The sequence below is a fragment of the Macaca mulatta genome, chromosome 12, assembly GCF_049350105.2.
Source record: "Macaca mulatta isolate MMU2019108-1 chromosome 12, T2T-MMU8v2.0, whole genome shotgun sequence".
NCBI lineage: Eukaryota > Metazoa > Chordata > Mammalia > Primates > Cercopithecidae > Macaca > Macaca mulatta.
In genome coordinates this window covers 26425562-27513415 of record NC_133417.1, presented here as the reverse complement: position 1 = coordinate 27513415, position 1087854 = coordinate 26425562, and the positions used below count along the sequence as shown (strand labels likewise).

At 40.0% G+C, this 1087854-nt stretch overlaps 13 protein-coding genes, 5 non-coding genes and 3 pseudogenes across 96 annotated transcripts; 11 read left to right on the top strand and 10 right to left on the bottom strand.

Moving 5' to 3' along the window:
• The first annotated feature begins 22394 nt into the window (after positions 1 to 22394).
• On the top strand, positions 22395 to 59813 carry MCM6 (minichromosome maintenance complex component 6). Its single transcript, NM_001260615.1, is given in 17 exon segments — positions 22395 to 22564; positions 25996 to 26142; positions 28421 to 28531; positions 29939 to 30188; positions 32424 to 32589; positions 32878 to 33023; positions 33977 to 34127; positions 36765 to 36906; positions 39979 to 40120; positions 41730 to 41837; positions 42855 to 43010; positions 46838 to 46966; positions 48174 to 48335; positions 51546 to 51681; positions 53335 to 53490; positions 55040 to 55179; positions 59353 to 59813. Coding segments are annotated over 17 exon segments (2466 nt in total). The 5' UTR covers positions 22395 to 22457; the 3' UTR covers positions 59470 to 59813.
• A 6040-nt stretch (positions 59814 to 65853) lies between these two features.
• LCT (lactase) lies at positions 65854 to 121691 on the top strand. The gene is made up of 17 exons (XM_015110009.3): positions 65854 to 66517; positions 72964 to 73043; positions 76769 to 76852; positions 83051 to 83153; positions 85325 to 85403; positions 89461 to 90181; positions 94683 to 95328; positions 97358 to 98908; positions 99949 to 100217; positions 102567 to 102857; positions 103516 to 103714; positions 107838 to 108040; positions 110758 to 110867; positions 114274 to 114408; positions 118663 to 118886; positions 119743 to 119973; positions 120988 to 121691. The coding sequence occupies exons 1-17, from the start codon at positions 65878 to 65880 to the stop codon at positions 121206 to 121208; spliced, it is 5787 nt and encodes a 1928-aa protein (XP_014965495.2). The 5' UTR covers positions 65854 to 65877; the 3' UTR covers positions 121209 to 121691.
• LOC144333375 (uncharacterized) lies at positions 104381 to 105346 on the bottom strand (annotated as a pseudogene).
• Positions 121692 to 123579: 1888 nt separating the features above from the next.
• UBXN4 (UBX domain protein 4) lies at positions 123580 to 167524 on the bottom strand. Its single transcript, XM_015110008.3, has 13 exons — positions 167269 to 167524; positions 159802 to 159904; positions 154386 to 154414; positions 153683 to 153801; positions 151979 to 152153; positions 145558 to 145651; positions 139764 to 139818; positions 138847 to 139011; positions 137097 to 137224; positions 133319 to 133421; positions 130540 to 130671; positions 128826 to 129028; positions 123580 to 125861 (listed from the first exon to the last, which is right to left on the bottom strand). Exons 1-13 carry the CDS (start codon positions 167348 to 167350, stop codon positions 125723 to 125725), a joined length of 1527 nt encoding a protein of 508 aa, XP_014965494.1. The 5' UTR covers positions 167351 to 167524; the 3' UTR covers positions 123580 to 125722.
• Positions 164178 to 167490, top strand: LOC114671317 (uncharacterized). The gene has a single exon (XM_077956935.1). It carries the CDS (start codon positions 166623 to 166625, stop codon positions 167070 to 167072), a length of 450 nt encoding a protein of 149 aa, XP_077813061.1. The 5' UTR covers positions 164178 to 166622; the 3' UTR covers positions 167073 to 167490.
• Positions 167525 to 183542: 16018 nt separating the features above from the next.
• R3HDM1 (R3H domain containing 1) lies at positions 183543 to 309377 on the bottom strand. Of its 37 annotated transcripts, none has more exons than XM_015109985.3 (26): positions 309237 to 309377; positions 306311 to 306521; positions 294643 to 294684; positions 294079 to 294168; positions 288956 to 289070; positions 287854 to 287932; positions 278951 to 279010; positions 278727 to 278867; positions 274553 to 274661; positions 274369 to 274464; positions 271889 to 271926; positions 271755 to 271805; positions 271422 to 271648; positions 268751 to 269005; positions 264656 to 264804; positions 260418 to 260519; positions 258390 to 258692; positions 248684 to 248807; positions 233475 to 233629; positions 228342 to 228493; positions 198921 to 199024; positions 198239 to 198411; positions 193046 to 193190; positions 186751 to 186833; positions 186244 to 186328; positions 183543 to 184879 (listed from the first exon to the last, which is right to left on the bottom strand). In XM_015109985.3, exons 2-26 carry the CDS (start codon positions 306479 to 306481, stop codon positions 184524 to 184526), a joined length of 3405 nt encoding a protein of 1134 aa, XP_014965471.3. In that variant the 5' UTR covers positions 306482 to 306521; positions 309237 to 309377; the 3' UTR covers positions 183543 to 184523. The 37 variants fall into 37 exon arrangements, with proteins under 37 accessions (XP_014965471.3, XP_014965482.3, XP_014965476.3 ...); XM_015109996.3 differs by having other exon boundaries at positions 268937 to 269005; XM_015109990.3 differs by having other exon boundaries at positions 271470 to 271648.
• On the bottom strand, positions 244614 to 244695 carry MIR128A (microRNA mir-128a). The gene has a single exon (NR_031965.1). It is a non-coding gene; the product is annotated as a microRNA mir-128a (primary transcript).
• Positions 253796 to 253902, top strand: LOC114671547 (U6 spliceosomal RNA). The gene has a single exon (XR_003721589.1). It is a non-coding gene; the product is annotated as a U6 spliceosomal RNA (small nuclear RNA).
• A 71755-nt stretch (positions 309378 to 381132) lies between the features above and the next one.
• ZRANB3 (zinc finger RANBP2-type containing 3) lies at positions 381133 to 703121 on the top strand. 22 transcript variants are annotated; one of them, XM_077956894.1, is made up of 22 exons: positions 381615 to 381664; positions 405269 to 405436; positions 507830 to 507848; positions 543644 to 543822; positions 547079 to 547310; positions 551652 to 551737; positions 581786 to 581957; positions 583681 to 583797; positions 616811 to 616930; positions 619859 to 619978; positions 622519 to 622698; positions 625505 to 625657; positions 656829 to 657243; positions 659410 to 659610; positions 663365 to 663456; positions 668703 to 668804; positions 670261 to 670403; positions 678868 to 678978; positions 680007 to 680409; positions 684326 to 684457; positions 686856 to 686888; positions 702821 to 703121. In XM_077956894.1, exons 1-22 carry the CDS (start codon positions 381651 to 381653, stop codon positions 702836 to 702838), a joined length of 3210 nt encoding a protein of 1069 aa, XP_077813020.1. In that variant the 5' UTR covers positions 381615 to 381650; the 3' UTR covers positions 702839 to 703121. The 22 variants fall into 22 exon arrangements, with proteins under 22 accessions (XP_077813021.1, XP_014965462.3, XP_077813026.1 ...); XM_077956895.1 differs by lacking the exons at positions 381615 to 381664; positions 702821 to 703121 and adding an exon at positions 381133 to 381194 and having other exon boundaries at positions 659410 to 659604; positions 686856 to 687633; XM_015109976.3 differs by lacking the exons at positions 381615 to 381664; positions 702821 to 703121 and adding an exon at positions 381133 to 381194 and having other exon boundaries at positions 686856 to 687633.
• LOC696220 (ras GTPase-activating protein-binding protein 1 pseudogene) lies at positions 398963 to 402092 on the top strand (annotated as a pseudogene).
• LOC712378 (large ribosomal subunit protein eL19 pseudogene) lies at positions 417548 to 418271 on the top strand (annotated as a pseudogene). Its single transcript, XR_013401982.1, has one exon. The product of XR_013401982.1 is annotated as a large ribosomal subunit protein eL19 pseudogene (transcript).
• On the bottom strand, positions 568326 to 568699 carry LOC100430397 (large ribosomal subunit protein bL33m). The gene has a single exon (XM_002799391.4). It carries the CDS (start codon positions 568667 to 568669, stop codon positions 568472 to 568474), a length of 198 nt encoding a protein of 65 aa, XP_002799437.2. The 5' UTR covers positions 568670 to 568699; the 3' UTR covers positions 568326 to 568471.
• LOC708492 (small ribosomal subunit protein eS27-like) lies at positions 606177 to 606653 on the top strand. The gene has a single exon (XM_077956912.1). The coding sequence runs from the start codon at positions 606215 to 606217 to the stop codon at positions 606467 to 606469; it is 255 nt and encodes an 84-aa protein (XP_077813038.1). The 5' UTR covers positions 606177 to 606214; the 3' UTR covers positions 606470 to 606653.
• Positions 703122 to 718746: 15625 nt separating the features above from the next.
• RAB3GAP1 (RAB3 GTPase activating protein catalytic subunit 1) lies at positions 718747 to 831410 on the bottom strand. Of its 2 annotated transcripts, XM_015109969.3 has the most exons (24): positions 831377 to 831410; positions 831216 to 831271; positions 825975 to 826050; positions 794748 to 794880; positions 792121 to 792199; positions 773256 to 773375; positions 771138 to 771303; positions 765660 to 765759; positions 762346 to 762427; positions 760254 to 760322; positions 759847 to 759920; positions 756896 to 756988; positions 756261 to 756430; positions 754034 to 754123; positions 752991 to 753163; positions 751713 to 751767; positions 751095 to 751466; positions 739035 to 739172; positions 735396 to 735623; positions 726260 to 726356; positions 726060 to 726163; positions 725810 to 725925; positions 724230 to 724332; positions 718747 to 720472 (listed from the first exon to the last, which is right to left on the bottom strand). In XM_015109969.3, exons 1-24 carry the CDS (start codon positions 831392 to 831394, stop codon positions 720236 to 720238), a joined length of 2949 nt encoding a protein of 982 aa, XP_014965455.3. In that variant the 5' UTR covers positions 831395 to 831410; the 3' UTR covers positions 718747 to 720235. The 2 variants fall into 2 exon arrangements, with proteins under 2 accessions (XP_014965455.3, XP_077813037.1); XM_077956911.1 differs by lacking the exon at positions 825975 to 826050.
• Positions 750262 to 750389, bottom strand: LOC114671620 (small nucleolar RNA SNORA40). Its single transcript, XR_003721655.2, has one exon. It is a non-coding gene; the product is annotated as a small nucleolar RNA SNORA40 (small nucleolar RNA).
• LOC114671656 (small nucleolar RNA U13) lies at positions 817882 to 817982 on the top strand. Its single transcript, XR_003721685.2, has one exon. It is a non-coding gene; the product is annotated as a small nucleolar RNA U13 (small nucleolar RNA).
• Positions 831411 to 833343: 1933 nt separating the features above from the next.
• Positions 833344 to 938115, top strand: MAP3K19 (mitogen-activated protein kinase kinase kinase 19). The gene is made up of 13 exons (XM_077956513.1): positions 833344 to 833429; positions 861234 to 861429; positions 872670 to 872824; positions 875576 to 875691; positions 878774 to 878889; positions 896071 to 896167; positions 901541 to 901619; positions 902560 to 902819; positions 911328 to 911371; positions 915146 to 917599; positions 919577 to 919726; positions 922178 to 922875; positions 937685 to 938115. The coding sequence occupies exons 1-13, from the start codon at positions 833344 to 833346 to the stop codon at positions 937749 to 937751; spliced, it is 4518 nt and encodes a 1505-aa protein (XP_077812639.1). The 3' UTR covers positions 937752 to 938115.
• On the bottom strand, positions 836265 to 836368 carry LOC114671630 (small nucleolar RNA U13). Its single transcript, XR_003721664.1, has one exon. It is a non-coding gene; the product is annotated as a small nucleolar RNA U13 (small nucleolar RNA).
• An 8266-nt stretch (positions 938116 to 946381) lies between the features above and the next one.
• CCNT2 (cyclin T2) lies at positions 946382 to 985052 on the bottom strand. 5 transcript variants are annotated; one of them, XM_015109965.3, is made up of 10 exons: positions 984864 to 985052; positions 983984 to 984065; positions 966866 to 966994; positions 964798 to 964858; positions 961173 to 961235; positions 957873 to 957966; positions 957706 to 957751; positions 955947 to 956110; positions 951093 to 951163; positions 946382 to 950565 (listed from the first exon to the last, which is right to left on the bottom strand). In XM_015109965.3, exons 6-10 carry the CDS (start codon positions 957931 to 957933, stop codon positions 949147 to 949149), a joined length of 1761 nt encoding a protein of 586 aa, XP_014965451.1. In that variant the 5' UTR covers positions 957934 to 957966; positions 961173 to 961235; positions 964798 to 964858; positions 966866 to 966994; positions 983984 to 984065; positions 984864 to 985052; the 3' UTR covers positions 946382 to 949146. The 5 variants fall into 5 exon arrangements, 4 of the variants coding, with proteins under 4 accessions (XP_014965451.1, XP_028686489.1, XP_001097297.1 ...); XM_028830656.2 differs by having other exon boundaries at positions 957880 to 957966; XM_001097297.5 differs by lacking the exon at positions 957873 to 957966 and having other exon boundaries at positions 946382 to 949314; positions 949416 to 950565.
• A 126-nt stretch (positions 985053 to 985178) lies between these two features.
• On the top strand, positions 985179 to 1071319 carry LOC144333374 (uncharacterized). Of its 3 annotated transcripts, XM_077956893.1 has the most exons (7): positions 985179 to 985311; positions 1039642 to 1039802; positions 1044629 to 1044862; positions 1058992 to 1059058; positions 1062371 to 1062510; positions 1067773 to 1067868; positions 1070912 to 1071319. In XM_077956893.1, the coding sequence occupies exons 3-7, from the start codon at positions 1044754 to 1044756 to the stop codon at positions 1070950 to 1070952; spliced, it is 453 nt and encodes a 150-aa protein (XP_077813019.1). In that variant the 5' UTR covers positions 985179 to 985311; positions 1039642 to 1039802; positions 1044629 to 1044753; the 3' UTR covers positions 1070953 to 1071319. The 3 variants fall into 3 exon arrangements, 2 of the variants coding, with proteins under 2 accessions (XP_077813019.1, XP_077813018.1); XR_013401981.1 differs by lacking the exon at positions 1062371 to 1062510; XM_077956892.1 differs by lacking the exons at positions 985179 to 985311; positions 1039642 to 1039802; positions 1044629 to 1044862; positions 1058992 to 1059058 and having other exon boundaries at positions 1062032 to 1062510.
• On the bottom strand, positions 1002638 to 1073512 carry ACMSD (aminocarboxymuconate semialdehyde decarboxylase). 14 transcript variants are annotated; one of them, XM_077956884.1, is made up of 11 exons: positions 1073295 to 1073512; positions 1066752 to 1066796; positions 1053339 to 1053435; positions 1050647 to 1050696; positions 1049013 to 1049249; positions 1044696 to 1044789; positions 1041322 to 1041417; positions 1039728 to 1039900; positions 1033424 to 1033516; positions 1006368 to 1006466; positions 1002638 to 1002875 (listed from the first exon to the last, which is right to left on the bottom strand). In XM_077956884.1, exons 1-11 carry the CDS (start codon positions 1073349 to 1073351, stop codon positions 1002813 to 1002815), a joined length of 1104 nt encoding a protein of 367 aa, XP_077813010.1. In that variant the 5' UTR covers positions 1073352 to 1073512; the 3' UTR covers positions 1002638 to 1002812. The 14 variants fall into 14 exon arrangements, with proteins under 14 accessions (XP_077813010.1, XP_077813008.1, XP_001097996.1 ...); XM_077956882.1 differs by lacking the exon at positions 1073295 to 1073512 and adding an exon at positions 1068679 to 1068869; XM_001097996.5 differs by lacking the exon at positions 1033424 to 1033516.
• Between the last annotated feature and the right edge of the window lie 14342 nt (positions 1073513 to 1087854).

The following is a 1087854-nucleotide window of genomic DNA, read 5'->3' as shown; positions in this document are numbered from 1 at the left end:
AGTGCTGGGATGATAGGCGTGAGCCCCCATAACTGTCCTCTTTAACTAGGTTTTAAACAATTTGGTGTAGCAGCGTGGAATCAGAAAACTTCAGGTTCAGATTTTGACCTGACACTAGGTATAGTTCTGAGCACAGAATTCACATCTGTAGAGTGGAGTAAATGATGCTTTCCTTGAAAGAGTATGAGGATTAAATGAGACCCATAAGCAAAGACTCTTCTATAGCTCCTGACATATAAAATATATTCACTCGGCCGGGCGCGGTGGCTCAAGCCTGTAATCCCAGCACTTTGGGAGGCCGAGACGGGCGGATCACAAGGTCAGGAGATCGAGACCATCCTGGCTAACACGGTGAAACCCCGTCTCTACTAAAAAATACAAAAACTAGCTGGGCGAGGTGGCGGACGCCTGTAGTCCCAGCTACTCGGGAGGCTGAGGCAGGAGAATGGCGTGAACCCGGGAGGCGGAGCTTGCAGTGAGCTGAGATCCGGCCACTGCACTCCAGTCTGGGCGACACAGGGAGACTCTGTCTCAACAACAAAAAAAAAAAAAAAAAAAAAAAAAAAAAAAAAAAATATATATTCACTAAACAAGTATTGTTAATGCTACGGGTAGGGACCACATTTTAAACTTTTTTTTTTTTTCTTTTTCAGACAGGGTCTCGCTCTGTCACCCAGGCTGGAGGGCAGTGGCAATCATAACTCACTGCAGCTCAACCTCCTGGGCTCAAGTGATCTTCCCACCTCAGCTCCCAAGGATCTAGGACTACAGGCACACACCTAGACAATTTTTTATTTTTTGTAGAGATGGGGTCTCACTATGTTGCCCATGCTGGCCTCAAACTCCTGAGCTCAAACTCCTGAGAGGCTGAGGCAATCTACCTGCCTCAGCCTCTCAAAGTGCTGGAATTACAGGTGTGAGCCACCATGCCCTGACCACATTTTAAACTTTTTGTAGTCCCATATTCATAGCATAATGATGAGTATATGGCATGTGCCTGATATTACTTACAAACTGATGACTTAGTTTTGGGAGTTCGGAGATAAAGCTGGTAATAATAAACCAAAGATAAAATGTATTTATTCTAGAAGTTTTATTTTTACATTCACACCTGACAGTGTATTATGTGCCTTTGTGTTTGATAGTGTGTGTGAATATATTTAGTTGAAAGATGAAAATATGACCCATAGGCCTTTCTTCAAAATGAGCTGTCTGCCTAAGGCACTTTGCAAAATCTTACCACTTTTTCTCTACAGTCTTTCTTCAAATCATTATGTATTAGCTTAATTAAAATGAGCTGCCAGACTCATAATTTCTACCCAGAACATTAAACTGGTAGCTGCTACTATTTCTCATGGATAAAGATACCATGTTCCTAGAGCAAGAAAATTCTCTGCTTTCAATGTAAGTAATATTAAAGGAACTTTTTTTTTTTTTTTTTTTTTGATGTGGAGTCTCTCTCTGTTGCCCAGGCTGGAGTGCAGTGACAGGATCTCGGCTCACTGCAACCTCTGCCTCCCATGTTCAAGCAATTCTCCTGCCTCAGCCTCCCGAGTAGCTGGGATTACAGGTGCCCACTACCACACCCGACTAATTTTTGTATTTTTAATAGAGATAGGGTTTCACCATGTTGGCTAGGCTGGTCTCAAACTCCTGATCTTAAATGATCCACTCACCTCAGCTTCCCAAAATGCTGGGATTACAGGCGTGAGCCACTGCGCCCAGCTAGGAACTCTTTTCAGATACTTTTTTAAAACCTTATTCTTTAAAAATATTCAGCTTCCCTGGTGATCATGAATTGAAACAACAGTGAGGTGAAAAACTGGCAATGAAAATAAAATATACTTATTGTTCACCACAGGGTGGAGAATTGGGAACTTTGAGGTGCTGTTGGTGGAGTATAAACATACATCCTTTCAGGCAGGCAGTTTGGCTGTGTGTATCAAAATGTGAATGTACATATCCTTTAACCCAGTAATGCCTCTCTCTCATAATTTAGCCTTAGCTGGGTGAGGTGGCTGGCACCTGTGATCCCAGCTACTATGGAGGACTGAGGCAAGAAGATCCCTTGAGCCCAGGAGTTAAAATTAAAGGCTGCAGTGAGCTGTGAGTGCACCACTGCATTCCAGTCTCAGTGCCTCAGTGACAGAGCGAGACCCCAACTCTTAAAAAATAAAAATAAAAAAAAGAACGTATCCTAAGAATACAGGTGCACAAAATGAGATGCGTTTAAGGATTTGTTTATACAAGAGAAAGAAATGCAAACAACCTGAATGTCCATTAGTAGAGGATTAAATAATGCTATATCCATATTGTAGAATGTTAATCAGCCATTGAAAAGCACAATACAAGAAGTCCTTACTTTGCACAATTATGTGGGACCCTAAAAATGACCATGCAAAGCAATGTTAATACTCAAAGGGTAAAATATGATTGTCCTATGATCTTTAAAAATTTTTGCTGGCCGGGCGCGGTGGCTCAAGCCTGTAATCCCAGCACTTTGGGAGGCAGAGACGGGTGGATCACGAGGTCAGGAGATCGAGACCATCCTGGCTAACAGGGTGAAACCCCGTCTCTACTAAAAAATACAAAAAACTAGCCGGGCGAGGTGGCGGGCGCCTGTAGTCCCACCTACTCAGGAGGCTGAGGCAGGAGAATGGCGTAAACCCGGGAGACGGAGCTTGCAGTGAGCTGAGATCCGGCCACTGCACTCCAGCCTGGGCGGCAGAGCCAGACTCTGTCTCAAAAAAAAAAAAAATTTTGTCAAATGTTAAAAATTCCCTTACTGTTAGTTATAAGAATATAGAGAAATCAAAGAAATAGTGGCTGGGCACGGTGGCTCACGCCTGTAATCCCAGCACTTTGGGAGGCCGAGATGGGCAGATCACGAGGTCAGGAGATCAAGACCATCCTGGCTAACATAGTGAAACCATGTCTCTACTAAAAAAAATACTAAAAAATTAGCCAGGCGTGGTGGCGGGCAACTGTAGTCCCAGCTACTTGGGAGGCTGAGGCAGGAGAATGGCATGAACCTGGGAGGCAGAGCTTGCAGTGAGCCTAGATTGTGCCACTGCGCTACAGCCTAGGTGAGCAACACTCCATCTCAAAAAAAAGAAAAAGTAGTGAAACTAATATTTATTTAGTATATTACAATTTAAAACATTAGAAACATTGAAAATTAAAATGGTTTATGCCTTTGTAAAAAAAAAATATGAAGAGTAGTTTGAACAATGCTTCACTTCTTCTTGTGGTGTAACTTTCACTATAGAATGACTGTTTTTTTAAGAGACAGGGTCTCCCTATGTTGCTCAGGCTAGTCTTGAACTCCAGAGCTCAACCAATCCTTCTCCCTCGCCTCCCGAACAGCTGCAACTACAGGCGTGCACTGCTGCACCCAGCTTGGGGTGGCCATTTCTTCTATGCTTTGGTAAATTGTCAAACTTCATCCTAAATTCAGATCAGCTTCCAACATTTTATCTGTTGTGCTTTCAAAACCATGAAATATCTTCAAAATATTTGAATGTGAAGTTTTTTTGCTATTGCCACTTCCTCTAGGAAATCTTCATCCTTTCCATCACAACCTCTTTCCTCATTTATGCTATATAACTGGAGTTTCTCAAATGGTGGCAGTGTCAACACTCCCATGGTCAGCTATTTCTTACTGCAATGTCATTTATGTTTGATGCAAATTTCACTTCCGGAGTTAACATGTTTTGTTCCTTTGCTGCACTGTCATCTTTGTTGGCTAATGCCCTCTTTTGAATATCTATTTTTAAAAATATCGGCCAGGTGCGGAGGCTCACGCCTGTAATCCCAGCACTTTGGGAGGCCGAGGCGGGTGGATCAGGAGGTCAGGAGATCTAGACCACGATGAAACCCCATCTCTACTAAAAATACAAAAAATTAGCCGGGCGCAGTGGCAGGCACCTGTAGTCCCAGCTACTCGGGAGGCTGAGGCAGGAGAATGACGTGAACCTGGGAGGCGGAGCTTGCAGTGAGCCGAGACCGCACCACTGCACTCCAGCCTGGGTGACAGAGTGAGAATCCGTCTCAAAAAATAAATAAATAAAAATAAATAAAAATAAAAATATCACATGGATTCATCGGTGGGAGACATGGAGGCAACACAACTACACACTTTGCCGTCTGTGCATGAACTGAATAACATGTATAGTGACTGATCACCAATAGATTTTGAAAGAAATGACATAACTGATCACTTATTACGACACACATCTGTTATTTATGGAGTAATTTCTGACCTGAAGAGGTGACAGTGAAGTGTATTTTATGCAATTACTCACAATTAATATACCATGATAACTGAAATTTGAACCACGTTGGGGGACTGATGTAATTTAACTTAACAGTGGTAACTGAAAATAATGTATATCAGAACCACCCAAAGCAAGGACTACCTATATGTGTGTTCATTGTCATTGAAAGCTCTTCCTGTGAGCTAGACATTCTCTGTTTGCCCTTCCCTTGTCCACTTACTGCCCTTTTCCACTCTGCTTTGTGTCCTGGGAGGCCAACCTCTATGGACTGCATCAACCAAGCACCTTCCCCAATGGGTTTGGTCATTGGAAAACAACAGCAGATCAAATGGAGGGAGAAGAAAAAGGTCAGGATATTTATTTTCTTTCTTTGCTGGACCGCATTCTAGCCATAGCTACTTTCCTCTCCTGAAGGTCACAGCCTCCTCTCTACAAGTACAGCTGCTTCTTAGACCCCATTAGCTGCTCCCTCTCTGCTTCTTCAGACCTAAAGGTGGTGGTAGCTTCCTGTGGTTGCTGGCTCTAGGGTACTTCACTAATCCTCTCTGATTTCCTTTAAAGCTTCCCAAATCTTTATGACTTCTTTACATAACTCTTCAAGCATATTTTGTTTGAGTGTGCCATATGTTTCTGACCAGGACTCTGACCTAAATAACATATCGTACTGCTCAGGGAAATTTATATTTACATATCCAAATAGTGTATGCATTCGGAGGTCTGAAAGGATATAAGCAGTAACATTTTTAACCAATTTCCTTTTTCCCATCTGTTTGTAAAAGTAAGTAGATTGTATATATTGATGGATTATTTGGGCTTCAAAATAGTTATTCATTTTTCTAATTTAGTCAAATCTATTACAGAAATTTCCAAATTAACTATTCTACCTTTTGTTTTGTTTTGTTTTTTTGTTTTTTTGAGATGGAGTTTCACTCTTCTTGCCCAGGCTGGAGTGTAATGGTGCAATCTCGGCTCACTGCAACCTCCACCTCCCGCGTTCAAGTGATTCTCCTACCTCAGCCTCCCAAGTAGTTGGGATTACAGGCATATGCCACCATGCCCGGCTAATTTTGTATTTTTAGTAGAAACATAGTTTCTCCATGTTGGTCAGGCTCGTCTTGAACTCCCAACCTCAGGTGATCTGCCCACCTCAGCCTCCAGTCAACTATTCTACTTTTTAACATATTCGGTCAGATATATCTTTGAATGAGTGTTCTTATAAATCTGTTCTAACAAAGAAGAGCAGATCATGCAGCAATTCCTATTTAAAAATTGCTAGCCAGGCGTGGTGGCTCACGCCTATAATCCTAACACTTTGAGAGGCCGAAGTGGGAGGATTGCTTGAGGTCAGGAGCTCAAGACTAACCTGGGCAACATAGCAAGACCCTCTATCTACCAAAAATAAAAAAAAATTAGCTGGGCATGGTGGCATGTGCCTGTAGTCCCAGCTACTCAGGAGACTGAGGCAGGAGGATTGCTTGATCCCAGGAGTTCAAGGCAGCAGTAAGCTGACTCCAGCTGGGGCAACAGAGCAAGACCTTGTCTCTTAAAAAAAGAAAAAGAAAAAGAAATTGCTGATCAGAGACAAGTTTCTGAAATTAAATAAGACTAGCTGTAGTCTTCTTTCTTAGAGCAACTCAGAACCTGCTTTCTTTCGTAACAGACTCCCACATCTGGACTGTCGCTGGGTCCAATTTGGGAGAGCTAACATTTCCACTTTGCAAGAAAACAGCTGACATCCACACTCAGCTTTAGTGCTGCTGACTGGCTATCGGCCACAGCCTCCACATAGCAAACTTAACATTCCCTTCAGAATGAGCCTCAATTGACTTTTTTACTTATGAGAAGCATTAAAATGCTAATTCTGAAATTCCTTTGTGTTCTTAGCATTGTCACCAGAATATTCAATGAGGCGAGCAAACATGGTGGGGCTAAACACATATACAAAATGGCTTTTGAAAATGCCTATGTAGATTTATCATTTGAGATGCTAAATTTCTGGGGTGTTTTTTTTTTATTTTTATTTTAAGGTGATAGGAAAGTAAAACATTTCTTGGATGTTTTTGAAGAAACCTATCATAAAAGAGCATCCTAAAGGAAGATTTGTTTACTGGAATTCCTTGCCTTTGCCTTTAAAAGTCTACAGTTTCTACAGTGATAGCTGTAGAATGCACTCCACTGGTTTGATTTTTGTGAATTGTATCAGGTCATTTTTCTGTTAGTATAAAGGAATACCCGAGACTGGGTGATTTATAAAGAAAAGAGAACTAATTGGTTCATGGTTCTAATGCATGCTGTAAGGAAATATGGTGCCAGCATCTGCTTCTGGTGAGGGCCTCAGGAAACTGACAATCACGGTGGAAGGCAAAGGGGAAGCAGGCACGTCACATGGGAGGAAGAGAGAGGGCAGAGATGCCACACACTTAACCAGATCTTACATGAACTCAGGGCGAGAACTCACTCATCACCAAGGCGATGGTGCTAAGCCATTCATGAGGGATCTGCCTCCATGAGTCAAACACCTTCCACGAGGCCCCACCTCCCACGCTAGGAATTACGTCTCAACATGAGATTTGGAGGGGACAAATACCCAAGCCATATCATGACTGAAGAGAGATTTGTTCAATAAATAACAATTTTACAGTGTCTCACTTTTGGTAAGACATTCAAAAAGTGTTATAATAATAATAACTTCTTGGTTTCTTTGCACTTCCCAAGTCCAGAATACATGGAACTAATAACTAAATAACTATTGAACAGAACCTTCAAACAACACTGCTCTGACCCATCTACACGGAATGCTGTCAGTTTTCCGTGAGCTGTGCCTAGCACAGGAGAGGGCTCTAAAGCAGTTCCAGGCTATGGTTCAAGCAGCAGATCCTATGCTACTAAAGGTATCTGTAGTAGGAAATGATGCCATGTGGAGTTTATAGGAAGCCCCAGTAAGAGAATCACAACATAGACTCCTAGGTTCTGGAGTAAGACTATGCCATCTGCAGCAGAGAACTATACACCATTCAGAAAAAAGACCCCTGTCTGGCTACAGGGACCTGGTGGAGATAGAGCACCTAATTATAGGACATCAAGTGACTGTGCAGCCAGATCTTCCCATTGTGCGCTGGATTCTTTTAGAGTCACCAAGTTACAAGGGCTAAAAGCATCATAAGATAGTAGTTGCCAGCCGGGCACAGTAGCTCACGCCTGTAATCCCAGCAATTTGGGAGGCCAAGGTGGATGGATCACTTAAAGCCAGGAGTTCAAGACCAGCCGGGCCAACATGGCGAAACCCCGTTTCTACTAAAAATACAAAAAAATTGGCTGGGCGTGGTGGCACACGCCTGCAGTCCCAGCTACTCTGGAAGCTGAGGCATGAGAATCACTTGAACCTGGGAAGAGGATGTTACAGTGAGCAGAGATCTCACCACCGTACTCCAGCCTGGGTGACAGAGCAAGACTCACACACACACACACACACACACACATACATATATATCTGACATATATATGTATGTGTGTGTGTGTGTGTGTGTATAGTAGTTGGACACTTGGGATTGGGCACAAGTAGAAGGACCCAAGTAAGCTGGGTAATAATCAGGACTTCCCAAGTTTCATGTCACCACCACTTTGGGTCTGTTCTCTTTCTCAGCTCAAACTTATGGTCATGTTCGGAGTTGGAGGAAGAGGGGACAAAGGAATCTCCCTTGAGACCAGCTGGCAGAGGATGGAAAGGGCAATGTTTGTTTCATGGTTGGGCTGACTTGGTAAGAGGCTGCTACTATTATACTACAACCACTTAAGGGTGTCCTTGAAAGATTTAAAATCTTTCCAGTGGGCGGTGCCTCTGGTTATATATTTTGTATGGAAAGGGAAGTGGCCCAAGGTAAGAAGAACACACATACATTTGTGGACATTAGTGAATGGCTAGGCTGATTAGTCAGGGACCTGGAAAGAGAAAGATTGGAAGTTAGGGGAAAGGAGGCTTGCCCAAAAATCACATGGGTGGAACTACAGAAGCAGGAACAAAATGTAAAGATCTTAGTATTATGTGTTAACACTCACCAGAGAGTATCCCCCATGGAATTCTGGTGGACAGAATGACTTGACCATTCGACGTCAACCTGCTTCTGTCATCAGTCATTGCAAATCAAGTACAACAGTCTCATGAAAGTAGGCAGGTGGCAGGGACGGAGGCTATGGGCCCAACGGGAGTTCCCACTCACTGAGATTGATCTAGTTTCTTTTACTGCCAAATATCCTATTGTGTCTGGAATTTATTCCTTCTGGTGGGTTCTTGGTCTCGCTGACTTCAAGAATGAAACCGTGGACCTTTATGGTGAGTGTTACAGCTCTTAAAGGTGAGGCGGACCCAAAGAGTGAGGAGCAGGAAGATTATTGTGAAGAGAGAAAGAACAAAGCTTCCACAACATGGAAGGGGATCTGAGCGAGTTGCTGCTGGCTCCCGCGGCCAGTTTTATTCCTTTATTTAGCCCTGCCCACGTCCTGCTGATTGGTCCACTTTACAGAGCACTGATTGGTCCATTTTACAGAGTGCTGATTGGTCCATTTTACAGAGTGCTGATTGGTGCATTTACAATCCTTTAACTAGACACAGAGTGCTGATTGGTGCGTTTTTACAGAGTGCTGATTGGTGTGTTTACAATCCTTTAGCTAGACACAGAGCACTGATTGGTGTGTTTACAATCCTCTAGCTAGACAGAAAAGTTCTCCAAGTCCCCACTCGACCCAGGAAGTCCAGCTGGCTTCACCTCTCATTATCTGACAGCAACAGAACTCAATGTCAAGCCCTCAGTATGGCACCATCCCTGGAGGAAACCAACCTCTCACTTCTTAGCAAATTGATAACATTGGACCCTTCCAACCTCTAGCAGCAATTTACCTTTACTGGACTCAGCACATGTTCTAGGTATGTGTTAGGAGAAAAGCCGAGTGTTGGGAGAGAAACTGAGGCAGGGCTTGGAACATGACTGGAGTCCAGGGTCTAAAACCCCTCCTGGCCTCCGGAATGTGTCTAGATTTGCTGGCTCCTTGCTTCTAGCACTCCCATTATCTCAAGTAGCCATATGTTGCAAAGAAAATGCTAAACTGTCACAGCTGTAGCTCATTCACTTGATACACCGCTTCCTTTTAACACCCACATCCTCACCACCTATTTCGTTGTTTGATCACCAATAAATACAGCATGGGCTCCCAGAGCCTGGGGCCTTCACAGCCTCCATACTAGCGTTGGCCCCCTGGTCCCACTTTCTCTATTAACTTGTCTCTTCTCATTCCTGTGACTCCGCCAGACTTCGTAGCCCCCACGGCCTGGTGTTGGATCTGATCAACCCAACTGCATGGGTTTTCATTTTCTGCCTTTGAGGTCTCATCTAGTAGCAGTGTCCTGGTGTTTACAAAGTTTGATGCACCAATGTGGAATCCCCCACAGCTCAGACTCAGAGTCCCACCTTACAGCAAAGCAATAGGCACAATACCATGGGATCTACGGGTTGAGGAGTCTGGCCCTTGGTTAAACACCTATCTGTGATTTTTCAGGCCTGACCATAAACAATTACAAAGACTACCTGGCAGGCCTCACAGGGAAAGCTTCCCTCTCCACGCCATTCATGGTGCATAGCCAGTGCATCCTGGTTTCTAAAGGAAGTTGCAGTCAAGGACTCAGGCTCCCCTGGCCAGCCATTCTCTTCATGCATTCATATTCCTAGCCTGGTGCCTTTGTCTCTGGGTCACCATCTGAGACCTTGGGCAGAGCTCCTCCTTGACCTCCTCTGCTGAGGTCTCCTTATAGGGGGAGGAGGAAGAACCTTGAAGACACTTTTTCCCCAATCTGACTAAGCACCCAGGGCTTTTCTACCCCAAACCCTCTCCACTTCAGGGTCCATAAAACTGCTGGAGCATTTTGCCCAAGAGACTGCCATGTCTGTGCTGATCCCCCGAGCCTCACCCACTGCATCGTTTCATAAGGGAAATGAAGCAGGAGTCGGCGCTTTCTCCAGCTTTAAACTCACTTTTACCATCGCAATGAGTGATTAAAGGCTTTGCTCTTTCATTTTTGGCCTATTGCTTTAATCAGCTACTCTGACAGCTCACTCTCCCAGCTCCAGTGAGTTCGTGACACTGATCCTATTACTAACTGAACTGCCCAGAAGCTTCATGACTTATAGGGTGATAGAAGGGCCTTTTGGAAGCTCAACCAAGGCGCCGGCTTGGAGATGTTATTGTACAAGGCACGGGCACCACCTCCAAATATGGTCTATGCCTTAACTCAGCAACTGTTAAAATGCATAGTCCAGCCAGGCACAGTGGCTGACGCCTGTAATCCCAGCACTTTGGGAGGCCGAGGCGGGCAGATCACCTGAGGTCAGGAGTTTGAGACCAGCCTGGCCAACATGGTGAAACCCCGTCTCTACTAAAATACAAAAAATAAAAATAAAAAATAAGCCAGGTGGTGGGTGTGGAGGTCAAGGCAGGGGAATCACTTGAACCTGGGAGATGGAGGTTGCATTGAGCTGAGATTGCACCACTGCACTCCAGCCTGGCAACAGAGGGAGACTCCGTCTCAAAAAAAAAAAAAAAAAAAAAAAAAAAAAAAAAAGCAGGTGGGTATGGTAGCACACACCTATAATCCCAGCTTCTCAGGAGACTGAGACAGGAGAATCGCTCGAACACAGGAGGCGCAGGTTGCAGTAAGCCAAGATCGCACATTGCACTCCAGCCTGGGTGACGAGAGTGAAGCTCCATCTCGAAAAAAAAGATGCATAGTCTCCATAAGATAGAATACAAGGGTCCAGGATACAAGAGGTGGAAGGAGTGGCTCTGCACACCATCTCTTCTGGTGATCCACTTGGGAAATTGGTGCTTCCTTCCCCACAGCTGGAGACTCTGTGGTTCTAGACATCCTAGTTCCCACAGGTCTAACACTTGCACCAGGAGACACAAGAAGAGCTCCTTGAAACTTTAAACTGTGGCTGCTGCTCTGCCATTTCAGGCTCCACATGCCTGCCGGCAAGCCAAAGAGTCATAATATTAGCGGGTTTAACTGACCTGAGCAGCAAGAAGAGGTCAGGTGTCTGTTATACAGTGGGAGCAGGGTAAAGGTTTGACACCCAGATAATCCAGCACTTCTCATACAACCACTAACCAGTTTTGACAGTAAACGGACAAGTATACCAGCCATGGCCTGAAAAAGTATGGTGACCAAAGGCAGGTCCCTCAGGAATGAAGGTCTGTGTCACTCCACCAGGTAAGCCACCTAGACTAGAAAAGGTGCTAGCTAAGAGGGGAATCTGGGAATGGGTGGTAGAGGAGGGAATCATGATTAGTATCAGTTGTAGGCTCAAGTTCAGCTCCAGCGCATCAGCTGTAGTTCATCCTATTAGCCTGCCTCTTATAAGTTTCCTTAGGAAAAGAGGCCAGCCGGGATCCTGTAAGTGCTGTTCTGAAATGCAGTCGTGTTACTATACAGAGCAGTTACAAGGGTGGGCTCTAGTGGATGCCATGATGTGCAGCCCAGATACCAACTTTAGGACCTCATTGGCTATTGACAGTTCATACCTCTCTCCCTAGGAATTGCCCTTGACTGAAATAAGCTGGTTCACCCACATTTACACTACTTCCCCAATGGCAGCCTGCATCCCATGACTGGTTGATGCTGGATAAAAGGCCCAGCCCCCTTGCCTGATTTGGAGCCACTCTGAAGGATCATCTGAGCTGCGGAGCTCCCTGTGGGATCCACCAAGGTCTTTGTTGCAACCGCACAGCAGTTCAACTTCTCCCTCTGTCCATTTATGCTCTCCCTGTCCCCACTAGCTATTGATCCCCAGAGCACTCCCCAGTAAACCTCCTGCACACCGATCTCCATTTCGGAGGACTAAGACAATGAGGAAGATGTACTCTCAGAGTGAGGGCCCTTTGTGTGAAATGCAAGAGGAGAGAACACCGTTGTACAAGACACAACGGAACAATCCAAGAAATCCTGGTTGAGTGCAATCCACTGAACTGAACCGATTGAAAGCTGGTGAGGTGCCCTGGGAAATTATTAAAATATATGTAAGAAGTAAACACTGTCTCATTTTTTCCCCTTTTAAATTGACAAGGAGAGTAATAATTGTAACAGCACTATCATATGCTGGTGAGCATGTGCAAGTTTTCTGGAGGATGCTTTGGCAGATATATTAAGAGTATTAAAATGTGATTCCCTTTTGACTCATTAATTTCTCATCAAAATTATCTAAAGATTTAAATTTTTTAAAATATACTACATGGATGGTCTTTATAGTAATAGATATAGCCATTAAAATAATACAGAAATGTATTTGTCAACTGAAAAGATGTTCATGATATACTGTTGACTTTCTTTTATTGATTATTTATTTATTTATTTTTATTTTAATTTTTTTTTTTTTTTTGAGACAGAGTCTCACTCTGTCACCTGGGCTGGAGTGCAGTGGTGCAATCTTGGCTCACTGCAAGATACACCTCCCGGGTTCACGCCATTCTCCTGCCTCAGCCTCCCGAGAAGCTGGGATTACAGGTGCCTGCTACCACGTCTGGCTAATTTTTTGTATTTTTAGTAGAGACGCGATTTCACAGTGTTAGCCAGGATGGTCTCGATCTCCTGACCTCGTGATCCACCCACCTCGGCCTCCCAAAAATGGTCTCGATCTCCTGACCTCGTGATCCACCCGCCTCGGCCTCCCAAAGTGCTGGGATTACAGGCGTGAGCCATGACGCCCGGCCTTTTGTATTTATTTATTTATTTAATTATTTATTTATTTATTTGAGACGAGGTCTCACTCTGTCGCCCAGGCTGGAGTGCAGTGGCGCCATCTCAGCTCACTCACCTCCACCTCTCAGTTTCAAGGGATTCTCCTGCCTCAGTCTCCCAAGTAGCTGAGATTACAGGCATGCACCACCACACCCAGCTAATTTTTGTATTTTTAGTAGAGATGGGGTTTCACCACGTTGGCCATGCTAGTCTCGAACTCCTGACCTCAAGTGATCTGCCTGCCTTGGCCTCCCAAAGTGCTGAAATTACAGGCATAAGCCACTGAGCCTAGCCTGAATTTCTTTTTTTTTTTTTTTTTTTTTTTTGAGACAGAGTCTTGCTCTGTCGCCCAGGCTGGGGTGCAGTGGCCAGATCTCAGTTCACTGCAAGCTCTGCCTCCCGGGTTTAGACCATTCTCCTGCCTCAGCCTCCCGAGTAGCTGGGACTACAGGCGCCCGCCACCTCGCCCGGCTAGTTTTTTTTTTGTATTTTTTAGTAGAGATGGGGTTTCACCATGTTAGCCAGGATGGTCTCGATCTCCTGACCTCGTGATCCGCCCGTCTCGGCCTCCCAAAGTGCTGGGATTACAGGCTTGAGCCACTGCGCCCGGCCATGAATTTCTTTTAAAAGGAGCTTATACAATAATGCATTTCATATAGAAGGATGAAACTCATCAAAATGGTAAATAATATTTCTGTGTGGTACAATTTGGGGTGGTTTTTATTCCTTTTGTTTTTCTGTATTTCTGCTTTCCTTCAATGAATGTATATTATTTGCAATTTTTAAAATTATAATTTGCTATAAAATAAGAAATCAGTGATTTTTTTGGCCTCCCAATAGATTCTCTTTTTACAGTAAATATCCTAATTAGAGGCCAGGCGCGGTGGCTCAAGCCTGTAATCCCAGCACTTTGGGAGGCCGAGACGGGTGGATCGCGAGGTCAGGAGATTGAGACCATCCTGGCTAACACGGTGAAACCCCGTCTCTACTAAAAAATACAAAAACTAGCCGGGCGAGGTGGCGGGCGCCTGTAGTCCCAGCTACTCGGGAGGCCGAGGCAGGAGAATGGCGTAAACCCGGGAGGCGGAGCTTGCAGTGAGCTGAGATCCGGCCACTGCACTCCAGCCTGGGCGACAGAGCGAGACTCCGTCTCAAAAACAAACAAACAAACAAACAAAAACCTAATTAGAATCCTTTATTTCTGCTGTAACCTTGCATTTTGATGTCACTTTATACTTTATATATTTTGGTACAGTTGCATATCACTCTGCAAATTATAGTTGTGTTCATATCCTGCCTCCACCATTAGACTGTAAGTTTCCGGAAGCCCTATCCACAAACATGGATGCCCACTGCAGGATACCCCAACAGAAGGATGGACTGCAGGACAGCAGAAGACTGAAGCACAGAATGCACACACTGAGACGTATCATATCACAGAACACGTCAGCCCTTCATTGTTGTTAATTAGGAACATAACAACAAAACCCCCACACGCTGTGCCCTTGGACATTTTAGTTGAAGTCACACTAGGAGTCAAACTAGCCATCCTTGATGCCTGCCACATAATGTGCAACTAAATGCTTCCCACAAAGCTGCCACCATTCATACAATCCTCTCTGCAATTGCTGAGAGCACCATGGGCTCTTTTTGGGTTTTTTGTTTGTTTGTTTGTTTCATGTTTTGTTTGAATTACTTCAGCATAACTTGCACTCAGATCAGAAAAAATGTTTCATTTGCTTCCACCTGAATTGTTTGTAAGTGCATCTTTTTCTGAGCTCCCTGTCAACCCAATGGTCTGCCATTTCTTTTCTTTTTTTTTTTTTTTTTTTTCATGGACTATACATGAGACTTAATGATCTGCTATTTCTAGGATATCTCCCGGGACTAATGAAAGTGACGGTCAACCCATGCTGCCTGTGCAGCCTGCTACAGCTGCACATGAGGAGTACAGATCTCTTTTATGTCTAGAAAAGTGGGATGTACAATTTTCTTTTTAGGTCTCAAGCCATGGAGATGGGTTTTATATCTCTGTGAAATACTGGGTGATTCTTGGGCTCTATATTATAATAACAGAAGCGATTTTCTTGTTGAGGCTCAAAATCAAGAAGGAATGAATTGTATCAAACTCTGCAGTGTGCTCCACTGCACCTCGCCACCTAGAATGTAAGCTTCATGAGAACCAGGGACTTGTGTCTGTTTTGTTCACTACAGTATCACTAGTACCTATCACAGTACCTGATGCAGAATGATCGAATACATGAATGAATGGAACAGTGTGGGGATGGGTGAGATTTTAGAGACAGCAGGAAGCTTCTAATCCCCAAATAATCCTTTCCCACTGACAGACTGAAGCCTGTAATTCTAAGATCAGAACTTAATCCATTTGCCTTAAGGTTCTTATTTTACTTAAAATGAAAATGCCATGTGCATTGATAAGAGGATAAATTGATACGACCTTATTGAAAAGCAATTAGACAGTTTATGAAAACATAAAATGTTCATACCCTTTCACCCAGGACTAGCTCTTCCAGAAATGTAACCTCCAGAAATACACGCATGCAAAGATGCTAATTGTACTGTTATTTCTAATGGAGGAGCAGAGAGCAAATAACCTAACCTAACCTAAATATCCATCCGCAGAGGATCGGTTAAAGAGAAGAAATTTAATCACTGACTCTTGTCTTTGACCAATGTCAAAGATTCTCCAGGGCCGTAACTCCCTCTTTCCTTTAAGGTGCTTCTGAGAGGCATGAGCCAGTTCCTCAGTGGGGACGACAGAGAAGCCTGAGAGCCACAGAGGGCGAGAGTCCTCTCCGAGCGACTCAGAGCCCATGTGAAGCTGGACTGAGACAAGTGAACCTGAGAGGATCTTAAGGGGGACAGAAAAGCATTTTATAGTAGCTTTAAAACAATAGTAAATTTGTATATGCAGCTTCATATTTCTTAATTTATAATATAATGTAAGATATATTTAAAATGATAGGTTATTATGAATTGAGTATATGAAAGTTAAAAGTGAGTGTATTAGCCAGGTTATCCAGAGTGCAGAACTAATAGGAGACACACAGAGAGAGAGAGAGAGAGAGAGAGAGAGAGAGAGAGAGAGAGATTTATTATGAGGAATTGGCTCACGCAATTACGGAGATTGGGAAATCCTATGAGCTGGCATCTGCAAGCTGGAAATCCAGGAAAGCTGGTGGGTGGTTCAGTCCCAATCTGAAGGGCTGAAAACCAGGGGAGCCAATGGTGTAAATCTCATCTGAAGGTAGAAGATGAGACGAGATGTCCCAGTTCAGGCAGTAAGGCAGGGAAAAGAGGGCAAACTCCTCCTTCCTCTGTCTTTTGTTCTATTCAGGCCCTCAACCAACTGGATGGTTCCCACCCACACTGGGCAGGCCAATCTATTACACAGAATCTGTCTATTCAAATGCTAATCTCCTCCAGAAACCCCTCAAAGACACAAGCAGAAATAATATTTAATCTGGGCAGCCCATGACCCACTCAAGTTGGCACATAAAATTAACTCTCACGCTGTGTGTGTGTGTGTGTGAGTGTGTGTGTGTGTGTCTGTGTGTGTATGGAATTCCGGTGTTCAGCTTTTGGAAAAAACTAAGAATTACATAAAAATAACTAAAAATTGCCACTTTTGCACTTATTTTGTTAGACATCATAGTCAAACTTATTTTGTTAGAAATCAAGATCAAACTTTGCCTATTTAAGTAATTAGGAAGAAAGTCATACTGCTAAACACTGGTTAGCAGCTAGCATGTATTTGCTGTTGTTGTTGTTGTTAATAAGTAGAGGCCGGGCGCGGTGGCTCAAGCCTGTAATCCCAGCACTTTGGGAGGCCGAGACGGGCGGATCACGAGGTCAGGAGATCGAGACCATCCTGGCTAACACGGTGAAACCCCGTCTCTACTAAAAAATACAAAAAACTAGCCGGGCGAGGTGGCGGGCGCCTGTAGTCCCAGCTACTTGGGAGGCTGAGGCAGGAGAATGGTCTAAACCCGGGAGGCGGAGCTTGCAGTGAGCTGAGATCCGGCCACTGCACCCCAGCCTGGGCGACAGAGCAAGACTCTGTCTCAAAAAAAAAAAAAAAAAAAAAAAAGAAGTAGAACAGGCTGGGCACAATGGCTCATGCCTATAATCCCAGCACTTTGGGAGGCAAGAGTATTGCTTGAGCCCAGGAGTTCGAGACCAGTCTGGGCAACATGGTGAAACCCCATCTCTACAAAAAATACAAAAATGAGCTGAGTATGGTGGTGCGCACCTGTAGTCCCAGCTACTTGTGAGGCTGAGGTAGGAGGATCACCTGAGCCCAGGAGGTCAAGGCTGCAGCGAGCTGTGATTGTGCCTCTGCACTACAGCCTGCGTGACAGACTGAGATGCTGTCTCATAAATAAGTAAATAAATAAATATAAAAAAGAAGTAACATATACCAAATATTTTATAAGATGAGGGTTGACTGCACTGAAAGAAAAGATTCATAATATGAGAAATATCTTATTGAATATTGCACACCACGCACGATATCATGTAACTTTTTAATCTGCTGGTTTTATTTAGTGTAAGTTGAAGTGTCAATGATTCTGGAAAATATTACAGTTATATTTAAAATAATGAGCGTCACTAACCTGCACTGCTACAGCTGTTTGAAGGATGTTTCCTTCCCAGCTAAAAACATGTCTCAGGAAAAAGAACCCTTATGTTTTAGAAAATCATTCTGAAATATCTACAAATGAAATGATACAATGTCTGGGATTTGCTTCAAAATCATAAAGTAATGGTAAGAAGTGTACTTTACCTCTGCAATCGTCCTTCCCAAACCCATAATCACTGTCTAATCGTGAGAAAAACATTAGACAAATCCCAATTGAGAGACATTGGCATTAAAACTATGGAAAGTCTGAGACACTATTACAAACCAGAAGAGTCTAAGGAGACATGACCACTAAGTGTAATGTGGCATCAGGATGAGATCTGGGAAGAGAAAAAGAACATTAGGGAAAAACTGGTGAAATCTGAATAAAGTGTGCAATATTAGTTAATACTAACATACCAAAGTTGGTTCCTGAGTTGTAATAAATGTATTATAAGAGTGTAAGACATTAAACAGTAAGGGAGAATAGGCAAAGTGTATTTGAAAATTCTATACTAGCTTTTGCAACTTTTGGTAAATCTAAAGCTATTCTAAACTAATTTTTTAGAAAGAATCATGGATGGCCGGGCACGGTGGCTCACACCTGTAATCCCAGTACTTTGGGAGGATTGCCCGAACCCAGGGGTTCAAGACTGACCTGGGTGACATGATGAAATCTTGTCTCTACAAAACATATAAAAATTAGCCAGGCATGGGAGTGCACATCGTGGGAGGCTGAGGTGGGAGGATCACCTGAGCCCAGGAGGTCATGGCTGCAGTGAGCCATGATTGTGTCACTGCACTCCGGCCTGGGTGACACAGCAAGACCCTGTCTCAAAAAAAAAAAAAAAAAAAAGAAAAGAAAAGAAAATCATGGAGGCCCTGGTGTGGCGCCTCACACCTGTGATCCCAGCACTTTGGGAGGCCAAGGCAAGAGGATCGCTTGAGCCCAGGAGTTCGAGGCCAGCCTGGACAACACGGCAAAACCCCATCTCTGCAAAAAATAGAAAAATTAGCCAGGCGTGGTGGCATGCACCTGTAGTCCCAGCTACTCGGAAGGCTGAGGCGAGAGGATCACTTGATCCCAGGAAGTCGAGGTTGCAATGAGCCGTGATTGTGTCACTGCACTCCCACCTGGGTGACACAGCAAGACCTTGTCTTAAAAAAAAAAAAAATTTAGTCTCCCAGGTATGTAGTATCAATCACATTGTACAGTTTAGATACAATGAGCCATCCTTATCAAGGGACAGTGTTATATCGGTGTAGAGAATTATTTACCAGTCAAGTTCCCAATGCCAGCCAAAGGCCAATCTTGTGAACAGGCCTTTCTAAGGATAGCAGTCAGGCCTGGGCACCAGCACACACACAACATACAGCTTTCTGGGGTGTGACAGAGATATTTCATAACTCACACCCTCCTCCTGTTGTGGAAGGTATCCCCACAAACCTCACTTACAGATCTCATCTACTATTCTGGTTTAGAGATACACATCTGAAGGAGGAAGGGAACACCTGTGAGATATGGAGAGCTGAGAAGAGAAAGCCTTGAGTTTCTCCATGAGCATAGCTGAAAATCAGCCCAGAGCTCTGCACTGTCATTTTTCTTTTTTTCCTTCTGTACATGGGACTTTAGTTCTGAGAAATCTATCCTAAGGATCAAAGAGGAAGAGAAGAGAGAAGAAGAAAAATGAGAAAGAAAAGAGTGAGGCCTTTTGAGAGGATGGAGCAGAATCAGGTTAGCTCAAGTGCACTAGGGTTGTGAATATCCAGGAAGCACTGTTGAGTTCAAGGTTCCTAAAATACGCGCAAGTGGTGATGTCCAGTAGGCAGGCAGACTCTGGAGTTTGTAAAGGGCTGTAGGACACAGGGCCTCAAGTGTTCATTTTCTTTTCTTTTCTTTTTTGAGACGGAGTCTTGCTCTGTCACCAAGGTTGGAGTGCAGTGGCGCGATCTCGGCTCACTGCAACCTCTACTTCCTGGGTTCAAGCAGTTCTCTGCCTCAGCCTCCCGAGTAGCTGGGACTACAGGCGCCCCCCGCCACGCCCGGCTAATTTCTGTATTTGTAGTAGAGATGGGGTTTCACCACATTGGCCAGGCTGGTCTGGAACTCCCGACCTCAAGAGATCCACCCACCTTGGCCTCCCAAAGTGCTGGGATTACAGGCATGAGCCACCATGCTCATTTTCTTTTTTTTGAGACGGAGTCTCGTTCTGTCGCCCAGGCTGGAGTGCAGTGGCGCGATCTCGGCTCACTGCAAGTTCCGCCTCCCGGGTTCACGCCATTCTCCTGCCTCAGCCTCCCGAGTAGCTGGGACTACAGGCGCCCGCCACCGCGTCCGGCTAATTTTTTTTGTATTTTTAGTAGAGACGGGGTTTCACCGTGTTAGCCAGGATAGTCTCGATCTCCTGACCTCATGATCCGCCCACCTTGGCCTCTCAAAGTGCTGGGATTACAGAAGTGAGTCACCGCGCCCAGCTGAGTGTTCGTTTTCAAATGAGGTAATACATACGATTACAGATACACTGCAACACACCAGCGTTGAGCATTTTTGTTAAACTTGTAAATATCTTGTGAATAGTGTATTTGTACGTATGTTAAAATAATTACTTGAGTTTCTCTCCACTCTGTTTGGCATTTTTAAATCTTTTCATGCCGGGCGCGGTGGCTCATGCCTGTAATCCTAGCACTTTGGGAGGCCGAGGTGGGCGAATTACCTGAGCTCAGGAGTTTGAGACCAGCCTGGGCAACATGGTGAAATCCCATCTCTACTAAAATACAAAAACAAAAACAAAAAAAAAATTAGCCGGGCGTGGCGGTGTGCGCCTGTAGTCCCAGCTACTCAGGAGGCTGAGGCAGGAGAATTGCTTGAACCCGGGAGGCAGAGGTTGCAGTGATCCGAGATGTGCCACTGCACTCCCGCTTAATGACAGAGAGAGACTCCGTCCCTCTCCAAAAAAAAAAAAAAGAAAAGAAAAGAAAAAAAAGAAAAGAAAAGAAAAAAGAAAGAAAAAAAAAAAGAAAAAGAAACATTTTTTCAATAAGTTGGTGGCAGGAAATCCCAGCTACTCAGGAGGCGAATGCAGGCCGATTGCTGAGACCAGGTGTTCAAGGTCAGCCTGCACAACATAGCAAGACCTCGTTTCAAAAAAAGAAAAGGAAGAAAAAATATTTTTAATATGCAAGAAGCCTCGAAAAATGGAAGTGGTCCCCGTTTCTCTTAATGTCTTGGAGGCCAAAAAAAGTACTGGTTGGTGAAATACACATATAGATATCATCAGTACCCAGACGTTAATTAACGCCAAGGGAGTGTAAAGGGTCGCCCAAGAGAGCGACTTTATGGGAAATGAAAGCTCTGGAACCAGAACATTTAAAAGACTCACTGAAGAAGAGGCGCCTACAAAGGATGCTAACCAGGAATGGCCAAAGAGACGGCGGAAAAACCAAGCGAAACGGTCAGGGAAAGATGGGAGAAAGAACATAAGGAGAACTCAAGCCAATAGTGCATTTTAAGAAGGGTATTAAGGCCGGGCTCTGTGGCTCACGGCCGTAATCCCAGCGCTTTGGGAGGTCGAGGCAGGCGGATCACCTGGGGTCAGGAGTTCAAGAGCAGTTGGTCAACATGGCGAAAACCCTGTCTCTACAAAAACACAAAAATTAGCTGGGCACGGTAGCGGGCGCCTGTAATCCCAGCTATTCGGGAGGCCGAGGCAGGAGAATCCCTTGAACCCGGGCGGGGGAGGTTTCAGTGACCAGAGATCGCGCCACTGCTCTCGAACCTGAGCCACTGGGTGAGACTTCATCGGAAAAAAAGAAAAAAAAAAAAAAAGATTAACCATAGTGTCATATATTTCTTTCTCTTTTTCTTTTTTTCTTTTTTTTTTTTTGAGACGGAGTCACACTCTGTTGCCCAGGCTGGAGTGCAGTGGCACGATCTCGGCTCACTGCAACCTCCTCCTCCCGGGTTCAAGCGATTCTCCTGAGTCGGCCACCTGAGTAGCTGGGATTACAGGCGTGCACCACCACGCCCGGCTACTTTTTGTATTTTCAGGAGAGACGGGGTTTCTCCAAGTTGGCCAGGCTGGTCTCGAACTGCTGACCTCAGGTGATCCACCCGCCTCGGCCTCCCAAAGTGCTGGGATTACAGGCGTGAGCCACCGCACCCGGCCACTGTCAAATATTTCGCTGATTTTCCTCGGTCAGCACCACCACAATAATTGTGCCACCTTACCCAGGCAAGGTTTGGACATCTCTTTGACCCTTTTACAGGGTTTTATACTGTGGTTTCCAGTATTTCCTCCAACTAGACAGTAGAAGCGGGAGATGTGAATCTTCCCCTTTTTCCTCTTCCATAGAGTCTTACTCCGATCGTTCAATTAGTATCAGTGGAATGATTTAAAAAACATTTGAAAAACCACTCGGACAAAACCCTCAGATTCGAACTTGTTCCAGTAGCCAAAAATACCCGCGGCCACGGCTACACTGCGCAGGCGCAAAGGCAGATGGGCTTTCTCCAGCCGGGCTTTGCATTTGGCGCGAAATCCCTTTCCGTGGGCGGGGGCTCTTGGAGAAGCGCCGTTCATTGGTCAGGTTTGGCGCGAAATCTCCGGCTCCTGTGTCACGATTGGTCCCGGCCGTGCCGATCGGAAGAGGGGGCGGGGCGGAAGCGGCGGCGGCGCGCGCAAAGCTGCAGCGTCTGGAAAGAAGCGACTTGTGGCGGTCGAGCGTGGCGTAGGCGAATCCTCGGCGCTGGGCAAATATGGACCTCGCGGCGGCAGCGGAGCCGGGCGCCGGCAGCCAGCACCTGGAGGTCCGCGATGAGGTGGCCGAGAAGTGCCAGAAACTGTTCCTGGACTTCTTGGAGGAGTAAGTCGATGAGCGCCCGGGGCCACGCCCGCCTCCGGAGCCCGCGGTGTCTGGGCCAGGAGGTGCCGTGTGGCCGGCGGGTGTTCCGGAACCTGGGGGTCGCGCGTCCGGGAAGTGTTGCCCCGCCCGCCCCCCAACTTTAGGCTGCGAGCCCAGCGGCCGCGAGGAGCCTAGAACAGGCTGGGTTTTTCTGGACGAAAACCCATATCGAGCCCTAAGACGCTCGTGCCCAGTGCTTTGCTTCTGTCACTTGATGCTCACCACCCCGCGAGCCTGGTATTTGCACAGTTCCCGGTGACCGGCGCGGAAACCTGGGCTCGCTGAGTATAGTAACTGGGCCGCTGGGTGCGGCCGGGTTGAGGGGGAGGCCGAAGTGCCATTGAATCCCGGCGGAGCCCTGCTGGGCCACACAGCCGGTAGCCTGGTGCTGGGGGTGGGCAGGGCCCGGGCCACCCTCGCCGCCTGTGCTGATGAAAGTTTCTGCGTGAACTGTGGTTTGAAAGCTACTGGGGTGCGGAGCCGTGCCCTGTAGAGTAACTACCATTTCCCTTCTTCTGGGTCCCTTGCTCCCCTTTCCCTCTGGCCTTCCTTTCCTTTCTCCACTACCCCTCTTTTTTTCTGTGCCTCTGGGCTCCTGGCCTCATAGCCCCGCCTCCTCCCTGGCTTGCCTTACCTACCCACCGGTTATTTTTCCTAGAGTAGATACACCACGGCCTCCAGGATGAAGGGTCAACAGTTTGGAATGGCTTGTGAAAAAAGCTTATGAAGTTCTTTTTATTGTCGTAAAATATACATCACAAAGTTGACCATTGTAGGCATTTTAAGTGTACAGTCCAGTGACATTAAGTTCGTTCACCTCGTTATGCAGCCGTCACCACCCTCCATCTCCAAACTCTTTTTTTTTTTTTTTTTTTTTTTTGAGACGGAATTATTAGCCCTTGTTCCCAGGCTGGAGTGCAGTGTCACCATCTCAGCTCACCGCAACCTCCGCCTCCCGGATTCAAGCGATTCTCCTGCCTCAGCCTCAAGAGTAGCTGGGATTACAGGCATGCGCCACCACGCCCGGCTCATTTTGTATTTTAGTAGCGATGGGGTTTCCCCATGTTGATCAGGCTGCTCTTGAACTCCCGACCTCAGGGGATCCGCCCGGTTGGGCCTCCCAAAGTGCTGGGATTACAGGCGTGAGCCACCGCACCCGGCTCCAAACTTCTTTCATCTTCCAAACTGACACTCTGTGCCCATTAAATACGAACTCTCTTCCTCTCTTCCGTTACCCTCTCCCTCAACCACCGTCACCCACCACTCTGCTTCCTTTCATTATGAGTTTGACCACTATAGGTACCTCATATAAGTGGAATCATAATAGTATTTGTCGTTTTGTGTTTGGCTTGTGTAGCATAATGTCTACAAGGTTCCCCTGCGAGGTACCATGTGTCAGAATTTCCTTACTTTTTAAGGCTAAATAACATTGCCTCTACAGATTGAGTATCCCTTTTCTGAAATGCTTGGGACCAGAAGAGTTTGGGATCTTGGATTTTTTTTTTCAGATTTGGAGTATTTACATTATACTTAACCAGTTGCATCCCTAATTTGAAATGCTCCAGTGAAAATCATGTCAGCACTCAAAAAGTTTCAGATTTTGGACCATTTCATGTTTTACATTTTCAGATGAGGCTGCTCAACCTGCATATGTACTGCATTTTGCTTGTCCATTCAGTGGACGCAGGTTCATTCCACCTTTTGGCTATTGTGAATAATGTTTCCATCTTATGAAATTTTGGTATACTTAAAACCATAATTTAATTTCCATTTTGCTACCTATGGCAATGTTATTGTCTGCCTGATAGTTCCTCCTTCAAAGCCCAGCTAAAAACTCACCTTTGTGATACCTTGTACACCTTTTTGAGAGGCACTAATCCTTTCTTCCTTAGGCTCCCAGGGTGCCATTTGTTTTTCATTGTCTCTGGCAGTGTAACACCTTTACCTCTCAGCCACTTAGTGTGGAATTCAGATTCCATCCTCAACCCCACCTACCCACCATATCACATTACAAAGGTTCTTCAATAAATGTTTCATTTCAACAAATAATCTAAGTGCCTTGACTTTGCAGCTAGATGATAATGATGAGACAAATAATCTCTATACTTTGTTTAAAGAAGTGCCAACTCCCTGTCACAAAATAAACTTTAATTCACCATTGCTTGTGGAATAAAGTTCAAATTCTTCACCACTCCTTTTTCCTGTTTGTCTTCCAAAACCACCCCAGTCATCATCCACACTTCTCCCCTACCTTCTCTGACTTAATCATATACTTGCAAACATCTGTAGTCAGTCACTCCACCACCTGTTTTTATTCGAAATTTTTAACTCTTTCAGAAGCTGAATTCCAGTACCACCTTTTATATGTATGACTCTTGTACATGTTCTGTTAGGCAGATTTAGTTTCTATTATCCTAGCACATTTCTTGTTCTCATTAACAGGAACATATTTCATGTCTGTCTTCGTTGTTTACATATATCTAACTCCCTAGACACAAAGTGGTAGTTAACCCTAGGGCAGGAACAACACTGCCATTTTCAGCCTCAGATGCCTCTGTCATAGGGCTTTGCACGTAGTTGGTTAACAAATATTTTAAGTCAGAACATGCTGTATTTGAGTTGTCAGAACATGCTGTATTTGGAGGAGAAATTGATTTTTTCTTAAAGCAAATCTGCATATTATGTTTAAAAGAACAGAAAATAAATTTGTATGATATCCTGCTTGGGCTTTAGAAGCAAAAATACCAACTTTTAGTGTGCATGTTTCAATTTTCCTGAAGTCTTGGACAGTGAAACACCTCATTTCCGTGTATTCTTCTATTCTGCTTCTTAAATCCCTGACTAATCTGTCAGCTTGCAAATTACCTACAGAAATGGAATCATTGGGTTCTCGACTGAATTTCTTGATTTAACATTTTCCAATCTTAATTATACATGACAATAATAAGAGTTAGTAGTTGTTTTGTTGTTTTTTTGTTGTTAGCAGTTAAGCCTCACAGTCATGGTGGAAGGCAAGGAGGAGCAAGTCACTGATGTCTTAAGTGGATGGCATCAGGCAAAGAGAGCTTGTGCAGAGGAACTCCTTTTTAAAACCATGAGATCTCGTGATACTTACTATCAGAGAACAGCAGGGGAAAGACTTGTCCCCATGATTCAATTACCTCCCACCAGGTCCCTCCCACAACATGTGGAAATTCAAGATGAGATTTGGGTGGGGACACAGCCAAACCATATCAGAAGGGACAAGTAACTTGCCCCAAGTTACCGAACTGCCAAACATGGGCCCATCTGAGCCTACTTGTTGGACTTTAACCAGTATTCTGAATTATCAATCATTCAGGTTCTTTGTACTGCCTGTGTCCTTAATCTAGTTGACTCGCATGTACCTGCAGGTTTCAGAGCAGCGATGGAGAAGTTAAATACCTGCAATTAGCAGAGGAACTGATTCGTCCTGAGAGAAACACATTGGTTGTGAGTTTTGTGGACCTGGAACAATTTAACCAGCAACTTTCTACCACCATTCAAGAGGAGTTCTATAGGTATGGACATATTAATCTTCTTTACTTTGAATAGGGGTTGAAATCTGGGAAGCCAGCTCTTCCTGGACTGTAAGTGTTCACTTGTGTAGCAGAAGGGCAGCAGTTATTTCCCTCTGAGAAGAGGCGCTTTGATACTGCCAGTGGTCATTTTAGTACTGCTCTGAACTTCATGTAGGCCTTTGTAGAGCCGACCTTTTTTTTTTTTTTTTTTTTTTTTTTTTTTGAAACGGAGTCTTGTTCTCTCATGCCCAGGCTGGAGTGCAGTGGCGCGATCTTGCTCACCGTAACCTCTGCCTCCCTGGTTCTAGCAATTCTTCTGCCTCAGCCTCCCTAATGGCTGGGATTATAGGCGCCCGCCATCACGCCCGGCTAATTTTTTACATTTTTTAGTAGAGATGGGGTGTCACCATGTTGGTCAGGCTGGTCTCGAACTCCTGACCTCAGGTGATCCACCCGCCTTGGCCTCCCAAAGTGCTGGGATTACGGGCGTGAGCCACCGTGCCCAGCCAGAGCTGAAATTTTTTTTCAAATACAAATGTTGAAAATCTTTGCTTTCTGTATAGTTTTCCCAAGAGGAAAACTGTACTTTTGTGTCATTCCACTGATCCTTTTTCCCCACAGGAATAGGTGTTTGTGTGCGTCCTGTTCTTGTACTGGGGATATCTTTACAGCATTGATGTTGTTGTACTTCTTGTTCCCTTAAAGTTTAATTTTGTTTCTGCTTATAAAAGTAGTAGGTATATATTGTAGAAAATAGAGAAAAGTAAGGATAATTAAATTGCTTATACACTTGTAATCTACCACCATCATTAGCAGGTCTGCTACAAGAGTTCCAGGAGCCTTCTAAGTCTACAAGTACAGAGTTTTGTAAGGATCTTCTGTCACATTTTGATGTCTTTCTGTGTGTACTGTGTATGAAACTACTCAAATTCACATAAAATTTCTTAAAATCATACTAATAGCTCCAATTGTGGTTTTTTGGTAGAAATACTATGGTTAGACATTATATTTAATATAAGGCTTTTATTGTATTTTGAATTGTTATACACAGCAAGAAACATCTTTGCACACAAGACTTTGTATTAGGATTACATGAATGTGACAATCAGAAATAGAATCAAGTTAAAATAAATTGTGGACAGTTGTGAAAGATAAATGAAAATTCAGGGATAAGGAGGTACAATCTTGTTCATTTCTTGGTAGATTGGGAGATGGAGGATTTGTCTGTGTTTCTAGTCATAGCTGATGATCAAGATTAATTGGAGGGGTAAGTAAGCAACAGGGTTTATTGTGAAAGCATGCAGCAGAAGTTATTGCACTGACAAATGAGGGAGAGGTAGAAAATCAAGCCTGCTGGTAGAAGCAGCTGTGCCATGCCTCATGCACAAACCAGGCAGCAGTTCTCTTTCCCGAGAGTAGCACCTTTTTTAGAGGACTTTCAGACCCCACTTTTTAAACAAAGTAAGCTGTAGTAGCTATTAGAAACTTATATAAAAAGGACATGCATACTTCACTCTCACCAGTCAAATGGAGCATTTTTGCCAATTTGTTCTCACATTAGTACACAAATACTTCTCCTGTCCTCATCCATTTCTTATCAAACCAGCCAGATATGGTGGCTCACACCTGTAATCCCAGCACTTTGGGAGGCTGAGGTGGACAGATCACTTGAGCCCAGGAGTTTGAGACCAGCCTGGACAACATGGTGAAATCCCATTTCTACGGAAAAAACCCACAAAAATTAGCTAGGCATGGTGGTGCATGCCTGTAGTGCCAGCTACTCAGCAGGCTGAGATGAGAGGATCACCTGAGCCTAGGGAGACTGAGGCTGCAGTGAGCTGTGATCGTGCCACTGCACTTCAGTCTGGGTGACAGAGTGAGACCCTGTCTCAGAATGAAACCAAATAAATAGACTGACTTGACACCTGATTTACTAAGTCATAAACAGCCCACAGAAAATTCACAGTTTTGAGCATATTGACAAGATGATTGTTCAGCTAGTCATGTTGGACAGAGGAATGGCTAACAGTGTGGGTGCTATATGATTATTTAAAGATAATCAGATATGGTGTGACATTTTGTATTTAGTGTTTCAGTGGGATAGGAATTGAAAGAGGGTCCTAAACCCAGACTAGATAATAGAAGTGTCATGCACAGTTAAGTTCTGAGGCTTAGTTGTAACCGATGAAATTCCTTAATCTCGACTGTTGGTAGATATGTAAAGGGAAGGAGGACTTGGTAAACCTCTAAGGTATCAGTTGACTTTTTTGTTTTTCAGAGTTTACCCTTACCTGTGTCGGGCCTTGAAAACATTCGTCAAAGACCGTAAAGAGATCCCTCTTGCCAAGGATTTTTATGTTGCATTCCAAGACCTGCCTACCAGACACAAGTAAGAAACCCTTCTCTGGAAAAAAATGAATTCACCAGATGGTATAGGTACCACTTAGCTGACAGTCAGAAAATTTGAGAGGTTGCCTTGATCTGTTATTAGCTCACTATTTAACATTATACAAATCACTTGTACCTCCCCGAGCCTCAGTTTCCTTATCTGTGAAGTCTTTTGGCTTAGGTTTTCTACCTAAATCATGCAAAAAGTAGGTTTGTTGCTGTAAAAATTACTTTTTCATAATTGGTAATCACAATAATTATAAAACGAGTACTTACAACATTGATGCTTTTATACCAGGAGGAAAAAATAGTGGTTTGTATTCAGATTTTGTAGAAGGTTGACTTTTATAGGAGTTATACCCAGTTATCCAGAAAGTTTAGTGTTAGAGTGATGTATTTTCCTATGGAGATGGGATTAGATGTAAATGAAGTGAAGCAAAGTCTTAGGATTACCACATTTTAGGGTGCCTTTTAGGGAAATCTGGGAGAAAATTGATCAAGGGAGAAAATGTGAAATTCTAGAAATTCCTGAATCTCTGGAAATTTTTGTCAGTTTAAATACATAATTTTCAAACACCCCTTTGGCAGTTATTTTAAGAATAAATTTACTGGATAAAATTGAAGTGATATTTTGGGCAGTTAAACTACTGAAATTACTTTATAAAATTACTGTTATTTCACATAAAATGGGTTTGTAAAGGAAGTGTTTCTGAACTTTCAGTACAAAATTTTTTCTCAGGATTATTGTGTAACATCCTTTTTTTAAGAAATTGCAGGTAAGCAAAAAAGTATTTGCATATAAAACAAAAACAGGATCATTCTGGGTTTTGTTTTTTTTTTTTTCTTTTTCTCCCCCGAGACAGAGCCTTGCTCTATCACCTGGGCCGGAGTGCAGTGGCGCAATCTTGGGCTCACTACAACTTCCACCTCCCGGGTTCAAGCAGTTCTCCTGCCTCAGCGCCTCCAAGTAGCTGGGATTACAGGTGCTCGCCACCGTGCCCAGCTAGTTTTTGTATTTTTAGTAGAGATAGGGTTTCACCATGTTGGCCAGGATGGTCTCGATCTCTTGACCTCATGATCTGCCCGCCTCAATCTACCAAAGTGCTGGGATTACAGGTGTGAGCCACCACGCCCGGCCCGTTCTGTTTTGTAATTTTAATTTTCTTTTTTTTGGCATCCTTTAATTTATATTTATTCATTTATATATATTGTTCTGGATGCATATACATCATATAATTTAGGAATGGGCACATTGACTAAATTATTCTTACAGGAGAGTCCAAAGAATACCTTGTCTCTTAAATTTTTTTTTTAAACATAAATTATCTTTGGATGCCCTCTCACTAAAATGGAAAGATTCTTAGTTAGGAGATGAATGTTTACTAATGGGACATTTGTCTTTAAACAGGATTCGAGAGCTCACCTCATCCAGAATTGGTTTGCTCACTCGCATCAGTGGGCAGGTGGTGCGGACTCACCCAGTTCACCCAGAGCTTGTGAGCGGAACTTTTCTGTGCTTGGACTGTCAGACAGTGATCAGGGATGTAGAACAGCAGTTCAAATACACACAGCCAAACATCTGCCGAAATCCAGTTTGTGCCAACAGGAGGAGATTCTTGCTGGATACAAATAAATCAAGATTTGTTGATTTTCAAAAGGTATTAAACATCTGTGTAGATCAGAGTCCGTCAATGATAATAATTCACTTCTAGACCCTTGCAATAACTTCTATTTAGATCATGTTCAATTCAATTTTTTTTTTTTTTTTTTTTTTTTGAGACGGAGTCTTGCTCTGTCACCCAGGCTGGAGTGCAGTGGCCGGATCTCAGCTCACTGCAAGCTCCGCCTCCCGGGTTCACGCCATTCTCCTGCCTCAGCCTCCCGAGTAGTTGGGACTACAGGCGCCCGCCACCTCGCCCGGCTATTTTTTTGTATTTTTTAGTAGAGACGGGGTTTCACCGTGTTAGCCGGGATCGTCTCTCGATCTCCTGACCTCGTGATCCGCCCGTCTCGGCCTCCCAAAGTGCTGGGATTACAGGCTTGAGCCACCGCGCCCGGCCCAATTCAATTTTTATATAAGTTAAGCATCATCAAAATGACTACAAATTTAAGCCCAAAACTCTTCATGTAAATTGTAATTGTTAGTATATACATCTGTTTTAACTTTTAATAACTTGGAAGTTCCTTAAGACTGACAAAATGTATTTGTCAAAGAATAAATGGTAACTAGGTGGTGGTGGTTATTATAAACTGGAGTTAAGAAAACTTTGAAGAAATAGCAACTTATTAGTGTAAGATTTCCATTTGGTGCATAGAAAGGAAAGCGTGAATAAGACAGGCTAGCTTGGAAGCAATGAGGATTATCATGATTGAAGTAAAGGAGCCAAGTTGGAGATCATCTGAGAGATGATGTGATGTGAGACCTGGAGGTACTTGGATCCCTAAATCTTAGGCTGAGAAGTTTGAGCCTATCTTAATAAGCAGTGGGAATATACTGGGAAGGTAGTTTATGTGTGTGTGTTTTTTTGTTTGTTCGTTTGTTTGTTTTGTTTTTTTTGAGACAAAGTCGCACTCTGTCACCCAGGCTGGAGTGCAGTGGCGTGATCTCCACTCACTGCAAGCTCTGCCTCCCAGGTTCAGGCCATTCTCCTGCCTCAGCCTCTCGAGTAGTTGGGACTACAGATGCCCGCCGCCACACCCGGCTGATTTTTTTATATTTTTAGTAGAGAGGGGGTTTCACCATGTTAACCCAGGATGGTCTCGATCTCCTGACTTCGTGATCTGCCCGCCTTGGCCTTCCAAAGTGCTGGGATTACAGGCGTGAGCCACCGTGCCTGTGTGTGTGGTTTTTTTTGTTTTTTTGTTTTTTTTTTTAAGGAAACTGAGTAAGTCCGTGATGGGTTTAACAGAGGGTAATAGGCAATTTCAGTTACCTGGGCAAGAAGTGATGGATGGCAGTCGCAAGAGGTGATGGATGGCAGAATGAAGGGGACTCAAATTTCAGCAGGTCTTAATTTTTTGGGACATACAAAAAGGAAAGAAAAGTTGAAACTGCTTAAGTATGGAATAATTATCAGATGAATTTAATATTGCTTATATTGCTCTGATAATCATTCTCCTTATTTAGCTTTCTTACATTAACCTGGTAGCTTATAAGATGCACATATTCTGCCAACAGCTTTGGGTAGGAGATACCTTATCTTATAAAGTATGAGTCAGATTGGGTCTTAGTTTCGGGGAAGAAAACAATTGTATAAAGGACACTTGACAATCAAGACATTTGAAGACGGACTAGATAATAGAAGATGTGTAATTTTATGGAATTAAATATTGTTTAATTATCTTGGTTGTGTTAATGGTATTGTAACAGAGGATTGTCTTTATTCTTAGAGATGAATGCTAAAATATTTAGGTGTGAAGTTTCTTGATGTTTACAACTTTGTTCAAATATATAGTAAAAAAGAAAAAACATGTATCTGTAAATAATGTTAGCAGTTGTGTTGAAGTGGAGGGTATTAAAAGGTATATTTGAAATTTTCCATAAAATTATCTTAAAGCTTAGGAGAAGATGGAACATATAACATATTTAGAGTCATTTTGAACAAAGAGAAAAAAAAACTTTTTAAATGAGAGTAAAAGAAGTTTTTTTTTTTTTCTCTGCTGCTTGAATCAGCATGAAGTTTTTAAATAGATGTAATCTTTTGCCAAATTGAACTATTTGACTAAAAGGAGTTTTAGAGTAGATAATTTTTAGGATGAATGTTGATAACATGTGAAAGTCTGCTAATGGGTCAGATAGTTTAGAATATGTCAGTATTTGTGGTATTTAATTTAGATTGTATGGCATCTGAAAGGGATCGCTTCTCATTCTTGGCTGTTTGTCTTTATTACAGGTTCGTATTCAAGAAACCCAAGCTGAGCTTCCTCGAGGGAGTATCCCCCGCAGTTTAGAAGTTATTTTGAGGGCTGAAGCTGTGGAATCAGCTCAAGCTGGTGACAAGTGTGACTTTACAGGGACACTGATTGTTGTGCCTGACGTCTCCAAGCTTAGCACACCAGGTCAGTAATCTGTGGCTCAAATTTAACAAATTCTCAGTTACCTAAACTGCAGAGTATCTAACTTCCCACATCTACATTGTCTTCTTTTTGGCTGCCAATCAGAAGCTGAGCAAGGAACTGTGATGAGAATAAAAAGAAACTGGTTTTGCCACAAATGGTGCTATTCTGAAAGTATTCAAGGCTTAAGTGAAGTCTTTGGATTTATAGCTTTCACTTATTTGAGCAATTTTAAAGCTATTCAGCACCTTTAATATTTAAGTTGTGAAACAGCCTATCATTCTGTTTCAGGAGCACGTGCAGAAACTAATTCCCGTGTCAGTGGTGTTGATGGATATGAGACAGAAGGCATTCGAGGACTCCGGGCCCTTGGTGTTAGGGACCTTTCTTACAGGCTGGTCTTTCTTGCCTGCTGTGTTGCGCCAACCAACCCAAGGGTAAGTCATTTTGGGGTTTTTGTTTGTTTTTGAAACAGTCTCTCTGTCACCCAGGCTAGAGTGCAGTGGCAAAGTCATGGCTCACTGTAGCCTCCACTTCCTGGGCTCAAGTGATCCTACCATCTCAACCCCCTGAGTAGCTGGGATTATAGGTATGAATCACTGCACCCAGCTAATTAAAAAATTTTTTTTAGAGATGAGGTCTTGCTCTGTTGGCCAGGCAGGCCAACAGTGAGTCTTAGTAGAGTGACAGCTTAAGAAACACCTACCCTGAGGCTGCCACAAAGTGATAGGATTCTGAAACATCTGGGTTATCTCATCAATGTTAAGAGCAGGGGATGGGGTTAAGATTTGATGAGTTCTAAAACCAAATCTTTTGACATATGTCTTTCTGATCTTGAAAAAAACAGTCTTATTTGATGTCTTACATAAGAGCTAAATGCTTTTAAGAACAGTGGTACAAATTATCCATGCTGTTTTTTGTTTTAAGTTTCACACCTCTGTTAAGCTTTTGGAGGAAATATAAATAAAAAGATTTAGTAATCTGGGAAGTAAATTTCTGAGAATGATGAACCCCTGGCAGTATTGTTCAGTTAACTCATAAATGGGAGTTTGGAAAATAGTTCAGTATTGGAAAAAGGGAGTGAACATAATCTCTTATTTTATTTGCAGCTTTATATCAGTGATTAACATTCTGCTATGGCTTATCTCTTGAGCATTCAGGTAGCTTTTTTTTCTATTTAATTCACTGGAGAAATGACACACCCTTAAGTGTCTTTGTTAACTGAGGGCTTACTAGTCTGGGGAGTTGTTTTTGGTTTTTTGTTGTTGTTGTTAAACCTTTACAGTCAGCAAATTGTGAGGTTGACTTCCCATGCAATGAAGTTTCTTCTCCTTTATGCTCTTTTGACTGCTTCTATACTAATAATTCTTCCTTTGTTCTCTACCCTTAGTTTGGGGGAAAAGAGCTCAGAGATGAGGAACAGACAGCCGAGAGCATTAAGAACCAAATGACTGTGAAAGAATGGGAGAAAGTGTTTGAGATGAGTCAAGATAAAAATCTATACCACAATCTTTGTACCAGCCTGTTCCCTACTATACATGGTAAGAATTCCATCTATTTATACCATAAACTTGAAATCAAAATAATGATTATAAACAGCCACAAGTGATTTCTTAAAGCACATAAATCAGACCATGAAAGTTTTTAGTGGGTCTAAAAGAGGTCATTTACAAAAGGACAGGTACATGATTTCACTTATATGAGGTACCTGTAATGTGCAAATTCATAGAGATAAGATAGGATAGAGATTATCAGTGACTTGGAGAATGGGAGAAATTAGTTATTTAATGGATAAAGTTGCTATTTGGGATGATGACAAAGTTCTGGAAAGGGATAGTGGTGACAGTTATACAACATAATGTACTTAGTGCCACTGAACTGTAGATTGAAAAATGGTTAAAACGATAGGTTTTATTATGTATTTTTATCTTTTTTTTTTTTTTTTAAGGAAAAAAAGTCATTTCGTCATCTTATTTCCTGGCCTTATGACGAAATGCACTTAAAGTTTCAATATGCTAGACTAGTCTCCTGGCCTTTTTGTGGTTGTAGTCTCCTGGCCTTGTTATTGTTGTTGTGTGTATGTGCACACGTGTGTGTATGTGTGTGTGTTTTAGAGAGACACTTTTGCTATGTTGTCTAGGCTGAAGCACTCCCTCCTGGGCTAAAGCAATCTTCCTACCTCCAGCCTCCCCGGTAGCTGGGATTACAGGTGTAGGTCACCACACTTGGCTCTTGTTTGTCTTTTTATTTACCAAGATGGAATGTTTATGATTGGTTACTTGTTCTGTCTATACCTTTGGCAGTTTCACATTTTCCTGACTCTTGGTTGCTAGCTGTGTTTTGAAGGCTATAACTAACATTTTGTGCCTGATGCTTTATCTTTGAACTCCTCCATCCTTGTCCTCTATACTCAATTGGGATTGTGGTAGGAACTCATTAACTTTTTTTTAATCTTTTTTAAATTTTATTTATTTGTTTTTTTTTTTGTTTTTTTGTTTTTTTTTTTTGAGACAGAGTCTCGCTCTGTCGCCCAGGCTGGAGTGTAGTGGTGTGATCTCGGCTCACTGCAACCTCTGCCTCCCAGGTTCAAGCGATTCTCCTGCCTCAGCCTCACGAGTAGCTGGGATTGCAGGCATGCCCCACAACGCCCGGCTAATTTTTGTATTTTTAGTAGAGGTGGGGTTTCGCCATGTTGGCCAGGCTGGTCTCGAACTCCCTCCTGACCTCAAGTGATCCATCCACCTTGGCCTCCCAAAGTGCTGGGATTATAGGCATGAGCCACTGCATCCGGCCCTTTTTTTCTATCTAAATATAAGTCAAAGAAGTTTTGTTTGTGGAATGGGTTTTTTGTTTTCTACCTCTTTTGTTTTGTTTTGTTTTGTTTTGTAGGGTCTCACTGTCGCCCAGGCTGGAGTGCAGTGACAGCGAACACAGCCTACTACAGCCTCAACCTCCTGGGCTTAAACGGTTCTCCACCATAGCCTCCAAATTAGCTGGGACTACAGGTGCCTGCCACCGTGCCCAGCTAATTTTAAAAAAAAATTTTTTAGAGATGGGATTTCACCATGTTGCCTGGGCTGGTCTCAAACCTCTGGGCTCAAGCAATCCTCCCGCCTTGGCCTTCCAAAGTGCTCGAATTACAGGCATAAGCCACCACACCCAGCCTAATTTTCTACTTCAAGGAATGCCTTGTGTAAATTTGCATAGCACTTTGTCGATGGAGTTCACAGAGTAGATAATTCCACAGAAAAATGTTTAATAGCACAGTGTGCTATTAAGAAAATTGTTTTTTGGCCGGGCGCGGTGGCTCAAGCCTGTAATCCCAGCACTTTGGGAGGCCGAGACGGGCGGATCACGAGGTCAGGAGATCGAGACAATCCTGGCTAACACAGTGAAACCCCATCTCTACTAAAAAATACAAAAAACTAGCCAGGCGAGGTGGTGGGCGCCTGTAGTCCCAGCTACTCGGGAGGCTGAGGCAGGAGAATGGCGTGAACCCGGGAGGCGGAGCTTGCAGTGAGCTGAGATCCGGCCACTGCACTCCAGCCCAGGCGGCAGAGACTCCGTCTCAAAAAAAAAAAAAAAAAAATCGTTTTTAAGAAACAATTTTTTTTTTAAGAAAATTGTTTTTCCTTCTTACTGGATTTATGAACTAAGCAGCTGTAAATTGCATTCAGCATCTTATTTAATCCACATAAATTCAGTTAACATACATTTATTCAGTACTGGTCACTGTAGGTGATAGAAAAGTGTTATGAACCATTTCCTCAAACTCTTGACAGAACTATAAGAACTGGCATTAAAAAGGACTAGCAAATGTGGTAGGCTGTGGTGGACATAGTTCATTTATCAGGAGAGATCGTTGAGGGCTAAGGCATTGGGTAAGGTTTTGTGTGGGAGGTAGGACTCATGGACAAGTAAAGGCTCTGGCTTTTAGGATAGTGAGCACTGGCACAGTGACATCTGTGGTGTAGGAGAAGACATTAGAACAGTGGTTTAGGTGACTAAGTCCACAGAGCAAGAACCAAGATCAGAAGCCAGGTATTATTACTCCAGTTTTATGCTTTGCTTTAGCTGACTCTACCTTTTGGTTGGTAAACATGCCTTTACTGTTTCCTCTGAAAGTGTTTAACTTTATGTTGAAAAATTAGTTTTTCATCTATAGCTTTTCATTTCAGGCAATGATGAAGTAAAACGGGGTGTCCTGCTGATGCTCTTTGGTGGCGTTCCAAAGACAACAGGAGAAGGGACCTCTCTTCGAGGGGACATAAATGTTTGCATTGTTGGTGACCCAAGTACAGCTAAGAGCCAATTTCTCAAGTAAGCATTTGCCTGATATAGTATAGCAGGAAAAAGTGTACATAGTTCCCAGGCTGGCTGTGCTACCAAGAATACAGTCACCATGGCCTTACTAGGAGTGTAAATTATGACTATGTTAAATATATAATTCTCATAAAGATATGGCAACATTTTACAATTTTTTAGAATAGGGAAAAATTGCCTGCAATACCAATCTCACATTGAACTCTTTAGTCTTTGTATAATATCTTTGTACAAAAGTGTTTGAATATGTGAATTATGTATTTTCATTATTGTAAATCATATTATACATACTTGTAATTTTAATTTTCCCTAAACATTTTTTCCATGTATCTTTTTGCATGGAAAAATCTCATGAGTTTCTCATTTTCACAGATGTCTTCTTTTGTTGGTATATTATAACTTACAAAATCATTTCCTTAGCCCTGTTAAATTTAACAGGATAGTTTATTATAATAATTATTGATATAGATGCAGTGAACATCATAATGTTATATACATTTTTTGTTTGTTTCCTCTGGGTATATTGCTAGATACAGGATTGTTGAGACTAAGAATACAAACATTTGTTAGGTTTTAAAATAGGATGTACTTTCTTTTTTTTTTTTTTTGAGACGGAGTCTCGCTCTGCCGCCCAGGCTGGAGTGCAGTGGCCGGATCTCAGCTCACTGCAAGCTCCGCCTCCCGGGTTCATGCCATTCTCCTGCCTCAGCCTTCCGAGTAGCTAGGACTACAGGCGCCCGCCACCTCGCCCGGCTAGTTTTTTGTATTTTTTAGTAGAGACGGGGTTTCACCGTGTCAGCCAGGATTGTCTCGATCTCCTGACCTCGTGATCCGCCCGTCTCGGCCTCCCAAAGTGCTGGGATTACAGGCTTTAGCCACCGCGCCCGGCCTGGATGTACTTTCTAAAGGGAATGCTATGAGATATTTTATGTTAACTTTGTCAGTAGGAACACTATTTTTGACTATTTTTAGAAGCTGTAATAAATACTTGGTTACTTTCAAACTTTTAAGAAACTTAGGGCCCAAAATAAAAGCAACCAGTTTCTGAGCACCTGCCATGTTCTCGGTGCTGTGTATGTGTTATGTCTTACTCTGGCAGCACCCAGACAGGCATGTGTATTATTCCCTTTTTTTCAGGGAGTCACAACCTCTCCAAGCCTACAAGAAATTTGCCCACTCTCTTGTAGGTGAAAGGTGACACTGAGCCATGAATATTAAAATTCAGATACAGTTGCCGTTGCCTGCAAAACGTGTGTACTTCGTGCTACATCAAACTGCCTTTTCTTTATTTGTTTTGGAAATTTGTAACATAGTACCATTTTAGAATATTGAACGTTTTTAGTTGGTTTGGAGTATTATGAGTAAATATTTCTTTTGAACATATCACGAACTGAGTTTTAGATTTTAAGATAGTAGTCCTGTGTTACAAAGGATGTTTTTTTTCTTGTCATTCTCTCTCCCCCCGCCGCCCAAAAAAAAAAGATGTACTACAGTGTTGCCTCTGGTAACAGTATCATGTGGTATGTGACAGTCTTAGTGAATTCTGTAGCATTTTTTATGTATAAAATCTGTGTATAATGATAGTTGGAGTATCCAATCTGGCTGCCTTTTTTTCTTGCCTAATTGCCCTTGATTAGAGCCATCAGTATAACGTTGAATAGAAGTGGCAAGAGCAGACATCCGTGTCTTGTTCCTGATCATAGGGGCAAAACATTCAGCCTTTCACCTTTGAGTTTGATGTTATCTGTGGTTTTCATAGATGCCCTTTGTCAGGTTAAAGAAAAAGCCCTTTATTAGACTTAGGAAAATCTTCTCTATTCCTAGTTTGTTTGGTTTTTATAATGAAAGGTGTTGGATTTTGTCAGATACTTTTTCTACATCTGTTTTGGTGGTCATGTAGTTGTTTTATTAATTTAGCATATTGATTGATTTTCAGATGTTAAACCAATCTTGCATTTCTGGAATAAGCCCCGTATCTAGTTTTGTTTTATTTTTAATTGCAAGACCTTCTGATAGTTGATTGTTGCTATTTATTACTATTAAAGGCTTTTAAAATTGATGTTTTAGCCAGGTGTGGTGGCTCACACCTGTAATCCCAGCACTTTGGGAGGCTGAAATGGGTGGATCACGAGGTCAGGAGATCAAGACCATCCTGGCTAACACAGTGAAACCCCATCTCTACTAAAAATACAAAAAAATTAGCCAGGTGTGGTGGCGGGTGCCTGTAGCCCCAGCTACTTGGGAGGCTGAGGCAGGAGAATGACATGAACCCGCGAGGCAGAGCTTGAAGTAAGCCAAGATTGCGCCACTGCACTCCAGCCTAGGGGACAGAGCAAGACTCCGTCTAAATAAATAAATAAATACAATTTAAAAATAAATAAATAAAATTGATGTTTTAGGCTAGAGTGGTAGCTCACGTCTATAATCCCAGCACTTCGGGAGGCCAAAGTAGGCGGATCACCTGAGGTCGGGAGTTCGAGACCAGCCTGGCCAACATGGTGAAACCCCATCTCTACTAAAAATACAAAAATTAGCCAGGCGTAGTGGCGCACACCTGTAATCCCAGCAACTCGGGAGGCTGAGGCAGGAGAATCGCTTGAACCCAGATAGCAAGGTTGCAGTGAGCTGAGATCGCACCACTGCACTCCAGCCTCGGTGACAGAGCAAGACTCTGTCTCAATTAAAAAAAAAAATTGATATTTTTATCAGGTATTAACTCTGAAAATACAAAAATTAGCCAGGCGTGATGGCGCATGCCTGTAATCCCAGCTACTTGGGAGGCTGAGGCATGAGAATCACTTGAATCTGGGAGGTGGAGGTTGCAGTTAGCTGAGATCGTGACACTGCACTCGTTTGGTGACAGAGCAAGACTCTGTCCCAAAAAAAAAAAAGAAAAGCCGAAGGAGATGAGCCTTCCCATTTAGTCTGTGCATGTGTCTTTATGAATTGCTTAAGCTTAATGCCACTCTCAGATGTTCTTTCAGCGATTTAAACTCTTCCGCTGGTTTTCCTGGGAAGGGTGCTGTATAGTGACGTATTAATGAGTCTTTGTATGATAACCTTGAACAGGCACGTGGAGGAGTTCAGCCCTAGAGCTGTCTACACCAGTGGCAAAGCGTCCAGTGCTGCTGGCTTAACAGCAGCTGTTGTGAGAGATGAAGAATCTCATGAGTTTGTCATTGAGGCTGGAGCTTTGATGTTGGCTGATAATGTAAGAACATTTTACACTCTTCAGTATAAAGTCAGAATACCCCTACCCTATCAGTAAAGGCCTATAAGTTACTGTTAAAAAGATGTCCTTAAAAATAGCATTCTCAGCTGGGTGCGGTGGCTCACGCCTATAGTCCCAGTACTTTGGGAGGCCGAGGTGGATCACCTGAGGTCAGGAGTTTGAGACCAGCCTGGCCAACATGACGAAACCCCATGTTCTCTACTAAAAATACAAAAATTAGCCGGGCATGGTGGCGGGTGCCTGTGGTCCCAGTTACTCAAGAGGCTGAGGTGGGAGGATCACTGAGCCCGGGAGGTGGAGGCTTCAGTGAGCCGAGATTGCGCCACTGTACTCCAGCCTGGGCGACAGAGCGAGACTGTCTCAAAAAACACAAAACAGAAAACCCCAACATTCTTTAGTAAATAATTCATAGTTTTCTTCATCTAGAATTTGAAATTGTGATAATTGATCAGCATGTCCTGAGCATGTGTGTTTGCTGTGACTAGTTTAGATCAGTAGATGTGTACAAGTTGTAGGTATAAAATCAATCCTGGAGTTGACACAAGGTTTTGATGTTGAGTGAAAGTACAATAAGTGTATATTTTTAGTTATGCTCTTCGTTTTAAGTCAATTGTATGATTCTTTGTAGCTTTAGGATCTGTTGAATTATCTTCCTTAGAAAAGGGAGTTAAGAATCTTCACTTACCTATCTTCTACTAGTTTGGAGAATAGAAGAGTCCCTGCGGTAGCAGACTTAGTGAGTTTACTTGTAATTTTCCATCTGAAAGACTGTTGTTGTTTTTTCGAGATGAAGTCTTGCCCTGTCGCCCAGGCTGGAGTGCAGTGGTGCAATCTTGGCTTACTGCAACCTCTGTCTCATGGGTTCAAGCAATTCACCTGCCTCAGCCTCCCGAGTAGCTGGGATTACAGGTGTACGCCACCATACCTGGCTAATTTTTGTATTTTCAGTCAAAACGGGGTTTCCCCATGTTGGCCAGGCTGGTCTCGAACTCCTGACCTCATGATCCGCCCACCTCAGCCTTCCAAAGTGCTGGGATTACAGGCGTGAGCCACCACACCTGGCCATTGTGGTTTTTTTAAGAGACAGGGTCTCACTCTGTCACCCAACTTGGAGTACAGTGGCAATCATAGCTCACTGTAACCTCAAATGCCTGGCCTTAATTAAGCATTCTTCCTGCCTCGGCCTCCCAAAGTGCTGGGATTATAGGTGTGAGCCATGCATCCAGCTTGAAAGACAGCTTCTTAGCCGGGCACGGTGGCTCAAGCCTGTAATCCCAGCACTTTGGGAGGCTGAGACGGGCGGATCACAAGGTCAGGAGATCGAGACCATCCTGGCTAACACGGTGAAACCCCGTCTCTGCTAAAAAATACAAAAAACTAGCCGGGCGAGGTGGCGGGCGCCTGTGGTCCCAGCTACTCCGGAGGCTGAGGCAGGAGAATGGCGTAAACCCGGGAGGCGGAGCTTGCAGTGAGCTGAGATCCGGCCACTGTACTCCAGCCTGGGCGACAGAGCCAGACTCAGTCTCAAAAAAAAAAAAAAAAAAAAAAAAGAAAGACAGCTTCTTAGGCTTGATTTGTTTGGTTACAGGGTGTGTGTTGTATTGATGAATTTGATAAGATGGACGTGCGGGATCAAGTTGCTATTCATGAAGCTATGGAACAGCAGACCATATCCATCACTAAAGCAGGAGTGAAGGTATGTGTATCTACTTCTGTTCTATTGCATTGTCTATAGCCTTGTTGATTAATGTAGTACTAGAGAAGTTCACCTGGATAAAATTCATTACTTCAACTTGTAATGCTGTTCATTAAAATGGAAAATACAGCCCTGAGAATTATTTATTCAAACTATAAATGTTGTTTAGAGTACTGTGTAAATGTATTGCTGTGATAGTAGAGGAAAATGTCCATGAACAAAGCTTCATTTTCTTTGACGAAGCATGCTCCAATTATAACAAAAATAACCAAAGATCAACAGATGGATTATATATATGTATATAATTATTTATATTAACAGATAATTTAAATGAAAATAAGTATGATAGTATAACCAATACTAGGGAGAATCTAAACTTTAAAAGCCGCAGATTCAAGTAGATTGTAAGCAGTACACAACTGTAAATCGAGAAGACAACTCTTTCCCTGCAACTCCCGGCAACAGTAGCTGCTTCGTAGTATCTAATGGATAAAAAGGAATTTCAGGAGGAAGAAAAATAGGGATCTATTGAGTTCGTGCGCCTTTTAGGAATATTTTGTACATAAATAAGCATAATACCAACAGTTTCATTCCTGCTGGTTTAACTTCATAATTTTATTTTGGCAATCTTTTACCAGAACATAATAGATCAACTTTGGTTTTTTTTATTACTTTCCCATATTCAATTGTATATACCACAGCTTGGTTCTTTAGACTCCTGTTGAGTGACATTTAGTTCGTTTTCAGTGTTTTGTATTACAAACAAAGTTGTAGTAAGCATCCTTGAACACAGCATCCTCTTATATTTGGCTATAAGAGAAATTTCTAACAAATTGATGTCTTCAACGGTGTACACATCACACCACCAAAATCACATAGGAGTTCCTGTTTATGTGAAAAAGGGTATCATTATTTTGGTTTACGTTTAGTTAATTATGGGTGAGATTGAACATTTTGTTACATATTTATTGGCTGATGTCTATTTAAACCTGTTAAGATTCTTTCTTTTGTGGTCAGGCTACTCTGAACGCCCGGACGTCCATTTTGGCAGCAGCAAACCCAATCAGTGGACACTATGACAGATCAAAATCATTGAAACAGAATATAAATTTGTCAGCTCCCATCATGTCCCGATTCGATCTCTTCTTTATCCTTGTGGATGAATGTAATGAGGTAACCCCATGAGCTTCCTTTTTTATTTCCAGTTTGAGTAATCGAGTGAGACAAGGCTGGAAGATATACTGCTCCACAGCTGGTGCATGTGTGTGCCCCAGCCTTTGATTTCCCTCAGGGTGGCACAGGATCGGGCAAAGGGTTTAGTAAGCAACTCAAAATAAAGTCATTTGAATTGTCGCTTCCACTTAATTGTGTTAAAGAATATTAAGTTTTCAGGTTTTGTTACTATTTCTCAAAAGGAAACAAGTTACAGTTAACTTCCAACCGCACTTTTTTTTTTTTTTTTTTTTAAACAGCCTCTCACTGGAGACGGCTGGAGTGCAGTGGCACAGTCTTGGCCTACTGCAACCTCCACCTCCCAGGTTCAAGTGATTTTTGAGTCACAGCCTCCCAAGTAGCTGGGATTACAGGCATGTAACACCACGCCTGGCTAATTTTTATATTTTTAGTACAGACAGGGTCTCACCATGTTGGTCAGGCTGGTCTTGAACTCCTGGCCTCCAGTGATCCACACCTACCTCAGCCTCCCAAAGTGTTGGGATTATAGGTGTGAGCCACTGTGCTGGGCCCCAACCAAACTCTTAAGATTTTTATATGATTTTTTGTTTTGTTGATTGAGCTTTTATTTTATTTTTCAGTCACCTTGAAAAAAACTGGGATGCCAAAGAAATTTCTTCTTTTTTGTTAAATCATGAGTCATTTATCTTCGTATTTTTTCCTATCAAGTTGCTGAATGTATTTTACCTTCTTTTCTTACTTTTAAGATTGAGTGAAAAAATGTAGATTTACTTGGATTCTGATACGTTAGTTTAATTATTAGAGTTATTTGTACTTAAATATTTAACAATGCACCTCAGATACCCACAGAACTATAAAATGACAGACTGTAGGAACTAATATTTTAGGCCGTACTTTTTAAATCACTGAGCAAGGAGGTTCTACATTTTATTGGGTACAATGCACAACTCTTTATTACAGTGGAACTTTAAATATTATCTAAATAAACACAACCTTCCATTTTGTGTTTGGAGGGCTTGGATTTTTATTTATTTGTTTTGTAAAGACGAAGTCTTACTCTGTCACCCAGGCAGTGCCACAACCCTAGCTCATTGCAACCTCAATCTCCTGGGTTCCAGTGATCCTCCTGTCTCGGCCTCCCAAGTAGCTGAGACTACAGGTGTGTACTACCACGCCTGGTTAATTTTTTCATCTTTTTGTAGCAACAGCAGCAAGTTCAAGACCCGTGTTGGTCTTGAACTCTTGGCCTCAAACTACCTTACCACCTCAGCCTCCTGAGTAGCCAAGATTATAGGCCTGCAGCATCACACCTGGTTTGGTTTGGTTTGGTTCAGTTTTTTTCCCTTCACAATACAGAGACATATTTAATCACCAGATAATTGAGTTGTCTGATTTTCATACATGATTCATTAAAGTAGCTTTAGTAGCAGATCAAGTTATAAACCTTTAAAACATTCGAGATTTTTTAAAAACTGTTTTGTTTAGTTTTGTTTTGTTTTGGGACAGAGTCTTGCTCTGTTGCCCAGGCTGGAGTGCAGTGGCACGATCTTGGCTCACTGCAACCTCCGTCTCCTGGGTTCGAGTGATTCTTCTGCCTCAGCCTCCCAGGTAGCTGGGATTACAGGCATGTGCCACCACGCCCGGCTAATTTTGTGTATTTTTACTAGAGACGGGTTTTCACCATGTTGGCCAGGCTGGTCTCGAACGCCCACCTCAGTCTCCCAAAGTGTTGGGATTACAGGCGTGAGCCACCACGCCCGGCTTGTTTTGTTTTTGAGACAGTCCTACTCTTTCCTGCAGTGGTGCAATCGCGGCTCACTGCAACCTCAACCTCCTGGGCTAACGCAGCCCTCCCACCTCAGCCTCCCGAGTAGCTGGGACTACACGTGTGCACCATTGTGCCCGGCTAACTTTTGAATTTTTTGTAGAAACAGGATTTTGCCATGTTGCCCAGGCTGGCCTCTAACTCCTGAGCTCAACCAGTCCACCCACCTCAGCTTCTCAAAGTGTTGGGATTATAGGCATGTGCCACTGTACCTGGCCAAAAAGCCTTTTTTCTTTTTCTTTTCTTTCTTCCTTTCTTTTCTTTTCTTTTTTCTTTTCTTTCTTTTCTTTTCTTTTCCTTCCTTCCTTTCTTTCTTTCTCTCTCTCTCTTTCTTTCTTTTCTTTTCTTTTCTTTCTTTCTTTTTTTTGAGATGGAGTCTCACTCTGTTAACCAGTCTGGAGTGCAGTGTTGCAGTCTCAGTCCACTACAACCTCCGCCTCTCAGGTTCAAGTAATTCTCCTGCCTCAGCCTCCTGAGTAGCTGGGATCACAGGTGTGCACCACCATGCCCAGCTAATTTGTGTATTTTTAGTAGAGACGGGGTTTCACTATGTTGGCCAGGCTGGTCTCGAACTCCTGGCCTCAGGTGATCCCCCTGCCTCGGCCTCCCAAAGTACTGAGATTACAGGCGTGAGCCACTGCACCCAGCCTGTTTTATTTTATTTATTTATTTTGAGACAGGGTCTGGCTCTGTTGCCCAGGCCAGAGTGCAGTGGCGTGATCTCAGTTCACTGCAACCTCTGCCTCCTGGGCTCAAGCCACCCTCCCACATAAGCCTCCTGAGCAGCTACAGGTGTAGGCCACCATGCCCAGCTAAGTTTTGTATTTTTTGTAGAGACAGAGTTTTGCCGTGTTGCCCAGTCTGGTCTTGAACTCCTGAGCTCAAGCTGTCCACCAGCCTTGGCCTCTCAAAGTACTAGGATTACAGGCATGAGCCACTGTATTCCGCCCAAACCACTTTGTAGTTAGAAATAATTTCAAACTTACAGAAAAGTTGCAAGAAATGGAATAGTGCATAGAACACCCATATACCCTTTACCTGATTCACATATTAACATTACCCTGTTTGCTTTATTACTTACTGTCTCTATATATCTGCACACTTTTTCCCTGAACCATTTCAGACCAAGTTGCATATTTTGGGGTCTTTTTTTTTTTTTTTCCAATATTCTGGGATGAATATCTTCAAAATTTAGTGGCTAAGAGCAGTCTCTGAAGCTAGACTATTCAAATACTGGCTCTACTACTTAACTGTGACCTTGGATAAATTACTTAACCTTCTAGGCCTCAATTTGCCCATGTATAAAATGGGGATAATATCATTTACCTAATAAGGTTTTTGTGAGGATTGCGTAAGTTAATTCTTCTAAGACCTGCTTAAGACAACAGTGCTCATACACTGAGGGCCCTATAAATGTTAGTTCTGCTATTTTTGTTGTTTTGTTTTTGAGACAATGCTTGCTGTGTTGCCCAGGACGGAGTGCAGTAGTGCAATCATGGCTTCACTGCACCTTCAACCTCCTGGGCTCAAGTGATCCTCCTGCCTCAGCCACCTGAGTAGCTGGGATTACACATGTGCACTACCATGCCCAGCTAATTTTTTTGTTTTTTATTTTTTGTAGAGACAGGGAGGGTCTCACGTTGTTTACCAGACTGGTCTCAAACTTTTGGCCTCAAGCTCTCCTCTCACATCAGTCTCCCAAGGTGTTGGGATTACAAGTGTGAGCCACTGCGCTTTACCCTACTGTTTTTAAAGGCATTCCTTCAGGTATAGTTTTAGAGTGGGGCAATGGTATACATTTAAAAGTTTGATTTTAAATCCAACTGTTCCCAAACTTTCATCAGAAACTTGGTACCCATTAATACTTCTGTAAGTGGCATCTTAGAGCTTGTTTTTGGCTATAAATCATTTCTTATTGCCTGGGATAGTCTGGAGAAGATATTGCTGTGACTATCAAAGTAATTTTCTTGTTTTGAATTAGGTTACAGATTATGCCATTGCCAGGCGCATAGTAGATTTGCATTCAAGAATTGAGGAATCAATTGATCGAGTCTATTCCCTCGATGATATCAGAAGATACCTTCTCTTTGCAAGACAGTTTAAACCCAAGGTAACCTACCCTTTTGTACTGGGATAAGGTATAATGGGTATATTGAAGTGGAATTTAAATAAGTGTATTATATGGAAATTAACTGAACCTGTCATCTACTTTAGTTCCTAAATTTTACAACTTTTTTTTTTTCCTAGAACAGCAATTTGTTTTTTCAGAGAGGGCTGAGAAAGGGAACAGAAAATTCTGAATAATTCCATTATTCGTTTGGTGGTAATAAGATTTTTATGGCGGAAGAGTTTTGGATAGCTGGATAATCTAGAACATTCTTTTATTTCAAACATTACTAAGAACCTTAAAATTGTTTATGTGCCTAAATCAATAGTTGAATTTTTCTTTGAAGGAAACATTGGATTCCTCTAGGCCATTATGATAAATACAAATTACTGACAGTGATTGATGTATTGTATTGGACTGACTCCATCCTGGACCCAGGATTCTTACCTGGACATAAACCCCCAAATGCTTGGCATTTTCCCAAAATAGGGTATGAAAAGGAAAAAAAAATTTCATTCTGGTTGAGATTTTTACACTGTTGGCCAGCTTGACTTCTGGAAGGTGTTACTAGGTATTGATCATTTATCATCTTGACTTGATTATTCATGAGATTGTGGTTGGCTGTCACTGTCCCAGAAGAAATTTAATCATTTAAGGGTTATGGGTGATTCTTGTTTAAAAAAGAGCATCTGTTCTCCATGACTGCATACTGATATACTGATCCCTGTGTAACCTTGGCATGCTTCCTTAATATGCTGAATTCTTTGCTCTGAAAAGCTGAGTATCCTTTAGATATAAAGTTTATTGAAACAGCTTTTTTTTCCTCCAAAGACAGCATGAGTTAATTAATTGAGCCTCAAATACTGAGCATTAATTTGTTTAATGAGCATTGACATCCTGAGGTGTAAAAGACATTACGTCTTGTTCCATTGCTTCAGCTTGTTAAGCAGCTTTTAGAAATGGTCATTTGCTTAAATACTAAGCTTTTTTTTTCATGTTCATAAAATTAGTAACATGGAATTCACAAACCTGCTTATTATTAGTCTCTTTTGAAAGACATTACAATAGTAATTTATTGTCACTGGCTTCTCCAAGTTTCAACCCTCTCAGTTCCCTAAATGTTTCCACCTGAAAGGCTCTTAAACTCACGTTTACCGTAGCTCTCATCAAATAGAAATGTTTCTCTAACTTGAATGATGATCTGAAACAGATTTCCAAAGAGTCAGAGGACTTCATTGTGGAACAATATAAACATCTCCGCCAGAGAGATGGTTCTGGAGTGACCAAGTCTTCGTGGAGGATTACAGTGCGACAGCTTGAGAGCATGATTCGTCTCTCTGAAGCTATGGCTCGGATGCACTGCTGTGATGAGGTATCAGAGTCACTTTGATATGATGAGAGCAGAGATAAACAGATTTGTTGCCTTGTAGGCATGTTTTTAATCTTTGGTATGGGACGTACTAGAATTTGCTGCAAATATATTTTTTTGTAACTGTCGAGTGCTCACAGGACCATGGAATTCTTCCCTTTAAAAAGCTTGTTAAGCATTTGAGTGTAGTTGTTAGACGGAGATGATCACGTCATAGGTTATAGAGTGCATAAAGACATAAGTTACCATTTAATACCTTTCATTCAGGAAAAATGTACTTAGACCCCACAAGGTACTAGTAGGCCTCTGCGCTGGCAATACAGATAAGATAATGTAGCCCCTGGCCTCAGAGGAACTCTCCTCCTTAGGTTACATTTGTATAATGTTTGATTTTTAGATTGTTCTTTGAGCCCTGCGTTCCACGAGGATAGGTCAGTGGGTATTAATGGGGTAAAAGGGGAGTAGTACGAAAGGGCAATCAAGCGTCCCATCTTCGCTTCAACCAAAGCAGCCCTGCTTTTTCTGAGTTTTATTAATAGGTTTGGTGTAAGGTTTTCTTTGAAAAGGGGGTTTGGCTTTTTTTTTTTTTTTACAGTATGATGAGTTTTTTCACATACATCCTTATGAATACGCAGCTCAAGATCCAAAACATTTCCATAATTTCAGAAAGTTCCCCCTGCCTCTTTTCAGTCTTAGCCCTCTTCCCCTGAAGTAACCACTGTTCTGACTTCAATCACTACTTTTATCCCACAGGTTAATTTTTTGACATTTTTCCCCTAAATTTTCAAATTCTTTGATATGGTACTTTACTGTTGACGAAGTACTTTCACACTAAGTGATTTAATATTTTTGATTCACCTAATATTTAGGGAACACCTGTAGGGGACAAAAAATGAATGAGAGCCCCTGCCTTCCATTGCTTCTAATCTGGTGGAAAGGAGACATGTATTTAGTTAAGCATGTAAAAAATAAGAGAGAGTGGGTGATCAAATAATCTATATACCAAATCCCCATGACACACAGTTTACCTATGTAACAAACCTGTGTGTGTACTCCCGAACCTAAAATAAAGGTTGGAAAGAAAAAAAAAAAAACAATGAGAGGGAGAATATAATAGAGCATCACAAGCAGAGTACTGAGATGAATTACTTTAGGAGGAAGAGGACTCAGGGAGGGGCCGACATTTAAACCCAGTTACTGAAGGGTGTGCAGAATTTGGGTAGGCCAGATACCCTGGGACAAGGTCCTTCTAAAACCATGCTAACATTCGTACTTCTTTTTTTCATTGTGATAGATCCTGAAATGAGTTTCATGAAACTGATATGTGTCTTAGGGCAGTCTCTAATTTATTTTTATTTTGTTCTATTTTTAAAAATTAGTCTTTAAATAGATAGCAAATTCACATGATATTAAAATATATGCACATAAATTATACACACAAACATATTTTCTGAATGAAATTTAGTATCTTTGCATATATTTAAGAGCTATTTCTGTCTCTTTATATGTTCATAATCTTTATCCATTAAAAAAACTATTTTGTTAGAAAGGCCTTTCTCTAAGATTATAAAAAAATCTCCCATTATTTTCCTAGCTAGTTTTCTAGTTGTTCCATCACCATTTATTGAAAAATCCATCTTTTTAACACTGGTTCGGCATGCCTTAATTATATATTCTTGTGTGTGTTAGGATTTTCTTTTGGACTTTCTATTCTGTTTCATTGAGTCTTATCAGCTCCTCTTACATTGGTACCATGATGTTTTAATCTATGGGACTTTGTAGTTTAAATGTAGGGCTAGTTCCAGCGCATTGTTCTCTTTCAGCTGTTAGGAACTTAGAAATCAGCTTGCTCTGTTTTAAAGAAAAACCTGGTATTTTTTATCAGTATAACATTCAATTTATATTAACTTGAAGAATTGAAAACATCTTTATGATTTTTCCTATTCAATAGGATAGCACTTAGAATAGGTTAGGTTGTACTACTATAAAATCTGTTCCATAAAACAATTTTTTTGCTTTGCTACGCATCCATTAGGTCATCAGGGGACTCACCTTGTCAAGTTACTCAGAGATTCAGGCTGATATAAAGGCTTGATCTTGACATATGCTTTTATGATGACAGAAAGCAGGGAAGAGAAGGTGGTGAGCCACGTGCTTTCTCCACCTTCTATCCAGAAATGGCACATACTCACATTTCATTCGCCAGAGAAATTAACATGGCCACCCTAAGTTCAAGTGGATAGAGAAATGCCTTCCTACCAGGTGCCCAGAATGAGAAGAGCAAACATTTGTGAACAGTTCTGATTACCACAAATACCACAAATACCTTTCCACTTAAGTCTTTTGTTTCACTCAGTAGTGTTTTAAACTTTTCTTCATATGTTTTTTGACATTTCTTATTGAATTTATTTCTTGATATTTTATCATTTTTGTTGGTACTGGAAGTAGGCTTTTTTTCCATTTCATTTTCTGTCCGGTTTCATTGCTGGTTGTTTTTTTGGTTTTTGTTTTGTTTTTGAGATGGAGTCTCGCTCTGTCGCCCAGGCTGAAGTGCAGTGACGCAATCTCGTCTCAGTGCAACCTCTGCCTCCCAGGTTCAAGTGATTCTTCTGTCTCAACCTCCCAAGTAGCTGGGATTACAGGCATGCGCCACCATGCCCAGCTAATATTTTGTATTTTTAGTAGAGATGGGGTTTCTTCATGTTGGTCAGGCTTGTTCTCTAACTCCCAACCTCAAGTGATCTGCCTGCCTCTGCCTCCCAAAGTGCTGGGATTATAGACGTGAGCCACGATGCCTGGCCTAGTTCTTATGCGATGTATATGTCTTTGGGTTCATATGATATGTATATATGTTTGTATTTCTACAAGTATATACTTAGGAGTGGAATTGTTGGGTCATAGGTTAATGCATGTTTTTCTGCCAAACAGTTGTGTCAATTTCTGTTTTCACCTGCTGTAAATGAGAGTTGTTCTACCTTCTTGTCAACACTTGATATTGTCAGTCATTTTAGCCATTCTGGTGAATTTATAGTGCTGTCTCTGTGTATGTAAGAGAGAGAATGAGAGAGGGTGTTTGTGAGAAAATCAAAGCAACACTGAGAGTGTGTGTGTTTGTGAGAAAACCAAAATACATACTACTGTGATTTCATTGGGAGAAAATCTGTTTGGTATATCAAGAAAAGTAACTGAATTACTTCATCATTATTGGTTTAGGTCCAACCTAAACATGTGAAGGAAGCTTTCCGGTTACTGAATAAATCAATCATCCGTGTGGAAACACCTGATGTCAATCTAGATCAAGAGGAAGAGATCCAGATGGAGGTAGATGAGGGTGCTGGTGGCATCAATGGTGAGATACTTGTTCATATGACTGTTTTGGAGTTAGGGACCAAAACATTTTCTGAGATGTCATGTGGTAGAAGTACACCTGCTGATGGTTAATGAAATCTATGGTAGCAAAAAGGAAAAAGCAGATACTGAATTCTATTAACTGTTTATAAGTTAAAATGAAATTAAATAGTTGATATATATATACTTGGCCAGTGCGGTGGCTCTCACCTATAATCCCAGCACTTTGGGAGGCTAAGGCAGGCGGATCACAGGGTCAGGAGTTTGAGAACACCCTGGCCAATATGGTGAAACCCCGTCTCTACTAAAAATGCAAAAATTAGCTGGGCGTGGTAGAGACTGCCTGTAGTCCCAGCTACTCGGGAAGTTGAGGCAGGAGAATCTCTTGAACCCGGGAGGCGGAGGTTGCAGTGAGCTGAGACCGCACCACTGCACTCCAGTCTGGGTGACCGAGCGAGACTCTGTCTCAAAATATATATATGTATTTGAGAGACTAAAATAAAAGGCACCAAAATGGTGATAATAGACATAAATCCCTTCGGTTTTACCCTAATTTGTATTGTTGTTTAGCTTCTGAATTTAAAACATGGTTTAAATCACATTAGAACAGAAAAATACTAGAAATTTTATTTATTTTGAGATGGAGTCTCATTCTGTCACCCAGGCTGGAATGCCTTGGCACACTCGTGGCACTGCAGCCTTAACTTCCTGGGCTCAAGCAGTCCTTCTCCCTCAGCCCCTCTAATAGCTGGGACTATATGCCCATGCCACCACTCCTGGCTAATTTTTTGAAAATTTTTTGTAGAAACAGGATCTCGCCATATTGCCCAGGCTGGTAGAATTTTTTATTTTGTATACAGTACTGCAAGTGGACTTTCAGATTGTGAAATCTTTATATCTCTGATCCCTCACATTCCTCCCGTTAGTTTTTGTCTTTACTAGTAGAGTTTATACATTTGCTTCTAATTTATTTGAAAATTATTATATTATCTGTATAACTGTATGCTTGGTTTATTTTTGTTTTTTTGGTTTTTTTTTTTTGAGACGGAGTTTTGCTTTTGTTGCCCAGGCTGGAGTACAATGGTGCAGTCTCATCTCACTGCAACTTTTGCCTCCCGTGTTCAATCTATTCTCCTGCCTCAGCCTTCTGAGTAGCTGGGATTACAGGCACCCACCACCACACCCAGCAAATTTTTGTATTTTTAGTATAGACAGGATTTCACCATGTTGGCCAGGCTGGTCTCAAACTCCTGACCTCAGGTGGTCTGCCCGCCTTGGCCTCACAAAGTCCTGGGATTACAGGCGTGAGCCACTGCAACTAGCCAGTTTATTTCATTTTTCATTTTTATTTTTTGACAGAGGAGATCATGTGGGAATGTATGCTTGTTTTAAAATTAGTATTAAGGCTGGGTGTGGTGGCCCACGCCTGTAATCCCGGCACTTTGGGAGACCAAGGCAGGAGGATCACTTGAACCCAGTAGTTTGAGACCAGCCTGGGCAACATAGCAAGACCCTGTCTCTAAAACAAACAAAATAATAATAATTTTTAAAAGTGAAAAAATCAGTATTAAATATAAGTAGTATATTTGTAAATGCTTGACAAGCAGATGTTAGGGGCACAAAAATAGATTCAGGTGGTCAATTTTTCACTTAGGTCATGCTGACAGTCCTGCTCCTGTGAATGGGATCAACGGCTACAGTGAAGACATAAATCAAGAGTCTGCTCCCAAAGCCTCCTTAAGGCTGGGCTTCTCTGAGTACTGCCGAATCTCTAACCTTATTGTGCTTCACCTCAGAAAGGTGGAAGAAGGTGAGGCTTACCTGGTACTGCTTACATGCTCGGTCACTTCTGTAAGCTCTGTTCACATAGGCCACTTGTGATTGCCAAACTTCGTGTTGTTCTGTTGGAAGAAAGGATAAGTTGTTAGATAAACTCACTTTAGCAAAGTAAATTTGTGGAATATCAGCATACCTGCCAGCCTGCACATTTCTTCACAAGCTTATTGTCAGGCAGAGGTTTGTAGGTCCTTCTTTTTTAACATTCTAAGCCTATTTTAATAACTTTGGGACCCGATAACATATGAAGCAGAACATACAAATGTTTTTACAAATGCAAAATTACTATTCCCTTACAATGGTCCTGCTTAAAACAGCTGGACCCTTAGGGTATATTTTAACGGTAATGAATTGAACCCAGAAATCTGTACTATCAAAAGGCCATTGTAGACTAGAAATGGAGTAAAATCCTCATCTAGTTATTAGTAAAGTGTGGCATCTGGACACTAGTACGCTTCCTACCCTTAACTGCTTTACCATGCTATTCAAAGTTTCATCACCCTACAGTTAACTACAAAGCGGAAGGAAAAATTATGAATTCAAGATGTTGAACCTAAACTTCTACTTGATAGTTAAGCATCAGATAATTCTTGATTAAAAGCCCCAAGGATGGCTTGTGCCGGCTTCCTGGAATATTTTGTCATCACAGTATTTGCTCTGCTATGAAAGAAGAGAACAAGAGATTGTCGTTTCTGCTCTTGTTCCCTTGGGAACTTTAGACCAGTAAGAGAGAAGGCAACAAAGTGGCCACTAGGACACCTCAGCTTTTGTCCTCATTCTCATCTTGCACAAAATGATTTGGAAACTCAAGGTGTTCTTGATTCATGTTATATGTCATTATTCTCTTTCTCCCTCATACAGCTAAGTTTTAAACATAGCAGAAGTTGAGTTTTATGATAGTTATGTTAATCCAGGTCCAAACATTTCCTATGTGTTGACAGTTCTACCAGGACTTTCTAAAAGTCTGGTAGACATTGGACTTGTTAAAAGAAGCAGGCAGTTCAGTTAGTAAGATGAACCTTGCTAAAATAAACAGGTAATTTTTTATTTTGAGTGAATACTCATAAATTTTACTTAAACTCCAGTTCCATAAAGCCTTACCCTTTCTACAGAGGAAAAGTTGTTGTATATCAGAATTTTTGCTTGCTATTGCTTCATTCCTAATTTATGGTTTTAGTTTCTGTTGGCAAACATTCTCAGAGGTGGTAAAGCATAAGAAGATGAAGAAAAGACCTTCATACTTTGAAATCTTAATAGCTTTAAGAAACGTATTTCTTATAATCTATTTTATTAGGTTTCTCTCCTTATGGATAAAGGAAGGCATGCTTTAATACAAGTGATAAGACTTGTTATTTCAGGCTTATGCTAGAACATTGCGGACCTTATGTCAGCAGATGTACTTTCGGACAGCTTGATGTTTATCTAATCTGTACATTACCTTGTTGTGTATGTGGCAGAAATTTAACCAAGCACTGACAGTACAATTTGCTAGGTTAATTTAAATGTGTTTTTTTTTGTTGCAGAAGAGGACGAGTCAGCATTAAAGAGGAGCGAGCTTGTTAACTGGTACTTGAAGGAAATCGAATCAGAGATAGACTCTGAAGAAGAACTTATAAATAAAAAAAGAATCATAGAGAAAGTTATTCATCGACTCACACACTATGTAGGTGCAGAAGTGCGCTTGTTCTGGTATCAGGGAGGGAGGAAGTTCATGCCCTGTATCTGCAGGTTCACTAGTGAAATTTTTTTTGACCTTTGTTTGTTTTGAATCATTGGAGTATAGTCAGAAGTATGAGTTGTAAAATAAGGGAGAATTAACAGCAGGTAAATGACTTATTTCCTCTGCTGAAACAAGCAGAATTTCGGTTAAGTCTCAGAAGGTGGGATTGAGGTCTTACTAGTTAGGTGTTTTAAGCTTCTGTTTCCCACCCTCCTATTTGCCCTTGGTCGTACTGCTGTCACCTACTCCCTATGTTTCATTTTCCTCACATTCTTAGTTCCCACCTTACCCAACCCAATAGTAAATCTTCTGTCTTGCTTGTTTGGTGAAACCTCAAACTTGGTTAAATATAACTTTTTTTTTCTTGTATCCTTTTCTGAGCAGCTGAAATTATCTGGAGAAAAGCATACAATTGTGAGCCCAGTCTTATTTAAATTGATGACCAGAAGTCTCAAGTGGATAGTTCTTATTGTCTCATTAACCTCATGACAGCACTGCCCAGTGCAATTCCTTTTCCCTGGTCAGCTCTTTGCCTCACTCTCTCACAGGACCATTGCATGCCTTCTCTCCACTCCTGTCAGCTGGCCATTCGCAGTACTCAGCCTGTCCACAGCTTTGTCACAGTTGATCCCTCCTAGAAATACTGTCTTCTTAACTTGGTTCTGAGTCACTATATCTTCCTGGGGCTTCTTTCTCACTGGTTATTCTCTCTTAGTCTCTTTCCCTGAATCTATCTTTTTTTTGAGACGGAGTTTCGCTCTTGTTGCCCGGACTGGAGTGCAATGGCACAGCTCACAGCAGCCTCCGCCTCCCGGGTTCAAGTGATTCTCCTGTCTCATCCTCCCAAGTAGCTAGGATTACAGGAGCCTGCCACCATGCCCAGCTAATTTTTGTTTTTGTTTTTTTTTCAGTAGAGACAGGGTTTTGCCATGTTGGCCAGGCTGATATAGAACTCCTAACCTCAGGCGATACACCCACCTTGGCCTCCCAGACTGCTGGGATTAGAGGTGTGAGCTACCGTGCCTGGCCTGAATCTTCTTACTTTACTCGCAGATTGCTTACATTCATTACCTAAGTGATCTCATTTGGTTTTATGAATTTACCCATCTACTGATGACTTCCACATTTATGTCACCAGCTCTCACCACTCCTGTAAACTCCAGATGTGTAGAGCTGGTTGCCTACTGAGAGCGTTGATAACAGGCATCTCGTGCTTAATGTGTTCAAAAACAGAGTTGTTCTTACTCAATTGCTATAGGCCAAATGCTTTGAAATTGTCTTTGACTCCTTGATTCCACTCTCGTCTCACAACTCCTCTTCAGCAGCAAATCCTCTGACCCCTACCTTCCATGTGTGTATATTTTCTGTTCTCTTTTTGCTGCCTTCACCAGCCCACCCAAGCCACCAGGCATGGACTGTTGCAGGAGCCTCATAATTGTCCCTTTTTTTGTATTAGCGTCTTGCTTAGCAGCCAGATAAGTCTTTTTAAAATATAAATCAGATTATTTTACTGCCCTCCCTTCCAGTGCTTCTCTCATATAAGAATGAAATTCAGCCTCCTTGTCATGGCCTGCAGAACTATATACAATGTAACCCCGTCCCCTCATTCACCTCATTTCACAGCAGTCTTCCCCTTGCCCATTCCACCCCAGTGACAGTGGCCTTGTTCCCTAGACACACCAAATATGAGGGCCTTTGCACTCACCCTTTGTTTTTTTCCCTAGATACCCTCCTCCTCTCCTGTGTCTGCTCAAATGTTACCTCTTCAAAGAAGCCTTTCTTGCTAGCCTGCCAAAATAATAGCCTTCTGCTCTTGCTGTCACCCTGCCTTGTATTTCTTCATAATGTTTAACATGGCCCAGCAGTATATTCTTTATTTAAGTGGTTAGTTTGTCTGTCTTATAGAGTATAAGCTCTGTGAGGGTAGAGACTTTGCCCCAGGAGCTACAGTGGTGCCTGGCACATAGCAGGATCAAATATATGTTGAATGATTAAATTTTCCTATTATGGCCGGGCGCGATGGCTCAAGCCTGTAATCCCAGCACTTTGGGAGGCCGAGACAGGCGGATCACGAGGTCAGGAGATTGAGACTATCCTGGCTAACACGGTGAAACCCCGTCTCTACTAAAAAATACAAAAAACTAGCCGGGCGTGGTGGTGGGCGCCTGTAGTCTCAGCTACTCGGGAGTCTGAGGCAGGAGAATGGCGTAAACCCGGGAGGCGGAGCTTGCAGTGAGCCGAGATCCGGCCACTGCACTCCAGCCTGGGCGACAGAGCAAGACTCCATCTCAAAAAAAAAAAAAATTTCCTATTATGTGGCAGACATTTAACTGTTGTGCCAATTCACAGTGCTCACTATGTAAATATTACAGAGGTCATGTATTGGGGTTGTGTCTTCTGAAAAACCCTCTTACTGTGAAGGTAGATTAGTGTGTGATTATTGGGGAGTAGGGAGATGTAAGAAAAGCTACTCAGATCAGGGCCTAGAGTTGCTTTCTAGTGGCGGGACATGTCTATGTGCTCCTTGGGATCAGCGTAAAGTAAAACGACCCAGGCAAGGAATCTACTTCAGGACTTTGGAACATATTGTGAAGCTAACTGATCTAAACTTGAATTACTTACTTACTTATTTATTTATTTGAGACAAAGTCTTGCTCTGTTGCCCAGACTGGAGTGCAGTAGCAGGATCTCAGCTCACCGCAATCTCCGCCTTCTGGGTTCAAGTGACTCTCTTTTTTTTTTTTTTTTTTTGAGACGGAGTCTCGCTCTGTCGCCCAGGCTGGAGTGCAGTGGCCGGATCTCAGCTCACTGCAAGCTCCACCTTCCTGGTTTACACCATTCTCCTGCCTCAGCCTACCGAGTAGCAGGACTACAGGCGCCTGCCACCTCGTCTGGCTAGTTTTTTTTTTTTTTTTTGTATTTTTTAGTAGAGACGGGGGTTTCATTGTGTTAGCCAGGATGGTCTCTATCTCCTGACCTCATGATCCGCCCGTCTCGGCCTCCCAAAGTGCTGGGATTACAGGCTTGAGCCACCGTGCCTGGTCTCAAGTGACTCTCTTATCTCAGCCTCCAGAGTAGCTGGGGTTACAGGCGCCCGCCACCACACCCAGCTAATTTTTGTATTTTTAGTAGAGATGGTGTTTCACCATGTAGGCCAGGCTGGTCTCAAACTCCTGACCTCAGGTGATCCACCCGCCTCAGCCTCCCAAAGTGCTGGGATTACAGGCGTGAGCTGCTGCGCCTGGCCTGGATTACCTTTTAAAATTTGGCTTACCACCTGAACTAATTTGCTACAGAAAACTAGAGAGCTTATACTGTGCTGATCAGATATGCTTCCTGTGAAGGTATGTTAACACATAGAGTGAGTGCTTGGAAGTGTCCAGTCCAACTTCAGGAGTAGATTTGAAAGGGCAATTTTTAAAAAAGTGTTCAGTCCCCCTTAGTGGCATCAGCCTTTATACTGTGGAGCTTTGCCAAACTTCTTAGGATCAAATCACAATTTGCTGAGTTCCTTTCTATAGGCTTGGCTAGGAGCTCTTCTCATTTGTGGACATTTTTGACTGACCTATAATTATATCATGGGCTTAAAATCTGTCATCAAGATTTTAAGCTAGATGGCATGTTCTACCTTTTTTTTATTAGTTCAGAGTGAAAAATTTTTCAGATGAATTTTCTTCATAGATTGTTCTCCTAACTCTATGAAATGGTGGTATATGAAGAAGTTCAGTGGTCAGTAATTAAAAGTTGCTGAACGATATTAAGTATGAAACAGACTTCCAGTTAATTAGAAGATTTTGCAGAATTGTTTAACCTTAAAATTCAAGCATTGCTTCCTTTTTTGAAGTTATATTTACAAGCATTTGATGTAATATATTTAAGTATTTCTTAATTTTCCACAAGGGGTTTATGGTATGAAAAGGTCAGCATCCTACTAGAAATAGGGTTTAGCAGAGCACTGATAGTGATTTTTGAAGTGTGGTCCTTTTCCTAAGAGTTTCTAGTTGGGAAATGAAAGAAAATGTTGATAGCAAACACTCAGAAGAAGGGTCAAGTCTTATATCTGGACATTGGTATAATACTGCTTGAAACCTGAGGACAAATACTTGTGTTTCACAGGATCATGTTCTCATTGAGCTCACCCAGGCTGGATTGAAAGGCTCCACAGAGGGAAGTGAGAGCTATGAAGAAGACCCCTACTTGGTAGTTAACCCTAACTACTTGCTCGAAGATTGAGATAGTGAAAGTAACTGAACAGAGCTGAGGAACTGTGGCACACCACCTCGTGGCCTGGAGCCTGGCTGGAACTCTGCTAGGGACGGAAATGTTTCTGGAAGTGATGCTTCAAGATTTGTTTTCAGAAACAAGAATTGAGTTGATGGTCCTGTGTGTCACATTCATCACAGGTTTTATACCAACACAGCCTTCAGCACTTGGGTGTGTTTCCTGTCCCAGTGAAGTTGGAACCAAATAATGTGTGGTCTCTATAACCAATACCTTTGTTTTCATGTGTAAGAAAAGTCCCACTACTTTGAAGGTATGTGCTGTCTTATTGAGCAAATAACTTTTTTTCAATTGCCAGCTACTGCTTTTATTCTTCAAAATAAAATAACTTGTTCTAAAGTTGTCCATTGGATTTCCTTCTACTGTACCCTGATTATTGCTTCCATCTACTTGTGAATGTGAGTCTTTCCCTTTTTGCTTAATCTGGAGTGAAGGGGTAGAACTGTGGCATTATGGATTAGGTTTCTATGAGAAGGAGTCATTAGAGAATTCATGAAAGCTAGAGGCCTTGGAGATGACTTTCCAAGGTTAATTCCAATTTTTTTTTTTAAGTTTATAAAAATTAAAAGTTTATTGTACTTTTTAAAATTACTGTTTAATTTATTTTACTTCTGTGTCCTAAGGGTAATTTCTCAGGATTGTTTTCAAATTGATTTTTTAGGGGAAGTAGGTCATTTGCTATATTATAAGCTATCCTCAAATTTTATGGTCTTCCAGGAAACGTTATTACCATTTATGATACTAACAGTTCCTGAGACTTAGCTATGATCAGTATTTTCATGAGATGGAGCAGTTCCTGTGTTGCAGCTTTTAACAACAGATGGCATATCTGGGACCTGCAGGGCCAATTAGGGAAATGTAGTAGTTCCATGTTCTATATGGTGAGCTTATAAATAGTAACTTCACTTTCTGCTGACTTGAAAAGGATGGGGTGAGATGAGGGGGCCTGGAAATGGATAGAGAATTTACATAGCAGATGCAGGGTATAAGCTGTCAAGGGCTGGGCGCGGTGGCTCAAGCCTGTAATCCCAGCACTTTGGGAGGCCGAGACGGGCGGATCACGAGGTCAGGAGATCGAGACCATCCTGGCTAACACGGTGAAACCCCGTCTCTACTAAAAAATACAAAAAACTAGCCGGGCGAGGTGGCGGGCGCCTGTAGTCCCAGCTACTCGGGAGGCTGAGGCAGGAGAATGGCGTGAACCTGGGAGGCGGAGCTTGCAGTGAGCTGAGATCCGGCCACAGCACTCCAGCCTGGGCGACAGAGCGAGACTCTGTCTCAAAAAAAAAAAAAAAAAAAGCTGTCAAGGATGTTTTTAATGAGGGTGGGAGGGCCCTTGACACTGTGATGAGGAAGCTCTGGGGTGCAGGATCTCAGACTTCCTGTTGGGGGAGTGATAATGGTACTAGCATAGCACAAACACCAGGCAGGACATTGTAGTGAAAATTTAGGAGACAGCAAGAAAGAGCCCTCTCCCACTTGTATTAGGAAGAGCATCTCCCTGCACTGACTTCATAAGGAAAATGGGGTGCAGAGATCTTAAAACATTATGATTGGAACTTGAACTTTAATTTGACTATTTACTAAAGGAAATTTTACGTCCAGGAAAGGTACATTCATTTTTGGCAAATGCGTCCACTCCCAGTCCTGCCCTTAATGAGAGTGGGGGCTCCAGAACAAGGTGAGATAATTACTGCATATCCCCTTTTCCCACATCTGAGTATGTGTCCTTATGTTTCCACACATTCAGTTTCTCCATGTGGTACTTGTCAGGGAGGTGAGGTGGTTAATGGATAATGGATCATATATGAGACCTTTGTGAAGAAAATTAGACAAATATTTAAGATAAGTGGATAGACATTATAGAATGGAAAGATTTGAATGCCATAAATTGTCAACTGATATACATTTTTAACCAAATCCCAACAGACACCCATCAATAAGGAAATTATTACATAAGCTGTGGTACAGCTACACTGTGAGATACCCACAGACAAAATTGAGGTAGACCTAGATGTTTTGAAATTGAAGTATCTCTAGGACACATGGGAAAGAAAATGTGCAAATACAGTCAAGACGATTCTGGGGAAAAGGATGATAGAAGAGGCCTTGCCCTATCTGAAAGCAAAAAGTACTGCACAAGTGTGGAAATTAAGATCAGTAACGACTGGCACGTGAACAGATAAATCAGTCGCAACAGTAAAAAGTCCAGAAACATCTATGCACATACAGGTTTTTCGTTTGATAAGGTGACATTTCAAATATTAGAGGAAGGGTAGCCTATTCAGTGTTAGAAATTAGCCTGCCACACAGCATACCCAAGTTAAAATTCAAGATGCGTTAAGAGATTTAAAGAAAAAGGTGAGTACGCACATATAGTTAGATATTTAATAGCAGATATAAGTGCTAATGTTTGATAGCATAATAGGATGACTAGTTAGCAACAACGTGTCGTATATTTCAAAGTAACTGGAAGAGAGAACTTGAAATGTTTCCAGCACACAGAAATGAAAAATATTCAAGGTGATGGGTACCCGAAATATGCTGACTTGATCATTATGCATTCTGTGCACACAAAATAACGCATGTACCCCATAAATACGTAAAATGTGTCAATTTTTAAAAGAATTTGAAAAACAACTGAAGGAAGTCAATCACGTTTTCCATGAACCTCCTCCCTCCCTCTTTTCTGCCACTCCAAAGTTGTGTGGGCCTACTGTGCGAGAGTCTTAATCCTGCCAAATACAAAGAAGCATATTTGTTACTGAAAAAAATGTTCTTCCGTAGGATTACCATTTTGTATCTATATTTTGAAAACAAGTTGTTAGAAATGTTTTATAATGTCATTAGTGTCAGGAACTGGCATTTTAAGAATTGTGCCTGTGATGAAGATCCATTAAATCACAAAGTATGTTTAAGGTCACAAAAGCAAAATACTGTCTAAGGCTAAGGCCCACATGGGACAGTCTAATACCCATGAGTACTCTACTTGTCTTGATGTCTGAGCTTTGCAGTGCAATGTGAATTTGAGCAGCCACAAATCTATTAGTAGAAAGCAAGACAGATTAATATAGGTTAAAACAATGGTGTAAACACATTTCTCCCAATAATTATCTCTTTTCCTGGGATCAACTTGTATGAAACCTTGTCAAAATGTACTCCACAAGTATGTACAATTATTATGTATTTTAAAAATAAAAACAAATGACAAATATTGAAAACAAGAACGAATACTCAAGTAGATTTGTCACAGGATTTTTATAAAAAGATGGTACCAGGTAATACATCTTTAAAGAGTATAGGCTGCTCTGCCAACGTAGTAACCACTTTCTATTCCTTTACTTTCACTTAATAGGCTTGCTTTCACTTAAGAAAAAAAAAGGAAGGCACAGTGGCTCACACCTGTAATCCCAGCACTTTGGGAGGCCGAGGTAGGTAGATCACATGAGGTCAGGAGTTCGAGACAAGCCTGGCCAACATGGACAAAACCCATCTCTACTAAAAATACAAAAATTAGCCAGGCATGGTGGCGGGGTGCCTATAATTCCAGCTACTCGGGAGGTTGGGGCAGGAGAATTGCTTAAACCCAAGAGGTGGAGGTTGCAGTGAGCTGAGATCATGCCACTGTACTCCAGCTTGGGTGGCACCACCACCAACAAAGATTCCCGCCGGGCACGGTGGCTCACGCCTGTAATCCCAGCACTTTGGGAGGCCAAGGCGGGTGGATCACAAGATCAGGAGATCGAGACCATCCTGGCTAACACGGTGAAACCCCGTCTCTACTAAAAACACAAAAAAATTAGCCAGGCGTGGTGGCGGGTTCCTGTAGTCCCAGGTACTCGGGAGGCTGAGGCAGGAGAATGACGTGAACCCGGGAGGCGAAGCTTGCAGTGAGCCGAGATCGCGCCACTGCACTCCAGCCTGGGCGACACAGTGAGACTCTCAAAAAAAAAAAAAAAGAAAAAAAAAGATTCCCAGGCTTCACCCTCTACAGTCTATGGAAAGTCATGGGAATCTATTTAAAAAAAAAAAAAAAAGACACTATAAACCAAATTAAAAGATGGGAAAATTTTTCTATCATGTTTTAATATGTGATATCCAAAGTCCCATTAAGAATTTTTATATCAGTAATAAGATAAAAATGGAGAAAGGTTGTGAATATAAATCTCGGAAGGAAAATGCCCAATTAACATGAAGAGCTTCACCTCTTAAGTAATCAGAAAAAGAAAAACAAGCACATATTTACTTCAAAGCATGAAAAATGTAAAGTTTTATAATAGGCATTAGCAAGGCAGACAGATTCAGGCACACATCTAACTATATGTAGGATTTAAATTTGAAGAAGACTACCTTGGAAGACAATTAGCATTCAATCAATCAAAAACCATTTTTTTGAGACATGATCTTCCTATGTTGCCCAGACTGGCCTCAAGCTCCTGGGCTCAAGCAATCCTCCAGTCTCAGCCTCCGAAAGTACTGGCAAAATAGGCGTGAGTGACCATGCCCAGCCTGTATATAAGGATATTCATTTGCAGCATTGTTTGCAACACAAAAATTTAAAACCAACCGAAGTGTTTAATATGCAAGATGTTAATTTATGGTACATTCTTGCTGTGGAAAGCTGTGCATCTGTTAGAGGTGGGTCTATAAGTTCTGATATAGGCAGCGCTCTTTTTTTTGGGGGGGGGGGACGGAGTCTCGCTCTGTCGCCCAGGCTGGAGTGCAGTGGCCGGATCTCAGCTCACTGCAAGCTCCACCTCCCGGGTTTACGCCATTCTCCTGCCTCAGCCTCCCAAGTAGCTGGGACTACAGGCGCCCGCCACCTCGCCCGGCTAGTTTTTTGTATTTTTTAGTAGAGACGGGGTTTCACCGTATTAGCCAGGATGGTCTCGATCTCCTGACCTCGTGATCCGCCCGTCTCGGCCTCCCAAAGTGCTGGGATTACAGGCTTGAGCCACCGCGCCCGGCCTGGCAGGCAGAGCTCTTAAGAGCTGTCAGGTGAAGAAAAGAAGGCTGAAAAACTACACATGGCATGATTCCATATATGTTAAATTGTTTTATATTTTAAATGTTATACAAATGTTTCCATTTGTACATATGTAATAATAATGATCCCTGAGCAGTACTGTTCCATACATGCTACAAGAAAGACCCATTTAATCCCCACAGCCTATGATGAATTATCCACATTCTATAGGTGACAAAATTGAGGCACAAAGTTAAGTAATTTTCATCAGATGAGATTTAAACCCAGGCATTCTGACTCCTGTATAACCATTAAGATATGCAGAGAAAGAAAACTGGAAAGATGCATATTGTTGAAGATACTTATTCTAGGAAGAGGAGGGGGGAGGGTGAAGGAATTTGCAAGTTTTTCATAGATGTTTCCATATTGTTCGAATCTCTTACAAAATGTGTTCAGCATATTTTTAAAGAGGGAAAATTTGGGGCAAAGGACTTATTTTTGTTGTATTATGTAAACAAATTTTTAAATAATTTGTGGCTGGGTGTGGTGGCTCACACCTGTAATCCCAACACTTTGGGAGGCTGAGGCAAGAGGATCGCTTGAGCCCAGGAGTTCGAGACCAGCATGGGTGACATGGCAAAACTCCATCTCTACTAAAAGTACAAAAAATTAGCCAGTCGTGATGGCACACACCTATGGTCCCACCTACCCAGTATGCTGAGATGGGAGGATCGCTTAAGCCCAGGAAGTCAAGGCTGTAGTGAGCTGTGATCGCACCACTGCACTCCCACCTGGGCAACAGAGTGAGACCCTGTCACCAAAATAAATAAATAAATAAAAACTTGATAATTGTTTTCTTCAGACATTTTCCAGGTTCCTCTGCTTAAATTGTATAGGAAGTTTGAGGTTTTTGTGTTGGTCTTTATTTTTTTATTTTTTATTTTTTTTGAGATGGAGTCTCATTCTGTTGCCCAGGCTGGAGTGCAGTGGCATGATCTCGGCTCACTGCAACCTCCGCCTCCCGGGTTCAGGTGATTCTCCTGCCTCAGCCTCCTGAGTAGCCGGGACTACAGATGCATGTCACTATGCCTGGCTAATTTTTTGTATTTTTAGTAGAGACAGGGTTTCCCCGTGTTAGCCAGGATGGTCTTGATCTCCTGACCTCGTGATCTGCCCGCCTCGGCCTCCCAAAGTGCTGGAATTACAAGTGCAAGCCACCGCACCCGGCCCTGATCTTTACATTTTTAAATATTGCATTAGTGAACCATGTACTGATTTTGTGATCATAGATAACCCAGTTAATTATTAAGTCTTAATTAATCACTTAGTATTTTACAACCTCAGTTGTTGTTATAAAGTAAGGGTTCCACATACCTTCTAACAGTTCCTAGAAAATGGAGCTGTCTTGGCATGTAGCCTTTATTGCCCTGCTAAGTGTTTCATGCTGGGGGTCAGACTGGGAGTCTGAGAGAAATTTCATTTCCACCGCTGGTCCTTTAACCAATGACTTGCTGCACAACCTGAGTGGGCCCCTGGGAGACCAGAGTTCTAACTTTGTAGCAGGGGACAAAGACATGTATGTTTGTCACCAGCCACTGCCCACTTTCCTGCCAGAATACTTCAGCAGTCTTCATGCCAGTCAGATCACCCACTACAAGGTATTTCTGTCATGGGCACAGCTCCTCCCAGCAGGAAGCACCCAGAATCCAGACAAGAAAACAGTGCAGTGCTACCGGCGACTGCTGGAGGCCCTCAAGACTGCACGGCTTCAGCCCATGGTCATCCTGCACCACCAGACCCTCCCGGCCAGCACCCTCCAGAGAACCGAAGTCTTCGCTGACCTCTTTGCCGACTATGCCACATTCGCCTTCCACTCCTTCGGGGACCTAGTTGGGATCTGGTTCACCTTCAGTGACTTGGAGGAAGTGATCAAGGAGCTTCCCCACCAGGAATCAAGAGCGTCACGACTCCAGACCCTCAGTGATGCCCACAGAAAAGCCTATGAGATTTACCATGAAAACTATGCTTCTCAGGGTGAGTACACATTGACCTGGTGGTGACCCCTCGACAGCCTTCATCACACACCTTCCCCGTCCTCCTTAGAGCAGATTTGGCGTTTCTCGCCACCCACCTTCAGCAGTCCTCTCATGTCTCTGCATAGGGAGAAATTAATAATGTATTGATTTCCCACTGGAGATAGGAAGGGGTACCTAATATGGCACAATGCTAAGCATTTCCTTTGAAAAATATCTTTGAGGCCAGTCACAGTGGCTCACGCCTGTAATCCCAGCACTTTGGGAGGCCGAGGTGGTTGGATCACTTGAGGTCAGGAGTTCGAGACTAGCCTGGCCAATATGGCAAAACCCCGTCTCTACCAAAAATACAAAAATTAGCCAGGGATGGTAGCAGGTGCCTGTAATCCCAGCTACTTGGGAGGCTTAGGCAGGAGAATCACTTGAACCTAGGAGGTAGAGGTTGCAGTGAGCCAAAATCATGCCACTGCACTCCAGCCTGGGCAACAGAGCAAGACTCCATCTCAAAAAAAAAAAAAAATATATATATATATATATACACACACACACACACACACACATATACACACACAAACACATATGTACACACATACACACACACATATATATCTTTGAAACCCCCTTGCCCAGTCTTGAGTTGGGCAAGCCCTGATTGTCTTTCTATCTTCCTTTCTATGTCCTGCTGCCCTGACTTGGAGGCAAGGCTTCATGGTTTCCTGTCCTTCCCCCTCAGCTCCCCTTTACTTACATGTCTTAGTTGGAGCTTGCATTCCAGCTTGGGAGACAGACAAATACAAGATGAAACAATTATATACCACAGGATGAGGAGTGCACAACTGTTAACTGTTCACATTCCTGCCTCCTAGGGGACTTGAAGTTCTGATCTGGAGGCCTAGGCTGTACCAGGACTTTTGTGATTTTAATCAATTCCCTAACTGTACATTAGGTACACCAATTTTGAGAACCAATTTTGCATTATGTATGCTTTCTTGTTTTTATTATATACTGTATACATACATATTTGTATATATAGTACCTGATATATATACATACTTCTATGTTCTAGTTTTTCAGTTTAACATATTTTATGACTATATTCTCATTTTATTAAACACTTGAGCCAGGCGTGGTGGTGGCTCATGCCTGTTAGGAGGCCAAGGCAGGAGGATTGCTTGAGGCCAGGAGTTGGAGACCAGCCTGGGCAACATAGCAAACCACCATCTCTAAAATAATAATAATAATTTACTCCAGTGCTGGAATAGTATTGCTTAAAACAAAGCAAAAACTTGAAAGCATAACTTTCAATGGTTTTATAGGTTCCCATTGTATAAATGGAGCATAAAGTTTAAACTATTTTCCTTATTTTTATATGTTTATTCTAATTTTCACTAGTTACAAGTTATGTTGCAATGACATTCCTATCTATAAACTATTTCCCACCTTCTGATAAATTCTTTTTGACAGAGTCTTAGAACTGAAACTACTAGGTAAAAAGATCTGCATTCTTTAAGATTTTAAAACATGGTACTAAGTTATTTTACAGAAAAGTTATATAATCATTTATATGAACAGTTATAAAATTACTCTTCTAACCCCATTCTGTCAGTTTCAAATGCTATATTTTAGTACTAATTTAACAGTGAAAGCACTTATTTTCATCTCTTATTAATTTGCACGTATTTGATTATAGAGAGGTTAAACATTTTTTTCTTTTTTTTTTTTTTTCTGAGATGGAGTCTCATTCTGTTGCCCAGGCTGCAGTGCAGTGGCACAATCTCGGCTCACTGCAAGCTCCACCTCCCGGGTTCAAGTGGTTCTCCTGCCTCTGCCTTCCCAGTGGCTGGGATTACGGCACGCACCACCACATCCGGCTAATTTTTGTATTTTTAGTAGAGATGGGGTTTCTCCTGTTGGCCAGGCTGGACTGGAAATCCTAACCTCAGGTGATCCGCCTGCCTCGGCCTCCGAAAGTGATGGGATTACAGGCTTGAGCCACCGCGCCCAGCCTTAAACATTTTTTTTTTCTATCTTAGAAAATAAGGTAGGACATTATAGCAGCCTTATTCACAATAGCGAAAAGGGGGAAGCAACCCAGATATCCGCTGATGGATGAATGGATAAACAAGATGTGGTGTAGACATAAAGTGGAATATTACTCCACCTTTATTAAAAAGGGAGGAAGTCTTGTCACATGCTACAACATGGATGAACCTTGAGGACATTATGCTACGTGAAGTAAGTCAGACACAAAAAGACAAATGCTGTATGATTCCACGTACAGGAGGAACCTAGAGCGGTCAAATTCATGGAGACAGGAAGGAGAATGACAGAGGCCAGGGGCTGGGGTAAGGGAGAAATGGAGAGCTGTTTAATGGGGATAGAGTTTCTGTTCTGAAAGATGAAAAAGTTCTGGAGATTGGTTGCACAACAATGTGAATATACTTAATACTGAACTGTACACTTACAAATAGTTAAGATGGTACTTTTTCTGTTATGTGTATTTTACCACTTTTTTTTTTTTTTCTTTTCTTTTTTTTAAGGCAAGGTAAGGGAAGAAAGTGTGAGAGTGGCTGGGGATATTTTAGACAGAGTTGCCAGGAAGGCTGTTCCTGGGCCACCATTTGAGCAGTTGGGAATGCAGGGCGAGAGTGGGCTCGAGAAAGAGAAAAGCGGCCCAGTCTGAGGGAGAGCAGAGCTCTGGACACGGAGACAGTTGCCTGAACCTAGGAGCACCATGGAGAACCACTGTGCTCTTTGCAGAGCCTGTCTTGGGGCGGGTCAGCAAATAAACACAGAGATGTGTGTTGGCTCCAATCCTACTGAAGAAGCTCTGAGTAAAATAAACTTTGAAAGAATGAGGCCAGGCGCAGTGGCTCACATCTGTAACCCCAGTGCTTTGGGAGGCCAAGGTGGGCAGCTTGTTTGAGCTCAGAAGTTCGAGACTAGCCTGGCCACCGTGGTAAAACCCCATCTCTCCTAAAAAAAAAAAAAAATCACAAAAGTTCTCTTGTAGCTGGGATTACACACACATACCAGGTGTGGTAGTGTGCGTGTGTAATCCCAGCTACAAGGGAGGATGAGGTGGGAGAATCGCTGGAACCCGGGCAGCAGAGGCTGCAGTGAGCCAGAATCACGCAGTGAGCCAAGATCACACCACTGCACTCCAGCCTAGGTGACAGGGCCAGACCCTGAAAAAAAAAAAAAAAAAAAAGGAAAGAAAGAAAAAGAAGAAAGGAAGGAGAGAGAGAGAGAGAGAGAGAAGAAAGAGAAGAAGAGAAAGAGGAAAGAGAAAGAAAAAGAAAGAGGAGAAAGAAAAAGAAAGAACTAATGAACAAATGAAAGAAAGAAACAGAAAAGAAAATAAAAAAGAATGAAAGACTACAGAAGAAGCAGGATTGAAAAATAATAATAAAAAGAAAGAAGGAAAGATGGTATCATCCCAAATAAATAAAAATCTTATTTTGAGGATGGATGCACAAAATTCTTTAAATTATAAAACTATATGTACATGTTTATTTAAATGTTTTCCATATTTTATTTTTACTTTTCATCAGGTGACTAAAGACTTTCTTTTTAAACTCATATCTTCCTTCTTTTCTTCTGCTTATTTCTCCTACCCTTCATTTTGTGTTTCCCCAAATATCTGTCCCCAATATCATGCAAGACACAGAATAAGTTCTCTTTTTCAGTCTTCTTACTATTTCAAAAAGTGGTTTTTCTTCCCTCTCTCTCCCTCATGCTCACTTTCCTTCGAAGTCCAATCCTATAGACTTATTGTTCTTTTAAAAATGTATTATTTGATATACATCAAAAATGTTATATAACATAGCTTGATTAAAAGCAAAAAAAAAAAAAAAACCCATAAGAAATGCCAATGAACCGACTACTTAATCCAACAATTAAAATAGAACAGAATACCGCTTCACACCTACGAGGAGGGCTGTAATTAAAAAGACAGACTATAACAGTGCTGGTGACACTGTAGAGTGAATGGAACCTGAGTACACTGCTGGGGCCATGAACAACGGTGCAGCCACTTTGGAAAACAGCCCAGCACTTCCTCAAACTTTAGAGTTAACATATGGCTTAACAATTCCTCTTCTAGGGATATATCCAAGTGAAATGAACAAATGTCCAAACAAAAATGTGTACACAAACATTCATAGCAGTGTAATTCATAAAAACCAAAAGTGGAAACAATGACCATCAACTGATGGATAAATAAAATGTAGTATTACTATATCCATACAATAGAATATTATTCAGCCAGAAAAAGAAAGAAGTTATTTTGTTTATTTATTTATTTTTTAGACAGAGTCTCGCTCTGTCACCCAAGCTGGAGTTCAGTGGTGCGATCTTGGCTCACTGCAACCTCCACCTCCCAAGTTCAATCAATTTTTCTGCCTCAGCCTCCCAAGTAGTTGGCACTACAGGCATGCACCACCATGCCCGGCTAATTTTTTTGTATTTTTAGTAGAGACGGGGTTTCACCATGTTGGCCAGGCTGGTCTCGAACTCCTGACCTCAAGTGATCCTCCCACCTCGGCCTCCCAAAGTGCTGGGATTATAGGTGTGAACTACCATGCTTGGCCAGAAAGAAGTTCTGATATATGATACAACATTGATGAACCTTGAAAACATGCTAGTGAAAGCGGCCAGTCACAACCACGTATTTACATTTACAATCTATATTTACATTTACAACAAATGTCCCGAATAGGCAAATGTATAGAGACACTAAAGTAGATTAGCGGTTTATTCCGCGGAAGTGATGATGGTTTGAAGTCTGGAAACCTGTGGAGTGTGAAACAGATCCATGGAGCACAACCATTAAATAACTGGGAAACAACATCATCTTGTCAGAATGAGAACTAAATATCTCCCAGTGATATTCCATGCTCAGAAGTATTTCAAAGATTCGTTGTGCTTATCAAAATAAGCACCATTGTAGTTGGTAATGGTTGTTTGTGGTGGTTTCATTGGCAGGGGATCTATCTTCTGTAGAGAATTTGAATGAATATGGTCCTATTGTTAAAATCTGAAACTGCGGTTTTATTCAATTTTTGTTTCGTGTTTCCAAATCACAGGTCTGAGCCCTTTCTATCCACCCAGTCCTAAGCTTGATACTTGGAGAGATTACATAAATGTTTAAATTTTGCTCCTCAAGGAACATCCAATGTGGGCTGAAAATTTATATCCATCGACAGCAACACAGAGCGGCTGAGCCATCCCAGCACCACGCAGTGTTTCTCAAATTACGGTCTGAGGACCATTGTGTTGGAATCCCCCAAGAAGTGTGTTAAAATGCTTGCGCCTGGGCCCACTCTACTCTGCTCACTCTGGATCTCCGAGGGCAGGGCCTGAAATTGGCTTTTTTTTTTTTTCTTTTTGAGACGGAGTCTCACTCTGTTGCCCAGGCTGGAGTGCAGTGGTGAGATCTAGGCTCACTGCAACCTCTGTCTCCTGAGTTCAAGCAGTGCTCCAGCCTCAGCCTCCCAAATAGTCGGGATTACAGGCGCACTCCACTCCTAATTTTTGTATTTTTAGTAGAGACAGGGTTTCACCATGTCGGCCAGGCTGGTCTCGAACTCCTAACCTCAAGCGATTCACCCACCTCGGCCTCCCAAAGTGCTTGGATTACAGGCGTGAGCCACCGTGCACAGCCTGAAATTGGCATTTTAACAATCTCGGTAGGTGACTGTGATGTACACAACAGTTTGAGAACCACTGTTATGTCATCCAATGTCAAAACAAGTGGGTACAAGCCACACATGCTAATATTTCCTTGTTTCTCCCCTCAATGCCCGGTAGGGGCTGTAGTGATATTTTCCCATGAATAAGGATCAGGGAACAGCAGTTTCCTGAGAGCACCCTGACTTTAAAAAGAAGTTTAGGAATGGGCACAGTGGCTCATGCCTGTAATCCCAGTACTTTGAGAGACCAAGGCGGGAGAAGTGCTTGAGCCCAGGAGTTTGAGATCAGCCTGGAAAATATAATGACACCATATCTCCACAAAAAATTTAAAAACTAGCCAGGCATGGTAGTGCATAACTGTAGTCCCAGCTACTCAAGAGCCTGAGGCAGGAGGATCGCTTGAGTCTGAGAGGCAGAGACTGCAATAAGGTGAGATCACACCACTGCACTCCAGCCTGGGCGACAGCAAGACCCTGTCTCAAAAAAAAAAAAAAAAAAAAAAAAAAAGTTTAGGAAGGAGTCCTCTCCTTGCCAACTTTCCAACTGCTCTGCATTTCATAGTCCTGATTTTCACAAACTCTCTAATGGAACATTATTTTTTTTAAGCCACCTTTTCTTCTACAATCTTTCAGCTAGAGTAAAGTCACGTGGATGACTTCTTCGGGTCCATAGGAAATGAATCCCCCAGTGGTTTCCGCAGTCAGAGCCTCCTGCCCTCGCTCACCTGCTGCTCATGTCTCTGGTTGGTTTCAGGCGGAAAACTCTCTGTTGTCCTGCGAGTTGAAGATATCCCGGAGCTCCTGCTAGAACCACCCATATCTGCGCTTGCCCAGGTGACAGCAGCCCAAAAATATACCTGTAACATCCAAGGAGAGTTTATTTTAATTTTTTAAAAACGAGAAGTTTTGGTCTGTTTGGTTTGACATTTCTGTAAATACCTCAGAATGAGTGGTATATAGTCTCTAGGTTCATAATTACCTTAGAAACAAAACCTTGAAGCTGCAGCTCCTGCTTGGTCAAGTGTCGGCATCCCTGCAGGAAGGAGTCACTTGCCTCTGCTTGCTCTGATTTTTGAGTCCAAGATAGCTTACCGGAGAAGGGATGAAATTATGGCAAAACAGGTACTAGGTTTATAAAGGGGTTTTTAAAAAACGTGCACCTGGCCGAACACGGTGGCTCACGTCTGTAATCCCAGCACTTTGTCGGGGGAGGTGGGAGAGTTGTTTGAGCCCAGGAGTTCGAGACCAGCCTGGGCAACATGGCAAAACTCCCTCTCTACTAAAAATACAAAAATTAGCAAGGCATGGTGATATATGCCTGTAGTCCCAGCTGCTCGGGAGGCTGAGGTGGGAGGATCACTTTAGCCCTGGAAGTCAAGGCTGCAGTGAACTGTGATCATATCTCCAGCCTGGGTGACACAGCAAGACCCTGTCTAGAAAAAAAAAAAAAATTTTAAATGTTCATACATCCTCTATCACTTTTTATTTTTTATTTTTAGTTATTTATTTTTTTAGAGACAGGGTTTTGTGGCCTTCTCTGTCACCCAGGCCAGAGTGCAGTGGCATGATCACAGCTCACTGAAGCCTCAACTTCCAACTCCTGGCCTTGAGCAATCCTCCCACCTCAGCCTCCCAAAGTGTTGAGATTATAGGCATGAGCCGCCACGTCCAGCCAACTATCACTTTTTAACTATAATTTATATTTTTAATTTTTTTTTTTTTTTTTTGAGATGGAGTTTCATTCTTGTTGCTCAGGCTGGAGTGCAGTGGCACGGTCTCAGCTCACTGCAATCTCTGTCCCCTGGATTCAAGCGATTCTCCTGCCTCAGCCTCCCAAGTAGCTGGGATTACAGGCATGGGCCACCACGCCCAGCTAATTTTGTATTTTTAGTAGAGATGGGGTTTCACCATGTTGGTCAGGCTTGTCTCAAACTCCTGACCTCGGGCGATCCACCTGCCTCGGCCTCCCAAAGTGCTGGAATTACAGGCTTGAGCCACCACGCCCAGCCTTTAACTATAATTTTTAAAAGAAAAATCAAAATAATCTGAGAAGTGAACAGCTTTGGGCCCCCTTGGGCTGCTGGGCAGTCTGGAAGCCATGGGAACCACTGCTGGCCTCCAGTTCTGCAGCATCGCCCTGGCGCTGTAGAGATGTGGTGCTGCTCATTGGCGTCTGTGCGGTGATGGGGGCCCCAGGAGTCAGGGTCCAGTCTTCAGATTTTCCAGTTCAAACACGATGGAACCAAGACCTGATAAGGTTCTGGAGGGACAACTCCAAGGCTGATTGCATGGACAGAATGGCATCTAAATTAGTTTACAGAGGGAGATAACTGCTATCAGTTATGAACACAGGAGGCCAAAGTGCTGATCAGAAAAATGCTTGTCAAGAAATAGCCTTTGGGCCGGGCGCGGTGGCTCACGCCTGTAATCCCAGCACTTTGGGAGGCCGAGACGGGCGGATCACAAGGTCAGGAGATCGAGACCACGGTGAAACCCCGTCTCTACTAAAAATACAAAAAAAAATTAGCCGGGCGCGGTTGTGGGCGCCTGTAGTCCCAGCTACTCGGGAGGCTGAGGCAGGAGAATGGCGTGAACCCGGGAGGCGGAGCTTGCAGTGAGCCAAGATCGCGCCACTGCACTCCAGCCTGGGCGACAGAGCGAGTCTCAAAAAAAAAAAAAAAAAAAAAAGAAATAGCCTTTGTACTGGTCTCTGCCCCAGTCCATGCTGTGCAATGCTTCTGGTAATCTTCTGAAAGCACAGTTCTGACCCGTTCCCTGCTGGGAAGCCACACTCCCGAGTGGGACGAATCCTGCAGGATCCTCCAGTGCATGAACGTGTGGGTGTCTCTCTCTCTGGCCTCACCTCCTATTTTGCCCGTGTGAGTGCTATGCTTGCTTCCTACTCTCCTGCATCCCCTACTGGACGTCCTTCCTGTCTTCCTGTCTTCCTGCCTTCCTCAAATCTCCTTCCAGCAAAATTTTCTCCATTGTTAACGTACACGTAACTGTGCTCTCCAGCGGAGGCCTCGCTCAGTAACACTCCCTCACTCGCCCTGTTGCGCTCTCTCCCCACCCGGACCCTTAGCCATTGCTTTAGACCAGTGGTTCCCAAGCTCGAGTGGGCATCAGAACCACCTAGAGAGCTAGGAGAGAGCACAGAGACCAAGGCTTAATGTGGTGGGACCCACCTGGGCCTGCACAGGCATCCCAAGTCCCCAGGTGAGTCTAATCCCCAGCAAGGCATGAGAACCACTGGTACGGGCTTCTCATGGCATGTCTGACTTTCTGCCTTCTCCTCGTGTGATTGGTGCATTTGCTAACCCTCCCTATTAAAGGTGTAAACCTCTGTGGATATTATTTATCTCTAAATGTGAATCCCTACCCACCATCCCAGCACAGTGTGACTTTCGGAGGTAGGCACTCAGTGACAATGTGTTGTGCAGAATTGACAGACACAAGCAAGAGCTGCGAGGGTGGGCAGGGGACACTGGACCAATATCTGCCAGAGTGGCCTTTAGTGAACACTGATGACAACTGAGAAAGCAACAGGGAGCCAGTGGTGAACCACTTATTAACCCATTTATGCCTGAGGTTGCAATTTTTTGAACTTTTGCAATCAGACCTTAGCGATGACCTTGAGCAGTAGGATATAAGTAACACCCACAGGCCTAGCATTCCAATAACGGAACACTAGGCATTAAGGTGCACAGAGCACTTGGTTCTGACCAGGTGCTGTTAACCATAGTCCTTGTCTCGAAGAAGCAGATGATCTGTGGGAGGGATAAGACAGGTAATGATCTAATCATGCCAAGGGTAGAAAGGTACAGTCTACCAGGCTCATGGAGGGGAGCGGAGCATTGGGGGTGGTGAGGGTAGTGGCAGCATGGTGGTGTCTTCCTGTGTAGACTCTGTGAATCTGAAGTTCTTTGAGCCCACGCGGGCCAGAGACAGGGCAGAGGGGACATCCTTATCGGATGCGTGGATGGGGGAGTTGATGACCAGGACCATGAGGGTTGTGCTCTGCTAAAGAGGATGTCCCCAGGGCATCCTCCACAGGCCCTAGCTCTTGGCCTGGCTAGGGATAACTGGGGGTGAACTTCAAACCGTGGCCTGAAATTAAAACCAAAACCAAAAACCCAGCAGGATTCACAGGGATGACTGTGGAGCCATGCTTGGCTGAAGGCTCTACCGCCCCCATCCTGGCCAAGTGCTAGAGTCTGTGGAGGAAGTGCCGGGGGCAGCCCTGGCCTCCAGCTCCCTCCCATTTCTGGCATTCACACATTCATTGAGCCATCAACACTGCGTGCTTTCTGTGTGCTGAGCACAGAGGCAAATGGATGAGCACGTAGGTAATGCATTTCCCAACAACACACAGGCACAGGCATCCCCCCGCCACTCTACACACGCACACACACACTTTCTCATTCCATCTCCATCTTTTCCTTTGGAAAATCCCACTTTGGAATATTCAGTTTAGTGATAAGGGGAGAAACAAAAAAGCATATTTCTGAGAGTCTTGACACTGCTTAGGCTCTAATGACCCTATTTACTATTTCCAGGACACGGTTGATTTCCTCTCTCTTGATTTGTCTTATGAATGCCAAAATGAGGCAAGTCTGCGGCAGAAGCTGAGTAAATTGCAGGTAATTTGAGCCCTTTTCCACACTGATGATGAATGCTGCGAAGGTTTCAGAGAGCAGATTAGACATTTAATGCTTTGACTACTGCATAAACTGAACTTCCATCAACACTCAGAGATCTGCTGAGTTGAGTCTGGGGAGATTTTTGTTGCAAGCATCCTTAGAGAACATCGGATGTTAGGTAGTCTTTCCTAGAAAGGATATGAGGGTTAGCTTGTTAAGATAAATATTTACATAAATCCTCTGCTTTCTTGTGTAGAAATCTGCCGAGAATCGAGATTCTACGGTTCATTCTGAGTTTTAAAAAGGCAATTCATCAGTGGTGGTGATGGTTGCATAACGATGTGAATCTACTTAACGCCACTGAACTACACATTGAATGGTTATGACGATAATTTTTTTTTTTAAGATGGAGTCTTCCTCAGTTGCCCAGGCTGGAGTGCAGTGGTGCAATCTTGGCTCACTGCAGCCTCTGCCTCCTGAGTTCAAGCGATTCTCCTGCTTCAGCCTCTCCAGTAGCTGGGACTACAGGAACACACTAACATGCCTGGCTAATTTTTGTATTTTTGGTAGAGGCAAGGTTTCACCATGTTGGTCCTGCTGGTCTCAAACTCCTGACCTAAAGTGATCCGCGCCCGTCGGCCTCCCCAAGTGCTGGGATTACAGGTGTGAGCCACTACACCTGGCCCGTAAATTTTTTCTTTAAGTCTATTTTACCACATTTTTAAAAAAACAAACATTTCATACCAAGGTCTACTAAATCAGATCCCAGCTGTCTGGACCTTCCAGTAAGCTCAGGACTCCCTCCTGTACCCAGTACTGCTTTTCTCAAGTCTAATGATGTGGGCTCATTAGAGAAAGTATATTAGGAGCCTCCTATCCAACTACCAGGTTTCTCTCTTAGGCTTGGTCACTGCTGTGTGACTTACTTGCTTCATTCCCTACAGTCACAACTATTCCCCCAACGCAAGGTGTATCTGATGGTGCCCATGTTTTCTCCTGCACCTTCTGAGTGCTGGCAGTGTTCCTATAACCCTGGAGAGCTGCCTTCCTGTGGGCCTTTCCAAGGATGTCTGGCCACTGGAATGCACCCACATTGGACCTCCTGCCTCTGCAGGTTTGGGCATAAAGCCACTCCCCGCTGCTTTCAGCCTGTGCCTCCCACGAAGCAGGTAGAGCAGCCCCCATCACTCACCTCTGGTTTTGAATCCCACCATCTCCGTCACCAAGGAGGATGGTTTACCTGAGGAATTATCCCTTAAAAGGCCAAGTTTGGCCGGGCACAGTGGCTCACGCCTGTAATCCCAGCACTTTGGGAGGCCGAGGCGGGTGGATCACAAGATTAAGAGATTAAGACCATCCTGGCCAACATGGTGAAAACCTGTCTCTACTAAAAATACAAAAATTAGATGGGCGTGGTGGCACACACCTGCAGTCCCAGCTACTTGGGAGGCGGAGGCAGAAGAATCACTTGAACCTGGGAGGCGAAGGTTGCAGAAAGCCGAGATTTCGCCACTGCACTCCAGCCTGGTGACAGAGACAGACTCCAACTCAAAAAAAAAAAAAAAAAAAAAAAGGCCATGGACCCTCCATTTTACCTGAGGCAGAGTGATTGAAATGGACAAATTAGCACCAGTCCAATCCCAATGTCTGTGTGTCTCCAGCTGCCTGTGTAGGCACTGCTGCTTTTGTTATCTACAAATAATGAGATGATCTAATTCAGGGGTCCCCAGCCCCCAGGCCAAGCACCAGTACTGGTTCATGGCCTGTTAGGAACCCGGCTGCACGGCAGGAGGTGAGTGGCAGGCCAGCAAGCATTACCACCTGAGCTCCACATCCTGCCAGATCAGCGGCCGTATTAGATAGGAGCACAAACCCTATTGGGAACTGCGCATGCGAGGGATCCAGGTTGCGTGCTCCTTATGAGAATCTAATGCCTGATAACCTGAGGTAGAACAGTTTCATCCCCAAATCAGCCCTCCCACCTCCCCCAAGTCTGTGGAAAAATTGTCTTCCACGAAACCAGTCCCTGGTGCCAAGAATGTTGGGGACCACTGATCTAATCAAAGGCGACAGATGTAGCCACAAAGACATCTGAGTAACAGCTATATAATTTTAGTGCTTGCTTATCCCAGACACCTGGGAGGCCCTTCATCCTCACATCATCTCAACCCCTCAAAACCCACTCTAAGGTTTAAACAATCTCACCAAGGTGGTGAGCTCCAGGGTTGGATTTGAACCAGGGCTTTCTCATTCGAAGACACCACACTGTCTCTTCAAAAGAAAAATAAGTCTCACACCTGCAATCCCAGCACTTTGGGAGGTTGAGGCAGGCGGATCACTTGAGGCCGGGAGTTCAAGACCCGCCTGCCCGACATGGGGAAACCCTGTCTCTACTAAATACAAAAATTAACCAAGTATAGTGGCGCGCACCTGTAATCCCAGCTCCTTGGGAGACTGAGGCACAATAACCGCTTGAACCCGGGAGGTGGAGGTTGCAGTGAGCCGAGATGGCGCCCCTGCACTCCAGCCCAGGGAACAGAGAGAGACTCATTTCGAAAAAAAAAAAAAAAAAAGATGGCCGGGCGCGGTGGCTCAAGCCTGTAATCTCAGCACTTTGGGAGGCCGAGACGGGCGGATCATGAGGTCAGGAGATCGAGACCATCCTGGCTAACACGGTGAAACCCCGTCTCTACTAAAAAATATAAAAAACTAGCGGGGCGAAGTGGCGGGCGCCTGTAGTCCCAGCTACTTGGGAGGCTGAGGCAGAAGAATGGCGTGAACCCGGGAGGCGGAGCTTGCAGTGAGCTGAGATCCGGCCACTGCACTCCAGCCTGGGCGACAGAGCATGACTCCGTCTCAAAAAAAAAAAAAAAGAAAAGAAAAAAGAAAAATAAGTCCAAGGGTTGGGAACATGATGATGAGGGTGGTATTTTTAAATAACATATGATCAATTTCAGTTGTTTTTGTGAATGCCTCACCTGAGCCTAAACTTGCTTGCGACCCAGGGCCTGTGCTCGTGGGCTGGCTGACAAGGTTTCTGGGCCTTGTTTAGCACTCTAGTGTCCTCGAGGTCTGCTTGTGCCTGTGATGACTAAAGCTGCCTTTTGTCCTCCTCATGGAATTAAACCAGAGCTTGTTGCTAGGCTAGCAGGTTTGGACACAGCTGCCATTTTAAAACCATCTCTGTTGTGCGGAGGTTGCGTGCCTCTGACAGGCAGTCAGCAGGGGCACTGCATGGCGGGTACTTGAGGATATGATTTTCAGTCTCTTCCCTTTTTCCATCACAACATTTTTTTTTTTGAGATGGAGTCTCGCTCTGTCACCCAGGCTGGAGTGCCCCTGTGGCATGATCTCAGCTCACTGCAACCTGCACCTCCTGGGTTCAAGCGATTCTCCTGCCTCAGCCTCCCGAGTAGCTAGGATTACAGGAGACTGCCACCATGCCTGACTTTTTTTTTTTTTTTTTTTTTGTATTTTTAGTAAAGACGGGGTTTCGCCATGTTAGCTAGGCTGGTCTCCAACTCCTGGACTCAAGTGATCCACCCCTCTCGACCTCCTAAAGTGCTGGGATTACAGGCATGAGCCACCGCACCCGGCCCTGGCTACCATGTTTTCAAGACACTTCTACCAGTGTCTGGGAAAAGCACTGAAACTTCAGTCTGTAGCTGGCCAGTCAAATAATAAAACTCTCCCTGGACAAACTTAGCAGCCATTTATAAATGCTCTGCAATGGTTATGTAGTCCTTTTACTTCCTTGGGTGGGGTTGGACCCTCAGAGGCAACCTCAAAGATTTGGAAATGACAGCTGAGCTTGAGAGGACACTGCTCCTTCCTGGGATTGTGGTCTCATGCCCGGTAGCATTTCCCATGCACAGTTACCACGCCCAGGACAGGAAGAACAGCTGAACCTGCCCTGAGAACAGGAGCTGAGTTGTGTCCACAGGAGCCTGAATCGCACTGCCCACCTTCCCAATGTCCCCTCCCTCCCCATCCCAGAACCCCACCCTCCCCTTGAAGGGGCCTCTTCCTGTGGGCTGCGAGGGAAGAGGGCGAAAGCAGGGCAGGGAGGAGCAGGCACCTGCTCCCATTCCCACCCTCTCCCCAGAGCACCTGCACAGCCCTCTCTGAGCCCCAGGGGCCCTCAGCAGCCACTCCCCAACGGCACACAGCTGTCTGAGGGCCTGAGAACAGCCTCCAGCCCAGCAATGAAGAGCTGTGGCACACCCCTGGGTTCTCAGTTCTACAGGAGGCACACGAGGAGGTCCCACATCCACTTATCAGAAAAAGCTGTGCTCCCAGGGAGTTCTCCACTTGGCAGAAGGCAGGCCGGGGGCCTCCGAGGCTCCTCTACCTCTCCAGCCCTGGGACATCACCGGCTGCCTCATGGCATATCCGTCTTTCAGGAAGGAGAAAACCCTTGCTTCCCTAAGCGCGCCACCCTGGGCCATTTGTCCCCACTGCGTTGACCCAGCACAGGGAGGGATGGGACCTGTGTGGAGTCACAGCTCCACTCACTACGAGGTCATGGGCAACCCGCTCGGCTTCTCGAACTTCTGACTCCCCATCTGTAAAGACAGGACATTGTCACAGGTGGCTATGAGAAAGTAAAGACTACGCCTGGCTCCTTTTAAAGGAGTTACTATTGGTAACTTTTGGTAGCTTTTAGTTGTTCAGAGGAGGAAAAAATTACTGTGAGTAAAATGACCAAACTCTAACCCCTGCAAAAAAAGATAATTTAAAGTGAAGTCAAACAGCATGTCAGTCTGAGACGTTTTCCTTGATACTGAAATGGCTAGAAATAAGGAGAGGAAATTACATTTGCTTCCATTTTAATGATGACAGCTAATATAACTTTTTTTTTTTTTTTCTTTTTGTTGGGATGGAACCTGGCTCTTGTTGCCCAGGCTGAAGTGCAGTGGTTCACTGCAACCTCTGCCTCCTGAGTTCAAGCAATTCTCCTGTCTCAGCCTCCCAAGTAGCCGATATTACAGGCGTGAACCACCAAGCCCAGCTAATTTTTGTATTTTTGATAGAGATAGTGTTTCGCCATGTTGCTCAGGCTGGTCTTGAACTCCTGACCTCAGGTGATCCGCCCACCTCGGCTTCCCAAAGTGCTGGGATTACAGGTGTGAGCCACCACACCCTCGGGGCTGCTATAACTTTTTGTTTTGAAAAATTTCTGACATCCAAAAGTAGAAAGAAAGTATGATGAACTCCTATGAAGTCATCTCCAACTGCAAGAGCTATTGGCTCATAGCTAATCTTCTTTCACCTAACTCGTAACTTCTATCTCCCAAACTAGATTTTTTTTTTTTTTTTTTTTTTTTTTTGAGACAGAGTCTCGCTCTGTCGCCCAGGCTGGAGTGCAGTGGCCGGATCTCAGCTCACTGCAAGCTCCGCCTCCCGGGTTCATGCCATTCTCCTGCCTCAGCCTCCCGAGTAGCTGGGACTACAGGCGCCTGCCACCTCGCCCGGCTAGTTTTTTTGTATTTTTTAGGAGAGACGGGGTTTCACCGTGTTAGCCAGGATGGTCTCGATCTCCTGACCTCGTGATCCACCCGTCTCGGCCTCCCAAAGTGCTGGGATTACAGGCTTGAGCCACCGCGCCCGGCCTAGATTTTTAATTTAAAAAAAACAAACAAACATTTTTTTAGAGACAGGATCTTGCTCTGTCACCCAGGCTGGAGTGCAGTGGTGCGATCATAGCTCACTGCAGCCTTGAACTCCTGGGCTCAAGCAATCCTCCTCGCTCAGCCTCCCAAGTAGCTGGAACTACAGGCATGCACCACCATACCCAGCTAACCAAACTGGATTATTGTGAAGCAAATCCCAGACATCCATAGATATGGCAATGGTGGCCTCTTAACTAAGCTTCTAAAGTAGCACAGGCTCTGGATGTGAGCAGTGGCCTTGTTCCTGATCCTAACACCGTGCCTGGCTCTAAGAGGTGCTCTGTAAGCCTGAGATGAAGGAAGAGGTGAAGGTGGGGGTTGGTGGGGAGGGGAGACTATGTTATTGAAACTTGTAGATCTTTCTCCTTCAGAGTCTAGAGTCAGCTCCTTTAATTAACTGAGATAGTTAGAGGTCATTTCCAAAGCCAGAGTAAGTGCTACAACTTCTCATCTTGAAACTCTGTCCCTGTTATCAAGATGCTTTCCAGGAGGCTTCAGTTCACTTGCTAGTCCTTCTCTTTTTCAGACCATTGAGCCAAAAGTGAAAGTTTTCGTCTTCAACCTAAAACTCCTGGACTGCCCCTCCACCGTGAAGAGCCCAGCCAGGCTGCTCTTCAGCCTTTTGGAAGGTGAGTGGGCCATTGCTGAAGAGGTTTCAAGCGCCATTTGGTGCACTGGTGCGCTGGGTAGCAGTCTTGAAAGTCCGGGGTTCCAATGGGAGGAGGAGCATGGGAGGAAGGCTAGTCTAAGAGCCCACCCCAGATTGGGTTAGTGTACTATGCTTTCCTACTAATGGTCCCTTGTGACCATCCCCCATTGACCCAAGAAAGAGGAGAGGTTCTGCACAAGGATGCCTCTTATGGACATAAAGATAGTCAGGCCTCAGCTGTGAGTTGTAAGCATGGAAACTCATCTTTGCCTCCTTTCATTACCTCTCCCTCCAAGGTCTCTCATCTCTGCTCCTCTTGGCAGGGCTTTCTTGTGCCCCTCTCTCTCCAGCCAGCTCTCTCTACTTACCCTTGTTCTGTGTCCCCATTATCAGTTTGCGCATGGCCCTGGTGGGGTACCTGACAAAGATGCTAAGAACTTTCAAGTGTGGGACTCACGGGTCAAGGGCCATCTTCCTAGTGTCTCTTAGTTCAAATTCTTGAGAGTGAATCTGAGTGCTGGCCATGGATCAGGAGGCTGCTCCTGGTCCAATCAAGTCAGGGGAAAGGTGGGGTCTATGACAGCATTGAGGTTGGCAGTCACTGGACACTCTGCAAGAAGGGAGGAAGGGGCAGAGGGGAATGTGCCTGAGGGCCCTGATATTCAGGTCTGTCACTCCTGTCCACAGGCCAGAGTATGGGAGAAGTCAGTAGTGTTCTTTCTACCACTATATATTAGTCTGTCTTATGTTGCTATAATAGAATACTCTAGATTGTGTAATTTATAAAGAAAAAAGGTTTATTTAGCTCATGGTTCTGGGGACTGGGAAGTTCAAGATCAGGCAGCCACATCTGGTCAGCTTCTGGTGAGGGCCTCATGCTGCATCCTAACATGGCAGAGAAGTGGAAGGGGAAGCAAGTGTCTGCAAATAGATTAAACACCAGAGGCAGCCTCACTTTATAACAGCCACTGTCATGGTAACTAATCCGGTCCCATGTGAGTGAGTGGGAACCACTGTCATGGTAACTAATCCAGTCCCATGTGAGTGAGTGGGAACCACTGTCATGGTAACTAATCCAGTCCCATGTGAGTGAGTGGGAACCACTGTCATGGTAACTAATCCAGTCCCATGTGAGTGAGTGGGAACCACTGTCATGGTAACTAATCCAGTTCCATGTGAGTGAGTGGGAACCACTGTCATGGTAACTAATCCAGTCCCATGTGAGTGAGTGGGAACCACTGTCATGGTAACTAATCCAGTCCCATGTGAGTGAGTGGGAACCACTGTCATGGTAACTAATCCAGTTCCATGTGAGTGAGTGGGAACCACTGTCATGGTAACTAATCCAGTCCCATGTGAGTGAGTGGGAACCACTGTCATGGTAACTAATCCAGTTCCATGTGAGTGAGTGGGAACTCACTCACTCCCTGGAGCCTGCACTAATCCCTTCATGAGGGCAGATCCCTCATGACCCAAATGCCTCTCAGAGGTCCCGTAACCTCTCAGCAATGTTACATTGGCAATTAAATTTCAACATGAGTTTTGGTGGGGACAAACCACATCCAAACCATAGCACACCTGGACCCCCTCCCAGCATTGGGTTGGCTCCACAGGGCCCCTGAAGTTCATCCATAGATACCATTTATTGATGCTTATCTGAACTCACCTTTGATGGCATAACAATTTCTGTTCTTAGATCCCACCTCTCTCTAAGTGGTTAAAATTATACCTTTTCTGTTTATGTGTATTTTACCACAATTTTAAAAATATTCCACCCCTTTCTGGTCTTTGAGTTCTTCTAAATCAATTGTTCCCAAAGTTGTGGTTCCCAGACCAGCAGCATCAACATTAGCATCACCTGGGAGCTCATTAGAAATACATATTCTTGAGACCTACTGCATCAGACACTCTGGGGGTGGGACCGGCAACCTTTGTTTTAACAAGCTATACAGATGATTTTGATTCACATTGAAGTTTGAGAACCACTTTTTAAGCAATAAGTAAGTAGAATTCACTGCTGAGCTTCTAAAGTCCTTAGCCCATGGTATTTTCCAAAGGGGCTTGGAACCACTGCTTGGAGTTTGGGTGTGTCAGACTTGCATGTTCTTAGTTGGCATTTACATAGAGTTAATTTAATTTCTTCTCTTACAGCCATAAATAAAGACCAAGTGCTCACCATTGGGTTTGATATTAATGAGTTTCTGAGTTGTTCATCAAGTTCCAAGAAAAGGTAATGTCAGGTTTCCTATTGAACTATCAATAACTGATATTTGTAGAATACTGTTTCTTTTACATGTATAACCTTATAGGACTATTGTCATCAACTCTTGGGCCACCAAGTTTATTATTGCCATTCAATTGATGAGAAACAAAGACTCAGAAAGAAAGCAGGGAGTCTCTTACTGAGTGGGACTCACGAGGTTCTGCTTTCTCATCTGTCAGTTCGCCCAACTGTGCACAACTAGCATGATGGCTCACACCTGTAATTCCAGCACTCTGGTAGGCAAAGGTGGGAAGATTGCTTGAGTCCAGGAGTTCAAGACTGGGCTGGGCAACATGGTGAAACTCTGTCTCTACAAAAAATTACAAAAATACAAAAATTACCCAGGCACAGTGGTGCATACCTATGGTCCCAGCTACTTGGGAGACTGAGGTGGGAGGATCGCTTGAGCCCAGGAGGCAGAAGTTGCTGTGGGCCGAGATTGTGCCACTGCACCAGCTAGGATTTGAACCCCTGACTTCTAGTTTAAGATCTTATTGGAGACAGTGTGAGCTTGTGGGAGAGTGGCCAGGTTAAAGACAGATCTGACCCTCCTGCTGAAGTTACATGATGAGTAAGAGAAATGGGTTCTCTGTGCCCATTTCCTCAATATGAAGGGTGAAACATCCTCCCTGGGAGGAGACAGCATAGACAGGAAAGCCATCTGTTGCTACAGGCCAGACGCCTAACTCGACAACATTCTAGGGACAGAGGTTTGAATCTGTAGCTGGGTTGTAAATAATACCTTTCTGAATGACTGAAGTGCCAAAGAGGCAAATGATATGTAAAAATTAGAGCAGATTTTGAGGTTGTGCCCATAATTACATTGCTTTCATGCACGCATATCCCAATACGCTTCTTGAGTGAGTGAGAAAAGAATAGCACGGTAGCCAGCACTGGGAATTGCCCAGAACCTCAGCACTCCATGGAGGGGTATTACATGCATGAACTTCATGCACCATCGGTGGGACAAAGGCTGGAGACAATAATTGACTTCCAGACCTTCAGCCAGAGTTCTCTTTGTCATTCACCTCTGATATTTCCAGTGCAGCCCTGTTCAGGGTCCTTCAGTGACAACACCTCTTTCTACCTTTCCTCTTCCAGTGCTCGACTTTCCTGAGCCATATCCCCCTGCTATTGTTCCATCCTCTCAATCCACTTCAAATCAGCAGTTCAGATCAACAGACCCACAGCAGCAGCTGTACCTCAGGCTTTGTGTGGTAGTGCAGACTTGCAATGGACAGATTCGAGTTACCACTGCTCCCTGACCAAACTTGGAGTCAGCCAAGGACTGGCTGTGGCTTCAGGAAAGAAAACTCAAGAGGCCATAATAAAATGGGTTCCCCGAGAAGCCAGTGATTACAAGTGCTGCCAGCTCTGAGGTTCTCTCAGCACTTGGTGGTGCTTTGCCTGAAGGGGAGGGCCAACACGGGCTTACATTAAGTGGACAGCCAGGGGCTCCTACTCAGGGGGATGTGGTTGGAGAACCTGCTGAATGCAGGGGCGGTGGGTGGGGAGTGAGGACTAACATAGCTGTCTCCTTCAGAATTCTTGACCTTATAGGGGGGACAGACCCCAGAACAACTCTCACATGAGAATGCGGCAGGAGACACACACAACTGCACCCTAAAAAAGGGAGAACTTGGCCGGGCGCGGTGGCTCAAGCCTGTAATCCCAGCACTTTGGGAGGCCGAGACGGGCGGATCACTAGGTCAGGAGATCGAGACCATCCTGGCTAACACGGTGAAACCCCGTCTCTACCAAAAATACAAAAAATTAGCCGGGTGAGGTGGCGGCGCCTGTAGTCCCAGCTACTCGGGAGGCTGAGGCAGGAGAATGGCGTAAACCTGGGAGGCGGAGCTTGCAGTGAGCTGAGATCCGGCCACTGCACTCCAGCCTGGGCGACAGAGCCAGACTCTGTCTCAAAAAAAAAAAAAAAAAAAAAAAAAAAAAAAAAAAAAAAAAAAAAAAAGGAGAACTTAGGAGCCCTGGGTGTGAAGCCTGAGGAGCCATCATGTGCTAAATCCCTTCTGGTGGCCGGCAAACCCAGGGTTCCCAGCCCCAAGCCTGTATAGCAAGTTCTATTTCATCCCAGGGCGGTTTATTTGTTTCCTCAAAACTCTTTTCATGCAATCCAGGAGGACAGAGTCAGGGCCAGGAGGGCTGGGTGAGAGCGAGATTCGGAGCAGAAGAGGCTGTGTTTATGGGAATCGTGAATGCGCAGAGGCTGAGCACCGAGGGGCGGCGCCGCATCCCTGGGTGCGCTCCACAGTCGCACATGTGTTGAGATAATCAACAAAGGAGAGGATCATTTCCCTTTCCCCTTGCTCTAGCAAATGTCAGGGAGTTGATGCTGAGTGAAACAGAAGGCGCTTAGTTTCAGAAGACGCCTCCTGCAGGGTGACCCGGTCCCAGGCTTCGCTCTTTGAGAGGAAAATACCTGTGCAGTGTCCCTGTCACTTCTCCCAGTTCTGCGCCGTGGGCCAGCCTGGTATAGGCGCCATCGGCTCTCCACGCGATGGCTGTGTGACAGGGAGATGCTCTAGTACTCCACCTCCTTTTCCCCAGACATGTGCCGCACTCCTCAAGGCCGCCCTCTGCTGGCTGTAATTTGCAGCATGCATGCTTTCCCGCCTGCAGGACATGACTCTTGACTGTGAAATCAATTTAGAAGCTGGCAATTGGAAAAAAAAGAAAGAAAAAAGAGAAAAGGAGAGTGGGAGGGAGGAAGATGGACTAGAATAAAATAGAAAATATCAGACCACATTTCGTATAAATGCAGCATGCACTTTTATGTGATGTTTTATTTCATATGCATATACATATGTACACACACATATATGCACATAAACATGTATGTATATGAGGTTAAAAGCACAGAAGCTGCTCCACCACCTGCAAGCTGTGTGCAAGGAGAAGTTACTCATAACCAGGAATCCAGGCTCCTTTGTTGTTGCTTTGTCACCTTTAACAAGGTTTCTGCCTCATGGTCCAGGATGGATGCTTGAGCTCCTGCCATTATGTCTGAAATCCAAGCAGCATGAAGAAGAAAGGAGGCAGTAGCCAGGACTAATGTTTAGTCAGTCCACATCAGTGTACTTCTGTACCAGCTGATAATAGCTGCTGGCTCCCTGAAGTCAGGAAGTTTCTCCTTCCTTCCTTCCTTCCTTTCTTCCTTCCTTCCTTCCTTCCTTCCTTCCTTCCTTCCTTCCTTCCTTCCTTCCTCTCTTTTGTCTGTCTTTCTTTTCTTTCTTTCTTCTTCTTTTTTTGACGGAGTTTCGCTCTTGTTGCCCAGGCTGGAATGCAATGGCACAATCTCAGCTCACCACAACCTCTGCCTCCTAGGTTCAAGTGATTCTCCTGCCTCAGCCTTCTGAGTAGTTGGGATTACAGGCCCCCACCACCATGCCTGGCTAATTTTGTATTTTTAGTAGAGACGGGGTTTCTCCATGTTGGTCAGGCTGGTCTCGAACTTCTGACCTAGTGATCCACTTGCCTCAGCCTCCCAAAGTGCTGGGATTACAGGCGCGCACCACCGCACCCAGCCCGCATTTCTTTAAGTCTCAGTTTCCTCCTGTGCAGGGTGAGGATAAATCATTGTAGTACCCATATCATAAATTCGTTGGGAAAATTAAATGAGATAATACACATCCATTCTTATCACCGTGGCCAGTGCAGAATTAAGGCTCAATAAACTGGAGTCATGGTTATTATTAGCTATGTTTTACAAATAATGAATTATAAGAAGAATAAAGTATGGCACCAGCACTGAAGACAATATTCGAGGGCAATCTAATACAGAGAACAGTAGCATTGTTCCTATTTTAACCATGAAAGAGCAAGAATCATTCACCTCAGAAGGGGTAATAATAATAATTTTCCCATCTACCAGTTACTTCCTGCCCATGCCTTTGCAGATATGACTTTTGACTCAGTATTTCTGGAATCGTTTCTGATTAAACACAGTAGTCATCCATAGGGGGCATTTGTAACTGACATGCCCCTTTATGTCCCTTCAATACCGCAGCATGTCTTGTTCTCTGACTGGCAGCCTGGCCCTTCAGCCTGAAGAGCAGCAGGACCACGAGATCTCGGGCTCCTCTCCTGCCTCGGCCTATCAGAGAGTCTGGGAAGCATTTGCCAATCAGTCCAGGGCGGAAAGGGACGCCTTCCTGCAGGACACTTTTCCCGAAGGCTTTCTCTGGGGTGCCTCCACGGGAGCCTTTAACGTGGAAGGAGGCTGGGCCGAGGGCGGGAGAGGGGCGAGCATCTGGGATCCACGCAGGCCCCTGAACACCACGGAGGGTCAAGCGACGCCGGAGGTGGCCAGCGACAGCTACCACAAGGTGGCCTCTGACGTCGCCCTGCTTCGCGGCCTCCGGGCTCAGGTGTACAAGTTCTCCATTTCCTGGTCCCGGATCTTCCCCACGGGGCACGGGAGCAGCCCCAGCCTCCCAGGCGTCGCCTACTACAACAAGCTGATTGACAGGCTGCGGGACGCGGGCATCCAGCCCATGGCCACGCTGTTCCACTGGGACCTGCCTCAGGCCCTGCAGGATCATGGCGGATGGCAGAATGAGAGCGTGGTGGATGCCTTCCTGGACTACGCGGCCTTCTGCTTCTCCACATTTGGGGACCGTGTGAAGCTGTGGGTGACCTTCCATGAGCCGTGGGTGATAAGCTACGCAGGCTATGGCACCGGCCAACACCCTCCCGGCATCTCTGACCCAGGAGTGGCCTCTTTTAAGGTACTTCCCATCCCTGTAGCTCCTACTAATTGGAGGAGAAAGGACATTGGCTGGAAGAAAGTCATTATCTCTGTTTTATTCCATCAGCAAACCTTTACTTTTTGTTCTTTCTTTAAAGGAAATCAGGGGGAGGGAAGGAACCACAAATTATTAATTACATTGTTAATCACCTGGCCACGTGTAGTGGCTCATGCCAGTAATCTCATTACTGTGGGGGCCGAGGCAGGCAGATTGCTTGAGTCCAGGAATTCAAGACCAGACTGGGCAACATAGCGAAATCCCGTCTCTACAAAAAAATACAAAAATTAGCCAGGCATAGTGGCGCATGCCTGTGATCCCACCTATCCAGGAGACTGAGGTGGGAGGATCGCTTGAGCCCGGTATGCAGAGGCTGCAGTGAGCCAAGATTTTGCCACTGCACTCCAGTCTGGTCAACAGAGCAAGACCCTGTCTCAAAAAAAAAAAAAAAAAAAAAAAAAATTGTTAATCATGTTATTTTGTCCAGACATTGTACTGGTACTTTTAAAACATAATAGTTACTACATCCTCAGAATAGCACTGATGGATGAGTGAGGCTCAGACAGGATAAACAATGTGGTCATGATGACATTGCTAGTGAGTCGCCAGGTGGAAGTCAGGATTTGAGCCCGTGTCTTCTTGACTCCAAATCAAGTTCCTCATGTCACTTAGTGACAAGTGACAGAAAGCTCAACTCAAAGTGACAAACAAGGAGATAATTTACGCATTCAGGAGGTTTAAAATTCTTCATTTAGCCTGATCAGGGTGGAATTTTATCAGAGCACAAGCGAAGCCACCTCCCCAGTTCTCCCTCTCTTGTTCCCCTCGTCAGCTTTATTCTTGGGCTACTTTGCAGCCAGGTGGCAGCATCCTTGTTTCTGTTATTTCAAGAACAGTAGCGAAAAAAGCTCAGCTCTTTTCTATCCTTCCCAACAGAAGTGTCCCTGTGTCCTATGGTCTCTCAGTGGGCCGCATACCCACCCTGAACCCATTGTTGGGTCCTGGCCATGACAACTGACTAGGGTGGGCCAAGGACCTATGCTTTACTCCTCAATATGCTCGCTGAGAGCTGAGGAGGCAGAGAAGGAAGAGGCAAGGAGGCATTGGCTTTCCAGTTGCCAGTCAGGGCATCGTTTCAACAAGAAAGGGGTGTATACACTTGGCACAAAATTTTAAATGGTTATAGGTCTTTTCCATTATTTCCCTTTTTCTTCAGAATCTCCCAGAAAACCCACCAGCTTTCTCTGGCAGCGTTCTTCAGGATGGACGTGTTAGTCTGCCTTTTCCCTGTCACCGTTTGGGTTCTGTTCTTTTTTTTTTTTTTTGAAATGCAGTCTCGCTCTGTCACCCAGCCTAGAGTGCAGTGGCACGATCTCAGCTCACTGCAACCTCCACCTCCCAGGTTCAAGGGATTCTCCTGCCTCAGCCTCCCGAGTACCTGGGACTACAGGCACGTGCCACCACACCTGGCTAATTTTTTTTTTATTTTTAGTAGAGACGGGGTTTCACCATCTTGGCCAGGCTGGTCTTGAACTCCTGACCTTGTGATCCACCCACCTCGGCCTCCCAAAATGCTGGGATTACAGGCGTGAGCCACTGCGCCTGGCCTTGGGTTCTGTTCTTAAAGATGAGTATTTCCAGCCAGGTGTGGTGGCTCACGCCTGTAATCCCAACTCTTTGGGAGGCCAAGGCAGGCAGATCACCTGAGGTGTATATATATATACACACATTTATATGTATATATATATATATATACACACACACACTATTTCCTGTGCCCTGTGCTAGGTGTTAAAGAGGGGTCACAGCCATGCCCTGGACATGTTATAGCCTTTTGGGGAAGATGACACTAACACACATAGCAAAATTATAGAACTCTTCAAAAAGACCATAACAAGGGTGAGCTGGAACACCATGAATAAATGACTCCATGGAATGTCAAACATCGTAGCGCATAAGTCAGAGCTTCCCTTCAGCTCTTGAACAGCAAGTGACTGCACATATGGAGTCATTCCACCACCCACCTTCTGAAATTGGAAGATTTGAAATCTTCTGTTTCACTCCTTGTTATAAAATTTATCTAAACCTTTTCTTCTTAGGCTTTTCTTCCCCTTTGAACTGTGGCTCCTGAGATATCTTTACAGAGACTTTGATGAGAAAGTCCCCTTCACTCTTCTTCAATTCTTCCCTTTATTTATTAGTTGAATGTTAGAATACCATTGTCTTAGTGAGCTTGAGCTGCGATAACAAAACACCATAGACTGGTGGTTTAAACAACAGATATTTGCTTTCCACCATTCTGGAGCTGGGGAAGTCCAAGATCAAGGGACCAGCATGGCTGGGTTCTGGTGAGGGCTCTCTTCCTGGCCTGCAGGCAGCTACCTTCTTGCTGTCCTCATATGGAGGTGGCTGGAAGAACTCACTGGTATCTCTTCTTATAAGGACACTAATACCACCACCATGAGAGTCCCACCCTCACAACCTCCTCTAAACCTAATCACCCCTCAAAGGCCCCATCTCCAAATACTATCACACTAGGGATTAGGGCTTTGACATATGAATTTTGATGGGGGACCTCATTCAGTTCATAGCAACCATTGAGGAAAAAGTTTAAAGAAAAAAATGTCTTGGGACAGGCATAGTGGCTCACACCTATAAACCCAGCACTTTGGGAGGCCGAGGCGGGTGGATCACAAGATCAGCCTGGCCAACATAGTGAAACCCTGTCTCTACTAAAAATACAAAAATTAGCCAGGCATGGTGGCAGGCACCTGTAGTCCCAGCTACTCGGGAGGCTGAGGCAGGAGAATTGCTTGAACCCAGGAGGTGGAGGTTGCAGTGAACCGAGATTGCGCCATTGCATTCCAGCTTGGTGACAGAGTGAGACTCTGTCTCAAAACAAAACAAAACAAAAAAGTATTTTATTATTTTACAATATTTCCTTCCAATCTTGGCTTCTTTGCATTTATGATGTTGTCACAGGGCACCTCAGATTGTTGTTCACTGTTTACTTGATATCATGTCATTAGCACTTTTACCTATTATTAAGCGGTCGCTATGACTATTTTTGATGGTTGTCTAATATTCCACTGAGCTCCCTTCCTGACACTGGCTAATTTAGAAGAAAGACATCCTTGCTTTTGGGAAAGGAGCACAGTTTGCCATTCGAGTTTAGAACTCAATTAAGGACTAATATTTGGGATGTGAGAAGCAACCAGGCGTTTTAGTGATTATGGCATATTTTGACATGAAATTCTTCAGAGGTAAGTGTCATCCTCTTCAGATGATAAAAAGGAAAAAGGAAAGCAAGCTAAGATTTAGCAAGCTCACTCCTGCTCTCTGAGTTTCTGCTCAATGCTTTATATACATGTATTTAATCATCTCAGATGGATCCATAATTACCCACTTCTTGCCAACAAGTCAGCTGAAGTTGAGAGAGCAAATTGTCCAGGTTAACAAGTTAGTGACAGAATCAAGACTTAAATCTAGGCTTGTTATATTTCAGACACCCTCCTTTTGTCCCTGCTTCCCACAAAAAGCTGTTGCTGTTTGTAAGAGCATGAGTTAAGTCTACAAAGAAACTCCTAGTTTGGTTTTTCTTCTGAGAGTCCATTAAATAGAAAGAAGAACAAATAGGCAGGAAAGAGCCCTCCTCTCCCTTGTGTGCTAATTAAAATAATCCTCCCCATGGACTAATTTCTCAACAAGCACTTATTAAGGACAGAGGCAGAATAGCAGTGTGGGTAACAGTAACAGGCTTGGAGTCAGACTGCCAGGGGCTTGTTCTCACTTTACTCCTGACTCTGGGCCTTGTGGAGTTACTGCACAGCTCTGGATCTTGTTTTCCCCATCTCTATAGTGGTGGTAATAATTGTACCTGCCATATGAGGTTGTGGTGAGGATTACATGAGAGAATTCATTAAGTAGTAGGTGCCCAATACATGTTAGTTGTTATTGTTAATGTGGTTGTTGATGCTGTTGTTATTTTGTTGACAATGTTGAAGAATTGCTGTTGACTTGTTGACTTTGCTGATGATATTGGTGTTGACTTGTTGACATTGTTGACTTGATATTGTTGACCTTTTCACATTGGTGTTGACTTGCTGATGCCGTTCATGTTGGTATTGATGTTATTGATGTGAACATCGTTGGTATTATTGACTTGTTGACATTGGTGTGGATTTCTTGACATTGTTGACTTGTTGACATTGTTAGTATCAGTCCTAACTTGTTGTTTATGTTGTTAACTTGTTAACTTTATTATTGACTAGTTAACATCATTGACGTTAATGTCAATGTTGTTATTTGTTGATGACTTAATGTTAACATTAGTGCTGATGTTGTCAATATTGACACTGTCAATGTTGTTGTTGTCTTTATTGACTTGTTGACATTGTTGTTGACTTGTTACTGGTTCATTCGTCCTGTTGTTGTCATTGTTGTTATTACTAATCACTATATTTCCTTCTCACTTTTTCACAAGGTGGCTCACTTGGTCCTCAAGGCTCATGCCAGAACCTGGCACTACTACAACAGCCACCATCGCCCACAGCAGCAGGGGCATGTGGGCATTGTGCTGAACTCAGACTGGGCAGAACCCCTGTCTCCAGAGAGGCCTGAGGACTTGAGAGCCTCTGAGCGCTTCTTGCACTTCATGCTGGGCTGGTTTGCACACCCCATCTTTGTGGATGGAGACTATCCAGCCACCCTGAGGACCCAGATCCAACAGATGAACAGACAGTGCCTCCATCCTGTGGCTCAACTCCCCGAGTTCACAGAGGCAGAGAAGCAGCTCCTGAAAGGCTCCGCTGATTTTCTGGGTCTGTCACATTACACCTCCCGCCTCATCAGCAACGCCCCACAAAACACCTGCATCCCTAGCTATGATACCATTGGAGGCTTCTCCCAACATGTGAACCATGCGTGGCCCCAGACCTCATCCTCTTGGATTCGTGTGGTGCCCTGGGGGATAAGAAGGCTGTTGCAGTTTGTATCCCTGGAATACACACGAGGAAAAGTTCCAATATACCTGGCCGGGAATGGCATGCCCATAGGGGAAAGTGAAGATCTCTTTGATGATTCCTTGAGAGTAGACTACTTCAATCAATATATCAATGAGGTGCTCAAGGGTAAGAACAATGGATGTGCCAGTGATTGGAAGGTGGGTGGTACTTCTCCAGGTCTTCACAATTTTGTTTAATGGGACAAAGAAAGTCTCCTAGGGAAATGGAGCCAAAGAAAGCATTATTGGTAGTAATAATGGGGAGTCCTTCACATCAGCTTCCTAACTCTCTTTCCCAAAGGTTCATTCATGTCATTAATGTCTTTGCTCCTGTGATTTTTGTTTTGTTTTGTTTTGTTTTTGAGACCCAGGGTCTTGCTGTGTTGCCTGCTGAAGAGCTGGAGTGCAGTGGCATAAACATGGCTCACTGCAGCCTTAAAGTCCTAAGCTCAAGCCAACCTCCCACCTCAGCCTCTTTAGCTGGGACCACAGTGCACACCACTATGCCTGGCTTTTTTTTTTTTTTTTTTTTTGACACAGAGTCTCTTCACATTGCCCAGGCTGGTCTCAAACTCCTGGGCTCAAACAGTCTGCTCACTTCATCCTCCCAAAGTGTTGGGATTACAGGCATGAGCTACCATGCCTGGCCCAGTGTCCTTACTGCCTAGAATACCTCCGTCTACATTCTGCCCATCTGAGTCCTATGCAATTATCAAGTCTCATCATCTTTTTTTTTTTTTTTTAAGAGTCAGGGTCTTGCTTTATCACATAGGCTGGAAGAGAGTGGCATGTTCATAGCTCACTGCAGCCTCACACTCCTAGGCTCCAGTGATCCTCCGGACTCCAACCCATTAACTCTTCCCTCATTGCTCCAGCCACACTGGTCTTCATTTCCTCTAATTGACTATAAAATCTACATTCTATGCCATTGATTTTGATCCAATGGATCCACAACTACGGTCTCATTCTTGCCTAACGTACTATTTCATATGTCTTTGTATTCCAGTTGGAAAGGTATGGCAAATAGGTTTCATCTCACAGGTCAGTCCTCAGTTAACCCAGGATGTTCTTATCTTGAACTCATTAACTTAATTACATCTGCAAAGATCCTTTTTCCAAATAAGGTTGTATTCACTGGTACCAAGGGTTAGAATTTAGATATATCTTTTGGGGGCCACCATTCAATGCACTGTACCAGGGAATATATGTTTTAGGCTTTATTTATTTCTTTATTTTAATTTTTATTGTTTTAGACAGGGTCTTGCTCTGATGCCCATGCTGGAGCACACTGGCATGATCTTGGCTCACTGCAGCCTTGACCTCCTGGGCTCAAGTGATCCTCCCACCTCAGCCTCCCAAGTGGCTGGGACTACAGGCGCACACCACCAGGCCAGGCTAATTTTCTTTCTTTCTGTCTTTTTTATAGAGAAAAAAGACAGAGTCTGGTCATGTTGCCCAGGCTGGTTTATTTCTTTTTTAAAATATGAAATATGTTGTCACTTAATGTCAATATTACTAAACATAAATAAGGAAAAGCAAAAGCATATTGTTAAAAGATTGATTTATGTGTTCCATATAAAACCAAGACATCCTGGTGGTAACACATGGGACACATCCCTCCACTATTTATTTGAAGATGAGGATGCTCCTTTGCTTTGAGATTTATGGCCACAAAAGTGGCCTGATGTTTTGTGAGGATCTTGTGGATTTTCCTTTTATCCATTCTGAGGAGGAAAAAGGGTGAACATTTACGGGGTAACCCAACTCACCCCCAAAACTTTCATGTCAAAAGGAACACTTTTTAAAATCAACATTAGTAACAGAGACTATACTTCTAATTTTTCAGTAAAAACTATTTTATTGAAAAACAGTCCTCGCTGGTCCGAGGTAATAACTTAGTTGACTGTTCACAACGAGTTACAGATCAAACAGCTTCTAATACCCTGCTCCCCCTTCTCACTACTGCACTGACTGGTCTTCAAAAGATAAATAAATAAAATAGAGGTGTGCTAGCTCACTCCTGTAGTCAGTCCCAGCTACTTGGGAGGATCACTTGAGTCCAGGAGTTTGAGACCAGCCTGGGCAACACAGTGAGACCCCATCTCAATTAAATAAATTCATAAATAAATAAATCTAATTTTTATTTTTCTTCACAGCTATCAGGGAAGACTCCGTGGATGTTCGTTCCTACATTGCTCGCTCCCTCATTGATGGCTTCGAAGGCCCCTCTGGTTACAGCCAGAGGTTTGGCCTGCACCATGTCAACTTCAACGACAGCAGCAAGTCAAGGACTCCCAGGAAATCTGCCTACTTTTTCACTAGCGTCATAGAAAAGAACGGTTTCCTCACCAAGGGGGCAAAAAGACTGCCACCACCTAATACAGCAAACCTCCCCTCCAAAGCCAGAGCCTTCGCTTTTCCATCTGAGGTGCCCTCCAAGGCTAAAGTCGTTTGGGAAAAGTTCTCCAGCCAACCCAAGTTTGAAAGAGATTTGTTCTACCACGGGACCTTCCGGGATGACTTTCTGTGGGGCGTGTCCTCTTCCGCTTATCAGATCGAAGGCGGGTGGGATGCCGACGGCAAAGGCCCCAGCATCTGGGATAACTTTACCCACACACCAGGGAGCAATGTGAAAGACAATGCCACTGGAGACATCGCCTGTGACAGCTATCACCAGCTGGATGCCGATCTGAATATGCTCCGAGCTTTGAAGGTGAAGGCCTATCGCTTCTCTATCTCCTGGTCTCGGATTTTCCCAACTGGGAGAAACAGCTCTATCAACAGTCACGGGGTTGATTATTACAATAGGCTGATTGATGGCTTGATGGCAAGCAACATCTTTCCTATGGTGACATTGTTCCATTGGGACCTGCCCCAGGCCCTCCAGGATATCGGAGGCTGGGAGAATCCTGCCTTGATTGAGTTGTTTGACAGCTACGCAGACTTTTGTTTCCAGACCTTTGGTGACAGAGTCAAGTTCTGGATGACTTTTAATGAGCCCATGTACCTGGCATGGCTGGGTTACGGCTCAGGGGAATTTCCCCCAGGGGTGAAGGACCCAGGCTGGGCACCATATAGGATAGCCCACGCCGTCATCAAAGCCCATGCCAGAGTCTATCACACGTACGATGAGAAATACAGGCAGCAGCAGAAGGGGGTCATCTCGCTGAGCCTCAGTACACACTGGGCAGAGCCCAAGTCACCAGGGGTCCCCAGAGATGTGGAAGCCGCTGACCGAATGCTGCAGTTCTCCCTGGGCTGGTTTGCCCACCCCATTTTTAGAAACGGAGACTATCCTGACGCCATGAAGTGGAAAGTGGGGAACAGGAGTGAACTGCAGCACTTAGCCACCTCCCGCCTGCCAAGCTTCACTGAGGAAGAGAAGAGGTTCATCAGGGCGACGGCCGACGTCTTCTGCCTCAACACATACTCCTCCAGAATCGTGCAGTACAAAACACCCAGTCTAAACCCACCCTCCTATGAAGATGACCGGGAGATGGCTGAGGAGGAGGACACTTCGTGGCCTTCCACAGCACTGAACAGAGCTGCGCCCTGGGGGATGCGAAGGCTGCTGAACTGGATCAAGGAAGAGTATGGTGACATTCCCATTTACATCACCGAAAATGGAGTGGGACTGACCAATCCGAACGCAGAGGATACCAGTAGGATATTTTACCACAAAACCTATATCAATGAGGCTTTGAAAGGTATGTGAGGGTTCATTTCCCTTTAAAGAAACCTTCCCACATTCCCTGGGTCATGTGCCTGAAATGTTTTGCCAGGATGATTTATGAGCCCCCAACAGGTCTCTCTCTTAGGTCCCAACTCCATAATTCTTTATCTGTTTGGGGGTTATATGCTCCTTGAGAAGCTGGGGAAAAAGGCTATGGTTGTCTCTGCAAAGGAAAAGCACAAACACCACACACACAGGGTCCCCAGCAGAATATTCATATTGTCATGGGTCCATTCGTTCATTATTTTAGGTGCTGGGATACAGTAATGAACAAAACACAAATTTCTGCCTCCATAGAGCGTATCTTATGCACGTAAAACAAGAAAGTTGTGTAAATTCAAACTTCCTTTTTTTTTTTTTTTTCTGAGATGGAGTCTTGCTCTGTTACCCAGACTGGAGTGCAGTGGCCATCACGCCCGGCTAATTGTTTTGTATTTTTAGTAGAGACAGGGTTTCACCATGTTGGCCAGGCTGGTTTCAAACTCCTGACTTCAAGTGATCCACCTGCCTCTGCCTCCCAAAGTGTTAAGATTACAGGTGTGAGCCACTGTGCCTGGCCTAAAAATCAACTTTTTGTCTCATTGATCTTTTTTTTTTTTCTTTGAGACGGAATCTCACTCTGTTGCCCAGGCTGGAGTGCAGTGGTGTGATCTTGGCTCACTGCAACCTCCGCCTCCCAAGTTCAAGCAATTCTCCTGCCTCAGCCTCCCCAGTAGCTGGGACTAAGATGCATTGGGCTTAACTTCCTAAGTGGGCTGAGGCTCTTGAATTTGGGGCATGTTTCTTTACCCCAACAGAAGAATTTGATTTGGAGATGATCAGTCATTAATGCTTGCTGTGGAGTCATAGGTACTGGCAAAAAAGTAAGATCGACAGATGACCTGTTGGTCTTTCAGGGCGTATGTCACTTTTAGGACAACAACCTTGAATTGAGGAGCTGACACTGGGTTGGCTGTGTGGAGGCCCTGACTCCTGGTGTCAAGCTCTCCTCTGCTCCCTTTGGGATGTTCCCAGCCTACAGGGTCGATGGTGTAGACCTTCGAGGGTATGTCGCCTGGTCTCTGATGGACAACTTTGAGTGGCTGAATGGCTACACGGTCAAGTTTGGACTGTACCATGTTGATTTCAACAACACGAACAGGCCTCGCACAGCAAGAACCTCCGCCAGGTACTACACAGAGGTCATTACCAACAACGGCATGCCACTGGCCAGGGAGGATGAGTTTCTGTACGGACGGTTTCCTGAAGGCTTCATCTGGAGTGCGGCTTCTGCTGCATATCAGGTGAGCAGTTCAGGGTGGTGGGACACCGTTGACCACACACCTGCCCTGCACCAGGCTCTCAGTTCAGTGCTGGGAAGGGCAGATGCATGAACAGGAGATTCCAGCAGACCCATGGAGGGGCAGCATGGGGTCTGGGCAGTCCTCTTCCAGACAGCCTGGCTTCTTCACAGCCTCAAATTTACCCAGACCAGCATGGTGAGCCTGGCTGTCTTGAGATGAGTGCTTGCAGGGCCAGGTAGAGCAGGGAGAGCCTGGGCAGAAGCACTTGGGCAAAGACACACAAATACAGTCACGCATCGCTCACGACAGGGATTTGCTCTGAGAGGTGTGATGTTAGGGGAGTTCATAGTTGTGTGAACATCACACAGAGTACACTTACACACACCTAGATGGTATAGCCTACTATACACCTGGGCTACATGGTTTAGCCTAGTGCTTCTAGGCTACAAACCTGTACAGCCTGTTACGGTACTGAATGCTGGAGGCAGCTGTAACACAGTGGTATTCGTGTATCTAAAAGGCACAGTGAAAATATGGCATAAAAGCTGGACAGGGCACTTACCGTGAATGGAGCCTGCGGGACTGGAAGTTGCTCTGGGTGAGTCGGTGAGTGAGGGGTGAGTGAATGGGAAGGCCTGGGCATTACTGTACACTCCTGTGGACTTAAACATTGCACACTTATGCTACGCTACATTTGTTTTTTAGATGTTTTTCTTTCTTCAATAACACATTAACCTTAGCTTACTATAACATTTTTACTTTATTAACTTTTTAATTTTTTAAACTTTTTTACTCTTTTGTGATAATGCTTAGCTTAAAACAAGCACATTGGTCCAGGTGTGGTGGCTCACGCCTGCAAACCCCAGTGCTGTGGGAGGGTTGCTCGAGCCCAGGAGTTCAAAACCAGCCTGGGCAACGTGGCAAAGCCCTATCTCTATAAAAAAATCAAGGCCGGGCGCGGTGGCTCATGCCTGTAATCCCAGCACTTTGGGAGGCTGAGGCGGGCAGATCACAAGATCAGGAGATCGAGACCACAGTGAAACCCAGTCTCTACTAAAAATACAAAAAAAAAAAAAAAATTAGCCGGGCACGGTGGCGGGCACCTGTAGTCACAGCTACTCAGGAGGCTGAGGCAGGAGAATGGCGTGAACCCGGGAGGCCGAGCTTGCAGTGAACCGAGATCACGCCACTACACTCCAGCCTGGGGGACAGAGCGAGACTCCGTCTCAAAAAAAAAAAAAAATCAAAAAGATTAGCCGAGTATGGTGGTATGCTCCCATAGTCCCAGCTACTCGGGAGGCTGAGGCAGGAGGATCACTCAGCCTTCCAAGTAACTGGGATTACATGCACATGTCACCAACCCAATGATTTTTTTATTTTTAATTTTTTTGTAGAAATGAGGGTCTCACTATGTTGCTAGGGCTGGTCTTGAACTCCTGGCCTCATGTGATCCTCCTCCCTTAGCCTCCCAAAGTGCTGGAATTACAGGTCTGAGCCACAGCACCTGGCCTGCATGTGCTATACTTTTATACTGCTGGCTACACGGTCAGTTTATTGACATGAGCACCACCAGAAACATGAATAATGCAGTGCTCTACAGCGTTACAATGGCTACAAAGCACTAGGCAATAGGAATGTTTCAGCTCCATTATAATCTTACGGGACCACCATCATATATCAGGTCCGTCATTGACCAAAACACTGTTCTACAGCCCGTGACTATGACGAGTCCCTGCTGGACCCTTTTATTCCTCAGCTAGATCCTTCCAAGCAGGCTGTTTGCTCACGTTGGCTCTCAGCATGGACCTGAGCTTATTCTGATGTCCTAACAACATCACATTGCTCCTGTATTCATCCAAAATGAGGCTCACTCCTACAGAAAATAGGATGGTTTTATTTTTTCCAAGAAAAATGGAATACGAAAAGGCGAGTGACTTGCCTGGCAGTTAATGATGGTTCCTGCTTTCCATCTTCTGCCTGCGTCTGTCTCTGTGCGAGAGTGGGCCTGCTGCATGTGTAGAGAAAGCCGGGGGAGTTCCGAGACTGAGTGGGGGCCAGAGCAGGCTCCCAGAGAAGGTAACCACACTTGGCTAATGTTTTTGATTTTTTTACAGAGATGGGGTTTTGCCATGCTGCCCAGGTTGGTTTTGAATTCCTGGGCTTGAGCGATCCTCCCATAGCACTGGGGTTGCTGGTGTGAGTCACCATACCTGGACCAATGTGCTTGTTTTAAACTAAGCATTATCACAAAAGAGTAAACGTCCTGACTTGAGACTCACCCGGTGGCAGAAAGGAAGCTGCGAGTGCTTGACAGAATGACCTAATTAGACCGTGTCTTGTCATCTTGAGATCGAAGGTGCGTGGAGAGCAGATGGCAAAGGACTCAGCATTTGGGACACATTTTCTCACACACCGCTGAAGGTTGAAAATGACGCCGTCGGAGACGTGGCCTGTGACAGTTATCACAAGATTGCTGAGGATCTGGTCACCCTGCAGAACCTGGGCGTGTCCCACTACCGTTTTTCCATCTCCTGGTCTCGCATCCTCCCTGATGGAACCACCAGGTACATCAATGAAGCGGGCCTGAACTACTACGTGAGGTTCATTGACGCACTGCTGGCCGCCAGCATCCAGCCTCAGGTATGGTGGGGCCTGGTCAGGCCTCGGGAAAGTCCACATGCGGGAACCAGCGGGGCTGGGGGAGCACCTTTATCGTGTAAACGAAATGCTGGTTTCAAATTTAGCTTTTGTTGTTGTTGTTGTCATTGTTGTTGTTGTTTTTGAGATGTAGGTAGTCTCGCTCTGTCCTCCAGGCTGGAGTGCAGTGGTGGATCTCGTTTCTCAGCCTCCTGAGTAGGTGGGCTTATAGGCACGCACCACCATGCCTGGCTAATTTTTGTATTTCTAGTAGAGACAGGGTTTCACTGTATTGGCCAGGCTGGTCTCAAACTCCTGGCCTCAAGTGATCCACCCACCTCAGCCTCCCAAAGTGCTGAGATTATAGGTATGAGCCACCATGCCCGACCTCAAATTTAACTTTTTAATTGTTGGTAAAGTCATATGGTGCAGAATTCAAAAAGCATAAAAGAGCTTCCTTCCCAACTTTGACCTCAGCCATCTAGTTCTCCATGAAAGCAATTTATCCCTTTCCTAAAAAAAAAAAGAAAAAAATCTTTGAGCCTTTTTGTCTTATAAGTCACCCTCAGGATTAGCAGCAGACATTGATGCTGGCACATCTAACCTAGGGCTTCGCATGGAAAGCACGATTGATGCAACAGCTGGTCTGGCTTCTTCCCAGGTGACCATTTACCACTGGGACCTACCGCAGGCGCTTCAGGATGTGGGAGGCTGGGAGAATGAGACCATCGTGCAGCGGTTTAAGGAGTATGCAGATGTGCTCTTCCAGAGGCTGGGAGACAAGGTGAAGTTTTGGATCACGCTGAATGAGCCCTTTGTCATTGCTTACCAGGGATATGGCTATGGAACAGCGGCTCCAGGTAAGTCCCAGCCCTGGCTCGTCGGCTCTTTGGATCATGGCATTCTTAGCACATCAAGAGTTGAAATCCAAATGGCACAGGAGGAGGCAGCAAAGAAAGCCCCATAGCAGAAACCCTGCTTCTTGCTCAGGGCTGTAGAGGTTTCCCTCCTGACATGGCATTGCTAACCATGAATTTCGCATCTCAGTACCTCAAGGTGGGTTCATTTCTTTGCTCTGTGACTCTGATCGGCCTCAGGTGGGCAGCTCTCTGAGATCAGAGATGTGGGCAAATTGATGTGGGGAAGGACAGTTTGTCAGGCTGTACAGATCTACAGTCTGTTTCCACAATTCCCAAACCCCAAAGGTTCTGACAATTGGTTTGGCTGACCTGAGCTCATTTAATAGTAGTGAAAGCTGACTCGAACCAACAGGAGGCTGCTCATGGTCTTTATCGCACTGAGCGAACATTCCTATGTTCCGCTGCACAGATATCAGTGTGCTTGACTATGGAGAGCTGTCCCGGGCCCATGGGGCTGGTAGGTACTTTTTTCAAAGGAAACATTTAATTCCAAAACACATCTGAACCTAAAAGATTTTTTTTCTTTTATCTTTGGTTGATATGCAATAATTGTACATATATGAAGGGGTGGCCTTCCCCTCCACACCTGTGGGCATATCTCATCAGGTGGGACGAGAGACTGAGAAAAGAAATAAGACACAGAGACAAAGTATAGAGAAACAACAGTGGGCCCGGGAGACCGGCACTCAGCATACCAAGGACCTGCACCGGCAGCGGTCTCTGAGTTCCCTCAGTTTTTATCGATTATTATTTTCATTATCTCAGCAAGAGGAATGCGGTAGGAGAGCAGGGTGATAACAGGGAGAAGGCCAGCAAGAAAACATGTGAGCAAAAGAATCTATGTCATAATTAAGTTCAAGGGGAGGTACTATGCCTGGATGTGCACGTAGGCCAGATTTATGTTTCTCTCCGCCCAAACATCTCAGTGGAGTAAAGAATAACAAAGCAGCATTGCTGCCAACATGTCTTGCCTCCCGACATAGGGCAGTTTTTCTCCTATCTCAGAATTGAACAAATGTACGATCGGGTTTTAAACCGAGACATTCAGTTCCCAGGGGCCGGCAGGAGACAGTGGCCTTCCTCTATCTCAACTGCAAGAGGCTTTCTTCTTTTACTAATCCACCTCAGCACAGACACTTCACGGGTGTCGGGCTGGGGGATGGTCAGGTCTTTCTCATCCCACGAGGCCATAGTTCAGACTATCACATGGGCGGAAACCTTGGACAATACCCGGGTTTCCAAGGCAGAGTTCTCTGCGGCTTTTCACAGTGCATTGTGCCCCTGGTTTATTGAGACTGGAGAATGGCAATGACTTTTACCAAGCATACTGCTTGTAAACATTTTGTTAACAAGGCACGTCCTGCACAGCCCTAGATCCCTTAAACCTTGATTCCATACAACACATGTTTCTGTGAGCACAAGGTTGCGCAAAGTAGTTGTTAATTTGTAACAAATTAACAGCATCTCAGCAAAGCAATTTTTCAAGTTACAGGTCAAAATGGAATTTCTTATGTGTTCCCTTTCTACATAGACATGGTAACAGTCTGATCTTTCTTTTCCCTACACATATATATGGAGTACAAAATATATTTTGATACATGTATACAATGTCCTATGATGAAATCAGAGTAATTAGTATATTCATAACCTTAAACATTCATCATTTCTTTGTGTTGGAAACATTCTGAGTCCTCTTTTCTAGCTTTTTGAAAATACACACTCAATTCTTTTTTTAAAATTATTATTTATTTATTTATTTATTTATTTATTTATTTTGAGACAGAGTCTCACTCTGTCGGCCAGGCTGGAGTGAAGCTCACTGCAACCTCCATCCCCCGGGCTCAAGCAATTCTCCTGCCTCAGCCTCCTGCGTAGCTGGGATTACAGGCATGGGCCACCATGCTTGGCTAATTGTTGTATTTTTAGTAGAAACGAGGTTTCATTATGCTGGCCAGGCTGGTCTTAAACTCCTGGCCTCAGGTAATCCGCCCGCCTCGGCCTCCCAAAGTGCTGGGATTACAGGCGTGAGCCACTGCACCCAGCCTAAATTCTTGTTAAATATATTCACCCTACAGTGCCACACATCACTAGAACTTCATCTTCTTATCTAGCTTAACTTTGTATCCATTAACCAACCTCTCCCTATCCTCCCTCCCCACTACCCTTCCCATCCTCTAGTAATCACAATTCTACTCTCTACTGCTAGGAGCTCATCTTTTTAGCTCCCACATATAAGTAAGAACATGCAGTATTTGCCTTTCTGTGCCTGACTTATTTCACTTTACATAATGACCTCCAGTTCCATCAATATTGTCACAAATGACAAGATTCATCCTTTTTTATGGCTGTATAGTATTCCATTATATATAAATGCCACATTTTCTTTATCCATTCATCTGTTGATGGACACTTAGGTTGATTCCATATCTTGGCCATTGTAATAGTGATGCAATAAACAGGGAGATGCAGGTATCTATTTGGTATACTGACTTACTTTCCTTTGGATAAATGCCCAAAAGTAGGATTGCGGGATCCTTAAGGGTTTTGAATAAGAAATTGTGGACCTATTTTTGTGCCTTGAGAACCATCCAGTTTCCCTTTCCTTTAGTTCTGAGCTAATGAGAATAAATTTGTGTTCATCCATGTGATTCCCCAGAACACTGTGGAACAGCTGGAAAGAGCCACCAGAAGATGTGCCTCAAATCGTTATCAGAGGCATCTCCATTGGTCCTAGGTTGCCTCTTTGGTTTATACTCCTTCAACACATGAGAGGCGCCTCTCTTGGAGCATTCACTGTCGGGGATCTCTGTGTCAGCTGCTTGCATTAGCTATATTCTCCAACCCTAACGATCACAGTGGATCCCCAAGGAGCTCCAGATTATCAACTCCTGTCAATTCATTTGAGCCCGGGAGTTCAAGGCTTCAGTGAGCCATGATCATGGCACAATTGCACTCCAGCCTGGATGACAGTGCATGACCCTGTCTCAAAAATAATAATAGGGCAGTTATGGTGGCTCATGCCTGTAATCCCAGCACTTTGGGAGGCCGAGGCGGGTGGATCGCCTGAGGTCAGGAGTTCAAGACCAGCCTGACCAATATGGGGAAACCCCGTCTCTACTAAAAATACAAAAATTAACGAGGCATGGTGGCGTGCGCCTGTAGTCCCAGCTACTCAGGAGGCTGAGACACGAGAATTGCTTGAACCTCTCAGCTCACTGCAATCTCCGCCTCCCAGGTTCGAGCGATTCTCCTGCCCCAGCCTCCTGAGTAGCTAGGATTACAGGTTCCTGCCACCACAGCTGGCTAATTTTTTTGTATTTTTAGTAGAGACGGGTTTTGCCATATTGGGCAGGCTGGTCTTGAACTCCTGGCCTCAGGTGATCCACCTGCCTCAGGCTCCCAACGTGCTGGGATTACAGGTGTGAGCCACCCTGCCCGGCCTGGGTTGTCTTTTAAGTTTAAAAAAATCATTTGTACATGTAGTCCTTTCTGAATATAACATTGGTTTGAAGCTAACTCAATAGAAAGAAACTCCATCTCTTTAGTCTTTCTAGTTTGACTATAGTAGCTAACAGAGTTGGGCTGCAATGTCACACTTCAGCTTCGGGTGTCACCATCTGATTTGATTTGCTCCAGCCTAAGCATTTCTTAAATTGGGGGCTTTAGATTCTGTGACAGGTATCTCTATTATGGGTATTTTGCCTGAGACATACGAACCACTCTTCTGGAGGAGGGGGACAGAAACCAACATTTATCAAGTGTCCTTCCCTTTTCCAGACACAGTGCTGCTGTGGGTGGGTTTCATACACGTTTCGTTTCCCTCTAACAAGCACTCTCTGCTGCCCATTTCACCAGGGAGAAAACTGAAAGGCTGAATTACTCACCCAAAATTACACAGCCAGGTAATAAGAGGGAGAGCCAGGGTTTGAATTCCAGTTTTCCTAATGCCAGAATCTACACCTCTTCTCCCAAACAGAGAGGGGACATCTGCAGGCAGGGACTAACAATCTCGGTCACATCCATTCTATCCATTCTCTGTTGACGTTCATGTGTATGTTTCCAGGAATCTTTGTTAGGCCTGGCACTGCCCCCTACATTGTTGGCCACAACCTAATAAAGGCTCATGCTGAGGCCTGGCATCTGTACAACGATGTATACCGCGCCAGTCAAGGTGGTGTGATTTCCATCACCATCAGCAGTGACTGGGCTGAACCCAGAGATCCCTCTAACCAGGAGGATGTGGAGGCGGCCAGGAGATATGTTCAGGTCTGTTTTTCCTCTGGACACTTGTTCTTACTTTTGTCCATCTTTCCTTCCAGCCTAATGGAAACAGATTGTGAATCAAAGATTTAGGGTGTGGTGGCTCATGTCTGTAATCCCAGCACTTTGGAAGGCTGAGGCAGGAGGATTGCTTGAGGCTAGGAGTTTGAGACCAGCCTGGGCAACATAGCAAGACCTTGTCTGTTAAGAAACAAAAATTATTAGGGCATGGTGGCACACACCTATAGTCCCAGCTGCTCAGGAGGCTAAGGTGGGAGCTTGAGCCCAGGAGTTCAAGGTTGCAGTGAGCCATGATTTCAGCACCATTAAACTCCACGTGACAGAGGGAGACCACCCCCAACCCAAAAAAAGAAGAATGGTTAGGATCTAAGCCTAGTTTTGCTATTGCCTGATTTTGTGAACTTGGGAAAATCATCTAACTTTTTCATGCCTTAGTTTTCTCATCTTTGAACTGGAGATGCTCTACCCACCTCATAAGTTTGCTGTGATGAAAGTGATAAGGTCTATGGGGTTAGGTTGTCTTTAAGTTTTTAAAAATCATTTGTACAGGTAATTATTTCTGTAACATTGGTTTGAAGTTAACTCATAGAGAGAAATTTCCAAATCTCTTCAGTCTCTCTGGTTTGACTATAGTCACTAACAGAGCTGGGCTGCAATGTCACACGTCACCTTTAGGTGTCGCCATCTAATTTGATTTGCTCCAGCCTAGGCATTTCTTTTTTTTTTTTTTTTTTTTTTTTAGACGGAGTCTTGCTCTGTCACCCGGGCTGGAGTGCAGTGGCCGGATCTCAGCTCACTGCAAGCTCCGCCTTCCGGGTTTATGCCACTCTCCTGCCTCAGCTTCCCAAGTAGCTGGGACTACAGGCGCCCGCCACCTCGCCCAGCTAGTTTTTTGTATTTTTTTAGCAGAGATGGGGTTTCACCATGTTAGCCAGGATGGTCTCGATCTCCTGACTTTAGATTCTGTGAAACTCATTAGTGCCCCTAATTTGCCAACTCAGTGAGTTTAAGAACAGCATCTTTTGGTCATGGAATTTCACCCCTAGGAAGTAGAGACATTAGTAGGAAGCTGGCTGGGCATGGCGGCTCACACCTGTAATCCCAGCAGTTTGGGAGGCTAAGGCAGACTGATAATCTGAGGTCAGGAGTTCTAGACCAGCCTGGCCAACATGGTGAGACCCCATCTCTACTAAAAATATAAAAATTACCCAGGCATGGTGGCACATGCCTGTAGTCCCAGCTACTCTGGAGGCTGAGGCAGGAGAACCCAGGAGTTGAGATGGCCATTGCATTCCAGCCTGAGTGACAGAGCGAGGCTCCATCTCCAAAAAAAAAAAAAAAAAAAAAAGGGAAGCAGGTGCCAGCATGGCCTACCTTTATTTCCACCTGAACCCCTGACTGACAAGAGAAGAGAAGGAGAATGATCCTCATTCATGGCACAGCTCCTCTGGCTCTTCCTAGAGTCTCTGAAAGGGCTAGAAGGTGCTGTCCCCTACATTTTGCATCAGGAAGGAAAGAGAGGGGTTTCTCTCTGGACTGGTTCCCACTTTGGGCTCTGTGGAAGAGTCTGCCAACTGTGACACTATAACTCTCTTGGGGGGAACACCAAGGGCCTTGGTTTGCCAAACTCTTCACAGGAGAACTTGACAAAGATAGTCAAATTAATAAACGCAACGAAGAGCTTAATTTTCTGGTCTGCCAGTCAGCTGGGGAAACAGTTTTGAAACAAAATTAATGTATCCCTCATTTCAGACTCACAGAACTGGTGATTTAGAGCAACATTTCCTTTTTTCCTGAAATCAAAACTTCGAATGTCAGGAAATGTTAGGCTGTCATATCTTTAGATTGAGCCACTTACTGGTGAACTGTGATACTGCAGCCATGGACTATGACAGATGCATCTCCTATTAGAATCAGCTTCCACAAAAACATCCAGTGTGTTACCTTGGAGTGGCTGCACTTAAGCCTCCTTACCAGGGCATGTGTGTTCCATGCCTCGTCTCTAACCATGAGTGGAAGCTGCCCTCACCCCAATTCCCAGCAGCAGCTAGCAGGTGAGGAGAGGATTTGGAGAGACTAAAGAAGGCTCTCAACCCCCCAGCATCACAGTGTGTGGGTGCCACGTATCCCTACCCGTGATAAGGATGGCCTAGGCCTCATTAGAGAAAATGGGTCAAACAGTTCCCCATGTTGGGGCTGTGAAGGCCCATGAAGAGTTATGCTTTGCCCGGAAAGTCAGGAAAGCAAAACCTTGCATCTCAGCCCTCCCCAGAAAGTCCTGGTTGCTCCTTGGGCACTTTGATGCAGAAGTTCAGCTGCTCAGTGGTGAGAAAGGGAACCGGGAGCCTGGAGGCTTGTGGTTCTCCCTTCTCCTCTGCAGGATCCGTCCAAGGGCAGCCAGGAAGCATTTGTTGAGTTCCAGGGTCAGTGCACAGGTCAGTTCCTGTCACCTCAAGCTGTAACTATGAAGAGGTGGCCCTGCCCTCAGTGCGACAGCAGCTGAGCAAGCACAGACCCAGCTGGGAGACCTGTGGGCACTGAAGCTGCAACAGGCAGGAGCCACAGAGAAGAAAATCTAGCCTGGGGGTCCAGAAAAAGGAGGGAGGTTGTGAGGCCCGGCACTTCTGAGCAGGGACGGTGCTGTCTCTTGCTGTACCCACTTGTAATGCCTGGGCTGACTGTCTCCCCAACCCCACCCGCAGTTCATGGGAGGCTGGTTTGCACATCCTATTTTCAAGAATGGAGATTACAACGAGGTGATGAAGACGCGGATCCGTGACAGGAGCTTGGCTGCAGGCCTCAACAAGTCTCGGTAAGGGCCTGGTGCCCGCAGTGCTGAGGGCATGGCGTCGGGGTCGCAGAGGCATGTCTCGGGCAAGTTACCATGACTGAACTTCTTTGCTTGCTGGGAAGTTACCTGTGATCATATATGTAAAGCTTAGCCCAGCACCTGGCACCTGTGCTTGACAGAGGGGGGTTGCTATTATGGTTATTATATTGCAGAACAGCCAGGAAATCTGTCCCAAGGATATCCACCTCTGAGCAACCCCACTCCACCACTCCACAGATAAATCCCGGCTCATCCTATCCCATTTCATCACCGCACGTGCGCATGTGGGTGGCAGTGGGTGAGTCAGGTTTGTGCTTTGCATCATTTGGCCAGCAGGTGGCGATGATCTGCACCAAAGCGTCCCTCGTTACCCACCCGCCCCTTCTTGTCAAGGAAGGAGTAGCAACGTCAGCAGCCAACGTTTACGCATCTTCTGTTGGCATCTTTATTTCTACTTAAATATGAGTAAAGTGAGGCGCAAAGATTAGGGCAAGGTCACCCAGCTATTAAGAGATGGAGCTGAGATTTGCAGCCAAGCTGTCTGCCCCCAGGGCGCATGCTGGGGGCTTGAGTCATGCCGGTGGGGCGAGAGGTGTGGTGTGTGGAAGCGCGGGAAGCGGGGGTCACTGCCCGTGGGAACATGCCCACCGCTCCAAGGCCGGCGGGAATCAGGTGTGAATTCCCAACACAGTCTTTGAGTCCTGTCCCCAGACGCCCCCATAGAGCCCAGCTGAGGATTAAAAATCCAGCTCCCAGGCTGGGCGCGGTGGCTCACGCCTGTAATCCCAGCACTTTGGGAGAACGAGGCGGGCGGATTACTTGAGGTCAGGAGGTCAAGACCAGCCTGGCCAACATGGCGAAACCCTGTCTCTACTAAAAATACAAAATTACCAGGCGCGGTGGCGGGGGCCTGTAATCCCAGCTACTTGGGAGGCTGAGGCCAGAGAATCGCTTGAGCTCAGGAGGCAGAGGTTGCAGAGAGCCGAGATGGCGCCACTGCCCTCCAGCCTGGACGACAGAGGGAGACTCTGTCTCCAAAAAAAAAAAGAAAAAAGAAAAAGAAAAGCCAGCTCCCACCTCACAATGCACACCCCGGCCTAGTTAGGGTAAGTGCCGCAGAGCAGGCTGTGCCTAAAGGTCTGATCTGCGAACTGTGATCTCCAGCGAAACCGGTGAGCGTGCGGCCCATCCGCACAAGTTTGCCGAACACCTACCATTAGACCGAGCCAGGGTCAGAGGGAGGGGTCCACGGAAGGAGAGGATTCCAAGTGGCTTCCTCAAGCTGCTGACAGATCAGCTGGAAAGACAGTGCTCCATGGAATCCCATTCCCCAGGCTCTTCAGTACAAAGAAAACTCAGCAGATGAGATCAGGGTGGACTGGGTAGACCCAGGAGATTTCATGGACAAGGCAGGACATCAGCTGAGCTGGGCCTTGACAGGGGATAGAGTGCAGGAGATTACAGGTCATTCCTTCTAAGGGGCAGGGTTGTGAAGACAGGCCTAGAGGTAATAATGAGTGGGGTGCCAGAAGCTGAGAGTGGGGGAGACCAGCCCAGCGGCAGTGAAGGGGCTGAGGCCACATGGTGAAGGGCCTGGAAGCCACGCGCAGGGCACTGGCTTTGGGGCCACAGGCCATTGCTGGCTTCTGAGCAGAGGCATCAGGTACATGAGGAGGCTGTGCTTTGGTTTTCTCCCATCATCTCAGAAACCCCAGGGAAGGAAAGTTCTTGATCGCTCAGGTTAACGGTAACAGGAAGGTCAAGATGAAAGTATCGGAGGCATCTCTGGGCCACACCTAAACCAGAAGCACCAGGTCTCCCTGTCAGCATGCGCATGTAGTCAAGACCATCTGTACACACCGCACACAAGTGTTCATTAGTCAGGTTCCGCAGGAGAGAGGCTTTTCACTCAGAGTGCCTGGAAAATGCTCCATCTACACGTTAAGAAGACAAAGTTCCCAGGCTCACATGTAATCCCAGCACTTTGGAGGGATTGCTTGAGACCAGAAGTTCAAGACCAGCCTGGGCAACATAGTGAGACTTTGTCTTTACAAAAAAATTAAAAATTATCTAGGCGTGGTGGCACACACCTATATTCCCAACTACTTGGGAGGCTGAGGTGGGAGGATTGCTTGAGCCCAGGAGACTGAGGTTGCAGTGAGCTATGATCTCACCACTTCACTCCAGCTTCAGGGGGCGTTCAGTGTCCCCAGGAGGGCAGAGCGAGATGCTGTCTGAAAAAAAAAAGAAAAAGAAAAAGAAAGAAAGAAAACAAAGTTCAGTGAAATCGTGAGAACTGAGAAATTCAAACTCAAATACTCAATTTGCAAATTATTTCCCCTGCTACTTTGAAGATCTTGAAGCTATTATTATTATTATTGCTAAAGTTGGAGAAAAAGAGGCATGCCTAACCAAACCCAACAGGAAGGAGCAGAGAAACTTGGAAAGGGCAGAAAACGGAGATACAAATTATACAAGATACAGGGCCGGGCGCGGTGGCTCATGCCTGTAATCCCAACACTTTGGGAGGCTGAGGTGGGTGGATCATTTGAGGTCAGGAGTTCAAGACCAGCCTGGCCAACATGGTGAAACCCCATCTCTACCAAAAATACAAAAAATTAGCGGAATCGTGGCGGGCGCTTGTAGTCCCAGCTACTCAGGAGCCTGAGGCAGGAGACTTAGGAAGTTGAACCCAGGAGGCGGAGGTTGCAGTGAGCTGAGATCGCGCCACTGCACTCCAGCCTAGGTGACAGAGTGAGACTCAGACACAAGAAAAAAAAAATTATACAAGGTCTAACTTTACAAACATAGGGGAAGAGTCTTGGGTGTGTACCTCAGGTATGCTCTTGATTTTGAAATCTGTCATAGATGCTAAATATCAGAATTTGCATATGTTAATGTTTGAAGGAAATGAAGAACTGTGCATGCATGTGTGTGCGTGCATGTGTATGTGCATGTGTGTGCGTGCATGTGTATGTGCGTGTGTGTGCATGCATGTGTATGTGCGTGTGTGGGCGTGCATGTGTGTGTATGTGCATGTGTGTGCATGCATGTGTATGTGCGTGTGCATGTGTGCGTGCATGTGTGTATGTGCGTGTGTGTGCGTGCATGTGTGTGTATGTGCGTGTGCGTGTGCGTGTGTGTGTGTGGTCCCTTCAGGTTTCAGAGGCTCTTGCAGAGACCTAGGGAAGCCAGTTTTTTGGTCTGGGCAGTAGGAGCCGCAGGTACTTCCTGCACCGTCTGAAGGACCTGTTCGTCCCCTCCGGTTCCCCCAGTCACTGCCAAGTCCCTGGGGTTCAGAGCGCTCCCCCGCCCCAGCCCCATGACATTCTCTTCTCAAAGCGTGGCTCTCCCTGACGCCCTGCCCTTAATGGCTTCTTCCATCCAGGCTGCCAGAATTTACAGAGAGTGAGAAGAGGAGGATCAACGGTACCTATGACTTTTTTGGGTTCAATCACTACACCACTGTCCTGGCCTACAACCTCAACTATGCCACTGCCATCTCTTCTTTTGATGCAGACAGGTAAGTCCACCAACAGGGCGCCCGTAGCCATCTCTGGAAAAGGCAGAAAGGTGCGCCTTGGCTGTGCTCTCTGAGGCCTGCCCAGCCTCAGAATAGGGCCTCCAACGCCAAATGTGGCAGGGTTTGCAAGACGCTCACCACCCCACAGATCCCAAGGAAATCTCCAGCAAGCAGGAGGGAGAGGAGGCCGGGTCTCCAGGGCATCTCCCATCAGGGCACACGTGCTTGGCTTTTTGTTTTATTTCATTTTTAAAATTTATTTATTTATTTTGTGTTCTTTTTCACAGGCTGCTCAACTTTCAAAATGCTTGGTTTTTTAAAAAGGATTTTCAAGAAAAAAATTTATTTAGGTTTTATCAAAATTCACTTTAATGTTAATAAATATTACAATAATACAAGAGTAAAATTTTATTTTCTCTTTTAAACAATGCTTTTATGAAGTAGAGATAGTAAAAGATTTTGGTTCACCTTTTTAAGTAACGGTTTTTATTTTTATTTTATTCGTTTTTTTTTGAGACGGAGTCTCGCTTTGTCACCAGGCTGGAGTGCAGCGGCACAATCTTGGCTCACTGCAACCTCCGCCTCCCGGGTTCAAGCGATTCCCCAGCCTCAGCCTCCAAGTAGCTGGGATTACAGGCACGCACCACCACGCCTGGCTAATTTTTTTTGTTTACTTGTTTGTTTGTTTGTTTGCTTTGTATTTTAGTAGAGACAGGGTTTCACCATGTTGGTCAGGCTGGTCTCTATCTCCTGACCTCAGGTGATCCACTCGCCTCAGCCTCCCAAAGTGCTGGGATTACAGGTGTGAGCCACCGCGCCTGGCCAATTGTCTTTTTCTTTATATCTATTTATCTAGAGACTTTTCCATCCATATCCTATATGGTTTTTTAAATGTCTCCAAGTTAATTTTCACCTTTCTCTAGTACCTCCTTGAGTATCTTAATAATCAACCTTCTGAATTCTTCATCTGGCAACTCAGGGATTTCTTCTTGGTTTGCATCCATTGCTGGAGAGCTAGTGTGACCTTTTGGGGATCTTATAGAACCTTGCTTTGTCATATGACCTTTTCTGGTTCCTTCTTATCTGGGGAGACTGTTTCACTGGAAAGATCTGGAATCAAGGGCTGCTGTTCAGATTATTTTATCCCACTGGGTGATCCCTTGATGTGGCGCTCGCCCGCTTCCCCCGGGATGGGGCTTCCTGAGAGCCAGACTGCAGTGATGGCCATTGCCCCCTGGGTCTCTCCACCCAGCGGGACTGCTGGGGTCTGAACTGGTGCTGAGGAATGTCTGCAGAGTCCTGTGATGGGATCTGTCCTCAGGCCTCCCAGCCATGGATACCAGCACCTGCTCCAGTGGAGGCGCAGGGGAGTGAAGTGGATTCTGTGCGGGTCGTTTGTTGTGGTTTTCTCAAACGCTGGTCATGCTAGCAGTGAAGTTGTCATGTGGACAGACTCAGGACCTCTGGTCAGCCAGGATGTTGCAGGCGGTGGAATTTGTTGTTGTTTTCTCCTTCTTTGGAGCAGGATTGTTCTGAGTTGCTGTAATGGGGTGAGTTGGTTGGTCTCCAGCCAGGAGGTGGCACTTTGGTTTTTTTTTGTTTTTTTTGAGGCAGAGTCTCACTCTGCCGCCCAGGCTGGAGTGCAGTGGCGTGATCTCGGCTCACTGCAAGCTCCGCCTCCCGGGTTCACGCCATTCTCCTACCTCAGCCTCCCGAGTAGCTGGGACTACAGGCGCTCACCACCACGCCCGGCTAATTTTTTGTACTTTTAGTAGAGACAGGATTTCACCATATTAGCCAGGATGATCTCGATCTCTTGACCTCGTGATCCACCTGCCTCCGTGAGCCACCGCGTCTGGCCTGGAGGTGGCACTTTCAAGACAGGAGGTGATGCTTTCAAGAGAGGAGGTGGCACTTTCACGGTGGCACTTTCAAGGTGCTTTCCCCTTCTGGTGCCACCAGCTGCAGTAGTAGAAGGGGGATTATAAGCTTGCCCTACGTTGGCCAGGGTACGTATTCGGGTTTCTCAGGTGATGGGCGGGGCCATAGAACTCCCAGGAGTTCGTGTCTTTTGTCTTCAGCTCCCAGCGAAGGTAGAGAAAGACCATCAGATGGGGGCAGCATTAGGCATGTCTGAGCTCAGACTCTCCTTGGGTGAGGCTTGCTGCGGCCACTGTGGGGAATAGAGGGCTGGTTCTCAGGCCAGTGGAGTTCTGTTCCCAGGGGGATTATGGCTTCCTCTGCTGTGTCATACAGGTTGCTAGGGAAGTTGGGAAAACTGGCAGTCACAAGCCTTACCCAGCTACCATGCAGCCAGCCAGGCCAGTCTCACTCCTGCCGTGCCCTGCCAACAGTGCGCAGGGCAGAGCTCTCACCCCGGGCTACAAGCCTCCTCTCTGAGAAAGCAAGCAGGGCTTTCAGGCCTTGCCCCTCCCCACCTGCCCACACTGTTGACTGTGGCTTCGGTGCTTTTATCTGCACTTCTTGTTTGCCCCCAAGATTCTGCTCAGGAAAATTCATGCTTCTAGTCAAAATTAAGTTCAGCTAGAAGCTTCCTTCATCCTTCCCCTCCCTAATTCCACTGGCTTCCTTCCCCAAGGACCCCTGTAGGATAAAGTCAGGAATGGCTTCCCTGGGCTCAAACTGGGGACAGGGAGTGGCTACAGGGCTCTTCCTACTGCTTCTTCTACCTTTACATTTCACTTGGCTCCCTAAATCCACTTGCGCTCTAGGTAAGGTTAAATCCTTCTCCTATGATCTGGATGTTCAGGTCCCCAGAGAGGATGTGTGTTCAGAGGCAGACTTTTCCCTTCTCACACTTTGGGAACTCACAGTTTTGTAGCTGTCTTGTGGAGTTTGCAGCAGCGTTCTGCTTCTTTCAAAGGGTCTATGAATTCTTTCGGTTTTTCTGGTATGTTCCTCCGGATCTCAGCTCACTGCAAGCTCCGCCTCCCGGGTTTGCGCCATTCTCCTGCCTCAGCCTCCTGAGTAGCTGGGACTACAGGCGCCCGCCACCTCGCCCGGCTAGTTTTTTGTATTTTTTAGTAGAGACGGGGTTTCACTGTGTTAGCCAGGATGGTTTCGATCTCCTGACCTCATGATCCGCCCGTCTCGGCCTCCCAAAGTGCTGGGATTACAGGCTTGAGCCACTGCGCCCGGCCCCTGCAGTAGTTCTTGGAGCAATAGTTCACAACGTGAGTCTCCACACACTGTTCTGTCCATCCAAGTGGGAGCTGTACCTAAGTCCTGTCTCCTATCTGCCATTTTCAGAAAATCTCATTTTGTTCCTTTTCTGTGAAGCATCTTTCCACACCAGTAGCTCTGACTGTGTTCAGGTTCTTTCTTTGGAAAGCAGCCCCTCCACTCCCACTGCATCCTGAAACCCCCGCCGAGTCGGGCTCACCAAGGGGGCTGAGGAGACTCCAGGACACCCCTCTACTCCTTCTGATTCTCCCTCCCTCTCATCAGCGCTGGGGCTGTCTCCTGGGAGACCTCCACTTGTGCTTATGAAATGGCCCACATTCAATTCAGCTGAGTCAGATAAATCCAGGTGCTGATAAAACTAACTTTTTTTTTCCTGAAGGCTCTGAGTGTAAGAAGTGTCTAAATGCTTGGTCCTTATTTGACATGTGCGACTACAGGTGATCAGGCTTCTGTGGCCTCCCCCAGCAGGCACCCCTGTGGCAGGAGCTGTCCCCTCTCCTTGTCCATCACTGAGGACAGAGGCCAGCCTCTTGGACACTTGAAGGAGGTGCCAGCCTGTCCGCTGCCTGTCAGCACACAAAGCAGGGCCCCAAGTATTGATGCCTGTGGCCACACCCGTGGTCTGCATGTGGCATTGACTAGACACGGGTGGCTTGGGGGAGCCCATTCTCTGCAGAACAGCACTGGTGTCCATTGGAAGTCTGGAGCTGGGGACACCCAGAGCCTTGCATAGCTGCTGTAAGGAGCCACCTATTCAGAGTAGTGGAGGGCTGGGCTCCATGAGCAAGAACATGCTCTGCACAGGCAGAGAAACTGAAGGGCGGAGAGCTGAGCGGCTTGTCCAGTGCTATACCAGCACAGAGTGCAGGCAGCTAGAACCAGCAAAAGGAGGAGAATTTGAGGCAGTTTGATTCTTCTGGGGTTAGTATGATTCTTAAGGCCAGACAAAACCTAAGGCTTTTCCTGGTCTAGGTCCTGTTTTGTGCTTCATGTAAAGGGTCTCTTGAGATTTACGTAACAATACCTCATCTTTAGTTTTTGAACTTGTAGAGGAGTTGCCTCCATCGCAGATCGCTCATGGCCAGACTCTGGCTCCTTCTGGCTGAAGATGACGCCTTTTGGCTTCAGGAGGATCCTGAACTGGTTAAAGGAGGAATACAATGACCCTCCGATTTATGTCACGGAGAATGGAGTGTCCCAGCGGGAAGAAACAGACCTCAATGACACTGCAAGGATCTACTACCTTCGGACTTACATCAACGAGGCCCTCAAAGGTACGACGGGCCCACCCCTCCCCAGCGTGCCGCTTTCCCTGTTGGAAACATCTGCCATCTGCACTGCGGGAGGGTGATACAGTGTCCTTGGGCCACGGTAAGAAAAGAACGCTAAGGTTTCTTGCTCCTGTTGGGCGTAAGCCTTGCTTTAGGGCTGTGCTCTGAGTTTTTTCCTTCCTATGTCTAAGCTCGGCAAGCAAGCCCAGTGGCCTGATGCCACCAAACCCTAGTTCCTGGCCTGAGTCACTTGCTCCCCCGATCCTCCCTGATGTCAGAACATCAGTGCCCTCCTGAGAATGGTCTGGGTAGGGCCCAGCAGGAGTAGGCTGTGTGGTTACCTGTGGGGTCTCTTGGTCTCCAAACCAAAGTTTGAGGCTCTTGGCTCAGCCCTAGCAACTTGAGATGGGACCATGAGGATAAGAGAATGGAACAAATGCTGAGTAAAAGAGCAAGCAATGCACCGGCAAAGGAAATGATTAGAATAATCCTACCCAGCTGAAATCTATTCCATCTAAGGGCTATTTTCTATAGGGAGGAGCATGAACATTCTAAGGCACTGACCAAAATCATGGATAGAAGTGTAGCCCGGGGGAATTAGTCCACCCATGTTCCCGACTCCCATTCAGGGCTGAGCCCTTCTGGAAAGATGCTGGTGGCTCTGCATCTCCATCCACAGAGGACCCACGAACACTGCATGCAAAGGAAGGGGCAGCTTTCTTACAAAGCTGAAGCCAAAGCTTACCACCATCTGTGAGAACGGCGGGGAGTGCAGTAGGCAGACCTGGCTTCCGAAGGCCTGGCAGGAAGGTGCCTTCTGAGATAGGAAACTTATGCCCAGCCCTCTGTGTTTGAGCAGCTGTGCAGGACAAGGTGGACCTTCGAGGATACACAGTTTGGAGTGCGATGGACAATTTTGAGTGGGCCACAGGCTTTTCAGAGAGATTTGGTCTGCATTTTGTGAACTACAGTGACCCTTCGCTGCCAAGGATCCCCAAGGCATCAGCCAAGTTCTATGCCTCTGTGGTCCGATGCAATGGCTTCCCTGACCCCGCTACAGGGCCTCACGCTTGTCTCAACCAGCCAGAAGGTGAGATGTGGCTCTGGGAGGAAATAAAGCCTAAGGGTGAGGGGCAGGTGGAAGGGCCTCTCTCAGTCTGTTTTCTTCTAGTTTATTTCCCTCTTCTATGCTGCTCCATCTCCTTCATTCATTCAACAAATGCTTATTTTCTTTGAATGCTCCAGACATTTCCTGGGGTGGAACAAAGGACACTTAGGGTCAATGTTACACCTAGAAACCAGAGCCCTGGTCTGGGAATAAGCAGGTCTAGACTTTTCTTCCAGCCCTACCACTGACTTGCTGTGCACCCATAGATAAGAAACCAGGCATGCGCTTCTGGGCAGTGACAAGGATCAAATAAGAGGACCATGAAAGTACAATGCCTGCACTATGTGGGTGCCCCATATTTGTTAAATGAAAGAGTATAAATCACTACACAAATATAAATGACAATTATCCAGTTTCAATTATACAGCCTGATGAGAATCCTTCATCTGAAAATTCAAAATCCAAAATACTCCAGAATCTGAAACTTTTTGAGCACTGGCATGACAACACAAATGGAAAATTCAACACCTGACCCCATGCGACAGGTCACAGTCAAAACACAGTTAAAGCTTTGTTTCATGCACACAATTATTTAACATGTTATATAGAATTACCTTCACACCATGTGGATAAGTTGCATATAAAACATATATGAATTTCATATTTATACCTGGGTCCCATCCCCAAAATATCTCATTATGTATATGCAACTATTCCAAAATCTTAAAATATCCCAAATCTGAAACACTTCTGATCCCAAGCAAGCATGTCAGATAAGGGATATTCAACCTGTATTCTAATTGCTGATAGAGATGTTTAAAAAATACAACTGCTTAACTTCACTCAGTGGCTCCTGACACATAGTGAAAGACCTCCACCTCAGCAACCCATCAATGGCTGTGCAGATTTGGGGTACTGTGCAGCCTCTGCTGGGGTCTCAGAGATCTGAGAACTCAATCAGTGCCAGAGCACCAACCACCCTGTGTCCTCTCCTAGATGCTGGACCCACCGTCAGCCCTGTGAGAGAGGAGAAGGTGCCGTTCCTGGGGCTAACGCTCGGCACTGCAGAAGCACAGACAGCTTTGTACGTTCTCTTTTCTCTGGTGCTTCTTGGAGTCTGTGGCTTGGCATTTCTCTCATACAAGTACTGCAAGCGTTCTAAGCAAGGGAAAACACAACCAAGCCAACAGGAATTGAGCCCAGTGTCTTCGTTCTGATGAGTTACCACTTCAAGTTCTGTGAAGCAGGCCTAGTTTCTTCATCTACCTTTGCTGGCTACCAAACTCCTTGGGGTCTTGGACTTTGCTCATGCTGGACTTCTCCATAAAGTCCTGCTGCAACGTTAAAGACGACTTTAATCTTGAAGGATTTCCAGTTACTGATTAAAATGGAAATATCTGCATCTTGCTCCAGTATCAGAGTTCATTTGGGCATTTGAGGAGCAAGTAGCTCTTGCAGAAACGTGCAGATACTGGTCTGGTGGGGTCTGTGAACCACTTACTTCAACTTAAGGGGCTGTTTTAACTTTCAGAGTTAAGGGTTAAGTTGTTAAGGGAGTAAAAACCATAAAAAACCTTTCTGTAAGAAGAAATCAACTCGATTGCATAGACTGCAATATCATCTCTGCCCTTCTGCAAGCTCTCCCTAGCTTCACATCTTGTTTTCCAGAAAATAAAAACAGCAGACTGTTCTTTCTCCTATGGTTGCCCCTCCTTGAGAAAGTAGGTTCAAGAGAAGTTGTGAAGTCACACAAGCCATCTGGAGTTCCCATTAAGCTTTCTCACCAGACCAAGTCTTTCTGTTGACATTACATTCCTTGGGGCAAATACCACAACATGCAGAAAGCGGCCTTTTCCCACCCCACAAACACCCCCACTGCCACTTTTTATGCCATCCCCAGCTCTCTCTCCCGTCTGACCTTGGTTCATTTAGCCTGTTTCCTTCCTCCTTTCCCAATTTGTGGTAGTTCTAAAATGCACGTAGGTCAACTATCCGTATTCGTTTGTGTCTTCCCAAATGCTATTCCTTCCACCTAGGATGTCTTTTCTTCTAAAAATGCCTTCAAGTCTCAGCTGAAATAATGTACTTCCTCCTCTGAATGGCTTCCCTGAAATCCCCAGGCAGATTCTCCTTCGTCTGCTTTGCTTGTAAATATCCCCTAGTACAACTTGACCATCCAGTTTCTATACTGGAATTGTGTATTTCTCTATCAGCTTCTTAAGGCCAAGGACCATGTCTCATTGTCTCTGGCAAGCACAACTTGGAGACAGCAATGAAAAGCACAAATGCTCCTTTCGTGTGTTCACCCATTCACACAGCATTTCCAGGGCAGTGGTGGGAGCAGAGAGAGAGATGTTCTTCATAATCCCCTCAACTGTGCTGAGAGACAATCTCAGTGTGAAACACCTAAACACTTGATTGGCCCATATATTACATCTGGATAGCTGGGAAAATGTTTTGTAAAAACAGAGTAATTTCGGGCAGGTCTTAAAAGAATGATCATACTTGAAATTTGCTTCTTGTAAGCATTCCTTTCCCTCTCAAAACATTCCAACGCCGTGAGTCCCAAACTGGCAGTCAGGAGCTTGTGGCGCACAAGCATTTTTCTCCATCAATCGACTGGAAAAGTTTGTCAGATGGGGGTGGGGGTGGTTCTAAAATTGACATTAAAGACATTCCTTGGCCGGGCGCGGTGGCTCACACCTGTAATCCCAGCACTTTGGGAGGCCGAGGCGGGCGGATCACAAGGTCAGGAGATCGAGACCATCCTGGCTAACACGGTGAAACCCCGTTCTCTACTAAAAATACAAAAAATTAGCTGGGCGTGGTGGCGGGCGCCTGTAGTCCCAGCTACTCGGGAGGCTGAGGCAGGAGAAGGCAGAGCTTGCAGTGAGCCCAGATAGCGCCACTGCACTCCAGCCTGGGTGACAGAGCGAGACTCCGTCTCAAAAAAAAAAAAAGGGGGAGAAAATGTTTACCGCATATGCTAGCAAATGGCTTTAATGTACACAGGAGTCTTATAAATCAGTAAGAAAAATATGAAAACAAAAAAATTGGCAAGCAATACACAGAATTCTCAAAGTAAGTCAGACCGATCAATAACATCAAGATGCTAACTTCATTCATGATAAATACAATGCATACGAGATACGTATCATTTCTCATCTACCATTTTGACAAAGCTAACAGTGTGATAACGCAGTGTTGGCGAAGGTGTGGGAAATGGACATTCTCGACTGCTGGCAGGGGTTCAAATTCACAGTTTGTAGAGGAGGCAATGCAACAACATCTTTAATAATCCAAACTGCAAACACTCTTCTTTCACTTAGCAAGTTATACAAACACAGTTGAAAGGTATATTTTCACAATAAGACTATACCTCCCACCCAAGGTTGCTTATGGTAGCAATTTTTGTAATAGAAGAACAAACATGTTTAATAACCACTGAATGTCACCAGAACATGGACAGTAAGCTGAGTGCAGTAACATTCATCAAGCAGAATGCTATGCAACCATTAAGAATGAGGTAGCTCGGTGTCGACAGGAAAAGATCTCAAGACTATGTAAGCAAAAAAGCAAGATGCAGGGTAGAATATATAATATGATCCCATTTATTTAAAAAATAAAGATTACATATTTGCTTATATTCGCATACAAATTTTCTGAAAATTACATAAGAAACTGTTAATAGATTACCTCTGGAGAATAGTACTGGGGTAAGAGGTGAGGAGGAATTCTCATTTTACAGCCTTATATACCGTTGTGATTTTTTTTTTTTACCATGTACTTTTTTAAAATACAAAATTGAGGAGGGATTCTCCTACTCCAAAATTACGAAGCATTCTTTTATGTACATTTCTCTAAGAGTTATATTTGATATTTTTCAAGGCAAACTAACTTGAGGTACTCCATGTTTTTCCAAATGTATTTCTAATAATTATTAGTAGAGTCACACCTATTTGACAGCTTTTTTAAAAAGTCACATATTGCTGTATTTTTAAAGATGACAAACCTTTATTTAAATGGGATGCTTGCTGGAGATTTTCTTTTTCAAACTCACTTTTTAAGTTACGGAAATAATATCACTGCTGAAAATTTGGAAAACATGTAAGGGTGCCAAAAATACCACTAAGATCACATAAACCAATCTTACCATTATTAATGTTTTGGTGTGTTTTCTTTCTTTACATATATATTAATACCTACTACTATCTATGTAGAAAATGTGTTTGCAAAGCTGAGATAACACTGTACCTATAGCTCTGGATCCTGCTTCTTTTGCCCAACACTTAACAGATGCTCAGTAAACATATTAAACCAAGTTGTTAATTAGTATTGTACCATTTCTCCTCATCAAAAATTACTTCTATAGAAGGCATTTAGTTGGTTTCCAGTTCTTGAGTAAAATAAATAACACTTAATGAATATGTCTATACCTAAACGTTGCCTGCATTTATGATTTAGAAAAAGCTACTGGATCAAACAGTATGAAATATTTTAAGTTTCTGATAAATGTTTTTCAGAATTATACTGGTTTTCACTCCACCAACAGCGCAGCCTGTGTTGCTGTTTCCTTGCCAACACTGTCACCATTTTTAAAAGTCGCTGTTATTTCACAGGTAAAAATAGAAAGTTTGCTCTGAGAAAATTTCTTTCTCCCATTACAAAATAAAGTCACAGTCTTTCCATATGTCCACTCAAGAGTGCTATCTTCCAATCTAAAACAGAGGAACCGTTTTCAAACATCATTAGTTCAGTGGTCTCCACTAATAAAGACATATGGATAAAGTAACATGTAAGTCAGTAAGAATCTCAACTTAAGAAAAACCAAATGACTAAAAGCATATCTTTAGTCTATACTTCTTGTCCTATAGGTACTCTAGGTCCTTGTGTAATTATTGAGGACAAAACTTCAATTAAAGGTGAGAGGGAAAGCTAGGTTGCAGACTAGCAGCTGTTTTGCATCAACTTTATGCAAACAAAGCGATGCCTCACTGACTTAGGAGACAAGTAACATGGCAGCAGTTTGTGTCAGAAAATTTCTTTCTTCAGTGATATTTAAGGTAACATAGCCAGCTACTTTCCCGAGACAGCTCCAGGGCAATACTGGGGAAAAAACAAAACAGAGATGCAGGACCTCAACAGAGCCCTGTGCAACAAAAAGATGCTAGATAACAAACTCAAAGCAAAAATAAGATCATTCCGATTTTTGGGAAAGTTTTTTTATTCAGTGTTTAAGTAAGATTAAAAACTACAAGATTTTGCTTGCAGCTGATGAGCAAAAAGATAAGTTAAACATAAATTCTCATCTGATTAGCTAGTTAAAATGCTCTGACACAGAGTCAAATTACTCAGTGACATACCAGTTACTTTGGGCTTAAGAGTCTTGGCGCAAAGTAGCTCTAAACAAAACGTGTCATCTGACAGCACAGGGCTAATGAGCATGTGAAATAGTGAGTAAGAAGCTGATGGAGGCAGGCTGCGGCAGACTTTTTGGTTCTTTTAGGCTTCTAGCAGTGGCTGCCGTATAAGCAAGGACCTAGCAGACAGTTATTTCCTGTCTTTACTTTTCTGAGTTAAACACCTTCAACCCACACCCACTAAGCAGGAATAGAGAGACATTTTATAGACCAGTTGGAAACGATAAAGCAGTCCCACTTCTCCAGTAGAATTTTAGTTGAATTAAATCATAAGAGAAACAATGATTATTGCACATATTATACTTGTCACACTACATCTGTTGAGTGGAATTTCCATTCCAAGTGTTGTTTTCATCTTCACCATCATCTTGAGTCCTTAATCTGTATATTTTCCCCTCCTTTTTAAAGTCGTCTCCACGTTTTTCCAGCACTCTTTTTCTCACTGGTTCCCTGATATGACAAAAGAGGGAGCAAAGGGAAGATGTCATAAAATAAAAACAACAGTAATACAAGCTGTTTCCTTCCAACTTCCATCACTACAGGCAACTAAGTTTTACTTTTAATGCCATCTAAACTAAGGAAAGTCCATGGGAGACCATTATATCTACTAACACAGTACTAGACTTTAGTAGTCTTTGGTAGTGTAGCTTCATCTGATCTCTAAGTGAAGCCAGCCAGCCAAATCATATATTCCATTTCCATTGTGTTTCTTAGAGACTTACTAAGCTTTAGAGGAGTGTGACCATTTGCCAACTAATCTTTCCTTTGTTATTTATGCAAGCTGACATACCTACTAAAACATTTGTAACTTAGCACTCTAGAGACTATCCAAAGCTCCAGTCAGCTTGACAGAAAGGGTCAATTTTTAATCCTTCACAAAATCTTTAAGAATGACTTATTTATAAACAATTAAGAACAAAGAGGACTTCCTCATCTGAAAATACAAAGGTATAAGGATAAAATTTAAGCCAACAGACTTTTGTTAACTCTAGAGGGGACAGAGAAAAAAGGAAAAATAACAGTGGAACACAAAGCTTCACCCTGTCTTTGACACAACTTTTATTCCATCCTTTGTTCCAATCTAAGACCTTTCTCTTATTTGAAAAAAGTGTTTTTTGTTTTTTTTGAGACAGGGTCTCCCCTCTGTTGCCCAGGCTAGAGTGCGGTGGCATGATCATGGTTCACTGCAGCCTCAAAACTCTGGGTTCACACAATCCTCCTGCCCCAGCTTCCCAAGCAGCTGAAACTAAAGGCACACGCCATCATCACACAGAGCTCATTAAAATTTTTTTTTGTAGAGATGGAGTCTCACTATGTTGCCCAGGCTCGTCTCAAACTCTTGGCCTCAAGTGATCCTTGTGCCTCAGCTTCCCAAAGAGCTGGGATTACAAGTATGAGGTACCACACCCAGCCTGAAAAAAGTTTTAAAATTCCACACAACAGGCCAGGCACAGTGGCTCACACCTGTAATCCCAGCACTTCTGGGAGGCCGAGGCAGGCGGATCACGAAGTCAGGAGATCGAGACCATCCTGGCTAACACGGTGAAACCTCGTCTCTACTAAAAATACAAAAAAATTACCAGGCGTGGTGGTGGGTACCTGTAGTCCCACCTACTCGGGAGGCTGAGGCAGGAGAATGATGTGAACCCGGAAGGCGGAGCTTGCAGTGAGCCGAGATCACGCCACCGCACTCCAGCCCGGGTGACAGAGCAAGACTCCTTCTCAAAAAAAAAAAAAAAAAAAAAAAAAAAAAAAATACACACAACAAGCTATCCTGTTTTACAGTAATCCAGTATTAAATGCTCCCACCCATTGCTCAGTTAAGAGTTGTAAGACTCAGCCTTGTTTGAGTTTCCCTGTGTCCTCACTAGAGTAATATACTTAGTAGATAACTGGTCTTTCTGCCTAAAGTTATTAAATAAAATAAAGGACAAAGCAGCCCAATACTTTTATAAGTCATTACCTATGGAATCCATAAACACATGACTAGGGGTTCTCCACACTGAAGGCAGAGAGAAAAGAATTTCTATTACTTATCACATAGGACTGGTGTGAAGATTTGTTATAATGCCTATAAAAGGCCTCACAGAGTGCTTAACAGAGGTGTCCATTACAGTAAGTTACATTATTATGTAATTATTAGAAAGGGGCATAATCTTACTTTCTAGGAAAATACTTCCCGTTAACCTGTTTCAATAAAAGCTTAACAAAGATACGAGTTAAATTGTCAGTGTTGTATTACTATGCTAACCATTGCATGCTATCTACTATAAATGTTGTTTTGTTTTTGTTTTGAGACAGGATCTCACTCTCACCCTGTCACCAAGGCTGGAGTGCAATGGCACAATCTTGGCTCACTGCACCCTCAATCTCCAGGGCTCAAGTGATCTTCCCATCTCAGCCTCCCAAATAGCTGGGACCACAGACATGTGCCCAGCAAATTTAAAAAAATTTTTTTGGCCGGGCGCGGTGGCTCAAGCCTGTAATCCCAGCACTTTGGGAGGCCGAGACGGGCGGATCACGAGGTCAGGAGATCGAGACCACCCTGGCTAACATGGTGAAACCCCGCCTCTACTAAAAAATACAAAAAACTAGCCGGGCGAGGTGGTGGGTGCCTGTAGTCCCAGCTACTCGGGAGGCTGAGGCAAGAGAATGGCGTAAACCTGGGAGGCAGAGCTTGCAGTGAGCTGAGATCCGGCCACTGCACTCTAGCCTGGGCGACAGAGCCAGACTCCGTCTCAGGAAAAAAAAAAAAAAAAAAAAAATTTTTTTATACAGACAAGGTCTCACTATATTACCCAGGCTAGTCTTGAATGCCTGAGCTCAAGTAATTCTCTCCCCTCAGCCTCCCAAAGTGCTGGGATTACAGGCGTGAGCCACTGTATCAGGCCCTGGCCTCCTGGTTAAGGGATTAGTCCAAAATAATTCTCTGAAGGAGAATTTTCAAAGGAATAACCTGTTTCTGCAATTTGGTCCTTCTTTGAATGATCCAGACAAGGCTATCAGCCAGTATATAAAATAACCAACAGGGTTAAAATTATCAAAGCAGAGTAATTCATCTACAGTAATTATGCAAGATGACCCTGAACAATTAATGGAATGAAATATCTTGTCAAGCAAAACATGGTTAGGAAGAAAGAAGTTACTAGAAAAAAAATCTGCCTTGATAGTTATGGGATAAAGAAGCTTCAATGAAAATAAACCAGCAGAGGTGAAGCTGCTTTCCATAAAATTGGTTTTACAAAGCTGAGGAGAGATGATATAATAAAGTTTCAGAGCATCTGAGTTTTTCTCCTCCACTGTGGGAACTGGAAAGGACATATACAGAAAGGCAAAGTACTCAATTTTTTACTTTAAAAAAGATATTGGGCATGACTTACATATTTTATAAATGGGGAAAACACACACAGATACCTTTTTTCTGATTTGCTAGATGATGCAGGGTTTGGGGGTTCTGACGATGTTACTCTCACTGAAGTCTGTGTGGGAGGTGGATTGCTAAACAAGAAATTGCTAATTAATCTCCAGATGGCAAGGAATGGATAAAGTACTGTTCCCAACAAGGTCCAAATGTCTCCGCTGGAAGAGTGTACAATGGATGCAGTTGGTCTTCCTGCCTAGAAATTAAGAAATAAACAAACCTAGATAAAGACTACATTAGTACAATCACATCATACCCAAGGTTCCAGACAAAACTTTTATCTGGAAAAGGAGGTCCTACTGATTTTAGTTTACTTCAAGAGGGTGAAATGATATCTTTTGCTGTTTTTCAGGTATATATAAACTTCTGAAGACTCCCAGAAGTTTTTAAAGATAAATTATAATATACAATATCATAATTGCATAATACTATATATTATATATGCAATAATTGCATAATACTGTACATTATATATACAATATTATAATTGCATAATACTGTATATTATATATACAATATTATAATTGCATAATACTGTACATTATATATACAATATTATAATTGCATAATACTGTACATTATATATACAATATAAATGCACAATACTGTGTATTATATATACAATATTATAATTGCATAATACTGTGTATTATATATGCAATATTATAATTGCATACTGTGTATTATATATACAATATTATAATTGCATAATACTGTGTATTATATATACAATATTATAATTGCATAAAACTGTGTATTATATATACATTATAATTGCATAATACTGTATGTTATATATACAATAATTGCATAATACTGTATATTATATATACAATATTATAATTGCATAATACTGTATATTATATATACAATGTTATAATTGTATAATACTGTACATTATATATACCATATTGTAATTGTATAATACTGTATATTATATATACAATTGTATGTAATTGTATAATTATTTGGAGCTCTGTTTAAGAGAAATTGTAATATACAAACTAGAAAGTAGTTCTCAGTGAAATGAGCCACCTATTTTTTAAGAATATTAAACTTTTATAAGAAAAGTCTTTCTTGCTGATTAAAAAAAATGTTTAAACAATGAAATCCTGATTACTGGAGAGCTGTTTTGGGGTGGGGGACATGTCTAGTATAGAGCAAGGAAAATTATGTTAACCAGGACACAGAAGACCCAGGCTCTCATCCCAGTTATGGCACTTAAGGTAGGACCTTGGCAGCAGTCATTTAAGCTGTCTTAACTTCTTTTCTTCACCAGAGATTAAAATATTGTTGTGCAGATAAAATGGGATAATCTGTTTAAATATTCATGTTATTTTTGTTAAAATAATGTTTTTTTAAAAAACTTGGCAAACAGTAGAGCGTATATAAATAAAAGACACTAAGTGTGTGGATTAGGCTGATAATCTGCATTTCTTATTGTCTTCTAGTGGTCATTTTTTCGTACACAAAAATATGTGAAGAAAAAAGTTGAAAATTAAACTATTTCATGTCTCACAAGTAATATCAGCAATACAAATAAAGCATAGGATAATGGAATCATAAATTCATCTAATTATTGGATAACTTGAATTTTAATTACCCACAGTATACCTCTGCACTTCCTTTCCCCTAACTGTAAGAAATGAAGAGTATGATAAACAGATAATGATAAGAAGAGAAAAAAATGCATCTGTATATACATACTGGCAACAGTACCACCGAAGCGCTTGGGGCAAGTTCCAAATCCAGTAACTTCTTTTTATAATCTTCTTTGGTAAATTCCCTCCTGGGAAACATGGTTGCTAACGAAAAATTACCGTAAGTGTTGCCAACAGTCTGTAACATAAGTTTTAAAAACTTACAAGGGTGCCTTTAAAAGTAAGATATTACATTACTCAGATGAATCCAAAATGACTGCTTTAATTAAAATTGCCTTAATTTTAAAAGTTCATTACATGTAAACTCAAAAAAAGGTATAAAATTGTGCTTCCAGCCCCTAAGCAGCTGAAAAGCTATCAAATCCAAACAGTTTTTAAAAGCTTCTATAACTCAAAGATGACCACAAAATAGCAAAATGTAGTTCCTAAAAACACAAATAAATTGAGTAAAAATGGACAACTGTGTATCTCCTTTAAGTACTGCTGCAGTTCATCATTAGGTTTTCACTATCCTTTGGCAAACTTACATTAACGTCTCATGAACACACATTTGGATTACAGGTAATCCCTATTAAGAATCTGGACTAGACCAGTATTTCCCTCATATATACCTTCAGGAAAGGTAGCCTCCTCCTTGTCTCAAGGCACAAATGGTCCATAATTAACCTACACGATACACACAATCCCAGATCCAGGAACGTACAATGGACAGCACCATAATTACCCTCACAATGTTAAGTCTCTATATACAAAAATCACTGTAAAATCTTAGACATCTGTGTATCTTTCCCTAGAAGATTCCAAAGAAGGAGATTAACTTTTTTGTAGTTTATTTATTTTTATTTTTATTTTTTACCGTAGATCACACATACCCCTCACTGTTCTCAGTAACTGTACTGAGGTGGAGTTTTTTGTTTGGTTTTTTTTTTTTTTTTTTTTTGAGACGGACTCTCGCTCTGTCACCCTGGCTGGAGTGCAGTGGCGTGATCTAGGCTCACTGCAAGCTCCACCTCCTGGGTTCACGCCATTCTCCTGCCTCAGCCTCCCGAGTCGCTGGGACTACAGGTGCCCATCACCACGCCTGGCTAATTTTTTGTATTTTTAGTAGAGACGGGGTTTCAGCATGTTAGCCAGGATGGTCTCGATCTCCTGACCTCGTGAGCCGCCTGCCTCAGCCTCCCAAAGTGCTGGGATTACAGGTGTCAGCCACCGCGCCCAGCCTGCTTTTTGTTTTTTTTTTGAGATGGAATCTTGCTCTGTCCCACAGACTTCAGTGCAGTGGTGCAATCTCAGCTCACTGCAACCTCCGCCTCCTGGGTTCAAGCGATTCTCCTGCCTTAGCCTCCCGAGTAGCTGGGATTACAGGCGCACACTACCACATCCGGCTAATTTTTGTATTTTTAGAATAGACAGGGGTTCACCATGTTGGTCAGGCTAGTCTTGAACTCCTGACCTCGTGATCCACCCACCTCGGTCTCCCAAAGCGCAGGGATTACAGGCATGAGCTACCATGCCTGGCCTGAGGTGGAGTTTTAATAGGACAAATGTGATCAAAGATCTCTTTTCCCCATGTAGTCCCTTCTTCATTTACCTGTGGCAACAGCAGTGAAACTCAGGATAGGGGACACATTGTGGGAGGCTCCAAGACAAAAGAAGAATGAAAGCGTCTATTTGGGACTGTTTCTACTATAAAGCTTAGGGGGAAACAGTTTTTAAAATCAATGTTTACATTGTCTAGCCTAATTCACCAGTGCAAGAAGGTGAACAGCTTTTGAGGTGTCCTTCTCTTGAAACCTGTAAGAAAGAAGCCCAAAATGGGGAGAAAAGGTCTGGTGGAAAGATCTGAATCCAACTCCCTAATTTTAACCTTGAAGTTATATATATGAAAAAAATACTGATACATATAATGAGCCTAGAACTCAAAGGACATCTGATACTCAGAATCCATTTTGAATAAGGAATCAATCAGGAAATAAAAACAAATTGAAAACTACTTATATCTTAAGATACTCCATTCAGATTTTGAGTAAAGCCACCTTTTGGAAGTAAATTCCTGAAGAAGATACTATTGTCAATAAAGTTTACTGCCTCTTTTTGCTTAGCCAACAGGTAGATCGTAGGAAAATGACCAGCCCCTAAGCAATCTGTAGGAAATGGAGAGAGGACTGAGAAAAACTGCTTACATTTCAGGGTAGTGGGACAACTCCCTCACATTAGACCTTCGGGAAATCTACTTGCTTGTCACTCCTCCAATAAGTCTACTAATCAGTGAAAAAAGTTCCCAGTGGCTGGGCTAGGTGGCTCATGCCTGTAAATCTCAACACATTGCAAGGTTGAGGTGGGAGGAATGCTTGAGCCCAGGAGTTCAAGACCAGCCTGGCTACATGGTGAAACCCTGTCTCTACAAAAAGTACAAAAATTAGCAAGGCATGGCAGTATCTGTAAGTTCCAGCTACTTGGGAGGCTGAGGTGGGAGGGTCGCTTGAGCCCAGGAAGTCGAGGCTGCAGGGAGCTGTGATCGCACCACTGCACTCTGGCCTAGGCAACACAGTGAGATCCTGTCTCAAAAAATTTTAAAAAAGAAAAGTTCCCAGGACCTATTGTACAGTATCAGCAAATTCCTACTTCTGCACACAAAGCAGATATGTTACTCCCATATGCACTAACACACAACAGAATTTCCACAATATCTCAGAGGTGTCTTGTGCCTCCCTCCTGGAGAGGTCACAATTTATTCACATTCAACTTCTGCTTTGAAATTTTCCCTTCCTATAATTTAGTAACCTATACATCTATTTTTACTACAACTCAAGACATCAATTTACCTGTGCAGCAAACTGCCTTGCCTCTTCCAGAGGAGCATCAGAAGGGAACTGATTTGTAAAGGAAGAACCATCAGGAAGACGGAATTGAATTCTTGCAACAGTGCTATCAAAAAAGAAAACTAAAGTCACAATCTTCACCTCTGTATATTAACAATATCACTAAGTTACAGAAAATGGAAATGGAAATATGCAATGACAATAGTTTTTTCCACCATATCAGATCTTTTTATTTGTTAATAACTGCTTTACTGAGATTCATCTTAAAAAATTAACCCTTTTAGGCTGGGTGCTGTAGCTCACGCCTATAATCCCAGCACTTTGGGAGTCCAAGGTGGGCAGATCACCTGAGGTCAGGAGTTCAAGACCAGCTGGGCCAACATGGCAAAACCCTCTCTCTACTAAAAAATACAAAAATTAGCTGGGCATGGTGGTGTATGCCTGTAATCCCAGCTACTCAGGAAGCTGAGGCAGGGAGAATTGCTTGTACCCGGGAGACATGGGTTGCAGTAAGCCGAGATCACGCCGCTGCACTCCAGCCTGGGCAACAGAGCGAGACTGTCTCAAATAAACAAAAATTAAGCCTTTTAAAGTGTACAATTCAGTGGTTTTTAAATATATTCAGAATTGTGCAACTATCATCATTATCAAATTCCAGAACATCTGCATCATGCCAAAAAGGAACTCCAACCCCGTTAGCAGTCACTCCCCATATCTCCCTCCTCCAGACCCTGGCAACCACTAATCTACTATGAATTTGTCTATTTTGGGCATGTCATATAATAGAATCATACAGTATGTGACCTTTGTAACTTGTTTTTTTCATGGAAATTGTATTTTCAAGGTTCACCCATGTTGTTACATGTATCAGTTCTTATTCTTATTGCTGAAAAACTTTGTTGTATGAGATACAGTTTACACATTCTTCAGTTGCTGGACATTTGGGTTATTAACACATTTTAGCTATTTTGACTAATGCTGCTAGGAATACTCATGTACAGGTTTTTGTGTGGGTGTTTTCAATTCTCTTGGATATAAACTGCTGTATAAACTGCTGCTGTAGAACTGCTGGGTCCTATGATAACACTATGCTTAACATTTTGCGTTACTAGCAAACTGTTTTCCAAGGTGGCTATATCATTTTACAATCCCACCAGTAACACAGAAAGGTTCCCAATTATCCACATCCTCACAAACACTTATTACTTTCTCTTTACATGTAGGCATACTTAGTGGGTGTGAAATAGTATCTCATTGTGGGTTTGACTTGATTTCCCTAATGACTAATGATGTTGAACATTTTTTCATGTGCTTACTGGCCATTTGTGTATCTTCCTTGGAGAAATGTCTATTCAAATCCTTTCCACATATTTGAACTGGGTGTCTTTATAATTGAGTCATAGGTTCTTTTTATAATCTAAACACAAGTCTCTTATCAAATATATGATTTGCAAATATTTTCTCCAATTCTATGGGTTGTTCTTTGCACTCTTTTTTTTTTTTTGAGACAGAGTCCCACTCTGTCACCCAGGCTGGAGTGCAGTGGCACGATCTCGGTTCACTACAACCTCTGCCTCCCTGGTTCAAGCGATTCTCATGCTTCAGCCTCTCGAGTAGCTGGGATTACAGGTGTGCACCACTATGCCTAGTTAATTTTTGTATTTTCAGTAGGGACGGGGTTTTGCCATGTTGGCGAGGCTGGTTTTGAACTCCTGGCCTTAAGTGATCCGCCTGCCTCAGTCTTCCAAAGTGCTGGGATAACAGGCGTGAGCCACCACGCCCAGCTTCTTTGCAGTTTTTTTTTTGTTTTTGTTTTTTTGAGACGGAGTCTCATTCTGTTGCCAAGCTAGAGTGTAGTGGCAATCCTGGCTCACTGCAACCTCCAACTCCCGGGTTCAAGTGCTTCTCCTGCCTCAGCCTCCCAAGTAGCTGGGATTACAGGTATGTGCCACCACGCCTGGCTAATTTTTGTATTTTTAGTAGAGACAGGGTTTCACCGTGTAGGCCAGGATGGTCTTGATCTCCTGACCTCGTGATCCGCCCGCCTTGGCCTCCCAAAGTGCTGGGATTACAGGCGTGAGCCACCGCACCCAGTCAGTTGTTTCTTGATGATATCCTTCAAAGCACAAAAGTTTTAAATTTTGATGAAGTCTGATTTATCTATTTTTAAATTTTGTTCCTGTGCTTTTAGTGCCATGTCTAACAATCTATTGGCTACTCCTAGATCACAAAAATATACTCCTCTTTTTTCCTCCAAGAATATATATTTTATACAGTTTTACTTTTTAGTAGATGATCCATTGAGTTAATTTTGTACGTGGTGTGAGGTAAAGGTCCAAATTCATTATTTTGCATGTAGCTATTCAGTTGTCCAAGCACCTTTTGTTGAAAAGATTCTTCTTTCCCACTCAATAGTCTTGGTACCCTTTTCAAAAATAAACAGTTCATAAATGCAAGGGTTTATTTCTAGAGACTCCATTCTATTACACTGGTCCATACGTTCACCTTATATCATTACATCACTGTATGCTTTGTAGTAAGTTTGAAAATCGGGAAGTATGAGTCATCCATCTTCATTTTCCAGATTAACTATTGTGTTTTTTGCATTTCCATATGAATTTTAGCTTTATAATTTATGGAAAAAAGCCAGCTGGAATTTTGGTAGGAATGTTGACTCTATAGATCAGTTTGGGGAGGATTATCATCTTAACAATATTAAGTATTCTTATCTATGAACATAGGATACTTTCCATGTATTTAGGTCTTAAATCTTTCAACAATGTTTTGTCATTTTTAGCACACAAATCTTACACTTTTGTTAAATTTATTACTTCATTATTTTTGGAAAATTATTTTTAAAAAATAATTTTTCTGATTACAAAATACTACTTGTTAACTGTCCAATATGGAAATATGAAAAGGCAGAGAAGACAATAAGTATTAACCATAATCCAACTAGCAAGGTGTACTGGAAATCTAAACTTTTTTTGTCTTTTCAACATATTTTTGTTTTGGCAACTGCCTTCTTACCCTGCTACGTGTCATTCATTCTGGTATAATTATCAGTAACATTTCCCCCACCTCCTTCGCCACAGGGTTGGACATGTCACCTCCTCCAACCAGAGGGCCCACAAATGTGGACACTGACTAGTCTGAAGGTGGCCACATGATCCAAACAGGGGCAATCAGAATTCTCATTCTCAATACAAGCATGAGAGAGAAAAGGTTAATCTCTTCTGTCTGGGATCGTGAATTCAAGGTCCTGAAAGTGCCAGGAGGTGCTGGGCTCTCCTGACACCATGGAGAGTTTCTCTGAGAATGAAGCTAAAACAGAAGAAACCAAGAATTAAAAAGAGAGAGAGAAATTTTAATGATATCCTTTAGATCACTGGAAACAGCCATGCCTAACCAAATTCACCCTTGGATTTCTGAACTGCAGAGCCAACGTGTTTCCTCTTTTGCTTAAAACTATCTGATGGGGGATTCTGACAACTGAAGAATCCTAATACGTATGAGATAAACATTATATTCATTTGGTTACAAATCATTTCTGTCTTTGGAAAACAGACATTTATTGGGCCCTTTTAAAGTTATTTATGTAGTACTTTTTTAGTGTACACTAACACGAAATGATAGATATCATTGGGAGCTGTCAAATTAATCAATATGTCCCTCTGGAATTGACTGCTTATAACCACAGTACACATCAGTGTTAAAAACCGCCTGTAATCATTCTCCTCAGCCCCTATGTGGAGAGATATTTCAGCATGAAATAAAGTACCTTCTTTCTCTTGCGTAAGATTCCCTCTTGACTTCCATTTCTGCCTGTTTGGCTAGCAAGGCAGCAGCTTTGGCAGCCTCTACTTCTTCCTTTGTCTTTGCAAAACGAGCAGCTCTCTCTGCACGGTCCTTTAAAACATCGTTAAAAACCAATTAGCTTTACTGCCAGAATGGTCAATTCACACAATTCCAAACACAAATATGCATGGAATTCTTTTTTTTATTAAGAGACAGGGTCTTGCTCTGTCATCAAGGCTGGAGTGCAGTGGCATAATCATAGCTCACTGCAGCCTCTGAACACCTGGGCTCAAGTAATTCTCCCACCTCAGCTTCCAGAGTAGCTGGGACTACAGGTGCATGCCACCATGCCCAGCTAATTTTTTTCTTTTCTTGTAGAGGTGGGGTCTCTACACCACCTCTGGGCAGCTTTGTTGCCCAGGCTGGTCTCGTACTCCTGGTTTCAAGCAATCCTTCCACCTCGGTCTCCCAAAATTCTGGGATGACAGTTGTGAGCCACTGTGCCTTGCTGCCTGAAATCTCTAACACCATATGCAAACTTTAACATTCTGGAACTGTTACTTTTTAGTTTTATCAACTGTCGGAGACCAGAATTATTATTAAGGAAACAAGGACAGGAATTTGCTCACTATTGTATCTCCAAGACTGGAACGAGGTCTGGCACATAATAAATGCTGGGCCTGTAATTCTAGCACTTTGGGAGGCCAAGGTGGGTGGATCGCCTTAAGTCAGGAGTTCGAGACCAGCCTGACCAATGTGATGAAACCCCGTCTCTACTAAAAATACAAAATTTAGCCAGGCATGTTGGCATGCGCCTGTAATTCCAGCTACTTGGGAGGCTAAGACAGGAGAACTGCTTGAACTCGGGAGGCGGAGGTTGCAGTGAGCCGACATTGTGCCGTTGCACTCCAGCCTGGGCAACAAGACTAAAACTCCATCTCAAAAATAAATAAATAATGAATGCTCAACAAAAACTTGTTGACTGACCAAATGAACAAAAAATATTAAGGTACGAATGGTTTCCTTTCTCTCTTTCTTTTTTTTGAGATGGAGTTTCGCTTTTTGTTGCCCAGGCTGGAGTACAATAGCACGATGTCAGCCTACTGCAATTTCCACCTCCCGGGTTCAAGTGATTCTCCTGCCTCAGCCTCCCAAGTAGCTGGGATTACAGGCGCCCACCACCACACCCGACTAATTTTTGTATTTTTAGTAGAGACGGGTTTCATCATATGGGCCAGGCAAGTCTTGAACTCCCAACCTCAGGTGATCAGCCTGCCTCGGCCTCCCAAAGTGCTGGGATTACAGGCATGAGCCACACCTGGTGGGATGGTTTTAATATGTATTGCAGCTGATGAATTCTAAAAGCAATTGTTGCAAAGTAAGCTTTATGATGTGCCTAAATCCTCTGAATGTTGCAAAAAAGTGTGCCTGTGATTAGAGAAGACTACTAGGTACTTAGCTTATTTTCCAGGGAATCTTTAAAAGCTGCTTTCTGAATACTGATAAAAGTCATAAATTAAAAAAATATGAATAAAAATCACTTTGAAAAAAATCAACTCAATTTTAATCTTAACTATTTTAATTCATTTACAATTTCTAACAAAAGGAAGCTCATCATTGGTAGTCTATGAGTCACTAAAAACTACTATTTCTGTGTGCACAGTCTAGTAGTAATCTAAAGCTACTGTGCACAGAAAAACAATTTCATGAATGTCTAGAAACTTAAGACTTACCAATGCAATCTGCTGTTTTATACGTTCTCGAGCTGCCCTATCTTCTGCCTTTTCTCTGTTTCTTTCCTCCAACATTCTTTTTGTTAATTCTTCTTCTTGTTTTCTTTTATAATCCAACATTTCTTTTCCAGTTTTTCTCCTCTCAATTTCCTTCTTAATCTCTCTCTGAATTAAAGAAAAAGTTTTATGATCCAAAAACAACTTGAAAATCTGCCCCAGATATTTTGAATGTAAGGAAAACTGCAGTTAAAAAAATAAAACTTCATAAAATGTAAGTCTAGACGAGTTTTTATTAATGGCATGGTTAATGCTCAAATGTCTATCAATCTACAAATCACTGCCAGTGGTCTGTTAAGATAATAATGTAGTCAGCGTAAGTTGAAGGTAAGCATAATTACAGGCCTTTAGTCATGAGGTTAAATATATTACCCTTCAGGGACAAGATGGTGGTCATGTATTTGGCTTGAATGAAATGGTAACCTTCCTATATTAGAACTCCAAAGAAATGCTACACAGTTAGGTACATGTGGTGAGAAAAATGAACCATGTACTAGAATGCTTAACAGGAGAGGAAAAATTCAGCAAAATGTCTACACATTTTTTCACAAAAATGAACTAAAACTTTGTTCTGCCTCAAGCCAAACAATTTTTGCTCCAGTTCCTTTATTCTTAGTATAAAAAAATCATTTCAGAGGGAAAAAGCATGGTCTAATTTATTCGTAGCAATTTACGAAAAGAACACAAAAAATGTATATCCTATGACTCTACTAGAGAAAACAGATAGGAATTATCTTCATAGTGCTGCAACACTGAACTAAAACTAGGAAGTCACCCTAGGCCTGCCACACTGAATAGAATAATCAATCATAACCTCAGTTAATGACAAGATAAAACAATGCTAACTGCATGAACTTTACCTGTTCCTCCTCTTTTCTTTTCTCTTCTCTCCTTTCTTCAAGTTTTTTTGTTAGTCTGTATTTAAAACAAAACAAAACAAAAAAACACCACATTAATTGAGACACATCATATTAATATAAAACATATTTAGGAGATGGATTTAGCTAAAACAATTGGAGAAATAAACAAACAAAAAGCAAGCAACAATTTATCTGCCTGGCTTCAGGCTCCTAAAGAAATCCTGGAGTCAACGAGAGCCCATCAGAAGCCTAGCTTCAGTCTAAATGCCTCACTTCCCACTTATGATTAGTTTGCCTTTTTCCTTCTGATTTACCTGATACTGACTTTAAAATCTACAAATACATTTTCAAGCAAATATATAAATCAGTGACTGATAAATGCTCTACTCCTTATATAAAAGTAAATAGCACTATAGTAAAAACAAAACAAAAAAACTGTAAAAATAAAAACAAAAACTTAAGGCCAGCAAATTATTAATACTAAATTACTGACACCAACTTGATTCTCAACTGTAAGAAGTTCATCAATTAAAAATGAATGGAGGCCAGGCACAGTGGCTTATGCCTGTAATCCCAACACTTTGGGAGGCCGAGGTGGTTGGATCTCTTGAGCTAAAGACCAGCCTGAGCAACATGGCAAAACCCTGTCTATCGGGGCTGAGGTGAGAGAATTGCTTGAGCTGGGAGGTCGAGGCTGCAGTGAGCCACTTTCTCGCTACCGCATTCCAGCCTGGGTGACAAAGGGAGATCCCTGTCTGAAACAGACAAACAAACAAATGGAGGCTGGGTGTGGTGGCTCACATCTGTAATCACAGCACTGCAGGAGGCTGAGGCAGGAGGACGGCCTAAGCCCTGGAGTTTGAAACCAGTCTGGGCAACAACTTGAGACCCCATCTTTACAAAAAATAAAAAATTAGGCCGGGCACGGTGGCTCAAACCTGGCTCAAACCGCCAGGAGGCGGAGGTTGCAGTGAGCCGAGATGATGCCACTGTACTCCAGCCTGGGCGAGAGAGTGAGACTCCGCCTCAGGAAAAAAAAAAATAAATAAATAATACAAAATTACCTGAGTATGGTAGCATGCAACGTAATGAAATCCCATCTCAAAAACTAATAAAATAGGCCACGCACAGTGGCTCATGCCTGTAATCCCAGCACTTTGGGAGGCCGAGTTGGGCAGATTACGAGGTCAGGAGTTTGAGACTAGCCTGATCAACATGGTGAAACCCTGTCTCTACTAAAAATACAAAAAATAGCCGGGCGTGGTGGTGTACGCCTGTAATCCCAGCTTCTCAGGAGGCTGAGCCAGGAGAATCACTTGAACCCAGTAGGCGGAGGTTGCAGTGAGCTGAGATGGCGCCACTGCACTCCAGCCTGGGCAACAGAGCAAGACTCTATCTCAAAAAAATAAAAAAATGAAAAAATAAAATAATGATTCTGAAATTAGACAGTGGTAATGGATGCACAACCTTGTGAATATACTAAAACTCACTGAATTGTACACTTTCAATTTCATGGTAGTGAATTATATTTCATTTTTTTAAATGAAAAATGGTATTTTCTCTAAAAGTGTTTGGTATATACATTTATTAGAACTCAGCTGAACAATGTGTGCCAGCAATCAAAGGAGTGAGTACTCAAGGAATGTTGGAGACATGTCAAAAAGCCAGAAGACCCAATATGAAGGGGATTCCAACAAGTCAAATTTGGGGCAATTTGTGCACCAAAAAGAATAGAGAAATGGATAGTAACACATGAGAGAAAAAAAAAGCATCTGTGACATGTCTTAACTGCTAAGGGAAACTGTAAATTGGCTTAACCACTTTGGAAAGCTGTTTGATCAGTATCTGTAACCCAGAAATTCCTGCTTTTCATATATATATATGCCCCGAATAAATGTGTACACACGTTCACCAAGACATATACAAGAATGTTCCTCATAGCAGTTCCATTCAAATAGCCCCAAACAGAAAACAATCCTAATACCCACCAACAGTAGAATGGATTAATAAATCATAGTAGAGTCAAATAGAATACTATAAAGTAGTGAGAGTGCACCAATTACCGCAACATGCAACATGGATAAGCCTCAAAATACAAAGCTAAACAAAGGAGATCAACAAAAATACATGTTGGATGATTCCATCACAAAGTTCACAAACAGACTAACCTACAGTGTTACATTCAGGATAGTGATCATCTTACAGAGGGAATCCATAATTGGAAAGGGGCATAAGGAAAGCTGGTTAGGTACTGTTAATTTTCTTTTTTTTTTTTTTTTTTTGAGACAAGGTCTCACTTTGTTGCCCAGAAGTGAAGTGGCATGATCTCGGCTCACTGCAACTTCTGCCTCCCGGGTTCAAGTGATTCTCCTACCTCAGACTTCTCAGTAGCTTGGGACTACAGATGCACACCACCACGCCCGGCTAATTTTTGTATTTTTAGCGGAGACAGGGTTGTACCATGTTGGCAAGGCTGGTCTCGAACTCCTGATCTCAAGTGACCTGCCCACCTCAGCCTCCCAAAGTGCTGGGATTACAGGCGTGAGCCGCTGCACCAGACGAGCACTGGTAATTTTCTATTCCTTCATCTGGGTGCTGGTGTCCAATAAGTAGTTTACTGGAAAAAGGCAGCGGGGGTGAGCAGATGGAAAGTAGAGGGGACAGATGAAAGCATTTCTCTACAGAAGAATGCTAGCTGATAATGTAGAAAAAATAGAATGAGAAAAATACCACAATTTTTAAACATCAATGAAATAGGTGATTACAGCAAAAATCAATGAATGCCGAAACTAGTGGGTGAAAGTTTTTAAGCAGTAGGATAGTTACCGTTTCAAAGAATCACCCCATAGACAACTTATATATTAGAAAATGAAAAGGGTACCCAACAGATACTATCCTAACCACATAAACTTTACATTTCCAATAACGCATACATCTGGTATTACTTGTCTCCTGATATGAGTAATGGAAAGGACAAAACATTATCTTGGTAATGTTCTTATCAGAGTTTAATCTGAATCTAATGATAGAACAGGGACCAGATCAAAGGACATTGTAGAAACAACTAACCTAGACTCTTCAAAATGTCTAAATCATCAAAAATGCAAACAAGAATAGAAATGCCTTGGATTTAGAGCCTAAACTAAAAGCAATGAACAATCCTTGACTGGATCTTGAATCAAGGAAAAAAAAGTTAAAAAGGCCATTATTGGAGCAACTGGGAAATCTGAATTTGAACAACAAATTAGATAATCTTACTGTATCAATTTAGAATTTCTCGAGTATGATAATGGTATTGTGTTTATATCTGAAAATATACACCATCTGAAAATGGTGTATAAATGTATTTACAGACCATTTGTAGAATTTTCTTCTGAGAAATACAAATGGAAGTTTGTTTTAATCTGGGTGAAAAGCTACACTGCATCTAATTTAGTAACAAACTGTTCCATCACTTCTACATTTGGGCATTGACTTTTTTTTTTTTGGAGATGGATTTTCTCTCTTGTTGCCCAGGCTGGGGTGCAATGACATAATCTTAGCTCACTGCAATCTCTACCTCCTGGATTCAAGCAATTTTCCTGCCTCAGCCTCCTGAGTAGCTGAGATTACAGGCACCCACCACTATGTCAGGTAATTTTTGTATTTTTAGTAGAGACAGGGTTTCACCATGTTGCTCGGGCTGGTCTCAAACTCCTGACCTCAGTTGATCCACCCACCTCGGTCTCCCAAAGTGCTGGGATTACAGGCGTGAGCCACTGTGCCTGGCTGGCATCTACTTATTAATGGTCACTATGCCTGCCTGGGTGCCAGAAGGGGGCAGGACATGGGTCTGTGAGCACAGATCTCCAGATCCTGGCCTAGGCTGGAGTCCTTGCTCAAAGCCCACAGACCCTCAGCCAATGTCTTCCTAGGAGATGCATGCTGAGGTATCTAGGCATGAAGTGAAATTACGTCTGCAACTTTCAAATGAATCAGAAGAAAAAAAAAAAGAAAAAAATTGAAAGGTGGTCATTACACTATTTCTTCAACATTGAGGTTTGAAACTTATCCAAATAAAAAGACTGGAATTCATGGTACTACGTATTATCTTTGCCAGATAATTCTGCCCATTTTAAATATAATGACATGGCTGGGCATGGTGGCTCATGCCCGTAATTCCAGCACTTTGGGAGGCCGAGGCGGGAGGATCACCTGAGGTCAGGAGTTCGAGACCAGCTTGGTCAACATGGTGAAACCCCGTCTCTACTAAAAATACAAAAATTAGCCAGGCGTGGTGGTGGGCAACTGTAATCTCAGCTACTTGGGAGGCTGAGGCAGGCGAATCGCTCGAATCCAGGAGGTGGAGGTTGTAGTGAGCCGAGATTGTGCCACTGCACTCCAGCTTGGGGGAAAGAGCAAAACTCCGTCTCGGGCAGGGGGGGAAACTATAATGAAATAAACAAAATAATGCATTTTAACTAAAGATTCGTTAAAAGATTCCTATTTCACATCTGTTAGCTTTAATAAAACATTGCATATCCTGGCCAGACATGGTGGCTCAAGCCTGTAATTTCAGCACTTTGAGAGGCCAAGGCCAGAGGATCACCCGAGGCCAGGAGTTCGAGACCAGCCTGGCCAACACGGCAAAACCGTCTCTACTAAAAATACAAAAATTAGCCAGTCACGGTGGCGCACACCTGTAATCCCAGATACTCAGGAAGCTGAGGTATGAGGATTACTTGAACTGGGAGGAGGAGGTTGCAGTGAGCCGAGATCACACCACTGCACTCCAGCCTGGAAACAGAGCCAGACTTCATCTCAAAAACAAACAAACAAAAAACCATAACAGGCCAGGTGCGGTGGCTCATGCCTGTAATCCCAGCACTTTGGGAGGCCAAGGCAAGCAGATCATCTGAAGTCAGGAGTTCAAGATCAGCCTGGCCAACATGGTGAAACCCTGTCACTACTAAATATACAAAAAAAATTAGCCGGGTGTGGTGGTGCACGTCTGTAATAAAAGAATATGATTTGACAATTATTGTATCATTAAAAATACTAGAAACTACAAAGAGCCAGAAATTTGTATCTGATTATTAGACCAACTAATGAAAAATGCCATTTAGTAGACATCCACTTATGCAGAACTCAAGCTCAGTACATAGTCATAAAATGAGCTGAAGTTCTTGCCCATCGGGAGCTTTTTATCCTTATGGCATAAAGAGATAAAAGCAGAAGTGACAGATGGAAACACCCATGTACCAAAATACCATTAAAAGGGGGATTCTTAGAATCATCAGACCAAAAGCTGACTGGTGACTTCAGACATATAGAAAAGTTTTAGAGTGTAATGTTTTTTTTTTTTTTTTTTTTTTTTGAGACGGAGTCTCGCTCTGTCGCCCAGGCTGGAGTGCAGTGGCCAGATCTCAGCTCACTGCAAGCTCCGCCTCCCGGGTTCCCGCCATTCTCCTGCCTCAGCCTCCTGAGTAGCTGGGACTACAGGCGCCCGCCACCTCGCCCGGCTAGTTTTTTGTACTTTTTAGTAGAGACGGGGTTTCACCGTGTTAGCCAGCATGGTCTCGATCTCCTGACCTCGTGATCCGCCCGTCTCGGCCTCCCAAAGTGCTGGGATTACAGGCTTGAGCCACCGCGCCCGGCCGAGTGTAATGTTTAAAGATACAAATTAGTTAGGTGATCAAAAATTTCAGCTCAGAATTCTAAAACTTCATAACTTTAGTTTTAATTCAAATTAATGAAACAACTGAAAACCACTGTCTTCTTAAACAAAATGCTATTTGCAAAAAGAAGAGCAAACCTTTCCACTCTGATGTTGAGGTCCTCTGCAGGTCTCTGATCTGAGCATCCACTAGGCTCCTGAGAGGAAGTGGCATGGCCTGCACTTTCTCCTCCTTAATTATTAAATAAAAAGAAATAAGAATACTGCATTTAATGCAACTTTTTAAAGGAATAAATCTAGGTTATAGCATCTGTTAATAATTTTGTATCTTAAACATTATATATTTTCCCTAAAAATGGAGGAGTTAAATATGCTATTACTAATTCTAAAGTTTAGACGTGGATAAAATTGTTCACAAATAGAAATAAGGCAGTTACCGAGTTAAGATCACCAAGGTAAAGGTCAGATGTAAAACATGAAGAAATACCAATCCGGCAGGAGGCATGCCTGGCTATGGGTAGGCTTCACTCTAGAGCAATGCTGTCCAGTATCTATACTGTCTAATACAGCAGCCACTAGACACGCGGCTGTTGAACATCTAAAATGAGGTTACTGAAAGTGAGGGACAAATTTTAATTGTAACTAATTTTAATTAAAATGTGGCTGTGGCTATTGAGCAGTGAGCAATAGAGGCCAGGTTTGATCCTGGGTATGGCTCTGGACTTACACTGGTCCAAGGAATCTGCTTCTGCTGACCAGAGTGGTTCCTTAGAGAGCCTCTTTATGCTAGTTTTCTTTGAAGGATTTCCTGAAAGATAGACTTTTGTCCTGGCCTGCTCTAGAAGACCTCTATCATTCCCTTCCTTACAACTTGCCACCAACCTGATTCCTCTTTACAGTCTTTGGCGAACAAGGACTCTGGAGCCACAAAGTCATTTCAGTAAGTTTCTTAATCCCTCTGTACCTCATCAGTAAAATGGGGATAGTAATCTCACATGGTTGCTATAAGAAATATGTGTTAATACAAGTAAAATGCTTAGAACTTAACTGAGACTGGCACATGGTAAGCATTTTCGTTACTACAGTAGTAGTAAAAATAATTAGTAGGACTAAGTAGAGACGAGGGTGCATATCTCTTCCCCCTCCCCATTCAGGGGCATAACCTAGGTAGCTTGAAATCAACAAAGTGAGAGTATTTACACCTTGGAAATTAGCAAATACTACAAATATGGACCTTTGCTTCCACAGAGACTTCTGACAAACGTTTACCAGTGTATCACTGAATGCAACTCTTGGATAAGAAGTGGTAACCACTAGCAGCCAGTAGAGGCTCAGCAGGAAATTAACCACCTTTCTTTAGCAAATAAAATGAATGCTGAGGACATGTCTTATTATCAGTAAAAATTTAACATCTTATGAAGATAACTTGTGGACAAGATGGGGGAAAAGTGTTGAACAAGAGTACAGTTAGGTGAATCTACGACTCATACTCAATGAGAAATGGATAGATGTCATATAGAGGAAGATTTCCAATTGTATGTCACAGAGTTCCCTGCCTTTGGTATTTTTATAAGTGACTTGAAGATGTAAAATATAAATTTGTAACTTTTTTTTTCTGTGACAGGGTCTAGCTCTGTTGCCTAGGCTGGGGAGCAGTGGCATGATCTTGGCTCACTGCAACCTCCGCCTCCTGGGATCAAGTCATCCTCCTACTTCAGCCTCCCTAGTAGCTGGGGCTACAAGTGCATGCTAACATGCCTGGCTAATTTTTGTATTTTGTGCAGAGACTGGGTTTTGTCACCCTGCCCAGGCTGGTCTTGAACTCCTGAGCTCAAGTCATCTTGGCCTCCCAAAGTACTGGGATCACAGGCATGAGTCACTGTACCTGGCCCATGTGTAACTTCATGGGTGACCCAAAATTGTGTGAAATAGCTTATTAACACTCATATTTAACTGCTAATTCCTAAATGAAAAATTCTAGGTCGGGTATGGTGGCTCACGCCTGTAGTCTCAGCACTTCGGGAGGCCGAGGTGGGTGGATCATTTGAGGTCAGGAGTTTGAGACCAGCCTGGCCCAACATGATGAAACTTCGTCACCACTAAAAATACAAAAATTAGCTGGGCATGGTTGTGGATGCTTGTAATCCTAGCTACTTAGGGGGCTGAGACAGAAGAATCACTTGAATTTGGGAGGCAGAGGCTGCAGTGAGCCAAGATCGCACCACTGCACTGTAGCCTGGGTGACAGAGCGAGACTCTGTCTCAAAAGAAAAAAAAAAAAATTCTGGATTGAAAAAAACCCTCAATAAGCTAAAACAACTGAAAAAAATAATAAAAATGTATTAAGAGAAGTTCTGCCTTTAGGCTTAAAAAGCCAACTGGAATAACAGGCATAATGTATCTCCTGAGAGAAATATATATCATCATCTATAAAGTGGTCTTGTCAAAAACAATAATGAAGCTGACCTGATCAAATCTGTAGCTTTACAAATTTAGAGGAATAAAGGGGACAGAGGAACATCTTACACAATTCCATGGGGATACAGTAAAATCCAGAATGTGGAAAGCTATAGGAAAAACTACCAGGGAGAGCAGAAATCTACATATTAAATTTAAAAACACATCAACCAATAGCAATATATCGAACTAAAAAAAAAGTGTAATATAAATATTGCCTAGATAATTGATGACAAAAAGGATTACTATTAAACTTTCTGGCTTTGATAATAGTATTGTGGTTATTTTTTAAAATTTCTTATCTTTTAGATACTGATATTTTAAAAGATGAAAGCATATAAATGCCTGAGATTTGCTTCAAAATAACCTGGGAGAGATGGTCATACGGGGAGACAGATAACAAAAAACGACCAAGTAACAGGAATCACTCACGCAGGATGAGTACCTCGAGTTCATTATTCTGTTCTCTCTCTAGAAATGCTTGCAAATTTACATAATTAAAATTTATTTTGGCCAGGCGCGGTGGCTCACGCCTGCAACCCCAGCACTTTGGGAGCTGAAGCGAGCGAGCGTATCACCTGAGGTCAGGAGTTCGAGACCAGCCTGGCCAACACGGTGAAAACCCGTGTCTATTAAAAATACAAAAATTAGCCGGGCATGGTGGTGCATGCCTGTAATCCCAGCTACTCAGGAGGCTGAGACAGGAGAATCACTTGAACCTGGGAGGTGGAGGTTGCAGAGAGCCGAGATCACACCACTGCACTGCAGCCTGGGCAACACAGTGAGACTCTGTCTCAAAAAAAAAAAAAAAAAAATTATTTTAAAAGGCAACTATATATAATCTTAAAAGATTTATATTCCTTCCTTATATTTTAGAGATACATACTGAAATATTTTACTTGAGATTTGTTCTAAATAAGTGGAAAAAGAAGAGGAATGGAGGGCACAGATGAGAATATTGGCCATGAAGCTAGGCAATGGATTAATGAGGTTTTCTTATACTATTTTTTTTTCTATTTCTGTATATGTTTGAAATTTTCCATAATAAAAAGTTTTTTTTTTTTTTTTAAAGTTACAGGCCTGGATGCAATGGCTCATGCCTATAATCCCAGCACTTTCAGAGGGCAAGGCAGGAGGATTACTGGAGGACAGGAGTTTGAGACAGCCTAAGTAACACAGTAAGACCCCATCTCTGCAAAGAATATAATTTAAAAATTAGGCTGGCCATGGTGGCTCATACCTATAATCCCAGCACTTTGGGAAGCCAAGGCAAGCAGATGACCTGAGGTCGGGAGTTTGAGACCACCAGCCTGATCAACATGGAGAAACCCGTCCCTACTAAAAATACAAAATTAGCCGGGTGTGGTGGCGCATGCCTGTAATCCCAGCTACTCAGTAGGCTGAGGCAGGAGAATTGCTTGAACCCGGGAAGTGGAGGTTGTGGTGAGCCAAGATCGCGCCATTGCATCCCAGCCTGTGCAACAAGAGCAAAATTCCGTCTCAAAAAAAAAGAAAAAAATTGAGCCAGGTGTGGTGGTGCACACCTGGAGTCCTAGCTACTCAGGCAGCTGAAGCAGGAGGATCACGTGAGCCCAGGAGTTGGAGATTATAGTGAGCTGTGTTTGTGCCACCACACTCCAGCCTGGGAGACAGAGCCAGACACCGTCTCAAAAAAAAAAAAAAAAATTTTTTTTTTTAGACACAGGGTCTGGCTCTGTCACCCAGGATGGACTGCAGTGACATGATCACAGCTCACTGCAGTACCAACCTCCCCAGCTTAAGCAACCCTCCCATCTCTCAGCCTCCTAAATAGCTGAAATTACAGGCATGTACCACCACACCTGGCTAATTTTGTATTTTTGTAGAGACAAGAGTTTTGCCATGTTGTCCACGCTGGTCTCGAACTCCTGGGCTCAAGCAATCTGCCCACCTTGGCCTGTCAAAGCACTGGGATTATAGGTGTGAACAACCACAACTGACCAAAAAAAAAAAAAAAATTTTTTTTAAGCTACAAAAAACTGAGATTAGAGCTGCTACCCACCTCAGATAAGCCAGAGCTTGCAGTTTTAGTCTAGCCAAGTTAACTGTCTACTAAAACAAAAACAACACTCTTTGCAGGAATACAATGAAATCCAGAGTGTCTACGACAATGTACAAGATAGAATCCAGCATTTTTTGACATATAAACAAAAAGGAAAATGTGACCCATTCTAAAGCGTAAAGGTGATCAACACAAACCAATCCTCAGATGAGCTAGCTATTGAAACTGTCAGACAAGGACTTTAAAGCAGCCATTATAACTCCAATGAGGAAAAGGGAAATACACTTGAAATGAATTAAAAGAATAAAACATAGATTAAGACTACTCATTCTGCACAACTGTTGTAACTTATGAGTCAAACTATTTCAAAATAAAAAGTTATAATAAGATAGAAATAGAAATCCTAGAACTAAAAAAATGTATAACAGAATTTTATCTAAAATAAAAAATTCACTGGATGGGCTTAACATCAGAATGGAGATGATAAAGAGTCAGTGAACTTGTAGATCAACAGAATTATCCAATCCAAAGAAGAAGAAAAAATAAGAGTGAAAAAAATAAACCTGTGGGGCAATATCATGAAGCCTAATATACATGTAATTCATTCCAGCAAGATATATGGACCAAACTTCCCAAACCTGGTGAAAGTCACACATTTACAGATGCAAGAAACTAGGCAAACCAAAACCAGGATAAATACAAAGAAAAATACACTTAGGCATATCACAGTCAAATTGCTAAAAACCAAAGAAAGAAAGAAATCCTGAAAGCAGCCAGAGAAAACCAACATACTCCTTACAGGGAGGAACAATCAGAATTTGTGGAGACTTCTCATAGAACACTATGAAGACCAGAACACGGTGGACAATACCTGTAACTGTAAACACAAAATTTTTATATCCAGCAAAAATATCCTTCCAGAATGAAGATGAAACACAGTCATTTCACATAAAGAAAACTCCAGAGCTGTACAATAAGTAATGCTAAAGGAAAATTTTCAGGCTGAAGGAATATTATACCAGAGGGAAACATGAATCTATCTTGAAAACGGAATGAAGAATTTTGGAAATGATATATATCCAGGTAAATATAATTAAAGTAATTATTCTGTTGTAGACCTAAATGAACATCCATAATAGAGTCCCTCAGGTCTGTACACATCCAGAAGCTGAATGATCCATGGATGTAAAACTTCAAAATGAGACAAACAGCTGTACTTCAAATACTCAAAACCTGTCATGTGTAACTCCACAAGGCAGCATTAATGTTAACAGGAAGTTATGGGGCATCAAATTTCAGCTCAATATAAGGAAGACTCTTTCTAAAAACTAGAGCTGTTCAACAACAGAACAGGCATCCTGCAAAGTAATGAGCTTCCCATCATTGAACGCATTCAAATAAAAGCCTGATGATTATTTGTGTGGGATGCTGGAGTAGAATCATCTTTTAGGACACTAATATTCTAACATCTTGATTTATCTACCCCTGGGTAGCCTAATACAAAGCTACATTACACCAAACAACTCCAACCACAATCCCAAAAATTCAGTATAAAATTTCTCTTTTGCCTTTTCTATCAATGAGTTTACAGTCACACCTCTTACTTCTACAAGCTCTATTTCATAATTATCTTTTACCTCTAATTTAAAAATATACATATAATACTATTTTCTTAAATTTATATAGCTTTTTACATGCTATAAAGACAATTCCAAATATAATACATTAGTTCATTTGAACCTTTCAGAATTCTCTAGGCTAGTGAGAGATTTATAAAACTGCTCAGTGTCATGACATTCCTTGAAGCATATAGCGCAATAGCAGAAATTATAAATCAATTCCTCTGGATTGTTGACTATTTGGGAGTCAAGTTGACATTCACTGACTTTATCGTCTTCTGCCACTAAATGACACGCATATTTAATACAATCCTTAAATTTTAAGCTAAATAAATGTGAAGAAAAATACATACAATATATTTATTTTTAAAATATTAATATTTAAATATTAAAATGCAGTGAAGGAGCTTCTATTGTACTCAAAAAGGTACATTAAAAGTTACCTGTTGCAGTATCTGACTTTGTATCAGAAGTGGGTGGTATCTCACAAAGCTCTGCATTTCTGGACTCAGAGTTTTCACAAGTGTTGTCAGGTTCAAATGAGGCAGATGGAGTAGACACTGAACTTTCTGACTGACTGCCATTTGCTACTAATGCTTCACTTTTTAGCGAATGCATCTAGGGAGAAAATAAATAAATTGGATTTTAATTAATAGATAAGAATCTAAACTTACCATGGCAGTAGAGACCAAAATACAGGTTAATTTATACTCTATAAAAAGAGAAACATGAAATGCTCATAAACAGATGAGTCCAAAATGTATAATCCTAAGCATGATATAATCACATTATGGAATTTACCTGCAAGCTGGCAAGACCATAAAAAGATTTGTTAAACACACCATTGATTTTCCCTCAAATCAGAATTCAAAGAAAAAAGTTACAAACCTATTAGCCATTTGTCCAAAGTAGATAGAAATGATTAATTACTGAGTATAAAGTTCTTAAAATATATTAAGCAATATACAGTTAGAGCCTTAATATGACAGCAACTTTCTCTTTCAACAAAGTTATGGTGATGTTCATTATGTGTTGAGATTGGGGTAAAAGATGGCTGGGCATGGTGGCTCATGCCTGTAATTCCAGCACTTTGGGAGGTCAAGGTGGGCAGATCACTTGAGGTCAGGAGTTCGAGACCAGCCTGGACAAGATGGCAAAACCCCGTCTCTACTAAAAATACAAAAATTGAGCTGGGCATGGTGGCACGTGCCTGTAATCACAGCCACTGGGGAGGCTGAGGCAGAAAAATCGCTCGAACCTGGGGGGTAGAGGTTGCAGTGAGCTGAGATCAGTCCATTGCACTCCAGCCTGGGCAAGAGAGTGAGACTCCATCTCAAAAAAAAAAAAAAAAAAAAAAAGGTAGCCTGTAATCCCAGCACTTTGGGAGGCCGAGGCGGGCGGATCACAAGGTCAGGAGATCGAGACCATCCTGGCTAACATGGTGAAACCCTGTCTCAACTAAAAATGCAAAAAATTAGCCGGGCGTGGTGGTGGGCGCCTGTAGTCCCAGCTACTTGGGAGGCTGAGGCAGGAGAATGGCGTTAACCCGGGAGGCAGAGCTTGCAGTGAGCCGAGATCACGCCACTGCACTCCAGCCTGGGTGACCAAGCGAGACTCCGTCTCAAAAAAAAAAAAAAAAAAAAAAAAAGGTAAAGAAGTCAGTCAAGTATTAAGTACTGGCTACTGGCACCTATAATTTTATGCTATTTACAAAACAGGTGACGAAGACAGTACTTACTACCTTTTAAAATTTTTGGCACGGCAGTTTCCTGAATATACAGAGGGGCTCCAAAAATATTCCAATGTCAGGAAGGGTGCGATGGCTCACACCTGTAGTCTCAGCACTTTGGAAGGTCAAGGTGGGCAGATCACCTGAAGTCAGGAGTTTGAGACCAGCCTGGCCAACAAGGTGAAACCCCGTCTCTACTAATACAAACATTAGCCCAGCATGGTGCCTGTAATCTCAGCTACTTGGGAGGCTGGGGCAGGAGAATCACTTGAACCTGGGAGGTGGAGGCTGCAGTTGAGCCGAGATCACACCACTGCACTCCAGCCTGGGTGACAGAATAAGACTTCATTTCAAAAAAAAAAAAAAATCCAATTCCTGACCTACCATTTACAGAAATAACAGTTCTGTTCCTTCTTACCTGTCGGACTTTGTGAATTCTTGTAACAAGTTCATCTGCAGAAACACTTCCTGCTATTACTTCCAAGGGAATTCCACTGTCTCCAATAAAGAAACTGGATGGAACACACACTACGGGATCTGTACAGTTTAATTAAGTCTAACAATTCATGTGAAACAAAAGGATAGTTTTATGAAATATTATTGGTAACAAAGGAAAACAAATCTTTGTGATTTTCACAACATAATCTAACATATTTATTAAATAATTTCAAGTACTGCATCATTATAACTGTAGTATTAATACATGTGACACATTAATTTATGAGGTATATTCAAGTGAAGAATCTACTACATTCTCCTCTATCACAACTTCCTTGCCCATCCATCTTGCTGCCAGCTGACTCTTGCAAACTACTTGTAACATTCCAACCCAACTGCTCTATATATTTTTTTCAGATATTCACATTTTTAAAACTCCCTAGCCTATCTTTAGCTACAATGTATTATCTCAATGTATGGGGTGCACTACACTGTTGAGTTACTTTTATATATCTTTGAAATTTTCTATAATATTTTTCTACAATGAGGACACTTAGTAATAAAGTTTCCATAAAGAAGAATGTATGATTTCCTAAATAAAATGAATAATTTCTAAATTTCATAAATACCAAAAGGAAGATAAATAAATGTATATATATAAGCAATTCTTTACGAAAGGATACAGATTTGTGAAAACTGTAGGCAGGCTTCACTGTAAAACAAAATCAAACAGAAAATTACTAGATGAATGCAAGTATTTTCTAAATACTGAGTTGTTTTAATAAAATTTACTGTACCAATCACAAGTATTTTCCTGAAACTACCAGTGTCTTTCACAGCAATCAGGTAGAAGGAGAAAAATATAATTCTTATTTCATTAAGACTTTCTGGTTTGTTTTATAATTTTCAGATGAAAGAATTATTTGTGGCTGGGCATGGTGGCTCACGCTTATAATAACAGCACTTTGGGAGGCCGAGGCAGGCGGATCACTTGAGATCAAGAGTTCGAGACCAGCCTGGCCAACATGGTGAAACACCATCTCTACTAAAAATACAACAATTAGCTGGGCGCAGTGGCAAGTGCCTATAATCCCAACTACTTGGGAGGCTGAGGCGGGAGAATCGCTTGAACCCAGGAGGTGGAAGTTTCAGTGAGCCAAGATCGCATCATTTCACTCCAGCCTGGGCAACAAGAGCAAAAGTCTGTCTCAAAGCTCACAGCTGTAATCCAAGCACTCTGGGAAGCCGAGGTGGGTGGATCACGAGGTCAGGAGTTGAGACCAACCTGGCCAACATGTTGAAATCCAGTCTCTACTAAAACTGCAAAAATTAGCCGGGCGTGGTGGCGCACACCTGTAATCCCAGCTACTGAGGAGTCTGAGGCAGGAGAATCTCTTGAACCTACCTGGTAGCCGGAGGGTGCAGTGAGCTGAGATCACACCACTGCACTCTGGCCGGGACGACAGAGTGAGACTTCGTCTCAAAAAAGAAGGAACTATTTGCTCTTACAACCCACAAGCTAGTGGCTGCATCTGGTGGCTAAAAAATTAATTTGGTATCTGCCATGCTGCTTCCTCAGTGGCAAGTATACCTGAATACAATATCTTAACCTGGAACATGAAGATATAAGGCCTACGACTTACTTATGTGTGTGATAATGTAATAGTCTATAATAACAAAGGATTAAAAACAATCTACCTACCTATAAAAACTGAATAATTATGCAATCATAAAAAAAGGCAGGCCAGCACTGTGGCTCATATCTGTAATCCCAGCACTTTAGGAGGTCAAGGCAGGTGGATCACGAGGTGAGGAAACCGTGACCAGCTTGGCAAACATGGCAAAACTCTGTCTCTACTAAAAATACAAAAACTGGCCTGGCGTGGTGGCTCACACCTGTAATCCTAGCACTTTGGGAGGCCGAGGCAAGTGGATCACGAGGTCAGGAGTTCGAGACCAGTCTGGTCAACATAGTGAAACTCCCTCTCGACTGAAAATACAAAAAATTAACTGGGTTTGGTGGTGTGCACCTGTAATCCCAGCTACTTGGGAGGCTAAGGCAGGAGAATTGCGTGAACCTGGGAGGCAGAGGTTGCAGTGAGCCGAGATCGTGCCATTGCACTCCAGCCCAGGGGACAATGTGAGACTCCGTCTCAAAAAAAAAAAAAAAAAAAGAAAAAGGTATAGAAAAGTATGTCAAAATGCTATTAATACTATTTTTGTAAAACATGGAAGAAAAACAAACATAAATACATTTTCCCTCCAGAGAAGGGAGCTGAGTGGTCAGGGATGGGAGACAGAATTTATAAGACCAGTAAGAGATAATGTAGATGCTTCCAATAATAAAACAAATGCTTCTAAGAACTAGACTTTGCTTTTTTCCCCCTGAATATAAAGCATTATCTTGAAAACAGAGTAAAATATCAAGAAAAAAAATTACCAAAAATCCTATTATCTCAGAAATAATAGTAAACTTTTAATGCATTTCCTACTAATCTATTTTCAATGCACGCTATCTCCAAAAATATATATACATTAAAATGTTCCCAAAACATTGGGTGACTTAGCGATTATGAAATAAAGGAAATTGCCGGGCGCAGTGGCTCAAGCCTGTAATCTCAGCACTTTGGGAGGCCGAGACGGGCGGATCACGAGGTCAGGAGATCAAGACCATCCTGGCTAACATGGTGAAACCCCGTCTCTACTAAAAAATACGAAAAACTAGCCAGGCGAGGCGGTGGGCGCCTGTAGTCCCAGCTACTCCGGAGGCTGAGGCAGGAGAATGGCGTAAACCCAGGAGGCCGAGCTTGCAGTGAGCTGAGATCCGGCCACTGCACTCCAGCCCGGGCGACAGAGCAAGACTCCGTCTCAAAAAAAAAATAAAATAAAATAAAAATAAATAAAAAAAAAAAAGGAAATTTATTTTCCATAATTTAAAGGCACACTAGATTCTATCAGCATGCAGTCTACAGTGAAACAAACATGAACTATCACTATACACAGGTATCCCTGCATCTGCTAATAAAAATTTGTTTTTAAGGCCAGACGCGGTGACTCACGCCTGTAATCCCAGCACTTTGGGAGGCCGAGGCGGGTGGATCACAAGGTCAAGAGATCGAGACCATCCTGGCTAACAGGGTGAAACCCCATCTCTACTAAAAATATTTTTAAAATTAGCTGGGCGTGGTGGCGGGCACCTGTAGTCCTAGCTACTCGGGAGGCTGAGGCAGGAGAATGGCATGAACTCGGGAGGTGGAGGTTGCAGGGAGCCGAGATCATGCCACTGTGCTCCAGCCTGGGCGACACAGTGAGACTCATCTCAAAAATAAATAAATAAGAAATTTGTTTTTAAAAATGCCAGACACATCAGTCTGTACAATCTCAAGAATTCTAAAATTCTCATGTATTCCACATTCCCTATAAATCCCTATATTCTTCTTGCCATTGCCAACTCTAGAAGGTGCTTCAGTAAGGTGATGGACAATAAAAAAAAAATGATATACTTAAGTTGACAGATTCTGTTTTTTAAAAACTACTCAGTAAATACATATTTCAGTAACTCTTGTGAGACAGGCTATACTACGATTTGATGTTTTTGTAAATATAGAACATTTTTACATAAAGTTTACAAACTTATAGGCAAATTTCTGAATTTTTTTCTTTTTTTGAGACAGAGTCTTGCTCTGTTGCCCAGGCTGGAGTGCGGCACAATCTCGGCTCACTGCAAGCTCTGCCTCCCGGGTTCACAGCACTCTCCTGCCTCAGCCTCCCGAGTACAAATTTCTGAATGTTTTAATCTTGACAGTGATTTTCAAACACATTATTCATTCTGCTATTATCAAAATCAAAAGGACAGGAATACCACTTTGAAAGTGCTAATGAATTAATGTTTTCAGCACCAGGCACAGTGAAGCATGCCTGTAACTAGAGCTATTTGGGAGGCTGAGATGGGAGGATCTCTTCAGTGCAATATTTTAAGACCAGCCTGGGCAACATAGTGAAATCTTGCTTCAAAGAAAAAAATAAATAATAATGTTTTTAGGTAATGATCACTGATAGCTGCTAACGTCATAAAGAGAGAAAAGAGGATATCTGTCTTCTGATAGAAGACACGTTACTATCTATGAAGTAGTCCTAGGACAGGATGGGGGAGGGGAAACAAACCTGAATCTACCTATCAATTTACAGAACACAGCAAAGAACCAACTTGACACTAACACGATGCAGTCAACAAAATCCAGATGGGAGGAAACCACAGAACAAATGTATAGAAAAAATGATCTGGTGTCTTTAAAATACAAATTCCAAAGAGCAGGGGAGTTGGAGGAGAGGCCTACATACTGAGAGAAATCAATGCATCCCAATGTGTGGCCCTTGAATAATTTTGAACTAAAAAACTGCAATAAAGAAATAAAACTATGACTTTGAAGAGACAACTGAAAAGTAGAACACTGGCTGGTTATCTGATATTAAAGAATTATTAGTTTGTGAAGTATTAATATTATAGTTATGTTTAAAAAATTCACAATCCTTGTATTTCGGAGACATACTAAAATATTTATAGATGAAGTGATACAGTGACTGTGATTTGTTTCAAAATTATTTGGATTGAGTGGAAATGGGTGGGGGTATAGATGAAACAAGACTGACCATGAATTAATTACCAAAGCTAGTAGACAAGTACATGGGGTACATTACACTGTTACATTACTTTCATATATGTTTGAAACTTCCTATAATAAAAATTTTTTTAAAAGATGGAGAGGAGGAATGGAGAAACAAAACAGACTTGTGGACATCAGGTACTGTGAGGAACATAGAAATGTCCTTATTTCTATTGATTAAATGACTCCATTCCCAAAAATAGGATTCAAAACAGTGAGTGATCAACCTCTCAGAGATATTCAATGTATGATTTACCATTACTTCCAAGTTTTTAGAAGCTGGAGATCACTCTTCTTTCTGCATTCCTGGTATGTTAGATGGCTGCTTGGTAGAGTAGGGAAGCTTGAAGTTTTTTCAGCAGGATTCATGATGCATTTAGCAAATGGCAGTTAGAATTTAAGTTCCTAATATGCCTTAGATATCCAAAAACATAACTTTTTTTTTTTTTGAGACAGACTTGCTCTCTCGCCCGGGCTATAGTGCAGTGGTGCAGTCACAGCTCACTGCAGCCTCAATTTCTTTTTTTTTTTTTTTTTTTGAGACAGAGTCTTGCTCTGTCGCCCAGGCCGGAGTGCAGTGGCCAGATCTCAGCTCACTGCAAGCTCCACCTCCCGGGTTCAAGCGATTCTCCTGCCTCAGCCTCCCGAGTAGCCGGGACTACAGGCGCCTGCCACCGCGCCCGGCTAGTTTTTTGTATTTTTTAGTAGAGACGGGGTTTCACCATGTTAGCCAGGATGGTCTCGATCTCCTGACCTCGTGATCCGCCCGTCTCAGCCTCCCAAAGTGCAGGGATTACAGGCTTGAGCCACCGCGCCTGGCCTGCAGCCTCAATTTCAACCTCCTGGGCTCAGGTGATCCTCTTACCTCAGCCTCCCAAGTAGTTGGGATTACAGGCATGTGCCACCACACCTGGCTAATTTTTGTATTTTTTTTTTTTTTTTTTTTTAGTAGAGACAGGGTCTCACTGTGTTGCCCAGACTGGTTTCAAACTCCTGACCTCAAGTGATCCGCCTGTCTTGGCCTCTCAAAGTTCTGGGATTACCAGCGTGAGCCACTGTGCCTGGCCTACACTCTTTTTTTTTTTAAGACAGAGTTTGACTGTCACCCAGGCTGGAGTGCAGTGGCATGATCACAGCTCACTGTAGTCCCAATCTTCAGGGACCAAGTGATCCTCCCGTCAGCCTCCCAAGTAGCTAGGACCACAGGCACACATCACACTCCTAATTGTATTATTTTTTGTAGAGACAGGGTCTCACTACATTGCCCAGGCTAGTCTCTAACTCCTGGGCTCAAGCGATCCTCCCACCTCAGTCTCCCAAAGTGCTAGACATGCCCAGCCCAACATCAACATTCTTACAGTCCAAGAGTATCACTATAAATCAAAGATAATACTATAAATTTTAAAACTAATAAAATATTAAAACATAAACAAACCTTTTGGTATCGATTTTAATAGCAACAAAACTGTTTGAAGATGCTTCTGTAACTTTATCATCTTCCCAACTTGCAGCCATCCGTGTAGACTGTTCATCATCACCTGTAGAACATTTAAAAAATTCTTATACCAGGCCAGGATCTGCTGATTGCAAATTCTTTTTCCCTGGAAAACGAAAACTTCAAATAAAATATAATCCCACCTATACTACTTTCTGCCAAATTTGAAAACTGAATTTTCCACTAAATGTAAAGTGTGACTGCATACATAGTTCACATCATGAAGAGCAATGAAAACAAACTACATTGGACTATTTAAATGACACAAAGTATTTCATAAAAGAAGTCATCTAAATTATGATGTGAAAAGTACCACAACAATAAGTAGTCATAGGCAGAAATGTGCAGTGCCTATTTGGGCTTCTGTACATGAGATTTTAGAAAATTAAAAGTTGCGGGCTGGGTGCAGTGGTTTGCGCCTATAATCCCAGCACTTTGGGAGGCCAAGGGGGGTAGACCACCTGAGGTCAGGAGTTCGAGACCAGACTGGCCAATATGGTGAAACCCCGTTTCTACTTAGCCGGGTGTGGTGGCACATGTCTGTAATACCAGCTACATGGGAGGCTGAGGCAGGAGAATCACTTGAACTCGGAAGGTAGAGGCTGCAGTGAGCTGAGATCGCGCCACTGCACTCCAGCCTGGGCAAGAGAGTGAGACTGTCTATACAGAGAGGGAAAAAAAAGTTTGTTATCTGTCCTTTATGTGGCACCTTTCTGTTGAGTTCAACATCTCCACTCCACAGCATTTATACTCCAAAATTCCTCCAATGTAGACAGAGGCAGGTACAATTCTGTTTGCAATTTTAGACTTGCCTTTTATTGTAGGTATGCTAATTATAAAAGGTAGGCTAAACTATAACTAATCTATGGTGATGGAATTCAGTATAGTGGCTACCTTGATAGAGGGGAAGGGTACCACCAACTGAGAAAGAGCATGAAGGAGCCTTCTGGAATGCTGAAAATGTTCTGTATCTTTTTTTTTTTTTTTTTTGAGATGGAGTTTTACTCTTGTTGCCCAGGCTGCAGTGCAACAGCGTGATCTTGGCTCACTGCAATCTCTGCCTCCCGGGTTCAAGAGATTCTCCTGCCTCAGCCTGAGTAGCTGGAATTACAGGTGCCCGCCACCACGACCGGCTTTTGTATTTTTAGTAGAAACGGGGTTTCACTATGTTGGCCAGGCCAATTTAATGCACCTTAGCCTTCTTCACTGCAGTTATTCGTTTATGGTAACTCCATCCTTTCAGTTCTCAGGCCAAAAACTTTAGTTTTCCTTGATTGTAACTGACCTATCTCCAAAATACATCAATAATGTAACTATTTCTTACCACCTCCACTACTGCTACCCTGATCCAAGCTATCACATCTCGCCTAGAAGCCTAGTAAAAGCCTCCAAACTGGTCTTCCTGCTAAGTCTATTCTTAACACAGCAACCTTCTCTTAAAAAAAAAAGATCAGGCCGGGCGCGGTGGCTCAAGCCTGTAATCCCAGCACTTTGGGAGGCCGAGACGGGCGGATCATGAGGTCAGGAGATCGAGACCATCCTGGCTAACACGGTGAAACCCCGTCTCTACTAAAAATACAAGAAAATTAGCCGGGCGAGGTGGCGGGCGCCTGTAGTCCCAGCTACTCGGGAGGCTGAGGCAGGAGAATGGCGTGAACCCGGGGGAGCGGAGCTTGCAGTGAGCCGAGATCGCGCCACTGCACTCCAGCCTGGGGCACAGAGCAAGACTCCGTGTCAAAAAAAAAAAAAAAGATCCTATCATCTCTCTGCTTAGATCACACAATGGCTCCCCATTTTCCTCAGAGTAAAAGCCAAAGTCCTTACAGGGGGCTACAAGCCCCACACATCAGGCCTCCAACTACTTCTGTGACCTCATCCCTTTTTCCTTTCTTGTTATTTTTTCCTTCTATTCCTCAAATATGAGACACTCCAGCTATAAGGTCTTTGTACTAGTTGTTTCCTCTGCCTGGAATGTTATCCTCCCAGATACTACATGGTTAACTTCCAACTCCCTTAAAACTTTGCTCAAATATCAGCTCAATAAAGCTGATACTTAATCACTCACTTTAGTATTACAACTTCCCTAATCACTCACTTTAAAATTACACTCAAGACATTCCCAAAGCTCTCTTATCTCCTGTTCTGTTTTTCTGTATTACTTATCACCTTCCAATATATTATGCATTTTTAATTATGTTTACTAGTATCTGTCTCCCCTAACTAGAATGAAGGTTCCATGAAGGCAAGGATTGGTTCCATTTTATTTACTGATAAGACTAAAATCCCTACAAAACAATACAGTAGACACTCAGTAAGTACTCTGTGGAGTCGCTAAATGCCTAATATAGTTAAGTATGATGGCATGCCTATAATAATTGCCTCTAATGCTGTTTATTTGAATATATTTTGCGAGATGAGATTAGGAATACCAGAAATAGGAGTTTGAGAAATTTGGCCACGTAAAAGTAAATGGGGCCAGGCGCAGTGGCTCATGCCTGCAATCCCAGCACTTTGGGAGGCCGAGGTGGGTAGATCACAAGGTCAAGAGATCTAGACCAGCCCGGCACAGTGGCTCACGCCTGTAATCCCAGCACTTCGGGAGGCCAAGGCGAGCGGATCACGAGGTCAGGAGACTGAGACTATCCTGGCTGACACGGTGAAACCCCGTCTCTACTAAAAATACAAAAAATTAGCCGGGCGTGGTGGCACATGCCTGTAGTACCAGTTACTCGGGAGGCTGAGGCAGGAGAATCGCTTGAACTAGGGAGGTGGAGATTGTAGTGAGCCGAGATTGCACCACTGCACTCCAGCCTAGCGGCAGAGCGACACTCCATCTAAAAAAAAAAAAAAGCAAACAGGACTAGAATGCATCCACAGATCAAATGCTCCATTAAGAATGCTCCATTAGCAGACTCCCAGATGCTGAAGATGCAAAATAATGAGAAGTTACTATTTGCAAATGAGATTACTCTGAATGCATCTTCAGAAACCATTGGATGAGGAGAGTTGTAAGATTCCAAATAAATGACTCACCTACCAAAGAAAAATAACTGTATGGGAACATTCTTACTACAAACACTTCTCAGAGAAGGCTGTGAAGAGTGAGAAATTCTTTCCATTCATTCTTTTATATGTTCACTATTTTATTGCACATTTATTTTGTTCTAGACATTGAACTGTATACTAAATATAAACCAAATGACACACTGTCTGCCTTCAACAGAGCTTAAAATCTAATGATATACAAAATTTTTAAACAAATAGACACTATACATAATTACAGTAATAAGTGCTATGAAAAAGAAAACTATGAGAGAAAGTAACCAGAGAACTCTTTATAATGGTCAGAGAAGCCCTCTCTGAGGTGACAGTTAAGCTAAAATCTAAAGGACGAAAGAGTTCAGCCATGCCAAGAGCCAGAAGAGTTCACCATGCAGAAGGAACACGTGTGTAGGGAAAGGCCTATGTGATTGGCAACGTTGTGAACAACCGAGCTCAAGACAAGACTGAAGAGTTAAGATTCAAAGATGACTGTCTCACATTTATGGTTTATCCAACAAGATGTATGGTAGTGCCACTCAGATGCAGAACACTGGGAGAGAAACACAGGTTTAGGCAGTACATACATGTTTAGGCTTGAGAATCCTGGGAGAATCTAAACAGGGATATCATGTAAGTAGCTGAAAGTATAAATCTTGCTCCTTGTGAGGCTGGTGTGTCACTCCTTCACCTATACTGTCCCAAAAGTCTCAACCCCACTGGCAGTGTCTGTCCTAGACTCAGCCTAGTGGTGGCCACTGCTGCTTGATCAGCAGTGCTGGAAAGCCGAATGGAATTACTCAATGCTCAATGACAACTTTCCTAATACTACTGAGTGGGATGATTGTCAGCTAACTCTGGTATCTTTCTTTTCCTATTTTTAATCAAATTATCAACCATGAAGTTAGGTGGGCCTAAGATTTTAGAAGAAAACATCGTATCCTTTGTATCAGCAGTATCTTAAGTGAAGGCACTTAAAGAGAGCAACAGGAATTCAGAAGCAAAGAGTTGCAGACCCTCATACAGTCTTTCCGACGTAAAAAAAATCTCAACTGTGCCAGGCGCGGTGGCTCATGCCTGTAATCCCAGCATTCTGGGAGACCGAGGCGGGTAGATCACGAGGTCAGGAGTTCAAGATGGCCTGGCCAAGATGGTGAAACCAAGTCTCTACTAAAAATACACAAATTAGCTGGGCGTGGTGGTGGGTGCTTGTAATCCCAGCTACTTGGGAGGCTGAGGCAGAGAACTGCTTGAACCCAGGAGGCGGAGGTTGCAGTGAGCTCGGATCGTGTCACTGCACTCCAGCCTGGGCGACAGAGCGAGACTCTATCTCAAAACAAAAACAAGAACAAAAACAAAAACAAAATCTCAACTGCTCAAAACCTAAAGGCTTCTGTGGTCTACATTCACCAGAAAAGGCAGTCAATGGCATCTGTCATTAACAAAGTTTAGCCTACCTACCTAGCAACACTAGCCAGCGAACAGATACCTTTATTTCAGTCTTCTTGTCAGATTATTCCACCTTCCCAGGTATTAAATGAAAATCGTTCTGTTTCACTTACTTTACACAGCCACAATACTTTGAAAAATCACATTAAGGCCGGGCGCGGTGGCTCAAGCCTGTAATCCCAGCACTTTGGGAGGCCGAGACGGGTGGATCACGACGTCAGGAGATCGAGACCATCCTAACACGGTGAAACCCCGTCTCTACTAAAAAATACAAAAAACTAGCCGGGCGAGGTGGCGGTGGGCGCCTGTATTCCCAGCTACTCGGGAGGCTGAGGCAGGAGAATGGCGTGAACCCGGGAGGCGGAGCTTGCAGTGAGCTGAGATCCGGCCACTGCACTGCAGCCTGGGTGACAGAGCGAGACTCCGTCTCAAAAAAAAAAAAAAAGAAAAATCATATTAATCTGTTGGCTGAAGTAGTAGTAATCTCTCCAGTCTCCAAACATCAACTCCACAATATTCTTTAATTCATCCATCAAAATGTCACTAACTAAAGACAACTTGCCTGAAACATTTCCCACTTGAATAGTTCTATGAACCGAAGTGTACTCTTGAGATCACTTCTTCCAGCTATAAAGATATCTTTCAATTTTTCCATTAAGTTGATATATTATTACTGAGGTCTCAGACCTAAGAAAATCACGAGTTCTGGCTTCAAAGTCATGAAGAAAGCTCTAAGCAATCTGTAAGTGTTTTGGTTTCATGAGTCCATTATCTACATATTCCTAGAGTGACACTAATCCTACTTAGTCTTGGGGACTAAGTAGGCTAAAACTCTAAAAAAATCTAGCTGTATTTTGGAACAGGTCAAGGGACAGACTTTTTTGTGAGACTGCTAACAGTCTTCCTGCAAACATTCAAGATTACATGTATTTAGAATATAATGTAATCATCATTACAATGATGAATTACAATATAATGTAATCATTACAATAATGAATACCATGTAATCATCACTAAAAAGTTAATTGAAGAAAGTATATATACACACAAAGCCCCGAAAGGCAAGACCTATAACTTTATTTAACTATTCCAATAATTTGTACTAGAGCTTCCAAATATTAATATTTGTTAATAAAAATCTCTCATTTCTTTTTTTAAATTAACTAATTCACCTCAAGAGTGCCTTCTAGGAATGTCTGGACATTTGTTCAAAAACATGACTACCATAATCCTAGATTTCTGATTTCTATACCAATTTAAATCACCAATTTAAAATTGTTCAGTTTTTTCCTTAAGAAACAAAAAAGCGGACAGTTTTTTTGAAGCTACCAAAAATTGGACTGTTAAGACAACATGTAAACCCTTTTTGTGACCCTAGTGGAAGTCACTTTATGGCTGCTGACCTAAGTGTCTAATCTATAAAATGGGGATAATTAAACCTGTTCTATTTACTGCAAGGATCAACTGAGATATTAGGAGAAAAACAATTTAAAACCTACTACTGTAGGTTTTAAACCTACTGTAGTCAAAAACCTACTACTGCACACAATAAGCATAGTGTCATTTACTTTTCCTTCCATTTTCAATCCATTTTTTTCTTACAGGATTACAGAATTTATGTAAAGTATAATATAAACCCCAGACAGCATAACAGAATCTAAACTACTCAAGTTCTTCTAATAAACAGCATTGAGCTAAAAATTTAGCGTAACAAAACAATTATAAATTCCAAATTTAATGCTGAATGACATTCACGTTTCAGTAATTCGTTCTTCACTGCAGTGCGTAAAGTTATAGAGCTATTAAAAGACGTGAATTATGAATAAATCGTTATTAAATAAAAATAGTTGAAGAAATACACCTCAAATTAACAATAGCCACAAACATTGATTTGATCCACGTAACGAGAATGAGCAGAACCGTAGAGGCAGGGAGTTTATTGTAAATCTACAAGATTTCAGTAATAAAACAGGAGAATATGGAGAAAAACAGCCCAGATCAACATAGAGTAAATGAGTTAATAGAGGATCTCAAAGTCGTGTAGCTTTTAGCCTAGGAAGACAATAAACGGAAGAAACCAAGGACTGAACATCTATTTCTTTGAAACTAATGGATTTTTTTTTTAAACTTGCAACATTATTACACACTAGATCCCTTACCAAGACTGCCACTAAAAAAAATTAAACCTCTATTCGGCTCAAAAGTTCCCGTTTCAGGAACATACTAACACCAGTAACCGTGAACATCAGGTGGTTTCTCTTTGTTGCTTATCGATGACACAGCTTTCTTCCCGACCGTCCACAACTAATTACAACCCAACTGTTTGCCTAATGGCCCGTTCCTACCTCCACCTAAACAGTAGTAAAGAAACGGGGGTACAAGCAGCCCAAAGAGGGTCCTTGCAGACAGAGAGGGGCGTCAGGCAGAGGGCCGCGAGGGTCTGGCTGCGCAGGGGAGAGGTTCGGGGCGACGAGCGGGGCTGGGCGGCTGGGGCCTGCTGGCCGCGTCCCTCGCCCCGAGCGGAGAGATTTCGGCGGGGCTCGGGGCGCTTTGAAGACCAGGGCCAGACAGTGCCTCTGGCCCGAGTGCCGGGAGAGGCAGCGGTGGGGCAAGGCCCGCTGTATCTCAAACGGACCGGGGACAGCCACGGGCCGGCAGCTCGGGCCTCTCAGGCACGGAGGAAAGGCTGGGGGCGCCCGGGGCCTGAAGGAACAGGGCGTTGAGGGTCTGCATGGCCCCTGTGGGGGATCTGGCGGCGGAGTCGCAGCCGTCCCTGGGGCGCGGGGCAGTAGTGGCAGTTGTGCGAGCCGACAGGCGCCCGCGTCTCGGGGAGGGCGGGCCGGCGGCTGAGGTATACAAGAGGATGAAGGTAGGCCGGAGGGGTGTCCCGGCCGCCTCTCGAGCCCCTGCCTCCTTCACCTGCCACGAACACCACGAAGACCGCGCCGCTCCTTTTGGCCGTCGCGATGGCGGCCGGAATGGCGCCCTGGAACCACAGCATCGCTCCCTTCGGGCCCAGGCGCTCGCTCGGTGTGTAGTCTCCGCAGTCCCGGAACCGGCTCCGCCCTCCGTCTTCGTCCGGCTCTGCGGCCCCCGCAACCTCGGCTGGTGCGGCCCCCACCTCCGGCTCAGCACAAGCGCGCAGGCCCGTCAGCGGCACCCGGAGACGCGCGCTGGCGCTCGCGAGAACACCCCACGTCACATGACGCAACCCGTCGCTGTTCGTGCCCCAGGGCCTTCTCTCGTTGGCGAGTCGGTGGTGCGTGCGCGCGCCCGCTAGGCCTCCGGCCGCGCAGTCCAGGAAGTGGAGGAAGGCAGTGGGAAGGATGAGTAACCGCTACGACACGTCGGCGGCGCCTGCAGTGAGGCATGATGGGAATTGTAGTCCACTTAGGCTTATTCTCCTCCATATTGTGGAGCATGTAACTGTGGGTTCTGAGGCACGGCTAAAGGGGGCAGTAGTGAGGGCCACTACACAGTTTATAAAGGGGAGAGGGAGAAAGAGAAGTGTCACTCCGACTGGCATATGCTATTCTCGGCCTCGTTGAGACTCCCACTGTGGAGGAAATCGTCCTCGCATGGAACTAAATGGGCTTTGTAGGGATTAACTCCGAGGCTTTGATTTTTTCTGAACGTAGCCCAACTTTGTACAAACACAGGATAAAAACCGCAAGTCACCTTCTGTAATAACCTGTAGTCCATGTGCCTAAGCGGAGGAATTGGTGGCACGCAGGCTTTCAGCAATTTCCTAGACACTGGATAGAGATCATTCCAAAACTTCAAAACCCTTTAGGCTATTGCCACAGCTACTTTTTAAAGTAACACAAAAGCAGAAAATAGATTATTTTCCAGCTACTTTCCATGGTAATACAAAAGAGACTAGATAGTGATTTATTTTCCAATTTTCTGGGAGCATGTCCTATAATCAAGATGTGGCGCTTTGTGGTTGGCTGCCATTAAATGAAAACTGATCCATATTTAATTCTTTTATGAAATTACATGGTCCGTAATAACTATTAGCTAAAGGCTTGCATGGTTTATTTACAGTTGCATATACTATTATGTTAAATTCTACATCAATTAAATTTATCTTCCAGCAGTAGAACTATCTGACAATCTTTGCAAGATAAAGGAAGTGATACATCTGAATATACCACCTTTCCTACAGATATTTTCCCTAAAAATAGCTAATTATTTGAGCTTCGATTTTTGTACTTTTTCTCCCAATCAGGCCTTTCATATATAGTGTTATTATAAACTGAGACATAATGCTGATTAGGGACAGTTGCTTCTATAGGACACCAGTCCTATAGAAAAATTAGAGTTGACCTTTAACATCAACTTTAACGGACTTCTTGAAATTCGATCAATCTAGAAATTATTCCAATAGAGTTATGTCTTTAATTATCTCTAATTTTAGAATTAAATAAGAATCCTTCATAGTTTTATATTCATTTGTCAAGTGTTTATCGCTCATCTATTATGAGCGAGGCATTGTGCCTGGCGCTGATAAGGAGGTGAGGGAGTCAGAAAAAGGCCCTGTCTTTGTGGCTGTACAGTCTAGTAAGGAAGACAGACATTGAATAAGTGATTATTAGTGATGATGAATGTCACAGAAGGGTAACTCAGAGTGCTACAGAAGTGTATGAAGATGGGACCGAATACGGACTAATGGAATCAGAAAGGGCCTTCGTGAGGAAATGACATGTCGGGGAACTCTAGGTAGGTGAAGGAGAAAGCCATTCCACATGGAGCAAGCAGCAGTGTGAGGTTCTGAAGCAAGCAAACACAGTGCACTTGCAGAACTAAAAAATGCCCAGTGTGGCTATAACATAGAAAGAGGAGTGTGGTACAAGTGAGACTGGAAAGCTAGGCAAGGATCAGATGATACAGAGTCTTGAAAATCATGTTAAAAATTTTAAGACATTTTTCTAAGGATTACAGGAAGCCATTGAAAAAAATTTAAACAGAAGAGCTGGCCAGGCACAATGGCTCACAGCTGTAATCCCAGCACTTTGGGAGGCCGAGGCGGGCAGATCACGAGGTCAGGAGTTCGAGACCAGCCTGACCAACATGGTGAAACCTTGTCTCTACTAAAAATACAAAAATTAGCCGGGCATGGTGGCGCACGCCTGTAATCCCAGCACTCAGGAGGCTGAGGCAGGAGAATGGGAGGCGGAGATTGCAGTGAGCCAAGATCGCGCCACTGCCCTCCAGCCTGGGTGAAAGAGCAAGACTACCTCTCAAAAAAACAAAAACAAAAACAAAATTAAAAAGATACATATAAGACTTCCATTTTTAAATTGTAGCATAGCAATTGAATAGATTGGATTTGAAGTGGAAAGGCTGAATGTGAAGAGACCAGATAAGAGGCACTTATTCATGTATTAACATGAGGGAGATAGTGAAGTGGATACTTTTGATATTCTGGAGACAGACCCAATATATTTTGTTGATTCCATGTGGAGGTTGAGGAAGAAGTACTCAAGAAGGGATTTTGCAGCCAGGTGTGGTAGCTCATGCCTGTAATCCAAGCACTTTGGGAGGCCAAGGCAGGAGGATTGCTTGAACCCAGGAGTTTAAGGCTGCAGTGAGCCCTGACTGCACCACTGCACTCCAGCTTGGGCGACAGAGTAAGACCCTGTCTCTAAAGAAAAGAGAGAGAGAGAGAGAGAAATTTGGGGTATCTGCCTTGAGAAATTGTAAAGAAGATGGTACTGAGATAGGCAACACTGAAAGAAGCGCAGGATAGTGGGGAGGTTGTTCGTGAAGGTGTGAGTTCAATATTAAACGTGTGTTTGGAGTACTACTAGAGAGATACTCACATGGAAGTGTTAAGTAGGCAGATAGCTATTAGTCTTGGAGCTCAGATAACAGTTCTTAACTAGAGATAGGAAACTGAGACTTCTCTATATACAGGGGATCAGTGAGGCACTGGAGGATAACGATACCATTACGTAGGGAGATGGTGCAAAGGGAGGTAAGAGCATGATTGAGGTCTTAGGGCCTCCAACGTTTATAGGATTGTATTAAAAAGTATAAACCAGTAAAAGAGACTTAGCAGGAAAGGCAGAGTGTGGGGTGGTGGAGGAAAATGGGAGAGTGTGTGATATCAAGGAAGCCAAGGGTAGAAAGAGTCTTAAGAAAGGAGAAGCAGTGGTATGGAATGCTGCTGTTGGGTCAATTAAGATGAGAGACTAAAAAATGTCCATTGTTTTTAGTAACACAGAGGTCATTTTAAGCTTAGCAAGAGCAATTCTCATGGTTCTTGTGTACAGAAGCCAGATGGCAGAAGGTTGAAAAGTAGGGGGAGGTAAAGAGTCAGTGAGTGTGAAGGCGAGGAGGAAGAAAGGAACATTAGCTGGACAGGAATTTGGATTGGGAAAGACAACCTTTTTAAAGATGGGTGAGATTTGCACAAAATTAAATGCTGCTGGAAAGGAGCTGGTCTTAGATTAAACAAATGAGAAGACAGAAGGCCCCTCTGGAGATGGGAGGGAAAATGGAGTACATAGCACATTCTGTTGATGGCCGATCCAGCAGTCATTCTTCTACCATGCCTTTATTATTCCCTCCTGACAGAGTTCACTTTCTTTTTTTTTTTTTTTGAAACAGAGTCTTGCTCTGTCACCCAGGCTGGAGTGCAGTGGCGCCATCTCGGCTCACTGCAAGCTCCGCCTCCCGGGTTCACGCCATTCTCCTGCCTCAGCCTCCCGAGTAGCTGGGACTACAGGTGCCCGCCACCACGCCTGGCTAATATTTTGTATTTTTAGTAGAGACGGGTTTTCACTGTGTTAGCCAGGATGGTCTCAAACTCCTGACCTCGTGATCCGCCCACCTTGGCCTCCCAAAGTGCCGGGATTACAGGCGTGAGCCACTGTGCCCGACAACAGAGTTCACTTTCTACTGAGAGGCAAAACTGCCAGGCTGAGGTGGGCGGATCACTTGAGGTCAGGAGTTCGAGACCAGACTGGCCAACATGGTGAAACCCCATCTCTACTAAAAATACAAAAATTAGCCAGGCGTGGTGGCGCACACCTGTAATCCAACCTACTTGGGAGGCTGAGGCATGAGAATTGCTTGAACCTGGGAGGTGGAGGTTGCAGTGAGCTGAGATTGCGCCACTGCACTCCAGCCTGGGCAACAGAGTGAGACCCTGTCTCAAACAACAAGAAGAAGAAGAACAAAGCAACCTGCTAGATACTGGGCTTTTCAACCTCCCCTTGAAGCCAGTAAAACCTCGTAGGAAGGGGAGGCGGTGGGAGGGGCTACTTCTAGGAAACGCTTTCCTGATAAAAGACATATAGAAGAAAGCACAGATTGGGCACAGTGGCTCATGCCTATAATCCCAACATGTTGGGAGGCTGAGATGGAAGGATTGCTTGAGGCCAGGAATTTGAGACTAGCCTGGACAACGTAGTGAGACTGTCTCTACAAAAAAAAATAAAACAAAAAGTTAGCCAGGTGTGGTGGTGTGTGTCTGTAGTCCTAGCTACTCAGGAGGCTGAGGTGGAAGGATTGCTTGAGCCCAGGAGGTTAAAGTTGCAATGAGCCATGCTCACACCATGGCACTCCAGCCTGAGTGACAGAGCGAGAGCCTGTCTCAAAGAAAAAGGGAAAAAAGAGGGCACAATCTTTCTTTGCTGGATGTGGTTATATGCAAATAATGCCTGGTACTGCTGCAGCCATCTTGTGGCCATGAGGAAGGACATTGCTTATGCTTTTTTTTGAGACGGAGTCTTGCGCTGTTGCCCAGGCTGGAGTGCAGTGGTGAGATCTCGGCTCACTGCAAGCTCCACCTCCCGGGTTCACGCCATTCTCCTGCCTCAGCCTCCCGAGTAGCTAGGACTACAGGCACCCACCACCACGCCTGGCTAATTTTATGTATTTTTAGTAGAGACAGGGTTTCACTGTGTTAGCCAGGATGGTCTCGATCTCCTGACCTTGTGATCCGCCCGCCTCAGCCTCCCAAAGTGCTGGGATTACAGGCATGAGCCACTGCGCCCGGCTGCTTATGCTTTAAGAATGGCAGAATGGAACTAGAAAGCACTTGTGTCTATGATGACCTCACAGAGCTCCTGAACCAACCCTGGTTGGTTCCATACATCTTGTTTTGTGAGATAATAACTGTCCTCACTAGTTAGGCTACTGGAAGTTGGATCTGGCTTCTTGTGATTGCCACCATTCTAAACAATCTGGGGTGGGATCCAGAACACAGGCGGATAGAAGAGATACCCTTCCCATTTTAACAGACAGAGGAAAGAAAAAATACTTATTTATGTATTTTTGGGTTTTTTTGTTGTTGTTGTTTTGTTTTGTTTTGTATTTTTAGTAGAGACAGGGTCTCACCATGTTGCCCAGGCTGGTCTCAAACTCCTGAGCTTAAGCAATCCACCTACTTCGGCCTCCCAGAGTGCTGGGATTACTGGCGTGAGTCACCACTCCCGGCCAAAAAAAGTAACTTCAGATATAAATAAGTTTATTTTAAAAAAACAGATATAAATATGCTTATACATTTCAAAACAATAATTTGAGGAAGATTTTTTTTTTTTTTTTTTTTTTTTTTGAGACGGAGTCTCGCTCTGTCGCCCAGGCTGGAGTGCAGTGGCCGGATCTCAGCTCACTGCAAGCTCCGCCTCCCGGGTTCACACCATTCTCCTGTCTCAGCCTCCCGAGTAGCTGGGACTACAGGCGCCCGCCACCTCGCCCGGCTAGTTTTTTGTATTTTTTAGTAGAGACGGGGTTTCACCGTGTTAGCCAGGATGGTCTCGATCTCCTGACCTAGTGATCCGCCCGTCTCGGCCTCCCAAAGTGCTGGGATTACAGGCTTGAGCCACCGCGCCCGGCCAATTTGAGGAAGATTTTATGTGAAAGCTTTAACTTTTTTTTTTCCTTTGAAGGAGAGGTTATTTGCTGAGAGTAAGGGGGGAAGTAAGGAAATTGGTGCCTTGAGTACAAGGAAACAAGGTTTGAAGTAATGTTGAGTGTTGGAGGGCAAGTGGACTAGGGAAACAGTGTGCCAGAAAGTGCAGAAGGGGCTGTAAAATTGGTGGTCCTGAATTTGCCCAATTGTGTAATTTTCTTCAGTGGTCACTTAATCCCTGAGGGCAGGCGTGGAGAAAGTGGAGACTTGCATTTATCCAGGGTTTGAGGTGCTAGGCAGTGGGAGAAAGAACAAATGAAAAAGGAATTTAGGAGATTAGCAATGGAACAAACAATGTGATGGAACATAGAATCTAAATTGGTTGGGGGATGGGCGCGGTGGCTCACTTTGGGAGGCTGAGACAGGTGGATCACCTGAGGTCAGGAGTTCAAGGCCAGCCTGGCAAATATGGTGAAAGCGCATTTCTACTGAAAATATAAAAATTAGCCAGGTATGGTGGCTCATGCCTGTAGTCCCAGCTACTTGGGAGGCTGAAGCATGAGAATCACTTGAATCCGGGAGGTGGAGGTTACAGTGAGCTGAGATCACACCACTGTACTCCAGCCTAGGGAGCAGAGTGAGACTTGGTCTCAAAAATAAATAAATAAATAAATACATACATACATACATACATACATACATAAAATAAATTGAGGAGGGAAAGAAATGCAGAAAGGAGAAAAAAACAAACAAAATGGTTCAGGGGAGGCAGTGGCCTGGAGGGCTCAGAGTGGGCAGGAAACAGGTCAGTAATATGGAGTTTTAAAATGTTGGCCGGGTGTGGTGGCTCAACGCCTGTAATCCCAGCACTTTGGGAGGCTGAGGCAGACGGATCACCCGAAGTAGGATTTCAAGACCAGCCTGGCTAACACGGCAAAACCCTGTCTCTACTAAAAATGCAAAAATTAACTGGGCATGTTGGTGGGCGCCTATAGTCCCAGCTACTTGGGAGGCTGAGGCAGGAGAATCACTTGAACCCGGGAGGAAGAGGTGGCAGTGAGCTGAGATCCCATCATTGTACTCCAGCCTGGGTGACAAGAGTGAAACTCCGTCTCGAAATAATAAACAAATAAATAAATAAAAATAAAACGTGGCCAGACACGGTGGCTCACAACTATAATCCCAGCACTTTGGGAGGTCGAGGCTGGCAGATCACTTGAGGTCAGGAGTTTGAGACCAGCCTGGCCAACATTGTGAAACACCATCTCTACTAAAAGTACAAAAATTAGCTGGGCGTGATGGCACATGTCTGTAATCCCAGCTACTTGGGAGACTGAGGGAAGAGAATCGCTTGAACTCAGGAGGTGGAGGCTGTAGTGAGCTGAAATCCTGCCACTGCACTCCAGCCTGGGCGACAGACTGAGACTCTATCTCAAATAATAAAATAAAATAAAATAACAAAATGTTATGCTTTCTGGGGGGGAAAGCAGTCAGAAATTATGGAGAAGATTCTTGAGTCCTGAAGTCTGATACTATGAAATTCAATTAGAACATACCCCCTCTCGACCGAGCATGGTGGCTCACGCCTGTAATCTCAGCACTTTGGGAGGCCAAGGGGAGTGGATCACCTGAGTTCAGGAATTCGGGACCACCCTGGGCAACATGGTAAAACCTTGTGTCTACTAAAATACAAAAAATTAGCCAGGCATGATGGCGGGCGCCTGTAGTCCCAGCTACTTGGAAGGCTGAGGCACAAGAATCTCTTAAGCCGGGGAGGTAGAGGTTGCAGTGAGCCAAGATTGTACTACTGCACTTTAGCTTGGGCTACAGAGACTCTGTCTCAAAAAAAAAAAAAAAAAAAAAAGAACATATCCCTTCTCGAATCAACACACCCTTCTGTCTTCTGTCACATAGAGTGAAGCCAGAGTCTTCCCTTTACCTGTATGAGACCAGTCACAGCAACTTTCCAGTTGTTTTGTGTTAGTCTTAAATCCTTTTAATTTCCACTGTAACGGATACCATGGTGTCCCATCTTCAGGACTCTTGAACTCTCTCTCCCCAGCAGTTGAGACTATCCAAAGCTGTGTCCTTTTCAGGAGTGGTGCTCCACTGAGGACACGAAGGCCTGGGCCCCTTGCCTCATTTTGGCCTACTAAAAATACAAAAATTAGCTGGACGTGGTGGTGTGCACCTGTAATTCCAGCTACTCAGGAGCCTGAGGTAGGAGAACTGCTTGAACCCAGGACGTGGAGGTTGCAGTGAGCCGAGATTCTGCCACTGCACTCCAGCCTAGGCGACAGAGTGACACTCTGTCTCAAAAAAAAAAAAAAAAGGCCGGGCGCGGTGGCTCACGCCTGTAATCCCAGCACTTTGGGAGGCCGAGATGGGCGGATCACGAGATCAGGAGATCGAGACCATCCTGGCTAACACGGTGAAACCCCGTCTCTAAGACATCATCTCAAAAAAAAAAAAAAAAAAAAAGCCAAAAACCTTCAGTGTCTCTGTAGTGCCTCCAAAAACAAAGAACACAATTGTAGCCATTCAAAATCCTCAACAGTCTGGCTCCAACTTCCTTTTCCAACATTCATTTCTTCTCTTTCCCACTTGGGTCCTCTAAACCGACAGTACTATTATTCACCTACCAGGGCATACTCTTTGCCAACTCTGTTTTTGTTCACACCATGCTGCTTCTTGCATGGTTCACTCTTGCATGGAATTCTCTCCCTTCACTTATTATTATTTTGTTTTTCAGACGGATGCTCGCTCTGTTGCCCAGGCTGGAGTACTGTGGTGTGATCTCAGCTCACTGCAAGCTCCGCCCCCCAGGTTCAAGTGATTCTCCTGCCTCAGCCTCCTGAGTAGCTGGGATTACAGGTGTGTGCTACCACACCTGTCTAATTTTTGTATTTTTAGTAGAGACGAGGTTTCACTATGTTGGCCAGGCTGGTCTCGAACTCCTGAACTCAAGTGATCCTCCTGCCTTGGCCTCCCAAAGTGCTGGGATTACAGGTGTGAGCCACCGCGACCAGCCTTTCTCTTCACTTATTAAAAAAATATTTGAATGCCTTTTTGGGACAGGCAATAGATTAGGTTCTGGGATTGAACTATTGGTCAATTGATTGACAGATACTATTTTTGTCCTCAAAAAACCTGCAGTCTAGTCAGTGAGAGAGATTGATACATGAATAGGTGACCATAATTCTTTGGCTTGGATAAAATGAAAGAGCCATGTACTGGTTATTGTAGAGGGAAAGGAGGGGTGAGGGGTGGCCTGTTGAGGGAAGTGGCATCAATGCTATTTTTCAAATAGACCTGAATCACAAACTACAGCAACTTTTTACACTCAGGCCCTTACCACAGAAGTTTGTTCACTGCTGTGCAGCAGGAAAAATATGGCAGGGTTTGTATTGTTATTTTCCTTCCCAGTGCAACCCCTTAAATCTAGAGATAAAAGACTCCCCATGAGCTGAGTCCCAAGGTTTTGTGGGCTTCTTTGATACACAATGAGTGGTTTCATTGCAATGAGCTCTTCTCTGAGGGGTCTGGGATCTTAGGCTGGTTACCAGGTCTAGAGCTGCTGAAGAGGAAGGTCAGGTTTCAGTTGGTGGCTCTGTGACCGTTGGAAGAACCCTCACCACATCAGCTTGACCCCAATGTGCATTCTCAAAGTCCTGCTTTTTGTTTTCCAAGCCAGAGAGGTTGTTCATGGTGGTCCCAGGACAAGATGGGGAACCACGCCATGTGGCTTGCCATAAAGCCCCTGGCCTTCCACCTTTGAAATCTCCGTTTTCCTCTGTGACCAATCACTGTGTGCTGTTTCTGGTTTGCTCCGTGGAGGCCCTGCAGCTGTTTACCTCACACAGGGCCTCTAACTCTCTTCATGTCTTGGCAGTGTGGGATGTTTAGATGTTTTGACCCCACTTGCGCTAGAGCCCATGAACTGTCTGGTCTCCTGATGTTCTTACTGGGCCTGCAAAAGGTTGTAAAACGGTCATGTGCATTCTCCTTTGCCACAGCCCCTCCCACTACTAAGCTTCACTCATTTACTTACACTCAGGCTATAGTGAGTATTTGAGTTTGCGGTCCCTTCTGTACATGTGAAGCTGGCATTGGCCAGGCAGGCATCAGTGTACTCACAGCATTGGCCAGTGTGTCACATACCTGCTCAGTACTGGCTTCCATCGCATTTCGGGGAAGAGCGCAGTTTCTCATGGTCATTTATATCCTGTGAACATTTTATTTTATATAGTTACTTAAAGTTCTGGGTTTATAGCTTCTCCCTTCCCCAAGAAGAGAGTTTGGAAACGATAGCTTTGGCTAGGCGCGGTGGCTCATGCCTGCAATTCCAGCACTTCGGGAGGCCAAGGCATGTGGATCACCTGAGGTCAGGAGTTCAAAACCAGCCTGGCCAACATGGTAAAACCCCGTCTCTACTAAAAATACAAAAAAGTTGCCAGGTCTGGTGGCAGGTTCCTGTAATCCTAGCTACTCTGGAGGCTGAGGCAGGAGAACCACTTGAACCCAGGAGGCAGAGGCTGCAGTGAGCCCAGATCGCACCATTGCACTCCAGCCTAGGTGACAAGAGCTAGACTCTGTCTCAAAAAAAAAAAAAAAAAAAAAGGAACAATAGCTTTACTCAATCTTCTTTTATTTATTTATTTATTTATTTATTTGAAATGGAGTAGCTGAGATTACAGGCGTGCACCACCATGACCAGGAATTTTTTTTTTTTTTTTTTTTTTTTTTAGTAGAGACAAGGTTTCACCATGATGGCCAGGCTGGTCTCAAACTCCTGACCTCAGTTGATCCACCTGCCTTGGTCTCCCAAGGTGTTGCCATTACAGGTGTGACCCACCACGCCCAGCCTCAGTCTTCTTTCTATTTTCAGTGTCTTGTATTTTTTGCCAAATGAATGAGTTACTAGTGTCATTGAGGCCGAAAGTTTTCCCACTACTAAGGTTCTATTTCAATTTGCACAGAGAAAAATCTACCACAAACTGAATTCTTAACTGTAGTCATTCAAAAGAAATCAAAGGGCATTTCTTACTGAAACTGGATTGGTAACATCACCTTGAAATATAAAGTATCACATCATGCTTTAAAAAAAAATAAAACATTTTCTGTCTCACAGAAGCCTGTACCTGCTTACCACCAGAGAAGGCTTTATAACTTACATGTTGCAAAGCTGGTTGTATAAAAACCATGTAAAGGAAAAATATTATTGTCTGTTCTTGCTTTTTCTTGAGTAAAAGTGAGAAGTGTAAAAAATGCTAAATATGGCCAGGTGCGATGGCTCACGCCTGTAATCCCAGCACTTTGGGAGGCCAAGGTGGGTGGATCACCTGAGGTCAGGAGTTTTGAGACCAACCTGGCCAACATGGTGAAACTCCATCTCTGCTAAAAATTCAAAAAATTAGGCCGGGCGCGGTGGCTCAAGCCTGTAATTCCAGCACTTTGGGAGGCCGAGACGGGCGGATCACGAGGTCAGGAGATCGAGACCATCCTGGCTAATACGGTGAAACCCCGTCTCTACTAAAAATAAAAAAAACTAGCCGGGCGAGGTGGCGGGCGCCTGTGGTCCCAGCTACTCGGGAGGCTGAGGCAGGAGAATGGCGGGAACCCGGGAGGCGGAGCTTGCAGTGAGCTGAGGTCCGGCCACTGCACTCCAGCCCGGCGACAGAGCAAGACTCCGTCTCAAAAAAAAAAAAAAATAAAAAAAAAATAAAAAATAAAAATAAATAAATTCAAAAAATTAGCTAGTCGTGGTGGCAGGCGCCTGTAATCCCAGCTACTTAGGAGGCTGTAGCAGGAGAATCACTTGAAACCAGGAGGTGGAGGTTGCAGTGAGCCGAAATCGTGCCATTGCACTCCAGCCTGGGCAACACAGCAAAACTCTGTCTCAAAAAAAAAAAAAAAAAAAAAAGCTAAATACGATAGAGTATACAGAGCAACATCACTCACCTGTAGACCAGTAGGAGAATAGGTTAATTACCACATAAGGTTCATGGGTGCGCATAAAATAAAAAGGAAGAGAAGCAGCATTTAAATAGGTTCCAGGGTCGGGTGTGGTGGCTCACGCCTGTAATCCCAGTACTTTGGGAGGCCGAGGCGGGTGGATCACAAGGTCAGGAATTTAAGACCAGCCTGGCCAACATGGAGAAACCCCGTCTCTACTAAAAATACAAAAATTAGCCGGGCAGGCAGAGGTTGCAGTGATCCGAGATCGTGCCATTGCACTCCAGTCTGGGTGACAAGAGCAAGACTCCATCTCTAAATAAATAAATAATTTCCAAGCTTCACTCACAACAAGCAAATTTTCACATGTAAGATAGGATGGCACTCCTCTCTGGCTTCTCATAGAGATCCAGATGAATAAACCAAATCAAAAGTGGCAATTATCACATTAGACATTTTCCCTGTCCTAAAGATTACATTCTGATAGGTAGAAAAACAGTAAGCAACTAATTGGCCAATTACTTATGTAATTACCATTGTGATAAATGCTTTGAAGAGGAAGTACAGGATATTATTAGTTTATTACTTGCAGAAATGAGCTAGTCTGGCTAGATCACCTGAAGTCAGGAGTTTGAGACCAGCCTGGACAACATGGTAAAACCCCGTCTCTACTAAAAATACAAAAAATTAGCCAGGTGTGGTGGCATGCACCTGTAGTCTCAGCTACTCGGGAGACGATCGCTTGAACCTGGGAGGCAGAAGTTGCAGTGAGCTGAGATTGAGCCATTGTATTCTAGCCTGGGCAACAGGGCAAGACTCTGTCTCAAAAAATAATTAATTAATTAAAAATTATTTAATGTATCTATTTCAATGCTTCCGCTTCCCCAACCCCCAAAGAACAAACATTTATCATTTTTCTTTCTGATTCAGAAGTTCCCACTGCCTTTTCTTTACAGCCCTCCAGTATTCTTATGTGGGTGAAATCAAACCAAAATGAATACAAGTAGAGACATTGAGGGGAAAAATAATGAACAAATATGCACTGTGTAGCCTGAGCATATGTGGACATGGGGGTGGATTCAAGGGCAGCCGTATCTGTTTCTCAAGCTGGTGAAGGTCATGGGCTGAATGTGTGTGCAAGAGCCTCAGGTTCTTTTAGCACCAGCTATTAAAGGCTTGTAGAATCCCAAGCAACCAGGGGCCAGCTGTGAATCCCACCTGGTATATAATGCCTTTGTGCTAGCACTTCACTGGGCCCTAGAAGACGGAACTCATGCCCTTAGCCTTTGAAGACTATAGATAACATATTATCTGTTGGGCAGGCAGTGGGCTGGGATTAGGGGTCTTGCCTCTGCTGAAGTCTTAAGTTTGCATGTTTTCTGTTGTTGATAACAGGTAGAGAATCCAACTCAGTTGTTTCCTGAGGTAGCTGCAGATATGCTTTCTTTACTCTTCCCAAGCTAATCCGGAACTGTGGGTTCTACTCAGAGGCCTGTGTTTCCACACTATTTATAGGCCATAAGATCCTCCCTAGTGGGATCAGGATAACATTTTCCTAGCTTGGGAAAGGCTCACATCCCTATTTTGTTGCCAGCTCTGATGCCAATCTAATAATTTTTAATTACCTGCGGCACCATGGCAAACACACCTTGTACTCTGTATCACAAACACATATCCAATATATCCATGTTCTTTGCAAACCAAGAGCTTCAAACCATAAGCCATATTCTGTTTTCTAATATTCAGTAGCATAAACAGACAGAATGTTATGAACCGACCTCTATCATTCCCAAAGAAAGGACTGCTGGAGCTGCTAACATCGGCACAAGAAAGAATAACACTTTGTTGGTAAAAGTAGTATCCGCCCCTAAAAATGGTTAGTGGTCTGGAAAAACCCATGATATGGATTATTGCCAGGGCTGTGGGACATCTGAAGCTGTCTTTGAGATTACCAGTCTAGACCAAATCACATCTTAAATGCTTCCTGTGTGTGCTTCTACCTGCCACCATTTTTATACAGGTGAAATCAGATTTTAAAAGATCAAAAAAAAAAAAAAAAAAAAAGGGGGGGGGATGTACAGATTAGGGAACGTGTGCATATTTTTGCAATGGTGGTGGGATTGGCAATTTCATTGTTATTTCCATGTGATTGTCAGGGAATGTGGTGGTGGTGGCTAGGCGTTAACTCTACAATAGCCTCTGATCTTTTTTAGCTGTAGTGTCTTACCTATTTACTTTGCACGGTATTCAACTCCTACAAAGTAAACTAAGAGTTTAAAGCAAAAACTGGTTTACCAGAATTCCTACTGCAGGAGTTAAAGATAATTTTTTTTTTTTTTTTTTCTTCTGAGATGGAGTTTCGCTCTTCTGGCCAGGCTAGAATGAAGTGGTGCAACCTCAGCTCACTGCAACTTCTGCTCCCCAGGTTCAATGATTCTCCTCCCTCAGCCTCCCGAGCAGCTGGGATTGTGTAGGAGCCCACCACCACACCTGGCTAATTTTTGTGTTTTTAGTAGAAACGGGGTTTCGCCATGTTGGCAAGGCTGGTTTCAAACTCCTGACCTCAAGTGATCCGCCCACCTTGGCCTCCCAAAGTGCTGGGATTATAGGCATGAGCCACCGTGCCTGGTCTAAAGGGAATATTCAAGAGAAATTAATTGCAGGCCAGGTCGGGTGGCTCACGTCTGCAATCCCAGCACTTTGGGAGGCCAAGGCGGGTGGATCACCTGAGATCAGGAGTTCGAGATCAGCATGGCCAATATGGTGAAACCCTGTTTCTGCTAAAAATACAAAAATTAGTGGGGCATGGTGGCAGGTGCCTGTAATCCCGGCTACTTGAGAGGCTGAGGAAGAACTGCTTGAACCCAGGAGTCTGAGGTTGCAATGAGCCGGGATTGTGCCACTGTACTCCAGCCTGGGTGACAGAGTGGCTCTGGTCTTAAAAAAAAATAATAATAATAATTGCAAGAAACCATGAGGTTGTGACTTCTTCTTTTTTTTTTGAGGAGTCTTGCTCTGTCACCAGGCTGGAGTGCAGTGACACGATCTCGGCTCACTGCAACCTCCACCTCCCGGGTTCAAGCAATTCCCCTGCCTCAGCCTTCCCAGTAGCTGGGATTACAGGTGCGCACCACCATGCCCAGCTAATTTTTTGTATTTTAGTAGAGACAGCGTTTCACATGTTGGCCAGGATGGGAGGTTGTGACTTTTTTGGTCTCCATCCCCATGTATGATTGAAGAATTGTTGCTGAAATGCTAGCCTTACTTATGTGTCCTCTCCATCTTTGATTCTCTGCAGGTCAAAAATAATTAAAATTGGGCCGGGTGCGGTGGCTCAAGCCTGTAATCCCAGCACTTTGGGAGGCCGAGACGGGCGGATCACGAGGTCAGGAGATCGAGACCATCCTGGCTAACACAGTGAAACCCCGTCTCTACTAAAAATACAAAAACTTAGCCGGGCGAGGTGGCAGGCGCCTGTAGTCCCAGCTACTCGGGAGGCTGAGGCAGGAGAATGGCGTGAACCCGGGAGGCGGAGCTTGCAGTGAGCTGAGATCCGGCCACTGCACTCCAGCCTGGGTGACCAAGCGAGACTCCGTCTCAAAAAAAAAAAAAAAAAAAAAAAAAAAAAAAATTAAAATTGAACAAGACTTGGAAGCAAGAGATTTTCACAGACCTCACGCTCTTACTCTTTCCCCCGACTGTGGCTCCTTAATCTAAAATGGTTCTAAGCTCCAATTTTTGATCCCAGGAGTACAATATTCACAATTGGGATATGCTAGTTGGCGGGGAAGCCTGGCATTCTCTGGGACCAGTGGGACCTTGCAAATGTGCTAAAGTGAGTGCATATCTGCACCAGAGTCTGGTGACACCTAGTGCTCTTCAATTTCATAGTAAAAGCCCTAGTCTGGGCTGGAAGATAACCAGGTTTCAGGCAAGCGGCAGCTGGCAGACCCCTAACTTTTTGATTTCCCAACAGGGTGACTTTGCTTGGCTTACCAAAGGGAAAAGATGTCTAAAAAGCATTTGAGTCTAAGTGGACAATTGGGTGTGCAATATATAAGCTAAAAACAAATTTATCTCACCAAACATAATCTTCTATTTTTAGTTGCCTGACAATAAAGTATGTTCATACTCTAAATTTCTATAGTTTGTAATAACTTTATGATAGAGAATACAGTAACAAGAATCATATCCACCAGGAATCACTGCCACAGAGAAAGGGATGTTTGGGACATTTGTAAAATGAGGTGGTTTACTGTTTTTCATCTTCTGTAAGCTTGAAATTGACTTAAATCTTCCAAAAAGGTTACTGTCTTCAAAGCTGACACTCATTTAGAAGGTGCTTTTAATTAAAAAAAGACAAAGTGAGCCTATATTTGTAAACATTTATTCTCTTGAACTGAAAAAGGCTTGCATCAGCACACATTGTACAGCCTTGCAAATTACACAGAAATTGAAAAGAAGGTTCCTTGTTCATAAGTGCAATGAATCTTTGATGTCCAGTGATCCGCTGCAAACAATGAAAACAAACTGTAAAGCACTTAAGAAGTTTCCAGCACTCATCAAATGCATTTCCTTAGGTGACAAAAAATCCACAAGGAGGGGAATGCAAATAAGTGGCATTTAGTTATTAGAGAGATACTTGAAAAAAAAAAAAAATGGAAGTATTTTCCTGCTTAGAATGATTTCTGTTCCCCTCTGAATGTAAGTGGTTTAAGAGGCATTAAGAACATAATTTATTTTATACTTAATGTTCACACTACCTAAGTGAATAAGGAAAGGGTCCTACAGGGAAGAGTTATGTATTTTTTGGCAATTGTTTCTGAGTTTAGAGATTCGGGGGAAGAGTAATCCTCTATTTGTGGGCTCTTCTTAGCATCCCTAACCCCCAAGGAGATAGTACATGGTTTTGACTTGGTTATTTCACTCCTGCATTCTTTTTCCCCCAAATTTTAAGTTGGGTCACATTGTGCTGGCTGCAAAAAGAAATACAGGTTGCAACTGGTTATAATCATTTTGAAGAATAATTTGCTGTACAATAGAGCTTTGGATCTGATACAAGAATTTAGAAATATAAAACAAAATAACTATAAAAGTTAGGAGGCATTTGAACGGCATTTCCTTAGAAAAACCTGCTAACTCTGTATCATTCTGACGTGGATTCCTACAGTCATGTGGGGTGAAATGCATATATTTTCCCCCTTTGCTGGATCACTGGCCTTTCTTCAAAAGCTATAACGCCATGAACACACATCCTAGGAGTCTCTATAATGTTAACAGAAGCTCCAAACACCAAGCCAATCAAAGATGGGAGAGGGCAGGGGAACCATAAAGGCGAAGGGTCCAAAGGTGGCTGTTACTGAGAACTTGCCCTTTCCAAAATGTGAAAGTCATAGTGCTTCTTGCTTGTTCTCAGCTTAAACTTGTTAACTGAGTTAATTTGTTTCTTCAATGCATTCTGTGCAGCTGAAATGGAGGGGAATGTGGCTAAGACGGTGTAGGTGGAGGCCAAGTCACTGGGTTTAGAGCGTTCAGGGTTGACAGTGTTGTCCCCGCTGCCACAGCAGAGGGGGTGACGACGTGGTTGTGACTGGGGGTCCCGGAGCCACCGGATCTTGGCGCCAATTTTAAAGAGTTCCCCAAAAAGCTTTTCAGCTTCCATGCGAGTTATTCCATCTGGTAGTTCAGTAATTTCCAAGACCTTCCCAACAACTAGAATAGAAAAGGTACAGAAGTAACACATCCCTGTTACCAAAAAAGTTGGATAAAAAAGCACTGCAGACTCAAATATGACATGGGAAATGACCATGCGAATACACAAAATTAAAACTTTTAGGGCTATCTGGTTTTTTTTTTTGGGAGATGGAGTCTTACTCTGTTGCCCAGGCTGGAGTGCAGTGGTGTGATCTCGGCTCACTGCAACCACCACCTCGCAGGTTCAAACGATTCTCCTGCCTCAGCCTCCCAAGTAGCTGGGATTACAGGCGCCCGCCACCATGCTCAGCTAATTTTTTGTTTTCCGTAGAGACGGATGGGGTTTCACCATGTTGGCCAGGCTGGTCTCGGACTCCTGAGCTCAGGCAATCCACCTACCTCAGCCTCCCAAAGTGCTGGGATTACAGGCATGAGGCAGTGCACCCGGCCAGGGACATCCATCTTTTAAATCATTCCTACTTACCCCGTAGGCAAGGGGTAGAGAGCTAATAGTGTTAAAGCTACTGAGCTGGGTGTGCCTGTAATCCTAGCACTTTGGGAGGCTGATGTGGGCGGATCACCTGAGGTCTGGAGTTTGAGACCAGCCTGACCAACATGGTGAAACCCCGTCTGTAATAAAAACACAAAAAATTAGCCGGGCGTGGTTGTGGGCGACTGTAATCCCAGCTATTCAGAGGCTGAGGCAGGAGAATGCTTGAACCTGGGAGGTAGAGGTTGCAGTGAGCTGAGACCATACCACTGTGCTCCAGCATGGGCAACAAGAATGAAACTCCATCTCAAAAATAATAAATAAATAAAGTAAAATTAAGCTACTGATGTCAGTCTTTACTGGTAGTTGCACAAATAAAAAGAAGCATTGTATGGTGGCTTCTCTAAATTAGGTGATCTCAAACATTTTTCTGAACTTCACATTTCCATTGTAAAATAAAATAAAAGCACTTGCCCTAACCACACCACAAGGCTGCTGAGTAGAAAGTTAAAGTACAAACTTGAAGGCACTTTACCACAGAGAGGCAATATATTTGTTCACTCAGACTCTCTCCCACATGGATATAAGGACAAACCCTTTCTCAAAGAACTAAGAGGCTAAGAGTTTCACTCTACTTGTTCCTCTCACACATTTCTCTTTGGCCCCTCTGTCCCTCCTAAACCTACCTGCATCTTACCATATATACTCTCATATCTCAAATGACACAGGGTCATAGGAATAGATCCAAGAATCCTAAATCAGAGACGGCAACAATTATTATGACTTTTTGCAGGATTCTAGGAAGAGGAAAACCCATTTCTGTGCTGTGGTGTATTCTTAAAGACTGTCACCGGTTTGTAGACCCATATCCAGTTGCCCCTCAGAGACATACCTGTTTCTCCTGCTCCAAGGTCGGTGGATGCAGCTTTTTTAGCTTGTCTCCTTCCTCGGTTTCCATGCCTGCTGCCAGGCTGACCCTGAAAACCCAAAAATAGTTGAGAAACAAGGTTAATAATGCTGAAAAACACACTTTGGATGTTTAAAAACTTAACACCCAAACACCTTTAGTTTGGATTTTGCACTCTGGCAGAAGAAAATCAGTCCCAGGCCTTCTGAATTCTGCCTCTGTGGCAGTGACATTCCTGTCCATTATGACCAATTCCTAGCCACTGCCTTGTCTTTGGGTGGCACTAGGGAATTACTGTTCTGCCAAGCAGGATGCCATCTTCTCCCTTGCTCTGCTCCTGATGGAGCCAGTGATAATCTGTGTAAATCAACTGGCCGAGGCACAGAGCTCTCCTTGGGCAGTGCCAACAGGTGGGCTCAGGGTTGCCCCTTACACTCTGAGGGAGCTATGATGTTCTGCAACAAAGTCTAGGAGGTTAGTTGTCTTTTATACCTGTTGGTTTGGAATGTGTCCGTGCAGAACAGCAGGAGGGTTGTACTGCAGCGGCTGGCCAAGTAATGGATACCTGGAATCTCCTGAAAGTCAATAAAATATATTTACATTTTTTCTTTCCTCAGTTAAAAAATGCTTGCCAGACGCTGGCACGGTGGTTCATGCCTGTAATCCTAGCACTTTGGGAGGCTGAGGCAGGTGGATTACTTAAGGCCAGGAAGAGTTCGAAACCAGCCTGGCCAACATGGTGAAACCCCATCTCTAATAAAAATACAAAAATTAGCCTGGGGCGTGCTGGTAGACGCCTATAATTCCAGCTACTCAGGAGGCTGAGGCATGAGAACTGCTTGAACTTGGGAGGTAGAGGTTGCAGTGAGCCGAGATGGTGCCACTATATTCCAGCCTGGGTGACGGAGTGACTGTCTCAAAAATAAATAAATAAATAAATAAAATAAAAATAAAAATAAAAAAGTACTTGCCAGAGTTTTCTAATTGTTCAAAATAAGATGAACAGGGGAAAGAAACAAGTATGGTAGCATAAAAAAAGTATAGATAACTGACATTTTTCTTTTGGAGACAGGGTACTGCTCTGTCGACAACCCAGGCTGGAGTACAGTGGTACAATCATAGCTCACTGCAGCCTTGAACTCCTGGGTTCAAGTGATCCTCCTGCCTCAGCTTCACAAGTAGCTGGGACTATAAGCACAAACTACCACACCTGGCTAATTTTATTTTAGGAGAAAGAGATTCTCACTATGTTGACCAGGCTGGTCTCAAACTCCTGGCCTCCAGCAATCCTTCCACCTCATGAGTTGCTGGGATTACAGGTACAATCCACCATGCTTGGCTAAATGACATTTTAAACAAGAATTAAAAATTTCCACATATCCTTTTAAGAGCCCAGGCAAAATTCTGAAAAGATTAAGGACTAATAACAGTGGTTAGGAAGCAGGGTGCATGGTAGGAACTACATGAATAGAGATAGGATGGAGAGAAACTTCTCTGTACACTTTGAAGATATGGAAGAGGAAGAATCTAAGAAAACTATGACACTAAATCCTAACATCCCATATGAAATACACCAAAATAACTACAACACACATGCCAATCACTTGAGGTGCTGAAATCTACATCATTCTATTATGATTAAAATCTTACCTTTCAGAGGAAGGAACTCTGGATAAACATTAAGTCTTTATCTCCCCCAATTCACTATTAATTGCTATAAATTTATGCATATAATATATGCATGTACACATTTACATATACTCAAACACACTTTAATAGTTTTAACCAACGGGTAATTGTACATCCTAGGTCTTAAGTCTGCTCTTCTTAATCTTTAAGTGAAATTTGCATTTATAATTTGAACCTGTTTAGAAAAAGTTGTGTAGTTCTTAAGTGTCATTATTCATAAGTATCCCCTTCCTAAATCAGTAAGTGTGGGTTAGTGAGGATGGAGATCTTCCAATTGCTTTCTTTCACTCAGGAAAGCCAAAAGTCATCACACAGCAAAGGCTTAATAACTGCTGACTGCAAAAACTTTGCCTTGGAGAGTAAGATTTTTGTGTTAAATTTTCATTTATTTTATAATCATAAGTTCTCAAATTTAGTACATTTTGTGTTTGGAGGAGGGTTATCAGTAGGTGCTAGGAAAGCATCCTCAGGAAATTGTGCACCCTTTCTCCTGAGAGCTTCATAACAGAAAGAAGCAAGGTGTGGACTTCTTGCCATTCCACAGGGCTCCTTCCGGGTGAACACAGTGAAGATGCCTGGGCAGCTCCCTGGCAGGACACATGCATGACACACTTGCTCTTTCCCAACCTATAGATGGAAGGGCAGATATGACATGGGGTTTTGATACTGAGATCAGAGATGCCAAGTGACATGTGAAGGTGTATAAAAAATAGTTGTGAAGGCCAGGCGCAGTGACTCATGCCTGTAATCCTAGCACTTTGGGAGGCCGAGATGGGTGGATCATGAGGTCAGAGTTCGAGATCAGCCTGGCCAACATGGTGAAACCCCGTCTCTACCAAAAACACAAAAAATTAGCTGGGCATGGTGGTGCGTGCCTGTAATCCCATCTACTTGGGAGGCTGAGGCAGGAGAATAGCTTGAACCTGGGAGGTGGAGGTTGCAGTGAGCCAAGATTGCATCATTGCACTCCAGCCTGGGCAACAGGGTGAGACTCCGTCTCAAAAAAAAAAAAAAAAGAAAAAAGAAAATAGTTGTGAAGAAGTCAGAGTTAAGTGCTACAATAATGAAATTAAAAAAATTTAATGAGGCTCAAAAACTTAGCATTAACAGAATAGCTATTTAATGCTGATAGCATTAACAGAGAAAGCTGTGTAAAAATTCTGGAATCCCCTAGATAAAGACACCTAAAATTTTTCAACAAAAGATAAAAACCTTTTAATTCTATAGAATTTCAAGTATATAAAAGTATAGATAGAAAAGCATAATGTACCCGCCATCATCCAGGTTCAACTGTGATCGCCCCTGCTTTGTTTTTCCTGAAGTATTTAAAGCAAATCTCAGCATTTTACTTGTAAATATTTCAGTATACAAATATTTATATCTAATGGATAACTCCTTTTTTTTTTTTTTTGAGACAGAGTCTTTCTGTGTCACCCAGGCTGGAGTGCAGTGGCACCAACTCGGCTCACTGCAACCTCTGCCTCCCAGGTTCAAGTGATTCTCCTGCCTCAGCCTCCCGAGTAGCTGGGATTACAGGTGCCCACCACCACGCCCAGCTAATTTTTTTCATATATGGAGATAAGATTACAGTCAGCAGTACAAAGACCCCTCCTAATAGGTTGGGCTAGGTGTTCCTCTTGCAGCATTCATACCAGACTGTATGATGCATACTGTTTCAATTTATCTTTTTAAAATATGCAATTTCTAAATTAATTAATTGATTAATTAATTTATTTAGAGATGGAGTCTTGCTCTGCCACCCAGGCTGGAGTGCAATGGCACAATCTTGGCTCACTGCAACCTCCACTTCCAGGGTTTAAGCGTAGCTGGGATTACAGGAACGCGCTACCATGCCCGACTAATTTTTTTTGTATTTTTAATAGAGATGGGGTTTCACCATGTTTCAGGCTGGTCTCAAACTCCTGACCTCATGGCTCCACCCATCTCAGCCTCCCAAAGTGCTGGGTTTACAGGGGTGAGCCACCGCGCCTAGCCTTTTTTCTAAATTTAATAAGGAATTTGTTTTGTAGAAAATTTGGAGATAGAGAATTACAAAGGAGAAAATAAAAACGATCCCAGGGCTGGGTGTGGTGGCTGACATTTGTAATCTCAGCACTTTGGGAGGCCAAGGTGGGGAGACTGCTTGAGCCAAGGAGTTCAAGACTAGCCTGGGCAACATGGTGAAACCCTGTCTCTACCGAAAATACAAAAATTAGCCAGGTGTGGTGGCGTGCCTGTAAGCCCAGTTACTCAGGAGGTTGAGGTGGGAGGATCATCTGAGCCCGGGGAGGTCAAGGCTGCAGTGAGCCACAAGTGCACCACTGCACTGCAGCCGGGGCGATGGAGCAAGACAGTGTCTCAAACAAGCAACAACAAACAAACTAACAACAACAAAACCCACCCTGGTAATTCCACCACTTTTAACATTTTGGTGTATATCTTTTCAGTCTTCTACATGTGTGGGCTGACTCATGCATATGTGTGTGTGTAAGGTTTTAAGGAAATTGAGATATAATTAACATACAATAAAACAAACATTCCAAGTGTTGAATTCTAACAATTGTAAAAGTCCGTGTAACCATACCATCCCCCTTAAAGAACATTTTCATCCCTCGAAGAGTTCCCTCCAGCCCGCTTCCCAGTCAGTTCCACACTCCATCTCTACTACTATCTGATTTTTAACGTCACAGATTAGTTTGTCTGCAGCTGAATTTCATATAGAATATGTTCTCTTTTTGTCTTATTTTTTCGTTAACATCGTGACCCGGAGAGTCATCGTGTTGTTGTGTGTCAGTAGCTTGCTTTGTTCACTGTTATTGTTGAGTAGTACCCTTTTAAGGATGTAGCACAATTTGTTTATCCAGTCTCCTGTTGATGGACATGTTGGTCATGTCCAGTTTGAGCTATTATAAAATAAGGTTGCTATAGATGTTCGTATACAAGACTGTGTGACCATGTTTTCAATTCTCTTTCCCCTAGGAGTGGCATTGCTGGGTTGTATGGTAAGTGATTAAAGTCTTAGGAAACTACCATACCTTTTCCCAAAGCGGTTTCATTATTGTACACTCTTACCGCCAATGTGTGAGAATTTTAGTAGCTCTGTGTCTTTACCAACATGTGTGTTAAATATTCACATGTGGATTTTGCATGCTGTGGGGGTTTGGTGTACTTATTATTTTGTCACCCAGGTAATAAGCACAGTACACAATAGGTACTTTTCAATCCTCACCCTTTCCCCTCAAGTAGGCCCAAGTGTCTATTGTTCCCTTCTTAGTGTCCATCAATGTTTAGCTCCCACTTACAAGTGAAAACATTCTTCTTTTTTTTTTTTTTTGAGATGGAGCGTCTATCTTGTCACCCAGGCTGCACTGCAGTGGTGCGATCTTGGCTGACTGCAACCTCCGCCTCCTGGGTTCAAGCAATTCTCCTGCCTTAGCCTCTCAAGTAGCTGGGATTACAGGCATGTGCCACCATGCCCGGCTAATTTTTGTATTTTTAGTAGAGATGGGATTTCACTATGTTGGCCAGGTTGGTCTTGAACTCCTGACCTCAAGTGATCTACATACCTCAGCCTCCCAAAGTGCTGAGGCGTGAGCCACCATGCCTGGCAAGTGAGAACATTCTTTACCAACATTTGGTTTTGTCCGTCTTTTTGATTATAGCCATTCTAATGGGTGTGAAGTGATATTCTGGCTTGAATATTCATTTCTATAATGACTGATGTTAAATATCTTTTCAATGGCTTATTAGACATCTGCATATTACTTCAAAATGTCTGTGTAACTTGTTTTTCAAAATCACTCACCATATTGTGAATATTGCTCCCCCCGCCTTTTTTTTTTTTGAGACAGAGCCTCTCTCTGTTGCCCAGGCTAGAGTGCAATGGCACGATCTCGGCTCACTGCAGCCTCTGCCGCCCAGGTTCAAGCGATTCTCCTGCTTCAGCCTCCCAAGTAGCTGGGATTATAGGTGCCTGCTACCGCGTCCAGCTCATTTTTGTAGTTTTAGTAGAGACGGGGTTTCACTATCTTGGCCAGGCTGGTCTTGAACTCCTAACCTTGTGATCCACCTGCCTTGGCCTCCCAAAGTGCTGGGATTATGGGTGTGAGCCACCGTGCCTAGCCTGAAAATTGCCCCTTCTTAATGGTTCTTTAGATAGCTACATAATATTCCTTGTATGAATATACCATAATTTAAGTATTCCTCATTGATCAACAGAGTTAGGTTGTTTGTAAATTTTTTTCCTATAGGATAAACTCTTCTGTATATAAATCTCTGTGTGCATTATCCTTAGGATAAATTCTAGGAAATAAAATGATTTCCATATTAGTTTATAATCATCTGCTTGCATATCTGCTCCCGCAATTGGAGTAAGGGTTAGTGAGGGTAAGGCCTTCTCCTTATTCATCTTTATACGCCAAGGGCATAGCCATTTCCTTAATAAATGATTGCTGAATAAATTTTTGTATAATCTTTTTTCTGTTTTATTTTTGAGACAGAGTCTTGCTCTGCTGTCCATGCTGGAATGCAGTGGCATAATCAGAGCTCACAAAGTCTTGAATTCCTGGGCTCAAGTGATCCTCCCGCTTCAGCCTCCTGAGTAGCTGTGACTACAGTTATGTGCCACCACTTCTGGCTGATTTTCGTAGTTTCTCTAGAGACAGGGTCTTGAGTGGCCTCAAGTGATCCTTCTGCACTGGCCTCCCAAAGTGCTGGGGTTACAGGTGTACGCCATTGCGCCCGGCCTGGATAAACTTTTGATATATATTACTCTAACACAGAAATTAAAATACCGAAAAAAATGTAGAAAACTGTGTATTATTACTATAGAGGAATGGATTCTAAGGATAAGTTAAAGCAATTTTAATGTGATCATGTAATTACTAAATATAAGTAATTACGGAATTAATAATTATTAAACAGCAATGATACATTAAGGTTAGGAGAGTATATGGTCACAAATAGACATGCCTGAGTGTAGGTGGAGATGCAGCTCTGTGGAAAATAGAAAGGCAGTATTACCAAGATAAATTACCAAGTGACTGGGAATGGATGTCTTAAATTCTCTGAAGCTGTGACTAGTTTCATGTACACTTACCTTGCCCGGGGACAAAAGGTCTAGAAAATTGGGGCATGATGGAAAGTGGTGGTCCAGAAGGACGTACAGTTTTCAGAGTGGATAGCTGAGCTGGTGCTGGCGACTGAGCTGGTGAAATAATGGGGCTACTGAGTTGAGGGCTGTGCTGCAATTACAATATGTCAAGAAAATGGGTCAGCATTTTGGGCAGGCTTATTTTTTATTCTTCCTGATTACAAACATGTCCTTGTTAGAAAATAATTCAAACATTATAGAAATATGTAATCTGCAACTCCCAAAAATAAACACTGGTAACAGATTCTTTTTTTTTTTCTTCCTTTTTTTTGTTTTGAGACGGAGTCTCACTCTGTTGCCCAGGCTGGAGTGCAGTGGTGCGATCTCGGCTCACTGCAAGCTCTGCCTCCCAGGTTTACACCATTTTCCTGCCTCAGCCTCCTGAGCCTCTTACCTCAGGTGCCCGCCACCACACCTGGCTAATGTTTTTTTTTTTGTATTTTTAATAGAGATGGGGTTTCACCGTGTTAGCCATGATGGTCTTTATCTCCTGACCTCGTGATCTGCCTGACTCGGCCTCCCAAAGTGCTGGGATTACAGGCGTGAGCCACTGCGCCTGGCCAACAGATTGTTTCTATGCATATGCATTCATACATTCATTTTTCACAAAAATGGGAACAGACTATACATCCTACTTTCGAAACTTACTTTTTAACCTGGGCAATAATATTGCCGATATTTTTGCATGAGAGAATACATACAGCTAACTCACTCTTTTTTCATATTAAATATTGTAACATTTCATATTTAAATAATTTCATCATTAGAGAACAGTTCCTAAGATTGTAAAAGAATTCCCAGATTTCCCAAATGATGTTAACTTTTATTACACTGCTTTCTCTGTGTGTGTGTGTGTGTGTATACACACCCACATACACACATATATATCACTGTGTCTTTTTGGAACTGTTTGAAAGTGAATTTCACATGATATTCCTTTAACCCAAAATAATTAGTGTCTATTTCCCAAGAACAAGGACTTTTAAAATATAATCAAAATAGAATAATAAAAGCCAGAACATTAACAATAGTATTATCTAATCTACAGTTAATTTAAATTTTGCCAAGTGTCCCACTAATGTCCCTTATAGCAAAAGATAAGAAAAATGTTTCCCTTTAAGTCCAGAATCCAGACTAGAATCAAGGGCTGCGTTGTCATGGCTCTTTAATCTTCTTGAATCTGAAGCAGAATACCACAGTCTCTTCTTTCTTTCATGACTTTGACATTTCTGAAGATTTGTTTCGGAAGATCAGTTATTTTGTAGACTGTCTGTCCCTCAATTTGGGTTTGTCTGCTGTCTCCTCATTAAAAAGTTCATGTTATATATTTGCGGAAGGAACACCAGAGAAGTAATGTGTCCTTCTCAATGGATCATTTCAGAAGGAACCCACTGTCTATCTGTCATCACAGTACAGGTGATATTTACTTCGGCTGCTTTGTGAATGTGGTGCCTATCAGGTTTCTCCACTGTAAGTGACAATTCTTTTAATTTGTAGTTCTAAGTATTTTGTAGGGAGATACTTTAAAAAAAATTCTGCTTTTCATCAGAATTTCACCCACTAGTTGTGTAACCTCTAGTGGTGACTCTTGCCTGATGGTTTCTTGGTGGTGATCTTCTAATTTCACGATTCCTTCTATATTTATCACTTTACATTACACTAAGGTAAGACAGAGTTTTATTTTCCATTTATTGATTTTATCAGTATGGACTCATGAATTCTTATTTTATTCTATGGATGATCATTCATTTCTATCACTGTTTTATGCCCCAAACCTCCACTCCTGATCCTGTATTCTTCAACATGTCCCTATTTTTCTTCTATCCCTTCCTTACTTTCTGGCACAGCCAAGATGGCCTATGCCCATCTGGTGCTTTCCCTGCACCAACTCTGGCAGCAGTTATTTTTCTAAGGGGCCCAAGTTCCTTTTAATGGAGACTGGTTATTTAGAAACTACCATCTCAATAGTAGGTGTAACTTGTTCTTTTCAGTACCACACACTCAAGGGCATTTTCCTAAACTGCACAGGAATAATCAGTTACACACTGATGAATGTCAAGACTGTTTACAGTTTTTCAATATTACAACAAGGAAAAAAGAAATATTGGACACATATTTTTGCACTTATTATATAATTTTTACTGGATAAAGTTCCAGAAGTGTATCTGTGGATCAAATTCTACATTTTGAAAAATGTCTCCTAAGTGCATTTCAAAGAGCTGTGCCAATTTACACTACCACAGAGAAAGTCCAAGAGAGCTTATAACTTGATCTTTGCCAAACTATTACTATGGCAGATTACTGGTCTTCCTGAATTTTCCCACTTATATAGATGAAAAGTAGTTTTATATTTTCATCTGTTTAATGGCCATTGATAGTTTGTGAGCTGATCTATAATAACCTTTGTCCCCCAGTTTTTTTTTTTTTTTTTTTTTTTTGAGACAGGGTCTCACTCTGTCACCTAGGCTGGAGTACGGTAGTGTGATCACAGTTCACTGCAGCCTCTACCACTCAGGGTCAAGTAATCCTCTTGCTTCAGCCTCCCGAGTAGCTAGAATTACAGGTGTACACCACCACACCTGGCTAATTTTTAATTTTTTTACAGAGATGGGATCTCACTATGTTGTTTGTCCAGGCTGCTCTTGAACCCCTGGACTCAAGTGATCCTTTCTCCTTGGCCTCCCAAAGTGCTGGGATTACAGGTGTGAGCCACTATGCCCAACCTCTATCTTTTAAAAAAAGTTAAAACCTGGCTGGGTAAAGCGGCTCAAGGCTATGATCCCAACACTTTGGGAGGCTGAGCCAGGTGGACTGCTTGAGTTCAGGAGTTCAAGACCAGCCTGGGCAACATGGCAATAACCTGTCCCTACAAAAAATACAAAAAAAAAAAAAAAAAATTAGTTGGGCATGATGGTGTGCATCAGTGGTCTCAGCTACTCAAGTGGCTGAGGTGGGAGGACGGCTTGAGCCCAGGAGATGGAAGTTGCAGTAGGCCCAGAACATGTCACTGTACTCCAGCCTAGGTAACAGAGCCAGACCCTGTCTCTAAATGAAAAATTAGCTGGGTGTGGTGTGTACCTGTAGTCCCAGCTACTTGGGAAGCTAAGGTGAAAACACTGCTTGAGCCCAGGTGGTTGAGGCTGCAGTAAGTCATGATTGTGCAAACGCAATCCAGCCTGGGTGTCAGAATGTAACCTTGTCTCGACAAAAGATAAAACCTTTTAATTCTATAAAATTTCAAGTATATAAAAGTATAGATAGAAAAGCATAATGAAATTCCATGTACCCATCATTCAGGTTCAACTGTCATCACCCCTGCTTTGTTTTTCCTGAAGTATTTAAAGCAAATCTCAGCATTTTACTTGTAAATACTTCAGTATACAAACATTTGTATCTAATGGACAACTTTTTTTTTTTTTTTTTTTTAATTTTAGACAGAGTCTCGCTCTGTTACCCAGGCTGGAGTGCGATGGCATGATCTCGGAACACCGCAACCTCCGCCTCCCGGGTTCAAGCGATTCTCCTGCCTCAGCTTCCTGAGTAGCTGGGATTACAGGCCCACCACCATGTCCAGCTAAGCTTTGTATTTTTAGTAGAGATGGGGTTTCTCCATGTTGGCCAGGCTGGTCTCAAACTCCTGACGTCAGGTGATCTGCCCGCCTTGGCCTCCCAAAGTGCTGGGATTACAGGCGTGAGCCACTGTGGCTGGGTCTTTTTTTTTTTTTTTTTTTTTTTTAAGAGTTAGGGTCTCCCTCTGTTGCTGGGGGGAGTGCAGTGGCATGATCATAGCTCACTGCAGCCTTGAACTCTTGAGCTAAAGCAATCTTGCCTCAGCCTCCTGAGTGGCTGGAACTACAGGTGCACACTGCCATGGCTGAATACTTTTTGTATTTTTCATAGAGATGGGGTTTCACCATGTCACCCACCCTGGTCTCGAACTCCTGTGTTCCAGGCCTGCTTTAGCTTCCCAAAGTGCCAGGATTACAGGCATAAGCCACCGGGCCCGGCCTTAAAAAATATCTTTGGATCATTCCATATCCAAATAAGATCCATATATTACATCTGATATTATACCTCTTGAGTCTCTTTTAATGTATAATAGACCAAACTCCTATTTCAAAATGCCATCTATTAAAGTAACAGGGCCAATTTGTCAAGTAAAATACCCCACTGGGATCAGGTAATTTGTTTTTGTTTCTTATATTTCCCATAAACTAGTAGCTAGGGTTAGAGGCTTCAATAGATTCAGGTTCAAATTTTGGTAAGAGTATATCATAAATAATGCTGTGTACTTCCTTCTGTGCCACATTACGAGGTAAATAATGTTTGGCTGGCCCACTTTTAGTGATGTTACAACTGATCAGTGGATTCAGGGCTGTCTGTCTAATTCATCCATTCAAAATACCCCTCAAAACTTTTTTTTAAGTGAGCAGTTTCTCAACCAAAACTTTTTAATCCAATATTTTTAGGGTCTGCTGATGATTTTCTGGCAATTTTCTAATTCTACCATTGCTTCTGCATTTATTAACTGGATTATTCTCCAGAGAAAATTCCCTTATCAACTATTTGGTTACATTAATATATAGTCATATGGGAAAGGTAGGCTAAATGCTTGTTTTCCTTTACCAAATTTTAGATCTAGTTTATCTTCTGAAGTTAAAAAAAATTTTTTTGAACACGCAGAAGTTAGCAAATAATACTTAAATAAATACTGATTCTTTTTCTTCTTCTTCTTCCTTTTTTTTTGAGACATAGTTACACTCTTAGTTGCCCAGGATGGAGAGCAATGGCATGATCTTTGCTCACTATAACCTCTGCCCCGCTGGGTTCAAGTGATTCTCCTCCCTCAGTCCCCCAAGTAGCTGGGATGCATGCTACCACCACACACAGCTGATTTTGTATTTTTAGTAGAGATGGGATTTCACCATGTTGGCCAGGCTGGTCTCAAACTCCTGACCTCAGGTGATCCCCATGCCTTAGCCTCCCAAAAAGTGCTGGGATTACAGAAGAGAGCCACAGCACCCAGCCCAAATTCTTTTATTAATCTGGCTGACAGGATTTCAAATTCAAGCCTTGCAAGTCAATCTTATGTAACAAAAATGTAACGTTTCAAAATGATAATGAGCAAAACCATCTTACCTGGATGATATTGTCTACACTGCTAAACTCTACACACTTCTGTCCTCTCTGGTGATCACAGTAGTATTTGTTTTGTTTCCACTGTGGGGGTGAGTGGGCACAAGATTGTGGATTGTTTGGTACACTGAGCTGCATCATCACCATCCCACCACCAGGTGGCGGTGGTGGCCCAGCTGAAAATCAGAATTAGGATGCTAGTCAGTATATTTTAGCCACTAGTTGGTGTTTCTGAACACTAGGATAACAGTAGTAATTTTACATTTCTGAATAAAATTTTACTATTAACTAAGAAAACCAGGTTGAAGCCCTAGTGCATCATACTACAAGTATTGTGTGTTTAAACAGTTACGATGGACTCTGTAGGCCTAAACATCTCACTTATCCTAAAGATAAGTTGGAGTAAACAGCTGGAAGAGTAATGAGAGAAGGCATAGGAAATAACCCTAGAGAATATCAATACTTCTGAGAAAGGAGAATCAGGATGGTAGTGATAGCAGCAGCAGAAGGAAAGAAAGAAGTGGACTGCACATTAACCCTGATTCAGTACAGCACCCTCAATATTGTGGGTGTATCTCACCACATCACAAATTGAGAACCTTTTTGTAGAAATGCCTAAGGAAATTAATCAAACTATTTCTTGTATGAACCAACCATTATCTTATTTTCACTGATTTCTTCATACCTGTACATTGGTGGCCTTGAAGCTGCTGGGAATTGCATGGTGAAGTGGTTCGAGGAAACTGTACTTGTTCTGATCCTGGATGTTGCAGGTAACCTACTGAAGAGCTATGGAAAAAACAAATACAAAAACACAGCATAATGAGAGGAGGATGACTATAAAGATTCTTGAATGGGCCGGACGTGGTGGCTCACGCCTGTAATCCCAGCACTTTGGAAGCCCGAGGTGGGTGGATCATGAGGTCAAGAGATTGAGATCACCCTGGCTAACACAGTGAAACCCCATCTCTACTAAAAATACAAAAAATTAGCCGGGCGTGGTGGCAGGCACCTGTAGTCCCAGCTACTCAAGAGGCTGAGGCAGGAGAATGGTGTAAACCCAGGAGGCAGAGCTTGCTGTGAGCCGAGATCGCACCCCTGCACTTCAGCCTGGGCAACAGAGCGAGACTCCATCTTAAAAAAAAAAAAAAGATGATGTGAATGAACGGTCCGTTGAACGAACAGTTTATTTGTTAAAATAAACAAATTTATTTATTTATTTTTGAGATGGAGTCTCGATCTGTCGCCCAGGCTGGAGTGCAGTGGCGTGATCTTGGCTCACTGCAAGCTCCACCTCCCAGGTTCATGCCATTCTCTTGCCTCAGCCTCCCGAGTAGCTGGGAGTACAGGCGCCCACCACCATGCCCGGCTAATTTTTTTGTATTTTTAGTAGAGACGGGGTTTCACTGTGTTAGCCAGGATGGTCTTGATCTGCTGACCTCGTGATCTGCCTGTTTCAGCCTCCCAAAGTGCTGGGATTACAGGCATGAGCCACCATGCCCGGCCACAAATTTATTGAAATAAAATTATTTTTCAAATTGGTTAACAGTAAAAGTAAAATCTAATGCAACTATTTTCTCTGTAAATTTTAAGTAAATACTTTATTGCATAAAAATAACTTTGTTTATGTCAATAACACCGATTTTTAAAAACAAAAATTATTTTTCAAATTGGTTAGCAGTAAAAGTAAAATCTATTTTCTCTGTGAATTATAAGTAATTATTATGCAAAAATCACTGTTTATATCAATGATACTGATTTTTAAAAATGAAGAAAATTATTTTAAATTGGTTAGCAGTAAAAGTCAAATGTAACAACTGTTTTCACTGATAATTATAATTACTTTATTACATAAAAATGATTTTATGTTTATGACAATAATACCGATTTTTAAAAGCCAGGAAAGGCCAGGCGAGGTAGCTCACACCTGTAATCCCAGCACTCTGGGAGGCCGAGGTGGGTAGATCACAAGGTCAGGAGATTGAGACCATTCTGGCTAACATGGTGAAAACCCGTCTCTACTAAAAAATATAAAAAATTAGCTGGGTGTGGTGGTGGGCACCTGTAGTCCCAGCCACTCAGGAGGCTGAGACAGGAGAATCACTTGAACCCGGGAGGCAGAGGCTGCAGTGAACTGAGATTGCACCAGTGCACTCCAGCCTGGGCGACAGAGCGAGACTCCGTCTCAAAAACAAAAAAATAAAAAGAACCCAATTCCATCATTCTGTCACTTTTACAGCATATTCTAACTCAAATAATTATTTTGAAACAAAGAAAAATAACTAATTCTACAAAACAAAAAGGTAATATATTTGGTTTTCACAGGGCTACATTTTAGAAAAGAGAATACGCACTTTGACGAGGAGACCCAGAAAAATTTTATTTCTTAGAAAACGGCAAGGCACGGTGGCTCTCCCCTGTAATCCCAGCACTTTAGGAGGCCGATGCGGGCAGATCACCTGAGGCCAGGAGTTCGAGACCAGCCTGGCCAACATGGTGAAACCCCTTCTCTACTAAAAATACAAAAAGTAGCTGGGTGTGGTGGTGGGCACCTGTAATCTCAGCTACTTGGGAGGCTGAGGCGGAGAACTGCTTCAACCTAGGAGGTGGAGGTTGCAGTGAGCTGAGATCACACCACTGCACTCCAGCCTGGGCTACAAGAGCAAAACTCTGTCTCAAAAAAGAAAAGAAGAAAAAAAAAGTACTAAGAATAGAGGAAACAACAGAACACGTTCCGACATAGTTTAACAAAATATTGACAAAAATTAAAGGCTATTAGTGTGAAACCATTAAGTTACTGCTGTATTTTTGAAGTCCTTTTTTTTGAAATATGAAATACTATGATATGAAGTATGAAAATACTATAATATGAAGTATGAAATACTATGATACCTGGGATTTATTTCAAACTAATATTGGAGGGCGAAAAGGCAGAGATTTATATGAAAACAGATTTGTAATTACAAAATTGGTGATGGGAATATATGGGTTCAGTATACCTCTGTTTATATTTATATATGTTTACAGATTTCCATAATAAAAAGTTAAACAATTCTATCTTTCAGGCTGACAGTTAATAAGAATTAGTAAAGCTCTATGCGTTTTTTTTTTTTTTTTTGAGACGGAGTCTGGCTCTGTTGCCCAGGCTGGAGTGCAGTGGCCGGATCTCAGCTCACTGCAAGCTCCGCCTCCCGGGTTTTCGCCATTCTCCTGCCTCAGCCTCCCGAGTAGCTGGGACTACAGGCGCCCGCCACCTCGCCCAGCTAGTTTTTTTTTTTTGTATTTTTTAGTAGAGACAGGGTTTCACTGTGTTAGCCAGGATGGTCTCGATCTCCTGACCTCATGATCCACCCGTCTCGGCCTCCCAAAGTGCTGGGATTACAGGCCTGAGCCACCGCGCCCGGCCTTTTTTTTTTTTTTTTTTTGAGATGGAGTCTGGCTCTGTCGCCCAGGCTGGAGTGCAGTGGCGCGATCTCGGTTTACTGCAAGCTGCGCCTCCTGGGTTCATGCCATTCTCCTGCCTCAGCCTCCCAAGTAGCTGGGACTACAGGCACCCACCACCAGGTCTGGCTAACTTTTTGTATTTTTTTTTTTTTTTTTTAGTAGAGACGGGGTTTCACTATGTCAGCCAGGATGTTCTCGATATCCTGACCTCATGATCTGCCCACTTCGGCCTCCCAAAGTGCTGGGATTACAGGCGTGAGCCACCGCGCCTAGCCAGCTCTATGTGTTTTTAGGGGCAGTAACTCAGAGTGGTTCAATAAAAGGGAAAAAGAAAGAGATATAAACGGAGGATTTAATAGGAAGTGATTTTGGATGGTAAGTGAAAACAGTACTTTCTGAAATTTATGTTAATTATGATTGGAATGTGTAATATAAGTATTAGCTACCTGTGGAAATAATACAGCTTAAGAGATGGTCTGTAAATGTGCCAAAATTGAGGAAAACAGAAAGGTCCCCATAGGTGGAAGGTTTTTTAGGCTCTGTTCTAACCCATGTGAACAGCTCTCCTGGGCCATGCCCCTCACTCTGATCTTGTTCGCTAAGGTCTGAGACATGTGGGTAAAAGCAAGCCATCATGCAAAGGGAAGGGAACACTCAGGTCACTGAGGTGAGCAATATAGCCCATACTCTACTAAACTACAAACTGCAATTCCACTTTACCACTCTAGTGGGTTTTAGTACAGTTAGAATAAAACAGGTTTCTAGCACTAGATTACCCGTTAGGTAAATGAGTAAGAATCAAGTTTTAGAATTATGTAAATGAGTTCCAGGCCTCTACTAATCTTCTGAGAGATATGTAGATAATTTAAGGGACACACAGACTAGGCAATGAGACACCCTCTTAAATCACTTAAACACGTTAGAAAAAAGAAAGCATATAAGTCAGTATTTACACTCTCTCTTTAAAAATACAAATTATATGAGAGATGAATCAGCTCTGTAGTAATTTCAAAACTTTCTCCTCCTTTGGAAGACAGGAGGGAAAGACGGGGACTTTTAAAGTAAAGCACCAGGCCTAGTCATTCAAAGTTGATATTCTACCCTTTAACAGAAAAATGAAACATCAATCTCAAATAATCCCATTTATTCCCAAACTTCCTGAAAAGTCCTGACATAAAACTATGAATATGTAAACTAAAAAAATAAAAATATCCACTTTCAAATGTATTAAAGCTGCTGCAATAAAAATTACTACCAGTATTTTTTCCTAGCTGTTTAGGAGCTGCCTCGTCTCTGCGTAAGGTGGAGCCAGGCAAACTGCTGTGAAATGCTTCTACAAGATCACTGGAGACTGATGAATGACATTATAGGATAGCCCACAGGTTTCTTCTGAGTTTTTTTTTTTCTTTCTTGAGATGGAGTTTTGCTCTGTCACCCACGCTGGAGTGCAGGGGTGCGATCTCGGCTCACCGCAAGCTCCGCCTCCCGGGTTCACACCATTCTCCTGCCTCAGCCACTCGAGTAGCTGGGACTACAGGTGCCCGCCACTACGCCCGGCTAATTTTTTTGTATTTTTAGTAGAGACGGAGTTTCACCGTATTAGCCAGGATGGTCTTGATCTCCTGACCTCATGATCCGCTTGCCTTGGGCTGCCAAAGTGCTGGGATTACAGGCGTGAGCCACCGCGCCCAGCCCTTCTTCTGAGTTTTTTTTTTACAGTGCTCATATTATTCCTTTAACATTATAGGGTAATTCAGAGAGATTCCCCTTCTCTCCAGTTAATTATTTCTTCATTCTTACCATGTTTTGGAATTGAAGCCATGATTAAAAAAAAATGACAAATATAATGTATTTTGAAAGTTAGAAACTTACTTCATCAAAGTGTGATTTAATTTATTTTATTATTGTTTTTAAATAGACAAAGCCTCACTCTATTCCTCAGGCTGGAATGCAGTGGTGTTATCATAGGTTACTGAAGCACTGAACACTTGGGCTCAAGTGATTCTCCTGCCTCAGCTTCCCGAGTAGCTAACTACAAGCGCCCACCATTGCTTAGTATCAAACAATATCAACGCTTGATATTAAGATATATTCACTAGATCTTGCAAATTCAAGTGACAATACATTGCTATTTTAATGCCTTTGACATTTAATACTTGACCTAGGGCAAAGCATCATGTATTTGGGTGTCAGAAGGGAGCACGGGGCTGAATTCCAACTCTCCTTGTTATTTGTTATGTGTGTCTGAACATGTTATTTGAACTTCAGCTCTTTCATCAATAAACATGCAATTAGCACTTGTCTTACCAAACTATGATGAAAGATTTGGGCAAATAATTCAAAGTGTAAACAGCCAAACATAAAAATGTACAACTTCATTAATAATCACAGAACCAAATTAATATATGCTGCCGTTTATGAAATGTGAAAACAATAAAGCAGAGTCAGTACATATTGGGACTGTGAATCAAAGATTTTGGCAAAATGTACCATGGACCTTATTAACAGTCACATCCTTTAACCTACTAATTCCCTTCTAAGGACTCATGCCAAGGCAGGAATTAAAATTGCTTACAAGATGGCTCAATAAAGTAAAAAGATATGACCTAAATGTTCTGCAGTAGGGTAAATATATGATTATATATTCATAAAATATGAGTATGATCACTGAATTATATTAATGAAATTTTTAATGGGATGAAAAAATTTTTACTATGACCAATAAGTGAAATATATACAGTAAGATTTCACCTACATTAAAACTCTGTAAGAGGTTGAGTGTGGTGGCTCATGCCTATAATCCTAGCACTTGAGGGGGCCAGGGCGGATGGATCACTTGAGGTCAGGAGTTTGAGACTAGCCTGAAACCCTGTCTCTGCTAAAAATACAAAAATTAGCTGGGTGTGGTGGTGCATGACTGTAGTCCCAGCTACTTCGGAGGCTGAGGCAGAAAAATCACTTGAACCCGGGAGGCGGAGGTTGCAGTGAGCCAAGATGGCACCACTGCACTCCACCCTGGGTGACAGAGCGAGACTAAGTCTCAAAAAAAACCCAAAAAACAAAAAACAAAAAATAAACAAACAAAATATATAAGAAAAGCAGAAAGACTGAGAAAAGTATTAACATGCCAACAGTAGTCAATTTAGAGTTATGGGACTATGAATGATTCTTGATCATTTACACTTTTTTGCTATTTTCTAAAAAAGCATGCATGCATTTTGTAACTGTAAAGAATACTTTAAAAATGTTTTTAGAAAACTAAAAAGTTTAGCTTTTAAATGTTATAGTAGAAAGTTAATTTCAATGAAACAATCAGAATCTGCTTCAGAAATCTTCAGCAGGCCGGGCACGGTGGCTCAAGCCTGTAATCCCAGCACTTTGGGAGGCCGAGACGGGCGGATCACGAGGTCAGGAGATCGAGACCATCGTGGCTAACACAGTGAAACCCCGTCTCTACTAAAAAATACAAAAAAATAGCCGGGCGAGGTGGCGGGCGCCTGTAGTCCCAGCTACTCGGGAGGCTGAGGCAGGAGAATGGCGAAAACCCGGGAGGCGGAGCTTGCAGTGAGCTGAGATCCGGCCACTGCACTCCAGCCTGGGCGACAGAGCGAGACTCCGTCTCAAAAAAAAAAAAAAAAAAAAAAATCTTCAGCAGATGTCAGAGTATGGCCATTTGAAGATGTTTATGCTGATATTCTGCAATATAAACCTTCAATTTGGCCGGGTGTGGTGGCTCACGCCTGTAATCCCAGCACTTTGGGAGGCTGAGGCAGGCAGATCATGAGGTCAGGAGATCGAGAACATCCTGGCTGACATGGTGAAACCCCGTCTCTACTAAATAAATAAATAAATAAATAAATAAATACATACATACATACATACATACAAAAAATTAGCTGGGCGTGGTGGCAGGTGCCTGTAATCCCAATTACTCAGGAGGCTGAGGCAGGAGAACTGCTTGAGTCTAGGAGGCAGAGGCTGCAGTGACCTGAGATTGCACCACTGCACTCCAGCCTGGGCAATAGAGCAAGACTCTGTCTCTAAATAAATAAATGAATAAATAACCAATTCATTGGTGGGTCAGATGCTCAACTAGGCTTGTAGTCTAGTCTCTGGAAGAAAACACCAGCTTTCTGCCTCATAAGCTTTCTCAAAGTCATAGTGATTTCCATTTTATATATATTTGTTGTGATGCGGGTATATATATCTAGTACGATATAAACTTGCAACTAATGAGAATTTGACTATATGCTCAATTAATGAAAATAAATGTCAAAATCTTTAATCTATAATTTTTTGGGTTTTCCTTTAAATGCTAATAGCTGATTTATCTGTGCTTTCTGGTTAAATGCTCATATTTACAGAAGTATTAATTTATAGCTTGCTCATTTATTCTTTAATGCGAGCCATTTAAAAAAAAATTGAATTTGACTAAAAAATGAAGTACTAAAAAAAGGGAGTGGGGACACCTGCCCTAAGATTGTTGCTTTCACAGAGCACTGAATGTAGCTTTGTGTTTCTTGGCAGCTAAGACAAAATGGTGAGCCCAGGGATTATATAGCTGCCAGGATGATAAGGAAAGCAAGCAGTTAAGCCACTGGCAGGTGCTGGATTGCAGAATATCATAACTGTATTCTACAATAAATTTACAGCACGCAGTTAATTATAGAGGAATCCAGTCTTCCAGTACCACATATAAAACATACTTCATGTTTTACTAGGAAACTTAGAAGCTGGGCTGGAAATCTTGCCCAAAGAGGATTATTTCCCATTTAATAAATAGGTAGGATGCAGAAGTACCTGCAAGAAGGGCTAATATATACCTTAAAAAGGAGCTCTGAACTTTTTAAGTACTTAAGTACTTGTATTAAACCTAAAAAAGAGTCTACATTATACATTGAACGGAAAAGACGCCTTTGGCTTGAGAAATTGGAGGGCAGGTATCATAAACACAATTCACCACAAAGATGTCTCTGATGCTCCTGGAGAATAACTGATCTTGAGATGGGGCATATTCTGACCAGTCCATCAGGATGAACCAGTCACCATCAAGCAACGTATTAGCAGATCTGTTAGATACAGCACTTTAGTGGGTCAATGAAGTGATAGAAAATACCTGCTAAACAATAATTTCAGTTTTAGTATAGTTGATTCTATGCTGCTCTCTTTTGCGACTTCTTAAGTCTGTTCCCAGACTGAGATCTCTTTACTCTTTATACCGTTTTTTTGGTTTTTTTTTTGGTTTTTGAGTCGGAAGTCCTGCTCTGTTGCCTAGGCTGGAGTGCAGTGGTGCGATCTTGGCTGGCTGCAACCTCTGCCTCTCAAGTTCAAGTGATTCTCTTGACTCAGCCTCCCGAGTAGCTGGGATTACAGGCACACACCACCATGTCTGACCGTTTTTTTTTTTTTTTTTTTTTGAGACGGAGTCTTGCTCTGTCGCCCAGGCTGGAGTGCAGTGCAGCGTCACGACCTCGACTCACTGCAAGCTCCACGCTCCTGGGTTCACACCATTCTCCTGCCTCAGCCTCCTGAATAGCTGGGACTACAGGCACCCGCCACCATGCCTGGCTAATTTTGTTTGTATTTTTAGTAGAGACAGGGTTTCACCGTGTTAGCCGGGATGGTCTCGATCTCCTGACCTCATGATCCACCTGACTTGGCCTCCCAAAGTGCTGGGATTACAGATGTGAACCACAGCGCCCAGCCATTTTTTTGTATTTTTTAGTACAGACGGGGTTTTGCGATATTGGCCAGGCTGGTCTCAAACTCCTGACCTCAGGTCATCTGCCCACCTTGGCCTCCCAAAGTGCTGGGATTACCAGCGTGAGCCACTGCGCCCAGCCTTTTTTTATTTCCCTTTTCCTGAGACAAGGTCTTGCTCTGTCACCCAGGGTGGAGTGCAGTGGTGCAATCATAGCTCACTGCAATCTCAAACTCCTGGCTCTAGCCACTGTATATATATACCACATTTTCTTTATCCACCTGTTGATAAACACTTGAGTTGCTTCCACCTCAGGGTTTCTTTCTGAGGTGACGAAAATGTTTTAAAATTGACCATGGTGGGGTTGCACATATTTGTAAATACACTAAAAACTACTGAAATATACATGTTAAGTGAATTGTATAGTATATAAATTATATCTCAATAGAGCTGTTTAAAAACAAGATAAATAAGAATATGGCAGAATGAATAAAAATGGTACATACACTAGTCACCCCTTATCTGTGGTTTTGCTTTCCTTGGTTTCAGTTACCCTCAGTCAACCATGGTCCAGAAGTATTAAAAATGTCAGAAATAAATACTTCATACATTTTAAATTACATGTCATTATAAGTAGCATGAAGAAATCTCATGGTGTTCGGCCCAAGATGTGAATCATCCCTTTGCCCAGCATATCCATGCTGCCTGTTAGTCATGGACACTGTTTGCTCCTGACATTTAGCTATCAACACTGTCACGACTTGATGATCTAGATCACCTGAAGCAAATGATCCTCCTCTTGACATCCTGTTGCAAAGTCAACAGTAGCCAAACACTATGTCACAACGCCTACGTCATTCACCTCACTTCATCTCATCACATACGCATTTCATCATCTCACATCACCACAAGGATGAGTACATTTATATGTATGTATGTGTATATATTTACTTTATTATTATTTTTTGGAGATAGGGTCTTGCTCTGTAACTCAGGAGTGCAGTGTTAAGATTGTAGCTCACTGTAACCTTGAACTCTGGGGTGCAAGTGATCCTCCCACATCTCCCAAGTAGCTAGGACTACAGGTGTGCACCACTACACCTGGCTAATTTTTATAGTTTTTTTTTTTTTTTTTGGTAGAGATGAGGTCTTGTTATGTTGCCCACGGCTGGTCTCAAACTACTGGCCTCAAGCGATTCTCCCGCCTCAGTGTCCCAAAGTGTGCTGGGATTACAGGCGTGAGCCACTGTGCCTGGCCAATGTACAATATTTTGAGAGACCACATTCCTATAACTTTTCTTACAGTACATTGTTATCACTGTTCTATTATTAGTTGTTATTTTAAATCTATCACTGTGCCTAATTTATAAATTAAACTTTATCAGAGGCATGTATGTACAGAAAAAAACATAGTACATACAGGGTTCAATTCCATGGTTTCAGGCATTCACTGGGAGATCCTGGAACATATATCCTCTGGATAAGGCGGATTACTGTATATGAAAGGTATTTACAAAATTCTACTGTATGAAATTACCCACAAAAAGGTCGAGACTTAGGAAAATAGCATGGGAAATTCCACATGAAAATATGTTGCCATCATGTGTCTTTTCTCTTTATGTTTTTGTAAATATTTCATGGCTGCTATTTCAAATTATTTTTTAGTTGGGAGAATAGGGACAAGTGTATTCTTCTCAAGCAATAATTGATTCATTTGAAAAGCAAGCCATACATCTACTACAGCTTTTAGTGACTACTAGAAACGATGTCTTTGAAAATTTATGAACAGTTGTCAAGGTGTGTTAAGTCATTTGGCTTTCTGCCTTTTTAAACCATCTGACGTCTTATTGTCAATGGTAGTTAAGCAAGCTTCCTGAACTTAAGTCATATTACTTAATAGACATGTGCTCTATTCACTTAAAAAGCTGTAGGCAATCAATATAATCCATTTGTGAACTATAGTAGCCTGAGTATCAAACATTTATTCTTCTGAATTAAAGATACTGGAGCAATTAACACAGAACAAACACCTTTAAAAGTCACTGGTCCCACTATCTGAGAAACTGTGACAACTAAGTAAATCTCACTATGACTTAAACTAAACTTAATCAGCCTAGCAGAAAAATAAATGGAGAGGAAAATTTAAACTATTCAAAGGTTACTAGGTTATTCCATGTTTCTTTTGCATCTTTTTATTTGGATTCTTATGTTAATAATAGCTCTGTTATAATTCGTTTAGCCACAATTTAAATTCTGGGGTGGATTATCTTTGTGATAAACTTTTACAGGTAGAATTTAAAAGTACAGCAATTTTGCATTTTGTTAAATATCCCGACTAATTTATAGAAAAATGGGCTTGATATGCCTAGCAACCAGCAATGTTTAAATGTCTCAATGCACAGTATTGCTAACTATATGTTTTAGCCTACTTTTTGTGTTAAAGTTGCCTTAATTCTCATTTTTTGGATTGCTGGTAAGACAACATTTTCCCATGTGAAAACTTACTATCAGTTTTCTTTGAGTAGCAATTTATCTTTATGGATTATTTACTTGTAGTCTCACTGTTACCATCCTAGAACATAGAGAAGTGATAAAAAACGTTCTATAAATTAAGCTTTTATTAGGCATGTTTGTCACATTTCCCCCATATCTTGCTTCTTTCCTTTGAATATTACTCTTAATATAGCTGTAATGGATTTCTATATTTATGAAACTTAAAAACGTTCATCCACTCTGATAATGTACTTGGTATCTTGACTAATTCACTGAGAAAAGCAAAGCAATCAGAAGAGAATTTCTCTCACTGCCATTTCTATCCACCTATCCATATCGGTATCCTTATACTCTCCTTGTCCTCGTTTACTGTCCATGATATCCTCTGCACTGTTCTCTAAGGCTAACCTGCTTCCATTTTTGTGGTGGCTCACCCTCCCTGGGGACCTTACAACTCTCTCTCCTGTCCCTTGTAGTGGCAAATCTTCTGTATCTACTAAGCCTTTCCCTTCAGCATACAAACACATACATCTTTCTTTCAATTAAAAAAGGATCCTCTGTCTTGACTTCATCCTCTCCATATACGATGCTCATCCTTATAAAAGCAATTCTCTTCAAAGGTTGTCTCTATTTATTGTTTCCAATTCCTCTCCTGCCATCCTCTTAAGCTTTTTTATCTCCTAAAGTCTTCATATTTAAGTCTCTCTTTGAATGATTTTATTATTTTTCGGGATTTGGAATTATCTGAGTGTAATATTGTTTGGATGTGTGTCCCCACCCAAATCTCTATCTATCTATCTATCTATCTATCTATCTATCTATCTATCTATCTATCTATCTATCTATCTATCTATCTATCTGAGTGTAATATTGTTTGGATGTGTGTCCCCACCCAAATCTCTAATCTATCTATCTCTATCTATCTATCTATCTATCTATCTATCTATCTATCTATCTATCTATCTATCTATCTATCCATCCATCCATCTGAGTGTAATATTGTTTGGATGTGTGTCCCCACCCAAATCTCTAATATCTATCTATCTATCTATCTATCTATCTATCTATCTATCTATCTATCTATCTGAGTGTTAATATTGTTTGGATGTGTTCCCCCACCCAAATCTCATTCAAAATGTAATCCCCAATGCTGGAGGTGGGGCCTGCTGGGAGGTGACTGGATCACGGAGGTGGTTTCTAATGGTTTAGCACCATCCCCCTTGGTACTGTACAGTGAGTGAGTTCTCATGAGATCTGGTTTAAAAAGTGTGTGATGCTCCCCCCACTCTTCTCTTCCTCGTGCTCCGGCCATGTAAGACATGCCTGCTTCCCTCTTGCCTTCCACCATGACTGAAGTTTCCCGAGGCCTCCCTAGAAGCCACTATGCTTCCTGTGCAGCCTGCAGAGCTGTGAGCCAATTAAACCTCTTTTCTTTATACATGACCCAGTCTCAGGCATTTCTTTATAGCAATGTGAGAAGAGACTAATACAGAGTGCTTAGAAATATATTACAGTTTAAATAAGTGTAATAATAAAATAATTATCTATGTAACTTCATTCAGATTGGGAAACAGAACATTGTTAATATCTCAGAAGTATCCCTGCCTTCCTGCCTCATGCGCCTCTAACTGATCAGAACCCCCTCCAACCAGTTTTGTGATAAGCACTTACTTGCCTTTTTTTTTTTTGAGACAGAGTTCTGCTCTGTCACACAGGCTGGAGTGCAGTAGCACCATCTCCGCTCACTACAACCTTCGCCTCCCAGGTTCAAGTGATTCTTATGCATCAGCCTCCTGAGTAGCTGAGATTATAAGCATGCACCACCATGCTTGGCTAATTTTTTGTTTTTAGTAGAGATGGGGTTTCACTCTGTTGGTCAGGCTGGTCTCAAACTCCTGGCTTCAACTGATCTGCCCGCCTTGGCCTCCTAAAGTACTGGGATTACAAGTGTGACCCACTGTGTCCGACAAGCACTTACTTGCTTTTTATTTCTTGTATAATTGTACCACATATATATGTATCCCAAAAGAACATAGTTAGGTTTTGTCTGTTTTTGATCCTAAATAAATGGAGTAATACTGTATAGATCATTTTATGACTGTTTCTTTTACTCAGTGTCGTATCTGTGAGACTCAACCAACTGGATATAAGTAGTTATAGTTTATTAACTTTCTTTGTGGTATAGTAGTGTCTGAAATGAATACATCAAAATATACTTACACATTCTATTCTATTTTATTTGGATTACTTTCAGTATTAGGCTAAACATTGTTGCTACAAACATTCATAAACATCTCTCTGATACATATCTGTCAAGGTTTTTTTAAATGCAAATGTTGGTAAACTTTTTCTGTAAGAGCCACCTAGTATATATTTTAGCTCTGAGGAACACATGGTCACTTAGGAGTTAAAAAATAATAAACCTTTAAAAATTTAAAAACCATTCTTAGATTGTGGGCTGTAGTTTTCTGACATCTGTTCTAAGATATAAACCATAAGGAGTACAATCTTCCACATCACAAGATGGTTTGGGGCATAAAGGTTTTACATGTATTTTGTTGGGATTACAGGAGTATGCCACCACGTCCAGGTAATTTTTTGTCTTTTTAGTAAAGATGGGGCTTCATTATGTTGATCAGGTTGGTGCAACATAGTTATCTGGACTTTCCTTTTATTTTTATTTTTTTATTTTTGTTTCCCCCCTAATCTCTCACCTCTGGTTGAAAGGAGTTGTTTTTAGTCATTTGCTTTTTAAAATTTTTTTTTTGATTAAATTTTAACATTTCATTTCAATATGACTCTGTAACAGGTTTTACAATCAGTTAGAGTCTACCTTTATCCCTCCATTAAATGCCCTGTGGCCTATCTTTCCTTACAAATTCTTACTCTTGTTTTTAATAATTTGTTAGTTTTACAGTATTTCTTTTCACTTTATCTAAAACTAGTCTTTGTTTAAACTATTAGAAAAGAAGGCTCGGCAAGGTGGCTCACATCTGTGAACCTAGCAGTTTGGAAGGCTGAGGCAGGAGGATCACTTGAGCCCAAAAGTTCGACACCAGCAGGGTAATACAGCAAGATCCTATCTTTAAAAAAATTAAAAAATCAGCCAGGTGTGGTGGCATGCACCTGTAGTCCCAGCTACGTGGGAGGCTGAGGCAGGAGGATTGCATGAGCCCAGGAGGTTGAAGCCCCAGTAAGCCAGGATCACACCATTGTATTCCAGCCTGAATGACAGCAAGACCCAGTCTCTAAGAAAAAATTTAGGACTCAGATTATTTTATAGTTTTACTGAGGTATAATTTATAGAAACTACACTGCACATAAAGTATAGAATTTAATGAGTTTTATGTATACGCACATCATGAAGCCTCACCAACCCCCAAAGTTGCCTTGTGCCCCTCTTTGTAGTCCCACCTTCCCTTCTTCCCCATAAACTCTTTCCAGCCTCCTGGCTCCAGGCAACCACTGATCTGTCTGCTGTCAACAGAGATTAGGTTGTATTTTCTATAATCTAATATCAATGGAATAATATGGTTTATATACTTTTTTTGGCGTGGCTTTTCTTTTTTTGCTCAGGATAATTATGAGATTCATCCATGTTGCTGTATCAACAGATCATTTTTTTAATTGCTAAGTAATAGTCCACTGATGAATATACCATGGATTATTTATCCATTCACCTGTGGGTGGACATTTGGGTTGCTTCTAGTATTCATTTCTCTTAAATACTTTGAAGTGGAATAATTGGGTTAGATGGTAGGAGTATGTTTAACATTTAAAACAAACTGTTTCCCCAGGTGGTTGGTTTGAGAATTCTTGATTTATTATACACACAAGTCCTTGTTAGAAGGACAAAAATATACTTGGTTTTTAAGCCTGTATATTGCTTACCTTTTATTTGTATTCTTTTGTGTACCACCAATATCCATTTGGTATTGTTTTCCTTCTGTCTGAAAAACTTGCTTTAACAGTTTTCACAGTGCGGGTTGGCTGGCAATTAATTCAGCTTTTGTGTGTTTGAAATCTGTTTCTGAAAAATATTTTTATGGGTATAGAATACAAGTTTTCTTTCTTTCACTTCTTCAAATAAAGATGTTGCTCCACTGTCTTCTGGCTTGTATTGCTTCTAAGTCTGCTGACATTCTTAACTGTGTTCCTCTGTATGCAATGACTCTTTTCCCCCTCTGACTGCTTTTAAGATTTTCTCTATAACTTTTTAAGATGCTTTCTTCACCTTTCTTTTGCTTGAATTTGCTGAGCTTGTTGGATCTGTGGGTTTATAATTTTCATCAAATTTTGAAAAACTTCAACCATCACTTATTCAAATATTTTTTGTTCCCTTTTCTCTCTTTTGAGGATGCCAGTTACACATGAATTAGCCCCTTAGGAGCAATGATGCTTTATTAATCATTTTCCCTCTCTGATTTTTATATTGGCATTGTTTCACAGTTTCAACTCACTGATTTTTCTCCTCATTATTTACCTTAGTTTCCTGATTCTCTGTATTCTCAGTAATTTTTGATTGGAGACAGGTAATTTCTGATTGGAGTCAAGACTAAACTGTGAATTTAACCTTGTTGGGTGCTGGATACTCTTGTAATCTGTAATAGTATTTTTGAGCTTTGTTCTGGATCACAGTTAAGTTGTCTGGAAATAATTTAATTCTTTTGGGTTTTGCTTTTATGATTTTTCATGCAGGACCACAGCAGCCTTTTGTTTTTAAGTTTTTTTGGGGGTGTGGGGGCAGGCAACAGGAAGCTTAGAGCCAAACAGAACAACCTTAATCTAGGACCAATTTTCTTCCACATTGAGATAGTGTCCTTTTAAGTCCTCTACTTGTTGCTTCCTGTATTATGAAGTTTGGCCAGTGGCTGGTAGGACTCCTGGGGTGAGTTCCAGAAATTGATTGTGTCTGCTCCTTTTGAGTGGTTCTTTTCCTGGCCTCAGGTAGTTTTTGCATACATATGCACCAATCTATTCAACTAAGACTCAAGGAGGTCCCTCCAGAGATCTCTAAAGCTCTTTTCTCTTCAGTACTTTGCCCTGTAAACTCCAGCTACCCTGGCTTAAGTCCCAACTCCATCTCCTAACTCAGAGACTCTGGTTGGGTTTCCCTCCCTGAGCTGTCACTGGGAAATGTTCTTGTAGCACTAAGCTGGGGCAATCCTAAGACTCACTTTTTTTGTTTCTCCCTCTCAGGGTTTACTGTTCTTCACTGTTCCACGTCCAATATCTAGAAACTATTGTTTCACATAATTTTCTGGCTTTTTGGTTAAGGTAGGAGGTATTACTCCATTTTGGCTAAAAACAGAAGTCAGGAGGATGCAAGTTTTAAAGATCCTGTCTTCAATATCCCTCATATTGGCCCTGATACCATGTAAGATGCCAAAGTCAGCACACTCCCAAGACCTGGAAATTATTCAAAAAATAAAATACACAGGGTATGCTAAAGGGAGACTTCTAACACATACCTCTTCTACCTTGTAAATTGGGTTGGCCTATCTCAGGGGACTGCTTGTTACACAGATTGCTTATGGCCTCAAGAAGTATCTAAAACAACAAGTTTGGCAATAGCCATTCAAAACCTTAGGCAGTAAAAATAGTCACTGTGCATTTTAAAAAACAAATTGGAAAAGCTTCAATTTACTTGAGGAATAAAAGCTGTAAAAATCTAAACTGAAGAATAATTCAAAAGTAGGCAGGGAAGATTTAGAGAATCATCCCTTTTTGTCTCACAATAATTTTTTTTTTTTTTTTTTTTTGAGGCAGTTTCAGTCTTGTCCCCCAGGCTGGAGTGCAATGATCTCGGCTCACTGCAACCTCTGCCTCCCAGGTTCAAGCGATTCTCCTGCCTCAGCCTCCCAAGTAGCTGGGATTACAGGCGGGTGCCACCAAGCCCCACTAATTCTGTATTTTTAGAAGAGATGGGGTTTTGCCATGTTGGCCAGGCTGGTCTTGAACTCCTGACCTCAGATGATCCACATGCCTCAGCCTCCCAGAGTGCTGGGATTACAGGCATGAGCCATTCCACCTGGCCTAAAAATTCTTTTCTCCTTTATACAAGTTCTTTCTCTTCTAGTTTTCAAAGCAGTTATATCCTTCCTCTTTTTGAATAAATACTATGACTTTTTATATATAATACTTCATGAACCATCTAAACTTGTTTTTTCTTCTTAGAAGTCCTTTTCACTTTACCACATACTATCTCAAAGTTACAAATGATTCTTCTGCTCACATCCAATGATTTTTATTCCCTTTATGGTCTTTATCTCTCTTCCTCACCCCCCCACAACATCTGACTATTAATCTTTGAAATCTCGTTGTATGCTCGCTTCCACACTCCTTTTTCCTATGTTGTTGGTCTTCATTTGTGACCACTGCCTCTTGGTCTTTTTTTTTTTTTTTGCTGGCTATCAACCATCTAGTACAGGAGTTGGCAAACTACGGCGTATAGGCAAAACCCAGACCACTGCTTGCTTCTGTATTGCCTGTAAGCTAAGAATGGTTTTTACAGATGAACATTTGAAATCAACTTGATGACAGAGAACACTAACTCTGAATCCCAATTAAGTAAAATATTATCTGTCACCCAAAGTAAATCCATTGTGCTCATTATTATATTTTGAATTTTATCAATAAAAATTTATGGAAACTTATTTTTCCCCTTGTTATATAAATACCTAAATACAATCCACGATTCTGTATCTTGGCTTACAAAGCCTCAAATATTTCCTATTTGGCCTGTTTCAGAAGAAGTTTGCCGACCTTAGATCTAGTAGGTAAAGTAAATGATATCCACATAACAGTTACACTGATTTTCAATCCCAACACTTATTGCTGCTAGTGGGGCATTACCCATTAACATATCTCAAATTTTTCCTTAATCCTCACTTATTTGTTTCATCTTTCAAAGTGCACCCCAGATTAATCCCCTTCCTACTGCCACCACCACAGCTGAGGATGCCACCAATGGATGCATGTAATATGATATCCTTCTGCCTGGGGGTTCTTCCCACTTCAAGTTCACTTCAAAGACTGATACTGGACTAATGTTTTGGTCTTTTTTTTGAAGGGTCTCAAGCTAATTTCTTTCTATGCTAACCTAAAATTCAGATGCTCTATGGAAAAAAGTTTAAGCATAATGTTTATTTTTTTTGAGGCGGAGTCTTGCTCTGTGGCCCAGGCTGGAGTGCAATGGCGTGATCTCGGCTCACTGCAACCTCTGCCTCCTGGGTTCAAGCGATTCTCTTGCTTCAGCCTCCTGAGTAGCTGAGAATACAGGCACGTGCCACCACACCCAGTTAATGTCTGTATTTTTTAGTAGAGACGGGGTTTTGCCATGTTGGCCTGTGTGGTCTAGAACTCCTGACCTCAGGTGATCCACCTGCCTCGGCCTCCCAAAGTGCTGGGATTACAGACGTGAGCCACTGTGCCCGGCCAAGCATAATGTTTAATAAGACAAGCAAGTTACAGAATAAAAGATTCATAAAGACTCCACGTGACACCAACAAAAACAACACTGATCTCCACCTTAGGGAAAAAAAAAAAAGGCTGGGCGTGGTGGCTCTTGCTGTCCCAGCACTTTGGCAGGCCAAGGCAGGCAGAACACTTGAGGTCAGGAGTTTGAGACCTGCCTGGTCAACATGGTGAACCCCGCCTCCACTAAAAACACAAAAATTAGCCAGGTGTGGTGGCAGCCACCTGTAATTTCAGCTACTTGGGAGTCTGAGGCAGGAGAATCGCTTGAACCTGAAGGGCAGAGGTTGCTCAGTGAGCTGAGATCACACCACTGAACTCCAGCCTGGGCTACACAGACTCCATCTCAAAACAAACAAACAAACAAACAAAAACTTTAAATAGTGATTAAATTGGTGTACAGTGACTGCTTTCCAGAAAGGGCAATGGATTAGTGAGGCAGAATTTCACTATTTTACTCCAGATATTTATATATGGTTTATTTATTTATTTTTGAGACAGAGTCTTGCTTTGCTGCCCAGGCTGGAGTGCGGTGGCATGACCTCGACTCACTGCAGCCTCTGCTTCCCAGGTTCAAGCTATTCTCCTGCTTTAGCCTCCCAAGTAGCTAGAAATACAGGAGCCCACCACCACATCCAGCTTATATATTTAATTTAAAAAGAAAATTTCTTTCTTTCCTTCTGTGTTTTTTTTTTTTTTTTGGAGACAGGGGTTCTCTCTGTTGGAGTGAAGTGGTGTGATCTCAGCTCACTGCAGCCTCAACTTCCTGGGCTTATCCCACCTCAGCCTCCTGAGTAGCTGTGACCACAGGCATGTGCCATCATGCCCAGCTGATTTTTGTATTTTTTGCAGAGATGAGATTTTGCTATGCTGCCCAGGCTGGTCTTGAACTCCTGAGCTCAAGCGATTCACTCACCTTGGCCTCCCCAAGTGCTGGGATTACAGGCATGAGCCATCATGCCCAGCCTAAAAGAAAAATTAATAACGTAGGTTTTACAAAGCATAAAATAAAATGTTAAAAAATGTGATTGCTAACATAGTTCATATATATGTATGCACACTGAAAAATGACTTTGGTGAGGTACACCAAAATTTATCAGTGATTATTTTTGGGTGCTGAGACTGTAGTTGATTTGTCATCAAACACTTGAAATTTCAAATATTTTCAAATTTTCTACAATGACTGTGTATGTTTAACCAGAAAGACCTAAACAAAGTACACAGAGGAAAGACTGTTTTAATAGACAAAATACAGATATAAGACAAGTATTTTTCAACATCAGAAACTCATTGAGAGGCTGAGGAAGCACCACAAATACTCGGTATGATCAATTATGAAGAGTTTTTTTCATGAAATGTTGTCTCTCCTATTCCTTAAAAGTACCTACTTAAATAATTTAAATCCAAAGTATTACTATTTTCACTCATTTTGGTGAGTTCACGAAAACGAAATAGCTACAGCACCCTCTTCCCTTCTCCTTTAACATTTTTTTGTGAATAAAACTATTTACTAATAAACCTTGCTAACAAACACATGCCTACAAAAATGGTAAAAAAAAAAAAAAAAAAAGGCTGGGCGCGGTGGCTCAAGCCTGTAATCCCAGCACTTTGGGAGGCCGAGACGGGCGGATCACGAGGTCAGGAGATCCAGACTATCCTGGCTAACCCGGTGAAACCCCGTCTCTACTAAAAAATACAAAAAACTGGTCGGGCGAGGTGGCGGGCGCCTATAGTCCCAGCTACTCGGGAGGCTAAGGCAGGAGAATGGTGTAAACCTGGGAGGCGGAGCTTGCAGTGAGCTGAGATCCTGCCACTGCACTCCAGCCTGGGCGACAGAGCAAGGCTCCGTCTCAAAAAAAAAAAAGTGGTAAAAAACAAAACAAAACAAAACAAAAACCAAAAAAACTAAATACTCTTTTATATCTACTAAAGAAGAAATGAATTTCTGAAAAGATAATGTTTTAGCAGTGAAAGTAACCTTTTTTCATTTTATTCCTTCAACAATATCTTTCTTCATCTATTCTGTTAGTGCTACAAAATCATACATAGGTTATCAGTGCAGATATGCTGTAGAGTATATTGGCTTGCTCAGTTTAAGAAATATTTTTATTGGTGTAAAAACACTTAACACAAGATCTATCCTCACAGAGTTTTAAGTGTATAATACAATATTTATCTGTAGACACAGTCTTGTGCAGCACATCTCTTGAACTTACCTTGCCAAATCAAAATTTTATTTATTACATTTTATTTCTCTAAGTGTTAGTAACTTCATTTTTAATAACGAGAGAAGCAAAACTTTATCAAAAGACATAATTTAGATCGACAGACTTATTATCAACAATTATTTCAAAGGATAGCTGAGGCAAACAAAAAAACTGACAACGTAAAACCAGAAGCTTAGGAGAAATAAAATGAATACAAGAGAGGTATCACAAGTAGGACAAAAGGGACACTAGAGGAATACTAGGACACAAAAATGAGGAAAAACAGACTGTGGAGAGAAAATAAAGGGAAAAAGACTTGAAGGTAGGTTTTCTTTTTCATAATTTCATACAGATTCTGTGAAACATTTTTTAAAGGTTCTAAAAAAAAGGCTACAGTCTTTTCAAGTTCCTCTCTGTATGCTACCCCTTTGAGAATATAGATCAAAGACAAAGGTATTATAGTTTTGAATTTCAAGATAAAACTAGCAAAAATGAAAGGCAAAATTGGAGAAGAACCAGTAAAAATGAGAGCATTTTGAAGATATCCTACTCACTTGCCCACTTTTGAAGTCTATGCTGGTATCAAACTAATTTTCCCTCCACCCTAAGGACTGAGAAAAATCTCATGAGTTGTTGTAGAATTAGTGTCCCTGACTAGTACTTTGCTTAAAGTGACAGTATATGTGACTTGTATCTGGCTGTGCTCAATCTTCATAATGATAAGTAACAACACAATCCAATCCAAACACAAAGTTGCCTCAGTGAACTGAAAGACTGAGCTGAAAGTAGACATAATAATTCAAATTCTACCTTTCTACACAAGGCACCTCTGTAAGAAAACAATTTTGCTAAGCAATCGAAGCTAAGTAAGACATTTTTCAAAACAAAGACTCACTTTATGTTCTTATAGGAATCTTATTCCTTATAATCCTGTAACAAAATGAGGGCTACTACAGTCCATTTAGCATCTAAAACACAGTAAGACTGTATGGATCAAGACCCTGTAACCTAGAGTTTAAGATACACTTTCCAACTAAGATCTAAAAATTTATAAACTTGATATGTAGTAATTTATAGTTTTATGTCAGGACACTGGATTTCAGATGAAAATCTACTAATAAACAGTGACAGACATCATGACTTTTCTGCTAATGTGTAAAATTTTACTGGGCTATAGCTACTTGTGGACAGCTGTAGGCGTGAATAAAAACAAGACTAGAGGGCTAGTTAGTGTAGGCCAGAGGGTTTCAAGTTTTGGTGCACACTAGAATCACCTGGCAGGCATTAAAAAGTAATGTTGCTCAGGCTTAAGATTAGGGCCAGACCAATTAAATGAAGATATATAGGGTTGAAATTTCATAATGTCTACATGTAAAATAAAAACAAATACATATTCTTATCCTTTTTAGAAGGACACTGTGAAGACAAATGAGATTCTAGAAACGTAAAAACTTTGAGAAACTTCAGTATTTCTTTTTGAGAGGGAGTCTCACTCTGTCATCCAGGATGGAGCGCAGTGGTGCCATCTCAGCTCACAGCAACCTCTGTGTCCTGGGTTCAAGTGACTGTCCTACCTCAGACTCTTGAGTAGCTGGGATTATAGGTGTCCGCCACCACACCTGGCTAATTTTTGTATTTATTTACTAGAGATGGTGTTTCACCATATTGGCCAGGCTGGTCTCCAACTCTTGGTCTCAAGCGATCCATCCGCCTCGGCCTCCCCAAGTGCTGGGATTACAGCCATGAGCCACTGTCCTTGGCCTTTCGCTGTATTTCTTGATAACAGAACACTATTTGAGAAGTGTTTACTATTTTCCTGACCCTGGGTAACATGATCATAAATTTCTTCGACTTTCAGTTTCATAACAATGCTGTCCACTATGCTTTTTTAAAAACTTGGTTATCGGCCGGGCGCGGTGGCTCACGCCTGTAATCCCAGCACTTTGGGAGGCCGAGACGGGCGGATCACGAGGTCAGGAGATCGAGACCATCCTGGCTAACACAGTGAAACCCCGTCTCTACTAAAAAACACAAAAAACTAGCCGGGCGAGGTGGCGGGCGCCTGTAGTCCCAGCTACTCGGGAGGCTGAGGCAGGAGAATGGCGTGAACCTGGGAGGCGGAGCTTGCAGTGAGCGGAGATCAGGCCACTGCACTCCAGCCTGGGTGACAGAGCAAGACTCTGTCTCAAAAAAAAAAAAAAACAAAAACAAACAAACAAACAAAAAAAAACTTGGTTATATTGTGAAGCCAAGAGAAACGAAAAGAGTCCCCCAAAACAGGAAGATAAACTCGGATTCATGAATCCACCAATCTAGCTGCCTTTCCATCTTTTTCATAACTTTGTCATGTACTTTGGCTGTTACTTTAGGACTTTCTAGTGGCCTCACGTACACATCGGTGAATTTCCTTTTTCTGGATGTACTGTATTGTTGATTCATTAACACTGAACTGATGGCCAGTACCAACTCATGCTTGAACACACAGCAGAGCTTTCTTCTGCTTAGTAACACAAGACAGAAAATCAGCATTGTTTGGGAGACATTTCAAACAAAACCAAAAAAGTGTGAACAACGTGGCACTAAATAGACTGCAAAGGACAATTGTTTACAATAGAAGAACTGAAATAGGGAGGCAGCATGTGCCTTGTTTGACCTCAGCTGGGAATGTGCTTGCCTGATGACTCAAACTTTTTTGCCACACTGAACGTGTCCATGAATGAAAAAGAAAGTACAATGAATATCTATTTAGGGGTTACAAATAATTTTGGCAAATAGGCAAATTTGCAAATACAAAGTCTACAAATATTGAGAATCTGCTACACATAATTTTCTTTATGTAACTCTGAAAATTAATGTGATTTATTTTTCATTTCTCAGCTAAGTGTTCTTATAAAAATGTAGACTTCAAATTCAGTGAGGTAAACAAAAAGATAACTTTTCTTAAACCAAAAAAGGTAGTGTCTTTGAAAAAGTATTGGCTTGACAAGCCAGAAAAGAACAATGACGTAGATTCACGTTACACAGAAAACATATTAATCAGGAAAAAAGTCACACTAAAAAAATACACATCTTACTACATTTAGTCTAACTGGGAGTAACAGCCAAAATAAAAATATTTGTTGCTTTAAGGATAAACTAATGATTCTGTATGGTTTCTTCCAGCTTTCATACTTGCTTTTTGGAGAAGTATCCACTCATTACAATGATCTGGAACAGAGCTCAGAACCAGGTAAGTGCTAAAGGCATTTCGTGAACTATTAAAACGGATGTCACAAATCCCTCAAAGACACCGTAACAATTTATCTTTTTTTGTTTGTTTTAAACATGAGAGCTACCCTTTTAATAAATTTCAAGAGTACAACACAGTATGAGTATAGGCAAAATGTAGTATAGCAGATCTCCAGAGTTCATTCATCTTGCACAAAAGAAATGTTATATCCACTGAAGAGTAACTCTCCACTTCCCCCTCCCTGCAGACCCTGGCAACGATCACTCTACTCTCTGCTTCTACAAGTTCGACTATTTTATTTTATGTATTTTTTGAGACAGTCTCACCCTGTCGCCTAGGCACCTGTGAATGCTGGTTACCTGGTGATGGGGGGTGGAGTAGGGTATGATGATTACCTTTCCCTTTACACATCTCTGTATTGCTTCACTTATATTAACAGCATTATTTGTTTTGTAATTAAAAAAAATTGATGAAAAATTTAAAAAGCATAGAGAGGTTACAGAAACAAAATAAAATTGAGGCCAACAGTTAATGATGTCTATGTACATATACACATGTGCAAGCTGGCCTTTGACATTTAAGAAATATGTTCATTCTGTATAGATTTACCAAGCTCTGACTTTAATGCCAGGCCCTGTTTCAGGTGCTTGAGTGAGTATGTATGTGTGTATGTATGTATTTATTTATTTATGAGACAGAGTATCACTCTGTTGCCCGGCCACCACACCCAGCTGGTGCTTCAGTAATTAGATCAACCCCTGCTTTTCATGTAAATATACTGAAATATGTAGGATAAAATGTAATTTATATAAGCCACTAAGTCTAGATTTCTGAATTGCCTCCATTCATTAGCCCTTAGATGGTAATTCAACTATCTGATTAATAAAAATTACCAATAATTGACATTTTAAGTGATAGTTCCAAGTAAACTTGAAATATTATGGTGATTTGTCTATTAAATATTGCCCAGAAGCAGAAATGACATTTTCTGTGAAGAATGCTGCTATTCTTTAAAAAAATTAATCAATTAATTATGATTTTTTTTTCACCCAAAGAGATCTTTAATGAATTCTGTGTTGTTGGGTTTTTTTTTCTTTTTTTTGAGATGGGGTCTCACTCTGCTGCCCAGGCTGAAGTGCAGTGGTATGATCTTGGCTCACTACAACCTCCACCTCCCAGGTTCAAGTGATTCTCCTGCCTCAGCCTCCCGAGTAGCTGGGATTACAGGCAACCACCACTGCGCCTGGCTAATTTTTGTATTTTTAGTGGAGACAGGGTCTCACCATGTTGACTAGGCTGGTCTCAAACTCCTGACTTCAAGTGATCTGCCTGCCTTGGCCTCCCAAAGTGCAGGGATTACAGGTGTGAGCCACTGCAGCCAGTCAGAGATCTTTAATTATTTCTGTACATGACTTGACTTCCTACCAAGTAACTAGTCCAAAATGTACCAAGATAGAGTCTGACAGAATACACATTCCCTGCGTCATGTACAACCCATTCAATTTCTCACATTGGCACTCTACACCTGGAACAGATCAATGCTAGTTTGTCACATGGTAACCAATCACTACTGTCAGCTTACACCTATCTTATTTCAAGTTTATCTGCCTCATATGAGTCACAGCTCTAAGCTGTGGGTAATTCCAAAGACTTTATTTTATTTTATTTTTTTGAGGCTGAGTCTCCTTCTGTTGCCCAGGCTGAAGTGCTGTGGTGCAATCTGAGCTCACTGCAACCTCTGTCTCCCAGGTTCAAGCAATTCTCCTGCCTCAGCCTCCCGAGTAGCTGGGATTACATGTGCTTGCCACTATGCCTGGCTAATTTTTGTATTTTTAGTAAAGTTGAGGTTTCACCATGTTGGCCAGACTGGTCTTGAATTCCTGATCTCAAGTGATCCACCCGCCTCAGCCTCCCAAAGTGCTGGAATTACAGGTGTGAGCCACTGTGCCCAGCACCAAAGACTTTTAATCAAGATTCACGTTGGAGGTTGTTGGAGAATCTCATCTATCTTTTAATTTCTGTGCTCTAGGCTATCCCTCAGGCCAAGGCTAGCTCTTCAAATTTTTTATTTCCTTTGCGAAGCAGGCCCAGGGACTAAAACCAAGGATCTTTCCAAAGTGTACTCATCAGCACCCATTTGACAGCTTTTGGATTCTGCCCTTATCTTTAAAATAAGGCTCACTATAGAGACAGGAACATAATTATGCTCTCTCACCTGTATCCACACTCTTATGGCCAGCTCTCTCACAAGTCAAGCACACAAAATCTTTTCTGTTTCAAGGGACCGACAAGTCTAACAAACGTGAAAAAGTGTGAAAGCATAAGCCGTCTTAAATAGGTTCTTAAAGGCTTGATATCCTTCCCTCATGAAAGCCCCTCCTCCCAGTATGCAGGCCTACAAAGGATGACTTAGTACCCATCTCTCAGCCTCTGCCTCACACAGAAATGATAACTTTGGTAGTATTCTCTGATAAATAAAAAATTAAACTTTGGTTCAAAAAGTAGATAATTCATGAATTTCCTCACTCCTCATTTCAACCTACTTTAGCACAGATTTCTGCCTCTGACAGTTTGGAAACTGAATTGGCCTTCTAGATCCCAAACTTAGATTTATCAGGGTAAAAAACTCAGATTCGGAGTATTTTTTTCCTTATTTATAAAATTTAAACTCATACAACAAATGGGAAATTTAATGAAATACATATTTCTATTTTCATTGTGCAGTGGTTGTGCCTCAAAGGAGCTGGGACTCAATATGATATAAAATTGCAAGGTTGCCTGAGAGATTCACAATCAATGTGCCATTTAAAAAGCCTGGGCCAGGCCGGGCATGGTGGTTCACACCTGTAATCCCAGCACTTTGGGAGGTCTACACGGGCAGATAACTTGAGGTCAGGAGTTCGAGACCAGTCTGGCCTACATGGTAAACCCCATCTCTATTAAAAAAACAAACAAAAAAAATTAGTGGGGCATGGTAGTGCATACCTGTAATCCCAGATACTTGGGAGGCTGAGGCAGGAGAATCGCCTGAACCCGGGATGCAGAGCGTGCAGTGAGCAGAGCTTACACCACTGCACTCCAGCCTGGGCAACAGAGTTAGACTCCGTCTCAAAAGAAAAAAAAAAAAAAAAAAAAGCCCTCCTCTATCATGCACTGAAACACTGGCAGCCATAACGATGGAAGGAGAGGAAAAATATGTGAGTTCCTCTTGGGGGAGGGTGAGTTCTGATAAACTCAGAACCAAGCCCCCCTTTTCTAGTGCAACAAAGTATGTCAATCCCTTCTCCACCCCCAAATACCATCTGTAACCACAACTGAATGACAACAATTTATTTATTTATTTTTTGCGACGGAGTTTCGCTCTTGTTGCCCAGGCTGGAGTGCAATGGCACCATCTTGGCTCACTGTGACCTCTGCCTCAGCCTCCTGAGTACCTGGGATTACAGGTGCCCACCAACATGCCTGGCTAATTTTTTTTTTTTGAGACGGAGTCTCGCTCTGTCGCCCAAGCTAGAGTGCAGTGGCGCGATCTCTGCTCACTGCAAGCTCCACCCCCCGGGTTCACGCCATTTTCCTGCCTCAGCCTCCCGTGTAGCTGGGACTACAGGCGCCCGCCACCACGCCTGGCTAGTTTTTTTTTTTTTGTAGTTTTAGTAGAGACGGAGTTTCACTGTGTTAGCCAGGATGGTCTGGATCTCCTGACCTTGTGATCCGCCCGTCTCGGCCTCCCAAAGTGCTGGGATTACAGGCTTGAGCCACCGCGCCCGGCCTAATTTTTTGTATTTTTAGTAGAGAGGGGGTTTCACCATGTTGGCTAGGCTGGTCCTGAACTCCTGACCGCCAGTGATCCAATCGCCTCTGCCTCCCAAAGTGCTGGGATTACAGGTGTGAGTCACCATCCCTGGCCTAAAAACCTCTTATAAGTGATGGTAACTTAGGCCCCCATTCTTTAAAGGAGAACAGCTGCCCCTCTGGCAACCTCCCAGGTGAAACAGGCCTAACCTAATCAGCCTGCCAAACTTAACTGGCTTTGTTTGCTTTTAATCGATACTTTTAGCTAATCTTAAAACTCCCACTAGCAAGTCACATGGCCAAGCAATATATAACTAAACTCCCACCATTTTCCTTACAGATAACATTTCTGACTGTGGTTAACTATATAACAGGTATTTAAAGCTGTTTTTCAGGATCCAGGGGGCAACTCATGTCCAATCCAAGCTGGCTGAGATCACGAACCCTTCAACTAGGCCTGCACAGGTGCCCAGAGAGTGACCTTTTAGCATCAGAGGGCCTAAAATTCCACCTTCAGATCATGCTAACCCGATTTTCTCCACACACGTCCTATGAAGAACCATGTAGCTTGATTATGCTTGTGCAGAAACCCCAACTACCTCATCTTTCCAATCTGCCAATCACCTTTCCTACCCATCAATCACATTTTCTCACACTTTAGACCACCCTACTCTCTGTTCTGTAAGTACCCACAAGCCCTATTTTCAGAGGCAGATTTGAGATTTGTTCTCCCATCTCCTTTCACAAGCAGCCTTGTGAATAAAATCTTTTCTCTTTTGCAAACCCACTGTCACAGTGATTGGCTTGCTATATGCAGGCAGAATGGACTTGGTTGGTAACACAGGGATGCCATGAGAATAAATGAACAATGGTTTGGTAATACACTCTGAACAATGAACTAAAGGGACCGAATTCAATGAAAGATTAGTATTTTCAAAACATGGCTTGTCAGAGACATTTCTGCTTATGGAATACTTCATGACTTGCTTTAATATAGAACTACTATCATTTACTTCTCTTATATGCCTTCCCTCCCCTTACTGATGAAAAATAAGCTTCCCAAAGCCTGAAATATTTCAGCAAGATATTTCACTGCTAAAGTTATACACAGGAAATACAATTTTTCCAGACCCCTATAAAAACCTTAAATATTACACTCCCATCTCTGAAGTCTATGGCCAACTGTTACTCCATTTGTGTGAATAACAGAAGATTGGCCTAATTTTTAGGCACAAGAGAGATTTGACTTGCCTTTAGGTTTTATATGGACTGCTTTCCTTGTAATGATTTTACTGAAAGAAATATATATATATTTTTTGGAGACAGAAGTTCACTCTTGTTGCCCAGGCTAGAGTGCAACGCCGCAATCTTGGCTCACTACAACGTCTGCCTCTCAGGTTCAAACGATTCTCCTGCCTTACCCTCCTGAGCAGTTGTCATTACAGGCGTACGCCGCCTCGCCCAGCTAACTTTTGTTTTACTAGTAGAGATGGGGTTTCACCATGTTGGCCAGGCTGGTCTTGAACACCTGACCTCAGGTGATCCACCAGCCTTGGCCTCCCAAAGTGCTGGGATTACAGGCATGAGCCACCGTGTCTGGCCGAAAGAAATATTTTAAAAAGCATATTGTATTATAGTTTTTTCTATTCTACATTAGACAATGGTCTCAAGCAATGTCCCTTAGTCAACTTTAAAACTAGCAACAGACCATAATCCTGGTAAACAATAAGAAGCTGGAAGATTAGGTTACTTAGTCATACTCACCTTAAATTATTTTGTTGACCAGGTGGAATGACACTATAGTAAACAGGCATTCCCGTTGTGGGCATAGATCCTTGATTAGACTGATTAGGGAACATAACAGGCTGTTGATAAGTCTGATGGGGAATTCCTTGAGAACCTTGAGGCAGTGAAACCTAAAATTTGAAAGACAATTTCAAGAGAAAAAGGTTTTTTTTCAAAGGCTTGCAAATGTTTATGTTTTCCACCTCCATAAACTTTATTTTTTTTGAGATGAAGTCTTGCTCTGTTGCCCAGGCTGGAGTGTAGTGGTGCAATCTTGGCTCACTATAAACTCTGCCTCCTAGGTTGAAGCAATTCTCCTCCCTCAGCCTCCTGAGTAGCTGGGACTACGGGCATGTGCCACCATGCCCAGCTAATTTTTGTATTTAAACACCTGTTACATAGTAGAGATGGGGTTTCACCACGTTGGTCAGGCTGGTCTCGAACTTCTGACCTCAAGTGATCTGCCCACTTTGGCTTCCCAAAGTGCTGGGATAACAGGCGTGAGCCACTGTGCCCAGCAGCCTCCATAAACTTTGAAAGCATGAGCAGTCAGAAATAAGCTAACACTGCCAACAGGCTTTCCTGTCAGCCACAGCATTACCACTTTATTTTTTTTTATTTTTATTTTTTTTTTTTTGAGACGGAGTCTTGCTCTGTCGCCCAGGCTGGAGTGCAGTGGCGCAATCTCGGCTCACTGCAAGCTCCGCCTCCCGGGTTCACGCCATTCTCCGGCCTCAGCCTTCCGAGTAGCTGGGACTACAGGCGCCCGCCACTGCGCCCGGCTAATTTTTTCTATTTTTAGTAGAGACGGGGTTTCACCATGGTCTCGATCTCCTGACCTTGTGATCCGCCCGCCTCGGCCTTCCAAAGTGCTGGGATTACAGGCGTGAGCCACCGCGCCCGGCCTACCACTTTATTATGTTAGCTATTGCTTCTGGCTAGCATTTGTAAATGTACGTACTGTAGGCTGGATGCATTGAATTATGAAAAGGTTAAATTATGAAAAAGAAACTTTCCACATAAGGATGGGCATTTGATATAGAAAGAGTAACACAGTTTACCTCAGGTAGAAATAAGTAAAAATCAGGCAGGATGGCAGTGAGATGCAATGGATTAGAAAAAGTGAGAGCTTTGGAGCTTAAGGTACCTACATGTGATATCAGTCATCTAAGTGATATTGGACAAGTGACTATTCTGAGGCTCCTTAGCTTCTTACCAGAAAAAATGGAAACACCACCTCCATTAGAAAGGAGGTATTATTTCCATTATGAGATAGCACAATTAAAGGATCTAGTATAGTAGGCATTCAATAGACAGTGTATCTTTCAATTCTGTTTTCTATATCATCTAAATGAAATCACACGAACACAATTCTGTATTGCCACTCTCCAGTTTCTACAGTTTCTAAGATAGAAACAACACAGGCATAAAAGGTTCTTAATTTACAAATGTACCACAATATTAGAGTTTGATTACAGTGATTTTGTTAAATAAAGCCAATATATATTCAATGGCTTGAAGGATCTTTATTAAAAAAAAAAAAAAAGAAAGCCAGGCTGGGCGCTGTGGCTCACACCTATAATCCCAGCACTTCAGAAGGCTGAGGTGGGCAGATTGCCTGAGCTCAGGAGTTTGAGACCATCCTGAACAACACGGTGAAACCCCGTCTCTGCTAAAATACAAAAATTAGCCGGGAGTGGTGGCGCGTGCCTGTAATCCCAGTTACTCAGGAGGCTGAGGTACAAGAATTGCTTGAACCAGGAGGCAGAGGTTGCAGTGAGTTGAGACTGGGCCACTGCACTCTAGCCTAGGCGACAGAGTGAGACTCTGTCTCAAAAAAAAAAAGCCAATATAACCACTATAACCACTGATGATGATGATGTTAGTAATAGTAATGATAGGAGGGTTAACATTATTGGGTATTTACTGCCATGTTTTAAGTTCTAAGTGCTTTATGTGTATTATCTCATTAAGGCTTCTGAACAATCTAAGAAGGTATTTTTTAGTAGAGATGGCGTTTCACCATGTTGGCCAGGCTGGTCTCAAACTCCTGACGTCAGGTGATCCGCCCACCTCGGCCTCCCACAGTGCTGGGATTACAGGCGTGAACCACTGCACCCAGCCTGAAGGTACTTTTATCATCTATTTTGTAGATGGCTAAATAGATGGCATGAGTTTGAATCCTGACTTTCCCACTTACTAGCTGTAAGACCTTAGATTAGTAAGTAGAAAAGTCAGAATTCAAACCTTGTGGCTCCAGAAACTCAGTTCTAGAATCACTTCACTGTTCTCTATACCTGGCTCTATGATTTAAAAGGTAATGATTGGCCGGGTGCAGTGGCTCATGCCTGTAATCCCAGCACTTTGGGAGGTGGAGGAGGGTAGATCACTTGAGGTCAGGAGTTCCAGACCAGCCTGGCCAACATGGTAAAACACCATCTCTACTAAAAATACAAAAATTAGCCAGGTGTGCTGGCACACGCCTGTAATCCCAGCTACTTGGGAGGCTGAAGCAAGAGAATCACTTGAGCCTGGGAGGCAGAGGTTGTGTGAGCCAAGATCGCGCCACTGCACTCCAGCTTGTGTGACAGAACAAGACTCTATCTCAAAAACAAAGAGAAGGAGGGAGGGAGGAAGCGGGAGAGAGAAGGAGAGAGAGCGAGCGAGATAGAGTGAGCAAGCGACCACTATTAGAGAAATGTACAGGCATAGAATGCACTGGAGGGAAAGTCAGAGTTCAAATCCATATCCTCTGGCTCAGGAGGTGTAGGACAGATGACTTTTCTGGCTTATTTTTTAGATGACAGTTTATCACTACCCAGCTTGATTACCAAATGTAGTAGGAGTCATACTTTAAAGCAGATGACTATTATTGATAGCTGGCTAGAGCAATACTTCCTACAATCATTGAGCCAATGTGAGAATTACATTAAATACAATGAGAAAATAATGTTAAAATGTAAAAATGTATGCTGTAGAAATTATGACCACTACCTTAGCTCTGGAATGGTTTCAATACCCAGTCAATTAAAAAAAAAACTACACTAATTAGGCTGTGATTTGTTTAAAAATGACATTTCTCTTACTAGATGTAAGCCCCCAAAGATTAAGGGCAGATCTTACATGCTCAACTCTGTATTGGATTAGATACTATAACCAGAGTCTTTCAGGAGGGAAGGCTTCTGGCTTGGTGCCAATCCTGTTTAATGCTTAACTATGGGGAAACAGACAAAGGGCAGGCTCATGTGCCTAGGCTCAAGGATGGAGGATAAGGGGTCAGAAGCATGGGGGATGTGAGAGAAAATGAAGATGGAAAACCCAGTTTTCATGATGTATCTTTTCTTTCTTTTGTAGATGTGTTCTATGGTCAAGGGTCCTCAAAACTGGACATACACTTGGGGCTCAACAACATTTGACAATCTCACATTTCACACTTTAATTTCAACTTTCTGAAATTATATGGAATATGCTTGCACCTTTGCTTATACTCTTCTTCATTCTCAGAATGTCATCTTACCCAATTTATGCCCATCATTTTTTTTGAAGAGCTAAAGGTTTCTAACTTCCCAGAAGGCTTCAAATCAAGTCCTTAACCTGTTCATTGCTGTATTTCATGCTGATCCTCAGTTACTAATCTGTACACTATCACCAATCTGTTTTTACATGTGTTTAGATAAAACACATAAAATATGTGTATTTTATCTTCCCAACTAGGCTATTCCCCATCTTCCCAACTAGGCTATTCTCTCCTTGTTGAGACAAATGAAAGTGGTCTTTGGAGTTCTCTCTCTCTCTCTTTTTGTGACTGAGTCTCTCTCTGTCACCCAGACCGGAATGCAGTGGTGCAATCGGAATGCAGTGGCGCAATCTCAGCTCACTGCAACCTTTGCTTCCCGGGTTCAAGTGATTCTCCTGCCTCAGCCTTCTGAGTAGCTGACATTACAGGCGCCTGCCACCACGGCTGGCTAATTTTTGTATTTTTCATAGAAATGGGGTTTCACTATGTTGGCCAGGATGGTCTCACCCTCCTGACCTCAAATGATCCAGCTACCTTGGCCTCCCAAAGTGCTAGGATTAACAGACATGAGCCAGCGCACCTGGTCCTGGCCTGGAGTTCTTAAAATCAGACTCAGCTATGAAAAACAATGAGGCTAATAAAATAAACCCTCTTGTAAGTCACTCCATAAAGATAAAGGAAGGTAAAACAAATTTTTGAAAAATGTGTCATATTATATTGAAGACACGTGCTTATTTATGAAATAATAGGTATTTCTGCTTTAGAACTATAAATTAAAATCTGTAACATTTTGTTTTTATTTCTGAGATGGAGTCTCCCTGTTGCCCAGGCTGGAGTGCAGTGGTAGCTCACTGCAACCTCCACTTCCTGGGTTTAAGCAATTCTCCTGCCTCAGCCTCCCGAGTAGCTGGAATTATAGGCCCTGCCACCTTGCCCAGCTATTTTTTGTATTTTTAGTAGAAACAGGGTTTCACCATGTTGGCCAAGCTGACCTCGAACTCTTGACCTCAAGTAATCTGCCTGCCTATACCTCTCAAAATGCTGGGATTACAGGTGTGAGTCACTGTGCCCGGCCTAAAATCTGTAACATTTTAAAATATGAGACATATCATTGCTTTTTGGGATGGAGAGGAAGGAAAAAAATCAGTCACAGCACAGGAAACTGCACATATTTTCCTATTCTATAACTACAGATTCAAGGTATATGCTGTATCTCTATTTCAAATACTGACCGCCAACCTCTATTTTCCCTCCTATTTCTCTCTCCCAGCAACGAGGACTTTCTAAAGAGCTGAGGAATAGAATAAGACATTTGCTCATCTACCTGTATTGCTGGAAACATAAGACAATGCCAGACAATATTTACTTGCCAATACCCATGTGTTGCAGATCCTAAACATTAATAAATGAATACTGCAATAAAATGAGGATAAAACAAAGCTGCTATAACTAATAAAACTCTTAAGACTATAAAGTTGTATATTACAGAATTGTTTTTCCTCTATTAAAAGGAGAGCATAGAAGATGTATTGTAGTTGTGCACTTAATTTATTCAAAATCATCTCTACCTAAAGTACATAAAAGAGACACTGTACCTGATATGTTGGCACTGAAGTATAGGGGATGACTACTCCTTGAATCTGATTTCCAATGCTGTTGGGTTGGCCACTGACTAGGCTCTGACTCTGGGGTTGCTGAACTCCAACTATTCCTTGGTAGTTTTGCTGCTGGTTGGGTATAACTTGAAAACCTGTAATGGCACAAGGAGTTAAATCCTGCTCTGAATTCATTTCATCTAATAAGATTTAAAAAAAAATTTAAGCAAGTACTTTTATGCTCTAAAACGCTAAAATTTTGATTACATGGTAAATCCCTAAAACCATCTATTATGAAATAACATTTTAGCCCAAGTTACCTACATTCCCTCACTAAAATATATTGAAATAAAATCTGCCTACAAAGATTTCTTCTACAATTGCAAAGATTATAGAGTCACACACTTAGATAACATAGAACAATTACTATTCAGTTACATATTGCAATCTATTATGACAACTAGTTTCTCAGGACCAGGAGCTGCTACATAACATGAGCCCAGAGTAAATGGAAAATATGTAGGGCCCCTTGTTAAAAACAAAAACAAAAACAAACAAACAAACAACAAAAAAAACTATTAAGAATTTCAAGTTGGTAATAACAGAATATTAACACAAGCATGGGGCTCTATGCATCTGCAGAGGTTCCATTCCCATGAAACTGTTCCTGCTGGGGATTTAAAAAAAAGGCAGGGGAGAGAACCACTTTTGAATGTGTCAAAGACACAGACAAATGGAGTTATACAGTAATTTTTTAGATTATTTCTTCACTGTTTGATTAAGGTCACTTGACAGATCATTAAACAAACCAAGTAATCTGCTCAAGGTCACAAAGCAAACACCTAAACTGACTGTTGGTAATTTAAGTGGTAAGTTAAGTGCACAAATTTACTTTTATCAAGTAAACTTTTTTACTTAACAAGAATCTACAATGATAAGCTCTAAGTAGTGAATATGAATTGTATTTTGTCTCCTGATCCTAAAAGGATTCTTTTAGGTATACTAATTAGCTAAAGACTCATGTAATTTACTAGATGCTAACCCCCAAAGTTTTTATTTTTTATTTTTTAAAGAACTAGATAAAAACAATCATCTAGCTTCAGAGTATTGAAAAGTTTTTACAAAGATGAACTGAACTAGAACACCACCTATACAGACTTCAACAGCTAAAGTGCAATGAAATTGTTTCCCTGATAACACCATAAATACATTTTGTTATCAGTTTTCATTTACATCCTCACTAATTTCTAAAGTAACAGAAATGGCAATTTCAAGTATTGATTATAGACAGCAGCATCACTGTAGTTGTCTGGTAGCCTTAATAATTCTGCTCAAGGACCCAACAATTGAATAAAATCTAGCATCCATCTTCTCTAAAAATTTAACTACAAAGTATATCCTGTAACAAAGCAACACATTAAAATTAAGAAACTAAAAATCTTGGCCAGGTGTGGTGGTTCATACCTATAATCCCAGCACTTTGGGAGATGGATGGATTGGGGGGATGGAGGTGGGTAAGCTCAGGAGTTCGAGACCAGCCTGGGCAACACGGCCAAATCTTGTCTCCACAAAAAAAATACAAGATAGCGCCACTGCACTCCAGCCTAAGCGACAGCATAAGACCCTGTCTCAAAAAACAAACAAACAAAACCAACCAACCAAACAAAAAACCCCCAAAACACAGAAAAAAAAAACAAAACCAAAGTAAAAATTCAGTTATAGTGAATCCCTTAACAGTGAAGGGTTTTTGTAAAATGATGTTATTTCTATGGCAACAGTACTTTATGGCCATGTTTCCAATGACTTCCTTCTCACCAATTTAACTTTGTACAAAAAAAATGTGTATTTTAGTTCTTATCTGTAATAAAGTGATTGATAATATGCTGTTTGCTAAACCTTTATTCCTTGTGAATTTCCTATACTACTTAAACTTATAGGCAGGTAAAGGCAGAGAACAGAATAAACTTCTTCCTTTTTAATCTAACAATTAACATTTCACACTATTTTCAGTTCATCAAATGACAAGTATTTCAAATTTACACCCCAAATTCCAAACACCACTAAAACATACAATGACAAATTTCCACCCTTAGAAAAATAACACAGGAATGAAAATGAAATGTGAACATGAGACCTTTTTTTGTGTTGGAAATGCACCTCAACATATACACACATCTATAGAAGCATCAGAATTTGGGTTCTGTATAGACTGGGATAATAACTTCTTAAAACAGACTTGGCAGAATTATAGTCTACTGAAATGAAAACAAACTATATATCTGGCAGAATTCACTGTAATATAATCTGACTTAAAATAATTTGACTTAAAACAGTCATATCCCCCTAAGAAACTAAAAATGTTATGCATATTACTTCTGTAGTCTATTCAAGAAATATTCAAGGTTGTAGGTTGCCTCGAAAGAAAGCTTTAAAAAACAAGGCCAATTTATGTGCAAATGTGCTTCTGATTTTTTTTTTTTTTTTTCCTGAGATGGAGTCTCACTCTGTTGCCCAGGCTGGAGTGCAGTGCCACGATCTGGGCTCACTGCAGCCTCCACCTCCCGGGTTCAAGTGATTCTCCCACCTCAGCCTCCCAAGTAGCTGCGATTACAAGCACATGCCATCATGCCCGGCTAATTTTTCTATTTTTACTGGAGATGGGGTTTCACCACATTGGCCAGACTGGTCTCCAACTCCTGACCACAGGTGATCCGCCTGCCTTGGCGTCCCCAAGTGTTAGGATTACAGGCGTTAGCCACAGTACCAGGTCTGATTCTTTTTACTTATCTAAATTTAACAATTTTTTGAGACTCGTCTTGGAGGTCTCCTGCTTAAAATTCTCTATTATGATAAAAGGTCTGAGACAAAAAATGCTTTCAATAAATACCTATAGAAGCCATGTCGTAGTGATTTAATGTGGGGTCAGTTGGACTCTAAGTCATGGAATTTGTTTTTTTGCTTTGTTTCATTAGAGACAGTCTCACTCTGTTGTCAAGGCTGGAGTGCAGTGGCATGTTCACAGCTCACTGTACACTCGAGCTCCTGGGCTCAAAGGATCCTCCCCACCTAGGCCTCCTGAGGAGCTAGGACTATGGGTGTGCACCATTATGCCTGGCTACATCACGAAAGCTCCATCAGCACATTTCCAATGGTATCTTATTCTCTTTTTTTTTCAGATGCAGTCTCTATTGCTTAGGCTGGAGTACAGTGGTGCAATCTTGGCTCACTGCAACCACCATCTACTGGGTTCAGGCAATTCTCTTGCCTCAGCCTCCCCAGTAGCTAGGACTACAGGCACGCACTGCCATGCCCGGCTAATTTTTGTATTTTTAGTAGGGGTTTCACCATGTTGGCCAGGCTGGTCCTGAACTCCTGACTTCAGGTGATCCACCCACCTCAGCCTCCCAAAGTGCTGGGATTACAGGCGTAAGCCACCATGACTGGCCTGGTATCTTATTCTTTAATGCAGCCTAATTTCCTTTAATATCCATGCCTACTAATTGCCACACACACACATACACACACACACACACACACACACACTCTTTACGAACACCACGCACATTTTGAAAATTTGACATGAAATATAAAACAGTTGATCTCAGCATCTGGTCATTTGTTACAAAGGGTAGTAAAAAGGACACCATCTGGGTTAGATAAAGATAGATATGACATGGTCCCTATCTTTGAAATTAGGCATTTTTAGTCACCATACCATATGAGGATAGCAGTATAAATAGAGTCTTATGAAAACAAGAGGAAGAAATTAGTCCTGACTGATATTTATAGAGGTAGTGACATTTGGGCTTGGACTTAAAGGAAAAGCTCATTCCAGCAAAAGTAAAAGGTTTGGAAAAAGTAAGACAGTTAATATGTTTGAGGAATGGGGAACAGTCAAGAATGAATGAATATGGTATGTGAAATGATAAGTGGAAGATGAAGGTACAACAGAATACTGGTGAAGAAGCAAAGGTTTTACACATAGAAGAGTGATGAGAACTACCAGGAAGTTCTAGATTTTAAAGATTGTGAAAGTAGAAAAAACACTAACATCTCAGTACTTCATTCAGAAGTAGCATAAATAAGCCAGGGTTGAGTTTTTGAACACAGTGGAGCTATTAAAAATAATAATGCCAAGCACTTAAAAAAATACCTTCACTAAGAATCTTATTAATCCCTTCACGATTTTGTCCATTCTCTTTTGCCACATTTCATAAAACTCTGCAGGTAACATAAACGTTTTCTGATTAGTTGTTCTCTCATGGTTTGTGTAGGCTTTTTTTTTTTTTTTTTTTTTGAGAGAGAGTCTTACTCTGTCCGCCAGGTTGGAGTGCAGTGGTGCCATCTTGGCTCAGCGCAACCTCCGCCTCCCGGGTTTAAGTGATTTTCATACCTCAGCCTGCCGAGTAGCTGGAATTACAGGCGCGTGCCACCATGCCTAGCTAATTTTTGTATTTTTAGTACAGACAGGGTTTCGCCATGTTGGCCAGGCTGGTCTCGAACTCGTGACTTCAGGTTATCTGCCCGCCTCGGTCTCCCAAAGTGTTGGGATTATAGGCATGAGCCATGGCGCCCGGCCTGAATTTAAATTTTAAGGTAACACTGGGCCAGCGCGGTGGTTCACACCTATAATCCCAGCACTTTGGGAGGCTGAGGTCGGTAGATCACCTGACATCAGGAGTTAAACCAGCCTGACCAACATAGTGAAACCCCATGTCTACTACAAATACAAAATTAGCTAGGCATGGTGGCGCATGCCTGTAATCCCAGCTACTTGGGAGGCTGAGGCAGGAGAATCACTAGAACCTAGGAGGCAGAGGTTGCAGTGAGCTGAGATCGCGCCATTGAACTCCAGACTGGGCGACAAGAGCGAAACTCCATCTTAAAAAAATAAAAATAAAAATTAAAAAAATTTTAAGGTAACATTGGTTTATAAGATTAAACACATTTAATCACCTTTTCATTAAAATGACACTCTCACGAATACAAATCACATCAGACTGGAATTTGTGGATCACTCATTAAGTCTCTCCTAGAAAACTGTACAGCAGCTAAATCACAGATTCCATATGATTAGCCTCAAGGTGCTTAGGAAGAACTCAAATAAAGAATACAAACTGTTTAACTTTATATCTAGTATATAAAGCTTGTAATGAAGGTATTATTTGAATATTTTTATTTTTAATTAATTTACTTACTCTTATTTTTTGAGACAGTCTTACTCTATCACCCAGGACAGAGTACAGTGGCGCGATCTCACCTCACTGCAACCTCCACCTCCTCGGTCAAGCGATTCTCCTGTCTCAGCCTCCTGAATAGCTGGAATTACAGGTGTGTGCCACCTCACCTAGTTAATTTTTGTATTTTTAGTAGAGACAGGGTTTTGCCATGTTGCCCAGGCTGGTCTTGAACTCCTGAGCTCAAAGTGATCCGCCCTCGTTGGCCTCCCCAAGTGCTGGGATTATAGTGGTGTGCAATGGCACCTGGCCTGAATATTTTTAAAAATGTAGACTTCACATATTTTATAAAAACCTTATAGAGCATAAAAAAGATTTTTATAGAAAATTTGGAAAAAAATACAAAAATAGAAAAAGTCTGTATGGGAAAATAATCACTTACAGATACTCCCCATTTACATTTTTATATGCAGCTAGCCTAATTTTCTATGCAGAGGGCAACATATATATTCATTTTCATTATTTATAGAAATGGGGTTATATGACACATACCAGTTCAAAATCTTTTTTCATATAATGCTTCCACATCTGATCAAAAGAAATTTTACAATGTATGGGAAGAAAGTATTTAAGTAATTTTCTTCAAAACATATTTAGACCTCAAGTTTAACATCAAACAACTCAACTGATCTTTACTGTACTTTCAGTATGAAGGCATGGGTTGAGAAGCTCAAAGGACAAAAAACAAACATTTTAGAACAAACTATGTCAGCTTCCTGTGTCGGCTTTGCAATTTGGCCCCCAAATTCCTGTCTTTTCATTTAAAGTATAATTTAAAATTATACTTTCATTTTAAATTTAAATTTTCACTTAAAATATAATTATCTTTAAAATTATATTTTCATTTTAAATTTAAATTTTCATTTAATATATAATTATCTTTGCTACAATGATACCACAGCTAATCTTTTGTTTTTTTTTTTGGAAACTGAGTCTTGCTTTGTTGCCCAGGCTGGAGTGCAGTGGTACCATCTCGGCTTATGGCAACCTCAATCCCCTGGGTTCAAGTGCTTCTCTTGCCCAAGGAGCTGGGATTACAGGTGCGTGCCAGCACACCCAGCTAATATTTGTATATTTAATAGAGATGGGGTTTCACCGTGTTGGCCAGGCTGATCTTGAACTCCTGACACCAGGTGATTGGACTGCCTTGGCCTTCTGAAGTGCTGGGATTACAGGGGTAAGCCACTGTGCCCAGCCACACAAGCTAATCTTTTTTTTTTTTTTTTTTTTTTTTTTTGAGAAGGAGGCTCACTTTGTCGCCCAGGCTGGAGTGCGGTGGCGCGATCTCGGCTCACTGCAAGCTCCACCTCCCGGGTTCACGCCATTCTCCTGCCTCAGCCTCCCAGTAGCTGGGACTACAGGCGCCCGCCGCCACGCCCAGCTAATTTTTTCTATTTTTAGTAGAGACGGGGTTTCACCCTGTTAGCCAGGATGGTCTCGATCTCCTGACCTCATGATCCGCCCGCCTTGGCCTCCCAAAGTGCTGGGATTATAGGCGTGAGCCACTGCGCCTGGCCCACACAAGCTAATCTTAATACCGAAGCCTCAAATGACATTTATTAAGTTTCAGGCACTATTATGAGTACTTAGGATATGTTAACTCATTTAGTGTTCACAATCTTATGAAACAGACACAATTATTATCCCTATTTTTCAGATGAGGAAACAAAAGGCACAGAGAGGTTCATACCTTGTTTATGGTCAACAGCTATCAAGTGTGTAGCTGGGAGTTGCACACAGCTGTCTGATTCTAAAATTTACTTTTTTGAGGAACACATGTTGAAGAAGAAAAAAGTATTATAGTAATGTTGTTCAAATAAGCAGAACCCGGCCTTGTTTCATTTTCTGATAATTTTGGTTAATGAAGATTTTACTGTAGCTTAACATACCTAAGTCTCAAGATAAACTTAATTACAGGAAAACAGATAATTGCTGGAAATAATGTCAATCAACAAGGAAACTTTTTGTTCATTTGAACTAAAGATTTATTGGTGAGTATAAGCATTGTTATTCAAAATAGGAATCGGAGTGAAAATTTTTGAGTAGTTAGTCCAGATGGCAGCCATATGAACTTGGGGGCTTTAAAAAAGAGCACGTGTAAATGAGTATATGACTAGCCCATAATGTTCTCTCTGTGGGAGGTACAGTCCTTCCCTTGGTTTGCCCACTACCCCCAAGATGCGTGGTTTACTATTTATGTATTTCAAAGTTACACTTCCTTGCCTTGCTCTAATTAGATTATATGCATAAATTGTATTAAACAATTAGGAAGGGCCACTGCACTCCAGTCTAGGCAAAACAGTGAGACTCTGTCTCTAAAATATTAAAACATAACAAAAGACAACTGGGAAGAAGAAGAACTGGCTCAAATGGTGACACTATTTCAGGTTCCACATCCCACAGTTCTGTCTCTCAGCCTGAGTATTTCCATGTGAATCGCCAATGTTCCCTTTGGACTTTAGTTTTGCTGTTTTGCCTCGAAGGCTGCTTTTGCTCAAAATGTCTGTTGCCACATTCCAGATGAGTCTATAGAAGATTTGTCTAGCAGAGTTTTCATAGATACTGGCTGTCTTCTCCACAAAGTCAGGCTACTTTGCCAAGAAGTCAGACTTTACTCAGCAGGGCAATGCCAGCTTTAACCTGGACACATTTTGTGCAAGGAGAGCTGCTACGTTTTATGGGTGAAGTCTTGAAGTTCTGTGAAGCAATGGCTTTTTTCCATCCACTGAGTAGCATTTCATTTTTACATAAAAAGCAGGAAAACCCACCAGGTTTAAACTACACTGGGTAGAAAGCCATCAGGGTCTGAGGAACCGTTCTAAACTATCACAACTAAAATTGTCATTTAACATCTGATGCTCAGTATGATCGGTACCCCAGGAGGGAAATTCTACTGGCACTAGGACAGGTATCTGAACGGTTTTTCCAGAAGTCATGATGAAATGTTTTATCACTCATTCTAATAATTATAACAAACATACAACATAGTAACTGGCTAAAAAGTATATAATTTTGAATTATATTCTCTAAAGAGCAGAACATTAAAGATTACTAAAAGATTATTGGTCTTTTTCTAATGCAGTGCTCAGCAGAAAAGTACTCAACAGGCATAACAGACTAGCATTTGTTCTAATTAAAAAGAAAATAAAACTGGGATCTATATTGGTTAAAATTACTATAATCACAAGCAAAACTAGAAATACTCAGCTGGAAAGCACTAAAAACAAAAAACCCCACATCATTCACCTAATCCTATCAAAGATAAGAATCTTACTTTTGCCTATGTAAGACAAAACCATTAATAAAATAATTGTTAACATTAAAATAAAGGATCATTTAATTACAGGTATGCCTCACATTATGTACATTTGCTTAATAAAATTTACATCTTGAACTGTTCAAGTTGCTCATGAATTCCTCTGAACTTTTGTTTAAACAAAGAAATTTCAGACTGCTGGGCATGAACCGTTACAGAGTGACACCTAGAGAAGTGGCATTGTAGTTTAGGTTCCTTGTCTAATTATTCAGACAAAAGCAAGAGTGGTACAGAGTTCTGATAGTGTCAAAAGTATAGTTTGAAGACTGCCAAGTATGAGAAAGAAAAATCCAATGATCTGGAAAAGAGGGAGAAGGTTGAGGATTAGGAAGGAGAAGTAGATTACTAGAGAATGAAAAGTATCAACAGGTTTCAAAAATGCTACAAGAAGAGTATTTCCAGTATCCCGACACCAAGCTGGCTACCACATAAATTATTCTTCCTCCATTAAAAAGTATATTTCAGTATATTAGAATTAAGAAAAATTCTTCCTGTGATACATCTGAATTTAACCTGGAAAGTAGAGGAAAACAGTATATCTTTTATAGGAATTTATGTCAATATTGTGGGAAAGCCTCTATTTTGTAAAGTAAGAAATGCCAATAGTAAGTGATACCAAACAACAAAATAAATACCCAGATCGCAACATATATATATATATTTTTTAAACACTACCATTCTGCTGTGTTAAAGGACTGCACTGTTGCAATATTATGCCATTTCTTCCAGCACTTTCAGAGGAACGCACAATCAATTCCGCAAGCTGAGAGAACTAGGACAATATAAATTGATGGTGCAGGCACTTCCCTGGAGGGCTCCAAAGAATATTCTATTTTTAACTCTCTTTCACTTTAACTGAGAAGAGAGCAGGAAGGAAATGTAGTGCTCAGCAGAAAAGTATTGAACAGGCATTAACAGGCTAATTTTATTTTATATAGGTGATCTGAACTACCATTTGTTCTAAAGGAAAGCACTCTTAATAACACAGAAATAATCAGAAAAATTACAAAAAGAATTAAAGAACTGCTTAGAATACCCATGAATCTAAGGTTATTTCACTTAATAGTACCTATTAATTTTTTTTTCAGACTGTGCTTGTACAGCAGAAGCACTGTGAAGGTAATTTGTTTTGTTTTGTTTTTTAAAAGATGAGCCGTTTTACTAAAGCCAAATTTATTTGTAACTAGGCATCTACAAGACCAAATTGTTAAAACCTCAAGCTTATAATCTTGGGCTTCTGTCTGTGGCACTATTTCGGTAGGCGGGCAATTTCAACTAAAGCTAGCCCCATGGGTGTATTTGGAAGGAGATGCAGTTGCTATCACACTTGATTACCCCTTCTTATCTATCAACCCCTCTTCTCTCACTCCTGTGCCTGAAATAAACATATACATATACAAAAACCAATTCTAACAAAAACAGCCACACAGAGTTTACAGCTCACAGCTATTTAAAGAACTATTCCATGGAAGAGTCTATACAACTCAAGGAAATCTGTGGGTACTTACCAGATATATTTGGCTCCAGATTTCAGTGGCGGCAGGTTAATGGAGAAGGGAAAAGGGAAATAGGTGGATTTGTAGGTATTATACAATGTCTGAATCTATGCTGAATCACACAATACATACTAAGAAATGCTCACAGATTCAATGAAAAAACAAGAATAGCCAGAGCCACTACCTAGTAATTTACAAATACAAAATTCCTAGTACTTGGATTGAAAGCTGTCAATAAAGAAATTGACTTTGCGCCTAGAGTCCCTATTTGACATAGCTGACTCTCCTATCAATAAGCCCCCTCATCTGCTTACCCAGTAGTGCTGATTTTCCTGCTTGCCTTTTACACACTCGTTACTCTTAAATTTGTGCCTTGAAATTCTGTCAACAATCTGCACACACTGAAGACTGTTTATCCTAACAAGTTTCTTCCATAGTGTCGTTCATCAGGATCCTACCATAGTCTGCTGGTAACAAAGCTTAATCAACTTGGAACCATATGATTCTGGGTTATCTGGAAAGCTAAGACTAAGGATATAATGCAATGATAATCTTTGAAGTTATCAAATGGTTGCAAAACTAAAAGTATAGTTTCACAGAATCATTTTGCTTCCCAAAGATATGCAACAACATCATTGTTTGGGAAAAAAAATTAAATTATATCGTTGGTAAGAGCTGAGCCCAAGTAGCTTCAAATGCATTTAGGTGTATTAGGTCCGTCTGATGTCATGCTTTCATATATAACAATATCCCTAAAAAGTTGTGTAGCAATAGGGAGAGATATACTTGACTTCTGCTAATGAGTTTGGTATGCTTAAAACATTAAGCTTTTTAGATAGGCTCAAAACCAAACTGAATTTGCCATCCAAATCTTACTTTGGAAAAGAAATAAGCAATAGCTCTCACAAATTTTTAATAGGTAAATTACATTAGGCCAAAGCTGTCACTTAAATTCAAATCCCTATTTCTGAGTATGATGCATGATTTAAAGGTATTACAATTAATGAAAAATATAAACAAATGTTAACACCTTCATACAGCATTAAAAAAAAGCAAAAAAGCAGTGGAAACCTGAGTAAAAAGAAGCCAGGAAGCAGCTGAAAAAGAGACCGGTTCACTGTGAGAAATGTAAACCTCTCAGACAGTGCTACGGCCCCGAATCCAACAGCTCAGGAACAAGGCCAATTATTGCAAAATATTAAATGTATATGGTGAAGCTACAAACTTTTCAAGAGTCATAAGAATAACAACAGCTACACAGAAAACAGCTAGGGCTTTGTAAACCTAAAATCTTTACTATAATTACTACCTGCAGAAAAAGTTTCTTTATAGTATACCAAACTCCTTATATGCAGTGTACTTTACAGTATTCAAAGCATACATTTTATGATAAAGGTTTAAAGTAATAAATCTTTATTAGTGCAACTGGTAATCTGATCTTTTGAAATAGTTGCTTTTATTGATTCCAGTTATTGACAGTTGGTTGCCAAGCTGTTACAAACCAATTCTCTATTATTCTACCTTTCTGAACTAGAAATGACTCATATGAGACACAAAGAATCATGGAGTTTTAGAGTACACAGAGGCTTCAACAGACAATACAGTAAAACTTCCATACTTTGCAAATGAGTCCAACTGAAACTCAGTGGCTTTAAGTGATATGCCTAACACCAGTTAAAAATGACTAAGGGCCATCAGGATTCTGACTTTTATTTTGTTGTTCTTTCCATTATACAGTGCATTGTCCAGAAAGTCTTATGTGTGTAGCCAGGGTTTCTTCTGTTTCTGTTGATAGGGGTTTATGCAACCTTGTTTTGAATGAACAGTCCAGTAGTTTCACATTCGTAACAAAAGACTAGTACATTCATTTCCCCAGCAGTAATGTTAGTCCTGATTTCAGCTGGGGTCCACTGGCACACATGGGTAAAAGACCTAGAGCATTTTATCCTTGAGATATTTCCCCAACCTCCTCCCTACCCGCCAAAGGAAAAATAATAAAAGATTCCGTATTTCTACTGCCTATACCCTATCTGGTCTAAAAATACTTTGCTCAGTTGGGTTTGTTAATTGAGGGCAAAATTTCTTTGAGTTCAAATATAAACATTTAAACATTACTTGTGCCATAGTGAAAAAAAAAAAAAAAAACCACGCCAAATCTACTAGTGTTTTCATTATTTGGTTGAATAGCTTCACCCTTTTATGTAATTAAAAAAAAAACATGCTTCTTGACACTTTGTGGGGTAAGCAAGTGTTGTTTGACAAGACATAAAAATATAAGATATGAAAAATTATTTCTCATTTTTAAGCAGATTGGGATAGTAGAATGTAGAGAGGTAAGAAAATAAGAGCCAAAAGGAATCCCAGAAGTATGTTTCCATATAAAAATGTAAATTATGAGACAGTAATTGCTATATATCTGTAAAAAAACCTCAAAAACAATAAACTGTCTTGTTAATTTCCCAGTACATTTTACTTTTCTACACTAGGGCACATACAAACATTAACACATACTTTTCTGTTAATTTTTTTTTTTTATTTTGAGACTGAGTCTCACTCTGTTGCCCAGGCTGGAGTGCAGTGGCGCCATCTCGGCTCACTGGAACCTCCGCCTTCCAGGTTCAAATGATTCTCCTGCCTCAGCCTCCCAAGTAGCTGGGATTACAGGTGTGCGCCACCACGCCTGGCTAATTTTTTTTTTTTTGTATTTTTAAAGTAGACACGGGGTGGCATAATGTTGGCCAGGCTGGTCTCAAACTCCTGACCTCAGATGATCCACCCGCCTCAGCCTCCCAGAGTGGTGGGATTACAGGTGTTAGCCACCACGCCTGGCCTTCTGCAAGTTTTGACATAAAAATTAACGATGAGCTAACTATAGAAAAGTCTTTAGATTACAACTTTTAAAAAAGAGTTAAAATCCCCACTAATTCTATGAAAAGATTCAATACAATTACCAACACAATAGTTGGCACTGGCACTGCTGAACTTTTCTTTAAAGGAAAATTATCTATGATACTTATTAGCATAACAAAATTCCTTTCTCTTTTAGATAAGAATGTTTTGAGGATTTATTCCTTTTATTCTTCAAACTGAATGAGTCAACTAACTTAAGCTGTAAGTTAAGAGGATACTATATAAAATAGCTGAAAGGACAAGTCTAGTTTTTACTATATTATGACTGACTCAAAAGAGTCAAATACAATGTCAAACATTTTCCAAGACACGATTCTCTTTTTTGCGCCTGTAGCACTATTCAGATGCAATCTGATTGTTTCTTCCTTCTCATCATAACTAGCGTCAGAGAAAACCCCACAATTAAATATCACCAATAATAAACACATGCTATCTGTCACATAGATGTTTTTACCCCTGATCAGGCATATTTAGTTGTATTCCATTAAGTGTCTTTTTTTTTTTTTTGCAGAGAGGCAATTGTACTTGCACACTAGTCCCAATTTGAGATTGAAAGTGATTTTATAGGCAGTTTGACCATGGAGAGGGATAAAAATTTTGCCATGTTGAAGAACAAAATTAGTAAGCTAACACAAATACAGAACAAAGGATTTTTGCCTGCCTAGGATGTACTAATGAATTAAGTTAATTAGTCACACACAAGGATATTTAAATGAGTAGCATAAAGGTACATTTCTTTATTATGGCATCAGGTACAGTCTGTGTTATAATTTTGGAAGACAAAAATCAGAAAAAAAAATGAAAATTATATTACTTGAGGTCCAGAAAAATTCAGAAAATTGTTTCTGAATAAAACACCAATGTATATAAAGCTAATGAGCAATACCAGCTAATGAGCAGTATCACAACCAATGTTCCCACGAACAGAGAATAATTTTTGATACCTTTTGAAATTATATCATATACTAGTTACATTATTTGATGTGGACTGTATTATTAAATTTTAGGTAGCTTGGAACTACAGTTGTAACTTGGCTAAAATGACGAATGTTTGTATTCAACATTCTTTGGAAGAACATTTGTCACAGGTACATACAAGGCTAGTAACATATTAAAAAGGGGAGAACCTGTAAACTAACCACGAGACAACTCCTAAGGGTACCAGATTAAGGACCTGGAAGTTATCCTGCATGGCTACGCTAAGCATGAACTATATCTAGCAAAGAAAGTTAGTGAGTCACACTGATCACTGAAGACTGCAACAGTAAAGAGAAGTATGACTACTATTCACCAGATGGGCCAGTGCAGAGATGCTTCTCCTAAACTGGTGGTAACCCTGAAGAGTTTCACACAATATCAAGAGTAGTAAACAGCCTCAGTGGAGGTGGAGGTTATGGGTTCCTCAGTGAGTCACACTCACATAGTCTGGGAGCCTCCAATAGTGAAAAGCAGTTAAGAAAGCTCTAAAGAAACCAATGATAAAATTCTTCTTCAACTCCTAGAGTTATAAAAGGCTGAATAAATACCTTATTAAACATCTGGGAAGTACACATCTAGGTGAGAAGCATATAGAGAAATGAGTTCATTAAAAAATTAGTAAGATAGTTTTATACACTGAGATCAAAATTGTTTTCACTGAATGCTTGAAGAAAATCTGCAGAGTGCTAAAACAAAAACAATGCTGAGTTTTAATAAATTTCATTTAAGTGGCCTTAGATTGTATTTTGTTTAAAAATACTTTTCACTATCAATCAACAAACTCAAAAGCAAAACACAGAAAATATGCTAAGTACATCATTTCTTTCAAAGGCATACTTACTAAAAGATCAAAATATCATCCCTAGACTAGGGTTCTCAATCCAAGTTAGGTGGTTTTGATCTTTGCTTCTGGTTAGCTATTGATAAGTCATCTTGCCTTGCCTTGCCTCTCTTGCCGTTACCATAGGTGATTTATCAGGCTGCAAAGACAGCTTCAATTTCAATGGCAGTGAGAGATGGCAGCCACTTAAAAAACTGCTTAAGATATTCCCAGATACTCCCAACCCTTTAGCATGTAGACCTGACACTGTAGTACTTTCCAGAGGATGCTGAGATTTGCTCACTCTTTTAATCTCACTGGTTTGCAAACTCATATGTATGAACATATTCGAGATCCTGAGAGACTGAGTAGGTACTACTTAAGAGCAATACTGAAATAGAAGATGGGAAAAAGCATGGCTCAGAAGTTATGACATAAGAAACACAACTCACCTGTCTGCTGTGCAGGTTGTGGCAGTGGTTGGTTTAGATGTGAATTGTAATGAACAGAAGGGACTGGGCGATACTGAGGTTGGCTGGAGTGATAGTGGCCTGGAGTGCAATAACAGGCTGGCATCTAGGATCATAAATATTGTGGGAAAAAAAATCAATTTTACTTGCATTACATGTTTTCCTGTGAGGAAGATCAGAGTTTAATGAATAATAATTCTTTTTAGCACTAATCATCCGAAAACTGCTTTTTCTTAAATTTAACTGAAATTTTAAAAAAAATTCAAACATACAGTATGCATAAAAAGGTAACTAATGTGTCACCAATCACATTTAGATTTTAATTTTTTTGCCATATTTCCTTCAGATCTCTTACAAAACCAAACATTACTTAATTAGCTAAAGACTCACCCTATTTCCTTTACTCTTAACTTCCGTAGAAGCCATTATTCTGTAGTTGGTGATTTTACTATATATATCTGTTTACTATGTATCTATTATCCTTACATGTATTAGTATTTTATTTATTTTTAGTTTTTTTTTTTTTTTTTTGGGAGGTGGAGTCTTGTTCTGTTGCCCAGGCTGGAGTGTAGTGCTGCGATCACGGCTCACCACAACCTCCGCCTCCCAGGTTCAAACAATTCTCCTGCCTCAGCCTCCCGAGTAGCTGGGATTATAGGTATGCACCACCATGCCTGGCTAATTTTTCTATTTTCAGTAGAGATGGGGTTTCACCATGTTGGCCAGGCTGGTCTCAAACTCCTGACCTCAAGTGATCTGCCCACCTCAGCTTCCCAAAGTGCTGGGATTACAGGCATAAGCCACTGCACCCGGCCGAGCACTTTAAAAATCCAAATGTCCAAAATCTGAAATACTCCAAAATCTTTAACTTTCTGAGTACCAACATGATGCCAAAAGCATCATATCATGTCAGTACACAAAAAGAAACTCCACACGTGACCTCATGTGACAGGTTACAGTCAAAACTTTACGTCATGCATGAAGTTACTTAAAATATTGCTTATATTACCTTAAGGCTGTGTGTATAAGATGTATATGAAACAAATGAACTTGGTTTTAGATTTTGGGCCCTATCCCAAGATATCTCATTGCATATATGCAAATATTCCAAAATCCAAAGAAAAAAAAAAAAAAAACGGAAACTTCTGGTCCCAGGCTTTTCAAATAAGGGAAACTCAACTACATATAACTTCATGAAACTTATTTTGCAATTCATATTGTTTTTGAGACATCTTTCTTTATTGAAACATATACAGCTAGCTCATTCAATTTAACTGCTGAAGAACATTCATTGTATAAACTATTTTATCCATTCCCACATTAATGCACAGTTATACTGGTTCCATTCTTTAATTTTTCTCATACAGTCATGTATCACAAAGTGACATTTTGGTTAATGACAGATTGCATATATGATGGCGGCCCCCTAAGATTATAAAGAAGCTGAAAAATTCCTATTACCCAGTGATGTCATAGCATAATACATCACTCACATGTCTGTAGTCCTACTGTGCTAGCAGTTGTTTAAAAGTATAGCAGACAGTATGTAAGACTTGGTAATGATAATAAATGGCTATTATTGGTTTATGTATTTACTACATTTTTAACTATTATTTTAGAATGTAGTCCTTCTGGGCCGGGTTTGGCGGCTCACGCCTGTAATGCCAGCCCTTTGGGAGGCTGAGGCGGGAGGATTGCTTGAGCCCAGGAGTTCGAAATCTGGCTGGGCCACACAGTGAGACCCTATCACTACTGAAAATTAAAAAAATAGCTAGGTGTGGTGGCGCACACGCCTGTAGTCCTGGATACTCAGAGGCTGAGGTGGGGATTACTTGAGCCCAGGAGGTCACAGCTGCAAGTGAGCAGTGCTTGCACCACTGCACTCCAGCCTGAGTGACAGTGGCAAGAGCCTGTCTTAAAAAGAATGTCCTGCTACTTATTAAAAACTACAAAACAGATTCAGGGCCGGGGGGCAGGGGCTCACACCTGTAATCCTAGCACTTTGGGTGGACCACTTGAGCTCAGGAGTTCGAGACCAGCCTGGGCAACATGGTGAAACCCTGTCTCTAAAAAAAATACAAAAATTAGCCAGGTGTGATGCGCATGTCTGTAGTCCCAGCTACTTGGGGGGCTGAGGTGGGAGAACTGCTTGAATTTGGGAGGTTGAGGCTTCAGTGAGCCAAGATCGTGCCATTGCATTCCAGCCTGGGTGACAAAGTGAGACCCTGTCTCAAAAAACAAAAAACAAAAAACCAAAACAAAACCCAAACCAAACACACACACACACACACACACACACACACACACACACACAGACTCAGGTAGGTCTTTCAGGAGGTATTTCAGAAGACGGCATTGTTATCATAGGAGATGACAGCTCCACATGTGTTACCACCTCTGAAGACCTTCTAGAGGGACAAGATGTGGAGGTGGAAGACAATGATGCTGATGATCCTGAACTGAGTAGGCCTAGGCTAATATGCACGTCTGTATCTTAGTTTTTAATTAAAAAAAATTAAAGAGAAAGAAAATTTAAAAATTCATAAAAGAAAACCTTTAGAATAAGGATATAAAGAAAATATTTCTGTATAGCTGTACAATGTATTTGTGTTTTAAGCTAAGTTTTATTACATAAGAATAAAAAAGTGAAAAGAATTAAAATGTTTATAAAGTTACTGTAAGTTAAGGTTAGTTTATTATTGAAGAAAGAAAAATGTATTAGATAAATTAAGTGTAGCCTAAGTGAAGAGTGTTTATGAAGTCTACAGTAGTAAAATGCCCCAGGCCATCACATTCACTCACCACTCACTGACTCACCTAGAACAACTTACAGTCCTGCAAGCTGCATACATGGTTAATTGCACTATATCAGTGTACCATTTAAAAAAATCTTTTGGCTGGGTGCAGTTGCTCACGCCTGTTAATCCCAGCACTTTTGGAGGCCGAGGCAGGCAGATCACGAGTTTATCAGCCTGGCCAACAACGTCAAACCCCGTCTCTCCTAAACATACAAAAAGTCAGCCGGGCGTTGTGGCACGCGCCTTGTAGTCTCAGCTACTCAGGGGCTGAGGCAGTAGAATCACTTGAACCAGGGAGGCGGATGTTGTGGTGAGCTAAGTTCTTACCACTGAACTCCAGCCTGGCGGCAGAGCAAGACTCCATCTCAAAAAAAAAAAAAAAAACCAAAAAACTTTTATATCATATTTTTACGTACCTTTTCGGTTTACATATGTTTAGATACACAAATACTTATCATTGTTATATAACTGCCTACAGTATTTAGTACAGTAACATGTTGTATAGGTTTGTAGCTCGTAGGCTATACCATATAACCTAGGTTGTGTAGAGGGCTACACCATCTAGGTGTGTGCAAATACACTTTGTGACATTCACACAATGACAAAACCCACTAGAGATGCATTTCTCAGAAAGTATCTCTATCATTAAATGATGCATGACCATATTTCTAATGCAAATTAAAATGCCATCAAGACTATCTTGATTTATTTTTCCTTCCAGAGCTATTACTATTAGTTATGAAGTTCTCTTAATCTGACCTTGTTTGGGGTGAAGAATAAACACCTAATCCGGTATTACAGAAGCACGTGGGTAAGTTAACTTCAACAGTGTCATGGGCTTGCTCACACTCTGCTCTTCTGATTGGGTTATGTGTAAAAAGAACACAGATCTGTGGCGATCTTAAAGAGTGCTCATCTCATCTGAAAACCAGCCAGGTGTAACATTCCTAGGTTAGTTTTTAGCCAAGAACCTCTCAAATTTACTGTAGATCTCCTGTCTTTGAAGCATTAAAATAGACACAATACATACGGGATCCCTTAACTGTTCCTGGAGGTATCAGAAAGTAATCTAAATCCTGAGTTTATTTTCCTTTAATTAAAGAAGATATCTTTTTTATTTGGCTGGATTTGGATTTGGCTGAAGTAAAGTGGTGCAATCTCAGTTTACTGCAACCTCCAATTTCCAGGCTTAAGCAATTCTCCTGCCTCAGTCTCCTGAGTAGCTGGGATTACAGGTGCCTGCCACCACACCTGGCTATGTTTTTTTTTTTTTGGTATTTTTAGTAGAGATGGGGTTTCACCATGTTGGCCAGGCTGGTTTCCAACTCCTGACCTCAAGTGATCCGCACATCTTGGCCTCCCAAAGTGCTAGGATTACAGGCTTGAGCCACTGTGCCTGGCCAGTATCTCTCTCTTTTTAAAATTGAGATGGAGTCTCGCTCTGTGGCCCAGAAGTGCAGTGGCATGATCTCAACCTCTCATCGCAACCTCTGCCACCCAGGTTCAAGCAATTCTCGTGCCTCAGCCTCCCAAGGTAGCTGGGATTATAGGTGCCTGCCACCATGCCTGGTTAATTTTTTTTTTTTTTGAGACGGAGTCTGGCTCTGTTGCCCAGGCTGGAGTGCAGTGGCCGGATCTCAGCTCACTGCAAGCTCCGCCTCCCGGGTTTACGCCATTCTCCTGCCTCAGCCTCCTGAGTAGCTGGGACTACAGGCGCCCACCACCTTGCCCGGCTAGTTTTTTGTATCTTTTAGTAGAGACGGGGTTTCACTGTGTTAGCCAGGATGGTCTCGATCTCCTGACCTCGTGATCTGCCCGTCTCGGCCTCCCAAAGTGCTGGGATTACAGGCTTGAGCCACCGCGCCCGGCCTAATTTTTTTTTTGTATTTTTAGTAGAGATGGGGTTTCACCATGTTGGTCAGGCTGGTCTCGAACTCCTGACCTCAAGTGATCTGCCTGCCTCAGCCTCCCAAAGTGTTGGAATTACAGGCGTGAGCCACTGTGCCCGGCTGCCAATATCTCTTTTAAGGCAAAAATGATTAACACTATTTTTGGTATATACTATATAGAGATGCAATGTATATGGCAACAACAGCAATAGGATGGAGAATGTGAATGGAATTATACTGTTGTAAGGCTGCTACATTTTACTTGAAATTTCAATATTAACTTGAAGTAGATTTTGATAAGGTAAAGGTAGATAAAGGTAGATAACACAGTCCCTAGAAAAACAAACACATTCAGAAAATTCAAGGGGATGTACCTAAAAAGACAATACTAAAGAAAGTGAACTGAAATGCTCACTTCGGCAGCACATATAATAAAATTGGAACAATGCAGAGAAGATTAGCATGGACACTGCACAAGGATGACACAGAAATTCGTAAAGTATTCAATATTATTTTTAAAAAGTTCAAATAATATAAAATGCAGGAAAGTAGAATAAAATACAGATAGGGCAAATAAAAAAAATAGCAATGTGGCATACCTGAATCTAACTATGTCAAAAATACATTAAATTTAAAGGGTCTAATGACACTGAAATCATTGTATAAAGAGGCAGAACCCAACTAATAACCATAAATGAAAGACACTTTAAATATAGGGGTTGCAAGTAAGGTAGAAAAAGACATACCATTTAACTGTTACTCAAAAGAATGACACTCTATAATGTCAGATAAAATAGGTTTCAAGAAATACTATTAGAGACAGAGAAAAACATTATGTATGAGTCAATATATCAGGAAGACATGATAAATATAAATTGCTTAATATAGCTTCAAATACTATAAAAAACTGATAGAACAGGGAAATAGACAAGTCCCAAAGCAATAGAATATGAAATCAATGATGACCAGAGTAAATGAAAAAACACCCCATGCTCATTTAAGACTGGAAAATTTAATAGACAGTATGGCAATAATATCAAAGGGATCTACATATTCCATGCAATACCTATCAACACGCCAATGGTCTTTTTTTGCAGAAACAGAAAAGCCCATTCTCAAATTCATATGGAACCGCAAGAAGCCTGAATACTAAAAACAATTTTGAAGAAGAACAGAGTAGGAGTACTCACTCTTTCCATTTTTAAAAGTTACTACAAAGCCACAGCAATGAAAACAATGTAGTACTGGCAAAAGGGTAGAAATACATAATGTGGTAAAAGTGAAAGCCCAGGAAAAAACCCTTACATTTATGGTCAATGGATATTTGACAGGGATTCCAAAGTTATTTAATGGGTAAAGAAAAGTATCTTCAACAAATAATGCTAGAATAACCAGATATATACTTGAAAAAGAATGAAGATGAACTCTTGCCTCACACCATATTCAAAAATTAACTCAAAATGGATAAATAAATGACCTAGGAGCTAAAAACAAAGCACTTAAAAGACAGGACTACATTTTCGTGACCTTTGTTTTGGCAACAAATTCTTAGATATGACACCACAAGCACGAGAAATAAAAGAAAAAAATGGATAAAGTGAACTTTACCAAAATTAAAAAACTTTTATCCATCAAAGAACATTATTAAGAAACTAAAAAGACAATTTTACAGAATGAGTCAAAATAATTGCATATCACTTATCTGACAAGGGTCTAGTATCCAGAATACATAAAGAGCTCTTAGCTCAATAATAAAAAGACAAATATATATATATATACACACACACACACACAGACATACATTTAATACATATACACACATACTCCAAAAAACTGAAAACAGGTATTAAAAAAATACATGTAATCCCAGCACTTTGGGAGGCCGAGACAGGTGGATCACGAGGTCAGGAGATTGAGACCATCCTGGCTAATATGGTGAAACCCCGTCTCTACTAAAAATACAAAAAACTAGCCGGGCGAGGTGGTGGGCGCCTGTAGTCCCAGCTACTCGGGAGGCTGAGGCAGGAGAATGGCGTAAACCCGGGAGGCGGAGCTTGCAGTGAGCTGAGATCCGGCCACTGCACTCCAGCCTGGGCAACAAAGCGAGACTCCGTCTAAAAAAAAAAAAAAAAAAAAAACCATGTACCTACATATTGAAAACAGCACTATTTACAGAAACAAAAGATGAAAACATTCCAAATTTTGGCCACGTGTGGTGGCTCATGCCTGTAATCCCAGTACTTTGGGAGGCCGAGGTGGGCGGATCACTCGAGGTCAGGAGTTCCAGACCAGCCTGGTCAAAATGGTGAAACACTGTCTCTACTAAAAATACAAAAATTAGCTGGGTGTGGTGGCTCATGCCTGTAATCCCAGCTACTCGGGAGGCTGAGGCAGGAGAATTGCTTGAACCTGGCAGGTGGAGGTTGCAGTGAGCCGAGATCACACTACTGCATTCCAGCCTGGGCAACAAAGAGAGACTCTATCTCAAAATAAATAAATAAATAAACAAACAAAAAAGAAAGAAAGAAAGAAAAGAAAAGATTCCAAATTTCAATTAATGGATAAAAAAGTAAATTATGAATAGTGTGAACAGATTTTTAAGTATGAATACATTTTAAGTATGAATAGTGTGCCACTGTGTGTTTGTGCGCGCGCGCGCGTGCGAGCGCACAGGCCTAAGCTACAATGTGGCACAGGCCTAAGCTACAATGTGGCGAAGGCCTAAGCTACAACTTTGCAAATATTATGTTAAGTGAATTAAGTCAGACACAAAAGGTAACAGGTCGCCTGATTCCATTAATATCAACTATTCAGAATAGGTAAATCCACAGGAGACAGAAGCAGATTGGTGGTTGCCAGAGGCTGGGAAATGGGGCAATAAGTAGCAACTGCTAACAGGTATGGGGTTTCCTTTTGGAGTGATGAAAATGTTTTGGAACCAAACAGAAGTGGTGGTTGTACAACACTGTGAATATGTACTAAATGCAACTAAAATGTTCACATAAAAATGGTTAAATGGTTAATTTTATATTATGTGAATTTCAATAAAAAAATCAAAATGCCCTGCCTCACAAAAAAATCCTGAACAAAAAAACACATAACACTAAAATATTAGAACACGAATTCTCAGCTCACTGCAACCTCTGCCTACCGGGTTCAAATAATTCTCCTGCCTCATGCTCACGAGAAGCTAGGATTACAGGTGCACACCAGCATGCCCAGCTAATTTTTGTATTTTTATTAGAGATGGGGTTTCACCATGTTGGCAAAGTTGGTCTCAAACTCCTGACCTCAAGTGATCTGCCCATCTTGGCCTCCCAAAGTGCTGGGATTACAGACATAAGCTACTGTGTCTGGCTCAAAACACTGAAATCTTAAAAGAGTGAGCTCTCTGACCACATATAATTAAAATAGCAATCAATAACGAAAGGTATTTAGAAAGCCCCTAAATATTTGGAAATTAAATAACATACTTCTAAGTAAGTCATGGGTCATAAAAAGTCCTCCTAAAAAACAAAACATTTTAAACTAAATAATAACTAACATGCTACATATCCAAATTTGTGGATAGCACCAAAATGTTGCTTAGAAATTTGCAGCATTAAAAAAAAAAAAAAAGAAATGTATAGCATTAAAAACTTCTATAAGAAGAAAAATCTAAAATCGCTGAAAATAAAATCATAAAAATTCATGAAACTTTTTTTTTTTGAGATGGAGTCTCGCTCTGTTGCCCAGGCTGGAGGGCAGTGGCTCAATCTCGGCTCGCTGCAACCTTCATGTCCTGGGTTCAAGTGATTCTCCTGCCTCAGCCTCCCCAGTAACTGGGATTACAGGCGTGCACCACCATGCCTGGCTAATTTTTGTATTTTCAGTAGAAAAAGTGTTTCACCGTGTTGGCCAGGCTGGTCATGAACTCCTGACCTCAAGTGATCCACCTGCCTCAGCCTCCCAGAGGGCTGGGATCGCAAGCGTGAGCCACCACCTCCGACCGGTTTTTTTTTTTTTTTTTAAGAACATCAAAAGAATTGATAAGCCATCTGGTTAAATTAATAAACAAAAACGAGAGTGTAAAATTCCCATATCAAGAAATAAAGAGGGAACACCACTAAGATCCTAAAGATATTAAAAGCATAAGGGGATATTAAGAACAATTTTATGACAAGCTTGAAACATGAAATGGACACAAATTATGACAATTAGTCCAAAGAGAAACAGAGAACTGGAATCCTTTTATATCTACTAAGAAATTAAATTTGTAATTTAAAACCCTTCCCTGCAAAAAATCTCCAGTTATAGATGAATTCATTGATGAATTCTGGCAAACATGTGAGAAGTAACATCAATCCTACACAAACACCTTTAGAAAATAAAGGAGGAGGGAACAATGCCCAACTCATTTTAAGGCTAGTACCACCCAGAGAGTACAACCAAAAATACTACAAGCGAACTGCAGACCAATATCCTTCATGAACATAGATGCAAAAATCTTTAACAAATATTAGCAAACTGAATCCCACGACATATAAGGATAGTCTGTTTCAGAAATTAAAAGTCAGTTAAACATTCAAAAGTTTCGCCATGTTGCCCAGGCTGGTCTCCAACTCCTAGGCTCAAGTCCAGCCTTGTGAGTCTGCCTCAGCCTCACAAAGTGCTGGGATTACGGGTGTGAGCCACTGTGCCCTGCCTTACCATTTTATTTTTACAGTGGATTTACACTTTATTGTGTTTCCCTTAGGTTAGTTTTTTAGAAACCCATACCTCTCAGTCAGAAAAAAAACCCTTAAAGCTCACATACTTTACCAACCAACTGGAGCATTTACCTGTCATATGGTTGCTTAGCACGTGCATGAAAATCTCCAGAGGAGGAAAGATGACTATATGCTTTGTTTATAGACTCTGACAAATTCTCTTCATGAGAATTTAAAAACAAGTTCTTTGAAGTTAAAACTGATCTTAAGTGAGAGGTTTCCACAAGAAAGAAAAGGTTAAAAAGCAATATACCTGTGGTGATGGCTGCTGAATATATCCCTGCTGCTGGAGCACAGGCTGGCTGACAGGATGACCAGAGGCAGAATATCCAGCAGTAGGGACTGGCTGCCCAGGTGGTAGGGGAGGAGGAGGAGGTGGTGGTGGTGGCGGTGGAGGAGGATGTGGTGGAGGGGCTGCTGTCATGATATAACCAGACTGCTGTGGAGACTGAAGAACCACAGTGGACTGGAACATGGTGGTATGAGGGTCAGAACCATCAGTAGATGGCTGGCGAGCAAGACTCATGTGACTAAACTGAGACCCAAGGTTATCCTGCTAAAAAAGGAACAAGTCAAAAATTAGTAAGCCTTCTACACATAGGCCAAACTTATCAAAGAAAAATACTTCCTATTTTAAAATAAGGTACAGTGGTACATATTATGGAAATTATATATCTCTACAACAGCAATAATGTAACAGAGTGAAGCTTCAAAAAAATGACAACTCTATTGTTGAATATTACAATGCTGTCATTATAAATTATTTAAAAAATATATCTAATGGGGATGTACAGCATGCAGAAAAGAGTAGGGTACAACATTTCACATTAAAACATGAAGACATTTATTTAAATGAAGATGAAAGTTAACATTAGAATGTAGAAGTGAAATTGGCCATGTTCATATTATACAATTAGTATTTTCTGAAAGGACTTCAAAAACCAAGCAATGAGCAAGGTACTAATTAGTTTTGCTTTAAATTATCTCCCCTCTTCCTAGAAGGCAAAATTCAAATTCTATGCATTTTTGTATCCCTAACCATGAAAATTACTTGTAGAAATTAAATACATAAAATCCAACTACACAGTCCTTTCTCTAATCTTTCAGAAATAATTTGGCCATACATTCCATTCTTCCCTTGTGTTTTTCAGTCTGTTCTGGAAGTCAGATAATTTGACAAATGTAAGTCAAATGACAGTTTCCTATGCTTTTGCTAAATGGTGCCCTACCAAGACAAGGGTTATGATTTATGTGCTATCTGACAAACATTTCTCTAATTCAACAGGATAAGGACCAGCTCTTATTGTTCCAGAAAAATATAACTGAAATGATGATATAGGGTTAAAATGCTCCCTATTCCCAAGAATCTACAGACTGGCAACAAAATATACCACATTTTGTTAAAAGGTTAACACAAAATTGTGGCAATTGAGTCATCAGATCAAAGCTGCCATGTCTGCAGTTTCTAGATCTACTGGATTTTCCGAAGAAAATTAAGGCTATGGAGAAGATAAAGGACCGAAAGGAGACGCCTGATTTAATGATTGAAAATATATGGTTTTTCTCTTCCCAAATAGTCACTCTGACATACTCTAGCACTATTAGCCTAACTTAGTGAATGCTTTCAAAAAGAAAAAAATGTACCTATGAACTGTAATTTCAATGTTATATGATCAAATATTGTTAATAGAAGTACCATAACTGTATACCACTCTCAAAGTCACCTTGGAAAAAAGTCATTTTCTTATTCCAATAAAAATTGGGGGCATACTTTGGATTGAAGAAAGTATCATTACTTTACAGTCACAGATTAAATATCCAGAAATCTTCTTAGAAAATACACTTAGAAGTCCTCTGTAGATGTAAGCTACAACTCGCCCTAAGAACTGGTACTGAGTCTACTGGACCTTCACTATTGGTGAGAAAATACAATGCCTAAACTCAGATGAAAGCTACCATCCCAGGACAGCAAAGATCCTGCACTGGTCTCAATGAGAAAGTTGCTGAAACATATTAGGACTAGAATAATCAACCTGAAAATTCTTTCATTATGAAAAAGCAGGAAAAGATTAAACAATCACCATAATAAGCCACTATAACCAATATTTTATGGAACAGAATAAATTATTTCTACTATGAATTAGAAATACTTTTTTTAGATACATATGTAAACCTGACTCAAAAAAATCACAAAAGATCGTATTACATTAATGACACTCTTGAGCACTCATCACACATCCACCCACAGAAACAACGCAGGAGGTGAATAGAGATATAGTACCACGGAGTATTGCTGGGTGGGTGAGACTGGCAGGAGCGGGGATGGGTAAGGGGCTGTAGAGTACTGAACAGGCTGTGAAGAGGACTGCAGAGGACGAACAGGCTAAAGAATAACAGGTTGGCAAACAATGTTAATGTCAGAATAAAACGTTAGAAGAATTGCATAAAATGGAAATTTACACTTTTTTGGCAATAGCTTTAACCACATTTATAAAGTCATTTAAAATATAACAACATAGGAAACAACAAAAACAATACAAAGTGAAGAAATTCTAATACAGTAAAAGTTTCAAAAACATGTATGCCTGAATTTATTACATAATTAGGAGGATAATTTTTTGCAATAAAATATTTCTTTATTATAGATTAATGGGAACAGGTGATTTAGGCATTTTGAATCCTATTATTTAACCAAGACCCCTGGGTTAAGTCAGTCAAAGCAAAACTACTTCTCATTATTTCCTGGTTTTATGAAAGGGCTGCCCTATTTTGCAGTATAATACTAAATTATAAATGAAAAAATTCATTCTTACTATCAGACAGCAATAACTTACACAATAACTGTTACAATTACCCTACTGATAAGGCAAAATTAAGCAGTCTTTTGGGACCAAAGCCCCTAACTTTTAGCAATTTTATTTTATTTTATTTTATTTTATTTTTTTGAGACTGAGTCTCGCTCTGTTGCCCAGGCTGGAGTGCAGTGGCGCAATCTCGGCTCACTGCAAGCTCCGCCTCCTGGGTTCCCCATTCTCCTGCCTCAGCCTCCCGAGGAGCTGGGACTACAGGCGCCCGCCACCGCGCCCAGCTAGTTTTTTTGCATTTTTTTAGTAGAGACAGGGTTTCACCGGGTTAGCCAGGATGGTGTCGATCTTCTGACCTCGTGATCCACCCGTCTCGGCCTCCCAAAGTGCTGGGATTACAGGCTTGAGCCACCGTGCCTGGCCAGCAATTTTATAAGAAAAATGCACTGGGTAAAAAAATACAGTGGGAACTATTAAGAATGATAGCCTAAGGAACAACACACATATACATACAGACACATGCACACACAGACACAAACACATCTCTTTTATATAAGGAAGATAAACACTTCCTTTGTAATTAAACACATTTCTATTAACATGTTAGGAGCTGAGAAACTAGTTACTTAAAATCTCTGGCCGTTAATCAAATATTCCTGAGTTTCTGGAAAAAAAAGGTTTTATGTTTCCCAGGGGCACTCAAAAACAGGTGTTATTTTTTAAAAGAAGTTGTAATCACTTTTCAATCTTGGGAATACAGCTGGCCATCTACTAACTAAAATTGGCATCTGTTTAATTTTCTCATATTTATACTGTTTATTACAAAAAAGGTAATATACATATTGGGTAAAGACTATAGCAACCCACTTTACAGAAGGCAATCAGACTAAGGTCAATTAAGTGACTTGTAGACAGTCACATAAGCAAGTAGATGAGGAACCCAGGGAATCTTACTTGATGAAAACTCTTAGTTAAAATGTATATTCATGCATCTCCTTCTGAACAATATCTCTGAAGACAGTACTTTAAAAATGTTAGATAAACTAATGGAATTAAGATTGTTCAGGCAATAGTTTAAATAGAGAACTTCTATGTCAACTAAGATAGACATTGTTTGTCTATAACATGAGAGATATTAGATAATGATTTGAGTTGCACTTTTACCACAAAATCAACACAATGGTTTCTAAAAAACAAAGGCTTAGATAAACTTAAAATAAAGCAAAAAAACTATAATTAAAGCATTAAAAAAATCTTTCAGTAAAAGCTGAAAGATCCATAAAGTAGCATCTGGTTCCTCACAAAACTCATGGCTAGAAATAAGTGAGCTTCCTAATGGATGACAGTACATATTATACTACATGAGGTGCAATAGATTTAGAATTTTCAAGAACAGGCTACTTGATGTGTTATTAAGTCAGATAACCATTAAGACATAACTTTCAGATGACTTGACCTCCTATGTAATTGTCAGATGAAACAAAAGTTTTAGTCAGCTGCGGGATTAAGGAAAGTACTAAGAGCACCAAGGGTATGAATTAATGTCTTCCTGAGTTTCAGAGAGTAATGAAAAAAACTGTGAAAGTGAAATTCTGACACCATTTAGAGAAGAAAAAGTCTTAGCACAATCCTTTTCCTACTTGAATTGCAATTCGCTGCAAAACAACATTCACCTAAAGTAACTGGTTTTATGTTACGTCCAAAAAAAGTAGCTCTTCTGCAGGCTTTGGAAATCATAGCATTATTTTGTTTGGTTATTTGAAATCTCACTGATGAATTATTTCAGATTGTGCAAAATATATTTATTTAGAATCACTTGTTCTTTGAGTCTCTGTTTCTGGATCTGATGATGCGTTACCTGAAACACTTGGAGCAATGCTAGAAAAATAAGTTACGAAATTTGGTGAATATCCCAAGAATTCAAATTATAGTTCATTAAAGCATCTGTTTCTAAATTAGGTGGCCTACACCTTCATTTAGAACTGTCTCTTATAACTAAATCAGACAAAGTTCTAAGAGATAATAATCTGAAAAGATAAATCCCAGAGTTTTTAAAAGTTGCCAGATTGACATTATTTCCACTGAAATTTAAATAAAAATGAAACCAAATGAAAATTAGTGCTTTAAAGCTCCTGGTGAAATACATGGCACTGCAAAGACAACTACATGACTGCATAATAAAGAGGAAACTCTTTGGGACCAAGCTGACTGAAGCCAAGACAGAGAAAGCCAGGGAAGAAGTTTTATGCAAGCTCAGTGTATGTAACCAAATGGGATTGGGAGGGGAATATGGGAGTCTGTGGAAATAGTTTCAGGTAATCTCTTCTACATACATTAACTGATTTGTATGGTCTTAGAAGTGTATCCAAAGCCTGTAAGTTCTTCTTCTTTTAAAAAAAACTGCCTTGCCCAGTATTAGGAGTCTTAATTGCCAGAAGTACAATTATTTTTTATGACTTTCACACCATTAAATATAATTAAACTTGTACGTTCTTCAACCCAGGAATACAAATGATATCATTTGTGAGCAAAATTAATGAAATTTCTCCAGTTCAAGTTTGTCATCATACTTCTTCTTCTTCTTTTTTTAAGGGATACTCACTTATTTATTTAATTATTTTTTTGAGACAGAGTCTTGCTCTGTTACCCAGGCTGGTGTGCAATGGCCTGATCTCGGCTTACTGCAACCTCCCAGGTTCAAGTGATTCTTCTGCCTCAGCCTCCCAAGTAGCTGGGACTATAGGGGCACACCACCACACCTGACTAATTTTTGTATTTTTAGGAGAGATGGGGGTTTCACCGTTTGGGCCAGGCTGGGCTCGAACTCCTGACCTCAGGTGATCCGCCTGCCTCGGCCTCCCAAAGTGCTGGGATTACAGGCGTGAGCCACTGCGCCTGGCCCATCATACTTCTTTCATACAAAATCACTCTGCATGTTTTCACCAATGAAATATTTAGAGTCTTGCAGGGAAAAAGAGATATAACTACATAAACTTTGATACATTAAACAACCTGTAAAAGTTAGAATAAACCGGGCGCAGTAGCTCACGCCTGTAATCCCACTACATCCAGCCTGGGCCAAAAAAAAAAAAAAAAAAAAGTTAGAATAAAAATAAGAGTTCATACTGGTATAATCAAGTTCGCCAAAGGTGGATATTACATCTTTAGGGGAAAAAGACCAAATGTGAAATGAATGTATACATTCTAAACATTTTTACAAACTCAAAATATTATTGAGAGTACTTTTGGGAATTCTAACTCAGAATCGCTTTGTCTTTCATAGGGTAGGTAGAATGGATGAAGAGTATCTTGTAGAACCTGAGCAGCCTATCTCAGTTTCTTTTAACTGCTTAATCTGTAGAATCTTAAAACAACTCACTTTGCTCACTGGGCCAATGAACAATCTCAGTTTTGTTTTTATTCCTCCTGTTGTCCATTTCTTGCTGTTGTCAAATAGGGATAAAATACTCACCAGACAGGCTCGTAAGATTAAAACAATTCTCTTCTTTCCAATATATTTTCGGTATTTATCAGGGGAAAAGTCTTTGAAGTTCTCTCTCTTTTCCTATGAGTATTGAGTGGAACATCACTGGTGGCAGAATATTAAAGTTCTAAGAGATACTTACTTGGGCTATCTCAATTTTAATTAGCAAATTTAGTCCCAAATATGTAAAGGCTAGTCAACTTAGCATTATGTAATCGTGGATATGTGCACCTGTGAGAAAATGTGATTAGCTGCTGGTTGTTGAGGTGGGGCTGGCAGAGGTGGCTGTGGAGGTCCAGGCACTTGGGGTCTAACTGGTTGTTGAGTCATAGGAGGATTATACACAATTGGACTCCCATCTGGGTTTATGAAGGGCTGACCTGAAAAATTTAAAAAGAAGGAAAAAAAAACAACTTAGAATACAGATGGAAAATAGGTCCTTTTACTAACAATTTACAAAGCATATCCAAAATCCCTTAAACACAATTGAAAAAAAAAAACCTAATATTTTGAAAACAGATTTCCTTAGTTTGGGAAATGCTTGATCTGACATGAGGCTATCAATAGTCTTTATTTCCCTCACTTAAATATTCAAATGTTTTACTGCATTTCTTATTAAGGGGTACTGGCCCAGACCGCTAGTGAGCTTAATTAAATTAATTTATTATTATTTTCTTAGACGGAGTCTCCCTCTGTTGCCCAGACTGGAGTACAGTGGCACAATCTCACCTCAGGGCAACCTCTGCCTCTTGGGTTCAAATGATTCTCCTGCCTCAGCCTCCCAAGTAGCTGGGATTACAGGCATGTGACATCACACATGGCTAATTTTTGTATTTTTAGTAGAGATGGGGTTTCACCATGCTGGCCAGGCTGGTCTCAAACTCCTGATCTCAGGTGATCCATCTGCCTTGGCCTCCCAAAGTAATCCCAGCCTTATTTCATAATATGTGGTATTTTCTGAAAAACTCTGAATTATGCAACACATTTAGCCTAAGAAATTCAGTCACAGGATTGGGGTCCTATAAGGCTATATTTCAGTTCAAAGAGAAAACGCTTGACTTCAGGATATTGGAAAGTTATTCATTAGTTTTTATTAGGAGGTAGGAAATACCTAATTTTGAGGCCACCTTACATATATTTCACAAATAAGATTAGAACTGGATGAAAAACTAAAATGATTAATAGCTTCATGCTTCAAATTGTAATCTTGATGGTACTGTCCTTATTTTACAACTTTTTTTTTTTTTTTGAGACAGTCTCACTCTGTTGCCCAGCCCAGGCTGGAGTGTGGTGGCATGATCTCAGTTCACTGCAACTTCAGCCTCCCCTGGGTTCAAGCAATTCTCCTGCCTCAGCCTCCAGACTGGCTGGGATTATAGGCACCTGCCACCACGCTGGGCTAATTTTTATATTTTTAGGAGAGATGGGGTTTCACCATGTTGGCCAGGCTGGTCTCGAACTGCTGACCTCACGTGATCCACCCTCCTTGGTCTCCTAAAATGCTGGGATTACAGGTGTGAGCCACTGCACCCAGTTTCTCTACACATATATTCTAAACAACTTTTCCTTATTACAAAAAGTAACATTTCTAAAAATAACAAAGAGACAAAAAAGAAAATAAATTCCCCATAATCTGTGTGTGTGTGTGTGTGTGTGTGTGTGTGTGTGTGTATGTGTGTGTGATTTCACTTTTAGGTTCAGGGGCATATGTGCAGGTTTGTTATACAGGTAAACTTGTGTTGTAGTGGCTTATTATATGAATTATTTTGTCACCCATTAGTTATTTTTCCTGATCCTCTCCTTCCTCCCACCCTCCACCCTCTGATAAGCCCCAGTGTGTACTGTTTCACTCATGTGTTCACATGTTCTCCGCATTTAGCTCCCACTATTAAGTGAGAACGTGTGATATTTGGTTTTCTGTTCCTGCATTAGTTTGCTAAGGATAATGGCCTCCACCTCCATCTGTGTTCCTGAGAAGGGCATGATCTTGTTCTTTTTTATGGCTTCATAGTATTTAATAGAGTATATGCACCACATTTTCTTTATCCAGTCTATCCCTGATGGGCATTTAGTTGATTCCGTGTCTTTGCTGTTGTGGAATTCCCCATAATAATATCATTAGCATTTCAGATACTGTCTTCCAGACATTTTTTCAATAAATAGATTGAAAGATTAGTATTTTTCTTTACTAAAATTGGATTGTTAAAAAAAGAAACAAGAAAGGAGTGCATAAAAATTAACGGTTCAATGACTATGAGTGAGAAAAATACAGAGAAACACAGAAAAATTTGACTGAAAAACAGTTTCTTAAATTGTCTTAACATCTATTCTTCCATAGGAAATCCCTCTCCATTTTTTTTTTTTGAGGAAACTTATGATATAAAATAATAATATTTGGGAGAGAAGACTATACTAGTCTACAGCTATCAAGCAGAAAAAGTCCTCCAAAGTAAAATTATTTTAATCAATTAGTATACTGATAATTTGTGTGATAGTTATAGATAACTAAAAACAAGTTGTCCTGGGTATTTGTTGACTACTAAATAATTTGGGAGGCCGGGCGCAGTGGCTCACGCCTGTAATCTCAGCACTCGGGGAGGCCGAGGCGGGCGGATCACGAGGTCAGGAGATCAAGACCATCCTGGCTAATATGGTGAAACCCTGTCTCTATTAAAAAATACAAAAAATTAGCCAGGTGTGGTGGTGGGCGCTTGTAGTCCCAGCTACTCGGGAGGCTGAGGCAGGAGAATGGCGTGAACCCGGGAGGCGGAGCTTGCAGTGAGTGGAGATGACACCACTGCACTCCAGCCTGGGCGACAGAGCAAGACTCCTTCTCAAAAAAAAAAATAAAAATAAAAAAATAAAAAAATAATAATAATTTGGTTTAAAAAAATGGGTGGAGCAGATTTGGGTGAAGGCGGTCAAATCCAAATTAAGGGTCACTTGAAGAAAGTTAATGTACTGTAACACTGTTCTCAAAAACCAAAGAGATCACTTTTGGATTCATTTAAGTTAATAGTACAATTCAGTTTCAGACCAATTAGCTTCTCACTCTATCCCTTCCTAAGCAAATGAATCTTTCATGTTACCAAAACCATATTAATATATTTTGAATGAAAAATAATAGGAAAAGGTAAAATATTAAATCATCTTACATCTTGCTGGACAAAAACAGGAAGGTTAGTAATATAATAACCTGAAGAATAAGAAGGTAATTACTAAGCAAAAACTGAATTTCTGAAAAATCAGTTATTTATGCTAATTTAATTCTTATAAGAGAACAAATGTTTGCCTACTTTATCTTAAAAAGAGATGTGAATAAACCTGAAAGTAATGAGTCCCAAGCCATGATTTTTCTACTATAAACGAAAGGAAAGGTTCAGGAACACTTAGAGACCTTATACTCCCACCTGTATCTGCCTGTAAACTACTGCCATTATGATGATACCACATCAGCTAAATATATGAGATTTAAAGTTATCAAAAGATCAAGGAGAGTTTTCATTACCTTGCCAAATGACTGGGCTATGCTATCTTGAAGAGACCAAGACTTCTTGTGACCTTTTTAATGATCATATTTTTTCTATACAAATCATTTTTACCTATTTACATAGTGAACTGTACTATAACTGCAGTTTCTTCACCTCTCTGAGGTCCAGTTTCTTTATCTATAAATGATTTCACTTACCTAACAAGGTTATAACATATTTAAAGCACCTAACAGAGCATTTGGTAAAAGCAAATGCTAAAAAATGTAAATTACTATTAGCTAACTGCAAAGAATATGTACTGTCAATATTAATACATGAATCCCCCCAATTTTTTTTTAATACCAATAAGATGTTCTTTAGCTTTTCCTCAGTAGGAAATCACCACATTCTGAAGGTAATTATTTTTTCCCCCTCCATTATATAATGAAAAAAAAAAAACTGCTTATTCAGTCCTTCTTCATAAAATGCACTTGATTTTCCCAAGTATAAAATTGTTGTATCATCCCAAAAAGTCAATATTGGTTAAAAAAAAATTGTTGTATCAAACAAAGCTCTTTTGTAGGTAGTTGTCTTATTCCTAGGAAATAAATTTTTTAAAATTATAGTTGGGCTATTATTTGGCCTAGACGATGTCACAGACGTCAAAAGGGGAAAAAATGCTTCCCGATATAAATGTCTTTTAAACTTTCCTAGCATAAGTGTTTTTGTTATAAAGTTCTTGGAAAATGCTAATCATGAATAATAAAAAGCTGACTACATATATTCAGAAAATACATTTAATAAGTATCCTTAAATTTTCAGATAATTCCTGAAACACCTTTTTCTGGATACCAACCTGTTTGTGGGTTGATCAGAATACTGCCAGGTGGTATGCCTGCCGCTTCCAAGGGAAGCAAAAAGAAGCTAGTGCTAGGAGATGCGACTTGCCCATTTAGGCCACCATCAAAGGAAAGAGAACTATGAGTGCTGACAGTTGGATAGACGACAGGTGCGCCATGAGAAGACTGGCTGAGAGCTGTACCTGGAAGAGGCTGCTGGATGTGAGAAAGAGAGCCTGTAGATGACCCTACACTACCAGAAGACTCAGAACCTAGAAAAGGAGTAATGAAAAATAGGGATTTTTTAAACCTCATATAAAAACACAGGTTTTCAAAACGTAACAATAAAATTTACATTGCATAACATGCAGTTACTACATAAAAGCATTGGCTCTTTTTAATTTACTGTCCACGTTTGCTTACCCTCCCCATAACAAACAAGTTTAATACAGCAAACTGATTACGTAAGTTGTCAGAGAAATCACTGCCAAAGCATGCAACTTAAGCACATTTATAACAACACCAGCCACAGACAGCCACAAAAAGCAAATTACCCACATTCCCAAAAGGACAAAGTTATGTACATTTTACCTTTTAGATTAACACCTAGGAATATATAGATAATTTTCCCCCAGGAAAAAGAATTTAGTACAGCAAAATGCCCAAAACTTTTAATACCAGAAACCCCTTATCTATAAGAACACAGAAAGATTTAGTGTAAGAAATAAATGATAAATTCTGTATTAAGACAATTGTCAAGTTTAACTGCAGAATCTAATTTCTCATTTTACTAGCATAGCATTTTTCCAAAATGTAAAATCAACTTTGAGTATTTTATCTAATCAAGGGACAGAGATATCAGGAAAAATATTCCAAGTACTTATACGGGTGTTAACTTAAAATTTATTTCTTACTGAACTAATTTGATAACTGATTTTTAAATGCTTTCATCCCTGAATTTATTCCATTTTCTATTACACAGGAACTGAAAATGTCACTGATTTTTAGCATAATGGCTAAAAAAGGTGGCCAACAAGACAAAGAAAGACAATGATTTGCATCTTATGTATACAGTTAATTAGGTTTTGAATAAGAGAATTGACTCTGGGATGGAATTAATCTTTAATGAATGAAACAACTATGATACACTATATAGACTGCCTTCTGAAGGACAGATTCTATTTTAAGTTGTGCCAAAATAACTCTTCATAAAAACTTTATCAATTTAACCTAAGAATTAAAAACAAAAAACTTTTTTTTGCCTATTAAAAGGGCCAATTAATATTTCTTTTCATCTCTGAAGAGAATACAGAATACATATAGTACATATTCTTAAAATGTTTTAATTTGGCAGAGTGTCTACCTAATTTTCTCATGATACATAAATAGCTTCTTTTGTTATGATGACCTAGTGGCCATTTTCCAAATAATGCATATTTGGTACACAAGCAGATTTCTTATACTGATAAAATTTACCTATCTTTCACAAAATCCTAACATAGATACTAAGATATTTTCAATACGACCACATTATACATTAAAAAGATGGCAACTGCAATTCATAAGCCTTAATAATTTAAAGCATTGATTACAGCCCTTCAGTTCAAATATGTCTTTCAATTCTTATGCGTACAATACCTTATGTTTAGGCTCACCCAAATAGATTAGGAAGAAATAGCCATTCCTCCTTTTATCCTTTTTTTTTTTTTTTTGAGATGGAGTCTCGCTCTGTTGCCCAGGCTGGAGTGCAGTGGTATGATCTCAGCTCACTGCAGCCTCTGCCTCCCGGGTTCAAGTGATTCTCCTGCCTCAGCCTCCCAAGCAGCTGGGACCACAGGCATGCGCCACCACACCCAGCTGATTTTTAAATATTTTTAGTAGAGATGGGGTTTTGCCATGTTGGCCAGGGTGGTCTTGAACTCCTGACCTCAGGTGATCTGCCTGCCTTGGCATCCCACAGTGTTGGGATTACAGGTGTGAGCCACTGCGCCCGGCCAGGGAAACACTCATTTCTGACTTTCATGCTTATTTTGGGATAAAAATAAAGATCTTCAAGGATCCTAAAAACACATGAGCTTCTTTAGTATTGAAGCCAGTTAGTGGAAATGAAAAGAAGAAATGTTATGAGACAATGAACTCCAAGGAAGGAGGTAGTAGAATGAGGAGATTATTGAAATTTTCAGTCATTTTTAACAGTTATTTATTTTTGGTTTTTAAATTCCTCAAAATATCCTCAGCAATTTAATTTTTTTTTTAATGGAAAATGAAGAACTTTATCATAAAAAATGCAATCAATAATTGATAGTATTAGCTGAAAATGCAATCAGTGTTAAATAATCCTAGGTGAGAAACCATGCCTTCTACCAACTATGAATAAGTAATAAAGAATTTCCAATCACCTATGGGCATTCGAACAAGAGATAACGTTTCAGTGAACTTACCTGATTAAGTTTATGTCACAATAGAGAAGAATTTTTATGGTAATTTATGGTTATAAATCTGTCTCAAGGACAGAGAGTGAATCCTCATGTCAAGAAACATATTACCCCTTAAGTATTTTGGAGGTAGTCAAGGTACTGTTGATAGTAATTTTATATTTTAGGAGAATTAGAAGCCATCTGATAAATAAGGACCTAAGATAACATTAGGAAAACTAATGACTGCACAGTTCTGTGTAGATATTTATACCTGTTTTTGAAAGCCTGCCTATGCTTTTGCTGCTTCCAGAACTATCACCTCTTGTCAGGACTGAGATTCCACTGAAGCTGCTCGCTTTGGTTACAGTAGGTTTCAGGTTTCGAAGAGAGCTGTCTGAATCTGTGCTGCTCCAGGGTCGTGGTTCCGAGTACTTCAACTCATTCTCAGTGCTGCTTTGATGGCTATTTGTGGATCTCCCTGAAGCATCTTTATTAACTCTGTAATTTAGAAATAAAACTTTGAAAAGCTAATGCGGGGGAACAAAAAGTAAAGAAAAAAATGCTTTACTTTTTAAATACTGTATTGAAAACATGCTTCCAATACCTAAATATCTGGCGTCTCTGCTGGGTACTACTGGCATCTTCGTCTTGCAGTCTGTTGGCATTTTAATAGGACATTTTAATTTTTATTAGCATCAGTCAGACAGTTACCAAAACAGATGTTAAAAATTCCCTCACCTTTTGTCAATAATGTAATTCTCTTGGGAACACAGGGACTAGAAAGAAAGAATAGAAACAAAAAGTTGAGCTTTTGTCAAATATAATATAATGCCATCTGTAAACCAATGACTACAACAAAAATCATGTTTAATAATATAAGTAAAAAATGGTGAGAAGGGTACACAAATAAATAATAATGGAATTTTTTTTCTGGTTTGGAGATTCTATGCTTACTTTTAACAAATATATATGTATCTTGAAGCCATTCATTTTGTGGCTCAAATTAATTTGAAATTCAAATATTATCTTCCAAATAAGTGAACCCATTTTCATTATATATTTAAGGTATATATAGAATATATATTCCACTTCATTCACTTAACAAATATTTGATCACCTGTGCTTTTATCTGTGACTAGAGCAGTGAACAAGCAGCTATGCCTTAATGGTGCTTAAAGTCCTTCAGCACTGTTAACCTGGGTCAGGAATGACCATTTTTGTTTGTATGATTACAACAGTTTTCTAACCAGTTTTCCAGTTACCATTTTTTGCCCATTTTATGTAACAGAAGCAATCTCTCTAAAATGTCAATCTGATCATAATTCTTCCCACCTGAATGGCTCCCTGATGTTTTAGCACAAGTGTCAGCAAACTATAGCCAGATACCCGTTTCTGCAAATAAAGTTTTACTGGAACAGGAACACGGCCATGACCATTCATTTATGTATTGTCTGTGGCTGCTTTCACATTTGAGTAGGAAAAAAAAAGTCAGATTTGAGTGGCTGCAATGAAGACTATGTGGCTCACAATCCCTAAAACAGCTATTATCTGACCTTTACAGAAAAAGTCTGCTGACCAAAAAAGAAAAAAGCCAAAAGTAAATAAATAATAAATAAATAAAACCCAAAACAAAAAACCACCACCAAAACCGCCAAAAGTCCAAACATCTTAAACCTTCAGGGCCGTGTCATCTCATTTCTGATTATTTTTCCAGTCTAAAGTTTCCTCACTCCTTACATCACTCAGGCTAGATTCTGGCTACTCGGAATCTTTTTTTTGAGACAGGGTCACTCTGTCACTCAGGCTGGAGTGTAGTAGTCTTATCTTGGGTCACTGCAACCTCTACTTCCTGGGTTCAGGAGATCCTCCTGTCTCAGCCTCCTGAGTAGCTGGGACTACAGATGTGCACCACCATGCCTGGCTAATTTTTTGTAGAGATGGGGTTTTGCCATGTTGCTCAGGCTGTTATTGAACTCCTGAGCTCAAGTGAGCCACCCACCTCAGCGCTCCCATAGTGGTGGGATTACAGGTGTGAGCCACTGTGCCTGGCCTACTTTTAAATCTTTTCATTCCTAATGTGTGTCAAGTTCTCCCTCACCTCTGGGTTTCTGTACATACTGACCCTCTACTTGGAACTCTTCACTTCTGTAAGTTTACTTCTTGGAAGCGAACTGTCCCATCCCTTCCCCAGTTCTGGTTTGTGGTGCTCATCTGCTGTGTCACCTGTTATACCTTCATGTCTCTACATAAACCACACACCCTGTTGTCATTACTTGGCTATTCATCAAGGGCAGATACCTCATCTATCTTAAAAACTAGAGAGAAGGACATTTAGTATAGGCTTGGAGTTCAGCAGACTTGGGTTGAAATCCCAACTCTGCCATTTTCTAGCTGTGTGATCTCTAATTTAGCCTCCTGGAATCTCAGGTTCCTTATCTGTAAAATAAAAACAAAGATAGTATCTACCATATAGGGTTGTTTTGGGGATAAACTATTATAACTGTCCAGTGCCTAGGATTGCACTTACTACAGGTGCTCAATAAAATTTGTTGAATGAGTAAGTTCTTCACTTACAATCCGGATTTTAATATTATTTAATCTTTTTTTTTTTTAAACAGAGGAAATTTCTGTCTTTAGCAGATTAACACATATTACGGGACAGATGCTTAACAGATGTCGACAAAAAACAAACTGATTCTCTTCTGGCATAAATGCATAAAATAGCCATTTAGAAAGCCTATATTACATAATCACTTATAAAGCAGAAAACAAATATTAACCTACAACATCAATTAGCTTTATTTCAAAAGATGAAATAAATTATCGTCAAAGAAAGTCAACAAGTAGCATCTACAGTATATGATTTTGTAGACAGTGGACCAATGTTCTATTAATAAAAATCTCAAGTCTGTCAGAGGTCTGGGGAAAAAAAAAAAATCACACAAACTATATACACTGGCCAACATTCTTTTAATGACTCCTATAGTCCACCTGCTTCCAACTTTGTAAAATTTTACATAACTACTGCAATGTAGTATTTTATAAACTATTAAATTAATAACACAAGCAAAAGTGATTTCAATATTTCTAAAAGATGACCTTATATGCAACAAATGTGATTACAAATAAATGTGATCAATAGATAAAAGGGAGACTGAGACCCTACAATGCAATTAAAATATATTCTAACATGAAGACCTAAATATGTTAGTACATACATCTTGGGAAAATATTCGATCTCTAGCTCTCTGGTACTCTTCTTCTCTTTCTTCTATAGATTTGCTTCTTCTGTCATCTTTCAAACGTATTCTCATCTACAGAAAAGAGGATAATTTTTTGGCAAATGAACTACTGGTATAATATATCTTGCACCTATAAAAATGCTGTAATTGTTCAGATTACCTGGTTATCATCTTTGTCAAAGCTAGAGTTATCTCTCTTGAGGATATAACGTTTCTGAAAGTCTTCACCTTTATCATCCTTAATATGTTCATTAAATTTCTGATCAGGTCTTAAAAAACAAAAACAAAAACAAAGGAACAGGAAAAGATAATGCACAATATTAGCAAAGAAGTTAAACATAACATTTTATGAAAAGCAATAAAATAAAAGTTACCACTTTTTAGTGCCATACTGGAGAACGTATTCATGGACAGTTAAAATAATTTATCCCCAAAAAAACCCTATATGGTAGATACTATCTTTGTTTTTATTTTACAGATAAGGAACCTGAGATTCCAGGAGGCTAAAATAGAGATCACACAGCTAGAAAATGGCAGAGTTGGGATTTCAACCCAGGTCTGCTGAACTCCAAGCCTATACTAAATGTCCTTCTCTCTAGTTTATAAGATAGATGATGTATTTAGTCCTCACAATAATCTCATGAGAAAATACTAACTATTCCATGTTATGGTTGAGCGGCCACATCAAATACAATGTGGGCTCTGGAGTCAGACTGCTTGGATTCAAAGGTTGAGCTTTAGCACTTTAGCTGCTTGATGACTTGCAAAAGTTACTTAACTTTTCTCTTTCCCAGTTTCTTTATTTGTAAAATTGGAATTATATAGTGTACCTACTTCTTAGGGTTATTCTGAAGATGAAATGAATATGTCAATAACACACAAAACAGTAAACACTCAGAAGTTAGTTATTTATATAAATCTTATTGAGCAAACAGAGGTTCAAATGGCTTAAGCAAATGTGCAAGGTCAAAGGTAGGCATATGATTAAGCCATAGTTGGAGGCCAGGTCAGTTAGACCCAAAGCCTGTACTGCCTCATCTAAACTTATGAAAACATGCTGGGACAAGGAAAGTACAGTACTGTATCTTATGCTACTCCTGTGGTACCTAGTTTGGTGTTATACAACTGAAAGTAATAAAATATTTTGTCATTCAATTAGCTACAAACTTACAGACGACTTCAAACTGCATCCATGAATTTTAAATTACAGTAGGGCACAGATTTGTTTAACATTAACTGAACAGGTTAGAAAACAGAAGCTCTTTTATAGAGGTTAAAGTTGTGACCTAAAGTAATGCTTATGAAATCTTAGCAATATATTTTATAGTGAACTCGTCTTTCTTCTACAGAAATGTTGCAAGTTCCACTGGGTTCTAGAGGACAAACACAAGGTTGTGGGCCTTGGAAAATCACAGTTACATAAAATTTCACCTCCCAAAATACATTCTCAGCTTCCACAAATTAATTCAATCAATATTCTTGTGACTAAGCATCATTCTAGTACAAAACTGGAATTATTCTTTTGAAATATGAAATATAACAATACATTAAATGGCTTTAGAGAAAATCTCATTGAACTCCTAGGTAGTTTTTATATCTATTATATAGTCAAATGATATATGTGAATAACCTAAGTAAATTTCTAATCCAAATAAACCTGAGTAATGACATTTTCAGCAAACTTCCTTATATCTAGAACCTAAGTAACGCTTCTTTTTTAAAAATTTTTTTAGAGACAGAGTCTCACTCTGTCATCCAGGCTGGAGTGCCATGGTGCGATCTCAGCTCACTGCAACTTCTGCCGCCTGGGTTCAAGCGATTCTCCTGTCTCAGCCTTCTGAGTAGGTGAGATTACAGGCGGGTGCCACCATGCCCAGCTAAATTTTTTTTGTATTTTTAGTAGAGATGGGGTTTCATTGTGTTGGCCAGGCTGGTTGTGCACTCCTGACCTCAAGTGATCTACCTGCCTCAGTCTCCCAAAGTGCTGGGATTACAGGTGCCTGGCCTTAGAACCGAAGTAATACTTCTGAACATTTATTTTAACCTATGAATTTCTAATAAAGTACATAAAAGCCTCCTGTCAAATTATGCAAAAGGAGAATTATCTAAGCAAGTTAATGAAATCTCTATTGTAAAATACTTAGATGGGTGAAATAGAGAACAGATTTGTACATAAATATATATATAAGAAGAAGAAAAATAAGACTAAAAACAGCTTTGTGACCAAAATAATAAGAAGACTATTTTCTTCAAGGATTTGAAATATTTTTATTTAGTTCTGACAATGGCAGTATGTTATTTTTGTCATGATTGCCCCATTTACTTATGTTATCTATTTTTGTAACTGTTCAAAGTCACATTTTCTTATTTATGGAGTTTATAATTGAATGAGGGACTGCTATTCCAAAGTGAACTATAAGGTTTAACCAAGGGCCTGGCAACTTTTCTAAGAGCAGCTGGATTCCCACACCAATAGCACTGGCAGGCATTTCAGCTAACCTTAAGACTGTCTTACCTCATTCTTTTATAGATGCCTGAATTTACTGCCCTGTAATCGCCAACTTCCCGCTCCATTGAGACACCCCAGTGGACACTGGGTTGTTGACATCCACACCACCACTGATTCAAGGCTGGAGCGGGTAATCTCCCTATGAGGAAAAGGTAAGTTTGTTTTTATTCAGTGTGGAGCAGATCTCTAAGGTTTTCTGATTTACTACCTTCTTCATATCCCAGAAGATATTAAAAAGAAAAAATACAGTGTAACTTCAATGATCTGAAATGTCAGGTTATAATTATATTCTTGACCCATACTTCTTTTTAAGTGTATTATAAGCATCTCTGCTGAGCCTAGCTTTTGATTATCTTGATAAAGAGAACTCTAAAGTTTTTTGACATCATTCATAGAATTCAAATAACTGAGGTTACACTGTATTGAAAACCTTAGAGAGTCACCAGTCAAAATGCCTGCAAATGTATATGTGCTTGGGTATCCAGCAGCTCTGAGTAATGTTGAGAGGTACTGGTTAAATGAATTAACGGTTCTAATTACTTCTAACTCAGCTCATAGCATAATGGTTACTATCCTACTTTAGTCATGATATAACTGACTGGAAAAGGACTAATTGAAAAGAATATTAAAGATTAAGGGATATGAAAATTTTAATGAAAATTAAATCAGACTCACATTTTGGTAACATTTAATCCCTATAGAAAGAAAAGATCCGTTTCTAAACACATCTATTTTCACTAATTTACTTTTAATTATAGCAAAAATCATTTAGAAATACTAAAGTATCTACTTAGTTGACAAAAAGACTATTTAAAATGGGAGAAAACCAATAGCTCCAGCAAGTGATATGGTAGCTATAAGGACAAAAGACCATAGATCAGAAAAGGTATAGATGAAGTAAATATAACCATGCAAATTAAATCATTCACAGCTAAGAACCTGGGAGAAATTTGGTTTCAGGAAAGAAAAATAATCGACCAAAAAGGACTATTTATGCCATCTGAAGTTGACTGCTATCCATTACCACAGACTTGTTGCTGCCTCATATCAAACTGAAATTCCTTTTGATAGGCCAATCAAAATAGAAATTTTAGCTGAACTCAGCTAGTTGTTTTAGGATTAGCCTTATAAATAGGCAGAAGATGTAACGGATGTGCTGTGTATGTTTTATAACTTGGGTGTCTCTGCATTGGGTCTTTTGTTCCCAAGTAACAGCAATGATGATCTACTTCCTTAATAGTATAAAGCAATCAATTCTTAAAACAAAAAGCTCCTCCTAACTCTTTAAAAATTTTCCTTGGTGAGTCATACATAGCCTAGGAAGAAGACAGCACTATGGATGATACTGCATTAACCAATAGTCCCACTTTCTTAAGAATTGTGAGAGAAAAGGAGTAAATCTGGAGGCTTTTTGGAAAGAATGGTAAACTGACAGAAGATTAACTAAATATGAAGGTGTCACAGACAAAGTCTATTCTCTCTCTTTTTTTTTTTTTATTAATTTGACTAAGGCTGGCTATAGCTATCTAAATTAATTTTAAAAATCCCTAAGAGTTGTTGTCAAACATCACTGATATTATGTCCTCTGGGTTTTTATTTTTTTAACATATGCCCCAGTCCTCATTCATATGCTATACTTGAGTTCAGGCTGTTGCGTTTTGTTCCCAGTAAACTAAATGTGTTTTCAGTCCTATCACATAAGGTTATCAACAAACTTAATTAGACTGCTCAAACATGTGGAAAACCTCAGATGAAAGGTACTATAGAAAGATAAAAGTATTATTATTTAGATATATAATATGCAGTTACATCTCTTGACACTTACATTCTTGTATTGCTAGTTTTGTTTACTATGACAGACTTCCCACTCTGATCAACATTGTGGTCTAATCCAAAGTAAGCGGCTACTCTGTGTAATAGCATCCTATGGTAAGATGTCATTGGGGGGAATTTTTTACGTGGAGACCTAGAAGCACAAGAAAAACCAATTTAGTAAGTCAAGGAGAATGGTGATGACAATTTCTTTTCTTGTTAAATGTCAGGACTTACTCATTATTACCAATGAAATCTAAAATTTCTTGTTCCAATTTCAGCAGCATCATTCTGTCCCTGAAACAAAGTATGAAGACTCTTATATGTAAAACTTAGTAATGAAGTAATCACAAATGTCAACAGACTATGATTTATACAGTTAAATTTCACCCCCTAAAATCTATACATTCAGGACTACCCCAATCTTGATGCTAGAATATTTATTAATGTTTTAAAACAATAAAAGATGATTTTTTTAGTTTAACTTTTTATTACGGAAGTTTTCACACATACGCTAATGTACAGAATAGTGTAATGAATTTTGATGTACCCATCACCCAACTTTAACAATAATCAACATGTGGCTATTCTTAAATGCATTTTTTTTTTTTTTGCTTACACATAACGAAGGAACTTAAATGTATTTTGATCTGCTAAGTATTACTATATTAGAGTTTGCTCTGTGAATGTGTGGATAGAAAAAGCACTTTAGTTTTTATTTCCTCATTCAATGAAGTAGAGAGGAAGCAGAAAAACAGATATCTTTAGTTAGGCTCATGACTTTGTTATCATGCTGAACTCCATAGAAACAGTATTCTAAAGAACATGCAACGACAGTAATGACAGGAATACTCCTATGGGACTCTAATACTAGTATGTAGATGGGACTATGGCAGAGAAGTATTAATTATATCGCTAACTCAGAAGAAGAGGATATTTCAACCCATTCTATAAACTGCCATTATATATTTTTAAATTTTCCCATAAAAATCTAAGTGAATCAAAAACCTCCAACATATAAAATAAATAAGGACTCTAGGGAGTACCTGTATATGCTCCCTTAGATCACTAAGGTCTTATTTAGTTCACTTAGCCGCAAGAAATTAATGGTATCGCTCCCCAAAGGACTTCCCTGCTCACACACCCATAACATGGCTCCAGAATTTTCCTGTGCTAATTGGAAATTTCACGCACGTGTGAAAAAAAAACATGTCTAAGTTACAGAACCTTAAAGCTAAAAGCAGCTTTACAAATCATTCAGTTTTATCTTCCAAAGTTTATAGATCAAGAAAACGAGGCCAAGAGGTTAATGATTCTCTAAAATAGAAACTATGCAGATTATTCTCAATTTCAATAGAAGAACTGGTAGCCCCCGCCTTTGGTCACCTGAAAGTCTACACATCAGACCTGCATTTGATTCTCCTCCTATACTGCAAAAGTTTCATAAAACTAAGTAATAACATTTCCCCCATCAGTCATTAGATATTTAACTATACATTTTTATATTAGTTTAAAAAAAATCAAGAGAAAAACATGTCTACCTGGTGATTTCAAATCCAAAGCTGAAGACAGAATTACATTTTAACAAAAATTATATCAATATTCAGTTTTGTCTCCAAACCTGCTTCTCCTTTAGTATATCCCATCTCAGTAAGTGGCACCACCTTCTGCTCAGTATATGATACTAGAAGCATGAGAATTCTAGTTTTTATTTATTTGAGACAGAGTTTCGCTCTCGTTGCCCAGGCTGGAGTGCAAGGGCACAATCTCGGCTCACTTCAACCTCCGTCTCTCATGTTCAAGCGATTCTACTGCCTCAGCCTCCTGAGTAGCTGGGATGACAGGCATGTGCCACCAGGCCAGACTAATTTTCTGTTTTTAGTAAAGTTGGGGTTTCTCCATATTGGCCAGGCTGGTCTTGAAGGTTGTTGTTGTTTTTTTAATCATCCTTTTTCAAACGCTTCTGTATAGTTAATTACTACTGCAAATTTTATCTACTTTTGATCTATTTTTCTACTGCCACAACCCTGGATCCAGGCAATCAGGATTTCCGGCTTGACTACTATAGCAGGAGTATATTGTCTCCCTGTATCTTCCCTGATCTTCCCTAATCTATTCTACATGAAACATGTATAACAATCTTTTAAGAACACATATGTGATCACACATCACTCACTTTGTTAAATCTGTCATGGGTTTCTTACTGCTCTTAGAACTAAACATATGTACAAGGCAGGCATGAGCTGGTCTTCATCCAGCTCCAGCCTAATCTCCTGACCTGAACTCACAAAACTGTTATCATCCTGGTTTATTTTTGTATTTGCTAAGCTCCTATCTTTCTCAGGTACCTTGAACATGCTGTTCCCCTTTGCTGAAACACATTCTTATATTCTTTCTTAGAATTGTTGCTTTTACATATTTTTCTTTAATAGCATTTATCACAATTATTGTCATATAGTTATTTGAACTATTTGTATATAGAAGGGTTCAACAAATATATTTTGCATGGAATAAAGTAATAAAATTACTTCATCCAGAAGGTCTTTTAGTATTCTTTTTGTGTTTCTTAAATTTGGGGGGAGAGTGAAGAATTTTTACTTCCTAAAGTTTTCCCAAGAAAGGATTTATTTACTAAACTGTAAGACCCTCTTTCATCCAAGTTTTTTTTTTTTTTTTTTTTAAGACAGTCTTGCTCTGTCCCCCAGGCTGCAGTGTTGTGGCACAATCTCGGCTCCCTGCAACCTCTGCCTCCTGGGTTCAAGTGATTCTCCTGCTTCAGCCTCCCGGCAGCTGAGTACAGGTGCCCGCCACCACACCCGGCTAGCTTTTGTATTTTTAGTAGTCACAGGGTTTCACCATGTTGCCCAGGCTGGTCTTGAACTCCCAACCTCAGGTGATCCCCCCGCCTCGGCCTCCTAAAGTGCTGGGATTACAGGCGTGAGTCACTGCACCCAGCCTCATCCAAGCTTTTGGGGTTAATTTATCGTGAGACAGTATTTTCAGTAACTTTTATAATTTACATAGTGCCTTATTGTAAAAAAATGAAGACAAGAATCAAAAGCAGGCAATTAGCTGAGCGCAGTGGCTCAATCCCAGCACTTTGGGAGGTTGAGGCGGGCAGGTTACCTGAGATAGGGAGTTCAAGAGCAGTCTGACCAACATGAAGAAACTCTATCTCTACTAAAAACATACATAATTAGCGGGGCATGGTGGCACATGCCTGTAGTAATCCCAGCTACAGGCTGAGGTAGGAGGCTGAGGTAGGAGAATTGCTTGAACCCGGGAGGCGGAGGTTGCAGTGAGCTGAGATTGCGCCATTGCACTCCAGCCTGGGCAACTATCTCAAAAAAAAAAAAAAAAAAAAAAAAAAAGCAGGCAACTTATTTGGAGTTCAGTACATTTAAATTGATTTTCTGTGTTTGAGCTAAAGAGTAGGTATAAGAATATTTCAATCGTTCTTCAGTGAATGTACTGCCACTGAAATTTCTACTATCTGTGTGAAATAACAAAATCTAACAATTTTACTGGCCATTGATACAAATTTAGGCTGTCTCTCCCCTTAATATGTAGATCTAAAGATTGCAGAGGATTTTTAGATTATCTGGGTTTTTTATTTTTAAAAAGATACCCTGCTTTTAGTAGCACTTGTTAAAAAAATAAGAATGACAACTTTCCTAAGGTCTTAAGATTTATACCTTCTGCCTTTTATTCCACATTGTAGCTTATCCAAGCTTTCAAATTTTCATATCTGTAATTGAGCTTAGATATTTTTATAATGGTCATAAGTTAAAGGTTAATAATCCTTTACAGGAGACTCTAACAGGTAAATTACTTTTCTTAAGGTATACTGATGTTTTAGCAGGTGAGCCAAAACCATCTAAAAGTAGGCACAAACTAAAACTTCTATCGTGTAACCTTTAAAATGAACTGATACATGCTGTTATTTATTACAGAAGTAATAAAAACAAGCTAATAAACTACTACTAAAAGTTAAAATGAAGGGCTAACAGTCCTTTAGTTATTAGTGTTCTAGTCATTATTCCAGAAGTAATTTTAAAGAAAGAGGGAACAGTTGTTATACCAGTGGCAAATAAAAAAAAAGCAGAAAAGAGTAATGCTTCTGTTTGACCACCCTCCATCCAATGTTTCACATACTCTTGGTCAAATGTCTGCAACAGATAAGAAATAAAATGACTTAAATATTACCTCCAATAAAAATGACTTTTAGAAGATATTTCAGAGAGCAAATACATGATGTTCCCTAGAGCAAAACAAATTACTTAAAAAATATCCATTTTCAGGATTAATCCACGGAATCGTTTTCCTGTTAGTTACATAATATAGTTATCTGTACCATCCATATTTCTCCATATAAAATTTATACAATATGGCTAAAAGCAACACAAAAATATGTACAAAATTATGTCAGTGAGTGTAATCTTTATCAATAACACCTTCAGGTTCCTAGGTTCTAATTCATTAATGACTGTATTTAATAGGGTAGCCTCTGAAAATATTGCAGACACCCAGAAATTCCAGATAACTTATTATTTAACCCCTGAAATTTAGTTTATTGGGCTATGAACAAGATAATGAAGATTTAATGATGTGAAAAAAAAATTTCAAATTAAAGTGATCCAAAAAGGAAAAGTTGACTTAACATCTAGTAGAATTCTCTAGGCAATATTCAACCTTGAAAGCTTCAGTGGGAATCTGCCATACTTCTAACTAATTGTATACCAGGTATAGCTGGCAATTAGCTGTATGCTTCACTGAGAGAGAATATTGAATCATTTATTAAGCAAACCTTATTTCTCCCAAAATTTAATATTAGCTTCAACTTCCTAAAACCACAATGACATTAATAGTAACTTATACATTAGCCATTAAATGAATTATTCACTTGTATATTTGCTCAAATAAAAATGCATACACAGAAGAAAAAAAATACATGCTACAATATGGATGAACCTTAAAAACATTATGCTAAGTGAATAAAAGCCAGTCATGAATGACCATGTATTATATAATTTCATTCATATGAGATGTCCAGAACAGAGAAATATACAGAAACAGAAAACAGATGAGGATTGGGATCATCCAATATCAGTATTACTATTATTATTAGCATAGGAATAGCTACAATGTGTGGGGTTTCTTTTGGGGCAATGAAAAAGTTCTGTAACTGTGGTGATAGTGCTCCTATCTGTGTATTGAATGTACTAAAAACCATTAAACTGTATAGTTAAAAAATGTCTATGTGGATAACTGAAAATCGTTTGCATCTATAGAGGAAAAATAACTACACAATCGAAACATAATTTGGAAGACATAAAAACGGATTTATAATCTTTGTTCCTTGCTGATGTCTTTCCCACTGGTTTAGAGAGAGAAGAAAAATTCTGCCTGTCTAGGATCTTGTTTCACTCATACTAGTTATGAATTCCTACCTTCCCTCTTATTACTCAACCCACTGAGTTCTGGTTCCCACCATCCTATTCCAAATGTTAAAACAGCCAACAATTTCTAACTTCCGAATCTAATGAATTATTTTTGGTACTTGTTTTGGAAAACCTCTTTAATCATGTTTTCCCTCTGTTCTCACACCAACACAACAACAATCAACAGAGAAGACTTCTGTGACCCCAAATACGTGGTGATTTCTCTCCACCAGCAAGCAAGCAAGCAATTCTGTAGTGGACACAGCTGGGTGTCCTCCAATTCAATTCTGACACTCTATACCTGGAGATAGTGTCAGATCCCACAGTTTGGGGCTCAGTCCCCAAGACTGCCCCACTTCAGACACCAGTTCCAAGTCTAGACCTCTGGAACTTCTGACTACCGGCTTCAAGTTGGGGTTCCCATGACCCCTGCTTTGGATTCAACTAGTTTGCTGGAGCGGATCACAGAACTCAGGGAAACACTTATATTTGTTGGTTTATTATAAAGGATACAGATGAAGAGATGCATACAACGAAGTATGGGGGAAAAGGGACGGAGCTTGCATTCTTTTCCTGGAGCCTGCCATCCTCCAGGAACCTCCATGTGTTCAGCTATCTAGAAGCGCTCTGAACCTGTCCTTTTGGGTTTTTATGAAGTCTTCATTATGTAGGCATGATTGTTGAGGAGACTGACCTTCACCAATCTCCTCATCCAGGAGGTTGGGAGCAGGGGCTGAAGTCCCAACCCTCTAATCATGCCTTTGTCCTTCCAGTGCCCAGCCTAATCTGATATCTTGAAGCTATCAGTCAACATTAGCATACAAAGAGATAGCTCTTTGGAGATTACAGGCATTTTAGTTGTAAGCTAGGAAACAGGGAGGAAGACGAAATATATACATTTCCCAACCGTACAGTACTTCTATTTTCATATCCCTCTGTTATTTTATTTTAATTAAATAATTCATTTATTTTGAGATGGAGTTTTGCTCTTATTGCCCAGGCTGGAGTGCAATGGCGTGATCTCAGCTCACTGCAACATCCACCTTCCAGATTCAAGCAGTTCTGCTTCAGCCTCCCAAGTAGCTAGGATTACAGGCATGTATCGCCCAGCTAATTTTTGAATTTTTAGTAGAGACGGGGTTTCACCATGTTAGTCAGGCTGGTCTTGAACTCCTGACCTCAGGTGATCCATTGTCCTTGGCCTCCCAAAGTACTGGGATTACCCGCATGAATCACTGCGCAAGTCCCCTCTGTTATTTTATTTTCTGTGTAACTGTTCCCTTTTGGTTGAGTTTCAGGACAAATGTTCTCAGGATTCCTCTGCTCTCTCTCTCTCTCTTTAGAGATGGGGTCCAGCCTGGAGGGCAGTGGTGAGATCATAGCTCAGTGCAGCCTTAACCTCCAGGACTCCAGTAATCCTCCCACCTCAGCCTCCTGAGTAGCTGGGACTACAAGCACATGCCACCGTGCCCCGGTTTTGCTATCTTTAGTACTTGGCCGTTCTGTTCTACTCTACTGTCCCCACTGCCTTTCCATATACAAATGATCATCAAGTCCTGCCATGATACTTCCTAAATATCTTTCAAATGTGTCTTTTCCTCTCCATTCTTTTCTATGGTCTCCTAGCCACTGTCTTTGTTTACAGTTATCTCTGCCAAAATAATCTTTCTAAAACACCAAAGTAATCTTTCCAAAACACAAATCTCATTATGGCATGGCCCTATTTAAAATCCTGTAACTACTCCTTAACTTGGCATGTCATACTCAGTATTTCTCGACTGATGCACTAATGGCATTTCAAGATAATTTTTCATTGTTTATCACTGTTTCATAGGTATTTTTAGCATCCCTGGCTTCCCAGCAGCACTCTGCACTCACTGGGACAATCAAAAGATCCCCTCACATTTCCTCACTGCCAGGGTGTTATTATCCCATGTTGACGATAGTTGGATATGACCTATGCTTCATACCTCACCAGTACCTTTACTGTCACTTTCTTTTTGTTTGAGACAGAGTCTCGCCCTGTCGCCCAGGCTGGAGTGCAGTGGCGCATCTCTGCTCACTGCAAGCTCCGCCTCCCGGGTTCACACCATTCTGCCTCAGCCTCCTGCATAGCTGGGACTACAGGTGCCCACCACCACGCCCGGGTAATTTTTTGTATTATTTTTTAGTAGAGACGGGGTTTCACCATGTTAGCCAGGATGGTATTGATCTTCTGACCTCATGATCCGCCTGCCTCAGCCTCCCAAGGTGCTAGGATTACAAGTGTGAGCCACCATGCCTGACCTTTACCGTCACTTTCTGGAATAACTTGCCACATGCTTGTGAGAGTCAGAGGGTACAATCTTATCTTTCCTTGAATACAACACTTCCTCTCACATAACTATGCCTCGGCAATCCTCTAGTCTCTCTATCTGGAATGCCCTTCCCATGCTTCTCTGTATGGACAGCTCCAATTTAAAACACTCTTAATTCAAGATTCAGGTTAGGCACCACCTTTTCAGTGACACATTCCCAAATCCTTTCAGAGGTTGGGGCCCTTTTCTGGCTATTACAGCATCTGTAAACCTCTTTTATATTTGTTTTATTTTAATTATCATGTGTCTTTTTCTAGTACAGAGACAGTGAATACTATAGGGTCAGAGCTGTTATGTAAAACCTTTTCATATCTATGATGTTTACTTAGTACAATGCTTGGCACATGGTTAGAGATGTTCAACAGACTCATAAATTTATCTTTCTGTTGGGACTACTGAGGAATAAACTTGAACTGGAGGAAAAAAAGTCAAGCAGAGTTGCCTATATTATCTCTAAATTCTTACCCATAATCCTTCAGCTACTATTAGAGACAGACCACTTTTCATTTTGGTAATCCTCTTTGGGGTTGATATTAAACACAAAACAGAAAATCAAGGTAGTACTGAAAACAATACCTCCTGAATGAAAACAAGTTATCTTGAAGCAAGACTGTATGAGATAAACAATTCTCTTATCTTCCATGTGCCCATATCTAGTGACATCATTTTTATTTCAGTGTATGTCAAATAGCTACTACTCTGGAAAGCTAACATCTAGAGGAAGATTTCTTCACCTTGGTATCTTTCACTCTATGAAAGTGTTGGTCAGATAATTTGTGGGTAGCCATTTTTGTAGGGAGAATGTCTCAAAGTGGTTATGAGTTGCCAAAAAATTTAAAAATTATTCATTTAGTAATCTGACAAAATGAAAGATTTCACAATTAAAGTACTGACTCAAATAAACAACTCAAAAATCTTTGGGTTGATGGTTTATAAACTCAGCAAGAAGGAACAAAAACTTTGCATTTAAAAAGTTCAAAAACTCATTATAAGTGAATACACTAAGTTCTTATTTGGTTGAGTGCACTATGGTGAGATACCTATTTTTCTTTTTTCTCATGACTTAATGGTATATGTCTAACTCAATTAAGAGCCTAAATATCTTAGTGATTCTGTATTTCCCAAAATTCATACATCATGGTGACATGCATAATGCAAAAAGATATTTATATATTTTCATATACTAGACCAACACCACCTTCGCCCTAAAAAACTAAAATGTTTCTGGTGTACTTCAAATATCTGCAATCTTATTCTATTACTCTAACTCAGTAATGAAAACATATATAGCAAAATTATGGTACTCTAGAAGCAATGGAAACCTTATAAATTTAATTTTTACCTGGGATTGTTTTTTAATGTATTTACTAAAAATTCATGTAGATCTATGCCAGTTGAATCAGTGTATTCTTGACTGGAATCTAAAAAACAACAACACAAAAACCCAGTATAAAGTTGTTTGAAAACAAGTCCCATTCCCTTTTACACATGATGTATATCTTAAATAAAACAAGATGCCCCACATTGAAAAAAATTTGACAAAGTAGGAAAAGTTACAATGAACTCCGGTGACCACAATTTTTCTATTCCCATATAATGTGCATGACATGAGTTTATATAACTGCATATCCATGCACATTTTTTAAAAAAATTAACCTCTCACATGTGTCTGTTTAATTTCCTCTAAATTCTTTAAAGATCCTTTTTTACTCACCACCATCTCATGTTCAAAATGCCTCCGTGGGTAAAAAATTTAAATGATTTACATAATTAACTACATTTGTAGCAAATTAAGACAGCTTAGTTCAGATATGAATATAATGGAGGCAATAATATGGAGGTAGATATAAATTTTAGTTGTGAAAGAATTTGATTCTTATGACGTCTGTTACTACCGGCTTGCTTTCAAAATACTTTTCAAATATTCGTGCTATCTTCTCCTTAAATGTAATATCCTTATACTATTTATAATACTGGTCAACATAACTGGGGTTTTAAATTTAAAAAGCATTTCTATTGATCTGCAATGCAAGGTAATAGTGAAGACCTTCCAAACTTATAAAAGAATATTACTGGATACTCAATACTATGACATCAGCTCTTTGTATCATAAGGAATTCAAGAGTGATAGTATTCTTAGTGGAATCAATATAAAAATTATAATGACTGTAGTATTTTACTATGAGTGAGGGACCAGTAAGAGATTAAGATATTTACCTTCCTCAATGTCTGTTATGTGTTACAGTTTTTGGCTGAAACGTCTTACTGATATATGGAACTGTGTTAAACCATTTTGCCCAGGTGAGTAAGTACTGTATCATCCTTCCAGTCTGTTCTGTGTCATTTTACATAAAGATATACTATATATAATCATTCGAGGGGTAAAGGATGGAATTACTGATAGCAAAATTATTTTTTTGTAAAAAAACAAAAGAACTGCAAACCTCTTGATAACATTTTTCTGGGCAACTTATCACTGGCCTTTTCTTTTTCTGCTTCATCTTTTGAAGGCTTCTCTTCTTTCTCAAATGATTGTGTTAACTGGATCTGAATTTTCTCCTGTTAGAAGGCAAAGTCAATTATTCAATGAAAATACAACATAATTCATTTAATACCACACATTTATATTTTTTGAGTGACATAAAATTGCACAGGGAAAAAAAGATTATTTTATCCAACTGGACTCTTTAAACTAAAAAACAACTTAATAATACTGAACCACTTTTATCAAAAACTTTATATAAAATGTTAAAATTCATGTTCTGAGTTGAATATATCAATTAAAACAAACCCTCAAGATTATTATGGAGAAAATAAATGTTTCCTATTATAGTTTAAGTGCATCAACTTGTAAAATCCCTGGAGGATGAGAATTCAGGTCTTCTTAACCTATTTTTGCAAGGAAGATGCCAACCAAGAGCATAATTATCATCAATCATGACAATACGAATGTATAAGTGTCAAGCCAATGATTAATAAAAATTAGGTTTCTGAGTATCCATTATCATCACACATCCCTTCATTCTCCTACCATATAAAAATATAAGTACAAAAATTTCCGAAATCAACCGCACACAACTTTATTTCCTTTTTGAGATTTATATATCACTGTCAATCCTTCGATCACCACAGTTTTTTAGAAAGATTTCAAACAAAATTGTATCCTTATAGATATGTAATGTTTAATTGTAAAGTAACCACATTCTATAAGACTGAAAGGAGAATTCACATTTTACTTTAAAAGCAATGCCATTACATGTAATTCCAGAACCCAAAGGGATTACCAGAAATTAATCCACACAGAGAGAAAAGGCAAAAATCATGTAGCTCTGTTTACTTAGGTAAAGTTGTAAAGAAAGCTATAATAAATTCTACACCAGTTTTACTAAAGATAAAGGGGTAGCCTATTTTTAGACTAAATTATAGTGTTGTTCTACAGTCATGAAAACCATTAATCAGACACGTAGATTTTTTACCACAATAGGACTGCTATCTGCTATTTTCATCTCTTTTCTTCTTCTCAATTCATCATACCAGTTCAAATTTGTGTTCATAATATAGGGTAAATGATGCACATTGGCAGTTTTCACTAGGATGACAAACACGTGCTTTATGCACTCTCTGTCTTGTTTACCAAAGACACTGGCAACTTCCTTACACTCATCAACCAGGAAGTAATTCTTCTTACTGTGATTCATTTTCCAACCCACTTTCTTTACTCTTTTCATAACTGCAAAACAGGTATCTAGAAATGAATCTCAGAACTATTTTTCAGAAGTATAATATTTAGAAGTTTTCCTGACTTGTAATTTCTATTCTGGTTACTCAAGAGGAACCCAATGAAAGCCAGGCCGGGAGAAAAGATTTCACACTACCCCCTCTTAGATCTTCACTAAAAGGTACTTCCAGTAACTAGCAGATTTCATTTCTAAGCTCTCCTCAAAAAGCCATACATTTTAATTACAGATATTAAACTATTTTATCAAAATGAACTATATTTTTAAAATCTTGTAAGTTTAATGCACTGAGGCCTGTCTTCAGTTGGCCTAGTTTTCAGTAGCGATACAAGTAAGATATATTTTAAACACTGAAGTCCTTATATACAAAATCTTCAGACTATAAATAACTGGAATAATAGCTACCTCTCCATAGGAAGCTGCAATTCCTTTACTCTTCACTCTGTCAATGACATCTGTTATTGAGGTCACTTCCCTCTCACAAGCTCTCATCAGATACCAAGTGACATCTCTCTCTTAATTGCCTCTCAACTTTTTGAATGATGAGTTTTATTCCAGATTAATTCCTCAAAAATCACATTCTGAATCAAGCAAATTAGTTGGAAAGTGTGTCTACCATCAAGGATTAGATACTAGTACCTTTCATGAGAAATAATTTATTTTCCAATTTCCACCCAGGTGCAATTTATTTATCTCAAGGCTTGGAAAAATACTTCTTACTAGAAGAAGTATCTTTTATTCAGAAGATTTTATTCATAGGCAATTATCCAAAAAGAAAAAGCTTATTGGATTTAAGAGAAACTGAGAAAGAATATATTAAGGGAAATAACTGAGTTTTGATATAGCTTCTTTAGTCATTACCCAGATGCCGTAACTCATCTTTTTGAACTGCCAACACAAAAAATCATCTATGATCAATAATGTATCTATCAATACACAACATATATTCCTGTTATTTTTTCCTCATATAAATTTTCACTAGCCAAATTTAGGACCATAACAGGTACTGAAGATTTTTCAAATAGGTAAAATGCACTACAAAAAACAAAGGTCATGATACAGCTTTTGATTTTTCAAAAATTACACACTTTTTCTGTATTAACAGATTTATGAATGCCTGACCCTTCTTTCCTCAATCTCTTTTGACTGTCATGAGGCTAAGATGGTGTAACATCTGTTTTTTGGTCAACAGAACGAATAAATGAATTTTCAAAAACATTACAGTACCTACTACTCCATCCCAAGCAGGTGTATTCTTTACTCTGACTTGTACAAAAGATCTTTTTTTTTTCCTTTTTTGAGATAGAGTTTCGCTCTTGTCACCCAGGCTGGAGGGCAATAGTGCAATCTCGGCTCCCTGGAACTTCTGCCTCCTGGATTCAAGCTATTCTCCTGCCCCAGCCTCCTGAGTAGCTGGGATTACAGGCTTGTGCCACCACGCCCGGCTAATTTTTGTATTTTTAGTAGAGACGGGGTTTCACCATGTTGGCCAGGCTGGTCTCAAACTCCTGGCCTTAAATGATCCACCCACCTCAGCTTCCCAAAGTGCTGGGATTACAGGCGTGAGCCACTGTGCCTGGCCAAAAGAACTTTTTTTTTTTTTTTTTTTTTTTTTTGAGACGGAGTCTCGCGCTGTCGCCCAGGCTGGAGTGCAGTGGCGCAATCTCGGCTCACTGCAAGCTCCGCCTCCCGGGTTCACGCCATTCTCCTGCCTCAGCCTCCCGAGTAGCTGGGACTACAGGCGCCCACAACCGCGCCCGGCTAATTTTTTGTATTTTTAGTAGAGACGGGGTTTCACCGTGGTCTCGATCTCCTGACCTTGTGATCCGCCCGCCTCGGCCTCCCAAAGTGCTGGGATTACAGGCGTGAGCCACCGCGCCCGGCCAAAAAGAACTTTTAAAAAGTGGTGTTTCAAAAAATAATTTTAGCGATTTTTTTTTTTTTTTTTTGAGACGGAGTCTCTATCTGTCACCCAGGCTGGAGTGCAATGGCACGATCTCAGCTCACTGCAAACTCTGCCTCCCAGGTTCACATCATTTTCCTGCCTCGGCCTCCCAAGTTGCTGGGACTACAGGCGCCCGCCACCACGCCCAGCTAGTTTTTTGTATTTTTAGTAGAGACAGGGTTTCACCGTGTTAGCCAGGATGGACTCGATCTCTTGACCTCGTGATCCACCCGCCTCGGCCTCCCAAAGTGCTGGGATTACAGGCGTGAGCCACTGCGCCTGGCCTTGATTTTTTTTTTCAGACTATAGTATAGCTGTCCAGTTTTCTTACAGTCATGCAAAAGCCAAAGGTTAATATTTGAAAATGTTCTCCAGGCAAGGATTTAGTAAATATTTAGACTGTATTTCTACTTTTTGCTAGAAAGTCTATTTCACTGCTAAAATGTATCTATTTTATCAAATAAATGCATACAGTGACCTCCTATGTAGATACATTAAAAAAAAAAAAAATCGGCTGGGCACGGTGGCTCACCTCAGCTCAGGAGTTTGCAGCCAGCCTGGCCAACATGGTGAAACCCCGTCCCTACTAAAAATACGTGGTGGTAGGTGCCTATAATCCCAGCTATTCGGCAGGCTGAGGCAGGAGAATCACTTGAACCTGGGAGGCGGAGGTTGCAGTGAGCTGAGATCGCACCATTGCACTCCAGCCCGGTCAACAAGAGTGAAACTCCATCTCAAAAAAAAAATAAAAAAATAAAAAAAATAAAAAATAAAAAAATTCATAAATTAATTTTCAACCTTGTGTTTCTGATGCAAAGAAATGTCAAAGCAAACAGATTTTAAAGTACATTTCATTGACAACAATCTATTTCAAAACATTTTCCTTGCATTTTCAAGCAATAAAATGCAGTGCTTTTCAAAAACAGTACATATTCTAAATATGTGACAACTATCCTCAATATCTGTAAAAGGCTTTTGAGGGTATCATGTAAATCAAGGGAAAGTACAACAATTTTAGTTTGAATCACCAAATGCATAATGATAATTACTTTACAAAAAAGATGTACATGTCATGGATCAGTCATGGCTTCTTAAATAACCACAAAATTGCCCAAATTCCTTGCAAACTGTCTGTTGGGGTAAAGGAGTATTTTCAGTTGCTCAAACTCTTATTAAGTAGAACAAGCCAGTAGGCAAAGTTATTACAAGATAAACATTGGTAAAGGGTCCAAAAATATCTATGCATAAATATACAGATGTAACATGAGACAGAGATCAACCCATGGCTGAGATTAACAGAAAAGTAGTTATAGCATTAAAAATAATGTAAGGGACAAACTAAATGGTTTGCCTAAACCTCAGTGTTCTAAATTTTACAAGAATAGACATGTGAGAAATCAGAAGTACTAGATTATTATTAAAGAGCCAAGCTAATATGAAAATTGGTTTCACCATGTATTCAGGTTACATTAAATAACCTGTCAAGAACAAGTCTTGGCTAGTCTCTTTATATACAAGCATTAAGTATCTGACAAATTTCTAAAAGATAAAATTAAAAGGGCAAATTTCACCACAATTATATTCACTGGAAGTGCTACCTTAACATTTTTTTAACTTTATAAAAATTAATTTATAACTTTCTTAAAGCCACATTCCTAATTAGTTACATGATTCCTAAGTTTTTCCCGAAGAGAAATCATTGCTCTAAGCCTTAGACTGAAGCAAAGAGGTTTTCTAACGTTTCATGTATATCTTGGGTGCCAAGTATTATTGAATTAGTTTCATTTAGTCAAAATAAAACAAATATAACAACACAACTTAAATCATATATAAAAATTCTCCAGTTCCACCATGTCTTGAAATAACATTTGTTTTGCTTTTTTACCTGGTTCTCCTGTGATATCTCTGGTGCAGGTGGTGGTGGAGATTCTTCACACACTGCAAGGCTCCGAACTAGCTTTAACTTTGAGCTTGACTAAAGAGAAGTATTTATAATTAACACTACATTTCAGAAATCGAGGGCATATCCAAAAGCCCCCTAGAAAGAGTTTCTAAGTTTCGTCATAGTTTCTGCCATGTATAACAGTAGATGAAATGTGCAAGTTAAATATATCATTAAACACTACTAAAAGCCTTTGTTAAGAAGGAAAACAAACAATTGCAGTTTTCAAAATTATAGCAATAGAAAGAATGGGAATAATTCCAACTTCATATCCCAAAGAATGGTGAGAAAGCGATTTTCTCTACAGATAAAGAACCATCAAGATAAAAAAAGCAATGCACAAAAGCGACTAGGCAAGACAAAAATCCCAAATAAAACAAAATAAGCTTTCTGCCCCCCATAAAATATGAAAGAACTAAACTGAATGTAGTGCTATATGAAAACAAGGATTTATCAAGCATGACGGAAGGCCCTTGGCATGCCAGCACACCAAAATATTTACTATACCTTAGACCTTTTTCCTGTCTGTCCAAATGACTGCAATGGCCGCTGAATATACAAGAAAGATTTGTATTAAATTTCATACTGAAACAGAAAATTTGCTTCTTAATTCATACTCCTAAACCACAGAAAAACTAACTGTGCATAAAGTATGAAAAGTGAGGAAATCAAAGTTGGTTTCAGTAAAAGAGTACTGATTCCTCCCAGAAGCACACTTGCAGAAGATTCTTTAAAATCCTGGTAGGTTGGCATTTTTATTATTATTTTTCTTTCTTAGGCACTTTTCTTTAAATCAGCAAATGGCCACAATTTCTGTGTTGAGTACAATGGAACTTATATGGTGACTTCTTAGTAGTGAAATAAAAAAAATATACTTCATTATTTTACCATATATTATAGTTTAGCCAAGGTTAAGGAAAAACAACACACACAAAAACCAGCAGTTTAAGGTAGATACACTCTGAAAAGTTCTAAACTTAATAAGAATGTTTCAAATGCACAGTGAGTCAGAGTCCAATCACAAATCTACTGAGGTGTTTCAACACTGTATGAAGTACACCACCAGTTTATTAGTGATGGAAACCTATTCATCAGGTCTGAGGTGAGGCAATGAAGCAGAAAGGAAGAAAAAAGGGCAGACTTCCAATACGGATATCCAGCATGACTGATAGGCCGACCATCAGTCACATGATTGGAGAATGCTGTAAGGCAAACTAATTCATGTTTGTGATACAAGCTTTGGTTTGGGAAACCAGCTGAAGCACCTGTCAGCCAGAGCCACATAGGTTTTAAACAAACCACAGCCAGGTAAGTTTTAAACATTCCTTCCTACATTCCTTCCTTCTGTCTGTCTGTCCTTCCTTCCTTGTGTCCTTCCTTCCTTCCATCCTTCCTTCCTTCCTTCAACCTTGTGTTTCTGATGCAAAGAAATGTCAAAGCAAACAGATTTTAAAGTACATTTCATTGACAACAATCTATTTCAAAACATTTTCCTTGCATTTTCAAGCAATAAAATGCAGTGCTTTTCAAAAACAGTACATATTCTAAATATGTGACAACTATCCTCAATATCTTGAGGTCCTTTCGTCCTTCCTTCCTTTCATTCTTTCTTCCAATTTTCCTCCCCAAACCCAACACCAAATAGTACATGGCCCAAATATCTATCATTTTTACTTCTTAACATGAGGGAGCCAGTCTGGTACCAAACATAAAACAGATACAAAATCCTTAATATCCAGACTAGTATGCTTTACATTAAAAACAACAACAACAACAAAAACCCATCATTTTATTTTAAAAAGGCCTTCCTTGTAGAGTCAACAGAAACAAGAGTCTACATATCAGTATGTCCTGTTCCCATTTTGAGCCAAAAGTCCTTCAAAATTAAAAAGCACTGTACTCTTGGGATTTTAACCCTAGATTACACAAACTACAGAATAACAACAAAAGGAAAATAGAAAAAATAAAGGAAAAATAATTTTGTTCCTTATATAGAAGAAAATAGTATGCGTGTGCACACATGCATATGGCAGTGCTGCCTAAGAGGGCTTCTGCATGTTGGTATTGCCTTGTTTTTACCTACTCTCTAATTTGTTCAAGAGGATTTCTAATTACCCGTAACTCACATCTAACAATGTAAGTAAAATAAGTTATGCTTACCATCTAGATTAGGTGGTAGATGCCACCATCTCTAGGGCTTACAGGAAAAAAAATAAGTGGGAGAAAAGCAACAGGTGAATAACTATGAAAATGCACATAACTAAATAAGTTCTGAGGAAGCAGAAGGGAAAATAATTTGTGACTTACTCCCAGTCCTCTGCTTTAATTTCTTGTAATTTTAAGTATCACTAGTATAAAATCTTCTATTAAAAATTCTAAAATGAAAGGGGTCATTAACTGGCAATGTAAATCCTGTACTCATATGCAAAAGAGCTGGACTTAAATTTTTGAATTTGCTTCTTATTAGTGGGTAACTATGGTCAAATTACTTCAGTTTACTTTTACCTGTCTGAAAGTTCATACTATTTGCACTAATTCACAGGATTCTTGAAAGGATTCAATGAAAGCATAGCTAATAAAGGGGCTTCGAAAACTCTAAAGTGTTATAAATGTAATTGATTATTAAAGGTTAGGAACTGACCATATCAGAAAACTAATGTGCTGCCTCTGCTTATTAGCAATGAGATTAAGATAAATTACTTAATCTAACAAATGCTAATTTTAAAAACATCTATAAAATGGGGATGCTGTAATGCTTGAGAATATTCATAGACTCACACATGTATTAACTATCTCACTTTTAATCTACAAGGAGGCTTTGATGAAAATGAGGAAAAGATAAAGGAAGATACAGAGAAGTAAAATTATCTTAATTTGACTTCATTTAATAAACATGTTTTAGGTTCCTGCTGTACCCCAGACATTGTGCTAGGCACTAGGGCTATGAAGATGAGTAAGACATAGTTCCTGGTCTTAAAGACCTCACAGTCCAGAATCAGTTACTAAAGTCAAACGGAACCCCAGATCTTCAGAATCTTAGTCCAGTGCAATTAATACCTTTAAAAAAACTTTATTGTGGATTAAATTCTACCTGAGGTAGACAGAATTCTAAAGATGGCCCAAAAGATTCCCACCCACTGGTACAAATCAAGGTACTGCTGAGAAAGGATTTTGCTCTTTTTTTTGTTTCGTTTTGTTTTGAGACTAAGTCTCACTCTGTTGCCCAGGCTGCAGTGCAGTGGCATGATATTGGCTCACTGCAACCTTCGCCTCCCAGTTTCAAGCGATTCTCCCGCCTCAGCCTCCCAAGTAGCTCAGATTACAGGCGCCCGCCACCATGCCCCACTAATTTTTGTATTTTTAGTAGAGACAAGGGTTTCACTGTGTTGGTGAGGCTAGTATCAAATTCCTGACCTTAAGTGAGCGGCCTGCCTTGGCCTCCCAAAGTGCTGGAATTTCAGGTGTGAACTACCATGCCCTGCTGGATTTTGCATTTGTTAACTAAGCTCCAAGCCAGATGATCTTAAGATACAATCTAAGATTCAGGTGAGTCTGATTCAATCAAGTGAGCCCTATAAAAGCTGAGACTTTTTCTCTGGTGGGAGCATGGTGCCAAGTCAGAGAGATTTAAAGCGTGAGAAGGACTTGACATACTATTGATGGCTTTGAAGATAGAGGGGCCATGTAAGGAGGATTATGAGTAGCCTCTTGGAACACAGTGGCCTTTACTGACAACCAGCCAAAAAACAGGACCTCAGACCTACAGCTTCAACAAACTAAGGTGTGTCAACAACTGGAATGAGCTTTGAAGTAAATTATTTCCCAAAGTCTTGAGAAAACGGCCCAGTCTGGCTGACACCTTTGACTTTGGCCTCACAGAACCCTAAATGGCAACCCAGATGGGCCCACTGTGAGCTGATAACGGGTGTTGTGTTTTAAGCCTCTATGTGGTAATTTTTATGCAGCAATAGAAAACTAATACACTACTATATAAGTAAACTATAAATTGCCAAAGTGGATTATTCAATAACATAATTTATTTAGAAATTATATGTACTAGAAAATATGCCATACACACACAACAAAGCAGGGAATACAAGTTGTTTATTAAAGTAAACATACTTTATTTCATATTTTTTAATCTACTTGGCAGCCAGATTTGGCTTTAAATAGGAATTCCCTCTATTTGATATGTAATTATTTTAAAAAAGGATTTTATTATTTAGAGCACACTTCTCACCCTTAGCAGAATTTCACGGTCACAGTAAAAATTTAGCAGCTTGTTTAATAGACCTGTATTAGTCCAGAGAAATGCTATCTAAATTAGAATTTAGAAGGCTTAGGGACAAAGTCCCCAATTTATAATTTACGTTGTTTTATACTGAAGTATAAAACAGGAACTAGGCCAAAAAATGGGTGCAGAATATGAAACATCCTTAATACAATTTCAGTTTGAAATTGATACTAATATGTTGTCAGAGCTACCAGCTACTAGAATTTGGAGAACAACTGAAGAAAACAGAGCAATCCTTATGAGTTATATATGCATTAGCACAAAAATAACCAATTAAATATCACTCAACTAACAAAATCTGACATTTAAAAAATAGGAATAATTTTCTCTTTGTAATTAATAATTGTTATGAAGAAAAATTATAATGGTTACACCCTTTCAACCAGACTCAAAACACCTTGAAGTGCTTACAAATTCTCAGTACTTTTCTAGGTAATAGTAAAGACTAGTGGCAATTATAAGGAAGATAATGAATTAAAATGTTCCATGTCTAGTTAAGGTCAGGGCAGTAAAAATAATAGATGCCAGGATGCTAATTTCTACTGGAATAAAAGAAAAATACAAAGTTCCCTGAGGTAGGAGAGCTATTTTAAAAATCAATAAGCCAAACACAATCACTAATTTGTTTTTAACATTTAACCCTTTGAGCCAGAAAGCACAGAGTTAAGTATTCGAAGGCCTGACTCTTAGATTCTAATACAAGTATGTGGAGAAAGTCACAAACTATCTGGTTTATAGTTATTCCTTATAATAAATGAAGATACAGGATCATCCCATCCTGCTGGTGGTGTACATAAAAATTATCCAAAGAAGTACAAACTGTGTAGGTATGCAAAAGCATTTCTACAACTACAACATGTAGCCAACATCTTTACACATCACAAGAAAGCACCGTGAAAAGTAAATGTGCTTAAAAGAGCTACCATATGTGCACATGACCCAAGTTCAGTAGAAAGAGCACCAGATCCTAGAAATAATTATAAAAATATACTATGGAAAATGTATCGTAAGTTTTAAAAAGTTGAACTCATTCAATATTAATAAAAACAATAAAAATACAGCATACAGATATAGAACTTAATAGAAATAAAACTACCGTACTGAAAATGTGGGGAGGTTATATTAAAAGTAAGTTTTACTCTTTATTTTATTACTAAAGAAAAAATCTATCTTGCATGACAATAAAGGGACAAATCTTTGAGAAGCCACATAATCGTGCTATTGCTAATAAATAGTAACAATTACGATAATTATTAAAACATTGTTAACAGCACCTACCATTTGCCAGGCTCTATGTACTAGGCACATTACATATATCTTTTTTTTTTTCTGAGACAGGCTCTGACTCTCACCCAGGCTGGAGTCCAGTGTCGCAATCACAGCTCACTGCAGCCTTGATCTCCTGGGCTCAGGTGATCCTCCCACCTCAGCCTCCTGAGTAGCCGCCAAGCCTAACTAATTGTGTTTTCTGTAGAGAAGGGGATTTGCTATGTTGCCTCAACTGGTCTCACACTCCTGGACTCAAGCATTCTGCTTGCCTCGGCCTCCCAACGTCCTGGAATTACAGGCGTGAACCACTGCGCCTGGCCATCTTTTTTTTTTTTTTTTTTTTTTAATTTAGTTTTTTTAAGGGAGAGGTCTTACTGTTGCCCAGGCTGGAGTGCACTGGTGCAATCCTAACTCACTGCAGCCTCGAACTCCTGGACTCAACTCATCCACCCGCCTCAGCCTCCCAAGCAACTGTGACTACAAGTGTGTACCATGACACATGGCTAATTTTTTTATTTTTATTTTTTGTAGAGACAAAGTCTTCCTGTGTTGTCCAGGCTGGTCTCAAAGTCCTGGACTCAAGCAAACCTCCTGCCTTGGCCTCCCAAAGCGCTGGCATGAGCCACCATGCTTGGCCACATACATCCTTTTAATCTTTGTTTGACAAACAGGAAATAGCTAAGATTATTATTTGAATGATTTTATATAAAGAGACTTTTATTCAGTCCTTAAAAAAAAATACTTCATTTCTTAACAGATTAATGAAATAAGATAATTGCTTCATCAATACTTTCCAAGCAAATGAGGGACTTCGTTATGTATCGCCCTCATTGTCAAAGAAGTGTGGCATTGTGTTCTGAACTTTTCTGACAGCCTTATTAGATTCATTGCTTTCTCGCCCAAACCCCTTTTAAAGAAACGCATTGGAATTAACTTGAGGGACACAAGACGTAAGAGTCTCATCTTGATTATCGAAGGGCTTACTACTGAAACAGAATATACACAATATGTACTTTAGCCAACTCTGTGTGTGGAAAATTGACTCATGTATGTCAGAGCTATTCACTGACTCTGGCACACAAGGCCTAGTTTTTAACAAAAATCAGCTCTCTTATTTTCTCCATGACAAGGGTTACCAACACAATGTGGACTCGCTATTCTATTGTTAATAATAATGTGGAGGAGAGGCATTGTTTGAACTATTCCCAAATATGTTTTGAATTGTGTGTACATACACATGTATACAGATGAACACCCCTGGACAAACTATTTGTTAAGTACAAAGATACAATTGTAAGAGAATGGGAAAGTTGAGTTTGAACCTTTAATAAGCAGAGCACAGGGTTCTGAATTTTATATTTAAAATAAATGACTGTAAATATCAACACAAATAATTTACCCTAAGTTTATTATTATTATTATTTTTTAAGACAGGGTCTTACTCTGTCACCCAGGCTGGAGTAGAGTGGCACGGTTTCAGCTCACTGCAACCTCAATCTCCCTTGCTCAAGCAATTCTCCCACCTCAGCCTCTCGAGTAGCTGGGACTACAGGTGCATTTAACCACACCCAGCTAATTTTTGTATCTTTTTTTTGGTAGAGACAGGGTTTTGCCATGTTGCCCAGGCTGGTCTTGAATTTGAACTCAAGTGATCTGCTTGCCTCGGCCTTCCCCAAAGTGCTGGGATTACAGTTATGTGCCACCACACCAGGCTAATTTAGTCTAAATGTAATCTGAAAAACCTATCCGTGAAGAAAATCAAACAATGGAGACCCATCAGGGAGTTATACACAGGAAATCAAAGCAAATACTCCCCACCATCCAATTAACCCATGTTAAAGATTAGGGATACTCACAGTCTAACAAAACACATTTTTCTGGATTTAGAAACCTGGAATCCACCACCCCAACCTTCCAAATGTTTCATAAAAATACAAAGCCTGAAATGTACCTCTACATTCTCAATAGGAACAGCGTGTGGCAGTAGAAAAATTCCTAACCAAAAACCTGTTAGATAATTATCTGAGACCATAATCAACAATTCAGAACAACTCCAAGGCAATTATGTGGGAAAGTTAACTTCCTGACATTAATGCACACAGATTTCTTGAATTAGCTCTAAAGTATTAAATTCTTACGAAAGTAATCCCAAAACTTCTATAAAAGATTACAGTCCAAAACAAAACCCTGAATAAGAAACACAACATTTTTTAAAAGTAGAAAGAGAAAACTAGTAAAAGTAGAAAACACAAGTAGAATTATTTATAAATTAAATGGTCAAAGAGCTCTTTGAGATAATAATCTCTGCTTGGAACCACCCGAGATGACATGTAATGTCTGTTGGCCTCTCTCTAGTTTGATGGAATTATTTTTTATGTAAACACTATATCCTTAACAGAAAGAAAATCATAAGGTCTCTTCATAGTACAAAAGAGGCTGTAACATCCCTTAATTAAAAATGACTTCACTCAAAATGTATATAATAAAAGTGCAGTTTTTTAAATATAAATGAATGAAATGAATGCTTCTTTTGGAAGGTAAACATTTCTGTTTCCTTTAATCACTTTAAATATTACTATGCTGAAGCAAGGTAACAGACGTAAGTTATAATATTCATGGTAGCTGATTTTCAGAATGAGAGCCAAGTAGAGAATAATCTTGTCACTCTATTAGAATAAAGTAACAGTTTATTCAAAAATCTCAATAGAAAACCTACATTATTTGCTACATACATCCAAACTTATGAGTGAAAAATAGCAGTTGCTATTTAAGATGACAACCTTTAGGCAGTACCTTAGACGTGCCAAAGGAAGATGAAATATCTGGTAGTATGTTAGAATAGTTAACTCCACATTAAGTTAAAGGTAACTCCGTATTAACCAGACTTTTTAAAACAAAACACTTATTCCCTGCTGATGCTTAAAAAGTTAACTTTGTTTTACAATATTTTAAATGAAAACACAGAAGAAACCAATTTTCCAGTTTTACTGACTTCCAATTCTGAATTTCCATTAAATCTGTTCTATACAAGGTATTTCAACTGTACACCCCTTGCCAGGCACCTTGGATGAAGGCATCTTGGGCCTCAAAAGCTCAAAGTAGAGTCAGTATTCTTACATATAATACATTATTATTATTATTATTATTATTTTGAGACAGAGTCTCGCTCTGTCACCTAGGCTGGAGTGCAGTGGCATGATCTCAGTTCACTGCAACCTCCACCTCCCAGGTTCAAGTGATTCTCCTGCCTCAGCCTCCCAAGTAGCTGGGATTACAGGCGTGCACCACCATGCCCAGCTAATTTTTTTGTGTTTTTAGTAGTGACGGTGTTTCACCATGTTGGTCAGGCTGGTCTCGAACTCCTGACCTCGTGACCTGCCCACCTTGGCCTCCCAAAGTGCTGGGATTACAGGCGTGAGCCACCGCGCCCACCCCATGTAGTAAATTATTAATAAATACTTGAATAAAAAATGAATATGGCATTCACCAGATTAACATAAAATAAATTCTCACATTTGCTTTTTCCTTCCTCCCAAATCGTTACAGTCACTATGCTATAGGAAACACGAGGTTAAAGACCATACCCATGTTTGTTTACTATGGTATTTCATTGGTAAAGAAGAGATTTTCAATAAAAGGTTTGGGTCATGTGGGAAATTTTCTTATACTACAAACAACTGGGCCATGATGCAAAAGTGGTCATCAGAATGTTCTTGTGGCATACTGCCAAGGGCAACACAACAGATATGGTAGGAAATGCAATAACCCAAGTTAATGACTTGTTGATAAGCATGATCTAGGAGAAGAAACATTAGGTGTAGAAAAGAGGCTAAAATGAAGTATTTTATTATTTCAATCACAAATGCAATAGAATTTTAGCAGATTTTCTCTGATGCAATCAGGACACTGGCATGCTGCCATCACTGAGTGTACTGATTACAGGCATGGCAATTTTTTGTTGTTTTAAAAAGTGCTATCAGTAAAAATGACTGGGAAAAAATATGTTATTCCTCTCAATTTCTTAGATGATTACCACTTGACTATAAGTGGGGCCTAAATGCTTTTTTATAGCTGGAGGAATTGCTATCATTGTCTAATCTGGTGTCTGGTACATAATAGGGAAAAAAGACAGTTTTTGACTGAATGAAAGAATGAGAAAACCTTTAAAAACAGGTTTCTTGGCCAGGAATGGTGGCTCACGCCTATAATCCCAGCAGTTTGGGAGCCCAAGGCGGGCGGATCATGAGGTCAAGAGATCGACACCATCCTGGCCAACACGGTGAAACCCTGTCTGTACAAAAAATACGAAAATTAGCTGGGCATGGTGGCGCATGCCTGTAGTCCCAGCTACTTGGGAGGCTGAGGCAGGAGAATCGCTTGAACCCAGAGGCGGAGGCTGCAGTAAGCCGAGGTCACGTCACTGCACTCCGGTCTGGTGACAGAGTGAGACACCGTCTTAAAAGGAAAAAAAAAAGCACACCCCCCCCACCTCAAAACCAGGTTTCTTTACTTTAAAAAAGTGAAGCTAAAAAAGAAAACACAAAAGAAAAAAAGATAAAGCTATAATTTTTGGCTTATAGCCTTCAAAGTCTTTAGCATACAGAATGATAGAATATTATCTCCAAAAATAGAATTCTTTAATTGCAAAACAAAATTAAAACATTGTTAAACAATTTTTAAAAATTTTTTTTCTTTTTTTTTTTTGAGACGGAGTCTCGCTCTGTCACCCCCAGTGGCGCGATCTCGGCTCACTGCAAGCTCCGCTCCCAGGTTCACGCCATTCTCCTGCCTCAGCCTCTGGAGTAGCTGGGACTACAGGCGCCCGCCACCACGCCCGGCTAATTTAATTTTATTTTTTTGAGACGGAGTCTTGCTCTGTTGCCAGGCTGGAGTGCAGTGGCGCGATCTCGGCTCACTGTGACCTCTGCCTCCTGGGTTCAAGCAATTCCCTTCAGGATCCCTGGTAGCTGGGACTACAGGTGCGTACCACCACACCCGGCTAATTTTTTGTATTTTCACTAGAGTTGGGGTTTCACCATGTTGGTCAGGTTGGTCTCAATCTCCTGACCTCGTGATCCACTCACCTCGGCCTCCCAAAGTGTTGGGATTACAGCCACCACTCCCGGCCTAAACAATTTTTTTTTGAATAACTTTTTGTGGTAGTTTAAAGTTGGCTACAAATTCTTTCCTACTGAGAGGTAGGGTCTAATTCCCCATCTTCTGGCCTGGCTTTAATGACTTATGTCGTCAAAAGAAGATAGCTGAAGTAACGTTCTGGAACTTCTGGGCCTACGTCAAAAGAAACCTTGCAGCTTTGCTTGGCTTTCTTGGAACATTCTCTCTGGGACCCCTGAGCTGCCACATAAGAAGTCTGACTACTTTGGACCGATCTTGTTGGAGGAGCCAAATAGGTGCTTCTAATTCCACCTGAGCCCAGCACTCCAGTCATTCCTACCTAGGTGCCAGACAGGTGCAAGAGGCAGTCCGGGATGCTCCAGAGCAGTCCACTAGCCTGTTAAATGTCAACAAAGGACCTCTTTGGATACCTTGTAGAATAGAAAATTCACTCAGCCCAAGCCTTGCTTCATTTCCTGACTCATAAATGATGAGATATTTAAAAAAAAAAAACTGTGGGCCAGGCGCGGTAGCTTGTGCCTGTAATCCCAGCACTATGGGAAGCTGAGGTGGGCGGATCGCCGGAGCTCAGCAGTTCCAGAACAGCCTAGGCAACATGGTGGAACTCCATCTCTACTAAAATAGAAAAAAATTAGCCAGGTGTGGGGGTGCATGCATGTAGTCCTTGCTACTTGGGAGGCTGAGGCAGGAGAATTGCTTGAACCTGGGAGAGGGAGGCTGCAGTGAGCCAAGATCACGCCACTGCACTCCAGCCTGGGCGACAGAGCAAGACTCCATCTCAAAATAAATAAATAAATAAATAAATAAAATAAAATAAAATAAATTGTTTAAAAGTGTTAGCCCTTCATTTTGAGAAAATAGATAACTGGAAAACCTTACCAAAGAAATGAATGCTACTAGAAATGCTATTACTTGGGACCATTTTTACCTATCTTCAATTTGTTAATCAACTCAGTTTCCATTTATGCCTGGAATTAGAAGCCTTCTCAGTGGCTAGTTTTAAGTCATTATACATGCACAGTATTAAAAGCATTAACTTCCCCCAGCCCACAAATCTGTTTTGTCAGTCAGGTTGAGTGACTGAGGAACCTCCTGAGGGCTGTTTTTGCCAATAGATCATCTGCAGTTTTATTCTATTTCTCTTTCCTCTAAGAGCTCTTAGGTTAAATTCAAAATTTAACTGTGAGACTTCCAAACTCTCATAGCACTGGTAATTAGGAAAAGGGTGGAACGAGAAAGTAGAAAGCCAATAAAAATGTACTAGCCACATACAAATAAAAATAATTATATTATATGATACAAGCAAGTTAAGACTCACAGCAAGCTAATCCAACTGGCTCCCAAACCAGCTAGTAAGCATGTCACAAAGGGTCAACTTACCCTTTTAGAATTCTGAGAAGTGAGTTTTGTATGAAAATAAACATAAATATATACTGAATATTTAGTATTTGTAGTCAGAGAAAAATTCCTGTTTACCTGCAGATCTATATTGTTCTCAATACAATGTTCATTCTTCTCTACCAAAATCTTCCCATAGTTTTCTGATTTGATAAGATTTTCAACTCTGGTTGTATCTTTCACTTCTGCCTCCAAATCCTTCATTGTTGCAGTTTCATCTTTTACAGTAACAGTATCAGACATCCTCATTAGCAAAGGTTATTTTCGAATTCTACAGGGAGCTTGAAACCTTAAGAAAAAAAGATTAATACAGTTTTAAACTTTTTTACATTCAGTTACTGCATGATACTAACCTACTGTCTGTCATGTTCCAGAAATAATGTTGAATATAGACAGGAACAAAATTCTTGCTTTCAAGGAGTATATAATTTTGTGCTAGATACATCCAAATTAAAAAAAAATCACAATACAGTGGGAAAAGAGCTATATGAAGTATGTGAGCCAGGCACAGTGGTACCCAGCTGTAGTCCCAGCTACTTGGGAGTCAGGCAGGATGACTGCTTGAGTCCAGGAGGCTGAGGTCACCTGGGCAACATAGCAAGACCCTGTTGCTAATACATAAATAACATTTAAAAAAAGAATATGGGGTGATTTTGATGCACATTTACTTGTGGCAATTCTTAAGAAACATTAAGGAATGAGCCAGATCAAGGTAGAAGGTAATGGCTGGAGAATTATATATGTGTATTTAGAAGACATTAGAAATCTTCTTCTCCAAAGGGATATCTATAATAGCTTTTTCATCTGGATTCCTAAAATTCCAAATTTCTTAAATTACCCTGAAATATTTCCAAAAGTAAACAATTTAAAAATAAATAGTCACGGCTGGGCGTGGTGGCTCACGCCTGTAATCCCAGCACTTTGGGAGTCCGAGGCGGGTGGATCACGAGGTCAGAAGATCGAGACCATCCTGGCTAATACGGTGAAACCCCGTCTCTACTAAAAATACAAAAAATTAGCTGGGCGTGCTGGCGGGCGCCTGTAGTCCCAGTTACTCGGGAAGCTGAGGCAGGAGAATGGCGTGAACCCGGGAGGCAGAGCTTGCAGCGAGCTGAGATCACGCCACTGCACTCCAGCCTGGGCGACAGAGCAAGACTCCGTCTCAAAAAAAATAAATAAATAAAATAAACAGTAACATTCTATTACAAAATACACTTGTAAATCTGGATTAACAAATATGTTCAGCAATATGAAGAAAGCATTGAAGACTCTCCTGAATTAAGTGATTCAATGCCAAACAACACATATTATCCAGGCACTCTAGAATATGGAATCCACAGGAAATCAAATACATAAGATTACAGTATATTTTCATGTCATTAGTGAGTTTAAGAAAATCAATGTTTTCACACTGGATTAATGTATTAGAGATTCAGCTAAAGATGGCAGTCATTTTAAGCTGCAAAAAATGTAATAAAAACAGCAGAACTTGGCCGGTGGGGTGGCTCATGACTGTAATCACAGCACTTTGTGAGGCCAAGGTGGGCGGATTGCTTGAGCTCAGGAGTTCAAAACCAGCCTGGGCAAAGTGGCAAAACAAAGACTCTACTAAAAATACAAAAATTAGCCAGGTATGGTGGTACACGCCTGTAATTGCAGCTACTCGGGAGGCTGAGGCACAAGAATCACTTGAAGCCGAAGCGCGTGTGTTCCAGTGAGCTGTGATCACGCCAACTGGACTCCGGCTGGGTGACAGAGTGAGGCTCTGTCACAAAACAAAACAAAAAAAACCAATAATGGCAGAACTTGATATAAACAACTTATTCTGAAATGCATCTTAAAAAAAAAGAACAGCTTGATATATAGAGAGAGAGACAGACATAGCAACTATGCTAAAATGTTACTGGTAAAATCAAGGGGTGGTTCCAGGGATGTTCACTGTAAAATTCTTTCAACTTTTCTATATTTCTGAAAATTTTCATAATAAAATCTTGTGGGGAGAAAAAACCAGTGGAATTTATTTTCTCTATATCAATTTGAAAAATTCAAAAGTTCATTTCCTGAAAGAATGTTTTGCAATTAAATATCTAAATGGATTTTAGGGCCAGGTGCGGTGGTTCACACCTGTAATCCCAGTGCTTTAGGAGGCTGAGGCAGGCGGATGACTTGAGGCCAGGAGTTTGAGACCAGCTTGGCCAACATGGCTAAACCCTATCTTTATTAAAAATACAAAAATTAGCCAGGCATGGTGGCACGTGCCTGCATGCCTGTAGTCCCAGCTACTCGGGGGGCTGAGGCAGAATTGCTTGAACCTGGGAGGCGGAGGTTGCAGTGAGCCAAGATTGTGCCACTGCACTCCAGCCTGGGTGACAGAGTGAGACTCCGTCTCAATAAACAAACAAACAAACAAATAAATAAATGGATTTTAGGAATTGATAAATACAGCTGAAAAGTTAAAAAAGCCAAAGAGAAGTAGATCCTAAAGTCACAGACAGACTGAACTGAATTTAAAAAAAAACCTATGTCTTCCTGAACTATAACCCATACCAAAGTTAATTGTTTCATTCTGAAAACAAACAACTGCAAAGTGGGGACAGGGTGGGGAAGTTACTGAAAACACTGGCTTCTTGCTTTTTTTTTTTTTTTGAGACGGAGTCTCGCTCTGTCGCCCAGGCTGGAGTGCAGGGGCGCCATCTCGGCTCACTGCAAGCTCTGCCTTCCGGGTTCACGCTATTCTACTGCCTCAGCCTCCCGAGTAGTTGGGACTACAGGTGCCTGCCACCACGCCCGGCTAATTTTTTTTTTGTATTTTTAGTAGAGACGGGGTTTCACCGTGTTAGCCAGGATGGTCTCAATCTCCTGACCTTCTGGTCCGCCCACCTTGGACTCCCAAAGTGCTGGGATTACAGGTGTGAGCCACCACGCCCGGCCGCTTCTTGCTTTTTATAGGTAAGATTTTGCAAGAAAAAGAAATATGTTTTTCTGAATGACAGGCAAGTATTACCTGATGCGTCCTTTGGATTTGGGATTGTGGTGTCCCAGAAAAAAAAAAAAAAATAATCCAAGGTTCTTTTTCACAGTTGTCAGCCAGGATGTCAACTGTAGTGAACCATCTGTAATCTGGCAGGAGGAGTCCCATGTCCTTGTCACCACTGTAGATTCCCGGACTGGAATGGACTGTCTTGGATCAAATATATCATACCTTTCCGTGGCCTAAAATGAAAACAAAAGAAACTATTTTAACAAAATGGCCAAGGGAAATGGAATACTCCACATGAAACTGAGAAATTAAAAATATTACTGTCAGTTGTTTTTATTATATATTTTCTGAAACAAAAGTCAGAACACTGAGTAACAATGAATTCTAGCATGTATTAGCTATGTGAACCTGAATAAATCACTGAGGCCAAGAGGATTGATTAGTTAAAAGCAGAAGAGAGAAGAGGAAGGAAAGTGATATGTACTGAGAAGCTACAATGCAGTCAGAGTTATAATTGAGATAGTATCTATAGATAAGGAGACAGAAAAAAGATCACAATCAGAAACACTTTAACTCCAAGAACCATCATTTTTAGAGTTCTCTTCTAGAGCTGTTACTCTACAGACTTAAGACTCTAATTCTGAACAGTAATAACATTCTAGATTTTTAAAAATACAACAGAAAAAATAAAACAAAAATAATAAGCCATTGAACATTTTTAATGAATCCCACATTGTTCTTAAAAAAAAAAAAAAAAAAAAAAGTTGGCTGGGTGCAGTGGCTCATGCCTATAATCCCAGCACTTTGGGAAGCCAAGGCAGGAGGATCACTTGAGCCCAGGGGCTCAAGACTAGCATGGGCAACACAATGCGACCCCATCTCCACAAAAATTAAAAAATTAGCTGGGTGTACGGGTGTGCACCTGTAGTCCTAGTTACTTACGAGGTTGAGGTGGGAGAACAGCTTTAGTTGGGGGTTACAGTTAGCTATGATCATGCTACTCATGCACTCCAGTCTGGATGGCAGGCAAAAACAAAACAAACCCCAAATGCAAAATGTTCTCCATGTCATATTTTTGAGGTCAGTTTCATTTCATATTTATTCGGTATGAATGAATATAGCCTAGCAAGTAAACAACTCTAAAAAGATTATATACCTCTTCCATTGTCCTTTGACATTTTTGCTGTCAATAAACAGGATAGTACAATTTTAAGGTGAAATAAGCATACATATATGCATATAATGAAGTCTAAGCACCAAGAGACCTAATACCAAGACAGCCAAGCATGTACTATAGAGTAACTCACATTTTATACTAACTTTTCAAAAACCATTTTGAAACACAATCACTTGGAACCAGATATAACCTTATATTAGTTTTCACAATGTTTGACACAAGGATAATAGAAAAGGGGGTATCAAAAACAAATGTCAAAAAACTTTAAATTGATACTGTGTCATCTCAATCTGACCAAGATTCTCCAGCCACTACATCAAATGATTGTTTTAAGTTACACCAAAAACAAAACAAAAAAAATCCTTCAAGTATTTTTTCTCAATTTTAGCTTTTTAGCTCATAAAATGGTAGACACAAGATGGCAGCATTCACTAAGCAACCAAATTATTTGTGTTCTTTGTAAAGTGACTTTACAATTTAATCGTGAATCTCTTAATTTTGTAATTCCATAAAAGTAAGGCTTTTAATCCACTGAAGAAATAAATAAGGCAATAGCTGCAGGGGAGAGTGAGGAAGGGGCAAAATCGAAGAGGTGAACACCTTAGAAGATCCTCTTAGAATCCCAAGGTCCCATGAAACCCCAAAGAACCTGAGAGATCACCTAGTCCAATTCAGCATTCAAGTTATTATTGCCTAGAAGTCAAATGACGTCTTCAAAGTCATACAACCAGTATGTGTGACCAAAACTTGCTAATATGCCACACCACTTATTGCCTGGGAAGGAGTCAATGGCATATCGAAATGGCAAAAGAAAGAGAAGTGCACTAACATTAGATATTGGTTTAAATTCCAGCTCTGCTAGTTATATGTGCAGTAAATAATCTCTCTGAGCTGCAGTTTTCTGATCTGCAAAGTGGAAAAAAGAATATCTAGATTCTAGGTTTGTTGTGAGAACTGACTGATTTAAATGTAGAACCGACCACAGCCTCTCTCACAGGGCAGGCCCTCCAAAAATGTTAGCTCTCTTCCCTGGTCAGAATCCATTTAGATGAGCAGTTGGCTAAGCCTGATTTTGCTGTGTCCTGATCCCTACCCCTACACAACAGTAGACTGATAGGAGGCCTACCACTGTGCACAAGTGGCTTTGCATTTTTGTGTATGGCTCTCATTTGAAGGCTTCTAATTGAATATTAAAAATTCATAGAAACTGTTAGGTGTAGTGGCTCAGGCCTGTAATCTCAGGACTTTGGAAGGTGGAGGTGGAAGGATCACTTGAGACCAGGAGTTCAAGACAAGCCTGAGCAACATAGCAAACCCTATCTTTACAAAAAAGAAAAAAAAATATATATATGAACTTTGCATTCTTCTCCAAAATACTAATGCACTTGTTTAATTTTTAATTTTAATTTTTTAGAGACAAGGTCTCACTCTGTCACCCAGGTTGGAGTTCAGTGGCACAATCCTGACTCATTGCAGCCTTGACCTTTGAGGCTCAAGCTATCTTTCCACTCTGGCTTTCTAAGTAACTGTGACTACAGGCGCACGCCACTATGCCCAGCTAATTTTTAAATTGTTTTTGTAGAGATGGGGTCTTGCTATTTTGCACAGGCTGGTCTCAAATTCCTGCACTCAAGTAATAATCCCCCTGTCCCAACCTCCCAAAGTGCTGGGATTACAGGTGTGCGCCATTCTGCCCATCTAATGAACTTGTTTGAAATAAAAATGTTTTCCCTCTTCAAATCTTCAAGTAAAAGGGATGTGTTTCAGCTTTTGGTACTCACTGGAAAAACAAAAACAAACCCTTTTTGGTAAACCCATGAAGCCTACACTTCTCAGTTTGCCAAAGGTTGTGTGGGCACGTGGGTGCCAAGTATAGAAAGCTACAAGATAGACATGGCACATCATGTCTCTAATACAACATTTAGAAGTCCATTAAATGTACTGTCTTAATATAATAAATAGTTGTACAGTAAGTGAAAGATACCGAGGGACTTACAAAATTTAGGAAGACAACTTAGAGAAAAAAAATGAACAAAATGTAGGCATTCATTAAGTATATAATCTCAGTTCCCACTATTACTGAAATTAAAAAACTGAATTTTTCAGAATCTTTGTCAACCTTAGATGGATATACGAGCTCAAAATTCATATTCAACTTCAAAAAAATTATTCTAACTGTCAACATGCTATTTATTAGGGACAAGTCAGAGATGTGCTTACATATAATTCCTGTGCTACCAGGTAGATAACCAGAGAAAGGCCACATGTATGTTTACATATGCACAAAAAGGATGGCATGTACCCGAAACCATAAATGAAAGGAAATTACAGGTAAAATTAAAGATCATAACCTTAAAAAAGTAAATCTATGAATCTACAAGGATATAAAGGAAATCTTTTTATGATTTTTGGGTGGGAAATCCTTCCCAGGTGTGACACTAAAATCTACAAGCCATCAAAGGTAAATAGTTATAAAACTTAGAACAAAGTTTTAAAATTTCTTATATAATAAAATAGAACACAAACAAAAGGCAGATGATGCATATGAACTATTTCCAACACAAAAGGGTCAAAATGTTGAAAGTAAAAAAGATCTTGTAAATCAAGGGAAAGAAAAGGATCGGGAAATGACAGGAATAGGTAAGCTACAAAAGAATACAAACAGCTCCACCAAAACCAAATACTAATATATATATTTACCATGTGCCTGGCCCTGTGGTAGTATTTTTCATAATGAATTCATTTAAAACTCACACTACAGTTCTAAGAAGTATGTCCCATTATCACTCTGTACTGCAACAGATTAGGAAACTAAGGCACATAAAAAAATAATTTGTCCAACCTCACACAGCCAGTAAGTATGGAAACCAGGATTTGAATTGGACAGACTAGTACTCCATTTCAGGCTCTTACTTGCAATACTGTATCATCATCTGTAGGTACCAAGAAGAGGGACAATTTGTGTTTACGGAGCACTTTTATTTTAAGAGTAATTATGACATGGTAACTCCTTTGTACTAGACTTAAAGTAAATTTATTCTTTTCACATGAAGAGGAGTTATGTACTTTTTTTTGTATACAAGCAGATAGTACTATTAACTTTGTATTAATGGTCACCAGGAGTAATTACTACTAAACTATCAGAACTGCCAGGAATTATACAACCATTCTGTTTCTCTTAATCCTCCCATCACTTGTGATGATGAGTACCAACTATGCAAACTTGGGTGGCAATAAGGATTCAGAGTTTGTGGCTAAGGAACAATGCGAAGGCAGTAGCTTACAAATGATAAATATGCATGATTAAATACCTTCCTCTATGTAACAAAGCAAGGCAGAATTAGGATCAACACTTTCAAGGGCAAACTAGTATATATGAAGTTTAAAGACAAGTAGTTTCTCCAGTGAAAATTTTAGTTAGAAGTATTAACAACAAAAATGCAATATTGATACTGACAATTCAAAATATCACTTTATTATACTTGGTTTCATAACACAAAAGAACTGAAAAGTTAGGTAGCCCCAACAATAAATATTCAAATTTCACACAAGGAAAGTCAATTTACTCTAGGATAACACAATATTTAAAAATCATTTGTTAATTTATATGTGGGAAATAAATCTCGCTCCTATAGGTAAAAATATTTTTCACAAAAATATTTAGGGGAAAAAGAGTTACATTATTGATGTTATCTGAACAGAATTTGGCAAAGTCTTAAAAAATGGGTTGTTGCTTCCTTATCACTATCTAGCTCTCCAATCCCGTTTCATTACATAATATGTTATGCTTTTTCTCTTAGAGACAGAAATATAACCAGGCAGGCACATCTATAAAGAAAATCAAATGCACAAAAGCAACCCATATCCCCATATCAAGTTCTACCTGAGGTTATAAATGGGCACAACCAAACTGGTCAAATGCCTCTAGAAAGAAAGGCAAAGAGCACTGTTTATGCTGTATTTAGAAATAGTGGAAATTCACATTTGCAGTCACTTTGTCAGTCACTTGAACAAGAATATAAGCACTGACATTTCAAAATGTTAAATGTGTATGTGATTTGTAAACAGTTACTGTCAACTAACAAAAATTTGCCAAATAACCACAGAAGGCACTATAGCTTTAATGAATATCAGCTAAATTTAAAAAGAGTAAAGAGAATGAACTCCCTTGACCTAAAAGAGTTTGTTAAATCCTGAAGAGGTTAATGATGACACTTACCAACTAATATAAATAATAACTTTAGGAGGACATTATAAGCAAGACGGAAAGAGTTTTGGTAGTTGAATAATTTATTATTGGAGTCTTGTAAGACTATATGAAACAAATTACTTTTAGGGAAAAAGTTATATGGAGAGGTAAGGTGTTACATGAATGTGCTGCATTCTGAGTGGAGAAATGGGGAAGACACTGGGCCTCTCATACACTGTGATCCACTTTAGAAAACAATTTGTGCTATCAAATGAATTTTAAATCCCACATATCCTATGGCTCCACATTTCCACTCATGGTGTAGATGCACCCTAAGGAAACACCTTATACAAAGGGACATGTACAAAAATATTCACTGCATTGTTTTATTTAAAAGCAAAGAATGGGAAAGACCAAATGTATTAATAGGAAAATTGGTTTTTTCTTTTTAAAGTAAAATCAACTGTGGCATATTCACGTTGCATGATACCATGAAACGATTAAAATGAAATGAACTAAAACTATAGGTACAAACATAAGTTCAAAGAATGTCAGAATGTTTAGTCAAAAAGCAGAATGAACTCTGTGTAACTCTATGAACTCAATGTAACGAATATAAAAATTTAAAAACCACACAAGCATGGATGGGAAGGGTATATACCTATTTCAGGTTAGTAACTACCTCTGGAGAGGGAAATGAAAGGGATTGGTTAAGACAGAGAAGGGACTTCAAATCACATCTGTATTATTTTATTTTATTTATTTTATTTTTTTTTGAGACAGAGTCTCGCTCTGTCATCCAGGTCCAGATTAGAGGTCAGTGGCGCGATCTCAGCTCACTGCAAGCTCCACCTCCCGGGTTCGCGCCATTCTCCTGCCTCAGCCTCCGGAGTAGCTGGGACTACAGGTGCCCACCACCGCTCCCAGCTAATTTTTTGTATTTTTAGTAGAGACGGGGTTTCACCGTGTTAGCCAGGATGGTCTCGATCTCCTGACCTCGTGATCCGCCCGCCTCAGCCTCCCAAAGTGCTGGGTTTACAGGCGTGAGCCACCGCGCCCGGCCTATTTTATTTTTAAAAAAGATCTCCAGCCAATATAACAAAGGTTAGCAATTATTAAGTCTGAGTGGTAAGTAGTGAGTGTTATAATGCTCCTTTTTTGCTTATGACATTTTTCATTTAAAATGTCCTAAAAATAAATGAGAATAACATTAAAAAATGTGGATATATTTGAAATTAAGATTAGAAACTTATTATTAGGCTGGGCGCGGTGGCTCATGCCTGTAATCCCAGCACTTTGGGAAGCTGAGGCAGGTGGATCACTTAAGGTCAGGAGTTCGAGACCAGCCTGGCCAACATGGTGAAACCCCATCTCTACCAAAATACAAAAATTAGCCTGGCGTGGTGGTGCGCACCTGTAATCCCAGTTACTCGGGAGGCTAAGGTAGGAGAATCCCTGGAACCCGGGAGGCAGAGGTTGCAGTGAGCTGAGATTGCACCGCTGTACTCCAGCCTGGGCGACAGAACTAGACTCCCTCTCAAAAAGAAAAAGAGAAAAGAAGAAACTTAGTACTGATCCCAGGAGGAACAGGAAGCTTGAGTAATAGAGGAACACATTTTAAGAGAAGCCAGGGAGAATGATTTTAGCTACAATATAGATTAACCCTGTTCTAGCAAACAAAATGTTGAAAGTTTGGATGGACAGTGACTAGAGTTTACACAAAGAATTAAAAGGTGAACGCTGAAAAGGAGAAAAGATATTCCATTCATTCAATCTCCAGACTGGATACTATGTACAGAGAGCACTGTTCTAGGTAATAGGTATACATGAGTGAACTAAGCAGATGGGATCCTAGAACCTAAAATGCTTACATTCTAGTGCAGAGACAAAATATACAAGGTAATTACTGATAGCAGTATGTGCTGTGAAACCGGTAATATTAACAGCAAACCCTTAAAAAGTTACTTATTATTTACTAAGCACTATTCCCAATGCTTTAAGTATATTAATTCATTTAATCCCCATAAAAGCAGTATTATATAGTTTGTAGATGAGGAAACTGAGGCAGAGGAAGATTAAGCAGTAGCAAGACTAGTAAGGGGTAGAGTTAAGATCTGAACTCAGGTAGTGTTGGTTCCAGAGCCCTTGGTATCAGCCACTACTTGTACTTCACGTAGAAATGAATAGATTAATATAACAGAAAGTAACTAACTGGGGGAAGCCAATTCAATACAGGAGTGGTCGGGGAAAAGGTAAGGGCCGTGAGAGTTGGTAGAGTTATGAGAGGACACACTGAAGGTGCAGGTAGTGCTTGCTACCACTAACTATAGGAAATACAACTGGGAAGAAAATGGATTTGATGGCAGAAAGATGACTTTGGTTTTGCATAGTTAATTTTAAGGTGTCTTCAGGACATTTAGGTGGAGAAATCTAACAGAAAATTGGATATATAGACTTGGAGCTCAGGAAAGAAGTCAGTTAATGTTATTTTTTGGTGGAGAATCACTATATAGATCGAAGTTTTGAGTTATCAGTGTCAATGAAGTTGCCCACAAGCCTTCATTGAAAAGAGTGGGTGTGGGATAGAATCCCTAGGGAACACTGACCCCTGAAGAACTGAGGAAAGTGGAAGATCACAAAGAGTCTACATGATTTGGTAACAAAGTTAGCAGGAGATGCAAAGTTAGAGGAAGGTTGTCATAATGAAAAAGTGTGTAGGCCACAGAAGCCAGTAAGGAAAGACAGGGAGAGGCTAGAGGTTTAGGAGGAAAGAAAGGTAGTAAGAAGGAAAATCTGAAGAAGTGGGATGAAATGAGAAAATGTTATCAGAAGCACAAACTGGTGAATAAGCCTGAAGTGTATTCATTATCCTCAGAAACTGAAGGGAATGTGGCAGGAAAAGGAGGGAATTCATACCTAATAAATTTCTTATATTTTACCCAGAACCTATTCGCTAGAAGTGAGGGAGCTGGGATGGCTGCACAGCTTGTGGAGAATGGTGAGTGAGTCACTAAGGGGTGGATCATTAAGGCCAACACCAACATTCAGGACTGTTTTGGCACAGTCCTTCCAAGAAGTCTGTAGACTAACAAGACTGGGGGTTTCTCTAATTCTTTGACTGAGGGGATTGTAATGAGCGAGAGTGACGCAAATGAGAAAGCTCAGATGCTACTTGTCTATGGAATAGGCTAAATGTTTTTTTCACAGTCATTTCCAGATCTGACTTTTTATCACTGTATGGTATAGTAGCTTAAGAAACGTAATTAAAAATGCCAAATCAAAACATAAAAACTTGGAAATTAGGAATGCTAGAGTACTAAAAGAACTATATATATACCTTAATGTAATAGCGATCCTAGTTTAAGTCAAAGCAAAAGCTAAAGGAAGTGTTTTCACAGAACCAAAGCAGGGGAGATGTGGGAGACAAGCAGCTCCTGTGCCCACCACAGAAGCGGGGGAATGGCTTGCCCAGCTTCTCTGAGGATGGCATGGTGCTGGTACATAGAAAATTCTAGAGAAGGTCAGACGCAGTGGCTCATGCCTGTAATCCCAGGACTTTCAGAGGCTGAGGCAGGTGGATCACTTGAGGTCAGAAGAGTGAGACGAGCCTGGCCAACATGGCAAAACCTCATCTCTACTAAAAATACAAAAATTAGCTGGGTGTGGTGGCACGTGCCTGTAATCCCACCTACGTGGGAGGCTGATGCATGAGAATCGCTTGAACCCGGGAGGTGCAGACGGCAGTGAGCTGAGACTGTGCCACTGCACTCCAGCCTGGGTGACAGAGCGAGACTCTGTCTCAAAAAAAAAAAAAAAAAAAAGAAATTCTAGAGAATATGATATCCTGAAGACTAAAGATGTTGGGTACACTGAGAGATACAACTTTTGGCAAGGACATGAGCTAATTCATGGCAAGCACTAGCAAAATGGTAGTGGGCAGTGGGTTAGAGAAAGACAAAACTGGAAGATCATGAAAGGGCTATTCTTGAACTCATGAGGAGATCCTGGATAATCCTGGGGATAACCTGGTAAGATTCTAAAGGGGTTGAGATATTGGCAGATGTAGGTAAGAGACAATGCAAGAAAGTCAGGGCCATTAATGTAACTCTAAACCTAAAGTTAATGATCTCCCAATATAGCCCTAGTGAGGGTAAAATGTATTTTGCCTTAATTCTGAACCTACCATAGTCCAGGGTTATATTGAGAGCTCCCTATGTATGTGCTAAATGCAGGATTGAAATAAATAACTCATGGTGTAATATGATCCGATTGGAACGAGGTAAAATCTCTTTTAAAGACTACACAGAGGCTGGGCGCGGTGGCTCAAGCCTGTAATCCCAGCACTTTGGGAGGCCGAGGCGGGCGGATCACAAGGTCAGGAGATCGAGACCACAGTGAAACCCCGTCTCTACTAAAAATACAAAAAATTAGCCGGGCGCGGTGGCGGGCGCCTGTAGTCCCAGCTACTCAGGAGGCTGAGGCAGGAGAATGGCGTGAACCCGGGAGGCGGAGCTTGCAGTGAGCCGAGATCGCGCCACTGCACTCCAGCCTGGGCAACAGCGTGAGACTCCGTCTCAAAAAAAAAAAAAAAAAAAAAAAAAAAAAAAAAAAAAAAAGACTACACAGAGGGCCAGGAGTGGTGGCTCGCGCCTGTAATACCAGCACTTTGGGAGGCTGAGGTGGGTGGATCACTTGAGGTCAGGAGTTCGAGACCAGGCTGGCCAACATGGTGAAACCCCATCTCTACTAAAAATACAAAAATTAGCCAGGCATGGTAGCAGGCACCTGTAATCCCAGCTACTTGGAAGGCTGAAGCAGGAGAATTGCTTGAATCCAGGAGGTAGAGGTTGCAGTGAGCCAAGATGGTGCCACTGCACGCCAGCCAGGGCGACAGAGTGAGAGTCCATCTCAAAAAGAAAAAAAAAAAAAAAGACTACACGGAGGTAGAGTACGGTGGCACACGCCTGTAGTCCCGGCTACCACAAGAAAGGATCCCTTGGGCTCAGGAGTTTGAGGGTGCAGTAAACTACAATAGTGCCACTGCATTCCAGTCTGGATGACAGAGCAAGACCCTGCCTCTTAAAAAATAAAAAATAATAGTAATAATAAAAAAAAAAAACTACATGGAGGAAAGAAAACCCCAAACTCGTATTAACATCTAGTCATGTTCTAAGAAATAAACAGCAAAGAACATTCAAAAGGTTTGGATTCCTGGAAATTGAGCCATAGATAATAAGGACATGAGAGGACAGCTTAACAGGCAGTAACAGAAAATATAGATTTTTTTTGTTTGTTTCCATCCTGAATTGGTTACAATTCATTTTTTAAAAAATAATTCATTCTTTTATTTATTTATTTATTTTGAGACGGAGTCATGCACTGTCGCCCAGGCTGGAGTGCAGTAGTGCAATCTCGGCTCACTGCAAGCTCTGCTCCTCTCACACGCCATTCTCCTGCTCAGCCTCCCAAGTATCTGGGACTACAGGCACGAACCACCACGCATGGCTAATTTTTTGTACTTTTAGTAGAAACGGGGTTTCACCGTGTTAGCCAGGATGGTCTCTATCTCTTGACCTTGTGATCCGCCCGCCTCGGCCTCCCAAAGTGCTGGGATTACAGGCGTGAGCCACTGCGCCCAGCTGATTCATTCTTTTAAAAGTGATCTGCTTAGAGATGCTTTTAAGGTACAAAATCAGCTAAAGGGAACGGGTCAGAAGGAGAAAGATCACTTATTCAGTCTTGACCTCAGAGTTATCTCATATATAATTACCATAAAAGTAAATTACTTCTCTCATAGGGTATACCAAAGACATTATCAATAATTGGAAAGTAAGATATTGTGTAATAGAAAATTTGGCTGACCTTTGTCCCTGGGTAGGCAGCTTCTAAATTTTTGGGATTTCTGGACTGATGGAAATGTCTTTGTCATTCATGGTGGGTCCTGATAGTGTACGCTAATGCAGTTACTCATGGTGGATACTTTATGTTAAGATGGTGATTCCGGATGGGGATTGGCTGGGAAGACTAAACATGTTAATTAGAAAGTTGGGACTTTGAGGAATGTGATAATCAGTCTGACTTCCAAGGAAGGTAGTGAGGCTAGATATTGAATTCAATTGCATGGCCAATGATTCAATTAATCATGCCAATGTAATGGGATCCCAATAAAAACTCTTAACACTGAAGCTTGGGTGAGCCTCCCTGATTGTCTGCAAATTGCTCTGCAAATTAACAAATGCCAATGTGCAGGAAAGACAATACATCTTGACCTCACGGGGAGAGAACAAAAGCTTTGCATCTGGGACATGCCCAGACCTTACCCTGTGTGTCTCTCCTTTTGGCTAGTTCTGATTTGTATTCTTTTGGCACAATAAAGCTCTAATGGTGAGTCTAATTGTGAGTTATTCTAGTCAATTAAACCCGAGGGAACCTCCAAATTTGTAGCCAGCTGATCAGAAGGGTGGTCTGGTGGCTGAAGTGAGGGCAGTCTTGTGTAGGACTTATCTGGCCTAACTGCACATTAGTGTCAAAAGTCATTGTGGGTGCATAATCTAGTTTCATTAGGTTATATTCTTTCATGTATTTTGTGCTACATTCACAGCATGATAATGTTGGTAGTTCATAAGTAAAGGTGAACATCATTATGAGCATAATTTTGATTTCTAAAATTTAGCCATTCAGAATGCCATCAATGAGTAGGCATTTGCTTTACAGACTTTGGCAAGTGTTGGACTGTTTATAAGAAATCCTCAGTCTTATGGTATTTTAGCTAGACTCTGATGCGGTGTTTCCTCCATGCTTTCAAAATTTGATTTTACTTGATATATTTTTCTCTACACTACTAATATATGACTAAATGAACATCTATCTCTGTACTTTTTACCCATGACCAACATTTCATTTTTATCATAGGGTCACAAGGAAAATCCTTTACAGGTCTTAAAGGTACAAAGCTCTATCATCAAAGCAAAATTCATGCTGGGCTCCTGGCACATTAATCCACCTAATGGTTCTTTGATGGCTTAAAATGTGAAACTTCACACTCTCTAGCATTTGAATCAGTAGATCTAACATGACCTATTTCCTTCCTACACCAAAAAATCTGTTTCCTTTATGGGATTTTAATTTAGGTTACAATTGGTAGATATTCGGTTTCATAACTACTAATGTGCCACCCTTTATTTTTTGAATTGCCAACTACATTTTTTTCTAACAAAGGATCACAGCCCTCTCTCAAGAAAGCACCTAAGGATTATGTTAGAAGGAAAAGGCTAGAAAATGTTTGATTTCTTCTTTCAGTCTAAGAGCATTTTATGGCCAGTAAAAATAGCTTAAAAACAGCTTGAGGTAGAACAGGTGCTGTCTTTCAGTTGCCATCATCTACCTTCATACTCTATAAAAGGATGTAAACAACAAAGTGAAAACAATTTTACAGCCTGAAGGTGCTGCTGCTGGGCATGGGTGAACACTGCTACAAAGCTCACAATTTCTCATAGTTCACACTATATACTATATGTATAGAGCTAGCAGATACAATTTCTCTTTAAAGTACCTGTCCAATTTAATTGGCTCAGCTTCCTATGGCTTTGCACAAAATGCAAAAATTCAATGGGTTTAATGCACTTCAGACTTGATTTTTTTTGTGGCTTTATTTCCCAGCTATGTCTACCAGATCAAATTGTTTTAGTAGTTATTCCTATTTAACACATGGGTTTCTTTACAATTGTCTCACTGGAGCTCAAGGGAGCATACAGTTTTCTATTTTTGTTGTCATTCATTTTCTACCTGTTAAGGAAAGCTGTGGTTTAGCCAGCACTCTGAAAGTACTGGAATAAAAAAACGTTCTATTATCTCTCTCGGTGACCCCAAGCTGAAGTCTGACATCTGATGTGCCAAGTAATCAATCAGTCACTGTATATTTTTAAACTACTTCAAAAAAACTGTATGTGATCTCTGTTGATGTGTCTGCTATTGCAGAGGTAGCTACATAACTTTCTAAGCATTTGAAAATAAATGAAAAGAGAGAAAATTTAAAATTAACAAAGCATGTTGAACAATGATTTATAAACACTATAAAGCAGTGACTCTTAATTATTTTTGGGCCATGAAAGGATTCCTCTTGAAAAATCTTATTAAACCCAAGGATCCTCTCCTCAGAAATGCAGCAGTCACATGTGCTTACTCACACGTGTATGTTCACAGTTTACACATGCTTTTAGGGGTTGCTTGGTTCTCCAGAAACCTATACATGAATCTTAGTAATAACTCCCTTTATCTATGTATATAATAATAAAATGATATGCATATTTATAAGATGACAGATTTGCATCATATATATTAGATAATGTAACAGATTTGCATCATATATATTATATAATGTGACAGTTATATTATCCAAGTCACTTTATAACATACATATATAAAATATAAAACAAGGGTTAAGTAGGATTCATATATAGGCTTCTGGAGAACTAAGACCATGGAAACATATATTTATTATATAAACTTGCTCTGTTCAAGTGAGAAGGTGGGGATGAGTAGAGCAGTGTTAACTGGGCTTCAGGCTTTCTTATGTTTCCTGAAGTACTTTGTGGTACTCTGGGGCTTAGAGGAACTCAGTTTGGAAAAAATAAATTATATTAACTGTATTAAAGATCTCAGTTATTAATCAGAAGGAGGGTTGGTCAGCTGTGAAAGTTATGGCAAGATTTAGAGATGATGATTTTGTTGGTTCTGTTTCATTCCCACCTTTTGTCCCCTACAACCAGAGGGGGGTCACAGAGCAGAAATGAAAACTATACAAAGCAGTAGAGACATCAAAAGAATGCAGAAACAAGCAATGCTACATAATTTCAGAGGAGGAAGAGCTGTATGTGAAAATGACATTTAACTCAGCTCTGAGAAGATTTTCATCTTATACATCTTTCTTTGCTTCTTGAATACTTTATATATATATATATAACTTGTTACTTGTAAATCTAACTTTCTTTCCTGATGCGAGTTATGACAAAGCCATACTGCTATTAACACACACTATGCTTTCATCAAATGGTATTTTAATCTGCTTTACAAAATGAAATGAAAACAATATAATGGCAGTTGCTAGGTTCGTGATTATGTAAACAGGTAAATGCTAAATGAGTGTCTGTTCTTCTATTTTAAATACTCATATACAAAATAAAAAATCTTGAGGAAAACATTTAAAAAATACTCTCTGTTCTATTTTTGCAACTTTCTATAAATCTATAATTATTTCAAAACAAGAGATTAAAAACAAAATAAAAAAATACTAGCATATATCTGCTATTAACACATTTGAAAAATACAGATGGTATAAAAAAGTCAATACAAGTTTTAAATACAAGCTTACCCATAATCTGAAATATAATTATGAAGTGGGATATTATCTTATGTATCCTTAAAAGGAAAATATTTTAAATTGCTTTGTATAAATCTTAAAAATTAATGGAAAAATCCTTTAAGAGAAAAATAATTCCCTTTAATAATGGCCTAACATGTATATCTTTAGAAGATAGAAAATTTTTAATGATTTCAATCTACTTATAAGACCTCAAGTATAAGTTTCTCAAAATTAAAAAACTGAGCAAACAGTAAATCATGTTTATTTAAAATATAGTATTTAATTTCTTTATCTAATGGTTTATTAACCAAAAAATTTAAGTGCACATCTAGGCTGCAATAAAAACTGAAAACCTGTATGAGAATGAAAATTTGCAGAGTGAATGTGTGTGACTGAAGCTTAGACAGAAAAGAGAAAGATCTGGCAGTAGGGTGGGAAAGGGAGCAGAGTGCCAAGAGAGGGAAGGACGGAGGCAGAGAGACTGAAAGAGGTGAAGCCAGGGAGACACACAGAGAGACAGAAAGGTAGGGAGAAAGAGAGGCACGGAGTAGCAAAAGGATGAGAGGGAGAAGAAAGAAGGGCACACAGAGAAACAGACAAAGGAAGAGGGAATGATGGACAGAGACTAACAGATAGGGACAGGAAGAGACCAAGACACAGTGGGAAAGCAAGATACAGAGAATGGGAGATACTGAAACAGACAGGGAGTGAGAGAGGGTCAGAGGGGCAGAAAAGGAAAGGCTGAAAGAAAGAGAAAGAAAAGAGAAAGGGAGGGAGAAAGATAAAAGAGAGAGAGAGAGAGATTAAGATAGATTTAGTCAGAAAGGGAGAGACACCCTGAAACACCAGGTAGATGAACAGAAAGGGGGACAGATTGAGACAAAGTGGGAAAGACAAATGTAGAGGGAGAGGGGGAGAAAAATGGGTGGGGATAGGGAGAACGGAAGATGGAGGGAGAGACAAGATAAATCAAGAGGGAGAGACAAATATTTAGAAAGTCAAACAGAAAAAGAGAGGGAGGGCAGGATAGAAGCACACCGACAAACAGAAACCTAAAGGAAAAAGAAGAAATGAAAATGAGGAAAAGTATGAAAAAGAAAAGCAGAATGTGACAAAGGATGGATAAAAGCAGTTGTAAGTAAGAACTGAGAGTATGTGCTGCTTATTTTAATTTTTTTCATTTATAGTTCTCAATATAAAACTTAAAATCTGAGGCTTAAAAATAATGAAATTCTCTTGGCATTAGGGTGAAGCAATGCATCTGATAAAAGACCCTAATTTTAATAATAGCTATTAATATTTTGATGACCCTAATTACTTACACAGTTGGGAATCAGAAATAGACAAAAGAAAGAGCAATGACATTCAGCGTTGATAAAAGGCCATTTAGTGATTTTCTTCCTATTTCCTCTAAAAAAGAGATGAATTATTTCGTAAGAATAAAATAATTGTTTCATAAACGGAGGGGGAAGGAATTCATATCATAACAATTCCAAATGCTGTTAAAATTTCAGCTAATTCCAGATAAAAAGCAAGCAAAACTCTCAAAAACCTTCTAAACAATTCAATTATACGAAAATGACATGTGCTATTCAGTATCACCTACATGATGAGATTTCAGTTTTGAGGAATCAAAATATCGAGGTAAATGTCAAAGTTTTCAGACTGTATAATTAGGAATCAGATACTCCTCAAAAATTACATAGTTTGATTAGCATTTGCTCTCTTTTGCAATGTGATATCTGATTACGCTAATCATAGCAATGACAGATCTAGGTTTTGCTGTTACAAGCACTTTAAAAATTATTCCACCTCTTCCCCCAAAAGGGTAGCACACCATTACCATGAGTTTTGAAAGTTAAGATTCTTAGCTTCTTAATTTCCAAAAGTCTCATTCATATTGTATTTGTTCCACAATAAAATTTTTAAAATTGAACAAGTCATATAGTATGTCTATTTTAAGATGAACTTCAAAGAGAAGTCATTTTTCCAACTGACAATTTGCTGTGCTATACACAAACATCGATTAGCACACAGGTAAACCATTCTATCAGTAAGTTACAAGAAGTATCAAACATGTGAGGGACTGGGAGAAGAAACTAGTGCTACAGCTGAGAAGTAAATGACGCTACTTTTCACTCCATCAACCTAAACAAATATATCTTTGCAAAAATAAACAAAAACAATTTTAAAAGGCTCTCACTTTCAACATGGTAGAATTTTATCACACATCCTCTAACAAAAATTATGGTACTAAGTGGACATGAATACTTCTTCATGTATCAGATTACCTTCTATACAAATTTAGCAAATGAATTAAGAGTCACATACCTTCATTGTATTGGTATTTGCTTCATTATACAGAGTTAAGAAGATGTTCTTTCCATAGTACCTGTAAACTGCTGCTCTGCATTGCTCCTCTACAGAGCTCACTGCACACATCCAGCTGATTAGTCAGGCATTGGGAGTGCCTGCTAGAGCAGTCTAAAGCACTTGCTGAGGACTCAGACAATAGAAAGTCAACAGCTGTATGTTGTGATGTCAGTAACACTCTAGCCAGTCACCACCCAGAATATCTGAAATGCATCAGAAGCTATATTGAGCTCTTCATTAGCAATTCAGAAGCAATGATGCAAAAGCCCATGAAACTGTGAATATGCAAAGACTGTCAGGATTTTTGAGATTTCTCGCTATTAAAATATTGTTGCACAATGATGCCTGATCCCAGGTTGAAGAAAAAAAGTTGAGACAACCATATTTTTCTGTAATTCCTTAAAGAACAAGCCATAAATAATTTAGGTATGGTTAATATGTCATTTTTAAATTATTCTCTTTGACACTTCTAATATCACTAACAAAAAGCCTTAAAAAAGGCAATTTGTCTATGATAACCAACTTCCTGTGACAGTTTTGCATCTTCCAACTGACTTTACCTGTCACAAAGAAAGAAAATGAATTAACAGCACAATTCCTTATTTCTTAATCTGTTTTTGCTAAAATTAAAATAAGCTTGCTTATTTCTGGCAAGAGCATTACTTCTTCATACCAACAGATGGAGATAGCAGTAGAGCTGCAATCTGAGGACAATTCTGCCTCATGTCAGATGCTTGTTGGCTATATTAGCTCAAGTGGTGGACTTACAAGAAAAGGAATCAACCAAAATCGAATTTAAAAAACCAGGTTTAATAATTATAAGGCAAACAAATAAGATAAAGAAAACAGAATACTAATTGTATCTATTGGGCAACACACTGAACCAGATGAGTATGTTTTCCGGATTCTAGCTATTGTTTTCAGTGATAGCTGGTACAGCATGCGCCTCTGTTTCCCATTTTGTTAAACAAAGATCATACTTTCCAAAAGCATATAGGGATGTTGTAAGGATCCATCAGACAATGCTCATATATTACCTGCACTACGTGAAGAAAGATCTATACACCACTAACCAGAAATCCCACTTTTCCATGTCACTAAAATGTTAAGTCATGTAGAGTTTATATAACCTTACGGATTAATAAACCAGCAGTGCTCTTTATACCAATTTGACAAACACTGAAAGATACCAGCTTTATAGTATAATGTGAAAAAATATTAACACCTTTTCAAAAATGCTCAGCCCTAGAAGTAGACTGTTGAAAATACATGAAAATCCACAAAATCTTCCCAAATCTTCAAACAACAAAGGTGATGAGGCAGCTAACAACGCTGAGACTTATCTGAGAGGCTTCCCACTGATTTACGTAAAATTTCTCCAGTGTACAATCTTTTACTGCACCCTGCACTTTCTGGTAAAAATCAAGTGCCAGCCTAGGTACCCAAAAAACAAATATCCAAGCCCCTGACCTTTCCATGACGAGTTTCCGCTTTTGCCAAAGGGTATAAATAATTCTTTTCTCAGATAAAATCTTTGTTACTTATGAGAAACATATTTCAAGGCAGCTTTTCTTAAAAACTGTAATAGAAACTCTTGTTATGAAACAGATGGACAAGCTAAAACGCAGAATAATGAAACAACCCACTTACATTGTAGCAAAAACAAATGAACATTTTCTACTACATTTCAAAAGATTCTCTTTCCAAGCTTTGGAAATTGTTAGGCAGGCCTTATAAACTCAAGTAATTGTGAATTAGTAAAAAGTCATAATTAAAAATATCTTAAAATACAGTTTATTGCTGTCAAGTAGAGGTTTTCCTCTAATTATGAACGGAAGCAACTTAGCTGTTAATAGTGAGATTTTAGTGACAAAAAACTGTTAATTTAGGAATAATCTACAACTTGTTAATAAGACAGAATCTTATCTTTAATATTCTTTTTGGATGCTACACCAGTAATTGTATGAGTTGGCTTTGTCTCTACCTTACAAATGTTAAAACACAAATAGTGAAACAGGTTTAGGTTTGTAATGATGTTGTGGAACTGTGCTTAAACATGCTACCATGGTCAGGTAATGATAACTTTCAAATAAACCCTCAATAACAGAAATTTGAGTTAATATTCATTTATTTTTTTAGACAGAATCTCGTTCTGTCACCCAGGCTGGAGAGCAGGGGCGCAATCTCAGCTCACTGCAACCTCTGCCTCCCAGGTTCAAGTGATCCTCCTGCTTCAGCCTCCCAAGTAGCTGGGATTACAGGCACCCGCCACCACAACTGGCTAATATTTGTATTTTTACTAGAGATGGTGTTTCACCATGTTGGCCAGGCTGGTCTTGAACTCCTGACCTCAAGTGATCCACCTGCTTTGGCCTCCCAAAGTGCTGGGATTACAGGTGTGAGCCACCACGCCCAGCTGAAATCTGAGTTAATAAAATTTAACTTTTTGCTTGCACCTTAAATTTTGTGCTATCCATTTTGGAAAGTCCAGCAACAACTTCTGCAAAAACAGAAGTACACTGACTCTACAGGGTTTACCTGTAGTTATAAGGCAAAAAGATAATTCCCATCTGAATGATAGGAACTGGGGCAACTATGGGACTAATATCAGAAATTTTATTATCTAAATCTAATTACTGACATGGCTGATAAACTTTCTTCTTAATTTTTCTGGTGCCTTAGCTCTTGTGGAACTTTAAGATCTCAACCTTTACAGGTAAAGACAACATTTGAACCTAATTCTCTCACATACTTCCTAATACATTCTAAACAAAAACAGCAAATGATTACTATAGCCAAGGGCCATCTTACGGTAACAATTTTTTAAAGAAATTTTAACACATCTTTTGAAGGAGAAACTCAATTATTTTGCAACTACTAATGTAATCACTAATTCTGGCAAGGATCATAAATATATGACAAAATCTGTTAGATGAGAGATGGTCACTGAACAAGATATTCTTTGGTTACTGATAACTTTTAATTTCAAAGGTATGTTCATTACCAGCAGACTCTACCTTAATCAAGTGATCAAATTTAACATCACCAATAATCAGGCAGGCTAACCTTTTACGCCTCCTGATATAATGCAACAGGGAAAAAAATCACCTATGCTGTATCTCCAAAAATATTTAATCTGAATCTAATCATGAAACAATCAGATAAATTCAAACTGTGAACCTACAAGACAGCTAGCTTTAATGCTGAAAAAAATCAGTATTATGGGAAAAAAACCGGGAAAATTACAGAAGACTAGAGAGACCTGTAAACAAAATGTAAAGTGTTATATTTGATTAGATTCGGGAATCTGAGGAGCAACTGAAGTAGTATATACACGGTTGGTATATTAAATGATTACATTTTATAAATGTTAAATTTCTTGGGTGTGATAAAAATACATTAGCCAGAGAAACAGACACACATAGAGAGAGAAAGCAAATGTGCCAAAATGTTAAGAAGTGGTGAAGACAGAAGGCTATATCTGTGTGTCTATTTTATAACTTTAAACTTTTCTGTGAAACCCTTTCCAGTAGGCCTTTCATTTTCTTTTTGAAGTAAAGATCTATATTTACTGCAGCATTTTTTATTAAGAATTTAAAACATTTTAAAAACTGGTTAGGATTTTTTTTTTTTACAATGCTATGGGGGCAGAAGGAGACCATTATATAGCAATAAACCTCTATTAGCAAATATACAACATTCTCCTATTAACTATATACAGTACTGTAATTTGAAGTAAAAATACCTCACTTTGAAATATAAAAATAGAATGCAGAGGATGTTATCCTCCTAAAGGAGGGCTCTTTTCCACTACTCCATACCACGCTGTGTGGGTTTCTGGCCCTCCCAGCTTCCCGCGTTCCCTGCACCCTGTACTGAGTAAGTTGATCTCCCCAAGTGGTATGCTGTAGCAGAGTCACTGCCAACAGCCCAGGGACACAAAAAGACCAAGGCATTTCAACTCTGGAAGCTTCCTCATTCCCTTAAGATTCTGCTTTTACTGAACATAAAATTGTAATAACCTAAAAGGAGGTAAGAAATTCACTTCCTATGATTTTTAATTTTCATTAAAATTAAAACCATTAACTAATTTGTATTTATTTATTTATTTGAGACAGTCTTGCTCTGTTGCCCAGGCTGGAGTGCAATGGCACAATATCAGCTCACTGCAACCTCCGCCTCCCAGGTTCAGGCAATTCTCCTGGCTCAGCCTCCCTAGTAGCTGGGATTACAGGTGTGCGCCACCACGCCCGGCTAATTTTTTGTATTTTTAGTAGAAACAGGGCTTCACCATGTTAGCCAGGCTGGTCTCGAATTCGTGATCTCAGGTGATCCGCCCACCTGGGCCTCCCAAACTGCTGGGATTACAGGTGTGAGCCACCGCGCCTAGCAAGATGGAAGGATTTTTAAAAGGAGGGAATAAATCAAGAGGTACGGATATACAGTTACAAAGCACTCATCCATTATCTCATTTAGTCCTTAAAATTCTGAGGAAAAAATCAATTCACCAAGATAATTTGATGTCAAGGCTTAGAGTCAACATAATTCTTAAGAATCTAAGTTGAGGATAATGATGCAAAGTAATTAAGAATATAAACTGAGAGATTTTACAATAATTTAGATGTAAGGTACCATGAGTTAAGGTCAGAGTGTTAACTGGGAAAGAACAATGAAGACAGTGGAGAGACACTTCAAAGCAAAATTTAGAAGGCTAATAAAAATTCAAAAACTTGAAAACCTAGATAAATTAAAGAATGTTGATGCCACTAGAAGTAGGAAATTTGGCATGGTCAACTGGAATAGGGGCAAAAATACTAACTTCTACTCTTGTTCACCACTGACCAAAAGCAAATAAACAAACATTAAGCAGATAAACAACCCTAAATCATCCTCTTCAACTTAACATGTCATAGAGAGGAGATACTACTTACTACTAAGTGGTGAGGAAAGATTGTGGTATTACTCAGATAGTCAGGTGAAGTCAATCAACAGTCCACAACCAATGGTGCAATGAGGTATCCAAAGTTCCAGCGTCAAAGACTACACAGATAATTATAGAAGTAAGGCACCAAGACCGTTGAGGGTAAAGTGAAATGTTCCACAGGTGGGAAATGGAATTGAATTATGAGTATAAGGAAGGACTCATGAGAGTTCCCCTACTGTGGATCTACAGGCAAACAGGACAGACAATGCTCTCAAGGATCTTATACCCCACTTTCTACACACAGTATCTCTGGGCTCCACCCTCACTAATACTGTAATATAGGTAACCATTATTAGTTCCTGCTTAGATTTACCCAAGAGACTTCTTACTGGTCTGCAGCCTTTAAAATGGTTCTGCTTCCCTCTAATTTATTCTTTATACCATAGATGGTCTAATATAAGATATAAACATTATAAAAGAGTAGTAAGTGCCAGGACAGGGGAACTAAAGGATGCCATGGAAATATCTGAGGGGGACACTGAAAACCAGTCTTTGAAGGTCAAATAATGTTTTGTGGATGAACTAACATTTAAGCTATCATTTGAAAGAATTAGCCAGGGAAAGAAGACAAAGAATTAGAGGAAGAAAGAACAATACGAACAAGACCCAAAAAGCATTAGGAAGAGTGGATTTGAAAGTAGCTCAGCAAGGCAACAGCTTCAAGTTCAAGGAATGAGTGAATTTCAGAGTAGCTCAGCAAGGCAAGAGCTTCAAGTTCAAGGAAAGCTAAGAGTTTATTGTTGTTTTAAAACAATAAAGCTGAAGATGTAAGTAGGAGCAGACAGGCAAGGCCTTGTGAGTGAAGTTTAAGAGCTAGGACTTTTCCTGAGACTCATTAGGGAGATAATGAAGACAATTAGGGGAGTGACATGTACAGATTTTTCACTTAAAGGGTGACAGCTGATGCCAATCAAATGGATGAGTCCTCTAAGGGAGAGTATATTAAGAGAACAAGCAAAGAAATCAATGGTTGACTCCAGGGGAATAAGAAAAATTCTATTTAGAGCAAGCCCCAATAATACTGCAACAAAAATATCAATAATAAATACAAGTATCTCTTGTGACTCTATTCAATCTTAGTTCAAATAGGGAGAGCTCTGATAGCAAAGCTTACTGTGTCATGAAAATTTTTCTGGCTTCTGAGCTCAGATAACAAGAGTTTAGGTAACAACATACCTGGTACCTCAAGCCTTTATCACTCATTCATTCATTTATTTAGAGACAGGGTCTCCCTCTTGCTCAAGCTGGAGTGCCGTGGTGTGATCTCAGCTCACTGCAACCTCCACCTCCTGGGCTCAAGCCATCCTCCCACGTAAACCTCCCGAGTAGCTAGGACTAAAGGGTGCATGCCACCATGCCCGACTAATTTTTGTAGAGATGGGTTTTTGCTATATTGCCCAGGCTGGTCTGGGCTCAAGTGATCCGCCTGTCTCGGCCTCTCAAAGTGCTGGGATTACAACAGTGCTGCGCGAGCCACTATGCCTGGCCCCTATTTTTAAAGATGTTTTATTGGAAATAATTTTAGAATTGGAGAAAAGTTGCAAAAATAGCACAGACATCCTGTATATACCTCATCCAACTTCCCCTTCTAACATGTTACATAATTATAGTACAATTACTGATATCAGAAAATTATAACACTATTAACTAATACTACAGACCTTATTTAGATTCCTTAAGCAAATGTCACCAGTTTCATGATTAGATTAGGCATTTTTGGCAGGGACACCACGGAAGTGAAATTGTGCCCTTTCAGTACATTAGGGAACACATGACATTGGCGTGTCTCAGATTACTAGTGATTTCTACTTTACCTGGTTAAGGGGGTATCTGCCATTTCCCCCCACCTGCTGCCCCATAGTTACCATTTTTCTCTTTGTAATTCACATCTTGTGGGGAGATATTTTGTGACCTTGAAAATATCCTGCTTTTCATCACAAATTCTCCCATTGAGTATCCACCGATAGTTCTTGCATGCAATATTTATTACAGTGTTGTCTGCCTAATGATGGTTTTTATTTCTCTCTTTTCAGCTATGCTAACTGGAATTCCATGTAAGAAAGAGCTGTCCTTCCTATCCCTCCCATCTATCTTATCTACCTAAATGCCTGTACATGTGTTTTATTTTGTGGGTTATAATCTAATATTATCATTATTTTGTTTCTCAAATTATCCCAGTTTGGGCCATTGGGAGTTCCACCAGATTGGCTCCTGTTGTCCTTTCAACATGCTTTCATCGTTTTTTGAATTACTTTCTGGCACCACATGATGTTTCAGGCACATCTTGTATTATTCTTGCCCCCAGACTCAACCATTTTTCCAAGGACCCATGGTTCCCTTTACTGGAGAATGGCATTTAAAGAAGATCTGAACACTAATGTGCTTACTAGGGTATCATTCCTCTGGCTCTCTCAGGACAGAGCTCGGGAATATGTGTATGTACAGTATACACATATTCACACATCTGTATTATGTATTTTTGTATTCATACATCATACGTATATTAAAAACCATGACTTCATATGGATACCTCAAACTCCAGTCAATGAACATAGCGTTAATTCTAGCCTACTCCTATCTTAATCTGTAACTTCTTTAGACAACAATGAGAAGTCTGACTTTCATTATCTACAATATATTCACTTATTTTTAAAACTTTACACAAAAGGCAGTTTCATAATTCCTAAGTGATACCTCTGTGAGAAACACATTTACTACTTAACAATATTTGTTTTTTGTCTTGTGTTTAGCTTTAGAATACCTATCAAAATACAGTTTTCCAAAGTTACTTAGTTCTTTTCTTCCCCACTCAAGTCAGTGTTATTCATTGACTTCATAATCAAGTTAATATTGTTCATCTGTTAGTGCTTGCATTACATTTTGGGCTCCTTTCTCCATACCTGCCAATATCCAAGTTGATTTCTGTTATTTCTGAAGACTATGTAAAAAATTACCAGGGTTCTGAGAGTCAAAGTCATATAAAAAATTACAGTCAGAGAAGTGCTGCTCCCTATCCCTACTATCTTATTCCCATTACTCCCAATCTTTCTATACCATTCTCATGCATTCCCTGTAAGAAACTAGTTTCACTAGTTTCTAGTTTATCATTTTGGTATTTCTTTTGCACAATAAGTTGACATCTGTGCCTGTATTTCCCTGCTTCATAAAGAGTAGCATATTATAGATACTCTTCATACTTTATTCCCTTAATTGCACTGCAAGTTCAGAGATTTTCCTCATTCTTTCTTACAGTGACACAGTACTACTCCATTGTGCGGCTGTACCATCATTTATTCAATCATTCTCCTGAATGGGTATTTAGGCTACTTGCAATATTTCGTAATTACAAACACTCCTAAAATGGATACACTTCTTTAGAGAAGATACCTAGAATTGGGATTGTTGGGTCAAAAGATAACTGCATATGTCAATTTATTAGGCACTGCTCTCCAGAAAAAGGGCTATGCCAGTGTGCACTTTTACCAGCAGTATAGGAAAGTGCCTCGCAACAAAATTAGCTGACATTCTTTTTAGTTTTCACTAATCTGACAGACGAGGAATGGTGTCTCAGTGCTGTTTTACTTTTTTTTTTTTTTTTTGAGATGAAGTTTCGCTCTTGTTGCCCAGGCTGGAGTACAATGGCGCAATCTCAGCTCGCCATAACTTCTGCCTCCCGAGTTCAAGCGATTCTCCTGCCTCAGCCTCCTAAGTAGATGGGATTACAGGCACCTGCCACAACGACTAGCTAATTTTTGTATTTTTAGTAGAGATGACGTTTCTCCATGTTGGTCAGGCTGGTCTCGAACTCTCGACCTCGGGTGATCCACCCACCTTGGCCTCTCCAAGTGTTGGGATTACAGGTGTGAGCTTATTTCTCCGTATGAACTTAAAACTTTTTATGTGCTTAAGGCCCAGTTTTCATTGTTTGTGAGTTGTCCATCTATGTATTTTCCCCATTTTTTCTATCAGGTCTTTGGTCCTTTGTTGCTCAGGGTTTTTTTTTTTTTTTTTTTTTTTTGGTTATTTAATTATTAAGAGTTCTTTATATATCAGGGATATGGCTTTTCAGCCTTTTGGCTAAAATCAAGTGTGGTATATTACTGCTATAAGCCTTTTGGCTAAGGTATATGTAGAAAAAATTTTCTTCGAGTGTGTCAGTTTGGTTTTTTGACTTTTTTTTCATGTTGGTTTTTGCCATGTAAAATTTTCTTATTTTTATGTAGATGTGTTTGTCAATCTTTGGTTGTCTCTGCATTTTGAATCATAGCCCAAAAGCCTTTTTCATTCACAAAGGTTAAGGAAGAAAACATGGGTTTTCTTATATGGTCTTTTTTTCTCTCTCTTTAAACATTTAGATCCTTAACCTGTTTGGAGGGTTTTTTTTTTTTTGGTAACAGCTAATTATTGGATATAATTTATATAGCATACATTCATCCATTTAATTTCATTCGGTGTCTTGTTCAGTGGCTTTTAGCATATTCATACAGTTGTGTAGCCATCACTATAAATTTAAGAACATTTTCATTATTCCAATGAGAAACTACTATACCTTTTATCAGTCACCCCTCTTTAAACCAAACTCCCTTAGCCCCCAGCAACCACTAATCTACTTTCTCACTTTACAGATTTGCCCTTCATTGACATTTCATATAAATGAAATGGTACCCAGATATCTGAATGTCCCAGATAATAAATGATACCACTGAATAAATAGTACTGAGATATTTAGAAAGAAATAACATTAGATACATCTTGTGTATTATACATCTTGTGCCATGTATAAGAATAAACACAACATATACACAAGTGTTCATAGCATTATTCATAACAGCCAAAAAATTCAAACTCATATGTGTATTAACTGATAATTGGATAAGCAGAGTGTGCTGTGGTATGTCCATACAATGAAACATAATTCAGCAATAAAAAGAAAAGCTGTGATACATGCTACAATGTGGGTGAAACTTGAAAACATTATACTAAGTGAAATAAAGCAGTCACAAAAGACCACAGATTGCAGGAGAACTGGTTGAACCTGGGAGGTCAAGGTTGCAGTGAGCCAAGATCACGCCATTGCACTCCAGTCAAAACCAAAAAAGTTTGGGTCGAGATATTTCGAATTTTTTTGCATTTAGGAATTTCTTCATTATTTTCATTGCGGCCTTAATCCAAAATCTGAAATGCTTCAATAAGCATTTACTTTGTGCATCATATGACTGCTTAAAAAGTTTTGAATTTTGGAGCCTTTCAGATTAGGAATACTCAACCCGTATTATATAATCTGCAGAGATGGTCTTTCTTCTTTACCCATTCTTATGCCTCTAATCAATGTATCTAACTATATTGGTTAATACCTCCATTATAATGTTGAACAGCATTAAGATAGTGCACATTTGCCTTGTATAATGCACATTTGCCTTGTTTCTGTATATTGTGGAAATACTTCCAGTATTTCCCATTATATATAAGACTGCTGGCTTTAGGACTAAGATATATAAATTTCATCATTTCAAAAATGTACCCCACAATCCCTATTTGAGAGAGAGAGAGAGAGAGAGAGAGAGAACGAGCACAAAATGGGTGGATCTTGTTGAAGGCTCCTTCAGCACCTATGGAAATAATGAGTTTTCCTCACAAATCTATCAATAGGGAGTATGCTAATGAGTATCCTAGTATTAAGCCAGTCCTGCATCCCTGAAATAAATCTCACATGGTCATGGTATATCACTTCATAATGATAATATTTAATTCAGTATTTCTACATCAATATTCTTATGCGATGCTGATTTATAGCTTTCTTCAATGCTGTTCTTACCAGGTTTAAGTATCAATAGTATATTTGTTTCACAGAAATTCAGAAGCTTTCCAGCATTTCCAGTGCTCAGGAACAATTTATGCAACAGTGGGACTATCTGGTCTCTGAAGGTCTGATAGAATTGCTTGGTGAAACCATTCAGGTCTAATGCTTTTTGGTGGAATAGTTTAGTAGTATTCTTTCTTTTATGGAAATTAGTCTGTCCAACTTCTTTAACTCCATGTTGGTAATCTGCATTTCCCTAGAAAATTACTCATTTCATCTAGGTTTCCAAATAACTGCAGTGAGGTCTGCTAAGTAGTCTCTTGTGATTTTAAAATTTTTAAAAAATTTTTAGTGGTTATTTACCACTTTCTTATCTTATTTTGCATATCTATGTTTTACTCCTTTCCTTTACATGATTAAGTTAACTAACCGTTTGTCTATTTTCATAATTTAAAACTTTCAGAATACAGATTTATTAGGTCTTGTTTTTCTATTCCCTACCTCATTAATTTCTGCTTTTATCTTTATTATTTCCTTCTAGGCATGCTGTTTAGGTTTACTTTGTTTTCCTAAATTTTGTTTTGAGCTCAAAATTTAATTCATTTATGTTCATTTTTTCAGATAAATGTGTTTACTGCTATAAATTTCTTTATTAAAGCACCATATTACTGGGATGTTTTACAAGATTCCTATTTTAATAGTGCCCTCTTCTGTCAGCATAGCAAAGTCCTGCCAATTATTTGTTTTGTTGTGAGGGGAACAGTTGGCTATGAATTCTGTAACTTAACTTTGTGGTTCTCTTTGTTTTGCTGCATTCTGAATCTCCTCCTTTGCTTTATTACCTTTTCACCACTCAACTGCCAAAGGGTGCTTCTCCTCTACTTATGTACCTTCTTTTTCTCCCCTAGAAGCTATGCACTTTGAAGACTGCCTCTTCAGATTGTATGTATTTTTCTTTTGATTTTTTAGGCAGAGTCTTGCTCTGTCACCCAGGCTAGAGTGCAGTGGCGTGATCTCGGCTCACTGCAAACTCTGCCTCCCAGGTTCAAGCAATTCTCCTGCCTCAGCCTCCCGAGTAGCTAGGATTACAGGCGCCCGACACTGCGCCCAGTTAAGTTTTGTATTTTTCAGTAGAGACGGGGTTTCACCATCTTGGCCAGGCTGGTCTTGAACTCCTGACCTCACGATTCACCTGCCTCGGCTTCCCAAGATTATGTATTTTTAAGTCCCTCCGCTGTAATCCCTACTCTTACTCTATTTGGATACCTTAAAAAAAAAAGAAGAATTTTTCAGACTTAGGGTAGACTTTTTCTGGCTGAACATTTAGATAACGTTAAGATTCCCTCTCCATTTTGTCTCCATTTTTCTTTGCCTATGCTTGCCACAAAGTCTTGTGGCAGGCAGGAGATGAACGGGAGTATGAGAGATCACATGCCAGGATCTGCTGAGTGCTCTCTTTTTAGTTACAGTAATACTGAATTCTTAGACTCTCTTCAAGTTATGCTGTCTTCAAATTCTGTATAGATTTTTTTCCTTCCTATTCTATATTTATTTGAAGGAATATTGGGAGGCAGTAGATCCATGACCACTACTGTCTTTAGTTATTTGGAAGTCCTCCTTGAAAATTTTCTTTTGGTAACAGCTTATCGACATACAAACGACATGTCATATAACTGCCCATTTAAAGTGTATAATTCCATACTTTTTAGTATACTCATAGTTATGTAACAATCACAATCAATTTTAGAATATTTTCATCATCCCATAGAGCAACTGCCCTCTTTAGCTATTGCCTCCTGATTCCTCCATTCCCCATCCAGACCGAGACAACCACTGATCTACTATCTCTATAGATTTACCTATTCTAGCCATTTTATATAAATGGTATCATACAATATATGGTCTTTTGTGGCTGACTTCCTTCACTTAGCACAGTGATATTGAGAGTCATCCATGCTGTAGGATTTATCAGCAATTCATTCTTTATCGTGAAAATAATATTCCATTTTATGGATACGCCACATTTTGTTTATCCATTTGTCAGCTGATAACATTTGGCTTGTTTCCATCTATTGATTATTATAAATATGCTGCTATGAACATTCATGTACTATCCAAATTTTTGTGAGAACACGTTTTCATTTCTCTTGGCTATATATCTGGGTTGACTTGTTGGGTAAAATGACAACCCTGTTTCCCCAGCAATTTTGTACAATTTAACATTCCCAACAACAACGTAGGACGGTCCAATTTCTGCACATCCTTACCAATTCTTATGTGTTTTATTTTATTATAGTCATCCTAGTGCGTATGAAGTCATATCTCATTGTGGTTTTGATTTCAATTTTGGTTTTGATTTACATTTTCTTGATGGCTAAAATGTTGAGTATCTTTCCATGTGCTTATTGGCCTTATGTGTATCTTCTCTGGGAAAATATCTATTCATATCACTTGCCCCTTTTAAATTGGGTTATGTGTCTTTACTACTGAGTCATAAGAGCTTCTCATGTATTCTGTATACAAGTCCTTTTTCATTTTTTAAAATTTTGCAGGCTGGGGCCAGGTGCAGTGGCTCATGCCTGTAATCCCAGCACTTTGGGAGGCCAAGGCGGTGGGTCACTTGAGGTCAGGAGTTTAAGACCAGCCTGGCTAACATGGTGAAACTCTGTCTCTACAAAAAAAAAAAAAAAAAAAATTAGCCGGGTGTGGTGGTGTGCCTGTAATCCCAGCTACCTGGGAGGCCAAGGCAGGAGAACTGTTTGAACCTGGGAGGTGGAGGTTGCAGTGAGCTAAGACGGCACCACTGCATGCCAGCCTGGATGATGAAGTGAGACTGTGTCTCAAAATAAATACAATAAATTAAAATAAAATTGTGCAGGCCAAGTGTAGTGGCTCACGCCTATAATTCTAGCACTCTGGGAAGCCAAGGTGGGTAGATCGCTTGAGTCCAGGAGTTCGAGACTAGCCTAGGCAGCATGGTAAAACCCCATTTCTACAAAACATACAAAATTAGCTGATATGGTGGAGTGTGCCTGTAGTCCTAGCTCCATTGGGGGCTGAGGTGAAAGGATTGCTTGAGCCCCAGAGGTAGAAGCTGCAGTGAGCTGTGATTGTGCCACTGCACTCTGGCCTGGGCCACAGAGTGAGACCCTGTCTTAAAAAAAATAAATAAAATTAGGCCGGGTTCAGTGGCTCACGTCTGTAATCCTAGCACTCTGGGAGGCTGAGGCAGGTGAACTGCCTGAGCTCAGGAGTTCAAGACCAGCCTGGGCAACATGGCGAAACCCGGTCTCTACTAAAATACAAAAAATTAGCTGGGTGTGGCAGTGTGTGCCTGTAGTCCCAGCTACTCAGGAGGCTGAGGGAGGAGAATTGGTTGAACCAGGGAGGTGGAGGTTGCAGTGAGCTGAGATTGCGCCACTGCACTCCAGCCTGGATGACAGAGCAAGACTCCGTCTCTAATAAATAAATAAATAAATAATAAAAAAATAATAAAATAAAATTTTGCTAGTAAATATCCTGTAAATCTTTTATCAGATACATAGTTTGCGAATATTTTCTTCCATCTGTGAAAATATTTCACTTTCTTGATGGCATCCTATAAAATATAAAACTTTTTAATTTGGTGAAATCCAGTTTATCTGAAATTGACATACTTGAAAAACATTTTTCAACAAACATTTTATATTCCTCATTAACTTAAAAAATATGTTGCAACTCCAGGAATTTCTGGCAGTATAGGCATGTTTTAAAAAGCACTGTATAGTTATTTTTGGCCTCAAGAATAGTAAATCAAAAATACTAATAAGTATATTGACTTTTCTGACGGGTCGAAATGCAATTTTTGATCAAGTCATTGCCTAAATGAGTCTTCCTACCATTAGGCTACAACACACATGTTGAAAATACCTTTGTGACACTTTAGGCTAGATGGTATTTTTAAAAAGAAAATAGTTTTAAAATTAAGACAATAAAGCTAAATAAAAGAGCAAAGGACCTGAAACAATAAAACTGTACATTTGATGGCATGTAAGAGCAACAAGGACTTCGTCAATACTGGCAAGAAGCTTTATTACACATAATCTCTACAACGAAGTCTGTGAATTACTTAATTTCTATCTTCTTGTGCTCATTTCTACAATTCTGGGAGAACTAATTTTTATCCTAGGCCCTCAGTTGTAAAGGGGAACTGATTATAGCATTAGGTTTAGGATGCATAATGCAATCAATAATTTTTTTTTTCCAAAAAGGTTTTCCTTTCCCTCTGAATATATAAACCAGTTTTCCCTCCTCTTTTTAGCTGCTAAGTTATACAAAATAGTTTCTTGAGAGGCTGATGGTAATTGTGACACAGTCATCTAATCACTAACAGAAATCAAATGAAAGATTTTTTTTTTTTGCAAGTACATGGGCCACAAAGTAGAAGGCAGTATTTGCTTATGTATTCCTACAGTATACAGACACATCATTACACATGGAAGATAACACTTTAGACAATACTTTACTACCCTATATGACAATTAACACTGAGATCATTTAACTTGTATAGCAAATAATGAAAGGTCAGAAAATTATTCTAGATGCAGTTGGTGGAACACAAGCTTAAGTGGCAGAAAATAAGAATAATTTAGCTGTTTAAAATTCCTCATCTCAAATACCCTAGTAAATAAAAGATATGTTTATAATCAATAATTAATTCAAAATCATCAGCTGAGGAAATAGATTTTTCTATTTATTGAATGAAAACAACAAATGGATCAAGAGTTAACACTTAAAAAGAGCTTACTGGCCAGGCGTGGTGGCTCACACCTGTAACCCCAGCACTGTGGGAGGCCAAGGCAGGCAGATCACGAGGTCAAGAGATCGAGACCATCCTGGCTAACACGGCGAAACCCAGTCTCTACTAAAAATACAAAAAATTGGTGAGGCATGGTGGCGGATGCCTGTAGTCCCAGCTACTCGGGAGGCTGAGGCAGGAGAATGGCGTGAACCCGGGAGGCGGAGCTTGCAGTGAGCTGAGATTGCGCCACTGCACTCCAGCCTGGGCGACAGAACGAGACTCCCTCTCGATAAATAAATAAATAAATAAGAGCTTACGATATGAAAGGTATGTTCTAAGCATTCCCTGTGAGGCAAGCTGTACTAACATCCTTATCTCTGAGTTGGGAAAACTAAGACACAGACAGGTTAAGTAAATTGTTTAAGGTCACACAACTAGTGAGTGGTAGAGTCTAGTATCTGAAGTGAGCGGTCTGGCTCTATAATCCGTGTGCTTACCTACTTTGATATGCCACCTATTTCTCTGTGATTATGAATTTTTTTTTTTTTTGAGATGGACTCTTATTCTGTTGCCCAGAGTAGAGTGCAGTGGCATAATCTTGGCTCACTGCAACCTCTGCCTCCCAGGTTCAAGCGATTCTCCTGCCTCAGCCTCCCAAGTACCTGGGAAGACAGGCATGCGCCACCATGCCTGGCTAATTTTTGTATTTTTAGCAGAGATGGGGTTTCACTATGTTGTCCAGGCTGGTCTTGAACTCCTGACCTTGTGATTCACCCGCCTCGGCCTCCCAAAGTGCTGGGATTACAAGCATGAGCTGCCGTGCCCAGCAGTAATTGTGGAATTTAAAAAAATCTTCTATATTCTTAATAGTTTTAACTGACAAACATCACCATCTACTCTGATTTATTCCTACAGAGTCGGGCAAATCTAGCCCATGTACTCCAGAGTATTAAACCAGTGAAACTTAAATAGGCTACAGTAAAAACTGCAGGACTTTGTAAGTGATTGGACTGGAGGAGATAAAGGAGATATGATGCCCAAGTTTCTGGTTTGAGGGACTGGGTATACAGAGTGAGAATTAAGATCAGGATTTCCTGAGATGGGGGTGGGGGAGGAGGAAGTCTTCCCTTCACTGTCCTTTTACACATTCTTTGACTTTTAGGGCAGTGAAATCTCAAGACTGAGTGGTTGGACCTCATCCACTTGAGTCTGTTTTCCTTACTGGCCAAGTGACAACTCCTTATCCCTTTCTTCCGAGAGGTCACCAATACGCCCTATGAATAGAATTGTTTTTTAAATGAAAAACTGTTTTTTAAAAAAAATACTGTTAAACTTGTATGAATACTGAACTCCATCTCAAAGGTTAAAAAAACTGTCACTAGGCCAGGCACAGGGGCTCACACCTGTAATTCCAGCACTTTGAGAGGCCAAGGCGGGTAGATCCCCTGAGGTCAGGAGTTCAAGACCAGCCTGGCGAACATGGTGAAACCCTGTCTCTACTAAAAATACAAAAAATTAGCTGGCTGTAGTGACAGACGTCTGTAATACCAGCTACTTGGGAGGCCGACGCAGAAGAACCACTTGAACCCGGGCGGCGGAGCTTGCAGTGAGCCAAGATCGCGCCACTGAATTCCAGTCTGGGCGGCAGAGCGAGACTCCATCTCAAAAAAACAAAAACAAAAACAAAAAGACAAGCAAACAAACAAAAAAAACCTGTGGCCAGGTGCACTGGCTCACTCCTGTAATCCCAGCACTTTGGGAGGCCAAGGTGGGCGGATCACTTAAGCCCAGGAGTTTGAGACCAGCCTGGGCAACACGGTGAAACCCCATATCTACAAAAAATTAGTGGACATGATGGCATGTGCTTATAGTCCCAGCTACCCGGGAGGCTGAGGTGGGAGAATCACCTGAGTCTGGGGAAGTTGAGGCTGCAGCGAGGCGTGACTGAGCCACTGCACTTCAGCCTGGGTTATAGAGTAAGGCCCTGTCACAAACAAACAAAAACAAAAAAACACAAAAATGTGGCCAGGCATGGTGGTTCAGGCCTGTAATCTCAGCACTCTGGGAGGCCAAGGCAGGAGGATCCCTTGAGACCAGGAGTTCAAGACCAGCCTGGTCAAAAGAGTAAGATCCTGTCTCTCCCCCCAACAACAAAAAAAAAACAACAAAAAACAAAAAGCCAGGTGTGATACACGCCTGTAGTCCCAGTTACCTGGGAGTCTGAGGTGCGAGAATCACCTGAGCCCAGGAATTTGAGGTTGTAGTGAGCTATGACTGTGCCTCTGCAATCCAGCCTGGGCAACAGAGTGAGACCTTGTCGCTAAAAAAATAAAAAACAAAAAAACAAAGGTAAAAAATAGAAAAACTAGCTCCAGGAAAATCCTGAAATGAGAACAGTAGATGACTCTTAGGCATGGTTTACCCTTTCGATGAAAAAAACCTGTTAGTTTAAATATTTAATTAAAGATTTTAAAATTTTACTTTACTTTTATAAAGGGAAGATAAAAGAGATGCATCTTGATATACTCTAGGATACTAAGCTCTAGAGGTGAACAGGTGAAATACTCAGATATACCATTCTCACCAGAATACTGGTCACGCAGTAAACCCCTCGTCCCCTTCCCCACATTGGTAAAAGGTCACAGTTTGGGAGTGAAAAGTAAAGCTTATGAGTGTACGTGTATGCATATACATAATGTACTCATTCATCTTTGGGAAAAATCAAGTTACTATCTATATATATGACTCAAGAAATTAACAGTACCCAAAGTACCTGGGTGTGTAATTCCAAGGAATAAGTACTAATTAATTATATTGGGCTCTAACTGGATGAAGTGTATAAAGAGAAGCAGGACTGTTAGGAGACAGCAGAGACTACCTGTCTATGGGCTGCAGATTGGTAGGATACTGCTCAGTTACTGCAAAAAATTCATACATTCATCTGTATCCCAAGCACTATTACAGATACTTTTGAAATTAAAAAGAAATTCTTTCACACTTGAAAAAGCTGAGAACTTGACCACAAAGACAAGTAGTAGAGCCAGTAGTGCCAATACCAGCAAGGTAGAAAGCATCTTGCTGGGGTTTACATTTTTTTTTCTGAGACGGAGTCCCGCTCTGTTGCCCAGGCTGAAGTGCAATGGCACTATCTCGGCTCAGTGCAACCTCTGCCTCCCGTGTTCAAGTAATTCTTCCGCCCCAGCCTGCTGAGTAGCTGGGATTACAGGTACCCGCCATCATGTTGGCTAATCTTCCTATTTTTGTAGAGACGGGGTTTCACCAAGCTGGCCAGGCTGGTCTTGAACTCCCGAACTCAGGTGATCTGCCCGCCTTGGCCTCCCAAAGTGCTGGGATTACAGGCATGAGCCACCATGCTGGGCTTACAGTTTTGATCATTTCCTTCCCTAGGACCATCCAAACAACTAACAAACCTTAATCTGAACCTCTTGCTCACCAAACAGCCTTCTAATTAATAGTCTGGATTTCCATGCAGATTAACCTGAAGAAGAAAATATACTGGTAATGCTGACAGAAGCACTACTCAACTTTCACAGTAAATTAATAATCTGGCATTCGGATTTATTCAGTCTCTGCAAACATCATTAGCATATATAACCTGAGCTTATTTTATGTGAATCTACAAAAACAAAATTTCTGAGTTCTCAAAGTTGAGGCCACAAGCACTGTATTTCAGTAATGTAAACGATGCCTTGTAAGATCTCTGGGTAGTACCACTCTTACTCCCTAACTTACCCCCTTTCACATAAAGACGCTATGTAAGATAGTACAAAGAGTTTTACAAATATTCTGGATTAGCATTACAAAACAATTGCCAAGTTTTTTTTAAAGAAAAAAATCCCCCTGCTTCCCCCCCAAAACCAAGGGTGTGTCTAGCTCAGGGAAGGTAGAAGTTGTTCAGGGTAGACAATCAGATAAAATAAGATGCAAATACAATATATAAATCATAAGTTACTTATTTTTTAAAAAGTTTTCAATTTTACTATACATATATCTGAAGTTAAGTTTCAAATGTATCTGTTGGGAGAAAAGCTGAGTGTTGGGAGAGAAGCTGAGGCAGGGCTTGCCTGTTGGCTAGATTTGCTGGCTCCTTGCTTCTAGCACTCCCATTATCTCAAGTAGCCATATGTTTCCCATTCACTTGATACACCGTTTCCTTTCAACCCCCACATCTCACCACCTGTTTCTTTCTTTGATCACCAATAAACAGCATAGGCTCCCAGAGCTCAGGGCCTTCACAGCCTCCACACTAGCCATGGGCCCCTGGTCCCACTTTCTCTCTCAAACTGTCTTTTTCTCATTCCTTTGACTCCACCAACTCATCGCCCCCAAGACCTGGTGTTGGGTCTGATCACCCCAACATGTATCTTTTTATTGTACAAGGCAGTGATTTAGTTTCTTATTGTTGAAACTGCAAAAAAAAAAAAAAAAAAAAAAAAAAAAAAAAAAAAATCAAGTCTGGCTGTGAGCAGTAATTTCTACTAATTAAAATTTAATAATTACTATTAAGTTATATTTTTAATTTTGCAAGTAAAGAAGAAAAAGATGGACATACCTGAGAGAAACAGCCAAAGAAATGAACAGGTAGTCCAAGGCAAAGCAATGAAAGATTTTTGATTGAAGAAAAGCAATTTTTAAAAAAGCAGCATTTTTGAACTAGATCCAATGGCACGTGCCTATAGTCCCAGTTACTTAGGAGGCTAAGGCAGAAGGATTCCTTGAGCCCAGGATAAGTCCAGCCTGGGCAACATAATGAGATCTTGTCTCTTAAATAAATAAATAAAACATTTTTTTTCATTGGCAAGGACAGAAGATAACTTTGCCAAGTGCAAGGAGGGCTCAGCAAATGTACACTCTCATAAACTGTTGTGAAAAATGGTCCAAACTCTTTGGAGGTCAGTTTACCAGTATGTATCAAAAGCCTTACACTGAATATATCTTTGATCCAGGAAGACCACTTAGAGAAAGTTTATCCTAAAGAAAAAACTACAACATACATCAAAGTGTTGTTTTAACAGACTGAAAAACTGTACACAGTAGAACTGGCTGTGTTAAATGGAAATACAGTACATTCAATAAAATCAGAAATGTCCTTACTGGCAGCAAAGAGGATAATGATATTTTAAGTGAAACAAAAAAGTAGACCATAAAATGGTATGCACAGTATGATCTGATTTTTAGTTAAAATAAGAAAAAGGAATACCTTATCCATTTTGCGGTAACTACTTGCCAGGCAATGTGGAAAATACACTTTTAAAAGTTTGGAAGGTTATACACCAAATGTTAACAGTAAATAGTAATTTATTGGTGGCTAGTTTTCATATTTTTGCTTATCTGTATTTTGTCCTCTATGAATATGTATTAATATTTATTTTTAAAATATAAACAAAATCTATGTGCTAGGACCTATATATGTGGGAAATGTGACTCTTTGAGACCAATCTTACTCTACTCTGCACTGTAGAAATTTTTCTGCAACATTTAGAGGACTCAGCACTTTGGGAGGCAGAAGCCAGGTGGATCACCTGAGGTCAGGAGTTCGAGACCAGCCTGGCCAAATGGTGAAACCCCATCTCTACCAAAAATACAAAAATTAGCCGGGCATAGTGGTGCACACCTATAATCCCAGATACTTGGGAGGCTGAGGCAGGAGAATCGCTTGAACCTGGGAGACAGAGGTTGCACTGAGCCAAGATTGCGCCACTGCATTCCAGCTTGGGCGACAGAGTGAGACTCTGTCTCAAAAACAAAGCAAAACAAAAAAAGGAAATTTTTCTGCAACATTTAAATTCACCATTTGCAGAATGCACATTTCATTTATCTCCTTTCTAAGTACAATATTACACATGGTAAGAAAGCAGCTGCATATAACTTACTGCCTAGGTAGAGGTACAAAATATACAGTAATATAGTTTGGATATTTATCCCGTTCAAATTTCATGTTGAAATGTAATCCCCAATGTTGGAGGTGGGACCTGTTGGGAGGTGTTTGGGTCACAGGGGGAGATTCTTCATGAATGTCTTGGTGCTGTCCTTGTGATGATGAGTGAGTTTTTGCTCTGAGATCACGGAGGATGTGATTCATGTGGCACCTCCCCACTCTCTCTTGTGCCTGCTCTCGCCGTGTGATGTGCCTGCTTTCCTACCCTCCCTATGATTGTAAGCTCCTTGAAGCCCTCAGCAGGAGCAGATGCTGGCACCATGTTTCCTGTACAGCCTGCAGAACACTGAGCCTAAACAAACCACTTTTCTTTATAAATTACCCATGCTCAGGTATTCTTTAATAGCAATGCAAGAATGGACTAACACATATAGAATAATACATGAGCTAAACTGTAACCATAAAAAAATTAAGGCTGGTATTGTACAGCTAGCTTATTTTTAGTGGTTGGTCTTTTCCTCCCATCACAGGATTATAAAAGTATTCCACTGGGCTCTGGGTACTTACCCCACCCTAGTCCTAACTTATTTAAAAAATAGTAATGGCTATTATTATGGAGTCCTAAAAAGATATTTGTTATGATTTTATACCAAATACCTTGCCAAAAATTTTAAATGGCTACTAAAGAGCTAAAAAGTATACAATCAAATCAAATAAATAAATAACCCTTACCAAAAGGAAGACATATGCTAACCAAGACCGCTGATACAGAATTGACAGACCAAATCTGGGCCTAGGAGTCATGGCAGCAAGAGCAAAATGGAACAAGATATGTACACAGTTCTCATTCGCAGAAAATCAGGAAATGTATCAAAGTTTTTAGAACAAAGACTTTTCTTGCTTTAAATTAAAAGGCAATTCTTAAGTTTGCTTTGGCAGTGCATAAGCAAAAATTATATTATACAGCCCCAGCACAAGAGTGACACACATGCACACATTTATTCCCCATGCTAAGGATTTCAGAGTGCCTCAGTGTGATCTCATCGACTAATTGTTAGTTGTAAGGGGTAAATGAAAAAATTAGGTTATCAGCCAAATGAAATAAAAACACTCACATAAGACATTTCTGCCAATCATTGCCAAAAATGGTACACAATAGTGAGGATGACCAAATAACTTATCCAAACTGGAATACTTTTCATAATGAAAGGGGATACTATTATTTTTGCTGGGCAGCAGGTAATGTGGTTGCCCTAGTTATCAACCTGACAGCAAATGGTAAAGGCAGAAAGTAAAAGGATAAAATGGTCCATTTATTTCCATAAGAAATTAAATAAAAGGAACAGTTAACATTTACTGAGGTTGAAACAGGAAGTTTTCCTTTGGTAAAGATTAATTTATCCCAACCAGATAAGGTTAGTTGACTTAGCACAGTTGGCTTTAAAAAGATACCTGATAAAGTATGGGACTAAAGTAGGAATGTAAAGGTGAAAGCACCTGGCCACTTAAAATCAGTTCAACTGTGCAAGTCTTCATGAACCTGAAGGTGTAAATAAATTTGAGATGGAAAGTGTTATACAATTAAGGAGATAAGATTTTTTAAGTCTAGATATTGGTAAGTGAGCTCCCAATTTGCAACAAATGGTGTAAGTCTAAGACTTATGGCTTAGTGTATCTGATGCCAAGTCCTACCAAAATTATAGTCTGGATTACTAGAAGAAATGCAACTAGAAAAAAAAAATAATAAGCAACCAAATAATTAAGAACTAGCATTGACAGAATAAGTCATATCATCTAATACTCAATTTCATCTTTTTTTTTGATAGGACTAGTATGTTGTTAATATACTACAGACTATATGTTGTATGATTTCCAAAAAGTTCTTGACCAAATATCCTATAGAAGCGTTGGGGATCATGGTCAAACACATAATTGAAAGATGTTGGCTATAAAGATAAAATGTAAAGCCTGGATGCCCATCTGCCTCATTCCTACAAAAAGCTATTAGTCACCTGCTGTGAAGATAGAGAAAGAAAATTAATAAAAGACAGATTTCATTGTAACTATCTGAGATCATGAGATTGTTGTCCAATGGGCTGTTTCTCTTTAAGTATCTCTAATTCCTTTAGCCATTCACTGTGTTTAGGGTGTCTAGACTTTTGTTGAGACATTCTGGTGACCATTCCTCTAGACTAACTTTGTCAATTTTTCCTTTAAAACTTGGTTGCCTTTAATGTAATAGATGTGGCTGGACTCGTTCACAGTACAGGAGAGAAATATTTGCCATAAACAAAACACCAAGCATATAATTCAGTTAATTTTTTAACGGTCATTTTATTGTTTTATACTAAGTTGACAGTTGTTTTCTCAGAACTGGGTCAAATCTTCTTACCGCTTGTGTAGTTGATTTTTCTAAAGTTAAATGTAGTTTATTATATTCTAGTTAATACAACTTTTATTTTAAGCTTGGTTTTTTGTTTTTGAGACAGGGCCTCGCTTTCATCACCTAGGCTGGAGTGCAGTGGTTCTGATGGCTTGCTACAGCCTTGACATCTTGGGCTCAGGTGATGCTTCCAACTCGGCTTCCTGAGAAGCTGGGACCACAGGCACTTGCCACCACAACCAGCTAATTTTTTATATTTTTAGTGGAGACGGGTTTTTGCCATGTTGCCCAGCCTGGTCATGAACTCCTGGGCTCAAATGATCCGTCTGTCCTGGCCTACCAAAGTGCTGGGATTTCAAGTGTGAGCCACCATGTCCCACCAAGCTTAATGTTTTTTAAAATGTCATTTGCTATTTTATTCTGTTTTCTCCTAGGTTAACAGACCAGGGAGACCTGAAAACTATCTTTGGATAATGAAAAGCTCCCACAAAATATAAAACTCATCTGGAGGCAGAACTGGAACCAACAGATAAAATGGAATCAGGACTTTGGCTCACTAAAGAGAGAAAAATTAGTTATAGATAAAGTTGTCCATCAATGGAATAGGTTATCTCACAGAATGTACAGTGCAGAGATTCCTGATATCAGAAGCATTCTTTAGAAATATGGTGGAGTCAGACAGTTAGATGAGATCACCTGTGATCTAGTAAGTCAAGTAATGCTATGATAATGAACCCTTAAAACTTATTGGATTAACAGAAAGACTTTTGTCTTGGTTGCACCACACATTTGTTACCACTCAGGAGACAAGCACAGAAGTTAGTAAACTAGGGCCTGTGGCCTGTTTCTGTATGTCCCTTGTACTAAGAACGATTTTCATATTTATATTTATTATCTGCCTTCCATGTCATGACCCAGAGACTCAGGAAGCTTTAAGTTTGGGGTTCCTGGCTTCTTTCTGTAAGTGGCTCTGCCTTCTTAACATACAGCCTCCACAACAGTCTCTCCTCACACTCCAGAATGAGTCACCTGGTACCACCTAAGTACAACGGGACTGGGAAGTATACTGTTCCAGATGCCCAGAAAGCAGAACTGAGTACAGATAAGCACCTTAAGTCTCTACCACAACTTGTATATTTTTTATTCTTATCCAAAGATTCTACGATTCTAAATATTTCAACTCTAATTTTCATTTTTAGTGCAAATTTTAGTGAAATGGTTTACATGAAAGATTCAGAAAGAGCCTATAATCCTAGCACTTTGGAAAGCTGAGGCGGGCTGATCACGAGGTCAGGAGATTGAGACCATCCTGGCCAACATTGTGAAACCCCGTGTCTACTAAAAACACAAAATTTAGCCAGGTGTGGTGGCGCGCACCTATAGTCACAGCTACCCGGGAGGTTGAGGTGGGAGAATCACTTGAATTAGAGAGGCAGAGGCTGCTGTGAGCAGTGATAGCACCATTGCACTCCAGCCTGAAAAAAGATGCAGAAAGAAATGTGTCAAAATATCATGGATGGTGGTAAAGTAAAAATGCTTTATGGTTGAGTTAGACCTGAGACAAAGGGAATCTAAGTATCACCTGCAGCATGTTTAAATTCTTTGGTTTACATAGTCTTCAATTTTTAGTATGCTCACAATGTTACTAATAAACCCTAAAAACTTGAAATTTTAAACATTTTCCACTTAGAGTGGAAAAATCCTGCAGAAAAATATATACAGGTGCCGACCCTGTAAACAAAGACCAAGTGATTTCCATGCCATCACTGCAGGGAAAATTTGTCATTTGGTCATTTCAAAATCTCAACCCTCTCACTGAATTGATTTAGTAAGTTATGGAACAGATGCAAACTGAATTATACATAATGATAGTGAAATATTTAAAAGTTTTGGTCAACTCTTATCTACTGGGCAGAGCATAAATTAAGAGTAATTCTTTTTCCTTTATTTTAGTTAACCGAATGTTTCATTACTTAGACGAATTTATTACTAAGAGAAAGCTATAGTCAGCTCCACATTCCAAAAACATAAAGAGCTCTGCCAGGGCACACTTCAAACATTCATGGAGACAGACAGGTCCTTAAATCAACTAGTGATAAGAGACAACCAACCACTAAACAATTGCCTAAAATACTGAATTGCAGACAGTAATAAATAGTTGGATCCTACTGCAGGAAGGAGGGAAATGAGATGGTCCGAGGGGCTCGGCACAAGTATCTAATAATTGATAATACAGAGATTAAGGCATATAAATATACTTCTAGTCAAGAGTTGATATTTCAAAAGCAACAAAAATAATATAAATGAGAAGAAATGCAGGATGGACCTGGTGATTTTCTACTATCCCAAATATCTCAGGGGACAAAAGAACAATTTAGTAAGGAATGCAAGATGGTAATACATTTTGTAGGCCAAGCATAGTGACTCATGCCTGTAATCCCAGCACTTTGGGAAGGTGAGGTGGGAGGATTGCTTGAGCCCCGGAATTTGAGACCAGTCTCAACATGGTGAGACCCTACTTCTACAAAAAAAATTTTTTTTTTAAATTAGCTGGATGTGGTGGCATGCACCTATAGCCTCAGCTGTGTGGGAGGCTGACATGGGAGGATCACTTGAGCCGGTGAGGTCGAGACTGCAGTGAGTTGTGATCATGCCACTGCACTCCAGCCTGGGTGACCAAGCGAGGCGCTGTCGCCAACAACCACACACACACACACACACACACACACACTTTGTGGAATCATAAATACCAGTGATAAGGTATTTTACTTTTAAGATTTCGTAAAACAATTTTAAAGTTAAGATAGGCTAAAAAGTAGTAACCTTTTACACTTTTTAAATTACATTTTGACTTTCAGAGAAGAAAATCCTTAAGGAATCCTAAAAGGAAGCCGATTATCATTTTAAATGTTTAAAAATACGTTTAACCACCTTAGAAACAAAATACTGACCAAATCACCACGAAATATGTACAGAAACCTTTGTTTGATAAAAATTTTAAGTTGCCAAGACAGTACTGAAATATTCATCCCTAAATCTCCCCAAACTACATTTTCCGTACTCAGTCTATAATAACATACACATTAATAAATGGCTCAACTGCCACAGCTCCAAAGATGTTCAATAAAATTTTTAACTGTTGGATTACTGGCTACTCATTTCTTTAGCTCCCATTCCAAGGTAGTGATAAAACAATGACAATAAAGACTAACACTTAAATGCCATATGTTCGGTGAGTGCCAAGTACATTTACATGGATTAAGCCATTTAATCCTCAAAATAACCCACTAAGACAGGTTATTTATTATAAGACATTTACTCTCATTTTACAAATGGGAAAACAACAGCAAGCAAGGTTTGTAAAACTCCCCAATATCTTAAAGATATTAAATACAGGAGGCAGGATACTGATCAAGTTATTCCAAATTTAGATAGCTGTGCTATCTATTAAGTTAGCTACCAGCCATAAACAGCTATTTAGTATTAAATAAAATTAAAAATTCAGTTCTTTAGTTACACTAGACACATTTCAACTGCTCAGCAGGCATATATGGCTAGTGGCCACCATGTTGAGCAGCACAGATATGAAACAATTCCATCACTGTATAAATCTCTATTGGAGGGTACCAATGTGTGAAAACTGATGTTTTCATATCAGCTGCTTATGATGTGTACTTAAAGAACTGGCATTACACTTGAACCAATTAATCTCTAACTCAATATTTCTAATGTTTTATTGTTATTTTTCTCCTAACTCATTATCATTTATCATTATCCACCATATCTCTTAAAATACGTACTTCTCTAGCCCTTTGGGCTCCATGCAACTCAAAGAATTACATAGTTTTAATGTATTCTAAGATCTGATGTCATTCCTTTGTACATGGGCCCATGTTTTTTGTTCAACATATATTAACTACACTTACTACCCTCTATTATTTTTGTCTCTTGAATGCCTTGTTCCTCCACCTCTCCTGGTAATAATACCACTCAACGTAAGCAGCCTTGCCTGGCACTTAAGTTCCACTTCCAGCCCCAGGGGTGAGAACATGACCTAGACATGAACTATACTCCAGTCTCTGGCCACAATTCAGTGTTGAACATGTAACTTAAGCTGGGTCATTCAGAATATGCTATATGATCTTCCTTGCCACTGGCTCATTACTATCGGGATCAAGAGCCATAAGGACCAAGTAAGTCAGGATTTACAGCAACCAATTTTTCCTGGCAACATGAATGCAGTTGACTACAGAATACCTGTGGAGAAGAAATAAGACTCAGATTATACCACCTAAGACCTGAACCTGGCTGCTGCTTAACTTCTGGACCTGGCATTCAGATGAGTTTAGTAAATTCCCCCACTCGCTGAGTTTGTATGCTTTGGATTTGTATCACTTACAATTTAAAGTGCAGGAGCAGAATAATCAGAGATAAAGAGTTTTAAGCCCCTTGGTATAGTATGTGAAGAAAAAGATACAAAGGATATACTTATGTTAAATATGGACAGTAAAAAGAAAAAAAAGTAAAATTAGTAGAGGAAAAAAACAGCAATAAACTAACAACAAAATATTTCCTTAAGGTTACTAAATTGCTAATTACCACTGTAGAATAAGTAGAACCATAAGGGCACTTATCCTAGAATTCTAGATCTGGATCTTCGTAGAGGTTCAAAAGTCACTGATCAAGAAAGAAAAAAGGCTGCAAGATCCTACGTTTCAGTCTTCATCAGAGAATCTAAGCAGAGGAATTTTAATTTTTTTTTTTTTTTCTATATGAATTCTAGTAAGTGTTGCTTCAAAATGACAGTTTTGGGCCGGGTGCAGTGGCTCACGCCTGTAATCACAACACTTTGGGAGGCCAAGGCGGGCAGATCACGAGGTCAGGAGATTGAGACCATCCTGGCTAACATGGTGAAACCCCATCTCTACTAAAAATACAAAAAATTAGCCGGGTGTGGTGGTGGGCGCCTGTAGTCCCAGCTCAGGAGGCTGAGGCAGGAGAATGGCGAGAAACCGGGAGGCGGGGCTTGTAGTAAGCCGAGATTGCATCACTGCACTCCAGCCTAGGGGACAGAGCGAGACTCCATCTCAAAAATAAATAAATAAATAAATAAAATAAAAAATCGGACATAGCACATGCTTAATAAATGATCAATCAATTGCTACTCTTAAACATAGATTACTAGGTCTAGTTGACTTTTTCATTTTTTGGTCATATATGTTCTGTTTTCAAAAAACAGCTCTGATGAGATATTATTCACATACCATGCAATAGCATATTACTACCGAATGGTATAAAACCCATTAAATGGCTTTTGTATATTCAGAGTAGTGTGACCCTCACTACGATCAATTTTAGAACATTTTTATTACCACAAAAAACAACCCCACTGCTCTTAGTCATCACCCGCTAATTCCCTCCATTCTCTCGACACTAATTTACTTTGTGTCTCTACAGATTTGCCTATTCTGGACATTTTGTATGCCTGGAATCATATAGTACATGGTCCTCTGTAACTGTCTTCTTTTACTTAGCATGTTTTCAAGGTTCATTCACATTGGAACATGTAACAACACCTCATTCCTTCCCTCCCCTCCACCCCCGCCCCCTGCTTGGGACAGGGTCTTGTTCCGTTGCACAGGTTGGAGTACAGTGGCAAGATCATGGCTCACTGCAGCCTCAACCTTCTGGGCTAACGTGATCTTCTTGCCTCAGCTTCCCATGTAGCTGGGACCAGAAGTGTATGCCACCATGCCCAGCTAATTTTTTTTTTATTTTTATTTTTGTAGAAATTATGTTGTCCAGGCTGGTCTCAAACTCCTGGACTGAAGCACTCCTCCTGCCTTGGCCTCCCAAAGTGCTAGGATTACGCCTAGCTTTTCACTGTTTTTTATTGTCATACAATATTCTACTGCATGGATATACCACATTTTGCTTATCCATTCATCAGCTGACGGATATTTGGGTTGTTTCTACTTTTTCACTATGATAAATAATGCTGCTATAAATATCCGTGTACAAGTTTTGCTTGGTCATATTTTCATTTCCGTTAGTTATATACCTAGGAGTGGAATTCCTGGGTCATATGGTAACTCATGTTTACTTATTTAAGTGTATAACAAATTGAGGAACTTCCGGACTCTCCAAAACGACCACACCCTTTCAATTCCTACTGGCAGTATATGAGGATTCCAATTTGTCTACATCCTTTTCAACTGTTGTTATTATCTGATTTTATAATTATAGACATTATAGACACAGTGGTATCTCACTATGGCTTTGATTTGCATTTCCGTCATGACAGATGATATCTATTTTACCTTTTTTTTTTTTTTTTTTGAGATGGAGTCTTGCTCTGTCGCCCAGGCTGGAGAGCAGTGGCGCCATCTCTGCTCACTGCAAGCTCCGCCTCCTGGGTTCACGCCATTCTCCTGCCTCAGCCTCCCGAGTAGCTGGGACTACAGACACCCGCCACCACGCCCGGCTAATTTTTTGTATTTTTAGTGGAGATGCGGTTTCACTGTGTTAGCCAGGATGGTCTATTTTACTTTTAAGTTTACTACTGTATGTCACAGCAGGAGTGTGTGTCATCGAAACAAAAGAAGTTTGCCTATTTGCTAGGACAGAACGGACATGGACCACTTAGCAGTAGTTTGCGAGGGTTTCTGTGACAAAGTATGACAAACTGGGTAGCTTAAACAACAAAAATTTATCTTTGCACAGTTCTGACGGTAAAATCAAGGTGTTGGCAGGGGTGGTTCCTTATGATGGTCAAGTAGGATCTGTTCCAGGCCTCTATACTTGGCTTGTCAATGGCCATTTTCATGTTCATGTGGCATTTTTCCTGTATGAATAACTGTCTCCAAATTTCTCCTTTTTATAGACATCAGTTATTAATACATTGAAACAAGGGCCCACCCCTAATCCACAGCTTGATGAGAATGCAAAATGGTATAGCCACCTTAGAAAACTGGCAGTTTCTCAAAAGGTTAAACATAGTTATCATATGCCCCAGCAAGTCTACTCCTAGACATACAACCAAGAGATATGAAAACATACATCCACATAAAAACTTGTCCAAGAATGTTTACAGCAGTGATGCTCACAATAACCAAAAAACAGAAACAACCCAAATATCCATCAACTGAATGCATAAGTTATATATCCATTCAAACGCATATTATTCAGAAATAAAAAGGAAGGAAGTACCGATTCAGGCTACAACATGGATGAATCCCAAAAACATTAAGCTAAAAAAAGCATCCAGTTGCAAAATACCACATACTATATGATTACATGTATATGAAATGTCCAGAATAGGCAAATCTATAGAGACAGAAAAGTATATTAGTGGTTGCCGAGGACTGGGGAAGAGGGAGAATGTGGAAGGGACTGCTAATGGGTATGGGGTTCCTTTTTGGAGAGATGAAAATGTTCCATAATTAGATTATTGTGACAGTTGCATAACTGTGAATATATAAAAACTGAATGAACCGTCCACTTTAATAGGGTTAATTTTATGGTACGAGAATTATATCTCAATACAGTTGTTTAAAAAACCAGCAGAGGCTGGGCCCTGTGGCTCATGCCTGTAATCCCAGCACTTTGGGTAGCCGAGGTGGGCGGATCACCTGAAGTCAGAAGTTCGAGACCAACCTGGCCAACATGGCGAAACCCTGTCTCTACCAAAAATACAAAAATTAGCCGGGCGTGGTGGCTCACACCTATAATCCCAGCTACTTGGGAGGCTGAGGCAAGAGAATAGCTTGACCTGGGAGGCGGAGGTTGCAGTGAGCTGCGATTGTTCCACTGCACTCCAGCCTGGGTGACAGAGCGAGACTCCGTATCAAAAACAAACAAACAAAAAACACATACAAAAACCCCAGCAGAACAGCAGAATATTAACATTGGCCACTTTCAGCATGATTCATATAAGTCAGGTTATATACAAACTTGTAAAAAAAATCACATTTTGAAACCTCCTTATAGAAATTTATAACAGTGCTTGATCGAGAGCATCAGCTTGACTGACATTCAAATATTTTGATGCTCCTGAATCCCTGATTTCTGCAACTGCTACACATCTCAATTCCTGCCTACTCCTCTTTCCATGGTGATGACTTGGAAACATTATTATCTGGATCTGTTGAAATTTTGTACAAATCACTGCTGTTTGGCTTTTGCCAGAATATATTTACTGTGATCCTAAAAAGCACAAATGTCACTTTATAAAAAAGGAACCGAGGGTTGTACTTCATTTGAGTATGAAATATACTGAGTTTCCTCCCATTTGGCTGAACTTTAGTTCAGAAAGACTCTTTCAAATATTTAAGCAAACATAATCTAGATAACCAAGAAATCTATTCATAGAATGGATGCCAAGCAATATTAGAGCCAGGCACGGTGCCTCATGCCTGTAATCCCAGCACTTTGGGAGGCCAAGGCAGGTAGACCAGTTGAGTTAAGGAGCTCAAGACCACCCTGGGCAACACAGAGACCCTGTCTCTACAAAAATTAACCGGATGTGGTAGCACATGTCTGTGGTCCCAGCTATTAAGTAGGCTGAAGTAGGTGGATCTCTTGAGCCCAAGAGGGTGAGGCTGCAGTGAGCTATGATCATGCCACAGCACTCCAGCCTGGGCAACAGAGTGAGGGACTGTCTCTGAGGAAAAAGAAAAAGCAATGTTAACAACAAACTACCTATCAAACTGTTCTGCTTCACAAAATTTACTTCATTTAAAAATATATCCGGGTTGCGGCCGGGCGCGGTGGCTCAAGCCTGTAATCCCAGCACTTTGGGAGGCCGAGACGGGCGGATCATGAGGTCAGGAGATCGAGACCATCCTGGCTAATACGGTGAAACCCCATCTCTACTAAAAAATACAAAAAACTAGCCGGGCGAAGTGGCGGGTGCCTGTAGTCCCAGCTACTCGGGAGGCTGAGGCAGGAGAATGGCGTGAACCCGAGAGGAGGAGCTTGCAGTGAGCTGAGATCCGGCCACTGCACTCCAGCCTGGGTGACAGAGCAAGACTCCGTCTCAAAAAAAAAAAAAAAAAAAAAAAAAAATATCCGGGTTGCAAAATGAGTAAGAAATTACAACTTTCTAAAAACTCTACTTTTTCAAGTCATTACAGTGTAGAAAGTCAACTCACACTGCAGTGCCAATGATGACCTGGGATTTTAAGAACCAATATCTCTATCAACTTCCTCCAAAGCCACCCTTAATTAATACGCAATCTAAATAAATATAGTATTTTTGCTATCAAAAAAGTACCTAGGGTCAACTATCAGATTGTCACTCTCAAGTTACTCATTAGAAATTCTGAAGCTATGACTGGTTGACTTAGTGTATAGTGTGAAGAATTTAAATTCTGGATTAGGCCGGTGTGGTGGCTCATGCCTGTAATCTCAGCACTTTGGGAGGATGAGGCGGATGGATCACTTGAGGTCAGGAGTTCGAGACCAGCCTTTCCAACATGGTAAAACCCCGTCTCTACTAAAAAGACAAAAATGAGCCAGGCGTGGTGGTGTGTGCCTATAATTCCAGCTATTTGGGAGAGTGAGCTGGGAGAATTGCTTGAACCCGGGAGGCAGAGGTTGCAATGAGCCGAGATCACGCTAATGCACTCCAGCCTGGGCGAGAGAATAAGACCCTGTCCCTCCTTGCCCCATCAAAAAAGAAAAAAGAATTCTGGATTAGGTCAAGCCATAAGTTAAAAGAGATGTAGGTATGCTTTCATAATTATTATAGCATATATTTTATTATTAAATCTTACAATGCTGAAAGCAAAATCCCTTGCACAATAGACACAAAAACTTTACTAAATAAACTGAAATTATTTTTCTTTTATATGATGGACAATTTATGCTAACTTTTCAATTTTGCAATTAGACTCTAAGCAGCTCATGTTAATTTATGATACAGTCAAATACTAGCATCAACAAACGAGCTATCATTTTCATATTAAAATAAACATTTGCCTTCAAGGTAATACTGAGTTAAACAAAATCTGAAGTTTAATGAATCAGATAATGAAAACTCTCAAATCAGTTTACAATAATTTTTGACATTTCACTCAAAAAATTTAGAAAGCTCTAGAACCACAAAGAAACCAGAAAGATACACCCCCGATCTCAAACAGCAATCACTCTAGGAATTCCATTTGAAAAGATTCTCCAAATGCCTCACAATGTAAAAGGAGAAAACTATAAATTATATATGACTTTGCTAATGTGAGTTTGAAATAACTATCAGTGCTCACATGCAATTCAACGTGATTTAACTTTTAATGCACACTCAATTATTTGGTAATATCTTAATTACTTGGCATAATCAAAGAATGAGTATATTTTCTAGATGACTGTTGCACTGTTTTTTGTTTTTTGTTTTTTTAAAATTCTTTTACAAACAAAATACCAGGGTGCAATACAACAACCTTGGCAGTTTTTTCTTTTAGTAGGTACAAGGACAATTCATCCTATGTTAAATGGTCCTGAATAGTTTTAAACTACTTAATACCTTTTATAGTTCTCTTTCCTTCTTTGATTTTAGTTATCAGTTTCTGCTGCTAGAGCAGCTACAGCGGGCAGCCTCTCCCACTTCTAATTTTGTTTCTAATTTTCTATGAGAAAAAACAAACCTGTCAGTCTACCTGCATCTCCTACTAACCTACTGTCATCGCATTGGCTAGATAAAAGTGTTAATGATAGAACGGCAGGGAATCACTACTATGTGCCTATGATCTTAAAACTATGATCAATGATGAAATTATAGATTCCCTCAGCCACCTGTCCATAAATGAACTTACAAATTTGGATTACATGGTATAGGTCCCTTGTCCACTGGTGGATGGATTTTTTTCTTAACCTTCATGACTTCAGTAAATACAGAAGGTCTTCTAAGTACATAGTTGCTGTAAGCAACTAACAATTCTAAGAACATTACAAAGTCTGAACAAAATATAGAGTAGAATTGTAGTATGCCTGACAAGCTATCCATTTTGAAAATTTCCCCAATAAACCCATTTAATGTTGGGGATAAAGGCATATTAATTGACTTGATTCCTAAAATGATTTATACTTGATACAAGCATAAAGTTGAACTTTTATAAATGACATAAGATGATAAGCCCTTTCTAAAATTACAGTATAGGTGTTAATTGCTAATGAAGTGTTAATTGCTAATGAAGTACAAGTGATACAAACTTCATTTAAGTCAATTCTCTTAAACTGCCACCTATTTTACCACTGGGTTCTCCATTTCAGTAGCAAGATAAAAGCAACAAAAACATGGTAGAGCAGCTGTATGAAAGCTGCTTGCCTAAGAAAAGACATAAAGAAATTTCCATATACTACAAATAAAACTTAAATGCTAGACTAAAAACATGCTTTATCCTTTCTTTGCTTTAATTATCAGAATCAGCATTCATTAAAAAGAAAATAAACACAAAAAGCTGTGGAGTATGTAAAAAAAAAATTTCGTGTAACACAGAATGACAACCAAAAAATTTCATTTGTAATTTATCATATGGACTTAACAAAACTTCTTTTCCAGATCATGAAAAGAAGATTTTAAACTTGGGTCTTATTGAACATAAACTGTCATTCTAAACGCTATGAGAAGTAGAACTGACAATAATCTTTACCAAAGAACAAACAAAAATTTATAACTACAAAAGTTACACATCTTTGTGTTAAGGGTAATTCATATGTAATGTATTCTTATTTAAATGAGGTGAAAATCAAACATACAATTGACCATTATAAAGGTACAATTTAGTAGTATTTAGTCTATTCACAATGTTTGTCTCTACCAGCTATCTAGTTTCAAAACTTTTTCATTACCCTGTAAAACACCCATTCCCATTTAAGGAATAACTATTTTTCCCTTCCCCCAACTCCTGGTAAACTCTAACCTGTTTTCTGTCTCTCGATTTGCCCATTGTAAATATATCATATAAAATGAACTATATAAGCTGGGCATCCCTTGAGCCCAGGAGTTCCAGTTCAGCCTCAGCAATAGAGCAAGACCCTCCGTTTTTTCTTTTTGAGGCGGAGTTTCGCTTTAGTCGCCCAGGCTGGAGTGCAATGGCGCAATCTCAGCTCACTGCAACATCGACCTCCCGAGTTCAAGGGATTCTCCTGCCTCAGCCTCAGCCTCCCAAGTAGGTGGGATTACAGGCACCCGCCATCACACCCAGCTAATTTTTGTATTTTTAGTAGAGACAGGGTTTCATCAGTTGACCAGGATGGTCTAGAACTCCTGACTTCAGGTGATCCACCTGCTTCAGCCTCCCAAAGTGCTGGGATTATAGGCGTGAGCCAAGACTCCATTTTTTTTAAAAAAACAAACCAAACCAAAACAAAACCATACAATATGTGTTCTTTAAAATTAAATGACTTCATATGCTGCATATGCATATAAATGCATTCTAGGAAAGATACATACTTAATTACACCTAATTAATATAAACACCTACTTACCTAAAGTCAATTAAGAGTTAAAAAGGTTAATCCTAGTTTCAATACAAATGTTGAAAACTTTTTTAAAAAGGAGATGACTTTAAATAATCTTCTTCCTGCTCTTATTACTGAGAACAAGAAATCATAAAAAGTTTGACAGTATTAAATTGACTGAATTTTGTATTAACAAAATTTCAAAAACTAGGAATAAAGAAATGTAGGACTAAGAAGTAGATTATTGTGCACTGCATGTTAGCAGGTATTACTTATTTGAAGATTTAAAACATTCTTAAATTACTAAATAGAGACAATACCAGAAGCCATAAACAGAAAGGAAAAATTAACTGTGTATTTATATAATAAAATACTATTCTGTAATAAAAATATTCATATGTGCAATAAAATGGATAAATCTGAAAAACATGTTGAGTGGAAGAAGCCCTACACAGAGTATATACTGTATAATTTCATTTATGTAAATCCTAGAACAGGAAAAGAATCGGAAATTTTGGTTGCTGCCTCTTGAGGTATGGTGCAGGGGGAGCGATGACTGGGAAGGAAAATGAGGGAACTTTCTTGGGTGACAGCAATGTTCTATATCTCGATGGATGTACGGGTTGCAGAGATGTATAGAATTTGTCAAAAACTGAATGACATATTTATGATTTGTGCATTTTTCTGAATGCATGTGTACCTTTAAAAAGCAATCAAACATTGAAATCTAGTTAAGGATATGCGTACCCAAGTGTTTAGGGGGTGATGTATACTATTATAATACCTGCAACTTAATTTACAATGCATAAAACATGGATTAATATGGGAGAAAGCAAAAAGAACAAAAGGTTAACAACTGTAAAATTGAGTAATTCATCAAATTTTGTGTACATTTGGAAAATTTCAAAATAAAATGAAATATCAGATTGGCAACAGATCTCTCAACAGCAATCTAGATGTTAGAAGATACTAGAGATATGTCTAAGTACAAAAGGAACATGATTCTGTACTTAGCATTCTATGCATCAATCAAGTCTGATGTCAGAAAAAAGACTTCAGGCCGGGGAGGTGGCTCACGCCTGTAATCCCAAAACTTTGGGAGGCCAAGGCAGGTGGATCATGAGGTCAGGATATCAAGACCATCCTGGCCAACATGGTGAAAGCCCGTCTCTACTAAAAATACAAAAATAGGCTGGGTGTGGTGGCACGTGCCTGTAGTCCCAGGTACTCGGGAGACTGAGGCAGGAGAATAGCTTGAACCCAGGAAGCAGAGAATGCACTGAGCTGAGATCGTGCCACTGCACTCCAGCTTGGCGACAGAGTGAGACTCCGTCTCAAGAAAAAAGAAAAGAAAAGAAAAAAGACTTCAGACATGCAAGTTCTCAGAAGGTTTATTTCCTAAGCAACCTTCCTCGGGAAAATATCTCAGACTATGACCTAGACAAATGAATGTAAAAAACAAGAGAAGGATCCAGAAGATCCAGCAAACAGTTGATTCAACCTAGTAGGGCAGTGAAGGAATGAGACCTGTGAGCAGGACATAAGATTCCAGGAGAAAATCTCATGGAAACACAGACTGGATAATCTTGAGGATTGCTGATGGTGCACTAATGTTTGTCAACCAGAAAAAAAAAAAAGAAAAAAAAAAAGGCAATTAGAAACTCCAGAAAAAAAAAAAAATTCGAGGACAGTCATGCTTCTAATGTGTAACAAGTAACAATGTGGCATAATTCTGATAAACTGATGGAAGCATCAAAAAAATCCATTTGATTTTTGGTGCTAGAAACATTCTCTTCAAGTAACTCATGAATCCTGATAATAAAACAGAGGATGAGAATGATAGTCAAATGCAGACCCACCATACTGATTTCTATGTGTATGTACTGTTTTGATTTTTTTAAATACTACTTGAGAAAAAGTTCTAAAAAATTAATTTTAGAAATGTAGTTCTACACAGGCTCAGTTTCTTATCCCATGCCTGCCACCAAAATGTTTATAATTTGTCAAGCATACTGAACAATATGATGTGTTTCAGTTCAAAAGATAGAGAAGTTATCAAAATTACTCGAGATAAAACCAATCCGACCATCCTCTTTCTCAACTTATCAAAATGATCTTAAAGAAAGGTTTTTAAAATGTCCTTCAAAACATTTCTTGGCAGGGCGTGGTGATTCATGGCTGTAATCCCAACATTTTGGGAGGCCAGGAGTTTGAGACCAGCCTCGACAACATGGCGAAACTCCATCTCTACTAAATACAAAAATTAGCCAGGCGTGGTAGCACACACCTGTAATCCTGGCTACTCAGGAGGCTGAGGCAGGAGAATGTCCTGAATCTGGGAGGTGGAGGTTGCAGAGAGCCAAGATAGTGACACTGCACTCTAGCCTAACCATTTCTTTTCTGTGGTCAAACCATCCTGAGTAAGACAAAAACTAAAATCACAAAGATAACATCATGGTCTGGTTGCCTGGCTCTGTGATAACATCTCATGTGCTTTGGGTACTGAATCTAGCGTCTTAGCAACAATATGTAATACAACCTGGTAAGCCTAAGAAGGGTGCCAAACAGCCAAGGGGAATATAAAGGGGAGATAATTACTTACTGAGGACATTTATAGAATTACTCCTTCATCATTTCCCCCTTTTTAGCACAAGTGAGCCAGGCAGGAGGGTCTTGAGTGCAAAGTCTCCCATCCCTATTCCCATCCCATCTATTCTATTCTCTTAAGGGTGGAGAGGGAAGGGAAGGGAAGAGGGGACAGGTGACATTGATACTGATGCACTTTTAGGAAAACATCTCATTTGTGTCTCGGACCAGGTGGATTTCTTCTCCCCTGCCTATCCCCTTCCTCCCTATATCCAAAAAAAGAACAGAAAAGAGAACAGAACAAAAATTTATCAGGTAATCTTCAGACCCTGAAACAAAGAAATACAACGTAGAGACAAACATTCTCTTTAGGAATGCGCTCTTGTCACTAGAATAGTTCAAGCAAAGAATAAAAATATTATCTGCCTGACTTCAGATACCCATAGGCTCTTGCTCAAAAGGCATAAGCCAGGCATCTCCTCTTCCCCTATTCTGATACCCCCTGGAAGAAGGCAAGGAAAAGCAGACAATTTTAGGCAAAGCTGCCCAGGTGATTGCCCCTGGATGTGTCCCACACCACTGAGGTTGGATCGGATGACTTCTCACATTCTAATAGCTGAGATTTATCAGTCTGTCTAAATGCAGGTAATTTTGTTTAAGAAAAACTATGGCATCTTTCATTTAAACACTAAGAAGACAGGAAATCCTTGATATATGGAGATTAAAGATTGGGGTTTAGATGTCACAAGTGTACCCCCAAATCCACTACATTTGGGATGAAGCGATAACTGTGGGAATGATTCACTTAACTAATGAATACACCTAGCTGACAGCCCAGAACCACAACTCCAGTCTTCTTTATGTATTCGTTATTTTAATTCACAACTGTCTACAGGAAAACACTGCTGAACTTCAGTAAACAAGTGTACTTGCAACTTCATCCAAGTATATACTTCTTTCATGGCCTTTGCACTTTCTGTTCCTTCCATCCAAAACATTCTTCCCTGATATACCTCACGGCTTGTTCCTTCATTTCATTCAGGTGTTTACTTGAATGTCAAGAGCTGTTGCTCTGACCACCCTGTGTAAAATAGGCCCTACACTCCATTTCATCATGTTCTAACCTTTCAACCTCCTTTTTAAAAATCATTGCAATAGTTTCTATCTGACACTCTATTATACATAAATATTTCATTCTTTGTCTCACTCACTAGAAAATAAGATCCATGAGGACAAGTACTCTCTGCTTTATATATGCAGTACAAGGCACATAGTAAATTATCAACAAATATTTCATGAATGAATGCTGAGTGGATCCATAATGTCCTGGGTGGGCAACAATCCTATCACTTTAGTTTTGCAGATATATTCAAAATTAAAATTACCATTGGAATAATAGAGTTTTAATGACAGGAATTTATTTTATAGAACTTTATATATGATTTGGGCCAGTATTTATGGAATCATTAAGGAGGTGGGGTTATTTACATTTTATTTGATTAACAGAGAAAATACATGCTAAAGCATCATGCTCTATCACCCAGGATGGAGTGCGGTGGTGTGATCTCAGCTCACTGCAATCTCTGCCTCCAGGGTTGAAGCGTATCTCATGCCTCAGAGCCTCCCAAGCAGCTGGGATTAACAGGAGTGCACCACCATGCCCAGCTAATTTTTTGTATTTTTAGTAGAGACAAGGGTTTTGCCAAGTTGCCCCAGCTGGTCTCGAGTTCCTGGCCTTAAGTATTCTGCCCGCCTCAGCCTCCCAAACTGCTGGGATTACAGGCGTGAGTGAGCCACCGTGCCTGGCCCTGTGCTCTACTTTAATGCAGAATTTTTGCAGTTTCCTTCATTCTTCAACAGTTGATAGTGGAGTTAGGGTGAGTGGCAAATGGTTTTAAAGGTGCTGCTAATTTTATTCCTCCATTTCTGGAAATTTTTACCTTTTTTTTTGTTAGCCCTTTCCTTTCCTTTATTTGTTTGACATCATTTGTAGTTAAAAGGCCTGATAATAGGAAACTATATGAATACAGTCAGCTCACTGTAGATACCACTACAATAAACTAAAGTTTCATGCTGAGACTACTAAGAGTTTGTCAAGTTGCGTTTGCCCCTACTGCAGTAACTCTAATAAACACAACTTTGATCAACACATTTTTTTCTGGTGTCCTTTTTGGGGAGTCAGTTGACAGTTAAATGTCTATATGATGTGTTTTTACTATATAAGTATATTTAAAATTCCAACCTCTCTCATTTCCCAACTATTTGTACCTTTCACTGGAAAAAAATTAGCTAATCCTATAGAGAGAGGTCAACAAGTATAAATGAACGAAAACAGCATAATTTCTTTAGTGGTTTCCACATACCAAAACGTTTACAGGCATTATCTTGTTTCCTCCTTACAAAATCCCTAAAAGGAGATGTCATTATCTTCATTTGAGGCTAAGTAACTTAACTTGTTCAGCTGTTAAGTGGCAGAGCTGTGAATTTCAATTAGGTCTCTGAGTTTCCAAACACATACTTGTTTCCATTCAACATGTGGTTCTCAAAGTGTGGTCTAAGGACCACTGCAGGGTCACCACGATCCTTTCAAAGGGTTCATGAGGTCTTCCCCTTTTTATCTTTGTATCTACGCTTGGCCAAAATTGTCTTCTTATATTTCAATCCAAACCACGTATATCAGAATGAATGCAAAAGCAAGTATGTGAACCCAGCCATCTTCTTAAGTCAGACATTAAGGAAATTTGCAAAAATGTTAAACAATGGGATTCTTCTTTTTTAAAGTTATTTTGCATAAAACATGGTATTTATGTAAACTTGCAATAAGTGTATCATTATTAATCATTAAATATTTAAAAAAATTTCTCATTTAATATTTTTAAAATGGCAATACTATCCACATTGACTTATATATTTGACATAAACCCAATTAAAATCCAAGGTGGCTTCTTTGCAGAAATTGGCAACCTGACCCTAAATTACATAGAATAATAAATGGGATCTGGAATAGCCAAAGAAAGACAAAAAGAAAAAAAAAACTCGAAAAAGAACAGAATTGGAGCTCTCATATATCCCAATTTCAAAACTTGCTACAAAGGTACATAATCAAACAGTGTGGCACTGGAATTATGACAGACATAGAAATCAATGAAATAGAATTGAAAGTCCAGAAATAAAACACATTTTTTGATCAATCAATTTTCAACCACAGTGCCAAGACAATTCAATGGGGAAAGAACAATCTTTTCAACAAATGGTGCAGAAAACTAGATATTCACATATAGAAATAAATCTGAACCCCTACCTCACACCATACACAAAAATTAATCATCCATTTGACATATTACAGAGAGTGTATCCTCCCCAAGTTGGTGGTCTTTTACTGTTGAAATCTCCTCACATTCCATTTCCATTGCTTTAAAACATTTAGACCAGGCACAGTGGCTCACACCTGCAATCCCAGCACTTTGGGAGGCTGAGGCAGGGGATCACTTGAAGTCAGGAGTTTGAGACTAGTCTAGCCAACATGGTGAAATCCCATCTCTACTAAAAACATAAATATTAGCAGGGCATGGTGGCACATGCTTGTAATCTCAGCTACTCAGAAGGCTGAAGCAGGAGATTTGCTTGAACCTGGGAGGTGGAGGTTGTGGTGAGCCAAGATTGCGGCACCACACTCTAGCCTGGGCTACAGAGTGAGACTCCGTCTCAAAAAAACAAACATTTAATACTTTTGGTCATATGGTAACCATAGTGTAACTTAAGCATTTACATGACCCTCTTCCCTCAAATTAGTTATCATCTCCCAGTTTGATGCTTGTTATGTCATCATAGGGGAAGAAATCTTTTATTTCATCTTAAAGATAATATGCTTACAATATAAACATCTGGTTGAAAAATGCCTCTTGACAAAACCATATTACAGCAACCGGACAATGAAAAATGCAGACAACAGATTCTTTCTAGTTTAAATGACGAGGAGTTAAAAAATGAAAGAACAGCAAGACCTAACAAAAGGACAATGAGAAAAGAACTGGCATTTAGAAAAAAACAAGGCACACAAAGTGAAAACAAAAACTGTAACTTGGATTTGTTCAGTGTTAGAGGTATTTCTATTGTGCTCTATACATGCGAACATGGCTTAGTAATAATAACACAATTGAACTATGTTAAATATATGAATGGTATTTTGCAGAGGATATTCGTTTAAAAACAGGTATTTTTCCCCCTTAGTACTATACAGGAACACACACAGGTTGTGCATTCCTAATCTGAAAATGTGAAATCCAATATGCTCCAAAATCCAACAGTTTTGAACACCAACATGACAATACTAGTAGAAAATTCCACACCTGACCTTACATGATGAGTTGCAGTCAAAACTTTGTTTTATGCAAACAATTATTTAAAATAGTGTATAAAATTATCTTTAGGCTATGAGTATAAGGTACATATGAAACAAATAAATTTCCTGTTTAAATTTGGGTCTCATCCCAAAGATATCTCAATATTCCAAAATCTGAAAAAATCCAATACACTTCTGGTCTCACAAATTTCAGGTAAAAAATACTCAACCTATATGCACTTCAGAAACATTGCTTTTCTTTTTTTCTTTTACTATTTTTTTTAAACAAATTGAAGGTTTGTGGCAACTCTTGAGTCGAGCATATCGATCACTACCATTTCCCCAACATGTGCTCACTTCATGTCTCTGTGTAATAGTTTGGTAATTCTTGCAATATTTAAAACTCTTTCATTATTATGTCTGGTGATGGTGAGCTGCAATCAGTGATCTTTGACCTTACCACTGTAATTGTTTTAGGGGACCACAAGCCACACCCATATAAGACAGTGAACTTAGTTGATAAATGCTGTAGGTGTTCTGATTGTGCCACCAACTGGCTGATGCCCCATCTCTTCTCCCTCTCTTTGGTCATACCTATTCACAATATTGAAATGAGGTCAATTGGCCAGGTGTGGTGGCTTACACCTGTAATCCCAGCACTTTGGGAGGCCAAGGCAGGCGGATCACAAGGTCAGGAGATCAAGACCATCCTGGCTAACACAGTGAAACCCTGTCTCTATTAAAAATACAAAAAATTAGCCGGGTGTGGTGGTGGGTGCCTGTAGCCCCAGTGACTTCAGAGGCGGAGGCTGAGGCAGCAGAATGGCGTGAACACAGGAGGTGGAGCTTGCAGTGAGCCGAGATTGCACCACTGCACTCCAGCCTGGGTGACAGAGCAAGACTCCCTCTCAAAAAAAAGAAATTAGGTCAGTTAATAACCCTGCGATGGCCTCCACATGTTTAAGTGAAAGTAAGAGTCACAGATCTCTCACTTTAAATCAAAAGTTAGAAATGATTAAGCTTAGCAAGAAAGGCCTGTTGAAAGGTGAGACAGGCTGAAAGCCTAGGCCTCAAGCTAGGCCTCTTTGCATCAAATAGTTACCCAAGCTGTGAATGCAAAGGAAAAGTTCTTGAAAGAAGTAAAAATTGCTACTCCAGTGAACACACAGATGGTAAGAAAGCAAAATAGCCTTATTGCTGATATGGAGGTTTCAGGGGTCCAGACAGATGATCAAACCAGCCACCATATTCCCTTAGGCAAAAGTCTAACCCAGTAGAAGGCACTCTCTTCAATTCTATAAAGGTTGAGAGAGATAAGGAAGCTGCAGAAGTTGAAAGCTAACAAAGACTGATTTATGAGGTTTAGAGAAAATGACACCATCTCCATAACGTAAACATGCAACGTGAAGCAGCAAGTGTTGAAGAAGCTGCAGCAAATTACCCAGAAGATCTAAGATCATTGATGAAGGTGGTCACTAAACAACAGATTTTCAATGTAGACAAAACAGCTTTCTATTGGAAGATGCTATTCTAGGACTTTCATAGAGAGAAGTCAATGCCCTGCTTCAAAGCTTCAAAAGACAGGTTGACTCTCGTTAGAAGCTGATGGAGACGCTTAACTTTAAGTTGAAGCCAGTGCTCATTTAACATTCTGAAAATTCTAGGGCCATTAAGAACTATGCTAAAAGTACTCTGCCTGTGTACTTTTATAGAGCCTGTGCTCCATAAATGAAACAAAGCCTGGATGACAGCACATCTGTTTGCAACAGGTATGCTATTTACGAATACTTAAAATCCTCTGTTGACACCTACTGCTCAGTAGACTCCTTTTAAAAGACTCCTTTTAAAAGAAGACTCCTTTTAAAGCACTTACTGTTCATTGATAAAGTACCTTGTCACCCAAGAGCTCTGATGGAGATGTAAAAAGAAATGAATGTTTTTTTGCCTGCTAACACAACAGTATTTTTCAGCCCATGTGTCAATGATTAATTTCTATTTTTAAGTCTCATATTTATGAAATACACTATGTAAGTCTACATGGCTGCCAAAGATAGTAATTCCTCTGATGCACTGGGTAAAGTAAGCTAAAAACCTTCTGGAAAGGATTCATCATGCTAGATGCCATTAACAACATTTGTGGGCATGGTGGCTCATGCCTGTAATCCCAACACTGGGAGGCTGAGGCAGGATTGCTTGAGGCCAGGAGTTTGAGACCAGCCTGGGCTACAGAGCAAGACCCTGTCCCTACAAAAATAAATAAATAAATAAAAATAAAAACAGACAGATGTGGTGGCATGCACCAGCAAAGAAGTGGGAGAACTGCTAGAGCCCCAAAGTTCAAGGTTACAATGAGCTATGACAGCAGCACTACACTCCAACCTGGGCAACAGAGCAAGACCTCCATGTCTTAAAAGAACATTTATGATTCATGGGAGGAGGTCAAAATATCAACGTTTAAAAATTTTTATTTTTTGACCACCTAGGCATCTGTGAAGTTACAAAATATCAACAAGAGTCTGGAAGAAATCGATTTCAACCTTCATGGATGACTTGGAGGGGTTCAAGACTACCCCGGGTAAAGTAACTACAGATGTGGTGGAAATTGTAAGAGAACTAGAATCAGAAGTGGGGCTTAAAGATGTGTTTGAATTGTTGCTCATTATATCATTTGTTCACGATTATGGATGAGCAAAGAATGTGATTTCTTGAGATGGACTCTACTCCTAGTTAAGTCTATTTCTGTAAGCATTGTTGAAATAGCAACAAAGGATTTAGAATATTACACAAACTTAGTTGTAAAGTAGTAGGAAAATTGGAGAGGACTGACTACAATTTTGAAAGAAGTTCTACTGTGGGTAAAATGCTTTCCAACAGCAGCACATGCTATCGAGAAATCTTTCACGAAAGGAAGTGCCCATCAACGTGGACACTGCTGTCATTGTTGTCTTATTTTCAGATATTGCCACAGTCACTCCAACCTTCAGCAACAACCAGCTTGATCGGTCAGCAGCCACCAACACTGAAGCAAGACTCTCCACCAGCAAAAAGATTACAACCTGCTGAAGGCTCAGATGATTATTAGAATTTTTTAGCAATATTTAAAAATTAAGATATGTGCATTTTTTAGACACAATGCTCTTCACACTTTAAATAGACTACAGAATTATATAAAACTCTTTTTTTTTTTTAAAGTGATAACGTCAGTAGTAAACCTAACTTTCAAATGCACTGGGATACCAAAAAAGGTATATAACTCACTTTTTCATGGTTGTCTGGAACTGAACTCGCAGTATCTCCTAGGTGTGCCTGCAATTCTTTTGGGATCCATTCTAGTTGCTGTATCAATACAATCACGCACTGCATAATGACATTTCAGTCAACAATGGACTGCATAAATGACAGTGGTCCCATAAGACTATGTTGGTGAAAAATTCCTAGCACCTAAGGATTATCACAGCCTTCGTAACACATTACTCACATGTTTATGGTGATGCTGGTGTAAACCTACCGCATTGCTATATGCATATGACTATATGAAAGTATAGCACATACATATGTACAGCACATAATACTCGATAATGGTAATAAATGACTATGATACTGATTTATGCATTTACTACACTTATTATTTTAGAGTGTACTCCTTCTATTTAAAACATTAGATTAAAAATTAGATTAAAAATTATATTTTAAAAATTGTATTAAAAATTATATAAAATAATTAGAAGTTAATTGTCAAACAGCTCAAGGAGGTCCTTCAAGAAGTATTCCAGAAAAAGACATTAACACCAAGATGATAGATTCATGTGTGTAATTGTCTTTGAAGACCTTCCGGTGGGACAAGATACAAAGATGGAAGACAATGATACTGATGATCCTGACCACATGCACAGGCCTAGGCTAATGCATGTGTTTACATTTTAGTTTTTAACAAAAAATTTTAAAGGAAAAACAACAACAACAACAAAAACTTTTAGGCCAGGTGCAGTGGCTCACGTTTGTAATCCAAGCACGTTGGGAGGCTGAGGTGGGTGGGTCACCTGAGGTCAGGAGTTCAAGACCAGCCTGGCCAACATGGTGAAACCCTGTCTCTACCAAAAATACAAAAATTAGCCGGGCATGGTGGTGGGCACCTGTAGTCCCAGCTACTCGGGAGGATGAGGCAGGAGAATCGCTTGAATCCAGGAGGTGGAGGTTGCACTGAGCCAAGATCGTGCCACTGCACTCCAGCCTGGGTGACGGTGATGACAGCAAAACTCCTTCACAAAAACAAACAAACGAATCCCCAAAAATTGTAAAACAGAAAATGCTTATAGGGCAAGGATATTTTTTAGAGAAAAAATATTTTTGTACAGCTGTACTATGTCTATTTTAAGCTAAGTGTTACTACAAAAGGGTCAAAACTTAAAATTTTAAAAAATTTATAAAGTAAAAAGTTATAGCAAACTTAATTTTTTAGATAGAAAAATATTTTATAAATTTAGTGAAACCCAAGTATACAGCATTTATAAAGTCTACAATGGTGTACGATTATGTCAGAGGCCTCTGCATCCACTCACTGGCTCACCTAAAATAATTTCCAGGGCTGCAAGCCACATTCATTGTAAGTGCCTTAGGCATACTATTTAAAAATATTTTATACCTTATTTTTACTGTACCTTGTCTTTATTTAGATATACAGATACTTAACCATGATGTTAGAATTGCCTACAGTATTTAGTGTAGTAGCATACTGTATAGGTTTGTAGCCCAGGAGCAACAGGCCATACATGCCATATAATTTAAGTATCTATAAGGCTATATACCATGTAGGTTTGTGTAAGCACACTCCATGATGTTGGCACAACAAAACTGTCTAATGACACATTTCTCAGAACTTATCCCTAATGTTAAACAACGTGTGACTGCAGTTTGTTCCTTTTTTTATAGCAGCGTAGTATACCATGGTATGGATGTATCACAGTTCAACAATTCATGCAGCAAAGGACATCTGGGTTGTTCCCAGTAAAAAACAAATAGATATGCAGTAATTGTGTATGAAGGAAGCTTCTTTCCCAAGAGCATGTTACAAATGAGAGCCCACTGGGCACAGTGGCTCATGCCTGTAATCCCAGCTACTAGGGAGGCTAAGGCAGGAGAATCGCTTGAGCCCAGGAGGAAGAGGTTGCAGTGAGCCAAGACCACACCACTACACTCCAGCCTGGGCAACAGAGCGAGACTCTGTCTCAAAAAAATAAAAAAAAATAAAAAAAAAAATATTAAATAAAATAGAGGCTTACTAAAATGAAGGCCTAGGCTGTGGGCATGATGGCTCATGCCTGTAATCCCAGCACTTTGGGAGGCCAAGGTGGGCAGATCACTTGAGGTCAGGAGTTCGAGACCACCCTGGCCAATATGGCGAAACCTCGTCTCTACTAAAAATACAAAAATTAGCCAGCATGGTGGCTTGTGCCTGTAGTCCCAGCTACCTGGGGGACTGAGGAAGGAGAATTGCTTGAATCTGGGAGGCAGAGGTTGCAGCGGGCCAAGATTGTGCCACTGCACTCCAGCCTGGGCGACAGAGTGAGACTTCGTCTCAAAAATAAATAAATAAATAAAAAGAAAGACTAATGCTCACTTTAGCTATTGTTTTGTACACATGTTGTATACATGTACAAAGAAGTTTGATTTCACAACAGTAAGACTTTTTTTTTTTTTTTTAAATTCCAGAGCTTCTCTCCCCACTGAGGGGCAAGGTAACAAAGTAAATCCACAGTTAAGCTACCTCAGACTGTAAGGTGGTAGTTTACTCTAGTTATGGAACTTGTTTCTGTCCTAAGAGCACCAGGGACCTGTTTTGTGGAAAATAATTTTTCCCCAGATGGTACAGGGGGTGAGGAGGATGGTTATGGGATGAAACTGTTCTATCTCAGATCTTTAGGCATTAGATTCTCATAAGAAGCATGCCACCTAGATCCCTTGCATGTGCAGTTCACAATAGGGTTTGCAATCATATGAGAATCTAATGCCTCCGCTGATCTGACAGGAGGCAGAGCTCAGGTGGTGATGTTCACGGTTCACTCACACACCTCCTGCTGTGTGGCCCAGTTCCTAAGGGCTGGGGACCCCTGCCTTAAAGGACAGGTTAGCGAAGTTAATTGTACAACTAACCCACAAAAGTAATTTATATTTGTCATTCATGAAACTAATGTTGTGAGAAGTCAAATTCGCTATTTTAAAACCTTAGATCAGACAATATCAAGTTATTCCCTCTTGAGAATGGTCAAGAATAAAAACAAAGGTAGTTTATTTTCTCTACTTAATTTCTTTGTCAGACGAAGTCATTATAGGGAGTTGTAGATAAAAACTTTAGTAAAGCAAACATCATTTAAACATGCTGTGCAATCTACTATTCATGAAACAGGCTGGGTGCAGTGGCTTATGCCCGTAATTCCAGCACTTTGGCAGGCCAAGGCAGGAGCATCGCTTGAGCCCAGGAGGTGGGAGACCAGCCTGGGTAACACAGTAAGAACCTGTCTCTACTAAATTAAAAAATTAGCCATGTGCCTGTAGTCCTAGTGACAAGCTTGTAGTCCTAGTTACTTGGGAGCATAAGATGGGAGGCTCACTTGAGCCTCAGAGTTTAAGGCTGTGGTAAGCTATGATCCTGTCGCTGCACTCCAGTCTGGGTGACAGGGTGAAACCTGTCTCTTAAAAAAATAAAAAATGAAATGAGGTGGCTCAAAAACCTTACAACTTTCCTAAAGAAGTGAGCTGACAGGTAGAAATTTGGAAAAAACTCACAAATATAAAATTCACAAGTCAAAGAGGGAACAAAGATCATAAACTATAGGTTTTCAAAATTCTCAGAAAAAGAAATTTAAGTTAATATGTGTGTATGGAGACTAAGAATGGGTAAGATGAGGCAAAATATTAAAGATAAAACCTAGATATAAAAAAACAAATTGCTGGAAAATAAGGTATAAAACTAGCTTTGGGCCAGGATTTAGTTTCATCTCTATTTCAACCCTCAGCCAATAACTAATTGAATTAAATTCTGGAAATGACATACCTTCATGAGGACACTAATGTCTTATTAGGTACAAGCAAATGTGTTTAATTATATAACTTCCTTATTTGAGAAGAAAAGTTAACGTGACAAAATTTTGTTTAATTATATGATTTAATTCTTTGCACATGTCCATATTATTAAACAGTACAGGAAGTCTTAAGGATTAAGCCTTAAGATGATTTTTTTTTAAAGTTTACAATTATACAGAGAAAAAACTGACTTCCTTCTCTTCACAATAGCTATCTCATTCCATTTTATTTATTTATTTATTTATTTATTTATTTATTTATTTATTTTTGAGACAAAGTCTTGCTCTGTCGCCAGGCTGGAGTGCAGTGGCGCAATCTCGGCTCACCGCAACCTCCGCCTCCCAGGTTCAAGCGATTCTCCTGACTCAGCTTCCCAAGTAGCTGGGACTACAGGCGCCCACCGACACGCCCTACTAATTTTTGTATTTTTAGTAGAGATCGGGTTTCACCATACTGGCCAGGCTGGTCTCAAACTGCTGACCTTCTGATCTGCCTGTCTCGGCCTCCCAAAGTGCTGGGATTACAGGCGTGAACCACCCCGCCCGGCCCTTCATTTTAGTTATCTTAAGTTATAAGAAATAAATTATCCCTATATGCAAATGTGGTTATAAAGACAGAGTATTGATTCTGCGGTTTGGTGCTGCAATAGCTATTTGAAAATTACATTACCATTTGTTACCACGCCTCCTTGACACACTAATTCCCCAACTTATTTACAACAGAATATGGAAAGTCAATAGTGACATTTTCTAATTCAAATAGCAATAGTATTTTACAAACCTATCAAGCCTTGTTCATCACTGTAACATTTTCCAAGAATGGGAAAAACAAAACTGCTACCAATTTTCACTACTTTATTGTTGAGAAATTAAAACTTAATACTAACTCAAATGGATGAAATTAGGTATACTAAAGTACCAGTTCAAAAAAAGAAAAAAAAAAACCTATTACTTGCAATGCATGGCAATGCACATCTTCTGCATAATATTTGACAAAGCTCATTTCAAGTTTATATAATTTTCTATTGCTACTATCATGTAACACCTCCTTGGAGGAGCACCCATTTGTACGAGGTCCAATGACTTGGGAGGCCCACCGTATATACCGCAGCTCATTATTTTGCTTAAGGTGCAGCTTGTTTTGAACTCTGACTGTGCATTCCTGTCAGAAAAGACTTCGTAACATAACCATCTTCATGCTAACCTTAAATTTGTTTAACTATAGAAATTCTAAGAACACTATTATGTGTGAAGAGTCAGTAAATTTTCAGAAATGCCTAGGAAGAGAAAGGAATAGCATCTCTCACGAGTTGTTTCACAGAAAAGGAACACTCAAGTGTTGATAAATAAGGAGAATTAAAAAACAGCAACAAAACTGTAGTCACATATGGTCATAACAATTTCAAATGATTTGCTTAATCTTAACTGTGTATTAAATAGTTCAAATGTCGCCTGGTAGCACAATGAATATGGATAGCATGTATATAAACTAGAGCTTGAAACATGTATCAGCTAAATAAAATTTAAAAGATATTACAATAGCTAACCACTACATGGAGTACACTAATTATTATTCCCAATAATCCATTTGAAATATATTCCACAGATACTTGTATTTTAATTCAAAGTCAAAAAAACTTCCATAAGGGAATCAAAAATAGCCGCAAACTGTGCTTAAGTCACTATACAAATTAATACGCCTATGGTACTCTTCAGTAACAGAATGTGTTCGAAGGCTGCACCACCCCCCTCAGTATAGGAACAACAATCCCATTCTCTAAATATGCATGAAAATAATAACAGTTAATATTTAATTGCACAAACTGTGTCAGGCTCAATGCTAGGGGATTTACATACTTTATCTCTAACTTTCTGTTTTCTTTGTTTTTAAGATGGAGTTTCACTCTTGTTGCCCAGGCTGGAGTTCAATGGCCTGATCTCCACTCACCACTGCCTCCCTGGTTAAGCAATTCTCCTGCCTCAGCCTCCTGAGTAGCTGAGATTACAGGTGCCCACCACCAAACGCAACTAATTTTTTGTATTTTTAGTAGAGACAGGGTTTCTCCATGTTGGTCAGGCTGGTCTCCAACTCCCGACCTCAGGTGATCCGCCTGCCTCAGCCTCCCAAAGTGCTAGGATTACAGGTGTGAGCCACTGTGCCCAGCCGTTACTATATATTTATCTCTGATTTTCATAACTTCTTAAGTTAAGCATCATCATCCTCATTTTACAGATGAGGAAACCGAACTGAGGTTCATGGAGGGATCCAACAGCCAGGAAGAAAATGTAGACGACTCCTAAATTTTCAACAGTCTTTTCTCTATATAAATCACTCAAGATCTGAAAGTATCAATTGTATAATTTATCAATTAACTCTTAAGTTTTGGAAAATACTATGCTGGCAGCTGGCAATATATGTTACAGGAACTTTGTGGGGGATCTCAGGGGACTTACCTTTTAAGGCTATCTATTTATTTTTTTGAGATGATGTTCTGCTATACTGCCTAGGCTGGCCTTGAACTCCTGGGCTCAAGTGATCCTCTCACCTCATACTCCTAGTAGCAGGGACTACAGGTGACTACTATATGGCTGGCAATTTTCATTTCTTAATAGATACCCAAATTTCCTCCAGGACCCGAACATATCTATGTCAATCCTGTATCCAGGTGTACTAATTATGGAATATAGAAGACCATTAAGCCACCATAGTCTTCTCAGACCCTGAAGAAATGATCAAAACTCAGATATTTCTTCAGAACCCAGGTTTATTCTGCCAACAAGTAAACCTCAGAAATGAGCCTAGAATTTTAACTCTGATCACAGGTATGTCTACTACAGACTATAGAATCCATGATTTAAAGACATATTCTTCCAGGCATAAAAGCAGAGTGGTATTTGAAAAGACAAGCACTTGATCAAAACGTGATGAGGAAATCATAACAGAATGCCCTAAAAATAGCCAAATATGCCAAATTTTTAGAAATTGAGACGTGTCCAATTATTCCTGTCAGACTGGTATCCTACTAAATACTTAGAAGATCTTGTTTCAAAAATTATAAATGGGTAGACTTCCAGTTTGACTTTAACCATCTTTTCATTTAAAAGTTTTTGTCATCAATGACATTTAAGCTAAAAAGGGTTTCTTAAAGTTACAATTAGGTAAACTATAACCATGAAGATACATATATTTAGAAAATTTTATTAGAAAAACCATTTGCTGTTCACGAATCCTAATTTGGAAAGCACCTCTTCACCTTTTACTTAGTTAACTTACTATCCCAGGACAATTACACACGGAGCATGATAGTCCCAATAATTTAAGTTTCTTTATAAAAACAAGCTCAACAGAGGCATCCTTTGGACCTAGTCACAACAACAAAACAAAACACCAAAAAACTTCAAAGCACACAAAGATTTGTTGGCAGCCTAAGGCTCAGTCATCAAAACGTGTGTAAATCAGATCCCGGGGGACCGTGACACTGACAGTCATTCAACTTTCTTTTTAATATTCCCATTGTGCTTTTGCTGATACCACAGGGAAAATGTACCTACATTTCACCAACCGGTCGAAGCTGAAAATTCTCTTGGTGCAAGGCCAGGGGATGCGGCCGTGGGAGCCCGGGGCACCGGCGCCAGCCACCCGAGAGAGCAGCACCACGCTCCTGGCAGGCCTGCTGTGGCTGGCTCCCGAGTCCCTGGGGCTGCAAGAGCAGCCGCGGAGGCAGCAGCAGCCATGGCAGGGACTCGGGAACCTTTCCCCTGCCTCCTCCGCTAGGCCTCGAGGGGTTTGTTTTTCACATGGCCCCCGAGTGGGGGCGGTGGGCACAAGGTAGTGGCTGCAGCTGCAGCCGCAGCCGCAGCCGCGGGCCAGGCGAGACTGGCTCACTCGGAACCCGACCTAACGGCGGGCTGGCAGCAGCGGGACGTCGGAAGGCCCTGGCTGGAGCGCCGACGACGCGGCGGGGAAGGCCACCTTCTCACACACCGCATCTCTCCCCTGCCTGCCTCCTCCGTTAGCGCTACCGGTTGGCGGGCGGGGGAGGGGAGCGAGGCGCGTTATTCCCGGGGAGCTGGACGGGGGAGGGGAGGGCATCTCTTACCCGCGTTACTGAGGAGGAGGAGGCGGTTGGAGCGCGGCGCGGCGGGGCGACGGCGGGGCTGGGTGGGTGCAAGTAAGAGTCTTACGAAAGGGAATTAACCCCATCACCAGCCCGGACACCGGCTCCAGCGGCAGCCGCGGCTGGCAGAATCCCGCCCCTTCCCACCACGCACTAGCCCCGCCTCTTCGTTCTCTTTGAGCGGCAGCCGACTACTCATAGGTTGTACGTCCCCGGAGTGACATGGGTGTTGCCCAATCACGCTTGAAAAAACTGCCTTCTCTCCACCCCTTTACCTCCTCCCAGGCCTCGGAGAGCCGTGCCAAATCTTCCTCCAACCTCAAGAGAAAAAGAACCAATCCGTGATAAGTAACCGCCCTTGAAGGGCGCAAAAGCCAACCAATGGTAAAACTAGGAGGACAGCCATTTTGCCCACTTGTAAAAGAGCTACCTTTTCCCACGAGTTGGATCCTGAGGTGAGGGAGTTTCGTGAGTTTTTACTGACTCGAGGTATTTAAAAGACAACCATATTTCCTCAGGGGGTATTCATAGTGCTTTTTAGGGGTAAAGGAAAATTATCCTCCATGTGGGGCGAAGTGAGGCATGCTGCTTAAGGGCTTGGCTCCTCCCCTTAGCGCTAACGGGTTCTGAAACGAACACCTGGTTTCTCCAGCGTCAGTGGCGGAGGGCGGGTCAGTGCTCTTTTCGACTTGGAGTGGACTACAATTCCCAATACGCTTTTCCCCTGCTCATACCCTCTCCTCCGTTCACCTGTCGCGGTGGTTGGCTGGAATTGTAGTTCCTGAGAGGTACCCATGCCGCCGCCTCAGCCAATGAAAAGGGACAGAGTTTTGAATGACTTGGAATTAGGGAGGAGAACGAGTTGTCGCGAGGCTATACTGAGCCCTTTTCGCAACCCTAGCAGGAGAGAAATGATGGAAGAAGGGTAAGCAGAAGAGTTTCCTCAAAACACCATACGGGTTTTAAATTATTAGTACGTATTTGAACTCGTCTACTTTCACGTAGTCCCGTTGAACGTCACTTCCGCTTAGGGGCGGACACGTCCCAAACCTGTGGCGGGAGTTGGAGATGCTGCGGCGAATACGGCAGGTGTGACTGGTTGGAAGTGGCGTGGCGGGCAAGTCGCTAGTTTCTTGCATGGGAGATAAAAAGTTGAACGGAATTTAATGGCATTTTAAGAAAGAGTGGGTGACATGGGATGGGGGTAATTCCCAGGGCCCTCATACTGTCTCCACCCCGGCCTTCAATCCCGGGCGTCTCGGCCTGCTGGCTCTTAGATTGCACGGCTAAATTTGTAGAAAGTACCTCTAATGCCTTTAGTCTTCGCGTGGTCAGTTCGAACTGTAAAGACAGGGCTCCGAAGTTCTGAACTAACTACTCCCACATTTACAGACACACTTTTTTTTTTTTTCTTTTGAGACGAAGTCTTGCTCTGTCGCCAGGATGGAGTGCAGTGGCGAGATCTCGGCTCACTGCAACCCTCGCCTCCCGGGTTCACGCCATTCTCCTGTCTCAGCCTCCCGAGTACTGGGATTACAGGCGTGCGCCACCACGCCTGGCTAATTTTTTTGTATTTTTAGTAGAGACGGGGTTTCACCGCGTTAGCCAGGATGATCTCGATCTCCTGACCTCGTGATCTGCCCACCTTGGCCTCCCAAAGTGCTGGGTTACAGGCGTGAGCCACCGCGCCCGGCCCCAAACACACTTCTAAAGTCAGCTTTGAAGGAAAAAAGTCACATAAAAGGGCTTTTCTGTTTTTAGGATTGATAATCAAGAGTGGCCCCATCACCGTTCTTTGAATAACGACCATTTATTAAACGAGTGGCGGACAGGCGCGGTGGCTCAGGCCTGTAATCCTAGTACTTTGGGAGGCCGAGGCGGGCGGATTACTTGAGGTCAGGAGTTCGAGATCAGCCTGGGCAACATGGTGAAACCCTGTGTCTACCAAAAAAACACACACACACATTAGCGGACGTGGTGGCAGGGATCTGTAGTCACAGCTACATGGGAGGCTGAGGAAGGAGAATCGCTTGAACTTGAGAATCGCGCCACTGCACTCCTGCCTGGGTGACAGAGCGAGACTCCATCTCAAAACAAAATCAAAAACAAAAAACGTGACCACAGGGTGCCAACTATAATACACCGATGAATAAAGGCATCACTAAAAGGGTTAAGGAACCCACAGCCTAATAATCTTAGCACGGTCAGGCCCTGGATTATGCCTCCTTCAGAGTTCAAGGGTGACTGTATAAGGTCCCCAGGAAAACTTATTGAATAAAGGAGATGCAAGTTACAGAAAAGACTTTTTCCCTCCCTATGCGTGTGCCCTTTATTCTTAAACTCTTACCTTTATTATTTTGACTGAGACTTTCTCAGATAAATTCTAATTCAGTTTACTCCATGATTTTACTGAGATTTTCTCTTATAAATCCTCTTGTATTTATGGTATGAGCGCTTACACTGTATAGACTTTGTGGGTAGAGCAGTGCCTAAAAAGACAGGCGCCTTGTCCAAAAGTTGTGAGGAAGAGAGAGGCTAAACAAAATTGTAATGTCACTTACTCTTTTTATCTCTCTCTAAGTGAAGTCTTTAGTCACATTTTGTATGTTTACATTCTCTTTACGTTCTACCTTTGGATTAAAACAAGCACGTTTTCCTCTTTGCATTATTTTTACTAAAGCACTAATAAATCTGTGTCCAATACTCATGAGTGATGTTTATATACAAAGTAGATGGTAAATTTTATAGTGTAATCCTGCTAGATATAGGAATGTAACCATACCTTGCAGCAAGACATTTTTGTAGATCTACCAGGCAAAGTGTTGTCTCTTGCTTTTTAATGCAATTAGGATATTCAGTGATAATTTAGCAATGCAGTCTTCTGTAGATGCTTAGTTTTTTTTTATTTGTTTGTGTCGGGAGTTCTTCAGTGTAAATCGAGTCACTAAACAGTAATGATGGCCATCATTTTACTGAGTTTCATTTGAGCCAGAAATGATGTTTTGTGTGATAAGTACATTTTCCTTGCAACAATCTGTTAAGTCTTCTTGACATTTTTATAGTTGAAAAAAGTGAGGCTCAATGAAGTTAAATAAGAATTGTAGAGGTCTGACCTGGTGGCTCACACCTGTAATCCCAGCACTTTGAGATGTCAAGGCAAGAGAATCACTTGAGTCTAGCAGTTCTAGACCAGCCTGGGCAACATAGGAAATCTCGGTCTCTACAAAAAATAAAATTAGCTGGGCTTGGTGGTGCATAGCTGTGGTCCAGCTACACAGGAGGCTCAGGTGAGGGAATCGCTGGGACCTAGGAGGTCAAAGCTGCAATGAGCTGTGATTGAGCCACTGCACTCCAGCCTGGGGCAACACAGGAGTGTTTTTGCTCAAACAAGCAAACAAACCAACCAACCAACCAAAAAAAAGAGCTTTAAAGTCTGAGGCCCCTTTTCAATAAATATGAATTGAGATTCATATCCAGGCCTGTCTTGATTCCTGAACTCTTAATGACTGTTCATTTTGCCTCTCAAATTTTTATTAATCCTTCAACATGTGCCAGACACATAGTGATGAGGGAAACAAAATTCCATCCCAGGATTCTGGAGCCAATGGTGGCAGTCACTTCCTCTTTTAAGCCATCTTTTGCCATGTACTTAATACTTAGTCCACACAAGAAAATATAAAAAAGAAAGTAAAGGTCATCTGCAATCCTATTACCTAGAGATGCCACTGTTTACACATACCTCTGTCTTTAGTTACAGATATGGACACATGTTTTATGATATAATGCTTTGCTTTTTTTATATTGAAAAAACTTGCAAGAATGGGCTATGGGTATAACTGAATAGGTATCAGTATTATCATTTTTGATGGCTACTTTATTGTATAGCTGTAGCATGACCAATTCCCTGCTGGTGGGTATTTACATTGTTTTCAATTAATAATTTATTTTTTATTGTGTTAAAAACGCATAACACAATTTATCAACTTAATTATTTTTTTTCTTCTTTTATTTTGAGACAGAGCCTTACTCCCAGACTGGAGTACAGTGGCTTACTGCAACCTCTGCCTCCTGGGTTCAAACGATTCTCATGTCTCAGCCTCCTGAGTAGCTGGGATTACAGGCCTGCACCACCATGCCTGGCTATTGTATTTTTAGTAGAGAGGGGGTTTCACGATGTTAGCCCACGCTGGTCTTGAACTCCTGACCTCAAGTGCTCCACCCACCTCAGCCTCCCAAAGTGCTGGAATTACAGGTGTGAGCCACCGTGCCTGGCCATCTTAACCATTTTTAAGTGTATAGTATGACCCTGAGTCTTCTCTGAGGCCCCACGAATGGGTGCCAGATGATTGTTGACAAAAAGAGTCAAACTCTGTAAAATATGAGGCGATTTATACTGACCCAAATATGAGTGACCATGGCCCCATGACACAGCCCTCGGGAGGTCCTGAGAACATGTGCCCAAGGTGGTTGGGTTACAGCTTGGTTTTATGTATTTTAGGAAGGCATGAGACATCAATCAAATACATTTAAGAAATACATTTGTTTGGTTTAGAAAAGCAGGACAACTCAAAGTGGGGACTTCCAGGCTATAGGTAAATTTAAACATTTTCTGGTTGACAATTGGTTGAGGTTGTCTGAAGACCTGGGATTGACAGAAAGGAATGCTCAGGTTAAAGATAAAAGATTGTAGAGACCAAGTTTTACTGTGCAGAGGAAGCTCTTAGATAGCAGACTTCAGAGAGAGCAGGTTGTAAATTGTTTTTTATTGGACTTAAAAGGGTGTCTGGCTCATAGTTGATTATCTCTTGGATTTGGGAAGGAAGGAAAACAAAGTGGGAAGGGGATTCGCTATAGAATATGGATTATTCCTACAACAGGCTTTGCAGGACAATTTTAAGGTATGGCAAAGAAATATATTTTGGTGTTAAACATTTCTTCCTTGTCTCATAATGTTAGGCCAGAGTCAGATTGAAAAGTAAATCACAATATATAGGGTCAAATAAAACCCACCTAATAAGAATTTATGGTTTGTAGGGCATGACTCCCTAGACCCCTTAGGTAGGAATTTGGGTAAGATTAAAAAAATCAGGTTGGGTGCGTTTGCTCACACCTGTAATCCCAGCACTTTGGGAGGCCGAGGCAGGTGGATTACTTGAGGTCAGGAGTTCAAGACTAGCCTGGCCAACAAGGTGAAACCCCGTCCCTACTAAAAATACAAAAATTAGCCTAGTGTGGTGGTGTGCACTTGTAATCCCAGCTACTCAGGAGGCTGAGGCAGGAGAATGGCTTGACGGAGGCTGAGGTTGCAATGAGCCGAGATAGTGCCACTGTACTCCAGCTTGGGCGACACAGCGAGACTCCATCTCAAAAAAAAAAAAAAAAAAAAAAAAATCAGAGCTTAGTCCACAAGTACAATTAAATGTACCTTGTGCAATAGATCTCTAGAACTTTTTCATCTTGCAGATGTGAAATTCTATACTTACCAAACAACAACTGCATTTCCCCTGTATCCTTTGCCCCACAGCCACCATTCTATTTTGTTTCTGAATTTGACTACATACTTTAAATACCTCATATAAAAGTGGAATCATGTAGTACACTATTTGACTTTTTGTGGCTAATTTATTTCAGTTTCCATAATGTCTTCAAGGTTCATCGGTGCAGAGCCTTTTTTTGAGACAGAGTTTTGCTCTTGTTGCCTAGGCTGGAGTGCAGTGGTATGATCCTGGCCCACTGCAACCTCCTCTTCCTGGGTTCAAGCGATTCTCCTATCTCACCGTCTTGAGTAGCTGGGATTACAGGCACACACCACCACGACCGGCTAATTTTTAAATTTTTGGTGGAGACGGGGTTTTGCTATATTGGCCAGGTAGGTCTCGAACTCCTGACCTCAGGTGATCTGCCCGCCTCGGCCTCCCAAAGTGCTGGGATTACAGGCGTTAGTCATTGTGCCCAGCCCAATCCTGTTTTCATTTCTTTCGGATATGTACCCAGAAGTGCGATTGCTGAACAGATTAGGTTTTATAGGTAACGCTGTCATGTGTGCTCTCTTTGTATGCTTCCCTGATTATCCTTGAATCTAACCTTTTAGAAGTAGGTTTATTTAGCCACAAATACTCTGTGATCTCTAAGTTGCTCTTCAGAAAGGATGTTCCCATTTTCTTTCCTACTAATGGTGTTTGAGATCACCCATTCCCCGTGTTTTACTCTATTCAATCTGATCGTAAACAGCGACGGCTCACTATATTTCATTTGTATCTAGTTGAATTCTATTGATTGTGGAGCATCTTTCTTATGTTTATTATCCTTTGGTGTTGTCTCTTTTAAGTAGCCTGTTGCTGTCATTGTCTCTTAATATTTTTTAAAAATTACTGCATAGGCTGTTAATTCTTTGTCACATATTTCTCACGTCTTTACTCCCATTTTGAAATATCTTTTAACTTTTTAATTTTTTTCTTAGAAGTTTAAATTATTTTAATGTCCAAATCTATCCATCATTTTTTTTTCTAGCTTCTAATTTATTTGTGATGCTTAGAAATGCTTGCCCCACCCCAGATTAGTAAAAAATACTATGTATCTGATTAAAACTTTTTTTGTATTTTATAATTTAGCTGTAATTTTTTTGGTATAAGGAACAAAATAAAAATCTTTTTTAGGCTAAACCCGATACCATTTAGTAAATCATCTCTCCACACCCATTAATTTAAAATATCATTTTATCATATTCACAATTCTCATTTATACGTGGTTCTTTTTGGACACTGTTCTTTTTCATTGTTCTCTCTTTTCTTTGACTTGTACCATACCCATTATCTTAATTTCTGTAACTTTGTAATAATATGTTTAGGTGTCTAGAGGTAAGGTGTGCTCCCGCTCTTCTTTTTCCGTCATTTTCTTGTTATTTTCAGCTGTTCTTGTAATCTATTAGATTTTTGTCAAGTTAAAAATCTCTGCACTTTTATATTTTAACAAAATGCAAGTTTGACATTTATATAGATACCAAATGTGACTTCTTAAAGAAAGCCACATATTTCATTTCATAGTAACAATACAGAATTTTTCATGGGTGTCATCGAGGCTCAACGGGTCATTCTATCTTTGTTAAAACATATTTCTATTATAGAATTCTACAGGCCGGTCGCGGTGGTTCACTCCTGTAATCCCAGCACTTTGAGAGGCCGAGGCGGGTGGATCACCAGAGGTCAGGAGTTCGAGACCAGCCTGACCAACATGGTGAAACCACATCTCTACTAAAATACATAAAATTAGCCAGCTATGGTGGTGCATGCCTGTAGTTCCAGCTACTCAGGAGGCGAGGCAGGAGCTAGAACCCAGGAGGCTGGGGTTGCAGTGACCTGAGATTGTGCCATTGCACTCCAGCCTGGGCAACAAGAGCGAAACTCTTTGTCAAAACAAAAAAAAGAATTCGACCAAAATGGTTACAGTTTAAAAGCCCATCTTATTTTTTAAATTGTATAATCACTTTTTAAATACAGACAGTTGTATTTTGTAGCTGGCTTCCAGGAGAACCTGATAACTTCTAAATGCTCATCTCTAACTTATAACTATTTATCCCACTGTACTTCACAGCCTTCTCCAAGTACTTCAAATTCAGCATGTCCCAAATCATAGCCCATAATCTTTACCACTAAATCTGTTCCTCCTCTCTGTATTCTCTCGTTTGTTTATTTGTTCAAGGAATATTTATTGAGCATCTACTCAAAGAGGTACTGAATAATCAAGACTGTAGGCTGGAGTCTGCCTAGGCTTGATTCTTTGTTGTGTCATTTATTTGTGTTACCTTGGGCAGATTAATTGACCATCTGTGTCTCAGCTTCCTTATCTGTAAAATTGAGATAATAAGAATACGTACCTTAGAGGCTCTTGTGAGGATCAAATGATTTCGTATATGTAAAACCCTTAAAATAGTACCTGACACATAATAAGTGTGTGTTGCTTTTTTATTAATATTGTTTCTGTTAATCAGGCTGATGCTAGGTGCTAGAGCCCTGAAATAAAACCATAAGGAAGTCTGTGGTCCCTGATTTATGAAGGCATTCTAACAGAAGTGAGAGACAAAATTGCCAATTACAGTAAATATTTTAAGGAAACCAAGTGGTATTAAGGGAAATTTAGAGGAGTCCAGTTGGGAGCTATTGTGCTAATCCTGTTGAGCGGTGATGATGGCTTGGGTTTGGTGATAGCAGTGGAACTGGGGGAAAAAAAAGGATAGACTTGAGATACATTAATATTTTGGGAATAATGGATAATAAGTGGATTCAACTTGGTGGTTTAGGGAAAGGGAGAAATCAGGAATGAAAACGGTTTGAGTAACTTGCATGGTTGTACTATTTACTGAGACTATAGGGGCACACAGGTTTGGTGAGAAATCAAGACTGGTTTGGGACATTTAAGCTAAAAATGTCTGTGAGATATCCAAAGTGTCAGGTAGGTAATTAGATATAGGAGTCTAAAGCCAAGAGATTATGAATTGTATTACCTGGACTATTTGTGGTAGCCTTCTAAAAAGTTATTCCTGCCCCCACATTCATTTTTCTGAAGTTGACAAAGTAATCTTTGTAAAATAGCAACCTGATTACACTTTAAAAATTGCTTCCAATTCCTTACAGAGAAAAGTCCAAACTCTTAGCATGGCACCTCCTTGACTTGGCCTGTTTTTACTTCTTTACTGCATGTCACGAGGATCTTATTCTTTAGCTATACTAAACTGCTTAGGATTTTCTAAAACTTCTTTTTTCTTTTTCTTTTGAGATGGAGTCTCACTCTGTCGCCCAGGCTGGAGTGCAGTGGCGCGATCTCAGCCTGGCTAATTTTTGTATTTTTAGTAGAGACAGGTATTCACTATGTTGGCCAGGCTGGTCTTGAACTCCTGACCTCAGGTGATCTGCCTGCCTCGGCCTCCCACCGTGCTGGGATTACCCGCATGAGCCACTGTGCCTGGCTAGATTTTCTAAAATCTTTATGCCTTTGCAACTGTGGCTTCTTTCTCCCTGTTGGGGAAACCAGCCCCACACCACCCAGCAGGTACTCCAAGTCCAGCAGAGACAAAGGAATTAAAAAGAGAGAGTTTAAAAGGCAAGTCCAGGGGACTGCAGCGTAGGAGGCTTTCTCAAAGCCCTGAGCTCTCGGCCTCCATCGAATTTACTGGTTTACAAACTCTTTGTTCTTAGGGCAAATGGGAGGGGTAGGAAAGGAAGAGGAAAAGGATTAATCGTTCAATAAGATGTATAGCAGTGGCGGTTTCTGTGAATTTCCTCGAGCCAAGGCGTGAGAAATATGTGAATTGCGAGAGATCTTCTAAAATTTCCTAGCGTAGTGGTTTACAGAAAGAAGTCACCCAATAAGTGGGAATTATTTTATCATTAGACTGAAAACAGTTGCCTGTAGAAAGAAAGTTTGCAATATTCTTCATTTTAAAGTAATTGGAGGCTGAGGTGAAAGGATTGCTTAAGGCCAGGAGTTCCAGACCAGCCTTTGCAATGTAATGAGACCCTATCGCAACAAAAAAAAACAAAAACAAAAACAAAAACAAAAAAAAAACGTCCTGACCAAGATGGTGTAACCCCGTCTCTACTAAAAATACAAAAATTAGCCAGGCACAGTGGCAGACGCCTATAAGCCCAGCCCCTTGGGAGGCTGAGACAGGAGAATCGCTTGAACCCAGGAGCTGGAGGTTGCAGACAGACCAGATTGCACCACTGCACTCTAGCCTGGGTGACAGAGCGAGACTCCATCTAAAAAAAAAAAAAAAACAAAAACCAATTAGCCGGGTGTGGTGGCAGATGCCTGTAGTCCAAGCTGCTTGAGGGGCTAAGGCAGGAGGTTGTGTGAGCCTAGGAGTTTGAGGTTACAGAGAGCTAATATTGCACCTCTGTACTCCAGGCAGAGTGACAGAGCAAGACTTTGTCTCAAAAAAAAAAAAAAATTCATTTTTCTCTTTGAGGTGGAGTCTTACTCTGTCGCCCAGGCTGGATTACAATGGCATGAACTTGGCTCACTGCAACCTCCGTCTCCTGGGTTCAACCGATCTCCTGCCTCAGCCTCCCCAGTAGCTGTGATTACAGGCAAAGACCTGCCACCACGCCCGGCTAATTTTTTTATGTTTTATTTTTAGTAGAGATGGGGTTTTGCCATGTTGGCCAGGCTGGTCTTGAACACCTTACCTCAAATGATCCACCCTCCTCGGCCTCGCAAAGTGCTGGGATTACAGGTGTGAGCCACCATGCCCGACCAAAAAAGAAAAAAGAATTTAAGTGGGAAAAAAAAGATTTAATGAAGAGGGAGTGATTACTGATAGGTCCAGTAAGATGAAGACTGAGAATTCCTTACTTGCTTCCTTACTTTTACCTCCAATTCACAGCCTTTATACATACCATATACTCTTCCAAAAACACTCTTTGATCGCTTCCTCTCTGGTTAATGTTGTTCAAGTATCAACTTTGATGTGTGTATATTTAGAAGACTTCCAAACACTTAATCCGAAAAATTAGTTCTGTTCGTATGCTCCCTTAACACCCAGTACTTCCCCTATAGTCTTTCTTCAGAACTGCATGTAATAATATATTTACTATTATATATCCGGAGCCTAGTGCAATGTCTGCTACATGTGAACAACTGAATACTTATTTGTTGAATGCATGAAAAAATGAAATTCAGGGAGTTGGATGATTACTTTTTATGGGATATAACTGTTTATAGGGCCAGTATATTAATATTTAAAATAGATATTTTCACTGGGATTTAGCCCTGAAGTAGAGATGGAGCATTCATGTGATAAAAAGGGATGAAAGAGCCAAATATAGGTCTTACCTCTGCTGTTAGCTACATGATCTTGGAGTTTTATCTTTCTGGGTCTTGCTCTGTTTAGCTCACTGCAGCCTGGACCTCCCTGGCTCAAGTGATCTTTCTGCTGCTGCCTCCCAAAGTTCTGGGAGTACGAGTGTAATCATCATGCCCAAGCCAGGGTGTTTTTTTTTTTTTTTTGATCTAAAAAAGATCATACTGTTTGAGTTCATTGTAAATTCACAGGAGGTTGTAAGAAATAATGCAGAGAGATACTGTGGACCTTTCCCTAGTTTCCTCCAGTGGTAACATCTTAGAAAACTACAGTACAACCAAGATATTGACACAGTCAAAATAGAGAACATTTCCATCCCAGGAAGATCCCTCATTTTGCCTTCTTATAGCCACAATCACTTCTATCTCACCCCAACCTAATCACTAAAATATTATACATTTCTAAAATTTTGTCCTTTCAAGTAGGTTGTATAAAATGAAATAAAATAATAAATGGAATTAAAAATAATAAATGGACTCTCCCTGATGAACCACCTAATCTGAGGGACAGAAACAGTCTTCCCTGTCCAACAGTCAGCTCCAAATTCTCCCTCCTGAACCCTGTTATTTTGCAATTTTTGATAGCGACAAACAGAAGTAGGAAGCAAGATTAAGCAAACAAGGAGATAACATGCTGCAGTGCCTCCCAGCAGATAGATCTTCTCAGTAGGGGAAGCATCTAGAATAGCAGCTAAAAGTGTGGCATCTGACATCTATAGCCACGTGACCTGAGTTTGTGACCCAGCTCCATAACAACAAGTTACAGGACTATGGTGGCTGGCAAGATGGCTGAATAGGAACACCTCCAGTCTGCAGCTCCCAGCAAGATAACTCAGAAGGCCGGTGATTTCTGCATTTCCAACTGAGATTCTCAGCTCATCTCATTGGGACTGGTTAGATAGTGGGTGCAGCCCATGGAGGGCAAGCCCAAGCAGGGTGGGGCGTTTCCTCACCCAGGAAGTGCAAGGGATCAGGGAACTCCTTCCCTTAGCCAAGGGACTGTGCCATGAGGAACGGTGCATTCCAGCCCAGATACTACGCTTTTCCCGTGGTCTTTGTATCCCACAGACTAGGAGATTCCCTAGGGTACGTAAACCACCAGGGCCCTGGGTTTCAAGCACAAAACCAGGCGGCCCTTTGGGCAGACACCGAGCTAGCTGCAGGAGTTTTTCATACCGCAGTGGCTCCTGGAACACCAGTGAGACAGAACCATTCACTACCCTGCAAAGGGGGCTGAAACTAGGGAGCCAAGTGGTCTACCTCAGGAGATCCCACCCCCAGGAGGCTAGCAAGCTAAGATCCACTGGCTTGAAATTCTCACTGCCAGCACACATTCTGAAGTCTATCTGGGATGGGTGAGCGTGGTGCGGGGAGGGGCATTTGCCATTACTGAGGCTTGAGTAGGTGGTTTTCCCCTCACAGTGTAAACAAAGCTACTGGGAAGTTTGAACTGGGTGCAGAACCCACCGCAGCACACAAAGCCACTGTAGCCAGACTGCCTCTCTAGATTCCTCCTCTTTGGGCAGGGCATCTCTGAAAGAAAGGCAGCAGCCCCAGTCAGGGGCTTATAGATAAAATTCCCATCTTCCTGGGACAGAGCACCTTAGGGAAGGGGTGGCTGTGGTCACAGCTTTAGCAGACTTAAACCTTCCTGCCTGTCAGCTCCGAAGACAGCTGCATGTCTCCCAGCACAGTGCTCAAGCTCTGCTAAAGGGTAGACTGTCTCCTCAAGTGAGTCCTTGACCCCTATGCCTCCTGACTGGGAGACACCTCATACAGGAGAGTTCCGGCTGGCATCTGGCAGTGCCCCTCTGGGATGAAGCTTCCAGAGGAAGGAACAGGCAGCAACCTTTGCTGTTCTGCGGCTTCTGCTGGTGATACCCAGGCAAACAGAGTCTTGAATGGACCTCTAGCAAACTCCAACAGACCTGCAGCAGAGGGTCCTGACTGTTAGAAGGAAAACTAACATACAGAAAGGAGTAGCATCAATATCAACAAAAAGGACGCCCATACAAAAACCCATCTGAAGGTCACCAACATCAAAGACCAAAGGTAGATAAATCCACGAAGATGAGGAAAAAACAGTGCAAAAAGGCTGAAAATTCCCAAAACCAGAATGCCTCTTCTCCAAAGAATCACCACTCCTCGCCGGCAAGGGAACAAAACTGGATGGAGAATGAGTTTGATGAACTGACAGAAGTAGGCTTCAGAAGGTGGGTAATAACAAGCTCCTCCAAGCTTAAAGAGCATGTTCTAACCCAAGGCAGGGAAGCTAAGAACTTCAAAAAAAGGTTAGAGGAAAGAGAAAAAAGAATGAAAAGAACGAACAAAGCCTCCAAGAAATATGGGACTATGTGAAAAGACCAAACCTATTTTTGATTGGTGTACCTGAAAGTGACAGGGAGAATGGAACCAAGTTGGAAAACACACTTAAGGATGTTATCCAGGAAAACTTCCCCAACCTAGCACGACGGGCCAACATTCAAATTCAGGAAATACAGAGAACACCATAGAGATGCTTCTTGAGAAGAGCAACCACAAGACACATAATTGTCAGATTCACCAAGGTTGAAATGAAGGAAAAAATGTTAAGGGCAGCCAGAGAGAAAGATTGGGTTACCCGGGTGACAAAGGGAAGTTCATCAGACTAACAGCGGATCTCTCAGAAACCCTACAAGCCAGAAGAGAGCGGGGTCCAATATTCAACATTCTTAAGGAAAAGAATTTTCAACCCAGAATTTCATATCCAGCCAAACTAAGCTTCATAAGCAAAGGTGAAATAAAATCCTTTGCAGACAAACAATTGCTGAGAGATTTTGTCACCACCGGGCCTGCCTTACAAGAGCTCCTGAAGGAAGCAGTAAACTTGGAAAGAAACAACTGGTACCAGCCACTGCAAAAACATACCAAATTGTAAAGACCATCAACACTATGAAGAAATTGCATCAACTAATGGGCAAAATAACCAGCTAGCATCATAATGACAGGATCAGATTCACCTATAACAATATTAACCTTAAATATAAAAGGGCTAAATGACCCAACTGAAAGACACAGACTGGCAAACTGGATAGAGTGAAGACCCGTCGGTGTGCTGTATTCGGAAGACCCATCTCACATGCAAAGACACACATAGACTCAAATAAAGGGATGGAGGAATATTTACCAAGCAAATGGAAAGCAAAAGAAAAAAGAAAAAAAAACACAAAAAACAGGAGTTGCAATCCTAGTCTCTGGTAAAATAGACTTTAAACCAGCAAAGATCAAAAGAGATAAGGGCATTATATAATAGTAAAGGGATCAATGCAACAAGAAGACATAACTATCCTAAATATATATGCACCCAATACAGGAGCACCTAGATTCATAAAGCAAGTTCTTAGAGACCTACAAAGAGACTTAGACTCCCATACAGTAGTAGTAGGACATTTGGAGATTTTAACACATCACTGCCAATATTAGACAGATTAATGAGACAGAAAATTAACAAGGATATTCAGGACTTGAACTCAGCTCAGGGCCAAGCAGACCTAATAGATGTTTATAGAATTCTCCACCCCAAATCAACAGAATATACGTTCTTCTCAGCATCACATCACACTTATGCTAAAATTGACCACATAATTGGAAGTAATGCACTCCTCAGCAAATGCAAAAGAACGGAAATCATAACAAACAGTCTCTCAGACCACAGTGCAATCAAATTAGAATTCAGGATTAAGAAACTCACTCAAAACCGCACAACTACATGGAAACTGAACAACCTGCTCCTGAATGACTGCTAGGTAAATCACGAAATGAAGGCAGAAATAAGTTCTTTGAAACCAATGGGAACAAAGACACAATGTGCCAGAATCTCTGGGACATAGCTAAAGCAGCGTTTAAAGGGAAATTTATAGCACTAAATTCACACAGGAGAAAGCGGGAAAGATCTAAAATTGACACCCTGACATCACAAACAAATTCAAAAGCTAGCAGAAGATAAGAAATAACTAAGATCAGAGCAGAATTGAAGGAATTAGAGAACTATTAGTAGCCTACCAACCAGAACAGCCCAGGACCAGACAGATTCACAGCTGAATTTGTACCAGAGGTGCTAAGAGGAGCTGGTACCATTCCTTCTGAAATTATTCCAAACAGTAGAAAAAGAGGGACTCCTACTTAATTCGTTTTATGAGGCCAGCATCATCTTGATACCAAAACCTGGCAGAGACATAACAAAACAAGATGATTTCTGGCCAGTATCCCTGATGAACATCGATGCGAAAATATTCAATAAAATACTGGCAAACCAAATCCAGCAGCACATCACAAAGCTTATCCACCAAGATCAAGTTGGCTTCATCCCTGGGATTCAAGGCTGGTTCAACATACGCAAGTCAATAAATGTAATCCATCACATAAACATAACCAATGACAACACATGATTATCTCAATAGATGCAGAAAGGGCCTTCCATAAAATTCAACATCCCTTCATGCTGAAAAAAACTCTCAATAAACTAGGTATTAATGGAATGTATCTCAAAATAATAAGAACTATTTATGACAAACTCACGGCCAATATCATACTGAATGGGTGAAAGCTGAAAACATTCTCTTTGAAAACCGGCACAAAGGATGCCTTCTTTCACCACTCCTGTTCAACATAGTATGGTAGTTCTGGCCAGGGCAATCAGGCAAGAGAAAGAAATAAAAGGTATTCAGATAGGAAGAGAGGAAGTCAAATTGTCTCTGTTTGCAGATGACATGATTGTATATTTAGAAAACCCCATCATCTCAGCCCCAAATCTTCCTAAGCTGATAAGCAACTTCAGCAGAGTCTCAGGATACAAAATCAGTATGCAAAAATCACAAGCATTTTTATACACTAGAATAGAGAGCCAAAACATGTTTGAACTCTCATTCACAATTGCTACAAAGAGAATCAAATACCTAGGAATACAACTTACAATGGAGGTGAAGGATCTCTTCAAGGAGAACTACAAACCACTGCTCAAGGAAATAAGAGAGGGCACAACAAATGGAAAAACATTTCATGCTCATGGATAGGAAGAATCAATATCGTGAAAGTGGCCATACTGCCCAAAATAACTTACAAATTCAATGCTGTCTCCATCCAGCTACCTTTGACTTTCTTCACAGACTTAGAAAAAACTACTTTAAATTTCATATGAAACCAAAAAAGAGCCCACATAGCCAAGACAATCCTAGGCAAAAAGAACAAAGCTGGAGGCATCGTACTACTGACTTGAAACTATTCTACAAAGCTACAGTAACCAAAGCAGCATGGTACTGGTACCAAAACAGATATATAGATCAGAACACAGGCCTCAGAAATAATACTACACATCTATAACCATCTGATCTTTGACAAACCTGACAAAAACAAGAAATGGGGAAAGGATTCCCTGTTTAATAAATGGTGTTGGGAAAACTGGCTAGCAGAAAACTGAAACAGGACCCCTTCCTTACACCTTATCCAAAAATTAACTCAAGATGGATTAAAGACTTAAACATAAGACCTAAAACCATAAAAACCTTAGAGGAAAACCTAGGCAATACCATTCAGGACATAGGCATGTGCAAAGACTTCATGTTTTCGCTTTTAGTGTTATCTAAAGCCATACCATAACCCAAAATTACAAAGATTTGCTCTTGTGTTTTCCCCTTGAAGTTTTATAGTTTTAGCTGTTATTTTTTTTATTTTTATTTTTTAGCTGTTATGTTTTAATCTTTGTTCCATTTCAAGTTAATTTTCATATGCAGCTGAGGTGGGGGTTTAATTTCATTCTTTTATATGGACATCTAGTTGTCTCAGCACTATTTGTTGAAAAAGTTACTCTTTGCCTATTGAATCCTCTTAGCACCCTTGTCAAAACTCAATTGACTGTAAATGTAAGGGCTTGTTTCTGGACTTTCAGTTCTGTTCCATTGACCTAGCTGGTTGTCATTATGCTAGTAGTGCTACACTGTCTTGATTGTTATCACTTTGTAGTAAATTTTACAACCAGGAAGTAGAAGTCCTCTAGCTTTGTTCATTTTCAAGATTGTTTTGGCTATTCTGGGTTCCTTGCATTTCCATATGAATTTTAGGATCAGCTTGTCAGTGATTGAATCTTGAAAGTGTAATCAGCTGTGCATTCCTGAAATAAGCCCACTTCAGTCTTGGTGTCTTAGTCTTTTAGTTACTGCTATATTCGGTTTGCTAATATTTTGTTTACCTATGAATATGAGAGATTGTATTATGTATGTTTTTTCTTGTAATGTGCTTGTGAGATTGTTTAGGCTGGCTTCACACAATGAGCTTGAAAATAATACTCCTGTCTTTGCACCAAATGGGTCAGATTTGTTTATTGTGTTCTTGAAATCATCTTTATCCTGTTACAATTTTAATCAGCTTGCATAATCAATTACTGAGAGACATGTGTTAAACTTTTCCACTGTGGTTATAGATAGATATGGTTGTGTCAAATTTTCCTTTTACTTTTATCAGTTTTTGCCTTGTATATTTATTAAGATATATTTCGTGGCTAAATTTTTCTAATAAATATTTTATCATTATAAAATGCTCTTGTTTATTTTAATATATATTTTTTTTTTTGCCTGAAACCTATGTTATAATGTAAAGCAATACCAGCTATACTTTGGCATGTATGTCTTTTTTAATTCTTTTACTTTCAATGTTTATGAATCCTTCTATTTAAGGATATGTGTTTTAAAAGCAGCATGTAAATTTATATATTTTTTAATTTAATATAGGAGTCTTTTCATTTGTTTTTAGTCCATTTACATTTAATATCTTTTCTAATTTACTAATTTTTATCTATTCTGCAGTAAATTTCATCCAATACATTCTTAATTAAAAAAAAAAAATTATCTCCCCAAAGTGTATATAGTTGTCTTCACCAGCCATTTACTTGTTATTTCCAAAATAAGTCTCTAGGTAGTGTGTTTTAACAATATCTGATTCTCCTCAATACAATTCTACTATTTACTTAAATGAGTCAGTGAATTAATTCCAGTTGAATTTGCCTTGTTCTCAATTGAGTACAAAAACACTGTCTTGATCTAAAAGATGGAAAATAAATACTTCCTTCATTCTTTTTTTCAAGTGTTGCTTACCAAGCGAATTGCTTAGAAAATAAGTTCTACTAGATTTTGCTTTCACTAAATTTCCCTAGCCAATATTGTCATTTTGATTTTAATAACATGGTATTAAAAATTATGTAATGCTGGTGCAGACACAGTTGCGTGAGGGGTTTCTGCCATCATCAGTGCTGTGTAGCAGAGCTAGTTCCTCTCCCTCTCAGCCGCGCAGGTTTGGACATATTTGACTTTCCCCCCAGGTTGAATTGACCAAAGCAATGGTGATGGAGAAGCCTACTCCCCTGCTGGTTGGGTGGAAATTTGTGAGACAGCATTACGCACTGGTGAACCAGGCCCTAGATATGCTGCATAGATTTTATGGAAAGAACTCTTCTCATGTCCATGGGGGATTGGATTCAAATGGAAAGCCAGCAGATGCAGTCTTTGACAGAAAGAAATCCACAGGAAAGTGATGTCACAAAACTTCACCAACTGCCACACCAAGATTCTCCATGTTGATGCTTATGCTATGCTAAATAATGGTGTGGTAGTCCAGGTGATGGTGCTTCTCTCTAACAACAACCAGGCTTTGAGGAGATTCATGCAGATGTTTGTACTTGCTCCTGAGGGGTCTATTGCATATCAGTTCTATGTTCATAATGATATCCTCAGACACCAAGATGGGTTTGTCACTGAGCCTCAGGAGGAGTCTGAAGAAGAAGTAGAGGAACCTGAAGAAAGACAGCAATCACCTCTGATTCTGGAACTTTCTATGATCAGGCAATTGTCAGTAATGACATGGAAGAACATTTAGAGGAGCCAGTTGCTGAACTGGAGCCTGATCCTGAACCAGAACCAGAACAAGAACATGTATCTGAAATCCAAGAGGAAAAGTTTGAGCTTGTATTAGAAGAAACTGCTCCTGAGGATGCTCAGAAGAGTTCTCTAGCACCTGCAGACATATCTCAGACAGTATAGGAAGACTTGAGGACATTTTCTTGGGCATCTGTGACCAGTAACAACCTTCCACCCAGTGGAGCTGTTCCAGTTACTGGGATACCTCCTCATGTTTGCAAAGTACTAGCTTCACAGCCCTGTACAGAGTCTAAGCCTGAATCTCAGGTTCCACCACAGAGACCTCAAAGGGATCAAAGAATACGAGAACAACAAATAAATATTCCTCCCCAAAAGGGACCCAGAGCAATCTGTGAGGCTGGTGAGCAAGGTGACATTGAACCCCGAAGAATGGTGAGACACCCTGACAGTCACCAACTCTTCATTGGCAACCTGCTTCATAAAGTAGACAAATCAGAGCTTAAAGATTTCTTTCAAAATTATGGGAACATGGTGGAGTTGCACCTAACAGTGGTGGGAAATTACCCAATTTTGATTTTGTTGTGTTTGATGATTCTGAGCCTGTTCAGAAGGTCCTTAGCAACAGGTCCATCATGTTCAGAGGTGAGGTCCGTCTGATTGTGGAAGAGAAGAAGACTCATCTGCCAGGGAAGGGGACCCACGAGATGATCGCCTTTGTGGACCTGGAGGCCCTTTAGGTGGGCTGGGTGGTGGAATGAGAGGCCCTCCTTGTGGAGGCATGGTACAGAAAGCAGGATTTGGAGTGGGAAGGTGGCTTGCTCCACGGCAGTGAATCTTCATGGATCTTCAGGCGGCCATATGAACCCTAGTTCCTACAGAATGGTGAATTTCTTCGACCAGCCTTTGGTATCTTGGAGTATGACCCCAGTTTGTTATAAACTGCTTTAGTTAGTATAATTTTACTTCTTTTGTGTGTTAATGGTGTGTGCTCCTTCTCCCTCTCTTCCCTTTCCTGGCCTTTAGTCTTTCACTTCCAATTTTGTGGAATGATATTTTAGGAGTAATGGATTTTTAAAGAAGAAGAAGAAGAAGAAAAAAAAAAGACCAAATTTCCTTGCTTATTTTGCACGTACAGACTGGATTTTTTTTCTAACAGCCATTTCCCCAAAGGAATGTGTCTTGCGTTATTGCTGACATTTGGTACATTTCATTCATTGGAATATTTCTTACTTTCTGTGTTTTCAAAAACCTGTGAGAAATACAGGATTTGATAACATTTTGAAGGCAGGAAAACCCCAAACTGTTTCTTCTTTGAGAGTCATGACCACTTTCTGGTGTGGAGAAATTGCCATTGGAAAATTTGACAATTTTGATTCTCACTGGTAATGTTTAAAAACTGAATAAAAGGAATATAATTTTTATTTTGATATAGGATCATGAAACATTTCTAAAACCTGTTTTTACAGTGGGTTTGGAAAATTTGCCAATTTTGATTCTGACTGGTATGTTTAAAATTTGGAAAATTTGACAATTTTGATTCTCGCTGGTATGTTTAAAAACTGAATAAAAGGAATAGAATTTTTCTTCAGATGTAGGATCACAAAACAGTTCTAAAACCTACTGTTTTTACCATTGAAATTTCAATTGTGATATAGGTTTTAAATGTCTAGAATGCAACTAGATAGGCTTTTCTTGAACTGTTAGTTTTTTTGAAGTAGAGTTTTTTCATGTTTAATTTGTATTTGTAAAAAAACAAAAGACAAAATATTCCCAAAACCCAGATAACAACCGTAACAAAACTGTTGTGCCTTCTGTTTATCTTTTAGATTTGGCAATTGTTTAAAGAAAAATAATTTTTTAATATCTGGATTTGTTGTATTAGGTTCAGAGTATGTGGGGAATTGTAGAAACCCTCTTTTATCATCTTGTATGTCTTCTGTTAACATGTCTGTTATATCTTATTCTAAAATTGAGTCTCAAGCTAGAATCCCTTTGAAGACAGATGCTTCTATAGAGGTTCTTTGACCTAAATGGTTCAGCATTTGTAGTAAGTTTTATTCTGGTGTCTAATCAGACTCCTATTCATAGCCCGTAAGAAGGAATGTGACTTTAAATGGACTTTGCTGATGTGCTCCTGTCCACATTATTTTTTCTTTAAGTCATAGCCATATGGTAAATTTTCTGTTTTGTTATGGTTCTCTTTAATTGATGGGCATGCAGTGGGTGTTTCTTGGAAATGGTTAATGATTATGAAAATCTTTCCAGAAGAAAAAATTTTTAAAAAGTATGTATTGCTGGTTTCATTTTGATAGGCTTCCCCCGCCTTACTGCAAGTAAATTAATATACATATATTGACTAAAACCTTTTAAGCTAAACCTGTGAACTGAATACAGTATTCATGATTAAAGAGATATGCACATTATTATAACTGTTAATTTCTTGGTAATCTAGAATGAAGATAAAATCTGCATCTTCTTTTATTAATGTAACGTTGGTTACAACTGACTTTTTGTAGCGATTAAATCTATGTGGCCGAACCTACATGAGATATTCGTTGTTATACCTTTTTTACTTTAGATCCTATAAATAGAAAATAATATTTTAAAAATTATTTTTAGGATTAACAAAAACATTCATGTTCTATTCATTAGATTGTACCACTACATGTTTTTAAGTTCTTTATGTATCCAAATATCTACTTAAATCAGCAATGAGCCACACTATAATCTTAAGTTCAACTGAAATTTTTTTCTGTACATTTTCATAATGTTTTAGATTTCTTTAATCTTCACATTTAAATAACTATTTTTTCTCTTATTTGTGACTATTAAAACAAATTTTTGATTAATATAACTTTAGTTTCATTGTTTATTTTTAAAAATATTGTGCCTGAGTCAGTCCTCATAAAAATAAATCATGTAAGTGGCAGAGTGACCCCAAGTTACCACATTTTTTTGGAGTGTCTATTAAAATTTTTAGTAAAATCGTAAAGTGCAAAGGAGTCGTTTTGCTTTGTTTTGTTATTCTCCCTCTCCCCCTCTCTTTCTTCTTTTCTTTTCCTTTCCTTTCCTTTCCCCTTCCCTTCCCTTCCCTTCCCTTCCCTTCCCTTCCCTTCCCTTCCCTTCCCTTCCCCCTCCCCTCCCCTCCTCTTCCCTCCCCTCCCATCCCGAGTGCAGTGACAAGATCATAGTTCCAATTCCTGGGCTTAAGCAGTCCTCTCAAGCCTCCCAAGTAGTTGGGACTACAGGCATGCACCCCCACAACCGGCTAATTTTATGATCTTTTGTAAGCAACAGGATCTCGATATTTGCCCTGGCTGATCTTCAGCTCCTGTCCTCAAACTATTCTCCTGCCTCAACCTCCCAAAGTGTTGGGATTACAGTGATGAGCCACTGCACCCAGCAAAGAAAAAAAAAAAAAGGAGTCTTAAATAAAGATGATAAACAGCAAAATTATTTTAAGTTTTTACTTCTTGCCAGTGTTCCACCCTGAAACATTGCATCCTTCATCCCATTGACCCTAAAAAGTGCTTCTGAAACTCCTGTTACTTCTGGAAAGTGGACATGGTTTTCTGCTGCTGTTAGCCTTGCCAGAATGAATTTTACTTAATCTCTGCTCCTTTGAGTTTTGACTTTCTAAAGTCCACAATAGGTATATCTGATTAGTAGCTCCAAGGCAGGCTGGGAAAGTGATATTTCTCATGTGTATCCAGCCTCTATCTCTCCCTATAGGAACTTAGGCTCATATATTTTCAAGCATACCTGACATTTCCACTTCGTATCTTATAACCATCTCAAAGGATATCTATTGATCATTTTTCTCCCCTATTTATTTATTCTGTAGTCCTCACTATCCCAGCCAATTGCATCACTAACTCACTCCATCACTCTAGGTCCACATTTTGATTCTACGTTTCTCTTATTCTCTACGTGTACTGCATCAGCAGGTGCTGTTTGCTTTACCTCTGATACACTTCCTGAATCTTTTCAGTTTCACTGTTAAAGGTTTTTTGCCTTGTCTGTTGCAACCTGAAAACAGTTTTTCTGCTTTCATGCTTTCCCTTTTTGCTCCATTCTCTATTCCTTGCTAAGTTTTGTTATGGGGGTGGTGGTGTTGAGAGGGTCCTATGGAGGCCCACTCATAAGTGTTTATGAGGACCTTATTCAGACAGAACTGACTCATAAATCATTTCTAAATTCGGTTGCCTACTGAAGCAGTGGAGGCTTTGTTGACTGGCCAAATCCTGTAAGAATATTTATCTCCTGGCTCCTTATTAATATCTTTGTCTCCTTCAGGTGTTTTTTGAAATGTAAGTCAGATTGTGTCATTCCCCTGTTTAAACCTTCCATGGAGTACTGTCCAATAGAACTTTGAGTGAAGAGAGAAATGTTCTGTATCTTTACTATTAAATATCATAGCTTGGACCAGACATATGTTACTGTTGAGCCCTTGAAACATGGCTGGTGAAACTGGAGAACCGAATTTTCAAATTTAAATAGTCCCATTTGCTTAATGGTGTATAGGACAGCAAACTCCATTAGCATTCCTTCCTTCTTAAAAAGGAATCCAAAGTTATTATCAAGGCTGTATATGATTTGGCTCTTGTTTATCTCGGTAGCTTCATCTTATACCATTCCCTCCTTTGGGTCATCAGCCACATTGGCTTTTTTTTTTTCTTTATTTTTGAGATGGAGTCTCGCTCTGTTACCCAAGCTGGAGTGCAGTGGTGTGATCTCAGCTCACTGCAACTTCCTCCTCCTGAGTTCAAGTGATTGTCATGCCAGGATTACAGGCATGTGCCACCACACCCAGCTAATTTTTGTATTTTTAGTAAAGACAATGTTTCGCCACATTGACCAGGCTGGTCTCGAACTCCTGACCTTGTGATCCACCCACCTCGGCTTCCCAGACTGCTGGGATTACAGGCGTGAGCCACTGCGCCTGGCCCGCAAACTTTTTTTAAAAGATGAAATGAGATAATATATAAACAGAAGGCAGGGTACCATCTAAATACAAAATATTATTATATTATAAATACAAAATAATATTATATTATTTGATAGGCATTGTAGTGTAGTGGTATAATAGGACATTTTCTTCCAGTGAGAATATGATTTATAAGAATTTACAGATATATGAAATTTTTATGTCATAGAAAATTAAAATAACATCTGTGGAAAACCAGGGGGTGAGGAAGGTGTTAATCAGGCAGAGTTATACTGTGGATTCAGCTCATTTAAAAAATTAATTTTAATATTTAAACAATTTAATAATACATTAATTACGATAAATTTGATTTTGTAGTTAATGTCTTTGTATTTTATAATTTTTTAAAATGCAGCTTTACCTCACTCTTAGAAAATCTGGTGTGATATGAAAATGTGGATCCATAAAAGGATAAATTATTAAAGGACTCATCTTTCTCTAGCAGATTCATCCCTTATTTTAAAAATTATCCAATTTGTGGAAAATGTAGTTGTATTTGTAATTTATTAGTAATACATTTGTGGCGTTAAGCTGGTGTATGGTATTAGGGCTTGAAATAGTGCATGCTGAGTTCCTAGAGAGTGCATTAAGTGATTGTTTTCAAACTCAGTGCTGTGAATTTTCTTAGTAGCTTACTGTGAGAATATGATTTAGTTTATATAAATGGTATGTCAAAGCTATTAATAAGTGCTTTAATATTATTTATATGTGATTCTGTAACATACTTAGTAATATCTATTTCTTACACCCCTTCCTTTTTTGTTGTTTCTTTGTTTTTTAGGATCATCATGCCTAGGGTTCATAACATAAAAACGTCTCTCACACCTCACATTTCTTGTGTGACAAGTGAATCTGAGAAACTGCTGGACTTTTTGCCTGACAGACTAAGAGCAAAGCTGCTTCCATTCCAGAAAGATGGCATCATTTTTGCCCTCAAAAGAAATGGCAGGTAAAATTCTTCTTTTAAGACATGCTAAAAATGTTAAATTCCTGGCAAGTGTATTAAAAACAAAGTTCTGTTCAAACTATTCTTTTCAAACAATCTTTTTTTGGTAGAATTGATTGTGACTAAGTTAGCTTTATCCATTTACTATGGTTGACTTATACTTCATGTTGAAATATGCCGAACCAATTGTGATTTCTTAAGAGAAAGTATGTTCAGTTATCTTAATAATTTCAGTTACCAGATATTCTCAGCAACTCATATATTGACAGTTTTCTAGAATGTTGCTTTCACATGAAACTAATTCAACTTACTTCCATCGTTTTTTGTTTTTCTTTGTCTCTTACCAGAAGGATTTTTTTTTTTTTTTTTTTTTTTTTTTTAAACAGACTCTGCCCTTTTACCCAGGCTGGAGTGTAGTGGCATGATCTTGGCTCACTGCAACCTCTGTCTCTTGGGTTTAAGTGATTCTGCCACATCAGCCTCCTGAATAGCTGGAACTATGGGGTGCACACCACCACACCCGGGTAATTTTTGTTTTTGTTTTGTTTTTTTTAGGGATGGGTTTTCACCATGTTGCCTAGGCTGGTCAAACTCCTGGGCTCAAGTGATCCTTCTGCCTTGCCTCCCAAAGTGCTGAGATTACAGGCATGAGCCACTGCACCCATCCATTGTATTTTTATTCATTTTATTTTTCACCTTAGATTTAGCAACTTCTGGGTGTGTCTTATGAGTACCTTATAGTACTGTCTGTATTTCTTTACTTCTTTCAAACTTCATGATAGTTATATGATCTCTTCCATCAAATTGGGCCATTATATGGTTTTCTATATTTTTAAGGATAGCATTGTCTTAGTTCCACAGTCACATATATCATGTACTTTCTCTTCAACATTTTATTATGAACAATTTAAAAAACATACAACGAAATTGAAAGAATGTTAGAGTAAATGCTTGGTAGAGTCAACACACGCAGTTTATTATTAACATTTTGCCATGCTTGGTCTATCACGTATTTATCTATTAATCCATCCCTCTATCCTTCTACCCCATCAGTCCGTTTTATTATTTTCATTTATTTCAAAGTAAATTACAAACATTATTATACTTTCTCATATATACTTAAGTATATGTATGATTAACCAGAATTCATATTTGTTTACAGATTTTTTTCTGTTGTGATTTAATTAATGAAATGTACAAACCTTGACAAATGCATATACTTTTATAACCCAAACCCATCATCCTAGAAAGTTACTTCATTCCCTTTCTGAGTCAGTCCCCACTCTCACATTGATCTGATGTTTTTTATTTTGCCTGTTTTTAGTGGTTTATATAAATGGAATCCAGTTGTATGTGCTGTTTATGAAAAACTTTTTTAAATTGTTGTAGTCTTATTGAGATTCATGTATTAGTAGTTTGTTTATATTGTACACATTTGTATTTATAACTGTTAGTTGACACTTAAGGTTATATACCTGGTGTTTTTCACCTTACACCTGCATCTTCTCAGTTTCTCCACCCTAGACATCACTTCTGTAGATTTCCATTGCTTTTATGGAGTTAGAAAAGTTGTACTCTTTCATATTCACATTGTTAACCGTCCTCAAATTCCTGAAGATTCAGTCACAAATGACATTTTAAACTGCCATTTGACAGCCTTTAGCTCCTTTAGGTATTTCATATTTTGTGTGGTTGGGCTTCTCACTATGGCAGAGTAGAAAGAACATACGCTTTAGGTTTAGACTTGGTTTAAATCTGAGCCACTTACTATTTCTGTGATGCTGTGCATGCTTCTTTAACAATTCATACTTCAGATTCATTAACTATAAAATGGATTTTATAATCCTAATTACTGTGGTTAGAAAAGAAGACCAAGTTCTTCATAATGGTGAAATAAAATGCCTTTTCCCTTTTTTGTATCTAGACTTAGTAATTTCCAAACACTTGTCCCTGGACTGTTAACCAGTCCTAACAAAATATGGATACATGTAGCAAAATGAGAAAATAAAAACTGTGCTGTTCATAAAGCAAAATTCATTCATTTTAGAGAACCTTCATTTATTTTGAGCTTAAGTCTTCTTTTTTGGAGGCTTAGAATTGTCCTTTCTTTTCTGAAAACATGATGTTAGTTGCAGAAAGTTTTTATTATATTATTTGGCAAATGAAAACTGGGGAAATGTTTCCCATCAAGTTTTTTGTTTACTTGACCATGAAATAGTAATTTCAGGATTTAAAAATAATTTCAGGATATATTTTATCTTGAGTTCATTCTTCAGTAATATTTTCGTTGGCAATATAGGTCTGCTTTAATAGTTATTTTTTTCTTAGCACTTAGAAGGTTGTATCCTCCTGTCTTCTGGCTTCCATAATTGTCATTGATAATATACCCCTGAGTCTCAAAATAGCACCTTACAGATGACTTATTTATTACAAAGGGAAAAGTTACAAAATGGCCAAGCTTGGTATTGCTAATAGTGGGATAGCCACATGCTTAATGTGGTGCACAGAAGAGACATAACATTACCTTATGTGGTGTTCTTACTGGAAACATTTGATCTGGGAATCATGGTGAAACTGTCCAACTAATCCAGAATGTAGAACATTTTTTCATGCCAACTGACTTGGACTCTTCAAAGGATTCAGTGTCATCAAAATCAAAGGAAGTAGTGTATCAAGGAAGGTCTCTAAATTGAGAGAGACCTCTAATAACCATACCATCTAAAAGTAATGCACAAGCCTTGGTTAGATCCTGGATCAGTAAAAAGAAAAACTTTAGGGAATGCTTTTAAGATCACTGGGAAAATTTCATCTGGACTCTATTTAGATGATGTTATTGGATTAATGTTGATTATCTTAGATGAGGTAATGGTGTTGTCATTGAATAGAAGAATGTTCTTGTTTCTAATAAATGCATGATAAAGAATTTTCAGACAATAACAATAGTGCTATTGTTAGTGCTATACTTTCTACATTTTCCCAAAAGGGAAGGACTTATGTTCAGAAACATTTTGAGTGGATGAGCCAAAATGTTAACAGTGTGAATTTAGTGAGTAGTATATTCTGGTGGGTGTCTTCATTGGTGAGTGGTATAATCTGCGGGGTATGCTCATTGAATTATTCTTTTTTGCTTTTCTGTGAGTTTGAAATTTTTTTAAATAAAAAAAAAATCCGTCCAATTTTTGTTCCTTTGTGCATCATCTGACTTGAAGATTTTCTCGTCTTTGGAGTTCTGCAGTTTCACTATACTTTATTCAGTATGGTTTTCTTTTTATTTATCCTGTTTAGGATTATTGTGCCTTTTAAATCTGGGATTTGTGTTTGTTGATTCTAGGAGATTCTCAGCTATTCCCTCTTCAAATATTGCTTCTCCCCCGTTTGTTTTGTCTGCTGCAATTCCAGTTAGATTTATACTTGACCTTTTTCTTTCATCCTATGCCTCTATTAATGTCTCTTATATATTTTCTGTTTATTACATTATGACTGTTTTCAAGTTCTCTTATACAATTCATAACCAGCTGGTCTAATCTGCTGTTTAACCAACCTATTCAGTTTTTTTAAAGTACTTTTTATTTTATTTTATTTTTTACTGATATGTAATTTACATGGACAAAGGTATACAGATTGTGAATGTACAGCTTGAGGAATTTTCACAGTGTAGCATCACCAAGATCGAGAAATAGAACATTGCCAGCATCACAGAAACCTCCCTCTTATCCCTTCCAATCGTTACTACTTCCTTTCTCTCGAAAAGTAACCACTATCCTGACTTCTAACATTATAGATTGCTTTGCCTGTTCAACTATATTATTGTAATTGTATATTCTTTTGTATCTTGTTTTTCTCAACATTATTGTGAGATCAATCTATGTTTTTGTATGTGGTTGTAGTTCGTTCATTCTCATTGCCATGTAAAATTCCATCTTGTGAATATACCATAATTTATTCATGCCACTGTGGAGCATTTGGGTTATTTCTAGTTTGGGGCTCATAAAATAGTAATGATATGAATGTTCTTATACAAATCTTTTGGTGAACGTATATACACACTTTGATGTGTATCTATGAAGAAGAATTGTTGGATCATAGGGTGTGCGTGTATTCCATTTTAGTAGATAATGCCTATATTAGTTTGCTAGGACTATCATAAAAGCATACTGCAACTAGGTGGCTTAAACAACAGAAATTTATTTTCCCACAGTTTTGGAGGCTAGCAGTCCAAAATTAAGGTGTTGGCAGGGTTGATTCCTCTTGAGAGCTGTGAAGGAATTGTCTTTTCCAGGGCTCTCTTCTTGACTTATAGGCTACTGTTTTCTTCCTATTTCTATTCAAATTATCTTTCCTCTGTTTATGTCTCTAGTTCCAAATTTGCCTTTTTTGTATGGACACTAGTCATATTCGGTACATTGGTGATACCCTAATGACTTCATCTTAAGTAATTATGTCTGCAGTGACCATATTTCCAAATAAGGTCACATTTTGAGGTACTGGGGGTTTGAACTTCAGCATATGAATTTTGGCGATATGTAATTCAACCCATACCTCTGCTAAACATTTTCCAATGTAATTTCACCAATTTTTTCTTGTATCAACAGTGTTTAAGAGTTCCATTTATATCTCATCCTCACCAACACTTCATTTTGCCTATCTTTATTTTCATTTTAGATATTCTGGTAGGTATATAGTGATGTATATTGAGGTTTTTATTTACATTTCTCTGATGATAAGTAAAATGTAATACCTTATCATATGCTTATTAGTCATTTGGACATCTTTTGTTAAGTGCCTGTTCATGTCTAATCTGTTTTTCTTCTGGATTGTCTATTTGCCTTTTTCTTATTGTTTTGTAGGAGTCCTTTTGTCAGATTTATATTCTGGATATGAGTCTTTTATCAGGTATATTTATTGCAAGTAAATTTTCTCAGGTTGTGTTTTGCCTTTTCCTTGTCTTAATGATGTCTTCTGATAAGCAGAGATTCTCAATTTTAATGTCATCTTACATCATCTTTATCCGTATTTGTTCTATACCTGGCACTTTTTTTTTTTTTTTTTTGAGACAGAGTCTTGCTCTGTCTCCCAGGCTGGAGTGCAGTGGCCCTATCTCTGCTCAGTGCAACCTCCACCTCATGGGTTTAAGCAATTCTCCTGCCTCAGCCTCCCGAGTAGCTGGGACTACAGACGTCTGCCACCACACCCAGCTAAGTTTTGTATTTTTAGTGGAGACGGGGTTTCACCATGTTGGCCAGGCTGCTCTCAAACTCCTGACCTTGTGATCCACCCGCCTCTGCCTTCCAAAGTGTTGGGATTACAAGTGTGAGCCACCGTGCCCGGTCTGGCTGTCACTTCTTTGATCAAATTTTAAAAATCTTTGTCTACTATGAAGTCATGAAGAGATTTCCTGTGTTTTCTTCTAAAAGCTTTATTGTTTTAATTTTTACATTAATTTGATTTACAATCTACTTTGAATTGTTTTGTGTATATGGTATGAAGTAGACATCAGGATTGATTACTTATTTATTTATTTATTTATTTTTTGAGACAGAGTCTCGCTATTTCCCAGGCTGGAGTACAGTGGCGCGATCTCGGCTCACTGCAACCTCTGCCTCCCGAGTTCAGGTGATTCTCCTGCATCGGTCTCCCGAGTAGCTGGGATTACAGGTGCACACCACCATGACCAGCTAATTTTTGTATTTTTAGTAGAGACAAAGTTTTACCATGTTGGCCTGGCTCATCCCGAACTCCTGACGTCCACTGATCTGCCCGCCTTGGCCTCCCAAAGTACTGGGATTACAAGTGTGAGCCACTGTGCTCGGCCTCACTTACTTATTTTTAAGTTTATTTTTACATATGAATGTCTACTTGATCTAGCACAATTTATTGAAAAGACTTTTTCCTACTGCATTGTAATGTTACTTTTGTCATAAATCAAGTAATTTTATGTGTATACCTTTCTAGGTAAGTGCTGTCTAATGGAACTTTCCACTGTGATGGAAATATTCTTTATGTATACTGTTCAATTCAGTAGCTATTCACTGCAGATGGCTATTGAGTACTTGAAGTGTGACTAGTGCAACTAATGATTGCATTTTTAATTTTACTAATTTTAATTAATTCAAATTTAAATAGTCACATGTTTAGTACCTACCATAGGGAATAGTGCAGTTGTAGATTCTTTGTTTTGTTTCTCTGTTTGCAGTCTTTGTGTCAGTACCATACTTCTTCATGCTTCTTACTGTAGCTTTATAATAAATATTCTGGTATCAGATAGTATAAATCTTTCAGCCTTACTCTTTTTCAAAATTGTCTCAGCTATTATTGACTCTTTGAATTACATATAAATTGTAGAAGTCATTTATCAATTTTCACAAAAAAATTTGCTAGGATTGTGAATGAAGTTTTATTGCATCTATAGATCAGTTTGGGGATAATTGATATATTTATAATATGGAGTATTTCATTCCGTGAACACGAATTATTTTTACATTTACTTAATTGCTTTTTTGGTGTCCTGTATACCTCTTATCTTTTTTGTTGTGTGCTGCAGTTTTGATATTTTGCATTTAGCCATATTCAAGCTTACTGATGTTATTTTTACTGTTAATTAATTTATTGAATTCTCTTAAGGATGAGACCATCACTTAATATACTTGAAATCAGAAACCACTCAATTTCTTTCTTGATAAGCAAGGGAGAACTGTGCTTCTTAGCCATGACTTTCTAAACAAAGCAAAGAGTTGGTATTGCACTGGGCTTTAGAAGCCTGGAGACTTTCAAAAACAGGAGTGTTTAAGGACTGTGTGAAATTTCTGTGTATACTTTAGGGATTAGCTGACTACCAGAGAACAGTTAGTCCTTTCTTTTCTTGAAATTGGAGAATACGGACTTTTAACTTTCTGTTCTTAATTTCAGAAAGTGTATTTTTAAGTCCAATTCAGCTCTGCCTGCTTATGTTGGTAGTGTCTTTTTTTGCTATGTTTTGATTCTGTCTTATTCCTGTAAATATTTAGAACATACTTATTTATGTAAGTCATGTTTATTTACATTCTTTGAAGTCCTTTAGAGGTTAATTTTGCCTTTTATTGTTGTATGTGATGGTTTATTTCCCAGTGTATTTGCAGATGTCTTAAATTTTGTTTTAATAAATAATCTTAATCTGTGGGTTTTGTTTTTTTGTTTTTCTAAGACAGAGGTTTGCTCTTGTTGCCCAGGCTGGAGTGCAATGGCACCATCTTGGCTCACTGCAACCTCTGCCTCCTGTGTTCAAGCGATTCTCCTGCCTCAGCCTTCTGAGTAGCTGGGATGACAATCGCATGCCACCACGCCTGGCTAATTTTTAAAATATTTTTAGTAGAGATGGGGTTTCGTCATGTTGGCTAGGCTGGTCTCGAACTCCTGATCTCAGGTGATCCACCCACCTGAGCCTCCCAAAGAGTTGGGATTACAGGTGTGAGCCACCACGCCTGGCCAGTCTGTGGAAATTTTGAGAGATGTAAATGAGTAAGTTCTTCAATGGAGGATTTGCAAAATTAGATTCTTGGCTTGCAGTTTCCCAGGTCACACAGGTAATATAAATTCAAACCTCAAGTTCATTTTTAGGTAGGCTTACTATTATGAATTTCGATCATTAATTTTCATCTCCTGCCAAGCTTTAAGTTTCCTTATTAGCTTAAAAAATTAAGTCTAGTTTAATTTAATAAAATATATGGATTTTAGGTGCACAGTTTTGTAGATTCTGATACACTGAATACCCCTGTGTTTTCAAAAACCTCCGTCAAGATATAAAACATTACCATCATCCAAAGTAGGCCTCTTTCTAAACAATCCCATCCTCCTACATTAAAATCACTGATCTGACTTCTGTCACTAAAGTATATTTTTTATAGTTACTTGCTGCTCTATTTTTTCAACTTTTTGAAGTAATTTCAAATGTACAGAAAAGTCACAAAAATATAGAATAACTTTTATGTATATTTTACTTAGAGTCACAAATTTTTAACATTTTGCCACATTTACTTTATTATTCTCTCAGTCTATACAAACACACACATACATGTATATACACCTATGCTTGCATTCATCATGTTCCTTTAATTTGCAATACTGGCTGCTCTGCCTATGGAGTAGCCATTCTTTTATTCCTTTACTTTCCTAATAAACTTGCTTTAAAAATAATAATAATATGCTATAGTATAGTATGTATTTTTTTAAAATAAAGACATTCTCTTACATAGACACAGCACAGTTACCACATTTAAGAATTTAACTTTTTATTTTTTTTTATTCTTAGTTTTGTTTTTTTAGAAACACGATCTTACGTTGTCACGTAGGCTGGAGTACAATGGCACAATCATTGCTCACTGTAACCTTGTATTCCCGGACCCAAGTGATCCTCTCACCTCAGCCTCCCAAGTTGCTAGTATTACAGGTGCACACCACTGTGCACAATGTCTTTTTTTGTAGACAGAGTTCTGCTATGTTGCGCAGTCTGATATTGAACTCCTGGCCCCATGTGATCTTCCTGCTTTGGCCTCCCAGAGTGCTAGAATTACAGGCATGAGCCATTGCATGTGGCTGGAATTTAACTATTATACAATACTTTAATATACTTATATTTTGTCAGTTGTCCCTATACTGTCCTTTATAGCATGTTTTTTGTTCAGTGTGAAGATCTAATCCAGGATCACTTATTGCATTTAATGATATCTTTTTGTTTCCTTTAATGTGGGACAGTTCCTTACCCTTTCATGACACTGGCCTCAACTTATTTTTATGTTTCATCACAATGAGATTTAGATTATGCAATCTTTCCTGCATCAGTACATAGTGAGATTGAGGTCATATGCTTTTCAGGGTATTATTTTGAGTTCCTTAGCCCCAAGGCCAAGTTCCTGGCCAAAGTTTGGTCCAGTATCACTGCATAGTTAACTGTTTTTTCTTCTCACAGTTGTTTAGTATGTAACAATTAACATGAGATATTGTGACCATGCAAATATGCTGCTCCTTCTCTGATTTTCCCTCTCTTGGATTTAGCATACATAGATGGTTCCTGTTCAAATCAAATTTTGTCATGATGGCTGTAAAATGATTTATTAATTGGCATTTATTATAAAGAAGTGCCCCCCTTCTGCCCCTCTCCTCTCTCCTTTCCTTCCTTTCTTTCCTTTATTTTCCTTTTTTTTTTTTTTTTTTTGAGATGGAGTCTTGCTCTGTCGCCCAGGCTGGAGTGCGGTGGCCTGATCTCGGCAAGTTCCGCCTCCCGGGTTCATGCCGTTCTCCAGATTACAGGCGTGAGCCACCGCGCCCGGCCCTCCCTCCCTCCCTCCCTCCAACTGTCCCTCCCTCCCTCCTTCCTTCATTCCTTCCCTCCTTCCTATTTCTGTCCATCTATTCATCAGAGATCCAGTGGCAAAAGAAAACAAACCGGAACTAGATTTAGATGGACTCATGAATTTGTTACTGTATCGTATCTTAGTTTTCTCTGTTTTGGAACATGCTACAAACAGAATCATGCAGTTTATGTGGATCCTCTCTCACTCAACATAACGTTTTAGCAATTTCATCTATGTTGTTTTACCTCTGAATATGTCACAATTATTTTGTTCATTTACTTGGTGATGGACATTTGGGTTGGCTCTGGTGTAGGGCTCTTACGAATAATGATGGTCTTAACATTCTTAGATGAGTCCATCTGTGGACATGTTTTCAATTCTTTTGCTAGAGGAGTCTGCTTTAAGTTTATTTAAAAACTGCCCAACTTTTTCCCATGAATCAACAATATATAAGAGTTCTAGATGATCCACATCTCTGTCAACATTTGATATTGTTAGCCTTTTTTATTTTAGGCATTCAAAATGAATGGCTATTCGAGAGGTAGCTTATTATGTTTCACTTTGTACTTTCTTAATGATGTTGAACATGTTTCCCTGTACTTACCAATCATCCTTGTATAGTTATATATGTTATATACAGCATATAATAGATATATTATAAAGTGTTGTAATGTTTTGCTCTTGTTTTAATAGGGTTGCGTTTTTATTATTTATTGGAAGTTCTTTTCATATTCTAGATATAAGACTTTTGGCAGATATATATCTTGTGAATATTTTCCCTAGTCTGTAGCCTCCTTTTGATTTTCCTTCTCATATGGTATTCTAATGAACAGAAAATTTTAACTTAAAAAAATTAACTTCATCAAGTTTTCCTTTTATAGTTAGTGCTTTCTATATTCAAACAAGTCATTTCATACCTCAGGATTACAAAATCATCTTGTGTTTTCTTCCGGAAGCTTTATAGTTTTCCTTTTTCTGTTTTGATGTATATATATATATATAGATAGATAGATAGATATATTCGATCTCAATTTTAAAATACGGGGTGAGGTAAGAGTTCTAGGTTCTGTTTTCTTTCATACTAGTATCTAGTTATTTCAGCACCATTTGTAGAAAAGTCTATCATTCCCATAAATTACCTTGGCACTTTAGTGAAAAATTGACCACATATGTCTAAATCTATTTCCTGTTTGTTTCCTTTTGCCACTGAATCTCTTTTTCTGTTGTCACCCTTCTTCCATTTTCATTTAAGCGCCAGCTTTCTTAGGCTCAAGCTTTATTTAGGACTCTTATTTCTGCTATCTATTTCTATTAGGTCTAGGGCGTTATTCTTGTTGCTCTGCACGGTTCTTCAGTCCTAAGGTTCTTTGTTGGTGGCTTCTATAGACACCTTCAATGTGGCATGTGTTTTTATCACTCATCACTGTGTGTTTGACTTTCTCTTTGTAAGTTTTCATTGACTATTGTAAATTACCTTTACTTTTTCTTCAGACTGGTGCTACATTTTAAAAGATAATGTTTTACCTAATTTAGCATTTCTAGGTGTTTGCAAAAGGAGGGATTTTTAGAATATCTAAACCACCATAGTACTGGGAACAGAAACCTTACAGTTAAATCTACATTCATTCTGGATTACACTCTTTATCATAATAAAATATCCTTATTATAAAAATCACTTAATTCTTTCCTTTCGTCCTCTGAATGTGATCTCTAATTAGTATCCCAACAACCGTTTCATTCTGTCCATGCTTTCCTAGCATGCCTTTAACCATCTTATTTTCAACATTTTTGAAACCTTTAGATGAATTTTTATGTTACAAGGTTAGGTTTCACTTTGTTACTTAGTTTGTCTTTGCTCTTAAGTAACAGTGTTAAACTCACTTTCATTCATCGATATTAGAGTTATATGTAGTCTTTATGCAATTATCATAGTATTTGCTATGGTTTCTGTTGCCTAAAAATATGTTTTTATATGACCACTCTATGATCCATTAAATATGTCATTATATAATCCATGTTTTCCTGTTTTCGTTTAGTATACACCATTAGTAATTTAAAGGTTTGGTTTGGAATCCATTGGTTATCTTTATAACTAATGTTTTGTGTGATATACTTGGTTCTCTATTTTATTGCTTATTGTTTTCTTACTCCCAGTTATATGCAATGACATTGGTATATTGCCTTTTTCTCCCTCTCTGTCCTTTCTGAGCACATGATATCGATTGGTTAAATTATTTGTTTGATGTTCACCTTTATATCTTTAATAATACTTGCACTTTTCATTTATAAAAATACATGGCTGGGCGTGGTGGCTCATGCCTGTAATCCTAGCAATTTGGGAGGCCGAGGTGCGCGGATCACGAGGTCAGGAGATCGAGACCACCCTGGCTAACACAGTGACACCCCATCTCTAAAAATACAAAAAAAATTATCCGGGCCTGGTGGCGTGCACCTGTAATCCCAGCTACTCGGGCTGCTGAGGCAGGGGAATTGCTTGAACCAGGGAGGTGGAGGTTGCAGTGAGCGAAGATTGCGCCACTGCATTCCAACCTGGGCGACAGAGCGAGACTATGTCTCAAAAAAAAAAAAAAAAAAAAAAAAAAAAAAAAAAAAGCCGGGCATGGTGGCACATTACTGTAATCCCAGCTACTCGGGAGGCTGAGGCAGGAGAATCCCATGAACCTAGGAGGTGGAAGTTGCAGTGAGCCAAGATCGTGCCACTGCGTTCCAGCCTGGGTAACAGAGCAAGACTCTGTCTCAAAAAAAATAAGTAAAAAAAAAAAATACGCTTTCCTTTCGCTGCTGGGGCTGCAGCCATGAGTATGCTCAGGCTTCAGAAGAGGCTCGCCTCTAGTGTCCTCCGCTGTGGCAAGCAGGTCTGGTTAGACCCCAGTGAGACCATTGAAATCGCCAATGCCAACTCCCGTCAGCAGATTCGAAAGCTGATCAAAGATGGGCTGGTCATCCGCAAGCCTGTGACTGTCCATTCCCGAACGCGATGCGGGAAAAATACCTTGGCCCGCCGGAAGCCAGGCACATGGGCATAGGTAAGCGGAAGGGTACAGCCAATGCCGGAATGCCAGAGAAGGTCACGTGGATGAGGAGAATGAGGATTCTGCGCCGGCTGCTCAGAAGATACCGTGAGTCTGAGAAGATTGATCGCCACATGTATCACAACCTGTACCTGAAGGTGAAGGGGAATGTGTTCAAAAACAAGCGTATTCTCATGGAACACATCCACAAGCTAAAGGCAGACAAGGCCCACAAGAAGCTCCTGGCTGACTAGGCTGAGGCCCGCAGGTCTAAGACCAAGGAAGCACGCAAGCGCCTGAAGAGCGCCTCCAGGCCAAGAAGGAAGAGATCATCAAGACTTAGTCCAAGGAGGAAGAGACCAAGAAATAAAAGCTCCCCGTTTGTCTGTACATACTGGCCTCCGTGATTACATAGATCAGCCATTAAAATAAAACAAGCCTTTTTCTGCAAAAAAAAAAAAAAAAAAAAAAAAAAAGAAATACGTTATTTTCTTTACCAACTTTAAACTTTGCCTTTGTTCCTCTTTACCTTCAATTTCTGTGTTGTGATTATTTATAACTTACGTTGTCCTCTGTAAACCAGATTATTTAAATAGTTAAGTATTTTCATTGCTTCCCTCGGTCCCTTCTGTTTCTGCACAGTGTCCTTTGGTTGAAGTTATCAAAGTTTTTTTAAAAAGACCTAGGTCTGTTAACAGTGACTCATGCCTATAATCCCATCATTTTGGGAGGCTGAGGCGGGAGAGTCACTTGAGCCCAGGAGTTCAAGACTTGCCTGGGCAACATAACGAGACCCTGTCTTGAATGAATGAATGAATGAATGAATGAATGAATGAATAAATACCTAAATAAGTAAATAAGTAAGGTGAGGCCAGGTGTGGTGGCCAACTCCTGTAATCCCAGTACTTTGGGAGGCCAAGGCAGGTGGATCACCTGAGATCAGGAGTTCAAGACCAGCCTGGCTAACATGGTAAGACCTCGTCTCTACTAAATATACAAAAAATTAGTCAGCATGGTGGTGTGTGCCTGTAGTCCCAGCTACGCAGGAGGCTGAGGCAGGAGAGAATTGCTTGAACCTGGGAGGCAGAGGTTGCAGTGAGCCGAGATCGCATCACTGCACTCCAGCCTGGGCAACAGAGTGAGATTCTGTCTCAAACAAAAGAAGTAATGTGAAGTCTGTTCCCTAATTTCTTGTACTTTATTTATGTATTTCCTTCTTTGTTTCCTTCTTTTTTGATAACTTAAGAGATTTATATATTTTTGGAATACATGTGATAATTTGATATATTCATATAATGTGGAAAGTTCAAATTGGGGTAATTGGGATATCCATCACCTTAAATATTTATTTTTTCTTTATGTTAGGAACATTCAAATTTTTCTCTTCTAGCTATTTTGAAATGTACAATAGATTAATGCTAACTATAGTCAGCCTACTGATCTACCAAACGTTAGGTCTTATTTCTTCTGTCTAACTGTATATTTGTACCCATTAATCAATCTCTTCATCCTCCCCTTCCCAACCACTAGTAGCCACTAAGGTACTCTGTACCTTTGTGAGATTCGCTTTTTGAGCTCCCACATATGAGTGCGAACATGTGATATTTGTCTTTCTGTGCTTGGCTTATTTCACTTAGCATCATGACCTCCAGTTCCATCCATGTTGCTGCAGATGAGAGGATTTTATTCTTGTTTGTGGCTGAATAATATACATTGTGTGTGTGTGTGTGTGTGTGTGTGTGTATCACATTTTCTTTTTCCATTCATCTACTCATGGTCATTTTAAGTTGATTACACATTTTGGCTATTGAGAACATTGCTACAGTAACATAAGAGTGCAGATACCTCTTGATTTCTTTTTTTTTTGGATATATACCCAGTAGTGGAATTGCTGGATCATTGATATTTGTATTTTTAGTTTCTTGAGGAACCTCCATATTGGTTTCCATAGCAGCTGTCCTGATTTACATTCCTACCAACAGAGTGCAAGGATTCCCCTTTCTCTGCATCTTTACCAACATCCCTTATTCTCAATTTTTTTGATAAAAGCAATTTTAACTGCGGTGAGATGATATCTCATTGTGGTTTTGATTTGCTTTTCTCTGATGATTAGTGATGTGTAACATTTTTATATACCTGTTGGCAGTTTATATATCTTCCTTGAGAATTGTCTGTTTAGATCTTTTGTCCATTTTTTCATTGGAGTTTTTTTTTTTTTTTTTTGCTATAAGTTTCTTAGATATTCTGCCTATTAATTTCTCATCAGATAGACATTTTGCAAATATTTTCTCTCTTGTATTCTAAAACTATCCTTTCTCTCACTTTATAATTACGCATCTGTTAGGTAAGAAATTCCTCAGACCCACTTTATTTCCTTTTGTAGGCAGCGCTCACTGTTTGCTGTAGACTAGTCTGAGGGCTCGCTGAAATTTTTTCTACTTGGAAGTGATCAGTTTTTTACCTCACTACCCATTTTTTGCAGTCCAGTACTAGAATATGTCTTGGCATTGACCTTTATGTTTCTCTTTTTCTTGGATGTGCCATATTCTTTTATTTTCTAGTTTACATTTTTCTTCTATTTCTGGGAACTATTATATTGAGAACAGTTTTTTACTTTTTTCATTTTGGCTTGCTTCTTTGAAGACTTCAAATATGCTTGTATTTCTTAATTTGTCTTGGCCTATTTATATCACTGGTTTTTTTCTCGTTTCCATTCTTAATTTTTTTTTTTCTCCATAACCCCCCTTTTTTTTTGTTTAAATTCTTTTTGAAAATTTCCTTTTCAATCCTATTCTGTGTGTACTTTCCTGTTTTAGTAGTACCTGTTCTGTCTTCTGCTTCCATTTGACCTTCATTTCAGTTTTGTTTATTTATGTATTTTATTATTTCTCTGACCTGTAAATTCACATTTTATTTCTTCATGTTTTTGACCATAGCGCCCCTGAGCTCCTGCATCTCCTCTTTATGTTTTCTGTGTTATAGAGGTGATTGCTTCTTTAAGTTTATACTTGTGGCAATATAGTTGACTATAATTTTCATCTGCTTCATAACTTTTTCTTGTGTGTTTCCATTTGATTTTTTTCTTTCCTTCATTTTATTTGTAGAATTCCTTTTTTAAGAATGACTGCTCATCATACAATGAGGAACATTTTTTCCTGCGCATACTGTTTGCAAAAGTCATCTTGGAGGGCTAGAGCAATGTTATAGACTAACACCTATTCTCCTTATGACACTGTTTTTGTATGTAATTGATTTCTTTTGCTATGACACTATTTTTGTATGTAATTGATTTCTTTTGATTATATAGCATACTTTGTTTTATTATGCTATATAGAATAATCAAATATATATGCTATATAGTATAATCAAATATAATATGCTATATTTGATTATATAGCGTACTTTGTTTTATTATGATTTGCTTTATTGTGCTTTGTATATATTGTGTTTTTTACAAATTGTGCTTTGCATATATTGTGGTTTTTACAAATTGTGCTATATAGTATAATCAAATATAGTATACTATATAGTATAATCAAATATATATGCTATACAGTATAATCAAATATTGTATGCTATATTTGATTATATAGCATAATTTGTTTCATTATAATTTGCTTTATTGATTCTATAGTATAATCATATAGTATGCTATATTTGATTATATAGCATACTTTGTTTCATTATAATTTGCTTTATTGTGTTTTGCATATATTGTGGTTTTTACAAGTTGAAGGTTTGTGGTATTCCTGCATTGAGCACATCTTTTGGAACCATTTTTCCAACAGCGAGTGTTAGGTTTGTGTCTGTGTGTCATATTTTGGTAATTCTCAATATTTCAAACCATTTCATTATTTATGGTGATCAGTAATTAGTGATCTTTGAGTTTACTATTATAATTGTTTTGGGGTGCCATGAATGATACCAATTCATATAAGATGGTGAACCTAATGGATAAATATTGTGTGTGTTCTAACTGCTCCACTGACTGGCTCTTCCTCTGTCGTTTCCTCTCCACAGACCTCTATATTCCCTAAGACAAAACAATATTGAAATTAGGTCAGTTAATAACCCTGCAGTGGGCTGTAAGTGTTCAAGTAGAAGGAAGGATCATACATCTCTCACTTTAAATCAAAAGCTAGAAATGATCATGCTTAGTGAGGAAGGCAGGTCGAAGTGGATATAGGCTGAAAGCTAGGCCTCCTGTGCCAGTTAGCCCAAGTTGTGGATTACAAAGGAAAAGTTCTTGAGGGAAATGAAATGTGCTCCTCCAATAAATAAATGAGAGATAAGAAAGCGAAACAGCCTTATTGCAGATGTGGAGAAAGTTTCAGTGGTGTGTATAGAATATCAAACCAGTCACAACATTGCCTTATAGCAAAGCCTAATCCAGAGCAAGGCCCTAACTCTTTTCAGTTTTATGAAGGCTGAGAGGTGAGAAAACTGCAGAAGAAAAATTTGGAGCTAAAGAGTTTGGTTCATGAGGATTAAGGAAAAATGCCATCTTCATAACATAAATGTGCAAGGTGAAGCAGCAGGTGCTGATGTAGAAGCTGCAGCAGGTTACTCAGATCTAGCTAAGATCATTGATGAAAGTGACGATACTAAATAACAGATTTTGAATGTAGATGAAACAGACTTCTATTGGATGAAGATACCATCTAAAACTTTCACAGTTAGAGAGAAGTCAATGCCTGGCTTAAAAGCTTTAAAAGATAGGTTTTCTTGTTAGGGGCTAATGCAGCTGGTGACATTAAGGTGAAGCCAGTGCTCATTGACCATCTGAATATCCTAGGACACTTCAGATTTATCCTAAATCTACTCTGCCTGTGTTCTATAAATAGAACAACAAAGCCTGGATGACAGTACATCTCTTTGTAGCGTGGTTTACTGAATATTTTAAGTCTACCATTGAGACGTACTGCTCAGAAAAAATATTCCTTTCAAAATATTATAACTCATTGACAATGGACCTGGTCACCCAAGAGCTCTATTGCAGATGTACAAGATGAATGTTGTTTTCGTGCCTGGTAACACAGCATCCATTCTGTAGCCCATGTATCAGGGAGTAATTTTGACTTTTAGGTCTTAATATTTAAGAAATACATTTTGTAAGGCTGTAGTTGCCAAAGATAATTATTCCTCTGATGGAACTGGACAGAGTAAATTGAAAACATTCCGGAAAGGATTATTCTAGGTGCCATTAAGGACATTCATGATTCATAGGAGGAGGTTAAAATGTCAAATCAATAGGAATTTGGAAGAAGTTGATTCCAATCCTCATGGATTACTTGGAGGGGTTCAAGATTTCAGTAGAGGGGGCTGGGTGCAGTGGCTTGCCTGTAATCCCAGCACTTTGGGAGGCCAAGCGGGTGGATCACCTGAGGTCAGGAGTTTTGGGACCAGCCTGGTCAACATGGCAAAACCCCATCTCTACTAAAAATACAAAAATTAGCCAGGCATGATGGCAACCACCTGTGATCCCAGCTACTCAGAAGGCTGAGGCAGGAGAATTGCTTGAACCCACTGAGATCACACCACTGCACGCTAACCTGCTCAACAGAGCAAGATTCCTCTTATATTGAAAAAAAAAAAAAAAAGACTTCAGTGGAGAAAGTAACTGCAGATGTGGAAATAGCAAGAGAATTAGAATTAGAAGTGGAGCCTGAAGATGTGACTAAATTGTTGCAATCTCACATTAAAACTTGAATGGATGAGGAATTGCTTCCTATGGATGAACAAAGAAAGTGGTTTCTTGAGATGGAATCTACTCCTGGTGAAGATGCTGTGAGCATTGTTGAAATGACAACAAAAGATTTAGAATAAAACGTATACCGAGTAGATAAAGCATCAGCAGGTTGGAGAGTATTATTTCAATTTTGAAAGAACTTCTGTTACTAAAATGCTTTCAAACAGCAGTGCATGCTTTGAGAAATCTTTCATGAAAGAAAGAGTCAATTGATGTGGCATAAGTCATTGTTGCCTTATTTTCAAGAAATTGCCACAGCTGTCACACCCTTCAGCAACCACCACCTCGATTAGTCAGCAGCCATCAACAAACATTGAGGTAAAACCCTTCACTCTCCATATTTATCTCTGGATATGTGTATTTGTGAATATACATGGTTAATAATTGATAAATATATTAATACATGAAATTTTTAGTATACAGTTGAACAAGAATGTTTCTTATTTGTCATTTATTTATTCACGTCTAAGGAGATGTAAGAAGAAAATGTAATCCAAAAAGATTACAACTCTCTAAACAATCACATGCTCATTACCATTTTTTAGCAATGTTTTAAAACTAAGATATGTACATTGTTTTAGACATGCTATTGCATACTTAATAGGCTACATTATGGTGTAAACAGAGCTTTAATATACACTGGGAAACAAGTCTGTGTGACTCACCTTTTTATGACATTAGCTTTATTGAGGTGATCTGGAATGAAACCCACAATATCTCCAAGGTATGCCTGTATCAGTCTGACAGTATTGTGACCAACTATAAAGATTAAATGCCATGTTTATGACAGCACCCTGTACAGTGCCTCTAGGGGAGCAGACACTGTAAATAGTGACTGCTATAATAATTATTATAATAATCTATCTCATTTTCGGCTGAACTCACAATATCTTGGAGGTATGCCTGTATCTTCTGAATCAAAAGAAAGATGGCTAGCAAGGCAAAGTCTCTCATACATTCCCCTGCCTTAATGTGACTACTTCCTACATTCAGCATTTGTTGTTGAGCCTTGCCTGCTTCTCTTCTCCTCTACCCAGACTGGCCCCAGCAATAGACAGTGGACATATCATCCTGCGTTGCTGCTAAGAAGGGATTCTTGACTTTGCAACACAGCTATTCCTCCTACTTTGAAACTCTGTTTGGCTGTTATGTTATGTCATGTCATGTTACGTTTGTTTTGTTTTGTTTCTCTGAGATGTATAGCCTGAAGTGTTCTTTCTAGGTATACTCCTTCAGTTATTGGGGTTTTTAAAGTATATTTATTTTTTAATTTATTTTTATTTTATTGAGACAGTCTTACTCTGTTGTCCAGGCTGGAGTGCGGTGGCGCAGTCTTGGCTCACTGCAACCTCTGCCTCCCAGGTTCAAGTGATCCTCCCACCTCTCCCTCGTGAGTAGCTGGGATTTACAGGTGCCCACCACCTCGCCTGGCTAATTTATATATATATATATTAAAAAATTTTTTTTATTATTATACTTTAAGTTCTAGGGTACATGTGCACAACGTGCAGGTTTGTTACATATGTATACATGTGCCATGTTGGTGTGCTGCACCCATTAACTCGTCATTTACATTAGGTATATCTCCTAATGCTATCCCTCCCCCCTACCCCCTCCCCATAATAGGCTCTGGTGTGTGATGTTCCTCTTCCTGTGTCCAACTGATCTAATTGTTGAATTCCCACCTATGACGGAGAACACGCGGTGTTTGGTTTTCTGTTCTTATGATAGTTTGCTGAGAATGATGGTTTCCAGCTGCATCTATGTCCCTACAAAGGGCACAAACTCATCCTTTTTTATGGCTGCATAGTATTCCATAGTGTATATGTGCCACATTTTCTTAATCCAGTCTGTCACTGATGGACATTTGGGTTGATTCCAAGTCTTTGCTATTGTGAATAGTGCCGCAATAAACATACGTGTGCATGTGTCTTTATAGCAGCATGGTTTATAATCCTTTGGGTATATACCCAGTAATGGGATGGCTGGGTCAAATGGTATTTCTAGTTCTAGATCCTTGAGGAATCGCCACACTGTCTTCCACGATGGTTGAACTAGTTTACAGTCCCACCAACAGTGTAAAAGTTTTCCTGTTTCTCCACATCCTCTCCAATACCTGTTGTTTCCTGATTTTTTAATGATTGCCATTCTAACTGGTGTGAGATGGTGTCTCACAGTGGTTTTGATTTGCATTTCCCTGATGGCTAGTGATGATGAGCATTTTTTCATGTGTCTGTTGGCTGTATGAATGTCGTCTTTTGAGAAGTGTCTGTTCATATCCTTTGCCCACTTTATGATGGGGTTATTTGTTTTTTTCTTGTAAATTTGTTTGAGTTCTTTGTAGGTTCTGGACATTAGCCCTTTGTCAGATGAGTAGATTGCAAGAATTTTCTCCCATTGTGTAGGTTGCCTGTTCACTCTGATGGTAGTGTCTTTTGCTATGCAGAAGCTCTTTAGTTTAATTAGATCCCATTTGTCAGTTTTGGCTTTTGCTGTCATTGCTTTTGGTGTTTTAGACATGAAGTCCTTGCCCATGCCTATGTCCTGAATGGTATTACCTAGGTTTTCCTCTAGGGTTTTTATGGTTTTAGGTCTAACATTTAAGTCTCTAATCCATCTTGAATTAATTTTCATATAAGGAGTAAGGAAAGGATCCAGTTTCAGCTTTCTACTTATGGCTAGCCAATTTTCTCAGTACCATTTATTAAATAGGGAATCCTTTCCCCATTTCTTGTTTTTGTCAGGTTTGTCAAAGATCAGATGGTTGTAGACGTGTGGTATTATTTCTGAGGGCTCTGTTCTGTTCCATTGGTCTAAATCTCTGTTTTGATACCAGTACCATGCTGTTTTGGTTACTGTAGCCTTGTAGTATAGTTTGAAGTCAGGTAGCGTGATGCCTTCAGCTTTGTTCTTTTGGGTTAGGACTGTCTTGGTAATGCAGGCTCTTTTTTGGTTCCATATGAACTTTAAAGCAGTTTTTTCCAATTCTGTGAAGAAAGTCATTGGTAGCTTAATGAGGATGGCATTGAATCTATAAATTACCTTGGGCATTATGGCCATTTTCACAATATTGATTCTTCCTATCCATGAGCATGGTATGTTCTTCCATTTGTTTGTGTCCTCTTTTATTTCACTGAGCAGTGGTTTGTAGTTCTCCTTGAAGAGGTCCTTTACATCCTGCAGGGGCCCTTGAAAACAGAATGCTAAGAATAGATAGGGCTCAAGGACAGTATCTCCAATTGAACTTTTAATGAACTCCCGTAGGCGCCAAGAAGGCGGACAAATAAGGAAGAGCATAGAGACAAGGAACTAAGCAGAAGGTTACATCTGGGTAAAGAAAATTTGTTTTGCATTGTGTTCTTTCTGCTGACGTGGGGTTTATGGAGTATAAATAAAGTGAGGCGGAGGCTCTGAGGGCGGCCGCCATGTTCTCTGTTTGTCTTTTGTGTCTGTTCATTCTCCACCCCCCGCCCCCGGCACGGTCCCCAATAACATCCCTTGTAAGTTGGATTCCTAGGTATTTTATTCTCTTTGAAGCTACTGTGAATGGGAGTTCATTCATGATTTGGCTCTCTGTTTGTCTGTTACTGGTGTATAAGAATGCTTGTGATTTTTGCACATCGATTCTGTATCCTGAGACTTTGCTGAAGTTACTTACCAGCTTAAGGAGATTTTGGACTGAGACGATGGGGTTTTCTAAATATACAATCATGTCATCTGCAAATAGGGACAATTTGACTTCTTCTTTTCCTAACTGAATACTCTTTATTTCTTTCTCTTGCCTGATTGCCCTGGCCAGAACTTCCAAGGCTATGTTGAATAGGAGTTGTGAGAGAGGGCATCCCTGTCTTGTGCCAGTTTTCAAAGGGAATGCTTCCAGTTTTTGCCCATTCAGTATGATATTGGCTGTGGGTTTGTCATAAATAGCTCTTATTATTTGGAGATACGTTCCATCAATACCGAATTTATTGAGAGTTTTTAACATGAAGGGCTGTTGAATTTTTGTCAAAGGCCTTTTCTGCATCTATTGAGATACTCATGTGGTTTTTGTTTTTGGTTCTGGTTCATATGCTGGATTACGTTTATTGATTTGCGTATGTTGAACCAGACTTGCATCTCAGGGATGAAGCCCACTTGATCATGGTGGATAAGTTTTTTGATGTGCTGCTGGATTCGGTTTGCCAGTATTTTATTGAGATTTTTTGCATCGATGTTCATCAGGGATATTGGTCTAAAATTCTCTTTTTTTGTTATGTCTCTGCCAGGCTTTGGTATCAGGATGATGTTGGCCTCATGAAATGAGTTAGGGAGGATTCCCTCTTTCTCTATACATTGGAATAGTTTCAGAAGGAATGGTACCAGCTCCTCCTTGTACCTCTGGTAGAATTTGGCTGTGAAACCGTCTGGTCCTGGACTTTTTTTGGTTGGTAGGCTATTAATTATTACCTCGATTTCAGAGCCTGCTATTGTTCTATTTAAGGATTCAGCTTCTTCCTGATTTAGTCTTGGGAGAGTGTAAGTGTCCAGGAAATTATCCATTTCTTCTAGGTTTTCTAGTTTATTTGCATAGAGGTGTTTATGGTATTCTCTGATGGTAGTTTGTATTTCTGTGGGGTCGGTGGTGATATTCCCTTTATCATTTTTTATTGCGTCTATTTGATCCTTCTGTCTTTTCTTCTTTATTAGTCTTGCTAGCGGTCTATCAATTTTGTTGATCTTTTCAAAAAACCTTCTCTTGGATTCATTGAATTTTGGAGGGTTTTTTGTATCTCTAGTTCTGCTCTGATCTTACTTATTTCTTGCCTTCTGCGAGCTTTTGAATATGTTTGCTCTTGCTTCTCTAGTTCTTTTAATTGTGATGTTAGGGTGTCAGTTTTACATCTTTCCTGCTTTCTCTTATGGGCATTTAGTGCTATAAATTTCCCTCTACACACTGCTTTAAATGTGTCCCAGAGATTCTGGTATGTTGTATCTTAGTTCTCATTGGTTTCAAATAACATCTTTATTTCTGCCTTCATTGTATTATGTACCCAGTAGTCATTCAGGAGCTGGTTGTTCAGTTTACATGTAGTTGAGCGGTTTTGATTGAGTTTCTTAGTCCTGAGTTCTAGTTTGATTGCACTGTGGTCTGAGAGACAGTTTGTTATAATTTCTGTTCTTGTACATTTGCTGAGTAGTGCTTTACTTCGAACTATGTTTTCAAGTTTGGAATAAGTTCGATGTGGTGCTGAGAAGAATGTATATTCTGTTGATTGGGGGTGGAGAGTTCTGTAGATGTCTATTAGGTCTGCATGGTGCAGAGTTGAGTTCAATTCCTGGATATCCTTGTTAACTTTCTGTCTTGTTGATCTGTCTTATGTTGACAGTGGGGTGTTAAAGTCTCCCATTATTATTGTATGGGAGTCTAAGTCTCTTTGTAAGTCTCTAAGGACTTGCTTTATGAATCTGGGTGCTCCTGTATTAGGTGCATATATATTTAGGATAGTTATCTCTTCCTGATGAATTGATCCCTTTACCATTATGTAATGACCTTCTTTGTCTCTTTTGATCTTTGATGGTTTAAAGTCTGTTTTATCAGAGACTAGGATTGCAACCCCTGCTTTTTTTTGCTTTCCATTTGCTTGGTAGATCTTCCTCCATCTCTTTATTTTGAGCCTATGTGTGTCTCTGCATGTGAGATGGGTCTCCTGAATACAGCAAACTGATGGTTTTTGACTCTATCCAATTTGCCAGTCTGTGTCTTTTAATTGGACCATTTAGTCCATTTACATTTAAGGTTAATATTGTTATGTGTGAACTTGATCCTGTCATTATGATATTAGCTGGTTGTTTTGCTCTTTAGTTGATGCAGTTTCTTCCTAGCATCGATGGTCTTTACATTTTGGCACGTTTTTGCGATGGCTGGTACCTGTTGTTCCTTTCCATGTTTAGTGCTTCCTTCAGGATCTCTTGTAGGGTAGGCCTGGTGGTGACAAAATCTCTAAGCATTTGCTTGTCTGTAAAGGATTTTATTTCTCCTTCCCTTATGAAACTTAATGTGGCTGGATATGAAATTTTGGGTTGAAAATTCTTTTCTTTGAGAATGTTGAATATTGGCCCCCACTCTCTTCTGGCTTGTAGAGTTTCTACTGAGAGATCTGCTGTTAGTCTGATCTGCTTCCCTTTGTGGGTAACCCAACCTTTCTCTCTAGCTGCCCTTAACATTTTTTCCTTCATTTCAACTTTGGTGAATCTGACAATTATGTGTCTTGGAGTTGCTCTTCTTGAGGAGTATCTTTGTGGCATTCTCTGTATTTCCTGAATTTGAATGTTGGCCTGCCTTACTAGATTGGGGAAGTTCTCCTGGGTGATATCCTGCAGAGTGTTTTCCAACTTGGTTCCATTTTCCCCGTTAGTTTGAGGCACACCAATCAGACGTAGATTTGGTCTTTTCACATAATCCCATATTTCTTGGAGGCTTTGTTCATTTCTTTTCACTCTTTTTTCTCTACACTTCTCTTTTTGCTTCATTTCATTCATTTGATCTTCAATCACTGATACTCTTTCTTCCAGTTGATCGAGTTGGTTATTGAAGCTTGTGCATTTGTCACGTAGTTCTCGTGTCATGGTTTTCATCTCTATCAGTTCTTTCAAGGTCTTCTCTGCATTGATTATTCTAATTATCCATTCATCCATTATTTTTTCAAGGTTTTTACTTTCTTTGTGCTGGGTACGTAGTTCCTTCTTTAGCCCTGAGAAGTTTGATCGACTGAAGCCTTCTTCTCTCAACTCATCAAAGTCATTCTCCGTCCAGCTTTGTTCCAGTGCTGGCGATGAGCTGCGTTCCTTTGGAGGGTGAGATGCACTCTGATTTTTTGAAGTTCCAGCCTTTCTGCACTGCTTTTCCCCCATCTTTGTGGTTTTATCTGCCTTTGGTCTTTGATGATGGTGACGTACTGATGGGGTTTTGGTGTGGGTGTCCTTTCTGTTTGTTCGTTTTCCTTCTGACAGTCAGGACCCTCAGCTGCGGGTCTGTTGGAGTTTGCTTGAGGTCCACTCCAGACCCTGTTTGCCTGGGTATCAGCAGTGGAGGCTGCAGAAGATAGAATATTGCTGAACAGCGAGTATTGCTGTCTGATTCTTGCTCTGGAAGCTTCGTCTCAGGGGTGTACCCAGCCGTGTGAGGTGTGAGGTGTCGGTCTGCACCTAGTGGGGGATGTCTCCCAGTTAGGCTACTCAGGGGTCAGGGACCCACTTGAGCAGGCAGTCTGTCCGTTCTCAGATCTCAGCCTCTATGCTGGGAGAACCACTGCTCTCTTCAAAGCTGCCCAAATTTTTTATATTTTTGGTAGAGGCGGGGTTTCACTATATTGGCCAGGCTGATCTCCAACTCCTAATCTGAAGTGATCTGCCCACTTTGACCTCCCAAAGTGCTGGGATTACAGGTGTGAGCCACTGTAATACTTAAAATATTAATTAAATATTTAAATTAAATTAATTAATTTATTTTATTAATATTTATTAAATATTTAAAAACCCCGCCAGGTTTTTGAAATATTTAGTATTTTGGTAAACTATATTTTTGTTTTGCCATTTGAGATTTTTAGGTTTCTCCCAGTTTTTTCATAGATATGAAATAACCATGCATTAAATCTTTGAATCTCTGCTCCATCAAGCTTAGTGTTAGATACATTACCTAATTTTTTATTAATGAGTGTGTATGTGGTATATTTATTTCTGAATATGTATGTTTGTGAATATAAATGGTTAAAAATAGTTGACAAATGTATTAATACATGAAATTTTTAGTATACAGTTGAACAAGAACATTTGCTACTTGTCATGTACTTATTCAGGAGATGTAAGAAGCCTGTGATTGAATGAAATTATTTGGCTTAGCATTGTACATTTTCTTTTTTGCCTTTCTCATTAGTTCATACTCTTTGTATGGATATTGTTCTGAAATAAAGTGAATTTTATTTTTTCTGGAAATCCTGGCAGAGCAATTTGTTTTAATTGTCTATCTGGGGCAGAAAAGACTTTGTGGTATTTAAGGCATTTGCAAAAACGATAAGAGAAGATTTCATAGTAATTTTTATTCTTTAAAAGTATCACTTGATGACAACCTAATTTCTTTCATTGTTTTCTTTTCTCTCCTAAAATTGAAAAGTTTTCTGTTACATTACCCATTTAGGTGTGCTCCTTTTGTTGTCTTATAATCCTCAATTATTTGGCTGACTGTAGATTGAATTTTTGCATCAGTAAACAAAAATTTTGAAATACCTGGTGGTTTTCCTATAAGAAGATTCTTTGTTAAATTATTTTAAGGGCATAAATTTCCTTGTGTATCATCTCAACCTAACAAGGTAAGGGTAATTAAGTGAAAGTATGAATGAATCCTAAGTATAAGAAAATAAAAAAGCCAAAAGAGGTAAGTCACAAAAATTTACGAGTTAATTGCATACTGCCTGATTTATCTAATTTATGAGAAACCATATCTTGGCATTCTGTATTAATTTGATCTGTAGATTAACATTATTGTTTTGTGCCCTCTTCAAGCAGAGTGGGTCCTGTAAGAGTGTCTGTAGAGACTTGGCTGTCCATGTCTGAAAGTGTTATGCATGCATGTATCAATAGGTGCCCTTTTTTTTTTTCTTTTTTTGGAGACAGATTCTCACTCTCTCGCCCAGGCTGGAGTGCAGTGGCACAATCTCGGCTCACTGCAACCTCCACCTCCTGGGTTCAAGTGATTCTCCCGCCTCAGCCTTCTGAGTAGCTGGAGTTACAGGCACCCACCATCATGTCCAGCTAATTTTTGTATTTTTGTAGAGATGGGTTTTCACCATGTTGGCCAGGCTGGTCTTGAACTCCGGACATCAAGTAATCTGCCTGCCTCAGCCTCACAAAGTGCTGGGATTACAGGCATGAGCCACTGCGCCTGGCCAATAGGTGTACTTTTTAAACAGATGAACTTAACTGCTGTTTTCATTGTAGATAAACCTTCCACTTTATCAGACTCTTGATCTGAAAGTACCCTTCTACAATTCTCTAGCCAGTGAATTTCGGAATAATGTTAAGTTGCATTGGTGAACATATATAAATTTCTGTTGGAGATATGCATATATAAGAACAAAACTGGAATGCCACTACATACATACCCACCGGAATGACTGCATAAAAAAAAAAAAGACAATACCAGCAAGGATATGAAACAATGTTAACTGTCTTATACTATTGTTAGAAGGGTAAATTGGCACAACTACTTTGGAAAACTGTTTGGCAGTGTCTACACTGAACATACGTGTTTTCTGAGAGCTAGTAATCCTTGCTGTAGGTATATAAGTATATATAACATATATAAGTATATATACACATATATGTTTACATATATACATACGTAACATAAAATATACATATACACGTAACCTGTATACATAAACATGTATTAAGTACATACAAACATATATAACACATATATGTTTATATATATAATAAGGTAATAGCAGCCCTATTCATAATAGTTAAAAATAGCAGCCTTATTCATAATAGTTAACTTCAGCTGTCTATCCACCCTATAATGGGAGATAATCATGGTATATTCACATAATGGAAAACTTAAAACAATGAGAATGAACAAATTTATAGCTACCATAACAACTGTTTGAATTTTTCAAACATAGTGTTGAGTGAAAGAAACCAGCCATGAAAGACATATTAATTGTACATACATACATGAAGTGTATTTGTCCATTTACATAAGAGTTATATAAGATACTAATTTATGCCTAACCACTTATATGAAATATAAATAACATATTAATCTGTGGTGTTCAATATCAGTCAGTGGCCAGCATTCAGTGGAGGTGTGGGTATCGTGAAAGGATAGGCCACAAGAGAGGCTTTGGGGGGTGTTGATAATATTGTTTCTTTAACTTTGTGCTATTTACGTGGGTATGTTCTCTTTATGAAAAATTCTGAATTTTCTTAAGCCATATACTTGAGATTTGCATAATTTCTGTGTTTTTAATACTTCAGTAACATTTAGTAAAAATATTAAATGTGCTTTGCTTTTCATTATATATACATTCAATGTATGTATGTATATTTGTGTGTGTGTATATATGTATATTTTTAAGCATAGACACTATCGAAATAGTTCTGTTTTAGGTAATTTATCAAAAAGAAAACAAATTCTAATAAGCAATAAATAAGTGTGTGTGTTTGTTTTATGTGTGTATATGTGTGTGTGTGTTTCCAGACTGAACTGTTAACACTCTTTTTTCTTTTTTTGTTTTTTGAGACAGGGTCTCATTTGTCACTCAGGTTGGAGTGTGGTGGCATGGTCATGGCTCAATGCAACCTTGACTTTGAGGGCTCAAACAGTCCTCCTCCCACATCAGCCTCCTGAGTTGTAACCACAGGCACATACCATCGTACCTGGCTAATAATTTTTTGGAGACATGGAGTCTCACTGGTGTTGCCCAGGCTGGTCTCCAACTCCTGGACTTAAGCAGTCCTCCAGCCTTGGCCTCCCAAAGGGCTGAAATTACAGACCTGAGCCACCACACCTGGGCTACTCTATTTTCTTATACTACTTCATTTGACAATTTTAGCAGGAAATAGAAATTTACTCAGATGATTCAACTTAAAAGATTTTAGTGGGAAACTGTTTCAGAAGTGTAAGGTTAAGAGAGCCAACACTTAGTTTTACTTACCAAGAAACCGGCAATAGATAGCAACCAGTCCTGACCATTCCTAGTCCTGAGAGAACAAATATAGCCCTGTGGGCCTTGGAGCTAAGGAAGAGGGCCCGCAGGCAGGATCCAGCTACTACCAGACCTTCCTCTACCATTCCTTCTTCCTGTTGTATAATCTCCAGCTGGTACCTCCATTGATCAAACTCCATTTGAAGCTAGTTTTTAAGGGAGAATTCTGTAGGAGAGAGCAAACTGAGAATAATCAGCATAACTACTTAGACTTTGGAAAACTCCAGAGAATTAGTATAGACTATGACTTTGTTTTCCCCCCTAATCACCTTTTGCCTCTGTATTTCCATTTTGGGTAATTTTCTTGTTACATATACATATCCATCCATCTTTCTTCTTCTTTCTGGTTATGTATATGTATATTTACACATAACAGAGAAGAAGACATACTATACTTCACAGCAAGTAAAATGAAAAACACTAAATTTAAAATCACTAATTAAAAAGTGATGATGCATAAGCAAATATGATAAGAGTTTAAAATAGTAAAATATGTTATTAGAAATATAGAGAACGTAGGCATGGTGGCTTATGTCTGTAATCCCAGCACTTTGGGATGCCAAGGTGGAGGATAGCTTGAGCCCAGAAATTTGAGACCAGTCTGGGCAACATAGTGAGGCTGTGTCTATAAAAAATTTCTTTTAAGTAAAAATTAAACATTAGCCAGGCATGGTGGCACATGCCTATAATCCCAAGCTACTTGAGAGGCTGATGCGGAAGGATCTCTTGAGCCTGGGAGGTCAAGGCTGTAGTCAGCCATGATCACACCACTGCACTCCAGCCTGGGAGACAGAGTGAGACCCAGTCTCAAAAAAAAAAAAAAAGAAAAGAAAAGAAAAGAAATATGGAGAGGTAAGTATTTGTTGGATTTTCTGGTTTTCTCCCAACTGAGGTCTGTAACATAATTACCCCGTGTTTAGTACCGTTAAGAAAATGTACAAAGTACAGTACTGCCTTTTGTTTTATCTAAACATTTTTGTTATAGGAATTTTCAAGTGTATGTAGAAGTACAGAGAGGAGTATAAGAACTCCTTGTATGGTTATTACACAACTTTAATAATTGTGAACATTTTGCTAGTTATTGATTGTTGTTTCCTGTTCCTTATCTACAGACATACTTTTCTTTCCCTGGAATGTTTAAAAGTAAATTTAAGAAATATTTTACCCATAAATACTTATGTTATTTTAATCTCTAACAAATAAGAAACTTTTCTCATCCATACAATGTTATTTATGACAGCTATCAAAATTTAATTGCTCAATATATCTAATACTTGGTCCATATTAAAATGTCCCCACTTATTTCAAAAGTGTTTTCATGCTCTTGGTTTATTCATATGATCCATACAAGCTCCACACATTGAGTTTAGTTGTCTCTTTAACTTTTATTAGATCAGCAAACTCATTAAACGTTTTAATTTTTTTTCTTTTTTTTCTTTTGAGATGTAGTCTCGCTCTGTTGTCCAGGCTGCAGTACAATGGTGTGATCTTGGCTCACTGCAACCTCCACCTGCTGGGTTCAAGCGATTCTCCTGCCTTAGCCTCATGAGTAGCTAGGATCACAGGCACCTGTCACCATGTCTGGCTAATTTTGGTGTTTTTAGTAGAGACTGGGTTTTACCACATTGACCAGGATGGTCTTGATCTCGTGAGCTCAGGTGATCCTTTCGCCTCAGCCTCCCAAAGTGCTGGGATTACAGCTGTGAGCCACTGCACCTAGCCAAAATTTTAGTATTTTTATTTGCCTTATTAGCCACTTTAATTTTTTCTTTGGTTAATTTGAATATCCATTAGCACTTTGTATGTTTTCGTGAATCCCCAAAATAACCTAATGAAATAACTTTAAAACTTGGCCTTTCTGGAAAGTATCTGTGTAGTGCTTAGCATTGCTTTAACTACTTCATAACACTGGGATAGCACAAAAGAAGCATGAGCTTTGGCCAAAGCTGGCTTTAGGTTCTGTTCATTCCATCCATGTCAAGAGTATGCCCATGCTACCATTATGATCACGGGTATACTCTTAAAACTCTATGAAATTGAGCATGACAACATGATGCCCAGTTCAAAAGATATAGTCAAGAAGCGTTAGATTTAATTATTGTGAGTTAGTTATTTACATATTTATGAATAGATGAATCGTCTCTGCAAACCGAGGCTTTCGAAATGACTGCAGACAGAGAAGTGGATGGAGGGCAGGAAGAGGATCCTATCTAGCAGTGAAGATGTAAATGAGACCCCAATGTTAAGTGAATGCTTCATGTGTAAGTATAGACTGTAAGAAAGGGTTCTTTTTTCCCATTCAGAAACTAGAAATTAGGGAATAGTTACAAAATGCAGAAGAATGTGTTCATTTCTAACAATTAAAACTGGCTACTAGGTAAGTGAATGGTTGATTCCGTTGTTAGGCATCAACAAATGAGGAAACCAACAAATGAAGTGCAAGGTAGAACAGCCCTTTTGTCTGCAGAACAAACATGCTATGGTTCTTACTAGTTCATGAAGGCAGAGGCACATGGCAAGTATCATCCTGAAAGTCAGTGTGTGAATGGGAGTGCAGGGGTGGTGTGTTTTTGGATTAAGGTAATGCCCTTTTGAGTTTCATCTCAATTCTCGGTTTATGATACCTCACTGGTATGTATAAAACCTTTCTTTCCCCTACCTTAGAAGAAATAACTTTGAACACCTAGATATTGAACTCTCAGCTTATCATAGTAACTGTACTATATTTAATCCAAACTACAGGTATTCTCGAAAATATTTCAGTATCTGTCCTTGTATTAGTCCTTTTAGTATTGCTATAAAGGAATATGTGATGCTGGGTAATTTATAAAGAAAATAAGTTTATTTGACTCACGGTTCTGCAGGCCGTACTAGCATAATACCAGCATCTACTTGGCTACTGGTGAGACCTCAGGAAGCTTTTACTCATAGTGGAAGGTTAGGAGCAGGCATGTCATATGGTGAGAGAGGGAGCAAGAGAGAGAGGAGGTGCCAGCTTCTTTCTAATGATCAGATTTCATGGTAACTAAACGTGTGAGAATTCACTTCTAACCGTGGAGAGAGCACCATGCCCCCATGAGCCAGATTCCTCCCACAAGACCCTACATCCACCTTTGGGGATCACATTTTAATAAGAGATTTGGAGGGGACAAACATCTAAATTATATCAATCCCTTAAGGAGGAAATTTAAGGCTAGAGTCGGGTTGAGTCAAACATGGCAGAATCCAATGAATTTATATTATTTACTAAAACTGAACTGAAACTAATTGTTGGTTTTAGCATTCTAGATTAGTTTTTTGTTTTTTTGTTTGTTTGTTCATTTTTGAAATGGGGTCTTGCTGTGTCTCCCAGGCTGGAGTGCAGGGGTGCTGTCATGGTTCACTGCAATCTCTGCTTTCCAGGCTCGTGTGATCCTCCTGCCTCAGCTTCCCAAGTAGCTGAGACTACAGACACACGCCACCACGCCCTGCTATTTTTTGTATTTCTGTTTTTGGTAGAGACAGGGTTTCACTATGTTGCACAGTCTGGTCTCAGACTCCTGAGATCAATCGATCTGCCTGTCTCAGCCTCCCAAAGTGCGGGAATTACAAGCATGAGCCTCTGCGTGTGACCAAATTAGTTTTTATAAGTGTGTGTATCAGGCAAGGTAAGTTTCTTCTATAAAAAGGAATATTTTTATATTGGGTAGGATGGGAGCTTTGCAACTGAGAAAGTGACTTCTACCCTGGGCCACACTGCCACCTGGGGGTCTAAAAGAAAGATGGCCATTGTGTCATAGCCAGAAATATTTGACAGTGACCTTGGTTCTATTTAAAACAAATACCAAGACACCATTATCTATTCATAGGCACCAGAATAAATTCTGTGGGTTTACCTAATGATGCGGGTACACTATTATGAAAATACATTTTAAAATCGAATGTGTACTTCCATATTCTTTTCCTTTCCATCTTTTTAAAAAAATCTTATTACCAAGTATCTTGAGACAAAGACAGTGTGCATTACCTGAGTCCTTTCATATGTATACTACTACTTAGTACTTATAAAGAGCATTATGTGGGCAATGGTAATAGTTTTCCAGTTATGCCATAAAATTGATTAGTAAATCAATGTCCTTTTCCCAGCTCAAATTCTTTGATCATAAAAATAGATTTTTGTGGTACTGGTATGTATGCATATGTTTATTTTAGGTCTTTTTGGTAGATGAGTTGCTGTTACTAAATATGCCATTGGATTATTTGATCCTTTATGTATAACTGAAGGACAAATATTTTATGATTTCACTTACATGAGGTACCTAGAATATTCAAATTCATAGAAACAGAAAATAGAAGGTGGCTACCAGAGTTTATGGAGATGGGACATCATGAGAATTATCATTTAATGGGTAGAGTTTTAGTTTGGGATGATAAAGTTCAGGAGATGGATAGTTGTGATGGTTGCACAACAAAGTAAATGTACTTAATGTGCCATTCGACTGTATATTTAAAATGCTTAAAATAGTAAATTTTATGTTATTTATTTTACCGTAATAAAAATAGTACAGCTGTACTAGTAATATTAAATGGTCTACTTTCTTAGGGTATAGGAATGAATAAAGTGAATTTGATTTTCAAAAGCACATATTATATGCTAAACGTGTTACATATATAAGACTACAACCTTATGACGTATATACTTATTACTAGCTCTCCTTTACCTGTAAACGAACCATGTTGAGCTTAAAGTGGTTCATTTATACAAATTTATTAACAACCTCCTGTTTGTTCAACTCTCAGTATAATTTGTCTGAGGTATAAATAAGACTTATAAGCCAGTAACAGAGGGGCTGATATTTCAACCTATTTCTGCTTGACTCTCTGTTCCACCACTCTGCCTTCCATGAGAATATTGCAGATTCTTGTTATGATGAAATACAGACATGGCATTCTGTTATACCATCGATTCTGACATGTCATAATGCAAGACTAGGGGAAAAAAGTCATATAGTGACAATGCAAGCATGCTGAGATAATCCCAACCTTGTGAACATCTGTGAGTTTTAAACAGGTCATTTCTAATTTGAATACACTATGAGATAGAAATGTTTCATATACTATGTAGTTATCTATGACAGTATGTTTTGTTTTAAATTAGTTTCCCATCAGATATAAAGTTGGTGCTTTTCTTTATAACGCCACAAGTCTCTGGAGTCTCTCAGGGAAGAATTTTATTCTTGTATTTATTTGCTGTTTCACTTTACATTCCTTCATTTCTGTTTTTTCTTTCTTCCTTTGGGAGCCTTCATCCTTCCAGTGACAGAAGACTGAAGTTGTCTCTTCATGATAAATAATTCAATGAAAATGTCAGAATATAATAATTTCCAAAGTCTAGTCATGGAATGACTGATTTTTGGTAATGCTAAAGGCAAAATAACTTTAGCCTATACCATAAAAAAGATCTGGATATTCCCTTTGTATTTTCAGTAACTTGATTTTACATATACCCTTTCCATTACCCTTCAGAAATGGAATGTTTGATGTACTATGGAGAAAACCATATCAGTTCTACATTTCGTGAACCCTATTACTTAACTATCTTTAGTAGCCATGGAAATAATTCCCCAGTAAATATATGGTTACTAAATCACTGCCTAATTACCTTTCTTTACATTCAAAAATGACTATTTGATAAAATACAAAGTTTTTAAAAAGTTATGATATTTTGTTACAGTGAGGCAATTTATATGTTTTCTTAACATCTCCCCAAAAGTCTGAAACACACTGAATGCTTCTTTGGAAGCCAAGGAGCTTGTTGCTGACATAGTAATAATTTGGTTGTTTGCACATTTTATAAAATACTAAAATGTTCCAAGTTACCATATTCCTTAAATAACTCATGGTAAGATGTTATCGCTGAAGTGTTGGCTTGTGTGTAGGAGGGAAATTATATGTTACAGTGTTATATAAAACTGACTCATATGAGTAGGTGAAAGATCCCAAGAATACCAGGACACCCACACTAGAAAAAGCCAATATGTACGCTTTCTCTTTACACTATGTTCTAGCAGGCTGCTTAATGGAACTGTATATTCATTAAAGAAATTTCTGTAATTTCTTTCATTGCCTTGGTGGGTATCTTTCTGGTTAAAAAAAAAAAGTGAAATTTTGTGATCATTAAAAAAATTATTTTCTGTAGGACAAAAAAGCTTGACTCAGTATTTGAAGTAATTAACTTCTCTATGCTTCAGTTTTTGTTTTGTTTTGTTTTGAGATGGAGTCTCACTCTGTCATCCAGACTGGAGTGCAGTGGTGTGATCTTGGATCACTGAAACCTCCGCCTCCTGAGTTCAAGCAATCCTCCTGCCTCAGCCTCCCGAGTAGCTGGGATTACAGGCGCCCACCATCACTCCCAGCTAATTTTTGTATTTTTTAGTAGAGATGGGGTTTCACCATATCGGTCAGGCTAGTCTCAAACTCCTGACTTCAGGTGATCCACCCACCTGGGCCTCCCAAAGTGCTGGGATTACAGGCGTGAGCCACTGCTTCCAGCCTGCTTCAGTTTTTTAATTAGTTAAAATCAAAAGAATAAAACATACCTACTTTTAGAGTATTTTAGAAGTCTTTTCTTTTCTTTTCTTTTTTGAGACAGTCCAGGTTGGAGTGCAGTGTTGCGATCTCAGCTCACCTCAACTTCCGTCTCCCAGGTTCAACCGATTCTCCTGCCTCAGCCTCCCGAGTAGTTGGGATCACAGGTGCCCACCACCATGCCTGGCTAATTTTTGTATTTTTAGTAGAGATGGGGTTTTGACATGTTTGTGAGGCTGGTCTCAAACTCCTGACCTCAGGTGATCTGCCTGCCTCAGTCTCCCAAAGTGCTGGGATTACAGGCGTGAATCACCATGCCCAACCTAGAATATTTCTTTTCTTTTTTTCTTTTTTTTTTGAGACAAGAGTCTCGCTCTGTCGCCCAGGCTGGAGTGCAGCGCGATATCAGCTCCATCTCCCAGGTTCACGCCATTCTCCTGCCTCGGCCTCCCGAGTAGGTGGGACTACAGGCGCCCACCACCATGCCCACTAATTTTTTGTGTTTTTTAGTAGAGATGGGGTTTCACCGTGTTGGCCAGGTTGGTCTCGATCTCCTGACCTCGTGATCTGCCCTCCTCGGCCTCCCAAACTGCTGGGATTACAGGCGTGAGCCACTGTGCCTGGCCCAAATATCCTTAACTGTATTTGTTATCCAAAATACTGTTTTGGTTGAATATCACAAGTTAGATTTTGCTTGTATGGAGAATTTTTTGTTGGTGTTTGTTTTTTAAAGAATGGTTCTGAGGTTCTTTCACAACGTGCTAACTAAGCCTTATTGTTTTATTGGAATTCTCGTTCTATTTTTAACCAACATTCTTTGTCTAAACTGAGAATCTCAACCAATACTTAAGAAAAAATTCTATTTTGTTGAGAAGAATGTAAACCCCCTTTGAAGACAGCAAAAGGGTAGCTCTTGTGACATAGACCTTCTATAAGACATTTTCATTAATGGTTTTCAGTTACTACAAGATCTCTGTGATGGTGATGGTGTTATTCTGACTCTTTCAGAGAGAAAGCTGTGGCTGTGAGAGATAAAGTAACCTGCCCCTCTAATGCAGAGTTGGGATTCGAACATAAGTCTGTCTGACAAAACCCCTGCCCTTCAATTTCTGAGTGCTATAACCATAATATATCTGCATTTGTGTATAAATATTTTTCCTTCCTTTCTGTATGGGTGTTTACATGTGTAGCATACATGTGCTTCCTGTATTATTGCATGCCTGTCTCCGCCTCCAGTGCAAAAAGAAAAGTTTGTCCCTGCTATCTTCTCAAAATGGGATGCAATTCAAACTGAATTAATTCTGTTATACATTAGTATGGTTAAATTTTCCAGATTTAAAAAATGAATTTAAATTTATTAATTGTGTTCTTAATTGATAATGATTAAAATAACCCTCCTTATGATAGTTATTTATATTAGAATTTCCATACTTGATCATGTAACTAAAGCTGTGATCAAATAATTAACATTATTTTTACAGATTGTTTATTTGTTTTAGTAAAGAGGACTCATGAAATAATTTTAAGTAAATCCAAATTTTTGGGATGTATATGTTTATCACATATGTGTGTGTGTGTGTGTGTGTCTACATTTGTGTTTGTGGGTGTATCAGATTAAATTTTAATTAAGATTCGTTGTACACTTAGAAAAATACTGATTTGTAAATCTTTCTAAGCCGTTTCTTAGTCAGTGGAAACTTAATTTGATCAGGGTCTTCAGAAGTTTAGTTTTGAATTGTAATCAGTCATAACTGTAACTATAGCGATCATTCCTTGGATTTATGTGGCATCTTTATTTTTTATAATTTAATACTTTAATGTGTATGATTTCATTGTAGTTGTCACTCCTACTGTATGGAGATAGTAGACTGAAGGAGATAATTCTTGATAATTTTCTCAGTGTTGCATGATATCAAAGATAGAAATAGAATTCAGGACAGTTATGACCACTGATCCTTAGTTCTCTCCACTGAATCATTGTTTGCAAATATGTCTGTCAGATCTCTGAGAATTTTTTACTTTGCCTTTTTAGCTTAATGATAAAATAAGTTCTATAGGCAAAAACTTATTTCTCATAATACTTTCTCGTTGCATTGACATTTTCATAAGATTGGACTTTGTTCCTTAAACCAGTGTTCTACAACTTAGGGTCCAAATACCGTTTTTGCTTTCTGGTGGCAGTTCAAATAAATGTCCACTGAGCGGCTATATATTGGCCACAGAGGCCCTTAGAATACAGAAATGAATAAGACATTGTCTTGTCTTCAAGAAATGCATTGCCTAGCTGCGGAACATATATAAATTTTGTTACATTGTATAGATATCACAGTGGAAGTGTGTTGAAAATACATAGAGTATACTGGTTGAAGATGGCGTGAAAGGAAAATTCATCTTGGAATGCTTCTCAGGGGACTAATGTCTAAACTGGGTTTCGAAGGACAAATATGCATTTACTAACTAGATAGGGTGAGATATGGGAAGGGAATTTTTATGAGGTCATTTCAGGCAAAAGGAACATAATGATTAGGGAAACATTATACAGAAGAGTAATCCACATATATTCCAGAAGATGTTTTTAAGCATGTTTCTTCTTGCTTTTTAAGTAAAAAATTTGTGGTAATTAGAGCATTTATCAAGTAGTGCTTGTACTGATCTAAGCTTCTATCCATCTGTGATCATGGATAAGCATTAAGGTGGCAGTAATAAATGGTAAAGTAACTGAGTAGCAGGTAATAAAAGGGAACTAGAAGAATAAGATGCCTGGATTATCTACCAACTTTAAAAAGAAAAGGTAACTATATGTTTTCTAAAATATAAATTCTGTAGAAGACTAATTTATTCAACACATATATATTGAGCTTGTATCCCCACTTCACAAACCGTAAAACTAAAGCACAGAGGTAAAGTAATCTGCCTAAGCTTACCAGTATAAATGGACAAGGCAGCTTGCATTTTGATTCTAAGCCAGTGCTTAAAGAACTTGAAAAAAGGCCGGGTACGGTGGCTCATGCCTGTAATCCCAGCACTTTTAGGAGGCCGAGGCGGGTGGATCACGAGGTCAGGAGATTGAGACCATCCTGACTAACACGGTGAAACGCCGTCTCTACTAAAAATACAAAAACTTAGACGGGCGTTGTCTAGGAGAATGGCCTGAGCCCAGGAGGCGGAGTTTGCAGTGAGCCGAGATCCACTGGGCGATAGAGCGAGACTCAGTCTCAAAAAAAAAAAAGAATTTGAGGCCGGGCGCGGTGGCTCAAGCCTGTAATCCCAGCACTTTGGGAGGCCAAGGCGGGCGGATCACGAGGTCAGGAGATGGATACTATCCTGGCTAACATGGTGAAACCCCGTCTCTACTAAAAAAATACAAAAAACTAGCTGGGCGAGGTGGCGGGTGCCTGTAGTCCCAGCTACTCGGGAGGCTGAGGCAGGAGAATGGCGTAAACCTGGGAGGCGGAGCTTGCAGTGAGCTGAGATCGGGCCACTGCACTCCAGCCCGGATGACAGAGCAAAAAAAAAAGAATTTGAAAAATGCTCAGAGGGTCTGGAGTGCTGTTAATGAGCGAGAGACACAAAGTAAGGCTGAAAGCTTGGCTGTGAAGAGGTGGAACAGAATGGCTGGAAGCTAGAGAGGCAAAGTAAGGACCAAGGAGGCATTTTTGTTTGTTTTTAAGATGGTTAATGCTTAACATGTATAAATGCTGATAAAAATTATCCAGCAAAGAGAGATATTTAGAAAGTACAGATGAAAGAAGGGGGGATCCTCAGTAGTAAAGGTTTCTGAGAATGTAAGAGGGGTTAGGACCTAGAACACCAATTTAGAGTTTGCCAGAAGGGACACCCCAAGGGAGGACAGACATGGGCATAGTACAGATGAAGAGTTAAGGTTTGTATTGGGAAATTTAAGGTTGTTCATTTATTTCATGTATTGGCCTATTGGGCTGCTTTGCTTGTGCACATTGTCCTTTAAGTATCTCTGATATACCTGAAACAACAACCTCATATGGATTAGAAGTGCTCTTTGACATTCATCTCAGAGTCTTAACTGTAGATATGGACAAGGAGGGGTTGGTATTTGGGAGTCTTAAGAAAGTTCTGACTGCCTGGTACAAAGGAAAAAGTGAGATAATGCTGTGCTCATTTGTTTAAATGGGAGCAGAGAATGAAAGCCACTCAAGCCTGGGTCTAGGAGATGTGGCGAGAAATACACATTAAGCCATAGGAAGAGGAACTGGACCAAGAGAAACATAGTTCCTACAGCTAATCTACCTTAAAGGTAATGAAAACCTATCATGTAAAATAATAGAATAGCATCACACTTAAAGAATCTAACCTTTTTTCTTAGTGCTTTTATATGCAATAACCTTTCAGATCACAAATCATAAAGCCAGGCACGGTGGCTCATGCCTGTAATCCCAGCACTATGGGAGGCCGTCACAGGTGGATCACTTGCACTTGAGCACAGGAGTTTGAGACCAGCCTGGGCAACATGGTGAAATCCCGTCTCTACAAAAAATACAAAAATTAGCTGAGTGCAGTGATGTGTGCCTGTATTCCCAGCTACTCAGGAGTCTGAGGCAGAAGAACTGGTTGAGCCTGGGAGATGGAGGTTGTAGTGAGCCGAGATTGTGCCATCACACTCTAGCCTGGGCAACTGGAGTGAAACCCTGTCTCAAAAAAAAAAAAAAAAAAAAAATCAAGACAAATCTTAGAATTCTAAAGCTGAAGGATCCTTATATACTATTATGGATCATTTAATAAAAAAGAGAACTGACACATCAAAGTTGAGTGATTAATCCAAGATTCCAAACACAGCTTTTAGTGGCAAGGTCAGAACTCAAACCACAAGTTTTTAACTCACAGTTTACTGCCTTTCCACCACACCATGCTTCCCTTTAAGCATGACCCTCGCCTCTCCATCTTCTTCTTTTTTTTATTTTTTTGAGACGGAGTATCACTCTGTTGCCAAGGCTGGAGTGTAGTGGCATGATCTCAGCTCACTGCAACCTCCACCTCCTGGGTTCAAGCTATTCTCCTGCCTCAGCCTCTCGAGCAGCTGGGACTACAGGTGCCTGCCACCATGCCCAGCTAATTTTTGTATTTTTAGTAGAGATAGTGTTTTGCCATGTTGGCCAGGCTGGTCTCAAACTCCTGACCTCAGGTGATCTGCCTGCCTCAGCCTCCCAAAGTGCTGGGATTACAGGCATGAGCCACCGTGCCTGGCCCATCCATTTTTCATATATTGTGTTTTTCAGATTCTGTGCTATTTTAGTGAGTCCTTAGCACTTATTTGATAGTTCTCTTCAAATACCTAATTTAAATGGTCAGCTACTTGGTCTGCAAAATGTCTGTTAGGTGAAACCATCAAATTTATTTTGTTATTTTGTTTCAATAAATATGATGAGCTTGTTTTCATGTTTGTTGTCTGCATAAACGTCTTCTTTTGAGAAGTGTCTGTTCATATTCTTCGCCCACTTTTTGATGTGGTTGTTTTTTTTTTCTTGTAAATTTGTTTAAGTTCTTAGTAGATTCTGGATATTGGCCCTTTGTCAGATGGATAGATTGCAAAAATTTTCTCCCATTCTGTAGGTTGCCTGTTCACTCTGATGATAGTTTCTTTTGCTGTGCAGAAGCTCTTTAGTTTAATTAGATCCCAGTTGTCAATTTTGGCTTTTGTTGCCATTGCTTTTGGTGTTTTAGTCATGAAGTCTTTGACATTTCCTGTTTTGTTTTTTAAATTCCTGTGTTTTCTTTTGGTGGATTGAATCAGTTTTCAGAACATGAACTGAATATTTATGTGAAGTTGAAAATAAACGTTTAATAACTTAGACTTGTACTTTTGGATATAGATTTCATTTCATTGTCATAGGAACCAAATGGGTAAGATAATGACAAAATTAGGTAACAGTCAGTTAAGGGGGAAATGTTTACATGAGCTTTAAAACAGGACCAGAACTAAAGATTTCTGAATCTTTGATATTTTACCTTGGTGTTCTTTGATAAGTCTGCTTTGGATTCATTATCTTCATTGATGGAATGAAGAGGTTTATCAAACAGGGATCGTTTGCAAAATACCTCCCACACATGAGGAACTGAGTATACCATTTCATTTATCAACTTCTTCGATTCTGTTCTTTTGCTCTCCTATAGACTGAAATGCCTTCTACTGCCCCATTTTTAGTTTCTCTTGGTGATAGCATGCCCTCCAGGCTGAGGCTATTTTTTAGTTCATCCTGCCTGCCCAGACTAACAGAGCTTCTAACTATATGGCATTTGAGTGGTTTGTGTAATTTTCTTTTGAAACAGAGGTGGTGTCCCAGCACATCTAAACAAAGTCCCATTCGGCAACTCTTGTTAGCTATTAAAATATTAAATAAAAGACAGATCCTTATACCCCAGCAGTCAGATGATTGGCATGTCCAAGCTGTGGAATAAGTTCATGGCTTAGTTGCCTTTCCTACTGTAGATCTTAATAACTACCTGTCAGTTTCTCTTGAAATCAACTTGCAGGCACCAGGCAGGTAACATATACCAATGTGGCAGGTTGATTGCAAAGCAGCACTAGCCTCATATCTCAGGGGGACAGCTGCTTCTCAGCTTTAGCCAATTATTGCCATGGTAGAGTACCCATCCAACATTGCCAAATTTCTCACTTTGTAAAGGTTTTTTGTGAATTACTCTGATTTTGAAATGTTAGCAACTAATGTGAATTTCCCAAGCACTCTGAGGCTAAAGCAGATCCTTCTGTAAACCAGACTGTGAGTTTGCAACTTCCACCCTAAGGAGAACAGTGTGACATGGATCCCTGTGCCTCCACATTGCTTCACCTGCCACCACTACCAGTCTTAGCCAGCTCTGAAGACATATAAGGGCACTGGGGCTGTTAGGAAGGAAGAAAAACCAAAGGAGGTAGGAACTTGTTTAGTTCTGTGTGTTACCTCAGGTCCTATACTCTTCCCCTTTGAAGGGGAAAAGTGTTTATATTTAGAAATAAAAACCTATGTTCCTCTGAGAAACACTTTCTTTTCATGTATGATAACTCAATTTTGTTTTAAGATTGACCTTACCTGTCTGTTGAAATTGACCATAGCACATCCCTTGATCCTTGAGATTTTACTATTCAACCTGTTTTTCTGTTTTTGTTGTTGTTCTTTTCACTTCCTGAAATTAGGAGAGTAGTACATATTTGTATCTTCCACAGACGATACAAACTTTAAGATGTAGAAGCTTATGGTTTTATAGATGAGTGGATTTGGAACTCTTCCCTTCAGGGTCAATGTACTTGACTGTCTGAATTAAACTTGGTTCCCAAGTTAATAACTCCCAAGCTAATAAGTCAATTTTTGTGAGTAGTTCTAAGGTACACTTCTGTTGATCAAGAAAAACTTTCTGGTATACTTTTGTGGAAAAATAGAAGAAAAGATAGGGGTAACAGGCAGTTGTTAAGTAAGACCTAAAGGTGACTGGGTGTGGTGGTTCATACCTGTAATCTTAGCACTTTGGGAGGCCGAGGCGGGCGGATCACCTGAGGTCAGGAGTTCGAGATCAGCCTGCTCAACATGGTGAAACCCCATCTCTATGATAAACAAAAAAATTAGCTGGGCGTGGTGATGGGCACCTGGAATCCCAGCTATTCAGGAGGCTGAGGCAGGAGAATCACTTGAACCTGGGGCAGAGGTTGCAGTGAGCCGAAATCGCACCTCTGCGCTCCAGCCTGTGTGTCAAGAGTGAAACTCTGTCTCAAAAAAAAACAAAAACAAAAACAAAAAAAAAGACATATTCCTATCTTTTGGAAAGATAGGAATATTGTAAGTGACCAATGAAAATTTCTAGTTACTGATGCCATACTTCCAATACATTGTTTTAAATGTTTTATATATACAAAACAGAAGAGGATTAATATAATGAATCTTTATGTACCTATCACAAGCTTCAACAGTTACCAGCTCAAGTATACACACCCCAACCCCTGTGCCTCCCACTGGAGATATATTTAATTTTTAGTAACTTAAAACAATTTTTTTTTTAGAGTTAGAGTCTCACTGTGTTCCCCAGGCTAGTCTTGAACTCCTGGCTTCAAGCTGTCCTCCCACTTCAGCCTCCTAAGTAGCTGAGACTTCAGGCTCATGCCGCTGCATCCAGCTTTGATATTTTTTTTAAAAGCAAATCTCAGACTTACATGAGATTAACCTTTAAAACTTTGTTTCACATGACATTTCAATTAATTTCCTCTGAGGAGGGAAGAGTTATTTGTGAATGAGCTAGAGAAAAGACAATAATAGAATAAAGAATAATTAGTGCCAGACGTGGTGGCTCATACCTGTAATCCCAGCACTTTGGGAGGATGAGGTGGGTGGGTTACCTGAGGTCAGGAGTTTAAGACCAGCCTGGCCTACATGGCGAAACCCTGTCTTTACTAAAAATACAAAAACTAGCCAGGTATGGTGGCGGGCACCTGTAATCCCGCTAGTAGGGATGCTGAGGCAGGAGAATCACTTGAACCTGGGAGGCAGAGGTTGCAGTGAGCCGATAGTGCCACTACACTCCAGCCTGGGCAACAGAGGGAGACTGAAAAAGAAAGAAAGAGAGAAAGAAAGAGAGAGAGAGGGAGAGAGGAAAAGAGAAAGAAAGAAAGGAGGGAAGGAGGAAGGGAAGGGAGGAGGGAAGGAAGGAAGGAAAGAAGGGAAGAAAATTAAAGAAAGGACAGAGTTAAGGAAAAATTATTATAATATGAAAGTTACCTGAGAAGAGGCTACAGAAAGTTGCCTGAGAATAGGCTACATTTACCATGACTTTAAATACTGTGTGTACTTATATATGTCTACTCTTTTTAGTTACATGGAATTATAGCCAAAGATTATTTCTGTACTGGATGCAGCCCCTGGGAAGAAGCTTTCAAAGTGACCCGTAGGGTTTCATTTATAGGGAAGGAGGAGCTTGGAGTACTTATAATCAACTGAAGTAGAAAAGGCTTTTAAACTAATAGATTTGTTGTGGGAAGTGTCCATCAGTGCCTTTATGTTTTTACCTGGTCCTTGAAGTTTTTATTTGTGGTACAGCAGTTTATTCATATATTTGTATGAATATCTGAAACTTGAACAAATAAGGTAATTAATGTTTTTAGTCTACTTTAAATTGCATTTGCCTTCTATTTTGAATTCCCATCCAATTTCCTTTGCTATTCTTTAGAACTAATCCAGTTCTATCCCCTACCTCTAAAACTTTTAAATTTACTTATTATTGAAATTTAGTCTTTTCCAGGCTATGAGTATTTACTGAATCTTACTTTGCCTGGAGACTGCTAAATGATGTATATGTTTTAAATTATTTAATCCTGCTAACAGTCTTTTCAGATGTATACTATATTTTCCATTTTGCTAGTGAAGAAACTAGGTTCAATGAATTTAAGGTTTCTCAGACAGAAAGTGGCAGAACCTCTATTTGAACCATTTTTTTGACTTCAGAACTAGTATCATCACCAGTGCCCACGATGCTACTCAGAGCTGTCTAGTCCAGGTACAGTGTTTTCTGCTTATAAGCTCATGATTTTAGACTCATAGTACTAAACTATAGATTACAATTATCTATAGCAAAAGACCTGCTTTATGAACTTCTCAAATTTGTCTGTTTTGTCTTGTTTGGTTTGGTTTGAGATGGAGTTTTGCTCTTGTTGCCTAGGCTGGAGTGCAATAGTGTGACCTCTGCTCACTACAACCTCCACCTCCCGCGTTCAAGCGATTATCCTGCCTCAGCCTCCCGAACAGCTGGGATTACAGGCATGCACCGCCAAACCCGGCTAATTTTTTGTATTTTTACTAGAGACGGAGTTTCTCCATGTTGGTCAGGCTGGTCTTAAACTCCCAACCTCAGGTGATCCGCCCAACTTGGCCTCCCAAAGTGCTGGGATTATAGGCGTGAGCCACCATGCCTGGCCAAATTTATCTTAAAGGCATGTTGTTTATCACTTATTTGGTTGTGAAGGTCAAACAAGTATACCAGCCATTTTTATTTATAGCAGAATATATGAATAATGTACACATGAGCTATACAGGAGTGATGAAAGTGATTATATAAAGTTTTCACACCCACCCTTAAGGGGAATATCAGCTTCAATGATCATTTTCAGGCCTGTTCTCTATTGCTATCCAATAGAGCTTTCTGCAGTGATAGAAATGTTTTGTATCTGCAGATGTCTAATACAGCACCTGTTAGCTAGTATGGTTATTGAGAACTAAAAAGGTTACTAAACCATGACTAAGGGACTGAATGTTTTATTTTATTGCCTTTTAGTTAATTTAAATTAAGTAAAAATTCATCACTAGTGGCTGCCATATTGAACAGCACAGCTCTATAAGATTATAGTTTGTATTATGATTTATATGTATTGTAAAATATATTCATTTTAAGGCAAAAATAGAATACTTGATTTCATTTCTTTTTCTGAGATTCTTGTTGGGGCAAGAGGTGTAATTTGTTAAATTCAGTGCCTACTACCTTTGAAGAAAATAAGAAAATTGCCTTAGGTACTAAAGATTCATGGAACTAAACTTACTTTGGTTTATTTTATGCAGTTTCATCAAGCAGCAAGTTATACATATTACATAATTGATAATGCTTCTGGATGAGTGGAAATTTTCAGGCTCAAAAGTTAGCTGTTTTGTCCAGGCTCGGTGGCTCACACCTATAATCCCAGCACTTTTGGAGGCTGAGTGAGGCAGATCACCTGATGTCAAGAGTTCAATACCAGCCTGGTCAACATGGTAACACCTCATTTCTACTAAAAGTATTTTTAAAAAATTAGCTGGGCATGGTGGCAGGCACCTGTAAGCCCAATTACTCAGGAGACTGAGGCAGGAGAATTGCTTGAACCCAGCAGGCAGAGGTTGCAGTGAGCTGAGACCATGCCACTGCTCTCCTACCTGGATGGCAGAACGAGACTCCATCTCAAAAAAAAAAAAAAAAAAGTTAGCTGTTTGATCAATTTGCTAATATTTAAGCAGTAGACAGAAAAACTAAACTAAAAGTTATCATTGGAGAAGGGACTTCTTGCAGCTACAGGTGTAAAACATTGTCAAATAGCAATTCTGAGCCAAGTCAGGAAGGGACATTTAAAAATTACACACACCCTGACCCTCTTTCCACACCCCCTGACCCTCTTTCCACACCCACAACCCCTGCTGCATTCATCACCTTCATACCCTTGAATATTCTGATATGTTTCCCTTTCTGTTTCAAGGTACTTTGTATAATGGGAAATCTTACTGATAGTAGTGAGGTACCCATGAGAATGAGACTGGCAGGAAAAAATACTTGAGAACCAGAGTTTTAGACTTTAATATTTAGGATGAATCAATGAAAGATTTGTTACTTGAAATTTTTCTATTTTTATTTTTTTAAAAAAATATTTTTGCTGCTGTCAAATTAATATAAATAAATCAACCCAAAGATTCCTTTTTCTTAGTTGTTTTCAGAGTTGGTACCCCAGAAGTTTATGTTGTCATTCTAAAGTTAACTATGTTGTTAGAAGGTTTGCTTCATAAGGAGAATTTCTAGATATGTTAAGCTCTGGAACTGGATGAAAACTTTTTTCTTTGTGCATATCTTACTTTTTTAGATCTTTATGTTTTTCAGATTTTAAAAAGCAGATAGAGAACACAATTGCTTTATAAAAAATCAAAGACAGTGATAAAATTCCTCAATGGAGCAAAGGATCCTAATTTCTTCTGTTAGGGCCTTTCTTTGACAGAATAATAATAGGACATTTATAATAAGAGGAAATTATAGTGATATTCTTTCTTCTCTGGGCATGGTATGCTTCTTCCTTTGTCCTTTGATTTGAGCTTCAAATTTTACTAGGCAAGCTGGGCACTGACATTGTCTCAATAAGCTGAAAGTGTATTAAAACGAGATGAAGAGATGAGTTTTATAAGCCTATTGGTGACATCGTAGCCCCAAATAGCTCATGTATATGGGAGTAGTCTTATGTTCAAGAGAAGAATGAGGCAGAAAGAATTTAAAAAGTAAAATGATTAAACTTTCTGCGTAGCTACCAATTCCATTAATACAGTATTTGGCCTGTCTGAACTGTGACAGTCTGGGAGTCTGTCACATATATAAGAAATAGTCATGATCACTTTCATTTAGTTTTTATCGGTTACCTAAGAGAAGATGATAAGAAGTATCATGACTGGGGAAGAGAGGGTTCAAAACACTTAGATTACAATCTACAAACCACAGTGTCTTTGGGAGTTAGGAGACCTGGGTTCTTGTTTTAGTTTGAATATTAATTAGGTGTCTGACCTTGAGCAGTGATTTAACCTGCCTTGATCAGAGTTTTATTTTTTTCTTTCTGTCCCTTTTTATAATTTGGAAATATTTGATTACAGTAAAAATAATGTGTGTAAGGTATTGTTTCTACTATAGCAAAATAATAAATTTAGCATACATCACCCTACAACTCGATTTGAAAATACAGGAATATTAGTGGTACTATTGAATTTAGTACTGGGTGGATTAGAATAGATCTCTGTGTCTCCTCATAAACTTTTTTGTTGTTTTCTTCCCCCCACTTAGATCTAGGGACTGTTTGGAAGAATTTTCTGATTCTAAATAGTTTTTATTCCTAGAGTCATTTTCTTCTGTCATCAGTAGAGTTCAATATCCCTGAAGTACCAATTTCAAAAGTGGTTAACATGGTATATAATAAATGTGATCATTTTCTCTGAACTCTAAACGTAACATCTTTCTTGCATGTCTAGTAGAAATATATGCAGCATGTCTAAAATCAATTGCTATTACACATTCACTGTAATAGCTATCAAGATTCCAGTTGCCTTTGTTTTGCAGCCTTGGCAAAAAAGGCTTTTTTTATGCATGAGTCTAAAATTCATGTGAAATGCAAAGGATCCAAGATAGCCAAAACAATTTTGAGAAAGTGTCATACTTCTGATTTTGAAACTATAGCTATAGTAATGAATGAAGACTATAAGTACTGGCATAAAGAGAGACCTATAGATGATCAATGGAATAGAATTGAGAGTCTAGAAATAAATGCATACATCTATGGTCAGTTGATTTCAACAAGTATGCTGACTCAATGGGGGAAAGAATAGTATTTTCAACAAATAGTGCTGCAACAACAGTTAACTCACATACAAAAAAACTTTACACTTTTCACAAAAAATAACTCAAATCAAAGATATAAGAGCTAGAACTTGAAAGAAAAGCTAAGTGAGGCCAGGCGTGGTAGCTCATGCCTGTAATCCCAGCACTTTGGGAGGCCAAGGCGTGTGGATCACGAGGTCAGGAGATCGAGACCATCCTGGCTAACACGGTGAAACCCTGTCTCTACTAAAAATACAAAAAATTAGCCGGGCGTGGTGGCGGGCGCCTGTAGGCCCTGCTACTCGGGAGGCTGAGGCAGGAGAATGGCGTGAACCCGGGAGGTGGAGCTTGCAGTGAGCCGAGATCGCGCCACTGCACTCCAGTCTGGGAGACAGAGCAAGACTCTGTCTCAAAAAAAAAAAAAAAAGAAAGAAAGAAAGAAAACCTAAGTGTAAATTTTTGTGACTTGTTAGGAGGCAGTAGCTTCATAGATAAGACACCTAAAAACATACAGCCAAATTAAAAGTACATAAACTGAATTTCATTAAAATAAGAAACTTCTGTGCTTTAAAGGGCATCATCAATGAAGTGTAAAGATAACCCACAGACTAGGAACAAATATTTGCAAATCATGCTTCTGATAAGGGACTTGTATTAAGAATATATAAACAACTTATAACTCAGCAATAAAAAGATAACTCAATTTAAAAATGGGCAAAGGATATGAATAGATGGGCATCATCAATAAAGTGTAAAGATAACCCATAGACTAGGAACAAATATTTGAAAATCATGTTTCTGATAAGGGACTTGTATCAAGGATATATAAGCAACTTATAACTCAGCAATAAAAAGATAACTCAATTAAAAAATGGGCAAAAAATATGAATAGACATTTATCCAAAGAGGATATACAAATTGCCAATAAGTTCATGAAAAGATGCTGAACATCTTTAATCTCACCCATGAGGGTGGCTATAATCAAAAAGAAGGACAATAGTAAATGTGACAATAGTAAGTGTTGACAAGGATGTGGATTAATTGAAATCCTCATGCACTCCTAATTGGAATGTAAAATAGTGCAGCCACTTTGAAAAACAGTTTGGTAGTTCCTCACAAAGGTATGCATAAAGTTACCACATAATCCAGCACTTCCACTTGTACATGTATTGTATCCAAGAAAATTGAGAATATGTGGTGACAAAAACATGTATACAATTGGTCTTTCACTATTTTTTATGTTATCCTAAAAGCAGAATGAAGCCAAATAGTCATGGACAAACAAATGTGCTGAATCCATAAAATGGACTAGTATCCATGAAATGGAATAGTAATATACTGTATCACATGGATGAACCTTGAAAACATCATGCTGAGTTAAGGAAGCCAGACATAAGAGGCCACTTATTGTATGATGGCGTATTTATGAAATGTCCTGGAATTAGATAGATGGTTGCACAACTTTGTGAATACATTAAAATCTGCATTGTATGCTTTATAAGAGTGAATTTCATGGCAAGTGAATTATATTGCCATTAAAAATATTGAATTTACCAATTTTCTCCTCAATCCTGCCCCTCCTACAGTCTTCTCTATTTCAAAATTTAGCGACCATTTGAAAGGTGTTCTACTGTCAGAGGGAATAGATTCTTAAATGAGAATGAGATCCAGAGGCAGTCAATAGAGTGATAATTTGAGGTTCCTTAGGAATAGACTGTACCCCAATCCTGTAGTTTGCATCCGTGTAAAAAATTCTTTGGCCAGGCATCTAGTAATATAACAATCTAATTCCAGATGAATCTGTAAGTATGGCTTTCTGGTTCCTTTGGAAAGATCACTACAGCTTCCCATGGCTGGCATTCTCAGGATGAATGAGAACTACTTCACCCATAAAATTAGCTATTAATACAGTCTGCCCCAAAGCACCTCCCATCTCTCCTCTAAAAATGGATTGTCATAAATAGTGCTTTAACAGAATGGCTATGACAACACTGTTAGCTTTCACCAAAATCTGTTTCTTATTCTTATTGAGTATATAGCTAGCCTACTTTTCTCCACTTTCCTTACAGGTAATGTAAGGCCATGTGACTGAGTTCTAGCCAATGAAATATTAGCAGAAGACACTTCCTACATGTGTTTTTTTGCTTTTCCCCCTTGCCAGCTAGATGGAGAACCTAGGTGTTGGCAAAACCTCAAGATGGAAAGAGCCTAGATTCCTAAGTTACCTCATGGAGGAGAACTGCATGCCAATCATTAACACCTTCTCCTGCTACTATGTGATTGGGAAATAAATTCCTTTTTCAGATGAGTTCTCACATGTTTTGGAGTCTATTTGCTATATAGCCAAGTCTACCCTAATCAACATACCAGCTGAATGTAATTCTCACAAAAAATAATGACAAAAAAAGAAAAATCTTCAAAGACAGTATCACGACAGGTAGTGAACTAAACAAATAAAATAACTAATCCAAGGAAATAAGCAAAGTAGATTTTGGAATTTAATTAATCCTTTGGAGATGTGAAATAGTTTATCCATAAACAATAATCAACTAGAGATATTGGCAGGCTGAAATTTTAAAAAATCAGTAGTTGGCCTCAGTAGCAGTATGGAGTCATTTGAAGGGTGAACTAGAAGGTTGAAAAAGGAAATCTTCTAGTTAGAAAGTATAAGAAGGCAGCCGGGCGTGGTGGCTCACTCCTGCAATCCCAGCACTTTGGGAGGCCAAGGCAGGTGGATCACCTGAAGTCAGGGGTTCAAATCCATCCTGGCCAACTTGGCAAAACCCCGTCTCTACTAAAAGTGCAAAATTAGCCGGGGATGGCAGCGCATTCTTGTAATTCCAGTCACTTGGGCGGGTGAGGCAGGAGAATCACTTGAACCTGGGAGGTGGAGGTTGCAGTGAGCCAAAATTGTGCCATTGCCCTTCAACCTGGGCAACAGGAGCAAAACTCTGTCTCAAAAAAAAAAAAAAAAAAAAAAAAATAGAAGTATAAGAAGGCATTGTGATCCCATTCAGTGGCCAGGCACACTGAAAGAGTTTGAGCAGGTAATTGACATGAAGATAGTTTTCATTTGTCTATTCTTCTTGACCCAGCCTAAGTTATATATACCTCTTGTATATGATTGTTCTGTGGGTTCTGGTGCCTCTTTTGTTGGTTGAAATAAAAAAATAACAAGACTGTTGGATTTGGAGAATGGCAATGGAAAATTTGCTGTCCTAATATTCTCCATTCTAAATTGTAGTAGCGCATTGAGAGAGACCCAAGACCACAGCACAATTCACAATTACAAAGATACAGAATCACCCTAAGTGCCCATCAGCCAATGAGTGGATAAAGAGTGTGGTATGTATATACCATGCAATACTACTTAACCATGAAAGAGAATGAAAAATGTCTTTTGCAGCAACCTGGATGGAACTAGAGGTCATTATCCTAAGTGAAGTAACTCAGGAATGGAAAACTAAATACCATATGTTCTCACTTATAAGTAGAAGTTAAGTCATGGGTATGCAAAGGCATACAGAGTGGTATAATGGACCTTAGAGACTCAGAAGGGGGAGAATGGGAAGGGGGTGAGGGATGAAAAGTCATCTTTGGGGTACAGTGTACACTATTTGGGTGATTAGTAGACTAAAAGCCCAGGCTTTACCACCCTACAATTAATCTACGTAACCAGAAATCACTTGTATTCCTAAAGCTCTTTAGATCGTTAAATTAAAAAAAAAAATAAAGATTTAAAAAGAGAGAGAGACCCAATAAATTAATAATGAGAGCCTGGTCACTATCTGTGAAAGGCTCCAAAACACTGTTTTTATATAATATGAATGTTGATATGGTTTGGCTGTGTCCCCATTCAAATCTCAACTTGAATTGTATCTCCCAGAATTCCCATGTGATGTGGGAGGCTGTACTGCCTAAAAATGGCTGCACCAATATTTCCCATTACACCTGTTCTTCATGGAAGGGACCCAGCAGGAGGTAATTGAATCGTGGGGGCCAGTCTTTCCCTTGCTATTCTCGTGATAGTGAACAAGTCTCATGAGATCTGTTGGGTTTATCAGGGGATCCACTTTTGCTTCTTCCTAATTTTTCTTTTGCTGCCGCCATGTAAGAAGTGACTTTCACCTCCCATCATAATTCTGAGTTCTGGAGATTGTTCCCTCAGATCCTTCAAGTGATTCTTTACCTGTACTTTGGTAGTTTGCTCACTGGGATGCATTGAAGAGTACTAAGCTAAAGACTTGAAGGGATCTTTGTATGTAATAGATATGGATATCTCTCTCATGTGAACTTTAATTGTCTTGGCCTTCCCAGATGCTCAGCTCCACCTCTTCAACTCACAGAGACTGTGGATATTCTGACACTCCATCTGGGTTCCCCCTGGAAGCTCTTCTCTAGGCTTACTCTTTGGCTTTCATAGGGCTAACATCTTTTGATTGCTGTCTTTCATGCATCACTGCCCTTTGTTGTCTCATGTCCAGTATCTTAGAACCCATTGTTTAACTTATTTTGCATGGTTTTTTTGTGTCTTTGTTTTCAGATTTAGATAGCAGGATAAATCCAGTCTGTCACTCTCTTGGCTAGAACTCTTTCTATAGTTTTAAGAGTCTCATAAAAGCAATATGAGAAGGCTCTGAAGCTCAATTGCTTCAGTTTAAATGCTGGGTCTTCTACTATTAGCTGTTTGACCTTGGATATGTTACTTAACCTCTCTGAGCCTCAGTTTTCTAATCTATAATAGGAACATAAAATTTTTTAATATCATAGGGCGTTTTTGAGGATTAAAAGAGGTAATGCATATGAAATACTTCAAATATTGCCTGTTATATAAGCTCTCAATAAATGAGTTAATTTAATTTTTTATTTTATTTTATTTTATTTATTGTTTTTGAGATGGAGTCTCGCTCTGTCGCCCAGGCTGGAGTGCAGTGGCACCATCTTGGCTCACTGCAAGCTCTGCCTCCCAGAATAAACGAGTTATTCTAAAGTAAAATTTCTAATGCAAGAGACTCCACCTTTGGAAGGAGACAGATGTTGGTTTCATTATCAGCTGTACCACTTATTGTGACCTTATTTAGCCTTTGTTAATCTCATTTTACTCGTTACAGAATGTGGACCAGGTGCCATGGCTAATGCCTGCAATCCCAGCACTTTGGGAGGATGAGGTGGGAAGATTACTTGAGCCCAGGAGTTTGAGACCAGCCTGGACAACAGAGTGAGACCCTGTCTCTACAAAATATACAAAAATTAGTCATATATAGTTGTCTTTGCCTATAGTCCCAGGTACTCAGGAGGCTGCGGCTGGAGGATTGCTTCGGTCTGTGAGTTCAAGGCTATGGTGACCCAAGGTTTTGCCACTGCACTGCAGCCTGGATGATAGAGACCGTGCCTCAAAAAAAGAAATAAATGTGGATGATAATAAACCTACTTATTAAATAGTTATATGGATAAAATAAAATGGTGTTTGTAAAGCACTTGGCACAGTGCCTGGCACAGATGAGTTACTCAGTGATTATTGTTCCAGTTATCTATTGATGCATAATAAAGTGCCCCAAAGCTTAGTGTCTTAAAATAATTCTTTTTTTTTCTTTTTTTATTTTTTGAGATGGAATCTCACTGTGTCGCCCAAGCTGAAGTGCAGTGGAGTAATCTCGACTCACTGCAACCTCTGCCTCCCAGGTTCAAGTGATTCTCCTGCCTCAGCCTCTCAAGTAGCTGGGATTACAGGCACCCACCACCACGCTCGGCTAATTTTTGTATTTTTAGTAGAGACGGGGTTTCCGCATATTGACCAGGATGGTCTCGAACTACAGACCTCAGGTGATCTGCCCACCTTGTCCTCCCAAAGTGCTGGAATTACAGGCATGAGCCACCACGCCCAGCCAAAACAATTCTTGAAATACCATTGCTTGTTTTATTATCTGTAATGGTTCAGGGGTTTGGTTGGGCTCTCTCGGGATTTCTCATTGCAATTGTATTGGATGGTGTCATCTTGAGGCTTTCCTAGTCACATGTCTGTCAGTTGATTTAGGTTGTTTGCTGGAACCTCACCTGGTGCTATGGACACCCTCATTTGATCTCTTTAGTTCCTCATAGTATGGTTACTGAATTCCAAGAACAAACTTCCCACGAGGATCAAGCGGGAAGACCACCGTTTATGACAGCCTCAGAAATCACCTAGTATTACAGTGTAATTGTAATCACCTAGTATTACAATGTACTAGGTTATTTTTATTGTAGTCATAGGCCCATATAATCTCCAGAGGCGGGAACATAGACTCCTCTCTTGGTAGGGTGAGGGTAAATGTCACCTTGCAAGAAGAACATGTGTAATGGGAAATATTGGTGCAGCCATTTTTAGACAGTACAGTCTGCCACAGTTAGCTATTATTCATGTGCATGTTTACATGTATGCACACATTTCACATAAAATTTTGGGTCCTCTCCCCTTCTTTACAGAGTTTTCCATGTACTTTTTGTGAGCTCTTTTGTTCATATCTGAAGTACCTATGGCCAACATTCTTCTACTTGCGTTCTTCTGGCTTCCGTTTGAGCCTTACAAATCATTATTAGTCTTTAATCAGAGTGCATGAAGTCTACCTTTTGAGACTAATACATTAATTCCTTCTCATTTTTATCATTAATGAATACTTTGCCCACTCATATGTGTTTGTGGAGGACATCAGCAATTGGCATAAAGTCTTTACTCCTGTTTCTTGTGGTTCACATATGATTGCTTATAATGTGTGTTATAGTGAATGTCTTAGTATTTTCCAACTGTTGTTCAACTGAAGTATCTTTTATTACTTTACAAAGAGACTGAATTCCAGATTGATGTGATTGAAGTTTCATCATAAGATTACTTTGAGATTTTTCAAAGTAAATGTATGGCTGTTCAGATAAATGTCAACTTTTTATTGATGTCAACTCAACAATTAATTGCCAAGAGTGGTTTTCATTAAAATTGGTATGCAGCTGAGAGCGCAGGAAATCTTTGTTAAAAGAGGAAAGATCATGAATCATAATGCCTAGTTCTTATCTAATTAGGCTATTTGTGTACTTTTCTATCTCTTTTAATCTTGCTTAAGCCCGACAGACCTGGAGATCTGGCCAAAAACAACAACTCTAAAATATTAAATATTAAAGGAGCTCAACTATTTCCTTTTCCTTTGTAATTTAGCATACATATTTGGGAAGTTGGGTCTGTTCTCTCCAGATGGCAAAAATATGGCAACTCTTCATCTTTGTACAGTACTCTAGAGTTTCCAAAATTACTTGAACTAAATGGGCTTTCTAGTTTAATACATTTCAGTATAATAAAAAGAATATGGCTTCTGGTACAAAATGGTAGAATAAGTAACCACTGTCATTTCCCTTGTTTCCCTCTCAAAATCTCATTAAAACTCACTATAAGTATAAAAAATAAACCTATGACAGTGAAAAGAGATTGGTCATTTGTAGATAAAAAGGTTCAGCAAAGTTATTGAAGATTGCTGACAGCTGAAATAGAAAAAGAGGAAGTTCCAGCCCAGAGTACAAAATAGAAGGAAACTTATTGGAGCTTGGAGCTGATTTTTCTACATATCCAACAGCAGAAGGGATAAAACACAACATATTACCTAGAATTATAAGTCCACCCCTTCATCCTTATTATAAATGAACCACCAGTGATCCTCCATTATAGGAAGCAAATGAGCATCTTGAAAGAGGGAGACTGTCCTCAGAAGAAGCAGATTATTCAGGGAACATAAGATACTTTAGAAAAAGTACTCTGAGAAACATAGAGAATGCTGAAAAAGCCACAGCATTTATAAAATGAAAAATGGCTATGAAAAATGAATAGGCTGAGAATAGGAAAGAGCTCTTATAAATCAAGAGTATGATTCTTGATATTTTAAAAATTAATAAAGTGTTGGCCAGGCACAGTGGCTCACATCTGTAATCCCAACACCTTGGGAGGCCATGGTGGGCAGATCACCTGAGGTCAGGAGTTCAAGACCAGCTTGCCAAACATGGTGAAACCCTATCTCTACGAAAAATACAAAAATTAGCCAGGTTTGGTGGCATGCGCCTGTAATCCTAGCTGCTCAGGAGGATGAGACAGGAGAATAATTTGAACCTGCGAGGCGGAGGTTGCAGTGAGCCGAGATTGTGCCACTGCACTCCAGCCTGGGTGACAGAGTGAGAGTCTCTCTCAAAAAATAAATAAATAAATAAATAAATAAATAAATAAATAAATAAATAAAATAAAGGGTTGAAACAAACAACCCAAAAAGACAGAAAAATAGAGGAAAAAAAATTAAACAGAGCAATCCAAGATGTTAAACACATAGCTAAGAGATACTTCATAAAGAGAAAACAAAATAACAAAATTGAACATTAAATTGAAGGAATTATCAAATAAGTTTCATAAGGAAAATTTTCACTTCTTATTTTTCCAGCTCATACCTTTTCTACTCCAGCTCCAACAATTAGTCAACACTACCAGGACCTACAATCTATTTATCCTTCCAAACGCTACACCTTTGCACAGTCTCTCACTCTCCTGATAGTCTCTTTTCTTCATACCTAGATTAAATTCCATGGTTAATCATTCTAATAATTTCCTCAAATACACTCTCAAATTTCTTGCTCCCTCTTATTTTCTGTCCTCATGTGGCTAGGACAATTCTGGTTAAATCTGACTTTCCATCAAGCTTGTTCCTGTATGCCCATGCTTCTAATGGTGGTTGCAGAAAAACCTGCCGATTATTCTAGCTTTAAATTCATCCTCTGGCTGGGTGGCAGTCATACTATACTGCACGATTCATTCCTATCATTCTCCATGACAACTATTTCTTTCTTTCTCCCATGTCCTCAAATTTCTAACACCTCCTCCTGCATCTTAACACCCAGTTGATGACACTGCTTCCTCCGTTTCCAAGGAAACGAAGCTATCAGACAAGAAGTGTTACAAGCTCTCTATATCTACTCATGTCTCTGCTTTTTTACCCCTGTATTTTATCATCTCCCCCAATACCCTGGATGAACTATCCGTCTGTTGATTCTGTCATACAGTTTCTTTCTTTTTTTTTTTTTTTTGGAGATTGAGTTTCACTCTTGTTGCCCAGGCTGGAGTGCAATGGTGCAATCAGCTCACTGGAACATCTGCCTCCTGGCTTCAAGCGATTCTCCTGCCTCAGCCTCCCAAATTGTTGGGATTACAGGCACCCACCACTATGCCCAGCTAAGTTTTTGTATTTTTAGTAGAGATGGGGTTTCAGCATGTTCACCAGGCTGGTCTCCTGACCAACTCCTGACCTCATGTGATCCACCCTCCTCAGCCTCCCAAAGTGCTGGGATTATAGGCGTGAGTCACCGCACCTGGCTGTGTCATGCAATGTTTTTATTTTCCTTTCCTCTTCTTTTCTTTTTCTTTGTTCTTTTTTTTTTTTTTTTGAGATGGAGTCTTGCTTTGTCACCCAGGCTATAGTGCAGTGGCACGGTCTCGACTTACTGCAACCTCTGCCTCTTGGGTTCAAGCAATTCTACTGCCTCAGCCTCCCGAGTAGCTGAGATTACAGGCACCCGCCACTGCACTCAGCTAATTTTTGTATTTTTAGTAGAGACAGGGTTTCACCATCTTGGCCATGCTGGTCTCAAACTCCTGACCTCATGATCCACCCACCTCAGCCTCCCATAGTGCTGGGATTACAGGCATGAGCCACTGCGCCTGGCCCTTGTCATGCAATTTCAACCATTGCCTCTTATTATGTACTCAAGAACATTGCCCTGGCAGTTCTATAGATTTTCCCCCACTCAATCTGTTCTCTATTGATCGTTCTTATTACCATAAAAGCATTTTCCCGTTTATTTATTTACTTATTTATTTAGATGGAGTCTCACTGTGTCACCCAGGCTGGAGTGCAGTGAGCCATTTTGGCCCACTGCAACCTCCACCTCCCAGGTTCAAGTGATTCTCCTGCCTAAGCCTCCCCATTAGCTGGAACTACAGGAGTTCGCCAACATGACTGGCTAATTTTTGTATTTTTAGTAGAGATGGGGATTCATCATGTTGGCCAGGCTGATCTCTAACTCCTGACCTCAAGTGATCCACCTGCCTCGGCCTCCCAAAATGCTGGAATTATAGGCATGAGCCACCATGCCCGGCCTGTTTTTCCCTTTAAAAACAAAGCAACCAAACCAACCTACTCTTGACTGCATATTCTCCTCCAGTTACCACTATATTTCTCTACTTCTTTACTGCAAAATTCCATATAATAATTATCTGTATTCGCTGTTTCTGGTTTTCAGCTCCTATTCTTGTTGAGTTTTCATGCTAACCATAACACCAAAACTACCCTTATGGAGGCTACTAATAATCCGCAGTGTGGCTAAATCCAGTGATCATTGCTCATTTCTTATTTTATCAAAACTATTAGCATAATTTGAGACATATGTTTTCTTACCTTTTTGATTGTATCCTCCCCCTCATGCCCACTGCTTTAATAGCTTATTGCAGTATAATCTACATATAAAATTTAACACATACCTGAATAATTTGTGTTATAAACTATATAGTTTGATCAGTTTTAGCAAGCATCACTAGAATTGTTTTAGAATTTCCATTTTACCAAAAAGTTTGTGCCTGTTTGTAATCAGTTAATCCTTGCGCCCCCTCCAGACCCAGTCAACAAATGATCTTGCTTTTTTTCCTTCTTTACAGTTTACCTTTTCTATAAATTTCACATAGTTGAAGTAATATACTGTCTAATCTTTTTTTTTTTTTAAGTTCCTATTGTTTTTCCAGTCACGGGTTCTCTGGCAAACTATATAATCTTTTGTGTCTGGCTTTTGTTTCCAGGTTCGTCCTTGTACAAATCAGTAGTTTGTTCCTTCTTATTGCCGAGTATTTTGTTGTATGGGTAAACTACATTTTGTTTATAAATTTACTAATTGATGGAGATTTGTATTGTTTCCACTTCGGGGCTATTATGCGTATAGATGTTATGAACATTCCCATGCAATTCTGGATATATGTTTTCATTTCTCTGGCATGAAAATCTCAGAGTAGGATTACTGGGTTGTATGTTAACTGTATATATTATATAACCTCCTAAGACAATGCCAAGTCGTTTTCTAAAGTGGCTATACGATTTTACATTCCCTATGGCAATATATGAGGGTTCCAGTTTCTCCTCATTCTTATCAGCTCTTGTTTTTTGTCTTTTTGATTATAGCCATTCTAATAATGTGTATTTCATTGTGGCTTTCATTTGCATTTCCATATAAGTAATGATGTTGAACAACTTTTCATATGCTTGTTTGCCATTACATATTGTCTCTAGTGAATTGTCTATTCACATATTTTACCTAAGTTTTAATTGGGTTGTCTGTCTTCTTCTTAAATAATTCTTTATATATTCTTCTTACATAGCTTTTATCAAATACAAGATTTGAAAATATTTTCTCCCAGTTTGTGACTTGTTTCTTTATTTTGTTCATCCAATACAGGATATTACATTGCATTTAATTATTGTATCTCTTTAGTCTCTTCATTCTGTGGTAGTTTCTTAGTCTTTCCTTATCCTTCATGACCTTGATACTTTTGAAAAGTACTGATCAGTACTTTGTTGGATGTCCCTGATTTCGGATTTGTCTGATGTTCTTTCACTTTAGACTGAGATGATGGACTTTTGGGGAGACTACCACAGAGATGATGCATCTGTTTCTGTTTGACTCCATTCTTTTGTGTTAAACAAATGCCTTTTGCTTACCAATGTACTTTTTTTCTTTTTTTTATGCTTTAAGTTCTAGGGTACATGTGCACAACATGCAGGTTTGTTACATAGGTATGTATGTGCCACATTGGTTTGCTGCACCCATCAACTCATCATTTACATTAGGTATTTCTTCTAATGCTATTCCTCCCCTAACCCCCACACCCTGACAGGCCCCACTATGTGATGTGTCCCCCCCACCCCCGTTGTCCATGTGTTCTCATTGTTCAACTCCCACTTATGTGTGAGAACATGCAGTGTTTGGTTTTCTGTCCTTGTGATAGTTTGCTGAGCATGATGGTTTCCAGCTTCTTCCATGTCCCTGCAAAGAACATGAACTCATCCTTTTTTATGGCTGCATAGTATTCCATGGTGTATATGTGCCACATTTTCTTTTCTTTTTTCTTTTGAGATGGAGTCTCACTCTGTAGCCCAGGCTGGAGTGCAGCGGCGTGATCTCGGCTCATGGCAACTCCGCCTCTCCTGCCTCAGCCTCCGAGTAGCTGGGACTACAGGCACCCGCCATCACGCCGGGCTATTTTTTTGTATTTTTAGTAGAGATGGAGTTTCACAGTGTTAGCTAGGATGGTCTCGATTTCCTGACCTCGTGATCTGCCCCATCAGCCTCCCAAAGTGCTGGGATTACAGGCCTGAGCCACCACGCCCGGCTCACATTTTCTTTATCCAGTCTGTTATTGTGGACATTTGGGTTGGTTCCAAGACTTTGCTATTGTGAATAGTGCCCCAATAAACATACGTTTGCATGTGTCTTTATAAATCATGTTTAGCATGATTTATAATCCTTCGGGTATATACCCAGTTAATAGGATTGCTGGGTCAAATGGTATTTCTAGTTCTAGATCCTTGAGGAATCACCACACTGTCTTCCACAGTGGTTGACCTAATTTACACTCCCACCAACAGTGTAAAAGCTTTCCTGTTTCTCTACATAATTTCCAGCGTGTATTGTTTCCTGACTTTTTAATGATCATCATTCTAACTGGTGTGAGATGGTATCTCATTGTGGTTTTGATTTGCATTTCTCAAACGACCAGTGATGATGAGCATTTTTTCATATGTTTGTTGGCTCCATAAATGTCTTCTTTTGAGAAGTGTTTTTTCATATCCTTTGCACAGTTTTGGATGGGGTTGTTTGTTTTTTTCCCTGTAAATTTGTTTAAGTTCTTTGCAGATTCTGGATATTAGCCCTTTTTCAGATGGGTAGATTGCAAAAATTTTCTCCCATTCTGTAGAGTGCCTGTTCACTCTGCTGATAGTTTCTTTTGCTGTGCAGAAGTTCTTTAGTTTAATTAGATCCCATGTGTCAATTTTGGCTTTTGTTGCCATTGCTTTTGGTGTTTTAGTCCTGAAGTCTCTGCCCATGCCTGTGTCCTGAATGGTATTGCCTAGGTTTTCTTCTAATGTTTTTATGGTTTTAGGTCTTACATTTAAGTCTTTAATCCATCTTGAGTTAATTTTTATACAAGGTGTAAAGAAGGGATCCAGTTTTAGCTTTCTACATAAGGCTGTATGTCCCTCATTGTTCAGTGTCCCTCGTTTCGGATTTGTCTTATGTTCCTTCACTTTAGACTCAGATGATGGACTTTTAGGGAGATCGCCACAGAGATGATGCATCTGTTTCTGTTTGACTCCGTTCTTTTGTGTTAAACAAATGCCTTTTGCTTACCAATGTAAATGTTTAGCCTTTTTAAAAGCTTTTTTTTCTTAGTTGTTTCTCTAGGAATTATAATACATATTTTTAACATATCTCAGTCTACTTCAGTTTAACATTGACTTAATTCTGACTTAATTCTGGTAAAATATAGCAGTTTTGTTCCAGTATCACTCTATTTCTTTCCCTTTGTGGTATTGTCTTGTATTATACATGTATATATTATATATAAGAATATAGTGTTATAATATTTGATTTTAAAATCTTTTTTAAATAAAGAGAAAAAAGAAATATATATGTGTATGCATGTGTGTATTGTCTTTTATATTTATATTAATATATACTCAAATATTTACCTTTGTAAAACATACATAAAACTACTGTAAGATAGGTCTGCCAGCAACAAATTCTCTCAGTTTTTGTTTTTCTGAGAATGTCTTTGTTTCACCTTCAGTTTTGAAGGGCAGTTTTGCTGGATGTGGGAGTCTTGGTTGGCAGTATGTTTTCTTTCTACACTATGAATGTCATTCGATTGCCCTCTTACCTCCATTGGTCTGATGAAAAGTCAGCCTCTAGTAGTATCATTGCTTCTAGTACATGATTAATTGTTTTTCTCTTGCTGCTTTTAAGATTTATTCTTTGTCTCTATCTTTAAACAGTTTGACCCTGATGCATCTATGTGTGCTTCTTTTATGTGTTTATCTTACTTGGGATTCATTGAGCTTCTTGGGTCTGAGAGTAAATGTTTTTCTTCAGATTTGGGAAGTTTTGGACCCTGATTTTTCCATATTTTTTTCTGCCCCTTTCTCTCTTTTTCTGGGCCTTCCATTACATGAATGTTGGGATGCTTTACATTGTCCCAAAGGTCTCTGTCTGAGGCTTCGTTCCTTTTTCTTCAATCTTTTATTCTCTGTTTACCTCATATTGGATAATTTCTATTGCTCTGTCAAATTCACTAATTATTTTTTCTCATAAGTTCGTGATCCCAGTATTAGTTTCCATTTGCTGCATAACAAATTACCACAATCTTAGTAGCGTAAAATGATACCCATTTGTCACTCACAGTTTGTAGGTTAGAAGTCTGGCATGGCATGGCTGGATACCCTGCTCAGAATATCACAAGGCTGAATGAAAGTGTTAGCTGGACTGAGTTCTCATCTGGAGGATCCATGGAAAAAATGTTTCCAAGCTCCTTCTTTTTGTTCACAGAATTTATTTCCTTACTGCTGTAGGAGTGAGGTGCCTGTTTCTTTGCTTGGTGTCAGCCTAGCTTAATCTCAGATCCCAAGGACCATCCACATTTCTTACCATATGGGCTCCCCCATCTTCAAGCCAGCAATAGCATATAGCATCCTTCTTGCACAGTTGACTGTTGAGCAATGTAAGAGTTAGGGGTGCTGGTCCCTCAGACAGTTGAAAATCTGTATATACTTTTTTTTTTTTTTTTTTTTTTTTTTTTTTTTTTTTGAGACAGAGCCTTGCTCTGTCGCCCAGGCTGGTATGCAGTGGTGCAATCTCAGCTCACTGCAACCTCTGCCTCCTGGGTTCAAGTGATTCTCATTTTTGGTAGAGATGGGGTTTCACCATATTGGACTGTGGTAAAATAGACATACTTATTTTTTATCTCAAGAGAGATGGTCAGAAAGTTCAGGAAAACAAAATAACTAGATAAGAAAGTTAGTGTCCAAAAAACGTTTTGTAGATTAAAAGTAATATGATTTTGAGGAATTTATGGAGTATAAGAAAAGAGACTTCTCCTGGCCTTGATGTAGATAGTAGGGAAGAAATATAACCTGAGATCACAGCTTGGTTCTGCTCTGAACAATACATAAATCCTGAGACTACATTGTGTATTAATTTTTTTATTAGCATTCACCTTATATCTGAAGTCTGGAAGTCTTAATTATTTTTCCAGAATATAACATAAATTTCATTGGCCTGAAAAATATTTTTTAAAAGTAGAGGTGATAGAAGTTGGGAGGGACAGGCATGGTCACTGTGACTAAAAATCTTCATCCTATGTAGTGGTTCTGAAATTTTGTTGCACATTAAAATCACTTGAGAAGCTTTCAAAATCTTGATCCCCAAACTTCATCAAACTGCATCATACCAGTTAAATAAAAATACTTGCTGGCAGGGAAAGCTAGGTATCTGTTTGTGGTTTTCAGTTTGCCAGGTGATTCCAGTGTATAGTCAAATTTGAGAACCATAAGGCTAAAGTTCACAGAAATAGTCCTAGAATCTTAAATATATTTTCTAAAATCACGAATGTGATGAGTGCTAGAATCATTCTTACAACTATTACCACTGGGAAAAGGAAGGCGGAGGTGAGGTAGGAGGGTGCTGGAAGTGAACCAAAATTTTTTTTTTAGTGGAAAGCCAAATCTCTTAGTGGGATGTGGTAATAAAACAAGATTCTGCGTTTTGCTTCAAAGTTAATCCGTTAGTTATTTTATCTTACTTGCAAAGAGGAAATGTCCCTTTAGTCATGTTCTTAATTTTATGAGAATCTCTGCCATCTTTTTTTATATAGATTGAGTTAGAGCTAGATCAATGAGGTCGTTATGAATAAATTATTATCTGGATGTTAAAATCAACTTCATTTGGCAAACATAGTTGATATTTATTAGTGCATAGGCAAAGTATTCCATAAAATATACTTTAACAAATGTAGTTTCCTCTGACAGACTTTAGATACAAAGTTACACCCTAGTAGTCCTTGGAACCTGTCATTTGTCTTTCATGGCAAAAAACTTAAGAAGAAGCTCAGCTTTTTAAATTTCTTATAGTATCCATATTTGCTACATATTAGCAAATACAGATAATATAACGTACAAAATAATTACGGATTTACTTTAAATTTTATAGTAATTAGAAGGTAAATATATTTCAGCCTTCTCCTTTTTTATCTGACTCAGCCTGTATCAGCCTTGATTGTGCATTTGAATCACCTGCAGAGTTTTCAAAATCAGTCTCATCTTTTTAGAAGTTCTTCATTAACATTAAAAGAGCCCAGTGCTCTTTCTGGCCTCAGAGATATTCATTAGAGCCCAGTGTTCTGGCCTCAGAGCTATTTTTCTAGTCAGGTTGAAATTTAAGAATATGGATTTATGGTTTTCTCTTTCCACAGAAGTCAATAGTTAATGTCTACAGTTAATGCATAATGGAGTTGTAAAATAAGTATGTTATTTAAGATTATCAAGGTTGTCTTCAGGAGTGGGATTGGGACTTGAGGTGAGAAGGGATCAAGATGGAGGCATTCGCTCTTTACTATAATCTCTTCCATACTATGTCTTTTTAAAAATAAAAACTATGACCATGAAATACAATTACAAAAAAATTGTTTTTTTGAGACAGAGTTTTGTTCTTGTTACCCATGCTAGAGTGCAATGGTGCGAAATCGGCTCACTGCACCCTCCGCCTCCTGAGTTCAAGTGATTCTCCTGCCTCGGTCTTCTGAGTAGCTGGGATTACAGGTGCCCGCCACAATGCCTGGCTATTTTTTGTGTTTTTAGTAGATATGGAGTTTCACCACATTGGCCAGGCTGGTCTTGAACTCCTGACCTCAGGTGATCCACCCGCCTCAGCCTCCCAATAAAAAATTTGTATACATGAAAATATTGCTTTCCATGTTAGGCAGGGTTTCCAGAGAAACAGAACCAATAGTATATATATATATATATAGAGGAAGAAATTTATTGTGAGGGATTGACTCAAGCAATTATGGAGACTGGGAAGTCCTGTGATATGCCATCAGCAAACTGGAGGAAAATTGGTGGTGATATTCAGTTCAAGTCTGAAGGCCCAAGAATCAGGAGCACACATGTCCCAGGGGAAGAGAACATGTATTTCCCAGCTCAAGCAGACATCAAATACACCCTTCCTCTACTTTTTTTTCTATTCACACCCTCCACTGATTAGATGGTACCCACTCACATTGATGAGAGTGGATGTTTACACAGTCTACTGATTGAAGGGATAATCTTTTCTGGAAACATCCTCACAGACATACCCAGAAATAATGTTTTGCCATCCCTTAGCCCAGTCATGTTGATACACCAAATTAACTCTATCACATTCCCTTATATTTTGTAGCAATAGGATGTTTTTTATGAGAATCGAAATTTATGAACTCTGTAAGTTAGAGTGTGGTTATTTTGTATGAAAAAATAATTTTAAACTTAAAATCATTTTAGAAAGTCTCTCCTTGATTTTTTGAAGTAAGCTTTTTTACTAAAGTATATCATATGTGCAGAAAGGGCCCACATCATAAGTGAACAGCTCTGTGAATTGCTCACAAATGGAACATTCCTGTGTAACCAGCATCTAAATAGGAAATAGGTATTGCCCAAATCCAGGACGTTTATGATGTGTTCCTTCCAGTCACTATTCCTCATCTCCAAAATACTGTTCTGCCTTTGTACATCATTGAATAGTTTGTTTCTGAACATTATGCAAATAGAATGATATATTGTGCGCTCATTTGTGTTTTGCTTTCTTCACTGAGCATTATGTTTATTTTTATTTATTTATTTATTTATTTTTTGAGACGGAGTCTTGCCCTGTTGCCCAGGCTGGAGTGCAGTGGCGCGATCTCGGCTCACTGCAAGCTCCGCCTCCCGGGTTCATGCCGTTCTCCTGTCTCAGCCTCCTGAGTATCTGGGACTACAGGCGCGCGCCACCACGCCCGGCTAATTTTTTGTATTTTTAGTGGAGATGGGGTTTCACTGTGTTAGCCAAAGATGGTCTCGATCTCCTGACCTCATGATCCGCCTACCTCGGCCTCCCAAAGTGCTGGGATTACAGGCGTGAGCCACTGCGCCCGGCCCATTATGTTTATTAACTTTATCTTGTCATGTTGTGTAGTTGTAGATAGTTCCTTCTCATTGCTATATGAAATTCTGTATCACGCATGTGCCACCGGTGGCTCACGCCTGTAATCCCAGCACTTTGGGAGGCCGAGGTGGGTGGATCATGAGGTCAGGAGTTCGAGACCAGCCTGACCAACATGGTGAAACCCCATCTCTACTAAAAGTACAAAAATTAGCCGGGCGTGGTGGCGGGCACCTGTAATCCCAGCTACTTAGGAAGCTGAGGCGGGAGAATCTCTTGAACCCAGGAGGTGGAGGTTGCAGTGAGCCCTGATCACACCACTGCACTCCAGCCTGGGCAACAGAGCGAGACTCTATGTCTAAAAAAGAATATGCCACAATTTATCTGTTCTAGTATTGATGAACATTTGTGTTGTTTCCATTTTAATCTATTATGAATAGTACTGCTATGAAAATTCTCTAGCCTTGTAGTATAGTTTGAAGTTGGGTAACATGATGCTTCCAGCCTTATTCTTTTTGCTTAGGATTGCATTGGCTATTGGGGTTTTTTGTTTTGTTTTGTTTCATGTCAATTTTAAAATAGTTTTTTTTGGCTCTATGAAGAATGCCATTGGTAGTTTCATAGGAATAACTTTGAACCTGTACATTGTTTTGGGCACTATGGCCATTTTAATGATATTGATTCTTTGTATGCATGAGCGTGAAATGTTCTTCCATTTGTTTGTATCTTCTCTGATTTCTTTGAGCAGTGTTTCGTAATTCTCATTGTAGAGATCTTTCACCTCCCTCGTTAGATATATTCCTAGGTAATTTATTCTTTTTATGGCAGTTGTGAATGGGATTGCCTTTCTGATTTGGCTCTTGGTTTGGCTGTTGTTGGTGTATGGGGATGCTAGTGATTTTTGTACATTGATTTTGTATCCTGCCAATTTGAAGTTGTTTATCAGATAGAGGAGCTTTGGGTATGCAAGGCTACATGAACCAAAACAGCATGGTGCTGCTACAAAACAGGCACATAGACCAATGGAACAGAATAGTGAGCTCATAAATAAGGCTGCACATCTATGACTATCTGACAAAATCAAGCAATGGGGGAAAAACTCTCTATTCAATAAATGGTGCTGGGATAACTGGCTAGACATATGTAGAAGATTGAAACTGGACCCGTTCCTTACACCACACTCAAAAATCAACTCAAGGCAGGTTAAAGACTCAAATGTAAAACCCAAAACTATAAAAAGCCTGGAAGACAATCTAGGCAGTACCATCCTAGACACAAGAATGGGCAAAGATTCCATGATAAAGATACCAATAGCAATTGCAAGGAAAGCAGAAGTTGACAAGTGAGATCTAATTAAACTTACAGCCTTCTACACAGCAAAGAACTGTCAACAGAGTAAAGAGGCAATCTTCAGAATGGGAGAAAAGTATTTTCAAACTATGCATCTCACAAAGGTCTAATATCCACCATGTATAAGGAAATTAAGCAAATTCACAAGAGAAAAATAACCCTATTAAAAAGTGGGCAAATGACATGAACAGACACTTCTCAAAAGAAGACATACTTATTGCCAACAAGCATATAAAAACTCAATATCACTGATAATTTTGCAGTTTTTTGAATTGCAAAAAAATGCAAATCAAAACCACAGTGAGATATCATCGCACACCAGTCAGAATGGCTATTACTAAAAAGTGAAAAAAGTCACAAATGTGGGCAAAGTTACGGAGAAAAGGAATATGCTGTTGGTGGAAGTGTTAATTAGTTCAACCATTGTGGAAAGCAGTATGGTGATTCCTCAAAGAGCTAAAAGCAGAACTACCATTTGACTTAGCAATCCCATTACTGGGTATATACCCAGAAGAATATAAATCATTCTGCTATAAAGACATATGCATGTGAATGTTCACTGTAACACTATTCACAATAACAAAGACATGGAATCAACCTAAATGCACATCACTGACAGACTGAATAAAGAAAATGTGATACATATATACTATGGAATACTATGTAGCCATAAAAAAGAACAAGATCATGTCTTTTGCAGGAACATGTATGGAGCTAGAGGCCATGGTCCTTAGCAAACTAACGCAGGCACAAAAACCAAATACCACATGTTCTCACTTGTAAGTGGGAGTGAAATGATAAGAACTTATGAACACAAAGAAGGGGAAACAATCGAAACTGGGGTCTACTTGAAGGGGGAGGGTGGGAGGAGAGAGAGGAGCAAAAAAGATAACTATTGGGTACTAGGCTTAATATGTGGGTTATGAAATAATATGTACAACAAACCCCTGTGACAAATGTTTACCTCTGTAACAAACCTTCACATGTACCCCCAAACCTAAAATACAAATTTTAAAAAAAGTTTACTCTTAAAAAATAAAAAAATTAAAAAAGAAAATACTGTGTGTATCTTTTCTATTGCTGCATTGCCTAAAATTTAAGTTTAGGATCTTTTGCCAAGGAAAACACAATCAGATGATGAAAATAAGTAAGAAATTAGCTTTTCATTTACAAAAACTCCATGTGTAGTTTTAAGAATGCATATATAATGTGCACCTTTCTTGTTGAGCTTAGATTAGTTTATATTCTATCTTCTGAACAGTTTGGCCTGTGAAGTACACTCATATTTAATGGAAAAACAGAATTTGTGATAGTAAATCTAGATATTTATAAATTAACCTCTGTTGCCTCAGGTTTTGTGCCAGCCCAGAGGATTAAAATGACAAAGAGTAACAGGTTTTGATTCTGATAACTGAGCTATAAGGGAAACTATGTTCCTTTAAATATTCACTTCTAGTCCTGTGTTTTGAGGGCTGCTGCACATCGATCACCATTTTAACTGATAGATTATCTTCCTTCTCCAATGATTCAGAACATGCAGTCTAAAAGTGGCTTTATTCTTAAACCCTAGTTCTCTCCTAATTTACTTCTTCAGCCTTTGCTCATTCAGTCTTCTCTTTGTTTTCTTATAGCCTTCCATTTTCATTTTGTGGGCAGCCATTTGACTTTGTTCCTCTGCCAAAGTATCACCAACAGCAAGCAAGGGACTCAGATCCGCTTGTTAACATTTGGGACATCTAACATATTTCCTCAGGGACAACCCTGCCTGAGGTTGCCCTGGATAAATTTTCCACCCCCAATTTTTTTCTTTTCTTTTTTATGAGACGGAGTCTTGCTGTGTTGCCCAGGCTGGAGTGCAGTGGCATGATCTTGGCTCACTGCAACCTGTGCCTCCCGGGTTCAAGCAATTCTCCTGCCTCAGCCTCCCGAGCATCTGAGATTACAGGCATCTGCCACCACACCTGGCTAATTTATTTGTTTTTTTGTTTTTTGTTTTTTGTGTTTTTTTGAGACAGAGTCTTGCTGTCACCCAGGCTGGAGTGCAGTGGCGCAAACTGGGCTCGCTGCAAGCTCCGCCTCCCAGGTTCATACCATTTTCCTGCTTCAGCCTCCCGAGTAGCTGGGACTACAGGCGCCAGTTACCATGCCCGGCTAATTTTTTTGTTTTGTTTTGTTTTGTTTTGTTTTTTTAAGTACAGACGACGGGGTTTCACTGTGTTAGCCAGGATGGTCTCAATCTACTGACCTCATGATCTGTCCGCCTTGGCCTCCCAAAGTGCTGGGATTACAGGTGTGAACCACGGCTCCTGGCCGATTTTTTTGTTTTGTTTTGTTTTGAGACAAGTCTTGCTCAGTCCGGGCTGGAGTGCAGTGGTGCTATCTCAGCTCACTGCAACCTCCGCCTCCCAGGTTCAAGCAATTCTCCTGCCTTAGCCTCCCAGGTAGCTGGAATTACAGGTACACATCACCATGCCCAGCTAATTTTTTTTATTTTAGTACAGACAGGGTTTCACCAGGTTGGTTAAGATGGTCTCCATCTCCTGACCTCTTGATCTGCCCGCCTCGGCCTCCCAAAGTGCCGGGATTACAGGCGTGAGCCACCGCGCCTGACCACACCTGGCTAATTTTTGTGATTTTAGTAGAGATGGGGTTTTGCCATGTTGGCCAGACTGGTCTCGAACTCCTGTCCTCAGGTAATCTGCCTGCCTCGGCCTCCCAAAGTGCTGAGATTACAGGCGTGAGCCACTGCGCCCAGCCCAAAATTGTTTTCACTTGTCAAATTCATCTAGGGTTTTTGAATCTGAGAATTTTTACCTTCTACCACAGGGTAGGCCTATCTTGGGTTCTCCCTGCAAGGAGTAAGTCTATATGTCCTATTTTTGATCAACTGCTTTTTTAACTCTGATTTCTTTGCGTTTTTTGTTTTGTTTTTTTTTTTTTTGTTTTGGTTTGGTTTGGTTTTTTTTTGAGAAAGGGTCTCACTTTGTTGCCCGTGCTGGAGTGCATTGGTGCAAACACGGTTCACTGCGGTATCAACCTCCCAGGCTCAAACAATCCACCCACCTCAGCACCCCAAGTAACTGGGATTACAGGCGCATGTCACCACACCTGGCTAATTTTTGTATTTTCTGTAGAGACAAGAGTTTCACTATGTTGCCCAGGCTGGGAACTCTGATTTCTTCTTTATGTCAAGGTCTTCTATCTTGGGGGTTCATTCATCCTTATCCCCCTGTTATCTGCCTCAGTTTACCTAGACCTGCCAGAGTTTCAGCCCAGCATACATAGGTTAGGCCACTCACCTTGGATACCTTTGTTAGTCTCCCCAGCTGTAAACTGATGACTTCGTGGAGCAGGGGAAAAATAAGCACTTCAATCTAGCTTGTCCTTATTTTCCAGAGGCACAGACTCCTAATGCCAAATAACCATGACTATTTGAAGTCGGGGGTGAGGGAGATTTTCCTCTGGTTCACTTGGAACAGTGACATAGAATGTTCCTGCTAGCCTCTGAAGAGTATTGACCTCCTATTTAAGACATAGCCCTTCAACTCTAACTCCTAACTTTTTGTTGTTGTTGACTTTCTGCCCTCATTTGAGACGTTTTAGATAAGACTTCCCTACATTTCAGACATTCCTATTTGGGCCAGCCGAAGCCTAGAGGAGGGGAAGAATGGAAGAATAGTTGATTTAAAAGGGTAAGCTCTACCTAAGTGCCCAGTATTACCATCTATGAATATGAATACCTGGCATTCATAAGTGTTAACAATCCAACTTGTCATCTATGGTTAACTCTTAAAACCATAAAGTTTACCAAACTTTATATTCATCTTGTCATTATTATCAGGAAATCTTTCTTATAAAATTTCTTTTAAAATTTCTTATAAAGTCTTTCTTATAAAATTTCATTTTACTGTAGTTTATCGATTAGGTTTTATGTTTATTGCTGATCTTGACTCAAAATTTTAGAACACAAAAAGCAGCATCACTTCTATAACTTGATGAAAGCATTAAAAATTCCTGTTTTCATGTAATGTTTTATATATTTGAGTGAATGTGTATTTCTTTTTTAAATTCCTCTAGAAATATTTGAATTTATTTATTTTTTTACTATGGTCTATTTGGGATTATTATTATTATTATTATTTTTTTTTGAGGTGGAGTTTTTGCTCTTGTTGCCCAGGCTGGAGTTCAGTGGCGTGATCTCAGCTCACTGCAACCTCCGCCTCCTGGGTTCAAGTGATTCTCCTGCCTCAGCCTCCCGAGTAGCTGGGATTACAGGCATGCACCACCACACCCGGCTAATTTTGTATTTTTAGTAGAGACGGGGTTTCTCTGTGTTGGTCGGGTTGGTCTCAAACTCCCGTCCTCAGGTGATCCACCCATCCCGGCCTCCCAAAGTGCTGGGATTACAGGTGTGAGCCACTGTGCCCGGACTTTTTAAAACCATTTTTAAGCCTTTACCTTGGCTCACGGTATATGGTTCAGTGTTATATACTTTCATAATGTACAACTATTTAAATTTGGTGTATATTTTTCATTTCCACCAGCAAATACATGAGGTTCTAGTCACTTTGCATCCTTGCCAGCATTTGGTATTATAAGTCCTTTTAATTTTAGACATTCTAGTAGGTATATCATTTCACTATGGTTTTAATTGGCAGTTTTCAGATGATTAATGATGACGACAACATTGTCTTGACTTACTGGCTATCTGTACGTTTTTGTTAGTCAAGCATTTGCCCAAATCTTTTGCCTATTTTAAAAATTGGATTGTCTGTCTCCTTATTATTGAATTATAAAAGGTGTTTATATATTCTGGATATAAGTTCTTTATCAGCTATTATATTTTCTCCCAGCCTGTGCCTTGTCTTTGAAGTGCCTTTCAAAGAACAGATATTAATTTTGATGAAGTCCAATTTATTTTTCATACTTTTTGTGTCTTCTCTAAGAGAAAGCCTAACTCAAGATCGCAAATATACATACAAAATTCAAATATATATGTAAATACATAAATTATATATAATAATATATAGTAATATATAATTGATATATATCATCTACATTTTTTTACATATATATACACACATATACACATTGAGACAGAGTTTCACTGTATCATTCAGTCTGGAATGCAGTGGTGTGATCACAGCTCACTGCAGCCTCAACTCTCTGAGCTCAAGCAATCCTCCCACTTCAGCCTCCCAAGTAGCTGGGATTATAGGTATGTGCCACACCACACTCAGCTCATTTTTATTTTATTTAATTAATTAATTAATTAATTTTTTGTGAGGATAGAGTCTCACATCATTGCTGAGGCTGGCCTCAAGCTCCTGGGCTCAAGCAGTCCTCCTGCCTCAGCCTCCCAAAGTGCTGGGATTGTAGGCATGAGCCACTGATTCAAGCTATATTTTCTTTCACAAGTTGTTCCATTTTTTCTATAGTTTTACATATAGATCTGTGTTTCTACTTAAATTTTGTATATGGTATGAGGTATGGGTTGAGAGTTTTCTTTTTGTTTTTACATATGGAAATCCAGTTATTCTATCACCATTTGTTGAAATGACTGTCCTTTCCCCACCAAATTATTTTCTCAAAAATCATTTGTAAAAAATCATTTGACCATATATGGATGGATTTATTTTTCAACTGTATCCTGTTTTATTAATCTATTTATTATTCTTATGCAAATACCACATTGTTTAGATTATTGCAGTTCTGTAGTAAATATTGAAATTTGATTAGTCTTATATTGAGAAAACTCTACTTTCAGCTGAAATTTTTCTGTCTGTAAATTCTACCTATTAATCCAATTTATGTCCTCTAAAACAAGATTACTTCCTGTTTTATCTGACAGTTCATCTATTTGAACAAATGTTTATACATTTTAATCTGGACCAAGCCTCTATATGCTCTAAAACTCTGCACCTTACTATGTGTTTGGGTTTTTTTTTAATATTTTAAACCTCCCAGGTTCAAGTGATTCTCCTGCCGCAGCCTCCGAGTAGTTGTCACTACAGGTATGCATTACCAAGCCCAGCTAATTTTTGTATTTTTTAGTATAGATGAGGTTTCCCGATGTTGGCCAGGCTGGTCTTGAACTCCTGACCTTAGGTGATCCACTTGCCTCGGCCTTGCAAAGTGCCGGGATTACAGGCATGAGCCACTGCACCTGGCTTCATCATTAAATCTTTGCCATGGCCTATGTCCAGAATCGTATTTCCTAGGTTTTCTTCTAGGGTTTTTATAGTTTTAGGTTTTACACGTAAGTCTTTTTTTTTTTTTTTTTTTTTTTTTTTTTTTTGAGAAGGAGTCTCGCTCTGTCATCCAGGCTGGAGTGCAGTGGTGCGATCTTGGCTCACTGCAAGCGCCACCTCCCAGGTCCATGCCATTCTCCTGCCTCAGCCTCCTGAGTTGCTGGGACTACAGGTGCTGCCACCATGCCCGGCTAATTTTTTGTGTTTTTAGTAGAGACAGGATTTTACCGTTTTAGCCAGGATGGTCTCCATCTCCTGACCTCGTGATCCACCCGCCTTGATCTCCCAAAGTGCTAGGATTACAGGCGTGAGCCACCGCACCTGGCACATCTAAGTCTTTAATACATTTTGAGTTGATTTTCTTATATGATCAAAGGAAGATATCCAGTTTCAATCTTCTACATATGGCTAGCCAGTTATCCCAGCACCATTTATTGAATAAGGGTTCTTTACCATGTTGCTTATTTTTTTAACTTTGTTGAAGACCAGATAGTTATAGGTGTGAGGCCTTATTTTTGGACTTTCTATTCTGTTGGTCTATGTGTTTTTGTGCCAGTACCATGCTGTTTTGGTTACTATAGCCTTTTAGTATAGTTTGATGTCAGGTAACATGATGCTTTCAGCTTTGTTCTTTTTACTTTTAATTGCCTTGAGTATTAAAGCTTTTTTTTGGGGGGGGGGTTCCATATGAATTTTAAAATAACTATTTCTAATTCTGTGAAGAATATCATTGGCAGTTTCAGAGGAATAGTATAGAATCTGTAAATTGCTTTGAGCAATGTGGCTGTTTTACAATATTGATTCATACTATGCATGAGCGTGGAATGTTTTTCCATTTGTTTGTTTTCTTTGAGCAGTGTTTTGTCATTCTTGTTGAGATCCTTCACCTCCCTCATTAACTGTATTCCTAGGTATTTTATTCTTTTTGCGCTGCTGTGGATGAATTGGGCTCTTGATTTGGTTCTCAGCTTGGACATTGTTTGTGTATAGAAATGCTGCTGATTTTTGTACGTTGATGTTGTATCTTGTAGCATTGCTTAAGTTGTTCATCAGATCTAGGAGCTTTTGGGAGAGACTGTCGAGTTTTCCAGGTATAGAATTATATCATCTGCAACAGAGATAGTTTGACTTCTTCTCTTCCTCCTTGGATGCTTTTTATTTCTTTCTCTTGCTTGATTGCTCTGGTTAGGACTTCTAGTACTATGTTGAATAGGAGTGGTGAGAGTGGGCATCTTGTCTTGCTCTGGTTCTAAAGGGGAAGGCTTCCAGCTTTTGCCTATTCAGTATGATGTTGGCTGTGGGTTTGTTGTAGATGGCTCTTATTATTTTGAGATACGTTCCTTTGATGCCTAGTTTGTTGAGCTTTTTCATGTGAAGTAATGTTGAATTTTATTGAAAACCTTTTCTGTATCTATTGGGATCATCACGTGGTTTTTGTTTTTAGTTCCATTGATGTGGTTAATCATATTTATTGATTTGCATATATATATTTTTTTTTTCTTTTTTTTTGAGATGGAGTCTCGCTGTGTCGCCCAGGCTAGAGTGTAGTGGCATGATCTCGGCTCACTACAAGCTCCGCCTCCTGGGTTCACGCCATTCTCCTGCCTCAGCCTCCCAAGTAGCTGGAACTACAGGTGCCCACCACCACACCCAGCTAATTTTTTTGTATTTTTTAGTAGAGATTGCGTTTCACCGTGTTAGCCAGGAGGGTCTTGATCTCCTGACCTCATGATCTGCCTGCCTCGGCCTCCCAAAGTGCTGGGATTACAGGTGTGAGCCACCACGCCAAGCCGATTTGCATATGTTGAACCAATCTTGCATCCCAAGGATAAAACCTGCTTGATCATGGTGGATTAGCTTTTGATGTGCTGCTGGATTCTGTTTGCTAGTATTTCCTCAATGATTTTAGCTTCTGTGCACATCAAGGATATTGGCCTGATTTTTTTTGTTATTGTATCTCTGCCAGGTTTTGGTATTAGGATGATGCTGGCCTCATAGAATGAGTTAGGGAGGAGTCCCTCCCCCTCAATTTTTTGGTATAGTTTTAATAGGAATAATGCCAGCTCTTCTTTATACATCTGGTAGAATTTGGCTGTCAATTCTTCTTGTCCAGGGCTTTTTCTGCTTGGTAGGCTTTTTATTACTGAATTGGTTTTGGAACCTGTCTTTGGTCTTTTCAGGGATCCAGTTTCTCCCTGACTTAATCTTGAGAGGGTTGTATGTTTCCAGAAATTTATCTGTTTCTTCTAGGTTTTCTAGTTTGTTTGCAAACAGATGTTCGTTGTAGTCTCTGAGGGTTTTTTGTGTATCTGTGGGGTCAATGGTAATGTCCCCTTTGTCATTTCTGATTGTGTTTATTTGGATCTTCTCTTTTTTTCTTTATCAGCCTACCTAGTGGTCTATTTATTTATTCTTTCAAAAAACCAATCCCTGGATTCATTGATCTTTTGTATGGTTTTTTTGCGTGTCTCAGTTTCCTTCAGTTCAGCTCTGACTTTGATTATTTCTTGTCTTCTATATCTTTGGGGTTGGTTTGCTCTTGTTTCTCTATTTCCTCTAGGTATGATGTTAGGTTACTTCAGATCTTTCTAACTTTTTGATGTGGGTGTTTAGCACTGTAAACTTCCCTCTTAACACTGCTTTAGCTGGGTTCCAGAGATTCTGGTATATTGTGTCTTTGTTCTCATTCATTTCAAAGAATTTCTTTCTTGATTTCTGCTTTGATTTCATTTTTTACCCAAAAGTCATGTGGGAGCAGGTTGTTTAATTTCTGTCGTTTACAGTTTTTTGACTATGGAAAAATCTACTCACAGCAGAGCCATGTAGCCTACTGTCATTTCTTTTTCTTACACAATATTTTCATCTTCTGGAGTAATTGGTTTATTCACTTGCTTAACTTTGTATGTTTTTTATTATTAATTAAACCAAAACTAACTTCTACTTGGGTAAATCTCTTCTCAATACTTTCAGACACGTTAAGTATTCTATCATTTTTATCTTTTACATGTCTCATCCAGAGACTTCTGACCCTTTCAGTACAATTTGTTGCTGGGTATGCTGCATAGCTGTTGTTTTGCTTTTTTCTTCACCTCATCATCCTGGAGATTTTATTCACCACTCTTTTGTTGAATTTCAGGGAGCTAACGTTGCATGAAAAATGCTTTGAGAACCTTGCATGTCTTAAAATGTTTTTGTTTCATGCTAACATTTGATTGATAGCACAACTAGGTATATAATCCTGGCCTGTAAATTTTTTTTCTCAGAATTTGTGGGTATTGCTCCCTCTGTCATCTAGCTTCTGGAATTACTATTCAAATCCATTGACATTATATGCTCCATATTTTTCTAAGCTTTCTTGTTCTGATACCTCATCATTCGGATGCAGTCTTTTGTATCATAGGTACCTTTTGTATGAAATCTTTTTCTGGAAGCTTTTAGGATCTCCTGTTTTCCTCATTGTTCTGAAATTTCATAGGAGTGGCTTTAGGGTTAGAGTTATTTTCAGACTTTGTGCTGGGCACTGGTTTGACCCATTGGATGTAGAAACTGATTTTCTTTCGTTTGGGGATTTTAAGTATTTATTTATTTATTTTGAGATAGAGTCTTGCACTGTCACCCAGGCTGGAGTGCAGTGGCACAATATGCAGTGGCACAATATTGGCTCATTGCAACCTCTGCATCCCAGTTTCAAGTGATACACTCATCTCAGCCTTCCCAGGAGCTGGGATTACAGGTGCCTTCCACCACGCTCAGCTGCTTTTAGTATTTTTAGTAGAGACAGGGTTTCACCATATTAGCCAGTCTGGTCTTGAATGCCTGACCTCAAGTGGTCCGCCCACCTCAGCATCCCAGAATGCTGGGATCACAGATGTGAGCCACCGTGCCCAGGCTATTTGGGGATTTTAAAAGAATTATTACCATTAATATTACTTGTATTCTTTTTTATTTTATTTTCTTTCTTTCTACATTGTTCAGATACTAGATGCCTTGGAATTGATCCTTTAATGTTCTTATCTCTTTATCCTGTTTTTCAACTCATCTTTTTGCTCTGTTTTGTGAAAATTTTCCTCAACTCTATTTTCTAGTACTTCTATCGAGCTTTTATATTAATGCTATTATATTTAATTCAAAGAGCCGTCTTTTTTTTTTCTTTGAGTATTTTCTTTTGCTAGTATTCTCTTCTTGTCTCATGAGTGAGACTTCTTGGAAGGTACTAATGACAACTTTTCTCTGTTTATTTTCTTTTTAAATCATCAGTGTTTTCTCCAACTTGCTTTTTTAAAAAGAGTTTTGCATTCTGTCTCTCATGTTATTAGCTGTTCTTAAATGTCTAGTGATCCATCTCTGTCTGCTTCAGTTTAAGATCAGGACAGCAAAAAGGCAGTCAGAAGCACCCTGACTAAATGAGGTTGTGGGGTTGTTGACTGCAGTGTTGCTGTAGATTATTTGGCTGAGTTGATCTCTTGGAGGAACTCTTGATGGTAGCATATTTAGATCATTTATTGTGGGCTGGTCTGAGAAGATACTTTCAGACTTTTACCTGAAAAATACAAAACTAGCTGTCAGTTTTCTTTAAATTAGGAAAGAAGCCTGGAAGTTATCCTCAAATTTTGTAAAGCCTCACCTATTTCTCCTATTTTCAGTTCATATCCCCTCACCCTCCACTGTGACTAGTGTTCCAACTCTAGAAATCCTCTGGGTAGTAGATGAAATTGTGTCCACTGAAAAAATATGTTGAAATCTTAATCCCTAGTACCTGGGAATGTGACTTTATTTGAAAATAAGGTTTTTGCAGATGCGATCAATTTAAGATGAGACCATACTAGATTAGAGTGAACTCTAAATCCAGTGACTAGTGACTTACAAGGAGAGTTTTTTTGTTTATTTGTTTTTTTGAGACAGGGTCTCACTTTGTCGCTGGCTGGAGTGCAGTGGCGCGATCTTGGCTCACTGCAACCTCTGCCAGGGTTCAAGCACTTCTCCTGTGTCAGCCTCACTAGTAGCAGGGATTACAAGCACCTGCCACCACATCTGGCTAATTTTTGTATTTTTAGTAGAGACAGGATTTCACCATGTTGGCCAGGCTGGTCTCAAACTCCTAACCTCAGGTGATCAGCCCGCCTCAGCCTCCCAAAGTGCTGGGATTACAGGCGTGATCCACTGAGCCTGGCCAGGGGAGATATTTAAACATAGAAAAACACAAGGAATAATGCCATGTAAGCAGAATGGCAGAGATTAGAATGGTGTGCCTACAAACCAAGGAACACCAAGGATTCCAGGCATCCACCAGCAGATAGGAAGGAAGCATGGAACAGATTCTCTTCAAAACCTCCAGAAAGAACCAACCCTGTCGATATCTTGATTTTAGATTTCTGGCCTCCAGAACTGTGAGAAGACAAATTTATTTTGTTTTAAACCACCCATTTTGTGGTACTTTTTTACAGTAGCCCTTGGAAATGGGAATACTCTGTTTCACCCTCTTTAGAGAAGAAAGTCAGACTTCTAATGAAATGTGAGAAAACTTTGTATTAAGTAGGGGATCTGTAAATCTAATTATTTTACAAACTTTTAACCAATCGTTCTATTTTCTTCACATCTTCACCCCCCACCCCTCTCAGTAATACCTTTTTTCTGTCATTTTCTGGGCTCTTTGGGGATCATCAGTGCCAATCAGGTTGCTTTTCTAGCCCGTCCCCTGCTGAAGTAGAATTCCCCATTCTTTTCTGTTAAGGCACTTTTCTATTGTTCATCTCCTTTCTACCTTCTGGAATTTACTTACTATTTTCTCCTTCTGTCCTGTGGGTTTATGCCCCTGCCTCCCACCCCTTTATTTTAAGAAACTTACCAGAAGAATATGGCACTCTAGAAGCCAAGTAAAAATATTTTCAACCAGGAGACAATGAACAACTGTAACAAATGATGCTGAGAAGTCTAATAAAATGAGGACTGAGAAATGACCATTTGATTTGGCAAGATATATCATTCATGGCTTTGACAAGAGTAACTGTGATGGAGCAGTAGGGGATAAAGCCTCACTTGAGTGGGTTCAAGAGAGGTGAGAGGAAAGGAGAAACAGTGAGTATAGATTACTGTCTCAGGAATTTATCTTATAAGGGAAGCAGAGAAACGTAGCTATCAGGAAAACTGGGGTCAAGAGAATTTAAAAAAAAAAAAAGAATAGAATAGAATAGACAACCAAGTAAGTGTCTTACTGACTTTATGAATGTGATACCTTGCAGGCAGATAAAAATGTGATTCAGGAATTTAGAAATCAATTCAAGACAATGAATAAAAATAAGAAAGAAGCCATGCATGAAGATAATGATAAATGTAGAAATGAATAGGGTTCTCATGTGTAAATTGTAGAGAGATGAGGGAAATTTTGCATGGCCAGAACCTTGGGAAACATTCTTTTAGAAAGCAAAAAGGAATAAAATAAAATAAAAAAGAAAGTATTCAAGAAGGAGAACAAGAAGCCGAGGGGAAAGACATTAACCACAGAGTAAATGGGTTGACAATATAAAATACCATAAAGATGTTGCAAAAGAAGAGGGCTAAAAGACCACCATACTAAGTAATTATCAGGTCACTTGTGAATATCATTCAAAAATGGTTAAGAAGATTGTAGATAGTGAAAAGTGGAGGCAACAGTTATAGAGTAGTCAGAGAGGAATTTTAGTAGCAAAGAAAAGTTTAAAAGTAGGGCAGGAGCTATGAAATATGTTGGAAATCTGGAAGAGTGAGGAAGGAGTCAACAGTGAGAAAGAAAATAAGAAAGATGACTAATGGAAGCCTTCAAGTGCTACTATAAAAGGGGGAAAATATGGCTAATAAGACTTTTTACTTTATAGAAATTTCATACCATATTTGACTACAAATGAAGTCTACTTTGTAAAAGGAGGCCTCTCCATAATTACAGTTATCCACAGAAATAAAAATTGCTTTTTTTCCTCATTGGAAAATGTCAAATAGGATCTGAGTTGTAGGGTTTTTAACCTGCAGCTAAAAAGAAAACTTCCTTCGTTAAAGACAATCCATTGTATTTGCCAAATCTGGTTTGGTGTGCCAACAGCTACACAATTCTATCAGAATTTTACAAGCAGTTCAGTTTTCCATAGTTACAAAAAGTAAATGATATTCTTTGTTTCAAATTCATTGTTAATTGCTTTAATTGTAATTTATCCAGCTTGACTGCAGACTTCAAAAAGCAGCTTTCCATTTCAGAGTCGATTCCAGAACCTTGAGGCTCCTTACATTAATCGTCCACTTACAATATCAAGACATACAGACTCCAGTGTTTGCAGCAGCCATATCTTTGGTTGCACACACTCGGTGTTTGCTCTTTTTAATCCAAATTCTGATACAGATAGAAAAATAGAAAACTAAACAGCATTATACTTTCCTGAGAATCATTTTAAACACCAGCTAAATTACTGAAAACGCATAGAATTGAACAATATGTATCTAACTTGAAATTTTCCTTTAATTTCTTTACATTAAAACATCTTTTTCTATAATACTTATATCTCTTTTGAATAAATTATGTTGATATAAAGAAAATAGGAAAACTCTCCAAAAGAATATTTTGATTATGCCGAGAATTTAATGAGGCGCACAGATATAAGAAGAGCACTCTTACTCTCTTTGGAATCATAAGTACAGGATTCAGGACATGAAAATAGATCTACTTTATCAATTGCCATGCACACTTCAGCCTCAGAAGTAGGGTGTTAGCTCAAAGAGAATTGGCCCCATTTGGACATTCATATGTAGTCTGTCCTTAATTAGGAATCAATCACAACCTATTCTTTTATATGGTATATTTGACCAACACTAGCTTAATTAACATTAATTTAATAAACTCCCCCCACTACTTCACCATAGACTAAGTTACAAGGATCCTGCGTTCAGTGGACCAAGTCACAGCATATTTTTCAGCCATGGTGATGTCTAAAAATATTTTTCCCTAAACTGTAAAACAAGTGCAACATGATAAAATGGCCTTTATTTATCTGTTTTAATTTTACTAATTTTTTGAATTGATAATAACTCCACATGTATACCATTAAAGAGGTACAAAAGTGGACAGTCTCTCTCCAATCCCTATTCCTCAAGAGTATCCCAGATACTGGCAACTCTGGAGGCAGAAAGTTACTAATTTGTTGTGTAGCCTTCTAGAAATATCCTCTATAAGTTATATATATATCATATTTATATAAGATATATGATATATATCATATATATTTATATAAGATATATGATATATATCATATATATTTATATAAGATATATGATATATGTAATATATTTATATAAGATATATATGATATATATATCTTACATAAAATCTAAAATGTACACAAAAGGTACATATATATGTATATGGAGAGAGAGCAAGTTAAAGTTTTCAGAATCAAAACAAACTCAATTGTGTTAAAAACCCTATCAAAGGCAAAACCTAACAAACAGAGCCAGGGAAGGCTGTGAAGGGAGGGTTCTTATACACAAATGCCTGATAAAAACTACCACCAAAGACTGCAAAAACCACAATTTACCACAAAGGCCATCCAACCTTATACAAAATAATACTTCTGGGTATTCTGGGTGCACTGCCTATGGGGTAGCCCTATAATTTTTTTCATTAAAAGAAAAAAAAAAAACCTTTGTGAGGACATTTGCCCAACAACTGTCTTCAGACTGGTGCCATCCTTGTTACTGATTCTCATGACCAAGGATAGTTATCTCAAAACAATTTCTTGTTTAGAACTTGTATATGGGTACAATCCTTATTTTACCCTTAAAAACCTTTGTTTTCTGTTATCTCACTGAAGATGCACAGTTTACTATGGCATGCATATTCCCATTTCAGTGCCTATTTCCAAATAAACATCATTTTCTCTCAGAGTCTTCTCTGTTATTTAGATTCTCTCTCTGTACACACACACACACACACACGCACACAATGTGTGTATGTCACATATAATCTACGATTTATACCTTTCCTAATCTTATGTAAAATCCAAAATGTACACAAAATAGTGTTGTAACATCATGAAAACTAAGAAAAGGAAAACTTTGGTTGAAAATAAGAAAAAAAAAAAAAGGCCAGGCACGGTGGCTTACGCCTGTAATCCCAGCATTTTGGGAGGCTGAGGCGGGCAGATCACGAGGTCAGAAGATCGAGAATATCCTGGCTAACACGGTGAAACCCCATCTCTACTAAAAATAGAAAAAAATGCCGGGCGCGGTGGCTCAAGCCTGTAATCCCAGCACTTTGGGAGGCCGAGACGGGCGGATCACGAGGTCAGGAGATCGAGACCATCGTGGCTAACACCGTGAAACCCCGTCTCTACTAAAAATACAAAAAACTAGCCCGGCGAGGTGGCGGGCGCCTGTAGTCCCAGCTACTCCGGAGGCTGAGGCAGGAGAATGGCCTAAACCCGGGAGGCGGAGCTTGCAGTGAGCTGAGATCCGGCCACTGCACTCCAGCCCGGGCTACAGAGCAAGACTCCGTCTCAAAAAAAAAAAAAAAAAAAAAAAAAAAAAAAGAAAAAAATTAGCCGGGCGTGGTGGCAGGTGCCTGTAGTCCCAGCTACTCAGGAGGCTGAGGCAGGAGAATGGCGTGAACCCGGGAGGCAGAGGTTGCAGTGAGTCAAGATCGCACCACTGCACTCCATCCAGCCTGAGCGACAGAGCGAGACTCCATCTCAAACAAGAAGAAGAAAAAAAAAGAATTATTATTTTCTTTGCTTTGGCAAATGACAGGTATATATAGTTAGGAAAACCTTCATTGTCAACTCTCATCTATCTCAGCCTCTTTGTAGTGTCTCAGGTGGAACCACTGTTTCCTAGAAAAGCTCCTCTAGGCCCCTCAGCTTTTCTGATTCTTCTTTAAGCTCTCATCTCTGCCTCTTTTCCTTGTACCTCCTCCTCTGCCCACCCTCTTCAGTGTTCAGTCTTTAGTCATTTTCAATTCTTGTTTCACCTAAATTCCTGAGGCTATCATCCATTCTCATAGTTTTAAGTACCATCCATATATAAGTCCTAAATCTGTACATTTGGATCTTGGCATATGCTCCAGATCCAAACTTAATAGCTCCTTTTGAACTTTTTTCCTGGATATTCTGAGGTTATTATGACATACAATGCATGTTGATATTTGAAACTAAAGCTAATTAAGCCCTAGATTAAAAAACAAACAAACAAAAACCTCTAAATGCATTAAACAATTTGAGTCTGTGTTTTTTATTCTTGGGCCAGAAGTTTCTGTTTAAAATAAAAACTACAAAACAATAGTGTAGCCATCCCTTGGTATATGCAGAAGATTGGTTCTAGTACTCCAAAGGATACGAAAACCCACAGATGCTCAGGTCCTTCATGTAAAATGGCATAGTATTTGCACATAACCTACATATGTCTTCCCATATACTTTAAATTATCTCTAGATTACTTATAATACTTAATACAATGTAAATGCTATGTAAATAATTGTACTGTATTTTTATTTGTCTTGTTTTTGTTACATTGCTATTTTGTTGTTTCTTTAAAAATATTTTTGATCTATGGTTGGTTGAATCCACAGATATAAAACCTGTGGAAATAGAGGGCTGATTTTATCTTGGTTGCATATCAAATTAGTCTGTTGCATTTCTGTAAAAGCTTAAAGCTCTTGTTAACGAGCATTTAATTATAAATACCCTAGATCTCTGTACTCAGTTTCCTAGTCTCATGTGTTTTTGTAAAAATGTACCTTGAAATTATTACAACCTTCCCTGGCTCTGTTAGGTTTTGCCTTTGGTAGGGTTTTTAACACAACTGAATTTGTTTTGATTCTGAAAACTTTAACTTGCTGTCTCTCCATATACATATATATGTACCTTTAACTCTCTCTCCATACATATGTACGTTTTGTGTACATTTTACATTTTACATAAGATGTATATATCATATATATACAAGTGTTTTTGTGAAAAGTAAACCAAGCTGTGATGAGATGAGGAAAGACAGTAGTTTGTAAATGGAAAAGTGTCATAAAATCTTTATTGCTGTTGTCAGTAAATAAATATTGGCAACAGATATAAGGAAGTTGCAGAGGATAGTAGCTTCAAATTTAGCCATTATAAACTGAAGGGAAATGTGATTGACCTTCAAACCTGGTTGTATAAACACTTTGAATTAGGATGTTGTACAATAACAGAAATACAACTCAAAATGGGTTAATCACTACAGAGATCACATAACACATAACAAGAGTGGGATGGATCTAGGATTGGTTAATTCGCCGGCCTATTCATGTCATCTTTCTACTTTGTCATCCTTAGCAGCTTCAGACATCATATCCTTACTCAGCAATGTTCAGAAGCACATGGAAGGATATATCCAAAGAGTTCTAAGGTCTCTTAACAGGGAAGGAAGAGAGAAAGCTTTAGGTGAAGCAGCCCGTATTTGCTGCGTATGTTATAACTTTGAAAAACTAGTTAAAATAACATTCAGTGTTTTGTTTTGTTTTAGTTCTTTTTACCCATTATGAAACATCAGTAATATACAGGAAAGACATAAAAGCTTGTAATAATTTCAGGGTACATAAGAGATCTAGAGTAATACAAATAAATCCTTGTGTATTCTAAAAACCTAATGAATTTTTAAAAAGAACTGCCTTTTCTGTTCATAAGCTTTAAAAAAATTGAAGTAGTCTCTAATGCTTGATAATATCTTGAAAATATTATGCTTCATTAGTCTGACTCCATTAGCAGAAAATTGCTGTATAACTTTCACTAATAAAGAACAAAATAGGAAATAGTCTCTGCATCTTACTAGAAGGTTTGAAAAAAAGGTATACCTCAGCTGTTTTGAGAGAATTTATTATTTTCAAGATGTATAATAATTCCCACTGAGCCATTCTTTCACACATTAGCTTTTACACAATTATTTATTCATAAAACTGCAGATCAAAAAACTTGATTATGTCTGCAGGAACTAGTAGAACATTTTTAGGGCTTAATTAGATAATATTTATTAGAATATTTTGGAGTTAAAAACAAAACTATGTTTTATATAAAAAAGCAACAAAAAGTAAGCCAGGTCTGCTTGATTTATTCTATAATGATTTTATAAAGTAGTAAAAATGACTTACAATATTGAAATTACTTCATTAATAAAGATGTGGATATAATTGATACCTAAGTGTTGATAGATGGAGGAATAAGTGAAATAGTTTTGTTACAAACCGAGTACGTCTCTTAGAATATAACGTGACACCAACGTTTTGTCTACCAATCAGCTGTAGGTGAAGCAGCCCATATCTAGCCCATATTTAGTCTAGTTGTTTTGATTTATTGAATTATATGCCAGGAAAACCTGAGCATTTCTGTTATAGTCTCTATATTGTGGACATGCAGAGGTTAGAGCAAGTATATATCAAAAATTGTTTTTCAATTTCAGTAGCCATCAAATACACATTATTATTTATTTAGTCATTCGCAAAACATACCTTTGAGCATCAAGCACAGTGCTAAGCCCTTAGGTTAAGCGAGAGATAATCATATAAACAAGTGTACCAAATGTTATTGATGTTACGGTATAGGTTTTTTTAGAGGCAGAAGAAGGGCGCAGTCACTTCTTTTTTAAAAAATTACAGATTCAGAGGGGTACATGTATACATTTGGTACACAAGTATATTGCATAATGGGAGGGTTTGGGCTTCTGGTGAACCCATCACCCAAATAGTGAACATGCTCAATAGATAGTTTTTCAACCCTTGCCCCCCTTTGCCTTTACCCCCTTTCGGAATCCCCAGTGTCCTTGTTCGTCTTTATGTTTACGTGTATACCCATTGATCAGCTCCCACTTATAAGTGAGAACGTGAGGTATTTGATTTTCTGCTTCTGAGTTATTTTAATTTCAGTAACCATTAGGATAATGGTCTCTAGTTGCATGCATGTTGTTGCAAAGGACATCATTTTGTTCTCTTTTGTGGTAGTATTCCATGGTGTATATACACTAAATTTTCTTTGTTCAGTCCACTGTTGATGGACACTTAGGTTGATTCCATGACTTTGCTATTGTAAATAGTGCTGTGATAAATATATGAGTGCAGGTGTCTTCTTGATAAAACACTTTCTTTTGCTATGGATAAATACCCAGTAGTAGGATTTCTGAACTGGCAATTCTACTTTTAGTTCTGTGAGAAAACTCCTTACTGCTTTCCATCGGGGTTGAACTAATTTACACCCACCTCCCCGCTCTGCAGTGTATAAGTGTCTCTTTTCTTCATATTCTTGGCAGTATCTGTTACATTTTTTTTCTTTTTTTTTGAGACAAGGTCTCACTCTGTCACCCAGGTTGATGTGCAGTGGCATGATCAGGGCTCATCGGAGCCTCAACCTCTGGGGCTCATGCAATCTTCCCACCTCAGCCCCCCAAGTAGCTGTGACTACAGGTGTGCACCATCATGCCCAGCTAACTTTTTGTAATTTTAATAGAGATGGGGTTTCACCATGTTACCTAGGCTGGTCTTGAACTCTTAGACTCAAGCAGTCTGCCCACACTGGCCTCCCAAAGTGCTGGGATTACAGGTGTGAGCCACCACACCTGGCCTGTTTTTTGGCTTCTTAATGATAGCCATTCTGACTGGTGTGAGATGGTATCTTATTGTGGTTTCAATTTGCATTTGTCCAATGATAGTGATGTTGAGCATTTTTTCATGTTTGTTGGCAACTTGTATGTCTTTTGAGAAGTGTCTGTTCATGTCCTTTGCCCACTTTTCAATGGGGTTGTTTCTCCTTGTTGTTTCGTTCCAGTTCCTTATACAGTCTAGATATTGGTCCTTTTTCAGATGCATAGTTTGCAAATATTTTCTCCCATTCTGTAAGTCATCTATTTACTCTGTTGATTGTTTCTTTTGCTGTGCAAGTCCCATTTGCCTATTTTTTTGTTTTGTTGCATTTACTTTTGAGGTCTTAGTCATAAATTCTTTGCCTAGTCCAGTGTCTAGAAGAGATTTTCCTAGATTTTCTTCTAGGAATTTTATAGTTTGAAGTCTTACATTTAAGTAATTAAACCATTTTGAGTTAATTTTTATATATGGTGATATGTAGGGTTCCAGTTTCATTCTTCTGCATATGGCTGTACAGTTACCCCAGTACCATTTATTGAATATAGAGTCCTTTCCCCATTGCTTGTTTTTGTCAGCTTTGTCAAAGATTAGGTGGTTGTAGTTGTGTGGTCTTATTTCAGGGCTCTCTATCCTGTTCCATTGGTCTGTGTGTCTGTTTTTGTACCAATACCATGCTGTTTTGGTTACTGTAGCCCTGTTGTGTAGTTTGAAGTTCGGTAGTGTGATGCCTCCAGCTTTGTTCTTTTTGCTTAGAATTACCTGGGCTGTTGGGGCTCTTTTTTGTTTCATATGAATTTTAAAATAGTTTTTTCTAGTCCTGTGAAGAATATCATTGGTAGTTTGATAGGAATAGCATTGAATCTGTACTTTTCTTTAGGCAGTATGGCCATTTTAATGATATTGATTGTTTGTATCCATGAGCATGAGATGTTTTTCCATTTGTTTGTGTCATCTATGAGTTCTTTCATTGGTGTTTCATACAGTTCTCCTTATAGAGATCTTTCTTTTCACCTCCTTAGTTAAATGTATTCCTAGGTATTTTATTTTTTATGTGTGCCTATTGTAAATGGGATTGAAGTCTTTATTTGACTCTCAGCTTGAACATCATTGGTGTATAGAAATGCTACTGATTTTTGTATGTTGATTTTGTATCCTGAAACTTAACTGAAGTTGTTTATCAGGTCTAAGAGTGTTTTGGAAGGATCTTTAGAGTTTTCTAGGTATAAAATTATGTCATCAATGAACAAAGATGATTTGAGTTCCTCTTTTTCTATTTGGATGCTTTCTATTTCTTTCTCTTCCTCCGGCTAGGACTTCCAGTTCTGTGTTGAATAGGAGTAGTGAGAGTAGACATATTAGTCTCATTCCAGTTCGTTGGTGGAACACTTTCAGCATTTCCCCATTCAGTATGATGTTGGCTGTGGGTTTGTCATAGATGGCTCTTATTATTTTGAGGTATATCCCTGATGCCTAATTTGTTGAGAGGGTTTTTTTTTTTTTAATCATAAAGGGATATTGGAGTTTATCAAATGCTTTCTCAGCATCTATGAAGATGATCATGTGTTTTTTGTTTTTAATTCTGTCTATGCGGTGATTTAGTTTGGATATCTTCTCCAAATTTCATGTTGAAATGTAATCCCCAATGTTGGAGTTAAGGCCTGGTGGGAGATGTTTGGATCATGAGGGTGGATCACTCATGAATAGCTTGGTGCTTTCCTCGCAATAGTGAGTTCTGTGAGACCTGGTTGTTTGAAAGTGTGTGACACCTCCCCACTCATTCTCTTGCTCCTATGTTTGCCTTGTGATGTGTCTGCTCCCCCTTCACCTCCCACTATGATTGTAAGTTTCCTATGGCCCTCACCAGAAGCAGATGCCAACACCACACTTACTGTACTGCCTGCAGAACCATGAGCCAATTAAACCTCTTTTCTTTATAAATTACTGAGCCTCAGGCATTTCTTTATAGCAATGGAAGAATGACCTACTACATGTGTATTATGCAATAAAGATTACATTGAGAAAGAACGGACTGGCCGGGTGTGGTGGTTCATGCCTGTAATCCCAGCACTTTGGGAGGCTGAGGCGGGTAGATCACCTGAGGTCAGGAGTTCGAGACCAGTCGGACCAACATGGTGAAACTCCCGTCTCTACTAAAAATACAAAAATTAGCTGGGTGTAGTGGCATGCACCTGTAATCCCAGCTACTCAGGAGACTGAGGCAGGAGAATTGCTTGAACACAGGAGGCAGAGGTTGCAGTGAGCCAAGATCGTGCCGTTGCACTCCAGCCTGGGTGACAAGAGCGAAACTGTCTTTTAAAAAAAAAAAAAAAAAAAGAAAGAAAGTCTGGGTGCAGTTGCTCACGTCTGTAATCCCAGCACATTGGGAGGCTGAGGTGGCCAGTCCGGAGATCGAGACCATCCTGGCTAACACAGTGAATCCCTTTCTCTGCTAAAAATACAAAAAATTAGCCGGACATGGTGGTGGGCACCTGTAGTCCCGGCTACTCGGGAGGCTGAGGCAGGAGAATCGCTTGAACCTGGGAGCCAGAGGTTGCAGCAGTGAGTCAAGATAGCGCCACTGCACTCCAGCCTGGGTGACAGAGCGAGACTCCATCTCAAAAAAAAAAAAAAGAAAGAAAGAAAGAATGGACTAACACGTGTGTATGCAATAAAGGTTACATTAAGAAAAACATTGCCTGAAATCAAGATTAATGCATAACTCTGGAGCAGTCCTCATATGTGATTAATCACTGAAGTCATTTCAAAGGAAAAATATTTTCCAAAAGCTTCATTGTTTACTTAAAATTTTTGTATCATGTTAAATATGTACAAACCAAAACTAGATTAAAAAATTTCATATGCTTACAGCTTTTAGGAAATATTTTCAAAATACGAACAAATTTTCAAAAGTAAATATAAATAAGACAAAATAAAAACAGTTAACAATATTAATTTAATATGATAGTATTATTTGGCAGATGCTAAACTGATGCTATTGAGGTTTTATGGCCAAAACTAATAGCCTCATGTCTCTTAAATATTTAAAGTTTATTCATATCCTACACTTCCTTTTTTAATGATGAGGAATTGAGTTCAGCTGCATATAATAATAGCTAAAATATATTGGACTATTTTCTCCTGCAGTTAACAGGATTTTAGAGCTATGCCTTTCCAATCTTCTTGTCCTTTTCTGCCTAGTAGATCACAAGGTAGCTATTACAGTTCGAGATTTGGCATCATTGCTTGATGCAGGAAGAAAGGAAGAGGAAAAAACGGCATGTGCCAACTGAGTCCAACCCTATTTTCACAGGCTTTCCCAAAATCACCACCGAGTGATGTTGACTAAGGCCTCATTGGCCACATTTTGTCATAAAACCACACCTAGTTGAAAAAGAGATTGGAAAAGGAGAGGTTCAGTTCACCACAGGCCCCCCCCCACCCACAGGGTATGTTAGTGAGGGGGAAGGGGAGAAGGGATTTTGGAAAAGCAACATTTAGCTCTACCACAAATTCTAAGACCATTTTTAATCAGGGGTGATTTGGAAGCACTATAGCCATCTTCATCACATAAAGATCACATCAGCTTTGGGGTGTTACTGAAATCTCTATCAAGTAGGTATCTATGTCTGCAATCAGGGAAAGAAAAATGCTTCATATTTGCTCTCATAATTACTGATAATTAAAGTTTAAATTTTAAAAGCTAAAAGAAATCAGTTCCCTCATGAGTATGATGTTCTCCATGCGCGCACCCCTATTGCCAGGTGATGTCTCAATTCCACACTTCCCTAAGTCCGACTATTGTAAAAACCTCTATTTACTCTGCATTCTGCAATAAGAAGTATTTAATATAGGTAAATGGGAAGGGATTTCTCATTTAATCCTAAATGCAAAAGGGACCACTAAATGTACATATGTCTGATTTTAAAGTAGTTGTTCAGATGACCCAGAATATACTTACAGTAATATTTTTTGGAATTTAATCTAAGTGACTTAACAGTTAACAAAGAAAATTTGAGTTCCTGAGGCCGGGCGCGGTGGCTCACGCCTGTAATCCCAGCACTTTGGGAGGCCGAGGCGGGCGGATCACAAGGTCAGGAGATCGAGACCACAGTGAAACCCCGTCTCTACTAAAAATACAAAAAATTAGCCAGGCGCTGTGGTGGGCGACTGTAGTCCCAGCTACTCAGGAGGCTGAGGCAGGAGAATGGCGTGAACCCGGGAGGCGGAGCTTGCAGTGAGCCGAGATCGCGCCACTGCTCTCCAGCCTGGGCGACAGCGCGAGACTCCATCTCAAAAAAAAAAAAAAAAAAATTTGAGTTCCTTACAAGTTCATAAATTATTGTCCACAGGCCAAACCAGGCCCACCAGTTATGTTTATAAATAAAGTTTTGTTGGAACACAACCCTGCTCATTCATTTATGTGTTGTCATTGGCTGCTTTTCTGGTATAAGAACAGAGTTGAGTAGTTGTGACAGACATTACATGCATGACCTGTAAAGCCTGAAATATTTACCATCAGAAAAAACTTGCCAACCCCTGCCTTAGAATATATTGGTGAACAACCTTTTAAGAATTAGTGACCTAAAGAAAGTTTCTGGTACAGTGCCAAAAGTTATGACTTTAGTTTGATACATACAACCTTCTATTAAGACTAGATGAGGCTGAGGTGGGCAGATCATGAGGTCAGGAGTTCGAGACCAGCCTGGCCAACATGGTGAAATGCCGTATCTACTAAAAATACAAAAAATTAGCCGGGCATGGTGATGTGTGCCTGTAATCCCAGCTACTTGGGAGGCTGAGGCAGGAGAATCACTTGAACCCAGGAGGCAGAGGTTGCAATGAGCTGAGATCATGCCATTGCACTCCAGCCTGGGTAACAGAGCAAGACTCCATCTAGAGAAAAAAAAACAAAAAGACTGGACGAAGAAACAAAATATGGATTTAACAGAAGAGTGAACTCATAGAGTCCATGCTAATAGGATGTTATTTATTTATTTATTTTTATTATTACTATTTTTGAGATGAAGTCTTGCTCTGTTGCCCAGGCTGGTGTGCAGTGGTGTGATCTTGGCTCACTGCAACCTCTTCCTCCCAGGTTCAAGCAATTCTTCTGCCTCAGCCTTCCGAGTAGCTGGGATTATAGGTGGCCGCTTCAACGCTTGGCTAATTTTTGTATTCTCAGTAGAGATGGGTTTTCACCATGTTGGCCAGGCTGGTCTCAAACTCTTGACCTCATGATCCGCCTGCCTCGGCCTTCCAAAGTGCTGGGATTACAGGCATGAGCCACCACGCCCAGCCGGGATGTAATTTAATAGGAATAAATTCAAAGTCCTAAGTTCAAAATTGAGAAAAATACGAATACCTTTTTGAAAAACAAATTAGGTCCTGTACACTGAAAGAGCTGCAGTGACATGGAGATCACCAGTTACAGAAATGGTAGTCTCGAATTGATAGAATATTGTATTTTGTCCCTTCCCCGTGATCCACGTACCAAGATCTTTCTCATTCAAAAGCATGTTATTGGCATTCCTTACAAACAGCACTCAAACAACAACACAGTTATAAGTGAACAACATAGAATACTAGGCAATACTACATATTTTTAGTAATAATACTAGACATTTTTCATTTTTGTCATCATATTGTGAGTTAAAGTGCCTAAGAGAGTCTGCTGTCTAACCTTGTATGCCCCTCTCTTAAGAGTATAAGTAGCATGCCTGTAAAAAGACAATATAAAAAAAACCCTCCAGTTTATATGTGTTCACCCTTATTCCTTCCAGGGTGCAGCTTAGTGAGTCTTACTCTAAACCTTGAGCCTGCGATCTTATTTCCTATAACATTGTTCATGTTTTAAAAACCTGTGAATTTTTGTCAGTGACATACTTAATATGTTGCCACCCATTGAATGTACACTTTAATACTATCTGAGGTTGCAGTTTTAAAACACTGTATTTCTGATCTATAATTCAAATATGCTTATAAATAAATAGACTTCTAGAAGGATACATAAGAAAGTAGGTCCAGAGGTTGCTTCTGGGAAGGTGCCTGGGGAGCTGGGAGACCAGGTGACAGGGTGAAGAGAAATGTTTCACTGTATATTCTATTGTGCCTTTTTACTGTTGGTCAGTGTACATGTATGGCCATTCAAGTAAATCAGTGAAATGTCTTTGAAAACCTGTATCTTCTCCAGAATCTTCGTCTAACCTAGGCATAGTCCATTTGCAAATCATACAACTATGACAAGCCAAAGATTTAACAAGTGCACCGAACACGGTGTGATTAGGTGGTTGTCATCACTTAGAGAAAATACTTTAATTAGTTGGATAGGTATATGAAAACCAGTTTACACAGAAATCCAAGGAGAACTGATCAGTAAAAAAAAAAAGTGACAAAAGAAATGGTTTTTGTTTGTTCAAAGGAGGTAGAAAAAAAGAGTAAGGGCAAAAAAATGCAATGAAATGTGCAGCACAAGGCTTGATACCTTTAACAGTGGAAGTCAAGAGTCAGAAGCTAGTAGATGAAATTAAGAACAGGCATGTAGGGCCAGGTGTGGTGGCTCACGCCTGTAATCCCAGCACTTTGGGAGGCTGAGGCCGGTGGATCACGAGGTCAGGAGATTGAGACCATCCTGGCTAACACGGTGAAACCCCGTCTCTACTAAAAATACAAAAAACAAAAATACAAAAAAAAGAAATACAAAAAATTAGCCAGGTGTGGTGGCGGGCACCTGTAGTCCCAGCTACTTGGGAGGCTGAGGCAGGAGAAAGGCGTGAACCAGGGTGGCAGAGCTGGCAGTGAGCCGAGATCGCGCCACTGCACTCCAGCCTGGGCGACAGAGCGAGACTCCATCTCAAAAAAATAAATAAAAAATAAAAATAAAAAAAAAAGAACAGGCATGTAAAATGTGGAGAGCAAATGGACATGATCCTTATTGCTGCAATTTTCCAAATATATGAAATTCATAAATGTGCAAGATATGGAGAAACAGCCACTTCTGCTACATGTGCAGACAATGACCCTCAGTATGTGTCTCCTCCGTGTATATGTTTCAGGGGAGGAGAGGTAAGAGAAAGGGTTATATGGTAACTTCCAGCATTCCTCTTGATCTAGGGCTATAAAAGCAGCAGAATACTGTATCTTATTGAAAGCGCAGCAAACAGGACATTTCCAGAATGGAAAGCAGGCATGGAAGCCCACTGTATCCCTAGCATGTGTTCACAGTTACCAATGGAAACAATGGTTACTTTTAGTAGCCCTCCTGCTAAAATAACTTAAATTAGAAATGGGTTCTTGGCTGAAGAAATTAAGCAAGATTTCTGGTTAAAAAGTTTTAAGAAGAGGAGGAGCTACATGAGCATGTTCAAATGCCATCTTTAACTATAATAGAAATCTTTCATATTTCTTCAACAGGATACACCCATGCTAAAGTGAAAATAAAAGGTTTTTCTTTTCCTTTTCTATCCTTTTTTTTTTTTTTTTTTTTTTTTTTTGAGACAGGGTCTGGCTCTGTTGCCCAACCTGAAGTGCAGTGGTACGATCATGCCTCACTGTAGATTAAACCTCCTGGGCTCAAGGAGTTCTCCTACCTCAGTCTCCCAAGTAGCTGGGGCTAGAGGCACACACCACTACACTTGCCTAGTTTTTTATTTTTATTTTTAGTGGAGAGGAGGTCTTGCTATGTTGCCCAGGCTTATCTCAAATTGGTACACTAAAGTGATCCTCCCACCTCAGCTTACCAAAGTGCTGGGGTTATAGTCATGAGCCACCTTGTGCAGTCTCTCGGTTTTGTTGGTTTGTTTTTGTTTGTTTGTTTGTTTTTTTAGATGCAGTCTCACTCTGTTTCCTATACTGGAACACAGTAGCATGATAATAATAGCTCACTACAGACTCAACCTCCTGGGCTCAAGGGATCCTCCTGCCTCAGCATCCCGAGTAGCTGAGACTACGGGCGTGGATAACACAGCTGGCAAATATTTTTTAATTTTAAATTTTTTCTTTTTTGTTTTTGTGGGTACAGAGTAAGTGTATATATTTATGGGGTACATGAGCTATTTTGATATAGGCATACAATATATAATAAGCAGATGTATCACCTCAGGCATTTATTATGTTACAAACAATCCAATTATAGTCTTTTAATTATTTTTAAATATACAATTAAATTATTATTGACTATAGTCACCCCATTGTGCTATCGAATACTAGATATTATTCATTCTATTTTTATTTACCCATTAACCATCCTGACTTTCCCCCAACCTCACCACTACCCTTCCCAGCCTCTAATAATCATCATTCTATTCTCTATCTCCATGAGTTCAATTGTCTTAATTTTGAGTTCCCACACATAAGTGAGAATGCAAAGTTTGTCTTTCTGTGCCTGGCTTATTGCACGTAATATAATGATCTCTAGTTCCACCCATGTTGTTGCAAATGACAGGATCTCATTCTTTTTTATGGTGAATTGTACTCCATTGTGTATATGTACCACATTTATCTTTTCATCTGTTGATGGACATATAGGTTGTTTCCAAATCTTGGCTATTGTGAATAGTGCTGCAATAAACATGGGAGTACAGATATCTTTTGGTATACTAATTTCCTTCCCTTTGGGTATATACCTAGCAGTAGGATTGCTGGATCAGATAGAAGCTCTATTTTTAGTTTTTGTGTGGAACCTCCAAATTGTTCTCCATAGTGGCTATACTATTTTACATTCCCACCAGCAGTGTACAAGTGTTCCCTTTTCTCCATATCCTTGTCAGCATTTGTTGTTGCCTTTCATTTTAACTGGAGTGAGATGGTATCTCATTATAGTTTTGATTTGCATTTCTCTGATGATCAGTGATGTTGAGCACATTTTCATATAACTGTTTGCCCTTTGTCTTCTTTTGAAAAATACCATCTTTTGTCCTTTTAAAAAATTGGATTATTAGATTTTTTTCCTGAAGAGTTGTTTGAGCTTCTTCTTTATTCTGGTTATTAATCCCTTGTCAGATGGATAGTTTGCAAATATTTTCTCCCATTCTGTGGGTTGTCTCTTTGTGGATTGTTTCCTTTTGTGTGCAGAAGCATTTTAACTTGATATGATCCCATTTGTCCATTTTATTTAGTTGCCTGTGTTTGTGGGATATTACTCAAGAAACCTTTGCCCAGCCAGGCACCGTGGTTCACCCCTGTAATCCCAGCACTTTGGGAGGCCGAGGCAGGTGGATCATTTGAGATCAGGAGTTTGAGATCAGCCTGGCCAAAATGGTGAAACCGTGTCTCTACTAAAAATACAAAAATTATCCGGGTGTGGTGGTGTGCACCTGTAGTCCTAGCTACTCGGGAGGCTGAGACATGAGAATCACTTGAACGTGGGAGGCAGGGGTTGTAGTGAGCCAAGATTGCACCCCTGCACTCCAGCCTGGGTGACAGAGTGAAACTGTGTCTCAAAAAAAAAAAAAAAGAAAAAAGAAAAAAAAGAAACCTTTGCCCATTCTTGTGTCCTGGAGTATCACTTCAGTGTTTCCTGATTTGAGGTCTCAGATTTAAGTCTTTAATCCATTTTGATTTGATTTTTGTTTATGGTGAGAGATAGGGGTCTGATTTAATTCTTCTGTGTGTGAATATCCAGTTTTCCAGCACCATTTATTGAAGAGACTGTCCTTTCTCCCAGTATATGTTTTTGACAGCTTTGTCCAAAATGAGTTCACTGTACATGTATGGATTTGTTTCTGGGTTCTCTATTCTGTTCCTTTGGTCTGTGTGTCTGTATTTATGCTAGTACCTTGCTGGTGACAGTAGCTCTGTAGTACAATTTGAAGTCAGGTAATGTGATTCCTCCAGTTTTGTTCTTTTTGCTCAGGATGGCTTTGGCTATTCTGGGTCTTTTGTGGTTCCATATAAATTTTAGAGTTGTGTTTTCTGTTTCTGTGAAGAGTGTACTTTTTTTTTTTTTTTTTTTGTAGAGACAGGGTCATGCTGTGTTGTCCAGGCTGATCTCAGTCCTCCATTCAAGCAATCCTGCCTCAGCCTCCCAAAGCACTGGGATTTTGGACATAAGCCACTACACGCAGCTTAGTATCTTTTACATAACTGGACATTCCTTCTCATTCTCTTTTGCTGGATTCTTCCCCTCTCTTGACCTCTCGTTGTAGTTCTCCAAGGCTTTTTTTGCCTTGTGGTAAAAAAACACAATGTAAAATTTTCTACCTTAACCATTTTAATTTTACAGTATAGTAGTGTTAACTATACCTTATTATGTTTTTTCCTCTATATAAGCTCCCCTTTTCCTCTTCCCTTCTCTCTATACTCTTCCTTCCTAGGTGATCACAGCTAGTCCCTCGACTAAAATATCATCTATTTTGCTTTAGAGTAATTTCAGCTTCCCATCTCCTTACCTCCCTTCAGTTTTGCATATTCAGATTTTTGGATTATGTCCCTTCTGTTTCTAGAGTCTTTATTTAGAGTATATGTGGTCCACTAAATTATCACATATCAAGCTTCATTGCTTACCAGATTCCCTTTCATTTTCTCCTATCTTGAATCTATATTAAGATGTTTTTATTGTTTGGTTATTTTCTCAAGTATTTTTACTGAGATAGTTTGCTTTAGTGGTGTAATTTTGGTAATCTTGAATAGCCTCAAACATCTTTTTGCCAACCCGTAACCAATCGGGGATATCTCGGCTGAGTATAAGATTCGTAACTTCTAGGCTGGGCACGGTGGCTCACGCCTGTAATCCCAGCACTTTGGGAGGCCAAGGCGGGCAGATCATGAGATCAGGAGTTTGAGACCAGCCTGGCCACTGTAGTGAAACCCCGTCTCTACTAAAAAAAATATATATATATACACAAAAATTAGCTGGGCATGGTGGCGGGCACCTATAATCCCAGCTACTCGGGAGGCTGAGGCAGGAGAATCGCTTGAACCCGGGAGGCAGAGGTTTCATTGAGCCAAGATCATGCCATTGCACTGCAGCCAGGACAACAGAGTGAGACTCCATCTGAAAAAAAAAAGATTCATGACTTCTGCTGCTTTTTGTTTCAGTTAGTTTAGATCCTGTTGCATTGTATTCTAGCTTCTAGAGTTGATGATTAGTCCAGTACCCGTCCTAGTTTTCCCTTTATGGATAATTTTTCTTTCTTTCTGGACACTTGTAAGATTTTTTCTTTATTTGTAAAATTAATGAATTTTACAAGGGTAAAATAGATACTTGTCTTTTCTCTTTAATCCATCCTGAAACTTGGTTTCCCTTTTCACTTATCCACCAAAAGCTAGCCCAGAGAAATTTTCCTTTATTATTTACTTAATCATTACCTCTCCTCCATCTGGTGCTTTTTCTCTTTTTGAACACCTGTATTTTGTAAAATAGGTCTTTTGGGACTATCTTCAAGTCTTTCTATTCCTTCAGTATTTCCATTTATTTAGCTTCCTGTTCTGTGCTTTGAGATAATCCATGTACTGCATCTTCCAGTCTCTTTATTTAGCTGTCAATAATGATCATCTTTAAAAAAAAATTCATGTTCTCGTTTTGCTTTGAAATCTATACATGAATCTTCCCGGAAAAAAAAAAAAAAATCATGTTTTTCCAAGTATTGCTTTTTAGTTTTCTAGTCTCTCAACTTGTTTACAAAGAACGTAATAAATTTTTTACTCTTACATATGTTTTAAATTTCCATTAAAGTATTTGAATTTTATTTTTTATAAAGATATTTACTAGGGCCTGGTGCAGTGGCTCATGCCTATAATCTCAGCAGTTTGGGAGGCCTAGATGGGTGGATCACATGAGTCCAGGAGTTCTAGACCAACCTGAACAACATAGTAAAACCCTGTCTCTACAAATAAAAAAATTAGCTGGGTGTGGTGGCACACACCTGTAGTCCCAGCTACTTTGGAGGCTGAGGTGGAAGGATCATTACAGGTCAAGACTGCAGTGAGCTGTGATCATGCCACTGCCCTCTAGCCTGAGTGACAAAGGGAGACTGTCTCAAAACAAAGAAACCAAAAAACATATTTGTTCGGTAAGCTGACCGAATAATGAAATTTTTTGAATAATGAAATTTCATTTTCATTTAACTGTAATGTATTCCTTGGTTATATATTTACTCCAAATGCTTAATTTGTTGTTGTTGTTGTTGTTGTTTTTGAGACGGAATCTCACTCTGTTGCCCAAGCTGGAGTGCAGTGGCATGATCTTGGCTCATCACTGCAACCTCTGCCTCCCAGGTTCAAGCGTTTCTCCTGCCTCAGCCTCCCAAGTAGCTGGGACTATAGGGGCACGCCATCACACCTGGCTAATTTTTTATTTTTAGTACAGACGGGGTTTCACCATGTTGGCTAGGCTGGTCTTGTACTCCTGACCTCAGGTGATCCACTCTCCTCGCCTTCCCAAAGTGCTGGGATTACAGGCATTAGCCACCGTGCCCAGCCATAATTTGTATTTTATATAGAGAAATCAATCTTATAAGATTATATAATGTCAAGACTACTGGGAATAAAGGAAGAATAAAATAGAAAAAGTAGTTTTTGGCCGGGCGCGGTGGCTCAAGCCTGTAATCCCAGCACTTTGGGAGGCCGAGACGGGCGGATCACGAGGTCAGGAGATCGAGACCATCCTGGCTAATACGGTGAAACCCCGTCTCTACTAAAAATACAAAAAAAAAAAACTAGCCGGGCGAGGTGGTGGGCGCCTGTAGTCCCAGCTACTAGGGAGGCTGAGGCAGGAGAATGGCGTAAACCCAGGAGGCGGAGCTTGCAGTGAGCTGAGATCCGGCCACTGCACTCCATCCTGGGCAACAGAGCAAGACTCCATCTCAAAAAATAAAAAAAAAAAAAAAGAAAAAAAAAAAAAAGAAAAAGTAGTTTTTTTCCTGCCTTTTTTTTTTTTAGTTTTGTTTTGCTTTGTTTCAGAGATAGGATCTCCCCCTGTTGTCCAGGCTGGAGTACAGTGGGACAATCACAGCTCAGTGTAGCTTCCAATTCCTGGTCTCAATCTGTCCTCCCACCTCACCCTCCTGAGCCACTGGGATAACAGGCATGAGCCACTGTACCTGGCCTCTTGCCAATTTTTTAAATATTCCAGCACTTTTTTTAGGTTGTCTGGAAATATCCTCAGTTAAGGGATTGGTTTTCCCCCTTATCATATGTTTGCTGTCTCAAAGGAACACCCGGTAATCCTGACCATGCCTGCTATTCTTTCCCTTTGCCCTTTGTTTTTCTGCTACTTTATACTTGAGTTTATGCCCCATCCTCAATTATCATTGCATAGAATTTGTTTCTATAGGTTAATAAGGAAGAACTGAGAAAATAAAGTTTAGCAAAGTGATAGAAATAAAAACTCAGTGGCTGGGTGCAGTGGCTCACGCCTGGAATCCCAGCACTTTGGGAGGCCGAGGCGGGCAGATCATGAGGTCAGGAGATCAAGACCATCCTGGCTAACACGGTGAAACCCCGTCTCTACTAAAACTACAAAAAACTAGCCGGGCGTGGTGGCGGGTGCTTGTAGTCCCAGCTACTTGGGAGTTTGAGGCAGGAGAACTGTGTGAACCCAGGAGGCAGAGCTTGCAGTGAGCGGAGATCACGCCACTGCACTCCAGCCTGCGTGACAGAGCAAGACTCTGTCTCAAAAAAAAAAGAAATAAAAACTCAGCTTAAAGGTAGGCTTAGCAGATATACTATAGCATATGTAGTTATGTGTTTAACTTATGCTAATATGTAATTCACACTTATTTTCTTACATTTTAATGCAGCATTCTTCTCTTTATAGAGAAGACCAATCTTGAGGTTTAAGGATGAGGAGGGTGGTCATTGGTACAATCACTTACCACTTTACTCACATTTTTGAAGGGTCATTGTAGCTATCTTCATGGGCAGGCTGTGGGAACAGCACATCTGAAGCTCTAACACTCCCACATAGCCATATGCCTTTGGCAGCTGGAGAGTCATATAAAATCAGCCCTGACCCGTGTTCTCATACTTATAAACACCTCTCTCTGGCTTACTACTTTAGTATTTATGAACTACTTTGTGGCAAGCTACTTAATCAGAACTTTAAAAATGGTTCACTTTGGCCAGGCACGGTTGCTCATGCCTGTAATCCCAGCACTTTGGGAGGCTGAGGTGGGCGAAACACGAGGTCAAGAGATCGATACCATCCTGAGCAACATGGTGAAACCCCATCTCTACTAAAAATACAAAAATTAGATGGGTGTGGTGGCACGCACCTGTAGCCCCAGGTACTCAGGAGGCTGAGGCAGGAGAATCACTTGAACCTGAGAGATGGAAATTGCAGTGAGCCGAGATCCCGCCACTGCACTTCAGCCTGGTGACACAGTGAGACTCCGTCTCAAAAAAAAAAAAAAAAAAAGTTCACTTTGATAATTAATTTTTTTTTTTATTTTTTCCAGGTGTATGGTTGCTGATGAAGTAAGTGTTTCAATGGTTTTTATGTCTTTTATAAGATTACACAGCTAGTTTTTGGTGTCTACTATTTTCCATGTACTCTTTCTCCCATACAACTATATGTCTATATATGGGAATGGGGAGAGAGAGAAAGATGGGAGGGTGAGAAGGGAGGGGAGAGGGAATGAGAATGAATGAATGTGTGTGTTTGTGTGTGTGTGTTTGCAAGACATGCATCTGATACATATATTAATATTAACATTAGTGACCCCAAATTGTTATCTAGGATGCAGGAATGAGCTTTGAAATGCAGCCTGCCCAAAAAGCTTTTCTGTTATAATAGTACTTGCTTAAAAGCTAAAGGTTATTGTTACTTGTTTCCTATGAGTTTGAAATGTAGTGCTGAAATGGTATTTTATTATCACTCAACAGTTTGATACATTTAAATGGCATGTGCTTATATGTATCTCTATTCGTATTTTCTCTCTGAAATAGAGGCTCTTGTTACATGAACCATGATATTCTTTGTGTACATTCTCAGAGTAATATAAATCAATAAAGTTCTAATTTTTAACAACACTTTGAGAAATATGTTGCTTTTTTTCATTATATCTTTAAGAATAACAGCAAACTGGCTGGGCTCGGTGGCAATGACTCTTTTTCTAACTATAACATCTAGTCTAAATAAATGCCTATTGAATGAATGAAGAGTTCAAATTTAAAAATTAGGTAATTATAAATCAGCATGAACTATGAACCCCTATATCCACATTTCTATATAGGACTCATGTTATTCCTTAAGGAAATCCTTGAATTCTCTATTCATGTTTTTGCTTAAAAAGAGACTACAGGCCGGGCATGGTGGCTCATGCCTGTAATCCTAGCACTTTGGGAGGCTGAGGTGGGTGGATCACTAGGTCAAGAGATGGAAATCATCTTGGCCAAAATGGTGAAACCCTTTCTCTACTAAAAATACAAAAATTAGCTGGGCGTGCTGGTGGGTGCCTGTAGTCTCAGCTACTCGGGAGGCTGAGGCAGGAGAATTGCTTTAACTCGGGAGGCGGAGGTTGCAGTGAGCCGAGATCGTGCCATTGCACTCCAACCTGGGCGACAGAGCCAGATTCTGTCTTTAAAAAAAAAAAAAAAAGGGACTACTACAGAGATAAGCCATTGGTGGGAGTCTATATGTAAGCACAACTAAATCACAATTAATTGGGAGAATTTTTTGATGATTCCACTTCTATTTTTTAACAATTCAGTTTCCATTTCCTTCATTTCTAATATATTTTGAAAAGTGTATGTTTTGCTGTTATTTTTTTTTTTTTCCTTCTTTTTGAGACAGAGTCTCACTCTGTGCCCAAGCTGGAGGCAGTAGTGTGATCTCGGCTCACTGCAAGCTCTGCCTCCTGGGTTCACACCATTCTCCTGCCTCAGCCTCCCGAGTAGCTGGGACTACCAGCGCCCGCCACCACACCTGGCTAATTTTTTGTATTTTTAGTGTAGATGGGGTTTCACCACGTTAGCCGGGATGGTCTCAAACTCCTGACCTCATGATCCACCCGCCTCTGCCTCCCAAAGTGTTGGGATTACAGGCATGAGCCACCATGCCCGGCCTGTAGTCTCTTTTTAAGGAAAAATATGAATAGAGAATTTAAGGATTTCCTTAAGGAATAACATGAGTCCTATATAGAAATGTGGATATAGGGGTTCATAGTTCATGCTGATTTATAATTACCTAATTTTTTAATTTGAACTCTTCATTCATTCAATAGGCATTTATTTAGACTAGCTGTTATAGTTAGAAAAAGAGTCATTGCCAGTGAAGAACTTAACAATATAATTGGAGAAAGAAGACATAGACATCTGGGAAACAATAAACATAAATTTTTCTTTTGAAACAGGATGAATTCTTTTGTTCTTTGTTTTTTGAGTCAGAGTCTCGCTCTGTCGCCCAGACTGGAGTGCAGTGGTGCAATCTAGGCTCACTGCAAGTTTCGCGTCCCGGGTTCATGCCATTCTCTTGCCTTAGCCTCCCGAGTAGCTGGGACTACAGGTGCCCGCCACTACGCCCAGCTAATTTTTTGTAATTTTAGTAGAGACAAGGTTTCACTGTGTTAGCCAGGATGGTCTCAATCTCCTGACCTCAGGTGATATGCCCGCCTCGGTCTCCCAAAGTGCTGGGATTATAGGCGTGAGCCACCGTGCCTGGCCTGAAACAGGATGAGCTCTAAACGGCTCTTCATAAGTTAATTAATTTGAAAGTCCAAATGACTGAAAGAGACTTAAATGTTTTTAGTCCCTGAGTATGTTTTCAACAAATAGAAATGTGAACTCATTCTCCAAAACCTCACGACTAGCCATAAGTATTTCCTCTTACATAATATACAGGTATAGAAAATATATGTCATATATGTATATGTATGTGTATAAATTTTTTTCCAAACAGACCAGTTTTATGTCCACAGAAAATATATTATAAAAGGTAACAAATAGTATCCTTTATGATTCCCACAAGTAAGTCATGGTGAAAAATCTTAGCAGTTATGGTACACCATTGGTACTTTGGTCCTCGCTTTGATGTTGTAGAAATTTAGATGGGCCTTAAATCTATGGAATTCAGCATGGATTGAGATAAACACTTGATCTGCACCATAACCCTTCTGATACGGTTTGGCTGTGTCTCCATACAAATCTCATCTTGAATTGTAGCTCCCATAATTCCCACGTGTGATGGGAGGGGTGACTCAGTGGAGGATAGTTGAATCATGGGGGTGGGTCTCTCCCCTGCTGTTCTCATGGTAGTAAGTCTCATGAGATCTGATGGTTTTATAAATGGGAGTTCCCCTGCGCACGCTGTCTTGCATGCTGCAGTATCAAAGATGTGACTTTGCTCCTTTTTTGCCTTCCACCATGATGGTGGAGCCTCCCTAGCCATGTGGTGGAACCATGAATTAAACCCCTTTCCTTGATAAATTACCCAGACTCGGGTGTGCCTTTATTGGCAGTGTGAGAACAGACTAATACACCTTCTTAACTCTTACATTCTCTAACAAACCATTATCCTCAGTTAACATCAGTTAACGAGTATGCAGAGTTCATGAACCCTTAGCCAGCAGGAGTCTTCCCATTGTACAAATCACTTTTCCATTTCTTATTATTTACAATTACATAGCACTTTTCACATTTGACTAATTCACATGTTGTCATCTTCTTTCAAAACCTTCTTTTTAATTGAATAAATGTCAAAATCTGTTTAATATTTCCTCAGTACTTAAAAAAAACTCCACTTTTCTGTCCATCATAATTACTTAATTACTTCTCTCTTTTCACCAGCATTTTTGAAGACCCGTTATTTTACACCTATTTGACTTGACAGGGTTTATGATGTTATATTTTATTAATTATGTTTATTAAGAAAAAATTCTCAACTTTATACATGAATATAAGAATCAGGCCATAGAAATAAGCAGAATGGCATATAAGACTTAAGATCACAGCTCATAACCCCTAATAATCTATTTAGTGGTAGGGTTGGAGTGCCATTTTTATGGAATCTTACCATGTCAGTGTTGATGAAAGTTCATAAATTAAATGTGCTGAAGTAAAAAGAACTTGTATATATGTAAATTATATGAACTCTGGTTTAACCTTCATTCTGTTTTCTAATATTGCTTTTCTTCTCTTGCTCTTATCATAAAACAGTGGTGAAGCCAGAAAAGGAAGTACAATTTATAATTTGAAGGTCAACCACTTTTTGATTTGTAAATTAAAAATAGATTTTCATGTGATGACTGTTTGACTCATCAAACAGTGAAAAGCCTTGGGAGAGCAATTTTACATCTGTGTTATTGAACCTACTTTTTTGTAAACACTTGAATACCCACTTGAAGTATTGTGTAATGTAGCTGTCTGCTGTGATCTTTTCTCCCTAGCTTTAGAAACAAATGACGTCCTTCACTGGTATTATTCCACCTTCTCTCAGTATCTTTTCATTGTTACCTTTTTCTTTTCTTTTTTTTTTTTTTAATAAGACCTAGGGTACATGTGCACAACATGCAGGTTTGTTACATAGATATACATGTACCATGTTGGTTTGCTGCATCCATCAACTCGTCATTTACGTTAGGTATTTATCCTAATGCTATCCCTCCCCCAGCCCCGCACCCCCCGACAGGCCCCAGTGTGTGATATTCCCTGCCCTGTGTCCAAGTGTTCTCATCGTTCAGTTCTCACCTAAGAGTGAGAACATGTCGTGTTTGATTTTCTGTCTTTGAGATAGTTTGCTGAGAATGATGGTTTCCAGCTTTATCCATGTCTGTGCAAAGGACATGAATTCATCCTTTTTTATGGCTTCATAGCATTCCATGGTGTATATGTGTCACATTTTCTTAATCCAGTCTATCATTGATGAACATTTGGGTTGGTTATTGTGAATAGTGCCCCAATAAACATATATGTGCATGTGTCTTTATAGTAGCATGATTTATAATCCTTTGGATATATACCCACTAATGGGATCACTGGGTCAAATGGTATTTCTAGTTCTAGATCCTTCAGGAATAGCCACACTGTCTTCCACAATGGTTGAACTAGTTTACAGTCCCACCAACAGTGTAAAAGTGTTCCTATTTCTCTACATCCTCTCCAGCACCTGTTGTTTCCTGACTTTTTAATGATCGCCATTCTAACTGGCGTGAGATAGTATCTCACAGTGGTTTTGATTTGCATTTCTCTGATGAGCAGTGATGATGAGCATTTTTTCATGTGTCTGTTGCCTGCATAAATGTCTTCTTTTGAGAAGTATCTGTTCATATCCTTTGCCCACTTTTTAATGGGGTTGTTTGATTTTTTTCTTGTAAATTAGTTTGAGTTCTTTGTAGATTCTGGATATTAGCCCTTTGTCACATGGGTAGATTGCAAGAATTTTCTCCCATTCTGTAGGTTGCCTGTTCACTCTGATGGTAGTTTCTTTTGCTATGCAGAAGCTCTTTAGTTTAATTAGATCCCATTTGTCAATTTTGACTTTTGTTGCCATTGCTTTTGGTGTGTTAGTCATGAAGTCCTTGCCCATGCCTATGTCCTGAATGGTATTGCCTAGGTTTTCTTCTAGGGTTTTTTTTTTTTTAATGTTGAAAATTATAAAACTTTATTGAAGGGCATAAAAGATATAAACAGACAGATATACCATGTTCATAAATACAAAGCCTTGGTATTATAAATAAGACCATTCTCCTCAAATTGATCTTATAAATTCAATGCAGTTATTTTCTTTTTTTATTATTATTATTTATTTTTATTTTTATTTTTATTTTTTGAGACAGAGTCTCACTCTGTCACCCAGGCTGGAGTGCAGTGGCCGGATCTCAGCTCACTGCAAGCTCCACCTCCCAGGTTTACACCATTCTCCTGCCTCAGCCTCCCGAGTAGCTGGGACTACAGGCGCCTGGCTATTTTTTTGTATTTTTTAGTAGAGACGGGGTTTCACCGTGTTAGCCAGGATGGTTTTGATCTTCTGACCTCGTGATCCGCCCATCTCGGCCTCCGAAAGTGCTGGGATTACAGGCTTGAGCCACCACGCCCGGCCGTTCTTTTTTTATTATTATTATGTTCTAGGGTACATGTGCACAATGTGCAGGTTTGTTACATATGTATACCTGTGCCATGTTGGTGTACTGCACCCATTAACTTGTTATTTACATTAGGTATATCTCCTAATGCTATCCCTCCCCCCCCACACCACACGACAGGCCCCAGTGTGTGGTGTTCCCCTTCCTGTGTCCAAGTGTTCTCATTGTTCATTTCCCACCTGAGTGAGAACTTGCGGTGTTTGGTTTTTGGTCCTTGTGATAGCTTGCTGAGAATGATGGTTTCCAGCTTTATCCATGTCCCTACAAAGGACATGAACTCATCCTTTTTTTATGGCTGCATAGTATTCCATGGTATATATGTGCCACATTTTCTTAATCCAGTCTATCATTGATGGACATTTGGGTTGGTTCCAAGTCTTTGCTATTGTGAATAGTGTCGCAGTAAACATACGCGTGCATGTGTCTTTATAGCAGCATGATTTATAGTCCTTTGGGTATATACCCAGTAATGGAATGGCTGGGTCAGATGGTATTTCTAATTCTAGATCCTTGAGGAATCACCACACTGTCTTCCACAATGGTTGAACTAGTTTACAGTCCCACCGATAGGTAAAAGTGTTCCTATTTCTTCTCCACATCCTCTCCAGCACCTGTTGTTTCCTGACTTTTTAATGATCACCGTTCTAACTGGTATGAGATGGTATCTCATTGTGGTTTTGATTTGCATTTCTCTGATGGCCAGTGATGATGAGCATTTTTTTCATTTGTCTGTTGGCTGCATAAATGTCTTCTTTTGAGAAGTGTCTGTTTATATCCTTCGCCCACTTTTTGATGGGGTTGTTTGTTTTTTTTTTCTTGTAAATTTGTTTGAGTTCTTTGTAGATTCTGGATATTAGCCCTTTGTCACATGGGTAGATTGCCAACATTTTCTCCCATTCTGTAGGTTGCCTGTTCACTCTGATGGTAGTTTCTTTTGCTATGCAGAAGCTCTTTAGTTTAATTAGATCCCATTTGTCAATTTTCACTTTTGTTGCCATTGCTTTTGGTGTTTTAGACATGAAGTCCTTGCCCATGCCTATGTCCTGAATGGTATTGCCTAGGTTTTCTTCTAGGGTTTTTATGGTGTTAGGTCTAACATTTAAGTCTTCAATCCATCTTGAATTAACTTTTGTGTAAGGTGTAAGGAAGGGATCCAGTTTCAGCTTTCTACATCTGGCTAGCCAATTTTCCCAGCACCATTTATTAAATAGGGAATCCTTTCCCCATTTCTTGTTTTTCTCAGGTTTGTCAAAGATCAGATGGTTGTAGATGTGTGGTATTATTTCTGAGGGCTCTGTTCTGTTCCATTAGTCTATATCTGTTTTGGTACCAGTACCATGCTGTTTTGGTTACTGTAGCCTTGTAGTATGGTTTGAAGTCAGGTAGCGTGATGCCTCCAGCTTTGTTCTTTTGGCTTAGGATTGACTTGGCAATGAGGGCTCTTTTTTGGTTCCATATGAACTTTAAGGTAGTTTTTCCAATTCTGTGAAGAAAGTCATTGGTAGCTTGATGGGGATGACATTGAATCTATAAATTACCTTGGGCATTATGGCCATTTTCATGATATTGATTCTTCCTATCCATGAGCATGGAATGTTCTTCCATGTGTTTGTGTCCTCTTTTATTTCATTGAGCAGTGGTTTGTAGTTCTCCTTGAAGAGGTCCTTCACATCCCTTGTAAGTTGGATTCCTAGGTATTTTATTCTCTTTGAAGCAATTGTGAATGGTAGTTCACTCATGATTTGGCTCTCTCTGTCTGTTATTGGTGTATAAGAATGCTTGTGATTTTTGCACATTGATTTTGTATCCTGAGACTTTGCTGAAGTTGCTTATCAGCTGAAGGAGATTTGGGCTGAGACGATCGGGTTTTCTAAATATACAATCATGTCATCTGCAAACAGTGACAATTTGACTTCTTCTTTTCCTAATTGAATACCCTTTATTTCTTTCTCTTGCCTGATTGCCCTGGCCAGAACTTCCAACATTATGTTGAATAGAAGTGGTGAGAGAGGGCATCCCTGTCTTGTGCCAGTTTTCAGAGGGAATGCTTCCACTATTTGCCCATTCAGTATGATATTGGCTGTGGGTTTGTCATAAATAGCTCTTATTATTTTGATATACGTTCCATCAATACCTAGTTTATTTAGAATTTTTAGCATGAAGGGCTGTTGAATTTTGTTGAAGGCCTTTTTTGGCATCTGTTGAGATAATCATGTGACTTTTGTCGCTGGTTCTGTTTATATGCTGGATTACGTTTATTGATTTGCATATGTTGAACCAGTCTTGCATCCCAGGGATGAAGCCGATTTGATCACGGTGGATAAGCTTTTTGATGTGCTGCTGGTTTCTGTTTGCCAGTATTTTATTGAGGATTTTTGCATCGATGTTCATCAAGGATATTGGTCTAAAATTCCCTTTTTTTGTTGTATCTCTACCAGGCTTTGGTATCAGGATGATGCTGGTCTCATAAAAAGAGTTAGGGAGGATTCCCTCTTTTTCTATTGGTTGGAATAGTATTAGAAGGAATGGTCCCAGCTCCTCTTTGTATCTCTGGTAGAATTCAGCTGTGAATCCGTCTGGTCCTGGACTTTTTTGGGTTGGTAGGCTATTATTGCCTCAATTTCAGAGCCTGTTATTGGTCTATTCAGAGATTCAGCTTCTTCCTGGTTTAGTCTTGGGAGGGTATTTGCGTCCAGGAATTTATCCATTTCTTCTAGATTTTCTAGTTTATTTGCATAGAGGTGTTTTTAGTGTTCTCTGATGGTAGTTTGCATTTCTGTGGGATCGGTGGTGATATACCTTTTATCATTTTTTACTGTGTCTATTTCATTCTTCTCTCTTTTCTTCTTTATTAGTCTTGCTAGCAGTCTATCAATTTTGTTGATCTTTTCAAAAAACCAGCTCCTGGATTCATTGATTTTTTTGAAGGGTGTTTTGTGTCTCTATCTCCTTCAGTTCTGCTCTGATCTTAGTTATTTCTTGCCTTCTGCTAGCTTTTGAATTTGTGTGCTGTTGCTTTTCTAGTTCTTTTACTTGTGATGTTAGGGTGTTGATTTTATATCTTTTCTGCTTTCTTTTATGGGCATTTAGTGTTTAAAATTTCCCTCTACACACTCCTTTAAAGGTGTCCCAGAGATTCTGGTATGTTGTGTCTTTGTTCTCATTGGTTTCAAAGAACATCTTTATTTCTGCCTTCATTTTGTTATTTACCCAGTAGTCATTCAGGAGCAGATTGTTCAGTTTCCATGTAGTTGTGCGGTTTTGAGTGAGTGTCTTAATCCTGAGTTCTAATTTGTTTGCACTGAGGTCTGAGAGACAGTTTGTTGTGATTCCTGTTCTTTTACATTTGCTGAGGAGTGCTTTACTTCCAATTATGTGGTCAATTTTAGAATAAGTGTGATGTGCTGAGAAGAATGTATATTCTGTTGATTTGGGGTGGAGAGTTCTGTAGATGTCTATTAGGTCTGCTTGGCGCAGAGATGAGTTCAAGTCTTGGATATCCCTGTTAACCTTCTGTCTTGTTGATCTCTCTAATATTGACAGTGGGGTGTTGAAGTCTCCCGTTATTATTGTGTGGGAGTCTAGGTCTCTTTGTAGTTCTCTAAGGACTTGCTTTATGAATCTGGGTGCTCCTGTATTGGGTGCAGTATATTTAGGATAGTTAGCTCTTCTTGTTGAATGGATCCCTTTACCATTATGTAATGGCCTTCTTTGTCTCTTTTGATCTTTGTTGATTTAAAGTGTTTTTTATCAGAGACTGGGATTGCAACCCCTGCCTTTTTTTTTTTTTTTTTTTTTTTTTTTTTTTTTTTTGCTTTCCATTCGCTTGGCAGATCTTCCTCCATCCCTTTATTTTGAGCCTATGTATGTCTTTGCAGGTGAGATGGATCTCTTGAATACAGCACACTGATGTATCTTGACTTTTTATCCAATTTGCCAGTCTGTGTCTTTTAATTGGGACATTTTGCCCATTTACATTTAAGATTAATATTGTTATATGTGAATTTGATCCTGTCATTATGATGTTAGCGGTTATTTTGCCTGTTAATTGATGCAGTTTCTTCATAGCATTGATGGTCTTTACAATTTGGCATGTTTTTGCGGTGGCTGGTACCGGTTGATTCTTTCCATGTTTAGTGCTTCCTTCAGGAGCTCTTGTAATGCAGGCCTGGTGGTGACAGAATCTCTCAGCATTTTCTTGTCTGTGAAGAATTTTGTTTCTCCTTCACTTATGAAGCTTAGTTTGACTGGATATGAAATTCTGGGTTAAGTAAATTGCCCAAGGACATATAACTAGAAGATGCCAGGACCTGAAATTTGACCTGAAGTCAAATAATTGGAGTGATTCAGCTCCAACTCTCACTATCAATTTCTTTTACAGTCCCCAGGTACCAAACTTTCTATTTTTGAAATAGGACTCTTGAGGACAGAATTTGGAAGACACAGGACTCAAAGGAATAAGACGGTAACGTTAGAATGAAGGTGATCGAGTTAAGATTTTGTGTTGGTGAGACTACACGGTAGTCCTTTAAGTCAGTGTCACCTGTGTGCTTACTTCCTTGCTTCTTAGTCCAACTTTATTATTTTTGAATGTGCTTTTTTTTAAAAAAAAACTTAATTTAAAACAATTTTAGATTTACATAATTGTTAGAAAGATATTACAGAGTTCCTGTATACCCACACCCAGTTTCCCCTATTATTGATATCTTAGATTAGTATGGTACATTTGTCTCAATTAATGACCCAATATTAATATATTATTGTTAACTGCAGACCATACTTTATGCAGGTTTCCTCAGTTTTTCTCTCATGTCCTTTTTTTAAAAAAAAGAAAAAAACAACTACGATTTCATCCAGGAACACATTACTACATATATTAGTAATGTCTCTTTAGGCTTCTCTGGGTTGTAACAATTTCTCACACTCCCTTTGTTTTTGAAGACCTTTACAGTCCTGAAAATTAATGGTTAAGTACTTTGTAGAATGTCCCTTATTTGGGATTCAACTGGTGTTTTCCTCATGGTTATACTAGGGTAATATGTTTTTGGTGGGGAAGACCATAGAGATGAAGTACTGTTGTCATCACATCATACAAAGTATGCGTACTGTCAATATGATTTATCACTGTTAATGTTAATCCTGATCACCTGGCGTAAAGTAGTGTTTGCCAGCTTTTCTTACTGAAAAGTTACTCATTTTTTCCCCCTTTTTTATACTGAATTTTTGGGAAGAAAGTAAGTATGCACAGCCTGTACTTAAGGAATGGAGAGTTGTGTTTTACTTTTTTTTTTTTTTTTTTTTGAGATGGAGTCTCACTCTGTCACCCAGGATGGAGTGCAATGGCACAATCTCGGCTCACTGCAACCTCCACCTCCCGGGTTCAAGTGATTCTCCTGCCTCAGCCTCCTGAGTAGTTGGGATTACAGGCACCCACCACTACGCCTGGCTAATTTCTGTATTTTTAGTAGAGACGGGCTTTCGCCATGTTGGTCAGGCTGGTCTCAAACTCCTGACCTCAAGTGATCCGCCCACCTCAGCCTCCCAAAGTGCTGGGTTTACAGGTGTGAGCCACCGTGCCTGGTTGTGTTTTACTTTCTTAAGCTTGTAGTAGTCAGAGTTCTTTAGAGGGACAGAACTAATAGAATAGATACATATATAAAGGGGAGTTTATTAAATATTAACTCACACAATCACAGGGTCCCACGAGAGGCCATCAGCATTCTGAGGAACGAGGAAGCCAGTTCTAGTTCCAAAACTGAAGAAGTTGGAGTCCAGTGTTCAAGGACAGGAAGCATCTATCTAGCACAGCAGAAAGATGTAGGCTGGAAGGCTAGGCCAGTCTCTCTTCTCACATTTTTCTGCCTGCTTATATTCTAGCCACGATGGCAGCTGATTATATTGTGCCCACCCAGATTAAGGGTAGGTCTGCCTTTGTCAGCCTGCTGACTCAAATGTTAATATTCTTTGGCAATACCCTCACATACACACCCAGGGTCAATACTTTGTATCCTTCAGTCCAATCAAGTTGACACTCAGTATTAACCATCACAAAGCTGGAGTAAATACATAAATTATTTGGAATTCATTCATTCATTTATTTACTTAATCATGTATTTATATCATTGTGGACTCATGGATATTAATTGTATACTTTGAGTTATAATTCATTACTACTTTCTTGTTGCTCAAATCGTTTCAGCTTTGGCCATTGGGAACCCACTCCTGTGTCCCTTTGACATAACCCCTTCATTTTGGAAGTTTTTGTTTTGTTTTTGTTGTTTGAGCATTTTCTTACTTTCTGGTACTACAGGATGCTTCAGGCTCATCTTGTGCATTTCTTGTCCCAGTCTAGAATCAGTCATTTCTCCAAAAAAAACCTAATTTCATTTTACTGAAGATTAATACTAGAATGAGGACCTGGGCATTCCATTTCTCCGGGAGTGTCCTTCCTTCTAGGTTCTATGAGCTTGTAGAGCAAGGAGATTATGTATACTAACTTGTGTGTGTATTTATACATAGATATACACATATATATTTATATATGTGTGTATATATGTGTGTGTGTGTGTGTGTGTATATATATATATGTACATGTATAGCAGGGTGTGAAGGCCAGCAATCCTTGATGTTCCTTGGTTTGCAGATGCTGTGCACATGTATTGCTATGCACACACATTGCTATGCACACACCTTGTTATGCACACACATTGTGTATCTGTCATCTTTAACCCTAACAGTGGGTCCCACCGTCTGCCATCTATTTACTTAATTGCTAATTTCCACTATACATGAATAGCGATTTCACAGTTGTTAACGTGTACCTCTATGGGAAAAAACTTTATTAGCTAGAGCATGATATAATGTACAGTTCCTTTTGACTTTATTATTACAGACTCCATTCATTTCCAGTGTTACTCAGGTCAGCACCTTATTCCCCCACACCCTCCAGTGAGGGTATTTCAGACATTTGTAATACATATACATTCTTTTATCACATTTTGTTTTCCATCCTGGTATCCTTGACCTCCTCAGTTATTTTTAAAATATTTGCGTATATTCAGGTTTACTCTTTATGTGATAAAGTTCTATGGATTTTCACAAATGCGTAATGTCTTGTATTCATCATTATAGTATCATACAGAACAGTTTCACTAACCTACATAATCCCTTGTGCCTCATTTATTCAATTTCCCCTAGGGCTGAACTCCTGGTAACCACTGATATGTTTAACAACTTTATAGTTGTGCCTTTTCCAGAATGTCATATAATTAGAATCCTATATTGTTTAATATTTACAGACTAGCTTTATTAACTTAGCAATATGCATTAAAATTCATCCGTGTCTTTTCGTAGCTTGATGGCCGTTTCTTTTCATCACTGATTTTTATTCCATTGGATGTACCACAGTTTGTTTTTTCATTCACAAAGTTGAAAGGACATCTTCGTTGCTTCCAATTTTTGACAATAAAGCTGCTGTACATACTCACATGTAGGTTTTTGTGTCATCATAGGTTTTCAAATCTAGGAGTGTGAAACTGCTAGATCATAGAGTGTGCCATAAGATAGTACCACAAACTGGGTGGCTTAAAATAACTGAAATTTTTACTCTCATAGCTGGAGGCTAGAAGTCTGAAATAGGTGTCAGCAGGGTAGATTTCTTCCGATGTTTTTGAGGGATAATCTGTTCCATGCCTTTCTCCTACTTTCCAGTGAAGGCCAGCAATCCTCGACATTCCTTGGTTTGCAGATGCATCACTTCATTGTCTGCCTCTGTCTTCACATGCCATTCTCCCAGAGTGTCTATGCCTCTTCCCTTATAAGGACACTAGTCAGATTGAATTAAGGTTACTCTACTATGACCTCATTTTAGCTAATTATGTCTGCAGCAAACCTATTTTTAAATAAATAAGGTCATATTCTGAAATACTAGAGGTTAGAACTTCAATATATCTTTTGGGAGGGAATTACCCAATTCAACCCATAACATACGGTAAGACTATATTTTTTAACAGAAATTGTCCAACTGTGTTTTGTATTGGCTGTACCATTTTCCGTTTCCATTAGCAGTGAATGACAGTTCCGCTTGCTCTGCATCCTCACTAGCAGTTGGTGTTATCATTTTTCTTTTAGCTATTCTAAAGTATGTGTAGTAGTATCTCATTTTCATTTGTAATTCTCTATTCACCTATGTTGTTGAGGATCTTTTCATATGCTTATCTGCCATCTGCATATCTTCTTAGGTGAGGTCTCTTCAGATCTTTTACCCATGTTTAAATTGTATTGTTTCTTTTTTTGTTGTTGAGTTTTAAGAGTTCTTTGTATATTTTAAGTATAAGTCTTTATTAGATATGTTTTAGGCTGGGCACGGTGGCTCACACCTGTAATCCCAGCACTTTGGGAGGCCAAGGCAGCCAGATCACCTGAGGTCAGGAGTTTGAGACCAGCCTGGCCAACATGGTAAAACCCCCTCTCTACCAAAAATACAAAAATTAGCCAGGTGTGGTGGCAGGCGCCTCTAATCCCAGTTACTCAGGAGGCTGAGGCAGGAGATTTGCTTGAACCTGGGAGGCAGAGGCTGCAGTGAGCTGAGATTACGCCATTGCACTCCAGCCTGGACGACAAGAGCGAAACTCTATCTCAAAAAAAAAAAAAAAAAAAAGATATGTTTTAATATTTTCTTCCACTCTGTGGCTTGTCTTTTCATTCTCTTAACAGTGTCTTTCACAGAGCAGAAGTTTAGTTTTGTTTTGTTTTGTTTTTTTATGTAGTCTTACTCTGTTGCCCAGGCTGGAGTGTAGTGGCGTGATCTCAGCTCACTGCAGCCTCCTGATCCTGGGTTCAAGCAGTTCTCCTGTCTCTGCCTCCTGAGTAGCTGGGACGACAGGAACTGGCCACCACTCCCAGCTAATTTTTGTATTTTTAGTCAAAACAGGATTTCGCATGTTGGCTCGTCTGGTCTCAAAATCCTGACCTCAGGTGATCGGCCCACCTTGGCCTTTCAAAGTGCTGAGATTACAGGCCTATAGAGTAAAGCACTACACAGGCTAGCCCCTACCTGTTTCTTCCATTTTCTTCTGCTATTCCCTGGCAGAAATTCTAGAGACAGTTCCATCTATTTATTGTAATCTTTACCAATTACTATTTACATCACACTGGACCAGTTAATTGATCTCTCAGCTTCAACTACCTCTTGTTTAAAGTAGGCAGTAATAATACTTTTGCCATTGGATTGCTTATGTAAAGCATAGGAGGAATACAACAACAAATGTTAGTTTTCTTTTTTTCTTCTGTTATCAAACACTGTGACCTTCTCTCTTTCTCCTCCTCTCCTCTCTCCTCTCCTCTCCTCTCCTCTCTCCTCCTCTCTCCTCTCTCCCCTCTCCCCTCCCCACCCCTGCCCTTGCCCCTCCCCTCCCTTCCCCTCCCCTCTCTCCTCCCCTCCCTTCCCCTCCCCTCTCCTTTTTTTTGACAGAGTCTTACCCAGGCTGGAGTGCGGTAGAGCAGTCTCAGTTCACTGCAACCTCCATCTCCTGTGTTGAAGTGATTCTCATGCCTCAGCCTCCCGAGTAGCTGGGATTACAGGCATGCACCGCTACACCCAGCTAATTTTTGTATTTTTAGTAGAGACGGGATTTTGCCATGTTGGCCAGGCTAGTCTCGAACTCCTGGCCTCAGGTGATCCGCCTGCCTCGGCCTCCCAATGTGCTGCAATTACAGGTGTGAGCCACTGCACCCAGCCCATCATGACTTTTTATGCTTTACTATTTCTATGTAATTCTTTCTCTGATTAACTCCTTTCCTTCTGCATCTCATATTTTTCTCAAGTCCATCTAAAAAGTAATCCTTCAAAACATTCTTCAGATGTCACTACCTCTATTTGCCATCTCTGGTTGCCTTTTGGTTCCTGTCTGCTCTCACTTCTGCTGCAGTTTGAATCATATCCTACGACACTTGTCTGGTTTTCCCCACAGATTGGAACTCCTAGGAGCCATGTGTACTTACCACAGTGCCTGGGAATATATTTCTAGTTAATGCCTCCTGAACAAATTAATGAATTTTTATTAATTTATTCTTTTTGTTGACTTAAGATCACTTGAACTAGTCAGAAAAAAGAAAAGATCTCATCACCTAGACAAACAGAGGTCTTGTCTATCAGTAATGAGTGCTTTTTTTTTTTTTTTTGAGATGGAATCTTGCTTTTATCGCCTAGGCTGGAGTACAGTGGCATGATCATAGCTCACTGCAGCCTTGAACTCCTAGGCTCAAGCAATCCTCCTGCCTTAGCCTCCCAAGTAGCTAGGACTACAGGTGTGTGTCACCACATCTGGCTAATTTTTAAATTTTTTTTTAGGGACAGGGTCTCACTGTGTTGCCCAGGCTGGTCTCAAACTCCTAGCCTTAAGCAATCCTCCTGCCTCAGCCTTCCAAAGTGCTAGGATTACCCATGTGATCCACTGCACCTGGCCTTTTTTTTTTTTTTTTTTTTTTTGAGACAGAGTCTCACTCTGTCGCTCAGGCTGGAGTGCAGTGGCGCGATCTCGGCTCACTGCAAGCTCCATCTCCCAGGTTCACACCATTCTCCTGCCTCAGCCTCCCAAGTAGCTGGGACTACAGGCACCTGCCACCACTCGCAGCAAATTTTTTTGTATTTTTAGTAGAGAGGTTTCACCACGTTAGCCAGGATGGTCTCCATCACCTGACCTCGTGATCCGCCCACCTCGGCCTCCCAAAGTGCTGTGATTATAGGCGTGAGCCACTGCACGCGGCCAGCACCTGACGTTTTAACCAGTGCTTTAAATCAGGTCCATACCTACTACCACCCACCCCCCAGTTATTCTAAGCATGGAGGTAAAGTAGCAGATATTCCTTTAAGTGGGTTTGGGGTTTGTGGATTGTTTTGATCCCGTCTGACTCCTATAACAAAAATACAATAGACAGATGGCTTAACCAACAAACATTTATTTCTCACAGTTCTGGGGCCTGGGAAGTCTAAGATCAAGGCACCAATGGATTCAGTATCTGATGGTTTATAGACAGCCATCTTCTTGATGTGTCACATGGCAGAACGGGTGAGATTGCTCTCTGAAGTCTTAAGTTTCTCTTTTTTTTTTTTTTTTTTTTTTTTGAGACAGAGTCTCACTCTGTCACCCAGGCTGGCACAGTGGCACCATCTCGGCTCACTGCAATCTCTGCTTCCCAGGTTCAGGTGATTCTCGTGCCTCAGCCTCCCAAGTAGCTGGGATTACAGGCACCTGCCACCACACCTGGCTAATTTTTGTATTTTTAGTAGACATGGGGTTTCACCATGGCTGATCTTGAACTCCTGGCCTTAAGTGTTCTGCCTGCCTTGGCCTCCCAAAGTGTTAGAATTACAGGCGTGAGCCACTGCTCCTGGGCTGAAGTCTCTTAAAAGGACACTGATCCCATTCATGAGGGCCCCACCCTTATGACTTAACCTCCAAAAGCCTCCACCTCCACATGCATTGGGAGTTAGAGATTTTAACATGAATTCTTTTGGGGAAAAAACATTCAGCCCTTGACAGGAATCTTTTCAAAAACTTTATTAAAATGTCTAGCGTACAGTATTGTTGGTTTTCTAAATAAGTTTAAGTCATTTCTCTGCCTAAAAATTTATCTTGAACACTAGCAAAGTGCAAATGCAATTGATTGCATCTTCAATTTTAAAGAAGTCTATCCTGGTTTCTTTGGAAGCTGATGCAATTTTGTTTAGAGCTCCTGCTGTTTTGCACAACTGGTTTATTGTGGTGTTATCTCAATAGTCTTAGACAAAATTCAAAATGAAAAGCAGAGGTGGCAGTGATGGTGAATTAAACCGTACCCAGATACATACAGACACAAAGCGTCCTCCTGGAATTTAATGTTTAAGTTCACATGAGCATTTGAAAAGCACAAAGCACTAATAGCATCATCTCACCCTAAGTATTGTTATTACATTAATACATTAACACCTCCAAGTGTGTCATAAAGAGGATGTTGCAAACATTCCTACCATACCAGTTTTTATTAAATGAAATGTTCTTTATGACTAGCAATTGTTTAAAAATGGAAAGAATGGTTAAAATTAAATATCACCCTGTATCCTCCTTTTTCTTTTTGAGTAATGAGCTTAAATTTTGATAAAACTTAAAAGTCCAAAGAAGCCACAACTTTATTGGTGTGTTAGTTCGTTCTCCTGCTATAAAGAAACACCTGAGACTGGGTAATTTATAAAGAAGAGAGGTTTAATTGACTCACAGTTCCATATGGCTGGGAGAGGCCTCAAGAAGCTTAAAGTTATGGCAGAAGGCACCTCTTCATAGGGTGGCAGGAGAGAGAGAATGAGTGCAAGCAGGGGAAATAATGCCAGATGCTTCTAAAACCATCAGATCTCATGAGACTCACTCATTATCATGCAAACAGCATGAGGGAAACCCCCACCATGATCCAGTTACCTCCACCTGGTCCCACCCTTGACACATTCTGATTATTACAATTCAAGGTGAGATTTGGGTGGGGACACAGAGCCAAATCACACCAATTGGCCTCTTCCCACATCTGTATTGGGAACTGGACAACTGTGAATGTACATAAAGGCTCCCAACTTTTCATATAGAGTAGCTAGGGGTGGTTATCAATACATGTCTTAACTCTTTGTACTAAAACATTTTAAAGCCATTTTTTGCTGTATCCATTTTACTCCTGTATTCAACAAATAAATATTATTGAGTCTTCTATTTGATAAGTTCTTAGAAATATGGATTAAGAAACATGCCTTCATTTGCAGCAACCTGGTGATATTGGAGACTATTATTCTAAGTGAAGTAACTCAAGAATGGAAAACCAAACATCATACGTTCTCACTCTTAAGTGAGAGCTAAGCTATCAGGATGCAAAGGGCATACGAATGACACAATGAACTTTGGGGACGTGGGGAAAGGGTGGGAAGCAGATGAGGGATAAAAGAGTAAAATTGAGTGCAGTATATACTGCTTGGGCGATGGGTGCACCAAAATCTCACAAATCACCACTAAAGAACTTACTCTTGTAACCAAACACTACCTGTTCTCCAATAAACTATGGAAATAAAAAAATTTTTTAAAAGATTATAGAACAATAGGTATAAAATGAGCTTGTTTTTGTTTAAGCCACGCCCCTCAAAACACACAAAATTATAGCTATTTATCTGTATGTGTATAAAGACCTTCAAGTATATTTTTTTTAAAAAAAAGAAACATGCCCTCCCTCTAATCAAGTAAGAATGAGTGAGGGGTGTATATCTCTGTGTGGTATCTGTAAAATGTAGGGTACTAGAAATATTGGAAGTGAAGTTTACAATCATAAATTCTATGATACTGTTGTGGGAGGAACCATTAATTTCATATTGATTAAGTTGGAAGGGTTTGTGGAGGAGGTCAATTGGAAGTGGGTCTTGTAGAAGAAGTACGTGGAAAACCAGCATTGAAAAAATGAAAATTGGGTGTGGTGGCTTACTCCTGTAATCCCAGCACTTTGGGAGGCCAAGGCGGGTGGATCACAAGGTCAGGAGATCAAGACCATTCTGGCTAACACAGTGAAACTCTGTCTCTACTAAAAATGCAAAAAATTAGCCAGACGTGGTGGTGGGCGCCTATAGTCCCAGCTACCTGGGAGACTGAGGCAGGAGAATGTCATGAACCTGGGAGGTGGACCTTGCAGTGAGCCGAGATCGCGCCACTGCACTCCAGCCTGGGCGACAGAGCGAAACTCTCAAAAAAGAAAAAAAAAAAAAAAAGAAGAAAAGGAAAAATGAAAATTGAGTAGTTTATTGACTGAGCAACCCTCAATGATTTGCAAGCCCTGTTTCACAGACCTGTCTTTCACAGAACTGAGGTTGAGACAGGGTATGGGGCTATGAGGTCCCCACTTTACTTCAGCTATAGTGGTCTCACTTTTTCTGCTTTACAAATGTTGAGTTTCTTTGTAATATTTTATTTGAAAAAAACTTGCATTGCTTTAAAAAAAAAGTCTAAGATGGACTTTTCTTGATTCTTAGCTTCTTTGTGTATTCTTCTTATATATTATAGTGAGGCAAAGTGTGTCTGTTTCTCTTAACCTTTATCTAATTTTACTCATCAGTGATTGAAAAGTTTTCAGTAGAATGATTTAATCTTTGACATTTTCTGCAGGTTCTAATAGTCTTATAGTGCTTTCAGTTTTTTAAACATTAATTTAGAAAGTCAAACTATTAATAGAATATATTTGTAGTGATGGCAATGTTTTACTGTTCTGAAATTTTATATATTTAAGCCTATAGGAAATGAGATATTTCTAGAGAGTCAGAGTTTTTAGGATAGCCAGGCATTCTGTTTTTTTTTTTTGCCATAACAGTTTGGAAAGAAACATTTTTTTTCAAATACTTTCTATATATTTCTGATTTTTTAAACATTGTACTGTGAACATAATTTAACCTTTTTGTTACTCAAAGTTACCAACTACTGAGACAAGTTAGGCCCTTTACTTAATCTAATAGAGTGTTTTAAGTTATGTGTCTGCATCTTATGTTTTATTTTCACTCCTCCAAAGCCTTTTTCTTCTCTGTCCTAAGTGAGTTTCCAGGCAAAATGAAATGACTCTTTATCTATTTTTTTTAATGTTGGTACTGAGGCTATTACTGATAAATAATATTATAAAAGTAAATATTACAAATAATATTTACAAATGAATAAATGCTGTCTGCTGAAATTTTCTGCTATTTTTCAATACATTTTTATTTGAAATTTATATTTTAGAGTATTTTATAATATATCATTAATTCATGGATTGAGTTAGCTATCTTTTTAATTTTTAATTTTTGTGGGTACATAGTAGATGTATATATTTGTGGGGTATGGTATATAAGATATTTTCATACAGGCATACAGTGTGTAATAATCACATTAAGGTAAATGGGATATCCATCTCCTCAAGCATTTATCCTTTGTGTTGTAACAATCCAAATATACTCTTAGTTATTTTCAAATGTACAATTTAATTAACTAGTCACCCAGCTATCTTACTTTTTTATTTCAATATTGATTCCTACCATTTACTACTTTATTTCAACATTTTCATAGTATTTTGTTATTTTATTTTAACTTATTAGTTTATGACATGATGTTAACCATGAATTTAATTAACTATTTTCACTGCTTTTAATGCCACTAATATTTCAGTAAAATAAAATGAAGCCCAGATTCGGGCTTAACATACTCATTTTCCCATAAAAACTAACTTTCATCATTTATTGTTTATTGTTGTAGTTATTAGTACATAGCAAATAACATTTATTTTGATTCTTAACCCAATTTGAAATTTTTTTCTTAGGAAGATATTTTTAGATAACCTTCTCATTAACTTTTCTGAAGTTCATTATGTATTGCATTTTCTCTAATCAACTGGTTCTACAAAATTAAAGTCATTTTAAAATTTTGACATGAATAATATTTAATAAATGAGGGATGTGACTAGCAGATGATGACATTATCAGTTTGACATATCTCATTTCTTTTTATAGATTAAAAGTGAATTCCTTAAGTAATAATTGACAGACTGTGCTCTTTTGAGTACATTCTACATATAGATTAATTTAAGAAATTTGGAGCTATTATTAATTCTACTAGAAAACAAAAGAACAGAGAAGTTATTCAATAATAACCTATTATTGGTTATTATAACTAATAATTAAACATATTATTGAATAACTTCTCAGTTAATTCATGCTATTGAATAACAGAGAAGTTATTCAATAATATATTTAGTTGTATTGGAAAAATAAGGGACATCTCTATCCAATAAAAATGTCAGAAACTAAATATTTTTCACCTTATCATACTACTACCCTGGAGGTCATGGTGACATTGCATTATAGGAAAAGTTATCTATCACTATGTTTAATGCAGAAACAATTTATGCAGATGCTACCCTAAAGAAGAAAACCATGTGGTTTAGACCCAGGAAACTACCTTGACAATGGGATGGTTGTTTTTTTTCTTTTTTTTTTTTTAGGTTCTAGATCTTCATTAACTTTTCCAGATTTGTGATTTTTTGGTTTTCTCTCTCTTGTTCATGTGCGCACTCTCAAACACAAGCACACACACAGTGATTGTTTATAAAGACTTGACATCAATCCTTAAGGCAGGCGTCCCAAAAGCAGATACAGACAGGTCCTCCAGGGAGTGAAGTCCTCGTGGGGACATGGGCACACCGGGATGAGAGGACCTCAGCTAAGGAGCAGGGCCCGCCTCCAATCCACTGTCTACTCGGGGACATGGCTGCCACCAGTCCTGAGTTGTTGAGAGAAGCCAGGAATCACATTTTTACACAGATCTGATTTTTAAACACTGTAAACTGAGGTTCTTACCATACAGGTCCAAGAGATCATACTATGGGCCACCACTGTGAGCCTCCCATCCTAAAGTATGAGTTCTGAGCTCCAGCTTGGAAATACCAAGGTAATTAGCGCACATTTGCATGGCTATTTTTGTGAAGCAGCGTTGGGGTGGTTTTTAGAGTAAAAATCATCTGTGCAAATGTTCTTTAAATATATAAAAATTAATTTTATTTTTTTTGAGATGGAGTCTCGCTTTGTCACCCAGGCTGGAGTGCAGTGGCATAATCTCTACTAACTGCAAGCTCCGTCTCCTGGGTTAACGCCATTCTCCTGCCTCAGCCTCCTGAGTAGCTGGGACTACAGGCGCCCGCCACCACACCCAGCTAATTTTTTTTGTATTTTTAGTAGAGACGGGGTTTCACCGTGTTAGCCAGGATGGCCCCGATCTCCTGACCTCGTGATCCGCCCACCTTGGCCTCCCAGAGTGCTGGGATTATAGGCGTGAGCCACCACGCCCAGCCTAAAAATTAATTTTTAAATAATAAATACTTTAAAAGAATTGATGGTTTCTCTTTCTTTTCCTTAGTAGTCCTGGTTTTTTTCTTTTATTACCTAACTCAATTTAAACAGCAAATTTTACTTTTGGTAACATTCCATGTCTTTTTCTTAGAATAACAAATTGATTTTGCTGTCTCAGTTGATTCACATTCTTGTTTTCATTTCTGCACATAATACCCAGCCTAATCTCAGAATTCAGTGGAGCTTCCTTTATGTTTTAACTTTTGAAAACTATCTACTCAACTCAAATTAGGGCTCAATTTTTAGTCAATTGTGGCATTTTGGCAAGTGGCAGAGGATGTGATTAACCAGCATTTTGTTTTCCTCTTGCTTATTTCCTTTTACATTTTATGTGACGATTTAGTAACCATTAGGTAAGTTAATTTTTACTTTTCTTAAAAAAAAACTTTCACAAAGACTTCCTTTCTTTCTCCTTCTTTTTAATATATACGAGACCCATCTTAAAAGGGTGTACCTTCTGAATCTGAGTAGAGAATCTCCATCATTGTTTAATTAACATTTCAAAAAATTACCTAGTTGAGATTTGGAATTCTTTCTAATGGTTTATTCTAAAGAAATTGCTATGTGTGAACACATGAATTGACAGATTAATCCAAGTACTTGTTCAACCAAAACTATCCTAATAACCTGCAAACATTTTGTCTCAAGTTGTTGATGGATGTGCTTTTGATTCCTTACTTTGAAAGCAGAAATAATTTTCCCTTTGTTACAAATAAGTGATGGCCTTGTTTATTTACTTTACTCCCACCAGAATTTTATGTGTCATTGTGTAACTGTAGAACATAGTATTTTAATATACTAATCTGAATTTCAATACAAGGTTCTTTATTTTCTAATTATGTTGTCTTCAAGTTAATTATAGTGCTGCCACATTAAAAAGGATATAAAGCATCACGCTGTAATTATTTATGATACTAAGCAAGGGATTTATTCATCTTATCTTTTATAAAATCTCCAACTGAACTTATCTGTGGTCCTTAACGGCAGTAATCAAGTTTGCCAAGTGCAAATGCTTCTTATCTGCTCTTTGTTTCCTAATCCTTATTTTCATATACTTTGAAACACCCTTTTGTTTACATTTGTGATCAACAAATTCGGTGTTAGTAAACAACATAGAAAATTTAGTATTTTTCATATACTCTTTTTTGAAGAATATGTTATGTTTTGTTTCACTGTGTTCATTACATATAGAAATTTTAGTGATGTAAGTTATTGTTCTTCCAATTTGTTAAACAGTTAAGATTGATCATTGAGGCTTATATATAGCACTTTAATTGATCATCTGAGATATATAATCGAAGCAAGTTGCAAATTAGATACCCTTTCAGTGCCTTTATTAAACTTCTGAAATTAGTCTTTTTCTATAAAATTGCTAGCTAATTCAAGTAGATTTTGAAGTGAGAAGCCAAATTTCGTTTTTGTTTTGTCTTTTGAGACAGAGTCTCGGTCTGTCACCCAGGCTGGAGTGTAGTGTTGCAATCCTGGCTTACTGTAACTGCTTCCCCTTGGGTTAAAGCAATTCCCCTGCCTCAGCCTCCTGAGTAGCTGGAATTATAGGTGCCTGCCACCACACCTGGGTAACTTTCGTATTTGTATTTTTATTTTTCATTTATTTATTATTTATTTTTATGTTATATTATGTTATGTTATGTTATTTTTGAGACAGAGTTTCTGTCACCCAGGCTGGAGTGCAGTGGCACAATCTCGGCTCACTGCAACCTCCACCTCCCAGATTCAAACGATTGTTCTGCCTCAGCCTCCCAAGTAGCTGGGACTACAGGTGTGTGCCACTACGCCTGGCTAATTTTTATATTTTTAGTAGTGACGGGATTTCACCATATTGGCCAGGCTAGTCTTAAACTCCTGACCTTGTGATCCGCCCACCTTGGCCTCCCAAAGTGGTGGGATTACAGGCGTGAGCCACCGTGCCTGACCTTACTTGTTTTTTTTGAGACAGGGTCTTGCTCTGTCACAGCCTAGGCTGGAGTGCAGTGGTGCAGTTTCAGCTCACTGCAACCTTCGCCTCCCAGGCTCAAGCGATTTCTCCTGCCTCAGCCTCCCGAGTAGCTAGGATTACAGGCATGAGCCATCACACCTGGCCTAATTTTTGTATTATTAGTAAAGGTGGGGTTTCACCATGTTGTCCAGGCTGGTCTTAAACTCGTGACCTCAAGTTATCCGCCCACCTCGGCCTCCCAAAGTGCTGGGATTACAGGCGTGAGCCACTGTACTCAGCCCCAAATTCTGTTTTAGATAAATTTATTCTACATACTATATAGCAGGGTAGAAAGCACTATGTTTATACTGCCTTGGAATTGTAATTAAAAGTCAGTCAAGAAACCAGATACCCCAGAAATGATTTAAAAGTTCTAGAATAAAATCATGGAAGTGTTTTTCGTGGTTTTATCTTTTTTTTCTCCTGATGAGAAAATGACCAAAAATTAGGCAAAACTCTCTAAGATTTTTTTCCCAAAGTTTCATCGTTATAGTAGTTATTCTCAAAATGCAACTTGAGAGTCATCCACGTAAGAATCCTTTTTGCTTGCCCCTCCCTCCCTCCCTCCCTTCCTTCCTTCCTTCCTTCCTGCCTCCCTCCCTCCCCCCTTCCTCCTTCCTTCCCTCCCTCCCTCTCTCCTTCCTTCCTTCCCTCCCTCCTTCCCTCCTTCCCTCCTTCCCTCCTTCCTTGGTTTCTTGGTTTCTTTGTTTCTTTGTTATTTTTAGAGAGGAGGTCTTGCTCTTTCACTCAGGCTGAAGTGCAGTGTCCTGGCCTCAAGCAGTCCTCCTAGCTCAGCCTACCCAGTAGTTAGGACTACAGGTACACGCCAGCACATCAGCAAATTGTTGTCTTTTTTGTAGAGATGGGGTCTCACTATATTGCCCAGGCTGATCTCAAAACTCCTGGCCTCAGACAATCCTCACATATCAGCCTCCCAAAGGGATTTTTATTTTAAAAGTCCATTTCTATTGAATCAGAATTTGAGGTGTTTCCCTGAAGTCTGAATTTTTAACTGGTATCTAAATGATGCCTGGGTATAATAGATTGTAAGAACTTAGAGCATAACTGGGAGATTGGACTTTTTCCCCCATTTCTTTTTGTCCTTTCCTTTTCTTTCAACCCCCCGCCCAAGTACTTACAGTTATGTTCTTGTGCTGTGTTGGGCTCTCAACTTTAATTGCTGAGGCTCCTGTGCAAGTGGAGAAAATGACTAGAATCTTAATTAAGTTTGTTAAATTGGTTTTAATTTTACAAAACAGATTTAAAAGGTACAAAAATTACGGAAAATTTATTTCTGAACTTCAGATTTTACCTGAGGAATGGTACTGTTGAATGAATAATACATATGCATCTGAGCAGTTCCCATTATAGTTAAGTATCTCATTTTTTACTGTCTTGTGACTAAGATTGAATATGAGCTGGGTGAGGTGATGTATGCCTGTAGTCCCAGCTACTTGGGAGGCCAAAGCAGGAAGATCACTTGAGCCAGGAGTTTGAGATTACAGTGAGCTTTGATCATGCCACTGCATTCCAGCCTGGGCAACAGTGCGAGATCCTGTCTCAAATAAATGAATAAGAATTTCAAAATTTTGCTTCTCTTGGCACTGTCTGGTATAGATTAGTATCACTTCTTTTTGTCTACTACTTTTGAAGTGTAGAACAGCCCTCTTTTCCTTCCACCAAGCACAACTGATACTAGGTTGTAGAGCTGTAACTTTTTTAAAAAATCTTTTTACTGGCCGGGCGCGGTGGCTCAAGCCTGTAATCCCAGCACTTTGGGAGGCCGAGACGGGCGGATCACGAGGTCAGGAGATCGAGACCATCCTGGCTAACACAATGAAACCCCGTCTCCACTAAAAATACAAAAAAATTAGCCGGGCGTGGTGGCGGCGCCTGTAGTCCCAGCTACTCGGGAGGCTGAGGCAGGAGAATGGCGGGAACCCGGGAGGCGGAGCTTGCAGTGAGCCGAGATCGCGCCACTGCACTCCAGCCTGGGCGACAGAGTGAGACTCCGCCTCAAAAAAAAGAAAAAAGAAAAAATCTTTTTACTTGGAAGTTATTTCATACTTGCATAAGGGTTTCAAGAACATAAATAATACAAAGAGTATCCATATGCCCTTTACTCATATTTATCAGTTGATGACATTTTATTCCATTTGTAAAGCTGTGACTTTGAATAAAACTTTACTAGAGACTGGAGGAGGATAAAAATACCACATTAAAAGCATAACATTTAACTGCTACTAGAAATGGCTATTCTTAAAACACATTTGCTTAGGTGGGGCACAGTGGTGTGCACCTGTAATCCTAGGTACTCTGGAGGCTGAGGCCAGAGGATTGCTTGAGCCCAGGAATTTAAGGCCAGCCTGAGAAACATAGAGAGACCCATGTCTAGGAAGAAAAATAAAAAGGGGAATATATTTGCTTATATCCAGCCTCTCAGATCATTCCAGAGCCTTCTCCCTGATTCTCTTTTTCTAGTCCCGGTATGGGCATCTCTAAGCCATGCTTTGGACTACAACTTTACTTAAGTTCTGCCATCATCCCCAACTCAATGCCTTGCCTTTAGATAAATAAGTTTTTTTCTCTTATCCTACTGCTCTCTAAGGCCCATCTCCTTTCTACCTTCCCCTGATCCCAGTGCATTCCTTTCCAGAGAAAGCCTGCTCCTGCACACAAGGACCAGCCAACCATCAGGAAAGTGACAGCACAGTTCCCAAAGCGTGGACTCTTCTGTCTTGAGTAAGGAGAAGATCAGGGCTATGTGCATACCCATATGGTCTGTTCTCTTTTCCTAGTCCTTTTTGAGAAAAGAAGACAGGATTGAAATGTACACCCACTATTCTTTTTTTTTTGAGACGGAGTCTTGCTATGCCGCCTAGGCTGGAGTGCAGTAGCACAATCTCAGCTCACTGCAAGCTCCACCTCCGGGGTTCACTCCATTCTCCTGCCTCAGCCTCCCGAGTAGCTGGGACTACAGGCGCCCGCCACCATGCCCGGCTAATTTTTTGTATTTTTAGTAGAGATGGGGTTTCACTGTGTTGACCAGGATGGTCTAGATCTTCTGACCTCGTGATCCACTTGCCTCGGCCTCCCAAAGTGCTGTGATTACAGGTGTGAGCCACTGCACCTGGCCGTGCACACACTCTTCTAAGAACAAATAATCTTCACATGTACCATCCAAAATTCTCTATTGGAAATAGCACTGCACTAACAATCTACAAGAGCAAGAAAGTGGTTCAGCTACAATATATACCCCCTTAATAATAAATAACAAAACATAGTATTTCAGTCTGCTATTTTTCTATGTGAGTTTTCTTTCTTAATTGAAATCCTCACTAAGATTTTAAAAACATACCTAAAGGTGTCCTCCAAGGCAACTCTTTTAGAACAAACAGGACACCTATTTTAAAGACAAATCTACATCTCTGCCCTCAAAGGAACAAGCCATTTATAACATTAAAACTGGAAAAGTTTTTAGTTTTGAGAAATGTCAATCAATGGGCACTTTTTAATGCATAGGAATAAAAATTGCTTTATAAAAGTAATCACAGTATTAAAAAGTGAAACTGAAATTTTATGTATCAGGATCATTGTTATTTAATTGCTCTCAATAATTTCATAGAATAAAACATTCAGGAAACCTAAAATTATTCTCCTAACGGTGATTTACAATTTTGAACACATTGACAAAATGTGTTCTTGAGGTTAATGTATTCTATGTAATTCTTATGTAGCACCTGGACATTTGTACTATTGTTTAGTCAAGACTTTGATTCTTAATCATTGATTTAGCCTTAATGGTGATGAAACACTGAAGAGTTCCACATTAACAAATTCTATTGTTGTTAGAGCCAGGGCTTTGAACCACATGTTGAGTGTAGTTATTCCTGTGTGTCTAAATTACTTCAAGTGTGTTGTTGCTTTTATAATTGAATGCTATGCTGTTTTCAGTTCTTTTCAAAATACTGAAATCTGGCCAAGTGCTGTGGCTCATGCCTGTAATCTCAGCACTTTGGGAGGCCAAGGCAGGAGGATTGGTTGAGCCAGGAGTTCAAGAGAAGCCTGGACAACAAAGTGAGACTCCCCCTGCCATCTCTACATAAAAGCAAACAAACAAAGAAACAAACAAAAAGAAAAAACCCAGGCATGGTGGTGTGCACCTGTAGTCTCAGCTACTCAGGAGGCTGAGGTGGGAGAACCACTTGAGCCCAGGAGTTTGAGATTACAGTGAGCTGTGATCAGGCCACTGCACTCCAACCTGGGTGACAGTGAGAGCCTATCTCAAAACAAAAACAAAAACCGAAAATCTAAGTACATGTTTTAAAAGTTTATTTATTTTTTATTTTATTTTTGAGACAGAGTCTCGCTGTGTCACCCAGGCAGGAGGGCAGTGGCGTGATCTCAGCTCACTGCAAGCTCTGCCTCCTGGATTCACGCCATTCTCCTGCCTCAACCTCCCAAGTAGCTGGGACTACAGGCGCCCATCACCACACCTGGCTAATTTTTTCTATTTTTTAGTAGAAACGGGGTTTCACCATGTTAGCCATGATGGTCTCAATCTCCTGACCTCGTGATCTGTCCACCTCGGCCTCCCAAAGTGCTGGGATACAGGCGTGAGCTGCACCCGGCCAGTGTTTATTTTATTTTATCTATGTATTCATTTCTTTATTTTTGAAATGGAGTTTTGCTCTTGTCACCCAGGCTGGAGTACAAACGCATGATCTCAGCTCACTGCATCCTCCCCATCCCCTGTTCAAGCAATTCTTCTGCCTCAGCCTCCCGAGTAGCTGGGACTACAGGTGTGTGCCACTATGCCGGGCTAATTTTTTTATATTTTTTGTAGAGACGGGGTTTCATCATTTTGGCCAGGTTAGTCTCGAACTCCTGACCTCAGGTGATCTACCCACCTCAGCTTCCCAAAGTGCTGGGATTACAGGCGTGAGCCACCGCGCCTGGCCTTAAAAGTTTATTTTAAAAGGTGGTCCTTTTACAAATTTTATTTAGAACTGAGTTATTCTATGTATTATTCCTTTCTTTAATGGGAATATGAGATTATGCCAATATACTTTTGTTTTCTAATTTAGAACGATGTCTTTTTCTAGTTTGTTCCATCAAACTTTATTTCCTACTTCACCATGCCCAAAAATGAACAACCAAAAACAAATACCTAAGAAAGATAGTACCCAAATGTTTCACTTTGTGTTGATAAATGTGTTTCTGATTTCTGAGAATCACTTTTAGTCATTTCACTGCATAATCTTTAAACTAAAGAGATGCTGAATAAGAAGTTGGGAGTTGTTACCAGGAAAGATAGCTGGACAAAAACTGAGTGTCAGTGTCAGTCCTAATACCATAGGGTATGATCTTCAAGTAGATTAGGAAATGGGTAGATTAAGAAATTTCCCTTCCCTTTCCCTTTCGTTTTTTCAGGGTCTCATTCTGTCGCCCAGGCTGGAGTGCAGTGACATGGTAGGCACACTGCAACTTCAACCTCCTGGACTCAAGCAGTCCTCTCACCTTAGCTTTCCCATTAATTGGACTGCAGGCACATGCCGCCACACCTGGGAATTATTAATTTTTTTTATAGAGACAGAGTCTCACTCTGTTGCCCAAACTGGTCTTGAACTCCTGGCCTCAAGCAGTCCTCCTGCCTCAGCCTCCCAAAATGTTGGGATTACAGATGTGAGCTACCGTACCCAACCAAGAAATTTATTATTTTCAGTGATGGCAAGTTGATCAAATCCTGAGATTTTTTTACTCTAGCTAACAAAGCCAAAGGAAATTCTTTTATAAAAATCACAATGCCAGTTGATTAACGTATATTGAAAGATGGCTTTCCCTTTATCATGGTCACCCTGAAGAAGTGCAATGAACCTTTCCACTCAAAATTTCGTTTGGATGTCTAGGCTGATGAAGCTACCCAGACATGAAGCGGGTATGAAAGAGTTTATTACTGACATAACAAGTCTTTCTGAGACGAGGCGGGCAGGCTCACAAGTAGATATAAAAATGACTTGAAAAAAAAAACAAGGAGAAGAGACAAGCATAGCCTGTTATTGAGCTTATGGGGTAGGGTTAAGGTGAGGGTTCTTACCATGTGGGCCGGGGCTTGAATAGTTTGTATTTCCCACCAGTGCCAAAGAAAATATCACCCACACTTTCGTATCTGCTTGTACCCAATTGGAGAAGAAGGGTAAGAGGGCTTGCATGTAAACATCAAAAATTGAGTGAGACTATTTTATCCTTTTATCCTGTTTGCTTCCATTGCTTATTCTTACATTCAACACATCATCTTTGTAAGACCAATCCTTCCATGAGTTATACTGAAGACTGCTTGACTTGAGAAATTTTTTTCTTTTTAAAATGACTTCCTATTTCTTAATTCCTATTACTTAATGTTTTATGTTTAATAGTTCTTAAATGGCAGTCTTTTTTTTTTTTCTTTTAGTTTATCAGGAAAGAGGATGATATGATAGCTGGGAACTTGAAGAAAATATTTAGAATTTTGAAAACCTAACAAAAATAATACATTCTTTGCACCCAAAATTTGTTTTTTCCTTTTCAGCTACCTAAATTCGTCACTGAATATTCAGTTATTTATCTTCCTTAAGCCTTAAACAACATAAGTAAAACAGGCTGCTTCTACTTGTTTCTGTCAGAGACTATTCTGTCTACTTCCCAAACTAGGCAGTGTGCCACCTAGATATGAAGATAAAAATCTCAGAGAGGAGGAAACTTGAGATAATTATAAAGAAAATGTGCATACACATTAGCCTTAAGTCTTTGGCTATTTCCTAAACTATATATGCACAGAATGAGATCCCAAGAAACCCAGAAGAAATACAGAGTTGGGAAGGATAAAAACTAAGCCAAGATTTTAGCAGTATTGTGATACTAAGTAGACACAGATGGGGTTGAGCCTTGTTGAGGTGAGAGATTGTTTACAAGTATCTTGCCTTGGCTTCTGTTGACCCCCCGAAGGGCCATCTTTTATAATAAATACCAAGCGCTGGGAATAAGGGCAACACTGAATAAACTTGCCCTTTAAAAGCCTAAAACCAAGTCTTAAAAGGAATGAGGTATTTGCTGTTACTCAATTTGCCTGCCCTAACAAAAACCTAACACCTCTTGGGAGAAGATAATACTACCCAGAGCTTCTGTGAATTTTTTACCCATGATATCTGGTGTTAAATCAGAAAATATGAGGGATCCTGGAAAACTGATACCAAAAAGAAAAGGAAATAGAGCCCACACGAGATCAGATGTTGTTATCAGAGAGAGACTTTAAAATAACTTATTTTTTTGGTTAGGCATGGTGGCACACACCTGCAATCCTAGCACTTTGGGAGGCCGAGGGAAGCAGATCACTTGAAGTCAAGAATTCGAGACCAACCGGATCAACACGGCAAAACCCTGTCCTGGCCAGGCGCAGTGGCTCATGCCTGTAATCCCAACACTTTGGGAGGCCGAGGCGGGTGGATCACCTGAGGTCAGGAGTTCGAGACCAGTCTGGCCAACATGGCGAAACCGCGTCTCTACTAAAAATACGAAAGTTAGCGCGGAGTGGTGTCATGCACCTATAATCCCAGCTACTCAGGAGGAGTCTGAGGCAGGAGAATCGCTTGAACCCAGGAGGCAGAGGTTGCAGTGAGCCGAGATTGTGCCACTGCACTTCAGCCTAGGCGACAGAGCAAGACTCCGTCTCAAGAAAACAAAACAAACAAACAAACAAAAAAACCCTGTCTCTCCTAAAAATAACAAAAACTAGCCAGGTGTGATGGCACTCGCCTGTAGTCCCCAGGTACTCAGGCGACTAAGAATGAGAATCGCTTGAACCCAGGAGGTAGAGGTGGTTGCAGTGAGCCAAGATCATGCCACTGTACTCCACCCTTGGTGACAGGCATGGTGGCTCTTGCCTGTAATCCCAGCACTTTGGAAGGCTAAAGCAGGTGAATTGCTTGAGCTCAGGAGTTCAAGACCAGCCTGGCCAAAAAGTACCAAAAAAAAAAAAAGAAAAAAGCTGGTTATGGTGGCACATGCCTGGAGTCCTGGCTACCCAGGAGGCTGAGCTAGCAGGATTGCTTGAGCCCAGATCGAGGCTGCAGTGAGCCATGATTACGCCACTGCCCTCCAGCCACAGCAAGACCCTATCTCAAAAAACAAACAAACAAAACAAACAAACAAAAATCAAGAATTTTTAACATGTTAGAACAATAACAATACCAAAAACAGATTCTAGTGGACATTTTTGAATTGAAAAATAACATCTGGAGTTAATTCTAGTAGATTTAATAGATTAGATACAAGAATACAAAATTAGAGAACTAGAAGACAAAAATATTCAAACTTCTAATCAAATTAGCTTCCCAACATATCAGGATTATTCTTACCCATACTCAGGCTAGTTTCCCTTTTCTTCGCCTGTCCTCAACCTAAAACTTATTTTTCTTATTTTTTTCTTTAAAAATATTTGACAAATAAAAATTATATATTTATGGTGTATAATATGTTGTTTTGAAATATGTATACATTGTAGAATGGCTACATTGAGTTAATTAACATATGCATTACTTCACATGCTTTTTTGTGATGGGAACGGCTTAAAATCTACTCTCTTTGCAATTTTTAAGAATGTAGTATGTTGTTATTAACTATAGTTACCCTGTTGGACGATGTATCTCTTCACCTTATTCCTTCTATCTAACTGAAATTTCATTGTTTTTTTTAATTCTACCTATTGTTTCAAGTCCCAATTCTACTTATCCTATTGAAGGCTTACACACCTGATCTCAGTAGACAAGATTAGGAAATTTTGAGGAGTGGCGGGCTTTGAGAGAGAGTTGCCTGGCAAGCCAACACAGAACACTGTTAGTCATACATGAAGTGCAAAATGTATAGATAGACAGGTGACTGACACCAAGTAAATTTAGCAGCAAGCAGCTGAGGTTCTAGTGATAGAATCTGGGTTGCAGAGAGAGAATTCTACTTTCCAGATAATCGGGGAAGCAAAACAGATCCTATTTGCAGATAAATTGAAATTAAGAAAATGTGTTATGAAACCATGGCAGGAAATGAAACCAGAGACCCCTAACCATAGCACAAAGTTAGTGGTATTGTCCACACAAAAAAAATAGGGCCAAGCCTCAATTCCTGGAAGTCTGTTTTTGGCAGAGTTGTTGAGGCGGGGAAGTAACACACTGAAGAACTCTAGCCAGGTAAAGAGCTGTAATTGTTGGCTGGGCGTGGTGGCTCACACCTGCAATCCCAGCACTTTGGGAGGCTGAGGTGGGCGGATCACCTGAGGTCAGGAGTTCGAGACCAGCCTGACCAACATGGAGAAACCCCATCTCTACTAAAAATACAAAATTAGCTGAGCATGGTGGCTCATGCCACTTCAGCTACTCCAGAGGCTGAGGTAGGAGAATGGCTTGAACCCAGGAGGTGGAGGTTGCTGTGAGCTGAGATCGCGCTATTGCACTCCAGCCTGGGCAACAAGAGCAAAACTCCGTCCAAAAAAAGAAAAAAAGATCTGTAATTGTTAAAGTTCTGCTGTATTGGAACCAAGTTGGTCCCAGAATCCAGTGATGTTTGAGTGGCTTCAGGTATGAAAATTGGAGGGCTTTGAAGACACGAAACATACTAGTTATTATCCCATGAATGTATAAATATAACTTTGCATGAATTATTCTAAGGTTGCTTTTTTGTTGTTAACGGGAGCAGTTGAAAGAAAAATACATGAACAAAATAAAGTTTTCTCAGTGGAAACTTAAAAGTCTAATATCTGCCCTTTTCTCATTTCTTTAGTTTTGCTCAGCACTTAAAATTCATTTTAAACTCTTTGTTTTCAGTTCCTGTGTTTTTCTTTTTTCTGTTTGTATAGTCTGGTAAACAGGGCTTGTCATTTAGTCTCTCTTTCCCATTGTTTGCCATAGTAACTACTAAAAAGGTAAGGATTATTGAGGTATAATTCGCACTTTTAAGTAAATTTACCCATTTTTAGTGTACAATTCTGTGAGTTCTAAAAAATGCATATGGTTATGTAACAGCCGCTAACATCAAGGTATAGACTGACTCCATCCCCAAAAGTTCCCTCATGCTATTCCCCTCCCCTACCTCCAGCCGCTGGCAACCACTGATCTGCTATGGCTCCCTTTTTTTTACCTTTTCCAGAATGAGACATATAAATGGAATCATTTAGTATGTAGATTTTGAATCTGGCTTCTTTCCCTTACCAAAATGCATTTTAGATCTATTCATGTTGTGTAGAGCGTGAGTTCATTCTTTTTTTATTACTGAATAGTACTCCATTGTATGAATATGACATCATTTGATTATTCATGCACAGGTGAAGTACATTTGAGTTGTATCCAGTTTCTGGCTATTTTGAACAAAAACACTATAAATATTCACTAAGTGACTACTTTTTAAATTGGAACAGCTTAGAAGTCAGGCAGTGTGACAGTGTGGATACAAATCAAGTGGGAAGACACCTGAGACCTGGGATCTTATACTAGTTTTGCATCAGCCAGCTGTGATTTAAATAATTTAACTTCTCTGTGTCTGCTTGTTTTATAAAATGTGCCTCATTCAGGATTTACTCTAGTTTTGAAATAACATGGTTTTGTGCTGTTAAGACATTTACTATTGTCTAAGAGGAGAGACTATAAATGGTTACATACATTTTATAAAACTAATTATATAAAATCAACATAACTAATATTTAACCTTAGGAGTAATTTTGTCTCTTTAAGTTCAATCATGAATAATTTGAACATAATATGATTTGCTTAATGAATTTTACAGGTCCTTATAATATCAAACTTTTTATTAACTGTATAATCCAACTAATTTTACATTGGAAAATTATTTTGATAATACATTTTTTTTAAGACAGTCTTGCTCTGTCACCCAGGCTGGAGTGTAGTGGTTTAGTCTAGGCTCACTGTAGCCTCAACCTCCTGGGTTCAAGCAATCCTTCTGCCTCAGCCTCCAAGTAGCTGGAACTACAGGTGTGTGCTGCCACGCCCAGCTAATTTTTTGTACTTTTTAAAAATAGAGACAGGGTTTCACCATGTTGGCCAGGCTGGTCTTGAACTCCTGGGCTCAAGCGATCCACCTATGTCAGCCTCCCAAAGTGCTGGGATTACAGCCATGAGCCATCACATCCAGCTAATAATACTCTTAAATAAAACGTTTGATAAATATTTTCTTTTAAAATATTTTAGGCTTTATTATTAATTAGCATTTATTTATTTTTTTAATTTAGATGGGTCTAGGAAAGACAATCCAGGCAATTGGAATTGCTTACTTCTATAAAGAGGAATGGCCTCTGTTAATAGTGGTCCCTTCGTCTCTGAGGTACCCTTGGACAGAAGAAATTGAAAAATGGATCCCAGAGCTAAGTCCAGAAGAAATCAATGTTATTCAGAATAAAACTGATGTTAGGTAAGAACCACTTTTTAATCTTTAAGAAAAAAAGTCTTCCTTGTGTGTACCTGGTATGTATTCATGTTTTAGAATGCAATATCACCTATAGATCATAATTTAGAAGTGGAATAAGTAGTATGGATAATTTTATTTTACATTTTAAAATATGAATTATTTTCTAAAACCCAACAGTATATTTTATTTCTAAGTTCCTTTATGGTACATTTTTAAAGTAAAAGTAAAATATGTATACTTTTAAAGATATATATATATATACACTTTATATGTACCTTAAACATATTTGAAACTATCTTAAGGTTCAAAAATAAATCTCACAACTTTTCATTGATTGACTTGAAGCTTTGTGATCTTTTATTGTCAGCAACTTTAGTAGATTTTGCTTTCCAATTTGTTAATTAATATGCAAGTTTTGTGTATGACTCATTAGTAAGTTTGATTTTCCTTATTTATAATTTTAATATTTTATATCTTGAAAATATTTGCTTTGTGTTTATTGGAGGCTCTCACTCTAAAATCTGTTATAGTGTTGTTAGTATTTTTTTCCTCATTTTGCTTTCTAGCCATTAGAATAAGACAACCAGTTTGAATATTGATGAGCTGTTACATGGAATGTGTAGGTGATTCATACAAATTATTTCTCTGGAGGTTCAAAGTTATCTATTTCTGAACCTTAAATAAAAAGCAGTACATCTACTGAAATAAATATCTGTTAATACTTAGATTTTTTAATTTTGGTATTATTGTACTGTATTTTATTCTCTAAGACTATTAACATAAAAGGTATATGTAAAAATAAAGTTGTCTTATGAATGTGGAAGGAGGAAGCACAAAATGTATGGAGGGCCTTTTCACTTTCAACTTTGCAGTGCTAATTCAGTGGAATGTATCTTTATGGGCCCAAGAAAATCTGAACTCTATTTGCATGATTAAAATGAAAAAATTGCTATCTTATTCTAATCATGATAAATAAATCTCTCCAATAAAACCACATGAAATTGAAAAGACTTACAAATTTAGAGAATGTAGAATTTTTGAAGACCTCCAAAACCATCATGTTAGTTATACCTTATTTATTTAATGTAATTAATTACTTTTTTTTTTTTTTTGGAGGTGACATCTCACTCTGTCGCCCAGGCTGGAATACAGTGGCACCATGTTGACTCACTACAACCTCTGCCTCCTGGGTTCAAGGGATTCTCCTACCTCAGCCTCCTAAGTAGCTGGGATTACAGGCACCACCAACCACGCCTGGCTGACTTTTTTAATTTTTAGTAGAGACGGGGTTTTACCATGTTGGTCAGGCTGGTCTCAAACTCCTGACCTCATGTGATCCGCCCACCTTGGCCTCCCAAAGTGCTGGGATTACAGGCGTGAGCCACTGCACCTGGCTGATATACCTTATTTAAATGTTCATATTTAAATTTTCTTAAAATGACTCTTCTGTCATCTTTTATAGCTACTAGGGCTAGTTTTTATATTATTTTGAAAATATACTCTTGCAGTTAAATGGTGGATAATATTTTTATTTGAATTGTATTTGGGATATGTTAGATATATCTACAACTCCAGAGTAGAAGTTTCCTGGAGGATGTTAGTTAAGGACAGAAAACTACCCAGGGTCTTCCAGGTACTTAAAGAAACAGGTTTAGGTGTATACCAATATGTCCACCACAAATACCTATACTTTCCTTCTGGCTTATATCAGTTATGCTTGGACTGTTTACTAGTCAAGACATGGTAGGACAGAAGCTACAGACTGCTGCAGTGGCCTTTGAAGCCATTGTCTCCTATATGTTGCGCTCAATATACCTAAGTTAGATAGTAATAGTAATTAATCCAGTACTTTTCTTCTTCAGGCTCTTCCTGGTGTTTGAATACAGTGAGAAAATTATAGGTCTCGGCCAGGCGCAGTGGCTTACGCCTGTAATCCCAGCATTTTGGGAGGCCAAGGTGGGTGGATCACGAGGTCAGAAATCTAGACCATCCCGGCTAACACAATGAAACCCCGTCTCTACTAAAAATACAAAAAATTAGCCAGGTATGGTGGCGGACGCCTGTAATCCCAGCTACTCGGGAGGCTGAGGCAGGAGAATGGCATGAACCCGGGAGGCGGAGCTTGCGATGAGCCGAGAGAGAGCTTGCGGTGAGCCGAGATAGCACCACTGCACTCCAGCCTGGGCGACAGAGCGAGATTCTGTCTCAAAAAAAAACAAGAAAATTATAGGTCTCTGTATTAAGTAGATTAATCCAGGGCTTAAAATGCAGTTTCCCTAGTGGTTCTGGCTGCTTAGGACCTCTACCTTTTCTGTTAGAGGACAGAGAATTGCAGAAGACTGGCTCTGTCCTGTATTTTTTTCTGGTGATATAGAAAATGCAAAAGTGATATGTCTTAGTATTAATGAATTTATTTGTCTATTTCATTCTACAAACTTTATTTGGGATCATAGCACTGTATATGAATACTACTAAAAGATGAGTAAGACACATTCCCTGCCCTTACCAATCTCATGATATGGTAACAGACATAAATATGTAAATGAATAATTTATTGACAGCAAGATAAAGAATATTACAGATGTGTGAATTATAGAAATTTGAAGATCAGGGATCATTTTAGCTCAATGGCTCTTGATGTGAGGTGGTACCCGCCTCTTCTAACCACACTTCACACTTCATCACCTTAGGTCCAGGAACTTTTTTGTTGTCACAGTGACTTGTCCACTGTCCCTTAATGGATAGGACCAGGAAGTGAAGCTCTGCAATGCACTCAACAGCCCTGTACGTCTGTTCTGCTACTGGTATTTTGAGCAGGAGGGGCTGTTCAGTGCACCGCAGAGCTTCACTTAGTCCTGCTCAAAATACCAGTAGCATCTGGATTGAAAAACTGCTATCTTATTTGTGTGAAGGTTTCATTAAGAGTCAACTAGTATTTAATTATCCATTTTATGCGTGATCCTAGGTACACAGAAGCAAATATTGTCAGAACGTAATGTGACTTGTTGGATGTCAAAATCTTTCAAAGATCATTTGACTAAAACTTTGGTTTTGGTTATGCAAGACTGTAAATTTTGGATCCTGTTTTATTAGATTTGAGGATTGTGAAATCTTAAGAGTTTCAGTAATAGTACCATCTCCTTTTATTTTTCCTCTATTCTGCTTTCTTCTCCTGTGTGTTTTTTCACAATAGAGTTGTATTGTTTATGATAACGTCATTACTGAGATATTTTTTAAGTACATGGATTTTCTTTTCTAGGAGAATATCGACCAGTAAAGTGACAGTTCTGGGTTATGGTCTCTTAACCGCAGATGCAGAGACTTTGATAGATGCACTGAATAACCAGAACTTCAAAGTAGTTATAGTGGATGAATCACACTACATGAAATCCAGAAATGCAACTCGCAGCAGGATTTTATTGCCAGTAGTACAGAAAGCCAGACGAGCCATTCTTCTTACAGGAACACCAGCTTTAGGAAGGCCTGAAGAGGTATTACAATCCTTATACTCTGAACTTAAAAGAAGAGAAGGGAGGTAGGAGGGATATTGAATTAACCACCTGTTTTGCAATTTTTGATTTCAAATTAGATGCCTCAAATGCTAGAGGAGTACATTGGGAATTTCTAGATAGTACGTATGTTTTATCATGGCTATTTTAATCTATTTACATTTAAACTTTAGCCAGGCTTGTAGGTGTGTATAAAAAACAGCTTTTATCTTTATGATAAGGCTTCCATACATAGTACAACTGTATAATATTCTTCACAATGTGTTCCTGAGGTTCTTCTATGGTCTTAATCTTCATTTATCCTATCTATTTTACATTATAAGCTGCTTAGGATTGGGATTGAATCTACCTTATTTCTTTTACATTGCATTGCAGAACTTCTTCTCTGTTCTTTCACTTTAAGATTCACATTTGGGAAAGTAAAGAGAAACTAAAGCTTATGTGCAGACCAGATAAGGTATCTGCCTAGAATGAAAGAATAAGGCATGCATTTGATATCCCATTTAGCTTTTGCTACTCTAAGAGATGGGTAGTACATGGAGTGGTTAAAGAGTTAAGAAGAAGACATGATAGAAGAAATGTCTGTAAGTTTTAGTGTTCCTTAAGGAAATTCTGTTTACTAATGAACACTGAATCATGGAAAAACATGGGTTGTCTTGTAGGGTTGCTGGGAGAATTAAAGGTAATACTGCTTTGAAAGTACCTCACCCTGTGCCTTGTCACATAGTCACTCAACATATGGTAGCCAATATTATGTTAATTTTTGAGCCAAGCCTGGGTGACAGCTATTATCATTGCCTGTCTAACAGTATTACCTAAGCTCTACTTTCAATTCTATCCTGGAAATCTTGTGAGATACATATAAAAGTACATAGATAGTGATGATAAAATGTTTAATTTTACCTTTTACAGTTTTTTCTCTTGGATACCCACTGACAGTGCTGTGGCTCCAAGTAATTGACATATGTCCCCAAATTATGTCATTGAATAATAGGGGTGATTATATCCTTTAAAAAAAAATCATGAAACATATCCTTCAAGATACTCAGTCCTACTGAGTCCAGTGAGTAGGCTGGACTCAGTAACTCATGCCTGTAATCCCAGCACTTTGGGAAGCTGAGGCGAGTGGATCACTTGAGGCCAGAAGTTCAAGACCAGCCTGGCCAGCATTGGTGAAACCCCATCTTTACTAAAAATACAAAATTAGCTGGGCATGGTGGCCTGGCCTGTAGTTCCAGCTACCCGGGAGGCTGAGGCAAGAGAATCACTTGAACCTAGGAGGCCAAGGTTGCGGTGAGCTGAGATCTGACCATTGCACTCCAGCCTGAGCAACAGAGTGAGACTCTGTCTCAAAAAAAAAAAAAAAACCATACATTTTAAATGATGATAACAAAATAAATACTCATCTACTTATTATCGAGCATAAGAAATAGAACATTGACAATACAACAGTGGCTCTTACATCCTACTCTTATCACATGTCATTACTTTTCACTCTTCACCTATGGTAGCCACTATTCAAACCAAGGGTAAATACCAATTTTGTGAGTCCTAATGATTGTACAATTTGTGTTTGGGATTTTTTTTAAGAAAAATAATATAAAATTTGAAATTCTAAGTTAGGAGTTTTGAAATTAGGAAGTGTGAGTTCTCTCATTTTGTTTTTCTTTCTTTCTTTCTTTCTTTCTTTTTTTTTTAAGACAGAGTCTCACTCTGTTGCCCAGGCTGGAGTGCAGTGGCATGATCTCAGCTCACAGCAACCTCCACCTCCCAGGTTCAAGCAGTTCTTCCACCTCAGCCTCCCGAGTAGCTAGGATTACAGGTGCGTGCCACCACGCCTGGCACATTTTTGTATTTTTAGTAGAGACTGGATTTTACCATGTTGGCCAGTCTGCTTTCAAACTCCTGGCCTCAAGTGATCTACCCATCTTAGCCTCCCAAAGGGCTGGGATTACAGGTTTGAGCCACCGCGCCCAGTCTATTTCCACTCTAATCTTTATTGTGACCTTCCTTCCATTTGCTGTGTGTTGTTTGCCCTTACTTTTCCAGTGTGTTAAGGTGAAAAATCAGGTTATTGATTTGAGTTCTTCTTGTTTAACATAGGCATATGCAACTATTAATTTCCCTCTTAGCACTATTTTTGCTGCAACTCATGTTTTGGTATGTTGTGTTCTCAATTTCCCTTATCTCAAAGTGTTTTCTAATTTCCTTTGTGATTTCTTCTTTGGCCCATTGGTTATTTCTGAATATGTTGTCATATTAAACGGACATAAAGCACTGAAGTCACTTTAGAAAAATTTAGGAGTTACTTAAAACGTTACTGTATCACCCAATAATTTTATTCTTAGGTGTATACCCAAGAGAACTGAAAACAAGTTCTCACCAGAAATTATATACTCATGTGTATAGTTACATAGTAGCATTATTCATGATATTCAAAAAGTGGGAACAAGTAAAATACTCATCAATTGATGAATGTATAAACAAATGTGATATAGCCATACAATGGAATTATTTGGACCTAAAGAGGAATGAAATACTATATATGCTATAACATGAATTAACTTTGAAAGCACTATGCTGGGTGAAATAAGCCAGATACAAAAGGCTGCATATTGTATGATTCTATTTATATGAAATGCCCAGAATAGGCCAAGTCATAGAGACCGAAAGTGGATTAGTAGGTGGCAGAATTAGAAGAGAGGAGGAATAGGCAGTGGCTACTAACGGGTATGGAGGTTTTTGGGGGGATGATAAAAATATTATAGAATTAGTCATGATTGGTGCACAACTGTGTACTGTGAAAAGTACTGTGAAAGCCACTGAATTATGTTCTTTAAAAGTTTGAATAGTATATGAATTACATGTCACAATAAAGCTGTTGGTTTTAAAAAATATATTAAAATAATGAGACAGTACTCTGTGCAGCCTATCAGAGTTGTAAAAATGAAAATGTTTCATGATACTATTGATGGGAGTGTAAATTGGGATAATCTTACTGGGCAACATGGTAACATTATCAAACTTTAAAACAGTATATACCTTAGAATCAGCTATTCCATTTCTAAATATAATCCTACATCACCTCTAATAGAAATGCAAATGGATGGATGAATGAATGGATGGATGAATGGATAGATGATTAATAGATATACTACACCTATATATTCATATATATATATATACACACACACACACACACACACACACAAAGTTTATGAAGTTGTTAGTATTAGTAACTTCATAAAAGCTAGAAATAGGCCGGGCGTGGTGGCTTATACCTGTAATCCCAGCACTTTGGGAGGCCGAGGCGGGTGGATCACGAGGTCAGGAGACCGAGATCATCCTGGCCAATAAGGTGAAACCCCGTCTCTACTAAAAATGCAAAAACAAAATTAGCCGGGCGTGGGAGTGGTCACCTGTAGTCCCAGCTACTCGGGAGACTGAGGTGAGAGAATGGCGTGAACCCTGGAGGCGGAGCTTGCAGTGAGCCGAGATTGCGCCGCTGCACTCCAGCCTGAGCGACAGAGCGAGACTCTGTCTCAAAAACAAATAAATAAAATGCTGGAAATAGCCTATATGTCCAATATCAGGAGTCTGTTTAAATATTTTACAGTACATCTACATCATAATGGGTTGCTATTCAGTTTTGTTTTTGTTTTTGTTTTTGTTTTTTTATACTTTTTGTGCTAGGGTACATGTGCACAAGATGCAGGTTTGTTACATATGTATACATGTGCCATGTTGGTGTGCTGCACCCATTAACTCGTCATTTACATTAGGTATATCTCCTAATGCTATCCCTCCCCCCTCCCCCCTCCCCCCACACCACAACAGTCCCCGGTGTGTGATGTTCCCCTTCCTGTGTCCAAATGAACTCATTGTTCAATTGCCACCTATGAGTGGGAAAATGCGGTGTTTGGTTTTCTGTTCTTGCGATAGTTTGCTGAGAATGCCATTCAGTTTTTAAATAGTGCATTATTATTATATTGTTTATATAAGGCTTTAAAACTAAATAAAAATAGACACGTGTACTTTAAAAGTGTCTGAGACATGTTTTATGGGACAAAATTCTAGTTGTGTAACAATATATGTGATATGATCCTCTTTATGTGAATAAATGTATGCTTATATCAACATAGAAAAATGTGTATTTATACAACACATGACGATTACCCCGATGAATAAAAGGGAGAGGACTTGAGAAAGAAAGAGTTGGATTTTCTTTTATACTTCCTACTATTTTGTTAAATGGTTTTATCATTGTAATAATAATTTACTTGAAAATATTACAACATATTATGAACACCTGTATTGTTACAGCTTTTCATGCAGATTGAAGCTCTCTTTCCACAAAAATTTGGAAGATGGACCGACTATGCAAAAAGATACTGTAATGCACGCATCAGGTAAGACAAACTATTTTCCATAAGCTTTTTCCTTACATATTTACTGTGAACATTGCTTTATTAATCATTCTTTATTCCAGTGTTTTACAAATTTGTGGTAGCTATGAAATAATTGGTGGATTTTTTTTTTTTTTTGAGACGGAGTCTCGCTCTGTTGCCCAGGCTGGAGTACAGTGGCCGGATCTCAGCTCACTGCAAGCTCCGGCTCCTGGGTTTACGCCATTCTCCTGCCTCAGCCTCCCGAGTAGCTGGGACTACAGGCGCCCGCCACCTTGCCCGGCTGGTTTTTTGTGTTTTTTTAGTAGAGATGGGGTTTCACCGTGTTAGCCAGGATGGTCTTGATCTCCTGACTTCGTGATCCACCCGTCTCGGCCTCCCAAAGTGCTGGGATTACAGGCTTGAGCCACCGCGCCCGGCAATTGGTGGATTATTATGTATAGGTGGATGAACTATATGTAAAATAAATAAAAGTAATAGATAATGGCAAAGTCTTCCTTTATTTTTATTTTTTGCTTTCTACTTTTTATTTTTGAAATTGTTTATTTTTATTGGCTACATTTACATGTACATTATACAAAAGTAAAAAGTGTTTCTTCCACTCTTGTCTCTCAGCCAACCATTTCCCTTCGCGTGTAACCATTGTTGGCACTTTCTTTTGTATCCTTCTGAAGATACTCTTTGGGTGAGCAAGCATGTATAATACAAAACATGATTATATGTGTATAATATTACTTCATTTTATTTCAACATATATAGCACAATTTGTGTATTATTCTGCAGCTCGCTTTCTTCATCTAGTATGTATTGTAGATCTTTCCATATCAGTTACTCAAAGAGCTTTGATATTCATTTTATTTTATTTTATAGTATTTTTTTCAGACGGAGTCTCTCTCTGTTGCGCAGGCTGAATGGAGTGCAGTGGTATAATCTCGGCTCACTGCAACCTCTGCTTCTGATGTTCAAGCAGTTCTCCTGCCTCAGCCTCCTGAGTAGCTGAGATTACAGGCATGCACCACCATGCCCGGCTAATTTTTGTTATTTTTACTAGAGATGGGGTTTCACCATGTTGGCCAGGCTGGTCTCGAACTCCTGACCTCAGGTGATTCGCCTGCCTTGGCCTCCCGAAGTGCTGGGATTACAGGCATGAGCCACCACGCCCAGCCTGATATTCATTTTAAATGCTGCATCTATTATACCGTTTAGAATTTATTTATGCAGTCTACTCTTAGTGGACATTTATAGTATATAGCTATGCATACAATGCAGCAGTGAATATCTTTGCACATGTTGAGAGGTAGTATTTTATAGTTCTGAAGAACATGGAAATTTAGAGCTAGACCACTTGTGTTTTATTTTCACATCTACTATTGTGGAATGCTTCATTTTAGAAAAGTAACTTTATCTCCTCATACCTCAGTTTCTTCAGCTCAAAAAAAATGGCAAAGTATTATGCCTGCCTTGGAGAGTTATTATGAGACTTATATTACCTAATATTTATAAAGTGCTTGAACAGTGACCATACGTAGGGAGTACTCGATAGTTGTTAGCTATTTTCATATTTCATGCCATATACATAGGGGAAAAAATCTTAAGATAAAGTTATAGAAGTGAAATTGCTAGTTTAAAGGGCATGTGCATTTTTATATTATTAGATTTTTCCAAATCATGCTCCATGGAAGACACAGCTTTTTATATTTCTACCAGCCCTATGCCAGATTGTTTCTTTTTCCATACCTTTCAAACATAGTGAAATATAAATTATTTTATTCTTGGCCAATGTGAACTGATAGTAGCTTTAATACACATTTGTCCATTATGTCATTAAATGCATTTGAGCATTTTTTTTCACACATACGTGTTACTTGTACTTTTTTTCTGTCAGTTGTCTGTGTGTGCTGCTTGCCCTGTCTTCTAAATGTATTGGCTTTTTTCTTGATATGCTGAATATCTTTATATATTACAAAAATAATCTCTTTGTATGTGATATGAGTCTCTCATGGTTTTTTCCCAATGCATTTTTTTTTTATAATTCCTTTAAATAACACCACATGGTCATGGTTTTCTGATGCTTTTTAAAGAGCTCCAAAGTACAAAGATAAAATTCTTCTAAATTGTTTCTATGAAGTCAAACACTTAATACCAAAATCAGACAAGATAGCACAAAAATGAAAACGAGTCTACAAATGCAGAAATCCTCAATATTAATAGATTAATGAAATCCAGAAACTCATTAAAAACCTAATATATTGATTATATGCAAATGACTTTCACATTAGGAATTCAAGGAAAGTTGAATATTAAGAAACATATCAATATAATTCGCCATATTAATAATGACAAAGAGAAACCTCATCATCTCTATACGTGCTGGGAAGTCCTTAGGTAAAATATAGCATTTACCCTCCCCGTATTTTTGGGGTTTTTTTTTGTTTGTTTTGTTTTTTTTGAGACGGAGTCTCACTCTGTCGCCCAGGCTGGAGTGCAGTGGCACGATCATGGCTCACTGCAACCTCCGCCTCCTAGGTTCAAGCAATTCTCCTGCTTCAGCCTCCGAGTAGCTGGGACTACAGCCGTGCGCTAATTTTTGTTTGTTTGTTTTGTTTTGTTTTGTATGTTTAGTAGAGACAGGGTTTCACATATTGGCCAGGCTGGTCTCGAATTCCTGACCTCAGGTGATCCAGCTGCCACAACCTCCCAAAGTGCTGGGATTACAGGCGTGAGCTACCACACCCAGCCAACATTTACCCTTGATTACAGTTTTTAATAAATTTAGGGTATATATGTATAAGTGTGTCTTTACATATATATGTGTGTATATGTTTATGGGTGTCTTTCAATCCCAAAACAACTACCACATGAAACACTAAAATCAGGCGCGTGCCACCACACCTGGCTAATTTTTGTATTTTTAGTAGAGACGGGGGTTTCACCATGTTGGCCAGGCTGGTCTTGAACTCCTGACCTCATGATCTGCCCACTTCGGCCTCCCAAAGTGCTGGGATTATAGGCGTGAGCTACCACACCCAGCCAAGATTTTACTTTTTTCTGAATTTATTTGTAGATATAATATATTCAAATAAGAATATTCTCCTTGTAGATCCAGAAAATTGATTCTGAATATTATTTGAAAAAATAAATAAGCAACAATTGTCAAGAAAGTTATGAAAAACTAGAGTATAAAAAGGGGGCCCAACACAGCGGCTCATGCCTGTTGTAATCCCAGCACTTTGAGAGGCCGAGCCGGGTGGATCACCTGAGGTCAGGAGTTCGAGACCAGTTTGGCCAACATGGTGAAACCCCGTCTCTAAAAAAAATACAAAAATTAACTGGGTGTGGTGGTGGGCACCTGTAATCCCAGCTACTTAGGAGGCTGAGGCAGGAGAATCGCTAGAACCCAGGAGGTGGAGGTTGTAGTGAGCCAAAATTGCACTGTTGCCCTCCAGCCTGGGTGACAAGAGCAAGACTCTGTCTTAAAGAAAAAAAGGGAAAGGGATTCTTTCCCCTCTTCTTTTGAAATTGTTTATTTTTGGCCGGGCGCGGTGGCTCACGCCTGTAATCCCAGCACTTTGGGAGGCCGAGGCGGGCGGATCACAAGGTCAGGAGATCGGGACCACGGTGAAACCCCGTCTCTACTAAAAATATAAAAAATTAGCCGGGCGCGGTTGTGGGCGCCTGTAGTCCCAGCTACTCGGGAGGCTGAGGCAGGAGAATGGCGTGAACCCGGGAGGCGGAGCTTGCAGTGAGCTGAGATCTGGCCACTGCACTCCAGCCTGGGTGACAGAGCATGACTCCGTCTCCAAAAAAAAAAAAAAAAAAAAAAAAAAGAAATTGTTTATTTTTATTGGCTAGATTTACATGTACATTATACAAAAGTAAAAAGTAAGTGTTTCTTCCACTCTTGTCTCTCAGCCAACCATTTCCCTTCACATGTAACCAGTGTTGGCACTTTTTTTTGTATCCTTCTGAAGGATAAATAAATTCCAGATGAGTGAAATATTTAAACATTATTAAATAAAACCCTAAATAAAACAGAGGACTTCTTTTATAACTTTGTTGTAGGGAAGTCATAAAAAGGAATATATTTGATTGTGTAAGAATTTCAAAGGTGTCACCCTTCTGGAAAATATATATAAAGTAAAAAGAAATTTCTAATTAAGGAAAAATTATTTATGTGTTGCAAATTAAAGAGAAGGCTAATTTCAATGACTGAGAAAAATGTGCAAAAAATGTAAACAAATAATTGATAGAAAAGGAAATACAAATAGGTTTTGACTGCATAAATCTAATTGATAAAAGAAATGTAAATTGAAACTATAGTAAGACAAATTTTTAACTATTATAGTTATAAAAATTATAACGTTTAACAAAACAGTATATCAATGAGCATATGAAGAAAAAGGAACTGTCTTACATTGTTGAAAGGAATGTAATGGCTATACCATCTATTTGGGGGTTTTTTTGAGACAGGGTCTTGCTTTGTCACTCAGGTTGGAGTGCAGTGGCACAGTCATGGCTCACTGCAGCCTCAGCTGACTTGGCTCAAGTGATCCTCCCACCTCAGCCTCCCTAGTAGCTGAGGCTACAGGGATCCACCATGTCTGGCTAATTCTTTGTGTGTGTGTTTTTGTTGTTGTTGTTGTTGTTGTTGTTGTTTCTGAGACAGAGTCTTGCTCTGTTACCCAGGCTGGAGTGCAGTGGCATGATCTTGGCTCACTGCAACCTCTGCCTCCCGGGTTCAAGCGATTCTCCTGCCTCAGCCTCCCAAGTAGCTGGGATTACAGGCATGTGCCACCACACCCAGCTAATTTTTGTATTTTTAGTAGAGACGGGTTTCACCACATTGGTGAAGCTGGTCTCAAACTCCTGACCTCAGGTGATCTGCCCGCTTTGGCCTCCCAAAGTGCTGGGATTACAGGCGTGAGCCACCACACCTGGCAGTTTTTAAAAATTTTTTGTAGAGATGGGGTCTCACTGCATTGCCCAGGCTTGTCTGGAACTCTGAGCTCGAGTGATCCTCCCACCTCAGCACACTTAAGTGCTGGAATTACAGTCATGAGCCACCCTGCCTGACCTATACCATCTATTAATAGAAATTTCACTATAGCTACCAAACATTGAAAAGCCCATACACTTAACCTAGCAATTAAAATTTAAGTTTATCCTATACTTGTTCATATATACTATTTTATGTAATTGTTCATGTATGTTCTTATACATGTGTGTTCACATATTAAATACATAACATATAGATATACACATACACACATATGCACATATGCAAAATTTAAATTGCATGTTTAATAAATAATACATGATTGGATAACAACTAGTTGTAGAGAACTTACTGTAAATTATTGTACATCCATACAATGGAATACTGTGTAATCTTGATGCAACTTATTTCTAAGATATAGTGTTGAAAGAAAAGGAAATTACAGAAAATTTTGTTATCTTTTGTATTTTTTAAAACGTGTATGTGTAAAACACACACACTGATTTTCCCTAGATACCTTGAAATTGTCAACATGGTAACCTCTGATGCCCCTGACCCAACTGACAGTCTCTGAGACTTCTCTATAGAAGCCACTGGGCACTGTGGAGTCCACTTTGCATGCTATTAGTTTAACTGTTCAGCATAATGTGATTACCCAGCTGGCTGGAGATTTATAACAAGAGACCACTTTGCAGTGGCATGTGATCAGTTTGATAGGGAATTTGACCTGCATTGTGTTCCTCACTGGAGTGAGTTACTAGCTAGAAGCTCTTTGAGGGCAGAACACTTGTTTTTTCCAGTATTCTATATCCAGTGGCTAACATGGCACCTGGCACATGATATCCAATGTGTATTCAATTATTGAATACTAGATCTGGGGTTTTTTTTTGTATGCTAGATCCATGTAACTTCTTGACATGAATAACATTATTCATCTGCTAAATTCACAGATGTTGTCAAACTAATAGGGTTACTCAGATATAACTTAAAATTGCTCTGAAAATTGACATAGTATTAAAAAACACGCAGCACAATCATCTTGGAGAAGGATTTCTTATACTTTAGATTTGGAGCTTCTGGAATAAAAGGGCTGAACTAAGTGCTTTGGGTAATCTTTCCCAGCTTAAAGTTTGGTTTCTTCATATTGACTTTAAAAATCATGAGCAAAATAGGGATTCTTCTTATAAGTGAAATGCTAAGAGGAGTTTTTACATAACTGACACTGTTACATTTATTTTACTACTTCTGTTTAAAGAAAAAAATAGACAAACCAGTATAATTTGGCTACTTTCTATTAAGAATTTTAAGTTAATATAGTTTTGTGACTTGGACTGAGAGAGTTTTATGACACAAAGTTCTTAGTTGTTTTTCTGGTAACTGGGGGCATAATTAATTTGCTAACATCAGTTCTGATTAAACTATAAATCCATTTAGATGCCAGTTTGACCAAAGTACTAACTCTTTAGTCTTTACCAAGTGTTTTTTTTTTTTTAACAATACATGGAAATGACTATAATGATTTTGCTACAGTGCCACAAATTAATATCCCTTCCCTCCACTTGGAAATCAACAGTAACAAATGTAGTAAACACTGTAAGTTGCCTACCCCGTCTTCCTTCCAAACAGATTCCTGATTTACTTCAGGTATATATACAAATCTATAGGACTCTGGGAAAGTTGACTTTGTATCCTTTTTCGCTGGTGGATTCTGGTCATTCTAAGCCAGTTAGCACATAATATTCTTCAGACAACTGTTAGTGGTCTAGGGTTGGTCATGTGCCAAGCATGCTGAAGAAGGGCTTTGTTTCAAGGATGGAGGAAAAGATAAGCATCTTAAGCTGAATGTGAACAAAGAAGCATGTTGTCCTACCTGCTGCTGGTAGCTGTCTTCTGACCATGTTGGGTATCGGGTTTAGATGAGGCAAGCTTTTTAATGGCACAGTGAAGAGGTGCAAGGAATCCAAGAGTTGACCAATCCAAGAGCCTTTCTGGACTCTGAATTCCTTTTATTCATGTTGTAAAACATTCCTTTTTTTATTAAGCGGTCTTGATTCAGAGTTTCAGTTGCTTATAGCCAAAAACCATGGTTCCTGGCACATTATTTCTAAATATTCATTTTGTTCCTATCATAGGTCTTTTTTTTTTTTTTTTTTCATGGTGCTGGGTATTGTTGGGAAGCTCTTAATCGTAATTCTTGCAGACTATAAATGCCAAAAGTTTGCCGACATAAAACAAACATACTTATCAGTATTTATCTTCTAGAGTCTGGAACAACCTATGTGGTCAATAAGCATTTCTTTTTTCTGTTTCATGACTAGGACTTGTCATATGACAATAGAAAGAGACAGTACACCTGTCTCTTTCTTACTTAATGCCTACCCTGTTTCATTAAGAGATTAAAATTCATCTCTGTGAAATGCTTTATGATTGTGGAGGACATGTTCTGTTTTCTGGAGAAAGCCATTTCAAGATTAATATCATGCTTCTCAAAAGGCATTTTCTTTCAGGTTCCATTTCAGAAGTTTTATGTTATTCCTTTACTTCTTTACCTTGAAAGCACTATGGTTCCATAGACTCTAATTCAGCTCAAGTCACTTCCTGGCATTTTAAGTTAGTCTGTGGAATGCTATATATTTTTCCATAATGTTTTGATTCTGTGAAGGTGTCATTTTCACACTATAATTTTGCAGAATGCAAATTTTGGTTAGTTATTCAGTTCTAGACCCATATTTTATATTTGAAATGTCATGACTGTATTCAAAATAAGTTAAGTGAAGCTTCAGCAAGGGGTTTGCTTTTATAAAGTGTATTAAATACCTAAGTAATGACAAACAGAAATGTACTACTGCAAATGTAGTTCAGGGATGAGAAGTCAGGGTATAGGTAACCAACTACCTGGTTTGACTTGAGACAGACAGCAGAAGTATTACTCAGCCAGAACATCTCTTATCCAAAATGCCTTACATCATTCACTTTACAGGGTTATATTTAGAGGAAGCTATAAATACAAATATGATTTGGAGAAGGCAACATATTCAGTTGTCAACCATTAGCACATTGTATGATCAATTGTTAAAACTAAAAGACTTTGGAGATCACCCAGTTCCCCTCTGTCATTTTGTAAGCACTTGGTAAGTTTAAATGGCTTACTCTATCTCACTTTCTTTTATGTTTTCTTTTTCCCCCTGGAAGTAATGAAGACTTAGGGAATGGCAACTTTAATAAATAGTCTTTTATATAGAAAAAGAGGACATATAGATAACCCAGCCAAGCATCCTGTTATCAGCAGCTGTCTTCAAAAAGTATGCTGTGGGAAGACATATTGGTCTTCCCTAATATTATATTTTTGTTTTTGTTGTTTTCTTTTGTTTGAGACAGAGTCTTGCTCTTTTGCCTGGGCTGGAGTGCAGTGGTGCAATCTCTGCTTGCTGCAACCTCCGCCTCCCGGGTTCAAGCAATTCTTCTGCCTCAGCCTCCCAAATAGCTGGGACTGCAGGCATGCGCCACCACACCAGGCAATTTTTTGTATTTTTAGTGAAGACAGAGTTTCACCATGTTGGCCAAGCTGGTCTTGAACTCCGGACCTCAAGCCATCCGCCCACCTCAGCTTCCCAAAATGCTGGGATTTACAGGCATGAGCCACAGCACCCAGCCTCTTCCAATGGTGTGTGATTCATCAGTTTTTTTGGTCTTCTCTGTCATTGATATTTTGTACCAGTTCCACCACTAAGGAGAATTCGTTGTCTAAATTTTTATGAGAGGAAAAATGCTGCATGATAATACAAATTAAAAGTATTTATAGCCATACCTAAAGATTGTTAATTAATGGCTCATTGTCAGCTTCAAGAAATGTCTCGAGGGAGAGCATCAGGATAAATAGCTAATGCATGCAGGGCTTGATACCTAGGTGATGGGTTGATAGGTACAGCAAACCACATGGCACTCATTTACCTGTGTAACAAACCTGTACATCCTGCACATGTATCCTGGAACTTTAAATTAAATTAAATTAAATTTTATTTATTTATTTATTTATTTATTGTTGAGATGGAATCTTGCTCTGTCGCCCAGGCTGGAGTGCAGTGGTGCGATCTCAGCACACAACCTCCATCTCCCAGGTTCAAGTGATTCTCCTGCCTCAGCCTCCTGAGTAGCTGGGACTACAGGCGTGTGCCACCATGCCTGGCTAAATTTTTGTATTTTTAGTAGAGACGGGGTTTTACATGTTAGCCACGATGGTCTCGATCTCCTGACCTCGTGATCCACCTGCCTCGGCCTCCCGAAGTGTTAGGATTATAGGTGTGAGCCACCGCGCCTGGCCTAAGTTAAATTAAATTTTTAAAAAAATGTCTCTTATGGAATTGTGCTGTCCCTCCCTTGTCCTCAGCATTGTTGCATTTAATGTTCTCACCCATGACTAAATAGAGTTGTGTCTATTCCATTTGCAAATGGTTCAAATCTGAGAGAAATGGTTAATATAGTGGATGGCAGAGATATGTTTGAAAAACAATTAGATAAATATTAATAGAATATGTATTCTGCATTGAGATTTAGAAAGTCAGCTTTGTGTGGAAGGGATTTGAGAAACCCTCACCTATTTATCAATAGTTCAGTTCTAAAAGATTTGTAGTTTTGAATAACCTTAGGCTAAATTGGAGTAAGGGATGGTTCTACTTCATTCATTGATTAGACTGCATCTAGAGTACAGTTTAATTTTGAATTTATCCATTCATTCTGAAAGTATTTTAGGACGCCTCTTATATGCTAAGCCATGTGGTAGCCATCAGATATGCATTAGGGAACAAGACACACATAGTCCAGCCTTCACTTGAGTTTTCAAGTCAAAATACTAATCTAGTTGAATATTCTAGAACTAAAAGAAGAGAGTTTCAAGACAGTGATGGAATTAGGTAGGGATAATATACAGAGTCTTGTTCTTCATAATGGCAATAAGTAGGCATTGCAGGGTATTTTGGTTTTTAATTGTCAGTATTATAGGTTCTTAAATTGCAGTAAAATATGCATAACAAAATTTATCATTTAGTATTTTTAAATGTACAGTTCAGTAGATATAGTTGCCTATATGTATATGTTTTAGGTTTTTTAACTGCAGTAAAATATGTACAACAATATTTACCATTTAAACATTTTTAAATGTACAATTCAGTGACCTTCAGTACATTCTAATGTGTTTCACTACATTCTGTTGTTGTGCAACCATTACCACTCTTCATCATCAGAACTTTTTCATCATTCCAAATTGAAACTCTGTACCCATTAAATAATTGTCCCCATTTCCCCTTCCCCAGGCCCTATAATGTGAAACTTAAAGCATGAAACATACATCATTAGATTTACAAATTTGATTTATTATCTAAGATATTTCACATGGTTCAAAATTCTAAACCTATAAAAGAGTATACACATTGAAAAACCCCTCTTACCTAAATTCTTCTCCCTATAGGCAACTGTATGTGGTTTTAATCTTTTCTCAGAAACTGTGTGCATATTCAAGCAAATTCGTATGTTTTAAAAAGATTGTAATGTAAGCATAAACATTGTTTCGTACTTTCCCCTTTTGTCTTTTTTTCGTATACATAAATAACTTCCTCCTTTTTATGGTTGCATGTCATTATATCATTGGAAATATACTGTACTTTTGGGGATGGCAGGAAGTTGTGAGTTTGCATTGTACGGTTTATATTTTCTCTGTGGAATGGGAAGGACAATCATATGTTCAGTGAAATGGAAAAATAGAGGGTTAAAGGTTTCATGAAAGTTGATGTGGTTTGAAATTTTGCCAAATGAGAATGAGATTAGTGTGGTAGGATTGTTAACAGCTCTAGTAACCATTTGAGATCAGCAACTCCAGATTTGTAATGGAACCAGTTCTCTAAGGTACAATTTCTCCAGCCACACCCAGCAGCCTGGATACAGGCCTGGAAAAGGCTTCAGGCCTTTTTGATCCTGAAGTTGGATCCATTCAAGATTGGATTTTTTCAACAGCTTATGATGCATGGACTGTGAGACAAGGGAACTTAATTTGTATTAATAAGAACAAAGGTAATGTATGAACTCTGAAATCAAAAGGGCTGAGGAAAGATGTGAAGACAAAAAAATATAATGGATTTGGAAATGAGAGGAGTCAGTTGACTGAAAGGTATTGATGCGATAGTAAAGACCATAGTGAGTATAAATGAACAAGCAACTTCGAAGAATGGGGTAAGTAGAGAGTGGAATGTCTGAATTTACCAGGTAGAATGGTTTCTTAGGACCTGGTTATAACCATAGGGATAGTTGGAGTAGATTTAAGAAGGTCCGGCAGGGCACGGTGGCTCACGCCTGTAATCCCAGCACTTTGGGAGGCCGCAACGGGCAGATCACAAGGTCGGGAGATTGAGACCATCCTGGCTAACACAGTGAAACCCCATCTCTACTAAAAATATGAAAAAATTAGCCGGGCATGGTGGCGGTCGCGTGTAGTGCCAGCTACTCTGGAGGCTGAATCAGGAGAGTGGTGTGAACCCGGGAAGCGGAGCTTGCAGTGAGCCGAGACTGCACCACTGCACTCCAGCCTGGGCGACAGAGTGAGACTCCGTCTCAAAAAAAAAAAAGATTTTAGAAGGTCATTGAAGACAATAAGTGTGAGGAACTAAGAGGGAACTAGGAGCCATATTTTAAGCATTTTAACAAATGAAAACATATCTGGGAAAGGGTGACCAGAATAATGAGAGGAATCTCATATTCAGTTCTACAAATGTCTAATGTTATTGATTGCCTACTATATTTAAGATATTATTTCAGAGCTGCCAGCAATACAAAGATGAATAAGACATAGTACTTGATCTTATGAAGCCTATAGGAATTTGAAAACAAGAAGCCCTAAGGGGAATAGGTTTTTAAATATTTAAAGATCTGTCATGTTTTAAAAGAATTAGACTTCTGTCTTTGTGACCTCAGAGAGCAAAACTAGTATCAAGCAGTGGAACTTAATCCTGATGTAGATTTTGGCTTAATATGAGTAAGAACTTTAAAAATATATATACTTACATATGTAGCACTATAACAATAAAAATGGAAAGGAAAAATACCATAATTCTGCTATACTAACAAGTAAACTGTTTTCATTTTTTATTTCTACTCTTGTCTATATATCTAATAATTATTACATAGTTTTATCTATCTTACATGTAATGAATGCTATCATCTGCTAATTTTCTCTTAGCAATGCCTTGTCCCATACGTTAACATTGTCTTTATAAGTTGTTTGATTTTCTTTACTTTTATTAATTTAAAGATGGTTTATTGCATTTGGGAAAGTTATCCATACTTATTTTAACAAACCACACATAGAAAAAACATTTTTTTAGAAAAGTAAAAGTCTCCTAGTCCCTGATAAAACAGACTTTAAACCAACAAAGATCAAAAGAGACAAAGAAGGCCATTACTATAATGGTAAAGGGATCCATTCAACAAGAAGAGCTAACTGTCCTGAATATATATGCACCCCATACAGGAGCACCCAGATTCATAAAGCAAGTCCTTAGAGACCTACAAAGAGACCTAGACTCCCACACAATAGTAATGGGAGACTTTAACACCCCACTGTCAATATTAGACAGATCAACGAGACAGAAGGTTAACAAGGATATCCAGGACTTGAGCACAGCTCTGCACCAAGCAGACCTAATAGACATCTACAGAATTCTCCACCCCAAATCCACAGAATATACATTCTTCTTAGCACCACATCGCATTTACTCTAAAATTGACTACATGATTGGAAGTAAAACACTCCTCAGCAAATGTAAAAGAACAGAAATTACAACAAACTCTCAGACCACAGTGTGATCAAATTAGAACTCAGGATTAAGAAACTCACTTAAAACTGCCCAACTACATGGAAACTGGATAATCTGCTCCTGAATGACTACTGGGTAAATAACGAAATGAAGGCAGAAATAAAGATGTTCTTTGAAACCAATGAGAACAAAGACACAACATATCAGAATCTCTGGGACACATTTAAAGCAGTATGTAGAGGGAAATTCATAGCACTAAATGCCCATAAGAGAAAGCAGGAAAGATCTAAAATCGATACCCTAACATCACAGTGAAAAGAACTAGAGAAGCAAGAGCAAACAAATTCAAAAGCTAGCGGAAGGCAAGAAATAACTAAGATCAGAGCAGAACTGAAGGAGATAGAGACACAAAAAAAAACAAAATCAGTGATTCAAAAAAAATCAGTGAATCCAGGAGCTGGTTTTTTGAAAAGATCAACAAAATTGATAGGCTGCTAGCAAGACTAATAAAGAGGAAAAGAGAGAAGAATCAAATAGATGCAATAAAAAATGATAAAAGGGATATCACCACTGATCCCACAGAAATACAAACTTCCATCAGAGAATACTATAAACACCTCTACGCAAATAAACTAGAAAATCTAGAAGAAATGGATAAATTCCTGGACGCATACACCCTCCCAAGATTAAACCATGAAGAAGTTGAATCTCTGAATAGACCAATAACAGGCTCTGAAATTGAGGCAATAATAGCCTACCAACCCAAAAAAGTCCAGGACCAGACAGATTCACAGCCAAATTCTACCAGTGGTACAAAGAGGAGCTGGTGCCACTCCTTCTGAAACTATTCCAACCAACAGAAAAAGAGGGAATCCTCCCTAACTCATTTTATGAGGCCAGCCTCATCCTGATACCAAAGCCTGGCAGAGACACGACAGAAAAAGAGAATTTTAGACTAATACCCCTGATGAACATCGATGCGAAAATCCTCAGTAAAATAGGGGCAAACCAAATCCAGCAGCACAGGAAAGAGCTTATCCACCATGATCAAGTCACCTTCATCCCTGGGATGCAAGGCTGGTTCAACATACGCAAATGAGTAAACATAATCCATCACATAAACGGAACCAACAACAAAAGCCACATGACTATCTCAATAGATGCAAAAAAGGCCTTCAACAAAATTCAACAGCCCTTCATGCCAAAAACTCTGAGTAAACTAGGTATTTATGGAACGCATCTCAAAATAATAAGAGCTATTTATGATAAACCACAGCCAATATTATACTGAATGGCCTAAACCTGGAAGCATTCCCTTTGAAAACCAGCACAAGACAAGGATGCACTCTCTGACCACTCCTATTCAACATAGTGTTGGAAGTTCTGGCCAGGGCAATCAGGCAAGAGAAAGAAATAAAGGGTATTCAATTAGGAAAAGAGGAAGTCAAATTGTCACTGTTTGCAGATGACATGATTATATATTTAGAAAACCCCATCGTCTCAGCCCAAAATTCCTTCAGCTGATAAGCAACTTCAGCAAAGTCTCAGGATACAAAATCAATGTGCAAAAATGACAAGCATTCCTATAAACCATTAACAGAGAGCCAAATCATGAGTGAACTACCATTCATCATTGTTACAAAGGGAATAAAATACCTAGGAATCCAACTTACAAGGGATGTGAAGGACCTCTTCAAGGAGAACTACAAACCATTGCTCAATGAAATAAAAGAGGACACAAACAAATGGAAGAACATTCTATGGTCATGGATAGGAAGAATCAATATCGTAAAAATGGCCATACTGCCCAAGGTGATTCAGTGCCATCCCCATCAAGCTACCAATTACTTTCTTCACAGAATTGGAAAAAAAAACTACTTTAAAGTTCATATGGAACCAAAAAAGAGCCTGCATTGCCAAGACAATCCTAAGCCAAAAGAACAAAGCTGGAGGCATCATGCTACCTGACTTCAAGCTATACTACAGGGCTACAATAACCAAAACAGCATGGTACTGGTACCAAAACAGAGATATAGACCAATGGAACAGAACAGAGGCCTCAGAAAGACCACCACACATCTACAACCATCTGATCTTTGACAAACCTGAGAAAAACAAGAAATGGGGAAAGGATTAACTGTTTAATAAGTGGTGCTGAGAAAACTCGCTAGCCATATGTAGAAAGCTGAAACTGGATCCCTTCCTTACACCTTATACAAAAAATGATTCAAGATGGATTAAAGACTTAAATGTTAGACCTAAAACCATAAAAACCCTAGAAGAAAACCTAGGCAATACCATTCAGGACATAGGCATGGGCAAGGGCCTCATGACTAAAACACCCAAAGCAATGGCAACAAAAGCCAAAATAGACAAGTGGGATCTAATTAAACTAAAGGGCTTCTGCACAGCAAAAGAAACTGTCATCAAAGTAAATAGGCACCCTACAAAGTGGGAGAAAATTTTTGCAATCTACCCATCTGAAAAAGGGCTAATATTCAGAATCTGCAAAGAACTTAAACAAATTTATAAGAAAAAATCAACCTCATCCAAAAATGGGCAAAGGATATGAACAGACACTTCTCAAAAGAGGACATTTATTCAGCCAACAGACACATGAAAAAATGCTCATCATCACTGCTCATCAGAGAAATGCAAATCAAAACCACTGTGAGATACTATCTCACACCAGTTAGAATGGTGATCATTAAAAGTCAGGAAACAACACATGCTGGATAGGATGTGGAGAAATAGGAACACTTTTACACTGTTGCTGGGAGTATAAACTAGTTCAACCATTGTGGAAGACAGTGTAGGATCTAGAACTAGAAATACCATTTGACCCAGCCATCCCATTACTGGGTATATACCCAAAGGATTATAAACCATGCTGCTATAAAGACACATGCCCATGTATGTTTATTGTTTATTGTGGCACTATTCACAATAGCAAAGACTTGGAACCAACCCAAATGTCCATCAATGATAGACTGGGTTAAGAAAATGTGACACATATATACCGTGGAATGCAGCCATAAAAAAGGATGAGTTCATGTCCTTTGCAGGGACATGGATGAAACTGGAAACCATCATTCTCAGCAAACTATCACAAGGACAGAAAACCAAACACTGCATGTTCTCACTCCTAGGTGGGAATTGAACAGTGAGAATGCTTGGACACAGGGCAGGGAACATCACACATGGGGGCCTGTCGAGGGATGGGGGCCTGGGGGGTGCAGATAGCATTAGGAGAAATACCTAATGTAAATGATGAGTTGATGGGTGCAGCAAACCAACGTGGCACATGTATACCTATGTAACAAACCTGCACGTGTGCACATGTACCCTAGAACTTAAAGTATAATAAAGAAAGATCAGTTTTAGTTAAAAAAAAAAAAAGTAAAAGTCAACTGTTGTGCTTTCATAACTTTCCCTCTAGATAGCTTCTCTACTTAAGTACATAAAGAAGGATGAATTGATAGATAAGCAATTTTATATAAATAGGATCATATTGTACACACTTTTCTGTAAAATGCCTTTTTCACTTAATACTGTTTTAGGACATTTTTTGATACCAGTAACTAAAATACATAATTTTTATTGACTATATGATTATATTTTATATATAAGATACTATACCATGTGCTTTAGATGTATTATCTTTATTTATTTATTTATTTATTTAGGCTATTTTAATATTTTTTATTAAGGGCTATAAAAATACCCAGAAAGATAAATAAATGTGATGCAATGATATCTGTCCTAATATGAAGAACTTTCTTTCACTGCATTGTTTTCCTTCACAATGGCCTTCAAATCACAGGAGGCAGTGATTCCATGCCATTTCCTCTTCTTTTATTACACACTACAGGATTTCTGAATCAGTATCCCCGCCCTCAGTCTTCTCTTTATAAATCAAAGTCACTTTCAATCCACCAGTTAAAGGGAGCGTATTTTTTTATCTTCCACGAAGAGGGCTCTTTGTTTCACAACTGGATCATAATGCAAAAGAGTCAGTTTTTCCTTCAGTCGGTTTCTCTTGGTGTTGAAGCAGAAACCTGTCCCAGCTTGGCTCACCATTCTCACCAAAATGTTTTTTGACTTGCTCTTGGCAAAGAAGACGACGGAGAGGAACATGGTGACCACCCCTGGACAGTCTCCGTCACTCTAGATGTATTATCTTTAATTCCTTCAACAGTTCTACAAGATAGATGATAGTAGGTCCATTTTATAAATGAGGAAGCTGTGTTTGGAAAGGTTAAGTAACTTGTCAAGTCACGTAACTAAAAAGTGAAAGAACAAGAGTGTAAACACCCTTTAACACCCCTTTTCTCCCATTCTCCTTCCAGTATTTGAATTATTTGGTAATTCAGTGGCCGTGTTTGTATTATTGACTAAGTATATTAAATTAATGGACTAAATAAATTAATATTGTTCTCTACTAAATCAAGCAGTTGACTGTTCCTTTCTTGGTCAACTTTTTGTTTACCTTGTAATTTACTTTTTTCCCATCTGTTTGGTTTTCTATACAGCTACTGCTGCTTTTTCACTGAAAGACTCCAACCAATCTGTCAACTTCCAACATGTCTTATAAGCACATAAAATAATCTTTTTTCTTTTTCCTGGAGATTTTCCTCCCACAGCCTTCTGTTATGCTCCAGTCTAAACCAGTTTTTCTTTAGGCATGGCACAAAGCTGTCACCCTGAATTTCCTTGGGCCATTCTGCTCTGTTGGATCCTCACATTCCTGGATTTCATGACTTTTATTTCTTAGTTTACTCCCTGATGTTTTAAATATTTTATTATGGAAAAAATTAACATATAGAAAAGTACATCCTGTAGTATAATGAACCCCCCATGTACTCATCACCCAGCTTCAACAATTATTATCTCACGACCAGTTTTGTTTTTGCTGTGCTCCCATGTACCTCCTCTACCCCATATTATTTTGAAGGAAATCCTAGAGATTGTAGTTTTTCTATAAAATGTTTCACTATATATCTCTAAAGAGTAAGGAAGGACTGTTCTCTTTTTTGAGACGGAGTCTTGCTCTGTCGCCACGTCGGAGTGCAGTGGCACAGTCTCTGCTCACTGCCACTGCTGCCTCCTGGGTTCAAGCGATTCCCCTGCCTCAGCCTCCCAAGTAGCTGGGACTACAGGTGTGCACCACCACGCCTGGCTAATTTTTTGTATTTTAGTAGAGATGGAGTTTGACCGTGTTGGCCAGGATAGTCTCAATCTCCTGACCTCATGATCTGCCCGCCTCAGCCTCCCAAAGTGCTGGGATTACAAGCATGAGCCACCACGCCCGGCCAGGACTGTTCTTAAAAATAATTATGCACGGCTTAATATGTAAGTCATGGGTTAATAGGTGCAGCAAACCACCATGGCACACGTTTACCTGTGTAACAAACCTGCACATTCTGCACATGTATCCTAGAACTTAAAGTAAAATTAAAAAAAAAAAAACTATAAATATTAATCCCCATTTAAAAAGTAATTAATTATAATACCATTATTATACCTTAAAAATTAAAATTAATTGCGTTAAATCCCTTGATTGCATTAAAAATGCAGCAAATGCTTGGGTGTTGGATGCACCAAAATCTCACAAATCACCACTGAAGAACTTATTCATGTAACCAAATACCACCTGTACCCCAGTAACCTATGGAAAAGCACAAGCATGCACACACACATAAAACATATTTATTTATTTATTTATTTATTTATTTTTTGAGACGGAGTCTCGCTGTGTCTCCCAGGCTGGAGTGCAGTGGCGTGATCTCGGCTCACTGCAAGCTCCGCCTCCCGGGTTCACGCCATTCTCCCGCCTCAGCCTCCCAAGTAGCTGAGACTACAGGCGCCCGCCACCACGCCCCGCTAGTTTTTTGTATTTTTAGTAGAGACGGGGTTTCACCATGTTAGCCAGGATAGTCTTGATCTCCTGACCTCGTGATCCACCCGCCTCGGCCTCCCAAAGTGCTGGGATTACAGGCTTGAGCCACCGCGCCCGGCCTTTTTTTTTTTTTTTTTTTTTTTTTAATTTTATTTTTACTTTTTATTTTATTTATTTATTTATTTATTTTTTGAGACGGAGTCTCACTCTGTCGCCCAGGCTGGAGTGCAGTGGCTGGATCTCAGCTCACTGCAAGCTTCGCCTCCCGGGTTCACGCCATTCTCCTGCCTCAGCCTCCCGAGTAGCTGGGACTACAGGCGTCCGCCACATCGCCCAGCTAGTTTTTTGTATTTTTTAGTAGAGACGGGGTTTCACCGTGTTAACCAGGATGGTCTCGATCTCCTGACCTCGTGATCCACCCGTCTCGGCCTCCCAAAGTGCTGGGATTACAGGCTTGAGCCACCGTGCCCGGCCTCGATATTTAATTTTACATAATTAAAATGCACTTTTTTTGGGCCGGGCGCGGTGGCTCAAGCCTGTAATCCCAGCACTTTGGGAGGCCGAGACGGGCGGATCACGAGGTCAGGAGATCGAGACCATCCTGGCTAACACGGTGAAACCCCGTCTCTACTAAAATGAAAAAAAACTAGCTCGGCGAGGTGGCGGGCGCCTGTAGTCCCAGCTACTTGGCAGGCTGAGGCAGGAGAATGGCGTGAACCCGGGAGGCGGAGCTTGCAGTGAGCTGAGATCCGGCCACTACACTCGAGCCTGGGTGACAGAGCAAGACTCCGTCTCAAAATAAATAAATAAGGCCGGGCGCGGTGGCTCAAGCCTGTAATCCCAGCACTTTGGGAGGCCGAGACGGGCGGATCACGAGGTCAGGAGTTCGAGACCATCCTGGCTAACACGGTGAAACCCCGTCTCTACTAAAAAATACAAAAAACTAGCCGGGCGAGGTGGCGGGCGCCTGTAGTCCCAGCTACTCGGGAGGCTGAGGCAGGAGAATGGCGTAAAAACCCGGGAGGCAGAGCTTGCAGTGAGCTGAGATCCGGCCACTGCACTCCAGCCTGGGCAACACAGCGAGACTCCGTCTCAAAAAATAAATAAATAAATAAATAAAATGCACTTTTTATGTTACAAAAAATGCAGTAAAGGTTGAAATTTTCAGTTGTTTTGTGAATATATAATTTTACTATTTTGTGGGGTTCTTTTTAGTTTTTTCCCTGTAGTTTGTATAGATCAGTACCCAAATAAGGCTCACATATAGCAAATGATAGATGTTACTGAAGTCTTGGGTTTCTCTTTTATTTCCTTATTTATTTATTTTTCCATTGTGGAAGAATCTAAATTGTTTTTGTAATCTAGATTCTGCTGCCTGCATCCTCATGGTGTTGTTTAACATGTTGCTTTTTCCTCTGTATTGCCATATTCGTATTTAGATCTAGAAACTTCTAATATTTGGAGACAATTCTCCTTTGTAGTGATGTTTTCTTCTGTTAGGAGATATCTAAAGCCTCTCTTTTTATGTTAGCAACTGTCAATGTTCAGTACATTATTTATTAAGTCATTGGACATTGCAGAATGGTGATATTCTAACACACTTTCTTCATTTGATAGTTGGCATGCCTCATGGCCAGGTGCTGTGGCTCTTGCCTGTAATCCCAGCACTTTTAGAGGCCGAGGTGGGTGAATCACGAGGTCAGGAGATTGAGACCATCCTGGCTAACATGGTGAAACCCCGTCTTTACTAAAAATACAAAAACAAAATTAGCTGGGCATGGTGGCGGGTGCCTATAGTCCCAGCTACTCGGGAGGCTGAGGCAGGAGAATGGCGTGAACCCGGGAGGCGGAGCTTGCAGTGAGCGGAGATCACGCCACTGCACTCCAGCCTGAGGACTCCATCTCAAAAACAAAAAAAACAAATAGTTGGCATGCCTCTGTAAAAGAAAACCTCCTCATCATTTATTATTTGGACATTCGCTGGTTCAGTTTGTTTAAGAAAGGCAGGATAGGGCCGGGCGCGGTGGCTCATGCCTGTAATCCCAGCACTGGGAGGCCGAGGTGGGCGGATCAGGAGGTCAGGAGATCAAGACCGTCCTGGCGAACACGGTGAAACCCCGTCTCTACTAAAAATACAAAAAAATTAGCCGGGCGTGGTGGTGGGCGCCTGTAGTCCCAGCTTCTAGGGAGGCTGAGGCAGGAGAATGGCGTGAACCCGGGAGGCAGAGCTTGCAGTGAGCCCAGATCGCGCCACTGCATTCCAGCCTGGGCGACAGAGCAAGCCTCCGTCTCAAAAAAAAAAAAAAAAAAAAGGCAGGATAAATTTTTTCCTTCTCATTTATTAATTTTCAATGTAATAAGTTCCGTCAGCAACTTACAGTGGCGTCCAGTGCTCTTTATTTTCAAAGTTGGCAAGTTTAAGTCCTTCAACTTTGTTCTTTTTCAAGGTTGTTTTGGCTGTTCTTTCACTTGCATTTTTATATAAATTTCTGTATCAGAAATTGTCAATTTCAGCAAAGAAGTCAGCTGGAATTTTGATAGAAATTGCTTTGAATCTGTAGATTAACTTGGGGAGTTTGGCTTCTTTATAATAGTAAGTTTTCAAATTCATGAACAGTAATTAATTTCTTTCCATTTATTTAATTTAAAAAGAAATCCTACAGTGTTGTGTAGCTTTCAGTGTGTAAGTCTTACATTTTAAAAATCAGGTTGAGGGCCGGACGCAGTGGCTCACGCCTATAATCCCAGCACTTTGGGAGGCCAAGGTGGGCGGATCACCTGAGATCAGGAGTTCAAGACCAGCCTGGCCAACATGGCAAAACCCATGTCTCTACTTAAAATATAAAAATTAGCTGGGTGTGGTGGTGCATGCCTGTAATCTCAGCTGCTCAGGAGGCTGAGACAGGAGAATTGCTTGGACCCCGGAGGCAGAGGTTGCAGTGAACTGAGAACACACCACTGCACTCCAGTCTGGGTGACAAAGCAAGACTCCATCTCAAAAAAAAAAAGAAAAGAAAAGAAAAAATCAAGGTGAGGAAAGACCCTTTCTAATTCTAGTTTACTGAGTATTTGTGGGTTTTTATTTTTAACTCATTTTTTAAAATCAATTTTATTTATAATCTTTATTGATCATCAAATTGTCCCTCCTTTGACAAATGGGACCATCTCCAATTACTTTGTAATTTACATTCTACTCTTTTCATGATGATACCTTTATTCCACTTTCAGAGCACTTTGATAGTTCAGTATTTAGTGAGCAAGTTTGTGTTCTGTTTATCTGGGCTGTTCTTTGTCAATTCTGTTTGTAATTTGTCATCATCATTTCACTCTGAGTAATTTCAGTTTTTCAGTGTGTCCTCCTATAACTTCCACACTCCATTATTTCCCTCTGGTGTGTTAACAATTAGATTGGCTCCCCTTTCTAAATCTTATCTAGTGTATAATACTCTTCTTGGATGATACAACCAGAACTAAACATTCTCTTACGTTTGCAGGGCACTATTATTTGATATAAGAACAGAGTGTCCTAAATTTTCCCCCATTTCTGTCATGTGTCAAACTGTTTCATTGTGAAACTCATGTGGTGGGAAAGCAAAATATTACAACTATTTTGGAAAACAGTTTGATAATTTGTTTATAATTTTTTATAAAGTTAAACTTACAAGACCTGCAAAACACTAACAAAAAATAAAAGAAGACCTGAAATGAATGGAGTGGTATACCATGTTCGTGGACAAGGAGACTAAAACAAAAGAAACTTTTTTTTTTTTTTTTTTTTTTTGAGACAGAGTTTTGCTCTTGTTGCCCAGGCTGGAGTGCAGTGGCACAATCTTGGCTCACTGCAACCTCTGCCTCCCAGGTTCAAGCAATTCTTATGTCTCAGCCTCCCAAGTAGCTGGGATTACAAGTGCCTGCCACCCTCACAGCTAATTTTTGTATTTTTAGTAGAGATAGGGTTTTGCCATGTTAGCCAGGCTGGTCTTACACTCCTGACCTCAGGTGATCCACCTGCCTTAACCTCCCAAAGTGCTGGGATTACAGGTGTGAGCCACTGCGCCTGGCCAAAAAAAAAATTTTTTTAAGAGACAGGATCTTCTGCAACCTGGGTGACAGAACAAGACTCCGTCTGAAAAAAAAAAGAGACAGGATCTTGCTCAGTCACCCAAGCTGAAGTGCAGTAGCACAATCATAGCTTACTGTAGCCTCAACTTCCTGGGCTCAAGCAATCCTCCTGTCTCAACCTCCCAAGTAGTGAGGACTACAGGAGCACGACACCATGCTTGGCTAATTGTTTTTCATTTTTTACAGAGATTGGGCCTATGTTGTTGCCCAGGCTGGTCTCGAGCTCCTGGCCTCCAGCAGTTCTCCCACCTTGACCTCCCAAAGTGTTGGGATTACAGGCATGAGCCACCGTGCCTGACCTCAATATTTTTTAAATGGCAGTTTCCCTCAAATTGTTCTGTAGATTCTGTGCAATAACAATCAAACTCGAGTAAGATTTTTGTAGAAATTGACATTTTAAATCTAAAATTGATATGCAAAGGCAAAGGATAGGCAAAGGAACTTCAAAAAAGAAGAAAAGAATAAGAGTCACACTGTTTTTCCTTACAGTCATCAATCAGGAGACACATGTAAATTACTGGAACATATAGAATCTAGAAATAGACCCATATATGTGATCAATGTATAGAATCTAGAAATAGACCCATATATGTGATCAGTTGATTTTTGACAATATGCAAGACAGTTCACTGGAGAAAAGCTAGTCTTTTCAACACATGCTCTTGGAACAATTGGACATCCATATGTGAAAACAAGAAGAAACCCAAACTATATCTTACACAATATGCAAAATTTAATGATAAATGGATTGTATATTTGGGACTTTGGGTTAGGCAAGGATTTTTTTAGACGGGTACAAACTTCATGAACCATAAAAGACAAAAGTGATGAATTTCACCTCATCAGAACTTAAAATGTCTCTCCCCAACTCTGTTAAGAGGTGAATAGACAAGCCATAAACTTAGAGAGAAATTTGTAAACTACATATTTGATAAAGGAATATATAAATTTATAAGTACACAAAAGGAATTTTTAAAATAATATATTAAAAATTCTCAGCTGGGCAGGGTGGCTCACGCCTGTAATCCCAGCACTTTGGGAAGCAAGGTGGGCGGATCACCTGAGGTCAGGAGTTCGAGACCAGCCTGGCCAACATGGCAAAACCCCATGTCTACTGAAAAAAACTACAAATATTAGCCAGGCATGGTGGCACATGCCTGTAGTCCTAGCCACTCAGGAGGCTGAGGCAGGAGAATCGGTTGAACCTGGCAGGCAGAGGTTGCAGTGAACTGAGATCGTGCCACTGCCCGCCAGTTTGGGTGACAGAGTGAGACTCTGTCTCAAAAAAAATTCCCAAACTCAGTAATAAGAAAACAAAATAATTAATTTTTGAAAGGGTTAAAAGATTTAGAAAGACACTTGACCTAAGGCGATACACAAAAGTCAAATAAGCACATGAAAAGATGCCCAAGACCTTAGTCGTCAGAGAAATGCAAGTTAAAATCACAGTGAGGTACCAGTACACATGCATTAGAATGATGGCAAGGTTACTGAACAACTGGAACTTTCTGCTGGGAATTACATTGCTTACATTGCTGCTGGGAATGCAAAATGTTCAACCACTTTGGAAACATTTTGGCATACACTGACCATACAAATCAGAAATCCTACTGATCCTACTGCTCGGTATTTAGTAAAGATAAATGAAAACATATGTTCACTCAGAAATCTGTATGCAACTGTTTATAGTAGCTTTATTTATAATCACCTAAAACTGGAATAATCCAAATGTCCTTCAACTAAAGGGATTGCAGAAATTGTGATATAGCCATACAATGGACTGTATTACTTAACAATAAAAAGCAACAAACTATTAATATACCCAATAACATATATAACTTTCAAATGCAATATGCTAAGTGAAAGAAATAAGATTTAAAAGGCTACTTACTGTATAATTCTATTTATATTATATAACATTCTGGAATGTGCAGAACTACTAGGGCAAAAAACGAATTAATGGTTGCCAGGAGCCAGGGACGAGAGGAAAGGATTGCTACAAGAGGCACAAGAGAACCTAACTTTAAAAAATTAGAGGGTGATTTCCAAAGTCAAAAGTTAACTCTGCATGTGTATGTGTGTGTGTTCATGAACACAAATAAGCATACATGTTCTGGCCATAAACTTCCTGTTTCATCATTGTAAGCTAATGTTAAATTCTACTGGGAAATGCCTCTTTTTATATTATATATGATCAAAAGTACATTAAAAGGCATATGCTAATTCTTTCAATTTAGAAAAGGATAAATGAATTTTTACTTACTTTGTAAAACTGAATGAGGAAATAATTATTCTAACCTCAAAAGAAGGTTCACGTTTCATAATGTCTTCAGAGACATTTACAATTTTTTGGTGGTTGTTGCTAATTTTAGTTTGTTAGGAATTAAGTATCCTTTTGTTTTAAACCTACACCCAAAGCATACTGCTTATACTTTGTCCTTAAAAATATTTTTCTTACTCATTTACACCTTTTCTCTTTCTTCTATGCACTTTACCTCTTTGATAATGCATTTACAAATTTGTTTTATAATTTTCTTTCCTTGCCATAAAACTATGGACCCTAATCTTCAGAATCTTTCACTTTTAGCTGGGCCTGGTGGCATGTGCCTGTAGTCCCAGCTACTTGGTGGCTGAAACAGGATCATCACTTGGGCCCAGGAGATCAAGCTACAGTGCACTATGGTTGTGCCTGTGAATGGCCACTGTATTCTAGCCTGTGCAACATAGTGAGAGCCCATCTGTTGGGGGGAAAAAAAGAATCACTCACTTTTTAGGCCATTTCAGGACCCTAGGAGGGAGTTTTGGCAGTTTTCACAGGATCATATGTACCTATCAAATTTATACAAGTAGACACTTTTAATATATTAAAAGATCTCTTTTCCGCACAACTTCCTCTTCTCATATTTTTCCTTGTGTTTTGTGATTGTGGAGTTATCACCAAGCGTTGTTCGGATCAGGCTAAGAAGAAATTATATTAGGGGTATGTTTGGTTTTGATTTAGTGGGCTATATTTATGTATTTAGTTAGGTTATTGCTAGCCAACCTAGTATAGGAATGGCTTCCAGAAATAATCCTGGTACTGGCTAAGTGGACATATTGCAGTGCGAACGTGTCTTATGGTGCCAAATGCTGGGAACATGTGAGTACTGGAAGAGAAGCAGGGTTGAAATTTAGAGAGCCAGAGGATAATCTGCAAATAATTCTTTCAATTCTTATAGCCTATATTTGACAGAAATTTGATAGAGGTTTTTTTTTTTCAAATTTGATTATAATTAGAAATATATGTACACACAGAGTATGACAGTGAATTATGAACTTGAAATAAACTTTAAAAAATTATCATTGGTAAACAAAATTCGATCATCCATGATTGAGTAAAGACTGAAGTATCCTATTTCTCAAATATTTCAAAGTTATTGTCACCTGAAGAGGCACTCAAAGCGTAAGCAGTGAACAATGTTGAAAAAACATTATAGATGTGATAAGTGGTTAATTTAGAAAGTGTTATTTTTCTGGATTTAGGAACATCTGTAAGCATTTATAAATTTTTTGTTTTGTGTAATTTGTGGTTTTTTCATTATAGACTCAGATTTGTACTTAATTTTTTATTTGTGATTCTGTATAAGTAACAAAAGTGTCTAACTCTAAAAAGGGCTCATTGTATCTTTACTGGCCAATTCTGTCAGTCAAGTTGTGCCTATGCCTGCTGGGCACTTGCCAGTCTCTTCAACTCTGTATACACCCCATTTTAAAGCATTGTTTTTTAGCGTACTGCCAATGCATGAATTATATGCATGTTACTATTCTAAGCATTATGTATATTTTAAAACTTACATGAAAGAGAAGCTAATTTAGAAATCTGAGATAAGAATACAATATATAGAGAAAGTTCCTTCTGCCCCTCAGTGGGTTGACTCAAACATCTCTGGAGTCTACCCATCCCCACACTTTGGAGACCAATGCTATGAAGTGGGAGCTATTGAAGGTATTTTTTTAAGGTTCTTTTTACTTCATTGAATTTTAATTACAAAAGCATTATTTGCTTATTGTAAACTTTCAGATAGACAAAGTGAAAACAAAATGAGGTTACAAGACCCCAGTTTTCATGTAACCTTTTCAGTCTCTACCACTATGACCCCGAAGGTATGCAGTGTATCATATCTTGATGTGTATTCTTCTGGAACTGCTTCCATTATTATACAGACATACATATATACACACATCTACACACCTACATAATCCTTCATACCAAACATATTACTCTGAGACTTCCATTTTTAATTTAACACATTATCTTCGACATTCATCTTACCCCTTACATAAAGATCTAAATGATTCTTAGGAATAGTTGCTTAATAGTCCATAGTTGGCATGCCCCACATTTTATTCAACCATCTCCCAAACAGTGGATCTTCCCATTTTATACATGTAGGAATTGAGAATTAAGAAAAATAAAGGCCAGAACCTAAAGTTAGGAATGTTACCTAGTCCCAGAATCTCCTGCTTTTTGTGTAGCTGCCCCCAGCACACACACACACACACACACACACACACACACACACACACACAAAAAATAGTGTGTAAATAGCATAGGAAAATAATCCCAAGAAATATATTTAATATAATTTTTATATTATTAGGTAAAAGTTGGCTTTTAGTAAAGCAAGACTTTGGAGTCAGACTGCCCAACTTCAAATCTCAGCACCACTATTACTATCCATGAGATGTTGGGCAAATTCTTCAAATTCAGCAAATTTAAAGAGACTAGGGGTTTACAGGTGGCACCTCTTCTAGTCCTCTCTAATCCCTCTTACTTCCCCTTTGCACCCCAAACATGAGGCTGGGGTTTTGGGAAATATGGTGGTGTTACCAGTCTTTAGAACAAATGCCACCACTCCAAGCTGTAGATGAAAGAGATATGGGTGGGGAGAGTGGGTAACAAGAAATAATTCCTCTAAACCATGGTTCATACTAGGCATATGGCTTAGGATCAACCAGTGGCATAAGACCCAGGAGGCAACTAGCAAAAACTTATCTCAATAGTGTACCCTCTCCTGCAGCAGTAAGGAAACCTCATTGTTACAGACTGGGTCCTGGCATTATGACACCCTGAAAATAGATTGCTCAGACTTCAAAACAGATTTGCATTTTGGGAGTACAACTATTGGTACTCTGCAGGAGGCAAGTGTGGCTATGTGATTAGCCTGTTTGAAGACACTTGTATGTTGTCTTTGCCAGCATGTAGCAGTCATACCAAAAGACCTCCAGCTAGCATACTGTACACCTGTACAATGTCTCATGTAAGTGGAGAGTGTGCTTAAGAATCTGTTTTAATGGCAAACACTGCATTTTCAACAAAACAAAACAAAAAACACCACCTACCAACTTCTTCCCAATATTGATAGTTCTGAATGTTAGATTTTTTTTTGTAACCATGTGATCAAAATATACCTAAGTGTATGAATGGAAAAATAGGTGCAGAATAGGTGTTGGCAAGTATTTTCCCATTTTTATTAGTGTGTGAATTTTTAATATAAATATGGGGACACAATACATTAAAGGAAGTCAAAATATTTTAATGAACAAGTTTCAGCAATTTAATTTATAACAATTATAAGTAAATCCATTAAAATTTTTATATAGTGACAGCACTTAGATTTTTTAAACAAGTAAATTTCTTTTTGATGACAACTAAGTGGTATGTGTATAATTTTATCATACAGTAGTTTCCATTCATTCACTATAGTTATGTAATTGACTCTACATGCAAGTATATCTTTTTTTTTTTCTTTTTTTGAGATGGAGTCTCGCTCTGTTGCCAGGCTAGAGTGCAGTGGCGCGATCTCGGCTCACTGCAACCGCTGCTTCCCGGGTTCAAGCAATTCTTCTGCCTCAGCCTCCTGAGTAGCTGGGACTACAGGCGCACACCACCACGCCTGGCTAAATTTTGTATTTTTAGTAGAGACAGGGTTTCACTGTGTTGGCCAGGATGCTCTCGATCTCTTGACCTTGTGATCTGCCCGCCTCAGCCTCCCAAACTGCTGGGATTATAGGCGTGAGCCACCGCTCCCAGCTACAAGTATATCTTTTTTAATATTGTGTGTATTGTTTATGTTTAATATTTATTTTTTAAAAAGCTAATAAAAATGAGTTTCACATTTCTCAAATTGACACCTATTTATGCTAAAATGCACCCAGTATTTTTTATCCAGTAAAATGGATAGTTACTTAAATTATTAATATTAGCAATCATAATCCAACCTAACAGGAATTTTTTATTTGTTAATTATTCTCTAACAGCTGTTTTCAATAGTGGGTAGTATGGACCCCTAAGAGATGATTGGAAATTTTATGGGGTGGTATTTTGGTTGTCACATTGATAGGGATGTGTTATTGGATCAATTGTCGTAACGTGTAAGTTCAATTGATCCACTAGATTTCAACCCTTCTCTTAACATTTGTTCACAGTACTTGGCACTTCGAGCTTCTGATTTTCTCAAAAGTCTAGAGAGTAACTTGTCTTTTGCAAGCAGTTTAAGTTATCACTTCCTTTCTTTTGCCAAGTCAGTTACCACTTGTCTGTCTGCATTATGCCTTCTAAATATTTCTTCGAATCACTTATTCTCTGATGTCTCCTCTCTCATTCTGTCTTTCATAGTAGTTTTTGTGTTCTTTTATTTTATCCCTTTGCTGTCAAAGCAGCAAAGGGTTGGAAAGGAAGAAGTATTTCAAAGGAAGAAGAGACCACCGTGTAATCCATCTGCTATGCTTTAACAGCTCTATTGGAGATCATATCTCCTCCTAGAGGGCACAGAAAATGTTCTGGGTGGTTTTGGTTATTATAATGACTGGCTGATGCACTGGCAGTTCATGCCTACTTTATGGATAGATCTGCTAAAACACCACCATGTGTGAGCCCACCCAAAATGCCAATGACACCCCCATTTACAAACAGTGACCTAGTGCAATTCAGAGTCATCAGTTCATCACAGCCTTGTATTAACTCAGTGTAAACAGTATGCTTAGACACTAACATCTTCTCTAGTTTAGAGTAGTGTCAAATCTTATTCATTACTGTTTTTCAGGCTGAGCTTTTTGAAACTAATGTTCATTCAGAAATAACAATGAAAACAGTGTCATGGCTCCTTATTAAAAGGAAGAACACATTGGATAAATTGTTTTCTTAACTCCAGCATTCAATTTTGCTACATGTTTTGTCTTCATTTTAACAGATATTTTGGTAAAAGACCTCAGTGGGATTGTAGAGGGGCATCAAATCTTAATGAACTTCACCAGCTATTAAGTGACATAATGATTAGAAGATTAAAGACTGAAGTTTTAACCCAGCTACCCCCTAAAGTCAGACAGCGTATTCCATTTGATCTTCCATCAGCAGCAGCCAAGGTGAGAACCCTTGCTTGACTGAAAGTCTAACTTTAAATAATTTTGAATTATACTATTAAAGATGATACATATTTCATATTTCACAGAAGGAAAGGTTTGCTTTCTTAAAATAGGTTTAATTAATAGAGCCTATAAATTGGTTTTGTATTTCAGCAAGAAAGCAGGAAGAATTCAGTTTTATTCATCAGATACATAAAAAGACAAGGTAACCTAGTGGTTTAAGAAAAAAAGTATTTTTGCTGAAAAAAGAACTTCAATTGCAACAGAGATGTAGTATTAAGAATTCTAAATATCGGCCAGGCACGGTGGCTCATGCCTGTAATCCCAGCACTTTGGGAGGCTGAGGCGGATGGATCACCTGAGGTCAGGAGTTTGAGACCAGCTGGCCAAGATGGTGAAAACTCGTCTCTACTAAAAATACAAAAATGAGCTGGGTGTGGTGGCACGTGCCCATAATCCCAGCTACTCGGGAGGCTGAGGCATGAGAATCAGCTTGAACCCAGGAGGCAGAGGTTGCAGTGAGCCAAGATCACACCATGGCACTTCAGCCTGGGCGACAGAGTGAGACTCCATCTCAAAAGAAAAAAAGAATTCTAAATAGAAGGTGTGAAACCCAATAATTAGCGAGGGAAATTGGGGTCCTTGCTCTAGAATTTCTTTTTAAAGTATGAATAACTGTCTTCTAGAATAACTTCATGCAGCCCTATTCTTGAAATTCTGAAACTCTGTGATCATGTTTAAGACGTGAAATTCAGTATATCAGAAAACCAGTTTACTAATCCTTACCTAATCCTTATCCATGTTTATTTTTAGGGAATGCAGTGTTTGAAATTTCTGCAAATCTGAAAATGACTTTATTAACAGTTTTTCATTGTTATCTTGAAAGCATATGAGCATTTTGTAAACATTGAGCAATGTTACTTCTAAAATAAGAACAATCTGATTTTCTTATCTATTATTTTAGCATTAGAAAGAAAAAATAAAATGGAATCAACATGATTGTATTTTTACTTGATATTAATTTTATTTAATATTCTCCATCTTTATTTAAACCAAACCACATCTTTTTACAAAAGTACTTAGCTGCTGTATACATTTTTACTACTCTGCTTTCTTATGTTTCTTATGTCCACTTTACAGAATGCATCTTCTTAAGAAGTTATAGGCCAGGGCCCGGTGGCTCACGCCTGTAGTCCCAGCACTTTGGGAGGCCGAGGCGGGCAGATCACCTGAGGTTGGGAGTTCAAGACCAGCCTGACCAATATGGAGAAATCCTGTCTCTACTAAAACTACAAAATTAGCTGGATGTGGTGGCGCATGCCTGTAATCCCAGCTACTGGGGAGGCTGAGGCAGGAGAATCACTTGAACCCAGGAGGTGGAGGTTGCAGTGAGCCGAGATTGCACGACTGCACTCCAACCTGGGCAACAAGAGCGAGACTCTGTCTCACATACAAAAAAAAAAAAAGAAGAAAGTATAATTGTTTGATTTATGCTGTTAGCAGAGGGCTTTGTTTTCACCCACAGCTTATCATTGGTTTCTATAATTTTGAAAATGTGACTGACTTACCTCTGCGTTGATGTTTTTAAATGAACATGTTGGAATCTTTGATAATTTTCTTTTTATATCTTTCTATAGAGAAAAGGAAAAATGATTCATGATTGCATTAATTTGTTCTGTTCATTATGCTATATTCCTAAACAATGTTATTTTTTCCCACATAGGAATTGAATACCAGCTTTGAAGAGTGGGAAAAAATAATGAGAACTCCAAATTCAGGTGCCATGGAGACAGTCATGGGGTTGATAACTCGCATGTTTAAACAAACTGCTATTGCCAAGGTACTCTTTGCTGGGCCATCATGTATTTGTCTTCATACAAATTATTCAATGTATTTTACTGTTTTTAATTAAGCAAGTTATTTTTATATTGCAGAATTTCTTTGCTGTTGTTTAACTCTTTTTTTTTTTTTTTTGAGTTGGGAGCCTCACTGTGTCACCCTGGCTGGAGTGCACTGGCATGATCTTGGCTCCCTGCAGTCTCCACCTCCCAGGTTCAAGCCATTCTCCTGCCTCAGTCTCCCAAGTAGTTGGGACTACAGGCACATGCCAACATGCCCAGCCTGTTTAACTCTTTTTTTATGGAAAAATTCAGACATATTCATATTCCAACCATATATTTATCTTTTCCAATATACAGGTATATTTTGATGCGAGAGGATACTATACATTATACTTTCTCATTTAAATTATATATATATATATTTTTTTTTTCCATCTTTTTCTTTCTTTTTTTTTTCTAAAACAGAGCCTCACTCTGTTGCCCAGGCTGGAGTGCAGTGGCTCGATCTCAGCTCACTGCAACCTCCACCTCTGAGGTTCAAGCAATTCTCCTGCCTCAGCCTCCCAAGTAGCTGGGATTCCAGGCATGCTCCTCCATGCCTGGCAAATTTTTTTTTAATACTTTTAGCAGAGATGGGGTCCATCATGTTGGCCAGGCTGGTCTTGAACTCTTGACCTCAAGTGATCCACCCACCTTGGCTTCTCAAACTGCTGGGATTACAGTTATAAGCCACTGTGCCCGACCTATATTCATCTTTATTATTAGTATTCCCATGGTTTTACTACATTATTACTGCAAATAATCTTTTTTTATTTGTCAGTCATCTTTCTTTGATATTCCATGTTCAGTGCCCTACAGAGGTAATTTTGCCACTTTCTGTTTGTCTAAAAGTGAAAAATATAGGATTTTAGAATTTAGTAAAATTAGTATAACTGTCAAGTAAACTTATCATATATTTGTGGTAGTTGTTTTTTTTACCACCATGGTAGAACCTGTAAATACTGACGAGTGTCACCCCTCTTGATTCTGAGATTTTTTTGTAACATAATTTTTTAAGATGAGGATTGTTGAGGTATATTTACATAAAGTGAAATTTATCCTTTTAAAATGTACAGTTGGGCCAGACGTGGTAGTGTGCATGTAGTCCTAGTTACTTGGGAGGCTGAGGAGGGAGGATCGCTTAGCCCAGAAGATCTTAGCTACCATGAGCTATGATTGTGCCACTGCACTCCAGCTTTGGCAACAGAGCAAGACTCTGTCTCTAAAATAAAATAAAATAAAACAAAATGCAATACAATATAATACAATACAATAAAAATGTGTGGTTGGATGAGGCTTGACAAATGTGTATAGTTAAGTAACCACCAGTACCATGAAGATAGAGATATTTCTGTCATGCCAAAAAGTTCCCTCATGTACCTTCGTAGCATTTCCCCTCCACCCATCCCTATACCTTGGCAATCACAGATATGCTTTCTGTCACTATAGTTTTACATTTTCCAGAATGTCACAAAAATGGAACAATAGCATGTAGCCTTGTGTCTGGCTTCTTTCGCTTAGCATAAAGCTTTTGAGATTGATTCAGTTTGTTGTATATGTTATGACTTTTTCCTTTTTATTGCTTTCCTTACATCCTCCAATGTATGGGAACAAAACTTAAAAAAAATGTTTTTTGAGAGATAGAGTCTTGCTCTGTCACCCAGGCTGAAGTGCAGTGGCACAATCATAACTCACTGCAGTTTCAAACACCTGGGCTCTAGGGATCCTTCTGCCTCAGCCTCCTGAAGCACTGGGATTATAGGTGTCAGCTACCTCATCTGGCCCCTAAAATGTTTTTTTTTTTTAATTCCTTCACCAATTAATGGACATTTGGAATATTTTTGTTTTAGACTATTGTAAGTAAAAGTGATATAATCATTCACGTACAGGCCTTTATATAGTCATATATTTTCATTTTCCTTGAGTAAATACCTGGAAATAGAACTGGTAAGTCATAAGAAAAGTATAGATTCCACTTTATTAAAAAAACTGCCAAATTGTTTTTCAAAGTAGCTATATTATTTTGCATTTCTACTGACATTGTATGAGAGTTCCATTCGATATCTTTGTCAGCACTGGGTATTGCCATCTTTTTAATTTTAGCCATTCTTGTGGGCATGTACTGGCATCCCATTGTGCTTTTAATTTTTCTTTTCCTGATGACTAATGGTGTTGACTATGTTTTTCGGTGCCTTTTGTCTATTCATTTTCTTTTGTGAAGTATCTGTTCATATTGAGTCCATATTTATATGGGGTAATAAGAACTCTTTATTTTGGAAACAAGTTCTCTAATATACATATCTTTTACAAATATGTCCTCCAAGTCTATGGATTTGATTTCTGTTTTATTAACATTGTCTTTCAGAGAACACAAGTTTAAAATTTGGAACCAACCTAGTATATCAATTTTTTTCTTTTTTTTTTTCTTTTTTTTTTTTTTGTATTGTGAGTCCTAAGAAATTTTTGCCTAAGTTCACAAAGATATTCTCTTATATTTTCTTCTAAAAACGCCATAGATTTAGGTTATCAGTCATGTGCTACTTAATCAAATTTCAAAACAGCACATATACAACGCTGGTCTCATAAGATTATAATAGAACATATATAGAAACAATAAATGGCACTTAACGTTGCATTGCAGATCAAGTAGAAGAAATAATTGGTATTCAGTAATGGTGCTAGGTCCTTTGGTTTTTCATATGAGAAAAATATATAAATAAAAATACATATACCATATAGGTTTGTGTAAGTACACTCTGTGATGTTCTCACAATGACAACATTACCTAACAATGCATTTCTGAGAACATACCCCATAGCTAAGTGATAGATGACTTAGATGTAGATCTATAAACTATTATTTTGTAGCATATAATTCTTTTATGCTACAAAAATAAAAAAATCAGAACCTCTACCTTTATTTTGTAGCATATTATATGCTACATATAATACTACATATAATATGTATAATATGTATACTACATATTATATGCTACATATAATATGCTACAAAATAAAGGCAGACGTTCCGATTTTTTTGTTTTGATTTGTCGTTTTACATATGGATTTTCAATTTCAAGTGACTGTTACAACATTCATTAGAACACAAAAGACTATTTTGCCCTCCTTAAATTTCCTTGGCACCTTCATCAAAAATAAATTGGCAACATATGTGTAGGTCTGTATGTGAACTCTGTTCTCATTTATTGGTCTATTCATCAGCTTTATATACAATGACTTGATTACTGTAGCTTTATAATAAGTCTTGAAGGCCAGGTGCAGTGGCTCACGCCTATAATCCCAGCACTTTGGGAGGCCGAGGCAGGTGGATCACTTGAGATCAGGAGTTTGAGACCAGTCTGACTAACATGGCAAAACCCCGTCTCTACTAAAAATACAAAAATTAGCTGGGCATGGTGGTGCACACTTGTAATCCCAGCTACTCAGGAGGCTGAGACAGGAGAATTGCTTGAACCCAGGAGGCAGAGGTTGCAGTGAGCCAAGATCATGGCACTGCACTCCAACCTGGTCAACAGAGCAAGACTCCATCTCAAAAAAATAAATAAACCTTGAAATTATACATTGTTTACCTTACTATATTCCTTTTCAATATTGTTTTGCCTTTTGTACGTCCTTTGCTTTCCTATATGAATTTTAGAATCAGCATTTTAAGTGTATACAATTTTGTTGGAATTGTGTTGGATCTGTTGACTAATTTGGAAGAATTTACTTCTGAATAATATTTAGTCTTCTAGTCCCTGAAAAGAGTATCGTTCACCTTTAATTTATCCCCACAACGTTCTCTAGTTTTTTGAATACATTCTGTTAGATTTATCCGTAGGTATTTTGTGTCCTTTTATGCTCCTGTAAATGGCATTTTTTAATGTAAATTTCCAAGTTTCTGTTGCTAAGTATAGAATTATTATTGATTTTCATATAACCTTTTATTCTATGACCTTGCTGAACTCCTTCTATTAGTTCTTGTGGATTTTTGGTTAATTCTAGAAGATAGAAGATCATTTTGCCTGCACATAAAGACTTTTGTTTCTTCCTTGTAATATGTATGCCTTTTATTTATTTGTTTTGCCTATTACGTTGAAGGAAGACTAGTACAATTTTGGATAGAAATGATAGGACTGAACCGCCTTACCTTGTAGCCAGTCTTAGGGGGAAGGCATTTAGTCTTTCACCATTAAATATGATGTTATTGCGGCCGGGCACGGTGGCTCATGCCTGTAATCCCAGCACTTTGGGAGGCTGAGGCGGGCGGATCATAAGGTCAGGAGATCGCGACCATCCTGGCTAACATGGTGAAACTCCGTCTCTACTAAAAAATACAAAAAATTAGCCGGGCATGGTGGCAGGCGCCTGTAAACCCAGCCACACGGGAGGCTGAGGCAGGAGAATGGCATGAACCCGGGAGGCGGAGCTTGCAGTGAGGCGACATCGTGCCACTGCACTCCAGCCTGGGCGACAGAGCAAGACTTGTCTCAAAAAAAATAAGAAATAAAAATAAAAAATGATATTATTACTAAGGTTTTCATAGATGACTTTTCTTATGTAGAGGAAACGTCCTTCTTTTTCTGGTTTGTTTAAAGAAGACATAGAACATGTGAACTTTTTTTCCTTTGGTGGAGAAGGGGAAGAAGAGGTGGTTATTATAAAAGTGGATATGAAGAAAATAGCTAAAGTTCTAACACTGCTGTAAGTGAAAGAACTAGGCTTTTATGAATGTTCACCCAGGCGTGGTGGCTCACATCTCTAATCCCAGCACTTTGGGAAGCCGAGGTGGGAGGGTCCCTTAAGCTTAGGAGTTCAAGATCAGGCTGGGTAACTAACGGAGGAAGACCTTGTCTCTATTCTATAAAAAACAAACAAAAAAAGAACAAAATTTTTTCAGAAACAAAATTTAAAGAAAAAAGAAAGAAAGTTCACAATAAAAGGGGTCCTGACACAGGGGAGTTTATACCCTCTCACTAGCTTTATTTTCACTGGCATCTACCAGGTGCTAGCTGGGAGTCCTGAGAACATATCCGTTAGAGGAGCACAAGTTCAAAACTGCCTGTTTTCAATACCCCTTTCTTACACTAAACAAAAGCCTTAAGCCATTGTGGAAGAGGCAGAGTACCCCCTCCTCCAACTTCAAAGCCTGGTCTGTGATGGACTGCTTCTGGTGGTGGGATAGGGACAAATGCTGCCTACCCCTGGGGAGTGGGCAGGAAACCCTGTTGGACTCAGGACCCTGCACTGATATAAGGCAGAGATCTGTTACTGCCAGGGGAGACGCAGAGACCTCTGTAGCACCACCTGCAGTTACAAGACATAGTTTTGTTAGCGGTGAGGGGCAGGAACACCAAGAAAGTCCCACCCCCAAGGCTCAGCTGCAGCAAAAAATTTGTCTTATGCTGAGTTGGTACAGGAGACTTGAAAGGTCCTCCAACCCCCACTAAGAACTTAACACTGAGAAACCTTCAAGATCAGTCTACCACTGGGAAAGGAGATACCCCTCTATAATACAGGCATGCAGGACTACTGAAAGCTGAGTGTGGCAGGAACACTTAGCAAAACCCTTGACACACAGTATTACAAGGTAGAAGTATCCCATTGCTGGGGGAATTTGAGGTTCATGGTGCTCCAGAGGTAAATGTAACAAGAGAACCTAAACAGAACTCAGTGCTGACTATATTCACTCAGTCCCCTCCCCCACCATATTATCACCACAAAGGAAGAAGCATGCTCAATTCTGGATGTAACTGTCATTTCCTCAGTCTGTACTGTCCTTCTACACATAACTCCTAGCATTCAATAGAAATTGCAAAATAACAAAAAAGACATTTAAAAAAACAACCATTGCCAAGAGATAAAGCAACTGATAAAGCCAGATGCAGAAATGACCCACATTGTAGAACTATTAGACAAGGGCTTTAAAATAGCTCTGAATAATATGTTAAAGAATCAAATTTTAAAGATAAACAATATGCATGAAAAGATGGAGAATTTTAGAATTAGTATGAAAATTATAAGACAGTAAAATGGAAATACTAGAAATAGAAAACACAGTATCAGTTATAAGCCAATAGTAGAGATAAAATATAATCATAAAAAATCGGCCGGGTGTGGTGGCTCACACCTGTAATCCTAGTGCTTCAGGAAGCTGAGGCAGGCAGATGGCTCAAGCCCAGGAATTCGAGACCAGACTGAGCAACAAGGCAAAAACACGTCTCTACTGAAAATACAAAAATTAGCTGAGTGTGGTGGTACATGTCTGTGGTACCACTACTCAGGAGGCTGAGGTGGGAGAATCACTTGAGCCCAGGAGGCAGAAGTTACAATGAGCTGTGATCATGCCACTGCACTCTAGCCTGGACAACAGAGTGAGTGAGACCCTGTCTCAAAAATTAAAAAATAAATAAAATAAAATAAAATTCATTCATTAAAACATTTGGCCGGCACAGTGGCTCACGCCTGTAATGCCAGCAGTTTGAGAGGTTGAGGTGGGAGGATTATTTGAGGCCAGGAGTTAAGAGACCAGCCTGGCCAACATGGTGAGACCCCATCTCTACTAATAAATACAAAATCAGCTGGGCCCAGTGACTGATGCCTGTAATGCCAGCACTTTTGGAGACCAAGATGGGAGGATCATTTGAGGTCAGGAGTTCGAGACCAGCCTGACCAACATGGCGAAACCCATCTCTACCAGAAATACAAACAATTAGCCAGGTGTGGTGGTGCTTGCTTATAATCACAGCTACTCGGGAGGCTGAGGCAGGAGAATTGCTTGAACCCAGGAAGCGGATGTTGCAGTGAGCCAAGATTGTGCCACTGCATTCCAGCCTGGGTGACAGAGTAAGACTCTGTCTTTAAAAAAAAAACATAAAACAAAAAACAAAAAAAAAAAAAACCAGGTGCGGTGGCTCACGCCTGTAATCCCAGCACTTTGGGAGGTCAAGACGCGCAGATCACGAGATCAGGAGATCAAGACCATCCTGGCTAACACGGTGAAACCCTGTCTCCACTAAAAATGCAAAAGAAAAATTAGCCGGGTGTGGTGGTGGATGCCTGTCGTCCCATCTTCTCGGGAGGCTGAGGCAGGAGAATGGCATGAACCCGGGAGGCAGAGCTTGCAGTGAGCTGAGATCGTGCCACTGCACTCCAGCCTGGGCAACAGAGCGAGACTCCATCTCAAAAAAAAAAAAAAATGTCAGATATAAAAAAAAGATAAAAAGGGACAAGGAAAGCCTATGGAATACCATAAAGTGTCCAAATACTTAAATTTGGGATATTCCAGAAGGAGAAGAGATGGACAAAGGCATAGAAAAATTATTTAATTATATAATAGTTTAAAACTTACCAAGTCTAGCAAGAGCTTTAGACATCCAGATACAGGAAGCTCAAAGACTTATCAAATAGATACAACCTGAAAAGGTCTGCAAGGCACATTGTTGTCAAAAGTCAAAGACAAAGGGAGAATTATAAAAGCAGCAAGAGAAAAACATCAAATCACATATAAGAGAATGCTCAACAGAGTAAAAGCAGATTTCTCAAAAGAAACCTTACAGGCAAGGAGACACTGGGATAATATATTCAATTTGCTGAAAGGAAGAGGAAAAAAGCTTTCAGCCAAAAATACTATACCCAACAAAGCTGTCCTTCAAAAGTAGAGGAGAAATAAAATATTTCTCAGACAAGGAAAAACTGAAGGAATTTATCATCACTAGAACAGCCCTATAAGAAAAGCTTAACGAGGCCGGGCACGGTGGCTCAAGCCTGTAATCCCAGCACTTTGGGAGGCCGAGACAGGTGGATCACGAGGTCAGGAGATCAAGACCATCCTGGTGAACACGGTGAAACCCCGTCTCTACTAAAAAATACAAAAAACTAGCCGGGTGATGTGGCGGGCGCCTGTAGTCCCAGCTACTCGGGAGGCTGAGGCAGGAGAATGGCGTGAACCCGGGAGGTGGAGCTTGCAGTGAGCTGAGATCCGGCCACTGTACTCCAGCCTGTGCGACAGAGCAAGACTCCGTCTCCAAAAAAAAAAAAAAAAAGAAAAGCTTAACGGAGCCCTACACCTGGAAAAAAATTAATTACATCCACCATCATGAAAACACATGAAAGTACAAAACTCATTGGTAGGGCAGATACGCAAATGAGGAAAAGAAAGGACTTAAATGTTACTACTGCAGAAAGCCACCAAACCATAAGAGAGAAAGAAAGGAACAAATATAGAAAACAACGATGAAACAATTAACAAAACGGCAGGAATAAGTCCTCACATATAAAACATAACGTTAAATGTTAATGGGTTGAATTCTTCACTTTAAAGATACAGGCTGGCTGAATGGATTTTTTTAAAACAACATCGCCCAATTGTATGCTGCCTATAAGAAATTCACTTCATCTGTAAAGACATATATAGACTGAAAGCAAAGAGATGGAAAAAGATGTTCCACACAAAGAGAAACCTAAAGTGAGCAGGAATAGCTATACTTATCAGAAAAAGCAAGCCTTATGTCAAATAGTAAAAGGGGCCAGGCACAGTGGCTCACACCTGTAATCCCAGCGCTTTGGGAGGCCAAGGCAGGTGGATCATATGAGGTCAGGAGTTTGAGACCAACCTGCAAACATGGTGAAACCCCGTCTCTACTAAAACTATAAACATTAGCTGGGCACGGTGGCACACACCTGTAATCCCAGCTACTTGGGAGGCTGAGGCAGGAGAATTGCTTGAACCCAGGGAGGTGGAGGTTGCAGTGAGCGCCGAGATCGCACCACTGTACTCCAGCCTGGGCGACAGAGGGAGACCCCATCTCACAAAAAAAAAAAAAAAAAAGAAACTTGAAACTGATTGTTTTAAAAGAATAAAACTTGTAAAACTTAAAAATAGAGAAGAAACTAATTTACCCATGTCAGCAGTAAAATAGAATAAAAAGACTGTCACTACAGACCCTATAGGCATTAAAAAGATAAGAGAATATCATTAACAACTTTATGTCAAGAAAGCCAACAAAATTTATATGAATATATAGATTCCATAAATATCACAGCTGACTCAAAAAGAAATTAAAAACCTGAATAACCCTGTATCAACTAGAAAAGTTCAATTCATAGTAAAAATCATCCTATAATGAAAATTTGAGGCCTCAATGGTTTCATTGCTATATTCCATTGAATAATGTAAAAAGTAAAACCAATTCTAAAAATTTCTTAGAAAACCAAAAAGAAAGAAATACCTCCCAACTAATTTTATAAATTCAGGATTACTCTGATACCAAGACCAGACAAACACATAATAAGAAAACTATAGGTCAGTGTTCTTAATGAATTTGAAAGTCCTTAACAAAATATTAGCAAATTAAATCCACCAGTATGTAAAAAAGTATACCAGCAATACAAAGTTTGACAGTGAATTAATCACTGTAAATCATCACATGAACAATATAAAAATTAAAAACCATATGATTATCTCAATATAAACATTTGACAAAATTCAATATCCATTCATGACAAAACCTGTCAACAAATCAGGAATAGAAAGGAACTTCTTTGGCCAGGCGCGGTGGCTCACGCCTATAATCCCAGCACTTTGGGAAGCTGAGGCGGGCGGATCACCTGAGGTCGGGAGTTTGAGACCAGCCTGACCAACATGGAAAAACCCTGTCTTTACTAAAAATACAAAACTGGCCGGGCATGGTGGCACATGCCTAAATCCCAGCTACTAAGGAGACTGAGGCAGGAGAATCGCTTGAACCTGGGAGGCGGAGGTTGCAGTGAGCCGATATTGTGCCATTGCACTCTAGCCTGGGCAACAAGAGAGAAACTGCGTCTCAAAAAAAAAAAAAAGAAAGAAAGAAAGGAACTTCCTTATCCTAATAAAAGGCAATTATGAAAACTTACATTTAACATCATACTTAATGTAGAAAGACTGATGCTCTTCCTCTAAGATCAGGAACAAGACGAGAGAGCCTTTCCTCATCACTTCTCTTTAACATTGTTCTGGTTCTAGTCTTAGCTGTGCATTAAGGCTAGACAAAGAAATACAAGGTATACATATTGAAAAGCGGTAAGTAAAATTGTCCATATTCACAGGCAGCATTATCCACATACAAAATCGAAGAGTGATTTTATCAAAGTCACAGAATTCATGTTCAACATATAAAAATCATTTCTAGTTCCATATATCAGCAATAACAATTGGAAACTGAAATTTTAAAAATATGATTTGAAATAGCATCCAAAATCATGAACTAATTTAGAATAAAGTCAACAAAAATATGTACTGAAAACTACAAAGCATTGTTTAGAGCAAGTAAAGCAAACTTAAATAAACAACAGATAGATTATGTTCATGAATCAGAAGATTCAATATTGTTAAGATGTCGGTTCTCTGTAAATTTTTATATTCAATGCAGTGTTAATCAAAATCCTTGTAGTCTTTCTTGTATAAATTGACACACTAAATATAAATTTTTTGTGGCAATACAAAGGACTTACTATAGCCAAAACAATTTTGAACGAGTCATACTACATTATATAAATACTTAATAAGAAGTTAAATTAATGAATCAGAAAAGAGAGTCCAGAAGTAGAACCTCACATAGATTGTCAGTTGATCTGTTAAGAAAGAAGGCAAGATAACTCAATGGGAAATTATAGTTTTCAATAATGGATAGTAAGACAATAGGATATCCATAAGGAAAAAAAGAAGTCTTGAACATTATTTCACACCAGACATAAAAATTAACTTGAAATGAGTCATAGAATTAAATATGAGAGCTAAAATTATAAAATTCTTAGGAGCATACATATGTAAAAATATTCCCAACTTTTGGGGAGGACAGTGTTTTATTTAGGATACAGAAAGTACAAACTTTAAAGAAAAAATTAAGATTAAAAACTTGAACACATGGTGGTAAAAAAAAATGTATGTCGTATGAAAGACACTGTTCGGAAAATGAAAATGCAAAACATAGATTGGAAGAAAATATTTTCAATATATTCTCCTTGTTTCATTTTCCCATGTCTTAATTTTCAGTTTGATCGTAATTTTTTGTTAGATCAGCGTTCATTGTTTACAGTATAATAACTCTGTTAAACATCTCACTGGTGAGCTATAATTAAATTTTTTTCTTTGACAACTATTGTTTTTCCTAGAGTTAATAACTCTCTTGTTTTTTGCTTGTTTGCTTACTTAATTTTCTTTGTATATGATACTGAATACAGAATGCTTGCTTAAGGAAAAAGAACATATATGAGAACCTTTTAGATCATTTCTTGTCTGTGGTTAAAAAACCCTGGTTGGGGCCGGGTGCGGTGGCTCCTGCCTGTAATCCCAGCACTTTGGGAGGCCAAGGCAGGCAGATCACAAGGTCAGGAGTTCGAGACCAGCCTGGCCAGCATGGTGAAAGCCCCCATCTCTACTAAAAATACAAAAATTAGCTGGGCATGGTGGCGTGTGCCTGTAATCCCAGGTACTCGGGAGGTTGAGGCAGGAGAATCACTTGAACTCAGGAGGTGGAGGTTGCAGTAAGCTAAGATGGTGCCACTGCACTCCAACCTGGTTGACAGAGTGAGACTCCATCTCAAACAAACAAACAAAAAACCCTGGTTTGAAGTCAGAAGTGTTGACAATCAATAGGAATCTGGCATCTAATTCCTAGGATTCTTGAAGGAAAAGAAAAGAGAAGAAAAGTAGTTGTCCATAAATTAGGTCATGTTCCCAAAGATTAATGGCAGCAGCAGGCCAGTCCTTGTCTCACCAGTTCCCTAGAGTTTTTAGTCATTTTTCATTCCTTCTCTAATAGAACTTCTGTCGTCAACCACCTATGGAAATTGGAACTGTGTATTTCTATTCCTGAGCTACAGTCAGAAATAATTAATTCAAGCTATGACCAAATTGGAATTCTTAATACATTTTCCCCAGAAATATTACTGATATTTAGTAGAGTCTATAGTAACTGTGAATAATACAGTTTACCTACATTATAGATTAAATAGGCTTTGCAGGAGGTAGCTAGTTATCAACTACATTTAATATTGATTCTGTGAAAAAAATTAGTTTCAGAGTTCTCCCAAACCAGTTTGTAAATGAACTTGAAATACCACAGATTATGATTTGATTATTATATTGTACGTATACCAGCGTTGATGCTTCCTTTCTTTGATTAAATGTTTTCCTATTAATTCAATACATATTTATTGATTGCCTACTATGTAGCAAGGTGCTAGGGAGGTATGGTGAACACAGTGTCTTCCTCTCAAGGAACTTGCAATCTGTTGGGGAAGACCATGAAATAAATGTTCAACTACAGTAGAGTATATTTAGTGCTTCAAAAACAGGATGCTTATGAAAGTACATGAGAGAAAATACCTGGCCCAGTCTTGAGGGTGCAAGAAAGACATCCCAAGGAATGAACAAATGAGATTTAGCCTGCCAGAGGGAGGGAGTAAAATAGGAAGGAGATGGGCTGGTGGAATGTATTTCAGGCGATTGAAACAGTTTGTGGAAACTCACAGAATAACCAGGAAAGACATATTCAGGGAACCAAAAGTAGGTCAACATGCCTGAAGCATAGTCCTAGAGAGGAGTTCTCCAGCCTGGGCAACATAATGAGACCGCACCTCTACAAAAAATTAAACATGGCCAGGTGCGGTGGCTCAAGCCTATAATCCCAGCACTTTGGGAGGCCTAAGCGGGCAGATCACTTGAGGTCAGGAGTTCGAGATGAACCTGGCCAACATGGTGAAACTCCATCTCTACTAAAAATACAAAAATTAGCTGGGCATGGTGGTCCGTGCCTATAATCCCAGATACTCGGGAAGCTGGGGCAGGAGCATTGCTTGAACCCAGGAGGTGGAGGTTGCAGTGAGCTGAGATGGTATCACTTCACTCCAGCCTGGGCACACTCCAGCCTGGGCAACAAGAGTGAAACTCTGTCTCAAAAAAATATATATTAAACATATTAATTGGGCATGGTGGCATGTGCCTTTACTCCCAGCCACTTGAGAGGCTGAGTTGGAAGGATCACTTAAACCCAGGAGGTCAAGGCTGCAGTGAGCCATGATCATGCCACTGCATTCTAGCCTGGGTGACAGAGCAAGATACTGTCTCAAAAAGAGGAATTCTGACTGAGATTAGGCTGGAGGTCAATGAGAACTGTAACTACATTATGAAAGTCACAGTTCATAATTTGTAATTTATTCTAAAGATTCTCAGCAGTCAGGTACAGACCTGGAGTAAAATAATCAGATTTGGGCTTTAGAGGAATAACTGTAGCTGTGTGGAGAATGTATTGGAAGCAATAACTAATAGGCAGAGAATCCACTTAGGATGCTCACTGATAATCTAGATGAACAATGCTGGTGATCTATACCAAGGTAGTGGCTGTATCATATCTTAACTGGGAAAGGAATAATTCAAGATAGATTAAGGCAGTGCAATCAGTAGACATTGGTGATTGACTGAGTGTGGAGGTGAGGGAAAAGGTCAAATCTAGATTTCTTGCTTGATCAACTGGGTTGATATTTCTGCCATTCATCAAAATTGTGAAAAAATAGGAGATACATTTTGTGCCCAGACCCCCATTAAGCATGATCTGTGCCAAACACAACAAGGTGCAGGCTGTTAGATAGTAAAAATTTTCTTTGTACTCTGTAGCATCATTTTAGAAATACTTTTGTTTTCTATGAATCGTTTGAAAAATTATGTTGAGGAATTTGAAGATAATTTAAAACCACCTGATGATGGATTTTTTTTTAATCTTGATAAGAATAAGAAGGAAAAATTTAAAGAGAATAATGAGTTTTCAAGTAAATAGATTGGTGTAAATATGCAGCTACTTATAGGATATGCTATTTTAAGGGCATATACTTAATTATTGCTTACAGTAAAATGAATTCCTCATTATTCGTGGTGTTTAATTTTTAAAAGGCTATAATTCCATAATAAATACATAAATGTATGAAGTATGAAATCTTGTTCTTGCCAAACTGAAGAAATGAATGCTTTCTCTATTCTTTTTTTTAAACACTGTTCACTAATTGTGGTTAGAGAGCATTGGGCCTAGAGAGTATTGGGTCATCTTTCCTCTTCCTTTGCTCTAGACGGAGATATGCCTAAAGCCTTCCAAACAAATGGGTCTCTATCTATCCTAATTTTATAGATCTTCAAGATAAAAGATTTCTTTCTCTGCTGTAATCTTTTCTTTGCCTCATAACATACACACTGTTCTAGGCAGACAAGAGGAAAGTACAGGGCTTCAAATTAGGTCATATCAGCAAATTAGGTCATATTGTTAATAAATTTTAATATGTACAGTGCTACGCTACAGAATTATGGTATTGGCATGTATTATTTATGTACTGTATAAACATTTATGCTAGTCTACCTTTTGAAGTACTTCTTAGGAGGACAGAGTATATTTTAAGTATGTTTATTATCTCCTTAGTGGTGTTATTAGATTATCAAGGTTTCTTTCTCAGGTAGTTCTTAATGAAAACAAATAATGGTAATGATAAATAGTAAATAATGATGATAGGGAGGGCTTCCAGTGGAAATGGGAAAGGGCCACAAGGAGAAGGAAACTTCCAGCTGAACTTTGTAATAATTTCGACCGAGTACAAATTTTCCTAGGCAGAAACCTGGGGAGGGGGATGGTGTTCGAGGGGGATGGTGCTCAAGCAGAATGGGAAGTGCAGATACAAGCACCCAAGCAGCTGTAGGCAGAGCAGGGGAGGCTTGTAGCCTGGGGCAAGAGCTGCCTGGATGTAAACTCAGTGTTGTTGGTGGAGCACAATGGGAGTGAGACTGGCCTTGCTGGCTGCCTGGGAGCTGAATGAGGCCTGTCACTGCAGGCGTTCCCCCACTTCCCTGGAGACCTGTATGACACAGCAGAGGCAGCCATAATCTCCCTAGGAACATAAGTCCGTTAGCCTGAGAACCACGCTCCCAGCCCCTAGGGTGGATGCAGCAGACCCAGCCCAAGGAGAGTCTGAGCTCAGACACAACTAACCCTGCCACCTGATGGTCTTCTCTACCCGCCCCGGTAACAGAAGACAAAAGACATAATCTCTTAGAATCTATGTAGTCCTGCCCATCTCCGGAGAAAGTGGAATACTTATCCAGGACTTCAGGACAAGCTTGTATGCCCCCTATACTGCTGCAGCTGATGTTCTCTTGAAAGCGCCCCCTACTGGCTGTCGGCCAGCCAATCAAGCCATTACAGCCACTCAGAACAACCCTGCTCCAGAAAAGGAGGAAAGAACAGCTAATTCCACTGCCTGTAACATCCTGGCTAACCAGAGGTCCTGAGTCTGTCCATGTGACAAATTCACTGCTAGCACAATCAGCATTCAGGAAAACCAGTGCACTAAACAAAACTACAACCAAGGACCCTCACAGAGTCCATTTCACTGCCTTACTACCTTCACCAGAGCAGGTGATGGTATGCACAGCTGAGAGACCTGAAGACCGATCACATCACAGGACTCTTTGCAGACACTTCCCAGTACCAGCCCGGAGGCCAGTAGCTCTGCTGGGGTGGCTAGACGCATGAGAGCAATAACAATCACTGCAGTCTGGCTCTCAGAAAGCCCCATCTCTAGGGGAAGGGGACGAGCACCACATCAAGGGATCACCCTGTGGGACAAAAGAATCTGAACAGCAACCCTTGAGCCCCAGATGTTTCCTCTGACATGGTCTATCCAAATGAGAAGGAACCAGAAAAACAATTCTGGTAATATGACAAAGCAAGGTTCTTTAACATCCCTAAAAAATCACACTAACTCACCAGCAATGGATCCAAACTAAGAAGAAATCTGAAGTGCCAGAAAGAGAATTCACAGGTCAATTATTAAGTTCCTCAAGGAGGCATCAGAGAAAGGTAAAAACCGACTTACATAATATTTTGTTGTTGTTGAGACAGAGTTTCACTCTGTCACCCAGGCTGGGTGCAGTGGTACGATCTTGGCTCACTGTACCCTCTGCCTCCTGGGTTTAAGCAATTATCATGCCTCAGCCTCCCCAGTAGCTGGGACAACAGGCACGCACCACCACACGCAGCTAATTTTTGTATTTTTAGTAGAGATAGGGTTTCACCATGTTGGCCAGGCTGATCTCCACTCCTGACCTCAGATTATGCACCCACCTCAGCTCCCCAAAGGGCTAGGATTACAGGCGTGGGCCACCAAGCCCAGCCAATAAATTTTAAAAACAATGCAGGATATGGACAAAAAAGTCTCCAGAGAAATAGATATCATAAAGAAAAGACAATCATAACTTCTGGAAATGAAAGAAACACTTAGAGAAATATAAAATACACTGTAAACTTACAACAATATAATTGAACAAGTAGAATAAAGAACTTCAGAGATTGAAGACAAGGCTTTCAAATTAATGCAATCTGACAAAGACAAAGAAAAAAGAATTTTTTTTTTTTTTTTTTGAGACGGAGTCTCACGCTGTTGCCCAGGCTGGAGTGCAGTGGCGCGATCTCGGCTCACTGCAAGCTCCGCCTCCCGGGTTCCCGCCATTCTCCTGCCTCAGCCTCCTGAGTAGCTGGGACTACAGGCGCCCGCCACCGCGCCCGGCTAATTTTTTGTATTTTTAGTAGAGACGGGGTTTCACTGTGGTCTCGATCTCCTGACCTTGTGATCCGCCCGCCTCGGCCTCCCAAAGTGCTGGGATTACAGGCTTGAGCCAAAAAGAATTTTTAAAAATGAACAAAGCCTCCAAGAAGTTTGGGATTACGTTAAATGACCAAACCTAAGAATAATTAAGAATAGCCAGGTGCTATGACTCATGCCTAAAATCCCAGCACTTTGGGAAGCCGAGGGGAGTGGATCACTTGAGGTCAGGAGTTCAAGACGAGCCTGGCCAACATGGTGAGACCCTGTCTCTACTAAACATACAAAAATTAGCTAGGTGTGGTGGCGCACGCCAGTAATACTAGCTACTTGGGAGACTGAAGCTGGAGAATTGCTTGAATCCAGAAGGCAGAGGTTGCCTTGAGCCGAGATCATGCCACTGCACTCCACCCTGGGTGACAGAGTGAGACTCCATCTTAAAAAAAAAAAAAGAAGAAGAAGAAGAATTAAGAATAATTGATGTTCCTGGGCCAGGTGTGGTGGCTCACGCCTGTATTCCCAGCACTTTGGGAGGCCGAGGCAGGTGGATCACCTGAGGTCATGAGTTCAAGCGCAGCCTGGCCAGCATGGTGAAACCCCATCTCTAAAAATACAAAAAATTATCCGGGTGCAGTGGTATGCACCTGTAATCCCAGCTACTCGGGAGGCTGAGGCATGAGAATGGCTTGAACCTGGGGGGCAGAGGTTGCAGTGAGCCAAGAACACACCACTACACTCCAGCCTGGGTGACAGAATAATTGTTCCCTAGGAAGAAGAAAAGTCTAAAAGTTTGGAAAACTTATTTCAGGGAATAATCAAGGAAACCATCCCTGACCTTGTTAGAGATCTAGACATCCAAATATAAGAAATTCAAAGAACACCCAGGAAATTCATCGCAAAAAGATCGTGAAACTAAATCTTGAATCAAATCCTTGAAATACACCAAAACAGAACCTCCTTAAAGCATAAATCTCACAGGGCCTATAAAACAATGACACAATGGGAGGGGGAAGAAAAAAAAACCAAAAAACCAAACCCAAGGTATTCAGGCAACAACTAGCACTCTTAATAGAATAGTACCTCACATCTCAATACTGACATTGACTGTAAATGGCCTAAATGCTGCACTTAAATGATACAGAATGGCAGAATGAGTAAGAATTCATCAGGCTGGGCACGGTGGCTCACGCCTGTAATCCCAGCACTTTGGGAGGCCAAGGCAGGCAGATCATGAGGTCAGGAGATCAAGACCATCGTGGCTAACACGGTGAAACCCCGTCTCTACTAAAAATAAAAATTAAAAAAAAAATTAACCCGGTGTGGTGGTGGCCACCTGTAGTCCCAGCTACTCTGGAGGCTGAAGCAGAAGAATGGTGTGAACCCGGGAGGTGGAGCTTACAGTGAGCCGAGATTGCACCACTGCACTCCAGCCTGGGCGACACAGCAAGATAGTCTCAAAAAAAAAAAAAAAGAATTCATCAACCAAGTCTCTGCTGTCTTCAGGAGACTCACCTAACACATAAGGATTCACATAAACTTAAGGTAAAGGGGTGTAAAAAGATAGTCCATGTAAATGGACACCAAAAGTGAGCAGGAGTAGCTATCTTTATATCAGAAAAAAACCAGACTTTAAAGCGACAACAGTTAAAAGAGACAAAGAGGGACATTATATAATGATGAAAGGACTAGTCCAACAGGAAGATATCACAATCCTAAATACATATGCACCTAACACTGCAGCTCCCAAACTTTTGAAACAATTACTGCTAGACCTAAGAAATTAGATAGACTGCAACACAATAGAGGGGGACTTCAGTACTCCACTGACAGCACTAGACAGGTCATCAAGACAGAAAGTCAACAAAAACAGTGGATTTAAACTATACCCTAGAATAAATGGACATAACAGATAGGTACATAACATTCTGCAGTTGTACCCTAGAACAAAAGGACTTAACAGATATTTAGAAAACATTCTACCCAACAGCTGCAGAATATACATTATATTCATCAGCATATGAACATTCTCTAAGATAGACCATATGATAGGCCACAAAACAAGCCTTAATAAATTTCAGAAAGTCGAATGTTTTTGTTTTTGAGACGGGGTCTTGCTCTGTTGCCCACGCTGGAGTGCAGTGGCACAGTCTCGACTCACCACAACCTCCGCCTCTTGGGTTCAAGTGATTTTCCTGCCTTAGCCTCCTGTGAAGCTGAGATTACAGGCATGCTCCGCCACTCCCAGCTAATTTTTGTATTTTTAGTAGAGACGGGGTCTCACTATATTGGCTAGACTGATCTTGACCTTCAGGCCTCAAGTGATCCACCTGACTTGGCCTCCCAAAATGCTACGATTACAGGCATAAGCCACCAAACCCAGCCAAAAAATCAAAGTATATCAAGTACTCTCTCAGACCACAGTGGAATAAAATTATAAATCAACTCCAGGGCTGGGCATAGTGACTCATGCCTGTAATCCCAGCACTGTGGGATACTGAGGTGGGTAGATCATAAGTTCGGGAGTTCAAGACCGGCCTGGCCAACATGGCAAAACCCCATCTCTACTAAAACTACAAAAATTAGCCAGGCGCAGTGGCAGGCACCTATAATCCCAGCTGCTCAGGAGGCTGAGGCAGAAGAATCGCTTGAACCTGGGCGGCAGAGGTTGCAGTGAGCTGAGATTGCGCCACTACACTCCAGCCCGGGCAATAGAGTGAGACTCCATCTTAAAAACTAAAAAAGAAATCAACTACAAAGAAACCCTCAAAACCATGCAGATATATGAAAATTAAATAGTCTGTTCCTGAATGATCACTGAGTCAACAATAAAATCAAGATTGAAATTTACAAATTCCTTGAACTGAATGATAATAGTGACACAACCTATCAAAACCTCTAGGATACAGCAAAAACAGTGCTAAGAGGAAAGATCATAGCATTAAATGTCTGCATCAAAAACTCTGAAAAAGCACTAATAAGACAATCTAAGGTCATAGCTAAAGAAACTAGAAAAACAAGAACAAACCAGACCCAAACCCAGCAGAAGAAAAGAAATAAAAGAGCAGAAGTAAATGAAATTGAAACAACACACACACAAACAAGTTCTTTAAAAATATAAATCAAGTTGATAGACCATTAGTGAGGCTAACCAAGAAAAGAGAGAAGATCCAAGTAGGCTCAATTAGAAATGAAACAGAAGATACTACAACTGATACCACAGAAATACAAATGATTATTCATGGCTGCTGTTAACACCTTTATGTGCACAAACTAGAAAACCTAGAAGACATGGATAAATTCCTGGAATTACACAACCCTCCTAGATTAAACCAGGAAGAAATAGAGACTCTGAACAGACCCATAACAAGCAGCAACATTGAAATGATCATTTAAAAATTGCCAACAAAAAAAAGTTCAGGACCAGATGGATTCACAACTGAATTCTATCAGACTTCCAAAGAATTGGTACCAATCCTATTGAAACTATTCCAAAAGACAAAGCGGGAATCCTCCCTAAATCATTCTACGAAAGCAGTATCACCCTAACACCAAAACCAGGAAAGGATATAACAAAAAATGAAAACTACAGACCAGTATTTCTAATGAACACAGATGCAAAAATCCTCAACAAAATACTAGCTAACCCAAATCCAACAGTATATCAAAAAGATAATCTACCATGATCAAGTGGGTTTCATATTGGGGATGCTGGGATGGCTTAACACACACAGGCCAATAAATGTTATACATCACATAAATAGAATTAAAAACAAAAATTACCTGATCATCTCGATAGATGCAGAAAAGACATTTGACAAAATCCAGCATCCTTTCGTGATTAAAACCCTCAGAAAATCGTCATAGAGGGAACATATTTTAAGATAATAAAAGCCATCTATGACAAACCCACAGCCAACATTATACTGAATGGGGAAAAGTTGAAAGCATTCCCCCTGTGAACTGAAACAAGGCAAGGATGCCCACTTTGACCACTTATATTCAACATAGTACTGAAAGTCCTAGCCAGAGCAGTCGGACAAGAGAAAGAAATAAAGGGCATCTATGTCAGTAAAGAGAAAGTCAAACTGTCATGGTTCACCAGTGATATGATCGTATACCCAGAAAACCCTAAAGACTCATCCAGAGAGCTCCTAGATCTGATAAATGAATTCAGTAAAGTTTCAGGATACAAAATCAATGTACACAAATCAGTAGCACTGCTATACACTAACAGTGACCAAGCCAAGAATCAAGTCAAGAACTGAAGCCCTTTTACAGTAGCTGCAAAAAAAAAAAAAAAAAAAAAAAGAGGAAAGAAATATACCTAACCAAGGACCCGAAAGACCTCTACGAGGAAAACTACAAAACACTGCTGAAGGAAATCACAGACAACACAAACAAATGGAAACACGTCAACACATCCCATGCTTGTGGATGGGTAGAATCAATATTGTGAAAATAATCATATGGCCAAAAACAATCAACAAATTCAATGCAATTCCCATTGAAATAACCATCATCATTCCTCACAGAACTAGAAAAAACAATCCTAAAATTCATATGAAACCAAAAACTCGTAGCCAAAGCAGGACTAAGCAAAAAGAACAAATCCAGAGGCATCACATTACATGACTTTGAACTGTACAATAAGGTTGTAGTCACCAAAACAGCATGGTACTTGTGTAAAAATGGGCACATAGACCAATGGTACAGAGTAGAGAACCCAGAAATAACGCCAAATAATTATAGCCAGCTGATCTTCGACAAAGCAAACGGAAAGATAAAGTGGGGAAAGAACATTCTATTCAAATAAATGGTGCTGGGATAATTGGCAAGCCACACGTAGGAGAATGAAACTGTATCCTCATCTCTCACCTGATACATAGATCAACTCAAGATGGATCAAATACTTAAATCTGACCTGAAACAATAAAAATTCTAGAAGATAACAGTGGAAAACCCCTTCTAGACATTGGCCTAGGCAAAGAGCTCATGACCAAGAACCCAAAAGCAAATACAACAAAAACAAAGATAAATAGATGAGACTTAAATAAATTTAAAAGCTTCTGCACAGCAAAAGGAACAGTCAGCAGAGTAAACAGACAACCCACAGAGTGGGAGAAAATCTTCACAAACCATGCCTCCAATAAAGGACTAATAGCCAGAATCTACAAGAAATGCAAACAAGTCAGCAAGAAAAAAAATAACAATAATCCCATCAAAAAGTGGGCTAAGTACATAAATAGACAAATTCTCAAAGAAGATATGCAAATGGCCAAAAAAACATGAAAAAATGCTCATCATCACCTATTATCAGGGAAATGCAAATTAAAACCACAGTATAATACCACCTTGTTCCTGCAAGAATGGCTATCATTTAAAAATCAAAAAATAAGGCCGAGTGCAGTGGCTCACGCCTGTAATCCCAACACTTCAGGAGGCCAAGGCAGGCAGATCACTTGAGGCTAGGAGTTTGAGACCAGTCTGGACAATATGGTGAAACCCCGTCTCTACTAAAAATACAAAAATTAGCCGGGTGTAGTGGCGTGTGCCTGTAGTCCCAGATACTCAGGAGATTGAGGAAGGAGAATTGCGTGAACCCAGGATTTGGAGGTTGCAGTGAGCCGAGATTGCACCACTGCACTCCAGCCTGGGTGACAAAGCAAGACTCCCTCTCAAAAAGAAAAAGAAAACACAAAGGCATAAGAATGATACAATGGGAGAAGTCTGTGAGGGCTGGGCTTGCGAGAGGATCAACATGCCTTTGGCTAGAGATTTACTACATCCATCCTTGGAAGAGGAAAAGAAAAAACATAAAAAGAAACGCCTGGTACAAAGTCCAAATTCTTACTTTATGGATGTAAAATGCCCAGGTTGCTACAAGATCACCACGGTTTTCAGCCATGCTCAGACAGTGGTTCTTTGTGTGGGTTGTTCAACAGTGTTGTGCCAGCCTACAGGAGGAAAGGCCAGACTCACAGAAGGGTGTTCATTTAGAAGAAAGCAACACTAATGATTCAAACAGCTTCCTGAATTTTGTGTTATCTCACAGAAAGCCTTATCATAAATTCCATAGTTCTAATTAATTTACCAAGATAATGTAATTACATTTGGTTTTGTAAGGTATACAACAGTAATCTCCTATTTTGGTGTCCGTTTTTCAATAAAGTTTTGATTATGGACAAAAAAAAAAAAAAGAATGATACAATGGGACTTTGGGGACTTGGGGGAAGGGTGAGAGGTGTGTAAGAGATAAAAGACGTGTAACTGGGTGCAGTGTACACTGCCCAGGTGATAGGTGCACCATAATCTCAGCAATCACACCTAAAGAACTTATCCATGTAACCAAACACCACCTGTTTCCCCAAAAACCTATTAAAATAAAAATAAATAAATAAAAATAAAATAAAACAATGGAACTTTTTTTAAAAATAATGATGATAAATAGTAAACAAAGGAATGAACCAAAAATAATCAGTGTTACCAGTACAAAGTCAATTAGTGGAGAATCTCCAATAATTAGGAGAATTACTTTTCTTCTATGTCATTGTTTTTGTTGCTTTGTAATATATGTTGAGAATACAATGGATGAAAATGAACACATTCTTCAGATTTGTGATCAGCATAATACTTTCCTAGAAAAAAAACCAGATACCTGTGTTACGTATGGTCTGGCCATCTCTCAATTCAAGTACATTACAACAGGTACCACAACAATGCCTCATTTTTAGAAGAAACCATTTTGGGAGAAATGCCAGTTATTTTTCTATGAAAAGGATTAAAGCCAACCCATAATTTAAAATTTCTTGTCACTAGAGGGATGGCAGCATTCCTTCGTGCCTTAACAACTTTCCAGAAGGCAAATTACTTTAAACACGTTTCCATTATGCACAAAGTGTGTTTCCTCTTTAATTGCCTCAGCAGCTTAGCACAGGTGGAATCCTATTTATAATATGCAGTGAGGTATAATGAGGCCACTGCAATATTCCCTGCCGCACAGGGTCTGGGAAGATATGAGACTGAAGAGCGCTTCTTCTTGTGCCGTTTCTGTAGTTTGGGATCTCTGGCTCTGAATTGGGGACACTCTGCCTCCTCTTCATTAGCAGGAAATAGTCAGCAATAATCAATACAGTGCAAACAAAATAATGTTACCATTTTAGAGGATAAAAGAGTATATTAACCATATGGAGATGTGGCATGGAGGAAGGCTTTATTAAAGATAAGGAAATAAATCCACTTGAGAAGGAGTGTTCTAAGGTTTTTGAGGTGGCAAGAATGGATAGGTTGGAATCACAAATAGAGGAGTTTACCATAGAAAAAGAAGAAATAACCTCTCTGCCAGGCACGGTGGCTCACGCCTGTAATCCCAGCACTTTGGGAGGCCAAGGCGGGCAGATCACCTGAGGCCAGGAGTTCAAGCAGACCAGCCTGACCAACATGGAGAAACCCCGTCTCTACTAAAAATACAAAATTAGCCAGGTGTGGTGGTGCATGCCTATAATCCCAGCTGCTCAGGAGGCTGAGGCAGGATAATTGCTTGAACCCGGGAGGCAGAGGCTGCAGTGAGCTGAGATTGCACCATTGCACTCCAGCCTAGGCAACAAGAGCAAAACTCTGTCTCAAGAAAAAAAAAAAAAAAGAAGAAGAAGAAATAACCTCTCTTGTTACAAAAGGAAAGGAAGTGAGGATGAGTAAAGTAAGGAAAGGTAACAGAATTCTCAGATGTGATTCTATTTTCTTTGGGCAAGGGGTGGTTTGAGAGCTGGGAGTCATAGGTTATGATGTTGAAATAGTTTTTGCAGTTTACTGGAGAAATACGCTAATAATAGGAGCTAATACTTTGTAATGTCCACTATGTGCCAAGCACTAATCCAAACATATTTCATGGACTAACTTATTTAATTTTCACCACAACCCTATGCAGTATAGGTACTTTTATCTTCTTTTATAGATGAGAAAATTAAACCACAGAGATTAAGTGACTCTCAATGTCTCTCACATTGTAAATGATGGAGCTAGTATTCAAACCCAGACTGTCTGGCTCCAGAGTCCATGTGCTTAGCCATCATTCTACAAGGATAGCTAAATAGACATAATATTTGTTAATGACCCTGGATTAATGTGTTACCTATTTTTCTATTAGTGATTTTTTTAAGGGTCAGAGTCTTGCTCTGTTGTCCAGGCTGCAGTGCAGTGGTGTGATCGTGGCTCACTGCATCCTCTAACTTCCAGGCTCAAGCTGTCCTCCCACCACAGCCTAATGACTAGCTGGGACTACAGGCATGAGCCATCATGCGTGGCTCCCTATTAGTGATTTTTCAACATCCCTGAATAGGCATGGAAAAGATGCAGACTTTAAAGTCTGTACATTCTGTGTGTTTTGATTTTTAACACCCAAATAAGGTTTATTCATGAACAAATAAATAAATAAACCTCACCAAATAAGGTTTATTCTGTACTTATTGCCATTATTAGTGGATGGAGTTTAGAAATAAATCAAGAATGTTTTTAATAATTGAATTCAGTTTTAAAAGAATTAGATTAGCTGTTTTGTTTGTTTGAGACAGGGCCTCACTCTGTCACCCAGGCTGAAGTGCAGTGGCACAATCACAGCTCACTGCAGCCTCAACCTCCCAGGCTCAAGCAGTCCTTCTGCCCCAGCCTCCCAAGTAGCTGGGAGTACAGACAGGCACATGCCACCACACCCGGCTAATTTTTAAATTTTTTGTAGATACAGGCTCCCACTATGTTGCCCAGGCTGGTCTCAAACTCCTGGGCTTGAGCAGTCCTCCTGCCCCAGCCTCCCAAAGTGCTGGGATTATAGCCATGTGTCGCTGTGTCAGGCCTAGATTAGCTGTTTTGATCAATGACTTTTATGATCAAACTTCCACGAAAATAACTTTCTTAAAGTTCATAATAGTATTGACTTTACTTTGTCAAAATTTGGGTGAATTTTGGGTAAATGGAATTATGTCATTCTTAGGAATGCTGTCTCATGTATCCTTGCCAAGTTGATTGATTGATTGATTGATTGATGGATAATGATTGCTTTATTATAACTTGTTCTGAAAACCTTACGGAAAGATTTAGGATCCCAGGGTTTTTTTGTAAAATTGTGTTGGTTAAGATATTAAATTGGAATTACCTTTTTCACAGGGGATTGTATCCCATCTACCCTTCAGTGTGCTGCTTGTGGAACTCCGTCAGTGTCAAAAGATTCAATGTATTAGAGGCATTAGATTTGTATTTGCAGATATATTTATAAGGAAGTAAAACATTCTTTGAGATAAGAAAATAATACTTTTGATAGTTCACTGGAACCATCTTTTGAAGTGAAATTATTGTTTCTTTGGGAAAATTTGGGCATGAGGCTCTGTAAAAATGTTCAAAGCCCTGACATTATGGTATGGAAACTGCTAGTCTTCTCCTGAAGGCTGTCTCCTACCAGATTTCAAAATGTTTACTAACAGATTTGAAAATGTTTTTTCAGGCTGATGAAAAAGTTTCTAAATTAAAAACTATCGGCAAAGAGGCCGGGCGCGGTGGCTCAAGCCTGTAATCCCAGCACTTTGGGAGGCCGAGGCGGGCGGATCACAAGGTCAGGAGATCGAGACCACAGTGAAACCCCGTCTCTACTAAAAATACAAAAAATTAGCCGGGCGCGGTGGCGGGCGCCTGTAGTCCCAGCTACTCAGGAGGCTGAGGCAGGAGAATGGCGGGAACCCGGGAGGCGGAGCTTGCAGTGAGCCGAGATCGCGCCACTGCACTCCAGCCTGGGCAACGGCGTGAGACTCCGTCTCAAAAAAAAAAAAAAAAAAAAAAAACTATCGGCAAAGGGGGAAGGGATACTGGAAGACAATGTCTAGCCTTTGTTTTGTGGTGAGCTGCAGAAGCTAGGCAAGGAGTAAATAAACAATGCATATTCTCTTTTACTTTGGTACTTGCCTCTGCTTATTTAAGATAATTTTAAAGGATAGAAAGTAAATCAACTATCACAAAAGAAATAAGTTATTAAGGAACAGTATAAGATGAGGTAGATAAATGAATAAAAATAAGAGAGTATATCAACTGATGAATGGATAAATAAAATGCATATATATTCGTACAGTGGAATATTATTTGACATTAAAAAATAAATGAAGTGCTGATGTATGCTACAGCATGGATTGGAAACCATTACACTAAGTTAAAGAAGCTGTCTCAGAAAACACATATATGATTCCATTTATATGGAATGTCCAACAGAGTCAAATCCATAGAGACAGAAAGTTAATTAGTGTTCACCTAGAGTTGAAATGATGGGGAGCTGGGGTATGACAGCTGAGAGGTAAAGGAATTCTTTTTAGGGTAATGAAAAGGTCCTAACATTGTTAGGTTGTGATTGTTGTGATGATACACAATTCTGCAAATGTACTAAAAGCCATTGAATTGTACACTTAAAAGAGTGAATTTTATGGCATGGGAATTATATCACAATGAAGCTATTTTTTAAAAAAGAGAGAGAACCTAGGTTCTTCTGTCTTTTGTTGTCTGACCCAGTTCGCTGCTTGCCCTCAACAGCTCCTATTATAGCCCCAAGATGACTGCTGCGTTCCAGGATATCAGATATGAAGTGCAGCCCATAATGTCTAAAGCAAGGAAAAGTGTTCCTAAGAGTGCCTTTGTCAGGGAGGATGTTTTTTTGAAACCCTCAGCAGACTCCTTAGGTGTCATGTTAGTCAGAATCATTTGTAGGGGAAATGAAAATGCTAGGTTTGCTTAGACCAATCACAATTCACCTGTGACTAAGAAGACATTAAAAGAGCTTTAAAAAAAAAAGAGTTTAAAAGGTCATGCGATATCTGAACAAAACTGTCATTTGACTGGGTTCTGAGGACTTCAGGACTTAAAGGGAAGCTTTCTTTGTGCTCACACTCTCTTAGCTGTAAGTTATAGCTGTTAAAGAAAAGATTATTCTGACTTGTTAAAAACAGTAGGGAAGACTACTCAAGACTATTGCAGTATAGAGGTCAACTGTTTTGCAATAGGCGAGAGAGGTTGAGCTCAATTCCAAATGCAAGGACAAGTAGAGGTTTATAGCCAGCAAGTAGGTTGAGAGAGTTGATGAATGGAAAATTACTAAGAGGAGACCTGAAGGAGATTCTTGCTAAAGACAGGCCAAGGCTTTATACATCCAAAGGTGCGGAATGAGGAACTACATCCAATATCAAGAGTGGGGGGATTTTCACTGAAATGACTTAGTAGGGTTCTTATAAGACTGGGCTATGCAGGCCTGGCAAGGATAGGATGGACACAGAAGACCAAGGTGAAGGCTTAGTTGCACAGAGGGCTCAGGAGAGCCTAACTAAAGTTAGATCAAAGGAGAGTCTTTGTCATAGTTCAGTTTTGATGTTTTTGTCTTTCTTTTTTTTCTTTCTTTTTATTTGATTAAAAGCCAACAATTTGAAATCAAATAACTTTTATCAGTTCTTCAGTGCAATATAGATTTTTCTTTAACTACTTTTACCTCAGAAAGTAAAATGTGTACCTCTTCACTGAAAAAAAAATGAATATTCTCTTTATTGTTGTATTTTATTTTATTTATTTATTTATTTTGAGATGGAGATTTGCTCTTGTTACTCAGGCTGGAGTGCAATGGTGCAGTCTCAGGTCACCGCAACCTCTACCTCCCGGGCTCAAACGGTTCTCCCACCTCAGCCTCCTGAGTAGCTGGACCACAGGCATGCGCCATCACGCCTGGCTAATTTTATATTTTCAGTAGAGACAGGGTTTCTCCATGTTGGTCAGGCTGGTCCCTAACTCCAGACCTCAGGTGATCCTCCCACCTCGGCCTCCCAAAGTGCTGGGATTACAGGCGTGAGCAACCGCACCTGGCCTGCATTTTTTAAAATAAGATATAATGTATAGTTAATTACTTAAATTAGACCTTCGACTAACAGGCTCATTACTAACAGATCAATTCTAGTAAAATAAAATAGAGTTTTGAACACATGCATTTTCTGCAACTTCTGTGAAACCTGAACCGGCATAACCAAGACGTTAATTATTATGAGAACCTGCCATTCCACATACTATGTGCTTAAGATCGTTTGGAAGCAAATCCCTGTTCAGATAATTTCAAATCTGACAATGCAGTGATAGTTTTTATTAGGATAAAATCAAAATAGTTAAAATGCATGCATAGTACATTTTAAAATGAAAATCTGTGTAATCCCCAGCTTAAGAACCTAAGAGAATCCCAAAAGTTCATTTGTAACTTTTGATGTTTTGCTATACTAAACACATTTTCTCCTAAAAAGCAGTATCACAAATGATGGTTAAGTTGCTTTGTTAGTCCTAAGAGCCTATTTAGCCAGTTATGTAATTGAGCTTTATAATAATGTTAGGAACCATAAACCTTTTTGAAGCACTAGTGGAAAGGAGTGGGAAAAGGGGGCTTGAACTTTGGCATCAGCATCTCTGGTCGTGATGGAAGCAGGTGATATCAGTGGAGGAGACTCTAACAAAAATTGCTCACTTGGGAAGAGGAGGGGGAATCCATCTGAGACTAGAGGTTTAGCAATTATATAGTTTGTAAATCTGGACTGGATAGTAATGAATGTACCTTAAAAGTACTCCATCTTGACATGTACATTTTGAAAGGCTTATCACAGTAAATATAGCTCTTTAGGCAAACATGCACTTTATTAAAATGGTTCAGTTGCCATGACAACATATCCGGAATTTATAGCTCCTTGTTTTGACAGTACTTCATTTCCACTTTCCAAGGCACTGAAATCCAAGGCTAAAGTTCTTAACAGCCCCTTCTCTCATTGTATGATGAATTTCTGTGGTTTAGAAAACTTAGACATGCAAAATGTCATTTGCAGAATCTGTCATGTGACTTTATAGTCATATATATGAATTTTAAGTAGGTATTTTTCAGTTTCGAAATGCCTTCTTTATAATTTTTTATTACCAAACCTACATAGTATCATAGTTTAATGACCAGAGATCCAAAAAATTACAGTCCTCTAACCTTATTTCCCAAAGGCAACAACCTTCTTTTCTTTCAGCTGATTTTTTTTTTTTTTTAGTATTTACTTCAAATCCCTCAACACCATACTTATATTGCTGCTTGGTTTGTATTACTATTTGCTTTGTAATTTTAGCTGTCATCAGTTGCCTTCTTAATACGGAAGATAAAATTTTAGCCCTTTCTGTTATTTCCATCCGTCCATGAAAGTGATAGTCATAGTTTTACTGATTTTATAGCAACTTATTACCAATTTTGGCTTGATCAGTATGCACCATGTTTATTATTAGAACCATATTTACAACATTTACAGGTGAAATATATGCTATGGATATGTTTTCTTCCACAATTCATTTTATTTTCTTTGGCATTAATAATTATAAACGTTTTTATTTTCTTCTTTTATTAGTTTTCTGTGTAGTTGTCACTAATTCATCCTCAAAGTTTCCCCTAGTTATTTAACCTCCTCCCATTATCTTTAAACATTAAGCATTGTATTAATCTCATCTTCTTAAAGAAATTTCCCCTGGTTCCTTCTGATTAGCTCCAGTCTGAACTGTTACTCTTTAGGCCTGCTGCAGAGCTCTCATCCTAGAGATTTTCACCTCTTTCCTTTATATTATTTTCTTTCTTTGTTTACTTCCTTGTTTTGTTGGAGGATTTTCTCCAGTAGCCTCCCAAGAAATGGTATATTGGAAGCAAATTATTTGCATTCCTTGCGTATTTGAAAATATTATTATTCTATCTGATTTTTAATTAGCTGGATATAAAATTTAGGGAAATCATTTTCTCTCATTTCTGGTATTGGTATTGAGAAATCCAATACAATTCAGAATTGTTACTCTATTTTGATTCTATGAAATCTTTTCTTCCCTTTCTGGAAGCTTATAGAATCATTTCTGTGTCCCAGTGTTCTAAAATTTCTTGATAATGAGCCTCGTTCTGGGTCTGTTTTCATTCATTGTGAAAGACACGAAGTGGGTCTTTTCCATTTTTCATTTTGGAAACTCATGCCCTTCAGTTATGTAGAACTTTATTTCTTTGATTATTTTTGTTGGGTTTTTTTCTCTGTTTGTTTTCTGAGAATTTTATTATGCCTATATTTTCATACATTGCCCTCATGACCTGATCCCCTAATTATTTTATATTTTATATTTCTTTTTTTTTTTTTTTTTTTTTTTTTTGAGACAGAGTCTCATTCTGTTGCCCAGGCTGGAGAGCAGTGACGTAATCTCAGCTCACTGCAACCTCCACCTCCCAGGTTCAAGCGATTCTCCTGCCTTGGCCTCCCGAGTAGCTGGGATTACAGGCGCGTGCCAACACGCCTGGCTAATTTTTGTATTTTTGGTAGAGATGGGGTTTCACCATGTTGGCCAGGCTGGTCTTGAACTCCTGACCTCGAGTGATCCGCCCGCCTCGGCCTCCCAAAGTGCTGGGATTACAGGCGTGAGCCACCATGCCTGGCCTACATATTTTCTGTCCACTTTCTGGGAGATTTCCTTAGCTTAGTAACCAATGAATTATCCATTTCTGCTATTATATTTTTCATTTCTGAGAGTACTTTTTTCTCCTCTTTATATCTCTCTCTCTTTTTTTTTTTCTGGAAAATGGTCTTGTTTTATAAATGCAATCTCTTCCAGTTTTCTTAGCTCTGTATATTTGATCTGTTCATACATGTTGCTTTCTACAAATATCTATTGATCTTTGGTTGCTTATATTTACAAGAAAGACACTAACCACTGACTAGAAGCTCTGCACATGTATATGATTTATAGACTATGGCCTTCAATAAAGGGTGTTCTGAATGGGATGTCTCCTTGGGAAACCCCTGATAGCAGTATCTTTAGTTTTTTCTCTTGGCTGGTCAGATTCCTTAGAAAAGAATCACTTGATATGATTCTACTCTCTTGCCTGAAGGACATAAGCCTGTTTCTGTTTGGGGAAGTATAGGGGTAAGAAGGCTGGGAGAGAGGGGCAGATCTCAGCATTTATTTTGTAACTTTCATGTAATCCCCATGAATTTTGTAGGATATACTTATCATCAATATAGGATTCCTCCATCCAAATACCCTCTACTTTATCCACTCCAGAGAATAAGTCTGTAGTTTTCTACCAGAATGGTTATAGTAGTTACTTATTGTATGGCATAGGTAGAGAGAAGGTAAATAGCAGTATTGTACATAATCAACTACTTAAACATTATTTCAGCAGGTCCTTCTAGCCACACCTGTCCCCATTCCAGAGGTGTCATTTTCTGAACCTTTTTAGATGACTGCAGCATAATTCAAGTGCTTCTCCAGTTTCCATAGCCAATTTAGGATCTGTGAGATTGGTTAATCAGTTGTCAGTCATTATGTACTTCTTAGCTTCCAAAGTTTTGTTGCTATTGACTTTTCTCCAGTTCTCTTTGTCCCTCTACACTTAGATATCTTTTAAACATAGCATTGAGATGGAGCAGAAGTTAAATGTGGTCAGCCTGGTATCTTTTTCCAAAAGTTGTAAATAACCAGATTTTTTAAAGTTAAAAGATACATATATTCATATTTTAAACTTAATTCATGCGATCCTCTTTAATTCCTATTTATTTCATACCAAATTGATTTTTCACTCTTACTAAGTAACTTGGCCTCAAGTTACCTATTAATCTGAACTTTTTAAATTTTCTTCCTTCTACCTCACAATTGTTCTATATGTCCCCCTGTTCTCTCAGACCTCACTACTGTTGTCTTCATCCCATCACTCCAGCCTCTTCTGGAACCTTCTCCATCCCAGAGATACGCTAAATGACCTCATTTCCATTTATCTTAATCTGTGTGCTCCTTGAACTGCCTATTTGTAAGTCCACCTAAGTTTCTTAAGTAAAAAACAAAAACAAAAACAAAACAACTTTCCTTAAACCTTACTCTTTTCAGTCTTCCCTTTAAAAAAAAAAAAAAAAGTGCTCTTCATCTGATTTTTTTGCTCTCTATTTTCTCCTTAACTCTGTCCTACTTAGTCTTATATGTAAACTTTTTTGAAAATCACCTTCTAAACAAAACTGCCAACTCCTTCTTGATCATAGCCTACTTGACTACCTCCTTTCCGTTGAAACCCATTGTTGTGTTGTTTTTTAATTCTTCTAATTCTTGTCTTCTTCTCGTTTAACTGCTCAGGTTTTTCCTTTCTTGTCCCTCTTCTTCAACATTTTCCTTATATGTGGGCTTCTACTTCCTTAGGCTACCTAGAGAACAGTGCAGCTAAAAGTTCATATTTACTGATTTTCAAGCCGCTTTATTAAAAGTGACAAATTTTAAATAATCACTTTTATGACACTAATAAGGTTTACCTTTTAATATTTAGGCAGGTGCTGTAAAGGATTATATTAAGATGATGCTTCAGAATGATTCACTTAAATTTCTGGTTTTTGCTCACCATTTAAGCATGCTCCAAGCTTGCACAGAAGCAGTCATCGAAAATAAGGTATGTTGCTATTTTTTAATTAAATACTTTTTAGAATGCATATTTTTACTATACTAAACTTCAGTTGTAGTCTCATAATTGAGGAGTTTTTTTTCTTCTTTAGATGATGGTATATAAATTATTACACATTTTTCTTGAAAATTATATTAGTATTATATGTGATATACTATTAAATTTTCTCTTTTCTTAACTGATCTCATAATTTTCCAGTGACCAAATTATCTAGATTGATTAAAAATATGCTGCCATGATAGGCTATAATGTGAATTTCATTTTTGTTCCTGGATATACCATTTTAGAGTGGTGTAGGTGGTTAAACGTTAGACTTTCTATTTGCCTGCATGGTGGCCTTTGAATGTGGGTGACATAGAGAGGAAAGAAAGAATGAATTTGGCCAATGTTAGTACCCAACTGCAGTCATACCATTTAAACTTCCAGGCAGTGTATGGAAAATGATTACTAAAATTTAGTGTAGATGTATTTGAAACATATGGCCTAAGTAATTTATCAGGTTAGCTCCATCAAGCCATGTGGCTTTACTGCATCTTCTTAGGTCTACCTTGATTTCCAGTAGTCCACCAGTGAGTGGCAACATCTTCCTTTGTTTCTATCAAAGATAAAAACTTAGCATACATTGTTTAAACATCAGTTAATATGTTCATTAATATTACCAAAGAAATACTTCTAGTATTTCCTCCATAGGAAGAGTTATAATAAAGTGCTGTACATTAAAAGGTACTTTGTCACTGATTATATAGTTTCTGATAAACACCCTCTAAGAGTTAATTAACCTTAATATTTTTTAAATGATTGGGCAAGAAATTAAATTCCTAATATTTTTCTTATTCTGATTCCATTATACCTTAAAACTACTGGGATCGATTCGAAGTATGGTAGTCTTTTTTTCTTACATCCATTTTACTGATATGTTTAGAATCCCATTTAGCTTTACTAAGAGTTAAAAATGTAGATATAGGCCAGGTGCGGTGGCTCACACCTGTAATCCCAGCACTTTGGGAGGCCGAGGGGAACGGATCACCTGAGGTCGGGAGTTCCAGACCAGCCTGACCAACATGGAGAAACCCCGTCTCTACTAAAAATACAGAATTAGCCGGGCGTGGTGGCACATGCCTGTAATCGCAGCTACTCGGGAGACTGAGGCAGGAGAATCGCTTGAACCTAGGAGGAGGCAGAGGTTGCAGTGAGCTGAAATCCCGCCACTGCACTCCAGCCTTGGCAATAAGAGCAAAACTTCTTCTCAAAAAGAAAAAAAAGATATTTATGGGGTTGGAGGGGAATTTTTCCCCAACTCTCCCTACCCTGACAATGTATTTTCTTTAGAAAGACCCTCAGAGGATTTTATAATCTTCCTTAATGGCTATTAAATGGTTCATTGGTCAACGTATACTTGCTCTTTGAGGACAGAACATTAATACGGGACATTCTTTTTAATAATTAACTTGGATATTCCCTTATAAAAGTGAATATTCATATGTTCCAACTATTCAAGGCTATATTTTCTATAGCAGTACATATATGAATAAGGTTTTTTGAAATTTAGGACTATTTTTAGAAGTTGGATAATGACTTCTTTTTAGCTATTCTAACGCATAGTGATAACCCCCTTTTCTCAACTCAAATCATTCTTAAAGACAGCAATGTTCAGTTTAACACTTAATGTTTCCCTACATTTTTTTTTTTTTTTTTTTTTTTTTTTTTTGAGACGGAGTCTCGCTCTGTCGCCCAGGCTGGAGTGCAGTGGCGCGATCTCGGCTCACTGCAAGCTCCGCCTCCCGGGTTTACGCCATTCTCCTGCCTCAGCCTCATGAGTAGCTGGGACTACAGGCGCCCGCCACCGCGCCGGGCTAATTTTTTTTTTTTCTTGTATTTTTAGTAGAGACGGGGTTTCACCGTGGTCTCGATCTCCTGACCTTGTGATCCGCCCGCCTCGGCCTCCCAAAATGCTGGGATTACAGGCGTGAGCCACCGCGCCCGGCCTGTTTCCCTGCTTTTTAAAAATGTGTGTGATTGCATCAGTGCCCCACCTCACTGGAGATGACCGTATCACATATTTCTCTTAAGTTTAATAATGTGTAAAACCAGAATTCAAACGATAGATTAAAAGCTCTGTTTTCTGGCTGGGCACAACGAGGCGGGCGGATCACGAGGTCAGGAGATGGAGACCATCCTGGCTAACACTGTGAAACCCCGTCTCTACTAAAAATACAAAAAATTAGACACGCATGGTGGCAGGCGCCTGTAATCCCAGCGGCTCGGGAGGCTGAGGCAGGAGAATGGTGTGAACCCGGGAGGTGGAGCTTGCATTGAGCAGAGATCGCGCCACTATACTCCAGCCTGGGCGACAGAGCAAGACTCCGTCTCAAAAAAATAAAAAAATAAATAAAGCTCTATTTTCCCAGTTAATATTTGAGATATTTCAGAAATAAATGTACTACTCTTCATGAATCCATAATTTGTGGGCAGAATCATCTTTCTCTTTTCTCACGTCTGGCTTTATTTTCACTTTAGAATTAGTGATCTTAAAACTTTAGAGTTAGTCTGATCCATGGTTTAAAGTTGCATGTCAATTTACGTAGAATTTTACTGAAGACAGCATTAGCTTAATTCATAAAAGATATGTGGAGCTTCAGCTATATACAAGGCATTGCCCTTGGCATTGATGGGATAAAGATGAATTAGACATAGACTCTACCCTCAAGTAGCTTAAAAGATTAAAAAAATAAGAAATTGTTATAAGAAGCTATTAAAAAACTTGGTAAGATTCTTCTTGTATAACATTTAGCAATCTGTCATCTTAACCAAGTTCCATTTTGTTATGTGACCGTAAAAATAAGCTGTAAAATATATAAAATGAGATGGGTACATAGGGGTTTGTCCTAATTTTGCCGTTTCCCTTGTTGATGCTAGACTCGTTACATTAGGATAGATGGAGGTGTTTCATCTTCAGAAAGAATACATCTGGTTAATCAGTTTCAAAAGGATCCTGACACTCGTGTGGCTATCCTAAGCATTCAAGCTGCTGGCCAGGTAAGAAATTTTCAATGAAATGTCATTGAAATAAGAAAAAAGGCCATTCACTATAACTTTGGTTTATAAACTTATAATTTTCTATCTTGATGCCTTGTATAATAAATATTAATTCTTCTTCAGAGAGTTCCAGAAAGTATAATAGAAAGAGGCCTTGACGTCTTTGACACAGATCTCCTAAATTTTCAGGGAAAGTATGTCTTTGAAAGAATATAGTTTCAAAGAAGAGTAAGAAGTGTATAGTTAATTTGATTGTAATCTTTTTGCGTGACCTTTTTTCCTTCCTTTGAATTTGTATAGGCTTTTCTCATACCTGTCTCATATCCAACCCCTCACTTACTTGATTAGGTTTGAAGGCAAGTAAACAGAAATTCAGATTAAGACTGACTTAAATACACAAAGTTTAATTCTCTTATGTAGACAGTCCAGGCCTAGCATGATGTTTGCACAAAGTCCTTAGGACCTACACCCCTTCTCGCTTTCTGCTTTACCACTCTTAGCAAGTATCTCTTATCTAAAAGGGCTGCTAGAGCTTCATCATATCTGCAGTTCAAGCAGCTGCCTGAAGAAAAGCACACTGCATCTCACTGTCTTGTAGTTAGTCCCACAACCACACCTAATTTCAAGGGAAGCTGGGAAGAGTATCCTTTTTTCCATGTAGCTCCGCTAAAAATTGGGTGTTATGTTACAAAGGAATAAGAGAAGGATAGATATTAGGGAAAGTAATGGCAGTCTCTGCCACAGTAGATAAGAGGGGATCTTCTGGACTGTTTTTCTGCTAACATTCTAAAATATTTTGTTGTAAATGTCTAAGCTAGGATATTTAACATAGGGAAAAGTAATTGAGCATACTGCTGTTCAACCAAGCTGATACATGCCAAAGATCTGCTTTTACCCAGCTAATTAAAATATATAAAATTGTATACAGAGAGAAACTTTTATGAGGATGAAGCAGTTCCACAATTCACTGGGAGTTCTAACCAAAAGGACGGTTGTCTCAATGCTTCCCTCACGTTCAGTTAACCTTCCAATAATCGGAGTTATTTATCTGTTAGACTATTCCAACCATAGAGAATATCATCAAAAAGGGCTTAGAATTAGAAATGAAGTACTTAGAGCTAGGGAGGTGCTAAGTAGGAGAAAGCCAGACAGGAGAGTCTAGGACCTTTTGAAATTAATAATGTATGGGGCACTTACATTTTATTCAAAGCTGTTTCTGAAGACCTTATATAAATCAAGACTCATATACTTTAGGACTGATATCTCCATAGGAATAAAGGAAAGTAGAAAGGTCTTTGTTCTTGGTACTGTGAATCTTACATTATAGTTTAGCAGCTGCTTAGAGTGGTATTGATCTTGCCAGCATATTTTCCCTTTATGCTTGTATAGTCAAACGATGCTTTTTATAAAATTAAAGATGTCTCTCTTTAAAAACTACTTTTTATTGTTTCTGCATTATTTCTAATATTCTGTGGCATTTTCAGTCCTAAATAGCAGCATAGTTTAATATGTGTCTCTGTATTTTTATTACCTCTAACTTCTTTTTCAGAGACTGATTTTCAGTAAGTTTTTCAGCTTGAGAACTAGTACCACCATTTAATTAATGCTAGCATGATTTTGTTATGTGACATGAAAATATTTTAAGTGAAAATAACATATCAAAATAATAGCAGTCACAAAAGTCACTCACAGGAGTTTGGTGCGTGTGAACAACAAACAGCATTGATTAAATAATACTCTGAAAAAATGGCACATATTTCTGTTTACCACCTAATGTCATTTTACTGCTATATGGCTATAGCATAAGCATGGTTCACATTTCATTCAGCCTACCAACATTAAAGTCATGCATTTTTTGACACATTGTTTAGTTTGACACATTTTTTAGTTTGAGGGTTTTGCATTATTTCATATATTGATTATAAAGCAAGACTTAATGTTTTTATGTCACACTATTTGAAATTCATGAAAATGCAGTTGTACAGAAAATGCAATTGCATTGTATATATTGAGACATAGGCAGTAAATTTCAGCTCTTTGGAATATAACATGAGAAATATCACAGGAAGAAAATGGTATAACCAGAGACATTTTTTTCTTGCTTTATAACATGACAGTGTGAATTAAATGAAGAGGATGTAAATGCTGTCTGCCTAGTTGCTATAGATACCATATGTTGGAAATTGTATTCTCATTTATAAAGTATTTTATTAGATTTTCCAGTGGTAATGTGAATCCATTCATCATCAGAGAATAAAGTGATTTAGTTTATATACTTCCATCAAGCTGACTTTTGAAATTTTGAAATACCTTTCAAATGTGTTTTTTGTAGTTCACCTAGCTATGCTATGTTGCATTAAACATTCTTCATTTGCCTTTCATGAATTAAATCTTAATTTGGCCTAAAATAAACAACTAATTTGTTTTCAAGTCCTTCAGTGTTCTCCATTTAACATGTTCAGAAAGACTTTATTATATATGGCTGTATGTTACATTCTCAATTTATTTGCATCTCAATTTATTTGCTTTATTTCACTTAGGGATTAACATTTACTGCGGCAAGTCATGTTGTATTTGCTGAGTTGTATTGGGACCCTGGACATATAAAACAAGCAGAAGACCGAGCTCACAGAATTGGCCAGTGCAGTTCTGTGAATATTCACTACCTTATTGCAAATGGAACTCTAGACACCCTTATGTGGGGAATGTTGAATCGCAAGGTAAAGCTTGAATTTAAATCAAGTTAGCAGCTTACTTATTATTAACCATAGCCAACTGAGTTAAGAGGCTGAGTTTTAGTGTTTTCAGGCAAAGGATACTTAAGTACATCAAGATGATGATAATAATAGAGACCAAGTTAAGAAAAGGCTTCAATAGTAGTACCTTGCCTGCTCTCCTCTGTAATAAGAGAGGCATGAATTTCCACATATTCCTGTTATCTTCTAAGCCCTTCTACTACATTAGAGGGACAATGATGGGGTTGGCTAGCAAGGAAACATAATGTCGCACCATTGCACTCCAGCCTGGGCAAGACTGTGTCTCAAAAAAAAAAAAAAGGATTAGATGATTTCTGGGTTAGTTTGTTTGGGCAGCCATAACAAAGTACCATAGATTGGGTAGTTTATAAATAATAGAAATTTATTTCTCACACTTCTGGAGGCTAGAAGTCTGAGATTAGGATGCCAGTGTGGTTGAGTTCTGGTGAGGGCCCTCTTCCAAATTGCTGACTACTGCTTTCCCATTGTGGAAAGAGGTCAAGAAAGCTCTTTGGGGTCTCTTTTATAGGGGACTAAGCCCATTCATGAGGGCTCCACCTTCATGACCTAATCACCTCCCAAAAGCCCCACATCTGAACACCACCAACATTGGGAGTTAGGATTTTAACATCTGAATTTGGGGGGGATACAAGCATTCAGCCCATAGCACTGTTTTTCAATTAAGTGTTTTTAAAGCACTGAATGTAGATATTCAAAATGGCCAATCTTATGTTGGTTAAGTTTCAAAGCATATAAATATTAGAATAAAAGTTTTTATGAAGAAAGTGAATAGTATAATTTCTCAAGTTAGACTTTTTCTCATTAAGCATGGAACCATTGACTGGGTAATGGGTTATAATTTTGGATAATTATTGCTATGGTTTGAATGTTCATTCCCTCTAAAACTTACTTTGAAACTTAATCCCCACTGTGGCAGTATTGAGAGGTAGGCCATTAAGAGGTGATTGGCCTTCTTTCCCACCCTCTTCTAAAAAAAAGAAAAAAAGGTGATTGGGTCATGAGGGCTCTGCCCTCATGAATGGATTAATCCATTCATGGATTGAGGGATTAATGGGTTATCATAAGAGTGGGCCCGGTGGCTTTATTGGAAGAGGAAGAGAGACCTAAGCTAGCACCACTCAGCCCCGTTCCCCATAAGATGGCCTGTGCTGTCTCAGAATTCTGCAGGTACCCACCAGCAAGAAGCCTTCACCAGATGTGGCCCCTCAACCTTAACTTCTCAGCTTCCATAAGAAATAAGTTCATTTTCTTTATATATTACACAATTTCAGATATTCTGTTATAAGCAAAAGAAAACATACTAGATGTCAATGAAGAGTCAAACTGTAAAATATTTTAAGAGATTTACTCTGAGCCAAATATGAGTGACAGTGGCTCATGACACAGCCCCAGGAGATTCTGAGAACTTGTGCCATAGGTGGTTGGGCTACAGCTTGGTTTTATGCAAGGTGGGGTGGAGGGAGGCATTGGTTCCAGATCACAGGTGGATTCAAAGATTTTCTGGTTGGCAGTTGATTGAAAGAGTTTATCTGAAGACTTGGAATACCTGGGTTAAGATAAGGAGTTGTGGAGACCAAGGTTCTTCTTAGGCAGATGAAGCATGCAGGTAGCAGGCTTCAGACAGAATAGATTGTAAATATTTCTTATTAGACTTTTTTTTTTTTTTTTGAGAGATGGAGTCTTACTCTGTCGCCTAGGCTGGAGCACAGTAGCGTGATCTCAGCTCACTGCAACCTCTGCTTCCCGGGTTCAAACAATTCTCCTGCCTCAGCCTCCTGACCAGCTGGGACTACAGGTGCCCACCACCATGCCCAGCTGAGTTTTGTATTTTTAGTAGAGATGGGGTTTCACCATATTGACCAGGCTGGTCTCAAACTCCTGACCTTGTGATCCACCCACCTCAGCCTCCCAAAGTGCTGGGATTACAGGCATGAGCCACCACTCCTGGCCTCTTATTAGACTTTAAAAGGTGCCAGAATCCTTAGTTAATTCTCTCTGGGATCAGGATAAAGACCTGGAAAGGAACGGGGATTCTCTACAGAATGTAAATTTTCCCCACAAGAGAGAGCTCTGCAGAGCCATTTCATACAAAAGAAATATATTAGGGAGTAAAAGGTTTCCATTTGTTTTAGGGCCTGCTATCTGTCATGTTGGTGTCTTATTGCTACAAAGAATCTGTTTTGTCAGTCTTAAGATCTCTATTTTAATGTTAATGCTGGTCAGCTTTTTTGAGATGGAGTCTCACTCTGTCACACAGGAGTGCAGTAGCAGGATCTCAGCTTACTGCAACCTCCGCCTCCCGAGTTCAAGTGATTCTCCTGCCTTACCCTCCCAAGGAGCTGGCATCACAGGTGTCTGCCACCATGCCCGGCTAATTTTTCTATTTTTAGTAGAGATGGGATTTCTCCATGTTGGGCGGGCTGGTCTCAAATTCCTGACCTCAGGTGATCAGCCCCCCTCGGCCTCCCAAAGTATTGGGATTACAGGCGTGAGCCACTGCGCCTGGCCTGTTTCAGGTTTACTTTAGAATGCTCTTTGCCAAGAGGAGGAATCCGTTTAGTTGGTTGGGAGGCTTATAATTTTATTTTTGGTTTACAAAGATAATTATACTAATAAAGCCCATGCTATTTTGGAACAGTGAGATTTTCTTAGTGGGTAGCTTATGATTTAAATGCAAAATCAAGTTACTTAGTGAATTTCAGCTGTGAGGTGAACTGCTGAAAAATTCATTTACTTTTTCCTTTTGTAGGCTCAAGTTACAGGGAGCACACTGAATGGTAGGAAGGAAAAAATTCAGGCTGAGGAAGGTGATAAGGAAAAATGGGATTTCCTGCAGTTTGCTGAAGCTTGGACTCCAAATGACAGTTCTGAAGAGTTAAGGAAGGAAGCTTTGTTCACTCACGTAAGATTATATGCCTTACTCTTTTTTATTTTTTTTTTTTTAGTATCCTGAAACCATAACTTTGTATGTATGGTTTTAAATAGCAACTCTTAATTATTTATGGTATTGAAAGGAGACTTCACATAAAGCTGGAACCCCCTTAGAACCAAAAATTAACATTGTTTTCCAACAGTTTTCATACTTACTGTTCAGCTCCTCAGATAAACTGAATAAAATTCACAGTTCAGAAGAAAATATAGGAGGCTATCTTTATGACACTGAGAATAAGGAAGCATATATTAAATGTGCCTTAAAACGTGCAAATAATAAAGAAAAAGATTCAGATATTTGAGTATATCGAAATCAAAGGTTTTGTTATACAAAATGACCTGTATATAAGTCACACACTCAGTAAAGATATTTGCATTACAGTGTCCAAAGTATTTGAAGAATTTATACAACTCAATTAGTAAAGCATAAACAAGTCAACAGAAAAATAGGCAAAGAGCTGGGCATGGTGGCTGACACCTGTAATCCCAGCATTTTGGGTGGCTGAGGCAGGCAGATCACCTGAGGTCAGGAGTTTGAGACTAGCCTGGTCAACATGGTGAAACCCTGTCTCTACTAAAAATACAAAAATTAGCTGGGTGTGTTGGTGCACACCTGTAATCCCAGCTACTTGAGAGGCTGAGGCACAGAAATCGCTTGAACCACCTGAACCAGGAAGGCAGAGGTTCCCATGAGCTGAGATTGTATTGCTACACTCCAGGCTGGGCAACAGAGTGAGACTGTGTCTCTGTCTCAAAAATAAAAAAAAGAAAGAAGAAAAAAAAGAAAAATAGGCAAAGAATATGAGCATCAGAGGATACCTGAATAGCCAATAAACATGAAAAGAAGCTCTACCTCACTAAAATAAGGCAAATTGTAAAGATAATTTTCCTCTTTACTATTTATTAGTAAGTAATTAGGGGTCTAACAATTTCAAAGTATGTGACCCCCCCCATTCCCAAAACTTGTTACTGAGTGGTTTTAGCATTCATTAATGATATTTGCATGAATCACCTTTGAAATGGTCTTTCTTTTTTTTTCTTTTTTTTGAGACAGAGTCTCGCACTGTCGTCCTGGCTGAAGTACAATGGCGTGATCTCAGCTCGCTGCAACCTCTGTCTCCCGGGTTCAGGCGATTCTCCTGCCTCAGTCTCCCAAGTAACTGATATACAGATGCCTGCCACCATGCCTGGCTAATTTTTTGTATTTTTAGTAGAGACAGGGTTTCACTATGTTGGCCATGTTGGTCTCGAACTGCTGACCTTGTGATCCGCCCACCTCGGCCTTCCAAAATGCTGGGATTACAGGCTTGAGCCACCACGCCTGGCCTGAAATGTTTTTTCTAATTCCATCATTGCTTCTATATTTATTAGTTGTCATTTTTCTATAAAGAAGACATTTACCTCCCTGCTTTGAAAAAATATGACTATGGACCAGGCGTGGTGGCTCACAGACCTGTAATCCAGCCCTTTGGGAAGCTGAGGTGGGTGGATCAGTTGAGGTCAGGAGTTCGAGATCAGCCTGGCCAACATGGTGAAACTGCATTCCTACTAAAAAAAATACAAAAAAAAAAAAAAAAAAAAATTAGCCAGGCATCATGTCACATGCCTGTACTCCCAGCTACTCGGGAGACTGAGGCAGGAGAATCACTTAAATCCAGGAAGTGGAGGTTTTGGTGAGCCGAGATCACGCACCACACTCCAGCCTGGGTGATGGAGTGAGACTCTGTCTAAAAAAAAAGAAAAAATTACTATGAACTTAGGGGTTTCAATTATTGTTATTATTTAATGTGTTATAATCCTTTACCTTTTTTTCTTTTTAAGCTTAGATCTGGCTAATGGGCCGGGCGCGGTGGCTCAAGCCTGTAATCCCAGCACTTTGGGAGGCCGAGACGGGCGGATCACGAGGCCAGGAGATCGAGAGACGATCCCGGCTAACACAGTGAAACCCCGTCTCTACTAAAATACAAAAAAACTAGCCGGGCGAGGTGGCGGGCGCCTGTAGTCCCAGCTACTCGGGAGGCTGAGGCAGGAGAATGGCGTAAACCCAGGAGGCCGAGCTTGCAGTGAGCTGAGATCCGGCCACTGCACTCCAGCCTGGGTGACAGAGCAACACTACGTCTCAAAAAAAAAAAAAAAAAAAAAAAAAAGATCTGGCTAATGAAAGCTCCTTTAAACTGGCTCCTTTTTTAAAAAAACACATCCTTATAATTCTCTGAGTGCTTCCTTGCTTTCTGGCACACAATATATAACAGGTTCACCTTAATTTTTTTGCCCCAGACCTGGAATTGGCCCGTTTCTTTAAGGAGCACTTATTCCCTTTACTGTGGAGTGATATTTAGAAATTAGGATTTTTTTGTTGTTCCTCTGGGCTGTCATTGCCTCTAGGCTCTTTTCAATGTACAGAATATTTTCTCACGCATATGTAAGGATACATGCACAAAGATCTTTATTGTGTCGTTTTTTAGAATGCAAAAAATGGAAACAACCAAAATGCCCATCAATAGAAGAATGGATATGTAGATTGTCATATCTTGTAAAATGCTATTTAGAAGTTAAAGTGAATGAGTTATATTTATATGTATCAACATGATGAGATCTTGAAAACACAAAGTTGCTTTTTTTTTTTTTTTTTTTTTTTGAGACGGAGTCTCGCTCTGTCGCCCAGGCTGGAGTGCAGTGGCCGGATCTCAGCTCACTGCAAGCTCCGCCTCCCGGGTTCACGCCATTCTCCTGCCTCAGCCTCCCGAGTAGCTGAGACTACAGGCGCCCGCCACCTCGCCCGGCTAGGTTTTTTTTTGTATTTTTTAGTAGAGACGGGGTTTCACCGTGTTAGCCAGGATGGTCTCGATCTCCTGACCTCGTGATCCGCCCGTCTCGGCCTCCCAAAGTGCTGGGATTACAGGCTTGAGCCACCGCGCCCGGCCACAAAGTTGCTTTAAAAACACATGGCACACACACAGTATAGTCCATGTTTATGAGTACACATATGTAGTAAAACATAAACACACATTGGAAGAATATATATCAAATTTATAAAATTTGTTACCTCTGGGAGAGGAGAATGGATGTGGGGAACAATAAAAGTGTGATAGCAACTTCAGCAAAAATGTTTTATTTCATTTTATAAAAAGATCAGAAGTACAATATTAATATTTGTAAATTTTCAATGGTGGATACATAGATTTTTGTTGTATTCATTATACATTTCCCCCAGTCTCACCTCTAACAAATGCTATTTAGAGATTATTTATAAATTTAGTAAGAAATAATATATTAGAGAAATTTGTAATTTATAATGTCTGCTGTTTCCTAGCCTTTTTTTTTTTTTTTAATTCTTATTTTTTTAAAAGACAGGCTCTCTGCCTATCACCCAGGCTGGAGTCCAGTGGCATGATTATAGCTCACTGCAGCTTCAAAGTCCTGGACTCAAGAGATTCTCCCATCTCAGCCTCCCAAGTAGCTAGGACCACAGGCATGTGTTACTATGACTGGCTAATTTTTTATGTTTCGTAGAGACAGAGTCTCACTACATGGCTCAGGCTGGTCTCAAACTTCTGGCCTCAAGCAATCCTCCCACCTCTGCATCCCAAAACACAGAGATTGGAAGCATGAACTGCCACCACTCTTGGCCTTCTAGTCTTTTTGGGGTAATATGGTGTCAGAGTTACAGAGAGTTTAATTTTAATTTTTCAAAGAACTGATCAGAAATTATAGGAATAAAATTAATATTTACATTTTTTCTGATAATACAAAATTAAAAATTTAATGTGAAGTTTAATTTCATAAAAATACATTATGTGGAATCGTATTAATTTTTAATTATCTTATTTGGAGGTCTAGTACAATTTTTTTTCTAGAATATTAGAATATAATTCTGTGAAATATTGCTAAAAAATAGATCATTTATAATCGCGTTTAAAAAATGAGTTTTCTTTTTTCTTTTTTTTTCTTTTTGGAGATGGAGTCTTACTTAGTCGCCAGGCTGGAGTGCAGTGGCACAATCTCGGCTCACTGCAAACTCCGCCTGCCGGGTTCAAGCAATTCTCTTGCCTCAGCCTCCCAAGTAGCTGAGACAACAAGCACATGCCGCCATGCCTGGCTAATTTTTTGTATTTTCGTAAAGACGGGGTTTCACCCTGTTGCCCAGGCTGGTCTCCAACTCCTGAGCTCAGGCAATCTGCCCACCTCGGCCTCCCAAAGTGCTAGGATTACAGGCATGAGCCACCGCGCCCAACCAAGTTTTCTTTCAACAATGCTTATTATATTATATTCTGGTCTACAATAAAGTGAATAGAAATCCTAGCTATTTTTAAAATATATAAATAAACCTATGATTTGTGGCTGTTCTTTCTCTAAAACTTCCTATCAAACTATTTTTACCAGTTCATTTCTAAGATAGGTATTAAGAATTTGAAATAAATCTTCCTACATATGTATATGTTTATTGTTTTTAAAAGTTTATCTGAAGAAAATATGTATTTGTGTACACAATTTTAAAAAATCACCCATACCAAATTTTACTTTCTTGAGTTAGGTATATCTTTCATGGTTCAGTGTTGTCTTATATGTTTTCCAATACTTGTCTTTATACAAATGCAGTTTGATGTGAATTGGAATCCTAGAATGTAGGGATCTTTTGTTTGTTTTGGTTCGTTTTGCTTTGTTGGTATTTATTTGTTATATGGCCAGCATGTGAACTGTGCTTTGATTGACTTTAGGTGGGTGTGCCCTCTCACCACTCTGTCTATACCCTCCCAGCTTCATGCAGTTTAAGAAATGTTCAATTGGCCGGGCGCGGTGGCTCAAGCCTGTAAACCCAGGACTTTGGGAGGCCGAGATGGGCGGATAACGAGGTCAGGAGATCGAGACCATCCTGGCTAACACGGTGAAACCCCGTCTCTGCTAAAAAATACAAAAAACTAGCCCAGCGAGGTGACGGGCGCCTGTAGTCCCAGCTACTCCGGAGGCTGAGGCAGGAGAATGGCGTAATCCCGGGAGGCGGAGCTTGCAGTGAGCCGAGATCGCCCCACTGCACCCAAGTCAATAATATATTCAATATATTCCATATATACTTATTTTATACTTATATTATTATTGAGTAATATATTCAATATATACTTGACTATATAATATTCAATAATATATTCAAGTATATATAGTACACATATAGTATATATATACACTTGAATATATATTATTCAAGCATTTGAATAATACCTTAAATGAAACTAATCCACACAAATGTATGAGTGACAATTCTTTACCCATGCTAGATGTATTTACATTTTTTAAGAAATTACACTATTTATTAACCCAAATGAAACTCAAATTGAAGTCCAACTCAAGTAAAAAGAAAAAATTCCATCACCACAAGGAAAGATACTTTTGCACAGCCCAGTTGGCTGTCCCATAAGTAAGCAGTTCTGCCTTGGAATCCATCACCAGGGTCACTGCCTAAGATGTGGTCAGTCCAATTTCCACTGCTTCTTCCCTTCTTCTACTTCTGAATGTGTCTGACTTCTAAGTACTATTTTGGCTTTGAGGTGTTTTGATTTCCCTACAGTGGCTTCCATTGAGTGATAGTGTAGGTCATCTCCAGGCGGGAGAATGGCATGGATAATATTAGTGTATGTTATTTCTAAGCAACGAAAGGCTGTTTCTGAATAAAGCAAGCTGAGTGGAGTATTCAAATAGGGAGCCTCCTTCTGTCTCTGGTTTTCATTTTGCTACCATCATCTAACAAGTATCTCTTCCTCTAGCTCTAGCTGTGGGAAATTGGGGCCCTTCCCTTAACCTCTTTAGGGTCTTTTCTTATCCCCTTTTGCTCCTTTCTCCAATAATCAGCAACATTATATATCTAGCCATTTGAGTCCCTAGGTTACTAGGTGGCTTCTAAGCCCCCTTTCATCCATTATATATAAACTATAAAGTATCCTAAGAGAAACTTGGTACATAAATGATTCATAGGTGAGCAAAAAAAAAGAAAAAGTACTCTAATATAGTGTGGGTAATGAGTTCTGCTTGTGGTTAGGACATGTCTGCTTTCTGCTCAGCTTCTCTTCTTTTAATCTCAATGAGCCAGAGCTACTTCTATTTCCTTACTTCATACAGTAGTTATCTTTACATTTTGAGATGAATCTCTAGGAAATTCACAAATACAGCCAGAACGACACTTCCAGTCATTTCTTGCTACCTCTTGCATCAGCCCACTCTACAGTCTCTGCTTTCCTTTGCCAGTTGTTTTGTGTGCTCTTAGTTCAATGTGTCCTAGCGTTCCTTGCCTTCATTAGCCTCTCCCCATTTGCCTCCTTTCCTCACCCTGCTTCTGTCCGAGCCTCTTTGGCTTGCCTTTTCTCCATCACAATCATCCTTAAGTTCCCTGGCCTGCTGCCTCAAGGGCTTCTAGATCATCCTTTACCCAAAGCAAATTTACATTTCAAACACTTACATTTGCATTAAAAATGAGTAGAATGGTTGCTTGTCTGCTGCAAAAAATTGTATGTAGTTAGGAGAGCTCTTCAGAATTATTATTAAATTTAAAAATATGCCCTCAGGCCAGAGCTTGGTGGCTCTTGCCCGTAATCCAAGCACTTTGGGAGGCCAAGTCTCCCTTGAGCCCAGGTGTTTGAGACCTGCCTGGGCAACATGGCTACACCTTGTCTCTGTAAAAATAAAAATAAAAAAATAAGAAAATTAGCTGGGCATGGTGGTACACACGTGTAGTCCCAGCCACTTAGGAGTCTGAGGTGGGAGGATCACTCAAACTCAGGAGGATGATTGTACCACTGTACTCCAGACTGGGCAACAGAGTGAGACCCTGTCTCAAAAACAAAGACAAAACAAAGTTCTCAAAATTCAAAAAGAAACCGCATTTTTTATTAAATGCCAACATTGTATGAAATGTTTGCTTTGTTGTGGTAAAAAGTACAAATTAAAAATGTCTCACATATACAAAAAATAACCTTTTTTTCCTGCATATTGTCCAATTGAATAAATGGTAACAGCAAAAAGAAAGTTGACCACAGGAGCTGTGGCATTCGTGAAATCTAAGTCCCTCTTGTCCAAAATCTCTTCTTTCTGAATATGGTAAAGAACTGGTTTCTTAGGGTAACACATCTTAAATATTTATTTAATATATATTTTAGGAATTCGAAGAACTTTGTAGTTATTATGTAGTTAGTCTGCATAACAGCCTAATTAATAAGGACATGAGAGTAGCCTCATGGTTACAGAGAGAGACACACAAATGTCTCTGTCGTAGTTCTTGTCACATAACCAGGATAATTTAGGCATGTGGATACATTGTAGGGTGAGAAGGGCAGCATTTATTGTGTGAAAAGGGAAAAAAGGGAAACAGGGACTCTCAGCAAAGCGAGAGTCCTGCGAGCAGGCTTCGCGTTTCATGGATTGAATCCCCTGTTACCACCCAGGAACAGGAGAGGCCAGGCTCCTCCTTCCTGCAATGGGTGCTAACTCCCCAAGGCTCCACCCCATCCTCCCAGTGCCCAGGCAGGTTGGAGATTCTCCAAGGAGCCTTTTTACCTCACTTGTCTCAATAGCTTACATAACATTATGTTATTATTAGACATTTGTCTTATTTACTTTTATGACTTTAATACACTCAATAATAATGACTAACATCTATTGAGTTGTTATTTCTTGCAGCCATTGTGCTAAGCCCTTAATATTCAGGATCTTTCTTTTAAAAATAAACTTATTTAAATAAAGATGGGAATCTCACCATGTTCTCCAGGCTGGTCTCGAACTCCTAGGCTCAAGCAATCCTCCCACCTCAGCCTCCCAAAATGTTGGGATTACAGACCTGAGGACCACTCCAGGCTCATGATCTTTTTTTTTTTTTTTTTTTTTTTGAGATGGAGTCTCGCTCTGTCACCCAGGCTGGAGTGCAGTGGCTGGATCTTGGCTCACTGCAAGCTCCGCCTCCCGGGTTTACGCCATTCTCCTGCCTCAGCCTCCCGTGTAGCTGGGACTACAGGCGCCCGCTACCTCGCCCGGCTAGTTTTTTGTATTTTTTAGTAGAGACGGGGTTTCACTGTGTTAGCCAGGATGGTCTTGATCTCCTGACCTCGTGATCCGCCCGTCTCGGCCTCCCAAAGTGCTGGGATTACAGGCTTGAGCCACCGCGCCCGGCCCAGGCTCATGATCTTATTTAACCTTCAGAGCAGCATCATGAGGAAGATACTATTAACTTGCCTCACTAAATCTGAGAAAGGTTACATAATCTGCCCAAGGTCATACAGCCAATAAGTGGCACAGCTGGGGCAGAAAGTGCCAGACCTTTCTGCTCCAAAGTCTGTTCTCATAACTTTGCCACTCTATACTAGGTGCATTAGAGTTAACATATCGTGGGACTTCAACAAATGTGTGTGGAATGAATACAACATTGAAAAACTTCAATTTGGTTTAGCCAGGTTTCTAGGATGTAAGCCACATACAGGACATTCAAAAATCATTCATTATATAAACATTTATTAAGATTATATGAAATACAAGTCAAAACCACAATGAGATACCACGTCACACCCACTAGGATGACTAAAATAAAAAAGACAAGTATTGTCTATGATGTAGAGAAATTAGAAGACTCATATATTGTTGGTAGGAATGTAAAATGATGCAACCATTTTGTAAAACCATCTGGGAGTTCCTCAACATGTTAGACATAGAGTTACCATATGACCCAGCAATTGTACTTCCAAGGGAATTGAGAACATCTGTCTACCCAAAAATTTGGACGTGGACATTATGGCAGCATGATTAATAGTAGCCAAAAAAAGTAGGACCAGTCCAAATGTTTATAAATTGATGAATGGGTAAATAAAGTGTGGTTAATCCCTATGTTACCAGAAAGGGGTCTCAATCCAGACCTTAAGAGAGAAGGTTATTGGATCTCATGCAAGAAGGAATTCAGGGTGAGTCTACAAAGTAAAGTGAAATGATGTTTATTAGAGAAGTAAAGAAACTAAAGAATGGCTACTCTATAGGCAGAGCTGTGGCATGGGCTGCTTGACTGAGTGTACTTATGGTATTTCTTGATTATATGCCAAACAAGGGGTGGATTAGTCATGAGTTTTCCAGGGTTGCAAGTTCCTGGAACTGAAGGTTCCTCCCCTTTTTAGACCATATAGAGTAACTTCCAGATGTTTCCGTGGCATTTGTAAACTCTTTTGGTGCTGGTGGGAATATCTTTTAGCATGCGAACGCATTATAATTAGCATATAATGAGCTGTGAGGATGACCAGAGGTCTCTTTCATTACCATCTTGGTTTTGGTGGGTCTTGGCTGGCTTCTTTATTGCATCCTGTTTTATCAGCAGGGTCTTTGGGAAAAGACTTGTGTGTTGTGAAACCAGTCCTGCCAGGCTCCTGTCTCATCCTATGACTAAGAATGCCTAACATCCTTGAAATGCAACCCAGCAGGTCTCAGCCTCATTTTACCCTGCCCCTATTCAAGATGGAGTTGTTCTCGTTCAAATGCCTCTGACACATACAGTGGAATATTATTTGGCTTTAAAAAGTATACATGCGCTGGGCCTGGTGACTCACGCTTGTAATCCCAGCACTTTAGGAGACTGAGGCAGGCGGATCACCTGAGGTCGGGAGTTCAAGGCCAGCCTGACCAACAGGGAGAAACCCCTTCTCTACTAAAATTACAAAATTCGCTGGGCGTGCGCCTGTAATCCCAGCTACTCGGGAGGCTGAGGCAGGAGAACTACTTGAACCCGGGAGGCAAAGGTTGCAGTGAGCTGAGTTTGCACCACTGCACTCCAGCCTGGGCAACAGAGTGAGATGCTGTCTCAAAAACAAACAAACAAAAAGACACATACTACACCATGGATGACATGGATGAACCCTGAAAATTTGTTAAGTGAAAGAAGCAGGACAGGCCACTTCTTGTATAGCTCTTTTTATTCAGATTAGCCGGAATAGGCAAATCTGTAGAGACACAAAGTAGACAAGTACTTGCTAAGAGATTCAAGGAGAGGATGGACAGTGACTGCTGTCAAAGAACAGAATTTAGCCTGAAAAACATGGCAAAACCCTGTCTTTACAAAAAATACAAAAATTAGATGGGCATGGTGGCACATACCTGTAGTCCCAGCTACTCAGGAGGCTGAGGTGAGAGGATCACCAGAGCCCAGGTCGAGTCTGTAGTGAGCCATGATTTCTCCACTGCACTCCAGCCTGGGTGACAGAGTAAGACCCTGTCTCAAAAACAAAAAAAAAAACAAAACAAAAGAACAAAATTTTAACGAATTGACTTTTAAATATCTGATTGGGTTTTTTTGTTTGAGGAGGGTTGTTTTTGTTTTTAAGAGACAGACTCTCACTCTGTTGCCCAGGATTGTTCAGTGGAGAGGTCATAGTTCACTGCATCCTCAAAATCCTGGGCTCCAGTGATCCTCCTGCCTCAGCCTCCCAAGTAGCCAGGACTATCATCATGCCACCATGCCAGGTTAATTTTTTATTTTTTGTAGAGATGGAGGTCTCCTTATGTTGCTCAGGCTGGTATCAAATTCCTCAGCTCAAGCAATCCTCCTGCCTGAACCTTTCAAACTGTTGGGATTATAGGTGTTAGCCACTGCACCTGGCCCTGACTGGCTTTTATTAGCAAGTCATGAATTGGGCAGCATCCCATTTATGAACTAGAATTATGCTTCACTAAGCTGAGCAGAGCAGAGTGGGTGAGTTTTATAGGCAGAAAAGGAGAAACAGGGAACAGAAAAGAAAGCAGAAACAAGGAAGAAAAGCCAGATTAATGGTTTAAAAGTTATTTTCCTTGTAGGGGTAAAGCAGAGAGGACTTCCTCATCATGCTGGTTCAGGTTGACTGGGCCCCTTTTGATTGCTGTGAATCTCCTGGGTGTGTGTGTGTATGTGTGTGTGTGTGTGTGTGTGTGTGTTGTTTTGTTTTTTTTAAACTGCCCTGTTTTTAAGTTCAGTTTGATTAAGTGGCACCTAGCATGTGTTACTCCATCCTGGTTTGCTCTGGTCTTTTGGGTCCTAGTGTAGGAGCTCAGACTAAAACAATGGCTTCACATACATTTTATTTAACATTGCCTAATGAGTATAGGGTTTCTTTCTAAGGGTAATGAAAATATCCTATGGCCGGACGCGGTGGCTCACGCCTGTAATCCCAGCACCTTGGGAGGCCGAGGCAGGGAGATCACCAGGTCAGGATACCAAGACCAGCCTGGCCAACATGGTGAAATTCCATCTCTACTAAAAATACAAAAAAATTAGCTAGGTGTGGCAGCGGGTGCTTGTAGTCCCAGCTGCTCGGGAGGCTGAGGCAGGAGAATGGTGTGAACCCAGGAGGCGGAGGTTGCAGTAAGCCCAGATCACGCCACTGTACTCCAACCTGGGCGACAGAGCAAGACTCTGTCTCAAAGAAAAAAAAAAGAAAAAAGAAAATGTTCTACAATTAATAAAGTCTGAATATACTAAAATCATTGAACTGGACACTTTAAAAGGGTGAATTTTATGGTATATGGATTACATCTCAATAAAGCTGTTTTTTGTTTTATTTTTTTCAACACTGAGTCTCACTCTTGCCCAGGCTGGAGTGCAGTGGCATGATCTTGGCTCACTGCAACTTCCGCCTCCCAGGTTCAAATGATTCTCCTGCCTCAGCCTCCCGAGTAGCTGGGATTACAGGCGTGAGCCACCACGCCCATCCACAGCTGTTATTTTTTTTAAAAGACTATATGCTAAATTTTGAGAATGCAAAGATAAGGAAAATAGTTAACTTTCCTGTGGAGTTTACTTTTTAGTGGAAAACAACAATTGTAAACAAATCATTTTAATGCAATATGATAAATATGAAAATAGAGACATGTAAGTCAGGCCCTAGGAACACAGGACAGAATAAATAACTACTTGGAGCATTTGAGAAAGTTTCCCTTAGGAAATATCTGAGCTGAATTTTGAAGGATGAATTCAAAGGCAGTAGGTCCAATTTCAGGCAGAGGGAACACCAAAAACATGCCAGAAAGCACAGAGATATGAACAAATATTAATTGTTCTGAGAATGTGAAATCTGCACAAATATGTGAGCTTAGGGCTTATGGGAAGTGAGTTGAAGGAGAGGAAGCCTAAAACTTTGGCAGTAACCAGTTGGAGAGGAATTCACACTTGCCATGCCAAAAAGTGAGACCTGATTCTGGCGGTATGTAGTGTCATGAGAGGTTTTTAAGCAGATAAATAACATGATCAGATTTATGTCTTCAAAAGGTAACCCTAATGGTAGTGTGGAAACAAATGGAAGAGTGAAGAGACAGAAGTTCTTGGAGGCAGTGCTACTTGGGGAATGGATTACAGTCATACACCACATAATGATGTTTTGGTCAACTACGATCACATACAATGGAAGTCTCACAAGGTTATAATGGAACTGAAAAGTTCCTATCACCTGGTGAGGTTGTAGCCATAGTAATATGGTAGCACAGTGCATTACCCTTTCTATGTTTAGATACACAAATACTCACCATGTGATACAGTTTCCTGTAGTATTCAGTACTGTAACTGCTGTACAGGTTTGTAGTCTAGGAGTAATAGGCTATGCCAGGTAGTCTAGGTGTGTAGTATGCTATACCATCTAGGTTTGTGAAGTATACTCTGTGATGTTGGCACAACTGCACAATCACCTAAAGACACATTTCTCAGAATGTGTCTGTATCTCCATTGTTAAGCATAGTATAGTCTCTCATCTAGTTTCAGTCTATGGTGAAGGGACCTCTCTCTCTCTCCCCACTGCCTGTCCAGGCTTTCTCCCCCTGATTTTTTAGAGCCTGAGAACTTGATTGGGTCACAGTTCAAAGTAGGTGAGTTGCTGTTCCCCCAGGAGACATGCTTCTCCTTTGCTTTCTGCCTCCACTGTGAGTGAGCACAGCAAACAAGCCTGTGTTGGCAGGCCCTACCACCTCTTCTGCTGCTAGATCTGTGCTGACAAGTTAGGAAGTCTAGTTTTGACTTTGGGTTCTAGCTGGGTTCTTCAGTATTCCTTTTACCAGAATTTTACTTTGGTGCTATCAGGCACTTACAGGTCTATTAATAAAGCCAGTTCCTTTTTATTCATGAGGCTATTAGTATATATAAAACTCCTTTGTCAAGGATTCCTAGAGGGGATTTGAGGCACTATAACCACCCTAAATTCCTAACAGTAGTAGTGACAATAGAGAGGCGAAAAATGCCAGACATTTCAGCAGTAGAATCAATAACATGAGACCTGAGTGGAATCCTATCTAATAGCAGTGTGGAAAGAGTAGAAGGGATTGAAGGAGGCACTTAAGGAAAACACCACAGCCAACAGCATGCAGGTAGATAAGGAGAGGACAAATTGAAACAGTGGAAAGAGATCCAGTTTAGTCTAAAACTGGAGATTCCATGCAGAGGACTTTATAGTTAATTTGGATGAGGAGTGAAGAGCCGAAAGATTGTGGTGGTAGAAGAGGAGCTGGCTTAAGGACAGAGGTGAAGGGTTCACTCAGGACATCTTGAGTTTGAGGTGTCTCTGAACCTCAGCTGTTGTCCAAGAGTCATTTGGAGCTCAGCTTTAGAGCTTAAAGAGAAATGATGGTACATAGGTACACACTAGACATAAGTGGATTAATGTAACTCCCTGAGTTACATTCTAATACTCTATATGTTATATGATATTTTGCTATAAATTCTCATTGTCATTATTGGAAGAGACAGCCATTCCCAAAGACATTAGCTATACTACTTTTGATGTCATGGGATTTTTTTCTATGGGGGCACATAGGAAGGTGTGTTACATAGGTAAACATGTGTCACAGGGGTTTGTTATACATATTATTTCATCACCCAGGTATTAAGCGCAGTACCCAATAGTTATCTTTTCTGCTCCTCTCCTTCACGCAATATCCCCCCTCAAGTAGACCCTAGTATCTGTTGTTTCCTTCTTTGTGTTCGTAAGTTCTCATTATGTAGCTCCCATTTTGTATTAGTCCATTTTCATGCTGCTGATAAAGACATACCCAAGACTGGGAAGAAAAAGGGGTTTTTTTGTTTCTTTTGTTTTTTTGAGACGGAGTCCTGCTCTGTTGCCAGGCTGGAGCGTAGTGGCACGATCTAGGCTCAATGCAACCTCCGCCTCCTGGCTTCAAGCAATTCTCCTTCCCCAGACTCCCAAGAAGCTGGGACTACAGGCGCGCACCGCCACGCCCAGCTAATTTTTGTATTTTTAGTAAAGACGGGGTTTCACCATGTTGGCCAGGCTGGCCTCGAACTCCTGACCTCGTGATCTGCCCACCTCAGCCTCCCAAAGTGCTGGGATTACAGGTGTAAGCCACCATGTCCAGCGGAAAAAGAGGTTTAATTGGAATCACAGTTCCACAAGGCTGAGGAGGCCTCAGAATCATGGCAGGAGGTGAAAGGCACTTCTTACATGGTGGTGGCAAGAGAAAATGAGAAGGAAGCAAGAGTGGAAACCCCTGATAAAACCATCAGATCTCATGAGACTTATTCACTATCACAAGAATAGCACAGGAAAGACCAGCCCCCATGATTCAATTACCTCCTGCTGTGTCCCGCCTACGACACATGGGAATTCTGGGAGATACAATTCAAGTTGAGATTTGGGTGGAGACACAGCCAAACTATATCATTCCGCCCCTGGCCCCCTCCAAATCTTATGTCCTCACATTTCAAAACTAATATGCCTTCCCAAAAGTCCCCCAACATCTTAATTCATTTCAGCATTAACCCAGAAGTCCACAGTCCGAAGTCTCATCTGAGACAAGGGAAGTCCCTTCTGCCAATGAGCCTGTAAAATCAGAAGCAAGTTAGGTACTTCCTAGATACAGTGGGGGTACAGGTTAAATACAGCTGTTCCAAATGGGAGAAGTTGGCCTAAACAAAGGGGATACAGGGCCCATGCAAGTCTGAAATCCAGTGAGGCAGTCAAATTTTAAAGCTCCAAAAAGATCTCTTTCAACTCCAGGTCTCATATCCAGGTCACACTGATACAAAAGGTAAGTTCCAATGGCTTTGGGCAGCTCTGCCCCTGTGGCTTTGTAGGGTACAGCTTCCCTCACGGCTGCTTTCACAAGCTGGCATTGAGTGTCTACGGCTTCTCCAGGAGCATGGTGCAAGCTGTCAGTGGATCTACCATTCTGGGGTCTGGAGGACGGTGGCCCTCTTTTCACAGCTCCACTAGGCAGTGCCCTAGTAGGGACCCTGTGTGAAGGCTCCAACCCCACATTTCCCTTCCACACTACCCTAGCAGAGGCTCTCCAAGAGGGCCTCACCCCTATAGCAAACTTTTGCATAGACATCCAGTTGTTTCCATACATCTTCTGAAATCCAGGTGGAGGTTCCCAAACTTCAATTCTTGACTTCTGTGCACCCACAGGCTCAACACCACATGGAAGCTGCCAAGGCTTGGGGCTTCCATCCTCTGAAGCCACACCCCAAGCTGTACATTGGCCCCTTTCAGCCATGGCCGGAGCAGCTGGGATACAGGGAACCAAGTCCCTAGGATGCACACAGCACAGGGACCCTGGACCTGGCCCATGAAACCACTTTTTCCTCCTGGGCCCCCTGACCTGTGATGGGAGGGGCTACCATGAAGGTCTGTGACATGCCCTAGAGACATTTTCCCCATGGTTTTGGGGATTAACATTAGGCTCCTTGCTACTTATGCAAATTTCTGCAGCTGGCTTGAATTTCTCCCAAAAAGTTTTGTTTTCTGTCACATAGTCAGGCTGCAAATTTTCCAAACTTCTATACTCTGCTTCCCTTATAAAACTGAATGCCTTTAACAGCACCCAAGTCACCTCTTGAATGCTTTGCTCCTTAGAAATTTCTTCTGCCAGATACCCTAAATCATCTCTCTCAAGTTGAAAGTTCCATAAATCTCTAGGGTAGGGGCAAAATGCCACCAGTCTCTGCTAAAACATAACAAGAGTCGCCTTTGCTCCAATTCCCAACAAATTCCTCATCCCCATCTGAGACCACCTCAGCCTGGATTTTATTGTCCATATTGCTATCAGCATTTTGGGCACAGCCATTCAACAAGTCTCTAGGAAGTTCTAAACTTTCCCACATTTTCTTGTCTTTTTCTAAGCCCTTCAAACTGTTCCAGTCTCTACCTGTTACCCAGTTCCAAAGTCACTTCCACATTTTCAGGTATCTTGTCAGCAACACCCCACTCTACTGGTACTGGTTTACTGTATTAGTCCGTTTTCGTGCTGCTGATAAAGGCATACTTGAGACTGGGAAGAAAAAGAGGTTTAATTTGACTTAACGTTCCACATGACTGGGGAGGCCTCAGAATCACGGCAGGCAGCGAAAGGCACTTCTTATATGGCAGCGGCAAGAGAAAATGAGAAGGAAGCAAAAGCGGAAACCCATGATAAACCCATCAGATCTCATGAGACTCACTTGCTATCACTAGACTAGCACAGGAAAGACTGGCCCCCATGATTCAATTACATTCCCCTAGGTCCCTCCCACAATATGTGGGAATTCTGTGAGATGCAATTCAAATTGAGATTTGGGTGGGGACACAGCCAAACCATATCACATTTATAAGTGAGAACATGTGGTATTTGGTTTTCTGTTCTTGCATTAGTTTGCTAAGGATAATAGCCTCCAGCTCCATCCATGTTCCCATAAAAGACATATCATTCTTTTTTATGGCTACATGGTATTCCATGATGTATAAGTACCACATTTTCTTTATTTAGCCTGTCATCAACATGCATGTCTGTTGATTCCATGTCTTTGCTATTGTGAATAGTGCTACAGTGAACATTCCTGTGCATGTGTCTTTATGGTAGAATGATTTCTATTCCTCTGAGTATATAACCAGTAATGGGATTGCTGGGTCGAATGATAGTTCTTCTACTTTTAGCCCTTTGAAGAACTGCCATACTGCTTTCCACAATGGTTGAACTATTTTACACTCCCACCAACAGTGTATGTGTTCCCTTTTCTCTGCAACCTTGCCCACATCTGTTATTCTTTTCGCTTTTTAATAATAGCCATTCTGACTGGTGTGAGATGGTATCTCACTGTGGTTTTGATTTGCATTTCTCTAGTGATCAGTAATATTGAACTTTTCTTCATATACTTGTTGGCTGCATGTATGTCTTCTTTTGAGAAGTGTCTGTTCATTTCCTTTGCCCACTTTTTTGTTGTTGGTGGTGGTGGTGAGACAGAGTCTCGCTCTGTCACCCAGGCTGGAGTGCGGTAGTACAATCTTGGCTTACTGCAGCTTCCGGCTCCCAGGTTCAAGTAATCTCATGCCTCAACCTCCCAAGTAGCTGGTACTACAGGTACATGCCACCATGCTCAGCTAATTTTTGTATTGTTTGTAAAGATAGGGTTTCACAATTTTGGCCAGGCTAGTCTCAAATTACTGACCTCAGGTGATCCACCCATCTCTGCCTCCCATAGTGCTGAGATTATAGCTATGAGCCACCACACTGGGCCCTTCACCCACTTTTTAATGGAAGTTTTTGTTTTTCTCTTGTAAATTTGTTTAAGTTTCGTATAGATGCTGGATATTAGACCTTTGTCAGGTGCATAATTTTCAAATACTTTATTCCTTTCTGTAAGTTGTCTGTTTACTCTGTTGATAGTTTATTTTGCTGTGCAGAAGCTCTTAAGTTTAATTAGATCCCACTTGTCAACTTTTGCTTTTGTTAAGATTGCTTTTGGTGTTGTCATGAGAACTTTGCCCATTCCTTTGTCCAGAATGGTATTGCCTATGTTGTCTCCCAGGGCTTTTATACTTTTGGGCCTGGAGGCTCTGTACAGGGAGTTGCTGAGCAGCTACTGGCTCAGCATCTACTGGCTGCATAGCTCTGGTGGGGGATGGCTAGAGCCCCAGGCTTGGAAGACCTACCCAATGAGCAGATATGGGAATGGGCACCCATGTAACAGTCTGGCCAGTTTTCCGTAGGGCTACTGAAGTATGCTGAGGGCCCCTCCAGTCCCTAGTCACCTCGGATTTTCCAGTACCTAGAGGTATCACCAGCGAAGTCCGCGAAACGCAAAGATGGCAGCCTATCCCGCCCTCTGGAGCTTCCTCCCAGGAAGGTACAGGCCTGTTACTGGTCCAGAGGCTCCTGAATGAGGTAGCTGGTGACCCGGTTGGGAGGTTCTGTCCAGTGAGGAGGAATGGGTTTGGGGAGTCACTTAAAAAAAGCAGTCTGGCCACGTTTTGGTAGAGCAGCTGTGCTGTGCTGGGGGATCCCTTCTACCCTCCACACTCCATTCCGCTTGGACTGTCCAAAAGCGGGAAGACTGGAACGGCTAAGGTGCAAACAGCAAACATGGCGACCAGCCCCTCCCCTCAGGACCTCCTTCTTAGGGAGATGCAGTGCCGCGTCTGGTAGCTGACTGGAATTTTAGAGGTGTCGTGGAAGTGAGTTGCCGTGGAAGTGGGGCCTGCAGGCTGTTGCTGCTCATCCACCTGCATTCAGCCTCTTTCCTAGAGATATGTACAGGAGTCTAACCTCCCACTTCATGGGACACCGCACCTGGCTAAGACCATGTCTCTAAAAAAAAAATAATAAGTAGTAGTAGCATTTTATTTTTTACTACTTTGGGTTTTTTTAAAAAATCAAAATGTGTTTTATTTTGTGTGTTTTGTTTTCTGTCTACCTGCAGGGAAACACTAGTTGTGCCTAAGAGTGGATATTGTCAGTATTTTATTCAGCTGTATGGGAATAAACATTTTGGAAAATCTGAAAAAAAAAAAAAAAAACAGTCATTTCTTTCTTAGAATAATTTAAATCTATTTTTTCAGTTAGATGATTAAAACCCTACTTGTGTCACTCTATCTCCTTTGAAAACAGACTCTTGTTGACTTGTTTACAAATGCTCATGAGGGCTGTTTAGTTCCAGTTCCAATCATCAATCCTCTATGGTTCAGGAGACCAGCATGATGTCCCAATCACCCATTTGTAAAACAGGTTTATTAATTTTTTCAGGAACAGGGGCCAAATGACATGAGGCAGTAATGGTTCCTACCAGAGCTGCCCTTTGATCAAAGTCTATTAAACCTGACATCAGTGCTTTTGTTGGTAGCCTGTGCTTCCCTGGAATAGCACCAAGCTTTGAAGTGCTTTATTTTTTATGAGTTTTACTAGATTTTTTTTCCCCCTCTCCTTCAGTTCTAATAACTGACTTTTAATCCTATCATCATGGCCAGGGGATTTGTCTGTAAAGACCAGTAGTTTGCTATGGTGAAAAACAGGGCAAATAGATTAGGACTCTGAACTTTCCAGATAAAAACGTTCATTTTTGCCATCTTAAGCATTTTGCAGTTTGTATTCCCAGTACTTCTCACCAAAAGCAGTATTTTTTTTTTTGTTTTTCAAAAACAATATTGAACAAAAGACAGGAACACAATAACTGAGTTTCAGCTGTATAACTGAAGAGAGGAATATGTTCTTCTATCTTCCACTTTCCTTATGACATGGGCATGTTATTGTAATTATATTTTCCTCATAAGTTTTGTGATAAAAATTACCATAGGCTTAGATCACTCTTCCTCCTCTAAGGAGCAGGGAGTCATGTTATTGATGAATCTAACATTTTTGGAAAATATGCATTTTTTTGGAAAGCATTCTGTTTGCAGTTATTTCTTACTACCTTTTCCCCAAATTCTTTAGTCAGTGAATCTACTAACAGCTGTAGCAGTGTTGCCAGCTCTACTAAAAGAGAACACTTTATGAAAAATTAACAAAAAAGGACAAAGAAAAGTCATTAGAAGCATCTTACAGATATTTATATTTGATATCTGTATCTACAAATTAGTATCTTATTTAAGGTCACCTTTTTCTTTTATAAACCAGACATGTTCCCAATACCTGCTTGAGTCTCCATGAGTTGATGGTGATATGTCTCTGTCTCAAAACATCAAGGATGGCCAGGCGCGGTGGCTCATGCCTATAGTCCCAGCACTTTGGGAGGCTGAGGTGGGTGGTTCACCTGAGGTCAGGAGTTTGAGACCAACCTGGCCAACATGGTGAAACCTCATGTCTACTAAAAATACAAAAAATTAGCCGGGCGTGGTGGCAGGTGCCTGTAATCCCAGCTACTCGGGAGGCTGAGGCAGGAGAATTGCTTGAACCTGACAGGCGGAGGTTGCAGTGAGCTAAGATCGTTCCATTGCACTCCAGCCTGGGCAACAAGAGCAAAACTCCATCTCAAAAAAAAAAAATCAAGGATAATGTGTTTTGTTTTAAACTGACCTATGTGACCTTTGGGTCCTGCCAGTATAGTAATTTCCTAGCCATTCAAATCCATGTGCTTTTTTCTACTTACCTTATCAACAGTTTCCCTCTTTTTTGATTGTGTGACCCTACTTGTCATTTGCAGTCTTATGAGAAATTATCCAAACTCCAGTTACAGTGACAGACAGATGAGCTCAGCTAGCACATTTTGTGCCTGCACAGCACTCTGTGCTGGCATTCTTCAGTTTATAAAAATTATTATTTCAAAGAGGCCAGAGGGATTCTCATGAATTATGTAAGAGAGTTCATGTATTTGCTTCTCCTTAAAAAGGGTGTCACCATGCATGTGTATATTCACATATAAATTATCAATCCCTCCTTATGTGCAGAAAATTAAGGAAAGAAATGAAGCTATTAGGGCTGGTGCGATGACTCACGCCTGTAAGCCCAGCATTTTGGGAGGCCGAGGCAGGCGGATCACCTGAGGTCAGGAGTTCGAGACCAGCCTGGCCAACATGGTGAAACCCTGTCTCTACTAAAAATGCAAAAAATTAGCGGGGCATGGTGGCGGGCACCTGTAATCCCAGCTACTTGGGAGGCTGAGGCAGAAGAATGGCTTGAACCTGGGAGGCGGAAGTTGCGGTGAGCCGAGATCACACCATTGTACTCCAGCCTGAGCAACAGAGTGAGACTCTGTCTCAAAAAAACAAAAACAAAAAGAAGAAAACAAAAGAAATAGGGCTATTAAAACCACAAGTGCATCTTCAGATTTTTTTTTTTTTTGAGACAGAGTCTGGCTCTGTCGCCCAGGCTGGAGTGCAGTGACGCGATCCTGGCTCACTGCAAGCTCTGCCTCCCGGGTTCACACCATTCTCCTGCCTCAGCCTCCCGAGTAGCTGGGACTACAGGCGCCCGCCACCACGCCCGGCTAATTTTTGGTATTTTTAGTAGAGACAGGGTTTCACCATGTTAGCCAGGATGGTCTCGATCTCCTGACCTCATGATCCTCCCGCCTTGGCCTCCCAAAGTGCTGGGATTACAGGCGCGAGCCACCGTGCCCGGCCCCAGATGTTTTATTCTACTCTCTTAAACCCAGCCTTTGGTGGGTCCTGAATTTTTGAAACTATGGGGACAATAAAGAACTGCTCCCCACAAAACACACACAATGCAGAAAAATGACAATTTCAGGGGCTTCCCAAGCTCACAGAAGACCATCCAGGGTCTTGTGAGAAGCCTATAGACTCCAAATTAAGAACTCATATTCAGGCCTGGCATCTATAATCCAAGCATTTTGGGAGGCCGAGGTAGGTGAATTGCCTGAGCTCAGGAGTTCAAGACCAGCCTGCCCAACATGGTGAAACCCTGTTTCTTTTCGTTTTTTGTTGTTGTTGTTGTTGTTGTTGTTTTTAGACGGAGTTTCAATCTTGTTGCCCAGGCTGGAGTGCAATGATGCGATCTTGGCTCACCGCAACCTCCACCTCCCAGGTTCAAGTGATTCTCCTGCCTCAGCCTCCCGAGTAGCTGGGATTACAGGCATGTGCCACCATGCCCAGCTATATTTGTATTTTTAGTAGAGATGGGTTTTCTCCATGTTGGTCAGGCTGGTCTCAAACTGCCAACCTCAGGTGATCCGCCCACCTCAGCCTCCTGAAGTGCTGGGATTACGGTGTAAGCCACAGCACCCGGCCTCTGTCTCTGCTAAAAATACAAAAAACTAGCCAGGCATGGTGGCACATGCTTGTAGTCCCAGCTGCTCAGGAGACTGAGGCACAAGAATCACTTGAACCAGGGAGGTGGAGGTTGCAGTGAGCCAAGATTGTGCCATTTCACTCCAGCCTGGGCAACAGAGTGAGATTTTGTCTCAAAAAAACAAAGCAAAAAATCATTTTCAGTAAACCAGGAGCCCCTCTTTGTTTTCATCCAGCAGGTATAATTATCTTTAGAATATATCAAAGAGATTTTCTCACTTGTTTTTCTGTTAGTCATAGCTGCTAAATGTCAAAGAGACCTCATCAGTCAACTTCCTGCTGATTGCCCAGAGGCTACGATCAGAAAGCACAACAGATGACATGGATCAGGTTTCTCACTGATTACCTAGTAGGAAATCCTTACTCCTTTTAGGCCTTCCAGCTTATGGCAGCCCTGTGGCCAGGACCCTAACTTGTAAGGTTTACTTCCTGTGACAGCATTCATCATTGTTCAGTTTAGCCATCATAACATTAGCCATAGCTAATCTTGTCCTCTCCTTTTGCTAACATTGTATTCTTAAGAGTATCTTTTGGTTCACAATATTATTAAAATGATTTCCTTTCTACCTTTTCCCTTGTTTTCTGGATTTTATGTACTAAAGCCTTAATTTTATTACTCAAGTGTAATGTTCTATTTTAGAACATCACCTATACTGATTACTCCCATGCACTGTTCATAAACTACCATAATGGCAGAAGTATGCATCAATTTCTCATACTGTCAGTCACTACTAATCTTACCTCTCAACCTGCCTTCAGCACATAATGAGAATTCTCAAATGCTATTTTCCCAAAATAAGTCATTGCTTAAATAGTAAAATAAGTTATTTTTAAAATAGCTTAATTAAATAGCTTAGTTAAGAAGATCAACTGTAAAGCTGGTATATGAAGGCCCTGAGAATTCTTTTTTTGGGGCGGAGGTTTCTTTAGTTGTTTTGTTTGTTTGTTTATTTTTGAGATGGAGTATGCTCTGTCATCTAGGCTGGAGGGCAGTGGCGCAATCTCAGCTCATTGTAACCTCCACTTCCTGGAGTCAAGTGATTCTCGTGCCTCAGCCTCCCAAGTAGCTGGGATTACAAGCACCCACCACCATGCATGACTAATTTTTTTGTATTTTTAGTAGAGACCGGGTTTCACTGTGTTGGCCAGGCTGGTTTCGAACTCCTGACCTCAAGTGATCTGGCCACCTTGGCCTCTCAATGTGCTGAGATTACAGGCGTGAGCCCTCACACCTGGCTAATTTTTGTGTTTTTAGTAGAGATGGGGTTTTGACATGTTGTCCAGGCTGGTTTGATCTGTTTGACCAGATCAAGTGATCTGCCTGCCTTGGCCTCCCAAAGTGCTGGGATTACAGGCATGAGCCACCACACTCAGCCTTCTTTGTTCTGTTTTGTTGTTGGGAAGGTTTCTTTTGTTTTAACAAATGTTGCAATTGTTTTTTTGTTTTTTGGGTTTTTTTGGTGGGAAAATGGAGATATAAGTCATTAAAGAAACAGATTCTTTAAAATATAGAATGGGACAAAAGATTCAAGTATTTTTTAAACATTATTCAGTATAGATGACAGTGGACTATTACACATTTTATATATATAGCTATGCTGACATCAGTTTGTTTTATTTGCTCTTCTTAAGAAAAAAAAATTTAAGGCCAGGCATGGTGGCTCATGCTTTTAATTCCAGCACTTTGGGAGGCTAAGGCAGAAGGATCGCTTGAGCCCAGGAGTTCAAGACCAGCCCAGGCAACATAGGGAGACCCTTGTCTAAACAACAACAACAACAAAAGTTAACCAGGCATGGCAACATGCACCTATAGTCCCAGCTACTCAGGAGACTGAGGCAAGAGGATCTCTTGAGCCCAGAAGGCTAAGGCTGCAGTGAGCTGTGATCGCACTACGGTACTCCAGCCTTGGTGACAAAGTGAGACCCTGCTTCAGAGAGAAAAAAGAAATTTTTTTAAGTATAGAAGGAGAGGTGGTTGAGGTTATGGTTAAGGCATTAAATTGAAAACAAACAGATTAAGAAAGATTCCTTAATTAATGGTAAGTTTTTGTTTGTTTGTTTGTTTGTTTTTTAGATGGAGTCTCACTCTGTCGCCCAGGCTGGAGTGCAGTGGCGCAATCTCGGCTCGCTGCAACCTCTGCCTGCTGGGTTCCCTGCCTCAGCCTCCCAAGTAGCTGGGATTACAGGCACGCGACACCACGCACAGCTAATTTTTGTATTTTTAGTAGAGACGGGGTTTCACCATCTTGCCAAGCTGATCTTTAAATCCTGACCTCGTGATCCACCCACCTTGGCCTCCCAAAGTGCTGGGATTACAGGCGTGAGCCACCGCGCCTGGTCTCTTTAGCACCTTTCTCTGACCAGCTCCGTGGGTGGTAGCTAACATTGTGTCGTCTGTGGAGTCTGTGGAGAAACTGACTAGACCAAGCAAAAACTTGTGGAGACTGAAGGAGATCATAAAGGAGTCGGTGATGATGCTACAGTGAAGTCTCCCATGTGGAACTCCTGATGGCATTTTAGCATCTTATTAAATATCATTTGATAACAAAAGGCCACCAGGCATTGAGGATAACCTCTCATGTGAAAAACAGAAACCAAAACAAACATCCAAGCCAAGAATGAGAAACAAAAGCAACAGAGACAATGTAATGAGCTGAAGAAAATGTAAAAACAAAACAAAAAACTACCATCAGTAGCCACAGAGAAGTAAAAATATTGTGCTCATGAAACAAGAATAAGAAAAAGGAAAAATCAGAGAATACAACAAGCTCTTAGAGCTTAAAACTTTAATACCAGAAATTAATAATTAAATAAGGAAAGAAAGAAGGATAATGAAGAAATTACCCAGAAGTAGAACAAAGATATAGAAAAAGTGAAGAAAATTAAACAATCTGTTCAGAAACTTTTTTCTTAATAGGAGGTCTAGAAAGATAAGATAGAGGAAGAAAAAAATAATTTAAGAAAACTTCCCAGGACGGAAGGACACAAGTTAATCTGATTGAAAGAAAGTACCTGCTGAGCACTTTGGGAGGCCGAGGTGGGCAGATCATGAGGTCAGGAGATGGAGACCATCCTGGCTAACACGGTAAAACCTGTCTCTACTAAAAATACAAAAAATTAGCCAGGCGTAGTGGCGAGCGACTGTAGTCCCAGCTACTCGGGAGGCTGAGGCAGGAGAATGGCGTGAACCCAGGAGACAGAGCTTGTAGTGAGCTCACGCCACTGCACTCCAGCCTGGGCGACAGAGCAAGATTGTCTCAAAAAAAAAAAAAAAGGAAGTACCTACTGAAAGCCAGGTGCAGTGGTACGCCTGTAGGTCCCAGCTACTTAGGATGCTGAGGCAGGAGGATTGCTTGTGCCCTAGGAGTTTGAGCCCCATCTGGGTAACACTGAGACCCCATCTCTTTAAAAAAATAAAAAATTAAAAAAGAAAGTACCTACTGAGCATCTACTATAATGAATGGGAAACCAAAACACACACTAAAGCCATCACTCTTCTGATTTTTTGCTTTGAGTTTTTTTCTGGATATCTTTTACTCAATCGACCATTAATTTTGTTCCCTTGTTTTCTGTCCTTTTTACCTTTTCTTTGTTGAACTACCTCTATGTGGCATGACATCCACTTTTATGATTTTATCCACCTGCATGTCCATGATTGTTCTCCAATACCTACATCCAATTCTCTCTCTCTTTTTTTTTTTTTTTTTTTTGGAGACAGAGTCTCTCTCTGTCACCCAGGCTGGAGTTCAGTGGCACCACTTGGCTCCCTGCAACCTCTGCTTCCCGGGTTCAAGTGATTATCATGCCTCAGCCTCCCAAGAAGCTGGAATTACAGGCGTGCGCACCATGCGCAGCTACTTTTTGTATTTTTTGTAGAGCTGGGGTTTCACCATGTTGGCTAGGCTGGTCTGGAACTCCTGACCTCAAGTGATTCGCCCACCTCACCCTCCCAAAGTGCTGGGATTACAGGCATGAGCCACCATGCCTGGCCTCAGTTGACTCTCTCATGGACTCCAAACCTGCTTCCTGGAATCCTCTACCCCAGTACCACTAGTTCTCATACATTTCTAAAAGTGAACTTGTTTCCTTATCTCTTGTTTTTTGGTCTTCTAATGAACCTATTTATCTTTCTGTATTTTCTATTGCAGTAACTGAAAATATCATCCCTACCATGTTATAAGTCAAAAATCTAGGAGTCTGAGGATTACTCTAGGCCCCTGCATCTTCCTCATCCCTCATGTTCAATCAGCATGTCCCATCAGATCTTGCTGATAGCCCCATATGTCCTGAGTTCTCAGGAACCCTCCTATTCCCCATTCATCCCTCAAGGAAGGGACAATCAAGGGTCATTAGACATTTGAAGAGAAAATCTATAGCATGAAAAAGGCAAGCAAAAGTAAACTAATACACAGATTGATCCTGAAGATAATTAAAAAAAAAACTCTTAAGTAGTAGTTTCAGATTTGAAATTATATTGCCTATAAAAATAAAATGAGAATATGGTTAAAAAAAATAGAGAATAACAAGGAACTTTTAGATGGTAAAAATATAACTGCCAAACTAAAATAATAAGGGTTGAAAGATAAGTAGAGGAAAACTAAGAGTTTACAGGGTAAAAAGACAAAAAGAAGGAAAATATAGTAAAAGATAAGACATAAATGTATAAGTCTAACATTCTACTAATAGGAATGCCAGGAAAAGAGAAAAGAGAAAATTAACAGAAAGGAACTATCAAAGAATAATAAAAATTTTCAAGAGCTAAAGATAGTAGTATTCAAAATAAGGTATCTTCGGTGCTGAGCAGAATTTTTAAAGGCACATGAATATAGATTATATAGAGGTAGATCACTGTGAAATTTTAAAACACCAGAAATAAAAGTTCCTGAAGAGCCCTAAAAGAAAGCAAAAAGGTGCAGCCTACCAAGAAACAACATCTTCAGCATCAACAGATGTTGGAAGAAACAGAACAATGCCTTTAAGGATTTGAGAGGTCAGGCATGGTGGCTCATGCCTGTAATTACACCACTTTGGGAGGCCAAGACAGGTGGATTACTTGAGCTCAGCAGTTCAAGACCAGCCTGGGCAACATGTTGAAACTCAGCCTCTACAAAAAATACAAAAATTAACCAGGCATGGTGGCATGCTCCTGTAGTCCCAGCTAGTTGGGAGGCTGAGGCAGGAGGATCACTTGAATCCAGGAGGTCAAGACTCCAGTGAGCTGTAATTGCACCACTGCCCTCCAACCTGGGTGACACAGCAAGACCCTGTCTCAGAAAGGAAGGATTCGAGGAGAATCATATGCCCAGCAAAACTACTGAATAAGGATGAGGACAAAATCAACTCATTTCTAGATAGGCAAGGACAGAAAGTTTACCTCTCTTGGAAATACAGTATGGTTTAACTAGAAATAGCTGATAGAATTTGTTCATGTTTGCTGAACATTTGCTAGTATTTTCAAAATTCTGCAAGCTCTCTTTGCAGTTTTATTGTATAGAATAGAATATTTTCTTTAAATGTTTAATTCTTTTTGTTTCTTTGTTACCTTTTTTGTTTTTAAGAGATAGGATCTTGCCATATTGCCTAGACTGGGACTCCTGGACTCAAGCAATCCTCCTTCCTCAGCCTCCTAAGTAGCTAGGACTACAGGCGCACGCCACCACACCTGGCTAATTTTTCTGTTGTTTGTAGAGACAGGATCTTGCTATGTTGTCAAGGTTGGTCTTGAACTCCTTGTATCAAACAATCCTCCTGTCTTGGCTTCCCAATGAACTGGACTACAGGCATGAGCCACTGCACTCAGCCTGTTACCTTTTTTTTAAAACACCAACTTCATCAGTCTATTAATCTCTTTGCTTTCCTCCACCCCTTTTTTTTTTTTTTTTTTTTTTGACATGGAGTCTCACTCTGTCACTCAGGCTGGAGTGCAGTGGTGCAGTGTTGGCTTATGCAACCTCCACCTCCCAGGTTCAAGCGATTCTTCTGCCTCAGTCTCCCATGTAGCTGGGACTACCAGTGCATGCCACCACACCCAGCTAATTTTTGTATTATTAGTAGAGACAGGGTTTCATCATGTTGGCCAGGCTGGTCTCGAACTCCTGACCTCGCGATCCGCCCGCCTCAGCTTCCCAAAGTGCTGGGATTACAAGCATGAGCCACTACGTCTGACCGACCCTTTCTTTAATTTCCCTTATGCATTGTTTTAAAAATCATATCTCGTGATTAATGATTTCATTCTTTATATTTATCTGAATTCTGTATATTTCACAACTAATTAGATAACTTTTTATAGTATTTGAGAATGTATAAATTAGCCATGCAAAATAAGAGTTCTACATTATTTGGAGTAGTGGGGTAGGGGAGAGTTTTTTTCCCTATGATAACATGGTTTTTTTTGTTTTTTTTTTTTTGAGATGGAGTCTTGCTCTGTCGCCCGGACTGGAGTGCAGTGGCCGGATCTCAGCTCACTACAAGCTCCACCTACCAGGTTTACGCCATTCTACTGCCTCAGCCTCCCGTGTAGCTGGGACTACAGGCGCCCGCCACCTCGCCCAGCTAGTTTTTTTTGTATTTTTTAGTAGAGACGGGGTTTCACCATGTTAGCCAGGATGGTCTCGATCTCCTGACCTCGTGATCCGCCCGTCTTGGCCTCCCAAAGTGCTGGGATTACAGGCTTGAGCCACCGCGCCCGGCCGATAACATGTTTTAATTTTACAAATAAGGGAACAGCCTAAATTTTCCTTCCTTATTTTTTCGCTTCCTTTTTTTTTTTTTTTTTTTGAATTTTTATACTGTGGTAACATAAAATTTGCCATTTTAACCATTTTTAAGTGTACAGTTAGTGGCATTACATGCACAGTGTTGTGCACCCACCACCAGTATTTCCAAAAATTTTCCATTACCCCAGAGAGTCTATAATTATTTAGCAATCACTCTCCATTTGCCCTTCCCCTCCAGCCTCTGGTAACCACTAATCTTTCTGTTTTTATGAATTGTATAATTCTTTCTCATACAGTACCACTAAGAAGTACAGATAATATTCACTTTGTAAAATATCATTTACAATATATGGTATTTTGCTATCATTATCTACAGGGTCTGTCTTAGTTATCTATTACTGCATAACAAATTGCTCCAAAACTTAGTGTCTTAAGACAATAGCCATGTATTATTTCTTATAGTTTCTATGGGTGCAGGATTCAACCAGGGTACAACAGGGATGACATGTCTCCTCCATGATGACTGTGGCCTTTCCTGGAAGACACCCACGCTAGGGGCTGATAACTTCTCTGAAGGCTTGTTCACTCATGTGTCTGGCAATTGGTGCTGTCACCTGGGAGCTTTTCTGGGGCTGTCAACTGGAACACTGCAGGCTTTCTCCATGTGGCCTGGGTTTCCTCACACCAATGGTGTCTAGGTTCCCAAGGCAAGTGTCCCAAGAGAGAAAGAAAGGGAGTGACAGAGGGCCAGCCAAGTTGAAGCCATATTACTTTCAATGACCTAGCCTCAGAAGTCACATAGCATCGGCTGGGCATGGTGACTCACGCCTATAATCCCAGCACTTTGGGGGCCCAGGGCGGGTGAATCACCTCAGGTCAGGAGTTCAAGACGAGGGCCAACATGATGAAACCCCGTCTCTACTGAAAATACAAAAATTAGCTGGGCGTAGTGGTGAACGCCTGTAATCCCAGCTACTTTTGGGAGGCTGAGGCAGGAGAATTGCTTGAACCTGGGAGGCGGAGGTTGCAGTGAGCCAAGATTGCACCATTGTACTCCAGCCTGGGCGACAAGAGCGAAAAACTCTGCCTCAAAAAAAAAAAAAAAAAGAAGTCACACAGCATTATTTTAACTGCATTCTGTTGGGTGAGACAGTTACAAAGGTCTACTCAGGTTCAAGGAAGAAGAACATAGATCCCACCTCTCAATGGAGGCATGTCAGTGTCACATTGTAAGAAGAGCATATGAAATGACATAAGAATTGGTGTGACCATCATTGAAAATATATTCGGCCACAGCGTGTTTCTAACATAGCTCCCAACTGCACCTCTAAAACTAAATCCTTTAATTTACCCTCACTGTAGCTAATAAACCATGGAGACAGGTATCCTACTTTCTGTAATAGGAAACTGAGATTCACACATTGAAAAGATGAAAAACATGCAATGGTATAGCTGTTCTTAAAAAAAATACATTTCTTGAAAACAAGGTTATTATTAAAATGTGTCTACTAAAGAAGCTGTCCTAATTAACAGGTTTTTTTGTTGTTTTTTTTTCCCCCCCAGGGTCTCACTCTCTTGCCTCAGCTGAAGTGCAGTGGCACAGTCACAGTTCACTGTAGCCTCAACCTCTCAGGCTCCAGCAATCTTCCCACCTCAGCTCCCCAAGTAGCTGGGACTACAGGTGCACGCCACCACTCCTGGCTAATTTTTGTTTTGGGGTTTTTTTTGGTTTTTTGGGTTTTTTTTTGTAGCAACAGGGTTTCACCATGTTGCCCAAGCTGGTCTTGAACTCCTGGGCTCAGGCAATCCTGCCATTGCAGCCTCCCAAAGTGCTAGGATTATGGGCATGAGCCACCACACCCAGCCTAATTAACAGCTTCCTGGTCAAGATGCTTCTTGGTCAAGAAAACATTTTCATATGAATAACATTATGTATGAACATTGTGTTTATAGCTTGGGTGTGAAAGCGTTTTTTTAGGTCCTTGATTGTCCTGAAATATTTGAATACACAATTGCCTTTTTCCCCCTGACATACATTTAGGGTAATGTATTAAGTATATTTTTATTATATAACTGCTCTAACCAAGTTATCTTACCTCTCTAAAGCTGCAGTTTCCTCCTTCAAAATGTGATAATAATAATAGTATTGACCTCACAGAACTGACATGAGGATTAAATGAGTTAATATATGTAAAATGCTTGGCACACAATAAGTGCTAAGAAAAAAGTTAAGACACAGGAAGTACATGGATATGTTTTACATATATATGTATGTATATATGAAGAGTCATACATATATATATGTATGTATATATGAATTCATTTCCAAAAGGTATTTAAAGGATAAGGCAATATGGTTAATTAAAATATTTTGTTAAGCTCTTTTATGTAAGAAGAACATATTAGATTGCTTCTTACTTTGATAACTACTGTTTGCTTTTCCTAGTTCGAAAAAGAAAAACAGCATGATATTCGATCATTTTTTTTACCACAACCTAAAAAAAGACAGTTGATGACCTCCTGTGATGAATCAAAGAGATTCCAGGAGGAAAATACTGTAGTGTCATCAGACCCTACAAAAACAGCTGCAGGAGATACCATCGATTATGAAAGTGATGTTGAACCTGAAACTAAAAGATTGAAATTGGCCACCTCAGATGACCACTGCAGTCCCTCGGAAGAGATACCATCCCAGTCCAGGGAAATCAGAATTCCACTCATGGAAAGTGTCCAGGAGGCCAAGGCCCAGTCAGCCACCCCAGCCTTTCCTGTAGAGGGCTGGCAGTGTCGTTTCTGCACATATATCAATAATTCAGTGTTACCTTATTGCGAAATGTGTGAGAATCCTCAAGGCAGTGCTGGTGAGTATATAGAAGGTGACCATGGAGGTAAGGGCTGTTAGTGGTGTCTTCAGATAACCTGTGCTTATAGAGACTGCTGTTATCCACAGATAGTGTGACTCAGCACAACTTTAGCTTTTAAATTGGAATAAGAGCTTCATATAGTGAAGAATGAATTTATCCCTTGTGGAATGTGAAAAGCTCCTGGTTCTGTCAAGAATGTATATCCCCAAACGTCTGTGATATGGCATTAATTTGGCACAAATGGACATTTCTGATTAATGTCAGCAGGATATGAATTCAGTGGGCAGGAATAGAAGCTCTGTTGCTATGGTAGCAAATATGCCTTATACTCATAGACTTACTATTTTCTCTCCTCTGTAGCTAATACTTGTTTTTAAGAAATTGTGGATTATTTTTATGTTTAAATAGCAAAATAATGTAATGTCGCTTCTTTGCCTAGTCAGTATACATTGTGCCATGATTTTTGCTTTTCAAAGCATCAAAATTGCTCTATGGATCAGTCTTCATTTGTGAACCGATTTGATGTCTGGCTTTTTTGAGTTTATTCTTTTTTAAAACATATTATTTTAAAGTTAGAAATCATAAATATACCTCAAGTATGTTTTTATAGCATGGGATACCATTTTCTGATGTTTAGTTTCTGAAATGATTATTAATACCCATGGTTGTCATACATCCGTATTCTTGTTTCCAATTCTATAGAGCATTTTTATAGTAATAAAAATGCCAAGCTGACAGTTTTGGAAACTGGAAGTACACATTTTATTTTATCATTTGTAATAATTGTACACATCTAATTTTGCATCATACATTAATTCTTCAAAATATTGGCATTGACAAAGACTCAGCTAAGATATAAATTCTGATATTGCAGTTCCTTCCTCCTGCCTTGCTCTTCTCTCTGTCTTAATTTTGATTTGAAGGAAAATGTAGAGAGGAGCTGAGTCTTCCCTCTTTCACTTTGGGTGCTTCTACCAAAATTGACAAGTCTGCCATGTGGGTGGTGGTTATATTTGTATGTGGGCACCTGTTGTCTGTGAACTAAATTGGAATCACATGCTTATTCCATGTAATATCTCTGTCACAATTAGCATGATTCCATGCAATTCCCAACTGCTACAGGCAACAAAAATAAGTTCTATTGTGACTATGAAATAATGTCAGTTCACATAAAATGTATAAGTTGAATGATTTAGCAACAAAAGTCATAATTTAATATGGGTTTTATAGTTCTGATTTTTCCTTTGTGATACCAAGAGCAACAATGAAAATTTCTAGACCTGGGATTTAATAAGGAATCTCTCAAGCAACTTAAAAAAATAAAAACTACCTTTTGTGAATATGAAAGTCTGATTAGAGAGAAATAGATAGTCTATGTAACAGTGATATTACTATATATAAAAATATAATTATTAGATTTATATTTCTACCGCTACCACATCTAATACCCAAATCTTCTCCTCCCTGTTCTTTACTACATCATGCTAAAAACCTGGGCTGTATCTTTGGTCTCTTGCTCACCTCCCACACTCAACCCATCAGGTAACCTCCAAATAAATCTTGATTCCAACCACTTTATCTTTATTGCTACCATCCTACTCTAAAGCCACTATCTTTCTCCCAGACCTCAACAGTCTCCATATTAATCTGATCCTTCAGTGCACAGCAGCCAAAGTGATCCTTTATTCCTTTGCCTAAAACTCTTTAATGGCTTCCAGTTACATTTAGAATATTTAGACCAAGAATATAGGCCCGAGTCGAAGCTTCCTAGATCCATGAACAGCTCTCAGCTCAAACGGGACTCCTTTCAGAGCTTGGTCCTCATGACTTTTGCTGTAGGAGTGCTCTCCAAAACCTTCTTACAAAAAAAAAAACCTTAGTTGTGTCTTTATCTGAAAATATACTATTTACCTATTTGTTTATTTTATTGTCATTCTCTGCCATTTAGAATGGAGTCTAGAATGCAGGGATTTCTCTGTCCTGTTCCTGCTGTCTCTTCAGCATCTAGAATAGTACTGGGCATATAGTAGGCTCCTGATAGATGTTTTGAACATATGAATAAACATTATTCACTTTGTTTCTTTCTGTAAGACCTACCTGTCACATTCTTTTTACTTTTAAATGTAAATTATTACATTTTTGTAATAATTTTTATTTTAATAGTTATGCAAATAGATAGCCTCAACCATATCCAGGATAAAAACGAGGATGATTCTCAGAAAGACACCTCCAAAAAGGTTCAAACTATCTCAGACTGTGAAAAAAAAGCCCTTGCACAGTCAGAACCTGACCAGTTGGCTGACAGCAAGGAAGAGACATCAAAAATTGAGAAAGAAGATGGACTTACATCCCAGCAAGGTAATGGTAAGTCTTGTTTCCATTTCTAGCATCCAAGTAATAACCATATACTTTCACACATAATACTGTTATTAGATTAGTAATTACTACCTTGTTCCAGGTTCCTTTTACTCTCTTTTATATTAAAAAATACCAACCATTTGTAACTACATACTTAAACACCAGATGGCTGAAAGAGCTGAGTATGTCTGTTGGCATTCAGACATTACACATAGAGCAAAACCGATAAATAGCTACATGTGCTGCCACCAGGCCTGTTGCCCAGCCTCAACCAAGCCTAGCTCATTCACACAGTAAGGGTGTTGTTTTGATATTTGGGAGGTGCTTTGGACAAAACAGTAAGACTGACAGATAATTAACTAACACTTAGCATATCATTAATCCTTTACACAAAAATTGTTGTAAATGGTTGCACTTAATTAGCATATTTTTTTAAAAGTATTTTAAAGAAAATGTTTTTAGGGAACATGATGTCAAGACTGTATGAATCATGACTGCATTTGGAGCCAACCATACAGTGTTTCAGATTTATTTACTTTTTGGTTGATTCCTTTCATTATTTATAGCTGTGATGGTTAGCAAATACCAGCCTGTATGTCATACTTCACTATCATTTATGGGCCAGCTGGCAAGAGACTGAGTACTTTTGGGTTATTTTCCTTGTTACTCATTTAGTGACCATAGTAACATACAGGTTGATATTCTTATTAACCCAAACCCAATAGTTGGGATGAGACTGTTGAAGTTTTTCTTCTAAGTTAGTTGCTATTAAACACTAATACAATTTAGAGTCTGACTCATAGCTTTAAAATGAAATGTTCATTTAAGGATTTCTGAGCTCAAGGCATCCTCCTTTCTTCTTCTCTCAGCCTTCCTTCTAACTCCTCAAGGTCTTCCCAAAGAATGTCTTGGAATGGATCTGTTTAGGTCTGTTCATTTTAACAGCTTTTAAGTAGACAGTGTAGACTCAGGTGGGTTATACTCTTTGGTGTCTCTAGTTTTCTTTATCTTACTGTGAGAAACTCTCAAGTGCTGATGAAACTCTGGTTATGGGACAGCATATGGCTCAGTGAACTAAATAGCAGACTAGGAACCAACACCTGGCAATTGTCATCAACGGGGCTATGGATCTCTTCATCTATGGCAGGGAAATATTGGCTTGTTAGTTGTACGTTGGTCTCTTGATGAAAACATGTTAGCTTGTACTTACAAATGCTTTTTAGAAATCACTTTGGGGAGGCTGAGGCAGGAGAATGGCGTGAACCCAGGAGGCGGAGCTTGCAGTGAGCTGAGATCCGGCCACTGCACTCCAGCCTGGGCGACAGAGCGAGACTCCGTCTCAAAAAAAAAAAAAAAAAAAGAAATCACTTTGAAGTTCTGTTCTGCCAATGAAATTTGCTTTGGCCTCATTCACTCCAGACAATGCCAGCATTTACCCCTTACCTATTCCTGTTTCCCTTTTTTGACTTTTCAGATCATTGGGCTGAGAATTCCACATAAGAGGTATGCTTCACATCTTTCCACTAACATGAATTTCAATGAAAAACAAACAGAAAACAAAGGAAGCACACTATGTTAAATGCTTATTCTACCTACATATGCTCTTTTAGAACCAGAGTGATATGTACTACTCTAGAACTGTAGTTTTGTTCTCTCTGGAATTCCAGGAGTTTGGAAGAATAACCATAGGTGCATTATCTGTAGTCTCAAATCATTAATTTATACTTCATGGCAACACTGAAAAGAAAAATATGTTCCCTAATATAGCTGATAGCTATCAAGAATTAATATCAACTGATTTGGAATTGTTACAGTTTTTTTGTTTTTTTTTTTTTTTTTTTTTGAGATGGAGTCTGGCTCTGTCACCCAGGCTGGAGTGCAGTGGCCATATCTCAGCTCACTGCAAGCTCCGCCTCCCGGGTTTACGCCATTCTCCTGCCTCAGCCTCCCGAGTAGCTGGGACTACAGGCGCCCGCCACCTCGCCCGGCTAGTTTTTTTGTATTTTTTAGTAGAGACGGGGTTTCACCGTGTTCGCCAGGATGGTCTCGATCTCCTGACCTCATGATCCGCCTGTCTCGGCCTCCCAAAGTGCTGGGATTACAGGCTTGAGCCACCGCGCCCGGCCTGTTACAGTTATTTTTATCAAAGAATGGCTTCTGATCTTTAAGCATTAATGCATAGTTCTTCAAAGAAAACTGCCAATTAAGCTATAAGCTATGACACAATACCTTAATGTTAGCCCAGACCAGGCCACATCATCCTCTGTTGCTTTGACATTTCTTTCATGTGCTCTGAGGGATTTGGCAATTTCTCCTGCTGTCAGTTGCTTTCTTCGGCATGTAATAGGCAACCCTTTTGAACATCTCAGTAACCAAATGTAAGACATCTTCCTCTATTTGCAGAGCTCTCGTTTCCTTTGGTACCATGAAGCACTCCATTATTCCTTTACAAGAAAATAAGATATTTTGGTTATTCCTCCAGTGATACACATTTGCTCCTTTAATATCAAGTTTATGCTTTCCTGGTCTGTATCCAAGTTTTATGGTATATATGATAACTTTTCATTTCAATACCAAATCATAGTGAAAAAATTTAAAGACATTTTAAAGGTAATAAAGTCAATACATATAGTAACAACAATGCATATACCTCATGTGTAGTGTAGAAGTGACAATAGTATTACAGCTATGACTCAGCTTATGCATACTAAGGCAAAGACAACTGTTTTACAACTGCCACATGGCCAGCAATGATTGTAAAATGCCATCGTTGTTATTGACTGTAAGACATGCCAGTTTCAGAGATGTTAAAGTACATTTTTGAATTTACAAAATAAGGGACTAATTCATAAATCAGGTTTGTAAAGTGGTCAGTGCCTTGATTAGAAAAATAATAGTATGATGACATTGCCAAGTAGAATGGCAAACAAATCATAGACTTCTAGGTCTGGGAAAGTACTTTAAAAGATCACTGAGGAACTGTGAGAGAAGGTAAGAGCACAGACTCTGGAGCCAGCTTGCAGGTTTTATGTCCTCTTACTAGGCATGTGACCATAAGTTAGCGTGCCTCAGTTTCTTCCTATGTAAAATGCACTATTTATTTCTGAAAGGTATTACTGTATGTACCTACAACAGTGCCTCGCACATTGTGTGTGCTCACTAAATGTTAACTCTAATTATTATTTAGACCTGCATTGATAATCCTGTATCTCCTGCAAAATATATTGGACAGTAGGACTAAGAAAGGGCTAAATAAGAAGAGATTATCAGAAAAGAAGCTTGTCTACTTATCTTCTTTTGTGAATGTCAGGCACCAGGCTCCAGGGAATCAGGCATTTAAGTGGCCCTCAACATAGCGATGTTGCTGCTAATAATCAAAATGGTGCTTATTCAGTCTCAAATCTACTCTAGCAAAAGGAATAGATTAGTCTAAACTTCAAGACCAATAACAGCTCTTATTGGTGGAAATTATTCCTTATGCCTACCTAACTTGTATTTTTTCAGCTAATTCTGAATCTGTTTGTTTCTTGTTAGGTCATTAGCAAAAATGTAAAACAATTGGTTACCATATAAGCCGATATGCTCTTCAATGGCCTACTGTGGTAGTTTTATTTCAAGGCTAGACAATTACTTTTTGTTAAATATATTGATATTTTTGATATAGCTATTTGTCATCATTCTAACCTACACATGATTAAAATAAGCTATTTTAGATAGAGAGTAGATAAGCCTTCAGGTTCTCTTTTGTCTTCTTTAATAGAACAGTTGAAGAGTTCAGACACTTTGCCAGTGTATGACACCTTAATGTTTTGTGCAAGTAGGAATACTGACCGGATTCACATCTATACTAAGGTAAGCGTCATGCAGAGTCTGTAACTTGAAACATAAAAAAAGACTTCCTTTTTTCACTTTTCAGTGGAGATACTTAATTTTATTAACAATGAGATAAGCATCTAGTTATTTTCCTCCTTAAAGCTAATTCTCAAATTTCTGTGTTAAATCTAAAGACAATGAGAGGTAAAACCACACAGTCTTTAAGAACATAGACTTCAGGGCCAGACTGCCTCAGTTCAAATCTGTTAGTATGTAATCTTGGACACATTACTCAACTGCTGTGTGCTTCAATTTCCTCAACTGTAAAATGTGGTATACCCCATTTACCCCATTTATGTGATTATTACACATTGTATGCCAGTATCAAATTATCTCATGCATCCCATAAGTATATAAACCTACTCTGTACCCTTAAAAATTAAAAATTGTTAAAATAATAAAAAATAAAATGCAGACAGGATTTGTTGCAAAGATAAAATGAGCTGAGTCCTGTAAAGCACTTAGGACAGTGCCTGGCCTACATGAACTCTCCATAAATGTTAATCCTGCACTGATCACTTGCAGCAGCAGGAGCAGCAGCATCTTTACAGAAGCCTAGACCTGCCCATTCATGTTGAGTAAATGCTAGGAAGCTTGTGTCAGATGATTGCTGATTCCTGCCATAGGCTAGCTTAGTAGTACCCAAACTTTTTAGACTCAGGACCTCTTTGCACTCCTAAAATTTATTGAGAACCCCAAAGACCTTTTGTTTATATAGGTTATATCTATTGATGTCTACTATATTTGAAATTAAAATGGAGCTTCTCAAAAATATTCATTTATGGTCGGGTGTGGTGGCTCACGCCTGTAATCCCAGCACTTGGAGAGGCTGAGGTGGGTGGATTACCTGAGGTCAGGAGTTTGAGATCAGCCTGGCCAACATGGCGAAACCCCCTCTCTACTAAAAATACGAAAATTAGCTGGGTGTGGTAGCGAGTGTCTTTAATCCCAGCTACTCGGGAGGCTGAGGCAGGAGAATCGTGTAAACCTGGAAGGTACAGGTTGCAGTGAGCCAAGATCGTGCCATTGCACTCCAGCCTGGGCGGCAAAATGACACTCTGTCTCAAAAAAAAAAAATTTTTTTTCATTTATTCACTTAAATGTGAATAATTAACAATTACATTTTTCTATTTTTTTTTTTTCTCACCCTGTTGCCCAGGCTGGAGTGCAGTGGCACCATCTCGGCTCACTGCAACCTCCACCTCCTGGGTTCAAATGATTCTCCTGCCTCAGCCTCCAGGTAGGTGAGACTGCAGGCACCTGCCACCACACCTGGCTAATTTTTGTATTTTTAGTAGAGATGAGGTTTCACCATATTGGCTAGGCTGGTCTCGAACTCCTGACCTTGTGATCCGCCCACCTCAGACTCCCAAAGTGCTGGGATTACAGGTGTGAGCCACCACACCTGGCCATTTTTTTGTTTGGTTGTTTTTTTTTTTAGAGAGAGAGGGCCCTTTTTTTTTTTTTTTTTTTTTTTTTTTGAGACAGAATGTCTTGCTGTGTTGCCCAGACTGGTCTCAAACTCCTGGGTTCAAACAGTCTGCCACCTCAGCCTCCTAAAGGTGCTAGGATTACAGGCGTGAGCCACCATGCTTGGCCAACAATTATTTTTAAGTGAGGAAATGCATATTTTAAGATAAATAAACCCATTATATATTTATATAAATAACTTTTTTTATTTAAAATAATTATATTTTCCAAGTCAAAAAAATATTTAGTGAGAAGATTGTCATTGTTTTACATGTTGAGCAATTTTCTCTAAAGTCTTAATGGAAAACAGTGGGATTCTGGTATCTGTCTCTGTGTTAGTTTGTTGAGACAGCATTTCATGTAGCCACTGGAAAAAGTCACCATACGTTTGTGAAAGAATGAGAGTGGAAAAGGCAAACAGTATCTTGCTATTGGTATGAAAACACGACTTTCTGAAAGTGAGAATCTATGGCCTGGATAGATTATTAATACTTTTATTTGGCCTAAAATTTTAAATTTCTTTTTTTTTTTTTTTGAGACGGAGTCTAGCTCTGTCACCCAGGTTGGAGTGCAGTGGCACAATCTCGGTTCACTGTAACCTCCGCCTCCCAGGTTCAAGCGATTCTCCTGCCTCAGCCTCCCGAGTAGCTGGGATTGCAGCGCCCACCACCACACCCAGCTAATTTTTCTATTTTTAGTAGAGACAGGGTTCCACTGTGTTGTCCAGGCTGGTCTTGAACTCCCGACCTCGTGATCTGCCTGCCTCGGCCTCCCAAAGTGCTGGGATTACAAATGTGAGCCACTGCGCCCGGCCTAAAGTTTTAAATTTCTAATCTTTATAAGTATAATAAGATAGTATTTGAAACTTTTAAAACTCATGGTCCATTATATCGATGTTTAAAAGATAATATGTTGGAGATGACCAAACTTTCCGTTACAGGTTTTCTACTAAACCAAATATAGATATAGATAGATAGTGTACCATGTAATAATCTTCTCTTAGGAGGAGATGGCTAGGATCATGAATACCAGCATCCCCAAGCAGCCTCTAGCATAGGACAATAACTGAGAGAGAGACACCAAGAACCAAGCCAGGCAGTAATCAATTCTCCTCTTACAGGTGTGGAGCCTGATCTACCATGTGGAGCCTCTGACATGGTGAACCAGGCTACAGGGAGCACCAGTGACTCCTTTATTCATCTTGAGGCAGGTTTAAGTGCCTGAGCCACCCTCATCCCCCATGTTGGGAGAGCTTTAGGCCATGCTTCTTTCTCAGACCATCACAGGAGAGGGACAGAGAAATGGTCCCAAGAGGGGCTTGAAGGTAGACAAAACCAAAGGACAAACACCAGGCAGAGCATACCACAGAAATCCAGAAGCCCTTAAATTCTTTAATCTTTTTTAACTCTATACAGTGAAAGCTCTGCCTCTTGGATTACCTGATCAGTGTTGTATCCCTGTTGGGGTGCAGACAGAGAACTGCAGGCTCCTGATAGAGGGTATAATGCACCTGCTGCCAAACCAAACCACAGCGACCACCTTGCTGACCCGTATTCAGGCTCTGCCGCCAGCCTAGTAGCCTGCTTCTTCTTGACATTTCTGTTAATGGTATCAAATATAGTTTTATGACTGTTCTAAATACTTACATGTCTCTTTACCATAAAATGTTATCACCCAAATAATTTTCCAAACACAAGACACTGAGCAGATGAATTGTTGACATATCTTTTCACAACCAGAGTAGAGCTGAAATGAAAGCTTTCCTTTTCACCTTAAAAGAGCTGAAGTAAGGCTGGGCACAGTGGCTCATGCGTGTAATCCCAACTCTTTGGGAGGCCGAGGCAGGCGGATCACCTGAGGTGAGGAATTTGCGACCAGCCTGACCAATATGGTGAAACCCCGACTCTACTAAAAATACAAAAATCAGCCGGGCGTGATGGCAGGCACCCGTAATCCCAGCTACTTGGGAGGCTGAGGCAGGAGAATCACTTGAACCCGGGAGGTACAGGTTGCAGTGAGCCAAGATTGTGCCACTGCACTCCAGCCTGGGCAACAGAGTGAGACTCTGTCTAAAAAAATAAAAATAAAATAAAATAATTCCTAGTTCACGGCCTAAAAGGATACCCCTTTAAAGGAAGAGTAGTAACAGACATTTAGCATCCTGTGTCGTATTAGAACTGTTCATTTCAGCCAGAATCCCATGTCTATATCAGGGTTTAGAATTACATACCAATTTTTTTTTTTTTTCTGAGATGGAGTCTCTCTCTGCTGCCCAGGCTGGAGTGCAGTGGCGGGATCTCGACTCACTGCAACCTCTGCCTCTGGGGTTCAAGCAGTTCTCCTGCCTCAGCCTCCAGAGTAGCTGGGATTACAGGCACGTGCCACCACGCCCAGCTAATTTTTGTATTTTTTGTAGAGACAGGGTTTCACCATGTTGGTCAGGCTCATTTCGTGCTCCTGACCTTGTGATCCTCCCGCCTTGGCCTCCCAAAGTGCTGGGATTACAGGCGTGAGCCACTGCACCTGGCCTCAAAATTTTTAATCAGTGCGTACTTTTTGTATGTTTTTCTCTAAAGTAATTGTGGGAGCTGTAACTTTTTTTTTTTTAACTGAGAGAATATGAGTTCAACTATTGATAAAGTAGATTTTCGTATGAGAGATTCTTCCCATTTATAAAGGAAATACCTCTACTGCACCGCTGTATGTGGTTACTTTGTACCCTTAAGATTTCAGAGGCTGGGCATGGTGGCTCATTCCTGTAATCCTAGCACTTTGGAAGGCTGAGGTGGAAGAATCACTTGAGCCCAGGAGTTCAAGGTGTTAGGATCACATGAGCCCAGCAGCCTGGGCAACATGGTGAAACCCTGTCTCTACAAAAAATAGAAAAAAATTAGTCAGGTGTGGTAGAATTTGTGCCTGTAATTCCAGCTACTTGGGAGGCTGAGGTGGGAGGATCACATGGGCCCAGGAGGTTGAGGCTGCAGTGAGCCGAGATCACGCTGTTGCACTCCAGCCTGGGTGACAGAGTGATACCTTGTCTCAAAAAAAAAAAAGGGAAAAAAAAGATTTCAGGATGTTGTGCACCGATGGTTGGGACCTAAATGCAGTTCCACTTACTCTCCAGGTGGTACTATTGGCAGACAGTCCTCATTGACTGATACTGTGACATTGCTTTGGGGGAGCAAATTTTTAAGTAACTTCTCTAGAATTGATCTTTCTGCCTTCTCTTTACTTCCTTGTTCCTGTAACAATGGACAGACTTATCATTTGGTGAAGGTTATTCAGACTATTCCTTGATACCCTTCTTTGACGTGATACTTATGTTGTCAGTGAGTATAAAGAAGTTTATTTGCAAATTTGGGAATGGTTGTGCTACTGTTAACTTCAAGGATATAATATTCTTCTATGTTAATTTGCAGTGTATAATTTTATTGTTTTGATACGTATTTCCAAGATTAGTCAATAGAAAAGAGTATGACACAGCAGTAAACAAAGCATTCCAGGCTGAAGGCAATAACCTTGGGGTAGGCATGGGCAGTGGAAGCACCCAGTGTGGTAGAGAGCCTGCCTCCCCTTCTTGGCTCACAGTTTCTCCAGAGGAGCCATTTTGGTGGACCCTTGTCTAGAATGTGTCACCTCAGTTTTTCTTTTAGGAGACTAGGCATATTGCGTCAAAATATAATTATTTTCATTTAAAATAGTTTCTAGTGCCTATACAAAAATGGATTGTTAGTGTCTTCCTAATCTATCATCAGGGTGGAAAACAGATGAGCTGTAATTTCATTCCTTTGGATATAAAATTAGACCTTTGGGAAGATTTACCAGCAAGCTTTCAGCTGAAACAAAATCGCTCACTGGTAAGAATAGTTTTAAATAAAATGGCTTTATTTACTTTAAATAAACTTGTTTTAATAATTTTAATGATCATTTTGAGTTTAAGTTTAAAAAAGCACTTTGTGTCATGTTATAGAGTCAAATCACTGGTTGCATTTTCTTCAGTCTAGGTGGTGCCTATTAATTACCCGGTGCTAAGAATATATGTGAAATCTGTTTCCTTGGCAAATGATCACACCTACAGTTGCTGTTTCTGTGGATAGAATCATCCTCACATTATTTAATTTCTCATTCACAGGATTAGCAACTGTGATATTTGTATCTGCTAGAATCACATTTTTTCTACTAAGGTTAAGTTCTAACAATGACAAATTCCAAGAGCAGAGATAATACCTTATTGGGTGATTCTTGATTCATTAGCAGAAGCACCAGCATGCAGCTCCAGGCCAAGTTCCTGCCAGGGAGGTCTTAACACTCATCTGTGGTTGATTTTCCTTCACTGCCAAGAAGGGTCATCATGCGCAGGGGCTAACCCAGCATGCTGTGTGCCATTTTTACAAGAAAATGGTGATTATTTTTTTTTACCATTTGAGTGGAAATGAAGCATTGCCCATAGGTCAGCTATACCTGTTTTAAATGAAAAGGGAACAGTAAGCTATTTATTTGGAATAATCTAATCCTGATTCTCAGAGTCCCAAAAAATAGCCAGTTATATATACTTGACTGGTAACCCTACTAAAAATGTCCCAGATTTATTGATTTTCTTTTCCTGTGAAAACTTAGGCATCATTTACAAAGCGATTCTCAGATGTTGCACTATCATTCTGTCACCTAGTTTTGCCTTGACCCCAGCTGGGATATGTACTTCCAGACCTTTTTTGGTCTCAATGAGCATATTATCACTGTTGATCTATGTGTGTTAAGGGCATACACTGCATGTCCTGAAACATGCCTTTAGAGAAGCTTTGGATTGAAAAAGATCTCTTGGCTGGGTGTGATGGCTCACTGCTGTAATGCCAACACTTAAGGAGGGTGAGGTAGGAGGATCACTTGGGCCCAGGAGTTTAAGAGCAGCCTGGGCAACATAGTGAGACCCTGTCTCTACAGAAAATAGAAAAACTAGCCAGGTGTGATGGCATGTGCCTGTAGTCCCAGCTACTTAGGAAACTAAGGCAGCAGGAGGACTGCTGGAGGTCAAGGCTGCAGTGAGCCGTGATCATGCCACTGCACTCCAGCCTGGGCAACAGAGCAAGACCTTATCAAAAAGAAAAAAAAAGTATCTCTTGAGAATGCCGTAGGTAGTTCACAATAAAGATATGAAAATTGCGTCAAATTGAAGAAAGCATTAGGTTGTGGAACTCAAAAGCCTATTTGGGGGACATAACAAAATAGCAGTTTTCTGATGTTATAAATAGGCTCACTTTCAAAGGAAGATGACTGTGAGCTGTTAACTCTTTTTATTATCTCATTTTCTGCCAGATTTTGAGATTTGTTCGAGAATGGAGTAGTCTAACTGCCATGAAGCAAAGAATAATCAGGAAAAGTGGACAGCTATTCTGTAGCCCAATTCTTGCTTTGGAAGAGATCACAAAGCAACAAACCAAACAAAATTGCACCAAAAGGTATGAGTTGTCTTTTTTTTTAAATTTTGTATTATATTACTTTTCATGGTTCTTTCTACAGGAGGGTCTGAGGCATCTTTTGGAACTATTAATGAAATCCTGATGAGTTATGAGAAAATTATGCATAAAATCACAGCCATATTATTTCATAACGACATAATTATATGTTTAGTGAATTTGATAAAATCTGCTAAAAGAGATCAGGTTGTCCAGATCTTACTCTCCATGAGTCCCATTCATCAACAAAAAGACCAGAGTCACAGGATGGTGCAACCTATGACCTGCCAAGCCTGGGACACTTATTAGCAACAGGAATACATTTTACTCTTAGAACATCAGAGCATGCCTCTGGACCCCATCTGCTTGGCCCCGCTGTGGGGGAGTATGATGCTGTGCAGCAAGGGAGCTGGTTCTGTTTGAATGCATCACCACCCAAGTAATGGAAGATAACTATAATCAGGTCCATGATTAGAAATGAAATAAAAGGAAAGGTTGACTGTCATATATTTGTGACTGTTTTGCCCTTATCATTACAGGTTCCTTTCTAATCTCTGTACATTTGATTTCCTTCCTTGCCATCACAATCATCTTTATCAATTCAAGTCTCTCCGTGTGTGATCTCAAATCCCCGTTCTTTGTAAACTCTTTTCTTAGCATGAAGCAAGGATTATCAGGAAAAGTGGTCTGCTGTTTTGTAGCCCAGTCCTTGCTTTTGAAAGAGATTGCAGGCTGGGCACCGTGGCTCATGCCTGTAATCCCAACACTTTGAGAGGCCAGGGTGGGTAGATTGCATGAGCCCAGGAGTTCAGTGATCAGCCTAGGAAACATAGGGAGACCCTGTCTCTATAAAAAAATAAAAATTAGCCAGGTGGCGCACTCCTATAGTTCTGGCTACTCAGGAGGCTGAGGTGGGAGGATCACTTGAACCTGGGAGGTTGAGGCTGCAGTGAACTGAGATTGTACCACTGCACTCCAGCCTGGGCAACAGAGTGAGACCCTGTCTCAAACAAAACAAAACAAAACAAAGAAATTGCAAAGCAACAAAGCAAACGGCAGCATTGGCAGAGAAAGCCCTTTAACTCTTGCTGCCTCCATACACCGGTAATCTCTCTTCATCCTTGTATTTCATCAGTTTGTCAGAGAGGTTTCCTTTCTCTAGCTTTTTCCATGCACACAGGTGAAAAAAAATCCAGGGGTTTGCGGGGGGAGCAAGGGACCGAGAACATGGTTGATTAAATAAATTATGATAGTTCCATATAGTGAAAATCTTTTCCACTGTTTCAAAGTATGGCATATAGCACATTTATTTGTTTGTAAGAACAAGGAATAATACTTATGATAAATTGTTAAAGGTAGATATAAATTATAAAAAAAAAAAAGGATGGAGACACAAACTTTACTATTTGCACAACTTGCTATTACTGACATAGAAATTGTCTAGAAGGATACCTTAGAAATTTTTATCACGGGTTTCTCTTGGACAGTGGTTTTCAATTGGGAGCAATTTGGTCCCCTAGGGTGGTAGTGTCTGGAGACATTTTAAATTGTCTCAAGTAAGGGATGTGACTAGGGAGTATCTAGTGGGTAGAGACCCAGGATGCTGCTGAGAATCCTACAATGAACAGGATTGCACCCCCCAAAACAGAATTATCCATTTCAAAATGTCTATATTACCACTGTTGAGAAATCTTGCTCTAGGGCATAAAACTTGAGGATTTGTGGAGGTAGTAGGGACTTTATACTTTATGCCAAGATTACAAACTCATTTGACTAAAAACAAAACAAGAATCACAAATCAATGAATGAGGTCAGTTATAAAACTAGAAAAGGATGAGATATGGGCTGAGACTATGTCAAACAGGCAGATTTGGAACCCATGAAGTCATTCAAATTCAGATTTAAAAATAAAATATTGGGCTGGGCATGGTGGCTCATGCCTATAATTCCAGCACTTTGGGAGGCCAAGGAGGACAGATTTCTTGAGCCCGGAGTTCAAGACCAGCCTGGGCAACATGGCAAAACCCCATCTCTACGAAAAACAGATAAATTAGCCAGGCATGGTGGTGCATGCCTGTAGTCCTAGCTACTTTGGAGACTGAGGCGGGAGGATCACCTGATCCCCTGGAGGTCGAGGCTGCAGTGACCCATGATTGCGCCACTGCACTTCAGCCTGGGAGACAGAATGAGACTCTGTCTCAGAAATAAAATAAAATAAAACAAAAATTAAATTAAAATTAAATTAAATTAATGAAATTTAAAAATACTGGCTAGCCATGGTGGCTCACACCTGTAATCCTAGCACTTTGGGAAGCCAAGGTGGAAAGATCACTTGAGGCCAAGAGCTTGAGACCAGACTGGTTAACATAGCGAGACTCTATCTCCACAAAAACCCAAAAAATAGCCAGGTATGGTGGTTCACGCCTGCAGTCCCAGCCATTCGGGAGGCTGAGACAGGAGGATCACCTGAGCCCAGGAGGTCAAGGCTGCGATGAGCTGTGATCATGCCACTGCACTCCAGCCTGGGTGATAGAGCAAGACCCTGTCTCAAAATGAATAAATAAATTTAAAATGCTGTATGAGTATAGTAAATTGATACTGTATGAGTACAGTAAAGCCCTTTGACTAATTGAATTTATCTATAAGTTGCCAGTTTTGGACTCTTGACCTGAAGTCTTCTGTAACGGTTGATTTTTTTTCCCATGGGCATGTGCCATTTTCTATAAAAATACATTTAAAATATATGTGTTACATATTTATATATATATATATACCCACACACACATGCTTACACATAAGTGCACACATACACACACACATATATCAAAAAGCACAATGCCTATTTTATTTTTCTCAATACTTCCAGTCCTCTCAATCTTTCTCATTTTTGTAACCAGTCTTTGTTGACCTTCTCTTTCTCACATGATCATAATTCTCTTCATAACTGAATTTCTAGCTATTTCTAGATATGCCCTATTATTTCTTCTCCATTGGACATGGATGACCACTTAAAGTACCAACTGAGAAAGGTGACTGATCAGATTTAAAAGCAAAAGTCAATTCATAAAACCAAAGTCAGACACACAATGTTATTTATAAAATTATATATAGATAATATATTAAGGATATAACTTGTGTTAACAAGCAGCAGATTAATCAGATTTGTAGTTTTTAGAATACAGCAGTATTCTAAATGTAAAAATACATTGTATTTTTTAGCTCTAGCAGCAGTTGGGAGATTAGATTAAAAAGGGCAAGACTCAAAGTGGGGAGATAAGTTACATTTTTCTATCGCTGCCATAACAAATTACCACAAATTTAGCAGCTTAAAACAACACACATTTATTATCTCACCCTTCTATAAGTAAGAAGTCCAAGTTGGCTGTTACTAGTTTTCTAGTAATGCTCTGGATTTTACAAGGCAGAAATCAAAGTGTTGGCTGGCTGGGCTCTAGTTGATAAGCTTGGAAAAGAATTCACCTCCAAGCTCACTAAGATTGTTGGCAGAACTCAGTTCCTTGCAGTTGTAGATCTGAGGTTCCTGTTTATTCCTGGCTGTCAGCTGGACTGTCAGCTACTAGAGCCCTCTCTGTGGTCCTAGCACGCGGACCTCTACATATTTCTCCTTGGAATCTCTCTGCCTTCCTCTTCTGCTTTTAAGGGCTCAAGTGATTACATTGGGCCCACTCAGTAATCTCCCTATCTTAAAGTGATTAGTAACCTAATTATATCTGTAAAGTCCTTTTATAGCATTATCTAAATTAATGATTGATTAAATAACCTGGGGACAGGAATCCTAGAGGGTATCTTAAAATTCTGCCTGCTACACAAGTTAAAAGACTATTCTAGTATACCTGGAGAAAAATGATGAGGATCTATATTAAGTGATTACAATGGGAATCAGGAAAGAGAATGAAGAGAGCTATTAAGGAGGTATGTCTAGAGACTTGGTGACTGATTATAGAGAGGCAGAGAGAGAGAGGCCCCCAGGGAAACCAACTTAGCAACATCATAAAATGAAACCTCTGTACCTGCAGCGGGGAGATACTATCAGGAAGCATTCTGATTCTTGCTGCAGAACCCAAAGTAAGTCTCAGTAATTTGGAATAACCATGTATCTCTGAAAGCAAATGTGAAATATGCTGTTGAATAGCAGCATTGAGTGGCAGTCTGTATGAGGACCAGTTAGACACTGTCCTATCAATTTATTTTCTAGAGAAACTGAATCAGAGAGTCTCCAGACCTAGAAACATCAGGCTCAGTAAAGAGTGAGGTATTGACAGCTTTCAGATTGACAGCAGCGACATTTTACTTCCTAAACAGGAGGTTAGAGGATTTCTTTCTTAAAAGTATTGAATGGTTCTGAAAAAAGACCTATAGTTAACTGACTTTGGGCATTCCCCCAAATGCAATGGCTAGGTCTCCAACCAGATTATCCGCCAGTGATGTCCACCAGTTTGCAGGCCCCATCCAAGCTCAGAGCTTGCAGTCAGCTTTTAAATATCTCACTTTTACATGTGAATGGAAGCCAAGATTACCAGCCATTGTTATGGTTACCAGTACCATTTATCAGAGGCAGGCCTAATTCACTTGGAGCCCTGTCATGTTTAGGATGCCAATTGTTTAATCACTAGTTATAGCTGAGCTCCAAAGCAGGTCAGAAATCCAGAGCCCAAGATTGTGTTCATTGATGTGGGCCACTTTGCGACGTACACTCTTCTTGCAAAAATTGCTATCTTCCACTCCCGTCCCTATCCAGGAATTTGTTTAGTAGACAACATCCTTCCTTCTCTATTTACTAAAATTGGGATTTACCATAATCCTTTTGGGAGTTGGTGAACTTCCTCGCAAACCTCAGCAGAAAATTAAGTATTGGCAACTTGCAACTACATTTGAAAAGTTGTCAGCTCCCTTTTTTGGAATTGGTTCATCTGTTTCTTGTGGTTTCCCAAAATTTATTCTTAAACCTCTTGTAGGAAAGCAAAAGGTTATTTTTAGTTTCTAAATCTCTGACTAGATTTCTCAGCATCTTTTAAAGTTACTGAATTAGGTTTTTAAGCTTTTAAACATTGAATAATAATACCTCAGGCAAGGCTTAATATCCCATTGCCCCTAAAGCTAGGAAGCTTTTGAGTTCATTTAGAATTCACAGAAATACTTTCCCGAGTGCATTTTCCAAGGGAATAAAATGGTTGAAGAAATTGTTGGAGGTGGGGCCAGAGAAGGAGGAAGTTTGAGAACTAAAAGGGCAAGTAAAAGAACTCTACAACAATTTACTGTGCTTTAACTACTACTACTACTGCCCAGACTGGAGCACGATGGCTTAATTTCCTTTTTGCTCTAAGAAAGACATGCAAGTAGAGTGCAAACATGTAAAAAGATATTCCCCCTTACTCTTAATAGGAATGCAAATTTTAAAATCTACAATGAGATACCTATCACTATTAGCAGAGACTTTAAAAATGACATTGTGCTAGTGAAAGAGAAGAAACAGATACTCTTATTTGTTGCTGGTGGACACGTACACTGGTATAACCTTAGAGGAAAGACAGTTGTCAAAATCTACCCACATTTAAAACACCTAAGACCTTTGACCAAGGAATTCTATTTCCAGGGATTTATTCTACAGATACATAATGTGTAGAAAATATCATATATAACGATATCTATTACAGCATTGTTTGTGATAGCAAAGACTGGAAACAACCTAAATGTCCATTTATCAGAGACTGGTCAAATATATGGTTTATCCATATAATGGAATAACATGGAGCCATTAAAAAGAATAGGGAAACTGAATCCTAATAAGGAAAGATCTCTGAGAAGCATGTTTTGGTAAAAAGAGCAAGGTGAAGATCAGTATATATGCTATGCTATTATTTATTTCTAAAAATAAAAGGTATAATGAAGAATGAGTGCTAGTGGGTATGGGTATCTTTTTGTTTCATTTTTTGTTTTTGTTTGAGACAGGGTCTCAATCTGTTGCGCAGGCTGGAGTGCACTGGCATGATCTCAGCTCACTGCAACCTCTGCCTCCGGGGTTCAAGTGATTCTCCTGCCCCTGCCTCCCGAGTAGCTGGGACTGCAGGTGCACACCACCATGCCCGGCTAACTTTTGTATTTTTAGTTGAGACAAGGTTTTACCATGTTGGCCATTCTGGTCTCGAACTCCTGACCTCAAATGATCCACCCGCCTTGGCCTCTCAAAGTGCCAGGATTACACACGTAAGCCACTGCACCCAGCCTCAGGTTTCTTTTTGGAGTGATGAAAATATTCTGGAATTAGTGGTGATGGTTGTACAACCTTGTGAATATACTAAAATGCACTTAATTGTAAACTTTTAATTGGTAAATTTTATGCCATGTAAATGATGTATCAATGGAAATGCAAAAATAAGTAAATAAAAGGTATACACCTATACTCAGAAAAGAAATAAACTATTTATTTATTTATTTATTTATTTATTTATTTTGAGACAGAGTCTCTCTCTGTCACCCAGGCTGGAGTGCAGTGGCGCAATCTCAGCTCACTGCAGCCTCCATCTTCCTGGGTCAAGTGGTTCTCCTGCCTCAGCCTCCCGTGTAGCTGGGATTACAGGCATACACCACTATGCCCAGCTAATTTTTGTACTTTTAGTAGAGACAGGGTTTCACCATGTGAATGTGTGAAAAGATATTCCCCATTACTCTTAATAGGAATGCAAATTTTAAAATCTATGATGAGATACTTATCACTATTAGCAGAGACTAATATGTTGGCCAGGCTGGTCTCGAACTCCTGACCTCAGGAGACCCACCCACCTTGGCCTCCCAGAGTGCTGGGATTACAGGTGTGAGCCACCATGCCAGGCCAAAAATAAACTATTTCTAAAATGAGCCAGACACGGTGGCTCACACCTGTAATACCAGCACTTTGGGAGGCTGAGACGGGCTGAGACAGGCCTCGCATGGTGGTGCATGCCCGTAATCCCAGCTCTGGGAGGCTGAGGCATGAGAATAGCTTAAACCCAGAAGGCAGAGGTTGCAATGAGCCAAGATAGTGTCACTGCATTCCAGCCTGGGCGGCAGAGTGAGACCCTGTCTCAAAAAATAAAATAAAATAAAACAAAGTAAAATAAATTAAATTAATCAGCCTTTCTGCAAAGATGAATTCGCATGTCTGTGAGAGATAGGGAAATATACTATTTCTCTAATGATATCCAGAGTTCCTAAAAGATCTTTTGGTCTAATTGGTGAGGGACATATTGTACACATCCCAGGGATGTCAGTCAGACTCCAGTTACTGCTCTCTCAGTGTGATGGCTTCCAGAAGACATGCAACAAAATGACTCAAGGTCATTTTGAGTCAAAAAAAAATAAAAACAAAACTGGCAACAGAGGTAACTTTTGGGGAGGGGCAAAAGGAAGAAAGGAGTGAGAGAGAAAATTATTCATCACCATAAACACACTTGTTTGCCTTTTGAGTTTAGAACCATGTGCTTATATCACCTAATCAAAAATGAATAAAATAGTTTATTTAAAAAAGGAAACGTGTTTGTTAAATCTATCCTAATAACATAAAGCAAATTTCTAAAATTTTACCTACAATTGCACAATTCCATTTTGATTGAACTTTAATTTTATTGTCAAGCTGCCTAATTAAGAAGCATTCAGTAATATTAAGAAATTCATGTTTAAACTAATTTCCAAAAAAGTCTATAATAGGTGTAAACCACCAGAGAAAGTAGGCCAATTAATATAATTGGAAGGAATTAATTGGGTAATTGCATTTCACCAACTTAAATTCCCCCATCACCTTTAATCGGAATAACTTCTCTTTACTTCTAGTCCCTGAACCATTGTGTGGTATTGTTAGTGTTGGGTAATAAGGTTCTGAATCCCACGTCAAGGGTGGCTTTATTTCTGTGGAAGAATCCATAAACCCTGTATGGGCTGATAATAAGGGAAACAACCTTCAGATTACAGAAGATGTGATTGAACCCAGTTAACTGAAAAGAGACTCAGTTTACCCAAACACTGATACACCATTATAACTGACTAAGGTGATTTGGAGAAGCCTTGAAGGGATGACCAAGAGGGAAGTAAAATACAGTTAGAGATTTTCTGCACAGCTTGCCAAGCAGTTTCCTTAAGGCTGTCAGTTGTGCGTGTATTTGATCATTTCTTATTCTCACACCCACTCCTCTTTCCCCTAAATGAAAATTGGTCCAAAGGATATTGAATGACTCTTGGATTTCTTAGAAAAAGAAATCTGAGACAACTAATTTGGAACAAAGAAATGTATTTCTCACATAATGAACACCAAGATAAAAGGTAAAAATTCCATTTTCTAACTTCAGTTTTAGCACAGTGAATAGAATTGTGCTTGCTTTTTCTTCTATTGCTTTTGCAAGGAACAATGTGAACATGCAATAGAGACTTTTTTTCATGAGATAGAGGGAATCTATTTAACATATCATTGTTTCAGATACATAACCAAAGAAGATGTTGCCATAGCTTCAGTGGATAAAGTGAAGAATACTGGGGGCCATGTCCGTCTGATCACAAAGGAGTCCAGGCCACAGGATCCTTTCACAAAGTAAGGTTTTTCTACTACTAGTATATAGTAGTACTAATTCCACTTCTTTACATTTTGATATTCAAAATAATGTCTCACCTTTGCGTGACCACTTTAGACGTTACAAAGAACTTTCACAAGATAGTAGCTCTTCAGTTGTCCTAGCAACCTGTTGAGGTACCTGGTGTCCTCATTTTAAACATTAAAGATGAGGAAGGACACTGAGACCAGGTGGACTAAGTAACCTGCCCCACGGCTTGGGGGTAGATGCCAGGAGACCTGAGGTTAAATCTGGGCTCTGTCCCTCAATCTTGAGCTCCATCATTAGAAGTCTTTCTTTTAACTCTTTCAAACAACCATGGAAAAATAGAGCAGCTGTTGTTACTTCCCAAGTAGGACTTTCTAACAAAATTGAGTAGTGTACCTTTTCTTTTATTCTAACAAATTGAGCACATATCCTATTATGTTTTGTATCCTAGCATGTTTAATTTCATCAACTCTGCGTTTACCTGTAGGAGCCAGTCTTCTGTTCTAATTCCTATCAGCACTGTCAGCTATTTCACTCTGTCACTTTATGGCTGTGACTCTGTTTCCTGTGTGCAAGCAGAGGCTGGAGGAGAGAGTTTGTAATGACTTCTCTGAGCTAATGAGGTGTGTGACCCCATATATTTAAGGAGCAGGGTAGCCACTAAGCTTTAGTTGGAGTTTTACAGTAGGCTGTCCTTTCCCAGCCTGAAGAAGCATTTTCTAACAGCTTCTCCAGATGTTTTACATGTTTTCATGTTTCACATGTTTCCAGATCATTTAACACGAGAGCATCTAAATTCCCAAGAGAGGCAACATATTTATATTCAAATTAATTTTTGTAACACACCATTCTTCCTTACATGGCATGGAATATAGAGTGCTGACTATAGCTATTTTATTTCTACACTGTGATCCGTGTTTACTATTTATCCGTATAGAAACTTTGATAACCTTTATATGAAGCAATTACTATTTAGAGTATTCATTCATTAGTTACCTATTCAGTGTTTTTTCAATTGTAGAAAATTTCTTGAAGATGGAGCCTGTGTCCCATTTCTAAATCCATACACAGTGCAGGCACATCTCACTGTGAAGCCCTCTACATCCAAAGGCTATTTGCAAGCTGTGGATAATGAAGGAAATCCACTTTGCCTTCACTGTCAGCAACCCACTTGCCAGACTAAGCAAGCGTGTAAAGTGAACGCTTGGGATTCACGGTTTTGCTCTCTGAAATGTCAGGAAGAGTTTTGGATTCGATCTAATAACAGCTACCTGCGAGCCAAAGTATTTGAAACTGAACGTGGTGTGTGTCAGCTCTGTAATGTGAATGCACAAGAACTCTTTTTACGTCTGAGAGATGCCCCTAAAAGTCAGAGGAAGAAACTTCTGGATGCTACCTGGACTTCAAAGCTCCCATTAGAACAGGTAAGTTATAATCATGTGATAGATAGAAGGCAGCATTGTACTGAGTAATGAATATTGACTCTCTAACTTTATTTTTTACATTTTAACATGGAAATATTCAAATATATAAAAGGAGAGAAAATAATGGACCCATATGTCCATCAGCCAGCTTTAACAGTTTCCAGCATTTTGGCATTGATTTTTGTCTGCCATTGACTCACTTGTTTGTTTCTCCTAGAATATTTTATTTTATTTTATTTTATTTATTAATTTTTTTTTTTTTTTTGAGACAGAGTTTCACCCTTGTCACCCAGGCTGGAGTGCAGTGGCGCAATCTCAGCTCACTGCAACCTCTGCCACCTGGGTTCAAGTGATTCTCGTGCCTCAGCCTCCCGAGTAGCTGGGATCACAGGCATGTGCCACCACGCCTAGCTAATTTTTGTATTTTTAGTAGAGACGGGGTTTTGCCATGTTGGCCAGGCTGGTTTTGAACCCCTGACCTCAGGTGATCCACCCGCCTCAGCCTCCCAAACTGCTGGGATTACAGGCATGAGCCGTCACGCCCGGCCATCTCCTAGATTATTTTAAAGAAAATTCCAGACATTTCTTTTCACTCTTGAATATTTTCATTCTGTATCTCTCACAGGTAAAGACCTCCTTCCTTACTTCTATCCTTCCTTTCCTCTCCCTCACCTCTTCCCCCCTCCCTCTTCCCCTTTCTCTCTCTCTCCCTTCCTTTTCTCCTTTCCTCCTGCACTCTTTCCTAGTCCTCATTTCCTTTCCTCTCTTTCTTTTAAATATAATCCCAGTACGAGTTATCACACCCAACACAATTATAATTCCTTAATTATACTAAGTCTATGCTTGGTTTCCCAGGTTGTCTCAAAAACGCCTTTTGGCAGGCGCAGTGGCTCATACCTGTAATCCTAACACTTTGGGAGGCCAAGGCAGGTGGATCACCTGAGGTCAGGAGTTTGAGACCAGCCTGGCCAATATGGAGAAACCCCATCTCTACTAAAAGTATAAAAATTTAGCCAGGCGTGGTGGCAGGCACCCGTAATCCCAACTACTCGGGGGCTGAGGCTTAAGAATCGCTTGAACCTGAGAGGCAGAAGTTGCAGTGAGCCAGGATCACGCCACTGCACTCCAGCTTGGGCAACAGAGCAAGACTCTGTCTCCAAAAAAAAAAAAAAAAGCATTTTATAGTTACTTTGTTCAGATTAGTATCAAAATGTCACCCACATAGTATATTTGATTATAATGCTTCTTATGCTTCATTTAATCTATAATAGCACCCCATTCCTTTTTTATACTATCAATGGCTGAATATACTGGATCATTTGCCATTCCGGATTTGTCTCCCTGTATCGCAAGGTATTGTTTGACATGTTCTTCTATTCCCCCAATTTTCTGAATAATAATTGTAAGATCTAGAGGCTTAATTTCATTCTCATTCAGTTATTTTGGGAAAAGATATTAACAGGTGGTGCAGTGTATCAAGAGGCACCTATGGTCTGGCAATTCCCCTTTCCATATGTTAATATTGAATGACAAGGGGCAGACAGATAACCCAGAAATGTAGTCCATCACAATCAGAAGGCTATGTATGTGTATATACACTCACATACATATATGTGTTCATTGCATTGAAAAATGTAATTTTAATACACCAATTTATGACAAATTATTATTTATAGCACACTATCATCAGTATTCACTTTCATTTCCAAAATTCAGTTGGATTTCTAATCTTGCTATCTGAACAATTCTAAATTTCAAAGCAAGCCAGGCTTTGGCTCATACCTGTAATCCCAGTACTTTGAGAGGCCAAGGTGGGAAGATTGCTTGAGCCAAGAGTTATCAGCCTGAGCAACATAGTGGAACCCCTTTTTTCCAAAAAAAAAAGAAAAGAAAAGCAAAATTAACCGGGTGTGGTAGCATGCACCTGTAGTCCCAGCTACTTGGTTGGCTGAGATAGGAGGATTGCTTGAGTCCAGAAGGTCAAGGCTGCAGTGAGCTGTGATAGTGCCACTGCACTCCAGCCTGGGCAACAGAGCGAGACCCCATCTCTAAATAAAATATAATTTTGTAGTGTGCTTAATTTAAGAAGAATCACCCCTCAGCCACTGTCTGCCCACTAAAATATTGGATGAATTCCTTCCAGTTAGACAAATTATGTATTTTTATTTACCTAGGACAGTGTTGCTGAATTATGAGCAAATGAATTAATCAGCATTTCTGTAAAAATGAATTAGCATGTCTCTGAGAGATAGGGAAATACACTATTTCTCTAATGATATCCAGAGTTCCTGAAAGATCTTTTGGTCTAATTGGTGAGGGACATATTGTACACATCCCAGGGATGTCAGTCAGACTCCAGTTACTGCTCTCTCAGTGTGATGGCTTCCAGAAGACATGCAACAAAATGACTCAAGGTCATTGAAAGCAACCTGTCCAGGAATGCAGAAGTAATATAATAGACATCCAAAACAAAAGTGCTCTGAGAATAAGGAACACAATAGGCTCGAATTAGGTAGGACTAGTTAAAGAGAGTGATTTTATACACACACACATATATATATATATATATTTTTTTTTTTTTTGAGATTGGGTCTGGGGTCTCACTGTGTTGCTCAGGATGATGTTGAACTCCTGGACCAAGCGATCCTTCTGCCTCAGCCTCCCAAACATCTGGGATTACAGGCATGCACTACCACATCAAGTGATTCTTTCAAGAGGTGGGCAAATTTCGGATATCCAAGAGTGGCCCCAAGTGATTTGCCTTACAGTTGCTTGGAAAAACTAAAGAAGCATCTTCTGAATTATTGAGTCTGTCAGAGTGGGGGCTGCTCAGAGAGAAGGAATTGGTTTAAAAAGGCAAAGCCAAAATGGATTTTTTTTCCTAAGACTATGCCATTTGCTTGATGCACAAGACCGCCATTTGTAGTAGCTTCTTACAATGCCAACCTCGAAAACAAAAATCAATACATTCTTCTAACAGTAGTTGGGAAGTTCAGCACAGAAGAGAAGATAAGGCAGGCAGTAACAAAGGTCAGCTGGACAAAGTTTACTGCTCCAACTTGCTGCCTCTTGTGACTCCTCATGGGCCAGCACTATTGATCAGGTCATTGTGCCTGACACGCTTTCTTAAACAGGCTTTATACATAATCATGGGTTCCCAAGGCCAGCAGCTGTTAAGTTGAAGGAAATAAAAACAAGTGCCACACTCATCTCTGTGATATTTAGACAACTGCATTTCCATGGTGTGAGTTGGTTTTACTACCTCAGGTAAAATGATAAAATACATCCCATTTTAATGTAGGTTATCACTGATTAAATATAAAATGTGTATATATGGACTGGCCTAAATAAAGGCTACTTTAAATGGTCATCTTTAATTATTCCAAATATGCAAGTTACAGATATTTGTTCTAGAAATTTCATTCCAGTTCACGTAACTTGGAAAGTTCTCTGGTGAATAGTATAAAAGTTTTAGGTAATAGCTATTGACATTAAACTGCCATTGTGTAGTGACAAAAGCATTTAGGTCAACAATTAAAGATTGTTTGACTCAGTAGTATTGAGAAGTTTTAAATTTCTAACCTATTGTTATGCTTTTCTTAGATTTGGTTTAGTGAATATATAAACTAACTTACAGGTGCAGAAAAACCAGTTTTTCCCAATCTGTCAGGAGTCTTGGTATTTTATATTTTCTTGTAATTCTTTCAAAATGAGATAAGGGAGAAAAAAAACACATCTTATTGCTTTCAAACTTCAAACAGAGGGTTTTTTTCTACTCACAATAAAAGCTATTCAAAGCTCTCCTGATGTATTTTTCCCCATGATTTTCCTGTATAAACATGATTGCACAATGCAAAACCAACAAACACTTCTTGCAGTGTATGTTGAAAATTGCTGACTTGTATTCTTATTGCAGCTAAATGAAATGATAAGAAACCCAGGGGAAGGACATTTCTGGCAGGTGGATCACATCAAGCCAGTGTATGGGGGAGGAGGACAGTGTTCCCTGGACAACCTGCAGACTCTCTGCACAGTCTGTCACAAAGAGGTCAGTGAAGCTCTCATATAGCTTTGACTGCATCCTGAGAAGTCAGATGGAAAATTGTGCACACAGGTGTGGAAGATTATGTGGATGAATTTATTCCTGGTCTGAGATTCGAGGCGCATTTTACTCCTTTCATCATCTAACACTTGCCTTCCCTCTCAAGGCCCGTGTCACAGATGCAAGAAAAGCTGCTTCCCTTTTCATTCATTCTAGGACCAAGACATTTGCACCACTACCAAGAAAGAAATGAATACAATTTACATATTGTCTTGATGAGACCCAAACTTCCAGTTTGGTGAATTGGGGCAGTGATACATGTTTGCATATAACTAAGGATATCCTGAAATATCTGAAAACATTGATAAGTTATCTCTAGGACCAACTCAGTTCAACATACAAAGGTTTCATTGCTGGCCAAAGTATGAAACCAATTAACTCTGCCCCATCTTTTGGTAGTTACTTACCTGTTGCTTAGAATGAGAGGGAAAAAAACACATACTATTGTTTATCTACCAGGATAAATTTTTTACAGGCAGTCCAGTAAAAGGTAATGGGATTTACCTGTTGAGATCATCTTAGAAATATTCAATATGCAACTTCGTATTCAACTTTTTTTCAGTTACAGCAAGATCTAAGCATTTCTCATGTTCTCTAACCATTCATAACTTACATCATCTAAAATGACTGCATAATACAATATTCTATTGAGCAGATCTCTACTGTACTTTACTTAACCATTCCCATACTGATTAATACTTATTTAAATTTTTCTGCTTTTATACATCATGCCACCAAGCACACTTTTTGTAAACAAAACTGTTTTCTGCATTTTGAGGTCATTCCTTAAGGTAGATTATCATGTGTAAAAATCACTGAGTCAAAAGTATTTGGATATTTTTGACAATGTAGGAATTTATCACCAAACTGTTTTCCAAAGAACTTTACTCATTTATGACCCCAGAAGCCCACTTAACTGCCACTGGGTACGGTCAGTGGGTGCCATTGTGGTGCAAGGGGAGAAAGGCCTGAAATTGTTTTGTTTGCTAAAGACACTGATGTTTTAAAAAGATGCTAATCAGTTATATTTAAATTTTTGAGAACTATTTCAGATCCTTTGCCAATGTTTATAATATATGAACTCTTTACTACTCTTTTTTTTTTTTTAAGACGGAGTATCGCTCTGTCACCCATGCTGGAGAGCAGTGGCGTGATCTCAGCACGATCTCGGCTCACTGCAACCCCCGCCTCCCGCCTCCCGGGTTCAAGCTGATTCTCCTACCTCAGCCTCCTGAGTAGCTGGGATTACAGGCACCCGCCACCACACCCAGCTGATTTTTATGTTTTGAGTAGAGACAGGGTTTCACCATGTTGTCCAGGCTGGTCTCGAATTCTGACCTCAGATGATCCACCCACCTCGGCCTCCCAAAGTGTTGGGATTACAGGTGTGAGCCACCGCCCCCCACCGTAAGCTTCTCTTCTGTCCTTACTCTTTCCACGTGGATCACCTCACATGGACTTCAGGTGGAAAAAAAAAAGTCATCTGATTTCTCAGCTGTGCAAGTTAGTAGCAAATTCAAGACCTATATGAGAATTAAGAAGTAGCCAAAGAAAATGCAGCCCTTTCTGTAATTATTTTTTTAGATTCTCATGAAAAATGTTACTTGTGGGATTAGTGGAAGAATCCAGTTCTGGTCTGCATCATTTTATTTTCTATACCAGCTCATCTGTTGAGTTGGAAATGGCCTCTGGGATCAGAGAATAGGAAGTGGGTAGATTTTCTTCACTGGGTAATCCCAAGTTGCCTTAAGAACTCCCACTTGGGGAGGCCGAGGCAGGTGGATCACCTGAGGTCAGGAGTTCGAGACCAGCCTGGCCAACGTGGCAAAAACCCCGTCTCTACTAAAAATACAAAAATTAGCTGGGTGTGGTGGCAGGTGCCTATAATCTCAGCTACTCTGGAGGCTGAGGCTGGAGAATCGCTTGAACCTGGGAGACAGAGGTTGCAGTGAGCTGAGATCACACCACTTCACTCCAGCCTAGGCGAAAGAGCAAAACTCCATCTCAAAAAAAAAAAAAGGAAAACACTCCCGCTTAGATGGGAGAATCAGGGCCTCCCTATTCTCCAAATGAGGAATTCATGCTCTCACTGGGTAGCAAGACATCCCCTAAGTTGTATGTTTTCTCCTGCTACGTTGGTCCTAAGAACCTAGGACCTCAGGGACTTGCCAGAGCTGCCAAGATACTCTGCCTTGTCGTTTGGTAACTCTTTAATAGCCAGCCACTGGGAAATGGGTGTAGTGACAGTGTAGATTTTCCAGACTAACAATACAAAGAGTTTTTGAGCTTCTGTAGCCAGTGCTTTTTTCCTAACATGTACACATGCATATTTTTTAACTTTTAGAGAACTGCCAGACAAGCTAAGGAAAGAAGCCAGGTGAGAAGACAATCTCTAGCATCAAAGCATGGATCAGACATCACACGATTTTTGGTGAAGAAGTAAAGTAGAAAAAGATATGAATGAATGACAAATGTTTTACATGTGGAAGACTTTAATACAAAAGTTTTCCATGTTTGTTTAATATATTAAGAGTAAAAATTTTCTGAACAAAAATCAAGAACTCAAATTCTCTTGTACTAATTATTTTAGTGTTAATTACATTTTGAAAGTACTTAACAGAAACTAAGATACAATACTAAATATTTCTGTGGCCTTTTTGATTTGATGCAGACTCGCAATTATGTTTCAGCAATGTTTTGTTAAGCTTTTTACCCCTAATATGCCTAATCACTGTATTGTGCATAGATGGTGTTTAAAAAATGTACTCTCAATTACCTAAAAATGCTTCTGGATTAGTATTGTTCTGGACTGTCATGGGTATGAATGGAACATTGTAAAACCTCATGGGAAATTTCAGACACAAATCATTATTTGGGAATTCTGGGCCAAGCATTACCAGCTTGCTTAGGATTCAAGAGAGATTGTACACTGAATACCTCCAGAATGAGCTTGGGGTACACATTTTGGGTGTTGCTTTTCTTGCTTTTTTAGCCAGTCATCTTTATCAAAAATATCCTTTTCAAAATGAAATACCTATGGTGTTTGCGGACAATTTGGGGGTTCTGTGTAAAGTAATTGTTAAAACTATTAAATAACTGAAAACATAAAATGTAAAATGCCACTTAAGCTTGAATATCTTTTTTAAAAAATGAATCAAACTATGCTTACTGTTGGCTGGGCGCCGTGGCTCACACGTGTAATCCCAGCACTTTGGGAGGCCAGAGCGGGCAGATCATGAGGTCAGGAGATAGATTGAGACCATCCTAGCTAATAAGGTGAAACCCCATCTCTACTAAAAATACAAAAAAGTAGCCAGGCATGGTGTCGCACACCTGTAATTTCAGCTACTCGGGAGGCTGAGGCAGGAGAATGGCTTGAACCCGGGAGGCGGAGCTTGCAGTGAGCCGAGATCACGCCACTGCACTCCAGCCTGGGCGACAGAGCGAGACTCCGTCTCAAAACAAACAAACAAACAAACTAGGCGTACTGTCAAAATACTCTTTGTCTTCTGGTTCTCATTTTCTGTTTTTAAAACCCTCTGTTATTAAAGGTATGTTTCTGGTACTTCTTTTAAAAAGAGTGATGATGATAAAACACTTTATAATAAGGCATAATCAGATGGTTATATGCATTTAAAGATACAGTGATAACATTAAAATGTAATTGACATAAAATAAGAGTGATAATGAAACAAACCCGGGGCCTAATCCTGCAATATGTCAGAATCATGAGAGCAAAGAGTCAGAACTATACAAAATACAGGACCAAGGAAGAATTACATTCCCAAAAGGGAGCTGTTTGTAAATACTACTAGGACATACACTTCTTTAGTTTGAGCATTTTCCCATGTTAATTAATAGCTAGTGTTTTACAACATAAAGGACTTGTTTTTAGAAAGATTAAACAATCAAAGATTATACCACCACAGTTGTTCCTCAGGTTCTATTTCATTATATGAGATCAAATCCTGTTGGTTATTTTATAAATGAAGTTGGGCTTTCTTTGGCCTCCTTTCTGCTTAGTTGGTCAGGCTCTCTTTGCAGTTTTCTGCCTCATTGCTAAGGTAACCTAGGATTTGTCATGGTTGAGAGCCAAGAAGCAGGCACGCTGCCTTTCCTCCAGCATGGGGTGTTTGCAAGCAATGTCTAAGTAGGTCAAATTTGAGGGGAACTCGCTCTTCAGATCACACTAAGGTGATAATTCTAAGGAGAAAGTTCTCACATGTAAGAACTGTGTGATTTGAGGTGAAACAATCTATGAAGCTAGGCTCAGTCTATACCAGGTTTCAGAATTCTAATTAAAAATGCCATAAGGAGCAGTGAGCATTTGCTGTACAGGATGCTGACTGGCTCATCCCCATCCCTTCCTGACATGTCTCAGAGCTTTGTGTCCTGCCTTCCCCTAACTTGGTTTGCATTACTTGTGGGGCACATTGAGACGAAGGGTTCTGAGACTGAAAATAAAGATAGAGATTGATCTAATAACCAAGACCAAAAGGGCATCTTGAGGAGACTGTTCTTTCCTCCTCACAATCTGAAACAGAAGCTCCCCACTATGTAGGCAAATGGGATGTTATGACAGAGGGACACAGAAAGTATCAGAGCAAGCAGCAGATCCTGAGTGCAGAAAGAAGTGCAGATGCCCCCCAGGAAGAAGATAGCTGCTGCCACTCTGGAGATGGAGTGAAAAACACAGGTGGGTAGAATGAGTGTAAAAGAATAGGCCCGGCTCTGAAAAGACTCAGAAGGTGCAAGATACAGTTGAGGCTAAGAAAACAACAACAAAAAAAGGCTCTGGCCAGGTGTGATGGCACTTGCCTGTAGTCCTATCTACTCAGGAGGCTGAAGTAGAAGGGTCGCTTAAGCCCAGGGGTTCATGACCAGCCTGGCCCTATCTCAAAAAAGAAAAAAGGCTCTGGATCCAGGGAACAGAGCTGGGAAGTGGTAGCTGAGGAAGGAACCCGCTTACGATAGAAAACCACATGAAAATATGCCTGTGGGTAGGGGTAGGGTGGGGAGGACTTCCGGAGCATGGTGGGCTCACACGCTCAAACCGCACAGTCAGCATCAGGCTGGCCTGCCTTCCTGTTCCCGTCACTGGGTGACATTGATCCCAGACACATTCTGATGACTAGTAAAGTTGCTTTTAGTAGCCCCAGAGCCAGGAAGAAGAATTCATATGGAATTGTTAAAGATGCCCACTCTTAGTGTTAATTACAGCGCAACATACATTTCTTGAGGAGATTTTCCTGGGACAAGTGAATACCCTCTACATTTTCTTAACTGGATGGAAAAAGGATTTTCTGCCCATACATCTTGCTAATAAATCAAATCTCTTCTTCAGATTCTTAAGTGAAACATTTAAAATACAGTTTCTTTAGAAATAAAAAAGTATGAGGCATTTTAAATTACGTGACAAAAAAGTCAATGCTCTTGCGCTCTTTACAGTAAATAGATTGTGTTTACTCATAGGATACAGAATCATGGCTCTCAAACATCAAAAATAAATTGTAGAAATAGTATCTCATTTTCTGTTGCATATTATTAGCCTGTCTCTCATTCCATCATTTGTTCTTTTGAACTGGAAAATTGTGGGCTCCTAGTCACTGCACTAATCTAACTGAATATCCAACTACCAGAAAAAGTTTTTTCCTATCTCAAGTTTGTCAGTTGCTTTATACGGTTAAGGGTGTTTTTGCCACCCTGGTTGTGTTCATAATTACCACTGAGAAATGTCACTGTTATTAAAATACATTCTGTGTTCCAACTACCTGCCTCTCTGCCTTAGCAGTTTCTCTGCCACCTCCCTCAAATCATTGACTAAGGTCTTTCTGGCAGTAGCTTCTAGCTATTTTCTGGAAACTGGCCTCTGGTACACCTTAAAAATATTGTTAATTATTCCACATTTGCTAACGTGTTTATATTTCATGGTCTCTCTGCTCTTACACATCTGCCTTCCCTGCAACTAGATGTCATCATTAGGTTGGAGAACCGCCAGACACCTAAACTATATGAAGCTAAAGTCTAAGAAAGAGCCCATCCAGGCTGGGCTCATTGGCTCGCACCTGTAATCCCAGAACTCTAGGAGGCCAAAGCGGGTGGATCACAAGGCCAGGAGATCGAGATCATCCTGGCTAACATGGTGAAACCCTGTCTCTACTAAAAATAAAATTAAAAAAACAAAATTAGCCAGGCATGGTGGCAGGCGCCTGTAGTCCCAGCTACTTGGGAGGCTGAGGCAGGAGAATGGTGTGAACCTGGGAGGCAGAGCTTGCAGTGAGCTGAGATCTGGCCACTGCACTCCAGCCTGGGCGACAGAGCGAGACTCTGCCTCAAAAAAACAAAAACCATCCTAGCACTTTGGGAGGCCGAGGCAGGTGGATTACCTGAGGTCAAGAGTTCAAGACCAGCCTGGTCAACCTGGTAAAACCCCGTCTCTACTAAAAATACAGAAAGTTAGCCAAGTGTGGTGGTGGACGCCTGTAATCCCAGCTACTTGGGAGGCTGAGCCAGGAGAATCACTTGAACTTAGGAGGCAGAGATTGTGGTGAGCCGAGATTGCACCATTGCACTCCAGCCCAGGCAACAAGAGCGAGACTCCATCTCAGGGAAAAAAAAAAAAAAAAAAGCCCAACGTCATTTCAACTTTGCCTCCACAATGAGCTAAAGAAAGCACTCTTGTGCTGCCTGAATCTAGCAAGTGCTTGGCATGCATCATTTACACACAGATGCCACAGACACAGTCCAATCTTCTTGGTGTAACCCAGATTGCTATGCTTCAGCTTACAGCCTTTGCAATCCTGCAGAAATGTTTTTACAGAACTATGACTTAATTTATGTCTTGGCTTTCATCAAATGGATATTTTTTAAAGCCATACATGAAATATTGCTATGTGGTTTTTGTTCTTCTTACTGTTTTGAAAACTGCTCTTAGGAGGTTTAGGAAGGATAATTTCGAATGCCTCTCTCCTCACATCAAACTGGGGACCAGCTGAGAAATGAGACACAGAAATCAGACAGATGGAATTGACAATGTCAGTTTTTAAGTTAATAAAAGAGAATTTGAAATCATGCGTGAATCTGCAGCACCCATCAAGCTCTGTAATCCTTAGGGCCTCCGTGTTCAACTGGGGCCCTGGGGTAGCCCCCGTGCAGGAAAGTAAGAGTTAATCTATCCTGGAGGACAAGCAAACTTACCCCAAAACCCATGCCTGCAGTCACTTGACTTCATCTTGGGGACAATGAGAGAAGGATCCCCAGGCCAAACTTGAGGGCTTCTATCCTCAGCACATAAAAGCAGTCTGTTCTGTAGACAGGCTGATCAGAGAGAAAGGGAGCAGGCGTTTTCATCCTCCATTGCTTCTCCCAAATTTACCAATCGGATAAGTCACTCTGCTTCCTTTAGGGAGGAGGAAGTGAGGATAGAGAGAGGCCAAACATTTCTTCTTTTAGCCAAACTTGAGGTGTGAGGAAGAGGTATTTCATGTTGCATCACTGTATGCCATCTTGTGCATACAGCATGATGACAAAATCAGTTCCTATTGAAATACCATTGCTCAAATACTACCCTAACCCTGGACCCTGGTCATGTGTCCACTAGTCTTGAACTCCCCTTGGGCCTTAGAAACCATCTGCCACCTTGACATCAATGCCTGCCCTTTCTCCAGCCTAATGTGCATCTCTGTGGCCTATTTGGTTCCTGTGCCTGCTGCAGCTTGTAAGTAAAAATGAATCCTGGGGCCGGGCGCGGTGGCTCAAGCCTGTAATCCCAGCACTTTGGGAGGCCGAGACGGGTGGATCACGAGGTCAGCAGATCGAGACCATCCTGGCTAACACGGTGAAACCCCGTCTCTACTAAAAAATACAAAAAACTAGCCGGGCGGGGTGCCGGGTACCTGTAGTCCCAGCTACTCGGGAGGCTGAGGCAGGAGAATGGCGTAAACCCGGGAGGTGGAGCTTGCAGTGAGCCGAGATCCTGCCACTGCACTCCCGCCTGGGCGACAGAGCGAGACTCTGTCTCAAAAAAAAAAAAAAATGAATCCCTTTCTTAGTGTGCCATATGCCAGTGTGGTTTCATATTAGTAGTTAAGTAGAGGTCAGGCAGCTGATTTTGTTCAAATAAATCCTGGCAAGGGTGTTTTTGCTTTTTTTAAAAAAAGGTATTTGTGAATTATGACCACTAATCACAATTAACTATAAAACATGTTGTGTTTCTAGACCGGTACAATCCAACATAAATATAATACAAGCCATATATGTAATTTTTATTGTGGTAAAATTTATTATTTTAATTGTTTTTAAATGTACAGTTCAGTGGTATTAAGTACATTCACATTATTGTGTAACTATCATCACCATGCGTCTCCAGAACTTTTTTATTGTCCCGTACTGAAACTCTGCACTCATGAAACTCTTTCCCCAGTTCTTGGTAACCACCTAATATAGTTTGACTATTTGCCCCCACCCAAATCTCATGTTGAATTGTAATCTGAAGTCTGGAGGTGGGGCCTGGTGGGAGGTGTTTGGGTCATGGGGGCAGATCCCTCATGGCTTGGTGCTGTCTTCATGATAATGAATTCTTACCAGATCTGGTTCTTTAAATGTGTGTGGCAACTTCCCCGCCGCTCTCTCTCTCATTTGCTCCTGCTTTCACCGGGTGACATGCCTGATCTCCCATGACCTTTCGCCATGATTGTAAGCTTCCTGAGGCCTCCCTAGAAGCTGAGCAGATGCCAGCACCATGCTTCCTATAAAGACTGCAGGACCATGAGCCAAATAACCTCTTTTTTTGTTTGTTTTTGTTTTTTGAGATGGAATCTTGCTCTTGCAGTGGTGCAATCTCAGCTCACTGCAGCCTCCGTGTTCTGGGTTCAAGTGATTCTCCTGCCTCAGCCTCCCGAGTAGCTGGGATTACAGGCATCTGCCACCATGCCTGGCTAATTCTTGTACTTTTAGTAGAGATGGGGTTTAGCCATGTTGGCCAGGCTGGTCTCAAACTTCTGACCTCAGGTGACCCGCCCACCTCAGCCTCCCAAAGTGCTGGGATTACAGGGTGTGAGCCACCACACCTAGCGCTAAGCATCTTTTCTTTATAAATTACCCAGTCTCAGGTATTTCCTTACAACAATGTAAGAATAGTGGAAAACACCACTATTCTACTTTTTGTCAGTATGTATTTGACTAATAATCTAGGCACCTCATATAAGTGCAGTCATACAATATTTGTCCTTTTGTGTCTGGCCTATTTCACTTATCATTATGTCCTCAGGGTTTATCCGCGTTGAAGCATGTGTCAGAATCTCCTTCCTATTTTAGGCCAAATAATATTTCATTATTATCTACCATGGACATTGGGGTTAGGTCCACCTTTCAGTTGTTGTGAATAATGCTGCTGTGAATATGAGTATGCACATGCCTGTTTGAAACTCCGTTTTCAGTTCTTTGGGGTATGTACCCAAAAGTGGAATTGCTGGAACAAATAAGTCTAGTTTAATATTTTGAGGAAATGCTACATTATTTTCTACAGCTGCAACATTTTACATTCCCACCAGCAATGCACAAGGGTTCCAATTTCTCCACATCCTCACCAACACTTTATGTTTTGCTTCGTTTTATAGTAGCAATCCTAATGGGTTTGAAATAGTATCTCACTGTGGTCTTGATTTGCTTTTCCCTAATGATTAGTGATGTTGAGCATCTTTTCATATTATTATTGGCCATTCATATATTACTGTTGGAGAAATATCTATTCAAGTCCTATACCCATTTTTGAATTGAATTATTTGCTAATTTATTGTTGAGTTTTAGGAGTTATTTATATCTTCTGGACATTAATTACTTACCAGATATGTGATTTGCAAATCTTCTCTCTTATCCTGTGAATTGTCGTTTTACTCAGTTGAATGAACTTTACTCCAAAAGTTTTAAATTTTTTATGAAGCCCAATTTGTCTGTTATTTCTTTTGTTGCCTGTGCTTTTGATGTCAGATCTAGGAAGTCATTGCCAAGTCCAATGCCTTGAAGCCTTTCCCCTGTGTTTTCTTCTAAGGGTTTTATAGTTTTAGTTCCTACATTTAAGTCTTTGATCTATTTCATGTTAATTTTTGTATTTAGCATTAGCTAAGGCCCAACTTCCTTCTTTTACATGTAGATGTGTAGTTTCCCCAGCACCATTTGTTGAAAAGACTGTCCTTTCCCCATTAAATGATCTTAGCACCCTTGTTGGAAATCATTTGATTTCCAACAAGTATGGATCTATTTCTGGGCTCTGTACTTTATTCCATTGGTCTGTATGTCTGCCTTTATGCCAGTACTACACTGTTTTGATTACTGTAACTCTGTAGTAAATTTCGAGATCAGGAAATGTGAGGCCTCTGATTTCTTTACAAGATTGTTTTGGCTATTTGGGGTCCCTTGAGATTCCATATAAATTTTAGGATGGACTTTTCTATTTCCACAGAAATATCAGTAAGATTTTGATAGGTGTGTTAGGCCATTCTTGTGTCACTATAAAGAAATACCTGGGCTGGGTGCCATGACTCACACCTGTAATCCCAGCACTTTGGGAGGCAAAGGTGGGCGGATCACCTGAGGTTAGGAGTTCAAGACCAGCCCGACAAACTTAGAGAAACCCTGTTTCTACTAAAAATACAAAATTAGCTGGGCATGGTGGTGCATGCTTGTAAATCCCAGCTACTCGGGAGGCTGAGGCAGAAGAATCACTTGAACCCAGGAGGTGGAGGTTCCGGTGAGTGAAGATCACACCATTGCACTCCAGCCTGGGCAACAAGAGCGAACCTCCGTCTCAAAAAAAAAAAAAAAAAGAAAGAAAAAAGAAAAAGAAATACCCGAGGCTGGGTAATTTATAAAGAAAATATGTTTAATTGGACCACAGTTCTGCAGACTATACCAGCATGGCTCCAGCCTCTCCTTCTGGTGAGGGCCTCAGGAACCTTATACTCACGGCAGAAGGCAAAGGAGGAGCCAGTGTTTCATATGGTGAGAGCAGGAGGAGGTACTACATATTTTTAAACCACCAGATCTCACAAGAACTCATTGTCACAAGGACAGCACCAAGCCATGAGGGGTCTGCCCTCATGACCCAATGCTTGCCTCCACACCGCACCTCCAACATTGGGATTACATTTCAACATGAGATTTGGAGGGGACAAATATCCAAACCATATCAATAAACAATGCATTGAATCTGTAGATCACTTTGAGTAGTATTGACACATTAACTATATTAAGTGTTCCAATCCATGAACATGGAATGTGTTTTCATTTATTTATTTATATCTTCTATAATTTCTTTCAGCAATGTTTGTAGTTTTTAGTTTATAGGTCTTTCCCTTTCATGGTTAATTCCTACATATTTTATTCTTTTTGATGCTAGTATAAATATAATTGTTTTTAAATTTCCTTTTCAATTGGTTCATTTTTAATGTATAGAAATGAAACTTACTTTTGCACATTTTATATTCTGCATCTTTGCTAAATTCATTTATTAGTTTTTACAGAGTTTTTAAAATGTGGAATCTCTAGGGGTTTCTGTGTTAAGATCATGTTGTCTGCAAACAGATAATTTTACTTCATCCTTTCCGATTTCAGTGCCTTTTCTTTTTTTTTTTTCTTGCCTAATTGCTCTGGCTAGAACTTCCGTTAGTGCTGAATGGAAATGGTGAAAGCAGGCATGTCTTGTTCCTGATCTTGAAAGAAAGGCTTTTAGGCTTTTAGTCTGTAATCATTCAGTATGGTGTTAATTATGTTTTTTTTTAATATATTGCCTTTATTATGTTGAGGTAGTTTCCATTCCTAGTTTGTTGATTGTTCTTATCGTAAAAGAGTGTTGAATTTTGTCAAATTCTTTTTCTGCAGCAAATGAGATGATCATGTGGTTTTTGTCCTTTATTCTTTTAATGTGGTGTATTACAATGATCCATTTTTATATGTTGAATCATGCTTGTATTCCAGGAATAAATCCAACTTTGTCATAGTGCATATCCTTTAATATGCTGCGGAATTCAGTGTGCTGGTATTTTGTCGAGCATTTTTGCATCCATGTTCATAAGGGATACTGGTTTGTATTTTTCTTCTCTTGTGGTGTCCTTGTCTGGCTTTGGTATTAGGGCAATGTTGGCTTCATAGAATGAGTTAAAAATTGTTTCCTCGACCAGCCCAGCCAACATGGTGAAACCTTGTCTCTGCTAAAAATAAAAAACTTAGCCAGGTGTGGTAGTCCATACTTATAATCCCAACTCCTCAGGAAGTGAGGCAGGAGAATCGCTTGAAACTGGGAGGCAGAGACTGCAGTGAGCTGAGATCACACCACTGCCCTCCAGCCTGGGCAACAGAGCAAGACTCTGTCTCAAAAAAATAAAAAAAGAAAAAAAAATGTTTCCTCCTCTTCAGTTTCTTAGAAGAATTTGAGAAGGATTTATACTAGCTTAACTTTAGTAGCATATAGAAACTCTACTTCTAGGCCAGGCGCGGTGGCTCACACCTGTAATCCCAGCACTTTGGAAGGCCATGGTATGCGAATCACCTGAAGTCAGGAGTTCAAGACCAACCTGGCCAACGTGGCGAAACCCCGTCTCTACTAAAAATACAAAAATGAGCTAGGTGTCATCGTGCACACCTGTAATCCCAGCTACTTGGGAGGCTGAGGCACGAGAATCGCTTGAACCTAAGAGGCAGAGGTCGCAGTGAGCCAAGATGTGCCACTGCACTCTAGCCTGGGTGACAGAGTGAGATTCTGTCTCAAAAATAAATAAATGAATAAATAAAATAAAGAAACTCTACTTCTATACAGCTTCATCTCAACCCCTTTAATTTATTAATTGCTACAAGATTCTAGTTTTATGTAGTGTGTGTCCAAAAACATAGACTAATAATTGTTTTTTTAAGCATTATTCTCTTAAGGCATGTGAAAACAAAAACTGGAGTTACAAACCAAAGTTACAATAATAGTAGCTTTTATAATTTCAAGACCAACCTGGCCAACATGGCGAAACCACATTTTTAAAATGTGGAATCTCTAGGGGTTTCTGTGTTAAGATCATGTTGTCTGCAAACAGATAATTTTACTTCATCCTTTCCGATTTCAGTGCCTTTTCTTTTTTTTTTTTTTTTTTCTTGCCTAATTGCTCTGGCTAGAACTTCCGTTAGTGCTGAATGGAAATGGTGAAAGCAGGCATGTCTTGTTCCTAATCTTAGAAGAAAGGCTTTATCCTTGCTGGAGATATTTCTTCACATGGTTTTGATCTACTGTCTCACATCCTTTCATTTCAACCTATAGGACTCCCTTTAGCATTTCTTGCAGAGTTAGTCTAGTGGTAATAAGCTCTCTCAGCTTTTATTTATTCTGAAATATTTTAATTGCTCCCTCATTTTTGATGGACAGTTTTGCCAGGTATAAGAATCTTGGTTGGCCATTTTATTTCTTGCAGCACTTTGAATATATCAGCCCACTGCCTCCTGGCCTCCAAGACTTCTGATGAGAAATATGCTGATAATTTTTTTGAGCACCCTTTAGTGTGATGAATGACTTCTGTTTTGCTGATTTTAAGATTCTCTCTGTGTTTGGTGTTTGACAAATTCTTTTATTTTTTTTAATTTTATTTAGGAGAATGTGTCTCATTGTGGGTTTGCTTGTCTCTCTCTTCTCCTTCTGTAACTCACAAACTGCATATGTTTGTCTGCTTTATGGTGTCTTACAGATCTCACAGGCTCTGTTCACTTTTCTTTAATATTTTTTCTTTCTTGTTCCTCAGGCAATAATTTTTTTTATTTATTTTTTATTATTATACTTTTAAGTTCTAGGGTACATGTGCATAACGTGCAGGTTTGTTACGTATGTATACATGTGCCATGTTGGTGTGCTGCACCCATCAACTCGTCAGCACCCATCAACTCGTCATTTACATCAGGTATAACTCCCAATGCCATCCCTCCCCCCTCCCCCATCCCCATAATAGGCCCCAGTGTGTGATGTTCCCCTTCCCGAGTCCAAGTGATCTCATTGTTCAATTCCCACCTAGGAGTGAGAACATGCAGTGTTTGGTTTTCTGTTCTTGCGATAGTTTGCTGAGAATGATGGTTTCCAGCTGCATCCATGTCCCTACAAAGGACACAAACTCATCCTTTTTTATGGCTGCATAGTATTCCATGGTGTATATGTGCCACATTTTCTTAATCCAGTCTGTCACTGATGGACATTTGGGTTGATTCCAAGTCTTTGCTATTGTGAATAGTGCCACAATAAACATACGTGTGCATGTGTCTTTATAGCAGCATGATTTATAATCCTTTGGGTATATACCCAGTAATGGGATGGCTGGGTCATATGGTATTTCTAGTTTCAGATCCTTGAGGAATTGCCATACTGTTTTCCACAATGGTTGAACTAGTTTACAATCCCACCAACAGTGTAAAAGTGTTCCTATTTCTCCACATCCTCTCCAGCACCTGTTGTCTCCTGACTTTTTAATGATTGCCGTTCTAACTGGTGTGAGATGGTATCTCATTGTGGTTTTGATTTGCATTTCTCCGATGGTGAGTGATGATGAGCATTTTTTCATGCATTTGTTGGCTGTATGAATGTCTTCTTTTGAGAAGTGTCTGTTTATATCCTTTGCCCACTTTTTGATGGGGTTGTTTTTTTCTTGTACATTTGATTGAGTTCTTTGTAGGTTCTGGATATTAGCCCTTTGTCAGATGAGTAGATTGCAAAAATTTTCTCCCATTCTGTAGGTTGCCTGTTCACTCTGATGGTAGTTTCTTTAGCTGTGCAGAAGCTCTTTAGTTTAATTAGATCCCATTTGTCAATTTTGGCTTTTGTTGCCATTGCTTTTGGTGTTTTGGACATGAAGTCCTTGCCCATGTCAGGGAATAATTTCAATTGTACTTTTCTTCACATTCACTGATTTTCTCTTCTGCTTGTTCAAATATGCTTTTGAATCCCTCTAATAAAATTTTCATTTCAGTTATTGTACTTCTCAGCTCCAAAAAAAAAAATTTGTTTTTTCTGAGAGAGTCTCACTCTATGCCCAGGCTAGAATGCAGTGGCTCAATCTCAGCTCACTGTAACCTCTACCTCCCAGGTTCAAGCAGTTCTTGGGCCTCAGCCTCCCAAATAGATGGGACTATAGGGCTGCACCACCACACCCAGATAATTTTTATATTTTTAGTAGAGACAGGGTTTCCCCGTGTTGGCCAGGTTGGTCTCAAACTCCTAACCTCAGGTGATCTGCCCACCTCAGCCTCCCAAAGTGCTGGGATTACAGGCATGAGCCACCACGCCTGGCTCAAAATTTCTTTTTTGTTCCTTTTATGTTTTCTGTTTCTTTACTGATAATTCCATATTGTTCATACATCATTTTCTTGACTTTGTCCGCCTCTTCCGTTAGGTCTTAGAACATCTTTAAGACAGTTGTCTTTGTCTAGGAAAAAGTTTTCTACTGCTTGGTCTTTCTCAGAGACTATGTCTGGTGAGTTAATTTTTTCCTTTGAATTAGCTATACTTTCCTGTTTCTTTTTATGCCTTGTAATTTTTGTTGAAAACTGGACATTTGAATTTTATATTTTGGCTAGTTCTGGAAATCAGATTCTCCTCTTCCCCAAGGTTTGTGGCTTATTGGGTTTTGTTATTGCTGTTGTTTTTTGTTTTTGTTTTGTTTTGTTTTTCGTTTTTTGTTTCTGAGACAGAGTCTCACTCTGTCGCCCAGGCTGAAGTGCGTTGGCACGATCTCAGCTCACTGCAACCTCCACCTCCTGGGTTCAAGCGATTCTTCTGCCTCAGCCTCTTGAGTAGCTGGGACTACAGGTGTGCACCACCATGCCTGCTAATTTTTTTGTATTTTTAGTAAAGACAGGGCTTCACCATATTGGCCAGGCTGGTCTCAAACTCCTGACCTCATGACCCGCCCACCTTGACCTCCCAAAGTGTTGGGATTACAGGCGTGAGCCACTGCGCTCGCCCTGTTGTTGCTGTTCTTACTGTAGTAGGGTGACTTTGTGCCAGGCATTCACCCAAGGTGTAAATTTAATCTCTTCTTGGGTATTTTCTGAGCCTAAATCTTTCCCTGGACATATGTAGTGACTTTCTGAATTCCCTATATATGCAGCTGCTTTTTGATGTTCCATTGTTCAAATGTGGCTTCCAAAAGGGAAAAGAAGGAATAACGAAGGGGGCAGGAGATAACAGGCTCTGGGTCTTTAAATATTCTGAAACCTACTTCACATGATGAGGTTGCAACAGTGGAACCTGCCTCTGTGTCTTCACCTCCATGATCAGAAGCAGCATTCAGAACATAGATCCCTGATATCTGGAAGACAAGGTCCTTATTCCCTTCTCTAACTTCCACAAGCTGTGTGCAAGCTGCACCAGGTACACATGCATGACTGACTCCCATGGAGCTGGGAAAAGGGATGGTTAGCCACTACCATGCAAAGAGCTGAAATTGACCAAAATTCATTGCAATTTACTGTCCAAGCCTTCCTTTGGCAGCTGCAAGCCTTTGAATAGACTCCAGAGCTCCAAAATAGTTACATCAAACAGATTCTGCCAGTGTAATTATCTAGATAGGGAGACAGAGTCCTATATTTCCCACGCTACCATCTTGCCTGATGTCATCCACATATATAGTTTTAAATTTTTTAGTAGCTTCTTTAAAAAGTGAAAAGGAACAGATAAATATTTTAACAATATATTTCACTTAAACCATTGTATTCAAAATATTATTTTAACATGTAACAATATAAAAATTGGTGATTTTTATACTAAATATTTCAAAATACATTTTGTATACCTAGAGAACATCTCAAAGACGCTAAATTTTCAATGACTAAAGTGAAATGTATCACTACCAAAACAATAATGTTGTGCTTCGCAGAAAAATATTTTATTCTGCTTTAGTTTCTAAATTAAAATTTAACAAAATTAAAAATTCAGTTCCTCAGTCTCAGTAGCCACCTGTGGCAGTGGCTGCTGTACTGGCAGCACGGCTATAAGCACCCACTTCCAAAATGGGATGTGTGAGGTAAAGTTTGATTTGGTTCTCTTGTTTGTTGTTGTTGTTGTTGTCATCGTTGTTCTTGTTGTTGTGGGGGCTGTGGGGGACGGAGTCTTTCTGTGTCCCGCAGGCTGGAGTACAGTTGCGTGATCTTGGCTCACTGCAACCTCTGCCTCCTAGGTTCAAGCAATTCTCCTGCCTCAGCCTCCCTAGTAGTTGGGATTACAGGCACCCGCCACCATGCCCAGCTAATTTTTTTGCGTATTTAGTAGAGACCAGGTTTCGCCATGTTGGCCAGACTGGTCTCCAACTCCTGACCTCAGGTGATCCGCCCGCCTCGGCCTCTCAGAGTGCTGGGATCACAGGCGTGAGCCACTGTGCCCGGCCGGGTTTACTGAAGGGCATTCTGTTCCTTCCTTTTTCAAAACGCGCACTGGATTAGGTGAGACGGTTCCCATGCAAAGAAGGCTTCAATCTGTAGAAGGCTGGGAAGTCGCTGTTAAAACAGAAGCCTCCACAGGGAATCCCTCCATCCCTCCTAAGACTAACCCTCGACATGTGGGTGAGTGGTTCTGTCTTCTAGGCCATAAGCTTCCAGCAGGGAGAGATGGGCGTGTGCACAGCCATTTTGTGCTCGTCTTCTGTTCTGGAAGCAGCAACATTTCATTCTCAGTCCAGCACAGAGCCTGCCACTTCCGGTAACAGCAGTGCCTGCCACTTCCGGTAACAGCAGTGCTGGCGGCAGCTTCGGCTTCATTTTACAACCCTGAGAAGTTCTGCCCTGTTTGTGGGGATTCGTGCTGTGAACATCCATGCAGTAGAATTCCTGCTGCTTGCAGGAAGTTTTTAATAGAGCTGATTGAGCAAGACAAAGAGGACGTCTGAATTTTTTTAGGTTTTTAATTTTTCAAATTTAGTACAAGATGATAAGCCTCAGGAAATGCAGATTAAAACCATAGTAAGAGGCCAGGCACAGTGGCTCATACCTGTAATCCCAGCATTTTGGGAGGCTGAGGCAGGCAGATTGCCTGAGCTCAGGAGTTTGAGAGCAGCCTGGCCAACATGGTGAAACCCCATCTCTACTAAAAATACAAAAAACTAGCCGGGCGTAGTGGCACGCGTCTGTAGTCCCAGCTACTGGGGAGGCTGAGGCAGGGGTTGCAGTGAGCCGAGATCTCACCACTGCACTCCAGCTGGGCAACAGAGTGAGGTTCTGTCTCCAAAACAAAACCATAAAATGATACTATTTTACAACCGTCAAATTGGTAAAAGAAAAAAAACTTGTCTTTGTCAACAGCCATCCAAGAGCCTGTAAGGATATGGACTAAAGCGAACCCTCATCCAGAACTAGTTGGACTGTAAATTAGTTCAACCGCTTGGGAAAACAACTGGACATTATCAAATGAAGTCAAAGGTGCAGATCCTTCACTGAATGTACACACTGGAGAAACTGCATGTGATGGAGGAGTCACTCCCCAGGTTGCTCAGAGAGCACTGTTTGTAACAGCAAAAAGTCGGTTATGAACCCAAATGTTCATAACAGAAGAATGGATACATTGGATATATTCACATAATAAAATACTATACAGCTGTGAAAATCAATGAAGTTATGTCTATCAACCTGGTGATGTCACATATACAAAGTACCACACAAATCAGGATGAATACATACACTGTGATTTCACTTACAACATCAAAAAGAAGCTAAACTGGATAGCAGGCCAGGCGCGGTGGCTCACGCCTGTAATCCCAACACTTTGGGAGGCCGAGGTGGGCAGACAGCTTGAGGCCAGGAGTTCAAGACCAGCCTGGCCAACATGGTGAAATACTATCTCTAGAAAAAATTTTAAAATTAGCTGGGCTTGGTGGTGTGCACCTGTAGTCCCAGGCGTTTGGAGGCTGAGTGAGGTAGGAGGATGACTTGAGCCCAGCAGGTCAAGGCTGCAGTGAGCCGTGACTCAGTCACTACACTCCAGCCTGGGCAACAGAGCGAAATCTCTGTCTCAAAAAAAAACAAAAACAAAAAAACCTCAACTTGATAGTGTATTGTTTGGGAATACATTCCTATGTGGTGAAACTATAAAGAGAAGCAAGGCAGCCTGCTTGTGGTGGCTCACACCTGTAATCCCAACACTTTGGGAGGCAGAGGTGGGAGGATTGCTTGAGGCCAGGAGTTCAAGACCAACCTGGGCAACAGAGCAAGACTCCTTGTCTACAAAAAAATTTTAAACATTAGCTGGGTGTGGTGGTGCACACCTGTAGTCCCAGCTACTCAGGAAGCTGAGGTGGAAGGACCTCTTGAGGCCAAGACTTAGAGGTTACGGTGAGCCATGATCACTTCACTGCACTCCAGCCTGGGCAACAGAGTGAGACCCTGTCTGTTAAAAAAAAAAAAAAAAAGAGGCTGGGTGCGGTGGCTCACGCCTGTAATCCCAGCACTTTGGAGGCCAAGGCAGGCAGATCACGAGGTTGGGAGATGGAGACCATCCTGGCTAACACAGTGAAACCCTGTCTCTACTAAAAATAGAAAAAAAAAAAAAAATAGCTGGGCATGGTGGCGGGTGCCTGTAGTCCCAGCTACTCGGGAGGCTGAGGCAGGAGAATGGCGTGAACCCAGGAGGTGGAGCTTGCAGTGAGCAGAGATCATGACACTGCACTCCAGCCTGGGCAACAGAGCAAGACTCCATCTCAAAGAAAAAAAAGAGAGAGAAGTGAAGCACTGGTTAAGAGAAAACCCTTAGAGTGGTTACCTGTTTCCATGCTCTGAAGTTTGGTTGAAGTCACAGTGATCACTGCCATTCTGTATACCTTCCAACATACACAAATTTGGAAATCTGAACTATTTCATAACAGAAATGCCACCTAGCTTAGCTAAAAGGAATTATAGGAAATATACTTCTCTATAGACTCATGTGCATGCTCAATTAATTAGTCACATATTATATATCATGTAGGTGTTTAAAGAGCAATGTAAATAAAACATGGTCCCTGCCCCTCAAGAATGTGCCATCTAGCAGACTGAGAGGCTTGCCCATCTGTGGCACAATGTATCCTGACAGTCACAGCTGGCCTCCTCTGTGCAGGCATGAGGTATTCATTAGATTAGCTAGCATGAAGGCTCTGCCGTATTAAGGAAGTGTAATGGGGTGTGGCTTATAAGTGGGGGTGTCCGAGGAGTGGGCCTGACCAATTGGTAAACTGGATGATTAGTTTGAAATGGCAGGATTTCAAATACATGCTTCACCCATTGTGTAGTTTTGCTGAAATCAGTCCTGAATCTTAGGGGTTCTGTGGCAAGTAAAAGGCAGATATCATATCCTCGTTTTGCCACTGGAAGAATTGAGACATTTTCTGGCTTACTCTGGTCAGAAATCTTGGTGCATGGAAATATCCCAGAGGAACCCCGGTGGGTTTATACTTCGTTCTGTGTGTCCTGGTGTTTAACAAGCTGAGCGTGCTCAACCTCGGGAAGTGTAGGTCTCCTTGGGTGGCACTGGCTTCCAGGCCTGCAGGGAGCATCATTTTGGAGCCCATGCCAGTATTTTATGGGTAAATTTTTCATCCAGCATCCTACTCCCACCTCCCCCAAACCCTCTTGATTCTGAGCAGCCATGGGCCAGGCCTTTGCACCTAACAGGTAACATTTTGATAGGTGTATTGCTGGACGGCTCAAGAGCACATGGATCTTTAAAAGGAAGCAAATCAGGGTAGCTGAGAAAAAAACACCAATTCCAGTGCTCAGTGGGAATTTATAGAATTCCTACTAAGGCATCTGCTCTATGGACTATTTTATCAGTCTGACTAACGGAAGGACCAAATACATCCTCACAGTTACTTGACATGATCTCTGCCCTTACTTGTTATTATTCTATTTTTATGGTTATTTTTATTAACAAGAAAACTATTGTTTCTAGTGAACTTAAGATGGCTAAATATCAAACCTAACAATTTAGGATGTTTTCCCAGAGTCTTCCAATCATTCCTCCAAAAAATGAGGGAGCATTTGATTCCTAACTTCCTCTTCTCCCTTCCCACGACAAGCCATAGAATTATAAGCACAGGCATAAATATCTTCCAGCTGATTAAATGGTGTCCTGCCAAAAGAAGATTTGTTTTGAGTGTAATTTTTTGGATGCTCTTCTAAAGGAGAATGATCTTTCTTTAGAGGCCTCCATGGAAACGCAGTATGACATTTTCCATTCTTTTAGAAAAGGGGAACAAAAGAACTATCTTCCTGTTGAAATCAAGAAATCGAGGGTCGGAGGATCCTAAGCTGTCCAGAACCCTATGACTGAGTCAGCTGATAATTCCTGTAAGAACTTGGCGTTTTCGAAGCCGCCGGACCGGATAAGTCCGGAGGTCCAAAGCAGCCGTCCAGATCAAGTCCTGCAGTGGAAGCACCTCCTCCCCTCCTCCCTCCAAATCAGGAAATGTGCTCAGAGCTAGGTTTGGGGATAATTTAAACAGACAGTCCTTGTTCCCTGCCCAGCACATTCCCGTCTGGTGGGAGCTGAAAGCCGCAGCAGGGAAGGGTCTGTCCCTCTGAGGGTCAGGAACATAACGGGGCTGCAGCGTTCGGTCCCTTTAGCTCTTCTGGGTGCCCTGCTTCTCCTGACCCTGGAACCCAACCCTGTGCTCCTGGAACTTACGTACCATTCCCTTCCTGTCAAATGTGAGCCTTCTGTGAAAAACAGTGCCTGGTTGAAGTTTCCCTGCGAAGCCTGCTTGTTTCAGACACTGAGATCTGCTAAGGGCCCAGATGGCAGGGTCTCTGACCAGCCTCCTGTCGTTGAAAAAGGCTGTCTTTTGTTGAGAGGATGCATTAAATCCTTCTCGGTGGGGTCAGCCCCAGTCCCTGCATAAATACCTCCTGTGGATTCGGTCTTGAAGGATGGGTGGATCCCAAAAGGAGGGCACCCTTCCTGAGCTCCAGAAGACGTTCCTCAGCTCTTTCCTGTACTATACGCAGCTCTGGCTGCATAGACGCCATTTATCCTTTCCACTACTGCAGGCCAGCAGGCCCTGTGAGAAACGAGTGATGAACACGACCGTGTTTCTGCAGCACGTGCCTACCTGTGACTCCCAGAAACAGTAGCATCCGTGTACCTGGAGAGCAGCAGCCCCAGGGGGCATCTTCCCACGGCCACACCTCCAGCCTGGCCTTCCCTAAACCCCCTTCCACGCAGCCACCAGAGCGGTGGGTTTGATCACTGAGAGGCTAAATCTCTGTCATGTGACTGAACGACCTACTGACCATCTGTCATTATTTTAGGGAAATATTTGTTAAAAGCATTTTTTTATAAAGACAGGTGACTTTCCTAAATGCTCATGTAAATGAAATAAAGAGTTTTTAAAAATTACCACTCACAACCATAAATATCCTTTTCTGTTGTGTGTGTGTACCCACACATACGTATACAGATACACACAAGACATACACAATAAAACTGCAGTGTTATAAAGGTTCTCATAAATTGGAAATTGGCTTCTGTCCTCCACTCAGGCCCTGGCTAAAGCTCTTATCCTACTGGGAGGAGAGGAGACACAAAGGGGCTGGCGAGGTCAGGTGGCAAAAGGGAAGGCCCCACTGAGGCCCCGGGGTGGAGAGGCACAAGTGGGACTCCGCGTTCCCTCATCCTCCCGAACTCATGCCTTCAAACCCGGCTGTAAGATCCAAAATTGTCCCCATCACTATGCAAGCTGCTGCCAGTCTGATAAGCCAGACCAGCTGGGGGCTCCCAGATGGACCCTCAGACTCAGGCCTCAGGCTTGACGGGCTGCCTGCAGCCTTTGCGTTGACCGCTCGATAATGCAATCCTGCATCTTCTGTGATGGAAACTTTTAGTCCCACACTAGGATAGAAATATATACTATTTTTATTTTATTTCATTTATTTATTTTTGAGACAGAGCCTCACTCTGTCACCCAGGCTGGAGTGCAGTGGCACCATGTCGGCTCACTACAAGCTCTGCCTCCCAGGCTCAAGTGATTCTCCTGCCTCAGCCTCCCGAGTAGCTGGGATTACAGGCACGCGCCACCACGCCTGGCTAATTTTTGTATTTTTAGTAGAGACAGGGTTTCACCATGTTGGCCAGGCTGGTCTCAAACTCCTGACCTCAAATGATCCACCAGCCTCAGCCTCCCGAAGTGCTAGGATTACAGGCGTGAGCCACTGCGCCTGGCCTGAACTATGTTTTTTAAATAGTAAAATGAACAGCGGTGTACCTCCCACCTATCTTAAAAAATGAAGTATTCCCTCTGCCTTTAAACCTGGTCCCCTGCCGCCCAAGTACATTCCCTTTCCCTCCCTGTAAACACTCACTCTCCTGAGTTGTGTGGAAAGCAGCCCCTTGCTTTTCTTTATGGGAGTGCCACATATGTGCATGTTCCTAAACAGGTTATTGTTGAGTTACTTGTTTTTGACCTTTAGATAATGAAATTGTACTGCATATATGCCCCTGTGACATGCTTCTGCCACTCGATTTTACGTTTGTGATACATACTCACCATGCCAATAAGTGTAATAATAGTCGTTCATTTCTTTTCACTATTCTCTGATAAAAAATAATTATCCTTTCCACTGTTGAAGGACATCAATTTCCAGTCTGTGATTTCTCTAAAGTGCTGCCGTGAACATGGCTGTTCATGTCTCCTGGTGTCCATGTGTGCAAACATTTTCACACTTGGATGTGCATCAGTCACCTGAAGGGCTTGCTGAAACCCAGGTTGCTGGGCCCCAGCCCTAGAGTTTCTGGCTCAGGAAGTCTAGCGGCTGGAGAATTTGCATTTCTAACAAGTTCCCCCGTGATACTGACGCTGCTGGTCTAGGGACCACTGCCCTAAAGTACATCCCAGGAGCAGAGTTACGCGCTGTAGGGTGTGTATTTGTTCAAACCTTTTAGGTAATGCAAAATTATTTTCCAAAGTTGAACCAATTTGCAGTCTTGCCAGCAATGAAAATGAGTTCCTGTTGCTCAGAATCCTTGTCAACATTTGAATATTGTCTAACTTCAAAATGTGTGCCCATCTGGTATGTGTGAAATAGTGTCTCATGATTTTGATTTGCATTTTTCTAAATACTAATGAGGTTGAAATTTATCCTATGTGTTTTGCTCACTCCTCTTTCCTCTTCTATGACAGACCTGTTCCTATCTTTGTGTGTGTATGTGTAGTTTGCTATTAAGTTTTTAGTCTTTTCTTACTGATTCAAGGGAGGGATTGTAAAGTCTGTTCTGCACAATAATCCATATTGGTTGTCTAGGTGCAAATTTATTTTCCTAGTCTATAGCTTGTCTTTTCTCACTCTGTATTTTCTTTTCTTTTCTTTTTTTTTTGAGATGGACTCTTGCTCTGTCGCCCAGGCTGGAGTGCTGTGGCACGATCTTGGCCCACTGCAAGCTCCGCTTCCTGGGTTCACGCCATTCTCCTGCCTCAGCCTCCTGCGTAGCTTGGACTACAGTTGCCAACCACCACGCCTGGCTAATTTTTTTCTATTTTTTTTTAGTAAAGACGGTGTTTCACCATGTCAGCCAGGATGGTCTCACTCTCCTGACCTCATGATCCACCACCTCGGCCTCCCAAAGTGCTGGGATTACAGGCGTGAGCCGCTGCGCCTGGCCTCATTCTGTATTTTCTTTCTTTGTTAAACAGAAGTCCTTAATATTAATGGAGTCAAATGTATCCATCTTTTCCTTTGTGGTTCATATTCTTTGTGTTTCCTTTACGGTTCATAATTCCTTTGTATTTATTTAAGAAGACCTCCCTACTTTGGAATTTTAAAGCTACTTTCCTACATAATATTCTAAATGTTTTATGTATTTGTGTTTTACAGAACAGTATTTAGTCTACCAGAAATTGATTTTTGAGTAGGGAGTGATATTGGGATCCAATTTTATTTTTCCTCTTGGGATACAAGGATAACTTCTCATCCTTGTATGAGAGGTTTATTAACTATCTCGTCTTTTCCCACTGATCTGCCTTGCTGTCTCTATCAAAACTCAAGTTTCCTTATATGGACAGGTCTGCTTCTGAACTCTCTATCTGTTCTATTGGACTACTTTAAGTCAGTGCCACGCTCCTTTTTTTTTTTTAACTTCTGTTTTTTGAGACAGGGTCTACCTCTGTCACTGAGGCTGGAGTGCAGTGCAATCTCAGCTCACTGCAACCTCAGCCTCTCAAGTAGCTGAGATGGCAGGCACATGCCACCAAGCCTGGCTAATCTTTCCTTTTTTTTTTTAGACAGGTGTCACTCTGTCACCCCAGCTGGAGTGCAGTGGCACGATCACATCTCACTGAGCCTTGACCTCCTGGGCTCAGCCTCCCAAGTAGCTGGGACCATAAGCATGCATCACCACATCCAGCTAATTGTTATTTTTTGTAGAGACAGGGTTTTGCCATGTTACCTAGACTGGACTCAAACTCCAGGGCTCAAGAAATCCACCTGCTTCGGCTTCCCAAAGTGTTAGGGTTACAGACCTGAGCCACTGTACCCAGCCATTTTTACTATTTTCTTTTTATAGAGATGGGTTCTCACTATGTTGCCCAGGCTGGCCTTGAACTCCTGGGCTCAAGTGATTCTCCTACCTCAGCCTTCCAAAGTGCTGAGATTATAGGTGTGAGCCACCATGTGCAGCCTGAACTTTTGCTTTTAATTGACCATAAGAATTGTACATATTTATGGGGTACAGTGTAATGTTTTCATACAAGTATATATTGTGTACTAATCAAATCAGGGTAATGAGCATATCCATCACCTCAAACACTGTGCAGGAAGTCAGGGACCCTGAATGGAGGGACTGGCTGGAGCCGCAGTAGAGGAACATAAATTGTGAAGATTTCATGGACATTTATCAGTTCCCAAATAATACTTTTATAATTTCTTATGTTTGTCTTTACTTTAATCTCTTAATCCTGTTATCTTCATAAGCTGAGGATGTACGTCACCTCAGGACCACTGTGATAATTGTGTTAACTGTACAAATTGATTGTAAAATGTGTGTATGAACAATATGAAATCAGTGCACCTTGAAAAAGAACAGAATAACAGCGATTTTTAGGGAACAAGGGAAGACAACCATAAGGTCTGACTGCCTGCGGGGCTGGGCAAAAAGAGCCACATTTTTCTTTTTGCAGAGAGCCTATAAACAGATGTGCAAGTACGAGAGATATTGCTACATTATTTTCCTAGCAAGGAATATTAATACCCTGGGAAAGGAATGCACTGCAGGGAGGTTTATAAACAGCAGCTCTGGGAATGTCTGTCCTATGTGGTTGAGATGAGGACTGAGATATGCCCTGGTCTCCTGCAGTACCCTCAGGCTTACTAGGGTGGGGAAAAACTCCATCCTGGTACATTTGTGGTCAGACTGGTTCTCTGCTCTCGAACCCTGTTTTCTGTTAGTTAAGATGTTTATCAAGACAATACGTGCACTGCTGAACATAGACCTTTATCAGTAGTTCTGCTTTTGCCCTCTGCCTTGTGATCTTTGTTAGACCCGTATTAGTAGTTCTGCTTTTTGCCCTTGGAAGCATGTGATCTTTGTATCTACTCCCTGTTCTTACACCCCCTCCCCTTTTGAAACCCTTAATAAAAACTTGCTGGTCTGAGACTCAGGTGGGCATCTCGGTCCTACTGATATGTGATGTCACCCCTGGTGGCCCAGCTGTAAAATTCCTCTCTCTGTACTGTCTCTCTTTATTTCTCAGCTGGCCGACACTTACAGAAAATAGAAAGAACCTATGTTGAAATATTGGGGACAGGTTACCCCAATAAAACACTTGTCATTTCTTTGTGGTAAGAATATTCAAAATCCTCTCTTCTAGCTATTTTGAAATAAACAATCCAGTATTGTTAACTATAGTCACCCTACTGTGCAATAAAACAGCAGAACTTATTTCTTGTATTTAACTGTAACTTTGTACCCATTAACCGACTTCTTCCATTTCCCCCTGTCCCCTACCACCTCCCCAGCCTCTGGTAACTACTATTCTACTCTCCACTTCTATGATATCAACTTCTTCAGATACCTGATATGAGAGCATGTGGTATTCGTTCTTCTGTGCCTGGCTTATTCACTTAACATTATATCCTGTCTGTTCATCTATGTTGTCCCAAATCACAGGATTTCATTCTTTTTTTAAAATCACTGAATAGTATTCCATTGTGTATGTGCACCATGTTTTTTTTTTTTTTTTTTTTGAGACAGAGTCTGCCTCTGTCACCCAGGCATGGAGTGCTGTCGTGCAATCTCAGCTCACTGCAACCTCTGTCTCCTGGGTTCAAGGGATTCTCATACCTCAGCCTCCCGAGTAGCTGGGATAACAGGCATGTGCCAACATGCTGAGCTAATTTTTGTATTTTTAGTAGATGCGAGGTTTTACTATGTTGTCCAAGATGGTCTCGAACTTTTGACCTCAAGCAATCCACCCACCTTGGCCTCCAAAAGTGCTGGGATAATAGGTATGAGCCACCACGCCAGGCCACGCATCGCATTTTTTTTAACCCATTCATCTGCTGATGGACACTTTGGTTGATTCCACATCTTAGCTGTTGTGAACACTGCTGCAATAAACATGGGAGTGCAGATATCTCTTTAACATGCTGATTTCCTTTCCTTTGGTTAGACACCCTGTAGGGGGATTGTTGGATCATAGGGTAGTACCATACTCTTTTATAGTACAGCATTACTAAGTCTAACTATCTTATAGAGCAATATCCATGACCCTATTCTTCAAGAATTGCTTGGTTGTTCATGGCCTTTTGCACTTCTATCTACAATTCAGATTCAACTCTTTTAATTCCACCAAAAAACAAACACCAAAAAAAAAATATTTTGGTGATTTTGTTTGGAATTATATGTCACTGTCGGGAGAATGGACATCTTTAGGGTACCTTATCTTTCTGTACAAGAACAAGGGTATGTCACCAAAATAATATAACAATGGCAATACTGACATTCTCAACTTAATGTCTTTTAATTCTTTTTCAGTAAAGATTCATGATTTTCTCTCTGGAAACCTTGCATATCTTTTGCCAAATTTATCAGTAGCTCTCTACCATGTCTGATAGAGTTCAAATTTGAAAAACTAGAATTCATATTTGAAAACCTATCTCCTAATTGAAAATGTATCCCCTAAATCAGCTCTATGGCCATTTTGCCAAGTTCTGTCCTAAGAAGTGACCTAACATAGCTTTTGTCTTTTCTCTCCATCAGCACACACAGAAGAAAGGAAAAGTTAAGTGGGTAGCAGGGGAATGGGCCACTCATAATTTCTACTTAACACAGATTTTTTTTACCTGTGAGAAAAATGATCTGCTCTAAGAACATATACAATTTGGATATTTGCAGAGGTCTCAGATGGAATCTTCAGTGACAAGGCCACATCTATCCCAGCTCACTCAAGCATTTTTGGTTGCATTGTTTCTATTACAACCCAGGTGGATCCTTGCTGGGCTCCTGCCAGCAGCTTCCACACACCTGGAGTGGGTCAGCTTTTCCTGCACTTTTGCTTCTATGCCAACTCCTGGGAGCAGCTGTCTACCAGGACACAGCTGGGGAGCTGACAAACACACAAAAAAAGCATGTTTGGCTCCCCAGCCAGATGGCAAGGCCTGAAACCCCTGACCGTTTTGGAAAGGTTTGCTTTACTGATGGGATAACATTAACCCTGCTAGCACCTGTGTCGGGGAAGCCTTCTTACCATGTCCCTCGGTGGCAGGGAGGGAGCCCACACACTTTTTCAGGGTAGTTTGCTCGCCTGGACTAACCCCCAGCGGGAATTTCAGCCTCTTATTTGAGTCTCTAAGAGGACAGCCATTGCTTGCATTTTTTTCCCCAAAGTCACAACAGGAGTCAAGAAAATCAATGAAGAGTATTCGTAGGCTCCGGAGTCCCCCCGCTGTCAGTGGAAAGCCCTGTGCAGAGACAGTCACCTGCCACTGGGACAGGGCAGGATAGGGCATGTCCCCACCCAGGCTCAGTGGCAACAGAAGCCCTTGGGTGGGACTCAGCCACAGCCACAGAGAAGGCTGGGCCTCCCACCGTCACACTCCCTTCACTCCCAGAATAGTTGAGGATGTTTGGGAAATTCACACTCTAAAAATAATTCATTTTTTCATATAGGCAAGATAACAGCAGAGCGACAGTGCGTTACTAAGAATGCGGTTCCCTTGTTATGCAACATGGGCAAAAATAGTGTTTGGGGCCAAAATAGGGCTGAGAAAGAGGAATGTGAACAAACAGCATGGACAAGTCATTATTTACTCAAATCGTCCTGTGGCTGGGGGGCTTTGGAAGAGCTTTGATGGTGTCCCATCACTGATTACCCAGGTCGGACTGGCCTCTGTCCACAGCCAAGGCCACCTTTCTGAAGCAAAGTTTAATGGAAGCAAAGGTGTCTGTAGAGGAGGCTGTTTAAGGCAAGGCCTTGGCCCAGCAAACAGGCAGGCGGGGAGACTCCTGGATGAGTGAGGACGGGGACCGCCTCCTGGGACGCCATCCCATTTTGGGGCACATGCTGAAGAGGAGGGGCCATCCCAGAGCACAGGTCGCGCAGAGCTCCTGTCCTGGCGCTTGGGGGTGGGCTGGTGGCAGGGCCCCAACCCTGAGGGGCTGGGCCACGTCCCCACCCTCTCTGGATGCGGTCCCAAGTTGGGTGTCTTCCGGTTCAGCTGCATCCTTGGCTGCTAAGCTAAGGCCAAGAGCGCTCCCTGCAGGAGGAGGCACTGTTCACTTTGGAGGGATCTATCCATGACAGCCTGTCAGACCTCACAAGCTGCCAGGGGGAGAGTTCGGTCTCTGCCCATAGAGTTGGCAGAGAAGTTGTGCTTAGATGAAGTAGCTTGAGTTTGTGCTACAAGAACTAGCCGCCGGGCGCGGTGGCTCACGCCTGTAATCCCAGCACTTTGGGAGGCCGAGGCGGGCGGATCACAAGGTCAGGAGATCGAGACCACGGTGAAACCCCGTCTCTACTAAAAATACAAAAACTTAGCCGGGCGCGGTTGTGGGCGCCTGTAGTCCCAGCTACTCGGGAGGCTGAGGCAGGAGAATGGCGTGAACCCGGGAGGCGGAGCTTGCAGTGAGCCGAGATCGCGCCACTGCACTCCAGCCTGGGCGACAGAGCGAGACTCCGTCTCAAAAAAAAAAAAAAAAAAAAAAAAAAAAAGAACTAGCCAAGTCCCACTTTTGAGAACCAGAGAAATGCCAGCGGCAGAGTCCTTGGGCTTCCGGGAGCTAATATTCTCAAGCGTAGTCTCATGATGCCCGATGGTCGTATATTAGAGGCCAGAAGATTTAAACACAAAAGTGGGGCCCCTTTTCCCAGAGAGGCATCGAGGCATCATCCATCCATCCATCCATCCACCCACCCCTATCCGTTACAGTGTGCCCAGAAGGAGCTGTCAGTAGGGGCCAGGGCAGTAGACAGGGCCACCTGTTGGACTGAGGCAAACTGGCAGCTGCTTCATGACCTTCGCCCCTTCCACATCCTGCCCACCAATGCCTGGCAAGGAGCAGTGCAAGAAACCCAAACCGCAACTGGCTTGGGGCAGAAGTTTTAAGGGCACCCACCCTGCTAGCAAAGGAGTACTGACCTTCCCAGACTGCCCTCGAGGCAGCCCTTCTCTGTTCTTTCCCAGTAAGTATTTGCCTCTCTCTGAATGCATTTGCTCCTCTGCATAGACAGACACAACAGTCGCCTCTTAGTCCTCATCTTGTCATCCTAGTGGCATTTGACACAGCTGATCAATTCCTGCCCTCTTGAAGTATGTTTTCTCTTAGCTTCTAAGACATCACGTTTGGTTTTCCTTCTGCTTCAGTAACTATTTCTTCTTCATCTTTTCTGCCGGTCCTTGTCCTCCTCTTCCTCTGGCTCAATCCCCAGACCTCTTCTGCTTGGGTGACCTCATACTGTCCCTGGCTTAAGTATTATTTAAGTTTCCCAGTTTATTATATTATAAGCCCTAACCCTTTCCTTAAGCTCCAAACGTACACAGCCAACCACTTGGGTATTAGTTATCTATTGCTGCCGAATAAATTACCCCCAAATTTAGCAGTTTAAAATACACATCTTTTTTTTTTTTTTTTTTTTTGAGACGGAGTCTCGCTCTGTCACCCAGGCTGGAGTGCAGTGGCCGGATCTCAGCTCACTGCAAGCTCCGCCTCCCGGGTTCACGCCATTCTCCTGCCTCAGCCTCCGGAGTAGCTGGGACTACAGGCGCCCGCCACCTCGCCCGGCTAGTTTTTTGTATTTTTTAGTAGAGACGGGGTTTCACCGGGTTAGCCAGGATGGTCTCGATCTCCTGACCTTGTGATCCGCCCGTCTCGGCCTCCCAAAGTGCTGGGATTACAGGCTTGAGCCACCGCGCCCGGCCTAAAATACACATCTTACACAGTTTCTGAGAGTTAGTCATCTGGGAGTGGCTTAGCTGGTAGTCCAGGCCCAAGGTCCCTCCTGAGGCTGCAGTTACCTGCAGGCCGGGAGGATCCACTTCCAAGTTCACTCACGTGGCTGTTGGCAGGGACCTTCCATTCCGCACCATGTGGGCCTCTCTTTAGGAACCAAAATAGAAGTTGCAATGGCTCCTATAACCTAACCTTGGGAGTGACATTCCAACACTTCCTCCATGTTCTGTTGGTCAGAGACTAACCCTGGTACAATGGGTGTGGGCTTGGGGGGCTACACAGGGTGTGAGTTGGAGGCAGGAGGCTGGCCACCACAGCCATCTAATAAACTTCTCAAAATTAACATGCCCTAAGCTCGAGCTCAGCACTCGCAGCAGCCCCACAACTTGCTCTTCCCTGTCTTCCCCATTGTAGTAAATGACAGCATCATTCACTCAGGTCCCAAACCTTCAAGTCATCCTTCACTCTCAGACCCTCGCTGAATCCATTGGTAAATTCTGCGCATTCCGCCTTCAAGATCTGTATCATCTCTGATCCCTTTTATGCTCCATGGCTACCACACCAGTCCAGAGTGCTCTCACCTCCCCTCTTCCCACTAGTTTCACTACTTCCACCCCAGCCTCTGCAGTGTATTCACCACACAGTGGCCAAAGGGATTTTTTTTTCCTTCTTTTTCTTTTTTTGAGACAAAGAGTCTCGCTCTGTCGCCCAGGCTGGAGAGCAGCGGCACGATCTCGGCTCACTGCAACCTCCGCCTCCCGGGTTCAAGCAATTCTCCTGCCTCAGCCTCTAGAGTAGCTGGGACTACAGGTGGGCGTCACCACGCCTAGCTAATTTTTAAATTTTTAGTAGAGATGGGGGTTTCACCATGTTGACCAGGATGGTCTCAATCTCCTGACAGATGATCCGCCCACCTCAGCCTCCCAAAGTGCTGGGATTATAGGCACGAGCCACTGCACCCGGCCCCAAAGAGATTTTTAAATGTCACATCATGACATTCCTTGATTCAAACTCTCCAATGACTTCCCTTCTTAGTCAAGAAAACAAATCTCAACTCGTAGGGCTGTACGCATCTGGCCCTTGCACGTCTACAACTCTCTTTCCTGCCCCTCTTCCCCTCACTCCCCTCCAGCCACACCGGCCTTCCTTCTGTGCTTCCCATGTGCCGGGTGCACCCCTGCCTCAGGCTTTTCATTGGCCAGTCCCTGTCTGCAATCTTCTCCTAGTCATCTATACACAGGACTGCCTCCTCACTTGTCTCTGCCCAAATGTCACCACCAAATGTCATAAGCCCTCCCTTATCACCTCCTAGAAGGCAGACTCCCTCCCTAGACCAGCTGCTGACACTTGGTGTCCCATACTGTGAGCTTCCTGAGCACCAGGTCTTCCACGTTCTAGTCACTGCTGTCTCCCTGATGCCTAGAACAGTACCTGGCTGGCGCATAGCAGGTACTGAATAAACATTTGCTGGACTAATGAATGAAATATAAACATAAATGCGTAGGGTTTTAAAATACTCCAACTTGAAGAAAAATCTGAATTATTCCAATGGTACAGGAATGTATGGGGGTGGGAGGGCCCCAGAGAGGCCATTTCACAAGCACGTGCACCTCTTAGGAGCACAGTCTCAGGCACACAGGATTAAAAAACACTATAATTGCCACCTTCCTTCTAAGGAGCAGACAGTTTCGCTCAAGATCTAGGACAGCTGTGTACTTTCTTAGCCTCTCCTCTCCTGCCAGTGTGGCCTTTCTAAAACCCACCATGTCACTCCCCTGCACAAAACCCTTCAGCGACTCACTACCGCCCCAAAGGCAAAGCCCTAACTAACTTATAGCTGCGGCTTCCCCCGAACTTCTTGGTCTTGCCTTAGTTCACCTCACCATCTTCATTTCTTGCCCCTTCCCACTCTAGATACCATACTTCAGCCAAATAGAAAGGTTGGCTGCTCCCCACATAGACATTTCCCCTTATTTCTGGGATTTTGCCCATTCCGTTCCTCTGCCTGTAACATGCTTTCCGTCCCCTCCTGTCAGTTACCTTTTGCCCCAACTCTCACCCTAGAGCGAGCTTCTTCACAGTGGCCTCCAGGCTCCTGGCAAGAAGGGAGGGCAAGCCCCAGTGTGCAAGGACTTGTTAAGTCTCTGTCTGTTGACCAAAGAAACACACAGCCGAGACCAGATTGAAGAGGTGGAGAAATAAAGCACCTCACAATGAAAATCGTGATTTCACTGCACACAGGGCTAGAGGAACGCCTGGTTCTCTGCAAGCCATTTCCCACCCGCCCCCCTCATGCTTTCCCAAGTGCCTGCTCAGCTTCTGGTCTCAATCCCAAAATCACATCCTCTGGGGTAATTTTCCTGATCCCCAAAGCCTGGGTGAAGAACGTTTCCTACAACACTTTATGATACTGCTGCATTTATTACTCCGTACTGCCAATGAATACACGAATGTAGGATTACATTCAATTATTTGTAGGAGAAATGCAGGCCCTCCGATCCACATGGCGGAGGTGACTATACTCAACATTTTGTGGCACATGGTGTCAGTTCTCCCTATAAGGGAGTGTGTTTTGGTTTCTGTTTTATCTTCATTGCTCGTACTGTACCTGACACAAAGTGGGTACTTAAAAATATCTGTGAAATAAATACATAACTACAATAAAAATAAAATGGAGTACTTTAAAAAGGCACAAAGAATGTTCTTGAGACCACTGCCTTGTTAGGCTCAGCAGGCTGCAAACATTAGAGCTGAGACAGCACAAAACTACGTGAAATGAGAATGAAATGCCTCAGCAGGAGAAAATGAGAGAAACACCACAGAAAGCGACTTTCCTTTTATTAGATTCACAATGCTTTGTAACGCCCAACCTCTCCTTTGTAGAATTTTTCTTTGTTAGAAAACAGACAAACTGTGTCCTTAGGAACCATCTTCTACTTGGTCCAGCGCGGGCCTCAGGCCGCCTGCATCTGCGTGGACCAGTAAGAATGAAGTCCAGCGGCCTAGAGAAAAGCGTCATAAACTGGAAGGTCATCCCCCAGGGCCTCCCCGACTTCACATACACAGAGTGTGCGTGTCGCACACACATTATATACAGAGATATGTATTTTTTTTTTTTTTACAAAAAATAAAATAATTTGCACAGCTCTATTAATTCTTTAAAATTACACAGGCAAGGTTTATGCTTCAGTATAACCATTTTTACTTTGGATTGAAGTGAGAATTTTAGGCCTAAAAATAACTTAAGATTACCAAGCAGAGGCCATCTAGCGACACAGACACAAGACATCTTGAGCTCCATGAAACTAGAAATGTGGTGATGTCATCCTCACACAGGGGGCTACACATCCCAATCGATTATTTTAACTAAAATACAAAAGCAAAATAGTGTGTTAAAATAATCCTCTACTCAGTGCATTAGCACATATACCAAATTATACTATCTGCATGACAGTCTCTAGGTACCAAGACTGTATTTTTGCAAGTGCTATTCTCTACTTCATTAAACAGAGTACCCAGCCAGCAACCACAAAAAAGGAACGCATGCTGTACAGCAAGAGAAGGGGAGGGAGATGATTTTCAGGGTGATAACTTACATGGCAACCAAAAGGAAAATAAGTAAGACAAACCTCACAAGATAGATATAAAACTAATTTGCAGTGACATTTGATATGTAGTTTTATCAGAAGTAATACATTTAGGTTACAGTTATGTGAAAAAGAGAAACTATATGAAATTATAGGCTTTCTCCTAGAATATCCAAAATGCTTATCAACAGTTAATTAGTACAAGAAAGATGACCACCAGGTGACTGAATAGACAGAATGACATGTAGTATTTTAAAAACACAGATTCTGGGACTAGAAGCTACCACCAAAATATCCAGAAATCTGAGTTAACAGGTCCTTTACTTTGCACACTTGCTGCTGATATATAGAACCACGAAGTGTTAGCACAGACCACAAATGCAACCGCTAGCCTAGAGGCCCTCACAGAAGAGAAGGCGATGAACACCATCCCGCCAGGGTGAGGACAGGGAGTGTCGGATGCGTTTGTGTTTCCCCCCATATACAAAGGCCATCTCTAGCGCGGAAATCTCTCAACAGCTCAAGCCCATTCTCGCTGCCTCCTCCGTGAAACAACAGAGCTCAAGCTTGGTGCTGGGAAGTCTTTCTGATGCTGGTTTGATTTCTGATCACCCAAATGGACAGGGCGCTCTCCAGGACCTCCCAGGTTCTCCCTGGCACCTTCCCTCCCGCAGGAGGAGGCAGCACTGTCACTGACGCCACCAACGAGTAATGCTCCAAGAATCAGAAGAAGGAGGTATCTGATGAAAAGGCACCTGCAAGTCTAAAGTCCTCTTTGGTGAGAACACTGTACATCCGCTGAGGCAGAGCTTTGGAGTAGGGAGCAGGGCGCGGCACAGTGGTACGCAAAATGAATTCCCGGCCGGCAGGGGGTGGGAAGTCTGACACGGAGTTCTGCCTTCTTTCCTCTGGGGAGCCCATTCTCTTCGATTCCTCCTCTGGTGGAGTCATGGCTGCAGCCTGGAAAAGAATCAAATGCTAAAGCCAAAAGCAGGTCAAATGCTAAACTCAGATGCTTTTGAAGGACAGGTGATTTAATATGATAAAGATATGAAAATGCCCCAAGTTACTCAGTAATGCAGTCAGCTATATGTTAAGATTACTCAAAAACCACATAACACAGCAAATGCAAGAAGCTGGAGACACTGCATGAGCAGCCGGGCTGGAGACAGACAGGAGGGATGATGACTGCCAGGCAATCTGCTCTGAGGAGAGAAAGCCATATTCAGACATCTGATGAAAAAGGACCTCGGAGCTGTGCTGCTTTCTATGTTTCTTCCAGCGATGACCCAAGTCTACATCTGATAGCCTTAGTCCAGTAAGGAGCTGTTTTTCTCCAGAGTGAAAAGATGATTTTCATCTTGACTCTGGGTCAGAATTTTTAATCGATTCTTTTTAAGGTTCACTTGCCAAATTAAAAGTAGGAGCACTGGTCTTGCTTGCTGGGCAGCTAATGTGATGCCGAAGTGATAGAGCCCCATATGGCAACCGCACAAGAGAAGTTCTCAGTATTAAAGGCATCTATTTTTTCATTGAAATGACATAAAATGCATATTCATTTACAGCCTACAATTTTAATTCTTATTACTATACTTTTTTTGATACCATCAATTTGGAAAAAAAATTGTTTTGGCAATGAAAACACGAAATCATGTTGCGCTAAGTATCAGCAAGAAAGGTAAGCCAAATCCAGACTGTGAGAGAGGTGGTTAGTGTTAATGACCTTATGAAGTTCGAGGAATGGGAAGGAACAAGGAACTATGAGGGGCAAAGGCTATTTTGTTACCTCATCAGAAGATTCAGTCAGCTTGAGAAGGGGTGAGAAAAGAAACAGTGATGAAAGGGAAACAAGCAAGATGGTTTAAATCGGGCTAGACAAGGGAGTTCAGGATTATTTCAAAGACAGCATGCACCACATTAAGGAACACGATCCTATCAAAAGAATATTCAAGACAAAGTCACACCACACACAGCACACCTAGCTGTCAACTACAGCAAACATCTACTACTACTCATGCATCCATGGCTCAACAGGTGACATATGATGTCATTTAATGGGAGAAATGACCAACAAAAACCTAGCTCTTTTACTGGGAATTACAATGCTTAAAAAAAAAAAAAAGTGTTCATGGCTTGAAAAATAGATATTCCAGTGAATTTAGGAATAGGTGCCTAAAAGTTATTCAATCTAGCAAGTCTGAAGCAAAATCCAGTTAGTCATTTATTTGCTGAATTCCATTTAAGTATGTACATACCAAGGACACCTGTAATCATAAGGCTCATTACTATTTATAATTTTAAGGAAAAGTTATAAATATATAAAATTACTATAAGTTATAAAAATGCCAAGTGAAATTACATCACAACTTTTTAAAAAAAATGTGTTAAAATCTTGACTAATTAGTAAAATTGATACAAAGTATCAGCTAATGAAAATAAAAGTTACATGAATAAATTCTAACAGTTTACTTCAGCCAGACATTTAAGTACTGAGTTTAAAAATGAACCAATCAGATGCTTGTTATATTGATTAAGGCAGTCTATCAATTCCCTGAAAACACTGACTACAAGGTCTGAAAACTTTTAAAATTTTTTCTTAAATGACATAATGTAGATGAATGTACAATTTCAGTAGCCATTAAGGGAGTTAGCTATACAATGAGGCTACTAAAAGATGACATACTATGTTTCTGTATTTAGTGATTTTGAAAGATAAGTATATTAAGTGGAAAACAAGAATAACAAAGTAATTATATAATATAACCATTTTAAAATTTATACATATGTATCTACTAGATGTTAAATCATCAATGGGTAGTGAGATTATGTGATTAATATTTTCTTATAATTTTCTAGGCCAGGTGTGGTGGCTCACACACACGTATAACCTCAGCACTTTGGGAGGCTGAGGAAGGAGGATTGCGTGAAACCAGGAGTTCTAGATCAGCCTGGGCAACAAAGTGAGACCCCGTCCCTACAAAAAATACAAAAATTAGCTGGGCGTGGTGGTGCATGCCTGTGGTTCTAGCCTCTTGGGAGGTTGAAGAGAGAGGATTGCTTAAACCTAGAAGTTCAAGGCTGCAGTGAGCTATGATCGTGCCACCGCACTCCAGCCTGGACTACAGAGTGAGACCCTCTATTTAAAAAAGTGAATAAATAAATATAAAATTTCCTATACTGTTAAAGTTTTACTTGCAGTCAGTAGAGGGGGTAAGGAGGTTATTTCTATTTTGGGGAAAATAATTTTGTTCAGTTATCTAAAATAAGTAACAGTCTCAGGACTAAAGATATAAATACTTCAGATTTTAAATCCTCTTAACACATAACTTTTTTTTTTTTTTGAGATGGAGTTTTATCGCCTAGGACAGAGTGCAGTGGCACGATCTCAGCTCACTGCAACCTCTGCCTCTTGTGATTCTCCTGCCTCAGCCTCCCAAGTAGCTGAGATTACAGGTGCTTGCCACCACGCCCAGCTAATTTTTGTATTTTTAGTAGAGACAGGGTTTCACCACGTTGGCCAGGCTGGTCTTGAACTCCTGACCTCAGGTGATCCACCCACCTCGGCCTCCAAAAGTGCTGGGAATACAGGTGTGAACCACCATGCCCAGCCAACACGTCACTTTTTAAAAATGATCAAAGAGGAAGGAATTTTTGCAATACGAGGAACATTCATATGGGTGGCTAACAAGGAAATGTGCTTGTAAGCTTCTGGGTAGTGAACTGGATAGATATTATCAGATGTGGAACCAAACTCAGTTCTTGTTTTCATGCCAGAGACAAAAACAAAATAAATCAGAGCAAGTATCTATTATTCATTTGAAATTCTGAAGTTTAAGGAGCTGCCCCACAAACAAACTGAGATTTGAGCTCTTGCTAAGAATTCCTATCGGTGTATCTGGCTATGAATTTGAATATATTAACTAGCTGTATTCCAGACCAACTCTATGGGGATTAGCCAGTTGTTATTCCCTGTGTAGACCTACAGAAATTCTTTTTCTTATTTGTTTCTGAAAATTACACTCTCACAACTGGGTCATTCTAGTGTAATCACAGTGCCATAGAAGGGGAAGTGTGTAATTAGTGCACATCATAATACCTTTATCAGAATTCCTAATATTAATGAGCACTGAACTGAGAATTATCTGTGGGATGCCAGAGCCCTTAACCAGTAACCAAGATACTATATAATTTTAAAACCTTTACTTTCACTACTCTAGTAGTGCTGAAATCTGCCCTAAAAATCTGAAGTTTTTCCTCTTCTTTTCTAGGAAACCTCAAAGGTAGATCTCCTCACCATTACAAGCACAATTATATTTATAATTTAAGCTGAGTTGTGAATCCACTTTGCCCCACATGGGGTTTAAAGATGGTAAAACTGAACTCCATTCTAATTTGAAAGTTCCTATTTTTTTCCCACAGCACAACTCTGGCCATTGCTAACTGAGCCCCTGCCAACTTCTATAACAATGGATTTTGGACTCTTCTAATTTTTAAAATTTAGGTCCTAGAATATACTTATCATTTTAATTCAACATGTAGGAAATCAAATGGATTTCAAAGACTCAGAAGTCATTGTTTCTTCAGTGTTCAAACCCAATGCCCAGGCTTACACTCAGGTGACATGAGTGTGATCAGCCATGTGTGGGAACTAAGACAGCCTCTTCTCGAGTAGAGGTTTGGAGAGATCATGATGGAGTCAATAATGATTCTCACATACCCTCTGAGCATTCACAAACAGCTTGTGAATGATCCTGCCAGCATGTCCTCTTCCTGCACCGGTGACTAACACTTCAGGCTGCTCCAGCAGGCAACTCACAAACCTAGGAGAGAGAGACAGGCAACGAAAGGATGGAAAGTGAGCTGTCCAGGCCACTGGGCGTCCATCCTCCCACAGGAGTTTTGTGGACAAATCCTCAAGCTGATACTGGCTAAACCCAACAAAGTTGGAGTGAAATTTTACAGCAAGATAGATTGACATTTGCAATTATTATCTACTTAACTGACAATCTTCCTACTTTTTCGCCTGTGTTAATAAAAAATTTTTAAAGCCCATCTCTGTCAAAGTGTAAGAAAAAAGTCTATTTTTTTCAGACTAGCTTAGAAAATGCTACAGTTAATAAAAGATGAAAAAAATTTTGTATGATATAAACTAAGTTACATTTATCCAATAAAAGCAATGATCCATATTTGTTTTTGTTTTTTTTTAAGGGGTATGTGTCTGTGTGTGCACGCACACGTGCACATATGCTTAAAATACTTGTGTTGGGCAAAGTCGCAATTGTAAACTGTTCCATTAGATGCTGGAAACACTGAACTTCCAAGTATGTCACAGATAACATATGGTGGAACTAACAGAGTTGAAGGCACAAAGCCACCAAGCCTGCACCACCTGCTCTTAATTCATACTACTATTTTAGAAACAAGTCCCTTGATTACAGCTTATTCTTCTCATTTAAAAACAAGAAATTTTCAAGAGCAAAGTAGTCTAGGAGAAAACTTCACTCAACAAAAGACATAAAATGTAAACATGAACTTGTTAAAAGACAGCAAATGCCTTGCCATACAATATTAACTATTTAGCATCAATAATGCCATTTCTTATGGAAAGGCTCATGAAAAATTTTAAATGACAAATTTAAGCCACTGAACAAGCTAATTTGTAAACACTTTATCACACAGTAAAACAATATTGCCCTTCCAAATAACATGGGCAAAAAATGAACAGGACCTCACACTGATCTAAGCTCCACTGGTAATGGTGTTGAGTCTCATAAAGAGAATGCCCCAATCATTTGCTTCATCTGAGAAAAGCCATCTGGTCACTCTTTCAAAACATAATTGCAAGGTGCATAGGATGTGTACCTTTGCTATCACAAATCTTGTTTAAAATAAACAACTAGGAACAGTAAGCAGAAATGGTTTCAGCACCTGCACCCTGTGGTCAAGGAATAGTAACAGCTGCAAACAAAGTTTTGGGGCAGGGTGAGCAACACAGTTAACAGCTCCTCCACAAGAAATTACAGACACCACATCTCCAAGAGCAAACCAAGGAATCCCTAAAAAAGGAGGCTCTAGGAGACTGTTTCTAAAAGTGGGAAGAATGGAAACACCTGGTAGAGACTCAGAAATACAGGAGAGGTCAAATGTTATGATAATTATTTCTGTCTCTAGACAATGCTTGTTTCAAATAATATATGAGTACCACAAAAGAGTCTCAATATCCTATTACAATTTTTCTTAAGAGAGTGGTGGCTTTTCCTACTGCAGACAAAACCGAATTAGCCAAATAGCAATTACCTTTCAAGATCTTCCTTTTCCTCCTCCTGTTCACATTTCTCAGTTCCAAACTTGGCTTTTAGTGACCGAGCTCTTGCAATGAGAGCTTCCACATTAGTAATCTGGTGAATGATTTCCTGGTGGTGGAAAAGGAAGAGGCATACGTTCGGAGATGGCAAAAAAGCAAAGCCCTTTGAAAATGCATCTTAAAAATTATTTTTGCCAACTGAGGAGAACACTTGGCAAGATTCTGACACTACATCAAACTTACTTCCAATTTCTTGTCTTCTGGATTGGGGAAGTGCAAAACTTTACTGGAATGGGATATTATCTGCTTTATGATCTTCTTAACTGAAGAAATGTTTTCCAGACTTTCTATTTTAAAGAAGATTAAAGCCAGCATTAAATAAATTAAGCAAAATATACTTTCACTTTGGAAATGACTAATGACTAGTTAAATATGACATTTACCTTCTTCTTTTACCTTGAGTACAGCTGCATGAATCACAGAAGGTAACAGGTGCCGAGCAAGGTCTGCAGGTTTCTGGATTGCCAGATAGTGCAGCACCTGAAGGAGGGGCAGCGCACACAAATGATCAGCACAGGTGTCAAAGGATGAAGCAGCCACTTACAGAAGTGCAAATCCTCAGCCGCTTGTCTTAATCCTTAACAAGACAGCACTCCTCCAGGCAGCCAGCCACGACCCCAAAGGTGAGGATAATGTTACTGAAAGCACCTCAGAACTTCAATCTTTAATAATGACAAATATTCTATCTTTTCCTGCTTTCATATGTAATACATGCAAATAAGGAAAATACAAAGAAAATTAAAACTACCGATAAATTATAATACCGAGAGATAATAATCATTAACAGTGGAGCGTTTCATTTTAAGACACAGAATACACATACTAAGGGCACTAATATTGTATATGTAAAATACTGCCTTTTAACCTGCTTTTCTCATTTAATATTTCTAAACAGTGTTAGTGACTTTCCACACATTTTTTGGTTTTAGTTGTTTTGGTTTTTTTTTCCAATTCTTATTATAAGAATACAGAGAAGTATGTACAAAACACAGACCCTACCTTTAGGCTACTTATTCGACAGTAGTAAAGATAAAAGAAGTATAACTCTATAAATATGTGTAATTCCTTTACATCAATAAACAAAATTTTAAGAAGTATAATCTCATAATGTGAGTCTGACTGATAAATGCTCATGGACTTCAAAATTTAAAAAATACAGGTGATGCAGAAATTTTCCTGAAATCCTAATTCCCCAAAACCACATTTTCATGTTTATCCTCGCAAACTACTTGTATGTCCATTTAAACACAGAGATGCAGATGCATATGTAATTTCTTAACAAAAATTAATAACTTACATACTGTTTTATTATTTGCTTTGTTTATTTAATGACTTGTGGTAGACTTTCTTTTTTTTTTTTTTTGGCTTGGAGAGTTTTGTCTGATTTGAAACTTCTTTAAATTAAGAAATATACGTACTAGAGTATTAGAAATAGTTTAAAGAAAACACCAGCTTAGGAAACAGAATGTTACCAGGCTTTTCCAAGTCCTCCTGTGTACCCTCCATCCCCAGAATTAACTACAAATCATTCTTTTGCTTTTCTTTATAGTTTTTTTCTTTCACATATGTAGCCTTAAATAATATACTGTTTACTTTTGTCTACTTTTGACCTTTATATTAATGGAATGTTTCTGTTTATACCCTTCAGTGAGTTGCTTTTTTTATTCAGTATTGTTTTTGATATTCGTATACTATTCCAATATGCCACAGTTTACTCATTTTCACTGCTGTGTTAAAATGTTCCTACACTAATAGTGGATAGCTCCTCAGTTTTTGGCTATAATAAATAATGCTCCTAATACACTATCGCACATATTTCCTGGTGCAAATGGCACATGTACAACAATTACTTTAGGATATATACCTATGGCCGGGCGCGGTGGCTCAAGCCTGTAATCCCAGCACTTTGGGAGGCCGAGATGGGCGGATCACAAGGTCAGGAGATCGAGACCATCCTGGCTAACATGGTGAAACCCCGTCTCTACTAAAAATACAAAAAACTAGCCGGGCGAGGTGGCGGGCGCCTGTAGTCCCAGCTACTCGGGAGGCTGAGGCAGGAGAATGGCGTAAACCCGGGAAGCGGAGCTTGCAGTGAGCTGAGATCCAGCCAATGCACTCCAGCCTGGGCGACAGAGCGAGACTCCGTCTCAAAAAAAAAAAAAAAAAAAAAAAAAAAGGATATATACCTAAAAATTGAAGTAGGAAATGTACAAGATAATTACCCTACAAGGCGTTTCAATAGATTTACATTCTTATCTAGAGTAATGAGTTCCCTCTGTTGTACCTCCTTGCTAACACCTGCCTTTCTGAATTTTGTTTTCCTTAATTCACAGGAAAACAAATTTGCAGGAACAACACGAAATATGTTATTACCCTTTACCTGGATTCACATATGAACTGTCTCCCTCCTGTTCTAGACCCCTTGCTCCTTCTCTGCTCTCGTGTGTGTACACACTACAGACATAAACTTGTTTCAAATAATTTCAGAATAAGTCGCATACTCATGTCCCTTATCCCAAAATATGTGTATTTCCTAAAATTAAAAATATTTTATTATATAATCAAAATGCAAATGATTCTGATTATATACAATAAATTTAACACTGATAAAATAATTGTAATCTAATCTACTATCTTTATTGCAGTTTTGTCAACTGACCCCATATGTGTCTTTTTTTTTTTTTTTTTGAGACAGGGTCTTTCTCTGTTGCCCAGACTGGAGTGCAGTGGTGCGATCTTGGCTCCCCGCAACCTCCACCTCCCAGGCTCAAGTGATTCTCCTGCCTCAGCCTCCCAAGTAGCGAGGACTACAGGCACGCAGCCACTACTGCCCGGCTAATTTTTGTATTTTTAGTAAAGACGGAGTTTCACCATATTGGCCAGGCTGGTCTCGAACTCCCAACCTCAAATTATCCACCTACCTCAACCTCCCAAAGTACTGAGATTACAGGCGTGAGCCACCACGCCCGGCCGCATAATGTGTCTTTTATGACCCTTTCCCTCAACCACTACACATCTTGGTAAGGATCATCCATTGCCTTTAGTTGTCATAGCTCTTTAATCTCAAGTAATCTGGAACAGCTTTTCACTGTTTTTTACAACATTTACATTTTGAGTATAGTTTCCTCTGCCTCCGAACTTTTTGGCTAACTAAATTCCATACTGTATTCAGATTTCCTTAGTTTCTAAAAACTGAGCTATAACTCACATAGCATAAAATTCACCACTTTAAAATGGGTAACTTCAGTGGTTTTTAGCGTATTTGCAAGGTTATGTTACCATCACCATTATCTAATTCCAGAACATTTTCTTTCCTCTCCCCCAAAAGAAACACAGTACCCCAAAGCAACCACTCCCGATTTCCCCCCTTCCCAATCTCCATTGCTGCCAACTACTAATCTAACTTACTGTCTCTATGGACTTGCCTATTCTAGACCTTTCGTATAAATGGAACAATGCAATATGCGGCCCATTGTTTTCTGGCTTTCACGTAGCATAATATTTTCAAGGTTCATCCATGTTGTAACACATATCAGTGGTTCATTCCTTTTTATGGCTGAATAATACTCCATTGCATGGACAGACCATATTTGGCTTATCCATTCATCACTGATAGACATTTGGGTTTATTGTATTTTGTGGCTGTCATGAATAATGCTGTCAGCATGTATGTATGTACACGGTTTCCTTAGTTTTTATCTAATGTCATTTTCCTGCTCCAGGATCCCCTTCAAGATACCACATTATGTTTAGCTGTCATATTTCTAGGCTCCTCTTGGCTGTGACAGTTCTCAGATGTTCCTTGTTTTTACTGACCTTGACAGTTTTGAGTTCTGGTCAAGTATTTCATAAAAATTCCCTCAATGATGGTTTATCTGATGTTTTTTGCTCATGATGAAGCTGGGTTATGTATTTCTGGGAGGAAGACCAGAGAGGTAAAGTGCCACTGTCATCACATCATGTCACGAGTACATACCGCCAGTATGGCTTAGCCTGTGGATGTTAACCTTCATCACCTGGCTGAGACAGTGTCAGCGGGTTGCTGCCCTGTAGCGCCACTCCTTTTCCCTCTCTGTGTGCTGTGCTCTCTGGGAGGAACGCACTACGTGCAGCGCACACTTGCGGAGTGGGAATTAGCTTCACCTCCTTGAGGGTGGAGTATCTAGATACATTTAGAATTCTGCACAGGAGATTTGTCTCTTCTGTCCCATTAATTTACATATCCAATCAATTATTTTTATCAGTATGAACTCAAGGATATTTATTTTGTACTCTGAGTTACAATCCAATATTATTTTATTTTGTTGTTCAAACTGTTTCGGTCTTGGCCAGTTGGGAACTCTGATTTCAGTTGGCTCACGTGTCTTTAATATGCTCCCAAAATTGTGCAAATTTTTCTTTTTTCAAACTCTTTTAAAAATAGAATGTTCCTCATTTTGGGTTCATCTAATGTTCCCTCACAATTAGACTCAGATTTTACATGCCTAGACCAAATAGCATATAAGTGGTATTGGGTACGTCAGAGTATCACAGCCCAATGTGTACGATCTCCATTTACTCCTCATTTGTGATGTTAATTTGGAGATACTGTCCTATTTCTCCACTTTCCTTGCAATGCAGACGCATTCTATAGAGAAACACTTAAAAATCATACAAGATGATGCTCTTCAAATTTCCACCTAGACTTAATATCTATTCATGATTCTTGCTGAACCAATCTTTACTATGAACATGGTTACAAAATGAAGACTTCCAAGTCCAACATATCCTCTACATTTACCAATCATCTTTTTTCTGTAGGAAATGACCTCCCCTTTCCTCTAGTTCTTTGTTTATCCATTAATTATCAATATGGTTCCAAGAATTCCTATTTTTTCCAACGGTTTATAATCATTCCTGTCCTTAAATATTTAGAACTCAAATTGTCCCAGATTTGGCCAATGTGAGTCCCTTCAAGTTAGCTCTCTATGAAATGCCCCATCTTTTTTAAAAGCACTTCCCTTACTGTCTAGCAATCCAGGATGTTCCAGGTTCATCTTGTACCTTCCTTGCCTCAACCTTGAAATCAGTCATTTTTCTGAGGAAAGCATGGTTACTAAAAGTAACCACAGGAATGTGTAAAAAAAAATCAAGCTACGTGTGCTCACTGCTATGAGGGTGTCAGTGCTTCTAGACTCTTTCAGAAGAAAGCCGGGGAATGTTTGCTTGTATATATGCGTACACACAAATACTTACTATGTCCATACCCACACACCTATCCATATATTAAAAACCCGTAAGTCCACACCAATACCTCCAATTCCAATTCATTGACACTGGGTTCTTCCTTGCCTTCCTTCATTTCATATTTGCATCTCACTTCCGCAGTAAGAAATTCTGACTTCCAACAACACCAACACATTTAGTTACTCACTTCGCCCAACCAATAATGCATTTCTGAAAGAGTTTCAGAATTGCTCTATCCATATCACTACAAAAAACAAGCTTAGATAATAGGGTTCAAGATTTTTTTTTTGTTTTTGCGATGGAGTCTCACTCTGTCACCCAGGCTGTAGTGCAGTGACGCGATCTCGCCTCACTGCAACCTCCGCCTCCCAGGTTCAAGCGATTCTCCTGCCTCAGCCTCTTGAGTAGCTGGGGTTACAGACGTGTGCTACCACCCCCAGCTAACTTTTATATTTTCAGTGGAGATGGGGTTTCACCATGTTGGGCAGGCTGGTCTCGAACTCCTGACCTCAGGTGATCCACTCGCCTCGGCCTCCCAAAGTGCTAAGATTACAGGCGTGAGCCACCGCACCTGACCTCAAGATATTTTTGTAGTCCCATCCTCCACCACAACTGAGAGTATAGAGTCAAACACATTTGATGTGTCCACAAATCACTTGGATTAGATTTTCCATCCTCCCTTCACCAATCCCTGTCGGTGTGGTTATGTTACTTATTTAAAATACAGCTGGATTAATGTGTCTCAACTTGCTTTCAGGTTTAGGTTATTTTTCCTCTTTCCATCCTTGTTGATTTATTTTTTAGAATAAGTAAAGCACAGGTTATAGCACAGTGGCTCACACCTGTAATCCCAGCACGTTGGGAAGCTGAGGCAGGAGAATTGCTTCAGGCCAGGAGTTTGAGATCAGCCTGGGCAACACAGTGAGATCTAATCGCTATAAAAAATTAAGAAAAATAATTAGTTGGGCATCATGGTGTTCACCTGTAGTCCTAGCTACTAGGGAAACTGGGCCAGGAGAATCACTTGAGCCTAGGAGTCTGAGGGCTATCTTTCTATTGTTCAAGTGTGTTTTTGAGAAGCGTTTTATTTTCTTCATTAAGATTTCAAACATTTTCTGTTAAGCATTTTACCTTTTTTCCCCTTACAATGAAAATTATATTTAGATCTTCTAAATGGTTAGTAGTGTATATGAATGCTACTGATTACTGTATGTTAACTATATATCCTGCTGCCTTGCAGGATTCTTCTGTTTTCATTAGTTTTAACATTGACTTTTTGAATTTTCCAATTTACAGTCCTATCACTGCAAACAGAGTTCTTCTTTCAACTCCCATAACTCCGCTTTCTCTTGCTAATTACACTAGCTAATAACTGCAGAACAATTTTGATTGGCAGTGGAGATGGCAGGCATCCTTACTTTGTTCCTGACCTTAGTGACCCCCTATGGCTTCCCCAATTAAGATGCTGTGTTTAGGACTAAAGTTTCTATATGTTTTCTTATTTTAAGGAAGTAGCCATCTATTCCACTCTTTTCCCAAGAGTTTTAAGTTAAATGTATCAAAAGCTTTTTCAGCACAAATGGAGATAATGATATAATTTTCTGCTTAGACCTATTAATGAAGCAAATTATATAAACAGACTTCTAAATAATCATCTCATATTTGATCAACATGTATTATGTTCTTAAAATGATATTAGAGTCTGTTTACTTCAGATTTTGCATTAAATTTCTTAAGTATTATTGGTCTGCTATTTTTAAAGATATGCTATCTTTATCAGGTTTAGGTACCAATGTTATAGTTGCTTCATAGAAGTTGGAAAATTTCCTCCAATTATCATGTGTTGAAATAATTTATGTAGCATTGAGACTATATGGTTTCTTGATATTTAGTTGAATTTCCCTGTGAAACTATCTGGGCCTGGTTCTTTTTAATGTGGCAGTTCCTTGATAATTGTCTCTATGAAAATTTGTCTGTTTATACTTTCTGTTTTCACTGGGGTTAGTTTTGATATAAATTCTATTTTTGGTAGGAATTTCCCTAGGAAATTGTCTAATTCAACTTGGTTTTCAAATTCACATACACAGAGCTGTGCAAAGCAGTATTTTTAACACATTTCCTCTGTATCAGTAGTTATTAATATGCGCCCTTTTTGTCACTTATTTTATTTTACATATGTGCTTTCCCCTTTTTTCTTGATTAAATTAGCTAATGGCTTCTCTATTTTGTTGACTTTAAAAGAACTAGATTGAACTCATTCATTTCATCTGTTTTCACCACCCTCTCCTTTTCATTTGCTTCCTTTTGTTTTCTTTTGATTTGACTTTTTTTTTCTCGGGTTTTTAGTTAGGAATTTAATTCATTTATTTTCATTCTTTTGTTTTTACTGATATAGGTGTTAGGGCTATGAAAGTTCCTTTCATCAATTTCTTAAGTATAGCCTATAGGTTCTCATATGTAGTGTTTTCATTCTCATTGTTTTGCAAAAATTCTGTACTTTCAATTTGTATTTTCCCCTTTCACCCATATTGTTTAATAGAAAGTTTGTATTCCATTAATTTTCTAGCCTAAGTGAGTGGTAGGCTATACCATCTGGGTCTGTATGAGTACACGCTATGATGTTCCCATGACGACAAAACTGCCTAACGAGGAGCTTCTCAAAATGTATCCTCTTTGTTAAGCCATAGGACTGTATTAGTTCTGTCTTAGTGTTCTGATTTTTCTCCTTAAAGGAAACTAATGAATTGAATATTCCTACTTTTCTTTCATTTATACTACTTTCTCTTCAATTTCTTTACTGCTATATCTCATTTTCATCCTCCTGGTTGTTTCCCACTTTTCTTCAATGCCTTTTATAAATTTTAAATATAAATCTATTCTCTTTTGGGCCTCCTGTAATTTAGTCTTCATTTTTTATATGGTTGTCTTTTTTTCTTTTACTTCTATCCTGAGCTAAATCAGTTGCGGTTTCATTTCTTTGTGGGTTTTTTTGGTCCATCTCTGTTCTTGATTTTAGTATTTCTTATTAAACATGGTTTTTTCATATCCTCCTTAACTGTTTGAGGATATCTGATTCAGTTTGGAATGTTATGTTACAATTTTCTTCTGTTTTGTGACTGATTTTCTGGGAAATATTTTCATTAGCTGAAATGATCTGATTTTCATTTTCTGTTTTGTAAAGTAGTTTTATATGGGTACGGTCTGTTCTATTCCATTCCTAGTAATATCACAAATAGCTTCAAAGTGCCCTCTTCTGAAGTTTCTTTAATGGACAGAGGGGGGTGAGGGAGGCTGGTTGTCTTGTTTTCCTTTCATTTCTGCAAGATCCTTAATTTTCCCCTCTTATTTCCTTTTTTCCCATCATTCCCATCCACTGCTTCTTTGTGTATCTGATCTTCTCCAAGGCTCCATTTCTAGTCCTGTTTACATTCAAGCCACTTCCCTGTGGCAAGTGCTGTGAAATAGCAAACCCTACCTGTGTTCAGTGTTTCGGCATGTAGTGTTAGGCTCTCTCTTTCTGGGGTGACTTTGTGTTTCATCTAAGTCTTCTGTATCTCTTGGCTCTTTGTCTTTTCCTGCCCCCTACTCACTATATCTACATAGACTTATAGCAGTGGTAGCTCCACTGGAATTTGGTTTCTTTCTATTTACTGTTAATTTGAAGGTCATTGAAATTTCTGTCTCTTAGTAATGCTGAATGCATGGATTTATTTACTTATTGATTTCATGGGACTTTTTTGGGGGGCTGGAGGAGGTAGGAAGGTGTGCAGGGCAATTCAATATCAGGCAGGTGCCACTATATTCTCCATAACTCCAAATGTTTTTCAATAGCTGCTGCAAAGCTGGCCGCTAAGGTATATACCATAATTTATTGAACCAAGTCCCCGTTGTTGGAAACTTTGGTTGTTTCTACTTTTTCACTTAAGAACTTTGTTGAACATCATTCATATACATAGGTCTTTGTATACAATTTCTCATTATTTCCTTAATAAATGTTGTGGTAATAATGGAAACTGCTAGCTTAAAGGACATACCCATTTTTAACACTTTTAACATATACTGTGAGACAGTTCAATGGTAAGCAGTCTGTTTAAACTATGCATGTCTGTTATTTGCCCTATTTGCAACTAGTTCTAGAATCTTAAATGTGAAAGTAGATATATAAAAGGCTCATTGAATTTCAATGCTTTGCACCTCAAGTGTGTCCAGAGCTCTCATGTCTATGACAGTGAGTTCCTAAATTGCAAGAACAGTAATTTGCATTTTAGTATTAGAGACTCAAATCTCAATTACCTTTTCTGCTTCCCGTGTATCATCAAAGAGTCTCCTTTGCCTTCTAGCAGGAACTGGCTTAGCTGTTTCCCAGGCTTCTACCCACATATTGCTTGGAATCTTCATCCGAGCACTCAGTTCTCCTTTCAGCACCACGTTGCCCTTTTCATCGATCACCTCCTCTTCAACATAATCCCGGGGTGAATACCACCTCACAAAATCTTCCAGGGAGCAACCTGGATTAGCTGCCTAAAATAAGACCAAAAAATTCAGCAGAATCAAACGAAAATCAACAGTTACTGATAAGCCTGTTTGCAAAATTGTATTTTCAAAAAAAAGCCTATCTAATCTTTACAATCTAATATGTAAAATGAATTTGGATGTCACCTTTAAAACAGGTCAGATGTTAAAGTACCAAAATAATTTTATTTTTATTTTCTCAGCTTTATAGAAAAATAAAACACTTTCATTCAATGAATTTGGATATAAAAACTCGATGTAAAGAGAAAATCATTTCCTTAAACACATTATGTGTTACACAACTTAGTTTAATATTACAATATAATGACTACTCAATACTAAGAAAAGTAAAAATTAAATAATACACCACATGATCAGAATAACACAGTGATGGAAAAGTTCTGTTCTTCTTTTCCTCAATAAATCAACACTGGTTCTGCAATAAATATCAGCTAACCTCAAAACTGTTCTATTCTGCCATCAAATTCTTTTTTTTTTTTTTTTTTTTTTTTTTTTTTTTTTTGAGACGGAGTCTCGCTCTGTCGCCCAGGCTGGAGTACAGTGGCCGGATCTCAGCTCACTGCAAGCTCCGCCTCCCAGGTTCACGCCATTCTCCTGCCTCAGCCTCCCGAGTAGCTGGGACTACAGGCGCCCGCCACCTCGCCCGGCTAATTTTTTTGTATTTTTTAGTAGAGACGGGGTTTCACTGTGCTAGCCAGGATGGTCTCGATCTCCTGACCTCGTGATCCGCCCGTCTCGGCCTCCCAAAGTGCTGGGATTACAGGCGTGAGCCACCGCGCCCAGCCAAATTCTTATACTTTATATAACAAATTACCATCAAATTAATCGGTTTTGTGCTGTTAAGCAGCTGGAATTCAAACTACTGTTTTTCACGCTTCTGGAACCAAACTGATTAAAGTTTACTCAGTGGATAGTTCTATAGGACTAATGATGATGTATGCCAAAAACTTTTCAGTGATTCTAACTTCAAGCCTGGAAAAAAAAACGAGGCTTCCCAGTGTTTGTGGTAAGGCACAGAGGTCTTTCTGCAAGTGTTCCAGTGATGTACTAGTAGAGTCCTAAGGATGGGCATGAAAACTACCATGATGAGAATGTTCCAGTGATGTACTAGTAGAGTCCTAAGGATGGGCATGAAAACTACCATGATGAGAATGTTCTGTCTTAAATATGAAGAGTAAAACTACCAGTTTCTCCTCACTGGGCTCAAGGGCTACCAGCATGACTATCCCTACCATCTTAGGATAGACCCCTCAGGGCATATCCCCTAGAAGATCCTTCACTGACTGTCAACAACACAAACATAAAAGGGTTATGATACAGTCCATGGCAAAAGCAGTGGGTCAAGATTATTTCATGATACTGGGTGACTCAGGATTCATGTACAAAGATCTAGATCTTAGTCAGTCAACATCATACCCACATGAAAACATCCTAGGAAACCAGAGGCCTGGAGTAAAGAGCATAAACTTCAAAAGAAAATAATATTCACTCACACACTATAGATTGTATTAAAGAAAGGCATTTCATACCAAAATTCTTCCTTCTGGTTGTCCTTACTATACCAGGCTGAACACAGCTACCAACAGAAGGCCAAGGCTCACTTGAGCTTTTCTTCTCTTTATTGTTAAAGGTATGTACCACAAGGGCATGCTCCAGAATCCACCCTCTCCTTCTGGAATTCTGAGGTGTAGATGTAGGTGCCCAGGCCCATATTAGTATGTTTCCAATACTCTGGGACCTCTCAATAGCCCCTAATACTAACTCATCCCTATACAAAAAGTAAAGGCAACCATATCTGTTTTAGAATAACTATGTATTTCCTTAAATGTATTATCTGATTTCGACCTATGGGCATGTATGTAAGTTGACTATTTAAATTACTGTCTATTTTCTGGTTAAAACAATGTCAAGAAAGATTTGTAGGTACCCAGGTTAGCCCAAAATAGTCTAATGAATCACAGTTTTGCTGAAGGGCAGTGTTAGAGGAACTATATAGAACCTTACCAAGAGGGACTAGTATGTTTCCACGGGGAAAAACTTTCACAGTTCCTATTTGGAATGTCCTCCCATGCATGCCTCTGCAAAGACACTGTAGCAGGATAGGAACAGATGACTCTGAAGGCAGCTAGAGGTCAGATGGAAAATTACTGCTGCGGAGGCTGGTATTTCCTGCTGTGCATACACACCTTAAGTCAATTCCCTTCTCTACCTTTTGGTCTGACATGTGCCCCAAGAGCCAACTGGCTTCTCTTTATCCACTGTACCAACTAATTGTTTTAAAGCAACTTATCTCTTTCTTGTCACATGGCAGTGTAGAACTTGCAGACTTTCTGTATCATTTTAGTCTCCAAGGAAACCATACAGCTCTTAAGAGGTTCACTGAAGAGTTTTTCATTTAGTAAAGATGGGTAAAATAAGCAGGAAACAAAAGGCTCCCTTTACTGTCACTTAAAAAGGATGAAAGTGGCATAGGTGTTTGTGGAGTGTTTATGTTTAAAAATAATACAGAAGTGTTTCAGAGAAAAATCAAACTCACACTGGCCTAAACAGTATAGAAGCAAGACTGAGTAGGGGCAATGGATTGGGAAGGTGGAGGCCACCACAGGTTAAAGAGGGAAGTTTGGGCCTGGGGATAGTTCAGACTATCAGCAGTAGGAAAGGAAGCCCTGTAGCCCATGGGGCTACCCACTTGGGGTTTTAAAATATACGTGGACTTGCCTTTGCTTTCAAAAATAAAAGTCCTTTCTTCATTCCTAGTTTTTAAGCTAATAAGCCAAATGTCACCATTCCCTGAATCCTATATGTTCGAAATACTGACCTATATCCAACCCTAAAATATTCTTCAGATAGCAAATGCCTACTCATCTGAAATAGTGACTCTTCTGAGAAACCTTTCATGACCTACTCAGCAGAGTCAGTCTTTTTGACCCTGTCTTCCTAAGAGAACTCATGACAATTCCTTACATATCTCCTCCCACAACCTCAATCGACTGTAATTGAGGGTAAGCACTGTATTTCTTAACTCATCTAATCACAGTGCAAGGCACACAATAGGTACTCAAAAGTTCGCTGAGTGAAGTGACCCATGTTAAATCCTAAGTTTCCGAAAAGTCTTCATTAAATTGGCTGAACACAAAGAAACCACTGCAATTCACATATAGAATGATTCTATTCTCAACCTTCAACTATTAATAACACTGGATCTTTGCTTTTTTAAAACTTCAGAAACAAGTATGACTATGTCCTCTGGGGGGATGGTGGCAGAGTGCTGAACTACTAATGAAATCCAAACACTTAACAAAAAGACATTCGCCTTTATACCACTTTACAGAGTGACTTTCACAGTTTCATCCCAGAATAGCTCAAAATAGACCCCAGAGCTCTGCAAGTGTGACCCACCTTAAAAGACTCCATATCTGAGAGCAGACAGGCACTCTGCATGCGTGCTCGGAGGTGAGCCCCTTCTGCCGATGTACCTAATTTAGCTAAAACCTCAGACTGCTCTTCTAGCAGATCTTCTGTCATAGGTGCTGGTTCCTGTGAAGCACAAAAGGACAAAGCTCACAAACAGTCCTTTTTAGAAAAAGAAATACCATAAAAATAGAATAAAGACAACAATCATTTCAGCTCTAGCAGTCACAAGATGAGTATTTTTAAAAATCCAGAGAAATGCCTAAGTTTTTTTAGAACTTACATTAAAAAAGGAACAAATTAAGAAAAATAAATATCACTTTCAGGCTTTCTCCCCATCACAGGTAAGATTACCATGTTTCCCTTGACAAGGATTGATAGTAAAAGACAAAGGAATTTGGGTCCACTAAGCAACATTTTCCTGCCTGTTACTGACAAAGAAATGAAGTCCTAACGATATTATTATATATGCCGTCACTAGTTGCAACAAAATTTTAATTATAATAGAAATGGTTTGATATAGAAACAATGGGAAAGAATTGCTCTAACAGGGCCGGGCGTGGTGGCTCACGCCTGTAATCCTAGCACTTTGGGAGGCCGAGGTGGGCGGATCATGAGGTCAGGACATTGAGACCATCCTGGCTAACACAGTGAAACCCCGTCTCTACTAAAAATACAAAAACAAAAATTAGTCAGGCGTGGGGGCGGGTGCCTGTAGTCCCAGCTACTTGGGAGGCTGAGTTGAGAGAATGGTGTGAACCCAGGAGGTGGAGCTTGCTGTGAGCTGAAGTGGAGCCACTGCACTCCAGCCTCGGCAACAGAGTGAGACTCCATCTCAAAAAAAAAAAAAAAAAATTGCTCTAACAATGATCATCTCTGGTTATAGAACTATGAGTTTTTATTTTCTTTTCTCTACAATGAACGTGCATCACTTTTAATTATCCTGCAAGTACTAAGCAAGAATCTCACACTGAGATTTAGGGTTGAATAGCAACTAGTAACTAGTATTATATACTGGTTAAGAGCTTGGACTCCAAAAACTATATGCTATGTGTTTGAATCCCAGCTTTGTGACCTTGGGCAATCACTCAACCCTCTTGTGACTCACTGCTGTGAAGAAGAGATCCTGGCACATGCTCAAGACATACTAGCAATTAAAGACAAAATACTTAGATTATATTATAAGCTTCCTACTTTCTTTTTGAATAAGGGTCAGTATACTTCTCAAAGTATTTCAGTCAAGTTCACAAATTATATTCAATCTCTTATGAAGGAGTATACTCAAGAGCAGAGGCCTTCATTCTTTCTATTAAGAAGGGGCTACATTTTATTGGCCTACAGCCCTGAAATCACAGGATGGGAGGGAAAGAAAGAGATATTGAGAGGACACTGACTATCTCTCCCACTTGGAAATTTGAGCCACCTGTAAGTATAGAAGAACATGATGAAGAGGAGAATAAACAGCAAGTTGCATGTGGGCCATACATTTTCACATATACTGTTTCTGAATATGCCCAAAGCTTTCTTATATACAGGACCCATGGGATCACTGAGAGGGGTCAGGGAATTTTGCAAGTGATGAAAATGAGACGCAGAGATAAAGCGCCTTGCCCAGGATCACCAAGTGGCAAAACTACCAAGCAGCAAACAGAAAAGAGAATCCAGGACATCAGTTTAATGCTGACTTTAAGAATTACTAGCTTGAGGCTGGGCATCATGGCTCAAGCCTGTAATCCCAGCACTTTGGGAGGCTGAGGCAGACACATCACTTGAGGTCAGGAGTTCAAGCCCAGTCTGGCCAACATGGCGAAACTCCATCTCTACTTAAAAAAAAAAAAAAAAAAAAAAAGATACAAAAATTAGCCGGGCATGGTGTATGCCTGTAATCCCAGCTACTCAGGAGGCTGAGGCAGGATAATCGCTTGAACCCAGAAGGTGGAGGTTGCAGTGAACTGAGATCACGCCACTGCATTCAGGCCTCGGTAACAGAGCAAGACTCCCGTCACACACACACACACACACAAAAGAATTACTAGCTTGGTTCCAATCCACTGGCTAAGGACATTTTCTTCTAGCCCTGGCTCTAGTACATTGGGGTAAAGTCTTCAAACTTTTTCTAGCCATGTATTTTATGTTGTGACCTAAGTCTACATAAATGGAACACAGAAGTATGTTTGAATTATTATGAAGCAACTATATAAAGTCTTATTATTTTTCAGTGAAGAGGCAACTGATTAATGGCATATTTTGAGCCAACTTCTAAAGCTTGAAATTACATTGGTTTCAACTGGGATCATTTTGAATTCCAACCATTTCATATAAGTACACTTATAATGATTACAATTCAAATAAAATTAACCTAAAATAAGAAAGTAAAATGGATGAAAATTTTGCCTAGATTTACCTAAAGGCAAAATATAAAAATTAATTTCTAAATACATAAAATGTACATTGAAAGAAGAGTAAGTCAATCCAGATTTAGACTATACATTCAAATGTGAAAATTCAAGCATCTGAAATAAGGGAGGGAGCACAGGCCTTTGAAGAAAAATAAAGCACTAAATTTAAAAAGTATTATTTTTATTTCAGGAAAGAAGCAGCCTGGTCTTCCAAAATGACTTTTTCAGACTGTTTATTAACCCAGTCAAACCAAGGAAACAAATGTACAATTAGCTTATTAAAAACAGGGACTCCAACCTGGGCAATAAAGTAAGACCCTGTCTCTCAAAAAATTAAATAAGTAGCTGGGCATGGTGGTGGGCGCCTATAATTCTAGCTACTTAGGAAGCTGAGGTGGGAGGACCACTTCAGCCTGGGAAATTGAGGCTGCAGTGAGCTATGACTGAGCCACCGCACTTCAGCCTGGGCAACAGAGTGAGACCCCAAGTCAAAGAAAAAGAGGTGGGGGAAGGGACTAGAACTAATTAAAATCTGGAAGGAGAAAGGATACAAAAAAAAAATTAACCTTTGCTGAACACTTACATGCCAAGTGCTTTCAAATATGATATGTGATTTAATCCTGAACAAATTAGAATAATATAAACTATTATTGCTTTTTAAGAATTCAATATTTATTAAACAGATAAAGAAGTAGGGTTTTAAAACTGCAGATGTGTTAGAACAAGATAGAAACACTTGGCCGGGCGCAGTGGCTCACGCCTGTAATCCCAGCACTTTGGGAGGCCGAGACGGGCGGATCACGAGGTCAAGAGATCGAGACCATCCCGGCTAACACGGTGAAACCCCGTCTCTACCAAAAATATAAAAAAAATTAGCCGGGTGTGGTGGTGGGTGCCTGTAGTCCCAGCTACTCGGGAGGCTGAGGCAGGAGGATGGCGTGAACCCGGGAGGCGGAGCTTGCAGTGAGCCGAGATCAAGCCACTACACTCCAGCCTGGGCGACAGAGCGAGACTCCGTCTCAAAAAAAAAAAAAAAAAAGATAGAAACACTTTCATTTTTCCTTTTTTAAAGACTGTTTTCTTTTTTTTTTTTTTGAGACAGAGTCTCACTCTGTCGCCCAGGCTGAAGTGCAGTGGCATGATCTCAGCTCACTGTAACCTTCACCTCCTGGGTTCAAGCAAGCAATTCTCATGTCTCAGTCTCCCCAGTTGCTGGGGTACAGACATGCACCACCATGCCCAGCTAATTTTTGTATTTGTAGTACAGACAGGGTTTCATCATGTTGGCCAGGCTCGTCTTGGTCTCCAGACCTCAGGTGATCCACCTGCCTCGGCCTCCCAGAGTGCCTCCCAGATTACAGGCGTGAGTGACCTCTCCCAGCCCTAAACAACTTTTTAGAAGTATAATCAACATACAGTAATTTAAAGGCACATTTGATAAATTTTCATATGTGTGTGTTTATACCCCCATGAAATAATCACACAATCAAGATACTGAATATATTCATTACCTCAGAAATTTCCTTATGCCCATTATTTTTGGAATGTCCATTAAGAGTGAATGGATAAACAAACTGTTGTATATCTATGCAAGGGAAAACTACTAAACCTAAAAATGTATGAACTATTGATACATACAGTTGTGAATCTCAAGATAATTATGCTGAAAGAATACACACAAAAAATGTTATTCCATTTGCATAAAATTCTAGAATATGGAAATTAATCTATTACTGCGTTTTAAGATGAGAAAAACAAGGCTCAGAAAGGAAACATAGCTTGTACTAGCAATACTGTTAATAAATGGTGATGAAGGATATTAATCCAGTTCTGCTAGATCCTAAAACCCAGGTCTATACAAGACCTCAATACCTACTGCATTCTCCATAGGAAGGTTAGAACAAATATACACTTGGAGTCAGGGGCGATGGCTCAAGCCTGTAATCCCAGCACTTTGGGAGGCCAAGGTGGGCAGATCACTTGAGGTCAGGAGTTCAAGACCAGCCTGGCCAACATGGTGAAATCCCATCTCTATTAAAAATACAAAAATTAGTCAGGCTTAGTGGCAGGCACCTGTAATCCCAGCTACTCAGGAGGCTGAGGCACAAGAATCACTTGAACCCAGCAGGCAGAAGCTGCAGTGAGCCAAGATCACAATCGCACCACTGCACTCCAGCCTGGGTGACAGAGCGAGACCCTGTCTTCAAAAAAAAAGGAACAAATATGCACTTATATACTTGGTTTCTAGCATTAGAAGATTCTGTTCTAATACTAAAATTTAATCACGAAAAACCTAAATTCTAACTTACTTTTAAAAAGGTATAATAAAGCAAATAGCATAAGGGCTATCAAAAACAAAACAAAAACCAAACCTACTAAATTATACCTGGCAAAGAAACAATATAAGCATGGATAATAAAGTTAACAGAATTCATGTTTCAAATTATTATTTACTTCACTATACCTGGTACTTTACTAAAATTCGTAACTATTTTTTTTTTTTTTTTTTTTGAGACGGAGTCTCGCTCTACCGCCCAGGCTGGAGTGCAGTGGCCGGATCTCAGCTCACTGCAAGCTCCGCCTCCCGGGTTTACGCCATTCTCCTGCCTCAGCCTCCCGAGCAGTTGGGACTACAGGCGCCTGCCACCGCGCCTGGCTAGTTTTTTGTATTTTTTTAGTAGAGACGGGGTTTCATCGTGTTAGCCAGGATGGTCTCGATCTCCTGACCTCGTGATCCGCCCGTCTCGGCCTCCCAAAGTGCTGGGACTACAGGCTTGAGCCACCGTGCCCAGCCTAAAATTCGTAACTATTAAAGCATATTATCATATACCACAAAAAATCCAAGTTGAGGGATATAATGCAAAGCACACAACTCCCTTTACAAATATTATAATTCATCAACCCATTTCAGAATATAAAGACTAGTTACAAAAACTAAGTAATTCTTGCATCTTGAGGGGCAATAATAGCCACTTATGTAAGAAAATGTCTTCAGAAGAATAATAGCTAAAAATTGTTTATTTTGAATTAGACATTATGTTAATCACTTATCAGGTACCATGTCATTTAAATGATGTAGGAAGTACTATGAACTTATAGTTGAAAAAACTAAGGCAAAGAAAGATAAAATATGTATACCCCAAGTCATACATATGCTAAGTGGCAGAAATGGAATTTGAACTCAGGCAATCTAACTCCACTGACAGTGTTCCTAACTATCATGCTGTGAGCAAATGATGTAAGAACTACGTAAAACTAGAATAATTACTAGAGGTTGAGAAGCATGTGTGTGAATGTGTGTGTTCACTGTTAATAAATGGTGATGTAGACCAGCCTGGCCTTCAGAAAAATACAATCTAAAACACTGAGAGACTATTTTTGACCATCATGTTAGCAAAAATTTATATGGTTGGTAATACCAATTGTTTGTAAGAAATTAAGGCTGGGTGGCCGGGCGCGGTGGCTCAAGCCTGTAATCCCAGCACTTTGGGAGGCCGAGGCAGGTGGATCACGAGGTCAGGAGATCGAGACTATCCTGGCTAACATGGTGAAACCCCGTCTCTACTAAAAATACAAAAAACTAGCCGGGCGTGGTGGTGGGCGCCTGTAGTCCCAGCTACTTGGGAGGCTGAGGCGGGAGAATGGCGTGAACCCGGGAGGCGGAGCTTGCAGTGAGCCGAGATCAGCCACTGCACTCCAGCCTGGGAGACACAGCGAGACTCCATCTCAAAAAAAAAAAAAAAAAAGAAATTGAAGCTGGGCACAGTGGCTCATGCCTATAATCCCAGCACTTTGGGAAACCGAAACAGAGGATCGCTTGAGGTCAGTTTAGGACCAGCCTGGGCAACATAGCAAGACTCCATCTTTACAAAAATTTTAAAAGTGAAAAACTCAGCCTGGCATGATGGTGAGCACTTAATAGTCCCAGCTACTTGGGAGGCTGATGTAGGAGGATCACTTGAGCCCAGCAGGTAAGGCTGCAGTGAGCCATGATCATGACACTGCATTCCAGCCTAGGAAACAGAATGAGATCCTGTCTCAAAAAAAAAAAAAAAAAAAAAAAAAAGTCCATAAAACCGTGTGTGTGTGTGTGTGTGTGTGTGTGTTGGTGAGGGGTGGTATGAAGAGAGGTTAGCTAATGGGTACAAACAGAAGGAATAAGTTCTAATGTTCAATAGTAAAGTAAGGTGACTGGCTAACAACAATGTATTGTATATTGCAAAATAACTAGAAGAAAAAACTTGAAATGTTCCCAACACATAAAATGATACACAAGTGACAGATTTATCAATCACTTTGAGGAGGAGGAGGAGAAGGAGGAAGAAGAAGAAAGTGAATAGATAAGCAACAAAATACTTGCAATAAAAGTATCTAAGGACTCATATCCAGAATATATGAAGAATTCCTACAAAGTAATAAGAAAAAAAGACAACTGCTTTAAAAAAAAATAGCCAAAGGCCTTGAACAGGCTTTTCACCAAGAAGATAGACAAATGGGCAATAAGTATATGAAAATCTCTATATGCTTCAGGAAAATGTAAAACCACAAGATCCTACCTCCCACCCTTCAGAAAGGCAAAAATTAAAATGACCAAAAACATCAAGTGTGCAGAAAAGAGTTAACATTGCAGGTCGGAGACTGCCATTCTTAGAAAGACCTGCTTGCAAAGTTGGCCTTTGACTAGCATCTGAGAACCTGGATTTTGAGAAGGTTTCCACCATTCCCAGAACTGATAAAAATGACTCACTATGCCTAAACAGTTTGTGCAAATAATATGGTGTTTGCTGAACACCTGCTTTCTTTATGGGAGTCTAGGATTTTGGTATGGTTAACCCTAAGCTTAAGCAAAGGATGCCTACTTGGCCAGCCCCTACTGATAACTCCCACTGCTGTGCCTCTAACAAGCTTCCCGGGGAAGACGACATTTCACACATGTGGTCACAATTTGTTGCAACAGGAATTAAGTGCACTCTGTGTAACTATACTATGAGAAGCTTTTTGGAAGCTTAAGCCTCATTTCTTCCAAACTTCATCCCATGTGCCTTTTCTCTTTGCTGATTTTCCTGCAATAAATTTTAGCCATGAGCACGATTATAGGCTAAGTTCTATGAGTCTTCCTAGAAAATCACTAAACCTGGGAATGGTCTTGAGAACCCACCAAATTGGGAGGATTATGTAGAATAACTACACTACTGTAAATTGTTGGTGAGAAGGTTAACTAGTTCAACCACTTTGGGAGACTATTTAGATACATCTACTAAAGCCAAAACATATTTGCACCATATAGTCCAACAACTCTACTCTTAGGAATATATCCAAAAGAAAATGAGTGCCTGTGTCTACCAAAAGAAACAAGAATGTTCACAGCAGCTTTATTCATATTAGCCCAAAGTGAAAACAACCCAAATACCCACCAACAGGTGAATGGATAAACAAATTGTGACAAATTCATAGAATAGAGTACTATGAAGTAATAACACATACACAAACACTGAAGCCTGCAACAAGGATGAATCTCAAAAACGGTAGTTAAATAAAAAAGCTCAATGGTATATAATGTATGATTATACAATGAAAGAGTATACAATGTATGATCACATTTATATACAAAAGAGTAAGCAAAGTATGCCATTTAAAAGGTTCAAAAACTGGCAAAACTAACCTATGGTGATTAAAAGTTAGAGAAAGAGTTGCTGGAGGGGAATACTGGACTTCACTATCCAATGCATCTGGCTATTTAATTTAAATAAATTAAAATTAAAAATTTAATTCCTTAGAAACATTAGCCACATTTCAAGCACTCAATAGTTACATTTGGATAATGGCTATTGTATTGAATGGGAAAGACAGAGAATGTAGAGCATTTCCATCTTCACAGAAGGTTTTATTTATCAGCACTGTTCTAGGATGATAGGAATTTTCTATATCTTGATCTGGGAAGTAGTTACATGCATGTATCAATATGAAAAAACTCACCAAGCAGTATACTAAAGATTTGTGCGCTTTTTATTTTTTTATTTTTATTTTTTGAGACAGGGTCTTGCTCTGCTGCCCAGGCTGGAGTGCAATGGTGCAATCATAGCTCACTGCAATCCCTGCCTCCCGGACCCAAGCCATCCTCCCACCTGAGCCTCCCGAGTAGCTGGGATTACAGCCATACACCACCACGCTCAGCTAATTTCTGTATTTTTTGTAGAGATAGGGTTTTGTCATGTTCCTCAGTCTGGTCTTTAACTTTTGAGCTTAAGAAATCTGCCCATCTTGGCCTCCCAAAATGCTGGGATTACAGGCGTGAGCTACCATGCCCAGCCAAGATTTGTACACTTTATTATATTAAGTTATAACTCAAAAATTAAGTAAATACATGAACGTATGTTTTTAAAATGACCAGCAGAAAACACATACAATACATATAACTGTAGATTCACATCTAAAATATGAAGAATTCATATAAATCAGTAAGAACAGGAGAGCAACCTAAAAGAAAAATCATAGGTGATTCACAGGAAAGGATGGCTAACATATTAAAAGATGCTCAGGTTCATGAAAATTCAGAAAAATACAATCTAAAACACTGAGAGACTATTTTTGACCATCATGTTAGCAAAAATTTATATGGTTGGTAATACCAATTGTTTATAAGAAATTGAGGCTGAGCATAGTGGCTCATGCCTATAATCCCAGCACTTTGGGAAACTGAAACAGAGGATCGCTTGAGGTCAGGAGTTTAGGACCAGCCTGGGCAACATAGCAAGACTCCATCTTTACAAAAATTTTAAAAGTGAAAAACTCAGCCTGGCATGATGGTGAGCACTTAATAGTCCCAGCTACTTGGGAGGCTGATGTAGGAGGATCACTGGAGCCCAGCCACTGCATTCCAGCCTAGGCAACAGAATGAGATCCTGTCTCAAAAAAAAAAAAAAAAAATCCATAAAACCATGTATTAATATGTACACGCATATATGTATTATACATCAATGCATTGAAACAGGTATAAGAAATATAACCCAAACCAATAATACTTGTTAGTTACTAGTTACTTCAAGGAATGTGAGTCAAAATTAGTGGATGGTGGCTTTCACTTTTTTTTTTTTTCTTTTTTTTGGGACAGGGTCTTGCTCTGTTGCCTAGGCTGGAGTACGGTGACACAATCACAGTTCACTGCAGCCTCAACCTCCTAAGCTCAACTGATGCTTCCACCTCAGCCTCCCAAGTAGCTGCAACTACAGGTGCATGCTACCCCCCCGGGCTAATTTTTTTTTTTTTTTTTTTTTTGGTAGACACAGGGTTTCGCCATGTTGCCCAGGCTGGTCTTGAACTCCTGGGCTCAAGCAATCCGCTCCCACCTCGGTCTCCCAAAGTGTCGGCATTACAGGCACTGAGCCACTATACCCAGCCTCTTTCATTTTTACTAGATTACAATTTTCACAATAAAATGTTTTCAGGCCAAGCGCAGTGGCTCATGTCTATAATCCTAGCACTTTAGGAGGTCGAGGCAGGCAGATGGCTTGAGTTCAGGAATTTAAGAACAGCCTGGACAACAGGGTGAAACCTCACCTCTACAAAAACCACAAAAAATTAGCCAGGCATGATGGCATGCACCTGTAGTTCCAGCTACTTGAGAAGCTGTGGTGGGAGGATCGCTTGAGCCCAGGAGGTCAAGGCTGCAGTAAGGCATGGTCACGCCACTGCACTCCCCACCTGGGCGACAAAGAGAGACTCTGAGTCAAAAAAACAAAACAAAACAAAACAAAACCCATAAAAACAACTATTGCTGCTGCTGTTTTTGAGTTACTGCTGTTCTACATCCTAATGGTGTATATGGCTTCAAACTATATTTTTGAGCAGATAAAAGCTAATCATATAATTGAAGGATATTTACTTCTGTTCTCTCTACATATTTTTGGATTTTCTTTTTCTTTTTTCAAATCAATAAATTTTTATTCAAGGAATTCCATGTCGTGATTTCTTCCACTGTCCATCAAGGTCACTTTAGATCCTCTAAAGAGCTGGAGTCAAAAGATTTATCTTCAAGTTAGCCCTTTCTAATGAAACTGAGGCTTATTTTAATCCAGTTGTCCTGTTAGCCCATAATTCTTTTATTTTGGCCTCTGTCGTCTCCTTTTAATATGGATATACTGAAAAAGACTTCAAAATTCACCAAGAGTCTTTGGGATCTAATTTCTTCAACCAATTTACTTTAGGGTCCTTTTTACTGTAGGTGATGGATCTGCCTGGTTCTCAATTTGACACCCTAAGCGATCATACTCAAGAATAGTACAGATGTGTGGAATACGCCAATACCTTTAACTCCAGACATCATGTTCTCAAGATAAAAGCCTTTAAAACAAAAAGCCATCATATGTATCAAGTCAACATGAAATTGGAATGCAAAATCAATACTGCTGAGGATTCCCCTCATATCCCATGCTGTTTAACTATCTCTTCGACAGTCCTAGAATCAATTTTTTTTTTTTAGTAAGAGACAGGGTCTATCTTTGTTACCCAGGCTGGAGTACAGTGGTGCCATCAAAGCTCAGTGCAGCCTCTAACTTCTGGGCTCAATCCTCCTGCCTCAGCCTCCTCTTTCTGAGTAGCTGCAACTACAGACACATGACCCAATACTCAGCTAATTTTTAAATTTTTGTGGAGATGAGGTGTTTGTTACTTTCTTGCACAAGCTGGTCTTGAACTCCTAGCTTCAAGAAATAATCCCACCTCGCTGTGGGGATTGCAGGCTTGAGCCACTGTGCCTGGCCTGGGACCAACCTTTATGGCTATCAGTACTCCCATCAGTTAATTGTGTCAGGTATCATAATATCCCTTCTTACATGTATCAAAACTCATACTGAACAATGAGTTCTGGGTTGCAAAAGAGGATTTATTTTTTGCACCTATTTATAAGTCTTTGTCCACAAGTTAAACAAAAACATACATAAGTGCAGTTGGATTTTCTTTTTTAAACATCTGAGCATTCACCACTCAGTTTAACAAATAATAAACCACCTTATATATGATGAGGTGATCTACTTAAACTTCAAAACATTTCTCAATTACAGAAATGGCAAACCTAAAAACCCCAAAAGTTTACTTAGATTTCTTTAATCTTTAAACATAGACTTTGTTCAAGCTTTTAAAAATCCTTGATTAAATCAAGACCACATTTATCTATGTCATTGGGAAATCTTTACCTTTAGTTTCTTTAAACATAGTCTATATGTTTATTTTTAGACATAAACTTTTTTTTTTTTCTTCTGAGACCAAGTCTCGCTCTGTTGCCCAGGCTGGAGTGCAGTGGTGCGATCTTGGCTCACTGCAACCTCCGACTGCTGGCTTCAAATGATTCTCCTGCCTCAGCCTCCCCAGTAGCTGGAAATACAGGTGTGCACCACTGCGCCCAGCTAATTTTTGTACTTTTAGTAGAGACGGGGTTTCACCATGTTGGCCAGACTTGTCTTGAACTCCTGACCTCAGGTGATCTGCCCACTGCGGCCTCCCTAAGTGCTAGGATTACAGGCGTAAGCCACCGCACCTGGCCTAAACATAGACTTTTTAGAGAATTTTCCTTACCCCAAGCACTATCTTCTACTAGGATGAAGTTATATAAACCATAAAATAAATTAAAATGGAAAGAACTAGTGCATCCTACCTGGGTTACTGGAATGTAGAGAGGTTCTCCATTATGCAGCAGTGTAAGTTTCCCATGCTGATAGAGCCGTCCTTCCGGCCTTAAATTTGCCATCTCCTTAGGTCCTCCTTTCTTGCCACTCTCTTGTCCATTTCCTTTAAGTTCTTCAGTATCACTTAGGCATTCAAAAAATTCTTCTTCGCTGTCACTCCAGGAATCCCAAGATTTTCCTACCTCTCCCTTGTCCTTATCTGTTTCTTTTAGATCATCTGGCCCCAAATGGTCTCCTGCTTTTCCAGCATCCCCTGGATATATATTAGTGACATTATCTGAAGCACTTGTCTTTTTCCCCTCATCACGTGCCTTCTTTCTTTCAATACAACAATTTAACATCTTAAGAAAAGAGAAATAACATTTATAGTTGAATTAGTTACAGAAAAATAAAAATCTACCTACTGCTTGAATATTTAATTTTCACTCTCCACTTCTCAGGACATTGTGAACTGCAGTGACTACTGACTATAGATAACCTACAGCAGCACCATGAGAACATCATGTAACCCATTATTACATTTAGTATTAGAATAATCTCTGATTAAATCAAGACCACATTTATCTACGTCATTGAGAAATCTTTACCTGTAGTTTCTGATGCAGTAAACAACACCTCAGATCTGGGGGTCCACTTGCTAATCTATCAAATAAAGTAAGGAGAAAAGACAGCTTAGTTTTAGTAAAATTGCTTCAGATATGATTATTTTCTATACTACCATAATTTTTAGCTATATTGATAAGAAATCAAAACTAGATTTCCACACGTAAGTGAATTCCAGAGGGGGAGCACATAGAATTAAAAAGATGAAAATTTATTTTATACTCCTAGTCCACAAACCACCAACAGCAAATATAACAGATACTTCAAAACATAACAGCAAATTAGTGATAGTTTTCAGGCCAATAAAAACTCAAAATGAGAAAAAGTCCCTGAACCCCCTTCTAGGAAGTACTAGCACACAGTATTTCACACCATACAAAATAAATCAGTTGTGTATTCAGTGCTAAATTCTTACAGTGGATTCTCACTGTAAAAACCACGATCTCCACCTGTATTTCAATAGGACCTCAGACTGTCTCTAGTTCTAGGTTCCTCTAGACCACTAGGTTCCCAGCAATCAGCCAGAGGCACTCTCTCACATTCAACATGCTTCTGGGTCTGTAAAACGTTCCAGAGCAAACTGTCTAGAACCAAGAGAGAATCCAGCTAAGCAGAGATTGGAAAATGATATAAATGTTTTTGGATCAGTAATCATTTTATATTGCTCATAATCATGATTCTCCTATCTTAGCATGGGTAGATGAGCACTAAACTATGCAATATCAACCTATGTGCTAATGAAAATGTTCTGTTTGATTAAGTAAAATGTCAATTACAAAATACAGGTTTATTACAAAAGACTTTGAAAATACATAAAAGTATAAAGAACAAAATAAAAATATAATTTCACACTGGAAAAAACTGATAGCATTTCATGTTATTTATAATCTTTTTCCTGTACAAATATAGCAACATAATTAAAAGCACGTTGTATATGTATTAGTATATTATACTTTATTAGAAACAATATGAACATCTGTTATTAAAGATTCTTGGGGAAAAAATTGTAATCAATCTGTAATTTTCTATTATAGAGATACAGTACAATTTATTTATTCTTTTATGTTTGATATTTAGGTTTTGCCTTTTTTTCTATTATATTAATAAATTTGCTGCAGTGAACACCTCTAACATAAATCATGTCTAAGCGTCTTGCCACTTTCTTAGGGCAGATTTCCTAGAAGAGGGAAAAATAGGTCAAAAGTCAAATGTCTGCTAACAAACAAAATCCTATCAAAACAACTGAAAATTGAAATTATTACCCTGGAATTAGAAAGTTGTTTTCCCATCGGAAACGCATTTCAAGAACAAATTCCTGCCAGAGGTGTGCCACTCCTTTCAACCCTCCATGGTAAAAATTGATCATACAGAGACACAAAGCCAATTTGTATGTTAAACTGTCAGATGGTGCAGACTTGAACTGATTGTAGAGATTCTAAATTTAACGAAATAGAAACAAAGCAAACTTGTTACCAAAATATTTTACACATATAATTGAAGAGTTCATAGGGAGAGATTTTAGTTCTAAAATTAACCTATCCCACCTAAACTAGGCATTATCAAATGTCTAATACACTACTGCATAAACTATTCTTAGGCAGTCCCACATTTTCAAGATTTCTACTAAGATTAAAAACATAAAGCTATAGTTTAATGAAGCTAAAGTTGTAGCTTTCAATTTCTTCTGTGGAATCTCTAGGAAATATTCCAAATTTCATGTGTTGTTTTAAAAATCTTTTAATTACAAAATGAGCATGTCTAAACAAACAAATATCATAACTGTCTAAACTGAAAATGTAAAAAGCCTTTGCTTTTTTCTCTCACCTCATGAAATCTACTTTTCAACAATAACTGTAAAGTTTGACATATATCTACTCTTGTCATTTAAATTCTTCCACTTCTTAATTTTTCAAAGACTAAACAAAGAGACCATGAAAATTTACCTAATTTTACACATTTTACTTCATTAAAGAGTTTTCCATTTACTAACTAGTTTTAAAATATAGAAAAGAATCTGTTGAAAAACATAAATTTAATGATTTCACCAAAACTCTACAATGAGAGAAATCCTACAGCTGTGTAGAGTATATTCATGCTATTTTTTCATTGTTTCCAGAAAAATTCTTGCTGCTCAAAATGTGTATCTGTGCTAGTTATCTAGGTGGAAACCATGATCTCCCATCCAAAATTCCCAAGGTGATTTTTAAAATAAAAAGATATTAAGCTATTAAACTAGAAATATATAGAACCTCTAGAAATTCAGTGCATTTAAAACATTTTAATATTAAACCCCAAATCAACTTACATAGTCTTCACTCTCTGATGGAGGATAATTATTATCTGTTGAAGTAGTTACATCTAATGGTTTCTCAGAAACAGCATCAGGGAATAAGAACTTGAAGGAAAGGAAAAAAACAATCGTGTTTTAGACCACATTTCCTATTTTGTTGACTTTTATAACCCATATAGACATTATTTAACTTTTTAATGGTTTTGCTGCTCTAACAATAGAAATGTTCCAGTTGTATTGGCCAGTTTGTTCTACAATCTCAATTTTTTTCTATTTTCCCTTGAAAATACACAAGGTTTCAGTGACTAGCCAATTTTAGAAATTAGAATTCTTTTCTTAAAAGTAATCACTTGATTCTGTAAGCTGAATGGTGCAAAAGCAAAATCTCATCACTGTGACTTCATGCTCATCCAAGGCCATTACATTTTTTTAGAGTTACTACTATTTAAAAAACAAAACCATAAAAGACAATTTAAAAACACCCATGTACTCATGAGGATCTGAAGAGTTATATCATCCACAGGCTTTCATATATAGACTACTAAGAGATGATATTCAAAACCCACAATTTTATTTTATGATACCCCTGGAAAGTAGGAAGCAGTCTAAACCTATAATAACCGACGTACCTTTTCCATGTGGTTTCTGTTTATATGTACGTGTAGGAGTGGTCAAAACAATCCAGTGTACATGACAACTAAGCTACATGATTTGAATAACATTCTTTAAGAATACAGTCTTAAAAAGGAGGCTCTCTACAGAAATTTATTTATAGTCCTTTTACCACTGTTCCTCTCAATTGTTTTGTGGTATTGCTGATTAGTAATTCCTCTATGTATACTTTGCCACATATTATAGAACATGTCCAACACTTTTAAAAATTAGATGACCTACTATGTGCCAAGTGCCAGTACCAGGCACAATTACCAGCATTGTCCTATTCTCATACAACTGTTTGAGCTAAGTATCACTGCCCACATCTTACGACGTACAAGCTAAAAAGTTGGCTAAGAGTTTTGTTCAGACAAATGGTAGATAAGATTAACATTAAGTTTCCAAGTCCAGTTTTCTTTTCAACACTTTTCTTGAAGGTTCTTCCCAATGCACAAATTTCCAGGAATATTATTTTAACCACAATTACAGTAAAAATAGCTATCATTTATCAAAGGCCCATATATGCCAGGCAGTGTCACAGAAGATCCTGTAATCCTCACAGCAATCTCGCAAGGCTTTGTTAGCCAGATTTTATAGATGAGGAAACTGAAGTGACTTATTCAAAGTCACGCAGTAAGTCATGCAGACATTAATCCATGGTGTGGATGCCCCCAGGCTGGGGCCATTCCATCCTGTTATACCTAGGAGCCACCTTAGCCCTCTACTTATCTCCCTCTCATTCTCACTAAAAGCTTTCTCTCAACTACTGTCAAAGCAACTTTTCAAAAATATAATTCTGGGGCCAGGTGCAGTGGCTCACGCCTGTAATTCCAGCAGTTTGGGAGGCCGAGGCGGGCGGATTATGAGGTCAGGAGATCAAGACCATCCTGGCTAACACGGTGAAACCCCATCTCTACTAAAAAAATACAAAAAATTAGCCAGGCGTGGTGGCACGCAACTGTAGTTCCAGCTACTAGGGAGGCTGAGGCAGGAAAATCACTTGAACCCAGGAGGTGGAGGTTGCAGTGAGCCGAGACGCGCAACTGCACTCCAGTCTGGGTGACAGAGCGAGACTTCATCTCAAAAAAAAAAGAAAAAAAATTCTAATCATTTTGATCTTCTACTTAAACTGCAAGATAAAAGCCAGTGCTTCAGCATGGCAGGTTATCTACTACTTCTCCAGCCTCAACCCTGGTCACGCTCTGGGAAGCACCCTACAAAATGTCAACTGTTCAGCATGCTCTCGAACCTCTTCTATTCCTCTGCTTCTAAAGCCTTCTTTTCATCAAGATTCAGCTCAAATGTCCCTCTTCATGAAGCCTTCCCTGATTCCCACTGCCCAGACAGGGACAAATGCACCTCTGCTGTGCTCTCACAGCCCCCTTGCCAGATTTCTCACGTGCAACATGGTATCATAAGTACTATTTACTTTCCTTCTCACCACTAAACTAGTAGGAATTTTCTATATGTGGTAACTGTTTCACTCATTTTATATTCCAAAGTCACTGTCTACCACATAGAAGGAGCTGAATATATAATGAATAAATGATTCTGCAGATAGACCTATAAAGACAGAACATTTAATTACCAGGAGAATAGTATTGAGGACATCATTATTTAGCGGTGACTCCTCTACACCTCTGTGTTTTCGGATTTTCTTCTTTGCAGTGTGTACCATATTTGAAACTGATAATTTATGAATTGGAACTGATGCTGGCTCTGTCAATTTTGACAAAGCATGAGTTATATCAGCAGTTTCTAAAAAAAGAACAGAAATAAATATAAATTATATCGCCAACCTTAGCAGGTGAAAGTGATGAACAAATTGATGATTGTATAGAATATTTTACTCATTCTTTTTACTAGTGTTACATGGTCTTGGAATTATAAAATATTAATATACACATTCAGCTTTATGTGCAAGCATGAGTGACAATGGTGTCACACAAATTATTTCTCCCCAGGAGACTTCAAAATTTAACCTCTAAAACTCTACTTTTCAAAATATTTTACATTTTTGGTGGAAAGAACTTATTAAATGCCCTTAATGTCTTAACAAGCACTGGGTATAGCCTGGAAAGGAACTGTAGCTGTCTAGTCCATCAAAACTTGATTCTCCAACTTAATTCAAAATGAGAAAATAGATGAAAAGTTGCTGAAAAATGTGCCAAGGAAAAAGAGGAAGACATCTGAAGGTAATGTTAAAAAAAAAATGTAGGTTACCTTTGCCTTCTTCCTCAAATGCGGATCGTCCAAGAATCTCATCAGTTGACTCCTTTCGACGGCAAATTTTAAAAAATTCAGTGACAAAATCACCTATGTAGGAAAAAAGTTATCATTTTTGACACTTAAGTGAAAAAACAAAATCAGTCCTATAAATTATGTTTTCCACAAAAGCTATTAACTAAGATATGGTAGAAAGTAAAACCATTCAGTTTTTCCATTGAAAAAGGCAAGAATTAATCCTATATCAAAGGTAGCCTTGTTCTTTTCTTTCTCTCCATGTCCCAGGATATTTAAAAAGCTTTTCCTTAGAATTCCTTCTAGAAGGAAAGAAAAAAATAATTGTACCTTACTATATGCCTCAATGAGACCCAGCATCCATCTGTCATTAAGTTACATAAGTAACAAGAACTTACTCTAGGTATGTAGTAATCTTTCCCCAACTGCTACACTACTAGAATCTAAATCCATTAATAAATAAAATAAAGAAGAAACACTAAAGATATGTTTCTAGAGGATTAGGAAATCATGTAGGATAAATATATTTCAGTTTCTGCTACATATTAATGGTATTCTTTCTGTCATTATTATTATTTTTGAGACAGAGTCTTACTCAGTCGCCCACGCTGGAGTGCAGTGGCACAATCATGGCTCACTGCAGCCTTGACCTCCCAGGCTCAGGTGATCCTCCCACCTCAGCCTCCTGGGTAGGCTGGGACTGCAGGTGTGCATCACCATGCCCAGCTAATTTTTGTATTTTTTGTAGAGACGAGGTTTTGCCATGTTGCCAACGCTGGACTCAAACTCCTGGGCTCAAGCAATCCGCCTGCCTCAGCCTCTCAAAGTGCCGGGATTATAGGCATAAGCCATTGCACCCAGCTGTCTGTCATTATTATAAAAAGAGGTAAAGTGATTTGAATCTTCTAAAGAGCAACAATGTTTACACAAATAAAGGAATGCTTGACAAATACTATCAGTACTAAGATACATCAAGTACATCTAAATTTTATAATTCACCAACTAATTCTGAATTAACCCATAACTTTTTGGGGGCTTCCTCAGAAAGGTAGGAAAAGTCTATAATCTAGTCATACAAAATATTATAAGAAGTAAGGTAAGATCATGGAACATTAAACTAAAATGAGAATACTTTCAATTCTAAGATCCTCAGCAAATATCACAGAGTCACAAAATGAGGAATAATAATGTTACTAAGAAGCAACTTAGTACGTAAACATAATATGTAGTAATTCAATGATTAAACAACAGAAAGCATTTACTGTTCATTTACTATAACAAAGGCACTGTTAAATGTGATATATATACATGCACACAGGTACATAATCTCATTTGATCCTCCCAATAACCCTATGAAGTAAGTACTAATGTTATCTCTATTTTACTTATGAGGACTCTGGGGCTTAAAAAGATTAAGAAACTTGACCAATGTGGTCAATCTAGGATTTGAACTGAGGTCTGTCCAACTGTAAAACTCTTGACATTGACTCTACACTGTTGCCCTAAAACCCCAGACAAATTCGCCAATGGTGGACTTATACATTATACATCTTTGTTTTCGCTATTATATAGTTAGCACAAATGGCAACTACTAATCAGCATTTGACAAATAGCATATGAATGATAAAGAGCCCAAGAAAACAATGCTTTAGAGAAATGCATCATTACTGTCATAATAAATATTTGGTAACTCCATCAGTTAAATGGTAATATATCAAGTGATAGGGAGTTAAGGTAGCATAGATGAACATTAAAAAAAGGAGAAAATATTATGGGTACTAAATATAAGGAGGAAAAAGATGACAAGGCACATTGAGGAGATGGGTTCAAAAGACTTCATGAAAGAGATACACCTAAAAAAAGAGAAGGGGACGAATCCCAGACATAAGATACAATAATAGTATCTGAATAGCAATTAATATTTTTCAAAGTACTTCCATTTATGTTATTTCACTTGATCCCTCAAATAACCTTGTGAGGTGTATAAGATTATTCACATTTCTTTTCCCATATCAGAAATAGGCTGCAGGCCGGGCGCGGTGGCTCAAGCCTGTAATCCCAGCACTTTGGGAGGCCGAGACGGGCGGATCACGAGGTCAGGAGATGGAGACCATCCTGGTTAACACGGTGAAACCCCGTCTCTACTAAAAAATACAAAAAATTAGCCGGGCGCGGTAGCGGGCGCCTGTAGTCCCAGCTACTCGGGAGGCTGAGGCAGGAGAATGGCGTGAACCCGGGAGGCGGGGCTTGCAGTGAGCTGAGATCCGGCCACTGCACTCCAGCCCGGGCGCCAGAGCGAGACTCTGTCTCAAAAAAAAAAAAAAAAAAAAAAAAAAAAAAAAAAAAAAAAAGAAATAGGCTGCAGATGTGACACAACTCTACAGAAGGGCTCTAATGTGCACTATCAAAAACAGTGCTCTTCAGGCTGGGCGTGGTGGCTCACTCCTGTAATGCTAGCATCTTGGGAGGCCGAGGCGGGTGGATCACGAGGTCAGGAGATCAAAACCATCCTGGCTAACATGGTGAAACCCCGTCTCTACTAAAAACACAAAAAATTAGCGGGCGTGGGGGTTGGCGCCTGTAATCCCAGCTACTCGGGAGGCTGAGCAGGAGAATGGCGTGAACCCGGGAGGCGGAGCTTGCAGTGAGCTGAGATGGCGCCACAGAACTCCAGCCTAAGTGACAGAGTGAGACTCCATCTCAAAAACAAAACAAAAAAAAGAGCGTCAGAAAAATAAAGCTGAGATAATGAGAAAATAATGGAGAATTTGCTGGCACTATGCAAAAAAGGATTCACTGCTACTGGCAATGATTTTTTTCCTACATGGTGTTAACTGAGGAGGTGACAAAGTACAAAGAATGTATGCAGTGTTTCTGATTTGGAAGTTAAGCAGATCAGTGGTATTTCAGGAATGGAGCATTATACACCTTACCTAGCAAACACTGAGGATTCTCAGCTTTTCGAACTCTAACAGACCAATGCGGAGCTTGAATAGGATCCAAATCACTAAAACGCAAACCAATAAACATAAGATCCTAATTATGACAATCTGCAAGATTCATGAACTTATTAAAATGCAGTCTAATGAAAACATAGAAGGACAAGCAATCCATTTAGCCTCCCTTAAACTTACTCTTATCCAGATACATAGAGCCATTTGGATAAGTTTTTAAAAAATAACATCATAAGAAATCAAAGTCCTTAGACAATAAAACACAAAAGGGAACACTAAAATCAAAAGAAAACAATAAAAAATGCACATAAAAATTACTAGCAATTTGAGAGTTATTCTACTGAAGTTTTTTAATCTCATTGTATTACTACTCTTAACATACTTACGAATAAACATCATTATCCACAATGATCCCTTCAGTCAGATGAGGCCATGTAGTAGCTAAATGGAGTTCACTAAAGTAAAACATAAAATACAACCAAAAGCTTTAATACTGATTCAGCAATTATATTTAATACTTCTAGAAAACTATTCCAAGAAAACAAAAGTATGTTACAGTGGCATTATTTATAATACAACAAACTGGAAACAACTTATTTAGCAAATGGTAGCACATTCTTATGAAGTTAATGTTTTGCAAACATTAATCTCATTATACATAATAGTCAAAAAGCATAAATAACCCACCAACTAATGAATGGATAAACAAAATGTGGCATATCCATACAATGGTATATTTACAGTCATAAAAAGCACAGAAGTACCTTAATTCCCCCTTATCCACAGCCTCACTTTCTGCAGTTTTAGTTACCCTAATTCAACTGCAGTCTGAAAATATTAAGTGAAAAATTCCAGAAAAAAAAATCCATAAATTTAAAATTGCATGTTGTTCTGAGTAGCATGGTGAAATCTTGTGCCATCCCACCGCAGTAGGTGAATCATCCCTTTGTCCAGTGTATCTACACTGTCTATGCTATCTGCCCTGTTATTCACTTACTAACTGTCTTGGTGATCAGAGAGATCACAAGAAGAATGTGCATGGTACAATGAGATATACTGAGAGAGATAGATCACATTCACATAACTTTTATTAAGGAAGAATGTGCATGGTACAATGAGATATACTGAGAGAGACAGATCACATTCACATAACTTTTATTAAGGTATATTGTTATAGCTGTTCTATGTTATTATTAGTTATTATTGTCAATCACTTACTGTGCCTAATTTATATTTATTTTATGTATTTATTTATTTTGTATTACTACATCACCTGGAAATCTTACTGTGCCAAATTTATAAATTAAATTTTACTACTTATATGTATGCATAGGAAAAAACAATGTATTTAGTGTGTGGTACTGTCCATGGTTTCAGTCATCCACCGGGAATCTTGCAACATACCAGCTGTGGATAAGGGGTGACTACTGTACTGATTCATGCTACAAGATGGACAAACCTTGAAAACATGCTAATTAAAAGAAGTGAAACACAAAGAAAGCCACATGTCGTATGATTCCATTTATACAAAATGTCCAGAATAGGTAAATTCAAAGAGACAGAAAGTAGATCAGTGTTTGCCTAGAGTCAGAGGGCTGAGGAGACTAGGGGGAAATGATGGCTAAGAGGTGAAGAATTTCTTTTTAAGGTTATGAAAATGTTCTGGAATTAGATGATTATGATGGTTGCACAGCTCTGTAAATATTAAAAACCATTGAATTGTACACTTTTAAATAGCGAATTTTATGGCAGGTAAATTATATCTCAAGTTTCAAAAATGTTATAGATCAGGAGTTGGCAAACATTTTCTATAAAGAGCCAGAGAGTAAGTATCTTAGGCTTTGTGAACCATGTACAGTCTGTTTTATTTTTTTTCTTTTATAACCTTTAAAAATGTAAACACCATCCTGACTTCACTGACCATACAAAAACAGGCTAATGGCCAGATCTGGCCCAAAGGACACAGTTTGCTGAATTATAGATGAATATTAAATCTCAGAAAGTTTTCATGTAAAATTATAAAATAAAGAAAGCAAATGTAGGTCTTTCTTTCTTTTTTTGAGACGGAGTCTTGCTCTGTTGCCCAGGTTGGAGTGCAGTGGTGTGATCTTAGCTCACTGCAACCTCTGCCTGCCAGGTTCAAGTGATTCTTGTGCCTCAACCTCTTGAGTAGCTGGGATTACAGGTGTGCGCAACCACACCCATTTAATTTTTATATTCTTTCATAGAGACGGGGTTTCGCCACGTTGGTCAGGCTGGTCTTTAATACCTGACCTCAGGAGTCGCCCACTGCAGCCTCCCAAAGTGCTAGGATTACAGGCATGAGCCTGTGCCTGGCCCAGGTGTACATCTTTCTTTATTTCCAGTACTACATTCATCCCAGCAGGCTATAGCATCATAAAGCACAGTAAAATCAATATCAATATAAATTTGAAGTAAAATATTCCCACAATTCAAATGACAGGTTGAAATTCTCACCTAATAGGATCTTCGCAGGCACCAAATGGTAACTTGCCAAACTCCAAACCTCCAACTTCTCCTCCTACAAGGGCATCTATGTCTAAACAAAAGAAATATTTTTCCATCATTTGGGAAAAAATACAGAAGAGTCTATTCTAGCTCAGCCCTTTGGAATATTATAGCTTTAAAAGTGTCTACAAGAGAACACATATAGCAAGTTAGCAAGTTAGAGCAAGTTACAGCATACGTAGTCTAACAAATATTTGACTTCCCCAGAGAACGTTATAGTAAAAGGGCACACTTATTTCCTATTTATCCAATATTTCATTCAGGCCATGTATTTTAAACTTTGCCCTTCTCAAATATTCCTTAAATATTACTCAAGAGAATATTACTTCTGTAATTTTTTTGCATTTTAAAAGAATGTAATTAATATAATCCAAAAAGAGTATCCAAGTATTTAAAAATCTATTCACCAACTACATTAATCAGTTTTGCTGTCAGTAATTTCTGAATAGGAAATTAGTACATTTGTCATCATTAATAACATTATATTTTGGTTGACAGTAAATGGAAATATATAAAGATCAGAAAAGAACCTCCTTTCCATTATGAATGGCACACTAGACTAGAAGAGAACTTAGAAGGTAAATCATTCCTCTTAGTTCTGTCTCTCCTGAGGAAGTAATAAGCATTTCTAAAAGTCATCAAAAGAATTTTTTTTCTCTTTGAAATAATACAAATTGTGATGTTTAATTATTCACATTACACAAGCATTTCCTAAAATTAAAGCCTACTGAGTTAAGAAAACTTCCCATATTTGCTAAAATCACATCTGATATTTATCTACATCCTAAGTAAATGATTTAAAATTAGTCATCAAATATGAATCAATTACTTGATTCGGTAAATTTTCTCAAGTCAATTCCATTTTTCCAGCTAAAGAATGCTTATAATAAGAAAGATCACAATGACTAGCATTGTTACAAGTGAGTTTGTAAAAGTTCAAAATTACGAGCACATTTTTATAAATTAGTAAATTAAAAATTATTACTAAAATATAACTGTTTTAGCTGAATTAAAAAGGGAGAAGCAACTCGTGGAATGAAAAGCGTATTGGGCTTGGAGTTTGACTAGTGTTTGTACGCAAACTTTATCACATGGTGACCATATGACTTTAAGCCACTTACGTGAGTTCTTTAAAAAACTTACAATCTAAGAAACTTACATCTCTAAGAAGGATAATAATACATGTCTTGGGCCGGGCACAATGGCTCAAACCTCTAATTCCAGCACTTTGGGAAGCTGGGGAGGGTGGATCACCTGAGGTCAGGAGTTCGAGATCAACCTGGCCAACATGGTGAAACCCCATATCTACTAAAAAATACAAAAATTATCCAGGCATGGTGGCGCATACCTGTACTCAGGAGGCGGAGGCTGAGGCAGGAGAATCGCTTGAACCCAGGAGGCAGAGGTTGCAGTGAGCCGAGATCATGCCACTGCACTCCAGCCTGGGTGACAGAGCAAGACTCTCTCAAAAAACAAAAGATAATAATAATAATTGTCTCATAGGTAAGTGAAAATTATACAAAATAGGATATAAAATATGAAAAGCACAGTGTCTTGTCCATATTATATTACATGTTCAGTCCCTTTCCCCTTATAAAGGAAAATGTTAAGAATTTATATGACTTTCAACTTACTGAGGGAGAAGGTTAATATTTTTAATCCCCATTTTAAAAACTTGACAATGGAAGATTAACAAAGACCTTATTGGCAATCTTATAATGCTAAGGTTCTAACTCTTGGGCTTCTTCACAGATCACCAGCAGACAACACTACCTTAGGAAAGCTTTAAAACTGCTTTGTAAGAGAGTAGCCTTGGGGGAAAAAAAAAGTAAGATAAGAATGGAAACTTCTAACTAGATGTATACTATAACTTGTCCAGTGGGTACTGTTATCTGGGAACTAAAATCACCAACACAAACATTTGCATGTTTCTTCTGATATAAATCTAAAGCTTAGCTTTTATTTCTCTGTTGTAGTTTAGATACGGTCCTTTCATAGTGTACATTAGAGTTGCAAATTATTTTGTGATATATAAAATAAAATAGTAGTAGTACATATAACTGCCAAAAGCTAAGGATATATTACATTAAAAAAAAATTTTTTTTGAGACAGAGTCTCACTCTGTCACCTAGGCTGGAGTACAGTGGTACAATGTCGGCTCACTGCAACCTCCACCTCCCAGGTTCAAGGGATTCTTCTGCCTCCGCCTCCCGAGTAGCTGGGATTACAGGCTCCTGCCACTGCACCTGGCTAATTTTTGTATTTTTAGTAGAGACAAGGTTTCACCATGTTGGCCAGGCTGGTCTTGAACTCCTGACCTCAGGTCATCTGCCTGCCTTGGCTTCCCAAAGTGCTGGGATTACAGGTGTGAGTCACCATGCCTGGCCTGTATTATATTAATTTTTATATCATCTCATGCCTACCAATTATTTTCAATCCTATAACTAGCCAACTACTTAGAACAAAAATAAACAATAAAGAATATTAGTTTATTTTATTTCTCTTTAGGGGAGGTAGATTAAAAAATGTTTTCAAGCTAGTGAAATTCTTGTATTTTATAAGTTTGTGTTATATTCCTTATTAGATGGGCTTCAATATAATCAAACATATGAAAGAAACACTCATGAATCAAAATGTTAATTAGGACATATGTCCATGAAACTGAGGTAATGTGTTGTTCATATTGCTGTCCTTAGCACTGCCTAGTCTATTACAGGTTAATAATTAATAATTGTTGAATGAATCTGTTTATCAAGGGTAAGCAGGCAAATTGATTTTGATTATATTTCTATAACATACAAGTTAATTATTATTTTCCCCTACATATATTTTTCTTCTCTGCTTTCCTTGTTTAGCCCCCTTTCTTGAAACAATACTCTCTTTAAAGTTTTTTGCATGTCTGTTCTCATTTTATGAGGGTGAGCTGAGAACAGCTCTGCTCTTATAATAGTCTAAAAACAGACATGTTAATCATTCGCTACATTTATGGCATATGATGTGCCACAGCAAGGGGTGCCTTATATAAGGCTTTTAAAGACAGATTGTCAAACATAGAGTATTACTATCTCTAGAAAACCCACAGTTTTTCTTTAAGAGAAAAAAAATGATAAGGGCAATGAAAGCAACAATATTACATTTAAAATGAATCACAAATATTTCTAATGTAAAACACTTGAAACTCTTGTTAAGTAACTGTAATTTCTGAATGTATCTTCTTTTCCATTTATATTCAGTAAGTTAAATATAGTTCTAAATGCTCTCACCTGGAGGTTGCTGAGGCCAAAAATACTGTTGCCAATCTTGAAGTACATAGGTGAATCGAATAGCAATACTAACTGGAGGCAATGGAGTTAAAGGACATCCCTAGGAAATACATGCAAAGACAATATCATGTAAATGCTGGTACCCTTTCGTATTAATTCAACATCAAAATTTCAAACTTATGGAACGGATTAATACTACCTTTATGAAACCTGGATTTTCAGATTCTAGTGTTAAACAACAGGGTGCATATTCTAGTTATTAAAAACATGATATTCTAGCCATTCGAAAGGAAAAATAAGTCACTGAAGTCATTAGAGCCACAGATGCAAAACTTAGGAAATCCTTTTCACAGAAGAAATTTTCACAGTCCAAAAGCTCAAGAAGTGGATCAGGGATGAACAAGAGGAAAGATCCTATACTAAGCAACAGTACTGGCAATTGTGAGACCGGGTTTTTAAAAATGGAAAAGTAAACTTTCCAAAGAATCACTGTATTTTTGTCCACATATTTGTGTGTACAGAAGGATTTCCATAATTTCTGCATACTGCTTCCACAAATGTTTTCATTTGATGTAGCTAAAAAAAGTTTCTAAAACAATGTCATAGCTTTAAAATAAAGCTGTTTAAACTGTTATTAGAAAAAGAGATATTACATTCTATTAAGCAAAATGTTCTTTAAAGTATCTTTTACTGTTTTAATCATAAAACACCATTTCTTACTATTCACTTCAGACATATTAAATGTGAAAAAAAGGTGATTCATTTTTCAAATAAGTAAAAGTATTAGAAAAGTATAAGACTTGGTTTGGGGAGAGAATGTCTCTTCTTTCTTTTAAATGAAAATAAACTCAAATGAAAGCCAACCTTGAATATTTAACCAAAATTTCAGACTAAGAGAAATGAATGCTCACTCACACAAAATAGATTAACGAATCAGTTAACAAAAGAAAACTTAGATTTATCTGTCAATTCATGAAAAATCACAAAACCTAATACTGTCATTTAAACATCCTATGACCTCAGCTTTCCTTCATAATGCTTAATCTGAACTAATATAAAATAGGACTTAAATATGCATAGGAATCACCTAGGGAACTTGTGAAATGCAGATTCAATACTCTTCTGCATATCTAACCAGTTTCCAGATGCTGCTGTTCAGGAGACTACACTTTGAGTGGCAAAGGAATACATGACATTTACATTTAGCTCAGCAGCAGCATCTATAAATGTCACTAGTAGCTTTAAGAACACAAACTCAGTCTGAAGTCACAAGAGTAGATAGCTGCTCCCAAAAAACTGAATTCAGTTTTGGGCTCCTGTGCCCAACAGCAAGGTGAGATTTTGGCTGGTCAGTGTATCAACTTTTTAGTCATGTCCAGAGATCAAATGAGCATTCACCTATAATAAGGGGTAAATGTTCTAGAAGCCATAACAAGGCCACTTTGACACATGACCTCTGATCCAGTCACACAGATAAATACAAAAACAGATTCCCAGAAATAAAGAATTAGGGCCAGGCACGGTGGCTCACGCCTGTAATCCCAGCACTTTGGGAGGCCAAGGCGGGTGGATCATTTGAAGTCAGGAGTTCAAGACCAGTCTGGCCAACATGGTGAAACCCCATCTCCACTAAAAATACAAAAACTAGCCGGGCAGTAGTGATGTGTGCCTGTAATCCCAGCTGTTTGGGAGGCTGAGGCAGGAGAATCGCTTGATCCCGGGAGGCAGAGGTTGCAGTGCCTCACCACTGCAGTCCAGCCTGGATGATAGAGTAAGACCCCATCTCAAAAAAAAAGAAAAGAAAAGAAAGAAAAGAAGAGAAGAGAAGAGAAGAGAAGAGAAGAGAAGAGAAGAGAAGAGAAGAGAAGAGAAAAGAAAAGAAAAGAAAAGAAAAGAAAAGAAAAGAAAAGAAAAGAAAAGAAGGGAGGGAGGGAGGGAGGGAGGAAAGGAAAGGAAAGGAAGAAAGGGGAGAGAGAGAGAGAGAGACAGAGATGAGAGAGAGAGAGAGAAAGAAAGAGAGAGAGAGTAAGAAAGAAGGAAGGAAGGAGGGAGGGAGGGAAAGAAGGAAGGAAGGAAGGAAGGAAGGAAGGAGGAAGGGAAGAAAGGAGGGAGGGAGGGAGGGAGGGAGGGAGGAAGGGAGGAAGGAAGGAAGGAAGGAAGGAAGGAAGGAAGGAAGGAAGGAAGGAAGGAAGGAAGGAAGGAAGGAAGGATTAGGATGAAAAATGATGGAAATATCTTTGTAGACCCTGGAGGATAACTGGGGTTCAAGGCACATGCCTTAAGGTATGGAAGGCGGCACTGACAATCTAGGATGAAACCAAAAGGGCTCAGTCCAGAATGAGGGCATTGCAAGACTCTCTGCTTAAGCCAGACATTGGGACAGGTCACTCCTGCTTGGCACAACGGCTTTATTGGAAGGTATGGGACTGGGGGCTATTGTGTGAAGGGAAAAAACCCTCACCTGCATGTGGTGAGCAAGCAACCCAAGATTCTAAGACCAGTTATCAAAACCCCAACATTACTACAGAGCAAGAGACTCCAACCACTATTTTAAGACCTAGTTCTGAAATATTCTGCAGGTAGGGAGTAACCATAAAACTACAAAATCACTAGACAGGATGGATGGGAGTGAACATTAAAAATTTAAAATGAAACTCATTCAAAATGAGCCTACAAACTAAACTTCTCAAAACATAAAAAAGTAGTTCTAAAAGAGACAAACATCCAAATCAACAGTCATAATATAATACCATAAAATGTAAAGAACATCTCAAGAACTAAGAATGTCTAAACTGAAAAAGAAAAGACGATGAAGTTGAGAGTTTTCAAATATTTACAGGATTAAACTTAAGCGCCCAAACCAGCTCTTAAATTCAATTTTCTCAAATCAATTTTGAGAGATGTTTCTTATCAAAAAAATAAGTTTTAGGTTTGTCAGATGATGAGATAAACTGATTAAAAACTTTTTTTAAAGTACTGCTAATAAATAGCCAAGATCTAAGTTGGGTTCCAGAGATCAATGTATTCCCTACCTTCAAAAAAGAGATGTGACATAAAAGATCTGAAGATAATATTCATTAATGATTTCTTAAGAAGAAAGACTAAGGCCCAGCGCAGTGGCTCACACCCGTTATCTTGGTACTTTGGGAGGCTGAGCAGGCGGACTGCTTGAGCCTAGGAGTTTAAGACCAGCCAGAGCAACATGGTGAAACCCTGTCTCTACAAAAAATATGAAGATTAGCTGTATGTGGTGATGCACACCTACAGTCCCAACTACTCAGGAGGCAGAGGTGGGAAGATTCAGTGACCCCAAGAGGTTGAGGCTACAGTGAGCCATAATCATGCCCTACACTGCAGCCTGGGTGATAGAGTGAGACCCTGTCTCAAAAAAAAAGAAAAGAGGAAGAGAAAGAAGAGGAAGAGGAGGAGGAAGAGGAGGAGGAAGAGGAAGAAGAAGAAGAAGAAGAAATGAGGCATTGATATTTCCATGTGACCAGAAACTTGATCTAAAAATTTTAAATATAATTGAAGACTTATGGTAAGAGCAAAGGAAAAATAATGGAGAAGATACTAATACATACTTGCCTTTTACAAAAATTTCCCAAACTATATGTGGAATTAAACAGTACCCACAGCACTTCAGAGCCCAGAAGGTTTTTGAAAAGAATATTACATATATACATGGAATTCTCTAAAATCGAAGCATCTGTAATTTTTCTAATGGAGATAATCACAAGCCACTGCTAACAGTTGTCACTTTGAGGAGACAGGTGGAGAGGTAAAAGAAGCTTTTACTTTAATTTCCTAACCTGGTAAATGCATTACATTTTTTTAACATCAAAGGGATTTATGTAGTTGCTAATAATCCTACCAGCACACTATTTAGGTCCTCAACACTAAAAACATATCTTTATGATTAAATTCTAATCCTAAATATCTTTCTAACAAATGTTACCTATGTAAAAATAAATTTCAGCAATTTTTTCTTAGAATTCTTTTTCTTTTGAAAATTCTCAAACCTTCAGAAAGGTTGGAAAACTAGTACAATGAACACCCATATGACTTTCACAGAGCTCATAATCATTAACACTTTGCCACACATACACATATATATATTAAGCATATGACATTTTTTTGGCTGAATCTTCTGAAAAAGGTAGGCATTATAACAATTCACCCTTAAATACGTTAGCATGTAATTCCTAAGAACAAGGACATTATTCTATACAACTATAATTATCACACTCAATAAATTTAACATTGATACTATTTTCAATATACAGTCCATATTAAAATCATCCCAATTGTCCCAATAATGTCCTTACTGACTATTTTGTTTTGATAAAGGATCCAATCAAGAATCATGCGTTGCATGTAGCTGTCAGGTCCCATTATCTCCTTAAATCTAAATTGCTTCCAGTCTTTATTTTGCCTATCATCATACTGACCAGTTACTGCTACAAAACAGGGCTCACTTTGGAAATATGTGATTGCTTCCTCATGGTTTGATTTATAGTATGTTAAACATTTTGACAGGAATGCCACATATGTAATTATATATCAAAATTAATATATTTACTTATAATCAATATACTTCATTATAATATACATATAATCAATATCCTAATCAATATACTTATATATTTAAGTGCTAAAGCTGCCACTATCTCACATAAGTGGCCAAATGCGATTAACAGCCATCACACGACACATGTCAGTTTATTAATCAACTGTGAGATAGTGTCATGTTCAGCACTTAACATACTCCAAATTTAAATCAGCATCCTAATAACCTAAGAGTAATATTTCTCTAAGTAGAGGATCCCCTCCACTACTTGGTTATCTAGCTTTCTCTATCTTCTAGAGGTATTCACAAACAGCTCCTCAACTTAAGCCCTAATCAGCCCCATTCCCCCAAGCCCCCCAGAGCAGCACAGGCAAGTCCTCCATAGCTACAGACAGTGTTGTTATAGAATATAAGAATATATTTAGCATGTCCCATTTAGCCCTGCTGCTCTCAGGCCTAGGATATAAGCCAGATTAACCATGAAAATTAAATCAAAGAAAGATTTGAGGGAAAAAATGCAATTCAGAACCCAAAGGGTTTAGACCTTAAGGAGTTCATAGTCAAATGCTTCAAATGCTCAAACAAGCAGCTACCTGAGCCCCACTAAGCTTGGGAGACTGGCAATATTGCCAACAGAGGACAAGGAGTAAAAGATACACGGTCAATAAATGCTAACAGACCGAACAAACAAACAAGTCAGTTGTTGCTTTAGCATTAGTACACTACAAATATAACTGGATATTTTGTTTATTTGAAATTACAAAGTAATTTGTGTAGTCACTTAAAGCTTTCTTCCAAGCAATTACATTATCAATATTATAGAGAACTGTTTCTATATGCTGAAAAAAATGATCAAATCTCTACTTTTATCTGGATCTCGGATAAGACTGATAATATCAATCCCAACTCACGATCTTTGATTTGAAGATATCCAGCAGACCTGATAAGTGAGTGTACTGATTTGGCACTTTTCTAAGATGAACCATTTCGAAGTCAGTTCGTACACCAGGACCTTGACATTCTCCTACATACATTCTTCGCCATTTGTGGTGAATTTGCACGAAGAGTGGCACCTGACTGCAGGACATGATTAAATAGGAATAGAATACAAGCTCATTAAACATTAAACCTGAACCTCAAATTTTTTCCAAATTATTTTAATCTCAAGAATTTAAAAGCGCTAAACTGGAAACACAACAAAAACACAGGTTTGTGTTTATAACAAAGACATTCTGAGTTCCTTTTTCTCCCTATACTACTAAACTACAGAAACTATCATCTAGAAGTACTTTGATTAGTCTGAAAAATTGTTTTAGAACAGCCAACTAAAAGTCAGAAAACATCAGAATGAAAACTGTCTTGCATAAAAGTGATTATTTCATATTAGTCTTTCCAAATTAATAATAAAACCTAACTCACAGGTATTAAACAATATAAATTAAGCCAATATTGTGGTGAAATATTTTTCACATCATTTAAAGACAAAGTAGGGCTCCTAAGCACAAGGAGGTTGTGATGTGCCTTACAGAGAAAATACATGTTAATACATGCATTTTCCCAGAAGCGTCGTTCATGCACAAGTTACATCGCTTTTGGCTACAAGTTCAATGTTAATGACTCAACATTGTATATTAAATAAGCTATCTTTAAACAGAAACACACATAAGAGAAGGTTATGTATTAACTGGTTGACAAAAAATGTGGCCAGAAGCTCGAAGGAACCGCATTTCTCCTTGGAGAAATAGGTGAGGAATTGATAACTTAGTGTTGGTGGCAACTTTAAAGCACACAACTACCTTAAATAACAAGAAAGGACTGCACAGATACATCCCCAAGTTAATAATCCTACAGCAGTAACTATTCTAGCAAAATTATTCACTTGGGATACACCACGGAGTACATCCACTAAAATAAATTAATTATTCCCCAGTAGATTTAGAGTATCATAGTCTATTCAATACGCAAATGAAATACAATTCAAAACAGCAGAATAGTGATTAAACAAATTTCATCTTCTTCAATACTTCCAATTAAGAATAGGGTCTAAAGGTACTGAAAATTAACTTTTAAAAAAGTTATTCCAAATAACACACTGAATTATTTCAGGAAGATTACCTTTAGAAATGGCCTCCATTTAGGTTTTACTAGTTTTGTTCTTATATACCAAATTCCAGTATAAAAATATGCAGGTATATTGTTAAAAGAAAAATTTTCAACTAATTAAACTTAATGGAGTTTAAGGCAGGGCACAGTAGCTTATGCCTAAAATCCTAGCACTCTGGAAGGCTGAGGTGGGTGGATCATCTGAGGTCAGGAGTTTGAGACCAGCCTGGTCAACACAGTGAAACCCCATCTCTACTGAAAATTTAAAAAATAAAAATAAAATCAGCCAAGGGTGGTGCACACCTGTACTCCCAGATACTCGGGAGGCTGAGGCAGAAGAGTCACTTGAACTCAAGATGTGGAGGCTGCAGTGAGCCCAGACCGTGCCACTGCACTCCAGCCTGGGCGACAGAGCAAGACTGTGTCTCAAAAAAATAAATAAATAAATAAAACATTTATTTGAGCAAAGAATGAGTTGAGAATCACATAGTCTTCAGAACCAGTGGAGGTTCAGACAGATCAGCTCTGTAAGGTGGGCAGGCAGCATTTATAGACAGAAAATGGAAGTAAGGTACAGAAACAGCTTGATTGGTTACAGTTCCGAGTTTGCTTTATTTGTGCATGCTCTGATCAGTTGGCCTGTGATTGACTGAACCTAAGCTGCTGTGATTGGCTGGGACTCAGTGAATTGTTCCAAAAGTATACTCCCAAATTAAGCTTTCAGTTTGTACATGAAATAAGTTAGGTAGCAGTTCTTTATACAGGGAGCAGGTACAGAGGTAACCTCAAGACAAATTTAGTTTAACAATATATATGCACTAAGTTCCTAATTACAACAAAAAAGCTAACATTTAATAACTGTTTGCCTTCATAAATTACTGTTAAAAACAGTTTTTTTGTCTAGGTTTTAAAAAACGTCCACTCACCAGCCAGTGTTTCCCAAGGCAATAGAAACAGAACTCAGAAGAAGGTTGCACTTAGATTCGCTGAGAACAGCATCACTGTGTGCAGCGGGAGCAATCACCACGAACTCACGCAGCCCATACCTTAAAAACAGAATTAACTGCATTAAACAGGGGAAACCTCAGAACAAAAATCCATTACTTGAAAAACACAAAAAAATTTCCCTACAGAAAATTTAACAAGTCAGGTTCAAACTACAGGTGTTTCTTTTGATGGCAACCGAACCTACAAGAACTCAATTTTAAGAAGCACTTCTATCATCCACCTACTAGTTCCCCTCTATTCTTTACAAATTAGAAACAATTAGAAACAATCTGCTGAAATCTAAATTTGATTCGACTAAAATAGGCTCAGATATATTTGCATGCCCATCTCTCTCTGTGTGTGTGTGTGTGTGTGTGTGTGTGTGTGTGTGTGTGTGAGAGAGACTTTTTCCGCTTTGCCTACTTTATGTTGTATACTCATGTGTTTACCAACAAGTTGATCACACGGGTGTATTCATAAGACCACTGTAATATTGATGTCACTGTTGCTGCTTGAGAAAAAAGGTCAACAGCTGATTCCTTAAACAACTGTCACAGAATGGCTGGGCTGAGAACGCTGCCCAGAGCCCTGCAGCTGGTGGGAGAGGTGTCTGGTGGGAGAGGTGTGGGTGGGAGAGGTGTCTGGTGGGAGAGGTGTGGGTGGGAGAGGTGTCTGATGCCTCGGTCTGCTGCTTCACATCTCTCACTTGAGAGTTTCTTCTGGTTTCATACTGTTTAACCCCTCTGTGCTTTAGCAGCTGTGACCTTGCCTTCATTGCTTCATCCAGTGCAGGTCTGAGTTATTGAAGACACCAAAGTGTTTCTCTTTCAGCTTGAAAACCAGGCAGGTTTACATATGGGTTTCAGTGTATTTGCCTTTGAACCCTTAACTAAACTTTAGCCTTTTGGCTGGTGTTGAATACCTTTAGCTGGGGTGACCTGGGACGGTGCTGCGGTTTACCGTCTCCAGCTCTGGCCTTTCCAGAACCCTTGTGGAGGGCAGTGTCAGCTGCAGGTTTTATCATCATATTGCAGTTTGAGGTCACCACTATTTGGGGGACAAGCTTGCGTCCTGCTGAGGGGCAGGGTTTTCAGCAGAGGGTCAGTGGTGGGGCTGAGCCATTGTGGAGGTGGCCCCAGGGGTTGTATGGCCATGCGCATGGCCATGCTCTAACACACTCCGTGTGGCCTGCTCAGAGTTGGATGCCACCTTTGGGCAAGGTTTACAGTCTATTTTCTGAAGTTTTAAGTATTTTAAGAGGTATTGAGACTAATGAATATAATAGTTCAGTAATTTAAATGTTTATTTTTAATGAAAGCTTTTTTATTAAAAAGAAGCTAATTGACATGGAAATGTCAGTGAAATTTCTTACCTGCAAAGAAAGTGAATATTTTGTATTTAAGTAAACTATAATGAGCACATTTTAAGAATAAAGAAATCTGATATTTGAAAGGAAAAAAAGAAACGATTTGCTGAAATCACAAGGACCATTAAACGATAGTTTTGCCTTCAAAGTTAAGTTTACGAGATAAAAGAAGAAAGCAAGTATTGAAACTTTGCTTTAATGAACTGATACCACTAAGTCTGCAAATGAAGAAGGTTTGACAGATTCCCTAAACTGCAGGAAAATTATCAGCAATGATGTATATGTCCTTTCTAAATGTGAGAACACAGTTTACTAAGTATCCTAATTAAGGAATTCTTGTGTTCTTTTACTCAATAACACATTAAAAAGGGGTAAAAAATTATCATAAAACAGCTTAATCTTGCTATGACATCTACATTAATTAAAACTTCTCATTCAGTTGCCATATCCTTTAAAGTCACAAATTTGCTGCCAAACTTTTATGAAAATATACAGTCAAATTGATTATCTTGTCTACTGAAAATCCCTCTTATTCACTCTTTAATGTATTTATATTTAATATTTTTTGAATCAAGAAAATAACTTATGAGAGATATTACTCATTTGCCTAATTTATTACCTCTGGTATATAAAGAGTTATTAATGCTTATTTTTATAAACATCCTACTCAAGAAATCCCCCAAACAGGAGTAATGATTTAAAAAATTAAGTCTAATTCATAATGTTTATTATTTACATGACAAAAACTTACTTCATTTCCTTACCCTACCTCCACCCTCCTAGCCCTGAAATCAAAATTAGTTATGTAGAGACAGCATAAAATAATGAAAATAATCTAGAGCTTTAAAAACTAAGCTCTAAAGATCTTTGAAAAATAGTTTTCTTTTTTTCAAATGTCCCTGGAAGAAAGAAAACAAAACAAAACAAGTGAACATCCCCCTGTTCCATCCTCTGTACTTGTATAAAATCCCTGTCAACAGTCTCTTGGTTATTCTTCCACAAATGTTCCATTTACCGCATAACCACCCTACCCTCAAATATGATTATACTATTTGTATACACTTTGTAAAGCTTCTTTTCAAAGGACAGTACCCTACTGATCAGGACTTTTATTTCCAGTTTTATGCTGCTGCAACCATACTGCAACTGTCTTTCTACATGTGTATCTCTATAACAAATTTCTAGTGGTTGCTGGATAAAATAACATTTGCATTTTTACACTGATAGCTGTTCCAACCTTCTTACTATAAACACACACAATGCCACTGTATACAAGCCATGAATAACAAGCCAAACTGAAGTGCAATTTATCTGCAATCTACCTTCTATCCCCTAAGCCTTTCTTTCCTCTTTCTATTGATAAAATATCTCCCTCTCATCCACTCTACTACCATTAGTAAATACCCAAATCCTGACAAGTTATTTAAAGATTTACCTTGCCAGGTGTGGTGGCTCACACCTGTAATGCCAGTATCTTGGCAGGCCAAGGCAGGAGGATCACTTGAGCTTAGGAGTTCAAGACCAGCCTAGGCAACATAGCAAGACCCACTCTCTATAAAAAATTGTAAAAATTAGTTGGGCATGGTGGAGAGCACCTGTAGTCCCAGCAGCTTGGGAGGCTGATGTGGGATAACAGATTGAGGCGAGAAGGTCAAGGCTGTAGTGAGCCATAATGATACCACTGCACTCCAGCCTGGGAAGCAGAGTGAGACCTCATCTCAAAAAAAAAAAAAAAAAAAGATTTACCTCAAATATCACCCCATCACTCTTGATAAATGTACTCTCTTCTTTATGATCTTCAAAATGTCAATATAAGGCATTACTCTTTCCCCAATAGTTCTACTTGAATCCTGAGACTATGTCTTCATCGAAAGTAAACAAACATTAAGTGGGAGGTTTAAAAAAAAAAAAAAGCAAAAATCAACAACAACAAAAAAAACAACCAACCCGATTTTAAAATGGGCAAAGGACTTGGATCGATGTCACTCAAAAGAAAATATACAAAGGCTGGGAGCGGTGGCCCACAGCTGTAATCCCAGCACTTTGGGAGGCTGAGGCAGGTGGATCATGAAGTCAGGAGATCGAGACCATCCTGGCTAACATGGTGAAACCCCGTCTCTACTAAAAAAAATACAAAAAAATTAGGCGGGTGTGGTGGTGGGTGCCTGTAGTCCCAACTACTTGGGAGGCTGAGGCAGGAAAATGGTGTGAACCCAGGAGGCAGAGCTTGCAGTGAGCCGAGATCACACCACTGCACTCCAGCCTAGGCGACAGAGCAAGACCCCATCTCAAAAAAAAAAAAAAAAAGAGAAAAAGAAAAAGAAAAGAAAACATGAAAATGGCAAATAAGCACATGAAAAAATCCTCAATATCACTAATCTTAGAGGAACACAAATCAGATCTACTATGACATACCACCTCATAACCATTACGATGGCTATTACCAAAGAAACCAACAATAAGTGTTAGCAAGGATGCAGAGAAATTAAAATCCTTGGGCATTGCTGGTAGAAATATAAAACAGCTAAGCAGTATAGATTATTTTTTAAAATGAACACTAGCCATTTGATCCAGAGAAATGAAAACAGAGATTGAAATAGATATTTGTGCACCCATGTCCATAACAGAGTTATTCACAGTAGCCAAAAGGGAGAAACAATCCAAATGTCCATCAACAGATGAATGGATCAATGTGGTATATACATACAATGGAATATTATTTAGCCTTAAAAAGAATAAAATCTGATACATATTGCAACACAGCTGAACTTAGAAGACATTATGCTAGGTGAAATAAAAGCCAGTGAAAAAAGGGCAAATGTTACATGATTCCACTTACATGAGGTACTAAAAGAATCAAAGTCATAGAGAGAAAGTAGAATGCTGGTTCCAGTGGCTAAGCGGGAGAGGAGAGAAGTCATTGTTTAATGGTTACAGAGTTTCAGTATGGGATGATAAAGTTCTGGAGGATAGTGGTTGCACAAAAATGTGAATGTACTCAATACCACTGAACTGTACAGTTAGAAATGGTTAAAATGGCAAATTTTGTTATGGTTGTTTCACCACAATAAAAAAGTTAAATATAAAAGAATGAGAAAAAACTAATACACATTTTATAGAATAAGAAATATAAATAGTTAATAAGTCTATTAAGAGATGTTCAATCTCATGATTAAAAAATAAAAATTAAAGAAGATATCACTATGGCAAAAAATATAAAATACCGATAGACTCCAGTGTTGGCAAGAGTGCTGGGATATGCCACAGGTGGTGATATAAACTTTAAAAGCATTTTTAGGCTGAGATGGGAAGATCGCTTGAGGTCAGAAGTTCAAGACCAGCCTGGGAAACATAGTGAGACCCCATCCCTACAAAAAATTTAAAAATTAGCTTTGCATGGTGGTGTGCACCTGTACTCCTAGCTACTCAGGTGGCTGAGACAGGAGGATCACTTGAGCCCAGGAAGTCGACACTGCAGGGAGTCATGATCATACCACTGCACTCCAGCCTGGTGACAGAGCAAGGCCCTGTCTCTTAATAAAAAATTAAAAAAAAATTTTTTGGAGAGCAAAAGGGCAGAATATATCAATATTTAAAATGGACAAAACTCAAATGAAGTACACATATCTTTATATCTATGCTACAAAACCATTCATACAAATGCAAAAAGGTGTACATACAGTGATATTCACTATAATATTTTAATTCAATTGTAAAAATCTAGAAACAACCTAAATATTTTTCAACAGAGGAATGGCAAAATAATTACGGTTACCACCACCAATACCACCACACACACACATAATAAAGAGATATTCTATATTCACGGATAGGAAGATAATATTATCAAGATATCAGTTCTTTCCAAGTTCATCTACAGATTTAATGCAATCTCAATCAAAATCTCAGCAAGTTGTCATGAGGATATCCACAAACTGATTCTAAAGTTTATAAGCAGAAGCAAAAAAAGACTCAAAGTAGCCAATAAAATATTGAAGAAGAAAGTTGGAGAACTAACACTATCAAACTTCAAGCAATACTATAAAGCTATAGAAATCAATACAGTGTGGTAACGGCAAAAGAACAGACAAATGGAGATCAATGGAACAGAATAGAGAAGCTAGAAATAAACCCACATAAGTATAGTCAACTAATCTCTGAAAAGGAACAGAGGCAATACAATGGAGATAGTCTTTTCAACAAATGGTGCTAGAACAACTGGGCATCCACATGCAAAAAAATTAATCTAGACAGGCTTTACATTCTCCACAAAAACTAACTTAAAATGGATTACAGATCTGAATATAATGAAAAGTTATAAAACTCCTAGAACACAGAATAAAATCTAGATAACTTCGGGTTTGTTGATGACCTTTCAGATGCAACACCAAAGGCACAATCCAGGAAAGAACAACCTGATACGCTAGACTTCATTAAAATTAAAAATTTCTGCTCTGCAAAAGACACTGTCAAGAGAATGAAAGAGACAACCATAGTCTGGGAGAAAATATGTGCAAAAGATTTCAGATAGAGGACTGTTTTCTGGAATCTACAGAGAACTCTTAAAACTCAAAAATAAGAACATAATTCAAGTTTAAAAAAAAAAAAAAAGGCCCAAAGGCTTCAACCAGACACCTCACCCAAGAAGATATAAAGATAGCAAACAACCATATGAAAAGATGTTCCATATCACATGTAATCAGGGAAGTGAAATTAAAACAACAGTCAGCCGGGCGCGGTGGCTCAAGCCTGTAATCCCAGCACTTTGGGAGGCCGAGATGGGCGGATCACGAGGTCAGGAGATTGAGACCATCCTGGCTAACACGGTGAAACCCCGTCTCTACTAAGAAATACAAAAAAAAAAATAGCCGGGCGAGGTGGCAGCGCCTGTAGTCCCAGCTACTCGGGAGGCTGAGGCCGGAGAATGGCGTGAACCCGGGAGGCGGAGCTTGCAGTGAGCTGAGATCCGGCCACTGCACTCCAGCCTGGGCGACAGCGCAAGACTCCGTCTCAAAAAAAAAAAAAAAAACAAAAAAACAAAAAAAACAGTCAGAGACCACTACATACCTACTAGGGTGAGTTTCATTACTAAATCTTTATAGTTCCTACAATTTCTAGCCCAGTAACTTAAATTTATTAGATCAAATGTATCAACACAAATTAAAATGTCACAATTGCACTTCTTAATAAAAGAACTGTTTCATCTGAATAACAGACTGCATATGTCTACTAAATACTATATTTAAATATAAATGTGTCTTAGCATCCCATCCTCCAAATGAGAAAGGTAGGACAATCAACTATTCATTTTTAGTTTCAGATGCATTTTTCTTTTCTGCACCAATAAAGACCAAAAGTAACAACAACAAAAAGTTAGCCAATATTTGATATATTTGTTGTTACTCTCACATAGGCAAATCATAAAACCATACCACTTACTTTGAATGTTCCCATTCTACAACTCTCACATATATTACTTTAGAAAGAAATAGATTAAGGACCTTTAAAAAAAATGGTATAAAAAAGTTAAATACCTATCACTTACAAAAATACCTGGGAAATTGGAGGTGTTCAAACAACAATTCATTTTTTGAATTTATTTTTAGTAATTTTTTTAGATATTACAATACACATCTTTAATTTATAATGTATTCAGGTTATTCCAGTAAATCTAGCAATTTTATACAGTATAGCTCCATTCCCTCCCTCTCTTCCTTTGTGTGATATTGTCATATATATTACATATTACATGTATGTTATAAACCCAACAATACAGTGCTGTCACTATTGCTTAAGCAATCTTACGCTTTTTTTAAAAATTATGAGAATATATTTATTGTATTTACTAGAGTATTTCCAATGCTCTTCATTCCTTCCTGTGGATTCAAGTTACCCTCTATTTCTTTTAATATTACTTGTAAGGCAAGGATGAATTCTGTCAATCTTTGTTTACATGACAATGTCATTATTTCACCTTTATTTTTGAAATATAGTTTCACTGGATATAGAATTCTTGGTCAACAATGGTTTCTTTTTCCCCCCTTTCAGAACTTTGTGTCACTGCACTGTCCTCTGGCCTCCATTGTTTCTGATGAGAAGTCAGTCAAGAGTATTGTTCTCTTGTAAATGACAAGTCATTTTTCTCTTGCTGCCTACAAGATTTTCTTTCCATCTAGGGATTCAGCAGGTTGCCCATACTATGTCTGGGGGTGGTTCTCTTTTGTGTTTATCCTACTTAAAATTCACTAAGACTTCTGGTTCTGAGTGTTTTTAATCAAATTTGGAAAATTCTCAGCCATTATTTCTTCAAATTTGTTTTTCTACCACTTTCTTTCTCTTCACCTGGGAGTCCCATTACATGCATGCTTTGGAACACTTGACACTGACCTACAGATCTCAGAGGTTTTGTTCTTTTGTCTTCTCCAAACTTCTTTCTCTGCTCTTCGGACTGGACAATTTCTGTTAATCTTTCAAATCTCCCAACTCTTTCTTCTATCATCTCAGATCTGCTTTTGAGCTCATGTGAAGAAAGTGCATTTCAATTATACTTTTCAACTCTGGAGTTTCCATTTGTTTTTTGTTGTTGTTGTTGTTGTTTTGTTTGTTTTGTTTTTTGAGATGGAGTTTCACTCTGCTGCCCAGGCTGGAGTGCCATGGCAGTATCTCAACTTACTGCAGCCTCCCCATCCTGGGTTCAAGTGATTCTCCTACCTCAGCCTCCCGAGTAGCTGGGACTATGGGCTACCCATACCACCACACCCAGCTAATTTTATTTATTTATTTATTTATTTTTGTATTTTTCGTAGAGACGGGGTTTCACCATGTTGCTCAGGCTAGTCTTGAACTCTTGACCTCGAGTGATCTGCCCACCTCAGCCTCCCAAAGTGGTGGGATTATAGGCATGAGCTACCACAACTGGCCACCATTTGGTTCTTTATTATAGTTTCTATTTATTGAGATTCCTATGTAACTCATTGTTAGTATTTAATTCTTCGAAAACCCTTCCCTTCAATTCTCTCTACATACTTGTAATAAATGTTTTGATGTTATTGCTAAATCTAATATCAAGACCCACTAAGAGCCCATTTCTACTATTTTTTCCCCTTGCATGGGTCACACTTTCCTGTTTCATTGTACATCTAGTAATTTGTGGTTGAAAACTGAAAAAAAATCACAAAAATGAGTCTTTCTTTCTTTTCTTTTTTTTTTTTTTGAGATGGAGTCTCACACTGTTGCCCGTGCTGGTATGCAGTGGCACGATCTTGGCTCACTGCAACCTCTGTCTCCTGGGTTCAAGCAATTCTCCTGCCTCAACCTCCCAAGTAGCTGGGACTACAGGCGTGCACCACCACGTCCAGCTAATTTTTGTATTTTTAGTAGAGACAGGGTTTCACTATGTTGGCCAGGTTGGTCTTGAACTCCAGACCTCGTGACCCACCCGCCTGAGCCTCCCAAAGTACTGGGATTACAGGCATGAGCCACCGTACCCAGCCGAAAATGAATATTTCTTAAAAGCCATAATAATTATTCAACTACACAGTCTTCACAAGATTATTTGTGGATTGTTCCTTTGTGGTGACCAACAAAGCATGACTAACGCTAAAGGCCCAAAGACAACGCCCGACACAAAGGCAGAGCCATGGGGACAAAAATGTGTCCTCCCTTAAACCTAGCTGTGCTTTCAGTATATTGTTCAACTCTCAATGGAGCCTCTCCAGGCATCTACAGCTTTCACACTGTTACTTTCTGTATTAGTTCATATTGCTGCTGTAATAAATTATTACAAGTTTGGTGACTTAAAACAACAAAGATTGATCATCCTATAGTTCTGCAGGTCAGAAGTCTGAAACAGGTCTCACGAGGCTAAATTCAAGGTGGCAGCAAGGCTGTATCCCTTCGGGAGGCTCTAGCGGAGAACCCATTCCAGTTTCTAGAGGCTTACCCTCATTACTTGGCTCATGGCCCTCTTCTTTCATCTTAAAAACCTACATCACTGGGACCAGTTCTTTTCATACTGCTATGACACTAACTCTCCTCTGTCTCCCTCTTCCACTTTTAAGAACTCCTGTGATTATACTGGGTCCACCCAGATAATCCAGGATAAATCTCCCTACCTTAAAGTCTATTGTTAAGCAATGTTAATACCATATGCTCCCTTAATTCCTTTTGCCACATAATTTATATTCACAGGTTCTAAGATTTAGGTCATGGACCATCTCTGGGGGCTAGCAGGGTTCATTATCTTGCCTACCACACCTTCCTATTAAAATCTCTGCTCATGAATTTCCATTTGGACATAAATGTTTGCTACGGTTAAAGTCTGTGTCATTTCCAGGGCTATTTATATTATCATGAAGCATAATAATCAAGAGAAAAAATCTGTAATGATGGTTTCAGGAAACACCCACTAGAAGATATTTAAAGGAAAAAAAAGAAAAGTATTTAAAGGATAGGTATATTAGAAGGGTGAAACACATCCAGTAAAACACATCATTAAGATCAATTACATTGCCAAGAACATAAAATTTATCATGCCCATATATCTTTTAAAGTCCACCTTTATAAAATACCCTTAACAAAGTTAAATAGGCTTGGAGCTCATCTGGGAGGTGCTTGATATGAAAACTGAAGCCAGAAGATCTCAAAATAGATATAGATCAATAGTTCAACTTGAACTACCAAAATTGAGCATTGGACATAAATACCAAAAATCTATTTTCTAGAATTGATTTGAAAATATAAATTAATCATACATTATTTTAAAATCACTCTGACAGGGTCAATCTATACTAGTTGTATATTTATGGTATAAATAAGTACAGATGCATATATTGCAAAATCATTTTCAAATTTTCACTGTCATTGCTTTAATTCTGGTTTAACTTTTTAAAATTCAAATTTAAATAAATGTATAGGTGAAAACTTCTGTGTCTGTTATTCTTCAGTATCTCTGAAGCATTACAAGTAATTTGTATCCTTGAAATTTTTGAGAAATGTATTTATTAGCAATTACAATAAAAATTATATGAATAAAACAGAAAGAGAACATTACGAAATCCTCTTAAGATGTCCGGTTCACATTAGTCTTAAAATACCCATATACCAAAGTCCTTCTCATCGTTTCCCATTCCCAACCCTCTACTGCTATACCCAACCTTACCAAACTACCTACAAGTTTCAAAAGTTCATTTAAACATCATCACCTCTACTAATTCTGCCTCAAGTATCTTTTTACCTAACTTATTAGTTAACCTTATTCACCTGGCTTATTCTCACGTGTCTTTCAGGATTCAGGTGTACCTTGTCTAGAAACATTGTCCTGACTTAATCTGTCTGAATTACAGGTACCTCTTATGAGTTTCCATCAAACCTGTATTCTGCCCTCTATGAGAGCATTTATCACAAAATGTTATTGTTGTCTAGTCCCTTATCTGTCTTTCTACTAATCCCAAAGATTACTAAGGCAGGAACCATGTTCTATCCTTGAAATTCCTGTATCTGGATCACAGTAAATGTTTAAAAATAATGTTTGCTGAATAAAAGAAAATGCACACACATTTAATATGCTTAATTTTTAAACAGTTCTCAAAAGCTTTGTTGTTGGCTTCCTAAACTTTAAGAAAGTTCAAGTAAGACAAAACTGAATGTGACTTCCAACCATATGGCAAACTAACATGACACAGGCCCCCCTTGCCCCAAAACACACAAAAACATACCTGATCAAATATGACAATGTTGTAAAAATACACAGCTGAATTTGAAAAAATAAAAAGGAGGCCGGGCGCGGTGGCTCAAGCCTGTAATCCCAGCACTTTGGGAGGCCGAGACGGGCGGATCACGAGGTCAGGAGATCGAGACCATCCTGGCTGACACGGTGAAACCCCGTCTCTACTTTAAAAATACAAAAAACTAGCCGGGCGAGGTGGCGGCGCCTGTAGTCCCAGCTACTCGGGAGGCTGAGGCAGGAGAATGGCGTGAACCCGGGAGGCGGAGCTTGCAGTGAGCTGAGATCCGGCCACTGCACTCCAGCCTGGGCGACAGAGCGAGACTCCATCTCAAAAAAAAAAAGAAAAAATAAAAAGGAGATTCCTGGGTAACAGAAACAAAGAGTATACTGAAAGGCAAAAGCGAGCGTAGAAGGTGACTGAAAAATACCAGGGGATGATAAGCTTTGGCTATAGGCCCCAACAGTTGGGCACTGGGAACTGGGATTTTACAGGGTAAGCCTTTTACTGTTAAAAGTCTGTTAGTTTGACCTATAAAACTGTTTGCAAAACTGACTATGCTGTGCTAGACTGGAGAGAACAAGAATGATGGAAGAAAAGTCTGTTTATGTCTGACAATACCATATATTTTAGCCTAGCAGTCATAATATGAATTATATAACTCTGAGATGATGAGGTACACCCAGACCAGGGAAAGTGGTCTCTGGCATGCATCCAGATTAGGCTATGTCCAAGAATGCCCCAGTCTCATAATAATAAATATAAATAAGTCTAGGCCCACAAACTAGGCTTCCAGAAGCACAATATCACTCAGATATTATCTGTAACTGTGCCTCTGCTTATAAGGCCCTGGGACTTGGAAGCTGCATATCTTTCTGATGAAATTACCAATCTCTCTGCTATATAACCTAAACACAAAAGCTTCCTTATATATCCTTTAGATTTGGATTTACTGCATCAATCCAAATCACTACGGAGGTTGTAATGTTTTGAATGACCTCTCAGGGATATGGGTATACATGAGACAAGGTACTGGAACTGAGACTTCTGCTTAAATCCTGGACCCTAGAAGGAACTGCCACCTGAATAAAGTGAGAATGCCAGGCCCAGAAAGTTTCAAAGGCAAATTCTATCAGTTAAAAAAAAAAAATCAATTTTACACACTCTCTCAAAGAAAATAAAAGAGAACAAAATACTTTCTGACTTCACATTATGAGGCCAACATTACTGATTCCAAAACCAAAGCATGAGAAAAGAAAACTAAAGACTAACATCCCTCATGAACATAAACACTGAAGTCCTCAACAAACTATTAGCATATCAAATACAGCAATATGCATACATATACATATACACACACACACACACACACACAGAGAGAGAGAGAAAGAGAGAGAAAGAAATACAAATTACACCACAAAGAAGTGGAGTTTATCTTGAGAATGCAAAGCTGGTTATATATCCAAAAATCAATCAATGCAATCAACATATTAAAAATCTAAAGAAAATAAATCATATCAATTTAAACAGAAAAAGGATTTGACAAAATTCAACATCCATTCATAATAAAAACTCTCAGCAAAGCAGGAACAAAAGGGAACTTTCTCAATCTGATAAAGAGCATCTACAAAAAAATACACAGCTAACATCATACTTAACAGTAAAAGACTAAATGCTGTCCCTCTGAGATGAGGAGCTCTTATTCAATATTTTACTGGAAGCCCTGGCCAGTTTTAAAAAGAAAAAAAAAAAAATATGAACAGACGGCTTGATGGTATACAATTTTTAAAAAATACATATTTTAAAAAAAGAACTGAGATTAGAAAGGAAATAATACTATTCATATTCAGAGACAGTGATTATATACATAGAAAATCCCAAAGAAATGACAACTCCTAGAACTAGTAATTGTGTTTAGCAAGGTTACAGGATACAAGGTCAACCCCTCAAAATCAGCCATATCCCTACATACTAGAAACGAACAATTGGAAATGAAAAAAAAATTTTTTTAATATCATTACAATAGCTCCTTTATTAAAAAGCAACAAGTAGAAACATATAACATTTACAGGATCTTCGTGCTGAAAACTGTAAGACACTGCTGAAAGAAATCAGGTAACATCTAAATATCAAAATGGATAAATTGGGATTAGGGGTTTTTCGAAAGAATACTACAGGCCACTGCTACCCCTTTTGCCAGCTAGGTAATGGATCTGCTACCACCATCCCCAGCATCCATAAACAGCTGCTTTCACCCTCAGATTTTGAATAATTCCAAAATAAAATAATTTTTTTTTAATAGGAGAAAGATTTGTGACCTAGAGCAAAAAGTCCTCAGACATGGCCAAAAACACAATCCATACAATTAAAAATTGATAAAACTGAACTTTATTCAATTTTAAAATTTTTGTTCTAGAAAAGACATCATAAGAGAAATTAAAAGATAAGTTACAGTCTTATCTGTTACAGATAAGCTTTTCATTTCTCTTAGCGATGTCTTTTCTAGAAAATTTTTGGAAATCACACATTATAAAAAAGATTTATATCCAAAGTACACAACGAACTCTTAAAACTTAACAGTAAGGGCCGGGCGCGGTGGCTCAAGCCTGTAATCCCAGCACTTTGGGAGGCCGAGACGGGCGGATCACGAGGTCAGGAGATCGAGACCATCCTGGCTAACACGGTGAAACCCCGTCTCTACTAAAAAATACAAAAAAAACTAGCCGGGCGAGGTGGCGGGCGCCTGTAGTCCCAGCTACTCGGGAGGCTGAGGCAGGAGAATGGCGTGAACCCGGGAGGCGGAGCTTGCAGTGAGCTGAGATCCGGCCACTGCACTCCAGCCTGGGCGACAGAGCAAGACTCCGTGTCAAAAAAAAAAAAAAAAAAAAAAACAAAACTTAACAGTAAGAAAACAATCCCCCAACTCCAAAAAAGAAAACAAATAACCCAATTAAAATATGTGCAAAAGACTTAGACACTGTAATATAGAGAAGATATAAATGGACAAACACACAAAAGATGTTCAAAATTAAAATTAGGATGAGATATCACTATGCACCTACTAGGAATGGCTAAAAACAAATACTGATAATACCAAGTGCTGGTAAGGATGTAGAAACTGGAATTTTCATACATTATTGATGGGAATGCAAAATGGTACAGCTACTCTAGAAATGTCTGCAGTTTCCTATAAACATACAGTTACCACATGACTTAGCAATCCTACTCTAGGTATCTACCCAAGTGAACTGAAAATGTGTTTTCACACAAAAATCTGTATACAAATATTTATAGTATAGCTCTATATAAAAATGCCAAAACCTAAAAACAATCCTAATAACCCTCAACAAATGAATGAGTAAACAGTGTGGTATATCCTTATAATAAAATACTACTCAGCAATAAAAAGGAACAAACTATTGATAAGTAGAATCACCTCAAAGAACTTCAAAGGCACCATGCTGAGTTTTAAAAGCCAGTCACCCATGGTTACATACAGTAGAATTCTATTTATATGACTCTCTCAAAAGGACAAAACTATAGTGACCAAGAAAGATCAGGGATTCCAAGGATTATGTGGGGAGTATGGTCAGGTACAGTGGCTCACGCCTATAATCCCAGCACTTTGAGAGGCTGAGGTGGGAGGATCACTTGAGGCCAGGAGTTTAAGAGCAGCCCAGGCAACATAACAAGACACTGTCTCTACAAGAAAATTAAAAACCAACTTAGCTGGGCATGGTGGTGTGCGCCTGTAGTCCTAGCTACTCAAAAGGCTGAGGCAGAAGGATCACTTGAGCCTAGGAGTTCAAGGCTACAGTACCCATGACTGCACCAATGCATTCCAGCCTGGGTGACAAAGCGAGACCTGTCTCTTAAAAAAAAAAAAAAAAGTGGGAAGGATGTGTCTATGCTTACTAAGAGACAAAAGGGACAATAGGGCTTTTTTTGGCAGCAGAGGTAAGCGGTGTTATAGAACTGTTGTATCTCCTGATGTTGGTACTAGTGAAAAACTATATAAAGTGCTGAAGTTCAGAGAACTGCTCACCTCCACAAAAAGTCCAATTTTACTATGTTAATTTTAAAAATATTTTAAAAAGTAAATGGAAAGGTTACAAAAACCACCCTACTAACAAGTTATTTATATTAATATATAGAAAGGTTTCATTACTTCATTTAATATTTAGACTATGGACTATGTAACAGTTTGAGGAAATACATATCAAAAAGCTGAAATCATGTTAATAGCATTTAGATTTTGATAAACATACTAGGTGCCATTATCTTATTTGATCCTCATAACTGCCTTGAAAGTGCATATTATTTATTATTCTTAGTTTACCAGTGTAGAAACAAACTACAAGAAATTAAGTAACTTGCCCAGAGTTGCAGAGATACTAAGTACCTGAGTTAGGAATTAAACCTAATTCATTATGTAGCCAAACAGTAAGTGTTCAATTAATGTTGAATGAATGAATGAATGAATGCATACAAAGCTCGTGCTCTGATACTATGGTGCCTTCTGATAAATTTAGTTATATTAAATGTATATATTCATATTTTAAAAGGCCAGAATAGAATGTGGAAGGATTAAATTAAATTTAATATAATTATTACATCTTTTTTAGTTAATTGCTTAAGTGAACAAAAGGTCATACTAAAAGAGGAATATTTATGAAACACTATCCCGTTTACCTGCATTTACAAATAATTTTCTTTTTTTAAAGTGCTACACAGCCTATTTGCTATACAAAATGAAGAAAAACATAAACACAGATTAATATCATTTTCCCCTCCCTTAGAATTCTTTAATTTGAAAAAAATCAAAAGACCAACTGATACCAATGGAACAATTTCAAACCAGTATATAAACTTTCTTTAACTAGGTCTCCTTTCTTAAACATATACTCTTTACTAGGGCCATTTTGGTGGTAGCATGTTTTAAGACCACTCCATCCAAAATAAATAAAAGTTCACAGACACTTGGAATAATTGAAAAAGACAGAAAAGACCTTTTAAATGTGATGCAAATAGTCCCCCTTATCTGTGGGAGGTCATTTCCAAGACCCCTAGTGGATGCTTGAAACTGCAGATGATATTGAACCCTGTATGTACTGTTTTTTCTCTATGTATCTGTGCCAATAGAACAGTTATGACAATATTTTGTAACAAAAGTTACATAAATGTGGTCTCTCTCTCTCTCTGTCTCTCTCAAGATATCTTATTTTACTATACTCACCCTTCTTGTGATCTGTCAATCTGATAACCAAGGTGACTACTAAGGGCCTAAGGGGCAGGTAGTGTATACATTGTCGATACACTGGACAAAGGCATGATTCACCTCCAGGACAGAACGGCCCAAGACTTCACCATACTACTCAGAACAGCATGCAATTTAAAACTTGTTGTTTTTGTCTGAAATGTTCCATTTAATATTTTCAGACTACACGTGACCACAGGTAAATGAAAGCACAGAAAGCAAAACTGCAGATAAGAGGGGGAAGACTACCTCTTACATTAATGTGTCACATTTATAGTTTAGACACAGTGAGTTTTGATTTTATCATATAACAGATCAATATCCAATATATTGAGTTTATTTCAATATTCAATAATATGTATTAAAATTTCTATGATATTTAAATGTTCTTGTCATGCTTGTCATGAGACTACAGTTAAGCACTACCCTGGATTATGAAATATATTGTGCAGAAAACATGAACCAGCAGGGCTGTGACTGCGTATCCTTAAAAAAGCCTGCCTGTGGCTGGGCGCAGTGGCTCACGCCTGTAATCCCAGCACTTTGGGAGGCCGAGGCGGGTGGATCACGAGGTCAGGAGATCGAGACCATCCTGGCTAACACCGTGAAACCCCATCTCTACTAAAAATACAAAAAAATAGCTGGGCATGGTGGTAGGCACGTGTAGTCCCAGCTACTTGGGAGGCTGAGGGAGGAGAATGGCGTGATCCCGGGAGGCAGAGGTTGCAGTGAGCCGAGATCATGCCACTGTACTCCAGCCTGGGTGACACAGCAAGACTGCATCTCAAAAAAAAAAAAAAAAAAAAAGCCGGCCGGGCGCGGTGGCTCAAGCCTGTAATCCCAGCACTTTGGGAGGCCGAGATGGGCGGATCACAAGGTCAGGAGATCAAGACCATCCTGGCTAACACGGTGAAACCCCGTCTCTACTAAAAAATACAAAAATCTAGCCGGGCGAGGTGGCGGGCGCCTGTAGTCCCAGCTACTCGGGAGGCTGAGGCAGGAGAATGGCGTAAACCTGGGAGGCGGAGCTTGCAGTGAGCTGAGATCCGGCCACTGCACTCCAGCCTGGGCGACAGAGGGAGACTCCGCCTCAAAAAAAAAAAAAAAAAAAAAGCCTGCTTGCAGAAAGGAAATCCGTATACTGAAGGGAAATCTCTACTCCCATGTTTACTGCAGCAGTATTCACAATAACCAAGATATGGAATCAACCTAAGTACCCATCAACAGATGAATGAATAAAGAAAATGTGGTACATATACACAATGGAATATTATTTAGCCATAAAAAAGAATGAAATCCTGTCATTTACAACAACATAGAAGGAACTGAAAGACATTTAAGTGAAATAAGCCAGGCACAGAAAGACTAGTATTGCACTAATATGTGGGAGCTTAAAAAAAAAAAATGAACTCACAGAGATAAGAGAATAGAATGATGTTAGTGTCTTATGGATAGTCATTTAAGTGTGTAAACATGGGTTAGAAGTGGGAAACTGGGTAGAAGTTTTATAAGAAGTTTTAAGATGGCCAGGGAGCTTAAAAAGGCTAGCTATGAGAGGTGATACAGAGTTGACATATCTCTAAGTAGAATTACCAGATGCTTAGAAGGGTCGTGGGGAGTGGGGCATAAAGAGGGGATGGTTAATGGGACAAAAATACAGTTGGATAGAAGTAAGACCTAGAGTTCAGTAGCAAAATAGGGCGCCTATAGTTAACAACAATTTGTTGTATATTTCAAGATAAATAAAAGAATGGAATTGGAACGTTTAATTGGGGAATCCATCACCTCAAGCATTTATCATTTCTTTTGAAGATGAATATGTACAACTATTACATATGTAAAACTATTATATATCCATAATAATTAAAAACAAAAAACAAAAAGAAAAAACAAACCAAAAAAATAAAAAATAAATAAAAGCCTGCTTGCAAGGTTAGCTCTTGGCCGACAGCTGGGAATTGGGATTTGGGTAGGGTTCTCACCATTTCCAGAACTGATTAAGCTGCTCACTAAGCCTAAGTTGTTTATGCAAACAATGTAATTTATGCTGAACACCTGCTTTCCTTCTGTGAGCCTGAAATTTTGGTATATACCAGTGAAAGGGTGCTTATATGACCAGCCCCCTAATTAAAAACCTGGGGTGCTGAGCCTCTAACACTGTCTCTGATAGATAATGTTTCATATACGTCGTCACAACTTGTTGCTGAGGGCACTGAGTACATCTTGCCTGACTCCATTAGGAAAGAACTCTTAAAAGCTTGTACTTCCTCTGGACTTTGCCTCATGTGCCTCTTCCCTTTGCAGATTTTGCCCTGCATCCTGTCTCTGCAATAAATCAGCTGCAATTAAATGCTGAGTCTTCTGAGTCTCCTTACCAAATCGGTGAACTTGGGGACAGTGTTGAGGTCCCCCGCAACACGCATACTAAAAGGTATCTGAGTAAAATATATACCTACCATCTTACCAGGCAATGTGCTCTTGGAGGAAAGTCGTTATTCATACACAGCAAATCTTGCATAGATTGTGGAATAACATCTACAAAAACATTTGATAATGAAAAAGTTAGTATGTTCATGATCAGGCAGAGTTTTATAATATGCTTTGAGGAAACACGTGTCTTGCTAGACCATGCAGTTTTGATATTGCTTTAAGATTCATATCTAAAGATAGCTTGAGTACAGGGAGAGGGATTTCTCATTTTTTTTTCTTCAAACAAAAGTAGCCTATAAAAAAGACATATGCCACTCCCATGTTTAAAATATTGTTTTGCTTCTGAGTCATGACTCACACAATTCCTCACCCTTACCAGAAAGCTTTGTTTTATTTATTCTTCTTGGCCTTACCTTGCCTCTACTTTTCTTCAACATTCTATTTAGAGATATGTCAACTCTGTATAACCTTCCATAGCAAGCCTTTTTAGGCCCCCTGTCCATCTTAAATGTTCTTGTAAAACTTCTACCTGGCTTCCCACTTCTAAACCATGTTTACACACTTAAATTACTATCCATGATACGGTACTAACATCAAAGATCATTATACTCATAAACACATGATAAATTCAATGCATAAAAAATAGTATCCATTCATAAAAACAATTTTTGTTATATAGCTATCATTGCTTAGCAAATCTATACTTTTTATTTTGCTAAAAGACTAAAGAGAATGCTAACGATTTGATGCTTTTCAGACCAAAAGCAATAGGCAACTCCAACAAAATAAATGATTAGTGCTCAAATCTCCTGACCTCTGATAATATAGTTTTAAATGCGTATCTGTAAAACTGAGCTAATGGTTTGGCTTGTAACTCCCGCCATCAGTTATAGCCTCAATCAACCAAATTAAAAGAAAACTGCACTTTATATGTACACATGCAACGATGCCTTAACTAGCCTAAAATTCATTCACCTTTCGCTGGGCCCAGGGGTTCCAAGCCTGTAATCCCAGCACTTTGGAAGGCCGAGGCAGGATCACCTGAGGTCAGGAGTTCAAGACCAGCCTGGCCAACATAACAAAACCCTGTCTCTACTAAAAATACAAAAAAAAACTGGGTGTGGTGGTTGGTGCCTGTAATCTCAGCAACCTGGGAGGCTGAGGCAGGAGAACTGCTTGAACCTGGGAGGCGGAGGTTGCAGTGAGCCGAGACCGGAGGTTGCAGTGAGCCGAGATCGCGCCATTGCACTCCAGCCTGGACAACAAGAGCGAAACTCCGTCTCAAAAAAAAAAAAAAAAAAGAAAAAAATCATTCGCCTTCATTGTACCACAGTCTCCTTCATCTGTTCATCTCAGACCTCTGATTCTAAGCCTCCTTTTACTACAGCAGTTTTTCCTTGATGTATGGTCTTCCCTTAAATTAACAGCACTTAAATTTTCGCTACTGAATAGTTTCTTCATTAATTGGCAGAATGTTGAACCTGAAAATTGCTGGCCATTATGAGACCTCCCACCAACTGCACACACTTCCCTCTTCATCTTAAAGTTCTCATATTCACATTCTGGCTTAATTATTTTATTTTGCTGTATAATTCCTTCCATATATGTATATATGGTTAGTGTTATTTGCCCTGGTTTATGAATCTGAATGCACATATTATCTAATTGTTTTGTTTCTAAGAAGAATATACATAATAGAAAAGGTGACATAATTCTATTCCTACACAAGAAAAAGCACAGATTGTTTTCAGGTCTGAGCTTACAAATGACAATCTATTACGATCAGAAAAAATTTAACACATTCTACCTATTTATTTGCTTAGTGAATGAAGAAGGGTATTTGACTGGCAGCTCCAAAGTTCATGTTTATTCAGTATCTTGCTCACTCACTGTTATGCACTAGTTTATCTCAGGACAGAAGATTTGGATGATTTGACCTATTAACAATCATAGACACCATTTATTGAGTACCTGGCATGGGTCAGGTACTGAGATAGTTGCTTAGGTACAATTTCTCATTAAATCTGCACTTAGTAGATTTAATACTATCTTCAGGTAGTATTACTTCATTTTACAATTGAAATAACTCAAGCTTAGAAGGGTCAATTAACTAGCAAGTAGAAAAAATAAAATTTTAATCCACTTGTTTTGACTCCAAAATCTGGAGTCAATCCAAAATACTACCCTCTAATCAACAGATTTTCCTTTATTTGTAATCCTTCAAAGCCAAAGTTACTTGCTTAATTCTCCTTCTCTAATTTCCCAATTAAAAGTGATCTTTTCTCCTCTGAATTCCAACAGAACTTTATCTGTACTTCAGGATGCACTTATCACTTTTTACCTATTACTGTTACTTACTTATGTATCTTATCTTCCCTACTGGAATGTAAGTTTCATTTAAGTTTGGGTTCTACAGGGCTTGGAAAAGTACCTGGTACATGTTAGGTACTCAATAAATATGAGCTGATTTAATTAATTAAAAAATGAATGACATTGTAATTCATCCTCTACCTCAGATGTGGTGAAACAACTTTGCCTATGTAAAACAGTTCCAGAGGAACTGACACTACAGAAGAAAACTAAATTCGTCATTCAAAATTACAGCCAATCTTAAAAATCAGAAGTTAATTATTATTATACAGAAATAACTTACCCTCTAATAACTCATCCTTTCCTTCTTTATCAGTGGACTCTTGTACAAGATAATGATGAGTGACTGAGAACTTGAAGTCAGCAAAGAAAATTTCATCTGATTTCTCTTCCCATGTGCCAGAAGTAAATATACCCTACATGTAACAATAAAATGGAAAAATATTTACCTTAATGAACAGCTATCATTATATTTACTAATGACAGGGATATTTTCCCCTTTTTCTGCCCTATAAATATCCTCCATACAAAGAAAAAAGAAAAACATAAAAGTGAATACAACCAAGAGAAAATTATTTTATTTTATTTTATTTTATTTATTTATTTTTTTTTGAGACGGAGTCTCGCTCTGTCGCCCAGGCTGGGGTGCAGTGGCCGGATCTCAGCTCACTGCAAGCTCCGCCGCCCGAGTTTACACCATTCTCCTGCCTCAGCCTCCCGAGTAGCTGGGACTACAGGCGCCCGCCACCTCGCCCGGCTAGTTTTTTGTATTTTTTAGTAGAGACGGGGTTTCACCGTGTTAGCCAGGATGGTCTCGATCTCCTGACCTCGTGATCCGCCCGTCTCGGCCTCCCAAAGTGCTGGGATTACAGGCGTGAGCCACCGCGCCCGGCCGAGAAAATTATTTTATAAATGATTTATCACAGTGTTCCTTTAAAAAGAAATTTCTCCTAGAATATTAACTATCAAGTGACTTACAAAGATTAATATTTTTTTCAAGGATGTCTCTATATAAAATCATGAATACATCACTATATATTAATAATACAGCATATAGCATTATTTGACACCAGAAACTGCTTCATAAAGAAGCAGTCTGCACAATCAATTTAATGGCATGACACCTGTAGCACTTATTTAACAGATTCCTGCTTCTTTATCAAGCTTTGGCATTCAAGTCTTTCCATTTGAACAGCAACTTCTTGAATGGAAAACATATATTAACTAAGAGTTCCAAAGAGTTCCTTAGTTATACATAACCCTAACCATAAAAAAGGATTTTTCCCACAGGGCTTCTAATCTCCCATAGTTACTTTTTCCAATGGAGAGGTAAACAGTCAGTCAGCATAGCACCACTATGAGGCAGGAAATACCAACCAAGCAACTAGCTAAGCACAGATAGCCCCAAACTAGACTGAAAATGTATAAGCAACAAATCTGTGAGTTACTATTTTTAAAATGTTTTCATGGCCAACCCTAGTGTAAACACCTGAATGTTTTATATATATTCCTGGAAAGATATTTATAATTCTAAATTAAATGAAATCCTATTTTAAGTGTCCTAAGTATATATTACTACATAAGTACATCAAATATCAATCTTTTCATTAGGATTTGAATTGTCATGTATGATATACATCCAAAATCATAATTTTTTTATTATGCTTTAAGTTCTAGGATACACGTGCAGAACATGCAAGTTTGTTACATAGGTATACACGTGCCATAGCGGTTTGCTGCACCCATCAACCCGTCATCTACATTAGGTATTTCTCCTAATGCTATCCCTCCCCTGGCCCTTTCCTCCCCCAACAGGTCCCAGTGTGTGACGTTCCCCTCCCTGTGTCACGTGTTCTCATTGTTCAACTCCCACTTATGAGTGAGAACATGCAGCGTTTGGTTTTCTGTTCCTGTGTTAGTTTGCTGAGAATGATGGTTTCCAGCTTCATCCATGTCCCTGCAAAGGACATGAACTCATCCTTTTTATGGCTGCATAGTATTCCATGGTATATATGTACCACATTTTCTTAATCCAGTCTATCATTGATGGACATTTGGGTTGGTTCCAAGTCTGTGCTATTGTGAACAGTGCTACAATAAACATACGTGTGCCTGTGTCTTTATAGTATAATTATTTATAATCCTTTGGGTATAGACCCAGTAATGGGATTGCTTGGTCAAGGAAATAAGAGAGGACACAAACAAATGGAAAAACATTCCATGCTCATGGATGAGAAGAATCAATACTATGAAAATGGCCACACTGCCCAAAGTAATTTATAGATTCAATGCTATCCCCATCAAACTACCATTGGCTTTCTTCACAGAATTAGAAAAAACTAAATGTCATATGGAACCAAAAAAGCCCTCATATAGCCAAGACAATCCTAAGCAAAAAGAACAAAGCTGGAGGTGTTGGGAGACCCCCTGAAGCTATTGCTATGGAATAAAAGATGAAATGCTCCTGATTATTGTAAATACAAAATTGCATGCAGGATTGTGTAAAGACAATGCCAGCCTGGACTGCCAGAATGAGCCAACAGCACGTGATGTTCTTCCCCTGCAGAGAGCCTACGAATGGACGTGCAGTCAGGGACATTTCACATCACCAAGATTCCTATCCCAGAAAAGCAGATGTTCATAGCTCTGGGAATAGAATGCGACCCTTGTGGAGAGTCTATAAACGGACGCTTGAGGAGCGCCTGTCCATATGGATAAGACAGGGCTATAAACGCCCTCACCTTGCCATGGATCTTCTAGGCCTCTTTAGGGTTAAGGCATACTCCCTTCTGAGAATTTCTGGTCTAACCGGTTGTCTAGCTTCATGTCCTGTTTCTATGGATTCTTTGTAACCAGCTTTTGCTGCAACTATTACTGCTGAATAATATCTTGCTAATCACAGGTTATGGAAAGACTGTGTTTCTGTTTGAAGGCTCTGTTAGAAATTACTGATGCACACACTATATTGTAAATTCTTATCTCTGTATATTGTACTTCTGCATACAGATGTTATGTTAAAGAATTACTTCATCCCCATGTGACCATCTCACCTCATAATCAAATGACCCTAAATCCCTCACTAACCTACCCTCCCCTCACTAAAATTAATAATAAATGCTGGTATATCCAGTGCATTGTTGGCACCACGGGACCAGAAGGCAGTGACCCCCCGGACCCAGCTTTCACTATCTTGTGTGTGTCTATTATTTCTTGACCTGCTGATCTGCCTGGGAACAAAGAAAGAGCCCTGTTCCATTGCAGGATGCAGGCCAGATCCCACAATATGGAGGCATCATACTACCTGACTTCGAACTATACTACAAAGCTACAATAATCAAAACAGCATGGTACTGGTACCAAAACAGAAATATAGACCAAGGGAACAGAACAGAGGCCTCAGAAATAACAAGACACATTTACAACCATCTGATCTTTGATAAACCTGACAAAAACAAGCAATGGGGAAAGGATTCCCTTTTAATAAATGGTATTGGGAAAACTGGCTATCCATATGCAGAAAACTGAAAGTGGACCCCTTCCTTATACCTCATACAAAAATTAATTCAAGATGGATTAAAGACTTAAACGTAAGACCTAAAGCCATAGAAACCCTAGAAGAAAACCTAGGCAATACCACTTAGGACATAGGCATGGGCAAAGACTTCATGACTAAAACACCAAAAGCAATGGTAACAAATGGGATCTAATTACTAAAGAGCTTCTGCACAGCAAAAGAAACTATCATCAGAGTGAACAGGCAACCTACAGAATGGGAGAAAATTTTTGCAATCTATCCATCTGACAAAGGGCTAATGGATCCAGAATCTACAAATAAACAAATTTACTAGAAAAAAACAACCCCATCAAAAAGTGGGCGGAGAATTTATTTTTTTCTTTTTTTTTGAGACCAAGGCTCACTCTGTCACCCAGGCTGGAGTGCAGTGGTGTGATCTCGGTTCACTGCAACCTCCGCCTCCTAGGTTTAAGCGATTCTCCTGCATCAGTCTCCCGTGTTGCTGGGATTGCAGGTATGCACCACCATGCCTGGCTAATTTTTGTATTTTTAGTAGAGACCAGGTTTCACTATGTTGGCCAGGCTGGTCTTGAACTCTTGACCTCAAGTTATCTGCCCACCTTAGCCTCCCAAAGTGGTGGGATTACAGGCATGAGCCACCACATCTGGCCAAAAATCATAATTTTTATGTGTGGGGTGGGTTTCTTTACCATGAGGTTGACCTGTGTTAAATCAAGGCATCAATGGCCTATACAAAAGGCTCAAGAGCCAATAAGTAATATGATAATGTACATAAGAGTTTGTTACGCTAGAAGAAATGTCCAATATAAAGCAGTGATAGCTAAAACGAGGTAAAAGAAAGTCCAGAAAAGGAGAGAGAAATTCCTTTTTCAAGTTTGCAGTAAATCTAAAATACTCTTTTTAAATGATACAGTGATACTGTCTGACCCTAATTCTGGATTCTGGTACTATTGTCAACCTTACTGACATCTATCTAGAGGAAGATTTGATTGTATTCAATAAGCGACAAGGCAACCAAGTTCTGTCTCCAAAACAGACTCAACTGATAAACAACACTCTAACATCCCATATTCAATTCCATCAGGATATAGTCATTTGATACCAAATTCCAGTATGGTGAATTTTTAAATCATCATGTTCAGCAAAAAAGTTAGATATGAAGAGTGATACTGTATGAGTCTAGCTATAAAAAGCTTAAGAGCAGGAAAAACTAAAATATACAGTGAAAGAAGTCAAAACTGTGATTACCTCTGGGATTGAAAAACAAGCAATCTTTCTGGGATAATGAAAATGTTCTATATTTTTATATGAATGGTGGTAACATGGGTATATACATTTGTTAAAACAATTACATACATGAGCTCTGTAAACTTTGCTGTGTATAAATCATAACCCAACAAATTTAAAAAATCAATAAAATATCCCTTAAAAATGAGATAAAGAAGTGGAAAAATAACTTCTGAGGAAAATGTGAGTGTTGGTGAGAGGAAGATGCTCTTTTTCCAAAAGAAAAGACAGTAATGGCAATTATGTAACAACGGCATGCTACTAATCATAATTTGGCACCAACAATCCTTTCCACTTATCTTTCTACCTACTCAATAAACATTAGGTAACTAAGATAGAGTCTAAGTCATAACTTTGGAGGGCCAAAGACCTCAGTAAGATAAAGATCACTGCCTTAGTTAACCCCTTCACAATATGTTTCCTGGACTGTTTTAATAGCCTTCCATCCTTCTACGTCGTTAACTTCCTAAAATACAAATATGCTATTTTTCCTCCTCCACTTAAATTATTCAACAACTTTCCACAATCAATAATAGTGACCTCTATCAGTAAAAATCTAATTATACACCTCCATATATTTATTTCCAATTATGTATTATAGTATTACACATATTGTATAAAAACAAAAAAACTGACATTAAAAGGATATAAAAATGTAACATAATTAGAAGTTATAATACACAAATATTTCAACATGAGCACATTGGTGGAAATACAAAGCTTACAGATCTGACCCTATTCCTTTCCAGTTTTACCCCCACATCAACCTTCCATCTTCCTTGTATTACAACTATGCCTAACAACTTGTTTTTCCCCAGAGGCATGCTTTCTTCATAAACCTGTGCGTAGGCTATTCCTACTGCTCTTCTCTGCTTCATTCTTTTAGTATACTTTTAGCTCATTCTTCAAAACTCAACCTAAATATTAATTCCTATTGAAAATGTGCCTTTGATTATTTTCAAGCAGTTAGTGATTATTTCTTAGCATCTTGTTCAAATACAAGAACAATACCTTATTCTAATTGCTTATTTATACATCTATTTCTCCACTAGATTGTGAAAAGCAAAGACTATTGTTCTACTCATATTTGCAGCCCAGTACTTAACAGTACTTACATGCTTAATATGTATTTAGGGAATTACCTTTGTTCAGTATTAATAATAACCCCTACAACTTCCAAAGGTACTAGAAAATATTTCCTAACCAGTATGTTATCCAGTAACTTACTGGATATCCATATATTTGAGTAATATATACACTGTGATCTAACAAGTTGAAATAGCACACAACCCCATCATGTCTTGAACTGCTGCAACAACTAGATATCCACATGCAAAAGAACAAAGTTGGATCCTTGTCTTACTCTAGACTTCAAAATTAACTAAAAATGGATTGCAGATCTAAATGTAAGAGCTAAAACTATAGATACCATCAAGAAAGTAAAAGGATGACTCACAATGATACATGCTGCAACACAGAGAATGGGAGAAGATGTCTGCAAATTATGTACCCCATAGGGACTTGTATCCAGAATATATAAAGAACTCTTACAATTGGATAAGGAGAAGACAACCCAATTTTATTACTATTTTTATTTTCTGAGGCGTTTCACTCTTGTTGCCCAGGTTGGAGTGCAATGGAGTGATCTCGGCTCATTGCAATCTCTGCCTCCCGGGTTCAAGTGATTCTCCTGCCTCAGCCTCCCAAGTAGCTGGGATTACAGGCATGCACCACGACATTTGGCTGTTTTATTTTTAGTAGAGACAGGGTTTCACCATGTTGGTCGGGCTAGCCGCAAACTCCTGACCTCAGATGATCCACCGCCTTGGCCTCCCAAAGTGCTGGGATTACAGGAATGAGCCACCGCACCTGGCCGACAACCAAAATTTAAAATGGGCAAAGGACCTGAAAAGACATTTCTCTAAAAAAGGTATACAAACAGCCAATAAAAACATCAAAAGATGTTCAACATCATCAGCCATTAGGGAAATGCAAATCAAAACCACAATGAGATACTACTTCATATCTACTAGGATGGCTATAATTAAAACAAAAACAAGAACAAAAACAAAAAATAGTGTTGGACACAGTGGCTGACACCTATAATGCCAGCACTTTGAGAGGCTGAGGCAGGAGGACTGCTTGAGGCCAAGAGTTTAAGACCAGCCTGAGAAACAATGAGACCCCATCCCTAACCGAAAAAAAAATTTTTTTTGAGTGTGTTGGTACATGCCTATAGTCCTACCTACTTGGAAGGCTGAGGCAGGAGGATCACTTGAGACCCAGGAGTTTGAGATTACAGTGAACTATGATTGTGGCACTGCAATCCAGCCTGGGCAATAGAGCAAGACCTTGCCTCTAAAAAATAAAAATAAAAATAAAAATTTTTCTCAGGAGTCCTATACATGGCTGGTAGAAATGTAAAATCAAAGAGCCACTCTGGAAAACAGTCTGGCAGGTCCTCAAAAGGTTAAAAATAAACTTAAGATCCAGAAACTCTACTCCTAGATATACAGCCAAAAGAAATAAAAACATACGTCCACCCAAAAACTTAATGCTATAAATGCTCACAGCATTACTCACAGTAACCAAAAGGTGGAAACAACTCAAATTCCCACCAATAGGCAAAGATAAATGTGGTATATCCCTAAAATGAAATATTATTCAGCAATGAAAACAATCAGCCCTCCATATCTGCAGATTCCATATCCCTAGATTCAACCAACTATGGGCTGAAAATATTCAGAAAAAAACCCATCAATACAACAATTTAAAATAATATATATGTATTTTTAAAAATACTTATACAGCATTTACATTGTATTAGGTATTATACGTAATCCAGAGAGGATTTAATGTGTGGGATAATGTGTGTAGGCCATCTGCTAATATGCCATTTTATATAAGGGACTTGAGCATCCAGGAATTTTGGTATCCACAACAGGGATAGGGGAATGGTGTCTTGGAACCAGTCCCCCCAAGGATACCAAGGGATGACTACACTGATAAATGGCACAATATGACAAACCTGGAAAACATTATGTCAGGTGAAAGAAGCCAGTTACAAAAGTGTACATATTGGCCAGGCACGGTGGCTCACGCCTGTAATTCCAGCACTTTGGGAGGCCGAGGCGGGTGGATCACCTGAGGTCAGGTGATCATGACAATTTGAGATTAATAAATAGTTTCTAACCATTGAACAAAAACAACCCAGTCATCTAGATACATTCCACTCCATACAGGTGGCCTGGCTGGCCTTCAGCCTGGATCAAGATCATCCCACTAAAAGCACAAAAGCACAGAAAGGAATGATATCAAGGCTCAGTCCTTTTGTATGCAACTTTTGACTTTCATTTTGTATGCAACTTTTGACTTTCATTCCACAAAGGAAATTCAGAAACAAAGGGGAACTTGAGATAGTCCTTCTTCAGTTACCAAGAACCACAATTCATCCAGACAACATTCAACTACCTAAGAACTGTCATAGGAAGAGATCCTGAGCAAAGGGGACACAGCCAACTGTTAAGTGAAAAACCAGACCAAATATAAGAAGAAATCCTCAGGGAAAAGAATCAGCCAGGTATTGATTCACGTAGGCATGAGGTACATTGGTTAACACAAATAAGCCTTCTTTAAAGGAAACAAGTACCCTTTAGCATCATCTCAGGCACTCAGATCAAATAGGCACTTGGGCCTACCTTAGCAGTCAAAATTTATACTCCTTTCTGAGCCAGCCTGGCTTCATTTTAAGCCTGTGTATTTTATTTCCTGATCTGACCTTCTCCTCTGTATATATGATCTTCTCATCTGCTAATAAATATGTATCACATTTACGTATATCCACCAAGGATTTTAATTACTCCAATTGCATATACTTGAAGTTCATTATAAGTATTTTTTTTAAGTAAAAGCAGACTGTACAAATTAATTTCCTGCTCTTCAGGATAGGATACTCACATCTCTAAGTACCTACTAAGCCAGATAATTCATGTATGTGTGTGCCTGTGCATACATAAAATCTTTTAACACTGAAATTAAACTTACATGAGGTTAAGGATTAACCTCATTCTATGGATGAGAAAAGGTTAAGAGACTGAAAAACCTGTCCCAGGTTACCAAACTATTAAGTGGTAAACTGATTTGTCGTATCATTTACCAGTAGCGTAAGTGGACATGATTAAGGACATAACTAAGGACATGATTGGATAAATGCCAGATGAGTAAGCCATCAGTAGATTTGTGAAGAAAATTGGATCCCTGTTAGCCTTTAGGTAAGGTAAAACTGATAAGAACAGATGAGGATTTGGGGCAGGAAATTGAACTGCGAATTTAGGAAACAACCCAGCTCAGGTAAAGTTCCCTATCGGGGAGTAGAGAAAAAAGGTGGAGAAATTAGGGACCTGACCATGGAAGCCTATGAATATCAGTCCTAGTTCAGACTACCCTGTAGGCAATGGAAAGCCATTGAAGGCTTCTGTGAAGGATCATAATATAATGACAGCATTAGTTCAGGAGAAGTCATCTGAACACACTGGAAGGAGAAAAACAAATGAGAAAGAGAAGGTAAGGAAGGGGAAAGCATGGAGAAGTAATAAAGACAATCAGAAAGTAGTATAGAGGCCAGGTGTGGTGACTTAGGCCTGTAATTGCAGCACTTTGGGAGGCCAAGATGGGAGGATCACTGGAGCCCAGGAGTTCAAGACCATCCTGGACAACACAGTGAAACCACATTTCTGGCTGGGCACAGTGGCTCACGCCTGTAATCCCAGCACTGTGGGAGGCTGAGGCGGGCAGATCACAAGATCAAGAAATCGATACCATTCTGGCCAACATGGTGAAACCCCGTCTCTACTAAAAAATTTTTTAAAAATTAGCCAGGCGTGGTGGCGCGTGCCTGTAATCCCAGCTACTCAGGAGGCTGAGGCAGGAGAATTGCTTGAACCTGGGAGGTAGAGGTTGCAGTGAGCCAAGATCATGCCACTGCACTCCAGCCTGGGCGACAGAGCGAGACTCCATCTTTAAAAAAAAAAAAAGAAACCACATTTCTACAAAAAATAAAAAAAATAGTGAGGTGTGTTGGCACATGCCTGTGGTCCCAGCTACTCTAGAGGCTAAGGCAGAGGATCACTTGATCCCAGGAGGTCAAGGCTGCACTCCAGCCTGGGCAACACAGCAACACTGTGTCTCAAGAAAAGAAAAGAAGAGGGAGAGGGAGAGGAAGGAGGGGAGGGGAGAAGGGAAGGGAAGAGATAGGGAAGGGAAAAGAAAGGGAGGGAAGGGAAGTATTAATATAGCCCAGTGACTGCAGAGGAAAATAATGGGAGGATATTTGTCCTACCAGAATGTATAATAAATTTATAGTAATTATAAAATAAAATGATATTTATATAGGAATAAACATTATTCAGAATCCAGAAACCGATCCAAATACATATGGGAACTCAGTACATAATAAAGGGAACATATTCAATGGGACAGTTTGGAAAAGTTGGCTATCCAATAGCAAAACAAAAAAAGTCTCATTTCACTCACAAAAAGTAATTCTAAGTAGAATATCTAAATGTTAAAAGAAAAAATCTTTCTTTAGAAGATAAGTACTAAAAAATAGAGAAGTATAAATTTATCAGAGTAAGGTCAAGAGACCCTTTCTACATACAGGATGAAATCCAGAAGTCATAAAGAACCTAACTACTTAAAAATATAAACTCTTACCTTACATTACACATAAAAATCAAAATGGATCAAAGGTCTAAACATAAGAGCTAACAACTATAAATCTCTTAGAAGTAAACAGGGGAAATCCTTCATAACACTTGAATTTGCAATTATTTATTGAACAGGACACTAAACGCACAGGCAACAAAAGAAAAAATAAAATGAATTTCATCAAAATTAAACACTTTTGTGCATCAAAGTATACTATCAACAGAGTGAAAAGGCAACGCATGAATGGGAGAAAATATTTGCAAGTCATATATCACATAAGAGATTAATATCTAGAATACATAAAGAACTCTTACAACTTGACAACAAAAGAAATAATCCAATTGTAAAAATAGGCAAAGGACTTCAATAAACATTTCTCCCAAGAACGTAGACAAATAGGCAATAAGAACAGGAAAAGATGCTCAATATCCCTAATTATTGGGGAAATGCAAATCAAAACCACAACCACTTCATACTCATTAGAATGATTATCATTTTTTTCAAAAAAAAAAAAAAAAAAAAAAGCACCAGGAAATAACAGTGTAGAAATTGAGCCCTTGGGCATTGCTGGTGAGAATGTAAACTGCTACAGCCACTGTGGAAAACGACGTGATGGTTCCTCAAAAAATTAAACAAAGAATTACTATAGGACCCAACAATTCTACTTCTGATTGTATACCCAAAAGACACCAGCAGTTTCTTGGTTGTTTTTTTTTTTTTTTTTTTTGTAGAGATAGGGTCTCGCTATCTCTATAGGTTATGTTGCCCAGGCTGGTCTCAAACTCCTGGCCTCAAGCAATCTTCCTGTCTAGGCCTCCCAAAATGCTGGGATTATAGGCGTGAGCCACCATGCCCAGGCTACACAAAGGAACTGAAAGCAAGTAGAACAGATACTTGTATAACACATGTTCACAGTAGCATTATTCACAATAGTCTCAAGGTAGAAGCAACAGATGACAGATGAATGAATGGATTTTGTTGTTGTTGTTGTCGTCGTTGTTGTTGTTGTTGAGATGGAGTGTTGTTCTGTCACCCAGGCTGGAGTGGTGCAGCGGCTCAATCTCATATCACTGTAACCTCCACCTCCCAGGTTCAAGTGATTCTCCTGTCTCAGCCTCCTCAGTAGCTGGGACCACAGGCGTGCGCCACAACGCCTGGCTAATTTTTTTATTTTTAGTAGAGATGTGGTTTCACCATGTTGGCCAGCTGATCTCAAACTCCTGACCTCAGGTGATCCACCCGCCTTGGCCTCCCAAAGTGCTGTGATTATAGGCGTGGGCCACCGTGCCTGGCCAATGAATGGATTTTAAAATATGGTATATACATATAATGGAATATTATTCAGCCTTCAAAAGGAATGAAATTCTGACACATGCTACAACATGAATGAACCTTGAAGATATTACTTCATGTTTCATGTTAAGTGAAACATGTCAGACACAAAAGGACAAATATCATATGATGCCTCTTATGTGAGGCTATTATTGTTTAATGGGTAGAGTTTGTTTGGGATGATAAAATTGTTCTAAATATGGATGATGGTAATAATTGCACAACAATGTGAATATATTTAATGCTACTGAACTAAACATCTAAAAATGGTAAATTTTATATATTTTGCCATAGTAAAAATACATATAAACTCTTGTGAAGCATAAGACATTCAAATTAAAAGCAAAATGACAGACGAGGGAAAATATCTGCAACCCAGAGAGTCAGCATTCATAAAAATATAAAAGCCCTTGCACAATCCAATGAGACAGCAGAAAATTGGTTAGTGTATCTAACATGCCATCAAAAAGGAAATTCTAATATCTAATAAACACTAACGAATGCTCAATCTCACGAGTGCTCAGGAAAATATAAATAAAAATGAGATAGTTTTAGTCTGTTATATTAGCAAAAATATAATGAAAATAAACAGTGTGGACGGAGTGAGGATATGGGTGCTTTCATATGCCATATGTGGAAAAAGTACAAATGCAGTCAACTATTTTGGCAGAAAACATGGCTGTATTTATCAAAAGTAAGAATCATGTTCTCTTTGACTGAGTAATTCCACTTTCAGAAATCTGTTACAGAAGGCCGGGCGCGGTGGCTCATGCCTGTAATCCCAGCACTTTAGGAGGCTGAGGCGGGTAGATCAGGAGGTCAGGAGATCGAGACATCCTGGCTAACATGGTGAAACCCTGTCTCTATTTAAAATACAAAAAATTAGCTGGGCGTGGTGGCACATGCCTGTAGTACCAGCTACTCAGGAGGCTGAGGCAGGAGAATCACTTGAACCCAGGAGGCAGAGGTTGCAGTGAGCCGAGATTGTGCCACTGCACTCCAGCCTGGCAACAGAATGAGACCCCGTCTCAAAAAAAAAAAAAAAAATTCTGTTACAGAAATATTCATACAAACATGCAAGAGTAGTATTCACAAGGAGAAGGAGATTGGTGGGCTCAAATGAAAATGTCTACAGAGACTGACACTCCGTGACCACACAATGAAATAAAAAAAGTTTTTGATCCTATGAATCCCACGAATTTTAGTTCCTCACTCTCAAATGAGTAGCTAGAGATCATCAGATATTTGAGGAAAACCCCCATATGAAGGAAACAGTAACCCCCAATAAGAAAAAGACAAATATGCAAGAGTATGTAGAACAATGCTTACCACCACAGTACCTTAACTGCAAAAACTGGAAAGTAAATATTCTTCAATAGGAATATGTATAAACCCATCATGATAATCATACAACAGACTACAATGCAAGCATTAAAGTAACAAGAGATGTTTATGTCCTATCTTGCAAACACGCCAAGATACAGTTTTAAAAAAGAAGATAACTGTAATAAAAAGTGATTGATCTTTTTTTCAAGGTATAATGTATGCACATGGAACTGTTAAAAGTTGTTCTGAAAAGTAGATGGAGAAGTGAGGAGGAGGGGACTATCACTTTTTTATACATATGCATCATTTGGTGTGGTTACATTATTTTTATAATTAAAGGTCTCTAAAATTTTTTAATGAAAGAATTTGCTACTCAAAAAGTAGAAAATAACAAGGGAAACAATGGGGACTGGTTCCATAGGACAGTCTTCTAGGCCCCTAGACAGATGCCTTGCCCTAAAATATTTCCCCATATAATTTTAAAGTGTTGACTTAACTTTTCTTACATTTTTCTGAAATTCCAGAAGCATTTTTTTTAAACGTTAAAAACTTGAGGACTAAATGATGCAAAGTGTGGAGTCCTGATTAGTAAGCAACAAGGAAGGGTTCCCAGGCGGAGGAGAAAAATTTTTCCAAGAGACAACTAATCACAAACAACCTGCTGGCACAACATTCTGTTCCCAAATACCTCACCCGTACATGGCTCCTTTGTCATGACCCTACAAAACTTCCCTCCACGGCCGGGCGCGGTGGCTCACGCCTGTAATCCTAGCAGTTTGGGGGGCTGAGGCGGGCGGATCACTAGGTCAGGAGATCGAGACCATCCTGGCAAACATGGTAAAACCCCATCTCTACTAAAAATACAAATATTAGCCGGGCGTGGTGGCAGGCACCTGTACTCCCAGCTACTCGGGAGGGTGAGGCAGGAGAATGGCATGAACCTGGGGGGGGGGGGGCGCGGAGCTTGCAGTGAGTGGACATCACGCCACTGCACTCCAGCCTGGGCGACAAAGCAAGACTCTGTCTCACAAAAACAAAACAAAAACAAAAACAAAAACAAAACAAAAACTTCCCTCCAGCTCCTGCCCCTTAGTAGACAGCCCCTTCTCTGCTGTGCTGCCAGTATCATATCTTCATACTTTCTCTAATACATACTTCCTCTAAATATATCTACGTACTTTCTCTAAATCTGCCTGTCTTTACCTACAACTGTCTTGGTAAATCTTTTACTGTCCAAGACACTGGCCCCAGCCAGTGGCACCTGCAACATTTTGGTGGCCCTTCTGGGGAGTGCTTGGGGACTGCTTGGAGAGCTCTCTCTTACTGTCTGCATTTCCTCTCCTCCAACTCCAGTATCTTGATGGACAGTGCCCAAGCCTGGAGACAACTGAAGGTTCCTGGACAGGGCCAGTAAAAAGATGTCTGACTCGCTACCCAATCGGGTAAGAATTCAAAGTTTGCTTTCCTTTTTAGTCTTCTGGCAGACAAAGTCTAGTATTCCTCCGGCAATGAACGACAGGTGGCCAGGGCCACTCCCTGGTGTAGCCTGAAGGCTAGGGCCTGAACAGATTTGGCTGCCTTACCCAGAAAGGATAGGAGAGAGCCTATCCTTTCTGGTCAAAAGTCCCCAAACCCTAAGTTCGGCATAACTGGCGGCAGAAGCTCGACCAGGGCTAACCTATACACATTTGGCGGAACTCAGATATCCTCTTTCTCACTCTCCCACATAAGGCAGCCAATCCTCCTGCTCTAGACATCTTAAGCCAGGTAATCTCAAACAGCACCAGGACAGAGAGTCTTCTCTCAACCCTTTCCCCTCCTACCTGGATTGAGCACCCAGCGCAATTTGTACCTAGACTAACCTGGGGTCTCTCACCTAGTGTTCATCCAGTGTAAGGCCCTAGTGCCAGGAGATCCTTGCCAGTAGGTGGAATGCCCCTTTGGAAAGTGCATCGAGAAGTCCCTCAGCAATGTGAGTGGATCCCTTATCCCTTGGTGGGATGCCCTGGGAGAAACTGCAGTTTGCATCCCCAGCAGACATTTTTTACAGTCCCATCATGGGACAAAGCCCCTCAGTTCCCTCACACTCACCCCTGTACTATATTTTAAAGCACTGGGATAAATTTAACCCTCAGACTCTCAAAAAGAAATGTCTAATTTTCTTTTAGCATGACTGCTATGCAAGAAATTCTCAAATTAACTTCCTCAGTCTTTTATAACTGAGAGTAGAATGAGGAGGACAGGGCTAAAGAGAAAGAAAAACACAGGAACACGAGTCAGGCTCAATTGCTGGCTGCTTTATAAGCCCCCAGCCTCCTCCAGGTTTCCCTAAGGACACTCCTCCAGGTAACTGCCACCGGTGCAGAAGGCCAGGCCACTAGAAGGCAAACTGCCCCAATGAGATACATGGGAAAGAACCCTGTACAGTTTGTCCCTCTGTCACATGCTCAGTCATTAAAAACAGAACTGCCTGAGGGCCAAAGGGCCCCCAGGACAATCCCAAACACTTTTGGCCTTGAGCTGAGGGGTCTCTCTGCTCTACCTGGCTTCCAAATCAGACATTGGCATCAACAAAACAAAGCCAAGGGTAACTCTGTAGGATGCAAATGAAATTATAAATGTCCCTTTTGGGTTCAAGAGCTGCCTACTCTGTACTAATCTCCTTTCCTGAGCAACATTCCTCCAAATTCTGTTGGGTAATGGGGGCAAATGCACTCCCTCTCTCCATCCAAAAGAAAAAAATCACACCCCTTTATATTACTTGAGGGACCAATTACCATTCTCCCACCAGTCTTGGGTAATGTCTAAATATTCCACACCCCTTTGGGGCAAAAATATACTTTCCAAGATGGGTGTCTGCTTAATATTTACCCAATCTCTGAATTAATCTTTCCCTCTAATAGCCCTATTTCTCCCGGGAAAGCTACCTAAATCTTTAACCAATAACTTCAACCTAGATAGTCCTACCCCTGGGCTTAAAGATAGCCCACACTTACTCAGATAGACCCTAGCAGGAAACCTAACTGGGCAATCTCTTGAAAGGGGATAACTTCTACAGTATGTAGACAACTTCCCTATCTGCTCCCCTTCACAGGCTCACACAGCAATAGGTAATACAAACCATAACTCACTAACAGAAGAAAAATAATTTCTGCCTAATTAAAGGTTATAATGGTAAAGACGTATTGTTGGTAAGGAAGGTTATAAAAAAGTATTTTATATGAGAAAGAATCTTGTATGGTAATTTCTTGTCTTAAAGTAAAATAACTGGTTGTTTAAAAATAAGGGATGTTCAGGACAAGTCAAAAAAAGTCCAAGCATATAATAGATGGTCTACGTAAGTCACAAGAAAATCGTGACAGGAAATTTATAAAAAGAATATTGTATGTAATTAAAGCATAATAGTCTCTCTAAAATTCGTTCCCTATGTTGCGTCTAATTAAATTCAAACACTTTTTCATCAAGTTTGACTTCCAGGTTACCCAAATGGGCTTCCAATAAGGACAAAAAGACACATTGCAAAAGGTTTTTTCCCTTTTTGATACCTGGCTTAAAAAACAAAACTTTCTCTTCTAGAATTCTACAGTTTCACCTACAAATGACACTGCAAACGGGATATCAGTCTCTCCCCAAAGATGCCTGCTACCTTTATGAATCTTCCCTGGATTCAGTTGAATGCTAGTTATGTCTTAACGTGCTCCCCTTCTCTGATAAGCCCTGCCTCCAACAAGATCCAATATCTGGCTGAGCACCGTGGCTCATGCCTATAATCCCAGCACTTTGGGAGGCTGAGGTAGGAGGATCACTTGAGGTCAGGAGTTTGAGACTAGCCTGGTCAACATGGTGAAACCCCATCTCTACTAATACAAAAAAGTAGCCAGGCATGGTGATGTGCACCTGTGGTCACAGCTACTTGGGAGGCTGAAGCATGAGAACTGCTTGAACCCTAGAGGTGGAGGTTGCAATGGGCCAAGATCATGCTACCAGATTTCAGCCTGGGCGATAAAGCGAGACTCATCTAAAAAAAAAAAAAGAAAGAAAGAAAGAAAAAAAGATCCAATGCAATATCCTAAGTCCCACAATCCAGGACAATGACCCATAGAGTCTCCTGACAGACCAACAGCCATCGGCAGGGCCAGTGCCATACCCACGGTTAGCAGGATGCGGTTGGGAGATGAGACCTCCACCCCCAATGTCAGAGACTTGTCATTGTTGTTCTGCTGGGGGGGAATGTGGAATCCTGATAGGTAAGCAACAATAAGGAAGGTGAGCACGTAGCCCCAGGAACATAACCTCATCCTGCACTTAGCCCCCTCCAGCCCCTTCCTCTTTACAGACAGCCCCTTCTCTGCTGTGCTGCACCTTGCACCCTTGCAACGTATCTTTGTATCTTCATACTTTCTCTAATAAACCTTCCTTTTTTTAAAAAAAACCTACGACTGTTTTGGTAAATTATGTTACTACCTGCAACACCAGCCCCAGCCACTTGCACCCACAACAGAAAGGAATTCAAAGATAGGAGCCTAAAAGAAGTTTCTCTGAATATTTTAGTAAAATACGAAACCAAACTAATCCATTCAAATATTCAAATATTTTATTCATCCATTCAAATATTTTAAATAAATTAATAAAACTGCTTCCCACTGATTAGGATTAGCATGGTACTTTGGACACGGGATGAAGATGGGGGTAGAGACTGGAAGCAAAGGAAAAAAGTGGGTAATTTTGGAGCATTTAAGGGCCAGTAAAATGAGGCTCTGGACCTCAAGGCCAGGATACTAGGATTATGAAAATGGGTAAGAAGGTAGAAGGGTATCAAGGACAAATTTCACCAACTTAAAAACTACCAGATCTGTATGTGAGTAAACTGTGACTTCCACACAAACCCGTAGTCTCTATCATACAAACTGTCCCAAAAGTACATGTTCAAGTAAGCCTGTGCATATATATTGTCAAAATGAAACATATTAATTTTTAAAATAAATATATACCAAAATATTTTTAAACATTAGCTTTTATTTAACTTTTTTGGGGTCATGGACTCCTCTGAGTATCTGACAAAAGTTGTGGACCATCTCCCAAGAAAATTCACATTCAAAATGAAGAATGCATACAATTCAAAGAGACCCAAGACTCTGGATTAAGAATTCCCTTTATAGGCCAGGCACAATGGCTCACGCTTGTAATCCCAACACTTTGGGCAAATCACAAGGTCAAGAGTTTGAGACCAGCCTAACCAACATGGAGAAAGCCCGTCTCTAGTAAAAATACAAAATTAGCCAGGCATGGTGGCAGGCACCTGTAATCCCAGATACTCGGGAGGCTGAAGCAGGAGAATTGCTTGAATCCAGGAGGCGGAGGTTGCAGTGAGCCAAGATCACACCACTACACTCCAGCCTGGAGACAGAGCTAGACTCTGTCTCAAAAAAAAAAAAAAAAAAAAAAAAGAATTCCCTTTATAGGCCAGGAGTTTCAGACCAGTCTGGATAACATTTCAGGACCCCATTTCTACTTTAAAAACTAAAGACAGAAAGAACACCCATTATATACCATGGTAAAGTCCTATCCACAATGAGCTATATGGCTTTTAAACTGGTTGAACTCTAACTGCCTGAACAGTTCCAAGTCATTAGCTACACATGTTGACCTAAAAGAAGAAGCTGAGGCAAAATTAACAGAGGGAATTTGTTTGGGCCAAAGTTGAGGACTGCAGCCCAGGACATACTTCCAAGCTGCCTTGGGGAGTACTCTGTCTGCCTCTGTTACAAACAGGTTTTTAAAGGAAACAAGGAGTGGGCTGATACAAAGTTGTTTGACAGGAATTCTCATTGGTTTACAGAGATAATATTGATTAGTGATTGCCTATACACTGTTAAACTACAGGGTATGAATTATAATATCCATCATATGGCATTGTATGGCTACTTGGCATCAATTAACAACCCACGTAGCAAGTGGCTTCAAGGTAATTATTCAGCTCAGGAGAGGTGAGACTGCTGTCACATTTTAAATGACTCTCTGTGATGGATAATTTAAAGAAGCTCCCATTCTTCAGACAAAAAGTTTTTTTCCTTTCCTGGAGGGAGGCACAGAAAGAATGACAGCTGAGATAAAATGACTGTGGAGTAAAGGGAAAAGGGTTTAACAATCTGGAGGTGAGGGAGGGCAGGGGGAGAACGTTGTTTTAATAAACAGGAAGTGAGGGGGATAATTTGTACTGCACAGTAGGCTCTCCACAAATAAATGAATGAAAAAATGAATAAAACAAAAGAACAAAAGTAGTTGAGAGGATGAACAGTCTTTTATGACATGGCCCCAGAAGTAGAAAGAAAAAATTAATATTTTATTTGCTACCCTGTAAACGTATCTTAAACATATCCGTTCTATAGAAAAATGCAACTGAAATTCTCAACAACCATTTTTACAAAGTTTTAGAAAATGACTCATCCATAAAACTTGCCAATTTATATAAAATTAATTAGATGGAAAAATCAAATTTACTAAATCAAAAACCTAAAGGGAAAAATTACTAAATAAAGAAAAAAAGTACAGAAAATGGTTAATTATAAAACTAAATGCAGAAAAATTCAACCACAGTTATTTTAAAACGTACCAGACCAACCAGAAGACTTTCCATCTTCTGTATAATGCTTTTAAAAATGCCACCATCACCATATTTTAACAAAATTCCCAGGTAAGTAAATGTGGTGTGTTTATACTGCATATCTTATACAAAGTGAACATGCCGAGTTCAAGGGGTTACTCGTGTATTCTGGGGAGTCAATCAACAAACATGTACTAAGCATACACCAGGCAATGTGTCATGTATGTAATAAATGAACTATCAAATTAACTGTTATTACTAATGATACCAAATTACACCCTCTGTATGCCAGACCATAAAAAAGGTTAAGAGTCACCGCAATAGAGATGTAACTGCCAAAATCCCCCATAAATGATTACGGCTTTGTTAATTTTTTGTGAAAAATCTTTTTTTGTTGCATTTGTTATAACAAAATGTGATCCCTACCCAGTCAAGTGGTAAAATTTAAGTTAGGGTGTCATGTAATGAAAATGAGTATTAATTTATGAAAAGCTCTCACAGGAGACTGATGTTTTGTTGTTTAGAATCACAGTGAAATTTCATTACATCACTGTCTAAAATAAGTATGGACTTTTTTTTTTTTGAGATGGAGTCTCACTCTATCACCCAGGCAGGAGTACAGTGGCGCAATCTCAGCTCACTGCAACCTCTGCCTCCCCGGTTCAAACGACTCTCTGCCTCAGTCTCCCAAGTAGCTGGGATTACAGGTGTCTGCCACCATACCCAGCTAATTTTTGTATTTTTAGCAGAGACAGGGTTTCATCACGTTGGCCAGGCTGGTCTTGAACTCCTGACCTCAGGTGATCTGCCCGCCTCAGCCTCCCAAAGTGATGGGATTACAGCCGTGAGCCACAGCGCCCAGCCTCTTTTTTTTTTTTAAGAGAGATTTTTATAGTCTACTTCCTTTAGTGGCATGTATCTTAAACCAAATTTAAGTTCAAAGTAAAATTCATAATGTATTTTGAAAATTTCACTTATCACACTGAGAGAATAATTTATCACACATTTAGTTATCGTGCTATAACTAAATGGTAAATCATTAAAAATATACAAAAGAATTAGGAAATAATAGAACTAAAAATGTGTACAGAAATATTTTATTCTTATCTATCTCAGAATTAAACTTGAGCTTTCTCAGCCAGAATCTATTACATAAAGCTTTCCCCCAGCTAGGTGCTATGCTTTTAGCTGCCAGGTGCTCTAAGAAACAATGAATCATTTTTATTGCAATAGATTGTTAAATAATTCTATGTTTATATTCTACTCTACTTAAGCAAATATCATTTTACTGACTCTAGTAAATACTTGTTAAGAGGCCAGGCTCAGTGGATCACACCTGTAATCCTAGCATTTTGGGAGGCTGAGGCAGGAGAATCACTTGAGTCCAGGAATTCAAGAGTAGCCTGGGCAATATGGTGAGACATTGTTTCTACAGAAAAAAAAAATTCAACCAATTACTGGGCATGGTGGCATGTACCTGTAGTCCCAGCTACTCAGGAGCCTGAGGTAGAAGGATAACCTGAGTCCAGGAGGCTGAGGCTCCATCCAGTGAGCCAAGATTGTACCACCACACTCTAGCCTGGGTAACAGCAAGACCCTCTCTCAAAAATAATAACAGCAATTAAGACAGAAAGACAAAAATAAATAATGACTAACAGTAACTGAGACAGCACAATGCCACAAAGCAAATGAGCAACAGAATTCGGATTCCAACACAAGCTGTACAACTTTAGAGTGCATATTCTTCATCACCTATGTATGCTATTCTGCCTCTTAAAGATATCTCCTATTTTTGTATTACAATAATAAAAATGTTGACAACAATAACAGCAAAAAACTCTCGAAACTTCCAATTCGAATGAATCGGAGATATAACAAAACACCAATTTTTTTTCTTCTACATAATATCCAAAGAAGCTATAGACACTATGGTTACAATTTAAAGGAAAAATAAAAATGAAGAGGGAAAAAAAACAAACTACAAACCTTATCTTACATGTCCCATTACAACAAGGTTGTGAGCAGCTCAATGTTGCTTTTGTTTTTATTTACTTCATTTCAGAAACACTGCATTCTCATCAGTGACTGATCCTCAACCTTCTATAGTTTCAAAAAACTTCAGCTTTGAGAAAACATACACTCCCCCATATTAATACTCCATAAAACACCGAAATGTTTGGAGATAATGCAAATAAAGGAATCTAAACTGTTTATATAAAGTTTATATAAGTCCCAAATTTGACTTATTGTCATAACTTAGTTTGGGAAGTTTCTAATTGAGAAAATGTATAATTCAAATTCATCTTAAATTTGCCATATGAACTTTAAAGTACTGAAATGCCATTCCAATCTACTGAGTGGGTATGAAAAATGTGAACTCATTTCAACATTACTGTAGTCATTATTCTTCTATTAATACTCTAAAGTTAATTCTTCTTCCATGAATTTTTCAGGGACATACGAGTCAGTCACTGACTAAACAGTTCTATTACTGGATTATGACATACCTAAACTTAACATTTCATTAAAAGTACTTAAAATTTTTGCTAAATAGAATCATAAAATTACAAAGCTAAAAGGAACTTAAAAGGTCATTTCTTTATTTCCCTTGCCTTCAAGAAGGATCATACTCATACCACCAAGATGTTTATCTATTTTATAAAGCCCCAGACAACAGAATCCCAAAATCTGCCTTAGAAACCTATTTTAATACTCATTCGAAGTAATTTTACTCACGCTTAAATTGCTGAAACCAAAAAGGACACAGTAAAGTAGAACCAACATGGGTTTTGAAGGCAACACCTAACTTTAATCCCGTTTATACCAAAACTACTGGCAAAATGACACTGGGCAAATTACAGTACCACTCAAAGCCTTATTTCTTGTCCATAAAATGGGGTTATAACTAACTGTTGAAATCTGTTTAAGGATTAAATTAACAGACACAGTCCCAACTATAGTGCATGATACCAATACCATACCTGGTGCTCAATAATTGCCATTTCCTTCCCTTTTAAAATCATTTCCCAGCACTTTGGGTTCTGGTAATGGTGAAGCAACTTGGTCAGATACACTTTCCTATAAAATCTGGACAAAAACACCATTTTTCAATGCTCTGGAGAGAGACCAAATGCAGACAGAAGCTGAGAAGAGTTTACCCATGAAAAAAAGAAAGTGTATCTGACAACAGGCACTTGTTTATACCTTTTTGTCTAACAGCAATTCTCAATCTTTCTGGACTCAGGACCCCCTTACACTCTTAAAAATTACTGGCCGGGTGCAGTGGCTCACGCCTGTAATCCCAGCACGTTGGGAGGCTGAGGCAGGCAGATCACAAGGTCAAAAGATTGAGACCATTCTGGCCAACACGGTGAAACCTCGTCTCTACTAAAAATACAAAAAAAAAAAAATTAGCTGGGCATGGTGGCATGCACCTATAGGCCCAGCTACTCAGGATACCAAGGCAAGAGAATCACTTGAACCAGGGAGGCAAAGGTTGCCGTGAGCCGAGATTGCACCACTGCACTCCAGCCTAGTGACAGAGTGAGACTCCCTCTCAAAAAAAAAAAAAAAAAAAAGAAAAAGAAAAAGAAATTTCTGAAGATCCCGCATTAGAAATTTTAAGAGATCCTTTCATAGTTCGAAAGCAGGACATTTAAGTTTTCATGCACACATGAGATGTGCCTCCCTCAAACATTGTCACAACATCGGTACATTACCATCTGACATGAAAATACAAAAAAACTGAAAGGAAAAAAATTGCAATTTATTAATTCATTACAAACAATGAACTTTTTATATCTTAACATATAAGTTGTAACGACATTTTCTGGAACAAACAAAAATATTAATGAGAAGAGTAGCCCTGTTCTACCTTTTTGCAAATCTGTTTAATGTATAGTTTTTAAAAAGTTAACTGTACTCTCATATCTGCTTCTGCAATGAATCACTGCAATCCATTGTTCTAGTTGGAAGTACATGAAGAAAATTTGGCCTCAAGTACACACGTACCTAACTGGAAAAGGCAGGGACCCTGATCACCCCTTGCAAAGCTCTCAGAGACAACGGTCCTCAGATCACACACTGAGAATTGCTGATCTACGGGGGCTCTAATCTGTGTACCACTTGGGAAGCAGCAAGATACAGCTCTACCGAATTTAGGTGACACCAGACAATGTTTGAGGTTGACAGGGCAGTTCTAACATTGAGGTGTAAATTCTGGAAAGGAAGAAGCCAACAGGGGCTAAGTCACCAAAATTTATGTATAAACTGTCCCAAACCTTGGCTATCTGCTAAACTATGCATGTGCAGAGGAGATTCTAGGGTACAATGACAAAGCAAGAGCTAGAAAGAAAAGATTTCAGCTGCTGCCATCACTGAAAAGAGAATGCAGTTTTAATCCAGCCAAGCAAAACACTCACTAGAACCAAAAAAAAAAACTCTTCAGAGGAACACAACATAAATGTTAGAAAGTTTATGAATGAAAATTTATGCTTACATTATAAATAAAATGTAGACTACATTTCGTCTCTACACTTCATAATGTAAGCATGAAACTTTAAAATTACTGGATAAACATACCAAAATAAAAACACCTCAGAAAAAAAACCAAAAAACCAAAAAAACAGCAAAATGTGACCTATATTCAAAAAAAACACAAAAAAACAAAAACAAAAACAAAAAACAGTCAACAGAAACCAACCCCAAAAAGACCTAGTCATGCAACTTGCATTAGACTAGCTATAATAAATACACTCAAGGACTACAGAAACTATTTTCAAAACAAACTTAGAGATGAGGAATCTCAGAGAATTGAAAATTACTCATAAGAATCAAATGAAAATTCTAGACCTAAAAAGTATAACTGAATTGAAAAATACAGCAGGTAGGCTTAACAGCAAGTCGGAATCAACAGAAGAAAGAATAAATGAACTCGAAATCAAGATAAACTATCCAACCTAAAGAACAGAAAGAAAAAAGACTGACAGCAGAACCTCAGAGACCTACCTGGGGGTCGGGATCAACAAGTCAAATGTTAAGTATAGCTTAAGTCACAGAAAAAGAGTAGAGAATGGGGCAAAAAAAAATTGAAGATATAATGACCTAACACGCCCCCAATGTGGTGAAAAACAAAAATTTATCCAATATCAATATAAACCCTATGCAGCAAAAATACAAAGAAAACATATCTGTGCACATCACAGTCAGATGGCTTAAGTAAAATTTTTTAAAGAAAAGAATCTCAAAAGCAGCCAGAGAAAAACAAAGTCAAACAAAAATATGAATATATCTACCTTCTCCTTAGAAACTACAGAGAAGAGAAGACAATGGAACTACATCTTTATAGAAGTGGAAAAAATAACCATCAAGCCAGCACTCTTAAGCAAAACTATCCTTCAAAAATATGGCAAAATCTTTCAGGAAAACAAAAACAAAATTTGTAGCCAGCCAAAAGTACGGCAGTTCCCCAGAAAGTTAAAAATAGAATCATCAAATAATTCAGCAATTCCACTTCTGGGTATAAACATAAAAGCACTGAAAGCAGGAACCTGACAGATATTTGTACATTCATGTTCATAGCAGCATTATTTATAATGGCTAAAAGGTAGAAGCAATCCAAGCAACAAGGAGTTCTTGTTTAATGGGTAGTTTCAGTTTGTGCTGATGAAATAAGTTCTGGATGTGGATGGTGGCAATGATTGCACAATAATGTGAAAGTACTAAATGCCACTAAATTTTACACTTAAAAATTGTTAAAATGGTAAATCTTATATTTTACAACAAAAAAATTGTTTTAAATCAACATAATTTACCATATTCAGAAAATAAAAAAGAAAAACCATATGATTATCTCAATAGATGCTAAATAAGATTTTACTAACTTGAATACTCATTTACAACAAAAACAAAATACTTTCAGCAAATTAAGAAAATAATTTACTCAGTCTTCTGGACACCTATTAAAAAACCTACAGTTAACCTAAGTTTTGAAGCACTGAACATTTCCCCCACCTCAAATTTAACGAGGGCAAGGATGTCTACTTGCAGCAGTTCTACTCAACATGTTACTGAAGGTTTGGGATAGTACAATAATAGTAATAAAGGTATAAAAATTGGAAAGTAAAACTGTACCCTATTTGTGTGCAACATAACTATTAATGTAGAAAAATGCAGAAGAATTAAATGATTATGATTTAAAATAGGTGTGTTTAGCCAGGTATTATGACACAAAGTTAACATACAAAATTTTACTGTGTATCTAAGTACTAGCAACGAACAACTGGAAAACAAAACTAAAAAACAATTCCATTTATTTTTGCATCATACAACATAAAATGCTGAGTAATAAAGTTAACAAAGGATATACAAGACCTCTACCAAAACTGCAAAATGTTGCTGAGAAAAATTAAAGATGACCTAAATAAATGGAGAGATGTGCCATGTGCATGATTGGACGTTTCAAGACTGTTAAAATGTCTCCAAAGTGATCTACAAATTCAACACAATCCCAATTACAGTCTCAGTATAATCATACTCCTTTTTATAATAATAAGCAAGCCTATTCTAAAATTCATAATTGAAACACAAAAGATCTAAAATCTTGGGAAAACAACAAAGATGGAGAATTTACATTAACATCAGGATTTACTAAAAAGCCATTCAATGGTTCTCAGCTGGGGCCAATTTTGTCCCTCAGCAGGCATTTGGCAATATCTGGATACGATTTTGGTTGTCACAACTGGAAAAACGTTACTGGCATCTAGCAGGTAGATATCAAAGATACTATTAAATATCTGACAATGCATAAGACAGCCTCACAACAATGGGGCCTAAAATGTCAATAGTGCCAAGGTTGGGAAATCCGAAACTACAGTAATCAAGACAATATAGGCCAGGCGCAGTGCCTCATGCCTACAATCCCAGCACTCTGGGAAGCCGAGGCGGGTGGATCACCTGAGGTCAAGAGTTCAAGACCAGCCTGGCCAACATGGTAAACCCTGTCTCTACTAAAAATAAAAGAGCAGCCAGGCGCGGTGGCAGGTGCCTGTAATCTCAGCTACTGGGGAGGCTGAGGCGGGAGAATAGCTTGAACCCGAGAGGCGGAGGCTGCAGTGAGCCAAGATTGAGCACTCCAGCCTGGGTGACAGAGTTAAGACTCTGTCTCAAAAAAAAAAAAAAAAAAAGACAATATGGTATTGACATACGGATAGTCAAATAGATTAATGAAACAGAATGCAGACTCCAGAAGTAGACTTCTTAGGTCAACTATTCAATAAAGGTGACAAAGCAACCCAATGGAAAAAGTGTTTTCCAAAGTAGGTTCTAGAACAACAGGATATCCATACGCAAAAAAAAAAAGAAAGAAGAAACTTGATCTCTACTTCCCTCCATAAAGTATTGCTCAAAATAAATCACAGACCTAAACAAAAGTTAAATGATACATTGATAAAGTTGCTAGAAAATTGCATTAAAAAGATCTTCACAACTTAGCAAAACTACTGAGAAAAGACTTAAAAGCAGAATATATAATACAAAAAAAAAAACACTAAAAGAACTCCTACAACTCAATAAAAACAAAATCCAATCTTTAAAATGGATAAAGAACTTGAAAAAGACATTTCACAAAGGAAGATAAACAAATGGCTAAGTGCATGAAAATTCAAAGTGGTCAGTATTAATATCATCATAGAAATACAAACTAAAACCAAAATGAGAAATATAAATTAAAAGCACAAACTACATACCCATTAAGATGACTAAAATATACAAGACTGCAAACAACTGATTGTTGGTGAAAATGTAGAGCAACACAACCTCCCATGTATTGATGGTGGGCAGGTAAACAGTACAAAAAGCTCTAGCTGTTTCTTATAAAGTTACACCTATCCTACTACCCAATGATTCCAATCCTAGGCATTTACTCAAGAGAAATAAAAACATAAGTCCACAAAAGGCCTCATACAATAAGGTTCTGCTTTATTCCTAATAGTATGTAAGTGGACAAGTGAAAGAAAACATGTATATTCATAAAACAGACCACTTATTACACAGTGATAAAGAGAAATGAAATTCTGATATGTACAACAACCTAGATGAATCTAAAAACATTATGGTGAGTAAAGGATGTCAGGGACATTTATGGTCACCTAAATGTAAAATTCTAGAGCAGGTGACAGTAATGTATGTTTATTAAAAAAAAAAAAAAAAAAAAAGGCCGGGCGCGGTGGCTCAAGCCTGTAATCCCAGCACTTTGGGAGGCCGAGACAGGCGGATCACGAGGTCGGGAGATCGAGACCATCCTGGCGAACACGGTGAAACCCCGTCTCTACTAAAAAAATACAAAAAACTAGCCGGGCGAGGTGGCGGGCGCCTGTAGTCCCAGCTACACAGGAGGCTGAGGCAGGAGAATGGCGTAAACCCGGGAGGCGGAGCTTGCAGTGAGCTGAGATCCGGCCACTGCGCTCCAGCCCCGGCGACAGAGCGAGACTCCGTCTCAAAAAAAAAAAAGGCTGGGCCCAGTGGTTCACACCTGTAATCCCAGCACTTTGGGAGGCTAGGGCAAGCGGATTGCTTTAGGCCAGGAATTGGAAATCAGCCTGGCCAACATGGCGAAAATACAAAATACCAGAAACACAAAAATAGCCAGGCAAGGTGGCACATGACTGTAGTCTCAGTTTCTTGGGAAGCTAAGGCATGTGAATTGCTTGAACCCGGGAGGCAGAGGTTGCAATGAGCCGAGATCACATCACAGCACTCCAGCCTGGGTGACACAGCAAGACTCTGTCTCAAATAATAATAATAATAATAATAATAATAGCAGATGACTGGAGGGCATGGGAATTAACCAGAAAGGGTCACTAAGGATCTTCCTGGGGTAACAGAGCTGTCCTCTATCTTGATAGGAGTGTAAGTTATACCCATGTGAACATTTGTCAAAATCAAGCAGTTAAGTTTTATGCATTACAATGCATATAAATCTTACCCAAAAAAACTATCTAAAAAATCTAATGGAGGCAGGGGATTAAACAGAGGTACCACTCAAACAAGAAATGGCAAAGTATTAATTATTGACGCTAAGTGATGGGTACATGGGCGTTCATTATACTATAATATTCATTATACTTACTCATTATACTGTTCACCTTATGTATGTTTGAAATTTTCCATAATTAAAGGTTTTAATAAAATAATTTCCCTTAATTCCCCCTCAGTGGAGGAAGAAAATTAATAATCACTGTCCTTCATATAAATTAAAATCTTCTGGCCGGGCGCGGTGGTTCAAGCCTGTAATCCCAGCACTTTGGGAGGCTGAGACGGGCGGATCACGAGGTCAGGAGATTGAGACCATCCTGGCTAGCACGGTGAAACCCCGTCTCTACTAAAAAATACAAAAAACTAGCCGGGCGAGGTGGCGGGCGCCTGTAGTCCCAGCTACTCGGGAGGCTGAGGCAGGAGAATGGTGTAAACCCGGGAGGCGGAGCTTGCAGTGAGCTGAGATCTGGCCACTGCACTCCCGCCTGGGCGACAGAGCGAGACTCCGTCTCAAAAAAAAAAAAAATCTTCTAAGGAAGTCTCTAAACTTTCTTTTCTACACCAAACAATCCCTGTCCTCTACACTTTCTTCCTATTCATCATAGTTACAGCTCACCTTGAAATCTGCCCATATTTTCTATATCTTATTTATGTACTACTATCTAGTAGGGAGAAACAGACTGGAACTAACACTTCATTAGCCTCTACTACATGCCTGGCAGTATGCTACCTACTTTAAATAATTACCCACTTAAATTCCAAAACTGAATTTAGCATCTAAAACTTTAACCCTTAGAGTGACTTTAGGTAACACTAATTGACTGTACATTTCAAAATAGCTAAAAGAAAGTAATTTGTATGTTCCTAGCATAAAGATAAATATTTAAGGGTTCCCAATTACACTGATTTGATTATATGAATGTATCAAATTATCACATGTACCCCAAAATATGTACATCATATATCAATTTAAAAATTAATAATAATATAAAATTTTAATGTTTCTTTACTGATCACCCTCACTAGAATTTATGTTCAACGGCAACACTGATCTTATCTTGTTCACAATTTCTTCATATCAGGCACATAGCAGATACTCAGTAAATACACGTAAATCAAAGAATGAAAGTATATCAGAGCTCCTAAGTACCCGATCTAGCTCTCTTTTTGGTAGTGTAAATCATTTCCTATTCTAGCTATATCCAGTTTATTTTGCCTTTAATCTTATTGGCATCTATATCAATTGTTATGTATGTGTTTCAAGTGGAATAGAATGACCCGTGTTTGAAAGTGTCACATTTTCTTTATTCACACACGTAATGTAGTAAATCAATTTATATATTGCCAAGAGTCTTTAAATGATGTATTCCTTATATGTAGTCTTACTTTTTCTGTTCATATTGATACAAATAAGGAGATTTTTTTTCCTTAAGAGACCAGGTCTCACTATGTTGCCTGGCTTCCTAATGCATTTTGACAGTGTCTTTTTTGATAGTATCACCATCACAAAGCTGAAAAACCCTAGCAAATATTGAGAACTCAAAGTTCCTAACACAGGGTAAATTATAATTAAATTACCATTGAATTAATAATTACTGAGTTAATAAGTTATCACTGAGTTAGTAGTATTGAGTTGTAATAAAACCAACCATAAATTTTATTTCAAAAGAATTTATCTAACAAACTAAGCATCTACATAAACTTAAAATCAAATTGTTAGATCCCTTCACAGTGAATCTAGGTTTGTTCTCAGAGTACATTCTTCATTAAACATTTGGGATGTGGCTTATGAATAAAACTACCAATACTTTAGATTAGAATTTGATTTCTATCTCAATTTCAAAAAGTAATTTTTTCATCTTAAATAAAATCCTTAAAACATCCGTAAGTTAAAAAGTTTAAAACAGCAGGGTGATGTTACTAGTGATATTCTAAAATACAAAAACTGAGTGAAATAGTTGTTAACTACAGTAAATCAGTGGTTAAGTACTAGAATTTTCCTCATTCGTTAAGCAAAATATGCTACCAAAGAAGCTGGTCACTGCAATGTTTCTCTGACAAACTAAAAAACTTTTTTTTTTTTTTTTTTTTTTGAGACGGAGTCTCACTCTGTCGCCCAGGCTGGAGTGCAGTGACGCGATCTCGGCTCACTGCAAGCTCTGCCTCCTGGGTTCACGCCATTCTCCTGCCTCAGCCTCCTGAGTAGCTAGGACTACAGGCGCCCGCCACCGCGCCCGGCTAATTTTTTGTATTTTTAGTAGAGACGGGGTTTCACTGTGGTCTCGATCTCCTGACCTTGTGATCCGCCCGCCTCGGCCTCCCAAAGTGCTGGGATTACAGGCTTGAGCCACCGCGCCCGGCCTCAAACTAAAAAACTTTTAAAAATATGTTTTAACATTCCAAGGGAGACGGCAAAAGAGAAGCAAATTTCACTCACAAAGAATCACTCACAAGAATATTTTTTATATATATATATAACTTTATTATTTAAACATTTCACAAATGTCTTACATATATCATTTGCCACAGATTTAAATCCAAATTCTTCCAAATGCCATTTGATGTTTATAGATTATACATAACTTTAAAAAAACATTTAATTCAAATGTGCCAAATGCAGCAAAGGGCTGGAAAATAGAGGTTTCAAAGTAAATAGTCATTTAGAGACACTAGCAAATAGATCTGACCTTTTCAAGTGGCTTTCCCAAAGAGTTTCCAATCAGTTTCCAGTCATTCAAGACTTCTTCAACTTTGGAAATAAACCTAGGAAGTGGGGAGAAAGCTTCTAAATACAACAGCACACATTTTTTCCTATTATTAAATAATTTCTTTAAAAAGGTATTTTTTATATTTTAACAATTAGACCAGAGAGGACTCAGTACACCTAGTATTGCTAACTTCATTTATGGATATGGAGTAAGACAAATAATCTTTCATTCAAGAATTCTTAGGTTTTGATTCATTTATATCTACTGCTTACCCAACAAAAGCATTCTGCCTTCCACAAAATGTAAATTGAGAATTAACGAATTTCTATTAAAACGAATAAAACAAATTTGGGGCACAAATAAAAACTGACAGACTAAAATGATACTATTAAAGATAATTATGGGCTGGGTGCAGAGGCTCATGCCTGTAATCCCAGCCCTGCGGAAGGCCGAGGTGGGCAGGTCACCTGAGGTTGGGAGTTTAAGACTAGCCTATCACAAATACAAAAAAAATTAGCCCGGTATGGTGACACACATCTGTAATCCCAGCTATGCAAGAGGCTGAGGCACGAAAATCACATAGAAGCAGACATTGCAGTGAGCAGAGATCGTGCCACTGCACTCCAGCCTGGGCGACAGAGCGAGATTCCATCTCAAAAATAAATAAATAAAATTATGAAACCAATAATCTCTCTCCTACCCAAAATAACTGACCTACTTAAATAAACTTTTCCTTTAAATATATTAGGAATTCCCTGATTTACTCCCCCCACCCCAACAAAAAAAGAAAGTATTATTTGGGAACTTGGTTCATGAAACTAAAACAAGTTTTAATGGACAGCTGACAAGAAATTACAAGTAAATATGTCAATTTTAAGGATAACTGACAGATCTTAAAACTATTCACTAATCTTTAAATCCAATGATCAAGAAGGCCTATTAAAAAGAGAACTGAATTTTGACTAGCAACATGTTCAACATCACTAAATGAAAACTGTCAAGTCTCAGTCAAAGACACATTCAGAAGACTTGTTATTACTCTAAGTTGACTTCTTATATAAGCTAAGTATGATGCAATCTAACAGCAACATTGCTCCCTAAACACCTAGGAAGTACTACTAGAGTACTAGAGTTAATTTTAGTCAAACTGTATGAAAAGGCAACAGACTTTTTTCTTCAGTGACATTATGAACTAATATTTATGTTTTAAGGTAGTAATAATAAATCTATGATTCATCTGAGGCTTCTTAGTAAATCCTCTTTAAAATTAAATGCAGTATCAATTCATACACTAATTCATGGCAGGGGGTCAGTCATGACAATTAGTAGGTTTGAAAATGAGTGCTCTAGAAACAAGTTTACATGTTTACCAAAAAGAAAAAATTTAAATATATCCATAGGCAAGCAAAAATTTGCATGAAATGTATACTATATTTATGAAAGTAAAAAAACTGGAAGTTACCTCAATGCCCAACTGCAGCAAACCCTTGTAAATTAATGGTATGTTCATCCTCTCCGAGGACTAATATGCACCCATTAAAAATCATGTCAGTCAAAAGAAAATACACAAAGGCCAGGCACAGTGACTCACGCCTGTAATCCCAGCACTGTGGGAGGCCAAGGCAGGTGGATCACAAGGTCAGGAGTTCAAGACCAGTTTGTTCAAGACGGTGAAACCCCATCTCTACTAAAAATACAACAAAAATTAGCTGGGCACAGTGGCACGATCCCAGCTACTCAGAAGGCTGATGCAAGAGAACTGGTTGAACCCAGGTGGCACAGGTTGCAGTGAGCCAAAATTGTGCCACTGCACCCCAGCCTGGGCGATAGAGTGAGACTCTGTCTCAAAAAAAAAAAAAAAAGAAAAGAAAAGAAATATTAATATTTGATCCAAATAACACAGGTTAAAAGGAAATACGTCCAAAAATTAACAGTAGTTATTTCCTGTGGTAAGTTTACAGGTGATTTTTATATTTTATTCTACTATAAGGCATTATTGTTACAGTTATAGAAGAAATGTTTTTTGTTTTTTTTTTTTTTTGAGACAGTGTCTGAACTCTGTCACCTAGGCTGGAATGCAGTGGTGTAATCACGGCTCACTGCAGTCTTGTCCTCCAGGACTCAAGCAATCCTTCTATCTCAGCCTCCTGGCTAGCTGGGACTACAGGTGCACATCACCACACCCAGCTAGCTTTTGTATTTTTAGTAGAGACAAGGTTTCAGCATGCTGCTCCAGCTCCTCTTGAACTCCTCAGCTCAAGTGATCCGCCTGCCTCAGCCTCCCTAAGTGCTGGGATCAGGCATGAGCCACTATGCGCGGCCAGGAATGTCTTAAAATACTTATTATAAGAATAATGAATTCTATCAGTACTAGCTAAGAGACTTGGACTTTATCCTACAAGTATTGAGATTTGACTAGAAAAACTAAGTAATTTTTCCCTTAAAAGCTCTCAGGAAATGAAGGGTCATTTCCTGATTCCTTATTCTATATTAGGTCCCTTTGTTATAGGTTCTTATAAGACCAGGTTTCCTTCCCTTTCTAGCTCTTACATAAACTCATAATTACACACTTGTATTACTTGATTTGTGTCTGTAATGCACTAGACTGTACATTTAGTAAGAGCAGAAACCGTACCTGTTTTACTAACCACCACATCCCTAAATCCCTAATATGCACTGTGCTTGACACATGGGGATTCAATAAATATTATGTCAATGAACAAACGATAAAAAGAGTTATGGGCTTCTATACAGTTCTCTCAATAAATGATCTACATAGTTCATAACATATTGTATTAATAAGATCTTTCATTTAAAATTAAACTCAAGGTTTGAGACTTCAAAGTCTTAACATTTTTTCTCATGCATTGTAAAATGCACACTACAAACAGTATAAAAGCCAAAAACAGAATTTTCTACTTTGCAATAGTTCTTATAACTACATTAATAATTATTTCCATATGCAAAGCTAAAGGACTTAATATTCCACTTCAGGATATTTTTAACTAAGGGAAAGTGATCATTTTTCCATTCAAAACTCTGATGTTTGCCTACCCCCACCCTCCAAGATTTGAATTACATTTTTCTAACTACCTTCAAGACATCAAATTATTTCAAAATCAACAGGTTCAAAACAGGTTCAAATCTTCTCACTTTGACACTTCCTTATCTTCATTCTTTCAGGCAAAAAACTGCAGTTCACATTTGATTTTTCCCACTCTTAACGTATCATCAAGCTTATTACCTAAATCTTCTCTGAAATATGTTACAATCCTCCCTTCTAGGCTCCCTTTGTATTCCAGTCCACAAATCACCATCCTAATTACGAATCAAGTTAAGTCTCCTGCCATTATTCTACACCATGTCCTAAAACCACTCTCATCATATCACCTGGCCACTCTAAAATCAAGGGTCTCTCACTATTGTCTTAACCAGTGGTTCTTTCTAAGTGCAGTCTCCTGACCAGCAGCATCTGAATTCCCTGAGACCGTGTTACAGAAGCAAAATTTTTAGTCCCACCTCAGACCTACAGAATCAGAAACTCTGAGAATGGTGTCCAGCAATCTATGACTCTGATGTAAAGTATGAGAATCACTGGTCATAGGAATACTGAATCTGAATTCCTGCATTTAGTTTGGGAAGATGTCCATAACCCAATCCCATCTTCCTCATTAACCTTACTTATTTCCCTTCAATAGACAGTCTTCACTCTAGTAAAGATACAAGTCCCTTCAAAGGTTCATTCTCACCTGTGTCTCTGCCCATGTCAGTCCATTCTCATGTTTAACCAACCACTTCCCACTTTCAAGGCCCAGCTCATTTCCTATGTTTTCTATGAAAATATCTCCAACTATTGTAGCCCACAATATCACCCCTATTTAAATAATAATTATTTTAATTATTATTTTTATAGGTAGTATAAATTGGCTTACATTTTAACTATTTGCTGTTTGTTGTTTTTTAAAAATATATGGGTCAAGTTTCTGCTTTTCCCTTTGTAGATAGCTCTGGACACCCAGTACCTGCTCAGTGAAATCTTGCCAGTGTGGTTATGTCTTACTGATAATTTTATGAAGGGTACCACAGGTCTATTATTCCAATAAGGACCACCTAATGACACAACATCCACAAATTTCCTCTCCCAACCAGAAAGATTATAAAATGTTATAACAGCGTAAACACTGACTTCGACACCCAGAAAACTGAAGGCTTTCTGTGACACTCAACAGAAACCTTCTCGATCTAAGCTATCACTCCTCCATAAACTTGGCTTTCAACTAATTTCAGTGATAGAACAGTTTCACCCAGACAGCTGTTCATCTGAGTTTGATAAGCACAGGAAGCCTGGACACAGTACCCACTGAAATGTAACAACTTAAATCAAAGCATTCCAAAGCCATATGCAGACTTTTTTAAAAGGTTATTCTAAAAGACAGGATAGGCCAGGCGCGGAGGCTCACGCCTGTAATCTCAACATTATGGGCGGCCGAGGCTTGAGTCCAGGAGTTCAAGACTAGCCTGGGCAACACAACGAGATCTTTAAAAAATTAGTTTGGCGTGATGGCGCGTGCCTGTGGCCCCAGCTCCTCCTGAGGCTAAAGCGGGAGCGTCACCTGAGCCTAGGAGTTCGAGGCCGCAGTGAGCTATGACCTCGCCACTGCACTCCAGCCTGGGCGACAGACTGAGACTCTGTCTCCAAAAATAAATAAAAATAAAAAATTAAAGACAGCATGGAGATGGTGGGAGTGTGACAGACGGACAACCACCAATACTCTGAAGAAAGACTTCCTCCTGAAAAGGGTATACCAACGTATACGGGATGGGGTGGGGGACGCACCTGCCAAGTTTACTGCTTACGATAATGAGTTAAACGGTAATGAAAACCGGAACGGGTGTTGCAGCCTCGGAAATTGTTCTTGCGAGTGGGTAACAACCAGAAAACCAAAGTCTAAGGAAAGCGGTCTGACGGTAGAGAAAACAAAACTTTGGGAGAGCCTGAGCCTCAAGGATTGGCTGACGGGGGCGGGCCGCGTCTTCCCAGACGCGAGACGCGGAAGAGGCTTGCGGTTGACCAGAGAAGAGAGGAGGAGGGGACCCGGGACCCATGGTATTACCGTTCCCGCAGAAGTGGCGTCACTTGTGGTGTGTCTGGGGTCAGGGAAGCGGCTAGGGGACTCCAGGGCCCATGGGAGCTGGCAAGCAAAAATGCGATTCACTCACCTTTCCCATTCCGAGGCAGTGGTGAAGTCCGTAATCTCAAATACCTCGGATTCGGGCTGCGGGAAGGGGAATAAAAGAAAATGAAATTAAGCCCCAAGGAGACGACATGGAGGAACGAATTTAGATAGTGACTAGGATTAAGTAGGGAGCAAAGAAATCACCTCACTGTCAGCAGCCATCTTGAGGAGCGCCGGGCCGGGCGCTAAGCCTGCCGGGAAGAAGAGCGAAAGAGATGGGGAAGCTAGATGGTGAGTTGCCGTGGGCGGGGTCTGGGCGGGGCTCCTGGCGGCCCCGCCCCCTGACTCCCCGCCCCCTGTTCCTGAGTCGCCCTGGTAAGTAGGAGTGCTGCTTCTTCGTCTGAGTCTGGAAGACTTTAGTCCGCCCTCAACTGGTTAATAAAACTCCGCTGTAGCTGGTTTAATAAAACTTGAAAATTTCCTGTAATGAATACAGAAAGGGAACAGAAGCAAGGTGGTAGGACAAGACCTTAAACTCATGTGGATAAGATTGGATTAAAAGACCTAAAGCCTGTTGGGTTTGTTTTCATTCAACCACTATTTGTAGTTAGTACCAGTTGGCTTACATTGTAACGATTGGGTTTGTTTTCATTCAACCTCTATTTATTGATTGCAGCGCACTAAGCTAGGTGCTGTAATACTCACCACTTCTACCCTGCGCCCCCTGACCCTGTAAGAACTTGCCTAGTTGATTGTCCCGAAATAAAATCATACTTGTTACCTGGTTTCTGGGAAGAGCAACATGCTGTTCAACAAACGCTTCATTTTTTAAGTTGTTGAAGAACAGAAGGGGTGTCAGCTAGCAGTTATGAATTCTCTTCCTGAAATATTTACAAATGAAATGCTGCCACATCTGGGGTTTGCCTCAAAGTAATGGGAAGGAGAAAAGAGTAAGGCTAGGAATGAAATAAAAGTTATGAGTGGATAATTGTTTAAACCAGTGATATACTATTTCCTCTACTTTTGTTTAGGTTTGAATGTTTACATAATTAAAAGTTTTTAAAAATTTAATCTCATTTAATGAGTTTTGCAACCCACAGAGGGAATTTGGAGGTGGGGAACTGGGAGATACAGCCTCAGTGATAAAAATTATTATTGGCTGGGCGTGGTGGCTCACACCTGTCATCCCAGAACTTAGAGAGGCCAAGGCAGATGGATCGGTAGGTCAAGAGATCAAGGCCATCCTGGCCAACATGGGGAAACCCCATCTCTGCTAAAAATACAAAAATTAGCTGGGCATGGTGGCACACGCCTGTAGTCCCAACTACTCAGGAGGCTGAGGCAGGAGAATCACTTGAACCTGGGAGGCGGAGGTTGCAGTGAGCTGGAATCGCACCCTTGCACTCCAGCCTGGTGACAGAGCAAGACTCCATCTCAAAAAAAAAATTATTATTATTATTTATTAATTTATTTATTTTTTTGAGATGGAGTCTCACTCTGTTGCCCAGGCCGAAGTGCAGGGGACAATCTCTGCTCACTACAACCTACGCCTCCCAGGCTCAAGTGATCCTCCCTCCTCAGCCTGCCGAGTAGCTGAGACCACAGGCTCAAGCCACCATGCCTGGCTAGTATTTTGTATTTTTGGTAGAGACAGGGTTTCACCATGCTACCCAGGCTGGTCTTGAACTCCTGAGCTCAAGTGCTCACCCGCCTCAGCCTCCCAAAGTGCTGGGATTATAGGTGTGAGTCACCGCACCCAGCCAAAAATTATTAATCTTAAAATAAGAATGAAAGATATCATTCTTTTTTAGTGATGTAGATAGACCAGATGAGGAAACTAAACATTAGAAGAATTTTGACAACAGGTTGTTACTGCTAGTGCCAAGCCTTGAACTCCTGTCTCTTGATGATCCTTGTGGTTTCTATCCACTACACTAGTGAGGAAGTATGGGTTACTACTGTAGCAATCTTTCCCAAAACATCTCAACTTGCACCTTCATTCACTTACAGGCATTCATTAAACACCCACTACAAGCCAATCACTATGTTAGGCTCCAGGGATATGAAAATGTATTGTAGGTACAGAGTTTGACTTCAAAGAACTCAGGGTCTTGTAGAAGAACTGGAACTTTGCTGCATGAGCAGAGAGAAGAGGTGCCACATATGTCAACATGGCTATTAGCAATGTGGAGGCCAGTGGTAACCTTGACAAGAAGAATCTTGGAGGAGAGCTGAAGGATAAGATAGAGGCAAGCGAGTTAGGGGTGGGGAAGGCTTCTAAGCAGAGGAAATAACTTATCCAGAGGCTCAAAGGTAGAAAAGTCTGATTCATCTAATGAACTGAAGGAGTGTCTTGCACCTAGAACACAGTGTTTGTGATAGAGTTGAAGAGATTGGCATGAGCCATATCACATAGGGCCCTCTACACCAGGGTTGGACTTTATTTTAAGTACACTGGAAATCACTGAAGTGTTTTAAGCAAAAGAGCAATGTAATCCAGTTCACATTTTGCAAATGTCTGGATGCTACACGAAGAATACATGGGAGGGGGCAAAAGAAGAAGAAAGAATAGCTGGAGACTATTAAAACATCCAGTGAGAGAGGGTGGAGAATCTTTGACTAGAGTAGTCAACAGGCAAAGTGAACTAATTTGATATGTATTTTGGAGGTAGGTCAGACAAGACTTGTTACTGTATTGAATTCAGGGATAAGGAAAAGGTAAGAATCAAGGATAATTTTCAGATATCTGGCCTAAGCAACTGTGTGAGGATGGTGCCATTTCCTGAGATGGGGAAAAGTGGAAGGAGCAAGAAAACAAGAGTTGAATTTGGCAGATGTTAAGTTTGACAAGTTTGTCAGATAGTTTAGGGGAGATGTCAAGGAGAAAATTGAGTGTAGGAATAGGACTCAGAGGCAGGACCTGGGGTTGAGATGGTATTTTAAATCACAAGTCTAGGTGAGGTGATTCCAGAAAAGAATATAGAAAGAGAAGAAGTGGCACCTCATATAAAGTCCTGAAGAAATTCTATATTTAGAGAATAGATAGAGGAAAAATATCTAGCAAAGGGAGAGAAAGAATAGAAGTGGCTAGAGAAATAGAAGGCAAACAAAGAAAGAGTGATGGTGTAGAACCCAAGGGAGAAAACTACTTCAAAAGGTAAATATGGACCGCTGCTGAAAAAGCAAGTAAGAGAGGAACGTAGTCTAGGATGATTGGTTGTTTTTTTTGTTTGTTTTGTTTTGTTTTTGTTTTGTGTGTGTGTGTGGGTTTTTGTTTGTTTGCCTTTAGAGCAGAGTATAGCAGACCTGTTGGTATGGTGGTGGAAATACTCTAGGAGAGAGAGAGATTGATGGCCAAGAGGAAATGGGAGAGCTGAAGGAAAAATTCCTAATAAGGTGAGAAGAAAGGAAATCCACAGAGCTGGTAGTCACATAGCTCCAAGGGACACTACTCACATTGTGTTCTGAAGTCTTGCTTCAGGAAGTGCCACCCGCAGAGAACTCCTTGTGAATCACACCCCTTGGATTTGTGCATCCGGGCAGTGGAGGAATTCAGAGCCCACGCAGCAAGAGGGAATGAAGCATATGTGGTGAGGCTGGCCTTTTTTGAGAAGAGAAAGAAGGAAAGGAAAAGATGGATATAGACATAGGGAGATTTGTGCATATAAAAGGAAAACAGTTTATTGTTCACTTATGTGTTAATATTCTCCTCAAGTGAAGAAAGTCGTTGGGTTAAGATCAGATAGATCTGGGTTCAGTCATTTATTAACTATATAACTTTGGGAAAATTACTTAACTCCTCTGAACCTGTTTCTCCAATAGTAAAATGGGACTTGTAATACCTATTTCTACATAGGATTTGGCCAAGTTCTATGTTCATATGTAAAATGGTCAGCACAATGTCCTGGCATGTAACAGATGATCGATTATCATACTCACATTTATAATGAATGTACCAGGAAAACCACGAAGTGCTACTCACGTGTAAGGCATTATTGTTTTTCCTTCCAGCTTAGCCATGAAGAAGTGTCAATACATAAAAAAGTCAGAAACTAAAAAAATCACGAAAGCTTCATCGCATGAAGTTAAATTTTAGAAGCTGCATGAAACAGCCTATCAGGTTGCTAGGTAAAGTTTTCTTCCAAGATATTTTTGGCTCCTTGCCTTCTCCCAGGAGAAATTTTTAAAATCAGTTATTTGTTAAACCAAAGTGCGAAGCCAGGATGCTAATGATGTAAAATACCCAGGGGAGACATACTTTTATTAGATTTCACTGGTTCACAAGGCAGAAAAGATTCTGTTTCTTCAGTATTAAGAGCTATTTTGCTACACATCCAAAGGCAAGGGCTTTTCCATTCAAGTGCATTTCCTTTCTGGCACAATTCAGTTATATTTTGAGGTGTTGTCAATAATGGCCACAGGGAGATAGTCTAATGCATAGGCAATTTAAGGGATTAGAAGCCTGGAAAAATCACCCTCAGCTTAGTCCTCAGAGGAATGTAGGGGCATAACAGTTTAATTAGATCTTAGTTATAGAGCAAACATTGTTTGTGAAAGGAGCAACAACTATGAGACTGACTATAGCATCCTCATCTATCTGGATGGCCTTTATGCAGGGAGAATCAAGAATTCTCTGTGAGAACCAGTGCAGTAGAAGGTGCAGCTGGAAGAGGAAGACTTGTATGAGAACAAGAAACTCTTCGGATAAAAATTCTCTAAGTCAAAATTATCGGACAGCATTTTTTCATTCATTTGGTCATATCTATCGAGTGTCTGCTGTCTTGGCACTATGGTCAATTCTCTGGAGGGATTCAAAGAAGCTCTGCCTGTTGGGTTCTCACAGTCTGAGAATCTAGGGATAAGACATAAATAACTATATATGGTTTTTAAAGGAATGCATGATGGCTATCCAACTTCTTAAAGCTCTTTGTAAAATCAACGTCAGAAAAAAATTCAAGGACTTTTCAGAACACACACATAATATCTTATGTGTTTTTTTTTTTAAAAAGTAGTCCACTATTGATTGAACCAGAAAGCAGTATAGTCACCTAGGCAAGGCATCTCCAAAGAATTTAATTTTTTTCTCTTTTCAGGTCAGACGGGTAATACACTGACATTGTAACAAAGTTCAAGGGTGGCACATCTCACACATGCGCGTGAACACCCAGTCATCATGTTCATGAACTACAAAAGGATCACGAATCTCCATAGAATTTCAAGAGAAATGATGCAATCTTCATTCACTCACCTGTCATTTTTTCACTCAGAAAAGATTTGTTAAAGGCAGCTGCTGTGTGCCTGGCACTGTTCCAAAAACTGGGAAACAAAAATATAAAAACAAGGTGCCTGCCCTCAGGAAGTTTCAAATATAAAGTAACTGAATTCTTCTAAACGGTAATAATAAGTCAAGAGCAGCTAATTTCAGTCCTTAAGTTTGTAATTTGTTGTCTAGCAGGTTTGAATAAGACATAACTGCTAACAGGTTGATTTAGTTTGCTCAAGTTTATGTGTTTCTAGTTTTAAAAATATTTTAATGGATCTTCAACAGAGAATGTGAGAAACAAAATAGTTAATTGAAGAATCATGAGAATTACATAAAGTTTAGAGAATAAGCATATTCTGCTAAGTGAGTACATGTGAGCATATATCTATATACAACTAATTACTATATTTCACACAGACATATTCTTATTTAAACTCTAATCTTTCCTAATTCAGGATGGGGAACTATTCTAGCTGCAGATGATTAACAAATGAGGCCGAATGCAGTGGCTCATGCCTGTAATCCCAGCACTTTGAGAGGCCGAGGCAGGCAGATCACCTAAGGTCAGGAGTTTGAGACCAGCCTGGCCAACACGGTGAAACCCCGTCTCTAATACAAATACCAAAAAAATTAGCCAGGCGTGGTGGTGCGCTCCTGTAATCCCAGCTGCTCAGTAAGCTGAGGTATGAGAATTGCTTGAACCTGGGAGGCAGAGGTTGCAGTGAAACGAAATCGTGCCATTGCACTCCAGCCTGGGCGACAGTCTAAAAAAAAAAAAAAAAAAAAAGCAAAGTTTTAGACCTAATCCTGACTCTCTTCATCTGTTTCCTATTGCTTATAACAAAATGTCTGGAAACTGGGTATTGTATGAAGAAAGAAATTTCTTATAGTTGGCCGGGCGCGGTGGCTCAAGCCTGTAATCCCAGCACTTTGGGAGGCCGAGACGGGCGGATCACGAGGTCAGGAGATCGAGACCATCCTGGCTAACACGGTGAAACCCCGTCTCTACTAAAAATACAAAAAACTAGCCGGGCGAGGTGGCGGGCGCCTGTAGTCCCAGCTACTCCGGAGGCTGAGGCAGGAGAATGGCGCAAACCCGGGAGGCGGAGCTTGCAGTGAGCTGAGATCCGGCCACTGCACTCCAGCCCGGGCTACAGAGCAAGACTCTGTCTCAAAAAAAAAAAAAAAAGAAATTTCTTATAGTTATATGGAAGCTGAGAAGCCCAAGGTCAAGGAGGCATCACATGAGGAGAGGGCTGAGTGTGCTAGCTTAGATCTCTTCTTCTTCCTCAAAGCCACCAGTTCCACTCCCACGATAACCCATTAATCCATTAACCTATTAATTGATTAATCTGTAAGTGGATTAATCCATTCATGAAGCCAGAGAACTCATGATCCAATCACCTCTTAAAGGCCCCACCTCTTACATTGCCACATCGGAGATTAAGTTTTAACATGAGTTTTGGAAGGAACATTCAAACCGTAGCACTGCCTTTCTTTTGTGTCACATTGCTCTGAGTCCCAGTAACTACTTTCACAGCAATAACATCACCAAATGCTTGCTGGTCTGCTCCTCAGATTTTTTTAAACATCCACTTCAGTCTAATTACTAACGTTTAAAGATTTCCATCTCAGCCGGGCGCAGTGGCTCACGCCTGTAATCCCAGCACTTTGGGAGGCCGAGGCAGGCGGATCACGAGGTCAGTAGATCGAGACCATCCTGGCTAACACGATGAACCCTGTCTCTACTACAAAAATACAAAAACCTTAGCTGGGCATGGTGGTGGGCGCCTGTAGTCCCAGCTACTTGGGAGGCTGAGGCAGGAGAATGGCATGAACCTGGGAGGTGGAGGTTGCAGTGAGCCGAGATAGCACCACTGCACTCCAGTCTGGGTGACAGAGCAAGACTCCGTCTCAAAAGAAAAAAGATTTCCATCTCTACCGCTTCTGCTATGTTGTTGCAGTTGATCTTGCATCTTCCATTTATGTCTGTTGTTTGGAGATACTTACCACTATTTATCACCAAAGATACAGCCTGGGAATCTGTATTTTAATTTAAATTGTCTAAGTATGAGACAAGTAATAGAAATGTCATAGGAATGTCTTCTCATTGTAAAAAGTTCAAATGATATGCATAAAATGAATGCCTTCCTTGACTGTCTTTCCAATGCACATACTCCGAAGATATAATGATTGATACTAGTTAAGTATGAATCTTTTCAGATGCTTTCCTATGCTGTTACATACATATTTGCATATAAATAGTTTTTACCTTTTCTTTTATCAATATTTTGCACAAATAAGGATGTCTGTCACTTGATATGTACACTCCTCTAAGTACTTTACTCCTATTAATTCATTTAATTCTCATAATAACCCTGTAAGATATACACTATTGTCATACAACCCTATTTTATAGATGAGGAAACTGAGGCAGAAAGAACATAGACGACTTGCCCAAGTCACTCACCTAGTAGGTGGTAGGGCTGATCCCTGAAGATGTTCTCTGAATTCCTTCATCATACTGGTATCATATGATATGCATTATTTACCAATTCACTTTTTTTACTTAAGTATATGACTTGGAGCCCATTTAAGACGCGATATAAGCTCTTTCCTCCTTTCTTATGCTGTTGCACAGTATTCTAAACTCCAATGCATGGATATACCACCTTTTGTTTAACTGTCTTCTAAGTTTTGACACACAGACCATTTACTATTGACTGATAACTTGCTGTCAATGACAGTCTTAGATGGGTGAGAAGTTTATGGGGGTTCATTTTACTATACTGTTTACTTAGTACATTTGAAATTTTCATAATAAACATTTAAAAATATGGTCATGTAGGAATTATTGTAGGGTAAATACTGAGAAATGGAAATGCTGGGTTGAAGAGTATGTGCATTTTGCAATGTAATAGGAGCGGATTGCAATGTCTAAAATGGACTTCATTAATTTACATACTTACTAATAATATATGAGTACATATTTCCCTACAACATTTAAAACTATTAATCTTTTATACATTTGGCAATATGAGCAAAAATGGGTTGATTTGCATTTCTCTTGTCAAATTAAACAATTTTAGGCCAAGTGCAGTGGCTCACATCTGTAATCTCAGCACCTTGGGAGGCCGAGGTGGGTGGATCACTTGAGCTCAGGAATTCAAGACCAGCCTGAGCAACTTGGTGAAATCCTGTCTCTACAAAGAATACAAAAATTAGCCGGGCATGGTGGCTTGTGCCTATAGTCCCAGCTACACAGGAGGCTGAGGTGGGAGGATGGCTTGAGCCCAGGAGGCAGAGGTTGCAGTGAACCAAGACTGTGCCACTGCACTGTGGCCTGGATGACAGAGTGAGACCCTATCTCAAAAACAAAAAATAAAAATAGAAAATAAACAAAACTATTTTATATGTGATTTTTAGCCACATGTATTCCTCTCCTCTAAAGAATGATTTCAAATATTTTGCTTCTTTTTCTGTGGAATTGCAAGAATCTGTGTTTTTATAAACTCTCTCCAGATGAAGCTAATAGTCAACCATATTTGGGAGCTAGGGCTTTAAGGGATGGTCATCTTTGGCTCTATGCCATAAAGTTGGGAACCTCCCTGCTCACATTGCCTTTCTGAGTCATAAAACACCTTAGTTAATGAAATTGGCAGCCATCCATTCAGAGTTACAGGAAATCCTGTTCCTTCACATTTCTCCAAGCGTCTGTGACTCTTGGCCCAGACCAGAGTGCAGTGGCGCGATCTGCTCACTGCAACCTCTGCCTCCCAGGTTCAAGCAATTCTCTTGCCTCAGTCTCCCGAGTAGCTAGGATTACAGGCGTGTGCCACCACACCCAGCTAATTTTTGTATTTTTAGTAGAGACGGGGTTTCACTATGTTGGCCAGGCTGGTCTGGAGCCCCTGACCTCAAGTGATCCGCCGGCCTCGGCCTCCCAAAGTGCAGAGATTACAGGTGTGAGCCACCGCGCTTGGCCCCTCACTGGTCTTTTACCTCTCTTCTCAGCCCACTGAGATGCCCTAGTTATCTTGCACCCTTTCTTCCATCTTCTATTTCTTCCTGATACCATCTTTTAAATGGAAAAAAAAAAGAGATTTTGGGCAAAGTGTTCCGAGGAAATTTGTGTTCCTTAAAAGCAACAGACTTCTTCATGGTCTTCCTGAAAAATCTTTCACCTTTTCCAAGTGTATTGCAAGGGACAAATAGGTCATGCTTAACATGCAGAAGATGTAGCTCACATTCGAACCAGTGCTGTCTCAGCAAAAAAGCTCTTTTTTAGAACCTTAAATACCTTTAATCATTTTTAACTCAATTCATTGGGGTCACCCAAGCATTTCAAAATTATTCATAGTGTTCGTCTCTTACAGCTAGCATTAGATTCAAAATGATAATTGTCATCCTTTTCAAGGTCCTCCTTTCCAGCATCTCATCTGACACTAGTTTCCTGAAATTATTTCTCCTCCTTTCCACCCAGCCAGAATATAATAAACACATAGCTCTGCTGAGAACCTGAGCTTCTGCTAGAGTGAGCAAAATGCCACTGCGTGAAATTCTCTAAGAAACTTTTTTTTTTTTTGAGATGGAGTCTTGCTCTGTTGCCCAGGCTGGAGTGCAGTGGCGCAATCTTGCCTCACTGCAACCTCCGCCTCCTGGGTTCACACCATTCTCCTGCCTCAGCATCCCGAGTAGCTGGGTTTACAGGTGTCCACCACCATGCCTGGCTAATTTTTTAAAATATTTCTGGTAGAGACAGGATTTTACCAAATCAGTCAGGCTGCTCTTGAACTCCTGACCTCAGGTGATCCGCCTGCCTCGGCTTCCCAAAGCACTAGGATTACAGGCATGAGTCACCGTGCCTGGCCTCTCTGAGAAACTTCTATGTGTAAAACACATAACCACAACAGAGGAAACAAAGGTAATTAAAACACATTTCTAATCCTCCACAAACTGGAATCTAATGGAGAGATAAAACAACTCCAAACAAGACTGGCTTTGTTATGTGTTGTAATAGAAATAGGAAAAGGCATGGGAATAGAATGGCTTGGGGCTTGGGAGGGAATATAGCTGAAGGAGGAGTATAGCTGAAGGAAGGCAGGCGTTTGAACGTGTTGACCACCAGAGGGAAGACTTGACTACTGTCATGATTCTTGTTTCTTTCTTAATTTTTCTTGTGTAAATAAATTGTTGGCTGGGTGTGGTGGCTCACGCCTGTAATCCCAACACTTAGGGAGGCAGAGGCGGGTGGATCACATGAGGCCAGGAGTTTGAGACCAGCCTGGCCAACATGGTAAAACACCGTCTCTACTAATAATACAAAAATTAGGACAGCTGCCTTAACTCCTTCCTGCCCAATATTTACATATTCAGTAAAAAGTAAATTGGCCCCATACGTATTCATCTTCCATAACACTACCAGATCTTTATAGGAAAGAGAAAAAAAAAACAAAAACCGAGAAGCCTGTAGTTGTCTATATTTAACTATGATCAGAGTGAGGGGAAATGAAAGTGTTAGAACTAGACTCCTTCAGGGTCTAGTTTGTGCTTAGCCCTCCTACTTCAATGCTAACACCTTCCCACCCTCCTTCTGTCTGTAACACTACCAGATCTTCATAGAAAAGAGAAAAACAAAACAAAACAAAACAAAACAATAAGCCTGTAGTTGTCTGTACTTAACTGTGATCAGAGTGAGGGGAAATGGAAGCGTTGCAATTCTGGTTCTAGAGCATCTTTAATCATAATCTATAAAAATGCTAACGCAAATTGGTTTCTTTGGACCAAACAAATAACAGATGTCCACAGGCAAGCAGTCACTTCCCAATGCCTTTTATTTCACTCTGCCTTAGTTTAAAAAAAAAAAAAAAAAAAAAAAAAAAAAGTGCTCATAAGAATGTCCTTCAACCAGAGCACTTTTAAAGTCATTTATATTTTTTGCCTTTGAAGTTTCCACTCATTGGCAGATAGGCAAACCAAGCACCAACTGCTTTGACATTCACCTCTGACTTCCATTTTTGTGCCCTACAATCTTTTCTCTATAAAGCTATTGATGTGATCTTTTAAAAAACCAAGTCAGACCCTATCATTTCCTTGAGTAAAATATTCTAATGGCTTCATATTGCATTTGGAATAAAATCAAACGTCTTACTATTATCTATGAATCCCTTCAGAGTCTATTTTGTGCTTAGCCTTGCTACTTCAATTCTAACATCGTCCCCACCCTCCTTCTTTCTGTAACTTGAGCATTTTATATATATATACGTGCCTCAGGACCTTTGCACAAGCTGTCCCCACTACCTAGAAGTTTCTGCCCCCAACTCTTCAAAGGGCTGGCTGCTGCTTTTCAATCAAGTAACAGATGAAACGTCGCCTCTTCAGGAGGTCTTCCATGAGTGCACAATCTAATAAAATTCCCCTCTTGTCCACAACTGTCAGGCTCTATTACTTTAATTTTCTTCATAGCATTTATAGCCAGTTATTATTACCTTTACTGTTTATTTGCTTATCTTATCTACTTTGTTTTTCTGATATTTCTCCAGTGCTTACAGTAATACTTTGCACAAAAAAAGGAAACTCAAGATACAGTGTTGAGCACAGGTTCAGCAGCTCACACCTGTAATCCCAGCACTTTGGGAGGCCGAGGCGAGTGGATCACTTGAGGCCAGGAGTTTGAGACCAAGATGGGGACACTCCATCACTACTAAAAAATACAAAAATTAGCTGGGCATGGTGGTGCACACCTGTAATCCCAACTACTCAGGAGGCTGAGGCACGAGAATCACTTGAACTCAGGAGGCAGTGAGCTGACATCACACCACTGCACTCCAGCCTGGGCAACTGAGTGAGACTCTGTCTCAAAAAGAAAAGAAAAAGATATAGTGTTGAATGAAAGAATGAATGAATGGGTAGGTCTCCTTCCTTCCTTCAGGCACACTTTCAGGTAATTTCACCCAGTCCCATGGCCTTATGTCATCCATATGTAGACGACTCTCAGATTTTTCTCTTGCACCCAAATAGCACCCTTGAACTTCCATATCCAGTTGCTTACATGATATCAATTCTTGGAAGACTAACAAATATCCCAAACTTAAGTAGGTCCAAAACATAACTCTTGGTTCTTTTGCCCTAAACTTTCCTCTAGCACTATCTGTATCTCAGTAAATACATCCTGTTGAAAGACAAAATTACAACAAATTTAATTTAAAGATATCAAATGGGCTTATTTTCAATTCTATCATAAGGCAACACTTTATTCTATAAAGTAGAATAAGTGTTTCAATGAGCTAAATGGAAAAAGTTGCTTTTATAGACATAGAAGGACCAAAGAAAGCAGAAACCAAGAACCAAAAGCAAATTTTCATCATTTCAAAGTTACTTCCCTTGTAAGGCAGGAACAGAACAGAGAAATAGAAAAATAACTTAGTGGTTAACATCAAGTTACTTCAAGTTATCTTTTGTGTAAGGATTAAAGACTGGTGAAACTTCATTATTATGCCAATTGAAACTGGTCTATTTGGGAAATTAGGCTATTTTCTCTCCTAATTTCTCGGAAGGACTGACAACAACTCAGTTTTGGTTTGGTGTGTCATAGAACCTCACCATGAGTGACTCCATTTTGATTTAGTCTGGTCTGTTGGGGTCTGGTGCAGGAGCTTAATCTAAAACTATAGCCTTCTATAATTTTTATTTAACAACCTCCTCCATTTATACTGTTGCTGAAGTCTGAACATTAAGCCTTCCTTGATTCCTTTCTATCCTTCACCTCCCAATTCCAATCCTCTTAACATAACCTATTAATTCTACTTCCAAAATAGATTTCAAATAGTCCACTTTAGAACTGGAACAGAAACTATCACTTGCAAAGCCAACTCTTTCCTGACTCAAAACAAATAAATTGTACCAAATCATGATGTGCAAAACAAACTGTCTAAGCTTAATTCAGAGTCACATCTACCAAAACAAGTCCACAGTCATGGTAATTTTACATAGATTCACATGTTCTAAAGATAAGCCCACTGACTGTTGAAGCAATGCACCTACTTTACAGATTCCCTGCCAAACTGTCCTGTGACTAATTCCAGTACTTAAAACTCTAAGTATCCTTTCCTAATGCCCCCTTTTTGAGACACCTCTCCCCTTTGCTCAGCAACTTTAATATATCCATCTCCTTTTCTTATAATGAACCGTTTACCTGGTGGTTTTGTATAGGGATTTCAACAATTTCTGTCTCTCCTCATGGCTACCATTCTAGTCGGCCTCTATCATCTCCCATCTGGATTTCCAGCAAAGTCTTCTAAACAATCTTTCTGCCTCTCTTGTTGAAATTGTCTTTGCAAAAATTATAACTGTGAATAGAAACTATCCCAGCAAAGAAAAGCCCAGGACCCGATGGCTTCACTGCTGAATTTCACCAAATACTTAAAGAGGAAATAATATCAATTCTATTCAAAGTGTTCCAAAAAAATAGAGGAGGAGGGAATATTTCCAAACTCATTCTAGTAGGGCAGCATTACCCTTATACAAAAATCAGACAAAGACACATCAAAAAAAGAAAACTATAGGCCAATATATCTGACAAACAGATACAAAAACCCTCAACAAAATAGTGACAAATCAAGTTCAAGAACACATTAAAAAGATTCATCATGACCAAGTGAGATTTATCCCGGGGATGCAAGAATGGTTCAACATATGTGAATAAATCAGTGTGATACATCATATCAACAGAATGAAGGACAAAAACCATATGATCATTTCAATTGACACTGAAAAGCATTTGATAAATTCAACATCCTTTCATGACAAAAACTCTCAAAAAACTGGGGATAGAGAGAAGATACCTCAATACAATGAAAGCATAGACCCATGGCTAGTATCATACTGAATGAGGAAAAACTGAAGGCCTTTCCTCCAATAACTGGAACAAGGCAAGGATACCCACTTTCACCACTGTTATTCAACATAGTACCAGAAATCTTTGTTGGTGTTATTGTTGTTGTTGTTGAGCCGGAGTCTTGCTCTTGTCACCCAGGCTGGAGTGCAATGGCACTATCTTGGCTCACTGCAACCTCTGCCACCCGGGTTCAAGCCTCTCCTGCCGCAGCCTCCTGAGTAGCTGGGATTACAGGCGCCCACCACCACGCCCGGCTAATTTTTGTACTTTTAGTAGAGACGGTGTTTCACCATGTTGGCCAGGCTGGTCTCGAACTCCTGACCTCAGGTGATCCACCTGCCTCAGCCTCCCAAAGTGCTGGGATTACAGGCATGAGCCACCACACCCAGCCCCAGAAATCTTTGCTAGAACAATAAGACAAAAGAAGGAAATAAAGGACAGCCAAATTGGGAAGGAAGAAGTCAAAGTATCCTTGTTTGCAGATATGATCTTATATTTGGAAAAACCTAAAGACTCCACAGGAAAACTACTAGAACTGATAAACAAATTCAGTAAAGTTGCAGGATAAAAAAAATCAACATACAAAAATCAGTAGCATTTGTATGTTATCAGTAAATAATTTGAAAAAGTATCAAGAAAGTAACCCCATTTACAACAGTTACAAATAAAATACCTAGAAATAAACTTAACCAAAGAAATGAAAAATCTGTACAATGAAAACCATATCCAGGCATGGTGGCTCATGTCTGTAATCCCAGCACTTTGGGATACCAAGGTGGGTGGATCACTTGAGGCCAGGAGTTGACACCAGCCTAGCCAACATGGTCAAACTCCATCTCTACTAAAAATACAAAAATTAGTCAGGCATGGTGGTGCACACCTGTAATCCCAGCACTCAGGAGGCTGAGGCAGGAGAATTGCTTGGACCAGCAGAGGTTGCAATGAGCCAAGATGGCACCACTGCACTCCAGCCTAAGTGACAGAGTGAGACTCTGTCTCAAAACAAACAAACAAACCAACCAACCATAAAACGTTGATGCAAGAAATTGAAGAGGACACAAAGAAATGGAAAAACATTGCATGTTAATGTATTAAAAGAATTGATATTGTTAAAATGTCCATACTACTCAAAACAATCTATAGATTTAATGCAATCCCTACCAAAATACCATGACCTTCTTCACAGAAATAGAAAAAACAATCCTAAAATATATATGGAACTATAGAAGACCCCAAATTGCCAAAGGTATCCTGAACAAAAAGAAGAAAACTGGAGGAATCACATTACCTGACTTCAAATTATACTACAAGCTATAGTAACCAAAACAGCATGGTACTGGCATATATGCAGACACCAATGGAACAGAATAGATAACCCGGAAATAAATCTCTGTACATTTACAGCCAACTTATTTTCAAAAAAGAAACCAAGAACATACATTAAGGAAAGGACAATCTCTTCAATAAATGGTGCTGGGAAAACTGGATATCCAAATGCAGAAGAATGAATCCAGACCCCTATCTCTCACCATATACAAAAATCAAATCAAAATGGATTAACGACTTAAATCTAAGACCTGAAACTATGAAACTACTGAAGGAAAACACAGGGGAAACTCTCCAGGACATTGGTCTGGGCAAAGATTTCTTGAGTAATACCCCACAGGCACAGCAACCAAAGCTGTAATTGACAAATGGGATCACACCAAGTTAGAAAGCTTCTGCACAGCAAAGGAAACAATCAACAAAGCAAAGAGGCAACCCACAGAATGGGAGAAAATATTTGCAAACAACTCATCTGACAAGGAATTAGTAGCCATATTATATAAGTAGCTGAAACAGATTAATAGGAAAAAAATCGAATAATCCTATTTAAAAAATAGGAAAAAGATTTGAATACACATTTCTCAAACGAAGACATACAAATGAGAAACAGGCATATGAAAAGGTGCTCAACATCACTGATCATCAGAGAAATGCAAATCAAATCTACAGTGAGATATTATCTCACCCCAGTTAAAATGGCCTTTCTCCAAAAATAGGCAATAACAAATGCTGGTAAGGCTGTGGAGAAAAAGGAACCCTTATATACTGTTGGTGGGAATATGAATTAGTAAAACTACTCTGGATAACAGTATAGAGGTTCCTCAAAAAACTAAAAATTGAGCTACCATGTGATCCAGTAATCTCACTGCTAGTTATATACCCAAAAGAAAAGAAATCACTATATCAAAGAGATGTCTGCATTCCTGCATTTGTTGCAGCACTGTTTACGATACCTAAGATTTGGAAACAACCTAAGTGTCCATCAACAAATGAATGGATAAAGAAAATGTGATACATACACACAATGGAACACTATTCAGCCGTAAAAAGAATGAGATTCACTCATTTGTAGCAACATGAATGGAAGTAGAGATCATTATGTTAAGTGAAACAAGCCTGGCACAGAAAGACAAACATCACATATTCTCTTTTACTTGTGGGATCTAAGAATCAAAACAACTGAACTCATGGGACATATAGAGAGTAGAAGAATGGTTACCAGAGGCTGGGAAGGGTAGTGGGGGTTGGTTGGGGAGGGTGAGATGGTTAATGTGTACAAAAATATAGTTAGATAGAATGAATAAGATCTAGTATTTGATAGCACATCAGGGTGACTACAGTGAACAATAATTTATTGTAAATTTTAAACTAAAAGAGTATAAATGGAATGGTCATAACAGAGAAATGATAAATACTTGAAATGATAGATACTCTCCATTTATCCTGATGTGATTATTTATACATGTTATGCCTGTATCAAAGTTTCTTATGTAACCTGTATCACCTACTATGGTCTCATAAAAATTAAAAATTAAAACAAAATTATAACAGTGTGAGAAAGCCAATCTGATTCCATGTTGCTTCTAACCTCAGTGGTTTTGCTAACTTTGAAACAAAGAGAGTAACAGTCCCTCCCTGAAACTAACCCCCTCCTTGCTTGGGGACTGAAACCACCACAAGGTTAGGATTATGGGATGGGCTTGAATTCCACTAAAATGTAGGCATAGTTAAATGATAACCAGCCATTGTTCCCTAGTTTGCCTTTGTGTAACCACTTACTGCTCAAGAGTTCAGTAGCTGGGAAGCCACAAGATTTGCAACTTCCACAATTGCTCCTATAGATAACATCACCATTGTCAAAACCTAAGATTGGTCTTTCAGATATTTTTAGATTTTTGCATTTTGGTGACTGACTGACTCCACCCAGACCTGTGACTCATATCTAGAGACTGACTCCCACCCAGAAACTCCCACCAGAAACTGATTCAGCACATGAACACAGTTTGAATACTCCTACGGCTTCCTCTCCTACTGATCAGCAGCACCCATTCCCTATCCCCTCCCTGCCAAATTATCCTTAAAAACTGTATCCTCTGAGTTCTCAAGGAAGTGGATTTGAGAACTATCTCCCATTCTTCTGCTCATCTGGCCCTACAATAATTAATCTTGTTCTTTACTGCAAAACCTGCTGTTCTAAGTGCATTGGCTTTTTTGGGCCAGTGAAAAACCTGTCAGGCTGCTACATGATTGCCTTCCTTCAATTTGTTCTCTTGATTGTGAATCTTGCTAAAGAAGGATTTTGGGGGTGAGGGGTTGGTCTGCTTTCTGTTTCATTGGTTATACTCTTTACTTTGTTATTTGCTTTCACCTATTTACGTCTTCTACATTCTTCTGTTTATAGCTTCTTCAGATGGAATCTTTGAAGGTCAATAGCTTTAGCCCTTTATTCTCTCTTCTAATATAATTATTGAGGCTATCAGTTTCTCTCTAGGTGCTACTCTTACCATAGCCAACGAATTTTAATATGTTGTATTTTTATTGTCATTCACTTCAAGATATTTTAAAATTCTGCAAATGATTTCTTCTTTGATCCCTGGCTTTCTTAGAAGTATGTGTACAATTTCCAAATATTTGAGATTTTACTAGATATCATATTGTTATCTAATTTACATTGTAAAATTTCAATATTTTGAAATTTATTGAGAACTGGTGTGGTACAGCATATGCTCTATCTTGTTGACTACACTGCATTCACTTGAAAAGAATATATATTCCATAGTTTTTGTGTCTGGAATTCTATACACATCTATTAGGTAATAGTGACTGATTTTCTATGTTGTTACTAACCTTTTCGGTATATTTAGTCTCCTGATTCCTTAAAAGGAGTATTAAAATCTCCAGCTAGTATTGTGACATCCCTTTTTTTCCTTCAATTACGTCCATTTTTGCTTCACATTCATGATTGTTGTGATTTCCTGATGAATTGATTCCTTTACCATTATGAAACATTTCTCTTTATCTCTGGTAATACTCTTTGCCTTGAAGTCTATTTTATCGGATATTAATATAGCCACACCAACTTTGCTTTGGTTGGTTTCTGCATGGTATATCTTTTGCAATCTGTTCACTTGCAAACTATCTATGGCTTTATATTTACAACATGTCTCATATATAGCATGTAATGTGGGTCTTCTGGTTTTTTTGTTTGTTTGTTTGTTTGAGAAAGAGTCTCACTCTGCTGCTCAGGCTGGAGTGCAATGGCACGATCTCAGCTCACTGCAACCTCCGCCTCCCGGGTTCAAGCAATTCTCCTGCCTCAGCCTCCCAAGTAGCTGGGATTACAGGCATGTGCCACCACACCCAGCTAACTTTTTGTATTTTTAGTAGAGATGGGGTTTCATCATGTTGGCCAGCCTGGTCTCAAACTCCTGACCTCAGGCAATCCACCTGCTTTGGCCTCTCAAAGTGCTGAGATTACAGGTGTGAGCCACCGTGCCTGGCTGCGTCTTCTGTTTTATTCATTCTGACAACCTCTACCTTTAAGTTATAATCAATATAGTTATTTTTATGACTGTATTTCTGTCTACCACCCTACTATTTGTCTTCTAGTTGCCCCATCTATTCTTTGTACCTTCTTATCTCTTTAACTTTCAGATTACCAGTTCATTTTCCATATAGCAAACAGAGTGATCGTCTAAAAAAAGGGAATTGGACCAATGCAATTTCCTGCTTAAAAGCCATCAATGGCTGTATAGTGCCCCGAAATAAAATTCTAACTCCTCACGGTGGCCTGCATGATCCAGCCTTTTCATATGACGCAAATCTCATATGCTACCGCCTTCTCCCTTGACCAATCTTCTTGAGTCACGCTCCTCCTTCTTTTTGAACAAAGCTCAAAGTTCTTCCCCTCCCTAGGCCCTTTCCATTGATGACAACCCCTTTCCGTAGTGCTCCTCCCCAGGATCTCCAAGCTGGCGAAGTCTCTGAAGTCCAACTGGAAGTGCTGGGGCAAAAATTACCCATCAGGAAATGCATAGCCCCTTGTACTACGGCCTTGCTCAGTTGACCATTGGCCAGGATCTCCCCAAGAAAGGAGTGGCGTTGGCTATCACTGTTTGCTCAGCTTTTGGCTGGAGGAAGTACTCCAAGAATAGCAGGTCCTTGGCTGAACAGTTAGACAAACCTGATAAACCCAACAGCCGTAGGCTGTTCACCTAACTACACGCCTTATAGCTGGGCAGTGACTCTTTCTTTAAGGGAGGTCTGAGCAGCACATCTCTGTGTCTGCTACTCTCTTTTAATAGACACCCTCTTTTAACATGCACCTACAATGTTTTCAACATGCTGTGCTTTCTCTTTCCTCTGGACACGCTATTGTTTAGAATCTGCAATGTCCTTGTGTCTATAGTTTACCTGGTAAACTATTTGTCCTTCAAGTTTGAGCTTGGATATTTGCTCTTCTGTGAAGACTTTCTCTGCCCCCTGTTATGAGCTTATTTGTATTTGCAGGCAGTTTGGTGGTAATCAGTTGGATTCTCACTCAAAATTCGTATGTTGAAGCCCTAACTCCTAGTACCTCAAAATGTGACTGTATTTATGGACAGGGTGTTTAAACAGGTGATTAAGTTAAAAGTAGGCCATTAGAGTGGGCTCTAATCCAATCTGACTAGTGTCCTTATGAGAAGAGATTAGGAAACTAGGGATGTGCACACACAGAGGAAAGGCCATGTGGGGACACAGAGAGAAGGTGGCCACCTGTAAACCAAGGAGAGGGGCCTCAGGAGAAACCCAACCTGCTGATACCTTGGTCTTGGTCTTCTAGCCTTCAGAGCTGTGAGCAAATAATTTTTTTTTTTTTGAGACGGAGTCTTGCTCTGTCACCCAGGCTGGAATGCAGTGACGAGATCTTGGCTCACTGCAACGTCCGCTTGCCAGATTCAAGCAATTTTCCAGCTTCAGCCTCCTGAGTAGCTGGGATTACAGGCACATACCACCACATCCAGCTAATTTTTGTATTTTTAGTAGAGACAGGGTTTTACCATATTGACCAGACTGGTCTCAAACTCCTGACCTCAGGTGATCAACCCACCTCGGCCTCCCAAAGTGCTGGGATTACAGGTGTGAACCACAGTGCCCAGCCCTGTGAACAAATAAATTTTTGTTGTTTAAGCCTTCCAGTTTGTGGCATTTTGTTCAAGCAGCCTGGGCAAACATACATCCCCCACCCTCAATCCAGGAAGTCAGACACTCCCCTTCCATGCTTCCTTAGAGCTTTTGACACAGCCCTAGGGCAACCTGATACTGTCCTTGTTTTGCACGACTATCCCTTCACTATTTTTAAAAATTGAGTTTCTTTAAAAAAAGAAAAAAAGATTCGAATGACTCTATCTCAAAATGAGAGACAAAAGGAGGATTCCTTTTTTGTTTAAAGACAGAATGTCTTTCTGTTTCCCAGGGTGGAGTGAAGTGGCATGATCATAGCTCACTGCAGCCTCAAACTCTTGGACTCAATCAATCCTCCTGCCTCAGCCTCCTGAGTAACTGAAACTACAGGTGCCCACCGCCACCTCCAGCAATTTTTTTCTATTTTTTGTAGAGACATGGTCTCACCATGTTGCTCAGGCTGATCCCAAACTCCTAAACTCAAGCAATCCTCCTACCTTGGCCTCCCAAAGTGCTGGGATTACAGGCATGAGCCACTGCGCCTAGCCAAAGGATTACAAAGGATTACAGCCGTTGCCCAGGCTGGAGTGAGGTGGCACGATCCCGACTCACTGTAATCTCTGCCTCCTGGGTTCAAGCAATTCTGCCTCAGCCTCCCAAGTAGCTGGGATTACAGGCGCCAGCCACCAGACCCGGCTAATTTTTTTTTTTTTAAGACGGAATCTCCTTCTGTCGTCTAGGCTGGACAGCAGTGGCGCCATCTTGGCTCACTGCAAGCTCCACCTCCCGGGTTCACGCCATTCTCCTGCCTCAGCCTCCCAGTAGCTGGGACTACAGGCGCCCGCCACCACACCCAGCTAATTTTTTTTTTGTATTTTTAGTAGAGATGGGGTTTCACCGTGTTAGCCAGGATGGTCTCAATCTCTTGACCTCGTGATCCACCCGCCTTGGCCTCCCAAAGTGCTGGTATTACAGGCGTAAGCCACCATGCCTGGCCTAATTTTTTTTTATTTTTAGTAGAGATGGGGGTTTCACCATTTTGGCCAGGCTGGTCTTGAACTCCTGACCTAAGGTGATCCGCCCACCGTAGCCTCCCAAAGTGCTGAGATTACAGGTGTGAGCCACCACGTCTGGCCAGGATTACTTTTTGAGAAGGCAATTTAAAGATTCATGGATTGCAGACAAGCCAGAACCCTAGGATAACCTGGCAGAAATCCTAAAAGTCAGAAACTACAGTACTTACACCTTCCTCTGTTAGGCTGAGACAGTACTCACCTTGCTGGGAGTGGAGACAAAGTAGAGTATAGGAAGCAAAACAGAGTAACAGCTTGTGTGTGCCTAAGTTGGTGTCAAGCAGCTTGAAGCTGAATTGGTAATGAGGGAGTTTACATAGATCTAACAATCTCTGAATGGCTTTTACCCTGAAGTCTTCATCCACTGGAGAAGAGAGAGAGAGAGAGAGAGAGAGAGAGAAAGAGAGAGTGTGTGTGTGTGTGTGTGTGTGTGTGTGTGTGTACGCGCTCACGCATAGTAAAAGTAGTATTTCAACATCGTGACCAGGCCGCTTACGTTCAATCCCTAGCTCCACCATTCATTAGCTTAAAAGCTCTGAGCCTCAATGTCATCTTCTGTACATGGCAATGATGCTATTTATTGTTTTAACTCCATGGAGTTGTTGTGAGGGTTAAATGACATTAATCATGTCCTTTATGGACTAACGTAGGAACTAGTCAATAAATGTCAGCTGTTGTTATTGTGATAGAATATCGTAGCCCATTCAGTTGAGAATATATAATGTGATGCCCTACCTTAGAAGAGAAAGCTACCTTACAAGAGAAACCCCTGCATCCTTTGGTTACTGGCAGAAGATAATTTAGCAGCACACAAATGCCAGGTGACCTTATGGAGTGCCCTGTGTCCACTTCCTCATGAGTATGTTTTCATAGTCCATGATTTGAAGTCTTTTGCAGCTGGGTTTATTACCATTTGACTCAGACAAAAGTGCAGTCTCTTTACCGAAGCTTTTGCTTCAGAATACCACAAGCGTACCTAGAGAAGAAGTATGTTGTAATGTAAGGATTTCCATCTGCTGGCGCCTTCTCAAGGCTGAGTCTAAGAATGCAATCAGTTTGGTGATAATCGATTGGATTCTCACTCTGTCACTTATACGCAGCTTTGAGAGGGCCCCTTCAAAGGCGTGGATCTCTTGGAGAAAGCCTCCGTGCATCAGGTGATCATGGTAATTGTGCCAACCATGGAAGTACATAGGGGTTCGGTAGTTTTAAAGCACGTGAGCAACAACTAGGAAGAGCATACAACACTTGTTTTCCTTCCCGGATGGACTGTCCTGCTTTCAATTCTCTAAGCTAAATGCACAGTGGATGGTTGCCTGGGCGACAACCTGTAAACTAAGCAGTCTCTTTGCAGCTTACTTAAGGGTTTGTGCATGCAGGATCAGCTTAATTAAAGAAAAAATTTAAAGAAAAATTATTTGGGCTGTGTAACACTGTAAAATCATTAAAGAAAAAAAAATCTGAATCTATGCTGTTTTTAAAATGGATCCCTAGTTGAAGTGTGGGCTACAGCTGTCCCGGAAATCAGTGCCACGATGAATTAGGATGATGTTGGCTACTGTTTGGCTTGGTGTTTCTTCAACCGTGTGCCACCTCCCTCAGCAAAACACAGCACAGGTAAGCCAAATCTCTGCTTTTCATTCCATTTTAGATAAACTGTATGTTGCCACTTTTTTACTCCCCAAAGGATGTCCCAGAGGAGGAACGCCAGGTAAACTGATAGAAGAAACTGTGTCCTAATCTCAAATAATAATATCCTTAGAGTTGTAATAAACTATTTTTTACTTTTCAAATATTGTGACGATTTCCTCCAATACTTATGTAGGCACCTCTAGACCATAGGCTAAATTACTAATGACAAGAAAAGTATATGAAAAACACTTGCCTTCATTGAATTATACCTAGGGGTAATCTTTTAGTTTAATCACCCAAATATGTGTAAACTTTACATGGTATGAATCTTCTTGTAACCAATCAATATTGTATACATATGTTCTTAACCACGCTTTCTCAACATGAAATAAGATTTCTGTTGCTTTAAATCTTCATTACATAAGGTTCTAAATCAGATGTACAGTATAACAAAAGGTTTTGGTTTTACAGATAGATAAACCATGCATGCAATTAAAAATAAAAAAGACTGGGCTTTAATAGATGCTAAACTAAAAACCTCTGTGGAATGAAAGATTATTCCTCAAAAATCATTGACCAAAACAATTCTAAATGGGCAGGCATGGTGGCTCATGCCCGTAATCCTAGCACTTTAGGAGGCCAAGGAGGGTGGATGACCTGAGGTCAGGAGTTCGAGACCAGCCTGTCCAACACGGTAAAACCCTGTCTCTACTAAAATACAAAAATTAGCCGGCGTGGTGGTGGGCACCTGTAATCCCAGCTACTTGGGAAGCTGAGACAGGAGAATTGTTTAATCCAGGAGGTGGAGGTTGCAGTGAACCAAGATTGTGCCACTGTACTCCAGCCTGGGCGATATAGGGAGTCTCTGTAACAGCAACAACAACAACAATTCTAAATGGAAAATTGAGAAATGTTTTCTTATGAAAGAAACCTAAAATGGACATGTACAGATTGAATTCAGAAGGGGATATAGAGCTCAATAATAAAAGGCATTGTGGGTTCATGACTACGCCTGGGCAAAATAGTGAGACTCTGTCTCTACAAAAATAGAACATAAAAATAACTAGTGGGGCATAGTGCTGTGCACCTGTAGCCCTAGTTATCCGGGAGGCTGTGGTGGGAGGATCCCTTAAACCTAGGAGTTTCAGGCTGCAGTGAGCTATGATCAAGCTGCTGTACTCCAGCCTGGATGACAGAGTGAGACCCCGTCTGTAATAAAAATAATTTTTAAAAGCCATGGTCTGTGCATGTTAACTAAAAGAATGACCTGCATATAGAGATAATGCTATGAGCTCATTTAATAGTCACTGTCTTCCTCCCATCACTATTGAGTATGTGAGACAATAAATGGCCAAATAATGACCACATTGCCCGGTATTTCAGTGATTTGATTTGATAACTTTGGGATTGTAGTTTAGCTAAATCTAAATTTTTATGTTTTATTTTAGATGATAGATACTACTTACGAAATGCTCTCCCTTAAGGGTTACATTAAAAAGTTAAGTTACAACTCCATAACATTGCTAGGTAATAACCTTGGGGGAAAAATGTTTGAAGTTTTATTTCTACTTTATGAATAAGGTGTGATATATATATCTATTTGTTCCCTGTTATTTGAATACCTGATTTTTAGCTTTATTGAAAGACAAGTTTTAATTATCTTTTGTTTCTGAAAACCATTTTCCCCCCCCGAAATGATCCTGCAAATACTGTTGCATTTTCAAAAACAAGTATGTAAAATGTAAATCTGTGTTACAAAGCAATTTGCTGGGACAGATGTATGTATTGGTTTTAATTATTTCTGTGGCCTGATTTTGAGTATATCATCTGCCCCTTCCGCCCTTAGTAAGGTTCCAAGCACACTGCTTATTAAATGCTAATGATGAAGATAATGATGATTAAGTGACAGCAATCAACCAAACGTCTGCTTCTCTTAAAAGAGCTTAAAGAAAACAGGCATTATCGGTGGCAGTGTAAATTGATACAGCCATTCTGGAGGACAATCTGGTAGTACTTTGTAAAATTAAATCCATTCGACCCACTTGCCCCAGAGAAACGTTTGCAGGGTGCATAATAAGGCCTAAACCAGGATATTTATCACAGTGTTGTTCGTGGAGTGCACAACTTAGATGTCCATCACCAAGGCAGTAATAAAATATGGTGAACATAAAACCAACAACCTTGTACATATAAGTACAAGGATAAAGCTTAAAAGCGAAGTGTTAACAAATAATTAATGAGCTCTAGAGTACAATATTATTTGTGTAAATTAAAAACCAATGTAACATAACAGCACTATATGCCTTATAAGGATATACACTTATTGAGGATACCTCTCAGGCACATTAGATTGGGTTCTTATCAGACAGAGGGGATCAGAGCTGAAGGGTAAAAATAAAACAAGAGGAAAGTCTGACACAGTCCAGTGTGGCTAGCAAGGAGTAATGATGAGCTCATCCGCATCTACCTAACGTCCAAACATGAAAATGGAAATAAGCCTATTCTGCAAATGCACCTTTAAATACTCGTTCCATTACATCTTTTTTTTGTTGTGGTTTGTTTGAGACAGCGTTTCACTCTTGTTGCCCAGGCTGGAGTACAATGCTACGATCTTGACTCACTGCAACCTCCACCTCCCGGGTTCAAGCAGTTCTCCTGCCTCAGCCTCCCAAGTGGCTTGTATTACAGGCATGCACCACCATGCCTGGCTAATTTTGTATTTTTAGTAGAGATGGAGTTTCACCATATTGGCCAGGCTGGTCTCGAACTCCTGACCTCGGGTGATCCACCCGCCTTGGCCTCCCAAAGTGCTGAGATTACAGGTATGAGCCACCGCGACTGACTCCATTACATCTTTTTGGGCAGTAGCGCTCTCATCTCTCTGGAGTGAGATCCCATTTTGCCAGTGTCTGTGCTTCATTTTCCTCATCTATAGAATACGGATAATAATACAACTGTTCTGATAGTATTATTTGGAATTAAATAGAAAAAACACCTGTAAAGCATTTAGAACAGCATATGACACGTAGCAAGCATTCAATGAATGTTGGGCATGTTGCTGTTGTTGTATTATTGTTATTATGTAACTTCACTTTGAACAAAGGTAGATAAAGACTTGAGGAATTCATTCTCTATTTCAAAGTATTCCGCTAGAAATTAGAAGGGGGAACTACTATCTATTCTAGGAAGTTTAAATCAAAAGGAGTAACAGGTAGTAATGATAAATGTCAATTAGAAAACAAAGTGGATTGCAAGAAAGATTGTGGATTCAATTCTGTGTTTCTAGAAGTTGCCTGATGGGAGCCTCCCAGAGACAATAAAAAGGTCCCCGGTTGCCCAGGGCTAGTGTGGAGGGAGGAAAGAATGGGCAGAACACAGAGATTTTTAGGGCCATGAAACTATTCTATACATACTAAAATGGTGGATACATGTCATTATACCTTTGTCCAAACCCATAGAATGTACAACACCAACAGTGAACCCTAACGTAAACTATGGACTTTGGGTGATAATACTCTGTTTGTAAATTCATCAGTTGTTAACAAATGTACCACTCTGGTGCAGGCTGTTGATGGTGAGGCCAGTAGTGGGTAGTGGAGAGGGAATATTCTGTACTTTCTGCCCAATTTTGCAGAATTTGCCCAATTTTGCATAATAAGCTTTAAATGCCCTAAGCAATAAAGTCAATTTTTTAAAGTCTATGAAAAATTTCTTTCAAAAAAGAGAGTCCCCAGCCTCATCCCAGATCTACTAAAGGAAACTTGGAATCTTTATAACAAGGCAATGTTTATGCTCAAGCAAGTTTAGGAAACTGCACTGAGCTAAGGCCACCATTTCTTTGAAAGCCAAGAACACCAACCACACACACTTGTTTATGTACTGGTTCTGCTGCTGACCTCATCTATTGTCTTTCTGTAAAAAGAATCACCTGCCCAGCTGTGGGTCCTCCCTCAGTTCCTGGACCCCAACCTCTTGGACCTTTTCATTGTCTGTGGTCAGTCAGTCACAAATCCTGTGAACCTTCACTTCAAATTTTGTTGTTGTTATTGTTTTTTGAGATGGAGTCTCGCTCTGTTGCCCAGGCTGGAGTGCAGTGGTTTGATCTCGGCTCACTGCAACCTGTGCCTCCTGGGTTCAAGCGATTCTCCTGCCTCTGCCTCCTGAGTAGCTGGGATTACAGGTGCGCACCACCACACTGAGTAATTTTTGTATTTTTTAGTAGAGACAAGGCTTCACCATGTTGGCCCAGCTGGTCTTGAACTCCTGAACTCAGATGATCCCCCCGCCTCGGCCTCCCAAAGTGCTGGGATTACAGGGGTGAGCCACCATGCCCAGCCACATTCAAATTTTTGTTTCTGCCTTTTTCCTCTGCATCATAATAATCTTACTAAAGTACCAATGTTCCTAAAACGCACTGCTGAAAGCTCTCCATGGGCTTCCCGATGTGTTGGGGAATCCAGGGTAAATTTCCTTCTGGTTTCACTCTCTCCTCCTCAGACCCGGGTAGAGGCCTGGGTTCATGCCTGTCCTTCATCAGAGCTGCCCATTCTCCTTCACTCTGACTCTCCAGATATCACAAATGCCTTCCTTCCTTCCCTCCTTCCCTCCCTCCCTCCCTCTCTCTCTCTCTTTCCCTCCCTCCCTTCCTTCCTTCCTTCCTTTCTCTCTCTCTCTTTCTTCTCTCTCTTTCTCTCTCCCCTTCCTTCCTTCCTTCCTTCCTTCCTTCCTTCCTTCCTTCCTTCCTTCCTTCCTTCCTTCCTTCCCTCTCTCTCTCTCTCTCTCTCTTTCTTTCCAGAGTCTCGCTCTGTTGCCCAGGCAGGAATGCACTGGCACGATCTCAGCCCACTGCAACCTCCGCCTCCTGGGTTCGCGCCATTTTACCTATTCAGCCTCCGGAGTAGCTGGGACTACAGGTGCCCGTCACCACACCCGGCTAATTTTTTGTGCTTTTAGTAGAGACGAGGTTTCACCGTGTTAGCCAGATCTCCTGACCTCGTGATCCGCCCGCCTCAGCCTCCCAAAGTGCTGGGATTACAGGCGTGAGCCACCGAGCCCAGCAATGAATGCCTTCTTTCAAGGGGATCTTCCAGATCACATGGCCAGCCCATTTCTCTGACATCTGTAAGATTCATTATCTGCTGTTTGCATGGACACTTAACCATGTGTGCTCTTTCTTGTATTTTGTCTAACCTGTTTTGTGTTATGTTTATTGGGACAGGTCAATGAAAGCTGCTGAAGGGCATATAGCATCTTCCTAATGAATTGATGAATTCATGGACTAGAACTATTTCTAGAGTGAAGCACATGTTCTCGTTTGAGAACGAGGGCTCTATGTAGTCTGGCCCATGAATTCTGAAGCCATTTGTGTGTTCAGAACATTAAAGAGGAAATCTAGACTTTTTCTTATTTGTTTTCCTTAGCTTTCCTCCACAAAGTTGTACTATGAAATGAGCCTCTTGTTCTTTTGTTTTCAATCTCATGCCAGATTACTGCAAGGAAATTGCACATCGAATCGATAACATGTGGCTACATACAGTGAGGTGGTGTCAGAAGCAGAAGTTGGAGTATAGAGCCTGACAAAGGATGTCATGCTGTTACTAACAGCAAGAGGCTCCAGGCTGGGCGCCGTGTCTCACGCCTGTAATCCCAGCACTTTGGGAGGCCAAGGCGGGTGGATCATCTGAGGTCAGGAATTCCAGACCAGCCTGGCCAACATGGTGAAAACTCATCTCTACTAAAAGCTACAAAAATTAGCCGGGTGTGGTGGCCCGCCTGTAGTCCCAGCTACTCGGGAGACTGAGGCAGGAGAATTGCTTGAACACAGGAGGCAGAGGTTGCAGTGAACCAAGATTGTGACACTGCCTTCTAACCTGGGTGACAGAGTGAGACTCTATCTCAAAAGAAAAAAAAAAAAAGCTCCATGCAGGAGAGGGTAGTTTGGTGACCTCCAAAATTGCAATTTGAGATATTTCAATGATTTGGAAAACTGATATGAGATATTTAAAATTAGGGCTTTCCTGGAAAATCTAGAACAGTGGGCACTGTGCTCCTCCATGATTCCCACTGTGCTAGAATCAAAGAGGAGATGAAAGGACAAGTCATGTAATGTCCCTGCTATTGAGGAGCTTACCGTATTGTTGGGAAGATGGGACTTTCAGAAAGGAAATACGTATAAGGTGGTTAATAAACAATCTAAAAAAAAAATAACAAAATCCAACAAGAATTTTCACCTGTAGAATGTGCCAACCCTCTGTAGATCATATTTCAGATCCTCACCAACCTTTTGAAGAGGGGACGATCATTTCCATTTTAGAGATAAGTAAACGCAGCCCAGAGATGAGCCATGTGCTCATGGTCACACAGTTGGTAATCTGTGGAGAAGGAATTTAAATCCAGGTTCTACTGGGCTCCAAGCTTGTGCTGTTTCCATTCTGCTGTTGATCCATCCTCTCTTCTCCTCTACCATAGCAGATCTTCCAAAATAATGGTGAAATTATTATTCTTCCTAATTCAACATGTACGCAAAAAACCAAGCCTGGTGGTATTGTGGCATTTCCCACTCTTTTCAAAATTGTCTTTGAAACGGTTATGAGATTTTTATACATAAAAGAAGGAAACAGGTGGCAGTAAAGGCAGACTATGTTACATTTGAACCATTCACAGCTTTGCTGGCTCTCATATAATTAAATCGTTCCTTTTCTCTTCAAGGCAATCATGTGGAACTAGCAAGATGAATAAAAATAAACTGATTCATGATTTCCTAGAAGTAGTTTCAAGAGGTGATGTGGAACTCATCTGTGACTATATTACTAAAGTCCAGTCTGTCCTCGGAAACCTCGACTTTCAGCACCCAAAGACGGGAAATACGCCTCTCATTACTGCCGCAGAGGAAGATCTAACAGAGGTAACATGTGGCGTGCTGGGCTCAAGGACAAAAAGTCTTCCAAGCTAAGGATTCTGAGAATGAGATATTTGTGAATAGTGATATCACCCATTGCCATAAACGAATGTCCGAAGACACACAGTGGGGTACGGGGAGGGAGATACCCTAAATCTAGATAGGAACCATCTCTATTCATTTCTTCACTCAGTCCACAAATATTCCTGCTATATCCGAGAAAATCACTAGATTTCATGGTGGATCTGGATGTGAGTCAAACATAGAAGCCACCCCCGAGGAGCTAATGGTCTAATGGCACCATATAATGAACCCCCAGCTCCATCGGTACCTGGAAATTTATGCTCTGCTCTAACAAATGCACGTAAACCTGGAAGGAGGGAAACAGGAGTAAATAAGTGAATAATAAGGCCTAAAAGGGCAGGAGACTTTGTCCTCTTTGTTCTAGCTGTATCTCCAGCTACAAGCAGAGCGCCTGACCCAGCCAGGTGTTAATAAATATTTATTAAATGGAGACATTAATGAAAAAGTAACCCATTTGGATCTTATTCATCAGTTACATCATTGTGTGTGGTAACTTATAAAGTTCTGTTTAAGAATTCAGGTAAAAGTGGCAACAATATGAGCATGTAGAGTTGGGGAGAGGCAGCAAAGAGGGAGGCTTCATGAATAGAAAGGGCAAGAATGGGGAAACTAGGGTGGAAAAGACAAATTTCACTCAACTGCACAAGTTGATGCCTCTACAAGTTCTTGGGACTTTGTTTTTTTGTTTGTTTCATTTTGTTTTGTTTTTTGAGACAGGGTCACTCTGTCACCCAGGCTGGAGTACAGTGGCACCATCTTGGCTCACTGCAGCCTCAAACTCCTCGGACTCAGGTGATTCTCCAACCTCAGTCTCCCAAGTTGCTGGAAATTACAGACACACACCACCATGCCTGGCTAATTTTTTTTTTTTTTTTTTTTTGTAGACGTGGGGCTTCAGCCTGTTGCCCAGCCTGTCTCAGACTCTTGGTTTCAAGAGATCCACATGCCTCAGCCTCACAAAGTGCTGGGATTCCAGGCATGGGCCACCGCACCTGGCCAGTTCTTGGGACTTTAAATGCAAGTGGACCCTGAATCCTGCCTGGTCACCTTTGCTTCCTCAATTAGCCTCTCTTGACTATGTTTTAAACTCTTTTTCTTTTTTGACTCCTTTCCTTGAATGCTTTTTGAACAAATTATAAAATATAGCACATATGCTAGAAAGAAAGAAAGAAAGAAAGAAAGAAAGAAAGAAAGAAAGAAAGAAAGAAAGAAAAAGAAAAAAAGAAAATTAATGAAACAAGCACCCGTGTACCCAACACCCAGGCCAAAAATTAGAACGTTGCCATGCCTCAAAAGCCCTCTCCATATATTCCTGTCTTGAATTGCATCCCCCACCCTGGCTAACCATTATCTGGCATTTTGGGTTAATAATTTCCTGGCCACCTCTGCATCCATGCCTAAATAATTGCTTGCTTTTTCCTGCTGTTGAATATTATAAAAACAAACTCACACTGCATATGCCCTTGCATAACTTTTTTTTTTTGAGATGGAGTCTCACTCTGTAGCCCAAGCTGGAGTGCAGTGGCATGATCTTGGCTCACTGCCACCTCTGCCTCCTGGGTTCAAGCGATTCTCCTGCCTCAGCCTCCTGAGTAGCTAGGACTACAGGCGTGCGCCACCACACTCCGCTAATTTTTTGTATTTTTAGTAGAGACGGGATTTCACCATGTTGGCCAGGCTGGTCTCGAACTCCAGACCTCAAGCAATCCTCCCACCTCGGCCTCCCAAAGTGCTGGGATTACAGGCCTGAGCCACTGTACCCAGCCATGTTCCTGCATAACTTGCTGCTTCTGTTCACTATCATGTTTTTGGGATTCCTCTATTTTGAAACACAAAGTGTAGCTATGGTTTTTCATTTTTAGTGCTATGTAGTGTTCCATTAGATAAAAATATGTGCCGCAATACAGGCGCAGTGGCTCATGCCTGTAATCCTAGTACTTTGGGTGGCCAAGGTGGGTGGATTGCCTGAGTCTGTCAGGAGCTTGGGACCGGCCTGGGCAACATGTCGAAACCCCATCTCTATTAAGATACAAAAAATTAGCCGGACATGGTGGTGCACACCTGTAATCCCAACTACTTGGGAGGCTGAGGCATGAGAATTGCTTGAGCCCAGGAGGCACAGGTTGCTGTGAGCTGAGATCGTACCACTGAACTCCAGCCAGGGCAACAGTGCAAGATTCTATCTCATTAAAAAAAAAAAAAAAAAAAAAAAACATATATATATTTGACTCTGTCAAAAACAAAAACAAAAAAAAAGAATGTTTTACTGGTTTATCCTCACTGCCCCCACTTGCTTACTTCTTCAAACTATATATATATAGAGGCCGGGCGCGGTGGCTCAAGCCTGTAATCCCAGCACTTTGGGAGGCTGAGACGGGTGGATCACGAGGTCAGAAGATCGAGACCATCCTGGCTAACACGGTGAAACCCCGTCTCTACTAAAAAATACAAAAAACTAGCCGGGCGAGGTGGCAGGCGCCTGTAGTCCCAGCTACTCGGGAGGCTGAGGCAGGAGAATGGCGTAAACCCAGGAGGCAGAGCTTGCAGTGAGCTGAGATCCGGCCATTGCACTCCAGCCTGGGCGACAGAGCAAGACTCCGTCTCAAAAAAAAAAAAAAAAAAAAAAAAAAAAAATATATATATATATATATATATATATATATATATATATATGCCACAATTTATTTGCCTACACAATTTATCTGCCTATCCTACTCTGGTGGACATCTGGGTGGTCTCCAGATTCTTGTTATTACAAACAATAATGCTTCTTTCCATCAGCATTTAAAAATGCTTAGATAAGTGCCTTCTGCCAGTGCATAAAGAAGCAAACACCTCCACTGATCCCACGTCCTCCTGCAACCACTTCCTTTCCTTTCTCAGGCCTTTTCACTTGCAGACATCTCTTGAGAACTATGAAGGATCTGAGATTTTACCCTACTCGCAGCTAATGAGTTAGCTTGCCAGAGTTGCTTGGATTCCTAGCTGAAGAAAGAACTACTGGATCAGAGCAAAAGGGCAGTGTGTTTATTCATAACAATAGCATTAGTCAGAATTTTAGCAGTTTTGTATCCGTTCCCTAAGCCCTAATTCCCACTGAGTAATAGGAAGAGGACCAGGTGACCCCTGAACATGCAGTGGGTTGCATAACAGCAGAGGAACCCTCAACTTGGAAATCCCTAATAATTTACAATGGGCAGTAAGCAAAGCTACTCTTTGCTGGAGAAGGAGACACTATCTCTATCTTCCAAAGCCATTCACTATACAAATAAGCTTGAAAAGTTTGCATGGAATAAAAGCAATCAGTGCCTTTGCTCACAAGACCTGCAGAAATATAAGAGACCCATGGAGACGTGCCTCCTAACAAGGTCCACCCCTCATTTCTACACTATCTTGGCATCTGATGATTTTTCTCATGATCTCACCAGTCTGTTGGCCACTCTGATTAATCTCACCAACAGAGGCTAGGGCCAGATTCATCAATTTGTCTCATATAACATTCAGTGGAAGCTATTGTCAACAGAACTCCAAGCAGCAGGAGGAGGCCAATCTACAGTAATCACCTCAACAATGCCACCCAAAGTCCTGAATCCATTCAGCTGAACAAATCACATAAACCATCAGGGTCTGCTGTCAAAAACCAGGTGACGGCCAGGCATAGTGGCTCATGCCTGTAATCCCAGCACTTTGGGAGGCCGAGGCAGGCAAATCACCTAAGGTCAGGAGTTTGAGACCAATCTGGCCAACATGGGTGAAACCCCATCTCTACTAAAAATGCAAATATTAGCCGGGCATGATGGCGGGTGCCTGTAGTCTCAGCTACTACAGAGGCTGAGGCAGGAGAATTGCTTGAACCTGGGAGGCAGAGGTTGCAGTGAGCCAAGATAGTGCCACTGCACTCCAGCCTGGGCAACAGAGGGAGACTCTGTCAAAAACAAAAACAAAAAAAAGAATGTTTTACTGGTTTATCCTCACTGCCCCCACTTGCTTACTTCTTCAAACTACTGCAGTCTGACATCTTCCTCTACTACTCCATTGAAACTGCTCTTGCCAATGTCCCCTATAATGTCCTTTGCCGCTTCTACCTCTTAGCACCGTTGGACTCCAATTTTTCTTCAAGTGTTTTCTTCCTTGACCTCCTCCTGGTTTTTCCCCTTACCTCTCTGGCAACTTCTATCCAGTCTCCTTCATGGGTTCTTTCTTCTCATCCTTTAAATTTTGGTGTCCTTCAATAATGTGAGGATGGCCCGTGATTCTCAAGCCCATATCGGACACACACACACACACACACACACACACACACACACAATGTTGAACTCCAACTAAATATCTCCACTTGTATATTATAGACATCCCAAACACAACAGGTCCAAAATTATCTTCATCGTCTTTCTTCCCAAACCTTACCCTCCTGAGGGACACCAGTATCAGTGTTACCCATCATATTAAATCAAATAAACATTTAATTATTTGAAATTGAATTAAACTAAGGCATCATCATCTATTTATCTTAAACCATTCACTCACTCATTCATACAATATTTGTTCATGTGATAAGTTCTCTTGTCCTTGGGGACTTACATTTGAGGGAAGGTGAAACACAACAAATAAGGAAACAAGAAGCACTTTAAAAAATTACAAATTGTGGGCCGGGCGCGGTGGCTCACGCCTGTAATCCCAGCACTTTGGGAGGCCAAGGCGGGCGGATCACGAGGTCAGGAGATCAAGAGATCAAGACCATCCTGGCGAACACGGTGAAACCCCGTCTCTACTAAAAATACAAAAAAATTAGCTGGGTGTGGTGGCGGGTGCTGAGGCAGGAGAATGGCGTGAACCTGGGAGGCGGCGGAGCTTGCAGTGAGCTGAGATCGCGCCACTGCACTCCAGCCTGGGCGACAGAGCGAGACTCTATCTCAAAAAAAAAAAAATTACAAATTGTTATTAGTACTTTGAAGTAACCAATAGAGGGCTTCTCTTTTGATAAAGTGGTCAAGAAATCCTTACTGATGTGTTGTATTTATGCTAAGACATAAATGAAGGTCAATTGGGGTAGAGGGAACAGCAAAGACAAAGGCCTTGGTTAGGAAAAAAAAGTCTTGGCTGGGAGCGGTGGCTCACGCCTATAATCCCAGCACTTTGGGAGGCTGAAGCAGGCGGATCACCTGAGGTCAGGAGTTCGCGACCAGCCTGACCAACATGGAGAAACTCCGTCTCTACTAAAACTACAGAATTAGCCGGGCGTGGTGGTGGGGGCCTGTAATCCCAGCTACTTAGGAGGCTGAGGCAGGAGAATCACTTGAACCCTGGAGGCGGAGGTTGCAGTGACCCGAGATCGCGCCATTGCACTCCAGCCTGGGTAACAAGAGTGAAACGCCATCTCAAAATAATAATAATAATAATAATGAAGGAAAAAGAAATCTTGTACATTTGAAGTATAGAAAGGTGACTTGATCTTGCAGAGGGAGGATGAAGACTGGCACAAGATAAAACTGGAAATGCAGACAGGCGCTGGATCACGCAAGGCCATAAAGGCATGCAAAGGCATTTTCAAAAACAGCTTTATTGAGATAAAATTCATATACCATACAATTTACTTTTACTTAAAGTGGCTACTTCCTTTTTTTTGAATATTCGTATTAATGTGCAATTCTCACAATTGATTTTAGAACACTTTTATCATCTCAAAAAGAACTTCATCCCCAGAAAAAGAAGATAAAAAGAAACCTGATATCCTTTAGCTATCACTCTCTATCCTTTCTTCCCAACTCCACCCCAGCCCTAAGCAGCCACTTATCTACTTTCTTTCTGTATAGCTGTTCTTTTTTTATTGTTTTTTGTTTGTCTATTTGTTTGTTTTGAGACAGGGTCTCACTCTGTTGCCCAGGCTGAAGTGCAGTAGCACAATCACAGCTCACTGCAGGCCCTACCTCCTGGGCTGAGGTGATCCTCCTGCCTCAGTCTCCCGGGTAGCTGGGACTACAGGCATGTGCCATCACACCCAGCTAATTTTTGTATAGAGACAGGGTTTCACCATGTTGCCCAGGCTGGTCTTGAACTCCTGAGCTAAAGTGATCCACCTGCTTCGGCCTACCAGCCTACCTACCTGTGCTGAGGTTACAGGCATGAGCCACTGTTCCTGGCCTCTATAACTTTTCTTATTTGGGACTTTCATATGAATGGAATCATGCAGTATGTGATTGGCTTCTTTCACTTAGCATAATGTTTTCAAGGTTCATTCATGTAGTAGCATGTGTCAGTACTTGATTTTTATAGCCAAATAATATCACATTGTCTTGATATACAACATTTTATTTATCCAATCCATGAATGGAAAATGGTTCTTTTCACCTTTTGGTTACTATGAATAATGCTTCTGTAAACATTTGTGCACAGGTTGTGGTGTGGGTATATGTTTTCATTTCTCCTGAGTACCATACCTAGGAATGGAATTGCTGGATCATAGGGGCGTTCTATGTTTAATCATTTGAGGAACTGCCAGACTGGTTTTCTTTTCTTTTCTCTCTCTCTCTCTCTCTCTCTTTGAGACAGAGTCTCACTCTGTTGCCCAGGCTGGAATGCAGTGGCATGATCTCGGCTCACTGCAACCTCTGCCCCCTGGGTTCAAGCAATTCTCCTGCCTCAGCTTCCCAAGTAGCTGGGATTACAGGCACCTGCCACGGTGCCCAGATAATTTTTGTACTTTTAGTAGTGATGGGGTTTCACCATCTTGGCCAGACTGGTCTTGAACTCCTGACTTCATGATCCATCTGCCTTGGCCTCCCAAACCAGACTGTTTTTCAAAGTGGATGCACCATTTACACTTCCACCAGCAGAAATGGTGGTATGAGGGCTCCAAGTTCTTCTCATCTTCCCATCTCTTGATGTTATCTGAATTTTTGATTTGGGCCTTTCTAGTGAGTTTCATGCAGAAGCACTTGATATGGAGAGAAGGCTGTTCCATTGCTTCAGGCAAGGGACCATGGCAGCCTGGTCTGCAGTGGCAGTACAGAAGACAGACAAAAGTACACTGAAGACAGTATCTTGGAATTATCCTTGATTTCTGGCTCACCATTAACTCCCACATTGAATAAGTGGCTATGTTCTGTCAATTCCACCTCTTAAATGTTCCTAGATTATGCCCTCAGTCACTAAATCTCCACTACCATTTCTCTTGTTCAGTCACTGTCATCTCTCCATGAGGCAACTGTGGTAGTCTACTCCCCGGTCTCCCCACTTCCCTTCTTCCCCACATCAATCTGTTTCAGCAGCCAGAGTGATTTTCTAAAACACTCACCCGAGTATGTCATTTTTCTGAGGAAAATCTTTCACTGTCTGCCTATTGCCCTGAAGACACAGCCCTAACTCCTCAAAGGGGTTTGTCAGGTCTTTCAGGACTCAGGCACTGCTGACTTCTCCACCCACATCTCCTTCCCTTCCGTTTCTTATCCTGAGCTCTAGACATACCTAACTCCTTCCAGAGCTTTGAATATTACTTGCCCTCTTGTACACACTGTACTTTATTCACATTGTATGCTCTGCTTGGAACAATCTTTCTCCCAGTGTGCCTGGCTGAGTCTGATTCTTCAGGTCTCAGCTTAGACATCACTTTCTCCAAGAAGTCTTTGCAGACTCTCCAAGATATCTTTAAAAATGTCCTCAAAGTGCCCCCATCAGCCTCCTGTATTCACTTCTCTTGTTACATTTATCACCCCATGTTGCAATTACCTTTTTTTTTTTTTTTTTAAGTGTCTTTGTTCTTCAGTAGACTGCAAATACCTTAAAGGGTGGCTACTGGTCTTGTTCATTGGTGCAGTCTCAGCACCAAGGACAGTTCTTAACTCGCAACTGGGCAATCTGTCCCCTTACCATACTGAATAGAGTTTACTCTCTTTCTAGAAACACTTGCAGAAATACTTGCAACATTCAAGAATAAGTAAGCCTGAATCATCTTTGTTTTTGTATTTTTTTAGAGACAGGATCTTGCTATGTTGCCCAGGCTAGAGTGCAGTGGCTATTCACAGTAGGATTATGGTGCATGATGGCCTTGAACTCCCGGGCTCAAGTGATCCTCCTGCCTCAATCTCCCAGTAGCTGGGATTATAGGTGCACACCACCATGCCTCCTCCCTTTGATTTTGTATTCTCGATGTTAGACAGTTATAAAACTTCAATGTTTTGTGTGAGTTTAACATACAATACTCATGGATCTCTAGTCCCTCCAAAAAAGAGTATCCAAAAATCATGCATGTCATGAGATTTTTGTTTCCCAAATTAAGAAGGGCAAATAGCAGTCACCCACTTCCCAATGAATCAGAGCCATGCCTAAGTCAGTTTTCCACCCAGCTCTGAAGACACTGTTGGTACTTAAAAATATTTAACTAAGACTGTGTCATTTTGCAGGTTGTTGGATTTCTTCTGGAAAGGGGAGTAGATATCACCCTTTGCAATTACAGCAATCGAACCGCAATTCACGTAGCTAATTGCAATATCCAAAGACAACTCTTGGCAGTTAATAGAATCCAGGCTCCCCAAATGCAACTTCTACAAAGTTCATGGCAAGGTGATCTTGAGCAAGTTCAACATTTACTGGTTAGTTGATATTTGTTTCCATCTTTGGGTGGGTGAGTGGATGGTGAAAAGGGGACAGACTACATATGACTCCTTTTAAAGAAAAATGAGTTCTTTTCCAATGTAATCCTAGGAAGTTTCAGACAGAATATATAAAAAAGAAAAGGGATCAAAGAGAACACTGGGGTGGAAAACAAGATAATAAAGGAACACAGGAGCAGGTCGATTTCCACCTTCCTTAGGCTGGATGCTAGAAGTCACACAACACCCCTGGGAAATGATTTGCTCCAAGGAAGCCTCCAGAGGACCACTATCAACTTGCTCAGAGGAGTTCCCTTGGCATCGCTGCCGTTTGTACGATTGCTGCTTAGATCCCTTTGGACCAGTTGCTGTTATTATCTTTATCCTGAAAAGGGAATCAGAGAGCCTATGCCTTGCATAATATTTAGTTGTTATGAAAGGAGTTCAGAGGATACATTTTTAAAGGGCTGTCTTCTCAGGGTATTGATCCTCTTGTTTAGATTTTCTACTTACAGATACTTTTTCAGAAAGCAATTTGCAAAATCATATGCATAACCAAGGACATTAATTATCGGTGACTGGCAATTGCCTGCTCTTGGCATTTACCTTCAAAGAGACTGTCAGACCATGTGATCTTCCAACTGAAAGAAAATCAATTGCTGCTAAGAAACAGTTTCTTCTAAGCCCTTATGATAAAGACACAAACAGATAAAGAAAAAAGTGAAAGATATTCCAGTCAGGTACAGTTCAAGGAGAGATATAACAAAACCAAACAATACTTCAAATTCTTTGGTTGGACTAAATGATAGTCTAAAATTGCCAAACATCACGAACTGAGGCTTAGAAAATTTTTTTGAAAGACAATGTATTTTACTTAATGGTGTTTTCAGTAGTTGTAATTGTAATGTAATGTCTTTTTTTTTTTTTTTTGACAGAGTCTCGCTCTGTCACCCGGGCTGGAGTGCAGTGGTGCCATCTCGGCCTCCCGGGTTCATGCCATTCTCCCGCCTCAGCCTCTGGAGTAGCTGGGACAACAGGCGCCTGCCACCACGCCCGGCTAATTTTATTTTTGTATTTTTAGTAGAGACGGGGTCTCGATCTCCTGACCTCGTGATCCGCCCACCTCGGCCTCCCAAAGTACTGGGATTACAAACGTGAGCCACTGCACCTGGCCCAATGTCTGTTTTTATAACCACATTTTTAACCCCTAAACATTAGGAACCAAGTTTTAAGAAACTGGTACCTGTAACTGGATCTATACTTTGATCAACAGATGCTGAATTGATATGCTAATACGAGACTATTCTCAGTTCAAAATTTTCATGTTGGTTCTAACTAATAATAAACATTGATATCAGAGGTGGTTTCTTCTTAGAGACTAAAAAAAAAGTTAACTAATTAATTCCCACAGTACCTTGCTGAAGTAATACCATTCTCTCTAGTTTGTCCCTAGAGAAGCTGAGGTAGAGACACTGAGTATATTGACACGGCATAAAGTGAAATAGAGATGAAATCAGTGCATTTCTTTGGTCTATAAAATGAACAATTTAGGTGTTTTGGCCTGCGGTAGCTTTTCAGTTTTGAATTATCCAAATTAAGTTTTGCTTTCATTAAGGCATCAAATTATATCCATATACCTCCCTCCATTTGACTATATAAATACAGGTAAGTTAGCTGTTTTTAAATTTTTTTTTATTTTTTATTTTTTGAGACAGAGTCTCACTATGTTGCCAAGACTGGAGTGCAGTGACGTGATCACAGCTCACTGCAGCGTCGACCTTCCCGGGCTCAGGTGATCCTCCCACCTCAGCCTCCTGAGTCACCAGGACTACAGGTGCATGCTACCAGGCCTGGTTAATTTTTGTATTTTTAGTAGAGATGGGGTTTTGCCATGTTGCCCAGGCTGGTCTCAAACTCCTGGGCTCAAGCAATCCACATGCCTCAGCCTCCTAAAGTGCTGGGATTACAGGCGTGAGCCACCACGCCCGGCTGAGCTGCTATATTGTTATGAATTATTTATTCATTCAGTGAATGTTTACTGAGCACTTACTGTGTGTCAGACACTCTGCTAAGTGCTTTTTACATTCTAGCCCCAATCAGCAACATAACCCTACAAGGAAGACACTACTATTCCACCTTACAGCTGAGGGCCCTGAAGTTTAGCAAGTAGGGTTGCCAGATTTTGCAAATAAAAATACAAGACACCCAGTTAAATTTAAATTTCAGATAAACAACAAATAATATTTTGCATAAATACATCCCAAAAGAAAATTACACATGATTTAACTGGATACCCTCAATTTATCAGGGTAATTTGATCACCTTTTAACTGGGTGTCCCTGATACAACTTGTCAGGGAAGTTAAATAACCACCTTAAGGAGCTGAGATTGAAACCCAGATCTGTCTTTCTGGCTTGTGTTCTTTCACCTCATCAGTTCCCTTTCAGGACAGACACTCAGAAAGAACATATTGAAGTTATAGTGAAAAGTTGGCCAAGCAATGAAAATGCAAAGATTAGCATAAAGAGCTATGCAGTAAAAACACAAGAGAAATAAAGCCGCATGTTTTTAAAGGCATCCGAAGAGTTCCTGGATATAAATTTCCCAAACCAACATGGCTTGACCCCTCTGATGCTGACTGTGAGAGATGTGGACCTATTTGAGAGTCTTGACATGTTAACAGCGTACAGACCTGTGGAAGTTCTGTCCCAGCTCCTAAGGCATCATGCGTGAGTACGAGCAGTTAGTCAGCCCAGCCGAAGGGTGTCTATTCCATTGTTATTTACAGAAATCACATGTAAACCGAGACACATAGCTTCTTTTTTCCCCTTTCCCTCCCTCTCTTCTCTCTCCTTTCCTTCCTTCCTTCTTTCTTTTCTTTTCTCTTTTCTTTTCCTTTCTCTTTCTTTCTTTCTTTCTTTCTTTCTTTCTTTCTTTCTTTCTTTCTTTCTTTCTTTCTTTCTCTTTCCTTCCTTCCTTCCTTCCTTCCTTCCTTCCTTCCTTCATTCTTTCCTTCGTTCCTTCCTCTCTCTTTCTTTCCTCTTTTTTTTTTTTTTACAGGCTCTGTTGCCCATGCTGGAGTGCAGTGGCGCAATCATAGCTCACTGTGACCTCAAACTCCTGGGCTCAATGGATCCTCCTGCCTCAGCCTTTTGAGTAGCTAGAACTACAGGCACATACCACTATGCCCGGCTAATTTTTAATTTTTGTGGAGATGAAATCTCACTATATTGCCCACGCTGGTCTCGAACTTCTGCCCTCAAGCTACTCTCCCATCTTGGCCTCCCAAAGTGCAGGGATTCCAGGCTGTTTTCTACTATATATACCAAATGCACGCACACCGTCATAGAAGTGACTTCACAGTGGCAAAGTGATGTGCAGTTTTTAAAATTTGCTACCTATTATGATATCCAGCTCTTTGTTTCATTTCTTGAAATGAGTAGTGTTTTAGTAGTTACTGGGAATGTCAAATAATTCTTGAGTATCCAGCTCTCAACCCCCAAGATGTTACTAATTATTTCAGAAAACACTGTCAATGTCTGAAAAGCAATTTCTAATAGTGTTTTCAAGTTATCTTAACATTACTATATGTCAAATGCTCTTTTGGGCGGGGGAGATAAACAATGAACTTTTTTTTAAAATAAGAAGGTTAATAAGCAATCTCTCATGTTACAATTGCAGTTTCCTAAAGCTGTTACTTAGTTATCTTGTCATCAAGTAAGAACAGATGGCCTGAGCTCTTTCTCAGCATTTCATATGAATTTTGTTTTGGGGAAAAAAAGGAGGAGGGAGCTTCAAGAACAAAATTATAGTCAAGAACACAAGATATTGTAAAAGGATCAGTTAGTATAATGGAATGAAAAGGGAATTTTGAAGCTACTTCAGACTAGTGCTGAGAAATAGTTTGGCCGATTGATGAAAGTGGAGATTCCTGGACATCACCCCAGAGATGTTCAGTAGGTCTGGATTGGGGTCCAGAATACCGGAAATCAAGATATGCCACTTGGAGACACCCTAATCTAGGCAGATGAGGAGAGGTCCCAATGAGTTTACCTTTACTTGTTTTTATGCATCCTTAAATAATTATAAAAATGTTTGTCCAAAGTTGGGAATTCTCTGCAAATATGTTAAGTGGCTTGCTTAAAGTCACATATCAAGGTAGTGGCAACCCCAATTTTCAGTCCTATGCTATTTCTTTTGAATTACAATCTTTGATGAAGAAAAGTCCATAAGAGAATATTACTGTGGCTCATGACACATTACCCTGTCCCACAGCAACGAAGAGATTCAAATTCAAAGGTTTTAGAATAGAGACCATGATCAACTTGCTCCTTGTCCTAGAATAGGACAAGTAAAGCCAGTTTCATCATTGTTCCCCTCACTATAATCTATTAATGGAATTCTCATCATTTGACTTTGGATTTCTCTGAGCCGATATCTAATGCAAGTGTTCAGTACAACATAGAGAGGAGAAGAAGAGACTTGTGCTGTTGTAAATGGTCCTAAGATCAGCCAGTTGGGCTTACCAACCACAAGGCCAAGTAAAGAGGAATGAAAAGGTCATGTAGAGAGGCACACTGTGGTTTTTTATGACAAGATTGCTCCACTCAACCAAGAGACCGTGAAATAAAAGTATCAGCTTAATTTTAAAGAGAAGATTCTCTGCCATTCCACCATTTTGAATCATAAAAGAGCTATCTGTTAGCATTAGAAAAAAGAAATATCAAGAAAGTCAGCAGTTAGCTTAATTATTGAAAAGAAAAAAAATCAAGTGAGCTATTTGGAATGATAAGACAATCGTTTATCAAAATGTTTTTATCCTTATGACTCATTGAAAAAATTTAAAAGTGTGAAAAAAAACCCAACAAAAGATGTTTTTATCTTTACTTGATTTTATGCACCCTCAAAGAATTATAAAAATTTTGTCCAAAGTTGGGAATTCTCTGCAAATCTTAGAATGTTTTTAGAATGGGGATGGGAATAAAGATATACAGCAAATTCCTTTCATTTAAAATCTTGGGGCCGGGCGCGGTGGCTCACGCCTGTAATCCCAGCACTTTGGGAGGCCGAGGCGGGCGGATCACAAGGTCAGGAGATCGAGACCACGGTGAAACCCCGTCTCTACTAAAAATACAAAAAATTAGCCGGGCGCGGTTGTGGGCGCCTGTAGTCCCAGCTACTCGGGAGGCTGAGGCAGGAGAATGGCGTGAACCCGGGAGGCGGAGCTTGCAGTGAGCCGAGATCGCGCCACTGCACTCCAGCCTGGGCGACAGAGCGAGACTCCGTCTCAAAAAAAAAAAAAAAAAATCTTGGAAAATTGTCATCCTCTATTCATACATTTTGAAATAATTATTATAATCCCCAAACTACATAAGATTACTTTTTATTTATTTGATGTAAATGTTTGCCCTCTCATATTAGTTTTCTTTTTTCAACAGATTCAACTAAATAAACTTTAATGTTGATTCTGTTCTTCCTAGAGATCCTAAACTTTGTGATTTTAGTGGAAAATCAGCGATACATTATGTGTCACAAATAGAGAGTTCAAAGAAACAGAAGCTTTTGGACATTTTAATGAGTTCTACGCCAAAACCAGGTAAATACTTTCACTCCACGTGCATAATTTCCCAACCCAAAAATTCCTGTTAGAACTCTTTCTTTTTCTACATCTGTTTGATGGATCCATTTAAAGAAATCAAGGCCGGGCGCGGTGGCTCAAGCCTGTAATCCCAGCACTTTGGGAGGCCGAGACGGGCGGATCGCGAGGTCAGGAGATCGAGACCATCCTGGCTAACACGGTGAAACCCCATCTCTACTAAGAAATACAAAAACTAGCCGGGCGAGGTGGCAGCGCCTGTAGTCCCAGCTACTCGGGAGGCTGAGGCCGGAGAATGGCGTGAACCCGGGAAGCGGAGCTTGCAGTGAGCTGAGATCCGGCCACTGCACTCCAGCCTGGGCTACAGAGCGAGACTCCGTCTCAAAAAAAAAAAAAAAAAAAAAAAGAAATCAAGTCCACGGCTATTTATGGAGCAGTGACTCTGTACAAGGCCCATGACTAGGTGCTCTGGGGGATGCAAAGAAGTCTAATGCAAGGTTTAAACTTTTGAAAATATACAGCATGGTCAGGGACACATCACGTAAGTCAGAGAGAAAGAGCTTGCTGTAAACTTGAAAGGGGAAGAAGGACTTATAGTGGTTCTTGAAGGCTGGATAACTGTGGGAAGGTTTGATATAGGTGGGAAAAGAGTCCAATCAAAGACATAGAAACAGCCACAGCAAGAAGTATAATGAAAAGTGTGCCACTGAGCAGCGTGTGACTTTGTGAAAGCTGCCTGACTTTATTGTTTGATTCGCTTTCTGTTTGAAGCTTCGGGGGCAGAGGACAAAGCTATACCTAAGAATGTTTCATGAAAGAGGTGAGACTTGATCTGACCCTTGAAAAAAGGATGCAATTTGATTTTGTGGAGCAGAGGCCCCTTGCTGGGAGTGAGCATGGCTTATCCCAGGGGCAAACAAGAAACTAGAACTGAAAGTTCATGTCAGGGAAAAGAGAAACAAAAGGTCAGATACATAAAGAAACTGGGTCCATGGAGGGGTGAGCCTTAGACGTCAGGCTGAAGGACATCACTTTTTTAAAAAATAAAACAGACACTAAAGAAGTTTAAGCCAGAGAATGATCAAGGCCATGCTCTAGGAATATTAACCTGTTCCTATCGTGTTGGATACATCTGAGGGAAAAGGCAGGGATCTCTATTAAGAAATTATAGAAGTGCCCATATGTGTGGTGGTAAGAACTAGGGAATGAGTCCTTGGGTGGGGCGTGAGATTGAGAGATGCTGGGAGTGGTGGATCTAGGAGACATTGTGGAAGAACAATTCACAGAACTGCAAGCTGTGACGTTGACAGCGGAGATGCAGAGACAAAAGTTGAGTCAAAGATGACTAAATTTTAAGGCCTGTAAAGTACGGATGATGGAAATACAACCAACAAAATGGGAGCACATTGGGACTTTTCAAGTAGCAAGTTTCTGTAGGACTGGGCTTGTGGGAAAGGACCGGTTGAAAGGCTAGTTTGGGAGTTCTCTACAGAGAGGAGATTGTGAGGACATGATGGTGGGTGAGGTTGTTGAGGGATTGATGAGAGTGAGAAAATTGCAGAGTGCTGAGCTGAGGAGGTGCACATACAGATAGAGAGGAGTGGTACGGACATCAGGACTCAGGAAGTGAGAGGAGGAGGAGGGGGAGAATCAGAAGAGGGTTGCAGGAAGAAAGGAGCAGGAAACAATGTTAAATTGGAAAAGAGATTACAAAGCAGATGTGGTAAGGATGTGAGACGTTTCAATGGCAAGACGTAGGCAGAAGATAGATTGCAGAGACTAAAGCAGGAAAATATGGTGAAGAAATGGAAGGTCTGGGTATAGGTCACTTGTTCAATTTTGTCTCCACTACAAGATAAGCAGAGGAGCCACTGAAAGAGGGAGTTTTTGTTGAAAGAAGCCAATGCTTATTTGAAGAAGCCAGGATAGCAGGAGGGGATGTCCCTAGGGTACAAACTGGGAGTCTGCTGTTTGGTGTTAGGAACTCTGTCCATTTAATGTGGCTTTAATCACTAGATAAGAAGTGTGCTCAGAGGAGCTGAGTGTCTTTGTCCTGGGCAACTGTAGAGCAAATGTGATTTCCAGCTCATCATTAGGGTTTCTCTTAGCAACTTTGCCTACCACAAACCATTACTCCCAAACATTTGAAGTGGTAACTCTTCATTACTATTAATTTAACTTCATGATTCACTCCCTTCGACAAACTAAAGAAGAAAGTTTGAGCGATCTAAATTTTTTAAATTATAGGATGGTCTGTAAGGCCCTGTATTGCTCTGATTTCAGTTGTTAGCCAAATTGTGCAGAAATTATCCTCAATCCCCAAGAAATAACTTCAGGGGCTTCAGGGCAGTGCACAGATTCAGAGAAAGAAAATCCAATATCGATTGAGCCGGCACTAAGTCTTCAGTACCCTGAAAAATACATGGAAGTTTTTCAGGGTTTAGTTGGAAGAGTCCAAGAAGCGTCTCCTAATTTTCCACCAATAGAAGTCCGTAATGATGGGACATCCTCAGGAAACATGGAAGACAGATGTCCTTCCTCTGCACAGCTCTGGAGAAGAGGGTCCCCTAACCTTGAACTGCTGACAGCTTTAATGGTTAAAAAGTTCTTACTCATGTCCCAGCACCCTACAGAGGGTTTTGCAATGACGATGTAGACATTAAGTAGGAGGTAACTGGATTTAAGTTTAACTAAAATCTGACTCTTGTAAAGTTTTAATTTCTCATACAGCTTAAAATTTAGTGGGTACTCAGATCAGAAAGGATGATTGATTCATCCTAACTCTCTAAAAAATTTCACTTGCCCAAAATCTCAAAGTACCTGTTTGATTTTTTTGTCCTTATGCAATAGCAGTTACCATCAAAGCCTTTAAAAAAATAGTAAGCGATCCACTCTGTGGATTCTTGTCTTCACATCCCTTCTTGTGAAAATTAGTGCCAGAAGCTTCATCAGGATCCCAGACCACTATTTCAGGAAAATGTTTGATACAATGGAGCTGATTTTAGAACACAGAGCTAGCTCTTCCTTTGAAATTGCTGGAGATGAATCTTATCAAAACGTACTATTATGTTTCTTTTGATAGAAAGACATGCTGAGTCATTGCTTGACATTTGTCATGATACAAGCTCTTCTCCAACTGATATGATGATAGTTACCAAAAATCAAAACATCATCTTGCAAAGCATCAGCAGCAGTGAGGTAAGAGCCTCCCTTTAAAGAAACAACAGACAGCCTACTCCATCTACTACTTTATTTGTGCTGCTTGAATACTTCATAACAATCATATATTACAATTTTATTTTTAAGTGTAATCATAAAAAAACACATTTGGTAAGACGCTCTTCTGAAAGTTTAATCTCTGAGCAGCAATTAGCTAGTAAACTCTGAGACTCATGCATAAGATGTGTGTGTACATGTGTGTGTGTGTGTGTCTTAGTCAGTTCTGGCTGCTATAACAAAGTACCATAGATTGGGTAGCTTATAAACAGAAATTTATTTCTTACAGTTTGGGAGTCTGGAAGTCTGAGATCAGGGTGCCAGCAGGTTTGAGTCTGGTGAGGGCTGTCTTCTGGACTGCAGATTGCCAACCTCTCATATGCTCACTTGATGGAGAGACAGCTAGCTAGTGCTCTGGGGTCCCTTTTATAAGAGGCACTAATCCCATCATGAGGACTCTACTTTCTTTTTTCTTTTTTCTTTTTTTTGAGATGGAGTTTCGCTCTGTCGCCCAGGCTGGAGTCCAGTGGCCGGATCTCAGCTCACTGCAAGCTCCACCTCCTGGGTTCATGCCATTCTCCTGCCTCAGCCTCCCAAGTAGCTGGGACTACAGGCACCCGCCACCATGCCCGGCTAATTTTTTGTATTTTTAGTAGAGATGGGGTTTCACCATGTTAGCCAGGATGGTCTCGATCTCCTGACCTCGTGATCCACCCGCCGCGGCCTCCCAAAGTGCTGAGATTACACGAGCCACCGTGCCCGGCTGAGGACTCTACTTTCATAACCTACCTCCCAAAGGCCCTACCTCCTACTGCCATCGCGTTGATAGTTAAGATTTCAACATATAAATTTTGGTGGGACACAAATATTCGGTTCTTTACTCTGGGTGTTCATGCACACACACACACGTGCGTGTGTGTCTGTGTGTTTGTGTGTGTCTCCAATACCACAGAAGATTGTTTCAGCTGAATCCATACTAAATGATCAAATGTACCTTCCTTTTATATGCATTAATATTGAAAAGGAAGTCTAGGCTGGCCGTGGTGGTTCACACCTTGTATTAGTCCATTTCATACTGCTATAAAGATACTACCTGAGACTGTGTAATTTATAAACAAAAGAGGTTTAATTGACTCAGAGTTCCACATGGCTGGGGAGGCCCCAGGAAACTTACAATCATGGTGGGAGGCAAAGGGGAAGCAGGCACATCTTCACAAGGTGGTAGGAGAGATAGAAAGAGTGCAGGGGAAACTGCCACTTTCAAAACCATCAGATCTTGTGAGAACTCCTTCACTATCATGAGAACAGTATGGGGGAAACCGCCCCCATGATCCAATCACCTTCTACAAAGTCCCTCCCTTGACATGTGGGGATTACAATTCAAGATGAGATTTGCTGGGGGACACAGAACCAAATCATATCACACCTGTAATTCCAGCACTTTGTGAGGTTGAGGATTTCTTGAGGCCAGGAGTTCTGCACTGGCCTGAGCAACAAAAAGAGATCTCATCTCTACTAAAAATAAAAAAATTAGCTGGTCATGATGGCACACACCTGTAGTCCCAGCTGCTTGGGAGGCTGAGGTGGAAGAATCATTTGAGCCCAGGAGTTTTAGACCACAGTGAGCTATGATTGCACTGCTGCACTCTAGCCTGGGTGAGAGCAAGACCCTGTCTCAATTTTTTTAAAAAGGAAAAGACAGTCAGGCACGGCGGCTCATGCCTGTAATCCCAGTACTTTGAGAGGCCAAGGTGGGTGGATCACCTGAGGTCAGGAGTTCAAGACCAACCTGACCAACACCGTGAAAGCCCATCTCTACTAAAAATACAAAAAATTATCCAGGCGTGGTGGTGGACACCTGTAATCCCAGCTACTAGGGAGGCTAAGGCAGGAGAATCACTTGAACCAGGGAGGCAGAGGTTGCAGTGAGCCAAGATTGTGCCATTGCACTCCAGCCTGCGCAACAAGAGCAAAACTCCATCTCAAAAAAAAAAAGGAAAACAAAAGGAGATCATTAATCTGATCATATCAAACCCATCATAGGGTACCAAAAAGGAGGTGCCTCCTCGTGGCCCTGGTTATCATCCTGCCTGTGATGAATGACTTTACAAAAAATCCCCTGTAGTACAGTAACAGTATTAGTAACAAACATTGCAGCCCATAGAAAACTGTGGAATGAGACCCAAGATGTACAACAAACCAGCAACAGTGGTTGCCTACAGAGAGAGAACTGGAGATGCAATTTGCACTGTGTACTCATTTGTACCTTTTGAATATTTATAAAAATTAACATATCCCAAATAAACATACTACTACTCTATATTTTATTGGTTAAAAAAAAAAAGTCCAAAAAGTCGTTTATTTATTTTGAGATTGAGGTCTCATTCTGCTGCCCAGGCTGAAGGGCCCTGGCATAAACATGGCTCACTGGAGCCTCAATCTCCCAGGCTCAAGCAATCCTCCTACCTCAGCCTCCTGACTAGCTGGGACTACAGGCACACGCCACCACACCCGCTAATTTTTTAAACTTTTTGAAGAGATTGGGTCTCACTATGTTGCCCAGGCTAGTCTCGAACTCCTGGCCTCAAGCAATCCTCTTGCCTCGGCCTCCCAAAGTAGTGGGATTACAGGCATGAGCCACCATGCCTGGCCCCATTGCCCATTTTCTTATTGGATTATTTGCTTTCTAACTGATAGGTTTGGAGAAGTCTTTATATATTCTAGGTATATGCTTCATAAAATATTTTCTCCTAGTCAAGAAAATTATTTGACTTGTTTTTTCATCCTTTTTAATGTTTTATTAAAAAGAAGTTTTAAATTTTGATAAAAAACGACTCATCCATTTTTTTCTTTATGGATCATGATTTTTGTGACTAAGAATTGTTCACCCAAGCCTAGGTCACAATTTTATCCTATGCTCTCTTCTAAAAGAGTTATAGTTTCACATTTTACGTTTAGATCCATAATGCAATTTGAGTTTTTTTTCCTTTTTTTTTTGAGATGGAGTCTCACTTCTGTCACCCAGGCTGGAGTGCAGTGGCACGATCTCTGCTCACTGCAACCCCTGCCTCCCAAGCAATTTTCCCATCTCTGCCTCCTGACTAGCTGGGATTACAGGTGCCCGCCACCACGCCTGGCTAATTTACGTATTTTTAGTAGAGACAGGATTTCACCATGTTGGCCAGGCTAGTCTCGCATTCCTGAACTCAGGTGATCCACCTGCCTTGGTTTCTCAAAGTGTTGGGATTACAGGCGTGAGCCACCAGCCCAGCGGAATTTGAGTTAATTTTTACAAAGTACAAGGTTTAGGTTGAGGTACATATTTTTGCCTGTTGTTCCTCTATCATTTGTTGAAAAGACCATACTTCCTCCACTGATTTACTTTCACATCTTTGTAAAAAAAGAAAGAAAGAAAAAGAAAAAAGATCTGGGCCAGGTGCAGTGGCTCATGCCTGTACTCCCAGCACTCTGGGAGGCCAAGACAGGAGGATCACTTGGGGACAAGAGTTTGAAACCAGCTTAGACAACATAGCAAGACCCTGTCTCTACAAGAAATTTTAAAAATTAGCTGGGCTTGGTGGTGCATACCTGTAGTCCTAGCTACTCAGGAGGCTGAGGCAGAATAATCGCTTGAGCCCAGGAAATTGAGGCCTCAGTGAGCCAAGACCATGCCACTACTCTCCAACCTGGCCAACAGTGAGAGGCCTAATCCCCTTAAAAAAATATATGTTGAGCTTCTTTTTTCTTCAATTAAACTACTATCAATTCTTTTTTTTTTTTTTTCTTTTTTTCACTCTTGTCGCCCAGCCTGCTGGAGTGGAATGATTTGATCTCAGCTCACTGCAACCTCTGCCTCCCGGGTTCAAGCGATTCTCCTAATTCAGCCTCCTGAGTAGCTGGGATTATAGGCATGGGCCACCACGCCTGGCTAATTTTGTATTTTTAGTAGAGATGGGGTTTCTCTTTTTTTTTTTTTTTTTTTGAGACGGAGTCTCGCTCTGTCACCCAGGCTGGAGTGCAGTGGCCGGATCTCAGCTCACTGCAAGCTCCGCCTCCCAGGTTCATGCCATTCTCCTGCCTCAGCCTCCCGAGTAGCTGGGACTACAGGCGCCCGCCACCTCGCCCGGCTAGTTTTTTGTATTTCTTAATAGAGACGAGGTTTCACCGTGTTAGCCAGGATGGTCTCGATCTCCTGACCTCGTGATCCGCCCGTCTCGGCCTCCCAAAGTGCTGGGATTACAGGCTTGAGCCACCGCGCCTGGCCTGAGATGGGGTTTCTCTATGTTGGTCGGGCTGTTCTTGAACTCCCGATCTCAGGTGATCTGCCCACCTCGGCCTCCCAAAGTTCTGGGATTACAGGCATGAGCCACCGTACCCAGCCTAAACTACTATCAATTCTAAGATGTGTATTTTTGTTTTAACCTCTTTGAAGTCAGACATCTTACAACTGTCACTGTCAAATTGGTACTGTTTTGTCATTTTTAGTGGTCATAAAACAACAGTGTAGCTTTTAATCAGGGACATCTTTGATTTGGTGAAACATGGTAGGATACATTGCTAAACCCAAATCACAATATAAGATGTCAGAATGTGGATAGAGAAGTGAGAAATGATTTTGCAGCATGGAGAATGGTAAAACTTAATTGTCCAGGGAAAGGATATTAATGAGAATCAAGATGATGTACTGCAAAGAACCGTGGAAAAGCCCAGGAATTAGAGGCACCAGGTACTGCAGAAGATGGGAGTTAGCATGAGGTTGAAAAAAAAGAGGGTTTGGTTGAAAATGTATATAAGGAGCAGAGAGATCCCCAACATTCTACTTCCACTCTATGTAACTACACCACTTACTCCTTCCCCACCCTCACAGAAGGCAGGAAGATTTGGTGGAAGATTATTTGAGCTGGAGGAATTCTGGACTTAGTAACAACATACAAGGTGAAAGATGGGAATCCGGTCTCAACCTGGAGGCTTAAGTCTGAACATTGACAGAGATATTGCTTCCATCTTCCTTCCCCACCTAGCTCCCATATGGCCAGCAGCCCATTTATACTACTAAGCCAAAAGACGGGAAGATTCTCTTCTGGAGATTTAATAACCCCAGAAAATAGACCTACTAATACTGACACTTTTAAGTTCCCTGAAACAAAAGCATTTCACTATCAGATCAACCCAGCGAAGCCCACCAACAGGTAAATAGCAACATACAGAGAGAACTTCTAGTCATATTTTTAGTGTCTCTTTCTTAATATGAAGAGTCAAGATAGCCAAGGGTCACCAGGTATTTGAGGAAAGCCTCTGATATGAAAAGTAGCATCAAAACAACAAGGAATGCAGATGAAATCAGGAGCACAGAGAAATGAAGGGGAAAAAATAGTTTTAAAGGGAGGAGATAAAAATAAAGAAAAAAAAAAGAAAAAAAATGTTATCAGAACCAAATGATATGAGTTTTCAAGTTTAAAGCACCCATCACTGCAGGACAGTGACTAAGTAAATTACCCTAAAGTATTGTGAACTTTTAAAGCACTGAGGCTACAAGAGGATCTTGAAAGTTTTCAGAGAAAGAGAGATAATATAAAGGATAGGAAACTAGAATGGCACCAGATGTCTTAAAAATACCATTGTCGGCTACAAATATATGGAACTACAAATATATGGAGCAATAAAAGACCTCTACACTGGAAGTAATAAAGTATTGCTGAACATTTTAAGAAGACTTAAATATGGCCGGGCGCGGTGGCTCAAGCCTGTAATCCCAGCACTTTGGGAGGCCGAGACGGGCGGATCACGAGGTCAGGAGATCAAGACCATCCTGGCTGACACGGTGAAACCCCGTCTCTACTAAAAAATACAAAAAAAAAACTAGCCGGGCGAGGTGGCAGGCGCCTGTAGTCCCAGCTACTCGGGAGGCTGAGGCAGGAGAATGGCATGAACCCAGGAGGTGGAGCTTGCAGTGAGCCAAGATCACGCCACTGCACTCTAGCCTGGGTGGCAGAGCGAGACTCTGTCTCAAAAAAAAAAAAAAAAAAAAAAAAAAAAAAAGAAGACTTAAATAAATAGAATGATGTAACATGTTAGTGGATTGGAAAATTTAATTTTATAAAGATGTCAATTCTGCCAAATTAGTTTGCAGATTCAACACAGTCCCATTCAAAACCTATCAGGTGTGTGTGTGTGTGTGTGTAAATTAACAAGCTGATTCTAAATTGATATAGAAAGGCAAAAGGCCAAGAACAGTGAGGGCAATATTGAAGAAGAACAAAGTTGGAAGATTTAGGCTACCAGATATCAAGTCCTATTATAAAGCTAAATCAATTAAGGCAGTGTGATATTGATAGAAATATAGATAAATTCATTACCTGATATATGACAAAGTTCACGCTGCAGTGAAATAGGGGAAAGAATTTTCAATACATGGTTCTGAGTTGCATAGATAGCCATACAGAAAACAATACGTATGTTGACCCCTACCTCACACCATACACAAAATCAATTCCACATTCATTGGAATTTAAAATGTGAAACATAACAGCTCACTGCAGTCTAGTATTCCTGGGCCCAAGCAAAACTCCTGCTTCAGCCTCCTGAGTAGCTGGGACTACAGACACATGCCACCATTCCTGGCTAATTTTTAAAAATTTGTTATTGGTAGAGATGGGGTCTTGTTTTGTTGCCCAGGCTGTTCTTGAACTACTGGCTTCAAACAATGTCCCTGCCTCATCCTCCCAAAGTGCTGGCATTATAGATGTGAGCCATTGTGCCTGACCACACTAACGCTTTTGAAAGAAAATGTAAGATAAAATCTTTGTGACCTTGGAGCTGGCAACAATTTTTACAACAAAACACATACAAAATGCTTGCCATAAAAGAAAAGTTAATTAAATGGACTATATTAAATGAAGCATTTCTTTTTTTTTTTTTTTTTTTTTTGAGACGGAGTCTCGCTGTGTCACCCAGGCTGGAGTGCAGCGGCGTGATCTCGGCTCACTGCAAGCTCCGCCTCCCGGGTTTACGCCATTCTCCTGCCTCAGCCTCCGAGTAGCTGGGACTACAGGCGCCCGCCACCATGCCCGGCTAGTTTTTTGTATTTTTAGTAGAGACGGGGTTTCACCATGTTAGCCAGGATGGTCTCGATCTCCTGACTTCGTGATCCACCCACCTCGGCCTCCCAAAGTACTGGGATTACAGGCTTGAGCCACCGCGCCCGGCCGAAGCATTTCTTTTTATCTAAAGACATCATGAAGATAATAATAAGCAACTCATAAAGTGAGAAAAGATACTTACAATGTATGTATCTGACAAAGGACCTGAATTCAGAAAAAATTTTAAAACTCCCACAAATTAGGAACAGATAGCTAATAGAAAGTGGGCAAAAACTTGATCAGACACTTAGCAAAAACAGATGTCTAAATGGGCAATAAAATATATTAAAAGATGCTGAGCTTTCAGTCACTGGATAAATGTAATTTTAAACTACAATGTGATAACACTGCACATCCACAGAATGATTACAATTTTAGAAGTTGGGAAATATCAAGAGTTGACAAGGATATAGAGCAACCAGAACTCTCATGCACTCCTGCTGGGAGAATGAAATGTTAGAATAATTTAGAAAGCTGTCTTTTAGTGTCTGTTAAAGAGAAATATATGCATACTCCATAATCCAGCAGTTCTGCTCCTAAGTACATACCTAACAGAAATGCATCATATGTTTACCATAAGCTACATCTTATAATGATCATAGCAGCATTATTATAATAGCCCCCAAATGGAAACTACTTAAGTGCCTATCAAGAATAAAAAGGATACATAAATTTTGATATATTCACATAGTGTAAAACTACACATAAATGAGAATGAGAATGAATGATCTAAAATTACATGCAACAATACAGATGAATCTCACAAATACATTGTTGAGCAAAAGAAGCCCGACATAAATTAAATCCTATATGGGTCTATTTATATAAAAACAAAAGGAGGAATAACAAATCTATGGTGTTAGAATTCAAAATAGCACTTGCATGAGAGTGTTCTTTGGGGATATTGGTAGTGTTCTTTTATTTGATCTGGGTCCTGGATACATAAATGTGTTTGGTTTATTAACATTAATCTATACACATATGGTAAGTGAACTTTTCTGAATGTATGCTATACTAAAATCAAAAGTAATGGAAAAGGGGTGGAGTAGGGAATGTCTTCAAATATCTGACACACACAAAAAAGAATATGGTTTTCAGCCAGGCATAGCTGTGGACACCTGTACCTGTGGTCCCAGCTACTCAGGAGGCTGAGATGGGAGGATCACTTGAGCCCAGGAGTTTGAGACCAGCCTGGACAACATAGCTTTTTTTTTTTTCTTTTCTTTTATTCTTTTTTGGGGACAGGGTCTCACCCTGTCACCTAGGCTGGGATGCAGTGGCCAGTGGCACGATCACAGCTTACTGCAACCTCTGCCTCCCAGGCTCCAGCAATCCTCCCACCTCAGCCTCCTAAGTAGCTGGGACTACAGGCGTGCTCCACTGTGCTCAGATAATTTTTGCGTTTTTTTGTAGAGATGGGGTTTCACCATGTTGTCCAGGTTGATCTCGAACTCCTGCCCTGAAGTGATCTGCCCACCTCGGTTTCCCAAAGTGTTGGGATTACAGGTGTGAACCACTGGCCCAGCTGAAGATGGTTTTCAAACTAGGATTCTATGCCCAAACAAACTCTCAGTTAAGCATTAGAGTTGAATAAAGACATTTTTTCAGACACAGAAATCTCAAACATCTTACTTCTGATACACCTTTTAAGGAAGCTACTAAGTGCTCTATTAAATTGAGAAAGTAAATAAAGAAAGAGGAAAAAATAGGATCTATGACTCAGGGGATCAAGAGAGAGGAGGGAATCATTGGTATAATGAAGAAGGCAGGACCAGGACTTCAGCTATGTAGCAAGTCTAGAAAACAAAGAGCTCAGATGATTGGGGGATTGGGATGGGGGCAGGGAGCAGGACAGAGGAGGGAAACAGAACAGATACATTGTCTGATAAATTTCATCAAGTGGAGAGACCATTGTAGGTTGGGAAGATGTAGGCATTTAATAAAAAGACGTAAGAGAGTAAATAAAATAAACCAACTAGAAATTTAAAAAAAATAAGGAATGAGGGGAAGGAAGGATGAATAGGCAGAGTAAAGAAGATTTTTAGGGCACTGAAACTACTCTGTATGATTCTAATGGTGGATACAGGTCATTATACATTTGTTCAAATCCATAGAATGTACAACACCAGGAGTGAATCTTAATGTTAACTATGGACAACTGTAACAAATGTACCACTCTGGGTGAGGCTGTGCATGTGTGGGAGCAGGGAGTATATGGGAAATCTGTATACCTTCCTCTTTTTTTTTTTTTTGAGATGGAGTCTCACTCTGTCACCCAGGCTGGAGCACGATCTTGGCTCATTGCAACCTTCACCTCCTGGATTCAAGTGATTCTCCTGCCTCAGCCCCCCGAGTAGCTGGGATTACAGGCATGCTCCACCACATCTGGCTAATCTTTGTATTTTTAGTAGAGACAGGGTTTCACCATGTTGGACAAGCTGGTCTCAAACCCTTGACCTTAGGTGATCCACCCACCTCTGCCTCCCAAAGTGTTAGGGTTACAGGCGGGAGCCACTGCACTCGGCCTATACCTTCCTTTTAGTTTCTCTGTGAACTTAAAACTGCCCTAAAAGTAAGGTCTATTTAAACAAACAAACAAACAAGGGTTTGGGGGTTTGTTCAGGAAAAAAATATAGTTATACAAGAAAGAAAGCATAATCATACTACAGTACAATTGTACTACTACATAGTACAATAGCCTCATAATCATAATTAGCCATTGACTATTGATTTAACAACAAAGAAGGTAAATGTATTGGGAGGATGGAGGCAGGGCATAAGAACATTAAATTATTAGCTACCGTAATAAGTCAATAGAGGATGCCTCACTTTGATGAGTCAAGAGACAGCATGATAACTATGCAGAAATACGGAAGAAAATACCAAAAGAAACAGCTGAAAGTTTGGAAGTGGTTGCCTCTGAGGAAAAGGGTGACTGTTTTTCTTGGTATAAGTCTTTTACCATTATTTGATTTTTTTTTTTTTTTTGAGACGGAGTCTCACTCTGTCGCCCAGGCTGGAGTGCAGTGGCCAGATCTCTGCTCACTGCAAGCTCCGCCTCCCGGGTTCGCGCAATTCTCCTGCCTCAGCCTCCCGAGCAGCTGGGACTACAGGCGCCCGCCACCTCGCCCGGCTTATTTTTTTGTATTTTTAGTAGAGAAGGGGTTTCACCGTGTTAGCCAGGATGGTCTCGATCTCCTGACCTCATGATCCGCCTGTCTCGGCCTCCCAAAGTGCTGGGATTACAGGCTTGAGCCACCGCGCCCGGCCTTATTTGATTTTTTTTTAATGTGCAGTTTAATTTTGATAAAAATTAAGTGAAAATTAAAAATAAAGAAATGGTTAAATCAAGACCTCTCTGGGACATGGGGTGGGATGAGCTACCATAGAAACGTTCCTTTTTAAATCCTATTTGAATATTTTAACTTTCTGCATTTTTAACTTTTATAAGTAGTTTAGTCTGCTTCCTACCGAAGTAGAATTTAGTACCCTGGTTCCCAGCAAGGGAGTGATTCCCAGCCCCCACCCTTCCCACCCTAGGGGGTCATTTGACAATGTTTGCAGACATTTCGGTATCATCACTGGGGGAGAATGCAGCTGGCATCTAGTGAGTACAAGCCAGGGATGCTCCTAAACGTCCTACCAGGCACAGGACAGCCCCCACAGCCAAGAATTACCTCGTCTTGAATGTCAGCAGTGCTGAGACTGAGAAATTTGCTAGGTTTTGTCACAATATTGAAGATTGCATTATATTTGGTTACTAACATTATGTAGTAATCAATAAAATGTAGTAATCAATAAAAAATAAAATACCTAGAGACAAATCTTTGAGATGTCATGCAAAAGATATTGATAAACAAAAACATACTTTTATTTTTTATGGTCTATTTAAGCAACTTTCTTTTTAAAAGGACTAACTATATCACTTCATATTAATACATTGAAATAAATGTTTAAAAAATTTTTCGTAGAGACAGGGTCTCATTATGTTGCCCAGGCTGGTCTCAAACTCCTGGCCTCAGCCAGGTGTGGTGCCATGCACCTGTAGCCCCAACTACTTGGGAGGCTGAGGCAAGAGGATCACTCAAGCCCAGGACTTCAAAGTTACAGTGAACTATGATCACACCACTGCACTCCAGCCAGGATGACAGAGCGAGAGTCTGTTTCTAAAAAACAAACAAGCAACATCAAACTTCTGGTCTGAAGAGATTCTCCCACTTCCGTCTCCTAAAGTGCTGGCATTACAGGTGTGAGCCACCGTGCCCAATCAGTACATTTTTTAAGGCAACTTTAAATCTTTTTAAAAAAACTTTCACTAGGTGTTTTTTCTTATTGTAGCTGAAATAAAGTTTAAACTCCTTTTTGAGCGAGAAATGGACTTTTTTTCAGTACTGTATTTGCCTTTTCTTCCCTAGTGGTTTAACTGGGGTTTAAATCCCTTTCACTGTTTTCTTTAAATGAAAGCTTGGTTTTCTTTTTGGTTGTCTGAAATAGGTTTTTATAGTTTACAAATATAAGCAGCGGCCTTGCCTGCAGGACAGCTCCAGAGAGGCTCGTTATAGACTCGCTCAGTCATCTTTTTTCATCTGAGGAGAATCTTCTTTCAAAATTTTATCGTAGGCTGGACGTGGTGGCTCATGCCTGTAATCTCAGCACATGTGAGGCTGAAGTGGGATGATCCCTTGAGTCCAGGCATTCGAGACACTCCTGGGCAACATAATAAGACTTTGTCTCTACAAAAAGTTAAAGAATTAGCTGGTTATGGTGGCATGTACCTGTAGTTCCAGTTACTTCCTGGAGGCTGTGGTGGGAGAATCACTTGAACCCAGGAGTTCGAGGCTGCAGTGAACTAAAATTGTGCCACTGCATTCCAGCCTTGGCGACAGAGCGAGATCCCATGTCTCTAAAATATAAAAATAAAAAAAATCTAATTACGGCTGATTTCTATCATGCCTTTACCATCTGTATGTTTGGTACGCTGTTGTCTGAAGGCTAGAATGCGATGCTCTATTTCTCATCCATCTATCAGCTCCCGTGGTGTTGTCAATGGTTTATGAAATCCATCTATGCTTGGGATTTGCTATTCTGGTGTTTTGTCTCTTTTACTCCCTCGTAGGTGACACTATTTCAATTCTCCTCCTTGTGGCACCCAAGCACATCTTAAAGTCATTCCTGTTTAGCATTATAAAATAAGTTAGAAAATTCTGAGCTGTTTCTGTTTGAGTCTTCACTTCCATGATCACCTTCAAAGTAGATCTCATTCCCTACATCCTTTTTGATTGTGATACTGATGGTTTTTCAGTTTATTCCAGGGCATAATTTTTTGTCAGGTACTTATAGATATCACACATCTTTTATTATTATTTTTTCTATGCAAAACTTATCAATTAGGTTTGAGTATCCTTCCCCTTTATTTTGCTCATTAATTTTTTTTTTTTCTGGTTCTTGTTGAAATTCATTGTTTCAAACTTTTCATGCTAACAAGATCACAGAGTGGTTACAAGCTCTGGACCCAGATTTCAGAGTCTGGGTGTGAATTCTGGCTTTGCCACTGGCTAGCTGTGTGACCTCGTGTAAGCTACTTAACTTTTCTGGGCCTCAGGTATAAAATGAAGATAACAGATCCTAACTTTAGAGTTGTGAGGATTAAATTAGTTAACCCATTTATGCCTAGTGTTCCATTACTGGAATGCTGAGTTTGTGGGGGTTATTTATATCCCACTGCTCAAGGTCATCACCGTTGTCTGATTTTTCACACAAGAAAATGTGCAACCTCCGGCATAAATGGGTTAATATGTGTAAGGCATATAGAACAGTGTCTGTCACTATATATGTAAATGCTAGTCATCATTATGCATTTTGTAGGTGGGTACGACCACACTGCCGGCTTCCAACTTTTCCCACAGGACCAACTGACAAATGAACTGAATAGTTGAGATTGACCACAGCTCTGTAATCAAGATGGAAACTTGATGTGAGAACCAGTTGTATGTCTAACACTTCCAGATGAAGGCTGCTGTTTTCCCAAAGCTTAGCATAAAAATTTCATTGAATCACTGTAATTAGATGAAATGGTAGAAATATGTTTTGAGGTCTCTTAGAGTGTTCTAAACTAAGGATCTACACAAAAACTATATATAATACTAAAAAAGAAAAATTCAAATGACCCATAAACATCTAAAACTATCTCCAACTTTTCTATTAATCAAAGTATTCACATTCAAACAATAAGAAGAAGATCAATTCCATATATTACATTAAATATAATAAAATGAAAAGTCAGCCAAACGTGGTGGCAGGTGACTGTAATCCCAGCACTTTGGGAGGCAGAGGGAGGTGGATCACCTGAGATCAGGAGATCAAGACCAGCCTGGTCAACAGAGTGAAACCCATCTCTACTAAAAATACAAAAAAAAAAAAAAAAAAAAAAAAAAAAGCCAGGCATGGTGGCAGGCACCTGTAACCCCAGCTACTTGGGAGGCCAAGGCAAGAGAATCACGTGAACCCGGAAGGTGGAGTTTGCAGTGAGCCGAGATTGCACCACAGCACTCCAGCCTGGGCAACAGAGACTCTGTCTCAAAAAATAAAAATTAAAATGAAAAGGGGCAGGGCATGGTGGTACATACTTGTAGTTCCAGCTACTCAGGAGGCTGAGGTGGGAGGATCACCTGAGCCCAGGAGTTCGAGGCTGCAGTGAGCCATGATAGTGCCACTGAATTCCAGCCTGGGTGACAGAGTGAGACATTGCCTCAAAATAATAATCATCATCATATAAACACCTGTGAAAAGAAGGGAAAACAATAATTAATTCATTAAATGAAAAGCAATGACGATAAGGGAGAAGATGTGAAGTAGCACATTCATACACTGCTGGTGGATTTTAAATAGGGATAAACTTTTAAGGCAATATATGTACAAAAAGCCAACTTTTTCATAGTCTTTGGATCAATAATTCCATATCTACGGATCTACTCTAAAGAAATAATGCAAAATTGGTGTGTTAGTTGCAAATATTTAATAACACTATGTGTAAAAATGAAGAATTTAAAACGACCTACTAGGCATCATGGGACTTACATTGTAAGACTAATGGGGCTTATTAAAGAAGTACTATTGGCCGAGCGCAGTGGCTCACACCTGTAATCCCAGCACTTTAGGAGGCTGAGGCAGGCAGATCACAAGGTCAGGAGTTTGAGACCAGCCTGGCCAGCATGACGAAACCTCGTCTCTACTAAAAATACAAAAATTAGCCGGGCGTGGTGGCAGGTGCCTGTAGTCCCAGCTACTCAAGAGGCTGAGGCAGGAGAATCACTTGAACCCGGGAGGTGGAGGTTACAGTGAGCTGAGGTCACACCACTGCACTCCAGCCTGGGCAACAGAGCAAGACTCCATCTCAAAAAAAAAAAAAGTACTATTATGACCCTCTGATATTTGTTGAAGGAAAGAAATCTTAAATTCCATTAAAATGACATTTACTTAGTAAATTGCTTATCAGTGTATGCTTAAGTGAAAAAGTCAGATACAAAAATTATATGATGCAAGTATATTTTTAAATACTTAGGAGAAACACGAAGAAAATATGATTTCTATGTTAACAGTGTTTGCTCTTTGGTTGTCAGGTTATAGGTGATTTTTTAAAATCTTGCTTTAAAAAATACTTTTTTGTATTTTCATATGTTCTAGGAAGAATAGATCCCCCTTTGCGATTTGATAGGAAGGAGGAGGAATTTGCCAGATGATGGTAGAATTTTTGAAATACAGAGAAGAATAAGCAGTGAAATTGACAACAGCCTAGGAGCCGAGTGAACCCATCTGCCACTGAAAACCAGGATAGTCTGAGATAGGGCATCTGACTTTTGCCAGGAGATAGAAAATGCTTTAGAAAGTATTAATAAGCGTGTAGTGGGGAGTAGGCAGGAAGGGGGATGGTTAATAGGTACAAAAAAAAAATAGCTAGAAAGAATGAATAATCAACCCAATGAGAGAACAAAAAGAAAAAGAAAAGGAAAAGAAAGAATAAGACCTAGTATTTGATAGCACAACAGGGTGACTATAGTCAGTAATAATTTAATTGTACATTTAAAAATAACTAAAAGAGTATAATTGAATCATTTGTAACACAAAGGATAAATGCTTGATGTGTGATACCCCATTTACCCTGATGTCATTATTATGCATTGCATGCCTATATCAAAATATCTCCTGTACCCCATAAATATATATACCTATGTGCCCATAAAAATTAAACATTAAAAAAAATGTTTAAGTATAAACTACTGAATACAAGTAAGGTATGACAACTAAGTTGTTATGATTGAATACCTAAAATATTTTTAATGACTGTATAAATGGAGGGTTTTATCTCTGGATTTTTTTTTTTTTTTTTTTTTTGAGACAGGGTCTCACTCGGTTGCCCAGGCTGGAGTGCAGTGGTGCAATCATGGCTCACTGCAGCCTCAACCTCCTATGGCTCAAATGATCCTCGCACCTCAGCCTCCCGAGTAGTTGGGACTACGGGCACGTGCCACCATGCCTGGCTAATTTTTGTATTTTTTGTAGAGATGGGGCTTCACCATGTTGTCCAGGCTGGTCTCAAGCAAGCCACCCATCTGGGCCTCCCAAAGTGCCAGGATTACAGGTGTGACCCACCACACCTGGCCGGGTTTTACTTTTACTTCCTTTATCTTTTCTTCTACTTTTCTTTTTTTTTCTCTCTCTCTCTCTCTTTTCTTTTCTTTTCTTTCTTTTGACAGGGTCTCACTCTGTCACCCAGGCTGGAGTGCAGTGGCATGACCCTAGCTCACCATGACCTCGACCTCCTGGGTTCAAGCCATCCTCCTGCCTCAGCCTGCCAAGTAGCTGGGACAACAGGTGTGTGCCATCACGTCCAGCTAATTTTTGTATTTTCAGTAGAGACAGGGTTTCGCCATGTTGCCCAGGCTGGTCTCGAACTCCTGAGCTCAAGCGATCCACCTGCCTCAGCCTCCCAAAGTGCTGGGATTACAGGAGTGAGCCACCGTGCCTGGCCAACTTTTATTATTTGCTACAACAATTAAAATGAACAAGGAGAGAAAAGCAAGAAATTTCCTAGCTCTCTTGGGAATTAATAAATGAGCTCTCAGAGAATTTTTGTGACTCGCCACTTCTCTGACATTTCAGATGACAGGCTTGTGCACTTAGGGCAAAGACTTCTTGTCCAACAGTCCCCTTAAATAGGTAGGCCACCTAGATCATAGAAACCAGACAGCTAGTTGTAACATTTGGGTTGTGATGGGATGTTTTAACTACTACTTGGGTCCATCATGGTTCTAGAAATTTAAAGGCACAAAATCAGCAGCTATAACTTGTAATGAAGGAAACTATCAAAAACAATGAATTCTAAGAAAACATTTCTTCTTTAAAATGTTTGGAGTACTTTCTGTAAATCAAGTTGGTTTTCAACTATAATGATTATTTTCCGGAGAGTGAAAAGGAAGTTTAAGAGGTGTTGTGCACCATGATTTAGATCAGAACGCCATCATAGGGAAGACTTTAATCAGCTTTGCTGCCTCCTTTCAGTCTAGGGTTATATCTGTAGCTTCCACAAGGAGCAGGGATTTCCATTCTTGCTATTTGTAAATGATGCCCCAGGGAGGCATTATGGAAAAGATCCCGTTCCTTTGGGGTTGTTCACTGTGACTGTGGCCAAAGGATTCTTTCCACTTACCCACCCGGATGGAATTTGGGGCAGCTTAGCAGCCTGGGCACTGAGACGATAAAGTATAAAACACTGAATTTCTATGTGTCAATGTGATTTGAGCTTTGCTCTTCATTTTTGATTATGCAATTAATCACATCCATGACTGTCTGAGCCTAGTGCTCCAAGGGCAGATACTTTCTTATTATTTTATTCCTAAATACTTTATCCAATTTAAAAGAAATCCACGGTGTGAATCTTTAGCCTAGAAAAATCAACATTCATTCTGCCAACAAATTGGTACATTGAATAACTAATTACTGAGTTTTGAATTTTATGATATTGCAGGAGTTCGACCAAGATGGTGACTGCAGTCATTCCACACCGGTTAGTGAAGAAGAAGATCCCAGTGGTGGTAGACAGGACTGGCAACCCAGGACAGAAGGTATCGGGCTTCAGTCCTTAATGTGTTTACAAAGATAACATGATCATATGGGCTTCCCTTCAATTTCAGAAGCGCTCATTGTAGAAGTTTGAACAAAACACACTGGGGCCTATCGGAGGGTGGAGGGAGTGGAGGAGGGAGAGGATCAGGAAAATAACTAATGGGTACTAGGCTAAATACCTGGGTGATGAAATAATCTGTACAACAAACCCCATGATACACATTTACCTATGGAACAAACCTGCACTTGTACCCCTGAGCTTAACTCCTGCAATAAAAGTTTAAAAAATAATAATAAATAAGTTTGAAAACACAGAAGAAGCCCAAAGAAGAAGAAAACCACTCATGATACTACCTTTTGGTCCACATCTGAATCAGTGGGTCTAGGCAACTTGACTGTCCAGAATAGACAATGCTCTCTGGCTCTTTCATTCCACCTCACTCCAGCTCAGCCAAGCCGTTCCCTGTCCCTTCCTTTTTGTCTGATAACATCCCTTCCCCATTTTCTTCCTCTCAGAATCTTCCGGCAGCTTCAGTGATCGGTTCCCTTCCAGAGCCACACATGTCTCCATCAGTTGTTGTCCCTGAGGGGAAGGTGGGGGAATGAACAAGGCATGAAAGTCCCTAAGTCTCGGTTTTTTATTTACAAGGCCATAAGTCTGGAATCTTCCAGAACACCACCCATTTCAAACATGTTATCCTGTCAGACCGTAAGTGCCCTTGCACTTAACAGACCATAAAGTATTTGCAGATCCTCTCCTCAGAACATAGTTGCCACGGCTATCCCATTTGTCTGTCATCTATCCATAACCTTCTTAAAGTAAATGTTTATTTGAACTGCTGCAATTTCTCCCGGGCAATTTTCTGGCTTCTATTTCTAACACTCCAGGGAAGCCGCCCTCTTTAATGCTCGTTTTTTTCATCCCTTTGCACCTCCCAGAAGGCTGCAGCGCTCCCGAGTAGCGTCTCCCGGGAGGTGGTGCGATGGTGCCCTCTCCTGGACAGCCGCCTGCCTTGCTCACGCCCACTGGAATCTTCCCTCCCTAGGCCGAGGGCCGAGAGTAATTTAGTAACCGTTAAAATTGTGAACACCATTAAGCCTGAAAGAGCTAACGAAAGAAAATAAATCCTGAAACCCTTCAGAACGGTCCTTGCAGTCCTCCTTCGACTTTCATAGACTTCAAAGCCAAGCTCTTAGAAGCCTAGTGGTGTCCCAAGCGCCTTCCAGGAGGTTAAATATTTCATTTATTCTGCTCAATTTGGAGATAACTCACCATTTGGGATGTTAGTCATTCTTTTAAACTTGATTTGCAATATTTTTAGTTTTCATATGGGAGCCATAATACTTATGAGGCATCTCCACTAAGTTATTTCAGTTTTAAGCTTTTAACAACTTGAGTTACAAATTTGGAAGAGCAATTCTCTTCCTGATAAAATTTCATGTCACAGTTGGTAGAGACTTCAGTTGAGCTAGCTACTCTTTCTAGTCACAAATTCTGAAATAAAAGTGTTTTGGATATTATTGTGCATTATATTCATTTTAAATATTGGTTTAAATCTCTTTAAATGGGCTGGGTGCTGTGGCTTGCGCCTGTAATCCCAGCACTTTGGGAGGCCAAGGTGGGCGGATCACCTGAGGTCAGGAGTTCAAGACCAGCCTGGACAACATGGTGAAACCCCATCTCTACTAAAAACACAAAATTAACCGGGCATGGTGGCACGCACCCGTAATCCCAGCTACTTGGGAGGCTGAGGCAGAAGAATCGTTTGAACCCGGGAGGCGGAGGTGGCAGTGAGCCGAGATCGTGCCGTTGCACTCCAGCCTGGGTGACAGAGTGAGACTCAGTCTCAAAACAAACAAACAAACACAAACAAACACTATTTTCTGAGAACATAACAGACACAAATCTTGTAGACTAGAAACTGAGCCTATAAATTTACTCTTTTCATGAATGAACAAGAGAATCTATTCCCTAAAACTAATGGGCTTAAAAATATTTTAATAAAGTATAAATTCACCAGGATTTGTAGTTGCAGGTATACAAGAACCTACGCTTGGTTGGGTTAAAAAGGAAGGGAAATTTGAAAGATATTAGGAAGTTCATATACCATTGAGAAACTAGAGGAGAGGAACTTTCTTGGTTCACTCACGCTGCCAAAACAAAATACCATAGACTGGGGGGCTTCAACAGCAGACATTTATTTTCTCACAGTTCTTAAGAATGGGAAGTCCAAGATCAAGATTCTAGCAGGGATGGGTTTCTGGTGAGGGCTCTCTTCCTGGTTGCAGATGGCGGTCTGTCCCCATGTGGTCTTTCCTCTGTGCACACACAGGCAGAGCACAAGTGAGTGAGCTCTCTTCTTAGAAGGACACAAATCCAACTGGATCAGGGCCCCACCCTTGACACCTCATGTAACCTTCATTTCTTCCTTAGAGGCCCCGTCTCCAAATAAGCCACACTTAGGGGTTAGGACTTCAACGTATGAATTTGCGGTGGGGGACACAAGCATTCAAAACATCCAGTCCATAACAGGAAGGCTCTAGATTGGATTGTCAGGAAGAATTCCCATAAATGCATTTCAAAACTGGCTGCTGCTGACCCCCAAATCATGCCACCTCTGCCATAACCAAAGAGCCGCTCCCACTATCAATGTAAGAATCTCCTCCCTCTGCTGGTACCCCCATCAGCACACAGGGTGTCTACAGCTTATCTTTTTTCATGTAACTCACATACTTCAGTCTCTCAAGTAAGCTTTCTGAATCTAACAGCGCAGAAGGCTGGAAATACAGTTGTTATTTTTTTTTTAAGTCTGTGTTGAGCTTCACAATTTAGGAAATCATCAAAACGTGAAGATGGCATCAAAATATTTTGAATCTCCATGCTCACAATCCAGACAGATATGCACATTCATTTAAATAGAACAAGGACCCCATTGATATATGCACCTATTAAGTACCCACAAAAATGTAACAAATGAAATAAGGAGAACAAACAGGAAAGTGAGGCTTTTCTGGAGAAAAGAATTTTTCTTTATTGAAATCAGCTAGGCTGGGCCAGATTCTATGTTTTTATTTTAATAATGGCTTTGACACTAATAACAACAAATTAATGATCATTTTCTGACTGGTTATGAATGTCATTTTCACCTCTTCTATAAAGAAAATATATTCGTGGCTATGTTGAAATGTTGCCTTTTAATTTCTCTCTAAGGTAATATTTTCTGATAGGGTTAATTGACCCTCATTATGTGAAAAATGCGCTTAGATAAGAGCAAGTGTTTTGTTTTTACCTGTGACAATGCATCCTCTTCCCTGGCCTACTGGGTAGCTCAAGAGGCCTTATCCATAGCAACCTCAGCAACTCACAGTATTCAAGAGGCAGAACAAAGAGAACATTTGTATGTTTCTAGAGGACTTCAGAATCAGTGCATTCTATAATCTTTTTTCCAATTTAGGACCAACAATTAGGACAGTGGCCCTTAGCTCTTAACAATATCTTGAAAGGCAGGTAGGTTTTCTCTTACATGTGCTTATCTTTGTTTCTTGGTTTGAAAAAGAAGTCAGCTGATGAACAGATTTTAAGCGCATTAAATTTGTTTGAAAGCATTCTGGATCTATTAATTCTTGACAACTGCAAAAGTACAGTTGTTCTTAAATATGGTTCATGTGAATACAGTCAGTTTTCTAATTTTCACAGCAAAGAACTAAATACATTTAGCTTTTGTGCCAGAACATTCTTTTCACTGACAGTTTAGTTATTAGGAATGTATGCTGTATGTTTTTCTCACTCTAACATGTCAGGTAGGTGTTTGCACTCAAGGATGACTACCAAAATGTTGTGAAAGACATCCGTCTTCCTTTCAAGTAGGAGAATGACCTTGAGCATGTCATGCAAACTCATTGCTATCAGTTTCTTTGTCTCTAAAATGAAAGGCTTGGATTAGGTGACCTCTAAGTTCCTTCCAGCTCAATAATTCCAAGCCTCTCATTTTGTGCTACATAGTGTGGTGATAGGCTCTTTGAAAACTGAAAAAACAATGGACTATTCCTAGGAAACTTCATTTTTAGACAAGCGTTTCATGCAATATTATAGTATTAGAAAACATGCAATCAAGTTGTCTTATTTGAGAAACGTTAAGAAAACCAAAGCTAGCTACATTTTTATGGTAGCACAACACATAATATTGGATGAAAATGATAGTAAACACTATTATCATTTGCCTGATGGTAAACAAAACTTTTCCTTTTGGAATTTTTTACTGTTTTTTTTTTTTTAATGTACTTGTTTCGTTAAATGGCACAGGTATAAAAATTGAACAACAAAAATGCTTTCACTATGGTAGCTCCTATGTATTACAAACAAATATATCCAAAGTCTTTTAAAATAATAAAAATCTACTAATTTAGATAATGGTGACAGCTATTAAGCAACTTTCCCAACGTCACCCAGGAAGTGGCAGAGAAGGGATGTCTGATTCACACTCTAAGCTTATCCTCCCCGTGATACTCCTTCCCCAGCCTTCAATTAGTGGAGCTCATACAGCCATTGCTCCTCCAGGCACCTGCAGATTGAGTGAATAAATGGCTCTGACAGATAAATGGATAGAAATGAATACTGGGACAAGCATTGCGTCTTCCCGGAAGGACACTTCTCTCTGCTCCTACATCACCACTTGCTTCTATCACAGTGCTTATCTCACTGCATTCTGTATTTTCTTATCAGCTCTGCTAGGGCCTCAGCTGCATCTTGTTTATTTCTCTGTTTTCAGCACAAAGTGCTGGGCTTGGCATATGCTTAATAAAAGTTTGTTAAATGAAAAAAAGGAACGAATGAACACACCTTAAAGAACAGGCAATGTTAGAGTCATTCACACTAGTTTTTTACATAAATTTGCTTGACATCTTATATTGTGAGCAAGCACGTATTCTGTAAGTTGGAACTTTCTCTCTTAAGGGTTATTCTGGGAATTATTTCATGGAACGACCAAAATTACAAATACAAGCAAACATCTTTGGTGTTACATAAATTATCGCATTGAATCCTCACAATAGTGCTGGGAGATAGGTGCCATTACACTTTATAGAAGGTGGTCCTGTTTTCTTCATCCTGGGGACAACATAGCTTGTTATAAAACTTTATTTCACATCTGTAAAATATTATTATATGGTGTTTTGCTCTTTAAGCAAGCATTTATTTAGGATCTATCATATTCTGAACAGGAAAGATACAAAGATGGCTAAACCTCAGCCCCTGGTTAATGTCCATTTTGTAATTATTAAGAAGAGATTAGCCAAACAAACAAAGTATGTCTCCCGCTTTCCACTAGAATTCATTACTTTCTTCCTTCTACTACTGTGATATGTTTCTATAGGTATTGAGATCACTGTGACTTTTCCAAGAGATGTCAGTCCTCCCCAAGAAATGAGCCAAGAAGACTTAAAAGAAAGGAAGTAAGGAATATTCTTTGAATTATCAGATTTGAAATGAAGTATGAAGCAATGATACTCATGTGGCAACCTACATTATTAGTAATTCAATTCATAATAATGCTTAAAAGTAGAGGTCACAATAAAGAGTATGTGGCAGAGGCCAGATCATAAACACTTTGGCTATGTGGGCCATATGGTCTCTGTTGCAATGATTCAAATCTGCAACTGTCATTTGAATGCAGCAACAGATAATTTGTAAACAAAGGAGTGTGGATGTGATCCAATTAAAGCTACAGAAAAAGGATGAAGGCTGGATTTGGCCCCTGGGCTGTAGTTTGCTGACCCTACTGCAGGGCAGAGCTACTTAGAATGTGGTTCTGCGGTCCTGTTACCAGTCCATGATAAGGTCAGGACAGGCTGTGAGGGTGACCATTAAAAAAGTTACAAAGCAATTTGGCAAATAACTTACGTTCATTGATTGGGTAGTAAAAAAAATTGAGGCTTATTTTTTGCATGTCTTTTATTTTTCTTCCCTTTTTATGGCAATTCACTTATATTTTACAAAAGTATCAGTTCACAATGATTGGAAAATTTAAATGCCAGTTCTTCATCAAAGATAGTTTGAGAAGCACTGGGCTAGTCAGTGCCTGTGGAGATAAATAGGTGCATCCCCCATTCCTGCCCTTGGTCTCTGATTTCTCTGTGCAAGGAAATGGTGATTGGGAAAATGAGAGTGAGCTGAAACCTAATCCATCCAGGCGAAGGTACAGAGGGCTGAGGAGGCCGAGAGGAGTCGATGGGTGGAGACGTCTTACCCTCTCAGGATTCAGCCTTGCCTTTCAGCAGCACCATTTGGAAATAGTTCTTCAAACTTTCTAGTGATGTCAGGCTGGACTGAGAACTGGAGATTCAGAAGATGTGGCAACCGAGTTTTAAATAAAACATTTCCCTCCCCCTTTAGTCAGATAACCTCATCGCATCAAGAATGGGCACAAGCACATGCAGTTTCTCATCCAAATGAAATTGAGATGGTGGAGCTCAGGACAAACACGCTGACCATGCGGCCCTTACTTTTGCAAAAAGAGGAAAGTTCCAGGGAGCTCTGCGATGTGAACTTGGGCTTTTTGCTGCCGAGATCTTGTTTAGAACCAAACATTTCCAAGTCTGTAACCAGAGAAGATGCTCCTCATTTTCTGAAGGAGCAGCAAAGAAAATCTGAAGGTAAGTTGAACATTGAATTCCACAGTGAGTCCTTTCGGTCAACAAATATTTATGTATTGTGCCAGGCACTGTTCTAAATGCTGGAGATATAGCAGTAAACATATCAGACAATAACCCCAGCCCTTGTGTAATTTACATTCCTGGGGGCCATGGGGGTGCCGGGCAGACAATAAACTAGTAAACAAGTAAAATGAAGGATGGCATAATGTTCCAGCAGAAAGAACACTATATGTGCAAATGTTTACATATTTGTTCAAGGAATAGAAGACAAATATTTTGAGAATATCTTATTGTTTAGATCATTTCATTGATTATTTCTTTAAACATTTCAGACGTTATTTTATAAACTATATTTGATAATTTCAGTTAACAATATGCTACTGATTTGCACTATGGTTGACTTTTTTTCTTTTTTCTTTTTTTTTTTTTTTTTTTTTTTTGAGACGGAGTCTCGCTCTGTCGCCCAGGCTGGAGTGCAGTGGCCGGATCTCAGCTCACTGCAAGCTCCGCCTCCCGGGTTCACACCATTCTCCTGCCTCAGCCTCCCGAGTAGCTGGGACTACAGGCGCCCACCACCTCGCCCGGCTAGTTTTTTGTAGTTTAGTAGAGACGGGGTTTCACTGTGTTCACCAGGATGGTCTCGATCTCCTGACCTCGTGATCCACCCGTCTCGGCCTCCCAAAGTGCTGGGATTACAGGCTTGAGCCACCGCGCCCGGCCGGTTGACTTTTTTTCTTGAGTGTTTGAAAATCTTCATTGTGAGCTCATATTTGGTTGCTGTCTATCTGTGAGAATCTTGGGGGCCCATGCTGTGGATGCCTTTGGCCAGAAGTATTGAGTTTACTTCTACCAGGTCCCAGGGTCGTTATGGACTTGAGTCTACTTTAGCCTTATTCCTGGATCCCCAAGTTAATGTGCAAGTCTAAGAGTCAACTTCCACCTATATTGAGTCCAAGATTCATTTGTTAGATAGCAGCACTGATGCCAGCATTTCCCCCTGTGGCAACATTGTCTTTGGTATTTGCTTACCACTGTCCTCAACCAACCAGCCAAAACCACCAGGAACAATCTTATAATCCAACAAGTTACATTCATTGATTTGTCACAATGAGGGAGACTGCATGCCAGTGGAGCTGCGAGGCATCTTACCAAAAAAAGAAAAAAAAGAAAGAATAATTATTATGGGATTTTAAGAGAAGGATACATTTTAAGTGAAATTTAAATGAAGCAGTGCTTAAATTTATGTATTTATTTATGAGACGGAGTCTCGCTCTGTCGCCAGGCTGGAGCATAGTGGCGTGATCTCAGCTCACCGCAACATCTGCCTCCCAGGTTCAAGTGATTTTCCTGCCTCAGCCTCCCAAGTAGCTGGGACTACAGGTGCATGCCACCACGCCCAGCTAAGCTTTGTATTTTTAGTAGAGACGGGGTTTCACCATGTTGGCCAGGATGGTCTCGATCTTTTGACCTTGTGATACTCCTGCCTTGGCCTCCCACAGTGCTGGGATTACAGGCGTGAGCCACCGTGCCTCACCTAAAAATGTTTTTTGATTTCATTATGCTAAAATGTGTGTAACATAAAATTGACCATTTTAATCATTTTCAAGTGTACAGTTCAGTGGCATTAAGTACATTCACACTGTTGTGTAACCATCACAACTATTCATCCCCAGAACATTTTCTTCTTGCAAAACTGAAACTCGGTGCCCATTAAACAATAGCTCTCTATTTCCCACTCTCCCAAAGCTTCTGGCAACCACTATTCTATTTTCTGTCTCAATATGAATTTGACCATTCTAGGTCTTTTATATAAATGGAATTATGCAATATTTGTCCTGCGTCTGGCTTGTTTCATTTGGCATGATGGTGAAGCAGTGTTTTGATGGGCTGTATGTAAAAGAGTTCATATGAAATCTGGACTGTGAAGTGGACCTAGACTCTTGCTCCTTGAAGTTTACAAAGTTAGTTCCCAAATCTCGATAGCGTTTTTTGTTTGTTTGTTTTGTTGTTTTTAGACAGGGTCTGGCTGTGTTGCCCAGGCTAGAATGCAGTGGCATGATCTTGGTTCACTGCAACCTCTGCATCCTGGGCTCAAGACATCCTCCCACTTCAGCCTCTTGGGTAGCTGGGACTACAGGTGCATGCCACCACGCCTGGCTATTTTTTTTTGGTACAGATGGGGTTTCACCATGTTGCCCAGGCTGTTACTGAACTCCTGGGCTAAAGTGATCCTCCCACCTTGGCCTCCCAAAGTGCTGGGATTACAGGCGTGAGCAACCGTGTTCAGCCTCAACAGCCTCTTTCAACCTCATATCCTGCCACTCTTCCTCAGCAGTATGATAAACTTTAGCACACTAAATGCCCTCTATTCCCTAAACACGCATGTGAATATTTGCACCTACTGTTCTTTCTGCTGAGGCATTATGCCATCCTTCAGGTTTTGTCTTAGAAACCACTTCCTCTGGAAAGTCTTCCTGAACATCCCAAAACTGGATGAGTTGCCATTTCTTTGTTCCCCTATAGGCTCCTGATCTTACTTACAACGTAGCACTAATCAAGCATAATTGTCACTATTTGTTTATGTGCTCATTTTCACCGGATTACAAAAGTAAGAATCATTCAACCTCCACGCACCTGGCATCATACCTGGCGCATAGCCATTACAAATGCACTTTTAATTAATAATAATAATAATAATAATAATCAGGTCCAGGGCAGCACTTTGGGAGGCCAAGGCGGGCAGATCACTTGAAACCTCAAAAAAAAAAAAAAAAAAAAAAGAAAAGAAAAGAAAAGAAAAAGAAATAAGAAGTACTGGCCGTGCACAGGCACACGCCTGTAACTCCAGCACTTTGGGAGTTCGAGGGAGGAGCACTACTAGCTTGAGGCCAGGAGTTTGAGGGCAGCCTGGGCAACATAGGCAGACTCCACCTCTAAAAACAGTACATATGGCTGGGCGCAGTGGCTCAAGCCTGTAATCCCAGCACTTTGGGAGGCCGAGACGGGCGGATCACGAGGTCAAGAGAGCGAGACCATCCTGACTAACACGGTGAAACCCTGTCTCTACTAAAAAATACAAAAAAAAACCTAGCTGGGCGAGGTGGCGGGCGCCTGTAGTCCCAGCTACTCGGGAGGCTGAGGCAGGAGAATGGTGTGAACCCCGGAGGCGGAGCTTGCAGTGAGCCGAGATCCGGCCACTGCACTCCAGCCTGGGCGACAGAGCGAGACTCCGTCTGAAAAAAACAAAAACAAAACAAAAACAAAACAAAACAAAACAAAAAAAAAGTACATATATAAAAATAAATTTTAAAAACTAAGTGGCTGTGGTGGTGCACAGCTACCTAATAGCTCAGCTACTCAGGAGGCTGAGGTGGGAGGATTGCTTGATTCCAGGAGCCCAAGGCGACAGTGGATGATGATTAGTCCGTTGCACTCCAGCCTGGGTGACAGAGTGAGACCTCATCTCTTAAAAAAAAAAAGTACAGCTAGTACAAGACTGTTTCTTCTAGTGTATGCTTTCATATTGCTACATATCATGTTTAGAGTGGTATTTATTGATTGTCCAGTTTGGGCTTCATCTGTTAAGATTTATTACTTTTACATTACTTGCCTCACACACAAGCAATGCCCAGTTTTCCCAATCTTTGTGTTTGTTTGTTTATTTATTTATTTATTTCGAGACGGAGTCTCGCTCTGTCACCCAGGCTGGAGGGCAGTGGCACGATCTCGGCTCACTGCAAGCTCCACCTCCCGGGTTCACGCCATTCTCCTGCCTCAGCCTCCTGAGTAGCTGGGATTACAGGCGCCCGCCACCATGCCCGGCTGATTTTTTGTATTTTTAGTAGAGACGGGGTTTCACCGTGTTAGCCAGGATGGTCTGGATCTCCTGACCTCGTGATCCACCTGCCTTGGCCTCCCAAAGTGCTGGGATTACAGGTGCGAGCCGCCGCGCCTGGCCTGTGTTTATTTTTTTGAAATCAATATTCAATGTCTCTGTTATTATGACTAAGGTAAAATATTATTTGCAGCTGAGCTCCATAGTGTGTTGATTACACTTCCTCTCCTTTTAGACATTGGATTTATCTCGGTAATAACCACTTCATTTCTTCGTTTACTTACTCTTTGTATATCTGTTACTAATTCATCCCATCCTGGGTATTGCACCTGTAAAACAAATCTCAATACAGGTGATTAGATATCAGGCAATCTGTTGGTTCCTTTTGTTTTTGGAGACATTGCTCCTGGACCCTCCTGGCCTCCAGTTTTACTCCGCACCACCTGCTCTCTGGATCTACTGCCCAGCCGCCCATCTGAGATTCCCTTCGTGTCATCCTGGGAATTCCTTTGCCTCCTTGCTGTGTTGAATCCCTGTCTACTGGATATGTGGCTTAATCTTCCTTTCCTTTTTTTTTTTTTTTTTTTTTTTGAGACAAAGTCTGACTCTGTCACCCATGCTGGAGTGCAGTGGCGCGATCTCAGCTCACTGCAACCTCCGTCTTCTGGGCTGAAGCCATTCTCCCTCTTCAGCCTCCTGAGTAGCTGGGACTACAGGTATGCACCACCAGGCCCAGCTACTTTAAAAACATTTCTTTTTTAGCGATGGAGTCTCACTATATTGCCCAGGCTGGTCTTGAACTCCTGGGCTCAAGTGATCCACTCACCTTGGCCTCCCAAAGTGTTGGGATTACAGGCTTGAGCCACCTTGTCTGGCTTCCCTGCTTCACTTAATCCTCATTTACCAGGGCATATTTCCCAGCAGCTTCTTGAGAAAGGGTACACGGAGAATATGAATGACAGAGTTGTTTGTTTGTTGTCTCTAATTCTTCTGAGCTCCTTTCTTTCTTTCAGTTTGATATGTTCTCTGTATTTTCATATTGGAGCGTTTCCCTACATATCAGTTGAATCTTGTCTATTTGTATCTAAAGGGTTTCACTAAAAAGTTCTGTATGTTTGAGTGAGCTTGTTGAATGGGCCTCAAGGGAGTTGAATAGGTGGAGAACTGGACGATTGGTAGAGGGATTCCCAAGTGTCAGCTTGTATAGATTGATGGACCTTTTCTCTCAGCTAGTTTTCCCCAGAGAGAGAAACCAAGTGCCTGCCTGCAGGTTATTAGAGGCAACGTTCTTGGCACTGAATAGGGTTCATATTTCCGTGTGTACACTTCTCCTTAATCCTCATATTTTCACTCCAGCACCCCATTTCTGCTCTCAGCCATACCCAGCTCCTTAGCATCTTTGTTTCAAGCCCTCCAGGGAATAAACTTCCAGTCATCTGCAGGAAAGGAGAAGAGTAAATCCTCATAGTGGACAGGGCAGGGAATCTGGGACTTATTCCAGCACAGGCTTATGAGCACCCTCTCGTTTCAGTCTTGCCTGCATCCCTGTCTTCGTAAGTACCTTCAGTTCCCATTCCTTTCCGAGATTCTTATTTCTGGTTGGGCTCTCCCCTTGCAAGCATCGGGCAGAACACAGAAAGCTGACAATTCAATCAGTTATTATTCGTCCATATAGTTTTCTCTGTCCAAAATGTTGATATTGCTCATCTGTTGTTTTATCATTTGGGTGTTTTTATTTTTTTGTCCTTATTTAATTTTTTTAAAATTTTTTAATTCCTTTGCTGTGATTTTAGTGTGATTTGTGGAGGGACTGGAGAAAAGCTTGTAAATTCAATCTGCCATTTTAAATTGGAACTCTGTACTCATTTATTTTATTTACTTGTTTGGAGATAGGGTCTCGCTCTGTCACCCATGCTGGAATGCAGTGTTGCAAACATGGCTCACTGCATTCTCGATATCCCAGGCTTAAGTGATCCTCCGCCACAGCCTCCTGAGTAGCTGGAAGTACAGGTGCATGCCACCACACCTGGCTACTTTTAACATTTTTTGTAGAGATGGAGTCTCACTATGTTGCTCAGGCTGGTCTCTACACATTTAAAAAAGGCTTTGACACATGTTGTCAAATTACCTACCAGAAAGATCTTGCCTCTGCATTCCCACCAGAAGTCTTTACCCCACATAATTCCTGACCAATATTGGATAATATTTATCCAAATATTGATAAGAATACTTGAAAGGAGTTTTTTAAAAAAACTCAGGATGTTATCCATATGTACCCAACTATAAATTATATTCAATTGTATTTCTGGATTAACTTCTAACATCTTTTCAATGAAAACCTCAACCTCTGGAATGCAACCCCTGGGAGCAAAGAGCAAAGATCTGTCTTTCCTGCTCACAACTATCAATTGCCATCTTCTGGGACAGCGTTGGCCACTCAGTAGGCACTCAGTAAATAATTGTTGAGTAAATGCATTAAGAATGAAGTGGGGGTGCCATGGCCAGCTGTGTCCAAGGGGAATGCCTGTGGCCCCTCCTGTTGGGGTCCTCTTCTTAGGTGACTTGTTTTTCACCTGGGATTGGCTTTTCTACTGTGTTAAATCTTAAAGAAGTCTTTTTCTCTCTGTGTGAAACTTCAGAATGACAGCCTGTGGCTGAAATGGACCTACAGACATTTGTTTGACCCTCACAACATTGAAAAACCAGGGAGGGGAGGCCAGTCCCAGTGGCTCACACATGGAATCCCAGAACTTTGGGAAGCCAAGGTATGAGGATTGTTTGAGCCCAGGAGTTTGAGACCAGCCTGGGAAATATAGTAAGACCCTATCTATACAAAAAATTAAAATTATAAAACTTTCAAATAAATAAGCAAGGGTAGGGGAAGGAGATTTCACATAAAATCTGCAGCTTGGGCCGGGCATGGTGGCTCACGCTTGTAAGCCCAGCACTTTGGGAGGCTGAGGTGGGTGGATCACAAGGTCAGGTGTTCGAGACCAGCCTGGCCAACATAGTGAAACCCTGTCTCTACTAAAAAAAAAAAAAAAAAAAAAAACAAAAAATTAGCCGGGCATGGTGGCAGGTGACTGTAATCCCAGCTACTCAGGAGGCTGAGGCAGGAGGATCACTTGAACCCAGGAGGCGGAGGTTGCAGTGAGCTGAGATCCTGCCACTGCACTCCAGCCTAGGCGACAGAGCGAGACTCCGTCTCAAAAAAAAAAAAAAAAAAAAAAAAAAAAATCTGCAGCTCTCTGGCTTCTCTTGGAAGATCTAGCAGTGCTGAATTACCCATCTGGATTGGATGACGTCACTAAGAGCTGGGTAATGATGCCCCTTTAGTTGGGGCATATGATCTCCATTTACTGCTGTGCCTTGCTGTCCCACTTCATCCATTTCTGTTTTGACCCTGGAGACACTGGAGCTTTTGGCTTCAGCTTTAGACAGTCCAAACTATGCAGAGGTGGTGGTGGTGGTGCGTGGGGTTTTGGGGATCATTCTGACTTTTTGGTAAGAAGAGAACAACTTCCAGGTTTTATACTACCTAGTAAGTCCCATCTCATTACCTGGGTGAGTCTTCCTCACACTCACCTTTCAGAGTTTGTGGTTGATCTAGTTTAAACAACTGTTGGGAGACACATATAAGAATATTTTCACATTTCTGCACAGTTCAGGCTTTCTTTTTTTTTTTTTTTTTTTTTTTTTGTTTTTGTTTTTGTTTTTGTTTTTTTTGAGACGGAGTCTCGCTCTGTCACCCAGGCTGGAGTGCAGTGGCCGGATCTCAGCTCACTGCAAGCTCCGCCTCCCGGGTTCACGCCATTCTCCGGCCTCAGCCTCCCGAGTAGCTGGGACTACAGGCGCCCGCCACCTCGCCCGGCTAGTTTTTTTTTTGTATTTCTTAATAGAGACGGGGTTTCACCGTGTTAGCCAGGATGGTCTCGATCTCCTGACCTCGTGATCCGCCCGTCTCGGCCTCCCAAAGTGCTGGGATTACAGGCTTGAGCCACCGCGCCCGGCCAACAGTTCAGGCTTTCTAAGCAAAAAACACTAGGAAACCAGTCAGAAGATGATTGAACAGCAAAAATGCCTCAGAAGTTAGTGTATTGCTCCAGAGAGGTTTAGAGACTGATTTCCCCAAAAGCTGTTTGCTTATATTCTAGGGTAATAAAACACAGAGTCACCTTTCTCCTGGAGGCATTTGCTTACAATTCATAGGAAAGTTCTCTCTTTCTCTGGAGGGAAAGACGGGCTAAAGTGCCACCCACCCAATACACCCCCTGAGTCTCATCATTCCAGGGCTCCCTCCTGTGACGCAACTCTACCAGCTACACAGGTCGACACCCGGCTCTCATCACGTTGCCCTGTGAGGAACTGGGATGTGGGGAACTGGCATTACAATGTTCTGTGAGTGATCAATGGTCTGCTCTGCGGTCCAGAGATCTCGGGTTTTCTCTCAGAATAGAGATAGAAATATAAAACAGCAACCCCTGCTAGTGGCAGTAGCCTGAAGTTTTGCGTAATGAGTTCACCTCTGTGTGAATTCCACAGGGGAAGCCTCCAATATCTACAGCTTTTCCTCAGACCCCTTAGCATCTGCACTACTTCACTCGCAGACTCTGGCTTGAGACTGTTTTCTCTCTACTACTAAGAATATACAGTTATTTTTTTTCTTGTTGTAGAGTCTTCGACCTCTGATGTGAAGTACAGTGGCCAAAGCATCGAGGTAAGATTAGTGCTAGCATTATTGACTGAGAATTAAAACCAAAAAACTCTATCAACTAATTTAGAACCAAATCCTCAGCAATTACAGTTGACCCTTCAACAATGCAGGGAATAGGGTCACTGATGTCCCCAACACAGTCAAAAATCCACACATAACCTTTGATTCCCCTAAAACTTAGCTACTTATAGCCTACCGGTTTTTTTGTTTTGTTTTGTTTTGTTTTGTTTTGTGTAGAGACAGGGTCGCACTGTGTTGGCCACACTGGTCTTGCTCCTGGCCTCAAGTAATACTCCCCTTTAGCCTCCCAAAGTGCTAGGATTACAGGTGTGAGACACCGCACCTGGCTGCAATAGCCTACTGTTGACCAGAGCCTTATTGATAACATACACAGTTGATTAACACACCTTTTGTGTGTTACATGTATTATATGCTGTATTCTTACAAAAAAGCCAAGAAAATAAAATGTTATTAAGAAAATCGTAAGGGACCAGGTGCGGTGACTCATGCCTATAATCCCAGTACTTTGGGAGGCCAAGGCAGTGGATCACGAGGTCAAGAGATCGAGACCAGCCTGGCCAACATGGTGAAACACCATCTCTACTAAAAATACAAAAATTAGCTGGGCATGGTGGCGTGTGCCTGTAATCCCAGCTACTCGGGAGGCTGAGGCAGGAGAACTGCTTGAACCTGGGAGGCAGAGGCTGCAGTGAGCCAAGATCGCGCCACTGTACTCCATCCTGGCCACAGAGCAAGACCCCGTCTCAAAAAAAAAAAAAAAAAAAAAAGAAAGAAAGAAAGAAAGAAACCAGCAACAACAACAAAAGAAAATCCTAAGGAAGAGAAAATATATTTACTCTTCATTAAGTGGAAGTGGAGCAGCATAAAGATCTTCATCCTCATTGTCTCCACGTTGAATAGGCTGAGGAGGAGGAAGAGGAGGGCTTGGTCTCGCTGTCACAGAGGTAGCAGAGGAGGAAGAAAATCCACATGTAAGTGGACTTGCACATTTTAAAGCTGTGTTGTTCAAGGGTCAACTGTGTTTCTTGGAAAAACAACAACTCACATGTAGTTCCTAGAGTAGCAAATTATTCCTGGGAAAATTACACCTTGCCAGGTGCAATGCTTTTCTGGAGTGTTTCTGTTCTCATTACATAATGAGCTGAATAGCTCCCTTAGACATTTTTTTTTTTTTTTTGAGATAGAGTCTCTGTTGCCCAGGCTGCAGTGCAGTGGTGCAATCTCAGCTCACTGCAACCTCCACCTCCTGGGTTCAAGAATTTCTCCTGCCTCAGCCTCCTGAGTAGCTGCGATTACAGGCACCTGCCACCACGCCCAGCTAATTTTTGTATTTTTAATAGAGATGGGGTTTCACCATGTTGGTCAGGTTGGTCTCGAACTCCTGACCTCAAGTGATCCACCTTCCTTGCACTCCCAAAGTGCTGGGATTACAGGCATGAGCCACCACGCCCAGCCAGACATATTTTAATTTGTCTTTTTTCAACCTATCTAGAAATTAGGCAATTGTTTTTTTTTTCCCCAGTGGTGGAAAGGTTTTCCTAGTTGTCTAATTTATAAGTTTTTGGAAAGATACTTGCAATTCTTAGTTTCTCAACTACCTGACCCTTCTTTTCCTATGAGCCTTTGAGAAATACTTACGCATAGGTACTGCTTAGCATTGTAAAAAGAAACTTACTGACCTAAAAAAATGTAATGGCCATTACTAGGCAGATGGTTAAGCACTGGGTGAATCTGCCTTTATTTCCTAAGTCATTTTGAAGAAATGGGGAAAATCATCCAGACAGTAAAACTGGGACCTACACTACATCTCATCTACTTTTAATGCCTAAGTTTCTAGAGTCAAGTTCCATTTCCTTCCTTCCTACACGTACGTGGCAATAGAATGAAAATTAAACATATATTTCTCAATTACTACCCATGACCCATGCCTTTAAATATTGTGATATAAATAGGTACTGAGTCTGTATACACAGGAAAAGACCACAATGAAAAGAAGCATAAAGTTAAGGAGTTCATAGCTTACTGCCTACAAAGCTTAATATTATACATTGGGTTACACTGACCTCTACAGGATGATAATAAAAACTAGCTTAGTTTGAAAATAGAGGGCAAAGGAGAAATGAAAGGCATCCATTTTCCTTTCATCCACAAAAAAGAAATTTTGTACATTTCATTCACAAAATAATTCAGCAAAATGATGGTAAGTAGTTGTGTTTCAGATACAAATTCTGAGTTAGTCAATAACTGGTAATTTTTGAGGTATTTTAACAACAACTTTAAACTGTTCTGAGTGGGATTTCAAAAATCTTAAATCAATTCTATGGAAAGTAAAAAGAAAAAGGAAGAGAAATAAAATGCTTCTTATCTCAAATTTTTACCATTTACATTATAGGGCCTTCGTTTAAAAATATATAACCATGAATATTTGCATCTATAATAATTCTGGTTTTAAAATGTGTTGTTTTGCAGCACACCAACATAGCACATGTATACATACGTAACAAACCTGCACGTTGTGCACATGTACCCTAGAACTTAAAGTATAATAAAAAATATTAAAAAAGTAAAAAATTGGCCGGGCGCGGTGGCTCAAGCCTGTAATCCCAGCACTTTGGGAGGCCGAGACGGGCGGATCACGAGGTCAGGAGATCGAGACCATCCTGGCTAACACGGTGAAACCCCGTCTCTATTAAGAAATACAAAAAAAAAACTAGCCGGGCGAGGTGGCGGGCGCCTGTAGTCCCAGCTACTCGGGAGGCTGAGGCAGGAGAATGGCGTGAACCCGGGAGGCGGAGCTTGCAGTGAGCTGAGATCCGGCCACTGCACTCCAGCCTGGGCGACAGAGCATGACTCCGTCTCAAAAAAAAAAAAAAAAAAAAAAAAAAAAAAAAAAAAAAAAAAAAAAAATTAAAAAATTGTTTTAAAACCTTAAAAAAAGTGTTGTTTTAAATTGGTTCTAAAAAAAATATTGGGAATGAGGTTTTAGTTTTAAAAATTGTGATCTTTCCAGGCATAGTGGCTCATGCTTGTAATTCCAGCATTTTGGGAGGCAGAAGTGGGAGGATTGCTTGAGGCCAGGAGTTTGAGACCAGTCTGGGCAACATAGAGAGACCTCGTCTCTACTAAAATTAAAAAATTAGCCGGGCATGGTGGCACACGCCTGTAGTCCCAGCTGCTCAGGAGGCTAAGGTGGGAGGATCGCTTGAGCCCGGGAAGTTAAGGCTGCAGTGAGCTGTGATTATTCCACTACACTGCAGGCTGGGTGACAGAGCGAGACCTTGTCTCAAAAAAAAAAAAAAAAAAAAATTGTGATCTCCAGGCTAGCTTTGTACTTTAAAAGCCTTCCTTAAAAGGATATTATAATCTCTTTAGACTACTTTATTTTTTTTTTTTTTTTGAGGCGGAGTTTTCGCTCTGTCTCCCAGGCTGGAGTGCAGTGGCCGGATCTCAGCTCACTGCAAGCTCCGCCTCCCGGGTTTACGCCATTCTCCTGCCTCAGCCTCCCGAGTAGCTGGGACTACAGGCGCCCGCCACCTCGCCCGGCTAGTTTTTTGTATTTTTTAGTAGAGACGGGGTTTCACCATGTTAGCCAGGATGGTCTCGATCTCCTGACCTCGTGATCCGCCCGTCTCGGCCTCCCAAAGTGCTGGGATTACAGGCTTGAGCCACCGCGCCCGGCCTAGACTACTTTAAACCAGTTAGCATGATATTTATATATGTTTCTGCATTCATAGCTTTTTCTCTCTTTCCTTTTAGTTCCCTCTGCCACCACGGTCACTCTTGCCCACACGATCCGGTGTCCTTAGTATCCCCCGAAATCACAAGTTTCCAAAAGAGAAAGAAAGAAAAATTCCAAGCCTCACATCTTTTGTGCCCAAGCTCTCAGCGTCTGTTCGTCAATCTGATGAGCTTAGCCCAACAAATAAGCCTCCAGGAGCCCTAGTTAAGTTGTTGATGGATTCGACTCTCAGGTCTTCTGATGGCTTCATTTGGTCAAGAAACATATGCTCCTTTCCTAAGGTTAACCATCACAGACAATGCCTGGAGATGGAGGAGAACTGGAAATCCAAGGAAATAGAAGAATGTAACAAAATTGAAATCATCCACCTTGAAAAAGGGCAGTCTTCGGTGTCTTTTGAGAATTTGAAGGAAGGCAATATTCCTGCAGATAGGGAAGAGGATATTGACTGCCATGGGAGTAAAACGAGAAAAGCTGAAGAAGAGAACTCTCAATATCTTTCATCAAGAAAGAATGAGAGGTCAGTAGCCAAAAACTATGAACAAGATTCAGAAATAGTACGTACCATTCCAAGCAAGTTCCAAGAAGCCCAGCATTCAGAAATAACTCCAAGCCAGGATGAAGAGATGAGAAATAATAAAGCTGCTTCAAAAAGAGCTTCATTACATAAAGGTGAAGCAATGGAACCAAACAATATTTTAGAAGAGTGTACTGTACTTAAAAGCTTATCCAATGTATTCTTTGATGACCCCATTGATAAACTCCCGGAAGGTCGTAGCAGCATGGAGACAAACATAAAAATATCAATAGCAGAAGGAGCCAAACCAGAAATGAGTGGGATGGTGCCTCTTATCCACATCACCTTCCCTGTGGATGGAAGCCCCAAGGAACCAGCAATAGCCAAACCAAGCCTCCAAAAAAGAAAGAGAACCATTCATAACAACCATAGTGTCAACATACTTGTACACCAAGAAAATGACAAGCATGAGATGAATTCCCATAGAAGTAAGTTGGATTCAAAGACTAAGACAATTAAGAAGACACCTCCGAATTTCCTGATTTCTACTGAAGGTCCCATTAAGCCTACCATGCATAAAGCCAGCATAAAAGCACAAATTTTCCCTGCTTTGGGACTTGTTGACCCTAGGCCTTGGCAATTGCCCAGGTTTCAAAAGAGAATACCACAGATAGCAAAGAAGCAATCAACTCACCGGACTCAGAAACCTAAAAAGCAATCATTTCCTTGCATATGTAAAAATCCAGTAATACAAAAGTCATGTGTTCCTCTTTCTGTTCAACCGGCAGAGCCAAGACTAAATTACCTAGATCTTAAGTATAGTGATATGTTCCAAGAAATCAATTCAACTGCTAATGGACCTGGAATCTATGAAATGTTTGGGACCCCTGTTTATTGTCATGTGCGAGAGGCTGAAAGGGATGAAAACAAATATTACCGTGAGATATGTTCGGCTCCATCAGGCAGATGTATCACCAATAAATGTCGATCTTCACACAGTGAGAGGAGCAGCAATATCAGAACAAGACTTTCTCAGAAAAAAACACATATGAAACCCCCAAAGCCTTCATTTGGCATTAAACAAGAGCACAAAGGCTTCATTTCTAAAGAAAAGAGTTCCAAGGCTGTACGTAGCAACCTACATGACATTGAAAACGGAGATGATATTTCAGAACCAGACTGGCAGATTAAGTCTTCAGGAAATGAGTTTCTATCTTTCCAAGATGAAATTCATCCCATGAACTTGGCTCAGACACCTGAGCAGTCCATGAAACAGAATGAATTCCCTCCTGTCTCAGATTTATCCATTGTTAAAGAAGTTTCTGTGGAAGAGTCTATGGGCGATAGAGACATTTCTAACAATCAAATACTCACCACAAGCCTCAGAGATCTGCAAGAACTTGAAGAGCTACATCACCAGATCTCATTTATCCCTTCAGAAAACAGCTGGGCAGTGCCAAGTGAGAAGAATTCTAACAAGTATGTACAGCAAGAAAAGCAGAATAGAGCATCTTTTAGTAAAGTAAATGCCAGCCGAATTTCAACTAATGATCTAGAGTTTGATAGTGTTTCAGATCAGTCTAAAACACTTGCAAATTTCTCTTTCCAAGAAAAACAAGAAAGTGCATCTTCCCAGACATATCAATATTGGATACATTATTTAGATCATGATAGTTTAGCAAATAAGTCAATCACTTATCAAATGTTTGGAAAAACTTTAAATGGCACAAATTCAATTTCCCAAGGAATTCCGGACTCTGTAAATAATGAGGAATTGACAGATGAACTATTAGGTTGTCTAGCTGCAGAGTTATTAGCTCTTGATGAGAAAGATAACAACTCTTGCCAAAAAATGGCAAATGGAACCGATCCTGAAAACCTAAATTGTATCCTCAGTCAGAGAGGAAGTACCCCAAAAGAAATGGACAGAGGGACAACAAATGTCAAAATGCAGGTTGGTAAAATTAGAATCCGAGATTCATTGGGGTGGGAAGGACCTCAGAGATAATCTGGTTCAAACCCCTTATTTTCAAATGAGGAATTATAAACCCTACACAATTAAATAGTTTCTTCAAGGTCTCATTGTTTGATCACAAGGTTGGAATTCAGGTCCTCTGACTCCCAGGCTAAGATGTTTTCATTATGCTGCCTCACTTCTGGAATTTAGCTAGCTTGACATTGCAATGAAATCAGTTTGGTTAAATTAATTTAGCAAAACCATTCAAATAGGTCAGTATTTTATTCAATGATGACATTTTCAATCAACAGCATATCATTTCCAACTGTCAGCAGAGAGATAATTATAGGCAAGACATTGCTCTAGGTATGTGAGATAGAAAGAAATGAACATGGTCCAGAAGTGGCTCACCATTTTGTTCATATGAAGACATGAAATGTACATTTCTTAGAGTCCCTACACCTGAGCATTTGCTGTCAGATGATTCACTACTTTAATGCAAAATTATTATTGATGCCTACTGTGTTTCTAGCAGTGGGCCAAGAACTAGGAGCATAGTGCTGTACAAGACTCAGCCATTGTTCTCATGGAAGTGTAAGCAAAAATCCTGAAATAAGATTTTAAAAAATTTTGTTTGGCATGGGAGTGGGCATGGAGTGGGGAAGAAGATCAACAGATAGTCGAGTTTTCTTTGTTATCATTTTCACTAAAGTACACGAGCCTCCCAAACTGAAATTCTAAAGACAGAAACAGTAGTTAAGCTGAAATATTATGTATTGAACGCTAACTCAGGTTATAGTACACTACATCCACACTGTATCAGGATCAGGAATAATTTTTTTTTTTGAGATGGAGTCTTGCTCTGTTGCCCAGGCTAGAGTGCAGTGGTGCGATCTCAGCTCACTGCAACCTCCGCCTCCTGGGTTCAAGCAATTCTGCTGCCTCAGCCTCCCGAGTAGCTGGGATTACAGACACTTGCTACCACGCCTGGATAATTTTTGTATTTTTAGAAGAGATGGGGTTTCACCATCTTGGCCAGGCTGGTCTTGGAACTCCTGACCTCGTGATCCACCTGCCTTGGCCTCCCAAAGTGCTGGGATTACAGGCGTGAGCCCCTGCACCCAGCCAGGAATAATTATTTTAAATAGTTGGTCAGAAGAACATACAAGGTAAAGAATTATCCCGTAGCTTCCCGGACTGTTTGCTAGAGATACTAGTCTGACTTCCCGCAAGTCTGACTTGCAGACGGTAAACTGGCTTCCTGGTTTGGTGACTGTAGATAATGGGTTGATTTCCTGGGTTGGTTGCTGCACACTGTAGGTCAGAGTTCTATTTTTATATATGGTCTGGCCATTGTTGGTTTGTATATTATCTCTCAGTACATATGTGTATGTATATATGTGATGTATATGTGTGCATGTATGTTTATGGATTATATATCATTTATGTTTATGTGTGTGTACATTTGTGTGAACACACATATGAATATGTGTGTATGAGTATGTGTGGCTCTATGTATGTGTCCAGCTCTGCGTATGTTTCTCTCTCTGAACTAGGCTGTGTTTAGGAGCAAGTTGACCATGATAATGGGAATTTTGAGGAGAGTTGAGGTTAGGGGGCTGAGGAGATGGCACACATTAACATATTCTGTCATGATAGGGACCTTGTGAAAGATCATTCTCAAAAGACAGTGGTTAGTAGCTGCAGGCTCATGTGGGCCCTGAGATGAACAGGCCTAAGATCTCCTCCTATAAAATATACAGAGCAAGATGTGGTTTTAAAATGTGTATAATTAACAAGGCTGAAGGACACAGCTAAGATACACTACGTGGTCATTTGGGGGAACGATGTGTCTCTAGAAGTTACCTTTAAGAGTGGCCACAGACATGAAAAGAAGACTTTACTCTCACCCCTTTCTCTCCATCCCAGTGACTTGGTTTAATGGTCATCTTTCCTTTTGTCTCATTCTTCCAGAGGCATAGTAATGGGCTCAGGACATATGACAGGGAGGAGAAATTTCTCATCTCAAATGAAAAGATGACATTTTCTGAAAATAGTTTAAAGTCTGAAGAACCTATCCTATGGACCAAGGGTGAGATTCTTGGAAAGGGAGCCTATGGCACAGTAAGTTAAACTGGAAACTTGAAATCAGCACTCCCCACCCCTCCACAGTCCCTCCCTCCGCCCCCCTCATTCCCCAGTCATCCTCCCTGCTTTATCTGGCAAGCACTCTTTTACTTAGAACTCTTTCAGTTGAAGTAACAGAAAATCCAAGCACTGAGGGAAAGGACCATTACTGCTTTATCCAATCGAAAGGTCTAGAATAGGTCAGGCTCTGGGCTCAGGTGGCTTCAGGAGTCAGACGATGTCATCAGGATCTGGTCTCTCTCTCTGTCTGGCTCTTTCTCAGGCACATATAGCGATACAATGGCCACTGCATTTCTAGCCTCTCATCCTCCCAGGTTCAAGTCCAATGGGAAAGAAATATCTTCCTTTGATCGGGCGCAGTGCCTCACGCTTGTAATCCCAAAACTTTGGGAGGCCGAGACGGGCAGATCACGAGGTCAGGAGATAGAGACCATCCTGGCTAACACGGTGAAACCCCATCTCTACTAAAAATACAAAAAATTAGCAGGGCATGGTGGTGGGCGCCTGTAGTCCCAGCTACTCAGGAGGCTGAGGCAGGAGAATGGCGTGAACCTGGGAGGCGGAGCTTGCAGTGAGCCGAGATCGCGCCCCTGCACTCCAGCTTGGGCGACAGAGCAAAACTCCGTCTCAAAAAAATAAAAATAAAAATAAAATATCTTCCTTCAACAGCTGAATATGTTACTGGAAGTTTGGAGAATCATTGGTAGATGGCAAAAACAAAAGATGTTCCTTACATTTTGTGAATTGTGTAAGAGATCTTGGAGGGTGGGGGGTGAAGACAGGTGGGTACAAACGTACAGTCAGATAGAAGAAATAAGTTCTAGTCTTTGATAACACAGTAGGGTGACTATAGTCAACAACAATATATTGTGTATTTCCAATTAGCTAGAAGATTTGAAATGCCCCCAACACAAAGAAAATGACAAATGTTTAAGGTGATGGATGTCCTAAACACGCTGTCTTGATCGTTACACATTCTATGCATGTATTAATATATCACATGTACCTCTTAAATATGTACAAACATTATATATCTAAACCCTAGCACTTTAGATAGTTATTTACATAGACGAGTAAAGAAAAGGCTGGCCCCCAAATAAGACTTGTGCTGTCTCCAGATGGGGACATTTCAGGAATCAGTGAGAAGATAGGAAGACACAAAACCACTGAGATTACATCACAAGGGTGATTTCCAGGGCCTGTCTCCTCGCTCCAGAGAGCTTGGGAGCTGAACTAGCTCTATTTTACGTATTGTCAGGAGCTTTTCCAAACCACCATCTCATGTAGTCATCATAGAAATCTGGGAGGTAGGCCAGGTGTGGTGGCTCTCGCTGTAATCCCAGCACTTTGGGAGGCTGAGGCAGGTGGATCTCTTGAGGTCAGGAGTTCGAGACCAGACTGACCATATGGTGAAACCCCATCTCTACTAAATACAAAAATTAGCCAGGTGTGGTGGCACACACCTGTAATCCCAGCTACTCAGGAGGCTGAGGCATGAGAATTGCTTGAACCCAGGAGGCAGAGGTTGCAGTGAGCCCAGATCATGCCACTGCACTCCAGCCTGGGTGACAGAGCGAGACTCTGTCTCAAAAAAAAAAAAAAAAAGAAAAGAAAAAAAATTCTGTGAGGCAACCTGGGCAACATAGGGAGACCTTGTCTCCACAAAAATACTTTAAAAATTAGCCTAGTGTGGTGGTACATGCCTGTAGTCCCAGCTACTCAGGACACTGAGGCAGGAGGATCGCTTGAGCCCAGGAGTTTGAGACTGCAGTGAGATATGATCAGGGCCACTGCATTCCAGTCTGGGTGACACAGAGAGACCCTGTCTCCAAAAGAAAAAAAAAGAAAAAGATAGCACAGTGGCTCTACAAAAAGTACACACACATACACACACAAAATTAGCCAGGTGTGGTGGCACACACCTATGATCCTAGCTACTAGCTATTCAGGAGGTTGAGGCGGGAGGATTGCTTGAGCCCAGGAAGTTGAGGCTGCAATGAGCTGTGATTGTGCCAATGCACTCCAGCCTGGGCAACAGAGTGAGGCCCTGTCTAAAAAGAAAAAAAAAAGAAAAAGAAATCTGTGAGGCAAGTATTGTTACCTCAGTTTTACAGATGAGAAAAACTGAAGTCAAAAGATTAGACATTTATCCCAAGTTATACAGCTGGGGAAAAATGAAACCAGGATTCTAGCCAATTCAAGCCACTGTAAGCCAATATGACATCCATCCACCATGTTTCTCATACCCATCTTGGCTCCACTGAAACACTGAATTTGCTTAAATACTTTGCATTTAGGAAGGGAGGTATTGACTTAGAGAAAGACAAGGGTTTAGGAAGAGAAGGGAAAGTCAAGTGTCACCTGAGGCATTTTGTGAATGAGTTATGTCATTAATTTAATAACAAGGTATTATTGGTTTGCTTCTAGGTATACTGTGGTCTCACTAGCCAAGGGCAGCTAATAGCTGTAAAACAGGTGGCTTTGGATACCTCTGATAAATTAGCTACTGAAAAGGAATACCAGAAACTACAGGAAGAAGTAGATTTGCTCAAAGCACTGAAACATGTCAACATTGTGGCCTATTTGGGGACATGCTTGCAAGAGAACACTGTGAGCATTTTCATGGAGTTTGTCCCTGGTGGCTCAATCTCTAGTATTATAAACCGTTTTGGGCCATTGCCTGAGATGGTGTTCTGTAAATATACGAAACAAATTCTGCAAGGTGTTGCTTATCTCCATGAGAACTGTGTAGTACATCGCGATATAAAAGGAAATAATGTTATGCTCATGCCAACTGGAATAATAAAGCTGATTGACTTTGGCTGTGCCAAGCGTTTGGCCTGGGCAGGTTTAAATGGCACCCACAGTGACATGCTTAAGTCCATGCATGGGACTCCATATTGGATGGCCCCAGAAGTCATCAATGAGTCTGGCTATGGAAGGAAATCAGATATCTGGAGCATCGGTTGTACTGTGTTTGAGATGGCTACAGGGAAGCCTCCACTGGCTTCCATGGACAGGATGGCTGCCATGTTTTACATCGGAGCACACCGAGGGCTGATGCCTCCTTTACCAGACCACTTCTCAGAAAATGCAGCAGACTTTGTGCGCATGTGCCTGACCAGGTAAGAAACTGAAAGCAAGAGGAAGAAGACAAATGCCCAGAGATTCCAAGTGGCTGACATTTCCCTTGCAATTTATGGCCCATTAAAAGCTTCGTTTTGGTTATGAAGTCAAGTAGACAGTGATTTTGTGCTGAAAGTAATCATAATCAGTCATATTGGGTAATTGTATTCATTGTTTTATCAGCGTATAGGAGGCAATGCTTCAAGTAGAAAGTGCCTCCGTTAAATGTCTTATTAAGTTCTGTTAATACTTGCCCAAATCAATGGGTTTGCAAAATGTGTTAAAGATCTGCTTATTTGCCAATGAGACATCTTCCTAGGAACTGGCTAGGGTGAAATGACATCACCTCGCATTTAAAGTGAGGGGAAACATTTGGGGCCAAATAAACAAATGTCTAATTGGAGTTGAAATCTCCAAGTTCAATGTCAAGTTGGGGAATATTTGGTGAATCAGAAAAGCCTTAGAAAATTGCCTGTTTTCCCCTTCATTATCTTCTCTCATATCTATGGAATTAAATTCTGGGTAAAATGTTAGAACTGTAACTGTAATGTAATGGAGACGAACTAGTGCTGTGATTTTCAAATTTTTAGCCAGGTACTCTCTGCTCATATGAAATCTTAAATCCAAGAATGAAATAAAAGCAGAGAGATGACTCTAGTTAAAGTGTGTACCCATGGGGTGGGGAAGAGTTAAGGAGTAGGGCTGTGGGTGCTGGAGTCCACTCTAGGATATTGCACAGCAGCCCCGAACCCACCTACCTAGCAAGGCTCAGCTTTAGTTGGAGGACAAGAAAGGCCTGAGACTCAAAGTCAATTTCCTGTCTTTCAAGGAAGTGTGCCTTCTTATCCCTCGATGAAAAACTCCAGTGTCCCATCTTTTAGCAAGCACATATGGCAACCCCCAACACCCAAGGGCTTCATTTTGCCTTTCTGAATGAATCTTAGAATCTACAGGTCTCCCTCTCTGCCAATGAATTTGCCCGTTTTTAAGTCTCTCTCTCTCTCTCCCAGCACGTGTGTATCAGTCCGTCCTGGCTGATTTCAGGATGATTACATGGGCCAGGGCAGGAATGCCACTCCAGGGGTATAGTTTTTGGCATTGCTAGATGCAGAGACCCCTTAGGTTTCCAGTGTGGATTTTGTGGACAAAGCCCCAGTCACCGAGCTGCCCACCCTCTCCCCAAAAAAACAAACTGCATAAATGTGTTGGAATATCACATAGACCAGTACTAGCTTTAGAGATTTGTGTTAACTCTTAAAACTATTGTAGTTGCTTTGTTCTGAATTTAACAATTACCTATATTATTGACTCACAGCTAGAAACCACTTGTTATTCTCATTTTCTTTCAAGTTGTGATTAAACACACACACACACACAAAGCGCTCTAAAGAGAAATGGTGGAATCTTCTTGTATGGCTCTCCTTTTGAACCATTGCTTCATAAACTAAGCAATGTACAATTCACACCACTAATAATGAATTAACAGGGTTACTGTGAAGGTTAAGTGAAATGGTGCATGTAAATTGCTTAGCAGAGTGTGGGGCACAAAATTAGGAGTTTACAGTTAATGATCATTAGGAAGAATACTAACATAACTTACCTAATTAGAGTCATATACAAGTATATAATTACCTTCTAAAATTCTATGGCAAAGACCCTGAGGTATATTGATATCTCACCTGATATCAATAACAATACTCCTTGGAGATATGGATGGCCAGAAAATAAAGGGCGAGGCACTCTTAAAGATTCAGAAATAGAGGTAATCAGACATAGACTAGGAAAAGTCTAAATAAAACAGAAATGAACTTGGGGAAGCTGCGAGAAATAAGCATGGAGCGGGTACTCCTAGGGACAGACCAAGTTCTGGGAGGTCAGGCCAAGGAGTTTAGCTTTGTTGCAATAGGCAGTGAGGAGCAGGGGGCTGCAAAAGATTTGGGGTAGAAAAGACCATAAAGAAAAGGGTCTGTGGGAGGGCAGGTCAGATGGCAATGTATTGAAAGGCCTGGGATGGATGCTGCTTGAGACTAGAAGGCTCTGCAGAAATCTAAAGCTTGGATGCTGATGGTGGTAAAGTAAAGTGGGATTGTAAAGGATTCCAGAAAATTTCAGAGAAAAGGTGAATCAAGACTTGGTAATGGAGCAGGATGATAGGATTTCATGTTTTTGAGTGTGGATAATGGGAGAAATCACAGTTGTGAGAGAAGAACAGGGGAGGCAGCTAAACCCTTCCCACCCCATATAAGGAGACATTTGAAGCTATGAAATTACAGCTCAAGAAAGCAATTAAGATTGGAAGGACACATTTAAAAATCATTATAACAGCCAGGTGCGGTGGCCCATGCCTGTAATCCCGGCACTTAGGAAGGCTGAGATGGGCGGATTGCTTGAGTCCAGGAGTTCGAGATGGAGACCAACCTGGGCAACATGGCGAAACCCCATCTTTTCAAAAAAATACAAAAATTAGCCAGGCATGGTGGTGTGTGCCTGTAGTCCCAGCTACTCAAGAGGCTGAGTTGAGAGGATGAGAGGATCCCTTGACCCCTGGAAGTTGAGGCTGCAGTGGGCTGAGATGGCGCCACTGCACTCCAGCCTAAGGGACAGAGCAAGACCCTGTCTAAAAAAAAAAAAAAAAAAAATCATTATAAGGTTGATTGCTACAGTCATAAAAAAATGTAGGGCTGAGGAAAATATTTTGAAAATGCTCACAGTGGAAGCTAACAGAAATGCATGGCATCAAGTCTAGCACATAACTGGAGAAGGGAAGGGAGGAAGGGAAGGGAGTTGCCCCAAGGTGTAAGAAGAAACAAGAGGACAGAGTGTCCCGTAAGTCTAAGCAGAGGTAGTTTCAGGTAGGAGGGAGTAGTGAATATTTCAAATGCTACAGAAATGACAAAAAGGATGAGCTCATTAAATTTGGTTAATTTCAGGAAATTTCAAGAGGGCAATTTCTATAGAGGAATGGGCCAAATGGTTAAGAATACTGGAGGGAAGTCACCGAGTTTAGCCCTGTTAGAGACATTTGGCAGCAGTTTTTAAAATGGGATGGACCAGGCGCAGTGGTTCACGCTTGTATGGGAGGCTGAGGCAGAATAACTAATTGAGCCCAGGAGTTTGAGATCAGCCTGGGCAACATAGGGAGACCCTATTTCTACAAAAAATTTAAAAATTAGCCAGACACGGTGGCTCACGCCTGTAATCCCAGCACTTTGGGAGGCCGAGGTGGGTGGATCACGAGGTCAGGAGATCAAGACCATCCTGGCTAACACAGTGAAACCCCATCTCCACTAAAAATACAAAAAATTATCCAGGCGTGGTAGCGGGTGCCTGCAGTCCCAGCTACTCGGGAGGCTGAGGCAGGAAAATGGTGTGAACCCGGGAGGCGGAGCTTGCAGTGAGCCGAGATTACTCCACTGCACTCCAGCCTGGGCAACAGAGCAAGGTTCCGTCTCAAAAAAAAAAGAAAAAAAAAAAAAATTAGCAAGTCATGGTGGCGTACACCTGTAGTTCCAGAGACTCAGAAGGCTGAGGTGGGAGGATCACTTGCGCCTGGAAGGTTGAGACCACAGTGAGCCGTGATCATGCCACTGCACTCCAGCTTGGGCAACAGAATGAGATCCTGTCTCAAAAAAAAAAAAAGTGGGTGGGGGAGCGGTAATAGCTAGAAATGGTATCCAGTTTAAGGAAAGGATTTTAAAGGAGAGAGATTTCTGCATATTTTAAAGGCAGGAGAAAGGACCTCCCCATGGGGAAAGGATTTTTTTGTTTGTTTGTTTTTCGAGACGGAGTCTTGCTCTGCTACCCAGGCTGGAGTGCAGTGGTGTGATCTTGACTCACTGCAACCTCCATCCATGGGTTCAAGCAATTCTCCTGCCTCAGCCTCCCGAGTAGCTGGGATTACAGGCGCCCGCCACCACGGCCAGCTAATGTTTTTGTTTTTTTAGTAGAGACAGGGTTTCACCATGTTGGCCAGGCTGGTCTTGAACTCCTGATCTCCTGATCCACCCGCCTTAGCCTCCCAAAGTGCTGGGATTACAGGTGTGAGCCACTGTGCCTTGCTGGACTTTTTTTTTTTTTTTAACTTTAGAAATGACACAAAATATAATACTTTCACACAATATAAAATACTTTTAAGAGTATTTATTTTCCATTTTCAACTGGAAAATGATCTGTTGGCCATTGTGCTTTCAAAAGTATTAAAAGAGGAGGGGCTTCAAGATGGCTGACTAGAGGCATCTGGCACTTACTTCCTCCACAAAGAACTGAAATAGCAAGTAGATAACCACATTTCAAATACAGCATCTGAGAGAGAACATGGATTTCAACAGAGAAGTGACAGGAAACACCTGAGACATGGAATAAGAGGGAAGGAAGGCAGTCAGTTTGGTTGAGATTGGCTGAGAGCCCAGAGGGGCTCCCCAGAGTTGGGAAAGGGTGAGAGATCCCCAGTGGTCCACATTCTCACAGTGAACTCCTGTAATCCTAGCCATGGGAGAACCCTTTAGTCCTTGCAGACACTGAGACTAGAATATGGAGCTGCCTGGAAACCTGCTCCAGAGAGGGAGCTCACACCAAGTCCCATGCATCCCTGAGTCCTAAGCAGCTACAGCATGGCATCATTTTGAGAGTCCGGTCCCCACCAGACTCCATCCTGCCCTGGGGTCCAACAGCCCCTGCAACTCCATATCCTTGGAACCCTACTTACATCTTCTTGTGTTTACCCGGAGGGCTGCAGCAGTGTGATGCCAGTTGTGCCCAGTGGAGTGGCCAGATCCCCAGCATTGTAGCACACATGGTGTCCTGCACCCCAGAAACAACAGTGCAGTGCACCAGGGAGGTTGCTCCTGGGACAAAGGGAGCCAAAGCATGTGCTCCCCAGAGCCTAAGAACTGCCTACCTGAGGTGGCTATAACAGATAGCAACTCCACCCTTTCCAGCAGCAGGGCTGCCACACACATGCTCTGAGGACAGGCTCTGCTGCTGTCCACGGCAGCCTCTGCTTAGGCTGAAGTGTATGCCACTGGCAGCGACCCCAGCTGCTTCGGCAACAGGGTTGCAGCACATTTGCATGTGCCCTGAGGACTGGCTTTCTTGGCTACAGCTACTGCCACCACCAGAAGCCAAACCGTGAGCTCCCTGGAACCTGAAAGCCACCTGCCTGAAGCTGCTGCCACGGACAGCAGCTCTGCTCCCACCAGTAGCAGGGCTATAGCACACTTGCACGTGCCCTAATGACAGGCTCCCCTTGCCCACCACCACTGGAGCTGCAGCCACCCAATCATCATGCCAGCGCCCTAGGGATCACCCCACCCTGCCCGCCACTGCTGACACCTGAGTGTACCACTGGAGGGCCTGAGGAAAGGTCAAACAAGCCTGGCCCAGCACCCCTGCCAGTGTCTGAGCACATTGCCTGGGGCCTGGGGATTCTCTGCCCTATCAATGCTGGTATCTGTACATTCCTCCTGAGGGCTCAAGGACTGGCCCATCCAGTCCATTGCAGCCACTATTAACACCAGTGCCAGGCCGGGCGTGGTGGCTCAAGCCTGTAATCCCAGCACTTTGGGAGGCCGAGACGGGCGGATCACGAGGTCAGGAGATCAAGACCATCCTGGCGAACACGGTGAAACCCCGTCTCTACTAAAAAGTACAAAAAAACTAGCCGGGCGAGGTGGCGGGCGCCTGTAGTCCCAGCTACTCGGGAGGCTGAGGCAGGAGAATGGCGTGAACCCAGGAGGCGGAGCTTGCAGTGAGCCAAGATCCGGCCACTGCACTCCAGCCTGGGTGACAGAGCAAGACTCCGTCTCAAAAAACAAAAAACAAAAAACAAAAAACACCAGTGCCTGCTGCTATTGAGCCCAAGCGTTATCCCAGTACCACTATTGCCATTGCCCATGCCATGCATACTGCCCAGGAGTCTAAGGACCTATCCACCTACCCAGCACACCACTACCACTACCAGGACCTGAGCAAGCCTTGGAAGTCCAAGAATTGGCCCATTTGAACCCATTAACACTAGTGCCCACGTATGCCACCCAGGGCCCAAGGATGGGCATGCTTGACACACCACCACTACCACTCAGGCTAGAGGACTGGTCTACCTGGCATGCCAATCCCCAGTAAAACCTCACCACAGACTCCACTAACAATCACAGACTAAGCCACTGAGGAAATCACAGACACCACTGGTGCTGTTTACAGATGAAGAAATTATACCAAGACCACACTGCTGCATACATCCAGAATCAAGGCTAAAGCATCCTACCCAATCAACACCATAGATACATCTTCAGGAAAAAGTCTTCTCCTATGAAAGCCAATCCAGAAAATTAAAATAAATGACTGTTACACCACATGTGCAAATTCATTCAAGAGCTTCAACAATAGACTACATCAAGCAGGAGAAAGAATCTCAGGACTTGAATACGGATCTTTTGAAATAACCCATTCAGACAAAAATAAAGAAAAAAAAAGGAGTGAACAAAGCCTACATGACACGTGGGAAACTACAGATTGACCAAATAGACAATTTTGGTTGTTCCAGAAGGTGAAGAGAAGACTAAAGGTATAGAAAATCTATTTAAAGACAGACTAGTTGAGAATTTCCCAGGTCTAGCAAGAGATTTAGACATCCAGATACAGGAAGCTAAGAGATCCACAAATAGATACAACCTAGAAAGGTCTTCTCCATGGTACATTATAGTCAAACTATCAAAAGTCAAAGACAAAGAGAAAATTCTAAGAACAGCAAAAGAAAAGCATCTAGTAACATATAAAAGAATCCCCATGAGACTAACAGTGGATTTATCAGCAGAAACCTTACAGGCCAGGAGAGAATGGGATGATATAGTAAAAGTTTTAGGCCAGGCATGGTGGCTCATGCCTGTAATCCCAGCACTTTGGAAGGCCGAGGCAGGTGGATCACCTGAGGTCAGGAGTTTGAAACCAGCCTGACCAACATGGAGAAACCCCATCTCCACTAAAAATACAAAATTACTCAGGTGTGGTGGCACATGCCTGTAATCCCAGCTACTCAGGAGGCTGAGACAGGAGAATTGCTTGAACCTGGGAGGCAGAGGTTGCAGTGAGCTGAGTTTGTGCCATTGCACTCTAGTCTGGGCAGCAAGAGCAACACTCCGTCTCAAAAAAAAAAAAAAAAAAAAAAAAGTTTTGAGGGCCGGGCGCGGTGGCTCACGCCTGTAATCCCAGCACTTTGGGAGGCCGAGACGGGCGGATCACAAGGTCAGGAGATCGAGACCATCCTGGCTAACACGGTGAAACCCCATCTCTACTAAAAGTACAAAAAAAACTAGCCAGGCGAGGTGGCGGGTGCCTGTAGTCCCAGCTACTCGGGAGGCTGAGGTTGGAGAATGGCGTAAACCCAGGAGGCGGAGCTTGTAGTGAGCCGAGTTCGCGCCACTGCACCCCAGCCTGGGTGACAGAGCAAAGACTCCGTCTCAAAAAAAAAAAAAAAAAAAAAAAAAGTTTTGAAAGGGATAAAAACAAAAACAAAACTGTCAGCCAAGAATGTTATACTCAGCAAAGTTATCCTTCAAAAATGGAGAAAGCCTTTCACAGACATGCAAAAACTGAGAGACTTCATCACCATTAGTGGCTCTACAAGAAATGCTTAAGAAAGTCCTACACCCGGAGCTGGGCACGGTGGCTCACGCCTGTAATCCCAGCACTTTGGGAGGCCAAGGCAGGCAGATCATGTGAGGTCAGGAGTTCGAGACAAGCCTCAACACGGAGAAACCCCGTCTCTACTAAAAATACAAAATTAGCCAGGTGTGGTGGTGCATGCCTGTAATCCCAGCTACTTGGGAGGCAGAGGCAGGAGAATTGCTTGAACCTGGGAGGTGGAGGTTGCGATGAGCTGAGATTGTGCCATTGCACTCTAGCCTGGGCAACAAGAACGAAACTCTGTCTCAAAAAAAATAAATAAATAAAAGAAAGTCCTACACCTGGAAGGCCGAGGCTGGTGGATCACCTAAGGTCAGTAGTTTGAGACCAGTCTGACCAACATGGAGAAACCCCATCTCCACTAAAAATACAAAATTACCCAGGTGTGGTGGCACATGCCTGTAATCCCAGCTACTCAGGAGGCTGAGACAGGAGAATTGCTTGAACCTGGGAGGCAGAGGTTGCAGTGAGCTGATGATAGATATGAATCTATCTATCTATCAATCATATCTATCATCATGAAAACATATGAAAGTGTAAAACTCACTGGTAGAGCAAACCACACAAAAGAGGTAGAGAAAGGATTCAAATGTTAATGCTACAGAAAACCACCAAACCACAATGATAAATAATGAGAGAGAAAGAAACAATCAATCAAACAAACAAACAAACAAAAAGCCAACTAGAAAACAATCAACAAAATGACAGGAATAAGTCATTACATATCAATAATAACCTTGAATCTAAATGGATTAAAATTTCCAATTAAAATGGTTAAATAGATTAAAAATGACCCAAAAATATGCTGCCTTCAAGAAACTCACTTTACCTGTAAAGACACATATAGACTGAAAGTGAAAGGATGGAAAAAGGATGGAAAAAGATAGTTCATGCAAATAGAAACCAATAGAGAGCATGAGTAGCTATATTCATATCTGATAAAACACTCTTTATGTCAAAAACAGTAAAAAGAGACAAAGTCACTATATAATGATAAAGACATAAATTCAGTCAGAGGATGTAACATTTCTGATGCAACCTACACCAGAGCACCCAGGTATATAAAGCAAATATTATTAGATCTAAAGAGAGATAGACTCTAATACAATCATAGATGGGGACTTTTAACACCCCACTCTCAACATTAAACAGGTCATCTAAACAAAAAATCCATAGAGAAACACTGGATTCAAACTGCACTTTAAGCCAAACAGACACAACAGATACCTACAGAATATTTTCTCAAACAACTACAGAATAAATGTTCCCATGTAAAACATGGAACATTTTCCAGGATAGGCCATATGTTAGGCTGCAAAAAAGTTTCAACAAATTTTTAAAAATCAAAATCATAACAAGTATTCTTTCAGCCACAATGGAATAAAACTAGAAATCAATCACAAGAGGAACTTTGGAAACTGTACAAATACATGGAAACTAAACAACATGTTCCTGAATGACTATTGGGGCAAGAAAGAAATTAAGAAGAAAATTTAAAAATTTCTCAAAACAAATGAAAATCAAAACACAACATACCCAAATCTATGTGACATAGTAAAAGCAGTGCTAAGAGGGAAGTTTATAGCAATAAAAGCCTACATAAAAAAATGTATGAAGATTGGCTTGGCATGGTGGCTTACACCTGTAATCCCAACACTGTGGGAGGTCAAGGTGGGAGGATCACTTGAAGCCAAGGGTTCAAGACCAGCCTGAGCAGCAAAGTGAGACCTTGTCTCAAAAAGAAAAAATTAGCTGGGTCACTTGGGAGGCTGGGATGGGAGGATTGCTTGACCCAAGAGTTTGAGACTGCAGTGAGCCATAATCTCACCACTGCATTCCAGCTGGGGTGACAGAGCAAGACCCTTTCTTTTAAAAATGTATAAAAATTTAAATAAATAATTAAGGAAACAGAAGAAAAAGAGAACAAGCCAAATCCCAAATTAGTAGAAAAAAAGAAATAAAAATCAGATTACGTTAAGTGAAATAAACCAGGCTCAGAAAGATAAACATTGCATGTCCTCACTTATTTGTGGGATCTAAAAATAAAAACAATTAAATTCATTAACACAGAGAGTAGAAGGATGGTTACCAGAGGCTGGGAATGATAGTAGGAGGATAGGGGTAGGGCAGATAGGGATGGTTAATGGATTAAAAAAAAAAAAAGAGTTAGAAAGCTTGAATAAGCCGGGCACCAGTGGCTCATGCCTGTAATCCCAGCACTTTGGGAGGCCGAGGCAGGCGGATCACGAGGTCAGGAGATCGAGACCATCCTGGCTAACATGGTGAAACCCCATCTCTACTAAGAATACAAAAAATTAGCCGGGCATGGTGGCGGGCACCTGTGGGCCCAGCTACTCAGGAGGCTGAGGCAGGAGAATGGTGTGAACCTGGGAGGCAGAGCTTGCAGTGAGCCAAGATCGTGCCATTGCACTCTGTCACTCTGGGCGACAGAGACTCCACCTTAAAAAAAAAAAAAAAAAAAAGAAAGAAAGCTTGAACAAGACCTACCATTTGATAGCACATCAGGGAGACAGTAGTCATTAATAACTTAATTGTACATTTAAAAATAATTCAAAGAGTGTAATTGGATTGTTTGTAACACAAAGGATAAATACTTGAGAGGATAGATACCCCATTCTCCATGATGTGATTATTTGACATTGCATGCCCGTATCAAAACATCTCATGTACCCCATAAATATATACACCTACTATGTACCCACAAAAATTAAAAATAAAAAAATTTTAAATTAATAGAAAAATAATAAAGGTCAGAGTAGCATTAACGAAATACAGAAAAAAAAGGATGAGTTAAATGAGAAGTTGGTTAAAAAATAAAATGAAATCAGTAAACTGCTAGCCAGACTAACCAAGAAAAAAAGAGATGACCCAAATAAAAATCAGAAACAAAAAAGGAGACATAACAACTAATACTACAGAAATGAAAAAACCCAGCAGAGAACATTATGAACAAGTATAAGCTAACAAACTGGAAAACCTAGAGGAAATGGATAAATTCCTTGACACATACAAGATTGAGTCAGGAAGAAACAGAGAACCTGAACAGACCAATATTGAACAATAAGATTGAATCAGTAATAAAATATCTCCTAACCAAGAAAAACCCAGGACTGGATGGCTTCATTGCCATATTCTACCAAACTCATAAAGAAGAACTAACACCAGTTATCCTCCAACTATTCCAAAAAATTGAGAAGGAAGGAATTCTCCCTAACTCATTCTATGAAGCTGGCATTACCCTGATACCAAAACTAGACAAGGATGCGAAAACCACAAAAAAAGAAAACTATAGGCCAATATCCTTGATGAACACAGATACAAAATTCCTGAACAAAATACTAACCCAACAGCATATCAAAAAGATAATACACCATAATCAAGTGAGTTTTATACTAGTGATGCAGGGATGGTTTAACATGCACAAAACAATAAACATGATACATCACATTAACAGAATGAAGGACAAAAACAATATGACCATCTCAATAGAAACAAAAAAGGCATTTTCTAAATCCAACATCCCCTCGTGATAAAAACTATCAACAAACTAGGCATAGAAAGAACATACCTCAATATAATAGGCCATATATGACAAACCCACAGCTAACAACATACAGAATGCAGTAAAGGTGAAAGTCTTTCTTCTTAGAACTGGAACAAGAGAAGGATGCCCACTTTCACCACTCCTATTCAACATAGTATTGGAAGTTCTAGCCAGAGTGATTAGGCAAGAGAAACAATAAAAGGCATTCAGGCTGGGCGTGGTAGCTCATGCCTGTAATCCCAGCATTTTGCAGGGCTGAGGCAGGCAGATCACGAGGTCAAGAGATAGAGACCATCCTGGCTAATACAGTGAAACCCCATCTCTACTAAAAACATAAAAAATTAGCCGGGTGTGGTGCCGGGAGCCTGTAGTTCCAGCTACTCAGGAGGCTGAGGCAGGAGAATGGCGTGAACCCGGGAGGTGGAGCTTGCAGTGAGCTGAGATTGTGCCACTGCACTCCAGCCTGGGTGACAGAGCGAGACTCCATCTCAAAAAAAAAAATAAATAAATAAAATAAATAAATAAATAAAAGGCATTCAAACTGGAAAAGAGAAAGTCAAACTGTGCCTCTTTGCAGGTGACGTGATCTTATATCTAGAAAAACCTAACAACTTCACCAAAAACTCTTAGATCAATTCAGTAAAGTTGCAGGATAGAAAATTAACATACAAAAATCTGTAGTGTTTCTATATACCAGTGAAGTAGCTGAAAAAGAAATCAAGAAGGCAATCCCATTTAAAATGGCTACAAAAAGAAAATAAAATACCTGGGAACAAATGTAACCAAGGAGGTGAAAGACCTCTACAAGGAAAACTACAGAACATTGATGAAATAAACTACAAAACATTGATAAAAAAAAATTGAAGACACAAACGAATGCTCATGGGTCACATGAATCAATATTGTTAAAATGGTCATACTAACCAAAGTCATCTATGGATTCAATAAAACCTCTATCAAAATACCAATGTAATTTTTCACAGAAATATATAAAAAACAGTCCTAAAATTTGTGTGGAACCAAAAAGGAGCTGAAAGAGCCAAAGCAATACTGAGCAAAAAGAACAAAGTGGGAGGCATCACACTATGTCACTTCAAAATATACACAAAATATATACAAAATATATTACAAGTCTATAGTAACCAAAACAGCATGGTATTGGTATAAAAACAGACACATAAACTAATAGAACAGAGCAGAGAACCCAGAAATAAGTCCCATATGTAAACCAACTTATTTTTGACAAAGGGACCAAGAACACATACCAGGGAATTGACACCCCCCTCTTCAATATATGGTGCATATTTATATGCAGATGAATGAAGTTAGACCCCTATCTCACCATATACAAAAATCAACTCAAAATTGATTAAGTACCTAAACATAAGACTCAAAACTATAAAACAACTCGAAGAAAACACAGGGAAACACTCCAGGGTATTGGTCTGTATAGAAGCTCTTTAATATATAGTTCAATTTGTCTATTTTTGGTTTTGTCACCTGTGCTTTTAAGGCAAAAGAAATCACAGAGTGAAGAGACAACCTGTTGAATGGGAGAAAATATTTGCAAAATGTTCATCCAATAAGAAACATATCTCAAAAGAAGACACAAATAGCTGACAGGTATATGAAGAAATGCTCAACATCACTAATCAACAAGGAAATGCAAATTAAAACCACCAAGAGATACCATCTTATCCCAGTTAAAAATGGCTACTATTAAAAACACACAAAAATAACAGATGCTAGCAAGAATGTATAGATAAGGGAACTCATGTACTGTTGGGTGTGAATGTAAATTAATACAGCCATTATGGAAAACAATATGGAGATTTCTCAAAAACAAACAAAAAAAAAAACAAAGAAAAAAAACAACTAAAAATAGAACTACCTGCCGTATGATCCAGCAATCCTCCTACTGAGTATTCATCCAAAGGAAAGAAAATCATTATCTCTAAGGGATACCTGCATCCTCACGCTCATTGCAACAGTATTCACAATAACAAAGGTATGGACCCACCTAAGTGTCCCTCAACAGATGAATGGATAAAGAAAACTTAGTATATATATACAACAGAATGCTACTCAGCCATAAAAAAAATGAAATCTTTTTTTTTTTTTTTTTTGAGACGGAGTCTCGCTCTGTCGCCCAGGCTGGAGTGCAGTGGCCAGATCTCAGCTCACTGCAAGCTCCGCCTCCCGGGTTCGGGCCATTCTCCTGTCTCAGCCTCCTGAGTAGCTGGGACTACAGGCGCCCGCCACCTCGCCCGGCTAGTTTTTTGTATTTTTTAGTAGAGACGGGGTTTCACCGTGTTAGCCAGGATGGTCTCGATCTCCTGACCTAGTGATCCGCCCGTCTCGGCCTCCCAAAGTGCTGGGATTACAGGCTTGAGCCACCGTGCCCGGCCAGAAAAATGAAATCTTATAATTTTCAGCAACATAGATGGATCTGGAGTTCATTTTCTTAAGTAAAATATGCCAGGCCCAGCAAGACAAATATCACATGTTCTCACTCTTATGTGGGAGCTACGAAAGTAGATCTCATGGAGATAGAAAGTAAAATGATAGTCATCAGAGGCTGGGAAGGGTGTGTATGTGGTGGGGCAGGGAGGATAAGAGAGGTTGGTTAATGGGTACATAATTAGATAGAAGGAATAAATTCCAGTGTTTGATAACAGAGCAGGATGACTAATTAACAACAATGTATTCTGTATTTCAAACAGCTAGAAAAGCCGACTCGAAATGTTCCTGACATATAGAAATGATAAATACTCATTATATATCAATAAAGAAAGTGCTTGCACAATGGTGGAGGCTAGGGGAAGTTACCTGTTTGTTAAAGCCTTAATAAATATTTATGTATCTGAAAAAAATATATCAAAAGATAGCTAATTTAACCAAAAGAATGCCTCTGGAATAGGCCATTGAAGCTAATTATTGACTATTTCATTAGCTCATTGGTTCATTAACTGGCTCATTGACTGATACCTTTCTAACATCTTTTGAATTTCTTGAAGTAAAAAATTATGCCACAATAGTACTGAACAACTGTCTCCCTCTATCTTGTTAATCCAGGAGTGCCCGAAATGGGATTATTTCAATTAATCACCAAAGCATATTTGAATATCTATTTTAAAAAGTCTTTTCAATTCTGGATTTTAATGCTTCTAAATTTTAAAAGTAAATGTAAGTGTGAATTTTACCATATGTAAATTAGACTCCAAACAAATTGAACAAAAGTACAATGGGAAACTAGGGCCTAGTTTTCAATCACAATAGCTACCACTATTCGAACAAGTACCATGCTGTTGTTTAAAAGTTGTATATATATTATTCAATTCTCCCAATGAATTAGGTATTATTGTTATCCCCATCTTACTGATGAGGAGGGTTTTAGTCACTTGCTTAAGGTCACACAGCTAAAAATTGGAGACTGGACTCAACCCAAGTCTGTTTGACTATCATAAGTTGTATTTCCATCTTTAAAGTCTGCATTTAAGTAGATCTCATTGGCAGTCTCATTACTGGGTGCTGCTGTTTCTAATGTGTTTTTCCCTTCTTAGGGACCAGCATGAGCGACCTTCTGCTCTCCAGCTCCTGAAGCACTCCTTCTTGGAGAGAAGTCACTGAACATACATCAAGAGTTTCTTTCCAGTTCCACTGCAGATGCTCCCTTATTGCTTAATTGTGGGGACGATGGCTAAGCGATCTTTGTTTCCCTACTGAAAATTCAGTCTAACCCAGTTTAACTAGATCCTATGGAGTCGCTAAATGGAAGCTTCAGTTACATATTAGCCTCCTCAAGTGTCAGACATGATTACTTATAGTATCAGAAAAAAGTTTCTTAATAACAACAAAAAACATATTTCAGTGTTTACAGTTTTGATTGTCCAGGAACTACATTCTCTATTGCTTTACATGACATTTCCTTTTATTTTTGGCCTGTCCTGTCAATTTTTTAATGATGTTAGTTTAAAATAAATTGTAAAAACAACTTATATTTTCTTGCTCGGTGAGTAAAGACGCTTACTTAATTCGTCCAAAGCAGACTAAAGGCAGGAAGGTAAGTTAAAGAGATTCTAGATTCTGTACTTTGGCAGCAATCTTAGCCTTAAAGATTCTAGGAGGTTCAAGGCCTAATAGGAGGAGGTGAGGGCCTCGGCATTTCATTATCAGAGGGCCCCTAAACTCCTCAGATGTCTCCAAGAAATTGTGCTAGTTAAGGTGGCATCATAAATCTTGGGCTCTGTTTCTCTGTAATTTATTTGTAGTGATTTGAAGTTTTTGTTTGTTTGTTTGTTTGAGATGGAGTCTTGCTCTGTTGCCCAGGCTGGAGTGCAGTGGCATGATCTCTGCTCACTGCAAGCTCCGCCTCCCGGGTTCATACCATTCTCCTGCCTCAGCCTCTGGAGTAGCTGGGACTACAGGCGCCCGCCACCACACCTGGCTAATTGTTTTGTATTTTTAGTAGAGACGGGTTTCATCGTGTTAGCCAGGACGGTCTTGATCTTCTAACCTCGTGTTCCGCCTGCCTTGGCCTCCCAAAGTGCTGGGATTATAGGCGTGAGCCACCGCGCCCAGCGATTTGAAGTTTTTATCTATTTGCAGTGAATCAGGTCATTTCCATATGCAGAACTAGCTAAGCCTAAACCAGTTGGTAGGACAAAAGCTAGTTCTGGTAAGGAAAGGATGAGTCAACACACAAATTTTTCCAGAGACCTTTGCTCATTTCATCTGAATAGTTAACCTCTGTTGAGGTCATCCTTCAAATACTGCCATTCCCAGAACATTAGTAGACCTCACAAAAGTGAGCATGGATGAGTTAGTAGTATTACAAGTCATTTTAAGTTGGTGGATTAGGCTATATATATATATATATATACACACACACACACACACATTTTTTTTTTTTTAAATCTGAGTCTTAAACTCTATTGCCCAGGCTGGAGTGCAGTGGCATGATCTCAGCTCACTGCAACAACCTCCGCCTGCCAGGTTCAAGTGATTCTTTTGCCTGAGCCTCCCGAGTAGGTGGGATTACAGTTGCCCACCACCACACCCAGCTAATTTTTGTATTTTTTGTAGAAATGGGGTTTCACCATGTTGGCCAAGATGGGGTTTCACCGTGTTGGCCAGGTTGGTCTCAAACTCCTGACCTCAAGTGATCCACCTGCTTCAGCCTCCCAAAGTACTGGGATTACAGGCGTGAGCCACTGTGCCCGGCCAGGATTAAGCATGTTTCCATTGCTGTTGATCTTACTCATCCACTAAACTTCGCATCTATTGTGGTTTTTTTTTTTTTTTTTTTTTTTTTTTTTTTTTTTTTTTTGAGATGGGAGTCTCGCTCTGTCACCCAGGCTGGAGTGCAGTGGAGTGATCTTGGCTCAGCGCCACCTCTGCCACCTGGGTTCAAGTGATTCTCCTGTCTCAGCCTCCGAGTAGCTGAGATTAAAGGCACCTGCCACCGCGCCTGGCTCATTTTTGTAGTTTTAGTAGAGATGGGGTTTCACCATCTTGGCCAGGCTGGTCTTGAACTCCTGACCTCATGATCCACCCACCTCGGCCTCCCAGTGTTGGGATTGCAGATATGAGCCAACATGCCCAGCCAGCACCTATTGCTCTAAGCTATAGTCACAGATATTTTTATTGGCTGCCATCATTTCAAGGTGGTTCAACTACAAATTACCTTTAGGAGTATTCTAATACTAGTATCAGGATTTGTCAAAACCAACCTGCTTTAGTTTTTTTTTTTTTTTTTTTTTTTTTTTGAGACGGAGTCTCGCTGTGTCACCCAGGCTGGAGTGCAGTGGCGCGATCTCGGCTTACTGCAAGCTCCGCCTCCCAGGTTCACGCCATTCTCCTGCCTCAGCCTCTGAGTAGCTGGGACTACAGGCGCCCGCCACCACGCCCGGCTAGTTTTTTGTATTTTTAGTAGAGACGGGGATTCACCATGTTAGCCAGGATGGTCTCGATATCCTGACCTCGTGATCCACCCGCCTCGGCCTCCCAAAGTGCTGGGATTACAGGCTTGAGCCACCGCGCCCAGCCCGCTGCTTTAGTTTTTATGAAATAAATGTGAAATGCTGTCCAGGTGAGGTAAAAACAGATTTTACTTTGGACGTGTAACATTAGATGAGTCTTTGTCGGTATACCTTTTCTTAAATTTCTTTTTTTCCATATTTAAGAAATTAAGGAGGCCGGGCGCGGTGGCTCAAGCCTGTAATCCCAGCACTTTGGGAGGCCGAGGCGGGTGGATCACGAGGTCAGGAGATCGAGACCATCCTGGCTAACATGGTGAAACCCCGTCTCTACTAAAAAATACAAAAAAAAACTAGTCGGGCGTGGTGGCGGGCGCCTGTAGTCCCAGCTACTCGGAGGCTGAGGCAGGAGAATGGCGTGAACCCGGGAGGCGGAGCTTGCAGTGAGCTGAGATCCGGCCACTGCACTCCAGCCTGGGCGACAGAGCGAGACTCCGTCTCAAAAAAAAAAAAAAAAAAAAAAAAAAAAAAAAAGAAATTAAGGGAAGAATATGTCCTTTATTTTACTTGCTTGTATCTCAACATGACCAGAAACAACGTAACTTTGAAAGGTTAGGGCTTATTCCTTTTCCATTTTGGAGGGATTTTCAGCATTCTTTCAAATCTGATTATTATATTGGATTTTAAAGCAACTATTTATAATCAAGCCCGTTAAACCCTATGGGGAAAGGGCAAAGAGTAAGACATGTTAATACTGTGTATAGAGATCACAGTAATAGACACATGAAGTTGGTGTTAACAAGTTTACTCCTATTCTACTGAAATATAAGGATACTGAAGACAATTTTGGAATATTGAACAGAAACTTCAAAATGCTGAAGTTTTGGCTGGGCAGGGTGGCTCACGCCTGTAATCCCAGCACTTTGGGAGGCCGAGGCGGGTGGATCACTTGAGGTCAGGAGTTCGAGATCAGCCTGGCCAACATGCTGAAACCCCGTCTCTACTAAAAATACAAAAAATTAGCTGGGCATGGTGGCGTGTGCCTGTAATCCCAATTACTTGGGAGACTGAGGTGGGAGAATCACTTGAACCTGGAAGGCAGAGGTTGCAGTGAGCCGAGATCGCACCACTGCACTCCAGTCTGGGCAACAAAAGTGAAACTCCATCTCAAAAAAACAAAACAAAACAAAACAAACTGAAATTTTCAATAGGCAAGCCTTGGTCCTCAAAGCTTCTGTGTTTTTGTTATTCACTGGGTTTAAGACATGACCAATTGTTTGGAATTACACTCTTCATTATAATTGCCCACGTGTGCTCTCTTCCTTTTGAAGAGGGTCTGAAAGGATGTTGGGAGTGGAGGTAGGTTGGGGCTGGGATAGCTAGCATTCACTGAGCTCTCGGCAGAAAAAGGCACATCATTTCTTTCTAGCTGCTGATTGGGATGGCAGTATCCTTCTTCCTTTATTAAACAAAGAACAGGGTTCAGAGCTAGCTTTCTTAAGGCTATCCAACTCAAGGTGGGAGTTGGATTGTCACCCATAAAGCTCTTCCCTGCTGCCTCCCACAAACTCATAGTTTATAAATGGTAGCAGTCACATCCTAGTTTTACCGAGTCCAGTGAAATACCACTGTGATGACGATAGATACAGCAGTCCAGTTCTTGATTTTGAGTACTTTAATGGTGTGAAAAGCTTTTCATTGTTCACTTAGCAGTAATATTGTCCTCCCTTCCATGAGCATCACCCTTTTCACCAGGCACAACCGCTGAGTTTTCAATCACATTGAAAACTCACATTATGTGCTAAATTCCTGTATACTCTGGGCCCAAGCTCAACCAAATACATTTTAACCCCCAAGTTCTAAAAAGTAGATCTACAGCATCTCCTTAACTGTAACCTACTTTAGTCATACACTGTGTAATGAGTAGCTCCAAGATAATAACCCACTTAATCTGCTCAAGGAGCAGCCAAAAGCTACCTACCATCACCTACCAGGCCGTCTTTATTCTTCATACGAGCTGCACTTAATTCAGTTGAAAGCGGCTATTTAAATGTAGAAACTTGCATTTTAAAAATATTTCCAGGTGATTCTGCCAGTTAAAAAATCTCTGGTGTAAGCAACTTCTATCTCTACTGGTAATAAAGTTTTTAAAAAGTTTCTATATGCCATTACACTGTCAAGTTTATAGAGGATAGTGCTTTTTCCTACTGACAGGACATGACATTATGAAAATCCATGGCTGAATTCATCCATAAGGCAGTCACTAACAGGCTGACGTGAAAGATGAAAGAAAACTGGCCTCCTCAACTGTGTCTGAACATTTGAAAGGTCTAAGTAAGATTCTTAATTTCATGGCAATACAATAAAAATCTTTCATCAGTGAGGCCCTACATTGTATTGGGAGGTGGTGTTGAGGGGAAGGAATAGGCAGGCCATATGCTACAGTTAAAATAAAAACATACAATTTATTATATTGAAAAGTGCAGGGGGCAGGGGTGAAGGAATACACAAATGAACTTGGATGAGTTTGGTTAGATTGAATTACTTGCTTTGTAAAGTTAAAACCCATCCAATTTATTATGATAATAGAACAAGCCCTTACTGATGTCAGTACCAGTGAGACAAATCTCTTAACTGTGATACAAAAAGTATTTGTTACATTTAGGCTGAAAATGTTTTATTTTTAATTTTTAAAAATTATTATTGTTTTGAGATAGAGTCTTGCTCTGTTGCCTAGGCTGGAGTGCAATGGCGCTATCTCGGCTCACTGCAACCTGTGCCTCCCAGGCTCAAGAGATTCTCTCCTGCCTCAGCCTCCTGAGTAGCTGGGACTATAGGCACGCACTGCAATGCCTGGCTAAATTTTATTTTTTAGTAGAGATGGGGTTTCACCATGTTATCCAGGCTGCTCTCGAACTCCTGACCTCAGGTGACCCCTGCCTTGGCCTCCCAAAGTGCTGGGATTACAGGCGTTAGCCACTGCGCCCAGCCTGAAAATGTATTTTAAAAGTGATTTTTCTATCCTAATTCTACTTTATCAAAGTTATTGCAATTAGCTTGCATTTTCTTTCACGTGGAAGGTGCAGGGAAATTGCTGGGAAGGGGAGGGAAGTTGGCGAGCGGCCTTATTAAAGAACAGCTTATGTTTAAATATTTTTGAAGGGGCCGGGCGTGGTGGCTCACACCTGTAATCTTAGCACTTTTGCAGGCAAAGGTGGGCGGACTGCTTGAACCTAGGAGTTTGAGACCATCCTGGGCAACATGCTAAAACTCCATTCTACCAAAAAACAAACAAACAAACAAACAAAAAACAAAAAACCACAAAACCAAAAACCCAACCCAAAATTAGTCAGGCACATGGTGGCACATGCCTGTAGTCCCAGCTACTCAGGAGGCTGAGGTTGGCTGATCACTTGAGCCTGGGGGGCAGAGGCTACAGTAAGCCAAAAATCACACCACTGTACTGCAGCTTGGGTGAGAGTGAGACCTTGCCTCAAAAAACAAAAAAATTTTAAGTAGGTAATTCCCCTTCCAGATAATTGCAATTATTTGTGCTTTTTATGGGAGTGATGCAAGAGGTTAGACAAGAAAATCTTAAAACAGAAATCAGAATGAACAATTTAAGAGAATTCTGGACACAGCAGGAATGCAGTATTTAATACGTTCCAGTTATACACCTGGATTGGCCTTCATCATTCCATCCAGTATCCCAAATCTACCCCTCTATTAGGATTCTCTTTAATGCTATTCTATCTAGCTTTCCTTGACAATCCAAGCCTTACACAACTCTATGACGAACAGGTACGACTACTAACACTTTATAGGGAAGAAAATCAAAGCATGAGATCAAGTAATTCGCCCAGTCATTCTGTTATTAAATGGTAGGGCTGAGACTAGAGCATGGACCATCTAATCCCAGAGCCTGCACTCCTGAATGATACATGAAATTACTTGGATAAAGGGTCAATTATACTAGAGATCTCACATTTCCCAGGGACTGAAAGTTACTTCTGTTGTTGTCAAGGAGTCTCACTTTGTCTCCAAGGCTGGAGTGCAGTGGCACGATCTTGGGCTCACTGCAACCTCTGCCTCCTGGGTTCAAGCGATTCTCTTGCCTCAGCCTCCCAAGTAGCTGGGATCACAGGCACGCGCCACCACACCCGGCTAAGTTTCATATTTTTAGTACAGACAGGGTTTCACCATGTTGACCAGGCTGGTTTGAATTCCTGACCTCAGGTGATCCGCCCGCCTTGGCCTCCCAAAGTGCTGGGATTACAGGCGTGAGCCACTGCGCCACACCTGCAAGTTACTTCTGATTCACATCAAGACATGTTAGAGCCTTGGATTTATGTTGTCAATAAACACATTTTATTAGTTCCTTGTATGGATAAGAAGCTTAAAGTCAATGACTAATTCATGCCATATACACATATTCCTGTTTTAGATTTTCTATTAGCAAACATCCTATTCAATTGTTGGGAGTTTTGAGTACATTCAGAAAATGAAACCCCACAATCACTGTTTACAACAAATGAGTACGTATGAATTTTTTCTAATAAAATGAAGCTGCTTAAAAAACAAAACATGCCTTAAAAATAAGAATGTACTCATCACTTACTAAGAATGTACTCGTTATTAAACAATAGGCAAATCAAACAAGCTACTAAAGCGGCAATGCTCGGGATTTTGAGTTTCCGCCCCATACTTGAAAATAAAGGAAATTAGACGGCCCTCAAACCTTTGAGATAAATGGATTCCACAGTGAAGTTCAGTTGCCTGTATGAGAAGAGAATTACTCCTAGCCATTCAATCTTCGATGCATCTTATCAACCTACTTAAGCAATCTGTCAGGCAGAATAGGTAACAGTAAACTACAGAAAGGTGCCACAGAGGCAAAAACTGGCTGTGCCCAAATCGACACTGCAGAGCAGAAAATGAATGTATGGTATTAGGCCTAAAACATTTTGAGCTCTTCAGTCCCACTGGCAAGATGTATTAAAGATAGATGCTCCAGGGAAACTAACAAAACAAGCAACCTTTTGATTTCAGCTTCCATATATGTCAGCTTACAGCGATTAGGTTGCTCACTGATTTCTGATATTAACGTATCAGAATGTGATTCTCAAATTAGTATCATAGCTTGGTACCCAAGGTCAGAGAATGTGCTGCTTTTCCAATGCAAAAATTCCTGTCTAAATAAGCCCATCTTAGGGCGCATGAAATTAGCACCTACTGTCCCGTCAACTCATTTAATTCAAGTGTGAGATTTGTTGATCCCTCATCTGGGTAAAGGTAGTCAGTGAATCCTACTGCCTCCCAAGACAGCCTCTGAGGCAGTAATCAGGTTAGAAATACTGAATCCACGATTCTTCCTAACAAGAGCCTCCAACTATTCTCAGCAAAGACATCCTAAATTTAAGCAGGTATGCTTTTCATTTGGATAAAATTGGAAATCGTGTAATATCTTGAGAAAGGTTTTCCTAAGATGTTATCACATTAAAAAAGTCCCCATGTCTATAGTAAATGCAAAACCCTGAAATATCTAATCAACTAACTGTACTCATGAAGTGCATAACATTCATGCAGCTATAAGCAGTGGTTTATTTCTAAGGTTGCCTAAGGAATACAAGTCAGCAATTTAAGTTCTCAAATATAAAGGAAAATGTGCTTGAAACCTTTTAAGGCAAGGGTATTTGGTACTAACAAAAACATTTCATATTGGTTCTCTGAAAGAGCCCTCAAGTAGTCATTTCTAGTTCAAAGAGGATAGGCCCAAAAAGTTAGGTATTCTACGTAATATTAATACAATCTGTTGCTACAAAGTAATACAAGCAGCTACTCATGACATTCAAGAAACCATACATCATGTTAGAAATTTCTTTTAGATGACTCTGAATAAGAACTTTAACCAGAACGAATCTGCACAGAGGAAGACCAAGGTGCACATTTAATTGCTTTCAAAGATAAATCTATGGCTGACAACAGGACTTTTTTGGTATTTACATACCTGCAATTAAGAAACTGTGAGGTTTTACCACTACAGACTACTACTGCCTGTTAAGTAGGCCTCTTAAGAATGTTTCAGTGAACAAATCACCCCTTTGCTTTGGTTCTGAAAATATCTATTTTGAAATAGCTAAGGCAAATATTTAGAGGGACACAGTTCAATATTGGAAAACTAGCTGGAAGAGGTAGAAGTAAAGCCTTTCTTTGCAACGTGCTTCTGTGTAAAGGTAACAAATCAGTGATCTAGGGAAAACACAACTTAAAAATGACTCACTCTTTTAAAGGACGTTCAAAGATAATGCTTTTTAATATTTCAAATATTGTTTTTAAAATCTCATCAAAAATGTTATCACCTTAACAGTACTTTGCACATGTGGAATTTCATACCTAAATTTGATTCTATTTTGGTTTATTTATGGCTACTTGCAAGAGTCACAGTAATAATGTCCACTCATCAGAGTCTTTTTCTTTGGTAGAGCCTAGTGGGACCAGGCAGATGAACTGTTATGCAAATGAGATGGATAAAACAAATTCATGATAGTATGAATTATAAGGGTTTCTGTTTAATGGAAATAAAACTTAAAAAGGATTCCATATTTATTCCCATTGTTATTCTGGAAGCTTAATATCCTGTTCAGGGGTTAAGGAGTTTGAATAGCTCACACAATCCTGTAAAAATGACAACTGGCTGCCCTTTAATAAATAAAGTCATTGTAAAGAATTACATTTACAGAGTGAAAAGTGAATACATAGCATTTCAAATTCAATTTTGGAAGTACTAATAAGTACTGACCCATAACAATATACACTAGCTATCTTTTTAACTGTCCATCATTAGCACCAATGAAGATTCAATAAAATTACCTTTATTCCCACATCTCAAAACAATTCTGCAAATTCTTAGTGAAGTTTAACTATAGTCACAGACCTTAAATATTCACATTGTTATCTATGTCTACTGAAAATAAGTTCACTACTTTTCTGGATATTCTTTACAAAATCTTATTAAAATTCCTGGTATTATCACCCCCAACTATACAGTAGCACAACCACCTTATGTAGTTTTTACATGATAGCTCTTGTAGAGGTTTCACATCTAAATTATCAAGAAAGCCCTTCCCTCCCTCATCTTGCACTCGCTTAATTCTATACTAGTCCTTGGATTATGTACCACTGTAAAAGTATAACTGTATCAAAATTACCATGTTTATGGATACAATATTATGCCATACAGAGCAACAAAGTTACATATAATGACAAAGATCACTAAAGTTATGCAAGACAAGAACAAATGTTAGGACATGCTACCTAGGCACAGTCCCTACAAAGAGGCTCCTAAGTACCCCAAGTTCAAATAACATTGACAAAATAAAGAACAATTATCTTTAAAAATTATAAAGCTATTAGATAATTGCTAAATAAAGGTAGAGCACAAGATTAAACTCTAATATTTACAAACTGCAACATACTCGAGTAAAATTACAATTGTGCACATATCAGTGGCTTTGTAACAAAAATACAGAAAAAAAAATTGTTTTCAGTTCAACAAGAGGTTGAATCCAATCAATCTCAAATATACTCAACTCAAAGATTTACCACAGAATAAATTCAAGATTAGCTGATAAACAAGAGCCATATTACTGGTGTTTAGGACAAAATCTAAACAAGTTAAAATCCAATGTTTGATCAGAAGTCAGATGACTGTGCAAACTTTACCTCAACAGAAATACACTGAGATGTGCAAACAAATGTAAAACCTCCACTAGTGGTTTGCCTAGGAGGCTGACCTCTTCTTTCTTACAGAGCTTCCTGATAACCATAACTATAAATACAGGTACAATGCACAGTCAGTAATCTTTTCTTTTTTATTTATTGTTAGAATATAAAAGAATTGAGAGAGCATAGGTTTAATTTCATTTTTATAAGGAAGACTACATTTACCTGAAAAAGAAATATGGCATCACACACAAACACGCTTCAGGGAAGGAGTATATTTAAGAATGTGGTGTCATTCTGAATGCTAAAGGAAAAGTGATCCCCGTTTACTGCTAAAATATGTAGTGTAAAATTCTTTAAAGGAAACAACTCACTAAGTCTCTACTAGGTAAGTTATTGTGAATTTAGTTTTCAAATCACAGTAATCCACATAACCATTATTAACAGCTCTGTTTCATAGAACTGCAACAAGCCAACAAACATTTAAATGCACTTCACATCAAGAGTATGTAAACTTTATTTTTTCCTCTTCAAGCCTTCAGAAAGTTAGGGGCTATTTCAGCAGCCAATCTGGTCAGAACCTCTGAAGGCAAAATTTCAGTGCCTCACAGTGTACGTGACCATCTGTGGCACTGCATACACATCTGGTAGTGAAGTGTCCCCTATCAGTGGCTTCCAGTAAGGCCTAGAGTTTAAGGTTAACGTAAAAAAGTGCCACCTTTGTTTTAGATTAGTGATGGACTCTGACAAGATAAAATAAAGTTATTCTGTATATTGTTATACTTACAAGCAGCTCCAATCCTGAGTATTTATGGTAATATCTAAACATACAAAAATGTATGTACATTTTTCTCCACTTTCTTGTAAACAGTTATCAGTATACTGTTTTATCCCTTTATCTTTGAAACATGCAAATCATACATACAAGTATAAATACACAAAAGAAAACAATTTACACTCATTCAAAAGCCAAGCAACAACAAAAAATAGCTACAGTATTCAAATCATAAATAATGAATGCTTGAGGCATCTTATATTCCTAGAAGCAGCCAGCCATTCATCCTAATGTTCTTAGCTGCAATTGTAGAAATACTGAGTTTTGCACCTTCCATGCTTTTACAGTATTTATAACACTATCATATGTGGAGATAAAGACTTGTTTACTATAATCTCTTCTTTTCAGAATGAAGAATAAAGCAGCACTTACAAATATTGAAGCAGTGGCAGCAACAGCAGGGGTTACCACTGCTAGATCAGAAGGAATTTTTCCATTCTAACAATTTTTAAATTAAAAAAGTAAAGGAAAAATTGACCTAAACAAATTATTACATGTTCATTCCTTGGGCACTTAACAGCGAGTCCAGCATGTCGAATGTGTCTTTGTAGTCCATATGCTGGCTGCTTGTACTGTACTCGTGATTGGCATCAGGACCGTTGGTCTCCACTGGCTTCTTGTCCAGTTTCACGAGGGTGCTGAGATGTCCGTAGCCCACCTGGTATGTGACAGGGGGAGGAGGGGGTAAGGGATGGTTAAAAACAGAGTTGTGAGAGGATATATACTGCTTAACAGAGGAGGAAGAACTAGATGAACTACCTGAACTTTTGGAACTTTTGCTCATTTTGGAGTGGTGGTTGTGAGATGCATCATTGACATGCAGCCTCTTCCTTGAAGAGCTGGAGCTAGAGGAAATGCCATCACTGCTCAGGCCAACAGGACTCCTCAGAACAGTGGGTGGTATTCCGTCGGCACTGTGTTTACTGCCACCACTGCTGCTGCCACTATGCGAGTGGGAATGCTTGTGGCTGCTGGTGTGGTGGCGGCTTGAAGGATGCTCCTTGTGCTTCTCCTTATGGTCTCTGCTAATATGTGGGCTTGAATGCTTGCTCTTCCCACTGCCTTCATCAGAAGAGCTGTGTCTTTCTGAAGAGGAAACTTTTATTTTCATTTTCAGTTCTTCTTTACTGGCGCTTTTATCAGTGGGTGGTATTGGAATCCGTAATTTCAGTGATCCACTCTTTTCCTTTTTATCTGCCATGTATTTTTCAGTATTTGCAATGGGTATTTTCATTTTAATGGGAGAAGTAACAGAACTGCTGCTGGCTGCCTGTGACTGCCCTTGTTTGTGCTGCTGTTCTACCTGGGCAGCTATATAATGATCCCTTACATCAAGATCAAGAGTTTCTAGTTTACGCTTTTCTCTATATTTGTCTAAAGACATTTTCTGAGGAATTATTCCTGGAGTAGCAGAAATTGGCCCATGGTGTTTACTGCTCCCTGCTTTATGAGTATATTCTTGCTTAACAGAAGAATGATCTGAAATTTTGTCAGGTCTGTGATGTAATCCTGAATGCAGTGATATAGAAGGTCCCTGCTGGAAGTTGATGTTGTACTGGCTACCAGACAAAGATGTCTCCTGTTTCTGTGAATATATCTGCTCTGTCCTTGCTGAGTCTTGATGTTGAGGCCATTCCTGGTGTGATGACAAACCGTATGAAGTACTTGGCATTCCTGTTGCTAGCACTGACAAATTATCAGATGTATGGCTGTCTTGAACAGAAATATTTCCTGAATTTAGAGGTACTGGTGCAGGGAATGCTGATGTAGATGGTTTCTGAAAACTTGGGTTTGTAGGCACACCAGTGACACTATCTACTAAAATGGAATTCTGGACCAAAGATGAACCAAGAAGTGGTGTCTCTGATACCTGTCCATCTACTTTTGGTTTCCTAGCCGCCTGATTAGCCTATTAAAATAAAACACAGAAGAAGCAGTGATATAGAAAAACAATTTAATGCAAATTTCTTGTCTTATAAAAGTTAATACATTAAAAACATTATATATTAAACATATGGAAATAAAATGACCTGGGGTTCAAGGTTTTAATGTTGCTAGTAAATAAGTGCCTCATTTAGAGGTATAAAAGAAAGCTATAAAAAACTAAAAACACCAATTTTAGAATCAGATACAAGTTAAATCCTAGCCCAGCACTTGAGAAAGTAATTTAACTTGTCTAGGCTTCAGTTTCCCCATTTGTAAAATGAAGAGGATACTTTCGTCATAATCACTGCGAAAAATTTTTTAAAAGTATAATGTACTTTAGCAAAGTCTACTGGACTCAGTAATTGAATATGTGAGTATATGTAACTTGAGACACGCTGAATTATTCAGGAATACGGCAAAGATTATTAAACCACAAAAATTCAAACTGGTTAGCTATGTAAATGTTACATAAAAGACTGAAATTCTGTTAAACCCTGTCAATTCTCTTACCCTCCAGTTTCGAATCTTCTTCAACCTATTAGGCGTTTTCTCCAATATTTGTAGAAACTCATGTGTTAGCTCTAAAAATAAAATTTAAATTTGAAACTTAGAAGGTGCCTTTAGGATTTAAACTTCTCTTAAGTGGGCAGTATTAAAAAGGAACGCTAGGAGTTCATCTACTTCACTTTTACCCTCCTACTCAATCCTCAGCATATACAGAAGTACACACAACTCTCAACCGGCATTTTCAAAGCTGAATCCTTTTGTAACGATTACTTTCCCTCCTGATTTTACTTGCTTAATTAGAATCTCTGGAAAATCTAGTAGCATTAAAAATAATCCCCCCCCAATAAAAAAATCTTCATTAGGCAAACAACACAGTGAATTTTTGTTGCAGGCAAGATCTATCAATAGATTCTTTAAAATTAGTGGACAAAAATTGGAGGAAAAAGGTTATTTGTAAAATCCCAACGTATCTTCCCCATGAAATGTACTAATTACAAAGAGAAAAAAAATAGTGACTTTAAAGTACAGAAACCACTTTAAGGATACCACTGTAACCAAGTGATCACGGTTGTCATTACCAGTTTTTGTACCCCTTGATATGATGCACCAAACAAGACCCAACCTACTTCTACGGTATTCTTGCTCAAAATACGTAACTTCAACATAATAATGAGAAATCATCAGACAAACCCTAACTAAGGAACACTGTATAAAATGACCATTATTCTTCTAAGTGTCAGTGTTATGAAAGACAAGGAAAGACTGAAGAACTGTCACAGACTGGAGAAGACTTGAAGGGACATGTCAACTAAATGGAACATGGGATCCTACAACAGGAAAAAATATGGAATAGTGAATAAAATATGTGCTTTAGTTAACAGTATTGCACCAATGTTAACTTCCTAGTTTTGATAATCATATATTGTTATGTAAGATGTCAGTATCAGGAGAAGCTGAAGGGTATACAGGGAACTATGCAATATTTTGAGTTTCTTTCTTTCTTTCTTTTTAAATAATAGAGACAGGGGCTCACTATGTTGACCAGGCTGGTCTCAAACTCCTGGCCTCAAGTGATCCTCCCATCTTGGCCTCCCAAAGTGCTGGGATCACAGGTGTGAGCCACCACGCCCAGACTTTTTTTTTAAAAAGGAAAATCCCTCCAACTATACTCATACTTCTTAGGAATCAACACTATTAATATATTAGCAAACTATCTTGGTTGTAATTTTTTCTATCAATTTTCTTAAAATTTTGATTACAATGAAATGACCCACTTTTCCATAGTAGTGTGGTTTTGATGAACTATAGTTTCATTCCCCCAAAATAATGTCATTAATAGTTACTGGCCACTCTCAAATATTCACCAGTCAAATACATTAGAATACCACATAATATTAATAATGCCAATTCAACTTCAATACTGGGGGAACCTCTATTAGTAGAGACTACAGGTTCATTTTGTAATAGCAAGCTTCTTTGTAAACTATTCTAAGCCAATGTTAAGATTGACAATTCAGACAAGCTATAATTTAACCATTAATCTTTCAAGATGTAATTTCCTTGACAATGTTATGACTAGTCCCTGCTAAAGTCTCATGAGCTTTTTCATCCAGTTTGGATGAAAAAAAACCCTAATGCCCAGACCTTCACTTCCTCATTTGAAAAGAAAAAGAAAAAAAAAAAAAAGACTATTTTTCTACTTTTGGGTCCAACATTACCAAAATTGTTTTGACTCAATTTCTGTAAAACTTGGTTGTAAAACATTAAATACACTTCAAGTTCTGGTCCAAAATCTGGTACACAAAATGTAAGCTTTGTTTTTCTTAAGTATCCTACTGTATTAAATTTTATAGCAGAAGAACAAAAGAATCTGTTAAATAATCCATTAATGTAATTAATTAGCTATATGCACAAAAATCACAGTATGTGCCTAAAATAGAGGCCCTTCTCTCTCAAAGCTACTGTCTAAGCCAATGTTCTTTTCTGGAACATAGTTGTTAAGTGATTTCAGTAAGTAATAATACTAGTATCACTGCACTCTTAAGATTCAGATAAACCTTCATGTCTTTTTATTTTTTTCCAGAGAGGGTTTCCTCTGTTGCCCAGGCTGGAGTGCACTGGCGTTATCACAGCTCACTACAACCTTGACTTCCCAGGCTCAGGTGATCCTCCCACCTTAGCCTCCACAGTAGCTGGATCTATAGGAGTGCGCCACCACACCCGGTTTGTGTGTGTGTGTGTGTGTGTGTGTGTGTTTTGTATTTTTAGTAGAAACGGGGTTTTGCCATGTTGCTCAGGCTGGGCTCAAACTCCTGTGCTCAAGATATGTGAGTGACTGCACCCGGCCACATCTTCATGTCTTAAATTTTGAATTGCCTTTTTGTGACTGACACAGAAAAAAAGGGCTGCAAAACATGGTGAAAGTCTTAACGTATCAGGTCTCCAAGATTCTTATTCAACTGCTCTCCAAATTAATAAACTTTACCTTTTTCAGAATGGAAATGAGGTAGCTCCTGCTGTGTCAAAAAAACCCCACATAAACCACAACCTAACCTCTGACCTAAAGTCAGGATAAAAGGCAGATTACTTTTTTGTGATCTTTTTACTTCAGCACCAGGTATATAAACTATTTTTGTTAAGATTATGCCTACTGGCCAGGCGTGGTGGTTCAAGCCTGTAATCCCAGCACTTTGAGGCCGAGGTGGGTGGATCATGAAGTCAGGAGTTCAAGACCAGCCTGGCCAACATGGTGAAACCCTGTCTCTACTAAAAATACAAAAATTAGCCAGGCGTGGTGGCACACACCTGTAATCCTAGCTACTCAGGAGGCTGAGGCAGATAATTGTTTGAACCCAGGAGGCGGAGCTTGTGGTGAGCTGAGATTGCGCCACTGCACTCTAGCCTGGGCGACTGAGCGAGACTCTGTCTCAAAAAAAGAAGAAGAAGAAGAAAAAAAAAGATTTTGCCTACTTAATCTTAATCTAGTGACTATTAAACTAAAACAATGATCTAGATAACCTGATTTTCAAGCTATAGAACAGATAAGCCCTCACTGAGTTTTAGATGTCATTTCAACTCATTGAAGATTTCCTTTCCTCTGGATAAACTCAGAAAAAGCCTCTAACAATTTAAGAAAAACATTATAATCATGCAGCAATAATACAGCATGAGACATATATTCTGGGATAATTTTTTCCAGGTGGAGAACAAAATAGAAAATAAAGGGATGAAACAAAGAAGCATATTTCACAAATAAGAATAGGCAAACTATGGATAATTGGCCAAACATGGCTGGTCATTTATTTTTGTCAACAAAGTTTTATTGGAACGCAGCCACACACAATCAGTTACAAACTGCCCTATGGCTGCTTTCCGGCTGCAATGGTATAGTCGTATAGTTGCAACAGAGACCTTATGGCCCACAAACTCTAAAATAGTGTTACTCTTTGCAGATCCCTATTTTAAAGAAACACTTCAAGCAGGGCATGGAGGCTCAAAAACCTGTTATCTCAGCCCTTTGGGAGGCTAAGACAGGTGGACTGCAAAACCCCGTCTCTACTAAAAATACAAAAATTATCTGGGCGTGGTGGCATGCGCTTGTGGTCCCAGCTCCTTGGGAGGCTGAGGCACAAGAATCGCTTGAACCCAGGAGGCAGAGGGTTGCAGGGAGCCCAGATTGCACCACTGCTCTCCAGCTTGGGGGGCAGAGTATCTTGTCTCAAAAAACAAAACAAAACAAGGCCAGGCACAGTGGCTCAAGCCTGTAATCCCAGCACTTTGGGAGGACAAGGTTGGCAGATCATCTGAGGTGAGGAGTTTGAGACCAGCCTGGCCAACATGGTGAAACCCCATCTCTACTAAAAATACAAAAACTAGTTGAGTGTGGTGGCTCGTGCCTGCAGTCCCAGCGACTTGGGAGGCTGAGGCAGGAGAATTGCTTGAACTCGGGAGGCAGAGGTTGCAGTGAGCTGAAACTGCACCACTGCACTCTGTCGCCTCGGCAACGGAGTGAGACTGACTCAAAAAAAAAAGAAGTGTTATCTGTTTTCTTTCTGAAATCTACAGTACGTGGTTAAAATGCCCTAATCCCAAGAATCTGCCATTTCTGGCCAGCTTCTTTTACTTCTCAACCAGAGGAATTTCTCATCAAAACATCCCCAAAATTCCATGCTCCTAATTAACAGAACACATACGCACAATTTCTCCTTGTGTATTCATATTTAACAATGTAAGGCAACAATGGTAATACAGAGCAAGAAACACAATCTCCTGAAAATCCCTTTAGTTTACTGCTTCACGGTTAACACTCAACTTTCAGTATACACATTTAAAACTCAACAGAATTAGTATACTTTAAATCACTATTCTTATCTTGTCAGCTTATGGAATTCTAAACCTTATCTATTTATTTTTTAAGTCCTGAAAAAGCTTTAGATATCTGGTGGTAGTTAATATATACCCAGGCTAGAGTAGAGCAGTGCCTTCAAGGCTTACTGCAGCCTTGACTTCCCGTGCTCAAGCGATCACCCCGCCTCAGCCTCCCAAGTAGCTGAGACTACAGGCGTGCACCACCATATCCAGTCAATTTTTAACATTTTTTTGTAGAGACAGGGTCTATGTTGCCCAGCCTGGTCTTGAACCTCTGGGCTCAAGTGATCCTCCTGCCTCAGCCTCCCACAGTGCTGGGATTACAGGTATGAGCACAGCTTCCAGATTCAATTCTTTTTTTCTTTAGGCTGATGAATTCTTGTTTTCATTCTGTTCATTTGATAGCGCACTGACACTTTCTATTGTCAATTCAGACAACCGCCAACTTAGATAAATCCAAATTGTTAAAAATGTATTTTCTCTACTTACCATCTAATAATTCTAGAGTAACTGTAGGATCCACATATTCCCACCAATGCTTTCCATCAGTTGATACAGGGATCTCCCAATTGGACCATTTGCAAGCCAAATGAATGCATACACATGCTATCACTGTTGGTTTGTACTGAAGACAGAAGGTTGTAAGATGCAGACTGTTGCAGAGCAGGTTTGAAAATGGAGAGCCATAAAAATTCAAGTATGTAAAACAAAGAAAAACATTTACCAGTAAGATTAGAGCAAAATTTAAACTCTATCTTTAAGTCTAGAGTATAAAACCTTATTAAATTAAAAGCTAAGTTATAAAATTCTAGTACTAAAAAATCTACATATAATGAACATTTCCCCTCACTCCCAACAGTATATTACTACTACTAATATATTAATATTTAAAATTTTGTTTTTACATCTAAAATTGAAGTATTTTATAAAAGGAGAAGAGGATAGTATATTTGCAATAATCACTATATAGATAACACTGTAAATTTTTTGTGGTATTTTTCTTTTGTAATGTCATGGTAAATATGTAAATGTAAAAATAAAGACTATTTGTAAAACTGACAAAGTAATTTCAATGTCACAATAATCAGGGATTATCCCATCTGATGTGGCTTAATAAGCATTTGCTTTCTTTAGTGAAGCAGAGAGAATTAAACACATATCTATGTAAACCTATGCCTTGTTTTTCGGCAAAGCCACAAAGGAAACTTACCTTTTGCCAAACAGCTTCAAGGCTCAATGTTATTAAATACTGCAAAAATACTACCTTTCTCCTTCCACTATATGCCAAATATGGGGCATGTTAATATGTGTCACAGCTGGTCTTTTCTAATCAAAGTTTCAAATTTAAGTCTTTTTATGTTGTTGTTCAGAATTACTGGGGATAGAGGTTAAATCCCAACAACAGATATTTGAGAAAATATAGCAGTATTTGCCAATCCGAAACTGTAAATAAAACTTATCAGTGTCACAAGAAATTAGGGACCCTACAAAGCTGGCGTGGTCCCTTCTCCCCAATGATCCACTCAAAAAAACAAATTTAAATCATTAATAAAATAAATACAGAACAGAATTATATATTAAAGGCTCCTTAAAACTATTCTTCCAGTTCAGTTTCAATGATGGAAATGTTATCTGATCAGCCATAAACGCATACCATTTTTTACTCTACATAAACTGAAAAGGAAGGTTTTTTTGTTTAAAAAAAAAAAAAGAAAAATTGTGTTTATGCAAATCCAGGCATGGATAGGACTTGACTACTTTTAACTTGCTACTAGTGGGTATTATCTGGAAAAAAATTTCAAATTACATAAATTTTATTTATTAAAAAAACTTTAATTAGAGTATTTTAAAGTTAAGACTGGATCAACGTGAAATTTTAAAAATTGTCATTTAACTATAATTGTAAACTGGAAATAGCTTTATACTTACCAAGTTGCTCGAATTTCTACGTTAAGTTTAGCTCTTTGTAATCTTTAGCTGCTATTCAGGCTACCAATTTTAGACTTATGCACTCACAAATCGAGAATATGTCATCAGAAAGCACCACTACACTTCACATTGTGCATTTAACCCCTCTGTGCCCAAAGTCCCTTGTACAATACACCGCAAAGCAAACAGGAAGGTACCACCACAGTAGATGGTCCAGTCTCCTGTTGCAACAAGGGTAAGAGACACATTGAGGGGGCCCTGCATTAAAGGAAGCTATAGTGTGCTACAACAGTGCAACAAAGAGGGTCAGGATAACAACCTGTTGGTAGCCATGAAATAGGATGTCTGTGCCAAATCCTTGCTTGCTGTAAGAAAAGAAAAAAAAAAACGAAGACAATACTATCAGCTTTAACGTGCTACCATCAAAAAGTTCTCAACACAACAAAAACTTCAAAGATTTGTACACAAAAAGTAAATTTTACTTACTACTTACAAATATCACAAGAGCGCCATCATTTTCTATACTACTGAAAATCTTCAACAACATTCACTCAAATGTTTCTTGCTATCCCCCAAAGATCTGAGAAACAAGCCGATTTGCTTTTAGCTAGCCAGTTACAAGGGCTAAACTTGTTACTAAGTTAAGCATCTAGTCAGCTAAAAGTTGCAATAAAGCATTCTCCTGGATTTAAAAAAAAAAGAAGAAGAAGAAGAAAAGATTTTGAAGTCTAATACAAAATACAAAGAGTTGCCTGCCAGACTTAATCCTCAGTCATATTTAAGTTGGCTTAAATACTTCCATCAAAACAAAACAAAACAAAACAAACCCCCACCCCACAAAACACAGAGCACGAACTGCTCAGTTTTTCATCATGCTATTAAGCATCAACAGAGAATAAACCTAGAAACAGCATACGGGTATAGACACAGGAGGCTCCACTGTAATTTATTTCAAATTACAGAATGTAATTAAAAGACAAACTTAGGAAAGATACAGGTATTCTAGGGAGGATCAGAATGCTTCAACACTGGTCCCCAACAGAAAGGCAATTTTTAATCAGCTTAAGACACTGAAGTTTTCCCTCCCCTTATTCTGCCTCTTAGTCTTCCCAACAGGGATGCCCTTGTTATCATTTCCCTTTTTCCCAATTACATCCACAATCACTGACACACCTTTCCCCTCTGCTCACCTAGGATCAGTTTATCTCAACTCCACCCCTCTAACAGTCCTCAAATTTCTTCCCCCCTCCCCTATTTTTTATTCATGGCACCTGTAATCCCTGCTGCCCCATGTGGATCATCAACATAAAGGTTTTACAAAAGGGACTGGGGTTTAGCAGAGTTGTGCTAAGGAAGAGTGTCAAAGCATCAGATGTCTTGGAGGCAGTGTGACTTTCCTGGTGGGGAGGGAAGGAGAAATCACAGAAGTGAAGGTCCCTGTAAAATGACATTAGCCAATTCTGCAGCAAAGTAGCATAATATCAACTTTCTCATCTCCAGAGGGGGGAAAAAGACTTCACAGAAATCAAATTTATTTTCCCCTCCCCCCCGAATAAAAATACGTAGAGAAGGAAAAAATAATAATTAAAAAATGCCATTAGCAATTTTCACCTAGGGATGTATCTAAATTCAGTGATCTAGAAACAGTCACTGTGCAATAGAGAAGAATAGAGGGGAAATGCTGTTAGCTGAAAGTTGTAAAAGAGTAAAGGAAAAAAAAAAAGACACTAAAACATGAAAGAATACTTTTAAAATGGAGTGATATATATTCTATCGTTACCTGAAATGTTAGTCAGACAAAATGACATTAAACATATACATGGTTTGTACTCAAAGAATCAGTCACATTTTAACATTAACAACAACAAATAATCTGGTCTAAATATTTTGTTTTGGATATATCAAATTTGTAGTTTTTGTAAATGTTTTAAAAGTTACTATTTCATTTTTCAAGTAAACTGACTTCATGTCTCTCTAGAATTTTTAGTTGTAGGAGAACATGTACAAAAAATATTAATCTCTGATAAACAATTTAAAGTTGACTCATTTCACAACAGTAACCTGAAAATCCAATTTCCTAAGTTAATATTCATAAGTAATATTTTTAAACATATACTCCCTTCGACTAATGTTAGGCTCTCAATTTAAAGCAAATTATATGGCTACAATGCTTATAAAGTTTAGCTTACCCTTTTTCAAGTTTTTTAAAAAAACTAACCCTTTTTTCTTAATTCAACATCTACAACTAGTTATGTATACAATTCTATGCTATACTGTAATATTGACATGAAAATGTGCTATAAAACACACTGATATAACCACGAAGAACAGGAACCACAGTTAAATATGCTCTAGCTTACAAATGATAATGTATGCTACTACAAAAAATACAAATTGAATTTTCAGACGTCCACTTCCTAATGATACTATCAGACAATTTTTAAAAAATTGTAGCCACTAACATAATAAATCATTAGGTACAAAATGAATTCAATTTAAAATGAATAAAATGTGAGAATACTTAGATAAATACTAAAAACACAAGACTTTCAAAAGTCTTACTCATTTTGTTTAGGATAAATCTAAAAAAGCTTGGTAGTAAATGAATGAAACTGCAAAATTCTATTTTCAAAAAGGAAGTAACAGAAAATGGCACACTACAGGTCCCAAGTGGCTGCTATGAATACATTAACACTTGAAATGGAAACAGGAAAGTAGAAGTAAGAAGCAGAACAACATGCAACTGTGTAAAAAATGTTTCTAGGGACACAACAGATATATAGGATTTATTCAGGAGTAGAAAAATGCTGTATCAGATACTACTAGATACTTTACAAGCAGTAAAGCAACACTTTTAAAAAGTACTCCTGTTTGTAAACAAGAGGCTTAACAGGCACACCACAAACTATATTTTTTATGCCCTATAATTATTTCTCCATTACACATAAAAAGGAAATCACTTTTAGTAATGTCAAAGACCCTCGAAAAATACATTGAATCAATTTTAGTTTGCCCAAACGAATATGGGCAAAACACTTCCCCCCAAAAAATAACTTTTTGAGATAGGGTCTCACTCTTGTTGCCCAAGGTGGAGTGCAGGGGCATGATCTGGGCTCACTGCAACCTCAGACTCCTGGGCTCAAGTCATCCTCCCACCTCAGCCTACTGAATAGTTGAGACTACAGGCGTGTGCCACCAAACCAGCTAATTTTTGTGTTTTTTGTAGAGATGCGGTTTCATCATGTTGCCCAGGCTGGTCTCGAACTCCTGAGCTCAAGCAATCGGCCTGCCTCAGCCTCCCAAAGGGCTGGGATTACAGGTGGGAGCCACCATACTGACAAATCTTTTAACAAAGGCAATTTTTATCTGAAAGGCCTGAGATTGGCCTCAAAATTCTTCAACTATTATCACTTTTCAAAAAGTCAAAGTTTGACACAAACCTAAAATTAATATTGTTTTCTGGACCTATGCACTATTGGCCCACACCTGACTGAGAGAGCTCAATGGGGGATGGATAGAGTACTAATACTTGGAAGCCCTCCAAAGTTTTAGTGAAATGAGATTCTTACCTATGTTTAAAGGAAGCTAACATACCAGGTAGAATCACAAGTAGAAGTAGATGAATAGGCAGATGTAGAGCACTAAAAAGTAATGCTTAAAAAATGACATTTCCCCCTACTTTTAATGCAACCTAACAAAAGGATAGAACAACAAAATAGCACCCAAATCAATTATAGATAATAAAAAGCATTAATACTTATCTTAAAAGTTTTAAGGATCACCTACCTCTTACTAACTGGGTACATTTCACCACATCTGTGTGTGGGTGTTCAATGGTGATCTCAAAACCTGAAATGATAAGCACTTTTTTTTCCAATCACTTACCACTACAATACTTGCCTGAGAAATGCCATAAACATATAATATATTCTTCATTATTAGGAAAAATCCAAAATTAAAGTTTCTCATCACTGACATTCTCATTACTTTTCCAATGACAAGATATAATTTTTCAAATACAATGTCTCAATTATGAAAATAAAGTTAAAAGACCAAGGGTAAATTTGTTTGAAATTCTGAATTATAAATGATTTGGGATTATTTTAAAGTTAAAAACAAATTAAACTCCTGGCAAATACAATTGTTAAGCTGGTCCCACAATTTAAGGATGGAATTCAACTACGTAATATCTTTCTTAATATTCCAAGCTTTCTTTCAGAAGACATGAAAAGCACATTTTTCATAAACATTAACTGTTGGGCCACAGTGGCAGAAATGAGCTTTTAAATGATATGGCACTCTAGATCAAAGGGTTTCAACCAGTTATCTTATAACTATACTTCATTAATAATTAAAATCATATGACAAACAAACCCTAGAGGTCTCATGACTGCTTAAACTACTGTTTCTAATACGAAAGATGAAATGTTTAAAAGCTTTCAACGTGCAATCAACCCTTAGGTGTGGCAGGATTTCTGTTTTTATTAAAAGTGAAGATCACATTTGGTTGTCTTCAGAAGCAGTAAGTAAATAAAATCCTAACAAATGGGTAACCAGATTTATAAAGTTGTTGTGTGGTCTATATATAGTTCTACTGCAATTAATTATGCAAAATACTTTAAATAAAGCCACAGAGGCATATCTTCTAAATTCTAATGTTCCCCTTAAAACACCGTCTCATTCTCTGTGCCTAAGAATATGTCATAAACAATATGGATATTACATTATGATTTTATATAATAATTGCATTATATAATGATTTAAAATTTTTCATTTTCAATTTTTTACCTAAATGAAATTTATATAATTTTGTAAAGTAAAACAATAACATGGTAAATCATTGGATTTGCAAGAAATAAAACCCTCACTTTTTTGGCATCTTTTCATTTTATAGAAACTTCAAAGAATTTACAGTTGACCTTTGAAAAACGCAGGGCCTAGGGGTGCCAATCACCACACAGTTGAAAATCCACGTACTCTCCTAAGACTTAACTATCGTTGACCAGAACCTGCTTACCGTTGAAGCCTTACTGGTAACATAAACAGTTAATCAACACATATTTTGCATACGTATCATATACTGTATTTTTGCAACATAGTAAGCTAAAGAAACTATTAAGAAAATCATAAGGAAGAAAAAATGTATTTACTAGTATTAAGTGAAAGTGGATCATCATAAAGGTCTTCATAGTAGGCCAAGGAAGAAGAGGGGTTGGTCTCACTGTCTCAGGTTGGAAGTCACAAAAGGGGAGGCAAGAGAGGCAGGCAACACGTGGTGTAACTTTACAGAAATATACCATAATTTCTGTCTTTTGCTGGCATTAAATTCTCTGGCTTTAGATCCTTCACCTTCCCTTTGCTTTAAGCTTCTCTCCAATCATATTAGAGTCCATAGGTATACCCTTCTTATAGCAATCCTACATTCACATAAAAGCTGCATTTTCAATATGAGATAAAGTGCAAGGTTTTTGTGCCTGCTTGTATAGCTGCAGTGATGGCGTCAAAAATGTCTTTTTCTTCTTTCACACTGAACCTTACACTGGATTCATTTATTTTGAAATGGTGGGCAACTGTAGCTACAGACCTCAATCTACAATACATATCAAACAATTCAACTTTTTTTTGGTAACATCACAACTTTTATCTGCTTCTTGGGAGCACTTCTGGCATCACTTGAGGCACCCTGTATGGGTCCCTTGGTGTTAAGTTTTCAGTTTTGCACTAAATACGGTAAAAATATGCCAGAACTTCTTTTACTGCAATATGTAACTTACTGGAGAGACAAACTGTTCAGAGATAACAAGTGTCACACAGCATTTTAAGTGGATACTCATAACATGTGAGCTCATTGCAATAGCAACAGGAGGTGGCTACAAAATTATCACAGTAGTACAGTTATGTATGTATTAAAGTTAATTTTATGTACCTTTACATTTGTTTGTTTACATTTTCTCTTAACTGCGAATACAGCCACATATGCTCTGTGCTTGTGTGCCTAAGTTTTTAAAATTTTTATCTTTTAAAAATAGATTTATGTATATTTTATGGCAGTAAATATTAAAATAGACTAATATCTATATATATTTTATGCATTCATGACATATCCAACTTTTTCTTAATTTTTTCAATATTTCTAGGCTACAGTTCACCTACAAGCTTTTCAAATTGTTGCAAATTTCCAATTTTCCAGTATTATTTATTGAAAAAAATCCATGTGGACCAATGGAGTTCAAACCTGTGCTGTTTGAGGGTCAACTGTATATGTATTTCACACAAGCTAGTTTTATAATGAAGAGTCTGTCACAATGGGAAGTTGTGACTGATTTATCACACTTCTATGCAACATCTGGGAATGGAATAATAAATTTAAAAAATGACAAATTCACGATATGACTCAGATACTATTCCACGGCCACAGAATGGAGGTATGAGAGGTACAGGAACTTTTGCCCAAGTTTACAAAGCAAATCAGAGGCCTACAGATTTTAACTCGGATCTCCCCAAAGCCCATGTTCTTCCTACCACATCCTAGTGGGTTCTTCCAGAAGTAATGTATGACTTTTGATAAGCCATCACTTTCTTAGGCCTCAATTTCAGTAAATTGAGTAAGGTGAATGAGAGTAAATGAACTTGCATACAAAGATACACTTTTAAAAAAGGACGACCAACATTTAAATAATTACTATGTCACATTAAAAATCCTGATAGGCTGGGCGCGGTGGCACATGCCTATAATCCCAGCACTTTGGGAGGGCAAGGTGGGCGGATTGCCTGAGCTCAAGAGTTCGTGACCAGCCTGGGCAACATGGTGAAACCCCGTCTCTACTAAATTACAGAAAAATAACTGGCGTGGCAGTATGTGCCTGTAGTCCCAGCTACTCGGGAGACTGAGGCAAGAGAATTGCTTGAACCCAGGAGGCAGAGGTTGCAGTGAGCCGAGATTGCACCACTGCACTCCAGCCTGGGTGACAGAGCGAGACTCTGTCTTAAATAAATAAATAACTAAATAAAAATAAAAAGGCGATATACTCATAAAATACTGACTGGAAGCTCAAGGAGAACAAGGATTGCTGTGTAGGTTTGTATACATCACAATCATATGAAACAGCCCTAAAGGACCATTTTACTCTCCAGTGCAAATCCAGAGTGAAGCATAGTACTTCGTACTTCAACTACCGGAAAACCTAAGAAATCATACTGTAGGGTATGTTTACCATTCAATTTAATTATGCCAAATGAAATTAAATTCTAGAAAAGTAATTTCCTTATAACCAGGCAACGTTATTCTGGTCTAAAACCTGTTTTAAAGTAACTTTCTTCAATAATACAATTATTTCAGAAATCTTTTCACTTATTTAGAATGCTTTAGGGAAGTACACACAAAAAGCCATTATCTGATGTAAGTACATACCTAGAGTTTGTAGCATTATGGTTTCAAGTATAACCAGTTCTTGAGTCTGTTGAAGGTAAGCCTGTCAGATAAAAATATTATCAAATTGATTAAAATAAAAGTAACATTACTAGACTACATGAATGTTACATCTTGTGAGAATTACAGGTTGATTACAAAAGAACCACAGTAGTTTGAAAATATGGAGAAAATAAATTGAGGGTGACAGAGAAAACCTGTATTCTGTGGCAAGCCTAAACTGAATTACTTTCTGTAATAGGAAACAAACAGCAAAAAACAAGAAACTAAACAATATGAAAGGGGGCAATTTAATTGAAAAAAGGAGATGTGCACAGTCTGTAAAGTGAAACAACCTAGGCATTGGTGCTTCAAGAGATATTAAAGACAGGAAGTCCAAGTCAATTAAAAACATCAAACTCAAACCTGCCTTTAACTCAAACCTGGCTTACAAACTCACTCTAGGACATTTCATGTGGTAATTCCTCAAAAGTCACAGTAAGTCAGTGAGTTAATTTTAGAATTAACTTCCCTGCCACCTTAGAAATTATCAAACATACCAAAATAATGTATCTCATACCTATGGGGACATAAATACCAGAGAACCTCCTTACTCAATTTCAAGAAATTTTATCTACTACAATTACTCTGGAAATAAAGGATATGAAAAATTTACTGCTGTCCTATTCTGAAATCATGACAATTGAACAAAGTGATAAGGAAATACTATATTACCGGTATGAATATACCTATATTCATTTTTTTAAGGACATATTGCTAAAGCCAGAGAGTAAAAGTATCTTTCATTTTATTTATGCTCTATTTTGAAAGGTCATTGGGCTGACTTTTAGAACACAATTTCTATTATTTAAACGTACCCCAAGAAATAGTTCTGAATTTGTACAGTTAATAGAAACTGTAGGAATTATCATTAAATAATGACAAACTATTATTTAATGGCTACATTAATAGTTTACTCCCTTAAAGCCAACATCTATGATAAAACTTGCCATTAATAAAATCAGATATAGTTCCACTGAAGCTTAAATTAATCTGGACTTTGAATTAACATAATCTGTTAGTCATCCAATAGGTAAAGGTTCCTGATTAAGTAACTCGGGATGCTAGAAAAAAAATTTTTTTTTTGAGACTTTTTTTGCTCTTGTTGCCTAGGCTAGAGTGCAATGGTGTGATCTCGGTTCACTGCAACTTCTGCCTCCTGGGTTTAAGCGATTCCCCTGCCTCAGCCTCCCAAGTAGCTGGGATTACAGGCATGCGCCACCACGCCTCGCTAATTTTGTATTTTTAGTAGAGACAGGGTTTCTCCATATTGGTCAGGCTGGTCTCAAACTCCCGACCTCAGGTGATCTGCCTGCCTCGGCCTCCCAAAGTGCTGGGATTACAGGCATGAGCCATTGCGCCTGGCCGAAAATTTTTAAAGGGCCACAATTCTAACTTCCATCTTAAGATGTCAGAAAAATTTAAAATAGTTCTTTCAAATAAGGTCTATTACAATGTTGATGATAAAGTTGTCTGGAAAGTAACATTACTCTAGGAAAATTAAAATACTAAAAAAACGCTGCTCATGAAAGCATAACAAAATGCAGCTTTATGTATCAGAGATAAGTAGCAGTACATGCATTTAAAAAGGAACAATACTTTAAAAAGACTACTCATTTAGGGGTAAATTCAGAAGATTTTCTGTTCCTTCATCTGTTGACAAATTAAGGGGTTATTTATAATGTGGTCTCAAATACAGCTTCCAGTGGAGGTGATAGGGCTTACCCTCTACATGTATCATAACTGAACAACAAAATGTGAAACAAAAGTATCTTTGAATCAACAAAGCATCTGGAATCAAAGCCTTCTATAATTCAGAATGACATCCAAATTCATGAACATATGTGAAATGTTTTTCTGCCAGACTGCTTCCTGGCATTGCATTCCTAAGAGGTAATAAAATAAGCAGCATTTGGAAGGCAACACTAATTGAACTGTATTTTTGTTAGGCCTACATTATGAAAAAGTTTCAAATTTACAAAGAAAAATAAAAAATCCAGTATTTACATACATCACATTTAGTATCCAGCAGTGGCTCTAGAGGATGAAGACAAGCATGTGCTACTTTGATAACATGTTCAAGTTTTCGAGCCTGTTCTTCCACTTTTGCAGCCAAAAATAATGCAGTAGACGATATTATCTGCAGAAAAGAGAAAACTCTGGTGATTTGAAAACAAATACATTTCAAAAAACTCTGTTTTCTTTTTTTTTTTTTTTGAGGTGGAGGTTTGCTCTTGTTGCCCAGGCTGGAGTGCAGAGGTATGATCTCGGCTCACTGAAAGCTCTGCCTCCTGGGTTCAAGCAATTCTCCTGCCTCAGCCTCCGGAGTAGCTGGGATTACAGGCGTGCACCACCACACAGGCTAATTTTTGTATTTTTAGTATTTTTGTATTCACCATGTTGGCCAGGCTGGTCTCGAACTCTTGAGCTCAGGTGATCCACCTGCCTCAGCCTCCCAAAGTGCTGGGATTACAGGTGTGATGGTCACCGCACCTAGCCCAAACCCTCTATTTTCTAAGGGGGGAAGCGTGCAAGGAGGGAATGCAGTATTAATAGTATGAACTGTGAGCTGGGTATGACAAGATTGATGTAATAGTTTTAATAAAGTTATTAATTAAATAGAACTAATCTATAAAATGTTTTATTCGTTTTGCACATAGAACAAAGGGGAAAAGGGAAAAGACATACTAAATAAGTTGACTGAACATACTAAAAATGCTAAAGAGAAAGTTTAAATAATATTAATTTGCACATTGTGGAGGCAAAGAAAATAACTCAAGCAAAAAGATGATGCTATACACGAAAAAAAAAAAAAAAAAAGATGAAAAGCAGATCAAGTATACCCACTATTCTTTCTAGGCACAAAGTCACCATTTTCTAGTACTCTTTTAAATCAAGCAATGATTCATTGTGTGGCTTTAACTGCCTGCCTTTATTAGCTTCACTATCTTGTTGAAGGAACAGAAAAAGCACCGAGAGGGCAAAATAAGGAGGATTCTGAACATAAAATTGTTACTTAATTATCTCTATTACTACTTAACTATAGCAATAATGAAAGCAGCTACACCACCAGGATATAAGCATGTAATATAAACCAATAGTAGAAACTTTGCCAATCAGAGATCCAGAAATTAGCTTTTTTTTTTTTTTTTTTTTTTTAGCTTAGTAAATTAGGTCTTTGGGACAGAAGTATAAGAACACAAACACTACAAAGATATTGACTAAGAGAAACATCAAGTCTGAATATGTACCCCAAAAGCTAATAATAAACCAAGTTAACTGTGGACTTCTTAGAAAATAGGCATAAAATAAACTCAAATAATATTTTAAGATTACATTCAAGAAATTTCCCATGAGAAGACAATTTCTAAATGTCAAGATTTGAGTACCCATTTTTCAAGAGATGAACATCTGAGCCTCACTGTGCCTTGGGGGGGGGGGGTCAACAATTACTGTACAGAAACAATGCTAAACTGGAGGTGAAGAAAATTTCTGATAGAGGGACAGTGGATCCTTCCGGTACGAGGTCTTTTTAAACGTAATATGAAACTTAATCACTGGATTTAGGATCTGAAAAGGATCTTTCTAGTTCAACTGCATTTGCAGATGTGTAAATGAAGTAAAAATGACTTCAAGAAGTTTTCCTTCTGCTATATCTTTAAAACAGATGTAAAAAAGAGTTTGGCTCCCAAAAACCAGAAATAATGTTACCTTAAAACGAATGAATAATTTTAATTTGAACTTTCAACTTATTTCTTCCTTTTAAAATGACAACAAGGACAGGCTTAGAAAAACTGAGAATGCTCAAAAGAGTAATTTAGTCTGGAAGTAGCTTGAACACACAACAGAGTTCTTTATTTGTGTTCCTAGTATTTAGCACTATGTGGCTGTGGTTCAATTTGTTGAATGAATGAGATATGGATAATATATAACGGCACCAATATTAAATTCAAAGTATTCCAAATGCCACTATAAAAATCTGAGAGCCGATGCCCACATAATACATTCAAGAAAATGAAGACACTCTCAGTTTCCCACAATCTCTCATTTATTATCATTATTTATGTCTAACAGGGGAATGGCTAATCAAGCCTTCAAATGCTAAAACTATTTGTCAGAGTGAAGCAATAGAGGCTCAGGTCAAAAAGCCAAATTAGACCGAATTTAGTACTTAACTTCCTTCCTGTCAGATGATCCAGAATTTCTCTTATTTGCCTAAAAGACACTGATCAAGAAATACTTGCCAACTAAAGACTAATACCCAACACTTTTCCAAAGTTCCTGGTGAAATCCACTAACTCCATTCACATTTCCTTCTCTATAACCTGCAAACATTTTCGTCCATCAAGGCTGTAAAACAAAACAAAACACCTTTTTAGATAAATATTTTGTGAGTATCCATGCAAAGCTTTAATTTCAAGGCTGATTAAGGAAGGTGATCAAACTAGGTACTACTGCTTTTTGTATGGAAGGTGATTTTGTTGTGAGGCTTAAAAGAATTCCAAATGTTTTGGGTAACAGAAATATTACTAGTTGGTCCATAGCTTTTAAAGGTGAGCAAACTTTTGAAGCCAAGAAACATTCACTGGCAAGCTTGGTTCAAGCCAAATAATTCACACTAGTATTGTTGGAGGAGTACAGCTGGTTCAAGTAACCAAACAATTACAAACTGAGATTCAGTTCACTGAGGACAGGGACCATGCACTATTTATTTTTGTATTTTGGACCTAGTTTAATAAACTTTCCCAAATTACTCTAAACTGAAAAAAGTAAAAGGAAGTTGATGTGAATAGTGACTAGAATTGTTTGAACTCTGAATAGTGTCATGAGTTTGTTACTCTAGCAGATATATAACTACTTTAAGGAAATGTAACATTCTCAAAACAAGACAAATTTCTATAGAAACATATCATACAAATCATGGAGAGGGAAAGGTAGAGGTGACAGAGCCAGCTGCAGTCGTGCTGCCTCAAGTGGAATCTTGGCTCTGTGATCTGACTAGCCTAGACAATTTACTTACTCTCTTTGTGGCTCAGTTTCTGCATCTGTAAAATGGGAGAAATATTAATAGTCCCTGCTTGCAAAGTTTTGTGAGGATTAAATGAACCAATATACACAGGACTTAGAACAGTGCTCCCTAGTAATATGACTCAAATATTACTACTATGTTGAAAAATTTTAAAAATTGTGCATTAATGTTGATTTTAAATTTTAAAAACAATTTAACAAGTGTATTTTTAAAATTCCCTTCTCTCTTGCTCACCTTCTTCCTTTCACAGGTAAACTTAATTCTTGGAGGGTCCTGCTGCAGTCTAAGCAAGCATATCCAAACACGGAAGTTACGATACTTGCCATTACTTCAATGATTTACATCCGCATTACTTTCACTCCTTCTCTTTTTTATTCCTTTTTGTTTCCATTCCTACTTCTTGATCTGACTCCCTTCCTTCTCCGTTTTTACTCATCCTGCCCATTCCTGGCTGCTGTCTCCCTTCTCTGCTCCTGATACCCTTACTGCTGATATTCTTCACTCTCCACTGCTGGTTTCAACCTTGATAACGGAGGCAAGGTCAGGCTTAGTTAACAAAAAGTCTGGGTAATTTCTAAGTCACCGAAGATGGCTGTATTCAGTTTCAATGAATCATTCCAGTCCTTATTCTCTTAATATTAATAATTAATCCTGTGCAAACACTTTGTGGGTGCATTTGTATTTAAGAACTAGCCAAAGCTATCTGATTACTCTTCAACATTAAATCTCCCAATCCAGGAAAACCCCAACAGAAGCAAATAAATGGCTTCCAAGTTTGCTTTTCATTTACTATTACCAACATGTTCATTCTAACCTGTTCTTCTGTTTCATCTTTAGGTTCTATAGGCTAGCGAAGCCATTTTCTCCCCTTGCCCTTAATTGCCTTAAACACCCCCATCCAACCCCTGACTAACTCTAGGATAACTATTTTCAGTGCCTTGAAAAGGACTTACTTCATTAACAAATACTCAGCAAGCTCTAGTCATCACAGCTCAGAATTTTGAAATTTCTTGTTAAGGCTATAGTTTAGGAGAAGGGATAGTTGTATAACTTTACTATAGGCTTATAGAAAGGTCTTAGAATAAGGAAAGGAAAGTAGAGGAAAGACAAGAGAGGTAACAGGCTCACAAAGAAGAAAGTGGAATAAGTCAAAATGCCCATTTGTTAATTGGTATTTGCCAAGCGTGAGCCTATCAAACTAAAATTATAGCACATTATTAAAAAGTGGTTTGAATCCTTAATTATGCTGCACTAGAAACACCAGCATTAAGGAATTGCAGAAAATATTATTAACCCAGTGTGGCATTTTAGTTGTTTTCTTACTCAAATAATTATGTATGAGTGAAAGACTGACGTGAAAGAAAATTTATATTAAAAATTTAAAAAAAATCTTCAAGCTGGATGTTAAGATACCTAATTACATTTAAAAGAAAGCTGGCTTAATAACAGTCCCAAAATATCAGTATTCAATATTGCTGAAAAGCAGTACTGATTAAGAGAGTAAGGCTTGATTTCCATAGAGTAACTACATTATACTTACACAATATACTAAAAATGGTTAACATAACCGGCATTTAAAAAATTATTTAGTGGGGAGTACCTCAGCATTATGTTTCTAAAAAGAAAAAATATTGGCTGAGCGTGGTGGCTCACGCCTGTAATCCTAGCACTTCGGGAGGCCGAGACGGGCAGATCACCTGAGGTCAGGAGTTCGAGACCAGCCTGATCAACATGGTGAAACCCCGTCTCTACTAAAATACAAAAAAATTAGCCAGGTGTGGTGGCACACGTCTGTAATCCCAGCCACTCGCGAGGCTGAGGCAGGGGAATCGCTCGAACCTGGGAGGCAGAGGTTGCAGCGAGCGCCACTGGGTGACAGTGAGACTGTCTCAAAAAAACAAAAAAGAAAAAATGAAAAAAATCAACTTATAAAGTATACTTAGTATTTCATAGTTAAGGCTCTATCTACTCTCTCTTACATAGACACGGCTCCTAACAGCCTACAATAAATACTAAAAAATACCACTTTAAGTCCCAGCTACCTGGGAGGCTGAGGTGGGAGGACTGCTTGAGTCCCAGGGTTTGAGGCTAGCCTGGGCAACAGAGTGAGTGAGATCCCTTCTCTTAAAAAACCAAAAGGACAAAAAATGACTTATATAGTATTGTGAAACAAGAACATTAACATTGCATAGGCATTCAAATATACTACATAAATGTTACAAAAGGCCACTTTCCTTCGAACAGATTATCACGAAGATGGCAGTACTCCCCAAATCTATCTACAGATTCAACGCAAGCCCTATAAAAATCTCAGCTCCTTTATTGCAGAAACTGATGAGCTTGATCCTAAAATTCACATGGAAATGCAAGGGACTAAGAATAATCAAAACAATCTTGAAAAAGCACAAAGTTGGAAGACTCATATTTCCTGAATTCAAAAGTTAAAAGACTATGTGGTCTGCATAAGAGGATGGAATAGAATTCAGAGTCCAGAAATAAACCCTTCCATTTATGATCAATTGATTTTCACTAACAATCCCAAAAGAATTCAGTGGGAGAAAGAACTCTTTTCTCAGCAAATGGTGCTGGGACAACTGTATATTCAAATACCAAAAAAAAAAAAAAAAAAAAAGAGATGGCGAGGTGGTTTACGCCTGTAATCCCAGCACTTCAGGAGGCCAAGGCAGGCGAATCACGAGGTCAAGAGATCGAGACCATCCCGGCTAACACGGTGAAACCCGTCCTCTACTAAAAATACAAAAAATTAGCCAGGTGTGGTGGTGGGCGCCTGCAGTCCCAGCTACTCAGGAGGCTGAGGCAGGAGAATGGCGGAGCACGCAGTGAGCCGAGATCACGCCACTGCACTCCAGCCTGGGCGACAGAGTGAGACTCTGCCTCAAAAAAAAAAAAAAAAAAAAAAAAAAGAAAAGAAGTCAAACTCTTATTTACGTCATACATAAAAACTAACTCAAAAGGAATCACAGACCTAAATGTAAGAACTAAATCAATAAAACTCTTGGAAGAAAAGAGAAATAAATCTTTATGACTCTAAAGGTTTCTTAGATATGCTATCAAGAACACAAATTATAGAAGAAAAAGATTAATAAATTGGATGTTTGTGCTGCAAATACCACCAAGAACATAAAAAGGACAATGCAGGCCGGGCGCGGTGGCTCAAGCCTGTAATCCCAGCACTTTGGGAGGCCGAGACGGGCGGATCACGAGGTCAGGAGATCGAGACCATCCTGGCTAACACGGTGAAACCCCGTCTCTACTAAGAAATACAAAAAATAGCCGGGCGAGGTGGCAGCGCCTGTAGTCCCAGCTACTCGGGAGGCTGAGGCCGGAGAATGGCGTGAACCCGGGAAGCGGAGCTTGCAGTGAGCTGAGATCCGGCCACTGCACTCCAGCCTGGGCTACAGAGCGAGACTCCGTCTCAAAAAAAAAAAAAAAAAAAAAAAGGACAATGCATAGAATGGGGGATATCATTTCACACAGGATGACTACAATAAAAAAAGACAAGAAATGTGGTGATATTGGAACCCTCACACATTGTGAGAACACAAAATGGTATGGCTACTTTGGAAAACAGTTTGGCAGTTCCTCAAAACGTTTTTTAAAAGCTATCCAAAAAGATTATTGGAGTCTAAAGTTACCATAGCAATCCAGCAATTCCACTCTCATGTATCTCTCACCCATAAGAAATGAAAACATACATCCATATAAAAACTTGTACATGGATGTTCACAGCAGCATTATTCATAATAGGCAGTGGAACGGCTGTTAAGTGTAATCAACCCAAATGTCCATCAGCTGATAAATGGATAAATAAAAGGAGGTACAGCCACATGACGAATAGAATATTAATTACTCTGCAGTAAAAAGGAATGAAGTACTAATACATTCTACATCATGAATGGACCTTGAAAACATGCTTCGTGAAAGACCGTATATACATGATTCCATTTATATGAAATGTCCAGAATGGGCAAATCTATGGAGACAGAAAATAATTTAGGGGTTGCCCAGGGTTGGGAAGGGGAGTGGGACTGGTGAACTGCTAACAGGAACCAGGTTTCCTTTTGGGGTGATACAAATATTCGAAACACAGATTGTGCTGATGGTTGTATAACTCCATGTGAGCCACTCAATTAAGCATCCTAAATAGGTGGATTTTACAGTATATGAATTGTATCTCATTTTTTTTTTTTAAGGAGCAAACGTTAAAGACATCTATTTAGGCCAGGCGCGGTGGCTCATGCCTGTAATCCCAGTACTTTGGGAGGCCAAGCCAGGTGGATCACTTGAAGTCAAGAGTTCGAGATCAGCTTGGCCAACATGGTGAAACCCTGTCACTACTAAAAATACAAAAATTAGCCAGGCATGGTGGTGCATGCCTGTAATCCCAGTTACTCCGGTGGAGGGTGCAGTGAGCTGAGATTATGCCACAGCACTCCAGCCTGGGTAACAGAGCAAGAATCTGTCTTTAAAAAAAAAAAAAAGGCCTTATCTTTATTAGCGCTCTCTCTGTTTTTGAGACAGGGTCTTGCTCTGTCACCTAGGCTTGAGTGCAGTGGCATGAATATGGCTCACTGCAGCCTCAATCTCCTGGGCTCAAGTGATTTTCCTGCCTCAGCCTCCCAAGCAGCTGGGACCACAGGTACACACCAAGATGCCGGGCTAATTTTTTAAAAGATTAATTTTTGTAGAGACAGGGTCTCGCCAAGTTGCCCAGGCTGGTCTTGAACTCTTGGGTTCGGTCCTCCCACCTCTGTCTCCCAAAGTGCTGGGATTACAGGTGTGAGCCACCGTGCCTGGCCAGATCTCCATAGATGTAGTGTACGTGCACTAACAAAAGAAATTTCAAGAAAACCAAAAGCCTAATCATAACAAATACTAATAAACAATATGCACCTTAACTATGTATAACTTTATCACACATTTGTTAATTTAAAAGTTGAATCAGGTTTTGTTTTGACAATATCAATTTACTAAACAGCAAGTAATTTCTTGGCATTTACACTATGCAATTAAATTATTTTTTAAAGGGCAATTATTTCATAAAATTATTAATTTGCTTGTTTGGGTAACAAAAATAATTTTAACAGACATTTAAGTCTACATAAAGTGAACCATATCAATTCAAACAGTTACTCACGCTAAGCATTCAAAACACCAATCGCGGAGCTATAGCAACATAAAGTAACTGAAACACCTACCTTGGGGTGGGGGTGTGGAAATACCTGGTATGCTCTCTGAATCCTTGCATCGTTGAAAGATTGCCCCTGAGCCCTCAGAATTTTCTCTTCCTGCCCTCTCAGCTATTTCTTTTTAAGGATGGAACTACATATAGTTTCATTATCTTCAGATTTTTGGCCACAGAAGAATCATCTTTCCCATTTTTTTTCAACTTCTAAATGAACCCTCAGTTTAAGATGAGTGTGAAAGTGCACATTTGCCTTTGGAAGGATTTACTATAGTGTGCATGCCAACAGTAAATTTTATTTGTTGGTGGATACAAATGACTACAGTCCACATCATCACTATCAAATAGAAATACAGGCCTGCACGGACGCTCACGCCTGTAATCCCAGCACTTTGGGAGACCGAGGTGGGTGGATCACCTGAGGTCGGGAGTTCGAGACCAGCCTGACCAACATGGAGAAACCCCGTCTCTACTAAAAATACAAAATTAACTGGATGTGGTGGCGCGTGCCTGTAATCCCAGCTACTCGGGAAGCTGAGGCAGGAGAATCGCTTGAACCTGGGAGGCAGAGGCTGTGGTGAGCCGAGATCACACCACTGCACTCCAGCCTGGGCAACAAGAGTGAAACTCCGTCTCAGAAAAAAAAAAAAGAAAGAAATATAATATGAGGCTGGGCATGGCGGCTCACGCTGTAATCTCAGCACTTTGGGAGGCCAAGGCAGGTGGATTACTGGAGGTCAGGAGTTCGAGACTAGCCTCACCAACATGGTGAAACCCCATTTCTACTAAAATTAGCCGGGTGTGGTGGCACATGCCTATAATCCCAGCTACTTGAGAGGCTGAGGCAGGAGAATTGCTTGAACAGCATATTGTCACTAAGCACAGACATTAACTTCACTTTTAACAACAAACAGGTGAACTTCTACAGTTCTCATCCATTTTTCTATATCAGCTCCAATAATTTAGAGAAAAATTCACGTTGCATGTATTTCCTCATATATAGCCATATAAAGAGTATGTAATATATCACTAAACAATCAGAGCCTTAGCTTATTTCAGGGTAAAATATTAGGTTAACACCCCAAAATGTGGAGTGGTAAGGAGGATTCCATCATTTCCCCTAATCCCTAGAAAATGTGTAAATATGTACTCCCTAAAATGTGTATGTATGTTTATAATAAAATGCAGTGATCTAATTGGATTTTCACTTAAAAAATTACCTTAACCAATTTTAGGTATTAATACTAAAAACAAAACTCCTGTTCTGACGTGGCCTTGAAAGTCAGTTTATAGGCTATATAAAATCTGTCTGATTTTATACTGAGACATTTATATGCCCTGGCCAATGCAAACACTCAATGCACATTTGTTAATATATAAACCTATTCTACTCTACACACCTAAGTTTAGAATTTGTTATGGTTTGAAAGGGCCTTGGATCTTGCAGGACTGGGTTAACTCTCTTGCACTCCTGCCACGCAATGACTCAACGAAAAGGCTGAGCTAGGACCACAGAGAAGCATATAAATTACCAAGGCTAAAACATACACGTATCTGTGTGTGCAGAGAAAAGGCATGAGTTATTTCACAATCATTTACTTTTGCAAAAAAAATTTTAAGCAGCTTTAGGAATACTTCGTAAGACTTGTATAATAATACAGTCACTGAAGTCAGCATCCCTGTAATTAGGCAGATAAGAACAGCATGTTTCAAAATAACATTTAAAGCTTTCTGGGGAAGTTCTAGAGTAGCTTTCAGAATTAATTTGAGAAAATCAATCAAGAATATCATATATACTTTGTAATGCCTATCAATAAATGAACTCTTCCACAGCTTCCTTATTTAACATAAACTTCAAGTGATTTATTCTTTTAAAAAAACAACTTCATTTTCCCAGAAGTATTTATAAGTACATTTAAATGATAGCCTATTGTGGTCCCACTGGAAATGAGTGTATCATCTCCCGAATGAAGATAAACTTTTAGTGATTTACCTGAAGAATTCTGACATGATGGCTGCAGAGGGGATACCTAAATCCCCACAGAAAAACAGAGCAACAAGATAGCAAAACCAAAACCCCATGGATAGTTAAAACCAAATCACATGACAAGCCATTCCAAGGGAATTCCTAATATATATGAATGAGGTCAAAACAGGCTACTATGTCAACATACACAGCACAGTGCAACAAAATGCAAAGGAATGGGGCACGTGCTGGACTTGATAAAAAAAGAACCTCAAAGAGCCAACAGACATTCACTGGAAATCATGACAGGCCACTGCAAGAACAGCAGCTAGAACTGAGAGTTTTGCCAGTCCAATAAGTAGATGGATGCAAGAGACCCACAGTAAGGATTAAAAGACTGAAGCTAACTTCTATGAACTTTTGAAATTGATCTCCCAAGGTTCTCTTCCAAGACTCCATTTTGAAGAGAAACCATTGGGAGGAAAAGCACAATCAGTAAGATAGAGACAAGGGAAAAGAGAAACTAAAAATGTGGAGGGGAAGAGGGCCAGAAACTCCCAGAAAGTAAGCTGCTACACTTCTGAACATTATACAAAATAACAGAAAAGGGAGCTCTGTGAAGTTATTAAAGTACTCTGAAAGTATATCACCTTTTTAAAGTTCAGGAAAGTTAGTATCTCACAAAAATGAGTAACCGAAGAGTATTCAGTTCACACATAGACAATGTAAGAAAAGATCAGAAGAGCAGTGCTTAAAGCGACAAATCACACTGGAAAGAGCTGCTTTAGGCTGAGTCTTGGGAGGCTGAGGAAGGAGGACTGCTTGAGTCCAAGTGTTTAAGAATGGCCTGGGCAACACAGTGAGACCCATCTGTACAAAAAAATTTAAAAAATTAACTGTGTGGTGGCACGTGCCTGTAAGCCCAGCTACTTGGGAGACTGAGGTGGGGGAATCACTTGAATCCAGGAGGTTGAGGCTGCAGTGAGCCATGATTGTGCCGCTGCACTCCAGCCTGGGTGTCAGAGACCTAGTCTCAAAAAAAAAAAAAAAAAAGAAAAAAAGAAAAAAAAAAAAAAAAAGGGCAGCTATCCAAGTTTCCAGTATTATTGGAATCTAGAGTTACTACCGTATGATCCAGCAATTCTGCTTCTGGGTATAAGCCCAAGAGAAACCAAAAACACAAGTCTACACAAAAACTTGTACACAAATGTTCTTAACCGCAATATTCATATTAGCCAAAAAGTGGCTTACAATCCAAATGCCCACCAACTGATGAACAGATATATAAAATTTGGTCTAGCCACACAGTGGAATAATGGGTAGTTCAGCAAGAAAAATAAACAACCTACTGATAAATACAACACAGATTAACCTTGAAAATACGGTAAGTGAAAGAAGTCAGTCACAAAGAACAACATATTGTATGATTCCATTTATGAAATGTCTATTAACAGGCTGGGCGAAGAATAGGGAGAAATGACTGCTGGGTTGGGGATTTCTTTTTGGTGTAGTGAAAACTTCTAAAAATTGATGCACACCTCTGTGAATATTCTTAAAAAAACCCCACAAACCCCACGGCATCATACTTTCAATGGGTGAAATGTACAGTATGTGAATTATATCACAAAAAGGGCAAAAATCAAGTAATTATCCTATATGATACGTACCACTGGGTGTCCACATAGGAGATTAATCAAGAATTTCAATACAAAAATACCAATTTGCAAGAAAGAAATGACAGAATTAGAGTATCACCAATGAATGAAAGGATCCAGGCATTGAATATCAACAGCCCCTAACACTACAAAGAGAGACAAACAGACGCTAGGACTTCTGAGGAAAAGAACATTAACACCGTCTATAGTCTTGCCTAAGGGATCTAACAGGAGTCTGATTAAGTTTCTGGATCTAGTCATCAATTTTTCCAGGAATGCAAGAACAAAGGAACACAGTAAACTGCACCGTGACTATACAATCAGCAATATTCAGACAGGTGGAAACTCTACAGGTCACACACCCTAGGGTCCTTCAACAGATAAAACTTAGGTGACATAGAAGAATGGAGGGGAAACATGCATACTGAGAGACTTCAAAGATTTGCCAAATTTTTAATAATGAGCGAGGTCTATGGTATTTGGGAATGGAGAGTTGGGTGCTAAAACTATAAAGAAAGTAATTACTGTTAGAGTAAGAATACTGGGGCTGGGTGAGGGGATCACAAGGTCAGGAGTTTGAGACCAGCCTGACCAATATGGTGAAAACCATCTCTACTAAAAATACAAAAATTGGCTGGGCATGGTGGCGCACACTTGTAATCCCAGCTACTCAGGAGGCTGAGGCAGGAGATTCACTTGAACTCGGGAGGCAGAAGTTGCAGTGAGCCGAGATTGCACCACTGCACTCCAGCCTGGGTGACAAGACCAGAATCCCATCTCAAAAAAAAGAATACTAGTTACTTTTGGCGGGAGGGGTTGACACTGAGTTGAGCACATGGAGGCATTCTGGGGTAGTTGGCAAAGTTCTATTTCTTGACTTGGTTGGTGATTACAAGGTTTTATAATAATCCCCTAAGCTATACATTTGTTTGTTTTATATATTTTATAATTAAAAAGAAAAAAAGTCATCTCATATGTACAGTCACACTATAAACTCCCAAACAGATGGAATACAACTGATGTGAATAAGATTCAAAGGCAAGATCAGAGAGATAAATTCACAAATGGAAAAGAGAGTTATCTGGGGAATGCTTTATGAAAGAGTAGGAACTTCAGCTGAGTCTTAAAACCTGACAGAGAACAGTCACATGAAAGCAAACAGAAAGCACCCTAAAGAAAAACAGTGATACACAATGCATAAATGCTAACACTGATGTATAGTTGAAAAAGAGGAATTTGGGACTTATAAAGAGGACCTCATTGGATTTAGTGCAATGAGGCGGGCAAATCAAAATCTGAGGTTTTTTTCATTGTTTACTTTATAAATCTTACAAATCACTGGCATAAATTGCTATTGTGCTCTACTTCTGAAATACACTAGAATAGGAAAAAGTGAGAACTACAGTTTGGGATTAAGCAAAGGACTTGGGTTCAAATCCCAGCCACATAATAGTTTTAATTTTGGACAAGTCACTTAGTAACTGCGTCTGCTTCCTTAGGAGAATACTTTACCTGAGAAAACAAGACAAATATAAAGTGCCTGCCATAGTGAGATCTTAATAAAACTTCAACCAGGTAATTTATAGTTTAAAAGGAATTTAAAAATTATCTAGGCTAACCGTCTCAAATTTACAAGATAGTACCTACTACATTGAAGAGCACAAATAGACAAAACTTACACTATGCAGAAAGTTCTACTGGACAGCACTGCAGTATTTCTGAGTAATGCTAATGGATCTTGGGCATAAGATTATTCTTGGATTAATTATTGCTTTATTAAACTAAAAGGCAGAAGAGGAAGTGAGCTATAATAAACATCTGCTTAGACTTCACAATGAAACACATGCTGATTTGACACCTGTAAAACATGACCAGAGTATAACAATGCATTGAAATGCACACTCGCTCTGTTGCCCAGGTTGGAGTGTGGTGGTGTGATATCAGCTCACTGCAACCTCCGCCTCTCAGATTCAAGCGATTCTCCTGCCTCAGCCTCCCCAGTAGCTGGGATTACAGGCATGTGCCACCACACCCAGCTCATTTTTATATTTTTAGTAGAGACGGGGTTTCATCATGTTGGCCAAGGCTGGTCTTGAACTCCTGACCTCAAGAGATCCACCCGCTTCAGCATCCCAAAGTACGGGGATTACAGGCATTAGCCACCATGCCAGGCCCTGTAATACCTTTAAATCTTGCATATTATACACGGAGTTCTGATTGCTAGAGCTCAAGAAAGAGGCAATGGAACTAAGTAAAGAGAAGATGGAAAAGATCAAGTAAATTGGAGATGTGCTATGAGAACAGACCATGACCAACAAAAATACTTAGAAAAGGGTGTGCTCTTTACAATCTAATCTTAAGGGACTTGGAACTGGTATAAGAAAAAAATGCATCATAAAAGACTAAATCAGGAGTTTGTAAGAGAAGCTGCATCAATATCTACTTAAGTGTGACCTGGGGGGTGGGTGCTTTCCTTCAGTATACACCTTGGCAGCACTTTTGGCTCAGGGGCTTTTACACTTTACTAAATTTATTTTTAAGCTTGATCCAGCAAGGCCATTCTTTATTAATTCCAATTACATGAACCGCATTGCATCTAGTGAACAAAGTGTAGATTTATCTAATTAGGCTACATATAAAAGTCATTTACTGCTGACAGCTATTCAACTCTGAGTAACAGACAAAAGAACTCAATGATAAGAGACCATTTCTGGGTCACCAAAACATGCTGATACTGATTTTATTCTTAAATAGTAATACAACAGCACATTACTTTTGGGGGTTTTAAAACTTTTAATATTACAATGTTGGAAAATAAAATTAAGTCAGGTGAACATTTAAAAATATTTTCATACAGTTAATGGATGTTATTAATATTAACTATAAGACTAGATAGAGTTTGTCACTAGCGTCTTAACTTATTTAGGCTTATTATTTCATAGGGTTTAATTTGCTGAATGGTGTTCAGTTTGGTGAAGATTCATGCTTTTTTAAGTTTACCATGACATTTCAGTATATAGACAAAAGTTTCCCACTGATGGGGAATAATACAAATTTAAAAGTGACTCACATTCAATTTCAGACCACCCCCTTTGCCCTAAAAGAACGGGGGGGGAGGGGAGATAAAAGTGAGGCTGTGTAACTGATGCAAGTGCACTGACACAAATATAAAAACCACTTTCGATATTATAATAGCAAAGGTAAAAAAGACAACAGATATGAAAAGTATAATACTATTTCTCAAAACAGAAATGAACAGATTTCAATTATTAATGACTCTACGTAAAAATCCTGGTTTACCTTCATCCACAATATGACATTAAAGAAGGTAATAAAAAATTAATACCCTGGCCTTTCTATTGAAGGAAAACATTTAAGTAAAATAGTGAAAGCTAGAATGCAAATGACAATCTAAAGTTGTGAATTCTGGCTTTAAGCAGGGTATTTGTTGTAAAGCACGCCAACCAGGCCATAAAGACAAATTATAAGGAGGGCTCAAAACAAAGAAGTGAAGATGGCCGGGCACGGTGGTTCATGCCTGTAATCCCAGCACTTTTGGAGGCCGAGGGGGGCAGATCACCTGAGGTCAGGAGCTCAAGACCAGCCTGGCCAACATGGTGAAACCCCCCTCTACTAAAAATACAAAAATTAGCCGGGCATGGTGGCATGCACCTGTAGTCCCAGCTACTCGGGAGGCTGAGGCAGGAGAATAGCTTGAACCAGGGAGGCAGAGGTTGTGGTGAGCTGCGGCAGCACCACTGTACTCCAGCATGTGTGACAGAGTGAGACTCTGTCTCAAAAATAAATAAATAAATAAATAAATAAATAAATAAGTGAAGACTTGTGGCTAGATCATTTATTGGAAGTAGAAACCAGACAGCAAATGAGACATCTGTAGCCATATAAAGAATAGTCAGAACTATTTTGATTTGTAATTTCGACCATTATTATCCAGGATTACGTAAGGAAAACCACATTTATATTAACACTCATTAGTTCACTACTGCCTTTGGAGGCAATTTATATAAAAATTAAATTCTCTTAATCTAAATGTAATCACCAATGGCTTCCTTTCTCTTCCATAACACTATCACTGACCTAAGTTATGCACAAGAAATAACTAGGAAAACTAGAAGCAACAGAGCAAGAACTACGCAGATTTAAAAAAGAAATAGAAGCAAGAAGTCTTCAAAAGACCAAAATGTATATTAAAATATATATGGTCCAAGATAAACCTATATGCCAAACTGATAAACGAAATAGGATCCGAGGAGATTAAGGTAGGACTCAATCTAATCCATGAAGCCTTTCTTCCATTTCAAAAATAATATTCTGAGGATCTTTCCTGGGATTGTTCTCTTAGCAAATAAGTCCTAATGACTATCCACATACAGCAGAAAGTCTTCTTTGGTTCATTTTTCTACACATACCTTTCAGAATAATACTCTAAAAATAACTATGATAAAAAGTAACAAAAATAGAATTAAAGCAGGGTTAAACATTTCTAAATATGCAATTTTCTTTATTCACACACAACACAGTATGCATGTTACTTAACATACACCAAACTCATCTTTCATAAATGAAATTAACATTTCAACAAAATTCTATTACTCTATTTGTCAAGGTTTACAGGTTATGTACCTTAATATTCAAGTGTAAATTTTACTACTAATACATAAACATACTCCTGACGTACTATATCTGAAGCAAGAATTGACGTCTGAATCACCCAAAATTTTAGGAGACAATTGATGCTAACGTGATAAACAGAAAAGTTTGACATCTTAAGAAATTACTGGGTTAGCAAATGAAGAAATGAATTATTTCTGCTAAACAGCTCTTTAAAAAGAATGTCATAATTAATTTAATTTCAATTCACAGTATTTTAAACAATGAGTACAACATAATTAAGATGTATCACAGAACGACCAGACTTGTCCAATTCCACTGTACATTACTACTGAAATTATTCAAATGTTAGGTATAAAATTTAAATGAAGAAAACTTATGTAATAACTCTCTAAAGAAGTAAATTTATTTTTTTAGCCTAAAAGGCCTGGCAGAGCTTAACAGTGCCTTGCAGTTTAATTCATCACAAATTTTAAAAACACAAAAAGCCCGCATTTGAAGCAAAATATTTATCACGTGATATACGTTTACCGTTAATTCAGAACACTAAATCCAACAACGCAATGACCAACTTTTTTTCTGCGTATCGATTTACCCTCAAATTTGCGCATAGTAAAAACAGGCAACAAACTAGTACTTACATTTTTGTTGAATTTGGTGAAAGAATGGTGCATATAAAACCTGTGCATATAAACAATCGCAGTGTTTATTGTAAGCTGAGAGCTGGAACACAGTATTTAGGAAATATCTGACAAAAGCAAGATCTCATTCCCAAAACAATTTTGATGGAAAATTCCCAGGTTCTTTTCCAATACCTCCCATTCAAATCCAAACGCCAAACTAGAAATAAAGAAATAAACGCCCGCGGGGGGTGGGGCGGCAGGAAGAGAATAGACTCTACGCCAAATAAATGGGAGGAAGAACTGCTGATCTTTTCACTCTCCCAGCGCTGAGGGCCCTGGAACTATTTATCAATGGCTACGACTGACTAAACTCAAAATGAAACAGTTGAAACGCGCGCGCACACACCCATACAAAACCACGCCAAGAACATAAAAGACCTCCAGTGCGCTCCCAAGGTAGAAGAGAGCCGCCATCAAGTCGGCGAGGAGAGCGGGGAAAGGCTGCGGAAAACACTTAGGCCTTTCAGCATCGCTAACCCTTCTACCTCTCAAACCCTTAGGGGACAGGGACAAGTCCAAGGAGCCGCCCCTTTTCTGCAATAATCCCTAAAATTTCTCTTTCGCCTGAGCCACACTCCCATCCCCCGCCGCCACCACCACGCGCTGCCCGAAACAGATTACACAACGCAGACTCCTGGCCCGCATTCCTGGGGTCCTATCTCCTCCTCCCCTCCTCTGCTAGCCCCTCGCGACTGCCCGAGCTGGAGCCTTACTTCCCTGACCGCGGGGCCGAGGTCCAGCGAAGGCCGAGGCCGGCGGCGCCATGTTCGCGGAGCACCAGGCCCGGCGACCGGGCAAGGGAAACAGGGCGTGAGCGGCGCAGGATAGGAAAGGATACACATTGAGACGCTGTCCCATCTCCTGGATGAGGTTGGCCGCCTGCTGGCGGCACGAGAGCTCTTTATCCGCCTCCACTCCGCAGCGGCGGCTCGGCGTGTTCTCCAGCTGTTCCCGAGTAAAGAACCAGCGAGAAGAAGCTCCACGGCCCGACGCCATGACACTTCCTCCTCCGCCCGCTCCCTCATTCACCCCCCGCCCCTCCCGGCTCGCGGACTCCCAGCCAAGGCGCGCGACCCCGCCCCACTCCGCTCGCCGTAGACCACGCACCGCCCTTTTTCACCACCGCCCCCGCCCGTGCGCATGCGCGGGGTCTGCTCTACCGGCTCGCCCTGGTCTTTTGCTTTCTTTTTCTGTCCTCGGCCTCGCTCTCGCGCGCGGGACCACAATGCTCCGCGCCTCTTGTCATTGGGAGGCGCCGAAGGTGGGGGTCGGCTCGGAAGGAAAAGGTCGGCGCAGCGCATGCCGGGTCTAGGGTTGGCTGGGCGGAGGGGCGGGGCGGGGCGGGGCGGGGAGAGGAGAGTGGGAGAGGCTGGACCCTGGCCGGTGTGGAGAGAGGCGGTCGGGCGGCTGCGCTGTGGGGTCTGGGCGTGGACTTCGAAGGCCCGTCGGGCGCTTCCTTTGACGGGAGGTCTAGCGGCCCGTTAAAAAGAGAAAAATACCCTTCACTGTCGCAGCCTCACGCCACTTCCTCCATTTTCCTTTCGGGTGGGTCCGCGCAGTCTCGTAGGCGTGCGACTCCGGCCTCCGCTACCAACAGCCTCCGCCTAGCGCGCGGCTCTGGCGTGGAGCTGGCCGGGAAAGAGTGCAGAGGAAGTCACGCTCCATGGCTGTCCGCGCCTGAGTGCTTTTTTCACCTTACGTTATGTTGTTTAAATCCCAGACCACTCCGTCCGTGGGTTTATTTTTATTTTTTCAAATTACTTGCCAAACGCTATCCAACTAGCAACGAGAAACTGAATTTCTAAATGAGGTGTTGAATCTAGACGAGGCGTGTTTTCAGACCGTGCTGTGGCTTCTGCGAGACAAGGTTGGGGAGAAGCAGATACATGCAAGAGGAACTGGGTTAAAATTTTATCTTTAGGATTTGATGCGGGAACATCCCACATACCTGTTGATTAACTCCTGCATTTCTTCCTGTAAGAAAGCTCCACAGAGCTTCACTCGGAGTTTGTGTTGTGAATAGGGTTTCCAAGTTTAAAGTCCTAAGTATTTGGAGGCCGGGCACGGTGGCTCACGCCTGTAACCTCAGCGCTTGGGGAGGTCCAGTGGGTCGATCACTTGAGGTCAGGAGTTCGAGCGCAAGGGCAACATGGTTAGACTCTGTCTCTACCAAAAGTACAAAAATTAGCCGGGCTTGGCGGCGCGCCTGTAGTCCCAGCTACTCCCGAGGCTGAAGTGAGAGGATGGCTTGAGCCCAGGAGGTGGAGGTTGCGGTGAGCTAGATCTCGCTGCTGCACCCTATCCCTCCTGGGCGATAGAGCAAGACCCTGTCTCAAAAATAAAAAATAAAATATTTATTTGCCAAAGACCATGAAGGCAAGTGATTTTTGGGGGGCTCCCACGCTCAGTATATGCATTGCACAAGAATATTGATTATAGTAGGCAGTTGTTGTGAACAGTTGCCATTTCATGTTGCTTGCAATTTCCAGGATAGATTGATTTAAAGCAACATTTAAAAAGTGCACATCCTTGGCCAGGTGCAGTGTTTCATGGCTGTAATCCCAGCACTTTGGGAGGCCAAAGTGTTCTAGACCAGCCAGGACAACATAATGAGACCCCATCTCTACAAAAGTGTTTTTAAAAATTAGCTGGATGTGGCGGCATCTGTAGTCCCAGCTCCTTGGGAGTATCGCTTCAACGTGAGAGGTGAGGTTGCACCCCAGTTTGGGTGACAGAGTGAGATCCTGTCACACACAAATAATAAGTGCCCCTCCTCAACATCCATTCATAATAAAAACTCAGCAAACTGGGAATAAAGGAGAACTTCCTCAACTTGATAAAGAGCATCTACAAAAATTCTACCGCTAACAATAGATTGTTTCTATTGTGAGAAACTACATTCTTTCCACCTAAAGTCTGACACAAGGCAAGCATGTCCCCTCTCAACCAGTCTTTTTTTTTTTTTTTTTTTTTTTTTTGAGACGGAGTCTGGCTCTGTCGCCCAGACTGGAGTGCAGTGGCCGGATCTCAGCTCACTGCAAGCTCCGCCTCCCGGGTTTACGCCATTCTCCTCCCTCAGCCTCCCGAGTAGCTGGGACTACAGGCGCCAGCCACCTCGCCCGGCTAGTTTTTTGTATTTTTTAGTAGAGACGGGGTTTCACCGTGTTAGCCAGGATGGTCTCGATCTCCCGGCCTCGTGATCCACCCGTCTCAGCCTCCCAAAGTGCTGGGATTACAGGCTTGAGCCACCGCGCCCGGCCTTCAACCAGTCTTTTCAACGTGGTACTTGATGTTCTAGCTAACAAGAAGTAAATTTAAAGTACACATATTGGGAAGGAAGAAATAAAACTCTAGTATTTTGGGATACAAGGTTGAATACAAAAGTCAGTTGTTTTCCTGTATACCAGCAATGAACAATTGGAATTTATAATTAAAAACACAATGCCGTTTACAATAGTACTGTCTCCCCAAAGTAATACAGGTTAAGTATCACGTATCTGAAATGCTTGAGACCAGATGTGTTTTGGATTAGAGATTTTTTTTAGATTTTGAAATATTCGAATTATAAATTTAGTCATTGAGCATCGTAATCCAAAAATCCTAAATCTGAAATGCGCCAATGAACATTTCCTTTGAATGTCATGTCGCGGCTTGAAGTTTTGGGTTTTGGAGTGTTTCTGACTTTCAGATTTAGGGATGCTCAACCTGTACTTAGATATGGATCTAGGCAGGGCATAGTGGTTCACACCCATAGTCCCAGCACTTTGGGAGGCCAAGGTGGGGGATTGCTTGAGGCCAGGAGTTCAAGACCAGCTTGGCCAATATGGGGATACCTCATCTCTACTAAAAATACAAAAATTAGCTGGGTGTGTTGGTGCATGTCTGTAATCCCAGCTTCTTGGGAAGCTGGGGCACGAGAATTACTTGGACCCAGGAGGCGGAGGTTGTAGTGAGCCGAGATCACTCCACCGCACTCCAGCCCCCATGGGTGATAGAGCAAGACTCTATCTCCAGTGTGGGATTTGAGAAAGAACAGACACATAGATCAATGGAACATGATAGGGAGCCCACCCATAGTCAACTGACCTTTGACAAAGGAGCAAAAGCAAGTCAATGGAGCAATAATGGTCTTTAACAAATGATGCTAGAACAACCAGAAAGCCATATATATATATATATAGTTTTAAATCTACATGCAGACCTTATACCTTCTACAAAATTTAACTCAAAGTGAGTTGCAGACCTAGATGTAAAATGCAAAACTGTAAAACTTCTGGAAGATAACATAGGAGAAAATATAGTTGACCTTATGTTCGGCAATGAGGTTTTAGATGCAACACCAAAAGTACAATCCATGAAAGAAAAAACTAGTAAGTTGGACTTCATTAAAATTAAAAACCTCTGGCTAGGCGCAGTGACTCATGCCTGTAATCCCAGCACTTTGGGAGGCTGAGGCGGGAGGATCACCTGAGGTCAAGATTTCGAGACCAGCCTGGCCAACATGGTGAAACCTTGTCTTTACTAAAAATTAAAAAAAAATTAGCTGGGCATAGTGGCGCGCGCCTGTAGTCCCAGCTACTTGGGGAGGCTGAGGCAGGAGAATCACTTGAACCCAGGATGTGGAGGTTGCAGTGAGCCAAGATTGTGCCACTGCACTCCACCCTGGGCGACAGAGGGCGACTCCATCTAAAAAATAAATAAATAAAATAAAAAATTAACTGGGCATGGTGGCAGGCACCTATAATCACAGCTACTCAGGAGGCTGAGATAGAGTTGATCAAGCAACTTCACCTGGGAGGCGGAGGTTGCAGTGAGCCGAGATCGTGCCACTGCACTCCACCCTGGGCAACAAAGAGTGAAACTCCATCTCAAAAATTAAAATTAAAATTAGAAAAACTAAAACCTCCGTTCTGTGAAAGACACTGTTAAGAGAATGACATCCAAGGAAGAAATATTTGCAAAACATATGTCTGATAAAGAACTCTTAAGATGGCTTAACTGCTAAATTCTACTAAACATTTAAAGAAGAACTAACACCAATACTACACAAACTATTCTGAAATAGAGGAAGAGAGAATACTTCCAAACTCATTCTACAAGGCCAGTATTACCCTGATTCTAAAACCAAAGACACATTGAAAAAAGAAAACTATAGGCCAATATCTCTGATGAATATTGATGCAAAAATCCTCAATAAAATACCAGCAAACTGAATTCAACAATACATTAGAAAGATCATTCATCATGACCAAAGGGGATTTATCCCTGGGATGCAAGGATGGTTGCAAATAAATCAATGTGATACATCATATCAACAGAATGAAGACTGGAAACCATATCATTTCAATTGATGCTGAAAAAGTATTTGATACAATTTGACATCCCTTCATGATAAAAACCCTAAAAAAACAGGGGATGGAAGGAGCTTACCTCAACATAATAAAAGCCATGTATGACAGTCCCACAACTAGTATCATACTGAATAGGAAAAAAAACAAAGCTTTTCCTTTAAGATCTGGAAGTCGACAAGGATGCCTATTGTCACCATTATTCAACATAGTACTGGAAGTCCTAGCTAAAGCAGTCAGACAAGAGAAAGGTATAAAGGGCATCCAAACTGGAAAGGAAGAAGTCAAATTATCTTTCTTTGTAGATGATATGATCTTGTATTTGGAAAAACCTGAAGACTCCAAAGGAAAACTATTAGAACTGATCAACGAATTCAGTAAAGTTGCAGGATACAAAATCAACACACAAAGATCAATAACATTTCTATATGCCAACAGTGAACAATGTGAAAAAGAAATTAAGAAGTAATCCCATTTACAATGTTTACACATAAAATTACATACGTAAGAATTAACCAAAGAAGCAAAATATCTCTATAATGAAAACTATAAAACACTGATGAAAGAAATTGAAGATGACTCAAAAAAATGGAAAAATATTCCATGATCATGAGTTGGAAGATTGTTAAAATGACCATATTACCCAAAGCAATCTACAGATTCAATGAAATCCCTATCAAAACATCAATGACATTCTACACAGAAATAGAAAAAACAATCCTATAATTTATTTGGAGTCACAGAAGACCCAGAATAGCCAAAACTATCCTAAGCAAAAAGAACAAACCTGGAGGAATCACATTACCTGACTTCAAATTATACTACAGAGCTTTCATCACCAAAACAGCATGGTACTCACATAAAAACAGATACATAGACCAACAGAATAGAATAGAGAACCCAGAAACAAATCCACACACCTACAGTGAACTCATTTGTAACAAAGGTGCCAAGAACATACACTGGGGAAAAGACAGTCTCTTCAATAAATAGTGCTGGGAAAACTGGATGTCCGTATGCAAAAAAATGAAATTAGGCCCTTATCTCTTGTCCTATAAAAAAATAAAAATGAATTAAAGACTTTAAGACCTTAAACTGTGAAACTACTACAAGAAAACATGGGGGAAAATTTCCAGGACATTTGTCTGGCCAAAAATTTCTGAGCAATACCCAACAAGCACAGGCAACCAAAGCAAAAATGGACAAATAGGATCACATCAAGTTAAAGTTTATGCACAGCAAAGGATACAATCAACAAAGGGAAGAGGGCTGGGCGCTGTGGCTCTTGCCTGTAATCCCAGCACTTTGGGAGGCTGAGGCGGGCGGATCATGAGGTCAGGACATCGAGACCATCCTGGCGAACACAGTGAAACTCCATCTCTACTAAAAATACAAAAAAATTAGCCAGGCATGGTGGCAGGCACCTGTAGTCCCAGCTACTGGGGAGGCTGAGGCAGAAGAATGGCATGAACCCGGGGGCAGAGCTTGCAGTGAGCGGAGATTGCACCACTGCCCTGCAGCCTGGGTAACAGAGCAAGACTCCGTCTCAACAAAAGAAAGAAACAAACAAAAAAGACAAGAACAATAACAAAAAACAAAGGGAAGAGACAGCCCACAGAATGAGAGAAAGTATTTGCAAACTACCCATCTTAACAATATATTAATAACCAGAATCTATAAGGTGCTCAAACAACTCTGTAGGAAATAAAATCTAATAACCTGATTTTAAAATGGATAAAAGATATGGATAGACATTTCTCAAAAGAAATATACAAATGGCACACAAGCATATGGGAAGGTTCTCAGTATCATGGATCATCAGAGAAATGCAAATCAAAAGTATAATGAGATATCATCTCACCCCAGTTAAAATGGCTTTTATCCAAAAAACAGGCTATAACACATGATGGTGAGGATGTGGAGAAAAGGGAAATCTTTGTACACTGCTGCTGGGAATATAAATTGTACAACCACTGTGAACAACAGTTTAGAGGCTCCTCAAAAAACTAGAGCTACCGTGTGATCCAGGAATCCCCCTGCTAGGTATATACCCAAAAGAAAAGAAATCAGTATATCAAAGAGATATCTGCTCTCGCATGTTTGTGGTAGCACTGTTTACAGTAGTTAAGATTGGAACCTAAGTGCCCATCAACAGATGAATGGATGAAGAAACTGTGGTACATATACACAAGAAGTACTATTCAGCCATAAAAAAGAATGAGATCCTGTTATTTGCAACAACATGGATGGAACCAGAGGTCATTATGTAAAGTGAAATAAGCCAGGCACAGAAAGACAAAGATTGCATATTCTCACTTATTTGTGGGATCTAAGTATCAAAACAATTGAATTCATGGACAGAGAGAGTAGAAGGATGCTTACCAGAGAGAAGGGTGGGCAGAGGGACTTATGGGGATATGGGGATGGTTGATGAGTACAAAAAAAGAAAGTGTGAATAAGACCTGTTTGATAGCACAACAGGGTGACTATAATCAATCATATCTTAATTATGCATTTTAAAATAACTTTAAAAATATAATTGGATTGTTTATAACTCAAAGGATAAATGCTTGAGGGGCTGGAGATCCCACTCTCCCTGAAGTGCTTATTTCACATCATTGCATGCCTGTATCAAAATATCTCATATACCCCATAAATTATATATACCTACTATGCACCCACAGAACTTTTTAAAAGATTAGATGGTGAATGAAAAAAAAAAAAGAATTCTTAACGCTCAGCAATTAGAAAATAACCCAATTAAAAAATGGGCAAAAGATCTAAACCAATACCTCACAAAGAAGGTATACAGATGGCAAATAGGCATATGAAAAGATGCTGAACAAATATCATAATGGTGCCAGAGGCGTTTGAACCAGAGTGACTCCCTCTTGAGTAGGGGCTGGGTAAAATAAGCCTGATACCTACTGGGCTGCATTCCCAGGAGGTTAGACATTCTAAGTCACAGGATGAGATAGGAAATCAGCACAAGGTACAGGTCATAAAGACCTTGCTGATAAAACAGTCTGTGGTAAAGAAGCCAGCTAAAACCCACCAAAACCAAGATGGCGATAAAAGTTACCTCTGGGCATCCTCACTGCTCATTATTTGCTAATTATAATGTATTAGCATGCTAAATGACACTCCCACTGGCACCATGGCAGTTCACAAATGCCATCTCATCGTCATGGTCTAAAAAAGGGGATATGGTCTAAAAAAGGGGAGACATGAATAATCCACCTCCTGTTTAACATATAATCAAGAAATAACTGTAAAAAATAGGCAACCAGCAGCCCTCGGGGCTGCTCTGCCTGTGGAATAGACATTCTTTATTCCTTTACTTTCTTAGTAAACTTGCTTTCACTTTATAGATTTACCTCAAATTCTTTCTTGTGTGAGATCCAAGAATCCTCTCTTGGGGTCTGGATTGGGACTCCTTTCCAGTAACAAGGGTATTCTTGGTAACAGTTCATAATTGCAAAAGTTTGGAAACATGAATGTCCATGCATTGAGGACTCTATGATTATGGTGCATCTATGTAATCTTCGTTCATAGGATCCACCCATTAAAAAGAAAGAGGCAGTTTATATGTGGGATGATCACCAAGGCATTAAGTACCCTGCAAGGTACTTAAAAGGTACCAGAAAGGGCAAATTCTACTGTTTGCTTAAAATGAAAAAAGGAATGTATACATGTAAATACTTGTATAATCGTAGACTGTGTTTGCAAGAATACACACACACAAAACAGGTAAAATTCGTTCCTTCTAGGGGTGTAGACTGGGAGACATAGGTTGAATTTGATCTGTTTGAACTTTTACATATGTTTGTGTTGACTTTTTAAAAATAAACTTTGACGTTTTTAGGTTGTGAGCAGTCTTATTTTCAGAAATGGAAACTTCAGTTTACCTTTTTTCAATTTTGATTGGGAAAAGTCTTCATAATCGTCTAAGTGAAACAAATTTAAAGCTGGTATTTGTCTTGGTATGTTAATCTAAAGTGATTACGTTGAATAGATTTAAGCTTTCTGGTCGGGGAATATGAATTAGGCTGAGCCAGTACTGGCTTCCTTTTTAGGGGATGTGGGAGAAGGTACTGTACAAGGCAAAGAGAAAGATGCTTGGATGGCTGTGAGTGGTTGTTTCTCTTTTGGAATCTGGTGGTGTTGGGAGTGTTTTAAAAAGGTTGTTTTTGGAGAAGTGCTTGCAGTAGATAAGGAAGGAGATAAAACGCTGAAAAGGTGATTTTCCTGAGTGACTTTTCTAGATTCTGCGTTATGAGCAGATTCACTGTGTAAGCAGTGTTGTTCCAGGGCCAGGCAATCAAATATGGTACTGAGGAGGTTATTCTCTTTACCTTTCCTCAGAACCTTGTGCTGCTAATGGCATCTGAGAAGAATGTCTGCTGTCACCAAATGACATCCCTGGTATGGACATTGCCAGATTGGTTTGTGAATATACATAAGGCATTTGTTATGGGCTGAATTGTGTCCCAAAAGTGTTAACCCCAAGTAGCTCAGAATGTGACTATATTTGGACGCAGGTTCTTTTAAGTGGGAATTAAGTTAAAATGAGGTCATATTAGGTCAATTAGGGTGGGCTCTAATCCAGTATGACTGGTGTCCCAGAAGAAGAGTCAATCATGATGTAGACATGTACAGAGGAAAGACCATGTGAAGACACAGGGAGAAGACATCCATCTATGAGCCAAGGAGAAGGGCTTACTAGGCGGGTGAGCCAGGGAGAAAGACTCACGAGGATAGTGAACACTCAAGTCATTGTAGATAGTCACAAATTTGTGAGGCCTCACCATTTGGATTACACTCAGAACTGCATGAATTGCCAACATATTCAGTGAAGATTGATTTCCAGTTCCTTTCTTTGCTCATTTTAGGAGCAAAAAACTGTTTTTTACTGTTTACTTATTTTTGTTTTTACTGTTTACTTATTTTTATTTTACTATTTATTTATCCAGTGAATGCTAATGGAGCTGTTACTATGTGCTAGGAAATTCAAACTGCATAAGTCTGCACACTCGACTTTCCCTTTTGTATGTCTCAAAGGCATTAATATTCAATATTTCCCCAAACTAAACTCATAATCCTGCCCTTCCAACCTGGTCTTCTCTCTCCTCTCTGTGCCTCTTGTAGTAAAATGGCACTACTTCCATTTGTGCAAGATGGAAACTCAGGGGTCATCTTTGACATCTCTAATCCTCATCTCCCATATCTAACCCATCACCAAGGCCTTTCTGTTGACCCTTCTGCATAGACTATCTCTGCAGTCTATTACGTATGTTTCTCCACCAGCAACACTACCACCACCTTGGCCCAAGCTATTTCAGTTAAGCTCCCCTGCAAGCTGTTGCCGTCCTGCAACCTGTCAGAGGAATCTTTTCAAAATTGAATTCTTTCCCACAGGAGCAGGATTAAAAAAAAAAAAAGACAGAACAGCTCTAATTAATGCCATCCCCTACTAAAAAACCTTCTCATTGCTTTTCTTTGTTGTTGTTGTTGTTTGTTTTCTTTTGGTATTGTTTTTTGACTTAAAACAAGAGAAATTTATTCTCTCGCAATTCTAGAGGCCAGAAATCTAAAATCAATGTGTTGGCAGGGACTATGGTTTGAATGATTGTCCTCTCCCAAACTCATGTTGAAATTTAATCCCCAGTGTGGCAGTATTGAGAGGTGATTGGGTCACGAGGGCAGAGCCCTCATGAATGGATTAATAGGTTAATGGATTAATGGGTTGTCACAGTAATGGAACTGGTAGCTTTATAAGAGGAGAAAGAGACTGGAGCTAGCACATTCCGCTCCCTTGCCATATGATGCCCTGTGCTACCTTGGGATTCTGGAGAGTCCCCACCAGTTAGAAGGCCCTCACCAGATGTGGCCCCTCAACCTGGGACTTCTCAGCCTCCGTAACTCTAAGAAGTAATTACTCAGTTTCAGGTATCCTGTTATGAGCAATGAAAACTGGACTAAAACAGCAGGCCTGTACTCCCTCTGAAGACTATTGGGGAGAATCTGTTTCTAGGCTCTTTCAGCTTTTGGTGACTCTAGGCCTTTCTTGGCTTGTGACCATAAGACTCCAATCCATGCTGCTTTGCCTCCAACTCTTGTTTTTGTTTTTTTTTTAATTTTTAATTTTTGTGGGTACATAGTATGGGCTACATGAGATATTTTGATACAGGTATGCAATGCATATTAATCACGTTTTGGTAAATTGGGTATCTATCCCCCTCATACATTTATCCTTTGTGTCACAAACAACTCAGTTATATACTTTCAGTTATTTTTAAAGGTATAATTAAATTATTATTGACTATAATAGTCACCTATTGTGCTATCACATATGAGATCTTATTCATTTTTTCTAACTACTTTTGGTACCCATTAGCCATTCCCATTCCCCAACCCATTATCCACTTCAGTCTCTGGTAATCATCCTTTTACTCTCTCTGTCTGTAAATTCAATTATTTTAATTTTTTGCTCCCACAAATAAGTGAGAACATGCAAAGTTTGTTTTTCTGTGCCTGGCTTATTTCACTTAACATAACAACCTCCAGTTCCATCCGTTGTTGCAAATGACAGGATCTCATTCTTTTTTATGGCTGACTAGTACTCCATTGTGTATATGTACCACAGTTTATTTATCTATTCATCTCTTGATGAATACTTAGGTTATTTCCAAATCTTGGCTATTGTGAACACAGCTGCAACAAATAGGAGAGTGCAGATATACTTTTGATATACTGACTTCCTTTCTTTTGGGTATATACCCAGCAGTGGGATTACTAGATCACGTAGTAGATCTATTTTTAGTTTTTTGAAGAACCTCCAAACTGTTACCCAGTGTGGTTGTACTAATTTACATTCCCACCAACAGTGGACAAGCGTTCCCTTTTCTCCATATCCTTGCCAGCATTTCTTATTGGTTGTCTTTTGGAAAAATGCCGTTTTTACTGGGGTGAGATGATATCTCACTATAGTTTTGATTTGCATTTCTCTGATGAATCATTATACTGAGGACATTTTCATATGCCTGTCTACCATTTGTATGTCTTCTTTTGAGAAATGTCTATTCAAATCTTTTGCCCATTTTAAAATCAGATTATTAAATTTTTTTCTTGTAGAGTTTGAGCATCTTACAGATTCTGGTTCTTAATCCCTTGTCAGACGGGTAGTTTGCAAATATTTTCTCCCATTTTGTGAGTTCTCACAGCTTTTCAATATACAAAATTCCTCAACTGACTTATGGCCTCACATGATCTTGTCACTTTTTACCAAGAATGTCTTCCTTTGTCATCTTCAGCCACAGTGATTTTCTTTCTTGCTGTGTTCTCTCCTGCCTGTTCCATGGTGAGCAGGTCTATGCAAACCCACCCCCAAGGTGAGAGGCTGAAGAAAGAGGCTGACAAATTCAGTGTCTCAGAAAGAAATATTTAACAGCCTCTGACAAACAGAAGTGATATCTGGGGTAGCCATGCAATGGTGGGTCCCTGCATTCACCGTTCAGAAAGTGTCCTTTGTATGGCAAGCTTTTAGGGTACAAACAGGTGCAGCTGATTACATCTCAGACCTTCTTGCTGAAACTCATGACTACTGGGGAGGTTAGATAAGCATCTTTATGCACGGCTATCTATGCTACAGGCATTGCTTAAAGACCTTGCTGCAGAACACCTTGGTATGCTGTGTTCAGACATCAGTTATCATGGCGAGTCCCCTTCCAGATGGAGTCACTCTTGCCATACAATGGCTGTTTTCCTACACAGACACAAGGCTTTCGTTTATCCTGTTTCTTCTGCCTGGAATACTCTTCCCTTCCCTTTTAACCTTTTAGCTCTTGTTTGCTTTCAGATCCTAGCTCAAGCAAAACCTTTTTTTTTTTTCTTTTTTTTTTTTTTTTTAAGACGGAGTCTCGCTCTGTCGCCCAGGCTGGAGTGCAGTGGCCAGATCTCAGCTCACTGCAAGCTCCGCCTCCCGGGTTTACGCCATTCTCCTGCCTCAGCCTCCCGAGTAGCTGGGACCACAGGCGCCGCCACCTCGCCCGGCTAATTTTTTGTGTTTTTAGTAGAGACGGGGTTTCACCGTGTTAGCCAGGATGGTCTTGATCTCCTGACCTTGTGATCCGCCCGTCTCGGCCTCCCAAAGTGCTGGGATTACAGGCTTGAGCCACCGCGCCCGGCCCAAGCAAAACTTTTTTCTGAAAAATCTTTCTGTGACTCTGACTAGGACAAATCCTTTATAATAAGCTTTCTACACACTGTGCGCCTTTCCCTCATAGCTCCTGTCGTGGTAGCAATTTTATATCGATTTGTTGCTTACTTGATACATGTCTCCCTAATTAGGTTATAAGCACAACTGAGGGCAGGAACCATGTTTGCTTTTTTCATACTCTCAGAATCTAGCATGGTTCTTGGCCCATAATAAGTGCTGAATAAATTTTGTTGAATGCATGAGTGAATGAAGGCATAGGTCATCCGTCAAGGAAGTCCAGTCTAGAAGGAAGATAGGAATCACAACTCAAAATGAGAGGTGTGCTCTGTTAGAGATAGCAGTCCTTTTTTTTTGTTGTTTTTGTTTTTTTGAAGGGGGAGTTACTGAGCAATGAAATCCCAAAGCCTAGAAACCACCACTTTAGGTCCTGAGGAATTTTAACAAAGAAAGTGATACAATCAAATACATACTTTGGACATTTTTCTCTGGCACCAAGGTAGAAGATGGGTTGTACCAGACTAAGCCAAGGGGCAGGGCAGGGGTACAAATAAGGGATTATTTCAATATCCTGCTCATAGATGATGACCTGAATTTAGTTGGAAGCCATGTGGAGGAAAGAACAGATAAGAAATAAAAGATATGAAATGGATTGAATCTTTTGGATTTAATGGTATATTCATATGGGTGAAGGAGAAGAATTAGGTGACTGGTCGATGCCATTCATCAGGGTTGGGACTATAAAAAGTGGAATTAAATTTTGGGATAAAGGGATTGAGTTATATCTGAGGCATATGGTTCTGTTGAATACCATAGTATTGTAGCTTTGATTGTGTGTGTGTGTGTGTGTGTGTGTGTGTGTGTATGCCTAAAGCTGTTAGGACTTCTTGAAACATTGTCTGTTCTTGACTCCTGAGTATATTTTCCTAGTTTTCCTCCTACCTCACTGGCTACTCTTCTGTGCACAAAGCTGGTGCCTTCATCTAACTTTTGTTTTGTTTTGTTTTTGTTTGAGACAGAGTCTCGCTCTGTCACCCAGGCTGGAGTGCAGTGGCGCGATCTCGGCTCACTGCAATCTCCGCCTCCCGGGTTCAAGTGATTCTCCTGCCTCAGCTTCCCGAGTAGCTGGGATTACAGGCTCGTGCCACCATGCCCGGCTAATTTTTGTATAGCCTTCATCTAACTTCTAAGTGTTAGTGAATCCCAGGAAATAGGCCTAGGGTCTTTTGCGTCTCTGCTCTACTTTTTCGCCAGGTAATTTCATCCAGTCTCATTTCTTTAAATACCTTTTATACACTGGTGATTTTTCCCAGCCTGTCTCTTGAACTCTCCAGACTAGTACATTCAAGTGCTTACTTGACATTCCTACTTAAATGTCTAGAGGCATCTGAAATATAACAAGTTCAACTACAGAACTGTTGATTCTCTTTCCTCTCAAGACTGTTTCTCCCATAGTCTTCTTCATTATGGTAAACGGTAATTAATCTACCCAGCTGTTCAAGTGAAAAGCGTGGGAATCAAAGCACCTATGTTTAAAGTATGGATGAGTTTAACACCATTAACTACCATTAATCATCTCAAAGCTTAAATGTCACCAGGATTATGTGCCCAGGAAAGTCATAGTTAGAAAACCCTCTTTACACCCAGATTAAAGAGGAATTCTCTCATCTTTTCTTCTAGTACCTGCCTAGTTTAATATTTTAGAGTTAAATCTTTGATCCAATCAGAGTTGTAGTTTATCCATATGTATGATTTGGGAAATTAATCAAATTTTATTGCAGTATTATTTATAATTGCAAAACATTAGGAATTATTTAAATGTCCAGATATAGGAGACTGATTGACAAAAGCATGGTGTGCACATGTGTACACACACTTCACATTCACACACCCAGGAGTCAGCCTTGATTTCTTTCCTCCCCTTCCTCCCTCTTCCTCACATTTAGTCCATCATTAAATGCTGTTAGTTCTGCCTACAAACATATCTCATGATCCCCATTCTTGTATTTGTGCCTGAGTCACCATCATGTCTTGCCTAGCCTCCAACTTCCTTTCTTGACTCCCTTTAATAAGTCTCTAAAAAGCTGTTAATGTATATGGGTTTCTTTTTTCTTTTTTTTCTCCCCTCCCCTCCCCTCCTCTCTTCCCCTCTCCTCTCCTCTTCTCTCCTCTCCTTTCCTCTCATTTCTTTTTTCTGAGACAGGGTCTCACTCTGTCACCCAGGCTGGAGTGCAGTGGCATGATCCTAGTTCACTGCAGCCTCGAACTCCTGGGTTTAAGCCATCCTCCCACTCCAGCCTCCTGAGTAGCTGAGACTACAGGAATGAGCCACCACACCCAGCTAATTAAAAAAAAAAAATTTTTTATAGAGATTGCTGTGTTGCCCAGGCTGGTCTCAGTCTCCTGGCTTCAAGCGGGATTACTGGTGTAAGCCACTGCACCCTGCTATTTTTTGTTTGTTTGTTTTAAAAGAATAACACAAGTTCGAGCATGTCACAGACCTATTAAAAAGTCTTCAATGGTTTCCTATAAAACAATATAAAAATCTTGGCCAGGCGCGGTGGCTCATGCCTGTAATCCCAGCACTTTGGGAGGCCAAGGCAGGAGAATCACGAGGTCAGGAGATCAAGACCATCCTGGCCAACAGGGTGAAACCCTGTCTCTACTAAAACAAACAAAAACAAAAATTAGCTGGATGTGGTGGTGCATGCCTGTAATCCCAGCTACTCAGGAGGCTCAGGCAGGAGAATCACTTGAACCAGGGAGTCAGAGGTTGCAGTGAGCCGAGATCGCGCCACTGCACTCCAGCCTGGTGACAGAGTGAGATTCTATCACAAAACAAAACAAAACAAAAAAACAAAACAAAACAAAAAAAACCTCAACCCTTAACCATGATCTACTGATCTAGCCAACTTTTTGGCTTCCTACCCTATCTCTCTTCCTTGCTCACAAACTCATCACGAGCTTTCTTGCCTCAGAACCTTTGCATTTTCTTCCCTGTTCTATCATTCAAATCTCAGTTGAAAGTCCACTTTAAAGAGGCCTTCTCTGACTCTACAATTTAATGTTTTACCCCCATCTTTCTCCTAGTCACTACCATATTTTCGTTTTAATTTCTTCATAGTGTTTATCAGTATAAGAAAAATTTCCTTCCTTTGCTCCGTCTGTTCCTCCTTTTATTCCTCTTTTTCTTCTTCCTTACCTTATTTATGTTTCTCACTCTTCAGATTGTAGGTTTTGTCAGAGAAGGAATTTTATCTTGTTTGTTTACATCTATACCCCCAGTGCCTGGAACATTCCTATAGTTCTGGCACATAGAAAACATGTGAATATGAATGTATCCATTCACTCTGCATGTGATGTGTGTGTATAATATTGAATAAAGTGATTGGGTTACTTTTTATAATAAAACAATCATTAAATGCTATGTTCAGAGTGCTCAAATATAGAATATTTGAAAAAGTGTAAACATTAACCCCAAAGATTGGGAAAGGAAAAAATAACATAGAGTTCATGTTGTTCCTTTGTTCAACTTTGTTTTTCCTTTTTGGGCAGATTGGAGCAATAAGCAGAGTGGTGGGTGGGTAAAGTTCTAGAAAGAAATGGTGGGGGGCAGGGTGAGAAGGAGGTGGGGCAGTGAGCTATATAAAATGAAAACAATGGCGTGAGCATAGTGAAGTAAGAATTAGATCTCATCTTTATTCTGGAAAGGGGTCAGCACAAATTACATGTCAATACTCAACTCTTGATTTTCTAGATGAATGGAAGGGAAAAGAATGAATGAATCCAAAGCAAGAGGGTGGTTTTGAAAAATCATGCTTGATTTTGAAATTCAATCAGAGGCAGATGAACCATAGATGTTCATCACCCATCCCAGAACCAAGTTCCTTTTCAGCAGCCCAAGTGGAACCATAAATGAAATGGGTAAAACAAGGCTACCCTAGTATTGCCTATTAACTTTCCATAGTTAACTTTATACATTCTGCTCAATATTTTAAAATCAAAAGAGCTTCTGGTAGAAGTGAATTTATAGACAAAAACTTTTAAAAGGGATGTCTCATCAAAATGTTTTGCTGTGTCATTTATTTTTGACTGTATGTTTTGAAGAACTTGTGATTGCTGACAGACACTATGTGCCCAAATGCTCACAACACAGTAAATCAGCACTAAAGTAGAAATAATAAATATTATACTTTTATAATTACAAAAAAAAAAAAAAAAGGGATGTCTCATTCAGTCTGAAACCACAGCTGTGTTCCCATAGTTTTGCCTTCCTGTTTCCCATCCTCTAACCCTAAAAATTTCTTTTTTTTTTTTGAGACGGAGTCTCGCTCTGTAGCCCAGGCTGGAGTGCAGTGGCCGGATCTCAGCTCACTGCAAGCTCTGCCTCCCGGGTTCACGCCATTCTCCGGCCTCAGCCTCCCGAGTAGCTGGGACTACAGGCGCCTGCCACCTCGCCCGGCTAGTTTTTTTGTATTTCTTAGTAGAGACGGGGTTTCACCGTGTTAGCCAGGATGGTCTCGATCTCCTGACCTCGTGATCCGCCCGTCTCGGCCTCCCAGAGTGCTGGGATTACAGGCTTGAGCCACCGCGCCCGGCCTAACCCTAAAAATTTCTTATTCATTTCCTGGACTCTCATGTTCCACCCTCTGTGAAGATCTGCTTCACAGTTTTAGACAAAGTGAATTCCTCTTTTTTGACACTCAAAGTCAAAGTTTATAGCTTAATAATTATTCCATGAACATCTCTTACCTCCTTAATTGGTCTGGAAGCTCCCTGAGTATGGATATTCCATATGTTACTTATTTTGTGGAGGCAGAAGCATTCCTAGCCCAGTTCTGGGCTAATGGTAGGTATTAAAGGTGGATGGAACAGGTTATTTGAGTCCAATTCATATACCTTTATTCAAAATAGACAACCTACCTGAGCCCTCTAGGATGAATCTTTCTCCATAAAATCATTAATGACATTTTATTTTGTATTTCTCCAGATTAATTAAAAGAGCACTGGGAAAATAATTTTTTATTTGCACATGAAATGAAGTACTGCTTTTCAGAATGAAAACACTTATGAATCATTTTTATTATGAATAATTTAGGATATTTTGGAGATTCTATTTCTGAGTAAAACAGTTCAAAATAGGATTTTGTTAATACCTGTTGATACATATTTAGAAACAAAAATGAAATATCCTTTTGAAAGTTTGCCATTGTAGTAAATTCAGTCATTCAAATTGTTTTCTCTCAAGACCCAAAAATGCCAGGGCATTGCTGGCTTTGAGTTTATTCTGAAAAGAAAAGAAAATATTTTATTTTAAAGCATTATTGGTTGTTTTTTAAGTACTTTTAAGTACTACATTGATCAGGTTTAAAAAAATTAGCTCCCCAATATGAGAGAAAAATATTAGCAGGTTATACGGTGAATCTCTTAGCAAAATCCTCTTGACCTATGTTTTGCCCCGCTATTTGAAATCTAAATCTGAAACTTGATTGATTGTAGGGGGAGAGAAGAGACTTAAAAAGGGGAGAGCCCTCTTTAGGAGGTGCCCTTGTTTGGAAACTGGACCCTCGAACAGGTTGAATCTTAAGACCATTTGGAGGCAAATACAGAGAAAAGGTACAGTTAGGTCTGTGGGACAAGAGGGCTGCAAAAGGCGCCCCGAAGTCATCTAGCCATCCCCCAGCTGCTAGGCATATGTGTTGTTGTTTTCACATGACCCCAAATAAAAGTTAAGCTTTTTCAGAGCAAGAGAAGTGATATAAATGAAGGGTCTCAGATGAGGGTACAAATCTGTACATCTTAACATTTTCACATAAGAAATGGACTCCCCAGCTATAAACTATATCAACTCTGCCGAAAGAAGAGATTTAAGAAGTAACTTTGTGATACCCTAACTGATTTGTTTATCCAGCTTGCAAAGGACAGGTATGGGTAGCTGAGGATGGAAGAAATGTATGGGGTTGTGTGACATCCATACCATTAATGTGTCCTTCTATATTATGACCACTTCAGGGTTCTTACACAGTCTTGAAAAGTGGGTGATTTGAGGCTGGACCTCTTAGGGTTCTTCCCCAATGCATACATAGGCCATCCTCCTCTAGAGGAACATTTCAGAAGTGACTATTGTGGCTAGGAGGAACCATATGCTTTATCTTTTAAGATAGCTTAGTACCATGTATCCTTTAGAGTGTTGGATGGAGATCTGCTCCTCGAGTCAAGGGATTTGGGATTGCATCAATTTGCTATAACCTACCAGTTATATTGCCTTTGGCAAGTCACTCAACTCCCAAGTCTTGTTTTCTTTCTCTGTATCTTCATGGTAGAATGCATCTACCTGTATACAGCAGTCCCCCCCTTATCTATGAAGGATATGTTCCAAGACCCTCTGTGGATGCTATGTAAAATCCTATATATACTGTGCACAAATTTCTTTTTCCTTCTTCACAGTTTCATAGATAGAAGATGCATTCTTACAAAGTAAGATCTCAGCAACCTCAACATATAATTTTTCTTTCTTTTCTTATTAAGTTGAGAACTTTCGCCTTTTCACTTAAAGGAAGCACTTTACAGCTTCTCTTGGGCACATCTGAATTGCCAGCATTACTACTCTTGTGCTTTGGGGCCATTACTAAGTAAAATAAGGGTGAGTTGAGCACAAGCATGATAATATGGCGACAGTCCATCTGATCACCAAGATAGCTACTAAGTGACTAATGGGGAGGGAGTGGATACAGCATGGAGACACTGGACAAAGGGATGATTCACATCTTGGGCTGGAGAGAGCAGGACAGTGTGTAAGCTTACACCATGCTACTCAGAATTGCATGCAATTTAAAACTTATGAATTGTTTATTTCTGGAATTTTCCATTTAATATTTTTGGACTGTGGTTGACTGGGGTAAGAGAAACTGTAGAAGGCAAAACTGAGGATAAGGGGGGGACTGCTGTACCTTCCAATGTTGTTATACTTATCAAATGAATTTATGTATTTTATTTTAAATTTCTTTAGTGGTATTTACCTTCGCATGGTTCGAAATTCAAAATGTATAAAATGGATAGATACTTCATTCCACTACTGCCATCCAAATACCTTTTTCTTCCCAGAGTTATCAGTTTCTTGTTTATGTTCCAGAGATATTTTATGTTTATACTGCATAAACAAATACTTATATCCAGGCATATAAAGATTCTTTTTCACAAAAGATATATTCAATCTACAAATGAAAGTATACTACACAAATTGTTTTGTACCTTGCTTTTAAAAATTTAATATGTCTTGGAAATTGATTTCTAATTTATTTATAGTGGCATAATTTCCATTGTGTGGATATATTAAGATTTATTTAACTATTCCCTTAAAGATTGTTTTCAGTATTACAGTGTTACAATGAGTAACCTTGTACAGAATGTCATTGTGAATGTGTGTCAGTATAAAGCCTGTATGCAAGATTATTAAAAAAACTTGAAAGTGATAAGCAATCACTTTTTCTTATGCAAGATTATAAAAAAAAGCTTGAAAGTGATAAGCAATCACTTTTTCTTATGCAAGATTATAAAAAAAAACTTGAAAGTGATAAACTTGAAAGTGATAAGAATAAACAATAAAAGGCATGTAGTAATAATTACTATTATTCCATTAAATTTTTAATCAGGATATTTGGGGTCATCTGGTTTCTGTTTAATTTTGGTTAATAGAAAGTTTTTCATTTTCAACCTTTCTTGTTTAAAAAAAAAAGATCAAAAATGTCTTTACGACAGCTTCCTACTTTAGGAAGGAAGCAGGTAAATATTTAACAATATTCGGTAAGTCAGTTCAAGACTTTTAATGCCAAAGGGGACACTTTCTATGTAAAATAGTCTGAGGTTTCCTAGTTAATAACTTGTAACTAGTATACTGAAGAATGAATTCTTCTTGGCATCTGTTAATGTGCTTTAAGCCTATTGAGAAGATTTGATGAACAGTATCTTTAATGATTAAGGGAGAGAGAGTTCAAGGTAACTTGGATTCTAGTTTAGAAGAAAGACAAGAATTATGCAAAAGGATTACAACTAAGACTTTTGTAAGATTTATTAAGAGTTTATATAGTCTCGTGCTGTTATTTTTGGCCATCTGTGACCTCTGGGAGTGGTGGGCAGTGAAGGTCTTAGGAAGGACTTATTTTTTTGGAGGATGGGGGTGTGGAAGGAGTGGCAAAGGAGAGGGAACCTGAAGACACTGCATTTTATTTTAAACTCATCTTGGTTTAGGAGTCTAAGGGGTAGACTAGGTAATAGTAGCATGATAGCACATATTAGTATCATCTACCTGCCTGAAAAGTCAAACGCTGGTAAAAAAAAGAAAAAAAAAGAAGTCCAGTTACTTGAAGGATCTGATTCCTTGGGTCCTTTTAATTGAGACTTTAGTTTCATTATCTAATGAATTACTATTTCATTACAACTAGAGTTCTTACAACTTTTGAGATTGGTAGATTTGTAACAGAAATAATATAGAAAAAATTTATACATTTTTCTTATGATCCATCTAACATGCAGGGATATTTTATTATCATATGCTTCTATACAATTTCTTGGGTTTATGAATTTAGTTGTACTAGGCTGACTTTCAGCTTTGTCATTTTTTTTTGTCCTTTAATAGTTTAGCTATTTATGGAGCTAGAGAATAGTTTTAGGGAATTCAGTGTAATGGTTTCTCTGTTGTTTTCATGTATCAAAGTGCTCTGAAACCAAACTCAGAGCAGGAAAAGTCAGTAATAAAACCGTGAAGTAAATGACATTATACCTTTGTTTCTTCATCAAATTCTTCCATGGACTCTATTAGTTTCCCAGGTTCCAGCTCACCTAATGGAAAGGGGTAATCGGTTCCCAAAATGACTTTATCCTAAAAAAAGAAAATATATTATTTCCTGTAATTTTGTAGAACATAAAAGAGCCTCCCCTAAACAATTATATTTACTTATTACAAACATTCCTGTCATAAAATAACACATTTCTTCCTGATTAATAGAAAAATAAAACTGGTCTAAAATTTTAAAAAGATTTAATGGTTCAAATTTTATTCTGACTTTTTTTTTCCAGCAGGTGTCACTATTAGGTCTCTTTGTTGCAAATCAACCCCATTCTCTCTTTTTAATAACTGAAATATAGAATACTGAAATATAAGAAATAGATAGTTATTAAAATATATGTATATATATTCAGATGAGATTAAGGGATTCTGTCTTTCTTAGAATGATACATTGCAATTGATTCCACAATTTTCCAAAACATACTATTAACAGAGTAGGAAAGGAAAAATAAAAATCAAATAACTAGATAAAAAGTAAAAAAAAAAAAAAAAAAGAAAAAGAAAATCCTCTATCTCTGGATCAATTCCTGTAAACAATTCCTATAAACTAGATCGTAAGTTTTTGAGCAGTATAGCTTTGAATTTCCGTTTGACACTTTATACAATAAAACACATAGGCTTGTCAATCTACAAATATATTAAGCAGTATGTCAGACAGTGTGCTGTAATCTAGATGTACCCTGGTCAACAAAACAGACATGGTCCCTTTTTTCAAGGAACTCATAATCAAGTGAGAAAGACATTAGTACATCAATAATGGCAAGTTATCAAAATAAAATAAAAAAATTTCAAACCAGAAATTTTACTTCTCAAAATGTATTCCACTCATACACTTGTGCTAGAAAGATATACAAAGAAATTAATTGCAACGTTATTTGGAACAGCAAAAGACTAGCCAACTAAATTATAGAATATCCCCAAATAAAAATGAATAAAGAATACTTACATATGCTGAAATGGAATAATCTCCAAGTTGCAGTGTAAAGAATGATCTTGAAGTTATAAAGAGGAAAAAAGAGTCTAGAACAATGTGTCTGCTATGCTTATATTTCTGTTTTCAATAAGAGACCTATAGACCCACAAATATACGTTAGTATATATACAGTCTATTTCAGGGATGGTATCTAAGAAACAAGTAACATTAATTGCCTCCATGGAAGAGGACTAGGGCTTGGGGGTCAGAAGATCCCCTTTTCTTTTTTTTTGAGATATAATTCACATACCATAAAATTCACCCCCTTTAAAGTAGATAATTCAATGGGTTTTAGTATATTCATAAGTTTGTGTAATCATTTTCACTAATTATAGAATATTTTAAAAATATTTTATTCATCTTATATAACCACAGATTTTTATCACCTCCAAAATAAATCCTATACCCATTAGCAGTGACTCCCCATTCTCTTTTCCCTCCAGCCCTTGGAAAACACTAATTTACCCTCCGTGTCTCCAGAATTGCTTATTTTGTACATTTCACATAAATGGCATCACATAATATATAGCCTTCTTTCATTTAGTTTAATGTTTTCAAGTTTCATCCATGTTGCTGCTTGAATCAATACGTACCTAAGAGTGGAAGTGTTGGTGCATATGGTAAGTCCATGTTTAACATTTTGAGAAACTATTTTCTACCGTGACTGCAGCTTTCTACATTCCCACCAGCATGTATGAGGGTTCCAGTTTCTCCAGATTCTCGCCAGCATTGATTATTATTCATCTTTTTTATTATGGCCATCTCAGTAGATATGAGGTGGTATCTCACTGTAGTTTTTATTTGTATTTCTCTAATAAGTAATTATGTTGAACATCTTTTCATGTGCTTATTGGTTATTTGTATTTCTTCTTTGAAGAAATGTCTATTAAGATCCCTTGTGTACATTCATGCCCATTTTGTTATCTTTTTATCATTGAGTTATAAGAGATCTTTGTGTGTTCTGAATACTAGAGCCTTATAGATATATGATTTGCAAATATTTTCTCCATTCTGTGAGTTGTCTTTTTTACTTCCTTGGTATTGTCTTTGAAGCACAAAAGTTTTAAATTTTGATGAAGTCTTCTTTATCTATTATTTTCTTTGGATGCTTGTTCTTTTGGTGTCATAGCAAAGAAACTATTGCCTAATCCAAAGTCACAAAGATTTACACCTATGGTTTCTTCTAAGAGTTTGTGGTTTTAGTTCTTCAGTTTAAGTCTTTGATCCATTTTGAGTTAATTTGCATGGTGTAAAGAAGGAGTCCAACTATACTTATTTATTTTTTTACATGTGGATATCACTACGATATGTTGAAAAGACTATTCTTTATCACACTGAATTGTATTGGCATCCTTGTTGAAAGTCACTTGATCTTTATATCTGTCTTTAGGCTAATCCCACACAGGCTTGATTACTGTAGTTGTGTAGGAAGTTTTGAAGTTGGGAATGTGACTGTGCCAATTTTGTTCTTTTTCTGGATTGTTTGGCTCTTCTGGATCCCTTGCATTTTCTTTTTTGAGATGGAGTTTTACTCTTGTCACCCAGGCTGGAGTGCAATGGTGCAATCCTGGCTCACTGCAACCTCTGCCTCCCGGGTTCAGGCAATTCTCCTGCCTCAGCCTCCCAAGTAGCTGGGATCACAGGTGTGCGCCATCACGCCAGGCTACTTTTTCTATTTTTAGTAGAGACAGGGTTTTGCTGTGTTGGCCAGGCTGGTCTCAAACTCCTGACCTCAAACTCCTGGCCGCATTTGTCTGTCCTTCCTTCCTTCCTTCCTTCCTTCCTTCCTTCCTTCCTTCCTTCCTTCCTTCCTTCCTTCCTTCCTTCCTTCCTTCCTTCCTTCTGTACTTTAAATTTGTCTTCCACTGACTTCTGGCCTCCTTATGAGGAGGGCTAAGGATAGAATCATAGGAATCATCAACATGGTGGGTGGAGTGATTGCAGAAATGGAGGACAGAGGGAAAATGCCTTGGCCTCCCAAAGTACTGAGATTACAGGCACGAGCTACTGTGCCTGGTCCCCTTTCATTTTCATACAAATTTTTTGGATCAGCTTATCAATTTTTGCAAAAAAAAAAAGACCTCTGGAATTTTGATAGTGATTGCATTGAATCTATAGATCAATTTGGGGAGTATTGCCAGTTAGCAATAGTAAGTTTTTGAATCAATGAACATGGACCGTCTTCTCATTTAGGTCTTCTTTAATTTTCTTCAACAATGTTTTGTAGCTTACAGGGTATATATATGTATTTTTTTTTTTTTTCTGAGATGGAGTCATGCTCTGTCCCCCAGGCTGGAGTGCAGTGGTGTGATCTTGGCTCATTGCAGCCTCCACCTCCCAGGTTCAAGCGATTCTCCTGCCTCAGCCTCCTTATAGCTGGGACTACAGGTGCGTGCCGCCATACCCGGCTAATTTTTCGTATTTTTAGTAGAGACAGCATTTCCCCATGTTAGCCAGAATGGTCTCAATGTCCTGACCTCGTGATCTGCCCACCTCGGCCTCCCAACATGCTTGAATTGCAGCAGGGTATATGTTTTGTGCCTTTTTAGGTTATATTTTTCACAAGTGTTTTTCTTGCTGATGCCATTATAAATGGAATTGTGTCCTCAATTTCATTTATGGATTATTCATTGCTAGTAAATAGAAATATAATTAATTTTTTATTTATTTTGTACTCTCTAAGCTTGCTGCATCTATTGGCCCTGATAGTTTCTTTGTGGATTCTTTAGGATTTTCTATATACAAGGCCATGTCATCTGCAAGTAGAGATAATTTTGTTTCTTCTCTTCCAATCTAGATGCCTTTTGTTTTTCTTGCCTAATTGCCTTGACTAGAGCCTCCAGTACAATGTTGAATAGAAGTGATGAGAATAGAGCCTTTCAGTCTGTCAGTATTAAGTGTCATGTTAGTTGTGGGTTTTTTTCATGATGCCTTTTATTAGGTTTAGGATGTTCCCTTCCACTCCTTGTTTACTGAGCTCTTTTATAAAGCATTGGTAAAGAATTTGTTTTAATTCTTTTTTACATTTTTCATAGAATTCACCAGCGAAGCCATCTGGTCATCAGCTTTTCTTTGTGGGAAGTTTGAAAATTTATTAATTCAATATCTTTACTTATTATAGGCCTGTTGAACTTTCTGTTTCTTCTTGAGCCAGTTTTGGTAGTCTTTCTAGGAATTTCATAATTTCATTTAGTTTATTTCATTTGTTGGCATTTAGTTGCTCAGATTTTTACTTAAAATTCTTTTTATTTCTGTAAATTCTGTAGTACTGCCATCCTGTTTCATTTGTGATTTTAGTATTAGTAATTTGAATCTTTTTTCTTTATTTTTGTTGGTCAGTCTAGCTAAAGGTTTGCTGATTTTGTAGATTTTTTCAAAGAACCAAATTTTGGTTTTACTGATTTTCCCTGTTTTTCTATAATCTATTTCTTTTATATCTGCTCTAATATTTATTTATTTTTTCCTTCTGCTTGCTTGGGATTTAGTTTTCTCTGGTTTTTCTACCTCTCAAGGCCAAGTCCTAGGCCACCGAATTAAGGTCTTTCTTCTTTTTTAATATAGGCATTTACAGCTATAAATTTTTCACTTAAGTAGTACTTCTAGCTGCATTCCGTGAGTTTTAGAATGTTGTGTTTTTGTATTCATATGTAATATTTTCTAATTTTCCTTGTGACTTCTTCTGTCTAGTGTCCTTCCATTTTAGCCTAAAGAACTCCCTTTGGCATTTCTTGTATGGCAGGTCTACTAATGATGAATTAGCTCAGTTTTTGTTCATCTAGAAATGTCTTAATTTCTCCTTCATTCTTAAAGGATAGTTTTGCTTGAAATAATAGAGTTCTCACATATAGGGTTACAGCATGTTTCTTTCCCTTCCCTCCTTCCCTCCCTCCCTCCCTCCCTCCCTCCCTCCCTCCCTCCCTTCCTTCCTTCCTTCCTTCCTTCCTTCCTTCCTTCCTTCCTTCCTTCCTTCCTTCCTTCCTTCCTTCCTTCCTTCCTTCCTTCCTTCCTTCCTTCCATACTTAAAATTTGTCTTCCACTGACTTCTGGCCTCTGTGGTTTATTAGGAGGGCTAAGGATAGAATCATAGGAATCATCGACATGGTGAGTGGAGTGATTGTGGAAATGGAGGACAGAGGGAAAATACCTACAAAAGAGGCAGAGAGAGGCAGGGAGGTGGAAAGAGAACTAGAAAGAAGTAATATTTTTTAAAAAATGTAGCCAGCACAGTGGGTCACACCTGTAATCCTAGCGCTTTAGGAGGTCAAGACAGGAGGATCACTTGAGCTCAGGAGTTCAAGAACAGCCTCGGCAACATAGTGAGACCTTAGTAAAACAAATTATCGCAGTGTGGTGGCACACACCTGTAGTCCTAGCTACTTGGGAGGCTGAGGTGGAAGGATTGCATGAGCCTGGGAGATAGAGGCTGCAGTGAGCTATGGTTATGCACCACTACACTCCAACCTGAGTGACAGAGCGAGGCCCTATCTCCAAAAAAAAAAAAAATGCAGTGAGATATATTGGAAGGAAAACTATTTAATAGGTAATGATTCACAAGAGACAAGAGGATGACAAAGATAAGGACTAGATAGTGTCTATTGGATTTGGCAGCTTTATTAAATGCAATTTCAGTGAGTGATAGAGAAAAAAATCAAACGCATTTGATTAAAAGTAAATGGGTGGTGAAAAATGCAAATCTATGTGTTAAGTACTTACTTCTTCTCTGTCATTGTCACTCTATTTGTGCTGCTTGGGCAGTCAGTCTCATCCTAAGCTTCAAGCCCTGGTATGTGACTGCCTGCTGGACAGCCACACTTGGCTGCCTCACAGGCAATTAAAACTCAGCATGTTATCCTAATATTGAAGTTGTCATCTAAGTATTTACTCAACATCATGTTCATTCCTATTCTCTCTGTGACTCTCATTCTTGCTTTTGCTCTTTTGGCCTCTCCCCCACCCTGATCCACCTTCATTCTGGATATCTGCTGCTTGCTCTTCCAGATCCACTTTCCATCCTTCTTCACTCCTACTTGTCCCCTGGAGACTGACTTGTATGAAGTATACAATGGACTCCCTTGACCCTGGGCTTCCAGATGGATTTGGTTAATGAGCAACACAGACAGGAGATTGTAGAATGAAAGGAAAGTACTTAATTACTTAGTGTCTTCCATGGAGTCATCTAGCCTCCAACTAGAAGTCTCAGCTCCTGTCCACAGGCCCGCCTTTCTCCCTCCCTTCCTTCCTTCCTTCCTTCCTTCCTTCCTTCCTTCCTTCCTTCCTTCCTTCCTTCCTTCCTTCCTTCTTTTCCTTCCTTCCTTCCTTTCCTTCCTTCCTTCCCTCCTTCTTTCACAGCAATAGAAACCTAAGACTTCAGCACAGGCCCTTTTTACAGAGCCTCTCTTGCTTCAAGTTGTGGCCTGGAATAGTAATGGAGCTTTTCACAACTTTGTTAATAATCCCTTTATTAATTTCCCTTTATTAGTTTAGTTTTCCCAATTCATGTATGTCATCTTATTTTCTGCTGGAGCCCTAAATGAGTCACACTGTTTTCCAGTTATACCAGATTTTTAAAAATATAAATTTAAGGGGTACAAGTGCAGTTTTGTTATATGGAGATATTACATAATGGTGAAGTCTGGGCTTTTAGTGTGTAACCATCACCTTAATGATGTACATAGTGCTCATTAAGTAATTTCTCATCCCCACCCCCATCCACCCTCCCACCCGTCCAAGTCTCCAATGTCTATTTTTCCATACTTGATGTCTCTGCATACACATTATTTAAGTCCCACTTGTAAGTAAGAGCATGCGGTATTTGACTTTCTGTTTCTGAGTTATTTCACTTAAGATAATGGCCTCTGGTTCCATCCATGTTGCTACAAAAGACATGATTTCATACTTTTTTATGGCTGAATAATATTCCATTGTGCATATATATGACAGTTTCTTAATCAGTCATTCACTGATGGACCCTTAGGAAGGTCCATCAGTGAATTCCATTTCTTTGCTATTGTGAATAGTGCTGTTATAAACATACAAGTGTAGGTATCTTTTTGATATTATGATTTCTTTTCCTTTGGGTAGATGCCCAGCAGTGGGATTCTGGATTGAATCATAGTTTTGTTTTTAGTTTTTTGTGAAATTTCCATACTGTTTTCCATAGAGGTTGTACTAATTTACATTCCCACCAACAGTGTATAAGCATTTTCTTTGCATTTCCTCACCAATATGTTATTTTTGACTTTTTAATAATAGCCATTCATACTGGTGTATGATGATATCTCATTGTAGTTTTAATTTGCGTTTTACAGATGATCAGTGATATTAAACATTTTTTCATAGTTTGTTGGCCATTTGTGTGTCTTCTTTTGAAGTGTCTATTCATGAACTTTGACAAAGTTGACAAAAACATACACTAGGGAAAGGATACCCTTTTCAATAAATGAGAAAATTGGATTGCCACATGCAAAATAATGAACTTGGACCCTTATCTCTTACCATATATAAAAATCAACTGAAGATGGATTAAAAATTTAAATGCAAGACCTGAAAATATAAAAATACTAGGAGAAAACTTAGGGAAAACTCTCCTGGGCATTGGTCTGGCAAATAATTCATGACTACGACCTCAAAGGCACAAGCAACAAAAACAAAAATAGACAAATGGAACTTAATTCACTAAATAGCTTCTGCAGAGCAAAATAAATAATTACCAGAGTGAGCAGACAACCTGCAGTATGGGAGAAAATATTTGAAAACCATATACCTGACACAGGGTATTAATATCTATAATTTATCAGGAGCTCAAAGAACTCAGCAAAAAGCACCACACAAATAACCCCATTAAAAATTGAGCAAAGAACATGAACAGTTAGACAAATATTTTATGGTTTCCTTACTAGTCTGAACTCCTATTTTTTATTCACTAACTGATTAATGAATATGGTGGATTTTTTTTTTATTTTGGCAAAATTTCAAACTGACAGAAATGTTGCAAGAAAATTCAAGAACCTTCCATATAACCTTCACCCAGATTTACCAATTGTTTATACCTTGCCTTCTTTGCTTTATCATTTTCTCATAGATGCTTATGTATATATACACACTTCTTTGAGCTGTATGTCAGTTGGAGACATCATGGCTCCTTACTCCTAAATAAAGTAGTGTTTATTTCCTAAAAAAAGGGATACTTTTTATATGACCACAGTATACTTCTCAAAATCAGGAAATTTAACATTGATAACAGTGTTATTTCATTATCCATAGTTCATATTCGAATTTTGTCAATTGTCCCAATAATGTGATTTATAGCTAATTATTGTTCTTAGTCAAAGATCTAATTGATGATCACATATTAAATTTAGTTGTCATGTCTCTGAAGTTTCCTTTAATTTGGATCAGTTGGCCTTTTTTGTCACTCTTCATCTGGGATATTTTTGAAGATTGCAGATTAGTTATTTTATAGAATGTCCTCAGTTTGTGTTTGTCTGATGTTTCCTTGTGATTGTATACAAATTACACATTTGGGATAGGAATACTACAGAAGTAATATTGAGTCTTATTCAGTGCTTTATATCAGGGCATATGATATCAGTTTGTCTTAGTATTGGTAATTTTGATTGTTTAGTTAAGTTGGTGTTTGCTGGGTTTCTCTAATGTGAAATCACTGTTTTTTCTCTTCATGATTAATAAGCAATTTGTGGGGAGCTACTTTGAGATCATGTAAATATCTTGTTCCTTTTCCAACTTTCATCCACTGGTGTTATCATTCAGTAATACTTTCCTAAGTATTGTTCTTTCTATATTCATTATAAAGAAGAGATTTCTTCATATATATGAACACGTTAATTTATATAAATTAAATATATATGGTCACCTATTTGTTAATATTTTCATTCTTTTTATTTATATCATTTTGGACTCATGGACTTAATTGTATCCGAGTGGTTATAATCCATTATTATCACTGTTTATTTTGATAGCCAGATCATCTCAGATTTGCTCAATGTGAATCATCTCTTCAAGTTGACTCCTATATCCTTATGCTATTTCCCCACTATTCTTTGAGTACAGTTATCCCTCAAGACCAAAGTCTTCAGATGCTCAAGTCCTTTATATAAAATGATGTAGTATTTGTATATAACCTATGCACATCTTCCTGCATACTTTAAATCATCTCTTTACTTACATTACCTAATACAGTTTTGCTACGTAAACGATTGTTATACTGTATTATTCTTTATATTTGTATTTGTTACTGTGTTATGTTTATTTTATCTTTAAAACTATTTTTGACCTGTTGGTCAATTCAGTTGGTTGAATCTGTGGATTTGGAACCTGTGGATACAGAGGGCTGACTGTACTTCCTTACTTTCAGGTACAAAATGTTGTTCTAGCTTACTTTGTACTTTCTCTGTCTTGGAAACAGCCTTTTCTCCAATCTGACTAGCTTCCTTTGATGGAAAATGGTAACTAGAAACCAAGATCTGGGTGCTTTAAGTGATAACTGCTACTGATATGGAAATACCCGCCACACACACACATCTTTATTTCCATATCTTTCTCTATTAAAAACCATGTGTTATACCAATATATCCATTTCCAATCCAAACACTACAGGGTACCTTCTCATCTTCTTCCTACTCTTCATATTTCTAATTACCTTATCCAACAGTGAGACACCTGCCATTTTACTCATGTTGTTTCTTCATTTGCATGAGCCTAGAATGAAGTATTTTCAGAATTGTTAACCCACACCACTGCAAAAAGCAAATCTACTAGCTAGCATTCAATGTCTTTTTAAAAAGTAATAGTTACATAGAGTAAAATACAAATTCTTGAGTGATGAATTTGCTGATTTTTGACAAATGAATACACTGTCATTGCCCACATCCCTCTCAAAATACAACACATTTGCGTCACCCCACAAAGCTCCCTTATGCTCCTTCTTGGTCATTCTCTCCTCTCAGTTCTCCCAATAAAGGTAATAACTTGTCCTTTTTTTTCATCATAGACTGGTTTTGCCGCTTCAAGAACTTCATATGAATGGAGTCATATAGTATACACTCTCTGGTATCCAGCTTCATTCATTCAGCCTTTTGTAAGAGTTATCTATGTTGTAGTGTATATCAGCAAATTATTCTTTTTCTTTTCTGTTTTGTTGTTGTTTTTTGCTGAGTAGTATTCCATTGTGTCAAATATATGGTAATTTGTTTATCCATGCTTCTGTGGATGGACCTTGAACACTTTTTCCAGCTTTTGGCTATTTGGAATAAAACTGCCAAGAACGTTTTTATACAAGTTGTATTTTTGTGTGTGTAGATATGTATTTTCCGTTCTCTTAGGTAAATACCTAGGAGTAAAACTGTTCGGTCATAGGATAGAAGTGTATTCTACTAACAACGTGTGAAAATCTAGTTGTTTTACATCCTTGCTCATAGTGGAGTTTTCAGTCTTTTTTGTTTTTGGCTATTCAGTGAATGTGCAGTGTTTTCTCATCATAGTTTAAATTGCATTTTTCTGATGAATTAATGATGTTGAGCACCTTTAAATATGTTTATTGGCTAGTTGTTATTGTCTTTTGGGGAGTGGCCGTTTAAGCCTTTTGCCTACTTTTAAATAGGATTGTTGGACTTTTCATCATGAGTTTTAGTAGTTCTTTATATATTTTGGATATAAGTCCTTTGTCATGTATATGCTTTATGAATATTTTCCACTATTCTATGGCTTACTTATTCATATTATTAATGTTGTCTTATGATGAGCTAAAGTGTTTAATCTGATGAAGTCTAATTTGTCAAATTCTTCTTTATGGTTATTGCTTTCTGTGTCTTGTCCAAGAAATTTTTGCCTGCTTCTAGCTTGAAAAGATATTCTTCTATATTTTCTTCTTGAAGCTTTATTGTTTTAGCTTTTTTGTTTAGTTGTATAATCCTGCTCAAATTAAGTTTTGTGTATGGCTGGTATGAGGTAGGGTCCGGGTTCATTTCCCCCGCCATATGATGGATTCTTGCTTCAGCACTATTTGTGAAAAGGTTTTCCTTTCCCCATGTAATTACTTTTGTGCCTTTGTCAAAAATAAATTGATCATGTACGGATGAATATATTTCTGGGCTATGCACGGTGGCTCATGACTGTAATCCCAGCACTTTGGGAGGCCAAGGTGGGAGGATAACTCGAGGCCAGGAATTCAAGACCAGCCTAGGCAACATGGTGAAACCCCGTCTCTACCCAAAATACAAAAATTAGCCAGGTATGGTGGTGTGTGCCTGTAATCCCAGCTACTTGGGAGGCTGAGGCAGGAGAATCTCTTGAACCTGGGAGGCACAGGTTGCAGTGATCCGAGATTGTGCCACTGCACTCCAGCCTGGGTGACAGAGTGAGACCCTGTCTCAAAAAAAAAAAAAAAAAAAAAAAAAAAAAAAAAAAAAGGATCTATTTCTGGATTCTCTAGTTTATTCCATTAATTTATTTGTCTTTCCTTATGACAATATCACACTGTCTTGATTGCTGTTGTTCTGTAGTAACCCTTGAGGTCAGTTAATGCAAGTTTTTAACTTACTTTTCTTTTTCAAGATTATTTTGGCTCTTCTAGTCCTTTGTGTATCTGTATACATTTTAGATTTTTATATTTAGCGTGGATTACATTGACTCTATAGATAAATGTAAGGAGAATTGATATCTTAACGTTATAGAGTTCTCTGATCCATAAACATGATAGAACTTTCCATTTATTTAGATTTTTAAAAATTGCTCTTAGCAACATTTTATAGTTTTCAGTGTAGAGGTCTTACACATCATTTGTTCAGTTTATTTCTGAGTATTTTAGTTTTTCAAACACTATTATAAATTGAATTGTTTAAAAGTTTAATTTGTAATTGCTTGCTGTTAGTATATAAAAATACAACTGATTTTTAAAGTACTGCCTTTATGTCCTGCAATCTTGTTAAAGCTACTTATTATTTCCAGTAATTGCTTTGTAGAGTCCTTAAAATTTATTACATAAACAATTATGTCATCTGCCAAAGACACTATTTACTTCTTTCACCAATATGTATGCCTTTTAACTTTTTGTTGTGTTCTTGTACTGGGTAAGAGTGCCAGTGCAATGTTGATTGGAAGGCGTGAGAGTGGACGTCTTTGCCTCTCTCCCCATCTTAGAGAGAAGGTGTTTAGTATTTCACCATTATTTATGGGGGTAGCTATGATTTTTTTATGACACCCTCTATCAGATTGAGGAAGTTCTTTTCTATTCTTAGTTGCTGAGTTTTGTTTTCTTAAAAATCATAAATGGGTAATGAATTTTGCCAAGTACTTTTTATTCATCTATAAAATGATCATACTATTTATTTCATGAATATGGTGAATTACACTGATTGATTTTCAAAAGTTAAGGCCATCCTATTCCTGGAATTCCAGCCTCATCCACCTCAGTCAATACTAAATATTGGAGAAAATGATATTTTAAAAATACAAATTTGATCAGGGCATATGCCTGCTTAAACCCTGTCAATAGTTCTCCATTGCCTAGAAGGTAAAGCTTGAGTTCCTTAGCATGGCATAAGCAGCCCCCAATAAATGCGAGAAATAAAAGGGTCCCAAGCCTTTGTGGGGTCAGAACTTTGTGGTCTGATATGACTAGCTGCTTTTCCTCGGGAAATAATTCTTTTCCTGATAAAATACTTGAGCAATTTTCTAAGAGAGTAATGAGCTTAAAAGACCATCTCGGGAAACCCACTTGGCTGATTATTACTCTTGAAACTAGTCTAAGACCTTTAACCAATAAGGCAAAGAGGCTATCATCCTTAACTAGATATTGTTTTCCTTCTGAAAAAAATCTAGTTTAATAATTTATCTGCTGATTTTTTCCCTATAAAAAGTGTTTGTAAGAAGGATTCTTTGAATTGGACTTTTGAGAATGTTTCTTATTTTGATACAAGTTTGGAATAAAACTCTGACACATGCTCATAATCAATATGAGAGTTACTTTAACAAATGTATGTGTGTTGAAGGAATGAATCCTTGAATATATGAAAGATGAAGTCTGACTGTAACTAGACCTGAAAAAATATATATACATATATAATATATAATATATACTTATATATTACATATTTTACATATATATTATATGTATATAAATATATATACACACACACACATATATATATATATATATTTCTTAGACAAGGTCTCACTCTGTCACCCAGGCTGGAGTGCGGTGGCATGATCTCGGCTCACTGCAACTTCTGCCTCCGAGCCTCAAGTGATCCTCTCACCTCATCCTCCCAAGTAGCTGGGACTACAGGTGCGCACCACTATGCCTAGCTAATTTTTGAATTTTCTGTAGAGACAGCGTTTCACCATGTTGGCCAGGCTGGTCTCAAACTCCTGAGCTCAAGTGATCCACCCACCTCAACTCTCAAAGTGTTAGGATTACTGGCATGAGACACTGTGCCTGGCCTAGGCCTGAAATATTTAATATATTTTAAACACTCTAAATTTGAGCTATTTGAGGATAAATGACATTTTGATTTCTACCACCAAAAAATATTTTCCTAGGTTTAATGAATACATTTATATGAAATAATATGGGAAAGTACATAATACAGTTTAGAGGAAGGCATGATAGACTAACAAGTCTGCTTTTAGATTTCTGTACTCATTGCTGTATGAAACCAAACAAATATACCTGCCGATAAAAGGTGTAAAGACCCAGTTATGTCTACTTACATCTGTGGTAACAGCTGATCTTATTCTGAACTGTCTGCTTGGTATTCACTGGAGGTTCATTTGTCCTTATTTCTGAACTCCTCTTGCTAAAGCTGTTTACAATTCCAAAACACAGCATAATTTTTAAAAGTCTCTTGCTTTTACTACATTTGTCAACTACATTAACATGAATATGAAGTCTAGAAATTAATTTTGCCTTCTAGTCAGGAATTCTTCCATTTCCAGTATTATAGCCTTCTTGGATATAAATATATGTTAAGAGGGGGTATATTCCATTTTAATTTGGAGAAAGCAAATAATTCTGAAGCAGAAGTGAAAATCACCCTTCTGCAATTTGTCCTTCTGGTTAAGACACTTCCCTGCTTTTCTTCCTAACTTGATTTTGGATGCCCATTGCAGAACATCAAACTCAGAGTTTGGCAATGTTGAATTATTATTGAGTAACTATTGTTCACAACTCCTCCCTGTAGGAGGTTAATTATCTACTTGTAATTATGTATGAGTAGATAATTGTATGTACTTGTATTTGGCTTGTGAACTTTTCATTTTCCATACCTGCCATCTATCTGTACATCTCTTATTGATACTTCTGGTAAATCTTTGACCACTTCTGACTTGTCAGTAATTTCATAAGAGAGAGAGCAATAGGCATACAAAATTGGAAATGAAATTTTTATTGAGTTTCTTGTTCAGAGGGAGAAGAGATAGTAGCAAGAAAAAATGGGAGGGAAGAGATTCTTCAAGAGTTATATGATCCTGTAGGATGAAGGTCACATACTCCATTGAGTAATGCCAGTCTCCTGTTGATAGATGCCTAATAAGTACTTGGGTTAAAATACTTTTTTGGCTGGGTGTGGTGGCTCACACCTGTAATTGTAGTACTCTGGGAGGCTGAGGCGGGGGGATCACTTGCAGCCAGAAGCAACCTGTGTTGACCAGTCTGGGCAACATGGTGAGACCCCGTCTCTACAAAATCAAAAATTTAGCCAGCCATGGTGCCTGTGTCCCAGGCCCTCAGTAGGCTGTGGTGGGAACATCACTTGAGTCCAGGAGTTCAAGGCTGTAGTGAGCTGTGATTGCACCATTGTACCCCAGCCTGGGCGACAGAGACTTTGCCTCTAAAAAAATTACCTTTCCTTTTGCTAGTTCTATCACCTGTTATTTCATAACTGCAAATTGATTATGTTTTAAATGAATTACATGAGGAATCCTGGGTTAAGGAGGCTTGTGATACGGCCTTGGATGATTGTTGCCTCCATTTCCATTAATCTTAGCTCCTTGGGATACCCAAAGCTCTCCTCACATCTTAGGTTTCTCAAATAATGTATCTGATCTTGGCCTCCCCAGAGCTGAAATTTCTTCTGTCTTTTTGTCTGTGATCCAAGATCCTATTCCCTTGGTATCTGCCATGATCATGCACCAGTTTTTAAAGATATCTGTGTTAAGGTAGCATTTGACAACATCTACATTTTAGTAGGGCATTTCTAAAGACTCTATTAAACCCCAAGGAATAATTCTAATTGTCGGGCCTCGGAGCCCAAGCCAAGCCATCGCATCCCCTGTGACTTGCACATATACGCCCAGATGGCCTGAAGTAACTGAAGAATCACAAAAGAAGTGAAAATGCCCTACTCCGCCTTAACTGATGACATTCCACCACAAAAGAAGTGTAAATGGCCGGTCCTTGCCTTAAGCAATGACATTATCTTGTGCCTGGCTCATCCTGGCTCAAAAAACTCCCCCACTGAGCACCTTGTGACTCCTACTCCTGCCCGCCAGAGAACAACCCCCCTTTGACTGGAATTTTCTTTTACCTACCCAAATCCTATAAAACGGCCCCACCCTTATCTCCCTTCGCTGATTTCTTTTTCAGACTCAGCCCACCTGTACCCAGGTGAAATAAACAGCCATGTTGCTCACACAAAGCCTGTTTGGTGGTCTCTTCACATGGAGGAGCATGACACTAATGATGGGCATTTTAGCTACCATGGCTGCCTCATCTGGGATCCTGAAATTCTACCTTCTGGACAGATGCTGGCTTTCCTTATTAGGCAGTAAAGCAGTGGATAGCAACACTTTGCTCCAACATACATTTCCCTCTCCAAAGCCAGCAGCTGCACACATCTCCCTATGAGATCAAGGACTTACTGAGCTGATAATAATAGTGATTAATATACCTGTCAGGGAAAAGAAATAAACTTTTCACCTGCTGGGATGCATGAACTTTTTCACATTTTTAGGGAGTTCTGCAAACACAAAGATGTGGCTTACAAAATGGTTCTAGTTGTGGGAGAAAGTTTCATTTTTTCTTTTGGAAAAAGAACACATAATTTCCTTCCCATTAGAATATCTCATTAGTAGCATTTGCAGTAAATACAGCATAACTCTGTTATAACATAACTTACTCCAAAAATTCTAGCATACCAGAGATTTAGTTTGTTCCCTGAAACTTAATTTCCTAGAGAAATAGCCTGGTTTAATTCAATCAATGCAAAGTAAAATTAGCTTTATATTCCCAAGATCATTATATAATTCAATTAAACAAACATTAACTTAACACCTACTATTTGTAAAGCGCTGGAGTAGGTAATAAAAATCTCTGATATTTGTACAGTCCTTTGGCATAGTATTATATTAACTCTTCACACCAACTCTGCCTGGTTATCATCCCCATTTTACAGTTGTAGAAGCTGAGGCTGAGAAGGGTAAGTGACTTGATATTTGGTCACCACCTAACTAGTAGTGAAAGGAGCTGGGCACATTCCTCAGCCCCGGGCTCAAAACTCCCTGAGCCTAGCACAAACACATCCCATCCTCCCATCCCACCACCATATATCTCTCAAACTCCCTGAGCTCAGTACAAACACCACCTGGAAAGTCTCCGATAAGGAGACAGCCGTTCAAGGTTACTGAAAGCGCAGGAGCCAAAAGAATTTCTTTGTTCCCCTACAACTTTCGGGCTATAAAAAGCAAACGCTCGCATTGTTCGGGGCCCTCTTGTATACTGTGTAAAGGAGGGACCAAGTTCGAACTTGTAGTAAAGATCCTTGCCGCTTGGCTTTGACTCTGGACTCTGGTGGTCTTCTTTGGGGAACAAACAGTCTGGGCATAACATCTGGGGGCCCGTCCGGGATTCCCCAAGCCCACCAGACCCCTGGTCAACGGATCTGCTAGGATCGATCTACTGATAGGTGAGCTGGCTCGTCTCCGTTTGTCTGTCTGTGTCTGTGTGTCTGTTCTGAATCTGAATCTCTGACTCGCGAGGTCTGAAACTGAGGCTGGCACAGTCCTGGCGGACGCGCTATAGGACAGCCAGTGGAGACCGGTGGGAGACGTCCCCTGGCTCTCTTCTGATTTAAATTGCGATCTGAGTTGCCGGAGCGGGTTCGCAATCCGGGCAACAGCCGAATCTGACCCCGGTCCTCGGGTGCGCGCTTGCAGTCTGAATTGCCCCGGTCCCCGGGTGCGCGCTCGCCGTCTGAATTGCCCCGGTCCCCGGGTGCGCGCTCGCCGTCTGAATTGCCCCGGTCCCCGGGTGCGCGCTCGCCGTCTGAATTGCCCCGGTCCCCGGGTGCGCGCTCGCCGTCTGAATTGCCCCGGTCCCCGGGTGCGCGCTCGCCGTCTGAATTGCCCCGGTCCCCGGGTGCGCGCTCGCCGTCTGAATTGCCCCGGTCCCCGGGTGCGCGCTCGCCGTCTGAATTGCCCCGGTCCCCGGGTGCGCGCTCGCCGTCTGAATTGCCCCGGTCCCCGGGCTCCGGGCTTCCGGCGAGCCCCCGGGCCCGGTCCCCGGGCTCCCGGCTTCCGGCGCGCGCTCGCGGGCCCGGTCCCCGGGCTCCCGGCTTCCGGCGCGCGCTCGCGGCCCCGGTCCCCGGGCTCCGGGCTTCCGGCGCGCCCCCGGGCCCGGTCCCCGGGCTCCCGGCTTCCGGCGCGCGCTCGCGGGCCCGGTCCCCGGGCTCCCGGCTTCCGGCGCGCGCTCGCGGCCCCGGTCCCCGGGCTCCGGGCTTCCGGCGCGCCCCCGGGCCCGGTCCCCGGGCTCCCGGCTTCCGGCGCGCGCTCGCGGGCCCGGTCCCCGGGCTCCCGGCTTCCGGCGCGCGCTCGCGGCCCCGGTCCCCGGGCTCCCGGCTTCCGGCGCGCGCTCGCGGCCCCGGTCCCCGGGCTCCCGGCTTCCGGCGCGCGCTCGCGGCCCCGGTCCCCGGGCTCCCGGCTTCCGGCGTGCGCTCGCGGCCCCGGTCCCCGGGCTCCCGGCTTCCGGCCCGCGCTCGCGGCCCCGGTCCCCGGGCTCCCGGCTTCCAGCGCGGATTTCCTTTACAGGGATTCCAACCCACATTCCTTTACAAAAAGAGACACAGAAAGTGAGACTGAAAAGAAAAGAAAATAAGTGAGAGAGAGACCATAGAGATGGGAAAAGGAGAAAGTGAGAAGGGAAATCGGAAAGAGAAAGGGGAGAAAACGGCAGACGTGGAGAGTCAGAAAAAGAGACTGAGTATAAAGGAGAAAGGACACGGGATGACAGAGAGACAGAGAGAGAAAGCGCGCGCGAATAAGATAGAAACTTAAAGAAAAGACCCTGTAAGTATGTCAATCAAAGATTTAGACAGAAACGGAAAGATTAGAGAAAAAGATAGAGGGACAGAGCAGGCGGAGGGGAGGCGGGCTCGCTGAAAGGGAAAGTAACTTTAAAAGGCTGGGGGGGCGGACGCGAGGGCGCACTTCGCGGACTAGGCCCCCCCCCCCAGCCGCCTGACTCCACGGTGGCTTTACCCCTTCGGGAAATAAAACCCCCAAATGACACAGGAATCCCCAAGCTCCAGTACTGGCCATTCTCCACCAGTGATCTGTATAACTAAAAGGCTCAGAGTGCTCGGTTTTCAGACAACCCCAAAGATTTACTGGCTTTACTGGATAGTGTCATGTTCACCCACCAGCCCATTTAAGATGATTGTCAGCAGCTCCTCCGAATCTTGTTTACCACGGAGGAGCGAGAGGGAATACAGGTAAAAGCTGGAAAGCTGGTCCCGGGGGACGACGGTCAACCGACTGCTAACCCTGACCTCATAAACGCGACCTTTCCTCTGACCAGGCCAGCGTAGGACTACAACACGGCAGAAGGTAAGGGACGGCTACACCTTTATCGCCAGACTCTAATGGCAGGTCTCCGGGCAGCTGCTCACAAGCCCACTAATTTGGCTAAAGTATATTCTATTCTGCAGGGAAAGACAGAGAGCCCAGCCACCTACTTAGAAAGATTAATGGAAGCTTTTAGACAGTACACCCCCATAGATCCAGAGGCTCCAGGAAGTCAGGCAGCTATTGTAATGTCATTCGTAAATCAGGCAGCCCCAGATATTAAAAGAAAACTCCAGAAATTAGAAGACTTGGAAGGAAAGCGGATTCAAAACCTCCTTCAGATAGCCCAGCAGGTTTATAATAACAGAGATACTCCAGAAAAAAAGGCAATTTAAGGCCACTAAAAAAAAATGACCAAGGTCCTGGCAGCAGTAGTACAGAAAGAACATCTACAGCCAGAGTACACCCAACCTAGGCGGCCCCCCCAGGCATAATAATCTGAAAAAAGACCAATATGCCTACTGCAAGGAGGCTGGCCACTGGGTAAGAGACTGCCTCGCTACTGCCCAACCTGGACCTGGACGCCCCACTCCACGACTGCACCGAGGTACTAGCTCAGGTGCACGGAGTTCGAGAAGACCTGCAGGATCGCCCACTTCCTGACGCCGACCTCGTCTGTTTCACTGATAAGAGCAGCTTCATGCATCAGGGCCAGAGATACGCTGGAGCGGCAGTAACTTCAGAGACTGAGGTAATCTGGGCGGAACCCCTGCCCCCGGGGACATCGGCCCAGAAGGCCGAACTAATAGTGCTCACCCAAGCTCTTACCTTAGGGGCGGAAAAAAAGCTGACGGTATATACAGACAGCCGATATGCTTTTGCAACAGCGCATATACATGGGGCCATTTACAGGGAGCGGGGGTTACTAACAGCTGAAAGAAAAGAAATAAAAAACAAGCAAGAAATCCTAGCCCTGCTAACAGCCCTATGGAGGCCAGAAAAGTTAGCCATTGTGCATTGCCCAGGGCATCAGAAACTAACTACTCCAACTGCTCAAGGCAACTTTCTAGCGGACCAAACTGCAAGAAAGGTGGCGAAGGCTCCCAGCCAACTCCTTGCACTCCAGCTCCCTGACCCGGGCCCCCGGGACTTGCCATATTTCCCTGATTATTCAGAACAAGATCTCCAGTGGATTGACAAGCTTCCCCTGAAACAGATCCAGAATGGGTGGTGGACTGATACTAATGACCAAACCATCCTACTAGAAAAATTAGGACAACAAATGTTAGAACACATCCACCGAACCACCCACCTGGGCGCTCGGCGGATGATAGACCTGATCAGACGCTCTAAGCTCAAATTCAGACATACAGCCGAGATGGCCAGCAACATCGTGACAAGTTGCAAAGTCTGCCAGCTTAACAACGCCTACCCCCAATCCCAGGCTACAACGGGAACAAGGCTTAGGGGAACCAGGCCCGGTATCTACTGGGAAGTAGATTTTACTGAGATAAAGCCAGGAAAATACGGGTATCGGTACTTACTTGTCTTTGTAGATACTTTTTCAGGGTGGACTGAAGCATTCCCCACCAAGAAAGAAACTGCTCAGGTTGTAGCAAAGAAAATCCTGGAAGATATCCTCCCCAGGTATGGCTTCCCTGTCCAGATAAGGTCAGATAATAGGCCGGCCTTCGTCGCTAAGGTAAGTCAGGATTTGGCTTCCATCCTTGGGGCAAATTGGAAACTACATTGCGCTTACAGGCCCCAGAGTTCAGGACAGGTAGAGAGAATGAATCGGACCTTAAAAGAGACCTTAACTAAATTGACTATGGAGACTGGCGCTAATTGGGTGGTCCTTCTCCCCTACGCTCTGTTCCGGGCCCGTAATACCCCTTACAGACTGGGCCTTACTCCTTATGAAATTATGTATGGCAGACCCCCACCCTTAGTTCCCGGCCTAAAAGATGATCTGCTCAAGTCCGAAACAGAAAATGTCTCTGAACTCTTGTTTTCCCTACAAGCCTTGCAGAAAATTCATCAAGAAATCTGGCCCAAGCTGAAGGAACTATATGAGACCGGTCCCCCGCCAACACCCCATCCGTACCAGCCGGGAGACTGGGTCCTGGTCAAGCGACACCGACAAGAGACCCTAGAACCCAGGTGGAAAGGACCACTCCAGGTACTCCTAACCACACCCACCGCCCTGAAGGTAGAAGGCATCACATCGTGGATCCACTACACCCACGTCAAGCCAGTGGACCCAACCTCTGATCTTCTGGGACCAATCACGGCGGCGGCTGAAGCACCGGACACGTGGACTGTGGACAGAGCTAGGAACAACCCCTTAAAACTCACCCTGCGCCGGCAGCATAGCTCACTGCAAACATGCAGTTAGATAGTCTAACCCTAATGTTAGTCGCCCTAGTGGCCGCTGGAGAAATCACAAAACCAGCTCATAATCCCTTTGTCTGGAGATTCTGGCTTTATGAAAACCGAACCCACCCTGGGCAACCTCATAAGCCCGGAAAATTATTGGCCAGTGCTGATTGCCCTTCCTCAGGGTGCAACAGCCCAATTCTACTAAATTTTACTGGTTTTCAAATAGCCAAACCTATGACACCAATAATATGCTTTGAGTTTGATCAGACTAAATACAATTGTAAACACTATTGGTGGCACCAAAATGCTGGCTGTCCTTATAACTATTGTAACATCCACAGACCCCGTTATTGGGGAAAAAGAAAACAGTTAGACCCTAAATGGCCCTTCTATCGTAGACGGGATAGAGACTTTCCATATACATAGATAGTTAGAGACCCCTGGAACTCCCGCTGGACCACACCTCAACATGGGGCTGTATACTACTCCCCCTCCTCCACATGGCCTAGCAGTCACCTCTATCTGTGGCGAGGCCTAGTGCAAGTACTGCCCCTGGTCCACGGGAATATCCAACGACAGGAAAACAGACTAACACAAGACTTACGTCCTTTCTCCTGGTTAAAGTTATTACAAGAAGGACTAGAACTTGCTAACCTTACAGGACTTCATAGCCTGTCTGGCTGCTTCCTGTGCGCCACTCTAGGGCATCCACCGCTAACAGCTGTCCCTCTGCCATGGGGACCCTCTACCTTTGCCCAAGCTAACAACCTCCGAAACCACTCGTATGCTCCTATCCTGAATGTGCCCCTATACCTAAACCCCAGTCAGGAGAAGTTTCCCTACTGTTTCTCAGGAACCAATTCCAGCCTCTGCAGCATCACTGCAACGCCCCCTAATATCACCTTAAGGGCTCCATCAGGCATATTCTTCTGGTGTAATGGAACCTTATCTAAGAACCTACCTAATCCTTCTGTTAATAACCTACTATGTCTCCCTGTCACATTAGTTCCCCGGTTGACTCTACTAACTGCTGGCGAGTTCCTAGGGTATACCGGTAACTGGACTAGTGCTGTTATTCACCCAGACCCTAGACCAAGACCTGCACGAGCCATATTTCTCCCCCTCATTGCAGGAATCTCCCTCACCGCATCCTTCATTGCGGCCGGACTGGCGGGGGGAGCCCTAGGTCACACCCTCATAGAAAGTAACAAGTTATACCAACAATTTGCCGTTGCTATGGAGGAGTCGGCTGAGTCCCTTGCCTCCCTTCAGCGGCAGCTCACGTCCCTAGCTCAGGTAACCTTGCAAAACCGGAGGGCCCTAGACCTACTCACTGCAGAAAAAGGTGGTACATGTATATTTCTAAAAGAAGACTGTTGTTTCTACATAAATGAATCAGGACTTGTAGAGGACCGGGTCCAACAGTTACGCAAGTTAAGCACTGAAGTAAAAACACGGCAGTTTGCTTCAGCTGCAGACCAATGGTGGAATTCCTCTATGTTTTCTCTATTAGCCCCCTTCCTTGGACCCCTGCTAAGTCTACTATTTCTGCTTACCGTAGGACCTTGTGTTGTTAACAGAATTTTACAATTTGTTAGGAAGAGATTTGACACCGTACAACTCATGGTCCTCAGAGCCCAATACCAACCTGTAAACGCTGAAACAGAATCAGATCTATAAGACCCAAGATTGGCTCTAAAGATACCTGAAAAGAAGGGGGGAATGAAAGGAGCTGGGCACATTCCTCAGCCCCGGGCTCAAAACTCCCTGAGCCTAGCACAAACACATCCCATCCTCCCATCCCACCACCATATATCTCTCAAACTCCCTGAGCTCAGTACAAACACCACCTGGAAAGTCTCCGATAAGGAGACAGCCGTTCAAGGTTACTGAAAGCGCAGGAGCCAAAAGAATTTCTTTGTTCCCCTACAACTTTCGGGCTATAAAAAGCAAACGCTCGCATTGTTCGGGGCCCTCTTGTATACTGTGTAAAGGAGGGACCAAGTTCGAACTTGTAGTAAAGATCCTTGCCGCTTGGCTTTGACTCTGGACTCTGGTGGTCTTCTTTGGGGAACAAACAGTCTGGGCATAACAGTAGTAGAGCCAGGACTTGAACCCTCTCACTTACCACAACTTCTTGAGAAGCAGAAAGGAAGCTTACAGGCTTCAAAAAAGTATTTTTACTCTTTTGAGGATTCCAGTGCACAAGAAAATATCTTGTAACCAAAACACTTGGAAGCCGAAGTATGCAAACAAATTTAAATGTCAGGTTAGGTGGGAATTAGGCCAGAACCCTCCCCAACCTTTTTTTTTGTTTGTTTTGAGACCAAGTCTCACTGTGCCTCTCAGGCTGGAGTGCAGTGGTGCAATTTTGGCTCACTGCAATCTCTGCCTCCCAGGTTCAAGTGATTCTCGTGCCTCAGCCTCCTGAGTAGCTGGGATTACAGGTACCCATCACCATGCCTGGCTACTTTCTGTATTTTTAGTAGAGATGGGGTTTCACCATGTTGACCAGGTTGGTCTCAAACTCCTAACCTCAAGTGATCCAACCACTTCAGCCTCCCAAAGTGCTGGGATTACAGGCATAATCTGGCTATTTTTTTTGGTATTTTTAGTAGAGACAGGGTTTCACCATGTTGGGCAGGCTGGTCTTGAACTCCTGGCCTCAAGAGATCCTCCCATCTTGGCCTCCGAAAGTGTTGGGATTACGCCCGGCCTGAGAAACTCTTTTAGTTTTAAGCCATGTTGGAAATATTTCTAACACGTATGGTATGGTCTGCAGCCTACAATAGCTCTGGGTACAATCAAATCTTTCTTTAATGATAAATAACTTTTCAGTGCTTCTGGATCATCCTAGCCCTTCAGAACCCCTTGAATCGAGTAGTCCTGAATATGAAAGATGTAGAAGGTACAGAAAGGGGATGGTGAAGCTTTATCCATTGGACCTGAATGATGTCCAGCTTAGGTTCATCTTCTTACTCACAGATCAAATGCCCAAGACAAGATCACGTTTCTGACTATTGTTGTAAAAACTGACAGTGTTGCTCCTAAAAGTGAACCATTTCTTTTACTATGAAATAAAAATACTTCCTATTTTACAGAACAAGAATTTTGGGATTCTCCATTAAAAATAAAGAAAGGGCCAGGAACAGTGGTGCATGCCTGTAATCCCAGAACTTTGGGAGGCCGAGGTGGGCGGATCACCTGAGGTCAGGAGTTTTGAGACCAGCCTGGCCAACATGGTGAAACCACGTTCCTACTAAAAATACAAAAATTAGTCAGGTGTTCTGACTCATGCCTGTAATCCCAGCTACTCAGGAGGTTGAGGCACAAGAATTGCTTGATCCCGGGAGGCAGAGGTTGCAGTGAGCCGAGATCATGCCACTGCACTCCAGCCTGGGTGACAGAGTGAGACTTTGTCTCTAAATACATAAATAAATAAATAAATAAAGTGAAGAACATATGAATAGATATTTTGGTTGGGATGGCAGAAAGTCTAACTTGCAGAAACAAACCCCTTAAAAAATTGAGGTGAAATTCACATAACATAATATTAACTAAAATGTACACTTCATCCGCATAGAACACATTCACAATGCTGTGTAATTATTACCTCTGTCTTGTCCTAACAACTCCAAGAGTCAGGTACTAAAACACTGTACATGCTCAAAAAGATTAGACGCATGAGGAAAGCATTTAATATGGAAGACTGAGACTTTAAAAAACAGACAAAAAAGCCACCTAGAGGAAGACTTACAGGGATAAGTAAACTTCCTAAAATTCTTAGTGTATTCAGAGAGATAAGAAAAGGTATTGCATCCGCCCAACAAGAACAGGATATTTAAAAAAATTCAGAGAACAAGAAAAATAGTAAGCTTTTGGAAATTGAGGGACCAACTAAGTAGAAGGCTTTTTAAATAAAGTTGAAAAAAATCTCCCAGAAAGTAAAAGTTCAAAGAGGTGGTATATAAGACAGAAAACAAAAATAGGTTCAACTTTAGAACAATAGGCATTCCAGAGAGAAAAGCAGAGGGAAGGAAATCATTAAAGAAATAATTTAAGAAAATTTACAGAGTGAAAGGATCCACCAAATGACTAGTGTAATGGGTGAAAACAGACCTCCATCAAGTAGTATCACTGTGAAATTTCAGGACAAAAAGAAATTCTTGGACTCTTTGAAGTTGTGGTGAGGAGGAGAGAGAAGCAGGTTTTATACAAATTTCAAAAATTAGGATGTCATTACATTACCCAACAGCACCTCTAAAAGTCAGAATACAATGGAACAATGACTTTAAAATTCTGAGGGAAAAAAAGTGACTTCTAAGCTAGAATTATTACCTAGCCGAACAATTAGCTCATTGTGAAGGATGAATACAGACATTTTTAGATAAACAAGGTTTTGAAAAGTTCATCCCCCATACTTCCTTCTCTGAAAATTATTGAAGGATGTTGTCCACCAAGATGAAGGAGTAAAACCAAGAAATGGGAAATTCATGAGATTCAGCAAACAAGGAATCCAATGAGAGAGATTGAGAATATCCTCATGAAGAGAGTTTTCAGGATGACAGCTGTGCAGTGGGTTTAAATAGCAACTCAGTCCCAATTAGAGCGTCGGAAGGTTCCTGAAGATATTTCTTTAAGAATACAGAATTAATAGACTAGTATTAGTCTATGTGTCTGAATGTACTGAGAGGAAAGTTACAAAACTGGTGGAGAGTTTGGGGTTGTTTGTGTAAGTAGCATGTAAATAAAATAAAATAAAGAAGAAAAGAAATAAAGAAGAAATTGGTGGTCTGCAGTCATCTTATTGAACCTCAAGAGAAACCCTGAGCCAGAATTGCCAAGCCAGAGGGTTCCTGAATTCCTGACCCAGAGAAAAGGAATGAGATAATAAATATGCATTCTTGTTTTAAGCCGCTAAGTTTTAGGTTAATTTGTGATGCAGCAACATGTAACTAATACAGAGTTTGGTTCCTAGAAATTTGGTGCTACCATAACAAAAACCTGAAAATGTGGGAGTGGCTTTGGAACTGATTAGTAGGAGGAAGTTGGGAGGACTTTGAGAATAATAAAAGACCAAAGGTCCCTGTAAAGACTCTCATTAGAAGCCCAGTGGCCTGTGAGAAGGTTGCAGTAAAGGCTTAAAGGAGCATGAAGAAAATGTGATTGGAAACTAGAAGAAGGGTGATACTTGCTATGGTGGTGGCAAAAATTTAGCAACGCCATCATCTACAATAGGGGTCCCCAACCCCTGAGCCATGGACTGGTACTATGGGGATTGTTGGGTTTGAAAATTTCCAGCCTCTTCTATAGCAAACGATGCTAAAGTTAAGATATGGATTTCTGGCAAAAACTAAATCCAGGGCATAATCAGAAAAATAGAGTCTAAAAATTAAGCCAAGATGTGACTATAATGTCTTTGCTATAACCTCAAAAGATCTAGGAAGTGCCTTAAAAAGCCATTCAGTCAAACAAGAAGGGCTTCTCAGAAACTTAAGACTGTTGTCTCTCAGCCACCTTAGCAGAAACCCAAAGGTACAGAAGGGCTTTTCTCAAAGATTTGTGGCTAAGTCTTTTGCCTAATGATGTGAAACTTGATAAAATTCATGAAAGACTCATTTGGTTTTTAAGGGAATTGTATTAGCAGAAGCACAACCAGCTTGGACTGAAAGGAACAGATATAAAAAAGGAAAGTAAACCTTTGGACTATAAAACATGTACAGGCATGAAGCAGTCTGTTCAAACTGCTCAGCCACAAACACAGACTTTCATGGAAAAGGAAAGATGACTGAGAAGGTAGAAGCAACAGCTATGTTGAATTGGCTGGCAGACTGGCTCATACCTGTAATCCCAGTGCTTTGGGAAGCTGAGGTGGGTGGATCACTTGAGTCCAGGAGTTTGAGACCAGCCTGGGCAACATGGCAAAACCCTGTCTCTACAAAACATACAAAAGTTAGCCAGCCGTGGTGGCATGTGTCTGTGGTCCCAGCTACTTAGGGGACTGAGACTGGAGGATCCCTTGAGCCTGGGGGGTGAAGGTTGCAATGAGCTGAGATGGTGCCACTGCACTCCAGCCGGGATGACAGAGCAAAACCCTGTCTCAAAAACAAAACAATACAAACAGAGTTATGTTGAATAGTTTCTATGCTTTGAGTTCTAATAAAGGAACTAACAATATGTGCCTGATGGATTTCAGACTTGCTGGTGGCTAGTGACTCCTCTGAACCTCCTGTTTTCCCCTTTTGGAATGGGAAGAATAGCAAGTATCCTATGCTTGGCTTGCCATTTTACATTGAGCGTGTGAGGAACACAGGAACTTGTCTGTTAAGTTCACAGTTCTTCAGATTTGGAGAAAGTATACATGAGGAGCCTCATCCACCAGTTCATCTAAGCAACAAAATCCTAGACTTTTTTTTTTTTTTTTTTTTTTTGAGACAGAGTCTCGCTCTGTCGCCCAGGCTGGAGCGCAGTGGCCAGATCTCAGCTCACTGCAAGCTCCACCTCCCGGGTTCACGCCATTCTCCTGCCTCAGCCTCCCGAGTAGCTGGGACTACAGGCGCCCGCCACCTCGCCCGGCTAGTTTTTTGTATTTTTTTAGTAGAGACGGGGTTTCACCGTGTTAGCCAGGATGGTCTTGATCTCCTGACCTCGTGATCCGCCCGTCTCGGCCTCCCAAAGTGCTGGGATTACAGGCTTGAGCCACCGTGCCCGGCCAAAATCCTAGACTTTTAAGTGATGCTATAAACGGATGAGACTTTTGGGGCAGTCTTGGTAGGGGTGAGGGTGTTTTGCATTTAGGAGGAATATAAATAATTTGTGGCCAGAGAGTGGAATGAGGTAGTTTTAAATACACCTTCGAATTCTTTGATAAGCCTCCCTTCAAAAGGTGGGATCTAATTCTACTCCCCTTGAATGTGAGCCAGATTAAATGACTTGCTTCTAATGAATAAAATGTGGTGGAATTAATACTACATGACTTCTGTCTCTAGGTCATAAAAAGGATAGCTTCTGTCTGGTGTGTGCTCAATCTCTCTCTCTCGCTCTTTCTCTCTGTCTTTTTCTCTTTCTCCCCTCTTCTTTTTCCCTCCCTCCCTCCTGTCTCCATTACCATCTCTCCCCATTTCTCTCTCAGATCACTCACTCTTGGGGGCATCCAGCAGCCATGTTGTGAGGACACTCAAGCAGCTGTGCAAAGAGGCACACCTGGAGAGGAACTGAGGCCTCCCACAAAAACCAATCACTGACATGCCACTCAAGGTAGATTATATTCAATCTACCTTGAATATAAATCCTTTAGCCCCAGCCAAGCTTTTAGATAACTACAGCCTTGACTGACACCTTGCCTGTCTCACCTCTTGAGAGACTTTGAGTCAGTTAAGCTATTTCCAAATTCCTAACATATAGAGGCCATGAGAGATGATAAATGTTTATTATTGTTTATGTGGCTTGTTTTAAGCCACTAAGTTTTGGGGTAATTACAGTCATGCATCACGTAATGATGTTTTGGTCAATGACAGACTGCATATGTGACGGTGATCCCATAAGATTATAATGGAACTGAAAAGTTTCTATTGCTTAGTGATATTATAGCCATTATAATGTGATGTGTTATTACTATTATTATGATGTGCAATGCACCACTCAAGTGTTTGTGGTGATGCCGGTGTAAACAAACCTATCTCTGCCAGTCTTACTAAAAGTATAGCACAGATAGGCTGGGCATAGTGGCTCATGCCTGTAATCCCAGCACTTAGGGAGGCTAAGGAGGGTGGATCACCTGAGGTCAGGAGTTTGAGACCAGCCTAGCTAACATGGTGAAATGCATGTCTACTTAAAATATAAACGTTAGCTGGGTATGGTGGCACATTCCTGTAATCCCAGCTACTTGGGAGGTTGAAACATGAGAATTGCTTGAACCCAGGAGGCAGAGGTTGCAGTGAGCTGAGATCATGCCACTGCACTCCAGCCTGAGTGATAGATCAAGACTGTCTTAAAAAAAAAAAGTATAGCACAGGTAATGATGTACAGTATGTAAGACTTGGTAATGATATAAATGACGATGTCACTGGCTTATGTATTCACTGTATTACCCTTTTTAATCATTAATTTAGAGTGTGCTCCTTCTACTTGTTAAAAAAAAATTAACTATAAAACAGCCTCAGGCGAGTCCTTCAAGAGGTATTCCAGAAGAAGGCTTTGTCATATGAGATGACAGCTCCAGTTGTGTTATTGCCCCCGAAGATGTTCCAGTGGGACAAGATGTGGAGGGGAAAGACAGTGACAATGATCCTTACCCTGTGTAGGCCTAGGCTAATGTGTGTACTTCAGTCTTAGTTTTTAACAAAAAAGTTTAAAAAGCAAAAAAAAAAAAAAAATTTTTTTAATATAAGAGAGCTTATCAGGATATAAAGAAAAAATATTTCTGTACAGCTGTATAGTGTGTTCTTATTTTAAGTTAAGTATTATTAAGAGTGAAAAAGTTTAAAAAATTTAAAAGTTTATAAAGTAAAAAAGTTACAGTAAGCTAAAGTTAATTTATTATTGAGGAAAGAAAGTTAAAAAAAAATTAGTGTAGCTTAAGTGTAGGGTGTTTATGAAGTCCACAGTAATGTAAAGCAGTGTCTTAGGCCTTCACATTCACTCACTACTCACTCACTGACTCACCCAGAGCAACCTCCAGTCCTGCAAGCTCCATTCATGGCAAGTGCCCTATACATTTTTCATCTTTTACATCTTATTTTTACTGTACCCTTTTTATGTTTAGATATGTTTAGCTACACAAATATGTATCACTGGGTTACAACTGCCTACAGTATTCAGTACAGTAACATGTACAGGTTTGTAGCCTAGGAGCACCAGGCTGTATACCATATAGCTGAGGTGTGTAGTAGGCTGTACCATAAACATTTGTGTAAGGGCACTGTGATGTTCGCACAACCACAACATTGCCTAATGATGCATTTCTCAGAACGTATCTCCACTATTAAGTGATGCACGACTGTAATTATGCAGCAGGAGGTTACCAGTGGATCTAGCCAAAATTATGATATACCCATAACGAGCGTATGACCGACCTCTCAAAAATCTATCCATTTAAATAGTGAAGTGTATTTTCTGTGATCATGTCAATATAGGGAGGAAATAAAGTTTTCCTTTTTTTGTATTTCTCACAGTGTTAGACTGATAATCTATAACCTGCATTCTTTGTATCCATCTTTAAAAATCAAAGCAAAGAATTTAAAAGCTAAAGAATTTTAGAGGTGGAAGGAAGCCAAGAGATTATGCAATTTAAACACTTTCTTATCAAATAGCACAGTGTTTTAGAAATAGTAGGTGCTCAATAATGGTTTTGGTTTTTTATATATGACATATATCTTAAGATGTTATTTAAAATTTATTTTTATCAAAGTAAAGTTTATATGTAAACAATCAAATATTACAAAATACCTTTATTATCAAAAGCAGCTCTTTTTTTAAAACATTTTTTTGGCCAGGCGTGGTGACTCATGCCTGTAATCCCAGCACTTTGGGAGGTTGAAGCAGCCAGATTGCTTAAATCCGGGACCTGCTGGGCAACATGGCGAAACCCTGTCTCTACAAAAAATACAAAAATGAGCTGGGTATGCTGGTGTGTACCTGTAGTCCTAGCTACCTGGGAGGCTGAGGTGGGACGATGGCTTGAGCCTGCGAGATGGAGGTTGCAGTGAGCTATGATCATGCCACAGCACTCCAGCCTGGGTAACAGAGTGAAACCCTGGGTCACCTCTCCAACTCTTATCCCCTAAGGCAGCCACTTTTACCATTTTAGCATGCATCGTTTGATAATTACCTTTATATTCCCAGATAATAAGCTTATACTATTGTTTCTTAGTTTACTAACTTTAGAGAGTATTTACTGATTTCCCATTATGGTCGTTGAGAATTTCTTTCTTACTCTCTTTCTTAATAGAATTATGATTTTCATTTAAACCAGTACTTAATATTTACCCTATTATGACTACAAATATTGCTTACTGCCGAGTCAAGTAATATACAGTGATTATCTGCCCTCAAGTAGACTTTTTGTTTTCTTGGAGTCAGTTATTTCCTTTTCTTTCATTGGCTTAATTTTCTATATATATCCTGCATTTGTTCCTAATGCATTAACAGATCTGTTAAATGTCTGGCAGTAATTGTTTCCAACTCTCAGACAGATCAAATCATTCATCAGTTCCATTATTTTCTTTCTAGAGACCTGCCTCCACCACATTGTGTCCTTTTGCTCAAATCTGGCCAGATTGCTCTCTAGCGCAGATGTCTAGCTAGGACTTTCCTTAGCCATTCTGATTTGGGGATTGTTTTTAAAAGAGAATTTGCTAATGTGAATATGAGTAGAATGAGGAAGTATTAACATTTTTAAAAGAATCCTAAATTATTAATATATACTGCTCCTATGTCCTGGATTTACCAGCCTGTGAGATCACATAAAATGAGGTCACATTTGCTTTTGATGCCCAAATTATTATGGCTCAAGCTTTCACAGTTTGAATGTAAGATCTCAGCACCAAGAACTTTGTAAAGTACCTGCTGAGTTTTTCTGGAGGTCCCTAACAGGAATGTATTCACATGTGCTCACCAACTAGTCCATCCACTGGTTAACATGAAGTGCTTGCCATATTTTTCCTCTTCTGCTTCTGTCCCCTGGCCAATGCGTATTGCACTGGATGCTTGTTTAAGGTGCTGATAGTATCCCTTAGAAAATGGGCTTTGGATTTGGCAATGGTGTTTTCTCCTGTTGTTTCAATTTCCAAGAATACTAAGGAGGTACTAGGCTTGATGCGATGTAATAAGAAAAGCCCTTTCCCCTAATTCCACATGATTTTCCCAATTCCTTTCCTCCATTGCTCAATGTCCAGAGCCCACAAAGTCTCTTCCAGTTTCTGCACTGTGCAGTCTTCTGCTTACATACCTTCTCATCACTCTATATCCAAACCAAAAACAATCAACAGTCACAACCAATTGCTATTGCTAACCATCCATCTCTGCAGGGGTGACACAAAAGCTAAACAACTCAGAGACACAGCTCAACCACATAATTGATTACCAAGCTAAAATGCTTAACATTTATATTCTGGTGATTTTCTCAAGCCAGAGAAACAGTCAGCATTAATGTGAGATAAAGTGTCCATTCTGGAGATAAAACACTACTTGCAACTTTCAAATGATGGGCCTCTTTTTGCTAGACATGATTTTTTTAAACCTTAGAGTCTAAACTCAAGTACCATATTGCAAATTTTTAAATATGTCTATATACTTTTAACCCCAAAGATTTTCCCTTGGGAAAATTTGGAAATCTTCTATAGATATCTGTAAGTAATAAGATGGAATTGAAATACAAAATATTTTAGACTTTTCACTATGGCCTTTTCCCTAGAAATTCTCGAACTTGCTGAGTTAACATTTTTGAAGAATACCTAAAGGGTGGATGTGCCACCAACAGAGAGATCGGCGAGGAGACTACATCAGAGGAAAGAATTTTTCTTGTGGGCTTTAAAGTACCACCATGCTGGTGTTTTAATTAAATGAGAGAATCAAAAGCCATATTATTCCAGGAAGAAATCTCAGGGCATGATACACAAGACCCTTCACCATCTTCCCCTGACTCCCTGTCCAGTGCAATTTCCCAGCTATGCGTTTTCCACCCTTTCAGCGTTCCAGTTTTCTCCATGTAGTGGGTGAGGACAGTTGCATTCACAATTTACCCAGCTAGTGAAAGGTAGAGCCAGGATTTTAACCCAGGTCAATTTGACTTTGAAACTTGTGACCCTTTCCTGCTTACTACATTGCCACGTGTCATTTTGGGTGTATATAGGAATGTCACTAAGGAGGAGGAGCTGATCTGAGGGAATACCCAGCCATGTAGATTATCTGGGATTTCTCTGGCATATATAATAGTTTCTTAGTATTATATACTCTGTGTGGAGGGAGACCCTGGAGATAATCCCCTGTGTGAGCAAACCTAATCCCAAACCTCACTGTCTCTCTCCTTTCATCTAATACCTTTATTCCATCCCTTTTTAGGAGAGAGTCCAAAAAAGGAGAGAGGATGGGTTGCTGATGTAGCATTCTGCTCCCCATAAGCCATCCAAGTGGCAGACTGGGCTTACCTTTCCTATGACATCTGTTAGCAGCTTGAGGGACAGAGGATCATGAACCAAAGCATCTGTGTAAAAGGAACCAAGGTATTTCTTCGGGTTCATTGGGTTGTCCTGGGCACACAGATCTGGGCGCATGCTGAATCCATGGGAGATTCTTCCCACTGTGAAGGGGAAGGCACCACCTGCAAGTAAAACCCATTACTGAGGGGTTAGTGTTGATTGTAAAGGATTCCTTTAGTCTTGATGTTATATGCAAGAAGTTACCGTAGGCCAGCTGATTAGCAGTAATTACAAAGGACCTATTGTGTTCTGAATGCTGGGAGATGATGGAAGAAATGACATTAACTCATCTAGAAATTCAGATTTGAGAAATTCATCCTAAAGAGAGAAGACAGGCTGGGCACAATGGCTCACGCCTAAAATCCCAGCACTTTGGGAGGCTAAGGATGGCAGATCACGAGGTCTGGAGATTGAGACCATCCTGGCTAACATGGTGAAACCCCACCTCTACTAAAATACAAAAAAATTAGTCAGGCGTGGTGGCACGTGCCTGTAGTCCCAGCTACTCAGGAAGCTGAGACAGGAGAATCGCTTGAACCTGGGAGGCGGAGGTTGCAGTAGCCGAGATCGCACCACTGCACTGCAGCCTGTGTGACAGAGTGAGACTCTGTCTCAAAAAAATAAAAATAAAATAAAAATAAAAATAAAAAAAAGAGTGAAGGCAAGTGTGTAAAGATATGTAATCAAAGTTTTCAAATATAGTGTGATTATAATAGCAAAATATTGAGACAACCTATCAGTTGGGGACTATCTAAGTCATGGTGACATATCCATGAAATACAAGGCCATACATGACACCATAAAAAATGATGAAGCTCAGTATTTGTTGACATGGAAAGATGTCTTCTCTATGCTGTTGAGGAGGAAAGGCATGTTAGAGAATAACATGTGTGGTTTGATTTTGTGTGTGTGTGTGTGTGTGTGTGTTTAAGGGTCACAAATTCAATTACCTACAGGGACCAGGCAGGCAATGTAAAAAAATGAAGTAGGCCTATTTGTAAACAACGAAGAATAGTAGGGACTTTTGTAGACTGGAGAGCTCACGATCTAACCAGAGGGATTTAAATAAAAAGCAGAAAAAAAAAAACAGTGCCAAAACTAAACTTGCCTACAAAAGTAGAATTTGGTTCCTAAACTATCATGTGACTAGAGTGATGACTGGAAGGATGTTATAAACTGAATCCTATTCCTTCAAAATTCATATGCTGAAGCCCTAATGCCAAATGTGACTGTATTTGCAGAAAGGAGCTCTAAGGAGGTAATTAAGGTTACACGAGGTCATAAAGTGGGGCCTCAATCCAATAGGACTGGTGTACTGATGTCCTTGTAAGAAAAGGAGGAGAGACCAAAGGCCATGTGAGGAAGGTGGCCATGTGCAAACTAGGAAGAGAGCCCTCACTAGAAACCAACCCTGCCAGCACCTTGATCTCGGACTTCTAGCCTCCAGGACTGTGAGAAAATTAATTTCTGTTTTCTTACAGTCATGCAATCTGTGGCATTTTGTTATGACAGCCTGAGATGACTAATAAAAATAGGGTCTTACCGCCATGTGCGAAACACACTTTCAGTTTAGGAAACTTCTCAAACACTCCACCCATGATCATGGAGCAAATGGCTATGGTGGTCTCTGCTGGCATTCCTGGAGAGGAAATAGTTGCAAGGCTCAGGGATGACCAAGAAGAAGTTCAGTGATGTTAGTGGCTGGGGAATTGTCAGTGCAAAGAAACTTGAGGCCCCTGTACCCTGGCATAGTTTGGCTGTATTATAGGGCATTACTTTGGCAAGGAGAACCACGTGAAACTTCCTACTTGCCACTTGAAGGGAGAGTCATCTAATGGCCAGAGAGGTCGAGGAGCCAGAGGACTTGGCATTTGCCTTAATTCCCGCAACTTCAGTTTGGGATGCAGTGGGACAGGTGGAGTGTGCCAAGTCTGAGCTGAACCCTAGCTCCTCCAGTTTTCTGCCTCCTGGCCTCTGGAGGCCAGTTATTTAATGGCTCTGAGCCCACATTTCATCTGTAAGATGATGTCTGTGTTGCCTATTTTGCAAGACTGTTGTGGAGCATTGCAAATAATGATGTCAGCCAAGTTCCTGGACAGAATTTCACAATGGAGGTGCTCAACAAAAGTATTAGTTGCTTCTCTCTCAATTTCCTCATCTGTAAAATGGTGAGTTCCTGCCAGTGAGTTGTTTTGAGGATTGGCAGACAGCACCTGGCATTTAGTAAGGGCTCACTAAATATTAACTATCATTATGATCATTGCTGCCAAATCTTTGCTGCCTCTTGTAGCTGAGGTTGAAAATAACTGGATTAAAATGAATTATTTCAAGTGCTTTGTGCTGCTAGGAGAAGCAGCTGGTCCACGTCTAATGCCTTCACCCCGAGGAGCCAGTCCAAGCTACATTGCCATTGACTGCTTTTCAGACCATGACTCAGAAATCCGACCGCTCCACAGCTGTGCCCTGCACCTTCTGGGGAAGCCTGACTCTGTAGGCTGCGGAGCTAGGCTTCACAGGATGCTCATTCTGCCTGGGGCTGGTCACTGCTTCACAGGCAGAGACACCCCTGGCACCCAGCTGCCTGGGAATTCTGGAAGCATGATAGATTTGTACCCATCTGGGAGCAATTTGTGGGCAGAGCTTCCTGGAGGCAGAGAGATGGATGACATCACTTTCTTCTAGTTCTGTGACTCTACTTTCTCATAATTACTTGAACGATAACCCCACAATCCATTCTCCATACAGCAGTCAGAGTTACATTCATAGTGTGAATTGGATCATGATGCTTCTCTGCTGGGAATCCTCCAATCCACTAATGACCACCTTTGCATCCAGAATAAAATTCCAAAATTAGCCTGTTTTCTTGTGATTATATATACTTGTTTATAATCTCTTTCCTCTAACCAGAATGTAAGCTCCATGAAAGCAGAGGTTTTGTTCATGTCTGTATCCCCAGTGCCTGGGACAGGGCCTGGCATGCTAGAAGGAATCAATGTATTTGTGTTGCATAAATGGATGATGAAATGACTCTATATGCAGATGCTCTCCTGTTGCAATATAAATAAGTTTATGGGCCGGGTGTGGTGACTCACACCTGTAATTCCAGCACTTTGGGAGGCCAAGGTGGGCAGATCAGTTGAGGTCAGGAGTTTGAGACCAGCCTGGCCAACATGGTGAAACCCTGTCTCTACTAAAAATATAAAAATTAGCTGAGCATGGTGGCGTTCACTTGTAATCCCAGCTACTTGGGAGGCTGGGGCAGGAGAATCACTTGAACCTGGGAGGCAGAGGTTGCAGTGAGCTGAGATCACACCACTGCACTCCAGCCTGGGTGACAGAGTGAGACTTGGTCTCTAAATAAATAAATAAATAAATAAATAAATAAATAAGCTTGTGGGACTTGTCAAAGTTTTGTGAATAAGGGTGACATTTTTCTTTGAAGCTTGATGGCACTGGGCATCTTGGGTTATCTCATCCTATTAATTATTGCCCAAGAATTTGGTGGGGAATGAGTAGGAAGCCTCCTTACTAAATACTTTGGTTTCCAACAGCAATCACAGGAATATATAAAACATCAGAGCAGAAAGAGACCTTTGGAGGAATCCAGACCAGCATTCTCATTTTACGGATGAGGGATTGCGGCCTATGGAGTTAAAGTGGTTTACTACAAGCAATACAGTGAAATAGAGACTTAAGTTGGAACTAAAATCCCATTTTTTTGACTTCCAATATATTGCCCCATTTAATTCTTCATGGTGATTGCTATTTTGATTGCTTAATGATTACTAATTGTACTAGTTGGGCTGAGGAGAGAAAGAACAATAGTCTCCTTAAAGAAAATCCGGTGCAGTGGTTCACACCTGTAATCCTAGCACTTTGGGAGGCAGAGGTGGGTGGATCACTTGAGGCCAAGAATTTGAGACCAGCCTGGCCAAGATGGTGAAACCCTGTTTCTACTGAAAATACAAAGATTAGCTGGGCATGGCATTGCACCCCTGTAATCCCAGCTATTTGGGAGGCTGAGGCAGGAGAATTGTTTGAACCCGGGAGGCGGAGGTTGCAGTGAGCTGAGATTGCACCACTGTACTCCAGTCTGGGTGACAGAGTGAGAACTTGTCTCAAAAAACAAAACAAAACAACAACAACAAAAAAACCTAACACTTTTCATTTGGGGACCAAGTTTTCATTGGGTTTGTAGATGAGCTCTATTTTTCACCTATAGCTCCAGAATTTTACATCTGTTCTCTCTCTCTTCTTATCATAACTGATAATGAGAGACTGGATAGAGCAAATGGAGTTTTCTCCTCTACCCTTTTGTGGAACTATGGATAGTGCAGGAGGCAAAGGGCAGAAGAGCAGATAACAGGAAAATTGCAAGCCTGGGACATCTTTTATATAAGATTTCAGATCTTTGGGTGGTGGAAGTTGACCTTCTACCTTTAATTCTAGGATTCTCGTTTGTATGAACTGATGCTATTATCATCTTCCAAAAAATCTACTAGACAGGCGTGGTTACATTTTTTGAAGCCTCTTTGGGAGTCTGTGTAGCAAGACTGGCTTTGGAGTCAGATATATCTGTGTAAATTACATTTTCATGTATTAACTGTGTGACTTGGACAACTTACCTAAACACTCCAAGCCTCAGTTTCTCCATCTGTAAAATGATCATTGTAATGTCAACCTCATAGATTAAATATATGATTTATTTATGATGGTATTGGATATGTTTAAAATTAAATGAGGTAATGTATATATATATAGCACTAATCCAAGTAAGAGCTCAGTAAGTGATAGCTGCTGTTACTCATAATCCTGTTAATTATTCATACTTTCCCTATTTGACCTAATAGGTTTCCATGGATGATTGGAAAAACCCAAGAGTTGGTCCTCTGTTCCAGACCCCACACAGACACAAACCTACGAGCCAAGGGAGCCAGTATTTGGCCATTCGTCCATCCATCTGCATGTCCCAGGGATGCACGAACAGAGAACACTTCAGCCTTTCAGCTGCCTTCAAAGAAGCAATGAGAGAGAGAGAGAGAGAGAGAGAGAGAGGGTTACTTTGATGAGTGAGCAGATACCAGGTACTGTTTTGGGGAAACTGCTTTTCTTTGAGTCTATATTGGTCTGTAAAAATAAAATGCTTTTGAAGTTGTTTTATGATCTATTTAAAAGAGATATTGACAAACTTCTCCTGCTTGGAAAATAAAAGGGACACTTAGAATTAACAAAGGGGGTTGGTAGATTTACCACTGAGGTCGATGAACTTAATATATCATCTGGTAAAACAAGTGTCCGGAAATATCCATTATTCAGATGTTTTGGCTGAGAGCAAAATGCTCAAGGACGAATCCCACACCTGAAATGTAGGGGAAAATTTCCCCTACATTTGGCTCCTTCTGGCTCCTACTTGGTCTACTCTTTTGGAAGGATTGCTGAGATTGTATCCTTGGAGTCAGGGCGAGAGTGCCCCCTCCTTTTCCCCACTTGGAAACTAGAGTTTGTGGAAAGTGAGGAAGTGATGTGCTGGAACCAGAGGCTCAGTGCTGGGCTGGGGCTGGCTGGCCTGACCCAAGCCACCTGACTACTCAGAGCCCAGCGCTGGGTGGAATCCCTGGGGTCTGTAGGCATTCTTCCTGCCCCAGGAGCCCAGCTGAGTCTCTGAACAGTCAGCTGTGAGTGAGATGACCTCAGAAAGGGAAGAGGTCAATGCCTTAGCCAGACAGGCACTGAGATGAATGTCATGGGCATGCTCCAGGGCCTTCTGAGAAATGGAAATACCATCTGGATGGAATGACCTTTATTCAACAAAAAGTTTAATTAAAAGAAGTCCCCTCAACAGGCATTGAATATTAGCACTCATCAAGATTCAAAAGAGATTTCCCTTAGAATAATTCCTCACTACGTATATTGAGGCTCTGGAGTGACTCCTCCTACCCTCATACATAAATGTTTGTGCTAACCAGGCTGATGCAATGTGACTTGTGTACATAAGCATTTTTAAAACAGAAAACCAATTCTGGGACAACAGGGGATTCTGGTAAGTTGAAGAAAGGACTTTTAATTCAACAGGTCCTGGGGAGCAGAAGAGATATAAGCCTTTTAAAGAGAGAGAAGCTAATTGGTTTCTGATCATAGATGCAGGTTGGAAAGAAAATACTGACTTCTTGGGATGGTTTGAATTTGGCAAAGGTGCATGGTCATGGTATCTCTGTGGGATTTGACTCCTCATTTGGATACAGCTTTATTCTGTGTGCCTCTGGTGGTTCTTTTCTTTTTAAAATTTTTCCTTTTTATTTTTTGTAAACTTTTATGTTCAGAGTACATGTGCAGGTTTGTTATAAAGGTAAATTGCATGTCACAGGGGCTTCGCATACAGATTATTTTATCACCCAGGTAATAACCATTGTACCCAATAGGTAGATTTTTGATCCTCACCCTCCTCCCACCCTCATTTCTGTTCAATTCAAATTAACATATTGTTGATCTCCTTCTATATATGGGGTTTGTAGAGAATAGAAAAAGAAGTTATACTCTCACAATTATAATTAGCATTGAGAACTTATGTGCCCAAGCTGTTATAAGAATTTTATAATTATTAACTAGTTTAATTTTTTTTATGAGATGCACACTTTTACTACCCTCATTTTATGGAGAAGAAAACTAAGGCAGATAGAGGCTAACTTACTCAGGCCTTGTGGCTGATAGATGGTGGAGCTGGGCAGTTGGCACTGCAATTCTGTCTGCCTTATACCAGTGACGAAGTTGTTTTTGCGCCTGAAAACTGACCTGAGCATGTATGATTGGGTTTACTCACTAAAAAGGGAGGTCTAGGAGATAAAGGGGACAGTTAGACCTTTGGAGTGCCAGGATCACCTTGAAATGACAAAGCCAACCTCGCTTATGAAAATTCATTTCAACACATTATTGACACAAACTAGAGAGCAGAGAGGCAGGCAAACCTTGCTAACCAAACAAATATGCTGCCACCCCCAGGACATCGTGAGCCACCTGGGGACAGCATGTGCTCCTGAATCCCCTCAGAGACTGGATGTCCCCAAAACAGCCCAGTTAGAATGATTGATGGGTCGAGCTAGTCACGCAAATGAAAATATCCATGCGGACCCCGACCGGCTGCTGTTGCTTCCTAAGCCCCTTAGTAATTCATAAACCCAAATCCAATGAATGCTAACATGACTTGCAGTTGAAGTCTCGCTCACTCTGTGCTGAAACAACTTGGATGCATAAGTAAATAAATCCTCTTTCAAAGCTCATTAAAGTTTCTAGAAAACATTCGCTACATCAGCTAAGCCACTGCAGCCAGTGAACTTCAGGGAGTTCAATATTTTGAGGAACATTAAAACTTTCAAGTCATTAGGAGGCAATTTAACAGGCAATCCCCTGACTGGTGGGCAGTTGCCATAGATACAAACATGGAAAAATTTTTTGCCTGTAGTTAGACCTCAATAAATACTAAATGAGTAAATGATCAGTAATCACAGTGCCTGGTGAGTCCACAAACATCTATGTAAGTCATTATTAAAGATTTTGCATTTATAATGAAAATAATAGAAAGCAATATTATTATAATTCTAGGAGGGAAATAAAACATTTAAAAAATGCAATTGAGTAGAGTTATGCATCGTGAATCCTGGTACTGAGATGAGAAGATTTGGTTATAGAAAGAATTGAAAGTGGAGGAGGAAGAAGAAGACTGATGGAGATGACTGTGGAACTATGGATACTTGAAGCTGGATATTTCAGAAATGAATGGCACTGAATTTTTGAACATACATTTTACCATGAAATATTTTAAGTATAGAAAGTGTAAACAATAACACAATGAGCATCCATATACCCACCACCTAGTTTCATCAAATGTTAACATTTTCATGGTATTATTTTTTATTAGGTATTTGAAAGTACATTTTCAAAATATATGACTTAAAAAATATCTTAATTACAGGTTGGTTAAATAAATCAAAACATAGCCATATATTGGAATATTCTGCAGTTATTTAAAAATCATGCATTAAAAGAATTTTCACTTATGTTGGAAATTTTTAATTAGCATACAAAATCACATGTGTAACAGAATTTCAGTTTCATGAAAATATAGATATATGTATATCAAAAAAGTAACTGTGTATGATAACAGTCGCTACTTATCTTTGGGAGGCTGGATTATGGGTAATGTTTATTTTCGTCTTTATACTTTTCTGTATTTTTGAAAAATGTTAAGTATTTTTTTTTTCAAAGCAGATTTTTTTTTTTTTGAGATGGAGTCTTGCTCTTTTTTTTTGTTTGTTTGAGACAGTGTCTAGCTATGTCGCCCAGGCTGGAGTGCAGTGGCATGATCTTGGCTTACTGCAACCTCCATCTCTGGAGTTCAAGCGATTCTCCTACCTCAGCCTCCCAAGTAACTGGGATTACAGGTACCCGCCACCACGCCCAGCTAATTTTTGTATTTTTAGTAGAGACGGGGTTTCACTGTGTTGGCTAGGCTGGTCTCAAACTCCTGACCTCATGATCTGCCTGCCTCGGCCTCCCGAAATGCTGGGATTACAAGCATGAGCCATCGCGCTTGGCCGAGTCTGGCTCTGTTACCCAGACTAGAGTGCAGTGGCACAATCTTGGCTCACTGCAACCTCTGTCTCCTAGGTTGAAGATGTTGTCATGCCTCAGCCTCCCAAGTAGCTGGGATTACAGGGGTGTGGCACTACACCTGGCTAATTTTTTTTGTATTTTTAGTAGAGATGGGGTTTTGCTATGTTGGTCAGGCTGGCCTCGAACTCCTGGCCTCAAGTGATCTGCCCACCTGGGCCTCCCGAAGTGCTGGGATTATAGGTGTGAGCTGCTGCACCCAGCCGAAATATATGTATATATATATTTGTATGTCATTAACACGATTCTTTTGCGCAGTGGCTGTAAAGAGGGTATTTTGGCTTCCAAGTGAAAGATTTAAAAAAAGGAGGGCAAGGGGGATGGAAGGAAAAGAGATTTCACTGTGTTAACTCAGCGCTGGCCTAGGAACCATTCCACCAGTTCCTCTTTGGAATGGCCCACTCCTTTGTGGGGGCTATTTCTACACCTTCTACCTACATCTAACAAGTCATAGATGCCACTCTCCCCTCCCAGTAGGGTGACGCTTCCCCTCCTCCCCGCCAGCACCCAGCAGTGCCCCGGGCCCAGGCACTGGGCGGCTGGCATTGGCTGAGCAGCCCCGCTACTCACCGCATAGACAGGAAAGAGCTCCCGCGCGTTCAGGTCCCACTCGTTGACGTGGGTGCCAATTTGGACCCCAGGAAAGCCCAGCTCTTTCACACAGCGCTCCATCTCCTGGACCGCCAGCTCGGGGGCCTGCATGGGCAACGTCCCCAGACCCACAAACCTCCTGGGGTAGCTCGCAACGGTGGTGGCAAGGTCGTTGTTTAAAAGCTGGCACAGGTTTAAAGTGTCCTCAGGTTTGGCCTGGTGGAGACAGGAGAGGGAAAACCGCATTGTTGAAAACCTACTTCTTTCAGACATTTACTCTGAACAGTGCCTCCTTGTGGCTATAATATTTGTCATTTTCAAATGACACATTTTGATGAGCTTTACCACATCAGAAAACAGAGGCACAGATTGGAAAGGTGCTGGCCACAGAAGACCCAGAAGCCAATCTTTGTAAAGCAAAGAAAACAGAAGGTATATTGCTGATTCATTGGAAAAATTGAGGCCAGAATCAGAAGGGAAGGACACAATTACTGGGCCTGGTATCCCAGCACTAGAGATGGAATGAGCATGGGCCACCTCCAACTGCAGAAAGATCTTAATGCCCCCCTACCTCCCAGGAGGTCAGGCCTGGCCAAGGGTCCCAGGCCACCATCAAGGCACCTCCTTATCATGCCTCGTTGGGGGCAGCCAGGCTGGCTCACTGACTTGTCCTGCTGCCTGCCTGTTCTCCTGTCTGTCCTTCTTGTTGGCTGTGACATTCAGGGCTGTCCTTGGCAAAATGCTGAGGCAGATGAAGTTTGCTGTTGGTTTCCCTAATGCTCCCTTCTTCACTGTTTTCTTTCCTCTGTCACCCCACTGCCCACTGCCAGGAATCTGATCCTCTCCTGCAGCCTCAGTTGTCTAATCAGAGTGGTAACCAATCTGATAAATTCAGGCATATTGAGGTCTCAGGGCACTTTTAAGTAGTGAATGCAATCGCAGGAACAGGCAAAGACTGAGTCACTCACTAATACTGGGTTTATGAACACAGATCACGGAAGTATGTATGAACAGGTGGTATTTCCACTGCTCCTTAAATCATGAGAGTGAGTATCTGTTTGGATGAGCAGGGACTTAGCACGCTCCCGGCTATGTACAAAAATTTTCCTCCACAGGCTGGAAATCATGCCTGAAACTTTTAGTGCTTGAGATTTATTCACTTGGGAAAGGGCATCCAACCTCAGGATTCCCCTTCTGAATTCTGTTTTTCCCTTGGAGAGCTGATATATTAGGTCATGATTATTATTCCTACCTCAAAATCATTCTCATCTCAGAAGATATTGGCTTGTCAGTTCCCCAGCAAGGCACTGCAGGAATGAGTCATCAGACAGGTAAGTTCTGGTGGAGAATAAGGCTGACCTAGAACCACCGTACGGTGGAACTATAATGCAAGTCACATAGCAACATGTGACCACTGGCTACTGTACTGGAGTGAAGACACGGCTAAGAAGACAGGCCTGAGAGGGGACCCTGCTGATCTCTGAAGGGGAGGACAGTTAGTTGTTGGGGGTGGTCAGTGGTACTGGTGTCTAGACTTGAGGTATCTGTTCACTTTTTGGGAGCTTGACACGAACCTTCAACACCAAGGAGATGGCTTGAGGTTTCACACTCACCCAGTAGCTAAACATGACAGGAACTGTGGAAAGGGCTTGCACTGTTACTCCTAGACATGGACACAAAGAAGGGCAAAACTGGTGAGAAGAATGGCCTGGACACTCCTTCCTTTCCCAAGGCCAAGTGGCAGCCAGCTTCCACCCTAAACTCCTGCTCTCCCTCCCTGCATCTCTCTCAGTCCCATCCCTAGACCCCCCTCAGCCCCTAGCCCCAGATTCCAGGGAGATAAGTAAAGGTTGGATACAAATGAGATCATTGAAGGAAAACTAACTGACCCCATTTCCGAAGAGTTATTTCTCCCCTCCTTCCTGTGAAATTTTATTTAAGCAAGACGTTTTCAGGCTTTCCATCTTAGGGTACGCACAACAGAGCATGTCTCTCAGCCACCTTCCCTGCCCCTTTAATTCAGCTCCCAAGTGATCCTAGAAGGAGTCCCATGGTCTGAAATACCTAGAATGGGACCCTGAGTTTGACTCCAGCATCCACGATGCCAAGCATGTTTTGTCTTCAAGAGGGCCTACTTCCTAGGGTTGTTGTAGGGATTAAATGATTTAATACATGTTAGGTTCTTAGAATAGTGCCTGGCACAAAGTAAATACTCAGTGAGGGTTGGTCATGACTGTTCTCTTAAGGACAGCCAAGGAATGAAACACACAACAAAAACCAAAGATGACACACACACGTTGTTTACCATGCAGCCCTAAGCTGTGGTTTCTGACACCAGTCATTCAAGTCTCATGCTCATTAGTTTTCTCCTTGAAAAGGCAGGTCCTTGCTGCAGCTTCACATTTACTACAAAACCTTGCTCTTTGCTGTAGGTTAGGGAAGCATGTTCTTTCTCCAGCTCTCCTCCCACTCCAATATACTTTTAGAGGGATATATGCTATATTCTGTGGAGTACTCCACAGAGGTGTCGCAGGTTTTCTGTGAAGTTCAATTTAAATGCCATTTAAATATATTTTTAATTAAAAAGAGTTTTTTTAGAGACAGGGTTTTGCTCCACCACTAGGCTGGAGTGCAGTGGTGCAATCACAGCTCACTGCAGCCTCAAACTCTTGGGCTCAGGTGATCCTCCCACCTCAGCCTCCTGAGTAGCTGGGATCACAGGTACATGCCACCACGCCTAGATAATTTGTGTGTGTGTGTGTGTGTGTGTGTGTGTGTGTGTGTGTGTGTGTGTGTAGACAGGGTCTCACTGTGTTTCCCAGACTGATCTTGAACTCCTGGGCTCAAGTGATCTTCCTGACGTGGCCTCCTAACATGCTGGGATTATAGGCATGACCTACCACACCTGAGTCTATTTTTAATTGTTAAAAAATATATAAAGCAAAACCTGGACAAAAGTATCTACAACAAATTCCAACATGCTGGAGACTACCTACTCATTTTAGGCTGACAGTTTGATTCCTTTTTTGCAGACCTTGGAATAAAATGTCTCCTGCTATCTCTTTGTATATTTGAACTCCTTATAATTTGTCTTTGATTAGAAAGGTGGTAGTGCTAAACTGCTCTTTTATTTGTGTGTTTGAATTATTCCTTTTCTGGTTGAAATCTTCCACCAATGTAAACATTTAGTTCTGACAATGTCAGTGGTGGTCAGTTCCCCATCACAGCCCATGGACACAGCCCACATGTGTCTGGAAGGCTCAGGCATTTTCTTAGAGCATGTTCTCAGGTGGCACAGTCAGCCAGGCAGTCACGGTGAAGCATAATATGGCCATCATGTCATACTTTAGATAGACTTGGAAATTTCATTTTGTTTTGTTTTGAGAAAAGTCTCACTTTGTTGCCCAGGCTGGAGTGCAGTGGCGTGATGTAGGCTCACTGCAACCTCCACCTCCCAGGTTCAAGCAATTCTTATGCCTTAGTCTCCTGAGCATCTGGGATTACAGGCATGCGCCAGCATACCTGGCTAAGTTTTGTATGTTTAGTAGAAATAGGGTTTTGCCATGTTGACCAGGCTGGTCTCGAACTCCTGACCTCAGGTGATTCACCCGCTTCAGCCTCCCAAAGTATTGGGGTTACAGGTGTGAGCCAATGTGCCTTGTCTGAAATTCTTTTAAATTGTGAGGACTTGTTTGATTTTTAGATATAAGGTAAAAAGTGCAAGATGTTCTTAGAGCTTTTTAGCAATTCACCTTTGAAACAAACACTTCCTAATTCTCTTCTTTCAAATTTCTGGATTGATTTTATTGTAGTGTATTCTGAGATTACACAATCAACTATTTTTAACTGCTTCCATTTCCAACTCTGAGGTGTCAGTGGGAATGTTCTGTGTATGGGTGCACCGAGACAAACTACAGAAAGAAATTGGATCTTAAGTCTTACTAAGCAGGCAATTGTCATTCTTAGTTTGTGATTTCCAATTTTTACTATTTTAATTGATTTTATAATACGTAAATACTATACATTTGAACTAATTTTTAAAAATAGTAAAATGCCATTTTTATCTTTTTCGTGATATAACATTCTATTTTAAAACAGGGTATAACTCATATAAAACATTTCTAATCCACACTCTAAAAACATTGTTGTGGAAGGCCCTGTCTCTCCCACAGTGAAGCTGGAACAGCCTGTCCTGGCAGAGAAAAGGGGGTCAGAAGTTACCATCACATAAAGTTGTCAGCGAACTTTAAGGGCAGACATTGCTTTTACGTCAGATGCTAACATTGGGAGCATTTCTCATCGTACCTTTTTGATCCATTTCTCTAATACGAACTTCTGGATCCCAGCAATTCTCTCGCACCACTCTGAAGACCTTCCCATCTTTCAACAACTTTGCTTCTCCCTGGGGCAGGAAACCCACATTACTAAAATGCGACCTAAGCCCACTTGGACTAGTCTTTCCTCATGCGCTTTAGAACCTGTTTCTTCCCTAATATTTGAAAAGATTTGTACTTAATCCTTGTGGAAGTAGAAATCAGTAATTTAACAAAAATCAGCTTTCTTTCCTCATGCTTTTCTTTGGCCTGGTGTTGAAGGGGTGTGCTCTGTGGGTGTCAATGGCTGGACACGGAGATAGCAAGGTTGAGGTTATGTTTCTTTGGGCTGCATGACTGAGAATGGCTGATCACCTAGCTGATCTGAACCCCTGGCTACTAGATACAAGAGGATGGCCCGGCGTCTGGAAAATGGTAGTTCTATAACATTTAGAATTGAAAAGAACCTTTGAGATAGACCACCTAGTCCAACCCTCTCATTTTATGGAGAAGCAATGTATGGATAATGGGAGTATATGATCTGTCAAACAGAGCAGGGCCCACTAGTGTCAACACCTGTGGGAGGAGGTGGGCAAAGAAGTCAGTCTGGTAGCATGCACAAAATTTGGTACTGAGCTACTTCTTCCACCAGGCATCATGCTTGCCTGGGTACTCTGCAATAATTTTTATACACTTTAAATGACAAAAATGGCATATATTTATGCTGTACAACATTATCTTTTGATATATGTGTGCATTGTGGAATGGCTAAATCAAGCTAATTAACATGCCCGTTACCTCACATACTTACATTTTTTTGAGGTGATGACACTTAAAATCTATTCTTTTAGCAATTTTCAGGTATACAATACATTATTATTAACTATAGTTACCATATTGTGCAATAGATATGAACTTATTCGTCCTGTCTAACTGAAATTTCATATCCTCTGACCTTCTCAATTTCTCCCCACCCCTTCAGCCCGTGGTAACCACCATTTCGCTTGATGCTTCTGTGAGTTAGACTTTTTCAGATTCCACATGTAAGTGCAGTATTTGTCTTTCTATGTCTGGCTTATTTCACTTAATATAATGTCCTTCAGTGTTACTCATGTTGTTGTAAATGACAGAATTTCCTTTTTATAAAGGTTCAATAGTATTCCATTATGTATATATGCCACATTTTCCTTATCCATTCATCCACTGATGGACACTTAGATTGATTCCATATCTTGGCTATTTTGAATGATGCTACATTGAACTTGGGAATGCAGATACCTCTTCAACGTACTGGTTTCATTTCCTTTGCGTATATAGCCAGAAGTAGAATTGCTGGATCATATAGTATTTCTATTTTTAATTTTTTTCAGGAAAACATATGATCATATCAATAGATACAGGAAAAAAATGACATATTTGTGTGTCCTTTTATGACTTAAAAAAACCTCAATAAATTAGGTATAGAAGGAATAGAGCTGTGGGATTGCCGTACATGAACTTTCTTGTTTATCAACACAATAAAGTCTATGTATGGCAATCCCACAGCTAACATCATACTCAATGGTGAAAATGATGAAAAGTTGAAAACTTTTTCTCTAAGATCAGGAACATGACAAGGGGGCTCACCTTTGCCACTTCTACTCAACATCATAAAGGAAGTTCTAGCCAGAGCAATTAAGTAAGAAAAATAAATAAAAATCATCTAAATCAGAATGAAAGAAGTTAAATTGTTTCTGTTTGCAGACAACGTGGTTTTATATATAGAAAACCCTAAATATTCCACCAAAAAACTGTTAAACTAATAAATTGGGTAAAGTTGCAGAATACAAAATTAATATTTAAAAGCCCATAGCATTTCTATATGCTAACAGTCTGCAAAAGATATCAGGCAATCCCATTATTTATTTATTTATTTCTCAAGACAGAGTCTTGTTCTGTTGCCCAGACTGGAGTGCAGTGGTATGATCTTGGCTCACTGCAGCCTCTGCCTCCTGGGTTCAAGCTATTCTCTTGCCTTGGTCTCCCAAGTAGCTGGGATTACAGACATGCGCCACCATGCCCGGCTAATTTTTGTGTTTTTAGTAGAGATGGGTTTCATCATGTTGGCCAGGCTATTCTTGAACTTCTGATCTCATGATCTGCCGGCCTCGGCCTCCCAAAGTGCTGGGATTATAGGCTTGAGCCACTGCTCCCAGCCTCAGGCAATCCCATTTAAAATAGTATTTAAAAATACTTAGGAATGAATCGAACCAAAAAGGTGAAAGATCTGAAAACTATAATACATTGATGAAAAAATTAAAGAAGACACAGACAAATGGAAAAACATGTTCATAGATTGAAAAATTGATATTGTTTAAATGTCCATATTACTCAAAACAATCTATAGATTTAATAAAATGCCTCCCAAAATTCCAATGACATTTTTACAGAAATAGAAAAAAAAAAAACCCATAAATTTCATGTAAGTCGCAAAAGATCTCAAATAGTCAAGGCAAACAGAACAAAGCTGGAGAAACTAAAAACCTTTTGCACAGCAAAGGAAACAATCAACAGAGTAGAGAGACAGTTTATGGAACAGGAGAAAATATTTGTGAACCATATATCTGATAAGGAGTTACTATCCAAACTACGTAAGGAACTTAAAGAACTCAATGGCAAGAAAACAAATAACTGGGTGAAGAAATGGGCAAAGGACCTGAAATAGACATACAAATGGCCAACAGGTATATGAAAAAATGCTTGACTTCACTAATCATTGAGAAATGAGATATCATCTCATACTTGTTAAGGTGGCTGTTATCAAAAAGACAAAATATAATAAGTGTTGACAAGGATGTGGAGAAAAGGGAACCCTTGTATACTCTTATTTGGTAACTGTTACAGCCATTACGGAACACACAACTGTTTAACACTCAGAGCAGGGGGCCAAACTAAATGGTTGCGCAGAACATGGCAGTGGCATCTACGTTGGGCCTCCAGTTTGTGATTCCTAAAGAAAAGGGAAAGAACTAGGGCAGGCCCTAGAAATAAAATTGCCTGAATTCAAATTCTTGTTCTGCCACTTACTGTGTGATCTTGAGCGAGTTAAACAATATCTTCAAGCTTCCATTTGTTTATCTTTAAAATAGGGATGATAATGACTTACCTTAAAAAATTAATGTGACTTACATTAAAGGGATCATGTGAGCATGAAATAAGATAATCCACATAAAGCACTTAGTGGAGTATCTGACACATACGTGTTAGTTATTATGATTATTTGTTATTAATGTTGTATAGCTAATTAGGAGCTAGACAGTGTTCCTCTGCTTTGAGGGCACACCACCTTTGGTGGTGCTTCAGGGCCTCAAGGTTACCTTTGGGCCCCATAGAATGTCCATGTGGGTGTGCGATGATCAAAGGCTTTGAGCTGTGCTTGGTGGAGTTCACTGCTCTCCTCCTCCTCCTCCTCCTCTTGGCTTGATCATGAGTTGCATCCAAGCCTTCATCCTTCTACTCCATAGACAAGACCTTCCCCATCTCCTGCATGAAGAAGGCTGGACACTTTTCACCTTTAAGTGCTGTAGCCTGTTCACTTTGCACATATATGAGGAAGACCTCAGATCCACATTTTATTTCTCAGGGATGGGGAACAGGTCAGTGAGCAAGTTGACATGTGTAATTGTGACAGGTGTCCACACACTAGCAGAGGTGGCTCTCTGACATCATGACACCAAGACTGATGTACTTCAGCTCCGATCCTCTGTTTACCATGCCAGCATCTGAACCACTTCCTAGGTTGGGGAATCTCCTGCAGGAGTCTTGGTGGAGGCAGGGCCTAGCCTCCCTCTGCAGAAGGCCAAATACTTGCTCTCCCTGCCCCAAGCTTGGCTAATCAATGCTTGGTTTTGCATTAAGTGATGCAAAAACACCAGGAAGAGTTGGATTTATTCTGCCAGTGATTCCAGTAGTGGCCAGGTACAGTGGCTATTGGCAGTGGTGTTGGGGGCAGTATCCTGCTGGGGCAGCGGCCTCCTAGCCAGGCTGTTCTGTGGTGTTGCCTTGGCTGTGGCTTCAACCATGGGAATTCCCTGAGTTTCTGCAAGTTTTCTGAGCTTGATTCCACAGATACTTTGTAATTCTTGAAGGGCTTAAAATATTTCAACAAATATCTTTTCTTCTTACACTAATGATTGTTGGTTTCTGTTGCCTGCAAGCAAGAGTCCTGACTGATAATGATTGCACAAATAGGACATAGGAACACATGTCTCTTCGTTTGGTGAAGAGGGGAGAGGAGAGGGGTGATGGTGAAAAAAAAAGTTAAGAAACAAACTTTGATTTGTCAAATTGGAGCTTTTATTTATTTTTGCTCCTTGCTGGGAAAGCTTAATCACTATAAAAATACCCAGTATAGTAGAGTGCCAAAGAGCACAGTCTTTGCATTCAGACAGCTCTGGGTTTAAATCTCATTAAATTACTTACTAGCAGCGCTGACTAGTGAAGTTGTGGGCCCTCTAAGTTTAAGCCTCACTTTTTCTATCTGTAAAATGTGGATCATTATACTTGTCATACTTGTGGCCATCCAACGTCCTTGGAACACATCCTATGTGTGAAGAAATGTTCACAATTATACATTCTGCTTTCTTGAGGTAGAATCCAAAATATGCTTTCCCAGTCTCCCTTGTAACAGGGCACTGGCATGTGCTCTGGGCTTTGCCAATTATATGCACCCACCCGTGCATTTAACTTTGACCTGGAAGTGAGCAATGTGAGGAAGTAGGGACTATGCAGAGTCCACCTGTAGACAGGGGTGTTGTCTAAGATGTTGAACATGACTGGAGCAGCAGAGGCAAAGCTTCTAGTCTCCCGCCTTGGCAGCATTAGCTGAGCATCCTTTCCATGACTGGGAGTGGCAACACTTGTGTCCTTGCTGAAGCAGCTCACCAGGTGAATGTGGGCATTGATCATGTTAGCACAGCCCTCAGAGCTTGATCTCTGGCCCTCACAGGAACTCTGTGAGCTGCTTTTCTAATTAAACTAGCTAGAGTGAATTCTGTTGTTTGCAATTAAGAACACTGAGTGATAAAGGAGATTCAATTATAGAATGTAAAGAACTTAGTACCAGGCCAGAGAGCACGCTCAATAAATAACAGCCAGATTTTACCACGTATTATCAACTGCAAGGGAGGAAATTGGGTTTCTGTGGGAGATACCTGAGTAAGTTTTGATTTCAAACAAAGCAGAGTATCTTAAAGCTGCAATAGATTATTTAGTTCAGCCCTTGCATTTTACTAATAAGTCCACAAGGTGCAGTGACTTCTCCAAGGCCATATGCTTAGTTGGTATAGAGCCCCAGTTTATGAAGCCATTTTCCATCTCATAAGGCTGATATTTGGTGATTGGTGTCTATGTAGTAGGCTAAAGTTAATTACTATAATTTCCTAAAGAGTTTGATCTTTTAGGGGCAGGGAGTGCCTCTCATTACATAGCAGGGAAAGCAGACTCACCAAACTTCGCTTTTTCACATCCTTCATGCTAGATCCATGGTAAGAAAAATGAACCGTAGCAAGTCGGTAGAACTCCTGAGTAAAAATCACTGCAGAGCAGCTGAGCCCCTATGATAAGCCCCCAATTCTCATTGCTTTTTTTTTTTTTTTTTTTTCCAGCCGGAATTTTGAGAGCTGACAGCCATTGTAAGGAGTCCGTCCCTGATCTCTGTCGCTTTACATTCAGGTAAGGCTGTGGATTTGCCTCCGGGGTCAGCACTTGTTGCTGGAGGAGGAAACGGATTTCTTGGGGCCTGTTTTTTAACCTTGACCTCAGCATTAACCAAGATCTTAAACTAAACTAATAACCAAGTAATGGGAGCAAGCTGCTTTAATTTACACAACCAGAGCCCAGTCTCGTTTTTTCCTAAACTCTCAAAAGAAAATCAAGTTTTTTTTTTTTTTTAAAGAATTCCTCCATGCAACTATTACTATCCAAATAACACACTTTAAATACACCTTTTATATTTTTAAAGCCAGAACTTCATCTTGGAGTCTGATTCCTAGGGAACCTAACCTGTGAACTTCTGACTTTTGAGTTCTAATTCTAATACTATCCACAAACAAGCCCAAATATGGCTGGTATTTCAAATATCTGATACTGCATGTATCATCAGACATGTATTTTCTTGTCTTCCTTTTTTTTTTTTTTTTTTTTTTAAATTGAGACGGAGTCTCTCTCTGTCGCCCAGGCTGGAGTGCAGTGATGTGATCTCGGCTCACTGCAATCTCCACCTCCTGGGTTCAAGCGATTCTTCCACCTCAGCCTCCCGAGTAGCTGGGATTACAGGCGCCTGCCACCACACCTGACTTATTTTTGTATTTTTAGTAGAGATGGGGTTTTGCCGTGATGGTCAAGCTGGTCTTGAACTCCTGGCCTCAAGTGATCTGCCCTCCTATGCCTCCCAAAGTGCTGGGGTTACAGGAGTGAGCCACTCCATCTCAGATCTTGCCACTGCCCCACTTAAAACTCTTGAATGGATTCCCTTTCCCTGAAGGTAAAATCCAAACTCCTTAACCTGGCCTGCAAGGCCCTACATGATCTAACCCCTGCCTACCTCTGTAAAACTTCCTCATGTTTTCACCTTTATAAATAGTCTCTGTATGAACTCTTCTCAAAATAGTCTAATTTAAGTGTCCATTTGTTTTCTATTTGGAACCCGATTCATCTAGCTTTAAAAACCAGACCTATCACATACTAATAATACTCTGTCATTTTTAAAGGTGCATTCATATTTAAGTAAAAACATAGGAGAAGATCTGGGAAGATATCCACCAAACTGTTAATAGGAATTCCTTTGAGAAGATATACAAGTGACCAACAAACATGAAAAAATGCTCCACATCACTGATCGTCAGAGAAATGCAAATCAAAACCACAGTGAGATACCATTTCACACCAGTCAGAATAGCCATTATTAAAAAGTCAGAAAATAACAGATGCCGGTGAGGCTGTAGACAAAAGGGAATGTGGGCCAGGCGCAGTGGTTCACGCCTATAATCCCAGCACTCTGGGAGGTCAAGGTGGGTGAATCACCTGAGGTGAGGAATTTGAGACCAGCCTGGCCAACATAGTGAAACCCCATCTCTACTAAAAATACAAAAATTAGGTGTGGTGGCATGTGCCTGTAGTCCCAGCTACTTGGGAGGCTGAGGCAGGAGAATCGCTTGAACCTGGGAGGCGGAGGTTGCGGTGAGTTGAGATCACGCCACTGCACTGCAGCCTGGACGAGAGTGAAACTCCTTCTCAAAAAAAAAAAAAAAAAAAAGAAAAAGAAAAGGGAATGCTCCTACACTGTTGGTAGGAATGTAAATTAGTTCAGCCACCGTGGAAAGCAGTTTGGAGATTTCTCAAAGAACTTAAAATTGCCATTCAACCTAGCAATCCTATTACTGGGTATATATATAGAGGAATATAAATTGTTCTGCCAAAAAGACACATGCACCTGTATGTTCATCATAGCACTGTTCACGATAGCAAAGACATGGAATCAACCTAGGTGACCATAACAATGAACTGGATGAAGAAATGTAGTATTCCATGTATGTTACATACGCACCATGGAATACTATGCAGCCATAAAAATAAAGTCATAGCCTTGCAGCAACACAGATGCACCTGGAGGCCATTGTCCTAATCAGATTAACACAGGAACAGAACCAAATACTGCATGTTCTCACTTAGAAATGGAAGCTAAACATTGGGTTTACATGGACATAACGATGACAACTATAGACACTAGGGACTATCAGAGGGGGCTGGGAGGGAGGGGACAAGGCCTGAGAAACTGATCATTTCCGATGGTTACTATGCTCACCACCTGGGTGACAGGATCAATCGTACCCCTAAACCTCAGCATCACTCGATATACCCAGATAACAAACCTGCATATGTATCCTCTGAACTTAAAATAAAAGTTGAAATTATTTTTTAAAAAAGTACTTTTGAGAACAGGAAGTGCTGGTCCAAGAGAATTGTAGCTTTATCTCTAATGGCTTGAATCTAAAAAGGAGCATTTAGTCAAATATTACTTACATAATAATAATAATAATAAAAAATTATTCTTAAAAATGAAAACATCTGAAAGTATTGGATGAGATCAATGGCTTTCAGCCAGTTTTGGCTGTGACCCCACATTAAGAAATCTATTTTTCGGCCGGGCGCGTTGGCTTACGCCTGTAATCCTAGCACTTCGGGGGGCTGAGGCAGGTGGATCACTTGAGATCAGGAGTTAGAGACCAGCCTGACCAACATGGTGAAACCCCGTCTCTACTAAAAATACAAAATTAGCCAGGCGTGGTGACGCATGCCTGTAATCCCAGCTACTTGGAAGGCTGAGGCAGGAGAATCACTTGAATCCGGGAGATGGAGGTTGCAGTGAGCCGAGATGGCGCCGTTGCACTCCATCCTGGGCAATAAGAGCGAAACTCCATTTCAAAAAAAAAACTATTTTTCATTGTCATTAAGAATACCCATATATATCTATTTGTACAGACACAAACTGAGATAGAAGTTTTATGAAACAATATTTATTCTTGCCATAAGCAGTGCATTCTGCTATTTTGTTTTACAATCTATTTCATTTTTAAAGGGGTTAGTACTTTGACATATGAATTTGGGGTGGGGGAACACAAATATGGTCCATAAGAGTGAGGGGTCGTGGTCCATAAGAGTGAGGGGTCTGACAATTATGTATGTAAAAATCCTAAGTGTGATACAAATGTTTGCGTGTGTCTGTGTGTGTGTGTGTGTGTTCCCAAGGCCCTGGGACGAACTCATTGTGTGTTTCTAGATGCTGTTGACCTACAGCTTTGAAGCAGGCCCGTGTCTACCCTCCTGGGTCGGAGGCTTTAAAATGCTCCCAGGTGTCTTTGCCATCAGGGCACAATTCTGCCCCCACCCCATGCAGCGCCTGGCAGGTTGTCATACAAACCAAGGACTGGCCTGCTGCTTATACTTTAATAAATATTCAATCAAAAGACAAATAATGTTTTTCAGTTCTGAGCAAGGCTTTGTCGTGACAAATGACTACCCCTCAATTTGTTTGGGGAGCACTGAAAAACCAAGAGTTAAGAAGAGAAATGGGACAAACCAGAGAAATGTTTTGGAAAGACGTTTGAGAGAACAGGAATCTCCAGGTAAGCCAATCCTGGGGGCAGAAAATATTTCTTCACTAGAGGAACATAGGAGAGTAAGAATTATTTTCAAATCCCAAATCCTGGATTTTCTCATTGCTCTCAGCCTGATTTGTGTAATTGCATACATTTGCATATCATTTACATTTGCATATTGTTTTCGATGGACTCGAATCCCTGACAACTGTAATTATGAAAAATACAGACTGAGTCTGTTTTGGTTTGCTTTGTTTTGTTTTTGAGAGAGAGGGAGTGTGTTACTCTTTTGTCCTATTTGATTACCATTGTATCAAATTTTGCTGGAAATAAATAAGTCAGTAGATGTGACTGGAAAATATTTCCTTTTTGTTTTCTTTTGGAGATTTGGCTACTAAGTTTATGAAATTTCTTGGTATTAAAACAAAATGAAATGAAGGCCATTCAAATCCACTATTGAAGGACAAACTGAAGACAGGGACATGGAGTAAGAAAAAATCGCAGCTCCCCGTCCCTGCAGCTGGGGCTTCCTAGCTGCTTTGCCGTCAGCTCCATTTGTATCATACTTTCCATCGGAGAGACTTGAGGCCAGCTTAGAGCATCAGACCCTGGTCTAGAAACTAGCATTTTGAATGGGAGAAGTGAAGCACAGTGTTTGAATTGGCACTTACTGGACACACTGAAGAAGATGAGGATGAACTGCCTCAGAGACAGTGATGTTTAAAACTCTTGAAAACCTAGGCAATACCATTCAGGACATAGGCATGGGCAAAGACTTCATGACTAAAACACCAGAAGCAATGGTAACAAAAGCCAAAATTGACACATGGGATCTAATTAAACTAAAGAACTTCTGCACAGCAAAATAAATGATTATCAGAGTGAATAGGCAACCCACAGAATGGGAGGAAACTTTTGCAATCTATCCATCTGACAAAGGGCTAATATCCAAAATCTATAGGGAACTTTAACAAATTTACAAGAAAAAAACAACCCCATCAAAAAGTGGGCAAAGGATATGAACAGACACTTATCAAAAGAAGACATTTATGTGCCCAACAAACATGAAAAGAAGCTCATCATCACTGGTCATTAGAGAAACGCAAATCAAAATCACAATGAGATATCATCTCACAATGAGATACCATTCTAACTAATGATAGCCAGTTAGAATGGTGATCATTAAAAAGTCTGGAAACAACAGATGCTGGAGAGGATGTGGAGAAATAGGAATGCTTTTATACTGTTAGTGGGAGTGTAAGTTAGTTCAACCATTGTGGAAGACAGTGTGATGATTCCTCAAGGATCTAGAACCAGAAATACCATTTGACTCAGGAATCTCATTACTGGGTATATACCCAAAGGATTATAAATTATTCTACTATAAAGACACATGCACACGTATGTTTACTGCAGCACTATTCACAATAGCAAAGACTTGGAACCAACCCAAATGCCCATCGATGATAGACTGGATAAAGAAAATGTGGCCAGCTGGGTGCAATGGCTCACGCCTGTAATCCCAGCACTTTGGAAGGCCGAGGTGGGCGGATCACCTGAGGTTGGGAGCTCGAGACCCTCCTGACCAACATGGAGAAACCTTGTCTCTACTAAAAACACAAAATTAGCTGGGCCTGGTGGTACATGCCTGTAATCCCAGCTACTCGGGAGCCTGAGGCAGGAGAATCGCTTGAACCTGGGAAGCAGAGGTTGCGGTGAGCCGAGATTGTGCCATTGCACTCCAGCCTGTGTGACAAGAGCAAAACTCCATCTCAAAAAAAAAAAAAAAAAGTGGCACATATACACCATGGAATACTATGCAGCCATAAAAAAGGATGAGTTCATGTCCTTTGCAGGGACATGGATGAAGCTGGAAACCATTCTCAGCACACTAACACAGGAACAGAGAACCAAACACTGCATGTTCTCTCTCATAAGCGGGAGTTGAACAATGAGAACATATGGACACAGGCAGGGAAACGTCACACAATGGGGCCTGTCGGGGGTAGGGGGCTAGGAGAGGGGTAGCATTAGGAGAAATACCTAATGTAGATGACAGGTTGATGGGTGCAGTGAACCACAAATCTGCATATTTGGCACATGGATCCCATAACTTAAAGTGTGTGTGTGTGTGTGTGTGTGTGTGTGTGTGTATATATCTCCCAAAAAACTCTTCAGTGGTTCCCCACTGTCTTCAGGATCAAGTTCAAAGCCCTAAGCTCATTTCGGGGCCTAAACCCCTAAATCCTTCATGACCCTGTCTGATGAGGTTTCTGGCTTCCTCTCCATCTTCTTGCTGTTTCTTCGCTCTCCCTACTCTTGTCTGCATCTATGTGTTCTCCACAGAGCAACCAAAGTGGTCTTTTAAAGCCACTAAGACCCTCTGAAGAATTTGCATTATTTTGAGAATGCAATCCAGACTCTTTAGCATGCCCTGCAAGTCCCCATGTGTCCAGGCCTCTGCCTACCTTGCCAGCCCATTTCCTATTGTCTCCCCCTTTCACTGCATTTCAGCCACATTGCCTTCCTTTCTGTTCCTTGAACACATAAACTCTTTACCAGTTGGTGGCTTTTGCAACTGCTGTTCCCCCAGCCGGGAACACTTTTCCAAGTGTTCCCTTCTCATCTTCAGAGCCTTTGCCAGGTCACTGACCAGCCAGCCTCTTGCTCTCTATCACATCACTGCTTTATATTCCATTCTCTGAATTGATCATGTTGACTCGTGACCCCTAGAATCTGAGCATCAGAGCAGTCCCATCAGAGCAGGGACTATGTCTGTCTTGTCCACCGGCATATTCCCAGTGTCTAGGTTGGTGGGCCTGACACAAAACGAGTTTCAATAAAAAGTAGTGAGTCAGTGAATGAACGTGCGAGAGCCAGTGGTTCTCAAACTTGAATGCGCTACTTTGGGAGGCTGAAGTGGGAGGACCACTTGAGGCCCAGAGTTTGAGGTCAGCCTGGGCAACATAGTGAGACCCCGGTCTAAAAAATAAAAAAGTAGTTAGCTGGGCATGGTGGTGCGCACCTGTAGTCTCAGCTACTTGGGAAGCTGAGGTGGGAGGATCACTTAAGCCTCAGAGTTGGAGGCTGTGAGTGAGCTGTGATTGTATCACTACCCTCCAGCTGGGCAATAGAGTGAGACCCTGTCTTTAAAAAAATTACTAATTAAAAAAACCCTTGACTCTGCATCAGAATCACTAGGAGACTTGTTAAAACAAGTTGCTTGCCCTACCTCTAGAGTTCTGATTTGGTAGGACTGGGGCAGGGCTTGAGAATTTGCATTTCTCCCAAGTTCCCAGGTGATGGTGAACCTGCTGGTTGTGGGACCACAGTTTGAGAAATGCTGGTACCATCCATAGCTGAGTGCTTCTGAGCTCACATATGTTTAATATTTCATGCCTTTGTTCCCTTTCTTTTTTCCTCGAACATGGTTTCCTCATTCCCTAGGCAAGCCTCCCACCTGCTTTAAGATGTGGATGGGCATCATTTCCTTCAGAAGGCCTTCTCTGATCCTTGGTGCCCAAATCTCTGCCCCTTAGAACCTGATGTAAAGGGAGCCCTAACCTTTCCATGCTGCGTTGGGTTAACTCTGCACATTAACTGGATTTCCAGACCACAAGTCCTCCAGAGCCTGCATTAGTCATGTCTGTATGCCAGCTGGAAGCTCAAAAATATTACCTCTGAACTTGAAGAGGACGTATGATGCCTCTGAAAATGAAATCAGACCCATACCCTGGGCAGATCTAGACTCCCAGCTCACTCATGGGCCTCATTATTTCTACAGGGCTTTGCCCACAGCCGCCTTCTTTTTGCTTTTTCCTCTTACCGAACTCAACCCTTAGTAACACTGTCTTCTCTCCTTTGTCTCCATTGTTGATTTTTTCCAGCTTATGCTCAAACCTTACTGTCCCATTTATTTGGTCAGCCTTAATGTACTGTAATAACTGGTAGCACTAGGTCACTTCCTTGAGGCAGAGCAATAAATGCTGAAATTGGTTGGTGGCGGGGGGAGGAGTGAGAGAGAGAGAGAGAGAGACTTTTTGATGGGTTCTCAAATTCCAATTTTATCTTCCTAAATACTATTCTTTGAAGTCACCTCCATTTTTCCCAATTATTCTGAGAAATCTCAGTGCTATTCCCTTGCCTACAACAAAGCTAATACATGGGCAGAAGAGTGGGGTTCCCTGGAGGCCCAGCCTGCAGTGAGGTATCCCATGGCTTAGCTGTCCCTGAGTCCTACTGATGTTCATGCTTTGGAAGAAACTCACCTTGCTGTGGTGTTGGAGCTGCACCCAGCCTTCATAGCCAAACCTCTGCAGTGGGGAGAAGCACAGTTAGAGTCAAAGAGCAAAGACCAGGCTGCAATCAAGGGGCATGCTTAGCACAGAGGATCCTGAGCTCCACCTTTCAAGCATTGCCTTCCCATTTCCCCCATACCCATGTATCGCCTATTTAGTATTTACAATTAAATTCACTTACATTTTTCCTTCAATATATTTACACAAGAAGAAAATTCTGTTATCTCAGCAGTGCTGCTTTTATCTTTTCCCCTAATGCAGCTTGAATTTTTTAAATGAAGATTAACATGAAAAAATATTGTTCATGTACCACCTAAAATCACGTCACAGGTTACAAGGAGTACATCGCCCCTAAGGACCACTCTTTAGGAAATACACTGCTTTTCAAACTCTGCGTTGCAATCCGTGAGTAGATTGTGATATCAGTTTAGTGGATAGGGACTCAAACATTTTAAAACAGGAAATCATGTATGTAGCAGATGCTGTTGGTGTCCCGCTCGTATCCCTTCGCTTTGATACTTCTGTGCATACCAGCCCACCTCCATCAGCCAGCGCCTGCATTTCATTGGCTGAGGGCTTTCCCCGGGAACCTGCTTTGATCAAGCCAACCTAGCAGGTAAGAAGTACTATGAAATTAGCTCCCTGCATCCCCTTGGCCCAACAGCCCTTAACAGATAATTGAGGGAGTTGTATATAAATACACTGAACACACCGTACCCCACCCCTCGGTCTGGATAACGCAGAGATGAGGCACACATTTTGCTCTGGAATGCAAACCTTTCACTGGCTGCCCTATTTTCCCTGTCTCACTTCCTCACTCTACTGGTGTTTCCTGGGATCACCTCCAAAGCAAACTACTTGTATCTGAATCCTTGTCTCAGTGTCTGCTCCTTGGAAAACATAGAGTAAAGGAATGGAAAGGAATAGAATAAATTAGAATGTCTCCCATGTAGTAAGTAATGGTTTCATAACATTTTTTCTTCCCATTTAGTGTATATAAATGTTTGTACTGAGTCACAACGTAAAATAGATTTCCGCCTGGGAATCATGCATAAAAACTGTGGAAAGCCACCGACTGAAAACATAGGTAAGTATGACTCAAATAACTACTGGCTTTATCATGTATCATACTGCATCATATCATTATTCCTTCTTCACGCTTTCATGGAATCCCATCTGTGACAAGTCTTACTAGGGAAGAGAAAATAAAAGGGAAGGACAGTTCCAGCCCATGTGGAGCAGAGTCTTGGGAGGTTAAGGCTGGGGGAGGCAAGGAATCAAAGGGCCACATCATGGCATGTGAGACGCACTGTGACCGTGAGGCACAGGTGCTCTGGGGGCCTTGGGGAGGGAGCTGACTTCACACCTTGGGCTGCGTGCGGTATTGGGAGGGACATTGAAAAGGTAGTCCTGGAGTCAGATTGGAGAGGATCTTCTAGTGTTCAGGATTTCCACACTTCCTGCATGGCTGTCACAGTGTGGTGTCAGAGGGAAGGAATGGAGGCAGGAGATAGCTACATGAGGGAGCTCCTTAACGACTCTGAGTTGGTCAGCGGTGATGGGTCAGCGAGTAAAGCAAGCTGAACATCAGCTCAACCTCTCGTTTGTTGTGGCAGGATGAGGCCAGGGTACAGCAGTTGATTCTCATGCCGCAGTGCAGGGAAGTTGTCTGTAGGGAGTCAGGTCTTGGTGGACCCTTCTTAGCTCCCTTCACCTCTAGACCGAAGGGAAGGTCTGGGCCTGGGCCACAGTGCAGCATAGAGGTGTTTGTGTCTCTGTGTCTGTGCCTGGGGTCTGCCTCAACAGCTTCGTAAGGTTTGGATTAATTCTATACCAGTCTTATTCCACCCAGGTAAAAGGTCTGTTCTTGAGTCCTAGCCCCAAATAATCATATTACCTTTAGAAATCTATCTTCTGTTTCCTCCCCAGTGACATCCGCAGACTCGGTTTTGGAGGCTGGGCAGGCAAGGGAGACTGTCGGCCGAAACTCAGCTTCTCCTCCCTGCACCCAGCCTCTCCTTTGCTTGTGCCCCCAACCCCTGCTCTCGCCCTTCATGCATTCAATACCTTTGTACTTTTTCCTTCTTTTCCCCTGGAAAAAGCTGCCAAGAGAGATATGTTGGGGGCGGGGGATGGAATATGACCTTAATCAGTTACACTTTAGAGTAAACTTAAGACTGTGCTCTTTAACTGGAAATTTGCCATTGAACTTTTATCCTTCATGTAGAAGAAAGGGTTTTATTTCCTTCTTTCTCTACTGCCTGCTTTCTCCCCCTTCTTCCTCACTCTCTTTCTTTGTTACTTTTTCATAATTCTGTAAGGAACTCTAACCCATATGTTAGCAGGTAGAGAAGTATTCCATTTGGGGAAGGGCAGGGAGGTAGGAAAGGCAGAGCAGAGGGATCCTCCCACATGCAACAAGTCACTTACAAGGCACTTGACTTTGTTGGTGTGAAATGTCTCCAAGTCACTGTTTCCCTATGTGTATTAATAAAAATGAGGCTAACAGGAGTGGCTGGGACATAAGTTTTCAGGGGAATTAGGTGAGATAGTGCGTATAAAGCTGCTGACACCAGGCCTGGCCAGTGGACAGGGCTTCATTCATTCCTGCTAACAGTGATGCTGATGGTGATGGTGGTGACGGTGGGGGCACTAATTGCATGGTGGAGGGAGTGAGGTGGCTGTAGTGGTGTGGCTGAAGTAGTGAATGTGGTGGCAGTGGTGGTCCCCATCGTGGCTGATGGTGATGGTGGTGGCAGTGACAGCCGTGGTGATAGTAGCAGTGGGAATGGTGGTCAGGGTGGCAGTAGTGGTGACAGTCTTATTCCAACCCCAAATAGAATACCCTGGGGTCAGAACTAAGGAGAGCCGTGAAGAAAGGAGCCCTTTGCCCCTCTGTGTCCCTCCCTCCCTTTCCTGGAAAGTGTAAAGTGCCAATTTACCTCACAGGCCCCTTGCAAAGACCCAACTTATTCAGGGCAGTTTTATTCTTCTCCAGGTCTGTGCTTGACATAGACCCTCAGTTCTCATCCCAGGTTGAGCCGAGCCTGGGGTCTAAAATTTATGACCCTGGGAGTGGTTTTGGTCCGAGCATATGCCCCAGGAAGCATCTAAAATCTGAAAGTGTTTGACAATAACCAGTGTCTCGTGGGCATTTATGAGCATGCCAAATAAAAAGCAAATTGAAAACATTCCAGGAAATTCAGTTTTATATACAAGAGATATGTTTCTGAAATGCACATATATGAATCAAAGTGGATGAACTGGATGACCATTGTTAATGTCTTGAGGACATCACACCTCCATGAGGTGAATAATGAGCCTCCTGGGTGATGAAACCAGATATTTATCTCCTCAGAAGGATTTTCTAAAAATCAAATGATGTCGAGGATTTTGTCTTCTAAAGCCTTGTGCTGATCAAGTGCAGTTGCTAACAAAAGAAGGTGTAAGTATATGATTTTTAAATTGGAGGTCAGAATTTTTTGCTCCATTTATAATTAGAAGAATCTTTGCAAGCCCTACTATTGGGCAGACAGTAGGCTGTCAATAAAGCCTTGCTGGAGGAAAAAGCTGAAACTGTATCATCCTCATTGTTGCTGTGAATAATCCATTGCAGATCAACCTGAAACATCTTTTGCCACGGTTTCTTGGGCCCCACCTCCTGTTTGTGACAGCAGAGAGTATGGGTCCTCATTCATCAGAAACAATTTGATCAAGTATCCCTGAATCCACTGTCTTTATACTTCGGATACATATTTTTTTCAAGGATCCTACTTGTAACTCTGACTAAAATTATTATTAGCAAGTGAAAATGAAAAGATTTCTCAAATCCCAGCCCTTTGTCATCATTAGTTAACCATCACTTCAGGCATGTTGATTCTACTTTTCTGTCCCTTCATTGTGTAAGAAGGTCAATGTTATTCCAGCAGCGGTACTCTCTCAGACCAGTTTTCTCAGGGTGGATGTGGTGATGGAGAGGCTCTTGAGGGACTGTGGTGGCCCACATAGCTCTGGGATTCTAGGTTCATTTCTGAGTCTCAAGCATCTCATCTGTCAAGTGAATAGTATAAATCTTATCTGCATATTTTGCAAGGTTTATGTCAATTATTTCTCCCTCTGTCTCTCCCTAGAAGTACGAAGTATTGTAACTGTAACGATGAAAATGATGTAGATGGTGGTGATGAAGTGTTAGCTGTCTGTTTGCAGCATGTGAGACTACTACATAAGAAGAAATCTGGTTTGGAATGAAAAACCAAACATCATATGTTCTCACTCCTAAGTGGGAGCTAAGTTATGAGGATGCAAAGGCATAGGAGTGACACGATGGACTTTGGGGACTCAGGGGGAAAGGGTGGGAAGGGAGTGAGGGATAAAAGACTACAAATTGGGTGCAGTGTATACTGCTTGGGTGATGGGTGCACCAAAATCTCACAAATCACCACTAAACAACTTACTCATATAACCATACACCACCTGTTCCCCAATAGCATATGGAAATAAAAATAAATACATAAAAATAAAAAAAGAAGAAGAAACCTGGTTTATTGGGACAAAATTTCTCTCCCTCTTTAAAGCAATAGCTGATGATAGAAAGGAGAGGGAGTTTGGAAGCTGGGGAGTCCAAGATCTGGTGAGAACCGGCTTCCTGGTTCTAAGATGGTGCCTTCTTGCTGTGCCCTCACGTGGTAGAAGGGGTGAACAAGGTTCCTTGGGCTTACTTTATAAGGGCACTAATCCCATTCATGAGGGCTCTGCTGTCATGACCTAATCATCCCCAGAAGGCTGCATTTCCTAATACCATTGCCTTGTAGGCTAGGGTTTCACCTGAATTTTGGGGGAGATGTACATATTCAGACTGTAGCTCTCTAAGCCTCAAAATCCTATCTGCACAAGGAGGTGTATGCCCTGGAGCTTGGAGCCCTGCTTGGAGGGTCGGTCATGCTAGCTAACCCTCTCAGTGGGATAGTACAGGTGGGCATTGTCCTCTAGAGACCACCATGGTGGTTTCCAAAGCATTTCATGTGGATGTTCTTTCATACTCAAATAGAGAAAAAAGCTGTAACAGAGGAATTAGTGCCATTTGCTAGGTATAGATTATGGCTATTTTAAAATACCAAATACTAAAATTTGGATTTTACCAAAACTCTTAGATTAGGGAGTATAATCTATTTCTTCTTGTGTTCACAAATTAATCAATGTGTTCATTGCATCATTCGTCAGGCAAATACTCATAAACGAGGGGTAGAAAGTGGTGGGCACCACATGATGTAAGAAACTGCATGCAGCTTCTAAATAACGCAGATGCACTCTCACAAAGGAACTGGTGCATTCCCTTCATGAAATCATTAACATTGTGAAGCGGTTTACACTTCAGTAAACTCTGATGAGGACAACAGCACTCAGAACAGCATGTTCCTGTGTCAACATGTAGAGTCCTTTTAGGAGGAGCAGGTTGAGTGGTTTAGCTTTTATCCTTAGCTGTATATAGGATAGGCTTTCAAAGATCACTTGTATTTTTCAATATACAGTTTCTACCACCCATCTTACCTAAGATACCAATGGACAAAGAAATACTTAAGATAAACATTCTTCTATGAGACAACTATGAGAAGAAAATACTTTCATCTACCTGCACAATGAACCACATTTAATTCAAGTTTGGGTTAATTCATTTTCCCTTACTTGGGATAAAAAAGATGAAACATTATTGGTGGGGTGAAAGTACTGGCAGAATGCTGAAGATTGGGTAAAACCTGATATTAAGCCTGAACAAGCCTCTAGCCAATTTTACATTTCCTTCATGTTCCTCACCTTCCTCTTTTTGTATTCATTCAAAAGTTCTTAATGACAAAAGGAAATTTCCATCTTTAGAGAAACACAAAGAATACTCTTTTAGTAGATGTCACTGTGCAAAAGTTTCATGTCATTTATTCTGGGGTTTTTTGATGTACCTACTTCCTAGTTCTTCATGACAAAGATTTATAGAATAAAGAACATCAAAAAGTAAAGGTTTCAGGCAGTGTCCTAAAATAGACTAAAAAAAAAATTCACAAAGCTATCTCTTGGTGCTTCTAAAACTTATTTTAAACATTTTGAAAAGGAGATATATTTTAGAAGTCCTTGAAACCGATCACATTCCATTTTTAATAGTCTTTTATTTAAAATTGTAACTTTAAATTCTGTAGTTGGCATGTATCTTCCCAGCAGCTGAATATGTGATTTTAAAAAAGGTAAATCTGCTTTACTTAAATTGTCTGGAAATTTTAAAGAATGGTTCATTTGAGGGGAAAAAGGGATTCTGAGAAAGCGCTTATTTCTTTAATCCAATGTTCTTTCAAAATAAATGTAAAAGTCATTTTTAAAAACTAGGAAATCAGAACTACCAAATAATTTAAGTCCCCCTACCCCCCACCAAAGCAGATAAACTAGACATCTTATTCCATAAAGAAGAGAAAGGCAATGAGAAACCCTGGAGAAGTTGCAGAAATAATTCAGCAAATTAATTACCATTACCTTTTTTAGATCTGGCCATTCTTTTGGTAGAATATGACTATGGATGTCAATTTTCATCTCCACAGGATCAGAGAAGCATGTAAGGAAAGAAGTTTTGATATCAAGAGACTTTTTTGAAAACTGTGGAGTTAATTGATTTACTTAGTCCCTTTACAGCCGCCTTCAGGCAGCAGTCAGTAGGCCTGCCCAACCCAGTCTAGGTCCATTAGAACTTCCTTATTAAAGTTCAAAGTTCTGTTTATTTGTTAACCAAGCTTTGGTTAACCAAGCTTTGTCAACCAAGCTTAGGGTCAACACACTTTGGTAGTCAGGACTCTTGGCACAAAACTTTAAAAAAAAACAACAAAAACTGTACTCAACTGTATGAGGTCAAAAGCACAGCAGGATGCTTTGACTTATAGCAGGCCAAAAATTGACTAATTTTTCATTTTAAATATTTTAACTTTTATAAAGCTATACATAGTTAGTAATTAAATAGTTTGTAGTTAAAAACAAAACCATGTAGAGGGCTTTTGCAGAAAAAGGATAGATCCCTGACTCACATTTTCTTACCTTTCCTTGCACGATTCAGAAGCAGCCAGTTTTTTTGCTTTTGCTCTTTTTTCAGTTAGTTACTCCCGTATCTTTAAATAATATTTAGCAGTTGGCTTGTTCATGAAAATTTAGCATCTTGAAAAGTTGTCCGGAAGTTTCGTGTTTACTTTTAAATCACAGAAAGCATCCACTCTTCATATATGTTTTGTCCTCCAGTGCCTTTGTCTTGGACTCATTCATTCATGCAGTTTTTTCCTTTTTTTGTTTTTTAATTTGAGACGCGGTCTCACTGTATTGCCCAGGCTGATATCGAATTCCTGGGCTCAAGCAATCCACCCACCTTGGCCTCCCAAAGTGCTGGGATTACAGGCAAGAGTCACGGCACCCAGCTTCATTCATGTACTTAACAAACACTTATGGAGAACTGCTATGTGCTGACGATGTAAAGTTGACTGAGAGATAAGATGATACATATCCTATAATAGATAATTGTACACAGCCTAAAGTGTAGGGAAAAGAAGATAGTAGCCATTTCCATTTAGCATTATCAGAGCAGTCAGGGAGGGCTTCCAATACAGCAGAAAGTGGGGCTTATGGTCATGCCTCTAAAGAAAGCCTGGAACAAAACAGCCCTTGATTGTTCTGTGTTTACCCTTTCCTCTTCCTGGACAGCTTAAAATGTTGAAGGGACCCCAGGTCCCCTGGCAAACCCTTAAACATACCTTGGATGTTCCCTTCACTTCAGACTCCACAATACATAAATTGAGTAGTCAAAAAGCTTCCTTCTGTAATTCAGCTAGATTCTGGATAAATTGTAACAGACAGCTTGAAAGAAAATAAAGGAAATCCTTGAAATCCATTTGTTTTTTTTTTAAAAGTTCGGGAGCTGCAAGATGGCTGAATAGGAAGAGCTCCAGCCTCCAGCTCCCAGTGTGAGTGACACAGAAGATGGGCGATTTCTGCATTTTCAACTGAGGTACTGGGTTCATCTCACTGGGGTGTGTTGGACAGTTGGTGCTGGTCCACTGGTGCAGCCCAACCAGCAAGAGCTGAAACAGGACTAGGCATCACCTCATCTGGGAAGCGCAAGAGGGAAGGGAATTCCTTTTCCTAGCCAAAGGAAATTGAGACACACAACACCTGGAAAATCAGGTAACTCCCACCCTAATACTGCACTTTACCACGGGCCTTAGCAAACAGCACACAAGGAGATTATATCCCACACCTGGCCCAGAGGGTCCCAAGCCCATGGAGCCTCCCTCTTTGCTAGCAGAGCAGCCTGAGATCTAACTGCAAGGCGGCAGCGAGGCTGGGGGAGGGGCACCCGCCATTGCTGAGGCTTTAGTAGGTAAACAAAGCCGCAGGGAAGCTCGAATTGGGTGGAGCCCACCACAGCTCAAGGAGGCCAGCCTGCCTCTATAGACTCCTCCTCTGGGGACAGGGCATAGCTAAACAAAAAGCAGCAGAAACCTCGGCAGAGGTAAATGCCCCTGTCTGATAGCTTTGAAAAGAGCAGTGGATCTCCCAGCAGGGAGGTTAAAATCTGAGAACGGACAGACTGGCTGCTCAAGTGGGTCCCTGACCCTTGAGTAGCCTAACTGGGAGACATCCCCCACTAGGTGCAGACCGACATCTCACACCTCACACGGTGGGGTACACCCCTGAGACAAAGCTTCCAGAGTAAGAATCAGACAGCAACACTTGCTGTTCAGCAATATTCTATCTTCTGCAGCCTCCACTGCTGACACCCAGGCAAACAGGGTCTGGAGTGGACCTCAAGCAAACTCCAACAACCTACAGCTGAGGGTCCTGACTGTTAGAAGGAAAACTAACAAACAGAAAGGACACCCACACCAAAATCCCATCAGTACGTCACCATCATCAAAGACCACAGGCAGATAAAACCACAAAGATGGGGAAAAACCAGGGCAGAAAAGCTGGAAATTCAAAAAATCAGAGTGCATCTCCCCCTCCAAAGGAACGCAGCTCATCACCAGCAATGGAACAAAGCTGAATGGACAATGACTTTGATGAGTTGAGAGAAGAAGGCTTCAGTCGATCAAACTTCTCAGAGCTAAAGGAGGAACTACGTAACCAGCTCAGAGAAACTAAAAACCTTGAAAAAAGAATGGATGAATGGATAACTAGAATAATCAATGCAGAGAAGACCTTAAAAGAACTGATAGAGATGAAAACCATAACACGAGAACTACATGACAAATGCACAAGCTTCAGTAACCAACTCGATCAACTGTAAGAAAGAATATCAGCGATTGAAGATCAAATGAATGAAATGAAGCGAGAAGAGAAGTGTAGAGAAAAAAGAGTAGAAAGAAATGAACAAAGCCTCTAAGAACTATGGGATTATGTGAAAAGACCAAATCTACGTCTGATTGGTGTGCCTGAAAGTGACGGGGAAAATGGAACCAAATTGGAAAACACTCTGCAGGATATCATCCAGGAGAATTTCCCCAACCTAGTAAGACAGGCCAACATTCAAATTCAGGAAATACAGAGAACGTCACAAAGATGCTCCTTGAGAAGAGCAACTCCAAGACACATAATTGTCAGATTCACCAAAGTTGAAATGAAGGAAAAAATGTTAAGCGCAGCCAGAGAGAAAGGTTGGGTTACACACAAAGGGAAGCCTATCAGACTAACAACAGATCTCTCGGCAGAAACTCTCCAAGCCAGAAGAGAGTTGGGGCCAATATTCAACATTCTTAAATAAAAGAGTTTTCAACCCAGAATTTCATATCCAGCCAAACTAAGTTTCATCAGTGAAGGAGAAATAAAATCCTTTACAGACAAGCAAATGCTTAGAGATTTTGTCACCACGAGGCCTGCCCTACAAGAGATCCTGAAGGAAGCACTAAACGTGGAAAGGAACAACAGGTACCAGCCATTGCAAAAACGTGTCAAAATGTAAAGTGCATCGATGCTAGGAAGAAACTGCTTCAACTAGCAAGCAAAATAACCAGCTAATATCATAATGACAGGATCAAGTTCACACATAACAATATTAACTTTAAATGTCAATGGACTAAATGGTCCGATTAAAAGACACAGACTGGCAAATTGGATAAAGAGTCAAGACCTATCAGTTTGCTGTATTCAGGAGACCCATCTCACATGCAGAGACATTCATAGGCTCAAAATAAAGGGATGGAGGAAGATCTACCAAGCAAATGGAAAACAAAAAAAGCAGGGGTTGCAATCCTAGTCTCTGATAAAACAGACTTTAAACCATCAAAGATCAAAAGAGTCAAAGAAGGCCATTACATAATGGTAAAGGAATCAATTCATCAGGAAGAGCTAACTATCCTAAATATATATGCACCCAATACAGGAGCACCCAGATTCATAAAGCAAGTCCTTAGAGACTTACAAAGAGACTTAGACTCCCATACAATAAAAATGGGAGACTTTAACACCCCACTGTCAACATTAGACAGATCAACGAGACAGAAAGTTAACAAGGATATCCAGGAATTGAACTCAACTCTACATCAAGCAGACCTAATAGACATCTACACAACTCTCCACCCTAAATCAACAGAATATACATTCTTCTCAGCACCACATCGCACTTATTCCAAAATTGACCACGTTGTTGGAAGTAAAGCACTCTCAGCAAATGTAAAAGAACAGAAATTATAACAAACTGTCTCTCAGACCACAGTGCAATCAAACTAGAACACAGGACTAAGAAACTCAATCAAAACCGCTTAAGTACATGGAAACTGAACAACCTGCTCCTGAATGACTACTGGGTACATAATGAAATGAAGGCAGAAATAAAGATGTTCTTTGAAACCAATGAGAACAAAGATACAACATACCAGAATCTCTGGGACACATTTAAAGCAGTGTTTAGAGGGAAATTTATAGCACTAAATGCCCACAAGAGAAAGCAGGAAAGATCTAAAATGGACACCCTAACATCACAATTAAAAGAACTAGAGAAGCAAGAGCAAACACATTTAAAAGCTAGCAGAAGGAAAGAAATAACTAAGATCAGAGCAGAACTGAAGAAGATAGAGACACAAAAAGCCCTCCAAAAAATCAATGAATCCAGGAGCTGGTTTTTTGAAAAGATCAACAAAATTGATAGACTGCTAGCAAGACAAATAAAGAAGAAAAGAGAGAAGAATCAAATAGACTCAATAAAAAATGATAAAGGGAATATCACCACCAACCCCACAGAAATACAAACTACCATCAGAGAATACTATAAACAGCTCAACACAAATAAAGTAGGAAACCTAGAAGAAATGGATAATTTCCTGGACGCTTACAATCCCCCAAGACTAAACCAGGAAGAAATTGAATCCCTGAATAGACCAATAGTAGGCTCTGAAATTAAGGCAATAATTAACAGCCTACCAACCAAAAAAAGTCCAGGACCACACAGATTCAGAGCCGAATTCTACCAGACGTACAAGGAGGAGTTGGTACCATTCCTTCTGAAACTATTCCAATCAATAGAAAAAGAGGGAATCCTCCCTAACTCATTTTACAAGGCCAACATCATCCTGATACCAAAGCCTGACAGAGATACAACAAAAAAAAGAGAATTTTAGACCAATATCCCTGATGAACATCGATGCAAAAATCCTCAATAAAATACTGGCAAACCAAATTCAGCAGCACATCAAAAAGCTTATCCACCATGATCAAGTGGACTTCATCCCTGGGTTGCAAGGCTGGTTCAACATATGCAAATCAATAAATGTAATCCAGCATATAAACAGAACCGAAGAAAAAAACCACATGATTATCTCAATAGATGCAGAAAAGGCCTTCAACAAAATTCAACAGCCCGTCATGACAAAAACTCTCAATAAATTGGGTATTGATGGAACGTATCTCCAAATAATAAGAGCTATTTATGACAAACCCACAGCCAATATCATACTGAATGGGCAAAAACTGGAAGCATTCCCTTTGAAAACTGGCACAAGACAGGGATGCCCTCTCTCACCACTCCTATTCAACATAGTGTTGGAAGTTCTGGCTAGGGCAATCAGGCAAGAGAAAGAAATAAAGTGTATTCAGTTAGGAAAAGAAGAAGTCAAATTGTCCCTGTTTGCAGATGACATGATTGTATATTTAGAAAACCCCATTGTCTCAGCCCAAAATCTCCTTAAGTTGATAAGCAACTTCAGCAAAGTCTCAGGATACAAAATCAATGTGCAAAAATCACAAGCATTCTTATACACCAGTAACAGACAAACACAAAGCCAAATCATGAATGAACTCCCATTTACAATAACTTCAAAGAGAATAAAATAGCTAGGAATCCAACTTATAAGGGATGTAAAGGACCTCTTCAAGGAGAACTACAAACCACTGCTCAGTGATATAAAAGAGGACACAAACAAATGGAAGAACATACCATGCTCATGGATAGGAAGAATCAATATCGTGAAAATGGCCATACTGCCCAAGGTAATTTATAGATTCAATGCCATCCCCATAAAGCTACCAATGACTTTCTTCACAGAATTTGAAAAAACTGCTTTAAAGTTCATATGGAACCAAAAAAGAGCCCACATTGCCAAGACAATCCTAAGTCAAAAGAACAAAGCTGGAGGCGTCACGCTACCTGACTTCAAACTATACTACAAGACTACAGTAACCAAAACAGCATGGTACTGGTACCAAAACAGAGATATAGACCAATGCAACAGAACAGAGTCCTCAGAAATAATACCACACATCTATAGCCATCTGATCTTTGACAAACCTGACAAAAACAAGAAATGGGGAAAGCATTCCCTATTTAATAAATGGTGCTGGGAAAATTGGCTAGCTGTAAGTAGAAAGCTGGGAATAGATCCTTTCCTTACTCCTTATACGAAAATTAATTCAAGATGGATAGAGACTTAAATGTTAGACCTAAAACCATAAAAACCCTAGAAGAAAACCTAGGTAATACCATTCAGGACATAGGCATGGGCAAGGACTTCAGGTCGAAAACACCAAAAACAATGGCAACAAAAGCCAAAATTGACAAATGGGATCTAATTAAACTAAAGAGCTTCTGCACAGCAAAAGAAACTACCATCAGAGTGAACAGGCAACCTACAGAATGGGAGAAAATTTTTGCAATCTACTCATCTGAAAAGGGCTAATATCCAGAACTTATAAATAACTCAATCAAATGTACAAGAAAAAAACAACCCCATCAAAAAGTGGGCAAAGGATATAACAGACACTTTTCAAAAGAAGACATTCATACAACCAACAGACACATGAAAAAATGCTCATCATCACTCGCCATCAGAGAAATGCAAATCAAAACCACAATGAGATACCATTTCACACCAGTTAGAATGACAGTCATTAAAAAATCAGGAAACAATGGGTGCTGGAGAGGATGTGGAGAAATAGGAACACTTTTACACTGTTGGTGGGACTATAAACTAGTTCAACCATTGTGGAAAACAGTGTGGAGATTCCTCAAGGATCTAGAACTAGAAATACCATTTGACCCAGCCATCCCACTGCTGGGGATACACCCAAAGGATTATAAGTCATGCTGCTATTAAGACACATGTACATGTATGCTTGTTGTGGCACTATTCACAATAGCGAAGACTTGGAATCAACCCAAATGTCCATCAGTGACAGACTGGATTAAGAAAATGTGGCAGATATACACCATGGAATAATATGCAGCCATGAAAAAGGATGAGATCGTGTCCTTTGTAGGGACATTGATGCAACTGGAAACCATCATTTCCGGCAAACTATTGCAAGAACAGAAAACCAAATACTGCATGTTCTCACTCATAGGTGGGAATTGAACAATGAGATCACTTGGACATAGGAAGGGGAACATCACACACTGGGTCCTATTGTGGGGAGGGGAGGGAGAGGGATAGCATTAGGAGATATACCTAATGTAAATGACGAGTTAATGGGTGCAGCACACCAACATGGCACATGTATACATATGTAACAAACCTGCACGTTGTGCACATGTACCCTAGAACTTAAAGTATATATATATATTAAAAAAAAAACAGTTCTGTGAGCTAAAACTGAATGAGTAAGCCTTAAACTAACATGGAGGCACTTACTAATTCTGAGTAAGGAAGTGCAAGCACTTTTAGAGCACTCCCAATGGGCCAGGCACTGGTCCATGAATTTTAATAACATCATTTCACTTATTACTCATAACATTCATGTGAGGGAAGAACTGGGACCAATATTCATTTTATAGAAGAGGAAACTGAAGCACAGAGAAGTAACTTGTTCATGGTTACACAATAGTGTGTGGGAGAACTGGAATTAGAATCCACACAGTGTGGCTTCAGAATCCTAGAGATTCTGGGGTTAATATCCCACAAGGGAATGGGAGATAATAAGGGCTTGTACAAAACTGAAATAACCTCATTACACTAAAAGTTTTGAAGGGTCTAGACCCTTAGGGAAAAAGTAGTCTAGGAAAAAAACCATTGGCCAAAAAGAGGGAGTCTGTAATGAAACCTGTCTTCACTATGAGGGGAAAAGAAGAAATAACAGTTTTCTCTGAGAATTTCTTTGACAATTACTATTCAAGGTCACCCACTAAGATTTTAGTTAAAGTGGTACTATGTTAGTACCACTCCCCTGCTTCCTCTCACCCTGTCTTAGTCCATTTAGTGTTGCTTTAACAGAATACCTGAGTCTGTATAATTTATAAAGAAAAGAAAGTCATTTGGCTCACAGTTCTGCTGACTGGAAAGTCCAAGAATGTCACACCAGGAGCTGTTTGGCTTCTGGTGAGGGCCACATGCTGAGGCACAATATGGTAGAGAAGCAGAAAGGTATGCAGATGTGTGCAAAGAGAGACAGGACAAAGGAGGCTAATGAGTTTTAGAACAACCCACTCTTGGAAGATCTAATCTATTTCTATGACAATGAATCCAACCTCACGAACTATACCAGTCTTGTGAAAAACCCATCTTAACAGCCTAATCACCTCTTGAAAACACCACCTCCCAATGCTGCTACATTGGCAATTATATTTTAACATGTTTTGGTAGGGAGAAATTACATCCAAACCATAGTACTACTCTTGACCAGAAAAAGGAAATGTAAATCCTCCCTGAAGAAAAACATCCCAATTCTATCTCCTCAGTATTGCCACAGATTAAGCACCCCCAACAAAGTACTGTCTAACAATAAAACAAATTCTACACACATGAGGAAAAAAGTCACTATGAGCAAGAGTCCACAGATATAATAAATAATAGATTTAAACCTCCAAGAAGGTTTACAAAGTTTGAAAATCAGCAAAACGAAACTTTAAAAATGAAATCAAAATAATTTTAATTTTAAAAGTCAGTGGATGGGTTAAACAGCAAAATAGATGTAGCTAAAAGTAGAATTAATGAAGTGGAAGAGAGACTTTCACACAGAGATGAGAGAATTAAGCATATGTAAGGCACAAAACACAAAGGTTAGAATAAGAAAGTTTAAATACAGTCCAACTGGAGTGCTAACATAGAGGAGACAGAAGTTGGAGAAGAGATATTCCAAGAGATAGTAGCTGAGAATTTTCTAGACCTAGTGAGCCAACAGATCCAGGAATCAAAACCTGTATGAAGAAGAACTGACAAAAATTCATTTGTAGAAATCTTGTAGTGAAAACTACAGAACAACAAAATAAAAATAAGATCCTTTGAGCTGTTAGAGAGAAAGAAAGAGAATGCCTCCAAAACTCAAGAATTAGACTGACAGCATACTTCCTAGAGCAATAATGAGATCCATAGGACAATAGGATAATATGTTCAAAAGGTTGAGAGATGTTCACTGTGAACTTAGAATTATACACCATGTGAAGTTTTAACAATGAAGGAGGAGTAAAGACATTTTCAGATAAAAAATGATCAACAGAGTCTCACTGAAGAAAATTTTAATGACATACTCCTGAAAGAAAGAAAGAAAGAAAGAAAGAAAGAAAGAAAGAAAGAAAGAAAGAAAGAAAGTGACTCCAGAAAGATGGTCTGAAATACAAGATTGTATGGGGAACACACAAACTGGTAATTTTATAAGTAAACCTAAATATATTAAGCACTACTGCTGCTGCTGCTACTACTACTACTACTACTACTACTACTACTACTACTACTACTGCCTGTTTTAAGGAGTTAAGACACCAGCAAAATGTTATCCAACCACATCTTTGGCATGCTGTTCCAACAGTGAATCTCCTACTCTATCATCTTTTGCAATTTGGATAAACTGAGAGTTTCTTAAATCATTAAGTCCTGGTTCCTTTTAGTTTACCATTTTATCAATCTGTCTTTTCCTTTTGCATGTACTATAAACAAGAAGAAACCAGGACGCATCTTTAATACTTTGCTTGGAAATCTCAGCTAAACATCCAGTTTTATCACTTACAAGTTCTGATTTCCACACAACTGTAGGGAACACAATTGAGCTAAGTTTTCTGCCACTATATAATAGGGATTCATTTTCCTCCAGTTTCTAACCTGTTCTCATTTCCTTCTGAGCCCTCACCACACTGCCTTTATTTATTTATTTATTCATTTATTTTGAGATGAAGTTTCACTGTTGTTGCCCAGGCTGGAGTGCAATGGCGTGATCTCAGCTCACCACAACCTCTGCCTCTGGCCTTCAAGTGATTGTCCTGCCTCAGCCTCCTGAGTAGCTGGGATTACAGGCATGTGCCACCATGCCCGGCTAATTTTTGTATTTTTAGTAGAGATGGGGTTTCTCTATGTTGGTCAGTCTGGTCTTGAACTCCTGACCTTAGGTGATCTGCCTGCCTCGGCCTCCCAAAGTGTTGGGATTACAGGCGTGAGCCACTGCACCTGGGCCACATTGCCTTTAATATCCATGTTTCTACCAATGATATGTTTATGATGATTAAGGTGTTCTCCAAGACAATATAGGTTCTCTCTACCAGGCTCCTCACTCCTTCAAGCCCTCATTGTCAGGATCTATAACATCCATATTTCTACTAACAGTATCTTCAAAGCAGTCTAGGATTTTCAGTATTCTTTCACCCTCTGCCTAATGTCCAATTCCAAAGCTGCTTTCACATCTTTATGTACTTATTACAGCGGTACTCCACTTTCAGGTACCAAAGTCTGTATTAGCTTCCAATTGCTGTTGTAACAAATTACTGCAAACTTAATGACGTAAAACACAGGAATTTATTCTCTCATAGATCTAGAGGTAAGAAGTCTAACATGGGTCAGCAGGGGTATTTTTCTGCTGGAGGCTCTGCAAAAGAATGTTTCCTTGCCTTTCTAGCTTCTGGAGACTATCTGCATCCCTGACTCCTGTCCCCTGAAACCCATCTTCAAAGACATTGGCATCCTCTAGTCTCGTCTGCTTCTATCATCACCTCGCCTTTTTAAAATTCTAACTCTCCTGCCTCCTTCTTATAAAGGCCCATGTAACTACATTGGACCCACCTAGATAGCCCAGGATAATCCTTACTTAATTACATTTTAAAAGCCATTTTTACCATGTAAGGTGACATATTCACAGGTTCTAGGGATTAAGATGTGGACATCTTTGAGCAGGTAGAGGGGGACATTTTCAGCTGTCCCTAATTAGGCATTGTAAAATGTCCAGAGTAACTACTGAAAGAATACAAATAGAGTATATAACTTAAAAGCCAGTGAAGTGGAAAATGGAATAAGAAAAATATTAATTCAAAAGAAGGCAATAAAAGAGAAAAAAACCAGAAATAGTAGGGCAAACAGAAAACACAAAATGAAATGGCAGAAATAAAATCCAGCTACATATTGTTTATAAGGAACACTTTTAAACTATAAGAATACACAAAGTTTGAAAGCACAAAAATTACAAGAAACTAAAGCAAATTCTAATGAAAAGATAGCTATGCTAGGTTTTGTTTTTTGTTTTTTTGTTTTTGTTTGTTTGTTGTTGTTGTTGTTTATTGAGATGGAACCTCCCTCTGTCACCCAGGCTGGAGTGCAGTGGCATGATCTCTGCTCACTCCAACTTCCACCTCCTGGGTTCAGGCAATTCTCCTGCCTCAGCCTTCCAAGTACCTGTGATTACCGGCATGTGCCACCATGCCTGGCGAATTTTTATATATTTTTTAGTAGAGACAGGGTTTCACCATGTTGGCCAGGCTGGTCTTAACTCCTGACCTCAAGTGATCTGTCTGCCTCAGCCTCCCAAAGTGCTGGGATTACAGGCATGAGCCACCACGCCTGGCTGCTATGATAGTTTTTTATCATAACATTTTATGGTAGCAGGAACATATGTCAGATAAGCAAGACTAAAAAATGTAAAGCATTATTGGGACAAAAGAGGACCACTATATAATATATAGAGGACCACTATCAATATAATATGTAGAGAGGACCACAAAGTAATATATATAGAGGACCACTATAAATAACATAGAGGACCACTATAATAAAAACTAAAATAAGTAATAATTCTAAATTTGTTACAAATTGCTTCAAAATACATAATGCACAAATACACACACACACATACAGACATACATCACTTAACAACAGGGATATGTTCTAAGAAATGGCTCATTAAGTGATTTTGTCATTGTGCAGAAATCACAGAGTACACTTATACAACCTAGATGGAATAGCCTACTACACACCTAGGCTAGGTGGGATAATGTTGCTTCTAGGCTACGAATCTGGACAGCACGTTACTGTACTGAATGCTATAGGCAATTGTAACAATGGAAAGTATTCATGTATCTAAACATAGAAAATATACCATAAATACACAATATTATAATCTTATTGGACTTTTTTTTGTATTTTTTTGTAGTTTTTGCATTTTTTTGTATATATAGTCCATCGCTGACCAGAATGTCCTTATGTGACACATGACTGTATATATGTATATATATATTTGACAAATTTTCCAACATATGTCTTTCAATTATTGGTAAGTCAATCAAATAAAAATTATCTACAAGGAACGGCAGCAGAGTGTCCCAATGCTGAAGAACCACCAAAGAACTTCAAAAGCATTCCACAAGAAAAGGGGAGTGCTTTTTAAACTCCAGCCCGGCCCACAGGGCTCTAAGCCATCTTAACAGAGAGTCAGTCAAGGCTACAAGTAATGTAGACCTCACATTTCCTCCCTCTCCCTGCTTTGACCCTGCTAGAGAAAGAGATCAAGCTTAGAGTGGGGAAATGTCAGTTAGGGAAGGAAAAGAAAGATTCATATGCTCATTTTTAGGGAGAGAAGCCTTCCTTCCCATGAGGATTGAAGAGAGTCCTAATATATTGTACTGGGCATTTTTACTTTGTGAACAGAGACTTGGTTTTTGATTTAAAGCAGCCTAAAAGTGAGTACAAATGCCTTGAATGATGGGTTGATCGGGCACAGCGAACCACCATGGCACACATTTACTTACGTAACAAATCTGCTCGTCCTGCACATGTATCCTGGAACTTAAATTAAATTAAAAAAACTGTCTTAGAGGCTACACAGGTTTTCACATCGAAAGAGGAGAAAGACTACTTTCACTAAGCAGAATGAAAGGGAAAGTGCGAGATTTAGAGAGTTGTGTATATGACCACCGTTAATGTATTTCAATGTACCTGTAACAGAAGAAGAGAGGATTGCTTTTAGTTTTGCTCGTAAGGACAGACAAACCTTTGGGCTGAACAGGCAGGAGGTTAGATACAGTTGTTGTGAGCAGATAACACTGTTTCCGTTTCCACTGTAACACTAAGGAAAGTGAAAACCAAAGGGAAAATTGTGTAAGATCTCATCTCTACATTAAAAAATGGAATTATAAATCGATGAGTTTTATACTGAACATTCCTTTGTGGAAAAAGGCAAGAGATTCTTACATTATTCAGTAGTTGCACTGGATAAAAATAAAGAGGTTTAGACCATGTCTGAGTAGCTCCTTCCTCTTGGCCCTAATCTGATGACTATGAATCAGCTCAAATACCAAGGTTTGACTTTTGACTTCACTGCTTATTAGCTGGATAGCCTTGGGTAAGTTATTTAGTCTCTCCATAAAATTAGGATGATAATATAATTGATTTTATAGAGTTGCAGTAAGCATTAACTTGAGTCATATAAAGGTATCAGCTCTGGGTTAGGCCTGGCACATAACCCAATTATTATTATTATTATTATTATTATTATTTTTGAGATGGAGTCTTGCTCTGTCACCTAGGCTGGAGTGCAGTGGCATGATCTCGGCTCACTGTAACGTCTGCCTCCTGGGTTCAGGTGATTCTTTTGCCTCAGCCTCCTGAGTAGCTGGGATTATAGGTGTGCACCACCATGCCAGGCTAATTTTTGTGTTTTTAGTAGTGATGGAGTTTCACCACATTGGTCAGGCTGGTCTCAAACTCCTCACCTCAGGTGATCTGCCTGCCTCTGCCTCCCAAAGTGCTGGAATTACAGGCATGAGCCACCGTGCCAGGCCAATCCAATTATTTTTTAGTGTGCGGTATACAAAGACTGGCTTGAAGTCTGCTATCAGTTTAAGAGAACTTGCTCCCCTTTCTTGGATTATATTATATAAGAATCCTGGGTGATCCAGGAATATGGGGTTGGGGAATGCCCTCTGTGGTGGTCACCACGATTGTGTGTTCGCTTGCCCAGGTCTGTGTGATCCACTTGAATGTGGGAGCTCCACTGGTTGAATGGAACACTTCTGGAAGCTCCCATTCCAAAATGGGACTCCTTACCCCGACATCTGCTCCTCTTCTTGTGTTCTCTCTCTCAGTGGATGACACACTCTCCAAGCCAAACTCCCCCATTTCTGCCCCCCTTTCTCTCTCCACAATCAATAAATCATCAAGTCTTTTTATTCTAACTCCACTGCATTATCATAACCCCTTTTTATAGCAACCCTGTTTTCTTGCCTCTAGTCTCACTTTCAGACCTTCATCATCTCACTCCAGGATTTTAAAATAATCTACTAATGGTCTCTGACTCTAGTCTTGGTCCCCAGTGATTCATCCGGAAGACTCTCTTGGCCAGCATGTGATCTCTCTCAAAACAGAATGATCACATCTCCTTC

Bases quoted from the DNA above. Each gene is read 5' to 3' on its own strand.
- ZRANB3 (XM_015109973.3), top strand. The intron at 625,658-656,828 runs GTAAGATTATAT...TGCTTTTCCTAG, and splicing joins AGGAAGCTTTGTTCACTCAC to TTCGAAAAAGAAAAACAGCA. The intron at 659,611-663,364 runs GTAAGTCTTGTT...CTTCTTTAATAG, and splicing joins TACATCCCAGCAAGGTAATG to AACAGTTGAAGAGTTCAGAC.
- LCT (XM_015110009.3), top strand. From the start codon at position 65,878: ATGGAGCTGTCTTGGCATGTAGCCTTTATTGCCCTGCTAAGTGTTTCA. The intron at 85,404-89,460 runs GTAATGTCAGGT...TCAATACCGCAG, and splicing joins TCATCAAGTTCCAAGAAAAG to CATGTCTTGTTCTCTGACTG. The intron at 110,868-114,273 runs GTAAGGGCCTGG...TCTTCCATCCAG, and splicing joins GCAGGCCTCAACAAGTCTCG to GCTGCCAGAATTTACAGAGA.
- LOC100430397 (XM_002799391.4), bottom strand. From the start codon at position 568,669: ATGTTCCTCTCCGTCGTCTTCTTTGCCAAGAGCAAGTCAAAAAACATT.
- LOC114671317 (XM_077956935.1), top strand. From the start codon at position 166,623: ATGACACAGCTTTCTTCCCGACCGTCCACAACTAATTACAACCCAACT.
- CCNT2 (XM_001097597.5), bottom strand. From the start codon at position 985,021: ATGGCGTCGGGCCGTGGAGCTTCTTCTCGCTGGTTCTTTACTCGGGAA. The intron at 984,066-984,863 runs GTATCCTTTCCT...ACTGTGTTCCAG, and splicing joins ATGGGACAGCGTCTCAATGT to CTCTCAGCTTACAATAAACA. The intron at 950,566-951,092 runs GTAAGAGAATTG...TTATTTTAATAG, and splicing joins AGAAGATTCGAAACTGGAGG to GCTAATCAGGCGGCTAGGAA.
- UBXN4 (XM_015110008.3), bottom strand. From the start codon at position 167,350: ATGCTGTGGTTCCAGGGCGCCATTCCGGCCGCCATCGCGACGGCCAAA. The intron at 137,225-138,846 runs GTAAGTCTTAAG...GATGTTTTAAAG, and splicing joins TAAAACAGCAGATTGCATTG to GACCGTGCAGAGAGAGCTGC. The intron at 130,672-133,318 runs GTAAATTGATGT...CTTATGTTACAG, and splicing joins CAAGGCAGTTTGCTGCACAG to ACTGTTGGCAACACTTACGG.
- R3HDM1 (XM_015109985.3), bottom strand. From the start codon at position 306,481: ATGAGGATGTCTGATACTGTTACTGTAAAAGATGAAACTGCAACAATG. The intron at 294,685-306,310 runs GTAAACAGGAAT...TTGTATATTCAG, and splicing joins AGAACAATATAGATCTGCAG to CGGCCATTGCAGTCATTTGG. The intron at 294,169-294,642 runs GTATAGTAAATA...ACTTCTCTTTAG, and splicing joins AGACAGGAAAAAGGTCTAAG to TCAAGCTCAAAGTTAAAGCT.
- LOC708492 (XM_077956912.1), top strand. From the start codon at position 606,215: ATGCCTTTGGCTAGAGATTTACTACATCCATCCTTGGAAGAGGAAAAG.
- ACMSD (XM_077956882.1), bottom strand. From the start codon at position 1,068,837: ATGAAGGGCGAGAGCAGGGGTTGGGGGCACAAGCAAAGGAGAGGCTGG. The intron at 1,066,797-1,068,678 runs GTAATATGATTA...TCCCCACTGCAG, and splicing joins CAGAAGATAGATTTCTAAAG to AGGTTTGGCTATGAAGGCTG. The intron at 1,002,876-1,006,367 runs GTATAATGTCAT...TTTTCTTTTCAG, and splicing joins AATTTGATGAAGAAACAAAG to AATAAACTCAAAGCCAGCAA.
- LOC144333374 (XM_077956892.1), top strand. From the start codon at position 1,062,165: ATGCTGTTGACCTACAGCTTTGAAGCAGGCCCGTGTCTACCCTCCTGG. The intron at 1,062,511-1,067,772 runs GTAAGCCAATCC...CTTCCCATTTAG, and splicing joins GAGAGAACAGGAATCTCCAG to TGTATATAAATGTTTGTACT. The intron at 1,067,869-1,070,911 runs GTAAGTATGACT...GTCTCTCCCTAG, and splicing joins GCCACCGACTGAAAACATAG to AAGTACGAAGTATTGTAACT.
- MAP3K19 (XM_077956513.1), top strand. From the start codon at position 833,344: ATGGCTATTAGCAATGTGGAGGCCAGTGGTAACCTTGACAAGAAGAAT. The intron at 861,430-872,669 runs GTAACATGTGGC...ATGTTTTTAAAG, and splicing joins CAGAGGAAGATCTAACAGAG to GCATCCGAAGAGTTCCTGGA. The intron at 919,727-922,177 runs GTAAGTTAAACT...GTTTGCTTCTAG, and splicing joins GAAAGGGAGCCTATGGCACA to GTATACTGTGGTCTCACTAG.
- RAB3GAP1 (XM_015109969.3), bottom strand. The intron at 794,881-825,974 runs GTCAGATCTATT...TGTTACATGTAG, and splicing joins TGGGAAAGCCACTTGAAAAG to GGTATATTTACTTCTGGCAC. The intron at 739,173-751,094 runs GTAGGATGCACT...TGTGCTTCACAG, and splicing joins TCTACATTCCAGTAACCCAG to GAACCAGCACCTATGACAGA.